The sequence below is a fragment of the Ambystoma mexicanum genome, chromosome 2p (assembly GCF_040938575.1).
Source record: "Ambystoma mexicanum isolate Mex_15411 chromosome 2p, UKY_AmexF1_1, whole genome shotgun sequence".
NCBI lineage: Eukaryota > Metazoa > Chordata > Amphibia > Caudata > Ambystomatidae > Ambystoma > Ambystoma mexicanum.
This window is the reverse complement of record NC_090923.1, coordinates 163,806,349-164,951,697: the sequence shown is the minus strand read 5'-3', so window position 1 is coordinate 164,951,697 and position 1,145,349 is coordinate 163,806,349. Positions and strand designations below refer to the sequence as shown.

At 46.5% G+C, this 1,145,349-nt stretch overlaps 2 protein-coding genes and 1 long non-coding RNA gene across 9 annotated transcripts; 1 reads left to right on the top strand and 2 right to left on the bottom strand.

The window, feature by feature from the left end:
* Nucleotides 1-86,915: 86,915 nt before the first annotated feature.
* MRPS25 (mitochondrial ribosomal protein S25) lies at nt 86,916-154,989 on the bottom strand. The gene is made up of 4 exons (XM_069643423.1): nt 154,717-154,989; nt 130,176-130,282; nt 127,962-128,049; nt 86,916-87,620 (listed from the first exon to the last, which is right to left on the bottom strand). Exons 1-4 carry the CDS (start codon nt 154,848-154,850, stop codon nt 87,425-87,427), a joined length of 525 nt encoding a protein of 174 aa, XP_069499524.1. The 5' UTR covers nt 154,851-154,989; the 3' UTR covers nt 86,916-87,424.
* A 61,481-nt stretch (nt 154,990-216,470) lies between these two features.
* On the bottom strand, nt 216,471-1,034,754 carry NR2C2 (nuclear receptor subfamily 2 group C member 2). Of its 4 annotated transcripts, XM_069643420.1 has the most exons (16): nt 1,034,600-1,034,724; nt 972,035-972,157; nt 970,567-970,789; nt 967,260-967,369; nt 946,744-946,944; nt 927,835-927,937; nt 883,463-883,642; nt 830,464-830,611; nt 809,203-809,296; nt 808,901-809,031; nt 733,387-733,564; nt 700,001-700,122; nt 613,875-614,020; nt 431,774-431,911; nt 286,196-286,301; nt 216,471-225,894 (listed from the first exon to the last, which is right to left on the bottom strand). In XM_069643420.1, the coding sequence occupies exons 4-16, from the start codon at nt 967,329-967,331 to the stop codon at nt 225,720-225,722; spliced, it is 1,794 nt and encodes a 597-aa protein (XP_069499521.1). In that variant the 5' UTR covers nt 967,332-967,369; nt 970,567-970,789; nt 972,035-972,157; nt 1,034,600-1,034,724; the 3' UTR covers nt 216,471-225,719. The 4 variants fall into 4 exon arrangements, with proteins under 4 accessions (XP_069499521.1, XP_069499520.1, XP_069499522.1 ...); XM_069643419.1 differs by lacking the exon at nt 972,035-972,157 and having other exon boundaries at nt 1,034,600-1,034,754; XM_069643421.1 differs by lacking the exon at nt 972,035-972,157 and having other exon boundaries at nt 613,881-614,020; nt 1,034,600-1,034,754.
* Nucleotides 1,034,755-1,034,776: 22 nt separating this feature from the next.
* On the top strand, nt 1,034,777-1,126,190 carry LOC138566311 (uncharacterized). Of its 4 annotated transcripts, XR_011301903.1 has the most exons (7): nt 1,034,777-1,034,920; nt 1,035,640-1,035,747; nt 1,054,882-1,054,967; nt 1,058,165-1,058,272; nt 1,060,116-1,060,200; nt 1,124,704-1,124,758; nt 1,125,514-1,126,190. It is a non-coding gene; the product is annotated as an uncharacterized lncRNA (long non-coding RNA). The 4 variants fall into 4 exon arrangements; XR_011301902.1 differs by having other exon boundaries at nt 1,034,781-1,034,920; nt 1,060,119-1,060,200; nt 1,124,704-1,126,190; XR_011301901.1 differs by having other exon boundaries at nt 1,034,781-1,034,920; nt 1,124,704-1,126,190.
* Nucleotides 1,126,191-1,145,349: the final 19,159 nt, after the last annotated feature.

Below are 1,145,349 nucleotides of genomic sequence, written 5' to 3'. Positions count from 1 at the left end.
AAAATATTGTGAAGAAGGGCCGATAATTATAAGCAAATGTGCATTACATAATACAACCCTGCTACGTGTACTTCATAGACTCTAGAATGTACGGCACTGCAAGATGGCACAGCTTATGTGAAAACAGCCCATTGTTTAATACAGAGCTTTTTAATACTGCAAAAATACAGTGATTCCAGAACCTGGAAGTTTATTTAGAATTCAACATTGCTCTGATCACTGGGATTTCCCTTCTAACTAAAAAATAGATATAGCAAACCCACACAGGTTACAGGTGTTAATTTCTGTAGAACGCTCTCTTAGAGCAGAAGCTTTGTTATGCACCACTCAATTAACTGTAACCTTTCCATTCTAGTAACACTACTATTCTGGTCTACCATCCTACACTTCAGGAAGGACCGGAAGACCATTTTCTTCAAAGAACATAGAACTGATTGCTCCATTCCACACCAAGTCTCTCCCTCCCCATCAATCCCAGTGCCTTTGCTATGCCACACCTTTTCTTGCAACTTCCCCCTCCCCCTTGGGGTGCCCCTCTATAGACACAGTGTTGATTCCTCCTAAAGTTCATTCATACATACATACATTCTGATTACTGAAATGCTGGATAACAGTGTAGAGGACAGAGTTTCCGGATGGCAGTGGTGGAAAACAAAGCAGAGGGCCTGGAAGCATTGTTATATGGCTTTTGTGCTCGGTTTTCCAGTTTACTTCCACCTGAATACCGATTATTCATCGCACACGAGTGGCTCTCCACTGATGCAAGATAATGGAGAGTTTAATCGGTACTTGGGCCTGGATTAGGGCAGTTCACAAAACTCGGTTGGCTCTCATCAAGCGTGTTGAAATTGAAGAGTTCTGCACTGGTTCCTGGCAATTTCACCAAACTCACTCCCCGCTGCTCATCATGATCCCCCATAGGGAAGGGATAGTATTTCCAGTCTCATGTGTTTGGGTCAAGCCACTGCTCTCTAGAATAATTATGTTTGTCCTTAAGAGATTAGGGTTTTGGAGGATTACTTGGGCCTTCAGACCAGCCATTTCCCTTCACACAATAGATTGTTGCCCTGATATGATGTCTCAGTGCCAAGAGGCCATCATTACAACTACACATTTCATAGGTCAAGTAATGACAGCTCAAAAAGAGTGTGTTTGAATTTGGTGTACTATAGTCATGCTGAATTTCTACAAGCATGTGGTGCCAGTGGAATGAGTGGCTCTTTATACAAACTATTCTCAAAAGCAAAGACCAAGTAATACATCCCATAGAGTGAATGCCCTTAATGCAAACTGTTGGCTTCTTGTGATTGTATTTCCTCCAGATGTTCCATAGAAAGTCTTTTATAAAAGATCTATGTATAGCTTTGAGGTCAAAACGTCATAATATTGTTAAATGCTGTTATATTTCACTTTCCTGGCAAGTTTTGTAACGTTTAAGCTTGTTGAAAATAGCGTTGCTACCAATTGTTTTTCCCCTTAGCCTGTCGCAAATCTCAGTAACGCATGATAGCTCTGTGTTCTGATGTTGAAAGATCCAAGAATAGACCCACGTTCTGTAATCGAAACCTATATGCATCATCTCTTTTAGTGGTAAGATACTTGGAAGCCCTACAAATTACCTGATGCATAATGTACAGTATATAAAAATGCAAATATGTCTGGTGAGATCAGCATTGCTGAAGGGATCGTCCAGTCAGCAAGGACTATTGGATGGGTGTGGCCTGAAAGCCCAGTCAACACGTGCCATCTCTCGAGCCTCAAATCACATTCCAGCGGCTTCCCGTCAACAATGTAGAGTGTGGAGGGGCTCCACATGCTCTGTTGCTTTTACTTGTAACCAATGCATTTCCTATCATTGGGTAAAAAGTGAAGCTGTGCTGCAACGGTGGCCCTTAGGGTTAATGCAGCACTTCAAGACCTGCTACCATTACAAAAGAGGAAGCAAGAAGGGCACCCAATCCTCTGGCATTGATAACCTGCAGCACCATTGCACAGCAAACTGGTTAACTACTCCTTTACATGCGCAAAAAAAAAAAACTGCTGTGTTGCACCTGCAGTGGGTGAATGTTTCCCATGCTTCCCACTGGGATCTTTCACCCACCCCTCTGAACGAGGCTACCTCAAGCCAATGCCAGTTGTGCCCTTTCTGCTATATATTTCTACCATGCCACACAAACAGCACGCACCACTGGCAAGTGCTAATTCACTCGGGCGAATAAGAATTGATGTGTGTGAATGGGCTTTCATGTCGGAGGGGGGTGGGGGGGTTTGAATTATGCCTAGCCAGTAGCTTGTAACTGGTGTTTCACCCTATCACCACACAATTATACAAATAATAATCACCAGCAGAACCTTAACAGATTCCGCACTTTTACTTATACGCAAACGCATATTGCTCTTCTCCAAGGTAAGCATTACTTTGACTGGAAGTTAGAACACCTAGGAGTAACATAAACGGATGCTTCCACTATGCACTTTTCTTTTTCTTTCTGCATTGTTACTGCCCTTGAACAATTTAAAGCCATTTCAGCACAGACAAGAAAACGGTTTGTTTAAAAGAAAACATACTTATGTAATTACCAGCCTAATACACTAATTGAACGTAAACCTAATGTTCATGTACCGTAATTGAGATGACTGTTTGTAATCTTTAAATGTGAGACTTGTGCTAGAGCGAGCCTTGGGAATTGTGACCCTGATTTAAGTGTGGGTGCAAACTTCTTACCACTAATGTACTGTCGCGCTGTAAGCAAAAGTACACCCAACCTTAACAGTCAGTCATATGTGTTAACCATGAATAAACTTGCATGCACTACTTCCAAGCTTCCTTTTACAGACTGGAAGCTTTGTTTTATTTAAAATGAATGTATAAATAAAAAGTAATACATTAAACCAATGTTTGCTGTGTTCTCAGCATGTGTTCATCTTTTTCTACCATTCCCTTTATTCAAAAGGAACCTACATTCACGGCGGCACTTTTTGGGGTTACCATCCAGAGGTGTACTGCAGATGTTAGCTTGGACAGGTTTACATTTTTTATGGAACCCGCAGCATGCTGCTATTAGGAGCTTATGGACCTGGATCATAAAGAGCCGGATTACCCGAAAATATCAGATGTTGGTCTATTAGTTATGTTATATTAATTGGCATTTATATAGCACCTTGTATGTCATTGGTATGACCTCAAAGCGCTGGTAGGTTGAACGCCCTCAGGAACCGTAGTTCAAGTCAGTAGAGAGAGAAGGTGCCGTATGGTGCGTGGGTGCACCGGATATGTGTGCAGCTGGTGTAGATGTTGGATGATAGCTGCATCCTAGCGATAGGTGAGGTGCTGAAGAAGTCCGTTGGATGTGTTCCGTCTGGTGAGTGGGCACGTAGTCTGGGTTCTGGCTGCGTTAGGCCTGAGGGACACCTATGTGAACAGCTAGCCGGAATGTGCTCAGGTAGCTGTGTTTTATTAGGGTGATGAGGTGATCATGGAGTCGTGTTTGTATGTGAACAGATAGGCCGAATTAACAGGGGTGTATCTGTGTTCTGGTTGAATGACGGTGTATAGTAGAGAGTAAGCCTAGTGGTGTGATATGGTGGTTATCAGTAAAAGCACCTGAGACGAGGCACGTTAGCATAAAGGGACCTCCCCAGGAGATAGTGCCATTGATTCACGAAAAAAGAAAATATTGTGGCGTAAATCTTGTGGCACTTATGCTTAATGGGAAGCTACCAACATGGAATCCCATTGCGGGTATAGTTGGCTTGCTAACCTTAGAAAGAAGCCATTTTAGAGGCGAGCTGCTTTATTTAAATGTGTGGGGCTTGGGGACACTGTCATTGATGTGGTTAAATATGATGGGCTTATTAAGAGTATGGTGGCAGTGCTAACTCAGGCACTAGTTTGCAATTATTGCTTGTTTTACAACCTACCTTATTACAGGCTCGGCTGACTAAAGGTGACCAGGGTTCTATTTCAAGGCTCTTCTTGGGGTCCTCCTGCTAAAGCCCATGATCAGCCATGTCTGCCTGGTACACAGGATATACCAACCTGATAATATATACAAAAATGAAATAGAAACATGTTTTCATAAAGAAATATAACTCCTTTTCGAAAGAGAGGAGTGCCATGTAGCTTAATCAGAGATCTCAGCTAGAGTCTCCCAACCTGCGCTGAGATACCTACTTATTTCTGCCATAATCAGATCCCAATAAAAGCAATGTGGCTACATCAGTGGCTACATCACAGACTGAAAATGCGCAAAAATGTCATGAAAAATCATTAACAGGGACACTTTTATGGGTGGGGATCACAAAGTATGAAGGGACACCCACCAAGTGAGAGCAAACGGACTTGTGTACAGAAACACGCTTTCTTTGTTTTTGCCTGCTGGGTAAACCTATGAGGCAATCACAGTCTAGGCTGGTGGGTGAGGCCAGGAAATCGCCAAGAAGCCGGTGTGCTGTGGATCGTTTTAAATGCAACCCTAAACTCCTATCATGTCCGAGTGACCCGCCCGTCTCTGGAAGCAGGACGCAGGGGAGAGAAGGACACAATGAAAGCTACAAACAGGCGCTAGTCAACCTACCATGATCAAACCAAAAAGAGTGTGCTCTTGGCCGGGCTGTGAGACATGCACCAAGGAGATAACTAGAGCCGCAGGAGCCGCCCTGGTGAATAGCAGTGAGAGGGATGCATTACATTTCTAGTGCATTGGTAACCCACGTTGGAAACGCAAAGAGGTGATCAAAGTAGCAGCCCTTCAGGAGTTACGTGGAGACAACAAAGGCAGCATGTACCCTGCATACTGCAAATTTCTGTTTAATATGCACAGTTAAAGAAGAATATATATATATATAACAAAGTCGTGTTAGTATGTGGCGTTCTCGGGGACGTAACTCCTCATGAACGTTGAGGTCTAGTGCCCTGAATTTTGCATGGAATATTCATTATTTCCTTGCCAAATTAATGCAACTATTTCTGACTCTGAATCCCATTCTCGAGATAGTTAATCTTTTTGGGAGTTTGGCTTTTCGATTTGTGGTGTTACACGACCATCTACAGGTCATTTGTAGACGGTGCTCCTCATCATGCATGGAAGCTGAAATATGATCACCAGATTAATTTCTATCGCAAAATGTTGTGAAGGACAGGTACTTCACCCTCATGCCCTCAAATGGAATTTTGCTATAATTTGAAGATGACATAGTTGAATCAGTTGATTTGAATCAGGTTCCATGTTTAACAAAAAGACTTTTTTCTTCTGTATGCTCTCCCTTCATTAATGCTTTAATCCCTCAAATATATTTTTACAGAAATGCCACGAAAAAAGAAAGCATTATTTAATCCCACTGTAATCAAACCAAAACATTGAAAGCTGAAATATGATCAACATTCTGAAGAAGGAAGCTCTCAAGATCATGAAGCTCATAGAATTCAACGTGCTTTCAAACAGACAATGAAAGTGCTCAAGAACCCAAAGCAAGACTTACTAATCGGAGAACTAGTGCTGCTAAAAAACAAAGCAACGGAACTGCTGGAGAAACTGAGACACAACTTGCTGTTAAGAGAATTAGTGCTGCTGAATAACAAAGGAATGAAACTGCTGAAGAAACTGAAGCGAGACTTAGTGATCTGAGATATCGTGCTTCTAAAAAATAAAGCAATGAAACAGCTGCGGAAACTGAAGTGAGACTTACCGATCAGAGATTTACAAATCTGAGAATGGACATCCCGGGCCAAGCAGGGTACTTAAGCTATTTTATTTATAATGCAACATGGTGGCAGCAACTTGGGGACTATTTCAGATGAAAAGGCAGAAACACCCTGAGCCACCCCTGATTGCAGGTATAGAAAAGTATTTACTTCTGGCTGTATTGAAAGGAAAGATCACCATTGGTAAAACACTACTGTGTCAAATGAGTGGTACTTTGTCTTGAAAATCATCTAATGCGTACCTCCACCCCAGAGGATAACTTAAAACATATTTTAAAAGTACCTAGATTTTTGTTTAAAGCCCCATGCATCCCACCTCTAGATGAGGGAAGCGCAATCTTTTTGGAAGGGTAGAACAAGCGGGCATTTCTGATGCTCCTCCTCGCCACCTTAGCCATGCAATTCATAATAGCGTCAGTAGTGACCTTTCTGCGTAGACATTTTTTTAAACGTATATATGCATACTATCCATTTCCACCATCAAACGTGGAGAAAAATAGAGCAAGTGTTTCAAGGCGCGACGAGCTACGGGAGGGGAACAGAGGGAAGACGAAGACAGGGATCTTACTAGGCCAGGTGACATTGAGATCACGCAAGTGCAGGGGAGGGGTGGGGGGACAAAGTGTGAGGGGGCAGGGGAAGTGCGGAACATAGGATAAACAGTAAATGAATAAAAAAACAATAAATAAGAGTGCAGCCAACAGGTGGCAAGTGCAAAGGTAAGTGTAGAGGTCGGGGGCTGTAACAGCCCCAGAGTGCGAGGATTGCCAAGGAGGCAGTGCAGGTGTGCAACTGGCGGGGAAAGGACCTGGGCCCGAGAACAGAGGGTAGCCAGGTGACCAGAACAGTTCCAGTTCAGCTAGGAGTTCAGCAGGGGAGAGGAGGAGAGAAAGCAGAAGCAATGAGGAAGGTCTTGAGGTGCTTCCGGAACCGGAGATGGTTCTCTATTTTCAGAGAGGCGGGGAGGCTGTCCAGAGGGAGGCCCCAGCCGAGGAAAGAGATCTACCATCTACTCGTTGCTTGGAGACGCGACTGACCCTGAGGGAGTTGGATGCGGATGAACGAAGAGCTTGAGAAGGAAGATATTTAGGAAGAGAGAGTTGAAGGTATTGAGGCCCCAGATGGCCTTGTGGACAATGCAGAGGGTTTTGAACTTATTCCTCGCAGCCACTGGGAGCCAGTGCAGAGATTTCAGTCCTGGAGGGATACGATCTCTGGGCTTGAGGCCAAGGACACGTCTCGCAGTCCAGTTTTGGATGAGTCGCGAGAGTAGAGGCAGGCAGATTTAGAAAGAGGCTGTTGCAGTAGTCCAGCATAGAGACAACCAGAGCTCTGGAGACAGTGACCTTCTGGGGGAAGAATAGGAAAGGAAGAATATCTCTGAGGAGGTGCAGCTGGTAGTGTGACTTCTTAGAGACGTCAGAGATGTGAGGAGAGAAGGAGAGTGTGGAGTCGAAGATGACCCTGAGGTTTTTAGCCTCCCAGGTGGGAGCATGAAGAGGGCCAAGAGAGGCCGGCCAGAAAGGGACAGGAAAGGAGGGAGCGGGTGTGCCAATGAGGAGAATCTCAGTCTTACTGGCATTAAGGCAGAGATCATTGGTGGCACACGACACCTGGATAGCCGACACACAGTCAGAGATGAGAGAAGAAGAGGTGGCTGAAGGGAGCCTGACAATGAGCTGAGTGTCATCCGCATAGCACTGACAGTTGGGGCCGAGAGCGGCAATAAGTTGGGCAAGAACTGCCAGGTATTGATTGAACAGCCAGGGGGAGAGTTTAGACCTCTGGGGAACACCACAGGTAGAGATCGAGCTAGAGGAGAGGAAGGACTCCAGTTGGACCTGGGAGGGTATGTATTTCTGGAATACTATGAGTGCTGACAGTGGTAATTTTAAAATTGAGAGGATTTTCAGTAATACTACAGTTTTTTTTAGTGGCTTAGTAGCAGCAACCGACACCGGCCTTCTGCAAGTTTAAGGAAAATGTAACAGTCCTTGAGTTTATAAAGGGCCATAACAGACCCCCACTTCCCTCTCCCAACAACCCTTCCCAACAAGGACACTGTGCCACCCTCTTCCCTCCCTCCCCCCTCCAGTCCACTGTAACCAGACAAAAACACTTTACAAGAAGTGGTGTGTGGTAAGAAAACACCAGCAGCATGCTTTATTAGGCAGGAATTAACTTGGTGCTCCGTGATATGTCGAAACAGTGATCTACTACCAGAAATTGTTGCTCATCTTCGTATCAATCTGATTTGCTCTGTGTGGGTATCTAAACGAAATATCTTGTCACTATTCTGGTATGACACTCCAAAGATTATTTTTGTTTTTGTATGAAAATAATTTGTTTTAGTGAAATGACAACCATCTATTCAAAGAGTATATAATACAAATTTAATGCAAAATCAATCAAACATAGAAGAAAATTGGCATTAGACCAAGGGACAGAGCCTTGCAGGAATGAATTCAAGCAAGGGAACGACCCGAAAGTGGTGTTAGCCTTTGTTATGGCATACATTCCATACCATAAGGTTCAAAATAGATACAAATACAGAAGGATTGGAAAAAGTAGGATTATAAGGATCAAGAATGAATACAATGCAAAGTGCTTATTTCCTTATTTATCGTCACATCTATCACACCATTTTTTGCGAGAAGGATCTATAATGGATCAAATTAGTCAATCATTTGGTTATGAATTCATGTTATCCATGATCTAGCTCTGTGCTCGGACATTGTGGTCTAACTACCACTTTGTTCATGGATCCACCCTGTAACTCTGCCACGACTCGGAGGTGGCTGCTGACATCAAAGAGTCTCCCCGCCTTTGCCAGTGACACACCCTTCACACATACCACTAGTGGGGACTGCTTATGAGGGGGACAGGCTTTAATGTTAAGAAAATTCAAGAAGAGCCATAGTATTTGTGTTATGTTACTTTACATTTATATAGCACCTTATGTACCATTGGTATGGTCTCAAGGCGCTGGTAGGTTGAACGCCCTCAGGGAACCAAAGTTCAGGTCAGTAGAGAAAATAGAGAGAGTCAAAGGTGCGTGTGAGCACCGGATGTGTGTGCAGCTGGTGTGGCATTCGTGTGATAGCTGCTTCTTAGCGGTAGGTGTGGTGGTTGAGAGATCAAGAGTATGTGTTCATTCTGGCTGGTTTTATCCAGACCGATTCTGGCTGCGTTAGGTCTGAGGAGAACGCCTGGCTGGCTGGTGTGTGACCAGCAGTGTTTAGTTAGGGTGATGGGGAGTATGAGGCAGATGATGGTATGAGAACAGCTATACCGAATGGTGTCATAGCATCGCTGTGTTCTAGTTGAGTGGTGGTGTAAAGAGGAGAGTAAGCGTGGAGATGTGATATGATGGGTTACATGCTCTTTCAAACGTTCTATGCACTCCAAAACATTCCATGGAAGTCGCGCAATTCTATGTTCTCCAATCCGTTCTATGCATTTGAATCCGTTCCGTGTATTCTAAGCTATTTTATACGCTCCAACCATTTTATGCACTCAGCCGTTTTATGCAATGCTTCTTTCATTCGTTCTACCCAGGTTATCATTTCTCCATGCATCATCCATCCACATACATCACACGTTACATCCACTTCACTTGTTCCACCCATTTCACACGTCCCATCCACTTCACACGTTCCATCCTCTTCTCCGGTTCCACGCACTTCACCGGTTCCAAATGCATCACCCGTTCATCTACCTACTTCATACGTTCTACCATTTCACCCATTCCACTCACTTCACCTATTCTACATCCGTTCATCCGTTCCATCGACATACTTCACCCATTCCATCCACATACTTCACCCGTTCATTCCACATATTTTACCGGTACCTTTCACATATTACACTAGTAACTTCTGCATATTTCACCCGTCCCTTCTACATGTTTCACCCGTACTTTCCACATATTTCACCCGTTCTATCCACATACTTCACCCGTTCGATCCACATACTTCATCGGTTCCATCCCCATACTTCACCCGTTCGATCCACATACATCACCCATTCGATTCACATACGTCACCTGTTCCATCCACATACTTCACCCGTTCCATCCACATATGTCACCCGTTCCATCCATGTACTTCACTCGTTCGCACTACTTACTTCACCCATTCCATCCACATACTTCACCCATTCCATCCACATACTTCACGCTTTCTATCCACATAATTCACCTTTCCATTCTACATCTTCAGCCTTTCCGTTCACATATTTCACCCGTTCCATCCTTTTCACCTATCCCACCCTGTTCATCATTTCTGCCTTGTTCATCCATTCCACCCAATTCTTCCATATGACCCAGTTCATCCTCATCACCCGGATTCATCCGTTCCACCCGGTTCATCCGTTCCACCCGGTTCATCCGTTCCACGCGGATCATCCGTTCCACGCGGATCATCCGTTCCACGCGGTTCATCAATTCCACGCGGTTTGTCCGTTTCACCCGGTTCATCCGTTTCACCCAGTTCATCCGTTTCACTCACATAGTACACTTGTTCCAACCTCATACTTCCATACTTCCTCCGGTCCAACTATATTTTTCATTTGATCGATCCACTTCACCCGTTCCATCCACATATTTCTATCGTTCTATTTGTCTACACTTCACCCGTTCCTTCCTCATACTTTACCACTCTCTTTTATATACCTCACCCGTTCTTCCTGCTCCATCCTCCGTTTCTGCCACCCACTACACCCATTTTTTCCTTTTACTACATCCGTTCCTTCGAACCATTTCACCCGTTCATCTGCATACATCAGTTTGCTCAACGCTCGACCCCCGCTCTGCACCTGCTGGGCACTCTACACATGCTGGGCACTCTACACCCGCTGGGCACTCTACACCATACTCTACATCCGCTTAACACCCTACAATGGCTGAACACCACTGCACACTACATCTGCCTGACACCCTGCGTCTGTTCGAGACCATCACACCCTACATCCTTTCAACACTCTAAATCTGTTCGGCACTCTACATCTGCTCCACTCTTTTAACCACTCACACAACCTACATTCGCACTACAACCTACATCTGCACCACGCTCCTGTCTGTCCACGCTCTCATCCGCTCCATGCCCTCATTCATTTTGTGCTCTCGTCCGCTCTATGCACTCATCCGCTCTTACGCATTCATCCGCTCTATACACTCGTCTGTTCTACGCATTCATCCGTTCTACGCATTCATCCGCTCCAAGAACCCTTCCGCTCTTACGCACTCATCCGCTCGATACATTCATCTGCTCTACGCACTCCTCCATTCTACACACTCCCCCGCTCTAGACACTCCCCCGCTCTAGACACTCCCCCGCTCTAGACACTCCCCCGCTCTAGACACTCCCCCGCTCTAGACACTCCCCCGCTCTAGACACTCCCCCGCTCTAGACACTCCCCCGCTCTAGACACTCATCCGCTCAACGCATTTATCCGCTGAATGCACTTATCTGCTCCACGCGCTTCATCCACTCTGCCGACTTCATCTGCTCCACTCACTTCGTTCATTCATCCTGCATTATCAGATCAGCCCATGTCACTTGTCATACGCACTCGATCCGTTCCGTGCTCTCTCTGTCTCATGCACTACACCCGTCTCATGTACTTGAATCGTCTATTCTGTACTTTCCATTTATGCCATGCACTGATACATTCCATGCCATCTGTCTGTGTACTCCTCAGTCTTCTGTATTAATTTTTTCCATCCTCTTCTCTATTCATTTCATCCATTTTGTTAATTTCATCCATTGCAATCTTTACATCCATTTAATTAGTTTCAACCGCATTACTGTTTTCGTACGATTTATTCTTTTTATCCACTTCACTGCTTTGATCTGCTTTACTCATTCTATTCTGTTTTTCCTTTTCGTTAACATTAGCTGTTATTAGTTGTTGATTTGTTGCTTGGATCTTGAAGTTGTATTGTTATTTGTCTTATTGTTATTTAGGATCTAGTAGTTTGTTGAGTTGCTATCATTGAGATGCTGTTATTCAGTTTGAGTACGGGTTGGTTTTATGGGAAGAGCCAAGTTTGCCGTAATTTGCGGAAAGACAAGAGGTCTTCAGTTAGGCGGATGTGGGGTGGGAGTGCGTTCCACAGCGTGGGGGCCAAGGCTGAGAATGATGATCCGCCTAACCTGACTGAGTTTCTTTTAGGTATGACTAGGAGGCTGGCTGAGCTTGATTTTAGAGTACGTGTAGGGTGATAGGGTTTTAGTTTGCCTTGAAGATATTGAGGTCCGGTTTTATGCAGTACTCTGTGAGAAATGCATAATGTTTTGAAGGTCACCCTTTGGGCAACTGGAAGCCAGTGCAGAGTTTTGAGGGCTGGGGAGATGTGGTCTCTCGGGCCGAGTGCAAGTAGCAGTTTGGCTGCAGTGTTTTGTGCTCTTTGTAGTTTATTCAGTTGGTAAGTGTGCACTCCGAGGTAAAGGGGGGTTAGCGTAGTCCTTTCTTGATATAACAATTGATTGGACCGCGGAGAGTCTGTTGGGAAAGGAGAGGTATGGAAAGATGTGCCTAAGAGTCTTAAAGTGGTAGTGGCAGGACTTTGAGATGTTGTTGACTTGGCGCGAGAGTGTTAGGTCCGAGTCAAGGGTGCATCCAAGGTTTTTTACTGAATTAGAGGGGGTCGGTGAGTTGCCCATGTCAGATGCCACGTTAGTGGGTGTGGAAGAAGTTCGGAGTTGCCAAATACCATGATTTCGGTTTTGGAGGGGTTTAGCAAGAGGTGGTTTCTGGTCATCTAGAGCTCAATGTCGAGGAGGCAGGAAGCGAGGTCAGGTCTGCAGTTTGGTTTTGAGTTCAGGAGTTGAGAATTAGTTGAGTGTCATCGGCGTAGTTGTAACACAGGATGTTGTGTGAATGAATTATTCGTGGGAGGGTGACCAAGTAGAGATTGAACAGGAGGGCTGATAGGCATGCTCCTTGTGGACTGGTCGTGCTTGGGAGGAGTAGGTGGAGAGTAGCGTTATTTGATGCCTATCTTTGAGAAACGATGCTATCCATTTGAGAGCAGTTCCACAAATTCCTAGGGAGTGGAGGTGGTCAAGGAGGATTGAGTGATTGATTGTGTCGAAGGTGGCGGATAGGTCAAGAAGGATTAACGCTGCGCATGCCACGGAGTCTGCTGTGATTTTAAGGTCATGCCAGATTGAGGTTAGGGTGGTTTTGGTTCCGTGTCGGGCTCTGAAACCTGATTGTGCGGGATCTAGGAGATTGTTGGCTTCGACAAAGGCATTTAGTTGGGAGTAGGCGGTTCGGTCAATGAGTTTAGCAAGGAACCTGGTGTTTGAGATGGGGTGGTAGATTTTGGGGTCGAGGGAAGGTTTTTTTATTATAGGTTTGACATGAACCGTTTTGAATGCGTCGGGAAAAATTCCAGAGGAAAGGGAGTCATTTATGATGGATCTTGCATGTTCTCCTGCGCAGATGGAAGCGAAAACTTCTTTGAGGGTTGTGGCCGGTCAAGGGCCTGCGGAGAGCCGGATGGTTTGCGGGCAGAGAGAAGTTTGAGAAATTGGTTGGGTGATATTGGACTAAAGGAGTCGAACGTTGGTTGCATAGTGGTCGCAGGTGGTGGGTTGGCCGGTATGGGGGGAGGGTTGCCTGGTGGATGTATGAGAGCTAGTTCGTTGGTTAGAGCGTTTGTTCTTTCGAGAGATGTGATGTAAAAGTGGAGAGAGAGTGAGTCGCACAGCGATTGTGAGGGGGTCGGGACGGTGGTAGTGCATGATGGTTTGGTGAATTCGGGTGATGATTTTTTGAAGTTCTTTACTGGGGTTTTTACAGTTTAGGATTCGGGAGTTGTAATGGGCTTTTTTTGCTTTCAGGATTTTGGCCTTGTACTGATGAAGGTGCCGGGCCAAGGTGGATCTGCTCTCTTGGGTTTTGTCTTTATGCCATTTGCGTTCTAGGTATAGTTGTTTAGTGATCTTCAATTCCGGTGTGAACCATCTAGGGAACAGGCCACGGCGAGCTGATGGTTTGCAAGAGGGTGTGAGCCGCATTAGTGAGGTGTTGAGCCATGAGTCAAAGGTGTCGGGGGGGAGGGGGTTAGTTGATTATTGAGTTGGCAGGTAGGAGGAGGAGACTGGAGGTATGCTTTGGCTAGGTCAGGAAGGATTATTAGTTTTTCCAGCATTTGCGTAGATTCTGAGGTTCAGGTTCGAGTACGGGAAGCAGGTTGGGTGAGCGAATGTCGAGAGAAACAATGAAGTGATCAGACCAGATGATAGGGGCGGGAGGGGTTTAGATGTATCCGGTTGTGGGAGCTGAAGATGGCATCGAGAGTGTGTCCTAGTGTTGCTGGGGATGTCGAGCCATATGGTAAAATCTCCTAGAAGGGTGAGGTTGGGATGGTTTAGTTGAAGGGTTGCAATAGAGTCGCAGAGGTTGTTTGAGAATTGTCTATCATAGCCAGGGGGTCTGTAGATTATTCGGAAGCTGTGTGAGAATGAAGGGGAAGGGATAGTTTAACGAGGAGTGATTCGCAGGAAGAAATGGAAGGTTGGTTGTCGATGATTGAGGCGTGGAAGTGAGACTTGAAGACGAATGCTATTCCTCCTCCTCTAGAGGGGCAGTTTAGTGGGATGAGGGAGTAGTCGGGGGGGTGGGGTGAAGGCTTCATTGGCGATAGAGGCAAAGTCGTCAGAGAACCATGTTTCGGTGATAAAAACCAGGTGTGGTTTTTTAGAGGCGAGGAGGTCAAAGATGCTGTGTCTGTTTTTTGCTATGGATCGGGCATTAAATAGGATGCAATTCACTTCGGTAGGTGAGGTTGGTGTTGGAGCTGCAGCGATGGGGGGTGGGGGAGGGGAGGATGGAAACTGGAGAGCGAGAGGGGTGGGGTGGTTGATGATCGATTGGGAAAAGTGGGCGAGCAGAAAGGTTGGCGGGTTTTGGGTGGGAGTGGATGGACGCGTGTGTTAGGGTGATTGGGTTTGGCATGGGGGATTTGAAGGTGGGGTGTGGGGGTTAGGAGTTTCAGTTGTGGTTGGTGAGAAATCGAGGGAGAGAGTTTAAGCTAGGGGGGAGGGTGGTGATTGGGGTTAGTGAGGTGGTGGGTCGAGTCAAGGGAGGCGATGAGTGCTGAGAGATTGAGGGGGACCAGGTATGTTTCCTCTTTAGTGTCTTTGTAGCGATGGGTGTGTGCGAGAGGGTAGAGGGGTCAGAGGGGGAGAGGGATGAGGCTTCTGTTCTTGCTAGGGCTAGGCATTCAGTTTTTAGGGAGGGGATGGGGTGTGGTCTGGGGGGATGATGGTGGGGGTTAGTGGGAAAAGCGGGGGTGCAATTGCTGGGCACGTTGTGCTCTGTATGCTAGTGAGGGGAGCGGGTATGAACAAAGTAGGCTGATCAGGGGCGCAGTGGTCTTAGGGTGGTTGGCTCGCCATCATGCCCCTCTGGCTTGGTGTTCGGAAAGGGGATGGGTAGGGGATGTGGTGGAGGGTGGGATGATTTGGGGAGGGGGGGCGGGAGGCAGGGCTGGCCAGAGGGCGGTGGCGGTGCATGGGGGTAATTTCCGGCAGACTTAGTGGATTGGGTGCACTCATGGTAAGTAACTGTGATATAGATAGGTTCGAAGAAATCGTTCACACCATCCCACTTTAGCTATAACACCGGATGGTAATTGTTGACTCTTTCTGTGATTAACAGTACCAAGGCAGTACCTGCTATTAGGTATAGTTTCAGATGCGAATTACACTTTATATTTGGACTTTATAAGTTCAGCTATATCACTGGGTGAGATTATTCTTGGTTTCTGGGTTCAACTAAGCAGGGTGATATTATTCACTTATTCTAGGATTTAATGTAGTAATTTTAACTAGGCTGCAGATCTGCCTTTAGGCGGTTTCGAAGTGTAGCTAGACCTTGGGATATGCTGTTAGGCGGCCTATCTAGTTGCAACTACAGCACAGTTACGCTGTTCATCTAGCAAGCTGGAATACAAGTAAGTTATCGGGGAGAAATTTGAATGTAACAACGCCACAGGTATGCTTTTAGGTGGACTTTTAGTCCAATTTAGGAGGACTTTCTAGTTGCAGTTATGATACAGATACGCTATAGGGTAAACTTTCTAGATGCAACTTTCAAGTGCAATTATGACACAGGTATACTAAAGGACAAACTTTCTAGACTTTGGCACAGTGACGTTATTGGGGAAACTGTCTAGATTCAGCTATGCCAGAGTGATGTTATGCACATTTCTACATTCAGCTTTTATACAGAGAGGATATTAGGCACCCTTCTAAATTCGACTTTGCTCAGAGGGGATATTGGGCACACTTCTAATTTCAACTTTGCACAGAGTGGATATTAGGAACACTTCAAAATTCAACTTTGCTCAGAGGGGATATTAGGCACACTTCTAGTTTCAACTTTGCACAGCGATGATATTTAGCCAAGCAAATTCAATTTTGTACAGAGAGGATATTAGGCACACTTCTAGATTCAAGGAAGGGATGCTATTAGGTACACTTCTAAATTTGAATTTTCTACAGAGAGGATATTAGGGGCGCTTCTATATTCAATTAATAACTAAACGCTAATCGGCACACTTTTTGCATAGAGAGGGATATTAGGCACACAGAGACGATATTAGATACACTTCTAAGTTAAACTTTGCACAGAGAGGATATTAGGCACACTTCTAAATTCAACTTTGTGCAGAGAGGATATTAGGCACACTTCTCAGTTCAACTAGGGCACATTATTAGGCACACTTCTAAATGCAAGCAAAGCACGCTATTAGGCACACATCTAAATTCAACATTGCACAGAGGGGATATTTAGGTACACTTCTAAATTCAACCAGGGCACTCTATTAGGCAGACTTCTAAATTCGAGCAAGGTACGCTATTAGGCCCACTTCTAAATGCAAGCAAGGTACGCCATTAGGCACACCTCTAAATTTGACTTTGCATAGAGATGATATTAGGCACACTTCTAAATTCAACCACGGCACTCTATTAGGCACACTTTTAAATGCAACTTTGCACCGAAATTGGGATTAGGCACAATTCTAAGTTCAACCAGGGCACGCTATTGGGAACACTTCTAAATGCAAGCAAGGCACACTTCTAAATTAAACTTTGCACAGAGAGGATATTTAGGCACACTTCTAAATTCAACTTTGCACAGAGATGATTCAAGCAAGGCACGCTATTGGGCCCACTTCTAAATTCAACCAGGGCACGCTATTGGGCACACTTCTTAATTCAACTTTGCACAGAGATGGTATTAGGCACAATTCTAAATTCAACCAGGGCACGCTATTGGGCACACTTCTAAATTCTACTTTGCACAGAGAGGATATTAGGCACACTTGTCAGTTCAACTGGGGCACTCTATTAGGCACACTTCTAAATTAGACTTTGCACAGAGATGATTCAAGCAAGGCACGCTATTGGGCACACATTCAAAATGCAACTTTTAGCAGAGATGGTATTAGGCACAATTCTAAATTCAACCAGGGCACACTATTGGGCACGTATCTAAATTCAACTTTGCACAGAGAGGATATTAAGCACACTTCTAAATTCAACTTTGCACAGAGAGGGTATTAGGCACACTTCTCAGTTCAGCCAGGGCACTCTATTGGGCACACTTCTAAATTCAACTTTGCACAGAGATGGTATTAGGCACAATTCTAAATTCAACAAGGGCACGCTATTGGGCACAATTCTAAATTCAACCAGGGCACACTATTGGCACACTTCTAAATTCAACTTTGCGCAGAGGGGATATTAAGGCACACTTCTAAATTCAATCAGGACACGCTATTGGGAACACTTCTAAATTCAACTTTGCACAGAGGGGATATTTAGACACACTTCTAAATTCAACTTTGCACAGAGAAGATATTAGGCACACTTCTAAATTCAACTTTGCACAGAGGGGATATTTAGGCACACTTCTAAATTCAACTTTGCACAGAGAGGATATTAGGCACACTTCTAAATTCCACAGTGAATTCCCCCTTTTTATGCACAACTATAACACATATATGCTATGCGGTCCACTTTTCCAAAGCAATAATATCACAAGAATATTGTTAGGCGGGGTTTCTAAATGCAATACCACCACAGTATGAAGATTATTACAGTAGTTTAGCTTCTAGGGTTGGGTGGTAGGGTAGTAATTGCCTCTGTCCCCGCCCTTGCCACAATTACTTGTTGTCGGGTTCTTGCTTCTGCTGATATCTGCAGATACGGTTTGGAGCCGTCTCTGTAGGAGCCGTCCTTTGCCTCAGGTCCTTAGCCGATGGGCTGCCCTGGGAGAGCTGGTAATGGAGGGCAGTCGTCTCAGCCAATCGGGTCGGAGGTGGGCGGGATGGTAGGCGAGGAAGAGGGTGGAAAAGGCCGCAGCAACCAGGAAGATGGGAATACTATGGGTATTCCAACATGCCATAAATACCCATGCACAGAAACCGAGTTGCAACATCAGCGAGGTGAACACGGTCGTCCGTGAACTTGACGGGGGTCTGGAGGTTGATCGGAGGTGTGAGTGACAAGTCCATACTCATGCCCCCAAATAACTCTCCTATATCGGAGTTAACCTTCTCAAAAAGGCTTCTATAGCATTTTGCAACCTAGCCCCTCTCCAATTCTGTGGGTGGATACATTCAGATCAGGCTATTACAACTCCCGTTAGAAAGTAGCACAAGGGGCGTGGCCAGCAGCCCTGTCGATGCGGATGCTCTGCTGACAGCTCCGGGTGAAGCCTGTCTTTAAAGAAATAATGAAGCCACTTTCAGCTGGCAGTCGCAGCTTTCGTTTTCTAGAATCATGGATCGGGGGGTGTCAGGCATGATCCGGCAGCATTTGGATTGAGGAGCAGCCCAGGTGCCGGAATAATCATAAGGGCCTGCGGCCCAACAGCTGTGACAGCGACTTCCCAAGATGACGCTGCAGCGTCTTTCACTGCGCCCAGTGGGGCCGCACAGCCCATTCGGGCCACAGGACAAACTGAGGGCAACATGAAAGTGCTGATATCGACAAGATAAGCCCTGCAAATCTGTCCGCTCCATTGCCAGCCCGGACCACAGTGAGGAGGCAATATCGCTGAGGGGGTGAAGGACTCTCCCTCCCCCATCCGAAGAATTCGCTCTGGAGAAACCCAAACCGACGGCGCCCGAGGTGAAGGATTCTCCCTGGTCCCCGGATGCATGGAGGGACACTCTCTTTCTCCCGCATATCGACCCGAAGACTGACCGGAGGAGGTGAGACACATGGAGCACCACGTATGAGATGACCTACCCACCCGCCTGATCTCTGGACCAGACGGCGGTGAAGTAACAGCTCCGGTTGAGGGATAGATGCCTCCCTTTCAAAGTGAAGCGCTCCCTCTGAGGAAGATCATCGGTGCAGGAGGTGGGGGAACTTCCTGGATCTGCTAAAGCTAAGAGAGGTACCATCTTCATTCTCCCCCAGGCCTCCCCTGGGGCATTGTTATGGGGTGATACAGCTCTCTCCCAAGCCATCCTGCCGCCAACCTGCAACAACCGGACCTCACTGGCACCTGGCCTATGGACACAGAGGTTGGGGCCCTTTTATCCCAGACCCTGGGCCCCTTGGCAGTGATTGACCTCACAGGGTCACTTTAATGGTCCTTTTTGTAACACCTCAGCCCCTCCAAGGCGAGGGGCGGCCTCCAGCTCACCCAGACTTCAATATATATGGGAACCCCCTATGTCAAGGGACCTACTCGAGGGCTCTTCTCTGACACTGCTACCCCTCAATGTAGGTTGCAGCAAATACAGTGGTGTTCTATCATTGTGAGCCCATAGCCGCAGGTTTAAAGGGTGCTCCGGAAAGAGCGTGAGCTGGGCGAATAACCGATACAGGAAAGGGGTGAGTGGGACTTCACGGGCGAGGGTTCCCTCCCCGTCCTCGGCGAACAACATGGCTAAACATCACAAGGCCCAAAAGAATATGGGCTATAGGCTGGTGCTGACGGAGAAAGGAAGGACAATGGAACTGGCAAAATCCCCGATAGGACGAGCTGGCCAGCTAGCCACTATGGATGACATCCAATCTTTCATGCTGGACATTAAAACGGAATTCCATAGTTGTATGGCCGAAATCTCCACTAAACTAGTCCATACTGACCACAGGGTAGTGGAAGTGGAACAGCGATTGGGGGAAGTGGAAGAACAAGCTCTAGACCATGCGACTACCCTGCAGGAGATTCAATGGAAAATCTGAGTCCTAGAGGACAGGAATGATATCCTGTAATAGAAACAAGAGGACCCAGAGAAGAAATAATCTATGGATCAGAGGAGTCCCCTCATCCATCTCTGACTAAGACCTAGGGAACTTTTTTCAATCTCTCCTGCCACATATCAACAAACAACTATTATTGTTGGACGGCACTCACAGATTGCGCACCCGCAAGGGGCTTGCCACAGAATTTTCGCCGGATGTGATAACCAGAGTCCATTTTTATACAACAAAGCAGGAGATTCTGGTGGTGGGTTGCACCCAGGATGAATTATGTTTTCAGAGTTCCGCCCCTACAAATTTTCCAGGATCCGGCGACCAATACAATACAGAAATGCAGAACGCTCTAGCCACTAACTCTCTTTTTGCAGGACCATAAGATCAGGTACCGCTGGCTGTTCCTACCGCCATCCAGTTCTCATTCAAGGGGGTGTCCTGGATAATATCATGCCTCGAGGATGCGGAGGGGATCTTATGCTCATCCTCTCCGGACAAGGAGATGGACTCCCCGCTGGGTACTCCCGAGGGAGCTGGAGGCCTCCAACCAAAACCATGACGCACCGCCTGGTCAAGAGTCCAGAAGGGCCGCAACGCAGGGAACCGGCCATGCACTCCTGATCCCGGGGAATGGGTCCCCTACCCTTGCATGGACTCTCGCAGTTTAAGCGTCCGGCATCCTGGAAGTGCTGAATAATGTGGATTGAAGATGGGCTTCATGCGGCCTTCACCCAACCTCAAGGGGGATGACACCTGTAGTTCCTTGGGGAGTTAGGCTTCATGTTTCTGGCAATTTCAAGTTTTGGAATCCAGGGTTGGGACTCTATTTTTTGCCACTGTTTGTTTGCTTCGTTAAACTCCAGTTGGAACTAGAAGCAAGAAAGCTGCAGGACCTAGATGGCGTCTTAAATCCATATCCCCACCCCTCCCCCACCGTTTTGGAAGAAGGGAGCCCTACAATCCCTCCTTTGAATTTGTGTTTTATCACGCTAAACGTTAAAGGGCTGAACTCTCCAGTAAATCGGAAATCGATCCTGAAGCGGCTGAAAGATCAAGATCTAGAGGGAACAGTAGTTTTCCTCCAGGAGATGCACCTCCTTCCAGTGGATTACAAACGACTACAAGAGCAGAGATTTCTTGGCATCGGGTTGGGGGTGTCGGAAACGGGAGGAACAACAATTATAATTGCGAAGGATATCCTCAGCTACGACATGGGATGCTATGAAAGCAGTCATAAGGTGGGGTCTTAATAGCTCATATAGCTGACTATATAGATGGAAAAAACAAACCAGAGCCCACCTTAAACTAGAAATCTTGAACACCGAGGGGGAATAAGGGTGGTCCCCTACATGCCATGTAATCTTGCGCATTGCCCGAAATAGACTAGAGGCCCTATATCTCTTCTATCTGTTAAACAGGGATATAATACTTGGCGAGAAAACTAACCCAACCCAGAAAACGGAACACCATTGTAGGCCTTAGAAATCAACAAGAGATGACTCAATATGGGGAAGAGATTAAATTAAAATTAGCAGAAGCCCACCTATTAGAAACAATGTCTGCTCCTAGCAGATCAACAGCAGCTCAAAAGCGGTATATTGAGGAGGCGGCTCTGCCACACTTGTCCTGGGAAGATATGGGGCGTTAGAGGCCCCCATTCAACAGGAGGAGGTGGAGGCGGTTATTAGAGCCCTAAAGCCTAGAGCACCGGGTCCCGATGGATTCTCCCCAAAATTCTATAAATTCTTTAGCAACCAATTGTTCCCGCTGCTGACAGCACTCTTTAACTCCTTCAGAGAGGAGGGTAGGGTCACTCTCTCCAAGCAAACCTCTAACACAATATTATTATTAAAACCGGGTAAGGGCCCTCCTATAGGCCAATCTCTTTGTTGAATATTGACGCGAACATATACTCAAAAGGTCTAGCAAACCGCTTAGCCCTGCTCCTCGCAACTCTCATTGAGCCTGACCAAACAGGATTTGTTTTGGGAAGGAAAACAGGGGATAACATAAGACAAGCCCTGAATTTGAAACCACCACCATGGCCCAGAGGAAATTGGCTCTCTTAGCCTTGGATGCTACCAAGGCTTTTCACAAGGTGGACTGTTTTTTTATGCACCTCACCTTAGAGGCTTTCCATTTTGGACCCGGGTTCAGGAAAATGATTGTGACAAATTATTCCTCCCTGGATACTCTCCTCCAGGTAAACCGGGAACAATCATCTCCAATCCCCCTTACCTGCGGTACACAGCAAGGCTACCAACTTACTCCCTCTTATTTGCCCTAATTATGGAACTGCTGGCTCCACGCATATGGGGTAATTTAGCAATGCAAGGGGTTAAGATTCAGGAGTCTTCTCGCAAGGTATCTCTATACGCTGATGATGTTTTACTCTCCATCACTAACATGTGGCCCCCTATTATGCAAGCAGCTCTCCAAGAACTCCAAGCCTTCGGGCAAGTAGCAGGATTCAAAATAAATAATGGGAAATCGGTAGCACTGCGGGTGGTGTTATCTCCTCAAGACATCTCCTCCCTGCAGGCCCTCTGTCCTCTCCACTAGGGGTTGGGCTTACAGCTTTGCCAAAAGATCTTTTTACAGCTAACTTTTCCCCCCTCATTAAAACATTAGAAAGGGACCTAACAAAATGAGCAAGCCAAGAGATTTCATTGATGTGCTGAATCACAGCAGTTAAAATTAACTTACTCTCTCGCTTTCTCTATCTCTGTTCCTCTCTTCCGGTAGAAATCCCAAAAAACATATTGGATCGTCTTCAACGTAAGGTCCTGGGTTTTATTTGTCCGGGAAAAAAGTTGAGGATCCCCAAGGGGTCCTGATGGGTGGTTCCCAGGTATGGGGTTGGGTGTGCCCGATTTGCAAAAATATGCAAAGGCAGCACACATTTCTCACCTAACAACATTGATGGCCCTTACTCCCCCCCGAAATGGGCTGAGATTGAACAATCCAAACTCTCACTCCCCCTCTGTTTTCTTTCCTTCATTCCCCATGCTGCACAAAAGCTTTGGAAGAACCTGCTCTCATCAACAAAGGTCATGCTGAAGTCATGGGATGAGGCTGTGAGACGGAAAAAGATTCCCAGAGGCCCCACTATCTCCAATTTTCGGTAATCCTGCCTTCTCTCTGGGTATGCAATCGGAAGCTTTTGGGAGCTGGAGGCAGAGCGGCCTTCAAACTCTGGCTCAGCTATTTGAAGAAGAAAAGCCTTGATCATTTGAGGACTGAAAAAGATCTGTTTCAACTCTTGTTTGTTTTATTACTTGTATTGTGCTCCAGACCCTTGGGTATCAGGGCGCATTGCATAGGATAACTTACAGCTTAGTTACACATCATAATCACATAAAGATTGCATCTTAGTTACACAGCAAAGCAAGTCATATACATACATGTTATTTAGGATAGAGTCCAAATGTATCCTGAAGATGTAGGTAAAACAACACAGGTCAAGAAAAGTATATACACATGCACAAAATTGGCAATACGATGACGGTAGGGCATTAGTCGGTCAAGGGTATGTCAAGCATTACTTGTCTGAATCTTTGAGCCACCTTATAAGGTTCTGACGGAATTTAAGGTAGGAATGATCCACTAGCAGAGTAGGGGGTAGTGAATTCCAAAGTTGAACTACTTTGACCTGGAAGCTGTGTCCTCCGATTCTGGAGTTTGAATCTTGGGACTGAGAAGTAGTTAGTGCTAGAAGATCTGGTGAGTCCTGTGGGAGTATTTTGGTGAGTCTCTCAGAGAGATAGCAGGGTGCAGTGTTGTTTAGACATTTGTATGTGAGTGAAGCAACTTTTAGCCGTTAGTTGAGAGCCAGGTATTTGATTTTCTTGTTTCGGAGATGTTATCTCTCCTAGAAATTCCAAGTGCTGCTCTAAGAGCATTATTCTGGAGGAGCTGGATTCTCTTGATAGTTGCCTTATTGGCCCCAATGTATAGAGCGTTACAATAATCCAGCTTTGACAAAATGAGTGCTCTAGCCAGGGTGATGCAGCTGTTGTTGAATAGGAAGGGTTTACCTGCTCTGATCAATTTGCAAGTATATGCGGTGGCCGAGGCCATCGTATTAACCTGCTATTTAAAGGAGAGTGTGGAATCCAGGTAGACACCCAGGGTTTTCACCTCACTGGCGACAGTGATAGGGTTATTGTCAATGTTGAAAGTGGAATAACTGGGTCCCAGTTTTTTGAGAGTGGAGGAGGTGCCCAGGCTGATAATCTCCGTTTTATCATTCAGGCATAGTCCATGGGTAGCCATCCATGCCTGGATGACGATATATATACACTGTTCACCAAGGCCAAATCCTTGTCATAATCCCCACTAAGTGGTAGGAGAATCTGAGTATCATCTGCATCATTTTTTGTTTAAAATAATTGTTATTAATTTCCATAACCAACAAACAGAAAACAAAACTTGCAGTACATGTCACAAAACCTGAACATTTTACTTATGCCAATCAATGACTACTGCCTACCCCATTCCCACCCTCCAACTTGAGCCTACTCCGTTCCGTCCTCCTCTGTAATTTCAATTTGGGTTCTCTTCCACCGAGCCCTGGTCTGTAGACCAGTCCCGGGCGGGCTCATACAGGGTGGCTATCAGACGTTTCCAGGGATTCTGCTTCTTCTTCCTCTCCTTTGTCTCCCGCCTCCTGCCATACTGCTGTTTCTGCTTCAGTCCCTTTTTGAAGATCTCCCCACCAGACCTCCACCCTTGGTCTGTTACATGCCTTCCATCCCATAGCTATTCTGCGCTTGGCAAGTATATATGCCAAATCCTTTCATTTGCTTACGTGCTTCATCTGGCGAGGTCTGGGGAACCCTCCCATCATGCATGCCCACACTGATTCCACATTTAATTTGACCCCTTTCTCGTCTAGCCGTTGTGCTATTTCTGCCCAGAACTTCCCAATTTCCGGGCATGCCCAAAACATATGCGTCATCCCAGAATTTTCTTCTCCACATTTGGGACATGTTTGTTGTTCTGTGTTCTTAAGTTTGTCTATTCTCTGGGGTGTCATATATGCTTTGTGGGTTACATATAGTTTTATGTGCTGTAGCCTTACATTTCTGGACACTTTCTTATGATAGCCCTGCGCTCGTTCCCACATCCCATCGCTCATGAGTTCCCCTACTTCTTCTTCTTCCCAATCGTGTCTTAATTGGACCACTTCCTTCCACACCCTGGACATCAAAAGCTCATATAATCTGGAAATCTCATGCCCTCCCTCCGCTATGTCATATATTGTTTCAATGGCTATATCAGGTTCCTCTTCAAGTCTTATTTCAGACCATGTCTCTTTGATCCGCTGTGTCATTCGATTATATGTAATATATTGTCCTGCCTGTAGCCCTATTTCCTCCACTAGCGTCCCAAATTCCTTTCTTTCCCCTTCTTGCCATATGTCTCCCATTGTTATTATCCTCACTGGTTCCCAGTATCTTTGGAGGGTTTTCATTAATTGCCCATCTCCTCCCGTCAGCGCCACTAACGGCACCTGCGTGGAACACAGGGTTGGGTTCTCCATGACCTGACAAGCTTTCCGCCATATTTTCCATCCCAGTATCATCATCTCTGAGCGCTCTTTCAATTGTAGTTTAGGGAGCCATATTATTTCCGTCAGGAAGAACGGCGCACTCTCTTTTCCCAGCAATCTTGATTCTGAGGTCGGGTCCTCTGATAGCCACCTCGCTACATATTGCAGTTGGCTGGCCAGATAATAGACCTCATAATTCGGTAACTTAATACCCCCTTTATCATACATATTTTGCAGCTTCCAAAGGCAATTCTGTCCTAGTTCCGTGCCATAGGAATTCCCTGCATATACTCTGTAGTTTAGTAAGAAACCGCTTTGGTATCAGGTATGGTATGTTCCCAAAGAAATGTAATAGCCTCGGCAGTACCACCATCTTCAACAGTGCTCCCCTCCCCATCATTGCCAAGAACCTCATGCTATTGCTGATGTTTACCACCGCCTTCTCCGAGTTGATGTTCTGCCTCCACTGTGTGATAAATGTCTATCCCTAGATATTTAAACAAGTCTGTCTCCCATGCTGTTGGCAGGACTGGCAGTCGTTCACTGGGGACTTTTACGTACCTACCCAAGGGGAATATACATGATTTTTGGGGATTCACTGCAATGCCGGATAGCACTGCAAAGCGTTCCATCCCATCTAGTATATATTGGAGGTTTTCCTCCAGGTATCTTAAGTATAGCAGCATATCGTCTGCATACAGCGAACTTGGATGAGGTTCCCCTTTCACGCTGATCCCCATTTCCTCATATTGCTGTCTCAGGTATATCGCTAGCGGTTCAAGTGCTAATATGTATAGCATTGGTGACCATGGGCATCCCTGTCTGGTGCCCTTGCTTATTTGCCATCTCTCCGAAATGATCGCTCCTGTCTTGACTCTGGCTAGCAGCGCACTATACATTAATTTGACCCATTTGCGGTAACCCGGTCCTATCCCGTAGCTAGTCAAGGCTGCACTTAGCTAAGGCCATTTGACCGAGTCGAAGGCTTTAATGGCATCAAGTGATACAATTGCAATCTCGCTCGAGTCTCCCTTTGTGTGCTCTATAACCCGGTGTAGTCTTCTAAGGTTATCAGAGATATTCCTGCACAGGACATATCCGGTCTGGTCCGGGTGTATCAGTTTGCTTATGTGCCGTTTCATTCTGTTCGCCAGCACCGCCATGAGTATTTTGCTGTCTTGGTTCAGCATCGATAGCGGTCTGTATGATCCGCAATCCTTGCCAGGCTTATTGGGTTTGGGGAGTGGGATGATAATTGCTTCTCTAAGGGATTCTGGTAGTCTCCCTATTTCAAATGCCTCGTTTAACATTGCTAGCAGCGGGGGGGGGGGGGAGCACCTCATTTCTGTACATTTTATAAAACTCACTGCGGTGTCCATCAGCCCCCGGGGTCTTACTGGTGGGCAGTTGTACTACCACCGCTTCCAACTCTTCTAGTGTGATTGGGGCATCTAGGTCTACCCGCTCCTCCTTACTTATTTGTGGCATGCCTATATCCTCTAGCGTGTCTCATCTCCTCGTTATCGCTCCCTCCCTTATCCTCATACAAGTGTTTATAATATTCCAGAAATTCTGAGTTTACTCCCTCTTAAGTGTCCACTGTTTGCCCAACCTTCCCCATTATTGCTATGATCAGTGATCTGGGGACCTCACTCTTATACAGCCAGGCCAGCATTCTCCCCGGTTTGTCTCCTCCCGCATGCTGTCTCTCTACATATTTTTTATAGTTTAAATTGCATAGTCTTTCCCAGTGTTTTACGCATTCCTGTTGCAGTTGGTTTATGGCTTCTGCTTCTTCCTTGGTGCCGTTTCCCTTACTCATCATTGTCTCCAACTCACTCTCCGCCGTTTGCAGTTCTCTAATTATCCCTCCCTGCAGCCCCTTGGATTTAGCTATAGCTATTCCTCTCACCACCACCTTCAATGCTTCCCATAGTGTACCGGCCGAGTCAACACTTCCGGTTTTGTCTTCAAAGTAGTGTATCTCATCTCTTCTCTTAGGTCCTCCCTAAACATGTCTTTTAGTGCTTCTGCTCTAAGCCGCCACGTTGGGATCCTAGCTCTTGGGGGCCGCGATTGCCATGTTATAACCTGAGGCGAGTCGTCCGACATAACCCTTTCTTTGTATTCCGTTCGTGTTATGTCTGCTGAGATGTCTTGTGTGGCAAACATGTAGTCTATCCTAGTATACAAGTTCTGAGGGGCGGAATAATGTGAGTAGTGTCTATCTTGTGGGTGCTGTACCCTCCATGTGTCCTCTAGCCGGAAGTCTGTCAGCAAAATCCTCAGGGCCCTGGCCGCAGGGGCGGGCTTATCCACTTTCCTATCCGACCTGTCTATCCTCGGGTCTAGTGTGCAGTTAAAATTGCCTCCCCAGATCATCGCCTCCCCCAGGTACGGGTTCAGATTGTTATAAAGGGTCTTGAAATATATCACTGTATCCTGATCCGGGGCGTACGTGTTTATGATACATATTTCTTTATTTTCCACCAGCCCCTGTATTGCCCCCATCCTCCCATCCTCTTCCACTGTGGATTGCAATAACTGGAATGGGACATGCAGTGCCACCCAGGTAATCACCCCTCTGGCATAGGCCGAATACGTTGACCCATAAACCGTCCCCTTCCACTTCTTCTTTATTACCTCCTTCAACTTTTCCTTTGTAAGGTGAGTTTCTTGTATTAGGGCATATCTATTTTCTGCTGCCTTAAATACATCATTACCTTGTTCCTTTTTAAGTAGCTATTGAGCCCTCTGAACGATGGGGGACCTTAAGGTAATTTCCTGGAATGTCAGCCTTGTCCCGCCTCCTCCATTGTGTTCCTTCTTTTGGCGCTTAAGGTGCCAATTCCCATGTACGTAGGCTCGTTCCCCACCCCTAACTACCCCCAACCCACAACACTGCAACTTTCTTCCCTCCCCCCTCCCTGCCCAACCCCAACTTCCCTTCCCCAACAGTTGCCCAGCTCCATCCCTGGATCGCAGGCTACCCCGCATTTAGTCCTGCCCCGGCTAGCCTGGTGCAAGGACACAGCAGGGGGCTGCCTCTCTAATGGCAATCTACCTAATCTATCTACTGGGGTATGAGATGGATACACTGCATCTCCTGCATCAGTGCTTGTATTTTCTTGCCCGCCTACTACATTTCCCTCATGCTGGCTGTCCAGCACAAGTCTATATTCCAGGCACAGTGTCATTGTTTATACAGCACCTCAATCTTGATGACCACCGCCTCGTTTGCTCTTTCCGCCATCTTGGTGGTCGCTAGTTTCCAGCCAGCCATTCTGTGCATCCAACCATTCCATGGCTTCCTCCGGGGTTTCAAAAAATAAGGCTTTGTTTTTGTGAAATATTTTCAGTTTCGCCGGATACATCAGCATGTATTTATAGTTTGCCTCTCAGTCTTCTTTTCACCACACCGAAGCTCAGTCGGCGTCTTTGCACCTGAAGCTTGTAGTCTGGGTATGCCGTTATGTCTGCTGATGCCCTCCGGATCGTACCTCCTTTCTGAATGTGTTCTAGAATATTTTCCCGGTCTCAGTAATTTAGCACTCCTGTGCGCTCTGCTAACGCTCTCACATCTTGTCGTAGGAGGGTCATGTCTACTTGCACTGCATAGATCTTGTGTTCTACCGATGTTTTGAGGCTTGCCATCGCTGCTTCAAGCTTGGTTTCCCAGGTGACCTTCAGGACCGCTATTGCCTTCAAGATCTGTTGAACACTGCTCATAGGTGCAGAGTCTGCTTTTGAGCTGCTCTCTTTGTCCTTAGCTTTATCCGTCTGTGTTGGAGTTTTGGCATATTCGTCCATAGTGGGCTGTTTTCCTTTCAGCTTGAGTGTTTTGGCTGCCATCCTCTCGATCACTTGCTATGATACCTGCAGCCTCTGGGATTCCAATGTCCGTATTGAGTGCTTACGGCAGCCCGGTGGGTCTTGGTTTTGCCTGGTGCACCAGACTACTTCACTGTGGGCCAAAGCGCTTCACCCTTCACTGGCGATACTACAGGGCGTGTCCGGCAGTGTATTCCCGTGTTCAGGTCACTATCCACTCTCGTTCGTCCCTATTTAATACTGGGTTATGTGTCTTCTTTGGGCCTGGCGTGGCCTCTTTCTGACTCAATGTCCCGAAGGGTGTAGTGGTCTATCTGCACCTGTGCTGCCGGTTTCATGCACTGCTCTTTGGATGCAAGGGCCCTTGCAAATGTTCAATCACCGCCTGTAGGTGCTGCAGTGTTTGTTGTTGGGGGGAGGAGGGGGGAGCTCGGTGTAACATGCCAGTCCCCTCCTCCCCTCTCAGCATGCCCGGGGGAGTTGTTTCGTTCTTTGTCCTCAGATCCTATCTCCGGCTGCCCAGAGCGATCTGCAGCCTGCTACTTGTGTTGCGCGTTTCAGGAGTGAAAATGTTCTTGGCAGGGGCTCTTAAGCGAGCCGACGTACTCTGGTGCAATGCAGGATCCTGTATGTTGGTACATTCGGTTTGGGCTGGCTCAGATCTGCACGGAGGATGCTTCCTACGTCGGGTGTGTGTGTTGGTGTCACACCGGTCTTGGGCCCTCGCTTATCCGACACAGGTGCTGCGCACTTGGCATTCAGCCTTGTGTTCCTCGGCCATTAGACAGATGCTCTGGCCCGTCTGTGTCAGGTCCGCTCCAGCACTGGCTCGTTCTCCCAGCTGCCCTCCATTGGCTAAACCTTTGTGGGGGGCCATATGGGTGTCCTGCTGTATGCTCCGTGCAGCGCCGTCGTCTGGACCGGCTGCTGTCACAGAGACTCGGCTTCACTTCGCTCTGTGTTATTGTCCCATCCACAGCAAGGAACGGTGAAGCTGGCCATGGGTCTGTTCGGTCTCCGTTTGCTCAGCTGCTCGCGCTGCTGATTTACAGGCGCACTCCGTGTGTCTTCAAAGCCTCTGTAGATATGCTCCGATTCGTCGGGCTTCAACGGCCCGCTCACTTTACACGGCGTCCTCTGGCTGGCTACTTTCTTTGTCTTCTGATTTGCTGCGCTGTGCTGAGCCTCTTACATTGTATCTTGATCCTTTGTTCCCCAGGTGGCCATTTTGGATGCGGGATCGCCTGGCCTGGCATATTTCATGCCCCACACTCTTATAGGCTGGGCCTTCGTTTTAAGGGTGGTTTCTTTGCAATCTGCCGGCGGGCAGACTCAGGATCTTGTCGGATCTACAGAAGCTCCAGGTCCCTCCAGCCTCTTACATGGCTGGCTAGCCACGCCCCCCCATCATCTGCATAATTAGTGTAGGTGATAACGAGATGGTCCAGATCATCGTAAAGGGGCTTCGTGAAGATGTTATATAGCGTGGGGGAGACACATGATCCCTGGGGCATTCTGCACGTAATGGGGATAGGGTCTGCGGCTACAGTGGGGGAGAAGACTCTCATAGTCCTGTTATTGGGAAAGGATTGTAGCCATACTATAGCTTCTTCAAAGAAATGAGCAGCCGAGTCCAGGTGGCTGCAAAGGACCTTGTGGTCTACAAGGTCGAATGCAGCCGATAGGTCCAAGAGGAGGACTAGGGCTGAAATCCTCTTATCCCTGAACTCGTCAATCTGGGCCTTTAGGTCTATTAAGGCTGTTTCAGTCCCGTGCTGTGGTCGAAAACCAGACTGGCGTGCTCCTTGCACTCTTGGAGTTAGGTTCTCGTATGTGCAGTTACGCCATTGGATCACGCACCCTGAAACAAAGCAAAAGGCTACGCATCTTCTAAGTCCGCTTGAACTGACAGAGATTTTAGAGATGGGGGGGGGATCTCCAGGATATACAAGCTCCTAAGAGCCTGGGCTACTCTTCCTCCAGATGTGTGACCAACAATGAATGTGCCCTAAAACTCCTATTTCGCCGGTGCTACTCCCCAGCACAGAAACACCACTTCCAGGTGGCGATATCTCCATCCTGTTGGCGTAGGTGTGGGGCACTTGGCTTATTCTTCCACATGTGGTGGGATTGTCCACCGATTCACTCCTTCTGGGACAGCATTGTCACAATTATTGAAGCTATCACTGGTGTCAGACTTCTGATGTGTCCTGAAACTCTTCTCTTGGGGGCACCAAGTGCGGAGTCATACCCTAAATCTGGGGCTCGGGCAAAGTTACTGACACATCTGATACTGGCTGCACGCATTACGATTGCCCACAGCTGGAAAGCAATGGAAAGTCCAGAACTTTCTTTATGGTGGATTAAAATATGGGACATTCTCGTGGCAGAAAAAGTTTCAGCCGCATGGGAAGGAAAGCTTCACCAATTCCAGACTATTTGGGCCCCTGCTGGACTATGACAAGGGAGTATGAAGCGTTGACATTCAAACCCTGCCTGGTGAAACATTATCTACATTCGGGGGGGAACTATATAACACCTGTTTCTCGGCAGGAGGGGGGGAATATACAGGGTTCTCGGGGGGGTCTATTTTCAGTCTTTTTAAAATGTTGTCTATCTATTCAGACGTACATAGGACGGTTTAAGTGAACGCTATAATGGCTACCTAATGCTCTAAAAGTGGTGCATATTGCACTTGGTTTTTCCTTGTTCCAACTGGTTAGTAAAAATACATTTACGGGAAAAAAAAGAAAGTAGTTTAAGTGGACTCTTTTCTAGGAGAGTCTTCCTCCCCATCTGTACCAGGTCACTGCCACGCAGTGCACTATCTGCATTTCTCTTCCTGGCTGTATTCCAGGAGCATACTGCAAGCTAACCACTTGAAAAACAGTCTTAGGGGCTGGTTAATGCTCAGTGAGTATTTTTACATTGATTTCAATCCGTTTTTGGCCTGTTTCAGGTACTTTTGTGGAGGGCTTTATGTGCTATTTTGCAATCGTTTTCTGCCTAGTTTGTGGTTTTCTGTGGGGTTAATCTTGTGTTTTTAGTGGACTCCCATCCTGTTTTCTGAGCTGGTCTGCATCTAGGGTGTGCAGTCTCTGGGGTGTTGTCCTTTGTTAGTTTCTGACTTTCTTACTGTCCCCACCCGATCCCTTGCAATTGGCTGAAGCAGCCAGGTGTCTCTTCCCGTGCCACACCTGTAACTGGAACAGCAGTATTTTAAAGGCCTTTCCAGGGCAGCCCTCGGCTAAGGGTCCCAAGGCAAAGGGCAGCTTCTACAGAAGCAGCTCCAGTTTGTGTCAGCCGTCAGCCTGCAGCTACCAACCAGGTAAGTGTGGTGTGGTCTGGGACTGACCCACCCCTCAAATCATTCCTATTTTGCTACAACACCACCCTTTAGCACCTCAGTTAATTGTATTGTTTAGCCACTGCTCACATTTCCTCAGGAATGCCACATTTGCACTGCTGCTGTGTTTGTATCCCGGCCTTTTTACCTCTTTTTAGGAACATCAAATCTGGGTGTTTTTTGCATCGTGGTTACTGTTGCACTGTAAACTGTGTCCCATTAGGCTGTCTCCCACTCTCTAGGTCCCGCCCCCCTGCTGGGGGTACCGTTGTACTGTTGCATGTTTCCTGACTGCTCCTTCTGTGTGTTCCCTACTGTGCAAACCCCACCTCCCCCCTTCACGCTTCCTGCTTTGTGTGGCACTGGGCTGTGTCTCCTTTGCTCCCTCCTCATCCACTTTCCTCCTCGCACCCTCTATGGTGCTTTCCCCCTCTCCCATCTTCTCTAACTGCAACTGTATCGTCTACCCTATCCCTCTCACTAAGGAAGAAGTTCAAGAGGGACATTCTGGTCTCCAACCCAGGCCTCCCTATCGCTGATACTTACATCAGTGCTTCCTACAGACAGACTATCACTGACATCCTCTTTGTCGTTGCCTCACCAGATCTATAGACACCTCATATGGTCTTGGTTCTCTCTCATCTCTTCCTCTCCCATTAATGGTGGCACTTCGCGGGAGGTCCTCTTGGCCTCCTTCCACTCCTCCTAAACCATGATTAATATCGATCTGAATGACACTGGCCTGGTCTAGGGCCCTTGGCTCAATCTTCTCCATTTCGATAGGCGTCTCACACGTCGTATCTACTTCCTTCGCTCACCTACTACTCCTACTAGCACATCTCTGGCTCCTCTGCCACCTCTGCCCCTCTGGCTACGATCCCACCTCCTGCTAACACCTCTGCCCACTCTCGGGCCCCTCAACCACTTCCGCTGGGAGTACCTCAAGCCTGTACCCCACCCAGAAGACTTTCAAATGTAGCAACCTGCTCCACATTGCTACTCTGAACTCCTGCTCTGCTGTCAAACACTCGTCAAAGAACCTCACCTGGATGTCCTCACTCTCACTGAGAAATTGTTCACGGCCGGCTCCGTCACAAGTTTTGACACTCTCCTCCTGATGGCTACAAGATACTCTCTAATCCCAAAACCAACCAACCTGGATGTGGAGTAGCTCTGATCTTTCGGGAGTGGGTCCCTGCTTCTGTCATTCCTATGCAGGCTTACCCCTCCTTTGAATGCCTGGTCTGCAGGCTCTCTATCTCTCCTGGCTTCTCTCTGACTGTGGCCGCAATCTACAGGCCTCCTGGCCAGGCTGCCCTCTTCCTCTCAGAGTGGGCTGACCTCTCCTCCTCTCTTCTTGCCTCTCAACTTCTCCTTCTCAGAGACCTCAACATCCACCTGGATGCTTCTAATCCTTCCTCTGGGCTCTTCTGCAACCTCTGCCACACTCTCTCTCTTTCCATTCTAGCCTCTGGTCCGGCATACTGTGACGGACAAATCTTGGATGCTCTGATCTACTCAGACTTCCGCCTCTCTAACCCAATCAACACTTCTCTCTCTTGGACAGACTGCTTACTGCTTTCCTCTCACCTGAAACTCTGTCCCTTAGGCAAAGCCCGCCCCAGCACTGCCACCTGCCTTCTCGCTCATTTGGCGTATGAGGTGTGTGTCAGTGGATGCCTTTGCCTCTACTTTCTCTACTCCTCCCACAAGTGACTCACACTCTGACACAGCCCCCCCTAACCTGCATCTTTCTATCTCCAACGCTCTGGACTTCCTTGGCCCTTTCATGAGAATCCGTCTGAAGCTTTCCTCCAAGTGCAACTCTTGGTATGACTATGACCCTGCTGCCCTGAAACACAAGTGCATGGTGGCAGAGAGGAAGTGGAGGGCTTCAGACGCATCCTCTGACAAATTGGCCTGCTGCCTGCTACAAAGGCAATGCAGACTCTTATTCAAGAAGAGAGTCCACATCCAAGCCTGTGTCTCTGCGGCCTCTAACAGCACGGCCAAACCCTTTCAAATCTCCAAGGAGATGGCCAATCCCTCTGCAGCCTCTACCTCACATGGTCCCTCACAGGCCCTCTGTTTGGTTCTGGCTTCTCACTTTACCTCTAAAACCCAGGACATCCTGTCCTTGTTCTCCTCTTCCTCTCGGTCTACCTCTCCTGCCCCATCCTCTGGCCGCTTCCCCCCTCTCCTCCTCCTTTTTCTCTCTGACAACACCTGATGATGTTTCTAGACCAGTCCGATCTACGAAAGTGTCATGCAAACAGGTGCTCCACTGTTCCTCCAGAACCATCAAGGACCACATTGACACTCTTGCTCCAGCCCTGCCTGATTTCTACAATCACTCTTTTGCCACTTTATCCTTCCCCTCTCTCCTCAAGTACTTCCTTGTGCATCCCCTCCTTAAAAAGCCTTCTGCCGACCCTACCTGTCCGGCAAACTATTCCCCGATCTCTAGCACTCCCTTCCTGAGCAAATTCCTGGAAAAGCTGCCCATCCCCCAGCATACTCTTCACACTGAATCTATTGGTTGTCTCCATGACATCAGTCTGGTTTCAGGTAATCCAGGATAGGCATCCCCAACCATGTGAACCCAGGGGAGTAACAGAACAATGAGCAAAAGAGCAAAGGGGGGGGGGGGGGGGGGGGTCATGTGAATCAAACCATTGAGCAAATCAACAGGATAAATTGCTCACTGTGCAGGAGCTAAATGAGGGGATAGACTAGGTCAAGGAGATTAAAAAAAAATCAATCAATCTTTAATAGACACAAATTCAATTACATTGCACATGGTGCTGAAATCACAATACAAACAGCATAAAAACACACAGTCAATAATGGACATCTCCAATGAAAGTGCATATTAGTCTAATGAGCGTCCTAAAGTGTAAAGTGGACACACTGTGCATAAAATAATTTGGAAACATATTGCATCAGAGGACAGCTTCAATCTCAAATGAAAGCCCGATCTATATTCAAAATCAAGTAAGGCAGAAAAAAGAGGAAAAAAAGGTAGAAAAATAGAAAAAAGATAAAAAGGAATAGACAAAAAATCATATATATGTATATAGAGGGCACCATACCACGCAGGTCAAGACAGTCAATGTGTCCTGCGAAGTAAATAGGTTGTCCCCAATCAAAGATAAATTATATTGTAAACAGACAAGTTAGACATGCATCAGTATGAACTAAAACGGATGCAATACTTGTCTCCAATCTGACCACAATAGTCAACGACCAGTACCTGGTACAGCTGCCAACAATCTCATGGGCTGTACTGGTATCTAACACAGGTAGTTTCGATGACTAGTTAATAATGTTTAAGCCGTCTGTCTCTTAACCTAGCAAGAGAGAGAAGGCTTGACAGTCGTCTTCCTCAGGACAGGACAGATTAGGTAATCAATTGTGCAAAATACATGTAATTTCTCCACAGATAATTATTCAAAAGGCAATTATTAACAGACAATAATGGATGTCGTGATATTATTCCATGTGCCCCTTCTTCATATGGTTCTTCCTTAATTGGCGAGGATGGTCAATATGTTCCATCTTAGTGCTGCTCAAAGCTAAGTTTACATCAAATAGGGGAAGAGCATAAAGAAGAAGAGAAAAAGAAGGGTGTGAGACAATACATCAGTGAAAGTTAAAACTACATAGTTAAAAACATTCCTTGACCTGATCTAGCAACCCCATACAGGCAATTTAGAAAAGTGTTCCCAATAGTGATAATCAGGAAGTATCCCCACAATCTATTCTCAAAAGGAGTTAGAGATAGGAAATCCTAGAGTGATATAAAGGATAATGTCAAGGGACATATCGCCCCTGCATCTATGCCGTGAATATACAATTAAGTTAATCCAGCCAGGCAGATGGGGAGAGGAAAGCCTAAGTAAATCATGGCATTCACTACCATCCCAGTGGCAAAAGAACTGAAATGCAGAGCGGAAAGCCTCCTACAAGTTCAATACTTTATAAATCACAAAACCATTCCTTCAAGTCGAAGGACACTCTTCTTGAGTGTATCCGAAGGGAAACAATCAAAGAAGGAAGGGAAACTCTTAGAAATGCGACCTCAGAGTCTTATGAGGGTTCAGTATGGATCCAAACTAGGTGGGGGAGGACCCCATGGCTTAGTGTCCTAGTGCAGTCATCGTCCTGGAAAATTGGAGAAAGAGGAGAGCAGGGGAAGAGAGACAAAAGAAAACCATTAAATGGTCTGGTTGACTCAAAATGTCATGCCCCGACGAGGTCTAACCCTCTGTCTCAGGGGTTGTTATGCTCGAGGGAAGGCCACGTGAATTATATGGTATTAAAGTCCCTGGGTGTCATTACCCAAAGCTACGCGGATATACTGTGGACCTTACTGCAAAGGGCAGGTAACACTGGGCAAATCCCCTCAAAAGCGACGATGCTTGAGAAAGAGCGCGGGCGATGCTTACTATAGCCGGAATGACAATGATAGCCCAGAGGTGGAAAAGCTCTGACATTCCAGGACTGGCTGCGTAAAGTGTGGGAAATCGTGGCAATGGAATGGGCCACATATGCAATGAACAATATAATGCAGAACTTTGCAGGCGAGTGGGGGGAAGTGTTAACTTTTCTCAGAGACGACTTCAGGATTGGATGGCGTCCGCAATGTTTAAGACTGTTAGATCTGCAATGACCCCGAAGAGACACAAGGAAATTACGGGAAACAACGGAAAACCTGAGGCAGCACCGCGGGAAGGGGGGGGGGGGGGGGAGTTATGGGTAATGTTATATCTGTTGAAAAATGTAATAAAAAAAAAAAAGCGACGATGCCCCTTGTCCATAGTTGATCCCATTACAGAAAGAGAAAACACTGTCAAAACGTCACGAGCCCGTCGGGCAATAGACCAATGAAAAACAGCACTCGAAGTGCAAGCGAGCGGAAATAAAGAAAAGAGAAGGCTGAACCCGTTCTTACCTGCGTCTCAGCGCTTGGTGTGTTCCCTGTCGACTAAAAGCTGCGGCCGCTGCACAGCCAGCTTCCAGAAATGCTGCTGTGTGCGGACGTTCCTCGGACGGCTCCAGGGATAAATCGGAAGTCAAAAGAAAAAACGCTTTCACTTCCTTAAATACTGTGTCATCGCCGCACGTGACTATAACAAATAGTCACGCGACGTTGGCTGAATGGCTCAGTACATAAAGGGGCATTGCATGAGTAACATGTCGCATGCAAGAGGAAGCTAATATCAATCCTGTCTGCAGGTTGGGGGAAGGGACCAGCAAGGAGAAAATAGACCACTCCCTCACCATGCTCGGAGCAAGAGCCAAAAACAACCCAAGTCGGCGGCAGTTTGCCTCAAAGATATATATAAATATAGGCACTGGAATATCGGCAAATAGGATCACCTGGCCCGACAATGCAGGGAGGGGAATCACAAAGTAAGGAAAGGGTGATATATGTGGATATCATGGTCCTATCCTTGGGAAATTCAGTTCCCACCAGCGAGAGCACAAAAGAGGGGGGGAAAGAACAAAAAAGGGAGGAAAAAAGAGGGAAGAAGGGGGGAAAGGAGAGAGACCTCTAGATCCAACCTGGCATCAGTGCATGATGCAAATAGTAGAATTAATGCATAGTCGATATTGGACTGTTCTCTAAGAATGGATGTATTTAGAGCGGTGGTCTGGTTTCAGAGCAGCCAGAGGCACGGAAACAGCTCTCCTGAACACCTATGAAGATCTGCTCTCTAATCTTGATCCAGCCTTCCTTCTGTCCTCATCCTCCTTGACCTTTCCTGTGCTTTTGACAATCATGCCATCCTGATCAATAGACTCTGTGAGAACCTCAGCTTCCTTGATTAGGCCCTGGAGTGGTTGATTTCCTTCCTCCTGTACCGCCCTTCCCAGGTTCAACTTGGGTCCTTTTTCTCCACCACCTCTCTCCTCACATGTGGTGTTCCCTAGGGCTCCAGGCCTCTCACCTTGGTTGTTCAATGTCTACCTGGCCCCTGATCTCTACCTTCTCCTCTAACTTTCAGTGTTATGTGGATAACACTTGGCTCTCTTTCAGGCTCCCCTCAGCACTCCTCTTGCTCATTCCTGACTTTCGATCCATGATTCATGATTGCTGTGCCTCCAACAATCTCTGCCTTAATGCCAGTAAGAGGGAGAGCTTTCTCATTGGGTCCCCTGCTCCCGCATTCCCTCTCTCACTCTGGCCACCCTCCTTGGGCACTCTTCCTTCGTCTTCCTGTGAGGCAAAAAACCTTGGTGTCATCTTCGATTCCACTCTCTCCTTCTCTCCTCACATCACGGACCTTGTCAAGAAGGTCCTCTACCAGCTGCACCTCCTCAGAGGCATTCTTCCCTTCCCCCAGAACCTCACTATCTTCAGAGCCCTGGTTCTCTCTAGGCTGGACTACTGCAACAGCCTCTTTCTCAATCTGCCTTCCTCTACGCTCTACCCTCTGCAACTAATCCAGAACAGGACTGCAAGTCTTGTCCCAGGGCCTGTATCTCTCCATCCCTGAAATCTCTCTACTGGCTCCCGGTGGCTGCAAGGATCAAGTTCAAGACCCTCTGCATTGTCCACAAGGCTTTCTGGGACAGGGGCCTACACTACATCCAACTCTCTCTTCCAAAATGCCTTCCTTCTTGAGCCCTACGCTCAGGTACTCCGAACTCTATGAGGGTCAGACGCTTCTCCAGCCAGAGAGTGGAGGTAGAGATCTCTCCTCTGCAGGTGTCTCCCTCTGGAATGGTCTCCCTGTCCCTCTCAAACTTGAGCCGGACCACCTGAAGTTCTGAAACCTGCTCAAGACCTTCCTTTTCTCCTCTGCTTTCTCTCTCGCACCTCCCTCCCCTGCTGATTTACTTAACTGCCTGCTGCGCCGACTGGTTGCTTGGCTACCCCCAGCGTCTCACTGGGTATGAGGTTGCTCCATGATCAGTCTCCCCTACACTGCTTCCGAGCCTACTGCGCACTTAGGAGCTGTAACTGTAACTGTAACCTTTACAGCCCCTGGCCTCCTTGCTCTTACCCAGAGCTGCACTGCCCTGGCTGCACTCACTCGGAGCATTGCTGCCCTGATTGCACATCCCCTTCCCTGGCACTTCCCCCTGCACTTTTGCACTGTCGTACTTGCACGATCTGTATCACACAAGGCCTAATAAGATCGTTTGTCTTGTCCTCTCTCTGTTTTCTCCCCCTTGTGTTGTCGTGCTAAAAACACTTGTGTACTGGCACGTTATAAATGACATATCTTATATCACTATCGAGATGTCCTGTTGCTTGAAATAACATGTTCTGGAGCACTTTGCAGACAAAAAATGCATGCACCTATTCCCTATCCAATGGATCTTGGTATGCTGCAGACCCAAGTTAATATTCATAGGCGATGCCCTGGTTCCTCTGGCAGCGTGAGAACCAAAATAATGTCCCATGAACCAAACCACACAATGTCCTGCAAAAGAATGTCATACAATTGGAAACATGGGATGCCCATGGCAACAAGTGTGCTGTTTGTATAGGGAGAACGAAAAAGTTCTTATTCCCCACCGACTCACCCCTCTTTCCCCAATGCTACGTTGAACTGCAAAGGAATGTCATAAAATTAAATACAGATACCTGTGGCAAGGATTGCTAATTCAATGTGGAGGAAATAAACACCCTGTTCACCATTCCAAGTGTGAGCCCCCATCCCAGGATAATAGAAAAAGAAAACATTGAACGCCTGTGGCAACAGTTGGCCGTTTGTGTGTGGATACTAAAAGAACTCAGCCCAGCCACACCCCAACCGTGCGCACCCAAACCCCACGATGACCTGCAAAGGATTCTAATGGAGTCAGATATCAGACGCCGATACGGGCATACAGCCTGAGCCCATCGGACTACCAACTGCTAGATTGTCGATGTGGGAAGACCGAGAAGGAATGCAGTCGTCACTACCCCTTACGAAACAAATAGACAGTGTACTTGCCCCAAAGTAAATTAGCCCTGTCCACTGCCATTTGCAAGGCACTCCTGAACTAAAACAGAGTTAAGGGTCCCATCCATGTGCAATAAAAGGAAACTGTCTTTGGAGGGCCGGGCGGCCATCAATTTCTGCATTGCAATGGCTGGATACCAAGATATTCTAGTAGAAACACCCTTCCTGGTCATTCTTCGATTGCCTGATTGACACCTTCATCCCTTCTGCGGGTACATCACCATCACACAAGGCTTGATTGCTGCCGTCCAATGCTGATCTAAGCATGAGCTCACTCTGACCCTCACGGCTGCGAAGAAGGCCAAAGAAAAGGTCCCCCTAAAGAGCAACCGCGCCTAATCAGAGAGACAGTGAAAGCCCAAAGCATCAATAAGGCATTGCAAGCTTGCAAAATCTATGGGTGCATGATCGCCTTCACTTTGGAATGCCCCTGTCTTAAACCCGCAGGGCAGTGAACCCCTGGGTCTGTCCAACCTTTTAATTGTGTGAGAAATGTGATCGCTGCCAAGTGACCCGACACACACATTTTGGATTTACCCACATCTTTGGCCCAAAGAAGGATACACTCGACCCGCTCTACCAATTAGCCAGCTGCAAATGGCTCACGACATCCTGGAATAAAGCAAATGCGCACCTGTAGCAGGTCTTTGTTACTTCCAACAGTGCCTCCCTACGCTACGCCACGCATCCTCGTCCCCAGCTCACCATACCCCACAGATCGAGGTAGAATGGGGTCATTGCTGCTTCTGATGCAGCCAAACTTTCCGGAACCGCGACATCAGTCTCAGCAGCATCATTGTGGCAACCTTTTCTTTATTGATGCTTATTTATTGGTTTCGCACAACACAGAAAGAAACCATGGAAACAGTGTCTTGAAGATTGCCACCCACTATGGTCTCCATCATACAGTTCTAGCTGTCTTTCTAGATGTGCTCCCCTCTCATTTCTACAAGGTGGTAGGTCATCTGGAGACTTTTTCAAGTCATTGAGAACAATGCTCCATTCGAGCTCTATGGCATTCCCATTCTCATTCAGATCAGGCAAGTAAAAATAGTTCACACAGGTATATGTACAGTAGACATTTGCTGTTACAATACTCAGTTTCAGTAGTAGACCTTAGATGAATTAAAGTATAAGAGTAGCATTAGGTTAGCAAATCATTCATCAATGAACATTTCCTTAATCAGCAATACTGGTAGGTTAACAACTTTGGGACAGCCTTTTCTTTACGACAGCCAGGCACCGTGTTAGAACTGGATTGAAGCAGACACGCTGGAGGGCAAAGACCTGAGGAGTTTCGGTGTCCTTCTAGCTACCTGTCCTCCCAGACACACTGGCGCCTCCAGGTGGGCTTCCCAATGGGAGCCTGTTGAAGACAAAGGACTGAGCAGGACTTGCCCCCACCCAGGTAAGCAGAGGAAAGCTCAAGAAAGGGCAAGCCATTGTGAGTAGGCAAAAAAAGACCAGCACCATTTTAAGTCAATGGTGACTCATGTTCTTTACCGCAGCTGCGACAGCCACTGTAACTAGTAAGTTACAGGATAAGTGAGAAAAGGGATACGCGTTTCCTCAGCACTCCCCACAAGGTGGGAAGGGCTGATCGCCAAAGGAAAAGCGTAGGTAGGATAAAAAGTATCCTCCTATACTGGTAACATTAAGGTAGCACAGGAAAATAAAAGAAAACCAAAGTGGGAAGGCAATGAGCTTACAGCAACACTGCACAGAAGGGGCTACATGCTGCAATAGTAAAATACCTATGCCTCAAAAAGATGGAGGAAAGAAGACTCCATCAAAGATAACCAAAAAGGGTTCCCAGATCACAGAAAAAGAGTGTGTGTGGAAAAAGGTTCCCACTTACTCAGGAGAGTCAGATAAAAACCCAAAAGTCCAACAAAAGGGCTGAGGGACTCACTAAGTGGGGAGAATTGTACACAAGATGGAAACTCTACCTAACACCACCCATCTCCACAAATCTTGTAACTATTGGCTCAATAAGCGGCCTTTTGGGCAGTCTCTTGCTAGTAAAAGCAGAAATTCTCTTGTGTGCCCTATTTTCTTTCCCCCATGGTAAGACCCCCCAATATGAAGACCCTGGGGGTGCATTCAAATTGTCTCCCAACTAGGACGTCTACTTTGAAAACTACTGCATGCCACAAGTCCTGTATTATTGGGCATTCACAGACCATATGCCAAAACATTGCCAATTCCCCCCGCCCCCCACACCTTGGACATCTATGGGTATTATTCAGATTTACCATGTGTGCTTTTTGTGGGGTCTTAAAACATGTATCCTGGCTTGGTACCAGGTATCTTCATGTATGTGAACATGGATTTCACCTGGTAATCCTCTAGGCACTGCGAAGTTGGTGTTGACCTACCCAACACCTCTTTTCCTGTAACTACCTGGTTATTGCATGGCGGCAGCTCACAGATATAGGGACATCATTATGTGGGATAGCCATTGTTAGGGAGATTTAGCATTTTTATGCTTCATCTCCTCTCCTAGTGAGACCCCCAGCACTTTTTGCTGGACTTCTGGGCCATTTTCTTTTAATCCTGAATGAGTGGAGCCCTTTTCCACTCATTCATTCTTGTGGGCTCTGTCTTTTTGTAATCTACCTGTACTATGGAGTCTGTCTGCTCCATAGTTCTTAAAGGCATCTGTGTTTTACTACTGCAGCACACAGGTCCTACTGGGCAGTGTTGCTGGGGACACCTAGAGTCCTCCTTTAAGATTATTTTTCTATATCCTTAAGTAACTACAGTTCCTAAGGATAGAGAGATACTTTGTGCCTCTCCCAAAACTCTATAGTCTGAGAAATTGGCCCACCCCACCTTCAGTGGAGTGCCAGAGGAATACTTAGTATCCCCCGTCTCTCTGCTCCTGTGACATTTTAGTCACATAGACAATCACCTAGTGGCAGTGGACATGTCCTACCAACTATTGTATATTTTTTTTATATCGCAGGCTATGTCTATAGCCTCGGTAGTGCACAATAGGCGCACCCAAGTACCAACTTGGGGCCTCCCTCTTTTTTGACCCTTACTAGCATGGTTGTTCTTTGTTAGCCCTTCTACCATTCTGGGAGGGCGACGTCTGTGTGTGTGTTTTGCCTTCAGCGCGAACCAGTAGGTATCCTCGCCTAGGCTCCAGAATGTCTGGGCAGGCAGGAAGTGGGGGAGGAGTTTTCCACCCTGCTTTCCTTTATCTGCCAGAGTGCCTGAATAGGCCCAGCTCCCACAAGTGGTCTGGCTGTCCTGATTGGACAGCTATACGCACCTTTCTGTCAAATGCTGAGAGATATTGCAGTGTGTGTGCTGGAACTGTATAAAAGGTGAGGCTACTGGAGTGTAAAGCAAGTCGATCACAGGAAACAGAAGTAACTGAAGAAGATGACCAGATACGCTTGCAGACCCTTTGCAAGACCATGAAGGAACCACTGCTGTCCTGACCCGTTTTCTATGTGACAGAGGAGCTCTGAAGAGGACTTCTCCTTCCCTTTGGCTGGTGGGAACAACCAGTCCAAGACGAACTTTGAAGCAAGCCATCTCTCAAAGTCCAAGGAGCTTCCAGAGCTGCAGAACTCCAATACCAGAAGACCTGCTGCCCATTTAGAGTGCATTGTCGTGGAAAGGCCGAATCCGTCCAAATCTGTGATGAGCCCATAAGGACACTCCAGAGATCCGATCCAACTCGCCCCAGACCCCCTCACCAGAGTGTGGGATTGCAGGAAGTGAAGAAGATTGACCGGGTGATCCATGTCCTTTGTTGGTGCTGCTGAAAAGACACCAAAACCACAGAGTGAACCAAGAAAGTCGTGCTACAGGTCCTCCATCGACACTGCTGCTGAGACACACTGTCCATTGTCCTGCCTCTCGTTACCAGACCAAGGAATCCAGAGGTCGGGTCCCGAGCTGCCACATCGCAGAGGTGCCAACATGAACACTTTCTTCAAACCAAAGGTACTCTGGGGGAAAAGGTATTGCTTACCTGATTCCAAGAAGTTGATCCAGAGCGTTGGAGTGCAAGTAGAGGTGTCCAGGGCAGCCCCCCTCTTTCCTCTGACCCAAGCTGCTGCTTGTGTCCCCTTCTCGAGTCAGTTTTTACGTCTCCTTTGTTAGTAGCTAACTTGCTGCTGCAATAGCTTTATACACTGGAAGAAATCCGCAGGAACTCTTCACTATTTGTTAAGATTTCAAGCCCTCTCCGAACTGCCTTTAACTAGGGATGCGTTTTTGTACTTAAGACTTGCCAGGTGAAGAAACAGTCTCTAGAACCTTGAACTAAGCTCATGTTGCACTAACCACCTTTTCCCCTCCCTTTAAATGACTTCCCTAGATGTGTTTGCAGAGTAAATGCATTACCATATGATCTTTTGAAAACCGTATGAGTGCGCAATTACCGATAATACAGTAACCTTGTCTTTTCCCTTTCTACCGTTGCTACAAATGTAACCGTGAACAAACATAAAAGTGAAAGTGCCCTTTGAAGTGTATTATCTAGTATTCCTAAGTATTCTACCCTAAACAAGTATTTAAGTGATCCTGGTGTGTATGTGTATATAACTATATGTGTAAGTACTTCTTTGTTGTGCCTGTCTAACTAGGAGTACTTACCTACAGCTCACATCTTCCTCTTAAGATAAGCCTGACTGCTCTGTCACACTACCAAGGTCCTGTGCTAGTACAGACTTACACTAATAGCCTGATTCATGGAATTGTTTCCGTGAAAAACACAGATTTGCGTTACTTTCTGCCCGAAAATCCCCATACTTCAAACAGGGATTTTTAGGCAGAAAGGCGCGCAAATCTGCGTTTTTCACGCAAATAATTCCAGGAATCAGGCTTTATGAGTTTGGGATCTACAAACCACTGGGATAGCTTACTGAAGTCTTACTGTCAGAAAACTCCCCTAAGAGTCATTCTAATACCGGTCAGCTAGATAACTGTCAAGAATATGTATTAAACACCCTGATCTTCACTAGAGTGTTTTAATACATCCTAGCTTGACAGTAGCTCTATGGGGCTTCCGTGAGAAGACACCCTGCTCTTTACTAGAGTGCGTTAACTTTTGGTTTGCACTGCTCTTCACTAGAGTGTATTCATCTTTGTATCTCTCGGTCCTGAAGCAACCCCACTGATCCCTCTTCAGTAGCCAGGTGGGGAGAATATAGAATATTGTTACATGGTATAGGAAACGTGAGCAATGTCCTGCTGCAATAGCCAAAATGACAGCTTCATGACCACCCCAGCAGGGGCTGTGGTAGGGGTAGGGAAAAGCATGTGCCCATCACTGTGCAACAGAGATGAGAGCAGACAACCCCTGCAGTAGACAGCTGATCTCAATTGCCAACACAGGCGAGATTTACCAATGCCACATATATTTTTATTGATAGTCCATTGCTTGCACCATCCATTAACCCTTGGTGTGTAGTAAAAGACATGTCCCTTGTATTTGTATTTTATTGAATCTTATATAGCGCGTTTGTCCAAAGTGCTGCACAAGGTTAAAACTAACAGTACAAAAATAATGATCAGTGAAATAACATCAATTTTGACAGAGAACATCAATTTTGGCAGAGAACAATCATGGACAGTAAAGAGGATGATTTTTCAGAGAGACCCGAAAGAGAGTAGACAGTGACAGACCGAAGAGATAGGGGTGAGGTGCTCCAATGAAGAGGAGCAAGCAGCTGGAAGGAACGAAAATAGGACTGGGTGCCAGGGGAGCGGTCAATCTATAGAGACAGGAGGAGCGAAGAGAACGAGAAGGAGTATCAAAGGACAGAAGAGCAGCAAGATAATCAGGAGCCAGCCCTTAAAGGGATTTAAAGACTATGCACAGAAAAGGAAATTTAAGTTGGGAATGGAAAGGTAACCATCCAAGAGAGGCAAGTGAAGCTGAGATAGAATTACGGTAGGAGAGAAGACAGAGTACACAAACAGAGGAATGATAGATTGATTTCAAGGGAGCAAGGCGAGAGGAAGGAAGACCAAAGAGCATGACAGAGCAAATTAAGAGTCGAGAGAAGATAAGAGAAGAAATAAGAAGTTTAGTTGCATGGAAAGTGAGAGAAGAGCGAACTTTACGAATATTATAAAGATGAAAGCTGGAGGAACTGGCCGTGAGGGAAATATGAGTAAAAGAGAGATTAGAGTCCAGATAAAGACCAGGATTGCGTGCAGTACGGGAGAGTAGAAGGGGGGGAAAAGAGATACACGGTGGTGAGGGGTGAGGAGGAAGAGTGTTAGCAGGGAGGAATAATACCTCAGTCTTCCCAGCATTTACAGTGAGGAAGTGAGATGCCATCCATGATTTAATGGCAGACAGACAGGTGGTAAGAGTGTGGTGAATTTCCGGTCTGAAAGACAAAAAGGATCTAAAAAAGTTGTGTGTCGTCTGCGTAAAAGTGATGAGAAAGTCCAAAGGAAGAAATAATGAGAGCAAGAAATGAAGTATAAAGTGAAAATAGAAACGGGCTCTTGGGGAACACTGTGCTCAAGAGGGAAAGGTGAGGAAGTCTTTCCACCCCAAGAAACAGAGAAAGTTTGGTTAGATAGATAAGAAGAGAACCAGGAAAGGTCAGAACGCCTAAAACCAAATGAGGAAAGGGAATCCAAAAGCAAAGAGATCAACAGTGACGAAAGCTGCTGATAGATCAAGAAGGATAAGGAAAGCAGAGTGTTGAGAGTGGCGAACTGACAGAAGGGAGTTTAATATCCCTTGTAGAACACATTAAAGTAGTTTAAATAGATACCCCACACTTAATAATCATGTTCAAAGTCATCTGATATCACTCAGTAATGAACACTAAATGAACGCATTTTAAAATCTCATGAAAATACATTATTTTAACTATGAGAAATATGTAATAAAGAGACATCATTATTATCATCACTATATACAACTCACTTAAAATGCAATAAACCATTAATGGAAAAGATGAACCATTGTCAATTGCCTCTACCATAAGTCAAGACTAAGACTGATCAAACTTCTCCAAGAAATCAAAGTTACCTTAAAAACCAACTACCTGACTCAGATCCAAGATGGCCGCCGGGGTGAGGAGTCGCAGCTAATCCGCGCTCCGCCCGGGCCGCCAAAAATAGCACGACCGAAGCCGAGACGGACCGTCTTCCGCCCCCCCCCCACCACAAAGCTGCCCCCCCCAACCACCCCCCCCCAGCGAAGAAACAGGCGCTGCAGCGAAGCGAGCGCCGCCGTAAATAGAAAGAGCGAGGTTGGCTGCCCCTCCCCCATCAGCGCCGGGGGAGAATCTCGGACGTCGCAGGAGCCCATCCACCGCGGCATCGGGAGGCCGGGAAGCGCCGGCGGCGGGGGAGTGAGATTGGGGACACAGCGGACCCGGAGGACAGAACCGCCCCCACATCACCCCACACCGCCCTGAAGCGAAGGAGGAGCGGCGTGCAGCCGAGCCGCGGCGGCGCCGAGAGAAAACAGCGTGAGCAGGGCGGACCGCAGGAAAGGAGCCGCGGGGGCCGCCCTGCACAGAGCGCACAAGGAAAACGAAGCACAAGAGGTGAGCTGGCCCGGGGGGGGGACCAGAAACAAGGCGCCCGCCCGCGCGCACACACCCCGGGGGGGTCCCAAGACAATAGGAGGACAAAAAGGGAAAAAGAAAAAAAAAAAAACTCCCCCCGGAGACGCAAGGAATCACAACACCCCGGAGACACAAGGAATCACAACACCCCGGAGACACAAGGAATCACAACATAAGTCCCCCCCACCCACACAGGCAGGATTCAAGGCCCACAAGACAGGGGTGAGGAGAGGGGGGAAAACCCAGGAAGGAGGATCACACTACTGCAGAACCCCCAACAGATAAGAATCTCTCGGAGGGCAGGCAAGCGAGGAGGCCCCACCTGAGGGCTACAAGAGGGCGCAGGAGCCCCACAGACTGTCAGCCGGAGCGCTCGACCATGTCTAGAGCAAAAGGAAAGGGGAACCCCATCCAGCAGACTCCCCAGACGGCGAAACAAGGGGCCGACATCCTACAAATGTGGTCAACAGAGGGGACATCACAACCGAGAGGGAGAAACCAGGGAGACTCCATGGGGGAGGCAGAACCACTATCCCAGCAGCAGCAACCACCGACCAGGGAGGACATGCAAACCTGGTTCATGGACCTGCAAGAAAAATTCATGTCTACAGTCCAGGAACAATTTACATCCATGAAGAACGAAATGAAACAAGCGGTACAAGACATGAGAACTGATATAAACAACCTAGAAGAAAGAATAGATATAGTGGAAAAAACGGTGCAAAGCCTGGAAGAAGACACGAGACAAACAAGCGAAACGCAAGAACACCTGGTAACACTCACTCACAACTTGGAACTACAATGTGAGGATCTGGAGAACCGCTCTAGACGCTCCAATATCCGAATCAAGAACATGGCGGAATCAGTCCTAGACAAAGACCTGAAGAAAGCAGTGGGAGAAGTGTTCAGAGACATTCTGGGAACACAAGACATTGAAGAAATAGGAATCGACAGAATCCATAGGGTGGGACCGAAAAGAGCGGGGGCCCCAGGGGAAAGACCTCGAGACGTCCTGGTGGCTCTATCGTCCTACCCGCAGAAAGAACAGATTCTTAGGAGAGCCAGGGAATTGGAACATGTAAAAATGAATGGGCAAGACATCCAATTGTATCAAGACTTGGCACTAATAACCCTCCAAAAAAGGAGAGCAATGGCCCCACTGGTGAAAGTCCTAACAGAAAAACAAATCCGCTACAAATGGACCTTCCCCTTTGGGCTACTGTTCACATGGGAAGGGAAACAGAAAAGAGTGACCACACTGGAAGAAGGCCTCAGTACAATGGGACTACAAGATGAAGAGTTGGAACAGAGGGAGGCCACAAACAAGAGAGAGCGAACGAGGAGACCTAGGGGCTGGGAATACACCAAACAGAAGAAGGCAAATGCAGAGAGGGACACCCGGAGAAAGGTACCATGAAGAACACAAGGAAAACATATGCTTGGGGAACAGATATGGAAACGCTACTACTGAGACCCAGTCGGGGGGGGGCATGGGAACGGAGCCGAACGGACAATTCAAGGACGGCGGTCTGGTCGAGACCCAACGATCTGGAACTCGTTAAAGACAAATGAGTCAATGGGGTTTAGGAATCCCCATAACACACCCCCCGAGGGTATGGAGGGCAGGGAACGAAGGGCGCAACGCCCTAGTGTCAATAGGAACCCTCGGGGGACAGTTTGGTTGTTTTAAAGTTCAAAGTTGGGGGGGAAGGGAAGTACAAGGGAAGGGTGGTTGGGGGGGGAGGGAGTTCAAGGGAGGGGGAAAAGTCGGAGAACTCTGATTAATGAATCATACATCACAGGCGTACCGAAGCAACGGCACTCGAACAATACAACATGGGGATGATTCGCCTTGTTTCATACAATATTAGGGGGATGAACCACCCAACGAAAAGAGCGAAACTGGAGCAACAATTCAAAAGGGGGAAGGCCGACATCCTACTCCTTCAAGAAACCCATATCAGAACAAGGGACAAACAGAAAACAAGGATAAAAGGTTACAAAATATGGGCACAGGCGACGGCAAAGGAAAAAAAGGCAGGGGTCCTGATTGCGGCGAAGGAAGGGAAAGATTTCAAACTTCTGGACATAACTGTAGATAAAGAAGGCAGATTTGCCTTCGCCAATGTAGAAATCGAGGGATCTCGCATCACACTAGCCTCGGTATACGCACCAAATCAGGGGCAGGATGGCTTCCTCAGGGACACTCTGTCAAAACTGGAGGTCTTCGCGAGGGGAGATGTGATCCTGGGAGGGGACTTTAACATGGCGTGGAACCCACAATTAGATAGGAGTACAGGTAAAACACAAGGCCAGGGGGCACCCACAAAGCGCCTGCGACAACAAATGGACCAATTGGCCCTAATCGATGTATGGAGGGAGAGAAAAGGCGAACATAGGGGGTACACCCACTTCTCACATGTCCATAACACCATGTCCAGGATAGACTACTTTTGGGTGTCGGTGGGCCTGCTGGGAAAAATACAAGATGTAGATAAGGGGGCAATAGCCCTCTCAGACCATGCCCCCCTTTGGCTAGACGTGACTTTCCCAGGGAGAAAGAATGGGCTGTGGAGATGGAAGCTACCCCAGGATCTGATCCAGGACCCTGTAACCGGGGAGTCAATCAGGGAAGCGATTGAAGAATACTTTATTCAAAACGACACAGGGGAGGTAGCTCTGAGCGCAGTCTGGGACGCGTTCAAAGCAGTACTGCGGGGAAAGATGATTGCGCTGAAATCTACGAGAGACAAACAAAGGTTTCAGTGGGAAAGGGAATTGGAAAAGGCGATTGAGGACATTCAAGAAAAAATGCTAATACATCCCACGAAAATACTGAGAAAATCACTAAAACACACGCAGGGCCAACTAGAGATGCTACGGACGAGAGGCGCAGAAAAAAACCTACTCTATCTGAAACAGAGATATTACATTAAAGCAAACAAAGCGGATAGACTCTTGGCGAGACAGCTCAGGACAAAACAGAAAGAAACAACGATCAAGGCCATACGCGATGCGAAGGGGGACATTCATACACGCACACATGACATGGGGGAATCACTGAGACAATTCTATCAAACTCTCTACTCCACAGAACGCCCAGACACCTCCGCCCAAGACTCATATTTAGAGGCCCTACCGATTCCGAAAATATCAGAAGAAGAGAAACAGACATTAGAGTCCCCTATTAGTGAAGAGGAAATCAGGAAAGCAATAAAAGAGCTCCCAGTTAACAAAGCCCCAGGCCCAGATGGGTGTACGGCCCAATTCTATAAAAAATATTCTGACATTCTGACCCCGATATTAACCAGGCTCTTAAACCCCTTTTTAAAGAGAAGGGCAATATAACTCCCACAATGAACGAAGCGAAAGTATTAGTTTTCCACAAACCAGGTAAGGATCCAACGAATCCGGCGTCATATAGACCAATCTCCCTGATTAACTTAGATGCAAAAATCTACACAAAGATTCTGGCCACAAGATTGTCCCAACTTCTCCCGAAACTAATCGGCGAAGATCAATCGGGCTTCATTCCCGGTAGACAAACGCATGACAATACAAGGAGGCTCGCCCACCTGGTGGAAAAAATAGGCATATCCCACACCCCTGCGATTCTTCTGTCTGTAGACGCCGAGAAGGCCTTTGACCGAGTCGAATGGTCTCTCCTATTCAAAATCTTGAAGTGCATGGGGTTTGGGGAACAATACATCGCGAGCATCCGAGCGAACTATAACTCCCCATCCAGTAGAATTGTCATTAACGGCGAGGTTACGGATAAGGTAATTATATCAAGAGGCACGAAACAGGGATGCCCCCTCTCGCCCTTACTCTATGCTCTATTTTTGGAACCACTCCTAATAAAGATACGGGAGTCAACCAACATCAAAGGGATAGACATGGCGGGACAGCAACATAAAGTAATCGCCTATGCGGATGACATGCTAATAACCCTAGAGGACCCCGAATTAACCTTAGCAGTAGTAGTGAGGGAATTAGAACACTATGGAACCATATCGGGTCTAAAAATCAATAGGAAAAAATCAGAGATCCTAATCCTGGCAGGAGACACCGCAAACATAGAAAGGGAAGCCAAATTGCAGGACCTTAAGATAGTAAAAAGTAGCATAAAATATCTGGGAATAGTGGTTCCACATAACATCGAGTTATTCTACGGAGAAAACTACCCATCACTAATCGCAAACATTAGAAAGGAACTAGCAAGATGGAACCCGCTACAGATTTCGTGGTGGGGCAGAATACAAACTATCAAAATGTCGATCCTCCCGAGGGTCCTATACTATTTCCAGGCTATCCCGGTGGGAGTCCCCGACACCTTTTTCAAGACCCTGACCAAATTAATATCATCCTTTATATGGAAAGGGAAAACCCCCCAGGATAGCAAAAATGGTCCTAACGGCCCCAACCAGGGATGGGGGGATGGCGCTCCCACATTTTAAAAAATATTATCAGGCGGCACAGCTCAAAGTACTGAGGGAATGGGTAAGGGAGACCCCGCAGAGGATATGGGCCAAGCAAGATAGGGCGGTAGCTAGGACCCCACTGGTTGAACTCCTTTGGAAACAGAGGCAATACAGACATGAAAACCTGAGGATTAGCGAAATTATGAGGACCACGCTAAAAGCATGGGACCACCAAACACGTACAGGTATTATGACCACGGAACTCGGACCCTTTACTCCCATTTGTAGAAATCCACAATTTCCCCCGGGGACGGAACTAGGGGCATATGACAGATGGGAAGAGGAGGGCATAACCAAAATAGGGGAAATGTTTGCAGACAAAGAAATTATCCCAATGGAATCCTGTTTTACTGGCTCAAACCCCCCAAAAGGTGAGAGATATAGATATGAGCAACTGAAACATTGGCTAAGCTCCCCGAAGATCACGGAAGCAGCAACCAGAGATCTCACAGCCTTTGAGACATACCTCATATCCAACTCGGGGGAAAAAAAGTGGGTGGCAACTCTTTATAAATTCATAAACACACAAGGGGAGGATATTAAATGGTCCTACAGAATAAAGTGGGGCAGAACATTAGGGAAAGAACCAACGGATAGGCAATGGGTGGACCTATGGAAGCAGATCCCCAAGATGACCCGCTCGGCACAAACTAGGGAGATGTGGGTCAAAGTTATGACTCAATGGCACTACACCCCAGAGAGACTCCACTCCATGTACCCAAATGTGTCAAATCTATGCTGGAGAGGATGTGATGAAGTGGGTACCTGGAGACATATTTGGTGGGACTGTGAGGGCATTAAACCATTCTGGGAAGAAATTAGAAACGACTTGGGCAGAGTGTTCCCGGATGTGGGGCTGCTTGGGGAAGAGGTCTGGCTATGTGGACTCAGGGATGGCACCGCAAGTCTATACAGTAAATCACAATGGAGAGCATTCACAGGCCTACTCATCGCGGCATGGACCACCATTGCACAGAAGTGGAAGAGCAGGGATACTCCACTGAAATTCACATGGTTGCAAAAAGTTTGGGCCCACATTACAATGGAGAAAATCACCCACAAAATACAAGGTTCCGGAGACAAATTCGGAAAAGAATGGGAAGGGACCCTGCAATACCTCCAGTCAGACTTTATGGAACAGTGGTGTCCCCATAATATTAAAGTCTCAGATATTTTCAATGCCTAATAAAAGCCAGAGACAATTAGAGCTCTCCGACACAGGGGGAGGGAGGGGGGGGGGGTAGAAGGGTGTGTTAACCAAAGTTTTCAAGTTAATTCTCTGTTGTATTCATGCAAACTAATAAAGATATGTTTTAAAAAAAAAAAAACCAACTACCTGCCTCACCGGGTCACGATAGGCAACCTCACAGAACATGCTAGGCAATATAGCACCTGCCTCACCAAATCATGATAGGCAATCTCATAGAGGCATCGGCCTCCAATCAATACCTTTCTCAATGAGATATCAAATGCATTTTAAAAAGAGCCTCCTTATACTCACTAACTTTAGAAAGTAGGGAGTTGAAGAGGGCTGGAAGAAAAGACTGGATGCCTGTAAAATTCCCACAATTTGGCAAAATGCAAAAAATGAAATAATCGGAAAGAAACAATCTAAAAAGACACTTATTGCTGCCCTATGGGCTTTTAATCAAAATGCATAATAATAGTACTGAATGCTTCAAAAAGATGTAAATATCCTTTGGACTTAATGGTGCACAGCATATAGCCAATCCAGAATAAGGTGTCTGCTCTTAGGCTGTGAGCTCGTGCCTTGGGGCAAAAAGCAAGAGAATGTTCCTCAAGCGGCTCAAAATTATTTCATCAAAAGCAAGAGATCCTTCCTCAAGCAGTTCAAAATTATTTGACAATAGCCAGGGCTCAGCATAACGCTTCAAATCTCCGGAGAAAGTTTTAGGAGTGGGCTGACCCTTGCCTTTTCTGATCTTCTTCTCCATCCAGCTATCTATGTCTGCCCCCATCTTCCTGCCAGCTCCATTGCCCCAAACAGCAATGGCCACGGGCTGAGTTTACTCCGTTATATACCCTCTGTGCCTTCCATATTTTCAGGCCTCCACACCTACCGTCTGTCCTTCAGAGGCCTCTAGGAATTTTGGCAGCGATTACATTTCAGCGGACATATTTCTCTTGCAAAGACTAACAAAGGACATGTTCCTGTCCTTCAAAGGGCACTAGGAAGTCCGCCAACAATTGACTGGCTCATCGTTCACATACACAGCATAGACAAGGCCATGGCGCTGTCCTTCAGAGGCCACTAGGAATGTTGCCAACAATTCTATGTCTAGTTGAAAGCACCCTTCTTGTGCACAGCATGACTGAAGATATGGCTCTATCTTCCATAATACTACTACAGAGGGCCTGCATGTTGTAGTTCACAGTGTTCGCCGCCGCCATCTATATTTTGCGAGTACATGGCTTCCTTTCCAGAGTGGGCCTACATAGTGGTTAACAGAAATTGTTTACACAACCAGAAGGTGCTGTATCAGACTCAAGGTCATTGGCTTGCAGCCCAGACTTTTAGGAACAACTCTAATGTACTTCATCGCAACATGGAAAAGCAAATCTTGCGGCTTGCATTTAACTAAATATAAACATGTTTACATGGCACTGTGCATTATAGCAAGAATGCCTGTATTTCAAGCATCACACTGTGCATTATAGCCTGCATTACACTAAACTACATGCCATTTTAAGCATGACGAAAATGAGCAGACATAGAAAATACAAGTTAAGCGTGCTGCCTGATGAGGCCTTGGGGAACTCCAGGATCTTGCTTCATGACCTTGCAGGGGGCTATCAACTCTGCAAATCTCACATGCGGGTCTGAAATGGCACAACATGCCCCAAGTGAATGTTTGGTCTGAATATCTTCTACAACTGAGTGGCTGTTCGGTTGGTAGGGGGAGAGAACCTGGTTGCCCATGGAAGGACCGGGGGGGGTCAGTTGTACGATCCTGACCTATGTGACTAGCATTAACTGGCGTGTTCCTATTCCTAATCACCCCTTGATTAGGCTGATGCAGGGGGGGTTCTGTGACACAGTAGAAACATGTTTTTCTTGTGCTACTGCCCCGCCCATGCTAACTGGTAACAAGTGTCGTAGTGAACAATGACCCTCTACGGGTAAGGAGGAACATCTCCCCTGTTGCTGATATCTGTGTCACAACCTTAAATGCCACAAGCCAGTTATCGAGATTCACAGCCGGCCGAACCCTTTTCCTGGGTTTGACCATCTCATACCGCTCATTCCCTGCAACATGTCATATCCCTTCGTCTTGTGCTCTAAAAGTGAAAGGATATTAGTAAAGGACCTTTTCCAAATGCACTCCTTAACCACCTTAGGGTTATACAAACTAAAGAGGTTTGCTGGGGTATGCCTAGGCAATATCTTGTCCTCCCAAGCCAAAGGAGAAGAACTGTTTTTGGAGGTCCGTGCTACATCTGCTGCATTTCCAACCCCAAAACTCTTACCTAGGGTCCGCAATACTAACTGTCAAACACCCCACCACCTTCAACTCCCCAAACAAACTAGCTTTGGCACCTGCTGAGATTGACGAAGTGTCCGCTTCCGTCAATATGCCCTTCCCTGCCTTGGGAGCCAGTCCAACATTATTGGTAGGGGCAGCGCATGCCTGCACCTCATTACATTTTATCCATTCCATTATGTAATCTACTTTCTCTTGCAGTCATGAACTAGAATCGATGTTAATCATTAATCCCTGAGCTGCAGGGCAGAGACCTTTCATACAAAATGTATAGCACCTGGTCACCAAAGGTGCCATTGGGACGGCCCTACCACCCGACCACCAACGGCTTTGGGTGTCTCGCTGCACCAGGTGCAGCTACATCCCTACCAGTGGTCGGCACCACCTTCCCCGGACCCTCAGAGTTCTGTTTTACTCTTCCACCCCTTGGGCCAAGCTATAGACTTCGCCTGTCTTCCTGGATAGCTGGAACATGGGTAGCAATGGAGCCAGTAGTGGATAGGATGGAGTGCCCACATCTGTGCTGCCACCCAAATGCTAGTATCTCAAAGCGGCAATGATTCCAGGTTTGCCTTTAGATGAACCTCCCCCCACTCCCCTGTGAGTATAAACTTAACTTTATTGCAACAAAATGCAGCAGGGACTTAATGTTCTCCAGCATTGGATCCTTCATAAATTCACATGCTGTGAATATTCCCTGTCGTCAGGCTGGGAATCCTCAGTAACGGAGCAGTTTAAACTGAAAACTTTCAATCACTTTTGTGCTCTATTATAGTAATTTTGTGGTCATACTGCCCACAGCCAACAGAACACCTCCCTTAACTCCTCCCCTGTCAGCCATCATTCAGATTTTTTACTGCACATGAGTGTAAGGAGCCCTCAAAAATCATCCCTTCAAGATTTTTATGAATAATTTTGGATTTTAACATTAGTTCCACGAAAAATGCCCATTTTTCAACATCTACTCGACAAACGGCATAGGTGCCGACAGTTCTAGCTCTGTAGACCGTACTCGCCGCCGGTAATCTTCAACAAAGCTTTGTCTGCACAGTTGGGGCCTACATCATGGCCGAATCCATGAGGAAGAGCCCGTTCCAAAGCCTGTGCCCACTGTGGACTGAAGAATGTCTACTTAGAGGATCACCACGACAACTGCCTCTATTGCCTTCATCCTCACCATGTCATCCAGGACTGCTAAATCTGCCAGTCATTCTCCAACAAGATGCTGAAGGGATCATCATCGTCTCGTGGGTCGAGGACACTGGCGGGGCCTCTGACTCTGCGTCAGTATGGAGTCATGCCTCGTTACGGCAGGGCAGGACGGCCCAGCGAACACCCTCTAGTAAGAGGTCTAGGTCGAATGGTATGTAGTGATTTTAACCAGGAAAAAAAACAAAGAATTTTTAAAGAACCCAAAACAGGGAAAAAAATGACACATTTTTAAAAAGTGTACAAATGTAGTAGTGGGGAATGGGAATGGTGGTTTTTGGGGTCGGGGAAAAGTATGAAAAAAGAGGGGCACGGTGGAACCCCTAAAAACAGTGAAAGTAAAATTAGTTTTTTCCCGATGTTTTGGGTTCTAAAAAAAAAAAAAAAAAAAAAAAAAAAAAAAAAAAAAACTTTCCCCCCCTCTCCCCTCCTCGATAAAATCGCAGGTAATCAGGTCGCATGAAGTCCAGGCCACCAGCAAGAGGAGGTATAAAGAAACCCTTTGGTGACGAGCCCAGATCCTCGCACAAGGACCATTCTTTACCAAAGGTCAGCGCCCATGGGGTGTCGGCAGGGAAGGAAAGCCAAGGCCTTTTCCATCACCCCAAGGAGGCGACGTCAGCTAAGTTCACATCGAAATCTGGTGGACACTCTTTGCCTTCAGCGTCGAATGCTGGCTCATCATCGACGAGTAAGTCATCATTCATGACCAAGCCTCCCTCCAGGTTGTCTACCCCAAGGCCGTTGATGCTATCCACCGGCACCCCATCAACAAAGTTGTCATCGGCCACGACTACTGCATCATGGACGAAACCCTCAACAACCACGACTACCACATCATTGAGGATCTCGTTGACAGCTGTGATACCCTCGTCGATTCGTCGATGGGAAAAAGTGGATCTTCCCAAAGGGTTGTTACCACTGCCATTGTGACTGGCGTCACCAACACCCAAACCAGCAGATTATCTGCATTGACGGCTCATCCAAGGGCATCATTCCCTAACCTTGGGGTGGCCTTGCTATTGGTAGGTACTATTCTATCAGAGCCAAGTCCTTCCCAAATGAGGTTGTAGAGGAAGCAGAGGAGGAGGCCATCATGTCACCACTGTCGTCGCCAGTAGGCAGGACATCGCCTCTCAGAAGGCAATCTAGTTCACCACAGGGTGAGTCAAGCCTGATCAGACTACCACCGTTACCTCCTCTGCATTCAGCTCAGGCACAGGACATCAGTCTGCCACCTTTGCCTTCTCAGCATTCAGCTCAGGGACAAGACAGTTTGCCTTTAATGCACCCGGCTCCATTGCTGCCTCCAAAAAGAAACATTACTGGACATTTTATCTACTTTAACCACTATGTTGCCAACCTTGGAACAACAGCTTGCTGTACCAGCCCTGGTTTCCGGTGTCTCTTAGGTGACCTCACGGACATCTCCCCACAAGGAGGGTGAACACCTGTCGGTATCGCAGAGGCTGTCAGATACTGAGACAGACAGATACCGACCAGTTGGAGAACGTGGTTTCCAGACAGCTGTCGCACCCCGAAGAATTTGATGTCCAGCCTTGCGATGGAGGAGCAGCGAAAGGACAGTGTGCTGTACCACAACGGAGAGCAGCGCATTAAATCTGTCATGTCCATCCTGCTGTTAGAAGATCATTACCACCGCAGCCACGACTATCAAGGAGGCAAATGCAATGGCCATACTCGCACGTTATGATCGCGAGTTGTGGTAAAAGTTGGGTCCCCTGCTAGAGTTTCTGCCGGATGATAAGAAACAGGAGGCGATGGACATCTTCGATGCGGGCGTATTGGCGTTGGGCCATGCAATCACAGTCTCTGTAGACATCGCCGATACTGGGTTCCGACAGCTTGGAAATAGAGCGGTTCTACGCAGGCTGCATGGCCTTAAGGCCCCAGATTTTTGACCCGATGTCCTGTCCAAGGTCATTGATATGCCCTTTTTGGGAAGAAGGTGGATAAGGCCTTACAGGCCATAAAACTGGACATGGAAACCGCTCACTTGGGTACGCTGCAGCAAAGGCGCCAGTCCTTTCGTTGGGGAAAATGGCATTATGGCAGGACTTCGTGGGATAACCGCTCCACGTACCAGACGTTCTCCTCTTACAAGACCCCATACTCATCAGGTGACCAGAACAGAAAGAAGTCCCAGTCCTACAGGAGTTTGCAGCGGTGATGTGGCTCCTCCCAATCTAGAGGCCAGTCCAGCAAATAGACATGGCAAGCCCAGGGCCAGGTCCTTCTACTTCAGTACCCGGTGAGAGGACAATTGTCAAGGTTCGAAGAATGGGCAAACATCACAACTGACAAATGGGTGCTATCCCTCCCCCAGGAAGGCCATTCGCTGGAGTTTGTGGAGTATCCCCCGGACGTTCCTCCCGCACACAAACCAGAAAAGGTGCGACACCTCTTGCTACAAGAAGTATGAGCTCTGCAGCTAGAGTGCGCAGTGGAGAAGGTTCCGAAGGACGAACTGGGCACAGAAGTCTACTCCCGCTACTTCCTGGTAAGGAAAAAGTCACTGCACAACAGTTCTGGGGATTGGATGTCCAGATTAGATCTAAGGGTGCTCAACAGGTTCCTAAAGGCACAAACTTTCTACATGGTCAAACTGCAGCAGGTGTTGTCCCAGCTACAACAAGGAGATTTCTTGGCATCCCTCGACCACGGTCGACACCTATTTTCACATACCTATCCGCCGCTCACACTGACGCTACCAGGAGTACATTATCAGTTCAAGGCCCTTCCATTCAGCCGGCGGTCTGCTCCGTGGGGGTTTACCAAATGCCATGCACTAGTGGTGGCACATCTGCGGCCAGTGGTCGAAGTGTACGAAAAGAAGTAGTGGAGCTATGTTCCCTGCCAGTCTGCCCCACTCTCCACGAACCCCATCATCACACCCCCTCCCACGCACAATACAAACCCCCAAACACACCTATTATGTTCAGTGCAGTGCACTGAAGTGCAAGCTTCAACTTCTTCCTACACTTTTATTTTAAACCGTTCCAGAACGGTTTCTTTTTAAAATAAAAGTATAGGAACAGTGAAACTGAAAAATAAAAAGTATAGGAGCACCGCTCCCGCCCACTTCGGCCTCTGCCTGCGGCAGAGGGGCGTTCACATCTATCAGTTTCTAGATGACTGGTTGGTGAGAATCCCTTCTATCCGCTGGCAAAAGCCAACACCGCAACCACCATCCAGTGCCTAGAGCAACTGGGTTTCTCCATCAACTTTCCAAAGTCGCGCCTGGTTCAATCTCAACAGGCACTCTATCTCAGAGCAAGACTGACACCCAAATGAACCCTTATGGTCCTTTAATTAGGTAACACGTCTTACGATGGATGAGATGCAGAATAACTCTTACACCAAATAATAAAACAGACTCAGGAAGTTTCATCAAACTGTTTTATCATCAATTGTCTAAAACAGGGAGTTACAACAGACGTCTCACAAGCTCACTGAAAGCATTTAATAAAAAAATCATACTTTTATAATGAAAATTGTTCATACGTGATGTCATGCTATGCGGCAAACTAAGAAAAACCTATGGGGGATTATGATAGGCTTAAGAACATCTAAGTATATTTCTATAAGGGATTGTGTTGTGATTCGGTTTCTAAAGTCAGGTGGACAACCTATGCCCACCCCTAGTGCAAGTCATCTTCAACAGTTATAAGATACACAGTATTGGTTCTAAAACTATCAGGCCCTTTTATGTGGCCTTCTACAATTGGTTGCCACGCTTGTACCCTTCTGGAATATTCAATTCACTAGCAGCACGTAAGCGGGTACTCCAGGTGTCAGTGGGTGGACTTGACTGTGTCTTCCCACCCAATTAGCCCAATATCTCTCATCACTCATGCCTTCTGCCATAAAGATTGTCTTTGAACTTGGCCTTGTAGTAGCTTCTTGCTCGTGGGAATATAAGGCAGTGTAGGCACATGCTTATAAAAGTTCGGGTCTAAATGCCCACTTCTATTTCAATCCTTGACTCACGTGACAGGAGACAGTGAATCTGCCCATATTATAGCATTTGATTGTCTTAAATGAGGAACATGGCACTTCTCTTCTTGCAACTCAACAAGGGATGCTTCAGCACTTCACGTTCACTGTTCTTCCAAGGACTGATAACCAGTTCTTGGCTTCTTCAGCCTTTGACACCAGGCCAGACAGCCCTTCTTGGTCTTTCTTCGATCTTCTGCTAATTATTTGCTGCGACACACACATAGCCATTAATCCTCCTTTCTCTGTGGGTTTGAGCTTACTAAAATTGTGACATTGAATGTCCAGATTCTATATAATGGCACTGCCTGCAGTCTATTCACTACGTATAGCCTTAAGACTACTTAATCTACTTGCGTTGCTGCATCTGTACAGTTATTAAACGACTTACATTTTCGGCAGTGTTCTTTACACGCGCAATCTTCACTCAGCATATGAAAGCTTACTCGATTCTTTATTTCGTCATCTGATTCTATAAAGACTATGCATCCTCCTCTCCAGCTACTCTTCTCAGTGCGTCACGCTCATCTTTTGTGACGTCACCAACTTCCTTTTCTCTCTCATCTTCATATTCCTTCGGGCACTCCTTCCAGGAGATTGTCATTTCTTCGGGGATACATCAAATATGGTTTTCTCAATGGATACCTTGTCTCGAAGACTCTATCCTGAAAAGTCACAGTCACTGGTGTCAAGCATGGCACGACTTCTGGCTTCCAGCATAGAGGTAGCCAGGGGGCGGGATGTCCTGCAGAGGCATTTGATTGCTCGTATACACCGCCCTCTCTGGTTGATACATCAACCACAACTTCATCGATCTACACGTCCAGACATCCTCTCTTGAAGTGCTTCTTCCGAGTCCAGATCTTCACTACTCCTTTCAGGGATCCTGCTGATTTTATATGTTCATCAACACTCCAGGTCATGTAACTACACCGTCCATTCGGATTGCAGTAGACCCATCGTCCTACGTACTTCTTCCTTGGGTTTCAACCCTGATTCGACAGCGATCATGATCTTCATTCCCACGGCCTTCTTCGTTGTCTTTTTGCACTGTGTGATTATTACCCTAATCATAAAGAATCCAAATATGATCATCACCAGTATTGCTCCAAGAAACTTGAAGATACTCGCCATCCAGTGTGGAATCCATGAAAAGATAGATGCAAACCAACTGTCATTAGCAAAATCTTTGGTCTCGTCTTCCATCTGGTTATGCAGGTTCATCAGCAGTGTTATGGCCTCTGTCAAGTCCCCATCTCGTCATCATGAGAACGTATGAATGTGCAACATGATGGCCCAATTTTGGCAAAAACTCCTCCTTCCATTGCTGTGATCATATCAAGGACATATCTGTTCTGGAGAGTCACCAGTCTTCTGGCTCTCAATTCCTCTCTGATGGCATTGAATCATTTTATGGTGGTATTGATCTTTTGCAAGAGCTCCCAGCGAGTGATTTGCAACAACTTTGCATTCGCCATTGTCTGGATCCCAGGCATAAAGATAATCGTAAAGATGGAAGTATTTTTGCTGAACAGCCTATGCTCATATGGAATAGAATCAAAGGCTTCTATTGATTTAGCTGAGAAAAAGTTCTCCCTCATTGTTCGATTGAGAATCTTGAGTGATCTTGTCCTCCTCAAATGCTCATCCGTCTTTGGAAATTCACCAATGTTCAGGTCACTTTGAGGAATCACTAACACTGGAACTTGAATGATCACTAAGGAACATGTTCCTCCCCAATCTTTGGGCAATTTCATGTAGGCTCTGGATCCACAGGCCCAATATCGATTTATCCTATGTTGGTTCCCACATGCTTCTTTCCCTCCCCCCAGAAGCACAGTGTCACATTTGTCTATGGAATCACAATCATTGGACCAGATTCATCTTCTACCCATGTCACCAGCTTGGCGTGTCCGGCCCACGACTTTAAACAATCATTCACTTTTTGTATTTCTCGAACGTCTTACTTCAATAAATGAGCTGCACAGGACAACAGTTCTTCCCATCCCTTCTTGGTTTTCACTCGTCTATAGACCAGCATCTGAGAGCATTCCCGGCACCCAGGCGCCCAAGGTGCTTATTTTATCAGGACAGTCCTTCTTCATCTCTTTTATGACCACTTCATCCTGTCCTGCCCTAGGATATGTGAGCATCTTGCTTTTCAATGCAGGCTCCTTTTCCATCCGCGCAGTCTTGAAATAATGATCTTGAAACGGAAATTACCATTTTCATCTCCATTGCAGAGTGGGTCAATATCCTTGGAACTGTCCTCAAGTCATACATGCAGCAAAGCAAACAAGCCATCTAGCATCATACTCTGGAATTTCTCTAGCAATGAAAGTTTGGGCAGCATTCATGGCATAGGGTATGAGCGCACAAACGTAACAACTCTCTTTGGATGTTCTCTCTTCCACCCATTCCATGTGCCGATACCACATGAACCAAATGTGCTGCACTATCTAGATTATTATTTATTCCATCATTGTCTTCCTCTGCACTTCTTTGTGTCTCCCTAACATAATGGTTGCAGCCCATGGAAACAACTCTAAAGCAGCTCTACTCTGGGGAGACAACACAAGGGGTTTTGACTCTTTGATACTGTGCAAATCAACATCAGTTCCTGCAGTGGTGAGGATCAAAGGCACATCTGCCTTGTTTAGATCAGCAAAATAGAAAAAATGAATCAGAAGGAACAGAAAGGTACAAAGCATGACTGTAAATATGTATATATCATGAACCAACCTATTAATCCCCACAATTTATGCCACTCTGGAACTGGTTGATCTTGCTCATTCTTCATCATATTAGCTTCAACATTCCTAATTTCTGCTGCAATTAAGGAAGGAAAAACACCTTTTAATCAAGCAATTACAATTGGTCTGGTAGCTGCAGGATTTCTTCTACTATCGCTACAAGCAGCCTTTTGGGCCAAATGGGCCATTTTCAGGATCCTGAAAAAAATAAAGTGTGGATTTCCATTTCTATTCTGACAAGAGCAGGATAAGCTTGACGAATGAATACAAAGACAGCAAGTAGACGTTTATGGGCAACTCCCTTTGTCAGGACCATAGACTTAGCCAAACAAATATTCAGTGAGAAACTAGTCAGGGTACTGCTCACGTTTCTAATTACCAAATCCAAACTCAAAATCCCGTTCAGGCATAGGTGTTATACATCAACACCCTTCTAAAGTTCTTTTTCAAAGATTCCTGTGACTTAAGCAAAGAATTGCACGCCTGCTATAATTTCTATAAGGAGTGTCCAGGTCAAGTCACAGTCAAATGCATTATGCATTTATTAGTTTGTAGTTTTATCATCCTTCTTCTTTGTCATCTACCGAGTCTGCACACGCTGAAATTCTTATTCTTATCTGCTTCTGGATCAATCATTGGGGGTGCTGCAGTCTCGCTGGTATACAGCTTGACATCGTTTAGGTGCATCTACGCTCATCTGCCTTGGACTTTTACTGGTGAGGGAGTTCTTTTTTTCCACAATATAGGGGCCATTGAATCTTGGCTTCTGCCACTTCCTAGTGAAGTTTCTTATTAGCACAGTGTCACCAGCAAACAATCTCCGTGTTGATAAAAGTTCATTTGATCCAGTTGCTGAATGGTTTTCATCTGTGTTCTGAGACCAACCCCCCTGGCGCTTGAGTTGATCTGAAATGACAGAGATACTAGCAGTCATACATGCCAAATATGCACGTAGATCATTTCCTAACATTTCTGCTGTATTCTGGGCATCACTTCTACTCCTCGATGGAGCAGTCAGAGGCGTTCTCATTCGCCTTCCTGTCACTAGTTTGTGGGGGTTTGAGGTGGTGGTCCGAGCCAGGCTGATTTCTTAGGGCATATAAAGCTAAGGGCAGGCGATAGTTGCCATCCCTTCCTTAATGTTAACTTAATCTTGGCAATTCTTTCCTTAAGGAGGCCATTGAGTCCCTCACATATCCTGTTCACTTGCAGGTGATAAGCAGAAGAAAACGTGTGCTTAACATTTAATAACAGACTTATCTGTTCAAATACTTAATTGACAAAATGTGGCCCATTATCGGACCTCACACACACCCCATCTTGGAAATACTTCTCGTACTAAAAACTACGCTGCACAAGTGGCATTAGGGTGTGTACTATATCCACCTAGAGAAGGGACACACCACCACTATCAGATACCTGTATCCATTGCACATCTGCAGTATATCAACATAGTCAATATGTAAATGCTGAAAAGGACCATTAGGTTGAGGAATTACTCCTCCAATCGTTAGCAGTGTATGCCCAGCTGTAAACGTTTGCCATACGATGCAATTTACTACATAAAATGCAACATGTTCTAACAAATTTGGAACAAACTAGTCTTAAGCAATTGTTGCAGAAAGACTTTCCCTAGTTACATGGGCAGGATAGAGCATCTGTTCAAGCGCTACCTTCAACAATGCTACTGGCATCACCGGCTTTCCAGTGCTGTCCTGTCCCCATAATGCTTCTGTGGGGGATAAATAACAACCCCTTCGTTTCCATAACTCCTGCTCTTCCTGTGGTGCACTTCCATGAATTTTCATCAACTGGGTTTTTGGCAAATGATTAAACCCTTCTTCTACTACCATAATCGCGACTACCTTCTCTAACATTTAGAGTATAAAAACCTGAAATATCTGGTGAATATGCACCCTTTTGGCTTCTGCGTCTGCAGCTTTGTTCCTGCATGAGAGAAAATCTGTGTGCTTAGTATGAGCAGCGCATTTAACAACCGCTATGGCTACTGGGAGTTATAGTGCCTTAATAAGCCTGTCCAATAAGGATGCATGCTGCACTGGAGTGCCGTCCGCACAGAGGTAGCCCCTCCTTTTCCAACGTGCTAGCCCTGCGTGTACGGTTCATGTCACATAGGTGGAGTCACTGTACACCGACAATTCCTGCCATTTGTGTTGCTCAAGCACAATGAGCGCTACCAATTCTGCTGCTTGCGCCGATAAGTGAGACGGTAGTCTTGCACCCACTACAATCTCAAACTCGCCATTTGCTCGATGCCTTACTACTGCAGTGCGTGAATGTCTTTCTCCACTCATTTGATCAATTTTTGAAGACCCATCAATAATGAGAATTTCCCCCCTGGCAATGCATTCTCTTTAACAGAAGGTATATCATTAACCTCGATATAGTTTGCACACTCATGCACATGCCAACTCTCAGTCACTGGCTCAGCTACAAATGTGGCGCGATTCACTGACAATTTTGATCGCTGGGTACGAAATCATTACTTCTTAAGTAGAAGCTCTCTGAGATGTTAATGTGCCTTTGGGTTTCTCTAGAATGGCGAACAAAGCATGTTCTACGAAAAGCGTAATTGAGCAGCCATTACAATACGTGTAGACGCAGCAGCTGCCAATGACTGTTTGCAAGGAAAGTGTCCTTTCAAAACTAGGTCTAACATCCCACTGCAATACGCTAGAGGTTTGTGCCCCAATGTAGTCCTCTGTGTAAGCACTGCTGTCATAACTGTACCATTCGTGTGCGAAAATAAGAACAATTCCTCAGCATATTGGGAATTCCTAAAACAGGAACTGTACAAATTGCTTTCTTCAATTCTTCAAACCCTTCCTCAGTTCATTCTATTGCAACCTTATTCACCTGTGCTTTCTTTAAAGCCTGCAAAAGGCGATCTTGTAGGGGGCGTGACCAGCGTGCAAGCGATGAGGACATGAATCCTCTGTGCTCCCAGGGCCACCGGCTAGATCCTGCTAAAATCCTGTAAAATATGCAGTGAAACTACTTGAGAAAAAAACAAAAAGTACATGCAGCGGAACACCACTGGCATGCTTTGGCAAAGTGTGGAAGCATACCGGTGTGGAAGTGAGTAGAAACCAGAAGAAGAAAGAAGCGCCTATCGAGGGAATACACCAGCCAAAATGGCAGACGGGACAAACAAGCAAGAGAGAACACAGACGCGACCAAGCAACGTCATACCTCCCGAGGTGCAAAATGCCGAGACCACATTGCCATCGGGGCGCAGAGAAGAGCACAAACATCCGGAGAGAATATCACTGGTTGAAAGTGAGAAGTGGTCCACCAGAGACGGCAACAAACCGAGGCATCGCAGGCTCCCAATACACTGTGAATTGGAGGTCTGTGGCGCCAACAAGGGCTGCCCTCGGCGTCACTACCCACGGGACCGGACTGCAGGGGGGAAGATTTGCTAAGAGGTGCCCCGAACATACTGTATCAATTTCGGCACGCCGCAGGGACTGCCGGTGGGGAGGCTGGGACACCCAGTGGTAGTACAATCTCCCTTAAATTAGGGGCTGTGCTGTGTCCATTGTAAACGAAGAGAGTCACCAGCTGACGTGGTGCCAGGGAGCGACTCTGTGCTATTGGCGGACAGGTGCAGAGCCTAACACAGGAGGCGAACAGGGCACAACAAAGCATACTGCAGCATCCCGCCGGGTGACTGTTCAGCGCGAGACGAACACTGTGTCCGCTGGCGGAGACCCGAGTGAGCGCTCCTCAGCTGTGGTCTAACTGGGATGAGCCTTCCCTGCTAACCAACCTGCACCGATCATTTAAAGCAACGCATGCTGATCAGCCCGTCAAACAAAAGGTCAAGAACATAGACAACGACAGGACAAGACCGCGGCAGTGATGAGATTGTGTGGCTAGCGGAGGTACAGCCGATGCAGGCGGCAGCAAGATCCCTATTCCGAAAACTACTAAATCGATGGACTCCTGCATGAAATGCTGAAGCCTCAGAAACTGAACCCGGAGGTAAGCGGCTAAAGGGTCCAATATTCAACATAGCCTAATGTGCTCAGACTACAGGTGCTGATTTGGCACAGCAATGTCTGCAGGGCTGTACTGCAGTTGTGGAGTGTAAACATAAAGCCTGCCCTGCGCTTTCACTGCTAATAAGACGGGCGCCCAGACATTGGCTACTATCGGCACCTACAAAGGGACCCGCTTATACACAGGACTCACCAGACAAACCAGTGATAGGATAGTGCTCTGAACACTATACAGATAGCTGCTAGCCCACAAACAAAAGTTGAAATATTACAAGCAGCTCCCTGCTGAGGATATACAGATGAAGTATAGGTAATCTCCATAGCACAGCTGGGTGCACCTGATACGAAGCGCACTTGCTGCAGAAGCGGGGGAATTTCCCTTTGTTAGATCGGAAGACCCGTACATACAGGGGACACAGCTCCTCCGTCTGATACCCCAACGGGATACCTCTAATTGAGCGCAGGAGGGACTACACTTAGTGGCTCAACAAACTCACAAAACTGCACACAATTGGCAATAAAAAGTAGCAAATGGTTGCCCGAGACCCCGAGATGGCAAACCAGTAACCTACTGGGATCTGTTATGACAGGACTCCCCAGAATAATCAGCGATAACTGCAGTGCCTGGGTACACCACGGTAGAACAACATAGCACCCACGGCTAAACTTATTGCAACGCCACAAATACATCAGGTGCACAGGCCTGGCACAACAGGGGTGAACATACCCCTGAACCAATTTGCACAGCAAGCCAACTGTGGTCAAGGAGGACAAATAAACTATAACATTCAAAAGCCTGACATGGTTAAGGACAGGGAAAAGAATGCTACCACGCAGAGCAAGATGGAGCAATACACAACCTCTGCCCCAGCTCCCCCAATGGACCAAGCTAAATCTGACAACACACAGCGCGCAGAGGACGTCATATCCTTCAAAGACATCATGAATGCCATTGGTGGCTCAAGAACTGTTACGCTCACCTGGTTCCCACGGGGGCGTCGACCGGAACTGGGCCGCTGTTATTTCCAACAGCGTGACGTGTAGCGCCGAGATGACTGACTGCACTGGCCCGCTCAGCCTAGTTTGTCTGGCTCGCAAGAATATTCTTCTGCAAAGGAGAAGAGGAATTAACCACCCGTGGAATTGAGTGTCAACCCACCTTCCCCACTCCCGTTGTCTTCCCACTGATCACTCTTGATGTCCCCTCCTTAGTCTCACCTGATGGTTTGGAAGGATGAGTTCTCCATCCTGCGTCGACCGCAGGGGCGCGTTGATGACCAGTTACTTCACTGGCGTAGACGAATTGGTGAGTTCCAGTATTGACTCTAAAGTCCAATTGTTCATAAGAGTTCAAATGTCTGCTCTTCACTCTGTCCGATTCCTTGCAAGTTGCCGATTAATCCACTTGAAGATTTCCAAATGCCACTCGGTAAGATTCGGGTAAGTCTACTGTGTTTTTCCCCTTAGGGGCCGGGGTACGGCGATGAAGCAGAGTTGACTGTGCCGACCCGAGATGAGGTGAGACCCCCGTGGTAAATCAGGTAAGTTTTGTGGGGGGTAACTGGTATTGTCCTTGCTTTCTCCCCTTAGGGGCAGGGGTACGGCGATGAAGCAGACTTGACTGCGCCGACCCGAAATGAGGTGAGTACCTCCCGTGGTAAATCAGGTAAGTTCTTGGGGGTAGCTTGTATGGCCTTAGAGAGTCCCCTTGCTCACCTTGCTGTCTTTGTCTCCTTAGGTGTCGGAGGGTGGCCGCGAGATGGAGAGAGCGTGATGGAATGCTGAAGTACCGCCAAGCAGGTGAGATCAGCGCGGCGCCGTAGGAATGCGAAGCGATGCTTCAAAGACTTCTGTCTTTCAGTTCTGTGGCGAAATGGATCAGGATTCAGGTAAGGATTAAAGTTAAAACTCCTGTTCTAACCTTTATCCTTTTTGTCTTGTTTCAGGAGTCCCAGAACTGAAGCGGGCGTGGCTGAAGACTGGAGCTGCTGAAAACACGGTGAGCGTTACGCTGCAGCAAGCAGAATAACGCAAAGCACGTGTGGCTGTCCGGGTGTGGTTTAAATAGCCTTGGAAGAAGATCCAGGTAAGTATTCTTCCACAGCCCCACCCAAGTAACAAAATAGTCCCTTCAGTAAATAGTCCCTCCTAAGGCTCATTTGGCTTGAGTCTTCATGCAGCATGGTCTGCCTCAAGTGAGAATGCGGCATGGTCTGCTTCAGTTAAGTTATCAATAATGAGCCTGGCGCCCATGGCGCCAGGACTGACTATCTTTATGAGCCTGGCGCCATAGGCGCCAGGACTGTACCCAAACAGCCCCTAACTGGGGCTTTTGGGCATGCTCCAAGTGGCATGATGCCTGCTTCCGGGGCTGCTGGGCCTGGTCTGGTCTTCCGGGAGCAGGCATCATGACAAGAACTTCCATGGAAAAAAAGATGAATGGCATAAGCACAGAAAGGTCTCTACTACGACATGATCTGCAGAAGCCCGCAAAACAGAGAGGATGGCGTACGCACTATAAACTATCAAATGACCGGAGTAATGGAACGCCTCAAAACACTGGAAGAGCGAGTGGAGGAGGGAGAGGGAAGATCAAAACGCAATAACATCCAGATTCTTGGACTGCCGGAAAAAACAGAGGGCCCGAGTATGGAGCTCTTCCTTGAGCAATGGCTGGCAGACCTGTTTGCTCCCAAGACTTTCTCGAAGTTTTTTTCAATTGAACGAGCCCACTGTGTACCATCTGGAAGACAGATTCCTGGAGCTCCGCCACATACAGTGATAGCAGTGTAGCACTTAAAAAGCGCCTCCAGACTCTCAACATAAAATATGGACTCTTACGCCCTGCACAACTCAAAATATACCACAATGGAACTATACACTTCACAGATCCAAGGGAAGCATGGAACTGGGCGGAGCGGCACCTAGAAGGAGACTGGAGACAACACAGAAGACAGGAAAATGGCAGAAATTGGCCCGACTGGAAAGAGCCTGAGCGGCCACAACATGAGCCGGAGGCGCCGCCTGATGCAGATAATGATTAAAGTGAAAACAATCGAGCTGATATAACCTGATAATCAACTTGGGGGGAATGCTGCTGCGCTACCATTTGTACATTTAGAATGCACCACTGAGAAACCCTGCTTTGATGATAGCTAGCGGCCCAATGCACAAGGACCCTCACTTGTTCTTTGCGAGAGGGATAAGTGTAACTCTATTTGTAGTTTAACAGTGTTTTGAATGAATGTTGTGTTGACGGGATCAACGACTCAACGGTTGAGTTCTTCATTGGGCGAAAGATGCTTCAGGTTAGGGTGGAGTATGGGGTGGGTGGGTGGGAACAAGAGGCTTTTTGGTTGTTTTATGCACGGGTCCACTAATCACACCAAACAGGAACCATAAAATAAGACTTTGTGACACAGTTCACAGATGGAACCTCCCTCATGGGCATGTCACAGTGACCATGGTTGCCTACAGAGAGAATGATGCCCCAGGTTAGAACCAACACTAAACAATTAAGATTCCTGACATGGAATGTGAAAGGCCTGGGTAACTATCAAAAGACGTCTGGTAACACAGTTCATAAACAGACACATCAGGACATAGTGCTTCTTACAGAAACTCACCTACCAGGCACAACATGTAGCTTCTTTAAAAGAACCAACTATCGCACAGCGATACACGCAGGACTTTCCATGGGATCAAGGGGTGTACTGATCTTACTGCTCAAGAGAATTCCATTTATAATATCCAGCATAACACAAGATACAGGGGGGAGATTTGTATATATAAACAGCACGATGTGGAACCAAACCTTTGCTATAGGCGATTTGCTCACCTCCAACACTCATGTCTGCCTTAGTTGAGGATTTCACACCCATACTGACCAGTAACATAGCATATAACTGGATTATAGGGGGGGGGGGGGGAGACTTCAATGACGTTGAGGTAGACCGCACGCACATAAGAGGGAGAAACCCTGCAGTTCAGACCAAACTAGCTACCTTCACCTCAGCACTGGGATTGAAGGATGTATGGTGTGACCTACACCCTGGAGGTGCGTGAATACTCGTACCACTCGGGAGCGCACGCCTCACTTTCAAGGCTAGATTATTTCTTCATGCCTGCAACAGATATCCACAAGGCAACTGACGCAACACTACTCCTGAGGCATCTCGGATCACTCCCTTCTACTGATGCTTATCGAAACAGAGTCCCTGCCCCCCCCCAACCCACATCCCGGCGTCTTAACAACTATTATCTGGGATTCCCAGACCTAGTGGAGAAAATCCGAATGGCCACATCCTCATACTTTGAGGTGGACACAGGATCGGTAGATAGCCCTGTAGTGCTTTGGGAAGCCTATAAACCAGTTCTTAGAGGTGAGACCCTGGGACGGGGACGGACACACGGACACACACACACGGACACACACACACACACACACACACACACACACACACACACACACACACACACACACACACACACACACACACACACACACACACACACACACACACACACACACACACACACACACACACACGGCGTTCTGAAGCACAATACGTAATCACCAATTCACCTGAGGCAAATAGAGCCCTGATCCTGGCACAGATGCGATTACAAAACACATTAGATTGTGCCAGGCAAGCACACAGAGCGATGAGAGCTAGATTGTATGAGACCGGTGACAAGGCTGGCAAGGTATTGGCAAGGCTGGAAAGGCGGGATGAGGGACACCAGCAAGTTAGCAATATCACTACCGAAAACGCAGGACTGGTGTCAGCAGACCAGGACATTGCAGAAAGCTTTGTAGCCATTATGAGGAATTATATAGCCCCCCCACATCCCCCATAGACACCACAGTAGTAGATGAGATCACTCTCCCCTCACTAGAAATTACCCAGAAAACTGTTCTTGAGGGAAATATTACAGAGGAGGAACTAGTAGCGGCCATATCTCAACTTCAGACTGGAAAAACACTGGGGCCAAATGGCTTCCCGATGGAGGTGTGGAAAAAAATAGAAGGGAGCAAGATAGCCCCACACATGCTTCGCATGTACCTACACTCGAAGGAGCAGGGGATTCTCCAGCTGGACCTGAGAAAGCCAGCATAATAGTGATACCTAAGGTGGGCAAGCCCCCAGACAAATGCAGCTCCTATAGGCCGATTTCCCTTATAAATAGGGAAGCTAAAATCCTAGCAAAGATATTCGCCAACAGACTACAAGGGGTAATAACATCTTTGATCCATCCAGATCAGTGGGTCTTTATGCCAAAGAGATCCCCAAGAATAAACATTCGTAGGCTTCACTTGGTGATTGAGAGAGCACCGGCCCTTCATGAATCTCTTGCATTGCTAGCAATTGATTTCGAGAAGGCCTTTGATTCGGTCTTTTGGGAGGCCATGTGGGTAATAATGCGAAGGATGGGCTTTGGGGAACAATTTACAGGCTGGGTACAACTCCTGTACAACTCCCCTGAGGAAGAGGTTAAAGTGAATGGGTGGTCATCACGGGGCATTAAGTTGGGAAAAGGGACAAGACAAGGCTGCCCCCTGTTCGCAATGTTATTTGCCCTGATAATTGAACCTCTAGCGGTGATGTTCAGAAATACGCAGTCATGGAAGGGTTTCCGCTGGGCTCACAACTGGGAAGATAAGAGTCTCCTTGTATGCCGATGAATATACATCTCCCAAAGGACTCTTGCCCCATTGTGACACAAACACTGGAAAGATACAGATCATTCAGCGGACTGAAGGCAAACTGGGGTAAGTCAACGCTGTTTCCAATCAAGAGGATAGGTAATGTTGTTCCCGAAATCTGCCCATATCGCTTTGAACTGAGGCAGTTCTGATATCTTGACATTCAAATTACAGCTAACCTTGAGGACTATATACCTAAAAACCTATACCCAATCGTGAGTAGATTTGCAGGTGATGGTCATTGGATGGCATTACCGCTAACCCTACTGGGGAGGGCGGCGTTGTTCAAGATGCTAGCCCTTCCTCGCTTGCTGTATATTCTACACAACGCCCCATTACACATCCCCCATGGATGAGTTCCGAAAAATTGACAGAACACTTAGAAAGTTACTATGGGGAGAAGAACACCCGCGAATAGCATTGCATACCCTACAACGCTCTATATGGAAAGGTGGTATTGGACTCCCGCACCTACAGACCTACTACTGGGCCACCCAGATGGCGGTCATAAATTACATTCTACATGGCAACACGGAACTACCACACATTCGTGTAGAAAAGAATGCAAGGCAGGGAATCTCCCCACAGGAGTGCCTCTATCAGGCAATAAATCACCCACCTCCTTGCACAATGGCAACCCACACAACACAGATCTGGGTGGAATGACACAAACACAACTCGATTCAAACTCTATGGAAGAATAAACATCTCCCTGAAATCAACCAACTTCCGTAATGGGCAGGCTGGGAAGTGGCTGGGATATCTAAGGTCTGTGATGTAATAACAGAAGGCAAATTAGTGCCCTTTGAGAGTTTAGCGACCCAATTTGGTCTCTCAATGACGGAACACTACCATTATAGGCAGCTGGCACACGCATTAAGGGCACACTTACCAGACCTCTCCAGCTTGCCGGAATATACACCAATAGAAAGAAAGGTTGTTCTAGCTCGCGTTGATGCCAACAGCATCTCAGTTAGCTATAATGCTATTTCCTCCTTTCCCATGCCAGAACTCTGCAGTCTAAAAGCCAAGTGGGAAAGGGATGTTGGTCTTTTACAGCCTGAGGACTGGGCCATAATTCTAATGTATCCCTGGGAAACTGCCATATCTGCTAGGATCAGGCTTATACAACTGAAAGTGTTACATAGGGTATACTATCCAAGGGTTGCACGCTACCGCTGGGCCAAATCCACGGATCCCAACTGCCTGAGATGCCATCATGAGGAGGGAACCTGCTATCATATTCTATAGGAATGTTCACAAATTCAACAGTTCTGGCAGAAATGCTGCGATAGACTATCCACGGTTATGGGCCGCACGGTCCTCAGAGATCCTAGACTGATAATACTGGGGGTTGATGGGGAAGGAGAAATGTCCCGTTTTGAAAAACTATTGCTCTCAACAACCAAGAGACTAGCCAAGAGAAATGTGGCATAACTATGGGGTTCGGATATTGTCCCACAAAATGATCAATGGGTGGGGTGATGTGGATGCGTGCATAGCAATGGAGCACCAAGTTTACACAGCTAAAGGCTGCCCTGGGAAAGCTCTCAAAATCTGGCAAAAATGGGAAGAATGCTAATACTATGTGAACTGTGTCTTGCTGAGAAGCGTGCGTGTAACCGAGCTACAGACTGTATATATAGTGCAATGTGCCCAGATGACCAAAGAAATGGACCCAGAGGTTGCGATTCAAAGTGCTATGACCCGTGCAATATGTATGTAAGGTATTAATGTTGTTAATATGATGTTTGTTGTTGTTTTCAACAATAAGAAAAATCAATAAAATGTGTTATTTAAAAAAAAAAAAGGGTGCCAGGGGGTCTTGTATATGAACTATAATCAAACACCCAGGGCCTCATTCTGAGTTTGGCGCAAAGGGATACCGGGCACAGGTAAGGACACCAGTGCCGGTAATCCCTTTGTGCCCTATTCCGAGTTCCCTTAGCGGGTCCCTTCCTTAACGCCTGGACAGGACCAGTTAAGGGACTTTAGAGCCAATAACGGTATCGCAATTTGCGGTACCGTTATTAGCGCCTTCCCATTGAGCCATATGGGGGCTCAAATGGGAATGGCTTTTTCAATGGGGATTTACCGGTCCTGCAAAGGTCGGAATAGACTGGTAAGTCCCCATTGAACGAGGGCAGACTCGGTACCGGTATTGGAGGTAGTCATGGCGCTAATAGCGCCATGATTACCTCCAAACTCGGAATGAGGCCCCTAGGCTCTTACATAGTTACATAACCCCCAAAACTGTTGCATCTGTTTCACTGCACGTGGCTTTGCAGTTTTCATAATCGCCTCAGCCCTTTCGGCTAATCTCCACGACCCTCCCATTGATTTTTGGACAGGATACACTGCAGTGTTACACAATGATTCAGACGGTACCAGAATACCTTGTTCCATCAGTGCTGAAACAGTCTTAAAAATATCCTCATCAGCCTCTTGAGACAAGGGATACTGTCTTGCTCGAGGTAGAATCGCCCCTGGCTTCAGATTTATCTTGACCTTCCCTATTCCTTTCAATAGGTCTATGTCATAAGGGCTGTAGTCCATAAAACGCTTGGCACTATTTCCATGTCCTCATTAAAAAAAATTATGGACGCTGCTGCATTAACGCCATTCGCTGTGGGATCTCCCTTTTCTCTATTGCAATCCAATATGTAATGCTCATAAAGAACACTACATCATCTGGTGGAACGTCTCTAAACATGTAATTGTCAGTGACATCAATCTGCTCCCTTCAATAGCTATCACTGTCCTCCATGGTCTACCTTCGCCATCTGTTCCATCAAGCATCACCGTTTCCCCTCGTACTATAGCTGCATTGAATTCTTAAGGGATGGTCTGTCCCCCCCCCCTTGTCCGTAGGTATCTGTGGTCTAAACAAAAATTCAGATATTTTCATAGTTCTTCCTACTTAGCCAGGTAGCCATGTCAATAGAATGCTCACTCCATAAAGGAAAACCTCTGGTTCTATCGGAACGCCCAGCAGAGTCACTTGCCCTGTGAACGCCAGAATATATTCACCCACATTTAAATAATGTATGCCAGGAATGGAACACACAATACCTTAGTCAGTAAAAGAAATCATCATGTTAAGTTTTGCCATTAAGTCTCTTCCCAAAATGTTAACTGGTGTCTGCCGTGAATACAAAAATGGAACAGACATCACACTCTCCTATAGAAAATGGTAATTCATCAGTAAAAAGAAGTCGACTTGTAGCTCCAGAGAACCCTTGAGCATTCATGGCATTTCCTGACATTGGATACTTTCCCTCTCATATACATGAGCAAGTTGCTCCAGTGTCTACTGAAAAAGAAAAAAGATCTGCCTCCTATTGTCACATCGACCCTTGGTTCCTCTTGGGGGTCTGGTGTCACAGATTGTATCAAGTCACCCTGTGAGCAGTCCTATTGTGGATACATGCATACTCCTGTACCAGTGAAAGGATTCCCTCCCACCACGGTGACAACCCCTATTCTAGGTGTCAATAATTGTCCCATGTCCTTGCAGGGGATTCAATGGTGCTGGCTGTGGTGGTTGCATTTGCATGTTTTCAAGCTTGTGTCCGATACACTGTCTGATCTTAGGCAAACCCTTCCGTAGCCTGTGAGCTATATGATGGAGGATAAGCTGCCCCCCCTCTTGAGAATTGCCCATTCTGTACATACCCTTGGCTCCCGCATGTGCGTGCAATGTGTCCCGTCATCCCACATCTCCAACATAAAGGAGGAGCCCTTCTGACTAGTCCCCCTTGGTTAAACCCTCCTTGCACATTCTGGTTCTCGTTCTGTGCGTTCTGAAACCCACCTTGATTATTTTGGAATCCACCTCTGCCTCTATAGCCCATTCCTCTGCCTCGTGACATGTACTCATTCCCTCCTTGGTTCATCGGACGCTAATCATTTGCCTGCGATGTACCCACTGCTTGCTGCATCCCCAACCCTTCTCCGCTTGTCAATACCACCCCTTCTATGGCATACTTTGACAATTTCTTCTGAACTAACTTGGCTTACTCATGTTTTCAAGCCTCATCTTTCTTCTTGCTTTTCTCCTGCAAGACCCGACAGTGATGCGCTAGTCAACTGTCTTTCATCCCATGTCTTTGCTTCCATTCCCACTAGCTTCTTGAGTTGTCTCTGTACCTGATCGGGCAACACTTGACATAGAATGTGGTAAAATACTGCCACTGTTTTCCCCACAGCTCACGCGCTTCTAGAGTCGAACACTCTTGAATATCCTGAATGTAAACAAGAGGATCCTCGTCTTCTTTCATCTTACAGGTCATGATTGCACCCATGTCTGATGTGTCAGGATACTGTACTCTGAGAGCCCGCCAAACATCTGCTCTGCAATTATAACATGTCGCTCCATCGTGTTCTGTGCCGTCACGCTTGAATAGCCTGCTCTCTTCCAAATGACATCAGCTCTTTCCCCAAGAATGGCTGCTAGGTGACCCTTAATGTCTCATATTGCCAAGGTACTCCCTCCCGTCATAAATCCATTTTCCTGTACCCGCTGTCAAACTCTGGAGTTTACACCTTAAATTATCTTTATCCATCTGTGGTCATGGAATATACTGTGGTCTTGCTCCCCCTTTTTCCAATAAGGCTAACTGCGGAAACCCTAACCCGCAATCTGCTCCCATTGTCTGCCTATCCATGGTGGGGACAACGGTTCCTGACCGTCTCCTTCCTGGTAATGATCTTAGCCTGCTAACATATGGCAGCGATTCACCCGTCTCGCTATATGATCACCCTTTTGGATGCTCTGAATATGCTATGGGATCTGGCGTCCAATCCTTATGTTTCTCTAAGTCGGACCATGTCACTTGCTTGTCTGTCTGCAGGCTTCCCTCAAGGGCACATGCACCTCCTCCCTCTTCCCCACGGAAGGATTCTCTCTTTGTTTGACATGTCTAGTCCCAAACTAGTGTGACTCTCGTCCCCTTCATCCTTGTCGAAGGTCAGTCTGCTTAAGGACAGGGTTCTATGCTTGAGACTGAATGGATTTTCCTCTTCACCTTGTAACTGAAATGCTAGGGATTGACCTCCCTTCCTTCGGGTTCCCGATTTGCTACCTTTCCTTAACTCTTGGTAGACTATCAATCCTGTCTCTGATACTTCCTATATCAAAGTTTTTGTCTAATGCTACTCTAGATGCCCTCTACATCGCTCCCTTTAAGAGAAGGAACTCTTCCATTTTGTCCCATTTTATTGCTGGACTCGATTCCATCAACTCTTTTTGAATGAGGTTAATATCACACTCCCGCTGTCTTCTCTTATGTTCCAATTCTTCATCTAATTCTCTCTGCTTTCTCACTTTCCATCTAACTCTCTCCTCTTCTTGTCTCATCTCGTCCCTCCTTACTCCTGCCCTCCTTTCTTCCTCTTCCCTTCGTCTTGTACTCTTTTGTCCCTTAATGTCTGCGCTTCCTCCGCTTCTCTTGCTTTCTTGTCTGTCACATTCTTCCATTGTTCTCTGCCTGTTATACTTTCTTTGCTCCTCTGCCCGTTCCCCTTTCCTTTGTTCCTCTTCCTGATACATCTGTTCTCGCCTGTCTGATCTTAACTTTTGTATTCATCTTCCTTTAATCTCTTTTCTCGTTCTCTATCTTTTCTATCCTGTTCGTCCTCATCTTCCTTTTGTCCAACTTCGATTCCTTTTCCATCTAGCTTGAGCAATATCTGCCCTTTCATCCATTTGTTCTGTACGAGCGTTACCTCGTCGGCTGTATCCTTTTCTCCTTTCTATCTCTTAATCTCTCTTTCTAATTCTATCGGTATGTTCGATCGCCCACTCTTCTCTTCCTTGTCTTGTATGATCTTCAAGATCTCCTCTTGTCTTTCACTTTCCTCTGGACTATCGTCACTACTATAAGCGGGCAGTTCAAATTTTGGATTACTATACCCCGTCACCGCTTTGTTCCCTTAATGGGTACAACCCTTAGTCTTGCTTTTCAATGCCTTTGATTTCAGGTGAGACAAGTGGAGCAGAAGGCTCGACACCTTTCTCCTTACACTGGTTCAGCATCCACTCCTCAGGTGGTGGATCCTTTCTCTCTTTCTGATACATTTTCCAGAGATCTAAAATAGCTAATAATTTCTCTAATTTCTTCCCTGTGTATGCAGCGTGCAAGTATGTGGTCATGTGTTGTAATACCGCCCTTGCGGCCATGGCATGAACATCATATCTGCCATACCTTTCACCCATTCCGGACTATACTGCTTGAACTTGGTCATATTCATCGGCAATGTCTTACATAAATGCATCATAGGAGTAAATCTCCCATTGAGACTCAATTGACTGTCTATTTTTCAATTATCTCAATCTACCTCTAGGTTGGTACCAAGTTTCCCTAGATAGACAATATGATTCCTTGACATTCTCTTAATTTCCTTACATATATGTCGCTCTTCGAATACCTTGATTCAACACAAATACACATACTGACAAACTAGTAGACTCTTCACATTTAACCACGGTGATCACCCTCACTCTTCTCGCCCCTAATCAATACTTTCATTAGAGTTTAGATCGTCTCCTTATGTGGTCCTGTCCTGCACGGAGCCTAGTTTACTCCGAATGGAGTGTGAGACGACCTCTACTGACCCTTGTCAGGTTTTTCTGGGCGTTTATCTTTCTCTCTCACTACACAATATTTCCTGTTACTTTTGCATTACCACAACCCCGTTCCCTTAGTTTGCCATTCCCCTCAAACTACTCACCATTTGCTTGTTTAGTATGAGGCCTTCGATATTGACTCCTCCAATCGACCACTTACACCTTCAGTCCGCAAAGAGCCTGTGGAAACCAGGTAGGGATTTTGTCAAAGAGGGACCCTGCCCACTGTCTCGATTTTCTTGCAAGTTTTCTATTCGGCTGCTCTGCACAGGAAACCTGCGATCTTCCGGCTAGATGGCGGAGGATGTCCGTCGTCCGAAACACTAGAGTCACCAGGTCGACGGATCTTATTTGCAACCATCCGACATGCTACCAAGTGAACCCTTATGGTCCTTTAATTAGGTAACACGTTGTACGATGGATGGAATTATTCCTCTATTGTAATAAAGCCGGCCGATAAATGCGAAGAAATCGTAGTTCTGAGCACTGAGAGGCACGATTCCATGGTCAATGCACAGTTATCCAACAAAGAACACTACTCTGTGTTAGACCAAAACCCTACAAAGACTATACAACAAATACTTGTACAATTGACAGATATTGGCCTACAACAGGGCTTCTTGAGTACTAATGAAAACCCAACTTGCCCCAGAATACCGGCAATATATGCGCTGCCAAAATTCCACAAAGATTTAAACAATCCCCCTGGTAGGCCAATCATTTCGGCAATTGTTTCAGTCCTTGAACCTGTTGGACAAAACGTTGAAGTTCCTACAACTGCTTGCACTTAAAACATCTGCCTATATCGAGGATACCCGCAATATTTTTAACAGGATGGAATACCGCATAATTGGTTGGGTGGGAAGTGCTGCAAAACCGTGATTTTTTCATTTCATTGTGATAAAGTCTATATTGGTATAACGAGTTGTAAAATCACAACCCGAATTGGGGAACATCACTCTAGAATTCGATGCAGCATATTAAATTCCCCTTTGGTTTCCAATTACTTGGAATTTGGTCTCTCTGACAAAGATAAACTGTGGGTGATTTTAGAAGCAGTGGTGAAGAATGACCGATTCCAGCAGACACAGGAGATGGAGCAGAAATTGATTTTGAGAACAGTCTCCTCTTTGGTCTGAACAAGAACATCCAGTCGACCTTTTTGCCCAACTTCTTGTACTGTTGTGTTTTCTTTTAATAACTAGGCAATGTTATTGTTTGGAATCATGCATTTATGTTTTCATTTTTGTGCTTTATTAATTTTTTTCATTTGTATGCATACTTTTTAATGTGTCAGGTAGCATGCAGGGTAATTGTTCTTGTGGGTTTTGCTAATATTCATTAACCTGCATGCTCATGTTGCTGTGGACACTTGTCCATGCATTGGGAGTATGGTTTTCTTTACTAGTCAAATGGCGGCCTCCTGCATATATTCATATAACAGAGAGGCAGCTTGCCTGTTTACCCGAGAATACATTCTGGGTTGGGCTTGCCAGAGGCGCACGCCCTTTTGAAGCGGCGTCCATTGTTCCTTTCAAGTAATTGTTGCAGTGTGCCCTGCATTGAGTCCCGTTTCTTTTTTAATGGGCATAGATTCAAGTTAGTTGCACCTGGTGGTGATTATGCCGTTGGTTTATTCCCAGCATTTGAATTGGTTATTTCTACATTCTCGCTGAGATCTGCTCGCACACTACATTTTCGCAGAGAGCTGATCGTGCACTGTTTACCTGAGAACAAAGGGGTTTGCTCCCCACGGCGGTCTTGTATGGCAAAATAGCAAGTAAGCATTCTCATTATTTTGAACTCACGCACACCTAACGTCACTACAATAATATGAACAATGGTTGTATGTCTTCCCTTAGATTGCAGTGTTATTACATCCCACTAGATAGATGGAAGGGTTATGCTTTGGACATAAGCACCTAAGACAAGGGGGCGGGCCTTCACAATGCATTGCATGTGAGTACAGATGCATGAGAGTGGTTTGTTTATATAATGTTTGTTTAGTTTGTTTATATTGATGCATATATTTGTGTTTCTGCTTCATAGAGACACATTGGGTCCTGTGTTTCACTTTTTTGTTTTGTTTTATTTACATATTATTTTGCATATTGTTTCTGGGCCATGAGGTTGTTGTTGCATGGTGAACTATGATTGTTGTCAGTCTATTTAGGACCGTTTTGGGCACCATGAGTGGATTGGCATTTCCAACTATGGTAGATGCATATTAGAAATTCCAGTGAATAATTGGATATCTTTATATTATTTTGTCTAGATACTTTAATCATGATCCTGTAACTAGGTTTGGCACACTGATTGCCCCTTGCTTGAATAGATAAAACCACATCTGATCTCCTTACCCTCAGATGGCAGTGTTTACCCTCGTCTGTTACTGCTCTCCAGCGTATGCCCCTTTGAAAGACAGCAAACCATGCTATTCAATACATCCGGGTCAGAGAGGAGACCCTTCACTATGCCCACGGCCAGTAGTTACCAGGTGCCCCTAGTCCAAACACCATTACTTCAATATTCCCCCAAGCAGCCCAATTTTAGCAGGAAATGCATAGTGGGGGAGGGGCTTGGAAATGGGTTGGTTGTGAGGAGGCATGTTCTCCAAATGAACAGAGAAGGAAGCGGCAAGGCAGTATTGGGGTGGAGGATAGCAAAAGAATAGAGGAGGTGGGGAGAAGGCAACATCAGGAATAGAAAGGAGCTGGAGGGGGAAAGACCAGAGGCGGAGGGACAGGTAAAAGCAAAGGAGGAGGTTGGAGGGGTGCTGACTGGACTTGAACAGTTATGTAAATAAGCACTGAAACACCCCTATAGTTTTGTGGTGTACGACTAGCAAAGACTGTCCAGGCAACCTTCTTTGGCTAGTCCAGCATATAAGGGATCTAAACTCGTGGGCCTACACAGCCCCACAACAGCAATGTGCCGAAAACTACACAAGAAAAGTATAGAACGTCAACCAATTCGGAATTACACTGGCGTGCATATAAAATCACATCCTTATCCACACAAAAAGGGAAACTCGACCCGCATAACCACAAAAGGGGCACCCAAAACCCGTCCCCACCCCAGCACTACAAAACATATACAAACCATTGATATGATAAGTCATTTATAAAACGCACCTGCACACAAGTGTTTAGCTGGTAGCCTGGCACACAGCACTAGACCGGCAGGGGTCAGGGCATCCGTCAATCGCTAACATTTCTCACACCAACAAATGATGTGGACCACAGCACCCAAACAACTGATTGGCACATGAAGATAGAGGTCAAAGCGGCCAAAAGTGGGTTGGTCAGCAGGGAAAGGAAGGCAGACAACAACGTATAGGTTATCCACTGTGCACCCAGGAGAGGCCGGCGTGAGGAGCCAGGGCCACAGGACTGGCATATGTGGCAGAGTGCCAGTTGCTGCCCCGACAACCTTGCAATCATACCCAAGACCAATTCTATCCTCCAAGATGGCATCCATCGCTCCTTTGCTGCTTCCTCACCATCTCTTTGCTGCATACCATGAATTCACTGTCTGGAGGCCAGATGGGCCAGGGTGGCTATAATGCTGCCAGAAAGAAGGGAAACACCCATCAAGCGTTACCTGGACCACATCCTTCTTCCTGCCTACCTCCCCCAGAGCATGGCTCTAACCACTCCCCTCAGCCCAACTGGATTGTGACCGAAAACCCAACCCCCAGGTGGCCCCTATTCAGCTCACTCCCCACAACATCCGCCACCTTACCTCCCGCCAGGGACATCTTGATCACAGACAGCTCTGGGTGCGGCTGTTAGGCAGAAATGTGTGCAGTTCCCTCTGGGACCACTTGAAACGATTTAGGACTACAGGTGTTTGGCAGTAAACCCACTTGGTAGCAGTCTATACCACACAGATTCACTTGGTAGCTGTGGCTGAGCAGTCAGACTTCCCTCAAGAAGAGTTAGGCAGTATACAGAGTATTCACAATAGGTCAAAAGAACTCAATAGAACAAGTAAACACTGACCAGGGCTTGGTGTAAAAGAGAGATAATTATTTATTTAAAACCACATCTAGAAAAACACACAGGCACTAATAGTAAGCAATTCAAAACCACAGTCACTAAAAGATATACACTCCCTTAAAAGAATATTAGACAGGTCTTAAGTAAAGCCCCACTTATTTTCAGATAGTGGTGAGCACTTAACTCAGGTGGCACTCTAATAATTCGTTTTAAAAGGGAGAGAAAATCAGAATAAAGTGAAACAGATCCCAACACTTTTTCACGAACACAACAAGGGAGGAAGGCAAAGTAACACTAGGAATTCAGAGTCAGTAGGCCGGATCCGCTTAAGAGGATCCAAACGCAATGTGTCCAAGGTCACATGGTTGCAGTGCACGAAAGTCTTGTAACGGTTCAAAAAGGAGTTGGACCAAAGAAAGGGACCAATTAGAGGGTCAAGGCGGCCAGCCCAGTCCAGAAGGTTAAGGGGTTATTATTACCTTGTAGCAGTCTTTAGAAAGGGAGGCCTGGCGGACACAGTACCTTCAAGTGGTGAGAACACTCCAGCGGGGGCAGTTGTTCCTGGCAGCGGATGCAAGTCGGTGCTTCGTCCGGGGGAAGAGAGGATCTCGTCGGGGAGGAAGACAGGAGTCCGTTGCACTGCCAGGGAAGAAACCAGCCGCGGAGTTTCTCGGGTACAAGGAGCGGTCCGTTGATTCACGGTTCAGTGGTGAGTGGCTATCCGGCTGCCGGGGTGCTTGGCACGGGCAGTTCGACCACAAACCGGTCTGGGGTGCGAAGAAAGAAGGTAAACTGGTTGTGCCCACCAGTCAGGGGAGAAGCCTCTCCAGCCGGGAGATCTTCTCTGTCGTCGGGAAGTGGTGAGTCGGTTCCGCAGGGCTCCGACGGTGGTGTGGTCGTGGTAGGTCGGCTCAGCTTCTCCTTCGTCGGATTCTCAGGTCCTGTGGCGACTTCTGAAGTTCCAGTCCCCAAAGCCCTACTTTTATGCAGCATACCCCCATTCACTCAGCCTAGCTGTCAATCAAACATGCTAAGTGGTGAGCCGGCCGGCTCACCACTTGGGCCAATCATACAAGAGTGCGACTTGAGTTACCAAGGTAACTCAGTCCAGGGTGCCTAAACCCCCTCCCACACCCCCTGTGGTACCCAGACAGAGTGGCACCACTTTTGGAGGCTTCTGTGGAGAAGCCCGCCAAAAAGTGGAACAAAGGGCTCGACTTGGGTTGGAGTCACAGAAGAGAACACAAACGCCATTTTAGAATCGAGTCCTGGCAAAAAATACCAACCAGCGAATTAATATTAATTAAATAAACCGGCGGTATGTTCCGAGGCTATGAGAATTAAATAATTAAAGTTGGTAGCCTCGAACAATGGGAAAATCCCATAGGGAAATATTCACGGTCGAATATAAAAAGTAGTTTCCACTGCCATCAGCCAAAACTCGATCAGGGGGGACGGAGACAGACCCCGGGGCAATCGAATTGCCTCGACCAGTACGTCCACAATATGGTGGTTTGTACTGGTTTCTGTTAATAATTTGGGACTAGTAAAGCCAATGGTGACTTTACATGCCCTGGGAGACAGTAGTCAGTCCCAGGGTATGGAGTCTATGGTGGGGTGTCACTGACACCCCTGTGTTACTGCACGGAGGGTGCTGTGTAACACACATCGTAAAAACACATGAGACCCTATGGAGTAAAGGACCCCATAGCCCATAAAACACATTAACAGTCAAAGGAACACCATAAATCATGTCCAAGAGTGGGAGAAAGAAAGTCTCACTCTTGGCAGGAGAAAAAAACAAACTCCAGAAATCTAGCAAATCTGCTGGGGGACTCACTAGGTTAGGAAATTCAGCCTAAAGAGGGAATTCTCCTTAACAGCGGCCACTAAGGGCGGTGCCCACAGAAACCTCCCGCCTGGTCGGCGCGGTGCCCCGGTATTTCAGACATTTTCAGCAACTTTTAAAACATTAAAAGAAACATTGCTTAAATCGAAGCAGCATGCAGAACATTCTAAAAGCTTCTATAAAACAGACAGGTTAAGAGAGTTTGGGTCCACTGCAAACTTTATGTCCTCAATTGCCAGCCCATTTGGCAGGAAAGTGATAGGTCACTCCAGTTCTGACTCTGCCTGTTTCCGCATGGGCGCTTTAAAGTAGCTCCAGGGTGCGTTATGCACCCTTTCTTCCCTCCAGAAAGCACTTTTATAACTGCTCTTCGGGAGCGCTATATAAGCAATTTACCAGACACCCAAACACTGCACTTTTAAAAACCCAAAGCCATCATTTGACCAGCAGAGCACAAAAAGTACATACATTATTCAAGACAGAAGTCGCCATGCCTTAACATACATCCAACAAAACACAAAATGTATTAGAAGCCATCTGAAACAAGCTATTCTTTTAGCAGGAACACAGATCTTTATTAAGTGAAACAGTTCAACAGCCAGGCGCGGAAACTCAGGCAGGTGTTGTTCGCTTAACATACTTGGTGGAATACTCAGATAGCAATACAACTTCAGAAATTAGTGGCCTCTTGGACAAGGTCACAGTGGAAAGATGAATGAAATGACACTGGTTTCTAAAGTTAAAGTTTGTGCATCTTTGCAGGAATTTGAGTGACCAAAAGAAACGTGCTCAGAAAAGTTCCCATTGCAGAAATACTTCATTCATTTGCAAATCGTAGTAAAAAGAACCTTTGGCAGCCTTTAAGCCCACGTGTATGGAGGACTCTTGTGCTACCCTGCGGAAGTTGTGACGGGTGAGGGGGACATGTAGTTTTCTTGCATTGCCACCTCCTGCTGGCATGCTCATTGACCAATTCTCCCCCCCCCCCCCACCAATCTATGCTTAGTGCAGACCAGCTGCTGCTTCGATGTCGGTGGACCGTCCTTCCCCTATCCAGTTTCATTCCGCGGAACCGGCATCCCGCTGGGCTGCTTTATATTTCCCAGTCATCTCTTTTGGTAAAGGCACTACGCCTGGACAGGGCACCTGCCCCTCCACCTCGCATATGCACTCACGTAAGAAGTACTTCTTGGGGCCAAAGTTTGCTGGATTAGATTTCCCCATTTTTGATTGCTCTTCACTTTTCAGAATTTCCCTAGAAGAGAAAAACAAAATTAGTAAAAAGGATAAAGCTAAGTTTCAACCTACTCGAGGAAAAGCAGCTTTATTATTACTAAGCTTTGCTGTTAATAGCATCAGATTTGTGTATAGTGCTTCATGAGTGAGTCCAGAAATAAATATATGACACAGCAGCTAAGTGCTACATAATATCACACATGCATACACAGGTTATAAATGCCATTAATCGAACAATTTTTCTTCAAGACCTCAACTGTATGCAATGTAGAGGGGCGTGGCTAACTAGCCATATTAGAGGCTGTGTTGCTCCGGAGCTCCTGCGGATCTGAAAATTATCCGCCTGTTAAAACCACAACATACCCTTCCCAAAAGAAGGAGCATCTATGGGAAAGCAAGCTGCATGCAACAAGCTAAGCTGGAACCGAAACCGTGCCATGCAGAGGAAGATATCTGCGAAAACTGAATGCGAGACTCCAGAGAATGCCCAGACAAAACGGCCGCCCTATCTAACAACGGGCCCAGGAATATCGTACTCCGCGAGGTGAAGGGGTGAAGCTCCACACAGGCAACAAGGAGAATTGATACCGGAAAGAGCCCAACAGAGTCCAAACGCACATTGAAGAAAGCGCACGCTGGAAGTGAATGTGCGCTGGTCCCAGTCGCACACAGCAGGAATGTACGGACATAGACGCAACCTCGTACTCCGGCGCACGGATGCACAACGAGAACCATCCGACAATACTGGAGACTGTACAGTCGCTGTGAGATTGCATTGCCCCTACGAAACCGCCCACAGGACAAAGACCGCCAAGAGCGGAACAGAGGTCCGCTGGACCTAATAAGGCAGCTGTAACATCCATGACACTGTGCCCATGAACCAGCCGTGAACACCGATAGGGATATAGAGAGCCAAAACAAGAGGGTCAGATGCAGGGAATTAGTCTTACGGGGTCTTAGATCTTACCGGCTACGGAGTTGCCAGGATCTTGCTGCGGCTGGCAACTCCGTAGCCGGTGTGACCGCAGCAAGATCCTGGCAACTCCGTAGCCAGTGTGACCGCAGCAAGATCCTGGCAACTCCGTAGCCAGTAAGATCTAAGACCCCATAAGGCTAATCATAAGCCCAGTGCCCTCTGAATTCCTTGATCCAGGCACTACAGGTCTACGTACTACAGTGTATTGATTACACCACCATTCCCAGGAATGATACGGGGGATGCTTACAGCACAGCTACTCCGCCTAACTTCCGTTTGACGAGAATACCCACGGACAGATCCACTCAACACGTCTCTCCTGATGAAGGCCACCACAATAACAAGCTCTAATCAAGCCCCCTGTGGCCGAAACACTACAGTGTCGATGATCTGTGACACAACTGTCTAAATCCCGTTTTGTATGTTTCTATATAGTGTTGTGTACACAGTTTGTTAGATATACCCGGACTGAACAGCAGCCTCGGGCAGCACCCACTTGAGTTATTTCTGACCCAATCATTCTACTCACATGTGCATTTTGCTAGGGAATTCTTCCTCCACACTCTTGAGGATGATACACAGTTGTACTCCCCTTTGTTGTATGAAATCTGTCCGTGTCACTTTCGTGCTTTGCGAAAGTAATGTATACATCTAAAAATTGTTGAGATTGAAATAAATAAAATGTCCAAAACTGTTTAACTGTATGAGGGTCTCACATCCCGATTCTTTTTGATATTCATATAATCCTCTCTCTACTGAGAGAGGATGTAAGGACAATAGCGGAACGCACAGGCGAGCTGGAGAAAGTAGTGGAATCAAACACAGCCGCCTGCGCGTCACACGCCTCAGAGATCCACGCACTGCGACAACAAGTGAGCACCCTGGAAAATAGGGCTGAGGAAGCCGAAGGACGCGCACAAAGAAACAATCTACGTATTGTGGGAGTCCCAGAGTGGGAGGAAGAATCGAACCCCACTGAGTTAATCGAGACCATGCTGCTGCAGGAAATAGGAGGAGCACTCACTGAAGGATTTGCGGTGGAGAGAGCATAGAGCTCTGGTAAGAAGGCCCTCCCCGGGAAACCCCCACCCCCCTCCATCCCACAGGACCGATCATTGCCAAGATACTAAATTACCGTGATAGGGAAAGGATCCTGGAATACTTCTGCAAAGGAGGAACAATACAAAGGTCATCCGCGTCCATCACAGCGTACCCAGACTACACACTCCACGTGCAACGACGGCGACTACATTTTGGAGAGGAGACTGCAGGAAGCGGGCTACAAATACATGCTGATGTACCCGGCGAAGCTGAAGGTGTTCTACAGAAACCGAGCAATATTTTTTGAGACCCCGGAAGATGCGACGGAGTGGCTGGACACACAGAACTGTCCGACGGGGGCAGAGAATCAGAAGGAGAGCGGAACGGAGAAATGAGGCAGTGGTTCCAGAGGCTGAGGTGCTGTATAAACTGTGACATTAGGACTTGACTATAGACCTGTGATGCAAGATAATGGCGGGCAGAGTTTGTTGTGGCATAAGGGCGGGAGGTACAGAGAACCTGAACTCATACCCCATTAGATAGGTTAGTTGGGTTACTGGTAGTGCGGCAATGCCCTGCTGGGCTCCTAGCACCGGTTTAGCCAGGATAGGACCAAATGCGGGGTCGCCTGAGATCCAGGGATGGAGCTGGGCAACAGTTGGGGACGGGAGGGGAGTTGGGGAGTTTGCAGTGGAATTTGATGGGGAACGAGCTTACACCCACGCGCTACTGCGCATGACACGGCGGAAGAGAGGATAGAGGGGGGACAGGGTACGGCTGAAGATGGGAGACCTTAAGATAGTAACCTGGAACGTATCGGAAGCGGCTGCGTGTCTCTGTCTCTCTGAGACACACTGCAGTGCGGCTTGATACTCGATTCCGTTTTTTTTCGTAGGTCCTTTCCTTTAGTGAATCTGGTGAGTCGGCGGCCCTCGGATGTGTGGTAGAGTGGAGGAGCATTTGGAGCTCCTGGCCTCTCCCGTGACGGCGTTCGGCCCTGGGAGATGGGGGATAGTCCACTCTGTGCTCTCCTGCCTGCTCTGGCGCTGTTCTGTGCCTGCTCTGGGACTGAGTGGCACAATACGGATTGCGTCCTGGGGAACGCCCTGACATAGGTGACTTCTGTGGTGAGTTGAGTGCTCGCGGCTCGCCCGGTGCTGCTAGTGCAGAGGGACCTGTTGTGGTGCTGTGGGGCCGGGGTGCGCGTATGCATAGGTGATTTACGCCCTGAGGGGGGCCAGAAGTGACACTGCTCTTGTGGAGCGGACTCTGGCACAGTTTTGTCGGGCACCTTGGACACCAGTTATTGACCCCTCCATCCCCCGACCAGTTCTCTCTGTTGTTGGATCGGGTGTCCTCACAGAGAGTTCTGCGCCTGTTTGCATGAGAGGGGCCGGTCTGTATGAGTAAGACCGGTCCTCGCTGACTAATAGCTTCTATATGCAGGTCCCTGGGCACACACTGACCTCTGACAGAGAAAGTATCTGTCTATTAAACACGTGAATTTCGAAAAACTGGCCTACGGGTGACAAAGAAAAGGAAGGAAGGAGGAGAAAAACAAGAGGAAAATATATATATATATATATATATATATATATATATATATATATATATATATATATAATAAACTGTTCTGTGAAAAATGAAAGCCGTCAGAGCTTGCCATGCTTGTTCATTTTGATCTAACACAGTAGTGAACGTGATTGAAGATAGAAGATTGGACACTGTGGCAGAGCAAGCCAGGTTCATATGTCAGCAGGAGACTGCAGAGTAGTGTCTTTGATCCTGCTGACCAGGCCTTGCTTTTTTTGTATGACGGCATGCTGAGCGTTTAAACATAGGAGACTGTGGAGCGGAGACTCTTTGATCCTGCCGACGAGATCTCGCCCTCTCGTAGGGCGGTGTACTGAATGTCTAATCACAGTGGGAGCCTGTGGAGATTTCGCTCTTTGATCCCTCTGTGAATTCCTGCCTTTTCAAACCTACGAGCAGTTGTGTGCCGTGTAATTCATATACTGGGAGACTGCGGAGCCTTGCCTCTTTGATCCCGCTGCTTAAGCTCTCATTGCGCGAACTTTCAATTATCTAACTGTGAACGTCAGTACTCCGTGCCATTGAATTCAGTGGTATCAAACAGAACTGCTTTACAACTAGCTGGTGAACGGACTCATTTTTGCTTTTGTTATTCTCACTTTGTTTGCTGAGATTTATTGTGCTGATTTCTCTGATTCTGTGTTGTAAGTATATAAAAAAAAGTTTTTAAAAAAAAGAGAAAATATATCCTTGCCTGGCTGTCAGCTATAAGGCAGCAGCCAAACCCCGGAGTTGTGATCGTAGACCGGGGGCTGTCAATTGTGCGAGGAGCAGCTTGGGGCCATTCCTCTTAAGTGTTTTTTCTTCCTTCTTTTAAGGTAACTCCGCCCCTTTTCCCACAAGCTTTCAGGTACGCGCTCTAAATAGCGCTGTTTGCTGTTAGTTGTTAGCTGGCAGCCCCCTCGTTCTACATTAATAACATCAGGTAAAAGGGAGCAAACAATCAACGCCTTTTTGACTACACTTAGCCATTTCCTCGCCTTATTTTTCACTTAGCTACAAGCTTTCAACGCTCCTAGCACGTACATTGATGTAAATGTTACTAATACTTACAACCTGCTAAAGCGAACCGCATTAAGCTTTTTGTGACATACCATTTACCCGGCTTCCCTAACCAACGTTATCATGGCGAATGGCTTAAGAAGTCTTAAGGGCAACTTGATTACCCCTTTCCCGATGTCCGCTAGCAAAATTGACTCCCTGGTCTGTCCCGGAAAACCTGCATATATTGAACCAGCCGTTTCTAAAGACCATGCAATGAGTGTTATCAATCAAGAGCCTTCTATATCCTCTCAGGCTCCACATATCGCCCAAGTACACACACAGGGAATTTCCACTTCCTCCAACCATGATCCTTTTATGGAACTCTCCGTGCCTTCTGCCCCTGTTCCCTCTATTGAGGTGCATCAAGCCATTGACGATTTCAAAAGTTGTTCAGAATCACCACTGGCCTACGAAACTGGCAAAAGGCAACATGAGGTAACAATGGAGAAAATGGAGGCATTAGATCAGGCGATTTGCCGCTCCATCGGCACTTTGACTCCAATAGTCTTTAACTCAGTAAAAAGGCGCATATCCTTTCATTCACATCTACCAAACTACACTAAAAATCTATTGGACATGAGTACTGAAATTGTGGATGATATAAATAAAGAACCATTGCCATCCCAACCAATATTATCTCCTGAACCAGGGGTAAACCTAAATAAATCCTCCCGCCTCCCTCCATCCCCAGGTGAGAGCTCAATCCAACATTCCCCAGGTTCATTTCGGTTATCATACGGATCCTTGACAAGGGCCACGACTTGACTCATCTTGAATTAAAGGAGATCAAATCAATGCTTCTACTCATGTCCTCTAAGATGGATCGCATTGAAGGATTTATCATGGCCGCTGAAACGATTAAAAATCTCAAATCAGACCCAATTCTCAATCATGTTAGCGTGTCCAATCCAGTAATGAAAAATAAACATACTCAATGCTGTTCTGTACAAACACCTATACCCTCTCCACCTCTTCCTGAAGCTTTGTCAATTCACTCCACATGTACCTGTCAAAATGCTCCTGAGCTAAAATCAGCAATAGAAAAATGAATACTATCATAGCGCTATATACTTCATATCCTACGCCACATCAAAACGGTCCAGGTAGCCCAACAGAACTGCTTGGTGCACTTGAACAAATGCATCCAGACCCTCTGGAACAGCCATTAACCGAAGCACCTATTGGTTTTATGTCACGAAGAGCTAAAAAACTTCACCAAAGGGCTGTTAAAAGGTATGCCAAAAGAAGAAAGGAGGCACTGTTCAAAGGCTCCGCACTTCAAACTGATCCACTTGAACAAGCATCATGCATTGCAACTGCCAAGAAGCCCTGATACCACCCATAAAAGTCCATTTGAAAGTATGTAATAATGTAACTAACCTCAAAAACTCTGTCTTTATTGGTAAACCCAAACTCTTTGAATGAAACTAATCTTATGAACTCTGTTAACAATGAACCATCAACATTTTCTAGTAATAGTATTGAAGTACCAACAACATCCAAACGAAACAATAAAAAAGTCAAGATGACACCTAATCACCCACCAGCAGTTGTGGCACTATTAAATGAGCAAGTAAGGGCACAATTGTCTGGTTCCAAATCGAACCTAGCCAACTATTTCCCAATATCTGGCAGAATTCGTACTACTCGCCATGATGATGCTGGGCCATTAGGACTTTCTGCTACTACAATAACTAAAACTTACAGCGAAGCCTGCGCACATGTTCCCAATTCAATTTCAACCTTGTCGGGTATCACTGATCCCCCAAATACGACCCGCCCAATACCTCCAATAAATGGATGTGCAAATCTCGGCTCAATACCTGTATTATCAGTAGTACAGCAGCCATCTGTACAGTTGAATAATGCTAATTCGACTACTTCTAATGTTTTACCACCTATTGTTCCCGACGGTCTAAATGCACCTGCTACTAACACTTCTAAAACAGACCAGCCCCTGCCAGCTCGACCAGAAATAATTGTCAATGGGCAAGGCAAAGTTACATCTCTCACAATTTTATCCCCTACTAAATCACTGTCCTCGTCAACAATAAATCAGGACCACCAAAGTATACCATCCTCCATTGAGCGCAACTGCACAAAGATGCATGGTCCTCCTCAATATAGATCTGCCTTAGAAGTATCACCCTCCACTACTTTGACGCAATATGACATTTTAAATATTCTCAGGAAAGAACTTTATGATCGTTCTATGGGATCTTCCTTGGATAATGAATCAACAAACCCAAATACGACCAGTCAGCATAAACTTCGAACCCTTTCTAACAGCTCCCCGGACCATCCTGTTAAAACGTTAGAACTACCCACTGATAAGATCCAACAGACTATTGCGGAAAAGCACCATCGTGTGGGTTTTGAAGGAAAATGCGATCTACTTAGAACAAATTGCATCAATAGACCGTTTCTTCTAACCTTATTTAGCCGAATCCCTCAACTACGGATGTTTAAATCTGAAGACATTTTGAGAGTATCACTTTCTACTGAAAACAATTATCGGTCAGTGTGTTACTTGTCCTCTGAAGCAGTTCTAAAATATCTATGTTTTAATCGGGAAGGTATAAAAGAGGAAGGTCTTGGTTTAAGCTCAATGGAAAACGAACAAGAAGCAATGAAATTCATTCAGTACAAATGCCCTCAGGCTCCCACCTCTGATCTCCATGCTACTTCACTATCTAACACCATAGAAGAAGGAAATGGAGCTATTAATGAATTGTTAAACAAAGTGGCCATTTCTCACGACTTGTCGTGGTTAGCCCCAATCCTTAACTCCATTCTTAAATCTAAAGAATCCTCTGCGCAATCGTAGCTTCCCTCTAAAACTTGTTTAACCGTTCAATCGTGGAACTCTTGTGCCCATCATAATCTCATGCAATGGCACGCAACGATCGATGGCCACAATCGGCCTTCAATCGATATGATCCAAGAAACCATGAAAACTGCTATCTTCTCGCTGCCCGACTATACAACTCATTGCATTCCAGCGATACAAGCTTCAGCTGGTCGTCCCTCCGGAGGCATCCTTATAGCAGTTGATAATGCGCTGGGGTTCGGTTCCAATATTGTGTGGAAGGCTGAAAACTTATTAGCAGTACTGTATCCTATCTAAGCAGAGAGGTACTAAATGGTGCAACTTCTTAAAAGATTGTGAATCAGGAATAATGTCGTCTAAATCCCAAACGATATGGACCACATGGTCTAGGGAAGCAAAATCCTCAACTATTGATTTTATTTTCGTTACTTACAATTTACTTACAATATCTACCCCATTAAAAATCATCTCAACCTCTTATGGTGACCACGCTCAAATCTTTGGCACCTTAAAGATTAATTTCTCCATTCTTGCAGTTGATTCTTCTACAACGCTATGTGAAATTGATCGTCCCCACCTCTCTCTTAGATGGAGCCAAGCTCTATGTAAACAATTTATTCAATACGTAACGTTGGCTATTTCCAATCGTCATATCTCTGGCAATTTCTCTATTAATACCACAGAGATAAATTATCCAGAAATCATTCAGGCTGCCATATCTCATTTCAGCAAATATAGAAAAACGGTTACTACCCATCGCCATTCATTTGATCCCCTCTGCAAAATACAGAAGCGTGGAAAAAACAAAGCTCTCCGAGCTCTGGAAAAAAATAAGACTATTTCTTATAATACATATCAAATACAGCGCAACCGTATCATAGCATCTTACAAACAAAAACTCAAACATTTAAGAATTCTAAGACACAATGACGTCAATTGCAATCTTATTAAAGCAATTATAGCTCATGATACGCGCACCATCTGGCGAACCATCAAAAATAATCAGACTCAAGTTGCGTTATCATTACACGCCATTTTTGAAGCAACTTGGCGCACCTATATCACGCACAAATTTCAGATGCCCGATCAATTCCAGAACACCATCATCAGTAAGTTAAGATACCAAGACCTTCCGCGCTTAAGTTGGTCTACTGCTGATATTACATGGGCTATTTCTAAACTGAACCACTCCAAATCTGCTGGTCCTGATGGTTTTCCCCCCTGCCTATATAAAGCAGATCCAGATTTATGGGCCCAAATTTTAAAAAGTAAATTTGAGACCATTCATAAATCAGGAATTGTACCTATCTCCTGGCTATCGGCTAATATCATACCGATATTTAAAAAAGGAGATCCCTCTTTACCCCAAAATTATCGGCCCATTGCTTTAATAGATACAGAGGCTAAACTGTTTGCAAGCTTACTTTTTTACGATCTAGAAAAATACATCGAAACTCAGTCATATTCCAAATATCAAACTGGATTCAGGAAGGGGATGAGCACCTCGCTCAACGCCTTGATAATGGCATTTACCATCGCCGGAGCGAAGCCAAAATCTGCTAACCCTGTTTATATTGCACCGATTGATATGACTTCAGCCTTTGACACGGTCATTCGGAACGTACTATGGTCCAAACTAATAAAAATGGGAGTACCCCTAGTGCTAATATACTGGTTCATTGCTCTTCATACTACCACTTCTTATAGAATCAAACTTACCACAGAGGGCCGCATAACCAAACCAATCAATACTGAAATAGGCCTAAAACAGGGCTGCACCTTAGCCACAACCTTTTTCAATTTATACTTAGCAGACCTTGACAAAGGCTGGGATGAGCAAAATCTATTCTCTGTGAAAATTGGGCTCATTCACCTGAAATGGCTCGCTTTCGCAGAGGACATCATCCTTTTTGATCCAACTCCTGGTGGCCTTCAAACTAAAATACGATTATTTGAACAATATGCCATAACTCATAACTTAGCTCCTAACCCAGCAAAAACAGCAGTGATGAAATTCAGTGTCCAGAAGAAAACTGGAAAAACTCAATGGCATATTATGCATACTATCATCCCTTTAAATATTGATACCATTTAGCTGAGAAAAACTCCATCAAAATATGGACCGATCTATTGAACACCAAGATCCGACCACTGACATCACAGCTAAAAATAATAAATGCAAAGTATTGCAAGTTCTCATTAATGCCTCTCATCGAATTTTTCACACTGAAAATTGAAAGTGTCATTCTCTACTCATTAGATATCTGTCTGAGTGAAATGGGCGTGATTTTAGATCAATTGCAAGGGACATCTTTAAAGCGAGTGATGCCTCTTCCAATGTCACTGCCCAATGCAGTCCTAAGACACGAACTAGGCCTCATAGCGCTATCCACACGCTGGAAATGGCGACTTCTCACCAATTTCGCAAAAATAACATATCCTAAACCAAACTCCCTATACATAGACATGAAGGAATCAATTAACTCAAGACCAACGATTTCCATGGTCCAATATTTGACAAGAATTAATGCCATACTACAGACCTGCTTATGCCAAAAAAAAGCTATTTGAGTTCGATTGGTGCAAAACTATTGACCAGATAGGTTCATACAAACTTTATAATGAATACTATCTTTTTAGCAAAAAGCGGACACCGAGATACGATCATATTACTCTATTTCCCTGCAATCATACCCGCAATACTTTCTTACGATTTAAATTTAATCTGTTGTATACCAAAGAAAGAACTGCAAACTGGATTGGTAGTAGGACGAATAGCGAAAATAAGCAGTGTAGATTTCCGTTGTGCACTGAAACCATAGAATCATTAAAACATCTGATGTTATATTGTCCTCATTTTAAATATGCAAGAACTGTCTTATTTATGGATTTCGTAAACATTAATTATATTGATTGTTTACCATTTTTATGGGCCCGTATGATGCAAGGCAATCACAAACCTCTTATTTTTGCCCTTACGAGATTTTTTAAAGTGATAGAGAGAGAGCTAGATAAACATGCGGACATGAATGCTTGAAAACCATATATGTAAATCTCGGTATTCTAAAGATCGACCTATACGAATGATGCCGAATTTTCTTCATCTTCGTTATACCTAAGAATGTCTGTATTTGCACTCTCTCAAATTCAATAACTGCCTTGTTCTTTGCTCATGTGCCATGTCCTTTTATGAATTTATATGCAATGATGTTTTTACATGTTTTATGAATTATACTGTAACAATTATTGTGTTTCAAATTTTGTAAAGGTTCTGTCATTTTTTGATAGAACCACATGGAAATAAAAAAATAAAAAATGTTAGGGGGCTCAACAGTTATTTAAAGAGGAACACGATTATGATGTATCCAAGAAGGAAGAAGATAGACATTGCCCTATTACAGGAAACCCATCTCACGAGGGACAAACAGGAGGTGATATGGGGAAAATGGAAGGGGACCATCATTGGGGCTACGTATTCGGCATACGCCAGGGGGGTGACTACCTGGATTGCTCCACGCCTACCTTTTCAGTTAATACAATCAACAGAGGATTCAGATGGGAGGATGGTGACGATAAGGGGCTTGATAGAAAATAAAGGAGGTGTGTATCATTAACACATATGCCCCAAACTAGGATACTGTAGCCTATTTCAAGACCCTGTATAGCAAAGTCAGCCCGGACCTGGGAGGTGTGGTTCAATGGGGTGGCGACTAACTGCACGCTGGGACCCAGGGATGGACAGATCGGATGGGAAACTAGGCAAACCCACCCCCGCCGCCAGAACCTTGAAGACCTTGTTGGGGGAACTTCAGCTAGAAGACATATGAGGTCACGCAACCCACATGATGGACATTACTCGCACTATGCGGCCCCCACAAAACTTGTACACATAGTTAGACTACATGTTCGTTTCTACAGAGATGACTGGAGAGATAGTGCAGGCGGAATACAAAGAGAGGGTCCTCTCTGACCATTCGCCACTCATCTTAACATGGCAATACTTGCCCCCCCAGAGCGAAGATCCCCATGTGGCGGCTCAGAGCTGAGGCACTGAAAGACACAGTGGTCAGAGAGGACCCAAGGGAAGATATTGTAGAATACTTTGAAAAGAACCCCGGAAGCGTAGAATCGGCGGGCACTCTGTGGGAGGCATTTAAGGTGGTGGTGAGGGGGGGGATCAGCAATATCAAAATCCAAAGGGCTCCAAGGCGGCATAATTTGGGAACTACAAAAAGCCGAGGAGGAACTAGAAGCAATCATGAATAAGGGAGACAGCTCCCCGTGGGTCGCATAAGCCATAAGCAAATTACAGCAGGAGTGTGGGGGACAATGGGAGAGACTATGTAATTTAAACTATAAGAAATATACGCAAAGGCAACATGCAGATGGGGACAAGCCAGGGAGGCTGCTGGCATGGCTGTACAAAAAAAAAGACGCCCAGACCAGCCATCAGAGCAATAAAATGGGAGAACGGTCAAATAGTAGACACCCAAGAAGGATTGAATGATGGGTTCCTCAAATTCTACCAACAATTGTACGGAGACGTAGAAGTCGAGGAATGGAGCGAGATAGTGGAAACATTAGAAGATATAGGGTTACCTAAGCTGAGTGCGGAAGAGATAGAGCACTTAGATGCCCCAATCACACTGGAGGAACTGGAAGCAGTGGTTAAGCAACTACCTACAGGTAAGGCACCTCCCTAGTGAGTTTTACAAAATGTATAGGATGGAAGTGCTCCCCCACCCCCATTACTGGTTATGCTGAACGAGCGAGGCGTTGGAGACCGGGAGATTACCGGAATCCCTGAGAGAGGCAATCATTATCCCGCTTCTCAAGCCCAACAAGCCTAGCACGGACTGCGGGTCGTACAGACCGCTATCCATGCTAAACCAGGATAGCAAGATTCTCACGGCTGTGCTGGCAAACAGACTGAGACGGGTCATAGGCAAACTCATACATGCAGACCAGACCGGATACATGCCACATAGAAGCATATCCGACAATCTTAGAAAGCTCCACCACGTCATACAACAAACAGAAAGGGACACGCAAGAAGTAGCAATTGCCTCACTAGATGCGGTAAAGGCCTTTGACTCTGTCAGATGGCCTTGGCTGATGGCTGCTTTGAAAGAATATGGAATAGGGCCAGTGTACCTAAAATGGGTAAAACTGTTGTACAGCTCCCCATGAGCTAGAGTCAAGACGGGGGCGACTATTTCAGACAAGTGGCAACTCAGCAGAAGTACCAGACAAGGTTGCCCTTGGTCCTGATGCTGTATATCCTCGCATTGGAACCCCTAGCGATATATCTGAGACAACAATACAAAACAGTAGGAATTTATACGAAGGTAGGACCACATCTCATATCACTGTATGCCGATGATATACTGCTATACCTGATATATCTGGAGGAAAACGTGAAATACATCTTGGAAGTAATGGAGCGATTCACGTCGCTCTCTGGAATTACAGTTAACCCCATGTAGTCTAGTTTGTTCCCCCTGGGTAGATATATAGGGATCCCGCAGAAGAACCTACCAGTATTACAGATACCCTAGGAGACTAGAACCTTTAGGTACCTGGGTACTGATATTCATAATAAGGTGGAGGACGAACATACACATAACACAGAGAGGGCAGTAGCAAACTGGAGAAGAGCATGAGATTCTGGGCGAAGCTCACCCTGGCCATGGTAGGGAGGGTGGCGCTGTTGAAGATGGCCGTACTGACCAGGCTACTACACTTTGTGAATATCCCCTATAAGATACCCAAGCTATTCTTTGGCAAATTACAGGGTTTATGCAGAGGTTTCATCTGGCACAACACCAGGAATAGGATAGCCTTATGGAAATAGCAGAACACGCATGATAGAGGGGGTATAGAATTGCCCAACTTCGACATCTACCATCTGGCCAGCCAACTACAGCATGTGGCGAAGTGGCTGACGGAAGACCCCACAGCTGAATCCAGATTGTTAAGGTCTGAATGTGCCCCCGTTATTTCTGAAAGAGATGATATGGGTGCCCAAGCCAGAACTAAAGGGGCGATCGAGGCTGTTGGAACTAGGATGATGGGTATGGCGTAAGGCTTGCCGGGCTATGAAGAACCCGACTCCATATTCTCCACAAATGCCCTAGTGGCATTGTTAGGAGTGGATGAGTAACTAAGAAAGGCCATTCACAAGCATTGGGAACCGTTGGGCATTGCAACATTGGAAGAACTATGGCAAGAGGGGAAGGTAACAGAATTTGATGTGCTAGTAGACGGAACTGGACTACACCCGGGGCAATATATTACCTCCGCCAGAGTGGTACAGTGGTTGAGAGAATCATGGCCCGAATCGGTGCTTGAAGATCAATCCGACAAAGCTATAGAAACAATTTATGACATCTCGGAAGGAGGACATAAGGTCTCCTGAATCTATGAACTTTTGACGTCTAGGGTGGGAAAGGAGGTGACCCAGCTCAGACGGGATTGGGAGGAAGAAGTGGGGGCACCCATGCATGATGGGCTATGGGAAAGGGCTCAGAGATACCATAAAAAAGGTGTCCAGGAATGCGAGGTTGCAGCAGATCCAACTAAATGTAACTCACAGGGCGTATATGACCCCCCCCTAGAGGGTCGCTAGATTCAAGAGCACAGAAACACAAGAATGCCCTAAACGTGGGGAGGTGAACGCTGGGATGGTACATATGTTCTGGGCATGCCCGGAGATTGGGAAATTCTGGGGTGAAATCACCCACCGGTTAACCGAGAAAGGAATTCAGTTACATGTGGAATCTGTGTGGGCATGAATGGTGGGGGGCTTTACAAGACCTTGCAACCTGAGACACGTTAGCAAACTTAAGGACCTGGCCTACATATTGGCCAAGCAGAGAATAGCCATGGGCTGGAAGGCGGGCCACAGACCCAAAATAGAGGTGTGGTGGCATGATCTCCAGAAATGGGCAGAGGTGGAAACAGCGGTATGGTACGAGGCAACCAATAGGGGAGAAGAGGAGGGAACGGAAACCCCGATGGCCTGGAGACACCTAGTAGCCACACTGTATGGGTCTACCCAGGTTTGCCCAAGTGAACATGACTCCTCCGTGGATACAGAGGAGGGTGAACCTCTAGAAGAAACCAGGGCGGAGAGCGAGGGAGAGTAAGCTCGAGTTCAGGGGGAGGGTAAAGGGAGAACAGTGGCCACTTTATGGTAAAGTGTTTGACGCTTGACATCGATGATATGCACTGTTGGATTTGGTTTTGTTGATTGTTGTTCAAAAAAGAATCAAAATTGTTTAACCCCTTCAGTGCCAAGGGCGAGATAGCTCGTCCTTTTTGGCACCTTGTTGTGTGTGATCCCTGCAATGCAGGGATCACACAAAACTGTAATCCAACCCCCGGGCTATGTGAGGGGAAGCACGCCGACGTGAAAGTCATTTTCACTGCAGCAGCCATTTCGGGCTGCTGCGGTGGAAATGCAAGGGGAGTGTTCACCTTTCTCCCCCTCGATCTCCGGCTGCATTTCAAGCCGGAGATCGAGGGAGGTGTCGTTGGAAAGGAGAGATTCTCCCCTTTCCAACAACACCCTTTGTGACAGCATTGCTGGGCGCGGAGAGGGCGCAGAATGCTCGATCCACGCCCAGCAATTCCACTGGACCACCAGGGATACGTTTGACGTGGGGGTAAGGGAGGCCGATTACAGTAAGCAGCCCACTCCGCCCCCGGCCCCCAAAGCATGGGGCACCTATATAAAGACCCCTGGGGGCAGACAGTTGACCATCTGCCACCAGGGGTGGGGGCATAAAAAAAAAAAGAATGAAAATAAAAAATACGTGATGGGAAGGGGGTAGGGGATTTGGTGGCCCTAGCCACCAGGGATTTTTTTGGGGGAGGGTGTCGTTGGAAAGGGGAGATTCCCCCCTTTCCAACAACACCCTGTTTGTAAGCATTGCTGCCCCCCTGTTCGGGCACAGGACGCTCGATCCGGGGGCAGCAATGGCCACTAGACACCAGGGATGTGTTACAGAGGTGGGAGGAGGGGGGCAGCTTACTAGGTAAGCACCCCCTCCCCCCGTGGCCCCAAAGCATGGGGCCACATGTATGGAATCCCCTGGGGGCGGATGGGTGACCGTCTGCACCCAGGGGTGGGGGAATAAATAAATAAACAATTATCATGACTGGTGTTGGGGGTAGTCCCCCCTCCCCCTCCTACTGGACCAGCAGGGACATTTATTTATGGAAAGGGGTTGTTCTCTCCCCCCCCCCCACCCAAAATGGACTTGGGGTCATGTCATGCAGCCCTTCCTGAGGGCAGTTATCTGCTCTTAGGAAGGGTCATGTAACCACGGGGAGGGCTAAATGAGAACCCCCCCCCCCCACTCTTATCTGCCCCAAGGGAGGGATGAATGAGATGCCCCCTCCTACATTTGGTGTGGGGGTAGAGGGTCAACCCTCAGTACATTAGAAAATTACCTGCCTGTGTAGGGCACCCCTCAGCCCCTCAGCCCCTGCTAAAGGGCAGCCTGCCATTTTCAATTATTTTCTTTGTTTACCAAACTTGCTTTGGCGCAGAGGGGCACATTGGTGTGCCAATCTGGCCCCAGGGTGCCCAAACCTTACTGCCCCATCCACTGTGGGGCCTGTCTCACAATTTTTGGGGGCCCTCCCCCCACCGCAAATGGAGGGGTGTACCTCACGCAGCCGTTTGTAGGAGGCCCAGGGAGGCCTGCATGAGGTGCCCCCCCCCACCCATTTGGGGCAGTAAGGTTTGGGCACCCTGGGGCCAGATTGGCACACCAATGTGCTCCTCTGCGCCAAGGGGAGTTGGGTTACCAAAGGAAAAAAGTGAAAATGGTGGAACGCATTTTATGGGGGAATTTTCTAATGGGATGGGGAGTTGAGCCCCCCACCCGCAATCGAGTGGGTGCCATGTCATGCAGCCCTCCCTGGGGCCAGATATCTGCTCCTAGGAAGGGACGCCTGAGGCCAGGGAGGAGTGCAGGACAGCCCCCCCCTTATCTGCCCCAGGGAGGGCTACATAAAATGTGCCGCCCCTCCAATTGGGGTGGGGGTGGAGACATGCACCCCCCTTCACATTAGAAAATTCCCCAGCGGTGTAGGGTGCCCCTCAGCCCCCGCTAAAGGGCAGCCTGCCTTTTTGAATCATTTTCTTGGTTTACTAAACTTGCCTTGGCGCAGAGGGGCACATTGGTGTACCAATATGGCCCCGGGATGCCCAAACCTTACTGCCCCACCCACTGGGCGGCCTGTCCCACAATTGTTTGGGGCACTCTTCCCCCCTCACCCAAAATATGTGGCAGGGGTACCTCATGCAGGCCTCCCTAGAGGCAGATATCTGCCCGTAGGAAGGGGCAAATGGGTTTTCAGTGGGGGTGGGGGGGGGTGAGGTTCAGTAGACCACCAGAGATAACTTGCAAGGGGGGGGGGGGGGGGACATGCTTGAAAATTATTTGTTTTGCTGATGTGACTAGGTAACACAGGTTTGTTTTATTTTTTAACAGCTTTTTCTGCGTGAGCAGCTGCAACGTTGTGAGAGTACTGTTTATTATTATTCTATGGTTAGGGGATGGGTGAGACTGGGGAGATTATGTTGGTGGGCTGGGACACAATTGCAGGGGCAGGCCAAAAATTGCCCCCCTTGCCAGCAGAACATTGGTGTTTCCCTGGGAGCAGATCCCTCCCATGTGGGTTGTCCGTCTGCAAGCCCAGGCTCCACTTCTGGCTGTGCTACGTTACAGATGTCACCTCCGGGGAGGAATGGGGATCCTGCCGGGGCTCCCTGGAGCAGCTGAGCTGCTGTGCTTCGGGGACAGTACACCCACATGGTACATGGATGTCCAAGGCCACGGACATCACCTCCAATGGTCCTGGAGTTGCAGCTGGGCTGCAATACAGCTTTTCCCTTCAGGGAGGTATTGGCACACTGCCAAGACTCCCTGGTGGGGAGAAGCTGTAACGCAGGGCAGCCAAAGCTCCAGCAAAGTCAGCGGTAACATCCCTGGCCTTGGGCACCCTTCTCCCATGTGGGTCTTTGCCAGGGATTCTGGGTAATACATTCTGGGACGATTTGCATTAGTCAGACCTCTGGATTCCCACGGGTGTCCTCTTTTGGGAAATGCATGGGGTTCCCCGTTTTCCTTGCTGGCTTTGATACCCTAGGCCCAAATCTGTAGGTTGCCTACATGAACAAAATGTGGAGTGCCGAAAGGCTTGGGGTTACCAGTGGGTTACCCTTTTCCTTTTGGGCCCCCGGTACGTGTACCCACACATGTGAGGTACCGTTTTCATCGGGACACATGGGGGGACGCGTACCTCTGCGGATTCCCACCGGTGTCCTTTTTTCAGAAAATGCATGGGGTTCCCCGTTTTCCTTGGTGGCTTGGACACCCTAGGCCCATATCTGCATGGTGTGCCCATCTGGTAAAAGTATGAAATTCAGCTGTCAGATGTGAGGAACCGTTTTCATCGGGACACCTGTGGGAACGCGGGACGGTAGGCCATGTGTTGTTGGCCACGTGCTTCGGTGGGTGAGCCAAGTGAAATGTGCGAAAAATGTGTTTCTTCACCACATTTCGGACTTCGCTGGGGTTTCTGGGTAATAAATTCTGGGCCGATTTGGGCAAGTCAGCCCTCTGCGGATTCCCACGGGTGTCCTCTTTTCGGAAATGCATGGGGTTCCCCGTTTTCCTTGGTGGCCTGGACACCCTAAGCCCATATCTGTATGGTGTGCCCGTCTGGAAAAAGTGTGAAATTCAGCTGTCAGAACAGACTTGGGGTAGGGGTCTTTTAGGCTTTCCCCTTGGCACCAAGGTAGGTGCAACCACACATGTGAGGTGCCGTTTTCATCAGGACACATGTGGGAACGCAGGAAGGTATGACATTTGTTGTGTTTGTGTGGTTTTCATAACGTTTTGACCCATTTGCTGGTGCCCTTTGTCACACAACCCTTTCATTTACCAAATGGGCCCTACATTTTGTCGCTGCTTTAGGCACCATACACTTTTGTAACCTGCACAAGTCACCTACCCAAGGTCTGCCTGTGCTCTTCAAAAAATGTATGCTTGCCGTTCCTCACCACATTGGTTTTCCTGATTTACACATGCTAAGCAGTCTGTTCAGGCCGTAAGGATAAAACTCATGTGTACCATGGCTCAGTGTTTGGCTTGTGGTATTGCTTGTTTTGTGAAACACTACAAAAAATGTGTGCTTTCCTAACTGCAAGAGTCGGGGGAATGTAGCGGAGCATTGTTTTTCTCAAAATTCATAGAAGCCATTGCCGTACCAAGCCAACCATGTCCACCCTATACCCTTTTTTCCGGTCTTTTTCCTGCTTTTTCCCCAATCTATGGCATTTTCCACTACCTAGCTGTTGCCCGACCTGCGTGAATCACCCCTTCCTAAACTTGATATTTTCTCTACTTTTCAGAAATGTATGCCTGTCTGTCCACCAATTCGGCTTTCCTACCCTTTTCTTCCATTCCGTCCATGCATGTCCAATTGGCATAGATGGCCAAAATCGCCTACCTGTCACAAAACGGTTGATAACCACATCAATATATTTTTTTTTCGTTTCCACTCAACCTGTTCTTGAAAGCCAGGAAATTGGGGAATTCAGCACAGCAAACCATTTGTTCCTAGCTCTTAATAAGGAAAAAACCACAGGCTTCTTTGTACATCATTTTCTTGGCATTTTTTGAAAAAAACACAACATTTTTCGCCCCTTTTGGTTATTTTCTCTCACCCCACTACAGCAACCTAGGATTCCTGGGAGGCGTTACGACCGCCTACATGTGGGAAAAAAGGGGCCAAATTTGGCCGAGATAGCTCATGTAACAAAAAAGTTACAAGACATTGAATGGCGACATACCGAAATCACCAAAAAAGCCCTTGGCACTGGGGGGGGAAATACCCATGTTACTTAAAGGGTTTAAAAAAAAGAAAAACTGAAAGCAATGTCCTCAAGCAAACCCTCAGTGCCAAGGAAGGGCCTTCATCAACACCTTAGCAATGTGCCTCTGTGCCAGAAAGAGAATCAAGCGAACACGCCTCCTACGGTTCTTGGGTACTATTTTCGAGAAACCCAATATACCACCGGAAAGAGTGGTGGGGTGGGTGGGCTAAATTGCAGTTATGTTTACTGGCCAATTTTTAAGCGCTGGATCGAAATACTGAAATCTATTCATCCCAACGGCCACTATCAATCTGCCTTGTGTTCTCATTTTCCCTACTCCTTGTGAGTTAAGTTTGTATGTTTTTGTCTCACTCACGTTTTCCAATTCTTCCTCTTTCTCCTTCTCCTTGTCCCTTTTCTTTTAACCCCCACAGACTAGAGTCTTGCTGCCAACACAAGCGAGGGTCACAATCCCCCTCTGCATGTACATGGCTCAATGCTTTAAAACCATTTCGGTGCACAGTATAAAAGACAAATACCTTGCAATTAATGATCTGAAATGCACTCTCCTAACAATTAGCAATAAGGGGACAAGCCGGACCAAATGTAAGACTCACGCTTAATCCCTCCGACATATCCTATATGTGTCCAAGATCACTGTAAAGACTGGAGGGGGTTTGTCTGTACTCCTGCTCTATATTGCAGAGGAGAGGCACAGAGGACCGCAGCCAAGATTCTCTATTCGGTAGCTATGGTCGAGCAATCAAGGGCTAGCTTCTCAGGAGGTGATGCGGGCTGGAATGTCCCCACACTGTATATTAGTGAAAACACAGCTCTTTATATAAATAGGGTTCAAGGTTATATACACAATCACGATAATACACTTTGTGCTCCGACAATTCTAAAATGGCAAATATATACAGTTCTAGGTGGTACCACGATTACTCTGATTCCATTAAAATGCATCAACTGTACTAAGTTCAAATAGCATCCGAATCAACACAGCAAAACAATATCAAACAGACTTAGGAGGAAGACCAGTGGGTTAGGCAATTGGCAGACTACTGGCCCCGTTTACCTAGGCACAGTTCTGTATGAGGATCCCCCCAGCTGGGCAACCTGTAAATGAAGATGCAATACAAACCCAGTCCATATATTGTCTTCTTGAGTCTTATCTTTTTCTATAGTTCTGCAACCCAAATGTACCTTGTGTTGTAGAGTTCTTCATCGGGGAATCGACGGGCCCTTCTTGAGTGCGCTCCCTTTCAAGCGGGAGCCACGGGTCGTCAAATTTCCAAGATGACGAAAGGGTGAACGTTTGTCGAGGCAGCAGCTTCGGTCCTTGCGGTGCTCATAGACGAGTGATCGAAAACGTCCCGCAACATGGGAAGCGTGCGGTGCACCTCGACGACGATGGTTCGTTGCCGCAAAGAGTTAAGAACTTTGGCCCAGCAAGGGCGTCGAGTCATCAGCGTCTGCGAACGGGACCACGGCTGGCTTCAGTAGCTTTGTCGGTGTCTCTGAGGTCTTCGGGTGGCAGGAAACCCACCAGCGGATTCCATTCGGTCGTCGGCGACCTGGACTTTCTCCGGTAGGACGAAAGCGGTCGACGAGGGTGAACAAGGGAGTCCTTGGTTTTCAAATGTTCTTAGGCAAACGGGAGCACGGCGGCTCCGGTCGGCGACAGTGGACGGCTGTCCAGTGCTGTTCTTCATTCTCCTCGGCGGTGCCCTTCTCCAGGCGGCAGCCTTTCGTAGGCCTATTTACCAGGGAGCTTTGGCAAAGATACGCTGGTGCACGATGGTCCCTCGTAGTTCGGGGAGAGGTCTCCTTACCAGGTCCTCTCTTGGATCAGTTCTTGAAGGCACAGCAGCTTTCAGATTACACGGAAGGGAACAGCAGTTCACCTTCTTCCGGCTCGGCATCGAGAGTAAGCATCAAGTATCAACTTCAGCTTCTGAACGAATTCTAGCAGTGAGAGTCCCCAGATATACTGTTCTGTCTCTCATTCTTTCTGCTGGGTCACACTCAGGCAACCAATAACCCAGTAGGGTAGTCAGGCAGCCAATCTGGCATACAGTGCATTCAGGCCATACTCCTCCCTCTCAGACACTCACAACAAGCAATGTGTATTGGGACAAGTACCCTGCCATTCAGCACTACACACTGCATTCATACCAGTTTTGGGCAGGGCTGTCTCAGTCATTGTGTTTCATACCAAAACCCAGACATCCACGAGAAGAAGTGCATATTGGTCACACACTCCATTCACCCAGGTCCCACCCACAGGGTGTACTCACAACATACAGTCACTGGGAAGGCTCCAGTCTGGCCTGGACTTCCCCACAATAACATATGGAACTTCCACCCAACAGCCAGTCAGGGAGAATGGACAGAGTCAGGGCTTCCCATGACTTTGGGAAAACAAGTTAACAGGTAATAGAAAGCAAGAGGACACAGGGGCCATCTTGTTTCCCCATCAGGAATCAACTGATTCCAGGCCTGGGTATCTCCAAAATGGAGGATACTCAGAGCACCTGTCAAATTCACCATGGAGCTGCCACCAGCCCATACCCTGTTCTGTGGGCCATACACAGGTGCCCAAAAACATACACTAGGGGCACAGGGTTGTACCCCCAAAAACATACACTAGGGGCACAGGGTTGTACCCCCACCCATGGGTGCCATAAGGGTATCCCAAGGGTCTGTACACCAAACCAAAAATAGGAAGACCTGCACTGCCAGGAGTCCTACATGGACCCCTGGGCACAGAACAAATATGAAAAAGGACTACAGGACAAGGAGGCACTGTCCCTTCAATGCATTTCCAGCATCACAGTCACTAGCTAGTTTGTTTATTTGGTAATGCGCGCCAACCCTTTAGGTAGCTGGGCGCAACAGATACAAAGATACTTGAAGCTTGGTTACAACATGAACATAATAACAGTGATAAAAATATGGGAGTGCAATGGGTAAGGAATAACATACAAGACAAGTGCAGTGGCCAATTCAGGAGAATGATGCATTAGATAAAAGAATGGACGGGTAGTCAGGTGCACGTAAGGGTGGTGCAGCAAGTCAAGCAGGAATTAGTTGTCATTTACGCTAAGCCAGTTTAGCATATTGTGTCTGAATCTAGGGTATGGCTGTTCAGCTCTGAGGTCTTGGGGGAAACTGGCTCTGCCAGATTTGGTAAGTTTAAATCTGGGAATTTCTAAACAACGGGAGTTAGATGATCTGGTAGGGCAGGTCGAGGTTCCTCTAATCATTTTGTCTGAGAGTTATGGGGCTGCAGCATTATTCAGGCATTTGAATGTTAGGGATACAGTTTTGAGAAGGATTCTGTTACTGATTTTTAGCCAATGCTGGTCTCTTCTGATGTTGTAGATGTGCTCTCTACTGTGTATGTTCACAGCTGCTCTTAAGGCGTTATTTTGAAGTGTCTGCATTTTATCTAAGATGTATTTATTGGCTCCTATGTAAATGGCATTGCAGTAGTCTAATTTGGACATTATTAGTGCATTGGCAAGCGTGATGCAGCTAGCTTTGGAAAGGAAGGGTCTACAAGCCTGGATTAGTTTGCAGGTATAGGCCGTTCATGACATGGAGCTAACATGTTTTTTTTTATTTAGCGATAAGGTAGAGTCTAGGTAAAATTCTAGTGTTTTGACCTCAGTTACTACTCTAATTGTGTTACCATCAATGTTAAATGCAATGTAGCTGGGGCTAAGTTTTTTAAGGTTAGCGTTGGAACCCAATATCAAGATCTCAGTTTTATCGTCATTCAGGCAGAGGCCATGTGATGCCACCCATGCCTGAATGAGGTATATTTTTTTTACCAGGACCCACTCTTTACCAAAATTGCCCGAAAGGGGTATGAGGAACTGGATATCGTCTGCATAATTAGTGTAGGTGACACCCAGTCTATCCAATTTGTCGAAAGTGGCTTGGTAAAGAGGTTATACATTATCGGTGAGACGCATGATACCTGTGGAACGCCATAGGTGATTTGGATTGGGGATTCTGCGGGGGAGAACACATCGTACGGTTGGCTAGGAAGGATTGGACCCAGGCTACAGCATCACTCGAGAAATGGGCAGCTGAACACTGATCCACCAGGTTGAAGGCTGCCGATAGGTCGAGGAGGAGTAGCATAACTGTTTTACCTTTGTCCTTAAGCTCGTCGATTTGAGTCTTTAAATCAATTAGTGCCGTTTCCGTACCGTGTTGTGGTCTGAATCCAAATTGGCGGGCGCCTAGTAAGTGGTTAGCTTCAAGATGGTTCTGGATTTGGAGGAAGGCGTGTCAATTATTTAAAGGAGGAAAGGGACCGTGGTAATCCGTCTGTAGTTCGTCGGGATTGAGGGGTCTAGGGTCTGTTTCTTCAGTAACGGTAGAACCCAGGAGTCTTCGAAGTTGTTTGGGAGAGTACTAGTCTTGAAGGAGGCATTCATTAGTTTAGAGATAAACAGTGCTAAATCTAGCTGCGTCTTTAATTATTTGGGCTGGACAGCTGTCACCCTGACAATTTGAAGGTTTCAGGGATAGTATGACTTTTTCAGTCCCTAGTATAGAGATTTTAGTGAATCTGAAAGGTGCGTCGGTGCTAGGTAGTACAGTGGGTAGGGTAGGTTGCGTCTCAATGGAGAGCAGGGATGCTTTTTTATTGGATATTTTAGTGGATACTTGCTATTTTGTTGGAGACAGCATTCCGGTTGGTAGTGCACCATTGCTTGTCTTTAGGGACATTGTCTGTGGGTGGAATGGGAGTTTCCATTTCACAGAGGGTGGTGAATAGCTCCTTGGAGTTGGCCTTGGAGATTCTGTCATTAAACGTATTGCTTTTGGTGAGGATTATATATTTTTTGTACTTGTTGGCGAAGTTAATTGGATTTTGTTCTCGTCCGTAGGGGAGCGTCGCCATATGGCTTAGAGTTTTCTTTTTTGAAGTCGTAGTTCTATAAGCTGGGGGGGGGGGGTGAACCAGGTATTAAGGTGGGTCTTCCGTTTACTTTTACGTAGTTTGACTGGTGCAATGATGTTGAGGGCCTTGGTCATGTTGTTGAAGGTCTCTACTAGTATGTTGGGATCAGAATTATTAGTAAGAGTTATGAGGGTGGGGAGTAGGTGAGGAAGTAATTTTTCAGCTGTAATGTCTTTTTTACTTCTGGTCGGGGGTGGGGGGGGTGGCTCCATATCTAAGATTTTCGGGGTTCTATTGTGGAGGAGAAGCCAATTAAGTGGTGGTCCGTCCATGGTTGCGGTGTCATTTTAGTGATAGTGCAAGTGCAATATAAAATTGGCAACCCAGTCTAGTGTTCTTCCTTTGATGTGTGTGGGAGAAAGAACTTTTTGGGTAATGCCATGTTCAGCCAGTATCTAGTAGTATCCAGCCACAGTAAAAGTCTGATGAATTAACATGTAATGTAGTTTAAAAAATAAAATTTACTTGGTGGTTGAACCACAACAAACTATTGGAAAAACAAATATGACATAGTTAAGCTTTCCCGTAGTGGCTAGTAACACCAAGTGCTTTTATCGAAATTATATTAAGGAGAAGGTTTTGAAAAATTGGTGTCTCAGAGGAAAGTCATGGATAGGAAATATAGCAAATTCTCCATATTACCTATACTTAAATAATATAGAAGGTAATCCCAAGACTTTGTTATGGGCTAGCGTTCTTCCCTTTATGGATACTGTTGGAGTTGAACTACTTTGAAGCAATCATGTGGCTTGCAAACTTTTATCATATAACGAAGTATGTTCTGTACGCAATATTGCGCTATGAACTGGGTTTACAGTCAATTCAAAGTATAGCAATATGGAAAAGACTTAATCTCTTAAGGAAATGTATCATAAACAGATAAGATATGATATGGCATTTATAACGCAACTATACACAAGTGTTTCAAGGTGCGACAAATTGTAACTTATCAAATGTTGGGTAACGAATTGAGAAATGGACACTGGAAGTACAGTCTAATACAAGAACTTTATGATGAAGGTGTAACTAATTTACTTAAGATGGGTACATCAATGAAAACATTAATAGCTAATCCATTTAAGGTTAAAATAATGATCAAATATCAAGGCTTAGCCAGCACAATAAATGCAGTAATGCGAACTCGACTATGTTCAGTTGATTTCACCTTATCAAGAAATAGGGGCGGTCGAACCATATTTTAATCGATTCCCAAGTAAAAACTTAAGGAATAATTTATGAGGTTCAATGTGCTGCTAACAAATGAAATACTTGGCTTAAGACAAAAATGGAGTGAGGGTAAAGCCTCATGTAGACATTGTATGAACTTGACGGAAATAGAAACTTTGCTGCATTTATTGCCCTGCCTTAAAGAATCCAAGAATTGAATACTTTAGTATTGTAAGGGAAGCATGGTATCACAAGTATGACACGGACACAAGAAATATAATTTCAAAACCTTTATTGAATTTTCGGTGTTTTAAAAAACTCCTAATTTGCCCTATAGGTATGATGGAAGTAGTATCTACCATCAAATAATAACGAACACACAGTACTAGTCAGTCCCCGTCAAATCAAGATGGCCTATACTAACAATATCTAATGCCTTCCCTATCTCTTATACAAAAAGTGTGTAAAGGTGAATATGTATGCAAATAAAAATCAGCGTTATAACAGGATAAAAATGGATGAGTCAGCTCTCCTCCCCACGTTGGACAACACAGAGTAAGGCGGCATCCGTAGACAGGATGACACATTGACTCAGGTTCTCAAAAACAAAAGGCAGTTCAAAATGTGGCTCGAGGACCACCTGGCCTTCCACGTTAAAGTCACTTATTCCAGCGCTCCAAAAGTTTTCTTACAGTTCAACCAAAAGGTTCACGTAGGTCTCCCTCTGCTTAATTCACATTTGTTAGGGGTACCCATCTACTAACCCATCTACTAACTTATCACACTCGGTCTCCCTCAGTCAGGCTCGGATATCTTACTGATGTCGAAGACTTTCGAATGTGCGAGGCTTTTACTATAGACCTCCGCAGGACCACTTTGACTTTCTCTTCAGAGAACACACAACAAATACACAGGGGGTGAGGGGTAAGGCTGCGTTCTGGCCCTGCTACTGCTCAACATGTACCCGACGACTTACCAGACTTACTGAAAAGGGTAAACCCGTGCCCTCCTAGAGTGGCCGGTGAATAAGTTCATTGCCTACCATACGTGGATAATCTGGTTGTGTGCGACAACACTTAAGCATGTCTAAAAAGATCACTGACCCTACTTGAGGCATATGCAGCAGATAATAGCCTAATGTTAAATTATAGCAAAACCAAGTTGATGCACTTCACTAGCAAATGTACTACAGTCCTGCCAATGGTGATAGTGGGGAAAACAAATTGAGTATGTAGATCAATTTAAATATTTGGGCACCGAATTATCAACTAGAGGTAACTATGCAGCCATCATTCCTGACAAAAAACGCAAAGCAGTTGCCTCCACCATAATGGCACATAGATGCATCAAATCTGGTTCGAGCTACAGTTTACAAGGAATAATGGCCCTGTACAAACAAAGCTTCTGTCCCACTATACTGTATGTTCTAGAGGCCCTATGCCTGGGGGACATCTCCTGGTTAAAGATAATAGAGAGGACATTCTGGAGGAGTGTCCTCAGCCTAGGCCGTAGTACACTGATAGAGCTTATCAGATTAGAGTTGGGACTTGGGTCACTGACTGCTAGGTTACTAAAAAGATGCTGCTCTTACACATCAAGACATGAACAAACCCGGTCTGTCCACTTTTAAAACTGTTGGGAAAAGAGTGCAAGATATCAGAGAAGCAGCTTTCCCTCCCTTGTCAACAAAACCTTTAAGTACATTGACTGGGAGCCAAACTGGGAGGAGGATTTCTTTATGCTCCAGAAGGCATTTACCCAAAAATTAGAACCTTGGGACTGGATGCCGAATTATGTACATATGGCTTCATTAAAAAGCTATGACTCTGTGATCCCGTATTTAGTACACTCATACAAATCCCCCCCACTCCCCAAAACTAACTGAAAATCTGCCCATCACCCCTATGTGTCAATTCTTACTACTGCTCAGGCTGAATAAACTAGCCCTTCTGGAAATGATATGGCCCAAACGGAACATCACAAAGGAGCACAGAAATTGCTGCCTGTGTGGTATTGCAAACAAAGGAATCGCCGCACCATGTGCTAACAGAATGCGCTGCACACAGGCCTCTTTATTTCCATTTCCTTGGCACCTATGTGGCAATCCTTTGACAGCATAAAGAGTAAATCTTTATGGCGCTATTGCTTAAACACAGACAGTAAGCAACTTCAAATGTCACTCTACTTGGTATGGAAAGGGGTATGTTCAACTGGGAAACTTAAAAGACCTGAACTGGTTGATGAATGACCCCTCGAGGCATAGGCATGCCTGACCGGTATCCCTATTTTATATCTCTAGTTTTCTCTTTACTATGTACTAACATTTATAGTCTGATATGGGAATGAATGAATGAAAGCGGCAAATGCACTATCTGGGTCAAATCAACATGAAGGTGCATCCTACCTTATGTTAATTTATGTTTAGATGAATTTCTCTCTTTTTAATGTCAAACACTTATTTTAATGTATTTCTGTTTTCATGAATATGTAAAAGGTCTTTGAACTGTATAGATCAAATCATTTTTTTAAAAGTTATTTGCTGCAGTCTCTTTTGGTCTTGGTAGCAGCACTGTAAGCACAAAAGTTCAAAGAAATCTTTCTCTTCAAGCATTCACCTTTTTACTCCTCCCCCCCCCCGCTATTTACTGTGTTTAATCTTGACCATTACGCATTTCAGAGTTTGTGACTTTGCCGCTTTGTAAGAAAACATTTCACATTTTGCTGAGACATTCGATTGGGTTACTTCCTTTCGCCAGACCACCCAGCTACTCTATCACTGGCTTCTGTCACTTAAACGTTCCATCACCGAGAGCCCACCTTTGAAATCCCTGAGCAGGAATTAAATGGGGTAGGCACAGAATGTTACTGTAATGCTACGAGATTTAATTGACCATGAATGTTACCTAGCTTCAAAGCCTGCAACTCTTGTCAGCGTATTGGATGTATCCATTTCAGATTTTGCACCAAACTTCTTTACTTAACTGCCAACATCAAAGACAAAATGATGTAACTTTGATTTTTTAAAAAAGAAAGCTCGAGACCACCAGAGAGCACGAACCGAGATGGCCATGTGAAGCAGTAGCTCCACCTTATGCCGTCACATTTGAGCTAGTTGCACTCCCCCCAGCCAAGATCGTGCCACACCGTAACATTTTTGAGCCGCCAAGATCCAGGATGCGGGATGCGGGGGATGGGTGGGGCTGGTGCAGATTTGCCGCCCCAGGCAGGACCGGACAGGCAGAACGCCGAGGAGGCCTCCTCAAAACCGACAAGAGGCGGGAGTCGGGCCTTGCAGATGTGCCAGAGAAGCCTCCAGAGCCCTCCCAGTGAGCGAGGGAGGTGCGCACAAACGGCAGAAGGCTGGAGCCGTCTGCCAGTGCGGGTTTGCCCCACAGCGTTGCCCCGTGCTGCCCTGCTGCACCCCTGCTGCGGTGCTGGCGAGGGACCCTCGAGGCGGCATGTAGCCCAGGTCCCTCGTTGCCTCCGTGGGAAGAGGGCGACCCAAGGAGCAGCTGCACCGGAGCATCACCAGTTAAGAGGGAGGGCGGAGGTGGTGTTGGAGAGACCTCACCCGCGTGAGGAGCAGGGACATCTCCACAACTCAGAGCGGAATGAACCAGAGCTGGAGGAGTAGCGCCCCCCCCCCCCTGGTTGTACAATTGTTTGGGGCCTTGAGGCCAGAAGAGCACAAGGGAGGAGGCCCGGGTGTGGACTGAAGTCTGTAGGGAATAGGATTACAACATCCTTATAAAAGCAGACTGGGACCAACTGTGAGGTGTCGGACCACAGCTCCGACACAGACACACACCGGCCCTGTGGAGCAGGGGGGGGAAAAAACACCCTCACCAGCATGGAGAGAGGGACCCAGGGACAAATAAGCCCAGCCAGACCGCAGAGTGGGGGCCCGAGGCGTCATTGCCCCTCAGGAGTTCAGGGAGGTGGCCCAGAGTTGGCGGGGTGTGTGACCCTGCAGTAGGGGAAAGAAACGGCAGGACGCGGACCCTCTAAAACAGCGCCCAGTATAGTGTGGCCTAGAGTGATCAGATGCTTTTGTGCCTGGAGCCGGTGAGGGGCTCTGGGGAGACACGTGCCTCTTTCTTTTTCGGACCTGAGGTGTGGCTACTTGGGCCCCATAGCGGTCTCTTCTGCCCCGTTTTACAGATGGTCCTCCACGGCCACGCTGGAGGAGCCCCAGGGACCCCCCCCCCACCCCAGACATATAGGTGCTGCACAGACAGGGGTTGTGTTACTCCAGCGCTTCCGGAGAAGCTCAGGTAGCGGTCAAGAGGGAACTCACCTTAACCAGAACAAGATGGATGCAGGAAGAAGTACGCCGGCCTTGACCAGAGACGACCTAAAGGATATATTTCAAGGCAGTCCAGACATTCAGGCTTCAATCTGCGACCTCAAGGGTCGCGTGGACAAGCTGGAAGATAAAATGGAGGGGATGGAGAATAATTTGCAGGTGGACCTCCTGGACATGAAATACGAGGCACGCCTGACGGACTTGGAGGTGAGGGAGGAAGAAACCAGCTTGAAGCTGGATGACTTGTAAAATAGGGAGCGTCAGAACAACTTACGTATCCTTGGCGTCGGAGAAGAAAAGGGAGAATTGGCAGCAGAGGTCGGAAGGAAGGTACAAGGACTATCAACCAGCTATTTGCTTTGGAAGGCGGGAAGGAGGTACAACTGGAAAGCGCCCAAAGTTCTGGGGTTGGTGGGGGGGGGGGTTCGGGTCATTAAAGTCACAGAAAGTCAACCCACTGGTCTGGAGGAGGGTGAATGGGAGAGCTCTAGTGGTTTCTGGGGCGCTTGAGGGAGTACAACTGACCATCACCTCTGTGTATTGCCGAAACACGCGACAGAGGCAGTTCCTACGGGAAGCTATGGAGATACTTGGCCGAATAGTGGGTTTACTGCTATTGGGGGGGGGGGGCTTCAATATGTGGGCGGATGATGCTATCGATCACAGTGGGGGGGCAGGATCCAACAGGAGGTGGGGCAGGGCAATCGGATGGGGGACTTATGGGTTATATGTCGGAACAGGGGCTGGTAGATGTATGGAGGGAATGTCACCCTGCGGAAAGGGGCTACACTTGTTTCTCCCCCGTTCATGGATCCCAAACAAGGATTGATTACTGGTTCATGCACCAGCGACACGTCAGTAGGGTAATCACAAGCAACCACTCCCCCATTAGTTGGTCGGATCATAATATGGTGAATATAGGTATAGTGCTGACGGGACTGAGGCCCCTGGAATCTTTGTGGCAGTGTAACAACGCCCTGTTGAAGGATGTCGCCTTTGTGAGAAGTGAAAGAGGCGATTGAAGAGTTCTTTTACCTTAATGACACAGGGGAGGTGGAATTGGGCATGAAGTGGGACGCGGCCAAGGCAACCTGGAGGGGCCTTCTTATTCGAGAAGGTGCAGCCAAGAAGAGAATTAGGACCCTACAGGCAGAGAAACTCATGGGAGAGATTCGTAAGTTAGAGACATCAGAAGGCAAAGGGGAAGGGGAGAAGGAGGAGGACATGGGGCTAGCAAGAGAGAAGCATCAGGAGCTGAGAGACCTGGAGGTGGCAAAGGTGATTGCCGGACTGCAATTTTTTTAAACAAAGGTATTATGAGAAGGGGGATAAGGCCAACGCCCTACTGGCGGCCAGGCTTAGGGTTCGATGTGCGGAGAAGTGGGTATCGGGGGTCTGGGACTCCGAAGGGCAATTGCGTTCTCTTGCGGGAGTGGTAGCACAGGAATTTGCCACATTCTATGGGATAGAGGGGGGGACAGAGGAAGAGGAATTGTGCAGGTCCTTTGGAGAGGTGTCCCTGCCGAGTCTCCAAAGTAGTGAAAATACAGAAATGGAAAGTCAAATTACCCAGGAAGAAGTGCTAATTGATGTGCTTAAGCTGGCAAAGGCTTCTGGAGAGGACGGGTACACAGTCGGATCCTTTCGGGAGAGCATTAATAACGGTCATAGCAAGTCCTACCGTCCCATTTCCTTGCTTAACGTCGACGCTAAACCAGAGTGCTGGCTACGCAGATGGAGGGCCTCATGCAAAGATTAGTAAATTCAGATCAGGTGGGGTACATTCAGGGTAGGCAGGGGGCCGACACCTTGCGTAAGACTTATTTGATGGAGGCCTCTGCAAGGAGGGAAGGGAGCCCAGTTTTGGTAGCCCTTGATGCCAAGGAGGCTTTTGATAGGGTGGACTGTATGTGGGTTTGGTGATCGGATCCTGAGAGGGATACAGGCGCTCAATGTAGCCCCGGTTGCACGAGTGTCCGTTAACTGGGAGCTGTCAAGGCCTTTTGTACTGCAGAGAGGGACAAAGCAGGGTTGCCCTCGCTCGCCTCTCCTATTCGCGCTAACAATGGAGGTGCTTGCCGAGTGGTTAAGAATGGCCCCACAGGTGGAGGGCATCAGGGTGGGCAGTATGGAGTTTAAATTAGGACTTTAGGTGCAACAGCATGTCATCCGCATAGTGAACCCCACCAGCTCTGCCCCCGCTGCCCTGGCAATAATTGAGTAGTGTTGGCAGTTCTCGGGCTTGAAGATCAACAAAGAAAACTCTAATCTTTCCTTTTGCCGCAGAGGATTTTAGGAATGTTGAGGTGCTCGGGCACCTGGGATTGCAGATACAGCTCGGCAACATCAGATATCTGGGATTCACCATTGTTAAACCAGGGGACGACTTGGGTCGAGCTAACAACCCCCCTTGACAAATTGTTTACTGTGATGGCGACCTGGGGTAAGGGCCAGCTGTCGTAGATGGGGAGGCTTAATGCTTTAAAGATTAACCTTCTCCCAAGAGTACTGTATTTCTTTCAGATGCTGCCGGTCCAGTCCCCAGAGGCACTTCTGAAAGAATCTAAATCACGGATCTTAAGGTTCCTCTGGCAGAATCAGAATCCCAGGGTGGGGTATGAGATGTTAATACTGCTGAAGGACCGTGGAGGCGTGGGATTCCCAGACCTAATGCTATATTACAGGGCAGCACAACTCAGGGCAATGGTCCTACATCTAAGGGAGGATCCCAGGAGGCAGTGGTTATATTTGGAGAATCAACACATGTTCCCAGTAAGGGTGGGGGAATGGCTCTGGGCCCCTAGGGAGAGGCACCTGAGGAGAATCCGAGAACATCTGTTACTTGGGGTCCACTGGGAGGTGTTGAGCATGGGAGGAAGAGCGGGTGGGATCAGTACATGACCCAATGTTGGTGCTTTGGTCTTGAGTGACAGGAGGACCGATGGCACGTCCTCCCACCGCTGGCGCACTTTCTCCTTCTGGTGGCTCGGGCATGTCGTGCCAGGTATTGGATGAGGGCAACCCTACCTTGAAAGAGTGGTCCAGTATAGCAAAGGACATATATCTGATGGAAAAGATCACTGCAGCAATCCATGAAGAAAGCGCAACCATCGATACGGAGTGGCAACAATTTTGTAATACCTTTGGGTGAGGTGGTAGAGGGCAGATGAAATATATAGCAAGACATGGACCGGCCTGGGTAGATGATAGACAATATACGCACAACACGAAGTACGTTATGTTAAGCTTCTTAGAGCAGACAACTAGTGACCTCATGAGATGCGATAGGAGAGAAAGGCAGGGGGAGGGGAGCCCATAGGTAGCAGGGAGGGAAGGGGCAGGGGGGGAGGGAAGAAAGAGTACTCAGGATGTCCTGAGTTTTAGCAGTGAAGTGTGTGGCCAGTGCATTGCAGAGGGCCGGGTAGCTGCCACCTCCGTTCCCCAGCTTTGCAATTGCGTTTCAGGGCTGCAAGTTCAGAGTTGTACCAGGATTTACGTTTGGAGACATGTTTCAGGCAGATCCTCATGACTGGGCAAGAATGTCAAGAGAATAAGTGATGGCAAGGTGGAGGTTGCTGAGAGTGGAGTCAGAGGTAGAGTCTGCAATGGAGGGAGAGGGGGAGATGGAGGAGGATGCGAAGACAGCAGCAGAAACTTGTTTCAGCAGATGGATGTTCGTGAACAAGGTTGGCAGGGCTGGAGAAGATGCGGTCAGACTGCCAAGAGGACACAGGTGAGAGGAGCGAATGGTCTGACCAAAAAAGTGGGGTGGTGAGGAGAGCAGAATATCAGTGTGGATGAAGGCATTGAGTGTGTGTCCATCCGAGGCGGTAGAACAAGAGTGGAGAATGGAGAGGAGAGCAAGGTGCAGAGGTCACAGAAGGGAGTGGTTTCTGTGATTTAGAAGCCGAGGTGGATGTGAAGTCACCCAGGAGAAGGAGGTTAGAGGTGGATGTGAGGAGAGAGGAGGAGATATCAGCCCATTCAGAGAGGAACTGGGTGGTAGAGACAGGTGGCCTGTAGATAGCGGCAATGGTCAGAGAGGAAGTGGGAGAGATTAAGACAAGTACCAGGCGAGGGACAATCAGATTGGTCCTTATCTTACCTTGCAGACCCGGGTTCCTTCTGGGAGTGGCTGCCATGGAAAGGGAGAAAGAACTACATGTAGTCCCTTCTCAAGTTACGTGGTGGCCATTAGTTGCGAAACATCCTCAGTGTCTCGCAACTGAAGAAAAAAAAAAAAAAGGATTAGTACTCCAGTTTTGCAGGCCGGAGTACTAACAGCAATAAGCCGCTTGCAGGGCGGGGGGGGAATTACCGCTTCAGGTAATGCCCCGGCTCTACGTTCTAATCATTACATATTGAGCATTTATTAGGTGCCTTTACGAACGAAGGTGTTTCAAAGCGCCACACGACACAGTGGGGGAGGGGAGAGCAAGGGAAATAAAATAACTGATAAAAACAGGGAATATACAATCATGGTCCTACTAGGCCTTTTGACAGTCTTACTGGCATCAAGACAGAGATCGTTAGCCACACATCATGTCTGGATGGGGGGGGGGGGTCAGAGAGTCGGGGATGAGCGAGGAGGAAGAGAAGGAGGTAGAGAGTGAGGTAGTGAGGATAAAGGGCCCAGCTGCAGCTGGGAAGGGCGGTTAGTGAAGAAAGAGGTCAGCCAGTCCAGTGCCCGGTCCGTGATGCCGAGGGTATTGCAGAGTCGTTTTATGATGATAGAATGGTTGACCGTGTCAAAAGCAGCAGAGAGGTCGAGGAGAGTGAGAAAGGCAGGATAGTAAGAGTCAAGATGTGTTAGCAAGTCTTCACAGGTGTTAAGGAAAGCCATTGAGTGGATCTCCTCGTTTCTTGGAAACAGGAGTTACAGGATTCAATGAGGCGAACACTCAATCAGCCCCAGAGCTGGTAGATTGTGGAATGTGCCCCAGGGAGCTAGCTTTTCGCCCCTCTTATTTAACATTTATATGCATTGTCTCTGCACCCTCCTCACCAACATGGGAATATTCTTTACTAACTTTGAAGATCACACAGCTGGTCATAGAATTGACTGGCTGTCACACTGTAGACGGCGACAAGCTCAATTAAATCAATAACGGCATTGAGGCATGGATGAAGACCAACTGGATGTGCCTCAATGGAGGGAAAACCAAGCTCATCTTTGGTTCGCCCCAAACCAGAGCCAAACGCCACCTAGCCTACACGGCACTCAAAAATCAAAAACACAACGGTTAAGGTCTCAGACAAAGTGAAGACCCTTGGCGTTTACTTACAGGCTTTTCTGGGAGTAGATTTGCACGTTGCACATTTTAGACATGCAGGTACCATCAAAAATTTCTGAGACAAATCAGACCCCAAAGTCAGCAAAATAGCTCCACTATCGCTAAAGCCATCATTCTATCGAGGCTTGACTATGGGAATTTTCTCATGATAGGGGCCAGCAACAAGTGCATTAAACAATGCCAAATTGTTCAAAACAATGCTATTAGGACACTTCCTGGCAAATCTAAAAGGGACCATATCACCAACGAGAGAAAAGCGCTTCATTGGCTATCAATTGAAGATCGAATTACATTTAAATCAATGTCCCTGGTTCACCACTGTATATGTGGAGTTGCCCTCGAATATTTGAAAAAGCAAATCAGCCCATATGTGCCTGGTCGGATCGTAAGATTCGAAAACAAACGGCTTGTTAAAAACGGGTCACACAAAATAGCAGATGACTGGGACGGGCATTCCCTGCCAAAGCCACCGCAAAATGGAATGAACTCCAACTCCACCTAGATTTCAACCTAACTACCTCAAGTTTCGAAAGAACTTGAAAACAGTGCTCCTTAGATAAATCAGCAACTACTGACCCCCCTTTATCTCCTCTGATAGTACTCGTATGTCATGTTATTTACTTTTTTTTTTTTTTAAACTTTGTTGTCCTGGTCTTGCTGTTCAGCTGCCTGTGGCGCTCTACAAACATATCAAATAAATAAATAAAATATTCATGCCTCTGGATGCCTGGAATCCAGATTGATGGTCATGGAGGCACCAACAAGTTCAGTATGAAGGATCAATTGGGGGAGGGCCAACTTTCCCCAAGAGTTTTCTCAAGAAGGGTGTGGTGGATATAGGGCTATACTTAGCAAGGCGTGAGGCGTTAGCAGACAGCTTTTTCAGGAAAGGGTGCACAAGTGTCAGGGTGCAGGGTGATGTATGCGGAAGACAGGGCTCCTTAGAAGGCCCCAAGCACAGGACAGAAAAGAAAATAACACCAGACAAAAGGAAAAGACTTCTGCCATAGCGAAGGCTCCTTTGCCCTTTCTGCAGGAAAAAGGACCTGTAAACTACAAGTCCCAGCAGCCTTCGGGCCGGGAACTACTTTTCCACTCCCACGTCGGGTGGGGCACGCGCACACGCATGCACGCAAGCAAAGGCAAAGGGCTTGTGCTTAAGCACCCGACCAGAGCAGACGCATCATCCGGAGCTTCCGACGAGGGGATCCAAGCGAGGGCCACACCCCAAGGAAGAAGCTTTCCGGCCCCTCGCTCATGCCAGATAAGTACCGCAAGAGCTTTGGGGAAGAATCCATGCTTAGATTCAAACGTACCGCAACAGGGAGGCAGCGCAGAGAAAGGAGGGGAGCACAGAACTCGGGCAGCATATTCAGAGGGGCACATGCAGAAGGCACAGCACAGCCACATCATGTCCCCTGCTCGTGGCAAAGCTAAGTGTTTTACAGCGTCTGCTGAATTTTGAGACAGCAAATTTCTCCCGCATGTTGCATGTAAACTAGTGCAGGCGGCATTTCCAAAACCCAGCACTCCAGCCACGTGCGGCGAACTTTGGCAGCACGTTGTGCTTTCTAGTTATAAGCATCGTGCTGCAAACTTTGGCAACACGTTGGGACTCCTCACTTCTTAGCCACGTGCGGCGAACTTGGGTCACACGTTCTGACTTCTAGTGTTCAGCCACGTACGGCGGACAATAGCTGCACGTTCCCTTTAGTGTTTGGCATTTAACAGGCTGCATGAGCAGATTAACACTACGGTTGCATGTACCTACACTAACCAACCCCTGGGGTGGGGTGTCACCAGTCTGCATGCCAGTTCCAGTGTACCTTACCACGTGTGAGCAAAACACAGATCATTAATACCAAACTCTCTTTGCAGCATTTGAACTGCTCCTGGCACCGGACCTGAGAGTACGCAGGCCAGAGGCCAGCACTCACCACCAGAGCTAAGTGCCTCTTTCTGTATCAAAAACTGTATGCGACAGAACTCTGTATGTTTGGGGTAGTGCGTGTGTGTACTGTTATTATGACACCCCTGTGTTCCCTTACCTGTCCACCTCCCCTTTCCTAACCCTCATCCCGGTTACCCTCTGCTCGATACCTATCCAATCATCGTGATCCCAACCCTCTTTCCCTGCTGGGATCTCGGAGGCCTGTGTAAGCTCAGTCTTGCCGGCACCAAGACCGTAGTGGGGGTGGTTGGTTTGTGCCACTCCTGCGCCTGGAATCCAGAGCTGTGACAACAAGGGAGTGCTTGAGGGATAGAGAGAAAGAGCCAGTGGCGATGAAGTAGTTACAGAAGTCGGCAAGAGCCGGGACCAGAGAGGAGATGTTGTCCTTAATGGTTCTATAGGAGCAGGGAGCACCCGTTTGGATGAGGCCTTTATAGAGCAGACAACTTTAGAGACATCATCAGGGGTTTGGGGCAGGAGAGAAGACAGTGCGGGGGTGGAGGGAGAAGAGCTAAGGGAAGCAGGGGAGCAGGAGTGGAGATGATGGCGGAGAGGGAAGTCAGGATGTCCTGACTTTTAGAAGTGAAATGGAAGGCCAAGGTGGTGTAGAGGGCCTTGGAAGGAAGGGGAGAGGTGGAGACTGCAGTTGGAGTGGCGAGTTCCTGGCAGATTTTGAAAAGTTCTGCCGTGTCGTTAGTGGCTCCAGAGCTGCGGGCCTGGATGTGGGCCCTCTTCTTGGAGCAACAATATTGCCTTCGGAGCAGGCGAACCTGAGAAATGGCAATTCCGTTCAGCAACTCTGCATTTATGTTTCAGAGAAGCAACTCTGCATTTACGTTTCAGAGAAGCTAGATCGGAGGCATACCAACTGTTGCACTTGGGAGGATTCAGGCAAGGGCAAGGATGTAAAGTGTATTGGAGATGGAGAGGTGAAGGTTGGCGAGGACAGAGTTAGAGGGAGAGTAAGATGCATATGTGGGAGGGGGATGTAAGTGAAGGTAAATGCAGTGGCTGACACTCGCTTCATCGGTCGAATGACGGCAAAGGAGGCTGGCAGTGCAGGATGCGGGACGTACAGAGGGCCGAGGGGCCCCAAATGGGAGTATAGAATGGTCGGACCAGGAGAGGAGAGGGAGGTGGTGACCAGATCAGTGATGGGGATGTCCGCAGAGATAAAAGGTATCCAGAATGTGTCCGGCTGAGTGGGTCAGAGCGGAAGGAAGCATAGTAAGAGAGAGGGAGTCACAGAACGTGGCTGAATCTGGAGAGTCGAGGTGGTTAAGTCACCAAGGAGTAGGAGTTTGTAAGTAGAGGTCAATGAGCCCCCTGCTCTGATCTTATTGATTAAATGCAAGGTCCAGTTAAGGTAGGAAGGTTGGGGGGGGGGGGGGGAAGGGGCATAGGTCAGTATAGCACTCGTCATTTAGGGTTCTAAAACTCAGTTTTGAAAAGGTCAATGTGGGACTGTGCCCTTGACATTTAGATACGCCTTGAAAGTCATTCTGCGCAGCAATCTCAGTGTCTTTTGCCTCCAACCAAAATATAACCCAATCAAATCTCTTGCAAGTAGAGTAAGAAATCAAGTATCTTATATTCATCAGTTCCCCGAATCAAACTCAAATATTTTTGCAACAATGGTGTGGTTCCAATAAACATTTAAAATCAAATCATATCTACATTGAGACTATCTCAGACAAGAACAGTTAGAATTGCAGTACAAACCTTATTGGTCGCTTTTGGTTACAGTGCGATTCGTAAATTGTAAGGCCGCCATCAAGTAAACTGATACCAAAGTGGTTGAAAAATAGTTAAAGAAACATACAACTCTAGCTGAACTACCTTAGGTGCCCAGGTTCACTAAAAGATAAAGCTATAGGAGCGGAATAGAGCCATGAGGTCCTCGTCCAAGAGATGCTGCAGCATGGTATAGGACGATTTTACCGAAAAGAAATGGTCGCAATGACCAAAAGTTCTAAAAATGGTACCACCAAAGGTTCGAACACCAAAAGTTCGAACCTTTGGTGGTAGCATTGTAAAAAAAAAAAAAAAAACGGGCTCCGGGGGTGTCCTCCGCATCGCCCCGCTCACTACTACACTTCATGGTACAGTGAGCAGGGGCTGCGGGGGACACCACTGCAGCCTTCTGTTAAAAAAAATAAATAAATAAAAAAGGACCCTGTTTGTAGCACCGGTTCCCGATCACGGAAGTGAAAGGGAGCTGGTGCTGCAGGAACCCAGCGTGAAGATGAAGGTAAATGGGGTTTGTTTATGTTGGGGGTGTGCCGAGGGTGTGGGTGGGGGGTGTTATGGGTGTGACTATGTATGTGTGTTCGCATAAGAAAGGTGCAAACTTTTGGTAGTTCGCACCTTTCGCGCGTGGTAGTTTCAGCTGCGGGAAAATCACTTAGATTCCTGCAGCAAACCTACCATATTCCTCCGACCTCCTTGGATCAAGATTCCAGGTTTGAATTACCAAGAACAATGAGTCGGGGGACTAATGCCACAGTTGGCAGACAGAGAAATGCACAAAACGTCACTCTACCACATTTCTGTGGGTCCGAGTGGTCAACAGGAATGCGTTACTTTCGTGCCCAGACCATAAAGTCATACAGCAATCATATTGAAGGCACTTGCACATTAAGACAGTTTTGGAAGGGAGCACCATACACAGGAATATGTTTCACAAGATGGAGTATCTGGAAAGGCCTAACACAGAAACAAGCAAGTTATTAAAACAGAACAAGCAAGTTATTAAAAGGAAACCCTTCTACAGAGCGATCAATCGGGCGCAGTGGTATCTAGATGAGACGAACAAAGATATTGCATGTCGGAGTAGACACCAACTCAAAACTGGTGGTCTCGCACAGGCCTCTCCAGGGAACCATGATAAATGCCTTTGCAGAATATCTGAAACCAAATTTTCTGTACCAAGCTACTTATGGGGCTCACATTTGAATAAGGATCCTGCAAATGTTAATGGGTCAGCAGCAAATAGAGCAACACTGAGTTGAATTAGGTGTAGTGGGCTTTAGGACAGTATCAGAATTTTAATTTTGTTACCCAAATATTAAGTGACTGGGGATCGTAAGTCTCACAAGAAGGAACATTGATAGGGACTGCTTCAGCTTATGAACAATCACAGATGAAATGGTGTCTGTGCTGAATCCAAGAGGTGTCAATTTATGAAATGCTGCTCAGTTCGTACCAATAGCTACTGAGCTCATGGCAGTTTTATTTACATGTGATATAACATCAGAAAATGTTTCTCATTTCCTTACTCGCTTTTCCCCAGGATCTTCTTCACATGTTGAACAATCTCTTTGTTGTTTTTCTCTTCCACATCAACTAGTACTTGTTCCCCATTATCTACAAATGAAAGTTAAAGGCAATGAAAAAAAGAGCTTTCCGATTTCTTTTTTTTTTTAAAGCTGGACTACAAACCATTACAGCTTTTCACTTTGATATGATAGAGTAGTTCATTAAATTATTTTTTTTAAACTGTTCATGCTGGCAGATTTCAGTCTTTGCCGGGCGTTATCAATTATTACTCTATTAGGGTGAAGGACCCAGTCAATGAACAATTCAAATCTGCGATTTCAGGCCACACAGATATCCCAGGCAACTGCTTAACATGCAGAGCTATTTTATTAACTTATGGGTTACATCCAGCCCAACCTGTACGCTGTGAAGACAACTACCTTTGCTTTCACCCTAGTTAACTCTTAGACAGGAGACCTCTCGAGTGCAAGCCATGTTACGGAAGTGTTGCAACTTATAGCATTACATCTCATCACCAATTGAAGTTTCCATCCTGTCTATGGCTCTGCCAGGGCTACAAATAGCGTTGCTAGTTACTAGCCAGGCATAAATACTCACTTACCCCCTCAATTCATTTCAATTAGCCACATACACACAGCACAAAACTTCTTACTTGCCAAGAATCAATAATAACTAGTAAATTTAGAGACATACTCTAGCCATATATATCTGGTTTCCTATTCTTTCTGGAGAATTAGGATTGCTGACATCATTCAGATTACCACACGGAAACCTCAGTGCTCTGGATAAGATTTTGAAAGGTAAGTATTTAGTCTCTATTTTTCAAAGTTGGGAATAAAATGATAGGGAGTAAAAAATAAGTGATTACCAAAGGGAGTATTTTAAAGCAAGTAAAAATAGGTTTCAACTTTAAAAACATTTTTTTTTAGTAACACATATTAATAAATATTTCTTTGCCACAAGTCACCTCTTCAGAACATGCAGTTATAGTAAGAGTTTCTTCCTGTGACACAAGGTGTACTACTAATCCATACATAGCCATGGAGCTGTGTTGTTGAAAATGTACCCGTTTTCTATTTTCCCATTTTTGTTGCAAGTTTTTTTACTCCCCATTTTAATTTTGTGGGAGTATTTGCCTATTTTTGTGAGTAAAAGTGGTCGATACACTCCTTATCTGTAGGGATTGACCCCCTGTAAACCAATCAGACTGCCCTGAAAGCAGTCAAGTAATCTATAATAGCTGCATTTGCGGGCTGGACCAGCCAGTAACTGCCCAGGCCCCAGCGCTGTTAGCAGCCAATCCAGGTGACCACCACAGGTATTAGTGTTGTTAGCGCCATAGGTGCATAGTGCGATACCACAGTGTGCGTGCGGGTCACAACAGAGCCCGAGATAGAAACAGAAGAGGGGCTCCAGGTGGAACCAGTCCTTCATATTTAGGATGCAGATGATGGAGACAAAGGAAGAACTGGGACAACACTCAGACCAAGCGGGTGAGGATCTGGGCATGCAGGTGGGGGAAGGTGGTGAAGGGTGCCAGTGTACCAGGACATGGCAGACTCCGAGGAAGGTGCCGGCCACAGGGTGGGCAACGGGCTCATACCGGGCGATTAAGCATGTCTTCCTGCCATCTCGGTTGGCAGGTACCTTCTCCCCGGCTTGTTTATCACAGTTATTGACTTAATTCTAACGTTATGACTGCCAAACAGCTAATATTACGTACAACATTTTATTTTGCCACAAGTTGCCAATAGGCCATTATAGGGAGTGGTCAATATTGCTTGTGTTAATGCCTTTCCACAACTTATTGCCAGAGGCGAACATGGGGGCATACGATATAGCACGATAGTAGCTCTTGCCTCGTCTATAATGCTCAATTACTGACTGGAGGGATCTACATTTACCAAAACCTCTCCTTTCAGAACATGGCGTGGCATTTTCTGCCATTAACACAGCATCAGTTATTGATAGTGTGCAACTGTCGTGGGAAATCAGAGTAAACTTAAGCAGGAGTAAAGGACATTTGCCAACCCCACCACTCCCCCACCCCCACCTCAGGTAGCCATTCTAGAGAACGTTGTTGAGGGAAATAGGCCTTTTTAGTTTGTTGTACCTTTGTGAGATGCAATGCAAGACCAGGGAAATAAGAAAAAGACTCGGCTCAACATGGCTGCGGCAAGCATTACTCCTGAAGTCCACCTCGAAGTACTTACCCAAATAAAACCTTAGGAACGACGAAGGGGTCATGTTCTTAAACATCATGATCTGGACCCATGGGTTCTTGTACTGGATCTGAGGGATGTTGAAAAACACAAATTTTCTGCAAATGAAAAGAAGATGTTAAAAGGTCTTGTGTTTTGCAAATAAACATGTTGCACATGCCATTATTTAGCCACCTCACACATGCCTTTTCCATCCAAGAACAGACACTAAAATGAATGTATGTTCTAGGAGTGCATTGCAGTTCTGCTTTCGGAACTGGAGGCTTTTCTACTGTAGTGATTGCTTGTGTTTGGCCCCCTTTACTCTGTAAGAAAAACACATACAACAATGAATATTGTGTGGTGTTGACAAGGGAAGTGTCCCTCTCACAAACAGGACATCACAAGAACTGTCAGACTGAGGATTTGATCATGGTGTAATTAAAGTCCTTTGTAACGCGCTATGCTGCAGCAAATTGGCTTGTGGAGGGGAAGCAAGCAGTCCCACCAGACCCACCTTAGAGATTGAGAGAGTAATATATGCTGTGCTGAGATAGATAAGCAATTCTAATCGGCGAATAGCATCGAACTCTCAACCTTCTACCTTAATTCTACAGCAACACCAACCACATGCCTTCCATTTTTACATATGAAACAAATATTAAGCACTCACTATGCCCCCCTTTTATTCAATCACCCTCACAACATATCCCTTTACTAAACCATAGCTGGTGGCATTCCAGCAAAACACGAATGCAAAACGCACATAAAGCAAGCACAGATCCCACTATACCTGTCCTGCCCTTACGAAGATGGTCTAGTAAAAATATTAGCTCTGCTTCCACTAAACCACCTATAACCCCATATTTATTTAATCCGTACTGCAGGAGCAAAGGGGCCAAGAGACCATGTAAATGAAAATAAATATACTGTAGCAATACCCAGTGAGAGGATTGTCACATTACTACAGCCCACTGGCCTGCCTTGGCCCCCTAGAAATCTCTGCATTTAATTTCTCATCCTGGATAAGGATTCACTCGCTTCACTTGGAGAGGATACCATAAAGAAAGCGAGAGGGAGGGGAGGAGGTTTGATGCAGCCAATACTCTTTGCATCGAGTAGTGCCACTTTTTGCCTAGAGGTTGTAGATGGATTTGGGGTCCTCTGTACGTGCACCTCTTCTACAGTCCACTAAGAACACCTTCCTCCAGCTGTGATAACCCACCTCTAGGCGGAGGGCTGATGCACATCACCGTGTGGTTTACTTCAGAGGAATCCTTCCTCCACCTTTCATATTTCCCGCTTTGCATCTCCTCATGGCATTAACAATATTCTAGGACAAAGATCATTTTGTCTGTGAATGCCTGAATTGTCATTTGCTGCCTTTGCATGTCTTGAGGAAAGCCTGGAGCATCCAGTAGCATTGCAAAGTGGCTTCTCCTGCTTGCAATGGAACTGGCTATCGCAGATGGGAGTATGTGATTTCTTTGAAATAGTAACATAAATAAATGTTAAAAATGGGTTTATACCCAAAAATAAAAATGGAGCAATATTTCTAATTAGATGGGCGATTCATCAATGCAAGGGGAAGTGGTTAGGGTAGATTGCAAAACTAACAAATACATTTGAAGAAACCTCTGGAGTAAAAAGAACAGTCATTTGCCAAAAAGCCTTGGTTCCGGGCACCTTTTCTTCTAGATCTGTGCTTTGTAATAATAACATAAAAATGTGAGATTACGGGGGATTGCTTATTTCAGCCTTACAGCAGGCATATTCCTGCACCTGCTTTCATGTTAATTGACTCATTCTTAAACTGTTCACTTTCATCTTCAGTAGCCATATGCTACTAAACTACAGCATTGTGTGATACCGGTTTCTCTATCCAAATTACGATATGTGTTATCTCAGGGTTTGCAGAATGTACTAGACCACTCACATTGGCGAGGAGATTTTATGAAGGGTGAGAATCATTTGCATGGTACTCCATATTGCTGCAGAGTATGGGGATGTTTGAAACATTTTCGACATTGTTTGCAGTAAATGGCAAATTAAGGTTTCACAGTGCATGACAGGCCTCTAGTCTTTGGGTGGCAGCATTGCACAAAATATCAAGTGGGCTTATGGTGACATGTACCATTTTACAGGAAGCACTATTAAAAATGTTGTCACTGTGGGGCGTGTGCACTGTATGTAAAGGAACTCACCCCGCAGAGCTAATAGGATTAAGAATTTGCAAGGCATGCATCTGGTACAAAAGAATAGGCCTAGACTGATTGCCTGCATTACTCGGGACCCGATGTCTGAGACTAACCTCCCAAAACCAGACTTCACATCCCATAATCCCACCCTCTGGGTGCCACATGCCTTGTAGTCACCTGGAAGAAAGGACAGACCAGAGGTGCATTCAACCACAGCAACGCTCCTTCACATGCCAAAAGTCACATAGCAAAAGTTGTTGATGGGTATTAGTACTCCTATTCCCTGTCCCCCCCCCCCATGTTTGGGACAACTGTCCCCTAGGATGCCTACTGAGCACTCTTCATAATTTGTTCTCCCACCTCCCCACCCCACTCTTGTGCGGCGCACGTGGGTGCCCACCCCGCCCCGCTAGGTATCAGGATTCCAAGCGTAGGTCTCTTATCTTTTTCAACAACGATCTACAGTCAGGTTCCCGGGAGTGTCTGGGGCAAGATAATTTCTTAGTGCTGTGCACTCTGTGGGACACACTTTCTTTACATACGTTTAATTCTAGCATTGCAACACTAGCAAATCTTCACACGCAGCAGGGCTAGGGACTTCGGAGCATGGCTATCACCACAATCTTCCTGAGGGGTAGCTGCCTGAAGGCATCGCATGGCTGGTGTCTCAGTTAAATGCCAAAGAGGTACTTTATTGGAGCGAGCACACAAGTTCATAACGTCAGAGGCGATCAAGGGATATATGTCAAGTTCTTACAGAGGGAGATACAACTGTTGGCAAAAGGGTACCAGTTCCTCTTCCCTCTGAATAGTCTCAGACTGTAGGCATTCCAGAAGTGCTTCCACTTCAGCAGTAAACTCTAGACCACCAGTCTACAACAATCCTTCTGTTCCAACCATGCCTGCCAGCATACCAAGCCCAACACTTTACAAGCAATCGTGGCGCTGGTAAAGCTTGACATTGCAGCTTTGACACAACTAGATCCTCAGCAGGATACCATTTTTCAGATAGAAGAGACCCCCCTTCCTCGGTCAAGTCTTTCCATATGAGGGTCGTTGTTCCCCGAGCTCCCTTTCCTCCATACTCTTCCATCGTTACAGTACTTGCACCATTTCCTTTATCCACATCATTGTAAGGGTGTATACAAGGGGTTTGCCCTGTCCTCAAAACATTGTTAATGAAATAAATTATTGCAAGTTATTTGAACCTTCAAAAGCATCCAGAAAACCAACTATCAAATTTGTGTCACTGGGAAAAGAACCATCCAACCACTGAGATTTAACTACAGTTGCCTTTTTTTATTTGGCTAAACATGTAGTTTTCATGTGTTTTTGTGACTAGAATAAGTTTGGCTCATTACAAAAAGAGTGCTAAGATAGTATGTGAAAACCAGTCTGAAAATACTACATACATTCAACAGCAAGAAAAGCAGAGGCATCGACATTCCTTTGTTTTTTGCCTACTCGTGTACCCACATAGAGAAGACCTGACTAAATATTACTTCATATCAGTCAGATCCTGTGCGATAATTAACAGTTCATTGGGTACTATTAGCATCATAAAGCCATTGCAATTAATATTTTAAATGCAACATTTTATACAAAATTAATATAACATTATGTGTAAAAAATGCATATAGTACAAACAAATACACCTAGGGCACCTGATGTTTTCTACGTGGAGGTATCACCACAGACACTTAAACCTGGGGGAGTGAATTTGGGTTTATAGGTCTAGTGGCTGGGTGCCAAGTATCAGGAGTCTGGTATATTGGTCCCCTATGTGTGGAGCGAAGACCTGAAAGTGGGGTCTACTAAAGCCTGACGTTTGAGGGATGACCATGAAACTGGTTGTACAGAATTGTTTTATGGGTCAGCATTCCACTACAGCCAGTGTGAGGAAGCAGGCGGGAGACATTTGTGCCTTCGCCACACTTCCTCGGCTGTGGACAAAAATGCAGATGCGAGTCACAAACCTGTAGCATTCCAAAAACAGTGGAGAGCAATGCACCCTTCTACCCAATTTGCAGGTGGGATTTGCAACTCTGGGTTGGGGGAGAGAACTCTGCGAGTGCCCCTTCAACTTCCCCCAATCTAGGAAAGGAGAAGAAACGGATAGATAAGGGGAGTAAGAATGTGTGTCCAAATTCTTCCCTGTACCAATAGTGTGGTTTTGGCTGGGTGCAATATAAAGCTGTGGAAACATGGCCGACATCTTGTCCTTTCTTTCTGCAGACATAGTAGAACTGTTTTACCGATGCCAAGCAATGTGCTATGAACATTTTGGAGGGAGCCCTTCACCATGCAACTACCACCGCTCAGTGTATGCGCCTCGGGGTGTGCAACATTGCTAGGCTCTCCCCAGAGTGACTAAACTCATTCAAGACCGCAGGAAAATGTTCTCCCTCTTCAGTTTGAGGTCACAGACTGCAGGGGATTGCCATCTTTTTATTAACAAACAGAATGAGGAGGGTAATTCTGTCTCAAAAAGGAGTAATCTGCCAACAAAATTCCCCTTTGTCCATCAACTCTATTCCAAAAGCATAGTGCACTCATGCCCTGTCGCATCAGTAGACTGATCCGCGGCACAGGGCAGGTTCGAATGGTCACGAGATGTCAACTTGATTGTTGCCGAGACCGCAAATGTGCCTACAGCACAGACAGAGGCAGCATTTAAGATATGACCCCCGTACGCAAAACTATGATGATAGGGCGCCCATGCTCGTGGCAGGGTAAGTTCTAAATAAAAGCTATGCCTACGTTCAGGCAAAATGCATGGTACTACTTATGATCATGACCACCAAATTCCAATTGATATCACACATGTGCCAGCTCCTGTGAGTCAACTCCGCTTTGGAAGGTGATGTGTATTCTGGTCAGTTGGGTGTAGTCGCAAAATAGCAGTGCAGGAACCTGGAGCGTCGGGCCTCCTCTTGGATCTCCACCTGAGACAGCCACACAGCAGGCAGCTGTCCTGGGCCGGGGCATCAAGGGAGCACACAAATTCAAAAGGAGTAGCCTCATACCAGGGTGCTACATCTCTAAAGGCCTTTGTTCTCAGTGAGAAGGGAAAGGATTAGGATTCGCAGGGAGGCTATGGTCAAAGGAAGGAGGCTTTCACCATCTTGATGCTTACGGTCTCTCTCTTTCCTGTCCCCTCGATTTCCTCTGGAGCAAAGTACCTTGGGTGCGACACCAGACGAACAAAGTACACTCCGTTCAAGAGCAGGGATTGGAACACTAAGGCAGGCTACCTTTAGTCCAATAATCTGAGGGCTTGTGCCTTTAAAAGAAGGGATCTTCCACCCATTCAACAGATTTGTTTAGTTCCTCCCAAATCCTTTAAGGCTGCAGATTTGTTCTGAAGATCTCATTGGACTTCATTTGGGAGAGGTGTACTCTCCAAAGCCCTCAGCCTGAGGTGTAGAAGGAATCATCCAAGACAGAAGGATGATCTGTCCCCTACCACTCCCAGGGCACATCGGGAGTAACCACTGCTGAGGATCAGGACCAAACACTCTGCATCAGAATCTCCTGAGCAGGGAGAGAAGACCCTGAACTGACCCATCCTGTCCTCAAGTACCCCTGAGTGGGCCTCACAGCAACCGGAAGGATCAGGCCACCCGAATCTCCTGTATTACCACACCAAACCGGTGGCTCTGTGTTCACTGAACCTGGGACAAGAGGGAAATCGTTGGTGCTGGTTGCTACGCTGCTCCACCACATAGAACATTGCTTGCACCTTCGACAAGCTCAGCACTGCATCGTGTCCCAGCCAAAGCTGGTTACCTGTTAGGCCCGAAGGGACTACTCAACATCGGGACTCAAACCAATTCACTGGAGTCTCACACACCAACTCTAATGAGGGGTTACAACCATGGCTCAACGCAGCTAGTTCTTGAACTGCCACCTCATTGATCGCACTTCGACACACCCTAGATCACCACTTAGACAACCGTTGCTCGCCGAGTCGAACTGCTGGAGCGTCACTCATCAACCACTCCCAGCAACTAAAGCCCAACTCGGCCTGGCCTACTGCAAAGCATTCTTGGGACCGGCCCGACCTGCATCTTTGAGAGCCGAGCAACCTTCTACCGCACAGAGCACCAGCCCCTACTCGACGCCCGCTTGCGTCTGGGGCATCCATGATCCTATGTGCCCGAATTTAGCCTCATTAGCTCACATCCACGTTCGACCCAGGGTCTGACTGTCAGCCCACCAAGAACGCAACCAAAAAAAAAAAAACTGTTGACTCTGAACGACCCCCTTGTTCCACTTTGACCTTATAGTCTGGTTAGGTCATGATTGCTCTTGGTTTCATCCAATATCCTTTTTGTGGTTAGTACTTTACCTACCATCCCTCGAACTATGCTCAAGAGTGCTACTTTCTCCACTCTCACATCTTCTCTGATATTCCTTTGGGATAGGTTTTTGTACAATATTTTCTATTCATTCTACGTGCTGATGGTGTGTGGTGTGTTTGATTAAAGTATATAAACAATGATTGGACATTACCTTTATTTTGGACTGAGATATTGGGTTGTTTGGGTCACTACACGTTTACCTTCACAACCCTCTCGAGAGTATAGCCTTCCCTCGGCCCACGTTACCACAAAAGATAAAGGAGGTATATCTCTTAACTGTCCCAGTTTAACCTTTATGATTGCGTGTGTTTTGGTTTGTAGAAGTGTGAGGGTGGAGTGGGCCATTGTACTCCTTGTACTCTTGTAGACAGGCTCCCAGATAAGGTCTTTTTATGCATGAAAATCTTGTAAATACGACAGCTTTATTATTTCCAGGTGTACATTTACCCACAAGTTTAGAGCAGAGGGCAGTGCAAAGGTCAAGTTACTTGACAGAAACCAGAACGCTTCTTTTGATTTATATCTACATGGATGGAATTGCAAGCCATGGAGGTAAGCCGCTGAAACAAAATGTATTTCTCTGAAGCCTTTCAAAAAAAGAAACTGAAGGAATAGTTTATTTCCATTCAGCTTCTGCTGTGTTGATGCTCATGGAGCAAACAGAAGCACTGTGCATATTTTTTGTCCTAGCATTTTAGGATTGTATAATTAATAAGATGGAAAACTAAGTTGCAATAGAAAATTAATCTTGTGTAACAAATTATGCTTTTTCCCCCCCAGTGAAAGCAAACCAGTATTGCACAATTGTATTTTTCAGAGTTACTGTGCTGTGTGCATAATCATGCGGAGGCAGATCATTTTCCCACAAATCATTTTAATTTACACTCCAATTATAAAAACAGTGTGTAAAATAAGTATGCATGGTCTAGTTAACCTCCATTCAACCAAGCAGTCAATGTGTTACATTACAATAAATGGTCAGTGGCATCTGAGTCTTTGCTCAAGGGTGAGTGGTTGTCATTACACCAATCACAGGTGTTCTAGCCTCTCAAATCTTCAAGACGATAATTAAAACATCCAAAACCTGACTCTCCAGGAAGTGCAAGCGCCGTTCAAAAACACACTAATGAAAGATACATTTGTAATTGAAATATGAACTCAGCAAAACCTGTCCCTATGTTAACCCAGATAGGTATCTAACTTTATGTAGCACTTCATGCATGGTTTGTCCAACATCTAGGCACTGTGGTTATTATAACTCAGTCTATACTCCGTTACCAACCTCTGAATGATGTTAGCCAATAAGATAGCTCAGCCGGTAGAGCGCTCATTGCTGCAATCAGTGCCTAATCTGTAGGTTGCAGGTTCGAATCCCGGCAAGGCCAACTCAGCCTTTCATCCTTTCGAGGTCTATAAAGGAGTACTGACTTTGGTTTGGTGATAACTGTGATAAATTTAGCATGGGGTCCTTGCCTCTCTGCACTGTTGTATGATAACATTGGCATACCAATAGCTCCAGGAAATAAGGACTTTCATTAAACATCAAAAGACAATTCTGCTATCGAACCTCAAAAACACAAAATACAGTTCTTGTTTGCTTTACTATGCAATTGGCTAGGTTATTGTGTTTTCTACATTTAAATATATACCAGAAAGACCAAATGGCCAGACCTTAGAGAAATAATGACAGGTGTATTCTGTCACAATGCAGAAAGCTGCCGCATGGTAATGATTTCCATACAGTTTTTGCACACGTCGGCTGGATGTCACATACATTTTACTCCCTTGAAAAGGAGAAAAGTCATTTTTACTCTCTTGAAATCGCATTTACTCTCAGTTTAAAAACGGAGTAAAATACACCCACCTTTGAATTTGAGCACAATCCAATTCGTGATACAAACCATTTCCATGCCTCAACTGAGGCAAAAATCCCAGAGGCTGAAAGTCACCAAATAGAAAAAAACATAGGTTTTCAAGCCCAGTTCCAAAAATGTAGGTTTTTGTGGATTCCAGAAGCACCAGAGCTTTCAGAGCAGGAGGAAACTGCAAAAGACAAGGGAGTCCTTCAGAATTACAGACTCCCATGACCCCAAGACAAAGGATTGACTATCAGGTTAATGCGATCCACTCCATGTTATACCACTGGCGAGCTGCATTTCCTTTCATCACCAGAAGCTGTAGCCCATGGAGGGAGGATCGATGGGTACAGGCTGTGCGTGGCGAGAGGTTATCAGCTCCCTCCCCTATCACTTTTCTTTCATTAAATAATATTTGAACCAACCCCTCTTGGAATTGGTAGGCAAACTTCTTCAATCACAGGCAATCGAGGTGGACCCCAGTCGGAGTTCTCAAACCTCTTCCTCCACACGCTTTACTTCCACAAGAAAAAAATCAAGACTCCCACCTACAGGGCAGTGGATTGGTCCTGTGCAGTGGATCACACGAATTATTAACTTCAAGGATCCCGATGCAGTCCCTAACATTAATCTGTTATGCATGATATAAAGGCATTGGGGGATATTTCCCCAAATGCAGACAGGATACAGGAAAGTACTTGCCCTACTTTTATGGAATTCAGAACTTTTCATGCTTTTTATTTATAAATGATTGAGCATCATGGCCTATTGCTTACTGACGCTACCGTTCATTCTCAAGATGAGATGGTTACAGAAGAGTGATGGAGCAGCTCTGTTTATGCGCCCTGAAAGAGGTTCTCATGAGAGGCACTCCCTTTATTCTTCGAGGTCCATCTGTGTCTTGGACGATGGACTCCTATGAGCACAGGTGGGAGGCTACACTTGGCTTCCTGACAAATAACAATCTTTGGTCTCACAAGGACCCAAACGATCACATCAGCAGGGTGCACAAATGCAAATTATAGGCTACTAGTCAGTCATAGCAAGTCACTCGCCACATCAATTCTGTACATATGCTCAGCACACCAGGTCTTACTCGGCAAGAGTCAAATATCAATAGCTTATGGCTAGTGGTGAAGGTAAATTTTGCACCACAACATCAGTACTAGGATGGTTTTTCATGCTGCGGTATTTTTTTCAAGGAAGGCACAGGACAACCCTACACTGACCTACTGACAAACCTTAGTCCGTCTCGATCTCTCAGTTGCTTTGCGGGATGAAAAGCGGTCAAGCCAAACCGTGTACAAGTTACTTTTGGCCTTCATACTGAGTTCTCATGTAGCTAAACAACAAAAATACTAAATAAAATGGAGCTTTTAGCAACATCCCAAAGTGTAACTACTCGTAGAGATCATGGCACAAATATTGGTGAGACTGTTCAAAACATTGTTAGCATGACCATGTCAATCAGAAAGCAGGTCTACCCAACTTAAAAAAAATTGAAAGCCCCGATAGCGGCACATTTTATTGAACAGAGACACACACCGGATGACATTGCATGGTGGGTGGTGGACGTGGCACAGGCAGGAGCCAATGCGGCAAACTCCATGGCACACAAGGAACTATGGTGGATCTACAAGATGAGATCGCAGGTAACAGGTCTCAACGAAAACCTACCTTTTCGATAAATACCCCCCACTTATGGCCCAGATCCTTAACCTGATCTCAAACAATTTGTGACCACCCCTTGCCAGGCGTGGGCAATGAAAACTACAAAGCCCTGCCCACATATCTAGTTTTCTGATATATTGCTCAACATTAAACATTTGCCAGCTGACACAAACTCTCTACAGATCTATTTTAAAATGCAGAGGCAATTCCAGAATTGATAAATGACCTCCTAGATACGCAAACAGATGGGGGTTTGGTATTTATACACATCATATGAGAAAAGGGTAGCCTTACATGGGACACTAGCATTTTTCTATTGTAATGGACTGCCCCTAAAATCAACGTCCTTTGCACTGTCATCCCGATCCTGGTCGTCGTGCGTCACCACTATTGCCTTACATAGTACGCATTGGAGATTTTGTAGTGACCCTTTAACTCTCACCATGGGTTCTTCTGCACACTTACAGCACGTATGTTTCAATCCTCTGTTGATAGCTAAAGGTGTGTTCATTCACACAGCAGCGGACATGCAGCATCAAGTTACGATGCATTGCAAGAGCCGGTCTAGTGTTTTGGATGTGCGACGTCGACCGCTTTTGCACATGCAGCAACGCATCTGGTGACTACACTTTGGATGCCATGGTTACTCCAAACAGTAAGCAGAGACGCAGGCTTGTACAGAGCATTTCCGCAAGCAGTCGCTGCAAAAAACTAGAGGTAAGCTTTACTCTGTCACTTCCCCTGACTGATATAAGCACCATGTCCACCAACTAGAGCACACGCACCCGCCCACACTCTGATACCATACTACCAATTTTTTCAATTTAGCAATTCTTCACCTCCTTCCTAAAAGTGCAGCGAGGTGGCCCCATACAGTTCACGTTAATTAAAGATCAAAATATCATTTACTTCAACCACTTTGCTTTTAGATATAGGTTCCACTCTACGCTGCGAACACAATGAACACAGTTGCTGCACTGGATTTCTCCTCAACCTGAAAGTCCAGAACCAACACCCACCCTAACTCAGGACCCTTGTATGAACTTCTAGGTCGGTAAGAGAACCCAAACATATACATGTCGTGTGATAGTAAAAGAGGCTCAATATTAGTACCAACTGGACACATATTCCTGTGTTGCAGGTCAACTCTCAACAATTAGGAAACTGGGTGCCTCTCCCGACAATACTGAGAAGTTAGTGTAATCGGCACTACATATCTGATACTACACGTGGACTTCATGCAACACACAGCCCAAGGTTAGCGAACCTAAGGAATGATTAATGACGCTCTAGCCCCTTGGTAAGAATTATTATAAAGGTTAACGCAGACAACACGTCTCCATAGGGTTCACTGACAAACTATACGCCCTATCAAAGGCGAGGAAGGATTGCCAGCTTGCCGAAACATCTCTGCACCCAACATAACAGTGGGTGGGCTACCCCACAAGGCCTGCCCTTATTGGGACGTCGACCCCTGAAGTGACCCTACTTCATTTGGTCCATTTATTTCGTTGGCTCACAGACTGAAGTGTAGCTCTCTGTAATGGTTTCTCTTACTTATTGCACTGTGAATAAACTTATTGCACTGTACCTTACTACCCAAGGATTTTTGAAAATTAGAATTGTGCTATGTGAATGGCGCAAGTTATTAAAATCTCAACATAAAATGCAAATATTTTACTCCTGAAAATCAAAAAAATGCAAATATTGTAGGCTTTTTGTTCGTTTCATTTTGGATTACAAGTCACATGGGGAAAACAGTAACTGTACCCTAACTAACACTTCTACTCTTTTACACCTAGACTTAGGACATGTATGACCATTCAGTCCCATCACACAAGATTAATGTAAAGCAATTATGTATGATTTTTTCAATATAACCACTGTTTTCTTATATGTGTCTGCGTTTTATTGCTATTTAGGGAATACACAATTTCAGGATGTTTTTGCAAGAAGACTACAGCAAGTGCCCCTCAATTGATTTAGCCCCTCCCCACCATGGGGAATTATTTTCATATGTTTGGCACTTTACCACTAAAAATGTTGGATGTCTTTTAGAAACAAAAGCCAAAACATCTAAACAACTAGGCAGACAAACGTCTATTTATACCCTCCCTCATCCTGATGAAGACTGGGCCACATCGTTTTTCAGATGCACTTATAGCCGAAACTCAAGTCCTCGAGTTGACACTATATATGATATGATAACACATTTATAACGCGCCTATACACAAGTGTTTCAAGGTGCGACGAGGCAAGGGAGGGGGAACAGAGGGAAGACAGACAGCGATCCTACTAGGCCAGGTGTCATTCAGATGTTTGGGAAGGGGGAAAAGAGCGATGGAGAGGGGGAGGAGGGGAAGTGCAGTACATGGGATAAAGAATAATAACAGTAAGTAAAGTACGGCCAGCTGGTGGCAAGTGCGAAGGTAAGTGCAGATATCATGTCTCAAGTGCTGGTAATGGGAATCTAAGGAGACAGAGACAGTCCCGAGTGCAGGGGGTTGCCAGGAAGGCAGTGCAGGAGTTCGACTCGCGCTGGAGGGGACCGGGCCCGAGAGCAGAGGGTGGCCAATGTAACCAGGGCAGGTTCAGCAAGGGAGAAGGAGAAAAATCAGAAGCAAAGAGAAAGTTTTTGAGGTACTTCCGGAACCGGAGATGGTTCTCTCTAAAATGTTGATTCATGTTGCATCTACTTTATATTAATTTCTTTTAGTGTACTGTGATGAATCCAGGGTATTCATCCCTTCCTCCCACTCCCAAGGGGAGCCACCCCCATTGAGACTAGCGAGGTGAGCCCGCTGCGCAAGACCCTCCCTAGGGGTATGGGCAAGCAGGATCTCACTGCGAGTGACTCCCCCTTAAGGGTCAAGGACTCCCAACGTTTATAAACATCTGCATTAAACGTAATCTTCTCTGCTTATATGGGAGTAAAAAAGAATGTTACTTGATAAAACCTGTGTCTTGGCTTGATAGAAATGCTGATCCCCACCGGTTCTCGAGTGTGTAGTCTTGTAACCAACAACTTTGCCTCCCATAAGAGAAATCCCTATAAAAGATGCAGATTATCATCTGGCGAGAGGAGGCACCACCTAACTTAAGAGTCAATCAGCTGGGGCAAGACACACAGAGTGGACACCACTGCTACCACGCAGAAACAGCGCCGATTGGAGGCGGGATCACAGAGTATGTGTGGGCGAGCAGCCCGAGGAACGCTGCCGAGCTCATAAGTGCCGACCAAACAAGGTTCTACGCTCGCTTCCTTGGAGATGCAACAGAGGGGAAAAGACTGTCGAAAAGGTTGCCACCAGCGGAAAACTGAGAAAGAGATACCAGCAACTCCACAAAAAGGTTGCTGCCAGAGGAAACCAGAGAAAGGTACCACCAAGCCCAAAATGATTGCCACCGGATGAAGTCCGACAAAGAGATATTGCAAACCCACAAGAAAGTTGATGACAGAGGCAACCAGAGAAAGCATCTGCGAGCCCAGAAGAAGGCCGCCAGCAGAAAGAGCCAGAGTAAGCACCAGCTAGTCCATGAGAAGGCTGACACTGGAGAATGCCAAAAGCACCAGTAACCTGTCCAGCTCGAGGGGGTCTGCGCCACTGGAGCCACTGACCTTCCATGTAGAGAGCACCGCAGAGAAACAAGTACGCCGTTTCAGCAAAAGAAAGGTAAACAGGTGGTTAAGCTCCACAACAAACCCGAAGAAATAGCAAATCCAACGCTATCCAAGGGAGGAGGAGTCTAGAACTGTGCAAGTCACCAAGTCCCTGGGGAGATACCTGGAAAAGCCTAGAGAAGCCAGTCTTGAGAGCGAGGAAAGACTCGAGCAGGGTGCAAACCGAGCCACTAGAGAGCCTGGTGAAGGTCGAGGTCGGGCCAAAACAAAAGGGGTGATGGCTGGAAGGTTTAGAATGAATCTAAACCTCTGGCATTGCTCTGGGCATCCCTTCCGACCATTGTTCTTTGCCTGCCAAGCCATTACAAAAGGGTAAGACCATATGCATATCAGGCTCGGTCCCACCCCAAAAGTGGGCATACAGCACAAACAGCTGGGTCACATCCCTTCTGCACATGACCACAAGCATCCCCAAACATTCTGCCTCGTTGGGTCTTATCAGTGATGAGTATCTTGGATTTCTAGGCACAGCAGGCACGGGACGCACGTCTGGGCATACCCGTCCCGCTCGGGGTGGCTATAGCAAAACAAAAAGGGGTGATGGCTGGAAGGTTTAGAATTAATCTCAACTTCTGCCATTTCTCTGGGCAACCCTCCAGACCATCCTTCTTTGCCTGCCAAGCCATTACAAATGGGGAAAAGACCATATGCAAATCAGGCTTGGACCAAGTAAAAGGAACTGAAGTTCAGGATATCATTATGGGCCAGGAAGTCCATGAGAGAAAGTGGACCATAACACAGTTACCGAAGAAGCGTATTGGCCCTGGAAAAGGGCTACCAAGATATATTCCCAAGTATTTGGTAGGGTCTCCAAAGAAGAAATACCTTTTTCTGCTGCTTCAGGGAAGTTTCTAGGTTTGTGAAGGACTGAAAAGGAAAACCAATTTATTTGAAAAAGGGTTAAGAAACGAATCGGGTTTTCATGAACTGCATTAAAACTGAGTGACTTGTTCAAAAGACTGTTGGCAAAGGCCAAATACAAAGAACTGTGACGCACATTTTATTTCAAAGGACATTTCTTTTCAAAGAGTATTGAATGAGGAGGGGGGGGAGAAATCAGCTACAAGATCCTAAGCCTAACAGGCAATTTATCTTGCGTACTAGAATTTGTATCTAGGGGGATGGCCAGTTAGATTCGGTGGCAGACAAACTTTGTGTTGACTAGACATTCTGATGAGCACATTAGGTTTTCAGTTTTAGATGGTGAACCTCAAGCTACCAGCATGGCAAGATTAGGCAGGTTTTTGTTTAAGTTAATACAAAATCTTATGTTTGAATCATATCCAGTGGTCTGACTCCCATTATTGGCACATATAATTTAATCAATTTTCACCAGTCTTGAAAATCCACATAACTTATTTCCCAAAATTATTTGTTAACCCTGTTGCCAGGGGGTATTCCCAGAGGAGAACAGCAAGCACCCAATCGGAACACAGTCCCCACAATGGCCCAAGAATCCTTTAAGGTTCCCGACAGGGCTGTATCACTGCTATGGCTGTATTGTCATCAAGGAACCTACATACGGAATGACACACATACAAGTATCGTCATGGTTGTCCAGTTATCCCTAATATAGGAGTGGCTGAAGGGCCTTCCAGTGCAATCAATCAATCAGCTATTTATATAGCGCTCTTTCACCCAAGGCATCACAGCGCTTAAACCAACTGGTAACAAGACAGATGTAAGAGGGGTAACGGTGTGAGGCAGAATTTATCTGAAAAGGAAAGTTTTCAAATTTTGTTTGAAAGATATGAAATCCTCGATTTTCCTCAACCAGTCCGGCAATGAATTCCAAAGTCTAGGCCCTGCAACTGAGAAAGCACTGCCTTCCAATCGTTCTTATATTTAGGTATCTGTAGCAAAGCTGCATTTGAGGATCTCAGAGAGCGAGCCAGGAGATATCGGTTCAGTTTTTCTTGGATGGCTTAACATCCCTTCCTACCCAAGTCAAGCTGCATAATACACAGTGCCTTAAATTTTACCCGAGCTTCAATAAGAAGCCAGTGGAGAGATTGTCTGGCCTTAGTTACTCCTGTTCCAACAGGTAAGTGTGTAACCAGACACACTGCAGCATCTTGTAGCGCTTGCAGGCGATGGATGAGGAAAGAAGGTTGCACCAAGTAGATGGCGTTACAGTAGTCCAGGCTCCCATTTACACAAGCTGCCACAATTTGAGTATGAACTTTTTTTAGTTGTTTGAGCTCAACAAAGTCTGCACCATATACAGTGTTAACCTGCGCCTCCATGAACAGGGATTCAGATAGCTTAATCCCTAAGTTACTCACCACTTTTGCCAGTTTAGGTAGTGGGCAGAGTGATTCTGGGCAGAGAGCATCTGTCCAACTGTCAGATGCGCCTGGCGGGCCTGAAATCAGGATCTCTATCTTCCCACCATTTAGTTTGAGCCAATTTAACTCCATCCAGACACGGACGGCTTCCAAACTGTCTTTTAGCCTGTCCTTTACCTCATCCTGGTTTGCATCAAGTCTGAACAGGATCTGTGTATTGTCTGCATACGAAAAGACCCTGAAGCCAAATAAGCGAATGAGGATCAACAGAGAGCGAATACAAACAGAGCCGATCCCTGCGGAACCCCGCATGCGATCGATGAACGATACGGGTGAAGGGACACTATTTGAGAATGTGAGGTTAGAAAGGTGCAAAACCAGCCCAGTGCTGCGCCCAAAAACCCTGCCTCCTTTAACCTTGCCAGCAATATACCATGATCGAAGGTGTCCAAGGCAGCCGACTGGTCCAACAAAATGAGGCCTGTCGTCAAACAGGCAGTACACCCAACACATAACTGTTAAAGACAATGGTGCTCTACTAGTAATTTCAGCAAAAGCAAATGTGAATTTCCAGCAATGTAGTGTATAGTCTATCAAATAATGTTCAGACTACAGTCGACTGAATCGCCAAACAAGCGAAAGAGCTTCAAGCCTGCCGCTACCGTGTCTGGGTCGGGTTGCATTCCTTTCTCTGAAAGTGTGTCTCCGAAGAACCCGAGTGAACCCTTTCTAAATTCACATTTGCTCAGACCCGCAGCTTCGAGGGCCACGCATACCCAGTGCAGGGCGGCGTCATGTTCTTCCTTTGACTTTGGAACACAAAGACATTGTCGGAATAGTTGAGGAAGTCGGGGACATGGCGGATGACTTTGTGGACCTCCTCTTGAAAATGTTTTCCACAAACAAGATGCCGAAACAAAGCCACTTGTACTGGAAGAAACCCATGTGGGTTACGAAGGTTGTGATGTGCCGAGATTTAGGGGCAATCTCGAGCTGGTGATAACCTTTCGTGAGGTCCAATTTGGAAAAGAACTGTGTGCCATGTAGTAGGTGGATCATGTCAGTTATCCTGGGCGCTTGGTATTTCTTTCCCGCTCAATCACTGTGTTGTTGTTTAAAGCCCACACATATCCTTTTTTGCATTGATCTTTGCCAGATGAGGGCGACGGTGATCTCATCTCGATGTATCGAACGTAGTCTGCGGCCGCTGCATCTGGAGCCTTCGGGTGGTCCACGGTCTTCTTGTGCCTATAATTTGTTTAATTTGCGCTCGTCTCGTATTGGTCTTCGGGATTCGCTGTCAGGCCCGGGCTTGTGGGGGCCAGTTACTGTCGTCCTCTGTCATTCCCCGAGCGATCTTCTCCTTGCTGGAGGTAATGGCACGTTTTTGCATACAGTCCTGAAGTGGTCATCGTCGGTTACCAGTCAAATGGTCGAAAACATTTGGTCGACAGGACAATTGGTCGACACCATTTGGTCGAATGCCAAATGGTCGAATTTTTTTTTTTTTTTACCCATTTTTTGGTTTTTTTTGGGAGGGGTCCCCCCAACCCCCCTTTTTTTTCCCCCCACACGAAAACCCACAAAACACATATATAAAAAAAAAAAAATTTGCCCATTTGGCATTCGACCAAATGGTGTCGACCAAATTGCAGTCGACCAGTTTGTTGTCGACCAGTTGACTGGACACCGTCATCGTCTGCACACGGCTCCCATTTCCGACCGAATGCTGGGCAGCCTCCGAAGTGAGGGTATTCATATCCACATCTGAAGCAAGTGGCTTCCAAGCGTCTGGCCGGCAGGTTTGGTGTGGGGTACAATATGTTGACTGTGCCAGGCTCAGTTGTTTTGGGCTGTATAGAGACTTTGCTCAAATTATCTAGCTGAGATTCGAAGGCAGCTTCCATGCGAGCCAAAGCTAGGATTTCCTCTAGTGATCTCTGTTTTTGCAGGCGTTTCTTCTTGAAGGCTTGAGAGTCACATTGGTACTATGACTTGGGATCTCAAGGCCTTTGCATTGGAGTATCTATGGAATTCACAGTGTTTAAATTTTATTCTCGGTCTCATGATGAAATTGTAGAGAGATTCCCCTTTGCCTTGGTGCGTCGTGTGAAAGATGTGTCTTTCATAGTCAAAGTTGGTGAGGGCGCAAAGTCTTCTGACAATTTGGTGTGTAGGTCCCGGAACAATGCCATTGCTAGGTTGAGCAGTTCACCTGCGATGTCCCTGACCGCTGGCCCGACTGCCATGGAAAGTGTATTCTTTAATCTGTCCTCATTGAGCCCTATGGGCGCCTACATAGAATTTAAAGTCTCTTAACCAGATTCTCCATCGTGGCCCCAGGTTGCTGGTGTCACGCAGGTTGAATGCGGTAGATGCAGTATTTGGGATCCTCTGCCCGAGGGAAGGATGGGTCACCTCCTCTGCCTGACGTGGATGCAACGTCGTACCCGACATGGTGCGGTCTCGGTGGTGCTCTAGTAGCACTATTCAGCTTCAATGACTGGGGGTCTACCCCCTCTTGGTTTTCTATTGCCGTTCCTCATCTTTCCTTGAGGGTGGCACACCACTTTCTGACAGGGTATAGTGGTCCTCTATTCCTTCTGCGCTAGTTGGGGTTTCTCACCACTTTCTGACGTGCTGTGGTGGTCCACTCTATTCTTGCAGTGCTTGCTGGGGTCAGGGGGGGTCCTTGTGGGCTATGCCCTTGTCGATCCCCTCGGGCCTTGGCAGTCTCTCAATGCATAAGCTCTGGACTGCGTGTGGGAGCATTTACTTCCCCCACCCCCTCTGTACCTTGATGGGAGGCGCACCAACGTGCGTTGTATATGCCCGACTGCACGCTCCTGGGCCACAGGGTTGCAGGCTCTGCGTTTCGCTCAATCAAGCTACGTGTGGTACGCGTGTGCAGTCCCCAGCGCTTCAGGTTGTTGCAGCTGTTGTGGTGTGTCCCCCGACTGGGGCCACCTTCATCGTCAGTGTCAGGTTGTGCCTCACCCGCTTTGAGGTCCACTCGAGCGGGGAGATCCACAACCTTAAGGAAACACACACACGACGACCGGTGTAAAACTTGTTTCTTTACACACCGTTATTCGAGTAACTGCCATTTTCCCTTTCCCCACCCCCTCCATAGCCCAACGTAATTTTCCCCTTGTCCAGGCCCAAACGTGGGCCTTCCCACATTAACGAAGTGGGAGGACGCTTAGCCCGTATTCACAACATGACAAAGCCCACAATAAAATCAGTAAGGCGCTATACAAAGTCACATTTTAGAAGACCAACCGTAACCTCTATGTGTTTAAAATGTGTTATGTGGATACAATCGGCCTAGCTCAGCTGCAGTCAGCCCTCCAGATATGGGCTTTTTACGCAGTAAAAGAATGTATATACGCCGCATTTTATTTTTATTTTCGTACCATTTACGCAGGCTGGCCACAGTACTTTTTTGTGAATTCCCCTAGTCTTTCTTTCCAGTAGATGGCGCTGGAACACATATTAAGCAAATGCTAGCTTTGTGTGAACTGCTGTGCCATATTACTGTAATAGGAGTAGGACGCACACTTTTGGGGATGGTGGAAAGGGCGGATGCTTAGCACAGGAATCACTGCAAGCGGTTGCTTTTTTTAAATAAATTCTTCAAAACAAACAGGTTCTGTCTGGCGAGTTTGATTGGGGACAGGGACAGGCCTGAAACAGAAGTACCAACAATGTCATGCATGGCCCATGATTTATTTGGCTGAATCTGAACAGGGTTATTCGCTACCACTCATGTTCGATCCATGGAGAAGGGACATAACCTGTTTTTATTTTGGATGTGGTACGTTACTTTTGCCTCGACAAAAGCCCAATCTTTCAGGTACTCCAACAGGATCATCCCCCCTAGCAGATAGAACGCTCTAAAAAGTGTTCTTCGTGGACTTCTGCCCGATTTTCCATTTAAGGAGAACACTAAGCATGCTTAGAGCTATGGAATCAATGACAGGGCTCTGCAGCGGCCAATGTAGCCTGCGTGATTGGCCATATCCCTCGCATATGAGTGCTGTCTCTAGCAGACTGTGGAAATACAGCTTCTGGGTGGTGGGACCTGTGTGATGTCTACAGCACAGTGTGTCAAATGACTAAAATCGTGTTCAATGCAACCTAGTGTTCAATGCAACCTTGTGTCAAATGCAGCCATTCGCATGTGACTTGCAAAAGGAGTTGATTAGCAATACACATTGTGCAGTGCGCCCGTTTGTTTATAGTTTGTGTCATTGTTTTTTTAGTATGACTTCATATTTTCTTTTGTAAACAGCATGTGGACCATTCTACCAGTAAAAGCAGTATAAGTATCTCAGCTGAAGGGCCTATTGAGCTGGAAAAGCATCCGCCACCCACCGGAATACTGCAATGAGATAATCCTGTTAGCCTATGAGGATTAAACTATCAGAAATATATAGAGCCCAGAAATTAAAAATGTGTATGACATAATTGATATCAAAATCATGAATGCTATTTACCATCCTCCCTTAATGTAAGACAATGTTAATGTGGATTAATTCCAAACTACTGGGACGAGGAAGAGGCGCAGGTGTAATTTAGGGAGATTACAAGCAACAAAACATTGCATGTATAACTATCACGCTGTTAATAACTTGCCTACATACATAGAGTTTACTCCCAGAATGTATGCAGTTTCGTAGCTGTAAATAAACTTTTACTGTCAACCAAGCATTCTTCACATATAGATAGAATTGTGAATATTAGCTTGCGTCACATCTAAATAGAACTGTGAAGATTAGCATGCATTGCATCTAGATAGAACTAAGAAGATTAGCCTTGCATCACATCTAGACCGCATTATGACATACAAGACTGCTTAACTCGCAGGCTTGTAAATTTGCTAAGGGAACCTCAGGCTTTAGCATGGCAGGTTTTCTAAAACTATACCAACAGTGTTTTGCCTCTTCCATTCTCCACGGCCTGGAGGCATGGGCCATGCAAGACCTAAAATGGCTGAATGTTGTGGAGGGCAATTTTTGTCACAGTGCCTTGGGATTAGGTCCTTCCTGCTCAGTGCAGTTTCTGCGCCTAGAGTTGGCCCTCATCTCTTTGAGAGGTATGGCACTGCGTGCCCGAGGTATATTTCTCCTGAAAGCCTGTTCTGCTCCTTCATGCAAATTGTTGCAAGTGGCCGGGGACCACTATGAAGTAGAGAAGCACCCCCGGGGGCTTCACTTTAAACAACTTAATGAATCTCTCTTTGAGGAGATTGGTCCTACACCCAAAAGAAACACATGCCCTATAGCCACCTAAAACGATCCTTTGAACAAAAGCTCAACAGGTGGGATTGGAGCATGAACTCTAACCACCTGTCTAAATTGAGTGGATATGAGGCTGTGTCGCATGTCACCTACAGATTCCGAAAACCTCAACCCTACCTGATGCTATGTCCAGCACCAGAGGTAAGGCAGTTTATATTAAGGCTACGGACAAATCAGCTCCCGGTTCGGGCTGTTACTGGTCCTCGTTTGAAGGTGCCTCCTGAGTCTAGGTCCTGCCGAATATATCAGACCGTAGGAATGCTTGAAACACCTAGGCATGTTTTGACCCTTGGTCCTAAATTAGGATCATTATACATGTGTGCACTTGGGAAATGGGTCCACAATTACGAGGCAATAACTGAGGTTTTCTGGGACAACTGTTTGAACTCTGAATCCCTAGGATTCCAGCTAGCTCTCTTCAGGATATGGTCTCATGTCAAAACTTTGCTACTGGTTTAAAATCTGCACGCAGCACAAAACATCTAATGACCCGGCTGTTCAGATATTCGGCATCTGGTAATGTGGAAAGTGATCTGATATATACATCTGGTCATGCTGTTGTGTTTTCACCTGCATTGTTATATCGCCTCACTGTTTCATTGTTCCACCGCCTGGTCCTTATTGTTTTATTGCCCTATCTGTTTAACTTGTATTCTTGCATTATTGCATCATTGTATTTTGAGTACCATCGATTAGTAGATCGTTATGGTGCGACTTAGGATCTAAGATGTTCGATTTACGCATTAGTATATTCATGTATCTATGTATTGGTATATTTGTGTAAAATCCTAATTTAGGATTAAATCACAATAAAGTATTATGAATATTATCATGCATCACATCTAGATAGGGATCCCGCTAATCAACCCTACTAAAAAAAATGTTTTTAAAACTCACCCCTCTGCATACACCGCTCAAACTCTGACTAAACACAACCATACCTCGAAGCACAACCGCACGCATTTCACAACTCTGCAACAACAAAAGACACCACACAGTCTTCGCACAATAGCACATAACGGCTACCAAACGAAAAGCACACCCAAGCACAGCTCTCTTGCACTTTTCACACTCAAGCCTACTAACCCATCCTACCCTTTTTCCATTCAGATCCGCCAGAGCGCCAGGGGACCATTCCAGTAGTGCACAGTATAAATAGCCTTTAACATTGAGTTGAATGTGATTCATCCATCTTCAGTGATAGAAGCAGGGCCGCCAAGTGTGACCCTAGCAAACCCATTCATAGCTCTGCAACACCGCGCAGTACAATTACTCACACAATCTTGTGCATTTACAGCTGACTTTATCAGTGCAGTAAATCTCTTCAAAGGTCGGCCAATTACAAAGAGTCAGACCTAGCAGCCTCACGAGTGGAATCTGCAAATCGTCCAGGTGATGCAGACGCTTGAACAATAACAGATTGATTCAGCCACTGTGTGACGGTTTCTCCCTGAGCCCCTCCTTCCTGTAGGAAGAGCCAATGTTCCAGTAAACGTGTGTGAGCAGTTAACTGTTAAACTCAGGCACTGGACCTCCCCCAGTCTCGTAACACTGGATTTGAAAGGCAGAAAGTCTCACCAGCCAGTCAATGCAGCAGAGATTCTAGTATAGCGGACTGTGGTAGAATCAACATTACATTTTCTCCCCTGTTGCTCCCAACCATTGAAGTTGCTTGGGCCGTCCAGAGTTCTGCCCCACACTCTGCAATGTTCTCTTATGCTATGATATTGAATCTTTCATTGCACACCATCTGCCATTTTCACACTTTCTAGGACCTTCAGGATCAGCAAGAAGTGGGTATTTCAGACTTAAAGGAAAGGGTTAACTGATTGTAACATTGAAGCTGCACTGGAATGGTCTCATTACAATGAGTAATGAAGTTAGATGCCCCCCTACACAAGCAGTTTTGCCACTCCTCCACCGTCTCTGAAGTTAGTGCCCCTCCGAACATTTGAAGAGTTAGCCCCTGCCTAAATTTTAGCCTAGGTGCACCCCTGGATGTGTGCACTTGCCTTTTGTTAGGCAGAGAGGCGAGGGAAGCTTTTCGCCGAAACTGGTGGTGTTAAGGTTTTACTGTGTTTGTTCAGAAAAATGTACTTGGAACAAACGCAGTAAAACATTAAAGCTGTTACTTTCAAGAAAGACTTCCATCACCTCTCTGCATATTGCGCTTTAAAATATACAATTCGATAGTATGTGTTGGATACGTTTTACTCTCTTGCAGAGGAGAAAACTCATTTTTACTCTTTTGATATGCATTTATTCTCCAATTTGAAAAAGCATGCGTAAAATACTCCCACCTCAAAATCCTATCTGGAGCACTGGCTGCACCTGTAGAGAAGCAAGGGAAATGAACTGCACAGGGAGCCCATTAAAAACATATTAAGCTAGCATGGCTATCGTTGGCTTATTTGATTAAACTCAAGTAAAGTGTTATTTCTTTAACCAGGCATGTGCCGAGTTGAAACCTATACTCAAAGGGGTGATAAGCATGAACTCTTTCTGGCAATGAATTTCCGTAATGTGCGACATTATTCACAAGCCCGTACCTTGTTGAGTGAGGCATATTGTGTAAACCCAGCTCCAATCTGAATGGAGGACTTTGCCAACTGCCATACTTTGAAGTAAATACAAATATATTTCAGTAATCGAAGCTTGCTTATGTCTAGAAATTCCCATAAACGAAAAGAAGCACTTTAAATCACATTAACCGTCCTTCCATCAGGTAGCACGTACCACAGGTTCTCTTGGTGAAAGGGGCTGCTCGATTTATACAGGTCTATAGCTCACCTGAGCAAGCATATGGCAGATGCACTACTCCCACTTGCTGGGTATATTACACCGATTTAAGGTAGTACAGTACTGGAATGCACTGTATCTGGAGACTTGGCCATTGTGCTCTATTTTTTCAGACATTGGCTTCTGCAATACCTTTCCAAGTCTATGGATATGACAAAATGTTCCTAGTTTATGGATAGGTTAATCGGATGACTCTACGTATGTCTAACATGGACCCATAAGCCTTCTTGAGGCATGTAACACCTACCATACTATCAAAGGAAAAGCAGATCAATTCATATATATGCATCCTCACACCAACCCCCAATATGCTCATACGGTCCCACCAACCACTGTCACGAGCAGACTCCCCCTCACCTGCGTTCCCACCCACGTGCCTATCGTGGTCTCACCTTGCGCCATCCCCGAGCTCTCCGTGTGTGTTGTAGTTGACAGTCATGACCTTCACCGAGCTCTTGAACACAATCTGGCCCTCCTGCAGGTAGGCCAGCGTGCGGCGGATCGGGAAGCGGCCCTTCATCGGCATATTCCCGGGTGTTGGGGGGCTCCGCGAGCAGAATACTAGACCACACTGGCACTTCCCAGGCTTGTAAACAGCGATTCAGAGCGTAAGGTCCATGCCTGCCGATCCCACACTGCAGAGCGTGAACCGGAAGCACATTGCGAAGCGCGCTGGGATATGAAGTCCAGTAATACAGACACAGAACGACTGCCCAGGGTAAATCCGAAATAAGCCCAACCCATATAACGACTCAACGAGGCTAAACAAGTGACACAATACGCAGCCTCCAAAAAACACTTGAAAATTCCTCTTGATCACGTCTCACTCCCTTTATTTTATCCCCCTCTTGTGAAAGATTGCCATTTGCTAAAACTGACTTTTTATTTGTATTAATCATGAAATAATGCTGCCAGCTGGTAACTAATCTCAAAAAGAGTGCTCAGCTAACCAGACCCCCCCCCCACCTGCCTTTATTGTACACCGTGAAGAAGCATAATGTACACCTATTTTTGTTGTTGTTTGTTTAAAGTGCATTTAGCTATAAGCTTTTTGCACCATGTAAAAAAGATACAAATGCACAACATATGATAATACACACAAATAAAATCACTTCAAAATTACATACCATCTGTATACCCATTGCTAAAAATCAAATTATTTTGATACGCAGAAAATAATAAAAACCTAATAAGCACAAGTAAAGGCCTCAAGGTTAAACTAGCTTACTCCACTATACATTGGACCCTCGTTATTATTATTTTCTTGACTATTTGACAAATGTGGTATGCTGCAGCCATGAAAATGTAGACCAGAATTGTTCAGTTTGAATGATCAGTACATCGTGTGAGATTATGTCTAGATGTTTCGAGATCTAGTCTACGCAATCTGCATAATTGTGTATCAAGTTCCACATTATGATGCGGGGTGCTGGCCATGGACATCGCACCAGCACCACTGAGACCCAGTGCCTTGAGGGATTGCCAGGGAGACACCCAGTTTTGGAGGGGCAGGGCGAGCCTTACACGCTCTCATGCGGACCCTGGCCTCTTCTCTGGCAGGAGGGCCCCATGGCAACATGGCCTGCAGGCCCGTGCGTAAACGGTGTGGGCTTGCAGGCCTAAATGAGACACAGACTCCATCTTGGAGTCTGCATCCGTTCTGCTGCATGTGCCTGCAGGGCTCTTTTATTAGCTTGGGCCATTACACCGTCATGGCCCATCTTAAAAGGGCAATACACGTGGGAGGGACACATCCCCTTAAAGGGGCAATACACATGGGAGGGTCACGACACAACACTCCTTTTTCATAACGAACAAACAAATGTTACTACAATATTAATGAATCCCCCCCCATTTCAGAACAACATTACTTGGGAGACGTCAGAGTCGTGGGACCACAAATAGGATATGCCACTGCTAAACACATGGGGCTCACATATTTATACAGATAAAATACATTTCAACCCATCACCCTCAGGTGACAGTCGTGGTGGGTGAACCGCCAGTGGATGGTTGGCAGTTAGACCACAAGTTACAAAACCCTTTATTAACCTTGGGTATGGAATTGCAATCACTGCATGACGCCCATGGGTAGCTGCTAGTACCATATAGAGCACCCCTACAAAGTGCGGGAGCACAGTTTCACATCACTGTTCTTTACTGAGACCACTTTAAGCATGTATCTAACAGGCAGGTTCACAGCATCAAAACACATGTTCACCGAGTCCTCTTTGAGCAACTGCAGTACTTAAGGCAACCAGTCCACTTTCCACCTGTGACCATTCAGCAGTCACTTCATCGGGTCAAGGTCATTGACGGTACTGTTCAGCGGCCGGCAAAGCCGCACCTGGTGGGTGCCAAGGGCCACATCAGCATAGTGCCTTGATGTTGGAGCAGGGCAGCGAGACACAGGTCATGGGGCATCCAGGCCTGCGTCATATGATATTGACAGGGCACGGTGGTGACAGGATAACATTCACCTCCCTTTTTGGCAATGCCCCCCCCAGTCGAGAGTGTCCCCTTCCTCCAATGGCACCAGAGGGCGCACAAGCACTCATGAGGAGCTGCAACCCATACTTTGCCTGTTGCACTGCTTCTTGCATGTGCCGAGTGGTCAGACACATGTTGTTGGTTCAGCTCAGGGTGCCAAGCAGGTATTGCCCGGGGGCCCACATTGGCCTAGACCTTAGATAGTCTGGCAGTCAAGGAACATTCGTGGCATGGTTTCACTGCAGGGTGATTGTAGTGGCACAGTGTTGGTGCCACTTGAGGCCGACCTCGGTCTCTCAGATGATTGTAGTGGTACAGTGTTGGGGCCATTTGAGTCCGCCCTCTGACCTCAGTCTCTCTCTTCTCCAGGCGGGAGATGTTCACCTCCTGTCACGGTCCATATCCCCAAACATCAGGTACAGACCACCCTGCCCAAGGCCCATGGGAATCTTGCAGGGGCTTCCTGGACTCGGTCCTGGCGCCGTTGGCACCAGACTCATACTGCCATCACCAACATGGCACGTTTCAGACCCAGAGAGGCACGTGCGAACCAATATGAGGCAGGGTGAAGGGATTATTTGCCGTGGGACTATTTGCTTGTGTGTGGTTGCTGGGACTACTTTCAGAAGACTATATAAGCCACACCCTTCATACAGAACACGCTTCGCGTTATTCTGCACACCTGCAGCGTAACGCTCACTGTGTCTGCAGCTCCAGGCCAGCCATCAGCCAGACCCGTCCAGTGGTCTCGAGCTACCTGCAAAGAAGAGTGAGAAAGAAGAGCAGAACAAGATACTTACCAGTCTCTTCATCGCGGCCGCTCGGGAGTCCACGCTTCTTCAGAACTGAAAAGGAAAGAACATCAGATTAGCCTTGCAGACCACACGCTCTTCATCGCAGTTCAGCGCCGCACTAATACTTACCAGCGAATCATCGGACCGTCATCACTCGATCTCCGCTTCATCTTTCGACTGCCGCTCCGGGACTGCCGCATCTGTAAAACAGAAAGAAGACATCAGGTTAGCAGAGCAGTGGGAAGGCCTCATTCGGACTTATAATCCTGCACGAGGCAGCACTCACCTGTAGGCAGCAATCCTCACGGACTCGCAATCCTTCATCACGCAGCCTTTGTGCAGGAGATTCTGCACCTGCAGAATACAAAAACATCAGGTTATTTGTGCAGAAAAACAGTATCAGGGGGAAAGACTTTTGCATAGCACTGGCGCAAATCTTACCTTGGGAAGCCAGCTACCAAGAACCTCGTTCCATCGTATGCACGAAGAGGGAATCTGTAAAGAAAGGTACAGAGTGAACTTTTGCAACTTGAACTCTTAGCTATCCATCTCTTTGGAATAAGACTTACCATAGAGTCACAGTTGTCTGGAACTTTCAATAGGATCAGTGAAGTAACTAGATCCTAGAACTACGACACACCTCTGCGAACAGTGGCAGGACGGACAGCCCGCTATTCTTAACTCAAAGGTGGGATATAGCGGGGGGTGCAAGAGAATGCCACGGGAGGCAGGAGCCGCCCTCATCCACCTATGATTTACCTTTCTAGGCAAGCCTGCTTTCGTATCGGAGGGGAGTACAAGACAAAACTCACCACCAGATCATCCAGCTCGGTTCGGTGCTCCTGTGGAGATCAGGTGAGCGTAACAGAACGCAAAGCCTACACACAAACCTCTACCTGGGCGCCATGGAAACCTCAGAGACAGACCAATTAGCCCAGCTTTTAGGTGAACTCAGATCAGAGGTGCACTCGGCTAGGCAAGATACTAATGCTTTACGAAGAGAACTGATTGTAGCGAAAGAGCGCGCCGATGATTTAGCCCGGCAACTACTCCAGGCTCAGGCTGGCCACACACTGTTGCCAACAATGAGAGCTTCAGTCCCAACCCAGTCCAGTAATCCAGTGCAAGTGGTCCTTCCAGGAGCCATACCTTTGGCTCCTCCAGAACGCTTTGCAGGCGATCCTAAGCGGTTTGCGGTTATTATGAACCAGTGCCGTCTACACTTCCTATGCAGACTAGGGGCCTTTCCGAATGACCAAGCTAAGGTGGCCTTTATTCTTTCATACCTCAGTGGGAGTGCAGCGGATTGGTCCATACTGCTAGTGAATCAAGACGACCCCTTCTTCAAGACTTTTAGGGGTTTCAGCAGAATATGGAGAAGTTGTTTGCTCGGCACTCCCAAGGTCAAGCCTTGGATAACGAACTGCTCTCTCTTCGTCAAGGGAACCAAGACCTGTTAACTTATATTGCAACCTTTAACAGACTAGTGGTGGAAATCAGTTGGCCGGAGGAAAAAAGGGTCCCGTTATTTCATCATGGGTTGAGAGGTGAGCTAAAAGATGTCTTGGCTCAAGTGGTCAACCCACCTCAAGATTGTTCGGAATACATTGACCTAGTGGTACAACTATATCAGACTGCAGAACCGAAAAGCTGATTGAACTAGATTTGAGAGTCGAGTGTTTGTGCGTCCTAAAGATACCACCGCCAAGACTACAGACACGTCGGAACCCATGCAAATCGGAGGTGTGCGAGGACCGCTATCTAAGTCTGAAAGGGATAAGAGAAGACAACAACAATTGTGCCTATATTGCGGCACGGCAGGCCATTTCCTCCGAGACTGTCCAGTGAAACCACCCAAGAAAACAGTCGGAGTTGCAGACAAGGTTAGCACTGAACCTGTGTCGGAAAACTACCCTGCCTGGCAAGCGTAGAGGTCCGCTTGTCGAGTGAGAAGAAGGGTACCCAGACCTCACATCTAGCCTTGCCAATCATCCTCATCAGCCACCAGCACCCGTCTCGTATGCATGCGGTCAGAGCTTACATCGACAGTGGAGCTATAGGTAATTATATGAATCAGGAATTGGCTTCAAGGATTAGTCTATCTCTTTGCCCAAAGGCAACAACTGATCTGGTCACCACCATCGACGGAACGGAGATCTGTTCTGGTCCTGTAACGCACTCGACGAGGGAGATGACTCTAGAAAGGTAAATCACAGGTGCCAAGACGCACATCGAGAAACCATTGTGTTTAACTTAATTAAGGCCCCCCAATTTCAAGTGATCCTGGGTATGCCGTGGTTAGAAACACATAATCCTTGTATTGACTGGCGAGAGAAGAGGTTGACCTTCGCAAGTTGTGCTCACGCCTGCTACCCAAAAGAATCCAAGGCAATTGCAACAGTCACAAGTCCGACAAACCGACTACCTCAGGATTACCAGGACTTTCAGGATGTCTTTCAGAAGGACCAAGCCAACACCTTACCACCCCATAGACCGTATGATTGCCAGATCGACTTAATACCTGGAGCTCAGATCCCATGCAGTAGAATCTACGCACTCATGGAACCTGAAAATCTTTACCTAAAAAGATATCTGGACCAGTACCTGGATAACGGCTTCATTTGTCCATCCAAATCTCCAGCGGCTTCGCCCTTATTCTTCATCCCCAAAAAAGGAAGGAGATCTAAGGACTCGTATAGACTACCGTGCATTAAACCAAGTTACAATTAAAAACCGATATCCCCTGCCTCTAATCCCAGAACTGCAGGACCAAGTAAAAGAAGCTCAAATTTACACTAAGTTGGATCTTAGAGGGGCGTACCATCTCGTAAAAGTTAAAAAGGGGGACGAATGGAAGACCGCCTTCCGGACTAAGTATGGGATCTTCGAATATCAAGTTTGTTTGTTTGTTTGTTTATTCATTTGTTAAACGCACCAGACTCGTAAGTAAAAGGGCGCAATGACAAGGAAATGCAAGGCTAACATGATTACACAGGTTACAGACAGGATATATACAATATGAACAATAGGACTGTGGCTAGTTTGCATGAATGCAGGAAATATACAAGATGAACAATAGGGCTGTGGCAGTATAGTATGATTACAGGATATATACAATATGAACAATAGGGCTGGATCAAAGGTGCGTGCACTAGGATATAAAACTTATATGAGTACACATGCATGGGCAGCAGTATTTACATAAAGAGAGAGTATAGCAAGGTATACTGTTTCTTGATTGCAGGATAGTGTCCTCAGGGAAGGGTGAAGGGTAACTAAGGATTGGTGGCAGTGATATGCTTTATTAAGTTTTTCCTGAAGAGTGGATATGGTTGGTCAGCTCTTAACTCCTGGGGCAGTGAGTTCCAGCTTCTGGCTGCCTTAACAGTGAAGCTGTTGCCCCCGATGGTAGTCAGTTTGTATTTGGGGATATTTAGGCAGTTAGTGTTCCCCATTCTAGTGGGTCTGAGAGAAGTTCTTCTCTGAAGTTTGTCTATGAGGTAACTGGGGGCCGCGTTGTTCAAAGCTTTGTGTGTCAGAGAGAGTGTTTTTAGAAGTATTTTATTGGATGTGGAGAGCCATTTGTGTTGATGTCTCAAGGCAGAGATGTGGGTTTTCTTATTTATGCAAAGGGCTGCTCTTAAGGCATTATTATGTAGCGTTTGGAGTTTATTAGTGGTGGATTTGTTAGCCTCAATGTAAAGGGCATTGCAATAGTCGATTCTAGAGAGTATAAGAGCTCTAGCCAGGATCAGACAGCTATAGTCAGAGAGGAATGGTTTACCAGCTCTAAGAAGTTTGCATGTGTAAGCCGTAGACGAGGTAAGGGATTTGACCTGTTTGTCAAAGGATAGTGTGGAGTCCAAGTAGAATCCCAGGGTTTTTACTTCCTTGGAGACTTTGATGGTGTTGCCGTCAATATTGAAGGAAGAGTAATCTTGACCTAGTTTTTTAATATTGGCCTGCGAACCCAATATTATTAGTTCAGTCTTATCATCATTCAAGCATAGGCCGTGTGTGGCCATCCATGCTTGGATGATAAGGTAAATTTTGTTCACTAGGCCCGTGTCCGCACTGTAATCCCCAGAAAGTGGTAGGAGAATCTGAGTATCATCTGCATAGTTAGTGTAGGTGACACCCAGCTGGTCCAGATCGTCGAACAATGGCTTAGTGAAGATGTTATATAGGGTGGGCGAGACGCAGGATCCTTGCGGAACGCCGCATAGGATGGGTGTAGGCTCGGCAGATGCTGAGGAGGAGAAGACTCTCATGGTCCTCTCGCTCAGGAAGGACTCGATCCACTTGATAGCGTCCGTGGAGAAGTGAGCTGCAGAGTCAAGGTGCCGACATAAGACCTTGTGGTTGACCAGGTCGAAAGCAGCGGAAAGGTCGAGTAGGAGCAGGAGTACCGTCCTTCCTTTGTCTCTCAGTTCGTCTATCTGGGACTTAAGGTCGATTAAGGCAGTCTCAGTTCCGTGCATTGGACGGAAGCCGGATTGTCTGTTGCCCAGGAGTTTGTGCAGTTCTAAATGCTTCTGTATTTGAGTGTAGGCGGCTTTATCCAGTATTTTTAGTAAAAATGGGACCGTGGTAATAGGTCGATAGTTAGTGGGAATGAGGGGATCAAGTGTCTGTTTCTTGAGGTTTGGTAGCACCCAGGATTGCTTGAGGTTGGCAGGTATAGTACCTGTAGCAAAAGAGGCATTTATCAGTTTGGTTATAAATGGGGAGAGTTCTCTAGCAGCGTCTTTTATTAGCTGTGCAGGGCAGATGTCCCCTTTACAGTTTGAGGGTTTTAAAGATAGGATGATTTTTTCTACCTCTAGGATGGACATTTTTGAGAAGTGGAATGTGGCATTGTGTGCCGGTGGTGGCTCATTGGGCTGGAGAATGTTAGGCAGGTGCTGTAAGTTTAGAGCCTTCTTTTTTAATTGGATTTTGTTCTGAAGTGTATCGATTTTATGCTCTAAGGCTTGTTGTATGTCAGTACACCAGGATTTGTCCTTGGTGCAGACGTCCGTGGTAGCAATAGGGGACTCTAGTTCTTTGAGTATGCAGAAGAGTTCCTTCATGCTTGAGTTTGAGCTAGCAATGCGTTGGTCATATGAGTTACGTTTTGCTTGGCAGATTTCCTTTTTGTAGAGTGAGGAGAGTACAGTTAATTTGGCTTTATTCTCGCTAGATGGGCATCGTCTCCAGTTTGTTTCACTTTTGTTCTTTAGGGTGCGAAGGTCTTTGAGTTGTGGGGTGAACCATTTGTTTAGGTGGGCTATGGGTTTGCTCGGTCTGAGTTTGATAGGAGCAATTTTATCCAGAGTGGTAAGCATAATATTGTTGAATTCCTGAACTAGGCCGCTGGGGTCGAGATTATCAGACAGTGTATTGAGAGTAGGCAGTATGGCGGGGATGATTTTTTCTACCGTAATACTTTTATTACTTCTGGTTAGGCATGGTGGCGCTCGTGGTCGGACCAGTGGAGTGGGTCTGACAGTGGATAAGAGAAAGGAGATCAAAGAATGATCTGTCCATGCTAAAGGCAGGATGGATGTGATAGTGGCAGAGCAGTTGAGGTCGGCTACCCAGTCCAGTATTCTCCCTTTTATGTGGGTGGGTGTAGAGACTTTTTGAGTAAGTCCTAGTGCTTTGATCGTATTGGCTATTTCTGTGGCATTTTTGTCTGTTTGGTCGTTGAATCCTAAGTTGAAATCGCCTAATATAAGTAGTTGGGTGGAGGGTTTCAGGTTGTTCATGATTATATTATGCAAGTCTTCCTCGAAGGTACCAAGAGGGCCAGGTGGTCTGTATATGAGGTGTATGTTAATGGATTGTGACTCATTAATCTGCATTTTGGCGGTGAGGGATTCGCATGATTGTAGAGATTGGGTGGGGGCAAGTCTGAGACCAAGAGCCGTTTTAGAGATGATAGCGATGCCGCCTCCTCGTGTATTATCACGGTCTTGTCTGAGAATGGTGTAGTCGTCTGGGACAGCTAACATGAGGGTAGGTCCTGCTGCAGTATGGAGCCACGTTTCCGTGATTGCGAGAAAATCCAGGTTCCCTTCTGTGATTAAGTCGGCAATATCCGTAGCGTGAGCGACTAATGATCTAGCATTAAGGAGCGCTCCCTTGAGAGGGGGGTCCTCGGGAGTTTTGTTGACTCGGATGGGTTTGTCAGTGGTAGTGCAAGCTTTGGGATGGAGGTTATTAAGCTGGAGGGTGTTCTCATTCGAGGTAAATGTATGAGTAGGCCGTTTGGGATGGCTAGGCATTCGTGAGCTAGGTTTGTAATTGGTTTTGAGGTTGGAGGCCGGAAGGGTTCTTCTCAATGGTTCATGTAATTTGGTTAGTCTTGCGCAGAGTCTGTTGTTTCTATTAGGAGTGGTACAAGGAAGGGAGGCATATAGTATTGTTTCTTGGGCCTTGCAGAATGTGGGGGGCTTAAGTTGCATATCGTTAGTAGTGAGTTGGCTTAAGTTTGAAGTAGGTATTGGTGACTGAGTAGTGTGGATGTGACTGCTGAGGACCGATTGTGTGAATGTAGCCATGATGCAGAGGGCTAATGCTAGGTGTGGCATCCTTCCAGTTCTAGGAGAGAGCTGTCTAATGGCGACCATAGGGCACAACACAGGGCACAATATAGGTTAAATGTGGTCTATTGGCGACCATAAGGCACAACACAGGGCACAATATAGGTTAAATGTGGTCTATTGGCGACCATAAGGCACAACACAGGGCACAATATAGGTTAAATGTGGTCTAATGGCGACCATAGGCCCAACACAGGGTTCAGCATAGGTTAAATGTGGTCTATTGGCGACCATAAGGCACAACACAGGAAGTATCACGATAACAGAAATGCAGTTCGCGTGCCCACGAGTGGTGGCGTGCTAGCGAGATTGTGAAGTCAGTTTCAAACGAGGGCGCTTGGGCAAGTAGGCAGCTCATGCAAGGACACCATGGATCTTACAAAGAAGCTGAGTGAACACAGGTGTCAGATATGGTGTCAGCTAGATTCGAGATCTGTCAGGGTAGCAGGAAAGGCACTACTGCAACTAGCATAGCATAGCAGATGAGCAGCCAGTGATTGTACTCACGTGGTTTGCGGTCCAGTATACTGTTGATCATCCACGTACAGAGCATGCAATTGAAAAAGAAGAAGAGTTCCCCATATGAGGCAATTGTACAGCACGACCTTTATGATGGTAATCGGGGTCCAACAGTATGCTTCCGTGGCGAACAGGGGCAAACAGGGCAAGCAGCCTTATGGTGGCCTTGAGGTATACAAGTGATGCCCTTTGGACTTTGTAATGCCCCAGCAGCCTTTCAATATTTTATGAACAATGTCCTTCGAGAGCTGATCGATGTTTGTGTCGTCGTATATATTGACGATATCCTAGTGTACTCAGCTTCTAAGCAGGATCATGTGAAACACGTCCGCGCCGTACTTGAAAAACTCTGGCAACATAAGTTGTACGCTAAATTGGAAAAATGTTTCTTCCATGTTACAGAGGTCGAGTTTCTTGGTTTCGTTCTAACTCCATGTGGTGTTCATATGGACTCAAGGAAGGTGGACGCTATCCTCAAATGGCCCTCTCCAACTTCAATTAAAGGAGTTCAGAGTATGCTTGGATTTGCAAACATCTATCGCAGATTCATCCCCGGCTTTTCCAAGCCACCACAAAATCCGCCAGTATGGCGAGGGGCAACGACCCAGTGCGTTACTTGCAAGACTAATCACAGCAGAACGAAAACCCACGACAGTCGAGGCGGTGCGGGACACGTCGGGAACCCTCGTATACTCTGAAGACGACATACTGGAAACATTCCGCAAATTTTACCAAAACTTATAACACTCCAATTATTCCAGGGAGCCCACCGAAATAACAGAATACCTAAATACAACCAAACTATATTGGACGAGTGCCGAGCTACGCGAGCCGTTGAACGCACCCATCACCTCAGCGGAGATCCTAGAAGTCATTAAAGAATTACCGAGCACCAAAGCCCCAGGACCGGACGGCCTAACAGGTGAATTTTACAAATTTTTCGCAGATATTCTTGCCCCGCTCCTGCTCCAAGACTTCGAAGAAGCCATAGCCAAAGACCAACTTCCACCAACTCTTTACACGGCGAATATCATTCTCCTGCACAAAACAGGTAAACCCAAGGACGATTGCGCCTCCTACAGGCCCATATCATTAATTAATCTGGATAACAACATTTTTGCAAAGATCCTGACTAGGAGGTTGATGCCACTCATGCCCGCAATGGTTCTGGCGGATCAAGCAGGATTCGTTCCAGGTAGAAATACATCATTCGGCCTCAGAAGAATGTTTGGTGCGATGGAGATCCTCAACCCAGAAAACCAAGCGGTAGCAGTACTTCTCGACGCCAAGAAGGCATTTGATTCTGTGGAATGGCCCTTTCTATTTGCAATATTAGAACAAATGGGCCTCGGCAAACGATTCATCCAAATGATAGGGCTTCTCTACAAATACCCGACATCTAAAATCAAACTCGGAAACAAAAGCTCCTCTGAAATCCTCTTACGCAGAGGGACCAGACAGGGCTGCCCACTGTCAGCATTGCTCTTCGCCCTGGTCATGGAACCCCTTGCATCCGACCTAAGGCTTTATCATCTGCACAGAGGTCTCGCCTTCGGCCCAAACAAAATGGTGGTTTCACTTTACACTGACGACATAGCACTCTTCCTTCGCGAACCATATGACAACCTGAATCCGGTGATGCGAGCAGTCCTTAAATTCGGCAACTTTTCAGGACTAAAAATCAATAATGCAAAATCGATAATTTTCCCTCTCACAGAATCAACCAAAGAATTTCAGGACGACTTCAGCTTCCACTGGCAATATTCGAAGGTTCGATATCTGGGGATCCTCATGTCCAGATCCAGCACCGACATCATGCAAGACAACTACACGAAGACACTCGACACTATCCAAACAAAAGTGAATAGATGGAAAACGCTTCCCCTCACACTTTGAGGCAGAGTGTCCCTAGCGAAAATGGTGATCCTCCCTAAATTACTCTATCTCTTTACAAACATCCCCCTACTACTCACGCAAAAATTCGTACGGCGAATCAAGTCGATCCTTCTTGACCTTATCTGGGCTGGCAAGGTTGCCCGTATAGCACACAGCACTATGATCCTGCCCATAACGCAAGGCGGACTGGCTTTACCCGATATAGAAAGTTATTACTGGGCAGCGCAAGCACAGTTCCTGAGCCATTGGTATGCAACACACTTCATCCGGCCACATGTGCAAATCGAAAGAGCTCTGGCAACACCCTATCTTCTCCGCGCAGTCATACTTAACGAACCACCGACACCCTCAACGCCGATGAACACAATGGTCACGACACACACGATTTGGAAAAAAATCGCCAAAAGAAATGGAATCCAAACCAGATATTCTCCCCTCCTTCCGGTGAGAAGTATTCCAGGGATACCCATAACATCTGAAAAGGTTTTCCAGCTCTGGACCAAGAAACTGCAAATCCACTCATTGGGCGACCTGTTTCCGAACGGCTCGTTCCTCTCGATTCAGGAAGCTCGAGACAAAGGTGGAAACAACGCCCTCGACGTTTTCATGTACTACCGAACTCGACACGCCATACAGTCCAGCTTTGCCACGTTCCCGCTCCAACCACCAACCTGGCCACTGCTCCACGGAGTGATTCAAGCCAAAGGTGATGGCTGCCTGGTGTCAAATATCTACAAAGCCTTGCTAACAGACAAACTCACTCGCTGCTTAAAAGCTCGAACAAGGTGGGAAAAAGATCTGAATACTACGATCCTCGACGAAGACTGGTCATACATACTACGACTCACAAAGTGCCAATAAACACAAGGTACAAACAAATTCACTTCAACTTTGTCCATCAGGTCTACCACACTCCAGCAAGACTTCACGCCCAGAGGACAACAATACCCGCCTCCTGCTCTGGCTGTGGGCACTTGGAAGCCGACTTTGTCCACCTGGCATGGTCGTGCCCCGAAATAGGAGCGTTCTGGACAGCAGTCCTAGAGAAAATCTCAGCTATAATTGGAGTGCAACCAGAACCTGACCCAACACTGACCATGCTGGGTCTAACCAACCAACTACCAGAACATACCAGAAAACTGACAAACCTACTTTTAGTCCTGGCACGCAGACGAATAGCTTGCAACTGGGGCAGTGTCATGATCTCTGCTTCCAAAAGGTCAGGGTTTTCCCAACTCCCTTGGAAGCAGATCCATAACCCAGGTTCCGAGTGCCAACCAGTCCCAATTGGGACCTTTTGGACCCAGTCCTGGCGCCAGTGGCACCAGGCTCATAAATATGCCCAGTCCCAGCGCTGGAAGCGCCGGGCTCATAATGCTTGGGTGGACTTACCTGCAGCAGACCATGCTGCTTACTTGCCTGCCAGTTGAGCCTCTGATCCTCTTCTGTTTGGAACTACTTTTCCTGTTGGGTGGGGCAGGAGCCACTCCCTAGGTTCAGAACACCGGAACTCTTCTGGAAAGCAGGAACTCTTTTCTTACCTAGGCGTGGCTGTGGAAGGAGACACCTAAGCACTACAGGAGGCTATTTAAACCACACCCGATGGATGAATCTTGCTTTGCGTTATTCTGCATCCTCTGCAGCAGAACGCTCATCGTGTCTTCTGCATCTGATCCTGGGCCTAAGGAAAAAGGCTTACCATCCTGAATCCAGTCTTCAGCAACACCTATAAGGACAAGAAAGAACAGGTTAGCATTACGGTCTTCAGTGACAGCGCTTCACTTACCTGGTCCATCGGCTGTCACCAACGCCTCGCGCTGCATTCCGGCATCTGAAAGACAAAGGCTTACCTACTCTTTGTGCGCTCCGGAGGTCTTCGCACTGCATTCCGGCATCTGAAAGACAAAAGCTTACCAACTCTTCGCACGCTCCGGAGGCCTTCGGCGCTGCATCCCACATCTGAAAGACAAAACAAGGTGCGTTTAAAGACATTGGGGAACTTTAATACTCACGTGCCATTACTCCTTTCCACATCTAACCCAGTGGGTATTCTGGCACCCTGCAGCCGCTCCAAACTTGTACCTGCAAAATAAAAAGACAGTTAGAGCGCATCGTGAAGCAGGCAACAAGCGCTTACTTACGTGCTTCCAGGCGCTTCTATTCATCACACGGGCTCCATCTTCAACTCACTTCAGCCCGTCATCCGCCATCGCCGGAACCCTGCAAAACAAGAGACATCATTACTAAAGACTTTTAAAGACATTAGAATTACTCGAAACTTACCGTTCGTGCAGTAAACGACGGACAGCAGTCCTCTGAAGTCAAGAGGCCTGCTCCCCTTATCCAGTGAAGAAACTGGTTACAGCACCCTGCCCCGAGGCAGATGGAGAGCACGGCGTTCACTTACCTAAGGTGAGAGCGTTAACCTTTGGGGTTCTACAGGAGAAGAGAAAGGGAAGAAGAGAGAGACATTCAATAACCCAGTTCATTAATCCCATATTTTCTATCTGCAGACATCTTACCCTTCGAGTCAGACATACAGTGCACGGAGGTCCAGCCCAAAGAGCCAGCCGTGTGTTACACATCACCTTTGAAGATACGGTATACGCCCAGTCAAGACCGGCCCCTCTACGGGAATCAGGTGAGCGTTACAGGCAGAGACCGCCACCAAAACTAAAGCAATGGCTCCAAGATGTCACCTACTGTCAAGATACCGAAACGAACTACTTACGAACTTTGCCCCTCCACGCACACCCCCCTGATATCTGGGGCCTCTACATTGCATACCTGTTAAATGCAGATGACTCCTCGATTTCGCAGTCTTCACCTCCAATACAAAACTGTTATGAGCAACCGGACACTTCAATAGCAGCCACGAGTGCCGAACAACAACGACACTAGAACTGATATGAAACTGAACCCGACATCAAGCGGGGATCGTTCCGAAGGTGGGAGGGGGGATAAAGGGTCTCGTGACCGGTGCACGGTCTTGTAATGTCTTACTATTTCATTGTTGTAAAATTAATAAATAAAGTTACAAAAAAAAATCCCCGGCTTTTCACAATTGGTGCATCCCATCATATCCTTATTACGAAAGAACAAACGCTTCCATTGGTCGGACGAAGCGGAAAAGGCCTTCCAAGACTTAAAAGGAAAATTCACCTCAGCTCCAGTCCTAAAACACCCTTGCCCTGATCTCCCATACGTAGTAGAAACTGATGCTTCTAGTTTGGCGATGGGAGCAGTTCTTTCCCAGAAAGATCCAGAGACAGGTCAACTTCACCCAGTGGCCTTTTGGTCGCGAAAATTCACAGCACCAGAACTGAACTATGCAGTAACTGATAAAGAGCTTCTGGCCATCTAGGCAGCATTCAAGGCTTGGGGCCAGACACACCATTATTGTGATTATAGATCACCGAAATTTACAATACCTAAAGTCGGCCAAGGCTCAGTCTACTCGTCAGCTCCGATGGGCACTATTTTTTGCAGAATACGATTTCGCGATCACTTACCTACCTGGTTGCCGAAACGGCAAAGCTGATGCGCTGGCTCGCATAGGGATGGAAGAAGCATATTCAAATCCGGATCCGGTAACCATCATCCCGGGAGGGAGAATCCTTGGAATCACTACCACATTGACCCTGGACGACATCCACAAGGAAATTCCACACCTCCTCGATTCCAAGGCCTTACAAGACTGGTCGACCAAAAGTGAACACCATTCAGTTGTCAATCACTTACCTTATTTCCAAGGACGTCTCTACTTGCCTAGTAAGGAGCTTCAAAAACAGGTCATCTAAAATTATCATGAGTCATTGGTAGAAGGTCACCCTGGAATTACAAAAACCGAAGCCAAGATCAAGAGACATTTTTGGTGGCCGACATGGCGTAAGCATATCAAAGAATTTGTGCTTTCGTGCAGCATTTGTGCTCAGAACAAGGCCCAGAAAAAGAAACCACCCGGTCTACTTCAGCCTCTAGATGTACCACCTACACCCTGGCATACGTCGGCTCTTGATTTCATCACGGATCTGCCCCCCTGTAATGGTTTCAACACCATATTGGTGGTGGTGGACCTGTTTTCTAACATGGCCCATTTCATTCCTTTAAAAGGTTTGCCCTCCGCTTCAATCTTGGTGAAAGAATTCCTATTACAAATTGTTCGGATACATGGATTCCCCTCTGTCTTAGTCTCAGATCGGGGCAGTCAGTTTATCTCTCAATTTTGGAGAAAATGTTGTCAGTTGGCCCAGATTGACGTAAGACTTTCGACCAGCCACCATTCCCAAACAGACGGTCAAACCAAAAGAACCAACTCTGGAACAATACCTAAGGTGCATGTTGCATCAAACTGAAAGCAATTGGAAAGACATCTTATGGATTACTGAGTATGCCTACAATAACTGGTTGCATTCCAGCACGGGGCAAACTCCATTCTATACAATTTATGGAATGCCCCCACGAACCTCAGAACTCGACCCACCTCAACATTTAGAAATGCCTGCTGCATCACCCCAGCTTTCAAAAGAGCAACAGAACATCTGAGGCAAGCTAAGAAAAGGTTCAGGAAATTTGCAGATCAACATAGGAGTGAAGCTCCGAAATACCAGATTGGAGATGAGGTTTGGTTAGCCTCCAGACATATACCACTAAAAGGAAACCACACGTTTAACCCCGGGTATTTGGGACCATACACCATCAAGGCCATCGTCAACCCTGTGGCAGTAAAACTGGAGCTACCCCCGGACATGCGAGTCCATCCCGTATTTCACATCTCCCTGTTGAAACCAGTACAACCAGGAACTTGGATAACGAAACCGCCAAAACCGTTGTGGTAAATGGGGAACCAGAATTCGAGGTCAAAGACATTATAGACTCAAAGTGGGTCAAATCAAAAATTTTCTACATAGTTGATTGGAAAGGCTATGGTCCCCAAGAAAGATCATGGGAACCAAGTGACTTTGTTCATGCACCACGCCTAGTGAACCGTTTCCATCGAAACTACCTGACCAAACCCGGACCAGTAGGACAAACCCCCTTGGGAGGGGCTTTGGGGGGGGGGGGGAGTGGTGTCACGGTCCATACCCCCAAACATCCGGTACAGACCACCCTGCCCAAGGCCTTGGGTCCCATGGGGGCCTTGAAGGCCCCAAGGAATCTTGCAGGTGCTTCCTGGACTCTGTCCTGGCGCCCTTGGCGCCAGGTCATACTGTCATCACCAACATGGCGCGTTTAAGACCCAGAGAGTCACGTGCGAACCAATATGAGGCAGGGTGAAGGGATTATTTGCCGTGGGACTATTTGCTTGGGTGTGGTTGCTGGAACTACTTTCAGAAGACTATATAAGCCACACCCTTCATAAAGAACAGGCTTCGCTCATTCTGCACTCCTGCAGCGTAACGCTCACCCTGTCTGCAGCTCCAGGCCAGCCATCAGCCACGCCCGTCCAGTGGTCTCGAGCTACCTGCAAAGAAGAGTGAGAAAGAAGAGCAGAACAAGATGATTACCAGTCTCTTCATCGCGGCCGCTCGGGAGTCCACGCTTCTTCAGAACTGCAAAGGAAAGAACATCAGATTAGCCTTGCAGACCACACGCTCTTCATCGCAGTTCAGCGCCGCACTAATACTTACCAGCGAATCATCGGAACGTCATCACTCGATCTCCACTTCATCTTTCGATCGCAGTTCCGGGACTGCCGCATCTGTAAAACAGAAAGAAGACATCAGGTTAGCAGAGCAGTGGGAAGGCCTCATTCTGACTTATAATCCTGCACGAGGCAGCTCTCACCTGTAGGCAGCAATCCTCACGGGCTCACAATTCTTCATCACGCAGCCTTTGTTCAGGAGATTCCGCACCTGCAGAATACAAAAGCAGCAGATTAGTTGTGCAGAAAAACAGTATCGCGGGGGAAAGACTTTTGCATAGCACTGGCGCAAATCTTACCTTGGGAAGCCAGCTACCAAGAACCTCGCTCCATCGTATGCACGAAGAGGGAATCTGTAAAGAAAGGTACAGAGTGAACTTTTGCAACTTGAACTCTTAGCTATCCATATCTTTGGAATAAGACTTACCATAGAGTCACAGTTGTCTGGAACTTTCAATAGGATCAGTGAAGTAACTAGATCCTAGAACTACGACACACCCCTGCGAACAGTGCCAGGACGGAGAGCCCGCTATTCATAACTCAAAGGTGAGATATAGCGGGGGGTGCAAGAGAACGCCACGGGAGGCAGGAGCTGCCCTCATCCACATGGTTACATGGTTGGGTAACCTGTGATTTACCTTTCTAGGCAAGCCTGCTTTCGTATCGGAGGGGAGTACAAGACACCACTCACCACCAGATCATCCAGCTCCGTTCGGTGCTCCTGTGGAGATCAGGTGAGCGTAACACCTCCTCCTCTGCAGGCAGGAGTACACACCAGTGGTAGGGTGAGACAGGTAATGCTGGTAACAAGGCGCTGAGAGTGGTGTGGTGTTGACAACCACTTTCTTACTATCCAACACCTTCAGGCAAAACACTACATGAACTTGTGGTGCCAGAATGTGCCACGCCTGCCCTTCACACAAAGTTTGATGACTTAGATTGTTTATCAGGCGAGGCAAAGCAATTGTTAAACAGATACTTGTAATTGTCAAACAGTCACTTGTATCATTGTGGTCGATTGACTGTGAATAACATAGCATAATTTTCAGGGCAGGGCAGCGAGCTCTTCCTTCCTTCTACTCCGACGTAGAGCACTTTATGTTCCGCCATGAAGGGCTGTAGTTATAGTGGCAACAGCTGCCCCTTCTCCTTTAACCCACTCTGGGTGTACAGGGGAAGCTGCTTGCCCCTGTGTAGATGCGAGGCCACCAAGCAACAGAGCTGCTTCCCACAGCAGGGGCACTTCAGCTCCATTATGCAGCATTACATGCTTCACTGCTCCAGACCTGAGCACGTCATTCTCTAGACTGCCGGGCCCGGGATCAGTCAGGGAACCTTTCATTTTCTCGAGCTCTGATGCCGGAGCATTTCAAATATACAGGAGCATGCTTTATGAAGCTCAGATTTTCGCTGGCGGACCCAGGAATTACTCGGGGGCATCGGCATGCCAGGGAGCTCTCATGCTTTCACTCCGCCGTATTCCATCAAACGGGGCAGCTTCTCCTTTCCTTTTCACTTCCCGCACCTGAGGCATGCTATAGCTTTCCCCAGCAGCTGGGCCCAGGTGTCATCAAATCTCCGCTCCGACGCACAGCCATTTCACTGCCTGCGGCGCCGGATTCGCTTCTGTCGCTGATGACAGGGTGGGGCGGGTTGCACTCCTGCCCCTCTTCGTCTATGTGTCGGCTGGCATTTGCTTCCAACTGCATTAGCTCCGGCATGGAGCATGCATATTCGATCACCACCACTGGGCCCGGGATCATTTTCTGGAGGGGCTTCCTTTCATCTTCGCTCCAGATTGGAGCTCTGCCGTCTTCCCCGCCGGCGCTACAGCTCTTTCCTTGCTGCGCACCGCTGTTGGGCCCAGGATCTTTCTGGAGCATTATCACTTTCTTAGACGGCGCCGATCCCGGCACTTCCTTTCACCGCCACAATGCCGGGGTCACAGTAGGGGCCTCAGCAACAGCGCAGCATCATGCAGGCTGGTGCTGCCACTTATAGGGGCCCTTACCTCCTGTTCTTGGCGGGGATGCCACTTGCTATCAGAGGACAGTTCGACTCGCCTCCCCCAGGCGGGAAGTTGTCTCTGCACCGCAGCAGCATCCGCATCATTTCTTTTCCTCTCCCGGTGGCTGATGGTATTCTCCTCATCGCCGGTGGCCCTGGATCATACAGGAGTTTGCAACTCTGCTTTCCTTGTGCGGGCACGCCCCGCTCCCTTCTCTTCCACACTACGCGCCATCATACCTGCCTAACTTCTCAGTTTGCCCCGGAGACTCTGGGTTTTTAGCCTCTTCTCCGGGTAAGACCCCGGAGTCGCCGGGTTTTTTCGGTCCCATCCAATCGGCTACTAAAAACTGCTGCCAGTAGCCAATCAGCTGGAGGAGTGGGCAGGACCCGGGCGGGACCAAGAAGAATACAGACTGTATCAAAATAAACACGGTAATACCGATTGATTGAAAACAGTATTACCGCGTTTATTTTGCTTAAGCTTTCATTCTTTTTGGCCAGTTTGCCTTATGTTTTAGTCGCCCGACTAAAACATAAAGCAGACTGGCCAAAAACAATTAAAGCTGAAAAATAAGAAACGCAGTATTTAGCGTTTAGGGTTCAAGTCGAGGGTACACGGGGGTGGACTGAGTCCTCCCACCGCTCTCCACCCCCCCAGCTAAAGTGAGAAACATTGAAGGTCCTCTTTGAGTTCATGAATTAAATCCGACCACAGGGATTGAACCACAGCCATCAGGTTTGCAGGCTGGACGCCTCACCACTGCACTATGTAACCTCATGAAAAACAACAAACTAAGGTGAAATGTCCAATTTCGGTACTGCAAGTTCCAGGCAAAACCTTTGTATTGGTTCTTGGAGTTTAAAACATGCACACATTTTAACGTTTTCAAAAACACTATTTGAAGAAAATATCCTCTCTTGGTTTTGTGTGTGTATTGATTTTATGGCAGGCATATACCATTCGTCCTATGCAATTTGGGTGGTTATGAATAGCCAATTTAATGAAATGTATTGCAGTTACTGTAAAGTGCAACTGCAAACGTGTTTCTAACGATAGCTACAACAACCGAGTTTACCTTTTTGGCGTGTTTGGTCGGAGCTGTGTGCAAAGGGGCGCAGTCTTGTGTGGCTGTGGGTGGGGCATACATCTCAGGGTTTTTGATTTTCAAATGTAGGCAGGTATGCTGGGCGCCCGGGAGCAGCAACCATCCAGCGGGCCCTCTGAGCGTAGGCACCCGGCTTCACACACTCCCCGCCAGGTGGCCCGGGCTTGCACTGCAGACTTGAGCAGTGAAGCGCCGGCCAATCCCATGGTTTGGGGGCGGGAGTGGGGGGCGCAGGACTCACCTCATCGTCTTTCTTTTCCCTACGGCGGCCAGTGCCGCAAGGGGCTCCGAGGCCCACAGGGATTGCTGGCTGACCCTCCCCTGGCACACAAGCACCCTCTTCTCAGAGGGCCACGGCCAGGGAGGATCTGCCAGCACGGCCCTGGTCTCCTCTCCTCTCTTTCCCCTCAACAATACAAATGAGGGATAGCAGGAATGGTGTGTCTCATGCTCTTCGTCCTCTCTCCTTTCTTATCATAATTTTTTGTTTTGTTTAGGTTTCGACTACCTAGTCGCCATTGTGATGGGGGGTGGGGGTGCCATGGACATCGCAGCAGCCAGCCCCCTGTGGGTGCTATGGGACACCAGCATCATGGAGGCACAGTGCCTCAAGGGACTGCCGGGGAGACATCTGGTCTTGGAGGGGCAAGGCGAGCCTTACCAATACATGCGGACCCTGTATTCAAACACTGGCAGTATATTTAGGTGAAGATAGCAAACAAAAAGTCGATGTCCCAAACAGCAGAGTTTTGTCAGATATGTTCTAGATATGGACCACAAATGTGCCTGCCTGGTATAGTCCATATATCGCTTTTTTCTGTGAGGATGTCTATCCCTATTTACAGGAGATTATTCTTACGGGTCAAGCAGACGAAACTAGGAGGGCCAGTCCAGTCAGCCATCACCGCACTACGAGTCACGCTGGTGGAGTCTGCAGCAGTCCAGTTCCGTTCGACGCCCAGTGGGGTCCAGGTGAGCGTAACAGTCGCGGGGAAGGGGGGGGGGGGGCTGGTGGTGGTCCACCTGCACTTCACTATGCACGCGGATCCAAGGGCGCAGCACACTCCCGCTACTTAACTCCTCACGCCAGCGGCCCCCTCAAGAGGTGCCTGCGGCTCTGAAAGGCTTGTCCCTCCATTTCTGCTCGCAGCACACAGTTCACTGGGGACAATGTTCCTCTTCATTGGGGTATGTACCGCTGCTCTCTCACGCGCGGTCCCCTCGCCAGCAACCACTCCGCCCCACCTGCAGTTCTGGGAGTCCCATCTCCCTGTTTCTGCTCACAGCCCACTGGGGACCATTTTCCTCTCTTGGGGGACGTCCAGCCGATTGTTCTCGTGGTGCCTCACCAGCAGCCTCTCAGTCCCACCCGCGGATCCGTGAGGCGCGTCCCTCTGCTTTTGCTCGTAGCTCGCCAGGGACAATGCTTCCTCCGTCAGGAGACGTTCAGCTGCCCATATGCTTGGGGAAACATTACCCTCCCACTTTAGGTGTATTTGCTGTTCCACAGGAGCCGTTTCTTTCCTTTCTCAGATATCCCGTAGGCCAGCTGCAGTAGGCCCAGACAGAGGACAGGGTAGCATGCCCTCACACGTCGGCAGCCAGCTTCAGGCCCTTTCATTTTGACAAGACACCACTAGGGATGCATTATTATTTTTTGATACCAGTAGCTCACTCCCATCTTTATATTTAGGATTAGATAGGCTTTTTTCAAAACCAGTTGAAGTTCAATAAACTTTTCCGTGGCTCTCTAAAATCTTACCTGCTTCAACACCCCAAGTGATTGCTTCTGACCTAACTGTCTACTCAATTTTTATTGTACCGTGTTCAGTTTTAATGTATAGTGATTTGGTTTAAGGCGCTCTATAAAACACAAATAAAATACAAATACAATAAACACCCTTGAACTGTGATCACTTGTGTCTGTTTTACTGTTTGATACCATGCCTTCCTTACAACGCAGATTGCATTTCAGAAGATCTTCTGCCTGAGTAGAATTGTCGTGATTGCAAAAATGGTACAAATGAGAACCATAGTAAAAACAGTAAGATTACTGCAAAAGGGAAAATATGGACAAACATGTTGTTGGAATACAATTTGTTGACTCTGTTTCCCGATAACATCTCTTCATTACGGAAACTTAAGACCTGGCTCTATGGGCAAAACACATCTTGCCTGTATACCATATTAGCAACGCAGCAATTCGGAGCACAGATATTGATATACAACGTTAAATTTAATTCAATGAGCAATTATGCTGCCATGACAATAACGCTTCCAACAAACAAATTGTGGTCAGGGAGGAAAAATTGGCTTTTGCTAGGAAGAAAATATTCAAGGACAACCGTCTTAGTTGGTCCTCTACAACTGTCAACCCAAGCAAATGTTATATTGGGTCAGATTGTCCAAAAAAGAGAACAAATTTTAAAAAGTTGTGTGTCAACCAGGGTTAAAAAGTTGCAAACCACCACAGGCTAGGCTAGTAAAGGTAGAATCTACAGTTATGTTCACCATGCACTCCTGTTCTGGGTAATTCATAAAGTTCTGATTATATTTTAGTGGCAAAAATATGCTTTTAATAGATTTAAGGTGCAGGGGAGATAGCAGTCAACCCTGGCATATGGGTTGTGAGATAAATGCAAAACGAAATAAGTTTACATGATTTGGAAACACCATTATAAAATAAGTAATTATTTGTTTTTCTGTAAACTTTCTTTGGATGTGATTGAATGAAAAATTGAATATGCCCCTGAAGAAGAGTTGTTTTTCTCGAAACGCGTTGGGCCCCTTGAAAAAATAAAACTACATTTGAAGAAAAATTATTTTCTCAAGAAAAATTATTTTCTCAAAATGATGTCTTGATGTTTACCATTTATGTTTACCATTTATTATCATAAATTGTTTGTTTGAACAAAAAGAACACATACCTAGAGTATGTCCAAAAGTTAACCTTAACTGTTTGGCTCATTCATTGAGCTTGTTAAAGTGTGCAGGGGATGGGAGTTCCTTTATTTAGTAAAGGTAGAATAACAACTATCAGTGACAAACTTTATCCCACAATCTTTGACAATGAAAATCATGAAGCAAAGAAACAGTAACATAAATTGATTTGTGCCATTAAGATATCCAAATCTTTAAGTTCTGTAGAGAAGAAGAGGGAAGTAAATAAACAGAGAGCTAATTATAACCAATGAGTGAAAGCGCAAAAGATTAACAAAATCTCAGCAAACTGGAAATACATTTTTAGGCTCATTAAAGCATATCATCCAAGGAAATGTTGGTACAGAACTTTTATAAAGGGGAATGCCCCAAGAGAAGTTAATATTATTTCTAAAGAGTGTTGGCGGGCCATATTGGTTGGGATAAAAAGTAGGAACATAGAAAAACATTGTATAAATATGGAATGGAGTGTTGGTACCATCTTATTCGACGAGGAAGATATTATAAAAAATATCAATAAGCGAAAATCCTCAAGAGCAACAGGCCCTGACAGCGTCCCAAATATTGTAATCAAACAAAACCCTCTATTGTGGGCAAAAACACCTTGGCTTCCACTACTGCTTATACGTGCAAACTCATAAGAACTGGCAAACCCTTCCTATCTAACAATAGTTGTATTATCCTGGCCAGATCTCTCATTCTACCCAGGCTTGACTTTTGTAACGCCCTTTACTTTGGCTCCAACAAATCAATCATCAGATAAATCCAAATACTTCAAAACAACGCCATGAGAGCTGCCCTTGGAGTGGCCAGGAGAGAACATCTCTCTATAACCAGGCGACAAAATAATTGGCTCTCCACAAACGACAAAATTAAACTGAAAAATGCTTCACTTACCTATAAATCCCTGAATAATTCTGCACCTAGTTATATAATAGCGAGATTCCACAGATGGACCTCTACCAGACCATCTTGACTAGCCCACACCAACTGCCTCCACGTCCCTAGTTTTAAACTCTCCAAGGTAGGAGGTAGCACCTTTCCGATTAAAGCAGCCCAGCTTTGGAACTCCTTGCCACCATCTATCCGCGAAGACCAATCATGTCAGAATTTCAGAGCTAACTGCATTAACTGGCTCAAATCTACTGACTGCTAAAATTGTCCATTATATGTAAAATCTTATAATGTATAATCTGTAATAATACCGTTGATAACTGCTCTTCTCATGTATTTATCTGTAATGTACATCTGCTGTTCTACTGTGTAACTATGTATTGTATAGAATGTAATGTATATATGCTGCTCTACTTTGTAACTAAGCTGTGAATCTCCTTGTAACCCCTGCACCCTGATACCTACCGGTCTGGAGCGCAATACAAATGAATAAACAAACATAAACAAACAAACTGTTCTCCTGCTTCAGGACGATCATTGAAAGTGGGCAGATTCTAGAAAGCTGGCGCTGCTCCATCCTTTTACCAGTCAACCAAAGAGGTGCACTTACTTATCCTAGCAATTTTAGACTGTTGGCAATGCTGGATTCCAGCAGTAAAATCTTTGCTACATTATTGTTAAAACATTAAAACGGATGTCTTTCGTCTGCTTGACCTGTAAGAATAAGGTAGGAAAAGGGAATTAGCCACCCGAGGGCAAGAGGATATATGCACTCAATTGTTCCCCACTGAACACCTCCTGTATTCTCTTTCACTGGTCTCACCTTATTGTTTGAAAAGATGAGCTCTCCATCCTGCGTGGAATGCAGGGGCGCGTAGAAAACCAGTTACTTCACTGGTCTGAAGGAGATGGGCGAGTTCCAGACAACTGATGGCTCCAAGGTAAGTAGCATATAGTTCTTTAGAGTTCAAAATGTCGGTTATTCACTCTTGCCCCTCTTTTCTCCCCTTTTTCTTGCAGCTTGAGCCGAGGGATGATCACCTCATTGGAAGCAGAAGCGCTTAGGTAAGAGTCTGTATTACCCAAACTGTCCGGCGAAAATTAATGGTCCAAATGTATTTAACTGACTACCTTCTGTCTCCCTACCGGTGCGGCGTAAGAAGAAACGGTGTGCATAAGAAGAATGCCTTGGGCGATGAACTCAAGTAAGTATCTTGCGGTGAAAGAAGATTGTCCTTGTTGGCATTCGGCTCACCTTGTTATTTGTTTGTCTTTTCAGATGCCAGGATTTCGGCGATGGGGGCTGTGCCGGGTCGTGGAGATGCTGTGAAGACTGGCGAGTATGGCGCGGCGCTGCAACTGGCGATGCGACGCGCTTGAATTTTAAGTCTTTTTCTCTATTCGATGGTGCAGCAGCTCCGAGAACTGCTGATGATCAAAAGGTAATGTCCTTGTTCTAACCTTTCCCTCTTCTTTTCCTTCTTTCTAGGATCTGGTCCGGAGTCGAGGCGGGCGTGGCTGAAGACAGGATGCTTGGCTTGCAGGCACGGTGAGCGTTACGCTGCAGAGGCAGAATAACAAGAAGCGTGTGCTGTTCATCGGGCGTGGTTTAAATAGCCTTCAAAGTAGTCCCAGGTAAGAAGTCCCAAAACCACACCCAAGCAAAAAATAATCCCTAAAGAAAAGTAATCCCTTCCAGGCCTCACGATGGCCTATGCTTAAATTCCTTTCTGCATGGTCTGCATGAGGTAAGTTTGATCACCTACGGCTCCAGGACTGCACCCATATAGCCCCTAACTGGGATTGTGGGAATCCCAGTGGGTGCTTGGATGCCTGTTTCCTGGGCAGATGGACTTGATCCTGATGTCCGGGGGCAGGCATCATGACAGTGACGGCATCGGCAGGCAGAGGAGGTAGGGATCTCGTTGACACTCTTGGTTTTGGGCTGCAGCAGCCACCCCCATTCCCGCCACCCATTATTCTCCCATTCCCTCCCACCCCTGCGCCCCCACTCCCACCCCCGTTGAGCATGTTTGGGCATTCCCCTCTCTGGGGTTAAAACGCACAGGAAAGAGGATGTCAAATAAATCCTGAGTACTCCCTGACAACAGGAACACAATAGGAAGGAGCTGGGGTGCGAGACTGGAATATGTGGCAGAGGTTAAGGCAGCAACTAACCCACACAAACCTTACATGTGAACTTTGCTCCCAAAGGTACACAAAGGCGTACTAGAGGAGCTCAACCACCACATCTCCATGACAGATACTGCATGCATTCACACTTTGCACGCCAAGAAGCTCATTGGGAACCATAAGAACCGCCTGGAGAGGCCTGCAATAGTAGGGATAGGCCACAAGCACGAAGGAACCCACCACAGACTATCATTGGTGAATCCTGTGGCTAAAGTGAGAGCAGGTCCTGAGGAATAAGAAAAGGCACCCAGAGCGTTTTGGGGACCGTGCCTCGCTACGACTCCATAACACTCTGCTAATCCTCACCATAGACGGACCGATACTCAGAAGGGGTAAAAATACAGAATCGCAAAGGCCAGCCATTACACTGCGGTACTAAAGGAACACTACTATGGTGGTCCCTCCTTCCCAACAAACTCACAGATGCCAGGTGTTAGCGGGAAGACGGCCTCAGTGAAACCTAAAGGGATGCCCAACCCAATAGAGGGATAGCTGTAAAGGTGTTGGAGCCAACAATCGGAAGAAGCCTTGGCTGGAGGTGGGGGCGGCCAATCGAAAGGCGGGCCCAAAGAAAGGGAACCCAGTAGCATGGCTCTGAACAAGACGATTTGCAGGAGTGCCTGAGAGGCATGGAGGACAGAATGGTGAACTCCTTCCAGAACCAACTCACTAAGATGAAAGAGGCGTTGCGGAGCTCCCTACAAGAAGTCAGGAAGGAGATTACAGACCTGGGAGTCAGAGTGGATAAAACTGAACGGGCCTGTCAGAAATAGCTGAGGAGGTGAGGCAAACCAGTGAGCTATTGAAACAAGTAGCTAGGGCCACCCATAACCTTGAGCTGCAAGCAGAGGACCTGGAGAATCACTCCCATAAGTCAAATATCTGGGTAAAAGGACTTAGCGAAACAATCCTCAATAGAGATCTGAAAGACACTATGTAACAATGCTTCGGATGCAACCAGAGGACGTGAGAATAGACCGGGTTCATGGGGTGGGACCAAAGAGGCAAGATCCAGGGTCAAGACCAAGAGATGTCCTAGTGGCCCTCTCATTTTATACAATGAAGGAGAATACACGCTGCGCAGCAAGGGGCCACCCGGGAGTCTAAATCAATGGAGCCCAAATCCAACTCTACGAAGACTTAGCACTATCTACTCTACAAAAAAGGAAGGCTATGAACCCAGTAACCAAAGCACTAATTGCTAAAAACATCACTTCCAAATGGAAATTCCCGTCGGGCTCCTCTTCCTGTGGGAATGTAGGCAACAGCGAGTTACGACATGTGAAGAGGGCCTGTCGGTGATGAACTTGGAAGAAGAAGAAGAAAGGAAATCGCTGTCAACATCCAGAACACCGTCTCCTAACGGGGGCATCAAACCATGGGAATGGACTGGAATCCGGGGAAGGAGATGCAGCAGTAGCACTAAATTGAGGGGGCCCCCCACCTAAGACGGGAGGACCACCTCCGACGGAGGACAAAAGACAACCTACTGGAGGTTCGGATCATAACATACCAAATATGCTGGTAATGCGGAGTGAGCTAAATATAATGGTCCAATACGCAGGGGGAGAAGTTGGAGAGGCATCACAGAATCTAAGAGGGGGTGTTGTTCACCCCCCAGAGGATGTCCCTGGGGTTATACCAGGACCAAACCCTCAGGAAAGTATCTGGGGCAGTTCATGGGAACACTGGCCCTGAATGGAGAAGGGGGAGAGGGGGAGTTGAAGTTATTGGGGGTTGGAAGGGGGAGGGGGGAGTTAAAAGTTAGGGATGGGGAAATGCATGCTGAAAGGGAGGGGAGGGGAAGTGAGACTGTGGCGGGGGAAGACCTACGCGAGCAGAATAAATGGGTAATGCAATCAAGTCCTGCTAAAGCCAGGGGAAGAAGGATCAACCCATAACAGACACAATGGCATTCATGATTATGTCTCATAATATACAGGGATTGGATTCCCCGATCAAACGCAAGAAAGTAGAGGGGCAACTGAATCGATATCGAACGCATATAATAATGCTCCAGGAAACCCATATCAAAAGAACTGATAAATCTGTTCCCCGATTTCACCACTACATGCATCTCTACCAGGCGAACTCACAGGGAAGAACGGGTGGGGCGTTGATAGGCCTCAGAAACTCACTCCAAGCAAAGGTAATAGCACACTAGAAGACAAACAGGGAAGGTTTGTATTTGTACAGGTGCAAATGGGATCTAAGAGAATGACCCTGGCCACAGTATATGCACCAAATACAGGGCAAGAAGGATTCTTACGAGGGATGTTACTGAAGCTAGAAAAATGTGCAGAGGGTGAAATTGTCCTCTCTGGTGATTTTAATCTGGCATGGGATCCCATAATAGATGGGAGCTCAGGGAGCAGCCACGGGGGAAGCCCCCTACTAAAATCCTGAAGGAGGCTTTTGATAACCTAGTGCTCAAAGATGCAGGGCGAGGGAAGAGAGGGGGAGAATGTGGGTTCACTTGTTTTTCTCATGTCTATCAGACTCTATCCAGAATTAACTATATTTGGGTGTCGACGTCTCTTCTGGGAGAGGTAGAAGAGATAAACATTGGAGGCATATCGATATCTGACCTTGCACCACTAATAGTTCAAATAAAGAGATCAGAACCAAATAGAGGGTTGTGTGCCTGGTCCTTTCTTCAGGAAATCCTGGCAGAAGAGGTAATGGTGGAATGCTTAGAGGATAGGATAAACACGTATTTTACAGAAAACAACATCCAGGGAACATCACAAGAGGGAATCTCTGAGGCATTTACGGCGGTAATAAGTGGGTAGATCATAACTCTTCAAGCCCTAAAGCAGAAGAACAAGTTACTTACCAACTGTTAACGTTCTTTCGACTGGATGTTCCTTCAACGTATTCCACATCTTTGACATGTAATGTCCACAGCTGTGCACATCGGAAACTTTTTCGGCAGAGGGCGTCCTGCGTCGATGACGTTGGGTCGATGTCCCTCAAAGGCCTCCGTCGAGGGCGACGTCACCGGATGTTATAAATAGGATGCACGGCGCCCCTGCCTCAGTTTAAGTTTTTTTCCCCCAGAAAGTGTGCCACCAGTCTCGTGCCTTCTTGACTACACATAGCCATGCAGAAACGTAAGCTGCAATCGCATAGGAAATTCTCCAGAGGGGCAGGCTGGGAGGGCGATGTGCAATACGTTGGAGGAACATCCAGTCGAAAGAACGTTAACAGTTGGTAAGTAACTTGTTCTTCAAATGGATTGTGTCCTCCAATGTATTACACATCTTTGACAGACTCCCAAAGCAGTACCAGAAAATGGAGGAGGGAAAATAATTTATAGTACCCAATCAGATGGCGGAATAAAGAACCACCTTACCAAAGGCCATATCTTGACCATGGATCGTATCCAGGGAGTAATGTTTAACAAAGGTGTGGAGCGAAGCCCATGTAGCGGCATCACAAATATTCATAATAGAAACAATGCGCTGGAGGGCGGTGGAAGTAGCCACGCCCCTTGTAGAATGAGCTTGCAACCCTTTAGGAGGGTCCTTACCCGCTAATCGGTAACACTCTGTAATGGTGAGGATAATCCACCTGCACAAGGTCTGTTTGGTAACAGCCTGGCCCAATCGGTGTCCAGCATATCCTACAAAGAGTTGATCGTCCACTCTGACCCTGGACATCCTAGAAATGTAAAAGCTCAGAGCTCTCCTAGGATCCAACCGATGGAGTCGCTCCTCTTCCTTACCAGGATGAGGAGGATAGAAAGATGGGTGAACCACCTTTGGACTTAAATGAAATTCAGATACTACCTTAGGTAGAAAGGAAGGACGTACCCGCAGTACAACCCTGTCCTTGTGGAACTCAGTAAAGGGTGGCTTAGAGGAAAGTGCCTGCAGTTCACTCACTCTGCGAGCAGAAGTAACCGCAACCAAGAACACCGTCTTGGAGGACAATAATCTCAAAGGACAAGAGTGCAAAGGTTCAAACGGAACACCCATGAGAAATTTCAAAACCAAATGTAAATCCCAAACCGGCACCTGGAAAGGGGACAGTGGAAACACAGTCAGTCCTTTAAGAAATTGAGAAATCAAAGGAATCTTAAAGTAAGAACATTCTTCAGACGAGCGCTTAAAGATAAACAGCGCCGCCAGGTAACCCTTAATGGTACCCACTTGAAGGCCCCTGTGGGCCAATGAAAGTAAGAAAGACAAAACCATAGGAATGGACCACTGAAAAGGATCAACATTGTGCCCTCTGCACCAGTCGCAGAACTTACGCCAACGGTACAGGGATTTTGATGCAGGCCGTCTGGCCGAAAGCAACACCTCCATCACGTCATCCGGGAGGTCCCAATCCTTATACCTCAACCTTTCAGATACCAAGCATGAAGGTTGAGATTCTTGACCTCTGGATGGAGAACCCGGCCCCCCTTGCGCGAGATCATATCCTCTCGGTAGGGAAGATGGCATGGAGAGCAGATAGACATTTCTAGAAGGTCCGGGTACCACGCTCTCCTGGCCCAAGCTGGAGCAATGAGGATCAAGTGGGAACCTAACCTCTGTAACCTCTGCAACACTTGAAGAATGACGGGGACTGGAGGAAATGCGTACAGCAGTGGGAATGACCAATCTACTAAAAAGACGTCTCCTATGGCTCCTCTCGGAGGAAATTCCCTTGAGCAGAATCTCTCGCACTTCCGGTTGACACTGGTGGTGAAGAGATCCACTTGTGGGGTTCCCCAAAGGGCAAAGATCTCCAGAAGGACTTCCTGAGCCAACTCCCACTCGTGAGAGATCATGCTCTACCTGCTCAGAGCGTACGCCGCTGAATTTTCGTCTCTGGCCAGATGAACTGCTGAGATCAAAATTTCCTACTGGATAGCCCAGAAACAGAGCTGCATTGCCTCTCTGCACAATGGGAGTGACCCTACCCCCCACTCTTTTTTGTTGAGGTAATGCATGGCCACTGTGTTGTCTGTCATGATCAGGACACTTTTCCCCGCACAGACGACAGGAAATCCTTCAGGGCTAGCCTGAGGGCCCTCAGCTCCAACAGCTTGATGTGGAGTTTGGACTGCGACGGAGACCAATGACCGCTGGCGGTCAAGTTGTTGGCATGAGCGCCCCATCCTGTGAGGGAAGCATCCGTCACTACAGTCACTCTGGCCATGGTTGCCAAAACGGCTCCCCCTTCATCAGGTTCCGCTCGTTGGCCCACCACAGAAGATCCTGGAAAACCGAGAGTGGAATTTGAACAGGATCCGATATCTTGCCTGAGAACTGTGACCACCGCATCTTGAGGACCCATTGCAGGGATCTCATCCTCAGCCAGGCCTCTGGGAACAAGAAAATGCAGGATACCATGAGGCCACGCAACCTTAAGAATTTGAAAGCCGGGAGACTCTGGGCATGTTGAAACTTGTCCACCATCTGCACAATGTGATGAGCCCTCAACTTGGGAGGCGAGCACTTCCCCAAGGACGTGTCTAACACAGCCCCGATGTACTGGAGCTGTTGGGAAGGTGTCAGATGCAACTTCTTGAAATTGAGGGAGAAGCCCAGCCTGTGGAAGGAACGGCAGGTGAGACCGAGGTGATCCAATGCTTGCTCGGGAGAGCGTGCCCGGATCAGCCAGTCGTCCAGGTAGAGGTAGACGTGAATCCCCCCTCACCTGAGGTACCTTGCCGCCGCCACCACCACCATGAGCTTGGTGAAGACCCTCAAGGCGGAGATCAATCCGAACGGCAGGACCCGAAACTGAAAGTGCGAGTCTCCAGCCACAAACCTCAGGTACTTTCTGTGCTTGGGAAGAATCAGCACATGAAAGTAAGCCTCCTGTAGGTCCAGAGACACCAACCAATCTTGAAGTTGAAGGGCCTGGAGGACTTGAGAAAGAGTAACTATCTTGAAATTGTCCTTCCTGAGAAGCTTGTTCAACCAACGCAAGTCCAGGATGGGACTCAATCCCCAGTTTTTCCTTGGGATCAAAAAATAAGGGGAATACCATCCCTTGTTCCTCTCTGCTACAGGCACCAGTTCTATGGCGCCTTTCTCCAACAGGGTTAAGATTTCCTGCACAAGGAGCGGTACTGGAAGCTTCAAAGAGAGTTTCCCCGGTGGAGTGTTGTGAGGCTGCTGTAGGAAGGGAAGGCAGTAGCCGTGGGCTATCGTGTCCAGAACCCACACATCCGAAGTAATGGCTCGCCACTCTTCAAGAAGCTGAGCTAGCCTGCCCTCAACCGGCGAACCATGGGACATGGCCTCATGACTGTTTTGTAGTGGCTGCAGCAGTGCCTTAAGGCAAAGAGGCAGCTGCCTGAGTGGTTTGTCACCTCTATTTCCCCGACCACCACGGGTACTTTTTCGCTGGCCCCTTTGACTGGCGGCCCCTCTCGTTCTACCAAAGGAGGAGTAGTAACGAAAATAACTCCCCCTCCAATGCTGTCCCCTAGGACGAAAAGACAGAGGTTGACGCACAGCTGCGCTTAAAGATTTTGCCGCAGCTTTCAAGGTCTGCAACCTCTCAAGGTTCTCATCACCCTTGTGGCCAAACAAATGTATGCCATCAAAGGGCATGTTCAGAAGACGGGTTTGTACATCCGGAGCAACACCAGACTTCCGCAACCACGCAAATCAGCATATAACGGTGTTCGCAGCCATGGACTGGCTAACACTGTCAGCCATATCCAAACCCGACTGAAGGGATTCGCACATGGCATACTTGCCGTCTTGCACGAGAGCAAGGAACCCATCCCTTTCTTCCCCCTCGGGAATATGCTCAGCCGCTAAAGAAACACAGTTCCACAGAGTGTCTGAGAACCTTGCTAAGGAACAAGTGGAGTTGGCCGATTTCAATGCCATACTCCCCGCAGAAAATACCTTCCGAGCCCAACCGTTGAAGCGTTTGTCGTCCCTATCAGGAGGGATGGTAGGGTACGCCGTCTGCCTCGAGGTGGCCGTAGCTGCTTGAACCATCAAACTCTCGGGAGTGGGGTGAGTGGATAAATAGCTGGGGTCGCTAATGGAAGGGCAGTACTTTTTAGTCAATGATCTATTAACAGCCAGAAGAGATTCCGGTGACTGCCAAGCAGCTACCACCCTTTTCTGTAAGGTGAGATGAAACGGTAAGACCGGGTCAGAGGATGGACCTTGATCTAAAATGTCTGTTAGGTCAGCCTGCACAAAGTCTTCAGGAGGACTGGACCAGCCCAGATACTCCGAGACCCTAGCCATGAGCCGCCTATGCGAAGACTCAGCATGAACCCCAGGCTCAGGCCCTGCCAAATTCCACTTCCGGAGAAGTGTCCAACCCACTGGCATCATGAAGGGTTTGCCTCAACTCCTCCAATGGACTGTCTACAGAAAAGACAGGTGCCACATCATGCTCAAACAGGGTCCTCAAATTCAGACCTTTCTTCCTCTTCATATATGTTGTCCAGAGGGAGTTGAAACCAGGGCCTGGATTCCAAAACAGGCCTCACAGACTTCGTCGTAGCATTCCTTGAAGGATCCACCAAATCAGGGTACTCCAATGGTAAATTGCGGGCAAAAATACCCAAGGGCACCAAAGGCTACGACACCGAAAGCATCGACAACCTCAGCGTTGTGAGCGCTGAAGGCTTCGGCGTCGACGTTAACACTGGTGCCAATGGCGCGTGGGCTGATAAGACCACAAAGTGTCGACGTCCGAGTTGGTCAGACACAGCGCCGACCGAGTCGACATCAGCTTCCAACCCTGAGCAGGTTGCATCAGTCTCGCTGGAGATGAGGACCGAAACCTGGAAGCACGTCTCTTGCGACTATCGGAAGCCTTGTCCGAACGGGAGCTCAAAGGTTCCCGGTGTGAGTCGCATCGCGGACCCGAGCCCGAAGGCGTGCGAGACACAGTACGAGACCGTTCTGTGCCAGCTTCGTTAGAAGGTGCGACTGGAACAGTGCCCTGCGATTGAAATATCGCCAACATATGCTCCTTAAAGGCAGCCCATTCCTCCGGAGTCAAGGACTTCGTCGGGCATGCCACTTTCCTCGCGGCTCCATCCTCCAAGGAGGACGGGGAAGGCGACCAGTGACAGCTCTTAGAGAACACCTCAACAAGGAAGAAGAATGGCGGGAACCACTACGGGACCGAGAACCCCGGGCCTCCTCCCGACACGGACAGTCGCCCCTCGAATCTTCGGTGGACACCCCTTTGGTTTTCAACTTAGTAGTATGGGACTTACTGGGCTTAGAACCCCTACATACCTGGAACTTCCCCTTATGCTACCGCAAGGCCTTGGCAGTCAGCGTCTGGCATTTAGAACAGTCGTCAGTGTCATGACTCTCGCCCAAGCACCACAAACAAATGCGACGCAGGTCGGTGATCGACATTTTCGACTTGCAGTCCCGGCAGGCCTTGAAGCCAGACCGTGGAGTCGGAGGGGTCGAAGAAAAAGACATCTCTGCGATGAAACACACGAGGCGCACCGAGTTCTCGAAGCAAACACACACCGTTGCGGAAAAAACGTAACTGGGGCTACGGGCACCGTGAGTCCCATTTACAAAATCTGGTGACGTCGCCCTCGACGGAGGCTTTCGAGGGACATCGACCCGACGTCATCGACGCAGGACACCCTCTGACGAAAAAGTTTCCCAAGTGCACAGCTGTGAACATTACATGTCAAAGATGTGGAATACGTTGGAGGACACAATGCAATCAAAACAAAGGTCAGCTATGGAGACATACTTGGAAACCCAGATACAAGAGACCATGATTTCCTTAGGTAGGAAAAAGTGTAAAGCCACTTACAAAAAGCTGAAAGAACTTAGAGGCCAGCTAGAGCTACTCCGCTCACGTAGAGCGGAACGTTCTCTACTTAACACGAGGCAGTGCTACTACATAAATGCGAACAGAGCAAACAGGCTCCTAACCAGGCAACTGAGATGGACTGAAGCAAGCCAAACCATATCGGCCTTGAGACAGATGGATGGAACAATAATTACAGACGCAAACGATTATGGGCTCCTTTGAGGAATTCTATGCGACACTATACAAATCCGACAACCCAGACCAACAAGCAGTTCAGCAAGACCTAGGGAAATTTCAATTGCGGAAGCTGGCAACTTCCGAAAGGGAGTGCCTAGAAGAGGAAATTACTAAAGAAGAGGTTGAAGAAGTAAATAAAAGATTGCAGAGGAACAAAACTCCGGACCCAGACAGGTTTCCAGCGTGTTTCTATAAAACATTCAGCGAACAACTAAGGTCAAGGTTGGCCCGTCTCTAGGGGTAGTAAACGAATGGATACATGGGGACCCAAGGCTCCCACACACCCGGGTAGAAAGGAGTGCTGGCAGCTCCCCCAGCCCCCTCCGGATACTATACGACAATAGCAAGAACCTGGGCAGAGTACCAAGAGGATCACTCCATATCCGTCGCATTTGGAGGGAGGCACACAGACACATTGGATGGGGCGGTAGACCAACACTGATCCAACCCCTGTGGCATAAAACACATCACCCTGAAATACAGAAGATGCAGTGTTTCAGAACCTGGGCGAGGAAAGGGGTATCTACACTGGCTGACATTATTCGGGATGGACTGGTCGACTTTGAGACATTAAACAGGAATCATGGGTTGCAACCCATGGACCGCTTCAGATATGCTCAACTCGCACACGGTATCGCCGCCCAATTCCCGGATCTCACTGACATACCCGCCTGTTACCCCCATAGAAACAAACGTCCTCCCGGACTGCATACATACTAAGGTCACCTCCACCCTTTACTAGGCACTCAACTCCTTCTTCACCAAGGAACTCACAGTACTGAAGGGAAAATGGGAACGAGATCTCGGCACTTTAGAGGCTGAAGAATGGGTGGAGGCGTTGATGTTGCCCAGGGAAATAGGCATCGACGCTAAGTTGAGACTGATACAGCTCAGAATACTGCACAGGTCATACTGCTCTAGAACAATGATGGCCAGGTGGGTTGGAGGGGAGAAGACGGTGAATATCTTAGATGTAAAAGAGCAGAAGGCACTTTCTTCCACATGGTCTGGGAGTGTGATGTGATACAAGACTTTTGGGAAACGTGTGTTAATAAACTCACCAGAATAATGGGATCCCCAGTACCTAAGGACCCCAAATTGATACTGCAGGGGGTGAGGGGACAAACAGATTTCATCAAATATGAAAAAGCATTCCTGGGAGTTGCGTAGGGGACCTGTAAGAGACTAACAGCCACCACCTGGGGCTCCGCAGACAAATTATGCACAAACCGTTGGACTAACGAAATGAACAGATGTGCCTCCCTGGAAAGCCGCATATACACAGCCAGGGGATACCCCCGGAAATTTCAGAAAATATGGGGGAAATGGGACGAATAAACACTGAGCTCACAAACTAAGGGGCACCTCCCCTTCCTTCCCTCTTCTTTCGCCCTTTTCGCCTTATCGCAGTCAGTGACTTTGAAAACCCCAGCTACTATCTTGGAGATACCTGTCCATCATATACTGCTCTCAGGACCCCACTGTGTATACTGCTAACATGTATTCAAATTGTCTTTTTGTTTTGTAAAACTTAATAAAAAGAGTTATAAAAAAAGAAAAAAGGTTGGCCCGTCTCTTTAATGCAATGACCCACTGTGGCTCTGTGACCCAATCGATGACGGAGGCAAAGGTGGTAGTGATCAGCAAACCTAACAAGGACCCGATTCTGTGTGGATCTTACCGCCCCAAAGCACTGCACAACCTAGATGTAAAAATCTATACTGGGGTTGTGGCGACTAAACTGTCACCTTTTCTGCGAGACCTGGTGGGCACAGATCAAGCAGGATTTGTAAGGGGTCGTCAGACATGGGACAACACCAAAAGGTTAACTCATCTGATAGAGAAAGTGGAGCGCTGTCGGGTCCCGGCAGTACTGATCTCGCTGGACGCCGAAAAGGCATTCGACCGTGTTGAAAGGACTTCCCTTTACGAGGCAATGGAACAAATGGGGATAGGACCAAAATTCATAGGCAGAGCCAAAGCCAACTATAGCAATCCCACGTTGCAGCTCTCAATCAACCCCATGTATCCGAAAAAAGTACAGATTTTAAGAGGGACAAGAGAGGGATGTGCCCTGTCCCCACTTCTGTGTGCACTGTACCTAGAGCTGCTTCTGATATCTATTAGACAGAACCTTGCCATAAAAGGGATACAGTTTGGCAAAGAGCAGCGCAAAGTAGCGGCCTTCGCCGATGACATGATGATGACCCTGACAGACCCAGACACCTCTATAACAGCCTTACTTATCGAGCTTTCCAACATGGACAAGGTTGCAGGACTAAAGATAAATATGACCAAATCTGAGCTGTTGAACCTGGCGACCACAGGAAATCAGGTAACAATAGCACCTGCGCTCTCCCTGTTTAAGTTAGCTAGCGGCAAGATCGCTTACCTGGGAGTGAACTTCCCTGACTATTTCCAGGCAAACTACCTATATCTGATCTAGAAGATCAAAGCACGCCTAAGTATATGGACCCCTATGCGCATATCCTGGCTTGGTAGGATAGCTACAATAAAAATAGTTATGCTTCCCAGACTACTATACCATTTCCAGGTGCTTCCCGTTAAAGTGCCACAATAATTTTTTAAAACAGTTAATAAACTGATATCACAATTCATATGGCAAAACAAACGCCCTATAATAGTTCTGGAAACCCTGATGGCTCCTAGATCGAGGGGTGGGCTCGAATTGCCGAACTTCACCAAATACTATGAAGCTGCCCAAAGGCGTGTCTTACGCGAATGGTTCTCAAAAAATAGATCCCAAACGGGGGGTTAGGATGAATCAGGAGGTAGCTGGGGTTCCCTTGGAGAGACTGTTATGGTTGAAAAGACAAGACAGGCCATGAAGTGCAGTTTTAAGCCACGTATTGGCCGTGGTCTGCGACATATAGGACCACCCTTAGGCAAGGCTACTTAACAATGATACCATCGCCATTCACCCCCTTGTTCGACAACCCACAGTTCTCCCCTGGGACGAACCCAAACTAATTTGTGAAATGACGGGAAGTGGGCTGCAGGAAGGTAAGAGACATAATGTTGGACGGAGATGTTAGGTCATTTGACAATTGTAAACAACAAATAGGGAACGACAGACTGGAATATTATCCGATGAGGCACTGGTTGAAAAAGGCACTGCTAAGGGACCTCGCCCCATTCGAGAAGTTAATCACAACGCATACAGGGGACAAGCAGTTAGTATCAAACCTATACACGATATTACAAAAGGGTGAGTCCGAACCGCACCTGGTCATATATGAAACACTGGTAGGAGACACTCGGGGAAGAAATACCACAATAAACAACAAATAGGGAACGACAGACTGGAATATTATCCGATGAGGCACTGGTTGAAAAAGGCACTGCTAAGGGACCTCGCCCCATTCGAGAAGTTAATCACAACGCATACAGGGGACAAGCAGTTAGTATCAAACCTATACACGATATTACAAAAGGGTGAGTCCGAACCGCACCTGGTCATATATGAAACACTGGTAGGAGACACTCGGGGAAGAAATACCTGTAAAACACTGGAAGAACCTAAGGGACTAAATACTGAAACTAACTCGATCCATTCAAACCAGGGAAGCATGGTACAAGGTGTTGTTGATACAGTGACATTACACTCCCGTAAGATTACACTAAATGTACACAGGGATAACACAAGAATGCTGTAGCGGCTGTTCAGGGAGAGCAGATTGGAGGCATATATGGTGGAAATGCCCGATACTGGAGGGTTTTTAGGGAGAGGTAAAGAGCCGGATACAACAAATGGTAAGCGGACCACCAACCTATTCCCTCATGGAATGAATGTGTGGCCTTATCGGTCCGGAGTTTCAGATTTCTACAAACCCCCAATGGAAAGCGTTCATGGTTCTGCTAATAGCGCCCTGGTTAGTTCTGGCAAGGAAGTGAAAACAAAAGGCACTCCCCTTCCCCTCCCCCCCACACGAACACTGAGTGGCTTCATACGATTTGGGGGTTCCTAGCTATGGAATGGGTGACCTATGGGATACAAGGAGAGAGAGACACATTTCGTAAGGACTGGGGAACGATATTGGACTATCTTCGGGGAAACTATATGCAACAATGGTGTCCCCAAAATGTGAAAATATCAGACATAATGTAGGCGTTAAACTGCGAATGGAGATAACATATGCAAGGTATTGTGGGTCTCAGACTCAGGTATGGGGAGGAGGGAAAGGGGCTGGTTAAGTGGGGGATAGTTTTTGTTATGTATATGTTGAAAATGCAACAAAATAATAATAACAATAATAAAAGGGCCTATACTCATAAACCTATTGGCAATCCTTAATTCTAAATACAAATAGCGTGGGAAGCAGTGTTTTGCAAAAGAAAAGTGTTCAAGAAATGATATGTGAGGATATTGAAGCCGCTGGCTTCCCTTCCCCACGTTTTCAGCACAAGACAAGGCGGCACACTTGAGCTTAGCATAGTTTCAGGCTTCTCTAGCATGAGGATGCAGTTCACAACTTCAACATCAGGGCCTTCTGTGCCAAAGTCCCTTTGCCATTCAAAGTCTCTTATTTCAGAGGGCCTGATGCAACACGACAAACAGCAAAGTTCCGTTCTTCTTAGGATTTCGGATGTACAAATTCACGGGTGATTTTCTGTTCACCCCGGGTCCAACTGCGCCAGGGCTCAGACCCACTTTAACACAAAACCTTCAATTGGTCTCCCTCTGTCGGGCTCGGACCAAATGTATCTACTGTTATTACTTCTCAGCTGGATACCTTAAAGGGACCTTTGATTGAGCACCCACGCGGTGCCGGACTACTCCGTCAAAGGTATTGTAGCTTGCTTTAAAGTTCAATCACTCATCAGCAGTTTAACGTCCCTCACTTCTCTTAAAACACGCATTTTAACAATGTTCGTTCTAGTGCTCGCCATACAATGTTGCTGCTTGCAACCCTGGCTTCAAAACACACCAGTCTTGTATCGGTCTCCCTAACTCACCGGCTGTGTTGACTTCTCTGATGCTGCTTTGTTCTTAGAGGCAAGGGCGGTACCACAGTGGCTGGTGGTTCTCCCCGCCTTCATTACTGACGTGGCAGGGCCCGGGTATCTCTGACACACAATGCTGGATTCTTCAGCCTGGTTTCCTGGTCTTTCTATTCTCACGGTCTCTGAAAAGTAATGGTTCCTTGTCGAAAAGGTCAAGGGAATTTCCCTCCTTGCAATCCCCTTTGGTTTTGCCGTCTTTCCCCACTTGCTCAGCTCCCATCTCGAAACTGCTGTTTCCTCATGTGCTTTTCCTTGCTGAGATTGTGCTCTCGTACTGTGCCTTTTATCTGTGTGGGGAAGCTGTGCCTTTTATCTGTGTGAGGAAGTGTAATGGAAGTCAGGTGTGAGTGATTATCGATAATTGTCTGACCTCGCTTGACCATAGTATTGAGACATGTCAGGTACACGGCTCAGGTGTTAGCCTGTTTTCCCTTATAGCGGGCTGTCCATGAGAAAGTGTTCATGTTGTAAATAGGGGGAGTGGATAGAGTTCCTAAATATCCTACCAGGTAGGATGGGGTAAAGGTGTTACAGGAAAGTGGATACTGCGTCTCACCATCTGGTTTCCCACTCCCACTCCCTGAAGACCCCTTACACCCAGGTGATCCTCCCGCACTAGTCCACACCGAGGAACTGGATCCAAGAGCGATGGCCATGTCCTGACCACTTGGATGACAAATCCCCGGGGATTAGTGAGTGAGACACCTTCTGATTTCTTACAGCGTTAAAATCTCGGGCAATTATATCTGTGCCACATGGCCTCTTCCTGCCATACTTCCAATGTCCTTTTCAGATTTTCCACTGATAGATGGGTGCATGACCAATCCGGAGGATCATACAATACGATGACCAAGGTTTTACAATTCATACGGGAAAATCAAAGATTATTGCACTTAAGTAATTCTTGTCAGAGTGTTCTTGTTCATACTGCGTCATGTGTAAATGCGTTTTTGCTCCAAGGCAGAGGCCTCCCCTTGGTCGCCGTTCTTCACCTCGAATTGCTTCACGGGTAAAAAGTGTAAAACCAGCAATGGCTAGCACTCCAGTTATCCATGTTTCCTGCAAAAATAATAAATCAGCAGCTACAACTAAAAATGTACCTTTTGGATGAGTGACAAATGAGTGGAAGCCTCTCGTGTTCCATTATAGCAGTTGAATGAATAGAGGTGTACTCGTAAGTCACTGTTGCCAACTCTGTTTTACTGTACACCTATGCCCTGCTGCATCAGTATCCTGATCTGCACAGATCCTGCTCACCTGTGTGTAACAACAGTAAAGACAGACACAAGTGATCACAGTTCAAAGGTGTTTATTAAACTGTAAATGCAGGGCGCATAAACGCCTAACCTAAATCTAAGATGGGAGCAAGCGTCGACCATCAAATGAAAAATAAGCCAGTCCTTGTGCCATTGTGTCAAAATAAATGGGCCTATACTAAGAAAAACCTACTGCCAATTCCTTACAACAAATTCGCTTTGCATTTGCGCATGTTAACGAGCAGGTGGATTCCACGGGAGTAAACGCTGCCTTCAGAGCCTAAATTTACTTTTCCATTTTACTTTTTTACATTTTACTCTTCAGAATTACATTCCGCTTTGTAAATGTCTAAAATAGCATGCAGGGGATAGAAGTGTCAACGCCTGAGAGGTGGACAGAACGATGTACAACAAAGTATCAGTAGACATATAAACAAAAACGAGAGCACAAAAGAATAACATGTCAAAACTACTGTAATACAGACATTTTCAATGTCACGTAAGGTAATAGTTCAGATAAAAGATGTAGTTCAAATGCTAATAAATGGATAATCTATTCCAATGTTAAGCTGTGATGCTTTCTTGGCCAGTCAGAACTTGCTGATTCCACTGCCAATAACAATACAGTCAGTATAATGACTCCATTCTGAATACGTACCCTTTTCCAATCAAGTGTTTACACAACACAGCAGTATCCCCAACGTTCTCATTCAGCCACTTCAGAAGCTTGTTTCGTAAAGCGTCCCAGGCTCTACAAACGATCTCTTTAGGGAATGCAGTGATGACAAAAGTTCTCTTATCTTTTAGAGCAAAATTGACAGCATGTCCCCTTTAAATCTTACGCTCTTGCCCATCTGGGGAAGGGTGTGAGCAGAGGGAGAGAGGAAACCACCGGAATTCGGAAACTCAGATTGCACATTAATATTAGGGTTGCCATGAAGTCTACTGCCTGCTTCTGCGTACACGTGGGAGAGTGACCATGGGGCCAGGGTGCATCCCCGAGCCAATGGACAATGCACCTGGGGGTTATATGGGGAGCACTGCCAAGGCACCCTCCCTGTGTCTGGGTACTTGGCAGGGGACTGCAACCCCCCCTCGCCCCGGGAGTTGAGGAGTCCCTTTCCAAAGGACAGGGCTGGTGCCCGCAAAACAAATCCACTGTTGCTGACAAACAGCTGGACTGTACACTAGCATCTGTAAATCCATGTATTTGCATGTAACACTCGTGGGGCTTTGCAAGCACGCCTACCATTTCTGTGAGCTCATGCATGGGTGCAGTCACAGTGTTAGGGCAGAATTACATTTTAAGGTGCTCTGCTGTCCCATGAAAGTCCAATTTCATGGGACAGCAGAGCCCCTTAAAATGAAAACCAAGGGGCAAAACGAAAACTTTGGAGGTCCAACTCTAAAGTTTTCGTTTTTCCCCTTGGTTTTCTTGGATCTTAAAAAATTCAATTGTGTGGCCTCAGTGACTTGTACTGAAGTTCTCCTGACACTGCAACCCTGTTTACCATGCTGTCATATGAGAGCACACATGCTTCCTAGGACAGGGATGCATTTTGAGAACCCATTATTGGCCCTACAGTGATTATATTAACATACCTTTGTGTTGTGCAGTAGGCAGGCGGCAGTTGTAATTTAGTTTTTGGCATCACCGAAGGTGCAGATGACTTTACTGCAATAGTAACCCAATGTACCTTTTTGGTGCCCATTGCGGTACTGACACATTTTTGAATACTTACTCTCATCTATTGTGTTATGTGCTAGCTTTTTGTTTGGGGGAAACTATGAGGCAAGGCCTAAAATGGCCTTTGTGCAAACTCTGCTCCCAGCTGTGCACCCTCTGTATGGGTTTGACTGGTTTAGACAAGGCACATGCCCTAGACAGCTCAATACACAAACTTTATGAGTGCACCTAAGTGTCTGGCAGTTTATAGGGCTATCCCGAATGGCTGACCACCAAACTCTTTGGCTGTCTGGTTTTTGTGTGTTTGGAGAGCTGGTTTAGGACAGCCTATGAGTGAATGTGTGTACATAGGGGATATCCTGGGCATTCCACAAGTCCGCTGGCATTTTGTAGGTTGAATGACATGCATTGATGGAGGTATTTGCTATGAAGTTGTGCTGGATTTTAAGGACCAGTCTTGGCCATACTGACTGGTCCCAAGTCCTGTACTTTAGCTCTGTTTTTTTCTTTTGGCTGCTGGATGTATGTAATGATCTAGACACGGGGGTCAGCACGACCCAAGACTATGGAAGGAAGACCTGGGGGATGGGGAAGTAGCCAGGCGCGACATTCATGGTAGGCGAGTGGTGGGAACCCACATGCAATCCCGACTTACCCCGAACAGAGGAAATGACTGAGTGGGGGACCATAACACCAGTGCATGGGAAGGCACGGGTCGATGAAAAGAAAACAGAGCAGCCGACCCTAAGTCAGCCCGCAGAGACACGGGTGCCGAAACGTCCCCGCAAGGACGAAATCCCTCAGTGCTTGGACGGAGAGGCAGAGTGCCGTGTCCAAACGGGGAAGACCCACCTCACCAGAGCAGCGCTGACGGCAGGGAGGAGAGGGAAGTGTAGCCGTCCCCGCCAGGACGAAATCCCTGAGTGCAGGAACGGAGAGGCAGAGCGCCAAGTCCAACCAAGAGAGACCCGCCTCACCAGAGTGGCGCTGACGGCGAATGGGAGAGAGGAGGGAAACTGGGGCCGCGGAGAGGCCTCGACCACACACTGCCATTGGACGGAAGAAGCCCAGTCACCGCGTAGAGATGCAGTCCGCATGTGTTACAATCACAAGCAGGACGCTAACCGCGTGTCACGCGGAAACAGCGAACAGGAGAAAGGCGACCCGCTGACACATAGTCACGGACACACAGGGAGAGTTCTCTGGCAGGGAATACACAACCCTACCAGTGTTACAAACAAAACAGCAGTCACTTACCTGGGCTACAATAAGACATCCCGGGGAACAGGTGCAGGAAGGAACATGGCGAAAGGCTTACAAAGAAAAGGGGGCGGGGCCTATATGGGTTCTTATGCTCTACAACAGGAAGTAGAACCTGATTGGCCCATTCTTACCTGCCTATATAAAGAGCCAGCTAGTTTGAAGAGGTGTACTCATTGTTGTTTTCCTTGCAGAGCCGATCAGACCTGGATTCCTGAACTACAGGAAGCACCAGGGCGTATGAGGACTAAGAGAAAGAAGACTGCCAGAGGTCCTTACAGCGTACCCTACAAGAAAACAGAGGAAAACCATTGCTCCACAAAAAGAACACCCAAAAGGAAGCTGGAAAAAGAACTTTGAATTTTGCCAATCAGCATTTATTTTTATTAAGTCTGAATAAAGACAGCATTTTTAGTTCCTTCAACCCGCCTGTTTTGCCTCATTGTCACAATGTACTATTTCAATTTTCCTGCTGTCTTTCCATCATATACTTTTGTCATGGTTTCTCAAAGTACAAAGCCTGTACCACTACCCTGCCTCTGCTCTTCATCTGAGCCATCTTGGGTCGCCTCCATTATTGCTTCCATCGTGGGAATGTTGATTACTGGCTGGCTGCTCCTTTTTGCCCTCTGAGCTGACCGGATCAACTTGATCGGGTTCCTATGCCTTCTGGGTGCCTTTGCTGTCATTTCCTAAGCTCCTTGCTGGTAGACAACTCTCTGCTTTTTGGTCATCTGAATCGTCGTTGGTTTGGTGTGCAGGTCCATGGGCGACTCACCCCACAAAAGAAGTTTTGTACTCAAGAGTTGTTTTGGTATTCCTGAGCGAAGTTCTCCGAAACTGGCAATGCGAGTCCACTAGGTCCTTGGCTGGCGGGTCATTCTTCAGCTTTATCCTCAGGAATCCCAGTGGGTTCACCTTAGTGAGTTCCGGCAGGTTGCTCTTTTACAGCAGTTCCCCATTCATGTACATTGGCTTGAATCCATCCATCCACCTTCTTTCCTTCCTCCCTCCCCCACATTTATTCATATGGGTAACATTTAACAAGTCTACAAACTCCTTTAAACTGACATTTCCGTGGGTCCCTGGGGTTTTCCATCAGGGGAATGGAATTTTAGCATGTATCGCTGATTTGCTATGTGTTTTTAAATCACTACATTACACTCCTGCCTACTGAGATGTACTAATTTACTGTGCATCCCTGCTGTTTAATTTTGTATTCAAGTTCTTAACCAAATACAAATAATTGAATTAGATTACTGATAAATCGTTTTTTCATAAAAGGCAAATGGTAAGAAATAATCAACACCTAAGACACCTCAGTCAATGCCACACTTATGGAAATAGAAACTTTTGTAACACAAACATCAGTATTCATGCATTTAATTCACCCTGACCACACAGGCACAATGGATTGGATGCATGAGAGCCCAGCAGAAATCTTTCATTTGTGAAAACAACACATTACTTAAAATATCCCTACCTATGCCCTTCTCACTACTTCCCCTTTATTCAAAATGCCACCCCCTTAATCGATAGACCTTCAGTGATGTTTCAATTCAATTACCATGTAAAATGTACCTTTCTCCCTTTCAATGGGCACATTGAACTGCAGAAAGAAATGGAAAGAAAAGAAATGGGCAGCGAATAATAACCCTCTTCCTTTTATCTTGAGCAAACCTGCATTATTTAAAAGTATTGTGCTTGATTGTATACCCAAGAATTACTTCAATTATCTTCTTTTTTTAGGGATTGTGGTGGCTCAGAAGAGGGACACAGACTCGGATCGTCCATTTAGACTTAATCTTTATTTTAAAAGAATATGAAAATGCCTGACTTTTCCTAAGGTATGGGATTTCCCTACCTAACCAAATTAACTAGGTTGTTTGTCAGTAAATCCAAAAGAAAGATCTGGACACCATCCAAAACTGTAATACATACTAACCCTACCACTATCAAAATAACTAAGAGGAGAATGACTTTCCCCTTCTGTAATGGCTTGGCAGACTGAAGAACGATGGTCTGGAGGGTTGCCCAGAGCAATGCCAGAGGTTAGGATTATTTTCAAACCTTCAAGCCATTACCTCTTTTCTTTTGCATAAGTAACCCCGAGTGGAGCGGGTATGCCCAGACGTGAGTCCGAGCCTTCTGGGCCTAGAGACCCACGTTACTCCTCACTGATGACAATCAACGAGGCAGAAACATGTCTGGGGATGCTTGTGCAGAAGCTATGTGGCTTAGTTCTGGCTGGACTGGACCTTTTTGGGGTGGGACCAATCTTGATTTGCATATGGTCCTTCCCCTCCTGCAATGGCTTGGCAGGCTGAAGATCGATGGTCTGGAGGGTAACCCAGAGCAATGCCAGAGGTTAGGATTAATTCCAAACCTTAATGCCATCACCTCTTCAGTTTTAAACAGGAGAATAACTTCCTTCTCCTGTGGGCTGAATTATTCAGCAGATCACTAATAAAGAAGTTGTAGGTACTTCTTGTTGACTCCTCTTATCGAGTTATACAGTTCATCAATGGGGTTCGTCCACTTCTCCCTCTGGCTTTGTTCTCGTTTGGTTTTATTAGTTTTGCTTGTTCCTCTCTCTTGACACTCTTTTGCTTTTCTCTTGTTAAACAAATGTGACACTCTCTCGACTCAATGTCTAGTCCTTTTCTTGATTAGAACAACCAATGCTGGTGAAATTATAATTCTCAGTCTCCTTATGTCCATCCGATTCTATTTATTTATTGGGTATTTATAATACACACATACACAATATTTTTTTTCGAGGCGCAAAAAGACAAGAGGGTAGGCGCAAAGGGAGGACAAAACAAAAACGATCATCCTACTAGGCCTAGTGACATTCCGATCGGGCAAGTGCAGTAAAGAGAAGTGCTGGGGAAGGTTAGGGGCTGTGTAGAAGTGCCAGTGAGAAAAAGCAAGTTCCAGGGGTAGCCAGGTGGACAGAGCTAGGGGTGGCAGAGAGTAAAGAGGAAGGAAGGTCCACAAACTAAGTGCAAGGTAAGGTGCTGGAAGGGCTACACGGGTGCAGGCCCAGCCAGGCTAGTGAAAGGGCAGGGGCCCGGAAGGGCAGTGCAGGTTGGGGTCAGGGGAGACTAAGTGCAGGGGTAGGCTACACTACGGGGCCTGGTCCCCTGTAAAACTCTGAAGGAGCCAGACTGCCAGTCAACATGCAGATGAGAACATTAGTAGGGGAGGGCAAGAGGGAAGGAAGAAGAGAAAAGGAAGGTTTTGAGAAGCTTCCGGAACTTAAGGAGATCTGGCTCAAGTCTGAGATGGGCCGGGAGGCTACTTCTTTACTGGTATGAATAGGAGCGGACTTGTACTGATTCTCACTCTTCTGACACACTTCTTTCTCACTGGGACGAGTATGCATCTTAGATTCTTTATTCTGGATATCCCTGCCGGGTCTACCCCCTCTCCGTTTACCTTTAGCTCTGAGGGTTAGCGTCACCAGGCCTCCCGTCAGGACAAGACCTTCTCTGAGTTCGAGGTGCAAATGGGTAAGTGGTCTCTGCGTGATCAGGCTTTCCCGTCCAACTCTTGTTCACACCACCACTTTGGGCTAGGTTGCTCATGAGAGACTTTCGTCTTTCAACTCACTTCGGGTTCCCTCCAAGTAAGGGTGGCATGCCAGCTTCCTTCCAGACTTGGAAACTGCACATCTCTGTCAGCTTCACTCCCACAGCGGACTACAATCTCCCGGGCTTCCCTCTCTCTCAGGCATCCGCCTGCTTGATTTATGACATGTCTGTGGGGGCCTTTCCCGGCCCAACTTCAAAGTCCTCCTTCTTTGTTATGTTAGCAATTGGTATTACGCCTGTGGTTTTCTTCGTCTCAGTACCTCATAGGTAATCTTTTCCAGGTTTCTTCATAGATTCTATCTGGCAATAACAAAGAACGATTTGTTATTCAGATCTTCTTCTGTTAATTGTGGTTACTATTGGATTGTAGGTACGCGGGTTCCTCTTCAGAACAGGATTCCTTGTCCTCAAGGGCGGAGTATCTCTCAGTATATCCTTACTGAGGGTATCGCGTAGCGGGCTCACCTCCCTAGCGTCACAGTGAAAGGCTCCTCCATGGGGAGAAGTGACTAAATCCCGCAATTGGTCTCAGTATGCACACAGTACGATTACCATTTTTACCCCCATTAACAGTTATTCTGCTCATTATTCAAAGCCAGAAAAAAGGGTCAGGGGAATCTCACTGTATACACACCATGGTACCTAATCTATAAAATAGATCTTTTTCCAGAAGCACATAAACTTCTCAGGATGCACAATTTATATATTCTTGACCCTCGGTACTAAAGAAATAATAGGGCCATAATTCAATCTGATTCCACTTTTAGTATTGCTTCCTCAGGATTATTTCTCCTATAGAATTCTCGCATATTAATTTATTTTGGCTTTATCACAGACAGGTGGGCACCCTCTTAAGGACTGGTTCAATTCTGCCCCTCAAGGAACATGTGGGCATCAGTCAGCAAGATGGGATCAGCATTCCTCCACCACCTGTCTGCTGTCACTTTCACTGAAGAAGGCCTGGGGGTTTAACTCCTGCTAGGCCTGTGCTAATAATACGTCAATTGGTCCAAAAGAAGAGAAATCTATTCTTTCTCCTTCCTGTTATCAATTCGTCTTTCTCTTCATCAGTCAGTGAGTCAGCAAGTGAGTCTGCCAGTGTCCACCCCCTTTGTATGAGTCTTTAACCTTTTAAAACCCCACCTTTTGAGGTGTGTATGATTTCCCAAATCACCTTTGGTCAAAGTATATGATTGTACAATGTTCCCAAAGGGATATCACAGTGGACCTTCCCCTTGGTAGTCATTTGGCATATTAATGAAGGGGGGCAGTCACAGGGAGTAACCTCTACACCCAGTTTCCCTCCCATTTAATAGGATGTCATCTCAGAGGGTTCTGGCATTAAAATGTATCACATTCTTTCACAGTAAATTCCACCTATATAACCACTTTAATAATGTTCTCATCAGAATCTTCTCCAATTGATTCTATCACTATAGCACGAATAATTTCTGAGCTATAGATTTTTCCATTTAACTGACTTGTACATTTATTTATATTCAACTTATTGTCCCATCTCAAAGCGACAGGCTCATCCCTGCGAACGCTAATAGATATAATTCCCTGGCGTCTGCCATTTCTATGTTTTAAAATACACATTCCTAATTTGCATAATTAAAATGCACATTGGCAACATTGTGGTAGCCCTAAATAATACATCATCCCACACTGAACATTTCACAAAACGAATTAGCTTTCCATGGGGTTCTGTCCAAGAATTATGAGCAACATAGTGAATCCCATGTTGAATTTTTTGAATGTAGAAAATATCACTTGGCATCTTTGGTTTATCTGCCAGGTATCTGTTGACCATGCAGTTAATGCAGAGCAGCAAGGTATTTATGACGGGGGCCTGGACATGGTAGCATCCCTTGTAGTTTGCAGTCTTAGTGGTTTAATGACTTCTGTCCTGCCTCCACTTGAAAAGTTTCCGGGCCTGTAGTTATGTCAAGTGTTACATTCTTTCATTCAGGAAGGCCTGAAAGATGGTGTTAATAGATAATAATAGGTGTAAACTCAACATTTAAACTTTCTAGCACGTTCTGGTTTGAAGGAGGATCCATATCTGCAGTGGGCAGGCTTCAAAGAGTTTGTTAGCCTGTTGAGGGAACTTATCTGCCCTCCTATCCTGTATGCTGGGGGTTGGTTTCAGTAACAATTGCAGATTTAATTTGCCTATTTTCATAAAACACCAGAGTTCATATTGTTTTGGGTTATCAGACTTCTATCAACAGTCCATATTCTCAACATGGTAGGCTGCCTAATCCCGACTCTTTATTTCTGCAAAAGAAAATGAACACACACAGCCATGTAGATGAGCAGATGAATGCATTTCCCCTAACTCCTGCCCCCTCACCGCTATCATACTGTAACAGCTGGAGAAGGGCCCTGTTTGAGACTCCATATGTTATGCCTATACCTCATTGAGTGTATGAGAGACGATGTGCACTCAGACAACCGTGATGAATGTACCCTTCTTATCTTATCTTATCCAAACTTATAAAGCGCAACACAAGCCCAAGGGCCTCATGGCACTGAAGCTACAGAGGTAAGGCCAACCAGAGGGCTAGAAAAGGAAGGTTTTCAAAGCCTGACGGAAAAGGAGAGGAAGACGATTTCAGGCCTTTGCTGCCTCTACCGAAAAAGCACGACCACCCACCCGCATGAGTCTAGCCCTAAGGGGCTGAATAATCTTCAAAGCTTGCGAGCGAAGAAGCCTGGCAGGTTTGTAGAAGCAGAACTTTGCTTAAATGAATTCTGCTCCAATTCTATACACAGCTTTGTGAACCAGACACAATGATTTGAATTTCATGCGCTGTTCAACAGGGAGCCAATGGAATTGGAGCAGAAACAGAGTCATATGAGCTCCAAACCGAGGATGAAGAACTGCTCTAGCTGCCATATTCTGCAGTAGCTGAAGACGTTGGAGTAAATGCCATGGAATAGCAAGATATAAGGCATTACAGTAAACAATATTACTGGTGACTAGGGAAGAAACCTCCGCAGCATGGAATTTCAAAAGGATACACGAAAGTACTTTCCGGAAGGTCCACAGTTTAAAGTTCACTTTCTGGCAAACAAGAGAAACCTGATCTGCCATAGAAAGGGAGGCCGAGATTATAACACCCAGGTCCTTCACCAAGGAGAGCGGAAGGGGAAAGGGACCAAGACTCTTGGGCCAGAACTCAGGGATCCAGAACAGACAGCGACGGCAACGCAGTGCCCACCACCAAAACCCGTTTTCTCCCCATTCATTTTAAGCCAGTTTAAGGCCATCCAATCACCAACTGCCCTTATGCAGTTCCTAAGCAGTCCTCAGCCGATCCGCTGTCTCTGGTTGAATTAAGTCCTGCAGCACAATAACGTGCGTATCGTCGGCATAGGAGTAACACAAGAAGCCAAAGGCGTGAATTATGCCCAGGAGAGGTTGGATGTACAGATTGAATAAAGTAGGAGACAATGAGGAGCCTTGGGGAACTCGCACACAGCAGAGGGATCGAGTGAAAGTAAAAAGGGGGGAAGAGACACAGATTGAGAGCGCCCCGCCAAGAAAGACGAGAGCCAACCAAGAACTTGACCAGAGAGGCCCGCCGAGGAAAGCCGGGCAGTCAGGGTAGGGTGGTCAGTGTCAAATGCCGCTGACAGATCAAGCAAAATCAGGGCCCCCACCCCACCCTGATCTACCAGGCGAATCAGGTCATCCAACACAGAAACCAATACTGACTCTGTGCTGCCGCCCGTGGCGATACCCTTACTGGAACGTGTGAAAGAAGCCGGATACTCCAGGAAGGTACTGAAAAGAGGAGAATCCAAGGACTCAAGCAATTTCATAAGACTGGGGAGCAGAGAAATCGAACGAAAATTGGACACAACTGCAGAGTCCAAACCAGGCTTTTTCAGCAGCGGGCCTACAAGAGCATGTTTGAGATTAACAGGAATGACCCCTGAGGAAAAGGAGTCATTGACGGACTTAGTAAGCCACAGAACAATATCATCGTAAATGTTCTTTAATAGAGAAAGCGGAATAGAGTCACTAGGCGAAGCAGATTTGAAACTGTTCAAAGCTACCAGAACTCCTCGTCAGAGAACACTCGGAAGGAGGACGAGACACCAGCCATGGTGTCCACAATGATAGGCGGGCTGGGATGAAGCCCAGGCTGCACCTCCAGTGAGTGGGACACGCTAATAGCTTTGCGAATGGCGACTATCTTCTCGTCAAAGAAAGAAGACATGGAATCGCAAAGTTCCTGCGAAGGCGGGATAGCAGACTGGGGTTTAGCTTGCGCAGTTAAAGACCGGACAACCACAAAAAAAGCTCTAGATTGGTTAATGGCCTGTTGAATATTGGCGCTAAAGTGTATTTTGCCCGCACATTGAAAGTGTGGAAGGATACCATATGAAAGCATGTCAGCACACACCATTGGACAGCATGGGACGCTGCGCGAAATCTGACCTGGACAGAGTGATGTCAGAAAGAAGATATACAAAGCCATGCTGAAACGATATGAAAATGCTGAAGAGTGATGATGTAACTGAAGTGACAAGAGGAACATGTACCAAACGATAAAGTAATCATGAATGCACAAGAAGATAAAGTAACTTGCTGACCAATAAGTGTAAATGTGCAGTAACGCAAAGTAGAAATGATACATAGAAGCTTACTATAGAGGAATATATAACATGGCAAGGACAGCCATAGTTGGAAAATGGATGCGGGCTTGTGTAAATATTTAATTCAACTACTTCAGAAGACGATCAGGGATGAAGAGTCAGGAAACACTGGAAGAGTAGTTTTGTATGCAAAGCAAAGAGGAGTCAATATTGGCTTGGGATCAAATATGTTATTTTTAAGGAATAGCTGTAAAGTGAAAAGGGAGGCAGACGGATGAGTCATGGACATAAGATCCATTTCTCTAAGATTAAAGAGAAGAAAACATTTGCAAGATCTTAGTAGTATTGGACAATTAAAAGTGTATAAAGTTTATACTAGGTAGAGTTTGCAAGTCTCTAGAGGGCAAGAGGAGCAATGACACCCAGTATAATTAAATCAAATAGCAGTAAATAAGAGGCTGGAATTGACACATTTGTGATCTCTTCACATGTGACTCAGACAAGGGCTATTCATGAAGCCTCGAATGAAGATAGTGATGTGCTTTCACTCCTTTGAATAACAGGCTACAAGGTCAACTACAGACAGGAAACCTTGGCCCATAGCCAGACTCATGAGAGATGATGGACTAATTGGAAAAGTGGGGAGTAATGTGACGTGATCCAAGCACCTGGGTTTTGGTTTCCTTACATGCTGCTAGCCGAGTCGAATGTCCAAAGTTGGGTGAGAATGTCAACCAATCAGTGGGTCTATGGGGCAACCTGCTGTATAATGTTGCATAGACCAATCCGCTGCCATTTTGTATGCTATGATCAGTATTATACATATTTAGAGGTAGTTTGAGGGTTGTTTTACAGATAAGAGAAAGGCAATGAAGTACTAACCTGTATATATTCTGTAGATATGTTCCCCTAACCAATCCCTCCCGCTAATAGGTTTTATGGTTTGCCACGTAGGATGACATCATAGATGATGCATATTGAGGTATAAGACCTCTGTGTAATCGAATTTGTGTGTGAGTGTGCAAGCATCAGTCCGATGTCTGCCAGTTGACCTGGCTTTATTAAATTGAGAATAAAGTAGTACTTTGCCATATTCCTTGAGTCTGTGCGGTTATTTGGTTTGAGATCTTTATTGGTAATTCCATCTAGCACAAGAGACGCTTCAAGGTGCTAGAGCACAGCACAACCACATAAATGCAAATCTCTTACTTTCTTGAACTTCTGTTCTTTCTCCTCAGGTTAAGCAGATCTCCATTTTAACAACAGTTGCAGATTATTTTCTGGTACTTAAAATATTCATCTCAGGCCTTGTCAATTATTCTTGATATAGGAGACTTGAAAATATTACACATTTTGCTTGCATGTGTGTTTTTCTCAAACTGCTGTGCGCATGCTGTAGCTTGTACATTGTTTTTAAAATGATGCCTTGATCTGCATTTTTTCTCATGAATCAGACTTCTCAAAATGAGATAGTTAACAACACGGTCGGCTAACCCTGGGACCGCTAGGCCAGTGCCAGATGTAGCCTAGTCTAAGACTAGGGGCCTCATTACACGGAAGGCGGTAATGGTTAACGGCCACCGTTAATGGTAACGGTGACCGTTAACCATTACCGCCTTACTACGAGGTCCCTTAGCGGGTTGATGCTTTAACGCCTGCTTTTTGCAGGCGTTAAAAACTAACCCGCTAAGGGACCTCGGAGCTAATTACGGCACCGCAAAATTGCGGTACCGTAATTAGCGCCTTCCCCATTCCCATAGAGCCCTATGGGGCAGAAATGGGAATGGGGAAGGGCAATGGCGGAAGGGGGATTTACCGCCCCTCCAACCTTGGAATGGGGCGGTAAATCCCCTTTCCGACAAGGCGGTGCCGGTATTTTACCGGCATGAGCCATGGCGCTAATAGCGCCATGGCTCACCGCCTTCCGTGTAATGAGGCCCTAGGACATGTAAAAAGGTGAATGTTGTTGGTAACAGTGCAGAAGAATGGGGTAGTCAGACTAATGAAATACATTTTAACAGCCTAAATCTACAGTATGTCCTTTATTCAAGTAAAGATGAATTATAGTTGCTTACGTTAATGCAGCAGGCCAAAGTCGAGGGAAGAAAGATTGTTGTGTCAGTGGCTGGCATGCCGCTTATGATAAGGTAATGTGGACAGATGGTGATACAGTATATGGTGTCCAAGCTCTAAAGGAAACCACTGAGAACCATCATAATTCTTTAACTTCTAATGTAGATAAATAAAGCTTTGGGTGATTTTATCTTATGATGAATAATGTCAGGAAGCAGCATAGGTCGCATCCTAGAAGAGGGAGATTGCTGGTCATTTTTGTATCATAAAGGAACAAAACCACCAGATACCATGAAGTCCTGGTCCTTGATTGTATGCTTTTGTACGTTCAAGTATAGAAAATGGACATAATCATAATATACTGGGCTTACCTGCAAATGTAACTGGCTCAAATTGTTGTATAAATCTTGTATCATTAACTGCATCGCTTAGATTATATAAAGAACTGAATTCAATCACATATATAGAGAATGCTATTAATTTCTCTGATTAAATGAAACAGTTACATTGTGACTGCAGAGCTAAGAAGCCAGAAGCGGCCAACCGGGAATAGCAAAGGTGGAAGGAAATCTGTTTTTATGGATAGAGCTTTGGCACCCTAATTGAAGGAAATGTTTTATGCCATCATTGTGTGTATCATGTGGTGGTGTGCCTGTGCGATACAACAGACTGCATGAAGAGTAACTAGGAAGGTAGCCAAGTATCATTGGCCCAAATGAATTGCTTGGAGAGACATTCCCCATTCCCTGCAGTGGACCCAAAGTAAATTATGTAGTGCCTACTAGGGAACCCAACTGAGAAAATCTCTGAATGTACAAGCTAGCAAGCTTGTTGCATTGGTGTAAGCACTCACTTTTCGCCAAAACGTCCCCAGGTCTCTAGAAGGAAAATCAATCTGAGCATTGGAACAGCAATGCTTGCTTCAGGGGTTGCAAGAGAGGTTCTTCAGGTTGGCGGGATGAGCTGGAGTGTTGGTGCACAAGGGCTTCTGGCTGATAAGCAAGGTGGGCTATGGGGAGCCCTAAAACTACCTTGGGATTTCCGGATGTAATGTTCTCTTTCAATACACAGGCCACACTCTATTAGGGCACACGCCACCTTGGGAAACATCAATTTAGACTGATAAAAACACATTTATTTTTGTTGTACATAATTAAATAAAACCATGAATAAGTACAAAAACATACATTATTAAAAATCCATACATCAAGACTAATACTAATTCAAAAACATTTTAAATCATATTGTTCCATATCACATTACCCTGTCACTGATTATCTTAATCCAATACCATATCATGGGTCATACTCCACAAGTTATTATACACCCTCAATAAAAAACACATTTTGTGTTGTTCTCCCAGGACAAGTACTTTTTTCTTCTAGTTCTTTGCTTTCACGTAATGCTGTAATGAGCGTCTTATCCTTTCCACCTATTCTGACAGGTTTCATTCCTACATGTTATTAGTGGAATTTCTTCAACTGGCATTTGGCAATAACAAGAATTTGGATGAATACAGACTCCTTATTTTTTGGGATGGCCTTTTATTTTTGGTAATTGTATTTTCTGAGTCAAGTGAAAGTCTGATACCATCTTTGGGAATAAAGAATATCTTGCCCAAAGAGTACGACCGTTTGCAAGAAATTGCTTGGAGCTCACTTATCCTCCTACCCGAAGTTATACATTAAAATAATTAGCCTTTCATGACAAGAGCTTAAGCGAGCAGGCATGGGGGACCACAAAAGGCACCACCATATTGAATTCCCACTTTGGGAGAACAAACTGGCATGTGGGATAGATGTTGACTAATCCTCTAAGAATGGCATGACAGCTGAAATTGTAAAGTAGGAAACTTGTTAGATGTTCTTTTGAAGACTGAAATGGTGGCCAGATACCCTTTCACTGTGCCAATTCGCCAGGCTACTGGGCCTGGGTAAGTAGAAAACCTAGGACTGAAGTTGTGGAGCAAGGTAAGGGGTCTGGATCCTTCTCTCTGCGACATGACAATTTCCTCCACAGGCATCGGTAAATAGCATTGGTGGCAGGCTTCCTGGTAGAGAGGAGAATGCCCAAGACTTCTTTTGGAAGATCCCAAACCCTTTAAATCTGCCTCTGAGCATCCATGTATGAAGGTTGAGCATGCTAAGGTCCGGGTAAAAGATCAGCCCGCCTCCCGACTGGCGGAACAGACCCACTCTCATTGGAAGTGGTCGAGGGGGACAAATGGAAATTGCTCTCATGTGTCCAACTTCATCGCCTCTGCTAAGCACTCCAACCTATCCTCTATCCTAATTCTCCTTAACCTCTCTGCTGCCTTTGAAACTGTCAATCACTCTGATCCTACCTTGCACTTTGCCAATTCTCAGTCTCGTGGAGCAAAAACACCTCTCAACCCACTCCTCTAACTGTTGGCTCTGTCTTGGGTCCGCTCTTCTTTACACACTACATATCTGCTCTTGAGGCACTAATCTCCTCCTTTGGGTTCTCCCACCTATTCTTTGCAGACAACACTGACATCTTCCCTTTTCCTGAACCCTCCTCTGATCTCTCTATCAACATTTCCAAGTGTATCTCTGCCATTAAATATAGGATGTCTTTGCACTCTCTGATGTTAAACTCTACCAAAACAGAGGTGCTTTGCTTCCCTGCCAAAAGCGCTCTCTCATCTCTTCCTCTGCTTATCCAGTTCCCACCTGGCACTCTCCTCAGTGCCATCTATGACCCTTCTCACACCTTCTCTACTTTCAGCTTCAAAACTGGAACAACAGCTCGCCCCTAACCTCCTACATATTAGGAAAATCAGGCCCCTCCTTCCTTTCAACACTGTCACGCATCTCTTGACCACTTTTGTCGTCTGCAAACTGGACTACTGTGCCAGCATCCTCTTTGGTCTACCCAACTATGCTTTCTGTCCCATCGACAAGATCATTAACTTTGCTACCAGGACTCTCTTTGAAATCCCTCACTTCACAACTACTTCCTCATGCAGTCACCAGAGTATGGCTGACTATCCAAAACAGGACCATATTAAATGTCTTCTCCTGGATCACAAATCTACTCATGGTAAAGCATCACTGTATCTATTCTCCCATATCCGACTCTACAAACCTTCTCGTAATCTCCGGTATTTCTCCCTTCTTGCGCCACTTGCATGGAATGCTCTTCCCCTCGGACATCTGAGAAACAGTCAACACGGATTTGTTCAAAACCAAACTAAAAGCCTAATTCCTCACCTCAGAGTTACGCTCTTAACGGGCCTCTTATCTAACTGCTTACTAACATTTTTCCCTCACCTCTAACCTCCTACCTCTGCCCCTCGATTCCTCTGCCTCCACTCTAGCATTTCATCCATCATGGTCACATCCTGAGCACAGCTGGCTTTACCGTCTACATGCACTTAATAATGTCCAATGTTGGTTGTCCTTAATCTATGTATGTCCACTTATGTATTGTCCCCGGTGACTGTTCCATTTACTCCCCTCCACAACATAGTCAGAATGTCCCTCAAACTCACCCCACTGTAAGAAGCTCACCACTTCCCATTAAATATGATTTCTTATCAATTGTATGTTCTTTTGTGATCAAAAGAGCATTGTTCCTCCTATATATAAATAAATAAATAAATAAACAAATACAAATAAATGGGGTTATGTGACCGACAATCTTGGAGGTGCAGCCACTACGACTTTTGAAGCTCAAGCCCTTAGAGTTTCACGCAATTATACAGTAAATAGTTCTCTCTAAGGAGAAGGCATCCAAGATAGTGTGCAGAGTACAGCGAAAAATAAATAAATAGGCATTATGGCATCACTACCGTAGCTGAGAAGTGACAGCGGAGCTACACAACACCCCCTGTTGAGGAAAGGATTTTCTGATGACCAATGCAGATGTGTATCTAGGGTGATGAATCTGTGATACTACGTAATTCCTTTGTCAGTGTGAGAGGTAGATAATGACATTAGTGGCATTAAAGTGGCAAACTCCCTACTGTTGGTGCCAGGAATGCAGTGACCCAGAAGGTAGAACGCTGTCACTCCATCCCCACGAGCACAGCCAAGTGTTACGCTCACCTGGCTCCCACAGGGGCGTCAGTCGGACCCGGACTGCTGCGGCCTCCACCCACGTGATGCGTAGTGCAGCGATGACTGACTGGATCTGCTCTCCAATTCTTGTCTGCTTGACCCGTAGAAATATTCTCCTACAAGTGGAGAGATGGATTTAGCCACTTGTGGATTCAAGTGATAGCACCCCCACTGCCCTCCCCTCTAATCACCACTGAAGTGCCCTCTCAGCAATCTCACCTTATATTCTTGAAGGATGAGCCCTCCATCCTGCGAAGTACGTAGGGGCGCGTTGATGACCAGTTACTTCACTGGCCTGAAGATATTGGAAGAGTTGTAGACAAATCCTGACTCCAAAAGGTCCTGGCAAAGAGCCGTGAGTATATAGTTCAAAATGTCTGGAATTCACTCCTGTCCAATTCCTCTTTTATCTTGCAGCTTTGACCCAATAAGAAGATTGACAGCTGAAAGCGCTCCGGTAAAAGTCTGTGTTACCTAACACTGTCCGGTAAATAATGCCAAGGGCTAAACTTGCTGCTTTTTCCTTTTCTCACAGCGGCATAAGCAGATGTGGCGTGCTGATGAATACCTCTGGCGGTAAAATCAGGTAAGCATATGGCAGCTAAAGAGACTGTCTCTGACTGTTCTCTCTGCTCACCTTGTTGTTTCTTGTCCCCCTTAGGTGCCGGAATTCGGCGATGTAAAGATGGAGACAGCGCCGGATCGAAGAGATGCTGCGTGGAACGGTGAGTTTGACGCTGCGCTGCTGCTGGCGATGCGACGCGTTTAAAACAAAGTCTTTCCTCAGGATTGAAGATGCGATGAATCCGGGATCAGGTAAGAAATCAGGTAATACTCTTGTTCTAACCTTTGCTTCTTTCCTTCTTTCTAGGTGCTCCAGGTTCGAGGCAGACGTGGCAGAAGGCTGGATGCTGCTGCTGGCACGGTGAATGTTACGTTGCTGGATGCAGAATAACGCGAAGCGTGTGCTGCTCTTCGGTCGTGGTTTAAATAGCCTCCAAAGTAGTCCCAGGTAGGTATTCCTCCCTGACCACACCCGAGTAACAAAATAGTCCCTGAGGTAAAGTAGTCCCTTCCAGGCCTCACATGGGCTTGGATCTTCTTGCAGCATGGTCTGCATCAGGTAAGTGTGCACTTATGAGCCTGGCGCCGACTGATGTCCCATATGAGCCTGGCGCCATTGGCGCCAGGACTGAACCCAGACAGCCCCTGGCAGAGGTTGCTGGGTTTTCTCAAGGCAACATGATGCCTGCTCCCGGGGCTGATGGACGTGGTCTGGATGCCCGGGGGTATGCATCATGACACCAAGTGACCTACTCTTTAGAAGGCTCTTGGAAACAGAACGAATCAAAAATACAATCAAAAGTGAACGCTAGGTTCATGAGACTGAATCCCACTGAGTCAGAGACGGGGAAAACCCTTATTACTTTCTACAAAAGACTGTTCTCAACACTTGACCTACGGCATGAAATCTGCACTTCAAAAACCAATTACCAGGACTGAATTTAAGTTTTACTGACCAATCGCCCCTCCAGAGGCGTTGCTAGGGGGGGGGCTATAGCCCCTGTTCTTTTGGTTATAGCCCCGGATAGAATCTCAGGTGCTACAACCAAAATGCTAGCTAGCCCCCAGTCCCGACAGTTCCAACATTAGCGTAGCCCCGGATCTTTTCCAGACCTAGCAACACCCCTGCACCCCTCCTATAGTCCCTCAGCAACTGGGCCTCATTTGCGCTACTATGGGAATGTTACCCGGCTGTTAAGTCAAACCTGCTGCCTAATGCTACCATTCCGTAGATCAAACATTAATACCAGTTCACCCACCCCTGCCAACCATACGTTATACCACATAGGGTACTAATTCTCCTCCGGACGCTCCCAATGTTATTAATTTAGACACACAAACTGAATTTAACACATGTAAACAGTGCTCCGAAATGGACAAAAGTACACATCATATATAAAAAAAGGCCAGAATAAATAATACTTAAACATAGGATACAAGCATATGCACTTACTGTATTTAATGCTGATAAAACAAGACTGTGTAATGCACCTAAAATAAGAGAAGACACTCAACTATTCTTTTCTCACTGCCTGCAGGCTTCATTGGATAACGGACTCTGCAGGTAAAACACCCCAAACACCATCTGTGTGACGAAAGCAACTAAACCAGTAACACTGAATTCCAGATCATTTTCACTTTGCTGCTTAAGAAATACTGATCTGATCGATTAAGCGCCGAACTCTGCAATTGCTTGTCGAAAAATGTTCTTAGTTCCCCAATTGCGTCAAACCTAACAAGCATGTTGATGACAATAGCCCAAACATTCTCAGCTATCTCACTCCTTTTTACGGAGGCATACAGAACCATATTGTTGCGCATTGGGCATATGGCATGCATCTGTACTCTCACTGTTCTTTGTCAAGGGAATGAAATACATTTACACGAATAAAACAACCAATGAAGCATTACCCAAGTAGGTTTGGAATCCACTTTAATTGTATAAACTTCCTTTAGGTAGTAATATTAAGCCACAACATTTTAATGCCACATTTAAACAGCATTTAATAAAATGCATAGTAAGCTAATCCATGCAATACTTTATGTACAAAAAACAACAATGCAACTTCCTCTTCATGAACGAAGGCATATATTAGATACAAAATTCGTATTAAAAAACAACATGCGGAAATCTCTTTTTTTAAATGTCATCACAGATACAGAGCAGACATCAGAAAATAAACTGAGAAGGCAACAATTTCTTAACAGGTTTGGAACCTGGAATATAAATTTCAATGACAAACAGTTTTTAGCAAAGTATTATAGCAAATAGCAAGAGGGACTCAATTGTGCTCTGAGACAGGGTTTTAGAAACCACCTGCCAGCAGGGACTTCAATGGGTTAGGAAGAAAGCTACGATTAGCGGTGGGAGGGTTACACTAGCTATACTAAACGTACACATGTTGAATTTTGGGGGTGACCATCAAAGCGGTGTTATGGCAATAAAGAATTTGAAAAAACCTGCCGCACAGCGTCTGAGGGCAAAGAGGCTTTTAAGAAGGTCATCATTACGAATAAATTAAAAATGTTTATGGAAAATGCAAAATTTGTAATAAAAATGTCTGGAAACTCACTAACAATCTTCGAGAACAGAACTTAATTCAACTAGGACACGTCCCAACATTGACATAAAACATTCTGCAACATTTGACAGTTCAGGTGAGGATCTTGTGGGTGCAAATAGATGTGCTTAACACTTCCCATTGAAATGCAGTACTCGCAATTTATTTTTTCAGGGGGGTAAGCCGGTAACACAAAGAAAAAGGATATTTTCTTTAATGAGGCACTATCTCACCTTGTGGTGACAAACAGTGAAATTAATGGAGGTGCCAGTTACACAAATCTGTAAGACTCCAGTCTAAATCAGATCTCTAAAAGGGGTATTTTTAAAGTACCAAAAACAACAAAATCAACCTATCCCCATAACTACAACCAGGCTAGCGTGGAAACTTTTTGAATTTTTTGATATGGTCTACCATGAGAAACACCACGGCAAGGTAATGTTATGGTCTGAAGAGAGCTTTAGGACCAAATGGCTGTACTTGCAGATGATGTACTTTGCAGGCTTTGGGAGGGGGGGAGGGTTTTTGAGATGTGAGTTTGTGGAGAATGTCTCTTAAAAAATAATGCACTCAGCAGAAAGAAATGCAGTGTTGTGGTATTTAGCTAATACCTCCCCTTAATGCTTAATCTTAAAAGAAATCAGTTACGATCTCAGAGATTGAAATTCATGGTTCAATCCTTTTAAATGTATTAGAACGGTGTGTAGTGGCTTCTCTTGTTCTTGGGGGAAAAATCAGCCTTTTCTGAGTCCTAGTGTTAGCCAGACTGATGTACGAAGTCTAGGTCCTATGATTTGGGCCCTTTTCGTTCTTTAGCCTACAGTTTTGTTTATGACTCACATGGTTAACACCTGGCACTGTCTTCACTATACATCAACGTCACTGCTGAATCAGCACATTTAGAAAGACATTTTTCTGTATGACATGGAACTTTTATGTATGGATGGATCTGCCTATTCTATCTGCAGTCACATTTAAGAAGGCATTTTCACTGCTCCTTAATGTAGCATACTGTAGGCAACTCTGGGGGAAGAGAGGGAAGGGGGCGCAGAAAGGGAAATCGGCCTGCAGGGAAACATAGAACCGTTTACATGTAAATAATTTAAAATTGCAAGTATGAGTCGTCACTGAACTTCCCACCTATTAACCAATGTTGCAATGCTCAGGGAGGTGATTGTTGGGGGATATACGAAAGGTAGCTGCATTTGACTCTCGCCTTCGGTGGTCAAGAATATTTTAAAGGAGGAAAATGTAAACATCATTGACACAAAAAAACAAATGGCTTCATACGAGGTGAAATAGCCAATTACCCTACTCGAATGGTAATTTTATTTAGTTTAACTGCACATGTACGTCTTCAGGATACAGAGATGATATGCCTCAAGAGCTGGGTTTGACTATGTAGATTTGCTCAGAACTGAACTTTCCTATCTGACATCTGTACATTAACATCCGCTTTAGGAAATTATCTACCATTCCAGTAAGTGGGAACAGGCTTATGCACGGATAGACAGCTGTATGAATGTATGGGATTTATAAAGTGCAAACCTGGATGGGAAGCAAAAGAGCTCTGTGCAAAGGGGACATGCCCAGGGTGTTACACGTAGGGTGCAGGGATAGTTTAGGAGTATGGGATGGGTAATAGGGGTGGCGTAATGGACTGATGAGTGGGAGAAAAGATTGAGTGGAGGGATCAGCTGGAAACCCTTATACACCATTGGCATGTTAGGGGTAGGATGCTAACAGTAAAAACAAATAGTACTTGTAATACTACCTGCTTTTTATAACATATAATTTGTGAGTATAAAGATTTTTATTTTTAAGGGGTATTTTGAAAATATTGCATGAAGTGCAGAATACATTTACCTCCATCTGAAGTTGGAGATGAAAATACGTTGAGGTGCGTCAACAACAGTGATTAAACATGTTTTCAGACACGTGATTGCTTGTACGAAAAATGTGCCAAAGGGAGTCAAAACGTGTGCAGATACATATCTGATGACCACTCCGTGCAGTTTGCCTAAGTGAATCATTAAAGATATGGCACAGACAAGTTACTTACATGTAACTCCTGTTCTGCAGCATGGGTCTGGCATGGATTCACATGCTCATAAATATTCCCCATCGCCAGACTGGGAATCCTCCAAAAAACAGTTTCAATTTAGCTTGAAAACTGTATTTCTCCTCTAAACCAATTACTGTCTTTTGGTCCATACTGCCTCCATCCAATGACAGTCCAGGGTTGCATGTGAATCCATGCTGGAGAACAGGAGATACGCTGTCTTTGCTGCAATGGCTCTGGTCGAATGGGCTCTGCACCGGCCTGGAAAGGGTATGTTAGCCAGCCAACAACAGTGCATGTTGCACCCGGAGAGCCATCAAGAGATGAAAGCTTTCAACAAGGCCTTCCCATATTCATAGGTCCTAGACTGACGAACAATTGAGAAGTCTTCTGAAACACCTGTGTGTGTGCCACGTAACAATTCAAGGCACGAGCAACGTCCAGCGAATGCAAGTCTCCCTCCTCAGGCGATGACGGATTCGGGAAGAAGACAGACAACACCAAAGGCTCGTTGAGGAGGAACTCTGACCGCACCTTCAGCATAAAGGTGGTGTGTGTATGCATGAAAGGAAAAAGTACGGCTGCTTGCAAGTCAGGGCCTGGATCTCCCGACCCACCTGGCTGAGGCGATTGCCACGAGGAAAGCGGTCTTCCACAAGAGAAAGTTGAGCAGGGCTTGATGCATCAGCTCAAGGGGCGCCCCCCATGAGTTTAGTCAAGACCACATTGAGTTCCCAAACGGGGGTAGGAGCATTCACCTGTGGAAAAGTCATGCAGAGGCCTTTGAGAAACTCCTTGATGAGTCTGTGCGACCACAGGGAAGGCCTACCCGGTGTCCAGGTGTATATGATAGGGTATTTATAATGCGCTTAATACCCAGAGGTTTCTAAGCACGGACTCGCGGATCGAACCGGTGTTGCTCCGTGCCGTCTTGCTTCCAAGGCAAGCACGTTGCCACTGAACTATCCACCCGAGACGATATATGGGTAACGGGTTATGGCAGCCAGGTGCAACTTGATAGAGGAATGAACCAGTCCAGCCATGGCCAAGGAAAGCAGGCATGGTATAAGCTGTGGGGTTGTGGCACACAGAGGATTAATCTTCTGATCCCGGCACCACACGGAGAAACACTTCCACTTATGGCTGCAACATTGAAGTGGCTCTGCCCTTGGCCAGGATGTCCTTAAACTCTGCAGGTAAAGAATAAGGTCCAAATTCTAGGGCTGCAGGAGCCAGGCTCGAGGTTCAGCGATGCTGGGTTGTGGTGCAGTATCGCCCCTCCATCTCTGGAGAGAAGATTGGGAAGTAGTAGCAGTCTGATGGATGGAGCCGCCGACAGACATAGCAGGTCTGGATATCAAATTTGTAGCGGCCAGGCTGGAGCGACGAGTAGCATCTTGCAGTGACACTGTCCAAAAGTGTTGAGCACTCATGGCAGGATTGGGAACGGAGGAAAAGCGCAAGTCCCTCCCATGGGAACGAGAACACCTCAGGAACCTTTGGTGAACTTCTGACACTTGGAATTCATTGCAAAAAGGTCGATCTGGGGTTGAGCCCATTAGTGGAATAGAAGATCCACCTGGTCCTGGCAAAGCTCCCACTCATGGCAAGAACGTAGCTCCCTGATAAGCGAGTCTGCAACAGTGTTCTTGGTGCCCGCCAGGTGAAAAGGGACTAGAAACAAGTCCTGACAAATGGCCCACTGCCACACATCTTGAGCCTCCCTGGAGAGAGCTGGAGAGAGCCGGAGAGTGCGTCCCGCCCTGCTTCCGGATGTAGAACATGGTGGTGGTGTTGTCCGTGAAGATCCTCACCACGTTGCCCCTCAGCGATGTCAGGAAGGACTTGAGGGCCCAGCAGACAGCCTGAAGCTCCAGGACATTGATGTGAAGGGTCTTTTCTTCAGACAGCCAGAGGCCTCTGGCGTGCAACTGTCCAGTGTGAGCTCCCCAACCTTACAGAGAAGCATCCATGGTGACTGTCTCCTGGTAAGGAGGGAACTGGAATGGGGCCCTTGCGTGAGATGAGAGCCGCGCCCCACCACAGCATTTCCCGTCAGAACTCCTCGTTAAGGGCGATCTTGTCCGTCCAGGAGTCCGAGACTTACAGCCACCTTGCATCCATAAACTCCTGGAGTGGCCTCATCTGTATTCTGCAAAGGAGGACATGGCTGATGCAGGATGACATCATGCCCAGCAACGACTTCCGAGGGAGACGCCAGGCAAGTTTCTGTGTTGAGTCGGGCTCTCAGAAACGGAGCGTTTTGTGATGGCTCCAACAGGACTTCGGATAATTTATGGAGAATTCCAGATCCGTCAGCAGAGGCACAAACCTCGCTGTGTGCTGGCTCACCAGAGCGTGGGAGCTGGATCGGACGAGCCAATTGTCCAGGCAAGGGTAGACGTGGATGCCCTCGAGACGAAGATGCCCCACCACCGCAGGCAAGCACTTTGTAAAGACCCTTGGGGCCAATTTCAGGCCAAAAGGGAGCGCCTTGTACTGATAGTGTCGCCCCCGGATCACGAATCGCAGGAACTTGCAGTGCTTCCGGTGGATGGGGACATGGAAGTAGGCGTCCTCCAGATACGCCAGGAAGTCACCTCCCTCCAGTTGGCCGAGCACGTTCTGCAACGTGACCATCCTGAATTTCTGGGACTTCAAGTACTTGTTGAGGCGTTTCAGGTCCAAGATCCGCCTCCACCCTCCTGACTTCTTTCGGCCCAGAACGTATCTGGAGTGCACTCCATAGACCCAGACGCGCTGGGGGACAGGCTCTATTTTTTTTTTTTTAAGCACCAGCAAAAACGGCAGTTTTTGCAAAAACAACCATTAAAAAATAAAAAAAGACACACAGGGCAAGGTTCTAAAAAACAAAAATTGACGCAAGACATGTAATGCGCAAGCACATCTCATGCGACAAAAGAAGAGCAGCCCAATCCACTATGGTACTATTAAAAAGGCCATCTGAATGGGCACATCTTATATGCGCGCCCATTCAGATGGCCTATTTCACCCCCTTGTGCAAATCAGGATCAGTTTCTGCACATTTAAAAGCGCATCCCAAATTTGCAAACTTAATACGCTTTTAAATGTGCAGAAATTGTATGGAACCCTATGCGCCTGCTTCGAATAGGCACACGGTGGGTGCCACTGCATGATAGGGTCTACCTGACCCGGACATACATTTTTTTTGGGACACCAAAGTTATTAACTTGCAGTTCTGTTCCTCAAATAGGATAGAAATGCGTTTCTTGGGGTTGCATTTTATAGGGGCCCGTCGCAGAGAAATGCGCTTTGAGCCTGTAGGACATTATCGGGAGAGCATTTCAAACACAAAAGGTTGCTGGCAGCAGCCAGCACATCATTTGTGCCACAGCTGAACCCTGTGGAAAGGCGCAGGTCACCTTTGAGAATAAGGTGACCTGCTAATTTGCCAAAATTGGTTATCTAAAAATAGCATATTCTCTGCTCTTTTTTAGATGCCCCATTTTTTTGAGGCTCTGGGCCTAAATCTACATTTAAAAAAAGTGTTTAAATGGTCTCAATATGAGAGTGCTAGGAGAGAAGGGGGGGGGGTGGGTGGTGGTGATGGGGGAGATGTGGAGTGGTAGGCAAGGCAAGAAAGCAGAGGGAGGAATGAGTCAGAGGGGAAGCAGTGAGCGAGAGCAGAGGAAGCAATGGGGCGGTGGGCCCCATAGAGAGTGAGCAGTGGCCCAGAAACCAGAGAGGCAGTGGAGGTACAGAAACTAGTGGTGAGCGTGGGCTCCGGGGGAGCGGTTGGCCACAAAGAGGCAGTGACCTGCAGATTGGGAGAAAATTGGAGAGTGTAAGGTGTGAGTTGGGAGTATGATTTGGAGTGTGGCAGGGACTGGGGAATGCAAAGTGTGACTTGGCAGTGTGACAGAGCACATGGACAGAGCACATAAGTATGTGTACGACAGAGTGAGAGGTTCAGGAACGCAAGTTGTGATGGGGAATTGGTGAGACGTGTGAGGTGTGTTGGTACGAGATATGTGGGTGAGGTTTGGAGAACATAGAAAGGGGCTATTTTCAGCATTACAACTGATAGCAATCAATACTGTCAATAATATTAAATAGACATGCACATTAGACCAAAAACATAGCCAAAACAAACAGGATTGCACAAAAAGATTGAATCTAAAATACTGAATGCACGTTTAGTGTGCATTCGGCATGGTAGATTAGATCGAAGACCATAATACCGAACAGGAGAGCGGGGGTTATGGGGCGTCCCTGCATACATTAATGTCAGTGCGGGGGACAAACGGGCAAAATCCCAAAGGATCGAATTACAAAATGTGGGCAAGTGGGCACCGTAATTTTGTAATTCGACCTTTTGGGATACGTTATTTTAACGTACATCCAACACGAACACTGTTCTGCTAAGCCACAGATATCTGGACTCTTCCTTTTAAATTGATACAAAAGATGAACATGATGACACCCTTGCTCTCTTGTAGCCTTGGACACTGCCTCTTTCTTGCAACGGTCCAATCTTACACCATCAGTCGCTAAAACATTTGCTACAAAAATGCTGCAATAAATAAAGTTTTGTGCCGCAAAATGTGCCATTTCATGCCACAAAAATTTGCCATTTCATGGCGCAACATTCACACACACACTGCTAGGTGCAGTGATCCTGCTGAATATGGAGAACTTGTGAATTTGGTGCTTGCCTCTCACAAGGGTCTAGCCTGCATTTCATAGGCTCGAATCCCTGGCAGGGCTGACTCAGTTCTTCATCGGTCTAAAGCTGATAAATTGAGTATCATTAAATTGGCTAGTAACACCACCAATCACTCCAGTCCTTAGATGCGGGAGTCATCTGCGTGAAGTTCTATAGTAAAAAGGATCTCACATGATTATGATATCAGCGTTGGTTTGAAAAGGACTGTGGGCATACAGCTATACCCTGGGTGGATTTCTGCACACCCAGGGTCCTTTGCAAACTTGCCCTAACATTCTTGGGTAGATTTGCAGGGGCACCTGTAGTAATAATATGTTTGAATACGCAAAGAAAGAGAAGACTGGTTTGTGGTGATCCAAGTAGCTCAGTTATGATCATTCCAGCTTTGCAAGTGTGCTCCCTGCCCCTTAGTTTGCTGTATGCTTTCTACCCTGATCACTCAAAAAGGTTTGACATATTTTGGAGCAACTAATAGTTTATGAACTGTACTGATAAAAAGGAAATGTATAACACTTAAATATGTATAACATTTATCAGAAACTGAGTATAATCAGAATGGAAAACTGATAGTGTAGTTCCCTCGTGTGATTCACACAACACTAGCCAAAGCAACAGCAGCTAATTTCGCAAGTCAAAGATGGGTTTGCTATTAACATAATTATGCAGCTACCCTGATCTTGGCAGATTGGCAAACAGATGAATGCACAACTTCTTTTTAGAGATAAAGAAGGGAGTGAGCGGAAAAAGTGCACATTTTCCATTTATCACCAATCCTAATGCTGATGACAAATACAGTTGGAATAACTGCAGGTTTAACCCTCTGTCTCTCCCAAGGATGGAAAAAAGAGGAAACCTGTATTTAAATAAAATAAAGAAGCAAAATAAATATCCTTCACTTGAAATGCCAAAGGAATGACAAGTGCTTTACAAAGCAGAGACTTTTATCGCAAACACAGCCATTCCAAAATACTCCTGGATCAACAGAAATTGCTGATTAAGAGCCCTAAAGAATGGCCTGTATGAGAAGCTGTTCAAAGTGTGCAAATTGACTGTAGCATTTGATAACTTTCTATGCATATTTTACTAAAATCATGCTGCAAAGAAGTCCATAAATGATGAAGCAGGGCTGAGTAAGAGAGGACAAATCAGTTTTCAGAAATGAACAAAAAACACAAAACAGTGACATAGTAATTTTTTTTTAGCATACATGATTGTCTGCTTATACAAATCTAAGTTTTCACAGAAATCACTACCATTTTCGCCAAAGACGCTAAGTGCACCTTTCTGAACGGTCTGCTTCCTAAGCAGTAGGTCGATGGCATCATTTTCTACAGAGAAAGTGCTGAGAAAGTGCTAAAATCAGTCTCCACCCTCGGAATTAGATATCAATTCCTTGAAAATCTCTTATATACAGACTACTTTTTTTGTACTTATTAATACTAATCTCCATCATTATAAAAAAAACTTGACATTATTGTTAAACAATTATGTTGCCTTTGATAAGAGTTTTAAAAACGATAAAAAATACAAAGCAAGTCAACATGTGGCCACTGATGTGCAGCCGTTCTAATAGAAGGCTTGGAAATGTATTGTGGTATAGACAGGTCTCGGTTGGTTGTCTCCTTTTGCGGTTAATTTGTTTGGTTGTTTTCATTCTGGAAATAAATAGATGAGAAGGTAGTCAATGAAAAATGGGCGATGGCACCAAAATCTCACTGTAAATATGCATTGTACCAAAATCGTTACTATTCCTTAGTCGTCCTCCTTGCGTTTCATGTTTGTAGGTTCCACGTAGCACAGTTCACATTGATCCACTGAAACACCCTCTTGGCTACTATGCCATTGTGCCGGTTATTTGCCCATTGTAGTCAGCCGTCTCCATTTTCAGGATGTATGGGATTATGCTGTCAATCGGGACATTTCCAATGAGGCCAGTGAAAAAAAGTTCCTCCGTGATGCTGGAGCTCAACAGTCTAAGTGCTGGCAGGCGAACCAGGATCCGGGCTAGTCTGCAAGAGAAATGGATCAGCTGTTAATGATTCGAAACCTGGCTCATTCAAGGCACAGTTCTTCTCTGCAAAAAATGACTACTGAATGGTTATCAATTTAATTGATCTTAGTATTTACCCAAAATTCCTCTTTGGTAGTACCAAAGAAGTCTCATTGTTTTCCTATAGCTTTCCCCTTCTTAAAAGAAAAGGACCAGGAGGTATGGCTGAAATAATAGGCATACAAAATAATAGAATGACAACTTATCCCAAGTGTGAGCTGAGCTGAAAATAGGAAGCAATTGGGTGATGCCAGGCAGCAAATTGCTTTACTCTTTGGAAGCAGCCTTAACATAAATGTACCTTTCGTCATGTATGGGGGTGCTATCAACATTTATGCTGTAATAATCAGTTCTTGTTTATTCAATAATCCCAACTCGTGAAATTGTAATCTTTGTGACAGATTATATTTTAGGCATTAATCATATCATACAGCTTCTGAAAGTCATTAAAAGTTCGACCAACACGTGTTTCACACAAACATGCGCTCACAAGGTCTTGAATATAATTTTGTCCATTATACAACTATAAAGTAATTGCCTGAAAAACACAAGATAAAATACAAAACAATCAAACAAAACACAGGATAAAATAAACAATCAAACAACTTTTCATTTGATAATGTAAGGTCTGATGCATGGGCTGCATATGAAATCAGAAAAGATTTTATAAAATTAATTGGCAAAAAAGAATGAACCAGAATGTGGATGGGGAGATTACCATTATAGTAGATCGAAAACCAACATTATAAGAACAAATTACTTTCGTCTCATTAATTCATTAATGTTCTTCCTGATGGATGTTCCTACCATGGATGTATCATCTTTGATATCTATCTCTCAGCTTATTTGCTCCACAGAAACCTTTCTGCCACTGGGGGGCATTGCACAGCTTTGCCTGACGCATCTAGGCACTGGATACAATGTCAGGGCCAATATATATTGATGCGCCACAACCTGTGTACTTAGTTGCACCCTTTTTCCCTAGGACACAGACCTTAGGGACCACAGAACCACGGTGTACTAGCTAACGGCTAGCCTCCCTTAGCAGTACACAGATCTGGAGAAAGGAGGAGAGCCAAGACACCGAAAACTCTGATGAACAGACAGCTCTGCCAGACGAGCCTCCTGTCCAGACAAACTGTGCACAGAAGCCCCGGTAGTCACCTGGAAAATGTCTAGAACAGGGAATCCACGTTGTAGAGCATTATGAGATGCAGCTGATGATGCACCTTGACAAAGTTTGTTTGGTCAAAGCCCTGACAGCATGGGCACCAGCATAACCAACGAAAAGCTAGTCATCCTTACTGGTTTCTCTCGACTCGGAGACATAGAAGCTGAGGGTCCAGCCAATTGAATCGTTCCTCTGACATTGAAGGGTGCGTGGGAGGAATAAAAGAGAGGAAGCTGGATCTTTTGAGAGAGATGGAAATCAGAGATCAATTTCGGGAGGAAGGATGGCATCACTTTCAATGTCACCTTTTCTTTGGAAAAATCCAAGTAGGGAGGTATAATGAAGCTCACTGACGAGTCTAGTGGAAGTGATGGCGACCAGGAAAATCAACTTAAGAGTGAGCAATCAAACAAAAATGCAGGGGCTTAAACGGCATGCCCATAAGAAAGGTTAACACTAAATTGAAGTCCCATGCCGGAACAAACAAACTGGCAGGGTGGATACTGGTTACACTTCTACCCTTCCTGCAGCGTGTGCCCCCTGGGCTTCTTTGCAGTGCGCACCCTAGTGCTACTTTCTTCATCTAATTTCGTGCCTTGGTGGCACACAGCATTTTTCTGCATACGAGGTGCTTGGCTAATGGTTGCATTGGGGGAATACCTGTGTTGTGGCAAAGCAGGTTATTTCTCCCCTCAATTCAATGCGAGCCGGCCATTCCAAGATGGCAGCCCGCATTTTGACCACTGCAGCCCTGTGTGCCTCATCTGCTGGATTGAGCTGTGATTGGGTTGAGGCCTCTACATCACGGCCTATCGGATTGCCAGAAGGTTTGCCCAGCCCTCCCACCAAAGGCCCACTCCTGGCCCCTGCCTCCTTTGACATTTTCATCCCTCCTGTACTTCTACCTTTCTTGCATCGTGTGCCCAGCAGAAGCGCTTCTCCCCTCTACACCAGGAGCCTCGACCCCCCCCCGCCCAACTGAAATGGTCCCTTTGCATCTGTATGCTGCTGCCGCCCTGCAACAAGGGGCTGGCCCTCATGTTCATGCCACCTAAACTGCCTATACTGACTTTATGCATTGTATGCTGCAGCCTCCTTTGCAACTTAGTGCTGGCCTTCATGTCTATGCCACCTATACTGACTTCATGCATTGCTTGCTGTTCGTGCCCTTCACGATGGGGTTGGGCTTCATGTTTATGCCACCTATACTGACTTTATTCATTGCCTGCTGTTGCCGCCCTTCAAGATGGGGTTGGCCCTCATGTTTATGCCACCCATACTGACTTTATACATTGTTGCTGTTGCCGCCTTTGCAATTTAGGGCTGGCCTTCATGTTTATGCCACCTATACTGACTTTATGCACCTATCTAACTAAGCAAGCCTTCTTAATAGCGCTGCAACGCCTGAGGGCAGTTGTGCACTTTACAAATTCAAAAAAATAAAATAAATAAACATGGTCCCTGAAGGAATGGCATGACTGAAGAGACCGTGAAAAAAGTTGGCTGCTCTGGGGTGTTCTTGAAAACCGAAATGGCAGCAAAATACCCCTTCACAGTGCCCATCTGCAGGCCCGTACAGCCAAGGAAAGCAGAAAATATAGAACTGAGCATGTGGAACTGGTAAAAGGATCCAGATCGCTCCCCAGGCACCAAGCCGAAAATGTATGTCCCCTACAGGTATAAATGGATTTGGTGGTGGACTTCCTAGCAGAGAGGAGCTTGTTCAGGACATCTTCCGACACATCTGTTATGCGTATGCGAAAAAGAGCTAAGAAAAAGATGGCGCTGGTGCGCAGCCATATTGGACATTCATTCCAATGTACACAATGGAGGTCTATAATCCTTTTAATTTAGTTAGCAGATCAGAGTTCTACCCCGGTTGTAATGTTTATATTTGGAAACTGAGATTCACAGATGATAGTCAGTGCATTGTGTGACCAAGGACGTGCCGATAAGGGAGTTGAAGCTATGCAGGTGCAGTGATGAGAAGTGCTGGGAATGAGCGCGGAAAAGGCGCTCTGGGGTTTTCCATTATTAACTGGATTTTTACACTCTGTGCCCCCATTCAGGTTGTCTGTCCTTCGGCCGTGGATGGTTAGCAACCGAAGTGAGGTGGGGACCTATCTCCCCATAAGAGAGAGAGGACATCCAGGTAGTAGACTCAGATTGGAAACCCAGAGTGAAGATGTCTCGCTGAGAGGGAGGATGCTACCTCTAGGACAACGTTAGTGCGTGTTCTCTCTGCCTTGGGACTGGGTAGTGTCGTGGTGGCCGAGTTGAAGCTCTATTCCTCATTGATACGAATGGTGACATGCTTTTTCTATTCTTATTAAGAAATATATATATATATTTTAACTGTATACATTTATAGTGTAGATGTGCATGTTTTGCTAGTATATATAGAATAAAGAGCCTGTAAAGAGACAATTATATTCTAATTATTGGTTGTTTGTGTGAGTTATTGCCTCTCTGAGTCTGAGAACTTATGGTTGGTTTGGTAAGGTAAATGGTTTCTACGGTAATCCAGACGCCAGAAAGGCAAAACATTTTGGCGCTGTGAGCAGGGTCTTCATGCTGTTTTTCAGGCCAAAGAACCATGTGCAAAACATTGGAGCTTGGATTTAGACAGGCAATTCTTGGTGTATAGTTTGAGGAAAGAGTGCGTGTTTGGAGGTATTGGTTATAGGGACGTGAACAATTTATTAATATCACAAGTTCCTTATTTAGGAAAAAAGGAAGCTCCGCGGGAAGGGACTGTCCGGTGGTTGCGATTACAGGGTGGACTAAAAGTCCATATGATAAATTGGCACAGGCCTGGTCGTGTGGCGTGGGTCTGAGTAAGACCTGGGATACATGTTTAGGAGAAGCTAGCCCAGCCGAAATGGCAATGTGCCTGCAACAAATTCCGGTAGAGTGAGGAAAGAAATGCACCGCCCTAGGTAAAAGGTGGTGGATTTTGTTGCATGCGTTTAGGAGAATGCATCAGCGGAATAAAGAATGTTGCAATTGGAGAAGGAACTGGTTGCCGAAAAACAGATTGCTTTAATACAGCAGCTCCAAATTAAGTAGTGTAATGAAAAAGCTGACAAATAAGAGTTGCTAAATATAAATATCGTAAGAGAAGGGGAGAGTGAATACCCGGAAAGTGGCAACAATAATTGCCTCTGCAGGGGTTGATTGGGACCGCAATCAATGGGATGGTGATGTTTTTGATGGTACTAGTTCAGAGAGCGGGTCGTAGAGAGAGACACCATTGAAACTTGAGGCCGATAGGAAGAGAGTGACTTGAGAGCAGGACCCCATCTTGCGTCGGAGAGCAGGACCCCATCGGAATAATCCTGGAGGTGGCATGGTAGATATGACCATGCTGGAGGACTAAACACAACAAGAAACTGGGGAAATAAGTAATCGATTGAAGCAGAGAAACTGTGAGCAATTGCTGACGTGGTTGGCCAGATTATTTGATGGAGGGGCTGCGAGTCTAATAGTAGACAGGACAGATGCCTCCAGGTTTCTACCCTTGCCCTATGAGACTGATTCAGGAAGCATTGCGTGAAGCACCCCATGCTGATGTTCAAGGGGGGGGGGACCCTCAAGAGAGGGACGCAGCGAAAAACAGACTCCTGGAAGGAGGTTTGACAGTCGAAACTCCCGTGTATTCAGGAAAGATATGTTTTTGGCACTCTTAAAAGATGGAGTACCAAGGGAGGACATTGATGGAATTGAGACACATGAAATGTATCGATTATATAAAAATAAGAGGGTTATATTGTAAGGAGCAGTATAAACAAGTGAAGAGACAGGAAGTTGAGATATCCAATGCAGGTAAGGGTCCCTCTGCACCACCTGCGGAAGAGGCAGATGAAGAGGAATCTATGGGGTCACCCTTACCATATCAGTCAACATATGCAGATTTGGGTAAGGTAGTGAGTGCAATGTTGAAGACAATGTCAAAATATGAATAGGATTGTGGTCATACTCCGGTAGCTGCTGCCCGGCTTAAGGTTGATAGATGGCCTCATGTGAATGTGAAATTATTTTGGCAATCAGGAACTACACAAGAGGTTTGCGCCTTAATTGATACCTGGCAGAGGCCTCATTGATTCATGGGAAACCCTGCAAAGTTTAATGGCAGACATTTTACCATTATGGTATTGGGGGTGTAAAGAGACATCAGCAGTACAAACTAAAGTTGAAATGAAAATTGGTAATTTGAAAAGAAAGAAGTATCAAGTATTAATTAAGAAATGATGTGGGTACCCAGGGCAGAACTGAAAGGGCGTCCCATGATGATGATGTTGTTGGGGTGGAAGATGTGGCGCAGAGCGTGCAAGATGTTGGAGAATTCGACTCCATGCTCGCCGCAGATACCATTGGTTACATTAACGGCGACGGATGCACAGCTAAGGAGGATAATCAGGAACCACTGGGAGCCGGTAGGGCTAGCAACCTTGGGAGATATTTGGCAAGAGGGCTCCATTGTTGCCTTTGAGGAGTTGCGGTATGTGTCCGGGCTGCACCGGGGTCAATATATTACATACTACAGACTGGTGCAAAGGGTTAGGGGAATGTGGCCAGAAACCGTGCTAGAGGGAGAGCCAGATGCCATAGTAGATATGATCTACGACATAGCGGAAGGGGGGCACGAAATATCTAGATTATACGAGATGTTGTTGCTCAAAGTGGGGAAAGAGATTACCCAACTGAGATTGTATTGGGAAACGGAAGTGGGGACCCCGATGGAGGACAGGATGTGGGAACGGGTGCAAAGGTATCATAAGGAGGTGTCCAGAAATGCTAGTTTGTAACAGATACAACTGTATATCACGCATAGGGCATATATGACACCTCAGAGGATATCGAGGTTTGCGAATGTAGGACGGCAGGCATGCCCCAAGTGTGACGAGGAGAATGCGGGCATGGTACATATGTTCTGGTTGTGCCCGGTCACTGCGCGCTTTTGGAGGGAGGTGGAACATAAACTGGCCGAGAAGGAGGTCAAGGTCGCAGTGGACACGGTGTGGGCTTGTTTGTTAGGGGGGTTCCCAAGATCTAAAAAACTAAAACATGTGAGCAAACTGAAGGACTTGGCATATGTGTTGGCAAAAAGAAGAATAGCCATGGGATGGAAGACATGTCATAGACCGAGGGTGGGGATGTGGTGGAAAGACTTGCAGAAATGGGCGGAGGCAGAAACCATGGTATGGCAAGAAGCAAGTAGTGCTGGGGGATTGGAGGTAACAGAGTCCCTGCTGGCCTGGAAATCGCTAATAGCAGAACTGTTTGGGTCAATTCCGGATCCAGATGAACCCACAGAGGGGGAGAAACTGCCACAGGACGCAGATACGGAATGTGAAGATGGTCAGGCTCGGACGGGGGGGGGGGGGAGCGGCAGGGAGGGGCAGGGGGAGCAGTGAATTGAAGTAAAATGTATAATGGACCTGATGATATACGCACTGCCTGTTTGGTTTGTATTGTTTTGTTGGATTTAATTAAAAAATATGTAAAAAAGTATCAAGTATTAATTGTTCCCATACCTGAAAATATTATTGGCTTTGATATTCTGGAATGACTAATCCTCGGATTAGAGGGCAAGACCTATCAATTTGGGGTGAGTGCATTAACATGTGCTCCCGTACTTGTGAGTAAATTGAAAATGCCCCCTGTTTGGGTTCCCTTAACCACAAAACAAATTTCTGTGAAACAGTATTGCATCTCTGGGAGGCAGAAGGAGATTTCAGATATCAAAGGATACGTTGAAGCAGGTATATTAGGACCTGTGACTACAGCTTGGAATAATCTGATCTGGCCGGTTAAAAAGCTGGAGGGAAGCTACAAGATAACTGTGGACTATCAGTTCCAGATGCGGTAACTTTGATCAAAAATGTGCAAAACTTTGAGGGCACTTGGTATGCAGTAATTGATCTAGCAAATGCCTTCTTTACCATACCGACTGTGGAAGATTGTCAAGAGCAGTTTGCATTTTCATGGTACGGAAGGCAGTACACATTCCAACGGGAGGCAGTACACGTTCCTACGAATACCTATGGGATGTATGCGTAGTCCTACCATTTGTCACCAGCTGGTGGCAGAACACTTAGACAAGATTATGTGTAAACCTGATGTGCAAATTTCACATTACGTTGATGATATTCTGATACAAGGAAAAGATGAGCAAAGCGTGTGGACGCACCTAGAACTCATTATTGAAGGACTGACGAAAGAGGGTTGGGAAATCAATGAAGCAAAAACCCAAGGTCCTGCGGAGACCGTGATTTTGCTGGGAATTTCAATGGCATAATGGCCACTGGGAGATGGTGCCAAAGGCCAAACGAAAGATTCTTGAGTTCTCTACACCCACGAATAAGAAACAAGTCCAACAGTGTATAGGTTTGTTTGGGTTCTGGCGGCAGCATTTGGTACATCTGGGGCAGATTCTGGCGCCTCTCTACAAAGTGACTCAAAAAAAGTGTATTTTCGTGTGGGGAGAGGAACAAGAGACAGCGTTTCAATTAACAAAGGATACTATTCAAAGAGTACTGGATTTATGGCCACTGACGCCAGAGGAAGTAGAGTTAAATGTGTCAGTGAATGAAAACTTTGCAAATTGGAGTTTGTGGCAAAAACAGGACCGGAAACGCGTTCCTTTGGGATTTTGGAGTCTTAAGTTACCCGATATGGGTGTCTGATTAACTGCTTTTGAAAGACAGTTACGGGCATGTTATTGGGCTCTTGTCGATACGGAACAGATGCCAATAGATCATGATGTGTTGAGCCGACCAAAAATTCCAATCATGCAATGGTAATAAGCTCTCCCAAGACACGCCGAACTGGTCATGACCAGGAAGCTAGTATTATTAAATGGAAATGGTACATACAGGATTGTGCCAAACCAGGAAAACGGGGGGGGGGGACCGGTGGCAAAATTGCACGAGCAGGTGGCAGGTGTCCCGTTAGATGAAATTGAACACTCAAAGGAAGACGCGATGAAGGAGTCCCCTGTGCAATGCGGAGTGCCATATGGAGACACGAGTGAACAAACTAAACATCCTTGGTTCACTGATGGTGCAGCTAAATATGTAGGAGGTGAGCGGCATTGGGAAGCAGTTGCATATAATCCTAAAATAAAAAAAGTATTGACTACATCAGGGAAAGGTAAGAGTAGTCAATTTGCTGAGTTGTATGCAGTATATCAGGAACTGAAGCAGGAGATACCCGGTTGTTGTTACCTATATACCGACTCCTGGTCAGTAGCAAATGCACTGGGTGTTTGGTTGCCGACATGGCAAAAAAACAGATGGAAGATTCATGCTAAGGAGGTCTGGGGGTAAAGAGTTGTGGCAGAACATTGCCGAGAAGCTAATGCTTAGTACAGTAACTGTTGTGTACCATGTTGATGCACACTGCGCAACCGACTCATTACAACGTTGGTTCAATTCTCTCACAGATGACCATGCCACGATTGCAGTCATGGACACGAGGAATGAGGAAGATGATTTGGAAGGGCTCTCTAAGTGGTCACACCAGAAAAGTGGGCATCTCGGAGAAAAGGCTGCTATCAGGTGGGCGCAAGATCGTAAAATTAGCCTGCCCTTATGCATGGTGAAAACTGTGATTTTGCAATGTCCCGCATGCCAACACCACAAACAACGGTCTATGCCGCATACGATTCAAGGTACCCTTAAGAGAGGAAAATTACCTGGACAAATTTGGCAAATCGATTATATTGGTCCTATGCCTCCTATTAGCAGAGCATGTCAATATGCATGTCCTATTGTGGACACATATTCTGGATATTTAATGGCGATGCCATGTAAGAGAGCTACCCAATTGAATATGATCAAATTGTTAGACTAGGTGGCATTGTATTATGGATTACCATTACAGATTCAAAGTGATAATGGCTCACATTTTAAGGGAAAACAAATTCAGGATTATTGCCAAGAGAAGGGGATTGAATGGATTGTTCACATCCCCTACCATCCTGAGGCTTCAGGTTTAATTGAGAGAATGGTCTGTTAAAAGAACAATTGCGAAAGACTGGGAAAGCCAGCTTGAAAAGGTGTCGTGAACGGGTTTTGGATGCTGTGTTGGTTTTGAATAATCACCCTGTTGCAAATGGAGAAACTCCATTAATGCGTATGTTAACACTAACTTCGCAAATGAAACCAAATAGGATGGCAGAAACCTTGATGTATTGACAAATGACACCTAGAGCACACGCTCCTTATCGGGCCACCCCATAGTCTGCAGGGGTGGATTTGCATGCCTGGGAAGAAACGAGACTAGAACCAAGAGGGATTGGTATAATTGACACAGGAATTGGAGTGCACATTCCAACAGAGCATATGGGAGTCCTTGCTCCTATATCGGGATTAGCCCTAAGAGAAATCCGAATTTTGCGAGGAATTGTGGATGCTGATTATCAGGGAGAAATAAAAGTGATTTTGATCAACAGCGGAGACAGTATACTACCTATCCATAAAGGTGATAGAGTGGTGCAGCTAACTATTGTACCTGTGAAAATATCCATGGTGAAAAAGGAGGAGCCTCCTACTGTAATAACAACATGTGGGGATAAGGGCTTTGGCTCCTTCGATACTATGGTCCCAGGAGCAAAAGTCTGGGTCGAGAAACCTAGTGGGCCCCCAGTTCCAGTAGATTTAATTGCAACAGGGGAGGACCAAGTTGTTTTAGTGATGAAACCGGGTAAAAGGATATGAAGTCTCAGATGACAAATATTATTTACGTGAGTGATGTATTACGCTGATATTTTGTTCTTTTTCTGATATTTTGTTTTTAGACCCTGATCGTGCTGCTTGCATGTGCGGAGATGTGTGGAGTATTTTCGGGAGGGTCCGGGGACATGCGAGAAACGGTGGCAAGGGCTTCCTTGATGCATCTGAATTCCACCATCTGGGCTATGAACAGTGATGTGATTGTCGCCATGCCATCTGTTGCCAGTTTCCATGCAGGGCATCGTGGTTCCTGGAGGAAACGTTGTGAGCACTATGCTTTGCAATCTGCCGCTGATTCCATGGGCCTCATTACGAGTTCGGTGGTAAGGGGTTTACAGCAACGGTAAGGGTGCCGTTGCCGTTAACCCCTTACCGCCACATTACGAGGTTCCTTAGCGGGAGCCGCTAAGGGATCAGGGAACTAATAATTATTAGCTCCATCCCATTCCCATTGAGCCCTATGGGGGCTCGAATGGGGAATGGTTCTCAGAATGGGGACTTACCGGGTCCTCCAAGGTTGGAATGAAATGACCCGGTAAGTCCCTATTCCGAGAAACCGGACCCAGAATGTGGTAAGTGGGTAGCCATGGTGCTAGTAGCACCATGGCTACCTCCTACCTCCTAATGAGTCCCCCCATGTCTTTTGTTCGGCATGGATATACTTCAATTGTGAATAACCTGAGGATATGTGGATTTTCCTGGCCCTTCATGTTTTAAATATCTCACATTTTGACTGACAGATGCCGACGATGCAACTAACTTGATTTCAACGTGCCTTGTGGCAGTGCCCACACTGGTCCCTGTGTTGCAACACTTTTTTGGAGTACTGTAAAATGATTACCTTGTTGAGGATTCCAATGTCCAAAGTCATTTGTCTGTTTATGAATATTGCTAATTTTGTGCAGACACTGATCGCAAGTGGAGGAATATGACTCGAGTTGTTACATATAATATTGCTCCTGCTGCTGTATGCTATATGATGACTTGTGATTCTCAGCACATTGGAAAATGTAAACAATTGGAACTGACGAACGCGCAGAAGAGTACCGAATTTGAAAAACGTTTGTGCATTTGTTCGGCATCTGTATGCCTTGATATATCTAATCGCATGTTTTGCAATTTCACTGTTTTGGCAGCAAGCCATATTTCACATGTTAAGCTCCCTGTTGGATGGTTATTTTCCTGTAGTAACAATACCTATTCTTATATTCCCGCTAATATTTCAGGTGGTCCTTGTGCCTTAACCCGCCTTAGATTAATGATGTTTCCTTTACAGTCCGCTATTCGCCGCTCCACGTGGGCCGTTCATCCGAAATTCCGAAATCTCTGGCAGTCCGGACTGGTTATCATGTCTCTCTGATATTGACCACTGGATGACTGGCAACCACCTCATCCTCAAACCTGGGAAACCGAAATCGTAGTCTGCGGGAAAACAGCACTCCTCCCTCAACCAATCGCGTGGGCCAAACCACTAGGACAAACACTGGCACCCTCTAACGTGGTAAAAACCGTCCATGCAGGTTGGACTCAGGCTTATCCCTCACCCAACACACCACTAGCGTATCCAAAACCTGCTTCTACCACCTACGGATTCTCATGCAGATTTTCCCCTACCTCACCTATCCCCACAGTTTCTCGGCCATCAATTCCATCATCCTGTCCCGCCTAGACTACGCAAACTGCCTCTACCTAGGAGCCCCGGCATCTCAACTAAGGAAACTCCAAAGAATCCAAAATGCAGCAGAAAGCTTGCTCATTAACCTGCCCGCTTGAGAACACATCAGCCCTACCCTTAGAGTCCTCCACTGGCTCCCGATTGCTCGACGCACCACCTTTAAAGCCATGTGTATCACCCACCGTGCAGTCCACAACACCGGCCCGGAATTCCTCAGAGACAAAATTGTCCCCTACCAACCCTCCAGGAACCTCAGATCTCGCACAGAATTTCACTTAGTGATCCCACCACACAACTCCACAAGGCTTGGCGGTTACTCATTCTCCGTCCAAGCACCAATCATCTGGAATTCGCTACTGCTACACATTTGCAACACTGAAAACCACCTGAAATTCAGGAAGGCCCTTAAAACTTGGCTTTTCCCAATACTCATCTGATCCATGGCTCCCTGAGACTACATCACTGAAAAAACTCCCCTGCATCAATCACAACACAGGGGCCGACAACTCTCGCAGCAGTTTCACCTGACATACCACCACCACACGCACAACAACAGTCCCACCCGACAAGTACTACAGGTAAGACAGCAGCCTTCGCTGTGGCACATCCGCACATTCTCACTGCCCCCCCCACCCACCAGTTCTGTACACAAGAGAGACCACGAACAATGAGATAAATAGCCGAGGGTAGCAAACACCCATCACTAAGGCACACTGCAACATACCCACCCATGCCAGGCACATCCTGGGACCCTTTTAACTAGAGAGACTATGAATGATGAGACCACACCGTCCGCTCGGAACAGAGATCGCACCAGCCATACAACTCCGAAGACCACAGTACTTATAATCCCAGAAGACCGCCAGTACGTACCTACACCACATCTGAGGACACAGGCCGCAGGCACGACCATCCATCCAGGCACCACAGAATGCAGCTACGGCTATGCTTTCCGGTCTAGCAGCACACATAACCGTACACACTGAAACACCAGACGCACCTCAACACCTAGCACACAGCGACTACCAACAAAAAGAAATTCGGTATAGCCGGCCACACATCGAATCTCTCAACAATAGCTCTCTATCACAACTTCCAACAGCGCTCTCCCATGTGCCTGGACCATCGGGCTGCTTAGTGGAGCCTAGCCAGCCAACCAAGTCCTAGACAGGCAGAAATGCACACACGCATCTCCTAAAACTAAACTTCTAGAACTTTCCTCGACACATTGACTACGGTCACTGAGGGCGTTCCAACCAGGAAAAAGCACATTGAGGCCATACAAATAGGGAAAGAGTGCTATATGAATAACCAAATACAATACAATATTGGTTTATCCTCTGATTATTATTCTAATGTTCGATTGATGTCTGAAGCGGAGGTATTGGCATTGGCTTTTTCTTTTGTGGGAGTATTTGGGTTCTCTGCTGGGGGCTATAAATCTCTGATTAAAGAAGCTTGCTTTGTAGTGAAAGGACTTAATGAAACCTCTCAGGCTTTAACCAAACTTTTGTTGGATAATAGAAATTTTAGAAGTTTGATTTTGCAAAATAGGGCTGCTATTGACTATTTGTTTTTGAAACATAATCTAGGTTGTAATAATGTAGAAGGAATGTGTTTTAATTTGGAAGATTGCTCCCGGTCCATAGAAAAGCATATTGGTAGTTTGCGGTAGTTAATTTCTCAAGTTACTCAAGACCCTGGCGGGAGCTGGTGAGATCAGTTGTTTTCCTGGATTCCTAGTTCGTTGCAATATATCTTAGTGTGAATGTTCGTTATTTTGACGATTTTTGTTGTTGCTTCTTGTTGTGTTTCTTGTATTCCAAATTTATTCAGCATGTTTTTCCGATGGCAGAGACTGAATGGATATCCATTGGGTTATGGTGAATGAATGTCCAAAGGGTGAAGTGTTTTGCGTATACGAAAAAGAGCTAAGAAAAACATGGCGCCGGTGCGCAGCCATATTAGATATTCATTCCCATGTACACAATGGAGCTCTATTCTCCTTTTAATTTAGTTAGCAGATCCAAGTTCTACCACGGTTGTAATTTTTAGATTTGGAAGCTGAGATTCACACTATAGAGGATAGTCGGTGCATTGTGTGACCAAGGACGTGCCGAGAATGGAGTTAAAGCAATGTAGGTGCAGTGATAAGGGGTGCTGGGAACAAACGCAGATAGAGACCCCCCGGTTGACACCTTTCCTCTCTGACCAACCATTCCAGGTTCAACTGGGCCCTTTTCTCTCCTACATCACACTCTCCACCTGCGGCATCCCTCAGGACTCTAGCCTCTTGCCGTGGCTCTTCAACATCTACCATGCCCATCTGATCTCGCCATCTCTCCTCACTTCCAGGCGGATGACACTCAGCTCTCCTTCAACCTTCCCTCCACTGCCTCCTCTTCTTTCTCTCTCATTCCTGACTGTCTGAGTGCTATCCCTCTCCCTAAATACCTACCTGCTAGAGCCCTTCAGTCTTCTAGCTCCAACTCTAACTGCACTCCCCCACCTCCAACTCCCTTGCACCTCTTGTTACTGCATTTGCATGATCTGAATGTCACAATGCCTAGTTGTTGTTATTCTTCATCTGTTCTCTCCACCACCTTCTGTCTTGTTGCGCCTTGAAAGACTATTTTCTGTATAGGCACTTATAAATACCAAATAAATAAATAATGTGTCAAGAGCTCTAATGTGGAGAAATGAAAATTAGAGGAAATAGCTGATGGGGGGAAAAGCAACCAGTCAGGGGGTAGTAAAGACATTGGAAATTGGCAAAGGTTTCTTCTGAGATGTTTTCAAGGGGTCAGACGTTTATCATAGGCAACCTGGGTATGTTTGCTCTTTATTGTGTCTTCAATGTTGTGCAAGTAGCCCATGATGAGTGAGTAGTCTTACCAGTATACTGGTTAGTGGTTTCTTTAGAGATGCTATGGGAGTAGGTCTGACCCAACGTGTGACACCAACTGCCATCTAGGTGCATGGTTGTGGGCCACTTTGGAGAACTCAAAGTATTTCTTGTTGATGAGGGAATCTTTGAGAGGTCATTAGCTGGGTTGTCAATCCACAGGGGATAAAATAATCTAGTATCACAGTTTCTTGGTATGTTGGTAGTGCAACATACATGAGGTCAAGCCACTTGTCATGTCCTGTTATTATTGGGGGTATCTGTGATGGATCGTCTCTTGATCCACAGGCCTTAGAAGGATGTGTAGGTGGGGAAGAGTGCTTGCTGACTAACTGGGATGCCAGGAGTTTTCCAACTAGGCACACCTCCGATATCTGGCCTCTTTTTGTAAAGAGAGAGATGCAGGCAAATACGCCGACAGTGTGGTATGCATGAAGGATGATTTAATGTATTTATTGTGCTGTGTCTAATGCAATCCAACTGGGTTCAGCAAGCATTGACTTTCAAGCAAACTACGGAAGCAATCCCCTCGAAAACAAAATATCTTTTGAACTTGCCTTGTTTAACTGTCTGGAGTCTTGTCCATGCTTTGATGGGCACAAACCACACATGCCTGGCCCTCACAATGCGTAGGCGCTGGCCCGGAATGAGGGGCAGTCTGCCATCAGTGCCTCAGCTCCTGTCCGGGTTGGACTCAAGTCTAGAATGGCAACACAGCAAAGACAGCAGCACCAGCACTAAGACGGACTGCGACTGACGGTTACTGCCACAGTCCTGGTCACAAACAGGTTTCTATGAGTCAGGTAGCAGCAGAGAACAGGCATATCTGTATTGTTGTCTTGTCTGTCACTCTCGCCCTTTCATCTTGTGTGGTTGGCTGCTGAATATGGATGATTATATCGACAATCGATATGATGTTAATCCAATACTAAATAAGAACAGCTGTCAATCTGTCTGTTTTGCACTGTTGGCTATTCAGGGTCTGGGGAAGAGAGTCCCTGTCCTGTGTGACAGGTACACTGGTGCATTTCAGAGTAAAAGATAAATAAAGCACTGCATGGATGGAACTCTGCCCGTGAACTACCAGTCAGGTCTTTTTGTAAGGTATGTGGTAGTAAAATCTCAGCACTTTCTTCTTCACATTCGTTGTGCCCAACATAAAGGTGTTTTTCTTTGTAGCGTCCCAAAGATGTTTTGCACCATTTTTCTGTACTTGCTCATAACTGGCACCTTACGCACCACCAGGGTACTGTGATTGGAAGACACGTTCTACTGAATGGACCAGATATTTTCACAACAGCAAGGTATCTTTCTCAGACTGGAAAGGCACACTGGTAAGGCGCTAATGGCTAACAGGGTTTGGTGCTCCATGACTGATGAGGTCAGAGCAGTGGGAACAAGCTGCAGTTAGGTCGGCTGAAAACACCCCAATTTGTCACAGCAAATCTGGTTTCATTTTATTTGCAAGTTAGATGGTATTCAGCTGCCGTCTTGGCTCAGCAGGGTCTGGGTCTAAGCTGCCTCCGAATTATTTATCTTCCTCTCTCTGTGGGTCTCATTGCATAGAGTGACCTGACCAGCCCTAAATTTGACAGCAATGTTGGGCTTTTTTGACATTGTGCTGATGCACCGAAGATAAGTTGTAAGTAGGCAAAACACCCGTTTCTAGTTTCAAAGAATTTAGGATGCATCCTAACATTCAATTTTGATTACAGGGGCAGAAATTCCCCCAACCACACCTAAAATAAGAGTAAATAACCAAGCAAAGAGAATCAGGTAATGCTATTATCTGATTTTGCCCAGTGGTCTAAGTGTACAAAAAGAAGTAGTGTAACTATGTTCCCTACAGCCTGCACAGCTCCCCACAAATCCCATCGCCACCCCCCTCCCACACACAATTCAAACCCCAAAACATGCTCCTGCTATTTAGGGGAGCAGTTAGTGCAGTGCGCTGAAAGTGAAAGCTTCAACTTCCTCCTACACTTTTATTTTAAAATGAAAACATTCCGGAACGCTTTCTTTTTAAAATAAAAGTAAAGGAACTGTAAAATTTAATTAAAAGAAGTAGAGGAGCACCACTCCCGCCCACTGATTCTGCCCTTAAAAAAAAAAATCAAAATCGAACCCAGCGTGTCGCCATGGGACATTTTCCTTTTGATGTATGCCCTAGTTCGTGGAATTCGGCAAGGATCCCCTCTTCCCTCACTCCTTTTTTATTATTTTTTATGTTAGGCCCCTCTTAGCACTTTTAAAGTTTTGGGTCCTTCCATTCTACTGATATGCAGAGGATACTCTGCTATAGGTAAACAACATTTCTCCGACTGAACACCTGTCCTTTTCTAACAATCTTCTTCAAATTCAAAATTGAATGTTAACCATTGATATGTTGCTAAAATCTCTTAAAAATCAAATTCATTGCTACACATCGTCTACATGACCCAAGCAAACATCTTTCTGCAAATGACCTTCGGAACACTCATTTTGTTTTTACGGACTCTAAGAAATTTAGGGATTATCCAGGAGGCCAACATGAGATTTAGCAGTCATTGATGAGATTGCTCAATTTCGTATTTTAGGATGAGGCAAATTGCGATGACTTCTACCTTTATCTCAATCTGATCTGCTCATTGTTATTGGTGCCAAAGTCCAAAGTGGAATTCCAAACTGGATTGCGCTCACTCAGTAATTCTTGCCTCCCAGAATATCAATCAGATGATTGACAATTTATTCAAAATACAGCAATTTATCTTCCTTCTCCACATGTTTAATTCTATTTCTTCTGCATCCCAAACATTACAGTTCAACAGAGGGTTCCGTTTGAAGATTCTATGCCTTGTCATCAATTGTTTACATAGATTATCTCCTCAATTGGCAAACTTGATCTCCGTCTACTCGCCCTTTCGCCCACTTCGTTCCTCTAATTTGCTCTGGCTTACCGACCCTAAAGTAAAGTTTACTAGAAGAGCTGACAGAGGTTTTGCCATCAGATGAGCCTGTTTGTGAAATGCCCTCCCTTTTCAGACCCAAGGTTCACCAAATATCTTTAACTTTCGCAAACCACTGAGAACCTTGCTTTTCTGTTAATTTAATCTCCAACTGATTCATGTTAACACTCTGCGCCCAGATGCAGTTATTTCTGCTTGGCCCTTCTGACATGTGTGTTATAAATTCCTCAAATCAAAGAGGATGCCTGCCCTCGCCCCAGATTCAGACGGTGCATTTTACAGCACTGGGACAAGAAGTAGTGGTAGAACTACACATTTAACTTTCCTCACTCATTCCTTTATCCTTCTTTTTGCAGCCAGGATCTCGCCCCTTTAATAGCTCTATATTTATTTTGATAGCCTTTTCCTCTTTTCCATCCCTCAAAACCCTGTCTACTGTGACAAATCTAGGGTGTTTGTCCCTTCTCCACAGGGGGGGGGGGCATCCCTTGTGAGGCTAAGAAGGTGAGCCTGCTCCGCAAGAACCTCTCTTTGGGTTTGGGCAAGTAGGACCACACTGGGCGTAGCTGTCATGATTCCTGCCCCTCATGTCCCCAGCCCTCCAAGATGTCAGGTTGGAGCCAGGCCACGATCACCTACATGGCCTTCAAGGGCCTCTCCATCCCTCCAAAGACCCACTTGGAGTCAGACTTGGCGCTTGTGACACCAGACTCACTCACTCACTCCCATAGGATAACATTGGGGATTGGACTTGTAGTGCATTGATTGGGACAAGATGGATGCCCCCTCATATTTCGGTTTCCAGAACTGCATATGCAGTATAGTCTTTTGGGTGTGGTTCAGCCCAGAGACACCTGGGATACCCAGAGACTATTTAAGCCACGCCCAGGCTGAGAAACATGCTTTGCGTTTTCTGCACCTGCAGCTGACACTCACCGTGTTTGGATCGGTCTCCAGTAGGCCTGCATCTTTCTTCTGCGCTCACCTGCAAGAACAAGAACACCGTTAGGAACAGCCCTACCTTGCGGCACTTCTACCTATCATTCATCGCTCCTTCTGATCTGCAGGCATCTTCGGCGGTGTAATTCCCATCCCGGCACGCCGCTTCCTGAGGAAAAGGGAAAAGAACAGAAAAAAGGCATAAGTAAGCATTCAGCAAATCTTCGCTTATTTTTAAAGACAGTACGAGCTTCAAACGCTTACCTGAATCCCAGCCGTTCTGGGGGAACTCTGTCTCCGGAACGTCTCATCCATCTGCAAGAGGGAAAAGACACTCCAGGTTAGCGTGGAAACATCTAGAGGCGCTGCATACCGCGCTTACTCACTGCATTTCTTCTTCATATCGGCATCCACGATGAAAACGTTGCGGCACCTAAAAGAGACAGAAAAAGAACTCCGTTCAATACAAATACGAAAGGGTTGCATTGCGCATCGCGCTCTCACTCACCTTCAGTGCTACTTATCTCAGCAGCACGTCGCCATCCCCGGACGGCGGCCATCATCTAAGGAAGGGAAGGAACGAAGTTAGAGAACTGTTCAAAAGACTCATTATACTTACCTGTCGGACTCTTGCCAGTGAAGTAACTAGGCAGCAATGAGCCCGCATCAATCAACGCGCCCTGGCGCTGAAAGCAGGATGGAGAGCACACTTTCCAAGAAAACAAGGTGAGCTGTGGATCAAAGGGAAGGGTTTGACCCCGGGAAAGAAGGGGTTCAAGCACACAGAGACAATAGGGAGTTAAACTCTACCAATCCTGTGTTTCAGGCCTAGTCTCCAGGGAAGGGTTTGAGGTCGTAAGAGGCCAGAACAGGTTGAGTGACGTCCCCGTGGATACCAGGTGAGCGTTACAGTAACTCAACTCTAGAGGACAAGGACTTCCATTCCCATGAGGATCTCCCAACACAAGCAAAATTGCCTCATGTATGGTATTCCTTTAATTACCAATAACATAGTTTCCCTTCTATTGGCTTCGGGAAATGCTGGACAGAGATCGACATCGAAAGACAAAGGTAACGTTGCTAGAAAATGCAAAACAACCTGTAAAAAAGATGGGCGAATCATGGAGGCAGAGAGAGAAACAAACACAGGGGAAGCCCTCTGACGTACTCACGCACAGGAAAGACAGAGCAGGGCTGAGCCACGGAGCAAGCAGAAACCTGAGCGAATAAGAACGCCGAAAAGAGATGCCAGAGGCCCAGGAATAACATAAAGCAGAGAAACTGCTTTGCGGACAGGGTCCTGGGATACCGTCCCGAAGGGTGACGTGACCACAATAGGATTATGGTGGGTCGGGAACCAGCCTAACAATTTCAAAACCCGTACCAGCTGAAGGAACAAATCCTCCCATCTGCAAAGTGTGCAAACCACCGAGAGTTAATGGAACAAGCAGGAAGCGCCTGGGAGAGAGAAGAGAAACTGGAGATGAAAAGCAGACAAAGCAGCATCCCATTGATGAGCCCACAGAAATCAACCCATGCTGACTGAAGGTACCTGGGCGATTCTAGTAAAGGGGAGGTCACTGGGACCACAGGAAAGTTACTGAAGAGGTAGCAATATTGAGTCTGAAAGCTCAAGAAAATGGGTAGCCCCTGTAAGGGATCAGAAATGTGAGGCGGACAACTTTGTGAAGGTTTCTCAACAAATGTCATTTTATTTTATTATGAAGGTGGATGAGTGCCTCACTATCCCTACCCTGACAAGGATTTCCCTGCCTAAAAGAAAGGAAACACTCTAACAAAGGATATCTGTCCCTCGCAGTTATACATACAATAAATCAACAAGGAAATACATGGCAGTTCCCAAACAATCATGATCAAATTTTTTGATGAATGTAAATATCAAGTTGCCCAATGGATCTGCGAGTTCATTACAAACCGTTCATTACAACTTGATATTTACATTTAACATACTTTTGAGGTGGGATTCTAACCCAGGGACTTGACTACAAGATTACTATTTTCGCTCTACACTTGAATAATTACAGTGATGGTAAGAACTTTTCCCTACGCAATAATAATCAAGGTGAAATGTACTTGACATAAGAAGTCACTCATGTTTTTGAGTAATTGGTAAGACTCTTGCCTACTTAACAATAATTAAGGTGAAATATGTTAATGAGTCACAACATTAATGTATGTACATGCAATGTCACCTATAATATTAGCATGTGAGAATGAACATGCAACTAATCTGAGGTTTTGGATACTTTTTTGTTCTTTTTTTTGTTTTTTCTTTTTCTAATAATCCTACCCTTCACCCCTCCCTAATCTCTGTCAAATATTTGTATTGAAATATTGTTAGAATGACCACAAGATATGACCTGTTTTGAGAAAGGCTTGGTATGAGCCGAAACACGTGTTAATAAAAAGGGCCTCCTACGGGAGATAAATGACATGCAACTGGCTTTTGCTTATTATTGAAGTGGTTCAAAATCCTTATTATTTCTGAATATGTGTGGCGCAGTCACAGTGTGAAATCTTCAGCCTCGGAGGAGGGGTAGTGGTTCCTCGGAAAACTCTTTCACACAGACGTGGCACGTCTAATATTTTCTCCATAATAAAAAGGGCGCAAGCCCTAGGAGGTTGACCTCAACACAACTACCCAATCATAGTATTTATCCTATGTTGTACAAAATATGGGCAACAGGTTTTATAAGTCTCCTTTTGTTTTTGGCAATATAGATTTGCCTTGCCTTCAATAGCTTTTTGTCTTGGTCAATACTTGCAGGTATTAACTATCGACCCATCGGGTGGCTGGGTTTTCCAGTGACTCACAAGTTTGGTTTTGCTATACAAGACTTTCACTGCTGTTCAATGGTTCAGGATAAAAAATTGCTTTGAGAACCCCTTTCACTCAGATGCAAGCGCTGCGTTCCCTGCTTTTCAATTGTTCAGTATTCAAAATTAGCTTCAAAGTATCTTTCAACAAAACGCGAGTGCTGCTCTTCTGCTGAATTCCTACCTGGGACACGCATGCGGGTACGGAGCACTCTGGGGTCACTACCAGCATGTGACCTCACTGGGTAAGACGTGCGCAACTTGTCCCCTTGCCGCTTACATGACTTCTTCTGTGGCTCCTCGCGGCCCGGCAAATCCGCTGTTGCACCTGAGGCACTCTGGTGTATGCCAGCTAGTTGAGACGGCCTCCTGGGAATGAAAGCTTTTCTTGCCTTTGCTTCCTGCTGCGCAGCCTCTGCACTTCAGGATTTGAGACACACAGACCTTCTCAGCACCGACAGCTGATTTCTGTCGTCCAAATTTCATTACGTCTTCTCTCTCTTCCAGCTTCTGTCTGGGCTGCCTGCACAAACCACGTTGCTTGCGCTTGCTTCTCGGCTTCCTCTGCTTTTCCACCTTCTCCCTGGCCTGCACCCGAGAGGGCCTTTTAAGCCTCTCTATCTCTGTGGGTCATTTGAATTAATGAATTGACCACTCTTGCAACATTGTACCTTTTTAACCATCTTCCTCGACCCAGTATTTAGGAAATTATGGGACATGTAGTCCCAAATGGCAAAGTTTGTTTTTTGAGTTTGATTTTTACTTTTAAGCCCAGGTCTATTCAATATTCTTAAAAGGAATATCACATGGATTAGTTACCAGACCTGATTGAAAAGAGGAAGGCAGTTCTTTTAGGCCATTGTTATTCACAGATTTCCTTTCACTATACCTTTGGGTATTAGCTTTACAAGTCTCTAGGATTTTCGATGGCTGTTTATTTCTCCTAAAGTCTTGGAGTTGATTGTTTTCATCCCTATTGATATGCGTATCGTGTCTAATGAAAATATGATTATTACAATAAGCCATTACATACTTTGGCATTAAAGAGACATCTTGCCAATCCTATCATTCCCCTGGGCTCTTTCTCCTCCCATGGGATCCTCCCGCAGAACACCACCACCAACAAGGCCAGGATCAGGAAGCTTCTGCCTTTCTCTGGACACCTCGGAGGAGGCTTTAGGCAGGGATTTAGTGAGGAGTCGATAGGATTTATCACACCCTCTGTTGGTAGAAAGCAAGAGAGTTACAGAAAATAACTTATGATGATTACTGGCATTCTTGGATGATACGAAGTTAAGCCCAAACAGCTGTGATAAAAGTCAAAGGGCTTCATCATGAGTTGGGCTGTATCCCTGCACTAATTGTGGGGAGGAGGCTGTTGGATGGGAGCTAAATCCCCATTCCCATTGGACCTAATGTGGATTCCTTGGTGCACATTTTTTGGTGATTTTTGTGATTGGGCGGAGCAGTAAATGCAGCAGTAATAGCGTTGCCACCGCACTTTACCGCTCCACCCAACTTGCGATGAGGCCCAAAGACATTAGAACCAGAGGAAAGACCCCAGGTGGTGGGTAAACAAACATAGGAAAAGGGTATAAGATACCCCACAGAGAGGAAGACAACCCCTGAAGTAAAAAGGTTGAAGTTGCTAAGAAATAAAGGAAAATGCCACCGTCTTAAAGCGTATATGAGAACTACAAACACTCATCAGTGAGGGTTACGGAACCCGGATAAATAAGAAATACAGACTTCATAATAATATTACTTAAGAATCTTGGAAGCCCTGAAATAAATTTGAGAGTGACGGCTAAAGGGATGTTGCCTTATTTAGTTATTAGTTCCAAGTGGTAGTCTAGATAGGGTTCGGTTGTTGAACAGAGGACGTTTTTGTTTTGGACTTCCGACAAACACCATTAGTTAGTTTGATTAGGTAAGGAAAAAGAATCTAAGTTTGACTTTTTTTTAAAATTTCCCGCAAATATATATATGTGGGGGGGAGACACCCCATAGCCCCCCCACCTTACCCCTATACATTTTTTATATACTTTGCCCCCCACATATATATATATGCTGGAAATTGGGGGTCGAACTTTTGGGAATCGAACTTTTGGGGTTAGGTAAAATTGTTCTAAACCAAGGAAAAATGCCACAGTCATAGGGCAAGATAGGCATTTTATTATTTTGTTTAAATAAAAGAAGATGGTCTAACTTGCGTCCGGCTCCTTCTGGTTCGCCACACTATCCCAATCTGCTGATTCTTTTGCCTTTCTTCTTTCCTCTGCTATTTCTCGTACTCTCTATCATCTCTATCCTTTTTTCCCTTTCTCTCTATCGGATAAGCCACCCCAGCCATGGCTTACTCCTGCTCTTCGTGGCACATTTTCCACCGCGCTGAACGCTGATGGAGGAAATACCAATCCCCTCTTCATCTTGTTAGTATGTCCTCTCCACATAGATTTCGACTCTGCTTTACTTCTTGCTAAACAACACCACTATACTGATCTCATCGTAAAGTCCTTTTCATCTCATCCTCGCTGTTTTTTTCAAACACTGAAATGTATTCTTTCCCTTTCTCTCCCGACACTTCTTTATCCTCCTTTTCTGCGTCAGACTTTTTTTTAATTAAATTCCAACCAAACAATACAAACCAAACAGGCAGTGCATATATCAACAGATCCATTATACATTTTACATGAAGTCACTGCTTCCCCTGCCCCTCCCCAGTTTCGAGCCTGTCCATCTTCACATTCCATATCTACATCCTGTGGCAGATTCTCCCCTTCCAGGGTTCATCTGGGTCTCGGATTGACCCAAACAGCCCTGCTATTAACGATTTCCAGGCCATCAGGGACTCTGTCTCCTCAAATCCCCCGGCATTGCTCGCTTCTTGCCATACTATAGTTTCTGCCTCCGCCCATTTCTGCAAGTCTTTCCACCACACCTCCACCCTCGGTCTATGACATGTCTTCCATCCCATGGCTATTCTTCTCTTTGCCAGCACATATGCCAAATCTTTCAGTTTGCTCACATGCTTTAGTTTCTTAGATCTTGGGAACCCCCTAACAAACATGCCCACACCGTGTCCACTACGATCTTGACCTCCTTCTCAGCCAGTTTCCGTTCCACATCGCTCCAAAAGCGTTCAATGACCGGGCATGACCAGAACATATGTACCATGCCCGCATTCTCCTCATCACACTTGGGGCATGCCTGCCGTCCTACATTTGCGAACCTCAACATCCTTTGGGGTGTCATATATGCCCTGTGCGTGATATACAGTTGTATCTGTTTCAACCTAGTATTTCTGGAAACCTTATGATACCCTTGTGCCGGTTCCCATATCCCATCTTCCATCGGGGTTCCCACTTCCATTTCCCAATCCAGTCTCAGTTGGGTGATCTCTTTCCCCACTTTAAGCATCAACATCTCATATAATCTAGATATCTCAAGTCCCCCTTCGGCTATGTCGTAGATCATATCTATAGTGGCATCTGGTTCTCCCTCGAGCACGGTTTCAGGCCATATTTTCTTAACTCTCTGCACCATTCTATGATATGTAACATAATGGCCCGAATGTAACCCAGATTCGTCCCGCAGCCCCTCAAAGGCAATGATTGAGCCCTCCTGCCAAATACCTCCCATGGTTGCTAGCCCAACCGGCTCCCAGTGATTTCTGATTATCTTCCTTAGCTGTTCATCTGCCCCAGTTAATGCAACCAGTGGTACCTGCCGAGAGCATGGAGATGAGTTCTCCATCATCTTGCACGCTCTGCGCCACATCTTCCACCCCAACATCATCATCCTCGGACGCCCTTTCACTTCTGCCCTGGGTACCCACATCATTTATTTCAAATAAAAGGGTGTACAATCTTGCCCAAACAACCTGGATTCAGAGGTCTCTTCTTCAGAAAGCCATTTAGCGACATACTGCAGTTGGCTCGCCACATAATAAACCTCGTAGTTGGGCAATTTTATTCCCCCCTTTTCATAGAAGTTCTGTAACTTCCATAATGCCACTCTGTTCCGCATGCCATAGCAACTCCCTGCACATACCGTTCAGTTTAATGAAGAACTTCTTAGGCATCAGATATGGTATGTTCACAAAGTAGTGCAGGAGCCTAGGCAAGCACACCATCTTGAGCATCGGTCCCCTCCCCATCATTGCTAAGGGCAACCTCAACCAAAATCGCATGCAATTTTCGATTTTTTTTAAGGCCACCTCCGTGTTATACCTATGCTCTTCTTCCACTGTGTGGTAAATGTCTATCCCCAAGTACCGTAACGTACCAACCGCCCATGGCACCAGCAATACAGGTAACCACTACATCGGAATCCCCCTATACCTGCCCAATGGGAACATGCTTGACTTCTGGGGGTTCACCGCTATACCAGAAAGACCATTACCTCTAGGATATATTGGAGATTTTTTTTTCCGGGTGCCTCAAGTACAGCAACATATCATCTGCATATAGATAAATCAGATGTCGTTCCCCTTTCACCTCAATGCAAATTGTATCATATTGTTGTCTCAGATATATCGCTAGAGGTTCCAGGGACAGTATATAGAGCATTGTAGACCACGGACAACCCTGTCTGGTACCCCGGCTGAGCTGCCACCTTTCAGATATCACCGATCCTGCCTTAACTCAGGCCAGCGGCTTCCTATACAGTATTTTCGCCCACCGTACATATACAGGCCCAATTTATACCCTTCTAGGGCAGCCATCAGCCATAGCCACTTGACCGAATCCTTTATTGCATCCAAGGACACTATCGCCATCTCACCTGTATTTTCGTTACCGCTTTCAATAATTCGTTGGAGTCGCCTGTGATTATTGTAAATGTTCCTGCTTGGGACATATCCCATCTGATCAGGGTGTATTAATCTACTAATTACTCTTTTTAATCTATTTGCCAATACAACCGTCAGTATCTTGCTGTCCTGATTCAGCATCGACAAGGGGTGGTATGAGCTACAGCTGTGCCCAGGCTTATTAGGTTTGGGTAGCGGTATTATAATCGCTTCTCTCAATGACTCTGGCAAACTTCCCATCTCAAACGCTTCATTCAACATTTCTAACAGCGGGGGGAGAACCTCTTCCATGTATACTTTATAAAATGTGCTTGGGAGTCCATCCGCCCCTGGAGTCTTGCTAGTAGTTAACTGTCTCACTACCTCCCCCAGTTCTTCTAGGGTGATTGGTGCATCTAACTCTTCTTTTTCCTCCTCACTTATCTTGGGCAGCCCTATGTCCTTCAGTGTTTCTGTTATCGTATCTCGGCAGCTCTCCCCATGGTCTGCATATAGTATCTTATAGTAGTCTACAAACTCTTGGTTAACTTCCTCTTGAATATCCGCTACTCTACCATCCTCCCTTGTAATGGTCCTAATCGTGACTCTGGGGGTTTCACTCTTATATAACCACGCCAAGAGTCAACCTGGTTTATCCCCTCCGCGTGCTGCCTCTCTACATATTTTTTATAATTAAGATTACACAGTCTGTCCCAGTGCTCCGCACATTTCTGCTGTAACATAAGTATCAATTCTAATTTCTCTTTAGTATCATCTTCACCCCTTAAAGCCTCCTCTAGTTTCCCTTCCATCTCCCGTAGGTCAGCTAAAATGCCACCTTGTAGTCCTTTAGATTTTGCTATAGCTGCCCCTCATATCAACACTTTAAAGGCCACCCACAGTGTTCCTGCCGAATCCACGCTTCCAGTATTTACCTCGAAAAAATGTACAATCTCCTCCCTCATGTCCTCTCTAAAAAGGGGGTCTCTCAATGCCTCCGCTCGCAGGCACCATGTCGGAATCCTTGCTCTTGGGGGGCAATATCGCCAACCGAGAATCAGGGTCGAAGTGGTCCGAAAGGACCTTTGCTTTATATTCTATTTGTGTTAACTCTGCTAACACTTCAGACGTAGTAAAGAAGTGATCCAGCCTCGTATGCAACTGCTGTGGGGCAGAGTAATGCGAGTACTGCCTCTCTAGGGGGTGACCCATTCTCCATGCGTCCTCTAACCCAAAGTCATTCAACAATGTGCTTTAGCCCCTGCACATTGTTGAATGACTTTGGGTTAGAGGACCTATCTACCCTTGGGTTAAGTACGCAATTGAAATCCCCTCCCCAAATCACAGCACTCTCCACGCACTTGCTCAGATTAGTACACAATGTCCTGATGTACGCCGCTGTGTTCTGGTTCGGGGCGTATGTATTTACTATGCTTATTTCCCTATTTTCCACCAGTCCCCACAATATAACCATCCTCCCATCTGTTTCCGCCACCTCTTGTAACCGTTGGAATGGGACATGTGACACCACCCAAATAAGCACTCCCCTAGCATAAGCAGAATATGATGAGCTCACCATCACCCCCTTCCACTTCCTAGCAATCGTTTCCGTTTTCTCACGTGTCGAATGCAATATCTATTTTTTGCCTGCGCAGGTATAGCATGACCTTATTTTTCTTCAGATAACTATTTAGCCCCCTTACATTCCATGTTATTATTTTAAGGTCCCCCATGGCATCTCCAGGTTCCATTCCACCTCCCACAGGCGCAGTCCGACTCTAAGTTCCATACTCTTCTACATAGGCTTGTTCCCAAATTCAAACTCCCTTTAACAAAAAACACACCAAACTCCCCACTCCCCTTCCCTCCCATCCTATTCCCTTCCCTTCCCTTCCTTACCTCAACAAACCACTGCACACAACCCATTCCCTCTCCCTTCCCCACCCTACCCCAAAAAGTGCCCAGCTCCATCCCTGGATCTCAGGCTCCCCCGCGTTTGGACCTCCCCTGGAACCCTAGGCCAAGACCCCAGCAGGGTGTCACCACACTATTGATGACCTAACTAATACTATAAATCGGGGGGTAGTGTGCTTGCCCTGCCGCTCCTATTCGCTTCAGTTTTGCTACGCACAGCTGTGCAATTTACGCATGCCTACTTATTGCTATATTCCAGTCCTCAAGGTTAATTTCGGCCAGAGGTATTTTAACAAAGTATTAACCATACTTAGTCGCACCCAACAGTGTCAGGCTTCATCAATGCATTACTGTGGTGCTCACGCGGCACCTAATAAGCATGCATACAGTGTACCAGTCAATTATCATGTTCCTCTTGCATCTTCTCCGCGTCCTGTTCCGGGTAACCCTGCAGGTCCAGCCATGTTGTAGCTTCCTCAGGAGAATCAAAAAAATACATTTTACTCTTGTGCACCACCTTCAATCTTGCAGGGTACAGAAGCATGTATTTTACGCCTGCCGCTCGTAGCCTCCTTTTGATCGGCACATAGTTGTACCGCTGTCTTTGGACCAGCATTGTATAGTCAGGATACGCCGTGACTGTGCTTGAGACCCTTACAATCGTCCCTCCTTTTCGAAAATACTCCAGTATTTTCTTGCGATCTCTATAATTCAGTATTTTGGCGATAATCGCTCGGGGAGGGGCCCCGGGCCTAGGCTTCCTCATAAGGGCTCTGTGTGCGCGCTCTACTGCAAATCCCTGTGAAAGTTTTTCAGCCCCTATTTCTTGTAAGAGTAAATTCTCAATGTAGTCTGTCGGGTCCTGTCCTTCCTCTCCCTCCGGCAGTCCCACCACGCGGATATTGTTCCTTCTCGCCCTTCCTTTCGCCTCCTCCGCTCGAGTCTCCAAGTTAGCTAGGTAGCTCAGAAACAGGGCTGACTCCCCAAGGGGACACACTGGCACCCACTATACCGTCTTACATTTCCAACTGCCTGGTCTGGAACCAAGTTCACATCTAAACATCCCAGTGACACACTCAGCATGCTCTCCATGACATCATGCACTCATGCATTTAAGGTATCAGCACATAACACACTTTCCTTCTTTCACAAAACAAAATGTCAAGGAGTTCCCCCCTTCTCACTCGAATCCAATCTTTGCCCGATTTCTTGGTTGATGCCTTCTTGCGGATGGATCGGGTCTTGAATAAGGTTGCACGAGTCTCTTCCGACTCCAGCGTGCGTTCAAAGTTCCGGAATGCAATGATCCAGGAACCCGGGAAATTAAGAAAGTGCACTACACAGCACACAAGTCCAGGAAGAAAGAAAGAAAGGAGAGGGACTAGGAATGGAGTTAGTAGGGACAGAATACGGGAAACAATACCGCGAACTACGGAGCACACGTCTGGTCGCTACTTCGCAATACCATTGAGACGCGCGGAGCCGCGGGGGGCATGGTCTATTAATAGAACACGCTACGTACAACGTGTAGAGCGAGGAAGGTGTTTCACGCTGGACGACCATGTTGGGAGTACCAGGGAGTGTAAGCCCTGTTGAGACAAGGACCAGGAAGTCCAAAAGGGGCGCGTTCTGTAGGTCATGACAGCAGCCTCCTCCGAAGACCCATTCCTCCAGATTTGCCCGGGTGTATGAGGTGACATTTTCTGAGCAGTTGAGGGGTCTTGAGATTAGAAAGTGGTTCCCAGGTTCTTTCACTAGGAGGATATCCCTTCCATTCAACCAGGTATTGAAGCTGACCCCGTTTATACCTGGAGTCGCATATTCAGGACACTTCATATTCCAGTTGGTTGTCGACCAGCAGAGGAGGGGGTCTACAGGATTTCCAGGAGGATTGGATGTGTGAAAAACTGGGTGAATTTTCTTCCAGGAGTCTGGTAGTTTGATCCAGTATGAGACTGGATCTATAATTTCTTTGATGGGAAATGGACCATAGTACCGAGGGGCCAATTTGTTTGGCCGTAGATGTTGGGGTAGTAATTTTGAGGACAACCAGACTTGATCACCAATTGCCTAAGAATCCGCATACCTGTTACGCTCACCTGGCTCCCACTGGGGCGTCGATCTGAACTGGACAGCTGCGGTCTCCACCAATGTGACGCGTAGTGCCAAGATGACAGACTGGACTGGCCCACCTAGCTTTGTTTGCTTGGCCCGTAGGAATATTCTTCTGCAAATGGAGAAAGGGAATTAACCACCCGTGGAGTTGAGCGTTAACCCCCCCCCCACTCCCACTGTTCTCCCCACTGATCACCTTTGATGTCCCCTCTTATAGTCTCAACTGATGGTTTGGAAAGATGAGCTCTCCATCCTGCATTGAGCGCAGGGGCGCGTAGATAACCAGTTGCTTCACTGGCTCGAAGGAATTGGTGAGTTCCAGAACAATATTGACTCTGAGATTCCCGGCAAGACGCCGTAAGTATGTAGTTCGTAAGAGTTCAAATGTCTGACTTTCACTCTGTCCGATTCCTTGCAGGTTGCAGCTTGACCCTAGCGAAGAGTTCCTCGTGGTAACCGGTAATATTCAGGTAAGGATTTGTATTATCCAACACAGTTCGATAAACTAATGTCAATATGTAACCTGTTTCCTTCTCCTTTATTCAGGCGCTGCGAGAAAGTATGAAGTCTCGGAACAATGTAATGCCTCCGGCGGTAAAATCAGGTAAGTCTATTGTGGTGAGGAGGTTTCCCCTTGTTTGTCCCTTTGTTTCACCTTGCTGTCCTTTTGTTTCCCCTTAGGGGCCGGGGTTCGGCGAGGATGCAGTGGAAGCGGCGCCGACCCGTGAAGAGGAATAGTACCCCCGGTGGTAAAATCAGGTAAGTCTATGGGGGGTAACTAATATTGCCTCTGTGTATTCCCTTGGCTCACCTTGCTGTTCTTGTCTTCCCCTTAGGTGCCGGAGTGCGGCGGGAACATGCTGAAGGATATGGTGGAATGTGAAGATGCTGCGAAGGCCGCTGAGTTCAGCGCGGCGCTGCAGCAGGCGAGGCGATACGCATAAAATAACTTCTATTTTCCAGCTCGAAGGATCGGGAATTCAGGTAAGGATCAAAGGTATTGCTCTTGTTCTAACCTTTTCACCTTCTTTCTCCCTTTTTCTAGGAGCTCCAGACTCGAGGCAGGCGTGGCAGAAGACTGGATGCAGACTTGCAGGCATGGTGAGCGTTACGCTGCTGGAAGCAGAATAACGCGAAGCGTGTGCTGTTCTTCGGGCGTGGTTTAAATAGCCTCCAAAGTAGTCCCAGGTAAGTATTCCTCCCCAGCCCCACCCGAGTAAAAAAATAGTCCCTAGGTAAAGTAGTCCCTTTCAAGCCTCTTTTGGCTTGGAGCTCTTGCAGCATGGTCTGCATCAGGCAAGTTTTAATCTATGAGCCTGGCGCCATAGGCGCCAGGACTGCACCCAAATAGCCCCTAGCAGGGGTTGTTGGGCTTGCTTGGAATAACTTGATGCCTGCTTCCGGGGTTGCTGGACTTGGTCTGGGTCCCCGGGGGTAGGCATCATGACAATACCTCTTAGTCTGTGTTCTGGCCGCTCTAAGTTTTCTCTGGCCTCCTGGTGTATGTTGATGAGGGTTTCGATCCAGGAGTCGACAGTAGGTACCGGTGTGGAATGAGGGAGAACAGAGAGTAGAACCGATGGATGGAAACCGTGGCTACAATAAAAGGGACTGGTCTTAAGTGCTGAATGATCGGAATTGTTGTAGGCGAATTCAGCCACGGGTATCAGGAGCGACCAGTCATCCTGAACCTTGGTGGCGAAACATCGAAGATACTGTTCCAGGGTCTGATTAGCACGTTCTGTGGCCCCGTTGGTTTGGGGATGATAACCTGATGAGAGGGCGCGTTGGATTCCCAAAATGCGACAGAGATGTTTCCAGAATTGTGAGACGTATTGAGGTCCTCGATCAGATATGATCTTGGAAGGAAGTCCATGCAGACGGAATATGTGTTCCATAAAGATTCCAGCAAGTTCGGACGAGGATGGTAGCTTACACAGGGGTGTAAAATTAGCCATATGAGTGAACAAGTCAATGGTAACCATGATGGTCGTGTAGCCTCGGGAAGGTGGTAATTCCACAATGAAGTCTGTAGCAATGAATTCCCATGGCCTTGTTGGCAGTGTAGGTTGCAGTAGAAGACCCGCCGGTCTCTTGTTATGTTTAGTTTGACTACAGATAGCACAAGCTTGGATGTACTGCTGTACGTCGGTCTTCATTCCAGGCCACCAAAACTGTCTTTGTATGAGGCGTAGGGTGTTGGTTATGCCACAATGTCCGGAATGAAGGGTATCATGACAGAGGTTTATTATTCTTTGTTGTAATTTCTGTGTGGGAATGACCAGTGCATTGTCCTTGAATAAATATCCTTCCTTGACTCTTAGATTCCATTGATTCTTCCTTTAAATACCCTTCCACATATCAGAGGATTGGGTTTGCACTCGAATTTCTTCCGGGAGATTGACTGCTTGAGCTACAAAGATCGTGTGGGAAACATCTTAGGATAGGCCCTATCTTCAGTAGTTACATAATCAGGACGTTGAGCTAAGGCGTCAGCAATCAGGTTTTGTGATCCAGGAACATGAGTGATGTGGAACTGGTACTGGGCAAAGAAGTAGGCCCAATGCGTCTGACGACTGTTCCTACACTCCAATGACTGTTGAATTTGAAGATTCCGATGGTCCGTGCGGACCTGAAGTGGATGTCTAGTACCCAGAAGTAGATGTCGCCATTCAGTGAAGGCTTGGTGGATGGCTAACAGTTCCTTTTCCAGGACGGAGTAGTGTGTCTCACTGGGAGTCAGGGTTCATGAAAGGTAAGCAATGGGTTGTTCCAGTTTATCCTCAAATTCCTGCTTCAACACCGCTCCTATGGCGTAGTTAGAGGCATCCGTTTCCACTAGGAATGGTCGATTTATGTCGAGTTGGGCTAAGATGGGGGCTTGCGTGAACTCTGCCTTTAAACATTGGAATGCCTTATCTTGCGGTATAGACCAGATAAAGGGGGTGTCTTTCTTCAAGAGAGCAACGATCGGCTGAACGATCTCGGAAAAGATGGATATGAACTTCCGGTAGAAATTGGCAAGCCCCAGGAAGGATTGAACTTGTTTCACGGACGTGGGAGCGGGCCATGCCAGTATGGCCTTTACCTTTGAAGGGTCCATACCAATTCCTTCTGGGCTAAGGATGAATCCTAGGTAGTGAACAGAAGTAACGTGAAACAAGCATTTTTCGGGTTTGGCTAAAAGTTTGTGTTCACGAAGTCGTTGTAATACTGCCTTTACATGTTCTTCATGCTTTAGAAGGTCCTTGGAAAAAATCAATATGTCGTCCAGATAGACAATGACGAAGAGGAATAACATGTCAGAGAACACCCTATCCATGAAACGTTGAAAAACTGCGGGGGCATTAGCTAGTCCAAAGGGCATGACTAGATATTCATAGTGACAAAAGGGTGTTCTAAAGGCTGTTTTCCATACGTCTCCTTCCCGGACATGGATCAAATGGTAGGGACCCCGGAGATCCAACTTCGTGAATATTACCGCACCTCTCACAGCTTCCAGGATATCCGAGATCAAGGGCAATGGGTACCGGTCTTTGAGGGTGCATTGATTCAAGCCACAATAATCGAGGCAAGGTCTGAGTTCCTTGGTGTCCTTCTTGGGAACAAAGAAAAACGAAGCACCCGCTGGAGATTTTGAAGGTCCTATGGTGCCATTTTCAAGGTTGGTATCCAGGTATTTTCGGAGGGCCTTTTTCTCAGGCTCGGAAAGGATGAACATTCTGCCGAAGGAAATCACTGCTGAGGGATCTGTATCTATGGCGCAGTCTTCAGGTCTGTGAGGGGGTAAGGCCTGGACTATGGCAGTGGAAAATACATCAGCATATCCCTGATAGGCCTCAGGGACTTGTATGATATTGGAAACCATGAGTGGTGTTTGCTGGTCTCTTGGTGGTTCTATAGGGGGTGTCAAGGAGGGATCCAGGAATAGACAGTGAGACATACAAAAATCTGAGCCTAGGAATAGTGATCCTGCTGTCCAATTGATGTACGGATTGTGCTTCTGTAACCAGGGCATACCCAATACCATGGGGGTAATGAGCTGACTTAATGATGTCGAATCTAATCTGCTCTTGGTGATGGTTTACAGAAAGCTGGATCTCTTTAGTCTGCAGGTTAATGGGCCCTGAAGTGAGGGGTCTTCCGTCGATTGCTTCCACCGGCTGCATGGTGCTTCATGTCTCGTATGGAATATGAGGACTAACAACCCAATCTTGATCAATGAAAATTCCCATAGCTCCGCAGTCTACCAAGGCCAAAATGGAATAGGTCTTAATCTTGGAGGGCGATAGGAAGGCCTGCAGTATCACCAAATTGTTTTGCCCAGGAGAGATCAAGGATGGAATTGATGTGGAGCAAACAACTCTCTCCCGAAGCTCTGCTCCATCTAGGATCGGGAGCTGGCGTTTCCCGAATGCCGAGGAGGGGCTTAAGGACACTCCCTAACCAAGTGTTTATCTGAGGCACAATAAATGCACAACCCCGTATGAATCCTTCTCATCCTTTCTTGCGGGGATATGAGTCCACGGAAGGCTCCAATCTGCATGGGTTCTGGTTCAGTGACTGAGCCTGGGTTTGTGTCCGTCTTGGTGGTACTCTCAAAGGACACTTTCGGATGATTTCCTCTGGATTACTTCTTCTCTGCCTTCCTTTCCTGGATTCGAAAGTCTATTTGCAAGGCAAGGTCCATTAGTGCCTGGAATGAGTTTGGGCAAGCCACTCTGGCCAACTCATCCTTAATCTCCTCATTCAGTCCTCTCCTGAAAAGGGTAAAACTCGCCTCAGTGGACATCAGCTTCCTTGGCTAATTGCTTGAATCGGGTTACAAAGGTGAGCATATCCTGGGATCCCTGCTGAAAGTCTAACAGGCGTTCCTGGGCACTACAGACCTGCTCTGGGCGATCAAACATGGTTTTAAGGGCCTGTATGAACCCATCATTGTCATCTAGGAGAGCATCGCAGTAATTAACAAGGGGCGTAGCCCAGGTTAATGCATTTCCTGAAAGGTGTGAAATTATGAAACCCACTTTAGCCCTGGGAGTTGAAAAGTAGTAGGGCTTAAAAGTAAAGTGGACCAAACATGAATCCAGGAATCCACGAAGGGTTTTTGCCAACCCATCGTCTTTGTCAACTATGCCGCCCAGCAACACACTTTCTTTTGTGGCAGAATCACGGGATAGAACCAATTGTTTGAGAGCGGCGTTTTCCGCCTTGAGATTCTGTACCTCGGTTGATAGTTCTTGCATGCCACGTATCAGGTCCTGAACGGTGCTTCCATGTCCATATGGAGTTCGGTCGGGTGGCGTCTCAAACTGTCAAGGAGTTCCCCCTTCTCACCTGAGTCTGATCTTTGCTGGATTTCTTGGTCGATGCCTTCTTGCGGACGGATCGGGACTTGAATAAGGCTGCACGAGTCTCTTCCGACTCCAGCGTGCGTTCAAAGTTCCGGAATGCAATGATCCAGGAATCTGGGAAATTAATAAAGTGCACTACACAGCACACGAGTCCAGGAAGTAAGAAAGAAAGGAGAGGGACTAGGAATGGAGTTAGAAGGGACAGAATCAGGGAAACAATACTGCGAGCTACGGAGCACACATCTGGTCGCTACTTCGCAATAGCATTGAGACACGCGGAGCCGCGGGGGGCGTGGTCTATTAATAGAACATGCTACGTCCAACGTGTAGAGCGAGGAAGGTGTTTCACGCTGGACCCCATGTTGGGAGTACCAGGGAGTATAAGCCCCGTTGAGACAAAGACCAGAAAGTCCAAAAGGGGCGCGTTCTGTAGGTCATGACACAAAATACCTGAAACATGCAGATATAGGGGCTCACTACCTAAATCCAACATTCCAGCATGCCCGAATAACATAGCATCCTCATCCAACCCAGGTAAACTGAACAGCTGCCATCCAAGACTGCCAATATAGGATGTTAGACCTGCCATGGTCAAGCACTAACCTGCCCCATCAGTCGGCTACAAACACCATGTTCTCAATCAACACAAAAATATAAAACTCCTTTTACCTTAGCCCACCACCCCAGGTCTCGAGACTGCTACTCACAAAGACAAAACCAAACATCTGGGCATGAACACCCCGACACTGGGCCTTACTGCAACAAGAAGCAGAAACAAACAACTAATCAACCGAAACTCTGTTAATCCAAAACTATCTATGCCACTTCTACACACACACACCAAAGAAAAGGAACATTCACTCCACACACACACACACCTCGTGCACCACCACGCACACACATGCACCTCCCCCTTCTTATTATACTAAAAAAGTACACCATGGGGAAAAACTGAGACAGGCTCAATTACACAGGTGGGATGGAACACACTACACAAATTAACACACATACTCCATGCACAAACTTCAAATACCCATCCTAAACCAATTGTCAGGCAGCTCACAATCCAACATAATCAGACTTATAAGCAAGACACAAAAACTCCATCCATGCTTATCTTCGTTGAGCGGGCACACTGTATAAAACTGCTCTACCTACAACCGCAGTACCTCAGCACAAATCTTTCACAGAGACCTCTCCACAGAAGAAGGAGCTACTCAAACCTACCAGATGCTACTCAAAAGCCAACCATCAGAGTTTCCCACAATACCGGACCTTTCATACTCCACTGGGACTGAGATAAGAAACAGTTGAGAAAGAGCAAACAAAAAAAAAAAGAAAGAAAAAATAAAATTCCATGCAGGGCTTCAACCAAATTACAATTTCAGTAAATGGCCAGCACAACAACCCAAACTCCAGACCTAGGGCCCCACTGAACAAATAAACCTCTGTAGACAAAAACTAAACTGAGCCACTGAGCCCTGTGCTCTCTACAGGTCACCTTACTTCAAGATATACACAACAGAAATCATCTAGGATTATTAATCCAAGAGGTGTACCTGCATGCAGGAAGGCAAAAAAAACATACCTGCACCAACAACCTGCAATGAATGCAGAAATAAACCCTTAAGCATTTTCTAATGGTAAATGCAGATGTAAAATTACACAACAAAACACTACTGCTGAAGTGCGAAGAGAATCCCAGCCCACACCAATCACCCACGCATCACAAACGACGCACTCAGAGTCCAAACAAACTTAACACACGTTAGGAAACCAATATTTATGCCAGCATATCACTCACTCTTAACACAAACTAAAAACACTTGACCATCTGCTCGCAAGCAGATGACATTAACACTACAACAGGCACCCGCAATGCGCTGCATGTTGGTGTAGTTCGATGACAGACATACAATAATTGCTTCAGTTAAAACTTAAAGTGACTTGCCCTGAGGGCAATCTTTGTCACACCAATCAAACAGGTCTCCCCCTGCACAACACTATGGTCACAAAATTAATTGAAAGTGAATTACTAAGTTTCTTTGTATTTGTTTTTATTGGCATTTCAAGTTTTAAACAATAACAACTGTCCCCTTCCCTACCTGCCACCCTACTCCCCCCTCCCGGATCCCCACGCCCCAACCATGGATCGCAGTACACTACATCGTCTGAGGGTACAGTCCTGAATCTTGGGGGGCACCATTGTTTGCGGTAGTGTTTGTGGAGGAAGTTTAGGACTCGCTCAGAGTCCGATTTAAATTTCATAAAAGTTTCCTTGAATGGAATGTGGCAAAGTGGCTGCTCAACAATAACGGGAGACCAAGTAAGTCTTATAGGTCTTTATTGTCTCCTATACCATACATCAAGTAGAACAAGCATGAGAGGAGAGAACAGCTGAACTCCAACCGTCACCTTCCCTTCACGTGCACAACCTCCCACATTCCATACACGCACGCGAGTCCCAGCTGCAAGAATCCCCTTCCACTCACGCGCACACTTCACATTCCTCACACGCACGCAAATCTCACCTAGCGAATCTCACCTACAAGATACAACACTTCTCCCTCCGTCAGTCAAACAAAACAACTTAGACTCTCTTACGAGCAAAAACACCCACATTCGAATCAGACTACCAAGCATGAAAAAAAGAAGGAGCAAAAGAGAAGGGAAGAAAACTGAACCCAAGTAAAATAGAACCACGATAGGGCTAAAGACCACAGGGAAACCCACTAGAATCCCGAACACAACCCAACACATCAACTCAAATCACTACCTGCCCGCCTGTGAACACTAAACTCCTTCCGGCCAGGCTGCCACCCCAGGCCTCCAGTCTGCCACACCGGAGCACAGACGATCGTAACACTGAGCCCGACCAGCCACCCAATGCACCACAACCCGCAGGAAAAACAAGGTGAGCCAACACTCAACAAAATAACCCCACATCCCGAACCGAGAATGCTAACCTGCCAACCTGTGCACAACAAAACTCCTTCCACCCAGGCTGCCACCCCAGGCATCCTGTCTGCCTAGGGTGGCAGTCTGCCACACCGGAGCACAGACAACCGGAACAATGGACCCAACCGGCCACCCAATGCCCCTAACGCAAGCACAACTAACAGGAGCAAAACTCACCCATGATAAACACCGTGCCCTCGCACTAAACAGAACCATAGACTCCAAACGCTACAACACTACACCCTCCATAAAAACCTCTCCTTCCCTTAGAGAAATGACACCCAGAGAAAATACTCTATGTAACACAGAGCCCGGCTGGAATCCTGCACACATAGGAGAAGCCCAAAAATAAACTAACGGCTGAGATACATCCACACAGTCACATGACAAGTAGCAACCCACGTCGTATAACCCCAGCCACTACATCCACAAGCCCATCAGGCGCTAGGGAAACAACGTATGGTAAACAAAATGCCCCTAGCAACCAGAAATGCCCTAGTTGCAACCAGAAATGGCAACTGACCACGCAGCAATCAGAGTTAAACTGCACCCACAAACGACAGCTTAAAATCCCACCCGGCAATTAGAAGCAACATTGCGGACCACAAAGAGAGGTGACCTAACCCCTCTCCAACAATTCACTCACACACCTCTAAGGATGAACATACGACACCTCCGACTCTTTCACACACAAAGGCTATTACGCTGCAATGGCCGCAACCACACATGTACCAACCCACCCGGCAATTTGGCATACATACACACACCCAGTACACCTGGAATACATAAATATTGGTGTGAAAGCAACAAAGCATCATCACAATACATATATAAATGGAACCATAGCAAAGTAACACGTGGCCAGACATCATTGATACAATGACACTCCCAACAACCTCCCACAAGTCCAGAAATGGCCACAAGAAGGGGCACTTAAAAGGAGTAGTCCATACCTAGAAGGAAAAACAAGTTAATAATCACAACTAAGCACAAAGTTATGCTGCGAAATTCCCTAGGAACCCCCGATATACACCCACGCACCACGGACAGGCATGCAAAAACAGAACTACACAACACACACACATATCCTGGTCAGGAAGAAACAACAAGTTAAAACGTTACATTTCAGATAAGGTAAGATCGTTTATACGAATATAAAAATCAACCGGTTCATAGCGATAATTTCGACAACAAAAATGTCGAAAGTCATAATTTCGAAAAAAAAGTCGAAAAAAAAATGTCGACTTTTTTTCAATGCATTTTTTTTTCGAAATGGGGGGGTTCCCCCAACCCCCTTTTTTAAATTTTTTTTTAAAAATTTTCCCTTTTTTTTTTTTAACTCCCGAACCCCTAAAATAAATATATAATTAAAAAAAACGAAAGTCGACATTTTTTTGTCGACTTTTTTTTGTGGACATTTTTGTCTGTCGACATTTTTTTTTCTAAATTATGACTGCCCACCAAATCAACCATCTTGGGATCCAACTCCCTGAACTCCCGTAGCAGCGCATCACAGGATGTGCAGTACTCCATGTGAATAGATCCTCCCAGTCCACACACAGTACACTGATGAGTACAAACTTTCTTCAGCCCATCGACTTTCAGTTCCGCCAACAGCCTCTTCACTCCAGAAAACTTCTTGATAGCCACGTCCCCTATGGCATGTGCGACACCAGCAGATGACAGATGAAGGCACTTCTCCCTTAAAACACCTTCCTCGTGAGAACGTTGGTGCTTGTCCGAACGTACACTGGGTAGCAGAGGCACAGACACTGCTTCCGCAATGCCGTGACCCACCCCTCTGCAAGGATCACCAGTAACCAGACGCAGGGCCACGCTGCGTTCCACGGGCAGAGACACGTTGCGCTCCAAGCTTGCGCAGGCGCAATGAAAAGAAACACCAACATGTGGAAAATCTCCCAAATTCTCTTTGATCGACTCAGACACTGTAGCGCCAGGAGAGGCCTTAACACAACCCTCTGATTTAGCCATGTCCCTAGGAGTCTTGCGCCAAACAATTGCCCCGCCCAGTTCAACATGAACCGCCGCGCTGTAGGATCCTCCTTCCCAACGACGGAACGGCACCACGCTCAACTCAGACCGGGCAGCACAGGCCTCGGTAACTGAAGGACAACAGTTCATACGCCATCTGATGCCTCACCAACGAAGCAGTCGCAACTCTCGGAACGGCTCCACGCTCAACCCAGACCGGGGAGCACAGTCTTCGGAGATGGAAAGGCAATAGTTCATTCGCCGTCCGACAAACACCTCGGAGTGGGCAATATCAAGTCTCTGGTGCTGGACCCGGGGCATACAAAAACACACCCTGCTACAGCCTGCCGGACAAGTACGATGGCGTCGGAAGAATCCGGCACTGGACCCAGGGGCACACGCACACCCCGCTGCAGCCAACCGGACAAGTACGATGGCGTCGGAAGAATCCGGCACTGGACCCAGGGGCACACGCATACCCTGCTGCAGCCAACCGGACAACCAACTAGAAGTCCACCCGCGCAGAACTGCTGATTGGACACACAGCGATCTAGGGATGAAGTCTTCAGGTGCCCTGCCGGGTGGGGTTACTACGATGGAGGGCAGCACTCTCCTCTCGGCGGACTGCTCCCTCCTCGGCGGCATCCCATCCTCGTCACCAGTGTGGCAAAGTGGCTACTCAACAATAATGAGAGAGCAAGTAAGGCTTATAGGTCTTTATTGTCTCCTATACCATACATCAAGTAGAACAAGCATGAGAGGAGAGAACAACTGGACCCCACCCGGCAGGCAAAGTCCCCAACTGAACTCCAACCGTCACCTTCCCTTTACGCACACAGCCTCCCACATTCCATACATGCACGCAACTCCCAGCTGCAAGAATCCCCGTCCACTCATGCGCACACTTCACATTCCTCACACGCATGCGAAACTCACCTACAAGATACAACATGGAATATGTGACCCATTCCAATTATGTGTAGTGCCATATTCTAGCTATCCATTCCTGTTTGTTGGGAATTGTGGTCTGCTTCCATTTTTGTGCAATTAGTGAGAGAGCTGCCACGCTCAGGACTATGTTCGCTTTCCTTTGTGGCTTGGTCAATAGCGTTTCCAGTACATCGCTCAGGCCCAGCATAGCTTCCCCATACTCTCTCTGCACTGGGGGACCGAAGATATCCTTCATCTCTTGACCACCAAACGTGGAGCCATGTGCCCACCTCTTTACATCCCCCGCCAACAGGTTTGCCAAACTGAGTGGTATATTTTGTGTAGTTTTTCAGGGGTCAGATGCCACAGAACTAGGATTCTATCCACATTTCCCTAATCTGCATCCCTTTCATTAGCTTAGGGGTTCGCTGCCCCACTTCCCACCACTGTTCTTCGGGGATTAGGAGCAGTAGTGTCCGCCCATTCCATCATATAGGGCCATTGGGGATGGGCCTTTGGTGTGGTGAATAATCTGTTAAGTTTACTGATTACTTGCCTGTTCCTGGTGTTCGTTAACAGGCACTTTTCTAGTGGGGTGAAGTCTCTAGCAGCAGAATTTCTCATGTGTTGTGAGGAGAGCCAGTGCATCAGCTGGGTGTACTGGTACCTGTCTTCTTTCAGCCCCATGGTTTGTTTAGATAATTGGAATGTTTTAATCTCTTGCCCCTCCATCATGTCCCCTGCGTGGTTGCATCCCGCTTCTTCCCACCTAGCAAACGCTCCTTTCTCCAACCACAGTGTGAAATGTGGGTACCGAAAAAAGGGGGGTGAACAGTGATGGGTAGGACGTAATCTCCGCCTCTTTAACCAGCGCGTCCCATGTATTCCCCACCATGGCGGTTATTCTGATTTTGTACACATTGGAGGGCCTATCTGCTCTGGGATACCACAACACCTCCTCGAGTGGTCTGCCCACTACTGCCCTGTCAATTCTTCGCCAAATGCTATCGGGGTTCCCTGTGATTACCCTTAGTTGGGCTGCCCGGTAGTACATTTTGAAGTTCTGGACGCCCATTCCCCCGGCCTCTCTGGGGGCTGTCAAGACGTTCCATGCCACCCTCTGACTTTTCCCCTGCCATATGTAGCTCTGCACCAATTTGTTCAAGGCTTTGAAGAAGCTATTGGGCACCGGAACGGTGAGAGCCTGAAAGTAGTATAGAGCTCCGCTGAGAAATATTTTGAGAACGCTAATGCGGCCCATACAGGATATGCCAAGGAGCCTCCTTTCACCCAGCCACACTTTGAATGTTTCCAGTAGTTGCGGATAATTAGCTTGGTACATATCCTCTAGGGAAGGAGTCAACCTCACTCCTAAGTAGCAGATGGATCCCTCTGCCCTTGCAAACTGTCCTGCATCTAGTGGATCTGGGGAATTGTCCCGTCCCCTTTCAGCTTCATTATTTCAGTTTTCTGGGCATTAGTCTTCAGGCCCGCCACCCTGCCAAATTCCGTAAGGAGAGTCGTTAACGTCGGGAGTGAGGAAGCCATGTCCGTGATTATGACCAGTAAGTCGTCGGCGAACGCCATAACCTTGTGGTCCTCCCCCCTGAAGGCGATCCCCTTTACTCCCCTTTCCTGTCTAATTCTAGCTAGAAAGGGCTCTAGAAAGATTGCATATAGGACTGGTGACAAGGGGCAACCCTGTTCTGTTCCTCTTGAGATCCCCATCGGGTCGAAAGGCACCCATTGATGGCCAGCCGGATCTGCAGTGAGATGTAATTGGCTTTAACCAAGCGCAGAAAGGTCAGGCCAAATCCTATTGCTTCAATGGCAGAAAACAAGAATGACCATTCGACCCGGTTGAATGCCTTTTCAGCATCTAGAGCCAAGACACCTGCCCTCAGACCGCACCAGTTTGATTTCTCTATTAGGTGGGAAATGCGCCTAATGTTGTTAAACGTCTGTCTGCCCTTGACAAAGCCTGCCTGGTCTGGGTGCATTAGGTCTGGGATTAGTTTGTCCATTTTCGAAGGCCAAGATCTTTGTGAAGATCTTGGCATCGAGATTTATTAGGGGTATAGGACGATAGGAACTACAGAGGGTGGCGTTCTTATTAGGTTTAGGGAAGAGGACTACCTTGGCTTCTTCCATGGATTGTAAGATGCGGCCCATGTTGGAGAAGGAGTTGAACATAGAGGTCAGGTGCAGGACTAATGTCTTCTGGAGTGCCTTATAGAACATATCAGGGAACCCGTCCTGGCCGGGGACTTTATTTGCCGGCAGCAATCTGATTGCCGCCCGTACCTCGTCTTCTGAGATCGCCCCCTCATGGGCTGCTCGCTGACTGTGGTTACATTTTTTAAAAGGTGGCATGAGCCTAGGTAGGCCTTTTGAAGGTCTCCATCGGGCCTAACTGAGGTGTACATAGTGGCGTAAAACTGTGTGAATGCCTGCAGGATCTCCTCGGTTTGCGTGGTTACCTGCCCCCCTTCGTAGAGGTACGACGTATCACGCCTGCCGCGTCCCTGCCTGTTTCGTTTGCGTGGAGGTAGTATTTCTGTCTCAAATAAAGTAGTGACTTTTCGACCTGCTTCCTCTGCATGACACCGATTTGCCCTCTGCAAAGCCTGTACTCTTTCCTGATTGCTGCCCCTTTGTCTGGTTCCATTCTTTCCATTATCCCTTTTAAGCGCTCCTCAAGGTCCGTCTGGTTGTCCTTGAAGACGTCCCATTCTACCGCCTCCTGCACCTCTGGGGATGTATTTTCCGGGAAAAAGTTGCTAGTGGCTTCTCGTAGCTCGCTGCAGATCACTGTGTCATTTAGTAAGTGGCCCCCCTTTTTCCAGTTAACTTCTTGCTGCAAGGGGTCATTGTCTGACAGGGTGATAGGACCCATGATTACATTCAGCACTTGTCCCAGCAATGGCAGTAAAACTGAATTTAGAGATTATGAATTGCCAGCGAACTGCAGGGAAGTCCGTGTAAAAGCCAGGGCGTCGTTGACTCTAAAGTGCTACGGCCACAAGTGGAAGCATTTTGCTATGTGGTGCCGGTCACAGAAGATTACCCCTCTGAGGGTCACGACCCCACAGATCCTTCCATACTTGCTGTCCTTGGCAAAAGCTGAACTGGCTCACACATCCATCAAGGTAAACCTGGCGGCTATCTCACGCTACACCAGATCCCCGGGAAGTCCCTCCATGATTGTTTGGACTCTCATAGAGCTTGGAGGCCCTGGAGATCATGCAGTGGAATGATCCCACCTCCTCTGGTGGAGAGACTATGTGGAGCATCCAAATGTGGTTATTCCTCGTCCGTCCGTATTCGTCCCAGCACCCGTCTCCGGGTCCGCCGGGGGAGTCGGGGCCCTACGCAGGGTTGGAGGTTTCTCTTTTTACACGGAGGCTGATCAGGAGCCTGCGGCACTACGTGTTCCGGTGCTGGGGGGAAACCTCTGCTGAATCTCTGACACCAAGGCATGGAGAGTCGACAAAATGTCCACGGAAAAGTCCCTTGGTTGAGGATGTAATGAAGGAGTGCTAGGCCGCGCGCCGCCGTCGTCTTTGTGGACCGTATGAACTGACTCTTGGTCGCTGTTGTCCGTGGATGAGCCATCCATTGGTTAAACGCCAACCTCGGAGGGCTGTTTCGGGGCCTTCTTGCCCCCCCCCCCCGTTTTACTAACAGAGGGCTTTGGACCTACAGGGGTGCTTGCAGCCTTCACTGATGCCTCTGTGGCAGTGTCGCACTGTGGGGGTAGGGATACTCTCTGTACTGTGGAAGCCACCCTCGTAGTATCGGTGCCCACAGCGAAGTGGTTGACAAGGACTTTGGCTGCGTCGCCAGAGCCTGCTTGGGCTGCAAGGCCTTCTTCTCATCCTCCGCCCTGGGCTTATCCAATTTCTCCCGTAACTTGGCCCCGGTGGATGACTTCCTCTTTGAAGAGAAGCTCAATGGTAGGCTGGCTCTGGAGGCAGAGGGCAATGGCGATCGCGGCCTATCCAACCTGGGACATGCGTCAGCGGCATACCCGATGGACTCAGACTTGCAGCTCTTGCCCTCATCTTGGACCCCCACAGGTGGGGTGACCTCCACAGACTTAGACTTCTTTCCAGAGGGAGACCGCTCTTCGGACCGGCCGGTCATGGATGAGGCATAACCCTGCTTGGAGCACAGGGCAGAGGCCTTGTTCAAATTTAGCCATGCCGCCAGACTGCCATGCCTGTCTTTCGTCGTCTTCTTTGAGAAGCCCAGGTATATCTCACACACCACCTCCTTGTGGTCCGGGTACAGGCTGTAAATACATTGTAGATGTTTGTCCTCCACAAAGACATTCCATAGCCCGCATTTAGTTCAGGGCCTGAGGAGGGTACTTCTTTCCTTCTTCTCCTGCGTCATGGTCGGAAGGCGCGAAGTAGGCCCAAGGCGGCCTTCTAGAAACTTCGATGAATCTTCACCCGGGCTCTTGGAATCAAAAATCAAACCTTTTTCATGAAAAAAACTCAGAAGGAACGTACAATAGCTCAGAGAGCAACTCAAGGACTCCCAACACTGAAGCATGCAGTAAAAATCTGAAGATGGCTGCCAGAGGCGGGGCTTAGGGAGAGGACTGTCATTTGATGGGGGCAGTATGACCCAGAGGACGGTGATTGTCCTCTGGGTCATACCCCCCCCTTTCCATCTCTCTGCCCTCTCCATCCATGGTGCTCTCCATCTCTCCTATTTACTCTAACTGCTACGCTATCACTTACCCCACACCTCTCTTTAGAAGCCTGGAAGAAAAAAGTTCAAAGATCTCCTGGTCTCCAACCCAGGCCTGTCCATCGCTGACACAGGTAAACGCTTCTTCCAGGCAGACTGACACTGACATCCTCTTTGTCGCTTCCTCTCTGGACCTATGGACTCCCCATATGGTCTCAATCCTCTCCCCTTTCTCTTCTTCTCCCATTAAGGGTGGAACCAGATGGGAAGTACTCTTGCACACTACGCCTCTTCTAGGTGCATAATTAATATCCAACAGAATGGCCCAGTCATGGCCCAGGGCTCTCAGCCAAACCTCCTCCCTCTTGATAGGCACATTCAGTCTGCCATAAACATCCTCCCTTCTCCTGCCACTCCTTCTGCCAACCCCCTGGCCCCTTTGCCACCACCGACGGGTGTACTACATCCCCATACACCTCCTCAGAAGACATTAAAAAATGGCAACCTGCTTCACTCAGCTACCCTCAACACCCGTTCTGCCGTTAAACATTCCTCTGACATCGCACCTCTACCTTGATGTCCTCGCTCTCACTGAGACGTGGTTCACTGCCATCCCGTCACTGTTTTTGACACACTCCTCCCTGAGGGCTACAAGATCCTCTCTAAGCTCAGGCCTAACCTGTCTGGAGGCGGAGTGGCCCTGATCTTCCTTGAATGGGTCTCTGCTACTATCATACCCTCTGAGTCCTACTCTTCCTTCGAATGCCTCGTTTGCAGGCTTGGTGTCTCTCCTATATTCTTGCAGACTCTTGCCACCATCTACAGGACAACTAGTCCGGTCTCCCTCTTCCTTTCAGAGTGTTCTGACCTCACATCTTCTCTCCTGGCCTCTACCTCCAAGCTTCTCCTTTTCAGAGACTTCAATATTTCACCTCGACTCTCCTGATGCGGCCACTGGACTCTTCTACAGCCTCTGTGACGCTCTTTCCCTCACAATTCTTCCCTCCGGTCCGACCCACTGAGCCTGACACACCTTGCATGCTCTCATCTTAGCAGACATCCCCATCTCCAACCCTCGCACTACACCTCTCTCTGGGTCTGACCATGTTCTCCTGTCCTCTCATCTGGATCTCTTGGGTCCCCCGGCTAAGTGTCTGCCTGCACTGCCAGTCTCCTTCTCTGGCATTCGACCGATGAAGCAAGTGTCAGTTGCTGCTTTTGCCGCCACTTTCATTCCCCCTCACGGAAACTGCTCTCCTGAACACCTGTGAAGACTTGCTCTCAAATCTCGATTCCAACTCTCCTTCCGCTCTCTTCTTGATCTTTGCTCTGTCTTTGATACAGTCAATATGCCACCGTTATAAATCGTCCTTGGCATCACGGACCTGGCACTGGACTGGTTAACCTCCTTTCTATCTGGTTGGCCTTCCCAGGTTCAACTGGGCCGTTTCCTCTGCTCCACCACACTCTCCACCTGCGGCGTCCCTCAGTGCGCTATCCTCTCGCCGTGGCTCTTCAACTTCTACCTTATCCCTCTGGCCCACTTAATCGCCACCTTCTCTCCTTGCTTCCAGTGTTATGAGAACAAGACGCAGCTTTCCTTTAAGCTTCCCTCCACTTCCTCCTCTTCTTCCTTGCTCCTTCCTGACCGTCTGCCTTAATCCCAGTAAGACTGAGATCCTTTTCATTGGAACCCCTGCTTCCTCCTACTCGCTGGCCACCCTCTATGGGTCCCCTCCCCTCACCCTCTTGTGAGGCTAAAAACCTTGGTATCAACTTTGACTGCTCTCTCTCCTTACATCGCGGACCGTGCCAAGTAGGTCCACTTTCAGCTGCTTCTCCTCAAAGGCATTCTCCTTTCTTCACCTTACCCCAGAAACTCAATGTCTCTAGAGATCTGGTCCTTTCTAAACTGGACTAGTGCAACAGCCTCTTCCTCAATCTGCCTTTATCCTCCCTTCTACCCCTTCAACTAATCCAGAATAGGACTGCAAGACTTATCCTCAAGCCTCAAGCCCAGGGTCTGCATCTCCCCAGCCCTAAAATCTCTCCACTGGCTCCCAGTGGCTTTGATGATCAAGTTCAAGACCCTCTGCATCACCCACAAGGGTTTTTGGGGTCTGGGACCCCGCTACATCAGACTCCATCTCCCTAAATACCTCTCTGCTAGAGCCCTTCGGTCTTCTAGGTCCAAATCTCTGCTGATCAGTTGATTTTGCAAGCAGAGAGTGGGGCTTAGATCTCTCTTCAGCAGGAGCCTCCCTCTAATGGCTTCCTGCCCCCTCAGGCTTGAGCCGGATCTCCTTAAGTTCCGTAAGCTTTTCAAGGCACTCCTTTTGTCTTCTTCCTTCCCTCTCCTCCTCCCCTGCTAATGCCCTCCTCTGCCGCATTGACTGACTGCCTGGTCTCTTCTGAGTCCTACACTGCTGAGGCTCTGGCACCAGTGAAATCATCTATAGGTCGTCTGAAACCTTCAGCTCCCTGGTACTCTGAATCTCCCAGATTGCTCAAACAAGCCCGTCATCGGGCAGAACGCAAATAGTGCAGGGACTTTGAGCTCCCCCACCAAGCTAATGTACAAATCTGCTTTGATGGTATATCATGCTGCCCTTAAAACAGCAAAATCTCTGTTCTATGGAAATCACATTTTGACAGCCTACTACTCTCTGCTCGAGAATTGCTCCGTGTGGCTAGGGAATTGTCATCACCAGTATCGTCGCTGGCCAATTTTCTTCATACACAAGCTCAGTGTGATTTAATCAGCTCATAATTTGGTAATGAAATGTGTAAGATCCAGCAGTCTATTGAAACTGTTGGACTGGTTTTATTGAGCCTGTGCAGAGCAACTCAACTTAACACGGAATGTAAGTTAGTCAGCTCTTTTCAATGTGCTCCAGTGACCATGACTATGGTTCTGTCTGCTTTATCTAAATTGAGATCAGCCTCTCCCGCAGACTTGATTCCTCTGTCTGTTATGCAAGCCTTTCTGGCAGAAGCTGTTGCTTTATTTACAACAGCTCTTCATCACTCTCTGGTGACTGGGATGATCCCTAAAACCTTACAGCATGCTATGGTTTCACTGCTTCTTAAAAAAAGAAAAGCAAACCTTGATCCATTGCTTGTGGAAAATTATCAGCCCATCTCACTCCTTCCAGTGTTGATGAAGCTGTTGGAAGCAATAGTTACTCCACAATTCTCCCAGTTTCTTGAAGCCAAGTGCCATCTTCATCCTTTTCAGTCCGGGTTCTGTCCCCTTATGGGCATGGAGTCCTTGATGATTTCGCTTGACGACATTTCACTTTTGCAAAAACGCAAATTTTTGGTCCGTTTTTTGATTCTCCTTGACCTCTCTGCAACTTTTGATTTTGTCAATCATGGGATTTTACTACAAAATCTGGAAGGAATTGGTATTACTGGCTTCACCCTTCTGTAGTTTTTATCATTTCTATCTGAGTGATATCAGACAGTGTCACTCCCGCTTTTTAAATCCTTCCCGTTGGCAATTGCATGTGGCGTTCACAGAGCTTGGCATAATCCCCCCCGTTGTCTAACTTATATCGGAGTCCCCTGACCAACCGGATTGCAGATCATGGGGTTGGCTTTTACACCTACGCAGATGATACACAGATGCTTTTTTCGCCTAAATGTTCCGGTGACAGATCCTCCCTCCAAGTTTAGAAACTTCTTGGCGGCCAGTGGCGAGTGGATGGTGCTACACTGGCTGAAACTTAATGGTGATAAAACGGAGGCACTGTTGGTCGGCCCTACTACTACGGGAGCCTCATGGAGTGCTGACTATTGGCCTGCCTCCTTGGGACCCTTCCAGAGCCTCTCCAAGCTGTAAAAAGCTTGGTGGTGAAACTTCTCTCTTCAGGATCTAGAGAATCTCACATTTCTTCGGTGTGTCAGATGGGTTTATGGGTTTTGTCAAGTTATAAGTGTTGAGGAAGATCCTTCCACCAGAGCATGTATTAAGGTTGTTACAGTATTCACCCCATGATTGCGGAAGTAACAGTATTTATTTAGGATAGCCCTCAGTCTTGCTTCAGCATCTGCAGATCTTACAGAATGCGACGTCACGACTGGGTCTTGGAGCTTCGAGGTTCTCCCACTCAGTTTATAGTGATAAATTCGAATGACATTATGTCGAAAGTCATAATGTCGAGAAAAAAAAGTTGCATTTTTTTTTAATGTCTATTTTTAATTGCTTTTTGTTCGAAATGGGGGGGTTCCCCCCCATCTCAGCTCCCCCTTTCTTTAACCCCCTTTTTTTACTCGCAGAACCCAAAAAAAACATGTAAATAAACAAATAAAAACATTTGAAAAAAAATGTCTGTGCCTGGTCCATCGTGCCATGCATGGCATTGGCACAGACTATCTCTGCTCTAAACTGGTTCCATATGAGCCTCTTAGGCTACCTCGGTTCTCTTCTCAAATCCTGATAAAGATTCCAAACTATTGCAGGGTACGAGGAGGAGGATGATCTTTTTCTGTTCTTTTTCCCACTATGTGGAACTCTCTACCTGTTCAGGTTAGAGACACTGCTGATTTTTGACCTCATGTTTTTTTCCTTCCTCACCTAAATCAGTGTGTGCTAGTGCCTTGATGCTTTCGGGCCATTTGTCTGCACTTTGAGTTTTTTTTTACAACACACCAAACATTACAAACAATGAGGACATTCTTCAATAAACTTCAAGCTTTTACATTTCAAAGGTGCACTCTTCGGTCCCCCACCCCCCCCTTTAACTTGAGCCCTTGTGTCCATGTCATCCGCGTGTGCATCTTCAGGCGTGACTGTTGCTAACGTCTCTTCCATGTCATCATCCTCGTGGGCGGCCTGGGAAGGGCCCACCATTGAGGCCACCAATTGCCTCCATGCGATTAGGGAACCCACCTCTTCTTCCCCACCTCTAGTGGCCGCGTCATACCAAGCTGCCGTTTCTGCCTCTGCCCATTTCAAAAGGTCTGCCCACCACATCTCAATTCTAGGCCGATGAGCCGCTTTCCAGCCTATAGCAATTCTACGCTTGGCCACGATGTAGGCCAAGTCCTTCATCTTACTGATGTGCCTCAGATTACGTGGTCTGGCAAAGCCCCCAAGCATGCATGCGCAAGCCGACTCCACATCCAACTGAACCCCCCTGTCCACCAATCGTGCCTTCAGTTCCACCCAAAACCTTCTCACCTCCGGGCAAGCCCAGAACATGTGCAGCAACCCAGCCTCCAAAACCCAGCACCTGTATTGCCGGGCCACCGAACATGGCTATTTTACCGGGGTCAAGTATGCTCTATGAGTGACATATAGTTGGATCTGCTGAAGCCTCGCATTTCGGGTCACCTTTTTATACCTTTGGGCTCTATCCCATTGTCCATCCGTCATGGGCACACCCACCTCCTCCTCCTAGTCTCGCCTCAGTTGGAGAAGCTCCTTCCCTGCCCCGGTTCCCAATAGCTCATATATACAAGATATTTCATGCCCGCCCTCCGAGACATCATCTCTATGGTGGCATCGGGTTGTTCCGCTAGCACCTCCCTAGGCCACCTTTCTCTCACCCGTTTGATGATTCTAGAATGGGTAATATGTTGGACTTTATGTATCCCAGTATCTTCCATTAATCTCTGAAAACCCAGTGCTTCCCCCTCCTGCCATATATCTCCCAGGGTAGCCATGCCCACCGGTTCCCAGTATCTGCAGACCGCTTTCATCAGTTGGAGGTCTCCCCCGCATAACGCCACTAGCGGCACCTGTAGGGAGAACGGGGCTGGGCCTCCCACTGTCTGCCATGCTTTACGCCACACCTCCCACCCAAGCGCCAACAACCTCGCCATTCCTAGTATCTTAAATTTAGGCAACCACACTGTCTCTCTGAGGAAGTAGGGAGCTGGGTCCTTCTTCAGCAGCCTGGCTTCCGCGGTGTCCTCTTCGGACAACCACCTGGCCACATACAATAGCTGTCCCGCCAAGTAATACAATTCAAAGTTCGGCAGGTTTATACCCCCTTTATAACACGGGTTCTGCAGTTTCCAGAGGGCCACCCTATTCCTAGAATTATGCCATATGAAACCCCTGCACAGGCTATGGAGCTTGGCGAAGAAGTGTCTTGGGATCAAATACGTGATGTTTGCAAAGAAGTGTAGCAATCTGGGCAGGACTACCATCTTAAGCAGGGCCACCCTTCCCATCATGGCCAGGGGCAACCTGGACCAAAATACCATACTATTTTATATGCCTTCCACTGCCCTCTCTGTGTTGTTTTTTGTGTTCTGCCCTTGTCGTGTGGTATATATCGATACCTAGGTAACGGAACGTCTCTGTTCGCCATGGTATTGGCAAGAGGGGCAGGCTACCCAGTGGGGTGCCTTTGTACCTCCCCAGGGGGAATACACTGGACTTCCTGGGGTTCACCGGTATGCCGGAGAGGACCGTGTAGCGTTCCATCACCTCCAGGACGTATTGCAGGTTCTCCTACGGGAAGCGTAGATATAAAAGCATGTCATCAGCGTACAGAGATATAAGATGGGCTCCTCCTGCAGTGCAGATCCCTATCTCCCCGTATTGTTGCCTGAGGCAGACTGCCAGCGGCTCCAACGCGAGGATGTATAACATGGGTGACCAGGGGCATCCCTGTCGTGTTGCCCTGCCAAGTCGCCATTTATCCGAGATTATAGCACCTGTCTTAACCCTCGCGATTGGGGAGCTGTATAGCATTTTAAACCATCTCAGATACCCCGGCCCAATCCCATATTCTTTCAAAGTCGTAATCAACCAGGGCCATCTCACTGAATCAAAGGCCTTGACCGCATCCAGCGAGACAATAGCCAGCTCGCCAGGGTCTTTCTCTGTTCGGTCAATAATGTGATGTAGTCTCCTATAATTATCGGTTATGTTCCTGCCTGGGACGTAACCCATTTGGTCTGGGTGTATTAGTTTGCCGATGACTCGCTTAAGCCTATTAGCCAGCACAGCTGTAAGGATTTTGCTGTCCTGATTGAGCATTGATAAGGGCCTGTATGACCCACAGCCTGTACCTGGCTTGCCCGGTTTCAAGAGCGGGATGATCACCGCCTCCCGTAGGGACTCCGGCAACCTCCTGCATTCATAAGCCTCATTAAGCATGGTCAGCAGCGACGGGAGCAACTCTTTTTTTATACGCTTAATAAATTTCACTGGGGAGTCCATCCGACCCCAGTGCTTTACATGTGGGCAGGTGTTGAATCACTTTCTCTAGTTCATCTGAGGTGATTGGGGCATCCAGGTCTGCCCGCTCCGAGGCATCTAAAGAGGGCAGGCCTATGTCTTCTAGTGTTCCTTGATTTCTTGATCCATATTTCCTCCCACGTCCTCATACAAGCATTTATAGTGTCTGAGGATCTCCTCATTCACTCCCTCTTGGGTATCTCAGATCTGGCCCTCCTCGCCCCTAACTTCTCTGATCACAGGTCCTGGTGTCTCATTTTTGTATAACCAAGCCAGCAATCTGCCCGGCTTGTCACCGCCCGCATGCTGCCTTTCCATATATTTCTTGTAATTCAGTTTACATAGCCTTTCCCAGAGCTCACTGCTAGCCTGTTGCAGCAACCTCATCCTTACACCATCCTCCCGGGAGGTTCCGCCACTACTCATGTCCTCCAATTCTATTTCTGTTTCTTGCAGTTCCCGTTCTATACCCCCTTGGAGCCCTCTGGATTTAGATATGGCCACCCGCCACACTACCACCTTGAATGCCTCCCATACTGTTCCTTCAGATTGCACGCTACCAGTGTTGTTGTCGAAGTACTCAGTGATCGCCTCCCTCATGTCTTCTCGGAATCCCGAATCCTGCAGGGCCTCAGCTCTGAGCCTCCACATCGGGATCTGCACTCTAAGAGGCCGATGTCGCCATTCCACGACCAAGGGGGAATGATCCGAAAGCACCCTGGCCTTATATTCTGCGCCCACCATTTCTCCTGCAATCTCAGCCATGGCAAACACATAATCCAGCCTCGTGTGCAGGTCATGTGGCGCCGCATAATGGGAGTATTGCCTGTCTGCTGGGTGCAGCCGCCTCCAGACATTTTTGAGTTGAAAGTCTGTTAACAGGGCCTGCAGCGCCCTAGCAGCCAGAGTGGGCTTATCTAGCTTACCGTCTGACCTGTCCGTTTTAGGATTCAGAGTGTAGTTAAAGTCCCCTCCCCATATGATCGCGTTACTCAACATGGGGCTAATTTTACCATATACAGACCTATAGTAAACCGCTGTATCTTGATTGGGGGCAGATAGATTTATAATGCTCACTTCCCGGTTCTCCAGCAGCCCCTGCACCACCACCATTCTACCCTCCGGGTCCACCGTCCACCGGAGCAACTGAAACGGTACGTACGGTGCCACCCATATGATTACTCCCCTCGCATAAGCCGAGTATGTGGCTCCCATGAGGCTCCCCCTCCATTTCCTTTTAACCACCTCCAGTTTCTCCCAGGTGAGGTGGGTTTCTTGCAATAGTGCTATGTCTACCCTCATCCTTCTGAGGTACATCATTACTTTATTACGCTTCAAATTACTATTGAGGCCCCACACGTTCCAAGTCACCACTTTAAGGCTACCCGACGTCATTTATTTGATGTCCCACCTCCACTCCCCATTCCCCTCATCGCTCCTGATGACATGTGATTCGGCTCATTCCCCACCCTCTCCCATCAAACTCCCCCCTTCCCCAACTACAACCCAATGCACAAAATCCCCTCCTTCACCCCTCCCCACCTAACCCCAACAAGTGCCCAGCTCCATCCCTGGTTCTCAGGCCTCCTCATCAGAAACCCCGTAGGACGCCATGGGATGGTTAGACGCGCAGAGCTGACCCCAAGAATCGGGAATCCAGACGTGAGAAGGAGAAGATAAGTAACATGCGGCAGTGGCACCCATGGTGACACAGCCTGTGACACTGGGACTGAAATATAGTGCTAGACATGGCTTATGAGAAAGTGCGGCTGAGGCTACACATGCATGTAGGATCCGATAGAACCGATTAACTCAGATGACAGTGCGGGAGCCCTGAAGAGCCAACCCTCACCCCCCCCCCCAACAACGTTCAGTTTAGTTAAGTCACCGGTAGTCCGGTGACACCCTGCCGGGTCCTGACCTCGACACTCCGAGGCAGGACCGAACGCGGGGGGCCTACAGGGTTTCTAAAAACAGAGTTCTGTTCCTGTGGAACACTTTCAGCCTGGTTGGGTAGATCAGCATATACTTATGGCCTGTTTCCGGCAATCTTCTTTTCACCGTCCCAAAGTTCATCCGTCTGCGCTGCACCTGCAAGGTGTAATCGGGGTATGCGGTTATCTTTGCTGCCCCCCTATCTATCGTTCCGCCCTTCCGGAAGAATTTGAGAATGTTCTCCCGATCCCGGTAATTCAGGATCTTGGCTATCACTGGCCTCGGGGGGGCTCCCGGCTGCGGCCTCCTCATCAGAAATTTGTGGGCTGCGCAGTCCGCTGTATTTGGGGCCATCTCTTTTTCTAAGTCCCCAGTGCGCTCCGCCAGTTTCCTGAAATCCTACCGAAGAAGGTTCACCTCTTCCTGCACCGCCCTGACTTTGAGCTCCAGTGCCGCTTTCAATTCGGTCATGGCCAATTCTAGTTTGGTCTCCCAGGCCACTTTCAGGTCTGCAATCGCAGCGAGCACCTCTTGGTTCGTGCCTGCCGCGTCTGTGTCCCCCGCAGGAGTTTTGTCTTTACTCCTGGGCCCTTCTGCCCCTGGCGACTCCTTGGCATAGTCATCAAGCGTGGGCTGCCTGCCCTTTGGTCTAACAGGTTTACTGGACATCGTGCTGCACCAGTGAAATGAGGGCGAGCACAGCCACTTGTGGCCTCCGGCCTTGGCAAAGTCAGGCGGCACTTAGTGTTAGGGCCCGGTCAGTCCGTGCCGCAGGTATCAGCCGGCTGCCTATTGCACTCCTGGAATGGGTTATGTCCTCCCACGTGTTAGAGCAGGTCTGCCCGAACCGCTCGGACTTCAAGCCGATGCACCCCCAAGTTCTGGTGTGATCCACCCCGTTGTGTGGGCCATATAGTCCCCTCAGGGCTGCAGCTCCAGCTCAGCGGACCGCTGGCGTTCCCACCCGACGTGACTTATTGAGTGGGGGCCCTGGAGCTACGCTGGGGACCCGCACATCAACTCCCGCAGTGGGCTGAGCCCATGGCTTCTACCTGGCATCCGGCTCCCAGTGTCACCAGCTCAAGTGCAGCCCACCTACGTCCGTGGGTCCCGGCACTCAGGTTTCTGCCGCTCAGCCGATGCTTGCGGCTTGGTGCCGCTCCGTTGCTGTGGGTGGTGCAGTGCCACGGGCCTGTGTCCCCCAATGTAGCCCACCGCTGCAGGCGCGCGTACCAGTGCGCCCGCTGCACATCCACTAGGGACCCGGCCTCATACCAGGGTCTAAGGCCAGGCAAGTGTCTCTTCAGGCTCCCAGTGTCATATGAGGGCCCTCCCACCAGGCAGTCATGTTTTCACGTTACATTGGCCCCAGCTCCATGGTCCTGTCACTGCCGAGCTCAGTGGGTATCGGCCCATCTATTGCTGCCGTGCTAATATAGAGTGGGTGCCGCCGCTTCCCCCGAACTGCATTACAGGTTAAATAGGGGGCCGATGCCTCTTGCCTATTCCGCCCCCTCCGCGTCCAAGCACCGGGGGCCCGACGCTTAGTGGAAGAGGCGCCAAATCCGGGGCGGCATCTGCACAGCTGGGCAACGCTCTGCGGCCATTACAAACTCAGAGGCGGTCCTCCCCCGCCTCGTACGGCGTCGTCTTGCCAGCGCCGCTGTGGTCCCACGCCGAACTCCACTTCTTGTGGGCCCTGGTCACCTCCTCCTGGTCCTGCGGGGCCCCCCTCTGCTTGGTTCCTCCCATGGCAACATGCACACAGAGCTTCTGCTGTCTCACACGGACCCGGCAGGCCCGATCTCCATGGCGCTGGTCCTCCACCTTGGTTGCGGGGCGGCAATCACTTTACAACCCTTTGCTTGCCGACTGCCATCTTGTGCCCCTCTGGGACCCGGGACCCGTTCATCTTCTGGCAGCTGTAATTCTCCCGTATCTCTGCGGATCAGGCCGTGTCTGTGCTCTGCTTGTGTCTCCAGTATTCACGCCTCTGTAGGTGTGCTGGAGCCATACATGGTCATGTTGGAACGCTGCTCTTTGAAGGATTAATGTCGGATCCACGGGAGCTCTTGGTGAACACGTACTCTTACGCGGCCATCAAGCCACGCCCCCCTTTATGAGTTCACTTACATTACAAGGTAGGTAGCTCAGGAACAGGGATGAGCCACAAAGGGGACCAACTGGCACCCACCACCCAGGCTTACATTTCCACCTGCCTGGGTTGGAACCAAGTTCACACCTAAACATTCCAGACACAGACTCTGCATTCTCAACTTTGACATCATGCATTCATGCACCAAGGGATCAGCACATAACAAAATTGTTTAGTCACAAGTTTCTACTAATTTCAACAATGGCTCTCTTCTCTGCCTACACCAATCTCGTTTGTGTCCTTTTACTCTACGGAAACCACCCTTCTCTCCATCTGTGACTCTCTTCTTTCTGCTCCCTATTCTGATCAATTCTCTCTTCTGGTGCATCTCAACCTGTCTGCAGCTTTTGACATGGTTGATGACTCTTCATTCACTCTCCTATCTCGGTTTTAGGGATTCTGGTTTAAATTGGTTCCACTTCTACCTCACTAATCGTTTATACTCTGTCTCGTGGGCGGGGCAAACATCAGCCGTTTTCCATCTACAATTTGGTGACCCAGGGTTTAGTTCTAGGCACACTCCTATTCTCTTTAAACAATAACTCTTGCTTAGGTCATCTCTTGGCCTTTTTCTTGCCACTTTTATGCAAACGATAAGTAGCTTTTTCTTTCTTTCTCTTTACTCTGCTCTTACTTTCTGTCTTCTTGCTATTCAATCTTGGATGGCAGACCATTATCTCCATCTAAACCGCTCCAAGATCTGGGTTCTTTCCTTTCATGCCACTACTATTCCTCCCCCTCTGCCTCTGCTTCCTATCTCTTTTCCTCCTACTTTTCTTAATATCTCGTCATCTGCTCTGACCCTGTATGTTATTCTCAACTGCTTCCTTACTTTCTCCTCTCATATCTCCCCTTTTGCCCATTCTTGCCTCCTTCAGCTCTCTAACGTTCAGAAGGTGCAGTCTTTCCTTTTTTTTAAGGCCATGAAAATTGTCTCTTATTTTTTTGACTATTCTATTCTTCTTCTCTTCTTCTTGACCGCTCTGCTACCCATCTGGCTCCTCTCAGTTGTATCTATAATTCCTCCATTTATCTTATCTTCTCCCCTCATGTGTACATTTCCCCCGCACTTGTATCACTCGAGTGGTTCTCCTTTCAATCGTGCTTCCTATTCAACTGTCTCTGCCTAATTCCTAAGTGTCTCCATGGTCTGGCCCCACTTATCTTTCCTCTGATTTTTTTCTATTCACCTCCTTTCACTCTCTCTTCAGTCACAATCTCCTTTTTGCTGTCCTGTTTCCTTCGTGCGCTAAATCTCCTTTCTGCTCTTTTTCCCTATTGGCCCCCAAACATTGGAATGCACTCCTTCTCCCTCTTCATGCTCTCTTCTTTTCTCTCTTCTTTTCCTGTCTGTTAATACGGATTTCTAGAATCACCCCTGAACGGAGGAGGACACCCTATTCATAGTAAACAGGGAAGAAGACATTGAGAGGTTAACCAAAACCCAATCAAGGTGGAAGAGCAGTCAATGTTCAGCATCGGGAAACGTGTGGAGATGGTCAAGGGCTACAATGAGTCCACAAAGAACAGCACCAATAATTCAAGTTAGTCAGGGAGTATAAGAAATACAATTATTTATTAGGTTTTTCTAAAGACACCAAGCATAATATCACAAGTAAGTATTGTAATCAAAAACCATTTATCACATGTCTACACATTCCCCTTTAGAAATAATATCAGCTACTCGTAGTAAACTGGTAAGTAATTAAATACAAGAAAAACAGTTAGATTTAGTCACAACATAGTTCCCTCTGTTTTATGAAGTCCAGCCCTAAGAGGTATGGGGCCTTGTGCCCAAAAAGTCACAAGTTCCAAAATGGTTTCTCCAGGGAAGGTATTCCAGAACTGATGCAGTGGGCTGTGGTAATGAATTAAAAGTTTGTTAAAGTGATGCAAGTATTTACTACAAATAAGGTAAGTAACCCAATATATCCTGTTATAAAGAAAGTGAGATGAGGAAGAGGAGCAGGGTTTCATCGAGCCAATCGCTGGAGTCGATGCTGGTCAGCTGCAGGAGACTTCCTCGAGTCATCAGCAGGCTGCTCTTCTCAAGTGTTCGTTCCAACAATGATCTGCCAAATAGATGTAGAAGACCAACTTTTATCCAAGCTTCCGGCTGGGAGCTAGCCCAGGCCCACCAATGGCAACGATCTGCAACATTCAAACACCCCCACACTGTTGTCCTATTCCGGACAACCACTGGTCATCACATGTGTCCAGCAAAAGACGTTCGGGCGCCAGAGGATGTGGACTGGGACCAGACAGTTCGAGCACCCTCTCCACTTGCATATACACACAAAGCCCACTTGCCTGCAAAAAGCTGCAGCTTTCACCAGGAAACGGGTTACCTCTTAAAAGGCAGGAAGAAGGCCAAAGGACAAGATGGCCAAAGAGCAAGCAAGCATTTTGTGGCACTGACATTTTAGGGTGCTAGCCACCTTTAGTAGCCATACATGGTAAATACAAAAGACCATGAGGAAAATCATCACAAAAACAGCTTGTCTTAGGCACATTGTCAAAGTAACCAAACATCTATTAGATGAAAAGTTATAAGGATTCAAAGTATCCTTCAAGGTGATTTGTGCAATTGTAAAAATACAAGTCATAGTCTGTTTCCCCATGGGAATCAGCATAAGTGGCAAGGGAGGTAAAGCAGAAGGTTTTACTGACCTCCAAACCCCAAGACAGGGCTAGAAAATAAGCAAAACGACCAGGGGTCCAATAGGCAATCTTTCTAACACTGCTGCACAGCTTTCTAATTGAGATTGGTTAATCTTTTGTTTTATAGTATCCCCAAAATACTTTTAATTTTATGAGTGTGTGTCTAGTATATACTAGTTGCTAGTGATGAGGATGCACATTGTCCCTGTCATAATCTCTCGTACTCAAAGGACAATTATAGACAATTAGGGAGAATGTTCAGCGATTCCTCTTGGTGGATGCAAGAAACATCAGTATGTGTTAACACAGAATCAAACCGAGAAAACAAATAATTAAAGTCATACCTGTAAATATCGTCTGGATAGGTTTTCTGCACATAATCTTGTAACTCCATTTGTGCCTTCTCTTGGAATTTTTCAATCTGGCTTGTACTCGTCATTCCAGGGTGATCTATAGAAAGGAACCTTACATTAGTTAAATATTTTTAAGCAAGAAAAATCCTATAATATTGCTGCATTTGACAACCCCCTTTCCCAAGTTTGCAACTATTCTATATCCCTTCCACTTAACCTGCTTCAGAAAGGGCATGGCAAGCTGAAAAATGTCTGGAGGGTAGCCCAGGGCGATGCCAGTGGTTAGGATTTATTTGAAACCTTTCAGCCATTACCTCTTTAGTTTTGCACTTGGGTTTTAGTGTCAGCAAGTAGCACCACATCTTTTCTTATAAATATACCATATAAATACATGGAATTAATGTTCAAACATCCATTCTGCTCATCAATGGAGAACATCACAAAACAGGGCAAATGCTATTGTCTTTGTTAAATGTATTTATATTATTTCTACAATGAAATTACAGGTAAACGAATGGCTCATATAGGTAAATATTGTTGGCAAATAACTGAGGATCAACAGACACTCGACAAACAAAATGTAAGGTTCACTTATTTTCTCAACACATGACATGCACAGGGATAGCTGAGGCTTAAGGTGTGTGGATGGAGGTTCAACAATATACAAGTGCATGGGTTTAAGTTAGGACTACATTTTGTCGAAGTCCCTATTCTACAACACACAGTTCCAGGGATATAGCCCTTTGCAGGCTTTTTCAAAACCACTCACAATTCCCAGGGTGTTTATAGCTCTCCTGAAAACTTGCATTTTGTTTGTTTCTTGATTTCTTATAGGATGAATCCCAGGATGTCATCACTGCTTCTGTAGGGGAGCCCTTCCCATGAGACCAGGGAGGTGAGGCTGCTACCTGATAATCCCCTTGGGGGTGGTACTCAGCAGCGGGTGTATCTCATGTGGTCCAACTTGGTGAAAAACACCAAACAGTGTCAGAAGCTGGCGAGGTGCTGCAGCAAACTGAGAAGAGCCCCAGAGCGCCAGCGAAGCAGAGAAAGTTCCAGGAAAGCCTGCGACCGACCGGAGTGCTGCAGCCAAGACCCTAAATGTATATGGGTGGCTGAGCCTATGGTTGGGGGTCCTCGTAGGGTAGAAGAAATCCTGAAACCAACAGTATATGGAAAGTGGGAGAAAGAGGATTACACCTATGGGACACTAAGCGACATTATCACAATACTATAACGAGGGGAATGGTGTCTGGAAGCCTTGCAAGAAAAGATCATATCAAGTTTCAAGAGTCTGCAACCTTCTTCGTGACAGTTCTTGGAGGAGAAGGCGACCCAGTGTTGTCAAATATGAAAGGAGAAGATAAAGAAAAGGTTTAAGTTACTTTACTGTAACTATTGTTCTCCAGCATGGGTTTGGCATGGATTCACATGCTCATGAATATTCCCTGTCAGGCTGGGAATGGTCTGTAAAAAGAAAAACAGTTTCACTTTCACTTTTAAAACTGTATGGCTCCCCCGTCCAGTGACAGTCCTATCCCTAAGCCCCGCCTCTAGCAGCCATCTTCAGATTTGGTAAGCACGTAAAGTGTCAGAATGACCAGGAAGAGCCGCAGAGGGGCCAGAAGGAAGGGTTTGCACGTGAATCCATGCCAGACCCATGCTGGAGAACAGTAGTTACAGGTAAGTAACTTAAACCTTCTCCGGCATGGGGTCTGGCATGGATTCCCATGCTCATGAATAACGATTACACAGCAATACACATTACACAACCACTGGAGGGAGCAAGACTCAACAGAGCAATTCACACTTACCCCTGGAAGAGACAACCTCAAATGAACAGGTTGCGTAGCACTGCCTGACCGACCTTGGACTCCTTCCTGGATTCCCTGTTGATGCATTAGAACCCCATGAAGGTATGCATGGACCTCCATGTCTCAGCAGAGGCACACCAGAAAGGAATGCCGTCGTGGCAGCGAACGCTCTGGTGAAGTGGGCTCTCGGGGGCCTGGCTGATGACAGTGTATGATGCAGCAGGAGAGCCATCTTGGGATGGAAGCCTTGGACAAGGCATTCCCCTTATTCCTAGGTCCAAAGTTCACAAAAAATTGAGAAGTCTTCTGAAAACTGCGTGCCACGTAGAATTTCAAGGCATGAGCAACGTCCAGCGAATGCAAGGTCCTCTCCGCCAGCGACAAAAGGTTTGGGAAGAAAACCGGCAACACCAAAGGCTTGTTGAGGTGGAATTCCAACAGGACCTTCTGCATGAATGTGTGGTGAACGCAGCATCATCCTCGATTTGTGGAAAGTCAGATACGGCTGCTTGCAAGACAGGGCCTGGATCTCACCCACTCGTCTGGCAGAGCTGATGGCCACAAGGAACACCGTCTTCCACGAGAGAGTGGGGCTTGATGCATAGGTTCGAAAGGTGCCCCCATGAGTCTTGTCAGGACTACGTTGAGTTCACATGCCGGGGCAGGTGCCTTCAACAGCGGGAAAGACCGAAAAAAAAGCCCCTTGAGAAACAAACTCCTTCACAAGTGTGTGGGACTACAACGAGGATCTTCCTGGGGATCTGGTGTAGCGTGAAATGGCCGCCAGGTGTACCTTGATGGATGCGTGAGCCAGACCAGCTTTGGCCAAGGAAAAAAAGTATGGAAGAAGCTGTGAGGGCGTGATCCTCAGAGGGGTAATCTTCTGCGACCGGCACCACATAGAAAAACACTTCCACTTAAGTGTCGACGATGCACTAGCTTTGGAGAGGATCTCCTGCAGTCCGCTGGCAGCGCATAACCTCCAAACTCTAAAGCTGCAGGAGCCATGCCTTCATGTTCAAAGATCCTGTATCGTGATGAAGGATTAGGCCTTTCTCCCTGATGAGCAAGTTTGGAAGTACCAGCAACTTGACTGGAGGAGTCACTGACAGGCTGAGTAGGTCCGGATACCAAATCTGCCTCGGCCACGCCGGGGCGATCAGTATCATCTTGCACCAACACTGTCGGAGTGTGTTGATCACACGTAGCAGGAGAGGAAATGGGACCTTCACACGTTCCCCATCTCCAGCATGTTAATGTGCAGATCCTTCTCATCCGGAAGTCACAGACCTCTGGCGTGTAGTCATCTGGTGTGAGCTCTCCAACCTTTCAGAGAGGCATCCGTGGTGACCGTCTCCTGGAATGTCGGGGTATAAAATCCCGTCCCCATGGTGAGGTGGCCGCGTATGCCCCACCACTCTATCGCCTGCCGGAATTCCTGGTTGAGGGGAATCTTGTCCGCAAAACTCCCAGACACTTGTATCCAACTTGCATCCAAGAATTCCTGTAGGGGTAGCATTTGTAACCTGCAGAGTCGGACGAGGTTGATGCAGGACGACATCATGCCCAGCAATGACTTGATGACCCAAACCGTGGCCGTCTTTGCTGACGACAGTCACTGTACCTTCCCTTGAAAGGCCGCTAGCCTCTCCGAGGGCAATGCCAGGAAAGCCACCCTGTTGAGTCTGGCACCAAGGAACATCACGTTCTGCGATGGCGTTAAGCAGGAACTTGGATAGTTTACAGAGAACGCCAGCTCCGTCAGCAGTCACGGTCTCCTTCGTCTGCCAGTGCCTGGGAGCAGGCGCATACCAGCCAATCGTCCAAGTACGGGTACACCGTGTATGCCCTGCAGACGTAGGGGCCTGCTACCAGTGCTAGGCATTTTGTGAACACCCTTTGGGCCGACTTTAAGCCAAATGGTAGGGCCTTGAACTGGTAGTGTCGGTCTTGTACCTCTAACCATAGGAACCTCCGATGTTTCCTGTGGATGGGGACATGGAGGTATCCACTAGCCCTGCAAGGGCCCCCCATCAGCCCACTTTGCCTCCTCTAAAAACTAACACTCCGATTGCATCTACGCCCACACCACTTCGCGCCGACATTCCTTCATGAAAGAAAATGTCGGGCGCGACATTTCAGGACTGAGTGCCGTGCTGTGTCAATTACAAGGTAGGCCAAATGCCTCTAGCTGTTGCTCTTTAGAGCATGACTACATAATTGCTATCTCTGCCAAAGTCAATTCCACTTTTTGCATTCTTCCTACCAGGTTGCGCCTACAGATCGGCGCTCTGGCACATGTCACACTAGTCAACAGCCTAAGCATGACCCTGAACTTAGTTGCTGCCCTATGACCTTTTGACTCAAGCGTCCTTACCCGAACCTTAGGCGCTGCCCAATCTAGACTTTATTCTACTCTGGACTCAGTAGCTGCTACATTGCAACCCATGATACTCTTAGGATCGCCAATAGACCACAACTGATTGTGTCTGCCCTGATTTGTGTTGTGCCTTATGGTCGCCAATAGACCACAACTGATTGTGTCTGCCCTGATTTGTGTTGTGCCTTATGGTCGCCAATAGACCACAACTGATTGTGTCTGCCCTGATTTGTGTTGTGCCTTATGGTCGCCAATAGACCACAACTGATTGTGTCTGCCCTGATTTGTGTTGTGCCTTATGGTCGCCAATAGACCACAACTGATTGTGTCTGCCCTGATTTGTGTTGTGCCTTTAGTCTTATGGCCCTTGCCTTTCACTGCCAATTTGATCTTAGGTGACCCCTGTCTATGTACATGGTTGTTGTGCCACCTAGCTCTTCTCTCTCACCTAGGTTACCAGGACTGTCATCATGCACGTCAGTGTACTCCTTCCATTACTCTACACACTATCCCTTCAACTCGCCCAAGTTCTCCAGCTACCTACGGTAACAACCTCCACACTCTGGGTTAAAATGGACCAGCCTTCTACCAGCATGGCATCCCCATGACCTCTTGTGTCACCTAGAATGAGCCCGGCAGCACCCGCTGTAGGCCATACCAACCAATACCTCAACGACCCAGCTTTATGGTTGGATCACTTTGCTAGGAAACCTACCTAACCAACCCTGCCCCCTCTCTCTTAGAAATAAGAGACTAGGCACCAGATTCCGCCTACGCCTACGCCACGTCCGTCACATCACCAGGAAACAAACCCCCCTCTCTCCTGGATCTCTGTCAACTGCCACCACATGCAAACCCACCACCACCGAGGTTAAACTGCCCATGTTCAAAGGTGCCCTTATTAATGCTAGATCCCTCACTGCACACGCACTTGACATAGCTGACCTCATCACCACGTCTGACCTTGACTTCATAGCTATCTCCGAAACATGGCTTCATGCCGCATCTGGCCCCTTACTAGCGTTAGCCCTACCGCCGAACTACGGCATCACACGATGTGACCGCTCCACCGCCTCTTCCAAAGGCGGCGGTGTGGCCTTCATCCATAAAAATACTCTTGACCTAAGAGTGTTACCTGATTCCAAACTCACATCAGCTGAATTGCTGTCTGTCAAACTAGCACTCACACCTAACCAAACAGCCACCATGCACCTAATCTATAGACCTCCAGGACCCGCACCAACCTTTGTCAGTGAAATCTCCACTCTCCTCCTCAACAATACAAAGAACAATTCGCAAACAATCATCCTAGGCGCCCTTAACTTAGGTCTTGGTGACTTAAAAGATCCTGTGGCCTCTGACCTGGAGAACGCACTATCTGACCTCGGCCTTACCCTTTACATCCAAGAGCCTACTCATATTAAAGGTAGAACACTTGACTGGGTAGCTGGCTCCAATTGCAATATCAAGGTCCTTAACAATACCCCCTGTCTATGGTCCGACCATCACATTATAACTTTCAACATTGAAGCCACACCACAAATCCCGTCACCATTAGCCCCAGCACTCCCAACTAGAAGCAAAAAAGATATAACCAAGGAGAAACTCCTCCCATTGTTACTCCCGTCCCTTAACACAGCCACCAACTCCTACTCTGATCCAACCTCACTAGCACACACCTACAACCAAACAATGCGAACTGCCATTGATTCTATAGCACCTCTCAAACTTAGAAAGGCTAAACCTCAAGCTTATCTTAATTCATGGTTCACACCACAGTTAAGATTGCTCCGCAAAGCAAAACGCTGTGCCGAAAATCGATGGAAAAGCCACCCCTCAGACGAGCATAAAGACAGTTTCCTTCTAGCCTCACTCTCCTACAAAGATGCCATCATCACGGCAAAAAAGGAATCTTTCAACAACCGCATTATACAAGCCGACTCGAACACCAAGGAACTCTTTAAAATCCTAAGAGAGCTTGAAACTCCAGTCGCCCCCCCTGACACATGCGTGAAAGATAGTAAATGGTGTGCCAACATCCAAGCAGCCTTACTAAATAAAATCTCCACACTACAAGACAAAATCAAAGATAAACAGGACAGCCTGAAGCACGACAACCGCGTTCTTTCCCTCACTAAGGCCCCCTTGCCAGACTCTGCCAATATCACACCATTCGCATTCTCTCCGCTTACCGTTGCAGAGGTAGAAAATATAATTCTTAGAATTAAGCCAACTAACTGCCAAGGTGACCCGTGCCCAGCCCCTACTATCAAGGACTCAGCGCATGAGTTGGCCCCATTCATCAGGGCCTTCATCAACTCTTCCTTTCAAACAGGTATCGTCCCGGACAATCTGAAGGACGCTTGGGTTATCCCACTGCTTAAAAAACCTTCCCTAGACCCTAACATTCCCACTAACTTCCGACCTATCACCACTGTACCATTTCTGCTCAAGATCCTAAACCGTGCCGCATACTTTCAGATCCAAAATTACTTGGAAACTAATAACTTGCTAGGTCTACGACAATCTGGTTTCCGCCCCAGACACGGGACAGAGACCGCATTATTAGACCTTAAAACTCAAATCGAGGTTCTAAAGGATCAAGGCAAACTAGCAATGCTACTACTTCTCGACCTTTCAGCCGCATTCGATCTGGTCAACCATCAGATCCTGTGCGAGCACCTCCATTCCGCTGCCAACTTCTCTTCCTCGGCTGCGGCTTGGATCAAATCTTTCCTGAGCAACAGATCCATGAGAGTCTTTGCCCCATCCGCAGCCGCGGACCCTTCCCCGATTCACTGTGGCGTTCCTCAGGGATCTTGTGTGTCACCTACACTCTATAACATTTTCACGAAACCACTCTTTGATGTGCTTGACTATCTGGGTGTCTCCTATACTAACTATGCGGACGACACCCAGATACTCATCCCCATCACTGGTGATTATCTAGGTGACACCAAGGCCCTTAACGACGTCTACTTGGTCATCCAAGCCTGGATGGCCCAACATCAGTTGTGCTTGAATGATGACAAGACAGAGCTCCTGATCTTGGGCACTGCACAACGCCTGAGCAGACTAGAGCCGTCCTATCAGTCATTCAACATAGATGGTAATATCATTTGTGTCTCAAAAGATACCAAAACGTTAGGTTTCTACCTTGATGCCACACTCTTATTAACCCGACAAACTAATGCTGTCAGATCTGCGTCTGCATACACATGCAAACTTATCGCAGCTTGCAGACCATTCCTCACTACGTCTAACAGCGTTACGCTAGCGAGAACCCTTATTATGGCTAAAATTGATTACTGTAGTGCTCTTTATCTTGGCACCAGCCAAGAGAACCTGAACAGACTTCAAACGACACAAAACAACGCCATTCGTGCCGCTTTAAACATTCCCCGACACCACCACATCACAGAAACCAGAAGTAAGTTAAATTGGCTACCTGTCAAACAGAGAATTTCACTCAAAACACTCGCCCTTACGCACAAATGCCTAGCCAACAAAGCCCCGATCTACCTTGGTAGTCGACTGTCGCGCCATTCTACCTCCCGACCTCTAAGAACAGCCAAATCCCACTGTCTAGCGATCCCCAGATTTAAATTGCAAAAAGCAGGGGGCTCAAGTTTCCCCGTCTTAGCTTCCAAGTTATGGAACTCCCTCCCTGTTACAATTAGAGCGGAAGACTCTTTCAATACCTTCAAAGCCAATACTAGATCTTGGCTTTTCAACCAGCTTTAATGCCGGCTTCGCGCTTCTTCCTGACCTACCCTGACTTGCCGACCGCTACTATCACCTATCGGCACTGAAACTACTGTACATATGTATATAAGATCCTCTTGTAAATGTATATAATGTTTCTTTGTTATACCTGCATATCTGATCCCATGTGTAAATGTTTAATGATTCTCTGTTATACCTGCATATCTGTAACCTTGTACAAATTGCGCCCTGATGCCTCCGGGCCTGTTGGTTTGCGCGTTATAAATAAAATACAAATACAAATGGAAGTATGCATCCTCCAAGCCCAAAAACGTCAAGAAATCCCCTTCTTCCAGTTGGCTGAGCATGTGCTGCAACATGACCATCCTGAATTTTTGAGACTTTAGGTATTTGTTTAGACAGCTTAGTTCCAGGAAGGGTCTCCAACCCCCTGTCTTCTTTCTGACAAGAAAGTATCTGGAATAGACTCCGGAGCCCCGGAGCAGTTCAGGAACAAGCTCTATCGCCCCTTTCTGTAACATGGCTCGTACTTCTTCTAGGAGTTGAAGTATGTAGTGCTCCTGACGGACAACCAGTGGAATACGAGGGCACCTGCGTTGAAACTCCAGGGTGTGTCCCTGAGCGAGAGAGCGTCTAGCACCCATCTGTTGGTGGTGATCTTCTTCCACGCGCTGACAAACCTCGTCAGCAGGCCTCCCACTGGGATTTACGAGTGGGGGCCCAATGTCTTGGCCCGTTTAGGTTTGCTTGGGTGCCGGCGCCCTGCCCTGTGGGCGATGGCGACCTACGCTACTGTAGGCAGGGGAGTGACCCCTGTAGGCTTCCTGCGTGGAAGATCGGGGAGGTTGCATGTACGATGTGGAGTATCCTTTGGATGATCTGCTCAACTTTCCCCTGGAGGAGCGAAAAGACGACGAGCGATGCTGCTGCAGAGTGCCAAGGGAATGCGCTGTCTCTGTGTCCGTCTTTATGGCTTGGCGGGATTTGTCGACCATCTTCCCGAACAGGTTTTTGCTGTTGAAAAGCATGTCCAGCACCTTTGCAGAGACGTCCTGGTGAAAGTTAGTGGCCTCAACCATCTCTGCTGACAAAAGTAAACACTGTTTCGGCTATGTCCACTGCCACCGTAATGGCATGGTCCGACACCACCTCACCTTCCTGGAAGAGGGCGAGAGCATTGGTTTTCTTTCGTCGGGAAGGACTTCCAGGATAGGGCCCAGCTTGTTCCAGAGCTCCCGGTCATATCGTGACAAGATAGCCCGAGCATTAGGCACTTTGATTGTGGATTCCGCCGTGTAGATGACTCACTTCCCCATGGCATCCACCTTCTTCCCCTAGTTGTCCGTGGGGACCGATGATGCAGAGGCCGGGTTGGCTGAACGTTTTCTTGTGGCGGCCGACACTACCGAGTCCGGCGACTGTTGTGACCTTGCGCACTTGGGTTTCACCCTACATTTCTTCTCCAACCTCTCTCGTTTGGGCAGAGCTGTGCATTGGTTTTTCATGAGGGACAGGCCTTCTTCCCAAATGTTGTGCAAAAAGGGTACTGACATGATTGTCTTACTCTTGGATTCTCGTCGCTGGTATAGGAAGCACTCCTTTTTGGTTTCCTCGGGCACCACTTGGAACAGCTCAGAGGCCCTGGAGATCATCGGGTGGAATGATCCTACCTTGTCTGGTGGAGAGCCTCTATGAGGAGCATCCACGTGCAGTGATTCGTTGTCCACCTGGACAAAGTCCTCATCTTCGTTGGTTCCCATGGCTGTGTCCGTACCAGTGTCTGTGTGTGTATCCAGATCCACTGGTGGAGACAGGTCCCGACGTGGTGGAGGAGGCTGATGCGGTGTCATCAGGTGATTCTTCCTCTTCTTACGTAGAGGCTGGTCAGGGGCCTCCGGTACAACAGGTGCCAGTGTTGGCGGCAACCTTTGCTGGATCTCTGTCTCTAGGGTGTGGAGAGTTGAGAGGATTTCCATGGATAAGTCTCTCGGCTGGGCAGTGAATGATGGGAGTGCTGGGCCCTGTGTCGCCTTCCTCCTCGTGGACTGCATGGACTGATGCTTGGTCTTCATCGTCCGTGGAGTAGATGTCCATTGGCTGATCGTATGGACCTTTGGAGGGCTGCTTTGGAGCTTCCTCACCCACCGCCCCCTTTTTTTCCTCCTGAGGGCTGGGTACCGGTATATTAACCAGTGCCTTTCCCCCCCATGGGTGCCGCTGCCTTCGCTGCTGCCTTGGCGGCCGTGTCACGCCTGGGAGGCAGGGAGACTCTCTGCGCTGTGGGCACCCACCCCTGCTGGGTCGGTACCTTTCGCCATAGTTCGTCATAGTGGTTGTCGCAAAGGAATTCGAAGCGGTCGACAGGGTCTTTGGCGGTGCCGGGTGAGTCTGCGTGTGAGGTCCTCTCCTCTTCCACCGGCCTTTGTTTCTCTGGTTTGTCCTGTAACTTTGCCGGGGTGGCAGACTTCCTCTTTCAGGAGGAAACCGTTGGCAGGCTGGCTGAGGTGGTGGACGGCAATGGCGATTGTGGCCTATCCGACATGGGACCCACATCAGCAGCAAACCCAGCAAAATAGGCCTGGTCGTTCTTGCCCTTGTCTTGGACCCCCACAGATGGGGCGTCCTCCAGGGACTTCGACCTCCTCTTGGAGGGAGACCGGTCTTGGATGAGGCACGACCCTGCTTGGAGGGTACGACGTCCTTTCATCGACACCTGTTTTTTCGACATGTGTTTTTACGAAGAGTTATTGGGGGGTGGGAAAGAGCATTTAAAAAGAGTTATTGGAGGGTGGGAAAGAGCATATAAAGGGTTGGGGGGTCAGGAATAACAAATAATAGGTAGAGGAGGCAGAGGTTGGGGGGAACCCCGCCAAAAATAAAAAAGAAAAATGTTGGTGAGTTTTTACAGCAAAAACTCTTTGTAAAAACACCCGTCGGAAAAAACGGATGTCGATGAAATGACAGAACCGCTTGGAGGAGGGGTAAGGGGCCTTGCTCGACTTGAGCCATGCCGCCATCCTGCTATACCTGTCTTTCTTTGTTTGTTTTCTTCGAGAAGCTCATGCATATCTTGCACCCATCCTCATTGTGGTCTGGGTGCAGGCAGTGACACTTTTGATGCTTGCCCTCCACGAAGACGTTCCTTAGAACGGATTGGGTGCAGGGATTGAAGAGGGTCCTTCGCTCCTTTTTCTCCTCCGTCACGGCCGGAGGACGCAAAGTTGGCCTAAGTCGGCCTTCCAGAAACTTCGACGAATAACGTCCCTTGAGGAGTGCGCAACTTCACAGACAACAGATCCTTGTTGCCGGCCGATGTAGATAGGAGCAAAAGGGCTCTGATGGAGAACCTATTCGCAGAAAACGTGGAAAAAAAGCACAAAATAGCTCGGTGAGCAACTGGAGAACTCCAAAAACTGAAGCGTGCAGTAAAAATCTGAAGATGGCTGCCAGAGGTGGGGCTTAGGGAGAGGAATGTCATTGGATGGGGGCAGCATGAGCAAGAAGACAGTGATTAGTTTAGAGGAGAAATACAGTTTTAAAAGTGAAACTGTTTTTCTTTTTACCAAGGATTCCCAGCCTGACGGCAGACAATATTTATTAGCACGTGAATCCATGCCAGATGCCATGCTGGAGAACTGTGGGAATGAGACACATGAACGAGGGGAGTAAACCAAGTCTCCATGTGAGCTCAAGAGACTATAATGAGAACTGTGAGAGTAATATATATGAATACTGCACTTGGCAGGCGAGTAAACCAAGTATGTGTTTGGGTCTAAGAGGCCTGAGAGAAAAGGGAATCGTGTCTAGCAACCAGGGCCAAAACACACCAGAGTTTGGAGAAGCACCCAAACTCCTCCTCTTTGTCACAGTGCCTGGTAGAAGGATAGCTGGACTGCCAACTAGGGTCAAGGACTCACCGCAGCTTGGAGAAGCATCCAAGCCACTCTTCTTTGCCGCAGTACCTAGTAGAAGGAGACCAGACCTGCCAACCAAGGTCAGGGACCCGCCACAGCTTGGAAGAGCATCCAGGCCACTCTTCTTCGTCACAGTGCCTGGTAGAAGGAAACCAGGACTGCCAACCGGGGTCACTCACCACAGCTTGGAGGAGCATCCAATCCAAGAAACCAGAGAATAGGCAATTGGGGATTGGGCACAGTCCACCAGCATTTGAGGATCTTTACAAGAAGCCGGAGAAAGGTTCGGGAAGGCAGACATTGCCCCCAACGCTTGAGATTGAACTTTTAGAAAATGAAAAAAACCAGAACTGTCTTTTTTTGCCCAGGCCAAGGGAGTCATTCCTTTGGACTAGGTAGAACTCCTTTTTGATTTAGTTTAATATATGTGAGGGACGGAGCTAGGATTCCGACATCTGACTGTGGACCTTTGCTTTTGAACATCCTGATGGGGACACTAATATTTTTGGTTGAAGCAGGGAAACCTGTCTTAAAGTTAGGGCAAGATGGTGTTTTCTTTTCATTAAGCACTTTGAGTAAAGGTATATGTCAACCACAATGTCAGTCTTACTTTTGAACCCTTACACTTAGTGGTGTGAATTCCTTGGGTGTAGGCTCAATCCACCTATTAGAAGAAAACTTGAGATTCCTTCATAGGGGATAAGCAAACAAGCAAGTGAAACCTACCAGCAAGTAATTAGGATTGCCTCTTGCATTAGTTGATACCTACACATTTATTGAGCAAGGCTCCCTTCCCTACCTGCCTAGGTGCTTTTCAAACTAAAGTTAATCTCACCCACCAGCCCAGAGTGGCCTTCCTAGACCACTGTTGGAGCCTAAGTCGGTGTGTAATAGGTGTACATCTGCCCTGTAGGGGCCTGCTTTCTGACAAAACATTTTAGTTGTGGTGATTCATCCTGCAAGAGCCTGTCCTCTTCCAGATTTGCCAAAGGCCACCCAGAGGCTATCTGAGGCACATAAGTCATGTATTTTCTAGAAAATACTGGAACAATTGTGTGGCGTCCAGATTAGGAAGCAGCTGAAGATAGATGTGCAGTAAAAAGGAAGACAACATCAATGTCTGCCGAAATTACTGCTGAGGGTCTCTTAAGCAGAATACTGGTAGATGGCAATTGTGTGTATCCAAACTTCAACAACCCCTTTGCCATCTATCCAAGGATCTGTGGTCTCCATTATCTTCTTAGACTGCCCGGGAGATGGTCACATTCTACATAAAATAGATTCACTGCAGTCAGAGTTGGTGGGAGTGTGATCTGGTGGCGAGAGAGAACAAAGCAAAACACCAAGGAATGGAAAACCTGTGTGGGGGAGAAGTTGGAATTGAGTGCCAAGACTTGAGGACATAAAACAGGTTGTGCAGTTAATAGCGTAGGGGTAGGATGAAGAATTAAAGAGGCAGTGAAGAGAACAAGGGAGGTAGCTGTCATGATTCCTACCCCCGGGCATCCGGACCAGGTCCATCTGTCCCGGGAGCAGGCATCCAGATACTTGGGAAAAACCCAGCAGCCCCGGCTAGGGGCTTTCTGGGTACAGTCCTGGTGCCAAAGGCGCCAGGTTCATAGAAGGGGTCAGTCCTTGCGCCATAGGCGCCAAGCTCATTTGCTTTCACTTACCTCATGCAGACCATGCTGCTCAGCATTCAAGCCAATGTGAAGTCTGAAGGGGGACTACTTTATTTCAGGGACTATTTTCTTACTCGTGGGTGGTCTTGGGAACTTCTTACCTGGGACTACTTTGAAGGCTATTTAAACCACGCCCGAAGAGCAGCTCACGCTTCGCGTTATTCTGCATCCTGCAGCGTAACGCTCACCGTGCCTGCAAGCCAGCATCCAGTCTTCTGCCACGCCCGCCTCGAGCCTGGAGCTCCTAGAAAAAAGGGAGAAAGAAGGAAAAAGGTTAGAACAAGAACAATACTTATTTCCTCACCTGATTCTGGATCCATCGCGCCTTCGCATAAGAAGAAAGACATTATTTGATGCGCGTCGCATCGCCTGCTGCAGCGCCGCGCTATACTCACCACCAGCCTTCGCAGCACCTCCACGATCCACCTCTGTCTTCATCATTTCTTCGCCAAACTCCGGCACCTAAGAGGAATAAAGGACAGCTAGGTGAGCCGAGAGAATAATAAGGCAATATTAGTGACCACGATAGACTTACCTGATTTTACCGCCAGAGGCATTCTTCATCTCCACGGGCCGGCGCAACCTCCATTCATCTTCGCTGAACTCCGGCATCTAAGGGGAACAAAAGGACAGCCAGGTGAGCCGAAAGAACAAACCAAGGTAAAATCTTTCACCATAATAGACTTAACTGATTTTACCGCCTGAGGTATTATTCCTAAAAAGCCATAATTTCTCACTCTGCACCTCTAATAAGGGAGGAAAGCAACAGATTACATAAAGGTGTCATTTACCGGACAGTGTTGGATAATACAGACTTTTACCTGAACCTTACCAGCTGCACGAGGCAATCTTCTCTAGGGTCAAGCTGCAAGGAATCGGAGAAGAGTGAAAGTCAGACATTTTGAACTCTTACGAACTATATACTTACGGCTCCTCGCCAGGAACCTCAGTCAATATTATTCTGGAACTCTCCAATTCCTTCGGACCAGTGAAGTAACTGGTTATTCACGCGCCCCTGCATTCTACACAGGATGGAGAGCTCATCCTTTAAAAATCTAAGGTGAGAATATAAAAAGAGACATCGGAGGTGATTAGAGGGGAGAACAGTGGGGGGTGGGGTTTATCACTCAAATCCACGGGTGGCTAATTCCCTTTCTCCACTTTGAGGAGAATACTTCTTCGGGTCAAGCAGACGAGATTAGGTGGGCCAGTCCAGTCTGTCATCTCTGCACTACGCGTCACGTGGGTGGAAACCGCAGCTGTCCAGTTCCGATAGACGCCCCTGTGGGAGCCAGGTGAGCGTAACAGCAGCAAGAAGAAAGAAAAAGGTGGTAACACCATTGGAGATAGTAGGCAGGAGAAGCAAGAAGGTGGCAAAGATCACAGAAGGGGCGAGCAAATCGAGAAGTTAGAGGAAGAAAGAACAGAGTTGGCAGACATATCAGAAATCGTTGGTTCACACAAAAATAAATCAAAAGGTGGAAGAGAGCAATACCAAGTAAGCTGGTGTGGAATACTAAAGGAAGACCTTGGGAGGTGGAGTCTTTAATCCACAGCTGAGAGAAAAAGAGGAGCTAGAGCTAGCATTTGACCACCTACAAAGTGGAGGCCGGCTGGGTTGGACAATGGCAGAGCCTACCGACAGGAGGAAAGGGCTGCAGGCACGGTGGTCATAAAAGCCTAGCAGACACAAGAAGACCTACATTCTAGCTCAGGTGGGAAGAGTCTGGAGGGCCAACCACAGGGAGTTGGAGACCACCTCTGTACCTCTCGCTTACAAAAAGAAGCTGACCCTTGCTGGTGACAGGTGGTCAGAGGAGGAGGAACAGGCTGCAGTCTTCAAATGACCAACAAAAGAACCCAAACAGCTCCTCTGGAAAAGACGGTCAGAACAGGGTTCAGGAAATCCTTGAAAGCCCACAATGAATGCAAAGACTCGAAAGGATATTGAGACTGTATCACGCTGAGACTATCCCAATCAAGACTGGATTTGTCCTATCCTTTTGTTGCTTATGTAGGAAGTAGTAGAATTACTTATTTGGAAATGTGCCTAGATATTATTGTCTCTTGAAATATTCACACTTGAATTTAGTATTTGGGTCTTCGTGTGCTTCTTCCCCAATGCTACCACACGACAGCTGCTATGGAGAAAGACAAGGAATCATCCAGAGAAGCATAATAGGTGAAGGCTAAAAGTAGCACTTAAGAGAACCCTGAGAAAGTATGGTAAAATCAGGTGCAGCTGTAGAGATGCAGCAAAAACATTTCTCTACTTGTTTGCGTACACCCTTTGTTTTGGAGGCACTTCTGGCACCAAAATAATTTGAAAAAAACTCCCTGAAAAGTCCAAGTGTCTAACAAAACCATTCATGTTACATGCAGACAGGGGGAGGCATCTGGCGTTGTGGTGTAGGATCAGTATCCTGTCCCTCGTCGGATACTGGGGTGCCCCCTTGAGTGCAATCAGCAGTTCTATGGAAAAAACTTTAAGTGCCTGGGACCACACTTGTCTCTTCCATGCTGGGGCTTTTAGGAGCATATGGCAAGTCGTCAAGTCGTAGATTGCATCTGGACATCAGTCCAGTAATCAGTGGAATGGGATGAAAGGCATAGAGAAACTGCCCTGCCCATTCTAGAGGGAACGCTTTGCTGTCCAAGAGGAAACTGGATTTAAAAGATAAGATGTTGTTGGGGGCGCTGCTGAGCGGCCATCAAGATGGCTGCCTAGGGACAGAGCTCTGCTTTCGGCCCGACATAAACCAAGCATGGTGGCGGTAATATCAGATTACAAACTCTGCAATCCTGTGTGCTGGTACCCCTGACTGAGGGGACGATCGACCCCAGAGGTGATGTAATCCTGGGATCAGGCGGTGTGCTGCATCGCCTGGAAGATGTGCGGCTGTGGCGAACAGGAGCCAACACAGCTCTGACTTCGTGGGATTCTGCAAGGTGGCTGTGTCCCATTTCGCGGCCGGCTATGCAGGAAGAGAGACACACTGCCGCATCGAAACACCTCCCACAACTGCGACAGAGCCTTGAATTGGTAGTGCTTCCCCTGTACGACGAAGTGCAGGAACTTTCAATGCTTTTCGTGAATGGGGACGTGAAAGTAAGCGTCCTCTAGATCCAACGACGATAGGAAGTCTCCCTCCTCCAGTTGGCCGAGCACATGTTGCAACGGTACCATCCTGAACTTTTGGAACTTTGGAACGATCGAGAATCGGCCTCCAGCCCCGTTTTCTTTTTTACCAAGAAGTATCGGGAGTATACTCCGGATCCCCGGAGTTGCGTCAGAACCAGCTCTATCGCCCCTTTTTTTTTAACATGGCCCGAACCTCCAGCAGCTGCTGCGGGAGGTGTTGTTACTGCCGGGCCACTGGTCGTATTCGCAGACACTTTCGCTGAAACTCCAAGGAGTGTCCATGGGCGAGAGCGTCCAGCACCCATCGATCAGTGGAGATGTTTTCCCACATGCTAACAAAGTTCACCAGCTGGACTCCCACTGGGGTGTACGGGTGGGGGCACCGATGTCACGGCCGGTCCAGTCCTGCTTGGAGGCCGGCGCTCCGCCTTGGGGGCCTGGATGACGACGGCAGCCACCTCCAAAGGCCTTGTAACGGCCCCTTTAGGCTTCCTGGGAAGTGGACCGTGAGGGTTGGTAAGAGTACGATACCCCACCGAACCCCTTCGAAGATCTTCCAGACTTCCCTCCAGAGGAACAAAAGGACGGACTGTGCTGTTAGATTCATCAACAGCCTTTCGAAAAAGGTTGTCCCCTGTTGAACAGCATGTCCAGGACCCTTGTCTGCACTTCCTGCCTCAAGTTGGTGGCCTTAAACCAGCCACAACTACAAAGGCAAACCCTGTTGCCCATCTGGTGGAACCCCGTGTCCGGGATGTCCAGGGCCACAGTGATGGTGTGGTCCGATGCCACCTCGCCCACCTGAAGGATCTCCAATCGCTTGACCCGTTTGTCCTTGGGGAGGAATTCCAGCGGCGGGCCATCTTGTACCATAGCTCCGGCCATACATGGCCAGGATCGCCAAAGTGCTGGCCGCCTTGACTGTCGTAGCTGCTGAGTAGATGACCTTTCTACCCACGGCTTTCAACTTCTTCCCCTCCCTGTCTGGGGGAACTGAGGCGGAGGATGACCGGTTGGATGACTTCTTCCACACCGCCGCAGAGACTACTGAATCCGGTAATCGCTGTGTCCGGAGGCACTTGGGTGCAGACTCCGGCACCCAGTATTCTTCTCCAACTGACATCTCTTTGCCGGAGCCGAGAAGGGATTTTTCAGCAGCACCAGCCCTTCATCCCAGATGTCATCCAGAAGGGGCACCGCCAGAACGGTCTTCCTCTTCGCCTCCCTTTGCTGATACAGCAAGCCTTCCTTCTTGGTCTCTTCCGGCGTCAGCTGGGAGAGCTCTGGCGCACTGGCGACTATGGAGTGGAATGAGCCCACTTCGTCCGGAGGGGGCGCAGGCAGAGGGCAGAGATCCCCCCCGTCATCCTCCGTGTCCGTCGTGAATGTATCTGTCCCAGTCTCCCTAGGGTGGGAGGGTATAGAAGGTGGTTTAATCCGGCGGTTGATGAGGCGGCGGCGGGTGCCTCTTCCTCTTCTTCACCGACGGGGGGCCCTGGGTCGCCAGAACAACGGGAGCCAACAGCATTCTCTTCTGTATCTGACACCAGCATGTGGAGAGTGGACAAGATGTCCAGGGACGCGTCTCTGGGCGGAGTTGGGGGAGGAGTAAGTTTGCTGGGCCCAGAGCCTACGTATTCGTCGCTGCCTGCCCCACCGTTGTCCCCCTCGACGGGTTCCTCGCCATCGCCCCCAGTGTTCCCGTCATCGTCATTCTCCACGTCTTCCACGACAGTGTGAACAGACGCCATGTCCTCGTCGTCTGACGAAGATGATCTGGGTGGAGGCAGTAGAGGCGTGTTTGTCCTCCACAAGCATGATCCTTAGGCCGCAGATAGCGCAGAGCTTGAAGAGAGAGATCCTCCGTCGTCCTTCTCCTCTGACATGGTCAGGTGTGCAGTGTAGGCACTGAACTGAAGAACCTGGGAAGCAGCAATATGCAATATTTTTTTTGTGGATGCATTCTTTTTATTGTTTTACAACAACGCGGACGGGCATACCCATCACACAAACATACAACCAACACATAAATCGAAAGGTTCAGTGGATCATTCCAAACAAGAAGCATGGGGCAGGATAAGTGCATACAAACAACAGGCGGGAGCGCCAGGTCAAAGCGGAGTGTATAAGTTCAGTCATATGGGTGCACCATTCCTGGTGGGAAGAGACAGGGAGCTCCATCAGGGGGTGGGGCGAGTTCACGGGCTGTTGCTTGTGTCCGGGGATTACTCAAGGCTTCCCTGATCATGCAATGCCAGTTCATTTACCCCACGCCTTCAGAAATTTACCAGGGCTGCCCCTAGCAGAGTAAATGCACTTCTCCAGGGACGCACATCTGCCCATCTCGTTGGCCTATCTGCTCAATGTGGGTCCTTCAGGTGCTCCCCACAAGGAGGCTACAAGTCTTAGTTAGGCCTAGTGCGAGGAGTGTTTTTTCCACTCTCGTATGGTCTCCTTCCCCCAGATGCCTAGTAGTGCGAGCTTAGGTTCCAACTGCACTCACGCCAGAATTTGTGTATGACCTCACATTCCCACAGCATGTGGTAAAAGGTGCCTGGCCCCCTACGGCATTTTGGACAGTCGGCATCTTCCACCGTCTCCACTTGGCCGTTGCGGCCCGAGAGTTATAGACCTGTTGAAGTATCTTCTATTGTATGAGCCGGGTTAAGTGCCAGGCCCCAAATTCAGTGATTACTGTTACACTCACCTGATATCCAAGGGGGCGTCCGGAAGGCTCTGAGATCTGGAACCCTGGATGCGTAGTTGCCCAGTGCTGAATAATGAATCTCAGTTATTTGTAGGGTGAGTTATCCGTTCTGCTTTTCTTGTGCAGGGGCGCTTGACGTTTGTTGGCGAGCTGCTTGAGTTGCTTCACTGGTGCAGTTCGCCTTTCTTGGGCCCAGGCCTGCTGTGACCCCAAATCTGCTGGTAGGCAGGTAGGTTTGTTAATTTTAAGTCTTTGTTCTGTTTATGGTGGGAATTCATTAATGTCTATCTCCTTTTCAGTGTAAAGGTGTTGATGCTGGTGTGCCGGATGGAGAGGCACGTTTTCTAGGTAAGAGAAAGCGCGAAGTGCAGCGCCTTTATTATCTTTTAAAGCTAACCTGTGTTTTCTTCTTCTTCTCCTCACAGGCCACTGTGGTGCTGCGAGTGATGAGAGCGCGAGGAAAAACAGGCCACCGGAATCCGTTAAGGTAAGTACAGCAATGTGCGTTCGTTTAATATTGAAAGCGAACCTGAATATGTCTCTTTTCCTTTGCAGATGTTGCTGTGGTGCTCCGGATGGAAGCGTGGCGTAGCGTGATGGAATTCAAGTAAGACTGATGGAATTCGATGTTTTGGAACTGTGCATTCTAATATTGTTTTTCCCTTTCTCGTTATTGCAGGTCGCAATGTTCGAACAGCAGCTGTTTTAGCGGTTCACCGGAACTCCTTAAGATAGTACTCACAGGTGAGTGATGTTTCTTCTTCTATCGGTTTCCACAGATTGCAGCCCAGTTGAGATGCTGAGTGGTGTATGGTGTTTGCTCAGGTAAAACAGAATAATCTTGTTCTTGCAGGATTACAGGAAGATGCTGAAGACCAGGAGCTGGACACAGTGAGAGTCACGCTGCGGGTTGCAGAATAACTCGAAGCGTGTTCAGCAGTCAGGGTGTGGTTTATATAGCCCAGATAAAGTAGTACCAGGGAAAGTAGTTCCAGGCCTGCCATAGCCAAAACACTAGACTGCATGGCGTGGTTCTTAGAACTAGACTGTGTGGGTGCTTCCATGTTAGATTTAAAGGCCCATGTACATAAATGGGACCTAGTTTGACCAGCCCTTCATTCCTACATATGAGCCTGGTGCCAAAGGCGCCAGGACTGCCTCTAGGAGCCCTTTTGCAGTGGTTTTAAGGCCCTCAGGGTTCTGGTGGGAGCCTGCTTGTGACAACTTGTGCCCCCTCAAAGTGGTCATGACAGCATTCCCCCCTATGGCCCCTCTCATGGTATCCTTCCTTTCTGGTCCGGGTTTGGTGGGGTTATCCAGGTGAAACCTCTTAATTAGACGTGGTGCGTGAATATGTTCACTTGGTTCCCAAGTTATATCTTGAGGCCCGTACCCTTTCCAGTCCACTAAATAATATAGCTTAGATCTGGTACGTTTGAAATCCAGGATGTTTTTAACTTCAAATTCAGGCTCGGGTTCCTGGTTGTACAGGTTTTACAAGTGACACATGGAACACCGGATGAATTTGCATGCTTGGTGGTAAGGCAAACTTGACGGCCACCGGATTTATCACTGATTCGATGGTATAGGGTCCCAGATATCTTGGACGAAAGGTCTGGGTACCTTTTGTGGGCACATGTTTTGATGCCAAGCAGACTTCGTCTCCAACTTGGCAATCGGGAGCTTTCTTTCGATGCCGGTCCGAGAATTTATTTTTGTCTGGCTTTGGCTTGCAGTAAATGTTAATTTGCCCTTTTGAAGGCTTGGTTATGCTTGTGTGTAGAGTCTTTACCGCTGGCATTTCCAAGGCTGTGGGGGGAGTCTAGTTCAGAGGTACGTGGATGTCTTCCGTATATTGTGTAGAACAGGCTTTGTCACGTGCTGGTGTGTATGGAGTTATTGTATGCGTATTGCGCTATCCATAACAAGTCTTTCCAATTCTCTTCCACTTGATGCAGCATGCAACTTAGATGCTGTTCTAATGGCTGGTTTGTTCTTTCTGTTTGTCCATCCGTTTGGGGGTAAAGGCTAGTGGATAAGTGAACATCGATTTGTGCCATGGTACAACATTTCCTCCAGAAGTTGGATACAAATTGGCTTCCACGATCTGACATTGGGACTGATGGGAAACCATGCAGTTTTATAATCTGTTCAAGAAATGCTTTTGCCAGACCGGTAGCGTTAGGAAGTCCTTTGAATGGAATGAAATGTGCAATTTTAGTGAACAGGTCTACAACCACCAGAATGGTATTAAAACCTTGACAGGGACGTAAGTCTGTAATAAAATCAAGAGAAAGAGTATGCCAGGGAGCCGGTGGACTATCCAGTGGTTGTAGGAGGCCAGCTGGTTTCTGTTTTTGTGATTTATTCTGTGCACATTTCCGACAGGATAGAACAAATCGAGCAATGTCCTTACGCCAGGTTGGCCACCAATAATTCCGTTTAACCTTGGCTAGAGTTTTAGCAATTCCAGGATGGCCTTCGATCAGGGAATCGTGATAACCAGACATGACGAATTCTTGCAGATCTTTACTTGGTAGATATAGTAGTTCCCTGAAGTAGGGTAATCCATCCAGTCCCGTGTGATGTTCATTTTGGGAATTCTGTTTCTGCAAGATCTCAGGGTTCATTAAGGTTCGAATCTTATCTTGAAGTTCACTCAGATGTGGTGTGGTGGTGAGTCCCAATAGTTTATCACTTGGGATGATGGCAACAGGGTCCAAGGTACTGTTCTTTTTCTCAACACCCATACGAGACAAGGCATCGGCCTTCCCATTCCGAAATCCCGGTCGGTATGTTATTACGTAATCGTATTCTGCGAAGAATAGAGCCCACCGCAACTGTCGAGACGATTGGGCTTTTGCTGACTTTAGGTATTGAAGGTTTCGGTGATCTGGGATTACTGTGATGGTATGTCTGGCACCTAATAGATACTGCCGCCAGGCTTTGAAGGCTGATTTTATTGCCAACAATTCTTTGTCTGTAATTGCATAGTTAAGTTCTGGGGGTGAGAATTTACGTGACCAAAAGCCACGGGTGTAATTGGCCTGTCTCTGGATCTCTTTGAGAGAGAACTGCTCCCGGCAAGCTCCTGGAGAAACTGGCCATCTCCCAGCTTAATCTCCCCCATCCTTCTCTGCTTTTCCCCTTTTTTCTGCTGACGAGGTTTCGAGACAAGTCCGATCTATGAAAGTCTTGTCAAAACAGGTCCACCCCTGTTCCTCCAAAACTATCAAGGACCACATCGACTCCCTGGCGCCTGCCTGACTAACTTCTGCAATCACCCCTTTGCCTCTGGAGTCTTCCCATCCCCCCTCAAGCACTCCCTTGTGCACCCCCTTCTTAAGAAACCCTCTTCCGATCCCTCCTGCCCAGCTAACTATCGCCCAATCTCTATCACTCCCTTCCTGGGCAAGCTCCTGGAGAAACTGGCCATCTCCCAGCTTAATCTCCATGCTGAATCTGTTGGTAGTCTTCATGACCATCAGTCTGGCTTCAGAGCTGCCAGAAGCACGGAAACTGCTCTCCTGAACATCTGTGAGGACCTGCTCTCAAACTTTGACACTAACACCCCTTGTGTTCTCATTTTGCTCGACCTCTCCTTTGCCTTTGACACTGTCAACCACACCATCCTGCTCAACCGTCTCCGTGATACCCTGGGTATCACTGGTCAGGCTCTGGCACGGATGACCTCCTTCCTCTCCAATCGACCCTCCCAGGTCCAACTGGGTTCCTTCCTCTCTGACATCTTTTTCTCTACGTGTGGTGTCCCCCAGGGATCTAACCTCTCCCCCTGGCTGTTCAACCAGTACCTGGCACTTCTTGCTCACCGCATCGCCGCTCTCTGTCCAAACTTCCAGTGCTATGCGGACGATACCCAGCTCATTCTCAGGCTACCCTCGGCCTCCTCTTCCCCTTCCCTCATCTCCGACTGTCTTTCTGCCATCCAGGAATGGTGTGCCGCCAACGACCTCTGCCTTAATGCCAGTAAGACTGAGATTCTACTTATCGGCACACCCACTCCCTCCTTCCCTGCAGCTCTCTGGCCGGCCTCCCTTGGCCCTCTTCCTGCTCCTACCTGCAAGGCAAAAAACCTCGGGGTCATCTTCGACTCCACACTCTCTTTCTGTCCTCACATATCTGACGTCTCTAAGAAGTCACACTACCAGCTACACCTCCATAGAGGTATCCTTCCTTTCCTCTCCTTCCCCCAGAATCTCACTGTCTCCAGAGCCCTGGTTCTCTCGAAGCTGGACTACTGTAACAGCCTCTATCTAAATCTTCCTGCCTCTACTCTCCGCCCTTTGCCACTCATCCAGAACAGGACTGCGAGACTTGTCCTTGGCCTCAAGCCCAGGGACCATATCTCTCCAGGACTGAATCGCTACACTGGCTCCCAGTGGCCGCGAGGATTAAGTTCAAAACCCTCTGCATTGTCCACAAGGCCTTCTGGAGCCTTGGGCCAAAATACCTTCAACTCTCTCTTCCTAAATATCTTCCTTCTCGAGCTCTTCGCTCATCCACCTCCAACTACCTCAGGGTCGGCCGCTTCTCCAAGCAATGAGCTGGGGGTAGATCTCTCTCCGCAGCAGGGGCCTCCCTCTGGAACAGCCTTTCCTGCCTCCCTGAAACTTGAGGAGAACCATCTCCGGTTCCGGAAGCACCTCAAAACCTTCCTCTTTGCCTCCGCTTTCTCTCCCTCTCTCCCCTGCTAAAATCACTGAACCTGCACTGAATCTGCGACTGGCCACTCACCGATCTCGGTCCTTGGCCCTGCCACTCTTCCCTGCACTGCCTACCTGCACTACGGGACGGTCTCTGTATCCTATAGTCCCTTCTCCCGGCACTTACCTTGCACTTGCCACCAGATGGCCCTATTATTTATCTTGTATTCTACTAACCATGTACTGCACTCTCCTTGCACTTGCCACCAGCTGGCCCTATTACTTATCTTGTATTCTACTAACCATGTACTGCACTTCCCCTCTCCCCTTCCCCTTGCACTTTTCCCAGTCCCCCTACCCTTGCACTTGCGCGATCTGAATGACACCTGGCCTAGTAGGATCATTGTCTGTTCTCCCCTTGTCCCCCCCTCCCTCGTCGCGCCTTGAAACACTTGTGTATAGGCGTGTTACAAATGCCATATCATATCATATATCATATCATAGCTACGCTGGGAGCATCAGTTTCCACCACATAGGGGAGATCAGGGCGAGGATATCATAAAATTGGCGTGAAGGTGAATCTTTTCTTGAGTGCTTGAAAAGCCTGTTCTGCCTCTTCAGTCCATTGGAAATTTTTGTTGTTTTTTTCTCAGTAACGATGTGATTGGGTGGACTATCCGTGAGAAATCTGGAATAAATCGGCGATAAAATTTGCAAAGCCGAGCATGCTTTGGGTTCCTTTAAGTGAAGAAGGTGACGGCCAATTAAGGATGACATCTAATTTGTGTGAATCCATCTCGACTTCTTTTGGCGAGAGAACAAAACCAAGGAACTCAACTTCGGTGACATGGAAGGAGCATTTCTCGAGTTTAGCATACAGTTTGTGCTGGGACTGAGCGAACATGTTCCACATGATCTCTTTCAGAGGGGGAATACACCAGGATGTTGTCAATATAGACCAGGGCACAGACATCGATTAATTCCCGTAATGCATCATTCATGAAGTATTGGAATGCTGTGGGAGCACAGCCCGAAAGGCATTACCTGATATTCGTACAGGCCATACTTGGTGCGAAACACAGGTTTCCATTCATCCCCTTTCCTAACATGTACAAGGTGGTATGCTCCTCTGAGGTCTACTTTGGTGTAGATTCGGGCATCCTTGACTTGGTCCAACAGATCCGGGATAAGGGGCAAAGGATAGTGGTTTTATACTGTGATTTGATTAAGTGCGCGGTAATCGATGCAAGTCCTCAAATCTCCTCCCTACTTGGGTCCGAAGAATAAGGGAGAGGCTGCCGGTGACTTTGGCGGGCGGATAAACCCATTAGCTAGGTATTGATCCAGATAGGACTTCAAGTGGAGATTTTCGGTTTCCGTAAGTGCATAAATACGACCACAAGGAACCTGTACGCCAGGTATCAGGTCGATCTGACAGTCATAGGGCCTATGTGGCGGTAATGTGTTAGCCTGTTCCTTCTGAAAAACATCTTGATAATCCCGATATTCTTTTGATGAGGTGTCCATTGGTTCTGCGATCCCCGATGCTATTCCTTGAACCGATTTCAAGTTTGGCTGTGGTATAGATTTCGGGTAGCAAGCGTGGGCGCATTCATCGGAAAAGGTCAGTCTCTTTGCAAGCCAGTATATGTCAGATTGTGAGTTACTAAACCATGGCATCCCTAAGATCAACCAGAACAGAGGAGCTTTGAGGAGGTCAAACGTGATTGCTTCTTGATGTTCATCCTGACACAGAAGGGTTAATTCTGTTGTGCATTGGGTTACTGGTCCCGAAGCAATTTCTGTACCGTCAACAGTAGTTACCTTTTCAGTTGTTGGTTTTGGGCACAAGGGAAGTCCCATTTCTGTTGCCAGATCTCGATCTATGTAATTACCAACTGCTCCGCTGTCTATATATGCCTCTATGGCATGTATCTGTGATGGTCGTTGGTGATTGATCAAGGTTACTGGTAGGGCGAAATGTGACTCATCCTTTTTGCTCGACAAGTGGACCTCTACGCTTGCCGGGCCTGGTAGTTTTCTGATGCCTTTCCATCATCTTCTTTCTCTGTAGCGACTACCACCTTCCTTTGAGGTTTCACTGGGCATTCTTTGAGGTAGTGACTCGATTTACCGCAGTATAAGCATAACTGTAGCTGTCTCCTCTTGTCTCCTTCACCCTTGGCTAAAGGGGGTTGTATTCCTCCCATCTACATGGGTTCTGTGGTATTTTCTGATGGACGTTGAACAATATCTTTTGAACGTACGTACATGGCACGATTTTCGACTCTACTTCGGTCTGTTCTTCGATCCTGTAATCTGTGGTCCAACTGAACTACCAGGTTGATAAACTCTGCACAGTCTTTAGGTGGGTCTACCACTTCAGCAAGGACATCCTTCAGGTCTCCTCGTAGGCCCTGATAAAACAACATAGTTCTTTTATCTTATGGCCACCCCGCTTCTACAATCAGTCTATTAAAGGTGGCAATATAAGTCAGCAAATCTTGATTCCTTTGGCGGAGGGATAGGAGTTTGTTATCAAGAGCTTGTCCATGCAAGTGTCGAGCAAATAACTTTTCCATCTCCTGTTGAAAACCCCTGAAGTTCTGCAGTAATGGGTCATCCCGGCTCACTAAAAGCTACCGACAGTCTGCAGCACTTCCATTCAAATATGATAAGACAAAGGCCACACTCGTCTGGGCGTTTGGGAAAGCTCCAGGCCTACGAAGAAAATGGAGGAGGCACTGGTTCATGAATGTTGCGTAGCTTCTGGGGTCTCCATTAAACCGTTCTGGTGGTGCCAGGGGTACTGCTCCCGGCAACGTTATCTGTACTGGTTTGACGGATGATGGTGTAGCGACGGATGGGTCGAATCCGGGCAATGGAGCCTGCCCCGCCTGTGTTTGTAGCAGCTGTTTGCTTAGTTCATCAGTATGGTCTTTTGCCACTATTAACTCTCGTTTTAAGGCATTGGTTTCATGCCGGGCTCTGTGTACCTCAGCGCGTAATTGTCCCAAAAGCTGGGCTAACTGATCAGTTTCAGATGTCTCCATGACGCCCAGGTGAATAAGGTTTAAAGGCTTCTAGTTCTGTTACGCTCACATGATATCCCCGGGGGCGTCTGGAAGGCTCTGAGATCTGAATGCGTAGTTGCCCAGTGCTGAATAATGAATCTTAGTTATTTGTAGGGTGAGCTATCCGTCCTGCGTTTCTTGTGCAGGGGCGCTTGACGTTTGTTGGCGAGCTGCCCGAGTTGCTACACTGGTGCAGTTCGCCTTCCTTCCTCGTATACCACAGGATGCATCACTCTCACCACTACTGTTTAACTTGTATATCCGTCCTCTGCTAGAAATCTTGAGGCGTCACAGAATGAATTTCCATTCCTACGCAGATGACACCCAGATCTTTATCAGAATTGTCAATGCATTCAAAGATTGGCGGAGTGCTTTTTTTTGTTTGGACTCAAACATCTTATATTAGCGGTCAAGAGAATGCCCGTTCCAATAATGCTGCGGACGAATATGGAATTTGTCTCTAAATTTAAGAATTTAGGCTGCATTTGGCAGGATGATCTGGGCAGCAGAGGCCAAATGGAGCAAAGGTTCAGGCGGTGCACTATGTCTTGAGGCTCCTACGTCGGGTGTTGCCTTACATCACTAAGGAGGATCATACTGTGGTGGTAGGCGCGCTGACCAATGCACACTTGGACTATTGTAACAGTCAGCTGCTTGGCATCCCGCTTAAACAAATGCAAAAGACTTCAAAAAAGCTTTGAATGCAGCAGTAAGAATTATTTTTGGGCTAGGCAGAACTGCACGTTTTGCCATCTCAGCATGCTTTACACTGGTTAGCAGTAGAAGACCGTATTAGATTCAAGGTGGCTTGCCTGATCTTCAAGTGCATCAATGGTCTTGCTCCAGCATACATAATGGATTTGGATTTGATTCAACTGTATCAGCCTTCAAGATACTTACGATCCAGTGATTGTTATCTTCTGGTCATCCCCTGTTCTGGATATACATCGTGATTTGCTGTTTTCGGTCCAAAACTATGGAATTCACTTCCTTTGGGAATAAGGACCCTTAGATCATTGCCTCAATTTCGTGGGGCATTGAAGACTTTTCTGTTTAGATTATGATCTGTATCAATGTTTGTTACATCAGAGCCTCTATATGGTTTATTCTGTTATGTGCGTATTACAAATGAAAACATCAAAATCAAAATCAAGTTGTTGCATAGGAAAGCATCCATATCCTGTGCCCTGCACCAACTGCAGAACCTTTTCCAATGGCAACAGTACAAAGCCTTTGTTGCTGTCCTCCTGGCTGAAGCAACACCGCCATCATGTCTTCCAGAAGGTCCCAATCCCTGTACCTTAACCTTTCAGAAACCAGGCGTGCATGTTGACTGTGTATACACTCGGGTGAAGAACCAGACCCTGCTCCTAAGAAATGTCTGGTCTCCCAGGAAGACGATTGTAGAGGACAGATGGCCATTTCCAGAAGGTCCAGGTACTATGTCCTCCTGGCCCATTTCGGGGTATTCAGGATCATGGTTGCTCCATAACTTTTCAACTTCCTGACCACTTGGGGAATGACGGGAATATGTGGGAACGCATACAGGAGATGAAAGTTCCAGTCCACCACAAATGTATCCCCCAGTGCTCCTCTCGGGGGAAAATTCACAGGTGCAGAAAGGATTGCACCTCCTGTTCACACTGGATGTGAACAGATCCACTTGTGGAGTTCCCAGTGGGTGAAGATCTCTAGAACTACTTTTGTGGGAGACCGAGCCGTGCTTGCTCAGGGCTTCTGGCGTCGTATTCTATTTCCTGGTGAGATGAATAGCAGACAAAGGACCTCATCACAAGTTTGGCGGTAACCCTTAAATGTGGCGGTAACAGTATTACCGCCGCATTTAAGGGCTGTCCCTATCACGAGTTGGGCGCTAAATCAGCTGTTATACCTCCAGCTTTTTTCTGCAGGTGAAAATCCCTGTTTTCGGTGGTATTACAGCCAGCTGTATTAGCCCGCAGTATTAGCACCGAAAATTCCCCATTGGATCCAATGGGCCCAATCAGGAATGGGGATTTACCGTTAAGGCCCAACCCGTGATCCGGTGGTAATACATTGGGCCGGTTGTTGCTAGGGCTATTGCAGTCGGCTATATTACAGCCAGGAATACAGCCCAAAGAGATATTTTACTGTAATGCCCAGAACCAGAGCTGCATCGCCTCGCTACACAGAGGGAGAGACCCTACACTGCCTCTCTTGTTGGTGTAATGCATGGAGTTGTCAGTCATGAGCAGGAAAGTCTTCAACAGAATGAAGGGCCAAAAAAGCCACCAGTGCCAGTCTGATCGACCTTAGCTGTAAGAGGTTTATATGAAGCTTTGTCTCCATAAGGGACCAGAACTAGCTCACCATCAACTCGTTCAGGTGAGTGCCCCAGCCTTTCAGAGAAGCGTCTGTTACTACGGTCGTCTCTGCTCACGGTTGTCAAAACAGCTCTCCCGCCATCATGTTCTCCCTGCAAGTCCACCACAGGAATTCCTGTCGACTTTGCTAAAGACTTGAATCAAGTCTATCATACTGCCAGAGAACTGCGAGCATAGAGACCTGAAGGACCATTTGAGCAATCTCATTCTCAACCAGGCCCTCTGGCAACAGAAAGATGCAGGATGTCATGAGGGCAAGCAACTGTAGGAAGTCTAGGGATGGCTGGAATTGGGCGTTCTGGAATCTGGTGACTATCTGCTGGATGGGGTAGAGACATGGTCGAAAAGAAAGAAATTCAAAGGTATTCCAAGGATTGAAAAATGTATCCGAGAATGTCTCTGAGGCGATCAGCGTGTTCCCGACTAGCGTGCTGGGCATGCAGAAAAAAGGAACTCAGTTTACGGGACGCTGTGCGTGCTATCTGTACTGACATCTACGTCACATTCAATCCTGAAGCCCCGAAATTCGAGGATCCTCGAAGCTGGGACTCATAGCGGCCCGTGCTAGCAAAACATTTGAGCGATCTGAAAAGCAGGAAACCATATCTAAGATGAGGAATCCGTGGGAGGACGCAATGTATTTGAAATATTCCTTCTGAGGACACCATACCTGTTGCTTTGCCTGCCCGGAGGCTTGTTCGTGAAGGTATCAGCATTGGCACCAGTTGTCTAGGCTAAGGCTTGCACCACAAGGCTTTGAGTAGATGGACTAACAAGACCACAGAATAAGGTGCAGGCCTATATTTGTTCACCAGATCCTAGTCAAAAGCCAGGGTTGAAGCAGGCTTCTCCCACAAAGGAAGCATAGATCAGAGCTGAATTTAAAGGGAGCAACGTGTGCTTATGGGGACTTTCTTCCAGTATGTAATCATGTAGCTTCTTGCCAATACAAAGACTAGTCATCCCCATGCACTCACACACGTGACACCGCACTCGGCAGCCTTGGCAACTGCACACTGAAAACACACATATTGAACTACGGGGACTCACTTGCATAAAGTCAGGTTTAGGGGTGGTGTCCCTGGCCAGGTCCACATTTTGATTGTATAAATCCTTGAGGAAAACGCCCCAGTTCACCCCACTTTGAAATGCAAGACAAAATCAGATTGGATCCTCTCCCTTGTCTAATAGCGGACCAAATCTATCCAAGTACTTGTCTTCTAAAGCAAGGATGAACCTCTTATTCTCCGGTATCAACATCAAAGAGTTAGCGTGGCACCGGAGCACTCTGTTAATGCCCGAAGGTTGGGCAGTGCAGCGAGGCATTGAAACCTCCGGCTTCTAACCCAGCACTGAGCTCACAGGCATGCATGCCTGTCGAAGTTCTTCTACCCCCTTACAGAGTGAAGCAGGCCCGAGCTCTTCCACGAGCACGCAAATCAAAATCACCAGTGCTATGGTAAAAACGGCAAGCATTTTGTGCCTGAACCCCTCCCACCGCTTAGGGAAGTGGCAGAAGCTTTTATGAGAGCATGGACAAGAGTGATGCCAAGATGATGAGAAACACTGGGAACAAGAATGTCTTAAGTCTCTTCTTTTTGCCCTTTTTTCTCAGTGCTGCCTCACTAAATCTCTGTTCAACCTTGGTAACCCTCTCATTCATCTCAATGCCCACTGATTACATCTTATTTTCCAGTGAGGATCGGGAGTCCCGAATGGCATCCAAGAGTTTTTCCAATGTAATAGGGCCTTCTTCTGGGGCAGCCTTCGCAGCTTCATCACCTGGCTGTTGGGATAATTTTGACTGCTTCCCTCGGTTACCCACAAAGTGGTCCAGCATCTGCTCCTGTAGCTGCCCTTTCCCCATCCTTAGTGTTGCACAGAGCACCTAAGCCACTCACCACCTAGCAATCCAAGGCCACAGATTGAGGCCTCCCGTTCAGTGTTCTCCCACTTACAGCTCTGTTGTTATAGAGAGAGCACTCTCAATGGCTGAATCATCTTTGATAGAAGATATTATCATTCACAGTGTGATCACAGGGACAGACAATGGCACACATGTGCGTAGAAAAAATGCACTATAGTTGTCCATGGTGAGCCAGTCACTACGTTGGAACCCAAATAATACAATCGGGCTGGTGTACATACACCACCACCAGGCACAACCACCTCACCCACCCAATTTGCTCACTGCTTGGGACAGCTGCACCGCTCCAGGTATTCAGTGCCCCTCCTTCAGTCACCAATCAGCTGTTAGCCACTGTACCTCATGGGTTTACCCAGCCCGCAGAGTCTTATCCAGCGTAGCCATCGTGCCCTTCAGCTCAACAGCAGAGAGGATCGTCCATGCAGTGGCCAGTCGCACCCCAAGTCGCAGGCGCTCAGCACCGCAAGACTCCCGTGTCTTCCACCTCAACAGGAGGGCCACAACATGAAGGGACACTGTGGAAATCAAGTCAGCAGCTCTCCTACACCTCTGACAACAGGCTCTGACACAGTCACCAAAATGGCAGCCGCCCTCCTGTTCTTCCAGCTTTGAACAACCTGTGCTCGAATAAACCGTACAGGCAAGAGCAAGTAGGCTACAGCAAGCTTCACCCACGTTTGGTGACACTCAGTGCGATCAGATTTAGGTTTTTGCAGGATTTTAGTTTGGTGCATGGAGAGAGCTCCTCAGGCTCACATCTGCGCCACTTGCTGCCAAGCCATTCGCCACCCCACCTGTCCGAAATGTGGCACAGTTCCATAATCTATCCTATTTGTTTGAAATTTGCTTCTTATCATGATTACCTTCAGTTTGGCTGGTTGTCTGAAACAGGACCTCCTAAACTTGCAGACAATGTAATGAATTCCACGCAACCATCCACTTCAAACTCTCCTGAATAAGTACATTTCCTCAACAAAAAAGATGATCAACTACAGAGCTTATTGCAACCCAACCAACCAGCCAGCTATTTGAAGAGTGACAGCTTCCACCCTGTGCACATAAAACATGCTACAATATTTAGCCAAGCATTAAGATAAAAATGAATATGCTCAGACAAAAAAGACTGGGATAAAAACATACAAACTTTGAGATCGGACTTCATAAACCAAATATATAACCACAGAACGGTGGACAGCTAGATTCACATGTCAACACAGATCCCCGGAGCAACCTCTTAGAGAGAATACAGAGCTAAAGAGGTACCAACTCGGGTGCCACTGTGAATCGCATACAATCCAGAGTTGGAAGCCCTCTGCAGGATTGCTAAGTAACTCCAACCCATTCTGCAACAAAATGAACATCTAAGAGCAGATTTTCCTGAGATGCCCCTCCTTGCTTTCAGACAACCAGCCAATATGAAGGGAATGATGGTAAGAAGCAAAGTACACACAAAGAGCACATATTATGGAACAATGTCTAACCTGCCCACATATCAACATTTTGGACACAATACAGATAACCCACATGGGCAGGACTACAAAATGATGGGGTGTTTTACATCTGCATCCATGCTGGGCTCCTATTTAGGGGAAACTGAGCAGCCTTTTCATAAATGCATGAACCTCCATCGTCAGAGCATCAAGCCATTGTGATGAATCCAATGGACTCATCTTGATTCCCTGGTGGTGACTGTTAAAATAAAGGTTTGTAGTCTTGGAATAGGTTAAAACATAACAGTGACCTCTTCCCATGTGGCCTGGGGACGGCAGTCGCTACATGATCCTGACCCTGGGAGTGGTTTTATGAAAGAGGGGACAACTACCGTGCACAGGGGATGACTCCATTGAATTAGGTGCAGTAATCCTCCCTTGTCCCTGATGACGATATAATACCCAAGTTCTTGATGGCTTGTTGTCTCACCACAATTCCCCCTTATTGTAAAAATCAGAAACCCTGTTTCTATCACTCTAAACAAAACCTCATGCATACCTCAAACATTCACAACATACATAAAATATATTTTGTTTCTGACATTTCTTTATGTTGGATTCTTGAACAGCATCAGTTTAGAAATCCAACATCTATGGACTTGAACTCCCATAAATGAGGGAATAGTTGATGCAGACCAAGCAAAGCCCAAAGACCAACATGCAAACTAGTTTTTCTGTTGGAACTAAATTGCCCGGGATATTTAAAAATGTCATCCACGGGGGCGCTGTTGCGCACATCAAACATGGCCGCCTAGTGCGAGAGCTCTGGCTCAGACAGAATCCTTATTAAAAATAAATCCTTTCAGCTTCGTCCCAAACCCTGACAAAAGCAGGTATTCGGGGGCGAGAAACGCAAAGCATATCCTGGCGAAGAGCGGTGTAAAACCGTGACCGCGATGCCGAGATATTGCAGCTGGCAGTCTCAGCGGCAGAGAGAGACCCGTGTGGCCGCCTGGAGGCTCCACGAACACCTGGACTGCGGGCCGCGGTGGGTGAGGGGCACCGCGCGGCTAACACCATCCTGCGACATGGGAAGCGCGGAGTGACCGCCCACCCCCGGCACGACCGTGGAGATTCCAGCGATCACTCTACACAGCCCGTGTGGGGGGGCAGCAGGAAGGAGGAACAGGGGTGGCCCGGTGGACGCGGACTGCTCCCGAACGGATAGAACGCATTGGGCACACGGCACGGCCTCGGCCCGCGGCTGCTGGCGACGCGGCTCCTCACGGCGCTGCCCGCGGCCGCCTGGGAGAACAGGCCTCACCTGGAGGTGCCCCCCCACCACACGCACACGCCAAGTAAGTGGGACTGGGCAGGGACGGAGGCCCTATTACTGATGCCCTTGAGGCGGGCTTTTACAATACGCAGCCGGTGCTGGTGGAAGGCCTGATATCGTGCCCTGCAGCACCTGGCCTGTGCAGCCAGCAGCAACCCCACGCAATCGGGGATTAACCATTTACCCTTGGGAGTGGAGAGGTCTCGGAGTCCCGTCGGGCCACCTCCATGTGAAGGAAGGGGATGATAGACTCATGCCCCCAAACGTAGTATAACTGTCAGCGGCCTCAAATCCTGGCAAGTACAGGCACAGTGGGGCAACATTGCAGACCGCCCTCATTGCTCCGGGTGCACTGCTCGGCGCCCCGTTGAGGCCTCATTGAATACGACCCGGAGTGGTGACCTGCGGTCCCCACAAATACAGACCTTCTGGATTCACTCCTTCATATAAGCGACTTACCTGGTGTTAAGGACAGGGATATAAATAACGTTCCCTCCACATCCTGAACTGCACGTGGGAGAACACAGTCCACTCCCAACGGACAATCACAACTTATGGGCCGCAACGAGAGAAAGGGGATAGGAGGGAAAAAGATCGGCCCGATGGATACCATCACCAGTTCGCAGCCACAAGGGGCGACTGGGCGGGAACCATCCACATCCGATGGGCAGGAAAACAACCCGATAGATCGTCTGGCAATGCTGGTGCAGAATGATTTCATGGCGGTGAACGTTAAACTAGATGATACTGTGGCGACGATAGGATCCCTAAAAGCTTGTGTGGAAAAGGAGAGCGCACGTATTACGTCAACGGAAAACAGGATAAGTGTGAATGAGGACACGATACTAAAACACAGTCGAGATATAGCCCACCTCCAAACAGAACTACATAAGACTCAAACCAAGTGCGAGGACCTCGAATCGAGATCCCGGAGGAACAACATCCGGATTGTTGGGGTGTCATAAAAGTTCGGAAAAGGTCCCATGGAGAGGCAAGTTGAGGCCTTACTGAAAGACATCGTAGGCGCTGACTCCTTCTCGAATCACTTTCTGATTGAAAGGGCCCATCGTACCCAAGCACCGCTCCCGAAGCCAGGGGCCCCCCCCAAACCATAATTGCGCACCGCGTAAACTACCGAGACAGGGACACTACACTCCGACTGTCGAGAGAAAAAGGTACCCTACGTCATGAAGAAAACACGATTCACATATATCTGGATTTCTCGACCAACGTGCAAATGCAAAGAAGATCATACGAAGGAGTCAAAAAACAGCTACGACTGCGAAATGTGCCTTATGCCCTCATCTTCTCGGCAAAAATGAGAATACAGCATGGGGGACATGCTCATTTCTTTGAGAATCCCCCAGATGCCATGTCATATGTAGAGTCTTCCATTCCAATACCCACCGGAGATCGAGTGGCAAACCAAAATGCGAATACATAACCGAGAGGTGAGCAGTGAGACTGGACCAGGCTAGGATTTGATCGCCTAACATATGGTGAGAAATTATTGACATTGGAAGACATGTAAGGGTGACGAACTGAACTAAAATGTTTTTTCTGGGCTGTGAACTTCAGCCTAGAGCGCACCAGATGGCTGCTATTAGTGACCCTCAGGAAAGTTCCACATGTTTAAGGGATTGTTTATTGCGGGGCAGCATTGTCATGTTGGGGTTGATGATGAGGGTGGGGGTCTAAAACGTCATATGACTGTAAGGGAAGGGGGGGAGGAGGGAAAAGTTGGGGAATGGGACTAAGTTCGAGAAGTCTCACAAGTTAAAAAATGTGGTGACATTGCAACGCACAGAAATCTCCTTAATAGCAGAAAGGCCAAATATATAAACTGGAAATACAGATATGGCTAACTCTGTTAGGGCAACCCGAGGGCTCCGATTGAAACTGCTTACTTGGAATGTCTGGGGTCTGAACAACCGAATCAAATTGAGGAAAGTGGGAGCCTATATTACTCGGCACCAACCCCACATTGTCATGCTACAGGAAACTCATGCGCTCCAGAAGGTCAATGCCGAGTTCTTGAGAGGGTGGGGTTCTCACAGGTATTGTACGGAATACTCCTCACAGGCAAGAGAGGTACTAACCCTGATACATCCATCCGTTGGGTTCCAGTTTGAGAGGAGCAAAATATACCCAATGGGTCGCTATGTTCTACTTTGGGGCACCATCAAGGGGGAAGCAATGATTTTCATTAATACATATGGTCCAAATATAGATGACCCTGAATTCTACATAAATGTACCACATGAGATTTGCGCCTGTGGGGGCGAGCAAATAGTGTGGGGAGGAGATTTTAACACGATTTTAGATGCAGTGCTGGATCGTTCTACCTCTACACATAGGAACCTCTCGAGAGCAGCCAGCACTCTGCATCAAATCATCTCACAGCTAAAGCTGGTAGACGCCTGGAGAACACTCCACCCCCTAAAACGACAGTATTCCTTTTACTCCTCGGTACATGACACTGAATCCCGCATTGACTATTGGCTGGTGTCGGCGTCCCTAGTACACCAAATTAATGGAAGTGAAATATTTCCCCGCACCCTGTCCGATCATTCTCCCATAGAGTTAGACATGACATTGAAAAGTCTTAAACCCCCGGTCAGGAGATGGAGAATGCCTTCCGACACTTTTAAGGACCCTGGGGTGGTGGAGGAACTACATACTGAAGTTGAATTCTTTTTTGAGACCAATAAGGGATAGCCCCTCGATGCTATGGGAAACATTCAAAGTGTGGGTGAGGGGTATCCTGATCTCCAAGTCTACGGGGCTATTGAAAGCGGTCAGGAAAGAACTGGAGGTGGTTGAGAAGCGACTGGGGGACCTAGAGCAACAATACACATCCTTGCATGAGGATATCACCCTTGCAGAAATTAATAGAAACCTACAAGAATTTAATAAACTAGCAAATAGGGAGTTGCTGTACATGGCCAATCCGGTCAGAGCACGCCGATATGGCGAAGGAAACAAGGCGGGGCGCACACTGGCTAACCTGTTGAAAGTTGACAGGGGCGCCCTGATCTCCAGCATAATAGGGAGCGACGGAACAGTACAGACAAATGAGGAAAACATCAATGGGGAATTTTCCCTTTTCTATAAAGAGCTCTACGCTAATCATGACTTAAAAAACCCTAGGGATATCCAACTTTATTTAGATAGTATAACGCTTCCAAAATTGGTCGAGGAGAATAATCTACAGCTAGACCAACCCATTACAATCGAGGAAATTAAGGAAGCAATTAAATCATTGGCTAACTGAAAAGCTCCTGGTTCAGACGCTCTGGGATCGAATTGTACAAGGAGCTAAGCGAAGAATTGGCCCCGATATTGTTGTCCATGTGGGAGGAGGCCACAGAGGTAGGAACACTGCCACCATCCATGAGAGAGGCTATAATTACAGTGCTCCCTAAGCCCCGGACGTCCCCCCAATGAGATATCCTCATATAGACCCTTATCTCTTATAAATTGTGACGCTAAGATATTTGCGAAGATCCTGGCCAACAGACTCCTGCCGCACATGCCAGTGCTAGTGCACCCTGACCAATGCGGGTTCATTCCCACTAGATCTACAGCGCTTAATCTACGTAGGCTGTTCGGCGTAATGGCCCAAATCAAACCGGAGGCCCAGGCTGTAGCGGTATCCCTAGATGACGAAAAAGCGTTTGACTCTGTCATGGACATACCTGTTCATGGTGCTTGGTAAATTCGGGCTGGGCCCCAGCTTCTTGAACTATGTCAAATTGCTGTACACTAACCCGGGGGCCAGGGTATTGACTAACCACACTATGTCTGATTGGTTTGAGTTGAAGAGGGGCACTAGACAGGGCTGCCCATTCTCCCCCATACTGTTCGCTCTCACTATGGAACCAGCGGCGGCGGCAATAAGAGAACATCAGGAACAGAGAGGTATATGGATGGCGGGCCTCACTCAATCGATATCCCTATATGCCGATGACACCCTATTGTACATTAGTGAGCCTAACATACACCTGGGCCCGCTAATGGACGAAATGCACAAATTTGCATCATACTCAGGATACAAGACCAATCGATCTAAGTCTGAAATCTTCCCCCTTACCCCCGCCACCAACTGCCCAAACGACACACTTGGTCTAAAGTGGTCCCCGGACAAGATCAGATACTTAGGAGTTATAGTTTCTGGAGACAGAACATCTCTACTCTTGAACAACCATGATTCCCTGCTGTCTACTATTGCCACTAAACTCCGCTTCTGGGCCAAACTCCCCATATCATTAATAGGCCGGGTAGCCATATTAAAAATGGTCATCCTCCCTAAACTGTTGTATATATTTACCAACATCCCGATCTGGCCTGGTAGGAGATTCTTTGACACTCTTAGGTCCCTGGCGGTGGAATTTATCTGGAGCGGGGGGGCGCCTAGAATGAAGTGGGAAAAAATGGTGGAACCATACAATAAAGGGGGCATAGCGGCTCCTGATTTTGAATTATATTATCTGGTTGCACAAGCCCAGTTTGTCAAACATTGGCATGATGAACACGACACTTCACCCCACATCTGTCTTGAAAAACACGCAGCGCGCCCGACCGACATAAGGTCAGTCATCTTTAAAATTAAACACAGGGACGAATGTCCATTTGACCCGGTTAGTACGACGGCCCAGGCATGGTTCACTATCTTCCGAAGGCTTGGGGTAAAGACGCCTTATTATGCTGAGGCCCCCTTTTCTAACTTCCCAGGCATAACACCCACATATGACCCAGGTATACAGAATAAATGGGACCCAGATGAAGAATTCAAAATCAAGGACATATTTCCCAATGGGAGGTTTATAACACTGGAGGACTTCAAAACAGGGATGGGGAGGGATCAGCTGATGATGTTCCAATTTTATAGAATGAGATTGGCCTTTAAGGCCCTTTGGCCAACGTTCCCAGATGAGCCCCCACCGCACCCATGTCTACTGACACTTTCAACCCAGTATCTAGCATCTCGGGGCTATATGTTGCCGTGCAGACTGGTGCCACAACACTAAATGTAATGAAGGCTTCCTGGGAAACAGATCTGGGTGAGGATATATCGGACAGACAATGGGAAAGATACTGCGAAATGACCAAGAAAGTATCCATGAATGCCGGCCTCCGGTTGATTCAGTTTAAGTTGTTGAATAAGCTACAATATACTCCCCTGAAGGTGGCTAGGTTTACAAACAATGGGTCTGGTATGTGTCCAAAGTGTGGAACAGACCGGGCTGACTCGATCCATATGTACTGGAATTGCCCTCATGTGCTTTCTTTTTGGGGGGAGGTGGCGAATATCCTGGAGGAGGTGACTCAGATACCGGCGGACCTCACACCGCGAAAATACTTGTTTGGGGACATTGGTAAACAATCAGAGATGACAAGGAGACTTTTTAATATCACATGCGCAGTGGCGAAACGGTGTATACTGCAAAAATGGAAGAGTGCACAGGCACCGAGAGTGAATCACTTTAAGGAATTAATGTATGTAAATGAATGTGAAGAATATTACATGTTGACTATCCCGAATCCAAGTAAACCGAAAGACATATGGGCCCGGTTTAGAATATATCTGAGTGAAGCTAATTCGGACAGTGACAGCCCGGTAGGGCCAACTGCTTCATCAAATCAGTAAACATTGCTTATGCTGTACGGTAACCAATATCGAAAGTTGATGCGTTTAAATAAATGCATTACATGTTGTTGTTGCAATGTCATGTGCCACAATCGTTAAATAAAGTTTAAAAAAAAAATGTCATCCACAATATAAAAAAAGGCAGTATGGGAGAGAACCGTGCAGGAGACATCAGACAGAGAAGACGGGCACATCCATGCAGTGGCTTGCGAACACATGTCACACATACCGGCGTGGCATGAAGAAAGGAGAGGTGCAGCAGACATACCCGAAAGACTGTGGGAGCAGCGAGAGATACTGCGAAGATACTGGAGGTACGTTCGCGCCGGGAAACAGCATTCTCTGGTCCAGGCCACAGAGGGAAGCCGGAGATTGAATGCAGAGCCACAGGAAATGCTGGGGAGACGTCTGCATCGTGACAGAACCCAATTCAGGGAGGAAGGTTCACCGCAGAGGTCAGAGATGCCATGTACAACCAGTGAGTCATTGGGGACTCCCGGGGCGTACAGACACTCATGTAATCAAGTGAATGAACACGCGTGAGATTGATAGTGTGGACAATGCTCAAAAGCAATTTAAACACAGACAAATAAACACTGACAAAACCATATGTTAAATCGATGCTTGAAAGGAAGACTATTTGAATACCGATAAGAGAAAGTGCAACAATGAAAATTGAACAAATATAATGTGGGGGAGGCCTGAAAAAAGTGTTACCCTAAGTAAATACAGTGAAAGAACAAGTTACTTACCTGTAACTGTTGTTCTCCAGCGTGGGTCTGGCATCGATTCACATGCTCATGAATATTGCCCGTCGTCAGGCTGGGAATCCTCAGTAAAGAAAAAATCAGTATCAGTTTCGTTTCTGAACTGTCTTTCTTAGTAGTAACTAATCACTGGTCTTTGGGTCATACTGCCCCCAGCCAATGCCTGCCCTCTCCCTAAGCCCCTCCCCTGGAAGCCATCCTCAGATTTGGTAGCACGTAAAGTGGCAGTATGACCAAGTGAAGAGCCGCAGAGGGGAAGGAGGGAGGGTTTGCATGTGAATCCATGCCAGACCCATGCTGGAGAACAACAGTTACAGGTAAGTAACTTGTTCCTTCTCCAGCATGAGGTCTGGCATGGATTCACATGCTCATGAATATAAGAATACATAGCAGTACACACAGGTACAACCACGGGATGTGGCAAAAGGCTCAACATTAAGCATTACATAAACTCAACATTAAGCAACTCTTACCTCCTCACCAGGCCCACCTTCAGGCGAACAGGTTGCACAGCACTGCTTGGCCGACTCTGGACTCCTCCCTGGAATCCCGGTCGATGCAGTAGAATCTTGTGAAGGTGTGCGTCAACCTCCACGTAGCAGCCCTGCAGATATCCAACAGGGGCACACCAGACAAGAACGCCGTAGTAGCAGCGATCGCTCTGGTCGAATGGGCTCTCGGACGGCCGGGCAACAGTCGGTTGGCCAACCGATGACAGTGCATGGTGCAGCCGGAGAGCCATCTGGAAATGGAAGCCTTTGAGAGAGCCTTCCCTTGGTTCACAGGTCCAAAGTTCACAAACAGCTGTGACGGCTTCCGAAAACTCTTCGTTCGGTCCACGTAGAACTTAAGTGCTCCAGCTACATCCAGCGAGTGCAAAGTCCTCTCGGCCGACGACGAAGGCGACGGAAAGAAAACTGGCAACACCAAGGGCTCGTTAAGATGGAAGTCCGACGGCACCTTGGGCATGAAAGAGGGGTGCATCCTCAGCATCACCCTCGTATCGTGAAAAGTCAAGTATGGAGGCTTGCAGGATAGGGCCTGAATCTCTCCCACGCGTCGTGTGGAGGTGATGGCGAAAAGGAACGCTGTCTTTTACGATAGGAACTTCAACAGAGCCGAATGCAAAGGCTCGAATGGTGGGCCCATGAGCCTGGTCAGCACCACGTTGAACTCCCACGCCGGGGCTGGAGCCTTCACCGGCGGGAACGATCGGAACAGTCCCTTCATAAATTCCTTCACCAGTCGATGAGACCACAAGGACGGCCGTCCTGCAGTTCTGGTGTATCGGGAGATCGCTGCCAGATGTATCGTGATGGAAGCGGGAGCTAGTCCAGCGTTGGCCAGCGACAGTAGGTATGGTACCACTTGAGGTGCCGTAATCCGTAGAGGGTTGATCTTCTGTGCACGGCACCAGACAGAGAACCTTTTCCACTTATGTCCGTAGCACTTGAGAGTTGAGGACGCCCTGGCCTTTGCAAGAACCTTTCTGCAGTCAGCCGGGATATCGTACCCGAAAACTCTAGTGCTGCAGGAGCCGGGCCTGCAAGTTCAGCGACTCTGGGTTGTGATGAAGAATGCCACCTCCCTCTCTGGAGAGAAGATCTGCGTCCATCGACAGCTTGACTGGTGGGGACGCTGAGAGGTTCAGAAGGTCCGGGAACCAGATATGTCTCGGCCACGCCGGTACAACGAGGATCATCCTGCACTGGGACCTCTTGAGCTGGCTGATGAGTCGAAGCATCAGCGGCAACGGAGTTAACGCATACAGGAACAGGCCGTCCCAGGGGAACGAGAAAGCATCGCCCATGCTCCTCGGCTGGGGAAACCTGCTGGCGAACCTCTGGCACTTGGAGTTCGTCGCCGTCGCGAACAGGTCGATCTGGGGTTCGCCCCATCGTTGGAAGAGCCGATCCACTTGATCCTGGCGTAGTTCCCACTCATGGCACAAGCGCAGCTCCCTGCTGAGTGAGTCGGCGATGGTGTTTTTTATTCCTGCCAGATGGAAGGGAATCAGAAACATCCCCTGGGCGACTGCCCACTGCCACAGATCCTGGGCCTCCTTGGATAGGGCTAAGGATCTGGTGCCTCCCTGCTTCCGGATGTAGAACATTGTGGTGGTGTTGTCAGTGAAGATTCTCACGACCTTGCCCTGTAGGGAAGGGAGGAACACCTTGAGCGCTCAGATGTTGATGTGGAGAGACCTCTCCTCCGGGAGCCAAAGGCCTCTTGCGTGGAGATCTCCGGTGTGTGCACCCCATCCCTCCAAGGAGGTGTCCGTCGTCACCATCTCCTGATGTGCTGAGGTCTGGAAGTCCGTGCCCGCCGTGAGGTGTGCACAGGTGCCCCATCACTGGATCACTCGACGGAAAACCTCGTTGAGTGGGATCTTGTCTTCGAAGCTGCCCGCCGCTTGCATCCAGCAGGCGTCGAGGAACTCCTGTAGAGGAAGCATCCGTAGCCTGCACAGGCGCACTAGATAGATGCATGAGGACATCATACCGAGGAAGGACTTGATGGATCTCACCCTGGCCACGTCCGTGGGTAGCAGGCGCTGCACCTTGCCTAAGATGGCCTTCGTCCTTTCCTCCGACGGAGACGCCAATCGTTCCACTGTATCGAGCTTCACTCCCAGAAACAGTGCCACCTGCAACAGAACCAAATGGGATTTCGGGTAGTTGATGGAGAACCCCAGCTCCGTGAGTAAGCGGACGGTCTCCGCCGTGTGCTCGACGGCGAGTTCTCTTGTCCTTGAACGGATCAGCCATTCGTCCAGGTAGGGGTAGACGTGGATCACTTGGTGAACACGCTGGGGGCCGACTTCAATCCGAATGGCGGAGCTCTGAATTGGTAGTGGCGTCCTTGGACTACGAATCTGAGGAACCTTCAGTGTCCTTTTAGGATGGGGATGTGGAAGTAAGCATCCTCCAAGTCCAACGACGATAGGAAGTTGGCCTCCTCCAGCTGTCTCAGCACGTGCTGGAGAGTGACCATCCTGAACTTCTGTGCCTTCATGTATTTGTTCAACCGACGTAGGTCCAGGATGGGGCACCAACCGCCTGTCTTCTTTCTGACGAGGAAGTACCTTGAGTATACTCTGGAGCCCCGTAGCCTCTTGGGGACGAGCTTGATGGCACCTTTCTTGAGCATCGCCTTTACCTCAAACAGCAGTTGAGGGACGTGATTACCCACCCTGGCCACTGGAGGAATGCGGGGACACTTCTTTTGGAATTCGAGAGTGTGCCCGTGGGCCAGGGCATCCAGCACCCAACGGTCGGTGGAGATGGACTCCCACACGCTGACGAACTTCGCCAGCCTACCTCCCACCTGGGTGCTTCTGTGGGGGCCCGACGCTACGGCCGGTTCAATCTTGCTTGGAGGCGGCCTTGCCGCCTTGGCGACGACGCAGAGATCCTCCTTGCTTGCCGCGACCCCTGTAAGCCTCCTGAGACGAGGAGTGGGCCGCCTGGCGGTACGTAGAGGAGCCACCGCCTGATCCCTTGGAGGCCCCCTGTCTGCCTCCGGCGCTCCGAAAGGGCTGTCGCTGCTGAAGGACTCCCAGGGCTCGCGCCGTCTCTGTGTCGGCCTTGATGGCCTGCAGCGACTCATCCACCGTTTTCCCAAACAGGTTGTTGCCGTCGAACGGCATGTCCAAAACCCTGGTCTGCATGTCCTGACGGAAGTCTATCGCCTTGAGCCAGCCACGTCGTCGAAGGCATACACCATTGCCTAACTGGCGAAAACCGGTGTCGGCAATGTCCATTGCCACCGTTATGGCATGGTCCGATGCCAACTCAACTTCCTGCAGAATCTCCAAGGCCTCCGCCCTCTTGTCCTCTGGTAGGAAGTCCAGTAGGGGAGCTATCTTGTACCACAGCTCCCTGTCGTAACGGCCCACAATCGCTAAGGCGTTGGCCGCCTTAATTGTCGTCGCCGCCGACGAGATGACCCGTCGCCCCATGGCGTCCAATTTCTTACCCTCGCCGTCAGGTGGGGAAGTAGAGGTTGAGGGTGTCGCCCCCACTGCCTTCTTCTTGGCCGTCACTGAGACGACCGAATCTGGCGTAAGTTGAGCCCTGAGGCACAAAGGGGAGGCGTCGGGGACCCGGTACTTCTTCTCGTACCTGTCCCTCTTGGCAGGCGCCGTGGACGGGTTCTTCAGGATCGCAAGTCCCTCATCCCAGATGTCGTCGAGTAACAGTACCGCGAGGACAGTCTTTCTCTTGGCCTCTCGCCGTTGATAGAGGAAACCCTCCTTCTGTTTCTCAGGGCAGAGCTGGAAGAGCTCAGATGCCCTGGCGATCATGGCGTGAAAGGAGCCAATTTCGTCGGGCGGGGAAGCCCGAGGGAGTGGTGATGGAAGGTCTGTCCCGCCGTCACCACTGTCGTTGTCCGTCCCAGTCGTCGTATCCGTCGCCGTATCATCCATGGGGTCCAGTGAGGGGGATGAGGGCTCCACGGGTCGTGGGGGCATGAAGGGCGGGGAGGGATGAACTCTCCCCCACTTGTTCGGAGGGCTTCCCGATGGGCCCGGTTCTGGATCGTCCGCCGGGGTTCGTGGTAATCTCGTCCTTATCTCTGTGCATAAGGTTTGGATTGCCATCAAAATGGGCGCCGAGTTGTCCTGAGGCTCGGGCAATGGCTGCGACGGGAGGGAAGGCTGCTCCTCCTCTGGGGCCGCGTCGGCACCACCGTCGCTTTCTTCGACCACCTCTTCGGGATCCCTCCCGTGGGATCGTACCTTCTCGAACCTCTCGTTGAGGTTCTTCACGGTTTCCAACAGCTCCTCCTCAGAGGCTGAATCCGTGTCTGTAATGACCACCACCCCCACCCCCTCTTTTTCCACCGGGGTCTTCACGGGAGTCTTGTCGATGGGCTGGAAAGAGCATTCCGTCCGTGGTGGCAGGGAATCTCTGGGCCCCAAGGTCGCCTCCACTGGTGTAGCCTCCACAGGCTTCGCCAGGGTCGCCGCGACTCCCTCGATAGAGGCCTTAGCCTGGTGAATCAAGGCCTTCAACACCTTGGGCGCGCTTGAGGTCTTCACCTTGGTGGGAGGGTCACCGCCTCTCTCGCCCTCGGCTGAATCCTTCGAGATCGACCGGGGCCTCTCCAGAAGCTTACTCGGGTTCTCGGATTTCCTCTTCCCCGAACCAGAGCATTGGCTTCTGGTTGATGGTGCCGGGGAAGGCGCGCCCTGCCTGGCAGCCGAAGAGCCCGACCGTTCGGCACTCCCGGTGCCCGCGGATTCGCAGTACTTACCCTTCTGTTGGGCCCCCGTTGCCGGGGCGCCCTCACAGGACTAAAAAGACCGCTCTGACCTTTTCTTCTTATCACCTGCTGGGCCCTTCTCCAGCCAGCTGGCGAGGCGGGTACGACGATCCCTCATGGTCCGCCCCGATAGGTTCTTGCAGAACGCACAGTCCTTCTCCACCGTGTCTTGTCCTCATGAAGGCAGTAAAGACATCTTGAATGCTCGTCCTCCTTGAAAACATTCTGTAACCTGCATCCAGGGCAGTTCCTGAACAGCTTGGAGCCGGGCGTCGAGCTTCCCTTGTCCTGGGGCATGTCCATGGTAGGCCTCAGATCTTCTGGAATCCTCCAAGAAGCGTAACTCGACGAAAACCTCACCCTTGAGGGGCGTAGAAAATTCCGAAACGGGTCCCCGTTGATCGGAAGTAAAGCGGTGGAGCTTGAGGCTCGATTTAACTGAAAACTTAGAAAATCTCTTTGAAAAAAGTGCAAAAACGCAGTAAAAGCTCGAGAGCTATAGCACGAGGACTCCAAACACTTGAACGTGCGGTACAAATCTGAGGATGGCTGCCAGGGGAGAGGCTTAGGGAGAGGGCAGTCATTGGCTGGGGGCAGTATGACCCAGAGACCAGTGATTGGTTACTACTAAGAAAGACAGTTCAGAAACGAAACTGATACTGATTTTTTCTTTACCGAGGATTCCCAGCCTGACGACGGGGAATATTCATGAGCATGTGAATCCATGCCAGACCCCATGCTGGAGAACAGAACAGACGCTGATGTGGTAAGGACTGTGAAACCAATAAGAAGTCCTGGTAAAGAGAAGAAACCAGGCAGTTGACATTTAGGTGGGGTGGGGGGTGGGTGGGAGATACCTGGCAGGGAAGTATACCAGGGGATCTAGAGAAAAAAGCCAGAACAGCATTACTGGCCTGGGAGTGTACCAGGCTATCCACCAGAGTAGTGTGAAGACTAGAGTATGGCAAGATAGCTGGCAGAGAAGTATACAAGGGGACCTAAGAAGTCCATAAAATAAGCCCTGGAATTCAAATACACCAGGCATTTGAAACCATATAACAACTTTAATATTTGGGAAAAAATACCTGGTAGGAGAGTATACCAGGGGATCTGAAGAACCCACAAGATAATTCCTGGCAGAGGAGTATACCAGGCAATCCACCAGAGTTGTAAAAGAAAATGTAAAAGTGATACAAAATACCTGGCAGGGAGGAATAACAGGTAATCTGAAAAGTAGAAGAAAGATGTTCTCACATGTAAATGCACCAGGCTTTAGAAGTTGTATTAAAACTGAAAATTTGGAATCATACCTGGCCTGGGAGTATATGAGGAAGTCTAGAAAGCCCATAAGAGGATCTCTGGTAGAGGAGTACACTAGCCAATCCTTGAAGTTTACAGATATTGTCGATCATGCACTACTTGTGACTAGGCTCAGAGAGGTCGCCAATTGTTCCACCCTAGCATACAACTGGATCGCCTCATTCTTGAGACCTCGTACTTTATGGGTTTGTGTCAGGAATGAACACTCTTCTCCCATCTTACAAACTTGTGGTGTTCCCTAGGGCGCCTGTTTGTCCCAGCTTGTATTCAATATCTAAATCCGGCTTCTGAAGGATTTGGTGAACAGCTTAGGAGTCCAATATACCAACTACGCTGATGATACCCAGGTTGTTCTCCAACTCAGCGGGCATTACAAGCAGGACCTCCGGGCCCTTAATGCCATCTATAACGCCATACAGAATTGGATGGCCTGCAACTCTCTGGCCCTCAATTGTAAGAAGATTGGACTTATGATCGTAGCCACCAAAGCTGGTCGGTGTAAGCTTACATCTGATTACTCACGTTTTTTTATTGCGGGTCACATTATCCCAGTCTCCAAGAAGGTTAAAACCTTAGGAGTAGTTTTGGATGATTAATTATCCATGAATCCTCATGTATCCTACATCCGGGCTACATGCAGCTTTATCACCAAACGTATTCACTACATCCGTCCCTTTACCACCACTGAAATTTGCGCTCTGCTTTCAACTGCCTTAAATGATTCCAGGCTTGATTATTGCAACAGTCTGTTGGCCGGCACTACCGCTCTTAGCACTCGAGCCCTTCAAGTTATGCAAAATAATGCAGTATGCACAACCTTTGATCTCTCGTCGTACACGTTTCCACGTTTAGAAGAGCCCTACACTGGCTCCCCGTGAAACAAAGGATCACACACAAAATCCTTACACTGGCCCATAAATGCTTGTTCTTTTCATGTCCTACATATTTATCTGATCGTACCAAGAGTAAGATACCCACCAGAAATCTTCTGTCATCTGCAGCACCTGCATTTATCCAACCAAGATTTAAACTGGTGCGTTTTGGCAGTGCAAGTTTTGATGTTCAGGCACCCCTTCTCTACAACTCTCTTCCTGCCGCCATTCATCTCATTAAGGACTGTTCCTTATTTAAAAAAGCCTTCAAGACTCACCTCTTCAACATTCGTCCTGACTAATAATGTTCCACTCTTTTCTCTTGCTCATTCCTGGTCCTGATTCTTTTGCTTGTAGTTTGTCTTGTTGAGTTTTATGTGCGCCCTGAGGCCCACGGGCATGTGGCACAGTAAAGAAATTTAAATAAATAAAATGAATAAACAAGAACCTCGATAATCCAATATACATAAATGTGTGTTCAAGAGAAACACTTATGCTAAAAAGACATTGTTGGATATTATGGAATGTATTGGTTGAACAAGAACTTTCCGAATCCAGTGGAAAAGCCTCACATAATTATTGGTAATTATTGGATAAAGAGACACTCTTGTGATGCGGAGAAACTATTGTTTAGAAGAGACACTTTTGCCATCCGTCATTGTTATGCGGCTGACCCTCAGCTTTCCTTCAGGCTCCTATCAGCCTCCTCTCCTCTCTCGCTCATTCCTGACTGTCTATCCGCGATTCAGGATTGGTGCGCCTCCAATGGTCTCTGCCTTAATGCCAGTAAGAGGGAGATCCTTCTCATTGGGACCCCTGAGCCTGCGTTCCCCCTCTCACTCTGGCCGCCCGCATTGGGCTTTCTTCCTTTGCCTTCCTGCAAGGCAAACAACCTTGGTGTCATCTTCAACTCTACTCTCTCTTTCTCTCCTCACATCTCGGACGTCGCCAAGAAGTCCACCTACAATCTGCACTTCCTCAAAGTGACTCTTCAATTTCTCACTTTCCTCCAGAAGCTCACTGGCTCCAGAGCCCTGGTTCTCTCTAGGCTGGACTACTACAACAACCTCTTTCTCAATCTGCCTTCCTCTACTGTCTGCCCTCTGTAACTAATCCAGAACAGGACTGCAAGACTTATCCTTGGCCTCAAGCCCAGGGACAGTATCTCCCCAGCCCTGAAATCTCTCCACTCACTCCCGGTGGCAGCAAGGATCAAGTTCAAGACACTTTGCAATGTTCACAAGGCTTTCTGGGACCGGGGCCCGCACTACATCCAATGCTCTCTTCGAAAATACCTTCCTTCTCGAGCCCTTTGCTCAGCTACCTCCAACTCTCTAAGGGTTAGCCGCTTCTCCAGGCAGAGATCTCTCTCGTCTGCAGATGTCTCCTTCTGGAATGGTCGCCCCTGCCCCTCACAAAGCTGAGCTGGACCACCTGAGGCTCCGGAAGCGGCTAAAAACTTTCCTCTTCTCCTCTGCCTTCTCTCTCTCCCTCCCCTGCTGACCTACATGTCTGCTGTACCAACTGGTTGCTTGGCTACCCTCAAAGTCTCACTGGGTAACAGGCTCTTTCTTGACCAGTCACCCTTGCAATGTGTTAGGGAGAATTCTAAGAAATGTGCGAATTCCTCTCTATTTTAGAGACCCCCAGCACCTTTGCTGTATTTTGAGGACTTGAAATTTTTACCTGGAGAGAGTGAGACCCTTTTTTCCCCAGTCTCTCATGTATTTTTTCTATGATTTGAACTCTGCGTTACTTTAATTGTGGAGTCTGACCAACTCCATAGGCATCATCCTTTACATTGTAGCACACAGAAAATTCAGTAGTGGCACAGGGAAGTCTTTCAGATTTCCCAAAGGTTTAAATACTTTTCCCTTGGATAACTACTGTTTCCAAGAGCAGTAAAGTGAAATTGACTTTACTTACATTTGTAACTTTCTAGACCCAGCGCACACTATCTTATAATAGGGTGCTGGAGGGGTATCTTACTATGCCCTGTGTCTAGTTTCTCATTTAACATTTTTATGTTACCCTTTCCTCGATGAATAGCTGGTGGCAGTGGTTTACTTTTTTTTTTTTTTTTAAAATATGTTTATTTATAGCAAGGCAGTATAGGTTACAAACAGTATCGGATGGCAGTATAACATAGCAAGAACAAGATTTAGGCTTTGTGTCCCTTTTCCCCTCATCATTCCGGTTTTCCCGGGCCAGAGATTCAGTCTATCACCCCCGCCTGGTGCGTACTCTCCTGGTCCCTCAGGGCCCAACGGGCGTTGATTGGTTTGAACGTCATTGCGGGAAATCGCTGATCATAGTCCAGCACTGGGGCCCATACGTTCTGGAAGCGGTACAGAGTCCCTGCTCTCGCTGCGGTGACCTTTTCCGCTATTAAAATGTCCCATAATTTTCCCCACCAGTGGGCAAGGCAGGGGCCGTCTTGTGACTTCCAGAAACGGGCCAGAACTGTCTTGCCCGCCAAGAGGCATTGTGTGAGGAGCTTAGCCCTATTGCCGGAGCGGGGGTAGATTCCGGGGATCGGGATCCCCAGTAGAATTGTTCCAGGGTCCATCGGGAGGGCGGAGCCGGTGATTTGTTCAATGGTCGAGAGACACCTGGTCCAGAATTGCCGGATCTTGGGGCACGTCCACCACATGTGAAAGTAAGAGCCTGGTTGATTGCAGCCTCTCCAGCAGGCGGGGTCCACTTGTGGATTCATGTGGTGGAGTCTGAGAGGGGGGTAATACCAGCGCAGGGTAAGTTTATATGCGCATTCTTTGTTGGTGACGCAGGTGGAGGAGGAGTGGGTGCGGGACCATATGTCTACCCAAGTTTGGTCATCAATCGGATGGCCTAGGTCTGCCTCCCACTGAGCCATGGATCGAGTTTTTGCCGCCAGAAAGTCCCTCGAGAAGCGTCTATATATGGCTGAAGTTCTTCCTCTAGCCGGCAGGTCCACGAGGGTTAGCTCCAGTGGGGTCGGGGGGCGAGTTGCCGCCTGGAGGGTCTGGGGGTGTGAACACCAGTGGCGGAGCTGGCAGTATGTGAATCTGTCCCTCTCTTGAAGCCGAAAAGTTTCCTTGCACTGTTCGAAGGTCCGGGGTCTGTTTTCGGAGTACATCTGCCCCAGGGTTTCAAGGCCCCCGTCTATCCAATTCTGAAAGTTGCGGGGGAGAGATCCCGGGGAGAAGTCGGGATTGTGAAAGATTGGCGAAAGGGGGCCCCGGCCCCTCGGGATTCCCTTCTGCTTTAGAGCCCAGTCCCAGGAGCTCAGGGTCTGCTTTGTTGTCAGTAGAATGTCCTTCCAGCGCGCCCTGAGAGAGGGTTGGATGTGAGGGAGGAACCGGAGGGGGAGCGGAAGCTGGGCTTGCTCCAGTTCCACCCATCTGGGGCGGGCCGTGCTCGACTGCCAGGCGTGTAGGTGTGATAGTTGGGCCGCTGTCCTATAGGCCTGCAGGTCCGGAACCCCCAGGCCTCCCAGCCTGGCGTTACCAGTCAGGGTCTTGTGGGGGATCCTGGCCCTTTTGCCTTTCCATATGAATTTCGATATCTTCCTCTGTAATTCTTGGAGGGTCCGGGCCGGGAAGGGCACCGATAGGGATGAGCAGGCATAGAGGAACCTAGGGAGCAGGTTCATTTTGACGGCTGTGATCCGGCCCATTAGTGAGATCTCTTGCGTGGTCCATCGCTTCAGGTCCCCCTCCAGCTCCTTGATCAGTTTGGGAAAGTTGGCCTGATAGGTCTCCTTTGGGTTCGCTGGGATGAGAACTCCTAGGTAAGGGATCGAGTGGTCCCGCCATTCAATCGGGCACAGACCCGTCAACGCCTCTTTTTCCTCTGGGCGGAGGCCGATTCCTAGGGCCACTGATTTGGCGAAGTTGACAGTAAAGCCGGTGACCTCCCCCAATTCCTTTATTTCGGCCAGGGCGTGCTTCGCTGAGGTACTGGCTTCCGTGAGTGTCAATAGTACATCGTCCGCATAGAGGGCGATTTTGTGGTGGGACGGGCCCACCTGAAGTCCCTTAATAGATTCATTCCGCCTGATCTTCTGGGCGAAGGGCTCCATTGTGAGGGCGAAGAGTAGGGGTGACAGCGGGCAGCCCTGCCTTGTCCCACAAGACAGAGGTATCGGGGCTGAATGGGCGCCATTGATCCGGAGGATGGTTTTGGGCTGTTTGTAGTTCGCCAGGATCATGGCCCGGGCTATGGGGCCGAACCCAAATGCTTCCAGGGTGCATTCCAGATAGGACCAATCGACTCTGTCAAAGGCTTTGGTTGCGTCCAGGGCCATTAGGGCAAGGCCTTGGGAGTTGCGGTGGGCGATGTTCACTAGGTTCAGAGTCCGCCGGATGTTGTCCCCTGCTGCTCGGTGAAGAATGAAGCCTGTTTGGTCGGGGTGGATTATTTCCGGTAGGATAAGTGCCAGGCGGTTAGCCAGAATCTTCGAGTACAGGTTGGCGTCGATATTCAGTAGGGCGATGGGTCTGTATGACGCCGGATCTCTCGGGTCTTTCCCCGGCTTAGGCAGCAGGACCGTCACCGACTCTTGCATTGTGGGGGTCACAGATCCCGAGACCTGGAAAGAGTTGAAGAGGGCCACCATGTGGGGGATAAGCTGGAGCTTAAATATCTTATAGAACCTCGGGGAGTATCCGTCTGGGCCCGGGGCCCGTGGTTTGAGGGCCTTGATAGCTTCGTCAACTTCTTCATCTGTTATCGGGGCTTCCAACTGCTCTCGTGTGGATTCTGGGAGACGTGTCAGGGCTGCGTTCCGCAGGTATGCCTCCTGCCTTGACCGATCTCGGGGGGGTGCTGTCATGACCTGGGTTAAGTGGTCCGAAGCTAGTTGTAGTTTCGTCTGTTCGGAGTGGTGTATCACCCCCTGTGGGTCTCGGAGCCCTATAATTGTGTTGGTCCGTCTCGTTTTAGCTAGCTTGGCCACCAGCAACTTGTTGGCCTTGTTGCTTTTGGCATAGTAAAATTGTTTGGTCTTCGCCAAGAGTTGCGCAGTGTGTTCTGCATAGTGGGCCTCCAGTTTCTTCCTGGCCGAGCGGAGCGCTCTCTGTGTTCTAGGAGACCAGCCACTCTTTTTCTGGGCTTCCTCAGCTGCTCGCAAGTCCTCCTCCAGGGATAGGCGGACTTGTTTCCGGTTCCGATGGTATGCTACGCCTTGGGCTATCAGGGATCCCCTAACTACAGCTTTCATTGCGTCCCAGTTATTGGCTAGGGAAGTGTCCGCGGCTGAGTTCTCCTCAAAGAAGTTCTTGATGGTGGTGGCTATATTGTCTCTAATTGACATATCGTTGAGGATTGGGTCATAGAGCGCCCATCTGCGTGTCGCCTTAGCGTGGGTGTTCTGAATGTTTAGTTCCATTATTATCGGAGCATGGTCTGATAGAATTCGCTGGCCTATAGACACTTCATCAGCGAAGGCGAGAGTTTGGGGGGAGGCTAGAATGAGGTCAATTCTGGAAAAAGTTCGGTGAACTCCCGAGAAGAAAGAGTAGTCTTTCTCGGTAGGGTGAAGCACCCGCCATGTATCCACCACCTCCAGGGTTCTGAAGAGCCGCAGCAGACTGAGGGCCTGACCGAACTCGCCAAGAGCAGGGGGGTTGGATTTGTCTTTAGTGGGGTCTGGAACCCCGTTGAAGTCCCCTCCGATTATTGTCTGACCTTCCGCAAAGGTTGAGAGGGAGGAGCCCAGGGAATCATAGAAAGTTGCCTGTCCCGAGTTGGGTGCATATGTCGATACCAAGGTGTAGAGGTCCCCCAGCAGGAGGCACTTGATGGCCACGAAGCGGCCCTCCGGGCACATCATGGAATCCAAGATCTGGGGGCGGAGGTCTTTCCGAAACATAATTGCTGTGCCCCCCTTTTTTGAGTTCCCCGAGGCGAAGAACTGGCGTGGATACAAGCTAGATCGGAGCCGGCCAAAGTCTGCCGGGAGGAGATGAGTCTCTTGAAGGAACACCACACCGGCCTCCTCATCTTGTAGCTTCTGGAGAATCGATTTGCGCTTAGGGGGAGAGTTGAGTCCGTTAACATTCCAGGAGAGGCATCTCAGCGTCTGGTGTTCCGGGATCGGGGAGCCAGAGGTTCCCCGCCTGGGGGACGGGGGGGGGACTCCAGGTTGTACATTAGCTGCCATCGTGTAGAAGGTGTAGAGGTGATCTGTACCGCACTTGCAGTTTTAACCGGGGCCCCCAACGGGAGGCCAACTTTTCAACTAACGGGGTGGGAAACATTGTGGGTGTAACCCCACCCCAGGCCAACAGGGCCGATCGTATCTGGTAAAGTAACGTTTGCATCCAAGGACTCTAAGATGGAGCGGACCTTGGAGGGGGGCATAGGCCGTGAAGGAAGCCCGCCGCGCTGGGCGGGCGTAAGATTGTTGGGCCGGAGTTATTGTTTCTGAATTTAGCTGGGAGGGCGTTGGGCGTCCGGGACGCCGGAGGAGCGGAGGGCACCCAGGGCCGCCCGGACTCGGGCTATCTTCTCCTGCTTCGGGAGGTCTTGGACCATGGAGGGCGCCCGGGTTGGGGAGGGAGGGCTGACGCAGGACTCCCCGAGGCTTCCAAGTCTGGGGAGGTAGTTCCTTCTGGGGGGGAGGATGTCTGCATGATTTTAGCGGCATCTTCTAAGTGGGATATTCTCCGGAGGGAGCCATTATAAGAAAACTGCAATGCTGTGGGGAAGAGCCATCTGTATTTGACTTTACGCTCCTGGAGGAAGAGGGTTAAGGGTCGAAGAGCCCTTCTTTTCTGAAGGGTTGAGAGGGAGAGATCCTGATAAATCTGAAGAGGGTGACCTTGAAAAGAGAGTTCATCTCCGGACCGACTGATAGCGGAGATAGCTTCTTTTGTGGAGAAATAGTGAACTCTCGTGATGACATCCGGGGACTGGTCGGAGTCTACTCCCCGACGCGGACGCAGTCTGTGAGTCCGATCCAGCAGCAGTAGGGATTTATCTAGTTGTGGGAGGAGGGTTTGGAAGAGGTCTCCTATGTAGCCTGCAAGATTTTGATCGGGGACTGAGGACGGAACTCCCCGGATTCGGAGGTTATTCCGACGAGCTCTGTTTTCCAGGTCCTCTTGTTTGTATTCGAGGATTTCGCACCTGTCTTGGAGGGCTCTTACTGTTTGCTGAATATCCCCCATGGCAGCCGTTTGATCTTGGGAGCGATCCTCGATCTCACTCAGTCTCTGCTCCACTTCGGTCACCCTGTGGTCCGTTTGTTCCAATTTGGAGGTGAGTTCCGACATGCAGGACCGAAATTCGGCTTTGATGTCTGCCATAAACGCCAGTAGGTCACCTCTGGTAGCTGGGGTGTCACCCTCCTCCTGGGAGATCATTGGGGTGGGGGCAACTGAGTCCGGTTTCTTTCCCTTGTCAGGAGCGGTGAGCATGGTAGCAATATCCACGTTTTTAATAGCCTTCGACTGTCTCGACATGTTGGCGAGATCGTGGGTGGGGAGATGGTTTGGAAGGTCCACCCTGTGGATGGGTGTCAAGGCTCTTGATTGCGGGGGGGGGAATGCTGGTTCCAAGCTTGGACGGTGCACAGTAGCTTCAGACAGGGGGGTAAGCTCTCCAAATCTTGATGGTAGGCAGATGTGTGGGGCGAAGGTTCCGGTGGGCAGGTAGATTGACGTGTGCCCACTTGGGACTGGGCCAGAGAGAACAGAGCGGGTAATGCAGTGGGCCGGAGCGCCCCAGGAAATATGCAGTCGGGTCGCTTCTGGAGCTAAAGGGGGCTACCCCTCCGGAGTCAGGGGTAGCCCAGGCTGAAAGTGCGGCTAGGCCCGGGGCTCCAGGTGGGCGGCGTTGGTCAGGCCTTCCTCGGGGCCTGCAGCTGTGGGTCCCTCAGCGTGGCCTGGCTAGGACCCCCCCTCCTCCGTGGACCCAGGCTTGGATCCCCTGGAGGGGATGGTAGTAGGAGGGGACCCCCAGGTCCCGGGCCCGAGCGGAGGCCCCAGATGATGTATGGGCCGGGGCGCCCCAGGAGTGCGGCGTAGGGGGTCTGGATCTCTGGGTCTTGGGCAGCGAGAAGTGGAGGCAGGAGCTGGGTAGTTCCTTCTGGGGGGGTGGAGATGGCACGTCCGGAGGGCCCCTCCTGTGCGGCCTCGGAGGGGCGGGGGACCAGCCCCCCACCCGGATCCACACCCCCAGCAACCCCTACCTGATGGGCACCGTCCGTGCCGTTCTTCGTCAGGCCGTCGTGTGCAGGCCTGAAGCGGTGGTGCGGGCGGCGGGGCTGCGCAAAGGGAGGCCACCGGAGGAGAAGTCCGGGGGGGGCCGACGTCGCTCCGCCGCGCCCCGGGCGCCCGAAGAGCTAAGCCGCGTCCGGATGCGGCCTCAGGAAGCCCTCCCCGCCCTCCCGGGCCGAGAGACGAGCACGGCCGCCATCTTGGGGAGTCGTCGCTGAGGACGGCTCGGGGATCCGGGGTGGATAACTTCGTCCCCGTCCGGCGTCACGATCTCCGCTTCGGCCTGCATGGGCCCCAGGTCCTCCGACGTCCTTGGGATCAGCTGGGCTCCGGTATCGAGGCGCGGGGCCGCATTAGGGGCCCAGAAGCGGCGGGCTTCGCACGGCGGGCCTCAGAGGAGCAGCCACATCGTTGGCGCTCCAGCGCAGTGGTTTACTTTTAACTACTGCGGTGTGCTTATACCGCGGGCAGCGTACGCAGCTGCAGTAAAGCACCCAAGGATGCCATTTATGTTAAAATGGCACGGTCTTCTATTTTCGCCATTTCTTTGTGGAAAGGTCTTTCTTGAAATTTACTCTGCGCGCCAAACCAGGTTTGGTCCCTTTGTTAGTTTTGCCTCGGAGTGCCTCTGAGTGTCTGGCAGGGGCAGGGAGTGAGGGAGGATCCCGATTAGCCCTGTGCTACAGGAATGAACCCAAAGGTGATTGGCTGGCTGTCCGGCAAGTACAGCCACCCTGCTATTTGACCTGCAGCTAAGCTGGAATAAATGGGAGAAACTTGCATAAAAGGTGAGGCTTTTTGGCTTGGAAGGCAGATTCGACCACTGGACAAAGGAATCCAAAGAAGAACTTGGAAAATACGGCTGCTGAAACACCTGGACCGTGGTTTGCCCGGTGAAGCCCTGCTGCTGTGCTGTGTGAAGGATTCTAACCGGGTGTCACACACCGGACCAGGTCCTTCGCCCTCAGCCTTAGATGTAATGTGGGGTTGTTAGGGAGAATTCTCAGTTTAGGCTGAATTTGCTAACCTAGTGAGTCCCCCAGCAGCTTTGCTGGATTTCTGGAGTTTGTTTTTTTCTCCTGCCAAGAGTGAGACTCTTTTTCTCCCACTCTTGGTCATGATTTGTGGTGTTCCTTTGAATGTCAATGTGTTTCATGGGCTATGGGGTCTTTTACTGCATAGGGTCTCATATGTTTTTTTTCTATGTGTGTTACACAGCACCCTCTCTGTAGTAACACCGGGGTGTCATAGTGACCCCCCACCATAGACTCCATACCCTGGGACTGACTACTGTCTCTCAGGGCATGTAAAGTCACCATTGGCTTTACTAGTCCCAAATTACTAACAGAACCAGTACAAACCATCATATTGTGGACCTACTGGTAGGGGGAATTCGATTGCCCCTGGGTCTGTTGTTCGAGGGGGCACTGTCCCGTACCCTCTCATCGAGTTTTGGCTGGTGGCAGTGGATATTACTTTTTATATTCAACCGCAAATATCTCTCTATGGGATTTTCCCATTGTTCGGGGCTAATATTTTTTTAACATAGCCTCTAACATACCGCTGTTTATTTATTTCATATTAATTCACCGGTTGGTATTTTCTGCCAGAACTCGGTTTTAAAATGGCGTTTGTGTTCGTCTCTGTAACTCCAAACCAAAGGTCGAGCCCTTTGTTCCACTTTTGGCGGGCTTCTACACAGAAGCCCTCCAAAGTGGTGCCACTCTGTCTGGGTACCACAAGGGGTGTAGGAGGGGTTTAGACACCTTGGACTAAGTTGCCTTGCCAACTCAGGTCACACTCTTGCGTGATTGGCCCAAGTGGTGAGCCACCCCGCTCACCACTTAGCATGTTTGATTGACAGCTAGGCTGAATGAATGGGGGTTTCTTGCATAAAAGCAGTGCTTTTGGGACTGGAACTTCAGAAGTCGCCACAGGACCTGAAAATCCGACGAGGGAGAAGCTGAGCCGACCTGCTATGACGACACCACCGGTGGAGCCCTGCTGAACCGACTCACCACTTCCTAACGACAGAGGAGATCTCCCGGCTGGAGAGTCTTCTTCCCTTTACTGGTGGGCACAACCAGTTTACCTTTTTTGCTTGCATCCCTGGACGTCTCGTGGTCGAATTGCCCTTGACAAGCACCCCGGCAACCGGATAGCCACTTACCACTGGACCGCGAATAAAAGGACCGCTCCTTGTAATTGAGAACTCTGCGGCTGGTTTCTTCCCTGGCAGTGCAACGGACTCCTGTTTTCCTCCACGACGAGATCCTCTCTTCCCCCGGACGAAGCACCGACTTGCACCCGCTGCCAGGAACAACTGCCCCCGCTGGAGCGTTCTCACCATTTTAAGGTACTGTGTCCGCCAGGCCTTCCTTTCTAAAGATTGCTTTAAGGTAACAATAACCCCTTAACCTTCTGGACTGGGCTGGCTGCCTTGACCATCTAACTGGTCCCTTTCTTTTTGGTCCAACTCTTTCTGAAACGAGATTTTTGGGCACTTTCAACTGTGTGATCTTGGACACATTTTGTCCGGAGCCTCTTAAAGTGGGTCCGGTCTTTTTGACTTTGACTTTACGGTTTTAATCTGCCTTCTTCTCCTACTGTGTTCTTCCAAAAGTGTTGGGATCTGTTTCTATCTTTGCTCTGCCTTTCTCTCCCTTTTAAACCGATTGATTAGAGTGCCATCTTCGTTAAGCGCTCACCGCTGTCTAAAAATAAGTGTTGCTTTACTTAAGAGTTGTCTAATAATCGTTGAAGGGAGTGTATATCTTTTAGTGACCATGTATTTGAACTGCTTAATATTAGTGTCAGTGTGTTTAACTAGATGTGTTTTTAAATAAATAATTATATCTCTTTTACACCAAGCTCTGGTCAGTGTTTGCTTGTTCTACTGTGTTCTTTTGACCTATTGTGAATACTCTGTATACTGCCTAACTCTTCTTGAGAGAAGTCTGACTGCTCAGCAACAGCTACCAGGTAAATCTGGGTGGTACAGACTGCTACCAATTGAGTTTACTGCCAACCGCCTGTAGTCTTAAATCTTTTGCAGTGGTCCCAGAGGGAACTGCACAGGTTTCTGCCTAACACTGGTGTACAGCGGTGGGATTTGTATTGAGTATACACTTTCGTGTTCTTTTTGAATACATTATGACAACTAACCACAAAGTTTAGAACTAAACATCCGATTTTCTAACTATGTCTGCTATGGAGAGTTATACCCTAGAATCTTTGTCTGCCAAAACTGCTGATTGTTTGAAAGTGTTGTGTAGACATAAGAATCTCTCTGAGAAGGGTAAGAAGATGGAACTTGTAGAAAGATTGTTAGAAAACCAAAGTCTGGGTGGTACAGAGGAATCTACCCCCCAGCAAATGTAGAAAACAGTGATGGTATTGATCTGAATCAAAGTCTTGATAATGAGTCAGAAGAGGAAAGTGAACCTAATGAAGTTAGCCACTCTGAGCCTCTGTCTGCCTTACCTACTGTACCTACTGGGCCTATACCAGGTCCTACATGTAATCCTGCTTATTTTAAACTTGAAAAAATGAAGCTTGAATTATAGTACAAACATTTTATTGCTCAATCTGAACGAAACCAAGAGCTAGAGTTTAGAAGAATGAATGCCCAGGCGGAGCAGAAGCAAGCTGAGTTAAGACTCAGAGAACTAGAGCTTAATCATGAACTAGAAATGAAAAAGTTGTCTGTGGAAAATGCTTCTCTCTCCTCTGGTTCCTCTAGGAGTTCCACTCCCAAAAGACCCCGGATGCCTAAGGAATTAGTGGGTATGTATGAACCTTATTTGGATGTGTTGGATTGGTTAAACATGTCTGAGTATAATCATGGGCTCCAGGACATCACAGGGAATGAGTTACTTCCCTGGTTGTTCCCTAGGCTTCCCCCTGTTGCAACTGATGTGGTAATGGAGTTGGGGGAGGTGGATAACAAGGATTATGAATGTGTGAAACTAGCTTTAATAGCTAGATTTGGATGAAAGAAGCAGAAGCAGCAGGTACTCAAGGATATGTGGCAGCAAACAGAATCAAAACCCGACCTTCCCTCACAAAATAAGAGGAAGAAATCATTTGCAATGGCCTAAAATGACACTCGGATTTTAACAAATAATTAATTATATGTGTAATTCAATAATGATGTACATTTGTTTTATCACAGTGTCAGAGATTTCATATCACTAGCAACTATAATTTAAGGTATCACCAAAGGCATACCGTTCACAAAGCAGGTTGAAATTGAAAACACAGTGCAGTCAAATCACACATAGAAAAGTTTCATTTGTTCTAGTTTGCAGTTTTAAATATCAAAAATGTTTTTTCAGATACACTGGTCAAATACTCTGAATTGGAATGTGGTTGTTGGGCTGGGGGATAGAGGCACATCACAGGGACAATATAGAAGTGAAAGGATGGCTATATAGCTGAAGAATTGAATGAGATTTTCAAGGTGGAATGAGGTTCGATTTTAGGAAAATAAAGCAGTTAAAAACAAAAATCGGTTTGGAAGGAAAGGAAAAGTTTTACTTACACAAGATTTAATGGCTAGAGAAAAGAGGAGCGCCACCCATGAATATAAAAGTTACGCTGCAGTTGTAACCCTTCATGCAGTGTACCCCTTTTCTTTAGGGAAAAATAATTTAATCAAAATATTGCTAAGGAGTTACAAGATGAAGTGAATGAAAGAATGGCCCTAACATTAGAAAAACAAGGAGAAGGTGCACAGGGATTAGAACAGTTTAGACAAGTTATCAGGGTATGGATAGGATTACTTAGAAAATAGGGCAATGACAAAGGGGTCAAGATGGGATCTGCTATCTGTTATGGGATGGGGAAATACAATTAGCGCTGGAGTTTGGAATTTGGGACAGCCAACCGAATTCTGTACTCAAAAGGTTTTGGTCGCCAGATAGCGGGCTCTCCTGGCAAAAGTCAGCTGGGCAAATGTCTGGTCACGGCACAGCGACGACTCAGCTGGATGGAGCGGGTAAGCAGGGCAAGCAGGCAGCACTGGAGAATCCCAAAGCGGGCTCAGCCACCTTTCACCTTTCTCCCTGAAGTTAGTGGGATTTTGTTATGGGGTTTTAGTGCTGTGGTTCTGCCTGGATAGGAATGCCTGGGTCAACTATCCCTTTTCTGGCAGTGGGGTCTGGAATCTTGCAGAGTGATGGTGGAATATCTGGATACGCAGGCGCTGGAAAATTCAGAAGAGAGTGTGTCCAGAGTTCTGTCAGCCACCCTTATTTATAAGGCATGGTGACATCATTGGTTTATTGTTTGGCAGAACTGAGCTAGACCTACCCCCAAGAACCGGATAGGTCAGCCAATGTTGGTTGCCTCCTCTAGGAGGTGATTCCGTTTAAGGGGTTGTACTTAATGATGTGCAAAGCCTTCCCCCAGTCCTTTTGGCCAAAATTCAATCTGAACATAATTTACACATTTGTACAGTTGCGACATTTTAACAAATCACATAGGCAGATTACATATTTTACATAGAGCATGGCAGTCCAATTCTCACGTCGGACTTTGTTTCGCCCGTCTAATAGTTTTTCTCGATTTTCAGTGATAAATATTCAACCTAAAGTTCTATAACTTTATACATGGGTATAGATTATGATAAGGCATGCAAGTAGTGAATTTCAGAGTGGCATCAAGTACACTTTCCTCAGAATATCTACTTCTCTGCCATTTCTGTTCCCGATATGGCAGTGAAGGCTACCTCGTCTTGTTTAAAAACCATAAAAATTACATTTAAACTAACTTTAACATTCCTGCGAAGTCCTGTTGCAGAGATAAAAGTCTTAAAATGTTATTAATAAAAGTCTTTTGAGGCAAATGGTCAGCATTATTCACCATATACGGGCATAGCTTACAAGGCTGCTCTTGAGTTGGCTTTGAAGCTCCCAGCAGACGTTGTGGGGACGTGTGATTTCCTATTACACATGTCCATGTCCCAGAATCTCTATTGTAAGAGACCTCAGCCCAGACAAAAGTCTGATGAGCCTGGGGTGTTTAGTGCTTTTGGTCCATTTAAAGTTTTCAAAGGTGGCAATTAGCATGCATGTATCCTAGAAGTTTATGGTGGCTCCTTTTGGGGGAAGGCCTCAGTTTAGCCAGCAGAAAAACCTGTTCTGGAGCTGCCAAAGCAGCCAGCTAATGCATTTAATTCTTGATTTTATTTTATTTTGTTCTGAATCAGAAGCAAGCCTGTTGAATAAAACATCCCATATATGTTTCCCATCACAAACCCCTTTACATTGTTAGACAAGGGCAGGACCTTAGCCAACATACACTTTTAAAACCGGTACTTTTCTTATTTGCAAAAGTACATTTAAACACGGTGTGAGGCCTTCTGGCATGTTCCTTTCAAAAGGTTCCATCGCGGAGACAAGGGCAATGCGTCTGGGGCTGCTATTATTTGTTGCTGTGATTTGCTGGGACTCTCAGGACGAGTGAAATTATTTTCAAACAAAAAGTGATTTTCTATGCTTTCCAGGAGCGTGTGTGCTCTGTGACTATTGCTGCACTGAAACCGAGGACTTCGGAATCCTAGGAACTCCCCAGGAACTTGCCATTGTTTGCCATACAGCTGCCCCTGTTATCGTAAGAGGCTTGTTCCTGCTGGCCACGCCCATCAGGGGAAGCAGCTGACTTAATGAACTCCACGTGACCCTTGCAGCGCTAAACCCTATGCAGAGACAAGGGCAACACGTCTGGAGCTGCTGTTATTGATGTTAGTGCTGCAGTGCTGGGAGGAGGGGGCGACCTGAATCTACTCACCCGAAAAGTTCTGAAAAACACATGAGCTCGCGGATTGCACTTTCTCTAAAGGCTATAAAGGAAAGGTAAGCCGGATCGGCGTTTACCATACATTGCTATTAACACATTTGGGAACCTCGAGAGACTGTTGGAAATCTATCCTTTGATCTCGAGGTGACCTGGGCTTATTTTAACAATAATATTGTGCTCCCAATACACTTTTTTGACCTCAACAAATAGTGTAATAGCTACGCTATGCCGCAACAGCAAGGCAGGAGAGTCTCCTTTGTGTACTGTGCCTTTTGTGGTCTCCATTCATATAAGATCTGACTGAGGACTGCGGGTCAGAGACCTTTGACTCAGTTGGAATCTGTGGGGGTGGACCAATAAGCGCAGGATCAGAGAAAGCTGGACGCCTGTTTTTGAGAAAGGAAAATGTGAAACATTTATGATCTACGAAGCGGACCAATGCTGGATAAACAAATGCTTCTAGAGCCACAAGCTATATCTACCCCAGTAGTCCAGCGAAATGTACCAATGAACTCCCCATTAACCCATTTTAGAGTGGGAAGGGCTAACTTTCTACCGCCAATGAGTACTTTCCCAGAAGACTCTGAGGTACCTACTAGCTCGGGTCCATCTGCTATTAAGATAGATAAAAAAAGACTTACCTTAATCTTCACATTTAAGTACTTCAGCACAAACAACTCTAATTTCCAATTTAAATTATACGGTCACGGCCGCAACAATGAAAAATACTATTGAAGATCTTTTTGCCAGACCAATTGAGGCTAAAATAAAAGATAAAGCCTCAATATCAATGGATCAACATCTTCAACCAAATCAAGCACTGTATAACTCTGACAATCAAATTGTTGTAAGTGCGCACTCATCTGCTGCTTCCCCTCAGTTTCAAAACCTGGATCTATCAATGGAGCAGAATCCAATATCGGATAACTGGCACGCATCTCTGAATACTGCTCCAGCAAAATGCAAAACAACTACCCAAGCTTTTGAATATCAAAATGAAAACCTAACATTGCCAGCAAATGTGGAGGAAGACCTGAGTCCCCCAACCATTATAGCTTTGAACTTTGTATTGACTTTGTTGGTCAAGGTCTTTGAAAATATGAAATCGAAAGTGGAAATGCACTCCGGAATTTTGCTGGAATTATCGAAGGACATGGAGTCTCTGGACTCAAATATGGTGGCTTTAAAAACTACAAATGAGGAGAGATTTGTTTCAAGAAACCTATGGCAGTCCTTTCAGGAAGATCAAATAAGCAAAATGGACACTATATGCGCACAAGGAGTTGAAACTAAACAGATTTTATCTCTTCTAAAAGAAAACTGGGATAAGGTCCAAAATAGCCAAAAATGATATAATGAGCCGAGGAATTTGGAGGAGCGTCAGATGGCAGATGATTGGGAAGATACACTACTATCGGCTTCTACGATGGAAGAATGTATGCGCCTTGCTCAACTGGCAGAGGACGAAATTGCTCCAAGTGTAACTAACGAGAAATCTCAACTTACTGATCCGGCTGAAAATCAGACCGGTAATAAGGGATCTTCTACCAAATGCGCTAAGAAGCTAAATGGTAAATCAAAAAGAAAAAAGAAAATGGAAGAAGTACAAATGGAGCAAAAGGAGAAAAGTGTGAGTGCAAACCAAAAGAAATGTGAACCCCGTATATCTAACACAAAGCACTCAGTTAAAAGTCTGAAAAAACTGACTTTGCCTATCGAAGTGAAGTCCAATCGGAAAGGCCCCAAACAAGGTTCGGCCAAAAACCAAAAACTGAAAGTGGCAGAGTCAGAACCGGATAAGAATTTGGATAATACCTCCCAGCTTACTAAAAAAGGTGATGGTCAGTAGTCAGACAGATTTTCTCGCTCCCCCAAAGAAAATTGCCCCCATATTCCTTCCTCAGAAACAAAAAATGAATACTAGTACGCCTTCTTTGAAAATTGCCCCAATTTTTCTGAAACAGATGAAGAAGGCACCATCTGGTGTCCATGATCATAGTGTGGTTACGAACAACCCATTTGTACATAAGAAGGACTTGCATAAAGATGAAGCTAGATAGGAAAAGAAAAGGGAAATTATGGGCTACATTTCCAGAAAATCAAGTATTCCAACTGCTGATAGAAATCTAATGAACTGAAGGGGATTAAAGCTCCCTAACTTGAACTCTAATGATCTTCCAGGGTCGACTGGGAAAAATGTGGCAATTAACTCCTCGTCACAGAGAATCTTTTTATCTAAGTCCAATGACAACAATCAAGAGGTCCCATTAACCGACCAGTCATCTTGGAAGAAATGAAATCATATTGAAATTCCTTACCTCCAGTGATATCAACTGAGTACGTTCCCCAAACTACCCAAATACGACAGTAATTGAAATACAGTTGAAATCAAGATTAGCATCTGAATCTATGCTCGAGTCAATGGAGGAATGGCAAAAAAGAGGCTATGTTGTATCAAGAACCAATCCTAGTGCCGCCTCTAATATGGTAGCTGAAAAGGAGTATTCAAAGAGGAGGGGATCTGGAAATCTTTGGGATATGGTCCCGGAAATTCTAGCACATGTTTTTCAGAAGATGGGCCAGCCTGAACAAAGGCTCTAGCAAAACAAGAAGTCAGATACCTATCATGGCATTCCAGAGGCTACAACTCCTTCGTGGGAGACAACCAAAGAGATTTTATTTTTCAGAACTTTGGTTTACAAGCAACATGGTTAGTTGAAGAGGTGGGCATCATAGGTTTCTATGTTTTCCAACAAACTGCTGAACACAAAGGGATGGGTCATCCAGGTGGAGGTCTGCAGTTTGCTTGTAACAAATAATGGTTTAAGGAATGTACTTTGTTATCAAATACATTCCAGGGCCTCTTGGTGGTTAGAGTCTGGATCAAGGAAAAGTTGAGTCTAACCCATTGGATTATAATTATAGTATATTGGAATCCTGTAGGGACTGCCCTGGGCCTCCATCTACAGTAGCTCTTTGATTTACTGGTTACAGTGTTAACACAATTTCCCAGAGATGAAATGATAACAATGGGCGACTTTAATTCTCAGTGTGTCAACACAGTTGCATCTCAGCCCTTATGTCAGACTGGCATTTAACTATGTTAAATGGGAATCTGAGGGGGGATATCCCATGTGCTCCATCTTGGGAGAGAGGTGGCTCCTTCTCTACTATTAATTACGTTTTCGTTTCTGGTAACATCTTTAACAAATGTGTATCACTAAAGCTCACCCATACTATAGATCGCTGTTAGGTAAGATTTCCACAGGGCTGGTAAATCTTCCTTGCCTGGTTCAACTCCAGAACTTTTTGCTTTTCTAGTGAGATATTTTCCATTAATACCTCAGTGAGTGGGAACCTTTTTCCACACTCACCTGTCTTTAACTCTTTTTATGGGTGTCATTTTTAAGACACTCCATAGTGTCTTTTCTTTTTAAAGTTATCATGTCTAACAACTTATTGGCAATAAGTGCCTGTTGTTGCTGGGTTGCCCTAGGGGCTCCCCATTTAACTTTCTTGTGCTAACCTTGAGTGAACTACAGTTCCCAAGGGTAGAAAGGATCTTTGGATCCCTTTTACATCTTATTCTGTGAAACCAGCACACTCCACCTTATGTGGAGTGCTGGGGAGATACAATGTATCCCCTTTTACATTTAAACTGTACCAATTCTGTTACAGTGACAAGCTTACCTTTAATGTCTGGTGCCAGTGATACATTTTACTAATTTGGTGCACCTTTACCGCGTGCTGTAATCACAGCTGCAGTAAAGGCACCTTAGGGTGCTAATTTTTACCAAAATGGCCCCTGTCTTCTTTTTCTGCCATTTTAGTGTTTCTTGTCGTTTCTTCTTCCTTCCCCTGACATCCAGGGCGGGAAAATCCTTTGTTTGAGTTTTGTCTTCGGTGGGAGTCCCCTGGACACCCCGCCCAGGCTCCAGTCAGTCTGTAAGCACAGGAAGTGGGGAGGGGTACCAAACTTCCCCCTCCTTTGTCTTAGGTCTTCCTTCAACTGGGCCAAATCCCAGTGGGGGGTTGGCTGTCCTGATTGGACAGCCAAACGCCCCTTTCTTGTAAAATGCGGGGATAGAATGCAGAGGTTGTGTTGCAGTTCCTGATAAATACTGGAAACCTGGAAGCTGAAGTCATGTCGACCACTGGAACTGAAAACCGAAGAGGATGACGAAGGAAAAGCGGCGGGAATGATTTCCAGCGGCCGGAGAGCCTGCTTTGTAACCGGAGCCTGCTGCAGCCCTTCCTTCCGATCGACCTGGGGTCTCCGAAAACGACGACCCGAACCCAGAGCCTAGTGAGACCCACTAGACTCAGGACGACCTGCATTTTGAGCCATCCCACGGGTTGCTGCGACCTTGCGTTCTTGCAATACCCCAATACCCTGGGACCTCCAGCCACTGTGCGGTGCATGGTCTTCCGAATTCTGAATCTTGTTGAAACTTCGTGGGCATCTTGGTCTATCTCCAGAGACACAAATCGAGTCCAAAAAGTACCCTCACAAGAGTGCTGGACCTTTTAAACGACAAGAATTCAACCGCGATTTTCTGTCTTCTTCTGTGCTCCTTGAAAAGGCGCCAAACCCGCAGAACCGCATTCAGCCGCAAGAGAAATCTTGCCTAGAGCCTTCTTCATCGATCCCTACTGCAAATTCCCTTCTGAGGTCTTGTGTTCAGTCTCCAGGACAAGGAATCCAGTGACCGGGTATTTGGCTGCAGTCCCTGACGTTCTCCTGCTGCAATCTCTTCTTCATTGCTGAGGTACTGTGTTGGCTTGGGTATATACTTACCTTAAGCCTGTTGGGATTTCTGTGTAGTCCTGGGGTGTTTTCTGTGATTGGGAGGTCCCTCGTCCAGTACACCCAGTCCCACTGCTAGAATCTTGCTGGGGTGCCTTCTGTGAAGCCCCTGGACCCTCTTCTAACCCTAGAAGTAAAGTACTCACTTGTTTGCCCAGTTTTCCTAAGGAAACTCTGGCTTTTGCTACTAAAAAACTTATTCTAACACTGCCTGTTGGTCACTAGTCCTAGTGACCCCCCCTTCTGCCACTGAGAACACTCATGCTCTAAGGGAAAAGACTTTGAAGGGATTGGGACTTCTGCCTAGAAAAGAAATCAAGTGTTTTTACTTACTTGTAAAGAGTTGGTTGGTAACTGTAATTCTAAGAGTGAACAGTTACAAAAGTTCTTACTGATCTTGGATGTGTGATGCACTATTCTTAAAAGTATGGTTAACATCTTTCCTTCCTTAGCCACTGTTTTGCCAGTCTAAAAGAAAGTAGATGTGAAGGTATTTTACTCTCCTGTGATTAGGTTGTGCCTCTTTACAAAAGTAATGTGTTGGTTTCACCAGATTATTCCTAAAGGGTAATTGTATGAGTGTCCTCCAACTGTTGGTATCACCAGGTTAGTCCTGTTAGGATAACTGTATGAGTGTCCCCCAACTGGGTCTTGCTTCCCCCGACTTGCTGCTAGCCTGTCTTTAATAAGTCTACATTAGGTTGTTGCCTACCTAGAATATCTATTCAGTAAAGTGTGACATTGGGTTTTACTTTCCCCTTCATTGTGAAGTTAAAGTAAGTGGGTTTTACTTACCTTGTGTTAGCTGTGTGCCATCCAAAACAAGTTACAAGAGTTATTGCTTATCTCCATCTGGGGTTCCCTGATTTCCAAAGCATCTGTAATTGTATATTACATCCATTAGGTTTTGCTCACCTGGTATAACTGTGTGTTATGACAAAAGTAGTTATAGATTTTTACTGCACCTAGAATAAGTGTTTCACTATTCACCAAAAGTATATTGTCCAGTTGACTGTTTATGTGATTTGTTCCAAGAGTCACTGTACAACTGAAAGGGCATACTGTCCTTGTATTACCAAAAGTAATCTAAAAGTAACCATTGGTCTTTTACTCCCAAAGAATAGGCTTGGCCTATACTAAATGTGTATAACAAGGTTTTGACTTCCCTAGAACTACTGTTAGGTGTTCCAAATAAGGTCTATACTTGGGTCTGTGTACTTTCAAGTATAGTGTTGTGTTTTATATTGTGATTTCATATAATGTTTCAGTATTTACTTAACCCCTAGATTTATCTGGGCCTACTTGTATTTAAATAAATCCTTTATTTTTATAATACATAGTGTTTCAGTGTTTCTTTGGATCATTTGTATTACAATTTTCACTTGTACTGTATCTACTGCCCTCTCTCCCTCCTAAAATAAGCCTGGCTGCTCTGCCTACGCTACCATGTACTCAGGTGGTACAGTCTTATACTAAGAGTGGAGTCTTGTACTGCCTCAGTTGAATGGTTTTACTAGGCCCTTAACTGGACTTCAGAAAAACTGTCCTAACAATCGCAATCATGCCATATTAGACCTTATTATAAGAACGGATGCAAGATCATTAGATTTGTATTTTCCACAACCCCTGGAGATAAATCGGGTGGGAAATCGGATTGTACAATTTGAAAAAGGGGGCCAAACTCTGAATGACAATTTGGAGAAAGCTATTGACCAAATACCGGGTGTAGAGCTGAAACATCAGTGTAAACCCAGTAACTATATCGGCTTCACATGGTCTCTGAACCGTCCAATCTCTGGAAAGGACAAAGCAAATAAAAGGCATAAATACAGTTATGATAACCAGATCCAGGGAAAAAATGAAACAGTTAAGGATTGAAAAAAATTAAATAAAAAAACAATGAGAAATGAGGAGGTATGCCTAAGCCAAATAAAAAAAACTAGAGAACCAACATAAGAACTGGGTTAGAAGCCATAGATATATGCCCCTGCAAAATGATGGGGAAGAAATGCTGAAGGCTATCTCCCTTCAAAACTCAAAGAACTTTTGTACACTTGTTAATCTTGTACATGCAGTAATCTAACTCTAGACTCAGTAGTAGACAAAGAGGCTTGGGTGTCCCATTTTATAAAGGTCTACGCTCCGATTGTCTCTAAGCCCTATTGCTACCAACAAGAGGCAATATGGACTCTACAATTTGATGCAGAGGACATTACGCACCTGAAACAAATCTTCAAACTCAAGGGCTCCAGGGCCAAACGGTTTTTGGAACTCAGCATTAAAAGATAACCCGTCTCTATGGGCCCATTTACTGAAGATTCTGCTCGACAACATTATTGCCACAAAAACAACCCCCGGACACATGGAAACAAGCAATTATTATTCCGATTTACAAGAAGGGAGATCGATCTTTGCCAATTAACTACAGGCCAATTTCCCTATTGAATGCAGATGGTAAGATCTTTAGTGGTCTAGTGTTGAAGGAATTAGAGAATTGGGTGTCCTCGAATGATCTAATCCCCAAGAAACAAATCGGCTTCCGGAGAGGCTCATCACCTACATTGAATATTCTAATTCTCACCTGTATTTCGTCATTGTCCTTTGTTAAAACTGGTATTCCCCTCTTTGCTGCCTGGGTGGATCTCTCCCAGGCCTTTGATACTATGAATAGGAAGAGGCTGTGGCTCAAACAAAAAAATTGGGGTTTGCCGGATGGCCTCCTTAATATCCTTATACATCTTCATGAAGACTCTGCAATTAGAGTTAGACTCACACATTCTGGTCTTCTATCGAAGAGTATTAAAACAGAGAGGGGGGTTTGTCAGGGGTGTTTTTGGCTCCTTTTTTATTCATATTATTCATGGCGGACCTGTCGAATTGGTTGAGGGAGAAAGGATTGGTGGCGCCTAGGTTTGGGGGAGTTAAAATAGCATGGCTTGCATATGCAGACGACATAGTGGTCATGGATCACACTCAGGTCGGGCTGCAGAGGCTAATGACAGCACTATCTGATGACACTAGTCTTAATGACCCGACTATAAATCCAGCTAAATCTAAGATTGTAATCTTTAAACATCCCCTTAACTTAACTAAATCATATGCACGGCACCTGAATAACACTGTGGTTTCAATAGACAAAGAGGTTACCTATCTGGGGTGTCAGATTCCATCTTCCCCATCTATGTCTCATCTCCTAACAATAGAACCCAAACAAAGGAAATTGGGAGCGTAAATGAAAAAAGTTGTCAGTAAATATTGTAAATTCTCCCTAATTCCTTTGATAAAATTCTATGGGGCGAAGGTTCTCCCATCCCTTAGCTATGGGTTAGAGTGTTATCCGCAGTTCTTTGAACTCAATTGGGAAAAAATAGAGTCCCAGTTGTGGAAAAGGGTATTGCTACTGCCAAATTGTATACTAATGTCAAGTCTTCGATATGAGTTAGGCCTTGCTTCCTTGATATCTTTAATGGAATGGAAATGGTTAAGTCTATATAGACTTATTTTGTGCCCTCAAAAAGCTACTATGTATGTTGAAGCAGCAAATCAATTGGAAAAGAGAGACAACATATTTCTAAATAGATTAAGCTTGGTCTGTAAAAACATATTAGTAGCAGCAGACACTACCATAGATATTCTAATCCAGAACCCTCTAATGGTAAAGAAACATCTAACCCGAATGGACTGGATTAGAACTATCTCTAAAATGAGAGAGGCCAAATTGTCAGCTTCATGGACGAAAATCGATAAGCCTATTCGATCTGTGCCGGCTTACCTAAAAAAATCTTCAAATCAAAGAATAATATCTGACTTCTTAAGACTTAGATTAAATCTGGTTCTCACCTTAGAATTAAAGCATATTAGAGACCCAATAGCCTATCCATGTAACATCTGTGATAAATGTGAAGATGGTGTTAAGCAAACTACGATCCATTTGCTGTCAGAGTGTATGGGGACGTTGATTCTGAAACAGAAGAGATTTCAAAGATTTGTGCATAACCCGCAACTACTCAACTCCACTCTGTTCTGGGAAAGACTTGTGCAAGGCCAAGAAACCTTCCTTACTTATTAAGTAATCTGTTTTCTAACTGATATGAACTTACTATCTGAGAACGAATAAGGGAATGCTTTTGTGCTCATCCAAGATGATATTTTTATTTCTTTTCCTGCTGTTTCTGTTCCGTTTGTCTATGTATGAAAGCGTATTTTTATTGTAATTTGGTTTGTGATAATGTTTTAAGTATTCATTGGTTTTGTATGTGTAAAAAGTCAGATTTTGACTAATATCACAAAAAAAGGTTCCATCTAAATTTCCCACATTGTTCTGTTGTTCTGCAGTCATAGTCAGTTTCTTTTATACAGCAATTTGTTTAAAACACAGATCCACTGAAATTGACATAGGCCCAGAAGGCCAGTGCTTCTTTGAAGCATTGATTTTTGACAATTTGTAGCCCAAAAGTAAAGCATTTTCCCACACGACTGAAAGTAAAGCTTCTTTTGATTTCCCAGATCTGAACAACTGCCCATCATTCAGGGATACTGCTCTCTTCTGGTGGAGCACAATGTAAATATGGAGGGGCATGGCAGGGTCTCACTGTTAAAAGTAGTGTGATGATGAACAGGTGAAATAGCGTCAGGGCCGCATCCTTTTTAATGTAAAATATTCCCTTTTCAATGGGAACTTCAATGGGAACTTTTTAGAAAACAGCCCAGCACCGCTTCTTTTCTTTTGGTGCACACAAGAACACACACTGGCACCTTTCTCAGTGTGCACCTGCTCCAACTCGCTCAATAGGTATTTGGCAAGATGATGCAGCCATCCTTTTGTAGCTGAAAAACACAGTTTTGATGCAAAGGTGCTCCAAGGATCCAGCACAGCCATTTTGCTGTTGACTGCTGAAGTGCAGCTTGATCATCAATGGGAATTCTGCAAGGACGACTTCTCCCCTTGAGTTGGTGGGACCAATCAACTCCAAGGTGAACTCTTTTGGACATCCACTCAGAGCTGGCTGTATTTCCTTGCTGCTGCAGGCACCGAAGTGCCAGGGAGAGAGACACCCTATTGGAGTGAATCGATTTTAAGTTGGCCAAGATTTCAAGGAAGATCCTCCAGACTCCCAGGAAGCAGGACTGACCGAACCTGAGCCACCGGAACAGAGTGCTGGACCCCAGATGCAAGGAAAGTCCATCTCGACAACCAAGAACCACAATGGTGCTATTTGCTATAGACACGAGGAGCTGAAACCGAAAAGTGCCAATGAATTGAAGTTTGCCCTTTGCTTCTGCTGACCGTCCCATTGCAGCGCAGGAGTCCACCAGAGGTCCTCCCTCTTATCCCCGCGACTGAGACCCAGGAATACAGGATCTGCAGAGCTGCACAGGAACAGAAGCCAGCTGGAACCATTTCTTTTAACCAAAGATACTGTACAGTCTAAGACAACTTACCTATTGTTATATAGTCTCACTTGTTCTCAGTTGAGACTTGTCTTGATTGCTTCTGTAGAGTTGCTAACAGCTTCTTTACATCACAAGCCTAAACAACTTGTGGCCCTACTTCGATTTCTTCTTTTCTACAAAGACTTCTAAAACATTGTGCACGACTTTTACCTACCAGCAACAAGTGCTTCAGTTCACCTAGACTTTTGCCCAATTGACATTGGCCTGGCCTGGCCTGGCTCCCTGAATGACTCTTCTTCCCTCTGACTTTGTGTTTGGTCTTCCTTACAGGAAGGGGTTAACTTACTTTGCATTGGGAGTTTTCAAAAGTACTTACCTGCTTCAGAATATTTGTGTGATCTCTTGTTTTATTCTAATAACCCCCATTTCGTTGACACTCATCTCAGTATTGCTCTAAATGCAACAGTGTTATATTAATGTCCACAGCGTCCTAGCTATTTAGGCCACCTGAGGGTGTAGGAAGTGTTTGTGTGCCATCCCAAATGGGTATTTGCTGATTTAGAGAAACTAAGAGTGTGTATTTTGGAGGTATTTGTGTGTTGCTATTATATTGCTCCCTTCTGAAGAATGCGTATTCAAACTGACTGTTAAATATATGAATAATTGTTCAATCAAGAAACCTTGTGTGTAAGAGTTTATTTGGATACTTATCACTTTGAGTCTCTGTGTAACTCCCCTAATGCTCACATTGACCCCTCGTGACATAAGCCTGGCTGCTCAATCAATCCACCAACCTGTGTAGTACAGACTTATACCAAAGGTTGTGTTCCTATTGCCAGGAGGCCAAGGTTGTTGTAGTGCACCCAAAGGGTACTGCTCCAAATCTTGCCTAACACTGGTGGGAGGCGGTGAGGATCTATTGTAACGTTGTTACACTAAGTATTTGCTTTGCTTTTGTTCAACTAAAAACCTTCACATGGCTAAGGCTGATCATTTTAACAGTAGATCAACTGAAAGAAATGTGTAAAGTCAGGAATCTCCCTGTTAAAGGAAAGAAAAATGAATTTATTGCAAGACTGTTGAATCATCAAAGTCTGGGTAGTAGGTCTGTCACACCTAAACCAGGAAATGTGGAAATTGATAATGAGGATGATAATTCAGAGTCTTACTCTAATGTCTTAGAGGAGTCAAAAGAGGGAGAGGAGTCTGAGAAAGGGAGTCCATCTTTGCTTAAACAGGCCCTTTTGCATCAACCTTCAGCCACTGGGACCCCACAAGGTCCAATACTGAGTCCAGAATGTCTGTCTCTTGAGAAAATGAAACTTTAATTACAATTTAAAAGGTTGCAAACCCAAGCTGAAGCCAAACATCAGGACATCAAACTCAGAGTTAGAAATGCAGCATGCCCTTGAAATGAAGAAATTGTCTCTTGAAAACATTTCCCTCCCAGAGTCCTCTAGGTCTTCCAGTCCAAAGAGGCCTTGCATGCCCAAAGAAGCAGCAAGTATGTATGATGTGAAACTTGATATTTTGGATTGGTTGGGTGCTTTTGAATATAATTATGGGATTCAGGGTCTCAAAGGGAATCAGTTGATTCCTTGGCTTTTGTCTTGGCTCTCCCAGGTTGCAACTGATGCTGTGATAGAGGTGGGGGAACTTGAAATATTGGAGTATGAAAATGTGAAGCTAGCTTTGATAGCTAGATTTAGGAAAACTCCTTCCCAGTACCTTAAGAGGTTTAGGACCCTCAAAAAGACTGATGGTACCCATTGGGCTACCTGGGTGTGTGAATGTTTGAAAAACTTAGATGGTTAGGTAAAGGGTTGGGTAAAGGGTTACAGAGTGGCTCCTTCGAAGGAATGAGAAATCTGTTTTGTTTTTATTGGAATCTGTTTTTGATGCCTGCTCTCCTGAGCTGAGGCAGCACTTGGCTGATTCTCAAGAGATTGATCACAAGAAGTTAGCAAAGGCTGCTGACTTGTGGGTTGCCAACAGGGCCTCTCACAAGGATTCTGGGCCCACTCACAAAAAGAAGGGGGAAAATACACAAAAAGATGACAAAGAGAATTCTAAATCCTTCCATCCAAAAGAGGGCCACGCACATAAAAAGGGTAAGCCACATCGGAATCCAGATCAGTCTAGTGAAACCTCTGGTGCCAAACCAGAGGGAGGTCAGAAGAAGCCCCCATTTGTCAAAACATTTGGTAAATGTTATGCTTGTGGGGCAACTGACCGTCTGAAACGGGATCCCCGATGTAAGGTTAAATCTTCAGGGGTCCACACTGCCTCCTTAGCCTTCCTCCCTGAGGGAGGAATTCATATGGCAAGTTGAAACTTTCAAATATTGGCTGAACACCCCAGCTCTGTGTCATGCATTCCTCGCAACAGCCTGGACCCCGGAACTCCTCCCAATCACCTGCTGTGGCTGTTTCTCGGCGGCAGAGTGGATCGCGGATCACATCCGCTCCTGTGCCCACCCGGCCTTCGAGAGCACACTGCATACCGTGGCGTCCTTGGTGCCTGCTTCCCCGATCACGCTGGGGTTTACCCTGGCGTCTGCAGGCACGTAGAAGCTCTCTCATTCATCATAGGAGCTCATTGGGCACGGCGCCTCGCAGGAGAAAATTAGCCAATTAGCGGTCACGTGACTAGGAGGGAGGTCACGTGACTTGGAGGAACCCTATAAGAGAGTTCCAGCACTCTCAGTCAGTGCTTCGCAGCTGTGCCTTTGACGAGTAGCGTTTCTGTGCTCATCGTACGTCTGTTTTTTGGATTTCATGGATTCTTGACCTTATTTTGCTTCTGGTCCCTCTTTTTGTATTTGTCCCTTGGAACTCTGTATACTGGAACTGAACAAGACCCTTGGATTGCTTCTTGGACTGCCTTTGGTTTTGCCCTCTGGATTTGGTTATTACGGACTGCCTCATTTTATCTGTTTAAGATCTCTGGATTGCTACTGGACTGCCTTGTTTCCTAACTCACTGAGTATTACCTCCCAGGTGGTACTTCCCATCCCAGAGGATCCTCCTACCTTGCTCTCCACTTCAAGAGGAACATTTAGGTTTCAAGCTGTCACTGGATATCCCTAGGGTAGGTGTTCTTTCTGTCTACCATTTGGTGCCTATAGTAGTTTCCTTGACCTACTTGCTAACCCTTCCATCTCCCTTATCCGAGACATGGTGTTTCCTGTTCCTGCCAACCACCTGTGGCCTCAATCAGTCAGCGAGTTAATTGTTCTTCTCTGACTGGTACTTGGGGACGGTAATCATCGTGGACCTCAGATCGTGACTGACTGAGAAGCCTCCCTCTACAGGATTATGGATACCTCCGACGGGGACCCGGTGGCTGCCCTTGTCCAAGCAATCACTGTTTTAAGTACTGATATGACGGCCGCCACCGCAGCCATCCATCAGCGTCTAGTCTTGATTCAAAGTGAAAGACATGTTCTACCCCCGGAGGAGGAATTCGGGGATGTACCCCCACAACACCCTCCACAATCAGAAAATCCGGTTGGACCTGTAGCCTCAGCCCCAGTCTATGTACCTACCCCCTTTCCACTAGCTGCTCCCGAGAAATTTCAGGTTGATCCTCGGAAATTCCGTACTTTCCTGAACCAATTTAAGCTACATTTTCTGTGCCGCCCACAAGCGTTTTCCGATTCCACTACTAAGGCCGCATTCACTTTATCCCATTTAACTGGCAGTGCCGCTACTTGGGCTAACCCACTGTTGGAAAACGATAGCCCCGTCTTGTATGATTTTGACAGGCTAGTGGCAGAAATTACCAGGGTTTTTGATACACGTCACAGGGCACAGACACGTGATCTAGAATTCCTTGACCTGGCACAAGGGAAAACCCCAGTGATTGAGTATATTATACGGTTTCATCAATTATCCGTTGAGACGGCCTGACCAGAAGATAAGAAAGCAGTATTCTTCTATAAGGGACTCAGTGACCATATGAAAGATGCTCTTGCTGTAGTCCCATCCTTGCCCACTCAATATCCTGATCTAGTGGATCTAGCATTACAAGTCGATGCCAGGCATACTGAAAGAAAAACAGAGTCTAAAAAGCCTTTCCTTTGTTTTCAAGCCCTTCTTCTGTTGAACCTTCTAGCGAACCTATGCAGATTGGGGGTATCCGTAGTCCCATATCACCTGCCGAGTTGGAAAGACATAGATAGGCTAATGCCTGCTTCTACTGTGGTTTGAATGGTCATTTTGTCAAGGAGTGTCCCAGGAGACCCAAACAAAGAAAGTGGGTTTTCCGAAGGCTCGTCCCTAGATCAGGGGGCACGGACGAGCTTGCCTGCACAACACCACATACCCCCATCTTTGTCAGATCCCACCTGGCCTTTGTTTCTCTCGGCTCTTTTGTTTTCTGCTGATAATGTCAAACACCAAGTGCACCTAGTCATAGACTCCGGAGCCACAGGCAATTATGTTGATATAGCATTAGCTGCTTCATTGAACTTGCCTCTGCAAAACAAGAAACACCCCAAACCAGTACAAGCTGTGGAAGGTTCTCCATTACTTTCAGGTCCTATCAAGCAGCAAACAGCCCCGGTAACCCTCTTGCTACAAGACAAACACCAAGAACTCCTTACCTTTGACTTCTTTACCACTCCTCAATAAGGTTTGATCCTTGGCATTCCCTGGTTACGCGCACACAACAATTAACTGGTCGTAAGGTACAGTTGTCTTTGAATCGATGTATTGCCACGAACATTGCCTCACTGCCCTGGAACCATTAACCACACCAGCACAGGCACTCGGGGCACTAGCCCATTTGTCCATACATGAATCACAACAGATGGAGGTAGATGTTCTAGGACATGTAGTCGGTCTTGTTGCAACCCAAATACGTCAGAGTATCATGACTACCTCGAAGTCTTTGACAAGAAGGCTTCGGAACACTTGCCCCCTCATAGATCCTATGATTGCCCCATAGATTTGTTTCCAGGGGCTGTCACACCCTGTGGGCATATATACTCTCTCTCCCCATCAGAGGATACGATTCTGAAGGAGTATATACACCATTCCCTTCAGCTAGGTCACATTAGACCATCTCAATCCCCCGCTGCCAGCCCTATCTTTTTTGTACCGAAAAAAGAAGGCGATCTTCGCCCATGCATTGATTATCGACGTCTCAACCATATCACAATCAAGGACCGTTACTCGATTCCTCTTATCACACCTCTATTGGACTGGTTAACACATGCTACAATCTTTACTAAGCTCGATCTACGAGGGGCGTGCAATCTAATACACGTCCGAAAGGGTGATGAGTGGAAGACGGCTTTTTGTACCAAGCACGGTCTCTTTGAGTATACCGTTATACCCTTTGGGATTTGCAATGCACCAGCTACCTTTCAAAGGTTCATGAATGAGATTTTCCACGATATCATGGACATCTATGTAGTGGTTTACCTGTACGACATATTGGTTTATTCACACACACAACAAGAACACGTCTCACATGTTCGGGAGGTCCTAAACCGGTTACGTACTCATCATCTCTACGCCAAGCCCAAAAAGTGTCTATTCCATGTCCATGAAGTGTATTTTTTGGGTTTCTACATCACCCCCGGAGGCCTAGCCATGAACACAGCCAAGGTTCGAGCAGTTATCGACTGGCCCGTCCCGCAAACGGTAAAAGAGCTACAATCCTTTCTTGGTTTCGCCAGTTTTTATAGGAGTTTCATTGCAGGTTTTTCGGACATTTCTGCACCACTAACTCAACTCACAAGTCCTCGTAATCCATTTTTATGGACCTCTTTGCACCAGACCGCTTTCACAACCCTCAAGACGGCGTTCACCACTGCCCCCATTCTACTGCACCCAAATCCGGAACTCCCTTATGTCCTTGAAGCAGACGCTTCATCGTATGCCTTAGGTGCGGTTTTGTCCCAAACTTGTCCAACCACGGGTTTGTTCCATCCGGTCGTCTTCCACTCACGGAAATTCACTCCAGCCGAAAGTCACTACACAGTCACCGAGAAAGAGCTCTTGTCTGTTAAAGATGCCTTTCAAGTATGGCAACATCATCTGCTTGGGGCTAAACATCAAATCACTGTTTATACTGACCACCGTAACCTTCAAGACCTGGCCTCATTTAAGTGCACCAATAGTCGACCGGTCCGTTGGCATTTGTTTTTTTCAGTTTACGACTTTGTTATCAAACATTGTCCAGGCACTGCACACAGTAAAGCAGACGCTCTTTCCCGTATGCCTGGGGGTAATTCCCTTCCGATCTTTTCTGAGACACTCTTGGAAAAGAAACACATTGTCTGTCTATGTACACCTACATTGGATTTATTGTTCCTTATTCGTCAATGGGTTACCACGCATCCAGAACAACTACAAGACTGGGAGATTGAGTTACACGAAGGCTTACCATTCATACAAGGGAAACTTTACTTACCTACACGAGGCACACGTACATTAGCGTTGGAGTGGTCTCATGTTGCAGTCATTAACGGTCATCCCGGCCAAAAATATACTGTAGCCCTGCTTCAACAATGGTGTTGGTGGCCCTCCATGCACAAAGATACAATAGCTTATGTGGCTTCTTGTTCGGTGTGTGCCCAATGTAAAAACAGAAAGGGTCGTCCCTTAGGATTGTTAAAACCTTTACCTCTCCCGTTAAGGCCCTGGCACACTATCACCATGGATTTTGTCACAGATATGCCTCGAGTAAACGGTTTCGATACAGTATGGGTGGTGGTCGACTCCTTCACAAAAAATGGCTCGTTTTGCTCCCTGCACCAGCATCCCCACTGCTCCTGCTCTAGCTGATCTGTTTTTTCGCCACATCTTTCGTCACTTTGGACTACCTTCCATTGTAATATCTGACCGAGGTTCTCACATCACCTCACGGTTTTGGCAATCTCTTACCAAACTGCTAGCGGTTGACACACATTTCTCATCCTCATATCATCCCGAGACGGACGGGCAGACAGAACGCGTCAACCAGACCATGGAACAATACCTACGGTGTCTTTCCTTGCAACATCAGCAGTCCTGGTACCAAGCGCTCCATTTAGCCAAATTTGCCTACAATGATGCACTGCACTCATCCACAGGTTATTCACCTTTATATTCTCTATAAGGCCAACACCCTCGCATCCATCCCTTCCCAGAGTTGACTCCCACACTACCACCCCGCTTCCTCTTTCATAGGGAAATTAAGGGACATACACACACAGACCTTAATAAACCTCCGAGAAACACAGGGTTTAATGTGTAGGACGGCCGATAAACGTACAGCAGCCCCCACATATGCTGTAGGGGATAAAGTATGGCTCTCCACTAGGCATCTCCCGATACCAGGCTGTCGCAAACTCTTGCCCCGTTTTGTTGGTCCATATAGGGTGACTAGAGTCATCAACCCTGTGGCCTATAGGCTTTCACCACCCGTCTCCTGGCGTATTCACACGGATTTTCACACTTCACTCCTCAAACCATGTCCAGACACGATGCATATTGTTTTTCCCCCTTCTCCTCTGTTGAAAGGCACCTCTGAAGAATACGAGGTTGGCAGTATTCTTGGTTCTCGTGTCATTCGGGGACGCCTCTACTACCTAGTTGATTGGCTGGGTTATGGTCCAGAAGAAAGATCCTGTGAACCCGCCAGTCAGGTCCATGCACCACAGTTAGTCTCTCGTTTTCATAAGGACTACCCTCTCAGCCCACAAGGACGTGTGCCCTTGGAGGGGGCGGGGGACTCTGTCATGCATTCCTCGCAACAGCCTGGACCCAGGAACTCCTCCCAATCACCTGCTGTGGCGGTTTCTCGGCGGTGGCACGGATCTCATCCGCTCCTGTGCCTGCCCGGCCTCCGACAGCACACCGCATCTCGTGGCGTCCTTGGTATCTGCTTCCCTGATCACGCGGGGGCTTACCCTGGCGTCTGCAGGCACACAGAAGCTCTCTCATTCATCATAGGAGCTCATTGGGCATGGCGCCACGCAGGAGAAGGTCATATGAGCCGATTAGCGGTCACGTGACTCGGAGGAACCCTATAAGAGTTCCAGCACTCTGTGCTTCTCAGCTGTTCCTTCGGCGAGTAGCGTTTCTGTGCTCCTCGTGCGTCTGTTTTTTGGATTTCATGGATTCTTGACCTTATTTTGCTTCTGGACCCTCTTATTGGATTTGTCCCTTGGAACTCTGTATACTGGAACTGAACAAGACTCTTGGATTGCTTCTTGGACTGCCTTTGGTTTGGCCCTCTGGATTTGGTTATTACAGACTGCCTCATTTTATCTGTTCAAGACCTCTGGATTGCTACTGGACTGCCTTGTTTCCTAACTCACCGAGTATTACCTCCCAGGTGGTACTTCCCATCCCTGAGGACCTTCCTACCTTGCTCTCCACTTCAAGAGGAACATTTAGGTTTCAAGCTGTCACTGATATCCCTAGGGTAGGTGTTCTATCTGTCTACCATTTGGTGCCTATAGTAGTTTCCTTGTACCTACTTGCTAACCCTTCTCTCTCCCTTAACCAGTGTTTCCTGTTCCTGCCAACCACCTGTGGCCCCAATAATTGGTCAGCAAGTTAATTGCTCTTCTCTGACTGGTACTTGGGGACGGAGGTACTATAATCATCGTGGACCTCAGATCGTGACACTCCGCCAGTGTTTCTTTAGTGTCCCTGGGTCTGTGGGAACAGCAGAATGTAGGTGTGTATAACTCTAGTCCAGTAACACCAAATAATACTACACAGACAGTGTACTTGTGAATGGTCAGGAAACCCCTGCCATTAGAGACACTGGGGCCAGCATTACAGTGTTCGATGAAACCTTTTTCAAACCTGAGGATGTAGCTAAGGCTCCCAAAGGCCCCACTAAGCTTGCTGGAGGCCCTATCCAGATGGTTCCTATACTACCAGCTCTCATCCAGTGCTACAATATGACTATCAGAACACCTGTCAGTGTACAAAATGGGGTGCCTGGGAGAGTCCTGTTGGGGAAGGACTTAAAAGCTGTTGGACTTGTATTAAGCAGCCCCAGGTCTCCCAGCAAAAGGAAGCAGGAGAAGACTAGGAAGGCCAGCGAGCTCACTTTGAATGACTCAATGGAAAGTTACAGAAGTACCTATAACTCTCAGTCCATACAAAGAAAAACCTTCTGATTCCAGGAAGAAAGAGACAAAGGTGAAACCCAAGTTCTCAGGGAACAAGAAAAGTATCACTCCTGTGCACAAAATCGGGACATCCCGAGAGGACAGTCCAAGGTCACACCAGTAACTCCTCCACCAGCTGTGGCTGAGTGCGAGGACCAACCAGAGCATGGTGAAACAGCTACTGATGACACAGAGCTGGAAGAAGACCTTCCTCCTGTTGGAGATCTGGATCCTAAAGACCATCCTGAGCTTCGGACTTTGCTTACAGAAGATGGACCCTGTAGGGCAGACTTCAGCAGAGGTCAAAGAATGTCCTACTCTTGAAGTACTTCGCCAACAGGCAGCTTCCCAGCTAGATGGGCAAGAGCCAGGGAAGCACAGGCTGTACTGGGAGGATGGCCTTCTTTACAGTGAGACTATTGTGTCTACCCCACAGGACTACAGAAGACTTGTAGTGCTTCAGGAGGTGAGACTTCAGTTTCAAGAATTAGCCCATGAGATTCCTTTAGCTGATCACTTAAGTTTTAAGAAGACCAAGGAAAGGATTTCTCGGTATTTCTACTGGCCCAATCTGTGATCTGATGTAGATACAGTCTGTAGAAGCTGTCAGACTTGTCAGATTTCTGGCAAGGTTGGAGCGAAGAACGTGGCACCTTTGGTGCCTCTCCCAGAGGTGGGAGTTCCTTTTGAGAGAGTAGGGATTGACGTTGTTGGCCCCTTATTATTATTTATTTGATATGGTTGAGAAACTCAACCTTTCAATATATAAAAACAGTAAAAACATACTTCATTTTTACATTTGAGATTTAAATAGAATTTAACACTCATCACAAAACAATCATTAGGAAGTGAAGCATCATTTTAAAAAAAATGTTTTCCAGAATTTCCAAATTATCCCCACAAAGTACAATTAAGAGCATACACGCTTTCCATTTGTAGGTGGCATATAAAGATGTTAACCCCAATTCATGCCTCATCAGGGCAACGGGTACAGATGGAGGCAAACATAATAAGGATCTCCAATAGAACCCTTCCTTCTTATCCCAAAAGCTGTTGGTTTGAATTGGTTTAGTTTCTGCACCATATAACAGAATTGGCATAGCTTTTTGTTTATAAAAAACTAGAAGTGGAGCAATAGTGAACTTACAATATTTGCCCCTAATAATTTTTGACTGTGATATCAGATTTTTCCACTTTAAATTTAGACTGGAGTGGTAAGGGGAATCAAGGGAATTATTACTTATGTTTATGCCCAAGTATACGTATTCAGAAACTGGTTCTACAGCCTCTCCATGCAGCTTCCACTCTATTTTTTTAGATCGTTGTTTACAATTGCCAAATTGGATCACCTGGGTTTTCTTAGTATTGATAGTCATTTTATTATGTATTGCATAATTCTCCAAGACACAAAGCATGTTTTTGAGACCCACTGGCGTTTTGGATGACAGCAGGTCATCGGCATATAACAACTGTTAGGGAGAATTCTCTGTTAAGGCTAAACCCAAACCTAGTGAGTCCCCCAGCAGCTTTGCTGGATTTTTGCAGTTTATTTTTTTCTCCTGCTAAGAGTGAGACTCTTTTTCTCCCACTCTTAGACATGATTTGAGATATCCTTTGACTTTGTAATGTGTTTTATGGGCTATGGGGTCTTTTACTCCATAGGGTTTCATGTGGTTTTTGGTAAGTGTGTTACACAGCACCCTCAGTGCAGTAACACAGGGGTGTCCTAGTGACCCCCAAACATAGGCTCCATACCCTGGGACTGACTACTGTCGCCCAGGGCATGTAAAGTCACCATTGACTTTCCTAGTCTTAAATTGGGAACAGAACCAGTACAAACCATCATATTGTGGAAGTACTGGTAGGGGTAATTAGATTGCCCCTGGGCTGTTTTTCGAGGGGGCACTGTGCAGTCCCCCCTCGTCGAGTTTCTGGCTGGTGGCAGTGGTTACCACGCGAAATATTCCTTAAGAATATTTACTATGGGATTTTCCCATTCATTTTAAACGCACCACTTTTTGGTGCAATGTTAAAGATACCGCCAGGTTATTTATTTAATATTTATTCCCCGATTGGGTCTTTTTGCCAGGACTCGGTTTTAAAATGGAGTTTGCGTTCGCCTCTGTAACTCCAACCCAAGTCGAGCCCTTTGTTCCACTTTTTGGCGGCCTTCTACACAGAAGCCTCCAAAAGTGGTGCCACTCTGTCTGGGTATACAGGATGTGTGGGAGGGGGGGTTTAGGCACCCTGGACTGAGTTGCCTTGGCAACTCAAGTCGCACTCTTGTGTGATTGGCCCAGTGGTGAGCCGCCCGGCTCACCACTTAGCATGTTTGAGTGACAGCTAGGACTGATGAATGGGGGTTTTCTGCATAAAAGCAGGGCTTTGGGGACTGGAACTTCAGAAGTCGCCACAGGACCAAAGAATCCAAAGAGGGAGAAGATGAGCCGACCTGCAATGACGACACCACCGGTGGAGCCCTGCTAAACCGCCTCACGACTTCTTCCAACGACAGAGGAGATCTTCATCCCGAAGAGTCTTCTTCCTTTTACTGGTGGGGATAACCAGTTTGCCCGCCTTTTCGCCTTCCCGGGTCATCTCGTGGCCGCCTTGCCTGTGCCAAGCACCCCGGCAACCGGGATACCACGTTTTACCACTACCGCAAATAAAAGGGTAGTACCTTTTAACCGGAGAACTCCGCGGCTGGTTTCTTCCGTGGCAGTGCAACGACCTTCAGCTTTCCTCCATGTCGAGATCTTCTCTTCCTCTGGACGACGCCGCGCCTTGCACATGCTGCCAGGAACAACTGCCCCCGCTGGAGGATTCTCTCCACTTTCAAGGTACTGTGTCCGCCTGGCCTCCCTCACAACGGTCTGTGTGGGGTGTCTCTTAAATCGTCAACCTACCACTTGGGTTGGCCCTAGGCTGGCTAACTGAACTTTTCTGAGCTGAACTAATTCCTTTTTGAACTCTCTGCAAGACTTTTCAAGCCTCTTAAACTGTGATCTTGGGCGCATTGGTGTTCTATTCTCTCTAGGAGGGAGCCTGGCCTCTGAACTTTTTGCTCACAAGTAGACTTCGACTTCCCTGCCTTGCTGGGTGCTTCTAAAGTATTGTGTTGTGTGCTTTTCTAATTTGTGCCTTTTCCCTCCCTTTTTTGATAACTTATTGGAGTGCCATCTTTAGTTAAGCGCTCACCTCTGTCTGAAAATAAGTGGTGTTAACTAAGACTTGTCTAATAAGGAATAAGGGATGTATATATATTAATAGTGACTGTGTTTTGAACTTGCTTACAGTAATAGTGCTGGAGTGTTTCTAAGTGTGTCTTTAAATAAATAATTATATACTTTGATACCAAAGCTCTGGTCAGTGTTTGCTTGTGCTACTGTATTTTGGTACCTATCTTGTATACTCTATATACTGTCTAACTCTTCTTGAGAGAAGTCTGGCTGCTCAGCCACAGCTACCAGGTAAATCTGGGTGGTACAGGCTGCTACCATTTGGGTTTACTGCCAACACCTGTAGTCTTAAGCCTTTTGCAGTGGTCCCTAAGGGAACTGCACAGGTTTCTGCCTAACAACAACCATTTAACCTCACACGCACCCAACTTTGGGGAGTCAGTCACGATATTATCAAAGTCTTTGCCAATATCAAGGATAAAGAAGTTGAATATAGATGATGCAAGGATACACCCTTGCTTAAGACCTCTGGAGCTCTAAATCGGGTCGGATAAACTCCCATCGTTGGCCAGTCTAATTTGTAATGAGGTTTGGGAGTGTAGATCAATGATCCATTTAAGAATGTTCCAAGGGCAGTTATTTTTCATCAACTTTATAATAAGTTCCTTTGGAACCGCATCAAATGCGGTTCTAAAATCTACAAACGCCACATACAAAGGAGATTTTAACTTGGCGTGCTTAGCAATGATCGCATTTATACATAATAAATTGATCCCTGTGCCTAGTCCCTTTAAGAATCCTGTTTGCCATGGATCTCTTAAACCCTCGCCATCAAGCCATGCATTAAATTCACGAAGCACTAAGCGTGCAAAAAATGTTCCCCGGGCAGTCCAGGAGGGCTATGGGCCTGTAAGAGGCCGGGTCTAATCTATTGCCTTTTTTATATAACAGTAGGAGAATGGACTTTCTCCATGAGGGAGGCACGACCCCAGATCTCATTGCTTCTTTCAATATTTGGGTGAGTATACTTGCCCATATATTGGGGTTCTCCTTCAGCATTTTATTATTAAGCCCATCAGGACCCGCAGCCCTCGAGCTGCTAAGTTTTGCTATATACATTACTATATTGTCCCGGTCAAATGCAAATAGATGATTCCAATTTTTGCTTTCTTTTTCAAAGGCAAACTGGATATCACTTTAAGGAGTTTGATATATCTGGCGGAAATACGTGCACCAGGTTTCAGCTGGAATGGAGTTTATCTGAACAGAATTTTGATCCTTATAGGTAGCTTCATTTAACACACTCCATACTTCAGCAGTTGATTTTGAGGCGATCTTTCCTAACATGAATTCACTATCTCTTTGAAAGCACAATGCTTTCCTTCCTTTTTGCCAATTTCTATATCTCATACAGTGTTGTTTAGTTTTTAGCATTCTTTCCTCCCTCGGTAGATGTTTTAACATACAAATTTGATGTCGTAGCTCTGACTTTTTATCTTTCACCTCTATATCAAATGTATGTGTATGTGTATGTTTATGGCTTTGACCTTGTACAGTTTATAATTGACACATATTGAAGCATTGAGGACACATAGTCCCTCCCTGAATTGCAAGAGAGATGTTAATCAAAGCATATTAAGGCATTATCAGACCATTTCAATCGAGTTCTTGCATTTTGGCAATTATATTGCCATTATAAGTTCCCCCATGCTTTACCGAGGGTTCAATCTCCAATTCCCACTTTGTTTAAAGTTGATGATGGTCACTTTTAGTATTAGATCTTATATTCAGGGACTGAATCATGTTCATCATTGCTTTATTTACAAACATGTAGTCAATAGTAGCCTCGAATAAACCATTATGCCATGCAATAACAGAGGGGGTATCACCCTCCACAGCACCATTGACCATAACCAATTGCATATTTTCCATACATTTATTCCACCTTATCTCATCATTCGTTAGTTTTTTCTTATCTTGAGGCATCAAATGCAAGTTAGTGTCCCATCACTAGGACAAAGTTAACATTTTTTTCTAATGCAATCCTCAAAAAGATTTCCTCTAGGTGATCAAAGAAATATTCTGATGACAAATGAGCTTTCCCCCAATATATATTGACTAGCAAAAAAGTATGGACCTCACTTGACAATTTGATGAATTGAATGAAGGGCGTACCAGAATTTAGATTTGCAGTTTTAAAACCTTTGGATTTCCTTATAGCTACAAGTAAACCAGCCATAGGCCTACCCCTAGGTGGTGAGATTGCAGGTTCGAACACTATATCAAATCCATTCCAGATGGGTGAATCAACCAACCAAGTTTCCTGTAATACTATAATACCAAAACCATCGAGCTCTGAACTATTAGTATTGATTAAATGTTTGAAACCCCGGTTATTCCAGCATACAAGGTTGGTTTTTTCTTTAGTAATGGATTGTTATGCATGGTCAAATCTTTCATTTCTATGTGTAGTTTGGTCTCTATTGTTTGATCCAAAAATGCGCGGAGCCCATTTTTTTAATCCCATCCTTTCACCTCCTGTTTCCTGACACTCTTCTCTATAGATGTTGAAACCCATATGGAAAAATGAGTTCCTGGCCTCCCATACTATATCAGCCAGCACTGTTGATCGAAACATGATCCTTGACCTGGACAGATCTTTATCACTCAAAAGTTCCGCTCTGTAAATGTAAGAGGATATTACGTTTCTCAATTCAGGTATTTCTTTACAGATGTTGAGGATGCATGAGCGATTGAGATCATATTGATCAAAGGGGTGTTCTCTACATTCTAAAATGAAACCATGATATTTATTTTGCCCCATTACTCTCGGCTTTGGGGAGGGTTGGCGGGCATGGCTTGTACTTGCTTGCCACTGTCCTCCTTGGGTCGTTCTCCCTGTTTCCACCAAATCCCTTTCATCATTAGGATGAGATGGCACGGAGGCAGGCTTAGATTTCCACAACATTGGATTTGGCTGCTCGGTGTCCTTTTTCCGATTTTCCGATTGCCGTTCCACAATATACTGTTCAATGGTCTTGTTTATTTCCTCACGCATCTGCGCATCAATCCGCCCACACCCATCAATCTCTGATTGTACTGATGAAGGCGGGTTGACAGGAGCTGACTTCAATTGAGCACCTTCCTTCACTCTGCTCACCTCACTTGCAGCCACCAAATCATCCAAAGGTTTATAACATAACCCAAATGAGAGTTTCCCCTTATTTGTCACTTACGGCTGATTTGGTTGGACTATACAGTCATCATTCTTCCCAACCTTCAGCGCCTCATCATGCTTATCATTAGTCATTTTTAAAAATCGTCTGGACTTAGCCCGTAGTTTGACGATTTTATTCTTTTTAATGGGGTCCGCTTTTTTACTGCTGAGAGGATCACCTGGCAACTTTCTTATTGGTACATCAGTTAGCTCAGGTTGACTTTCCACGTTATTAAAAGCATCTTTGGATATCACAGCAATTGGGCCGGTCATTATACTCTTCAAGCCCTCACTATTTGAGTCAGTCTGGATTCCTGACTCCAACTGTGAATTCCCAAATTGTAACAACTTTGCATTTGCCAAAAACGAAGTGTTTAGGCTGGGCTTGCCTTCGGCTATCATTACCAATCAGACTCTCAGTTTGTGACTCTGCATCTTTTACACTAGAGTGTCTGAAGATCTCAAATTGGGGTTCACAAGCTCTAGAAGTGGACACACCCTCTCTTTCATTGCACTTATCCGTTAGTTTAGTCAATAATATCGTCTGGTAATTAATTTTTTGATCCATGGCTTCATATAATTTGGCCAATGATAGTACTGCTATGTTCATTGCCAAAAGGGTTGGGCTCATTTCACCCTGTACAACACTTTCCTCCAATTGATTATTACTACAACCCATAGCAATATGTCCTTCCCGGGGTTTCTTTACTTGTCTCGGAGTAGGCAGGACAAATGATGATGGGTTTATGGGGGGATCTTTGTCGGAGCCTAGTGTTGTATCAAGGGAAGCCTGATGGATCTTATTTATGGGACTATAAGGTTCACAAGCTTCAGCAGACACCTCTGGTGGAGCCTGATTACTCGTATTTTGCATCCTAATTGGCGATAAATCATAAATCTGCATAAGATCACCTGTGTTAGAATGCACAAAGACCACTTCCTCCAGATAGGTTCATAAAATTAAGAGCATCCTCATCAACTTGACCAGTTATGCGTGTGAAGGCCTCCCTTAGTCTATGCTGAGCAGCCACAGTACATGCTTTGGGTGAATTTTCAACAATAGTACTAAGTCTATTACCTAGATCTTGAATATCATTCTCACAACGTTTGCTTTCGTTTTCCATAGTAATGTCTGAAATCGTGCTTACACCCTTTGTGCACTCAATTGTTTGAGCATTGTTTTTAATGGCACCTACTTCAAAATCAAGACGGGTGTTTAATTCATGGAGGTTAGCAAGTTTGCCATGCATAGTTTTAGTTTGGAATTAATTATTATCCCTTGCACCAGTGGCAGCCCCCAAATTATAATATTGGCGAATACCGCATACTTTGGTGACAGAAAGGTTTCTGGCTTTATTTGCCATTTTTTTTTTAACACCCATGCACATCGCAGGATCTTTCTTTTGCTGTTTTGATGGAGAATCCATGGCGTTAACCACAGGGGTATGGATTACTTTTGCTCCATCTTTAACTAACGTTAAATTTATTTCTGGCATACCTGTTTTCAAGGTAAATGACATAATTTCACTTGCTTACAATATAGTCAGTGACTATCTGTAAAACTCCTTAGGCGATATGCACCTTTCTTTACACGGGAATATGAGTTCCCCAAAAGGAGGAAAGAAAAAGTAAAAGACAATTATATGTAAAATGGCTAGACAAACAGACAATGTACTTAACATCTATATGACAATCAACACTTTCCAAGAATCACTATATCATGTTAAAAAAGGATATGTATAATATATTAGCACTGCCTTAGGGAACGCCCGATGGCTTGAGGAGCAGCCTTAGTCCGTCTCTCCTCCCCAATGTCCAACTAGAAACAACAGTAGCCTGAACGTATTGCACCGTGGTTAATTAAACACCAAGTTACCAGATTACCTCCAGGATCCACGGCCACCCAGAGCCAAACAGCAGCAAAACAGCTCTTTACACATAAAATGCAGTGCCCTTTACTCCGCAGTCGGGCTTAACGCTGCAAGGGTGGTTGGGGCTGCTCTTTGTAATTGTTCAAAGTCAAGTGATTGCCCACGTGATCGCTGTGTGGCTCCGCCTCCTCCAGGAAGCGAGCGTGCCTCAGTGTTAGGGAGAATTCTCTGTTTAGGCTGAATTTCCTAACCTACTGAGTCCCCCAGCAGCTTTGCTGGATTTCTGGAGTTTGCTTTTTTCTCCTGCCAAGAATGAGACTCTATGGTGTTCCTTTGACTGTTAATGTGTTTTATGGGCTATGGGGTTCTTTACTCCATAGGGTCTCATGTGTTTTTACTATGTGTGTTACACAGCACCCTCCGTGCAGTGACACAGGGGTGTCATAGTTACACGCCACCATAGACTCCATACCCTGGGACTGACTACTGTCTCCCTGGGCATGTTAAGTCACCATTGGCTTTACTAGTCCCAAATTATGAACAGAAACCAGTACAAACCATCATATTGTGGACGTACTGGTCGGGGCAATTCGATTACCCTGGGGTCTGTTAGTCGAGGGGGCACGTCTCCGTCCCCCCTGATCGAGTTTTGGCTGGTGGCAGTGGATACTACTTTTTATATTCGAGCGCGAATATACCTCTATGGGATTTTCCCATTGTTCGAGGCTACCAACTTTAATTATTTAATTCTCATAGCCTCGAACATACCGCCGGTTTATTTATTTAATATTAATTCGCCGGTTGGTATTTTTTGCCAGGAACTCTATTCTAAAATGGCGTTTGTGTTCTCTTCTGTGACTCCAACCCAAGTTGAGCCCTTTGTTCCACTTTTTGGCGGGCTTCTCCACAGAAGCCTCCAAAAGTGGTGCCACTCTGGGTACCACAGGGGGTGTGGGAGGGGGTTTAGGCACCCTGGACTGAGTTACCTTGGTAACTCAAGTCGCCCTCTTGTGTGATTGGCCCAAGTGGTGAGCCGGCCGGCTCACCACTTAGCATGTTTGATTGACAGCTAGGCTGAGTGAATGGGGGTGTGCTGCATAAAAGCAGGGCTTTTGGGACTGGAACTTCAGAAGTTGCCACAGGACCTGAGAATCCGATGAGGGAGAAGCTGAGCCGACCTGCTACGACGACACCACCGGTGGAGCTCTGCGGAACCGACTCACCACTTCCTGACGACAGAGAAGATCTCCCGGCTGAAGAGTCTTCTTCCCCTGACTGGTGGGCACAACCAGTTACGTCTTGTGGTCGAATTGCCCGTGCCAAGCACCCCGGCAACCGGATAGCCACTTACCACTGGACCGCGAATAAAAGGACCGCTCCTTTTTAACTGAGAACTCCGCGGCTGGTTTCTTCCCTGGCAGTGCAACGGACTCCTGTCTTCCTCCCCGACGAGATCCTCTCTTCCCCCGGACAAAGCACCAATTTGCATCCGCTGCCAGGAACAACTGCCCCCGCTGGAGTATTCTCGCCGCTTTAAGGTACTGTGTCCGCCAGGCCTCCCTTTCTAAAGATTGCTACAAGGTAATAATAATCCCTTAATCTTCTGGACTGGGCTGGCCGCCTTGACCATCTAACTGGTCCCTTTCTTTTGGTCCAACTCTTTCGGAACCTTTTCGAGACTTTTGTGCACTTTTCAACCATGTGACCTTGGACACATTTAGTTCCGATCCTTTTAAACTGGATCCGGCTTTCTGAACTCTAACTTCACGGTTTGACTCTGCCTTCCCCTCTTGCTGTGTTCTTTTGAAAGTGTTGGGATCTGTTTCAATTTATGCTCTGCCTTTTTCTCCCTTTTAAACCGAATTATTAGAGTGCCATCTACGTTAAGCGCTCACCGCTGTCTGAAAATAAGTGGGGGTTTACTTAAGACTTGTCTAATATTCTTTTAAGGGAGTCTATATCTTTTAGTGACCGTGTTTTTGAACTGCTTAATCTTAGTGCCTGCTATTAGATGTGGTTTTAAATAAATAATTATATCTCTTTTACACCAAGCTCTGGTCTATGTTTGCTTGTTCTACTGTGTTCTTGTGACCTATTGTGAATACTCTGTATACTGCCTAACTCTTCTTGAGGGAAGTCCGACTGCTCAGCCACAGCAACCAAGTGAATCTGTGTGGTACAGACTGCTACCAAGTGGGTTTACTGCCAAACACCTGTAGTCTTAAATCTTTTGCAGTGGTCCCAGAGGGAACTGCACAGGTTTCTGTCTAACACTTGGCAAGAGCCCTCAAAGACTTGCAGTGCCGAGGATAATACAGCAACAAACAAACGTTCCTCAGGGAAGAGCGAATCTCCTTAAAGCAGCAAACTACACTGCACGGGCGGTTGGGGCTGCTCTTTGTAATTGTTCAAAGTCACGTGATTGCCCACGTGATCGCTGGGTAGCTCCGCCTCCTCCAGGAAGCGAGCGTGCCTCGGCAAGAGCCCTCAAAGACTCGCAGTGCCGAGGATAATACAGCAACGAACAAACGTTCCTCAGGGAAGACCGAATCTCCTTAAAGCAGCAAAAACACTTTATTGGCCCATTAGACCTTCCCACATCTTCAGGCAACCGATTTATATTGGTTGTGGTAGCCCATGCTACCAGGTATCCTGAAGGCATACTTATGAGGACTGTTACAGCTCAGGCATTGGCTAAGGCCCTCCTTGGTATTTCTACCAGGGTTGGGTTTCCTAAGCAGGTTATCTCAGACAGGGGTGGACCAATTTTATGTCCCACTACATGCAGACCATGTGGAAAAACTGTAGAATGACCTACAAGCTCTCAACAGCCTACCATCCCCAGACCAATGGGTTGGTGGAGAGGTTTAACAGAACAATGAAGAGCATGATAGGTGCTTTAGAAGAACCCCATTAGAAGAAAATGGGACATTCTATTGCCATGCCTTCTCTTTGCTTATAGAGATGTGCCTCAAGAAGGAGTTGGCTTCAGCCCCTTGAAGCTCTTCTATGGTCATCCAGTTAGAGGTACACTGGCTCTAATCAAGGAGGGGTTGGAGAGTGCTCCTTCCCACAAGCCAGTGAGAGTCACTGACTATGTGTTAGGTCTCTGAAGGAGAATGACACACATGATGACAGAAGCTTCTGATAACTTGAAAGCAGGTCAGGCTCTGGTTAAACATTGGCCAACATGGTTGAGCTTACTCAAGACCAGCTAGTTCTAGTTATGGTACCTACAAGGCAGAGGGCCTTACAGGACAAATGGATTGGATCCTTCAAGGTTGTGGGCAAACTTGGAGAGGTTTATTATTTGGTGGACTTAGGCAATCCTAAGGAGGCCCCCAGGGTATTTCACACCAACCGCCTAAAGGCCTATGTCTCTAGACCAGAACTAGGAGTTTTGCTCTTAGATTCTCTCTGCTCAAGCGGAGTAAGAGAGTGAGCCTCTACCCGACATCCTCAGGGGACAACCTTTAGATGGAAAGATAGAAGGAGTTAATCTCTCTTCTGATCTGACTCTGGAACAGCAGGAGGAGTGCAAAATTCTGTTAAATCAGTTTGCCACTCTGTTTTCACTAAAAACAGGCTTGACCCCTTGGGGCCAGCATGAGATTCTCACTGGTGACTCTCCCTGTCAACAGAAGGGGTTACAGAATGTCAGACCATGTAAGAACCCATATAAAGGAAGAGGTCAACAAGATGCTTGATCTTGGGGTAATAGAGCCATCTATCAGTCCATGGGCTAATCCAGTTGTACTAGTTCCAAAGGCAGGATCCAAGGAGTTGAGATTCTGTGTGGACTATAGAGCTCTTAATGCAGTCACCACGACTGATGCCCATCCTTTACCTAGGACAGATGAGCTGGGGGACAGACTTGGGTCTGCCAAGTTCCTCAGTACATTTGACCTCACACCAGGCTATTGACAAATAGCTCCGACAGACCATGCCAAAAGAAAAGTGCATTTACAACCCCAGGAGGCCTCTACCAGTTTAAAGTTATGCCTTTTGGACTAAAGAATACACCTGCTACATTCCAAAGGATGGTGAATCATGTTCTGAATGGGATGGAGGACTTCTGCATGGCATACTTGGATGACATTGCAGTGTTCAGCCCTACTTGGAACACACATCTTGACTACCTAGGATATGTTTTGTAGGCTCTTGAGGAGGCCAATCTGATCAAAAAGGCAATCAAATGTCGAATTGGTCAGAGTAAAGTGATCTACCTTGCACATGAGGTAGGAGGAGGTGAACTAAGGCAATTGCCTAGCAAAGTACAAGTTGTACAAGACTGGGCCACACCTACTACTCAAACCCAAGTGAGAGCCTTTCTAGGTCTCACAGGTTACTATAGGAACTTTATTGAGAACTATGGCACCATAGCTTCTCCCTTGAATGTGAGCTTCTCACCCAAAATCCCCAAGAAGGTCAGGTGGAATTAGGAGTTCACTAAGGCATTTGAAGGACTTAAGAAAGTCCTTTGTCAAGCTCCAGCCTTGAGAACTCATCCTTTATTGAACAAACGGATGCTTCCAATCAGCGCTTTAAGTGGGCCAGGGCTGGGCCCCAGCAGTCTCCAAAAACTGGGGCCCTCGGTGCCACACCACTGGCGGGACACATTATCCTGCCGCGGCCGCAGCTTTAACGGGAGATGCGCCCACCATTAAGTCAGGCAAGGTGACAGCCGCTGTGGCTGGCTGGCACTTCTGTCAGTCACTGCAAATTCCTCTGGTGACCCCTTCCACAAGGGGTCACCAGAGGAAGTAACTGTCCTTTGTTTCCCCACCCCGTGCCCAGGTCGCTGAGGCGTCTGTAACCCTCGGCGAACGTGGTGATTCCTTGACATATTTAGAGTTTTATAAAAGATGGCTTGAAAAGTACCCAATTCAAGCCATCTTTTATAAAGCTTTGCCGACGGACAAAGATGCTGCTGGCTTTGTCCGTCGTCAAAGCCTTATAAAAGATGGATTGAATTGTGTACTTTTCAAGCCATCTTTTATAAACAGACATGTTTTAAAAATATGGCTTGAAAAATACGCAAACCATAAGGTATGCACACAAATATATATAAATGTTTTATATTTGTGTGTGCACCTTTTGTGTACTTTTCAAGCCATCTTGAAGTACACAAACTATAGTAGGCTATGCAAAGAAATATATAAAAGTAAGCATTCATATGTTAAATATGTCTATCTTTAGAAAACATGGCATTCATAGTACACAAACCATAGTAAGGTACGCCCAGAACTACATAACATTTATATATATTTGTGTGCATACCTTATGGTTTGCATACTTTTTTAGGCCACGCCCATCCCACAAGCCACACCCCCAAATGAGGGCCTACCCTCGATTTCTTACCCCACGTAAAGCCCTGCTTCCAATACAGGTATAGTTGCAGTTCTGAGTCAGCTGGATGAGAAAGGCAGGGAACACCCAATCTGCTTTATCAGTAGGAAACTGAACGACCCTGAAACAAGGTGGGCATCCATAGAATGTGAATGTTTTGCCATTGTGGGTTCTTTGAAGAAGTTTAGACCATACTTATATGGATCTACTTTTGTAATTCAAACAGACCACCAACCCTTGAGATGGTTAATGCAGATGAAGGGGGAAAATCCTAAATTGTTAAGATGGTCCATCAGATTTCAGAGGTTTGATTTTACCATAGAACACAGGTCAGGGTGTAATCACCAAAATGCTGATTTTTTGTCCAGAAAGTGTGACTGACTGGACTAAGGAGATTCATCCAGGGGTGGATTAAATCCTCCTGTCCCTTAGTCTGGGGTGGACGAGTGTAAGGGAGAATTCTCAGAAATGTGCTAATTCCTCTCTACCTTAGAGACCCCAGCACTTTTGCTGGATTTTGAGGACTTACATTTTTTTCCTGGAGCGAGTGAGGTCGCTTTTTCCCCATTCCCTCATGTATCTTTTCTATGATTTGAATGTTTCTTTGGTTGTGGAGTCTGAGAAACTCCATAGGCATTATCTTTTAAATTGTGGCACACAGCACCTTCAGTGCAGTGGCACAGGGAAGTCTTTCAGATTTCCCAAAGGTTTAAATACCTCGCTCTTGGATAACTACTGTTTCCAAGAGCAGTAAAGTGTAATTGACTTTTGTAATTTTCTAGACCCAGCACATACCATCTTACAATAGGGTGCTGGAGGGGTTACTTAGTATGCCCTTTGTCTAGTTTCTCATGTAACATTTTTATGTTACCCTTTCCTCGTTTGAATGGCTGGTGGCAGTGGTTTACTTTCAACTACTGTGTTGTGCTTTTACTGGGGGCTGCATAGCAGTAAAGCAACCAAGGGTGCCATTTTTGTCAAAATGGCCGGTCTTCTTTTTTCGCCATTTCTTTGTGGAAAGGTCCTTCTTGAGATTTACTCTGCACGCCAAACCATGTTTGGTCCCTTTGTTCATTTTGTCTTTGGCAGGATTCACAAGTGAAGCCTACCTCTGGCTCCAGAGTGTCTGGCAGGGGCAGGAAGCGAGGGAGATGCCCGAAACTCCCTGTGCTTAATTCCCTTGGTCACAGGAATGTACCCAAAGGTAATTGGCCGGATGGCTGTCAGGCAAGGACAGCCACCCTGCTGTTTGACTGGCAGCTAGGCTTGAATGAATGGGAGAAACCTGCATAAAAGGCAAGGCTTTTTGGCTTGGAAGGCAGAGTCAACCACTAGACGAAGGAATCCGAAGAAGAACTTGGACCATTGGTTTGTCTGGTGAAGCCCTGCTGCTGTGCTGAAGCTCCGAATTCGCCTCAACTAAAGAAGCCCTGCAAGGTCGACTTCACCCCTTGAGTTGGTGGGACCAATCAACTCCAAAGTGAACTCTTCTGGACATCCTCTCGGAACGGCTGTACTTCCTTGCTGCTGCAGGAACCTAGGTGCCAGGGAGAAGAACACCAAATTGGAGTGAATCACTTTTGAATTGACCAAGAGGTCCAGGAAGATCCTCGGACTCCCAGCAAGCAGGACTGACCGAGCATGAGTGCTGGACTCCAGAGGCAAGGAGAGTCCAACTCGGCAGCCAAGAACCGCGGTGGTGCTACTTGCTATAGTGCCACTGAATTGAAGTTTGCCCTTTGCTGCTGCTGCTGAACGTCGCATTGCAGTGCAGGAGTCCTCCAGACGTCCTCACTCTTGTCCCACCACTGAGACCCAGGAACACAGGATCTGCAGAGCTGCACAGGAACAGAAGCCAGCTGGAACCATTTCTTCTAACCAAAGGTACTGTACAGTCAAAGAGAACTTACCTCTTTTTGTGTAGCCTCACTTGTTCTCAGCTGAGACTTGTCTTGGTTGCTTCTGTAGAGTTTCTAACAGCCTCTTTACCTCACAAGCCTAAACAGCTTGTGGCCCTACTTTGATATCTTCTTTTCTACAACGACTTCTAAAACATTGTGCAAGACTTTTACTTACCAGTATGAAGTGCTTCAGTTCATCTAGCCTTTTGCCCAATTGACATTGGCCTGGCCTGGCTCCCTGAATGGCTCTTCTTTCCACTGACTTTGTGTTTGGTCTTCCTTCCAGGAAGGGGTTAACTTACTTTGCATTGGGTTTCCAAAAGTATTTACCTGGTTCAGAATATTTGTGTTTTATTCCAATAACCCTTTTCTTTGACACTCATCTGAGGATTGCTCCAAATGCAACAGTGATATATTAATGTCCACAGTTCCCTAGCTATTTCAGTCACCTGAGGGTGTAGGAAGTGTCTGTTTGCCATCCCAAATGGGTATTTGCTGATTTAGAGAAACTACGAGTGTGTATTTTGGAGGTATTTGTGTATGCCATTATATTGCTCCATTCTGAAGAAGGCTTATTCAAACTGACGGTTAAATACATTAATAATTGTTTAATCAAGAAACCTTGAGTATAAGTGTTTATTTGGGTACTTGTCACTGTGAATCTCTGTGTAACTCCCCTACTGCTCACATTGACCCCTCTTGAGATAAGCCTGGCTGCTCAAACACGCTACCAACCGGTGTAGTAAAGACTTATACCAAAGGTTGGGTTCCCATTGCCAGGAGGCCAAGGTTGTTGTATTGCTCTCAAAGGGTATTGCTCCAAATGTTGCCTAACACACTGCTTCCGGGCCTAGCGCACACTTCTGTAACTATAACCCTACACTCCCTTGTTCTCCGTGCACTACCCAGAGCCGTGCTGCCCTGGCTGCAATTAAGCAGAGCATTGCTGGCCTAGTAAGATTGTTTGTCTTGTCCTCCCTCTGTCTTCCCTCACTTGTCTTGTCGCGCCTAGAAACACTTGTATACAGGCGCGTTATAAATGGCTTATCACATCATATCATATCATATCATATCCTACCTAACAATCCAGGTGAATGGACCAAATCTGAATCCAAAGATTTCACCTTGGAAAACACTTTTTGGATTTATCTGTAACGCCCACATCCAAGGGTATCACAGTGTTTTGTACTGGAGCAGATAGAATACATCGTAAAAATTAGTTACACTTTTCACCCAGTGCTTATAGGCTGCTCATTTGAGCATGCAGGATGTTAATTTCCAATTGAAAATCAGCTTACAAGAGCTATAATTAAGAGCCAGTAACATGTATAGACACATTCAGTGCTGCATTGAATGATATACAACCAAGACACAAACATCTTAGTGCAAGTGTCTGTAACCCTTAGCTCTCCAGATGTTTCATACTACAACTCCCATCAGCCATAGCCAGCATAGTCAATAGTGAGGGATCATTGGAATAGTAATCCAAAGAATTTAGAGACCCACAGGTTTCAGGCCCCTTCCTTAATAGAATACACTTTCTGTAACAATGGAACAAGTTACTAAACTTTAACTGTTGTTCTCCAGCATGGGTCTGGCATGGATTCACATGCTCATGAATATTCCCCGTGGTCAGGCTGGGAGTCCTAGGTAAAGAAAAAATCAGTTTCAGTTACATTTCTGAACTGTCTTTCTCCTAACAACCATTCACTGGTCTCTGGGTCATACTGCCCCCAGCCAATGACTTCCCTCTACCTAAGCCCCTCCTCTGGCAGCCATCTTCAGATTAGGTAGCACATAAAGTGGCAGTAGGACCTAGAGAAGAGCCGCAGAGGGGTAAGAGGGAGGGTTCACATGTGAATCCATGTCAGACCCATGCTGGAGAACAACAGTTACAGGTAAGTAACTTGTTCCTTCTCCAGCATGGAGTCTGGCATGGATTCTCATGGTCATGAATAAAGAATACATAGCAGTACACACATGCACAACCAAAAGGGGTGGCAAGGCTCAACATTAAGCATCTCAACAGCTCAACATTAAGCATCTCTTACCTCCTCACCAGGTTCACCTTCAAGCGAACAGGTTGCGCAGCACTGCTTGGCTGACTCTGGACTCCTCCCTGGAATCCAGGTCGACGCAGTAGAATCTCGTGAAGGTGTGCGTCGACCTTCACGTAGCAGCCCTGCAGATGTCCAGCAGGGGCACATCAGACAGGAACGCCGTAGCTGCAGCGACCGCTCTGGTCGAATGGGCTCTCGGACGGCCAGGCAACGGTCGGTTTGCCAACCGGTGACAATGGGTGATGCAGCCGAAGAGCCACCTTGAAATGGAAGCCGCGAAGGGGCCTTCCCTTGGTTCACAGAACCAAAGTTCACAAACAGCTGTGATGTCTTCCGAAAACTCTGTGCGGTCCACATAGAACTTCAGCGCTCTAGCCACATCCAGAGACTGGAAATTCCTCTCAGCCGGCGACAAAGGCGTCAGGAAGAAAACAGGTAACATCTAGTTTAGATGAAAGTCCGATGGCACCTTGGGCATCAAGGAGGGGTGCATCCGTAGCACCACCCTCGTTTCGTGATATGTCAAGCATGGAGGTTTACAGTAGAGAGCCTGGATCTCTCCCACTCGTCGTGCGGAGGTGATGGCCACAAGAAACAGTGTCTTCCACGATAAGAATTTCAGCGGCGTCGAATGCATAGACTCGAACGGAAGACCCATGAGCCTAAACAGCACCATATTGAGCTCCCACACCGAGGCCAGAGCCTTCACCGGCGGGAACGAGCGGAAAACTCCTTTCATGAACTCCTTGACCAGGCAGTGCGACCACAGCGACGACCACCCTGGAGTTCTGGTGTAGCGGGAAATAGCCGCCAGATGAATCTTGATGGAAGCGTCCGCTAGTCCTGCTTTGACCAGCGACAGCAAGTACAGCGGAACCTGAGGGGCCATGGCTCGTAGAGGATTTATCTTCTGTGCACGGCACCAGACGGTGAACCTCTTCCACTTATGTCCGTAGCACTTCAGCGTAGACAAAGCACTGGCCTTGGCAAGTAACTCCTTGCTGTCTGCCGGGATCTCATATCCTCCAAACTCTATTGCCGCAGTAGGCAGGCCTGCAAGTTCAGCGAACCTGGGTCGTGATGCAGAATCGTGCCTCCTTCTCTGGCGAGAAGATCTGCGGCCGCCGGAAGCTTGACTGGAGGGGCCCTGACATGTCCAGAAGGTCCGGGTACCCTATCTGTCTCAGCCACACCAATGCAACGAGGATCATCCTGCACCGGGACCGTCCAACTTGATTGATGAGTCGCAGAAGCAACGGCGGGAACGCATAAAGGAACAGGCCGTCACAGGGGAAAGAGAATGCATCCCCCATGCTCCCCGGTTGGGGAAACCTGCTGGCGAACCTCCAGCACTTGGTGTTCATCGCCTTCGCAAACAGATCGATGTGGGGACTGCCCCATCGTCAGAACAGAAGATCTACTTGATCTTGCCGAAGCTCCCACTCGTGGCACAAGTGCAGCTCCCTGCTGAGGGAGTCGGCGATGATGTTCTTCACTCCCGCCAGATGAAACAGGACGAGGAATATCCCCTGGGCCATGGCCAAGTGCACAGGTCTTGCGCCTCTCTGGAGAGTGCCGGAGATCTGGTGCCCCCCTGCTTCCGGATGTAGAATATCATGGTGGTGTTGTCCGTGAAGACCCGTACCACCTTGCCTTTGACAGACGGAAGGAACGACTTGAGGGCCCAAAACACTGCCTGTAGCTCCAGATTGTTGATATGCAGCAACTTCTCCTCCGGCGGCCACCGGCCTCTTGCGTGGAGATCTCTGATGTGAGCGCCCCTTCCTTCCAGGGAGGGGTCTGGTAATCCGTGCCCGCCGCCAAATGCGGACAACCCCACCACTGTATCGCTCGACGGAATGTCTTGTTGAGAAAGATATTGTCCTTTAAGCTTCCTGATACCTGGATCCACCGGGCGTCGAGGTACTCTTGCAGTGGCCGCATCCGCAGCCTGCACAGTCGAACAAGGTATATGCATGACATCATGCCGAGAAGGGATTTGATGGACCGCACCCTTCTCCTCCGACGGAGATGCCAGGCACGACACAATGTTGAATCAGGACCCCAGGAACAGCGCGTCTTGTGATGGCACCAAGCAACTCTGGCATAGTTCACTGAGTACCCCAGTTCCGTCAGCAGCCCGACAGTTTCCGTCGTGTGAGCGACGGCGACCTCCCTCGATTTTTGCTCAGATGAGCCAGTTGTCCAGGTAGGGGTAAATGTGGATCCCTCGGAGACGCAACCGCGCCGCCTCTGGCGCCAGGCACTTGGCGAACACCCTTGCGCCTTGGCGCCGACTTTAAACTGAAGGGAAGGGCCTTGAACGGATAGTGCTGTCCTTGAACCACGAAGCGCAGGGACTTGCGGTGCCTCTTGTGGATGGGGATGTAAAGTAAGCGTCCTCCAAGTCCAGCATCGACAGTAAGTCCCCTTCTTCCAGCTGTCCCAGCACGTGGTGAAGGGTGACCATCCAAAACTTCTGGGACCTGATGTGCTTGTTCAAGCGGCAGAGGGCCAGGATGGGCTGCCAACCGCCCGTCTTCTTGATGAGGAAGTACCGAGAGTACACTCCGGAGCCCAGGAGCCTCTTTCGAACGAGTTCTATTGTGCCCTTTTTCTTTAAACTGAAGGGAAGGGCCTTGAACTGATAGTGCTGTCCTTGAACCACGAAGCGCAGGGACTTGCGGTGCCCCTTGTGGATGGGGATGTGAAAGTAAGCGTCCTCCAAGTCCAGCATCGACAGAAAGTCCCCTTCTTCCAGCTGTCCCAGCACGTGGTGAAGGGTGACCATCCGAAACTTCTGGGACCTGATGTGCTTGTTCAAGCAGAGGGCCAGGATGGGCCGCCAACCGCCCGTCTTCTTGATGAGGAAGTACCGAGAGTACACTCCGGAGCCCAGAAGCCTCTTTCGAATGAGTTCTATTGTGCCCTTTTTCAGCATGGCTCGCACCTCCAGAAGCAGGGGGACGTGGTTTTCCTGCCTGGCCATGGGTGGTTATAGGCAGGCACTTCTGTAGAAATTCCAGAGTGTGTCCGTGGGCCAGCGCATCCAGCACCCAACGGTCGGTGGAGATAGTCTGCCACACGCCGACAAAGTTTGCAAGCTGGCCTCCCACCGGGGTGCGCAGGTGGGGGCCAGACGTCCTGGGCCGGCGAGTCGTGCCTGCCGTAGAGGAGCGGCCTTGGGAACCTTGGCAACCTCCTTCAGGCTTGCTGTGGCCTCTGTAGGCCTCATGGGTCGAAGAGTGGGACGGTTGACAGTAGGATGACGCGAAACCACCAAAGCCTTTGGAGGAACCCTGGGACTTTCCTCCAGTTGTCCGAAAGGATGGCCGTCGCTGCTGAAGCATGCCCAAAGCGTGCGCCTTCTCTATATCTGCCTTGATGGCCTGGAGAGTCTCATCCACAGTCTTGCCAAAAAAGTTATCCCCGTCGAAGGGCATGTCCAACACCTTGGACTGCACATCCTGGTGGAAGTTAGTGGCCTTCAACCAGCCCCTCCGACTAAGGCAAACCCTGTTGCTCATCTGGCGGAATCCCGAGTCAGCAATGTTGGTGGCCACCGTGATGGCATGGTCTGACGGCATGTCGCCTTCCTGCAGAATCTCCAGCGCTTCTGCTCTCTTGTCGTCGGGCAGAAAGTCCAGGAGGGGAGCGATCTTGAACCAGAGCTCTCTGTCGCAAAGAGCCACAATGGCGAGGGCGTTGGCAGCCTTGATAGTCGTCGCTGCCGGCGAGATGACTGTCGTCCCATGGCGTCCAGCTTCTTTCCCTCGCTATCCAGAGGGGAGGAGGATGTCAACGCAGATGAACCCGCAGACTTCTTCCTAACCGCCGCCGAGACCACCGAATCCGGAGAGGGCTGTGATCTCAAGCACTTGGGTGCAGAGTCCGGCACCCTGTACTTTTTCTCGTACCAGTCCCTCTTCGCCGGGGCAGAGGACGGCTTCTTCATGAGGGACAGTCGCTCGTCCCAAATGTCGTCCAACAACGGGATAGAGAGCACAGTCTTCCTCTTAGCCTCCCGGCGCTAGTACATGAAGCCCTCCTTTTCCTCTCGAGTCAGTTGGAACAACTCCGAGGCCCACGATATCATGGCGTGAAACGAGCCAATCTTTTTGGGTGGCAGGGACGGGAGATCTACTCTGCCATAGTCATCTGTACCCGTGCCCGTCGTCGCCATATCTGGTTCCGTCTCGTCCCTCGGTGGGATGGGAGATAGGCGATGGATGGTAAGGAAGTGGAGGATGAACTCTTTTTGTGCGCGTTTCCCCCCGACGGCCCAGGTGCTGTGGGGTCTCCTGCCGGCGACAGGGGCATCCTTGTCCGAATCTCTGAGCACAGAGTTGGTAGCGCCTGAATGATGTCCACAGAGATGTCCGCCGGAAGCTGCGGTGGCTGCTGCGGTGCCAGCAGTGGAAGGGACGGTGGCAGAGTCGTAGTGTCCTCCGGCTCCTGAATGCCCTGCGTCTCCTCGTCTGTGTCTCCGTCACTTTCCACATCTGCTTAGTCGGAGTCCCTCTCGTAGGACGTGGCCTTGACTAATCTTTGGTCCAAGCCGGTCTTGAGAACAGCAAGCACCTCCTCCTCAGAGATGTCCTTGCCCTGTAGGACTACCGTGCCCCCTCCTTTCTTCTCAAGCAGGGGAGACTGTTTTGGGGAGATGACCAGCATTGTCTTCACCGGTGTCTTCTCTAGAGGCTGAAAAGATGATTCCCTCCTGGCCAGCAGGGAAACTCTTGCTTTGGGGCCCGTGTCCTGTGAACCCGTATCAATGGCCTTCGCCAGGGACGCCACCACTACTTCAATGGAGGTTTTCGCCAGGTGAATCTGGGCCTTAACGACCTTGATCATGCTTGGGGCCTTCACTGTGGGGGGAGGGTCAGTGCCACGCTCCCCTTTGGCCTTCTCTGTCGGAGCTGACTGGGACTTCTCCAGAAGTTTACCCGGGTGCTACGACTTCCTTTCTTCACCGAGCCGGACCGATGGCTCGTGGTCAAAGGTGCCGGAGATGCTGCGCCCGTCCTGGCCGCCAAGGAGCCAGCACCAACGGCACTCCTGGTGCCCGCGGACTCGCAGTGCTTTGTCTTCTGTTGGGCCCCCGTCACCGGGGCGCCCTCAAAGGTCTTAGAACATCGCTCGGATTTCTTCTTGCGGCTGAGTGACCGGGACTCACCCGACTGGAGACACTTGGTAAGCCGCTCGTGACGCTCCTTCGTGGTGCGCGGAACCATGTCCTTGAAATACGCACAGGCCTCCTCCAAGTGCGTCTAGTCGGTGTGCAGGCAGTAGAGGCACAGGGAGTGCCCATCGTCCAGGAAGATGTTCCGTAGGCCGCATCCCGGGCAAATCCTGAACAGGGGCGTCGAGTCTCCTCTATCTTCAGCCATGTCCTAGGCCTCCAAGAATCTTCTGGAATCCTCCAAGAAGGTAACTCGACGAAAAATCACCTTTGTGGGGCAGAGAAAGTTCTGAAAAATGGGTCCCTGTTAGTGGGATGAAGTATCGATGGAGCTTGAGGATCGGTTGACTGAAAAAATAAGAGCAAACTCTTAGAAAAATCGCAAACGCAGTAAAAGCTCGAGAGCTATACCATGAGGACTCCCAACACTTGAAAGTGCAGTAAAAATCTGAAGATGGCTGTCAGAGGAGGGGCTTAGGTAGAGGGCAGTCATTGGCTGGGGGCAGTATGACCCAGAGACCAGTGATTGGTTGTTACGAGAAAGACAGTTCACAAACGAAACTGAAACTGATTTTATCTTTACCGAGGATTCCCAGTCTGACGACGGGGAATATTCATGAGCATGTGAATCCATGCAAGACCCCATGCTGGAGAAGCACGTATATAAAGGCAAGCATCTTCCCTGCCAAGACCACAAGCTGTTGAGAAAACAGTTCTGTGTGGGCTTGCAATTTTAACTTTGTATGTAAGCCTTGTGCATTTTTTTCACAACCTAAAGTACGTGGGCTTCTTGGCAGTAAGAGAAAGAGGGGATGGTCCAGCACTGCAGCATGTCAAGTGACGAGGGAATACACGCTGTAATAAGAGCAATAGAAGTGCAGGTAATATTGACAGTTTCTCTGCATGGTTTCTGTCCGAATCCTTCTGGGGTTGAAGAACTAGCCGATAGGTGATGCTGCCTGTGCACCCAAAGAAAGCTACAGCTTGTCTGTAACAAATCCTTATAGGCCATGCTGTGATCAACATTTAGAGGATCTGCTGGATCCAGGGCAAAGTCAGCACTATAAAAGCAGACAGTGGTCTTCCTCGGGCCAGAATCCAAATCAGAATACTGTAACAGAACTGAGCTAGCTCTTGATCCACAAAAGCCACACTAAATTAATGTTCAGCGCGAACTGGTGCTCACCCTTCCTGCGCATCAGCACACAGATGTATAGAAAATTTAAAGTTACATCACACTGTGGGCACCCAGAAAAGGCCCACCCGAATGATCATGCAGCAACGCGTATGTACTTTGGCACAGCTGTACCTCCTCAGCGAATGACTCGACCGCGGGCAAAATTATTTTTAAATAAAGCAGGAGACCGTCTGCTTATTCTGAGACTCTCATTGGTTGCAGGAGACTTGCCAGATGTGGCTCCCTGCCTAAAATGGAGCACAGTGACATTAGAACACTTCACACGAGTTACTACGTGTGCGTGGTGGAAACCTATGAGCCTGATTAGCTACCTTGCTTCTGTTTATGAGCGTAGATATCTACGTAGAGCTGACCTGTGATGAGTGGAGATAAGACTGCTGCGCTGCCAGACTGGATTTCGAAACTGTGGTGTGGGAAAAGGTTAGGAGGAGGGTCCTGTGGATAGAAAGAAGGTTCCAGAAGACAGATGAAGTTCACTGGTGATCAAAACCTTTTCCTACCTTTTGGAGGGCTTTAGGTAAGCCAAAAGTTACAAAACAATTTAAAAGTTCATCCAACTTTTAAAGGGTGGAGATAAGGGTGCAGGTTAAGTACCGCTCCCCACTCGTACTCTGATTTTTCCTCAGAGTTAGCAGGTAGTTGGAGGATCACCAGAGGTTGGTTTTCCGACCGTTAGTTCCAGCCACAGATGACTAGGAGCTGCGGGTGCAAGTTAAGTGCCAGTCAGGTCCAGGTGCTGGTGCAACCTGTTCCTGTGGATGAATGCAGCAAACACTGATGCAGGCCTCCTCTAGGCACTCGACCAGATGTGGGAAAGCCGGTTTCAGCAATGCTCACTGATGCATGGCGACAGCAGGTGTCACAAATATCACGGTTGAAGAAAGCCTTCTGTCTTGAGACCCTTGGATGCTGGGACATCGCAATTTCGCAGGAAGCCTATTCACAGGACAAGCTGAAGACCTCTGAACTTCTGAATCAGAAACGCGGAACGGTGACGCTTCTAACACAGTAGCCTAAATTAGAGTTGGTCAGTCCCCTGGATGGCCCAGGAATGCGTCCGAAGACTACAAATGGCAAGGCACCAAGAAGACATACCAAGAATAGTTTTTACCAGCACTCCACTGTGTCGAAGGGAGGGGAACAAGATAACAATTTGACTAGGCCCAGTGCCATTGAGAACGCGCAAGTGCAGGGCAGAGGAAAGGGCAGATGTGCCAGGGGAGGGGCAGGAGGAGCAACCGTAAGACATAGGATCAAACACTGAAAACAAGAGGTGCGGCCCACAGTTGGCAGTGCAAGGGAAAAGTGCAGAACAAAGAGGTAATAGATAAGTGCATGTATGGGGGGTTGTAGGGTTGCAGATACAACCCTATATCTAAGTGCAGGGTTGCCTTGGTGGGCAGTGCAGGTGTGCAACTGCGAGGGCAGGCACCTGGGCCCGTGGTACAGAGGGTTGCCAGGTAACCAGTGCAATATCAGACAGGAGATCAGCAAGGTAGCAGAAGGAAGAAGGCGGAACCAAAGAGGAAAGTTTTGAGCTGCTTCCAAAACCGGAGATGGTTCTGCTCACTTTTCAGAGACGCAGGGAGGCTGTTCCAGAGGGAGGTAACAGCTGAAGAGAAAGATCTGCCCCCCAACTTGTTTCGTGGAAAAGAGTGACCCTCGACGAGTTGGAGGTAGAGAAGCGAAGTGCTTGAGCAGGAAGATACTTCAGGAGACAAAGCTGGAAACGTTTTGGTCCGAGGCCCCAGTAGGCCTTCTGGACAATGCAAAGGGTCTTGAACTTGATCATTGCAGCCACTGGGAGCCAATGGAGAGACTTCAGTGCTGGAGAGATACGATCCCTGGGCTTGAGCCAAGGACAAGTCTTGCAGTCCTGTTCTGGATGTGTTGCAGAGGACGAAGAGTAGAGGCAGGCAGTTTTAAAGGGAGGCTGTTACAGTAGTCAAGTCTGAAGAGAACCAGAGTTCTAGATACAGTGAGCATCTGGGGGAAGGAAAGGAAGAATACCTCTGAGGAGGTGCAGTTGTTAGTTGGACTTCTTAGAGACGTCAGAAATATGAGGAGGGAAGGAGAGAGAGGAGTCAAAGATAACCCAGAGGTTCTTAGCCTCGGAGGTGGGAGTAGGAGGGGGGCCAAGGGTGTGGCGGGAGAGAGGGAGGCGGGCGTGCAGATGAAGAGGATCTCTGTCTTGCTTGCATTCAGGCAGAGATCATTGGTGGAGCACCACTCCTGGATTGCAGTCAGACAATCCGGGATGAGAAAGGGAGAAGAGGTGGCAGAGGGGAGCCTGAAGGTGAGCTGGGTGACATCCGCATATCACTGGAAATTGGAGCAGAGCGCGGCAATGCAGTGTGCAAGAGGTGCCAGGTATTAATTGAAAAGCCAGGGAGAAAGGTTAGACCCATGGGGAACACCGCAGGTGGAGAGAGAAATGAGAAGAAGGACCCAAGTTGGACCTGGGAGGGTCGGTCAGAGAGGAAAGAAGTCAGCCAGGCCAGAGCCTGATGAGTGATACCCAGGTTATCATGGAACCGGTTGAGCAGGATGGCATGGCTGACCATGTCAAAGGCAGAAGAGAGATCAAGTATGATGAGGACAGAGGGGAGATTAGAATTAAGGTTAGAGAGCAGGTCTTCACGGATGTTCAGGAGAGCAGTTTCCGTGTTTCTGGCTGCTCTAAAGCCAGACTGATTATCATGGAGACAACCAACAGATTCAGTGTGAAGATTAAGCTGGGAGAGTGCATCTTCTCAAGGAGTTTACCCAGGAAGCGAGCGATAGAGATCCGGCAATATTTACCCGGAAGGGAGGGGTCGCTGATTTAAGCTCCTCCCCAGACAGCCATCTTCAGATTTTGAGCCGTAGAAGACTACACAGATGGCCTCTGGGGGAGAGAGCAGCCTCTTAGGGGAGCCGGCTGGGCGCATGTGAATCTATGAAAGATACCAATGCTGGAGAAATACAGTTACAGGTAAGTAATTAAAACTTCTTCAGCATTGGATCTTGCATAGATTCAGATGCTTGAATAAAATAGCAAGCAGTTAGGCATGCCCATCATTATGTACATTCTGCAGATCCTTCTGCTCGCCTTACTATACACCAAGTAACAGGTTACATTACCAAGGAAGGCGGGAAAAGAAGGCTGCTCCTACCTTACGCAAAGAGATGGCGGAGAACCGCTTGACACACTGCTGACTCTTAGCTGGTATCTTCTGCCAGGCAGTAATGATTGGCCAACGCGTGCAGAGTGCTCCAGGTTGCGGCTCTGCAGATGTCTTTCAATGGTACTCCAGCGTGAAATGCAACCGAAGCTGCCTTCCCTCTGGTGGAGTGGACTGAAGGAGGTCTGGCGAGTGGATCGCCTTTAGACTGATGGCAGTGACTGATACATTGGGATACCCCACGCGCCATACTCTGCTTTGAAATGTGCTGTCCCTTAGTCCGGCCTGCAAATGCGATGAAGAGTCTAGTCAAGGAGCGGAATTCCTTAGTTCGGTGAATGCAGAACTTTAGAACCCTTGCAACATCGAGCGAGTGTAAAGATCTCTCTGCATCAGATGAGTGATTCATGAAGAAGTTTGAAAGTACGATGCGCTCGATGAGCGTCATTTCTGACAGCACCTTGGGTAAGAATTTCGGATGCGTCCTTAGAATGACGCGGTCTCTAAGAAACAGGGTGAAAGGAGGTTCTGAAGAAAGGGCATGCAACTCGCTAATTTTCCTAGCTGACGTGAAAGCCACTAAAAACGTTGCTTTCCATGATCACAATTTTATGTCACACCTGTGAGTCGCTTTCTATAGCGGCTCCATGAGCGCTGCTAGGATCGTTTTCAGGCTCCATGCAGGAACTGGTGTAGGAGTTGGTGGAAAAGTACGCATCAATCCTTTTAAGAATATTTTGATAGCCAGTTTGGTGAGCAAAGATTGTTGACCTGGGTTAATCGTGTATGCTGATATGGAGGACAAATGCACCCTGATGGTGGAAAGGGAGGGCCCTGCCTTGGATAGGTGCAACAGGTACGGTAGTATTTGTTCAATTGAAGTAGAGACCGGATTCGCTGAATATGTTTCGCACCATTTGGTAAAACTAGTCCATTTCCGAATGTAAGTTGTTTGTGTAGAAGTGGCCCTAGAGGCTTTGATTATGTCCAAGCATTCTTCAGGAAGATTCAGGTTAATTAATTTTCGCTGCTCAGGAACCACACATGCAGTGACAGGCTCGCTGGATCCTGATGGAGCACCTTTCGATCCTGATGCGTTACGAGGCTCTGAAGAACTTTGAGGCCAATCGGGGGCCACAGAGACAGGTGATGCAGGGTTGGATACCAAACCTGGCGAGTCCAATCCGGTGCTATCAGGATCATCAAGCAGGCCTGTTCTTTCAGTCTGCCTAGCACTCTCGCTATGAGTGGGATTCGAGGGAAGGAATAAAGGAACTTCCCTGTTCAGTCCACTGAGAAGGTGTCCCCTATCGAGAGGTGTTCCGGATACCTGAGGCGAACCTGTGGCACTTTTTGTTGGCCTGGGTGGCAAAAAGGTCGATCTCTGGATGTCCCCCACCTGTGAAAAGTCCGCCGGGATTCTGCTTCGTCCAGCTCCCATTTGTGGGATGCTGAAAAATCTCTGCTTAACTTGTCTGCCAGGACATCGTCCACTCCCGGTAGATGTTCTGCCTTGATGTGGACCTTGTGATGTAAAGCCCAGGTCCATAGAGCTTTTGAGCTTCTTGAGACAACAACTCAGACTTTGTTCCCCCTTGTTTGTTTGTGTAGTGCATCAAGGTTGTGTTGTCTGTTTGGACAGTCACCGCCTGCCTTGCCAGTACCGGTAGGAAAGCCTTCAGCGCCCACAAAATGTCCCTGAGCTCTAGCAGATTGATGTGCAGTTCAGATTCTTAGGTGGACCAAGTGCCCTTTGTTTGTAGATCTGCCAAGTGCGCTCCCCAGCCCGATAGTGGAGAATCCGTCCTGAGAAGAAGGGTTGAAGTTGGACCTTGGAAAGGCATTCCCTGTAGTAGGTTTTAAGGTATGCCCCACCATCGGAGGGCCTTAAAGTTGCTGGTAGTTTTATGGTATCCTCCCATGACCCCAGTGCCTTCTTCCATTGGTGGTCCAAGGTCTCTTAGATTGGCCTCATGTGAAGTCTGCAATTTGGTATGAGGAATATGCATGAGGACATCATGCCCAGAAGAGATTTGAGGGAGCGGACCGTGGTTGTCCCGTTGCTTTGAAACCATGAAGTCAGACGATTTAGTGCAGATATCCTGTCTGGGTATGTTGGTGTTGAATTCTGCTCCCAGAAAAAGTACAGTCTTGCTGGGAACGGGGCAGGACTTTTCCTCCTTTATCGACAAACCCAATTCTTTTAAGATTTTTACTGTTCTCTCCACTGCGATGCTCTGCAGTTTGAATGAGCTCGCCCTTATGAGGCAATCGTCTAAATACGGGAAGACTTCCGTACTCAATATTCTGAGGTATGCTGCCACCGGTGCCAGGCACTTGGTAAATACTCTTGGTGCTGATTTAAGACCGAATGGGAGGACACGAAATTGAAAATGGGACTCCCCTATGGCGAACCTGAGGAATTGCCTGTGGGCAGGATGAATGGGAATGTGGAAACTAAGAGTCCTCCAAGTCGAGGGTGGCCAGGAAGTCGTGTTGGTTGAGCCACGGGAGAACATTCTGAAGGGATGTCATTTTGAATTTGATGCGCTTGATAAACTTGCTGAGAGCTATCAAATCCAGAATCGGTCTCCACTGACCGTTTTTCTTCTTCACCCGAAAAAAAATGGGAGTGAGAGCCTCTACCCATTTGCTGGTTTGGCACTGGCTCTTTAGCTGCTTTTAAGAGTAGCTTGTGAACTTCCAGCATGACCTGTTTAAAATGATGTACCTTGCGTGGAACGGAGACAAGAAATGGAGGTTGGTCCAGAAATTCGATGGTGTGACCTTCGTGGACCACCTGTAGCTCCCACTTGTCTGATGTTATTCTTAGCCAACGTTGGTAAAACTGCTTACTCTCCCTTCCACTGGGGTGCGGCGTTAGATAGGAGGATGAGGATTGTCAATTTTGCTAGCTCTGGATCTTGGCATGGTTAGAGCCACGTTTACCCCTATGGGTGTATCTGCCCGTAGACTGATGGTATCTGTCTTGAAAGGTATTATCCTGCGTTTTTTGATTGTAGAAGGGGCGGCTGAAACCCCTGTATTTTGAAGACGCACCTCGAAAGGACCTACGATCTTAGTCTTTGTACTTAAGGGAACTGATGGCTCGTGCCTTATCGGTGTCAGCCTTTATACCCTTGAGATGATCGTCAATCTTGTTTCCAAAGAGGTCTTCACCATCGAATGGCATATCTAAAATCTGAGCTTGATCCTCTGGTCTAAAGTTCGTAGCCTTCATCCAGGCTTGTTTCCTCAAGACTGTACCATGGGCCATTTGTCTAAAGCCTGACTCCGCTATGTCCACAGCGTGTCGATCATATGGTCGGAGGTAGCCTCGACATCCGATATGATCACTTTGGCTTCCTCTTCCAGATCCGTAGGCAAGTGCTTGCTGAGCTTGGACATACGGAGCCACAGCTCACAGTCCAGCCGTGCAGTCATGGCAAGAGCGCTTGCTGAGCTTGGACATACGGAGCCACAGCTCACGGTCCAGCCGTGCAGTCATGGCAAGAGCGCTTGCAGCCCTAATGGTGAAAGGCCGACTATGACCCCTTGCGTCCCATGGCTTCCAATTTATGCCCTTCTTTGTCAGGAGGAGCTGAAAGATGCGATGATGGATTAGCCAACCTTTTCCTTCCTGCAAATGTTATGACGGAATCCTGTTTGGTATGCCCCCTTAGGCATAATGGTGCCGTGTCCAGTGCTTTATACTTCTTCTCCGGTCTTGAAACTAGGGCCGGTGTGGACAACAGCGTAGCCAAAATGTTCACTCCAGTGTCCCAAATTGTGTCCAAAAGAGGGATCATAGGGACTGTCCTTCTACGATTGTCTCTGTTCATAGAGCACAAATGTATTCTCTTCTGATGCAACTTGCAAATTAAAGAGGTCTGCTGCTTTACCAATTATGGCATGAAAAGACACTAGATCATCGGGTGGTGAAGCGTCTCCTGGAGAGTCCCTCTTTTTAGGCTTTTCTACAATGTAATTGTCCCACTCGCTCTGCATGTCTGGCTCATGGGTAATCTCCCCTTCTTCGGGTCTGAAAAAGGATCCCTGAAAGGATCTTCTTGCCAGTCAGAAACAGATGCCGAGGATGGAGCTATTGTAGGGTCCCTTGTGGGTGGCCTTGGCGTAGGCAATGATCTAGGAGGGGAGACCCTTGTCAGCGAAGCACTGAGTGTCTTGCTCCTGGACCTGCGGGGAGGTTCCGGTGAGCGTGCTCTCTTCTGAGGTCTGCCCTGTTAGGAGAGCTTCTTGGAGAAGGTGAAATCTTCCTTCGAGGAGATCTTTACATCAGTGTAGAGGAACGATGTCTTTGTATCCGACGCCTATTAAATTCGTCAATGATCCGCTGCATTGACAGCATGAGTTCTGGATCATATGGGTCTGCAGGTTCCTCTGGGGTGGCATGCCAGGGAGGACTGTTCTCCTTGGGAGTGAGGATCGGTTGCTCAGGAATGAGTTCAGAATCCAAGAAATCCTCCTGTAAGATAATGTCAGGAAGTTCTGCAATCTCTTTTAAGGGAGACAGTTGGGCTCCTGTTGGCAGATTGAGGACTTCCGGTGTATGGAGGTCTGTGTCCATTGGTTTGAACGACTCGCTTTCCTTGGAAGGCGTGTTTGAGATATCCGTGGACAGTGCCTTGGAATTTTTCTTCTCTGTCGGCGAGGGGTCATTTGTCGTCGATGGTTTGGACTTCGTCGACGAGGATGCCGTTGATGAGGATTTGGTGAACGACGAAGGTTTCGTGGACGGGTGGTGCTACTTCTCTGTTGACGATAGCTTTGTTGAGATTCTTTCGTCGATTATTGCTTAGATGTGGCCAATTTCGACGATGAGGACTTGGTTGTGGACAACGAGGTTTGGCGCGTCATCGTTCATGTCTTGGGTTTCTTCGACAGCTTGCTCGTCAACAGGCCTCTATCGCCGGTGCCGCTTGTAGACAGTGTTTTCAATGATGATTGCCCCCCCCACCCTGGAATTTTTGAAAACATCTCCTTACCTTTGGAGGAGGTTTTCTAGTCAGGGTGCTTTTTCTTTGGTCTCCAGAAACCAGGGAAGGCGACAGATGTCAATTCCATCTTTTTCCTGCTCCTATGTGAAGGAACTTGCCTCTTTCCACAGAAGAGGCCCTTCTTTTTGAAGTTGCCTCTCTGAAGGCTTCATAGACCGTACAGGGGCTGTTTTAGCTGATTCTTCATCAGAAGAGAATCTTCTATGTTTGTCCTGGAGAGTTTTGTTAAAAAAAGTCTTACACATATCACATTTATGAATGCCATGTGGACAGAGACAGTATATGCACTGCTCATGAGGGTCTTTCATGTAGACCAGCTTCTTCTTACATCTAACACAGTCCCTGAAAAGGGAAGGTTTCTTGGTAGTAGGTTCCTCTGACATGGTGTGAAGAGAGGATTCACTGGACGAATTTCGAGTGAAAACAAGTGTTTTCTGAGCCCAGGAAGAGTGATTAGGAGATCAAGGTATAGCTGTTTTCTGAGAAAACATATTAAGCTAACAGCAAAGAAAATTCGAAAAGCTCAGAGAGCTGAGGATTCCCTCTAGTTTGTTAGACTGCGGTGAAAAATCTGAAGATGGCTGCCTGGGGAGGAGCTTAAACCCTGCCACCTCATTAGTTAGGGCCATAAAGGACCAAAGTGAGGTGTAGGTACTACACAATTGAATGGTTCATAGGCCATAATGGCAATCTACATTATTTTTCTATGGAAATAAAACATTTTTAATAATTATTTAAATCACAGAGGATTCCCAGTCTGACGACAGGGCATATTAAAGCATCTGAATCTATGAGAGATCCAATGCTGGCGAAAGAGTGGTTTCAGAAGGTATCCAGGGCTGGGACAAGGGTGTCAATGTGTTCCTTGATGGTTCGGGAAGAACAGGGAAGAACTTGTTTAGAGAATCAAGGTTAAAGAGCAGGTCTCATGCATAGACTCATGCATAAACTGGTGAAACTAATGCATACACGCCAGACCTACAGAAACCAGTTTGTGGATTGGTGCCAGCCATCCCAGCCCACTTCCTAGCTTGCAACTTACATGGCCTGCACAAGGCCACAAACAGCACTGCTTTCCTGTGCAAATGTATGACCAAAAAAGGAATATCATTTCCTGGCAAGGCAAGAAGAAGGAAAAAAGACAAGATGGTCATGGAACAAATAAAAAACCATGAGCCAAAGTAAAAATCAGGAAAATAATTACTGCTGCCACCAGTTTGTCCTTAGGCACATCTGCAAGTTAGCAAAAATCACTGAGAGTAGTCTAGGTTGATACAAATGTATCCCCATTGACGGCACTGTAAGGTGCTGTGTGCAATATGAAAAAGTTACCCAAAATAGATAATATGTAAAAAGAAAAACAGTTTCCCAGTAATGACAGTCTGAGGGACTAGTCAGTTTCTCCATAACAAGTGAGCAAGAGGCCAGTGGAGTGAAGATGAAGGCCTCACTTCAGTGCAACAAGTCAGGACATGGTGTAAAAACAAAAGCAACAAGTTTGGGGGTCCATACAATATTGAGAGAAAGTATCTAAAAGAGAAAACTTTACTAACAGGGGATAGTGCAGCCACACCTGCAGCACATGCTCAGCGATGGCCACAACTCCCATAACCACTTGGGGCTTATTTTTGAGTTCCACATAATTTTTCTATTTTTTTTATTTGTTTAGTTGATAAAATCAATCTTTCAAATTACAAAACAGTTAATAAAAAACAGTAAGCACCTTAAAATTGTTGTTTTCCAATGATCATACAAGTACAAAAGAAAAGATTAAAGCTTTATACAAAGTAAACCAATGCAATCTAAATAATGAGCAAGTTTCTTCATAAATGTAGAATGCATGTGGAGTGCCAAAAAAAGAAAAGAAAATTGATGCAAGTAACTTGCCCACTGGCCATACCTCCAGCCCAGCCACTGGCATGACTCTCTAGGTTTCAAAAGCAGTTATACGTGGCGAAATCATGTTAATTATTTGGAAATATGGCGTCCAAAAACTGTACAGTGGCTATCTTAATAGCTAAGGAGGGTGATGAAAATATACATACCCACATGTCCTTATTTGTATACAGATTCTGTTCCTCAAAGAAGTTTTTAAAATGAAGCTTGCGAATAGAGGTCAATTGGGGACAATAGACTAAGCAATGTTCCAATGTCTCCTTTAGATCTGGGGTTTTGCAAAATCGACACTGATTTTCTGCTTTCGAGATTTGTTTCCTACGAGCCAAAACATTCAAGGTTGGCCATAGATTCAGGCGGAAGCGGAGGAGCTTCTGTCGAATTTTTGAAGAAGGGAATTTCAACAAATCGGCCATGGCTCTATAAGGCTTATGACCAAATAATTTACAATTAAAATCTTTGTAAGCTAGGCATCTGTTTTGATTGACACACCAGTCATGTTGATGAATCTTAATTTTGGCACGACCTTCATTAGCCAAAAGTAGCCCTAAATCAATTGATGCATCGGCCAGAGCATTCATGGTAAATTTACACCAGGTTTGCGAAAATGTCTGGTTTCGATTCAACAAGTGAATAGCCACTTTGCCTAAGATGTTTGGACGGTTCAAAGACAAGAGACATTTACGCATGAATGCACAATATTTCCAGCTAACATATGAGTACATGGATAAAGAGCCTAGCTCAAAGTGAATTAGTGGTAATGGGGTACACACTGGCAGATGTAGAACTTGCTTCCAGAAAGACGATTCCAATTTGTTCCACCATGAGACAGCTTTTGGAATTAGTGCTTCAGACCCATAGGTCAAAATTGGAATGACCTTCTGATGGTAGAAGGTCAGCACGTGTTTTATTGTGAATTTACCCATTAATATTTTCGCTTGAGCAACCAAGGATCGTAATTTGCCTCTTATTTCTGGCTCATACCCTGGGTTTATCAAGGTGTTAGCAATCGATATGCCCAAATATTTGTAATTGGATGCCTTGTCAAGGGCATCATTGGGTAACATCCACTTAATTGATTTTACTTTGATACCTGATTGCCATTTGCATACAATGGTCTGAGTTTTAGCTGTATTGATTGTCAAATGGTTCTTGTCTACATAAGATTCCAAGCCAGCTAATAGATTTTGTAACCCAATGTGTGTTTTAGAGATGAGTATTAAATCGTCTGCATAAAAGAGATAGAGAATTCTATGTAGTCCCAGATTCGGAGGGTCACTCCTGATTTGACTAAGTGCCACTCCCAGATCGTATATAAAGAGGTTAAATATTGTGGAGGCAAGAGTGCACCCTTGTTTTAACCCTCTCTGCGTGCAACATTTTGATGTCATGTCGCCCCCCATTGACAGTCTGACCTGCATTGATGTGTTGGTGTGTAGCAATACAATTAAGACCATCAAAGTGACAGACAATTATATTTGACCAGTTTGTTATATAGAAGGAGCCGAGTCAAATCGAGTCAAAAGCGACCCTAAAGTCGACAAAGGCCAAATATAAGGTCTGTTTTCGAGGAGCATGATCAAACAGGAGCATCTTCAGCGTAATAATGTTGGGGATGGTACCCAACCCAGCCACAAAACCCGACTGAAAGGGGTCATTATACTGAGCCAGTATGGACCACTTATATAGCTCTCTAAGGATTATACGTGAGAACATTTTCCCCGGCGCATCTAAAAGCACTATTGGTCTATAACTAGACGGCTCTTTCCTGTCCCCCTTTTTGTAAATGGGCACAATATTTGAATGAGTTCAGGTAGGTGGAAGGGTTTGCGTCTTGTTGATGATAGTGAAGATATTAAACAAGATCTGCAGCCAAATTTCAGGATGTTCTTTCAACATCTTATTGGACAAGCCATCGGAGCCGCACGCTCTTGACTGGCTAGCTTTTTTGATGAATAATCGAATGTCATCCAAGTCAAAGTGTAAATGAAACTTGGAGGGGGTTTTGATGGATTCTAGTGAGGCTCCCCCTTGTGGTACTTTGTATAGATTAGAGAAGTATTCGATCCAAGAGGATTCAGATACTTCATTTGCTTGCATGGCAACTTGTGGACAAACACTGGTTTGATTAAGTAGAGACCAGATATTGGCTACATTCTTATTTTGCACAGCAGTCAGGAGCAGCTGGCTTTCTGTGTGGAATATCTTAGCATGCCTAAACTTGACCCAATTTTTATATTTAGTTCTGATATTTATAAGGGTGCTGTATCTGATGTTGCCGGGAAGAGTCATTGCTTCCCTCTTCTGCAATCTATACAATCTTTTTCGTTTTTTTAGTTCCAGATCAAAAACATGCAGCTTAGGCATTTTGTCACCAGTTTTTAACGGGGTGGCAGGCATTGGAGTCTATAAAGCTTGCATCATGTTAGAATAGAATACATTAGCAGACCCATTATCTGAGCATAGTCTTACAGCTTCGTGATTCAAACATGTTTGAAAACGATCCAGCGCCTTTTCCGAACATCATAGTTTGTTGCCTGCATTGGTCACAGTGAGATGACCTTGAGCGAGTTTGTCTCTCTCTAAATAGGGAACATTGATACAGCCATTTGGCTGTTAGTTGTGTGTGATCACTCACAGTTGAGTCCACAATTTCAAAATCCGTAACGTCAGAGAAGAGTGTTAGGGAGAATTCTCTGTTAAGGCTAATTTCCCAAACCTAGTGAGTCCCCCAGCAGCTTTGCTGGATTTTTGGGGTTTATTTTTTTCTCCTGCTAAGAGTGAGACTATTTTTCTCCCACTCTTAGGCATGATTTGAGAATGTCCTTTGACTATGTAAGGTGTTTTATGGGCTATGGGGTCTTTTACTCCATAGTGCTTCATGTGTTTTTGGTATGTGTGTTACACTGCACCCTCAGTGCAGTAACACAGAGGTGTCATAGTGACCCCCAAACATAGACTCCATACCCTGGGTCTGACTACTGTCTCCCAGGGCATGTAAAGTCACCATTGGCTTTACTAGTCTAAAATTGTGAACAGAACCAGTACAAACCATCATATTGTGGAAGTACTGGTAGGGTAATTCGATTGCCCCTGGGTCTGTTTTCCAAGGGGGCACTGTCCAGTCCCCCCCTTGTCGAGTTTCTGGCTGGTGGCAGAGGATACGACGCAAAATATTCCACCAGAATATTTCCTATGGGATTTTCCCATTCATTTTAAATGCACTACTTTTTGGTGCAATTTTAAAAATACCGCCGGGTTATTTATTTAATATTTATTCCCCGGTTCGGTCTTTTTTGCCAGGACTCAGTTTTAAAATGGCGTTTGTGTTCGCCTCTGAACTCTAAGCCAAGTCGAGCCCTTTGTTCCACTTTTTGGCGGGCTTCTACACAGAAGCCCTCCAAATGGTGCCACTCTGTCTGGGGCCAACAGGATGTGTGGGAGGGGGATTAGGCACCCTGGACTGAGTTGCCTAGGCAACTCAAGTCGCACTATTGTGTGATTGGCCCAGTGGTGAGCCGCCCGGCTCACCACTTAGCATGTTTGAGTGACAGCTACGCTGATGAATGGGAGTTTTGCTGCATAAAAGCAGGGCTTTGGGGACTGGAACTTCAGAAGTCGCCACAGGACCTAAAGAATCCGAAGAGGGGAGAAGCTGAGCCATCTACAACGACGACACCACCGGTGGAGCCCTGCTATACGAACTCACCACTTCCCCGACGACAGAGGAGATCTTCTTCCAGGAGAGTCTTCTTCCCTTTGAGCTGGTGGGACCAAACAGTTCGCCTTTTTCGCCTTCCTGGATCATCTCGTGGTCGAATCGCCTGTGCCAAGCACCCCGGCGGCCGGTTAGCCACGCTTCACCACTACCGCGAATAAAAGGGTCGTACCTTTTAACCGGGAAACTCTGCGGCTGGTTTCTTCCCTGGCAGTGCAACGACCTCCAGCTTTCCTCCACGTCGAGATCTTCTCTTCCCCTGGACGAAGCCCCGACTTGCACCCGCTGCCAGGAACAACTGCCCCCCCTGGAGCTTTCTCACCATTTCAGGTACTGTGTCCCGCCTGGTCTCCCTTGCAACAGATTGTCCAAGGTGTCCCGTAAATCCTTGACTCTCTATCCTGGGGTGACCTCGGACCTGCTAACATTACCTTTCTGAACTGATCCAACCTCTTTTGACTTTTCTGCAAAGACTTTGAGTGCATTTGCACTGTGTGATCTTGGGCACATTCCGCCTTGCTCTCTCCAAGAGTGGGCCTGGCCTATGAACTTTTTGCTATACAGTAGACCCTGCCTTTCTTGACTTGCTGTGGTTTCTTAAAAGTGTTGGCACTGTGTTATTTTCCTATTCTGCCTTTTCTCTCCCTTTTTAAACAAATTATTGGAGTGGCATCTACGGTTACGCGCTCACCTCTGTTTTGCTAAATAAGTGGTGTGTTAACCTAGACTTGTCGAATAATTAACTAGGGAGGTGTATATACTTATATAGACTGTGTTTGAACTTGCTTGACATATTAGTGCCAGTGTATTTTTACAAGTGTGTTTTTAAATAAATAATTATATACTTTTATACCAAAGCACTGGTCAGTGCTTGCTTGTGCTACTGTGTTTTTAGCCCTATTGTGTATACTCTATATACTGCCTAACTCTTCTTGAGAGAGGTCTGACTGCTCAGCCACAGCTACCAGGTAAATCTGGGTGGTGCAGACTGCTACCAATTGGGTTTACTGCTCACTCCTGTGGCCTTAAACTTTTTTCAGTGGTCCCTAAGGGAACTGCACAGGTTTATGCCTAACAAAGAGATTACCATTACTATACATGTAATCAATGGTAGTTGAAGAGGCACCTCTCTGCCATGTCGAACCCGGGGGGATGTCAGACTTGCAGGCTCCATTTAACCTAATTAGATTATAATGTTTCACAAATTGAATCAATTTTTTGTCCGAATTAGATTATTGTTGTTACTACTGGAGACGCAAACAAGATTTAAATCCCCTGCAATCAAAAGTTTTTCTACAGAACCATCCAGTAGGCTTATATCTAGCATATCGCTTAAGGATTTTAGGAAGCATTCGTCTGTGATCCCCACCTGGTTCCAGTATACATTTACAATGGCATACGATGTTACAAGCAATTTCAAACGAGTCATTTGAATGTAAGCATTAGGAGAAGCCCGTGGTGTAATACTGATGTTAGCATTGGCTTGAATCGCTGTTAATAGGCCCGCAAAAGGTCTTCCACTTTGGCCTTTTCCTGACGAAATTATAAGAACATCATGATCTTCCCAAATGGGGACTGAAATTAACCATGTCTCTTGTAGCAATTAACTTGTATTTACCTAGGGAGCTATAGTCATTATTTAGCAAATGAGAGTGGCCTCTAGTGTTCCAGCTAATCAAGGTAAATTTGCTGGAGGCCGAGACTTGGACTAGTTAGTGCTGAACATTTGTCTTGTTTGCAAATCTATTCCCTTTTTGACCACAGGATAGACTTTCATGGGTGATTTATTGAGGTAATTTGGAAGAGTTCTCTTGATGTAAATTTTGGACATTAGAGTCCGCTTCCACAATTAATTCAAACCAAAGTCAAAAAGATGTTTTTTCGAGAACCAAAACTCCACCAACGGTAAGTCATGTGAAATGATGTCCTCTAATTCAGGCACATCAGCAAAAATTGCCAGAATGGAGTTACGATTTAGAAAATATTGTATATGAGGAACCGGCCGACATTTTAACAATAAAGAGTAGTTGGCCGGCTGTTTTTGTAAGGGTCGAGTGATGGGAACACCTTTTCCAGAGACAGAAGGCACAGAGGAGTTCGTAGGTGCTAATTTAGGCTCTTTGTGCAAAGCAGCTTGTCGCACTCAAATAATTCAGGGGTAACTTCGGCCAAAAGTGTCCGCTTGTTCTCACCAGGAATCATTTGAATCGGGGGTATTGTATAACTTCGGCACTTTGTTTAGTTTTATTCGAAGGTGGATTAACAGGTTTGGCCATGGCAGGCGTTAAGTCCTGTGGGGCCTGTTCTGATTGTATGGGCACCACCATATTTGGGGCCAATTTATGCAGTTCGCTAGATCTCTTATCAATCACACCATGGCCTGACATGTAGGCGTCAACAGATTGTCGAATTTCTTGACGGTGCAACTCGGTTACTGAACGTTCAGAAAGATTTTTGGATTTGAGGCCTACCCGGGGGGCATTCGATGACAGAGACAGGGAAAACTGAGAGGAACTGGACCCCGCAGCCGCTTCAATCAAGGCATCAAGAGGAGCATAAGGCAATGCAGAATTCAAGCCATGAGCATTGGTTGATGGAATACGGGAGATGGCTATTTGATGGTATTGTTTAGACACTGCTGTTGAGGCAATGAGGGCACTTTTTTCGGGATTTTGAGTTGACTAAGGACATTTTTTGTTTTCGAGGAATTATCCTTCTTGATAGCTTGTTGATTTTTCGGCTTTTTACAAAAATTCTTAGAGAAACAATGAGGGCCAGTTTTTTGAGCATTTCCAGTAAAGATTGTGTACGGGATACTCACAGGCGTGTTAACCTCAGGTTGTAAATCCAAGGAAGAAGCTATTGACACAACAGGACAAGAAGGAACTGAATTATTCTTAATTCCTTCAAGGAGCGAAACTGACGAATTTGGAGGGAACTTTGGGGAGCAGGACAATCATTATGCTTACTCAGGGCTGTCTGTGCATCAGTTGAACTTTGGGTACCCAGAGACACCCTTGTTACTGAGGACCTATGGTTGGAATCAATAGGCCCGGGGCCAGGCAATTTGTTTTGTAACAGTAAGCCTGCATCAGCTTGCCAAGCTATAATTTTGTCCAAGTGTTGAGTTTGGACAAGAAATGTATTATTCAAAGATTCAAAAAGTTTGAATAAAGTTTGCAAGGCTACATTCATGGAAGACAGAGTGACATTGACTAGGTTTTGTACCGCCACTACAGCATCTCTTTTACAGAGTGATAAAGGAGAGCCTTGAGGGCGTCGAGGGGTTGGAGAAAGATACGAGACCTTAATGGCAGAGCAATTAAGTTCAATATCTGTAAACATTATTGGTGATTGTGAGAAATTTTGAGGCAAACCGTTAGGGAGGTAAATGTTGTGAGAAACCAGTTTCACTCAAATCCAAATCAATTATTGCAATATCTGATGGCACACAGGATTCCGTACTGATCTCCACATTTTCAGACGCTGACGCCGGAATATTATGCAACAACATACTGGCAGATATAGAAACATGGGTTACAGTGCCAACATAAGAAGATTTAACAGAGTTGGCAGTTACTTCAACCGCCACCGGGATTACAATCGCATCGTGGATGAGCAAAGGCTTGTTCTGAATACCTTCACAAGTGGGACAGTTGGACTGCATTGAGTTCACAGGCATCCCAATTTGAGAAACTGGAGTGACTTTGAGCGGATTTAAAGGGCAAACCTTAGACGATTCCTTATAAAAATGCTGAATGTCAGGCAACGGAGGGCCTTTGAAACAAACCTTAGAGCCTTTGGGCCCTCCACCCATTACCGGCGTGGAGCATAAAGATAACAACGGTTTATTCTGGGCATTTGCGGACATGGAATTTCGGGGAAGTTTGATACGGACAGGTAGTAGGTTTGGAGGCATTCCCATTTTTAAGGAAGGAAGTCAGGATTGCATATTAGCGCCCAGCAATAAGCAGGCTAAATTAGGTTGGTATTAACTTTGCAGCCAAGGGATTTATCATTAAAGGAGTAAAGATGAAGCTGAGGGGCCTCGCTGCTCGATAGAGAGCTAGACAGCGAGACAGCAACACACTTCTGCAACTCACTTCCGCAAGTCGTGCGCGCATTCGCGTGTGCCAAGTGTTTTTAAAGGACGTTGCGTGGCCCAAAGGGCGGGTGCAGCAGGCTGTACAAAAAACACAAAAGTAATAGAATCAAGAAAAACATGTCTTCAAAGATCGTCCACTTTGATAATGTTGCGCTTCGCCTACCCAGTGAGTCCAATCCACAAGAGTCAAGGGGGCGTGGCTTAGCACACAGCACGTCGCCCGAGCAAGCACGCTTGATTTCCGAAGTCAGGAGAGCAGCTCACGCGAGTCCCACAGCGAGACAGCAACACACTTCTGCAACTCACTTCCGCAAGTCGCGCCCCCTTGACACAATTATTCAGTGGTGACGTTTACACTTTTGTGTAAACTGGTCCCCACCGCCTAATTTCCTTCGTTTGCACAGTGGAGTGCAAAAGGGGAGTGTAAAAAGGCAGCGTACACTCTTGTACGCTGCCCTTTAGCACCCAGAGTGCAAACAGAGTAAACACTGTCTGCCATGTACACATGGAAAGCAATTTTTACAATACATTTCTATGGAGTCTGCTTGCTTTTTGCTGGTGTAAAATGCAGGCGGACTCCATATGAATCCACAAAATTTGCACCAGCATGAAAATAAATGCTGGCGCAAAGGCGTGGTGTATTTGTATGGCAGAGAGGAAAGGGGCAGCTGAATTGTAGCTTACTATGCACACCTCTCTGCCATACAAATGATTGAAAATGAGCTGTGAAGTAAATCTAATGCACAAAAGTCTTTTACGCAAGTCATTTAAACATTAGATTTACTTTATGGCTCAACGAAAGTGAGCACCCTTGCAGAGCAAAAAGGTCCAGAGGCAGGTAAATAACCCCAAAGTAACATTAGGAGGGTTCCAGGGTAGGTAGAAAGTTCCACAGAAATCAATGCAATAAAGCAACAAAATCAACTGCGTTCTGCTTGCATACAAGTAAGTCTTGTTGCAAATAATCCGAGGGAGGACCAGAAAAGTGTTGGGAAGGAGAGACGATCATCCCAGGCCCCCCAGTTGAGTGCTTTCGGATGAGACAGAGGCCTGGGAATGTGCAGCAGGGTATAGGGGAGGATCGCAAGGGACCATAGTGTGAGGAGGGGGGTGCGCGATTTTGCCCTGGTATACATGGGGAAGCAAACACCATCTTAGATAGTAGCATCCATATTGGAATCGAGGCCTAGATCTGTGCTGAAGCCAGGGCAGCGGGCCCAAGCCACTCTCATAAATAGAGCGTATGCAGGTGGTAATAGGCCTCATTGTCTCATGTTGCCAACATTTTGTATCCTACAAGGAATGCGCCCTGCAAGGCCAAGTGGAGGTTGAGAGCTCACTGTGGAAAGTGGTCCCACGAGAAGGCGGGAACAAGCCTCCAACCTTTCCTGTCCCAACTCTTAAGTAATAGTACTCGAAAACCCCAGTTCCAAGAACCCCAGCATTCCAAATTACCAGTCAGTCGTAGACCACCAACTAGAAAACTGTTGGACCCCAGAAAATATCTCAAACCAGGTATCCATTGTGCTGCGAGGGATACACCAACATAGCTAAAACTAGGGTGGGGAACTCTAGTTCAGCGCCAACGTATCTGGAATCGAGCTGTAGTTTGTTTGAAGCGATGGCCTCAAAGTATCCTCTTAGCCCATGTATGCAGTACCAGGTGCACATCGGGTTACAGATAGAGCGCATTCGAATAAGTGCATTTATTGCACTGTCTCGCTGTCCTGCTAATCTTTACTGCTACAGAAAACTCCGTTCACAGAAGAAAGAGAAACGTGTTTTTGCTGACGTTTCATGGACACGTGACCTTTCTGCTGCAGTCATTGGATCTTGGTGAGCCCGCCTCCAACCTAGAACAAACAAAAGCACTGCGCACGCGCATTCGTCTAGCTGCCGACGGTGGTGGCAGACTCCCACTGCATGGTATTGTATTCTGTTTAAATATATTTATTGTTCTGGTTGCCACCCAGTTATAACCTTTGATTATGGTCTCAAAGAGGTATACTTTGAAAACAGGAAGGCCCTCTTCGGCATCACGGCACCCTTTATTGAAAGAACATTCAAAAATGGCGTTGGTGAAACCTCCTCTCTCAGAGTGCCAGCAAAATTCTTTAGTAGAGCGGGTGCTGGGAAAACGCCCTTGATGCCCGACATTCGCTCATTTTATTCCAAGGAATCTAACTTAACCCCGAGTGCAAACATTGATTTGAATAGCAGTGCTGGTAAATCCCTAGTCTCCAATTCATCAGTGGTGATCCCTTTAAATGTGACACCATCGAGCGTTGTGTTAGCTCAACTTCACAAGCCTAATGTTTTCGAGAATTCTATCAATGACATTTTGCGCCTTCACACATCCCCAGTGCTGTTAATCCATCCCTGGCCGTTGATGAAATCACTGATACCACCCTGGTCACCGTTTGCATAGACAATGAACAGTCTATAGCTGCGGTGCCAACTATATCTAAGCTGGCTCCCAGTAAATCCTTGGTACCCGCGCTTTGCTCGGTGGCCGCTCAGCAGCATCTTGGTGAAGCTCATGAATCACTCACCTTAGCCGGTGAAATTGACGATGACGCGCTTGATTTTATGACTACTTAAAACAGGTCTAGTTCATCTAGTCATGAAATTATGTATATTAGTTCAAATTACGGGGTTCCGGGGATCTGATCCAATTGCATAAAGACATTACCTACAATATCACAACTACTCAAACAGAGCTTGTAAATTTTTCTAAAGCACAGCCCATTGATCCAAGTCCAAACCAAAGAAATACCTCAGGATCCTCCAACAACAACATTCATTTTGTAGATGAATCGCCATCCTTTATTGCCCCAACATCGAGACGCTCTAAATTTAACAAGATTTATGAGCTAGAATTTTTTATCCAGAAAGGTCGCTCTTCCCGTTTTTCCTTTCCCGAGGCCCCGGCGTTCAATAATACCTTGAGCGCCATGAACACTGCCTTGCTTGCGGTAGCTAAACTCTATGAAGTTATGGAGGGTAAAGTAAGTCACCAAACAATTTTAATCGAGCAGCTCATCGATAATGTTAACCTCCAAAAGCTAATAAATTCCAATCGCACATCTCAGCAGAGTTCACAGCAGGTGTCCTCAGCGGTTTCTTCCACCTCTGTATTAATAGCCACACTATCGAGTGTGATGCTGGAAATGCATCGGAGGGACAGGGCCTCCATATCCTTGTCCTTTACTGCCTTTTTATCGTGTGTTTTGTCGTGTTTTCCGCGCCGGAGTTCATGTGGGACTCCTGGCGGTGCAGCTCTCTCTCTCTTGGTTTGGTGAACAGACCCATGGGATACCCTTACGGCACCCATGGGTGGGGGTACAACTCTGTGCCTCTAGTGTATGTTTTTGGGCACCTGCGGGTGGCCCGCAGAGCAGGGTATGGGCTGGTGCAGCTCCATGCTGAATTTGACAGGTGCGCTGAGTATCCTCCATTTTGGGATTCCCAGGCCCTGCCATTGGAATCAGTTTATTCCTGATGGAAAACAAGATGGTCCCTGTGGCCTCTTGCTTTCTATTTCCTGTTACCTTGTTTTCCCAAAGTCCTGGGAAGCCCTGACTCTGTCCCTTCCCCCTGACTGGCTGTTGGGCGGAAGTTATATATATGGTGATTGTTGGGACGTCCAGTCCAGACTGGCTGGAGCCTTCCCAGTGACTGTATGTTGTGGGTACGCCCTGTGGGTGGGACCTGGGTGAATGGAGTGTGTGACCAATATACACTTCTTGTTGTGGCTGTCTGGCTTCTGGTATGAGAGACAAAGACTGAGACAGCCCTGCCCGAAACTGGCCTGAATGCAGTGTGTAGTGTTGAATGGCTGGGTGCATGTCCCAATCCATATTCCTTGTTGCGATTGTCTGAGGGAGGAGGATGGCCTGAATGCACCGTGTGCCTGATTGGCTGGCTGACTACATGAATGCCCTTCAGTACGATTGGCTGCTGCGTGTGACCCAGCAGTGTGGATGAGAGACAGGATAGTATATCTGGGGACCTCTCACCACTGGAAATTGTTCAGAAGCTGTGTCTACACTTGAAGAGCACTGGAACTGCTGATCCTCGACGCCCAGCTGGAAGAAGAAGACTTTGCTTCGACCTGATCTGAAAGCTGCCGAATTCGTCAAGGACTGATCCGAGAGAGGACCTGGTAAGGCGCCCTCTTCCTGTGCTCCGAGGGACCATCGAGCACCGCTAACCTTCGCCGAAGCTTCCTGGAAGTCAGACCCTCGAATGGCTGCCGACCCGAGACGGGACCGCTGAGGAGAACGAAGCAAAGCACCCGGACTTCGCCGCTGTCAAAGTCCATTGCCGTCGACCAGGGTTTGCAGGTTTGTGTAACCGCTTAAGGCCTGTCGAGGTTGTGTTGCCCAGCCGTGGGGACCACTTGACGCCGTGCCGCTGACGACCGGAGCCGCCGGCTCCTTTGCCTAAGAACATTTGAATCGAAGTACTCCCTTGTTCCCAACGTCGACCGCTTTGTCCCGCCGGAGAAAGTCGAGGACGACCAACGCGCCGAGGAGAATCCGCCAGTGGGTTTCCCGCCACCTGAAGGCCACAAAGACTTCGACGACTCGATGCCCTTGTTGGGCCACAGTTCCTCTGAAACTCTTTGCGGTCCTGAACAATCCATCGCCGAGGTGCCCCGCACACCACATCCTTGCAGGATGTCGCTGACGAGCACCGCCTGGATCGGCGTCATTGTCTCGGCACCCTTGAACTTCTCATCGACGCCAAGTTCACCATCTTCGACGCCTCTCGACGATCCGTGGCTCCTGCTTTAAAGGGAGTCACTCAAGAAGGATCCTTTGACGCGTCTTCGAAGAACTCTACTCCACCAGGTACATTGGGGGGTGGGGGGTAAAACATTATAGGAGTAAATAAGAATATTGAACAATATATGGACTGGGCTTGTGCTATATATCTTTATTTTACAGGTTGCCCAGGTGGGGGGGGGATCTCCACACAGAACTGTGTCTATTGATAGGGGCCAGTATTCTGCCCATTGCTTCAACCCTCTTGCGTTCCTTCCTATCTCTATTGCTGGTTTCCTCGTTATTGATCTGTGTGACATTTTAACCGCACAGTTGATGCACTTTAATGAGATTTGATAACATTGGTGGTACCACTTTAGAATTGTATATATTTATCATTGTTGATTTCCGAGTAGAAAGTGCGTTATTGTGATCGTGTACATATCTTTGAATATTAATTATATAAAGACTGTGTTTTCAGTAATACAATGTGTGGACATTCTTTTGTGGGGGTTCGGGGACTACACTGTACTTAAGAACCAGCCTGCATCACCTCCTGAGAAGCTAGGCCTTGATTGCTCGTCCATTGCTACCACAATAGAGAATCTTTGCTGGGGTCCTCTGTGCCTCTCATCTACCATATAGAGAGCGAAGTACAGACATCCCCCACCGGTATCTTTACACTGAGTGGCACAGCTAGTGAACCGGAGACCTGTCTATCTTCCCAGGAGTCATGTGAAGACTCCATCAAAGATAACAATACTATCTTGGAACCTGTGCTTAGCAGCGTGGAGGGGCCCCCGCTGCATCATCATAGTGATCCAATAATTCCCCCCGATCCTTGTATGGCTGTAAAAACGAACATATACAATCTATTTTCAGCCTCCAACGTTAATACTCTTGGATCAGGTGATTGCTTAGCGATACCAGATAACTATTACAAATCTGGCCGTAAGCCATCAAAGAAAATGTGGCAAGCTCCTATCTGAGACGAGCTCGGCGAATCGTGAAGGCTGTGAGCCATTTGGGGAAGCAAGATGAATTGTCTTCCACGGCTCCTGTTTCCAAGTCTATCGTGACCACCTCATGTATTCCCCCGAGTTACCAGCCTCTCGATGACCTAGTAGCCCTTTCTGCCAAGATGGCCCCAAGTGTAAACGGTCATGCAAACATTCTTAAAGTTCACGACCCTACCTTTTCGAACTCAGTTGGTAGCCCCCTAATACTATCCACTCTAATGTGGCACCCTTAAAGCCTGCTAAACTAGCTTTGACTCTCCAAGCCCATCCAACAATTGCCTTATTTAGAGATGAAATTCGAGCATCCATAGACTCTTATGTGACCCAAAAATCACTTGAGGTTGATTTTCTAAGGCTGTTGCCGGCTCTCTCTAGTAAATTGACGGGTGCGGTGCCACTTGTTTTAGTACAGACTAATTCGAGTCAAGACACCTAACAAAGCGCCCCCTAACAAAGCGCCCCTAACAAACAACAGAGTGCCAAGACCTCCCCATTTAACTGTTTCAATACAGAGGTGAGCATTTGGCGAAGAGGTAATTCAACACTACCCGAACTATCAGCAATTGATCCCGAGAGCATCACTCGCCTTCAAAATGAACCTCCAGGCTCCATTAAAGAGACCCTGCCAACATCTCAAGATTTGAGGGAGATTATAAGATCATATATGGATGCTTACTTTCAAAATAAAACACATAGTACGGTTAATAATTCTCCATCAATTTTTCCGGATGTGAGCAAGTTGCTCCAAGGCCCCTCAATGGTGAGACGGTCTGACCAGTTGCTGCAAATGGCAAACCCTTTTATTGTGGGAAATGATTCTAGACTAACATCTCAGAACACCCAAGCTAAATTGGTTAAAACCTTGAGTAATGCTAATAATCAAACAAAGCTCCACTGTCTAACATTAAAATGTCAAGAGCTCCCCGATACACAATATGTTTTCAATCGAGCAAGCATTCTGAACCTTTGTGCAGAGATTCCATTTGACTACTACCGATATTGATCTAGTGGAATTCAATAGCAACCATAATCTATCGGAAGCCAAAATATATGTGCGGTCTGGGCTCGTAGCCAATATCCTATGGCAAGAGGGAATGGTCATGGTCGACCTGGGCTTCATTCTAACTCAAGTCTCCGTACCAGGAACTCCAAGGCACAAAAACATCGATCAACATCTATAACCCCAAACTGAATGCTGCTTCTATGAACACACAAGCTCCTTCAAGTCATTTTCAATCGTTGCAAATATATGATCACAGCTCATAACAGCTTGTGAGTCAAGATGATCGTATTCACATAACCTTGTGGAATACGAGAGGTCACTCCGATTTCATTAATGCTTTGAGTCATAGCTTGGGAGAGCAGGATATTCTAGTATTCCAGGAAACCTGGTTATTATCTGCACCGGTATGGGCTACCAATGTCATCCACTCTATTCCTGCCACTAAACGTCCGTTAGGTCGTCCAATGGGTGGGCTGCTTGTAGCCATTAAAAAAACCTCTGGTCTTGGTTGTGTATCCTGTTCCACTCCTGCTCCCGGTTTTCAAGTAGTGAAAGTTAACAGAGGTGCTTTTACTTTTTCCATTTTTAACATATATTGGAGCAAACAAACAATCTCAGCTGAATACTTCTTCGACCATGTATCTATTATCCTCGACTCATTATTACTGGACAGAGCCCTGTCGTATACTTTCATCATGGGCGACTTGAATTTACATTTACTCACTAATGACTTTGCAGAACCTGCTGGTGCAGAAGTAACATGGGCTCTTATGATGAAAGAGAGGGGCTTTGCAATGCTTAATGGTGCCATAGTGGGTGATGTTCCTCCTCGCTCGACTTGGGGTAGAGGGTTGCAACAATCAATTTTGGATTACATCTTTATAAATGCAAACTCTCTGCACCATGTAGTTTCTTTAAAGGTGATCAATGCAGATCTGAGTCACAATATGTTGCAGGTTTGCTACAGTCTCTCAGTGTCACAGAATGAGTCCCAAAGGAACGTCCATTTATCCAATGTCATAGTTAACAACAGAGGCACCCGCCTATGGTGGAACCCCTGCAAATTGCTCTTACTCAGAGATCGCATTGATCAAACCTTTATGTCTCCTTGTTTGAATGGGTCAGATTGTTATGTCCATCTAATGCAGCAATTCAAGGAATATAGACTCCCTGATGCTAGCTGCATAAGTAAACATCGGCATGTTTTCGATCTGGAAGTACAACAGCACAAAACAAGATTGAGGCAGATGCTTTGTAAATTGAAGCATCACTCTCAGGCCGAAAAAATCCTGATAACCAAACAGTTAATACTGGCCCATAAAAACTGGTTGAGAGAACAGAGATCGTTTCAGTATCATCGCGATAATGAGTATATGCTCCAGCAAATTTGACTAAAATCTACAAGTGGCTTCTGGGCCTGATTGAACACGGCCACATCTAACACTCAGGGAGCCATGCAAATCAATGCGATCTCTAAGGAGGTGTGGCAATATTACTTTAGCAACCTTTATACCTCCCCTTTCTTTTATTTAAAATGGAATGTTAACGATCAATGTACCTTGTATACGTTTCCAATAGAGGTTCATGACATCCTTTGTTGCATTGCCACCTTGAGCAGATCAAGAGCAGTCGGCCCTGATGGTCTGCACAATGGTATGATTAAAGACAATCCTCTCGAATGGGCAGCAATTCTCCACCTGATCTTCAAGCATGTCTTTATTGTAGGGCGTATTCCACATTCATGGAGAAAATCCATCATCTTACCCATTTTTAAGAAGGGCGATAGAGGCGAACCCAAATCTTATCGTCCCATCGCCCTCCTAGACAGCCCAGGGAAAATCTTTGGCCGTTTAATCGAATGAATTTAATCAATGTCTAGACGCGAACAATTTGCGCAATCCCTTGCAAACAGGTTTTATGCCAGACATAGGCACAGCCATAAACATCATAACTGTGAACATCATTCAATCTCAAGCTAAACAACGCCATCAGCCGTTTTATCTTGCATTCATAGATTTCCATATGGCGTTTGATGCAGTGCCCCGTGAATTATTGTTCAAGAAGTTAATGGACAGGGGATGACCGTGGCATATCTTAAAATGGGTAATTGATCTCCACTCTGACACCTCAATACAGGTCAAATTAACCAACAATGGCTTGTTATCGGACCCCATAAGGACTGCTTGTGGCCTCAAGCAAGGATGCCTGTTGGCTTCGGCCAGGTTTCATTTTTTTATTTCTGATGTTGGTGAATATTTCTTGAAAATGAATGCTGATGCTCCTATAATTAATGGAGTTCAGGTGAAATTTCTTCTCTATGGGGACGATATGGTCCTGTTCTCAAAGACCCCCAAAGGCCTTCATGCTCTTTTGAATGCTCTGGATGTTTACACCACAGGAAATTGCATTACAATAAATGTAATGAAGAGCAAAATCATTCAGTGCGGCAATCAGAGACAATGTGCAGCCAAACTCTATTGGCCTCTGCAAAATGTATCGCTAACCTCAGTCTCAATCTATATTTATCTGGGCAGCCTTGTGACAAACCAATCAGGCCCTAATAAATATGAAATGCACATTAAAGGCAAACTAGATACAGCCCTTTCACAAGCTCGTATCATAAAATCAAGATACTGTAAATACACAATTGTGCCCTTACCTACTATAGGCAAAAATTGGCCCCTGTGGTCCTATATGGATCTGAAGCCCTCACAGAGAAAACATATCACTTGTGGACAAAATCAGAAAGCAGGTATTGGAAATCTGCACTTAATTTACCCTCTTCTGAACCCATCTACCTAATCAGGCACGAATTAGGCTTGCTCTCTCTATATGTTTTACACAAATGGAAATTGGGTGGCCTTTACCGCAACTGTGTTATGGCCACTTCCAAATCTGGTCTCCTATGGTTACTTGCTGAATACCTATTAAAATCGTCAGATGTCTTTCCTGTAAAATGGCGCACACAAGTTTTAAATATAATTGATAACACAGGTTTTTCGTTAAAGTTACTATGTGAGAATCCAGACAAGGCGAAGACTCGCCTATGGGAACTGGACTGGATTAAGACGAGAAGGGCATGCCTTAATTATCAGAAATTCCATTTGCCCTGAAACGCTATGGTCATGCAGAAAGTTATCTTATTAAATTTCCCGATTCACGACAGAGGAATGACTATTTGCGTTTTCGCATAAATTTATGGCCTACACATGAATTATCTCATATACATAAATTAATTCCATTAAGTCATGCTCAAAGTCGGTTCTGTATGATGGTGATGGAGACTCTTCAACATATGTATACTGAATGTGCTATGTTGTGCTCTCAGCAGTCCATCCACCTTAAACCCCTCTTTGAGGGCTATTGTGAGATATCCCAGCAGAGGGCCTGGGAGTTACTATTTCATGCCTCTAGAAAAGAGGCTAGATATGCAATTCTCAACTTTCTTTATGGCTTGGGTCTGTTGAGTAGGCAGAAACTTAACCTCAGATGCTAATCTAACCAGGATAATTATGATTTGCATTGATTAAAGATACTTACCGACCAGAGTCAGCCATTAATTATTCAATTTGTTGGATTGTATGGTTTTACAATTATTTGATTTACAATTGTCTTTTTAGTGTTGGCTAATCCAAAAATGAAACCCAATTACTTTGGAATGGACTATTAATGTTTATGTGCGTATTTTTCTGGTTTTGAAGTATGTGATTTTTTATATTATCTCAATTGTTGTTTCCTTTTATTTTTACTTTGAATGTATTTTATTTGCTGTATATAAAAATGTTTTCATTAGAATAAGAATATGTTAAGTTTATATTTGAAACGTTTTCTTGGTTAAATCAACAATAAATAAAAAAATAAAAAATGATAGAGCTAATATTGTTTTTCTTCACATAATTTCCAATTAGTTGCAGATTTATGCCCGGTGACGTGCAAGGAGGAGCCCACGTGGAAGAAGATGGACGGGGCTGGGATCAATGGCCTGGCATCCCTTATGGAGCCGGTAACCTATGTATAGGGCCTCGATCAACCAGCCATGCAGGTTTGTACTTTATGTAATTTACGTCACTGATAACGCTGTGGTAGGACTGATTTTCTATACTCTGATCTGGTGAACAGATGTACAGAAGGCCAATCTACATTGTGACAGGGACAACTATGGGAGCTGTAGCCAAACCAGTTCAAGGTAGCAGTGGCGAGAGTTCTAGGTTCAAGAGGTGGTGAGCTTGTAAAGGGTCCACAATGAGTACTCATAATGGGAGTCACAAACTACACTTAGACAGCATGTATAAAAATACAGTTATTTATTGATGGCCAAATATCACTATAAAAAATGACTACTAACAGGTAGAAATATCACACAACACTAATAATAGAATACATATATACAGTCACTAGAGTCGGGCATAATAAAGATCAGACCTCTGCAAAGGAAGCATTGATTAGTTTATGCACTACAGGTCCACAGAGAATTAACCCTAACTCCTTCCCTAAGTTGTCTGGGGCCTTATGTCAAAAAGTTCAGACATTGTAACGCTGGAAAAAATGAAGGTAGGGTCTCTGGGGTCCAGTGAACGATTCCAAGGGTTAGAAGACAAGTTATTCTAACTAACCAAGGTGTCCCCAACTTTCAGAAGGCTTGCGCGAGCAAGCAATGGCAAGTACTGTAAAAGTTTTAGAAAGTTTGCAAAACTTTGAAAGAGAATTTAGGGGCAGGTAAGAACAACTGTAACTCACCCCCGTAGTCTAATTCTTCACAGGACTTGGCAGGTCAATGGAAGAAGGTTTGAGGTTGCTTTTCCCGCCGTCAGCCTCAGTCCTTGATTTGCAAGAGTTTCAGGTTCGAGCTGCTCTCCGGTCGGTGTCTTTAGCTGGTGCAAGGACTCTCAGATGAAAAACCCCACTCAGGACTGGACTCTACTTACATAAGCTGTTTCGGACGGTTGTCACCGCAGCACAGGGACACAAAGGTACTCACTTGTCACGGTCAGACTTTCCCTCCTATCTCGGGTCCCCCTGATGGTAGGACTTCGAAATTTCACAGCGGTAAATCTTGCAGACAAGCTGAGGATCCACCAAGATCCAGGCTTCAACGCGGAACGGCGACGTCGGAAGCACGGCAGTCCAACCTCGGAGCTCGTCAGCCAAAGGGCAGTCCCGGGGCACTTCTGAAGGCTCTTCTTCGCACGGTACCGAGCAGGAATGGATGTTTCCTCCACTCCATGGGTCGCAGCTCCCTCACAGGACTGCTGATGATCAATAGCATGACGGGGCTCTGCCAGGACAACAGCAGAAGCTGGTCGCCAGGCCTCCTTCAGGTTGCCAGGCCTCCTTCAGGTGGATCTCCGGTCTCCTCACACGTTTCATAGCTGGACAAAAGTCTAATCTCCTTCAGGTTTCTCCAGGATTTCACTAGAGTGGGTGCAGGGGTCCTCTTCATATCCCAAAGGCCAGGTAAGAGCCAAAACTCCCACTAGCCAATAGCAGAACTAGCCCCACACACACCTGGACCAGTGGCGGGAACACTAATGCATAACACTCAGACACACAAACCAGTTTGTGGATTGGAACCAGACATTCCCAGCCCCATTCCTGCCAGAAAATACAAGTAGCCCTCCAGTAGCCCGCCAAGAGCCTCTGCTTTCCTGGGTACTGGAAAGCCATATAACGATTTTCCTCGCTTTACAGGTCAAGAAGAAGGCTAAAAGACAAGCTGGCCAAAGGACAAGTGAAAAACCTCAGCGCATGGCCATGTTTGGTCACTAGTCACCCTTAGTAGCCAACATGGTAAACGCAGTAAGGCTAAAACGAAAAGTACTACAAAATTGTAAAAAGTCCCTGCTGCCACCAGCTTGTCCATGTAGCACATCTAGAGTAACCAAAAATCTTCTGGGCGTTAGTGTAGGGCAAAAACAAAAGTTTACCCCATTGTACTGCATTGTAAAGTGCATTGTACAATGCTAAGTTACCACAAGTTACTAAAAGTAGCAACTAAGTCACAGGACTAATGGAAACCATGTTTCCCAGTACTGACAGGCTGAAGGACATGTCAGTTTCCCCATAACAGATGAGCAAAAGACAGTGTAGTGAAGCTTAAAGCTTCACTGTGTACTGTAAAAAGTACAGGTCAGGATCAAAAATAAAAGCAAAATGTTTAGGGGTCCATAAAAATAGAAGGAAAGGTGCAGTGAAGAGAAATCTTTCCTAACACGCTGTATGCCTTAATAAACCGTTGTTCGTGCTGATTTCAGCAGAACTTTCCATGGCAGCAGAGTTCTTTGCTGTCGCATTTCTAATTTTGTGGAAATAAAACTTTGTTTTCCTCGCAAGAAGTGTGTTGGGCCTTTTTCCCTTGTGGGCTGTATCTTTTCTGGTGTGAGTGTTGAGAGGCTTATCTACAGAAGACTTAAAAAAAGAGGTCTAGAAGTCATGTGCAGAACCAGAAGCCCAGTGGAAAATGCAGCAGAACAGAATGACCCGCAATGTAAGGCATTGCCCCAGAGTTAAGTACTCACAGTGAAGGTTTTGGCGAAAACTGCAGGCTTCTTTTTTTCCGATGTGGTTTACAGGATGCAGTGCCCAATGATTGAACCCGAAGCCAACGATGAACCTCGCCGCTAAGGAAAGGAACAAAAGGCCGCCTCACAATGACGTCCTTCAAGCCAGGAGTGAAGGATACATGGTCGACCCCGGGAAAACGAGACAACCCATGACGACGACTCCTGGTGGCTTGGTTCACAACAAAGGTTAGGATCCCAGCAAAACAACTAATCCTAGCATGTTCAGCCACAGTACTGAAGTTTCAGTAGGCCTTTATGGCTTTATTGGTGGTCTATGTGGCACTGGCAGTAATCATATATTCACCTTGCAGGACCCCAAGAGCAAAGAAGGGCTTTGGGGCTCGGATCTTCACAGTTGTAGAACACTCAGATCAGTTAAGTGAAGATGCAATTATTTACTAAATACAAGAGTTCAATAAATCGGTACAATATAAATATTTACTGAAATACACATTTGGTTTATTTTCAATAATGTGTTCAGATCGGCAGTGCATGTTCAAGGAAACAATAGATGTAAATTGCCCTATGTTTAAAGTTGCCAGATAAAGTAAGGCTACCCAGGCTTGCCTAATTTTCAGGTTTCTAAAAATAGGAAGGAGATTTCCCACCATATATTTGTAGAGGCTGGGAAAAACAACTGAACATATTTTCTCCATGTTCAAAAGTCCTTCCCCTGTTCTAAGCAGGCTAGCCACGGGAAACATATGTGTTCTCATTTTTGCCAACATTGGCCAATTTGTCAGGGCTTGGCAACCCATGCCAGATATCTTTTGTGGACTGAGCTCATTTCAAGCAGAAGGTATGCCAGTACATTCTCCAATATTGCTTGGACAATAAAAACACATCTGTACTAAACTATTTAGGTTCATATTTGTGGCAGCAGACAGATTTGGACATGGCTGCAAATATCTAATGTCTACAATGTCTTGCCTAATAGACTCACTGTTGTTCATACTTGGGTGTGCTATCATCAAATGTCAGACAATTCTCTGTGTGGGACTTGGATGCGTGACATTTTCTTCCATAATCAGAAATAGAATGCTAGTGGACTCAAGCAGATGGTGTCCCAAACATAGCCCAGACCACTTTGAAAGTGCAATGCATACATTGGGTGCTCTTGGTTAGGCCAAGAAAAGAGATCTTTCCTTCATATGCACTGATGAGGCATCAAAGTGACTATTTTCTTGCACCATATCGAGCCATTGGGACAGATTTTTCTCTATAGATGCAACAGCAGGGCTTCTGTAATAAATGACCCAATGTTCTCCCAGAATACACCATACACTTAGGCCGCCTTCTTTTCTGCACTTTTAATGTGCACTGTCCATTTATGTAAACCTTGCATCTGCTATTAAATCATGAATGCCAGAAAGTAACAAATAAACACCCCCCAATTCATTCATTTTTGTAAATTCCTAATTTACGTATTTTTATCTAAATCAGCATCTAAGGAATGGCAACCATTTAGTTTCCAGAATCCAAATATAAATGTATTCAGCCGAAGGCAGATGTCTGCATTTGGGCTGCACGGCACCCCATTTACCCATCAGAACGTACATTAGAGTAGATTCCTAAAATGAACAGATGATAACTGTCAGAAAAATCATCTTCTACAACTGGATATCACCGTAAGAGAAGTGGGGTGGGGAGGTTAGTGGAAATGAATAAGGTGATGGTATAGTCAGTGCTCTACATAAGATTTTGAAGTGGGAGCATTTTACTCCCTATTTTCGAAAGTTGGGAGTAAAATTATTTTTTTAGGGAGTAAAAACATGAGTCTCATCCCAAATGGGAGTATTTTATAAACGAGTAAAATATGTTCAACTGTAAAAAAGAAATATTTGGGAAAGAAATACATCTTTGTCCCAAGCTATTCATTCACATTAAAATACATATTTGCCCTCTTCCATAATTCTAGTCGTTTCTTCCTGTACCACTACATGAACTACTGGCCCAAACACATCCATGGATCTGTTTGGGTACATCCATGGATCTGTTTGGGTGAAAGCAGGTGCACAAGCTCCTATTTGTCCATTTCCCATTTTTTATTGGGAGTTTCTTTACTCACCTTTTTATTTTTAGGGAGTATTTGCCTATTTTTAGGGAGTAAAAGTGGCCGATGGAACAAGTTAATTACCTGTAACTATTGCTCTCCAGCATGGGTATGGCATGGATTCACATTCTCATGAATATTCGCCATAGTCAGGCTGGGAATCCTCAGTAAAAAGAAAAACTGTTTCACTTCCACTTACAAACTGTATTTCTCCTCTAAACCACTGTCCTCTGAGTCATACTGCTCCCATCCAATGACAGTCCTCTCTCTGAGCCCCTCCTCTGGCAGCCATCTTCGGTTTTGGTAAGCACGTAAAGTGGCAGTATGACCAAGAAGAGCTAAAGAGCGGACGGAGGGACCATTCGCATGTGAATCCATGCCAGGCCCATGCTGGAGAACAATAGTTAAAGGTAAGTAACTTGTTCCTTTTCCAGCATGGGGTCTGGCATGGATTTACATGCTCATGAATCACGTATACATAGCAGTACAACATTACCCAACCACGGGAAGTGGCAAGGCTCAACAGAAGCAATCGACTCTCACCTCTGGAAGAGACTCACCTCAAGCGAACAGGTTGCGTAGTTCTGTTTGGCCGACTCTGGACTCCTCCCTGAAATCCCTGTCAATGCAGTAGAACCTCGTGAAGGTGCTCGTGGACCTCCAACTAGCAGCCCTGCAGATGTCCATCAGGGTCACATCAGCCAGGAATTCCGTGGTCGCAGCGATCGCTCTGGTGGAGAGGGCTCTCGGACGGCCGGGCAGCGGTCGGTTCGCCAACCGATGACAGTACACAATGCAGCCAGAGAGCCACCTTGAGATGGAAGCCTTGGACAAGGCCTTCTCATGGCTCACAGGACCAAAGTTCACGAACAGCTATGAAGTCTTTCAAAAACTCTTTGTGCGTGCCACGTAGAACATCAGGGCACGGCAACGTCCAGCGAGTGCAAGGCCCTTTCAGCCGATGATGGTGGTTTCGGGAAAAAACATCAAAGGTTCGTTGAGGTGGAATTCTGCCGGAACCTTCTGCATGAAAGAGGGGTGCGTCCGCAGCACCACCCTCGATTCGTTGGAAGTTAGGTATGGCTGCTTGCAGGATAGGGCCTGTATCTCACCCACCCTCCTGGCGGAGGTGATGGCCACCAGGAAAGCCGTTTTCCATGAGAGGGGACTGGTGCCCCCAGGAGCCTCGTCAGCACCACGTTGAGTTCGCATGCCGGGACAGAAGCCTTCAGCAGCGGGAAAGAGCGAAAAATATATTTTGACGAATTCCTTGACGAGTCGATGAGACCAAAGAGAAGACCTTCCTGGAGACCCGGTGTAGTGGGAGATAGCCGCCAGATGTACCTTTATCGAGGCGTGCGCCAGTCTGGCCTTGGCCAAGGATAGCAAATATGGAAGAACCTGCAGGTCATGACCCTCAGAGGGGTAATCTTCTGCAACAGGCACCACGTAGCGAAACACTTCAACTCATGACCATAGCACTTTAAAGTCGACAGCGCTTTGGGAAGGACCTCCTTGCAGTCCGCAGGCAACTCATATCTTCCAAACTCTAGTGCTGCAGGAGCTAAGCCCTCAGGTTGAGCGATACTGGACGGTGATGCAGGATTGCGCCGCCTCCTCTGGCGAAAAGATCCGGAACCACTGGTAGCTTAAACAGAGAAGACGCTAACTGGTTGAGAAGGTCCGGACACCAAATCTGCCTCGGCCAAGCCAGGGCTGTGATGAAAATCCTGCACCGAAACTGAGTGTATTGATGACTCATAGCAGGAGAGGCAATGGAGGGAATGCATACAGGAACATCCCTGCCCACAAGAAGGAGAAAGCGTACCCCAGGCTCCTTGGTTGGGGAACATTTCTGGCATTTGGAATTCGCAGCCGTCGCAATCAGAATGATCTGGGACCTGCCCCACTGGGCGAAGATGTTGTCCACCTGGTTCTGCCGCAGTTCCCACTCGTGGCCGGAGCGCAATTCCCTCCTGATTGAATCTGCAATGGTGTTCTTGACTCCTGGTAGGTGAAGGGGGAAGAGGAACATTTCTTGTCCGAAGGCCTAGGGCCATAAATCCTGCGCTTCCCTGAGCCGGGGATCCAGTGCCCCCTTGTTTCATGATGTAGAACATCGTGGAGGTGTTGTCCGTGAAGATCCTCACCGCCTTGCCCTTCAGAGACAGAAGGAAAGACTTGAGAGCCCAGAACACTGCCCGTAACTCCAGGACATTGATATGGAGATCTTTCTCCTCCGCCAGCCATAGGCCTCTGGCGTGCAGATTTCCGTTGTGGGCTCCCCAGCCTTCCAGAGAAGCGTCCGTGGTGACCGTTTCCTGGAATGGAGGGTTCTGAGACCCCGTGCCCCGGGTGATGTTGGAGCGAACGCCCCAACACCTTTTTGCCGTTCGGAACTCGTTATCCAGAGTGATCATGTCTGCAAAGTTTCAGGCGAGCGTCCAGGATCTCCTGAGAGGTCACATCTGTACCCTGCAGAGTCAGATGAGGAAGATGTCGGACTACATTATGCCGAGCAACGACTTGATGGCCCGCACCGTGGCCGTCTTCATCGACAACAGCCGCTGCACCTTCCCCTGAATGTCCGCTACCCTCTGCTCCGAGGTTGAGGCTCGGTAGGATACTATTGTGTCTGGCCCCCAGGAACAGCACGTTCTGCGATGGCATTAAGCAGCACTTTGGATAATTGATGGAGAATCCCAGATCCGTCAGCAGCTTGATGGCCAACTCTCGCAAGCAGCTAGTCCCCAGTCAGTCGAGAGCCAGTCGTCGACGTACGGGTATATGTGAATCCCCTGTAGATGCTGATGGGCCGCGACCGGAGCCAGGCCCTTTGTGAACACTCTGGGGGCCGACTTCATGCCAAAGGGTAGGGTCTTGAACTGGTAGTGCTGCCCCTGCACTACGAAGTGCAGAAACGTCCGGTGTTTTCTGTAAATGGGGATGTGGAAGTAGGCGCCCTCCAGGTCAAGCAACGTCAAGAAACTCCTCTTTCCAGTTGGCCGAGCATGTGCTGCAACGTAACCATCCTGAATTTCTGAGACTTGAGGTACTTGTTCAGGCGTCGCAGGTCTAGAATGGGCTTTGATTCCCCCCGTCTTCTTACCAAGAAGTATCTGGAATAGACTCCGGAGCCCCGGAGTCTCTGGGAAACCAGCTCTATCGCCCCCTTTCGTAGGATGGCCTGTACCACCTCCAGGAGCTAATGGATGTGCTGCTCCCGACGGGCTACCGGAGGGATCTTCTGACACCTGTGCTGAAATTCCAGGGTATGTCCTTCAGCAAGAGCGCCCAGCACCCATCTGTCGGCGGTGACCTTTTCCCCACTTGCTGATAAACCTCGTCAGCCGGCCTCCTACCAGGGTGCATGGCTGGGGCCCCGACATCTTGGTTGGTTCAGGCTTGTTTTGGCGCCGACGCCCTGCCGGCAACGCTGTCCTCCTCTACCGTAAGCCTGGGAACGGCCTCTGTGGGTGTCCTAGGTCGTGGATCTGGAAGGCTGATAGTACGAGGAGGAGAAACCTTTCAAAGACTTGCCCACTTTCCTCTGGAGGAGCGAAAGGAAGAGCAGTGCTACTGGAGAGTGCCCAGGGAATGGGCCATCCCAGTATCTGCCTTGATGGCCTGTAGGGACTCGTTGACGACATTCCCGAAAAGGTTATTTCTGTCAAAAGGCATGTCCACAACCTTCGTTTGGACCCCCTGGCGGAATTTTCTGGCCTTCAAACAGCCTTGGCGATGAAGGCAGACGCTGTTCCCCATCTGCCAGAACCCTGTGTCGTCCTGGAGGAACTCCAAAATCTGACCCTGCTTGTACCACAGCTCCCGGTCATACCCGGCTACGATCGCCAGTGCGTTGGCTGCCTTGTTGGTGGACGTTGCAGTGTAAATCACTTTCCTCCCCATGGTATCCATCTTCTTACCCTTGCTGTCCGGAGGGACTGAAGACGACAAGGACGGGTTGGATGATCGTTTCCTCGCGGCTGCCGAAACCACTGAATCCGGCGATGGTTGTGACCTCAGACACTTGGGTGCGGAATCCAGTACCCAGTACTACTTCTCCAGCCTATCCAGCTTGGCTGGAGCCGTGCACGTGTTCTCCAAGAGGGCCACGCCCTCCTCCCACACATCATCCAGGAGGGGCACCGCCATGATTGTCTTCCTCTTGGCCTTGCGCCTCTGGTACAGGAAACCCTCCATCCTGGTTTCTTCTGGCACAAGCTGAAACAGCTCAGAGGCTCTGGTGATCATGGAATGGAATGAACCCACCTAGTCCGGTGGGGATGCCCAAGGCTGCGGGGATCCCCTGCCCACTCCGACGATATTGTCGTCGTCATCCGTCGTCATGGCCGTATCTGACCCCGGCCCGGGCATGCTGGGGGCAGGGGGTCTGACATGGATGTGGAGGTTGAAATGGAGGTGTCTGATGGTGCTTCCTCTTCTTCGTCAGCGGTTGGCACAGGCCTTGTGGCATCCTCTTCTAGATCTCTGACACCAGAGTGTGGAGGGTGGACAGGATGTCCAAAAATACATACCTTGGCTGAGCTGGCATGATTGGAACACTAGGCCCTGTGCTGTTATCATCGCTGCTGTTGTCCTCCACGTTCCCGTGGACCGTGTGTGAGGACTCCAGGTCCTTGTCGTCCGTGGACGAAACTTCCATGGCTTGAGACACGGCCTTGGGCTGGTCCAGGGCCTCCTTGCCCCCTCCATCCCCTTTTTCCACCCTGAGGGGTCGGAGCCGGGCTCAGAGACAGCATTCTCTTCTCTGCGTGCCTTCTGTGCTGTGGGGGTTACCTTTATGGAGTCAGCCCCTTTAGCCTATATGAGAGCCGCAACCACCGAATTGGGCTTTCTTGGGCAGTTCGGCCGTCTTCTCCTCCGTCCCTGGCTTCTCTGGCTTCTACCGCAGCTTAGCCGGGTTGGACGATTTCCTTTTCGAGGAGGAGCTCGATCGCTGGCGGACGATGGAGGCAGATGGTGATGTCGATCGAGCCCTGTCTATTACTGGACCAGCTTGCACTGTGGACCCGATGGAACCAGACTTGCGGTGCTTGGCCTGGTCTTGGGCCCCTACGGATGAGGGACCCTCAAAGGACTTAGCAGCCCGCTCCTCGGACCGGCTGGTCCTGGGTGGGGCATGACCCTGCTCAGAGCACGGGGCAGAGGCCTTGGTGTTAAACCATGCCACCTGCCTACTTCTATCCTTCGTCGTCTTCTTGGAGAAGCCGAGGCAGAACTCACACTCTCCTTCCCTGTGGTCCGGATGAAGAGAGTAGAGGCATAGCAGCTGCTTTTCCTCCACAAACACGTTACGAAGACCGCATGCGGTGCAGATCTTGAAGAGTGATCTTTTTTCCTTCTTTTCCTCCGTCATGGTCGGAGGGCACGAAGTAGGCCCGATGGCCTTCTGGAAAATTAAACTAAACTTCTACGTTCTTCGCCCTTGAGAGGCACTGAAATTCAGCAACAACAGATCCCTGCTGTCTGCAGATGTAGAGAAGAGCATAGAGGCTCTCTTGGAACAAAAATAGAACCTGTTTCCGTGAACAAACAAGAAAAAAACCTAGAAGTAGCTCGCAGTAGCTCGCAGAGCAAACTCGAGGACTCCCAACACTGAACGTACAGTAATAATCTGAAGATGCCTGCCAGAAGAGTGGCTTAGGTAGAGGACTCATTGTATGGTGGCAGTATGAACCAGAGGACAGTGATTGGTTTAGAGGAGAAATACAGTTTGTAAGTGAAAGTGAAACTGTTTTTCTTTTTACTGAGGATTCCCAGCCCGACGACAGGGAATATTCATGAGCATGTGAATCCATGCCAAACCCCATGCTGGAGAAACACCCCTTATCTGTAGGGCTGTCCAAAGTATTTGTTATTTTGACTAATCAGAGAATTAATAATAAAGCAGTGGAAATCAAAGCACAATCTATGGACTCACCTGGGCTAAAAAGAACTATAGCTTTAAGGTAGGCATATTCGTAACCATCAATGTCCAGTCTGGCCATACTATTGCAGAACTCTTGAAGTTTCCAGATGTGCTCCATGACTTGCTTGATTCGGTCCCCGGAAAGCTTATCTATACAAAAGAAAACAAGGCTTAATTTAGTGGTTTTCATGTTGTGTTAGCACCAGTCTTTTCAGTGCCACGTTTATACTCCAATAAACACATTCATGAATTTCCTGCATTGCTATTTTAACATCTAAGATTGCTGCTCATGTCATACATTCATTTGCATGTTTTTCCCGCCCACATATTTAGAATAGTAAATTATCTTTTTCTGGAATAACACCTCCCGAGCCATAGATAATTTGGTCCAGCCGGTCATCTCTTGCCCATCGGTTTCACGCTAACAGCAACTTGCGGTCCGCGGCTCTGTGGTATTGTTCCTGACTGGGTGGTAAGGAGCAGGATAGTCCGAGGTCCGATTAGAGCGTGACACACAAGATGGAGCTAGATTTAATAACTGCTGAGCCCATGTGTGTGATGCATTGAGAAGGACGTAACCAGATAAACCTGATTGAGGTTCCATTACGCACGAACAATGAAACACGAGGAGGATTCAGCTATAAACAGTCAATCCCTCCAAATGATGCAGCGAGAGGAGATGGGAGATATGGGAAAAGAATATACTGTTCTCCTACCATGTACTCCAAAAGGGTCTTTCCACAGAGGTGAAAGCAGAATTAGACAAAATAGTAGGCATGGAAGCGAAAAGATGGGGTGAAATACAGGCACACATAATACATTTCTGTAAAGGCAAGCAAGAGAATGAAAGAGGAGTGGAATTAAAGGAGCAGTGCACAGAAGCAAAGTTAGTACAGAAGAAATGGACAAAGGTCCGTATGGAAGGCACAGCAGTAACCAATTCTACAGCTGCCCAACAACAGCCAGGGCCAGCGCAAGAGTGGGCAAATAACACAGATAACAAATGAAGAGACAGGTTTGGGGTCCAAGGAGCAAGGTGCATTTCACAAAAAGGGCAATGGGGAGGATTTGGGGGGATTATAACCATGATTTGGAGGAGCATGTTGGGACATGTGGAAAGGTGGGCCACATAGCCAGAGTGTTTGAAGCAGACATCCCATGCAATACCACCCAGGAGCACCCCCCAACCCAATAGTATGCACTATACTCCTCATGCCGCATACCAGTACAAGGTTGTTATATCCCAAATCTAGCCGTAGGGCCCATGTATGGCCCAGGATCTGCACAACCCCAGAATGTAGGCCCAGTGCAAGTAACCACACCCACAAAGGGACAAACCATACAATACCCAACACCCAATATCATGCATAAAGACACACAGCAGGCTCTATCCCAAGCACGTACCCATGGGAACAAAATGCCCATCCACGAGGAACACCGACACATTATACTGGAGCCAGTGTCCTAAGGAGCAATGCTTTTCCCTTTCCAGGGTCAAACACATATACATAACAGCCCACAATGAGCCCTGACGTGCCCAGTCCTCTCAATCACCCCAGACCTAGACAAGAAACCTAAAGTGGAAGTGAGGATAGGGGACAGAATGCTCACCTTTATGGTAACACAGGGGCCAACCGATACTGTATAAGGGGGGGGATTGTTTCCATTGACAAACCAAAGTATGGACACTCAGGGATTCTCTGGGGTTATTGTAAAGGTTCCTTTTGCAAGAGAACTGTCCCTTAGGGACTCAGATAGTAGCACCATTACTTTACAGCGCAGATACACCATTGAACCTATTAGGTAGGGACCTCCTTCAGAATGTAAATATGACCATTTCATTCACTGACAAAGGAATTGTGTGTTCTACATAAGACATGCATTACAACAAAGTAGCCACAGTAATACAAGCACTTTGTAGCACCAACACGATCCGAGCCCTACCATTACATGAGACTCTAGTCACATATGCAGTGACCATTTGGATTGGCTGGTTACCAGACATGCAGATTGTAATATTCCGCCTACCAGCATAATTCCTATTCAGACCTGCAATATCACACAAGACAGCCTCAGGGACCATCTTCACACTGCACATAAAGGCAGTAACCATGAGGAAAGACACAGTCATCCTAACTTGCACAGATGAGGAAGGAATGTAGTGTATTTGTATTTATTGCGTTTTATATAGCGTCTTTAACCAAAGCGCTTTACAGAGAACAATTAGCTCTACATTAAAAGCAATGAAAAACGATGTTTAGAATCAGCCAATAACAATCAAAGAGATGACTGAAGTAAATGCATTTCTAAAGACGAGCAGAACGAGGAATAGGAAGTAATGGATCGGAGAGAGCGGAAGAAGGTTCCGATGAAAAGGAGCAAGAAGTTGGAAGGATCGAAAGCGAGATTGTGCACAAGGGGCACGAGGGAGATTAGGTCGAAAGTGATCAGCAGAGCAAAGCGGACGAGAGGGAGAATAGAACGATAGGAGAGGTACAAGATAGTTAGGGGCAAGACCATAGAGAGATCTGAAGACAAGACAGAGGAAGTTGTACTTGAGTTGAGAGTGAAAGGAGAGCCATCCGAGTGAGGCAAGAGATGAACAGATTGAGTCCCGATAGACAGAGAGAAGGGATGGAAGAAGGATAGAATGATTTAAGAGGGGCGAGACGTGAGGAAGGAAGACTAAATAAGAGAACACAGCAGTAGAAAAGTCAAGATACTAGAAGCTTAGTGGCGTGGAAAGTAAGAAAAGTGCACATTTTGCGTATATTGTAGAGATGAAATCGGCAGGTGCAAGAAGTAAGAGATATGGTGTGCAAAGGAAAGATTAGCGTCAAAGTAGAGACCAAGATTGCAGGCAGTGTAGAAGATGGGAAGATAGGAGGGATGAAAGAAATTGGGAGGAGGAGGAGGAGCAGCAGCCGGGGTGGGAGAATATTAGCGTGAAAAAATAGAACTTCTGTTTTACCAGCGTTCAAGTTAAGAAAGTGCGAGGCCATCCCGAAGTTGATGGCAGTGAGGCAGGATGAGAGAGTGTTATGGATGTCAGGGGTGAAAGATGAGAAGGAAAGAAAAAGCTGAGTGATGTCAGCATAAAGTGGTGTGAGACTCCAAAGGATGAGATGATAGGAGCAAGAAAGGGGGTGTACAAGCAGAAAACTAAAGGACCAAAAACATAGCTTTGGGGGACACAGTGGTCGAGAAGAAAGGAAGGAGAGGTGTTGCCGCCCCAAGAAACGGCAAAGGTTCAGTTAGATACATAGGATGAGATCCAGGCAAGAACAGAACCACGGAAACCAAAGGAGAAGAGAGAGAGTCAAGAAGCAAAGAGTGATCCACTGTGTTAAAGGCAGCAGATAGGTCAAGAATAATGAGGACAGAAGAGTGTTTTGAGTAGCGAGCTGTGAGAAGGGAGTTAAGAGCGGAGGTAAGAGCTGTTTCGGTGGAGTGGCAGGGTCGGAAACCCGATTGAGTGAGCGGAAGAAGAGATAGATCAGAGACATGTGCTGAGATTTGAGAGTAAACAAGGCACTCAAGGAGCTTAGATAGGAAGGGCAAGAGAGATATAGGGCAAAAGTTTCACACAAGAAGGAGGTTTGCAGTGGGTTTCTTCAAGATAGGAATGATGATTGCATGTTTGAAGGCAGAGGGAAATGGAGAAGTAGCAAGACCGACATTGAAAAAAAAAGGTAAGAAAGGTACCAGGACCGGGTAGACTTTGGGAATAAGTGAGGTGGGGAGAGGATCACCAGGGGCAGCAGTAGGGTGGGTTTTAGACAGAAGAAGGGCGATAGAGTCTGAGACAGGTGTGAAATTAGAAACAGTGGTGGAAGGAGTTGGAAAAGATAGAGAAGAGGGATTGTATGAGGGTGATAGTAGGATATCCTGGCGTAGAGTGTGTACTTTAGAGGAGAAAACGTTAGCAAGATCAGCTGCTGATGGAGGTGATGCAATAGAAGGGTCAGGAGTAGGAGGAGAGAGATGGCGAGTCAGTTTGAAAAATGCGACGAGGGGGAGTTGATGGACTGTGGAGAAGATCCGAAAAGTAAGTGCGCTTGGCAGATTTAATGCAGTTGACATACAGAGTGTGGTAGGGCAAGTAAGTTGCCTGATTGGCTGGAGAGCGGTGTTTGTGCCACCACCTTTCAAGGTGGCGGAGAAGGCGGCGCATAGATGAGAGATGAGGAGAGAGCCAGGGTTGAGCAGGTTTGTGAGTGGGGCGGAAGGAGGAGAGAGGGTAGAGTTGGTCAAGGGTAGATGTTTTAGTTACTTACATGTAACTGTATTTCTCCAGCATTGTTATCTTTCATAGATTCAGATGCTTGAAAATTCCCCGTCGTCAGACTGGGAATCCTCAGTGATTTAAATAATTATAAAAATGTAATATATATATATATATATATATATAATACATTACTCACCGTAATCGTATTTCTGATGCTTTTATCTGCTTAGATTCACATGCTGTGCATAGGCCGACATCTAGTGGAAGCTGCGGAGTATTACAGTTTGTTTTTCGAAACTCGAAAATGGGCGTCGACACAGGGCGAGCCAGTAATACTATCCCTAGTGTGACGTCCACTGTACCCAAGATCCCTCACGCGTCTAGGATCCTCAGATTGTATTTTCTCTGACATGAGGTAGCATGAGGAGTAGCGTGAGTACAGATAATCCAAGCAGATAGACAGAAAGGTAAGACTACAAGTAATCATGCGCCTTCTCTCGGAGGGGAGGAAGGGTGGGTCGCATGTGAATCTAAGCAGATACAAGCATCAGAAATACGATTACGGTGAGTAATGTATCCCTTCTGAGGCTTGTGGAATCTGCTTAGATCACATGCTGTGCATAGATTAGCGAGCAGTACCAGAAGAAGGAGGTGGGATGTGAGAAGGGTCATGAGCAAATAAGTGTCTTAGAACCGCTTGTCCCACTTGTGTATCTGCCTTGGAATGGGTGTCAATGCAGTAATGCTGAGTAAAAGTGTGAATAGAGCTCCAAGTAGCTGCTTTGCAAATGGTGTCAAGGGGTAAATTTGCAATGAAAGCCAGAGTGGCCCCAATGCCTCTAGTAGAGTGGGCCCTTGGCGTAAAAGGCAGAGTCTTTTCAGAGAGTGAGTAACAGCTGGATACAGTTAATAATCCACTTCGAGATGGCACCTTTAGAGACGCGATCCCCCTCTCTGCCTGTAGCTACGGAGACAAACAGTTGATCTGTTTTCCTTAGCGGTCTGGTTTTATTTACATAGTAGAGGACCGCCCTACGCACATCTAGGGTGTGTAGTTTCACCTCAGCCGAGCTTTGCGGGTTCTGGAAGAAAGCCGGAAGCTCGATGGACTGGTTTACATGGAATTTGGATATAAATTTAGGTGAGAACCTAGGGTGTGTGCGTAAAACCAGTTTGTCTTTATGGATAGTAAAGAAGGGATCCTGCACTGACAGAGCCTGAATTTCACTGACCCTTCTTATAGAAGTAATAGCTACTAAGAAGGCCGTTTTATAAATCAGGTGTTTGAGACTGCTTTTATGCATGGGTTCGAAAGGGGGGCCCATGAGCTTGGCTAGCACCACATTAAGGTCCCACCCTGGTGGTGGGTTTGAAATAGGAGGGTGAAGTCTCTTTACTCCTTCCATGAAGGCTTTAACTACTGGTACTTTCCACCACAAAACCTTGCTATGGGAAGTGGTGAAAGCCGAGAGGGCTGCCAGGTGTACTTTCAGTGAGTTAAAAACCAGTCCTGCATCTAGCAGGTGGAGCATGTATGTAACAATAGTGGAAGGAGTGCAATCAACCGGGTTGATTTGTCTACTCTGGCACCAGATAACAAACCTCTTCCACTTGTCAAAGTAACAGTGCCTTGTGTTTGGTTTCCTAGATTCCTTTAGGATGTCCATACACCTCTGTAGTAAATTGAGGTGTCCAAACTCTATGACCTCAGGAGCCATGCTGCCAGGTTCATTGAGTTGGGTTGCTGGTGCACTGTTTGACCTTGGTGCTGGGACAGTAGGTTGTACCAGGCTGGAAGTTTGATGGGCTCGCACACCGCCATCCTGGGTAGGTGTGGGAACCACGGTTGTCTTGCCCACATGGGAGCAACTAGAACGAGCGTCATCGACTCCCTGTTCATCTTGTTCACCACTTTCCTGATGAGGAGTTGGTGGAAAAGCGTACGCAAACATCATTGACCAGTTCATCCACAGGGCGTTCCCCTGGGAGTCTGGTTTGGGGAACCTGGATGCAAATCCTGGGCATTGTCTGTTTTCACTTGTGGCGAATAATTCTATAGTGGGGAAACCCCACTGAGAGAAGAGATCTTCTACGACCTCTCTATGAAGAACCCATTCGTGTTCCTCTGGGAGGGAGACTCTGCTCAGAGAATCCGCTAGGGAATTGAGCTCCCCTGGAACATGTTGTGATGACAGGAAGATGTTCCGTCTGAGTGCCCATATCCAAATTTTCTGGGCAAGCTTGGACAGATTTGGCGAGCAAGTCCCTCCTTGCTTGTTCAGGTAGAACATGGCAGTAGTGCTGTCCGTCTGGATTTGCACTGACAGGTTTAGTAGGTGGGGCTCGAACGCCTGAAGTGCTCTGAATACTGCCAGAAGCTCTAGCAGGTTGATGTGGTTCTTGGCCACTGAGTGAGACCAGAGACCCTGAGCTGTGTGGTGGAGATGGTGAGCTCCCCACCCCGTCAGACATGCATCTGTAGTGACTACTGCCTGTACTTCGGGATCATAAAAGGGTTTCCTCTGTGCGAGATTCTCTCTTGTCCACCAGTGAAGGCTTTGTACTAGTGTTGGCGAAACGACCACTAGATCGTCCCACTGACCACTTGCCTGAGACCACTGTTTCGCCAACCATTCCTGCATGGGACGCATGCGCAGGCGCGCGTGGGGGACCAGGTAAATGCATGACGCCATCATGCCCAGTAAACGCATTGCTTTGCGTACCGTTATTTGTTGACCGGACTGATAATGCAGAATTTGCAGTAGTATATTCCGAATTCTTTCTTCTGAAGGAAAGGTCAACCCCTCCTGGGTATCCAGGATTGCTCCTAGGAATTGTTTTGAGGTGCTTGGCACCAGACTTGACTTCTTCTCGTTGATTGAGAATCCTAACTCGTGGAGGAGATCGATAGTCCTTTGAATGTTTGTCCTGGAAATTCCTGGGGTTTCCCCCGTTATGAGCCAGTCGTCCAGATAAGGGTACACTGGGATTGCCTCCCTACGTAGGTGTGCAGCCGCCACCGCCAGTACCTTGGTGAATACCCTTGGTGCTGAAGCTATCCCGAAAGGCAGTACCTTGAATTGGTAGTGGCGACGGTCCACCTTGAAGCGCAAGTACTTTCTGTGCGCTGGGAACATGGAAATATGAAAATAAGCACCTTTCATATCCAAGGTTGCCATGTAATCCCCTTTTTTTAGGAAGACTGTTGGTTGTTGTTCCTCTGTGTACCCTGCCCCTGGGAATAGTTAGATCCTCTCTGGGAATTTTGGCCGTGTGGGCGACGAAAATTACTATTCCCTCTCTGGTTAGGGGGTTTATTGGTTAACTGGCCAAGTGATTTGAGTGTCTCATATTCGTCCTTGGCGTTTTTCAGTGCGTCTTCGACCGCCTTACCAAACAACAGATCGGCTTCCACCGGTTTGTCTAACAATGATGCCCGAGTTTCTGCCTTAAAACCAGACTGCCGTAACCACGCATGTCTCTTGGTAACAGTACCTTCTGCTATCAATCTGCCTGCGTGGTCCGCGGCATCGAAGGTTGCTTTCAAAATGCAACCAGACACGGCTCTACCCTCTGCGGAAATCCGAGCTAACTGGCCCTTTAAAGGTTTAGGAGCAGAGGCTATGAGAGCCGCGACCTCTTCCCACTGATGGCAGTTGTAGCTGGCCAACAGGGTGGTGGAGTTAGCGATCCTTGCTTGATAGGCGGACGTTGAGGCTACCTTCCTGCCGAAACCGTATAGTTGTTTGCTCTCCTTGTCGGGAGGAGCTTCTGACGAAGACAAGGGTGTCCCAGCCCTCTTACGAGTGTTGGTGACAATTAGTGAGTCTGGCTTCAGATGTCCTCTTATATAGAGAGGGTCAGACTGTGCTGCCCTGAAAAGTTTTTCAACCCTGGGATTGACTGCTCTGGTGAGGTTTGGGTTCACCAGGGACGGATCTATTCTCCGCTGAATGGATTTAAGGATAGGCCTCCTTTCTCCCACTAACTCTTCTGCAAAGTCCCTTTCCTCCTGTACACCGTGGGTGTCAATGTGGAAATGTTCTGCTGCGCGAGCGAGAACCTCATTTAGGAGGGGTTGGTTATCGACCGGGGAGTCGGTAACCGGGGCTTCGTTCTCTACCGGGGAATCTACTCTGTATGTTTCAGGGTCATCCTCTTCTTCTTCCTGGTCCTCATCATCCCCATAGTAGCCCGTCCCGGTTTGCTCTTCTATCATACCAAATTCCTGGTCTTCACAAAAGGCAGCCTCTCCTTGATACCGTGAGTATGGTGTTGCGTAAGGTTGTACCTCGAAGGGTTCAGACCTCATCGGGGTTTCAAACCGGGCCTTCTTACTCGGGGGGATAGGATCAGTAGAGCCTGAGGGAGTGGCCCCTTGTGGATCATACGAGAGGAAATGTTCTGGATTTTTATCATAAAAATCAGCCAAAGAAGACATTCTTGACATGACCATATTTATGTCTTCACTGGACCATTTTTTGGAACTGGGACTAACTCTCTCAGCATGTCTATGGGATTTATCTTGAGTAGCTTTGCTGGTTGTGGACCTATCAGCAGACCTGGGCTTGTCTGTCTGTTTAGGGGGGGTGGAGTGTTTCACAGGTGTGGAAGAAAGTACAGGTAGTTTCTTCTGCTGTTTTCCCCCCTCCCCGTGCGTAGAAAAGTGTTTTCCCTGTCCCTTAGTGGCTCTGGAGTTTTTCGACGCCTAGCGTCGAGGATCGGGAGAGGTGTCCCTGTCCTTCGAGCGTGGGGCCTCGCTAGCTTTAATTGCGGGCTCTGACTCCTGGAGCGCGGCCTGGGGGTGGAAGTCGTCTTCATCTTCCGACGATCGAACTTCTGTTAGCCTAGGGAGCGAGGCACTCTTGGCAAGAGTGGATGATTGCCTGGAGTCATGCGGCGATCTAGATCGAGAGCGCCCAGAGGACACCGAATCGGACCGTTCTGTCTGTGCCTCTTTCCGAGAACTCGATGTCGTCGAGTCTCGGTTGGACTTAGTGTGTTTAGTGTGTGTAGTATGTGAAGCGCTTGTGTCGCCGGGGGTCTTCCCCATAGCCGCCCTGCCGGACGACATTCCGAGGTCGGGGACCTGCGCTCGGCTGTCTTTCGACGCCGTAATGCCCTCGCCGTCCGAAAGTACGGCGTCGCTGCCGTCGCTGAAGGCGCCCTCCGCTGCCATGGCCGCCTGCCTGGCGTGGTGGGCCCAACGCTTCGTCGAACGCTCCTTAAGTGTCTTAGGTTTAAACCTACTACACGCTCTGCAGTTCGCTTCGGGGTGGTCCCTCGGCAAGCAGAGATTGCACGTGGCGTGCCGGTCGACCCAAGGGTATTTGCGATTGCACTTGGGGCAGAATTGAAAAGGGGTACCCTCCATACGCACCTTGAGGCAGCGGGCTGTTAAGTGTAGGAAATGTATAAGGTGTACCTATATACCAAGAGTGTGGAGTATGTACCACCCCCCACTCCCCTACTTGCGGGGCCGAGGCCAGCGGCCTACCAGGCCCGGGCCGAGGCCAGCTGCCTTCCGAGGCCCAAGTCCGTCGTGCAGCAGCCGACGGTCGATTTCTTCTCCAGCCGGCGTCGAGTGTCGAAGTTCGACGTTGGGGTGGGGAAGGATGTCAATAGATTATTATTTTTAAATTTTAGCAAAAGTATGGCTAAGGCCAGTGGACTCCGCAAAATGCTTCTGACCTGTATGGCGGAAAAAAACAATCTGAGGATCCTAGACGCGTGAGGGATCTTGGGTACAGTGGACGTCACACTAGGGATAGTGTTACTGGCACGCCCTGTGTCGACGCCCATTTTCGAGTTTCGAAAAACAAACTGTAATACTCCGCAGCGTCCACTAGATGTCGGCCTATGCACAGCATGTGATCTAAGCAGATTCCACATCCTCAGAAATATATATATATTTCCAGAGAAAAAGAATATAGATTGCCCATTATGGCCTACGAACAATTCAATTGGGCAGTCCCTCCACCTCACTTTGGTCCTTTATGGTCCTAACCAATGAGGTGGCAGGGTTTAAGCTCCTCCCCAGGCAGCCATCTTCAGATTTTGAGCCGTAGAAGACTACATGAATAGATGGCCGCTGGGAGAGGTAGAAGCCTCTTAGGGGAGGTGCGTGGGCGCATGTGGATCTATGAAAGATAGCAATGCTGGAGAAATACAGTTACAGGTAAGTAACTTAAACTTCTCCGGCATTGGATCTTTCATAGATTCAGATGCTTGAATAGAATACCAAGCAGTTAGTCATGCCAATCATTATGTACATTCTGCAGATCCTTTTGCTCGCCTTACTATACAGCAAGTAGCAGGTTACATTACCAGGGAAGGTGGGAAAAGAAGGCTGCTCCTACCTTACGCAAAGAGATGGCAGAGAACCGCTTCACCCACTGCTGACTTTTTGCTGGTATCTTCTGCCAGGCAGTAATGTTTAGCGAACGTGTGCAGAGTGCTCCAGGTTGCGGCTCTGCAGATGTCTTTCAATGTTACTTCAGTTTGAAATGCAACCGAAGCTGTCCTCCCTCTGGTGGGGAGGGCGAACTTTAGAACCCTTGCAACATCGAGCGAGTGTATGGATCTCTCTGCATCAGATGAGTGATTCATGAAGAAGGTTGGAAGTACGATGCACTCGGTGAGCGTCATTTCTGACAGCACCTTGGGTAAAGATTTCGGATGCATCCTGAAAATGACGCAGTCTCTAAGAAACAAGGTGAAAGGAGGTTCTGAAGAAAGGGCTGGCAGCTCGCTAATCCTCCTGGCTGACGCGATAGCCACTATAAAAACTGCTTTCCAGGATAAAAACTTGCTGTTACACCTGTGAATCGGTTCATATATGGCGGCTCCATGAGCACTGCTAGGACCATGTTCAGGCTTCATGCAGGAACCGGTGTAGGAGTTGGTGGGAAAGTACGCATCAGTCCTTTTAAGAATATTTTGATAGCCAGTTTGGTGAGCAAAGATTGTTGACCTGGGTTAGTCGTGTATGCTGATATGGAGGACAAATGCACCTTGATGGATGAAAGCGAGAGCCCTGCCTTCGCTAAGTGCAACAGGTACGGTATTTGTTCGATGGAAGCAGATAGAGGATTCACTGAAGATGTTTTGCACCACTTGGTAAAACAAGTACATTTCCGAATGTAAGTTGTTCGTGTACAAGGGGCCCTAGAGGTCTTGATTATGATCCCAGCATTTTGCAGGAAGATTCAGGTCAATTAACTTTTGCTGCTCAGGAACCACGCATGCAATGACAGGCTCGCTGGATCGTGATGGAGCACCTTTCGATCCTGTTGTGTTAAGAGGCTCTGTAGAACTTTGAGGCGAATCGGGGGCCACAGAGACAGGTGATGAAGGGTTGGATACCAAACCTGGCGAGCCCAATCCGCTGCCATCAGGATCATCAAGCAGGCCTGTCCTTTCAGTCTGCGTAGCACTCACGCTATGAGTGGGATCGGAGGGAAGGCATAAAGGAACTTGCCTGTCCAGTCCACTGAGAAGGCGGCCCCTATCGAGAGGTGTTCCGGGTACCTGGAGGCGAACCTGTGGAACTTTTTGTTGGCCTTAATGGCAAAAATGTCGATCTGTGGATGTCCCCACCTGTGAAAAATCTGCCAGGCTTCTGCTTCGTCCAGCTGAAAAATCTCTGCTTAACTTGTCTGCCAGGACGTTGTGCACTCCCGGTAGATGGTTTGCCTTGATGTGGACCTTGTGATGTAAAGCCCAGGTCCATAGCTTTTGAGCTTCTTGAGACATCAACTCCGACCTTGTTCCCCCTTGTTTGTATGTGTAGTGCATCGAGGTTGTGTTGTCTGTTTGGACGGTCACCGCCTGCCCTGTCAGTACCGGTAGTGCGCTTCCCAGCCCGATAGTAAAGCATCCGCCCGAAAAGAAGGGTTGAAGTTGGAGCTTGAAAAGGCATTCCCTGTAGTAGGTTTTGAGGTATGCCCCACCATCGAAGGCCTTGTGAAAAGTTGCTGATAATTGTATGGTATCGTCCCATGACCCGAGTGCCTGCTGCCATTGGTGGTCCAGGGTCTCTTGGATTGGCCTCATTTGAAGTCTGCAATTTGGTATGAGAAATATGCATGAGGACATCATGCCCAGAAGAGATTTGAGGGAGAGGACCGTGGTCAGCCCGTTGCTTTGAAACCATGAAGTCAGACGAGTTAGTGCCAATATCCTGTCTGACGACGGTCTTACTCTGGGTATGTTGGTGTTGAGTTCTGCTTCCAGAAAAAGCACTGTCTTGCTGGGAACGGGGCTGGACTTTTCCTAGTTTATTGAGAAACCTAACTCTCAAGAGTTTTACTGTTCTCTCCACTGCGATGCTCGCCATTTTGTATGAGCTCGACCTTATGAGCCAATCGTCTAAATATGGGAAGACTTACGTTCTCGATCTTGTGGGGTATGCTGCCACCGGTGCCAGGCAACTGGTAAATACTCTTGGTGCTGATTTTAGACCGAATGGGAGGACACAAAATTGAAAATGTGACTCCCCTATGGCGAACCTGAGGAATTGCCTGTGGGCAGGAAGAATGGGAATGTGGAAATAAGCGTCCGCCAAGTCGAGGGTGGCCAGGAAGTCGTGTTGGTTGAGCCACGGGAGAACGTTCTGAAGGGATGTCATTTTGAATTTAATGCGCTTGATAAACTTGTTGAGAGCTCTCAAATACAGATTCGGTCTCCACTGACCGTTTTTCTTGTTCACCAGAAAGAAACGGGAGTAGAAGCCTCTTCCCATTTGCTGGTTTGGTACTGGCTCTATAGCTGCTTTTAAGAGTAGCGTGTGAACCTCCAGCATGACATGTTTAAAATGATGTACCTTGCGCGGAACGGGGGCAAGAAATGGAGGTTGGTCCAGGAATTCGATGGTGTGTCCTTCGCGGACCACCTGTAGCACCCACTTGTCTGATGTTATTCTTAGCGAACGTTGGTAAAAACGGCTTACTCTCCCTCCCACCGGGGTGTATCGTGAGAGAGAAGGAGTGTCAATTTTACTTGCTCTGGGTCTTAGTGTGGTTAAAGCCATGTTTACACCTCTTGGTATATCTGCTTGTAGACTGATGGTATCTGTCTTGAAAGCTATTACCCTGCGTTTTTTGATTGTAGGAGGAGCGGCTGAAACCCCTGTATTTTGAAGACGCACCTCGAAAGGATCTCCTATCTTTGTCTTTGTTCTTAAGGGAAATGATGGCTCGTGCTGTATCAGTGTCTGCCTTTATACCCTTTAGATGGTTGTCAATCTTTTTTCCAAAGAGGTCTTGACCATCGAAGGGCATATCTAAAATCTGAGCCTGAACCTCTGGTCTAATGTCCGTAGCCTTCATCCATGCTCGTCTCATCAAGATTGTACCATGGGCCATTTGTCTGCAGCCCGACTCCGCTATGTCCACAGCTGTGTCAATTATATGGTTGTAGGTAGCCTCGCCATCTGATATGATCGCCTTGGCCTCCTCTTGCATATCCGTAGGCAAGTGCTTGGTCAGCTTGGACATACGGAGCCACAGCTCAATGTCCAGCCATGCAATCAAGGCAAGAACGGTTGCAACCCTAAAGGTGAGAGAGGCTGACGATGATATGTTGCGGCCCATGGCTTCCAATTTACCCCCTTCTTTGTCAGGAGGAGCTGAAAGAGGTGATGATGGATAAGCCAAACTTTTCCTGGCTCCAACTGTTATGACGGAATCCGGTTTGGTATGCCCCCTTAGGCATAATGGTGTTGTGTCCGGTGCTTTATACTACTTCTTTGGTCTTGAAATGAGGGCCGGTGTGGACAACGGCATAGCCAAAATGTTCATGTCCCAAATTGTGTCCAATAGTCCGTAGCGACTGTCCTTCTACGTTTGTCTCTATGTTCATAGAGAACAGATTTTTTTCTCTTCTGATGCAACTTATGATGCAAATGCAATTTGATGCAAATTAAAGAGGTCTGCCGCTTTAACAATTATGGTATGAAAAGAACTATTGTGGGGTCCCTTGTGGACGGTCTCATGGGATCCCTTGTGGGTGGCTTTGGCGTAGGGGATGATCTAGGAGGGGAGACCCTTGTCGGTGCACTGAGCGTCCTGCTCCTGGACATGCGGGGAGGTTCCGGTGAGCGTGCTCTCTTCTAAGGTCTGCACCTGTTAGGGGAGCTTCTTGTAATCTGCCTTCAAGGAGATCTTTCAATCAGTGTAGAGGAACGATACCTTTGTCTCCGGCGCCTATTAAATTTGTCAATGATCCTCTGCACTGCATTGAAAGCATGAGTTCTGGATCATATGGGTCTGCATGTTCCTCTGGGGTGGGATGCCAGGGAGGACTGTTCTCCTTGGGAGTGAGGATCGGTTGCTCAGAAATGAGTTTGGAATCTGAGAAATCCTCCTGTAGGATGATGTCAGGAAGTTCTGCCATCTCTTTTAAGGGAGACAGTTGGGCTCCTATTGGCAGATTGAGGACTTCCGGTGTATGGAGGTCTGTGTCCATTGGTTTGAACAACTCACTTTCCTTGGAAGGCGTGTTTGAGATATCCGTGGACGGTGCCTTGGACTTATTCTTCTCCGTCGACGAGGGGTCAATTGCCATCGACGGTGCTTTCATCGACAGTGGGTTGGGCTTCGTCGAAGAGGATGCCGTCGATGAGGATTTCGTGGACGACGAAGGCTTTGTGGACTTGTGGACGTATGGTGCTCCTTCTCCGTCGATGGTAGCTTCGTTGACGAGCAGTGAGATTCTTTCATCGACGATTGCTTAGATGGAGCTGATTTCGACGACGATGACTTAGTTGTGGACGATGAGTTTGGAGCGTCGTTGTTGATGTCTTGGGTTTCATCGACGGCTTGCTCGTCGACGGGCCTCTATCACCTGTGCTGTTCGTAGACGCCGTTTTCGATGAGTATTGACCCCCCACCCCCCTGAATTTTTAAAAACGTCTCATTACCTTTGGAGGAGGCTTTCTTGTCAGGGTGCTTTTTCTTTTGGCCTCCAAAAACCAGGGAAGGTGACAGAGATGTCAATTCCATCTTTTTCTTGCTCCAATGTGAAGGAGACTTGTCTCTTTCCACAGAAGAGGCCCTTCTTTTTGAAGTTTACCTCTCTGAAGGCTTCATAGGTAGTACAGGGGCTGTTTTAGCTGATTCTTCATCAAAAGAGTGTCCTCTAGATTCCAAATGTAGGCGGAGTCTTCTATGTCTGTGCTGGAGATTTGTTAGAAAAAATCTTACAAATATCAAATTTAGAAATGTCATGTGTATAGAGACAGTATATGCACTGCTCATGAGAGTATTTCATGTAGACCAGCTGCTTCTAACATCTAACACAGTCCCTGAAAAGGGAAGTTTTCTTGGTAGTAGGTTCCTCTGACATGGTGTGTAGAGAGGATTCACTCAATGAATTTCCATTGAAAACAAGTGTTTTCTGAGCCCAGAAACACTGTGCAGGAAGAGTTTGATCAGGAAATCAAGGTAAACCTGTTTTCTGAGAAAAAATATTAAGCTAACAGCAAAGAATAATCGAAAAAGCTCAGAGAGCTGAGGATTTTCTCTAGTCTGTTAGACTGCGGTGAAACATCTGAAGATGGCTGCCTGAGGAGGAGCTTAAACCCTGCCACCTCATTGGTTAGGGCCATAAAACACCAAAGTGAGGTGGAGATACTACACAACTGAATAGTCCATAGGCCATAATGGGCAATCTACATTCTTTTTCTATGGAATATATATATATATATATATATATATATATATATATATATATATATATATATATATATATTATATTTTTAATAATTATTTAAATCACAGAGTATTCCCAGTCTGACAACATGGAATATTTAAGCATCCGAATCTATGAAAGATCCAATGCTGGAGAAGTAAGAGATGAGGAAAGATTGGGTGTAGCTTCATCCGCTGAGAGAGTTGAGAAATGAGTGAGAGGGGGAAGAGAGTTAGTGCAGGTGTCGTAGAAAAGTGAAGAATTGAAATTGCGTAGGTTGCGCCTGGAGAAGGAAGTGGATGGAGGGGGAGAAAAGGAGAGGAAGTGGGGGGGAAAAGAGAGACAGAGAATGGTCTGACAGATAGTTAGGGAGGGCCGATACAGTGGAAACAGTGAATGTAGAAACAAAGATCAGATCAAGAGTGGAACCCGAAGTAGGAGTGGGTGGAGTAGGAAGTGAGGTAAGTAGGTAGGAGTCAAGTATTGAGAGGAAAGGGGATGTTAGATGAGTGGAGGAAAGATGAAGATTAAAGTCTCCCATCATGAGAAGCGATGTGGGACTAGGTGAAATGTGACCCAAGAGGTGGTCAATGTCCTCACAGAAAGACCCTAGCCAGCCAGGCAGACGGTAGATGATAAGAAAGGAAATAGCATGAGGTGTGGTGAATATTTTGTACATATATTCAAAAGAGGAATAGTCAGGTAGAGGTACAGGACAGGGAACAGATAGGTAGTTGGGATGATATAGTAGGCCGATGCCACCACCACGTCCAGTGGCTCGGGGAACGTGGGTGAATGAAGATAAGGAGGAAGTAAGTGAAGCAGAAACTGTAGAATTGTGTGGAAGAATCCATATTTCAGTAACGCAGAGGAAGTGAAGAGGTAAAAGTAGGAATAAGTCCAGAACTGATGTAGTTTTATTGCAGAGAGACCTTGCGTTCCCTAGGGCAAGGTAAATGGCATTGGAAGTGTCAACAAGGTGGGGATAGATGAGATTTGGATTAGGATTTGAGGTTGTGGAGCGACAGTCTGTTCGAGGGTTACAGGGAGATGAACAGTTGAGTATGGAGACGTTCATGGTGAATATACACAGTACCTTGATGGAAGGCCAGGCAGCGGAACAGTTTGCCGGGGAGGGTTCAAAGAGGAGCAGGCAGGTGGAGTGCAGCATACCTGTATACACTTTGCACACAGACAGAGGCAGACAGCTATGACCCACTTTGTCTCACTTCGCTGCGGCTTTGCCTGAGGGCCGGTTTTCCAAGCTGCAGCGAGTGAGTGGAAACGAGGCAGGTGGCCGTGGCCTTGTGTTTTTGCTGGGGGTTGCTAGGCAACCGGCAACAAGCCCCTAGATGGAGTGCCAGCAGAGGGAGGGCCCATAGATGTGATTCGCTGTGCTCCTACACAGCAATTGGCCCAATCCACTGGCACCCGAGGTGCGGATGAAAGGGCAATGAGGCAATGAGGAGAAGGTTCCAGTCCCCTCTCTGCAGCCAGTGGAGGAGAGTTCTATGCATAGATCCTACGCTGCAATTGAAGGACATCACAGACTGTCCGTTATTTGCAGACATGGAAATTGACTGAGAGATACCATTTGAAATCAACATACCTTGCTGAATATTTATCATTATTGTGCTCCATCCCCTCTCCTAGTGAGACCCCCAGCACTTTTTGCTGGACTTCTGGACCTTTTTCTTTTAATCCTGAATGAGTGGAGCCCTTTTCCACTCATTCATTCTTGTGGGCTCTGTCTTTTGGAACGCTATTCTTTGTAATCTACTTGTACTATGGAGTTTGCTCCACAGTTCTTAAAAGGCACCTGTGTTTTACTACTGCAGCACACAGCTCCTTATGGGCAGTGTTGCTGGAGACCCATAGGGTCCTCTTAAGATTCCTTTTCTATATCCTTATGTAACTACAGTTCTTAAGGATAGAGAGATACTTTGTATCTCTCCCAAAACTCCATAGACTGAAAGATTGACACACCCCACCTTCACTAGAGTACCAAAGGGATACTTCATATCCACCTTCTCTCTGCTCCTGTGAGTTTTTAGTCACGTAGACAATCACCTAGTTATGGCCGGTGGCAGTGGACATGTTCTACAAACTATTATGTATTTTCTATATCGCAGGCTATGTCCATGGCCTCGCAATGCACAATTGGGCCCCCAAGTACTAACTTGGGGCCTCCCTTCTTTTTCGCCATTACTAACGTGGTTGTTCTTTGTTAGTCCTTCTTCTACCATTCTTGGAGGGGGAGGTTTGTGTGTGTGTGTGTGTGTGTGTGTGTGTGTTTTGCCTTTGGCTGGAACCAGGAGGTATCCCTGAGAAGGCTCCAGAGTCTCTGGGCAGGGGGTGGGGGAGGTGTCTTCCGCTGCCCTGTCCTTTATCTGCCCGAGATCCTGAACAGGACCAGCTCCAACAGCGGGTCAGGCTGTCATGATTGGACAACCAAATGCCCCTTTCTGTAAAATGTTGAGAGAGATTGCAGAAGAGTGTGTGCTGTAACTGTATAAAATGTGAAGCTTCTGGAGAGTAAAGAAAGTCAGCCACAGGAAATGGAAATAACCAAAGACGAAGACAACCAGAACACCTACAAAGGCAAGACCGTCAAGTGACCATTGCTGTCCAGACCCCCATTTTCTATGCGACAGAGGAGCTCCGAAGAGGACGACTCCTTCCCTTTGGCTGTGGTAACAACCAGTCCCAAGACTAACTTTGAAACGAGCCATCTACGGAGGTCCTCTGACCTTCCAGTGCTGCGGAATCCCAATACCAACACACCTGCTGCCCATTTCGAGTGCATCGTCATATAAGGCCGAATCCGTCCAAATCTGTGCTGAGCCTGTAAGGACACTACAGAGATGTGATCCAACACAATCAGACCCCCTCACCAGAGAGTGGGACTGCACGAAGCAAAGAAGATTGACCGGGCGATCCGTGTCCTTTGTTGGTGCTGCTGAAAAAGTGCCAAAACTGCAAAGTGAACCAAGAAGTTGCAGAAAGTCAAACTACAAGTCCTTCCTCGAGACTGCTACTCAGAGATCCTCTCCATTGTCCTGCCTTTCGTCACCAGACGAAGGAATCCAGTGGTCGGGTCCAGAGCTGCCACATCTTTCTTCAAACCAAAGGTAGTGTGGGGAAAAAGGTATTGCTTACCGGATTCCAAGCAGTCGCTTCAGAGCACTGGAGTGCATGTAGAGGTGTCAAGGGCAACCCCCTCTTACCTCTCACTCAAGCTGCTGCTTGTGTCCCCTTCTTGTTAGGGAGAATTCTCTCTTTAGGCTGAATTTCCGAACCTAGTGAGTCCCCCAGCAGCTTTGCTGGATTTCTGGAGTTTGTTTTTTTCTCCTGCCAAGAGTGAGACTCTTTTTCTACCACTCTTGGACAGGATTTATGGTGTTCCTTTGACTGTTAATGTGTTTTATGGGCTATGGGGTCCTTTACTCCATAGGGTCTCATGTGTTTTTACTATGTGTGTTACACAGCACCCTCCGTGCAGTTACACAGGGATATCATAGTGACACCCCACCATAGACTCCATACCCTGGGACGGACTACTGTCTCCCAGGGCATGTAAAGTCACCATTGGCTTTACTAGTCCCAAATTATGAACAGAAACCAGTACAAACCATCATACTGTGGACGTACTGGTCGGGGCAATTCGATTACCCTGGGGTCTGTTAGTCGAGGGGGCACGTCTCCGTCCCCCCTGATCGAGTTTTGGCTGGTGGCAGTGGATACTACTTTTTATATTCGACCGCGAATATATCCCTATGGGATTTTCCCATTGTTCGAGGCTACCAACTTTAATTATTTAATTCTCATAGCCTCGAACATACCACCGGTTTATTTATTTAATATTCATTTGTAGGTTGGTATTTTTTGCCAGGACTCGATTCTAAAATGGCATTTGTGTTCTCTTCTGTGACTCCAACCCAAGTCGAGCCCTTTGTTCCACCTTTTGGTGGGCTTCTCCACAGAAGCCTCCAAAAGTGGTGCCACTCTGTCTGGGTACCACAGAGGGTGTGGGAGGGGGTTTAGGCACCCTGGACTGAGTTACCTTGGGACCTCAAGTCGCACTCTTGTGTGATTGGCCCAAGTGGTGAGCCGACCGGCTCACCACTGAGCATGTTCGATTGACAGCTAGGCTGAGTGAATGGGGGTGTGCTGCATAAAAGCAGGGCTTTGGGGACTGGAACTTCAGAAGTCGCCACAGGACCTGAGAATCCGACGAGGGAGAAGCTGAGCCAACCTACCACGACGACACCACCGGTGGAGCCCTGCGGAACCGACTCACCACTTCTCGATTTCAGAGAAGATCTCCCGGCTGGAGAGGCTTCTTCCCCTGGCTGGTGGGCACAACCAGTTTACCTTCTTCTCTTCGCATCCCAGGCCGTCTTGTGGTCGAAATTCCCGTGCCAAGCACCCCGGCAACCGGATAGCCACTTACCACTGGACTGCGAATACAAGCACCGCTCCTTTTACCTGAGAACTCCACGGCTGGTTTCTTCCCCGGCAGTGCAACGGACTCCTGTCTTCCTCCCCGACGAGATCCTCTCTTCCCCCGGACAGAGCACCGACTTGCATCCGCTGCCAGGAACAACTGCCCCCGCTGGAGTATTTTCACCACTTTAAGGTACCGTATCAGCCAGGCCTCCCTTTCTAAAGATTGCTACAAGGTAATAATAATCCCTTAACCTTCTGGACTGGCCGCCTTCACCTTCTAACTGGTCCCTTTCTTTTGGTCCAACTCTTTTTGAACCTTTGCAAGACTCTTGTGCACTTTAACCGTGTGACCTTGGACTCATTTCGTTCTGATCCTCTTAAAGTGGATCCGGCCTTCTGAACTCTAACTTCACGGTTTTACTTGCCTTCCTCTCTTGTTTTGTTCTTATGAAAGTGTTGGGATCTGTTTCATATTATACTCTGCTTTTCTCTCCCTTTTAAAACAAATTATTAGAGTGCCATCTGTGTTAAGCGCTCACCGCTGTCTGAAAATAAGTGGGGCTTTACTTAAGACTTGTCTAAAATTCTTCTAAGGGAGTGTATATCTTTTAGTGACCGTGTTTTTGAATTGCTTACTATTAGTGCCTGTGTGTTTTTCTAGATGTGGTTTTAAATAAATAATTATATCTCTTTTACACCAAGCTCTGGTCAGTGTTTACTTGTTCTACTGTGTTCTTTTGACCTATTGTGAATACCCTGTATACTGCCTAACTCTTCTTGAGGGAAGTCTGACTGCTCAGCCACAGCTACCAAGTGAATCTGTGTGGTACAGACTGCTACCAAGTGGGTTTACTGCCAAACACCTGTAGTCTTAAATCCTTTGCAGTGGTCCCAGAGGGAACTGCACAGGTTTCTGCCTAACACTGGTGTACAGCGGTGGGATTTGTATTGAGTATACACTTTAGATTGCTTTTTGAACACTTTAGGACAACTAACCACAGAGCTTAGCACTAAAAAGCTGATTTTCTAACTATGTCTGCTATGGAGAGTTATACCCTAGAATCATTGTCTGCCAAAACTTCCGATTGCTTAAAAGTATTGTGTAGACATAAGAATCTCTCTGAGAAGGGCAAGAAAATGGAACTTATAGAAAGATTGTTAGAAAACCACAGTCTGGGTGGTAGAGAGGAATCTACCCCCCCAGCAAATGTGGAAAACAGTGATGGTATTGATCTGAATCAAAGTCTTGATAATGAGTCAGAAGAGGAAAGTGAACCTAATAAAGTTAGCCACTCTGAGCCTCTGTCTGCCTTACCTACTGTACCTACTGGGCCTATACCAGGTCCTACATGTAACCCTGCTTATTTTGAACTTGAAAAAATGAAGCTTGAATTAGAGTACAAACATTTTATTGCTCAATCTGAAAGAAACCAAGAGCTAGAGTTCAGAAGAATGAATGCCCAGGCTGAGTAGAAGCAAGCTGAGTTAAGACTCAGAGAAATAGAGCTTAATCATGAACTAGAAATGAAGAAGATGTCTGTGGAAAATGCTTCTCTGTCCTCTGGTTCCTCTAGGAGTTCCAGTCCCAAAAGAGCCCGGATGCCTAAGGAATTAGTGGGTATGTATGAACCTAAGTTCGATGTGTTGGATTGGTTAAAAATGTTTGAGTATAATCATGGGCTCCAGGACATCACAGGGAATGAGTTACTTCCCTGGTTGTTCTCTAGGCTTCCCCTTGTTGCAACTGATGTGGTAATGGAGTTGGGGGAGGTGGATAAGAAGGATTATGAATGTGTGGAACTAGCTTTGATAGCTAGATTTGGGAAGACCCCTTCCCAGTACCTTAAGAGGTTTAGGACCCTCAAAAAGAAGGATGGTACCCCTTGGGCTACCTGGGTGAGTGAGAGTTTGAAAAACGTAGAGGGATGGATTAAGGGTTACAGAGTTAACAACTATGAAGGAATGAAGAATCCTGTAATGGTGGAGTCAATTTATGATGCCTGCTCTCCTGAGCTCAGACAGCACTTGGCTGATTCAAAGGAATTAGATTCCAGGAAGTTAGCTAAGGCTGCTGACTTGTGGGTTGCCAACAGGGCCACTCACAAGGATTCTGGGGCTACTCAGAAAAAGGATGAGGGAAAACAGCCAAAAAAGGACTCCAAAGAGAATTGACCATGTGAAAGGAGATCCCAGATGTAAGGGTAAACCTTCAGGGGTCCAGCTTGTCTCCTTAGCCTTCGCTCCAGAGGAGGAAGTACAAATGGCAAGTGGAAACTTTCTATTACTGGCTGATGAACCCATTGGAGTCTCAGCCAGCGTTTCTTTAGTGTCTCTGGGTTTGTGTGAACAACAGAACCTAGATGTCTATAATTCTATCCCAGATAATACTAAAGAGTATTATAAGGACAGTGTCCAGGTGAATGGTCAGGAGACTCCTGCCATTAGGGACACTGGCGCCAGCATAACTGTGGTGGACAAATCGTTTTTTCAGGCTGAGGATGTTGCTAAGGCACTCAAACGCCTCACCAAGTTAGCTGGAGGGCCTGTGCAGATGCTTCCCCAATTACCAGTTCTCATCCAGTGTAATGACATGACTGTGAAGATACCTGTCAGCGTACAAGGTGAGGTGCCAGGAAGGGTTCTGCTGGGGAATGACTTGAACACTCTTGGAGTAGTGTCACATACCCCCAGACCTCCTAGTAAAAGGTTACAGGAGCTCACCAGACCTGCAAGGGAGAGAAGCATGAGAGGTACTCCCAAGGAGATGATGAAGAAAGAGATCACTCCTTCTCCACTGGAGATGTCAGGTGCTGTCTCTAAGAAACTAGAAGGAACAGGCAAACCTAAAACTTCTAAAAAGAACCTCACAGCCAGCACTCCAGTGCAGCCAACAAGGACTTCCCCTAGGTTGTCCAAAGTTACACCAGTAACTCCCCCTCCAGCTGAGGCTGAGAGGGAGGTACAACCCTGTGTGGTTGAACTAGACTCTGAAGAAGAGCTAGTGGAAGGCCAGCAACTCATTGGTGATCTGGATCCTGTTGACCATCCTGAACTGCAGTCTTTACTGGCAGAAGGTGGACTCAACAGGGCAGACTTCAGTAAGGGACAGAGAGAATGTCCAACTCTGGAAGGTCTTCGCCACCAGGCAGATGCTCAGGCTGAAGGGCAAGAGCCTGGGAAATATAGGTTACACTGGGAAGATGGCTTCTTCTACAGTGAACCAACGGAGTCTGCACCTGGGGACAACAAACGACTTGTAGTACCCCAAGAGAACAGACCACAGTTCTTGCAGTTAGCCCATGAGTTTCCTTTGGCTGGTCTCTTGAGTTTCAAGAAGACTAAGGAAAGGCTCTCACTCTACTTTTATTGGCCAAAGATGGGGGCTGAAGTAGATAAATACTGCAGGAGCTGCCACACCTGCCAGACTTCTGGTAAGGTTGGCTCCAAGAATGTGGCACCTTTAGTGCCTCTCCCTGCAGTGGGAGTCCCATTTGAGAGAGTAGGGATTGACATTGTTGGTCCCCTTGATCAACTTCCTCGGGCAACAGGTTTATACTTGTTGTAGTAGACCATGCTACTAGATACCCTGAGGCAATTCCTATGAGGACTGTTACAGCTCCGGCTGTGGCTAAGGCCCTCCTTGGTATTTTTACCAGGGTTGGGTTTCCTAAGGAAGTAATCTCAGACAGGGGGTCGAATATTATGTCCCACTACATGAAAGCCATGTGGAAAACCTGCAGAGTTACTTACAAGTTCTCAACCGCATACCACCCTCAGACAAATGGGCTGGTTGAAAGGTTCAACAGAACCATGAAGAGCATGATAGGTGCTTTAGAGGACCCCCTTAAAAGAAAGTGGGACCTTCTACTGCCATGCCTTCTCTTTGCTTATAGAGAAGTCCCTCAGGAGGGAGTAGGTTATTCTCCCTTTGAACTTCTTTATGGTCATCCGGTCAGAGGTCCATTGGCCCTGATCAAGGAGGGGTTGGAGAGTGCTCCTTCCCCCAAGCCAGTCAGAGTGACTGACTATGTGATAGGTCTCCGAAGGAGAATGTCACAAATGATGGCAGAAGCAACTGATAACTTGAAAGCTGAACAAGCATTGGTCAAGCACTGGCATGACCAAAAGGCTAACATGGTTGAGTTTACTCAGGACCAGCTAGTTCTCGTTATGATTCCAACAAGGCAGAGGGCCTTGCAAGACAAATGGATGGGACCCTTCAAAGTTGTGGGTAAACTTGGAGAGGTCAACTATCTGGTGGACTCCCAAGGAGGCTCCAACAGTCTTCCACACCAACAGGCTAAAAGCGTATGTCTCCAGACCTGATGTAGGAGCTTTGCTTCTAGCATCAACAGAGGAAGAAGAAGAAGAGAGTGAAGCTCTTCCTGATCTCCTCAGAGGCTTACCTTTAGACGAAAAGATTGAAGGAGTAAATATCTCTTCAAATCTGACACCTGAGCAACAGGAAGAGTGCAAATCTATGTTAAATCAGTTTGCCTCTCTGTTCTCACTTTCACCAGGCTTGACCCCTTGGGGACAGCATGACACACTCACTGGTGACTGTCTGCCAGTCAAAAGCAGAGGTTATTGCATGTCAGAGAATGTAAGAACCCACATCAAAGGTGAGGTCAACAAGATGCTTGATCTCGGGGTAATAGAGCCCTCTACTAGTCCATGGTCTAGCCCAGTTGTGTTAGTACCAAAGGCAGGATCTAAAGAACTTAGATTCTGTGTGGATTACAGAGCTCTTAATGCAGTCACTAAGATTGATGCCCACCCTTTGCCAAGGATAGATGAGTTGGTGGATAGACTTGGCGCAGCCAAGTTCCTCGGCACATTTGACAAGACGTCAGGCTATTGGCAAATAGCCCTGACAGACCATGCCAAGGAGAAAACTGCATTTTCTACCCCAGTTGGCTTATACCAGTTTAAGGTTATGCCTTTTGGATTGAAAAATGCACCTGCTACATTTCAAAGGATGGTAAACCAGGTTCTGAATGGGATGGAGGACCTCTGCATGGCATACTTTGATGAAATAGCAGTTTTCAGCAATTCCTGGGAAGAACATGTGGACCACCTGAGATATGTTTTGCAGGCTCTTGGAAAGGCCAATCTGACCATAAAGGCAAGTAAATGCCAGATTGGACAGAGTAAAGTGGTCTCCCTTGGACATGAGGTAGGAGGTGGAGAAATAAGGCCTTTGCCCAGTAAGATTGAAGCTGTGCAAAATTGGACAACACATACTACTCAGACTCAGGTGAGAGCCTTCATAGGCCTCACTGGGTATTACAGGAATTTCATTGAGAACTATGGGTCCATAGCTTCTCCACAATGTCATCTCCTCCTCTAAATTCCCTAAAAAGGTTAGGTGGAATGAGGAATGCAATCAGGCCTTTGAAACCCTGAAAAGGGCTCTTTGCCAAGCCCCAGTACTCAGAGCTCTTGATACCACCAAACTTTCATTGTGCAAATAGATGCTTCAAATGTAGGAATAGGTGCAGTCCTCAGTCAACTGGATGGGAAAGGTAGGGAGCACCCCATTTGCTTCATCAGTAGAAAACTGAAGGATCCTGAAACAAGGTGGGCAACCATTGAACAAGAGTGTTTTGCTATTGTGTGGGCTCTGAAGAAGTTTAGGCCATACTTGTATGGTTCTACTTTTGTCATTCAGACTGACCACCAACCCTTGAGATGGTTAATGCAAATGACAGGGGGAAACCCAAAACTATTGAGATGGTCAATCTGCCTGCAAGGGTTTGATTTCACCATTGAGCACAGGTCAGAGTGTCACCACCAAAATGCTGATGGTCTCTCTAGGATGTATGTCATCGACTAGAGGTATGAGATTCGTCCAGGAGTGGATTAAATCCTCCTGTCCCTTAGTCTGGGGGAGGAGGGTGGGGTCGAGTGTTAGGGAGAATTCTCTCTTTAGGCTGAATTTCCGAACCTAGTGAGTCCCCCAGCAGCTTTGCTGGATTTCTGGAGTTTGTTTTTTTCTCCTGCCAAGTGTGAGACTCTTTCTCCCACTCTTGGGCATGATTTATGGTGTTCCTTTGACTGTTAATGTGTTTTATGGGCTATGGGGTCCTTTATTCCATAGGGTCTGAAGTGTTTTTACTATGTGTGTTACACAGCACCCTCCGTGCAGTAACACAGGGGTATCATAGTGACACCCCACCATAGAATCCATACCCTGGGACGGACTACTGTCTCCCAGGGCATGTAAAGTCACCATTGGCTTTACTAGTCCCAAATTATGAACAGAAACCAGTACAAACCATCATATTGTGGACGTACTGGTCGGGGCAATTCGATTGCCCTGGGGTCTGTTAGTCGAGCGGGCACGTCTCCGTCCCCCCTGATCGAGTTTTGGCTGGTGGCAGTGGATACTACTTTTTATATTCGACCGCGAATATATCCCTATGGGATTTTCCCATTGTTCGAGGCTACCAACTTTAATTATTTAATTCTCATAGCCTCGAACATACCACCGGTTTATTTATTTAATATTAATTCGCTGGTTGGTATTTTTTGCCAGGACTCGATTCTAAAATGGCGTTTGTGTTCTGTTCTGTGACTCCAACCCAAGTCGAGCCTTTTGTTCCACTTTTTGGCGGGCTTCTCCACAGAAGCCTCCAAAAGTGGTGCCGCTCTGTCTGGGTACCACAGGGGGTGTGGCAGGGGGTTTAGGCACCCTGGACTGAGTTACCTTGGTAACTCAAGTCGCACTCTTGTGTGATTGCCCCAAGTGGTGAGCCGGCCGGCTCACCTCTGAGCATGTTTGATTGACAGCTAGGCTGAGTGAATGGGGGTGTGATGCATAAAAGCAGGGCTTTGGGGACTGGAACTTCAGAAGTCGCCACAGGACCTGAGAATCCGACGAGGGAGAAGCTGAGCCGACCTACCACGACGACACCACCGGTGGAGCCCTGCGGAACCGACTCACCACTTCCCGACGACAGAGAAGATCTCCCGTCTTGTGGTCGAATTGCCCGTGCCAAGCACCCTGGCAACCGGATAGCCACTTATCACTGGACCGCGAATACAAGGACCGTTCCTTTTACCTGAGAACTCTGCGGCTGGTTTCTTCCCTGGCAGTGCAACGGACTCCTGTCTTCCTCCCCGACGAGATCCTCTCTTCCCCCGGACGAAGCACCGACTTGCATCCGCTGCCAGGAAAAACTGCCCCCGCTGGAGTATTCTCACCACTTTAAGGTACCGTGTCTGCCAGGCCTCCCTTTCTAAAGATTGCTACAAGGTAATAATAATCCCTTAACCTTCTGGACTGGGCTGGCTGCCTTGACCTTCTAACTGGTCCCTTTCTTTTGGTCCAACTCTTTTTGAACCTTTGCAAGACTCTTGTGCACTTCAACCGTGTGACCTTGGATATATTTCGTTCTGATCCTCTTAAAGTAGATCCGGCCTTCTGCACTCTAACTTCACGGTTTTACTTGCCTTCCTCTCTTGTTTTGTTCTTATGAAAGTGTTGGGATCTGTTTCATATTATACTCTGCTTTTCTCTCCCTTTTAAAACGAATTATTAGAGCGCCATCTGTGTTAAGCGCTCACCGCAGTCTGAAAATAAGTGGGGCTTTACTTAAGACTTGTCTAAAATTCTTCTAAGGGAGTGTATATCTTTTAGTGACCGTGTTTTTGAATTGCTTACTATTAGTGCCTGTGTGTTTTTCTAGATGTGGTTTTAAATAAATAATTATATCTCTTTTACACCAAGCTCTGGTCAGTGTTTACTTGTTCTACTGTGTTCTTTTGACCTATTGTGAATACTCTGTATACTGCCTAACTCCTCTTGTGGGAAGTCTGACTGCTCAGCCACAGCTACCAAGTGAATCTGTGTGGTACAGACTGTTACTAAGTGGGTTTACTGCCAAACACCTGTAGTCTTAAATCTTTTGCAGTGGTCCCAGAGGGAACTGCACAGGTTTCTGCCTAACACTTCTCAAGTCCATTTTTAGGTCTCCTTTCTTAGTTGCTAACTTGCTGCTTCAATAACTTTAAACACTGGGAGAAATCCACAGAAACTTTTCATTATTCGCTCTTTGTCAAGACTTCAAGCCCTCTCCAAACTGCCTTTATCTAGGGTTGCATTTTCGGACTTAAAACACATGCCAGGTGAAGAAACCATCTCTAGAACTTTTAATTAAGCTCATGTTGCAGTAACCACTTATTTACCTCCCTTGAAGTGACTTTTCTATATGTGTTTGCAAAGTAAATGCATTACCATATGACCTGTTGAAGACTGCATGAGTGCGTAGTTACCGATAACACGATAACCTTGTCTTTTCCCTTTCTAACGTTGCTACAAATGTAATCGCTGTGATGCTGGAAATGCATCGGAGGGACAGGGCCTCCGTATCCTTGTCCTTTACTGCTTTTTATCGTGTGTTCTGTTGTGTTTTCCACACAGGAGTTCATGTGAGACTCCTGGCAGTGCAGCTCTCTCTCTCTTTTGGTTTGGTGAACGGACCTGTGGGATACCCTTATGGCACCCATGGGTGGGGGTACAACCCTGTGCCCCTAGTGTATGCAGAGCAGGGTATAGGCTAGTGGCAGCTCCATGCTGAAATTGACATGTGCGCGGAGTATCCTCCATTTTGGTATACCCCGGCCCTGCCATTGGGATCAGTTGATTCCTGATGGAAAACAAGATGGCCCCTGTGGCCTCTTGCTTTCTATTACCCATTACCTTGTTTTCCCAAAGTCCTGGGAAGCCCTGACTCTGTCCCTTCCCCCTGACTGGCTGTTGGGTGGAAATGCCATATATGGTGTTGTTGTGAAGGCCCGGCAGACTAGCTGGAGCCTTCCCGGTGATGTATGTTGTGGGTAGGTACCTCCTGTGGGTGGGACCTGGGTGAATAGAGTGTGTGACGAATATGCATTCTGTGTTGTGGGTGTCTAGTATCTGGTGGTTGACACAATGACTGCGACAACCCTGCCCGAAAGCGGTATGAATGGCTCGGTACTTCTCCCAATACACATAACTTGTTGTGAGTGTCTGGAGAGAAGTGAATGGCCTGAATACCTTGTGTGCCTGATTGGCTGCCTGCCTGCATGAATGCCCATAGTCGTGATTGGTTGCTTGAGTGTGACCCAGCGGAATGAATGGGAGATCAACAGTATATCTGGGGACCTCTCACTGCTAGGAATGGTGTTCAGAAGCTGAAGTCTACTACGACGAGTAACTGACGCTTGATCTTGAAGCCCCGCTGGACGAGAATGAGTGCTGTTGCTCTCCTTCACAATCTGAAAGCTGCTGTGTTTCCAAGGACTGACCCAGAGAGGACCTGGTAAGGCGCCCTCTTCCCGAGCTACGAGGGACCATCGTGCACAGCTTATCTTTGCCAAAGCTCCCTGGTAGACAGACCTTCGACAGGCTGCCGAGAGACGGAGACTGCCGTGGAATCTCAAAGAGAAGCACTCGGACTGTTGTCCGCCACTGTCGACGACCGCCGTCGCCGACCGGAACCGCCGTGCTCCCGTTTGCCTAAGGACTTCCATTGATCATCGGACGCTCTCGTCTGCATCGTCACCCGCTTGTCTCCCGCTGGAAAAGGCCCGACCGTCGATGCGCCGAGGAGCATCCGCCGGTGGGTTTCCCGCCACCTAAAGACCACAGAGACGCCGAGGACTCGATGCCCTTGCTGGGCCACAGTTGTCCATCATCTCTTTGCATTCCAGAATTATCGTCACCGAGGTGCCCCGCACGCCTCTTCCTTGCAGGACGTCAACGCTCTGTCGTCGACGAGCACCGCTAGAAACAAAGCTGCCACTTCCCTGCCGTCGTGCACCCTGTTCCCTGTCGGACGTTCGACGACCCGTGACTCCTTCCTTAAAGGGAGGGCACTCAAGAAGGGCCGTCGATTCCCCGACACCGAAGTCCTCGACACCTCTCGACGATCCGCGGCTCCTGCCTGAAAGGGAGTCACTCAAGAAGGATCGGTCAAAACATCGTCGGAGAACTCTACTCCACCAGGTACATTGGGGGGGGGTAAAAACCTTAATAGGAGGAAGTAAGACTACTGAACATTACATGGACTGGGCTTGTGCTAGATATCTTTTAGTTACAGGTTGCCCAGGTGGGGGCATCTCCACACAGAACTGTGCCCATTGGTAGGGGTCAGCATTCTGCCTATTGTTTCAACCATCTTACGTTCCTGCCTATCTCTATTGATGGTTTCCTCGTTATTAATCTGTGTGACATTTTAACCGTACAGTTGATGCATGTTAATGAGATTTGATAACATTGGTGGTACCACTTTAGAATTGTATATACTTATCATTATTGACTTCCGAGTACAAAGTGCGTTATTGTGATTGTGTAAATACCCTTGAATATTAATTATATAAAGACTGTGTTTTTAGTAATAAAGTGTGTGGACATTCCTTTGTGGAGGTTCGGGGACTACACTGTACTTAAGAACCAGCCTGCATCACCTCCTGAGAAGCTAGGCCTTGATTGCTCAACCACGTACCAATAATAGAGAATCTTTGCTGGGGTCCTCTGTGCCTCTCCTCTACCATATAGAGAGCAGAAGTACAGACACCCCCTACCAGTCTTTACAATCGCGAACGAACACAAAAGTGAAAGTGCCCTTTGAAGTGTATTATCTATTATTCCTAAGCGTTCTACCATAAATGTTTGAAGTATTTAAAGTGATTCTTGTATAAATATAATATATATATATCTTTTATAGAAATATTCAATGAAAAAAGAAAACTTTGTTAAAGAACAAGAACTAACACTTGTCATAGAACTAAAAAAAAAGTATAGACTCCATCTACTTTATATTTCTCAGTAAAGTACATACATTAAGATTTTCCAACATTTCCATTTGTATTTTGTGTTATGCTAATGGGAATATTGTGGCATTCATCCTCTGTTCCAGGGACTGTAACGGTGTTACGGGGGGAAATTCTGCCAGGGTCGGCCGGGCCGTCCGCAGACCTCCGGGCAGGGAGGCCCCAACTCCTCCCGTATATCCCAAAAGAGATAGAGTATGAGACACACACAAGAAGCAAGGTGACTCTGCTGTTTATTAGACAAAACGGCAGGGATGGGTCAAGGAGCGTACGCGTCCGTCCTGACACACACACAATCGCGGGGCTCGCAGGCCCTTTTTACCTTAGTATGACGCGCTACTTGCGTCACTTGGGAAGTTTTAGCAAAAACCTATCTCCACTCTGGATTGGTTACTCGAGTGGTAGGGTTAGTATAGCGCACATATAGAGAACGGTGTTATTGGCTGAGAGTCAGGTGGTATACCTGGGCTGTCCCTTCAATTTGATACATGAAAATTGTTACATGAAGACCTCTGAGGATTGGTCAATGTGAATGGCGTCAGTGATAAGAACCCCAAGTTCTAATTGGTACGCTCGCGAGCCTCCCAGTCTGGGACTATCGCTGTTCCCAGCTCGCGGTGCACCTGTCATTTGCAACAATGTTTTAATATGGGTAGGTGTAAACAATGTGAGGATTTATTCATATGTTGGGAGGTCGAATACTCCCACTGCTGCAGATGTCCAAATTAGTCTTTTAATTGTATCTGCCTGTGTCTCGAAACGTGGGATTCAGGCGTCTCCTCCCTCCTGGGCTTGGCATCTTGTCAGATTTGACTTTGTCACGTGAGGTGGGACCGTGTTTGAGGCAAAATTCAACACAATTAATATTGTTTTTCCTACTGTGTGCCTGGTTTATCTTGCAGGTGCGACCTTGGCGTTGGCTTGCAGCGTGTGAGATTGCAATATCGTGCCCTTGGCGGTGTGCTTTCGCCGGGCTCATTTTGCAGGGTCAGCAACCCAGTTCTTGCTCATTCAATGTTCATGGAAGCTTTTGCCTGCGGCCTACTTGGGCCTGGTGCATAGGTGGGACCGTTTGATGCGGAGCGCTTTAGGTTACGGTATCATATTGCTTTGTCCTCAGTATCGTGTCCCCGTTATATTCTTCATTATGGTACATGGCTCTTTAGAAGAAGCGTGAGCAAGCCTTTTTTATATAAGTTCATGATACGTCTTGCGTTTCTGCATTTTGAAAGCCTATGTGGAAAATAATAAAGATGTACGTCCGTGAGTATGTCTGTCGCCTACGTCATAGCACTGAGTATATTCTTCGTGTAGATTGGTGCGGGAGTGTCTGGTGTGTATATTTGCACAGGTGTGCTGACCGTTGGCTAAGTCGTCATGGCATCTCTAACGACGTGTAGGTTTAGTCGAGTTGGTCCGTGCCGCAGGTGTCAGCATGGACAGGGCGGGCTGTTGGGCAGGTAGATGGGCACATCCGTATGTTCCTGTACCAGGGTATTTGGTCGTCCGGTAGATAGGCAAACTCCTCTCGTGGCGGGTGTCTGGGCCGTGATCCTCTAGGCCAAGCGCGAGAGGGGAAGGGCGGGAGCCTGTTCTTCCATTCTCCCACTTCAGTCCCCCCTCTGGTCGACTTGTCGACCACAAACATATCCTTTTCTTTATCTCCTCTTACTCTCCATATTTTAGTTATTCCTCCCAAATGTCCATAGTGGTTAACATGGTCTTCGAATGACCAATACATATATTCACATGTTCCTCCAGGAGTGCAGTATACCCATTTCCCTATGTAGCTCCTTGGGTTTCTGGGGTTTTCGAGTTTTACAGATGGTGGGTCCAGGTGGTTGGTGATGATCTGGTTGCGCAACTTCTCCCTCTCTTTTATTAGTGTACCTGTGTGTTGGCCGTCATCTGTTGGCATCAAGAGGTGTATACCAACAATTTCGATCATCTCGTCTGTGGTGCGTGCCTTCCGGGCCTTCCAAAATCTTATTATGATCAGTGCAGCTCCAGCCAAGATAGTGCATCCAACTATAATCTTCAGTCCATCTGACAGCCAGGATGGCATCCATGACCATAATATTGAAAACCAGCTCTCATCCTTTTTCACACCTTTACTTTCATCCATCATTTTTGAGTGCATCTGGGCCAATTGTGACACAGCTTCCGTGAGGGTACCATTGTCAGCATCGTTAGCAGGAATGAATGTGCAGCATGATTGTCCTAGCTTTGCGCAAACTCCTCCTTCCATTGCTGTGAGGAGGTCCAGTACATATCTGTTCTGTAGTGCAACCATTCTTACTGCTCGCAATTCCTCTTTTATTGCATTGAATCCATTTACTATAGAGTTGATTGTCATCATTAGTTCCCACCTAGTTATCTGGAGCCATTTTGCGTTTGCGTAAGCCTGCAGTCCAGGATGTATTATTGAGGAGAAGAACATAGCTGCTCTGCTGAATAGTCTGTTCTCCGGCGGTATTGAGGTCAGTGCTGTTTCCGACCTTCCCCACAGGTAATTTCCTGTCAGAGGTTCTCCTTGTCTTTTCCTTCTGTTGAGGACAGTGTCGTTGCCGTTGCGTCGGTTCTCTGATCCTTTTCGAGGCTGTGCAGATCTCTTCTTCCTTTTGTTTCCTTCATCCATCTTGGGGAAATTCGCCATGTTCACATGCTTCTGGGGTACCACTAGTGATGGTACATTAACGTGTACTATAGTGCATACACCATTCCACAAAGGGGGCAGTGTGTGATACGCCTTGTCTCCACAGGCCCAGTAATGGTCCATTACCACTGCTGTTCCTGCTCCCCCCTCAGGTAACTCCATCACGCTTTCACAGTTGGTGTTGTATCCTACATCCACCTCTCCTTTATGTTGGTAGCATACCTTAGGCGCAGTTAACGGCAATATTGTTATTGGGTCTTCATCCTTCTCCATCCACGTAAGCATGGGTACGTACTTGACCCAAGTCATCCAACATCTGTGGTTATGTCCATCAATAGTTGAAATATTTTCTCTTGTTATCATGTTGCTGCCAACCACTCCTATGTCCCATTTGTTGTCCATGTACACCTTCCCTGTTATTATCATCAGTGGTCTTACCGAACATCCGTTTTTACCAGGGACTTCAGCGGCGTACCAATCACATGGTAGGTACTGCAGTGTTACCTTCTTTGTTTCTCCTTTTTCAGGACCACTTATTATGTATCTGAATCCTTCAGCATGTAGACTGCTCTTGTGGTAACTCAAATAAGTCTTAAGGAAGTTGTTTTCATATGGATATGTATCTCGTGTTTTCCACACCAGATGCACAACTGTCCCTTGAAATCTTCCTTTCGTCTGGAACAGTGCCAGGTATATTATACATCGTGCTATTTTTCCATCTATCTCCGTAGCAACAAATGTTCGAGAAGCGCTCATGGCGTATGGGATCAATGAGCAAACGTAGCAGCTGTCTTCTGTTGTCTGCTTGCCTATTTTGGTCATGTGTTGGTACCACATGTTGTTAGAGACGTGTGCTGAATCTTGTACATAGTTGTCAATGCCTTTATTATCTGAGTATGTGCTGCGTTTGACTCTATTTTCCTGGTGTGGGGTTTTACTAGTACCACCTGACGTAACACCTGTTGCAGCTGGGGGTGGGGGTATGTTAGGTTTGGGTACAGCAATAATATCAATAGCATAGCTGTACTGCCATACAGAGGCAGCCAAGAACCCGGTGATCATTAAAATCCCTATCAATTTTATTACAAATGCTAATTTCACCGGCATTTTGCTCTTACCTTGCTGCAGTCCGGCAGCTTATTCTTGCGATGTTACAGTTGCCCGCCTGAAAATTCTTAATATGCTAGTTATTAAGGTTAGTTATTGTTATTAAGCTATCCCTATCAAGTAGTCATTCAGTGCCCAGGCGAAGAGCTGTTCCCACGCCAATCTAAGCGACCTATCTCTTAGGGCAGGCAAGTATGGTTGGAGGTGGGGCATTGAATGTTCTATGGCCAAGAGGAATGCTGTGTAGTAGACACGTACCCTCCTTCCTTTCAGGTACGTTGGCCATTTTATTTCATATACAAATTGGTGTGACAATTCTTCCAGGAAGTTATCGTCTGAGGGTACCATCTACTCCTGGGCAGTGAATTAGTTAGTTATCTACTTTCTTAACAGTACAATAATACGCTTTACCTGCATGTGCGAGAGAAAAGAAAGAGAACATTCAGGTGTTTACATGTGTATATGTGCAAAACAATGTCCTTCAGTTCAGTTATTACTACAGTGGGTAGGGGTCAATGGGCAGAGGGTTTGGGGCTCAAGCTGGCGGGAGTCTCTTTACCCTTTGATCGTGTAACCATGGGGTGGGCGGTATGGGGATCACCCCTTTCTTTTCTAATAGTTGTCTCTGGGGAATTTGGGGGGTGGCAGGGTATGGGGACACTTAGGCTGTTAGTTGTGGGAGAAGTCTCTTCCTCCGTTGGTGAAGCTGCTGTTGTTCTTCCTGTGGCCCTGTCGGTGGCGCTGGGGCGGGTCTGGAGTTTGTAGATCTTTACATCGTGTAGGTGGTTCCAAGCACGTTTGTCCTGTAACTTTACTGCTCTCGTTGATACCTCTTCTACCAGATGGGGGCCAGTGAATCGTGGACTGTTCCACTTTCTGTTGAAATTGCGAAGTAGTACGTGGTCACCTTTAGCAACTTTGCACAGTCTTTCCTTTTCCAATTCTATATCCACGTCTTCTTGTTGGTCGCTGTTAGACCCTCCCCGCGTGCGCTCGAGCTGTTGAGACACAAACACTACACTAGTAATCAAAGAAGACACATATTGGGACATTTCATCACCAAGAACACTCGCATTGCTCTCGTGGTCAGTAAATGCTCTTGATGTTGGCGTTAGGGGAAGGCGCATTTGACGTCCGGTAACCATCTCGTGAGGGGTGAGGTGGTGGTCGGACCCTGGTCTATTCCTTAGCTCAAATAGGGCTAATGGAAGGCAATATAACCAACTCTTCTTTGTTGTTTGCTGTATCTTTGCAATTGCCTCCTTTAATAGGCCGTTCAGGCGTTCACATATAACAGTTGGCCTGTGGGTGGTATGCACATGCAAATTTATGCTTGATGTTCAGCAAGGATGTAATGTGCTGGAACATTTCGTTTGCGAAATGTGGGCCATTGTCTGACCTTAATACCTCACACACTCCCCACCTAGGGAAGACCTCCCTCACTAGGAATTTAGCTGCTCTAAATGCATCTGGCTGTGAACAGGGCCCTGCTTCAATCCACCTCGAGAATGGGCATACTACTACAATCATATACCTATTTCCTTGACATACGTTGATCATATCAACATAGTCAATATGGAGATGTCGGAACGGTCCCTCTGGCCGGGGTATAGTACCTCTTATCACCTTCAGAGTGTGGCCGGCCGTAAACTGTTGGCATGTGAGACAGTTGCTGATAAAATTTGACACATGAGAATTTAACTCGGGGCAGAACCAGTCTTCCCTAATTCGTGCTGCAATTACTTCCTTACCTGTGTGGGCTGGGTAATGTAGTTGGCTCAGGGCGGTGTTCAAAAGTGCCAATGGTATTACAACCTTTCCAGTGTCACCCTGGCGCCATAGTGCGTCGGTTGGTGACATTGTGCATCCTCTTTTTACCCATATTTCTTTTTCGGCCATTGGTGCAGCCGCTTGTAGCTCCATAATCTGTGTGGCTGGGAGATGGGTGTACCCTTCTCTTATCAACATCTCCTTAGCCATTCCCCTCCCTCTCCCTCTCCGTGACTCTGGGGGGTTCCATATCTCACCAAAGTAGGCAGCATACTTTGCATGTGCGTCTGCTGCTGCATTCCCTTTTGAGATGTGATCTTCGCCATTGGTGTGTGCGGTGCATTTCACTAAAGCTAATTCTTGGGGGTCATTTATTGCTTCAATTAGTTCAGCCAATAGGAGGGCATGTTGCACTGGAGTGCCATCAGCTCTCCTAAACCCTCTTCTTCTCCATTTCGACAGCCCTGAGTGGACAGTGGATGTAACATACGCGCTGTCGGAGTATATGGTCACTCGTTTGTCAAAGCTTTCCTTCAACGCTAAGATCAGTGCAACTAATTCCGCTGCTTGAGCGGAGTAATGCTGTGGTAATTGTACACATTTCATGGCCACACACACCGGTACTTCCATCATTTTTACCACTGCTGCCCCAGTCCTCCTTACACCATCCCTTTGGTCGATAGTTGATGACCCATCAATGAACAAGAGCTCACCTCCCTCTAGCGCGTTTTCTTCAACCTTTCTAGTACATGAGTACATGTCAGTTATTTGCGTACAGTCGTGGGCATAATCTCCCTCCTCAATTACTTCTGCTAGGAACCTTGCAGGGTTGACCGTGCTACATCTAACAATTGATAGTTCAGCTCTGGATAAGATGATCTCATAAACTGATGCCCTTTGCGTGGTTAGGGTGGACTTAGGTTTATTCAATATGGCAAATAGTGCATGTTCCACAAAGAGTGTAGTTGGGCACCCCATGGTTATTGCTGATGCTTTCTCTACCGCAAAAGCAGCTGCGGCGAGACCTTGTTCGCAAGGGAAATGACCTAGCATCACAGGATCTAAGTGGCCACTGTAGAATGCTACTGGCTTGTAGCCCATGCTTGTTTTTTGGGCCAACACTGCTTTCATTACTGCTGAGTCGCAATGTGAAAATATAAAAAATTGTCGCTCATAGTCTGGGGATGCCAGTACCGGAGCAGTTGATATCGCATCTTTCAACTCATCAAAAGCCTCTTTAATTTCCATTGTCCACCTCAGCTTTTTCTCCCCTTTATTAGCTTCCTTTAACGCCTCAAGCAGGGTCCCTATGTATGAACTGTAATCAAATAACCATGCTCTACAGTAGTTGCATAGACCCAGGAACTGCTGCAGTTCCCTCACTGTTTGTGGCACTGGTGTGTTTGAAATGGCCTGTGCTCTTTGTGGTGCAATCTTTCTTCCATGTTGGGATATGAGCTGACCAATGTAAAGTACCTGTTCTTGACAGTACTGTAACTTTTCCATGTCTACCTTGTAACCTTTCTCAGCCAATATTGTCAACATCTTTAATGAGTCCTCTCTGCATGTTCTTTCGTTTGTACTGCAGATTATTATATCATCGACATACTGCAACACTGTGCTTTCCACTTCAATGTTACCCAAATCCATCTGTATTACTCTGTTGAAGATTGAGGGTGATTCGCAATACCCTTGTGGCAATCTGGTGTGTTTCCACTTTGTGTTTCTGTAAGTGAAGCTTGTCAGATCTTGTGAGTCTGGGTGCAATGGTATTGAGAAGAATGCATTTTTAAGGTCGATCACTGTAAATCGTGATGCTTCTGCTGGAATGCCACACAATATTGTGGCCGGGTTTGCTGCTATGGGATACTCTGCTTCTACTATGTTGTTCAAGGGCCTGAGATCCTGTATGAAGCGCCAAGAACCCCCTTTAGCCTTGCACACTGGGTATACAGCCGTGTTACATGGTGATTCTGAGGGGACCAATATGCCATTATTTATAAGGGCCGTTATGGTTTCATATATGCCCTCATCTGCCTCTTTTGATAGTGGGTACTGTTTCACTCTGGGGAGTATTGCACCTTTTTTCAATTTTATCCTTACTCCCCCTATACTTTTTATGCACCCCACGTCATAGGGGCTAGTAGTCCACAGTGATGTGGGCACCTTTGTCATATCCTCCTTAAAGAAGGGGACTGGGGTGCATGCGGGTGCCTCAAGTGCCATTGCAATTTTCTGTGCTACTTGTTTGTACGCCACTCTTAGCCATATTTCCACACTCATCATAAACACCATTTCACCTTCCTCCTTTTCATCTGAGAACAGCTCCTCATCTGACACCTGGGTGAGTCTACATCCTTCCGCTAGTGCTATCACTGCCCTCCATGCCCTTCCTTCTCTGTCTTGGGCATGTACAGCAATGTAATCAGCTGTTGCTATAATACTCTCAATGTCCACTGGAACCACCTTTCCTTCTGGCTCATTGACTGGTGTTTCTGGTCTGAACAGATAGGCTGCTGGCCTCCTCCACATTTTTCCCTCTATCCCTGGCATCCATGCAAATGCCATGTCTGTCCCGTACTGGAAGAGCTCGCCATCTACTGGCTCCGCCCTAATCGCTGTTTGTCCGCAGTATGCTTGCATAATCTGTCGTGCCGTGAGCATGTTAATCCCTGGAGTGGAGCAAATTATGCCGTCCTCAGTAAATGAGATCGTCATATTCAACCTGTTCATTATGTCTCTCCCCAGTATATTTACTGGTGAGGCACTATAATATAGAAGTGGGACTGACAGGTCATAATCTCCTATAGATAAGGGAATGTTATCAGTAAAAGGAACCAACCCTTTAGCCCCAGAGAATCCTTGGGTGTTCATAGCTTCGCCTGACATCTTAAATTTACCCTCCCTTATGCAAGACCGGGTCGCCCCGGTGTCAACAAGGAATGATAACTTTTTGTCACCTATCGTTACCTCTATGCGTGGTTCCTCCGCACTATTAGGTGTTACTGACAGGATGGGACACACCAAGGCCGTCTGTGGGCTGTCCTATTGAGGGTACAACGATTGACCATTTCCTGTGTAAGGGTTGTGTCCCAGCACCGTCACCCTACCCAGTTGTGTTTGTTGTACTTGGGGTTGTTGTGTTATCGCTACCTGTTGTTGTGTCAGTGAATGTGTCTGTGGCTGTTGTTGTGTTATTAGTTGTTGCTGTTCATTTCCCTGTTGCAACGTCTGCTGTTGATGTATGCCCTGCTGTTCCTGTGTGGGCCTTGGTTGTCCCTGTTCACTCCATGATGGTGTTCCTGGTCTTACTCTACACGTGTGTGACATGTGCCCTAATAGTCCACAACTCCAACACACCAGTAGTTCCCTACTCTGCCATGGAAAGCTCCCTGTGTTGTCCTGGTATACTGGTTGCCCTGTGGGATAGGAACTTCTAAGTCCTCCTACCTGCTGTTGGGTATTATATCCGTATCCTCTCCCTCTCATAATTCCTCCTCTCCCCCTGTTGTAATTATAATACCCAGCTCCTGGCATTGGGTATCCTCCTCCCATGTTGGTCGTGTATGGTTGTAGTGGCGGCACCTGTTGTGTTATAGTCTGTGAAGGTGGTATTTGGGAGGGATCTTGTGCAGCCACTACTTGTGTGAGGCTTTGGGTCATTGTTGTAGGCGTAGTTATTAGTGCCCCTTCCATTGTGTATTTAGTAAGCTTTTTCTGTACTAGTTTAGCCTCTTCCGTTTTCCTGTCCTCTTCCTTTTGTTTAATTTTTCCTTGCCATGTCCTGCAATGATGCACTATAGTCAGTTGTATTTCTGGCCATGCTTTTGCTTCCATTCCCACTACTTTCTTCAGTTGTTTCTGAACTCCTTCTGGGAGCCCTTGTACTAGTATATGATAAAATATTGCGGGTGTTTTGTCCCATTGTTCTCTAGTTTCCATGCGCCACTTCTCTTGGATTTCCTGGATATAATCAACAGGATCTTCGTTCTCACGCATCTTGCGGGAGGTAATTGCTCCTATGTCTGATGTGTCTGGTTACTGTACCCTCAGTGCCTGCCATAGTGCATGTCTGCAGTTTGCGAATGGTGCCCCATCATGCGATGTGTTTGTTATTGTTACCCCAGGGAATCCCGCTCTCTTCCAAATGTCATCCGCTGCATCCCCTAATATCGATATTAGAAGGCCCTTCACATCTCCTACTGCCAGTTTCTGTCCTGCGGTGTGTTTTTCCATTTCATATATCCACTTACCCGCACCTCCACTTAATGATGGGAGCCTGCATTTTATATTTTCTTTGTCTGTATGCTTCCAAGGGACATACTGTGGCCTAACCCCTCCCCTCTCCAGAAGTGGCATTAAGTTATGTCTCGTTTTACCCTTTGTGTTCCATAAAATCGAGTCCTCACACCCTTCTTCTTCTTCCCTTTCTTCTACATCGTCAATTTCATCCGTATTTCCCCTGCTCGTAACTCTTTCTTCTCCATCTTTTCCCCTTCTTCCATCATTTCCTGTATTTAATGTGGGCATGTGTATTCGCCTTTCCTGCCTGCGTCTAGGGAGGTCCCTAAGCCGTCATGCATAGGGTGTTAGTTCGTCTGTGAAGGGCGCAAGTTTTATTGTGCGTAACGAGCGTGAGGTGGTTGAGCATGTAGGGTGCGGTGGGAGAGGGCGTGATGGGGACGGTGCGGCCTCATGTGTCCGTCTTTCCGCTATTCCTTGCTCATCCTCCTCACTTCTCTCCAGCTCATCCTTTCTCCTACGGATCCATGGTGAGTCTGTGTTGGTCCGGGTGATTTATAGTTTATCTAGGCTTTCCCTTTCACTGTTTCTTCCTTCCTTCTCCACTCCTTCTTCCTCACTACAAAAGTCAGTCATAAACGGCACCCCCCACTCGGTCTTTTTCCCCTTTATTGTTACTGTTTGTAAGTCTATTAGGTCCAGTTTTCCTTTTTCTCCTTTATCAACCGCTCCCCTTTGCGCTGATGTTGTTGCTACTTCTGTGTCTTTATATACATCCCCCCATACTTCACTCTCTCTTCTCCTATCTTCTCTTTCTCCTTCATTTCTCTCCTCCGTCTCCCTACCATTGTCCTCCCTTTTCCTTTTTAATTCCTCCATTACTTCACTACTCATCTGTTCCAAAATTCTTTCATCCTCTTTCTTCCTTTCCCATTTCACCCTTTCCCTTTCCAATTTGCTCTCTATCACCCTCCCTTCTTCGTATTTCTTAGTCGTTTCTGATAGTAATCTCCTCTTCCACATTGCTATTTCTTTTTCTTTCTCTTCTTCTTCCCTTTTCTTTTCTCGCAGCACTGCTCTTGATACCCTTTCTGCTGCTGCTTTTACCCTTTCAGCTTCTCTCCTTTGCTCCTCAGTTCGTTCCCTTATTTTTTCCAATTAGTTCTTACCTTCTTTCCTTTTCCTCGCTCTCTCTCTTTCCTCCCTCTCTCTCTTTCCTCCCTCTCGAGCTGTTTGATCAATTCATTCTGCTCATCCCTTAATTCTGCTAGTCGTTCCTCCAAAATCTCTTCCTTTTGCCGTAACAGCTCTTCCCCTCTCCCTGGTATTATCCTCGTCTGTTTTCCTTACTACCTCCTTCTCTTCCCCTGTTAATGAACCTCGTAATTTTAATAGTATCTGGGCAGCTACCCACTCATCATTTCCTATCTCCACAGTTTGTTCTTCTCCAGTCCTCCCCTCCCCTGCTGGCATCTTCCTATGAGCCACATATGGTGGAGGGCTGTATGCCGGGTTCGAGTACCCCTCAGCCGCCCTTAACTGACCTCTTTCTATTTCTCCTAACTCCCTTAAAGGGTACAACACCCCTCCCTCTGTTTTCACTCCCTCTGCTAGGGGTATATCGCTGCTCGGTTCCTTTTTTATTTCATTTCATGTATTATTCTTTTCTCCTCCCTCTTGTCCATTCCCCGTGTTCTTTGGGTCTTCACTCCCCTTTTTCCCATCCTCTCCTTCCTCCTTAATCTCTTTTTCTTCCGGTATTTCCCCCATAGTGAACATTCCATTTGGTCCTGGTCGGGACCCTTGGAACATCCTCCATAAGTTAAACACCTCCACGTGGTTTGCCAACTTCTTCCCTTTGTATGTATTATGCAGATGGTTTAGTAGTGAATGTTGGGCATATGGGTCGAAGCTACCATTAGGCGGCCACGGTGTTATCATTTTGTTGTCCGTCCCCTGGGTCCATTCTATGCTATACTTAATCAGTTTCTCCCTATGGGGTGACAGTGTTGTACATATGTGTTGTAGTGGGGTAGTGAGGGTGTTCCCCCACCCTCCCGATCCTGTCCCGTATGACATAGTAGCGCTCCACTTGTTACCCTTCCCCTATTTGGTAGCGGTTATCTCACTAGCAGTTTACAATATGCAGCCTTATATCGTTACCTAGCCCCGTAAGTTTGGGGACTTGCGATAGTCTGCTAAGGAAAATTATAAAAATATAGTATTTACATTTGTATATTTTCTTCTGTCTTTCTTCCTTTACACGACACCCTTACGGCCCCCTGCGGCCGAGGCGCACATAGCCCCCTGCGGCTGCGTACCCCTTATGACGTTCTTATACAGTCGTCCTATTTTCACTTGCTCCTCCTCTTTCTTCTACACTTGCCGTGGTCGGCGTTCTCCGTGCGCAGCCACGTCCCCCGTTTCACCTTTCCCCGATCAACTCATTACCGTTTATCTCCGTTTCCACTCCCTTACCACAGTTCTCTTCCCCACCACTCTCAGAAAGAAAGATGCCTTGTGCTCGGGATATCCTATGAAAGCCCTACTGGTGACGTCACCGATCTCTTCGAGCTACTGGTAAGTTCTTCATATATTCTTTAAGTTCAAAATACACTTGCAATCTACCCCCGTTAACCCCACAGCTGTCTTCCTGTCACTCCTGGAACAAGGTAATCAATAATATAATCGGACTGCGCACACTGCGTCGCCTCGCGTGTGATACGCCCCTCGACAGGAGGGCTTAACTAGCCAATTATCTTCCGTATTAGGCAACTAACTAGCTACCGCCTACAGGGAAACGTCATCTACCTATCGAGTTTCTTGCTCGAACAATAGGGATCCTCATCTACTCATTGATCAATAAATGCCAAATCGTAGGAAACCACACACACACACACACCCTTACACGTAGTCGCGACCTAGGCCAATCAGTGTCTACGAGCGGCTGCACGTGATGTTCGGCTACCATTCATTCCATTGCCAACACTAAATTGTCAAACCTACGCCGCGCACCTGTGCAACACCTCCCACCTCCCGTATTTAATTCCTCCCCCCTCCCTCACAATTTCACATTGCTTGTTGTGCGTGGCATGCTCAACAAGTTCTCTTGATGCGGGGCCGCTCGACTACGTGCACCCCTCCAAGCGGCTCGCCACCTCCCCTCGTCTGGACCACATCTGGACACTCGCCAACCGTGGGCGGGATACTTCTCAACCGGCTCCCGAGGGCCAATATCCGGATTGCGCTGTCCGGTCTTCTCGCAGCTCCGTGATGGTCCTGTAGTCCTCAGAAGGTGGCAACGGCAGAGGGGGCCGCGCCGCCGGGCCTCCTCGCAACGCGATTACCTGGAAAAAGTAAAAATAAAAAAGCAGGTCTTAAACAGATCTCAGCAGTGCCTCCAACTTGTCGGGGGGGAAATTCTGCCGGGGTCGGCCGGGCCGTCCGCAGACCTCCGGGCAGGGAGGCTCAACTCCTCCCGTATATCCCAAAAGAGATAGAGTATGAGACACACGCAAGAAGCAAGGTGACTCTGCTGTTTATTAGACAAAACGGCAGGGATGGGTCAAGGAGCATACGCGTCCGTCATGACACACACACAATCGCGGGGCTCGCAGGCCCTTTTTACCTTAGTATGACGCGCTACTTGCGTCACTTGGGAAGTTTTAGCAAAAACCTATCTCCACTCTGGATTGGTTACTCGAGTGGTAGGGTTAGTATAGCGCACATATAGAGAACAGTGTTATTGGCTGAGAGTTAGTCAGGTGGTATACCTGGGCTGTCCCTTCAATTTGATACATGAAAATTGTTACATGAAGACCTCTGAGGATTGGTCAATGTGAATGGCGTCAGTGATAAGAACCCCAAGTTCTAATTGGTCCGCTCGCGAGCCTCCCAGTCTGGGACTATCGCTGTTCCCAGCTCGCGGTGCACCTGTCATTTGCAACAATGTTTTAATATGGGTAGGTGTAAACAATGTGAGGATTTATTCATATGTTGGGAGGTCGAATACTCCCACTGCTGCAGATGTCTAAATGAGTCTTTTAATTGTATCTGCCTTTGTCTCGAAACGTGGGATTCAGGCGTCTCCTCCCTCCTGGGCTTGGCATCTTGTCAGGTTTGACTTTGTCACGTGAGGTGGGACCGTGTTTGAGGCAAAATTCAACACAATTAATATTGTTTTTCATACTGTGTGCCTGGTTTATCTTGCAGGTGCGACCTTGGCGTTGGCTTGCAGCGTGTGAGATTGCAACATCGTGCCCTTGGCGGTGTGCTTTCGCCGGGCTCATTTTGCAGGGTCAGCAACCCAGTTCTTGCTCATTCAATGTTCATGGAAGCTTTTGCCTGCGGCCTACTTGGGCCTGGTGCATAGGTGGGACCGTTTGATGCGGAGCGCTTTAAGTTACGGTATCATATTGCTTTGTCCTCAGTATCGTGTCCCCGTTACATTCTTCATTATGGTACATGGCTCTTTAGAAGAAGCGTGAGCAAGCCTTTTTTATATAAGTTCATGATGCGTCTTGCGTTTCTGCATTTTGAAAGCCTATGTGGAAAATAATAAAGATGTACGTCCGTGAGTATGTCTGTTGCCTACGTCATAGCACTGAGTATATTCTTCGTGTAGATTGGTGCGGGAGTGTCCGGTGTGTATATTTGCACAGGTGTGCTGACCGTTGGCTAAGTCGTCATGGCATCTCTAACGACGTGTAGGTTTAGTCGAGTTGGTCCGTGCCGCAGGTGTCGGCATGGACAGGGCGGGCTGTTGGGCAGGTAGATGGGCAAATCCGTATGTTCCTGTACCAGGGTATTTGGTCGTCCAGTAGATAGGCAAACTCCTCTCGTGGCGGGTGTCTGGGCCGTGATCCTCTAGGCCAAGCGCGAGAGGGGAAGGGCGGGAGCCTGTTCTTCCATTCTCCCACTTCAGGTGGATACCGGCCCGGCAGCCCAAGTTATCAGCCCAAGTGAAGCGAGGGTGGATAACAAGGTCTCTTTACCATTATCTCCCCATTCAAGCCCCTTTAATGGGAGATGAAGGCCATTAACACCCTCGATTCCCAAAGCGGGAACCCCGGGTGCTAATAAAAAAAAAAAGATTTTTCTGCATTCCGGTGTAGGAAGGAAAATCCTTTTCCAAGATGGCCACCATGGAAAGGGAAGGCGGGGTTCCATACAGGGCCCCTCTTCGCTTTACATTTCAGCCTGCAGAAGGCGAAAAGAGAATCCTATGACCATATTGCCATGAGCACATTTTTCTTCCCTTTCAAATCTGTCCCAATTTCGAATAACTTTACCACAAAGCCAGTCCCAGGTGGACACGGCCACTTTAACCCCATGGGTTGTCCCTCGTGGTCATGACCAGTAGCCAGATTGTCCAGATCATGACTTTATGACCCAGACAATCTGGCCACTGCCCATGGCAACAGGCTACACCTCAGTCACCAAAGGTATATCACTATTTTTTGTACTTACATTATGACACTTGTCAAAAAATAAAACACTGGAACATTTGCAAAACCATGCTTTCAGGTCCTTGCCAATGCTCCTTACACAAGTTTGCTGGAAATCCACCCATGTTTTATTTTTTCCAAAAGTGTCAAATGTACGAACATACAAACGTCATATAACCTAGCCCCCACTTGACAAAATCCATTCAGAATTTACGTAAACATGTATATCTAGATCTATAAACTTTTTGTAAACCTTTTTGTAGATTTGTCAAATGGCACCTCATTTATAAGCCTTTACATTATTTTGGGACCCCCCGCCCTCTAATTTTGCCCCCTCCTGTCAGAATCCCACCTAACTCTGCAAACTCATTTGGGATCAGGCCAGGAATATACTTGCAAAATTTCATGCAGTTTCATTACGTAGCGCCAAAGTAGCCTGTCCATCCTTCCCTCTGGCCCGACTCACTCTGCAGGGCACACACTTGATGTCTTGATCGCCTCTGACCTCCCCCTCTCCATCCCTCTGACCACTCCTCTCTCCTGGAGCGATCACTCCCTCGTCTCCTCTCATCTCTCCCTCTCTTCCCCCCAAGCCAAGCCTACCCCAACACTGCCACCTACCTTCTCGGACATCCTGCCCATGAAGCGTGTGACAGTTGAGGCTTTTGTCGCCACTTTCTCTCCCCCCTCCACCTTTGGCTGTCTCACATCCTGACACACCCTGTCTCTGCTCTACTCTTCAATTTCTGATACGCTTGATGCCCCTGTCATGAGGAACCATTTTGAAGTCCAAAGCCAAGTGCAATTCCTGGTATGACTCTGACCTAGCTACACTTAAACATAAGTGTAGGGCGGCTGAGAGAAAATGGAGGACTTCCTCTTCATCCTCTGACAAACTGGCCTGTCGCCTGCTACAAAGGCAATACCGACTCTCTGTCCTCACCAAGAAGAGAGTCTACATTCAAGCTCTTGTCTCTGCAGTATCTAACAACTCGCCCGCACTCTTTAAAATCTGCAAGGAGCTGGCCAACCCTGCTGCAGTCTCTACCCCTCCTGTTGCCTCCCAGGCTCTTTGCAATGCCCTTGCCTCTCACTTCATTAAAAAAAAAAACAGGACATCCTGTCCACCCTCTCCACCTGCATCCCTCCTCTCCCCTCTCCATCTGTGCTTGCTGACCCTCCTTTAGCCACCCCTCCCCCACCATCCTTCTCGTCCTTTCCTCTTTTCTCCCCTGACGAGGTCGCTAGACAAGCTTGATCTATGAAAGCCCTGTCAAAAAGTTTCATCCCGGTTCCTCTAAAACCATCAAGGGCCACATTGACATCCTCGCTCTGGCCCTTGCTGATCTTTGCAACCACTCCTTTGCCTCGGTATCCTTCCCCTCCCCTCTGAAGCACTCCTTTGTGCATCCTCTTCTCAAGAAACCCACAGCTGATCCTTCTTGCCCAGCTAACTATCGCCCAATTTCTATTACTCCCTTTCTGGGAAAACTCCTGGAAAAGTTTGCCATCTCTCAGCTTAATCTTCATTCCAATTCTGTTGGCTGTCTCCATGACCACCAGTCAGGTTTCAGAGCTGCCAGTAGCACGGAAACTGCTCTCCTGAACATCCGTGAAGATCTGCTCTCCAACCTTGACTCTAACATTCCCTCTGTTCTCGTCCTCCTCGATCTCTCGTCTGCCTTCGACACGGTCAACCATACCATCCTGCTCAACCGTCTCCGTGAAAATCTGGGTATCACTGATTAGGCTCTGGCCTGGCTGACCTCTTTCCTCTCAGATCGACCCTCCCAGCTCCAACTTGGGTCCTTCCTTTCATCTATTTCCCTCTCTACCTGTGGTGTTCCCCAGGGGTCTAACCTCTCGCACTGGCTTTTCAACCAATATCTGGCAACTCTCGCCCACTGCATTGCCACTTCGTGCTCAGGTTTCCAGTGCTACGCTGACGACACAACTCATTTTCAGGCTGCCCTCTGTCACCTCCTCTCCCTCTCTCATCTCCGATTGCCTAACTGCCATTCAAGATTGGTGTGCCGCCAATGATCTTTGTCTGAATGCTAGCAAGCTGGAGATTCTCCTCATCGGCACACCGTCACCATCCTTTCCCCTCACTCTCTGGCCGGCCTCCTTTGGCCTTCCTCCTACGCCCACCTGCGAGGTTAAGAACCTCAGAGCCACCTTTGACTCCACCCTTTCCTTCTCCGCCCACATCTCTGAGATCTCTAAAAAGTCAAATTTCCTATTGCACCTCCTCAGAGGTACTCTGCCTTTCCTCTCCTTCCCACAGAAGCTCATGGTATCCCAAGCTCTGGTTCTCTCTAGCTTGGACTATTGTAACAGCCTCTTTCTAAATCTACCTGCCTCTACTCTCAGCCCTCTGCAACTAATCCAGAACAGGACTGCAAGACTTGTCCTTGGGCTCAAGCCCTGGGGTCGTATCTCTCCAGCTCTGAAATCTCTCCATTGGCTGCCAGTGGATGCAAGGATTACATTCAAAACCCTCTGCATTGTCCACAAGGCTTTCTGGGGCCTGGGTCCAAAATACCTTCAGCTATCCCTCCGCAAATACCTCCCCCCTCAAGCTCTTCGCTCCTCTACCTCCAACTCCCTCAGGGTCAGTTGTTTTTCAAAGAAACAAGCTGGGGGTAGATCTCGGTCTTCGGCTGGGGCTTCCCTCTGGAACAGCCTCCCTGCCACTCTAAAACTTGAGGAGAACCATCTCCGGTTCCGGAAGCACCTCAAGACTTTCCTCTTTTCTTCTGCCTTTGCTCCCCCTCTTCCCTGCTGATCTGTTCTCTCTTGGCACTGTGCACCTGACAATCCTCTGTCCTCCGGGCCCAGGTACCTGCTCACCCTGCCACCCTCCCGCACTGCCTCCGGACCACCCCTTGCACTAGGGTCTGTATCTGTACCCATACAGCCCTCCCTTTTCTTCATGCACTTATCAGACCTACCCTGTCTGCTGCCTTAAACCTAGCACTTGCAAATTGCTAGCTGCACTACCACTGTTTGTTGCCTTTATTATTTATTTATTTTTATTTGTCTGTTTCTCCTCTGCTTCGCACTTTCCACTTCTCCCCCTTCCATGCACTTTTCCCCTCCCCCTCTCCCATGCACTTGCACATTCTCAATGTCACTGGGCCTAGTAAGATCGCTGTTTTGTTCTCCCCTATTCCCCTCCCTTGCCTTCTCGTGCTCTGAAACACTTGTGTACGAGCGCGATAGAAATAAAATATCAATATCAAGAGAGCACAATCTTTTAGAACAGCAGAACTGATGCAGCAGTAAACATTCAGGAAGCCAAAATGAGCAATTATACAAATGTCAAGAATATGTTTTTAGGGATATGTTGTCTGTTCTTTTCTCTTGTTCTCTATTTTTCATTGATGACATTACTGAGTTTAGGTCTTAGAAGTAAAGGAAGAAATGATACAGAAGTAATATACGCAAGTTGCAAGGGCAGTTCCAGGGACAAACAGTACAAATTTGAATGGAAGAAAGATACAAAGAAGAATGTAAGAGAAAGGGGAAACATGAAGGTGTACAATGTCTTGTGGAACCAAAAATGCTAATAGAGGGAGCAATGTATTGGAACAAAAAGTGGGAGAAGGGGCAAGCAGTGTTCAATGCAGAGGGACACATGGGATTCACAGAAGAAGCTATAATGAAAACAGATGAGTTGTAGAAATATATGGCGATTGCATGTGAGCAAATTGACGAGTCTGCATGCATCAACATGAACAACCTGTAAAAGTACAGAAACGTACTCCATATTCATTCTGTTTCAGGGGCAAAGGAAGCGTGCCGGTCGGCCAGGACAGTAAATGCAACAGCATCTATGTGATGCCAGCCCTGGATGAGGGGAATGCCACAATCATGGACTTCATGTAGCATTGTGGCAAGAAAGCATATTTTTATTTACCTCCCTCATGGAATGGTCTATGTTCTTCAATGAACCTGCATGCCCCTGTACTGTTGGTCCCAGGAAGTCATGTAGAAATGCCCAAGAAACAGTCACAGTCCCCTGCATTGCCCCCAATGCTCACAGGACAAATGAACTCACAAGTAGCACGACGAAGGAAGAGATCAAATATTTCTCAAAGGTAGAAGACAAGGCCCTGGAGAAGATACCGGCACAGTACAGACTCTTCTCCAAAACAGACGTTCTTCACCTCCCTCCTAGCCGTTGGAATACAAACAGCCACAAATGCGAAATGGATCCAAATAGTCCGCTGGAACTTGATGGAACTTTCAAATTCCACCGAGTATGGGCTCAATGCAATACGTGAAGAAATGCATATGCTACGATTTATGGCACTGCAAAATCGAATAGTATTAGATTTAATAACAGCAATAACAGCCGTATGATTGGCAGCACATACGTGCCTCCTAATGATGCAGACAACGGAACACTGACAATTGCAATTAAACAGATTTCAAAACTAAAAACTGACATTGAAGAAGCAGGGGTATCAATAAAGATCAACATTTGTTGTCCATCATTACTGCCTGGATGTCACAGTAGCTCACTAGTATATGCAGAGTCTTATTTCCTATTCTCAATTTCTTACCAAATAATCAGGACCTGTTTTATGACCCATGGAAATAAAGCAAATATCCTTGCAGTCATGGTAGTTGATGCCACTGCTCCTTGGAAAGATGAAAGCTGCCAAACTGATCCAGAAAATAAAGTAGGGGAAACAAAAATGGATCCAATAGACCATTCCATAGACCTAGAAGATACCCTCTGGTTCCCAACTCTGGATCCAGAAAATTATCTGGAATGTTATGTAGATCCAAAAACAGATGGAGGCTGCAACTTCTTAGTATGTAACCCATGGGATTATGCGGAGTGGGTAGGACATTTAGGAAATGTATGCAAGATATGGGTACTCAAGACTTATATGATTGGAAGCAAGAGGAAAATAAGAGAATTGCAGAATATATAGATCGATTTGTCCCCAGTGGGACGAAAGGGGGGAATGTTCAGGAGTACATCCAACGCCCCCTACGTGCACGAAAATACAAGCTCCAAAAGGCCCCTTTGAAGCAATGCAGGGCCATAAAGAACATACGTCCATTCATGTAGAACTCCCTTCATAGGTCCAAAGCACACCAACAACAGGGCGGTAGTAAGCAATGTCCCTGACAAGAGCTAAGCTAAAAGGTACACACATATGCATGAGTATACACATTTATTACTAACGAGTATAGCAACATGTAACACTAATTAGGAAACCATTAGGTGTAATAATAATGGTAGTAAATGAAATCACGCCTTTACATTAATTCAATAAAAAAAACATAGGCCGGCCTCGAGACACAACTCAGCCTTCCCTGTGGCCTAAGTAGCTGTAACGCTCACCTGATTCCCACGGAGGCGCAGGTCTGGCTTCGAGTGCTGATGCTTCTTCTATGGCGAAGCGCAGGACTCTGAAGATGGACAGGGAGGGCCCCTCCTCTCTGGCTTCTCCAGCTCGCAGGAATATTCCCCTGTGCGTGAAAAGGGAGTATTACCTACTGACTGAGTTATGCTCAAGCCTCCCACTCTCTTCCAACCCTCCACGATACCCTTCCACGATTCCCCGTGAAGTCTCACCTTAGGGTCAGGAAGGATGAGCTCTCCATCCTGCTTCTGATGCAGGGGCGCGTTGAAACCCAGTTACTTCACTGGATTGAGGATTGATGGGAGTTCAGGTAAGCTTGACTATTCAGGTAAGGCTCTGTAAAAGTTCTGTTGCAAGTTCAAAAGTCCAAGCTTAATAATAATGTTCATAGTCTTTTTCCCCTTAGGGGCCGGGGTTCGGAATGCTGGAGATATGGCGCCGACCCGAAGTGAAACGTGCAGTTCCAGTAAATGACAGGTGAGTTCTGGATGAGCGCTCGGGTAATGTCTTTGCATTCGCTCATTCAATGTCTTTGTCTTTTTTCCCCATAGGGGCCGGGGTCCCGATGCCTGGAAGCGGCAAGACCCGAAATGAAATGGGAATGACCCAACAGGTAAGACTTAGAAGGAAACTGAGCTTTTCCTATTCCCTTCCTTCTCTCACCTTGTTCTTGTCTTTTTCTCTCTAGGCTCTGGGAAGTGGCTGTGGATCCGGATGATCGCTGCTGAAGATGGTGGCGTCCAGGAAAGGTGAGTGAAATGCAGCGCTGCAGCGATCGTAGCGAAATGCTTTTAAAATGATGTCTTCCTTTTCAGGATCGTCGGTGTGAAGTCTCTGTGGTGCTGATTTAGCAGGTAAGGTCTTTTGTCTCCCTTTGCAGGTGACCCAGGATACTGACAGGCGTGGCTGAGGTCCAGATGCAGGAGCTGACACAGTGAGCGTCCAGCTGCGAGGAGCAGAACAACGCGAAGCGTGAGTTGCTGATCGGGTGTGGTTTAAATAGCTTTGGAAGAAGTTCCAAGTGTGTATCCTTCCTCCGATCCGGTATGTATCCTTCCCCGACCACACCCGGATGGAAAGTAGTCCCACAGGTAAAGTAGTTCCATTCAGGCCTCAAGAGGGCCTGGATGTGGCAGCATGGTCTGCATCAGGTAAGTGCACAGTAAAACACTTGAACACATGTCTAGCTTTATGAGCCTGGCGCCTAAGGTGCCAGGACAGAGGTCCAACATGAGCCTGCCGCCTAAGGCGCCAGGACAGAGGTCCAACATGAGCCTGCCGCCTAAGGCGCCAGGACTGCGTCCAAAGGGCCCCAGCTTGGGCCCGCTGGCACTCCCCTGGGGGAAATGATGCCTGCCTCTGGGGTTGCTGGGTCGGACCTGGCTTCTTGGAGGTAGGCATCATGACAGTACCCCCCCTCAAGGCCCCTCCCAAGGTTCTTCCCTCCGGGGGTTTTGGCTTGTTCGGAAATCTCCGGTGAAACCTTTGTACTAATCGAGGTGCGTGGAAATGGTTACTAGGCTCCCACGATCTCTCCTGAGGTCCATATCCCTTCCAGTCAACAAGATAGAAAAGTTTCGACTTTACCACCTTGGAGTCTAAAATGTCTTTAACTTCGAATTCTAATTCTCCTTCAATTTGAACTGGATCTGGAGGCTTGGACAATCGGGTTCCAGGTTGTACGGGCTTCAAAAGTGATGCATGAAAAACTGGATGAATACGCATGTTGGACGGTAGATCCAGTTTAAAGGCCACTGGGTTGATTATAGCCTTGATGGGATAAGGTCCTATGAATCTGGGATTGAAGGTTCGCGGGCCCTTGAGGGATAAATGTTTAGTTGCTAGCCATACCTGGTCTCCTACTTGGTAAGGAGGAGTTTTACTTCGGTGCAAATCAGCGTTTCCTTTATACTTTTTCTTGGCTTGCTGTAAATGAGTTGCAGCTTCTTTGAAGGCTCGGGTTATTGTGGAATGCAGATGATTTACTGCGGGCATTTCCAGGGTCAGAGGTGGATCGAGGTCAGAGGTCCGAGGATGGTGACCATACAAAAGGGGGTTTGTCCGGTTCCAGAATGCACTGAATTGTTGTATGCATATTCTGCGATCCAAAGGATGTCTTTCCAATTTAACTCAGATTGGTGTAACATGCACTGAAGATATTGCTCGAGAGTCTGATTGGTTCTCTCGGTTTGTCCGTCGGTCTGGGGGTGGTGGCTGGTGGATAACCGCACATCTATTTGTGCTAGTTGGCAACACTTCTTCCAAAAATGGGAGATAAATTGACTTCCACGATCCGAGACTAATATGGAAGGGAAACCATGAATGCGAACTATATTCTCCAGGAATTCCTTGGCCAAGGTGGAAGCAGAAGGCAAACCCTTTAAAGGGATAAAGTGGGCCATTTTGGTGAATAGGTCCACAATTACAAGGATTGTGTTGTAACCAGCACAAGGAGGCAGGTCGGTTATAAAGTCCATTGACAGGGTGTGCCATGGTGCCGGTGGAATATCCAAGGGTTGAAGTAGGCCGGCTGGCCTTTTCTTTTGAGCCTTGTTTTGGGCGCAAATTCCGCAAGACAGAACAAAAGACTTTATGTCTTTTCTCCAAGAAGGCCACCAGAAGTGACGTTTGATTTTTTCCTCCGTTTTAGCGATACCAGGGTGTCCTTCCATTAAAGATTCATGATGATGGGCAATAACAAGTTCTTGCAATTCTTTACTTGGCAGAAACAACCGCTCCTGGAAGTAGGGTAAGTCATCCTTAACGGTGTAATGAGGACCCTTCTGACTCCATTCCAGTAAGGTTGAAGAGTCTAGAAGTTGTTTTACTTGCGTTTGGATGTCTTCAATAGTTTGCAATGAAGTTAAGCCTAAGATTCTTTGCTCAGGTATGATGGGCACAGGTTCTAAGCTCGAATTAGGTTCTTCCATGCCAATCCGGGATAAGGCGTCCGCTTTTCCATTCTTGTAGCCAGGGCGATAGGTAATTACAAAATCAAATTCCGCAAAGAATAGAGCCCATCGGAGTTGTCGTGAAGATTGAGCTTTGGCCGTCTTTAAATACTGTAAGCTTCTGTGGTCCGTAAATACGGTAATGGTGTGTCTTGCCCCGAGAAGGTAGTGACGCCAAGCCTTGAAAGCAGATTTGATGGCCAGTAACTCTTTATCGGTAATTGCGTAGTTTATTTCAGGAGGAGAAAATTTTCTGGACCAAAAGGCCACTGGGTGTAGTTGGTTAGTTTTTGGGTCTCTTTGCGACAGGACAGCTCCCATGGCCGAACTGGATGCATCGGTTTCCACTATGTACGGGAGATCTGGGTGCGGGTGTTTCAATACAGGTGCAGAGGTGAATTTGGTTTCCAGGTCCTGGAAGGCTTGTTCGGCCTCAAGAGTCCATTCGAAGCGTTTGTTTTTCTTTAGGAGAGCGGTGATGGGTTGGACTGTTCGGGAAAATTCTGGGATGAATCTTCAATAGAAATTGGCAAAGCCGAGCATGCTCTGAACTCCCTTCACCGAGCTAGGAGATGGCCATTTGAGGAAGGCGTCCACCTCTCGCGAGTCCATTCGGACTCCTTGAGGTGTCAGGATGAATCTGAGAAACTCAACTTCTGTGGTATGAAAAACGCATTTTTCAAGTTTTGCAAATAGTCTGTGCTGGCGCAATTTCTCAAGAACTGCCCTAAAATGTTTTCTGTGATCAGATTCCGAAGAAGAGTAAACAATGAAACAATGACACAGACATCGATAAGTTCCCGAAGAACATAATTCATAAAGTACTGAAAGGCGGCAGGTGCATTGCACAACCCGAAGGGCATCATCTGATATTCGAAGAGCCCAAATTTGGTGCGGAATGCAGTCTTCCATTCGTCGCCTTCTTTTATGCGCACCAGGTGATAATCTCCTCGGAGATCTAACTTGGTGTACACACAAGCGTCTTTCACCTGGTCGATAAGCTCAGGGATCAAGGGCAGAGGATAGCGATTCTTAATCGTTATTTGATTTAAGGCGCGATAGTCTATACACGTTCTAAGGTCGCCTTCTTTTTTCGGCACGAAGAACAGAGCTGAAGAGACAGGAGACTTGGACGGGCGAATAAAACCATTGGCTAGATACTGATCTAAATACTGACGCAAATGCAGGTTCTCAGGTTCCGTAAGAGCATAAATCCTACTACAAGGTAGTTGAGCATTGGGTACCAGATCGATTTGGCAATCATAAGACCGATGGGGAGGGAACGTGTTAGCCTGTTCTTTCTGAAAAACGTCTTGGAATTCTTGGTATTCTGACGGTAGCTGTACAGGGGTGGAAGTTGCTGAGGCTAGACCCATAGCTGGATTTCTTGGATAACAAGTTGGTTCACAATCAGGAAAACTTATCTTCTTTGCTCGTCAGTCAATTCTGGGATTATGTGTTTCTAACTAAGGAATTCCAAGAATTACTTGAAATTGTGGGGCCTTGATCACATCAAACACGATTGCTTCCCGATGTCCATCCTGACCCACCAGAGTCACTTCAACAGTGGAATGCGTTACAGGCCCTGAGGCTATTTCGGTTCCATCTACTGTAGTAATGACATCTTGGGTTACTTTCGGGCGGAGCGGAAGCTTAATCCTGGAAGCCAATTCACGGTCTATGTAATTTCCAATAGCCCCACTGTCGATGTATGCTTTTATAGCATGCAACTGCTGAGGCTGTTTTGGGTCCACGAGCACCATTGGCATGACAAAATGCGAGGTCAAAGAGTTAGTTTTCAAGCTCGGCAAGCGGACCCCTACGCTTGTCGGGCTAGGTCGTTTCCCGAATCAGGTGTCAATAATTCGTTATCAGTAGCTCCAACCACCTTCTTAAGTGGTTTAACTAGACAATTTCGAAGAAAGTGACCGGAAGTCCCGCAATACAGACAAAGTTGCATTTGCCGCCTTCTCTCTCGTTCTTTCTGCGTTAATGGTCCTTTAACACCACCGATTTGCATAGGTTCAGATACGTCGGTACTCTTGGAGTTAGCGTGGGTTTTGATCGGTACTCGGTTTTCATACTTGAACCGATCTGCTTTTCTATTTTGAAGTCTGTGATCAAGTTGAACCACCAAGTCTATGTAGTCTGCGCAGACCTGGGGTGGGTTTTCTATCTGAGCTAGAACATCCTTAAGCTCTCCGCGCAGGCCTCGATGAAACAATGTGATCCTTTTGTTTTCTGGCCATCCAGTTTCCACAACCAGTCTGTTAAAGGTGGCAATGTAGGACAGAAGATCCTGATTACCTTGTCGTAAGGATAGCAGTTCGTTATCAAGGGCCTGTCCTTGAGAGTGTCGAGCGAACAATCTTTCCATGCTGGCCTGGAAGCCCTGAAAATTCTGGAGAATGGGATCATCCTGATTTCCCAATGGAATAGACCAATCGGCAGCACTGCCACTGAGGTAAGATAGTATAAAGGCTACCTTGGTCTGATCGCTAGAGAAGGCTCCGGGTCTGCATAGACATTGGTTCATAAAGACGGCATATTTCTTGGGATCCCCCGCAAAACGTTCAGGCGGGGCCAAAGGCATGTGTCCAGGTAGATTAATTTGTACCGGGTTACTCAAACCCATTGATGTGGAAATGTCTCCGGAATTAGGTAAAGGAGTGTGCCCTGCCTGGGCCTGTAATAACCTTTTGGCTAGGTCATCTGTTCTTTCCTTGGAGAAGATCAGTTCTCTTTTGAGAGCGTTAGTCTCCTCGCGGGCTGAGTGCACCTCCGCCCGTAATTCCTCCAAAAGCTGGGCCAGCTGGTCAGTCTCGGAAGTCTCCATAGCGCCCGGGTGGGAAATTGTGGGTTGGCTTCGCGTTCTGTAACACTCACCTCATTCCCACGGAGGCGCAGGTCTGGCTTCGAGTGCTGATGCTTCTTCTATGGCGAAGCGCAGGACTCTGAAGATGGACATGGAGGGCCCCTCTTCTCTGGCTTCTCCAGCTCGCAGGAATATTCCCCTGTGCGTGAAAAGGGAGTATTACCTACTGACTGAGTTATGCTCAAGCCTCCCACTCTCTTCCAACCCTCCACGATACCCTTCCACGATTCCCCGTGAAGTCTCACCTTATGGTCAGGAAGGATGAGCTCTCCATCCTGCTTCTGATGCAGGGGCGCGTTGAAACCCAGTTACTTCACTGGATTGAGGATTGATGGGAGTTCAGGTAAGCTTGACTATTCAGGTAACTCTGTAAAAGTTCTGTTGCAAGTTCAAAAGTCCAAGCTTAATAATAATGTTCATAGTCTTTTTCCCCTTAGGGGCCGGGGTTCGGAATGCCGGAGATATGGCGCCGACCCGAAGTGAAACGTGCAGTTCCAGTAAATGACAGGTGAGTTCTGGATGAGCGCTCGGGTAATGTCTTTGCATTCGCTCATTCAATGTCTGTCTTTTTTCCCCATAGGGGCCGGAGTCCCGATGCCTGGAAGCGGCAAGACCCGAAATGAAATGGGAATGACCCAACAGGTAAGACTTAGAAGGAAACTGAGCTTTTCCTATTCCCTTCCTTCTCTCACCTTGTTCTCGTCTTTTTCTCTCTAGGCTCTGGGAAGTGGCTGTGGATCCGGATGATCGCTGCTGAAGATGGTGGCGTCCAGGAAAGGTGAGTGAAATGCAGCGCTGCAGCGATCGTAGCGAAATGCTTTTAAAATGATGTCTTCCTTTTCAGGATCGTCAGTGTGAAGTCTCTGTGGTGCTGATTTAGCAGGTAAGGTCTTTTGTCTCCCTTTGCAGGTGACCCAGGATACTGACAGGCGTGGCTGAGGTCCAGATGCAGGAGCTGACACGGTGAGCGTCCAGCTGCGAGGAGCAGAACAACGCGAAGCGTGAGTTGCTGATCGGGTGTGGTTTAAATAGCTTTGGAAGAAGTTCCAAGTGTGTATCCCTCCTCCAATCAGGTATGTATCCTTCCCTGACCACACCCGGGTGGAAAGTAGTCCCACAGGTAAAGTAGTTCCATTCAGGCCTCAAGAGGGCCTGGAAGTGGCAGCATGGTCTGCATCAGGTAAGTGCACAGTAAAACACTTGAACACATGTCTCGCTTTATGAGCCTGGCGCCTAAGGCGCCAGGACAGAGGTCCAACATGAGCCTGGCGCCTAAGGCGCCAGGACTGCGTCCAAAGGGCCCCAGCATGGGCCCGCTGGCACTCCCCTGGGGGAAATGATGCCTGCCTCTGGGGTTGCTGGGTCGGACCTGGCTCCTTGGAGGTAGGCATCATGACAGTAGCATCATGAATTAGCAGAAAATATAAACCAGACCTTTACAAAAAGCATGCATACCGAAGACATAGCTTCCAACAGCAGGGCTGAATGCTGCACGGGGATTGGTTATGACAGGTAGGTAAACATTCTCAAGCTCTGAATTTGTGCCAGTGAGATCATGTAATGGCAACAAAGAAATAACAGACCCTCAAGCTAAGAGGCAGACGCTGCATTCAGATTGCTTGAGACACAACTCTTTCCTCTGCACCAACAAACAATATAATGCAGCTATACCCCTCAATTAATTCATCCTAGCTGCACACATACTTATACACCTCAGTGATCACCTCAACAGTCTTTAAAAAGCAGCTATACCCCACTAATATCAGCCTAGCAACACACACATTTCCATTCACAAACTCCACCACTGCCAGAATGCAGCTACCGAAGTCCAATCCAATTGGCCTTGCTGCACACATTCTACTGATCTCACACAACCACTGCACCACACTTAGCACTAGAATGCAGCCACACACCACTTAATCTGCCCTGGCTGCACACATACCGAGTGCAACCAAGCATGTTTAACCACATTTTTCTCTCCACTGACCAGGACTACGGTCCCCAAGGGCGTTCAACCCACAGCGCTTTAGAATCATACCAATGGTATGTCCCGGGAGGATAGCTCAGCGGCAGCGTGCGCGTCTTGGAAGCAAGACGACACGAAGCGCAACAACGGGTTCGATCCCCGGGTCCGCGCTTAGAAACCTCTGGGTGTTTAAGCGCGTTATAAATACGTAACTAAGACAAAAAAAAAAAACAACACAATTACACAACTAAGAAAAACAAACAATTCCTGTAACAGCGCCTCGATGCCTGTGGGCTGTGTGAGCGCTTTATAAATGTTAAATAAATTAAATGGTAAAATAATGCACAATACAAAAGTCCAATAACATAACATGACCTACAGAACGCACACCTTTTGGACTTCCTTCCTGGTCCTTGTCTCAACGGGGCTTACACTCCCTGGTACTCCCAACATGGCCGTCCAGCGTGAAACACCTTCCTCGCTCTACACGTTGGACGTAGCGTGTTCTATTAATAGACCACGCCCCCCGCGGCTCTGCGCGTCTCAATGCTATTGCGAAGTAGCGACCAGACGTGTGCTCCGTAGCTCGCGGTATTGTTTCCCTGATTCTGTCCCTACTAACTCCATTCCTTGTCCCTCTCCTTTCTTTCTTACTTCCTGGAGTCGTGTGCTGTGTAGTGCACTTTCTTAATTTCCTGGATTCCTGGATCTTTGCATCTTGGAACTTTGAACGCACGCTGGAGTCGGAAGAGACTTGTGCAGCCTTATTCAAGACCCGATCCGTCCGCAAGAAGGCATCGACCAAGAAATCCAGCAAAGATCGGACTCAGGTGAGAAGGGGGGAACTCCTTGACAATCAGCTCAGCCGAGTTCCCAAGCCTGAGTACAAAAGATGTATGAAAAATGATGTTCTTAGCTCGAACATTAAAACATAACCCAATGAAGGCCACACTTTGGTGGGGATAAAACAAGGAGCAGTGAAACGCATGTGCGTTAATTAAGTGCAATCAAGGAGCAACACTGTTCCCTGTAGGGAAAACCTCACAGATGTTACTCACCACACCAAGGATCGGAAGATTGGAACCGGACCTCGAAGACAGAAGTGGTGGAATTCTCGGAGCAACCAGTCTCGACCTCAGCTACCCTGATTACAGTGAATCAGGCTTTCTCAAGAGAGGGGCTCTTTTCTATGATGTATCCCTCTGCTGTGTTGATAAGACAGACAGAGGTATCAATCAAATAAAAGAGCGGGGTAGACGCACACACCGCTAGACCAACAGCTGAAAAGAAACCACGTAGAAAGAGTTATACGTGGTACAGATAATAATAGCAATTGTAGGACAATTAACAATTCATGAATACCTGAATAACCAGTTGGTTGGAGTAACAGGGTAAGTATAGAGCCTAGAAGGACAATGCAAAAGACAATAAGGAACTAGCTTAACTGACTTAAGGACTCCCCTTGATCCCCAGAGAATGCACAACTAACCTGGAAGGAGATGGTTGAGGAGCCAAAGGGAAATCCTGTTGGAAAGGACACAACGACAGGAGAAAATAAAAAACAGGGAAGTTAGTGAGGGAGGATACACCGGAACGGCACGAGAGACGCACTAGGTACGGGTTGGTGCAAGTAACTGGAAAGCATCCTGAACTGCACTTTTAAGATAAGAGTATAAATCCAGCACAATGTCCAAGGTAGCGTGTAAATTTCTCCACAGCGAGGGTAGGCAGTGTTTAAACAAGAACAACAATCACAGGAAGCAATGAGCAGAGTTTGAAATGAAGGCACACTTACTGAAGGCAATTATTGCCAGGGGATGATCGCTCCGTTACAGACCTTGTGGAAGGAACCAAAAAGCTACAGAGAGTAGAAAAATGACTTCTGACAGGAAGCCGCCAACAATCCAGCAAACGCTCCGAGTCGTAACAGCATTTAGAACCAAAGTCAACAGGCAATCCGTAATCAGTCCGAGTGGAAGGCAAAGTCGAAAACCAGGGAAAATAAGTTGGAAGGTTAGAAGAAGGAAATTAGCTTGGGGGCTAAACACGTAAGGGTATGTGTAGACTACAATTAGCAGCACCGAACCCCGAGAGGAGCCGGGTTAAGAAGGCAAGGGGCGGAGCATCGGTGTACGCGTTGTGCGTAATGATCGTGTCAGCTGACACGGCCGAGCATCGGTGTACGCGTTGTGCGTAATGAGCGTGCCAGCTGACACAGCCGATGCCGGCGTCCATACAGTCTCCATGGAAACCGATAACGCTGCCACACCGATGTCTTTCCCCGGACTGTGTGAGCCGGTGTAAATGCCGAGGGTGACTGGCGAGAGCAGCGCTGCCGGAGTGTAACACGGAAAGAGATCCAACCACATAGACATGAACCATACAAGGCATCATTACCAATAGATTAGAAGCGATTAGGCACTAATGGCCTTTCATGATTTATGAATGAACCTAACAACGCATACACACAGTCCTTGTTAGAATTACCTTTATACCATTTTGAGTTATACACACACATATATCATTGCAAAGATATGAAGTCCACAGACACTTTAGTTCCCATTTCACAAGGTTAGGGGCAGAGCTAATGAAATCATGCACAAGCTATGAGAAAGGTAGTGCTGAAGGGGAAGCAAGTAATGTTTCCAACGAGGCGTTGCGACAGTAACTGTCGGTTGAACAGTTCATAATGGTGGGTACGGTAAATTGGTGCCTACATATGAAGTCTTTGTGAAAGGATGTAGTTATCATTTTTGTTGCCACACTGTCACACCTCACATAGGGATTGGTGGAAATCTATTCAGTCACTCACCCCACGAATATGCCTCACGGAACAGCCAATCCACAATTAAGTTTAGAGGGTACAAACTATAAAGAATAGCATCCAATCAGCATCATGGGAAGAAAGAAGATTTCAGTGTCAATTATTAAACTGATGTTTTGGCATGGTTACAAGGGTAGGATAAGCCAACAGGGCTAGGTATTGTATGCATTTGCCTACAGTGTTAATGACGTTGCCCAATCGCAGGCTGGGGATGGAACAAGTTACTTACCTGTAAATGACTTTGTGAGCAGGCGCCTTGATAACGTCAAAGGATATCTCCTCGGTATGACCTTCTTTAGTGGACATGTGCAGCGGTAAACCCGGAAACCAGGGTAGATCCGTCGACGGCATTCACAATTTCAGGTTGCTTTTTGGGCATTAACGGAACCCTAGATACAGATGCAAAACACTGGTCAATGTAATTGCCTGTGGCTCCGGAATCAATAATGGCATTTGCCTCAAATGTTTCTTCATGGGCTACCGAAAAGGTAACAGGAAGATGAACCAACTGGAATTGGCCAAGTTTACAAGAGCCCTTGTTTGAATCTCCCGACGTAGGGACTCCTTCTACTGTCGGGATTTGGCGTTTCCCGCCTTTCTTTTGGGCTTTTTGGGACATTCAGGCATCAAATGATCAGCTGGCCCACAATACATACAAAGATTGTGGGATCGGCTGTGTTCACGTTGAGCCGGAGTTAATGGGCTTCTCACCGCGCCGATCTGCAAAGGCTCAGGGATCGGCAGTTGTTAGGGAGAATACTCTGTTAAAGCTAATTTCCCAAACCTAGTGAGTCCCCCAGCAGCTTTGCTGGATTTCTGGGGTTTATTTTATTCTCCTGCTTAGAGTGAGACTCTTTTTCTCCCACTCTTAGACATGATTTGAGATATCCTTTGACTTTGTAATGTGTTTTATGGGCTATGGGGTCTTTTACTCCATAGGGTTTCATGTGGTTTTTGGTAAGTGTGTTACACAGCACCCTCAGTGCAGTAACACAGGGGTGTCATAGTGACCCCCCAGACATAGACTCTATACCCTGGGACTGACTACTGTCTCCCAGGGCATGTAAAGTCACCATTGACTTTACCAGTCTTAAATTGGGAACAGAACCAGTACAAATCATCATATTGTGGAAGTACTGTTAGGGGTAATTAGATTGTCCCTGGGTCTGTTTTTCGAGGGGGCACTGTGCAGTCCCCCCTCATCGAGTTTCTGGCTGGTGGCAGTGGTTACCACGAGAAATATTTCTTAAGAATATTTACTATGGGATTTTCCCATTCATTTTAAACGCACCACTTTTTTGGTGCAATGTTAAAGATACCGCCGGGTTATTTATTTAATATTTATTCCCCGGTTGGGTCTTTTCGCCAGGACTCGGTTTTAAAAGGACGTTTGTGTTCGCCTCTGTAAACTCCAACCCAAGTCAAGCCCTTTGTTCCACTTTTTGGCGGGCTTCTCCACAGAAGCCTCCAAAAGTGGTGCCACTCTGTTTGGGTATACAGGATGTGTGGGAGGGGGGTTTAGGCACCCTGGACTGAGTTGCCTCTTGTGTGATTGGCCCAGTGGTGAGCCGCCCGGCTCACCACTTAGCATGTTTGAGTGACAGCTGGGACTGATGAATGGGGGTTTTCTGCATAAAAGCAGGGCTTTTGGGACTGGGACTTCAGATGTCACCACAGGACCAAATAAAACCGAAGAGGGAGAAGCTGAGCCGAGCTACAACGACGATACTACCGGTGGAGCCCTGCTGAACCAACTCACCACTTCTTCCAACGACAGAGGAGATCTTCATCCCGAAGAGTCTTCTTCCTTTGACTGGTGGGGATAACCAGTTTGCCCGCCTTTTCGCCTTCCCGGATCATCTCATGGCCGCCTTGCCTGTGCCAAGCACCCCGGAAACCACGTTTTACCACTAGCGCGAATAAAAGGGTAGTACCTTTTAACCGGAGAACTCCGCGGCTGGTTTCTTTCCTGGCAGTGCAACGACCTTCAGCTTTCCTCCACGTCGAGATCTTCTCTTCCTCTGGATGACACTGCGACTTGCATCCACTGCCAGGAACAACTGTCCCCGCTGGAGGATTCTCTCCACTTTCAAGGTACTGTGTCCGCCTGGCCTCCCTCGCAGCGGTCTGTGTGGGGTGTCTCGTAAATCCTCATTTTACCACTTGGGTTGGCCCTAGGCTGGCTAACAGAACTTTTCTGAGCTGAACTAATTCCTTTTTAAACACTCTGCAAGGCTATTCAAGCATTTTAAACGGTGTGATCTTGGGCGCATTGGCGTTCTACTCTCTCCAAGAGAGAGCCTGGCCTCTGAACTTTCTGCTCACCAGTAGACTTTGACTTTCCTGCCTTGCTGAGTGCTTCTAAAGTATTGTGTTGTGTGCTGTTTCTAATTTCTGCCTTTTCCTTCCCTTTTTCTTAACTTATTGGAGTGCCATGTTTAGTTAAGCGCTCACCTCTGTCTGGAAATAAGTGGTGTTAACTAAGACTTGTCTAATAAGAAATAAGGGATGTATATATGTTAATATTGGCTGTGTTTTTGAACTTGCTTACAATAATAGTGCTAGAGTGTCTCTAAGTGTGTCTTTAAATAAATAATTATATACTTGATACCAAAGCTCTGGTCAGTGTTTGCTTGTGCTACACTATTTTGGTAACTATCTTGTATACTCTATATACTGTCTAACTCTTCTGGAGAGAGGTCTGGCTGCTCAGCCACAGCTACCAGGTAAATCAGGGTGGTACAGACTGCTACCAATTGGGTTTCTGCCAACACCTGTAGTCTTAAGCCTTTTGCAGTGGTCCCTGAGGGAACTGCACAGGTTTCTGCCTAACAGCAGTTGTGCGGGGGTATCGGAGAATACCGACAAGAGAGAAGGCGACCTCTTTTCCCCACGACGTTAGGCCTTTCGAGCGTCTATTTGGAGGACTAAGTCGAGGAGTTCACTGAAAGTGGTAGGAACCACAGGAACCGTGGATAGTATGTCTTTCAGTTCCTCAGAAAGACCCCGGTAAAATACTGCGGCTTTTTTCTCTTCTGGCCAGTCCGTCTCCGCTGCCAGCTGATTGAATCTTGATAAATAAGCCAATAGGGAGGTGTTCCCCTGCCAATGTTTAAGGAGCTCAAGATCTGTGGCTTGGGTGGTATATCTAGTGTCAAACACCTTGCTCATCATTGAAAGGAGAGCGTCACAATTGTATAACACATGGCTGCTGGATTCGAGCAATGGATTGGCCCATGCTGCGGCAGTACCCCCTAAGTGGGATAAGACAAAAGCTGCCTTAGTGGTGGAGGTAGGAAAGGACGTAGGGCGGCATAGAAAATGCAGCTTTCACTGATTTATAAACATCCTATACTGTTTTGGATCGCCTAGAAAGCGTTTTGGAGGGGCCAAAGGAAACTGAGTAGTAAGCATCACAGGAGCTCGTTCTGAATTAGGCACAGGAAACCCAGATCCCGAAGGTAAGTAACTTGTTCCTTCTCCAGGATGGGGTCTGGCATGGATTCACATGCTCATGAATAAGAGAATACACAGCAGTACACACATGCACAACCACGGGAGGTTGCAACAGGCTCATCATTAAGCAATACAACAACTCAACATTAAGCATCTCTTACCTCCTCACCAGGCTCACCTTAGGCGAACAGGTTGCGCAGCACTGCTTGGCCGACCCTGGACTCCTCCCTGGAGTCCCGATCGACGCAGTAGAATCTTGTGAAGGTGTGCGTCGACCTCCACGTCGCAGCCCTGCAGATGTCTAGCAGGGGCACACCAGACAGGAACGCCGTGGTAGCAGCGATCGCTCTGGCCGAATGGGCTCTCGGACGGCCGGGCAGCGGTCGGTTTGCCAACCGGTGACAGTGCATGATGTAGCCAGAGAGCCATCTGGAAATGGAAGTCTTCGAGAGAGCCTTCCCTTGATTCGCAGTCCCAAAGTTCACAAACAGCTGTGACGTCTTCCGAAAACTCTTCGTGCGGTCCACGTAGAACTTCAGCGCTCTAGCTACATCCAGCGAGTGCAATGTCCTCTCGGCCGGCGACGAAGGCGACGGGAAGAAAACTGGCAACACCAAGGGCTCGTTGAGGTGGAAGTCCAACGGCACCTTGGGCATAAAGGAGGGGTGCGTCCTCAGCACCACCCTCGTGTCATGAAAAGTCAAGTATGGAGGCTTGCAAGATAGGGCCTGGATCTCTCCCACTCGTCGTGCGGAGGTGATGGCCATGAGGAAAGCTGTCTTCCATGACAGGAACTTCACAGGCGCCGAATGCATAGGCTTGAATGGGGCCCCCATGAGCCTGGTCAGCACCACATTAAGCTCCCACGGCGAGGCAGGAGCCTTCACCGGCGGGAATGATCGGAATAGTCCCTTCATGAATTCTTTCACCAGGCGATGAGACCACAAGGACGCCCGTCCCGTAGTCCTGGTATATCGGGAGATTGCAGCCAGATGTATTTTGATGGAGGCGTGAGCTAGTCCAGCTTTGGCCAGCGACAGTAGGTACGGCAGTACCTGAGGGGCCGTAATCCGCAGAGGGTTAATCTTCTGTGCACGGCACCAGACAGAGAACCACTTCCATTTATGTCCGTAGCACTTGAGAGTTGAGGACGCCCTGGCCTTTGCAAGAACCTCTCTGCAGTCGGCCGGGATGTCGTACCCTCCAAACTCTAGTGCTGCAGGAGCCAGGCCTGCAAGTTCAGCGACTCTGGGTTGTGGTGAAGAATGGCGCCTCCTTCTCTGGAGAGAAGGTCTGCGTCCGTCGGCAGCTTGACTGGTGTGGACGTTGACAGGTCCAGAAGGTCCGGGAACCAGATCTGTCTCGGCCACACCGGTGCGACGAGGATCATCCTGCACCGGGACCTCTTGAGCTGGTTGATGAGCCAGATCAGCAACGGCAGCGGAGGGAATGCACAAAGAAATAGGCCGTCCGAAAGGAACAAGAAAGCATCGCCCATGCTCCTCGGCTGGGGGAACCTGCTGGCGAACCTCCGGCACTTGGAATTCGTCGCCGTCGCAAAGAGATCGATTTGGGGTTCGCCCCATCATCGGAAGAGTCGATACACTTGATCCTGGCGTAGTTCCCACTCGTGGCACGAGCGCAGCTCCCTGCTGAGTGTTTTTTATTCCTGCCAGATGAAGAGGCACCAGAAACATTCGTTGTGCGACGGCCCAATGCCACAGATCCTGGGCTTCCTTGGATAGGGCCGGGGACCTGGTTCCGCCCTGCTTCCGGATGTAGAACATCGTGGTGGTGTTGTCGGTGAAGATCCTCACCACCTTGCCCTTGAGGGACGGAAGAAAGGACCTGAGGGCCCAGAACACTGCACGGAGCTCCAAAATGTTGATGTGGAGTGACTTCTCCAGGAGCCATAGGTCTCTCGCGTGAAGATCTCCGGAGTGCGCTCCCCAACCTTCCAGGGAGGCGTCCATCGTCACCTGGTGAGCTGGGATCTGAAAGTCTGTGCCCGCCGACAGATGGGAGTGGGTACCCCACCACCGGATCGCCTGACGTAATGTCTCGTTGAGAGGGATCCTGTCCTCGAAGCTGCCCGTCGACTGGACCCAGCGGGCGTCGAGGAACTCTTGTAAGGGCCGCATCCGAAGCCTGCAAAGGCGCACCACATAAACGTAGAAGGACATCATCCCGAGGAGGGACTTCATAGATCTTACCCTGGGGCTATGTCCGTGGCCAGCAGACGCTGCACCTTGCCCAGAATGGTCCTGGTCCTTTCCTACGACGGCGAGGCCAGCCTCGCCGTCTGTGTCGAGCTTGGCTGCCAGAAACAGGGCGACTTGCGACGGAACCAGGTGGGATTTTGGAAAGTTGATGGAGAATCACAGGTCCGTGAGCAGCTGGACGGTCTTCATAGTGTGCTCCACGGCAAGCTCCCTCGTCCTTGCCCGGATGAGCCAGTCGTCCAGGTAGGGGTAGACGTGGATCCCCTGTAAGCGCAGCCACGCTGCCGCCGGTGCGAGGCACTTGAACACCCTGGGTGCCGACTTCAATCCGAACGGGAGGGCCTTGAACTGGTAGTGCCACCCTTGGACCACGAACCTGAGGAACTTTCGGTGTCTTTTTAGAATTGGGATGTGGAAGTACGCATCCTCCAAGTCCAACGACGACAGGAAATCACCCTCCTCCAGCTGTCCCAGCATGTGCTGGAGGGTGACCATACAGAACTTCTGCGCCTTGATGTACTTGTTCAGTCGTCGTAGGTCCAGGATGGGGCGCCATCCTCCGGTCTTATTTTTTACGAGGAAGTACCTTGAGTAAACTCCGGAGCCCCGAAGCCTCTTTGGGACGAGCTCGATGGCACCCTTCTTGAGCATCGCCCTTACTTCCAACAGTAGTTGAGGGACATGATTTTCCTTCCTGGCCACGGGTGGAACGCGAGGGCACTTCTTTTGAAACTCGAGGGTGTGCCCTTGGGCCAGGGCGTCCAGCACCCAACGGTCGGTGGAGATGGACTCCCACACACTGACGAACCTTGCCAGCCGGCCTCTCACTGGGGTGCTTCGGCGGGGCCTGACCCCACGGTCGGTTCAATCTTGTTTGGAGGCCGCCTTGCCTCCTTGACCTCCCTGTCGACGACGACGGGCACCACCTGACTTGCCGCTCCCCTGTCGGCTTCCTGGGATGAAGATCTTGCCGCTTGGCGGTACGTGGAGGAGCCACTGCCGGATCCCTTGGAGGTACCATGTCTGCCTCCGGAGCGCCGGAAGGACGAACGTCGTTGTTGGAGCACTCCCAGTGCCCGGGCAGTCTCTGTGTCTGTCTTGATGGCCTGAAGGGACTCATCAACCGCCTTCCCAAACAGGTTGTTCCCGTCGAAGGTCATGTCTAAAACCTTGGTTTGTACGTCCTGGCGGAAATCCGTGGCCTTGAGCCATCCTCGTTGTCTCAATCAAACGCTGTTGCCCAACTGACGGAAACCGGTGTCGGCGATGTCCGTTGCCACCGTGATGGTGTGGTCCGAAGCAATCTCACCCTCCTGTAGGATTTCAAAGGCCTCAGCCCTTTTGGCGTCCGGAAGGAAGTCTAACAGAGGGGAGATTTTGAACCACAACTCCCTGCCGTAGCGGGCTACGATAGCCAGGGCGTTGGCCACCTTGATAGTCGTTGCTGCGGATGAGATGATCCGTCGTCCCATCGTATCCAACTTCCTGCCCTCGCCGTCCGGCGGGGAAGTTGATGTCGAGGCCGATGCTCCCCCAGCTTTCTTCTTTGCCGCTGCCGAGACGACCGAATCCGGGGTAGGTTGTGCCCGAAGGCACAAGGGGGCAGCGTCAGGGTCCCGGTACTTCTTCTCGTACCGGTCCCTCTTTGCCGGCGCCGTGGCAGGGTTCTTGAGGAGGGCGAGCCCCTCATCCCAGATGTCATCAAGAAGCGGTACGGCGAGGACCGTCTTCCTTTTAGCCTTGCGCCGTTGGTAAAGGAACCCTTCCTTCTTCTTCTCTTCTGGGCAGAGCTGGAAAAGCTAGGATGCCCTGGAAATCATGGCATGAAAGGATCCAATCTCGTCGGGCGGGGACACCCGAGCAGGGGGCGACGGGGGACACGTCCCGTCGTCGCCTCCATCGTCATCTGTACCTGTCGTAGCCGTGTCCGTGCCTGTATCATCCCCGTGGGTAGTAGAGCGGGGGGAAGGCAGAGCAGGCCGCAGAGGTGGGAGAGGTGGCGTAGGATGCGTCCTCCTCCTCTTATGCGGTGGACTTTCCGAAGCTCCGGTTCCCCCGTCGGGTCTGGCTCAGGTACCTCCGTCGGGGGAAGGGGCAACCTTGTCCTTATCTCCGAGCATAAGGACTGAATCGCTGACAAAATGGCCGCCAAAGTGTCCGGCGGCGCCGGAAACGACGGGCGCAAGGGCTCTTGAGGAGCCTCGTCGGCGACACCGTCGCTCTCGTCGGGATCCCTCCCGATGGGCTGGGTCTCTTCTATGACTTTGATGAGCTCTTCTTCAGAGGTCGTGTCCGTATCCACGATGGCCACCAGCCCCTCCCCCACCGTTTCCAACGAGGACTTCGTGGGGGTCTTCTCAATGGGCCTGAAAGACGACTCCCTCTGCGGTGGCAGGGAGACTCTGGGTCCTGAGGGCGCCTCCACTGATGTAGCCTCCACAGGCTGAGCCAGGGCCGCGGCGACATCCTCAATCGAGGTCTTAGCAGGGTGAATTAAGGCCATTGTCACCTTCTGGGCGCCTGGGGCCTTCACCTTGGGGGGAGGGTCCGAGCCTCGCTCCCCCTCTGCCGGAATCTTCGAGATCAACCGGGGCCTCTCCAGAAGCTTCGCCAAGTTCTCGGACTTCCTCTTAGCCGAGCCAGAGCGTTGGCTCGTGGTTGATGGCGCCGGGGAGGAGGCGCCCTGTCTGGCAGCCAAGAAGTCCGACCGTTCGGCACTCCCGGTGCCCGCGGACTCGCAGTGCTTAGCCTTTTGTTGGGCCCCCGTCGCTGGGGCGCCCTCACAGGACTTAGAAGACCGCTCGGACTTCTTTTTCTTCTTCTCGCCTGACGGGTTCTTCCCTTCCAGCCAGTTGGCGAGACGGAGGTGGCGATCCTTCATGGTCCGCCCTGACATGTTCCCACAAAACGCACAGTCCTTCTCCGTGTGCGTCTTGTCCTCAAGGAGGCAGTAGAGGCATAACGAATGCTCGTTCTCCTTGAAAACATTCTGAAGCTTGCATCCAGGGCAGGTCCTGAACAGCTTCCCGGGCGTCGAGCATCCTTTCTCCTAGGCCATGTCCGGGGTAGGCCTCGGAACTTCTGGAATCCTCCAAAAGCGTAACTCGACGAAAACTTCACCCTTGAGGGGCGTAGAAAACTCCGAAACGGATCTCCGTTGATCGGATGTAGAAACGGTGGAGCTTGAGGCTCTATTTAACCGAAAAATGAGAAAAATCTCCTGAAAAAGTGCGAAAATGCAGCAAAAGCTCAAGAGCTACAGCACAAGGACTCCCAACACTTGAATGTGCGGTAAAAATCTGAGGATGGTTGCCAGAGGCGGGGTTTAGGGAGAGGGCAGTCATTGGCTGGGGGCAGTATGACCCAGAGACCAGTGATTGGTTACTACTAAGAAAGACAGATCAGAAACGAAACTGATACTGATTTTTTTCTATACCGAGGATTCCCGGCCTGACGACGGGGAATATTCATGAGCATGTGAATCCATGCCAGACCCCATGCTGGAGAATTGTGAATAATCTGTCACCTTTGTTGTCACCTCACTTCTGAGTCTTACTATAAATGCATCAATTTTATGAGGACATATTCAATGTCTTTTTGATTATTCCCAGCCCAGGCTGTGTGTAATAAAGCTTTGCTTTTCTCACATCTCGTGCATTCATTTTTGGCTCACTGGATTGATTTTTACCATTCGATTTTGTCTTACATATAATTAAAACTAGCCCCGCTTTTTTGAATTTGCCTAATGGAATATCTTAAGGCCTTCTTCCTATCTGCTAATACTTTATCAAATCGATGTACATGCCTCTTACTTATTAATTCCTCTACTTGCATGTCTTATTGAAGTCCAACACACCTTCAAGGGTACCCTTTAAGTAGGCATGAAAATGCACTTCAATGAATGTAGATCTTTCAATTCACGCAAAGTAATATACCAATTGTAAGAAGAATATCATTAAAAGTGTCCATCATTTGGTTAGACAAATAGACTATTTCTTCCCATGGCAACTCTAAAGGGACCTGCAACCATCTTCTCTCTAGTATTTGTACAAATCCTGAAGTCAGCTACCAACATATTGTGGTCACTTAATATAGTTCTCATTACTTTAAAAACTTTACAACAGCCGATTGTCGACAAAACAATCAATAATTGAATTTGCCAAACCATTCTCTCAAGTGGAATGCAGAGGAATATCACCATTTACCCAATCATTTAACATGGTCAGTTCCAGAGACTCAATCAAAAGTTTCAATCCCATGCCATACACCATTTTCTTAGAGTTTGATGACTTACCTAGCACACCAACCTCATCTTCAGCCAACCTGGCTTCAAGACAGGCCGAATTTAAGTCACCCGCCATGATTATATAATTATTCCCCTCTATGTCAAGCCATTCTTGGACACAGATATCACTTTATTTTTAACTCCCCCAGGATGCGACCCCATTATGCCAATAAAGGTTGACTAGACTAAACAACACAAGATGTTTCCATTTACTATCAAGCGGACCCAACCTGGATGCTTCCCTCATCTGCATCTGCCAACATCATCATACCATGACTTCAACTGAGGGATGCCTTCCCCCCTCACTTTGTAGGTAAGTCCATTGGGATCTGTTGTTCACTCTGTCTGTTATGTTATGTTAAGGCTATTTCTATCAAAAGGCATCTTGGCGCTATGATTCCAGATCAGGCCTCTCCACAATCCACTAAATCAATAGAGTTTTTAAAGCCGGCTTACAACGAAGATGCTTTTCGGTACCTCTGAAAGCGGGAGGAAGCGCGTTTCACAGTTTTGCAGCTGCAAAAGGAAAAGCCCGACCTCTGACTCGAGACAGATTTTTAGGAATCAGCAACAAATTAGTTCCACTGGAGCGAAAAGAGAGGACAGGGGAGTAATGACAGAATTGTTCCCTAACATATTAAGCATCCTGGCCATAGAAGGCCCAGTCGACCAAGCACAGGGACTTAAACAGGACTCTCTGAGCCTCCGGAAGCCAGTGTAGAGACCGCAGCACTGAGCTAATATGAGCTTCGTATAGAGAATTAGTAGCCAGCCGAGCTTCCAGATTTTGCAGCAGCTGCAGTTGGTGGACAGAACCAAGAGTTTGTGCTAGATAGAGAGCATTACAATAATCGATCCGACTGGTGATCAGATATGATGCAACCAAAGGCTGCAAGTTGTATGGAAGAAAAGGGAGCACCTTCTGAAGTACCCTAAGCAGGAAGTGCCCCATCTTGCATACCGCATTCACCTGAGGAGTGATAGACAATGAAGAAGACAGAAGCACCCCCAAATTCCTGGCCACTGTCACAGGATTAGGAGGATCACCCAGCATGGAGGGCCAAAATGAAGATGTCCACAAAGCAGAGCCAGAAGGGGAACCCACAACCAGGACTTCAGTCTTGTCCCCGTTCAGCTTCAGCCAGTTCGTACTAATCCCCCCCCCCCACCGCTGTGAGACACTCACATAAACCCGACACTCCAGCCCGGTCCAAATCTTATCAGACCAGAATCTGTGTGTCGTCGGCATAGGAGTAACAGCAGTACCTGTGGGGGCAGATGAGGCAGACCAGTGGCTGAACAGATATTGAAAAGTATATGGGACAGGGCTGACCCTTAGGGGATACCACAGGTGAGTGCAGGTGAAGAGGACAAGAAAGGTGACAACAGAAGATTGGCTCCTATCATAGAGAAAGGACGTCAACCATGCCAGGACATACCCAGAGAGGCCTGCCACTTCTATCTGGGACAGCAGGATCCCATGGTCGACCATGTCGAAGGCCGCTGATAGATCTAATCGGATCAGAACCCCACTCCACCACGGTCAACCAGCATGGTCAGATCATCGACCACGGACACCCTTCCTTGCCCCGCCCGGAGCAGAAATTCAGATTGAAAGGAGTCAAAGAATAAATAGTTTTCCAAAAAAGAAGACAGCAGAGGAGAAACCAGAGATTCAAGAGGTTTCATAAAGAAGGGAAGCAGGGAGATAGGATGGAAATTAGCCAACACCGATGCATCTAGTGATGGATTCTTCAGGAGTGGAATAACGGCGGCCCTTTTCAATTCCTCTAGAATAAAGCCTGACTGACAGGTGTGATTAACTGCTTCAGTGATCAGTGAAATCATAGCAGGCGTAATCGCCTTAACATTTGCCAACGGAATCGGATCTGAAGGGGTGGCAGATTTAAGTCAGGAGACCGCCTGTGCCACCTCTCATCAAAAAACATTGGCAATTCGATCCACGCCTTAACCCTAGCCAAGGGCTCAGTCAAGGGCGATGGAACCGCCCCGCCCAGATTCAAATAGAGATGACTTTCTGAATATCTTCCACCTTCGCAATAAAGAAATCTGAGAGGGAATTGCACAAGGCATGAGCGGGTCCGACCCCTGGCGTAACATGAGTAGTGGACGAAAACTATTTCACTACCGAGAAAAGCTCTTTAGATTGGTTAAGGGCAAGTTCAACTTTCTGAGTGAAAAAGGTTTGCTTAGCGGTCAAAATATCCTGATGATATTTTAAGGTGACCTGGCGTTATTTGACCTTCCCCTGCGGACAGTACAAGCAGCGCCATTTGCGCTCAGCCTGTCTGGCAAGCATAAAGGGGGTTTTCAATTGAACCATATACCATGGCTCAGGGGTAAGCATCCGTGTCTGTACGTGTTTGAGCAGAGCAACCTTGTCCGCTGCCTCAGTAAAGATACAAGAAAGTGAGGACAAGTTGATATTAGCAACACTAAATTTATCCAGAAAGAGCAAAAGCAGCCCCTGAGGATCAACGGTGCACCAGTTCCACCTCAGATATTTCACTGGGTTCATCTTAGCCGCAAGTGCAGACCCCCATACTTTGAAGAGTATCAGGCTGTGATCTGACCAGGTCACCTGTTCAAAAGAGGGCTGCAAGACCACTCCAAAATGGCCGCCGCTACTGTAGGCACACGTGTGCCTTCCTGATTGCATTTAGCCCACCTCAAGCGCTGATTGGCCTGCCTGTGCTATTTCTTGGCCAACAAGGGAGCTGGCTGCAAGGTCTTTTAATTTTTTTATTTTTTAGTAATGTCAGACTTTAAGAGGAGTTTGTGCCAAAATAGAAAGTTAACAGAGGTTGATAATATTAACCAGCGACGAAATCATTCAATACAAAAATCATACATTAAACAGATTGGATCAAGATACATATTTTAACATGTATAATAGATAAATGTAATATACATTTTTAACATTAAATATAGTAACCAGTCTGCAAATAGTGGATTAGGGGAAATAAGAGCGGACATATGGGGAGACAAACAAATAGACAAAGACAAACATGAGAAAGAGGGAAGGAAGGTAAGGGGGGGAGAATGGGTATAAAGCATAATTTGATCAAACTTTTCTTACCACTGTAATCAAAATACCTGACAGGCATACAAATGAGAGAAAGATTACCAAATTAAAAAATGTGGTATGAATACAGGAGTTCACGAAACATGAGCAGTGGCATTGAAACAATTAAGATAGCGGATGAAAAAATACCATTTACCATTATATTTAGGAATAGTATTGTGATTATTTGCCATGCACAGTTCCATTTTTTGAATATGACAAATGGAGTTCCACCATCCTCTGGTAGAAAGAGATTGGAAGTCTTTCCAGTTGGCTGTGATACATTTCAAAGCAATAGAGATGAATAAAACATATAGGGCCTCATTACACGGTAGGCGGTACGGGTTTACCGGTACCGGTAAGGGCACCGGTACCGGTAAACCCTTAACGCCTTACTACGAGGTCCCTTTACGGGTCCTCCCTTAATGCCTGGTTTTTCCAGGCGTTAAGGACGGGACCCGCAAAGGGACCTCAGAGCTAATTACGGTACCGCAATTTGCGGTACCGTAATTAGCACCTTCCCCAGTCCCATTAAGCCCTATGGGGCAAAAATGGGAATGGTAAATGGGGATTGGGGAATTACCGCCCCCGCTCACCTTGGAGTAGGGCGGTAATTCCGCCATCCACCAAGGCGGACTCGGTACGGTACCGGCGGCAACCATGGCGCTAATAGCGCCATGGTTACCGCCTACCGTGTAATGAGGCCCATAGTCTAGTTCAGTCAGGAGAGATATATGTAGTTAATGCTAGACTTCCTAAGAAAACATTAATAGAGGACAGCGGAACATTAACAGAAAAAATAAGCATAATGAACTTCCAGATGTCCTGCCAAAAACTGACGCTATAAGAACATTCAAAGAAAATATGCATGTATGAGGCAGGAGACATACCACATGACCAACATTTAGCATCGTGATTAGGGTTGGCCTTTGCTAATTTTGCTGGAGTAAAAAATGCTCTATGAATGAAAAAAAAATAATGTTGTGTTATGTTAGCTGAAACCGATAAGTGTTTAATTTTAGAAAACAAACAGAGCCAGATTTGATCTTCAAACCTACATCCTAAATCATTTTCCCATTTAAGATGAATAGAGCAAATGTCAAATGTTGAAGTGAGCATGTTATACATTTTTGAAGCACTCACTTCGCAGGTCATGGTGAGCTGTATTAATCTTAGGGCATTAGGAGAAAGCATTTCATTAGAGAAGTGAACAAGTGCATCTAGGCAAGAGTTAATTAACTGATTGTATGTTACATATCGGCCCCGTCCTGCAATACCTACCGTTTCTTGTGGCCACATGTGGGGGCAAGCGCGTTCCAGAACTTCGTTGTGGCTTCTGTATCGGTTGCTAAGGGATTCAGCGGCTTGTTGCTGTTAATTGTGGCGTTACGTTCCTTCGGTTTCATTCCGTTCCAGTGCTTATTCCCTTTTTCCTCTTGATTCTTGACTTCCTGGTTCTTCGACCCACCTTTGTCTACTTGGATTGTCCGTGCCTGTTCCTTCAACCTGATTTTGAACTCTGTTGCTGACTTCGGATTGTCCTTGGATTGCATTTGCTTTTTCCTCCATTCTGATCAGTGAATCCTGTTGCCGAACTCGGACTGTCCCTGGATTCCCACTGTGCTTTCGCATGTCTGCTGAGATTACTTTTTCTTACCGCTCTACGCAATTTGAACTATCTTCCTACGCAGAGTACAACGCTGCACATTACAAGACTGCCTCATCAACTTGGCCTGTGTTTGTGCAATTAAGGTAAAACCCATCCAATTCTCCTGTATTGTTCATTACCTGAAATGTATCAGTCTTTCTCATACGTGTGGATTCCTGGAACTATATCATTCATTTTCACCTTTTCTACATCAACCAAGTGCATAGTAGTGACGCTTTCCAGTGTATGCACCATCCCGTCACTAGTGCAACCCTCGTGCCGCCCGGGTATATTCTTCCTTACTAACCTTCCCATTTGTTGTTTTGTACCTGCCGTTGTTTTCCTTTCAACTGGTACCCATTTTCCCTAGGAATTCTACCTATCAGGTCTGCTGGGTGTTATATCAGTCATAGTGAGTTTGTGGTTATCACTTGTGCATACTCAGTCTTGGGTTTTCTTGTAGGTTATCTATTAAGGTCCAACACCACCTCAACCATTGTCTAGGTACTTAGAGAATTTTCTGATTGTCCAAATAACTCCATATTGCCTGATTGCTTCTAATCATACCGTGTTTTCTTTGCAGCATTGGTTATTGGCAGTGTTTGTTCTCCCACTCTTTTAGGCGATAGACATCTCTGCAGGTTTTTACTGAAACGGCAGAGAGTTAAATCGTAGAAAAGAGCCCCTCTTAGAGTGTTAGGGAGAATTCTCTGTTTAGGCTGAATTTCCTAACCTAGTGAGTTCCCCAGCAGCTTTGCTGGATTTTTGGGGTTTCTTTTTTTCTCCTGCCAAGAGTGAGACTCTTTTACCCTCACTCTTGGACATGATTTGAGTGTGTTTCTTTGAATCTAGATGTGTTTAATGGGCTGTGGGGTCTTTTACTCCATAGGGCTTCATGTGTTTTTGTGATCTGTGTTACACCGCACCCTCAGTGCAGTAACACAGGGATGTCATAGTGACCCCCCAGTATAGACTCCATACCCTGGGACTGACTACTGTCTCCCAGGGCATGTAAAGTCACCATTGACTTTACTAGCCTTAAATTCTGAACAGAACCAGTACAAACCATCATATTGTGGACGTACTGGCTGGGGCAATTCAATTGCCCCGGGGTCTGTTAGTCGAGGGGGCACGTCTTCGTCCCCCCTGATCGAGTTTTGGCTGGTGGCAGTGGATACTACTTTTTATATTCAACCGCAAATATTTCCCTCTGGGATTTCCCATTGTTTTAGGCTACTATCTTTATTTAATTATTTACGGTAGCCTCGAACATACCGCCGGTTTATTTAATTAATATTAATTCTCCGGTTGGTATTTTTTTGCCAAAACTTGATTCTAAAGTGGTGTTTGTGTTCTCTTCTGTGACTCCAACCCAAGTCGAGCCCTTTGTTCCACTTTTTGGCGGGCTTCTCCACAGAAGCCCTCCAAAGTGGTGCCACTCTGTCTGGGGTACTTAGGAGGGGTGGAGGGGGATTTAGGCACCCTCGACTGAGTTGCCTAGGCAACTCAAGTCGCACTCCGTCCTGATTGGCCCAAGTGGTGAGCCGGCCGGCTCACCACTTAGCATGTTTGAGTGACAGCTAGGCTGAGTGAATGGGGGTTTTCTGCATAAAAGCAGGGCTTTGGGGACTGGAACTTCAGAAGTCGCCACAGGACCTAAGAATCCGATGAGGGAGAAGCTGAGCCGACCTGCCATGACGCCACCACCGGTGGAGCCCTGCTGGACCGTCTCACCACTTTTCCCAACGACAGAGGAGATCTCCCGCCGGAGAGTCTTCTTCCTTTGACTGGTGGGGATAACCAGTTTCACCGTCTTTTCGCCTTCCCGACGTACCTCGTGGCAGCCCTGCCTGTGCCAAGCACCCCGGCAACCGAGATACCACGTTTTACCACGACCGCGAAACAAAAGGTACACCTTTAACCGGAAAGCTCCGCGGCTGGTTTCTTCCCTGGCAGTGCAACGACCTTCATCTTTCCTCCAAGTCGAGATCTTCTCTTCCCTTGGACGACGATACGACTTGCACCCCTTGCCAGGAACAACTGCCACCGCTGGAGGATCCTTCCCACTTAAGGTACCGTGTCCCGCCTGGCTTCCCTTGCTACCGACTGTACGGGGTAGATTTAGCCCCCGGCTTTCGACCCTGGGTTAGCCTGGGACACCCTGGCTAAACTTTCCTAAGCCTCTCTAAACTCTTTTTTAACTCTCTGCAAGACTTTCTAAGCCTAGTGTAACTGTGTGATCTTGGGCGCATTTGTGCTCTGCTCTCTCTAAGAGTGGGCCCAGCCTTTCGACTTTGGCTCACCAGTGACTTTTGCTCTTCTGCCTTGCTAACATTGTTCCTGAATCTTAGAGTGGTGTACCTTTCCATATTCTGTCTTTTTCCCTCCCTTTCTCACAAACTTATTGGAGTGCCATCTAGTTAAGCGCTCACCTCTGTATGAAAATAAGTGGTGTTTTACTGAGACTTATCTGATAAGGAAAAAGGGGTGTATATATTACAATAGTAACTGTGTTTAGAATATTTTACAAGAGTGCTGGAGTGTTTCAAACAGTGTGTTTTTAAATAAATAATTATATACTTTGATACCAAAGCTCTGGTCAGTGTTTGCTTGTATTGGTGTGTCTGAGTGCCTATTGTGTAAACTTTACATACTGCCTAACTCTTCTTGAGAGAAGTCTGACTGCTCAGCCACAGCTACCAGGTAAATCTGGGTGGTACAGACTGCTACCAAGTGGGTTTACTGCTAACACCTGTAGTCCTAAATCTTTTGCAGTGTTCCCTAAGGGAACTGCACAGGTTTCTGCCTAACATAGAGGAAGCCTGAATCACAGAATTCAGGGGAGCTGGAATCCTGGAGGCTGAACCCGAACCTGTTAAATCCTACCTCCCTCCGCGAGGTCGTTTTACCCAGGCTCCAATCAGCATACGGAGCGGTGAGTAACATTGCAGTACTGAAAATTGCAGCAGGTGCAACAAACTATGCCTATCGGGTCTGCCAGAAGGGTCTGAAGGCACAGATCCCATTGCTTTTCTACAAAAATTCCTACCAGCCATCCTACATTTGCCCTTGGAAACAACATTCAACATACAGAGGGCTCATAGAATAGGTCAAACTATAGTATCCAGCACTTCTCGAACGTTACCCAGAACTCTCATATTTTACCTATTGGAATACTCACAACTACAACTTATTTCCACAGCTAAAGAGCGCAAATCCCTCATTTGGCATGGCAGCAAGCTATTCATCTCACAGGATGTGGCCAGAACCACAGCTCAACGAAGAAAAGTTTTCCTATCCTTTTGTCCCGCTCTAAAGCAGCTAAATATCCATTACAGATTATACCATCCATGCTCCTTTAAGGTGACGCATGAAGGACGTAGAGCTGTATTTGATGATAGAGCCGATCTAAGGGCCTTTATCCAGTCCATAAAAAGTGACGGCATGGATACATCCTCTCCTGCACATGCATCGTCATCTGCTACTGGAGTCATGGATCTCTTAACATTTATATGTTTTCTTCCTTTTATTTGATCATTTACTTAATGCATTATTATCAAATTACATCCATAGGTTGAGGCCGATGCTCTTGTGGTGTCTCTCTTCCACTGTTGGTCGTTCTCTCACCTTTTGACGACCCATTTGGTGCTACCTATCCCCGTTACATCCTTCCTCCTAGACCCTTCTCCTATGTCCCGTTTGGTCTCCAAAACTATTTGTTTTTCATGGCCCAAACTTCATCAGCTTAAGATCAAACTCCCTTCTCCCTTCCCCGATCCTCAATGTGTTATCCTTATATGTCTCCGTTTGGGTATATACTTTTCAAACCACAATATTATTAATCCAGTTCTAGTGTTTCACTATAGCCATTTGATGCATGTTTATCATTATATATGGGATACATTACTCACCATAATCGTATTTCTGATGCTTGTATCTGCTTAGATTCACATGCTGTGCATAGGCCGACATCTAGTGGAAGCTGCGGAGTATTACAGTTTGTTTTTCGAAACTCGAAAATGGGCGTCGACACAGGGCGTGGCAGTAATACTATCCCTAGTGTGACGTCCCCTGTACCCATGATCTCTCACGCGTCTAGGACCCTCAGATTGTATTTTTTCGGACATGAGGTAGCATGAGGAGTAGCGCGAGTACAGATGATCCAAGCAGATAGAAGATGGATAAGATAATACTACAAGCATCCATGCACCTTCTCTCAGAGGGGAGGAATATGGGTCGCATGTCAATCTAAGCAGATACAAGCACCAGAACTACGATTACGGTGAGTAATGTATCCCTTCTGAGGCTTGTGGAATCTGCTTAGATCACATGCTGTGCATAGATTAGCGAGCAGTGTTAGAAGGAGGTGGGATTTGAGAAGGGTCATGAGCAAATAAATGTCTTAGAACTGCTTGTCCCACTTGAGTATCTGTTTTGGAATGGGTGTCAATGCAGTAGTGCTGAGTAAAAGTGTGAATAGAGCTCCAAGTTGCTGCTTTGCAAATGGTGTCAAGGGGAACATTTGCAATGAAAGCCAGAGTGGCCCCAATGCCTCTTGTCGAGTGGGCTCTGGGTGTAAAAGGCAAAGTTTTGTCAGAAAGAGATTAACACAACTGGATACAGTTGACAATCCGCCTGGAGATGGCACCCTTAGAGACGCGATCTCCCTCTTTGCCTGTGGCTACGGAGACAAACAGTTGATCTGTTTTCCTAAGCGGTCTGGTCTTGTTTACGTAGTAAATGACCGACCTACGCACATCTAGGGTGTGTAGTTTAACCTCAGCCGAGCTTTGTGGGTTTTGGAAGAAAGCCGGAAGTTCGATGGACTGGTTTACATAGAATTTGGAAATAAACTTAGGTGAGAACCTAGGGTGTGTCCGTAAAACCAGCTCATCCTTATGAATAGTAAAGAAAGGATCCTGCACTGACAGAGCCTGAATTTCACTGACCCTTCTTATGGATGTAATGGCTACTAAGAAGGCAGTCTTATAGGTCAGGTGTTTGAGACCTGTCTTATGCATGGGCTCGAATGGGGGGCCCAGGAGTTTAGATAGCACCACGTTCAGGTCCCATCCTGGTGGTGGGTTAGAAATAGGAGGGTGAAGTCTCTTTACTCCTTCCATGGAGGCCTTAACTACTGGTACTTTCCACCACGACACCTTGTTATGGGAAGTGGTGTATGCTGACAGGGCTGCCAGGTGTACCTTCAGCGAGTTAAAAACCAGCCCTGCATCCAGCAGGTGGAGCATGTAAGTAACAATAGTGGAAGGAGTGCAATCAGCTGGGTTGATTTGCTTACTCTGGCACCAGATTACGAATCTCTTCCATTTGTCAAAGTAGCAATGCCTCGTGTAGGGCTTCCTAGCCTCCTTTAGGATGTCCATACACCTCTGTGGTAATTTGAGATGTCCAAACTCTATGACCTCAGGAGCCATGCTGCCAGGTTCATTGAGTTCAGTTGAGGGTGCACTGTTTGACCTCGGAAGTCTGATGGGTTTGCACACCGCCAGTCTGCGTAGGTGTGGGAACCATGGTTGTCTCGCCCACATGGGAGCAACCAGGACGAGCGTCATCGATTCTCTGTTCATCTTGTTGACCACCTTCCTGATTAGAGGAGTTGGTAGAAAAGCGTACGCAAACTTCCCTGACCAGTTCATCCACATGGCGTTCCCCTGGGAGTCTGGTTGGGGGAACCTGGATGTGAATCCTGGACATTGTCTGTTTTCGCTTGTGGCGAATAGGCCTATAGTGGGGAAACCCCACTGAGAGAAGATGTCTTCTATGACTTCTCTGTGTAGACACCACTCGTGTTCCTCTGGGAGGGGGTCTCTGCTCAGAGCATCCGCTAGGGAATTGAGATCACCTGGAACATGTTGTGATGACAGGAAGATGTTCCGTCTGAGTGCCCATATCCAGATTTTCTGGGCAAGCTTGGACAGATTTGGCGAGCGAGTCCCTCCTTGTTTGTTCAGGTAGAACATAGCTGTAGTGCTGTCCGTCCAGATTTGCACTGACAGGTTTAAAAGGTAGGGTTTGAAAGCTTGAAGCGCTCTGAATACTGCCAGAAGTTCTAGAAGGTTGATGTGATTCTTGGCCACTGCATGAGACCAAAGACCCTGAGCTGTGTGGTGGAGATGTTGAGCTCCCCACTCCGTCAGGCATGCATCGGTTGTGACTACCGCCTGTATCTTGGGATCGTAAAAGGGTTTCCCCTTGGACAGATTCTCTCTTGTCCACCAGTGAAGGCTTTGTACCAGTGTTGGCGAAACGACCACTAGATCGTCCCACTGACCACTTTCCTGAGACCACTGTTTCGCCAACCATTCCTGCATGGGACGCATGCACAGGCGCGCGTGGGGGACCAGGTAAATACATGACGCCATCATGCCCAGCAACGCATTGATTTGCATACTGTTATCTGGCGACCGGACTGGTATTGCGGGATTTGCAGCAGTATATTCCGAATTCTTTCCTCTGAAGGAAAGGTCAACCCCTCTTGAGTGTCTAGGATAGCTCCTAAGAATTGTTTGGATGTGCTTGGCACTAGACTTGACTTTTTCTCGTTTATTGAGAAGCCCAATTCGAAGAGGAGGTCGATAGTCTTTTGAATGTTTGTTCTGCAAATTACTGGGGTTTCCCCCGTGATGAGCCAGTCGTCCAGGTAAGGGTACACCGGGATGGCCTCCCTGCGTAGGTGTGCTGCCGCCACCGCCAGTACCTTGGTGAATACCCTTGGGGCCAAAGCTATCCCGAAGGGCAGTACCTTGAACTGGTAGTGCCGACTGTCCACCTTGAAGCGCAAGTATTTTCTGTGCGCTGGGAACATGGAAATATGAAAATAGGCATCTTTCATGTCCAATGTTGCCATGTAATCCCCCCTTTTTTAGGAGGGGGATTACCTCTTGGAGAGTTGTCTTGCAAAACTTTTGGGGCTTCACATACTTGTTGGCAGGCCGCAAGTCCAATACTGGGCGCATTGTCAAATCTTTTTTTTGGCACAAGGAAGTAAGTTGAATAAATACCCTTGTTTACCTGGTGTCCCGGGACGAGTTCTATCGCGTCCTTTGCTAGCAGATTGACGATCTCTTCTAGGAGGATCTTCTGGTGTTCCAAAGAATGTATTTTTTGTCGTGGAGGATGGTCTCGGGGACGCTCTAGTAGTTCTATACAGTACCCCTCGGATACTGTTGACAGCACCCATCTGTCTGATGTGATTCCTTCCCAAGCTTGGGTGAAGTTGGAAATGTGGCCCCCTACTGGGGTTGCGTGAGAAGGGACCCTGAACAGAGCGCCACTGTTTCGGTGGAGGCGCGCCGCCTCCTTTATTGGGGCTGCCTCTACCTCTACCACATCCTCTCTTATTCCCCCTGCCGTAACCCTGGGTAGACTGCTGGTTATTATTGTTCCACTGTGTACCCTGCCCCTGGGAATAGTTAGAACCTCTTTGGGAATTTTGGCCGCGTGGGCGACGAAAATTGCCATTCCCTCTCTGATTGGGGGGTTTAGTGGTTAGCTGGCCTAGGGATTTGAGTGTTTCATACTTGTCCTTAGCATTCTTTAGTGCGTCCTCGACCGCCTTACCAAACAACAGATCCGGCTCCACCGGTTTGTCCAATAGTGACGCTTGTGTTTCAGCCTTGAAACCAGACTGGCGTAGCCAAGCGTGTCACTTAATAACAGTTCCTTCTGCTATTAATCTGCCTGCGTTATCCGCGGCATCAAAGGTTGCCTTTAAAATGCAACCGGACACGGCTCTTCCCTCCGCTGAAACTCGTGCCAATTGGCTCTTTAAGGGTTCTTGTGCAAAGTCTATGAGTGCCGCGACCTCTTCCCACTGATGGCAGTTGTAGCTGGCCAACAGGGTGGTGGAGTTGGCAATCTTTGCCTGGTAGGCGGAAGTGGAGGCCACTTTCCTGCCTAACCCGTACAGTCTTTTGCTCTCCTTCTCGGGAGGAGCCTCGGACGATAAGGGTGTCCCAGCCCTCTTACGGGTGTTAGTAACAACCAGAGAGTCTGGCATCAGATGCCCTCTTATATATAGTGGGTCTGATTGGGCCGCCTTGAAAAGTTTTTCAATCCTAGGGTTCACTGCTCTAGTGAGGTTAGGATTGAGGAGTGACGGGTCTATTCTTCTTTGAATAGATTTTAGGATAGGGATGGCCTGAGCAATAGGCCTCCTCTCCCCCACTAACTCTTCTGCAAAGTCTCTTTCCTCCTGGGCACCCTGGGTGTCGATGTGTTAATGTTCGGCTGCTCGAGACAGCACTTCATTCAGGAGTGGCTGGTTGTCGACAGGGGAGTCGGTAATGGGGGCCTCTCTTTCTACTGGGGAGTCTACCCTGTAGGGGTCTTCTTCCTCCTCATCTTGACCCTCATCATCCCCATAGTAGCCTGTCCCAGTTTGTTCCTCCACCATGCCCAAATCTGGATCCTCAACAAAGGATGTCTCTCCCTGGTAATGAGAGTAGGGTTGGACGTAGAAGGGGTCTGAAGACCCTGTTGGTGTCTCAAAGTGGGACCTTGCACTTGGAGGTATAGGATCCTTAGAGCCAGAGGGCGCTGACCCGTCGGGAGTATAAGCAAGAAAGTGTTCTGGGTTTTTTGCATAAACATCTGCCAAAGATGACATTCTTGACATTACCCTATCAATGTCAACACTGGTCCATTCTCTGGAACTGGGAATGACCCTTTCTGGGAGTTTTCCAAATTTATCCTGACTAGACCTGGTAGCCTGTGCAGGGGTTTTGGTGTTATTAGAAGACGTGGACTTGTCTTTCTGTTTTTGAGGAGTGGAGTGTTCTACGGGCTTGGAAGTGGGTAGAGACTGCTTCCTTTGCTGTTTCCCTCCCTCCCCGTGACTGGAGGAGTGTTTCCCGTGTGTTTTAGGGCCCTCTGAGCTTTTCGACGCCTGGCGTCGAGGTTCGGGGGTCTTGACCCTATCCTTCGAGCGTGGAGGTAGAGTTTCGGGATCTGTAGTAATTCGGTCTGCGGGCGCCGACTCTTGGAGTGTGGCCTGAGGGTGGAAGTCGGCTTCGTCTCCCGACAATCGAGCTTCCGTGACCTTAGGGAGCGAGGCACTCTTGGCAATAGTGGATGCTTGCCTGGCGTCGTGTGGCGATCTAGATTGAGAGCGCCCAGAGGACGCCGATTCGGACCGTTCTCTACGTGCCTCTTTCGGAGAACTCGACGTGCGCGTCGAGTCTCGGTTGGACTTTGTGTGTTTTGTGAAGGTGTCATGGGAAGCGCTCGTGTCGCCGGGGGTGTTCCCCATAGCCGGCCTGCCGGTCGACCTTCCGAGGTCGGGGACTTGCGCTCGGCTGTCTTTCGACGCCATAAAGCCCTTGCCATCCGAAAGTACGGCGTCGCTGAAGGCGCCCTCCGCTGCCAGGGCCTCTTGACGCCTGGCGTGGTGGGCCCAACGCTTGATTGAACGGTCCTTAAGTGTTTTAGGCTTAAACCTACTACAGGCTCTGCAATTTGCCTCGGGGTGGTCCCTCGGAAAGCAGAGGTTGCACGTGGCGTGCCTGTCGACCCAAGGGTATTTGCGATTGCACTTGGGGCAGAATTGGAAAGGGGTACCCTCCATACGCACCTTGTGGCAGCGGGCTGGTAAGTGTAGGACTATATAAGTGTGTCTATATATTACAAGAGTGTAGAGTATGACCACCCCCCACTCTCCCTACTTGCATGGCCTTGGCCAGCGGCCCAGGCCGGAAGCCTCGAGGCCCAAAGTCGTCGTGCAGTCGACGGTCAAAATTCTCTCCGATCCGGCATCGAGTGTAGAAATTCGGTATCTCGACGTTGGGGTGGAGAAGGGGTAAAATTATCAATATTTTGCAAAATTATGGCTTAGTGCCAGGAACTCCGCGAAATGCTTCCGACCAGTATGGTGGAAAAAAACAATCTGAGGGTCCTAGACGCGTGAGGGATCATGGGTACAGGGGACGTCACACTAGGGGTAGTATTACTGGCACGCCCTGTGTCGACGCCCATTTTTGAGTTTCGAAAAACAAACTAATACTCCGCAGCTTCCACTAGATGTCAGCCTATGCTGAATGATTTTCGAGTGTATTACATGGAACATCAAACGATGTAAGAATTCCATCAAAAGATGCAAAATGATATCTCACCTAAACAAATTTAAGCCATTAGTTGCTTATTTACAAGAAACCCACTTATCCATCAAAGAGACAATGAAACTTAAATCCCTCTGGCTAAAGGAGGTTATTTCTAGTCCGGCTATAGCCAAAGAAAATGGAGTTGCCATATTAATAAGTAAAAAACAACCCTATGAAATTTTAGATCAAGATGCTGACACCAATGGTAGATGGGTATGGGTAAAACTTTTAATTGACTCTACTCCAGTCTCAATCCTTAACATCTATGGTCCCACCTTACTAGATCCCTGCTTTTGGATCTCAATCAAACAAATGATACTCAAAAACAACTTTACTAACTTGATACTGTGTGGAGACGTCAACCAGGTCCTCGATCCATTTTTAGACTGAAAATCCAGTTGTATGTTTAAATCAAATAAAACCCATAAGTCCGTTTTAAGTTGCCTAGCAGAAACGGGACTAATTGATACATGGAAACTTTCCCATCCTACACAGACTACACCTTCCATTCAACTCTGTACAATACAATACCTCGCCTGGATTATATTTTTGCAATTAAGACACTTTCAGGATCCATTGTAGACTCAAACATTTCTAATATTATTATATCAGATCATGCACATGTAATTACATCCATCTCCCTTACAGAAGTAAATAAAACTTCTAGCAGATGGAAACTTAATCATTTGTTCCTTCAAGATCCACAGATTATTGAATCCATTAAATTATTTATCCAACAATATTTCATTAATAATAACGACGATGATACTTCTGTTGTTAACAACTGGGATGCATTCAAAACAGCATTAAGAGGTCACATTATGGCCCTTTCTGGTAGGAACAGGAAACTGGCTGCAAGCTCTAAGGCCCACATCTAAGGCCCCTGTCTGGCCTGCTCTTCATTCATTTTCTACATCAAGCAGACCCAACCTGGATGCTTCCCTCATCTGCATTCGCCAGCATCAGTCTGCCATTACTTCAACCGAGGGATGCTTTCCCCCCACGTTGCTGGTAAGCCCATTGGGCTCTGTTGTTCACTACGGGCAGCAATACCGCTTGAAAATGGCCACCGCCATTGTAGGCACTTGTGTGCCTTCCTGATTGCATTTAGCCCACCTCACGGGCTGCTTATTGGCCTGCTTCTGCTATTTCTTGGCCGCCCAAGGAGCCGGCAGGTGAACGCTGACGCCCACATCTAAGGACCCTGTCTGGTTTGGTCGCCGGGCTGATTTGCCAGAGTGCTCTGCAGGTTCAGACTTGTTCCTCAGTTTGTAAGGTAAGAGCAGCTCTGCGCTCTCCATTCCTAATGCTCTCCTGGCCTGAACACATGGTTCTGACACTGTGGCTGGAACTGGCCCAGCACCTCTTCTTCCCGCATTCGCGCACGCTGCCACCTCCTCCCACTACCTTGCCGTGAAAGTCACAGCATACTGGTAGCCTCTTTGCTTCACCCTGCTCATCCTGTGATGTGCACACTGCCTCCTACCTTGAACTGCACCAGCAACTTTTTTCTCCCTGAAACAGTTTAGCAGCTACTAGACTTACTCCGTTTTCCCCAGGTCCTTGTTGGACCGCCCGCATCGCATTTACAGACTGTCCTGAATTATGACCAATTTGTGCTTCGCCCCTCCAAGTATTCAGCGTAGCGTTATGCACTACTTAATTGATGTATTTCTCTAACTGCTGGAACAATGAATCTAATGTGTTTGATTCTGCTTTTAAAACAGCATTTCACTCTACTGCTGGAATATTGAAGCTTTACTCTGGTTTCATAACTGCATCTTGCTGCATTTTTATAGTGCTTCTGGAAGATTGTAGCTAGTTATGTTTTATTCTGCTTTTCTAAACTGAATTTTGTTCTATCCTGATATCTAATCCCTTCTATTATTCCTCTGGCTTTTCAATATGCATGCCTCAACTACTGAGTGTTGAACACAATTCCAGTTCCATCTTTTCTCGATTATATCTTCTGGATGCTCAAATTATTGGTGGTTTGCCCCCACTTCTGTGGCCCGTCTTGCTCCCTTGTAACTGAGGCCCTGTTTTTCCCCATTCCCCTTGATGTACTGTTCCTCTTGTTGCTTGTGACTCTCCCTCGCCTGATTGCTACTAGGTCGCCTGGTGTATTCCTTGTGCACAGTGCCGTCCCTTCCTCTACTCTTCACCCTCCCCCGTAACTATGGTGCTCTCCCATCTATTCTAATTGCTACTCTATCGCCTTTCCTACCCATCTAAGTCTGGAAGAAACAAATTTAAGAAAGCACTCCTGGTCACCAACCCAGGATTGCCCATTGCAGACACCTAGGTTAATGCTTCCTCCAGGCAGACTATTACTGATATCCTCTTTACTGTCCCCCCTCCCGTCTTCTGGATTGCCCATATAACCAATCTCCTCTTCCCTTTCTCTTCCTCTCCCCTTAATGGTGGAACCAGAAGGAAAGTTCTCTTAGCATACTACCTATCATCTTGGTGCATCGTTAATGTCTACCAGAATGGTACTATCATGGCTACCAGCCCAACCACCTGCTGCTTAACAGCGTCTTCCCTCTCTTCTTAACTTCCTCCATCCTGCTGCCACTCCTCTACCACCCTATGGGCCACTTCGACACTTGTGACGGTTGTACCCAGTCCCTTTAGCCTGCCTCGGAAGACCTTTAAATCCGGCAACCTGCTTAACCTCGCTACCCTCAACTCTGGCTCTTCCATCAAACACTCCTCTGACATCTGTCACCTCCAAATCCAGGCCCAATCGGTCAGGAGGTAGTGTGGCTCTGGTCTTCACTGAATGGGCCACTGCTTCCGTCATACCTACTCAATCCTACTCCTTCTTTGAATGTCTTGTTTGTAAGCATTGAGTCGCTCCCTTCCTCTTGCTCACCCTCGCTACCATTTACAGGACCCTGGGGCCGATCGCCCTCTTCCTCTGTGAGTGGGCCGACATCGCCTCTTCTCTTCTGACTTCTACCTCTTAGCTTCTCCTTCTTGGAGATTTTAATATCCACCTGCACTCTTCTGGTACAGACACTCTAGCCTCCCCATTCTTCCCTCTGGCCCAACTCATTCAGCCGGACACACCCTTGATGCGCCCATAACAGCGGATATCTCTCTCTCTGACCCTCTCACTACCCTGCTCTCCTGGTTTGACCATGTTTTCCTCTCCTACTATCTTGAGCTCCCTGGCTCCCTGGCTAAGCCTTTGCCTTCACTGACAGTCTCCTCCATCATTCGACCGATGAAGTGAGTGTCAGTTGCTGCTTTTGTCGCCTCAATCATTCCTCCTCCACCCTGCTATTGACCCCCATATGAACTCCTCCTTTGCTAACCTTCACCTCTACATTTGCAACACTCTAGATATCCTTGCCCATGCCATGAGGATCCGCTTGAAGCCTACCTCCTAGTGCAATAGCTGGTATGACTTCGACCTAGCCTCGCTTAAGTGCAAATGCTAAGTTGCTGAACGAAAATGCTTGGCTTCTCGCACATCCCCTGACAAACCTGGCTGTCACCTGCTCCAAAGGCAATATAGATTCTCCATCTGCTCCAAGAAACAGATCCACATTGAAGCTTGCATTGCTGGGGCCACAAATATCATGGCTGAACTTTTCAAAATTGCCAAGGAACTCGCCAATCCTATCTCTATCTTCACTTCCCTTCTCCCTCTGCACGTCCTTGACAACCCAATTCACTACCAAAACTCATGACATGCTGTTCTCTCTCACTTCTTCCCCACTCACTCCTCCCTCTGTACCCAGGCATCACTTGGCTCGCCCTCTCTCCATTCCCCCTTCTCTCCTCCTACTCACCCATATCACTGGACGAGGTCACCAAGACAGTCTAGTCTGCTCTATGAAAGACTTGTTCAAACAGGTGCACATTGCTCCTCTAGAACTATCAAGGAAAACATTGCCTCTCTCGCTCCCTCCTTGACTGAGTTGTGTAACAATTATTTCGCCACTGGCTCCTTTCCTTCACCCCTCAAACACTCCCTTGTGCACCCCCTCCTAAAAAAGCCGCCTGGGGATTCTTCCTGCCCGGCTAACTACCGCCCTATCTCCACTACCCCCTTCTTGGGCAAACCTTTGGAGAAGTTGGCCATCTCCCAACTAATCCATCACACTGAATCTGTTGGCTGTCTACATGACTACCAGTCTGGCTTCAGAGCCGCCAGAGGTACAGAAATTCCTCTCCTGAACACCTGTGATGACCAGCTCTCTAACCTTGATTGCTAACTCCTCTTCTGTTCTCATTCTCCTTGATCTGTCCTGCGCCATCGACACTGTCAATCATTCTACCCTCATAAATCAGCTACACAATACCCTTGGCATCACTGACCGAGCACTGGGTTGGTTGATCTCCTTCCACTTGAACAGGCCCTCCCAAGTACAACTGGGTCTGTTTGTCTCCTCGATCTCACTCTCCATCTGTGGCTTCCCTCAGGGCTCTATCCTCTCACCGTGGCTCTTCAACATCAACCTTGCCCCTGTCGCCCACCTGATCTCCACCTTGTCTCCTCATTTTCAATTCTATGTTGATGACACAGCTATCCTTTACGTTTCCCCACTCTTGCTCCTCTCATTCCTCTCTCATTCCTGACTATGTGACCGCTATTCAGACATGGTGTGCTTCTAACAATTTCTGCCTTAATGCCAGTAAGACAGAGATCCTTCTCATTGGGTCTCCTTCCACCTCCTTTCCTCCTACTCTCTGGCCCCCCCTCCCCTCACCCTTGGGTATCATCTTTGACCCCTCTCTCTCCTTCTCACCATGGCTGACCTTGTCAAGAAATCTTACTTTCAGCTTCACCTCCTATGTCTGGTTGCCTGTCTCCCTCCTGAGCCTTACTGGGTCCAGGCCCTCCTTGATCAGTCTACCTCTCTCCCCTCACCAGCACTTGCCCCCGGGCACCCTTCCCTGACCAACCGACTTAATCTGGTTTCACCCTCCCTCGCACTAACTTACCCTTTCCCCTTGTTCCCCTGAGCACTTGCCCTCCTGGGCCTCCCTTGCACTTGTCTATCCCCCTGAGCCCTTCTCTCCTGCACCAATCCGAATGTCGCAAGCCGTTACTGCCATCATTGGTTCCCCCACTGTTTTGTCTTGTGGCGCCTATAAACATTCTGATGTAAAGGTGCCATATAAATGTTCAATAAATAAAGATGCATCACCACACCCAAAGACTCTAAAGAAACAACATTTTTGAATTTACATCCCCAAGTCTTGAATTAATGGCAATAAGAAGACCTCCCGAGGGGACCCCCTGGCACTTCACTGCATTTTGGGAGAAAATCTCATATCCATCTAATAAAGGATTACTCAGAAGCCAGGTTTCTTGGATGAGGATTATACTAGTGTTTTTAGGTCAACACCCAAATCAGGATTTGTGAACAACTGACTATTCCCCTAGCGTTTCAGGGGATCAAATTCAAAAATTCTACTGGCCTAGGGATGTCAAAGAGTAGCCTCACACCCCTCCCACCATTTAGGGAGGATGCAATCATGGATCAATCGTTTCCCTCCCGATAACGGGGGTCCCTAACTTGAGCCCGAGCAACCCTGTGGCCAGTCTCGGTCTTCTTAGTCAAAGTGATCACAACTTCCCGTCCCTCCACCCCCAATAACCCAGACCATGTGATCTTCTTAAGCATGGCAAAATTCAAATTCCAAACTGGGTAACGGTTTCAGCTTCCCCTAGTATTAAATCCTTTACGATCCCTGAGACGGTTTCCGACTGAACAAGGTCAATTCTCGTGTCATCCACAAACTCAACCCTTTCCACATTCCTTGAAGTAATGGGTTTTAGATTAGGAACTTCGGGAAATTGGGCTAAGATGTTCCTTCTTTTTAGAGGGAAGGGGACCCCCACACTTACCCAGAAATTCGATAAGCAATTCTCTCACCCCCTCTTTCCAATATGGAACTATCCCTTTCCTCACCAAGTCCTCGTTGCTACAGAGGGATCTCTCTCATCTTCCGACCAAGCTCCCCAAAGAATACTCAAAACATTTACCTCCTCCTTACTCCTGGGGGCAAAGCCCAAGCTTTCCGTCCTCTGTTTCACACATGAGGCATATAGAACCCCAGTATCTAAAATCACAACTTCACTGGAGCTTTGCAGAAGATGCAACGACGCAGACTCATTCAGCAACTGGTCCCCATTTATCAGTTCTGAAAGAGCAAATTGCCTCAATTGTTGGGTCAAGCTCAGGGGTTCTTGATTCCCATACTTATTATTGGAACAATCTTCCATGGGGCAGAGCCACTAACTCACTTTGTAGTGCCTGGCTATGTCAGGTGTACCCGCCCGAGACCCCCTCACCTCCTTCTTCGGATGAGCTGTTCAGGGTCTCTGAAGATTTCTTGCGTCGAGTATTCCTGGTCTCTTTGGTCTTCTTAACCTTCTTATCCTTTTTGTCGAGTAAATAGGGTCTGGCTCCCCCGGATGCCACATTGGCAGGGTTCGAATTCCTGGCCAAAGGGAACCCCGGGGAGCCATCCCCAAGGCAAAAAAACCCTGCTTGTACATTCTTTCTTCGATGACCTACAGTCCGTAGCAAAGGATACCAAGTCCAGGAACTTAGTGTAATATGCCGTGGGTGATCTTCTTTATAGCCGGATGTAAATAGCCTGGGGGATTCGAATCGGACTGCAATGCGGCAGAGTCTCTGAAAGACTAGAAGAATGCTGAAATACTGTCTCCAGTCAAAGGAGTAGTCAGAGTCAGCCGGATACCCAAAGCTAACTCCAAGCACGTAAACAACGTCTGCAGAATGCGAGGAATAAAGAGGCAACAATGACAGACACAGCTGGTCGAAGCAAAGAAACAACAGAGAGAGCAACAGAGTGGCCTAACAGTTGTGCTGGGGCACCGACAAGGAAAGTCTGAAATAACTAGAAAAAGAACAGAAGCGGAAAACGGAAACCCGAAAGTAGGAGACGGCAAGCGCCAGTGAAAACAATAGAAGGGAATAGGTAGTTAGAGCTACCGTTTAAGCCTGCGTCGAGACGCCAGATGAAAAGGCAGAGACTCAAGGTCTGCGTACAACGGAGAGATAAGCAGTACAAGATGAAAGCAGCTAATGTAACCAGAGGAACAGATGCTCAAAGCGAGACAGGGAGGACTGCAAAGGCAGCAGCGGGTAACCAAGAGAATGATGGATACAACGCACTGAGCATTGTTATAGTGACATTGGGCGTCCATCTTTAGTGAGGACTAGGTCGTTACTGCGGTTCTGGTTCTCGGGAGTACAATCTATGAATCACACCATTCGGTACTGGTGTTTCGATCTTTGCCAGAGGCGCCACGGCTGCCGCATGACACTTTCTCTTGCACCTCCTTCACATCTATTGTGGTAGCTACATCCAGTCTGCCCCCCACAAGTTACCTCCTTTACCCCCATTCACCTTCCCCTCTATCCTTAGTGAATCCTCAATCATAGCGTTACGTTGACTCTGAAGAATCTGAGCCAATTCCACCTAGAGCTTCTCCCCATGGACTGAACCATACTACCCATCTCCTTCCCCAGGACCACATCCACCTGCTCCTCAGTCATGTGTTCTCCCCCACCCAGGTCTTTAACAAAAAAAAAAAAATCCTTAACAACATCACTACTATCTCTCGGAAGGCTCAAATTTCAAAGACATTTTCTAGAAGAGCTATTATTACACTTCTTCATTTCCAACAGTTTGGTCTTCCTAGGTTGTTTTGCCTCTTTTTTGGAGTCCTGTGCTCGAGGTTTAGTCAACTAACTGCTGTTCCTTTGAGTGACCTTGATGACTATAATCTCCAGCTGAGTCACTCACAGGTTGACTACCTAGTTCTTTCAATGAGCCTAAAGTCCTTGATTACTTGATGGCCCAGCACCCCGGGTAATACCGTATGCCTCAATTCCTGACTTACTACCATCGAGCAATTAGGATAATTCATCAATTCAGTAAGGGCGGGACTTGCAGAGGCCTCACAGAGAGGAACCTCGGAAGACTGAGGAATATCTTGGTCACCTGGTTCCCTGGTCCCTGTCTACACTCACTGCTGGGGATTACCCCTTCCTCTGCTCTTTCTCAACAGACCACATTTTTATACATTCTACTAAGTTGTTTAAAAGCTCAGAGTGTGCAGACACTTTCTCAAAAACCTTTTAATAGAGGATCACAAATTCTATTAGGACATCATTTAGCGCCACAATTGCTGATGCATTTGGATCCATCCTCGGAGGGGTCCGCAGCATGGAAGAAAGACCTCTCATTTGTAGTTGCACCAGAGAGCATATAGCTGAATGATCACTCTCACAGTCATCCATAGATCGCTCTTTAAAAATCAGTGGAGTGTCAATGTATCGGTCATTAATGTGTCCCAAAATCTGGCTTTCATTTAAGTCAAGCAGTACAGTATCGGTCATTGATCCATCTCGTACTGCTGCCTCTTCAGGCCTTTTATTAATGGTCTAAAGAAAAAAAAAAAAAAAAACGCTGTAATTTTTTTTTAAGCTCATTCTTTTTTAATGAAGGTATCAAACTCTGCTCCACAATAGTTGTCACTGGAATGATGAGCTCACCCGGAGAAGCCAGCAAAGGCAAGGCCCTCGCAATTTTCAATTGCTGTGCCAAGTCCGACCTCACCTTATTTGCCAAGATTATTCTCTGCCATTGTTTGTTCCGCAAATCCTACATGTACGACAGAAACACCCTCCACCAGTTTCAATATAGGTGTGTCCAAGGATAAGGATATCTAATTTTGCCAATTTCCTTCTCCGTATTTGCGGCAGAGCATGATGAAAGGATAATATGCAAGTAATATAAGAATCTGAAAGCAGGAAATTCAAATCCAGCGGTGTTTCACCAAGGGTCCTTCTCTGTGAAGATACAATGGGCACGTCACACCGCGCACTCCACAATGCGAGTTAGACATCAAATGCCCACAACTCAAGGGGTCCTTATTTTCCAAAAAGTCCCCACAATCACTGAGCGAACACCATGGCCAACTACACTTCCACAAAACAAAAGGTTTGGGGAGTAGGGAGAAGAGAATGTGTCTGGTAACAACAGACAGAAAGCCTGCAGTATCAGCGGTGCGATACCAAACCACTCAGTGGCTTCCCACATCACTTCGGCACTCATTGGACCACTCATGGGACCCAGCTAACGGGACCACAGAAAATTGCAAATTACTTTTTGCGGGCGCCCCTAGATTTTACAAAATGGTGCCATCGGTCATTTTCAACCTTCTCACCCCAAGCTGTTCGGTATGCTCCCTGCCATGAGAGCTCACTGCCTGTTTTGGCTGCCTCGTCAAGGGATCCTGCTCTCTGACTCGTTCTGGCTCACCAGCTCTTGGCATCACTCTCAGCACCACTTTGCTCTCCTTAGAGAAAAGAACATTGGTGCATTGCCAAAGGTACTGTGTCAAGCTGCACCTCCTCTTGAGTATACAAAACAACTTCTTCCGATACTGCCAATTCTCCTTGATTTTAAATTCTGGGCACGTCATGCTTAAGACATCCTGGGTTGGCTGATGCTATGGCTGGGCCTTTCCTTGTTCAAATCAACTGTGGCGCGGTGCCCTGGTACCTAGCGAAGAGACCTCAAGTGGCTTGTCCTGCTACACTTCATTCCAAGCAAGACTGGTAACCTCCGAGTAGAGCCACCATTGTGCAGTCTTCAACTGACCTTCTTTGGCTGCACTTAACTGCAGTCTTTCATTTCCTTGTCCAGCAGCATGATTCTTCATGGTTGACCTTACCCATCCAGGCAACCTCTGCAGCCTCCTTGGCAACTCAACTAGGCACCCCTCTCTGTAATATTGTAATCTGTGCTATGCTTCCACCCAGGACACCTAGCTGATATCAATGTAATGCATGCCCTGTCACAGCCCTGTGTATGAAGTATTTGCCCTCTCCACTAGAAGCATCACCACACCGGACAAAGACTTGCAGGAAAACACCACAGCATGATAGAAATGCACGATTTCCAATGCACTAAGAAATTTACTAAGAGTGACCTGCAGGTACCACAATGCATAGGGAAACCATACCTACTCAGGCAGCAGAAAAGGTTTTAAGTGCATGATGACAGCATAACCATGACAGACAGTGATGGCATGTACGCTGAAACCATAAATGCAATTTCCCAAGAGCAGGAATGCTAACGCAAATTGCACAAGATTACCAGCATGTTTATCAGAGCGCATGCATGAGAGTACAGTACAGGACTTCCACAGACAGGTTAATTGCAAATGCACTTATATTGATGACTGTTACATCTGGTGATTCATTGATATATGAAATGGCAGGTTCCCAAAGTGACATTGCCCATTTCCCCACTAGTACATGAGGCATCATTTAAGATCGAGATAGACAATGATACTGATCCCAAATGTGCCATAAGTGTAGTAAGAGACATGTTGACCAATATGTTATGACTATATCGTGGCAATCGCTCATATTTGTGTAAGCAACACCTATAACCGTAGCGTTTGCAGGCAACTCTGGAAATCCTCAGCTCCCATAGCTGATGACACGTGTTCAAAACACACACACAACACAGGAGGAGGCCTACAACGAGGCACATATATGGACCAGAATCTGCACAGAGCATACCTTCGGCCTACTAAAGGGACGTTCCGGTGTCTCCATCAGACAGGAGGCGGCCTAATGTAACAAGACAGACAAAGAGGGCAACACTTTCATGGTGTGTGCCTTGCTGCACAGCATGTGCATTAGTAAACATGTTGCCCTGCCCCAAGATGTCGACATGGCTCCCCAAAGATGACACATGCTGGGGACAACTTGCTGCCACAAGGTGACCCTGAATAAGACAGGGACGGACATTGTCTGAACCAAGATGTGATAGAGAATTTCTTTTGAGCACATTTAATTACACATACCTCAAACATACATTAACCACATAGTGCATTTGTCACACCCACTCAATAATGACTGTCCTCACATATGTTCAAGTGTGAATATGATTTAATTTGTATATAAAGAAACACTAATGCCCTCCCACCTCCCTCAATCCCCAACACCCTTCTCCCTGCCACCTCCCTCAATGCCCAACACCCATGCATGGCAGGAAGCTTGCTTTGACTGCACATGTTCTTTGTGACCACCAATGGGGGCTGCCAGCCTGTGTGCCGTTTGTGGCGGGGGACAAAAGTGGAAGGCTCATACTTCGGGCTACAGATGTGTTTTAGTGTGAGGAGCAGGGTTACTCTGCAAAGTCTCGGCACCTGCAGAAATAGCCTCTGTTCACTCCCTGATCCACTACAGTATTTGATGCAGTTGCCACTGTGGCACTGCCAATCCATGGACCCTGCAATTCTGCAGGATGAACCCTGCACAGCATCCCTGATAGCCTATTGGCAGTTTCAACTCAGTAATGTTCTCGATATGCTCCTGGCGCTGCTCGATCGTGTTGAACCTTCTCCATATCCCTGCTAAAGAATGCTGTATCACACTACTGGGGCTGTGTACAGGGTTGGACTCTCACTAGGCTACTTGCCCCCCGATCACCTGCATTCACTGGACCTATGCCATTATCATCAGTTCTTGTGTCAGAGTCCGGAAGCTGGTGGCATTGGATTGATCGTGCAGGTGAGGAGGGGGAAATCAGGGGTCAGGGCAGTGGCTTCCTCGGTCACATCATGCGTTGCCATGATTGTTGTGGCGTCGTTTACCAGTCTCCATGGGGGCACATGCAGAATACTGGTCTTGGCAGCAGGTGGGGGTGAGGTATCGACAGCTGTAATGGCAACAGGTGGTGGGCCACCATTGGCATCAGAGTCAATTGTTGGTGGGGTCAGTTGACACACTTGGTGTGATGGTGGCAGTGTGGCTGGTTTGTGCAGCTGGCATGCTGCTTCTGCCAGATGTTTTGTTTTGCTGGGGTCTTCCAGTGTGTGCCATGGCTGTGGGGTGCAAGGTGGAGGAAGAGGTGCTTGTGCCTTTTTGAAATGCCCTCAGATGAACTGGGCCCAGTTTCCTCTCCCTGGGTGGACTGTGTATCTGTTGGGTGGTCAATGATATGCAGTCAGTCATCATTCGGGCCGATACATGGCAATGTAAGACACACTTGCACTTAGATGGATGCTGACCAAGGCAAATGGGGTTAGGATGGGTTAACATGCAGGATGTGTAGCTTACTATTGCAGCATATGGCCTCTGATGCATGCATACCTTGCAAGAGGAGAGGGCTGACTTTCATGTGACATGGTGTTAGGTGTGAAGTCTCAATTGTGGACTTTTCAGTGGGGTCAGCATGGGACACGGGCAGGGCAGTTTGTCGGGCCCCATACATTGCATGGGCCCCATGCACTAAAAGGTTGTACTAGGGCGAGGTGACATGCAGATTTTCCCCACCACGCATGCAGGCCCTCATTGGCAGATGGCTTGATCACCTGATATTTACATGTGTCAGGCCGGTGACAGGTTTTGGTGTTTCCTATGTGGGTTGATTAGCTTTTGGGTTTTTCAAGGAGTTTCTGTTGACACCTGGCCATGGCTTGCCCTGATGGTTGTGTCTTCAGATTGCATGGGTTACATGTCAATTTATGTAATGGTATGTTTCTTTTTGCACACTCATGTGGCCATGGTGTCCCACCATGAATTGCATATGCATGGTGTAGCTGTGTCACTGGTCACATTGCCATTTGGTAGGCTGTTGGCCTGGAGTCTGTGGCCACCTGATTACGCAGCCAGTCACATGCATAGGCTAGGGAGTCAGGTCATGTATTCCCATTAGAGGTGACATTTATACTCTCCACCCTTAGGTTGATTGGATACTCCGCCTGTGCTCTTGATGCCTTCCATGTGGAGGATGCTGCTTGCTTTTTATGCCCATGGCATGCAATTGAGTGGGGCCACTGCCCGCCTCTTGTGGCAGCTGTCTCCTGCCGGTGTATGGACAGGAGGCTGGGGACCCTGGCTTGGGGACATTCCATCACTTCTTGCAGTCTCATTGTCAGGGTTCGAAGTGCCAACTACCATCACCTTCTCCCTAATATTAGTTCAGATGGTATTTCTCCTCTGGACAGAGATTCGTCAATAGTTTGCCCGAAAGAACTGCTCCGCATGGCTGACAACTTAATGTGTGAGGACCTGCAGCTGTGCCTCGCTAAATGTAGGTTTTGTCAGCTGCTTTTCTGGCAATTCTCCTCTTGCCTTTATCCTGAGACATGTTTGCCACCACTCCTGGTTTTGGATAGCAACAGAAAATAGGTGATTCAGGATGGTTTGTGTTATTAGCGTTCAGTAATTCTACTGAAAATTGGAGGAATTACTTTTCGGAGTTGCTTTTCGGCAGTAACGGTAATTAAATCTGGCTGAAATATCACCGAATTTACCACCCAACTCATATAGACCCTTTATGTTTCTGTTTTCTATATAACAATAGCCGTGTCTATTTGAAAGTATATTTAATAGTTGGCAGTTAAAATGCAGGTAGGCCAGGTTGCCATTTTCCCATGGTTATTAGTTTACTTCTGGTCAAAAAATATTTGCCAGGGGCATCCAGGATCAGAGCCTTTTGTCTGATGAAAATTCCAGGTCATTGTGCCAAAGGTCAACAAATTTCATTCCCTGCGATGTCATCTACCGTTTTCTATTTTTGAAGCTTAAAAAATCCTCTCAGAGAGATCGATGACAATTAAGACAAAACACCATATACACCAAGATAGGTTGACATACCTGGGCTCTAGAAATAAGGTGTAGGAGGAGGACCCAAGTACCCCAACCAAAAGCTCCGCCCCCATGTTGCCTATATGTTGGGAGCCAGAAATTGCAACACGAGCAGTACCAGTAAAAAGGTACACGAGGTACAAGAGTACCAACAGCAACCACAGACACGTGTTTCGGTCTGGTTGGACATCATCAGTAGGGTGGAGCTCTGCCTCTCTAAGAATAGTGAGCAAGGGGTCCACGTCTTGATTCCGCTAGTAACTTAGGGTGGAACCCAAAGTTACTTAAATATGCAAAAGGCGGGGTCCTGGGAGTCTCTCTGCCGGCTCCACCCTACTGATGAGGTCCAATAAGACAAACATGAGGAGAATTGCCTCGCATTTCAGTGCTGGACTACCCCAGGGTAGGAAAAAGACTGATATGCTTTGGATATTTCTCTTCTGTGAAAGATAGTGAGCTAAAGAATCTGGGTAAGGCCCTTGTAACGAGGACTAATGTCTGGCAGAGGAACTCCCAGGAACCCCCCCCTTGTTCTTTTGCATATTTTAGAACCTGGATGTTCCACGATAAACTTTAGTAAGGCTTGAAAACCCATGATTGGAAAGGATTTCAGTGTGGCACAGTTGGAAAAAGCTGATGGCGAAGGAGAATTTGAGAAAACCTTGCCTGGCCCAGCACCAAGAGTGGAGGCCAGAGAGAGCCTGGTTGTCTGTCAAGAAGCTACAAGGAACGTGAGAAAGAAACAAACTTCAGTTTGAAGCAGAATGAAAAATACTGAAGGCATCAAGAGTTCATCATTTAATAGTATTATATGCAGCAAAAAACTCGAAAGAGTGGTCTCCAGTCACATGGGTCGAGATCAAAATAGCTCTGGGTCAAGCTACACCGAAACCAGAAAACTGGACGATGCCGCACTCATTAATTCTCAGGCACAGAAAGCTTCTGCGAGGCCAAGTTCAAAGCCTTAATTGACTGGCAGACTGTAGAAGTGATGATAGATGTTGGGCTAATTGGGTGGGGAGGCAAGACCATGCTTACTCTCCATGCACCTGGGATGCTAGCCTGCATGCTGCAGGCGTGTGGAATATTCCAGAAGGTTACAAGCGTGCCAACCAATTATAGAGGGCCACGTATTAGGGAGCCCTATAGTTTGTGTAACCAATGAAGATGACTTTCATTTGGGATGGGCTTAGTTGTCCACCTGACCATAGAGACCCAATCACTACCCCCGGCAATATAGAAGGTATACCTAGATGTTCCTTTTAAGCCAACCACAAGCCCCTGTAGATTTTTGTAATTTGCCATGTAGTGTGACGTCAATGTTGATGAATTAGGACTATAAAAAGTTATGTTTTTTATGAAATGTATTGAGATTGTGCTGTGCGACGTCGGATGATGATAACTTCTGCACCCCCATCCACCTCCAAGTATTGCTGCCTCGTCTTAAAGGACCTAGGTCTATGGGTTCACGTGGTAGCAGAGGTAGGATGGTTAAAGTCCCCATCGACCCAGTAAGCTTTTAAGGGTGTCAGATTATCGGGTGTCCTGCACCATTTAGCCGGAGGACCACGAAGCTCCCTGTGCATAGCGGGCAGTAATAACATCTTGCAAGTCACTAAAGATAGGTGGGACGGGTACCTCTTTCACAGAATTCCCCTCCCGGTTTCTACAGGCAGCTGAGTAGACCAAAGGCTACGGTGGTCGGTTGAGGAGGAGACGATCCCGAGGGCCAGGAGCTGAAAAGTGAATGGTGAGTTGATTTGGAAAAGTGGCAAAAGAATATTTCATGGGGAAAGTGAAAATGGGGAAAAGTAAATGGACGAGGAGCAATCCATATTAAAGCCCAGAGTCAAACGTTGAGGAAAGTCTAGAAGGAGTTGTTTCAAAATCCAAGTGGATATATAGGCTACAAACAGATAGATCTGTTAAAGGAAATAGTTCAAACTCCCGGTCAGGAGTCATTTTAGGGCAATGAGATAGCCACAAGGAGCGTTGGCGGAGATATATGTTGGGCCAGCCAGTTCGTCTGTGTGTATTGTATGTTATGTATTTTATGTATAAGAGAACACAATGAGATGTCGAAGAGCGACAAGTTATAGATTGGGTAAAGAAGTTGAGAATATATAATTTATTTATTTTATCATTGGATGTATTGAGTAGGTAGACTGAAATAAGGTGAGACAGAGGTTTGGAGCGGCGATGATTGGTGCACGCTCATATTGTATAGTTTTTCTCAAAAGTACTTTTGTGGAAAGAACGGTAAGTATTTGACAGTCGATTGAGACTTGTCACAATAGAGGACGTTACTACACTTATACACTTGTGCAAACAGTTGCCAAAACACGCACCTAAGCTTAAACACTCCAGTGCATAATGGGTTAAGGGCACAGCAGATAAGATATTCATGCCATGGCCACAAGGGGGATCGCTGTCCCCATACTTGCACGCTGCATACACGGAAAAGAAATGGGAAAAGAGGTTAGCTAGCTTAGAGCTTTGGAAAATGTACCAGGAGGAAAGAGAAGACCTGCCTCCTGAAGACTGGATGCTTAACCAGTGTAAAGAAGGGGGTTGTGAGCCTTCTGCTCCCCCTACCACGCCTGAAGTAAATGGTGATAGTGCGAAAGATGAAGGAGTGTATCCGTTAGAGAACCTAAAGCAGCAGCAGGATATAGTAAACCGACGTATGAACCGCCTGCGTATAGCAGTATACGAGAGCCCAGAGAGAGCTCCAGAAAAAGATAAAACTGATGAGATAGCGCTCATACAGCACGAGTGGATGGGCGGGCAGATATTGCTCAAACTTGATGGAAAGAGCATCGAGGAAGTGAGGCAAAGGGAAGATCAAGACGAGCAAGATAAAAAAGACAGGGAATGAGAGAAACGATTAAAAGACGAGTCTAAACAAAAGAATAGACAAAGACGAGAACATATGTATCAGGAAGAGCAGTTAAGAAAGGAAGAAAGGGTGGAGGAGTAAAGAAAATATGACAATAGCCAGAGAGCAATGGAAGAACGAGAGACTAGAAAAGAAAAGAGAAGAGGAAGAGCAGAAAAGAATGCAAAGACGAAGAGGTGCGTAGGGCAAATGAAAGAGGAGAAGCGAAGAGACAGGAGGAAGAGAGGGTTAGAGAAGAAGCAAAGGACCGAAGGCCATTTGATGAGGAAATGGAATGAAAGAGAAGACAGTGAGCATGCGACATTGATCACATTGAGAAAGAGCTAATGGAACCAAATCCAGTAGTAGCATGGGAGGATATAGGGGAGTTCTTCCCATCACAAGAACCGATGCCAGGGCCCTCTAGGATAAACCTAGAGGAGGATTTTTATATAGGAGATAAAATAGAAAAATCTTATCAAGAGATGAGAACAAAAAGTGAATTGAGCAATAAAGGGAAAGAAGATCGTTTTGAGATTTCCCAGTCACGAGGCAATGAGGGAAGTCTGTTCAGTCTAGAGCACCAAGCGTTGTCTTTGGACAGGCTGACTCTAAACAGGGACGAGAAAGAGGACAGCCATACGAGTTGGGGACAAGACATGTCAGACGAAGACAGGGAAACCTTCCATGGGGAGGAGGGAGCTGGTGCATGCGGTCCGAGGGATGTTTTCAAACAGTTAAGGAAGTTAGATGGTCGGATCTGGACCTACCTAAAGAAAAGATGCCAGAGCCTAGGTGTGCTCAAAGTGATATAAATTGTCACCCCATAGTCAGAGGAGGAATCGCCAAAGTATGTGAGCAGAGGTCTTTGCCAGCAAGAAGGCGATCAGGAACCACTGTCCCTACTATGGATAGGCTGATAATAGGAGACTATTTCAATTTTGGGATTTCACAATTCCCTTTGTTAGGGAAAGGAGGGTCCAGACTGCAGTATATACTGTGGCCCCAGATGGATAAAGACAATTTGAGGTGTTAGTTGCCCAGTTTAACGTTGGGTGCGGGAAAATGGATATACGAGTTAGAAAAGAGGACCGGAGGGAATACACTTGCCATAGGGGACATTAAAGGTCTCCTAGCAGTTAACCTTGGGGAAAGGGCTGACAATATTTGGACGAGAGCAGGATATTCTGTGGTCTCCGCACAAAACAATGCGCACAATGGCGCAACATTTAATAATTGTAGAGCGGCAGTCTAGAAGGCGCTTAGAGTACAAAATCCGGATAAGTCAGATATAGGTGCAATTATGGCACGCAAAATGCAGGACGGAGAAGATCCACTTGCTTACATTCAACATTTTCAAGAGCAGTGGTCCTTGGAAACTCGAGAGCTGTGGTGAAAATTGATACCGGTATTCTATCATATTCTATGTTAGGGATTGCCAGAACAGGTACAGAGACAGCGTAAGCGAAGCCATGGCCAGAAATACAGCTGACCATTGCACACCATTGCCGATTGTTGCAGGAGAGAAATATCGGAAGAAAGAGGATACTATGAAGATCCAGGAAGCTAAAATCCAGAAGAAGCTGTCCAAATATGCTATAGAAGGGGCGATGTGGACTAGTGGAGAAGGGCCAGGATCACAGCAGACACTAGGTATGCCGCAGGTGAATAACCAACGGCAGTCGGAGCAAGGAGGAAACAGGTTTGTGCCGAGAGGCAGGGGAACAGGTTTCAGAGGAAGGGGAGGCTTCCAGAATAATCAAGGAGGCTTTCAGAATATCCAGGGTGGTTTTCAAATGATAATCAAGGCAGGCAGGGAGGGCAAATTAGGAGATTCCCTCCTGTATGTTGGACATGTGGTATGACAGGACATATAGCACAAACATGTGGGACCCCAGGGTATGTACAGAATGGGCAATTCTCAAGAGGGGGGGGGCAGCTTATCCTGCAGCATAGAGCCCACCATGTAGGGACGGGTTCGCCCAAGATCAGACAGTATATCAGATGCAAGCACCACAAACACAGCAGGCTTTGCAGCCAGAGCAAGCATCATTGAATCTGCTGCAAGGGCAGTAACAGCACGCAACCATGCAGATACAGCAGAGTGCAAACACAGGTCAGATATGGACTCCTAGAATAGAAGGCGTCACCATTGAGGGTGGGAATCCTTGTGCCCCCACTGACCCCGCACATTGTGACCAATAATCCGAAACGCTTTGGCATTTGATTACTCAATAGGAGTGTCTTTAGGAATCTGAGCAGAGTGAATGTAACTGCTCAGAAGCAGGGAAACACGAATGTGGTGACCACCCTGCACATGAATTATTGCTATCAGCTTAGCTGAGACAAAGTGTATTTTACATTTGTTTGCTCTTTCTTTACTAAACATGGTTTGTTTGATTATTTTCTCTGCTCAATTGAAATTTTGTCCTTTGTTTATGAGTCTTTAATTGCCTTGTATGTATTAACCTATGCCTTGAATTAGTGTCCACACACTTTTAGACAATAGTGTGGTGCAAATTTAATTTGATGATGTGTTGATATAATGACAATTGGGTCGGTCTCATATATGTCTGCCCTCAGACAGATTTATTCTAGTCTGTAGATTTACAGATGGACAGTGCCTCATGTACCCTATTTGCTATTTAAACACTATACAAAGTTAACCGTATCACTTGGAAGACTGCTGAGATCAACCCTTGTATAACTAATACTCCCAGGTGGGAGTCTCTGGTTTCTGCAAGGTTGAACTACTACTTGGGACTAGTTCCCGTCAGGAGTGCAGCATAGGGTTACCGGCTGGCAACGGTCGGTGTATGTCTTGTGCTTTAGTTTTTTGAACCTCGAGTGGCCTGGAGCTTCTCCCTGCTGCACCTGAAGTATTAGATATTTAAATAATATACAATACTTAAGACCCGTTGGGGTAATTTACCTACAGTGAACATTACTTATATTTCGGAGTGCCTCCCAACCCATTTTTCTTTTCCTCACCCGCACATTGTGAAGCACATAGCTCCCAGCATTGCTCCATATCTTACTTCCCTCTTCAACTCCTCTCTTGATAATGCTACTTTCCCCTCATTCCAAAGGCAACTATCACCATTACTCTCCTTAAGAAACCAGGTCGGGATCTGAAGTGACCTGCCAACTTTTGTCCTGTCCCTCTTCTTCCACACTATTCCAAAATCCTAGGGTGAGCATTATTCAATCGACTCACTGAGTTCCTTGATACTCAGAACCTCAGGGACACTTTTCAAACTGATTTCCGACCCCTGGCATTCTACAGAGACAGCTCTCCTCAATGGCATCACTTTGCACGTCTTGCAAACCATTCATCTATTCTTATTCTTCTCGACCTCTCCGATGCCTTCGATACAGTTGACCATTCTGACCTTCTCTCTAGATTATCTCTCCTTGCTATCAGAGGTAAGGGCCTTGCTTGGTTTGATTCTTACCTTGCTCCTGGAACATCCTTACCTCCCCACTCACCCCCTCCTACTGTTGGAGGTCTGTGCTCGGTCCACTTCTCTTCACTTTCTATACTTCAGCTCTTGGCGACCTGATCTCCTCTTACTGCTTATCCCATCAACTCTTTGGTGATAACACTCAGATCTTCTCCTTTACCTCCTTATCCAACGAGCTGCTGTCAAAAGTCTCAAACTGTCTCCCCGACTTCAAATATTGGATGTTACCCACTCATGCTCACGTCACGAAGACTGAAGTTCTCTACTTGCCAGTCAAACAGACTATGTCTTCTTCTCGCCTCTTCTTCTTTTCTCTCCTGACTAACTTGCTTATTCTGCTTTCGCTCATAACCTTGTCGTCAACTTCAAACCATCTCACAACCTCTCGCCGGTCATCTCCAAATCTGCAACTGTAGCCAGGCTCAACCTCCTCAATATCAGAAAAATATTTCATCATCTTCCTTACAATACTTCGAAACAGGTTATTTCCTCCTTAGTACTTTCCAGATACGACTACTATGCCAGTCTCCTCTATGGCCTTTCCAACTATGCTTTTTTACCTCAGAACAAAGTCCTCAACTTTGCTGTCTGCACAGTTTTCATCCTTTCTTGCTTTACCTCCAACTCCTCTGCCTATCGCCAGATTGGACAGCTATCTATGAAACAAAGAGCAAAGCATACATTTGTTCTTTGTCTGCCGGGCGTATTCTGATGTTGGGATCTGTATACTGTGATTTCATCTGAGAGATTTCTCCTCTGTTCAAGTTAGACTGCTTAGGTTTCCTGAATTTCAATTGTTTGAGGTCAGTCATGACCATATTTTCAAATATATCGATGGATGGAATCGAAATCGGTGGTATAAATGTGCTCTTGGGATTATAGCCAGTGTATGCGTCTTCCTCCTCAGTATCGCATCTGTCTGTAGCATCACTCCTCGGGAGTAAGTATGCAAAGAAGGTTTTAAGTTTGAGCTTACACATGAACATGAACTGATCGATTCTTATGTTGAAAAAGTTGGAACTAAAGGCGGGGACATAGTTAAGCCCCTTCTGCAGTGTTTGGGTCTTGTATGTAGTAAGTAGTCTGCTGGACAGATTGATGACTACGTTCTGTACATCAGGAATCCGGTATGCATCCCGCCGCTCCTTCAGCCTCCTCCACCTCCTAGTGCTCTACCTCCTGTGCCATGCTCAAAAAAGCAGTTGTGTCGAGTGGGTTCTCTCTCCTGTGGTGCCAGTGATGATGCCAGAGTTGCTGGCCTCTTGGGCTGCTGCAGGTACGTCTGTTTACTCTGTTTCAGAACTGCTCAGATCAGAAGAGGAGTATCCTCCTGTTCTCATAGGGTGTTGCTGACACTTATCAGCCAAAGCATAGACCTCATTATTCAGATAATCATGTGTCCCAATTGAACTTCCTTAACTTCTTGGTTCCAAACTCCATTCTGTATGATTAAAGTTTATTGTTAATTTCCATGAGGATCTCTGTGAATGATTCAGCACTGGTATGCCCAGTGATCTCAGTAGCAAGTTCCTGTATCTCCCTACCCAAGTCGTTTATGTTAGTACCTAGTTCTTGGATGGTGAGCAAGATTAGATTGAGGAAACATTTATTGAGGGTGTGTTCCCACTTGACTATGAAGTCTTCGTTCTCTTTGCACAGAGTGGGTTTTGGTGGGATCTGTAGTCCTCTGGGAATATGCTGTGCCCCATGGCACCTGCCCAGTGTCACAGCATGAAGTTTCTGATGTATTTCTTTCCTTACAACATACTCCAGTTGTTTGATTTTGATAAGATCTAAGATGGCACTGGCCTCCTCGGCTGAAAAGCTGAGTGTGGTAGCCCTTTTATTGGTGAGGTGTTCAATGTCTTCAAACGACATTCTGAGCGTGCCTCCACTCCTACAAGACTTACTCACCTACATTAACAAGAAAGATCCTCAGATCCAATTCATAGCCAAGATAGGGACACCCCATGTCCATTTCTTGGATGTTGACGTTGAGGTTAACAAGAACATCTACTACATTACACACTAAGGCCGCCGATAGGAACAATCTACTCCACCGGATGAGCTTTCACCCTCCCAACACACTAAGGAACCTTCTGTATGGTCAACTGTTGAGGATCAAAAGGATTGGCGAATATAGGGCTGTGTTCAGCAAACTCGCACACAAATTCTGAGAGATACCCTGCAGAACATCTTGAGGCAGCGATTGCAAAACAGCCATCCAACCACGCACAGACCTCTTGCTTAGGAGACCCAAGAAGACTACTCTGCCACTTGTCTTCATCTCCAAATTCTCCCTACAGAGCAACAGAGTTAAACAAAGCATATATAAACATGGGAATACTCTGATGAGCGACGAAACAACTAAGCATCTGTTCCCTGAACCACCTATCTTTTCATATCGGAGAAGTGTAGAGCAGCAGGTGGATGCATTTTCCCTGGCTCCCGCCCCTCACCGCCGTCATACTGGAACAGCAGGAGAAGAGCTATATGTATGACTCCATGCATTATCCCTATTCCGCAGTGAGTGTATGAGAGACAATATGCACTCAGGCAACCATACCAAATGTACCTTTGCACTAAAAGAGTTGAAGGCTGTCAGCACGCACCATTGGACATCTGACGAGGGCAGAGTGATGTCATGAAGAAGATATATGAGGCTATACAGAAACGATCTGAAAATACAAGAGTGTCAATGTAACTGCAGTGATGAGAAACATGTACAAAATGATAAAGTAATCATATATACAAAGAAGATAAAGTAACATGCTGATCAATAGTAACGCAAGGTAGATGAGACATATAGAAACTTGTTATAGAAGAAAATATACCGTGGCTAAGGCGACCATGAAAGGAGGATGGACGTCGGCTTGTGTAAAGACTCAATCCAGCTACCTCAGAAACAGACCAGGGCTGTAGAGTCAGGAGACGTTGAGAAATACCTTTTGTGTGCAAAATAAAGAGGAGTCCATGTTGGCCTGGGATTAAGGATGCTATTTTAAGGAATAATTGCAAGCCACAAAGGGAGGCAGAGGGATAAAGCCATGTACGTAAGACATATTTCTCTTAAATTAAAGAAAGAAACATCTGCAAGGGCCAAGTATTTGACAATTAACAGTGAATAAGGTCTATACAAGATGGCGTGAGTAAGTCTCTAGAGGCCAAGAGGAGCAAGATAACCCAGTATAATTAAATCAAATAGCAGTAAATAGGTCAAAATGGACACATTTACGATCTTTTCACACGTGATGCAGAAGTGGAAAACAAGGGCTATTAAGCCTTGGATGAAGAAAGTGATGTGCTTACACTCCAAAGCTACAAGGTCAACTAGAGATGAGAAACTTTGGCTTATGGTTCGACTGATGAAAGATGATGGACTACTTGGGAAAGTGGGGAGTAATCGGACATGACTAGAGCACCCAGGTTTCATTTTGCTTACTTGCTGCTAGCAAGCTGAAAGTCCAAGGTTGGGTGAGCATGCCAACCAATCAAAGGGGCTAGCGGGCAACTTACTACACAATGTTGCATAAACCAATCAGAAGCCATTTTCTTTGCTATAATCAGCATTATACGTATTTAGAAGTAGGTCGAGGCATTCCCTACAGATAAGGGCAGCCAATGAAGTACTAACCATCTATATTCTATAGGTACATATGTTCCCCAAGCCAATCCTTCCTGTCAATAGGTTTTACAGTTTGCGTCATTGATTACGAATATTGGGATATATAACCCCTGTATAATCAAGTTTGTTTGTGCGTGTGCAATCAGTCAGTCAGTTGTTCAACAGTTCGTCCTGCTTTATTGCATCGAGTCTGTCTGGTTATTTGGTCTGAGATCTTTATTGGTAATTCCATCTAGCACAAGAGTTGCTTCAAGGTGCTAGAGCACATTTTGGTAGCAGTGCGGATGGTTCAGGTCTAGTCGACCTAGCCTCAGATCCAGACCTTCAGACTTTCGTCTATTGCCACCATTAGCCAGAAGACTGCAGATTTTCCTGTGGGGAACTGTGCGTAACAAAACACGTATAAAAAGATAGGGTTGGCAGGTCCCTCTCCGACGAAATTCCTGTCCGGTCCCCACAGGTGCCCCGCGGACAGAAGAGGAACTGGTAGGTTGAGGAAGAGTTGATGCCAAGGGACTTGAGCTGAGCCACGGATGTAAGTAGAACAGTGAAGGTGGCAAAACTAGGGGGAGGGATTGTGTTTTAAATAAAAGGCTTAAAAGTCACACATTTTTGGAGATTATAAAGAAGAGAAGTGGATACTTTGATTACCGGTTCCAAGGTGACAGAAGGGTACGCACTAAAAAGACTCCAAATAGGGGTGTTAGGGATACCTGAAGCAAGACCGACAAGAAGAGTGCATATCAAACTCCAAGATGGAGTAAAAATGAGATGGGATACATTTACTAATGGTAGTAAAGGAAGTTGTACAAGGGGGAAAAATTATTGAAGTGCACGTGTTTGGGGTGATCATAAGTCAGTGTAAAACCTTTGTTGTGCTTAGATGAATAGAACATGATAGTGAAGCATTTATAGTGATTATTAGATTTTTAAAGCTGAAGATTTACATCAATCAGGAGGATACAAATCAAAGGAAACTAATAAATAAGATACTCTTAAAATATAAATGATAAAACAAGATACTAAACATTGATAGAAAGTGTAAACGAAGTAACAAAAAGAACATTGTTGCATAGATTTTAAAAGTGGTTAAAATATTTTGATGGTGGCGATTGATGGTCCCTGCTCAAATTGATCCATGCAGTACATTTGATAAGATAAAGAGAAGAATAAAAGGTTGGGTAAGTACAGATAGTTGAGACCGACTTGTCATCATGGGGGACACGCCTCTTCTACACAACACATATGCAGCACAGCACATTGACAAAATAGGTGGGATCTGGCGTGTGGGTAGCCAAGAAAAGGTAAATGGTCATAGCAGGGAGATAACTACCTAAAATGACACAAGAAACCATATAATGGTTTAAAAAGGTTTGAAAAAATGGCCTAACTAAGCCATAGTGTGGGTGACCAGTAGTTACCCACACTATGGCTTATTTAGGGCGGTAGTCACCTACACTATGGCTTATTTAGGCAATTTTTCAAACATTTTGAAACCATTATATGGTTTCTTGTGTCGTTTTAGGTAGTAATCTCCCTGCTACGACCATTTATCTTTTCTTGGCTACCCACGCGCCAGATCTCACCTACGCCAGAGTGGATCAACGTACTGCCATAGCACGTTATAGTCTAAGGTAAGACTCATGCCATGTTTTTCTAACATAGCGTCCCCCTTTTCAATCTTGAGCATCTCTAATAGCTATCCAAATCATGTACTTAACTTCCTCAAGGTCATACCACTTTTTTCAACATTTTTACCATTAATACTTGTAGATAGAGGACCCAGGATTCGGCTCCATCATCTTTCCACATGTCCTGATGAAGGCCTGCACACACAAGCTTCATTGGACAGGTTGACTTTAGGCTGAAACACCATAGTGCCGACGATTCCATTACCGCTCCAGTGTTGATACCACACACTGCCATATTTTTGTTATGTTCACTGAAAGTTTTTCTGTGTTCACTATGTATTTGTAAAACACAATATGTCTTTGAGTGTAAGCAAAAAATGTTCGTTCATCCAATTCCAGTCCATTTGAGTGGTTTGTACTCACCAGTATTGTATGCTTTGTAAAACCAATTTTGAATGTCTCTGGGTACTCTATCCCCACATTTTTTTTTAAGAAAAGACGCAAATTAAACACATAAGGTTGAAACAATTCTTTGTGATCTAATCCCTTCTTCAACACACATGATAAGTTTCCATGAAACAGATATACAATATGTGACCTCTCACAAATGGATAAAGACAATTTAAAATGTAAATTACTGAATTTAACTTCCGGTGTTGGGAAATGGATTTATGAGCTATGGAGAATGACATAAGAATGACGTTAACCATAGATTATGAAAAAGGCCTGCTAGCAGCCTTTATAGGGGAGAGGGCTGACTACATTTGGAAATGAGCAGGACCCGCATGTGTGACTGCACATAACATGACACGATGGAGCGGGATTTAATAATTGCAGAACAGATGTATGGCGGGTAATCAGAGTGCTATATCCCGATACATCAGATATGGGTGCGATTAAGACTAGGAAAATAGGTGAGGATGAAGACCCTGTTGCCTTTATTCAAGACATTCAAGAGAGATGGCACCTTGAGACGCGTGAACCGTGGGATAGAAGGGTCGTATTATTTTACCACATTTTGTGTCAGGGGCTGCCCGAGTTAGTGCAATGGCAAATGAAGAAACAGGTGGGAATGGAAGCAAAACCATGGCCAGAAGTACAGTTGACAATCATGCATCACTGCTGATTGTTACAAGAGAAGAATAAGCAGAAAGTGAAGAGCAGAAAGCAGGAGGAGCTGGAGTTAGTTCAGAAAAAGTTATCAAAATTAGCCATAGAGTGAGCGGTATGGAGTAATGAGGGTGTGGTGACACAGGAGATGTGATCAGCGCAACAAGACAACATAGCGTATTCCACGGATGGGAGTGGGTACAATTCTTGGCCAAGAGGGAGAGGGAATTGGTCAAGAGGAGGAGCAGGACGACGACGAGATGGAATTCAGAACCCTCAAGGAGGAGGATGATTTAATGGCAGACAACTGCAACAATGATGGAATTGCAGGAGAAGAGCACACATAGCCAGAACATGTAGAAGCAGAGCAGGCATGCAGCAAAATTGGCAAACTCCAAGAGGGGGTATGGGGTATGTTCCATAATACAATACAGAACCACACGAGTATTATGCCCAAGATCACATGCAGACTCAGACACGTGCGCCGCAATCACAGCAAATACAGCAAGGGCCATTGCAAACGCAATCACCACAAGGGAAACTTCTGCAAGTACCCATGCAAACACAACAGGTACAAACTCTGCAGGCACACACACAATAAGCTATGAAACCACAATGGAATATGAATACAGGAGTCCAACAAGCACCTGCACCCAAATTAGGGAGGGTGACTGTGGTAGGAGGAAATCTTTTCACACGTACAGGGATGAATTAATATCCACAATAGGACAGTCTGCAGAGTGACCTGATGTGTTCAGTACTATCTGTGACAGAAGACCCCCCAAGAGGAACCAAGGGTCAAGGTGATGATAGTAGGCAAAACATTTTTATTTCTTGTAGACATGGAAGCAACTCGTTCCTGCTTTCGTGAGGGAAAATATCCAACATGCATTGCCATGAATGCACAGGGATGCTCTAGGGCGATGGGTTTGGTTCTTTTTACAGACAAATTACCAATCTCTATATGAGAACATGACATGTCGATGCCAGTACTATATTCTAGACAGACGCCAGTGAACATACTGGGGTGTGACTTGATGACGAAACTTAACATGATGATATCTTTTACTGATTAAGGAACAGTGTGCTCTACTACAGGGATACATTATATGAATGTGAGAGAGCTTATATTAGCCTTCACAGGCCAGGAGGCATTACGAGGAGTTCCCTTAGATACAGAAGTATTCTTGTATGGAGTGACTGTTTTATTATCATGGTTTCATAGGTTGATGTTTGTTTGTTTGTTTGTTTATTGAATTTCTAATGCGCACCAGACCAGGAGGTAACAGGGTACAAGGTTACATAATGACAAGCAGTTTACATTGACATGTGAAATACAAATAGGTAGGGCTCAGAATATACAAGTAGTAGATTTTAAAAAAAAATTATATACATCATAGTGTACAGTAATATTCAATGGTTTGCAATATTGGGAGGTAAATTGTGCTAATGTGCAGTAGTTTCAGTCACATTGAGGTGGGTGATGATGTTCTTTCTGAAATGTGGGTAGGGTTGATCAGCTCTCAGCTCGTGTGGCAAGGAGTTCCAGAGTTTAGCGGCCTTCACAGGGAAGCTATTGCCGCCAATCTTGGAGGATTTGAATCTTGGCACCACCAGGCAATTTGCATTGACAACTCTGGTAGGTCTACTGGAGGTTCTTCTTGGCAATTTATCAATTGGGTAGCTAGAGGCAGCATTGTGTAGTGCTTTGTACGTCAGGGAGGTGATTTTTAGTTGTATTTTGTTATGGGTGGATAGCCATTTATATTGGCGTCTGATTGCAGTCATGTGCACTCTTTTGTTAATGCCTAGTGCGGCTCTGAGAGCCTTGTTTTGTAATATGTGTAATTCTTGGATACTGGCTTTGTTGGAACTGCTGTAGAGAGCGTTGCAGTAGTCTAATCTGGAAAGAATTAATGCTCTGGCCAATATAATGCAACTGTCGTTGGAGAGGAAGGGCTTACCAGCTCTGATGAGCTTGCACGTGTAGGCTGTAGTGGAAGCCAGGGATTTCAGTTGTTTATTAAAAGACATAGTGGCGTCCAGGTAGAAACCTAGAGTTTTTACCTCCTTTAAGACTATGGTATTATTGACATCAATGATAAAAGAAGTGTATTCAAGACCTAGTTTAGAGATGTTGGAGGGGGTACCAAGAATTATCAGCTCTGTCTTGTCATCATTCAGGTATAGGCCGTGTGTGGCCATCCATGCGTGAATAATGAGGTAGATCCTATTCACCAGGCCAAGTCCTTACCATGATCCCCAGAAAGTGGGAGGAGAATCTGTGTATCATCTGCGTAATTAGTGTAGGTGATACCCAGAAGGTAGGGTCAGCCGCCGCTGATGGGGAGAATACTCTGATGGTTCTGTCGCTCAGGAATGATTCTATCCACTTGACAGCATCAGTGCAGAAGTGGGCTGCTGAGTCAAGGTGCCTGCAGAGGACCTTATGATCTACCAGATCAAAAGCAGCTGAGAGATCAAGTAACAGCAGTAGTGCTGTCTTCCCTTTGTGTCTCAGCTCATCGATTTGTGTTTTCAAATCTATCAATGCAGTTTCCGTCCCATGTAATGGACGGAATCCTGATTGTCTGACCCCTAGGAGTTTATGTAGCTCAAGGTATTTTTGGATCTGGGAGTAAGCAACTGTGTCCAAAAATGTAAGTAAAAATGGTACCGTTGTGATGGGGTGGTAATTAGTGGCGATAAGTGGGTCTAAAGTTTGTTTCTTCAGAAGTGGGAGAACCCAGGATTGTTTGAGGTTGGCTGGGACAGTGCCAGAGGCAAATGAGGCATTGATCAGCTTGGAGATGAATGGAGAGAGGTCTCTCATGGCATCTTTTATGATGTGAGCTGGGCAGACATCTCCTTTACAGTTAGAGGGTTTAAGTGATAAGATAGTTTTTCAAACTTCTCGGATGGAAGTTTTGGTGAAGCGGAATCTATTATTATGATTAATGTTTTTTTTTATTCTGTTGGAGAGAGTTAGTTGGCTGTGGTAGGTTCAGAGTCTCTTTCTTATTTTGATTTGTAGGGTGTTTATTTTGTTAGTTAGGGCTTGTTGGATCTCTGAACACCATGTCTTGTTTTTGGTACAGGTATCGGGTGTGGAGATAGGAGACTCTAGTTCTCTTAGTATTGTAAATAGTTCTTTCATACTAGAGTTGGAATTGGCAATACATTCATTGTATGAATTTCATTTTGCCAAACAGATTTCATTTTTGTAGTTTGATGCAGTGGAAGTCATCTTCTTTTTATTCTCACTAGAAGGGCAAAGCTGCCAGGCGGTTTCACATTTTCTTTTTAGTAGTCGCAAGTCCTTTAGTTGAGGAGTGAACCACTTGTTAAGTTGTGCTTTAGCCTTGCTTGGTCTCAGTTTTAGAGGGGCAACTTTGTCCAGTGTGGAGAGCACAATCATATTATATTCCTGCACCAAAGTATTAGGATCGATGTTATCCGGCAGAGAATCTAGGGTAGGTAGAATATTAGGAATCACACTGTCCACTGTGATGGTCTTTTTCATTCTGGTTAGACAAGGTGGCGCTACTTGAGGCGCTATGGTTAATGGTCTGGTGGTGGATAGTGTCATGGACATGAGGGAGTGGTCAGTCCATGATAGGGGGGAGATGGATGTAATGGTGGCTGTGCAATTGTAGTCAGCTACCCAGTCCAGAATTCTGCCCTTGATATGGGTGGGTTTGTTAACTTTTTGCATTATTCCTAATGCATTGAGGGAGTTGGCGATGTGTAGAGCCTGTTTATGCGAGGGATCATTAAAACCTAAGTTAAAGTCACCAGGCAGCAATATTTGGGAGGTAGGTTTGAGATTACTAGCAAGTATATTCTGCAGGTCCTCCTCAAATGTTCCGATGGGCCCAGGGGGGTCTGTATATTACATGCATGGTAAGTGATTGGGAGTTGTTTAACGGGAGCTTGATAGAGAGGAATTTGCAGGATTGCATAGTTTGGGGAGAGGCTATTCTCATAGATAAGCTCTCTGTGGATATGATAGCTATTCCACCGCCTCGGGATCCATCTTGATAGGTTAACTATTGAGAATATCTAATGAATTTTTGTTTAGACCAGAAATGTCCATGGATGAAGAGCAAGGGCAGACTATACCTTTGGAGTTAGAAGCTGCAGTGGTCAGAGAGGAAAGGGTTGTTCTACATGGGACAGATGAGGGAAGAGACAGAGAACAGTGATAGCCCTCAGTGAAGGATACAGGTCGAGAGGTTTGACAGTTGAGGAGCTGTTTAGACATAAGTACTCACTTATTAGTTTAAAGTAGAGAACAGAGAAATATCACAGAGAATGGCACTGGTAAAAAGAAACCATAATATTTCCAGGAAGACTTCGATAAAGTGACAAATAGTTTATGGACCACAAGTCCATATGATGTGGGTCTATTAAAAGGAATAGGAGCAATTAAATGAAGCTTAAACCAGGTGCTCTTTTACCACAAGCAAAGCAATATCCCATGTCCAGAGAAGCAGATGAAGGTATATTTGAGACCATTTCCACTTTAATGAAGCAAGGCATATTGGTGCCATCCGATTCTCCATGTAAGATGGCTGTGTACCCAGTGGAAAAAAATCAACGGGTGGTGGGCATGGAGATTTAGGAAGGACCTGCGCCCCTAAACAATATAGTCGAAGCAGAGTTTCCTTTAGTCCAAAACCCAGCAAAAATATTGTGTAACATCCCATCTAAGGCTATAGATACTTCACAGTCATAGATTTTTTTTAAAAAAACACATTCTTTTCTATTCCCCTCCATAAAGACTCACAAGGTTTGAAGTCCTTTTCATATAGAAATATTTGCCTGAAACATACTCGTTTGCCTCAGGGGTACTCAGAGTCCCCTTAAATTTTTAACATAGTCCTCCAGATGGACCTGGGTAATGTTCAGCTCGAAATGTCAATATGTGGATGACATTTTGGTGTGCAGTGAGACAGAAGAAATATGTAGAGAAGATACAGTTAAGCTTATGACAATACTCTCAGAGAAAGGGTATAAAGTGGACAAAGAGAAGTTACAATACTGTCAGAAAGAGGTCTTATATATAGGACAGTTAATTTCTCATGAAGGGAGGATAGTGACACCTTAGAGAGCAGCAGCAATTATGACTGTTTTTAGGACTATGTAACTATTGTAGGGCCTGGGTTTTCGATCACAGCACATATATTCGACTACTTTTAAAAGGATTTAAAGCAATACAGCTGTCCAAGAGTAAAATAATATGGACAGAAGGGATGACTGAAGAATTTGAAGGATTAAAAAAAGCAATCAGTACAGCCCCTGTGTTCGGAATTCCAGATTATCATAAAGAATTCTACTTATTTTCTCATTCAAAGGGAGAAGTTATTACAGCAGTCCTTACACAGAGAACAACATTAGGACGTGGTCATAAACCATTGGCTTACTAGAGTGGGATTTTAGATCTAGTTATGAAAGGGCATTATCCCTGTGAGCAATCTCTAGCTGCTGCTACATTTGTGATTGAAAAAGCTTCAAGTATAACAATGGGGTGTTCAGTAACAATATTTGTAGAGCATGCATTATTTGTGATTTTAGAAAAACCCAAAAGTGCATTAAAGACACAAAGTGCATCAGGATACGAGATCATTATTTTGAATCCTGCGATTAAAACTGTTAGATACAAGACAGTAAACCCAGCAACGTTTATAACAGAACTAGCTGGGGAGGATGATTATGTACACGATTGCACAACGTATACTGAACACTATGATGATTTTCCCCAAGCTAGAGAAAATGCTCTCGGGAGGGGTGAGGGGGGTTCTCTTTATTGATGGTTCTTAAGAAATTGACCAAACGACTGGCAAAGGCATTCTGGATCAGCAGTAGTGAAGCTGTACCATGAGGGTGAATTTGAGGTTGCCTTCACGTTACTCAGCAGAGCCTGCAGAATTAGTGGCACTTATCGGCACACTTGAGATCCGAGGATGAGGAAGTGACGGTGTACTCCGACTCCGCCTATGTGATGTTTACTGTGCACGCAGGTTTGTCACGCTGAAAAAGGGGCTTCATCCGAGCAGGCGGGTGTATTGGGTAAGCTTATTGAAGCATTAGGACTCCCCATTGACGTTCGCAGTTGCAAAATGTGAAGCACATACGAAAAGAGCAGACGTAATTTCTCACAGAAACAAAGCCACAGATCTAGAAGCCAAAAAGGCAGCCTATTTCCCAACCATTTCTAATTTTGAAATAGAAAGTGTTAAACAGATGACAGGATGATGCATGTTGGTAAAGGAGGGCTTTAACATGCTGTCAATCTTCCAGTTAATTGAAAAGCAAGGAAGACCTCCAGATGCAGAGAAGGCTTTATGGAGGAAACGGGGTGTTCTTTATTCCCCACAGGGGCAATTTGGAGGCAGCATAGCACTGGAAAGCCAGTTATGCCTCTACCGTTATTGAGGGTAGCGTTGGAACAGCTTAATTATCCCATGCATTCGACTTGAGAGAGTCTTGCTGCTACAACTGCAGAACATTGGTTTTTGCCACACATGTTGGAGCACGTGACACAGTTGATTGTAAATTGCATCGTGTGCCAGAAATGTACTGCAGGGCACACTTTGCGATTAGTGAGAGGAGCAATTCCTAGACCCAATGGCCCATTTCAGCATCTACATATAGATTCTGTGGATATGCTGCAAACATGCTCCGGTTACAGATATATGCTGGCCGTGGTATGTCCTTTTTCTAGATAGATCCAGGCAGGGCCATGCACACACCCGGATGCCAGATGCACCACCAATTCCTTGTGAGTGAATTGTTCCCACAATGGGGTGTGTGAGGTCTTGCAGTCTAATAATGGACTGCATTTTGAAAATAAATTGTTCGGGCAAATAGTTCTTCTATTAGGCATTAAGCACATATTTTTCTCAGCTTATCATCCACAGGCGAATTGCGTGTGTGAGAGATTAAATGGCTTAATAAAAGAGAGAGCTGCAAAAATAAAGATGACTTTAAAGAAGGGATGGCTACATTGCCTACCTCTTGCCTTGTACGCTCTAAGAAATCAGCCTAGCTCAGATCACCATTTAACTCCTCATGAGTTGCTGACTGGAAGCTGCATAAGAACCCCCCCCCCTTGCTCCTCCAACTAGGTTAAAAACTGATGCCCATAGTGTTGCAAAGACATTAGGTGATGAGATGCATGATTACCTAACAATGACTGCAAGTGTTTCTTTTATGTCTCAACAGGTCAAGAACCGAAGGGAGTGGTCAAAGAGAAGTGACCAAGACAATCAATCCATTGATTCAGAGGATTTATTGAAGCAACCCAGTCTTTACCCAGGGGACTAAGTGCTGGTACGAAAGTTTGTATGCACTTGGAGTACTCCCCACTTTGAAGAACTGTATGAGGTAGAAGAAGTTACTCCCATAGCTGCTAAGGTAAAAGGGAGAAGAGTTTGGCTGCATTTGCACGACATCAAAACATATAAAGGAGAAACCCAGACCCCTCCTGCAGTTAATGACGGTGAAGCAAGAGAAAAAGATCTGCACATGTAGACTCGTTCTATGGCCAAGAGCAAAGACAAGGAAAATGAAAAGCACATAAGCACTTAAGTTAGAGACCTAAATCTTCCAACATTTGATATGGAATAAATAGACTTTGCAGTTATCCTGGAACATTTTTTAGATAGGCTAAAGGAACAATGTTTTGACGTACCAGAGCAAGAAAGAAAAGCAGCACACTTCATCTCTTATGTTACCCATTGTAATAACGATACACACATTCTTGTATGCTGTTTTTACATATATATTACAGACTTATCCATCTTTAGTAAGAAGACACGTGAATAAAGGGATGTTTTTCGGTAGCCCAAAGAATAATCACATTTATTATTTTCAGAATAAATGTAACTATCATCTTGCATTTTTTTATCTAAAGTTGTGATCAACAAAGAAGTATAGAATTATATATTCAGAAGCATAACAAAATGAGGAGGTTGATAAGCTTTCATGGAATACTAATTGTGATATTATTCTGTTATGATGTGTGCTTTTCTCCTGATTATTATGGCATTTAGACATGTTACATAAAACGATAGACATGGTGGGTAACAATGAAATATTTACTATTGTCCCCGATGAAAGCACAAACAGCATTTTCTATAACCTTCCAAGGCACCTATTTCGATTTAAAAGGGATGTGGGGGAAGAGCATGAAGATATAAATACATAGCTTGATAATTCAGCTCATTTAAAAAATAGGATATGGATTGTTTGATCTAAAAAACTTGACCTACTGCAAAAATTACCTCATTTGTTTGGTCTAATTCTTTTTGACCTAATGAGGGGGGGCGAGCCCACACGCCCCCTCCATGTGTCCCCCCCACCTCAACCTATTCCCTTACCCCACAACGATCTTTTAATTAAAATATACCACTTGACCTACCGAATTCGACCAAAAAGATGCAGTCAAATTGAAGTAGGTCAAGTTGGCATTAGGTCAATTATGCCAATACCAACAAATAATGGAATGAGCACATGAAGGAGGCGGGAGAGAGAATGTCAGATGAAAGCTGCTATGTCTGTTGCTTAATACCATATGCCATGAACGCAGCAAGGACATTTATTGCCAATGAAATGCCTGCACATGATGCAATATGTCTTAGTCATCTAGCAGTGTGCACAACCAGAGAGCAATTTAAAGGAAAATTGGCAACTGTATGATGGCGATCAAGAGGAACGTTTCCATATGAAGACACTTATGTGAAAACAAGAAGAATGGAAAGTGGGATGGAGTGGGCAAGCAAAAAACGTGTATATCCAGCCCAAAGTGGAGAACGAATAAAAATTGTCGAGATGAGGAAGACTGCTCAGATATGACTGAAAGAGCAGGAGGACCAGGATGCTGGGAGAGACCTCAGCTATTGGTGTATGGGCGTGTTGCCACCAGTACCGGATGGGAAAGAATTATTATCCTGCCCTGCTCACTTATTGAAGAAGGAACAAGTAAACATACTGCAAATAGTGAATGACAGATGCCTAGAGTCATGGGCCAAATACTGTAACTTACTAACATGGGTCGACAAGGAAGCAGGACCAGTATCTATAATACCACTAAAGAATGTGACAACATGCTTCAAGAATGAAGGTTTGGTTAGGTTGGAGAAAAAGGATGTGGTCAATCAAAGTCCCAGGAATGAATAGAGAAACTGCAGTGTTGATAGACCGATATTGGGCCTGTGGACCCAGAGCTTACATGCAGTTGCCTAAAAATAGGGGAAGAGTATTCTCCATCATAGTAATACATGTTCCAGCATTAGTGATTTCTCAAAGTGACCTCAATATCGATGACTGTACAAAAATGAATGAACACCAGAGGAGGAAGAGATTGCTCAATCTTCACCGCCTGAAGAGGGAGAACTACTTCTCTTCAAAATCAATAAGAGCCTATGAGGACATTCCAGATGAACATAAACTATTCAGCAAGACAACAATGATAATGACATCTATATTCATGCCAGGACTCCAGAATGCAGTGAACACCATGTGGCTGCAGATTACCCGATGGGGAATGTTACAATCAATGCAACAATAAAATGATTCAATGCAATCAGAGAAGAACTGAGAGCCATCAGGCAGATGACTCTCCAGAATAGGTATGTCCTGGACTAATTTCAGCTATGGAAGTAGGCGTGTGTGCCAGGGTCAGGCCTTCTTGCTGTACATTCAATACCGTCCCATGACAGAGAATTAACAGGTTACTAACTGTAGTGACCACCTTACTCCTAGTCCATAGTCCCCTTTCCTCCATACTTGTGGGGGACATCTCTCCATCCTGCGGGACGGGACCGGAGCACTTTGTAAAAAGCATCCAAATTTTTCCAAAAATGTGTCCTTCCTCTCTTTCCTGCTCGGGGCCCGGCACGCGGCCGTAACCCCGCCCACCTTGGCTCCGCCCCACGCATCGCCCCTCAATCCTTTTCTTTGCCAGGTAAGAGACCCATTACCAATACAGAGTAACCTTATTAGAGGGGACGGCGGGCGGGTGTATGGAGGCAAGGGGACTATGGACTAGGAGTAAGGTGGTCACTACGGTGAGTAACCGGTTAATACTCCTACGTCCCGTCCCCTTTCCTCCATACTTGTGGGAGATTCCCAAGCACTCCTTACAGGAACTACGGGTGGATGGAAATACCCCTTACTGAAAAAGGTTCTTCAGCACAGCCTGACCAAACTGAGCATCAGCTCTAGAACTCATATCGAGGGAGTAATGCTTACAGAAAGCAGATAGAGAGGCCCAAGTAGCTGCCCTAGCGATGGACTCCCAAGGAACATACTTCTGAAAAGCAACCGCAGCTGCCTTGCCCCGCACCAGGTGTGCATGAACACCTTTAGGAGGTTTCAGCTTTTGGACAGTGAAAGACTCTGTGATACAGGCGGCAATCCACCTAGAGATAGTTGCCTTAGACGCCTGCTTGCCTTGAGGGTTGCCGAAAGTCACAAAAAGTTGAGAAGAACTTCTAAGCTCGGAAGTCCTATCCAGGTAGAACTTGAGAGCTCTTCGGACATCAAGACAGTGTAGAACCCTCTCCGCCTCAGAGGCGGGGTTCGGAAAAAAGACCGGTAGGGAGATCGATTGATTCAAATGGAATTCGGTCACCACCTTCGGCCGAAAAGCCAGATTAGTTCAAAGGACTACCTTGTCCTTGTGAAAGACCAAGAAAGGATGCTCCACCGACAATGCCTGGAGCTCACTCACTCTCCTTGCCGATGTGACGGCGACCAAAAAGGATACTTTCCAAGACAAGTACTTGAGGTCCACAGTAGCCATCGGCTCAAAGGGTTTATGGCAAAGCACTGTCAGGACAACATTCAGGTCCCATGGCGGGTGCGGATTACGAACTGGAGGGTAAAGGCGTGTTAAACCAGCAAAATGCCTCTTTACCACTGGGTTAGCCAGAGAGTACGAACACTGATCCGTAAAGAGAGATAAGCAGAGACCGCTGACAGGTAAGTCCTGCATGGCAGAACATGAACCCCTGACTCTGCTAGGGAGGACACGAAGGACAACACCGCGTCAACCGTGGCCCCCCTTGGATCCAATTTCTTCTCTAGACACCAATGACAGAACCCGAGTCATTTACTCTTGTACTGCGATCTGGTAGAAGGTTTTCTGGCTGCCTGGATAATACGCATGTTATCCGCAGACAAATTCAGATGCTCTAGAGACCTGAACTCAGGCAGCAAGCCGCCAAGCTGAGCGATTGTGGGGAGGAGTGCCACAGCTGCTGCTCCCCCTGGTGGAGAAGATCGGGAGTTACCGGTACCCTGATCGGCGGATAAACCGACAGGTGTTGGAGTTCTGAGAACCAAAACCTGGCCGGCCACCACGGGGCTATCAGTAGAAGAGAACAGTTCACTGAGTTCTTCAACTTCCAAATTGCCCGGTGAACTAGAGGCAGAGGCGGGAAGGCGTAAGCTCTCATGTTGTGCCATGGAATCTCTAGAGCATCCCCCTGAGAGGAGGCTCCCAGCCCCCCTCTGGAGGCATACAGAGGAAGCTTCTTGTTTGTCGCCGTCGTGAAGAGTTCCACCTGCGGTGTGCCCCAGCGCGAGAAAATCCCTGAGAGGACCTCCGCCTTCAACTCCCACTCGTAGCTGACCACTGTCCGCCGGCTGAGGGCATCTGCTGTGACATTCAGCTGGCCCGGGATGTGCACTGCAAGCGGCCAGACACCATGAAGCACGGCCCACTCCCAAATCTGGATGGACAGGTCCACGAGGGGGGGGAGACTTCGTTCCCCCCTAATTGTTGATATAATACATTGACACCACATTGTCCGTTCTTATGCGGACCACTCTGTTGACAATGACCGGTCTGAACGCCTTGAGCGCCAAGAAAATCGCCAGAAGCTCCAAATGGTTTATTTGCAGGAGCTTGTCCTGAGACGACCAGAGGTCCGAGACCTGAAGGAGATCCAACGTCACACTCCACCCTAGGAGGGAGGAGTCCGTCGTGATCGTCACCATAGGGACCGGGTCCTGAAACCCTGCGCCCCCAGACAGATTGCTGAGAGATGACCACCAGTCCAGGTCTACTCTCATGGAATCCGGAATCATTATCCGCATGGAGTCTGGTTCCACTTCCTGACGCCATGAATTCCGAAGGGCCATCTGGGTCCGTCTCATTTTGAGAAGAGCAAGAGGAAGAGCCAGCACACACGAGGCCATGAGGCCCAGAAGCATCTGGAACCACCAGGCCGACATGCTCTCCGACTGCGCAAACATCTGACACGTGGCCAACAGATCCGCCATTCTTTCCCCGGTCAGGTATACTTTGCAGTCGATCATGTTCCAACGAAAACCCAGAAAAATCCGGTCCTGAGAGACCGTCATGGAGGATTTCCGCCAGTTCACCGACAGCCCAAGATGGAACAGGAGCTGAAGGAGAGACTGAAGGTTGCCCGCTGCCGCCAGCAGACAAGGGCTGCGTAGAAGCCAATCGTCCAAATAAGGATACAAATGGATACCCTGAAGACGAAGATAGGCCGCAATCACCGACATCATCTTCGTGAAGACACGCGGCGCCGAACTGAGGCCAAAAGGAAGCACCCGAAACTGGAAGTGCTCCTCCCCCAAAGAGAAACGGAGGTACCTCCTGTTTGGAGCCCAAATCAGGATATGCATGTACGCATCCTGAAGGTCCACCACGCTGAGCCAATCACCCGCCTGCAACGAGGAGCGAATCTGGCCGGGCGTGATCATCTTGAATTTCTCTTGGGGTAAGGAAAGATTGAACTGGGAAAGGTCTAGGATGGTGCGCAGGCCCGCCTGGTTGGGTTTGGGCACTGTAAAAAGCCGGGAGTAGAAGCCCTCCCCTCGCTCCCCAAGGGGAACGGGTTCCACAGCTCTGAGGAGCAGAAGTTTCTGAACCTCGGCCTTGAGGGAGGATGAGCCCGACAGCTGAAAAGGAGGGTTGAGGGGTGGGGTAGGAGATAAAGGTAAGCCGAAGCCCGCCCGAGCGACTGACAAGACCCATCTGTCTTCTGTGATGGTCTGCCACGCCTCCCAATGAGATGCGATGCGTCCTCCCACCGGGGTCTCGTGCAAGCATGGAAAAACCTCATTTGGCAGGTTTATTGGTGGCGGTGCCACCTGATGAGGAGGCTGAGGAGCGGGAGAAATACTGCGTACGCTGTTGTCTACGGCGGTTATTTACTGCAGGAGTGTCCACTCTGCGCGATTTGCCGTCAAGGAAGCCCCTGAAACCAGAAGAAGGTCGGCTCTGTGATAATGGTCTCTGATGTTTGAAAGGAGCCTTAACCAGAACAGACAATGATTTAGCCATCTGAGTGCCATCCTTTGTTTTGGTGAGCTCTACATCAGTAGAAGAATGAAAAAGCTCCTTACCATCGAATGGAAGGTCCAAAACCTTGTCTTGCACTTCCTTCAAAAACTTGGTGGCATGCAACCACGCTTGCCTCGAGGTATCAACCCCGAGAATCATGCCCCGAGCCGAGGTGTCTACGTGATGAGCCGCAGCCTCCAGGAGATCCTGGGACAAGACCCTGGCATCGGAAAGGCCACCTCTGAAATCTTCCAACTTCTCGACCGGAATATGCTCCTCAAACTCCGACAGACCTTTCCACATCCGCATGTTAGCCAAAATCAATTCGGCATTGGCCTGTCTGAGTTGCAAAGCTGAATTGCCAAAGGTTTTCCTCCCTAGGGAGTCCAGGAGCTTGTCCTCCTTTCCCAAGACCTGAGTAGCCGTCGCGGAAGAGGATGCTGCAGGTCTGGACTGCAACGTGGCCGCAGCCACCACTGTGGAGGAGGGAGGCGGACAAGACGACAAGGCCACTTCCTCCGAAGAGTGCAGCCTGTACCTCGCGTCAATCTTTTTATTGACGAAAAGTCCTGAGTGTGGCTTCTCCCAGAGTCTTCGGGACCTCAGCCAAAACATCCTTCTGCAGGAAAAGGCCGGTACGCTCCAAAGGAGACAGGGTGAACGCCCCAGAAAGCACACCCTCCTGTGGAGCAGGTGCCTTGGGAACCGGGACATCTAAGAAATTCATCATGTGCAGTACCCGGTCATGAAAAGCTCCAACAGAGCGGGGAAGATCCTCGTTGTCCTGCTCGCCTTGAGGGTCATCCGACAGGTCAGGATCCTGCTGAACCGTGTCAGGCACTGCCTTGTCCACTGGGGACAACGGTGGCAAAGGCGGAAGAGCAGGGGCAGGCACCACGGGCAAAGGAGGCGTCGGCGGAACCACCAGAGGAACGGGTGGAGCCGGAGGCGCTGGTGGACAAATTTCCTTAAAAAGCCCTTTGAAATACTCCCTCATGGGGTCGGTGCGCACAAGCGTTTGAAATTTACTGAAAAAAGCGTCCTCAAGAGATTGCTTCGGAACCTGAGGAGGCCTCTCATGAGGTGGGCAATTCCAGGGACGTAACGGAGAAGGGTGCCACACTGGGCACTCCGCCGACCTATCCACATAAATGAAAGGGGCCGCCCCTGCAGGCAACGAAACATTGTGCGGAAGAGGCATCCGGGCGTTCCAATCATAAACGGGCCGGTAAGGATACGCACAAGTGACCTTATGTTCACCCAAGGGACCGAACCCTACCCCAGAGGCCGATGGCGTAGTTGTAGGGGTAGTAGCCAAAATGGCCGCCGTGGTCGTGGCTCCATTTTGTCTTCATCTGAGGGGAACTGCGGCACGTGAGCATGTGAGGCAGGGATCCCTGTCGAAAGGATCAGGGGTCTTAATTTTAGCCTTAACATAAGGAACCTCGGCAGAGCCGGTACTATGAGGCCTAGAATTTTTCTGCAACATACCAACCGCCAACTGAGCCTTCGAAGGAAGGACCTTCGGCACTGATGGTAAAAGAAGAACCTTGCTTCTTTGCCCCCTCAACAGATCGGATATCACCACAAGAGCGGGAACGGTGAGAAACCGCTTTCACCGACAGGGCCCTGCCCGGCCCCTCAGAACTGCTGGTAGCCTTAGCCTCTGTACGAGGGACCTCGGGCCTAGGCCCGGTAATAGCCGTATCGGCATGGGCCTCGAACATCCGTTCGGTAAACGCAAGCCCAACCAAGGCCTCGGGGCGCTCCCTGGTCTTATTTTTAAGGGAAGCCGAAAGAGAGGCCTCAGAGCAAGCTCCGGTGCCCTGTGACTCAGCAGTACTGGGTCTACACACAGCCCCCACAGGAGGGGCCCGGAAGTTACTCCAGAGTACACAGGCCCCTTACGGAGACCCTCAGAGAAAACTCTGGTAGAATTATTAGGCCCCACAGGCACCTCAGGGCGAACCCCGGTGACAGAGCGATCAACGCCGCTCCCGGCTCGAGAGGAACCCGGGAAGGTATCCCCCGGCCGGGGTGCTCTGAAAACTAAAGAACTTACCGGGCGTTTCTTCTTCTCGTCGATGAACGCCTGAAAATGAGATGGAGGAGCGCGTCAGAACACCTCCTCCCACCGTTCCAACCGACGTTGAAGAGCCCGGACCGAAAGGGAGTCACAGTAAAAACAGGAGTCCCAGCGGTGTTCCGGACCCAAACACTCTAAACAAAGAGGATGGGGATCCGCCCTCGCGAAGCGACGATGACACGAAGAGCAGTCTGGAAAGTCTAATTTAAAAGACATAGACAGACTATAAGACGAAAGCTAGCGAGAGCCAGAGAGGAAAACAGGGAAGAAAATCTTCCGAGGATGCAAGTGCATCCGGCCCCGATCGAGCGGAGAAAAGGACTGAGGGGCGATGCGCGGTGCGGAGCCAAGGTGGGCGGGGTTACGGCCGCGTGCCAGAAAGTGAGGAAGGACACATTTTTGGAAAAATGTGGATGCTTTTTACAAAGTGCTCCGGTCCCGTCCCACAGGACGAGAGATGTCCCCCACTAGTATGGAGGAAAGGGGACGGGACGTAGGAGTAAATGGAACCCCAATGGAAGCAATAACTATGCTGACAACCCTGTATACAAAGATGGAAGATGAAGTTGATGAGAAAGTAGGGGATGGCTGGTTTTCACTCCTATTATCATGGATTCCAACTTGGCTGGCCAACACTTAAATATTTGAAGCAATACTAATGTTGATATTGCTAGGATTTTGGGACCGTGCCAGAAGACAGCCAAGAACGCTATTGGGATGAAGATAATGATTGACAGATGCTAGAGCAGGTGAGAACATACAAGATGAAGAAAGTACCTGTGAGAATGTAAAGAATAATCACTGGCATCTCCAAGAACAAAGTTCAACAACCCTAAGAATTATAAAAATTATGTAGGACATTTGATATTCTGTCCACCATCCGGAGAATGCAGCATTACCTGTAGTGGGGATGAAAATATAAAGAATGCAGGCCACCTGACGGGGGTTCCAAAGCTATGGATCCCAAAGAAATGACAGTATGAAGAGAAGATGAAGTAGATTGAAGAGGAAAATCGGGGGGCATGTAGAGGAGCATGTGGATGCATTTTTTGCTAGCTCCCACCCCCTCACCCTGTCATACTGGAACAGCAGGAAAAGAGCTATATGCGGGACTCCATGTGTTTTTTTGCCTATAGCACATTGAGTGTATGAGAGATGATATACACTCAGACAACCATACCGAATGTACCTATGCGCTGAAGGAGTGGAAGGATGTCAGCACTCACCATTGGACATCTGACTAGTTCAGAGTGATGTCATGAAGAAGGTATACGAGGATATACAGAAACGATATGAAAATACTTAAGAGTGACGATGTAGCTGCAGTGATAAGAGAAACATGTATGAAGTGATAAAACTAATGATAATGATAAAGTAATCAAATACACAAAGATAAAGTATTCCTGAGAGGATAGCTCAAGACGACACGAAGCAACACAGGTTCGATCCCCGGATCCGCGCTTAGAAACCTCTGGTTATTAAGCGTGTTATAAATACGCAACTAAGGCATATTCCTGTAACAGCGCCTCGATGCCCCCGGCTGTGAGCGCTTTAAAAATGCAAATAAATAAATAAAAGTAACCTGCTGACATATAGAAGCTTGCTATAGAGGAAAATATAACGTTGCTAAGTCAGCCATGATAGGAAGATGGATGTCGGACTGTGTAAAGACAATCCAGCTACCTCAGAAACAGACCAGGGCAGCAGAATCAGGAGACGTTGGAAGAATAGCTTTGAGTGCAAAATAAAGAGGAGTCTATGTTGGCCTGGGATCAAGGATGCTATTTTAAGGAATAATTGCAAGGCACAAAGGGAGGCAGAAGGTTAAAGCCATGTATGTAAGACATATTTCTCTTAGATTAAAGACGACGAAAACATTTGCAACAGCCAAGTATTGCACAATGAACAGTGAATAAGGTATATACTAGATAGAGTGAGCAAGTCTAATAGCAGCCAAAAAGAGGTTGAAATAGACAAATTTGCAGTCTCCTTACATGTGATGCAGAAGTTGAAAACTAGTTCTATTCATTAAGCCTCGGATGAAGATAGTGATGTGTTTACACTCCCTCGAATGTCCTAAAACAGAGAGAAGGCTACAAGGTTAACTACAGACGTGAAACTCTGGCTTATGGTTGAACTGATGAAAGATGATGGACTAATTGGGAAAGTGGGGAGTAATCGGATGTGACTCGAGCACCTGGGTTTCGTTTTACTTACGTGCTGCTAGCGAGGCAAAAGTCCAAGGTTGGGTGAGCATGCCAACCAATCAAAGGGTCTATAGGGCAACGTGCTATAGAATGTTGCATAGACCAATCAGCAGCCATTTTCTTTGCTATAATCAGTATTTAGAGGTAGGTCGAGGCATGCCCCACAGATAACGGGCAGCCAATGAAGTACTAACCCATCTATATTGTATAGGCATATATGTTCCCCTAACCAATCCTTCCTGTGAATAGGTTTTACAGTTTGCCACGAAGGATGACATCATAGATGACACATTAGGGTATATAATCGCTGTATAATCAAATTTGTTTGTGAGCGTGCAAGCATCAGTCCGTTGTTCGTCAGATCACCCCGATTTATTGAATTAAGAAAAAAGTAATATTTTGCCATATTTTCTGAGTCTGTCCAGTCATTTGGTCCGATATCTTCATTGGTAATTCCATCTAGCACAAGAGATGCTTCAAGGTGCTAGGAGCACTAAAGTGAAAACCTAAAGAGACATGCTTGTGAACATCAGGGATCACAAACCAAACACCACCAGTACGGGGAGGCAAGGCACCTAACCTTGTTTGAATTGTGGGTACTGCAATAACATCACAAAAGGCCCTGACGCACGGGTTAACACATCAAACTCAGACTTTGCCACTTGCCCTTCTGAGAATGTTATTTACTGTATTAGGTGTCCCCGCAGAATTTACTACATTGGAGAAACCAAGAGACGAGCAAGAATTAGATGGAATGAGCCCAAGTCAAACATACGCACCAAGAATGCAAATTCTTCTATAGCCTGACATTTCCATGAGCAAGGACACCATAGCGCAAATGAGATTCCAGTTGTTAGAATTTATATGTATGAAGGGATAAAAGGGAGACATTGCAAAGAAAAGAGTGCAGAGAGGCATTCTGGGTGTACAGGCTTGAGTACAGGCTTCAAGTCCTTAGCACCCAGCGGAATGAATGAAGAACTGAACCTACATTGTTTTCTGTGATATGCATCTTTGACTTTGTAATAGATTTAGTGATGATCACTGTCAATGCGCCATCTACCACAATGATTTGGCTAATGATCTCCCTGTTCCAGGTACTCAGATTCTGACTGTTGAGGTTGACATACCACATTATCAGTCTTATGGTTGAGAATGGTCTATTAGCTGACTAGAAATCACGAGCGTAATATTGTTTTAGATTGACCACAGATGGGATAACTGCACACTCATTCTATGACACCTCCACCTACGGCATGTTAGCTGACCTACCGCTATATGCCCCGATGATGGACATGTCCGAAATGCATAGGCATAATTTGGCATTGGCCACAATATAGTGGTCAGCACATTGAATACAACATTGGTTTGTCTCAACTAAAGCTTGTAGTAATTTTTCAAACAAGTTATGCATCAATACTACCAACATCTTTATCAAACATTTCTCTAGCTTTACGCTAGAGTCTAGACAAAGGGTGTGCACAATGGTTCATAGTAATTTTTTCGAAAACAAAAATGTCGAAAGTCATTGTTTCGAAGAAAAAAAAAATGTCGAAAAAAAGTAATTTCTTTTTCAATACTTTTTTTTCGAAATGGGGGGTCCCCCCCCAAAACCCCTCCCTTTTTTTTATTCCTGGACCCCAAAATAAATATATAATTTTTAAAAAAAAGAAGTCAACTTTTTTTTTTCGATATTTTCTTTTCTTTTCGAAAAAATGACTGCACACTGTGCAAAACACACCGCTGGCTTTAACAGCCCAAGGTCCACAATTTGCAGTTATCTTGAATGCCACAGGGACAATCAGAAATTCACTCAGAATACTGAACCTAACAATAGCAGTGCCCGCTCCCACCGATAATTTGTGCTCACTGTAATTTACGTCCCTATCTAAACTGGTTCTAAATGGCTATTAATGTTCTTTCTTACTTGCTTTAGCACACACAGTTATCTACAGTGTTGACCTTTACCACCTATTGCATTTATTCAGGTCGACTAAAAGTAGTCTACTAAAAAGAATACTATCACAAGATAGTCAATAAAACAAAGTGGTACCGTTTCTTATTTTCTATGTATTTAAAAAGTGTTGCGTTACTTTCCTGCCCATGAGAATGGCTGATTATAATGTATCTTTTTTTAGAATTACTGCTTCTTCTTTGCTAGTAGGCTAAATGTATCCTATTTTCTACTTCTGTTAGGACAGTTTTTTTGAAGTCCAGGTTTAGTAAAACCATTCAACTGAGACAGTACAAGATTCCACTATTAGTACAAGGATGTACCACCCGAGTATATGGTAGCATAGACAAAGCAGTCAGGCTTATTTTAGGAGGGAGAGAGGGCTGTAGAATCAGTACAAAGAGTACACATAAGGTCCAAGGAAACACTGAAACACTATGTATTGTAAAAATAAAGGATTTAGTTAAATGCAAGTAGACCAAGGTAAATCTTGGGTGAAATAAGTACTATCACAGATCATATAAACACATTATAAAAACACAACACTATGCTTTAAATTACACAGAAAGAAGCATAGACCTTATTTAGAAAGCTTATCAAACACATTTAATATAGGGCACACCTATTCATGGGGAGTACAACCATTCGTTACTTTACGATTACTTTACAGTAATTCACGTGTAGTAGACCCTGTCAGTTATGCAGTGATGCTCAGTTAAGAAACACAATCAACCAATCCTGTTACCAGGATACCTTTCTGAATAGTGGAACAAAGATTCAAGGAACAGTATATACCTATAATAACATTTATGATAATACACAGTTATACTAGGTGAGTAAGAACATTTGGTGCAATATTCAATTACAGTTGGTTTTCAGATCAGTGAAACACAGTCTAAAATAAGCAACACTACATTACAATTGTTTAGGATGCACCAATCAGACCATGGTCAGCTACACCTAAAGAACACTAAGAATGGCACACAACTATTCTAGGCAGGTAAGACCTAATGTTTTAAAATACTATTAGAGTTGCTTTTCAGATCAGTGGAACAGTGACTGAGGTAAACAATAATAACTTATTTTAGGATGTGTAAGGAAGGCATTGTAACAAACAGTGAAGACAGATACAAATGATCACAGTTCAAGGGTATTTATTGAACTTCAATGGGTTGGTTGAACGCCTATCTAAGCAAAAGGGTGTGGGATAATTGTGTATACAAAAAGAAAAGTGTACAAGAAATAATATGTCAGGACAGTTGAGCCGTTGGCTTCCCTTCCCCACGTTTTCAGCACGGGGCAAGGCGGCATGTTCGAGCTTCGCACACACTCTGGCTACTTTGCCACAAGGACACAGTTCAAAGCATAGACATCAGGGCCTTCTGCCAAAGCCTCTTTTCCAATAACAGTCTCTTACTGCAAAGGGCCTGTCGTAACAAACAAATATCAAGTTCCATTCTTATTCGGATCATCACACAGACAAGTTCTCACTTCCAGTCTTCATCATGGGTCTCCCTCCTTCAGGCTATGACCCCCTTTTTACCACAACATTTATACTTGGTCTCCCTCGTTCGGGCTTGGACCATGGATCTCCCTCGTTCGGGCTCAGATCATGGATCTTCCTCGTCTGGGCGCGGATCCTTTTAGCACAATATTCACATTTGATCTCCCTCGTCCGGGCTCGGATGATGTAATCTCTCTTTCTACAGTTTCCTCTTGATATCAAAATCCAAGACTTTCGAATGTGCGACTTAAACAGTCGCAGGACCACTTCGATTCACTTCACACAATGTTCTGATCAATCTCCTGCTTTCGTTTCTGCCACTTCTTGGAGGGATACCTTAGAGAGACCTTCGAATTAGCTCTTTCACAGTGCCGGACCACACTGTCAACGGTGTAGTATCTATCCCTCTCAAGTTCAAACATTCATCAGCAGTTTAGCTTTATCCACGTCTTTCAACACACGCGTTTAACAATGTTCGTTCCAGCGCTAGTTATACAATGTTGCTGCTTGCCACCTTGACTTCACAGACCGATCTTGCATCCGTTTCCCCAACTCACCGGCTGTGTTGATCTCTGTGCTTCTTTGTTCTTGGAGCCAAGGAGGATACCATAGCAGCTGCTGCTCCTCCTCCCCGCCTTGGTCCGTTACACGAGAGGGCCTCGGGTATCACTGACACACAATGCAGGATTCTTCAGTCTGGTTTTCCAGGGTTTACACTTTCTGACTTGAAGGTTTCTTGAAAGTAATGGTTTCTTGCCGAAAAGGTTAAGGGTATTTCCCTCCTTGCGACCCCTTCTTGGTTTGCTGTCTTTCTCCGCTCGTTCAGCTACCAACTCAAAACTGCTGTTCCTTTGTGTACTTTGCCTTGCTCAGAGTGTGCTCTTGTGCTCTGTCTTTTATCCGTGTGTGGAAGTTTAATAGAAGTCAGGTGTGCGTGATTGTCAGTAATTTCCTGACCATAGTAGTGGGACATGTCAGGTACACTGTTCGGGTGTGAGTATTTTCTCCCAGAGCGGGCTGCCGTGTGGAAGTGTTTGTGAAGGGAAAGGGGATGTGGGGGGATAATGCTCCCACATATCCTACCTGCTAGGATGGGGTAAAGGTGTTACAGGCGGAGGTATACCGCGTCTCGCCATCCGGTGTCCCACTCCCTGAAGACCCCTTACCCAGGTGATCGTCCCACACTGGTCCATCCGCAGGGTCTGGATCCAAAGGCGATGGCCGTGCCCTGGCCACCTGAGAGAGAGATCCACAGGGACTAGCGGGTGAGACACCTTCTGGTTTCTCACAGATGACACACAGCTAACGCAAGGTAAGTAAAACCTACATACTTTTTAAAGGAGCTATAAGCAACTTAAAGGTATGTATAGACCCACGACTGTATTAGCATCTGCATAAAACAGACCAGGGAAAGCAAAACCCAATGTTACACTTTATGAATGACTCAATGTTATTCTAGGTAGGTAAAACCTAAGGCAGACTTTATCTAAACAGGCTATACAGCAAGTTAGGTGAAACACAACCCAGTTGGGGAACTTATATACATATTGTCTGAAAGAAATAGTTAGTGAAGCCAACAGTATTACTTTTGGGAATGAGGAACAACCAATTCACAGGTGAGCAAAATAACATTAGATATACCTTTCAGAATGGCACCTTACACATTCAAGGTAAGACCTTTTGTAACTGCTCACTCTGAGTTACAGTTACCAACTAACTCTTTTAAAAGTAAGTACTTTTCAACACTTGTTATACTTTTCAAGACAGAATCCTTTTCTTATCCAGTCCTTCCCAAGTCTATTTCATGAGTTCACTCAGAGGCAGAAGAGGGACTCTAGCGGGCTAGGTGCTAGCTATAGTCAGGACGAGACAGGGTTCTGTTGAAGGCAAAAATCAGTGTTCCTGTGGCAGACTGTTCAAACAAGTAAGTAGTTCACTTTATAGTTAGTTAGGGTCCTGGGACTTCATAGAAGATACCCTTGGAGGTTTCCAGCAGTGGGCCTGAGTGAACTGGATTCGAGGACTCACAATCACAGAAAACACCCCAAACGCTTTACAGAAATCACACAGGCTTAAGGTAAGTAAATACCACAGCCAACACAGTACCTCAGCACTGAAGAATAGTTGCAGCATGAAGAATACCGGATCTGCAGCCAAAAGCCTGGTTGATGGATTCCTTCGGCATGAAGATGGAAGACAGGACTTGGGAAGAGAATTTGGAGCAAGGATCAATCGAGAAGGTTCCAAGAAAGAGTTTCTTCGCGGCTGGATGCGGCTTTGTGGTTTTGGTGCCCTTTTTCAGCAGCCAGAAGATGACTGAATATCACTGGTCGGATTCTCAAGGATTGCAAGGTCCAGCACTCTGATGAGGGGACTTTTAGGACACGTCTAAGGAGCTCCGGTAGGATGGCGCCAAAGTTTCAGCTCGATTCAGAATTCGGAAGACTGCGCACTGCACAATAGCTTGAGGTCTCAGGGTATTGGGGTATTTCATCCCCGCAAGGTCGCAGCATGACGTGTTATGGCTCAAATGCGGTCTGCTTGAGTTTAGTGCAGCTCACGATGCTCTGGGTCGGGGTCGTCCGTTTCGGCGTCCCAAGGTCGCTTGAAAGACAGGGCTACAGCAGGCTCCGGTTACACAGCAGGCTGTCGGGTCGCAGGAAATCATCTCAGCTACCTGTTCTTCATCTTCCTCTTCGGATTTGGTTCCAGTGGTTGACTTGTTAGCAGCTTACAGGTTCAAAGTATTTATCCGAAACTACAGCACAACTTCTGCATTCTCTCTCTGTGCATTTTACAGCAAGGGGCAGTCTGGCTGTCCAATCAGGACAGCTAACTCACCACTGGGAGTTGTTCCCTTTCAGGCAAGGTGGAAGACAAAGAGCTGTGGAGCTTTGGACTCCTCCCTCTCCTCCTGCCTTCCCAGACACTCTGGAGCCTGGGTGGGGAATCCACAGGATTCCTGCCAAAGTCAAAACAGCCACTGAGGTCGTTCCTGCATAAAATGGCAGGGGAAGACCTCGGAAACAGCAAGCACACAAGAAATGGTGAAAGAAGGAGCTCACAATTTTAGAACATTTATGGTCCTTCTGTGCATTACCGAGGCTGAATTAACAGCCTGCCAGTAATGAAGATTAAAAGTCATAAAGGTAAAACCGCTGCCACCAGCCATTCATGTAAAACCCGCAATTGTAACAAAATGTTACCAGGTAAGTAAGAAAGGGGATACGATATGCTGTCGAGATATGGGGTCACTCTTTTGCCAAACGTATGGTGGTATTTGAGGCTAAACTCTTGAGGAAGCTCTTTCGGTTACCACACAGCCTAAGTGTTGAATACCTGTACTTCGAGTTCACCATTAAAGGAATTTGGTGTGCTTATACACGTCAATGTGTACTGAGTTACGAAAAGGTGGTTATTCTTAAAAATGACACGATTATTGTGCCATATGTAGAAGCATTTCTTCGGTTAGGAGGCAATAGGCTTGTTGGTACCTTTGACATTCTACAAAGGATATACCATAAATGGATGCCTGGGAGTACTCCTGGAATGCTAACGCTAACTGCGCAAAAAAGGGACATAAAAAAGAAAGTGTCTGAGTTTTGGGATCAGCAACATGTTATTAATGTTGGCTCGAAGTCAAATAGTGGCCTGTTTCTTGAAGAGTATTTAACGAGAACAATGCCCCCTAAATATATCCTTGCATATCCGAGCACTAGCACTTTTCGTACCTACCTTTTAATGAAATTCAATATGACTGAAGCGCTAGTAACCAAAGGCGATATTATGAATATTCCACATGAAATGAGAAAATGTCGCCTATGTGGCAATAATGTCTCTGAGTCACTTTATCACTTAATTATGATTTGTGAAAGTCTAACCAAGATTAGAACCAAATCTTTTAAATCTTTTAACAATGCTATTGATATGACACACACTACTGAATTATGGATGTCTTTTATGAGAGGTAACGATATTAATCTAATATACCACTTTGTTATATTCTATGTAAAGACTGTTGCGATTTTAAAATGTATTGAATTAAGTATTTTAATGTGTACTTGATGCTATATATTTTTAAGAATAGTGTGATTTTAGCTTGTATTGATTACCTGTATATGTTTGTATGTTCCTTGTGTTATACAAAGCCTTTTGACTAAAAGTATATCTAATCAATAAAATAAAAAAATAAAAAATAAAATGAAAGGGGATACATTGTATCCCAACAGCTCTCCACAGACCTAACACAGTCAGTGACTCTCACTGGCATGTGGGAAGGACCACTCTCCAACCACTCCTTGATTCGGGCCAATAGACAACTAACCGGATGACCATAGAGAAGCTCAAAGGCGCAGAAGCCAACCCCTTCTTGAGGGACTTCTAAAGAGAAGGCATAACAGTAGAAGGTCCCACTTTCTTCTAAGGGGTTCTTCTATGCTCTTTGTAGTTCTATTAAATCTCTCCACCAACCCATTGGTCTGGGGATGGCAAGTTGTTGAGAACTTGTAGGTCACTCCATAGGTTTTCCACATGGTCTGCATGTAGTGAGACATACAATTGGTCCCACTGTCTGAGATAACCTCCTTAGGAAAACCTACCCTTGTAAAAATACCATGGTCGGGCCTTGGCCACTTCCTGAGCAGTAACAGTCCTCGTAGGTATTGCTTCAGGATACCTGGTAGCATGGTCTACACCTACCAATATAAATCGGTTGCCTGAAGATGTTGGAGGCTCTAAGGGACCAACATCATCAATCCCTACCCTCTCAAAAGGGACTCACACCACTGGGAGAGGCACCAAGGGTGCCACGTTCTTGGCTCCACCCTTACCAGAAGTCTGACAAGCGTGAGAGCTTCTACAGAACTTATCTACCTCAGACCCCATCTTAGGGCAGTAGAAATATAGAGAAATCCTTTCCTTGGTTTTCTTAAAACTTAAGTGACCAGCTAAAGGAATCTCATGGTCTAACTATAGAAACTCAAGTCTCATCTCCCGGGGCACTAAACATCTTCTGTAGTCTCCTGGGGTAGACTCAATATGCTCACTGTCCTCCCAGTACAGCCTGCGATTCCCTGGCTCTTGCCCATCCAGCTGGGAAGCTGTCTGTTGGCGAAGTCCTTCAAGAGTAGGCCACTCTCTTTGACCTCTGCTGAAGGTGGCCCTATAGGGGCCTCCTTCTGCAAGCAAAGTATGCAGCTCGGGATGGTATTTAGGATCCAGATCTCCAACAGGGGGAAGGTCTTCTTCCAGCTCTGTGTCATCAGTTGCTGTTTCAACATTCTCTGGTTGGTTCTTCCACTCAGCCTCAGCTGGTGGAGCAGTCACTGGTTGTGACCTTGTACTGTCCTCTCAGGGATGTACTAGTTTTGTGCACAGGAATGCTACTTTTCTTGTTTCCTGAGCCCTTGGGTTTCCCCTTTGTCTATTTCTTTCTGGAATCAGAAGGTTGTTCTTTCGGTGGACTGGGAGTTATAGGTATTTCTGTAACTTCCCATTGAGAGTCATTTAAAGTGAGCTCTCTGGCCTTCCTAGTCTGCTCCTGCTTCCTTTTGCTGGGAGGCTTGATACAACCCCTAGAGCTTTTAGGTCATCCCCAACAGGACTCTCTCAGGCACCTCACTTTGTACACTGACAGGTATTCTTAAAGTCATATTGTTGCACTGGATGAGAGCTGGTAGTATTGGAGCCATCTGGATAGGGCCTCCAGCAAGCTTAGCGGGGCCTTTGGGTGTCTTAGCAACACCCTCACTTTTGGAAAAGGTTTCATTCACCACTGTAATGCTCGCTCCAGTATCTCTAATGACAGAGGTTTCCTGACCATTCACAGGTACACTGTCCTTGTAGTATTCTTTGGTGTTATCTGGAATTTAGTTATACACATCTAGATTCTGCTGTTCCCACAAATCTAGTGACACTAAAGAAACACTGACTGAGACTTCAATGGGGTTTTCATCCAATATTTGAAACTTTCCACTTGCCATATGAACTTCTCCCTCAGGGATGAAGGCTAAGGAGGCAGTGTGGACCCTTGAAGGTGTACCCTTGCATCTAGGATCCCCTTTCAAATGGTTAGTTGACCCACAAGCATAACATTTTCCAAATGTTTTGACAAATGGGGGCTTCTGCTGTCCTTCCTCTGGTTTGGCCCCCGAGGTTTCATTAGACTGACCTGGGGTCCCAAATGGCTTACCCTTCTTATGTGTGTTGCCCTCTTTTGGATGGGAGGATTTCAAATTCTCTTTGTCATCTTTCTTGTGCTGTTTACCCACATCCTTTTTGGGAGTGGCCCCAGAATCCTTGTGAGCGGCCATGTTGGCAACCCACAAGTCAGCAGCCTTTGCTAGCTTCTTTTGATCAATATCTTTTGAGTCAGCCAAGTGCTGTCTCAGCTCAGGAGAGCAGGCATCAAAAATGGATTCCAACAGAAAATTGACTTCTCATTCCTTCAAAGGAGTTCACTCTGAAACCCTTTACCCAAACGTCTAAGTTTTTCAAACATTCATTCTCACACCTAGGTAGCCCAAGGGGTAGCATCAGTCTTATTGAGTGCCCTAAACCTCTTATGGTACTGGGAACGAGTTTTCTCAATTTTAGCTATCAAAGATGGATTCACATTTTCATACTCCAATCTTTCAAGTTCACCCACCTCCATTACAGCATCAGTTACAACCTGGGGGAGCCTAGACAAAAGCCAAGGAATCTACTGATTGTCTGCGATACCCTGAATCCCATAATTATATTCAAAAGCACCCAACCAATCCAAAATATCAAGTTTCACATCTTACATACACACTGCTTCTTTGGGCATGCAAGGCCTCTTTGGACTGGTAGACCCAGAGGACTTTGGAAGAGAAATGTTTTCAAGAGGCAATTTCTTTATTTCAAGACCATGCTGCATTTCTAACTCCCCGAGTTTGATGTCCTGATGTTTGGTTTCAGCTTGGACTTGTAACTTTTTGAATTCCAACTCAAGTCTCATTTTCTCAAGAGACACACATTATGGACTCAGCGATGGACCGTGTGGGGTCCCAGTGGATACAGGTTGAGGAAAAAGGGCCTGTTGAGGCAAAGAGGGGCTCTCTTACTGAACTTCTCTCCCTCCTCTGACTCTTCTATAACCTTAGAGTTAGACTCTGAATTATCATCCTCATTATCATTTCCACATTCCCTGGGTTGGCAGGTGTGACAGCCCTACTACCCAGACTTTGATGATTCAACAATCTTGCCATTAATTCATGTTTCCTTCCTTTAAAAGGGAGATTCCTGACTTTAGACATTTCCTTCAGTTGTTATTCTGTTAAAATAATCAAGGCTTCCTGACTGAAGTTATCCATATTTGGAATGTTACAATTGCTGTTCTAGTGGAGCTTAGCTTTGTTAAGGTTTTAGTTGAACAAAAGCAAAGCAAATACTTAGTATAACAACTCTACAATAGATCCCACCGCTGCCACCAGTGTTAGGCAAGTTGTGGAGTAGTACCCTTTGGGTGCACTACAACCACCTCGACCTCTTGGCAATAGGAACCCAACCTTTCGTTTAAGTCTGTACTACACAGGTTGGTAGCGTGAATGAGCAGCCAGGCAGGCTTATCGCAAGAGGGGTCAATGTGAGTTGTAGGGGAGTTACACAGAGATTCACAGTGACAAGTATTCAAATAAACGCTTACACACAAGGTTTCTTGATTAAACAATTATTAATTTATTTAACATTTAGTTTGAGTAAGCCTTCTTCAGAAGGGCCAACATAATAGTAACACACAAATACACTGCAAAATACACATTCATAGTTTCTCTAAATCAGCAAGTACCCATTTGGGATGGCACACAGACACTTCCTACACGGTCAGGTGACAAATAGCTAGGACACTGTGGACATTAATATATCACTGTTGCATTTAAAGCAATACTTAGCAGCATGTCAAAGAACAAGGTTATTAGAACAAAACAATGGAACGATCAGTGACAGAAAAGGACCAACTTCTATTCAGTGGCCTTTCACGGTTTCAGCTCCTCGTGTCTCAGCAAATAGCACCACCGCGGTTCTTGGCTGTCGAGATGGGCTTTTCTTCCATCTGAGGGGATCTTCTACTCTGTTGAGGTGGCTCAGGCTCAGTCAGTCCCTCTTTCTATGAGTCCTAAGGATCTTCCTGGGGCTCTTGGCCTACTTAAAAGCAACGCACACAATCTGGTGTTCCTCTAAGAGGAGGTCCCAAATAAAGCCTGCACTCCAATCGTCCATTTTGAAGTTCAAGGAACGTTCACAAAGTGATATGCGACATATGATGAGCAAATAAACCAGCAGAGAGCCGCAATAGGGCTCTGCCCAGTACCTATTAGAAGAACAGCACCTATTGACATATCAATACCAAGGAAACCATGGACAGTTAGGTACCCATTGAGAAAACCTTATCAACAAATTAAACGAAATGAAGATCGTCCGAGTAGAGTCCCTGAAGAAACTAAAAAGGCCTTAATAGAAGACGAATGGTGACGTCATGAGGGCCCGGAATGACTTGCAGATAGAAGAAATGACAACCTGAGAATGATGCAAAGAGACGAAATGCCATGAATAAGGATATCATGAACTTAAAGTAAAAGAACAATGTCAAAATGGAAGAAGTTTAAGCTGTAAGCAAGATGACCAGTTTACACCTGTAAATATGCTTGGAACTGCAAGAAAGATAAGAAAACAGTGTGGCTTGCTATGCTTAGTAAAATAGTGCGGCAAGTGCCATTATACATAATCCATTTCAAACCAAGCACCTTATTATAAGTACATTTCTACTTTGCACAAGAAGCAGAATCAACCCAGGTTACTAAAGACCATACGAGAAAAGCTTCACATTTAAGCAAAAATAAGAAGAGACGGCTGAAACTAAACTCAGCAGAGGCAACTTGTGCCACGAGAGCCAAGAACATACCAATAGAAGTAAGAAACAGTAGCTACATTTAATTGAAACTAAGAACAGAATATCCTGCCTCCGAAAGGTCGAGATAAGAAGGCGAAGGCAGGTGGCTGGTGAAACGAAAATCAAATACATATATTGATGGAAAAGAGGCAAATTCACGGTGTCTGAATCACTTGACCAGCCAAGAGAGAAGAGACGAGAGCTCACACCTACGCATGGCACCAGGCCAGATGAAGATATCACAACCTTTTCCAGACAGAAGATGCAGTCTCGAGGCCAACTGCATTGAAATAATTGACACATATAATTAACACATGGCTATTAAAGGTATGATTGATTGTAGCAAGGACTGGAGGACGCCCGGGTGTCCTGGGTAAGGGGCACATTGCACCTGGCCGACCATTCTGCGTGCTGATAAGCAAAGTAGAAAACTATGCATGGGGTTGGTGCCAACCCAATCACAATGGACCAAATAATCTAGGGTCATATAGGGAACAAGTTACTTCTCCAGCATGGGTCTGGCATGGATTCACATGCTCATGTATATTCCCCGTCGTCAGGCCGGGAATCCTCGGTATAGAAAAAAAATCAGTATCAGTTTAGTTTCTGATCTGTCTTTCTTAGTAGTAACCAATCACTGGTCTCTGGGTCATACTGCCCACAGCCAATGACTGCCCTCTCCCTAAGCCCCGCCTCTGGCAGCCATCCTCAGATTTGGTAGCACGTAAAGTGGCAGTATGACCAAGTAAAGAGCCGCAGAGGGGTAGGCGGGAGGGTTCGCATGTGAATCCATGCCAGACCCATGCTGGAGAACAACAGTTACAGGTAAGTAAATTGTTCCTTCTCCAGCATGGGGTCTGGCATGGATTCACATGCTCATGAATAAGAGAATACATAGCAGTACACACATGCACAACCACGGGAGGTGGCAACAGGCTCAACATTAAGCAATACAACAACTCAACATTAAGCATCTCTTACCTCCTCACCAGGCTCACCTTAGGCGAACAGGTTGCGCAGCACTGCTTGGCCGACCCTGGACTCCTCGCTGGAGTCCCTATCGTCGCAGTATAATCTTGTGAAGGTGTGCGTCGACCTCCACGTCGCAGCCGTGCAGATGTCTAGCAGGGGCACACCAGACAGGAACGCTGTGGTAGCAGCGATCGCTCTGGTCGAATGGGCTCTCGGACGGCCTGGCAGCGGTCGTTTAGCCAACCGGTGGCAGTGCATGATGCAGCCGGAGAGCCATCTGGAAATTGAAGTCTTCGAAGAGCCTTCCCTTGATTCACAGTCCCAAAGTTCACAAACAGCTGTGACATCTTCCGAAAACTCTTTGTGCGGTCCACGTAGAACTTCAGCGCTCTAGCTACATCCAGCGAGTGCAAAGTCCTCTTGGCCGGCGACGAAGGCGACGGGAAGAAAACTGGCAACACCAAGGGCTCGTTGAGGTGGAAGTCCGACGGCACCTTGGGCATAAAGGAGGGGTGCGTCCTCAGCACCACCCTCGTGTCATGAAAAGTCAAGCAGGGAGGCTTGCAAGATAGGGCCTGGATCTCTCCCACTCGTCGTGCGGAGGGGATGGCCACGAGGAAAGCGGTCTTCCATGACAGGAACTTCAGAGGCGCCGAATACATAGGCTCGAATGGGGCCCCCATGAGCCTGGTCAGCACCACATTAAGCTCCCACGCCGGGGCAGGAGCCTTCACCGGCGGGAATGATCGGAATAGTCCCTTCATGAATTCTTTCACCAGGCGATGAGACTTCAAGGTCGGCCGTCCCGTAGTCCTGGTATATCCGGAGATTGCAGCCAGATGTATTTTGATGGAGGCGTGAGCCAGTTCAGCTTTGGCCAGCGACAGTAGGTACGGCAGTACTTCAGGGGCTGTAATCCGCAGAGGCTTAATCTTCTGTGCACGGCACCAGACAGAGAACCTCTTCCATTTATGTCCGTAGCGCTTGAGAGTTGAGGACGCCTTGGCCTTTGCAAGAACCCCTCTGCAGTCGGCCGGGATGTCGTGCCCTGCAAACTCTTGTGCTGCAGGAGCCAGGCCTGCAAGTTCAGCGACTCCGGGTTGTGGTGAAGAATGGCGCCTCCTTCTCTGGAGAGAAGGTCTGCGTCTGTCGGCAGCTTGACTGGTGTGGACGTTGACAAGTCCAGAAGGCCCGGGAACGAGATCTGTCTCGGCCACGCCGGTGCGACGAGGATCATCCTGCACCAGGACATCTTGGGCTGGTTGATGAGCCGGAGCAGCAACGGCAGCGGAGGGAATGCATAAAGAAATAGGCCGTCCCAGGGGAACGAGAAAGCATCGCCCATGCTCCTCGGCTGGGGGAACCTGCTGGCGAACCTCCGGCCCTTGGAATTCGTCGCTGTCGCGAAGAGATCGATTTGAGGTTCACCCCGTCGGAAGAGTCGATCCACTTGATCCTGGCATAGTTCCCACTCGTGGCATGAGCGCAGCTCCCTGCTGAGTGAGTTGGCAATCGTGTTTTTTATTCCTGCTTGATGAAGAGGCACCAGAAACATCCGTTGGGCGACGGCCCAATGCCACAGATCCTGGGCTTCCTTGGATAGGGCCGGGGACCTGGTTCCGCCTTGCTTCCGGATGTAGAACATCGTGGTGGTGTTGTCGGTGAAGATCCTCACCACCTTGCCCTTGAGGGACGGAAGAAAGGACCTGAGGGCCCAGAACACTGCACGGAGCTCCAAAATGTTGATGTGGAGTGACTTCTCCTCCGGGAGCCAAAGGCCTCTCGCGTGATGATCTCCGGAGTGTGCGCCCCAACCTTCCAGGGAGGCGTCCGTCGTCACAGTCACCTGGTGAGTTGGGATCTGAAAGTCCGTGCCCGCCGACAGATGGGAGCGGGTACCCCACCACCGGATCGCCTGACGGAACGTCTCGTCGAGAGGGATCCTGTCCTTGAAGCTGCCTGTCGACTGGACCCAGCGGGCGTCGAGGAACTCTTGCATCCGAAGCCTGCAAAGGCGCACCAGATAAATGCAGGAGGACATCATCCCGAGGAGGGACTTGATAGATCTTACCCTGGCCCTGTCCGTGGCCAGCAGACGCTGCACCTTGCCCAGAATGGTCCTGGTCCTTTCCTCCGACGGCGAGGCCAGCTGCGCCACTGTGTCGAGCTTGGCTCCCAGAAACAGGGCGACTTGCGACGGAACCAGGTGGGATTTTGGAAAGTTGATGGAGAATCCCAGGTCCGTGAGCAGCTGGACGGTCTTCGCAGTGTGCTCCACGGCAAGCTCCCTCGTCCTTGCCCGGATGAGCCAGTCGTCCAGGTAGGGGTCGACGTGGATTCCCTGTAGGCGCAGCCGCCCCGCCACCGGTGCGAGGCACTTGGTGAACACCCTGGGTGCCAACTTCAATCCGAACGGGAGGGCCTTGAACTGGTAATGCCGCACTTGGACCACGAACCTGAGGAACTTTCGGTGTCTTTTTAGAATGGGGATGTGGAAGTACGCATCCTCCAAGTCCAACAACGACAGGAAATCGCCCTCCTCCAGCTGTCCCAGCACGTGGAGGAGGGTGACCATATGGAACTTCTGCGCCTTGATGTACTTGTTCAGTCGTCGTAGGTCCAGGATGGGCGCCATCCTCCTGTCTTCTTTTTTACGAGGAAGTACCTTGAGTAAACTCCAGAGCCCCGAAGCCTCTTTGGGACGAGCTCGATGGCACCCTTCTTGAGCATCGCCCTTACTTCCAACAATAGTTGAGGGACGTGATTTTCCTTCCTGGCCACGGGTGGAACGCGAGGGCACTTCTTCTGAAACTCAAGGGCGTGCCCTTGGGCCAGGGCGTCCAGCACCCAACGGTCGGTGGAGATGGACTCCCACACGCTGACAAACCACGCCAGCCGGCTTCCCACCAGGGTGCTTCGGCGGGGGCCCGACCCCACGGTCGGTTCAATCTTGTTTGGAGGCGGCCTTGCCTCCTTGACCTCCCTGTCGATGACGACGGGCACCACCTGACTTGCTGCGTCCCCTGTAGGCTTCCTGGGACGAAGATCTTGCCGCTTGGCGGTACGTGGAGGAGCCACTGCCGGATCCCTTGGAGGCACCTTGTCTGCCTCTGGAGCGCCGAAAGGACGGCCGTCGTTGTTGGAGCACTCCCAGTGCCCGGGCAGTCTCTGCGTCTGTCTTGATGGCCTGAAGGGACTCACCGCCTTCCCAAACAGGTTGTTCCCGTCGAAGGGCATGTCCAAAACCTTGGTTTGTACGTCCTGGCGGAAATCCGTGGCCTTGAGCCATCCTCGTCGTCTCAAGGAATCGCCGTTGCCCAACTGACAGAAACCGGTGTCGGCGATGTCCGTTGCCACCGTGATGGCGTGGTCCGAAGCAATCTCACCCTCCTGTAGGATTTCAAGGGCCTCAGCCCTTTTGGCGTCCGGAATGAAGTCTAACAGAGGGGCGATTCTGAACCACAACTCCCTGTCGTAGCGGGCTACGATAGCCAGGGCGTTGGCCACCTTGATAGTCGCCGCTGCGGATGAGATGATCCGTCGTCCCATCGTGTCCAACTTCCTGCCCTCGCCGTCCGGCGGGGAAGTTGATGTCGAGGCCGATGCTCCCCCAGCTTTCTTCTTTGTCGCCGCCGAGACGACAGAATCCGGGTAGGTTGTGCCCGAAGGCACAAGGGGGCAGCGTCGGGGACCCGGTACTTCTTCTCGTACCGGTCCCTCTTTGCCGGCGCCGTGGCAGGGTTCTTGAGGAGGGCGAGCCCCTCATCCCAGATGTCATCAAGAAGCGGTACGGCGAGGACCGTCTTCCTTTTAGCCCCGCGCCGTTGGTAAAGGAACCCTTCCTTCTTCTTCTCTTCTGGGCAGAGCTGGAAAAGCTTGGATGCCCTGGAAATCATGGCATGAAAGGATCCAATGTCGTCGGGCGGGGATGCCCGAGCAGGGGACGACGGGGGACACGTCCCGTCATCGCCTCCGTCGTCATCTGTACCTGTCGTAGCCGTGTCCGTGCCTGTATGATCCCTGTGGGTAGTAGACGGGGGGGAAGGCAGAGCAGTCCGCAGAGGTGGGAGAGGTGGCGTAGGATGCGTCGTCGTCCTCTTTTGAGGTGGACTTTCCGAAGGTCCTGGCTCCGGTTCCCCCGTCGGGTCTGGCTCAGGTACCTCCGTCGGGGGAAGGGGCAACCTTGTCCTTATCCCTCGTCGGGATCCCTCCCGATGGGCTGGGCCTCTTCCACGACTTTGATGAGCTCTTCTTCAGAGGTCGTGTCCGTATCCATCATGGCCACCAGCCCCTCCGCCATCTTTTCCAACGAGGACTTAGTGGGGGTCTTCTCAATGGGCCTGAAAGACGACTCCCTCCGTAGTGGCAGGGAGACTCTAGGTCCTGAGGGCGCCTCCACTGGTGTAGCCTTCACAGGCTGAGCCAGGGCCGTGGCTACATCCTCAATCGAGGTCTTAGCAGGGTGAATTAAGGCCATCGCCACCTTCTGGGTGCCTGGGGCCTTCACCTTGGGGGGAGGGCCCGAGTCTCGCTTCCCCTCTGCCGGAATCTTTTAGATCGACCGGGGCCTCTCCAGAAGCTTCACCGGGTTCTCAAACTTCCTCTTACCCGAGCCAGAGCGTTGGCTCGTGGTTGATGGCGCCGGGGAGGATGCGCCCTGCCTGGCAGCCAAGGAGCCCGACCGTTCGGCGCTCCCGGTGCCCGCAGACTCGCGGTGCTTAGCCTTTTGTTGGGCCCCCGTCGCCGGAGCGCCCTCACAGTACTTAGAAGACCGCTCGGACTTCCTTCTCCGTGTGCGTCTAGTCCTCATGGAGACAGTAGAGGCATAACGAATGCTCGTCCTCCTTGAAAACATTCTGAAGCTGACATCCAGGGCAGGTCCTGAACAGCTTCCCGGGCGTCGAGCTTCCTTTCTCCTGGGTCATGTCCGGGGTAGGCCTCGAAACTTCTGGAATCCTCCAAAAGCGTAACTCAACGAAAACTTCACCCATGAGGGGCGTAGAAAACTCCAAAACGGATCCCCGTTGATCGGATGTAGAAACGGTGGAGCTTGAGGCTCTATTTAACCTAAACATGAGAAAAATCTCCTGAAAAAGCGCGAAAACACAGCAAAAGCTCGAGAGCAACAGCACAAGGACTTGCGGTAAAAATCTGAGGATGGCTGCCAGAGGCGGGGCTTAGGGAGAGGGCAGTCATTGGCTGGAGGCAGTATGACCTAGAGACCAGTGATTGGTTACTACTAAGAAAGACAGATCAGAAACAAAACTTATACTGATTTTTTTCTATACCGAGGATTCCCGGCCTGACGACGGGGAATATTCATGAGCATGTGAATCCATGCCAGGCCCCATGCTGGAGAACCAGTAGAACCAATAGGACGTCGTACTTTTAGTGATGTTTGCAGTTGTCATTTCAGAGGAAGGGCTTAGATGCCCACCTGCCAGCGTTTACCCAATCTCCTCATTCCATTACCATATACAGATATAGGACATATAGTAAAGTTACCTTTTCCTAACCAATAGAATTGCATGTTAACTTTTGAGTGTTAGACGTCAGTGATTATGAGTTTTGAGTATAAATGTTACAACTTGTATGAAATTCATTGGAGTTGAAGCGAGAAGGAAGATCGCATCACTGCTGATATCCATAACTCCCCGTTTTCTGTACTTGCCATTAAACAGACTCCCTTTGCCAAACCGTTTGAGTTGTCCTTATGGATTGGTGTTGGAGTAATAAATATGCACCCCCATCCATCTCACGGGTGCTGCTATCTTGTCTTAAAGTGCTTCTGAGCAAACTCCGACTCTATGGGCCGGTCGGGGGTCTCAGAGTACACTTGGTAGCAGAGGATTATTATCGATTAGAATAAGACACCCAATGACAGTTGACATAAAGTAACTCTAGGTCCTCGGCAAGATCACAAGTCTTTGCTATTCGGCTGAGTACACCGTGAAGCTCCCCATATACAGTGGTAGATTAAAGATAAAAAAATTCTGCAGAACGAGGTCTGAAGGGACCCGTGTTACCCACCTAACCTCTTCCCACTCCTACGGGCAGCTGACTAGGAGAAAAGCCAAAGAAGGCGGTGACGAAGGCGGTGATCCCGAGGGTCTAGAGAGGAAACATGCGAACGGTAAGTGAAAAAGTCTAATGCTTTGGCAAAAGTGCATGCCTTAGAAACAAGTAAGGGAAAGGGTAACGGAGGGATGCGGGAAACCAAAATATAGCTAGAAGTAGAGAAGAATATATATATAGGAATAATGACTCAAGAAAAATTAAGTAGATAAAGGGAAGACACCGGGGAGGTCACCCGAGAAGAGAGAGGATTTGCCTTATTCCTACGCTTAATATATCAGCTAGAAGAAACTTGTATCCAGAGTCCCAAATAAAGGGGAGCGAATAGACTACCACGGCGATTAAAGGCGCCGCGAAAGGGTTACGTTTAAACTCCATGTCGGGGTAATACTAGAGGCAGAGATACATGTGAGCAGCTGGAGCTCGCCTAGTCTGTTAACGTCTGTCTTATGTGTTGATTGTTGTGATGTCACAGGACGGAACATTTTCCTTCCAGGAATTAGCATAAAAACTGTGCAATTGGATATTTGGCAGGTTGTAGAAGACAACCTGATGTTTTTTGAATAAAAAAGAAGAGATACAATTTTGTGGAAAAAAAAAAATGGGATTGGAGCTTGCAGTGATTGGTGCTTGCTCATATTGTTGGAATTGTTTAAGTCATGTGAAGCCTTGACAAGTGTTATATAAGGGGAAAGGGAACAGATTTAAGCATGGAGGACATAACTCCATTAGCACATTTGTGCAAACAGTTGCCGACACATGCACCCAAGCTGAAAAAATGCAGTGTAGAATGGGTTAAAGGAACTGCCCACAAACTGTTTATGCCTTGGCCAAAGGGCGGGCCCTTATCTAAAGCTGTCTTGCAACACATGACAACATACTTGCATGCCACGTACACGGGTAAAAAGTTCAACAAACGCCTGGCTATTCTAGAGCTTTGGAAAATGTATGAACAGGGAAAGGATGAGGAGCCGCCAATAGATTTGATACTTAATGTATGCACAGAGGGGGTGAGACGCCTACAGCGCCACCCGCCTGTTTGAAATGGAAACAATAAGGAAGAAGGTATATACCCGCTCAGGGAACTTAAAGCAGCCACGGGGTATAGCAACCCAGCGTATGAGTCACCTACGCAAAGTACTGACGAAAATCAAGGTAAAGATAAGGATATCACCTCCACAGTCCCAAGGGACAAGGAGAGACAAGGAGAGACGCGATGACGAGAGAAGGGACCAGACACAGACAAGTGCACCTCTTGATAAGGAGAGAGAAGGTAAAAGATGGAAAGGAAGCGGAGATAGAACTGATGAGATAGCATTCGCAAAGAACAAATGGATGGGAGGGCAAATTCTACTGAAACTCAATGGCAAAGGAATGGATGATGCAAAGCAAAAGGAGAGGTTAGACAATGTACAAAGAAGGGAGAAGGAGAAAGAAAAAGGATTAAAAGACGAAAGAATAAGGAAAAAAGATAGACAGAGACGAGAACAGTTATATCGTTGAAGAGCTAGAAAGGCAGCACAATCGCAATCAGAGAGCATCCAATGATCAAGACAGACAGGAGCAGCGTAAGTTAGAGGAAGAGCAAAGAATGCGAGAGAAAAGAATAAAGAGATGAAGGGATGAGGAAATTCGAAGGGCAAATGAATGTAGAGACGCAAACAAAAAGGAAGAAGATAGGGTCAGAGAAGAGGCGAGGAAGCGCAGAGAAGTTGATGACGATGTAGAGCGTAAGCGAAGACAGAGAGCACGGGGTCTTAAATATCTGGAGAAAGAGGTTAAGAAACCTGAGCCAGTAGTAGATTGGGAAGACATCGTAGAATTCTTTCCTGAGTATGATTGAGTACCAGGCACGTCTAGCGCGAATACTGAAGATGACTTTAACACCAGAAGCATCGGAGAAAAGTTTGATAGAATATATGATGAAATGGGGGTTAGAACAAATACCGAAGAAGAGGGGGAAGACTAGCGCTTAAAGAGCACTCAGCTTTATGACACTGAGGATGTCTCCCCGAAGTAGTGGGAATAGAGAACTATCCCTGGATAGATTAGAAATAAATAGGAACAAAGAAGACGCAAGAAGTTGAACGAGTTGGGGACAGACCATGTCCGACACAGAAAGGGAGGAGTGCGTGGAAAATGAGGAAGAGAGAAAGGGTGAAAGATGATTTCCAAGGGGAAAAGGGATAAGATGGTCAGACACTAGTGAGTCTGCACCGAGGGCATCAGAGTTAGCCACACAGTCAGACCGCAATGAAGAAGTATCTCATGGTCAGAGGGGGGGTGTCTGCACCGCCCTATGTGAGCAGGCATAGGACTTTGCCAGGCAGGCGGAGATGCAGGAATATTACCCCTACAATAGACAGGAGAACAATGAGAGAAGAGAGAGAGGGTTATGCATCCCAATTTCCGTTACTCGAGAAAGGGAGAGTAAGACCACAATATATTCCATGGACACACATGGATCGAGAAAATTTGAAAAACAAGCTTCCAATGTTGATATCGGGAGCCGGAAAACGGCTACACGAGTTAGAAAAAAAATGACCGGAGGGAACACGTTAGCTATAGAGGATATCAAGGGTCTCCTAATCGCCATACTTGGTGAGAGAGCAGACGATGTGAGGACATGGGCAGGTTACCCTGGTCGGACCACAATTAATACCACGCATGATGGAGCTCCATTTAACAATTGCAGAGCCGCCGTTTGGAAAGCTCTACGAGTGCTTTACCCAGACACTGCCGATATGGGAGCTATAATGACACAAAAAATGAAGGAGTCGGAGGATCCGTTGATTTACATACATAATTTTCAAGAGCATGTGTACTCGAGACTCATGAATCTTGGGGGAAATATAGACCTGTTTTCTACCATATATTGTGCCAAGGGCTGCCAGAGCCAGTACAGAAACAGCTCAAGAAATTGGTAGGAATCGAGGATAAACCATGGTCGGAAATACAGCTGACCATTGCACACTATTGCAGGCTACTGCAAGAAAAGAATCACAAAAAGGAAGCTGCACGAAAGGGTGAAGAGGCAAAACTAGTGCAGAAGAAATCGTCAAAATATGCTCTTTATGGAGCCATGATAACTAGCAAAGCTGAATCAAGCATGCAGCAGGCCAATAATCCACAACAGAATAATCAGGGCAATACAGGGTTTTACCCCAGGGCAAGAGGATTTAGGTTTGCAAAATATGCAAAATGGAAATCAAGATATGTCAAACGGGCAAATGATCAGACACCGCCAGTATGTTGGTTGTGTGGGATGACAGGGCATTTAGCGCGCACATGCAGAAATCAAGGCATGGTGCAACCCGGCCACGGAATAGGAGCAGGCATGGTGAATCCACCTGCATTTTCTCAGCAGGGAGTTGCACAGAATCACACGGTGCAACAGCAAACGCAAGGAGCACAGCAAAACCCAAAACCCCAAACCCCAAAATGTAGTGAGTTTTCCACAGGGACAGTCCCAACAGTCACTGATGCAATTGTCACAAACTAGGAGCACAGGGCAGACTGTGAGCCCTGGAATGGGAAGTAACACTGGGAATGGGGGAAATCCGTTAACACAAGGTGGGCCAAAACTATATATGGACTAGGACAGCTCACTGGGAACCCTGATGTGTTCTATCCTATCAGTGACACCAGACCCTCACAGGGAACCTAGGGTGGATGTCGTTATAGGGGATAAAGAATATTCCTTCTTAGTTGACACTGGTGCAACACATTTGTGTATAGGTGAAGGCAAGTTTTCCTTGTCCGGCGAGGCCATAAATACTCTGAGTTTCACGGGAGCTACAAGTCGTGTTCCCTTCACAAACCCACTTCCAGTCTCTATAGGAGAATGTGAAATGAATGTGCCTTTGTTATATTCACGACAAACCCCACTAAACATCTTAGGTCGAGATTTAATGACGAAGTTAAATATGACAATCTCATTCACGGAGGAGGGCATAATAAGTTCAACTCCAGGAATGCACTATTGAAACATATGCGAAATGATTAGAGCATACGCAGGACACACAGCTATGAGGGGTACACCATTAGAGCCCGAAATATTCGCATATGGAATATACGCGTGCTAATGGCAGGGCTGCCAGGCTTTGCAGATAACATCATGAGGACCCCAGATTCATATTTATTCGGGCGAAGAATACCTATGCACGAGGAAAAGGGACAAGTATTTACCTTGATGATACACACAGCTGCAGTATGAGGGAAAATGGCTTTCAATGACGGTTATGGTGATGAAGGACGGCAATGATGTGCAGTAATCGCCATTGAAGAAGGATACCAATTGACTGACGTCACTGATGACGATCTGTTTCAAGAGCAAGCAGATATGGGAGAGACAACAGTGGAGGTGAGTCCCACTTTTTGGATGAGATTGATCAAAAGGGAAGTGCCTCAGAGAATGATGTTGGCACGGAACCGTCCTGAATATATTGATGACAACATGGCCCAAGTGCCTGTCTCAGTATGGACTACAGGCCCCTATGATGTAGGCTTACTGAAAGGGGTTGGAGAGGTGAGGATCAAACTGAAGCCGGGAGCAATTATTCCAAAAGCACAACAGTACTCCATGTCCAGGGAGGCAAATGAAGGAATTTTGAAGACAATTTCGGCTATGATGGAACAGGGCTTCTTAGTGATGTCAGAATCGTCATGCAATACTGTGGTTTATCTGATCAAGAAATCAAAGGGAGGGTCTTGGAGGCTAAGGCAGGATTTACGCCCAATAAAAAATATGAGGCCGAGTTCCCTTTAGTCCCGAACCCGGCTACAATTTTATGTAATATACCCGTTGAGGCAAAATATTTTACGGTGATTAACTTGAAAAATGCATTTTTCTCAATCCGTTCCACCGTGACTCACAAGATCTGACGTCATTCACATTCAGACAGATACGTCTGAAAAGCGTGAGGCTACCCCAGGGGTACTCTGAGTATCCTATTTTTAACAGAGTCCTGCAGATGGACCTAAGCAATATTGCATTAGAAAGCGTTGTCCTGCAATATGTGGACGACATCTTAATTTGCAGCACGACGGAGTAGCAATGCAGACACGATTCTGTTTAGCTATTGACTATACTGGCTAGAAAGGCTGTAAGGTTGACAAGGAAAAGCTACAATATTGTCAACAAGAAGTGCTGTACATAGGCCAGCTGATCTTGCATGAAGGAAAAAGAGTGACCCCAGAAAGGACTGAACACGGCTAAGCCCCACACGATAAAACAGATGCAGAGCTTCTTAGGCCTCTGCAAATATGCCAGGGCATGGGTCTTCGACTACAGCTCTTACACCAAGATTGAATGGTCTGAGACCATGGAGAAAGGATTTGCTGAACTCAAAAGAGCAATTTGCACAGCACCAGATTTGGGAATCCCCAATTATGCAGAGGAATTTTTCTTGTTCTCACACACAAATGGCAGCGTTATGATGGCAGTGCTCACTCTTGGGACCACATTGGGGTACAAGCCCCTGGCATATTACAGTGGAAATTTGGACCCTGTAATTAGGGGCCATTTCCCGTGCGAACAACGTTTAGCTGCCGCAGCGTTTGCCATTGAAAAAGCTACTACCATTTTATTGGGACGCTCCATGACGTTGTACGTCGAGCACTCACTATTTGCTATCCTAGAGAAACCAAAGGGCGCACTAACTTCTCAGAAAGCTTCTGCATATTAAGTGATCATATCGAATCTATCGATTAAAATTGTCCAATGCAAGATAAAGAACCCAGCTATGTTCATAGCAGAGCCAGTATCTGAAGGAGAGCCAATACATGACTGTGCGAACTATGAAGAATTCTATGATGAAATTCCCAGAGTAAAAGAAAATGCTCTGGCAGAAGGAGAAAGTATCTGGCGGTTCTTCGACAATCAATCAAAACGATGGACAAAGATATATAGGCGTCGCTGTAATGAAACGCACTGCAAATGGAGAATTTCTAGTACTCCTGAGTGCGCGAATACCATCTCATTACTCAGCACAGGCTGCAGAATTATTGGCGTTGATACTCACCACTGAGAATCACGCAGACCAGGAAGTAACTGTGTATAGTAACTCCACCTAGGTGATGTCCATAGTGCACGCAGGCTTAGCGCGCTGGAAAAGGAGGGGCTACCTCTGAGCAGATGGCATGCCAGTGCAGCATGCAGCCTTATTGGACAGGATGATCAAGGCACCACAGTTCCCAGTGGGCATAGCGATCATGAAATGCGCCGCCCACTCGAAAGGAACAGATTTTATCTCACATGGAAATCACGCGGCAGACACGGAAGCCAAACGTATGGCATCCAAGAGTGAGATGATAATGGAAGTGGAAGTCACCCATACAAATGAGAGAATGATGGTTGCACGGACTACACCTGAAAGCTATAACGATCTAAGACAAACAGTTGATGGAACTCCAAGGGAAGGCACCACAGGAAGAGAAAAATATTTGGAAGCAGCAAGGGCGTTCTTTAAACCCCTATGACAGCTTGTGGCGACAAGACAGCACTGGTAAACCAGTAATGCTTATAGACCTGTTAAAATTAGCGCTGGAACAGTTACACTACCCAGCACAGATGACAAAAGAGAATCTAGCGGCAACTCTCGCAGAACACTGGTTCATACCGAATTTAACCGAGCATGTTGCATTTTTTATAGTGAACTGTATAATCTGCCAACAATACACAGCTGGGCACACATTAAAAGTACTGAGAGGAGTCATCCTAAGGCCAAATGGGCCTTTTCAGCACTTGCATGTCAATTACGTCGACATGATTCAAGTATGCAACGGGTACAGATACCTAATTGTTGAGGTGTGTCCATTCTCTAGATGGATAGAAGCAGGTCCATGTACACACCCAGACTCTACCTATGCGGCTACATTTTTAGTAAGAAGTATTTCCCAGGTGGGGGCTATGTGAAGTCATGACATCAGATAATGTGGCTCACTTTGTAAATGAGATTTTCGAACAGATTAGCTTGCTGCTTGGTATAAAGCACAAGTTCTTGTCGGCGTATCATCTGCAAGGTAACGGAATCTGTGAGAAGCTCAACGACATATTAAAGGAAAGGATAGCCAAGTTGAAGCTTACCCTAAGGAAGGGATGGTTGCACTGCCTTCCTTTGGCACTGTATGAACTCAGAAACCAACCTGGTTCTGACCATCATCTCACGACGCACAAAATAGCCACAGGAAGAAGAATGCGCACTCCCCTGACACCCCAGACAGAGCCAGATGTGATGCCCAGTCAACAGGAGAAATCTTAGGGTCTGAAATGCTAAATTACCTGAATTGCATGACATCTTGCCTTACTGTAATTTCAGACCAGTTGCAGCGACGACGAAAAGGGTTCGGGGCAGAACAGAACACAGAAGGAGATACTACTACAGGCACAATTCAAGGACTTTGTGTACCATCCTTTTTCCCTGGAGATACCATCCTGGTAAAGAACCATACGAGAAAAAGGTGGGATGAGCCAAGGTTTAACGGCCCCTTTACAGTGGAAGACTGTACTCCTAGAAGGCAGAAAAGCTTGGATTTGTCTGGGCAATATCAAACTATACATCGGAAAAGGTCCCCTGCCTGCACCCAGCGCGAGGAGACTACGAGCGATGGGGAAGAACCACACACGTGCAGCCGAGATCCATGACGAGGAAAAAGGACGCATGAACAACAGCAAAGTAAAGACAGTAACTTTTGTGAGATAGTTGTGGTTTCACTTTGGACATTTCTCTGAGTAAAAAAAGAGGATAAAGACATGTTAAATGGACGCTCTGTGCATCCTAGCTGCAGGGTGAAGAAGACAATTGCATTTATAAACCACAACCTAATCTGTTGACTTTGAACTTTTGATTGAGGCACACTAAAACGTTGACGAGAAAATAACATGCCAAATTTTGATCAAGGACACAAATTGGAAGAACATACAGTACCCCGATTCCTTCCACACAGAGACTTTGTTCGGAATTACCTATGGTATCCCGCAGTAGCAGCATCACCAAAGACGCAGTGACATACTTCGATCTAGTGCTAAGATTGTACCAGTCACTGGTGGGTAGGCTCACTGACTTTCTTCAAGATCCTGCAAACGAAAAGATCATAAGGAGGCTGCTTATCCGTGATCACCGAGCAATTCCTCCTACTTCCTGAATACAGTGAGGAAAAGCCAAATGTCCCAAGCAAAGAAGGAAGTAAATGAGCTTGTCAATACATTGTTCTTTCGCATAATCGAAGACTGTCCAAATCTTGACAGGAGAACGACAGACGTACTCACGTTTCTTCGAGATCCAGCAAATACAGACCGTCTAAGCAAACTCCTAAATAATATTGTGATCTTATTTACACTCCACTCAAACGGGACGTGCAGACATTGTTCATAGTGAAGTGAAAACATACAATTCTGAACCTCAGCAAGACAGGACAAATGTCCCTGTCACCAGAAGACAGCAGGTTGGCCAGCAACATTTTCTTTTGTTTAATCACCGATTTTCCAAAGCTAGTGTGGAGACCTGTAGATGTCCTCACCTTCATCAGAGATCCAGCTAATGCTACACAGATGGGCATGCTCAATAATGATGCAAGTGGAACTCTCCAACCATCAGCAGAACTATTTGAGAAGATTTTAGACTTTCCGCCGAGTGACAGATCGAAAGAACATTGCCAGAGATTTCCTTTCTTATTTTCTACTGATAAAGACAAAATATGTCTTCAGGAATGAAGCAGATAAGAGGCATAGACTGGGAGCTGACATACTTTGAACATGCACAGTAAAGAGACTTGCTGAATTATTGCTTGATGTTGACACCTCCCATAGCCTAGTAAAAGAACTGTATCCCGAGATAATAGACAATTCATTAATCACAAGAAGGGGGACAATTGTGTAACACAAACTCACAACACAGAATCTGAAAGACAATATTGTTTCAATGAGTTTAGTAAAATTTAACATTTTGGTGAATGATCGAGATGGGGATCCAGTGCAGCAACCTTGTCCTCCCGCAGGAGGAAAGACGCCCACATTTTTCTGGAAGTAAATGCTCCCGCCTGACAGAGAGGCATAATGTATTTATGTATTATATTCATCGTTTTATTATAATCGACAATCAGAACTGCATTTTTTATTGGTGCACAAAGAGTCCCTTTTCCAGTGCACCCACCTAATGATGTGCACATGAAACCTACGAAAGTACCCAGACCTTACATAGTCATTCCGCTACCTAGAAGATCTGATGGTGGAGTGAAAGAACTTGAGATGGATGCGATTAGCAATGACACACACACACACTTGTGGTAACAGACGAATCGAAAAGCCGGAGACAGGGTCGGCAAAGTATGAATGTGAAAAGGTTCCTGACAACCACACACATGCAAACATTGAATGCATGTACACCAGGCTTAGTGTCAATGACTGCAGAACCATGATCTGAGAGATTACCTATCATGAGAAGTCCCACTGCAAGTGAGCTGGAGAGACACATGGCAAAAGCTGAATTAGTGGAGAAACAAAAGAAAGAAGAAAAGAACCCCGCAGGAATAACGTTAATCAACATTCCTGATACAGCACTTATGGAAATAAAGACAAGCCAAGAGAAGATTCTTGAACGAGCACAACTGATAACAGATTCACTATGGCCGCTCATAGCCAGAGCTACGAAGAGACAAGAGGAGGTGGAGAATAAACCCACAGAGATAACATGGACAAACCCATATGTTCCAGTGAAAGTGACAAGTACAAGCTCCACAATACAACCATATACAGGACCAATGCCAGCCTGGATATGGGCACTTCTAACCAGAAAGAAAAAGATACATGAGGACAAGGTAAAAGCTGTCAGACTCTTGGCTACACAAACGGCGCAGATGAGAAGGCCTGCACCGTGGACCAGGATACCTAAGGACCCTCCAGTAAGAAAGAGCCATATAGATGCATTCAGGGATGTAGTTATAGCAAACTACAGGAAAACATGAAGAATCAAGAGAAGCATGCATGGAGAGGGCAGTGAACTCAATGATTACTTGGACAGCACAGCACATTTGGTACCAGCACCTGAAAGAAGGTGGAAGACGAAGTTCAGAGGGAGAATGCTTTGTTTGTGCACTCCTACCGTACAGCATGGGGGAGTCCAAGATCTTTGTAGCTGTAGAAATTAATGTCCAGACAGCACACCGTCTTTCACACTTAGCGATGTGCAAAACCAGAGGCCAGTTCATGGGCAGTGATGCCTCACTAAAATGGGCAACTTAAACAGCCTATCCCGATGAAGATGATTATGTTCAGGAAATGAAGACAAGAAATAGAGCTCAAACTAGAAATCACGTAATCAGGTACGAGAAACCTGGAATAAAAGGAGGTGAAATTAGATGGGAAGTAAATCAGAAGCTAAATGTCGAAGGAAAAACTCCAGAAGAGGCTTGAAGTTGGAAGAGCAGAGGCCAAATGCAGATTTGGGGAACAGTGCTTTCACCAGATGGATGGGAAAAAGGAGTAGTGATTTGCAGGGCATGGATGGTCCTCGGAGCCTGCAAAGAAGTAATTGAAAATTCACAAAGGCTATGCCAACCATTGTGGACAAAGCTTGCAAAACTACTGACATGGGTCGAAGACAGAGGAGGACCCTTGCAGATAGTACCACTGGAAAGCTCAAAATTGTGCTTCAGGAACAATGGCACAAGAAAGATGGGAGAGAATCAGAATTGTGGACAAATCTTTGACGCCCCAGGCATGGAACACGGAACTGCAGTGATTATGGATCACTACTGGGCATGTAGATCCAAAGCAAACATCAGACTGCCGAGAAACTGGGGAGGTATATGCACAATAGTGAATGCCCATGTTCCAGCTTTGGTGATCCCGAAAGGCGACTTCAATAATGACAGTTTCCCAAAAGTAGATGCTCACCTGAGAAAGAAGAGATCTGTGAAACTGATAACTCGATTGATGAGGGAAAATTACTTTTCTGCCAAATCTGAAGAAGACTTTGATGCAATCCCATATGAAGACAGACTGTTTAGCCTCACCACATCAGTGTTCGCGACAATCGTCATGCCAAGATTCCAAGTTGGAGCAAATACTAAATGCTTACAGATAACCAAATGGGGGTTACTGCAGACCATCAACACGACAATAAAAGGATTCAATGCAATCAAGGAAGAGTTAAGGGCAATTCGATTAATGACTCTCCAGAACAGATATGTCCTTGACATGATCAAAGCTATCGATGGGGGAGTTTGTGTAGAAATCGGAGAATCATGTTGCACATTTATACCTTCTCACGATGAGGAAAATTGAACTCTAACAGAAGCCATAGGTATGCTGACAAAACTGCAGAACCAAATGATTGACGAGACAGACAAAGTTGATGATGACAGTTGGTTTGGATTACTATTCTCATGGGGTCCACAATGGATGGCAGATGCATTCAAGTTCCTGGGAGCTCTGCTAGTGATGATATTGCTAGGATTCTGTGTTATCAAGATAATAATGTCCCAGTGCTAGAAAACTGCGAAGAAAGCCATAGGGATGAAAATCATGATTGATGTCAAGCCAGGATGGAAGCCCAAAGACCTGACTGATGAAGAAATAAGAGATTTCATGAAATCTAGCATTCTTGCACCTGAGGGAACAAAATTTCTTTATCCCAGGAAACATTGAAAATATGTGGGAAGATGGGTTTACTGCAACCCAAATGGACAATGTCAACTGATTACATGGAATAAAGACGAACAGGTAAGGACAGCAGGAATCCTGAAAGGAGTCAAAGATATGGACTCCAAAGAGACACTTCTTCAGACCATCATGTATAGGTCCAGAAGATGAAGAAGGAATGAACCCAGGCAATGAAGTGAAGATGAATACAGAAGAACTGAGTAAAATGAATCCAAAGACGGAAGTGAAAGTGGTTGATGAATCGCCCAGAGGGGGGAGTGTAGAGGAGGTCCCAAATAAAGCCTGCAATCCAATTGTCCATTTTGAAGTTCCAGGAACGTTCACACCGAGATATGTGACGTATGATGAGCAAATAAATCAGCAGAGAACCGCACTGGGGCTCTGCCCAGTACCTATTTGAAGAACAGCACCTATTGACGTACCAATACCAAGGAAACCATGGACAGTAAGGTACCCATTGAGAAAACCTCATCAACAAATGAAACGAAATGAAGATCGTCTGAGTGTAGTCCCTGAAGAAACCAAAAAGGCATTAATAGAAGACGAAAGGTGACTTTACGAGGGCCCGGACTGACTTGCAGATAGAAGAAATGACAACCGGAGAATGATGCAAAGAGACGAAACGCCATGAATAAGGATATTGTGAACTTAAAGTAAAAGAACAATGTCAAAATGGAAGATGTTTAAGCTGTAAGCAAGATGAAAATATTTGACCAGTTTTCACCTGTAAATATGCTTGGAACCGCAAGAAAGTTAACACAGTGCGGCTTGCTATGCTTAGAAGAATAGTGAGGCAAGAGCCATTATACATAATCTACCTCAAATGAAGCAATTTATTATAAGTATATTTCTACTTTGCACAAGAAGCAGAATCAACCCAAGTTACTAAAGGCCATAGGAGAAAAGCTTCACATTTAAACAAAAACGAGAAGAAACGGTTGAAACGAAACTCAGCAGTGGCAGCTCGTGCCAGGAGAGCCAAGGTCATACCAATAGAATTTACGAACAGTAGCTACATTTAATTGAAACTAAGAACAGAATATCCTGCCTCCGAAAGGTCGAGATAAGAAGGCGAAGGCAGGTGGCGGGTGAAATGAAAATCAAATACACAAATTGATGGAAAAGAGGCAAATTCACGGTGTCTGAATCACGTGACCAGCCAAGAGAGAAGAGACGAGAGCTCACACCTACGTATGGCACCAGGCCAGATGAAGATATCAGAACATTTTCCAGACAGAAGATGCAGTCTCGAGGCCAACCGCAGTGAAATAATTGACACATGGCTGCTAAAGGTATGATTGACTATAGCTAGGACTGGAGGATGGCCGGGTAACTAAGGGGCACCTCGCACCTGGCCGACCATTCTGCGTGCGGCTAAGCAAAGTAGAAAAGTATGCACGGGTGATTGTGCCAACCCAATCACAATGGACCAAATAATCTAGGGTCCTATAGTTAGTAGCTTAGATGCCCACCTGACAGTGTTTACTCAATCCCCTCACTTCGTTACCATATACAGATATAGTACCTATAGTAAAGTTACCTTTTCCTAACCAATAGAATTGCATATTAACTTTTAAGTGTTACACGTCAATGATGACGAGTTTTGAGTATAAATGTTACAACTTGTATGAAGTTCGTTGGAGTTGAGACGAGAAGGAAGATTGCCGATATCCATAACTCCCCGTTTTCTGTACTGGTCAATAAACAGAGTCCCTTTGCCAAACTGTTTGAGTTGTCTTTATTGATTGGTGTTGGAGTAATAAATCTGCACCTCCATCCATCTCAAGGGTGCTGCTATCTTGTCTTAAAGTGCTTCTGAGCAAACTCCAACTCTATGGGCCGGTCGGGGGTCTCAGAGTACACCTCTCCCTGGCTCTTCGGTTCCAGAAGCAGCGGCAGCAGTGGAAATACAACCAGCTTCGAGAGGATGTCCAAACGGGCTTACTTTGGAGTTGATTGGTCCCACCAACTTAAGGGGAGAAGTCATCCTTGCAGGGCTTCTCTAGTCGAGGCAAATTCGGAGCTTCAGCACAGCAGCAGGGAATCACCGAGAAAACCAACGGTCCAGGAGTTGCAACAGGCGTCTCTTCCAAGTTCTTCTTTGGATTCCTTCATCCAGTGGGCCACTCTGCCTTCCAAGCCAAAAAGCCTTTGCCTTTTATGCAGGTTTCTCCCCGTCATTCCAGCCTTGCCGGACAGCCAGCCGGCCAATCACCTAAGAGTGTATTCCTGTCTCCTAGGAGACTAAGCACAGGGAGTTTTGGGCACCTCCCTCGCTTCCTGCCCCTGCCAGACACCCTGAAGCCAGAGGGGGGCGTCACTCATGAATCCCGCCAAAGGCAAAACGAACAAAGGGAACAAACCTGGTTTGGCGTGCAGAGTAAATCTCAAGAAGGACCTTTCCACAAAGAAATGGCGAAAAAAGAAGACCGGGGCCCTTTTGACAATATTGGCACGCATGGGTGCTTTACTGCAGCTGCGAACGCAGCACGCGGTAAAAGCACACCCCGGTAGTTAAAAGTAAACCACTGCCACCAGCCAATAATTGTAGAAATGTTACATGAGAAACTAGACAACCCTCCAGCACCAGCTTGTAAGATAGTGTGTGCTGGGTCTAGAAAGTTACAAAATGAAAGTAAAGTCAATTTCACTACACTACTCTTGGAAACAGTAGTTTAACCAAGATAAGGTATTTAAATCTTTGGGAAATCTGAAAGACTTCCTTGCGTCACTGCACTGAAGGTGCTGTGTGACACAATATAAAAAGATGATGCATATGGAGTTTGTCAGACTCCATAACCAAAAGAAACAGGGTCCAAATCACAGAAAAATACATGAGAGAGTGAGAAAGTCCTAAAGTCCAGCAAAAAAATCTGGTGGTCTCTAAGGTAGAAGGGAACTAGCACATTTCTGAGAATTCTCCCCAACAGTAGCCCTGGGGGAAGATCATTCCAGAACGTTCCTGCTACCACAGAACATGGCCTGCCTCCCACCCTTCATCTCTGAAAAATCTGGACAGCCACCAAATTGGCTGTTGCAAAGCGCAGCTGGTGGGCTAGGATATAAGGTTGAAACTTTGCTTACAGGAATTCAGTGCCTTGGCCATAGAAGGCCCTATGTACTAGTCACAGTGCCTTAAAATGAATCCTTTTGGCCACTGGAAGCCAGTGCGGGAGTGAAGCACTGGGCTGATGTGAGCTCCATAGGGAGACCCCATTGCCATCCTTGCTGCCATCCTCTGTAGCATTTGTACCTCAGAATGAGGCCTTTCGGCTCAGCCAGGTAGATCATTACAATAATCAATGCGGCTGGTAATTAGGGATGCCACTACCTGAGGGTGCAGATTAACAGGGAGGAACGGAAGAACTTTCCAAAGCACCCTCAGGGTGAAGTAGCACATTTTACAGACGGCACTCACCTGGGTGGCCATGGACAGAGAGGAAGCTAAATGGACACCCAGATTCTTGACTGGGGGTACTGGTTTTAGAAAGTCCCAAAGAGCAGGCAGCCAGCAAGAGGCGTCCCAAGGAGTAACCTTAGGGAAGTCCACCACCAATACCTCTGTTTTATCCCCATTCAGTTTTAACCAGTTGCAGTCCATCCAACTCCTCAAGGCCAGCAGACACTCGCTGAGCCGACACCCCTCGTTGGTCCTGGTCAAATCTTACTAAGATTTGAGTGTCGTCAGCATATGAGTAGCATCTGAGGCTGTAGGAGTGGATCAGAGGAACTAGCGGCGGATCATAAAGATTAAAAGCATGGGGGACAGGGCTGATCCTTGGGGGACAGCACACGTTAAGGAGTCAGACCCAGAGAGAAAGAGTGCCAAAGAGAGTAACTGGGAGCGATCCGATAGAAAAGAAGAGAATCAGTCGAGAACGGTGCCTGAAATACCCACCTCAGTGGGCCAGGAGGGTGGTGTGGTCGACAGCATCAAAAGCCGCTGATAAGTCGAGCAATAACAGGGCCCCCACTCCCCATTAATCGACCAGCATAGTAAGGTTATCTAGTTCCAAGACTAGAACAATACCAGTACCTCGCCCCAGATGAAACCCAGACTAAAAAGGACCAAGGCCAGATGATTGCTCCAAAAAAGATGACAAAAGTTGCACCACTAGAGACTCCAGAAGTTTCATAAAGAAAGGGAGCAACGAGATCGGTCTGTAATTAGCAGGGTTGACAGGGTCACGGAAAGGCTTTTTCAAAAGCGGGAGGACTATGGCCTGTTTGAGTTCCTGCGGAATAATACCAGATTGACAGGAGGTGTTTACTACTGTGGTCACCAGTGTGATCACTGCAGGGAGAATCTCCTGCAGAACTACCACTGGGATTGGGTCAGAGGGGGCAGCCGATTTCAGCCGGCTAATCTCCCTAGCGCATTCTGCCACAGAGAATTCTGGAAAGCAGGGCCAGAACTGCTGGTTAGGTCTACTGGGGGTGTCACAAACCTGCGCACTACCAGCCAGGGCATTGCTTTGTATATGGTCACAGATGTTCCTGACCTTAGTCAGAAAAAAGTTGGCAAGCGAATCACACAGAATTTGAGTAGGTGCTACTCTAGGAGATATATGAGCTGTAGAGGAAAAGGACTTAACTACCAAAAACAGCTCGTTTAACTTATTAAGTGCCGACATAACCCTTCCGGTAAAGAATGCCTGCTTTGCCAGATGGCTAGAGGCATGGTAGGAATGCAATAGATTTCGAAAGATGCCTTTTTCTAATTGGCCATACGAGTGGCCCCAGTTGCGTTACGCCTGCCTGACTAAGGTGCAGAAGGGAGACTGCAGGGCCGAAGGAGCTTTAGCGCAGCAGCTGCATCAGCATCGGCTGCTCGTTCCAGACCACACCATAGTTCCGAAAGACCGGGGCTAGGAATAGATAGGCAGTCCCTATTAATACTGCAGATTAAGGCTTGCCGGTCTAATGTCCGCCAGTTACAGCGGTGCATAGCGGCTAGAGGCGGCTTTAGATCAGTACTGCTGGTGAGACCAGGTAATGATATGACCAGATCACCGGGTAAGATGGCTTTGACTTGCACAGTCATCTCTGAAAATGATGTAAGGTCCAAAATACCTCCATGACGATGTGTCGAGTCATCTACTTGCTGAACAAGTCCTAGGTCTGCCAGTGTCTCGAAGAACTGGGTATAGCCTGGAGCCAGGGGGAGATTTTGCTTGATGTTAAAGTCACCTAGTACTAGTATATTTGGAAAATTCAATTGTAAGCCGGCCATAGTGTTGCCAAAAGATTCCAAAAAACCATTGCACGAACCCAGGGGACGATAGACAATTAAGAAGGACTTAGTGTGAGAAGCTGATGCTTTAAAACGGTTACATGCCTTTATACGAAATCTTTTATTTTGAAAGACCATATATTGAATATTTTATAACGAAAATGTTCATAGTGAAAAAGTTTATTTTTGGAGAGGTACCCCCCCCAAACCATCCTTTTCACACCCCTAAAAATCCACCCCGGCCATTTCCAAATATATTTAACCCTTTACCCCACCCCTAAATGCATTCACTATAAAGGTTTTCATTATAAAATATTCAATATATAGTCTTTCAATATAAAGGATTTGATATAAACACTTTATACCCTTTAAAACATACCCGGAGGGCGTTCTTATATTCAATGTATGAGTAAAAGGAATCTGTGAGACGAGTAACTGGGATTTAAAAATGATTGCGAGCTGTTAGGGCTTAGGACTTACGACTTGTGTGATTTTTTTACTCTTGAGTGAGTGGGACCTTTTTCTCACTCCCTCATGTATTCTTCATGACTGGGATTTTAGTGTTTTATGGAGTCTGACAAACCCCCTAGGCATCTGCTTTTTTTATAGTGACACACAGCACCTTAGGTAAAGTGCCACTAAGAATTACCTGTTCTTGGGTGAACTAGCGTTCCCAAGAATAGTAAGATGATCCCCGTCTTACTTACCTTTCTCTTTGTGGGACCATCACACCCCATGATTGACAGCATAGGCTGTGAATGAATGGGAAAAAGCAAGATTTTTCGGACTAGCGGCAGAGTCGACCACTGAAGAGGAACATCCAAAGAACATGATGTCACGAGTCGCCAGCGCTACAATCCTGGACCGCGAAGTGCCCAGTGAAGCCCTGCAGCTGTGCTGACCCAGTTTTCATATCGAATGGGGGACTTACTCCCTTGGGCTGGTGGTACCAAATAGCCTCAAGACAAGTTTCCATTTGGTGCAACCCCATCTTGCTGTGCCTCACCAGAGCTGCAGCGCCCAATGTCCAGGGTGCTGTGATCATTGACGAGTGCATTGTCTTGAGAAGCCTGAATCCGTCCAGATCTGCGTGGGCATCTAGAGGACCCTGTAGAAGCAGTAGACTCTAGGATTGAGGGAGCAAACTTCTTCCAACCAGAGTTTTCGTTCTTCATTGACGCTGAGGAAAAGGCACCAAAACACTGAAGTGCCGCTGAAACAAAGGAAATCTATTGCTGGGGGTCCCTCTCAGGAGTACTGCCGCAGGAGCCCGCCAGATGTCCCCCCTTTCATCACCAGGACCAAGGTCCAGGAATAAGGGTCTACAAACTGTAGCGAGGAGGAATCCAGCTGGAATATTTTTGTTCGAATCACAGGTACTGTGTTGCGTGGGGTTTCACCTTTTAGCCATAAATTGTATTTCCTATCTTGCAAAGTACTTTTTGGAGTTGATCTCAACTCACCTGTACTTGCCTAACGGCTTGTGCTCGCTACAAAGTAGCTCACTTGAGTTACTGTGATTTCTTCTGACCTTATTAACTTTGTTAAGTCTTTATCTAAGAAGACGTGCATCAGAACTATTGACTTTGTCCATTGAGTTTGGCTGACCTGGCTCTCTAAAGGCACTCTTCTGAACCCACTGGCATAGGCAGTACTTGTTCCCTCATAGGTTATAACTGTTGACATTATTATTGATGGTATAAAAGCTTACCTGACACCCTTTAGGAGATTGTAATTGTTTTACAGACTGTTGAAAGTATGTTCTAAATCTTATTCTAACCTTTCACAACTCAATAGTTGAAATGGCAACTGAAATAAGTGCAATACTAACCTTTACTGAAGTCACTGCGCCTCATTACAACCCAGGCGTTAAGGGGTTAATGGCGCCGTAAAAGGTGTCAGCGCCGTTAAACCCTTAACGCCTGATTACGAGGTCCCTTTGCGGGTTGCACTTTAACACCTGCTTTTAGCAGGCATTAAAAAACCAACCCGCAAAGGGACCTAGGAGCTAATTACAGCACCGTAATTTACGGTGCCGTAATTAGCGCCTTCCCCATTCCCATTGAGCCCTATGGGGCAAAAATGGGAATGGGGAAGGGCCATGGCTGCATGGGCAATTACCGCCTCACCAACCTTGGAATGGGGTGGTAATTCCCCATTCCGCCATGGCAGACTCCGGCATGGACCATGATGCTGATAGCACCATGGTTTAGCGCCGGAGTCTTAATGATGCTCACTCTGTGCTGGAATACGTGTTAGCATAAGAAAAGTCTTTACCAATTGTATTGTCTTAAGAACTGAATCTTACCTTTGATTGCATGTTACTAGTAGATAAAGCTTTTTAAAGAATGCTTATTTACACCTTGTGTATGTTATAAATACATATTCATATATAACTAAGTGCGTAAGTGTTACTTGGCTACTTGCACTGACTGATTTCAATTGTACAGCTCTACAGCTCACATTACCCCTCTACCAACTTGTGTAGTACAGGCCTATATTAAAAGGTGAGTTACCTAATACCAAGCAGATAAGTCTTGTGTAGTCCGCACCAGTTGGACTGCACTAATTCTTACCTAACACGACCTCATCCCGTGGGTGCAGGGCTTTCCTATCAAGATGGATGACGTTATAGCCTGCAGGGACAGCTGCAATCAAACTAGAGGCCAACGCTTCTGTCAACCATATCTCTGTTAAACGACAAAGTCAGAAGAGTGGAGTTCTAATAGATCATAGATAGAGGCACAGTGCGCTGTCAGTGATCATGTGTTTAGCAGCATAGTATGTAATGCTAATCGCCCCGGCAGCTCACCTGTGTCCTTCAGCTGCACCAGAGTGCCAAAATGGTGAGGAAATTTGCCTGCTGGTGCTAAATGTATTAGTGTTTCCCGAGACAGGCCGCAAGGCCCGCCCTTATCCCGGACAGGCACAGACGGGCTCGATTAGACGGGCTCGACTTCTGCGCGTAATCGCTGCTTTCGACCGCTGCGCTGGCAGCGGGCATGACTCTAATAAATACACATCGTATTACCTTAGGCAATCCGCAGAGAGTCCCTGTGGACAGCAAGGCAGCAGTGGGTGGGTTCTGAAATTAAATACTGGCACTGCAGAGCCTCAGAGTGCTTTGAGGCCAGGCACCATCAGCCAAAGAAGGTCTGGCAATACAAGGAACCAAAATAAAAATAAAATAAGACTAATCAGTGAGTGGAAGTAAGAGGCGCTAAGTCACATGCCACGGGATGGGAGCAGCCCATAGCCTAAACGGAAATAAGAACATGTCTCAAAGAACAGCATGATCCCAAATAAAATGAAAGTAAAATCATTAAGTAAAACGAGGCAGGGCTCGTTCGTATCCAACGGAGTTCAGTTAAATGTTAATGGAGATAAAACATTTTTGATAGGATAACAGATCAAATACGAGATTAAGACATATGCTTGTGTATTGCAGAAAAGGGCTGGGGAGCATAAGGAAAAGGTGAGCATGATTTTTCTCCTAATGGGAAATACCTATGGGTAACTTCAAGAATTCATAACCAGTAGTGGAGAGCAGTAGGGCTGAAAGTAGTCAGTTATGGTATCCAGTCTTTTTACCGAATAATATTCCAGAACATTATTTTAACCACACTTTTTTAACACATTTTCCCACAAAAACATAGAAGGTATGATTGGGGGAGGCAATTTTGGAGATGGTGTGGGAAGCAGGAATCTCCCCCCTCTAGGAACAAATAGTTTAAAAAAAATGTGAAGTGAAAAAATAGGTCCGTGAGACATTGGTCAGTAAAAACACAAAACCGCTAGTCACATGTGTGTGACATACTCCAGCATTAGAGGCCTCTCAGAGGAACTACATGTTGGGATATCGCTGAAGTTCCCCTGTGGATCAGTCTACAAGAACGAATATAGACAGATAGGTGTGAGGACTTTATGTCCCATGCAGAAAACAAGCATTCTCTATTGGTGAAATTGGAAGGAGGGGATGAGGTTTGGCACCCTGAATACATCGAAACAGGGGGGGTCGGAGGGGAGACTCTTCTATGTGAATAGAGCATCAGTTAAACGCAAGTGTTAGGGAGAGTTCTCAGAAATGTGCCAATTCCCTCCACCTTAGAGACCCCCAGCAGCTTTGCTGGATTTTGAGGACTTGATTTTTTTAACCTGGAGACAGCAAGACCTTTTTTCCCCACTCTCTCGTGTAATTTAATGTGATTTTGAATACTATGTTTCATTTGGTTGTGGAGTCTGACAAACTTCATAGGCATCATCTTTTACATTGTGTCACACAGCACCTTCAGTGCAGTGACACAGGGAAGTCTTTCTGATTTTCCAAAGGTTTAAATACCTTCTCTGGGATAAACTACTGTTTCACAGAGCAGTAAAGTGAAATTGACTTTACTTACATTTGTAACTTGCTAGACCCAGCACACACGATCTTACAATATGGTGCTGGAGGGGTTACCTAGTGTCCCCGTTTGTCAAGCTTCTCATGTAACCTATTTTTATGTTACCCTTTTCTCACTGAATGGCTGGTGGCAGTAGTTCCGTTTTAACTACTATGTGTGCATTTACCGCGGCCGCGTTCGCGGTTCAGGAAAGCACCCAAGGGTGCCATTTTTGTCAAAATAGCCCCAGTCTTCATTTTTTTCGCCATTTCTTTGTAGAAAGGTCCTTCTTGAGATTTACTCTGCGTGCCAAACTAGGTTTGGTCCCATTGTTCACTTTGCCTTTGGCAGGATTCACAAGTGAAGCCCGCCTCTGGCTCCTGGGTGTCTGGGGTAGGCAGCAAGTGAGGGAGGTGCACGAAACTCTCTGTGCTTAGTCTCCTAGGAGACACAAATGCACTCTGTGGCGATTGTCCGGCAGACTGTCCGGCAAGGACAGCCACCCTCCAGGGTGACTGACATCTATGCTGGAATGAATGGGAGAAAACTATATAAAAGGCAAGTCTTTTGGCTTGGAAGGCAGAGTCAACCACAGGATGAAGGAACCGAAGAAGAACTTGGAGAGGACGCCTGCTGCAACTCCTGGACCGTTGGTTTGCTCGGTGAAGTCTTGCTGCTGTGCTGAAACTCCAAATTCGTATCGACAGAGAAGCCCCTGCAAGACGACTTCTCCCTTTAAGTTGGTGGGACCAATAAAATCCAAAGTAAGCCACCTGGAAATCCATCTCAGAGCTGGTTGAATTTCCACAGAGTTGTTGCTGGAAACCGTATAGCCATGGAGTGGAACACCAGATTGTGTGCGTTGCTTTTAAGCTGGCCAAGAGCTCCAGGATGATCGTCTGTACTCCCACGAAGCAGGACTGACCGAGCCTAAGCCCCCTCAACAGAGTGCGGGACCCCAGAAGCAAGGAAAGTCCATCTCGACAGCCAGGAACTGCCATGTTCCTTTTTGCGGTAGACGCGAGAAGCTGAAACACTGAACAGCCACTGAAAGTGAAGTTTGCCTGTTGCAAGTTTTGACCTTCCCAGTACATTGCAGGAGTCCCCCGACGTCCTCCCTCTTGTCCCGACGACTGAGGCCCAGGAACAGCGAGACCTGCAGAGTTGCACAGGAACAGGAGTCATCTGCTGCATCTTTTGCTTCATTTTAAAGGTACTGTACAAAGTCTGAGAGAACTTACCTCTTGCCGTAGAGTTGCTTGCATCTTCTACTACTCACAAGCCTAATCAGCTTGTGGCCCTACATTTGATTCTTCTTTTCATCAAAGACTCCTAAGAACTTGTGCAAAGACTATTCCACTTAACTACCAGAAGTGCTTCATCCTATAGAAGACTTTTGCCCATTGACTTCCTCTTTCTGGAGGGATCGGAAAGTATTTGCCTGCTTAAGAAATTTGTGGTCTCTTGTATGCTCTAAATAATCTTTTCCTTTGACTTATTACTATCTGATTCTAAATGCAACAGTGATATATTCATGTCGCCAGCACCCTAGCAATTGAAGTCACCTGAGGGTGTAGGTAGTGTCTGTGGGCCATCCCAAAATATCTGCTGATTTAGAGATATTAAGAGTGGGTATTTCATGAAGTGTATTTGAATGTTACTATTATATTGCTCCCTTCTGAAGAAGGTTTATTCTAACTGACTGAAAAATAAATTAATAATACTTTATTCAAGAAACCTTGACTGTAAGAGTTTATTTGAATACTTGTCACTGTGAATCTCTGTAAAAACCCTACTGCTCACATGACATTATCTTGCAATAAGCCTGGCTGCTCAGCCACATACCAATCTGTAGAGTACAGACCTATACCAAAGATTGGTTTCCTATTACCGTTACGCTCACCTGGCTCCCACAGGGGCGTCGATCGGAACTGGACAGCTGCGGTTTCCACCCACGTGACGCGTAGTGCAGAGATGACAGACTGGACTGGTCCACCTAATCTCATCTGCTTGCCCTGAAGAAGTATTCTCCTGAAAGTGGAGAAAGGGAATTAGCCACCCGTGGATTTGAGTGATAGCCCCCAAACCCCCACTGTTCTCCCCTCTAATCACCTCCGATGTCTCTTTTTATATTCTCACCTTAGGTTTTTAAAGGATGCGCTCTCCATCCTGCGTAGAATGCAGGGGCGCGTGGATAACCAGTTACTTCACTGGTCCGAAGGAATTGGAGAGTTCCAGAACTATATTGACTCTGAGGTTCCTGGCGAGGAGCCGTAAGTATATAGTTCGTAAGAGTTCAAAATGTCCGACTTTCACTCTTGTCCGATTCCTTGCAGCTTGACCCTAGAGAAGATTGCCTCGTGCGGCTGGTAAAGTTCAGGTAATGGTCTGTATTATCCAACACTGTCCGGCAAATGACACCTGTATGTAATCCGTTGCTTTCTCCCTTATTACAGGTGCAGAGTGAGAAATTATGACGTTTTGAGGAATAATACCTCCGGCGGTAGAATCAGTTAAGTCTATTATGGTGAAAGAGATTCCCTTGGTTTGTTCTTTCGGCTCACCTGGCTGTCCTTTTGTTCCCTTTAGGAGCCGGAGTTCGGCAATGATGAATGGTGGCTGCGCCGGCCCGTGGAGATGAAGAATGCCTCTGGCAGTAAAATCAGGTAAGTCTATTGTGGTGACTAATATTGCCTTAGTTATTCTCTCGGCTCACCTTGCTGTTCTTTTATTCCCCTTAGGTGCCGGAGTTTGGCAAAGCAATTATGAATACAGAGTTGGATCGTGGAGGTGCTGCGAAGGCTGGTGAGTATAGCACGGCGCTGCAGCAGGCGATGTGACGCGCATCAAATAACGTCTTTCTCCCTATTCGAAGGCGCGATGGATCCAGAATCAGGTGAGGAATTAAGTATTATTCTTGTTCTAACCTTTTTCCTTCTTTCTCCCTTTTTTCTAGGAGCTCCAGACTAGAGGCGAGCGTGGCAGAAGACTGGATGCTGGCTTGCAGGCACAGTGAGCGTTACGCTGCAGGATGCAGAATAACGCGAAGCGTGAGCTGCTCTTCGGGCGTGGTTTAAATAGCCTTCAAAGTAGTCCCAGGTAAGAAGTTCGCAAGACCACCCCCGAGTAAGAAAATAGTCCCTGAAATAAAGTAGTCCCCCTTCAGACTTCACATTGGCTTGAATGCTGAGCAGCATGGTCTGCATGAGGTAAGTGAAAGCAAATGAGCCTTGCGCCTATGGCGCCAGGACTGACCCCTTCTATGAGCCTGGCACCTATGGCGCCAGGACTGTACCCAGATAGCCCCTAGCCGGGGCTGCTGGGTTTTTCCCCCCCAAGTATCTGGATGCCTGCTCCCAGGACAGATGGACCTAGTCCGGATGTCCGGGGGTAGGAATCATGATAGCACTCCCCCACCCTCCTGCAGACCCCTCCCAAGGTCGTTCTTCCTCTTGGCCCTGGTTTGTCTGGGAAGTCCCGATGGAATTTTTTCACCAGTCGGGGTGCATGAACGTGGTCACTAGGTTCCCAGGATCTTTCTTGTGGTCCGTAACCTTTCCAGTCAATTAAATAAAAAAGTCTTGAGTTAACTATCTTAGAGTCCAGGATATTTTTAACTTCAAATTTGGGTTCCCCATCAATTAGGATAGGATCAGGTGGATTGGTTAATCTTGTCCCGGGTTGGACTGGTTTCAGAGTGAAACATGAAAGACGGGGTGAATTTGCATGTTAGAAGGTAGTTCCAATTTAACGGCCACCGAGTTGATGATGGCCTTAATGGTGTAAGGTCCCAAATATCTAGGGTTAAAGGTCTGAGTTCCTTTCAGGGGTATGTGTTTAGTAGCCAGCCAGACTTTATCCCCAATCTGGTATTGTGGAGCATCACTCCTATGTTGGTTAGCATTTCTTTTGTATTTCTCTTTTGCCCTTTTTAAATGCTCTGTTGCTTCCTTGAGGGCTTGTGAAATAGTAGAGTGCAAATGATTCACCGCGGGCATTTCTAGGTGTTGGAGCAAATCGAGTTCAGAGGTTCGAGGGTGATGCCCATACATGGTAAAAAAGGGGCTTTGTCCAGTTCCTGAGTGTACAGAATTGTTGTATGCGTATTCAGAAATCCACAAAATATCCTTCCAATTACCTTCGGTTTGGTGTAGCATGCAACGTAGGTATTGTTCAAGAGTCTGGTTAGCCCTCTCTGTTTGACCATCGGTCTGGGGATGGTGACTGGCAGATAACCTCATGTCGATTTGCGCCAGTTGGCAGCATTTTTTCCAAAATTGTGAGATGTATTGACTACCTCGGTCTGAAACCAATACGGAAGTGAATCCATGTAGTCGAACAATATTTTAAAAAAATTCATTGGCTAAAATTGCAGCGGACGGTAATCCCTTTTTAAAGGAATAAAACGGGCCATCTTGGACAAAAGATCTAATACAACTAGAATGGTGTTAAATCCGCTACATGGAGGCAGATCAGTAATGAAGTCAAGAGACAAAGTGTGCCATGGCATAGGTGGAACATCCAAAGGTTGTAAAAGACTAGCTGGTTTCTTCTTCTGGCTTTTGTTTTGGGCATAGATTCCACAAGATAGCACAAATGACTTAACGTCTTTTTGCCAGGTGGGCCACCAAAATTGCCTCTTAATTTTAGCTTCAGTTTTTGCGACCCCTGGATGTCCTTCAATCAGCGCATCATGATAGCTGGAGATGACTAATTCCTGTAGCTCCTTGTGTGGTATGAATAGACGACCTTGGACCTTGATAGTACGGTAGATCATTGATAACTGAATAATCTTGGCCTTTCTTTACCCAGTCCTGTAGGGCTGCTGGATTAAAACATTGCTTGATTTTTGAATGAATGTCTTCTAGAGATTGTAGAGTAGTTATGCCAAGGATTCTTTCTTCTGAAATTATAGGTAGAGGTTCCGGGTTCGAGTATGCTTCTCCCATTCCTATACGGGATAGGGCATCTGCCTTGCCATTTTTTATAACCTGGTCGGTAAGTGATCACAAAATCGAATTCTGCAAAGAATAATGCCCACCTAAATTGACGTGATGATTGGGCCTTGGCTGTCTTCAAATATTGCAAATTCCTGTGATCGGTGATTACAGTGATGGTATGCCTGGCGCCGAGAAGATAATGCCGCCAAGCCTTGAAAGCAGATTTTATGGCCAATAACTCTTTATCGGTAACCGCATAGTTTAATTCGAGTGCCGAGAATTTTCTTGACCAGAATGCTACTGGATAAAGTTGGCCGGTTTCCGGATCCTTCTGTGACAGGACAGCTCCCATGGCTAAACTGGATGCATCCGTTTCAACTACATATGGAAGCTCGGGCGAGGATGCTTTAAAACAGGTGCAGACGTGAATTTCAGTTTTAGATCTTGGAAGGCTTTTTCAGCTTCTTCAGTCCACAAGAAGCGCTTGTTCTTTTTCAAAAGTGCTGTGATGGGTTGTACAATATGAGAGAATTCAGGGATAAATCTCTGGTAGAAATTAGCGAAGCCAAGCATGCTTTGAAGTCCTTTAACTGAACTGGGTGATGGCCATTTGAGAATGGCATCCACCTTTCGAGAGTCCATTCGAACTCCTTTTGGGGTCAGGATAAATCCTAGAAATTTAACTTCTGTGGAATGAAAGACACATTTTTCCAACTTTGCACACAACTTGTGCTGGCGTAATTTTTCAAGGACTGCTCGAACGTGCTTAACATGGTCTGATCTTGAGGAGGAGTACACTAGAATGTCGTCTATGTAAACAACAACACAGATGTCAATGAGTTCGCGAAAAACATTGTTCATAAAATACTGGAAGGCTGCCGGTGCATTGCACAACCCGAAAGGCATCACCTGATATTCAAATAATCCGTACTTTGTGCGAAAGGCATTCTTCCATTCATCGCCTTTCTTCACGTGTACCAGATGATATGCCCCTCAAGAGTTCTAACTTAGTATAGATACAAGCATCCTTAACTTGGTCCAGTAATTCGGGGATCAGAGGCAAAGAGTATTGTTTTTTTACCGTAATTTGGTTTAATGCGCGGTAATCTATACATGTTCTAAGGTCACCTTCCTTTTTTGGTACGAAGAACAGAGCTGAGGATGCAGGAGACTTGGATGGGCGAATGAAGCCCTTAGCAAGGTATTGAGCCAGGTATTTTCGTAGGTGAAGTTTTTCAGGCTCCGTAAGGGCATAGATCCTGCTGCATGGAGGTTGTGTACCGGGGACAAAATCGATCTGACAATCGTAAGATCTGTGAGGTGGTAAAGTGTTTGCCTGTTCTTTCTGAAAAACATCCAGATATTCTTGATATTCCTGAGGTAACTGAACAAGTGGGTTAGTGACTGTGGCCAGGCCCTTGTTCAAGGTTTCTTTTTGGTAACAGGTGTGTGTACAATCTGGGAAGGTCATTCTCTTCTCTCGCCATTCTATACAAGGATTATGTGTTTCCAACCATGGCATTCCCAGAATTATTTGGAATTTTGGAGCCTTGATTAGGTCAAACACAATGCTTCCTCGATGCCCATCTTGACCCAACAGAGTCATCTCTGTAGTGGAATGAGTTACTGGCCCAGAGGCAATTTCAGTTCCATCGACGGTAGTGATGACATCTGTAGTGGTTCTTTTGCAAAGAGATAGGTTCATCCTTGAAGCCAGTTCTTGATCCATATAGTTTCCTATGGCCCCGCTATCTATGTACGCTCTTACTGCGTGCATACGTGATGGCTGCCTAGGATCAATGAGGACCATTGGCACGATTAGGTGCGAGGTCTGAATGTCCTTCTTTAAGCTCGGCAAGCAGACCTCTACGCTTGTCGGGCGTGGTCGTTTTCTGGACCAGACTCTGTTTGACTCTTGTCCGCAGCTCCTACCACCTTTTTGGGTGGTTTTACCGGGCAATCCCGTAGAAAATGTCCTGAGGATCCACAGTACAGACACAAGTGCAACTGTTGTCTCTTTTCTCTTTCCTTCTGAGTTAAAGGTCCCCTAACCCCCCCGATCTGCATGGGTTCCGGAGCATCCGTTCCTTTGGGGGTAATATTGGGTTTAACCAACACTCGATTCTCGAACTTAGCTTGATCCGCCTTTCTATTCTGAAGTCGGTGATCTATCTGGACCACTAAGTCTATATATTCAGCACAATCCTGAGGTGGGTTCACAACTTGAGCCAAAACATCTTTGAGTTCTCCTCGCAGTCCACGATGGAATAATGTAATTCGCTTTATCTCGGGCCATCCTGTTTCCACCACCAACCTATTGAAGGTAGCGATATAGGTTAGTAAATCCTTGTTACACTGTCGCAGGGACAAAAGTTCGTTATCCAGGGCCTGTCCCTGTGAATGTCGGGCGAATAGTCTTTTCATGCTCAATTGAAAACCCTGAAAGTCACGAAGAAGAGGGTCGTCCTGGTTGACTAGAGGAATCGACCAATCCGCTGCGTTACCACTGAGATATGATAGTACGAAGGCTACTTTGGCTTGATCATTTGGAAAGACACCAGGTCTGCATAAAAAGTGCAGGCGGCATTGATTCATAAACACAGCGAACCTTTTGGGGTCCCCAGCAAAGCGTTCGGGCGGAGCTAAAGGAATAGTTCCTGGTAGGATTACTTGCACAGGGTTGCTTGATGAAACAGGAGTTGGGTTTTCCCCTAGTCCCGGCAGGGGTGTTTGTCCAGGCTGGCTTTGCAGCAATTGCCTATCAAGGTCATCAGTTCGCTCCTTTGACAAAATCAGTTCTCTCCGGAGCGCATTAGTTTCTTGGCGGGCAGAATGTACTTCAACCCTTAGTTCCCCTAGTAATTGGGCCAGTTGGTCAGTTTTTGAGGTCTCCATAACGCGTTCTGTAACGCTCACCTGGCTCCCACAGGGGCGTCGATCGGAACTGGACAGCTGCGGTTTCCACCCACGTGACGCGTAGTGCAGAGATGACAAACTGGACTGGTCACCTAATCTCGTCTGCTTGACCCGAAGAAGTATTCTCCTGAAAGTGGAGAAAGGGAATTAGCCACCCGTGGATTTGAGTGATACCCCCAACTGTTCTCCCCTCTAATCACCTCCAATGTCTCTTTTTATATTCGCACCTTAGGTTTTTAAAGGATGAGCTCTCTCTCCTGCGTAGAATGCAGGGGCGCGTGGATAATCAGTTACTTCACTGGTCCGAAGGAATTGGAGAGTTCCAGAACAATATTGACTCCAAGGTTCCTGGCGAGGAGCCATAAGCATATAGTTCGTAAGAGTTCAAAATGTCTGACTTTCACTCTTGTCCGATTCCTTGCAGCTTGACCCTAGAGAAGATTGCCTCGTGCGGCTGGTAAAGTTCAGGTAAGGGTCTGTATTATCCAACACTGTCCGGCAAATGACACCTGTATGTAATCTGTTGCTTTCTCCCTTATTACAGGTGCAGAGTGAGAAATCATGACGTTTTGAGGAATAGTACCTCCGGCGGTAGAATCAGTTAAGTCTATTATGGTGAAAGAGATTCCCTTGGTTTGTTCTTTCGGCTCACCTGGCTGTCCTTTTGGTCCCCTTAGGAGCTGGAGTTCGGCGAAGATGAATGGAGGCTGCGCTGGCCCGCGGAGATGAAGAATGCCTCCGGGTGGTAAAATCAGGTAAGTCTATTGTGGTGACTAATATTACCTTAGTTATTCTCTCGGCTCACCTTGCTGTTCTTTTATTCCCCTTCGGTGCCGGAGTTTGCCGAAGAAATGATGAAGACAGAGTTGGATCGTGGAGGTGCTGCGAAGGCTGGTGTGTATAGCGCGGCGCTGCAGCAGGTGATGCGACGCGCATCATATAACGTCTTGCTTCCTATTCGAAGGCGCGACGGATCCAGAATCAGGTGAGAAAATAAGTATTGTTCTTGTTCTAACCTTTTTCCTTCTTTCTCCCTTTTTTCTAGGAGCTCCAGACTCGAGGCGGGCCTGGCAGAAGACTGGATGCTGGCTTGCAGGCACGGTGAGCGTTACGCTGCAGGATGCAGAATAATGCGAAGCGTGAGCTGCTCTTCGGGTGTGGTTTAAATACCCTTCAAAGTAGTCCCAGGTAAGAAGAAATAAAATTTCAATCAATCCCTACTTTGAAGTGCATCATGAAATTGAGCGGTCTCCACAAAAGACGCAAATAGTGTTTCAATTTTAAACAAAGGTTTACTAGGGACTGAACATACATTGTGGGCAGAACGTGGTTCAAACTGAAAATAGTTTGGGTCAGACAGACTGTCTTTCTATCTGGTCTTTGAAGTATGTGGACAGAATTATCTCTCAGAACAAAGAGACTTACTGGTCTCTCCCCATTGCCACTCACAGTCCTGGGGATTTCTTTAGATGTGGTCTTGTCTTTCAGGAGATCCTGCTTGATTTCATCTTCCAGTTCAAAAAAGGCGTACTCAAGCAGACTCCATAACATTACTCTCACCTCCTTGCACCAGACTCCTCGCTCAAAGCTTCCTCACCTCCTTCAGCCTCTCTTCTCTCCAGCTTCCCCAAACATCATCTGTAAACTCCCACAGTCATGCCTCCCTCGGGCACACTTAAATATTGGCCCTGTCCTCATCGTGTGGCCCAGGCTGTTCATGAGGGTCTGCAGGTGTCAACGACTCATCAGTGTCATACCCCTTTATGTATTATTAAAGGGCCAGATGTTTTGCTAGGGTCTATGGGAGGATCCACCTACTCTGGTCTGTGGGGCGACAATGGGATTCCTCCTGAACCACCCCAGGGCTTTGCATCATAGAGCAGGTGGCTGCCAGACCCATATGGTAATGTCCCCAAAAAACCCAAAGATCAGACATGGAACATCATCATAGGGTTAATAACATCAAAACTTATAAAACTATGCCATCTACCCGGAAGAAAAGAAGTGCAGCAGGTTAACCTGCCACTATTGTCGGGCATTAAGACAAAAGTTGCAAGGACTAATTAATCCGTATACCCCACCCCCCTGCTTGCCTGATTAAAGTGCTGTGGGCCAGAAACAATTAGCGGGGTATGTCGGACGACAAGGACAGGCAAGTGAATAGCAGATGCTATTGGGGGATGGGACAATAGGGAGGAGAAACCACTGAATGAGGGATTGCTGGGTAGGATCTGCTTCAAGTCGACTCAAGCGGACTCATCACAGATCCAATTAAACAGCCATAAAAAGATCTTAGAACCAATAGGCTTATTAAAAGATAGAATTGTTAAAAATAAATACGACTTACACGTACCATCCTGGATATTGTTCTGTAAGTGGTTGATGATAGCCGCCAATATAGTCGAGAGGCTCATCACTTGTGAACATTGGGCCAGGCCTAAGGAGAAGAGCTCATTCCAGCAGGCACGCACAAGACTTGTATTGCAATCCTGACTGCAAAGAAACAGAATTATACTAATATAAATCCTGTGGCTGCAAAACAGTTTAGACATCTAATTGTTCGAGGTTTGAAAGGTAATTGGTGCACTATTAACATTCAAGAAAATAACAGTAAATGTGTTCGAAGATCGGTTCGGCTGCACAAGGGTCCCCCGTGGATAAGGAGCGGGGACGTGTTATTAAGATTTTTGCACAAACCTCTGGTGCGGCCTAGGTGGCCATCTTACTTAATGCTAGACAAGCGTGTCACCAAAAATCAATTAACAGACCTGCCAATGGTAGCTGTAGCAAAGAAGTCAGTCTTAACTGATTGAGGGCGAGTTTCTCAAATAAACCACTACCCTAAGGCCCAGAGGTAGGTACTCATGGGCATTTGTTCCTGAAAAGTAAATTCCAGAAAGACGAAAAACAACCCAGTGAGTAGGGCTTTTCTATTTCATGTTAAGATACAGGTACCTGTCACCTAGGGAGTGGAACTCTGGACCAGCAATGGCCCAAGCAAACCAAACTATGACCCAACGGCCTTGACAGGAGCAATACTCGCCAGCTAAGTGCCAAAGCAACAGTGATGAAGGTGTGAGGAAGACTGAAGAAACTGGACAAGCAGATTCCAGCAGCTGAAATGACAAGCAGCCAGCCAGCACAACACAGCCCCATGACAGACACACTGTGGAGGCAACCCAGGATGGTCTAATGGAGCAGATGAGACAGGATTATGGGCATCCTAACACCCTTCCAGGCGATTGCAGCAACATGCACAAAGGCGGTAAAGGCCAGGAAATGGCAGTGAAACAGCCTATTAACAATAAGCGAAAAATTGGACCACTGGGATAGGGAATAGCCAACTCAACACATTTATCTTTTTACATATATCAATAAATGCCGAATATTCAATTAAAAATCTTTTATTTTCATATCGAAATATAAAATCATTTCCTTAAAACATTTAAACACAAAATAATTATTTTTATATTCAACTCATACTGGTTCACTCCTACCATTCATTCACTATTATTTTCTAGAACACACAAATAACATACCTTTCTGACAAAATAGTCAGCAAAAAAATCCTTCTTGCGCTGTGAAAAGTCCTCCACCAAATGGTCTGATGGTTCTATCCGTGTACTGCTAGTCACACCGATATATCTGTCTTGGCAAAGGACCTTTCAAAGTGCAAGAAGGATTTTTTTGCTGACTATTTTGTCAGAAAGATATGTGTTATTTGTTTGTTCTAGAAAATGTGTTTGTTATAGAAATAATGGCCAAAACTGGGGGATTTTAGAAATGAAATGGCTGCCATCTTTTTTTTCTCTCAATGCGAGAGATAGCCGCGGCTATAGCCTAGTTTATGGGAAAATGAAACGCAGGAAAAAAGTCATTTGCAGGTTAAAATGAAATGCAAATGCCATCAGTCTAGACAGGGGTTTGGGAGTGGATAGAGGGTACCAAGTGAAATTTGGTAGTTGGCGGGGGTCTAGGGACTGAGTTTGTAACACAAAGCTTTTCTGTTATCTTAGTGTCATAAATCACCAAAGTATCAACTGAAAAGGATACAGTAACCAAAAAAGGATACAATTTGGTAGGGCTTTTCCGGATCCTATCTTCACACGACTTGATTGAAGGCAGGTCAAATTAGACCTTCCAAATGATACAACTCTCTGACTGAATAAAACAGGCAGAGAGATGGATCACTGGAAAGGGCGTGGGAATTGTACAGGAAGTAAGCCTAAAATAGATAAGTATCATAAGACACTGTCCCAAATTAAATACTAAGAAACACAGAATTGGGATTAATTCAAACACTGACCTTAAGGCTAAACTGAAGAATTCCAGGACAATATCTTGAAGAGTTCCAAGAGTAGAACAAACGACAAAGGAAGGGAAGATTAGTAAGGGAGACTTATCCCGAACGGCACGAGGCTCTCGCTAGATACCGGGTTGGTGCACCACAGGGTAGCGTCCAATGTACTGTGCACATTCACCTTCCAATAGTTCATGAAATACTTCCTTTCCCACAAAGAACAAAATAAGAATCTCACCTGTTGACTGTCACAGGTACCAAAAGTTCGAAGAAGTTCAGAAAAACACGTGCAGGATTGCACGCGACAGTATACACGCAGCCAAGCCAGCCGCGCCTGTAGACAGCGTTTCCGCGTGAAGAATTAGACACGCGAACTGGATTCACGCAGCTCAGGACAGCCGCACTTGCAGACAGCGCCCGCGTGGAGATTTGACACGCGAACTGGATTCACTCAGCTCAGGACAGCCGCGCTTGCAGACAGCGTCCGCATGGAGATTTGGCACACAAATAGGATTCACGCAGCTCAGGACAGCCGCGCTTGCAGACAGCGTCCGCGTGGAGATTTGGCACGCAAAAAGGATTCAAGCAGCTCAGGACAGCCGCGCTTGCAGACAGCGCCCGCGTGGAGATTTGACACGCGAACTGGATTCACGCAGCTCAGGACAGCCGCGCTTGCAGACAGCGCCCGCGTGGAGATTTGACACGCGAACTGGATTCACGCAGCTCAGGACAGCCGCGCTTGCAGACAGCGCCCCCGTGGAGATTTAACACGCAAACTGGATTCACGCAGCTCAGGACAGCCTCGCTTGCAGACAGCGTCCGCGTGGAGATTTGGCACGCGCACAGGATACACGCAACCCAGGAATTAGCGTGTGGAGGAAAAACAAGCTCAAATTAGGCCAAAGAAGTTTGCTGACAGGAATGCGAGAACGCAGGTCCGGGGTTCAGCTACAAACGCCAAAATTGACTTAATCAGAAGCAGCGAATGGAGTTTCCACGCTGCTTATGTACGCACTGCCGTGATACACGTGACGGACCTAAGTCCCGTGAAAATTAACGACGTGAAAAATGCAGACGTCGTTTTCCGGGCAATGTATCGAACAACCTCCATTTTGAGTAAAAAGGTCTACTGGTTCTGTGGGCGTAATTCATCTTGTATGGAGAAGTTGTTACTGGTCCAGGGGTATGTCTGGCAGGCATGACAGTGCCACCCCCCAAAGGAGCAGCTTCTCCCCTTTTCGAGTGGAATCGCCTTAATAAAGCAGGAGCATGAATGTTCGACAGAGGTTCCCAGGATCTATCCTCGGGACCATAACCTTTCCAATCTACCAGATAAAATGGTTTTCCAGACCGCAACCTCATGTCCAGAATGTCATGCACTTCATATTCGTCAGACCCTTTCACTGAAATAGCAACAGGCCGTACAGGTAATCTAGTAGTATCCGAACACGGTTTGATGAGCGATACGTGGAAAACGGGATGCACTTGCCACCGTTGTGGCAAAGCCAAACGGACAGCAGCCGGATTTATAACTTGGAGAATTTCATATGGCCCAATGTATTTAGGCAACAATTTCCTTTTGCCGGGTATTCTCAAGTTTTTTGTGGACAGCCATACCTTCATTCCTGCTTTGTAGACAGGTGCAGGAATTCTATGAGCGTCGGCATAGTACTTGTCTCGTTTTTTAGCTTGTTCCAATTGCTGCTCAACTTTTTTCTGTAGACTTTTAAGATCCCTATAAGTACGTCCTGCTGCAGGAGTATCCAAAGACAAACTGGAGTCAAAAGGAATGGAACGAGGGTGTTGCCCATACAAAGCATAGAAAGGTGAAGTACCTATAGCACTATGATAGGAATTGTTATAGGCAAACTCTGCTGCCGGCAAAACATTGAGCCAATCTGACTGAAACTGCAAGCACAAACATCGCAGATATTGTTCCATAGTGCTATTGACTCTCTCAGTCTGTCCATCCGTTTGAGGGTGATAAGCACTAGACAACCTGTCATCAATTAATAAGGCCGAATTTAGTGCCTTCCAAAAACATGACGCAAATTGTGATCCCCTGTCAGTGATGATCACTGAAGGTAGACCAAAAAACCGGAATATATGCCGGATGAATAGATCAGCCAGACCAGCAGCTGTTGGTACATCAATACAGGGGATGAAAAGCGCCAATTTTGTAAAGTAGTCCACCACCACCCATATGGTATCGTAGCCTTTATTTCTTGGAAGTTCAACCACAAAATCCATTGATATCATGTCCCATGGTTTTTTGGGAACTGGTAGAGACTGTAGTAAACCCACTGGTTTGCCATGAGTAGTCTTGCATTGACTGCATACTGAACATGTTGAAACATAATTTATAACATCTTGTGTTATAGACGGCCACCAACACCATCTTTTCAATAGCTCTAGAGTCTTCTTCTGTCCAGGATGGCGGGAATCAAAGAATCATGACCCCAACTGAGGGCTTTTTTCTGAATGGTATCAGTTGGTAGATAGAGTACTCCTTTTTTAAAAGGCAAACCATTGTATAAATCAATGTTCAATTCTTGGATCAATTGTGGATTTAGTTTCACCCACTCCTGTAATTCGTTTTTCACAGACGGTTGTGCAGAACAACTGCATATCATGTGATCTGCCAACAGCTTATTTTGTACCGATGATTCTTCTTTCACCTCTTCGCCGATGCGAGACAAAGCATCAGATTTGACATGTTGCCTGGCAGGGCGATAAGTCATTTGAAAATCGTATTGAGCAAAGAACACATGCCATCTGGCCTCTCTAGCTGTGAGACATTTCATAGTTTTAAATGACTGAAGGTTTCTATGATCGGAATACACCATCACCTGATGTTTGGCCCCAAGAAGATGATGTCTCCACTCTCGGAAAGCATCTTTCATTGCAAGTAATTCACGCTCAGTGACAGTATAGTTCTGTTCATAAGGGGTAAGTTTACGTGAAAAGAAAGCAACTGGATGCTCCTCCTTAGTTTCTGCACAAACCTGCGAGAGTACTGCTCCTGTAGCGACACTGGATGCGTCTGCTTCCACGATAAACTGACCATCCGGATCAGGATGCTGAAGTACAGGTGCAGTTGTAAATGCGTCTTAACTTCTCAAAGGAAGTTTGGGCATTTTGGTTCCAACAGAATGGAATTTTAGAGCTAGTTAAAGCTGTCAATGGGGCCACTGTTTTGGAAAAAGAACGAATAAATCTGCGATAGAAATTCGCAAATCCTAGAAATGACTGTAGTGACTTGACATTGTGTGGGATAGGCCAATTCAATATCGCTTTCACTTTAGAATGACTCATTCGAACACCATGATTGGTAATGTCATAACCCAGAAATTCCACTTCTTGTGTATGAAAAACACATTTCTCGGCTTTAACAAAAAGTTTATTCTCTCTAAGTCTTTGTAAAACAGCTGAGACGTGTTTAACATGTTCTGGAAAGGATGATGAATATATCAAAATGTCATCCAAGTAAATCACCACGAATTGATCCATCATATCTTTGAAGATATCGTTCATGAAGAACTGAAATGTAGCTGGCGCGTTACAAAGACCAAAAGGCATCACTAAATATTCGTAAAGACCGCACCGCGTCTTAAAAGCGGTCTTCCATTCGTCTCCTTCACGAATGCGAACCAAATTGTAAGCGCCGCGCAAATCCAATTTAGAGAAGTACTTGGAAGTTCCTAATTGGTCTAACAGGACATTAATCAAAGGTAAAGGATACTGATTCTTTATGGTGATGACATTAATAGCCCTGTAATCAATGAAAGGCCTTAGGTCTCCTTCCTTCTTTGGAACAAAGAATAAAGGAGAAGCAGCCGGCGATTGAGATGGCCGTATGAATCCCATATCCAGAGCTTTATCGATATATTCTTTCAAGAAAGCATCTTCTTTGAGAGTCAAAGAATAAACTCGACCAGTAGGAATTTTAGCTCCAGGAATCAATTCAATTGGACAATCATATTGCCTATGTGGAGGAAGCTGTTCTGCCTGACCTTTGTCAAACACATCGGCAAAATCTGCATATTCACTTGGTATATTCGTACCTTTTTGATGTACCACATTGATAGCAGAGATCCCCTCAATAGAGGCCAACATATGGGATTTATTTGATACCACCTGGCTGGTAAAGCAATGTTCGTTACAAAAAACTGAAGGATATTGGATCAATCCCGTAACCCAGTCTATGGCGGGATTATGAAGAGTCAACCAATTAAGTCCTAGTATTATTTGGTATTGAGGAGCCGCAATGACATCGAAGACAATTTCCTCCGAATGACCATTTGATAAAGTCATCTGAATAGGTACAGTCTCCTGAGTTACCATACCGGAAATCAAGATTGATCCATCCACTGTATTAACAGTTTCAGGTTTGTTCTTGTCTATAAGGGGTATAGAACATTTCTTGGCATATGTGATATCAATGTAATTATTAGTGGCTCCCGAGTCAACCATAGCCTTGGAAGCCAAGTCTTGATCATTGAAACGTAACATCATCTCAACAGCTATCGGTGCATGAGCTGGAAATGTAATGGAGTCCGATGGTACACTCGACACAGGGACTCCTGCTACTGTCGAGTTTTGGTGTTTCCCGAAGGCTTATTTGGTCTTTTAGGACATGCCGCCAATAAATGCTCGGCGGAACCGCAATACATACATAAGTTATTTCTCTTTCGGTTCTCTCTTTCGGCTTTAGACAACCGGCCTCTCACTGCGCCAATTTGCATTGGTTCAGGATCATTCAAAGCATGTGCCGGTGTATCAGAACGAACTGATGCCAGAAGAAAAGGTTTTTTCTCTCCTTTTCGGGCATTTCTTCGGGCATCAATTTGTAAAATTAAATCAAGAAATTCTGAAAAACCTGTAGGAACCACTGGAACCGTGGACAACGCGTCCTTGAGTTCTTCTGAAAGACCTTTGTAGAAAACAGCCCTCTTCTTGTCTTCCGGCCATCGGGTTTCAGCCGTTAATTGGTTAAATCGCGCAATGTAAGCCAACAGAGGTTGAGTACCTTGTTGTAAATTCAACAACTCCAGATCTGTGGCTTGAGTAGCATAGCGCATATCAAAGACTTTGTTCATAGCCGCCAGAAGATCATCGCAATCGTACAACAAGGGGCTATTTGACTCCAATAAAGGATTTGCCCAAGCAGCAGCTGTACCCCCCAAATGAGAAAGCACGAATGCTGCTTTAGTAGTAAGATCAGGAAATGAATTAGGCCGGCAAAGGAAATGAAGTCGGCACTGATTAACAAAGGTTCTATAGGTTTTAGGATCACCTGTGAACCTTTCCGGTGGAGCCAAGGGAAACTGTGTGGGCATAACCACTTTAAGAGTTTCTTGTGATAATGATGGTGTCGTAGTCCCAGATCCAGATGTAATGGCTGCTGGAATCTGTACTCCCTGAGGAGTGACTTGCATGGCATTTTGCATAACATCCATTCGATGCCATAGCATATCCTGTGCCGTAATCATTTCATTTCTCAAGTCAGAAATTAACTGAGTCAAAACAGTTATAGGATCCGTACCCTCCATGGCTTCTGATTCTGTCATAAATCACCAAAGTATCAACTGAAAAGGATACAGTAACCAAAAAAGGATACAATTTGGTAGGGCTTTTCCGGATCCTATCTTCACACGACTTGATTGAAGGCAGGTCAAATTAGACCTTCCAAATGATACAAATCTATGACTGAATAAAACAGGCAGAGAGATGGATCACTGGAAAGGGCGTGGGAATTGTACAGGAAGTAAGCCTAAAATAGATAAGTATCATAAGACACTGTCCCAAATTAAATACTAAGAAACACAGAATTGGGATTAATTCAAACACTGACCTGAAGGCTAAACTGAAGAATTCCAGGACACTATCTTGAAGAGTTCCAAGAGTTCCAAGAGTAGAACAAACAACAAAGGAAGGGAAGATTAGTAAGGGAGACTTATCCCGAACGGCACGAGGCTCTCGCTAGATACCGGGTTGGTGCACCACAGGGTAGCGTCCAATGTACTGTGCACATTCACCTTCCAATAGTTCATGAAATACTTCCTTTCCCACAAAGAACAAAATAAGAATCTCACCTGTTGACTGTCAAAGGTACCAAAAGTTCGAAGAAGTTCAGAAAAACACGTGCAGGATTGCACGCAACAGTATACACGCAGCCAAGCCAGCCGCGCCTGTCAACAGCGTTTCCGCGTGAAGAATTAGACACGCGAACAGGATTCACGCAGCTCTGGACAGCCGCGCTAGCAGACAGCGTCCATGTGGAGATTTGGCACGCGAAATGGATTCACGCAGCTCAGGACAGCCGCACTTGCAGACAGCGCCCGCGTGGAGATTTGACACGCGAACTGGATTCACGCAGCTCAGGACAGCCGCGCTTGCAGACAGCCTCCACGTGGAGATTTGGCACACGAACAGGATTCATGCAGCTCAGGACAGCCGCGCTTGCAGACAGCGTCCGCGTGGAGATTTGGCCCGCGAAAAAGATTCACGCAGCTCAGGACAGCCGCGCTTGCAGACAGCGCCCGCATGGAGATTTCACATGCGAACTGGATTCACGCAGCTCAGGACAGCTGCGCTTGCAGACAGCGCCCGCGTGGAGATTTGACACGCGAACTGGATTCACGCAGCTCAGGACAGCCGCGCTTGCAGACAGCGTCCGCGTGGAGATTTGGCACGCGCACAGGATACACGCAACCCAGGAATTAGCGTGTTGAGGAAAAACAAGCTCAAATTAGGCCAAAGAAGTTTGCTGACAGGAATGCGAGAACGCAGGTCCGGGGTTCAGCTACAAATGCCAAAATTGACTTAATCAGAAGCAGCGAATGGAGTTTCCACGCTGCTTATGTACGCACTGCCGTGATACACGTGACGGACCTAAGTCACGTGAAAATTAACGACGTGAAAAATGCAGATGTCGTTTTCCGGGCAATGTATCGAACAACCTCCATTTTGAGTAAAAAGGTCTACTGGTTCTGTGGGCGTAATTCATCTTGTATGGAGATGTTGTTCCTGGTCCAGGGGTATGTCCGGCAGGCATGACACTTAGCTATAACCGCAAATAGCGGACATCTCAAAGGAAACTTCGTCACAGAAACAGCATGTGTTGTGGGGGGAGAGGGGTGATAAAGAGGCCATCTGGGGGAGAGCTGGCAGAGATGATGGGGGCACTTGTGAGGGGCTGTGGGGGCAAGAAAGCATTTTTTGTTTTGGTTGTTTTTCCGATATTCGCAGCGATGGAAAACTACAGATAGCTGTAGCTATATGTAGTTCAATACCCGCGATTATTATTCTTTTTGTTTTTTAAATATATTTTTACAGCTACAGTGATGTCGGGGGTGAATAATCACTGCCCATGGCCAGTGACACAATAGGGATCAAGGTCTCCGATACATGTAGCAACCTGGCCAGACCCTGCTTAGCTTCAAAGTGGGAATTGTATTCTTCCAGTCAAGATGGGGGGGAATAATGCCACAATTATACACTTTTTGCCTAACATAGTTCTATAAGGATTGATATATTTGAGTGACACTACGATATGTGTACTGTTCAAGTTACTTTTATAAAGCAGTATTGATGAAAGCCAGAAATGGGGGTGAGGGGAAATGAAAAGAGGGCAGGGCAAGTAAGTCATGAGTATTTGCCCACCATGTGGCAAGAGAGTTTGCAATCCTGGACACTTGTGCAGTTATTTTGCCCCGATTGTGGCTGCTTTTCAGGGCACAAGAAAAGGACACATGTGGGTGGACAGCGTAACTTTTATTAAGAGGGCAGACGCAACTCATTTTTTTTAGGTTGGCAAGCTTGCTTAAGTATTTGGCTACCAGAATTTTACTCAGGTTGTCATGTTTCCAGTGCAGACGCTTACCCATAAGACGACAAGCACTTGTTTCGTATTGGGGTTTTAGTTTCCAGGGAATATTTTAGGACAGATTGCTGAGTTTAAAACGTGAGCACATTTTATACTTTTACAGCATATTTATTGTAAGATTTCATCTTTCAAGTTATTTTTCTGGTGTTCATTACTTTGTTTAAAAGGTCCAGTGCTATTTTGTCTTGCACACTTTCTTCTAAGGAGAAGGTCAATTGAACTACATTTGTATATTATATATTCATGGGTGGCAGTTTTTGATTTTTCGCTATGGGGGTAAAAGTACCTGGGCATATGTTATTCTTGCAGATGGTAATTTTTCACCCTTTTTGGTGTTGCTTAAATGTGGTTAGTTGGGGTAGTGCGATGTATCACAACACTCGCCAGGAGACTGGCCATAAAACAACGGTCTTGTATCACGCTGCTTAACCAAACAGTGTGATCCTCTGCAAATAATTTAATCTCAATGCGCATTGCCTACAAACATGTGAGTTCTCAAAGCCTGCAACAGTTTACAAATAACAATACCACTGTTACAACAGGTCAAAATCAGTTTGTGATTGATGAACAGCTTTGAGTGATGGGTTGCAAGAGTTTTAAACAACTAGAGTGGCCGTGCCCCCACGGCCATGGCTTGGGGTCAGGTAGTGTTCTAAAATATACAGCGAGCACGGCCATAGCCGCAAAACCTCAGTGAAAGGAATCATAAGACCGGGAACTACAGCTGTCGTGTGGTGTAAGAGATGTCAACGGTGCACAGGACCCTTCCGCACTGATAACTGAGGCGGGGAGGCACGCTTGCTACAGTGCTACAGTCCTTGAGACAAGAAACGACGAGGAGGTCAGCACAGCTGGTGAGTCGGAGGGAGAACCAATAGTAAAACGGGACGGTGTTGAGCGAAAGTTGCAAACAGCAACTTATTATGAACAAAGAACTTGTGTGCTACTGAACTTTTAAAAATCAGGGAAAGACCAGCTGCAGAGTGGCCCAGCGCCACGTGGTGTCCATTCAAAAGACTCTGGCTGGTTCCCTTGTCTTGTAAATATCGTAATAACAAGAGGCCGTAGGAAAGGCCGGCATACAGAGTTAAGGTGGTCATACAAGGGTCGAGCCAAAATCCCTTGTACAATCTAAAGTCCTTAACCCATTGAAACAGGCGTGTGAGCCTGGATGAGGGAAATGCTGTGTGGGATATATTGACCCACTTAACAGCATTTCCCCACATCACCAAGCTGCATTTGCGCAAGAAAACAGCAAATGGCTGCTCTGGCTCCTGCGCACACCATGCCTCAAAACTGCGTTTTTGCAGCAACAAAAAGATAGCTGCACCGTCCTGCCAAGCACACATCAAGCAGGATGGAACAAGGGGACACACTGAAGGAGCGTGCCAGTGTGTTCTGAAACATATAAATGGAATAAAGTGAAAAGGCAGAACTGCTTTGCTGAAAACCCAAATTCCCCTTCTCAATGAAACTTTTTCAACCTTTAAAAATGCTGCTTTGACGCTAATGCCATCTATTCTCTCTTAAACCACTGTGATTAAAAAGGCCCTGCCATGCCCAGGATATTTCATTGTGTCTCAGCAAAACCAGGCATGATTTCTGAATGACAGGCCCTGCCAAACCAATTCGGAAATAAATCAACAAGGAACTTACACTTTCACTCGCACGGGAAATCACATTCATTTCTTTACACATGTATCAAAGCTCAGTAGTTCAAAAGAGACTCCAGCTATCTGAACCAGGTCAGTTTCAAGGCATCTGTGCTTCAGACAAAACTCCTGCATTCAAGAAAATAACTTTTGCTGCAAGACAGGGTGAGAATCTGACGAAGATGCAAAATCGAATTTGAAAGGAAATGCTAGCAGTTTTCAACACATGTAAAAATGGGCTTTTGCAAAACTAAAAGGAGAAAAATGCCCATTTAAAAAGTAAACAGTTGAATGAAAGCTGGCCGTATTTAGCAATGTAAAGGGGTTGTGTTGTTGCATTATTAATTGATTGCATGTGATATTTCTATGTGGGACGTATCCCGACTGGTCTGAGTGCACAAGTTTGTGTATCATAGGTTTCAACTTGTTAGTCATGAGAGCCGTCAGTATTTTCCCATCCTGATTAAGCAGCGAGAGGGGTCTGTAAGAGCCACATTCGGTATCAGGTTTGTTAGGCTTCAGCAATGGAACTATAATGGACTCTCGCAATCACTGCGGCAAAATGCCCTCATCTAGGGATTCATTCAGCATTGCCAATAGCGGGGTGTAATTTCTGCCATTAATTCTTTATAGAACTCACTGGACAGACCGTGCGTCCCTGGAGCCTCGCCCGACGGAAACCCGCTTATGGTATGTTCCAGCTCTTCTTTAGTTATGTGGGCTTCCAGCTTGTTTGCATCTTCCGCATCTAGCTTTGGAAGCGCTATCTGATCTAAAGCCTCTTCTATGTCCGACTCTCGGGTGTCCGATGTCTCTTCATATAACATCCTATAGATCTCACAGAAACAGTTGTTTATGTCATAATGCAACTCGCAAAGTGCCCCATCCTTTGCCTTAATTGCATGAATCATGCTAGGCACCGTCTCGCTCTTGTACAACCAGGTTAACAAGCACCCATTTTATCTCCTTCAGCGTGCTGACGTTCCACATATTTCCTAAAACTCAGTTTCCTTAGTCTGTCCCAGTGCACCAAACACTCCTGCTCTAGGCCGACAGCCTCACGGGCGCTCCAGTTAGAGAGGTCGCTTTGACCATTTATGGCTTCCAATTTGATTTCTGCCTTGAGTAAGTCATTCTCTATTGCTGCCTGAATCCTGTTCGCCTTAGCAATTGCCGTCCCTCTGATCAGCACCTTGAAAGCCTCCCATAACGTGCCTGCTGACTCCACACTTCCCATATTAAGAGTAAAGTTATCCTGCACACCTATTTTTAAATGTTTCTGGAATGCCTCATTGTGAAGGGACTCGCAACAAAGTCTCCATGGCAGGATACGCTTTTCTTGGGTGGGGCGGTGGGGAGGACCCGCCAAGTAACCACCAGAGGAGCGTGATCTGACAACACTCGTGCTTTATATTCCGCACCCGTAAATTCCCTCAGGAGATCCTTGCCCGTAAAAATATAATCTAATCTAGTGTACAGGTCTTGGGGGGCTGTGTAATGTGAATAACCTCGGGCCTGCAGGTGCAGAGTCTGCCAGATGTCCAGGAGCTGAAATGATTGCAGCAATGTGCATAGGGATTTGGCAGACTGGGCAGGGTTTGTGAATTTCTGATCCGACCTATCCAGTGTAGGATTAAGTGTACAATTAAAAGCCCCTCCCCAAATCAGTGAACTGTCTATGTGCAGACTTATTAATGAATACAACGTGCGAAAGTAAGCTGCAGTCTCTTGGTTTGGTGCGTATGTGTTGATTATACAAAATTTCCTATGTTCCACCCGACCTCGTGACACAAACATCCTACCCTCTTTGTCTTGAAAGGTCTTAAGCACCTTCAAAGGTATCGACGGTGCCATCCATATTAATACACCCCTAGGTTAAGCAGAGTATGGCGAGCCCAGCGTGGTAGCTCTCCATTTCTTGGCCAATGCAGTCTGTCTCTCTTTCGTGAGATGAGTCTCCTATAGGAGTGCAATGTCGATTTTCTGACGCCTTAGGTATGTCATGGTTCTAGTCTGTTTAAAACTGTTAAGGCCTCGGACATTCCAGGACACAACTCTAAGTTCCCCCATCACATTTGAAAATTCTGACACATTTCAGCAGCCCGGTGTCTAAGTTCAGTATATACAGTGTGGATTCATAGGCAAAAACCCAACTAACTACCCCAACTCCCAACGATTGACCAGCTCAATACCTTGTGCTCAGGCATCTTCACTTATCGCCGTTGCTGCCATGCACCAGGGCAATTAGGTGTGTGGGCGCAGTAGGCGGATACATAACTGCTAGTATCCGAACAAACAACACCATCCCTGGGGGTAGGTGTTTCTGCGTGGTGCGCTCTTAGATAAGCACCATATTCTGGACTCCTGCATTAAGTTATCACATCCTCTTATAGCTTCTATCTGAAAGGGTTTCTGTGCCTTGGAAGCCATGGTCACACTTCTTTGACACGGTCCAGTACTTCACAATGACTCCCTGACCAGTTTTCTGCTACGCCCAGACAGCACTCCTGTAAATGGGCCCTCGTTCCTCCTGGTGTTGTGCCCCTTTTGTTGCTTACCCCTTTATAACAGTCATAGGGCAGCGTCCAGGTCTCAACCCTGTGTGCCAAAGCGGCTTCCGTGCTTGAGCGTTGCTGCAGTTATGACTCTTGCCCTTGCCACCACCGAGGGTTTATGACTGCGTGGGGCCCACCATTGTTATATGATGACTCTGTATGGGTTGTAAGGAGTTGACATCTGGGGTGCTAGTTTGTACAGGGCCAGCATCCGCCCAATGTCATGCTATTCCTGTGGGCCTCACAGGGACTTGTATCTAGTAGCCTTGTTTTTATTTAATCAGACCTCCTGGCAAAATTGCACAGTTGATTAATGCCGGCACAATGTTTATAATTGCAATGCAGGGGCTGGGGCTGACGTAACTCATATCACAATTTGTCACAGATGTGCGATGTGCTCCTTCCCCAGCTGTTACCTCTGTTACTCTTGACACATATCCTCTGTGTCCAGACTTTCAGCTACCCCGACTGCTGCTTACTGGGGCATTGGCCGGGCCTCTGTGGATCTCGCCCACCTTTTGTAATCTGTGCCGTATTGTTCCCACTCCACGATCTGGGCTGGCACTATTTCACACCTCGCCAACTGCTCTTTCCGTTCGGAAGGTAGAGCTGGCCTGCCCACAATCGAGTCCTGCAACGCGTTAGCACATGTATCACCAGCCGTGCCTGTTGTATCGGGGCGGACCACGATAGAAACCGTAATGCAGTCAATTTTATCAACCACAGTCCTTGCGCGACTGCACTTATTCTAATCTCAGGCAGCGTCTGCCGGACCACACTTGATACCTCTCTCATGTTGCCTTGCACGGCCATGTACACGGTCTTGGGGCGGACCACAGTGGAACCCGGCGTATGATTATTCGTATGCTCTGCTTCAACACACCCAGCCGCGTCTTTGTTCGTTAGACCCCACTGGGCGGACCGCAAAGGAAGCCGCTACTGCATCTTCTCGCTGCGTTCAGAAGCAGACCACAGTGGAAGCCTTGTATACTTTTTTTTCCCATTTTTATTGATTCCAACTTAAAAACCTTACAATGTAACAATAAGTATGCATTCCAATCTTCATGTACAGTTCCATGTTTTCTCATCCCCCCAACTATCCCTCCCATCCCTCCCGAGCCTACCCCACTTCACCACCTTCCACAACTTCTTGTAGGAGCACTCCTCCCTCTTCCCCCCCTGAAGAGCTATCTTCCTCTGGGCTTGTCTGATCAGGCCCAGATAGTGTAGCTACTATTTGCTTCCAGGCCATCAGCGTGTAACGCGCCTTCCTCGCCCCCTCTGTTTACTGCTTCATTCCACACCACAGTTTAGGCATCCGCCCATTTCTGAAGATCATGCCACCAGGCTTCCACTCTCGGTCTTCTACTTGCTTTCCAGCTCATAGCTATTCTGTGCTTAGCTAATATGTAAGCCAGGTCTTTGGGTTTACTCATTTATTTCAATTTGCGCGGCCTCAGGAACCCCCCTAACATCCATGCCCAAAGGGAGTCCACATCCAGGCTAATCTCTTTCTCTGCCATGAAGTGGGCCACCTCCCACCAGAATCTCCTTATTTCAGGGCATGCCCAAAACATATGCATCATCCATGCGTTCACCTCCCCACATTTTGGACATGTTTGTGTGCCCGCATTTTTAAACTTGGCTACCTTCCTAGGAGTCATTTATGCTCTGTGGGCGACATATAATTGAATCTGTTGCAGTCTCAAGTTCCTTGAAACTTTCTTGTGGTATCCCTGTACCCTCACCCACAGCCAGTCTTCCATTGATTCCCCAGCTTCCTCCTCCCAATCTCGCCTCATCTGGATCACCTCCTTCCCCACTTTCCCCATCAACAGTTCATATATCCGGGAGACCTCATGGCCCCCCACGTATACTTATTAATATTATTGTTTGCACCGCCCCACATGCTTTGCTGGATAGGTTGAATCACAGCGGAAGCTTTTTAATAAAGTTGTTACTCCGCTACTTTATATTTTGGAGGATTTGCTTTGCTAGCCGATGCTTGTCGAGACTCCTCGTTAGACCATCTGGGGCCGCATCGCCACAAGCCAGCATCGATACACTCCTGGGCATAGCAGTATGCCCCGCATCATTTCGGCTCTCCTTATCTCGCCATTAGCAGTAAAACACTCTCCTGCCGCAGGCGAACGGTGTCGTTTAGCCTTCTGCGTGTTGGGTCCGCAATTCCTCCAGTGCTTCCGACAGGACACAATCCCACGCGGCTCCCCTTGCCTGAAGTACGCTTCGAAGCTACATACTCCTGGGCGAGCAGCTTGCATTGGGATCCTTCAATGAGCGCCGGTCACCGGCCAGGCCAAAACATATGCAGCTACCGCTTTGCCAGCAGCATCCGTTGACTTTCTCCGACTCTCCATGCTGTAGTGGCCATCATCTGCAAGAGTCCTTTGTTATGTGGGGTCCGCCATCTTGGTTCCCAACTTTCTTGTCGGGCCGCCAACTCTCTGTTGCCCGTTGTCGTTCAATCAACCTTTTTCAAACTCACTGCTTAGCCTGCTGTTGTCACGGCCTCTTTACATACACGGGCATCCCTTCATCGTGCACAAACGGTTCATATAGCCACCATTATAACCAAGGATTACGATGCGTCCTATTGCATGGCTCTTAAGCCATGCCTTACATTTATACTTAAGTTGTTGACAATAAATACGTTCACATGTACCTGCAAGTCTTGGATGTCATCATTCTAATAGTAATTGACGTCGAGAATACTGTTTTCAAAGACAACATCCAAAGTGGACAAGAATGTAATGGTACGAATGGAGAACCCATTAGGAAGCTTAAAACTAGGTTGAGATCCCAGACCAAACAATAAAGGGAACCGGTGGGAAGATGTTTGTCAACACCTTCAGAAATTGGATGAATATAGGAATCTTGAAGTAGGAACCTTGTTCCGGAGAGCGCTTGAAAATGGACAGCGCAGCCAGATTGCCCTTGGCTGTAGAAACCTGTAGCCACTGATGGGCTAAATGTAGCAGAAAAGACAAAACCAATGGTGTGTCACAAGTAAATAGATCAATTCCTTTATCTCTACACCAGCTGAAACATTTCTTCTAACGGCAGCGGTACAAAGATTTTGTTGCTATCCTTCTGGCCGAAAGCAACACCTCCATGACATCTTCTGAAAGTTCTCAACTTTGTACCTCAACCTCTCAGAAACCATGCATGGAGATTGACGGTCCTGATATCTGATCTCATTCTTATGTGAACCCCCCTCTCACGAGAGAAGGTCCTCTCTTTAAGGAAGATGAATTCAAGGGCAGATTGACATTTCCAGTATTTCCGGGTATCACGTCCTCCTGACCCAGTCCGGGGCAATCAGGATCATGGATTTCCAAAATGTTCTTGTCAGAAACGTGTACAGAAGTGGAAATTCCAGGACCACTAAGAACGTGTCCCCTAAGAGCTCCTCTCGGGGAAATTCCCTGGAGCAGAACTGTTTGCACTTCTGGTTGACACTGGTCGCAAACAGATCCACTTGTGTGGTTCCTCAAAGGGTGAAGATCTCTTGAAAGATTTCCGGAGCCAACTCCCACTCGTGGGAAACTGTGCGCTGCCTGCTGAGAGCATCCGCCACTGTGTTTTCTTCTATGGCCAGATGAACTGCAGACAGAGAGATTCCTTCATGCAGTGCCCAAAACCAGAGCTGCATTGCCTCTCTGTACAGAGGCAATGACCCCTGAACCCCCTCTCTTGTTGAGGTAATCCATGGCTGTTAGGGAGAATTCTCTCTGTAGGCTGAATTTCCTAAACTAGTGAGTCCCCCAGCAGCTTTGCTGGATTTCTGGAGTTTGTTTTTTTTCTCCTGCCAAGAGTGAGACTCTTTATCTCCCACTCTTGGACATTATTTATGGTGTTCCCTTGAGTGTTAATGTGTTTTATGGGCTATGGGGTCCTTTATTCCATAGAGCCTCATGTGTTTTTACTATGTGTGTTACACAACACCCTCAGTGCAGTGACACAGGGGTGTCATAGTGACACCTCACCATAGACTCCATACCCTGGGACTGACTACTGTCTCCCAGGGCATGTAAAGTCACCATTGGCTTTACTAGTCCCAAATTATTAACAGAAATCGGTACAAACCATCATATTGTGGATGTACTGGTCGGGGCAATTCGATTGCCCCGGGGTCTGTTAGTCGAGGGGGCACGTCTCCGTCCCCCCTGATCGAGTTTTGGCTGGTGGCAGTGGATACTACTTTTTATATTCGACCGCGAATATATCCCTATGGGATTTTCCCATTGTTTGAGGCTACCAACTTCAATTATTTAATTCTCACAGCCTCGAACATACCGCCGGTTTATTTATTTAATATTAATTCGCCGGTTGGTATTTTTTGCCAGGACTCGATTCTAAAATGGCGTTTGTGTTCTCTTCTGTGACTCCAACCCAAGCCGAGCCCTTTGTTCCACTTTTTGGCGGGCTTCTCCACAGAAGCCTCCAAAAGTGGTGCCACTCTGTCTGGGTACCCTAGGGAGTGTGGGAGGGGGTTTAGGCACCCTGGACTGAGTTAACTTGGTAACTCAAGTCGCACTGTTGTGTGATTGGCCCAAGTGGTGAGCCGGTCGGCTCACCACTTAGCATGTTTGATTGACAGCTAGGCTGAGTGAATGGGGGTGCGCTGCATAAAAGCAGGGCTTTGGGGACTGGAACTTCAGAAGTCGCCACAGGACCTGAGAATCCGACGAGGGAGAAGCTGAGCCGACTTACCACGACGACCCCACCGGTGGAGCCCTGCGGAACCGACTCACCACTTCCCGACGACAGAGAAGAAATCCCGGCTGGAGAGGCTTCTTCCCCTGACTGGTGGGCACAACCAGTTTACCTTCTTTTCCTCGCATCCCAGACGTCTTGTGGTCGAATTGCCCGTGCCAAGCACCCCGGCAACCGGATAGCCACTTAAAACTGGACCGCGAATAAAAGGACCGCTCCTTTTACCTGAGAACTCTGCGGCTGGTTTCTTCCCTGGCAGTGCAACGGACTCCTGTCTTCCTCCCCGACGAGATCCTCTCTTCCCCCGGACGAAGCACCGACTTGCATCCGCTGCCAGGAACAACTGCCCCCGCCGGAGTATTCTCACCACTTTAAGGTACCGTGTCCGCTAGTCCTCCCTTTCTAAAGATTGCTACAAGGTAATAATAACCCCTTAACCTTCTGGACGGTGCTGGCCGTCTTGACCATCTAACTAGTCCCTTTCTTTGGTCCAACTCTTTCTGAACCTTTTCAAGACTTTTTGTGCACTTCAACCGTGTGAACTTGGACACATTTCGTTCTGATCCTCTTAAAGTGGATTCGGCCTTCTGAACTCTAACTTCACGGTTTTACTTTGCCTTCCTCTCTTGTCTTCTTGTGAAAGTGTTGGGATCTGTTTCAAATTATACTCTGCTTTTCTCACCCTTTTTAAAACGAATTATTAGAGTGTCATCTGCGTTAAGCGCTCACCGCTGTCTGAAAATAAGTGGGGCTTTCCTTAAGAATTGTCTATTATTCTTTTAAGGGAATGTATATCTTTTAGTGACCGTGTTTTTGAACTGCTTAATATTAGTGCCTGTGTGTTTTACTAGATGTGGTTTTAAATAAATAATTATATCTCTTTTACACCAAGCTCTGGTCAGAGTTTACTTGTTCTACTGTGTTCTTGTGACCTATTGTGAATACTCTGTATACTGCCTAACTCTTCTTGCGGGAAGTCTGACTGCTCAGCTACAGCTACCAAGTGAATCTGTGCGGTACAGACTGCTACCAAGTGGGTTTACTGCCAAACACCTGTAGTCTTAAATCTTTTGCAGTGGTCCCAGAGGGAACTGCACAGGTTTCAATGGCCACTGTGCTGTCCTTCATTATCAGGACACTGGTTCCTCATACGGAAAGGCAGGACGGCCATCAGCGCTAGTCTGATTGCCGTCAGCTCCAAAAGGTTGATATGCAGTTTGGAATCCGACAGCGACTAGGGTCCGCTGATTGTTAGACCGTTGGTGTGACCTCCCCAACCTGATAGGGAGGTGTCTGCAACCACCCTAATCTCCGTCCATGGTTGCCAAAAGTGTTCCCCCTTCAACACATTCTCCTTAACGGACCATCACAGGATATCATGCACCACCCGGTTCAGTATCTGTACCAGATCTGTCATCCTGCTGGAGAACTTGACCACTGAGTCCTGAGGGCCCACTGAAGAGACTTAATTCTCAGAAGGGTCTCTGGCGTAGGAAAAATGCAGGATGCCATGAGACCAAGCATCCTCAGAAAATCTAAACCCTGGAAGATTTGAGGCACTTTGAAATTTGTTTACCATCTGCGCTATGTGGATAGCCCTCACCTCGGGTGGCAAAGCTTTTCCAGAGGAAGAGTCCAGGACTGCTCCAATGAATTGCAGCTTCTTGGAAGGTGTCATGTGGAACGTGGAACTTCTTGAAGTTGAGGTAGAAGCCCAACTTGTGGACAGAATGACAGGTGCTGTCCAGATGTTCCAGAGCCTGGTCCAGGTTGGGGTAGATGTGAATCCCCCCAGCTCTGTAGATTTGCTGCCACCACAGTCATCAGCTTGGTGAAAACCCTCATGGCGGTGGTCAGTCTGAATGGTAGAAAACTAAACTGTTAGTGAGAACTGGCAACGGCTAATTTCAGGCATTTCCTGTGCTTGAGATGAATTGACACATGAAAATAAGCACCCTGAAGATCTAAAGACACCATCCAATCCTGGGGCTGAAGGGCCTGGAGGATCTGCAAGAGAGTGACCATCTTGAAGTTGTTCTTCCAGAGGAACCTGTTCAAGCATCTCAAGTCCAAGATGGGTCGCAACCCTCTGTCCTTTTTCGGGATCAGAAAATAAGGAAACACCAGCCTTGATTTCTTTCCGCTGCAGGACCTGTTCAACTGCACGGTTCTCCAACAGTTTCTTAATTTCCTGAAGGAGCAGATCTGGTACTTTCAAGGACTAGTCTTGAGGGTAGTCTCAAGACTAGTCTGGTAGTCTTTTTAGAACAGGGAGGCAGTAACCATGGCTGACAGTTTCTAGTGCCCAAGCATCTGTTATAATACTTTTCCATTCTTTCAGATGCTGGGATAACCAAATGTTTCAAGCTGTCAAAGTGGTTTTGTGGCACCGGTTGGTGCAGAAGGCAAGGCAGCGGATACTGCTGTAGCTCCTCTGCCTTTACGTTGTTGACCGCCTCAAGGTTGCCTTTTCTGTACCCTCTGGTTAAATTGACCTCTTCCTCTGCTAACTGCGGACTACTAATGAAACAAACGATTGCTCCATCCCTGAGCAGAAGATGGAGCTGTTCGACCTTGTTGGCGCTGCCTAATGGCCTGACTCAAAGATTTTACAGCTGCCTTAGACGACTGCAACTTTTCAAGACTTTTGTCTCCTTTAGATCCAAACACTAAAGACCCTTCAAACGGCAATCCAATAATCTGGATTGCACGTCAGAAGCAAACCCTAATTTATGAAGCCAGGTAAATCGTCTAAGCACTGTACCAGCAGCCATAGAACGGCTAATACATTCTGCAGTGTCTAGCCCTGACTGTAATGACTGGCACATAGCATCTTTACCATCCTGAATAATGCTCATAAACCCATCCATTTCTTCCCCTTCTGGGATGTGTTCAGTGCCATGGCTATCACCTTCCACAAAGCGTAGGTGAGCTTCGCTATAGCACAAGTTCAAGATGCATTTGTTGCTTTCAGTGCCATACTCCCTGAGGAGAAAACCTTCTTTCCCATGGCATCGAGCCTTTTATCCTGCCTGTCCGGTGGGACTGCAGGATAGGCTACTCCCCGAGATGCAGCAGTAGCTGCTTGCACAAGGCTTTGTGGACTCGGATATTTCTAAAGAAACTCTGGATCCACTGACTAGGGTCTGTATTTTTTTAAAATTCTTGTGAACAGCAGGGCTGGTATCTTGATTTTTCCAGTTCTCTAGAACTCTTTTTCATTGCTAAATGGAAGGGAAGGACTGGGTCCTTCGGAGGTCCCCTGTCCAAAATATCTTTAAGGTCATCCTGTTCATATTCAACCGATGATCTACCCATCCAAGCTATTCAATAACCTTTGCCATTACTGATCTGAAAGTTCAGGTCATGCTGATGCATTTTATAGGTGTGCCAGAATCAACCCCTGGAGAGGTATCTAGACCCCTGGCATCCTGCAGGGTGTCCACAAGGTCTCTAATTTTAGATTCTTGGGATATCAGCTCCTCTGGAACACAAGGGATGCCGTATTCCCTACCAAAACTATAAATAGGGCTTTCTTCCTCCACCTATTCCTCATAAATAGAGGCCATGGACTTAAAAGTCTCTTTTTCCCCTGAGGTTTAAAAACCTTCGATGGACTTTCAAAAGGCCGCAAGAGCTTCTATCCTGACTGTTTCAGCATCGATAGACTTGTCTCCGACATCGACGAATGGGTCAGAGAAGGAGGAAACCTTCGAGGCGTCGAGGCCAAAGTAGGCGCACAAGATGTCTCTGAGGTCTTTGAATCCTTCGACCTACTGTCCGGGCCCTCAGGCGAGTGGTCAGTGGTTTTCACAGACGACAACCTATCCACCTTTGGCGCAATGGGGTTGGGAGTCTCTAATGACTTAAACGACAGGGCTGGCTTCGCCGCTTTCTCAAACACCTTTAAGATCTGCCAGCTGAATTTTTCCAGTTCCACCTGACTAGCCCCCTTTTTAGGAAATCATACCCGTTTCCATTTGGGCGAGGAATCCATAGAGGACGATCTGAAGCAATTACTCTTTTTCTTTGATCTCCTCGAAGATGACGAAGAGGTCCGCTGAGATCTCAAACGGTTAAAATGTTTACTGTGCCTCGTATCCCGGTGCGGAGATCTCCCTCTTGGACTATTCTCTTCGGACACATTTTTTTGTGGGCGTCACCGAAGACTAACTCGGGGATGGTTTGCCCAAAGCAAGTTTTCCCTTTCTCTCCTTTAATGCTTTTCCAGTCATAGACTGGCACGAGCCACAATCTTCGACGATGCGGCCCACCCCAAGGCACCAGAGACATGCTCGATGAGGATCTGTTATGGACATCTTCGCCGAACACGAAGCACATTTCTTGAAGCCAGTTTTCGGGGTAGGAGTAGACCTTTTTATAACAAAACTCGTAACTACGCAGTAAATAACACGCTGAGGCGAATAACCGTTTGAGGCAGCTGTGCTGAAAAATGGAAATGAAGCAACGGGCGCGGTGCGTGCCATATATACCAGCGTCAACGTCATACTCGAGGAGGACAAAGACTCGAGGGTCACCAGGTCAACAATGATACACAGCGCCCTCTGCTGAGAAAGGTTCCGAGCTGCAAGCAGGATATTGGAGTATATCAAAGATGAGGAATACATGGGAGGACACAATTCATTCGAACTGTAGTTACTCGAGTACAAAGAAAAAGTATCTCAAAGGAGGACGCTAAGTGTCCCCAGCAACACTGCCCATAAGGAGCTGTGTGCTGCAATAGTACAATACAGATGCCTTTAAGAGTCTGTGGAGGAAAATAGACTCCATAGGATAGGTACAATACAAAGACTAGAGTTCCAAAAGACAGAGCCCATAAGAACGAATGAGTGGAAAAAGGCTCCACTCATTCAGGATTTCAGAACAAGGTCCAGAAGTTGAGCAAAAAGTGCAGGGGGTCTCACTAGGAGAGGGTATGAAGCATATACAGGATACATCTCCCTAACCAAGGCATGATCAACTTAGTTATGGTGGGACACATTTTTGCCTTATGTTCTCCTGAGCTCAAGTAGCATTTGGCGGATTCCAAGGAGATAGATCCTAAGAAATTGGCCATTGCTACAAGCCTTTGAGTATCCCATAAGAGTGTCTACCTTAAACCAACTCTCTGCAAAGAAGTTCCAGATTTTGTCAAAAAGTGGGATCAGATATTGAACAAATGTTCACTTGATTTAATATTACTAACAATAGAGGAATTATCCAAATCAGTCTCAAAGCTGGATACAGAAATCAGTGAACTGAGTGACCAATTAAGTGCCTTGAAAACAAGCGTGGAATTGAAAACAATTTTAGAAAACATCAACCAATCATTGGAACAATATACGAAAGAAATTGAACAACGTAAGGTTCGTAAGATTTAGGCTACTCACAGGACATTGTATATTCTTGGCAAGAATATTACCAAAACACCAGACCTCCTTGTTTTAATAGACCCCACACTGGAACCCTCAGGCAAGGCACCAGCGATATAAGCAGCGATATCCCCTCTAGTGGTCAAGAAAATAGACGCACATGAGACACAACAGAGACTCCACCATCAACGAAACTTCCCGCTCGTGGTGGGCTCCATACTTCCCCAAACGGCAACAACAACATCAGCCACACCACATGCTTTTTTAGAAAAAAGATCACACGAAGTATGGCAAAGAAACGTAAGGTCAAACAACAAATCCAACAACAACTAGTGGTGAACTTGTCTTCCAAACAAATTACTAAGACCCAACTGGACGTTTTGAATCTTGGCCTTTCATTTACCCAGAATACTACTCACCTAGAAGAAAGAGTTAATTTACATCGATTAATGAGAAAAATGTGTCTCAACGTGTTCTCTGACGTACAACCACCCATGAGTATCCCTCTTGATACAGATTTCCTTGAGGTCAAACCCAAAAGTACCTTTGATCCACCAATTCACAATACCACATTCAAGTTATTTGAAACCCAGATGCTAAATAAACTTAAAACTATAGACTTTAATAAAATCAAGAAATACAATATCAGGAAACATCAAAGCAAACTCATTAAGGAAATGTCAGACGACAGCACACTAACTTTGAAACCAGCTGATAAAGGTGGTGCAATCGTGGTGATGGACACCACCTTTTACAATGAGCAAAGTATGACATTATTGGACGACAGAGATACGTACATACCTATTGATGAGGATCCGACATTGAGAATCTTGTCATTGATTGATTCAGTTTTAGAAAAAGCAACCGAAAACGGTTGGATCACAGAAAAGACAAGAAGATTCCTGTACAAAACAAATCCCATCATAGCGGTATTTTATGGTTTACCAAAGATCCATAAACAATTACCAAGACCACCTCTAAGACCAATTGTGGCCGGAACTGATAGTGTATTCCACCCATTGGCTATATACATAGACCGTGTTCTACAACCAATTGTCCAAAATACCAGCACTTATCTACGTGATACTACTCAATTTATTAACATCTTACAGAATATCAAGGATCTGGCCTCCAATGATCTACTTGTCACACTGGATGTCCAAAGTTTATATACATCTATCCCGCCCGACAAAGGTATTGAAGCCCTAGAATGGGAACTTCTACAAGAGTCTCCACTGCAGAGCTGACAAGACACATCTTAGAACTCGCAAAGATAATTTTACATAAAAACTATTTCAGATTTAATAATCAATTCTACGTGCAAGCATCGGGTACCTCAATGGGTTTGGCAATGGCTCCTGCTTATGCCAACCTATTTATGTATCATCTAGAAAATGAAAATATCATCATAAACCCATACTGGAGTACTAAACTAATTTGATGGATGAGGTACATTGACGATGTATTTATGATTTGGAGAGGTGATAAAGAACTATTAGTAAGCTTCTTAACATACATCAACTCTGTCAACGACAGGATAAAGTTCACTATGGAAACAGGAAATCCAAAAATCCACTTTCTAGATGTAGAATTGAAAATTCAGGAAGGCTTGATTGTAACCAATTTATTCTTGAAGCCAACAGATGTGAACAACACCTTACACTATCTGAGTTACCATCCCAGACATCTACGTAATAATCTACCGTATAGCCAATTTCTTCGAGCCAAAAGAATCACGTCAGTTGAATCTACATTAACCATACAGATGGACAAAATGGCTGATAAATACTCTAAGCGAGGCTATCCTGTGGAGATTATTACTGCAGCCAGAGACAGAGCCGCCCTTAAAACACAAACTGAACTATTGAGTAAAATGCCAGAACCCAAAGAAATACTCTTTTTATACACCCTCAAATATTCAAGCCCGAGCCACCACATCACCAGGTTAATATGAAAAAAACTGGAGGATCATCCAAATGGATCCACAACTTCAGAAACTTTTCCCAGAGCCCCCATTGATAGCTTACAAACGTGGCCGAAATTTCAGCGACCAATTAGTGTAAGCTGAACGGATGCAAGAACCACACCAAGCAACACTACGAACAAAGAAACTAGGAACCTTCGCTTGTCTACACTGCTCGAATTGCAACATCACTAAAGGCGACTATGTAAGACACCCACAAACAGGCGAAAAAATTAAACTAAAACAATATACCACTTGTGAGACCAAATCTGTGGTGTATGCTCTCAACTGCCCTTGTGGTATCTATTATGTAGGCCAAACTAAGGAAAATAAAAGAAGGGCTCAATGAGCACAACAGCAATATCAGAACCAACACAAACTACGTTCTCCGGTGGCTAGACATTTCACAGAGAAAAAACACACAGTGGCACAACTTCATTTCCACATTCTGGAGGTAGTCCCACGAGCCCCAAGGGGCGGTAACCATGCTAAAAGAATTGACCAACGAGACCTTTATTGTATCTACAAGGTGGACAGTATGAGCCCCCATGGAATGAACAAAGACTTTCATCTAGGTGCTTTTCTTTAAAAAACTGAACTACCACATACTGGTCTTTATGGCGCTTTATTGCACCTCTCAAGGGATATACATGGTATCATGATGAACTCTAACTCTCAGGACAACTGGGTTATATTAATGCACATTAACATTCCAGCAATGGCCTAAACAATATGAATTAGTATCATACTCACACAGAGAACAACTCACTGTAGCCAATACACCCAAGGTCTTCACACCTTTGCCATAACCACTCTTGTGGTGTCTCTCCATTCCTTCATAAAAGCTGCCATAATATGGCACATAAATTAAACAAATTAAAGGCAGTAACCATCAGCATTGTACACAATGCATATTGCACATCTGTGGCACTAAGGCAAAGAGAATTTTGGCAGACCACATGGTCTCTATAACAACAAAGTGTTTTTTAGATTCTCAATTATATTAATATCACTAAACAGAATAGTGAACATAACACGTTTTTTAGTGTCTGTAGCAATACAGTTGATGAATGCCATTTTACATAAACAAAGGTCAAGTTGATTGATTCTTTATTCTATGTATACCTTACTCTTGTACATTGGTTAACTGTGCTTTGAATTGAGCGACTTCACTTTCTCCTTTGTATCCAACCACTAAATTGTGAGGATAGGTGCCCCATTGGTAGACAGATTATTCCACTAAATGTACCATGAACCATATCTGTAACTCGTGCAGTTTGGGACGGAGATCTCACCCCAAACATTAATACTGCTTATGAACCCTTGATACACGCAAGTCAATCCTGCAGAACTAGCGGGACGCCACATCCTTGAACATTTTGTTCCATTACCCCATCAACCTGTAATTTCCTCATACACATTCTTTTTATTTAGTGACTTTTTTTTACAAAACAATTGCACTCACAGACTTCTGTCTGACACGTTTCCTTTAATATGGTCCTTTATTATTGCCCACGGGAAGAATTGTAGAAAATGACGCGATGCGCGATGGCTCACGCAGCCAGACGTCATTCAAAAAAAGCGGCTTGTCCGCTTACGGGCCGTAACTTCGGAATGCCCAAGTTCTGTATAGATCCTGCTCATGACTGTGAATGCCATAACTCAGGTAAGCTTAACATGCACTAGCTTTACTTTTTGATTGAGAGTTTGTGGGAGATGGTTAGACACATCCCTCATCTCTTATGTGTTAATATTTACTACTACATGAAGCCATTCCTAGCAGGCGCCGTGATGCACCATTACTAGCCCTATTTAAACGGCCTCCACCTAGGAAACAACACAGATATAACGGCACTCTAGAAAGGTCATGTTCACAGGGTGACTGTACCTCTAGTAACAATCACAGGCATTACGCCTCTATATATTTGAATTCTATTTGATTTTCGAAACAATACTTTAGTTTAAACCTTTGTACTCTAACCAATTAACATCTAACAAAGATGCAGACTAGGTCTTTACTTTATTCTATTTCATCCATATAGTCTTCTAGAGTCAATCTTGACACAACCTCCAGTGCCTGTAACATTACTGGGGAGTCTCTGAAGATTCCATATTGTGAACGATGACAACAAGCAATCCTTGGCACAGAAACCTGAGACGCTAACCACACAAGATCAAGCTTCCCACAGTGAGGTAAGCCCTAATTGGTGTTTAATCCACAACTAAGGAGCCTTTAACACACAGTACTCCACTCTAAGCTATACCATGTTTCCTTTCAGTTAAAAGGCGTGGGGATAAGCCCCCCAATCTGTACACCTGATAGTCTGCGTCAAGAACTAGGAGTATCCTCATGCGACTCTACAGCTAACCTTATACCCTGGAACCAACTTCTTTGGCAGAGGTAGGTCCCACATCACTGCGTGTGACATATTGATGGACATAAGGGACTTTCTGAAACCTTGGGTACATTTACTTATGTACTTATGGACATTTGCAGGTAATCACTCCAGTTAAGAAATTGGATCCTTACCCAGCATAAACACAGGCAGAACTGCAGTGGAGCACCTATGCCGGGTAGGGTCTCCTTTATCTAATTGAAGATTTGTAAGTGTATCTGCACCACACCTGTAAACTGAGAGATAATTATTTGTTTTACAACCTGCAGATATCAGAAATTGGGATTACAGAATGTTTTGAATGTACCCACAAGTAACCACTCCTGATGAAGGAAATTGTATTTCCGAAACGCATTACGTTTTTAACATGAATCACCTCTGAAGACATTGTACCAATATGAAAGTAATTTTGTAACTCTGTTCTTACAGTTGGATTGTTTCTCGCTCCACTCTTTTGAGTCAAATTAAAAATTATGTTTCAATCTCGAATTTATGTCAAATCAAGTTGACTTATTACATTTCAATCAAGAACTAACCTTATAACTAATTGGGTCTACTTATAACTATTATATTAGAAAGAAATATACCAACTGTTTTCCTTAATAATCTTTTTCCATAACATGTTACATAACCAGAAAGGACAGATTTCTAATCTACTAATTTCTAATTGAACTATACCTATTTATCGTTTGTTACCATACAATTTTTAGAGTGTGCAGGGGATGTGAGTGATCCACAGACCGTGGACACTTTCCATTTTTTGAACATATCCCATAAGAGTGTCCCATGAGGACAAACCTCCTTCTGGTAAGCAGGAGGAAGGAAAGATGCAAAAAGAGAAGGATGGTGGTACAACTGATAAGACTTCCTCCCAGAAAGTTCACAAAAGGTTTTAAAAGGGTAATAGGACACAAGATGCTGAAATGGGATTGGGTCTAACTATCCCAAGCAAGCCTGTGGTTACTGTAAGCCTACCTATATCCCATGTGGAGCAAGTGACCATATGAAGGAGGACCCCAGATTTAAGGGTAAGACCTTGGGGATCCACTCTGTGAATCTGGCTTTTTCCCATGATGAGGAAGAGAGACACACAGGGGCATCCTTCGCTTCAGATTCCTTACCGCGAGATCCTGGGAAATGAGTGTCCGAGGCGTATGCCGCCATACCTGAAAACACTAAGCATTAGAAAAAGACTGGGAACACTAAGCACACCTTATAATTTGGTGAGTTTAAAGAAGGATGTAAACAACTTAATTTTGTATATTTGTAGAGAAATTAAGGTGCAGGGGAGAAAGTCTCAATCTTGGCATCTAGGTTGGGGGAAGGTAAAAAGAAAAAAGGTTTCCAATTAGGAAACCCGCGTCCCCTGCACACTATAAATGGCCTAAGCCTTAGAGATGTTAATATCACAAAGTCTAACGTCCTTCTCATAAGGAGATAGACCGAATAGGCTGTAGTATATTTTAAAGGTTTTTTAGTGATAGTTGTATATATATTAAATAAACCATGTAAACATGCAATTCATTTAAGCAAAAAAGTACAATTTGACAATAAGGGTACAATGCAAAATGCTTTCATTTTCAATTGGCCCAACGCATTTCGAGTAGGTTTCCCTCTTCATCAGGGGCAAAAAATTAATTTCAATCAATTCTACAAAGAAAAAGCATGTATAAAACAGATTTTAGTTACTATGTCAAAACAACCATTATTTTTGTGCACTTCAAACCTATATATAATTTCCGTTATCTCGCTCTACTAATTAAACCAACAATATTTATGTCCATGATAGGACATTAAACGACTTGAAATCATATACTATTGGTGTCGAGGTTTCATATATGAGAAATACAGAACTTATATCCAACTTAACAATCTAAGGAGTGACTTAGCTCCAGCAACATACTGCAACCAATTTCATAAAGAATACCCTCAGTTGACTTGAGGCTTAGTTTCAAAATGTTCGCCGTGTGCAGTACAGAGTGAACCCATAAATAAACTTGAGTGGACTACCAGGAGCCTCTGTGTGTGTTAGCTAAGTTCGTGTTATAGATGATGACCTATGTACCATAACTCTACTCTAATATAAATATGCCCAGCTCCAAATTGGGGACCTAGAGTTCATGAACCTAGTGGAAAACGTGCCCATCTAAACTGTCACTCTATGGGACAAGAGTCTCCAAACGAGTCGCATCTAGAAACGGGTTAGCCAATTGGCTCATCAGAGGTGCAGGGTAACGAGGACCTTCCGATATGTCTAGATTGCGATTTAAGTGGATAGCGCATTCAGGCGTATCTAATGTTAAACAGCAATGGTGTATTGTTAACCCTTGTGCCATATATTTACATAGAAATAATTAATGAGTTGAAAAATATTCATAAATCGTACCTATTGGAGCGGGCACCATGCTTCTGTATAGGATGTCTATTGGTCAAAATGCATGTAATTCATACTAAGATTATCAAGGTATCCCTGTAAAGGGGGAGTAGGCTTTAAAACCCATGTCTGATGTTAAAGAGTTGGACTATATGTCAAATAAGATGGGTCTTACCAAAAGATGGTATCCCAATCTTCTAAATGTCTGCGCAAAATTTCCAGACAATTGGTCTTCACGCATCAAGAGGGTGCTGGCAAAAAACGATAGTTCCTTCAGAGAAAAAAAGATCTATAATGTACCACCAGCAATCTGAAAGAAATAGTTAAGAACTGTCAGGGCCTAAAAAGATCCACCAAGTGAGAGTGCTTGACTACAATCTTGTGAGAACTTACTTGTAGTAAATAGTAGAGAAGACGTAGTTCGTGGGGAGAAGGAATTCCGTCCTGTGGCTCGAATCAGACAAGATGCGGCTGCCATTTTGGAAGGCTTTAGCCTGTTTCTATATGAGGGGAACTGTGTGACGTCACTGCGCGCATGACATCATTGAAAAGATACTTAATCCTTGGATAAAGTACGAAAGTTGAAAGGAACTAGTGTTTAAACGCTTTACGGAAAGGTACCACTGTGAACAACAGAACCTTTTAAGAAGCTCACTGGCCTAATTATTGAAAATCGGCATATATGTCTATCTCGGGGGCTGTTGGACGTCACTAGGCGCATGCCTTAGTGACGTCATGTCACGTCACGTCTCCCGAGACTTGATATTAGGCATATGTTGGAAAAGGAAGTAGTAATGAACCCTATATGTGTCTAGGTGTTCATCCGCTTTACGTAAAGAAATGACAGAGAAATCTAATAAGTAGCTGCTTATGCTATAAATATGGATTCCGTAAAGGTCATGGAACAGAAACTGCATTACTAGACCTAAAAAACCAAATCACCCATATCATGTACAAAGGTAAGCCTGCCCTCCTCCTCCTCCTCCTCCTCCTCCTTCTCCACCTATCGGCAGAATTTGATCTGGTTGACCACAAGACCCTTACCACCCATCTTACTCAAGCAGCCCGCTTTTCTAAACAAGCTGCCTCTTGGACCACCTCATTTCTGGAAAGAAGAGCTATGAAGGTGTTCTCCCGCACAGCAAACGCTGACCCCACCACTTAAAACTGTGGAGTACCCCAAGGCTCTTGTACAGCCCCCACCTTGTACAACCTCTTCACAAAACCTTTCTTTGATCTACTTGACTTTCTGGGTATAGCATATACAAATTATGCTGACGATACCCAAGTGCTCCTACCTTCATCTGGTTCCTACCATCAAGACGTCACAGCTTTACACAAAACCTACGCCACAATACAAGCATGGATGGTTGTCAATGGATTATGCCTTAACGGGGACAAGGCGGAAATTCTTATCCTCGGCGAGAACGCCATATTAGCCAAGTTAAACCCTCAAACTCCAACATTAGCATAGACAATTCCATCATCACGGTTTCTTCCTCTGTCGAGACACTAGGTGTGCACAATGATGCCAATTTATCAATGAACAAACAAGTTAGCACCATTGCTTCTGTGTCTGCATACAGCACCAAACTCCTCAATGCCATAAAACCCTACCTCCCTAAACCAAACTACCTTGCAATAGCCAGAGCAACCTTAGGCGCCAAACTCGAATATTGCAATGCTCTCCTAGCAGGCATCTGTGTTTATTTATTTATATTGCGCGCCAGACCCGAAGGTATAAGGGTGCAGGAGCAACAGGATTATTCTCAGCTTGATTACAGTGCTGTACAGTAGTTTCAGGTTGAGCACAGGTACAACAGTTACAGGAATGATCAACAGTTCCAAATTTACATATTCACATACTGTGATAAACAATTTACAGATATACATATTGCCGGTGTACGGGGATAGGCAGGCGTGTTAATGGTCATTGCCCTTTGTCCACTGAATGTAGTTGCGTCTAAAGTGGGTGTAAGTTTGCGGTGCCCTTAGGAAGAGTGGCAGGGAGTTCCAATGTTGGGCTGCTTTCATCTGGAAGCTGTTGCCGCCTGTTTTGATTTGTTTGAACCTGGGAACTAGGAGCAGGTTGGCACTGGCGGTTCTGGTAGGTCTGTTTGGGGTGTATCTTTTTATTCTGTCGATTAGGTAGTGAGGGGCTGCATTGTTGAGGCATTTATGGGTTAAGGAGGCTACTTTGAGCAGGATTTTGTCAGAGGTGGTGAGCCAGTTAGGGGCTCTCCTGATGTTAGATATGTGTGCTCTCTTGGGAATGTCAGCGCTGCTCTAAGAGCATTGTTTTGCAGAGTCTGGATTATGTTTGTAACATATTTGTTGGCTCCTAGGTAGATGGTGTTGCAATAGTCCAATTTTGAGAGTATAAGTGCTCTGGCTAAGGTGATGCAACTCTGGGTGGAGGGGAAGGGTTTGGCTGCTCTTATTGGTTTGCAGTTGTGGGCTGTGGAGGAGGCCATGGATCTAACCTGTTTGCAGAAGGAAAGGGAGGAGTCTAGGTACATTCCTAAGGTTTTTACTTCATTGGCTACCTTAATAGAGTTGCCATCTATGATGAAGTTAGTGTAGTCATCCAATTTGTTTAGGTTGGGGGTGGAGCCGAGGATAATGAGTTCGGTCTTGTCATCATACAAGCATAGACTACAGGAGGCCATCCATGCCTGGATGATGAGGTATACCCTGTTCACCAGGGCCAAATCTTTACTGTAATCTCCCGTCAACGGGATGAGGATCTGGGTATCATCGGTATAATTAGTGTAGGTGATACCCGACCGTAAAGATCATCAAACAGGGGCTTCGTGAACACGTTGTACAATGTGGGGGAGACGCATGAAACCTGGGAGACCCCGCAATTGATGGGGATAGGGCCAGCGGATGCTGAGGTAGAGAAGACACGCATAGAGCGGTTATTCAGGAAGGATTCAATCCAACCTATGGCTTCTTGGGAGAAATGGGCTGCTGTGTCAAGGTGATTGCAGATCATTTTATGATCTACTAAATCAAATGCTGCAGATAGATCAAGACGACGTAGAAGAGCAGTTTACCCGTTATCTCTAAGGGTATCGATTTGAGCTTTGAGGTCAATGAGGGCAGTCTCTGTCCTGGGGTCTGAAACCAGATTGCCGGATTCCCAGGAGATGGTTAAATTCAAGGTATTGTTGTATTTGTAGGTAAGCTGTTTTGTCTAGTATTTTGAGTAGGAAGGGGACGGTTGTGATGGGTCTGTAAGTTAGTGGGTACAGATGGGTCTAGGGAGGATTTTTTTAGTAAAGGGAGAACCCAATATTATTATTGGGGACAATGCCTGATGAGATGGAGGTGTTAATGAGTTTGTTGATGAATGGTGAGAGGTCTCTTGCCATGTCCTTAATGATTTGTGAGGGCTAAGGGTCGCCCTGGCAGTTAGAGGGTTTGAGTCCAAGGATAATTTGTTCCACTTCTAGCGTGGAGACTTTAGAAAAGCTAAAGCAGGAGAGTGGGTTAGGTGTCAGGTTGAGGGGTGTAGCGTGGGGGGGTGTTGGTAGAGTTCGTAGGATTGGTTAGGGATTCTTTTTTATTTTTTATTTAATTTTGTAGGCCTGTGATTTTGTTAGAGAGGGCGCTTTGGACACTGGTCCACCAGTGTTTCTTTCACACATGTGTCAGGGACTGGAGTTTCCAACTCTTATGATGGTAAACAATTCTTTGGTGCTAGAATTGGCTTGTGATATCCTCTGGTTATAGGATTCTTGTTTAGCGATAATGATTTCCTTTTTGTATGTGGCGCTAATTTGTTAAAGATGAACTTGTCGTCTGTGGGCTTGTTCCTTTTTACTTTTCTCTGCTCTAAGAACTTTTAAGTGGGTAGAGAACCACATGTTCAGGTGTTTTTTCAGTTTGCTTTTTCTCTGTTTTAGCAGAGCAATGGCGTCTAGCGCTGATTGCATGATTTTGTTGTAACCTTCTACGACGTGGTGAGGACTGGAAGTCTCTGAGATTTGGTTCAGGGTCGGGAGAATAAGATGGATACGTTTTTCAGCTCTGATGTCCTTCTTGTTTCTGGTGGGAATGGTTGTGGCTAGAGGGTTGTTGGAGGTGGGGCTAGAGGCTTAGAGGGCAAAGGTAAGTTGATGGTGGCCGGACCATGGTTGGGGTGAGATGGCGATGATGGAGGCCTCAGAGATATGATCTGCGACCCAGTCAAGGGTTCTCTCCTTTGTTGTGGGTAGGGGTGGACACTCTTTGGTTAAAGCCTAATTCTGACAGGGTATTGTCGATGAGGGTGGTCTGGGGGTCGTTGGGGTCTTTAAGGCCTAGGTTGAAATCTCCTAAAATGAGGCACTGTGATGTGTTCTTCAGGTTATTAGTGAGGATGGTAGTGAGGTCTTCCTCAAAAGAGTCCAAAGGCCCCGGAGGTGTGTAGAATAAGTGAATGGTGATGGATTGGGAGTTGGCGGTAGGCAGCTTAGCTGAGAGGAACTCGCAGGAAGTGAGGTTATCCGAGGTGTCCAGTCTAATGTTTAGGTGTGTTTTGGCAATTATGGAGAGACCTCCTCTAGATTCTTTTCTGTCCGCTCGGAGGATGGTATAGTCATTGGGGATAGCTAGTGAGAGAGCTGGGCCAGCGGCTGCATGGAGCCAGGACTCGGTGATGGCTAGGAAGTCTGTTTTTTCTTCTAGAATGAGGTCTGCTATATCTAAGGCGTGGGCTACCACTGAGCGTGCATTAATTAAGGCGCCTCTAACGGGCGGGGGGAAAGTTTTCGTCTGGGTGGGGATGGCCATGTTGTAAGGTTTATGCTTGGCTGTGGTATTAGTTAGGATGTGTTTAAGTCTGTTTGTGGGTCAGTTGAAGGGAGTGACTGTGTGCCTATGTGGGGTCCTGTTAGATAGCTTGGACTGGGTAGAGTCCCTGGCACGGGGTTCATGTAGTTTGGGTAATCTGGCTAGTAGTCTGATATTTCTAATGGATGTGCTGCAAGGCCTGTGTAGGTGGGGCAGAGTGGGTGTGCTGGTGAGTGTAAGTAGTAGAGGGTCGCATAAGACATGATGTTAGGAAGAGTGGTGCCTATGGAGAAAGAGCTAACGGAGATGCTTGAGGAGCTGGATGAGTGGATAAGGTAGAGAATTGCTCTCAGCAGTGCTGAAAATATGCCTGGTAGGTACATTCTGGTAGGTGTAGGGGGTACTTATGAGACTGGGTGGCAGGATGTGATAAATGTCAGGGCAGGTAGAGGTTAAATGTAACTTAAATGGCAATGCAAAATAGAGATTAAATGCAAATATTAAATGGCAATGCAAATGGAGGCTAAATGCAACTATTACATGGCAATGCAGATGGAGGCTAAGAAACAAGTTACTTACCTGTAACTGTTGTTCTCCAGCATGGGTCTGGCATGGATTCACATGCTCATGAATGTTCCCCGTCATCAGGCTGGGAATCCTCTGTAAAGAAACAATCAATTTCAGTTTTGTTTCTGAACTGTCTTTCTCCTAATAACCAATCACTGGTCTATGGGTCATACTGCCCCCAGCCAATTACTGCCCTCTACCTAAGCCCCCCCTCTGGCAGCCATCTTTGGATTTTGTAGCACGTAAAGTGGCAGTAGGACCAAGTGAAGAGCCGCAGAGGGGTAGGAGGGAGGGTTCGCATGTGAATCCATGCCAGACCCATGCTGGAGACAACAGTTACAGGTAAGTAACTTGTTCCTTCTCCAGCATGGGGTCTGGCATGGATTTACATGCTCATGAATGCAAGAATACATAGCAGTACACACATGCACAACCACGGGAGGTGGCAAGGCTCAACATTAAGCATTTCATCAACTCAACATTAGGCATCTCTTACCTCCTCACCAGGCCCACCTTCAGGTGAACAGGTTGCGCAGCACTGCCTGGCCGACTCTGAACTCCTCCCTGGAATCCCGGTCGACGCAGTAGAATCTCGTGAAGGTGTGCGTCGACCTCCACGTAGCAGCCCTGCAGATGTCCAGCAGGGGCACACCAGATAAAAACGCCGTGGTAGCAGCAATCGCTCTGGTCGAATGAGCTCTCGGACGGCCGGGCAACGGTCGGTTTGCCAACCGGTGACAGTGCATGATGCAGCCGGAGAGCCATCTGGAAATGGAAGCCTTCGAGAGGGCCTTCCCTTGGTTCACAGGTCCAAAGTTCACAAACAGCTGTGATGTCTTCCAAAAACTCTTTGGCCGGTCCACGTAGAACTTCATCGCTCTAGCTACATCCAGCGAGTGCAAAGTCCTCTCGGCCGGAAAGGAAGAAAACAGTTAACACCAAGGGCTTGTTGAGATGGAAGTCCGACGGCACCTTGGGCATGAAGGAGGGGTGCGTCCTCACACCACCCTCGTCTCGTGGAAAGTCAGGTATGGGGGCTTGCAGGAGAGGGCCAGGATCTCTCCCACTCGTCGTGCAGAGGTGATGGCCACAAGAAACGCTTTTTTCCATGACAGGAACTTCAACGGTGCCGAATGCAGAGGCTCAAATGGCGGCCCCATGAGCCTGGTCAGCACCACATTGAGCTCCCACTCCGGGGCCGGAGCCTTCACCGGCGGGAATGATCGGAACAGTCCCTTCATGAACTCCTTCACCAGACGATGGGACCGCAAGGATGAGCGCCCCGGAGTTCTGGTGTAGCGGGAGATAGCCGCCAGATGGATCTTGATGGAGGTATGGGCCAGCCCCGCCTTGGCCAGCGACAGCAAGTACGGCAGCACTTTAGGAGCCGTAATCCGCAGAGGGTCAATCTTCTGTGCCCGGCACCAGACAGAAAACCTCTTCCATTTGTGTTCATAGCACTTGAGAGTTGAGGACGCCCTGGCCTTTGCAAGCACCTCCTTGCAGTCCGCTGAGCTATCGTACCCTTCAAACTCTAGTGCTGCAGGAGCCAGGCCAGCAAGTTCAGAGACCACGGGTCGTGGTGGAGGATGGTGTCTCCTTCTCTGGAGAGGAGATCTGCATCCGTCAGCAGTTTGAATGGGGGGGGGTGGAGGAGGCACTGACATATCCGGAAGGTCCGGGAACCAGATCTGTCTCGGCCACGCCGGTGCGACGAGGATCATCCTGCACCGGGACCGTCTTGAGTTGGTTGATGAGTCGCAGCAGCAACGGCAGGAACGCATAGAGGAACAGGCCGTCCCAGGGGAATGAGAAGGCATCGCCCATGCTCCCAGCTGGGGAAACCCGCTGGCGAACCTCTGGCACCTGGTGTTCGTCGCCGTTGTGAATAAGTCGATCTGGGGATTGCCCCATCGTTGGAATAGCAGATCCACTTGATCCTGTCGCAGTTCCCACTCGTTGCACGAGCGTAGCTCTCTGCCGAGTGAGTCGGCGATGGTGTTCTTTATTCCTGCCAGGTGGAAGGGTACCAGAAACATCCCTTGGGCGATGGCCCAGTGCCACAGATCCTGGGCCTCCTTGGATAGGGCTGGGGATCTGGTGCCTCCCTGTTTCCGGATGTAGAACATCATGGTGGTGTTGTCGGTGAAGATCCTCACCACCTTGCCCTTGAGGGACAGAAGGAACGACCTGAGGGCCCAGAACACGGCTCGGAGCTCCAGGACGTTGCTGTGTAGTGACCTCTCCTCCGGGAGCCAAAGGCCTCTTGCGTGGAGATCTCCGGTGTGCGCCCCCCATCCCCCCAGAGAGCGATCCGTCGTCACCGTCTCCTGATGTGCCGGGGTCTGGAAGTCCATACCCACTGCGGGATGCGCGCGGGTGCCCCACCACCATCGGATCACTTGGTGGAAGGCCTTGTTGAGCGAGATCCTATCTTCGAAGCTGCCCGCCGCTTGCATTCAACTTGCGTCGAGGGACTCTTGCAGTGGACGCATACGCAGCCTGCACAGGCGCACAAGGTAGATACACAAGGACATCATGCAGAGAAGGGACTTGATGGACCTCCTTCTTCCTGACCACGTGCATGGTCGACAGCCGTTGCACCTTGCCCAGGATGGCCTTCGCCCTTTCCTCCGACGGAGAGGCCAATCGTGCCACTGTGTGGAGCCCGGCTCCCAGAACAGTGCGACTTGCGACAGAATCAAGTGGGATTTCGCGAAGTTGATGGAAAATCCCAGATCCGTGAGGAGATGGATGGTCTTCTCTGTGTGCTCGACAGCAAGTTCTCTTGTCCTTGCTTGGATGAGCCAATCGTCCAGGTAGGGGTAGACGTGGATCCCCTGCATGCGCAGCCGCGCCACCACTGGTGCTAGGCACTTGGTGAATACCCTGGGCGCCGACTTCAATCCGAAGGGGAGGGCCTTGAACTGTTAGTGCTGTCCATGGACTACGAATCTGAGAAACCTTCGATGTCCTTTTAGAATGGGGATGTGGAAGTAGGTATCCTCAAAGTCCAGCAACGATAGGAAGTCGTTCTCCTCCAGCTGCCCCAACACGTGCTGGAGAGTGACCATCCGGAACTTCTGGGACTTGATGTACTTGTTTAAAAGACGAAGGTCCAGGATGGGTCGTCAGCCGCCGGTCTTCTTTCTTACGAGGAAGTATCATGAGTACACTCCGTAGCCTCTTTGGGACGAGCTTGATGGCTCCTTTCTTCAGCATCGCCCTTACTTCCAGCAGCAGTTGAGGGCCGTGGTTTTCCTTCCTGGCCACGGGTGGAATGCGGGGGCACTTCTTTAGAAACTTGAAAGTGTGCCGAGCGGGCCGCCTGGCGGTACGTCGAGAAGCTGCCACCGAATCCTTTGGAGGCACCTTACTTGCCTCTGGAGTTCCGAAAGGGCGGCCGTCGTTGCTGCAAAACTCCCAAGGCCCGCGCTGTCTCCGTGTCGGTCTTGATGGCCTGCAGCGGCTCGTCCACTGTCTTGCCAAACAGGTTGTTCCCGTCGAAAGGCATGTCCGAAACACTGGTTTGCACGTCCTGGCGGAAATCGGTTGCCTTGTGCCAACCACGCCGGTGAAGGCAAACACCGTTGCCCATCTGGCAAAAGTCGGTGTCAGCAATGTCCGTGGCCACCATTATGGCTTGGTCTGACGCCACCTCGCTTTCCTGCAGGATCTCCAGGGCCTCAACCCTCTTGTCGTCCGGGAAGAAGTCCAGTAGAGGAGCGATTTTAAACCACAGCTCCCTGTCGTAGTGGGCCACAATCGCGAGCGAGTTGGCCGCTTTAATCGTCGTCGCCGCCAACAAGATGACCCGTCGTCCCATGGCATCCAATTTCTTCCCTTCGCCGTCCGGCTGTCAAAGTTGAAGCCGTCGCCCCTACCGCTTTCTTCTTCACCGCCACTGAGACGACCGAATCCGGGTTCGGCTGCGCCCTGAGGCACATGGGGGCAGAATCCGGGACCCGGTACTACTTCTTGTACCAGTCGCTCTTGGCAGGGGTCGTGGACGGGTTCTTCAGGAGCGCCAGCCCCTCGTCCCAGATGTCGTCAATTAACAGGACTGAGAGGACCGTCTTCCTCTTGGCCTCACGCAGTTGATAGAGGAAACCTTCCTTCTGTTCTTCAGGGCAGAGCTGGAAGAGCTCGGATGCCCTGGCGATCATGGCGTGAAAAGAGTCAATTTCGTCGGGCGGGGAGGCCCGAGGAGGTGGTGATGGAAGGCCTATCCCGTCGTCACCACCTTCGTCATCCGTCCCTGTCGTAGCAGTCTGTTCCCGTGTCATCCCTCGGATTCGGGGAAGGGGATGAAGGCTGTGAGGGCCACGCAGGCTGGAAGGGCGGAGGGGGATGAGTTCTCCTCCACTTGCTTGGAGGGCTTCCCGACGGTCCAGGCTCCGCTGGGTCATCCGTTGGGGGTAATCTTGTTCTTATCTCTGTACACAAGGCCTGGATCGGCATCAAGATTGCTCCTGAGTTGTCCTGTGGCCCAGGTACCGGTTGATACGGGCGCGACGGTTGGGGAGTGGAATCCTCCGCCTCCACGGGAACCTCGTCAGCACCACCATCGCTTTGTTCGTCCGCCTCGTCGGGATCCCTCCTGTCGGACCGGACTTCCTAGAACCTCTTGTCCAGGATCGTCACGACTTCAGCCAGCTCCTCTTCAGAGGCTGTATCCGTGTTCGTGATGGCCACTGCCCCCCCTCTTTTTCCACTGGGGTCTTATCGATGGGTTGAAAAGAGGATTCCCTCTGCGGTGGCAGGGAAACTCTGGGCCCCGAGGTTGCCTCCACTGGGGTAGCCTCCACAGGCTTCGCCAGGGCCACCGGACTCCCTCGTTAGAGGGCTTAGTCAGGTGAATCAAGGCCTTCACGACTTGGACATGCTTGAGGCCTTCACCTTGGGGGGAGGGTCGCTGCCTCGCTCCCCCTCGGCTGTCTCCATCGGGATCGACCGGGACTTCTCCCAAAGCTTACCCGGGCTCTCCGACTTCCTGTTCCCCGAGCCAAAGCGTTGGCTCGTGGTTGATGGCGTCAGTCAAAGTGCGCCCTGCCTGGCAGCCGAGGAGCCCGACCGTTCGGCGCTCCCAGTGCCCGCAGACTCACAGTGCTTTGCCTTTTGTTTGGCCCTCATCGCCGGAGTGCCCTCAAAGGTCTTAGAAGACCGCTCGGACCTCTTCTTCTTCTCACCTGCTGCTGGGCTCTTCCCCTCCAGCCAGTTGGTGAGGCAGATACGCCGATCTTTCATGGTGCGCTCCGACATGTCTTGCAAAATGCACAGTCCTTCTCCACGTGCGTTTTGTCTTCGTGAAGTCAGTAGAGGCATCTGGAATTCTCATCCTCCTTGAAGACATTCTGCCATCCGCATCCAGGGCAGCTCCTGAACAGCTTGCATCCGGGCGTCGTGCTCCCTTTGTCCTGGGCCATGTCCACGCGGGGTAGGCCTCAAAGATCTTCTGGAATCCTCCAAGAAGCGCAACTCGACAAAAACTGCGCCCTTGAGGGGCATAGGAAATTCCAAAACGGGTCCCCGTTGATCGGAAGTAGAAACGGTGGAGCTTGAAGCTCGATTGACCAATAAAATGAGGTTAAACTCTTTGAAAAATTGCAAAATGCAGTAAAAGCTCGAGAGCTATAGCACGAGGACTCCCAACACTTGAACGTGCAGTAAAACCCTGAAGACGGATGCCAGAGGAGGGGCTTAGGTAGAGGGCAGTCATTGGCTTGGGGCAGTATGAACTAGAGACCAGTGATTGGATATTAGGAGAAAGACAGTTCAGAAACGAAACTGAAACAGATTTTTTCTTTACCGAGGATTCCCAGCCTGACGACGGGGAATATTCATGAGCATGTGAATCCATGCCAGACCCAATGCTGGAGAAATGCAACTATTAAATGGCAATGCAGATGGAGGCTAAATGCAACTATTAAATGGCAATGCAGATGGAGGCTAAATGCAACTATCAAATGGCATGGCAAAATAGAGGCTAAATGCAACCATCAAGTGGCATGGCAAATGGAGGCTAAATGCAACTATCAAGTGGCAATGCAAAATAGAGGCTAAATGCAACTATTAAATGGCAATGGATATGGAGGCTAAATGCAACTATTAAATGGCAATGCAGATGGAGGCTAAATGCAACTATTAAATGGCAATGCAGATGGAGGCTAAATGCAACTATCAAATGGCAAGGCAAATGGAGGCTAAATACAACTATCAAGGGGCAAGCCAAATGGAGGCTAAATGCAACTAACAAATGGCAAGGCAAATGGAGGCTAAATGCAACTATCAAATGGCAAGGCAGATAGCAAGGCTAGATGTAGCTGTCAACATGTATGGTCGATAGAGGTTGACTGTGCTGATCATAGGTTTTAGCAATACGTGGGAATGGCAGTGCAAACATGTTATGAACAAGGAGTGCTAGAAGAGGGAATGCTTGTACTGCCAGTTGGAACATTATGCTGGGCAGTCGCAGGAATGAAAGGGTGCATTCAGTAAAGGGAGCTAGTGGGCTAATTCCAGACAATATGGGTACATTGAGAAGGCACATATTCAGGCAGGAGGCAAGTGGTAGTACGGGTGCAAGCAAGGAGTACTCACATTTAGAGTTATACCTGTGATGTTTAGTACTGCATCAGCTGAGTTCTGGCATGCCAATGAGTGGAGCCTGGTATGCTGCAAGGGGCAGAGTCCATTGCCCTGGTACTGGCAGTCCGGACAGGCATAGGCCTTTGTAGTGGAGGCCTTAGTGGATGGAGGCCGGCTTCCGCCTTCGGTTGTGGGCAGTGGCCTATGGAGCCGTTACTCCTTTGGTTGCTAGGCAACCAAAATAAACAAATTCGGCACCCGAGTGCTGGCGGCCATCTTAGGTTGCGGTGGGGGGTTCTGCAACAGGCCGCGTGGCCGTGGTGTGAACAGAGGGGTAGGCAAGTGCTGCGCAGCCCTCTGCTATGAGGGGGTTGTTGTGCAGACACAGAAGGCGGCGAACGCAGTGGGACAGCTGATGAGGAGCAGACGTTGCGCTGACCCTGTAGTGTTGTCGCTGCTCGGCGGTCTTAGTGAGGCGCTACTCCTGCAGCCCTGGAGGGTGGTGGGGCTCCTGCCCAGCTGAGGGTCCTTTGTGCATCTCCTCCAAAAACTTAGACTACAAACTACACAAAACAACGCTCTCACAGCAGCTATGAGCATCCCTAGAAGAGCCCATATCTCACAAGCTAGACAGTCAGCTCAATGGCTCCAGGTCAAAGACCGCATTACACTTAAAATCCTCACTATCACGCACAGATGCATCAATCACACAGCTCCCATATACCTATTAGAATCTATATCGAGATCTGCCTCTGCACGCCCTACTAGAACTCAGTATACCAACCAACTTCACATCCCTCACATCCGCAGAGTCAAAGCCGGAGGGATAACACTGATTACAAAAAATGTTAACTTCTGACCCAATCTCAAAGGGTGTACAATCTGAAAGTCCAAATGCTCAATACTTATATATATCCAGATGATAGTTCATAATATATGCATCTATTTCTCTAACAAAGACTGAAGAACTGCATCAATTTTAGTTAGCCTTATCCAATGCTGGTAAAATAACTTAACTACAAGTGTTACTATAGATGGGACAAAATGTAAAGACCATGTTAGCCTGCAAGGAAAAAACATCAATAGGCTACTATGGTCAGATGGTCAGGATCATTTTTGAGGTTGTAATCTCAGTTAATTCTCAGATGTACTGATTTTTTTTTTATAGAAAGGGTCCTAGATAGTAGTCTTCATTGATCCCAAGAGGGGTCATTGCATCCAATTTGTGGATCCAAAATAGTTTCCGTTGGGCTAGGATTTTGGGTAAATTGCCTCCTCTTGCAGAGGGGTGTATTACTTATAAAATGACTACTCTCATTTCCGAGATGTTGTGATTGTTGTCTCTAAAATGCCTAAACACAGGTGATTTGAGGATTTTAAGGATCATTTACTGGTAGATGGTAGTGCCATTAGGGATACTGGGGCCAGGAGAACTGTAGTAGATTCCACACTGGTAAACCTAGAGGAGCTGGCCACAGTCGTCTCATGCCCACTAAGTTGGCTGATGGACCCCACCCTCTCGAGTTTCCATGTATGCCTGTGACTCTAGCCGTGAATGGTGGGGTGGTCAGGATACCCGTTAGTGTGCCAAGGCAAGTCCCTGGAAAGGCTCTGCTAGGGAATGACCTCAGAGACTTAAGTCTTGTGGGGCACTTTGCAGAATGTCCATGCACTAGGTCTCAGAACAAGGCGGCCTTAGCCAAGTCTTGAGCCCAGCCGGGAACCTAAGACTAAAGGAGTAAAGAAACAGAAAAGAGGGAAAGAAAACATTCCCCCTAACTTGCCTACCACTGAGGTGGCGGTAGTTGGCCAGGCCCCTGAACCTGAAGAGGAAGAGAGGCTGTCTGAAGTACTCCATCCCCAAGACCACACTGAATTACACAGTTTACTTGTGCTAGTGAGAATTCTGAAAAAATGTGCTAATTCCCTTCACCTTAGAGACCCCCAGCTACTTTGCTGGATTTTGAGGGCTTTGTTTTTTTTACCTGAGTGAGTGTGACCCTTTTTCCCACTCTCTCATGTGTTTTACTCTCGTGTTTCCTTTGGTTATGGAGTCTAACCAACTCCATTGGCATCATCTTTTCATTTGTGTCACACAGCACCCTCAGTGCAGTTACACGGAAACCTTTTAGGCTTTGCCAAGGTTTAAATACCTTCTCTGGGATAGACTACTGTTTCCCAGAGTAAGTAAAGTGAAATTGACTTTACTAGTCTCTTTAAAATTCCTAGACCCAGCACACCCAATCTTACAATAGAGTGCTGGAGGGGTTACTTAGTATCCCCTGTGTCTAGATACTCATGTAGCAGTCAAATGCTACCCTTTCCTCTTGAAATGGCTGGTGGCAGTGGTTTTACAACAAACTACCATGATTTTTCCTGACCGCGAACACCGGTAGCGTTAAATCGCGGGAGTCATGTTTTTCAAGATGGCGTATGAGCCCCCTTTGTTTAAAAAGGTCCCGGTCTTCTTTTTTCGCCATTTCTTTGTGGAAAGGTCCTTCTAGAGTTTTGCTCTGTGCGCTAAACCAGGTTTGGTTCCTTTGTTCATTTGCCTTTTGCGGCTTCAGGACTGAAGACTGCCTCTGCCGTCCAAGTGTCTGGGGTGGGCAGGAAGTGAGGGAAGTGCCCGAAACTCCCTGTGCTTAGTCTTCTAGGAGACCCAAATGCACGCTGGTATGATTGGCTGGCTGACTGTCTGGCAAGGACAGCTACCCTGCTGGGTGAGTGACAGCTAGGCTGGAATGAATGGGAGAGAAATGAATAAAAATGCGAGTCACTTGGCTTGGAAGGCAGAGTCGACCCCTGGAACGAAAGAATCGAAGATGAGCTTGAAGAGGACGGCTGCTGCAACTCCTGGACCGTTGGTTTGCCCAGTGAAGCCATGCTGCAGGTCCGAATTGCCAAGATCACCTCGACAGAGAAGCCCCTTCAAGGACGACTTCTCCCTTTGAGTTGGTTGGACCAATCAACTCAACAGTAAGCCACCTGGACACCTTATCTCGGAGCTTATTGAATTTCCTCAGAGTGCTGCAGGAAACCATATAAACAGGTAGAGGGACACCATTTGTGTGCTTTACTACAGCTACCGGAATTGAAGATTTGCTAAGTGCCAGCTTTGTGACCAGTCCCAGTGCAAGAGTCCCCCGATGTCCTCCCTCTTGTCCCCACGACTGAGGCTCAGGAACCAAGAGATCTGCAGGAACAGAAGTCTTCAGCTGCATCTTTTTCTTCATTCGTAAGGTACTGTGAAATGAGACAGAGTACTTACCTCTCGTGGTGAAAGTGCTTGAACTTTTGCAACTCGCAGGCCTAATTGGCTTGTGACCCAACATAGAATTCTTCTTTTTGCAAACTACTTCTAAGAATTTCTACAGAGACTTCACCGTTTATTTACCAGAACCGTTTTATCCTATCCAAGACTTTAGCCCAATGACTTTGGCCTAGCCTATTGAATTGAATTTACTCTTCTGGTGAACTCAAAATATCTGCACTGTCTAAGAAATTGTAATCCTTTTATTTTCTGAACCTATTCCTTTCTGCTCCTCCTTCAAGTATTCTGAATGCCATTTTGCTCCCCCTTCAAATTAGTCTGAATGCCTCAGAAATGTATTGAGTATAGTTCTGAAGTATATTTGTGTATAATATTAACTGCCTCCTTCTAGTGAATGTTTTATAACTGACTGTTGAATAAATTAATAAGTGTTTAACCAAGAAACCTTGAGTGTAAGAGTCTATTTGAACACCTGTGATTGTAGACCTCTGTGTAACATCATTACTGCTCACATTCCCCTCTTGAGAGAAGCCTGGCTGCTCAGCTCCGCTACTAAAAACTGTAGTACAGACTTATACCAAAGGTTGGTTTGCTTACACCTGTAGTCTTAGTTGTGTGTAGTGGTCCCAAACGGTACTGCATACAAACTCTGCCTAATAACTTGCAGACGGGGGTCCATGTAGGGAGGAGTTTTGTAAGGGCCAAAGTAAGTGCTCATCTTTTGAAGGACTCTGGAGACAGGCCTGTTACTGGTTGGCGGGTGAACTTCCTGGGAAACATAGGATTTATTCACAAGGTGTGCTCCTGTACAGTGAGCCCACAGAATCCTCTGAAGGAGACTGTAGAGAAGGAGCTAAGTACCCCGCCCTCAACCATCTCGTCCACAGCGAGAAAGCCATACTTTCATAAGAGACAATACGATGGCCATTTGAATAAAAACCCTGAAGAAACAGAGCAAATGAACGATGAAGAAGAATGGTGACGTCATACAGAGAAAATCTGACGTATAGAGAACAGATGCAGAGACTAGAGAACACAGACAATTCTATAAGGCATCAAGAAAGTATCGAGATTAATGACATCTTGGGATCAAGATGAAGAAGCTTATGCTACAGAAGTAATGAAGAGATCAAGCTATTTCACATTTGTACACATGCAAAGAAACGCAAGCAGGCAAAGTATTCTTAAGGCTAACTTTACAGTAAATAGTGTGCAGCATGCGCCAACATGTGTATCTATATATATTTTGGAGTCAGTGAAAGATGGACGTTCCCACTACGTATAATAGCAGTGCTGAGCAAAAAAAGGAAAGACGTTTTTTCATTTTCCAAGTGCGGCACAGATAGAAAACAAGTGAATTATAGGCGAGACTCAGAAAGGCGAGGTTATATTAGACTGGGGTGAGCTGACATTGGATACAAATAGTGTGAAAGAACAAAGATCCTGTTCAGAAGGCACGGACAAAAACAAGAAGACGTCAGAGGTCTATTAAAGAATAGTATTTAAATACACTGAAAGCTCAATTTCGTGGTCTTCAGTCATGTGGGGAGAAGAATTTGGACGAGCATGGTGGTCACACCTACGCACGATGGCAGAGCATGCCTTCACTCCCCTGAATTCTCCAGCGCAAGGAACACTCTCAAGGACAAGTTCAAAGGCCTAGTTGATAGTGGTCCACTGAGGTGATGATGGATATGTTAATTGGTGGGAAGCTATGGTTAAGACTATCTCATCAGCACCCGGGCTCTCAGCCTGCGTGCTGCTATACATAGGTGGGAAGGTACTGACGAGAGGTTAAAAAGTAACCAATGATAGAGGATCGCATGTTCAAGGGTCCTATAGTTGTGTATCCAATTAGACGTTGTATATTTAGTGACGTTCATAGTGACATATTTTGGAGAAAGGCTTAATTGCCCCACTTGATTTTAAGAAGCCCATCACATTGTTTCACTGCCCTAAATGAGTATGGATCGTATACCTAGATGATCCTTGTAGAACCTATCACTTACCATTTGTAGTTTGCCACGTAGGATGACTTTAGTGATCCGTAGGTTAAACGTCACCTATGACGATTTTTTACTATACGAATGTACGTTTTTTCTAAATGCTTTGAGAAGTCTCGAGAGAGAGAGAGATCGTGATGAGGGACGTCTGTTGAGGTCCGTTGTAGTCCCCGTTTTAGATAATTGATAATAAAAAAGTATCTATTATTGATGTTTTGTAAACTCTGCATCCACATCCATCTCTAAGGTATTGCTAACCCACCTTGAAGGGCTGACAGAACCCCCAGTTCACATGGTAGCAGAAAGCAGGGGTGTTGCTAGGTCTGGAAAAGACCTGTGAGATTCTATTACGGGCTACAACCAAAAGACCAGCAACGCCTCTGGGAAAGAGGATGGTTAGATAAACCCATCGAGAGAAGTACGTTTTGGGGTCCTGGCAATATCACACAACCTCTGCCATTTGGCTGAAAGGACGTGAAGCTCGTTGTAGATAGCGGTTTTAGAATAAGGGAAGACTTGTACAAGCTAGGGTAAGACGGGTTCCCCGGTGTCCACAAAAACTCCTCCCAACGTCTACAGGAAGCTGAACGAACGGAAGGTTGGAAAAGGCTACTGAAGAGGCGTGTGTTATGTTGATGTCTTTTCAATTATATGTTAATGTGTTATCTGATTTCCATTCCTTGTTCTACTGATGGAATCCTAGCTATTGATGACATCAGAGCAATCCTGAGCTTTGTGTTAGAATGTTATTCTTTGAGGAGTCAGTCTACTTGTGCAGATGGTTGGGGGTCTCTACTACCCAGTTTATCCCATCCTCGCCCCCCCCGACCTGGCCTACGACATTGGACTGAAGGGAAAGTGCGCTGAACCTTCTCCGAGCTTACCTTCTGGAGACCTGCAAGCAATATTGTGCATGTTTGGTTTTGATATCACATGGTGGAATTCTTAAGAGGAGAGCAGTGTTTTTACAGGAGGTGAGCGCTTATATTTTGAAACATTGGCTGCAGGTGGCAAGTGAGTGACATTCTGTTTTTCGCTTTTGGTGGATTGGTAGCTGATTTCGGAGAGCACTACAGACTTGGATTGGCACCATGGCTATATCCGGAACCCCGGGTCCCCAGATGTTTTTACCGACCCCGGGCCTCCCGAGAATTAAATGGGGGCCCTGGAAAAAAGGTTTTCTCCATTATGTGAAAGCCACATGTGGCAATGGCATGTCAGTAGAAAGAAAGTTGGCTATGCTTATGCATCTTCTGGGGTATGAGGGGCAGCACATTTTTGAAACTTTACCTGAATTGAGCGAACTGGATGTTGAGGAAGGTATGAATTACTTTGATGCAGCATTGGCAAAACTGGATAAACATTTTGAACTAAAGATAAGTACTGTGTTGGAACGCTATCACTTTGGTATGAGATCTCAGCATGAGGGTGAAACTGTAGAGGAATACATCACTGCGCTTAGGCATTTATCGCTGAACTGCAAATTTGGTGTAAGTCTGGATGAACATATTAGAGATCAGTTCATGTTACATTGTGCCAATGACAGGATCAGAGAGGAAGTGTGGCTAAAAGATGACCCTTGCTTAGATGAAGTAATTGGGATTCCAAAAAGAATTGAGCATACTTTGAAATGTGTGGCAAAACTTGCTGTGAAAGAATCCAAAGCTGTCCAACAGGTTGAGGTCTTGAAAGTAGGTGACAAGAGGATAGAAACCGCAAAAGACCAAAAGAAAAAGAAGGGCAAAACGGCCAAATCGACTGTCATGTATCAAAGCAAAGGTGGTAATGGTAACCAAATAGCAAATACATCTGTGCAAGAAGAAAATGTACAAGTGGGGAAAAAGGAGACAGGAGCGCCTGTGTTTTAGGTGTGGGAGTGCCCGCCAGCTATCTAATTCTCCGATCTGCCCTGGAAGAAGAGCTATATGTAGCATCTGTAAAAGATGGGGACATTTTGCAAATTTTTGTGCCAATTACAGTGTCGGTGCTGGGAGGAGCGTTATGTTGGTTGAGGAGCCAGATGGGCCATCCTCAGATGAATATGAAGGTTCAGAAAATAAAATTGTTACTGTGAATATGGTTCAATGTTCCGGAATGGATGAATGCGAGCATCCTTCAGCTTGGGTGGAAGTGAATGGTTGCCAAGTTAAAATGCTAGCGGACTCATGTTCCAAAATCACTTTGATGTCAAAGGCAGTGTATGAAAATGTGCTGGGAGGTAGGATGGACGATTTAAGCCCGTCAGACAAGACACCTGGGGGCTATAGTGGCAGTAGGATCGATGTGGTAGGATGTTGTCCTGCAACTTTTAAATTTAAAGACAGGGTTACGCGCGGAAAAATATATATCACCAAGAAGGGTGAGACGCTGTTAATATGGAGAGAACAAAGGGGACTATGTATTAAATTAGAACCCAATAGTAAAGAACAAGTGTTAAATGTAGAAAAACTATCCATGGACTGTAGTTTGGATGATAGTTCTAAAATTTTCATTGCCAAGTATCCAGATGTGTTTAATAATAGCATTGGGTGTTTTGAAGGGATGATTCACAAAATTGTGCTGAAGGAGGGTTCCAGGCCCGTGGCGGCAAAACTTAGACTGTTACCGATGTCATTGCGTGATGCTGTGAGAGTGGAGTTGGAGAAACTGGAGAAAGCTGGCATTATTGAACCAGCGAAGGCGGTTGATTGGATTTCCCCCGTGGTTGTTGTGAAAAAGTCAGGTGGGGATTTGAGAGTATGCATAGATCTAAAAGAATTGAATCGATGTGTGGTTGCTGACAGCCATCCCCTTCCAAATATGGGAGAACTTCTGTCTAGGATAGGAAATGCCAAATACTTTGCCAAATTGGATATGGCGAGCGCCTATCATCAGATTAACCTTGATGCTGAGTCACGAAAACTGACGCCTTTTATCACATACGAAGGCATTTACCAGTTTCGGCGCATGCCTTCGGATTAATATCAGCTTCATCAGTTTTCCAAAAAGTCATGGATGGATTATTCAAAGGTATTAACAATGTTCAGTGCTTCCAGGATGATGTGTTGGTTTGTGGCAGTACTGAAGGAGATTTAAAAAGGAAACTCAATAAGGTTTTAGAAATTTTCAGAACACGAGGTATTACCTTACGAAGTGAGAAATGTGTCTTTTCTACTCTAGTAGAGTATTTAGGACACGAAATATCAGAGGAAGGTTTAAGGCCCAAAAAAGTGTTGGTAGATGGAATTAAAAGAATGGAGTCTCCAAAGAATAAGGCAGAGTTACGTTCATTTTTGGGGACAATAGAGTTTTACCATCGTTTCATTGAAAAATATGCAGATAAAGTTACCTTGCTGAGAGCATTGTTGAGAAAAGGAGTGGAATTTGTTTGGAATGCAGAGTGTGAAAAGGAATTTGTTGAGATTAAGTCTGAGATTGATATGGCAAAACCCTTAGCCATGTATGATACTAAAAAAAGGACAATCTTGTCTGTTGATGCGAGTGAAACTGGTATTGGAGTGGTTATGTCGCAAGTGGGAATGGATGGTGCAGAATCCGTGGTGTTACATGCCTCGCGCATGTTGAGAGGTCCTGAATTGAACTACTCGGTTTTGGAAAAAGAGGCTTTGGCATGCCATTGGGGTATAGCAAAAAAAGAAAAACTTTGTGTGGGGTCAGGAATTTGTGTTAAGAACAGACCACAAGCCACTGAAGGCTATATTTCAAAGCAAAGGGTTGGACAAAGTTTCAAGGAGAGTTGCCTGTTGGGTGACAAGATTGCAATGTCACAAGTTTAACATTGAAGTGGTAGCCGGTAAGGACAATGTGCAGGCCGATCATGCATCTAGAGTAAGGATTAGTGATGAGGAAGATGAGAAGGAGTCTGTTGAAGTTGAAAGTATGGTATTTGCTACGGTGGAAGGTGTACTTCACAAAGAAGAATGGGTTGAAGCATTGTTGTTTGATGAAATGTGGAGGCGGATAACCAATTTTATCAAGGATGGTTGGCCAGAGAAAAGATTATCTGGCGAAGAGCAGGCTTTGTGGGAGGTAAGAGAGGAATTATCTGTGAAGAATGGTCTAATATATCGATGGGATAAGCGTGTTGTTCCAGTATGTTTTAGAAAAAAACTAATTGCTATTGCGCATCAAGGCCATATTGGTACGTATAAAACCAAGGAGTAATTAAGGCTGATTATTGGTGGCCGGGTATGGACCGCGAGATTGAGAAAACAGTGGGAGGATGTGTAGACTGCATAAAGTCAGGGAAGAGCATATCTGCTGTAGTGCAACCTGTGAAAGGAGTTGAAGGTCCTAAGGGTGTGTGGCAAGACCTTGCCATGGATATCTTAGGCCCAGTGGATATGGCCAGAGGTCGTGGTAGGTTTGTGTTGGCCATAGTAGATATGTTTTCAAGGTGGACGGAGTTCAAAATATTGAGAGAAGTCACGGGTCAATCTATTGTAGCATTTCTGGAAGAGATATTTGAGAGAGAGGGCTTGCCAAGGAGTGTGTTGACGGACAACGGTCCACCGTTTACTGGAGGTTTCTTTCAAGAGTACATGTACAGATGTGGAATCAAGCATAAAAAGACTGCATTGTATTACCCTCAAGCCAATGGTATGATCGAGAGGGTCAACCGCTGTATAATGGAAGGTTTTAGGAATGCCAATGCGTGTGGGTTGGACAGGAAAGTTGCAGTAAAGGAACGAATGTATGCGTTGCGGATGGCTCCTAATGCCGAAACAAGAGTGAGTCCATTTGAATTAATGAGAGGACGGAGGAGTAACACGATGTTATCCCCAGCTTGGTTAGGCCGGGCCAGAGAAACGGATGAGGTGGTGGATGAAGTGAAAAGGAATATGGATGAACGAAAGAGGAAGTGTGCTGAGAAAGTTAATGAAAATTTTCCAAGAAAGAAGACTATAGTTGAAGTGGGCGATCTAGTTAGAATAAGGAAAGCTGTTATAAAGAAAAATGGTGATCCGTTGTATTCGGATCCGTTTAAGGTTGTACAAGTTTTTGACCGTTCTGTGAAATTGGAGAGTGGACAGGTCTGGAGCCTGTCAAGGGTTGCGAAGGTGAGGAGGTAAAATTGCTGAGCAAACAGACCCCTTTTTCTCTATATAATGTAATCGTTCGAATTACATGTATTATAAATTGTTTTGTGTAAATAGAAATCTGGTGTTCAGATAAGGGAGGGGGTGTGTTATGTTGATGTCTTTTCTATTATATGTTAATGTGTTATCTGATTCCCATTCCTTGTTCTACTGATGGAATCCTAGCTATTGATGACATCAGAGCAATCCTGAGCTTTGTGTTAGAATGTTATTCTTTGAGGAGTCAGTCTACTTGTGCAGATGGTTGGGGGTCTCTACTACCCAGCTTATCCCTACAAGCAATAAACCATTTGTTCAACTTGTTGTGCCCAGTTTATTGCTTTACAGCGTGCAATCCCGAGAATCGGAAGTTGAAAAACCACAAATGGTGGGCAAAAATTGAGCAAGCTGGCAAAAGAGTGAATGGGCATTGGGTAAAGAGAACGAGAAAGGAAAAATAAGTAACAGAGGGAAGTAGGGATGACGTAACTGGGAGAAACAATGAGTTATACATGACTCCGAAAATTAAAGCGGAGCAGATTGTCAGACTCGCGGCCTACATGTATCTCCATATGAGAGTGATGCGGGAAAAGCATGAGGAAAATACAACCCTTGCGCAAAACCAATCTGAACTCTTAAGTAAAATCCAGACTGAACTAAAATTAGCGGAAGAAAAATTGTGAAAGAGCCAAGATTCTGAGGCAGAACATGGAAATTACATTAAAAAATTAAAAGAGTACTTGGCTCTCCAACAGCAGAATAATGTAGACCAAGAGGCCCAATTAGATGCATTAAAAATAGAGTGTCAGGAAAAGGTTGACTCTCTAGAAGAGAATCAACAGAAGCTGACTTAACAATTAACATATAACAGGCCCTGCTCAGGACAAATAACCATGCTGCAAGTTCAGGACAAAAGGTTGGAAGATGAGAATAATAAACTCATTATTAAAGAACTCCACTCCCAAGCAGAATTTGATCAAGAGCGCCAGAAATGAAATACCATCAAGCAACAAAGGGATGACCTGGCTGAACAGAGGGGCACCCTAAATCAGGAGAAAGATGCCCTATGTCAGGAAGTAAGCAATTTAAAAACAGAGTTACAGAAAAGTGAGTTGGGCCTCCAGAAACTAAATTGACTCAAAACAGAATATGGAAAGTTATTGGAGCACACCAGACGGGTAGAAAGTGCTCAGGGAGAGGACTTCCAGACTAAAAATTCACAGAGTCAGGAGGTGAGTCTGCTGCAACAAAAATTGGCTCAGTGTTCCCAAACTATACAGGCAGCACAAAGAGATAATGAGGCCCTCTGTGAGGGGAAAGATGGACTCCACCAGCAGGTGGTAGCTCAAGAACGGGTCATAGAGGCCAGTAAAGCCCTGATAGCCGAGCAAAAGGCTTAAGTCTTTGCCTATTATCAAGAGGCAGGGGCTGAGAAGGAAAAACTTGCGAGGTTGGAGAAAGAGTATTCTAGATCTAATCCAAACTGGAGGGACCCCGAACAGGTGGAGAGGGACAGGGCCTCGGGAGTATCACTCTGGGCGCAGGCACCATTGTTGGAATGGCGTTTGATGACCGACATTGTTCCATGGATCTAGGAAATGAACTGATATGACCAATCCCCAATGACTGTTTTGACAATGACAGTGACAATGACTTACCACCAGACAGGATCTTCACCCAGCAAGGGGGGGATTTCCTAGTGTACTCTCGCGGCCCTTACAAGAAGGAAGAGGTGACCTGTGACATCAGGCAGGATGAAGTGATATTCCAGGTCCACAATGACTGCCTCTCCTACCTGAAACCCTCTGTCTAGGTCAATACTCTAACCAGCGACCTCTACACCCAACTGGAGGAGGCCGCTGAGATAGCAAAACCCAAAGTCTTTCCAGGCTTCAGGCAAATGGATGAAGAGCGGGTCAACCTAGCTGATGCCAGTGAGACTCCGGAACAAAAGCAAAAGTTGAAACATGTGTTCTTAGATTTTCAAGATCTCCTTGCTGTGGACTTATACGACTGTGGTCGCACCAAAATCCATACTACAATTCCCACGGACCCTGGAATGACTCCTGTGTTTGTGAAGCAATATCGCTTGCCTCTCGCATCCATGGAGTCCCTGACAGAAATCATCAAAAACCTTGAGTCCCGTGGGATAATTTGTCCAGTCCACAGCACCTTTAAAAATCCGGTGCTGGGGATTTTAAAACCAAATGGCCAATGGAGAATGTCTCTGCGCAGACCTTAGGGAGCTAAATAAACAGGTCCACATGGCCCGATGGCCTCTCCCCTACAATGAGCAAGGGTTGGCCCAGATCCAGGGGTCGAAGGTATACATTGTCACTGACCTGACCAATGGGTCCTGGACCATGCCAGTCAGTAGGGAGGACCAATACAAGCTGGCCTTTACCTTTGGGGGCAGCAGTACACATGGACCCAGACTCCCTCCGGATACATCAACTCCGGCAACAAATTCAACATCTTCCTACATAAGGCCATGCCAGATTTGGGTGAAAGGGGTAACCTGGCCTATGTGGATGATGTCCTGATAAAAAGCTCAACTGTGGAGGAGCACATAGCGGAAATCCGTTATGTTCTGACCCAGTTGAGGGTTGCCGGAGGCACAGTGTGCAGGACCCGTGTCAACTTCTTGGGACATGAAATAACTCCTGAGGGTCTCTGTCCCCAGGAGAAGAAAGTGGAAGCAATCCCAAAATTGAAAGACCCCACAAATCTGCGTGAGATAAGAAGCCTCCTTGGACTGACTAATTACAGCAGGAAATTCATTGAGGATTACACAGAGATCACAAGACCATCTGTTGAAGGGGGAGGTCAAGTGGGAGTGGGGTCCAGAACAAGCAGAGGCCGTAAACAACTCAAAAGAAGCCACTCACAAGCACCTTGTCTAGCTTACCCTGTCAAAAACAAGGAGTTCTTCTTGGAGACCAGGTTTTCGAATACTTGCTTGACAGCAGTATTATATGAAAAGCATGACAAGGTCAATAAAGTCAGCTCCTATGCAAGCAAGACTTTATCGTCTGTGGAGGAAAAATTCAACGATTGTGAGAAGGCATTCCTGGCAACAGTGTGGGCATTGAAGAATTACTGCCCGTTCATCCAGGGGGAACACATCATAGTGGAGACTCCACACCAGCCGTTGCAATACATCCAAAGTGACAGAATGCGGGCCGGAAATGTGAGTAATTCCCGAATTACTTCCTGGATTCTGTCAATGTAAGGCTTTCCTGTGGTGGTCAGATACTGCCAAAACAAGAAGAGTCCCCTTGCTCAAGGTCTGGCTGACTTGCATGATTGTGCCAGAGAAAACTGTCTTGAGTACGAAAGTCTTAAAATCTACGACAACATGGAGGCGTACCTGAATTCCCTGCACAAAGTCTATGAAGAAGACAATTACGAGGGAATGCTCACAGTTTATGTGGATGGGTGCTCCTACCATGTTGACAACAACGGGGAAAAGGAACTGGTGGCCGGTGTTGGGAATGCCTGGGTGAATGATGCCCCGGAACCCTCTGCTGGGTCAAAATCGGTCCCTGCAGTAGTCAGGTGGCAGAGTTGATGGCAGTTCATCAGGCCATCCTCAATGCCGTCCAACACCAACTCCACGAACTGGTCATAATCACTGATTCAGATTATGTTCGGAACGAGTTCGCGGAGCACCTGGTTAATTGGAAAACCAGAGGCATGCTGTGTGCTAACAACAAACCTCTCAAACATGGCAAGCTAATCCAAAATATTGATGATCTGGTCACATCTAGTGGGATGACCATCTACTGGAAGAAGATCAAGGGTCATTCCAGAATAGAGGGGCCAGACAAAACTGGAAACGACCTAGCTGACCAGCTGGCCAAAACCAGAGGCGGATCTCCTCTAGATTGAGTACGTGTCGAGGGAAATCCAGGTGACTGCTGTCACTAGGTCCCAGACAAATGCTCACAATGAACTCTCAACTGTCCAGTGGAGTAAGGAGACCCCAGATGCTGATTTAATTACGGCACAAAAAGGGGATCCAATTATTGAGACATTTTATTAACACAATGAGGACCCCGAGAACTTTCCCCTAACGGATACCATTTACATTGGGAAAGAGGACCTCAGAGTGTTGATGAAGTGTCCAAAAATGTTCCGAATCTAAGATGGGTTGTTGGTCAGGAGATCCATCTCTGGCTGTGACAAGTGGGTGGTACCTATCTCATTCCAAAGCCTGATGCTTAGTCACGCCCATGACGCGGCCACAGACGGTCATCTGGGGTTTCACACTACTTTAGAGATCTTCCGGGAGGTTGCATACTGGCCACACGTGGGGCAGGACTTCGGCCAATACTTGAAGGGGCGTCTTGTGAGTTCACAATTTCAGCCAACATCACTCACACACCGAGCTCCCCTCCAGAAGAGGGGGATGACACTGCTTTGGTCAGATTTACAAGTAGATTTCACTGAGCCCGTGATTCGCTGCTCTAGTGGAAATATGTACATGTTAACAGTAACATGCTTGTTTACCAAATGGGTGGAATGTCTCCGGGCCCAAATTGCAAGGCAGAAGCAACAGCTGCCCTGATGATCAACCACATCATCTCGCGTTTTGGCCTATCCCAAAGGACTGTGTCAGACCGAGGTAGTCACTACACCAGCGAGGTGATGACGAAGATGTGGGAGATACTTTGGGTAAAAAGGAACCTTCACATTGCATACCACCGGTCCTCTAGTGGGGGAGTTGAGAGGTACAAGAAAACAATTGTGAGAATTCTAAAAAAGTTTGTGGCAGAGTCTGGGCCAAGTTGGGACATCTGATTACCGCTTGTCCTGATGGCCATCAGATCTACACCTTCTTCTGCGACCAAGATGTCTTCATTTGAGCTAATGACTGGGCGAAGGATGGTGCTACCTCAGCATCTGTTCTACAAAACACAAGAGCAGACACTGATAAATGCCTCCACAACATATGAGTATGTTGAGAATCTAAGAAAACACCTTCAACATGCTTTTGCGTATGCTCAGCGGAATCTGGAAAAATCTGCAGAGGGGATGAAGACTCAATATGACTTAAAAACAACCAAAAAAAGAATACCAAATAGGAGACAGGGTCTACTTGTACAATTTCAAAAGGAACCAGACCAAGGAGCGAACATTTTTACCACGCTGGCGCGGTCCTTTCGATATTGTAGATCAAATTTCACCTGTCGCCTACAGAATCCAAATCCCCAAAGGAGAGCTGACAGAAGAGAAATGGGTCCGTATTAATCAGCTAAAGAGTTGTCACCCTAGGCACAATCTGCAGAAAATTGAGGAGCCAAGAGAAAATCAAATAGAGGAGACATCTAAAGCATAAGAACAAGAAAAAGAAGAACCAGAAGGGAACAGGCAGTTTTATAGGTATAATTATTTAACAGGGAATATTTTTCTTCATTGTCAGGACGAAAGGGATTCTCAAAAATTCTAGTCAAACCAGTAGTTATCTATGTCTTGTGAGTGATCATTTGTCCATCATCAAAGTACTGTTATTATTACAATGCATGTGTGTCCCACTGCTGTCAACCTTCTTGGAAGGCAGTCAGTAGGAAAATTTAGTAACCGGTACTTGTTCATTTACTAGATTCAAGCTGGTTCCGCCCATTCATAACCAAGGAGGACCTAAGGGGAAGCTCTGGGTGTCGCTCCCCACTCCAACGAGAGACAACGGGAGGGTCGTGGTGTACCACCCCATGATGGAAGAAGTACTCCAACTGATGAACCCCACTTTGCCCTACTCTCCCTCGACAAGGAATCTCAGAACAGTCGGTGAGAGGGGGGGGGATTTGTGGGATATATGTACCCACTCAGCAGTACTTCCTCACATCATCCAGCTGCACTTCAGCAGAACCAGCAAAATGGCTGCGCTGGCTCCTTTGAGCACCAGGGCCTTGCCTCAAAACTACGTTTTGCAGATACAAAAGGATGGCTGCAACATCTTGCCAAGCACCTATTGGGTAGGATGGAACAAGGGGGCACACTAAGAATGTCTGCCAGTGCGTTTCTTACATGCACCAAGAAGAAAATTGAAGGCAGCACTACTTTGCTGCTTGATCCACATTCCCCTTGAAAAAGGAAAATATTTGGCCTTTATAATGAAGGCGCCCTGACACTATTTCAGTCTGTTCGACATTACACTGCTTTTTATCAATGAGGCCCTGCCATGCCCACCCATATCCAGATTGTACTCCAGCAAAATAGAACATTATCCCTGTATGACAGGTTGTGTCAGCCAAATCTGAGAAATCAAAAGAAGCTTAATTTTCAGTCTCACGGGAAAACGCTTGACTTTTGAGTTACAAAATGTCAAATATCAATGCTGCAAAAGAGACAATTTCAATGGACCTGTGTCTTAAACAGATTGTTGTATAAGTGAAACTGACTAGCGCTGCAAAACAATGTGGGAAATGCAGAGAGAAAACGTTTTGAAATGGTCAGCCCAGCAGACCACCCCATGTGTTAAAATGCGCTTCTGTAAATAAAGAAACATGCCTGTTTTAAAGGTGTAATGTTGAAAGAAGGCCCTGTTTTGGCCTAGCAATGTAAAGGTTTTTTTGCTGGGAAACATATATGGGATGTTTTATTCAACAGGCTTGCTTTTGATTTAAACTAATATAAACAAAATAAAATAAGAAATAAAGACATGCGCGTCCTTCTGAAAACTAGCCAAACAGTTTTCTGCCATGGCTCAAGGGACATTTGGCTGACCAAAGGAGTGGCCTAACCCACACAAGAAGTAGCCACGAACGATTCTAGGACACATCGGTGACAATTGCTACCTTGGAAAACTTTAAATGGGCCAGAAGGCCTCATATCAAAGGCTCGTCAGACTTTTGTCTGGGCTGAGGCATCTTACAATAAAGGATTCTGGGACACAGACATGTGAAATAGGAAATCACACGTCCCTGCAACTTCTACTGGGAGCTTCAAAGCCAACTCAACAGCAGCATTGGAACTATGCCCTTATATGGTGAACGATGCTGACCATTTTGGCTTTAAAGACTATTTTATTAATAAACTTTTAAGACTTATCTTTGCAACAGGACTTTGCAGGAATGTAAAAAGTTAATAGTTTAAATGTAATATTGTGGTTTTTAAATTAAGACGTGGTAGCCTTCACTGCCACATCAGGAACAGAAACGGCAGACAAATGGACAGTTTGAGGAAAGTGTACATGATGCCACTGTGGAATTCAATACTTCCATGTCTTTAGATAATATCTACCCACGTATTAAGTTATAGAATGTTAGGTCAAATATTCATCACTGAAAAACTATTAGACGGGTGAAACAAAGTCCTACAGACATGAGAATTGGACTACCATGCTCTGCATAAAATATGTAATCTGCCAATGTAATTTTTTAAGATGCCACAACTGTAAATATGTGCCATTTATGTCAAAACTGGATTTTAGCTAAAGTAAGTATGGGATGATCCTATGCATTGTAAAGACACATCATAAAGCTGATGTCATGTCCCTAAAAATCCAACCATCTGACAACAAGGTAGTGACATCACCCCAGGCCAATCCAGTTGTTAGAGACGTGCCTAGCTTAAGCCTGCCCCACCCTATAATTCTATGATGTCACCATGCCTTATAAATAAGGGTGGCTGACAGAACTCTGGACACACACTCTTCTAAATTTGCCAGCGCCTGCGTATCCAGATATTCCACCTTCACTCTGTAAGATTCCAGACCCCACTGCCAGAAAAGGGATAGTTGACCCACGCCTTCCAATCCAGGCAGAACCACCCTTGAGCACTAAAACCCCATAACAAATCCCACTAATTCAGGGAGAAAGGGGAAAGATTCTCCATTGCAGCCTGCTTGCCCTGCTTACCCGCTCCACCTAGCTGAGGCATCGCTGTGCCGTGACCAGACCTTTGCCCAGCTGTCTTTTGCCAGGAGAGCCTGCTATCTGGTGACCAGAACCTTTAGAGCGCAGAACCCGGTTGGCTGTCCAAAATCCCAAACTCAACCGTGGACTGAGTATTTTCCCATCCCATAGCAACACATAGCCTACCCCATCTTGACGCCTTTGTCTTTGCCCTATTTTCTAAGTCATTCTTTCCATACCCTGATAACTTGTCTAAACTGTTCTTATTCTCTGTGCACCCTGTCCTTGTTTTTCTAGTGTTAGCGCAATTCTTTCATTCACCTCATCTTGTAACTGCTTAGCAATATTTTTAATAAATTAAATGAATTCCCACATAGAATTTAACGCGGGGTGAAAGGGTTAAGTTGCAAATCAACCCAGGATCGTACCATGCTTTCTTTAACAATTTTGTCTGAAAAATCTAGTTTAAGTAAAACTAGTCCTTTTTCTTTCCAAACCGATTTCCTCCCTTTAACAGCTTTATTTTACCAGAAATAAACCTTCTTTAATCTTGCAAATCTCATCCAGTTCTTCAGCTATGGCCCTTCTTTCACTTCTATATTGTCCCTGTGATGTGCATCTATTCTGCAGCCCAAAAACCGCATTCCAATTCATAGTATTTCACCCTTTTTCTGAAAAAACGTTTTGACATTTAAAACTGCAAACTAAAAAAATGTTTTCCATGTGTGATTGACTGCACTGCGTTTTCCATTTCAACCTGCTTTGTGAACTGTATGCCTTGTGTGATATCGTACCTTATAGTTGCTAGAGATATGATAGCCCTGAGAATGTTATAAAACATATGTACATCATCATTTCATTACACATATAATTAATGATTTCTTAAAATCAGAGTGTCATCATCGGCTGAGCCTCATTTACATCAGCTGAACCGCCGGCAGGCGGATTACGGCGGCGGCCAGCGCGAAGGCCACTCTAAGGCCTGTTGGGTGCCTGCTAACCCCCTCACTCCACTCTTCCTCATCGTGGGGCGAGGGCAGGAGCCCCCCAGCACCCCCAGCCCAGCAGAGGAACCACGCGCCGAGCGGGGAACACGGACAGGGCCTGCCTGACCCTGTCCCCACACGGCGCCTGACTCGCCCATGCCGGGCGCAGCGCGGCCTGAAACCGAGGCTGAGCCTCATTTACATCAGCTGAACCGCCGGCAGGCGGATTACGCCGGCGGCCAGCGCGAAGGCCACTCTAAGGCCTGTTGGGTGCCTGCTAACCCCCTCACTCCACTCTTCCTCATCGTGGGGCGAGGGCAGGAGCCCCCCAGCACCCCCAGCCCAGCAGAGGAACCACGCGCCGAGCGGGGAACACGGACAGGGCCTGCCTGACCCTGTCCCCACACGGCGCCTGACTCGCCCATGCCGGGCGCAGCGCGGCCTGAAACCGAGGCTGAGCCTCATTTACATCAGCTGAACCGCCGGCAGGCGGATTACGCCGGCGGCCAGCGCAAAGGCCACTCTAAGGCCTGTTGGGTGCCTGTTCGGAGCCGTAGGAGCCAGGGGCCAGGATCTCTGCCCTTTCAACTCCAGGATCTTTCACTATCAGAAGGTAAAGGCAACTCAAATTAGTTTTATGGACTGTAGATTTATACGAACTTTGGAATTAGATTATGAGGTTGTCTCCTGAAGTTGCCTCTTACATTGCCTGCTTATATTATTTTGTGCCTCATGGTCACAAACAGACCACAACTGATTGTGTTCTGCCCTGATTTATGTTGCGCCTCTAGTCTTTGTGCCTTATGGTCGCAAATAGACCACAACTGATTGTGTTCTGCCCTCATTTATGTTGCGCCTTTTAGTCTTTGGCCCTTGCCTCTCACTGCCAATCTGATCTTAGCTGGCCCCTGTCTATGTACATGGTTGTTGAGCCACCCAGCTCTAATCTCTCACCTAGGCAACCAGGACATTCATCATGCACATCAGTGTACTCCTCCCATTACTGTACACACTATCCATTCCACTCGCCCAAGTTCTCCAGCTGCCTACAGTAACAACCTCCACACTCTGGGTTAAAATGGACCAGCCCTCCACCAGCACGGCCTCCCCACGACCTCTCGCGTCACCTAGAATAAGCCCGGCAGCACCCACTGTAGGCCATACCAACCAATACCTCAACAACCCTGCTTTATGGCTGGATCACTTTGCTAGGAAACCTACACCTAACCAACCCTGCCCCCTCTCTCTTAGAAATAAGAGACTAGGCACCAGATTCCGCCTACGCCTACGCCATACCCACCACATCACCAGGAAACAAACCCCCCTCTCTCCTGGATCTCTGTCAATGGCCACCACATGCAAACCCACCACCACTAAGGTTAAACTGCCCATGTTCAAAGGTGCCCTCATTAATGCCAGATCCCTCACTGCACACGCACTGGACATAGCTGACCTCATCACCACGTCCGACCTTGACTTCTTAGCTATCTCCGAAACTTGGCTTCATGCCGCATCTGGCCCCTTACTAGCGTTAGCCCTACCGCCAAACTACGGCATCACACGATGTGACCGCTCCACCGCCTCTTCCAAAGGCGGCGGTGTGGCCTTCATCCATAAAAATACTCTTGACCTAAGAGTGTTACCTGATTCCAAACTCACATCAGCCGAATTGCTGTCTGTCAAACTAGCACTCACACCCAACCAAACAGCCACCATGCACCTAATCTATAGACCCCCAGGACCCGCACCAACCTTTGTCAGTGAAATCTCCACTCTCCTCCTCGACAATACAAAGATCAATTCACAAACTATCATCCTAGGTGACCTTAACTTAGGTCTTGGTGACTCAAAAGATCCTGTGGCCTCCGACCTGGAGATCGCACTATCCGACCTTGGCCTTACCTTATACATCCAAGAACCTACCCATATTAAAGGTAGAACACTTGACTGGGTAGCTGGCTCCAATTGCAACATCAAGATCCTTAACAATACCCCCTGTCTATGGTCTGACCATCACATTATAACTTTCAACATTGAAGCCACACCACGAATCCCGTCACCTTTAGCCCCAGCTCTCCCAACTCGAAGCAAAAAAGATATAACCAAGGAGAAACTCCTCCCATTGCTACTCCCATCCCTTAACACAGCCACCAAATCTTACTCTGATCCAACCTCGCTAGCACACACCTACAACCAAACAATGCGAACTGCCATTGACTGTATAGCACCTCTCAAACTTAGAAAGGCTAAACCTCAAGCTTATCTTAACTCATGGTTCACACCACAGTTAAGATTGCTCCGCAAAGCCAAACGCTGTGCCGAAAATCGATGGAAAAGCCACCCCTCAGACGAGCATAAAGACAGTTTCCTTCTAGCCTCACTCTCCTACAAAGATGCCATCATCACGGCTAAAAAAGAGTCCTTCAACAACCGCATTATTCAAGCCGATTCGAACACCAAGGAACTCTTTAAAATCCTTAGAGAGCTTGAAACTCCAGTCGCCCCCCCTGTCACATGCGTGAAAGATAGTAAATGGTGTGCCAACATCCAAGCAGCCTTACTAAATAAAATCTCCACACTACAAGACAAAATCAAAGATAAACAGGACAGCCTGAAGCGCGACAACCACGTTCATTCCCTCACTAAGGCCCCCTTGCCAGACTCTACCAATATCACACCATTCGCATTCTCTCCACTCACTGTGGCAGAGGTAGAAAATATTCTTAGAATTAAGCCAACTAACTGCCAAGGTGACCCATGCCCAGCTCCTACTATCAAGGACTCAGCGCATGAGTTGGCCCCATTCATCACGGCCTTCATCAACTCCTCCTTTCAAACAGGTATTGTCCCGGACAATCTGAAGGACGCTTGGGTTATCCCACTGCTTAAAAAAACCTTCCCTAGACCCTAACATTCCCACTAACTTCCGACCGATCACCACTGTACCATTTCTGCTCAAGATCCTAGACCGTGCCGCATACTTTCAGATCCAGAATTACTTGGAAACTAATAACCTGCTAGGTCTACGACAATCTGGTTTCCGCCCCAGACACGGGACAGAGACTGCATTATTAGACCTTAAAACTCAAATCGAGGTTCTAAAGGATCAAGGCAAACTAGCATTGCTACTACTTCTCGACTTTTCAGCCGCATTCGATCTGGTCAACCATCAAATCCTGTGCGAGCACCTCCATTCAGCTGCCAACTTCTCTTCCTCAGCTGCGGCTTGGATCAAATCTTTCCTGAGCAACAGATCCATGAGAGTCTTTGCCCCATCCGCAGCCGCGGACCCCTCCCCGATTCACTGCAGCGTTCCTCAGGGATCTTGTGTGTCACCTACACTTTATAACATTTTCACGAAACCACTCTTTGATGTGCTTGACTATCTGGGTGTCTCCTATACCAACTATGCGGACGACACCCAGATACTCATCCCCATCACTGGTGATTATCTAGGTGACACCAAGGCCATTAACGACGTCTACTTGGTCATCCAAGCCTGGATGGCCCAACATCAGTTGTGCTTGAATGATGACAAGACGGAGCTCCTGATCTTGGGCACTGCGCAACGCCTGAGCAGACTAGAGCCGTCCTATCAGTCATTCAACATAGATGGTAATATCATTCGTGTCTCAAAAGATACCAAAACGCTAGGCTTCTACCTTGATGCCACACTCTCATTAACCCGACAAACTAATGCTGTCAGATCTGCGTCTGCATACACATGCAAACTTATCGCAGCTTGCAGACCATTCCTCACTTCGTCTAACAGCGTCACGCTAGCGAGAACCCTCATTATGGCTAAAATTGATTATTGCAGTGCTCTTTATCTTGGCACCAGCCAAGAGAACCTGAACAGACTTCAAACGACACAAAACAACGCCATCCGTGCTGCTTTAAACATTCCCCGACACCACCACATCACAGAAACCAGAAGTAAGTTAAATTGGCTACCTGTCAAACAGAGAATCTCACTCAAAACACTCGCCCTCACGCACAAATGCCTAGCCAACAAAGCCCCGATCTACCTTGGTAGTCGACTATCGCGCCACTCTACCTCACGACCTCTAAGAACAGCCCAATCCCACTGTCTAGCGATCCCCAGATTTAAATTGCAAAAAGCAGGGGGCTCAAGCTTCCCCGTCTTAGCCTCCAAGTTATGGAACTCCCTCCCTGTTTCAATTAGAGCGGAAGACTCTTTCAATACCTTCAAAACCAATACTAGATCTTGGCTTTTCAACCAGCTTTAAGGCCGGCTTCGCGCCTCTCCCGACCTACCCTGACTTGCCGACCGCTACTTTCACCTATCAGCACTGAAACCACTGTACATATGTATATAATATCCTCTTGCAAATGTATATAATGATTCTTTATTAGACCTGCATATCGGAACCCATGTGTAATGATTCTCTGTTATACCTGCATATCTGTAACCTTGTACAAATTGCGCCCTGATGCCTCCGGGCCTGTTGGTTTGCGCGTTATAAATAAATAAAATACAAAATAAAATACAAATCGGCCATTGCAAAGGGTTTTAAATCTGTTTGCTGCCTCATATCCCTGACTACCTGCTGCTTCTTTCTATCCACTCAGAATTAGATTAATTGTGGGTTGAGGGAACATTGCAGGGGGAAACCTTAACTTGGGTGCTCTATCCAAATTCAAAAAGTGCTCCTATTCATTTGTGTATTGGACATGTGCTTGTAGAAGGTTACCCAAGTGCATTTCAGTGATTTTCATTGTAATAATCGCCCAATTGGTGACTGCTGCCCCATATAAAAATGGTGTCATTTTCTTTGAAATTAAAATAAATAAATATTGTGTTACCACCCACTGACCTGGTCATGGTCCATTGTAACCTAGGGTACTTGTAAAAGGGGGTGTGAGAGACGGGCCGGGTATCGGCTCAATTTGAATTCTAATTGCGCGCTACATCTAAGGGTGAGTGTGAAGGTCCTGGTCCGGTGTGTGACGGACGCCCAATTGGAATCCTTCACAATCTGTATTATATTCATAGCGGTATGGTTTTCGCTTACAATGCGCAATGCGTATTATGTAGAGACGCATTAAGTAAAGATTCATGTGTATATTCCAGTGCACGAGAAATGTACAAACGTGGCAACTACTTGGCAGCCGAGAGTTAAGGTTATTACCCCTACTTTAGAGGTACACATAAAAGCACCTGTTCCTGTGATAGACAAACCTAAGTTACCTTTTGAAGAGAGGTTATGTATGGAAGTCGTGGTAGAGTCTATGTGGCCCTCACACGCTGCTGCTAAGAAATGGCTTCGAAGTAGACAAAGACTACGCAGGTAACACATGAAGATGCACCCAGTCCACTGATGAATGTTTCAATGATTGATCCCGTAAGAAGAACATATTGTTACGCTAACCTGGCTCCCACAGGGGCGTCGGTTCGGACCCGGACAGCTGCGGTCTCCACCCAGATGATGCGTAGTGCAACGAAGACTGACTGGATCTGCCCTCCTAATCTTGTCTGCTTAACCCCTAGAAATATTCTCCTGCAAGTGGAGAGATGGATTTAGCCACTTGTGGATTCAAGTGATGGCACCCCCACAGTCCTCCCCAACTAATCACCTCCGAAATGCCCTCACAGCAATCTCACCTTATATTCTTGAAAGATGAGCTCTCCATCCTGCGTGGATTTGCAGGGGCGCGTCGATTCCAGTTACTTCACTGGTTTGAAGGCTCGGGAGAGTTCCGGAGAGTATTGACTCTGAGGTTCCTGGTGAGGACCCAGTAAGTATTAAGTTCATAGAGTTCAATATGTCCGATGTTCACTCTTGTTCCCCCCTTCCTTTCTTGTCTTGCAGCTGGCTCGTGAAAAGATGCTCTTGTGGTAGCTGGTGGCGCTCAGGTAAGAGTCTGTATTACCCGGCGCTGTCCGGTAAATGTTGCACGAGGAAAACGTGTTTTGTCTCTCTTTACAGATGCGGCACGTGAAAATATGGAGTCAAAAAAGGATGTCTCTGGTGGTAAATCAGGTAAGTCTATGGTGGTAAGAATTATATTTGTTGGTTCCCTCGGCTCACCTTGTGGTTTTCTTTTGTCTCCTAGGTGCCGAAGAAATGATGGAGGCAGCGCCGACCTGAAGGATGCTGTGAAGACTGGTGAGTATGGCGCGGCACTGCAGCTGGAGGTGCAGCGCGTGCAGAAATGATGTTCTTTACAGGTCCGGAGACAAGATGGATCCAGAATCAGGTGTGGAATAGAAATAATTTAGTTTTCTAACCTTGTCCCTTTCTTTCCTCTGTTTTAGGAGCTCCTGATTCGAGGCGGGCGTGGCAGAAGACTGGATGCAGGCTGCAGGCACGGTGAGTGTTACGCTGCTGGATGCAGAATAACACGAAGCGTGTGTTGCTGGTCGGGCGTGGTTTAAATAGCCTCAAAAGTAGTCCCAGGTAAGAAGTCCCTAGAACCACACCGGAGTAAAAAATAGTCCCTGTAGAAAAACAGTCCCTTTCAGGCTTCATGTTGGATTGGAGTCATTAGCAGCATGGTCTGCCTGAGGTAAGTAATGACTATGAGCCTGGCGCCTTAGGCGCCAGGACTGATATCTACTATGAGCCTGGCGCCTAAGGCGCCAGGACTGAACCCAGATAGCCCCTAGCCGGGGTTGCTGAGGTTTTACTAAATGTCTAGATGCCTGCTCCCGGGGCTGATGGGCTTGGTCCGGTTGCCTGGGGGTAGGTATCATAACAGCACTCCCCCCCCCCCCCCCCCCCAAGGCCCCTCCTAAAGTTGTTCTTCCCTGGGCCCTGGTTTGTCTGGGAAGTTCTGATGGAATCTTTTCACCAACCGAGGTGCATGGACATGGTCACTAGGTTCCCATGACCTTTCTTGTGGTCCGTAGCCCTTCCAATCGATTAAATAAAAAAGTTTTGATTTAACCATCTTGGAGTCCAGGATATTTTTTACCTCAAATTCAGGTTCTCCATCTATCAAGATGGGGTCGGGTGGTTTGGTTAATCTTGTTCCTGGTTGACCTGGTTTTAAAAGTGAAACATGAAAGACAGGATGAATGCGCATATTAGAGGGTAATTCCAATTTGACGGCTACCGGGTTGATAATGGCCTTAATAGTGTAAGGTCCCAAACATCTAGGGTTAAAAGTCTGAGTTCCCTTCAGAGGTATGTGTTTTGTAGCTAGCCAAACTTGATCCCCAATCTGGTATTGTGGAGTTTCACTTCTATGTTGATCAGCATTTTTATTATATTTCTCTTTTGCTTGTTTCAAATGTTCTGTTGCCTCTTTAAAGGCTTGTGTAATAGCAGAATGCAAATTACTAACTGCAGGCATTTCTAAATGCTGAGGCGAATCTAGTTCTGAGGTTCGAGGTTGATGTCCATATATGGTATAAAAGGGGTTTTGTCCGGTTCCTGAATGTACAGAGTTATTGTATGCATACTCGGAAATCCATAAAATATCTTTCCAATTACTTCCGGTCTGGTGTAGCATGCAACGTAGGTACTGTTCAAGGGTCTGGTTGGTCCTCTCTGTCTGACCATCGGTCTGGGGTTGGTGACTGGTTGATAACTTCACGTCGATTTGCGCCAGTTGACAACATTTCTTCCAAAAATGTGAAATGAATTGACTACCTCGGTCAGAGACCGATACGGAAGGAAATCCGTGTATTCGAACAATGTTTTTGAGGAACTCCTTGGCCAGAATTGAAGCAGAAGGTAATCCCTTTAGAGGAATAAAGTGGGCCATCTTGGAAAAAAGATCCACAATAACTAGAATGGTGTTAAATCCATTACATGGAGGTAGATCTGTAATCAAGTCTAACAATAAGGTGTGCCATGCTGTAGGTGGAATATCCAAAGGTTCTAAGAGGCCAGCTGGTTTTTTCTTCTGACTTTTGTTTTGGGCGCAAATGCCACAAGACATTAAAAATGACTATGTCTTTTCGCCATGTGGGCCACCAGAATTGTCTCTTAATTTTAGCTTCAGTTTTTGCGATACCTGGGTATCCTTCCATCAGGGTGTCATGATAATTGGAGATGACTAGTTCTTGTAGTTCCTTGTGTGGTAGAAATAGTCGCCTTTGATAATAAGGTAGGTCATTGATGACTGAGTAGTCCGGGCCTTTCTTCACCCAGTCCTGCAGGGCTGTTGGATCGAAGAGTTGTTGGATCTTTACTTGAATATCCTCTAGTGTCTGTAGAGTGTGTATGCCAAGAATTCTTTGTTCTGAAATTATAGGCACCGGTTCCGGTTTCGCATATGCTTCTCCCATCCCTATTCGGGATAAGGCATCTGCCTTGCCATTTTTACAACCTGGTTGATAAGTGATTACGAAATCGAACTCGGCAAAGAACAATGCCCATCGAAGTTGACGCAACGATTGGGCCTTGGTTGTTTTTAAATACTGCAAGTTCCGGTGATTACCGTAATGGTGTGCCTGGCACCGAGAAGATAATGCCGCCAAGCCTCAAGATGGATTTGATGGCTAATAATTCTTTATCGGTAACCGCATAGTTTAACTCGGGTGCCGAGAACTTTCTGGACCAAAATGCTACTGGGTGAAGTTGACCAGTTTCAGGATCCTTCTGGGACAGGACAGCTCCCATGGCTAAACTGGATGCATCAGTTTCAACTATGTATGGAAGTTCGGGGCGTGGATGCTTTAAAACAGGTGCAGACGTGAATTTCGCTTTCAGCTCTTGGAAGGCCTTTTCAGCTTCTTCGGTCCACAAGAAGCGTTTCTTTTTTCGCAAAAGTGCTGTGATAGGGTGTACAACATGTGAGAAATCTGGAATGAATCTGCGGTAGAAATTAGCAAATCCGAGCATGCTTTGTACCCCTTTAACTGAACTGGGTGATGGCCACTTGAGGATTTCGTCCACCTTTCGAGAGTCCATTCGGACTCCTTTTGGAGTCAGGATAAATCCAAGGAATTCAACTTCCGTAGCATGAAAAATTTCCAATTTTGCATATAACTTGTGCTGGCGTAGTTTCTCAAGGACTGCACGAACGTGCTTCACATGGTCTGATTCTGGAGAGGAGTACACTAGAATATCGTCTATGTACACAACAACACAGACGTCAAGGAGTTCACGAAGGACATCGTTCATAAAATACTGGAAGGCTGCTGGTGCATTGCACAACCCGAAGGGCATCACCTGGTATTCGAATAACCCGTACTTAGTGCGAAAAGCAGTCTTCCATTCATTGCCTTTATTTACACGTACCAGATGATATGCCCCTCGGAGATCTAATTTAGTGTAGATGCAAGCGTCCTTTACTTGGTCTAGTAATTCGGGGATCAGAGGCAATGGGTATCGGTTCTTAACCGTGATCCAATTTAATGCGCGTTAGTCTATGCACGTTCTGAGGTCACCTTCCTTTTTAGGCACGAAGAACAAAGCTGAAGATGCAGGGGACTTGGATGGACGAATGAAGCCATTAGCAAGGTATTCGTCTAAGTATTGTCGTAGGTGAAGGTTTTCGGGTTCCGTAAGGGCGTAGATCCTACTACATGGAGGTTGTGCACCGGGTATGAGATCGATTTGACAATCGTATGATCTGTGAGGTGGTAGGGTGTTTGCCTGTTCCTTTTGGAAAACATCCTGGAATTCTTCATATTCCTGAGGTAACTGCACGACTGGAGTAGCGACTGTGGCCAGGCCTTGGTTCAAGGTTTTTTTTGGGTAACAAGTATGTGCACAATCCTGGAAGGTTATTCTCTTCTCTCGCCAATCAATACAAGGATTATGTGGTTCCAACCAAGGTATCCCCAGTATTATTTGGAACTGTGGGGCTTTGATTAAATCAAACACAATAGTCTCTCGATGCCCATCCTGACCCAATAGTGTCACCTCTGCGGTGGAATGAGTTACAGGCCCAGAGGCAATTTCAGTTCCATCGACTGTGGTGATGACATCCGAAGTGGTCTTTTTGCAGAGAGATAGATTCATCCTAGAAGCCAACTCGTGGTCCACATAGTTTCCTATGGCTCCGCTATCAATGTATGCCGTCACTGCGTGCATACGTGATGGTGCCTTGGATCTATAAGGACCATGGGTATGATGAAGTGCGAGGTCTGAGTATCCCTCTTCAAGCTCGGCAAGCGGACCTCTACGCTTGTCGGGCGTGGTCGTTTCCCGAATCAGGCTCCGTTTGATTTTTATCAGCAACTCTGACTACTTTTTTAGATGTTTTTATAGGGCAATCCTGTAGAAAATGTCCTGAGGCCCCACAGTACAGACATAATTGCATCTGCCTTCTTCTTTCTCTTTCCTTTTGAGTTAAGGGTCCCTTGACCCCCCCCCCCGATCTGCATCGGTTCTGATACATCTGTTCCTTTGAGGGTAGCATTGGGTTTAACCAGTACCCGATTCTCGAATTTAGCTCGATCAGCCTTTCTATTCTGATGTCGGTGGTCTAACTGGACCACTAAATCTATATATTCTGCACAATCCTGAGGTGGGTTCACAACTTGGGACAAAACGTCTTTGAGTTCACCCCGAAGTCCACGATGAAATAATGTAATTCGTTTTACCTCTGGCCATCCGGTTTCCACCAATAACCTATTGAAAGTGGCGATATAGGTTAGTAGATCCTGGTTACCTTGTTGTAATGATAAAAGTTCGTTATCCACGGCCGGTCCCTGTGAATGTCTGGCAAATAGTCTTTACATGCTCAATTGAAAACCTTGAAAATCCCAAAGAAGAGGGTCCTCCTGGTTAACTAATGGAATTGACCAATCCGCTGCGATGCCACTAAGATATGATAGTACAAAGGCCACTTTGGTTTGGTCGTTCGGAAAAACTCCAGGTCTGCATAAAAGTGCAAGCGGCATTGGTTCATAAACACGGCAAACTTTTTTGGGTCCCCAGCAAAACGTTCGGGTGGAGCTAAAGGAATGCTCCCTGGTAGAACCACTTGCACAGGATTGCTCGATGAAACAGGAGTTGGATTCCCCCCGAGTCCAGGTAATGGTGTTTGCCCAGCTTGGTTTTCAGTAATTTTCTAGCAAGATCATCAGTGCGCTCCTTTGACACAATCATTTCTCTCCTGAGGGCATTAGTCTCTTGGCGCGCGGAGTGCACTTGTGCCCTAAATTCCCCTAACAATAGGGCTAGTTGGTCGGTTTCTGAGGTTTCCATAACGCCGGGTGGGGATTTTTAGATAGGCTTTGCGTTCTGTTACACTCACCTGGCTCCCACAGGGGCGTCGGTTGGACCCGGACAGCTGCGGTCTCCACCCACGTGATGCGTAGTGCAGCGATGACTGACTGGATCTGTCCTCCTAATCTTGTCTGCTTAACCCGTAGACATATTCTCCTGCAAGTGGAGAGATGGATTTAGCCACTTGTGGATTCAAGTGATGGCACCCCCACAGTCCTCCCCAACTAATCACCTACGAAATGCCCTCACAGCAATCTCACCTTATATTCTTGAAAGATGAGCTCTCCATCCTGCGTGAATTTGCAGGGGTGCGTCGATTCCAGTTACTTCACTGGTTTGAAGGCTTGGGAGAGTTCCGGAGAGTATTGACTCTGAGGTTCCTGGTGAGGACCAGTAAGTATTAAGCTCACAGAGTTCAATATGTCTGATGTTCACTCTTGTTCCCCCCTTCCTTTCTTGTCTTGCAGCTGGCTCGTGAAAAGATTCTCTTGTGGCAGCTGGTGGTGCTCAGGTAAGAGTCTGTATTACCCGGTGCTGTCCGGTAAATGTTGTGCGAGGAAAACGTGTTGTTTTTTCTCTCTTTACAGATGCAGCACATGAAAATATGGAGTTTCACAAAAGGATGCCTCCGGTGGTAAATCAGGTAAGTCTATGGTGGTAAGAATTAGATTTGTTGATTCCCTCGGCTCACCTTGTGGTTTTCTTTTGTCTCCTAGGTGACTAAGTTCGGCGAAGAAATGATGGAGGCAGCGCCGACCCGAAGGATGCTGTGAAGACTGGCGAGTATGGCGCGGCGCTGCAGCTGGAGGGGCGGCGCGTGCAGAAATTATGTTCTTTACAGGTCCGGAGACAAGATGGATCCAGAATCAGGTGTGGAATAGAAATAAGTTCGTTTTCTAACCTTGTCCCTTTCTTTCCTCTTTGTTTTAGGAGCTCCGGATTCGAGGCGGGCGTGGCAGAAGACTGGATGCAGGCTGCAGGCACGGTGAGTGTTACGCTGCTGGATGCAGAATAACGCGAAGCGTGTGTTGCTGGTCGGGTGTGGTTTAAATAGCCTCAAAAGTAGTCCCAGGTAAGAAGTCCCTAGAACCACACCCGAGTAAAAAATAGTCCCTGTAGAAAAATAGTCCCTTTCAGGCTTCTTGTTGGATTGGAGTCATTTGCAGCTTGGTCTGCCTGAGGTAAGTAATGACTATGAGCCTGGTGCCTTAGGCGCCAGGACTGATTCCTACTATGAGCCTGGCACCTAAGGCGCCAGGACAGAACCCAGATAGCCCCTGGCCGGGGCTGCTGAGGTTTTACTAAATATCTAGATGCCTGCTCCCAGGGCTGATGGGCTTGGTCCGGATGCCTGGGGGTAGGCATCATGACACATACTGACATACGTCATGACATGGTTACAGAGGCTCATAAGAGAAAAATGAGGCCCAAAAGAAGTGCTAGGGAGAATGATCATGAGCTAAATGATTACCTGGACAGTACAGTACATATGGGGAATAAACATTTGGTATCAGCATATGAAAGAAGTGGGACGAAGAACCTCAAAGGAGGAATGTTTTGTATGTGCACTCCTGCCTTATAATATGGCGGAAGTCCAAAGTCTTCATAGCTATTGAAATAGATGTTCAGACAGCTCATTGTCTGTCACACACAGTGCTCTGCAGAACAAGAGGCCAGTTCATGGGCCGAGATGCCTATCTCAAATGGGCAACTGAATGTACAGAACCAGATGAAGATGATTATGTTCAAGACTCAAAGACAAGAAATAAGGCACAGACAAAGAACCTTGTGATCAGATATGAAAAGCCTGGAGTAAAAGGAGCAGAAATCAGACGAGAAGCAAACAGAAAACTTGATGTTTCAGGGAAATCTGCAGAGGAAGTTCATAGATGGAAGAAATGAGGCCAGATGCAAATATTGGGATCAGTGTTATCTCCAGATGGCTGCGACGAAGGAGTGGTTATTTTCAGAGACTAGGTTATCATTGGGTTCTACAGAGAAATTGTTGACCTAGTGCAAAAAGGATGTAAGCCATTATGGCCAAGACTTGCTAATCTACTGACGTTGGCCGACGACAGTGGAGGACACTTGCAGATAGTACCTCTAGAAAGCTCAAAGCAGTGCTTCAGAAACAATAGCACAAGAAAAGTTGGAGAGAATCATAAATGTGGGCAAATCTGTGATGTACCAGGAATGAAAACTGGGACAGCAGTGATCATGGATCATTATTGGGCTTGTGGATCCAAAGCATATATGAAGCTACCTACAGATTGGCGAGCAATATGCACTTTGGTGAATGTTCATGTTCCGTTGGCGATTCCTAAAAGTGACCTGAATATTGACAGTTTCCTGAAAGCAGATGCTCATCTGAAGAAGAAGAGATATGTGGAGTTGATTCATCTAATGAAGAGGGAGAATTACTTCTCTGCCAAGTCAATAGAAGCTTTTGACTCTATCCCATATGAACACAGACTGTTCAGACAGACTTCATCAGTATTCACATTAATCTTCATGTCGAGAATCCAGGTTGGAGCAAATACTTACAGATAACCAGATGGGAATTGCTGCAGACAATCAACACAACCACAAAGAGATTCAATGCTACTAGAGAAGAGATGAGTGCCATATGACTGATGACTCTTCAGAATAGATACGTCTTGGACATGATCACAGCTATGGATGGAAGTGTTTGTGCAAAAATAGGAGAATCATGTTGCATGTTCATACCTTCTCACGATGACGAGAATTGCACCTTGACTGAGGCCATAGGGATGTTAACGAAGCTACACATCTAGATGATAGACGAAGGAGGAGACATTGCTGATGAGGATTGGTTTGGATCACAGATTTCTTGGGTTTCACAATGGATGGCCGATATGTTCAAGTTCCTTGGAGCCCTGATCGTGTTAGTGTTGCTAGGATTCTGTGTGATCAAGATAATAATCACACAGTGCAAGAAGACAATAAAGAAAGCCATATGGATAAAGATCATGATTGATGTTGAATCAGGATGGAAGGCCAAAGATCTAACAGATGATGAGATCAGAGATTTTGTGAAGGCCAGTATCCATGCACCTGAGGGAACAAAATTCTTGTATCCAAAGAAACATAAGAAGTATGTGGCAAGATGGATCTATTGTAGTCCAAGTGGACACTGCATGCTCATGAACTGGAACAAGGATGAGCATGTGAAATCAGCTGGATGCCTGAAGGGAGTGATAAAGATATGGGTCCCAAAGAAGCAGTTCTTCAGAAAAGGATATCTAGATATGAAGACTGAGGGGAGAGTGTTTGATGAATTGCCCGGAGAGGAGAGTGTAGAGAAGGAGCTAAGTACCCCCACCTCAACCATCTAGCCCACAGCAACTATATGGTTGGATGCCAGAGTGTGAGACACGTGCGGTACCATTGAAAATACTGATACCTAGGAGACTCTGGGTAGCAAGAGTCCCATTAAGAAAGCCATACTTGCATACGAGACAATACAATGGCCATTTGAATAAAATCCCTGAAGAAACAGGGCAAATGAACGATGAAGAAGAATGGTGACGTCATACAGAGCAAAGCCGATGTATAGAGAAGAGATGCAGAGACTAGAGAACGCACACAATTCTATAAGGCTTCAAAAACATATTGAGATAAATTACATCTTGGGATCAAGAAGAAGAAACTTATGCTAAAGAAGTAATGAAGAGATCAAGCTATTTCACACGTGTACACATGCAAAGAAATGCAAGCAGCCGAGTATACTTAAGGATAGCTTTATAGTAAATAGTGTGAGGCATGCGCCTATATATACACACACATACACACACACACACACTGGAGTCATTAAAAGATGGACGTTCCCACTACGTATGATAGTAGTGCTGAGCAAAAGAAGGAAAGAAGCCGTTTTTTCATTTTCCAAGTGTGGCGCAGTTAGAAAACAAGTGAATTACAGGCGAAACTCAGAAAGGCGAGGTTGTATGAGCCAAGAAACCAAGGCCAAATCAGACTGGGATGAGCTGACATTGGATACAAATCATGTGAAAGAACGAAGCTCCTGTTCAGAAGGCATGGACAAAAACAAGAAGACGTCAGAGGTCTATTAAATAATAGTATTTAAATACACTGAAAGCTCAATTTCGTGGTCTTAAGTCACGTGGGGAGAAGAAGCTGGACGAGCATGGTGGTCACACCTACGCACAAGGGCAGAGCGTGCCTTCACTCCCCTGAATTCTCCAGAGCAAGGAACACTCCCAAGGACAAGTTCAAAGGCCTAATTGACAGTGGACCACTGAGGTGATGATGGATGGATATGTTAATTGGTGGGAAGCTATGGTTAAGACTAGCTCATCAGCACCTGGTCTCTCTGCCTGCGTGCCGTTATACGTAGATGGGAAAGTACTGACGGATGTTAGAAAGTAACCAATGATAGAGGACCGCATGATGAAGGGTCCTATAGATGTGTAGCCAATTAGACTTTGTATATTTAGTGACGTTTATAGTGACATTTTGAGGAAGGGCTTAATTGCCCCACCTGATGTTAAGAAGCCGATCACATTGTTTCACTGCCATAAACGCGTTTGGATCGTATACTTTATATTATTGACGTTTGAGTGAACTCTGCATCCACCATAAATCATAAAGGTATTGGTAGATCATCTTAAAGGGCTGAGAGAACCCTCAGTTCAAGACCATAGGAGGTTGTTGGTCCCTCTTCAGGTGAGACCCTTCCTCTTACAACTGGTGCATGATGTCCCCCTTGCAGGTCATCTTGATATCAAGAAGACTAAGGAGAGGTTATCCATGCACTTTGACTGGCCTACGATGGGAGACCAAGTAGAAAGCTTGAAAGACTTCTGGTAAAAGTGGTGCAAACATCCAGGCTGCATTGGTACCACTACCTGTATTGGGCATACCATTTGAAAGGTAGGAATTGAGGATGTTGGTCCCCTGACCCTCCAACATCCTCTGGCAGTAAGTTTATCCTGGTGGTCTTGATCATGCCACCAGATATCCTGAAGCCATCCCACTGAAGATAGTGACTGCCAAGTCAGTTGCTAGAGCATTACTGGGCATCTTTACCAGGGTTGGCTTTCCTAAAGAAGTTGCGTCTGACAGAGGTAGCAACTTTATGTCAACGTACATGGAGGCCATGTGGAAGGAATGCACAGTGTCCTATACGTTTTCATCAGCTTATCATCGTCAAAATAATTGCCTAGTTGAGAGATTCAACAGAATTCTCAAAAGCATGTTTGGAGTTAATGAAGAGCCCCAGCGGATAAAGTGGGATCTCCTGATGTCATGCTTGCTTTTTGCCTGCAGAGAAGTGCCTCAAGATGGGGTTGGCTTCAGCCCCTTTGAACTTCTATTTGGCCACCCTGTCATTGGAACCCTTGCCATCATCCAGGAAGGATAGATGCCCACTACTCCCGTCACCACGATAGTGGAGTATGTGCTTGGTTTGAGGAAGAGGATAGTCTTCCTGATGGCTCAGGCCAATTACATGCTGAAGGCTGGTCAAGCGTTGGTCAAACATTGGTATGACCAGAAGGCTTCACTTGTTTATTTTACTCCAGGCCAGTAAATTCTGATTATAAACCCTATAAGGCCTAGAGGTGTACAGGTTAAATGGTCTGGTCCTTACAAAGTGTTGGTGAAACCTGGTAAGGTAAACTATTTAATGGACGTTGGGAGACATGGTAAGGCTTCTAAAGTGTTCCATGTAAATAGGCTGAAGGCCTTCATCCTGAGCGTTGAAAGGGCTGCTCTGCTCCTGGCTTCACACTCCCCGACCTGTTCCAGGGCAGTCCTTCAGATGGCTCAATTGAGGGTGTCAAATTGCCCCCTCAACTGACTTCACAGAAAAAGGTGAGGTGAAAACTTTCCTTAGGCAATTTTTCCCCTTGTTATCATTCACTCCAGGTTTGACGCCTTGGTGCAAACATGGCATTGATACTGGGGACAGTGTGCCTACCAAAAGGTAGGAGCTACAGAATGTTGGAAAAAATTAGATCCCACATTAGGTTTGAGGTCAACAAAATGTTGCATTTTAGGGTGATTGGGCCTTCTAGCAGTCTTTGGTCCAGTCTTGTGGTTCTGGTACCAAAAGCAGGTACCTCCGACCTGAGATTATGTGTGGACTATAGAGCCATGAATGTGGTCACCAGGACAGATACTCACCCTCTAAAAGAACAGATGAGTTGGTATACAAGCTAGGTACTTGCAAGTACCTTAGCACCTTTAATTTCACTGCTGGGTATTGGCAATTAGCCCTGACAAAAAATGCCAATGAGAAGACAGCATTTTCAATACCTGAAGGTCTTTACCAGTAAAGCGTAATGCCTTTTGGGATAAAGAATGCATCTGCCACATTCCAAAGGTTGGTAAATCATGTTCTGAATGGGTTGGATGAATTCTGCATTGCAAAGGAATCAACAAGTGGGATCGATCTAATTCCAATTCTTATGCGCGATTGACCACTCTCTAGTTACTGCAATAAAGAAGAAATAGTATGAAAGGAAAACAAAAAGGCGACATCGAGTACACTATTCCCACAAACCACCCACAAGGTTTGTAAATTTGGAACAATCAATTAAAGGTTTTGGGAAGGTACCTCACCATTTTAAACTTGTTTGGGAAACTGCCAAGTGACTTTTTCACTGGGAATTTGTCCCAAGCCTTAGTATGGTATTCTTATCAAGGTCATTAACTCGAAAATATATGCCATTGAGCGTCCCAAGATTGTTTCTAATCCCAATATCCTTCATTATATAAACACCATCTGGATTGAACCAGACTTCCATTACATAGATGAAATCAGCAATCTATGCAGCGCAAATTCAATACACTAGCTACACGACTTGAATTCAGATAATCAGATCTAAAACTTTTCATTACTATAAGAGAAAGACAGAGACAAAACACAGTGTGCCTTGAGAACGAGCGGATGGTCGAAACACCTGTCGGCTGTTCATCATAGACAATAAAAACTTTATTTTAATAAACATATGATTTGTAGGAGTGATACATATGCATAACTTTGTTCTAAACTGTCAGTAGGCATAGCGCGAGGTACTTTCCCAAAACCTTTAATTCATTGAATTCTGAATTGCATAGACACTTGGTAGGTACACGTTAGACACCTGGAGATTGTGTTGCAGGATCATCAGAAGGCCCACCTGACCATAAAGGTGACCAATTGCCAGATTAGTTAGGGTTTAGTGGGCTACCTTGGGCATGAAGTTGGTGGGGGCCAGATTCAGCCTCTTCCCAGTAAAGTACAGGCTGTACAAGACTGGGCAACCACCACTGCCCAAACCCAAATGATGGCTTTCCTGGGCCTCACTGGGTATTACAGGAACTTTATGGCAGACTACTGCACCATAGATGCCCCTCTGACGGCCCTCACTACTCCAAAGAAACCTAAGAAAGCTTCTTAGTCTGAGGAGTGAGAAGGCCTTCCAAGAACTGAAGGATTCCCTTTCTCAGGCCCCTGTTCTCAGGGCCACTGATTATCAGAGACATTTCATAGTGCAGACAGATGTCTCTGAAACTGGGATATGAGCAGGACTATCAGAGCTATATGACAAAGGCAGGGAACATCCAATATGTTCCATCAGTCGCCAGCTTAAGGACAGAAAGCTCAGGTGGTCTACTGTGGAACATTAGTGTTTTTGTACTGTGTGGAGTCTTAGGAAGCTGAGACCCTACCCTATGGGACTCACTTCACTGTGCAGACTGACCATAGACCCTTAAAGTGTTTCATTAACATCAACGGGGTAATCTTAAGTTGCTCAGACGGTCCATCTGTCTTCAAGGCTTTGACTTCACCATTGAGCATAGCCCAGGTGCTTCACATTACAATGCCGTTGGTCTGTCCGGAATGTATAACCGACTGGAACAGAAAACCCATTTGGGGTGGATTCGATGCCACTGTGCTTAGTCTAGGGGGCAAGTGTTAGGATAGATTTCTCTTTTAGGCAACTTTCCCTCCATATTCTATGGACCCCCAATTGTATTTCTTTTGTTTTATACCTTGTCTGGACTTTTTGCACACAAGTGTTCCTGGCCTTTTGCTCATTTGTTATGGGGAACCCGACTAGTCCTTCAGACTCTCAGTACTGGGAGACCATGTTTCCCTTTTTGTCTTCTGACATGTTACCCATTGGGTAACATTTTTTATATTGCACACAGCATCTTCCAATGCAGTGCAATGGGGATACTTTTCTATCACCCTAGACTTGCACCAAAAGGGATTTTTGGTTACTTTTAAATGTGCCTAAAGAAAAGCTGGTGGAAGCAGTTCCATTTTTACCATTTATATGTATAGTTAGCACATTCGAGTTTACTGCGTTTGGCTACTAACAGTGGCTAATGGCCCAAGATGGCCGTGCCACAATAGCTTTCCCTTGTTCATAGCCATTTTGTTCTTTCGTCTTCTTTCCATATTCTCGGATCAGGAATTCCTTTTTACAGTCATGCATTTTCCTGGGAAAGCTGCTGTTTTCGCAGGCTAGTGCATGCCTTGTGTTTGTGGGTCCAGGAGGTAGGCTCGGACTGTCTGGTCCCAATCCACAAACATGTGCCAGTATTCTTAGCCTGCATGCATGAATCAGCCCCACAGTGGTCCATGATTGGAGCACTGCTGGTGTGTATGTGTCTACTTGAGGGCTGAGTTTGATCACTCATCTGAATTTAGGATAAGAAGAGGGGGTGCTGCAGCCATTCCAGCAGATCGGAAGAGGAGCCAAGTATCCAGTGTAGCTGTGCAGATGACAGAAGACCCGAGGACGAATCCTGAAGATACCTGGCAACAACACTTGCTGCTGTCCTGTTGAAGCCCTGCTGTACTACCTTATCTCAGAAGACCCTTGCTGGTGATTCAACCCTTTGGATTGGTGGGACCAACCAGTCTCAACACCTTCTCATGATCCTGCAGCCTGGAGCCTTCAGAAGTGTCCTTGGACCATCCTGTGGACTGACCAGCTCAGTTTTTGGCTTGCTTGCAAGAAGAGATGCTGTTCTGCGTTTTTGCCTCCAGTTAGTCCTACGAGATGCTTCCTGGCCTGTTTCAGCGTCCTAGCACTGATGGGGCCGGTTCTGGAAGGCATCCTTTATTTGAGACTGGTGAGAAGCCTGGAGTGAAAAGCAAGTCGACCACTGGAAGCTGAAGAAACCGAAGAAGAAAACGACCCGAGATGCCTGCAGACCCTTTAACACTGTGAAGCGACCACTGCTGTCCAGGCCAGTTTTCTGTGCGATAGATGATCTCTGAAGAGGACGACTTCTTCCTTTTCACCGGTGGGTACAACCAGTCCCAAGACAAACTTTCAAACAAGCCATCTTCCGAGGTCCTAGGACTTTCCAGAGCTGCTCATTTCGAGTGCATGTCCTGGAGGGGCCGAAACGTCCAAATCTTTGCTGCACCTGTAAGGACACTCCAGAGATCTGATCCAACCCCACCCCAGATCCCCTCACCAGAATGTGGGACTGCAGAAAGCAAAGAAGATTGACCAAGATATCTGTGTCCTTTATTGGTGAAGAAAAGGTGCCAAAACCACAGAGTGAACTAATAAGTTGCTGAAAGTCGTGCTACAGGTCCTCCCTCGAGACTGCTACTGAGAGATCCCGTCCATTGACCCGCCTTTTGTCATCAGACCAAGAAATCCGGAGGTCGGGTCCAGAGCTGCAACATCGCTGAGCATCCACCATAAACGTTTTCTCCTGACATGAGGTACTGTGGGGAAAAAGTTACTGCTTACATTATTCCAGAAAGTTGGTCCAGAGCGTTGGAGTGCACGTAAAGGTGTCCAGGACAACCCCCTCTTACCTCAGACTCAAGCTGCTGCTTGTGTCCCTTTAATGAGTCCTTTAACATGGTCTTCAACATGGGTTAAGCCTTCTTGTATCTACTTTCCTAGAGAATAGAAAGTATCCACTGGAACTTTTGACTTCTGCTGCTTTCCAAGACTTTAAGCCTCTCTGAACTGCCTTTTAGCTAGAGGTGCATTTTGGACTTTACAATACTTGCTGTGCAGGGAAACTGCCTCTAGAACCTGAAGCTCTGCTAGGATAATACTAACCAACTGTTTTTGTTCCCAAAAATCACTATATTATATGTGTATGCTGACTAAATGCAATTACCGTTTTGCCTTGTGGCTGTGCGTTGTTACAGATAGTACGGTAGATCTGTCAAACTCCTGTAACAATTGTGCATGTTCAGCAACTATCAACTAAGAAGTGGCCTTTTGAATGTATTGCAAAGTATACCTGTGTGTGTTGGTTTATTGTGCTAAGTATTTAACAGTGACTTGTGTAAATATAATAAATCTATATTTTAATATAATTGTATGCGTGTTTCTTTGATGTGCATTATTATCTAGGTTCAGTGTCCTCACATAAGAGCTCACAACTTCCTCTTAAGATAAGCCTGACTGCTCTGCCACTTCACCAAGGTCTCTGAGTATTACAGCCTGATACTAAGAGTTGGGGATCTAGAAACCACTGGGATAGCTTATTAAAGTCTTACCTCCAAGTAGGACTTTAGGAAAACTCCACTAATAATATGTTTTATATTTAGAGTGTTATGTCATACATTACCTGCTTGATTCATTTGTATAGTGCGTTTTTAGGCCTATAATAGAGTATTTTTGTCCTTACCTGTCCAAGTAGAATCATTGTGTATTTCACTGTGTGGGCTGATTGTGGACCCCTGACCCCACTCAACTCTCCTGAGACTTAGCTTTGACCACTCTCCATGCTTACCTTGATTGGTTTGGCTAAACTCCCAGAGTTCCCCTTTTCACTGTAACTGGGGTGGCCTCATAAAATCTGTCCACTAGGCGAAGTTTTGGAAATCCATCTGAACACCCCTGTCCTATTTGCTATCACAGACCCGTATGCTATAAAAAGGCAGATAGTGAAAGGTGGACATCAGAAGAAGTATCCCCAACAAACAAAATAAATTGTAAAAAGTACAACCAAATGGGTGAAAGAAAAAACAGTAGTGGACCTAAAAAAGGAGACTGCAGAACCACCAAAAAAGTAATACTGCCCCAATAGGACTTCGGCAGGTCCTGTCATATGTTCTATGATGGACATCTTGGACACTAGATTTTACTTGTTTTTGATTACTTGAGTAATGAACGGTTTGTGCTCTTTATGTGTGCCGCGTCTACTGTTAAAAAAAACAAAAAAGAACAATCCTTTTACATCTCAGAGATTATGCCTTGGGGCAGGAAGATTTAGTTCCCTCCCATAAGGGCCTCTGGGACATTGTTAAAGGGTAACGCAATGCGTGGGCCACTACTGCCTAAGAAAGCTCACGTGGTCAAGTAAAACATCTTATTTGGAAGTAATTAACTAATTTTGACTACATTGCACAAGCTTTGATGTACAACTTAAAGTATACAGAGGAATTGCTACAACAAAATGGATGATCTATCATGTCTTCTGGCTTACAGAAGTACATTATGCAAGGAATGCAGATGCAAAACACCATTAAATACCTTCTATTAGCACCAGGTGCAGGGAGTCAATCAATCAGGTGACATGGATCGCAGGCTGAATCTAACGATAGAAGCCCTTTTGCAAGCAACTTGATGGCTGCTCCCCCCCTGCCATCTTCCCCTGACCCTCCCCTTCCCTCACCACCCTTCCTCACTCACCTTACTGTTTTGGCGGTGGCTCCAACCTCTTGGGCAGTCATGGAAATGGAGAGGTGCTCCTCTTGGAGCCCCGTTTTAGAGCTCTATGGCGGACGGCGTGGCGTTCATTCATACAAAATATATTGCAGTCAGAAGCACAGGTTTGCGCTTTGCAAACCCGGGGTGCCAACAGTAATGATACCCAATCTGGCAGGCCGGATCGGGTGGTAACATAACCGGGGCCCATATTTTACTGAAACTTGGGCACCGGGCCGTTACCACCCAATCCTGCCTGCTGGAACGGGTATCATTGCTTAAATTCTGGCAATAAAACCAAACTTCAATTAACATTTTAGCAGATCTTTTATTGTTTAAAGAGCATAAATCAACAATGGTTTTGAGAGTCCACTTAGTAGAAGGTGAAGATCTAAACTCCAGAGATGCCTCTGCCAATGTAGCTAAATCATAACCTTTATTAGCACCCGAGGGTGCGCACAGTGATGCAGATGTGTTAGTGGCCTGTATTAAATGATACAAGCCTGTGTTCACTCGTACGCTTCTTGTCCACGAGCCCTGAAACTGAGCTGGCTTCAGCTCCACTCCTACCTGCACCTGCCCACAATATTCCCCCTCCCATCCTGAACATCATCAGCACCCGCGACAGAATGTCACGGTTGCTGTAGGCTTTTTTTTGTTGTTAAATGAAAAAATCAACATAACTGCATTAGCAGTGAACCCCTCCTGTCACTATGCCCTTTTTCAGTGTTACCAACACTGAAAATGGGCTTTCTCGGAAAGTAGCGGGCGACTGATAATTCCTATACGTTTCTTTTTTTCCTTTTAAAAAGCCTTTTGTACTTGCATATTAAAATCAGAGGCGTTTATGGCTTTGCTTGTGCCCTTAACTTGGCCATTGGGGCATTTGGGACAGGATTGGCCCACTGAAGTGAATATCCCCTCCAATGTATCAATATATCAGAGAAGTCTGTTCAGACAGTGATTTCTCAATAAAACTGTTCACCCCAAGAAGAAATGTACTGCCTCCATGTTCAATAAGACATTTTAATAATCAGAATGGCCAGGGCTCCATTGAAAGGTATTAAAAGTTAGATCTAGGTGTATGCCTATTGTGACCAGTGTTTACAGTTTAAGTTTAAAATTCTTACAACAGAAAAATTATATATATCTATACATAAAACTTCTACTGGATGTGAAAAAAGCTAAATCATTTTAAACGGTCAGGTATGCAACAAGTTAATAAAAAAAATGGGGGAGTGTTTGTGGTTACATAGCACGGCTGATGTAAAAGGTCCACCTACCCAAGTGCTTGAAACGCAGGGATGGATCTTGCCCAATGCATGGAGAGGAACAGCAACCTGGAGGCTGATTCACAGATATAGTGCACATTCAGGTACTCTGGCATTGGACTAGGCATGGTTAGCTGTGGGGAAAATAATGCACTATGTTTACCGGATGATTCATATGAGTAGGAATCACAAGCATAGAACATTTTCCCAGGAATTTCTTTGGCATTTTAGCACATACAGCCACAGTAAGCACGCATACTTGAATTCCCTCTGTCAGAAGCTGCCAACAAAACAAAGCAGTCTCCAAACTATACAAAGCCTATTTATGGCAGATTACCCGCCATGGTATTGATCTGTCCATTTTCCAATGCAGTTAACAAAGTCCCTTGTGATAGAGCAAGATCCTGAAATGAAACAACTCACTCTCAACAAACACTCCACACCCACATACAACGTTGGAATGCACACATCAGGACAGATTCGGTCTTAAAGGGTGTAATGAAGAAATTCCCCATTCACACACTTTGAGAGTCCTCCCACTTTTTGCTGGTCTTTAATGGTGTCCTCACTATTTTTTTTTTTAACTAGATCTTTATTCATAAAGATTCACAAACGTAATTAAGGTACATTTTCGCTGAAATGATGCATCAAGACATGCTAGAGCAATACTTTTCCTTCATATGCAATAACTCAACCGAAACCTCCCCCAGTTCTTAATGGTAAATCACAAGGTCCTCTTAAGCTGCTGTTTCATTCTCTTCTCCTTCCAGAATTCCCAGTGCCTGAAGTCTTCTCTGTATGTACAAGCGTGTCGTGTCTTTGGTTGCGTAGTGTATGAAGGGTGACCAAACTTTGCTGAACTTACTTAGGGAGCCTCATATCATCGCTGTCATCTTTTCTACATCCACCGTTTCCCATAAAGCATAGTACCACTGTATAATGAATGGGGCTTCTTTCTTTTTCCATAGTTTGACAATGCATCTCTTTGCCGCCAACATTAAGTTGCCCCACAGGTTTTCGGCTCCTCCTCCCAGCCCCTGCCTCTCCTGCAAGAGTACTCCCAGGAGCACCTCTGATGGCGTGAATTATCTGTCGATCCCATTATTTCCAGGACTTTTGTCTTCACTTCTTGCCAGAAGTGTCTAAGCCTTTAACATCCCCACCAAGTATGTCCATCGTACCCACATCCCCTCCAGCATTTTTCTGAGTTCGCAGGGAACATCCTATGGAGCCTCTCCAGGTTGTAGTGCCACTGGTGTAATACCTTGTATTGCAATTCTCTGTGTTGTACTGAGGTGTGCGAGATGTGCCAACTTTTCAGTGCCCCTTCCCATTCCTTGTCCATGAACGCCTTCCCTCTCACCTTCCCCCATTTGTCCCTCAACTCTGTCCCCTCGTCCTTCTCTCCTCCCTGAAGAATTTTATAAATTGCTGATATTAGGCCCTTGTTATCCTCCGAGGATGATGTTAGTTTTTCCCATTCTGTGTTCCCTCGTGGCCCCTTCCATCATTCCGGACGCTCCTGCCCAGTGCCTCAACTGGTGGTATGCATATAGATCCTTGTGCGTTAGCCCAAGGTCCCTTTTGCAGTCTATGTACGTCTTGAAGTGTGTACCCTCATATAGATCTCCTAGTTCCCTTATCCCTCCATCCCCATCTGAATCGGCTATATTCTTTAGGCGGGCGAACGGCCGGGTTGCCAAAGACGGGTATCTTCGGGGATGGCCAAGGAGAGCGTCGGCACCTCTTGTTTTGCTGGTCCCACACTCTCAATGTGTTCCTCGTTATTGGGTTCTCCCAAAGACCCTTCGGCTTGTCTGTCGCTCTCATCCCTGCGATTTTCCATAGGCATTCTCCCGCCACCGCTTGTTCCATATTTATCCAGTGTTTCTCATTCTCCGCCCTCCCCCATTCCACAATTGCCTGCAACTGTGCTGCTTGGTAGTATTTCGTTATGTTGGGACAAGCCACTTGTCCCCCCTACCCCCGCACAATGCTCTGGAATAGTGTTTTCGTCCATATCCTCTGCTTTACCCCTCCCCAGATGTATTCCATAACAGAGTCTTGAATGTCCTTTAACATTCTCCTCGGGACAGCCAGGGGGATCGCCTGGAAAAGATGTAGGAGCCGGGGAAGTATGTTCATGTGGACTACAGCTATTCTTCTTAACCAAGAGATATAGAGTCCCTTCCATCTCCTTAGATCCACCTTGATTTGTTTTATTAGTTGCAGGTAGTTTGCCCCCACTGCCTGCTGCATAGATGCTGTTAGGTCTACCCCCAGGTACCTGACTGGTCCCCGTGTCCGTCTAAAAGGGTTTCTATTTTTGAATTGCCGTCTCTGCTTCTCGTCTATGGATATATTGAGTATCCTGGACTTCCCGAAGTTCACCTTGAAGCCAGATACCCCTGCGAAGGCCTGTATATCCACCATTATTGCTGGTAGTGATTTCTCAGGCTCAGTGATCATCAAAATCACATCATCGGCAAATAAGCCTATTTTTTGCTGTGTCCCTACCAAGCCTATGCTGATCCGATGCGTGAAGGGTTCCATTGCCAAAGCGAATAGGAGAGGGGCGAGCGGGCAACTTTGCTTTGTTCCCCTCCATATGGGGAATGGGTCGGTCACCCTCCCATTTACCCTGACCTTGGCCCGAGGGTCCTGGTATTTAGCTTGGATCATTTTTCGTAAACTTTGGTCCGAGCCCGATCCTATGGAGTGTTCGCTGCATGAAGGCCCAATTGACTTGGTCGAACGCTTTCTTGGCGTCTAGCATCAGTAGACCTGTGGGAGTGCACCCTCTCCTCCTCCCCAGCTTGTCTATGATATGTAGTATTCTTCTTATGTTGTCAAATGTATTCCTCCCTTTGATAAACCCCGATTGATCTTGGTTCACTAATCCCGGGAGAATACCCTCTAATCTGGCCACCAGGACCCGTGTATATAGTTTGGCATCGATGTTAATCAGCGCTATGGGGCGGTACGAGGAGCACTGATGAGTGTCCTTCCACGGTTTCTGTATGAGAGTGATGTGTGCCATATTAATTAATTTGGATATCTTCCCCCGTCTTTCTAAACCAATTGAATACCTCTGCAAGGGCTTTGGCAAGAAGTTCCTGAAAGTTGTGTAGAACCTTGATGTTAGTCCGTCCTCCCCAGGACTCTCGTTTCCCTTCAGTCGGGTTATCGCTTTTTGAAATTCATCACTGGTTATGGGTTCTTCTAGCTGGTCCATTTGCTCTGGGGTGATGAGCGGACCGTCCTGCCCCTTCAGGTATTTCCCCTGTAGCTCTTCCCTTGCTAGTTCCTCCCCGTATAGGTCCTCATAGAATTCTTTCACCACCCTCCTCTTTGTACCCTCTGCCCCCACTTGTCTGTCCCACTTATCCTGCAACACATCTATGAACGCCTTCTGTTCCCTGGCCCTCGTTTGCCGTGCTAGCGCCATCCCCATCTTGTTTCCATGCTCATAAAACCTCTGCCTACTTCTCAGTAAGGTGCTCACCACTGCCCCATTTGTTACCTGTCTGAGTTACCCTCTCAGATGCGCTAGTCTTCTGGCCACTTTGTTTGTTCTCTTCTTGTGCATAGCCTCCAGTTCCCTTATCTGCCTCTCCAGCCTCCTCTCCACTTCCCTCATCTCTTCTCGTTTCACCTTTGCGGCCCGTATGAATGATCCTTGATGTGTAGTTTAAATCTGTCCCATCTCTCCCCAGATCCCCACTTTCGCCCCCCATCTCCATGAATTGGCGTATCTTGTTTTCTGTTTGTTGCCTCACCTCGCGGTTTCTAAGAATGTATTCTTCCAGTCTCCAACCCACATTCCCTCAGTTCAGGTTTCCTCCCTCCCACTCTATTGAAACAATCGCATGGTCCGATATTGTCAGGTGTCCGATCTGTGTTTTCTTTGTTGTTTGGACTACCCCACTAGTTGCCGTAATATAGTCTATTCGGGAGTATATCTTGGGGGCATGTGAGTAAAACAAGTAATTCTTCTCTTGTGGGTGGTGCGTCCTCCACACATCGTTCCCCCTTCTTCTTGAAACCTTTCAGCAGGTGTCTAGGCATTGTCCCCATTGCATGACCCCTTAGACCGCCCGACCTGTCCCAGACCGGGTCCACCGCTAAGTTAAAAGTCCCCCGCTACAATTATTTCTCCCTCTCCGAACTTGCTTAGTGCCTCTAGCACTTTGTCAAAAAAAAACTTCCTGCCTTTGATTGGGAGCATAGACTGATAACAATGTGTACATCCGCTCCCCTATTGCCCCTTTGATTATTAAATATCTCCCCTCCATGTACCGCTTTACCATGATCCCTTCCATCCGCATCGTTCTGTGTTGAAGTATCACCACCTCTGCTATTTTGGTCACAGCCGTAGCATGAAATTGTAGTGGGTAGTTCCTACTCCTAAGTCGTAACTCATCCCCCTTGGCCAAATGAGTTTCTTGGAGGCAGGCTATTGCTGGTTCCTCCTTATCTATCTCCCTAAGAATCGTAAGCCTCTTGTAAGGGCTGTTCAGTCCCCTTACATTCCAGGAAATCAGCTTGTACATCTCTCCTCTTTGCTATGTTCCCATTGTAGCCTCGACACCCCTTGTTCCCTTCGGTCTTCCACCCTTTTGTCCTTCCTCTTCTTACCATACCCCAAACTGGTCGCGCCACCCCCTTTGCTTATAACTGTCTGTGGATCCAGTGTCCAGGTTCGATACGCGGTCCCCCCTAGTAAACAGTGGTTAGTTTTGCCCCCTCCCGTTTCTCCCTCCTTATTTTTACCCCCAACAGGCTATATTCTAGTCCCTTTGTTTGGTAGCAAATATGTTCTGGATCTTCGTAGCGCATTTTCACGTCTTCTGCTGATGTTCTCTACCTGTGCTTTCTCTGGCGCCCTCTTCTGGCCGCCTCTGTCCCGCCCCTGGGCTATGCTGGGCCTTTCAGTCCTCTCCTGGTTCTTAGAGGGGGCTCCCCCTCTCTCTCCTGCTCGTCTCTTGCCCCCTCCGAGTCAACTTTCTCTCAGTTCTCCTTAAGGGAGGGCCATGATGCCCCCCCCGCTCAGTCTTCCAGTTTTCCGGATGCCTTGCAGGGGCTGGTCACTCTCAGGGTGCCCACTGGTTCAATGGGGTCTGCTCCTGTGCTGGTTCCCAATTTGAAGCGCTATTGCCCTGGTCCCTTTGCTCATAAGGGCTCTCGGCCCCCTCAGCCCCCCACAGCAGCCCCCTTCCAGATGGCCTCCTCGCTCCGTGTGTCTGTGTCTCCAGGGCAAGGAGCTCTCAGCCACTTCAGCTGGGTTTCACCCTCACCCCGGGCCAGGCTCCTCCTCACCTGCTCTCTACCTCACGCTGTCTTCAGCTCCTGACACATTGCTTTCTTTCCTGCGCTCCGCTGCCTTCAGATGGGCGGTCCGCTTTTCATATTGGTACCTCTTTCTCACCTCACTGCTCCTCAACTTCCTCAGGCTGCGTATGGGCGCCCTGGTCGGGTCAGGCTCCTCCTTTCTCGCTGGGCCTTACTTCCTGCCTGTTGCAGTCTCCGGTCCCGGTGCTCTCACATCCAGAAGGTCCTCTTTCACTTCGTGGTCCTTTCCGACTGGGTTGCTGGCCGGCGTTCATCGCAGGGTTGGATCTCTGCACTCAGAGGTTCCCGTGATGGAACTTTCAGTCCCTTCGCTTGTGCCTCCTCTTTTTAGCTGTGGCTTGCCCGCCCTTCTGAATACTCTGTGGGCCCTCGCCAGCCACCTTTGTCCACCAGGTCTCTCGCCTCGTCTCCCTTCACCGAGGTCTGGAGTGTCTGCCTGCCATTTTGCCCACTCGGCCGCTGCTGCTCCGTCACTTCTGTCTCCTTGAAGTGCGTTGTCACCCGGGTCCGAGTACTTCCCCTTGTCCTCCGTTGTTCCGCCTCTCTTTCTGCTGTTTTTCGCTACCTGCGTTGGCGTGCCTGCTGGAGGATTCTCTATGTTCACTGCGGGTCGGGACGGAGCTCTAAAATCCCACGTCCACTTAGCCCGCTATCTTGATCATGCCCCTCCGTGTCCTCACTATTTTTGCCCAGTGAAACATATCTGGGTCTCACTGGGGAGAAAACCCATATGCATGTGATCCTTTGGGCACTCTATCAGACACCCAAGGTGGGGGGCTATAATATGCGGGCAGTAATCTCCCAGGATAAATACCCTGATCCAGACAGCTGTATTGGCTCTGGTACGTGAAATATTGGTGGTGTGAGTGCAGCTTTTTGGCTCACAGTCAGCCTTTTTCTTCTTGGAGGCTTTCAAAATTGAGTCTCTAGTGCTGGGAAACCATGTTACCAGGCAACTGTGCATTGTTGCCCTTCTGTGTGACTGGGTGATGACTTGGAGCGACCATGAAGTATATTTTCGATGAATGTGTGGGGTTAGCAGGAGTGATGTGCATAGGCTTGCTTCCTGGAATTCCTCTTGCATACACATCCACATCCCCTAGAGTTTCCCCAGGAGAATCCCTGTGAAAGTGTGTGTTGAATGCTGCATCTGTAAATGATTGGTGGTTTAGGGTTCCCCTCTACCCCAACCCTCTATTTTAGCATAAAAGAGCACACAACGACTCAGGAACTTTGTCAACATCTTGGATTCAATCCTGAAGCATGCAAGAGAGATGACTGACCTTACGACAATGGTGGAAACTCTGCACCAGCATCTTTTGGAACTCCAAAAATCTGACAAGACTGTCTCTTCATGGCCCCTTGATACTGTGGAGACTACTGGATCAGAGGGGTTTTGTGGATGTTCACTTCTCAGGACTTAGCTTTGCTGTCTGACCAAAGGAACTGCCAACTGCATTATCCAGTCATCTGCTGGGGCTCTTGTATCAAGTGGACCCTTTTGATGATATACCTGTGTAGCGTAGCAGGACCCTGGAACTGTCCTCCCAGTGGGGAGACCTTCAATTACATATCTAGCTGCACACCTGAACCCTGAGCAGAAACTCTGATCTTGTGTCTCCAAGTCTCTGTTGCACTTCCTGGGTTTATGGTCTTTGCAACACATTTTTTCCATCAAGGGTCTTTCCCATCGAAAAATTTGCAACGAAAAGATTTGCATCAAATGCATTTTTTGGGAGGGTGGGGAGTCCTCCTTCAACCTCCTGTTTTTTAGCCTTAAAAATCCATCCCCAAAAACCGTAACCCTTCACCCCACAAAAATATGCATTCAATGCATATTTTTTTGATGGAAAACCATCCGGTGCAAATACCAGATACCCACTGCCTGCACTTCTTCGTGGTGTCCCTCTGACCTCCCTGGCTGTCAAACCACAACCGTGATCTGTACTGGCTGCTGCTCCACTCTGCAGGCTCCTCACTGGAATATCTGACTGCTTTTCGTTGTCAGGATCTTCTTTGGGGATCTTCCGACTCACCTGTGAAGGTTTGTCATGTTCATATGTGGTTGTAGGACTGCCCCTGCTGTATCCATCCAAAACAAAACCGTGACCTTCCTTGCTGGCGTCGCCATTACACCCCTCTGCAATCTCCCGCCCTGGGGCTTAGTGAGTGCAACACTTAGGCTGGGCTGACTCCGATGAGTTCTCTGATACCTTCTTGGGGTTTTCTTTGGATCCAAACTTCCTTCACAACCATGTGTGCCAACCCTTTACTTACCTCCATTGGATAACACTGGTGAATGGTTTTCTCTAGGCAATAAGATGTAACATTGGGATTTGGGGGAAAGAACAGGGGTAATTTTGCTTAAAAGGCCTGTGTGTCTTATGAAAAGTCCAGGCGCGCATTGGGAGTGCCTTTGCGAGTGCTATCTCGAAGTCGGTCACTATGCTCCTGCTATTGTGCTTTGGTCCTGAATTAACTTGCTGCTGTTTGGTCTGCGTGAGGAACATTAAAGATAGTGAAAGCAAATGAATTAGCGGAACAGGACGCAGCAATCATTCAATCTATTGGAGGATTCATTGAAGGGCCGGCTCTGGACCTGGAAACGTAGCTAAGCAGCTCCCCGCTTGCACATTCACAGTGCCTTTCATTGTATCATAGGGGCCTCGTCCTGGTGAGGCCGCTCCGACGTATAAACGACACAGAGACCAGTTACACTTGCTGGGGCCTCTTGCCTCTGAATGCCTCGTAAGCCCAGCAACACCCATAATTATTAATGTCCCCACGTGACTTCCACGTCACGTATACACTTAACAGAGCACACATGATAGAGATAGGAGAACGCTGAGCAGTGGAACTCCAGAAGTCATACAATAAGAGAAGATACTAAGAAACACAAGTGGGCGGAAGGTCGGCATTGAGAATCTGCATAGCTACCTTGAGCAGATATTAGAACACGCACACCCGGGACAATTGACGATGGACCACGTTTCCTTCAGTTAACTGCAAACTCCATGATTAAGAATTGGAAGTCTAAATAGAAGACACTTCTACTCTACCGAAGAAAGTTACCAAAAGTTCTTTCCCTACGGGGTCAAGAGGATCCTAGGAATCCCGGAACTTTTAAAGATTTAAAAGAATGTCAGAACTTATCAACTGCTGAGTCAAGTTTGCTTTCCACTGAAGAAGGTCTCAAGAAATTGATACATTGTTAAGAGAACGAAACATGTCGAGTTTAATAACACTGTAAAACAAACACAGTTTTAAAACCTATGCAAATTAGCAATTTATGAACCTAGTTGTATTTACAAGTAGGATTCAGGCAATAAGTTTAATGATTAATGTTAATGATTAATCCCTGAACGTAGGGTGTCGTTTCCCACATACCAGACGGCAGTAATTACGGAGTTTATATAGATAGAACACAAAGGATTGTATGAATATATAGAAAATGAATTAATAGAAATTGTTTTATGCACTTTAGTATTCTGGTGTGTGAATAATAGCTCCATATTTTATGGTTTTCTACTTTGTCTTAAAGTTTCTTAAAAATTGTTCTATGGTGTTTTTTATATGCAATGCTGTCAAAATGACCTAATAAAATTATGTTATTTTTATAAGAAAATTGTTATTTATACATACAGTTCCATATAAGAATAAAGGATATGTCTAGAGGTTCTATTGACCATAAGGCACCATAACACACAGGCATAAAAGATTCCTTAAGTTCAGAAACAAACGCAAGTCCGGTATGGGGGTGAATCTCTTGGCCGTTAAATCTACCCCAGAGTCTTCCTTTGTGTCATGTGGTGTCACACATGATATTCCTCATTTTTCATATTTGAAACAAACAAAAACATACATTGTCTGCAGCCCACAACGGATAACATAACTTATCAGACTGAATTGCCACGGTATCAACAACAACGGGGTGGATTTCGTGGTCAGGGAAGACCTGAAGTCTTAAAGGTAGCTTGGCTGCGTGCATCGCTCTCGCATGGGATAGCGCCTCTCCTCCCTCAGACTCTCATCACCTGTGTCCAGACCTCCCCTTGGCCCGTCCGGCCATCTTCGTCACTACTGGGCCACACCCCGTCTCAGCTGGATCCGTCACTGCTAAGGTCAGGCCCTTGTGGCGGTGGTCCGGGTCCCCTTCTTCTCTTGGACTCTGGTGACCTCAATAGTTTTCAAAAGAAACTAGAGTTCCTCGTCACGGTTGCTTGGCTGTCAGACGCTGTGACCATTGACCCCTTTGTAGCCTGTGACCATTGGCCCCTTCTTATCCATGATTCTGAACGTAGTGGGCTCGTGGGGAAGGGATAGTTTACCTCTTGTGTGTCTGTTTCGCACTAACACTCTGTCCCCCATCTCCAGATGTTGGTCCCGTAGGCTCCTCTTGCTGTTCTCCCTTTCGTTGGCCCCCTGCCTTTCTTCAAACACTGACTCATCATCTATGACCCCGGGATTTTGAAGTGAGCGATCCGATAGCAGTCCTCTCGGGCACCGCTGGAAAACTGCTTCTGATGGAGGTACTCCGGTCAAGCAGTGAGGGGTGGTTCGGAGAACTCGCCGCTCGCTTCCCCCTTGACCATGTGCAATCCAGAACACTTTAATTAGTGTCTTCATCAGCCTCTCTAGCCTCCCTATTCGCTCTGGGCAACAAGGGTGTCACCTTCCTATGTGCTATTCCGAGAAACCTCTACTTTGGAACGGGGGTCCATGAGTGGCAAATATTTTCTCTGGTGCCGGCACCACATCCTCCATAGAGGTTGACCGAACAAACTCAACCTCTGAGTATCTCGTCCACTGGTCTCCCAGACCCAAAAAATGCATGTCTCTGCAGTTGGATCCAAAGTCCATGTGTACAACCTCCCAAGGTACACTACTTCTGTCTATTCATTCGCTGCAGTGCTCTCTTCGGTGGGGTAATGCAGCTTGACACCACACGCAGCCGCGGACAACATTCACCACTCTTTCTTCATGGTCTCGGAACCATACTTTTAAGCGGAGTCTCGCTTTGGTCTTTGCGACCCCTTGATGACCTTTATGAGCCAGTTCCAACACCCTCAGCACCACGCTGGCTGGGATCACCATCCTTGTCCCACCCAGTTCCTTTCTTGCTTCTTGAGTGTGCTTTTCCAGCTTCTCCAGAATCCCCCTCTATTCTACTTGGGTTCCCGCCGAATGGAGTAATCACAAATATTTGCCTTCGTCTGATGCCTTTCTGATGTCATCAATGGACACGAAGATGGGGTTGCGGACAGTGTAAGTACTCTTCAGGCTCACTCGTCGCCATCGACAGGATGTAGAGACAGATTGCTTTTCCTGTGCAGAAGGTCAGTTCAATGTTGTGCTCTTGCAAGGCGAGCCACCACTTCTCTATTCGGGCCAGTGGTTTGGAGGAAGACCCTATCATAATCGGAATCAATCAGGGGTTTGTGCTCAGTGACCACTGTCACAGTCTTTACGCAGACATACAGGTGGAAATGTTTACAGCCCCACAGTACTGCCAAGGCCTCCCCATTTAGTTTGTGAATATCTTTGCTCGTCGGCGACCGAGCAAAGATATTCACAAACTAAATGGGAGACCTTGGCAGTACTGTACTGGGCCCTAATTGCGATATAGAACACATGCAATATCAGTACTGGTTCTAGAAACATCTCCCAAGCTGGAAACACCAAATGTGTCGGCTTACAAGAGTGTAATGAAATAATACAACACACCAAGTCACTTGTACTAACCTCACAAAACTGATGTTTTGATCAACCTTAAAGTACTTATATGTGTAGAATACATCAAATTTGTTGGTAGACTGTTCTATCTGTTTTAATTGTCACTATATGATGAATAAACTTTTGCTTTAACAGACTGAGACAATTACCTGCTATATAAAAACATATTAACCAAATATGTCTGTGTAACTGAGGTTCCCCACCAATACCTAACAGTGTCAAAGGGAGGGGTAGCCTGTTTCTCATCAGTTTATGTTCTGATAGATTTGTCCCTCACAAGCCAGTCCCCCGAAACCAAAAAAAAAGAGGACATTTAACCCTGTTCTTATCCATACCCTTTAGACCAGCCACGGCCCCTCGGATGGTATTTTAAAAGACCCCTGATAGCCTGAACTAAGATCCAGTTTCGAAAAGTATTGAGCGCCTTGTAGATCTGCCAAGATGTCATCCAGCATTGGTGTGATGTGTCTTTCTCATTGTATGGCTCTATTCAGGATAATAATAATAATAATAATAATAATAATAATAATAATAATAATAATAATAATAATAATTTATTAAGGATGCGCTTATCTGTGCAAATGCGTATTGAATCTTGCTGATTGGGTTTCTTCGCAATGACTATAGGAGAGACCCTTCCACTTCCTCAATAATATCCAGTTCAACCAGATTGTCCAGTTCATTCTCAACTTTCTCCCCCAGGTGGAACGGCACCCATCGGTATTTCAGGACGATGGGCTGTTCAGTGGTATCAATATAAAGGCGTACAAGGTCACATGTGAGCTTCCCTATCCCTGTGAATACACCCACGTACCAGACAAGTAAGGACTGAATGTCTTCTAAATATACACCAAAAGGCAAAGTTAACTATGTGCAGCGCTTCAGCGGCAGCACACCCCAATAGCGTTGCGTCGCTCACTTTTATGACAAATAATATGGCCTTGGTGGACATGTCGTCATGATGGACGGGGGTCACACACATGCCATCTTGGAGAGGCCTGCCCCCTCAAGTGTGTGGACGGCGGTGGCATGGAAGACGTGCAGAAAGTGATTGACCACGCCACACAAGCCGCATACATGACCCTTTGCGGCCAGTCTGTGTGGAAGGTCGTAACCGCAATTGGGGCACGGGGTCAGATCAGTTCCTCTCCCCTCATTCCTGTTACCTGGCATCCGTTTGTCGTATCTACAAAATGGTTGCCTTCTCACAGTGTTAGGGAGAAATCTCAGAAATGTGTTAATTCCTTTCTAGCTTAGAGCCTCCCATCTCTTTTGCTGGACTTTAGGACTTTTAATTGTTTATCCTGAAGAGAGTGAGACCTTTTTCCCACTCTCTCATGCATTTTTATTTGATTTGAACGCTGTGTTTCTTTTGGTTTTGGAGTCTGACAAACTCCATAGGAATCCTCTTTTTACATTGTGACACACAACACCCACAGTGCAGTGTCACAGAGAAGTCCTTTGGATTTCTTCCAAGGTTTAAAAACCTTCTCTTCGATAACTTCTGTTTCCAAGAGTAGTAAAGTGAAATTGACTTACTTACCTTTTTAACTTTGTAGACCCAGCACACACTATCAACAGGGTGTTGGAGGGGTTACTTAGCATCCCCTTTGTCCATCTTCTCATGTAACATGTTTATGGTACCCTTTCTACAATTAATGGCTGGTGGCAGTAGTTTACTTTTTCCTACCATCGTGTGTTTTTACCGCGGGCTGCGTTCGCAGCTGCAGTATAGCACCCATGGGTGCCCATTTTGTCAAAATGGCCCTGGTCTTTTTTCGCCATTTCTTGTTGGAAAGGTCCTTCTTGAGATTTACTCTGTGCGCCAAACCATGTTTGGTCCCTTTGTTCACTTTGTCTTTGGCAGGCTTTCACTGCTGGATCCCGCCTCTGGCTCCAGCGTGTCTGGTAGGGCAGGAAGCGAAGGAGGTTCCCAAAACTCCCTGAGCTTAACCTCCTTGGTTACAGGAATGCACCCAAAGGTGATTGGCTGGCTGTCCTTGGAGGACACCCAGGCTGCTGTGTTAGTGACAGCTAGGCTGCGAATGAATGGGAGAGAATTGCATAGAAGGCGAGGTCTTTTGCAAGGAAGGCAGAGTCGACCACTGGACAAAGGAACCGAAGAAGAAAACAAAGAAGCTTTCTGTAACCTCTTGGACCATTGGTTTGCCCGGTGAAGCCCTGCTGCATTGCTGAAGCTCCGAATTTCTAATCAACTAGAGAAGCCCTGCAAGGACAACTTCTCCCCTTGGGTTGGTGGGACTAATCAATATGAACTCGACTGGAACGCCTTTCTCGGCTGGCTGTACTTCCATTGCTGCTGCAGGAACCGAGTGCCAGGGGACAGGAACACCAGAATCAAGTGCATCGTTTTTAAGTTGGACCTGAGTTCCAAGAAGATCCTCTGGACTCCCTTGAAGCAAGACTAACCAAACCTGAGCCACCTCAACAGAGTGCTGGACCCCAGAAGCAAGGAAAGTCCACAAGGTGTCCAAGAACCGAAATGGTGCTATTGCCGCGTAGCTGAAACCGCGAAGTGCCGTTGATCTGAATTGTGCCCACTGCTGCCGCCGACCTTCAAACCATAGTGCAGGAGTCCCCAGACGTCCTCCTTCTTGTCCCCATGACTGAGGCCCAGGAACAACAGGATCTGCAGGACCCACGACAGGAACAGAAGCCAGCTGGAACCATTTCTTCAGATCCAAGGTACTGTAAACTAAGGGGTACTTACCTCTTCTATGTATAGCTTGCTTGCTCTCAGTTGAGACTTGCACTGGCTGCCCTTTGTAGAGTTGCTTGCAGCTTTGCCCTTCACAAGCCTCCCAGCTTTTGGCCCAACAGTGATTCTTTTTTCAGCAAACTCTCTTAACATTGTGCAAGACTTTTACCTACCTTCAATAAGTGCTCCAGCTCCCCTAGAATCTGCTCAATTGACATTGGCTGTCCTGGTTCCTTGAAGACTCTTCTATCCTCTGACTTTGTGTTTAACTATCCCTCCAAAAAGTCATACATACCTTACTTGTATAGCTGAGAAAGGGTTAATCTACATTGCATTGGGGGGTTCAAAAGTGCTTACCTGTTTGAGAAACGTGTTAACCATTGTTTCCTTCCCTAATCTTTTCCTATTTGCCACAACTTCAGTATAACAGTTAAAGGGTAATAAGTGATATATTAATGCCCACTGTGTCCTAGCTATGGAAGTCACCTGAGGGTGTAGGAAATTATGTGTGTGTAAGGATCTGGTCTTATCCTGCATCCTAATGGAATCTGGAGTGAGTGTCATGATTGATCAATCATGTGATGTCAGCCTGCAGTGTGTTACAAAGCTGGCTTGTAAGCCAGCCCTGGGGGAGACGGTGCCTGGATTCTCACTGTGCACAAATCTCTCTGTGTGTTTTTTTTGCTGCCCAGAAATAAACACAGTGTGGAACATGTTGCTGCCTGCTTGGGACTCTGCTGCATTTCTTTGGGCAAAATGGGAGGTGTTGGGGTCTCCCATAGCTCGGACCCCAGAAGCCCGGGTGGGGGGTCCAACTTCTCCTCAACAAGTTGGTGCCCTCTTTGAGGCTCGAACTCACGACACAGAAGGGCCCAGCGCAAAGGGCACAGAAAATAAGGAGATGCGCCAAATCCAGGGGCCAGCTGGTCTGTCATTAGTTAGACAGGTCAAGCACAGAGAAGGTCAAGAGACTTTGGCAGAGCTGAGGGCCCAAGGGGTTGGTAACCCAAGCTGCGACATGGAGGGCTTGGTGCCCAAGGCAGTAGCGATTTGAAGAGGCCTGGGGGGTAAAGTTACGCCTGGATTGTTAGGAAGCCATGCTGCGCAGCTGCGGGCTTGGAGCCTAAGGCAGCAGCATCAGAAGAGGTTGTGAACCTAAGCTGTGCCAAGAAGTGACAGGGAAGTTGTTTGAAGGAGTTTGGGCTAAGGTACAAAGTGCCTGGAGCAGAGGCGGGTCCTGGGGGCCATTCAAGCATTTGAGAGGGCTTGGAGCCCGTATCTGCACCTAAGGGACTTGTAGCCGGTGAATACACTTGGGGGCTTGGAGCCCATGGCACAGTTGCAGGTATTCAGAGTCACAAATGTGCTTATGAAGGGGCTCGGAGCCAATATGCAGCAACACCATAAGGGAGTTAGAGCCCATTACAGCGGTGGGAGGGGCTCTTATTTCTGGCTTTGCTGAGGCGAAAAGGCTGCATATATCAGGATCTAGAACCGGCTGTTTTCAGGCAGAGTGACACACTTGCAAAATGTGTGCCAGCAAGAAGTGCAGGGAGCGGCCTGCGCTGTGTAGGAGGTTTCCTTGTGCAGAAGAGTGCAAAAAGGAGAAGTTGGAAGAGTCGGCGCTTTCAAGTCTGCGCTCTCAATTAGGGATCGGATTATGGTGTGCTGCTGTTGCATTGTTATGAAAGCAATATCGCAAAGATGCAGAGCACTGCATCATTGAGCTGGAAGAGGGGCTGTGTCCCCAAAGGTACTTTTAGTTTAAAGATGTGGACACGAGGAGGGGCCGTGTCCCCGAAGCTACTGTTTGTTTAAAGATGTGGACACGAGGAGCAAGGAACTGAGTTATTCGTTTTTCTTTTCTTTTGAGGATTTATTAGTGGAATAGCAGATTAAGTTTAGTTTGGTGATAAATGTCATGTGAGGCCTGTATAACATTTAAAGAGCGTGAGAGTGTGAGCTTGAAATTGACTGTTGTAGTTTCTTGTGGGATATGTTGTCCAGATATTTGGGTGCTCCATCAAAGTGGCTGAATGCTGAGTAGCAGAGAACAAGGTTTACAATTTTTGTTTACAAATTTTGTTTTGAGTTTAGGTTTCAAAGGTGTTTGTGCTTAGTCAGCCAGGGGCGTGGGGATTTAAATCCTGATGTGAAGGGTTTTAAAGGAGGTTTAAAGTGACATTTTTGAAGGAAGTGATTGAAACATGTGTAGTTCTAGTGATATTTTGAAATGTTACTCAGTATTTGTGTTTTAAGAACATTTGTGATGGGGACCTGTGGCAAGTGGTGGTGCATGCTATTGATTGGTGTGCACGGATGGAGTGTAAAAGCCGTGGCCTCTGTTAACAAATGCTTAGTAGTGGAATAGAGTGTTACTGGTATGTTTAACACACATTTCCTTCCACAGATGGACTTTTTATTGAAGTATGGGTTGCGTAGTCAGTATTGCTAGAGTTTGGTATGTGGAAACTAAAGTAGAGTTTCTCTGCACATAATGCAGAATTAATGAGAGTTGGGTTATGTTAAAGTGTATATGTGCTGATGGTTAAGAAAAGTGAATGTTTGTTGTGCTTAGAAATTTTACAGTAGTTGTCATGATAATATGAGGATTTTAGCAGAGTTATTGATGTCTGTGTGTTGCTTGGGTGTATGAAGTGGGGTTCTCCCAAAAAGGAGCTTGACGACTGAGGAATACTTTCAACATGGGCACAATTGGGGAAATGGAGTCACTGAGTAGTGACGTAGATACCTGAGTATCAGGGATACTCAGCCTAGTTAGAGGTGGTATGTGTTGAGGCACATACCGGTTTGCGATTGAAGGGTGTGAGGGAGTTGTGTGTGTGTTCTATTGGGGGACGTTGGAGTTAAGATTTGGATGAGAGGTATGGGTGCCTCTATGTTTGTAAAGTGTAGTAATGGTTTTCAGTAGTTGGATGCCTCTTCTTCACTTAGTAGAAAGAGTAAGGGACATTGGTTGTAATTGTTCCACACAGCGGTATGGATGTTCATGGAATATAGGAAGTGGTAAGCAGAATGTTCTTAGTTTGGAGAGATGATGCAGGTGCATCGAATTTGTGGGTGTTTGTGTGTGTGTGTGTGTGTGCTGTATATAGCTGTTATACTTGAGTTAACTGGTTGTCTTTTTGATATCTCTAAGGAGGGAAGATATGCAAGGATCTGGTCTTATTCTGCATCCTAATGGAATCTGGAGTGTCATGACTGACAATGGAATATTACTGGTTAGAATGTTTATGTGTGACTGGTGTTCTCTTGAGGGAGTTGGAGAGATGTAGCCCGAGAGAGAGGATGCCGGTGCTTTGCCTATGAGATCTGGAGTTAACCATCTAATGGATAATGACTCTAGAAACTGGATGTTACACTTGGAAACTGAAAGAAGTTACTCATCCACACCTTGATGTCAGTCATTTTGCTAGAACCCAGAACTCCACAGTGTGCCATCCCAAAAGGGTATCTACTTAACTGAACAAGTGTATTTTGAAGTGTATTTTAAGTGCATATTGCTCCCTTCTAAAGAAGTCTTATTTTAAAACTGACTGTTAAATTAATTATTTAATCACGAAACCTTGAGTATAAGTGTTATTTCAATACTTGTCACTGTGAAACTATGTTACAACCCTACAGCTCACATTGACCACTCTTGGGATACGCATGGCTGCTCAGTCACTCTACCAACTTGTGCAGTACAGACTTATACCAAAGGTTGGGTTACCTCTTGCCAGGAGGACTTTGTGGTGACCTACCTTTTGTTCGCTCAGACATTTGGCAGTTTGTGCGAGCGACCCAGTTCTAAAATGCGCGAAAGTGTTATTCCGGGTTCGCGCAATAGTTGATGCCTCATCTTGACAGACAAACAGGCTTCTATGAGTTGTCGCATTTCATTTTCCACATCGGGTCAGGCACACGCCACCGACATGGGTCGCAGTCTGCTATGGAATGCACCAAGGGACTCTCCTTCTGTGTGGCAGTTCTCATTAGGAATCTCCTGTAGTCTAGATAAGCCATTGGCGTCAAGAATTCCTCGAGCGCTGCCTTAAATGTGTCAAAGGAAACATATAATGTTTTGCACTCCTATTTGGGACAAGAAAGAAAAGTTATGCGCTGTGAGAGGATATGTGTGTTAATCTTCAGGGTTCTGCGTTAAGTAACGTTATGGCATGGGTGATGACGGGGCACATTTGGCTATGCTGGCCACGATCATCATGAAAATAGGTGGAGCATATCGTTTCGACTAGTGATGTCAGCTTCATGGGCGGGTGATATGATTTAGTGTTGCGGGGGCACTTCAATTTAGGGCGATGAATCAACGGATAAGATTAGCACAAGATGGCAGCGCCCAACACGTTTTCGCAGGTGTAAATTTGAGGAAAACCAAGGTAAGATGCATAGGACAAAATGTTAAGATCGATTAAAGTATGCTTAAAAATACATGCCTGAACGATCGGGACAATAACATTTGGGCGCGAACCTCCCCTTTAATAGCAATGGAGCAGACGGACTTCATAGTACAGATAGGATACAAGGAATAGAGTTCCCAAAGACTGTGCCCACAAGAACGAATGAGTGGAAAAAGGTTCCACTAATTCAGGATTGAAAGAAAAAGGTCCACAAGTCCATCAAAAAGTGCTGGGGGTCTCATTAGGAGAGGGGATGAAGCATAAACATGATACATCTCCCTAACAATCCTTTTTAGGATTTATACACTGTATGGCTATAAAATATAATAAGTACAGTGACCATTCCACTGTTACTGTGTCTTTAAAATTAGATTGGGTTAATAGCGTGACACACAAAATTGGAGCACTTCAATTGAATCACGCGGGCATCCGCATCTATTGGTCAGCTAAAAACAGAGCCTTTAGACGCATTGTGGGAGAAGGGACTAACTCAATTCTGAAAATAAAGTTGATGAGTTTGGATGACATCGAGATATGGTTGCAACAATTAACCTCAGAGATTGCAGAGCATAGATCTATTGAAATGATGTGCGAGCACAGGACAGATATGGTATTTGACAAGGAAGTGCAAAACCAGACACTCTGGAGCCTACGCGGGGTCCACCAGGGGTTCCTGCCAAAGGCAAAACACACACACACACACCGGCTTCCCCCCCTCCCCGAATGGTAGAAGACGGGCTAACAAAGATCCACCACGCTAGTAAGGGGAAAAAAAGAAAGGAGACCTCAAGTTGGTACTTGGGTGTCCCTATTGTGCACTACCGAGGCTATGGACACAGCCTGCGGTATATAAATTACACAATAGTTGGTAGAACATGTTCACTGCCACCAGCCATAACTAGGAGATTGTCTATGTGACTAAAAAGTCACAGGAGCAGAGAGAAGAGGGATTATAGGTATCCGTTTGGCACTCCACATAAGGTGGTGTGTGCCAATCTCTCAGACTATAACGTTTTAGGAGAGATACTAAGTATCTCTCTATCCTGAAGAACTGTAGTTACTCCAGGGTAAAGAAAAGATTCTCAAAGGACGCTGCTAAGGGGTCACCAGCAACACTGCCCATGAGGAGCCGTGTGCTGCAATTGTATAATACAGATGGCTTAAAGAGCTATGGAGAAAAATAGTACAGGTAAAATACAAAGAATAGAGTTCCAAAAGACAGAGCCCATAAGAAAGAATGAGTGGGAAAAAGGCTCCACTCATTCAGGATTTAAAGAAAAAGGTCCAGAAGTCCAGCAAAAAGTGCTGGGGGTCTCACTAGGAGAGGGGATGAAGCATACAAATGATGAATCTCACCAACAGTTAGGTTGCCCTCTGCTGTCCAAATGGCAAAGTGCACCTCTGTGTGCCCTTGCAATTCAACACCAGCTATCATTTTAACAAACAGAACAGCACAGTTCTACGCGGTCACCTTCACCTTCCACTATCACAACCATTCTGAATAATTTCAAGTTGCTTCTTTCCACCCCCACTTCTCTTCACACAGGGCATGGCGGTTTCAGTGTCAATGAACAGTTAATTACCGACTCAAAGTTTCAGTCTCTAAAGAGCAAAACGCTGTAGGGCAAATGCCTCCTCACAAGCTAAAACTGAAAGTAGGTGTTGTAATTATGCTACTAGGCAATTTTATGCCATCATGGGGACTCTGCAATGGAACAAGGCTGACAATTACGTGTCTACAAAGACACATCACAGAGGCCCGTGTAATCGATGGAATTTAGATACTGTTTTTATACTGCGCATACCTCTCATTCCTATACGTTTAGTCTTTTTAATGAACATTAATGAGTCACAGGGACCTACGCCCCCTGCCTGGAAGCGATCAGTGGTGGCCATTAATAAGTCCCAGATATCTACGCCCCCTTCCTAGAAGCGGTCAGTGGTAATTCCGATATTTAAGAAGGGGGACAGAAGAGACCCTATCATCTGATATTGATCTTTAAGATATGCTAGAATGGCATATGTTACGCTGGGAACGGCTAGTATTTTTTATAAATATATTATGTAGACCTTTCCCTTCTTGTGTGATGATCAAAAGTATTTACTATACCTTTGAACCAGTTAACTATTTTTGGTGGGTTGCCTTTACAGCTCATGCCATTCTATCACTCGGGAGAGTTGGCAACTCATTAAGTAAACACCCTGTAAGCCAAGGAAATCAATATATCTGGACCCTAGAAATGCAGCATAGAAATAAATCTCCCCACCAAAAGATAAACAGGGTAATTCATAGATTTCAGCGCACGCGAGCAGCACAGAGAGGCAGCGTGCGCCAGCCGTGTGCGCTAAACAGCATTCTGGCGCAACACGTATTCATGGAATATCAAAGCCATTTTGAGCACTGACGCAGAGAACATCCCGCAGCGCCAGTTACGCCCCCAAGAACGCCCCTTACGCAAGGATAAGGCATTGAAATTCCCAATGCAGCGCAAAGGGCCGCGCTAACCCTGCACCAGTTCACAGGGCCGGCACAGTGCATTTGGGGGGTGCGCTGGAAGTTTCACACATGATAGGCCTTGGGCGAGCGGGGTATGTGTATTCTGAGGGGTGCGCAGGGAGTATCACACGCGATAGGCCTTGTACGAGCAAAGCATGAGCAGCCGTAGGTGAGCCTGATGTCACATGCAACACGGGGAGTGCAGAACACATGCACACACGCCACCAGACATACATGCATCTGTACATCTCCACCGCCTGTTACTGTGATAACATCCCCATCCATGTCACATCTGGCAATCAGCCTCCTACATGTCAGTGTCACATGCATCCATGGTGTATCACAGTTGCACACTTGTCAAATACACACACATGCAAATGTACATAGTGCAGATACATGCAGGTGGAAGCAGCATCCATGTGTGACACCACAACCATACCACAGTACATACACAGAAATTGAAAAATGTGTGCACCCACACCTGCATTTGCCAAGCATGCTTACCAACACATACACCATAGATGTGTCTCACACATGAGAGAACTCACATGCGGCAGGCTCATTTCCCTGTACATACACATGCATACATGGCCCTACACAGACATATGTACAACCTGCACACTCATGCCACACCTCAACATGCACAGCGTCCAATCAGTACACATGTACACTTACCGCTCGACTCCAGATGGGTCTGCCTCTCAAGGACCTGGAGGTGGAGCGCTGGGCGTATACGTTCCAGGACCCTCATTTGGTTGTTAGGTGGACCTGGCACCCCTTGGCATCCGCTGCCTTCAAGAGGCACCGGGCCTTGTTGAGGGTCCTGGACCTGAAGTCCTCTCAGCGCTTCCGGACGTGTTGAATGTCGTGGACTGCAACCCCCTCCGCGTTGATGGCAGTCACGATGTCCATCCAGATCCTCTTCCGTCCTTCATTGTCGGCGCGCAAACTTCCAAAGAGGGCATCATACTGCCCCAGGACTTGCTCCACCAGGATACCAACTTCACTGGCACTGAAGCTGGTAGCCCTCTGCCTCTCTGGCTGGGGGTTGCCAGTGGTGCCAGCTGGTGTTGTGTCCGACATGGCAACCCCAGAGGCAGGTGTGAGTGGGCAACTGGGTCCTGGGGCTGGGCTGTGGAGCGATGGTACCCCAGTCGGGAGTCTTCTGTTCCAGCAGGGGTGGTCACAGCAACTGAACACCTGCAGATGGCCGACGTGATGGCACCAAACAGTAGGGCACGTGGGCAGCAGGCAGCAGCAGATGGCAGGTGGGAGCATGCTCAGGGCTCTGGGGGGCAGGAAAATGGCCTTCTGGGCAGGAGTGTGGTCTTCCGTGTGTTGTTGCGTGGCCAGCTTGATACGGAGTGATTGGCACGTGAAAAAATTACATGTCTGTTTAATTCGAGGAAAGGCCCTTAGCGTGTAAGCGCGTCTGTGAGGTGACGCGCAAGGACGTTTCACTCAACACGGGTGCATGTTGATTGTACACGTGCAAAAAAATGCACATCCGGGTGTCACTGCGTTCAATTGGAGGAAAGGGCCTTAGCGCGTACGCGCGTATGTGATGTTGCACTTGTGGGCTGGCTTAAAAGGTACGCATAGGACGCCATTTTCTTGTATGTGCTTTTTGTGGAGAGCGAGCGGGTGATTCTTGTACTTCTTGTCAGTTCACACGTGATACCTTCACAACGGTTCCAGTTCGTACTCCCTGTTTACTCAGACAGCGTTCAATTCTTCTTTTGGCGGGGGTGATGCCAATGCGCACACGCGCATCTTTTTCACGTTCTTTTTCCAGGCAGACAGTGAGTCGCGCACGTATTTTCCAACTGTGGTTGCCCCCGTGTGTCGCGTACCCATTCAGAGGCCATTGTATGCTGCGTGTATCACGCGTACGCTTATTTTTGTATTTCTGGTTGCCACAGCATAGTGTGGCTTCATTTTTCCACGCACGTGGTCTACCAGGGGTTGCTTGCACGTTAAATATTGTTTTCGGGGTGCCTGTGCGTTGCATGACCCGTCATCTTGCCCCAGGGGTCACAGACAGCCTTTCTAGAGCACTAGGGTACGAATTACATCTAGTACCCTACCCCTTTCACCCCAATTGCCCAGGACAATTGTTTACTGCAACTCCCATACGCACAACAACATCAGTGCCATGGTTGGGAGGCGACCAAGCAGTAACGGAGGCAAAGGTGGCCGAGCTCAAAGAGGTGGGCGCGGTAGGGGACGTGGCCAGGATGTGCAGGGTGGCCCAAGAGGCCAGTGTGTGGAGGACCAATCAGGGATACCTATGCCCCCCCCCAATGGTTCAGGGAGATGTAGCTGACACCATCCCAGCTCAGCCCTTGTTAAACCGGCCCATATTGTCAACAGAACCGGCACAGGATGACTCCCAGGCTGACTTCCGTGTCACCAAGTCTAAGCCACGTGTGGCGGTGAAAGTTGCTGTCACCAGGCCACGTGGATCTGGGGCAGCAATGTCATTTGCTGACCCAAGTAGCCAGGGTGAGAAGGCTACAGGGGCAGCTACAGCTCAATCCATGCCAGCTCCGAGTCTCCCAGCCGGGACAGTGTCGGTCCAAGTTCATCACACCGAGGTTGGTCCTGCCAACATCACCCAGCTGCCAATGCCTGCAGTGAGACCTTTAGTCATCGTGCCTTTGCCAACTTCCAGTGCCCAGTACACCTGCGCTTCAGCCCCTACCAACCAGAGTGGCCTAAGCCACTCAGGGTCTGCACCACCTCCCAAGAGGAAGAAGAGTGCTCTTGTAGTACAGGCTGGGACTCCAGACACGGCTACCCACTCCGGCACGTCAAGGAAGCCTAGTTTCAATGATGCAGAACTAGATGCACTTGTGGGGTATGTGTCGGCCCATGGCCGCGAAATGGTGGTGACTGCAGGGTGCAAGACTACGACTGCTCAACATAGGGCCCACTGGCAGACCATCGCGGACCACATTAGTTCCCTTGGATTCGTGAAGCGCGCAGCTGATGATTGCTCTAAGCGCTGGAATGACCTGAAAAGCAGAGCAAAGAACAAACTGGCTTCAAATCATGCCTCTACTCTGGTGACTGGCGGTGGGTCTCCACCAGAGGAGGAACAACTCACTGAACATGAGTCGGTCTCTGAAACATTCATCACAGAGGATCAGATCCAAGGTGTGGGAGACCTACCAGATCTTGAAGCAATGTCCGGTGAGAGACCATGCATGTGTGTGCAATCCATGTGTATGTTGCTTGGTTGATGTGTTCTGATTGAGTGCCAGGTGAGGCTGTCTAGTCATGACTGCTATGGGTCACCCATGTGGTCCCTCAAAACCATTCCCCGGCCTTGTGTTTCAGTTTCACAGTATCCCTTCTGACCACAGTTCACTTTTTGCACATGATTAATCCACTTGGCCTTCAGCTGTCCTCTTGCCACAACATTGTTCACACTGTTTCCTCTTCATTCAGCCTGATTGATGTAATGATTAGCATATTCACGAGACATTTTTGTGGCCTACTGTCCCAAATGTGCCATACTTTTGTCATAGATTACTCCACACAATGGCCCACATTTATTGACCTATTAGGGGAAATAGGTGTACAATCAGGCTGATTGAGTAATGTGCACCTACACATGGCCTGCACACTATCATTTTGGGGCCCTGTTTCAATGTTGAACATGACAATTGTATCCTCTCATGTCGAAGTGACCAACCATTGATGTATCCATGTGACTGCCATCACTGCATCAGTGAACACTGGATTTGTTACAGCGTGTGGCACATGCGTGTTTTCTCACTCTTTTTTACATGTTTTATTTCATGATGTCCATCTCACATGGATGGGTGACAGTACTGATTTGCTACCATCTGGGTGTCCTTGTCAAATCTGCCATGGCTATGGTATGTGCCGCCTGTGTGCTGGCATGTGTCATGTATGTGGATTGTCCATGCCACTCACAGGCTAATGTTTGATGCTAGTGCTATCCAGCATGCAGCGCATGTGTTGGTTTTCCATCTTGCAGTCATCAGTGTGTGCTTTTTGCCTCCCCTTCTAACTCTTTGACAGTGCATGCATGCCAGAGTTATTGTCATGTGGGACATGTGTCATTTATGTACTGGATCTCTGCCTCGTCATGCCTATGTGTGTGTGCTATGGTGCTCATGTCTGTTTCCATTTGTTATCTTTCATGTTTTTGCAGATGATGAGGCACTTGCTGCTGTTGAGGAGGAGGAGATGGCGCAGACCCAGGTGGACTCACAGCCATAACCGGGCACCAGTGGAGGACGCGGGGTGGTGGTGGGTGAAAACCCATTACTCCTACAGACCATACTGTCCATGGGTGTCTCTGGGTACACCTTCTGAGACCTCTGTGAATCAGGTACTGAATCGGACATTGAGACATATGTGCCGTCGCATGCGAGTGTTTCTGGCAGGGATGCTGTTCTGTCCAACCCACCTGCACCGGGGGTAGACCCCCTCTATGGGGATTTCAGTGTTGGAAAGTCCGTCTGTGGCGGTTAGGGATGCAGGATCACATGCCACAATATTTTCTCCTGTTCCTGGGCCAGCAGATCAAAGGAGGAATGCAGTCATGTAGCCTCAGGCAGTGCCAGCACAGCAAGGTGCACATCACCTTGCCCCAAACAGATGTGGTACCCGCCAACGCGGTGGCCAAGCGCCACCAGGCAATACTGTGTGGGAGAACTCCATGTACAGTACAGCAGCACAACAGGGGGCATCGTGTGAAATGATGGCTCAGGAAATGGATAGGGTGACCACTTCCATTCTCCCCCCTGAAAGGCAGATGGAGCTCCAGCAGCAGGCAACAGACTCCATTTGCCACTCGCACAGGGAGGACATGTTGGAGTCCGACAGGGAGCGACAGGCTGGACTGGAGACTCTGCGCACAGCCATATCTGTAGAGTCACAGGCCCACAGGTTAGAACACAGGTCCCTCAGAGATACTCTGGGTGAACTTTAGGTGTCCCGGAGTACAAGGGTAGAACTGCAGCTGGAGCAGCAGACACGTACACTCTCAGCTGAGCTCCAGGCAACCCGTCAGGAGATCCGGGCATCACGCGAGGCCATGCAGGCAGAAATGCGTGCAACCCATGAGGTGCTGCATGGGGATCTCTGTACCATAATCCTGCAGAACCAAACCTTTCACACCCGCATGTTTGCTGCCATGGAGGAGCATGCCAGGGCTTTGCGTGGTCTGCCTCCCATATCACGGCCACCTTCTGATGTACCACCACAGGGTGATGACAGCAACGGCAGTTCTCCCACTGTAGCGTAGCCAGTGGGGGTATTTTTATTTTTTCTCAACATCCACGCATGTGGGTGTTGGGGTGCACCCTGTACCTCATCCCTCCTGGGTGTCCTCCCCCTACCCCTGGTACACACATGTCCATTTTAGATTTTTTTTTCTTTTTTTTTTTTTTAACAGTGTGGCGCTTTGTGTGACTCCTGTATGCATCCACTGTGTATTCCAGCTGGGCACATGCCGGCTTGTCCTGTCTTTGGGTTAAATGCTTGGGTTCCTGACACACACACCCCCTCCTGCTTCGCCTTTCCATGGGCTTGCAAAGGGTGTGACCAAGTGACAGTAACTTACTCAGTGACATTGGGCTCCCATAAGTTGTGTGGGCAGTGTGTAGTCAAAACTGTGTATACATCCCTAGTGGGTATTGTTGTAGAAATCTCCACTGCATGGTGGATTTATGTATGGTTCTACATCCCTGACTTTTTCCTTATATACCTGTACCTTCTTCATGTCTTAACAAGACCATCTACTTTGCAGATGCAGTTCATGTTGTATGCAGTTCACTGATACATTTTCCTTCCAGCAGCAATCTGCAGTTGGAAGGGGTCGATGTGCTGCCTTAGACAGGTTGTGACACTTGCACTACTTTTATTTTTTATTGTATTGTAATATATTGCCACTGTTTGACCATGTACTGATGTTTTCTCTTGCTGGTAAGCATTTGTTCATGTGTGTTCTTTTTGTATTCATTATTGAAATTGTCTGTGGCCCGTTTCCTTTTAGGACAGTGCACTTTGTGACACTTGTTTTGTGCATTCATTTGGTTGTTTTCACATTGCATGCCATGGTGTGTTGGGAGGTGTTGGGTGACATGCCACTATTTTGAATTTGTGCCTTTTTGTGACACAGCATTGAGTGTCTTTGAGTAGCTAGGGATGCACGCAATGTAGCACTTCCAGGTGAACAATCTCAGGCTGGTATGGTTGTGACAGTTGACTGTCCCTTTTGTGATCATCATTGATTGGGAGCTGGTATGTGCCAGGCCTGTGCGCAGGGGTGGGATTTTAGGTGAAGTAATTTGCCACAAGCTGGGTCCGGGCTGCCTCACCACGTGCCCTTTCACCTCCCATGTGCAGCGGCTGTGCATGTGGTTGGGGATGTGGGGGCACCACCATGTCCACTGGCACCCCCAGCCAGGTTGCAACGTTGTGCAGGACACATGCTGCCACTATGATCCTGCACACTACTGGGGGCGCATATAGCAGCTGCCCACCAGAGCGGTCAAGGGAGTGAAAGCGTGACTTGAGCACTTCGAATGTGCGCTCCACTATGCCCCGGGTTGCAATATGGGCTGTGTTGCATCTTACCTCGGGTGGTGTGGTGGGGTTCCGAATTGGCGTCATCATGTAGGTGCTCAGAGGGTAGGCACTGTCCCCTGGGGAGGTGATAATGGTTGTCATTAGTGGGGTTTTCCCATTTCTCAGTTTGTGACATGCATGCATGTGCAGAGGCATTTATACTCACCCATTAGCCATGTATCGCCATGCCGGCCAGCTTCCAGGTCCCGGTTTAGGGGTGACATTCTGAATATGAAACTATCATGGCTGGACCCTGGATAGTTGGCATATACTGAGGTGATGATTCCCTTGGCATCACATACTACCTGCACGTTGATGGAATGCCAGTGCTTGCGGTTCCGATAGATATGCTCAGTGGCCCTGGGTGGACGTAGAGCCACATGGGTGCAATTAAAGGCACCTGGGACTTTGGGGAAGTGTGCCACCCCGTAAAATTGCTGGACAACAGCCTGCCTTTCTGCAGGTGTTCTGGGCATGTAAATGTGCCTGCGGACTGAGGGGCGTGGAGTCATGATGGCCAACACCTGGTGTAGGCAGCGTGACTGTGTGGCCTGTGACACACCCCGCACTATGGCACTTGTCCGCTGAAATTAACCAGTAGCCAAGAAGTGCAGTACATTGAGCACCTTTTCCAAGGGGCTCAGTGCTTGCGAGCATAGGGTGGGTGATGTGAGGTCATCCTCCCACTCCCTCACCAGGTCTAGGATTATGTGTGGTGGAAACCTGTACCTGCCATACACCTGGTCATCAGCCATCCCAAAAAGGCTGGTCCTGGGTAAATAAATGCAGGGCCTGGCTACCCTCCTCCTCCTCCTGCGGTGTCCCACGACCACTGCTGCGAGGAACGGTATATTCATCGTAGCATCTGAGCTTGTTTGTTGTTTGCGCGCACTTTTATGCTGCGGGGTGCCTGCTTCCTGCTGGCGTACATGTTTCCGGATTAGCGCGTCTTTTTTGGCGCACGCCTTTCCCCTGTTCGATTCCATGAATACGTGTTGTTAGCATGCGTGTGGGCGTTGCGAGCATTTACCTCCTGTACTTCCCCCATAACGCCCACATTTTCACGCGTTGTTCCCCATTCCGAGTGTTATGCCCCGTGTTCCACCCACTTATCTTGTGTGCGCTACGGTATATGCGCTTTCCCTGTGCGCATAGCACACGCCGTTTAGGGACGTGTGCGCCTGCGTGCCCCACCCATGGATTTGGCGCACATACCAGCTTTTACTAGCGCAGCACATTCCATGTATCGATCATCGGCTGCGTGCGCGGCTTTGGCACGCGTGCGCTGCTATTTTCACGCTTGTGCTCCCCTTTTCGGCACACATTTTTTCCATGAATTACCCCGAAAAAGTCTTAAAAGAGTTTAGGAGATTCTCCATAATCTAGGGATGAATCGCTGTTCATGAAAAAAGATGATCACATGATTGAACAGACGGTTACCTTTATGCTCAATCAAAATAATCTTTTTTCCTTGTATGAACATAATAGTATCCAACTGACTAGTGATGTAATCTGAAACTGATGTTTCAGACACCAGCATGACAATTCTGCTGCAGGATGGGAGGATTGTATCATGTTTATGTTTCCTTACTAGTCAAGTTAATAGCACAAGAAAACACCAACCACAGGGTTTTTGAAAACTAAGGAAAACTGTAGTCTGAAAATCTAGCCTATTCTCCACCCAGTATTTTTACATCCCCCTTAGGATCCTTGTCTTTATTTGTTGCTCTTGAGGAAGAGGACAAAAAGTGAATTACTTTTAACAAACGTTTTTCAGAATGGTTATCTTTTTTAGATTCACATGCTGTTAAATATTCTTGGTTGACACACAGGGAATCCTCTGTGCATTAGGACTGCACGTGGGGTTTCCTGAAAGCAGTTTTTATCATAAATAAGAACACAAATCTCCATTCAACACAGTGATCCAGCCACCTAACTTTGGGCTCTTTGCCCCATGGCCAATGAAGAGGGTAGCCCATAAACACTGCCCACATAGAAATGTTCCTGTTACAATAATGAACTGGAGTGCACATAGATGAGCCTCATAGGAGTGTAATTGTTTTAAATCCAGCACTGTATTTTTCACAGATGTGCATATTTGCAAATAAATGACAAAGCAGTCAGAACAGAAGAAGGCCATATTCAACAAGGAAGAAGATGAATGAGGTTCACGTTAATGAAAATAGATCAGCAGGGCTGTCCATCCAAGTTCCGACGTCTCTCAGGATTTCACACAGTGCTTGATGAATATATTTGTCACTTTCCATGTCACTGCTTTGGTACAGTGGGAAATGGTTGTAAAATGCACTTTGAGTGAGGTATTCGCAAGACATCTTTTTGTCAGGCCAAGCAGATAGGGCAAGATCTGTTGGGGGAGGAGTCACAAGGGTTACAACCCTGCTGGTTACACTAAGAGCAACACATCTTCTATGTCTTGATGAAGAAAGAATATCTCCACATTCCTGAACTAGATCTAGTTGTGAGAAACCCTGAACTCAGAAGCCATGCTCGCAGACAGAGGCGCTGGGTTGTGATATAATATTTGCCCCATGCACTCTGAATAGGAGGTTGTGATCGGGATGAAGAACAATGGGGTTGTTAAGGCAAAGATGAAAACTCAAGAGAACCAATGTCGCCAAGCTCAAGTTGGGACAACCAGCATTCTCCAGCAAGGCTGCTGACACATTTTAGGCAAGACCCTTGAGAGTTAACAGAAGGAAAGAACTGGCACACATTCCTTTCTGCCACTCAATCCAGATAGGCACCCACTGGATGTGGTGTGGCCTGTCCAGGTCCAGGAATTGGTATACAGAGGTTTATACTACCACAGAGGGCATATGGTTGGGCTCACAAAAAGCCAGCGCGTGCCCAGTGGCATTTTGTGGTGCCTGGGGTTCCATTGAACAAAGGAAGCCCCTAAAATAAAATGGCTGAGATTAGGACTTCCAAAAATACATTGGCACTCCACTGGCTACCAAAAAGGTACATTGCGCTACCAGTGGTTAACCGCTTACATCCTGGTGAAGACATAACTAAATAACAGCCGACACCAGTCAGGTCAGCCGGTAAAATAGCTCAGTGGTTGAGCACTCACTGCTGCAATCTGTGGGTGATCTGGAGGTTCATATCCCAGCAAGGACAATTCAGCCTTTTCTCCTTCCAAGGTCAATAAATGAGTACCAACTTTTGTTGGGTGATAATGGTATGTAGATATGTTCTATGCAAAGCGCTTTGGCGAGATGGCTATATAAATAAATAATTATGATTACCCCTTAAAACCAATGTAGGGTGCTATAATCACCCCAGGGCACAAATGGTGGGCTTAGGAAAAGCCTGTGCCTGGGAGCTTTATGGGCAACCCATGGCCGGTAAGATAGCTCAGTGGGTTGAGCACTCACTGCTGCAATCTGTGGGTGATCTGCAGGTTCAACCCATGGCCAAGACAACCTAGGAATTAAAAAGGATTGCAGTGGCAGTTGGACTTCAGTAGAAGTCCCACTAACCAACCAAATAGATCAGTGATCCAAAAATAAAGAGAAGGAAAAAGCTAAGGGACACTAAAAAGGAACTACAGAATTTCCAAATATAAAACGCTGTCTTAACAACCTACACACCACTCATATCATGTTAGTGGGAAAAATAGCTTAAATTCACCCACAAATGCAACAGATGTGACTTACATGCTGTCTTTTTAAGTCTGAGAGAGTTTCATTGTTTCACACTTGTGTATAGGCGCGTTACAAATGCCATATCATATCATATCATATCTTGCTAAAATAAGTTATACAATTTCATCTTATTTTGTTTACAAAATACTTGGGAATTTAAGGTTGTTCCTGGATATGCTCGGCCCTGTGTGGAGGTTTGGAGGCAGGGGAGGGTGAAGAGAGACTTATACTTTAAGGTTATGATCGCTGGAGGATAGCTCAGGGGCAGCACGCTCACCCTGGAAGCAAGGCGACGTAGAGCAACACAGGTTCAATCCCCGGGTCTAAACTAGAAACCTCTGGGTATTAAGCACGTTATAAATAACCAATTATAGTTATAATTAATATGATGGACATATCCATTTACTGTGAACTACAATGAAAGTTAACTATTTATTCTACATATTTTTTAATTGAAACACACCAAGATCTTACAGATTGTGAGGAGCCAGGATGAGACAGGCACAGTGAGCATGGTTTTTCGATATAAACCTTTATTCAAAATAAAAGGGGGTTGGAAAAGGCCTCACTAACCCTACTCTAAAAAGGTATTTCCCTACCTTAATCAAAACCAAAGGTCTGTTCACTGTCAAGATGTACAAACCAAAATGTCCTGTTCTGAAATCCTTTCCTTGCCCTCACATTCTACAAAACAACTCTAATATGTGAGGGTAATGTCTTTGGCCTTATAAGTGCCCAAACGTTCAAGTTCAAAAGAAATGTATAACTCCAAAACAAAAGTTCCGAATGGGTAAAGGTCACAGTTCCAGGGGACAACTCCCTTTCCCCAGGTTCTCTTAAAGACACTTCAAATTCCCAAGGGCACGAATCGTCCTTACGGCTCTTTGTTCAACAAAAGACTTGCATACAGAAACCAACTTGGATGCAAGTGTTACATCTTTCAGACATTGGTCTCTTTGGCATCGCGGACGACTATGTTGGGCTATGCTGAGGAATACATCCAATATGGCCGGCGGACTTGTTGATTCCGCAAATTGCAGCGGTACAGTCTTTTCACGTCGTAAAGTGACGCTGCCGGCTACTCACGTGATCCCATATGCTGACCAAAGAACTGTTGTCCGATGCATCACTACTGCTAGAATCGGCACTCCGTAAGTTGGCATCTTGGATTCGACTGTTATTTTCCTTTTCATGCTCTTCCCCTCTCTCTAACCTTCCTTTCATTATTGTTCGGCTATTCAGGATTCCACAGCGGCAAACTTCTTCCGCCGCCATTAGGCTTAGAGACTTCTCTCCATTCTGCTCCGGAATTCAGCACTCTTATCTGCCCGCTTCCTTTTGGGAATCAAGCCCTCACCATCCTTTCATTAGGTAGTTGACATTCTTCCACCTCCATGCCGGTGCGATTTATCTAGAACTAAACTCCTTCTCTCATCTTTAGGACTCATTTCTCCTTCCCAGAAGTTCCAGGCAGAGTATGTTCTTGTCTAAGGGTATTGAAGTTCCCTACTTATATTCATCGAGATTATTAGTCGAACATTAGGTGAGGTTTGGCTATAATTGGTTTCCCTTTTCCTGCTTTGGTGTCACTATTGAGGGCTATACTTAGTTTCTGTGCCTTTCGTTCTTAGAGAAGAATTCCGACTGCAAACCATTCATCATCCAGCCGACTGCAGCCTTCCACAAGTCCTGGCTCCGAAGTCCCTGCAATTCTGCCGCTACACAGGGTTTTTTCCCCAGAGGGTTTCCCTGAGAGCTGTGCCCTCTCTCTCTCAGGTTTTCTTTTTCCAGGCGAGGAGTGGCAGGGCTGTCTGGGGGATCTTTCACTGCTGCAATCGTTTCTCCACTGGATGCTTTGCTGTCTGCCCAGGTGAGCTTTTGCCTGGAATTGTTTAGATGTGCTATTAGACATAACAGCAAGTCCTAACCTCGTAGGATACCTGGTGTACTCACTCCCATGTCAGGTTCTCTTCTACTTTGGGAAGAGGTTTCACAGGGGAAGGAATGATGACCTTATCAGATTCATCACAAGATGTTGAACATAAACACAATAAAAAGTATACAGATGAAAATATAAACAGAGTACAATAAAACAGCAAGGGAAAAAGGCACAGCTTTCAATTAAAGAGCTGGTGGCTATATAGGAATGTACCTACAGCCAAGACAACAGGTTCCTATGGATCGTTAGATTCAAAATAGACAACCCTCCTCCAGAATGCATGATTCAAGGAAAGGTACTTGAGAATTTAGGATCTTCTGAACAAAGAATTCAGACTCCATACTTTTCTATGTACGACTTGAGCTCTAAGGAATAGTGGCATAACAAGCATTGTGTGTTTACAAAACCAACATTACAAAAGCATTAAAGACATCCTTTTCAATAGTATCTAAGAACTACGTACCTTAAATGTAACATGTGTATCAGTAAGTAAGGGACCCTCTACTTCAATAATGGGGGTTACTTGATCTCTGCTAATAACATGGATATTGGCTCCGCCTGCGGCATCTGCACCATCTGCCATATTATGACCAGCTGTTCCATCCACAGTACTAAGTGCTTTTGCAAGAGTATCAAACGCCCTGAAAATGAAGCCAGATTTACAGAAGGTTACAAAGAGGGCTAAACTGCTTCTTAATTGCACAGCCTTTTTAATCGTACACAGAGTTATTATATGTCAGAACGCACAAACCATGTTAACATTACGTTTTTTATATAAAAGCTTACTGGTCACTACAGACACTTAATTAAGAGCATTTTGTTTATAAAACCGGTATCTGGATCTTTGGAACACAAATTCACTTCCTAGATTTTGACCAGAGGAAGGGAATCATTACAGTGTGGGCGGTCACATTACAACAGGCATCATTTGAACATATTTTTACTGCACACCAGAGAAGCACATTGACTTCCAAAACTTGTGTGAAATTCGAATGGGGTGAGAAAGTTGGCATTTCTATTGAGTACCCTATCGCCATCTTTATCATTTAAAGGATAAGAGTTGGAAATTAAACTGTGGTGCATTACAAAATCTACAATAGTGATATTAACCCCTACTATATATTATTCGCTTATTATTCACTATCCCCAACATAAGCTTCAGCTCTCCTCACCTGAGCCTTACTGCTCAGCCACTCAACCAACTGAGGGTTTGGTTAGAGATGTGTGTTAAACCTTGCAGGTACGCCGAGTTTGGTGTCACAGAACTCTGAAAACCCTCCTAATATAAACCTCTAGATGACAGGGTTTGAAGACACACAGCTGCCTCAGCTACCTCAAACCTCAAGTGAACCAGCCACCACAGCTGGTCCATTCTCCTGAAGGTCTATCTGAAATTTTTCAATGTCACTGAGCCACTTACATGTACACTACAGCCTTCGACTGCAATTGGAAACCTGTGTCTGACAGCTCTGGTCTAAAGCACTCGTAGAATCCTGACTTGCATATCTTGAGACTCGGACATCGCTGTAGGAATCCAAGACGCTTCACAATGCAGTGGACCACTGTGAGGAATTGCCATCTGGCAATGATGTAGAAGCCCTGGCTTTTTCGATTATTATTCAATAATACAATGATGCAGGTAATGCCATCTCTGAAAGGGATATAGACTGATCAGATTCCCCTTTTAAAACACTTCATGCTAAAGGCATATAGTGTGTACTTGTGCGCTGCTGAACCAGTATCCCAACCTTATGTGCCTGCTCTACCAGTGGCAAAAGAGTAGGTTCAGAGGTCACAAGTGCCCCTTCCGTCAGCTGCAGTGACAGTCAAGTGTCTGAAGTGCATTTAAGATATGCACCTCTGTTCCAAATATCCTTTAACTATGAGGATGCTGACCTGTTGGCAAGTTAAACTGTGAATATAAGCCATACCCATAGGGTATGGTGGCCAGCATCCCTCAGTTATCTCAGCCACATTAAATTGATAGCACACATGTCAGACCTGTGAGCCAGTTCAGCTGCGGAAGGGTTATGTGTATTCGTCCCAGACAAGATACTAGCAGGACTGTAGTCTAAGGGGTGGATCTCTTGTTCCTTTTGTAAGGGCAGGTAACACCCTTTCCCAGGGACAGCACTCCATAGGAAGCTGGCCTGAGAAAAGGAATCAAAGGCCTGGGAGCAGAAATCAAAGGGCACACCCATTCACTAAAGGCTTGGCCTCACAACAGGGTGCTGAATATCTAAATACCATTGATTCTATTGAGAATAGGGTGGGGTTATTGGAGACATGGAGAGCTTTGTTACAGCTGGATGAAGATTCCACCATCTTGTTTAGTGCTGCCTCTATCTCTCATTCCTGTCCCCGTCCACTTCCTTTATCACAAATCACTTTGGGTGTGATGTCAGAAGGCAAGCTCCCCTTATTTCAAGAGCAGAGAATGGTCACCTAAAGCAGGCCAGCTTTAGACAAATCACCTATGGGCTTTTACCATTCAAACAAAGGTTCTTCTACCACTTCTTTAAATTATTAAATTGACTTCTATCCTTGAAGATTTCATTAGACCTTGTTGGGGAGCAGCCCTCTCGAAACTACTCCAGTTGTGTGGTGAAGACAGGTGGTCCAAGATAGAGGCAGCAAGCTCTGTCCCCCAAAAATCCAGATGGACCATGTGAAGTCATCATGAAGCAAGAAACAGACATTTTCAAATTTCAAAACAAAATGGTTTAATGCCAGGAAAGTGGAAGGCCAAACTTCCCCGATATCAAGGTGTGATTTCCCTACCTGAACAAAACTAAGAAAAGTAGGGGTCAAAGAGTTCAACTTAAAAGTCTGTGCCAAAACCGATCCTTGCCCTCATAACGAATGCTAAACAATGTGTAGGTATGTCAATAATAAAAGAAATGGTGTTCAACAAAGTTCTCAGCTTCTTCCAGCTCTTAACTTCCTTTTCAGGTCCCCTGAAGAAAATTCCACAAAAGTGTTGCAATTACCTTTCCCAAGTTCAAAAGTTCAATACAGTTCCTCAAATCCTTGAGGTTCCCTTCCCTAAACTCTAGGCAACACAGTTCAAAAGAAAAAGGGTCTTGAGACATTTGCAGTTCATCAAATCTCAGGGGTTCCCTTCAACAAGATTTTAACGTAGCAACTGATATTTGTTTCAGTCTTTCAAAGTTCAACAAAAATCTAGGTCCACTTGACCGCGCTCCTGGTTCGTCTTACCAGTTCACTCACAGTAGTGCTTCTTCTCTCCACACGGTCCACCCATCAAAGGGTGGCGCAATAAGAAAACCGTAGGATCTCCAACACCCTCAGGTTCTTCTGTACTTGTCCCTGTGTACAGATTCACATTCACTTAGCTTCTCTTTGTCGACCTCTTGGCTCTGAGTGTTGTTTGACACTCTCCAGGTTTCTCCTGGTTAGCCTCTTGGCTTTGCCATAACGTATCACACACTTGCCAGTTTGTGGCCTTGCCGCACTGTATCCATTCATAAAGTTCACCTCGTGGTGGTCTTTTTCATGCCCCACCTTTCTGTTGCATTCTTAACACTTGCTCTTTTCTGTATGTTGCTTTAAAAAATGGGCACTTTCCTTTTTGGCTTTCATCCCCTATTAGCTTTGCCCATAAAGTGTTATTCAGTTCCATATTCAATAACTTTAGCTTGCTTTCAAGTTTTCATTCAGTTTGGTATTCAATATACGTAATTCAGATTTGTTACGAAGTTTCATTTAGTTGGGTATTCAATTAGCTTTGTTTCAAGTTTTGGCATTAAAAATAGCTCACATGGCACTTAATTGCCTGTGCGTAGTCCTCTAGTAGCGACAATTTTCAGTGACTTTCCCTGAAAATCACAAGTCCTCGCTGTTCCTCTCCGGTGGCTTTCGATTGTTCCTTCCTGCCTCTCAGGTCAGTGGGCAGGCCTCTGTGAGCACCGCTCACACTTCGGATGCTATACTCCAAATGCCGGCATCTCCGCTACCTTGGGATGGATGCAGAGGGCGTCCTTTCTTCTTTCTTCCTTGCTCGCAGCTCTGGCTGCTCCCTCTCCAACACCAAGGCTCCCACACCTGTGGCAGGTTAACGGCCCAGCTCCCCCTGGACTCCACAGGTCCTCTGGGACTTCGGCCAGTGTCCTGGCTTCCTCCCAGGTACCACCACGGCTGCCTCTTCACGAGAAGGGTCCCATGCTGGTCTCTCTCACACAGGCCTCCCTGTTGATCCTCTTGCTGCTTCTTTGGTCTCCCTTATAGACCTGCAACCAGGTTGCAGGTGTGGACCCTCAATTGGATTGCCTGACTATAATTAAAGGGACATGCCTGACCTTTAAAGCACTCTACAGGCATCTCGTTCTTCCCAGTACTAAAGTGGTGAAATGAGGTTTTAGTGTTCATCACTCCTAGTCGCCTCGTCCGAGTAATGTCAGAGGTCAAATGTGTTGAAAGGAGGGGTCAAATGTGTTGAAAGGAGGGGAGAGGTTTTACAATGGCCTATAAAGCCGGGGGGGGGGTTAGGTTGGTCTTCAATAGGGAAAGGGAGATACCATATCCCACGGTCTAACTGGGTCTCCAGAGGAGATAGAAGACTAGTGTTTGGACCTAGAATCTGGAACCAACTTCCACTGGAGATTAGAACAAGTAAGACCTTGGACGCGTTTAGAAAGAGGTTGAAAACCTCATTTAGATCATTCCAAATCCGATTATGGTCAAATATCTGTCTTTTTCATGCTCAGTTTCCTTTTAGTTGTCATCTGTGCCCGAAAATGGTTTAATCTGTCTGGTGCGCGTACGAAATTCCTCAAAATCAAATATCTCGCCTACCTCTCCCTTAACCCCTCTCTTCTTCACCCCCTTTCCGGTGCTGCTGGATTGGTAATGTTACCTGTCATTTTCTTGGTTAGTGGGACAGGGATAATACCCCATAACTGTCTTTGGGATAGAGGATTCTTCATGAAAGGGAAATGCAGAATACTGTGTCTCACCTAAGGAAATCTCGTCCCCAATCCCCAAGGACCCTCTACCCAGGTGATCCTCTCCCGCTTCCCCACCCCGAGGGTCAGGATCCAAAAGTGATGGCCTTTCCCTGGCCACCCGAGTAGAGGACCCAAGGGGAATATATGTGAGGAAGCCTTCAGGTCTCTCACAACCATTGGGGGTGAAGCTGTTTCTGGAACAAGATGGGAGATGGGGCCCAGGGTGGTAAGGAGATTCCATGGGATGAGACATAGTATTTTTCATCTGACAGAAAGACTCTTCCTAATGTACCTAAAGAGGTAATGGCTTAATGTCATTTCAATGCCCCTAAACCTCACATTAGATCTAGGGATTTGAACCCTAAGGTTATAAAACCCGATAAAATTTTACTAAAGGAAAGATCTTTTTGGGTATCCTAAACTAAACACCTTTCCCAATCCCAAGGGTGCAATGTAAAGGAGTATGGAAATGTCTACAATAAACCATCCTCCTCTGTAACAGCTAATTCTCATAGCCCATCTCTTCAGAACTTTAAGGGAATTAAAACTACCCATGTAGGTAATTCAGAAGTTGAAAACCTAACTTTACTAAAAGAAACTGCAAGACCCATAATCTTAGAGGGACTGAAACAAGGAAGAGGGCTGAGAAATTAAGGCAATTAAGCCTAGTAGCCATTGCAGTAGTCAGGCAATTGAGATCAATAGCCCACACCTGCAAACTATTACTAAACCAGGGAGGCATAAAAGGCCCCCTAAGGTGCAGTCCAAAGCAAAGAGTGGAGGGAGTGAAAGAAGATGAACGCTGACTGGGGTGCAGGCTTCAGCAGTAGAAGCAGAGAGAAAACACGAGACTGGCAAACTATGCAGAAGTGGCAGAACAAGAGGTACGCCGGAACGTGGAAACAGCAGATTTCCCCTGCACATTCTGAGAGAGTCCTGTCCCCCCCAAAGTCTAAAGTGCAGATGCTGCGCAGCAGAATACATGCAGTAGAAATGGTTTTCCTGATGTGAGCCCGATTGCTGAGCTGTGGACATGCAGGAGACAAGGGTCTCGGGAGGAAAAGGAACTCCTACAATGTGTGGCCTGACCGGAGACACCCGTTCAGGAGAAGGGTGTGGGGTTCCCCAGTGAGCCAGAAGCAATAGAAGTGGTAGTGGAAGTCGACAAAACAGTGCAACTCGCAAAGCAAGTGTCTGAGAAGCTTCTCAGTAAAGCACTTGTTCTATCTATATCCAGCTCCTTACATACTTGTGTATGGATTTATGCAAGTAGAAGTTGTTTGTTTCCTTGAAAGCATTGTTAACAATGGAAATGCAGCACTCCCGTATAACATGAAAGACCTATTTCTTGCTGGGAGAAGCTAACGTTACTGAAATCCATTGTTCAATCTTGAAAGACTGTTACGGTCTAACGGAGTGGTCGCATTTGCCTAATTAAGCAGAACGCTGGTAAAACCATTACCGAATACCTAACCTTGACAATACACAAGTTACAATTTGTAAGGACTGAAAACTACATCAAAGAGACGTCACATGTACCAAATTGTGTTTCCCAAGAGAGGTCTGAACTCTATCCTTTGTCTTTATAAAGGAATACAATTTTCTACTCATCTTTAAACCTTGACATCTACTATAAAGAGAGGATGAATGTGCCTTATTGTGTTCTCAACTGAAAGACTGAATCTTATACTGTCTAGAAGTGACATATCTTTAATTCCTACAAAGTAAAGATTATAAACTGTAGAAGAGATGAATAAGATAACAAACCTCTGCCATGATACCCTCCACTCCAGTCATCGTGGTATAACTAACACCCTCCGTCTTATACAAAGACAGTTTTGGTGGCCTGGAATGAAGACCCACGTACAACAGTACATCAAGGCTTGTGCTATATGCGGTCAAAACAAACATGATAACAAGAGACCGGCGGGTCTTCTACTGCATCCATCGCTGCCAACAAGACCATGGGAAATTATTGCTACAGACTTCATTGTGGAATTACCACCTTCCAGAGGAGACACGACCATCATGGTAACCATAGACTTGTTCACTCATATGGCTCATTTTACACCTTTGTATAAACTACCATCCTCCTCAGAACTTGCTGGAATCTTCCTGGAATACATTTTCCGTCTTCATGGACTTCCTTCCAAGATCATATCGGACCGAGGACCTCAATACGTCTCACAATTCTGGAAACATCTGTGTCGTATTCTAGGGATCAAACGCTCTCTCTCATCAGGTTATCACCCACAAACCAACGGAGCCACGGAACGTGTAAATCAGACTCTAGAGCAATATCTTTGTTGTTTTGCCACCAAGGTTCAGGATGACTGGTCTCTCCTCATACCCCTGGCCGTGTTTGCCTACAACAATTCCGATCACTCAGCACTCAAGGTCAGCCCTTTCTATTGCAGTCAAGGTTTTCACCCGTCCGTTTTACCGTTTGTTGTTCCACATCCCACTCCAGTACCTACTCTCGACTCATGGATTCAGACTCATCAACATACACAAGGAAGCCAAGGAACAATTGAAAGAGGCCCAGATACGCACTAAGTGTTATGCGGACTACAAAAGAAGACCAGCACCTTCTTATTCTGTTGGTGACCAAGTCTGGTTGTCCTCGAAATTATTACCGCAACATCTATGGCCAAACAAATTAGCCCCTCGGTACTATGGACCATTTTCCATAAAGGAAATCATCAATCCTGTCTCATTTCGACTCAAGCTACCTGACTCCTGGAAGAAAATACACCCAGTCTTTCACACTTCCCTATTGAATCCACCCGAAAATCCTGCAGACCCAGTCCTGTTGTTGTGGACGATCAGCTGGAATACGAAGTGTACAGAATATGCGATTCCAGATATAAATGGGGTCGACTTCAATACCTGGTTGAATAGAAGGGACATCCTCCTAGCGAGCGAACCTGGGAACCAGTTTCTAACTTAAATACCCCTCGATTGCTTAGAAGATTCCATCTCATACACCCGGGCAAACCTGGTGGAACAGGTCTTCGGAGGAGGCATGCTGTCATGACCCATAGAACTTGCCCATTCTGGACTTCCTGGTCCTTATCGCGACGGGGGTTGTATTCCTTGTTACTCCCAACATGGCCGTGCCAAGTGACTTGCCTCGCACCAGCCTTCAAATCGCACACGGCACGTTCTATAAATTGGCCACGCCCCCGCGGCCCCACACGTCTCAACGATATCATTAGGTAGTGACTTGACATGTGTGCGCTGTTCGGCGAATCCACTATTCCTAGTTTCCTGGTTGCTTCTTCCTTCCTTTCACCCCTTCCCTCTAATTCTGCTCCCAGAATCCTCATCCCTAGCGACCGCTACCTTTTTCCTGGACATCCTGGAACTTCGAGCTTCCCGGAACTCTGAATGCGCTTTGCAGCCGGACGAGACTCGAGCGAGCCTATACAAGACCCGATCCGTCCACAAGAGGAATCCTCCCGCGGAACAGAGCAAGAAGCGATCCCAGGTGAGACGGGGGGAGATTCACGACAGAGAGAAGAGAGTCTTCTAGGCAAATCCAGGTTGTTATTGTGGCAGAAGGACAAGAAGCAAAGAGGCTGCCCCTTTTGAAGAAGGTTATTCAAAAGGAAGAGTGCCTTGCCTACGTGAAGAGGTTGAAGTTTGGTGAATGTATCTTGTTGAATGCCTGTCTAACCATTAAAAGTACTGAAGCTGCGGTGGTATATCCAAATGTCAAGGGATGCAACATTGTAGTAGTTTGAAGAAAGACAAACACTATGGGATGACAGTGACCGTTCTCATAGTAAAACCCGTAGAAGTGGGGTGGTGGGAGAGGAAGTAGCAATACTAGGAAGTCATCCTGAGAAGTATACCAGTGTAAATATTAAGACTAATTGAAGGAGTTCAAACTGTTGATTGAGACTATTTTACTTTCTTCTGAACTGTGGTAAACCTCTGGAAGAAGAAACATCTTACTGTGACCAAGATTACCATTGGTGCTATCTTTCTTTTCTGGAAGTTGAGAGTGTATCTCTCATACAGGAACAAAGATGTGTGGCGAGTGGAACTGTGTTTTCTTTAGAACTTTTACTTTGGACTGGAGCTGCAGCTAGTTCAAAACCTTTCTTTTCCTTAATGAACTTTGAAAGCTGGGGAAGGCATCTTACCCAGGACAAGATAAAGTAATCTAAACATTGTGTCAATATTGTTGATTATATTGTATTGCCATATCTTTTATTTGTGTGCTTGTTGTTTAGTGTGAGGGCCAGTTATCTCATGTCAGAAAGTGTTCCTTTAGCTTTGGCCAGGCAGGGAGTTCAACAGGATAGGGATAGTGCAGCATATTTTGAACATATATTCCTTAAAAAAAATGCATATTTTGATGAATAAAAAAGCAGTTGTTCGCCTCGCAATACTGACCCCTCACAAGGGTCAGAAGGAGACAGACTAGATTTTTCCATTTTATACTGGCGTTTAATAAAATAATTACAGAATTCCTCAATTTCCCTAATCTATGGCTTGGCTTGCCTTACCTAACACAACTAACTAGGGTGCCTGTTTGTCATTAATGAAGTCCAAAAGTAATAGTCTGTTCTCTGTCCAAATCTTAGCTATACTGACCCTATCACTAATATCAAACAACTAAAGTCCAGGAGAATGACCCCCTTTTCCTGGGGCGTTTTTTTGTTGATGCATGCTTTCTTTAATATAGAATCTTGGCTATCATTTGACTCCGTTCTATTAGTTCCGGTAGGAGTTTCCACTCTGTCTCTTTTCTCTTGACTATTCAAAGTCCTGTTTAAATGCGTTGTATTTCCTCTGGATGTTTTCTCTTTGGGATTCTCACACAACCTTGGCAATCTCTTTGACAAACAACCAACTTGTATCTTGAATGTTTGAAGTACTCATACTATTTTTGGAGTTATAACTCCTCTTATTACTTGACTTATCACTGGGGTGAGTGTGATGAACACAGTAATGGTCCTCACTCTTTTGGTTATAAATGTGTTTCACTGGGATGAGTATGATTCACCCAGTAATTATTCTCGCTCTTCTGGTTACTAGGTTTTTCACTGGGACGAGTATGATTGACCGAGTAGTGATTCTCACTCTGCTGGTTACTTGGGTTTTCACTGGGATGAGTATGAATGACCCAGTAGTGATTCTCGTTCTTCAGGTTACTTAGCATTTTACAAAGACAAGTATAGTGTTTGTTATACTTGTTACTCTCCCTGGGTCTCCCGCTTTTCTTGTTACCTTTGAGGTTTTGGGACCGAGTCATTGGGTCGGTAGGTCGCCTCTTCGGTTCTTCTCTGTGGGTCAGGACAGCAACTTCTGCGTCACTTCCTCTCTCTCCGACACCCTACGTGGTGTTGATTTGCATGCTCCTTCATGGTCAGGAAAGTGTTTCCTTTTTTCATTTTTCATCTCTATCTCGTTTCAGTTTCCCCTACAACTTGGGCAACCCAGCGTCCAGGTTTCCTCCGTGGATGAGAAACCTCACCTTCACGTCTCTCTCTGCAGCCAGCACATATTTGAATTTCAGGGTTTTTTCTTCTCCTGGTGTCTCCGCCTCCAATGCTTATGATGCTCCGGTGGGCTTCGTTAGCGTAACACTATAGTCCTTCTTTTGTGTTGGACTGATATTCATTACGGTTACATTGGTTTTGTCACAGTACCAAAGAAGTATTATTCCTCAGGTGAAATTTTACAGTAGCAAATATACAGTGATTTGCCCGGTGTTCTTCCAGCAGGTTTTATTACCTTGGGCTGCTGAGGTATTTTGGCAGGAAGTTCCTCATCAGAACAGGTGTCCTTGTCCCCAGGGGGCGGGGATTCTATCCCAGTGAGGTCCTGCTTGCCTCTACCCCTAGGGAGGGTATTGCTTAGGGGGTTCACCGCCATAGCCTCACAAGGAAAAACTCCACCATGGGGAGAAGTGACAGAATCATGTGATTCATCACAACCTCTATAGTTGTGTACCAGCCTCCCACGGGGGGTTTGGGAGCCTGAGAACAATGATCTATCTTGTCCCAGAGTCCCTGGTGTGGGACTCCCAGCAACCTGAGGAACGTCTACTGCTGGAGCATGACCTGCCTCTCTGCCAGCCACAGCAGTAACAGGGACCTCTCCAAGTTGAAACATTGCTGCAGTTGTGGTCCAGCCTCTCCGGTGTTTGTGAGCTCAAGAAAAAGACTCATCTTGTCCCTGGGCCATTGGGACTCTCAGTACCCAGTGAGCCAATAAAGCCTGGATCCTAATATTTTTGCCAGAGAACTGCTTGGAGCCGTGTTTCAATAACCATTTGAAACATTTGAACCAGCAAGCCCACCCGGTGCTGCCTTTTGCACTCTCCTGATCTTTGAATCGCTCACAGTGCCAAGAAGTCTGGTTCAACACTGCCAGACCACCAATAACCACAAAAAGGTACTATTGACTACCAACTGCTCCCATGGTCTATTTTTGTGCCCTCTAGGCAGGTTAAGTCACTTTTACCTCTTTTTGCATCCAAGAACATATTATTTTAAATAACATTATGGTTATTACTCACCTTACCCCACTGATTAATTACTCACGAGTGCTGAATCTTGCCATCTTTGCTTATTGTGTGTTCTTTCCTCAGGGGCTGATTTTATGTATTGTTGTTCTAGTTAGTTATTTTACATGGTGTATTTAATTTAAATATATATATATATGTATATATATATATTTATATATATACATACACACACACACACATCATACATTACTCACCGTAATCGTATTTCTGATGGTTGTATCTGCTTAGATTCACATGATGTGCATATAGTCATACATCTAGTGGTAATCGCAGAGTATACCATATTTTTTTCGAAGATCGCAAAGGGACGTCAACATGGGCGTGACAGTAACACCATCCCTAACATGATGTGTGGTGTACCCAAAATCCCTCACGCGTTGAGGTCCCATCGGTTGTTTTTCTTCGGCCGTGAGGGAGCCTTGCAGAATGCTGGAGTGAGTACAGAAGAGAGAAGGTGTACGGTGTCTATGGTCCTTCTACTCCAAGAGAAGAGGAAGGGTGGTGCATGTGAATCTAAGCAGATAAACCATCAGGACCAAGATTATGGTGAGTAATGCAGGTCTACTGATGCCTTTGGATCTGCTTAGAATCACATTCTGTGCATAGACTAGCGAGCAGTACACAGAGATAGTGGTGGGATGTGTGAAGGAACAGTAGCAAAGAGATGTTTTAGCACCGCTTGTCCCACCTGACAATCAGACTTAGAGTGTGAATCTAAGCAGTGGTGTTGGGTGAAGATGTGAACAGAACTCCAGGTTGCTGCTTTGCAAATGGAATTTAAAGAACATTTTGCAATGAATGCTATGGTAGCCCCTGTGCCACGAGTAGAGTGAGCTATAGGTATAAAGGTTAGATCTCTCTTGTTAAGAGAAAAACACAGTGTGATGTAATTTGCAATCCACGTGGAAATAGCTGTTTTAGAGACTGGATCGCCTTCTCTACCAGCTGCCACAGAGACAGAGAATTGGTTTGTTTAATAAAAGCAGAGCACTCTTTTTAGTGATTCCAACCTCTAATTCTGTAAGGATTGGTGTATCCGCATTCTCAACCTTAGCCCCAACTCTGTGGAACTCACTCCCCACTCATATTCGACACACAGAAGACTACATGACCTTCCTCAAAGCTCTAAAAACCTGGCTCTTTCCATAAAATCGACTAAGTCCATCCAAGGCGACTGAGACCTGCAACCCGATGACATATGTTCAATGAGATCCTGAGCAATGACGCCACCAAATATGCCTATTAACTCACTACTCAGTTTACTCTGAACGCAGCAATCGCAAACGTGCACTTGAAATCCGGAATACCAAGCTTGTTAGATCAAAACTCCACCCAGACACTCGCCTCTCCTATCACTATGCTCACTCTCTACTCTACACCAACACACAATTAGAGCGCAGCTACACCCCTCGATCAATATGGCCTAGCTACTCACATACGAACAATACTCCACGAACACCTCAACACCCTGATAAAATGCAGCTATACCCATGAAAATTGGCCTAGCTGCACACATGAGCATCCTGCACAGGCGCAGCCAAAACCCAGTCTTGGTGACCTCCATCCATACTGCATACAGTCAACTGATATCAAATACCACCACACCTAATGCTAGGATGCAGCTACCATCAGGCAGTTGCATCAGCTGCACACATTATTGGTGCACCCAAGCACCGTATGACACCCTACTCTCTCGACTGACCTGGAGTACGGTCTCCGAGGGCGTTCAACCTACCAGCGCTTTGAGGTCATACCAATGATATATAGAGTGCTATATAAATGCCAAATAACATAACAGAACATAACATTGGCTTTGTCTTCTCAAAGTAGTAAATTACTGCCCTTCTCACATCCAGTGTGTGGAGACTTATTTCTGCAAGTTAGTGGGGTTTTGGAAGAAAGTGGGAAGCTCGATTGATCGATTCACATGGAACTTCGAGATGAATTTAGGCGCAAAATGTGGGTGTGTGTGCGCAAAACCACCTTGTGTTTGTGAAAAGCCACAAAGGGATCTTGAACCGAAAGGGCCTGCAGTTCACTATTCACTAACCCTTCTTATTGAAGTAATGCCCACTAGGAATCCAGTCTTATATGTGAGGGCCCTAAGGCTAGCCTTGTGCATGGGCTCAAAAGGAGGCCCCATTAATCTGGTAAGGACAACATTCAAGTCCTATGCAGGAGTTCGGTTGGAAATAGGGGGATGAAGTCTCTTCACCCCTTTCATGAAGGCCTTAATGACAGGAACCTTCCACCATGAAACTTTGCTCTGGGATGTGGTGTATGCAGAGTGAGCGGCCAGGTGGACCTCTAGGGAATTGAAAACAAGCCCAGAGTCTATTAGGTGTGTTAGATAAAGGACAATATCTTTAAGGGAGCAGTCAATGAGATTTAGCATTGCACCAGATATAACTCTTTCACTTGTTGGAGTAGCCGTCACACTCACCTGTGTCTATGCAGGATCGATGAACGAGACTCCCTTGACCCCGAGTCTTCACTTCCCCTGTTTCACCCAGAGGAATACCTTGATCTTTAGTAGGGTGTGCACTCCATCCTGCATTTGCTGGGGCGCAATTCACTCATGTGATTGGTGCCAATGTCTGTAGGCTGTGTTCAGATGCCAAACGCTGTTTTATGCCTTCACAGCAAGGCCGAGAGTTCAAGGCGCCAGTTTTTTCACTGGCTAGAAAGTCCTTCCCACAAGTGAATGTTGCGCGGAGAATGTTGAGTGTCCAAAATTGTCTGTATTGTCTGGGTTTGCCGGTATTTTTGTGGGTGAGTAGCGCTGCATGTAGAAGCTAGCTGCTGGTAGGTTTGCGCAGCGCCTTCAATTCGAGCGCGCCTGGTAATGTCTCTCCCTGTCCCTTGCAGGAGAAATGATGTGGTATTAGCGCCTCGAGTCCGGGTTCAGTGCTACTGGAGACTTGGTGGTTAGGTAAGTTTGCACGGAGGCTTTTGGTAAGTTTGCACGGAGGCTTTTGGTAAGTATGCACCGCATAGAGAGAGAGAGCGCAGTGAAATAAGTGTCCGCGTTAATTGAGCGAGCACATTGAATAATGTCTCTTCTTTCTTACAACGGTTTGTGCGCTCGTGCAACTAACCTGGATTCCAGCGTTGCGGAAAGATTCAGTGAGTATGCGCAGCGTTACTGATATGCACATGTTAAAGCTGTTCTTCTTTGTTCTTACAGGTGCCGGGGTAGAAGTCCCCTCTTGACTGGAGATAGCTGCGGCGAGGAGTAAGAACCAGGTAAACTGAAGCTGAATGATCAAGAGCGGGTAAGCAGAAGTAGGATGATCCGGAGCAGGTAAGCAGAAGCAGGATGATCCGGAGCAGGTAAGCAGAAGCAGGATGATCTGGAGCAGGTAAGCAGATGCTGGCTGATTCAGAGCACGGCAAGTGTGTTGCTGATACAGCTCACAGTAAGAAACACGAAGCACTGGAAGAATCTTGGGTGTGGCTTATATAGCCAGCCACGCCCAAAACTAGAGAGCTCATGAGTTATCATGCACTTCCTGTTTGGCAACAGGAAGTGGGAACCAGGAAGTTACTACAAACACTAGGAAGGAATGAAAGGAGTAATGGACCGGCTTTTTTTTTTTTTTTAATTTCTTTTATTTTCCAATTAACAACATATATACATACAACATACTAACATACAAACATTCGACTGGCATTTTGGCTTTTCGGCGGATTCTGCTATGGGGTCATCCTCCTGAAGTGTCCAATAACTTTGTCTTCCCTGCCTGTGGCTGCTTCCACTGGCTGCCACGGTATCTATGCAATGTTGTCTATTCTTCCATGGCAAAAACAAAGAGGTTATGGCTGGAAGGTTTAGAATGAATCTTAACCTCTGGCAATGCTCTGGGCAACCCTCCAGACCACTGTTCTTCGCCTGCCAAGCCATTGCAGAAGGGGAAAGACCATATGCAAATCAGGCTTGGCCCCACCCCAAAAGGGGCAGTCCAGCCCAAACTGCTAGGCCACATCCCTTCTGCACGAGACCACAAGCATCCCCAGACATGTTTCGCCCTTGTTGGGGCTCATCAGTGAGGAGTAGCTTGGGTCTCTAGGCCTAGCAGGCACGGGACCCACGTCTGGGCATACCCGTCCCACTCGGGGTGACAAAGCAAATACAAAGAGGTGATGGCTGGAAGGTTTAGAATGAATCTTAACCACTGGCATTGCTCTGGGCAACCCTCCAGACCACCGTTCTTCGCCTGCCAAGCCACTACTGAAGGGGAAAGACCATATGCAAATCAGGCTTGGCCCCACCCCAAAAGGGGCAGTCCAGCCCAAACTGCTAGGCCACATCCCTTCTGCACGAGACCACAAGCATCCCCAAAAATGTTTCGCCCTTGTTGGGGCTCATCAGTGAGGAGTAGCTTGGGTCTCTAGGCTCAGCAGGCACGGGACCCACGTCTGGGCATACCCGTCCCACTCAGGGTGACAAAGCAAAAACAAAGAGGTGATGGCTGGAAGGTTTAGAATGAATCTTAACCACTGGCAATGCTCTGGGCAACCCTCCAGACCACCGTTCTTCGCCTGCCAAGCCATTACAGAAGGGGATAGACCATATGCAAATCAGGCTTGGCCTAGTGAGCCAGGCCAGTAGCCTATGGGTTTGTCCCCTTCCGCATGTAACCTTTGTAAATACCTCCCATAATTCAACCGTCCCAGCTTCTCCCAGAGTTCTATGCACCCCGTTCCCAACTCCATCAGTTCCCCCGGCTCCAACCCCGCTGCTTGCGCCCTCTGTTCTTCTATTTCTATCTGCTTTTCTAGGTCATTGAGTTCTGCTATGGCCGCTCCCTTTAAACCGCCCATTTTGCCGATCGCTGCCCCCCTTAGTACCACCTTGAACGCGTCCCAGAGCGTGGCGTTACTCTCCACACTTCCTGTGTTGTGTTCAAAGTAATCATCTATTGCCCCCTGTAGGTGTTCTTGAAATTCTCCCTCGTCCAGAGCTTCTGCCCGGAGTCGCCACGTTGGTATTGGGGCTCTCCCCTGCGTGTGTGCCCATGATGTCAGTATTGGAGCGTGGTCTGAAAGCGTTCGGGCCTTAATGCTAATACCTGTGAATTCGTGTAGTGATTCAGTGCCCGTGATTATGTAATCTATCCGTGTAAATGTTCCGTGGGGTGCGCTGTAGTGTGTGTACCCTCTTCTCGCCCCATGTACCTGTCTCCAGACGTCCGCCAGCTTCAGGTGATCCAGCGCCCGCCCTCTGTAGTTCCTTGGCAGGTGGCGCTGGCCTCCTAAGTTTGTCATCCGATCGGTCTAGGAGCTGGTTCAGGGCGCAGTTGAAATCCCCTGCCCAGATGAATGTTGTGTCTCTGTACTGGGCTAGTTTAGGTGTTAGTTTCCTGAAGTACTCTCTCGTGTAATGATTTGGAGCATAGGTGTTAACTATGCACACTTCCCTATTCTCCAGCATTTCATGCACTATCACCGTTCTTCCTTCTTGGTCAATCTCCTTTTTAATGAGTTGGAATGGAACTCCTGGGGCGATCCAAATCAGTACCCCCCTTGCATAGTTGGAATATGTGGCACTATATACTTGCCCTCCCCATTTTTGGTCGATCTTGGACTGCTTCTCTCTTGTCAGGTGCGTTTCTTGGAGCATTGCTATCTTGACCTTCATTTTGTTCAGCCAGGTGTAGACTCGCAGTCTCTTAATGTACGCGTTAAGGCCTCTCACGTTCCATGTTGCTATTGTTAGCTCATCCCGGCTCATGGGTATTTGCAGTCCTGGCCTCGTCGTCCCTTGGCCCTATTTGCTTGCTCATTACCCTGCTTCCGTGTTCACTGCTGCTGACCGGGGTCCCCCGGGTGGGGCTTGCTCTCTTCTCCTCTTGTGGGCCCTGTCTCCTGGATCCTTGTTGTGGTTCGCCCAGTCCCTGTGTGCTGGTATTTCCCCATCATAGTCTTTGATCGTTCCTCCAACGCCAATGCCATCTTCCAATTCTTCTTGTCTGTCAATAACTTGAACTGTAACTAAAAAACTAACGCCCAGCCACCCTCCCCCTGCTCGGGCCTCGCCGCTTCTCTTGCCTTGCTCCTCTGGATGAGGCCGGCTTGCTGCAGCGTGGTGCCTTAGAACTGGCATCTGAACTTTCCGTCGCACTTCTTGGGAGTGCGTCCTGCTCGGCTGGTGCGGTTTGTTAGGGTTGGTTGCTCCCTTCCTATTTGTTTTCCTGTTCCTGACTTCTCATTCGTTGAAACTCGGCTTCCTTGGTTCTAACTATGTGCGGATCTCTCGCCCGGGCTGGGCTCTGCCTCTGTTAGGATTTCGCTGCTCCAGTTGGGGGATTCCTTGGGCGTCCATCCACGTATTTGCCTCTTCCGTGGACTCGAAGAAGTGTGTCTTCCCCTTGTGTATCACCTTCAATTTGGCCAGAAACAAAAGTATGTATCGTATCTCTGCTTTCCTGAGGCGTTCCTTTGTGGGGCCAAACTGCGCCCTTTGTTTTTGGACCATAATTGTGTAGTCCGGATATATGGTAATCTTGGATGCATTTCTGATAATCTCCCCTCCTCCTCTCGAGAACGCCAGTATCTTTTCTCTGTCCTTAAAGTTCATAATTTTGGCGATCATGGCTCTGGGAGGGGCACCCGGCTGGGATCTTCGCAGCAGTGCTCTGTGTGCCCGTTTCACCACAAAGCCTTGGGACAGAGTTCCAGCTCCAACCTCCTGTAGGAGCATGTTCTCGATATATTTCGTGGGGTCGTTCCCTTCCTCTCCTTCCGGAACCCCGATTATGCGGATGTTATTCCTCCTTGCCCTACCTTCTGCATCTTCTGCCCTCCTTTCCAGGATCTTGACTCTCTGGAGCACATCCGTCAATTGGGTTCTCGTGGTGGCGGAGTCCACTGTGTTCTGCCGCTCCACTGTTGTCACTCTATCCGCCAGGTTTCTCGCGTCCTGGCGAAGGAGGCCTACGTCCACCATGACCGTGTCCAGTTTTTGTTCCAGAGATGCCTTCAGAGCCCCTATGGCTGTGTCCATTTTCTTCTCGAGCGTCGCCTGTAGGGTGGCGATTGCCTCTAGTATTTGCCCATCTTTGCCTCTGTCTGGTGGGTGTGGGGTGTTGGCCTCCATCGATGCGGTCTCCGATAAATTCGGCTGCCTATTGTCTTGTGCTTTTTATCCATGCTAACTTGTTTCGTTTTCCCTTCCACCTTCCTATTGGGCATACTCGCCGTGCGGGCCTTGGGTACTGCACTGCTTCTTGTCCGTTATCTGTGGCTTGTATACCGAGTCCGTATGGGGTCCGGTCTCAGTTAGATGGGGGCCGCCGGCAGCCGGTTCCTCTTGGCTTGCTACGTTCCCCCTATTCTCCTCCTGCCCCTCTTCCCCCGGCTTCCGGGCTTGGGTTCTGCCCGTTGTGCTAGGGTGGTCTGTATGCACCCTTTGTGTCTCTGCCAGGGGTACCCTGTGTTGTCGGGTGCTTCCGCACGCCCCCCCCGGGTGCCGTGCGGGCCTGCTAGCTGCTGGGTCTCTCCTAGATCCCCCGCTCTCGATCTTCCGTGGCGGGGGCTGGAGGTGACGCTGTCCCCGGCACAGGTCCTCCTCGGCTTACGGAGCTTGTTGCGCTCTCTCTCGGCGCCGCCTTCTCGCAACCACGTCCCGTCGCCGCCGCTCTCCTCTCCCCAGACGCTCACTGTTGCCGTTCCACGGAGCCCCGTCACCCGCTACCTGGGGGCTTATCCGGCTCTCCTCAGCCGCCCTGCCGCGGCCCCTCTTCCTTCCTTCCCGGGTTCGCAGCGCCGGCCGGCGGCCTCTCGTAGTCTCCCGCTCTGGGTTTCTGGGCCGTTGGTTGTGTGTTAGCGGGCCGTCATCTTGCTTTCGGTGCACCGCTTGTTTGCTACCCTTTTTCCCCTCGTTCCCCGGTCCGGTTCTCCTCAGGGCTTGGATCGGATGGTCGGTAGATCTTCCTGCGCCCGTCGGTAAACTTTCCAGCTGAGTAAGTCAGTTTTAAAAGTGGATTAAATCAGGATCATTCGGGAGCTCCCCTTTCGTGCTCCTCACCGCATGGCCGCTTAGCCACGCCCCTATGGACCGCCCTCCTTATATCTAGTGTGTGGAGTTTTACCGCAGCTGAGCTTTTTGGGTTCTGCAAGAAAGCTGGAAGCTCAATGAACTGGTTCACATAAAATTTTGAGATGTACTTAGGAAAAACCTAGGATGAGTTTGTAAAAAACAGTTTGTCTTTGTGTACGATAAAGAAAGGATCCTGCACTGACAATGCTTGCAATTCACTAACTCTTCTTATGGAAGTAAAAGCCACTAAGAAGGCAGTCTTGTAAGTCAGGTGTTTAAGACTTGACTTGTGCATCGGCTGGAAAGGGAGTCCCATGAGCTTAGCGAGTACTACTTTGAGATCCCATCCTGGCGGTCGGTTTGAAATTGGAGGGTGGAGTCACTTTACTCCTGAATGCCTTGATGACCGGCACCTTCCAGCCAGAGTAGCTCCTTTGCTCCTTGTGGAGTGAGCTCTTGGTTTAAAAGGCAATGTTTTGTTTGATAATGAATAGCATAGTTGTATGCATCTGACTATCTAGAGATGGCATTTTTGGAAATGCGGTCTCCCTCTCTGCCTGGTGCTACGGAGACAAACAGTTGTCTGTTTTTCTAAGCGGCCTGGTCTTGTTCATATAGTAAAGGACCGCCCTCCTCACACCTAGTGTGTGGAGTTTTACCTCAGCTGAGCTAGTTGGATTCTGAAAGAAAGCCAGTAGCTCAATGGATTGGTTCATGTGGAATTTGGAACTTAATTTAGGGGAGAACCTGGGATGAGTACGTAAAACCAAGTTATCTTTATGGATGATAAAGAAAGGGTCCTGCACTGACAATCTTTGAGGATATCCATACATCGCTGTGGCAGATTAAGATATCCGAACTCTACGACTTCAGGAGCCATGCTGCCAAGTTCATTGAGTGTGGTTGAGAGTGCACGGTTATTCCCCTGTGTTGGGTTAATAGGGTGGTCTGACACAGGAGTTTGATTGGATTGCACATCGCCAGCTTGCTCAGTACTGATACCATGGCTGTCTTGCCCACATGGGAGCAACTAGGAAGAGTGTCATTTGTTCTCTGTGAATCTTGTTCACTATCCTGCTCATTAATGGAGTTGGGGGTAGGGGGGTAAGCGTAAGCAAATTTCCCTGACTAGTTCATCCATAGGGCATTCCCCTTGGAGTCTGACTGGGGGAACCTGGACACAAAATCTGGGCATTTCTTGTTTTCTCCTGTAGCGAACAAGTCTAGCGTGGGGGTAACCCCACTGGGAAAAGATGTGGTCTACTACTTCTGGGTCTAGTTGCTACTCGTGTTCTTCTGGTAGGGGATCTCTGCTCAGAGAGTCCGCTTGGGTGTTGAGTACTCCTGGAAATTGTTGGGATGATAGGAACATCCCCTGTTTGAGTGCCCACCTCCATATTTTCTGTGACAGCTTGGACAGATTTGGAGAGTGGGTGCCCCCTGGTTTGTTTATATATAACATTGCAGTGGTGCTGTCTGTTAAGATCTCGAACCCTATGGTTCGTCAGCTGCGCTTCGAATGCTTGAAGAGCTTTGAATACTGCTAGTAGTTCCAACAGGTTGTTGTGGTTCTGTGCAGTGATGCGAGTCCACAGACCATGTGCTGTGTGGTGAAGGTAATGAGCCCCCCACCCGGAGAGTGATGCGTCCGTTGTAACGATCGCTTGCGCCTCCGGATCGTGGAAGGGCTTTTCCCTTTAACTGATTTTCCCTTGCCCACCAGCGTAGGTTTTGAACTAGTGTTGGCCAAACGACCACTAGATCATCCCACTGACCGCTTGCCTGAGACCACTGTTTCGCCAACCACTCCTGCATTGGCGCATGCGCAGACATGCGTTTGGGACCAGGTATATGCATGACGCCATCATGCCTAGTAAACACGTTGCTTTGCGTACGCTTATCTGGCAACCGGCTTGAAACTGGGATATTTGCCTAAGCATGTTTTGAACTCTTTCCATGGACGGAGAGGCCAAGCCTGCTCTTATGTCTAAGACATCTCCTAGGAACTGTTTTGTTGTGTTTGGTACCAGACTTGACTTTTTCTCGTTTATTGAGAAACCCTGGAAGAGAAGGTTTATGGTTATTTGCGTGTTTTTTCTGCAAAGATGGGGTGATTCCTCTGTGATCAGCCAGTCATCCAGGTAGGGGTACACTGGGATTGCCTCCCTGCCAAGGCGCGCTGCCACCACCGCCAGAACTTTGGTGAATACTCTTGGAGCCGAAGCTATTCCGAAGGTTAGCAGTTTGAATTGGTAGTGCTGGTTTGCTATCTTAAACCGCAAGAATTTTCTGTGCGCTGGGAACATTGAAATATGAACATAAGCATCTATCATATCCAATGTTGCCATGTAGTCTCCCTGCTTTATGTTACGCTCACCTGGTTTCTGCGGAGGTGTTGGGGCACAGTCGCAGCCCTCTCAGGGATGAAACTCCTCTTGTCCGTTCCTCCCTCTGTGTCTGTGTGGGGCACTGCGATGATAAGCAGTGCGGTTCCTGCGTGAATATAAGGGGGGGGGTTGTATGAGTATGCATCCTGTGGTTCCGGACCCCTTTCACTACTCTTGAGGCTCACCTGCTGAATGATGATGATGAGCTCTCCGTCCTGCTGCTTCTGGCAGGGGTGCTTGTTGAAGGGAACCGAGTTCCTTCACTGGTCGCTTGTCGTGGAAGTCCAGGCCAGCTGTGACTAGTCCACTTCTCTTGTAGGTAAGTGTTTCCCTCGTTTACACTTGCTCGCTTGTCTTCTGACTGTTGTATTTGTAAAGTTTGTTCTCTGTCCTATGTAATATAATGTCTCTTTTCTCTGCACTCTCCTCTTGCAGGTGGTGTAGCTGTGCCAGCGGTAGCTGCAGTAGAAGAAGCCTAGCCAGCGGTACGGATGAGCGGGGCTGAGATGGTCCAACAGCTGGTAAGTAGCCTTTAACGGTGCCTTAGGATGCGCGTTGGGTTTTAAATGCAGCGCGATCCTGGGTTGGGCATTTTCGGGAGTTCTAAACTTGTCTTGTCTTCTTTTCTCATTTCAGGACTTCGGCTTCGTGGTACAGAGCGCAGGTGCTGCTGTGTCGATTCGGGATCTGCCAAGAAGATGAAGCGTTGCCGTGAGATGCGAGCCAGGGTCCAGGTAAGTATGCTGCTGTTGCAGGATCACGAGGTAAGTAGCTGGTCCAGGCGGCGGTGAGCGTCACGTTGCACAGAGGTGCAAAGTAACGTGAAGCGTTTGCTTGAGGGGTCAGTGGGTTTATATAGTCTTGTTCCCAGCCACGCCCATGTAGCTCTGGCCTGCCTGCTGCCACGCCCTGCCACACCCGATGAGTCAGCACCTGAAGACCAGGCCTAGGGAGCCACGCCCGATGAGTCAGCACATGGGGATGTTCTTCTTGAATAAAGGCTTTCTGCACCTGGAAAGTTCTTGTAAAATAAAAGCACTCCAGCACTGAAATAAAGTGTGCACTGAAGTAATATAAAAGCACTCCTGCGCTGAAATAAAGTGTTCCCGCTCACATCTCTAGATGAGCCTGGCAGCATCAGGACTCAGCCCAGCCAGGGCCCCTGTGTTTATGAGTCCCAAAGGGACATAAGTGAGTCCAGTGACCCATTGCACGCGTCACTAGATGCTGTGGTTTTTGTGTTCAGGGGCCAATGGCCATGACACTTTAGCAGGGGTATTGTAGCGTAGTCATGCAGAACTTTTGTGGCTTGACATAGGCGTTTGCATGGCGTAGGTCTAATACTGGGCGCATTGCATTGTTAGATTTTTTTTGGCACAAGGAAGTAGGTTGAATAAATACCCTTGTTTGCCTGGTTCGCAGGGACGACTTCTATGGCGTCCTTTTGGAGCAGCATTGCGATTTCTTCGAGAAGGATGCGTTGGTCTTCCGTCGAGTGAGTCTTTGTCAGGTCCTGAATCTGGATCCATGGAAGTTGCTGGCCCCACAGGTCCCCCTAAAATGTGTAGTCAACTACTGAATTACACAGCAGGAATCTCCACACCTCTGAGGGAAAAGGGGAAAGTGATAAAATAAAAACAGAACACAGGTCACTCTCTCTCTCGAAACAGCTGAGCACCTGTTTAGCCTTCCAAAAATCTGAAAGGCGTAAATTTTAGAAGTTTCTTTAAATCTATTCCAAAACTCTTAGAAAAGGTGATGAAACTTCTTTAACTTCAATTCTGCGACTGTTGCTTTTTCTTATAACACATTGTCTTTAGAATTGGCTGGTTGTTGACGCTTTATAAGAAGATTTCTAACTGACTTAAATGTTCCACAAATAAGTCTTTTAATCATGGAAGATAGGAGAGCAGATTGTAAGTTCAAACTGTCTAACACCTAAAAGTTCTCTCCTAAAATGATTTATGTCCTTTTCTTCCTTCGAGATAGATTAGCAGAGTTTGTATTTTAAATGGAATCTTTTCAAATGAAACTTTTATTTGACTCTTCTTCAAAAAGAGTCCTTAAATTGCTGGCATTGAATTAGTTTGGAATTCATGAAAATGAACCTTCCTTTCAAAAGATAAGATGTAACAATAAATTCCAAATTCTTTACACATAGTGTTGTTCAAAACATTAAATCATTGCATTTTGACATTGCATTTCAGAATTTGTCAAACACAAACCCATTATACACTGTTTTCCCTAGCTGCACATGAGCATTAAAGAAACAAAGGAACAGTGCCACTTCTACGCGCATGCGCAATAATTTAGTTTGAATCGTTCTTGTTGCACATTCACATGCAAGAGCAGTGATGAAACACTAAACACTGGCACCACTACGCGCTTGCGCCAATTGTGTTTGACTCTTTCTTGTTGCACACGCGCACCGAGATCAGTGAAGGAACACTATACTCCCTAGCGCGTGCACGAAAAAGAAATGCGTCCTTTAAATACATGCACGAAGACGGAAAACCTCTAATCAACTACTCCGTCTCGCGCGCATGCGCATTAACCATTTACAATGAAATATGCGCATCGACGGGAAAGGAAACGGAACTGTCTCACGCCTACACATCAGACCATAACTGAAGTAAGGATTACACGACAACAGCGCTTCATTCCTTTGTTCAACAGTACGCCGAAAGAAAACTAGTACACAGCCAGCCCAAATCACTGAAACAGTTGCGCTTGGTGATCAGCAGTTACAATCGCCAAAAGCGTGTTACAGAAAATAAGAAAATTATTCAGGCTTTGAATATGCAGAATTCCTAAATAAACATCAGTCACGGGAGGGGGCGCTGCTGCGCAACAAGATGGCCGCTTGAGCGAGGAGCTCCTGTCTGGCATGAATCCGGATTGAATTATCCCCTGTTTCCGGATCGTATCGACCCTCGTGAGCTACCTGCGCTGTTCCCGGAGAACATCCTGACTTTGCAGGCGAAATCCCGACCGAAATCGGACTTCCCTGGCCTGGGAACCCTGGTGGACCTTGTGACCGCAGGCTCGTGCCGATTCGCAGTTCCACGAGAATCTACGAGAGTGCCGCGGCTCCCTCTCATGCCGGGCCTCGCGGGTGGCAGGGCGGGACCAGCGAACTACGGCCACGACACTTCGCACCACCCGTGCTCTGGGCATACTGTGCCCTTCCCTCCCTGGGTGGAAGGCACTTGCACCGGAGCCTCCCGGGCCATCGTTGCTGGACTGGACGTTCCCGACTCCGTCCCTTGTTCCCGAGGTGAGAGCTACGTGAGATTGGGCTGACGCGGCGCCTGGATGCAGGGCACGTGTGGGACTCTTTTACCCTAATCGAACATATCCTGTGCCCCCCCCCCACGGCTGGCTCGGTGCATCTACCAACAAATTACATCGGGAAAATTCACGCCTTTGCTCTCCTGAGCTCTCCTTTAACACGCGGCCCTCTCACCCGGCCGGGCACAGGCCGTTTCTACACTTCCACGATGCCTCGTAGGAACGCGCCCAAGTCCAGGAAGACGGGACCGATGGACTCCTTTACTAGCTCACAATCATCTCCTGAACACCCGGACCCGCAGTCCCCGGCCTCACCCCTAAATGCGGAAGATACGAAATTTGATCACTTGCTGAACACAGTTCAGAATGGTTTCCTGGCCATCAACGTCAAACTTGATGATATTGTTTCCACGATTGGCTCCCTAAAACCTCAATTAGACAAGGAAAGTGCCAGAATCACAGAGGCTGAAAACAGAATTGGCTCGAATAAGGACTCTACTCGGCAGAACACCCACGATATCACACTCCTCAGAGGGGAAATTAATAAACTCAGTGATAAATACAACGATTTGGAATCCCGATCCAGACGGAACAACATCCGCATAGTCGGCCTCGCAGAGAACTTCTGCAAAGGCCCAATGGAGTCCCGCATCGAAGACCTGTTGAAATCTCTCCTCGGGGAGGAGGCACTCTCACCCCAGTTCCTCATCGAGCGGGCACATCGTACCCTCGCTCCACCACCCAGACCAGGGGCTCCTCCCCGCACAGTGATTGCCAAACTGTTGAACTACAGGGACAGGGACGCCATCCTCAGACTGGCAAGAGAGAAAGGACCCCTTCGGTTCGGCAACATCCATGTATATCCGGACTTCTCCGCAGGGGTCCAGACTCAAAGACGATCCTACGAAACTGTCAAGCACCAGCTACGTCTGATACAGGTCCCCTACGCCCTTCTCTTTGCAGCGAAACTTCATATACAACATGCTGGAAGAGCACACTTCTTCGAATTTCCTGCCTCAGCTTTGGCCTACATGGAGGCCTCGATACCCCTTCCGCCTGGGAGACAGGAACTTGATCAGAACGACTTGCAACAACCCGTGTAACCTGCGTTCCTTCACATTGATCCCAGCCGAAGCCAGGACTGGTCTGTATTTGCCACTGTGAACGCTGGAAACAGGATGCAGCAGGGAGAATCCCCCTGCCTTTCAGCAACGCCGGATGAGATGCGCTCGTCCTCGAAGCGGAGTTGCTGCACTCGTCCCCTTCTTTGGGAACGTCCACAAGTTAGTTAAAGGGTTCATCATCAAGTTGGGTACGATGGTGTGGGAGGGGGTGGGTACGGGCAACAGGGGACGGTTTCATTGTTTGAACACTGCGTTAACGCTGCAGGTGGCCCCTGTTGGGCACCAGGCACAATGTTCGGTTGCCTTAACCATTGGTAAAATTGCACTCACAGTTTCACTTACTGTCCTCCACTACGAGACAATTCACTTCCCCACGCTCTTGTATGACATACGGAAATGGCGCTGAAAACTAACGCAGTCGGGGGCTTAAACTAAAACTGCTCACCTGGAATATCCGGGGGTTAAACAGCAGGGCAAAAGCCAGCAAAGTAGGAGCCTACATTAACAGGCGCCATCCACATATAGCTATGCATTAAAATCCACCAACGACAGTATCCTACAACAGTGGGGAAACAATAGGTATTACACGGAATACTCCTCCCAAAACAGAGGCGTCATCACGCTAATACATCCATCCCTAGGGTTATCCACCGAGAAAACTATAATTGATCCACATGGCAGATATGTTGTGGTCTGGGGTACCGTGGCTGGCAAAAAATTTATTTTGATCAATACATACGGACCGAACCTGGATGAGCCAGAATTCTACACACACCTCCTTGCAAAAATTGGTCCTACAACGGAAGCCTGGGTGTTGTGGGGAGGAGATCTTCACAATATCCTTGACACTACGCTGGATAGGTCCTCAACTAAGCCTAGGGCTCTCACTAAAACAGCCAACATGATACACCAAGCCCAGGAGGAATTAGCCTTGTCCGATGCGTGGAGAGGGACCCACCCTACAGACAGAAAATACACCACCTATTCCTCGGTCCATGATTTTGAATCCAGAATAGATTACTGGCTCTTATCCTCCCCCCCTCATCAACTACATCGAATGCTGTGACATTCTCCCACGCACTCTCTTGGACCATTCCCCCGTCATTCTTAGTATATTGCTCCCCGACATCCATCGCCCTGTGCAACGATGGAAGATGCCCCCCAATATACTGAAAGACCCGAATGTGATGGAGGCTCTATACACTGAGACGGAGGAGTTCTTCCAACTGAATAAGGGCTCTGTGGGCAGCTGGGCTTCCATCTGGGAAACATTTAAGGTGTGGGTACGAGGAACCTTATGTCCAAGACGTCTGGTGTGCTCAGAACCGTGAGAACCGACTTGGGCAACACAGAATCAATCCTGCAATCGCTCGAATCTGCCTACAGTAGGACCCATGACAAACGCCTTTTGGCGGACATTAGTCTAAACCTCCAAACCTTCAACGATCTGGCTACCAAAGAACAACAATACATGGCCATCCCAACCAGGGCACGCAAATACAGGGAGGTCAACAGGGCGGGCCACCACCTGGCTCGTATACTCCGCAATGACCATACCCACACCCCTATTGTGAGTATTTTAACAGATGGGGGGTTGGCTGTGCATGGGGAGGATGAAATAAACTCTGAGTTCACAGACTATTACATCAATCTTAACGCCAACCATGATAGGTCCACACGGGACGACGTGAAGTCGTACCTAGGTAAGATCTCCCTCCCTAGCTTAACGTTAGAAGATAACTGGTCCCTTGAACAACCCATGACGGCTGAGGAAATAGCTGAACCCAAGACACTAGCAGCGGGTAAAACTCCAGGGCCGGACGGCCTAACCGCCGACCTGTATAAGGCATGCTCTCCGATACTCGCCGCTATATTGTCCCTCGTTTGGGAGGCTATGAACACTGGTTCACTCCCAGAGTCCATGTCAGACGCAGTCATCACAGCGCTCCTGAAACCTAGACGCCCGGCACATGAATGTCCCTGATTAACACAGACGCCAAGATTTACGCAAAGGTGCTGGCCACCAGACTGCTCCCCAAAATGACCACCCTAATCCACCCCGACCAATGCAGATTTATCCCAATGAGATCCACGGCCCTGAATCTGCGCAGACTGTTCAGTGTTCTGGCACAGATTAGACCAGAGACACAAACAGCAGCCATTTCTCTTGACGCCGAAAAAGCATTCAATTCGGTATCATGGCTGTACATGTTCGAGGTCCTTCACAAATTCGGATTCGGCCCTTACCTGACAGGCTGCGTCAAATTACTTTACTCCTCCACCAAGGCCAGAGTTCTAACCAACCGTACCCTATCCAATCAATTTACGCTATGCAGGGGTACGAGGCAGGGATGCCCCTTCTCACCGATCCTTTTCGCCCTCACCATTGAACCAGTGGCGGCTGTAATCAGAGCTGAACAAGACCTTAGGGGTATTAAAATGGCCGGGGTATATCAAGCAATTTCATTGTATGCAGACAATGCATTACTATATGTTCGGGAACCAGAAAAGAACCGGTCCCCTATTTTGGCGATGATTACCAAATTCACTACACGCTACAAGATAAATACATCTAAATCCGAAATCTTTCCAGTGACACGTGCCACTGCTTGCCCCACAAACACTCATAGCCTGTCGTGGACTCCCGATCACATTCGATACCTGGGGATCCTGGTCTCCCACGACAAGAACTCTCTCTATATAGATAACTATGAATCCATGTTACAAACCATACACTCTAAGCTTCAACTCTGGTCCAAACACCCCATGTCTCTTGCTGGCCGGATAGCGGTCCTCAAGATGACGATACTCCCTAAACTCCTATACATCTTCTGTAATGTGCCTATATGGCCGGGCAAACCCTTTTTTGACAATTGGCGTTCCATGGCCACCACCTTCGTGTGGAACGGTGGCGCGAATAGAATGAAATGGAGCAAATTGGTCGAGCCCTATGATATGGGAGGCTTCGCCGCCCCTGATTTCGAGTTGTACTACTACGTGGCACAGGCACACTATGCAAAGTTCTGGCAGGACCCCTCGGATAACAGACCCCATGTACCCATCGAGCGTCATTCGGTCCGCCCGCCCGATTTGAGATCCATCATATTTACGAAGTCACATAAAGATGATTGCAAGTTTGATCCCGACTCCTGCAGTTGCGGCATGGGCTGCAATAAGCAAGTGGCTGCACATAGACTGCCCTTATGACTCCCAAGCCCCTCTCTGGAACTTCCCGGGCATTAAGCCAACGTATGACATTGCCATCCAGAAAACCTGGCTACCCGAATACGAATTCACTATGAAAACCATGTTCCCCAATGGTAAATTTGTAACTCCTGAAGACTTCGCAAACACAGTGGGGAGCAGTCAACTAGCCACCCTACAGTTCCACCGAATGAAAGCCGCGTTCAAAGAAAGGTGTCCATCATTCCCAGACAAACCCCCCGAGCACGCATGCTACCAATCATTGTATTCTCAGGCAGGCACTGGGGTGTCCAAATTATACAATATCGTGCAGGCCCACACAAAATCATCTAACACCATCAAAGCATTGTGGGAAAAAGACATGGGTACTATAATCAAAGAGGGGAAATGGGCCAGATACTGCCTCCTATCTAAGAAAATCTCACTCAATGCAGGCCTGAGTTTGATACAGTTCAAAGTTCTGAACAAACTACATTACACACCAGCCAAAATGGCAAGGTTCTATAAGACCACCCCTGACAATTTCCCGAAATGCCACGCCCGTGGCGCGGTTTCGTTTCATATGTACTGGGCCTGCCCCCAGATAGCAGGTTTCTGGCTCGCAAGTGGCCAACATCCTTGAAGAAATAACACAAATCCCTGCACACCTCAATCCACCTAAACACCTGTTTGGAGACATTGGCAAATCCCCGGAAAAAACTAGGAGACTATTCAACGTCGCCTGCGCAGTAGCGAAGAAATGCATCCTCCAAAAATGGAAGAGCGGCCAGGCTCCAACAACAGAACAGTTCCTTGCGACCCTCACTTATGTGAATGAATGTGAGGAAAACTATGTTAATATGATATCTGCTCCATGTAAACCAAAGGACATTTGGGGCCCGTTCAGGGCATACTTAGATGAAACCTCCACAGACTCTGAAAACTCGGACAATGATAGGGTGGAAGATGGTTTACTATTTATAAAGGGAGGAAACCCGGTATACTACTGACTAAGGAGGAGTTAGCAGTGTATACTTTGTCTGTATCCGGGAGGATAATGATCAATATATAGGAAGACAAAGTTAAGATACAGATGCTAGAGGTACCAGACCACAAAGGTTCAAAAGGAGTTCAAAATGGGGACCAGTCACTGTTAAAAAGGTGACTACCCAATTTTAATAATGAATCAAATATGATTAAGACATATAATTAAATGTAAGGGTCCACAGTACAACACTTAAACATCCAATGTGTAAGACAACAACAAGGAATACGTAGCAAGCTAAGATAGCAAGTTAAAACGGTGTCACAGAAAAAACAGGCACAAATGGTACTAATCAAACAAATAGTATAGTACCCTCTTGAGATAAAATAAATGTGTCATAGATTAAGATCTCTGTTTACAGTCCAGAGAGTTGTCTCGACATGTTTCTGTTCATCAAGATATTATTATGGAACATTCATCAGGAGGAAAAGTATTAATAAGGTAGCCTAGTTACAATTGGAACAATAGCAGTCATAACAAAAGTTTTGTAGCATCTGTAAGATAAAAACACATAAAACAAAGAGTCAGCTATTGGATAGCAAGGTGCTTTGATTGGTTCTAATGTAAGAACAAAGGCTACCATGTGCAGGGGAATATTTACCTACAATGGTGCTCGTGGGGGCTCTCTACTGTCAATAGTAGGTAGTAGTAGACGGCTAAATTGGTCCTACAGAGGATAGAGACTTTCAGGTATGCTTAGAGAGAAGTGTAAATGGGCTCACAGAATAAAAGCAGAATATAAAGACAAATCCGGAGTACTAGTGCTAGAACATGCAGTGGTGGGAGAGAGTAACTAGCACAGTGCGCCAAACAAAAATTCCAAAAATGGACGTATGACGAGCAGCAGCAGCTAAAAGCATGCAAGTAATCAGAAGTCCATGCAGTGGTTCATAAGATATAAAGCAGAACCACAAGGACCAGTACAAAGTGGCAGTGCATATAAGAAGAAGGCCACGGGTGGTTGGAACAGTGCAATGCACGAAGAAAAGGGTGAACTGAAGTGCAACCCGCACTGGCCCTAAATGTGAAGGAGGTGCATCCTATCTCGTCACCAAGATCAAAGGTAAACACAAGTGACCATGGTGACATCGGACCGAGAGGGGAGAAACATCTAAGAATACCTTATAGATGTGAGAGTGGCATCTGAGGACAGTCCGCGTGTACGGCTGCCTGTAGGGAAACCAGCCCTTGGTTCAACGCTGCAAACGAAACGAAAAAAACTCATCACAAAGGAATAAAGACAGCGGAGAGCGGCTTAAGTGATCATGGCTGCAGGGGCATACGGGGAAAGCAGACAGAGCGTGGGGCTTACCGAGTGAAGAACAGTCGCGGCGAGATGCCTGGGAGTTGGTAGTACGGCTCCTTGAGTCGAATGAGTACGCGAAAAGCGGCCGATGCCTGAGGTAGTGAAGGCAACGCCGTAGTCCTTCTACCATGTTGGTAGAGTGCGCCGGAGCCCAGGATAGTGCAGGAAGCAGGCGGCCATATTGGAATGGAGGGGGAAAGGCATTGTGTAAAGAGTCGCACAGAAAAAGTGAAAGAAGCACAGAATGAACAGAGTGTGCGAGGGCCCTACAATGATATATAGATCAGTGGGGAACACAAGGTAAACATAGTGCGGGACGAACCCCCGAAAAGGAAGAGAGTGGGGAAAGTCCTATAGAGGACCGATATGGCTAAAGACTTCGGAGAGGGAAAGTGGAGGAGGGGGCCTACAGGGAGGAGGTTAATATTGTGCCATTCAATAGATTCATTCAGGCCAATGACATCACTTTGTAAGGTATAGATCATTTTCTGTTCCATCTTTAACAGTTTCTTTTCACGTGTTACACAGTTAGTTCCTTTAAGGGCTATTAAAACAGTCCATGTTAAATCCTCATGTTTGTGCTTTTGAAGGTTGAAGTGTTTCACCAAAGGGGCATTTTCAGTTTTGTTCTTCAGGCAACTTCGCTGTTCCATGATGCAGGTTTTCACTTTCCGAATAGTCTTACCCACATAGTGCAGTCCACATATACACGTGATCAAGTACACCACAAAGTCAGTGTTACAATTGGTGAGATTCTTTTGGGTCCAGCGTTTCGAAAGGCCAACATCAATATCTTTAGTTTTTGACGTTAATTTGCAAACACCACATGTGCCACAAGGGTAATGTCCAGTGGCCTCTGGAAGACCCCATAAAGTAGTCAATCTAGGGTCGGGTGTATTAAGACATTTGAGTTTGCTGGAAGATGGGCCATGCCACACAGTCTGCCATACGTGACCTCACTTTGTGTGTATATAGGTGGACATGCACCTGATGTAATTGATTGCAGGGGGAGTGGGGTTGGAAATTTTGTAATGCGAATCTGTGTAATGTAGATGCGAATAGACAAAGTGTACTGTGACATGCAAGCCAAAAATAAAGTTCTTAAAAAAAAAAAGTCAACATCAGTCACAGATGATTTGTTTTCACTAACCTCACTAAATACCTAAACTATATTAAACCACAAGTTCCCTAAATGTTCAGTTTTAACTTCTTCTTGAAATTACTTCAAAAAATATAACTGTCATTAGTCTCTTTTCCTTAGGCACTAAAGCGCAGCGCTCCCACCAAATTGTCCATTGTCTTGTCCCACGGCGGTTTAACTTGAAAGTTGAATCAAACTCAAGATAATTTATCATTCGATAACTTGTATTGGGCCTAAACTCAGACTTCATAAGAAACAGGACCTTCCTGCTTCAGGTGTGACAATGAAAGGCAGTTTAGAATCCTGCTGAAGCTCCCTACTCATTGTCTCCCAATCATCTCACAGCTTGCTAATGACCAATCAAACCCCTGCTTAATAACCACCATGATGAATTGGGACACTATCCTCCTGTAATAAGGAAAGTTGAGGAACTTAAGAATGAATTATCAAAATACATGACCAGAATATAAGAAACCTGACAGACACCGACCAAACCAGAGCATTTTCAAAAATTATTTCCTTCAAAACTTTCTGAAAAATTGGTCAAAGACGCAGTGGATTTACTCAACCTTGAAGAGGATCAGTATTACACCAAGGAAATGTTCTTGCAGGAACACGACATATCCACATATTTATCCGAAGAAACTAGTCTTAAACCCAAATCAACTTTTGTACCCATTCTTTCCTCAGAAAATGTAATAGACATTTTTCATAAGGCAGTAAGCAGTAATTTAAGAAAGAACTATTTGAGTAACAAAAAAACAAAATGTACATACAACTTAACTAAGGAAGAGAAATGTGCTCTGAAGGAATTATCAGAAGATAAATCAATAATAACAAAGGCAGCAGATAAAGGAGGAATAATTGTCCTCTTTAACAGAACTGAATATATTAAAGAAGGCTCTAAACATCTCAACACACCAGATTGTTATGAAAAACTAACTCACAATCCAATACCGGATCTTGAAGAAAAATTGAATATATTATTAAAATCATGGCATGAACAAGATCTTTTAAATGACAAAGAATACTACGGTCTAGTCTGTAAACACTCCACCATGGCAACAATTTATTTTTTACCAAAAGTTCCAAAAGTTACTTGGATTTTCCACCGCTTTGACTAATAATAAATGGTATTGGCTCCTTAACAGAAAAAACTTATCGACTCACACCTGCAACCATTGGCAGCAAGTGGTTACCAGACATTTGGTCGACCAGACAAATGGTCGAACCAATTTGGTCGAAAACCAAATGGTCGAATTTTTTTTTTTTTTATTTTCACCCCTTTATTTTTTTTTTTTTGGGGGGGTGCCCCCCTAACCCCCTTTTTTTTCTAAAAACCCATTTTTGTAAAAAACAAAAACCCGAAAAATAAATATATAATTAAAAAAAAAATTCGACCATTTGGTTTTCGACCAAATTGCGTCGACCAAATGTCATTCGACCAGATTTAGGTCGACCAAATGTCTGGACACCGCAGCAAGTTTAGCGTCATATGTGGAAGATTCAAAGCACATTATCCAGCAGATCCATCTCATCTCATGGGAACAAGATTTTCTATTTGTTACTTTAGATGTTGTTCAACTGTATACCAGCATCCAACAGGAAAAAGGCCTAGAAAGCACAATCCATTTTCTTAAAACAAGATCAGTCTCTTATCTTGAACAGAACACAATGATCATTGAAATATTACATTTTTGTCGCCACAATATCTTTATTTTTAACAATAACATACATAAACAACTCCAAGGAACCGCAATGGGGTCAAAATTTGCCCCATCCTATGCAAATTTATGTATGTTTTTTTTAAAAAAATAAACATGCATGGACACATCCTCTTTTTCAAAGCAATATAAAATTTTGGGGTCGATTCATAGACGATATTCTAATCCTTTGGGAAGACAATACTCAAGACCTGGATAAGTATGTAACTTATCTCAACAACAATCAATACAATCCGGATGGATCAGTCGATGGGAGTCTTCACCGGTGGTATTCTTCACCGCTGTCGGATGTTATCGATATTTGGTGATGGAAGATATTAAGGATGGAACAAGTTACTTACCTGTAACTGTTGTTCTCCAGCATGGGTCTGGCATCGATTCACATGCTCATGAATATTCCCCGTCGTCAGGCTGGGAATCCTTGGTAAAGAAAAAATCAGTTTAGTTTCTGAACTGTCTTTCCACTAATAACCAATCACTGGTCTCTGGGTCATACTGCTCCCAGCCAATGACTGCCCTCTACCTAAGCCCCTCCTCTGGCAGCCATCTTCAGATTTGGTAGCACGTAAAGTGGCAGTAGGACCAAGAGAAGAGCCGCAGAGGGTTAGGCGGGAGGGTTCGCATATGAATCCATGCCAGACCAATGCTGGAGAACAACAGTTACAGGTAAGTAACTTGTTCCTTCTCCAGTATGGGGTCTGGCATGGATTCACATGCTCATGAATACAATAATGCATAACAGTACACACATGGACAACCACGGGAGGTGGCTAGGCTCAACATTATGCAATTCACAACTCAACATTAAGCATCTCTTACCTCGTCACCAGGCACACCTTCAAGCGAACAGGTTGTGCAGCACTGCCTGGCCGACTCTGGACTCGTCCCTGGAATCCCGGTCAATGCAGTAGAATCTCGTGAAGGTGCGAGTCGACCTCCACGTAGCAGCCATGCAGATGTCCAGCAGGGGCACACCAGACAGGAACGCTGTAGTAGCAGTGATCGCTCTGGTTGAATGGGCTCTCGGACGGCCGGGCAACGGTCGGTTTGCCAACCGGTGACAGTGCATGATGCAGCCGGAGACCCATGTGGAAATGGAAGCCTTGGAGAGGGCCTTCCCTTGGTTCACAGCGCCAAAGTTCACAAACAGCTGTCTGGTCTTCCGAAAACCCTTTGTGCAGTCCACGCAGAACCTCAGCGCTCTAGCCACATCCAGCGAGTGGAAAGTCCTCTCGGCCGGCGACGAAGGCGACGGGAAGAAAACAGGTAACACCAAGGGTTTGTTGAGATGGAAGTCCGACGGCACCTTGCGCATGAAGGAGGGGTGCGTCCTCAGCACTACCCTTGCCTCGTGGAATGTCAGATATGGAGGTTTACAGTAGAGGGCCTGGATCTCTCCCACTCAACGTGCAGAGGTGATGGCCACAAGAAACGCTGTCCTCCAGGATAGGAACTTCAGCGGCGCCGAATGCAAAGGCTTGAATGGGGGGCCCAAGAGCTTGGTCAGCACCACATTGAGCTCCCAAGCCGGGGCCGGAGCCTTCACCGGCGGGAACGAGCAGAACAGTCCTTTCATGCACTCCTTCACTAGACGGTGCGACCACATTTACGACCGCCCCGGTGTTCTGGTGCAACGGGAGATAGCCGCCAGATGAATTTTGATGAATGCATGCGCCAGCCCCGCCTTGGCCAGTGACAGCAAGTACAGCAGCACTTGAGGGGCCGTAATCCGGAGAGGGTTGATCTTCTGTGCACGGCACCAGACAGAGAACCTCTTCCATTTATGTCCATAGCAATTAAGGGTCGAGGACGCCCTGGCAAGTACCTCCTTGCAGTCCGCTGGGATTTCCCAAGCGTAGCCTCCGAACTCTAGTGCTGCAGGAGCCAGGCCTGCAGGTTCAGCGATCCTGGGTCGTGGTGCAGGATCGTGCCTCCTTCATTGGCGAGAAGATCTACCTCCGTCGGTAGCTTGACTTGGGGGGACGCTGACATGTCCAGAAGGTCCGGGAACCATATCTGCCTCGGCACTGCAAACCCCGGCTGGGGAACCCTGCTGGCGAACCTCCGGCACTTGGTGTTAGTCGGCATCATGAACAGATCTATCTGGGGATTGGCCCATCGTCGGATTAGGAGATACACTTGATCCTGCCGGAGCTCCCACTCGTGGCATGAGCGCAGCTCCCTGCTGAGTGAGTCGGTGACAGTGTTCTTTACTCCTGCCAGGTGGAAGGGTACCAGGAACATCCCCTGGGCGACGGACCAGTGCCAAAGATCCTGCGCTTCTTTGGATAGCGCTGGGGATCTGGTGCCCCCCTGCTTCCGGATGTAGAACATTGTGGTGGTGCTGTCAGTGAAGACCCGTACCACTTTGCCCTTGAGGGACAGGAGGAAGGTCCCAAGGGCCCAGAACACGGCCCGGAGCTCCAGGACGTTGATGTGTAGAGACCTCTCCTCCGGGAGCCAAAGGCCTCTTGCGTAGAGATCTCTGATGTGTGCGCCCCATCCCTGCAGGGAGGTGTCCGTTGTCACCGTTTCCTGATGCGTTGGGGTCTGGAAGGCCATGCCCACCGCAAGATGCACGCGGGTGCCCCACCACCGGATCGCCTGCCGGAAGGTATCTTTGAGGGAGATCTCGTCTTCAAAACGTCCCATCACTTGTACCCAACGGGCGTCGAGGACCTCCTGCAGCGGCCACATCCGCAACCTGCACAGTCGCACGAGGTAAATGCATGACGACATCATGCTGAGCAGGGACTTGATGGACCTCACCCTGGCAACTTCTGTGGTCAACAGCGGTCGTACCTTGCCCAGGATTGCCTTCATCCTCTCCTCTGACAGTGATGCCAGCCGTGCCACTGTGTTGAGTCTGACTCCCAGGAACAGGGCGTCCTGCGAGTGCACCACGCAGGTCTTCGCAAAGTTTATCGAGAACCCCAGTTAGATGAGTAGGCAGACAGTCCTCGGTGTGTGGTCGACGGCGAGTTCTCTTGATTTCGCTCGGATAAGCCAATCGTCCAGACAGGGGTAAACGTGGATCCCCTGCAGGCGCAGCCACGATGCTAACAGTGCCAGGCACTTGGTGAAGACCCTTGGCGCCGACTTCAAACCCAAGGGCAGTGCCTTGGACTGATAATGCCGCCCTTGGACCACGAAGCGCAGAAACTTTTGATGTCCTTTGTGTATGGGGATGTGGAAGTAGGCATCCTCCAAGTCCAGCGACAACGGGAAGTCGCCTTCCTCCAGTTGTCCCAGCATGTGCTGAAGAGTTATCATCCGGAACTTGGGCCGCTAGCCGCCGGTCTTTTTTCAGACAAGGAAGTACTGCGAGGATACTCCGGAGCCCTGCAGCCTCTTTGGGACGAGTTCTAATGCGCCCTTCTTTAGCATTGCTCGTACCTCCAGAAGCAGCTGTGGAATGTGATTTTCCAATGGTCGGTGGAGATGGACTTCCACACGCTGACGAAGTTCGCCAGCCGGCCTCCCACCGGGGTGCTCGGGTTGCAGCCGACGTCACAACCGGTTCAATCTTGTTTCGCCGAGGCCTTGCCACCTTCGGCCCCTTGGCGACGACAGTGTCCTCTGGCCTTGGTGGGCCCTCTGTAGGCTTCTTGCGACGAAGAGCGGCCCGCCTGGCGGTACGACGAGGAGCTGCCGCCGAATCCTTTGGAGGCACCTTGAGACTGACGGCCATCACTGATGGAGAGGGCCCAAGGCCGGGCCGTCTCAGTGTCCGCCTTGATGGCCTGCAGTGACTCGTCCACTGCCTTGCTGAACAGATTGTTCCCGTCGAAGGGCATGTCCAGTACCCTGGTCTGCACGTCCTGACGGACGTCGTTGGCCCTGAGCCAACGTGCCGGCGAAGGCAAACGCTGTTGCCTATCTGGCGAAAACCGGTGTCGGCAATGTCCGTGGCCACCGTGATGGCATGGTCCGACGCCACCTCGCCTTCCTGAAGGATTTAAAGGGCTTCCGCTCTCTTGTCATCTGGGAGGAAGTCCAGGAGGGGAGCGATCTTAAACCACAGCTCCCTGTCGTAGCAGGCCACGATCGCGAGGGCGTTGGCAGCCTTGATGGTTGCCGCTGCCGACGAGATGACCCATCGTCCCATGGCTTCCAGCTTCTTCCCCTCGCCATCAGGTGAAGTCTAGGTTGATGCTGTCGCCCTTGCCGATTTCTTCTTGGCCGCCGCGGAGACCACCGGATCCGAGGACGGCTGTGCCCTGAGGCCCATAGGCAGGAAGTCTGGGACCCAGTACTTCTTCTCATACCGGTCCCTCTTCACAGGGGCCATGGACGGGTTCTTCAGAAGGGACAGTCCTTCATCCTAGATGTCGCCCAGTAACGGGACTGAGAGGACGGTCTTCCTCTTGGCCTCCCGTCTTTGGTAGAGGAACCTCTCCTTCTTCTGCTCTTCCGGGCATTGCTGGAAAAGCTCAGATGCCCTGGCGATCATGGTGTGAAAGGAGCCAATTTCGTCGGGAGGGGAAGCCTGGGTAGAGGGTGACAGGAGATCCGTTTAGTCGTCACCACCGTCGTCGTCTGTCCCAGTCGTCTCCGTCTCATCCCTCGGTGGGGGGAGATGGAGGTGAAGGCTGGAAAGGTGGGGGAGGATGGACTCGCCTCCGCTTGAGTGGAGGACTCCCAGACGGTCCAGGTGCCTCTGGATCGTCCACCAGAGGCAAGGGTAACCACGTCCTTATCTCGGTGCACAGGGTTTGCAGTGCCAGCAAAATGTCGTCCTGCCCGTCCGTCGGCAGTGGCATTGGTTGCGACGGGAGCGCCGGTGGGGTGTTCGGATCCTCGTTGATCTGCCGTTCTTTGTCGGCTTCACCCTCGCTCTCTACGTCCGCCTCGTCAGGATCCTTCCCGCGGGCCCTCTCCTCAAACCTCTTGTCCAGGGTTGCTTTGACGATAGACAGCTCATCCTCGGAAGTGGTATCCGAGTCCGTTAGGGCTATATCACCCTCCCCCCTCTTTCTCATCCCGGGGTTTCACGGGGGTCTTTTCGATAGGCTGGAATGATGATTCCCTCTGGGACGGCAGGGAAACTCTAGGCCTGGAAGTCGTTTCCACTGGGGTCACCTCCGCAGGCTTCGCCAGGGCCGCCAGCCGGGTGAACCAGGGCCTTCACGACCTTGGGCGTGCCTGGGGCCTTCATCGAGGGAGGGAGGGTCACCACCGCGCTCCCCCTTGGCTTTCTCTGCCGGGGCCTGCTGGGGCTTCTCCCGAAGCTTACCAGGGTTCCCCGACTTCCTTTTTACCGAGCCGGAGCATTGGCTCGTGGTTGACGGCGTCGGTGACATCGCGCCCTGCCTGGCAGCCGAGGAGCCCGAACCGCTCCCAGTGCCTGCTGACTCGTGATGCTTTGCCTTCTGTTGGGCCCCCGTCGCCGAAGCGCCCTCAAAGGTCTTAGAAGACTGCTCAGGCTTCTTCTCACCTGCTGCTGGGCTCTTCGCCTCCAGCCAGTTAGCGAGTCGTGAACGACGGTCCTTCATGGTCCGGGCGGACATGTTCTTGCAGAACGTACTGTCTTCCACCACGTGCGACTTGTCGGCATGAAGCAGTAGAGGCACTGGTAGTGCTCATCTTTCTTGAAGACGTTCTGTAGTCCGCATCCTTGACAGATCCTAAACAGCTTGGATGCAACGGGCGTCAAGTCTCCTTTTTCTTGGGCTACGGTAAGCCTCAAAGATCTTCGGGAATCCTCCAAGAAGTTAAATTCAACGAAAATTCACCCTTGAGGGGAGTTGAAATTTCCGAAACGGGTCTCCGTTAAGCAGAAGATGAAACGGTGGAGCTTGAGGCTCAATTGACCGAATAATAAAGAGTAAACTCTTTGGAAAAATGCAACACGCAGTAAAAGCTCGAGAGCTAAGCACGAGGACTCCCAACACTTGAACGTGCAGTAAAAATCTAAAGATGGCTGCCAGAGGAGGGGCTTAGGTAGAGGGCAGTCATTTGCTGGGGGCAGTATAACCCAGAGACCAGTGGTTGGTGTAGAAAGACAAGAAACAAAACTGAAACTGATTTTTTCTTTACTGAGGATTCCCAGCCTGGCGACGGGGAATACTCATGAGCATGTGAATCCATGCCAGACCCCATTCTGGAGAAAGGAAGTGTAATTAGCTCTAATTTGTATAAAATTGTGCATGGAATATTCTTTATTTCATTGCTGAATTAATGCAACTATTTCTAGCTCGATAGGTCATCCCGTTCCCGAGATAACAAGATAATTCATTTTTTTTCTTTTTTCAGCATTACGTTTTGTGGGTTCCGTGCGCCATCTACAGGTCATTTGTAGAATGTGCCCATCATCGCTCTGTCTGTGCTAAACTGGTCATGCGTTTTTTTTTGTTTTCTAATTTCTTTAGAAGAGAGAGTGTCTTTGTTTTCATTGATTTCTTTTGCAATAAACTTGACACATGTTAATTTCACTAATTAAACACAAAATTTTGATTTACTTCAGAATTAAATTCTTATATGAATATCATATTTGTATGCTGCTCTGATTATTTGCAGTGTGTATTTAGCAGCGATAATGGCCACTACTGCTCACAGCACTGCAAATAATCAGAGTAAGCATACAAATATGATATTCATGCGAGAATTTAAAACAGAGATAAATGAAAATTTGGTGTTCAATTAATTAGTGAAATTAACATGCATTGCGTTTTACTTTTGTGGCAAACAACAATATTTGTTAATCTTTTTCGGTGGAATATGAAAAAATAAAATCTGAGATAATGGCTCATCCCGGGTACTTAGGATGATAAATATATTAAAAAATAGGACCTTGAGTGGCTGTTGGTTTGTAGAAGTGTGAGGGGCGAGTAGGCACTTTAGCCTCTTCTCATTCTTATTTGTCACAACATAGCAGTAGCCATTTCTTTGGAAGGTGCCTAAGCAGGTCTGACCCTACGGTCGCATTTTACATATAATAGCTACACAGGATCAGGATAATCTCCCATTCAGATTATTTCCTGAATTTCTCACGGCTTACTGTGAGATCTCTGTGCAGCGGCTGAGCATATCATCCAGCATACTTCCAGAGCACACTATCACTGAACACTAAATATACATAGCCCTGGTGAAACTATTACTTTACTTTAATACATTTCTAATGCGCACCACATGACCTGGAGGCTTGAGGGTGCAACAAGAAACAAATAACAGTACATCAATACAAGCACACCATCAACAAACAACCAAGATAAGACACAGAAAATGCCCAACTTTCTATCTAAACACACACTACTGTGTCACCGCAGTTCACCCTAGACCCAATGGTTAGAACACAAATGCTTTTACCCTAAGACTTTCCATTGTGTTATTCACTTTAATCCATATTTGTGTAGCTATCCTCTAATCCAAGTGATAGTGTATCCCTGTGATCCCCGTCTATCTCACTTCTCTTCTGAAAACTTGGTCTAGGATCTCTGAACCACTGCCATCAATAGGTGAGCCAATTGAAGCTTAGGGAACCCTGCTCCATCTGTATTGGGGATCAACTATCGCCTGGTGAGCATTTCTGATATCTTGCAGTAGAAACTGGGATCTGTTGTTAAGCTTCGAGCAACAGCTATCAAATTCCTACCGTCTCTCTAGCCCAGCCATGTTCAGACAGAAATTCATACATTGTGATTGGCATCTCTCCTGAGCAGCATGGAGATTGGTGAGCAGTAAGACTAATATGCACTTTGAAACCTCAACATGAGCAACTTAGCGAGGGGACATGGAGAGCATTAGCCTGTATCAGAGTGACTATGTTTGAGCTATGCATCAGGAAGAAACTCAAGCAACCAAGAAAGTAGAATCAGAAAACCAGGAAGCGAAAACCCCGTTCATTCCTCACCAGGATCTCCTTTTCAGAAGCAGCAACTCAGGAACTGGTAGCATTATGCCTAAAGCAGAGTTCGGGCTGGAACTGCACCATTCAGAGCCGGAGGAAAGGAATGTATTTTGGGGCCTGGGGATAAACCATAGATGGTGGAGCAAAAGCTGTCAGTTGACCACAGGAAAACGGAAATGGGAAATGCATGGGGTGAGAGGAGACGATCCTTTAACTGGAACTCACGAAATTGAAAGTAGCAAAAACATACACCAATGGCAGGGCACCAAAGTCAGGTATGGAGCAGATGCTCCTTCCACTCCCAGTCTCCTTAAAGGGTGTCATTAAAAACGCTTTGGGTTTTGGATGTTTAAACTTGGCATGGATTATGCACGTATTGAGCCAGGATAATCCAGCTTCCTTGTTGAGTTACTTACCACAGGGTTATTTATTCACAGTGCCTTGCATTAAGTTAACTGATGCCTATGTGGTTGCAGACTAGTGGGTTGCTCACAGGGTAAACCAAAAGGGAAAAGGAGCAACAACAGCACCAACAATTCTTCACAGACAAGGCCTTCAAAATGCAACCTGAATCCCAGAAAGGTGGGACCTGTCACGTTAAGAAGCCTAAAGTCCTTGGGCTTGGGAAGTACAGTGACAGCCCCAATACACTGGGACACAGTGGAGGGAGGATCCCCCGCTGTAAAGGTATGGACTCAAGACCTTCAGACTGCAGTACTAAACTTCCATCTGGAGGTGGATCGCACCTAAGACTCTTGAGGAGTTTGGGAAAGTAAAGCAGAGATTCTAGACATGATTTCTAGCAACACGGACAACACTACCAAATAATACAGCGTGGAGGCCAACAACTCTATAGTAGATTGTAGTCCCCAGAGCTGCCTGGACCAATTTAGTTTTCGCCAAAAGCACACTTAGGGCCACATCACGAGTTGGGCAGTAACCCGGCCGGTGATACCTCCAAACTTTTGCGTTAGCGCCCATCCGTCCAGCGGTATTACTGACGGATCACAGGTTGGGTGCTAACCGTTACTCACCATTCCCCATTGGGTCCATGTTGCGATGTAACAATGTAAATTGATATCCTTTGTGTGAGAAACTCATGGTGACAAGGAAGACAGACGGAATCATCAGTTAGGTGGGCACATACCCAAAATCCAAACCATTAAATATGAAGGCATACTGCCAGAAGGTGAAGTTAGGTGTTCTCACTGTGAACGCACAGGTGAACAGATGGACAATTGTTTTGTGTCATGTGGTTTTAAAAGCAGTACTCACAGCGAAATGGAGACATATCAATGAACTAACAATAACAGTAATCTTGTAACCAGGCATGGTGGGCACCCAGGACATGACAAGACTGTAGTTGTCAGACTCTGGGCTGGTCCCGTCTATGATGAAATATTAAAGTTTAGTCAAGGGGACTCGAGTTCAGCTTGTATTGGGGGAAGACAATCAGTTCAGTTCAGGGTGCGACTGTTGGCAGTTCAAATGATAAATATTCATAGTACCAGAGCCACAAACTCGCAGTGCTGATCAGTTGCAAGAGAATTACCAAGAGATGATAACAAGAGGTCCAAACCCAACAGATACTGGCAATATTGGTTGAGGTAGCTCCCGATATCTGCTAGTGCACTACCATATTGGGCAGATTCATCGTTATCCAGTGGAGTACGAGTGTGCCGGCTGGCACTCCATCCTTGATCGCTGATTCTGCAGCAGCCCTCCGTGGAACCGCAGGGAATATCTTGTCATGCCTGGGTGGTGAGGTCTAGTGTGGTCAGACGCTGGAGGTGGTATGCGAGAAGGGGGACCAGAACCGGGTAATCTCCTCTGGCGCTTCAGTTACCTTGTGGAGGAGCCGTAACAGTTGCTCCTGTAGAGTTCCCACCAGAGGGAAAAGACTGTGGAGCTGAGGGTATTGGCTCAACACCTGCACTTACGGGTGCACTGGAGTAGTAGAATCCGCTTCTGTCGTCGTTCCTGGCTGGCCTACAGTATCAACTTGGTCTGGTACTTGCACGGTTGAGGGGAAGGCTTGTTCAATGCCAGTGGCATCAACATTTATGGCTGGGCTGGTCCTCGGTAGCTGGAAATGAGGGGTAGTCGAGGCATGTGTCATTGACGGCCACCGAGTCCTTGCGGCAGTGGGCTGCAAGTATCTAGTAAGACCGGAGAACTTCACTGCTGTCGGTGTGGTCAGCAACACTGGACGTGGCCCTTGGCACCTGGGCTGCAGTGTAGACTTTCGCCGGTGAAACTTCACAATGGCAGGGGTGCAGTTGACGGTTCTAGGTGGGCAACTTGGACCTGTGCATGAAGAGTACAGACAATTTTGACCAACATGAGACCAACATGAGACAATCAAGAACAGGCTTGTCTATGTAGATTCAAGAAAACAGAGCTGTTGGGGAGCAGTTCCCATTCGCATTGGGCCTCCTGCAAGGATCCCATGTGCAGACAAACCATGCTTGCGCTGTGGGTTATGACGCATGGCCAACAGTGCTAGAGACAGTGCCCGTGGCCATTTTAAGAGAGTCTCTTGATACACTTTGGACAAGCTAAGCTTCAGACCACCGTCGTAGCATTCCACCTATGCCGCTCAACTGGAGGTGGTCAGCACAGTGAAACTGTTGAGAAATCCCTGGTAACTCTCTAAATATCTAATCTGTGAAGTGGGTACCTCAGTCCCCATCGATGACAAGGGGTACCCCAAATCTAGGTATAAACTCTGCAAGCAATTTATTTGCAGCCATGACAGCATCAGACTTTCGGCAGGGGTAGACTTTGGTCCAGCCAGAGAACACATCCACCAATACCAAACAATGGAAGTACTGCTGAAATGTGGGGAGCGACACGAAATCTGTCTGAGCATTTAAGAACAGACTCCCCGGTAACTGGATGTGCAGACCGCTTCTTCACCGCTCGCTCGACATTATGGGACATACATATGCGACAATTTCAGCAGGCAGCCATCTGGGGAATGCCAAAGCGAGTCCTCCTGCAACTTACAAACCCGCTGAGTCTAGTTCCTCTTTTCCTCTTCAGGAGTTTGGTCTTTTAACACGGCCAGGTTGGGAAGAGGCGATCAATGACTGTTGGGACTGCAACACAAACAAGAGTTTCATTAGGAGCCAGTTGACTATGGCCAAGGGCAGCTCGGAGCAATAAAGCATGCAGAAGGCCTGACACATCCGTTCCATTCAATATAGGGGTAACGGTAGAGTTTAAGTAACCTCAACACCGAAATCGTGCACTACTGCATGAGCGTAATGGGAGTCGACTTAAATTGTTGCCGATGTATCCTTTGCTCGGATACACGCTTGTGTGAGCACCATGAGTTCAGCTATCTGGGCTGACTTGGCACTAGACAAATAATGGATTACTCTGTATGTACACACCTTGCCACCCGAGAGGCCGGGGACTAGTTTGCCTGTTCCTGGGTAACAAAGACATAAGCCGTCTACAAAGAGTATCATGTCGGGGTTTTGCAACGGATATTGTGCAAATCATTGTGGGGTGTAATGAGTGTTTCAACAGCTAACAGGCAGTCATGCAGTTACCGGTCCTGCGGGGGTGGCAATAAAGAGGCAGGGCTCGGGACAGGGCAGTGGTTTAACTTAACATTTGCAGATGAAATTAGCAGTTTCCCATGCTTAGTAAGACATGAATTTGACGCAAGATGTGTCTTTCCCTTCAGTTGTACAGCTAACACTGAGTGGGGCACTGTAATTGCGACAGGGTGACTTTGTATCAGGGAATTGGTTTTCTCTACCAGCACGGCTGTGTCAGCAATGGCCCGCATACATGCTGGGAGTCCAGCCGCCACTGGATCTAATGCAAAACTGTGGTATGACCCAGACCGATGCTCATCACCATGTAACTGTTTTAAGACTCCAAACCCGTCCCATTCATCACAGAAATACACAAACGGCTTATAATGGTGACAAAGGCGTCTTATGTGTCCTGGGACCATGGCAGAGGTTCTGGGGACGAATCATGCGTGAGGGTGACATTCCCCGGGACCTGTCAGGTTCCCTATTAGCATTTCACACATTAGGAGATGCTGGATTAAGTAGGAACTGCGCCTTGTGCAGGAAGTCAGTGAACTTTTCATTTAATATTTATTAAGGGACCCTTGGGCAAGAATATTTCTTCCTTAACTTTTCCTTTCAGGAAACTTGAGTAATCCAATCCAAAATGGTGGGTCAGTTGTGGGACAGTGATTGGCTTAAAGGAAATCTCTTGTGTAGTTTGGAGTCTTCTAGAGATTCTAAATTGCCTTTCATTCCAGTCAAATCCAGGAGACGTCATAGCAAATTGAACCACCAGAGAAAACATGATATAACTATAGCGGCAAGGAGTTAGACACCATGAACCAGAGAATCTAAGACTTGAAGAGCCAGTACAAAAAGATACAGATAATTGACTGTTAAAAGTTCAAGTTACCCAAGTGAATTAACCACGTAATGGATGAAGTTTTTAACTGTATCTCTTAAAACCTTCACAGAGGAAGGGAATTGAATCTAGGATGTATTTCATATGTTAAAGTGTAAATGTAGCAGAGTATAAGGCAAACACTTTTAAATAATCTTCAGCAACTATTGCGCACGTTCATCGGAGAAAAAAGCGTTTCGGAGCGAATTAGAGCAAAGAGCACGTAGCGGACAGGAGGCTATTCATTGTTTTGACAAACTGATACGTGCGTTTCCCTGAACAGTATAGGGCGTGTTAGAGTAAAGCACCTTGCAATGTAACTCTGCGTCAGCATCTTCTTTAGTAAATGACCGCGTTGTGTTATTCAGTCAATGCAAGCTGTGCAGCTGGATCGAGTGAAGGCATTGACAGTACATAGAGAGCCAATTCCGGCGGAGCATTGTTTTTTATGCACGGAAAAAGATTTGTTAGCAGGAGAAGTGCGGTTCTTCAGCGCGGATCGTTTCAAAGTGAAGGAAGCCAATTTCTCAAGTAAGGAGTGATCTGAAGGTGAAAAAGCTCAAACATGTTTCAATGACTAAGCCTCGTTAAGTCTACCAGTTCTAAAGGAGCTGTCAAGAGGTTTCTCATTAAAAGATATTAGTAAACTGTTCTTAAAAGTAGTTTTAATATAAATGTAGTTAAGTACTTGAAGAGAAGGAAAAAGACTTTGGAAAAATAATATTGCAGACTTTCCAAGGAGTGCAACAAAAGGTAAAAAGCAATTCAAGTTTTATTTTAAAGTTGAAGGAAAAAGTTTCTAAGGGAAAAAAACAATGAAAAAGTAAAGCAGTTATAACGGTGCAGCAGATTATTTTACAGAGGCACGCTGATCCAAAGTCAATCAATTGGCATACTGTTACCTCCGAGCTTTGTGACGAGGTAAACATGTAATCAAGGGATTTAGAAATACTTATGGGGAGTAGCAATGAGTTTGCATAAGTAACCAATAGATGCATTTGTTTATGGGTATCCAGAGGAGCAAGTTTCAGAAGAGGAGGCTTTCCTGAGAAGACCTGTCCTTTATTATTTTATCCACTTCCCCTCCCCCCCCAGTCTGGTCAATTCAGTAGTTGTCAATATTTATATTGCTGGAAGGACCGGTCTAAGAGGTCTGGTGGACTATCGTCTGCTCCTGCAAAATTCAGAGTTGGGACCTTAGAGGACCCACTGTCTGCAGTAAATGACCATCTGAGAAAAATGTGCTTTCTGGATTGGGTTTTTTGGACTTTCTGAATTGCCTTAATACGATCCGGGGACAGGTTTCTTTTCCCTGCTGAAATTTCACGGTCGAAGTATCGTAAACGGGTAAACACAACTGTAGCTTATCTTTGAATGCCTTGTGACCTTTTTTGGCAAGTACTGGCAACAGTGCAAGAGAGTCCTGCTCAGGGTGCTTGGGGGGGTGCGATCTAGTAGCAGATCGTCTACATGCAGCACCAGCACAAACCCTCCTGTGAACTCTAGCGAATCAAGATCCTTCTTCAAGATTTTGGAAAATAAAGTAGGGCATTCTACATACCCCACAGGAAGAGGTGTGAACTTGTACTGTGCAGATTTATAGTTAAACGCAAACAAATACTGACTATCAGGATGGATTAGTATGGAGGGAAATGCTGAACACAAATCTACGGCAGTGAAATAAGTGGCGTATTCAGGAATAACAGGATAAGATGGTAACAGGGTTAGAGTCCATGGCAAAAGCTGGCAGAACAGCAGCATTAACTGCACGCGGGTGTTGAATAGAACAATAGACCGCTGTACCTGGCTTCTTAGTGGGCAGGATTGGGGAATTGCAGGGGCTACGTGTGGGTACAATAATGCCTTGCTCAAGCAGGGACTCTATAACAGGGCCGCTACCTTCTTCTGCCTTCCTAGAAATGGGATACTGGAGCACAAATTGCAGAGGTTTGGCTGGGTTCAGGGTGATCTTGACAGGTGCGGCATTGAGCATATATCCGGCTTCATTTGCATGCGTGGACCACAATTAAGCTTGGGCCCGATCCAATACTCTCTGCTGCAGTAAGGGAGCAAGGGTTCGATCGCATAGGTTCGAACAGGGATTCTATGGTAACAGAACGTTGCCTCGACCGTCATTTTGTGAATGATATGGACATTTGGCTTTCCAGTGGCCAACTCCATACAGTAGTTACATTGACCGCGATATGCGTTCGGGTGATGTGATACCTTTCATTAACCTTTCCCTGTTCGTCCTGCTGGCGTGCACTTCTCCCCTCTTCCTCATTTCCGCCCCAGCCCTGGGGAGGTTGCACTTGTTGGACTTGCAACGCCATGAGCTTAGCTTCGTAAATCTATTTTTTGTGTTTCAATCTTTTCATCAATGTGTTATGCAGCGAGAAAATCCCCAAGTCAAATTCTTCCCGTACAACCCTATCAAGACTGATTTGATACCTTTCTGCTACCTTTGGCTGTAACCTCCAAACACATTTTAACACCACAGCCTGTGGAGCTACATCAACAATTCCAGAATACTGTTCAAAATAACACTTTAAATGTTCAAGATAATCTGTTGGATATTTACCCTTAGCTTGTTTGCCAGCGTTTATCTTATCAATAAGTGTCTGTACCAGTCTGTGTGTGAAAGCCTTTAACCCGTCAGTAGGGGGTTTTCCATCGGGCTAGTTACAACGCTGTTTTAGCAATGTGAAGATATTAGTAGGGAGAGCAGCTCGCTGCAATTGATTTTAATTTGATCATGTAGGTCTGTAACGATCTATAATGACCTGCAGTTCTTCATGGAACTTACCTGGATCTTCACATATTTTAGGGAATTTCTGGACAATATTAAACAGATTGGTGGCACTTCAAGGTACATGCACTGAGAAGCAGCTGCAGGATTTAGGATATCTGGGTTGTAAGTGTCCAGGTTGTCCTTAGGGGATTCCTTTGGTGGGGGTGACGCTTGGACGACGGGATAAAGGCAGTTATACACGATTTTATGAGCAGGGGTCTGTAAGTTAGAGTACTCAGTTTTTAGTGTCTTAACTTGCTCCTGGAGCTTCTACTGGGAATCTTTCAGGAATCAGTCTTCGATTCAGACTGTCTTTTTGTTGCCTTAGTGTACCAGCTACCCCATTGCTAGTGGGGCACGTGTGCGTCTTTCTTTTCCAGCGCCCTCCGTAATGTGGTGACCTTATCTATGTCAAATGTGCCTTCCTGGATGAAAGTGTCTAGGTAACTCACTAGGAGTTGTAAGGGTGTCGAAGAAGGAGACTGATACAAAGGTGGCATGATTTTGGCTATAAACCTTTATTTGGGAAAATGGTAAAGAGGTCCTCCCTATCCCTAACTTCCAACAGGGGTTTCCCTGCCTTAAAACTAACGCTAAATGGGTCTGTCAAGATGTCTATCAAAGTATAAACCACTGTCCTGTGTCAAAAACCTACTTCGAGTGGATTGTGTCCTTGTACCGTTTTGCCGAGCATTCACTTTGATGAATCACGGGGCGCTTCGTTTCTTCATTGAACTTTGTCACTAATTTTCGAATACGAAAATGTCTTCACCGTCAGCTCCAGCAACACCTAAGACGGGCTTCAAGAAATGCCAAGACTGTGGAATGAAAATGATGATCATTGACCCCAACCGCATATCCTCTGGTGTCTCGGAACTGTACATTGTACCTCTGAGTGTAACTCCTGTCATATGACCAACAAGGCTCTAAGGGAGCGTAAAGTAAATTGGCAGTGGGTTGGCTCCGTTCGAAGTCTCCTTCGAAGATTTCCAAAAAAAGTAAGTCCGACGAGTCAAGAGATTCTCAGACAGAAAAAGTCTAAATGATCTAGATCGAGAAGTCAATTGCGTCATTCTTCGCCTTCTTCCAAGAAACAACGCCATAGGTCACCTTCAACCTCTAGTGATTCCTCGTCTGAAGTAATGAAATGTCCAACGAAGTCGGACTCCCAAGTAAAATGGGATGCATTTCGAAAGAAAATGTTAAAAATCTTCGAGAAGGCAGCCGCAACCCACTCAAAAGAGAAGCAGAAGGACCATGCCCCTGTCGATCTACATAAAGACAGCAAAGGAAAGTCGATGACGAAACCCTATGAATCTTCCAAGTCTGAGGCATAAGCCAGAGTTACATCGAGAACTATAAAAATCTCAATCAGACGAGAAATCTTCGAGGGCTTTGATGAGCTGAGAGTTCAGTCCTTCGAAGGTTCCTTCGAGGAAGCATAAGAAGTCGGCAACTTTGACGGTCTCGCTGGAGCCGCCGACGCAAGTGTCAGTCTACTCTGACAAATTCGAATTCTACAACACCAACGTCGAAGCCATTGTCGACTATTTCTTCAAAGTTGTTGAAGCCCCCAATAACACAAGATAAGATTTTCAAAACCTTACCAAAAAATGATTTTAAATATCTTTAACTTCATGAAGATAAAAAGCCCTCAGATGACAATACACCACCATTTGGCTTACAACTAGGTACATCAAAAGTGCCAGATGAATTAATTTCTACAATAAATGACTTGTGTGATAACCTGCAGGCAGCCATTGGTATTGATACCTCTCCGGAATTGGAATTTGGTAAGCCAGATCCTTCTGTCCATGCTGACTCTTCATACAGGCAACTGATGGGCAAGGTGGTTGAACTTTTGGGTTGGAGTAGGCCTGCACCATCATTTGAGCAGGATGATCTAACTGATATACTGGATCAAGGTCCCCAGAAAGATCCAAGTTTACCTTTTCATATTGTCATCCAAAAAAGGATCACATCTAATTGGGAAATGCCGGAAACTGCAGCTGAAGTAAGTAGAAACTTCTCAAAAAATATAGTCCTTCCAGCAGTGACTAAAAATATGTAATAAAACACCAAACACCAGAGAGTTTGGTGGTTCAGGCAGCCACATCCACGAAGCAATCTACATACCCTGCCATCCCTCCCGATAGGGATGACAAGCAAGTAATTGCTTGGGCTCGAAAAGTATTTACTGCTGGAAGTATGGCTTTGAAATCAGTTAACACTACTTGTTCCTTGTCAACATGTACATTTACCCTGTGGTATTGCGTAGCTATGGCAGGTGACCACATCCTGGAAGGAGAAGAAAGAGACGGCTTCCTGGATATCATCAAAGATGGTAATGAGGAAAGGTGTGAATGCCTCCAGTCAGGTCTCGATAATGCAGATAGCATTAGCAGATCCATGGCAACTAGTACCGTGCTGCGCAGGTTTGCAAGGTTGAGGAAGTCCAGATCTGCACCGGATGGACAATCTAGACTCCTCAATATGCCTTGTGACTGCTCGAAGATGTTTGGCATCAACGCTGATGAAAGGCTGGAAAAGCTGTAGACCTCAAAAGTGGCGGCTAAATCTCTCTGACACCCTCAGCAGTCCTACCCCAGTGCATCATCTCGGAGGGGTAAGTCCTTTCGATTTTACTCCTCAGTTTGAAGAGGGAGAGGTCAGACCAGTCATAGAGGTCAGATAAGATTCCCTCATGGTGGACGAGGGAGAGGTACTAAATCAGCCTAAGCAGCGGCAGCTTTGCCGTCAGCCGCTGCTTCAGCCGCCTCTAAACCACTCTGAGGCCTTAGCCCACATGAGCCCAGTGGGAGGCAGACTTCCTAAGTATCTGCAAACATGGCGGGCATTATTTCAGATGCTTGGGCACTGGAAACAGTAGCTCAGGGTTACTGTCTTACTTTTCTAAAAAGGCATCAGGACCATTCACCGGGGAACAGCTCTTTCAAAATTCCAGATCCGCTCCTTGTGCAGGAAATTCTGACCCTGCTAGAGAAAGGTGCAATAGAACCAGTACCTTTTTCTAAGAGGAGCGAGGGTTGGTAATCCCCATACTTTCTAATTCCCAAAAAGGACAGAGGATTGAGACGCATCTGAAACTTGAAGAAGTTCCCCAGGAAGAACAAGTTCAAGATGGTTACCCTTTCTCAGATCCTTCAGGCCCTCAACTCCAGGATTGGATGGTATCATTGGACCTTCAGGATGCTTACTTTCATGTGCCTATCCATCACAAGCACAGAAAGTACTTGAGGTCCGTGGTTGGCGGCTTTCATTATCGATTTTGAGTTTTGCTATTCGGGCTCACCTCCGCCCGAGGGTTTTCGCCAAGTTAATAGCGGTTGTGGCAGCGAGTCTCAGGAGAGGGGGGTTTCAAGTCTACCGTTATCTTGATGATTGGCTGATCAGGGCACGTACACCCGAACAAGCCCTGGAACATCTCAGCGTAACCCACCACTCTCTCCATAGACTGGGCTTCTCTCTCAATTACAAGAAGTCCCACATGATACCACCACAAAGACTCTAGTTTATCAGAGCAATACTGGATACAACCTTGGGGAAAGCCTCGCCACCCGAGGTTAGGGCTCAACACATTCTGCAGATGGTCACCAGATTCAAAAGTGCCCAGAGTCTCCCGGCCTTCGATTATCTGAGGTAGGGCTCATGGCATCCTGCATTTTTCTGGTGCCAGAGGCTCGCCTGAGAATGAGATCTTTCCAATGGGCTCTCAGGACTCAATAGTCCCAATTCTCAGGCAGGATGTCAGGCCCGATTCAGGTTCCAAACAGAATCTCACAAGATCTCCTATAGTGTGCCTGTGATGCCAATATTCTTAAGGGAGAACCTTTTTGGCAACCATGGCCGGAAATAACAGTAGGTACGGACGCCTCACTCACGAAGTGAGGAGCCCACGCCAACTATCCGATAATCAGCGGTCGTTGGTCTCTACCACTACACATCAACCTACAATGTCCTGAAAATGACAGAAACACAGTAGCCATGTACTACCTCAACAAGAGAGCAGGCGTAGGATCACTACCACTGTGCAGAGAAGCAATGCAGCTCTGGTTCTGGGCAATTCAAGAAGGAGACTCCCTATCGGCAGTTCACCTAGCCTGAGAGGAGAACACTGTGTCGGACGAGTGGAAACTAGCTCACAAAGTCCTTCAAGAGATCTTCATCCTTTGGGGAACCCCTCAAGTGGATCTGTTTGCGACCAGTGTCAACCAGAAGTGCGAACTGATCTGCTCCAGGGATTTTCTTCCAAGAGGAGCTCTAAGGACGCATTCGTAGTGGACTGGGAATTTCCACTCCTGTACACGTTCCCTCCAGTCCCTGTCCTTCCTCACGTGATCAGGAGGTTGAGAAAGTTCGGGAAATCCATGATACTAATTTCCTCGCATTGGGCCAGGAGGACATGTTACCCGGACGTTCTGGACATGTCCATGTGCCCTCCAATATGTCTTCCACAAAGAGAGGTCCTTCTCTCGCAAATTCTACATCCAGAGGTCAAGACACTGAACCTTCACGCTTGGTGTCTAAGAGGTGGGGATATAAGGATTGGGACCTCACGCATGAGGTAATGGAGATCTTGCTTTTGGCCAGAAGGCCAGTAACAAAATCTGTGTACCACTGTCTTTGGAACAAGTTCAGCAGCTGGTGCAGAAATAAGCATGTGGATCCTTTTCTGTGTGATGCACCTATGGTGCTATCTTTTTTGTTACATTTAGTGAATCTGGGGCTTCCGATTGGAACAATTAAAGGTTATCTGACAGTGCTTTCAATTTTTAAGTGCTCTTCGGAGGAGTCATATTTTAAAATCACGGATTGTTTAATTCCTAAAAGGTCTTACTAATATATTTCCACCAATTCCATTTCAAGTTCAAGTTCCTCTATGGGATCTCAATCTGGTTTTAAAACTTCCTTTTGAACCAATACATTCATGCCCATTAAGACTGTTAACTTTAAAAACTGTCTTGCTTGTAGCAATAACGTCAGCCTGCATGGTAAGTGAGTTGCAGGCTCTTTCCTCTAAACCCCCATACACTGTTTTATAGAAAGACCAGGTTTATCTCAAGGTGAAACCTTCTTTTTTTACCAAAAGTAGTCTCCGACTACCATTTGTCATAAAAAATGATGTTGCATCTTTCTACCCACGTCCTTATCCTGGAAAGGAGGAGGTAAGATTACAAAGGTTGGACCCAAAAAGGCCCTCAGTTTTTACATATCAAGAATGGCCAAAATTTGTCAGAATGACCAATTATTCATTGGCTATACAGGTCCTAAATTGGGTCTGGCTGTGACAAAACAAACCCTATCCACATGGATTATTCCGGCTATTGAGGAATGTTACAGGTTAGAGGGTAAAGACCCGCCAGAAGGTTTGAGAGCACATTCCACTAGGGGCATGGCAAACTCTGCTGCTCTCCAGAGGTGTTCCTGTAAAAGACAGATGTGCAGCGCCCTCTACGGGAGGGGGAAAACAGAACTGAAGCCAACGAACACTGTATGCACTACTTATACAAATGATGATGTCGACAGTCGAACGGAGGCCCTCGATTCAATGACAGCGTCCTCGGTCGAGAAAAACTGTCCGAAGCAGCTGAAGCTGGAAAGATATTATCAAAAGATGAGGAATACGTGGGAGGAACATCCAATTGAAAGAACGTTACCACAGGTAAGTAACTTGTTCGTTATCCCTCACACTCTAAAACTAAAGAGTAAACTAACATTGTTCCTTCTTCTTTAAGGAGAGTTACTCCTTTCTCCTGCTACTGGATTGTTGCTTAACCAACACATTCCTTTCAGTATAAACACCAGGGGGAATGACTGCCTTCCCCTGATGTGCAGGTTTCAAAACAGTCTTTATGCAATGTTCTCTCCAGGAGAATGGCTTCCTTGTCCTGGTGTCACCAACTTGACTTTATTTTATTTTTTATTAAACAATTGTTTTATAGTTGAAACATCATATTTTTCAATTCTCAAGAATACAATAAATATCATACTTTTTTATCACAAGTCTGGCTTTGGCATGGTAGCTACCGAGGCTGATGCCTTTGCAGTGTTTAGTAGTGCTCTGAAGTGGTTTGTCCATGTGATTTTACTTATAGTGTTTAATTGGACCGATTTCTGGGCGCTTGCAAATGGACGATTTAATATGGACCATATATCTCCCGCGAATTTGGCTACGATTGCTTTAAGCATTTCTTCAGCATTCCGTTGTTTTTGCAAATGAAAAATCTGTCTAATTTTATTTTACATCTCATTTTAAGTAAGGTTCTGTCAGGAACCTGGTTGATGGGTGAGAGGCGACGCATATCGTGTCTTAGCTTCTTTTTAAGTACATGAATCTCATTGTTAGAATTTTATTCATGTGTCAATGTAGGGTGGATAAAATATTGATTGTCTTGAGTTAAGATCTGAATGCAATCCGTATAGGTTGGTTGTTCATTTGGGTTTGCAACCCTACCACCTGTCGTTAGATTATGCTTTGAGGATGTTATAAGCCATGGGCTCCATTGTACACGATTTCTGGCATTATTCAATTCTAGAATTGGCATGTAATGATTGGCCAAACGGAGTTCATATAGAAGACCCCTGCTGTTACGACCATGGACCTGGCACAAGAAACAAGGTACTTACCTGTAACTGTTGTTCTCCAGCATGGGTCTGGCATGCATTCACATGCTCATGAATATTCCCCACCACCAGGCTGGGAATCCTCGGTAAAAAAAAAATCTGTCTTTCTCCTAACAACCAATCACTGGTCTCTGGGTCATACTGCCCCCAGCCAATGACTGCCCTCTACCTAAGTGTTAGGCAGAAACCTGTGCAGTTCCTTTAGGGACCACTGCAAAAGGCTTAAGACTACAGGTGTTGGCAGTAAACCCAATTGGTAGCAGTCTGTACCACCCAGATTTACCTGATAGCTGTGGCTGAGCAGCCAGACTTCTCTCAAGAAGAGTTAGACAGTATATAGAGTATACAAGATAGGTACCAAAATACAGTAGCACAAGCAAACACTGACCAGAGCTTTGGTATCAAGTATATAATTATTTATTTAAAGACACACTTAGAGACACTCTAGCACTATTATTGTAAGCAAGTTCAAAAACACAGTCACTATTAACATATATACATCCCTTATTACTTATTAGACAAGTCTTAGTTAACACCACTTATTTCCAGACAGAGGTGAGCGCTTAACTAAAGATGGCACTCCAATAAGAAAAAAGGGAGGGAAAAGGCAGAAATTAGGAACAGCACACAACACAATACTTTAGAAGCACTCAGCAAGGCAGGAAAGTCAAAGTCTACTGGTGAGAAGAAAGTTCAGAGGCCAGGCTCCCTCTGGGAGAGAGTAGCACGCCAATGCACCCAAGATCACACAGTAAAAGGCTTGAATAGTCTTGCAGAGAGTTTAAAAAGGAATTAGTTCAGCTCAGAAAAGTTCAGTTAGCCAGCCTAGGGCCAACCCAAGTGGTAAGATGAGGATTTACGAGACACCCCACACAGACCATTGCGAGGGAGGCCAGGCAGACACAGTACCTTGAAAGTGGAGAGAATCCTCCAGCGGGGGCAGTTGTTCCTGGCAGTGGATGCAAATCGCGGCATCGTCCAGAGGAAGAGAAGATCTCGACGTGGAGGAAAGCTGAAGGTCGTTGCACTGCCAGGGAAGAAACCAGCTGCGGAGTTCTCCGGTTAAAAGGTACTAACCTTTTATTCGCAGTAGTGGTAAAATGTGGTATCCCGGTTGCCGGGGTGCTTGGCAAAGGCAAGGCGGCCGCGAGATGATCGGGAAGGCGAAAAGGCGGGCAAACTGGTTATCCCCACCAGTCAAAGGAAGAAGACTCTTCGGGATGAAGATCTCCTCTGTCGTTGGAAGAAGTGGTGAGTCGGTTCAGCAGGGCTCCACCGGTGGTGTCGTCATTGCAGGTCGGCTCAGCTTCTCCCTCTTCGGATTCTTTGGTCCTGTGGCGACGTCTGAGGTCCCAGTCCCCAAAGCCCTGCTTTTATGCAGAAAACCCCCATTCATCAGTCCTAGCTGTCACTCAAACATGCTAAGTGGTGAGCCGGGCGGCTCACCACTGGGCCAATCACACAAGAGTGCGACTTGAGTTGCCGAGGCAACTCAGTCCAGGGTGCCTAAACCCCCATCCCACACATCCTGTATACCCAGACAGAGTGGCACCACTTTTGGAGGCTTCTGTGGAGAAGCCCGCCAAAAAGTGGAACAAAGGGCTCGACTTGGGTTGGAGTTACAGAGGCAAACACAAACGCCATTTTAAAACCGAGTCCTGGCGAAAAGGCCAACCGGGGAATAAATATTAAATAAATAACCCGGCGGTATCTTTAACATTGGTGGTGCGTTTAAAATGAAAGGGAAAATCCCATAGTAAATATTCTTAAGGAATATTTTGCATGGTAACCACTGCCACCAGCCAGAAACTCGACAAGGGTGGACTCCACAGTGCCCCCTCGAAAGTGGCCCCTCAATGCTTAATGTTGAGATGCTTAATGTTGAGCCTTATCACCGCCCATTGTTGTGCATGTGTGTACTGCTATGTATTCTTTATTCATGAGCATGAGACTCCATGCCAGACCCCATGCTGGAGAAGGAACAAGTTACTTACCTGTAACTGTTGTTCTCCAGCATGGGTCTTTGGAGGGTTCACATGCGAACCCTCCCGTCTACCCCTCTGTGGCTCTTCTCTTGGTCCTACTGCCACTTTACGTGCTACCAAATCTGAAGATGGCTGCCAGAGGAGGGGCTTAGTGTTAGGGAGAATTCTCTGTTAAGGCTAATTTCCCAAACCTTGTGAGTCCCCCAGCAGCTTTGCTGGATTTTTGGGGTTTATTTTTTTCTCCCACTCTTAGACATGATTTGAGATATCCTTTGACTTTGTGATGTGTTTTATGGGCTATGTGGCCTTTTACTCCATAGGGTTTCATGTGGTTTTTGGTAAGTGTGTTACACAGCACCCTCAGTGCAGTAACACAGGGGTGTCATAGTGACCCCCAAAACATAGACTCCATACCCTGGGATTGACTACTGTCTCCAATATCCGGAATACCACGGCTTACCACTACCGCGAAGAGAAGGGTAGTACCTTTTAACCAAAGAACTCGGCGGCTGGTTTCTTTCCTGGCAGTGCAACGACCTTCATCTTTCCTCCACGGCGAGACCTCCTCTTCCTCTGGACGAAACACCGACTTGCACCCACTGCCAGGAACAACTGCCCCGCTGGAGCTTCCTTCACACTTAAGGTACTGTGTCCCGCCTGGCTTCCCTTGCGACAGATCGTTCGGGGTGACAGTAAAGCCTCGACTTTCTAACCTGGGCTGGCCTGGGACAACCTAGCTAACTTTTCCTGACTTTAATTTCATTCTTTGTGTGCAAACTATCTACAAGACTCTTTGGGCATAACCCCACTGTGTGAACCTGGACCCCTTGCTTGCTCTCTCCAAGAGTGGGCCTTGCAATTGACTTCCTTGCTCTCCAGTAGAACTCTGCCTATCCTGCCTTACTGTGGTTCTTCTAAAAGTATTGAATTTTGTGTGCTTCCATAACTCTGCCTTTTTCCCTCATAACAGTCCCTCTTCGCCGGGGCCGAGGAAGGATTCTTTATGGAGGGACAACCGCTCATCCCAAATGTCATCCAAGAGGGGGATCGAAAGCACAGTCTTCCTCTTTGCCTTGCAGCGCTGGTAAAGTAAACCCTCTTTCTTCTTCTCCTCAGGGACTAGCTGGAACAGCATAGAGGTCCTCAAGATCATGCATTGAACAAGCCCATCTCGTCGGGCGGTGAAGATCTGGGCGGCGGGGACGGGAGATCCCCCAATCCACTGTCGTTGTCCGTCCCCGTCGTCGCCGTGTCTGGATTCGTCTCATCCTTCGGGGTGGGGGGGAGAAGGAGGTGAAGGGTGGAAAGGAGGAGGGTGAACTCTCCTCTTCTTTGATGGTGGTTCCTCCGATGGTCCCGGCGCCACGGGTGGGGCCACCGGTGCAAGAAGCATCCTCATCAGGATCTCCGAGCATAGGGTATGTAGAGCAGTGAGGATGTTCCCCAGGTGGTTGCTGAGGTGGCTGTGGCGACGGAGGCGAGGGAGTTTGCGGCTTAGGCTGGTCCTCCAAGCCCTTAACGCCCTGTTGCTCCTCATCTGTTTTCTCGTTGTCACCTTAGTCGTCACCCTCGTCGGGATCCTTCCCGTAGGGCCTGCTCTCGACGCATCGTTCCTCCTGGAAGGTCTGGAGGTTGGTAAGCACCTCCTCTGAGGAGATATCGGTGCCCTGGAGGGCTACCGTGCCCCCTCCTTCTCTGCGACCGAGGGAGAGGGTTTTGGTGAAATGATTGGCTGAAAAGAGCACTCACTCCTCGGCGGCCTTCGCGTGGGACGCCACCCCTCCTTCGATGGAAGGTTGGGCCTTCGTCTGATGTACCTGGGCCTTCACAGCCTTGGCCGAGCCTGAGGCCTTCACCTTAGGGTGGAGGGTCTCAGCCCCGCTCCCCCTTGGCCTGCTCTCTAGGCCCTGTCTGGGTCTTCTCCAAGAGCTTGCCCGGAAGGTCCGACTTCCTCTTCTTTGAAGATCCTGAGCGTTGGCTCATGGTCGAAGGTGCTGGAGATGCTGTACTCGCCCTGGCCGCCGTGCAGCCGACGCAACGGCAACCACCGTGGCAGTCGACTTGCGGTGCTTAGCCTCATGTTGGGCCCCCGCAGGAGGGGCGCACTCAAAAGTCTAAGAAGACCACTCAACTTTCTTCTTCTGGGCAGAGGAGGCATGCTGCCGGCACTCACCCAGAGCAGGGGCCTTGGTCTGCAGCCACTAGTTGCGACGCCTGTGCTGATCGTTCAGTGTGCGGGGTACCATCTCCTGACAAGACACACAGTCATCGTCCATGTGCGTCGGGTCCGAGTGCAGGTAGTAAAGGCACAGGGAATGTCCCGTCGTCTGAAAAGACATTCCGTAGGTTGCAGCTGGGGCAAACCTTCAAGAGAGTTGCCGAGTCCTTCTTCTCATCCGCCATGTGAAGAAGATTCTGGAATCCTCGAAGAAGCAACTCAACGAAATTCCCCCTTGAGGGGCGCCGAAGAATCCAAAAACGTGTCCCCTTAATGGGAAGGTGGATCAATGGAGTTTAAGGCTTGATTGACCGAAAAAATTAAGTAAAACTCTTAGAAAAATCGTAAAACGCAGTAAAAGCTCAACAGCTATAGCACGAGGACTCCCAACACAAGAATGTGCAGTAAAAATCAGAGGAGAGGCTTAGGTAGAGGGCAGTCATTGGCTGGAGGCAGTATGACCCAGACCAGTGATTGGTTGTTAGGAGAAAGACAGTTCAGAAGTGAAACTGAAACTGATTTTTTCTTTACCGAGGATTCCCAGCCTGACAACGGGGAATATTCATGAGCATGTGGATCCATGCCAGACCTCATGCTGGAGAATAGAGGTTACTCCAAAACTGGTTGGAAGTGATTAAATACTCGTGGTTTATGTCCAATGCATATCCACTGTTATAGGCCTAAATCAAAGAAGGACAGTTGGCCAACAAATGACGGCTAGTTTCAAAAGCACACTTACATAACCTACATTACATAACCTACATGTCCTTTCTACATAGGGAATCCCCCTCCATCTACCCAGACGTTCATTGGTAGGCAAGATGTTAAAATTTAAATAGGTAATGAAACACCTAAAGTTGAGGTTTGGTGGGTTTGGTCAAGTAAGGGCAGGGAATGTTAGGTGTAAAACTCTGTCCTGCATATATATAGCACATTTTATGTGACTGCAGTTTGGTTAAAGTCCACATCCCAGACAGCAGTTTTCTTTAAGGATTGAACGGCATGGGGACAAGCCGGCAATTCACTGGACATCATGCCAATCACCACCAAATGGACATGGATGGAGGTCTGAAAACAAGCCAGGTAAGCTTTGGAAGCGGTCACAGATGATTTTACAACCATTGATAATAACAAGCACTTGCCCGCAGAAATAAATAGCTTTACAGAGTTTGCACCTGGCGATCAGCCCCAATGATCGGAGAAATTGAACACCCACTTCTAATCTGAGAGGCGCGAGAGGCACTGATTGGGGAACTCCCAGACAGACCTCAGAATTTTCCCCTACAGTGCCTCTAACCAAGAGTCCTTATCCTCGGGCAGGAACACGACACCATATAAGATCCTATAGACCATATAATTATTGATATCATACCTTCCAAGCCCCCTGCCCCCGCCCTGGATACGGATAAAGTTCCTTATTACTTGCTACTTGTTCATAATCTTAGGAAAGAAAAAGTCACGAAAAAATAAATTACTGGTGGGAGACTCAATAGGAAAGCCCAAAACACAGATAGTTAGTCACAACCTCTATTGGGGTATGGTCAAGTTTCCTGATGACATTTTTTGACCCAGCAGCTGGCCTAATTTGCATTATTTTAGTTTTATCAATATGGATTATCAGATAGTTTTCTTTAGCATAATGCATTATTGATATTAGTTGATATGCAGTGCTTTCAGATTGATACAAGCTTTGCCTTGGCAACTTGCTGTCAACATTGCCCCAAATCTTTTTAGGATCAAAGATCCTTCTCTTGTGAATAGTGGACTTATCTCTGCCACTATGGTGAGGATGTCCCCTGCTTTAACGTCTCATTGTTTGGGTCCCAACCCCTTCTCATCTCATAAGTGGTTTGCTCTTCCCCAGTGTTTGCGATGGACAGGGTCCCAGACCATTCCCTGGTGGGCAGTGGACTTCTCTGCCACTTTCTTGAGGGCGGCACCCTCTGGTATTTATCTGTTTTTTCTTCGGGTCCCAGGCCCTTATCTTGATTGGGTTCCAAACCCTTATTTTCCTCCCCTTTACGCTAAGCCCCTTTGGTTCACTCTCCTGCCAAGTGTACTGCCACAAGGAAGATTACTTGTATCCTCAACTTCGATTAACTTGCATTCAGTATTTCCAATGAACTTTATTTTTCTTCTTAAGCTTTCTGCCTCTACCGGTTCCCGCATTACCCCCGTTAACTTTGCTGGCTTCGGGACACTCTGCCATTTCTTCCTGGGTCTTGTAACTTTGGGCTTAGCGCAGGCAATCCTTGACTCTGCAGCACCTGCTCCACGTTCTTCGTCCACGCCTGCCGGGCTGGCAGGGTAGGTGCTGTTGCAGGACTGCGGTATACCTTCTCAAGGTCACACCACCACTCCTCAGCCTCCAGCCACGTTCCCGACCAACTCCACACCACTGGGCATAGGGCACTCGCCGCCTGCTTTTCGTCTCTAGCGGATGACTGCTTTCGGCTTCCCCAGAGCTTTCTCTGCTCCACCTTTGATTCTCCCGGGCTGGACTGTCTCCTGTGCTGCTTTCCTTCTCGGCTGGCCTGCACCCAGGACGGTTCTCTCCTTCATTCAGCTGCCTGTCGGTTTTTATGTTATTTTGGCGACCACTCCCCTGTGGAGCACTAGAGCATTTTCTCTTGTTCCAGGAGTCACTCTTCATGGCTCCTTGGGGCCACTTCTTTTCAGTACTTGCATTGGGATTTACCTTTGCTTCTTGGACAATCTTCTTCAGGTCAGTTTCACCAACTGAGACAATGTTACAATAGCATATGGTTTTGTCAGTCAGAGGGTTTGTGTGAAAAGATTTTAGAGGTTTCGGGTAGGTTTGGGTGATGTGCTGTCTATCACCCAGGTGATCGTCCATATCCCCAGTAGGGGAGTCCATGCCCATGTAGTCCTCACCCATTAAACCACCCTTGGGGGAAACTATTGGGTAGCAGCCTCACCTCCCTAGCCTCATAAGAAGGAGCTCCCCTCTGGGGTGCAGTGATGACACCTAGTCAATCATAACAGAGTATAAATATACCACTTATCCAGGATTTGGGCAAGTAGTATGTATACATAAGGTAAGCTGGACTGGCTTTAGAAGGAAGTGGTACTTCTCTAGACTGACCTGATGCCATTCTTGCATGGGTTAGACAAGGTATGACTTACAAGCAAGTTGCACATACATGCTTTTGAGTACCAGGGAAGGACTTCGAAAGGGCAGGACAAGTACAGGACTCATCAAATATTATTTTCTTCACATTCCCACAGAACATACTCGCTTCATGAACCTTGTTTACACTACTCTAACTCTGACCGGCAAAGTGGCCTCATGCCATCTTCAGAGTAGGGTGCATTGGTTGCGCTGCTTTACAGTTACTATTATCGCGGTGGGCAACCGCTTTCAGATCAATACATTTGTAGGCAGGGTACTTTCCTCTTCTACGTTCTAGGAAAACCAGACAATTTCCAGATTTACATTTTTATTTTTTTTACTAGAGACAAACATTACCCCAAACACGTTTCTGACACCAATGAACAAGACATGACAATTAGCAATGCAATTAACGGCGCTCACCAACCCACAAATTTGTCGGCTCTTCCGTGTCTGCTCTGTCTTCTTCCACGAATCCCTGATCACGCCTGCCAGACAGTCCCCACTGACAAAATCGTCTTACCTAGGGCCACAGGGATCACTGTGAGTCACGTCCGGCGACCCTTGAGTATCGCTGCAGGGCAGCGGGAATCCGACGTCAAAGGAACCAATCTTGTCATGGAAAACCAACCACAGACTCTTCAGGTGTATTGGTGAATGTCTTTACTAAGTCAGCAAAGCCAACATACACAGGACAACAGCAACCAAATGACAGTACGAGACTCAACGCAGCAGCCCCCCGCCCCCTACCTCAAGGCACAGAGCTTTTATACAGGAGAGCGCACATGCATTTCAATGGAAAGTGAGGTTTCAGACGTGGCATGAGATGGTCAAGCAACAATGTTTCAGGTGAATGGTCACCATCCCAGTATGCAAATCTTCAGCAGAAGCCACATTCTGACGCTTAGGAAGCACAGTCTACATGTTCAACGGCCGACATTTCATGTTACATTACTATTCCTGCTGCTCATGCTACCTTTATGGTTCCCACACGGCTCAAGACACATTGACTCACTTGCTAGATGACTAATTCCATCTGAAATTGCCATATCACCTAGGAAGGTATCTCGCTAATACACACTTATAAATGCCAAACGCAAAACATGTCAGAGGCGAGAATACTGGAAGCATGCATTGCCATGTGGTCAACCCTTCGTGGTTAAGACATGTGCAGTAGAACACAGGCTTGCACAGCAATGGCAATACGGCACTGTTAAACATGGCCGTTAGCATAGACTCCGTTAACATTGTGCAGCAGTAAAATACATGCATTTGTTCTGAATTCTCAGTTTGTTCCCCACACTTATAACATAATTCATAAGTTCAAATTTAAAGGGAGGCACAACATAAGTTGAATCTAAAAATCCTTTGAAACTTTGAATTGTGCACTCTGATTTGAACGCGACTGGTTTCATAACACCATATTTTAAATGTGCTTTTATGTGCAATTGTGTGTAACTGAGCATTTTGGTAAGCTCAGCAGCATTCAACAATGTAACTTCTTGGAACGTTAGAAAACGCTCACATTTGTCTGGCTCTGTGCTGCGTGAGTTTGATTGCCGCATTGCCCATATACTTGCCTGCAAAACTACATATCCCAACAGCACTAGAGCTGCTGAAATAGAAACGTCAGGTGCGTCAGCGCCGGCGCTTCCGAGACGGTGCCGGTCTACGCCGGTCCACGGCGGACATCGGCTATCGGCCCACCACCCTGTCCGTTTCTCTGCTCCATTCCGTTGGTGAACAAAGGTAAAAATGGGATTTCCAAATATTTTGCACTTACTTGCTGACGCCAACTGGCTGCAGAACGAACAATATTGATGTATACTAGAGAACCGCTGCCTCTTGACTCAACACAACCTCTTAGAAGCACACCACCCAAACTAAAGACAAAAGACAAGTTCATTGAGAAGCATGCTAAACTTACCGGGACTGAGATCCTCGAACAACCTAAGACTCTCCCTAATTCAGATGCTATTAAAATTGTATTGCTAAATACTAGATCTTTGAACAAACACACACAAGATGTCCATGATTACATCATCTCAGACAATCTAGACATTCTTTTCCTTACTGAGACCTGGCTACAGGAACCTACTGGCCCGATTATTAGTACAGCTATCCCTCCCAATTATAACATCCACTTTGAAAATAGATTAATAGGCAAGGGAGGTGGAGTAACCATAATAGCCAGACAAGGCTTAAAACTCTTCACCTCACCCATTCAATGTCCGGGATGCGAAGTCCTTCACCTCAAACTTACTCCCTCCCAGAACAACTGCATTAATTTCATTACCATCTATAGACCACCATCTCTTATCTCTGACTTTAATGACGACCTTTGCCATATATTAAACAACCTTAAAGGCAAGAATACTGGCACAGTACTCCTAGGTGATCTAAACAGATGACGGGGCAACCCTTCCGACAAAGAGGCTATTGGCCTAGAAAAAAATCTCTCTAACATCAGCTACTCGATTGCTAATAATGGCCCCACCATCAAATCTAACAACCAACTTGATTGGATCATCACAAACAATGTTGACTTCACAGTAACAAATACACAGCCCTGTATTTGGAGAGATCACTATAAAAATCGAAGCCACATTATCTTTGTCCTTCAAAAAAACCTACCTTGATAATCTGCCCAAATTAATCCAGAGCACAAACTTCAAGACAATTACGCCAGACATTCTCGCAGGGGATCACATACATTATGGATAAAACCACAGATGACGACCCCTGTGACCTTATCATAACTACTTATAACAACCACTTTCAAGAGCTTCTGGACAAGAAGGCCCCACTCAAAAACAAACAAGCTCGCCCCAACTCTAACCACCAAAATTGGTATACTGCCGAACTAGACACCCTTAAAACAGCCAAAAGGAAACTTGAAAGACAGTGGCTTAAAACCCCTACAGAATCCAATAAAGATAAATGGAAGAAATCTGACACATTGTATAAAACTAAAATAACAAACAAAGACAAACTATTACAATGAGAAAATTACCGGTGCATCCAACTCCATGGGAAAATTGTTCCAAATTTTAAAAACCTTTGAAAAGCCACCCACTCTCACCCCACCTTTCCAGCCAACCATGACGGATTGCGAAAAAGTTCAAACTGCCTTCTCACAAAAGATTCTAAAAGCTAGAGACACCATCTTAAATTGAAAAGTCATAGATACTCCTCTTACCCTTAACAAGGCTGACCTTGAAGTTAATGCATCCAAATTTCAGTTCACACCTATCTCACCAGAAATCATCATGAAATCACCATGAAATCAACCAACCTGAATACCCTTTCTAATATGAATTGTACCTCATGCCCCGAAAACATATTACCCCCCAAATTCATCCTAGATAACGCAGGAATTTTCTCACCCTTTCTATGGCGCATGACAAACTCATCATTTAGAGACCAGAATGTTCCCACCAGCATAAAAACAGTTACACCATTGGTGAAAAAGCCTGGTTTGGACCAGCAAGATCCAGCCAATCTTCGACCTATTACAAATACTAATTTCTTGTTGAAGATTCTTGATAAAATAGCTACGCACCAGCTCCAAGAGTACGTGGACAAGCACGACTTATTACACCCCCAGCAATATGGATTCAGAAGTGCACATAGCACTGAATCAGCACTACTTGACCTTCAATCCAAAATGCTGAGTATCTTAGACAAAACAAAGGCCGGCCTGCTCATCCTCCTGGACCTCTCGGCAGCGTTCGATTTACTAGATCATGGGAAGCTCCGAGAGGCCCTAGGAAAAGCAGGAAACTGCTCTGATGAAGCCATTAAATGGATATCCTCCTTTTTGGAGGACAGAAACTCCAAAATCACCTCGGGCGGACATTCCACTAATTCTAACTCTGTGGATTGCGGCGTCCCACAGGGAGCTAGCTTCTCCCCTCTCCTTTTTAATTTATACATTCGTTGTCTCTGCGCCCTCCTCTCACAGTTGGGGATTTATTTTACTAATTTCGCAGACGACACACAATTGATCATTGAACTTTGTGGTGACCATGCCACAGACAACAGCAGACTGTCAGCCATCTATAACACCATAGAGAGTTGGATGAAAGCTCACTGGATGTGCCTGAATGGTTCAAAAACAGAACTCATGACATTTGGCTCCACAAAAGCTCTATCTAATCTAAGCCCTGCCTATTCCACATTTAACATCAAAGACTCCAACATCGCAGTCACAAACAAAGTTAAAACACTTGGCATGTACCTGCAATCCTCTCTGGGATCGGAGGCACAGGTCACATATCTTAAAAGAAACTGCCAGTACTATCAGAGACTACTATGGCGTATTAGGCAATTCCGCAACACCATAAATAGCGCCACCATCGCTAGACCCACCATCCTGTCCCGAATCGATTATGGAAATGGATTGATGCTTGGGTCCAGCAACAACTGCATTAAACAATGCCAAATCATTCAAAACAACGCAGTTAGATCCATCACTAGGAAACCCAAGCATGATCATATTACTCAAGACAGAATAGGCCTCCATTGGCTCGCCATAGAGGAGTGCATTAAATTCAAATCCTTGACGTTGGGCCATCGCTGCTTATACGGCTCGGCTCCATCATACCTCAAAAAGGAATTCAACTGGTACGAACCTAGCCGATGTTTAAGATCAGCTAAACAAGGGCTACTCAAATCCAGCCATACCAAAGTAAAAGACTTGGCAGGGCCTTTCCCACCAAGGCAATTGCTCTCTGGAATGAGCTTCCGGCTAATCTTAGGCTGGAAAGTAACTATCTTTCCTTTAGAAAGCAGCTGAAAACATTACTCTTTCGGTAATCTGCTACAATCTCAGCTTCGGACTCAACGAGTCCTTCTCCTCTCTGTTTTACCTAGTCCCGTGATCTCTTCAGTCTTCGTGTTTCTGTCGCGCCCTGATGCTTGCGAGCTGCGGCGCGTTATAAATATATAAATATATAAATAAAATAAAATAAAAGATCACAATCATAAACTTAATTAAAAAAGCGGGGAAAGAGGAAGTTTTCACCCTGGTGTTCGCTTAATTCTGTAAGAAAACAGTTAAGTGTAATTGTCATTGCAGTAAGATTGCATTTCAACATCCTATACGAGATATATAGGGGGTTGAGATCTTTTGAGATCTTTTACCTCCTTTGTGTGCTTATGGAAGAAAATCTAAGGTGCTGTGACTTTTGCTGAATGATGTTTAAGGTTTTCTAAAGTGTTTGGATGGGTACATAAACAACAGCACCTTTCCAAGAGGTGTAGTCTCCCAACGCCAATTGGCACAGAGGGCGTTGTAGCCCCTCTGGAGTACAACCCTCTTGCATTGATGCAATTTATGAGATATATTAGCCAGATCTACAACAAGGAAGGCAAATGTATATCCTTAAGGATGCAACCCATAGACTCCAGAGAGGAAAGGGACTTCCCCAGGGCAATTTTACGGTGATGGTGACGCCATCCGAGGACTGGCCTCGGACCGTCAGGATGCCAGCAGTCTTGGCAGCTCACCTTAGCTAGATATCATCCCAGCTCGAACTCGGGCTAGACCTCAAGAATCTTTCCAGAGATTGAGGACCAAGATTGCTGATACCCTAGGGTTATCAGAACCATTCAGACTCAAAGTCCAGTTTGAGTTAACAGACAGTTTGGACTAGGAACCCAAGAGGGAGAACTTGATACCTTTCAATGTAGCTGGGGAAACTCTGATTCTGGAGGTGTCGTAAAAAGGCCCGCCTCTATACCTGCAGTTGACAAAGATGGCAAGGAAACATTGTTGAGCTCCATCGTATCTAGTCTTTTTGTCTACCCATGCCTCTTTCAAGAGCTTGGTGGTTCAGGTTGAGAATGTGAACCTGAAGACATCTATCTCTCCTACTATTCTGCAGAGAGTAAGAGACTGGACACCTGGGGAAAGAAGGTGCTTGTCTTTGGCAGCCTTGCTCTCCACCTCCTTCGCCCTGACAAAGTTGACTTGCAGTCTTTGGTCTACGGGAGCCATTGCGGCGTAACGCATCACTGAGGGGATATAAGAGCAGGTGTTTTGCCAATGTTACAGGATGGCAGGGAGGCTTCACACCAGATCCTACATTCGGGTCTTGACACAGCTGACTGTTGGACGCTCCATGAGTACGGTGGTTCCATGTCACTGATGGATGAGGACATCAGGCTTTGCACAGCATGTACAGGAAAAGCTACTGGATATGGCCTTAGTTCCAAGCCTCCAAGGTGATGGCAAAGTCTTGGGGTTTGACAGTGCAACAGCATTCTGCGCCTTACACAAGTGATCAGCGCAGTTACATTAACAAATGAAGATATAACGAAAGAAAAATAACGACAAAGAATAATTAAATTGTTTTCCCCTGGCTAAAAAACCACCCCAACCACTTCCCCACAAGATTTAACCCTTTACCCCACCCCCACATATATTTGTTATTTTTTCGTTATTTATTCCTCGTTATAAAGACTATACTGTCAGGGCTTACATCCCTCTGCTGCCTACGCCCCATGTGGAAGAGGTCAGGCGGCCCATGGGAGACTGCAGGGAAGACGCTCTCCAGGAGGAAGAGGTAAAGCTGCCACTAGATATTTTAACAGCAGCAGTTGCGTCGCCTCGGCCACCCAGGGTGTAAAACCTCTGAGGATTCTGCCATAAGCCCCCTGTGAGAGGCAGAGCGAAGAAAAGGTCTCAAATTACATCCAAAGCTTGGGCCTAATGGGTGGCTCTGCAGGATTACGGTCTTGCTTTCATGGTCATCTGGACCACTTTCTTTACACCACCATTTTACCACCAGACCCCATCCTTTTGGAGGAGGACCGTCAGTTTCTCCCAAAGAGTGCAATAAACTGGTTCCACCCTCAGTACGAGCATGGGTTGGTACTCAACTGGTTCTGAAGAAAGACTCAGGGCTTGCACCCAATACTCATTTGAGGTTTCTGAATGTGTACCTGTGAAAGGCAAATTCAAGATAGTATCTCTAGCCAAGATCCTCCAAGTGTTCGATCTGCAGCACTGTTTGATGTCACTGGACCTTCAGGATTCCTACTTCCAGAGGCCCATTCATCGAAAAGCACAGGAAGTGCCCCAGGTTCACTGTTGATCAACATCACTACCAGTTCCGAGTCCTGCCATTCGGCCTTTCTTCAGCACCCAGAGATTTCACCAAGCTGCTGGCAGTGGTAGCAGTTTGCCTTAGGATCCGTGCGCGCTCCGCAGACCAGACGTGTTTTGCACGTACAGCATGTTGAACTGCTTGGGCTTTCCCCATAACTTAATAAAAGTCACATGTTTAGCCGTCCAAGTCCCTCAGAATTATTTATATTTGTATTTATTTTATTTGTATTGCGCACCAGGCATCTGGGCGCATAGATTCAAAGGTATACATAGTTACAAAGCAAGCAGTACAGAGAAGTGAGAGTTGACATAATTCGCTTAGTAGGGCAGCAAAATATACAGGATATACAGAAGGTAGAATACACATAGGAAATTATATACAGTGAAGGCACAGTTTATATACAAGCAAGTAATCATAGTACATTGAAGATAAGATGGTGAGAGTTAAGCTCATGTAGGGGTGTGGTCCTGGGTAAAGAGCCCAGTTTTAGCATTACTTTTGAATGTTAAGTAAGAGGGTTCAGTTCTAAGTGCATTGTGAGGTGTATTCCAGAGTCGGGCCGTGAGGACTGGGAAGCTAGACCCTCTGGATTTTTGCAACTTAAATTTGGGCGTGGATAAGGTGTGAGCATGAGCTGATCTCAGTGGGCGGGATGAGGAGTGAGCAGTAAAGCGGTTGGCTAAATAGGCAGGGACCAAATTGAATTGGCACTTATGGGTCAGTATGAGAGTTTTGTGGGATATTCTGTGCGTGACAGGGAGCCAGTGAAGACTATGCCTGGTGTCACAGATGTGGGCCTTTCTATGAATGTTAAGGGCAGCTCTTCTTGCGTTATTCTGTGATACCTGTAGCTTGTTGATATTCCTTTGGTTAGTCCAGAGATATAGGGCATTGCAATAGTCAATTTTGGCCACGAGTGTTCTAGCCAGGGTAATGCAGTCGGCTGCAGTCAGGAATGGCCTCCATGCGGTGATGAGTTTGCATGTGTATGCTGATGCTGAAACCACTGCATTAGTTTGTCTTGTGAGGGATTATTTGGGTCAAAAGTAGGCTTTTTTCATGAGAGGGATGTCCCAGGCATCTTTTAGATTATCAGGGATTATTCCAGATTTAAAAGAGGCATTAATAAAAGTGGTGATGAAAGGGGCAAGATCATGTGCTGCTTCTTTTCTTTAATGATAGGGGTGGGACGGGAGTCGCCTTGACAGTTAGATGGTTTCCGTTTTTTAATGATATTTTCCACCTCAGCAATAGAATTATCAGGGTGGTCTTGGACACCTACCTGAGCAGAGCCTTTCTGCCCGAGTGTCAAACATGTCAGGCGATGGTTTATGTCCTCCAATTCCTGTGACAAGTTCCTGCCCCAGACTTCCTGCGTCGGCTGGGTCTCATGACTTCATGAATTCATGTGGTCCTGGAGGCGTGGCTATACCGGAGGTCACTTCAATGGCTACTCCACTGCCAGTGGTCACAGTTTCAGAGATGTCAGATCTTCTGCAGGTATTGAGTGGCTTGAGCCCTTGTATGGTGGTCCCTGAGGGACAGCCTGCTGAAAGGCATGTTGTTCCGCCCACCATGGCCTCAGGTGACTATAGACATGGATGTATTCCTGACAAGTTGGTCTGCTCACCTGTTGGACCAGACTGTGAGCAGACTGTGGTCTCCCTCAGAGTATCGTGAGCACATTAATTTGCTAGAGCTATGGGCGATCAGGAAGGCCCAGGTCGCCTTCCTCCCCTCTGTGAAAAGGAAATGAACGCAGACAGATACCATAGTGACCATGGACAACCTCAACAAAAAAGGTGGTGTCTTTAGTCCTTTGCAGAGAAGCAATAAGACTGGATCTGGATAACGACATCTCGCAGACGGCTGCCCATCTTGCCACGACGGGGACTGTCATAGCGGATGCCTTGAGCAGACAGAATTTGGCCTCCCACGAGTGGCGGCTCTGCTAGGACGTTCTAGAAGAGATTTCCTCCCGTTGGGGCATTCTCCACGTGGATCACTACACGGCCAATGTGTACCAGAAGTGCGATTTATTCAACTCCATGAAATGTCCTCGTCAGGGCGCTCTGATGGACACATTCTCCTAGTTGACGTTCAACATCCTTTATGCGCTCCCGTCTTTCCACTGGTTCTCAGGCGACCGAGTCTGTTTGGGACATGTTGATCTTGATTGCTCTGGAATGGGCCCGGAGGACATGGTGCTCAGAGTTGATGGACATGCCCACCTGCCCCTCCCTGGCGCCTTCGGAGGAGAGTGGTCCTACTCTCCCAGTCGGAGTGGCAGGTCCTCCACACATACCTGATCAGCCAGAACCTTCATGCGTGGCTACTGAGAACCGAGATACAAGAAGTGGAACTTGTCAGACGACATGCTGGATGTGCTTCTTTCAGCCCGGAGACCCGCCACTAAGTCAATGGGCCTCATTCCGAGGTTGGAGGTAACCATGGTACTATTAGCTATCTCCAAAGAGAAGTTGAGATTGAGAGCTTTCTTCCTCCCAAAGGTGATCTCAGAATTTAATTTCCCCCAAAAGATCCATCTTCCTGTATTTTTTCCTCGCCCCAACTTTCAAATGCAGAGGAGCGATTCCATTGACTGGACCCGATGCAGGCCCTCAGCTACTATTTCTCTTGGACGAGTGACGTCAGGAAAGATGACCAGCTCTTTGTAGGTTATGCTGGTGCCTGTGCGGCAGGTCTGTGACCAAACAGTCCTTATCAATGTGGATCATTCTCTGCATCTCGGAAAGCTATGATCTGGCTGGGAAGGATGTGCCTCAGGGTGTCAGCACATTCTAGCAGAGGACTGATTGCCACCTCTGTCCTGCAGAGAGACGGGTTCCTGTTCTGGACATTTGCCAGGTGGCTACGTGGGCCACCAAAGTTTGCCAAACATTACTGCTTGGATTCCAGGACAGGGCAGAATGCCTGTTTTGGTAGGGAAATCATCCAGAGCTTTCTGGTATAGGTGGTGTCCTTGCTCTCCTCCCTCTTACAGGTTCTGTACTGATATGCAAGTCTATCATAGATGAGGAATCCTTATGAGGAATCCATTAGAAGAGCAAATTACTTAACCCTCAGTAATTTTCTTTTTGATGGATGTTCCTCCTATGGATTCCACATTGGCCACCCTACCTTCCCAACTTAGTAGTACACCTTTGGTTCTGAAGCCCCTTAGTGTCATAATTCTAGGGAAAAAGAAAGGGATTGAGGTCATGGCGCCTCGATGTATACTGGCCCTGATGTCATGTCTAGCGCAGGGCATGTAAAGGCGTCAGGCGGAGCAATAAGGAGCAGCACTGAGCCGCCTGGTGGCAGGAAAGTTTCAGAAGCTCAGCTGCGCTGCAGATATGATTTCATAGATGAAGAATACGTCGGAGAAACAGGCACCAGAATGAACATTACAGAGAGATAAGAAATGTGTTCTTGTCTGAACCAAATAAAGGTACCATAGTCATTGAATGTCTACTTGCCCTTGCCGATGCCAGTTTAACTTATTGCAAAGTTTTTTTTAGCAATAATGTGAACATTACTGTAACTTTTGGTTCCGGAGTCCCTTTCAGTATGACTGTCAGGCAGACAAGAGTGCCTTCGAGCAAATGCGTCTTTCAGGGAAACTGGTGCATCCAGATACTGAACAGTTGCAACAACCTTGTTCATAGTTTTAAGAAAGGACCCGTTATTGGAGTGACTTATGGTTGAAGGCTTAACTTTAAACGTAAAAAAACAAAGCCGAAGAAAAGTATTTTGAAAGCTGTACTAGTTGGCTTCACCAGTGTGATTATGGAGTCTATTGTAAAGTCCTCAGTGGAACCAAGCAGGGCTAAGGAGTAATCAGAGGCTTGGGTCGTTCCATTTAATGTTTGCCCACATTAGCTCGCATAAGGATCTTTTTTTTAATTAGAGACCAAACCCAGGCCAAGCTGTTATGGTTATGCACTTGGTACAGGCTTCAGATACAGTTTTGGATACTTATTGTAACTTAAAGGCATTGTTTTGCCAAATGTTTGATTGATGCAATGTGGTTGTTCCTGCTGAAGAAACACACTCTTGCAACAGGGGACCATGGATGCTTTGTCATACCGTACTAGGGTTAGGGAGTTAGCTGCCAAGACTAAGTTTGCCTGAGAACACTCAATACACCCTCTTTAGAAAAGACGTGAAGGAAGACAAATGATCAACAGGTTTGAATAGTTTATCTGCCGATCTTTCAGAGATCAATGTTACTAGATTGAGTGAGGAGTTCAAGCATAAGAAGGAGCACAAAAAGAAAAAGTGGTAGAAACATTATTTTTGATTATCTTTGGTGTGGCATAACTGTGCAGTGCTGAGGGAGCTGGGGCCCTTGGGGTGGTGGTGGTGGTGGGGGAGGGGAGAAGAGTCTCTGCTCAAAATGGTTTAGAGGATATGGTTACTAAAGCCTCCTGTGTCCTCATCCTTTATTTGAACTGAGGAGTGATCGAATTGAGGTGTCCTGTAACTAGAGTCTACTGATTGTTGCAGCCACACTGTTGGTGGTTTGCTGGCTATGAACTTATACTCAACCTCCAAGGGGTTTTTCTTTGCGTTGAGACTCCCTCTCACCACCATCAGTTTTCCCATGTATACACTCAGTCCCATCATGTAGGTCCTACTGAGAGGTGTAGGGAGGTGTGGCTTTGGGGAAATGCTGTCCCTTTCAGATAAACCTCTAGTACGGCATAAATCAGGTGCATCTAAATACTGACAATATATGGCAGGCTTAATTGTGGGTTGTCCCGGATTATTACTGCACCAAGGGTGCTATTCAAATAGAGCAGAACTGCATGCAGGCATCCTCTGGGCATGTCCTGAGGAAACATTGGAGCCATGCTTTGCAAGGATAAACAAAGCAAATCACAAACCGTGAGAATAAGCAGGCCACAGCCAACTTAGTTGGCAGGTAGCCACGTCCCTACTAACATTTATATAAGGCAGAATCAAAATAGAAGATCACATAATTTAAATGTTGAGGAAGAAACAACAGTCTCTGAAAGCAAAGGAATAGTATAAAAGCTCCATAGGCATACCGAGTGATCTCACTTGCAGATTGGTCCTCTTCATTGCTTTCTGAAGTGTCCCCATTGAGCGACTCACTAAGGTTGGCAAGAGAGGTCACCACATTTGCTAACGTGCCCAGTGCCCCCTGGCTCGTCTCTGCCTGCCCAAGAACGAAATAGAGTTACCAGCAATATTACATTAAAGATTATTTTTTAAATCACGCAAAACGTACACAGTTCTCGACTAAAAAGAGCACAGATAAAAAGTAAGATAATATCTCAAAATGAGTGCCTGTATATAATCTAAACAATACACAGAAATCAAACTTTACCTTACAATCCGATGCCAGGTGAACTGTTCCATCCTCGCGTATTAAAGGCTGCTGAATATTCACTAGCATTCCAGGATCAAGTAGCCCTGCCTGCCTGATGGAGACATACTGTATGAGTCAACAAACAAGCAGCTTACATGGATTATAAATGTAGCAATACAAATTGCGGTTATAATAAAAGCAGCAAAATGCACAACGCAGAGAAAGAAAAATGTTACTCGCCTATACCAATAGTTTTGCATTTGGATATCTGATCTAGATTTAAAGGCTTGCCATAATTTGCTAACTAGTCAATGGGTTAAAGCATTGCACAAATGTGTAATATGTTGAGATTTACATGAGGAGTATCACAGGGCTCCCGTAGAAACAATCTCATAATGCCAAACTCCAAGGAAATCATATCATATTGTTTATATACATAAATACTTATAACCCAAAGTGTGATTTGCTGGGTTGATGCCACGTGTTAGGTCAGGTTCAATGATTATATTAGGTCAGAAATTATTTAAAAGTTTCTATTTGCTATTTTGAAGAGTCCCCCTAAACCTTTTACTGTTTTGTTTTGTTCTCCGCTTTCTTTTTTCAGTCAAAGGGACTTCTAGTGAAGACCCCTTGCAGTTGTAATTCCTTTTTGGCATTCAGCACTTAGTGGTCCATTTGGCTACATGGGCAATGGTGCTTTGTAAAGGCATTTTTCAGAAATCTTCTGGCGAGGGGTTCAAAAAGGTGTGTGTATGCATGTATGGTGTTTCTACCAAGTTCATTCGAACTCTTACGGTGGTAAATGTGGCAGAGCAGTTGGCTTCCCCTTAGGAGAGGAGCAGACCAAAACCTAGGTACAGTTAGTGTCCAACACAACTAGAACTTTTGCAAGGAGTACATCAAAAGATGTCCAGGAGATTCGACTGGATGTCTGGAGTGAACCCTGAGGTCTTCATCCATGAGTGCCTCCTGATGACTGTGGAAAATAGTCGGCTATTTCCAGGCCAAACTAGGATCGGACATTGAGGCCTCTCTCCCACCCTTGACAAGGTTGCTAAAACCTTGTTGCGTATCTCCCTGTGTGAAACTCTCAGCTGCCTCAGACAGCATAGTCCAAAGGCCATAGGAAAATGTGACCAGAGTGCAGGATGCACTCACTGTCCGCAGGGCAAGGCTGTCAAAGGCGAATATATTATGCTCACAAGCGTCCAACCTCTTGCTCTCTGTAATTATGGCACTTAAGGGGAGGAAGCTCTTCGATTAAGAGGATGGCACTTGGCAGTTTGAGACACGAGACAATGCTGGAGATAGGAATCTACAAACACGCATTTTGGCATGGGTGAAAGGGCAAACAACAGGAATTGGGACCCTTGTGGCTTGGATTGGCCTTAGAACTGCAGCTGGTTCTTGATTCCGCCCTACCGGCTCCACACCCTGTAAAAGGAGATTCCCACCCCCACCTTTGGCATGGCCAGGTTACTTGTCTTTCCACACATACTGGAAAATATACCCTTCAATTGAGTAGCATTTATAGACCTATCAGTTCGAATAAGAACTTTGAATATGAATACACAGTAATAAAAAGATACAAGCATATTATAAAAACAGTAATGCCTAAACAAGAACTCTAGTCTCCTATCCCCAGTATCTATATGAAGGCTCTTGACCCGATGATCAGCACCTAACCCATATGTTAGGGAAACAATTTTACACACAAGAAAAATATGTTAAACATCCCTCATGCCTAGAACCCAAATACACATTTATTTGGACACTTAGGGCACTTTATAAGTATTAATGCAGAGGCACATATAAAAATACATACAGCTGCAGAGAGGATGAAACATTAGTATACTCTAGCCAAAGGATTCCAAGAATCAAACATTTCAGAAACAGTTAATCTCTTCATACATTTCATGGAAAAATATACACCTTGTTACTAGATGCAGTTAGTGATTCAAGTATATTTATCATAGCAGAAATGAAAGGAATGATTTTCAAAATGGATATAAAATCAAAGGTAAGTGCAAAAATGATGAAACGTGGTCAGTGCTCAATGAACATTAGAGGATCAAGGGTAAATGTTCAGGGGCAGATAAGTTCCATGTACACTCAGAGTTCAATAAGAATGAATGAGAAAAGTTAAAGGGACACCTCCTTTAGTGGAGGCAAGTCCGCTTGACCCCACAGGTATGGATTGTGCGAAGGGCAACCCCAGGGAAGGCCACAGGAGAGCCCAAAGAAGTGTTCCAGAGGTAAGAAGATGGATCCAGGCACCATAGGAAGAAGCAGCAGAACAGGAGTACCTCCCCCAAGAAAACTCTACAGGGAATGAGGTAAATGCTCGCCTCCAGAGAATCTCTACCAGAGGAACACCAGAAGGTGAGCATCTCAAACAATTACCCACCTCAGGAGCACAGGCAAATGCTCACATTGGCAGTTTTGGCAAAAACTGCTTCAGCAACCCGAAACAAACCAATGAGTGAACGGCTATTTCCACAGGTTCGGTTTACAGGATTTGGTTGCTAGGGACTTGCACCCTGAGCCAAAGAGGATCGAAGTGACTGAAGAAAGGAACAAAGGCTCTTCCCAGGATCTCTACTTTCAAGCCAGGAGTGAAAAATACTGTGAAGGAAACTAAGGGAGTAGAGGGAAAACAGCTCCCAGCAGCAGGGTGAACAAATGAACAAAACATCTCGGCAGCAAACTGTGCCAGCATAGAGACAGTGCGTTGTGGCATACTTGGAAGTCCCAAGCTGAATATCTAGTTCAGACTTTAACCATATTCTGGACTTCTGCAGAGACCAACAACCAATCCGAACATTGTGGTGGTAAACGGCGGGTGGCTGCAGGAAAAATGGCCCATAAACAATTCTGGCAAGGAGGGCTCGACTCAGATGTCATCCTTGTGCGGGGGGACAAACGAAAAAAAAAAAAAAGCTTTGTAACCCCGGGTGCGAGAGCCGCGCAGCGGTCAACAGGAAAAAAAATGTATTTGAGTAAAGTACCCTTGCGCAAGTTCCTTTACACTTTAAAAAAAAAAAAAAAAACACGTTGCAAGTGGAGCGCAATGGGTATACCACTGTCTCCAGAGTTCTGGTTCTCTATAGGCTTGACTACTGCAATAGTCTCTTTCTAAATCTGCCTGCGTAACTGGTCCTGATCATAGCTCTCCAGGACTGAAATCTCTCCATTGGCTCCCAGTGGCTCTCGAGGATTAAGTTGAAATCCCTCTGCATTGTCCACAAGGCCTTCTGGGGCCTGAGGCCTCATTACCGCCTACTCTCTCTTCCAAAATATCTTCCTGGTCGAGCTTTTCGCTCATACGCCTCCAACTCCCTCAGGGTCAGACGCAATGAGCTGGTGCTAGATCTCTTTCTTCAGCTGGGACCTCCCTCTGGAACTGCCTCCCTGAAACCATCTTCGGTTCCTGAAGCACCTCACAACCTTCCCCTTTGCTTCTGCTTTCTCTCCTCTCCTCTGCTGAACTCCTGACTGAAACTTCACTGGTAACCTGGCTACCCTCTGATCTCGGGCCCAGGTCACCCCTCCCCCCAGCTACACTCCTGCATTGCCTTCCAGGGAACTCCTGCACTTGGGGGGCTGTTTTCTGTATCCCTACAGTCTGCACCAGCTCTTGACACTTGATGTCTGCACTTACCTCTGCACTTGCCACCAGCTAGCCGCACTTTTACCTACTCTTTTTATTTATCTTATTTATTTTACTGTTGATCCTATGTTTTGCACTGCCCACTACCCCTCCCCCCCGCACTTTCCCTTTCCCCCCTCCCCTGCACTTGCGCAATATCAATGTCACCTGGGCTAGTATGATTGTTTTCTCTGTCTTCCCTCTGTTCCCCCTACCATGCCTAGCCGCGCTTTGAAACACTTGTGTATAGGCGCGTTATAAATGCCATATCATTTACAGGCGCTATGCTCCGCAATGTCACCCTCACTGCCTGGGCCTTTATGATGGTGCTCCCCGACTAGCAGGGGAGCACCTGTGAACAGTGCCTCCCCCCCATAATTGTAATTATGTCTGTGGGCCCTGGGCACATCAAAGTAACGGCCCTCCCCAAAGCAGGGGAGCACCCAATGTGTTTAGCCCTTCTGGGCTGCATATAAGTGAAGGGGCCACACCCTGTCAGGTGACCCACCTGGGCTCCCCAGGCCACACCTGGCAGACAAGACCCAAGTTGAACAGTGTTGTAGGGGCACCCCACGCTGCATCCGATAGCTGGGCTGCACCTTGCCTACGCAGCCCAGCCCAAGAAAATATTTTGGTGCCCCCACAAACTGTTGCTGCTGTTGGTCTTGCACACAAACTATTACAAGAACAATCTTGAGGTAGCAGAGCCAAGACCAGACACCATCTAACAAGACAGCAGAAGCAAAGACCTTGAGAAAGACCTGGACAGGTTGTCTTGGAAGTAAGGTTTTTATTATATTGTTTTTTTTATACAGTGCATTTTTTAAAGACTCTTACATTTTTTATATATTTAAAAGCACTTTAAAAATATTATTTGTTAGTTACGGAGCTGCTCAGGAAATTGTATATAGTGTGTGATCCCATTTTTGTAAAGAAACTGCTGGCGTACCGTAAGAGAACCCTGATTTTTCCTACCTTCTACACATTCACAGCGCGGCTCACTGGTGTGATCTCGAACCCAGGGAAGTGGGGTTTGCAGACATGAAAGAGGCCGGTCAGGTTAGAAGTTAAGGCATAAAATGTATATTATGTGCCCGCCTACACAGGTCTCCCAATAAGGGGCGTAACATGATCAACCCGCTACAAGCAGATGGGGAAAAACTTCAGTAGACTTCAGGGAGCCTGGATTTGAATCCCCAGAAGCAAAACAAAAACAAAAAAAACACTGTACCTAGACCTATCCAGTATGGTGAACCAGTAGAAGGACTCCGACTACAATTGGTCGGTGTTTCTATGAGGTTTATTCAAATTAAAAGAAAAATGCCCATCTGGCCCATTTCTATGAGGGATGTTGCCTACCTTCTACAACAAAAACCAAGGGTGATCATCAAAGTCCAAAAAAAAAAAAGAGTCCGGAGTACAAATCCCAAGTAACTAACTGGCCCTACCACTAACTGAAAGGAAAAAAAGAGGCTTGCATAAAAGCCTCAAAAATGGAATTCTGCCTGGCCCAACTAGTAGATGACTTGTTCTCAATCTCAAAGTTCTTTTGGAATATATTCACAGTCTGCTTCCAGAGTTGGTTCAAAATACAAATATCCTCTGTATCGCTTTCTATTCCCCCTTTGGAAAAGAGGGTAATTCTTCTTGTGTTACTTCAATTTTTCTCTGTGGTCAAATTCCTCCAGGATTACTTTAAACACACTTCTCTGTATCCCACAAACGTGGCATTGGGTCTCCCCAAAGTTCTGTGGTTCTTTGTATTCAAAACCAATTGTCCTGCCAATCAATAAACATAGGGCTTCTGCCCGCTCAGGGATTACAAGTTCCCATAACCTAGTTGGATCAGCTAGCCTTGTTGCAGAGAGTTCAAAACTCTTTTCCCTTTGTTGCGCCTGTGACGCATGTCCGTCCGACTATCAGATCCTCATATGTCCGTCGGCTTTCCCAGCCTTGACATAAAGCACACGTATCCCCTTCACTCTTTTTAACATAGGCCATGTGCTGGTTCAGTTCTCTTAGGCTCTCGTACTGATGGCTTCTCCCGCTTCGATATACATACAGTGTTCGTCGCTTTCACTCTGTTTTACCTGGGTCGTGTGCCCATTCCATTTTCTCATACTTTCGTACATTTGTTGGTTTCGACAATCTTGGAAACCAGAGTTCATAGACCTCACTAGCGTCCTCGTGTTGAGAGGGTTTACTTCCCTGTCTGTACTCGTCTCGTCTGCAAAGGCACTTGCCGTGTGGACCTCGAGGACCTGGGCTCCCCTCCTTTCTCTGGTCTCGGCGTCGATTGCCGGTCATGCCAGGCTCACTATTGTTCTTCGGTGGTGTGCCAACAGGGTAGACTGTTTTCTTTCCGTCTCCGTTCCTTGCCTGATCGGAGCCTTTTGCTTGGCTTTAGAGCCTGCCTCTTAGCCTTCAGGTAGCGGCTCTCGCTTCTCTCAAGCACGCAGTAGCTCCACAGTTTTGTGTAGGTCGGCCCCCATTGTGTAGTGAGGACTCTTTAGGAGTCTCTCTTCCATTTATAGTTGGCTCTGCTCTTATGCACGTCATCAAAACAAAACAAATTGTGTCCATCTTCTTTGATTATGGCATTAACAGGATGTTCAGCCCTATCTGAAGCCAATAGAGTGCAAGAAGGGTCATTGGTATCTCCTGTTACAAATATAACCAACAAAGTCGTTCCATCATCAATTTAGGCAGAAAGTGTGGAGTTCAATATTGGAATGGAAGTCCATGTCCCCAAGAGGGGAGTCACTCCCAGTGAGGTTCCACTTGCCCAGATGCCTAGGGAGGGTCTTGCTTAGCCGGCTCACCTCCCTAGCCTCAAAGGTGGTGGCTCCCCTCTGGGGAGAAAGGGCGAATTGTACAGAATCGTCACACCCGGTACTGGTTAAAAACAGAAAAAATATAATGTAGCAGATCAACAGACCTGCTTCCCTCTAATTGCAGAACAGGAAACTAAGAGAGCAACAGGGCCAAGCCAAAGCCTAAATACCCTTGCACGAAGTGGCTGGCCAAAGGCCAGCTAGCCAATCACTAAAAGGGGCTGGGAGCAGAGGGTCAGATGATCAACCATATTGGATGGTCAGTAGGTTTACCGCTCAGCATTAGCCACCCCCACAGGAAGTGAGGGGGACAATCCAGGGACCGACACTGGGCTAAACCAGTTAGGACCAATCTGGAGACTGCTATTGTGTGTGCTCACTAAGAGCCCACGTGATTAGAACAGCTATTTTAAGCCTACCTCATTGCAGGATATACAAAGGAAAGCCCTGAAGCACAAAATGGCTGAACACAGGATTGAACAAAAGCCTGTTGATACCCCAATGGCTACCAAAGAGGTACCCTGGTCTTGCAATGCAGATAAATGGCTTGCATTATTGGTGAAGCCAAATCTAAAGCACAGTTGTCACCATCCTACTTGCAAAAACCTTTGCAGGGTGGGTAAGGAACTCATGGTGGCAAGTTGCAACAGTAAAGATAGACACAAGCGATCACAGTTCAAGGGTGTTTATTAAACTGTAGATGCGAGTTGGGAAAACTCCTAATCTAAACCTAAAGCTAAGATGGGAGCAAGCTACAACCATCAAATAATAATAAGGCAGTCCTAGTGGCGTCTAGTCAAAATAAAAGGGCCTATACTAAGAAAAACCTATTGCCAATCATTACGCTAAATACAAATAAAGAGTGTGGGATGAGGTTGAAAAGAAAGAAAGAAGTGTTCACAAATGATAAGTCAGGATGTGGTAGTCAGGGTCTCCCTCCCCCACATTTTGAGCAAGGGCTAAGGTGGGACTCCTGAGCACAGCCCACAATCAAGCTTTCCCAGCACGAGCCAACACTTCTGCTCGCAGCTATCAGAGCCTTCGGTAGTTAAGTCTGTTTTCTATAATAAAGTGTCTTACCGCCGATGACCTGATGTATTCCAAAAATAAAGGTTCCTTTCTGCTTGCACGTCGGGTGATGCCTTCTCACTCTTGGATCCCCGCTTCCAGGCTCAGATCTACCAAAAAGTTCCTTGTAATATCAGTACATTGCAAAACACGCTGGCTTTTGTTCGCGGTCTTACTATTCCTTCCGTGGAGGTTTCACAGGCCTGGCTTGGAAAGGGCAAAGTTGCTTCTCTTCTTGTCACCCTCTTGATTTGTGCTGTCTTTTGCTTCCTCTATAAACTGCCGTGCTGAGTTAGCTCTCTTGTTGTGCGGTCTGCCTTGCTCGTATTGTGCTCTCGTGCTCCACCTTTTATCCCTGTGGGAAGGGAAAGGGCCGTCAGGTGTGTGTGATTCTGGCAAATTGCTTGACTTTGCCTGACGCTTGTGGTGGACATGTCAGGTAACCGGATCTGGTGTTCGTCAGTCTTCTTTCGTGGTGTGCCAAAGTGTTTGTGTAAGAAAAGGATGGGGGAAAAGGTGTTATAAAAAGGGAGATACCACGTCTCACCCGTCGGTGTCCCACTTCTACTCCCCCGAGGATCCCCCAGCAAGGTGAGTGAGACACCTTCAGGTTTTTCACAGGTGATAAAAGCACCCCATGACAAAAAAGGGGAGCGCCCCTGGGGGGCGACCTCTTTCGGGGCGAGTCTATACCCTATACCTTATATGAGGCAAAAAGGGACATAACGGCAGGGGAACTTCAAGAGAAGTCCCTCTGACCACCATAAAGAGATCAGGAAACCAGAAAGGTGGGGGTAGAGGTGGAATCAAAAGTTGAGGGGCCACAAAAAGCCCTAATATAGGAAGCCTGGTTCAACAGCAGCTCAAATCCAGGATGACAGAACGCAAATTGAGCCTTGGGTTAGACTTCATAAGAATTATCTCTTGGTATTAGGGACCCAACACTTAATATAGGTCTGTACTACACAAGTCGGTAGAGAGGCTCAGCAGCCAGGCTTATCTGAGGAGGGAGTTATGTGAGCTGTAGAGCAGTACAAAGAAATCAGTACATACATAGACTAAAGAAAACACTTACTTGCTTAGATTCACATGCTGTGCATAGTCCGACATCCAGACGTATCCAGACAAGCAGGGGGGGGCACTAACTCTCCAGGACTGTCCAAGCTGGCCCAGAACATCTGGAAGTGGGCTCTCAAACACAACATGTTCCTACTGTCACAACATGTACCAGGGGAACTCGATCTGCTAGCAGACAAACTCAGCAGAGACTTCCCTCTGCCCTGAGAGTACGAATGGCGGTTACACAAAGACATCGTCTTCAACGTCTTCACACAATGGGAATTCCCAGAAATAGACCTGTTTGCAACTCTGGAGAACTGTCAATGCCAAGATTACGCCTCCAGGTACCCCCAGAACCAATCCAAGGGGAACGGTCTATCGATACCATGGTCAGGGAAATTTGTTTACGCTTTTGCCCCCCGACTCCCTTTCTCAACAAGTTACCATGATACCGGTGGCCCCTATGTTGGCCAGACAACCTTGGTTCGCTCACTTGATGGAGATGTCTCTATCCCCTCCAGTGAAACTTCCCTGCCCGTACAACATGCTGTCACAGGACAAGGGCAGGACACTACACCCATGCCCTCAGACCATGAATTTAGCAGCCTGGCTCCTGAGATCATACAATATGGACATTTACAACTCCCGCAGAGATGCATGGACATTCTCAGGGAGGCTAGAAAGCCTAACACTCGTCACTGTTATTCTAGCAAATGGAAAAGATTTGTCATCTGGTGCAGGGGAAGGAGCATCAACCCAGTTGACTGCTCTCCCACACAAATTGTTCTGTACCTGACTCACCTACTTGACTCAGGCTTGGTGTTTAACTAAAGTCCATTTAGCTGCAATTTCTGCATACACCACTTCCCAACTTAAAGTGTCATGGTGGAAAGTCCCAGTTATTATGGAAGGCGTGAAGAGGAAACACCCTCCCATAGCTAACCCCGCTCCCGGATGGGACCTTAGTTATGTGGTACTAACCAGGCTCATGGGGTCTCCCTTTGAACCCATGCACAAAGCAACACTTAAAGACCTCACTCTTAAGACTGCTTTTCTAATAGCTATCACCTCCATTAGGAGAGTAAGTGAACTACATGCGCTCTCTGTACTAGACCCCTTTGTTACAGTTCACAAAGATAAGGTGGTTCTACGCACACATCCTAGGTTTGCACCAAAATGTATCTCTAAATTCCATGTCAACCAGTCAATAGAACTACCAACGTTCTTTCAAAATCCTTCAAACTTAGGTGAGAAGAGCCTGCATACACTGGATGTTCGCAGAGCAGTGATGTTTTATATGGAAAGAACTAGACCATTGAGAAAGACTAATCAGTTCTTTGTCTCGGTGGCAGCAGGAAGAGAAGGAGATGCAGTTTCGAAATCCACTATTTCTAGATGAATTGTACAATGCATCATTCTCTGTTACACTCTTGCTAAGAGAGAACTACCCTTCAAGCCAAGAGCACACTCCACTCGTGGCATGGGGGCTTCCATAGCTTTCATTGCAAATGTCCCTCTTGAGTCCATTTGCAAAGCGGCAACCTGGAGTTCTGTTCACACCTTTACAAAACACTGTCTAGATGCCCACTCTAGATCTGATTCCCAGGTGGGACAAGCAGTATTAAGACATCTTTTCTCTACTGTTCCTTCTCACAACCCACCTCCAACTCTGGGTACTGCTCGCTAGTCTATGCACAGCATGTGATTCTAAGCAGATTAACAAACATCAGAAGACAATGCATTACTTACCGTAAAAGCATTTCTGATGGTTGTATCTGCTTAGATTCACATGCGCCCCCTCTTCCTCCCCGCTCGGATGGAAGGAACTTAGACTTTCTTCTATATCTCTCTTTTCTGTACTCACTCACGTTTAATAGGCTTCCTCAGGGCGGAAAAAAACAATCTGAGGGACCTCAACGCGTGAGGGATTGTGGGTACACTGCACGTCACTATAGGGATAGTGTTACAGACACGCCTTGTCGACGTCCCCTTTTCCACTACGAAAAACAAAATGCAATACTCTGCAGTGACCACTGGATGTCGGACTATGCACAGCATGTGATTCTAAGCAGATTAACAAACATCAGAAATGTATTTATATATACACAAGGCAAACAAGCACATCTAAAATGCAGCAACTAACAATAACATTGAATTAGAAATTAAATCAAATTATAGATGGAACATTAAGGCAGGTGAGTAACTTTTCATATACTTGTCATACTCAGCACATAGAGTGATATCAGTTAAGGTCAGTAAAAGCACGTATCACCTTTGGAAAATTTAGTATGGAGAGAGCACAGCTAGCAACTGTTAATAACAAGTACTCTCTCCCAGAGGGCCATAGGTTGTCTGTTTCCCAACTATAAAAGTGTTCACAATTAAAGTTTGAGGAACTAGCATTGCCAAAGCCAGTACGATCAAAAGATGGGCCTTTGGGAAACCAGTAGAGCCAAAGTCAAATGATGTAAATCTTCAGAGGAAAGTTAGTTAACCAGTCAGTGGTTCATGGAGAAAGCACATTAGCTCAAGAGGAGCTTTCCCGATAGCACACAGGCTGTAAGACCTGCATAGTGGATTGGAGGTCAACTCCCAATGGAAGAAAACAGCACTCCCAAGCAAAGGAGCACCGAAAATGGCCTACGGTAAGTACACAGCTTGTCCTCTTCTAGGTGCCACGATGCAGATCCCGATTCCTGCTCCGTTGTCGTGGTTATGAAACGGGGGGCCTGTGATGGGCGTCTGTGGCAGCAGCAAAGGGTTCAGCGCACTGCAGCAGCTCTTTGTGGTTTTGGCACCTCTTTCTTAGCGCCAAGAAGAAACTAATATCACGATTGGATTCTCTTAGATTACTCGGTGCTGAACTCCTGCAAGGGGCCCTTTGGTGAGGAATTCCTCCTCTGGAGGTCCAAGCGGATGCCTGCAAAGTTTCAGTCAGATTAGATCTTGGGAAGATAATGCACTTGATGATGGTCCAGGTACCCCGGGTATTGGTGTTCTGCAGCCCAGAAAAGTCAAAGGACGTTGAGGGATGGCCCAAAATGAAGAAGGTCTTGAGGCCAATTGGTCCCACCAGCCTAAGGGAGGAAGTCGCCCTTGGGGTGTCTTCCCTGTCAAGATGAGAACAGGGTCAGCACAGCTACAGGGCTTCACCGGCACTTGAGTGGTTCTTGAAGGTGCTGCTTGCGTCTCTGCTCGTTTTCTGCTTCGGATTACTTATTCCAGTGGTCGACTCTGCCTGTAGTCAAAAACTCCTCACCTTATATGCTGGAACCCATCCATTCCCTTTATATGATATGATTTGGGGTTTATAAACACGCCAATACACAAGTGTTTCTAGGTGCAACAAGACAAGGGAGGAGAGACAGGGGAACGACAAGACAAACGATCTTACTAGGCCTTGTGCTATTCAGATGGTGCAAGTGCAACGAGAAGTGCAGGGGAGAGGGTGAGGGAAGAAGTGCAAGCAGAGGGTAAGGAGAGGGTGAGGGGAGAAGTGCAAGGAGGGGGTAAGAGAGGAAGTGCAGTCAGGGCAGCATGGCTCTGAGTTATTGCAAGGACGGCAGAGGGCCGCACGGGTGCTGTCCCAGACCGGAAGTGCTGGGTAGGCCAGAAGGCAGTGCAGGGTGACTGGGGAAGAGGGGAGGCGTGGTACCCTATGAGACTATGAGGGCAACCACGCCACCAGTCAGGATGAGTGGACATGTAGATTAGCAGAGGAGAGGAAGAGAGACGGAAGAAGAGAAGAAGAAGGTCTTGAGCAGCTTCGGGAACTTCAGGTGATCCAGTTCAAGTCTAAGAGGGGCAGGGAGGCCATTCCAGAGGGAGGGCTCTGCAGAGATATACCCCCAACTCTCTGTTTGGCGAATCGTCTGACCCGCAGAGAGTTTGAGGTAGCTGAGCGGAGGGCTCTAGAAGGACAGTATTTAGGTAGATAGTGTTGGATATAGCGAGGACCACAGCCCCAGAAAATGTGTGGATAATGCAGAGGGTCTTGAACTTGATCCTCTCAGTCGCTGGAAGCCACTGGAGAGATTTTAGAGCTGGAGAGATGCTGGCCCTGGGCTTGAGGCCAAGGCTAAGTCTTGCAGTCCTGTTCTGGATTAGTTGAAGATGGTGAGAGTAGAGTTAGGAAGATTGAGAAAGAGGCTGTTGCAGTAGTCCAGCCTGGAAAGAGCCAGAGCTCTGGAGACAGCGAGCTTCTGGGGGAAGGTGAGAAAGGGTAGGATACATGTGAGGAAGTGCAGCTGCAAGTGGGCCTTCTTGGCAAGGTATGTGATGTGTGGAGAGAAGGAGAAAGTGGAGTCGAAGATGACACAAAGGTTTTTTGCCTCACAGGAGGGGAGGGAGCCCCAAGAAGGCGGCCAGAGGGAGAAAGGAAAAACTGTCAATCACCTGGGGGTTGGCAGACCTCCAGGACAAGCATGTGCCCAGTTAGAACTGGTTTCAGTCAGGCATACCTAGAGACAAAGGACAGCAAAGTTTTAGGCTCCTGCCTCACTTCCTGCCTTCCTAGACACACTGGAGCCTGGGTGAGCGTCAGGGCTGAAGCCCGCCGAAGGCAAATCTCACAAAGGACTCAAATCTACTTTAAACAATAGAAGAAAAGCACAGAAAGGAACTGACAAACTAGAAATGGTGAAAAAGACAGGTGCCATTGAGAAAATGGTCACCCATGGGTGCTGTACTGCAACTGAGAAATCAGTCCGCTAGGAACCTGCACAAAAGGTATTAAAAACACTGTCACCAGCCATATAAGATTTGTCAGTTTAACAAAAATTTACATGAAAAGTGGGAGGAGTGACAACATAAACCCCCAGCACCACACATAAGGTGGTGTGTGCTGGACCCTCACAGAGAAAGTTAAGTAAGATAAAAGTTAGCTTACTACTCTTGGGAACTGTAGCTCACACAAGAGAATGTAATGAAACATTAAAGAGAAGTCGACGGGACTCCTCAGGGACACTGCACAGAGGGTGCTGAGGGTCACAAAGTAAAACACAGATGCATGTATTAAACCTATGGAGTTTACCAGACTCCATAAAACAGTATGAATACAAATCCCAGTCAGAGAAAACAAATGAGTGAGTGGCAAAAAGTTCCACTCACTCAGGAGATTAAAATAAAAAAAAGTCCAGAGCCAGCAAAAGTGCTCGGGGTCTCTCAGGTTAAAGGGAATTAACACATCAACTGAAAATTCTCCCTAACAATCAGGCTCCCGCAAGGCATTAGGGTGCATGGATTAGAACAATTTGCAGTCCTGCTAATAGTGTTCCTCCCTCGGAGAGTAAAGGCAAATTCTGTTGATGTCAAAGACAGACATTTCTCTCCCGCAATCTGTGCAGGGCTTAAAGACCAAGGCTTATTGAAGTGGGGCATAAAGCAGTACAAATCTTGTAGAATGCCGTTCCTGAAGCATACCGGGCACATGGAAAAAGGGAACTGAGACAGATACTGGCCCTGAAGTCCTGTCTGGTGCGCAGAGGCATCAAGTGGAGCAGAGTGGTAAAATGGCACCATATCCTGTAGCTACAGTGTTAGGTTACATTGTCCCCAACTAGAAACATCTGGGAATACCAGGGAAATTAAGGGGCACCTTAGGTAGTTTCTACCTTGTGGTGCCATTGGGCTCACAAGGAAGCACAAATGATAGCGTGTTGAATCTACAGCAATACCTGGATGAGCGATAAGCCGCATCCGAGTAACGTGATGTAGATCATCTCAAAAAAATGTGTTCATCAGGCTGCCAAAGCAGGCAAAAGGGGATTTTATAATCAACAGCATACACTCGCCAAGTGCACATCATCAATATAGTTATTCAAGCATAAAGGAAATCTGTTTCATTACATCCTCAGTACATTACCCCATAAACAATTAATTCAAAAGTTAAGGAATTTCTGCCAAATTTCATTAAATGTAGTCAGTGCTCCAGATAAGATTTTGGGGTGGGAGTATTTTACTCCCTATTTTTAAACTTTGAGAGTAAATGTGATTTTAAGAGAGTAAAAATGACTTTTCTCCTTTGCAAGAGCGTAAAATGTATGCAACACCCTGTTGATGTGTGCAAAAACTGTATGGAAATCATTACTAGGCGGCAGCTTTCAGCATTGTGACAGAATACACCTTTCATTATTTCTCTACGATCTAGTCATTTGATCTCTCCTGTATATATTTAAATGTTGAAAACGCAAAAACCTAGCCAATTACACAATAAAGCAAGCATGAATTGTATTGTGTGTTTTGAGGTTCAATAGCAAATTTGTCTTTTGATGTTTAATGAAAGTCCTAATTTCCTCAAGCTATTACTACCTGATGGTATGCCAATGTTATGATACAACAGTGCAGAGAGGCAAGCATTCCATGCTAAATTCTAAACCTAATCTCATGGTCAAGTGGTTATTTATGTAGCGCTTTTGGCAAAGCGCTGTACATTGAACGAACATATTTATAACAATTATCCCCATACCGAAGTCGGTACTCCTTTATCGACCTCGAAAGGAGGAACGGCCGAGTTAGCCTTGGCGGGAATTGAACCTGCAACCTACAGGGGTTAGGGGTTATTCTGATTCTAGGTGTTATCTTGAACTAAGTGTTACTCTGAACCTAGGTGCTATTCCCAATCCAGGCGCTATTCTGAATACATGCTACTCTGATCCAAGATGTTAATTGGTACACTGGCGCAATTCTAAACCTAATGCTGTGCTAATTGACAAACACTTACTATGACCACTTTACTTACCTGTACCTGAGTCAGATGCCAATCTGCAACCTTGCACTACATGGATTAGGTAGTATTCGGCTACTCCAAGCAGGCCGCACTGTCCACTGCTAGATTTCGACCCTAGACAGGACGCACACTGCACCTTACCCCCCTCACACAATGTTCCTCCCGGGCCTTTACTCTATACTACTGAGAACCATTCTCCACATCACCAATTCCACATGCCTGCCCAGCTCACCCCTTAACTTGACCAGCCTAGGCACCGCATCACCCACCCTCACAGAGCCCAGCACCACAATCATGCTTAGCCTACTCGCTCCCCCATGCCTTTCGGACAGGCTGACCAGATTACGATCCAGACTTCCAAAAATACACGAGCCTAGAGCCAGGGACTCCACACAATCCATACTCACACACCGAACCTCCATCAGCTCCTGCGCTAACCTTACGCTAAAAAAACCCGAACCTAAACCCGTCAACTCCACTACAACCAACAATAGAGCGCTCATCACAGCTACCACCACCACCCCTGCCAAAGCCAAAACCCTACCTATAAAAGGTGCCCTCATCAACGCACGGTCCATGATTGCCCATGCCACGGACATCGCTGATCTCATTTTAGCTGAAGATCTAGACTTCCTAGCCATAACAGAGTCCTGGCTTCATGCAGCCGCAGGCCCAGCCCTTTCGCTAGCCATCCCCACTGACTACACCATCATCCGAGCGGACAGAACTGAAGCTAAAGGCGGTGGTTTGGCCATCATTGCCAAGACCCACCTTAACATCAGACTCAAATCCGCCACACACCACCCATCATGTGAATCACTTACAGCCAAACTACCCATCGCTAACTCCCAAACAATATCCATTCACTTACTATACAGACCGCCCGGACCCCCGGGATCTTTCGAGGAAGACCTCAATGCCATCCTTACCAACAACCTAAAAAACTCCTCACAATGCCTTCTCTTAGGAGACTTCAATTTAGGCTACAAAGACCCCAAAGACAATCAAGCCACTCTCATCAGCAACACCCTGTCTGAACTAGGCTTCACACAAAAAGTAACCAGCCCCACCCATAACAAAGGGAGAACCCTTGATTGGATAGCAGACTATAACTGTGCCGTATCGATCACTAACAACACTCCCCAATCCTGGACCGACCACCACCTCCTCTCCTTCTCACTTGAGGCCTCAAGCCCTACAACCAACATGGCACTAGCCCCAGCCATCCACACGAGAAGCAAAAAAAATATCACCGTGGAAAAACTGATCCCACTCATTCTTCCTACACTAAGCCAACTCCAAGACTCTAATCCCTATGACCTCGTAGAAGGCTATAACAACACCATGCGCATAGCCTTAGACGCCATTGCACCATTGAAACTTAGAAAATCCAAACCAAAAAAGCACCTCAACCAATGGTTCTCCAGCCATCTTAAAACCCTTAGATTGGAAAAGAGTAAACTGGAACAAGTCTGGAGACAATCTCCGACTGACCACAACAAACTATTGCTTAACAAAATAACGGCCACCTATAAAAAAGAAATCATAGCGGCCAAACAAGAATCCTATAACCTGAGAATCTCCCAATCCAACTCCAGCTCCAGAGAATTATTTACTATCCTGAAAGAATTGGAAACCCCGGTAACAATCCCAGATACTTGCGTTAAAAACAAACAATGGTGCACCAGTATCCAAAATGCACTAAACAACAAAGTCACTGGCCTTCAAACTAAAATTAAAAATAAGAAAGACTCCCTCACCAATCTTACCAACCCCATCAACGCCCACTCGAGCCCTCCACCCTCACACCACACACCTAACTCTGCTCGCTTCAGCTTTTCCAAAGTCTCTTCCCTCGAAGTAGAAAAAATAATTCTTGGCCTTAAACCCTCCAACTGCAAAGGTGACCTCTGCCCCCCACAAATCATTAAAGACGCGGCACGAGACCTCTCGCCATTCATCACCAGACTCATCAATGCCTCTTTTTCCTCAGGAACAGTCCCCAGTAACCTTAAAGAGTCCTGGGTCCTCCCTCTCCTCAAAAAACCCTCCCTTGACCCGTCCATCCCAACCAACTACAGACCGATTACCACCGTCCCATTCCTGCTCAAGATACTAGACAAGACAGCATACCTACAAATTCAAAAGTATCTTGAAACAAATCACCTTCTAGGAATAAGACAATCCGGCTTCAGACCCCAACATGGAACTGAAACAGCCCTGATAGATCTGAAAGCCCAAATAGACGACCTGAGAGATAACGGGAAAACTGCATTACTACTCCTGCTAGACCTCTCTGCGGCGTTTGACCTAGTTGACCATAAAATCCTATGTAATCATTTAGACTCAGCTGCCCACTTTTCACAAGAAGCCATCAGTTGGATTGAGTCATTCCTCAACAACAGATCCATGCGAGTCTTCTCCTCTTCTGCCGCCGCCGAACCCATCCCCATTACATGTGGAGTCCCACAGGGCTCGTGCGTCTCCCCCACTCTGTACAACGTGTTCACAAAGCCCCTGTTTGATGATCTAGACGGCCTGGGTATCACCTACACTAACTACGCCGATGATACACAGATCCTCATCCCGTTGACGGGAGATTACAACCAGGATTTGGCCTTGGTGAACAGGGTGTATCTCATCATCCAGGCATGGATGGCTTCGCACAGTCTATGCCTGAATGATGACAAAACTGAACTCATCATCCTTGGTTCTACGTCCAACCTAACCAAACTCGACCACAATTATGCCAACTTCATCATAGATGGGAACCTAATCAAGGTTTCGAAAGAAGTAAAAACCCTAGGAATATACCTCGACTCCTCCCTAACCTTCCACAAACAGGTTAGCTCGATGGCATCCTCTACGGCCTACACATGTAAGCTCATAAGAGCAGCCAAACCCTTCCTCTCCACCCACAGCTGCACTACACTTGCCAGAGCATTGGTATTATCCAAACTGGACTATTGTAACGCCCTCTACATAGGAGCCACCAAACAAATCACCAACAAAATTCAGACGCTACAAAACAACGCCCTTAGGGCAGCACTCAATATTCCCAGGAGGGAACACATTTCCGATATCAGGAAATCCCATAACTGGCTCAGCACAACAGACAAAATCCTGCTTAAAGTAGCATCGCTCACCCACAAATGCCTGAATAATGCTGCCCCACGCTATCTGGCAGACAGAATATGCAAACACAGCCCCATCAGACCCACCAGAACCTCCAATGCTAATCTGCTCACCGTCCCCAGGTTTAAACGCACTAAAATGGGTGGCAACAGCTTCCAGGTGAAAGCACCCCAACACTGGAACTCCCTACCACCATCGCTCAGAACTCCCCAACCTTACTCACTTTTTAGACGCAACTACATCCATTGGTTAAAGAACACGAACCACTAACACCTCTAACACCACACGGCTGCTCTCCGCGTTGCATGCTTTAAGAGAATCTGTAAATTTGTAATACTAAACTTGTATATATTTGTAATTCTTTAAATACATCTACTGCATTCTCTCCTGCCAAACTGTACACATGTTCCTTCATCGTCACACTGTAATTATGTAATGTAATGTATAATTATGTAATGTAAAGTATAAGCATCCTGTAACCAAGCTTCGAATCACCTTGCTGCTCATGCGCCCTCATACCCTCGGGTCTGGTGCGCAATACAAATGAATAAACTAAACTAAACTAAACTACAGATCACGCACAGATTGCAGTAACAAGCGCTCAAATGGCTGAGCTATCGTATTGTCTTACATCTTTCAGAGGTCAGTAAACTGTGTATTGGCTGAGGTATAATAACCACAGTGCCTAGATGTTGGACGAACCACGTATGGAGCGCTACATAAAGTTAAACACTGATCTGAATCATCACAGGGATAGGTTTTGCTGAGTTTCTATTTCAAATACAAATGTAACTTTCATTTGTTGGTTTTTTAACAGAGCTTGCCCTTCCTGGAGAGTCAGGTTTTAGATGTTTTTATTGTAGTCTTGAAGATTTGAGAGGCTAGAACACCTGTGATTGAGTCTTTGCTCACCCTTGAGCAAAGACTCTGCTGCCACTGGTCATTTATAATAATGTACCCCATTGACTGCAAGGTTGAATGAATGTAAACTAGACTGTGCATAGTCATCATTTTACACACTGTTTTTATAATTAGAGTGTAAATTAAATTATAAGCGTACAAATGATCTGCCTCCGCATGATTATGCACACAGCACCAGAACTCTGGAAAATACCATTGTGTAATACTGGTTTGCTTTCACTACAAAATATAAATTCTAAGTTGCATCTTTGTTTTGCATCTTATTAATTATAGAGTCCTAAAATGCTAGAAAAATAAAAATGCACAGTGCTTCTGTTTGCTCCCCACACAGCACAGCAGAAGCTGAATGGAAAGAAACCATTCCTTTTATCACAGTGTGCAGTTTCTTTTTTTGAAAGGCTTCAGAGAAATACATTCTGTTTCAGAGACTTTTCTCCATGCCTTGAATACATTCATGTAGATAAAAATCAAAAGAAGCGTTCTGTTTTCTGTCAAGTAATCTGACCTTTACACTGCCCTCTGCTCTAACCTTGTGTGTAAATGTACACAGGAAAATAATAAAGCTGTCGTATTTCCAAGATTTTCATGCGTAAAAAGGCTTAGTACGCACCTTATCTGGAGGACTGAATGTAGTGCTTGCCTCGGACATGGCACGCAACCTGTTGCTTGGTCCCGATTGTGGAAACCCCATCCATACATCTTGAATTGTCTGTTTGTTCTCCGGCTCGTTAGTATTATCCCCCCCCCCCCACATGCTTCACTTGTTTTCAGGACTAGTTTTAGTGGGGGGTAGGCCAAACACATTGTTGAAAATAAATAGTAATGGGTAAGGTTTCAAATGGGTGCTAAAGATTAAGTTGGTTCTTTCAAAGATCTCAGACCATTCATACCTCGCTTTTCCATAGATAAAAAACATGCATTTATAGTTAGTCCCAGTAGCTGCCCAACTTGCGCAAACACTGCTGGCTTATGTTTTATGTAGCACCAGACGCCAGCAAAATGTACAGCCTCAAATTGCCCAACTCCTCATGCATTAGTCTATCACTCCGAGTGTGACATTTTTATTTGTATCTAGCAATAGTGGCTGTGTCCACCCAGCAAGAAGACGTGGAGAAATAGACAGTTCCAGTGAGAGATTGAGCATGATGCAAAGAACCAAAATAATAATGCAAAATTAAAAATGCAAAACTATGCAGAAGTTTCTGAATTGTTCTAAAACCTTTTTTACAACAATACACCAAGATATTCATGTTGCTGTATTTGAAAAGATAGAAAGGAACCACATGGAAAGGGGCAAGAGTCAATTTTTTATGTAATCAACAAGAAATATTCACGTGCACTGAGGAGATTAGCTGGTCAACATGTGCAAAAAAAGAAGGATCTTCAATTACAGCCTGGAAGAAAATCAAACTCATAGGCAAATGGAACCCATAAATGACTAATTCCCATCTTTCTGTGCCTCACCTTATCAATAGATGGCAAAGGATTGAAAGCAACCTTTCTATTACTTAAAGATCACAACAAAGTAAAGATCACTATTTAAGATATAGTGATGCTGAAGCGCGCAATTGTTTTACCTTTGATTTCATGTGTATGCATTGCCACCCACGTGCTTATTTAATTTCTTTTACAAACATAACATTAGTTAATAATGCATACATCATAGAAAAAATGTAAGTGAATGCCTTAAAGCTCTAGGTCGCTCTAAGTAGAGGGCCAAGACCCAAAATGTTCTTAACTGAGATCCCACAAAATTCACAGTATTTGCAAAGTTTATCAATAATCTCTCCTTGCAGCAGGCTAATGGATGAGAAATTTCACTTACTCATGCAAGATAAAGTCTCACTTACACAATCCCTTCCAATTAAGTATCTGACCACACTTACCTTCCACCATCTTTGTCCGCTACAAAAGTCGGGGTAGCTATCAGAGGGCTTCTCATGTCCTTTCTGATGTATATTTTTTCCGTTGAAGCTGCACAATTGGTGGGCTTCTCCCGCTGCACGTCAAAAGGCTTCCTTTCACTCTGAACAGCTATATATGATTTTAGAAACGAAATTTGTGAACAAGTAGAACATATTTTGGACACAATTTCTAAAACTTGAAAATTCTGCATTAAACCTACCATCACCCATAATGGCTTGTGATGCTCATTTACTGAAAAACTGCTTCCTCAAAGTTTAAAATCCCAACCCTATGTCTAAGAGGTGCACCCTCTCATCTCCTCGCTAATCCCCCATGGAATCTCCTACTAAACCAGGGTCATGTAAAAATAATTCCCCGTTGAGCATTGGTAGGTGGATGAGGGTGCTCATCAGTCCAGGTTCTACTGAAATCTGCAGCTTACCTATTACCAAATATATACTGTGAGTATCAGATTCAGGCAAATGTCCCAGGACTTCCTTCCTTCCCCAAGGGAGCAGCTTCCTTATAATTCAACAGTTATGTGTTCTTATAAAATGTTGATGCTCAAGATGTGGAGATCGATTTCGCTGAAGCTCCTGTAGCACTGGGGGCCCTATGTATTTGACTCTTTGCTAGAGGTTTTCTTCAGACCCTATTTATTGTAGTCTGAGTAGGCCTTTGATATATGCTGGACCGGGCTCCCGGACTTCTCTTTGCCCACCTACTAATAGCTGTGTTTGAACAACGAGGGCCAAGTTGCCAGGAGGAGAAGGAGTGAGGTGGACAAGTAGTTGGGTAAGAAAGTCCTTGGTTTGAATAAGGGAAAATGCATACAGTGTTTTAAATATGTCAGCTCTTTTAAAAGCTGGTCTCAAGCAGGTAGCTCAAAAGCCTGCAAGAGTTCAGCGGCTGCTTGTGAGCAGCTATCATGCACATGATTTAAGCACCAGCACACAGTGCAGACTTTCTTTATTGATTACCAATGACGGATTGCAAGGAATAACCGTCTTCCAAGAATCCTCACTATGTTCATCATTAACTGATTCAAAGGATAAAAGGGACTGCAAAGTCAGCACAGAGGATCTGCAGGTGCAACAGAAAAAAAATGTGAGGGGGAAAAGTAGGGGTTATAGGTAGAATGGATGTAGAGTGCAAGCAAGAATTAGTTCAGACTCAAGGGGTGTTAGGCAAAGTTTGAATGCAGTATCCTCTGGGAACACTACAAACAACTATGATTACAGGTATAGGCAACCCAACCTTTGGTGTAAGCTTGTACTACACAGTTTTGGGAGCGTGTGGAGCAGCCAGCCTTATCTCAAGAGGGGAAATGTGAGTAGTAGTGGAGTAACACAAAGATTCAGTTACAGGTATTCAAATAAACTCTTACACTCAAGGTTTCTTGCATAAAAATTATTAATTTATTTATCAGTCAGTTATAAAGCCTTCTTCAGAAGGAAGCAATAGAAAAGTAACACACAAATACACTTCAATACTGTACACTCTGGGAGTTTCTGAATCAGAAAAGACCCTTTTGGGATGGCCCACAGACACAACCTACACCCACAGGTGACTTCAATAACTAGGGTGCTGGGGACATTAAAATCTTACTGTTGGCATTCAGAACACTCTTAAAAGTTGGTAAAAGGCAAAGGTTATTAGAACACAAGAGATCACAATTATTCTTAAGCAGGGCAAATACGTTCAGATCCTCAGGCTAAGCCAAAGTCAATAGGCAAAAAGTCTTGTATAGGATGAAGTACTTATGGTAAGTACATGGAAAAGACTCTGCACAAGTTCTTAGGAGCCTTTGATGAAAAGAAGAAGCAAATGTAGGGCCACAAGCTGATTAGACTTGTGATTTGTGGAAGTTACAAGCACTTCTATAGCAAGAGGTAAGTTCTCTTAGACTTGTTTTACAGTAGGTTAGCAATGAAGAAAAAGATGTAGCTGAGGACTTCTGTTCCTGTGCAGCTCTGAAGATCTCACTGTTACTGGGCCTCAGCCATGGGGACAAGAGGGAGGACGTCGGGGGACTCCTGCAATGCACTGGGACGGTCAAAACTAGCAACCGGCAAACTTCACTTTCAGTGGCTGTTTCGTGTTTCAGCTCCTCGCGTCTCCCTCAAATAGCAACACCACGGTTCCTGGCTGTTGAGGTGGACTGTCCTGGCTTCTGGGGTCCCGCACTCTTTTGAGGGGGCTCAGGCTTGGTCAGTCCTGCTTCTTGGGAGTTTGGAGGATCTTCCAAAAGCTCAAGGCCAGCTTAAAAGCAAGGCACACAATCTGGTGTTCCTCTCCCTGGTTATAAGGTTTCCAGCAGCAACTCTAATTGAAATTCAACCAGCTCCGAGATGGATGTCCAGGTGGCTTACTTTGGAGTTGATTGGTCGCACCAACTCTAAGGGAGAAGTCGTCCTTGCAGGGGCTTCTCTGTCGATGCGAACTTGGCGTTTCGGCACTGCAGCAGGTCTTCCCCGGGCAAACCAATGGTTCAGGAGTAGCAGCAGGCGTCCTCTTCAAGCTCTTCTTCGGTTCCTTCGTCCAGTCATCGACTCTGCCTTCCAAGCCAAAAGACTCTCCTTTATTCAGTTCTCTCCCATTCATTCCATCCTAGCTGTCACTCACCCAGCAGGGTGGCTGTCCTTGCCGGACAGTCAGCCAGCCAATCACCACAGAGTGTGCATTTGGGACTCCTAGGAGACTAAGCACAGGGAGGTTTGGGCACCTCTCTCACTTGCTGCCTACCCCAGACACTCTGGAGCCCGCCAAAGGCGAAAGAACAAAGAGACCAAACCTGGTTTCACGTGCAGAGAAAATCTCTAGAAGGACCTTTCCACAAAGAACTAGCAAAAAAAGAAGACCGGGGTCCTTTTGTCAAAGATGGTTCTGCGCCATTTTGAAAAAGATGGCTCCGGCGGTTGATTTACCAGAGCCGCAAACGCAGCCCGCGGTAAAGACATACCATGGTAGTTCAAATGAAACCACTGCCACCAGCCATTCAGTGAGGTAAGGGTAACATAGAAATGTTACATGAGGATCTAGACACAGGGGATACTAAGTAACCCCTCCAGCACTCTATTGGAAGATAGGGTGTGCTGGATCTAGAAAGTTACAATGCTAAGTAAAGTCAATTTCACTTTACTGCTCTGGGAAACAGTTTATCACAGAGAAAGGTATTTAACCCTTGGGGAAATCTGAAAGACTTCCCTCAGCCACTGCACTGAAGGTGCTGTGTGACACAATGTAAAAGATGATGCCTATGGACTTTGTCAGACTCCATAACCAAAAGAAACACAGAGATAAAATTCACATTAAAATACATGAGAGAGTGGGAAAAAGGGTCACACTCTCTCCAGGTTAAAAAAATCAAGTCCTCAAAATCCAGACAAGTTGCTGGGGGTCTCTAAGGGTGAGGGAATTAGAACATTTCAGAGAATTCTCTCTAACAAGGTCATGCCCAAATGAGATGCAAAAAGCACCAATTTTGGAGGTAGATGAGTGTTGAGATTAATTTTCAGAATTGGCCCTGTGGACACATTGAGAGGCCTCCTTATACTGGTGAACAGGTAAAGCCAATAATGACTAGTCAAACTATCTGGGTAGTGCATCTGAGCAGCAAAGCTTATGCTTAGGAGAGCGTGGGAGAGGTAAAGGGTTCAATTAAGCATACACAAAGCACTTTAAACACAAGTTAGGCAGAATGTATACAAATATAGTTATATTCATTTAGGACTTCAGACAGCTCTTATCAATTAAGACCACAGGCTGCTTTGGCTACAGATCCCAAACATTTTATTTTTAAACGCAGTAAGATCAGCAATAGAAAACTGAAGCATAGCATATGAAGAAATGATTAGGTAAGTATTAAACCATAATTAGAAGCCAGTACACTTCCCTTGCTAGTGCTGTGAAAAACCTGGAGGTGTCTCCCTAGCTAGTCCCTGGGGATCTGTTATCCAGGTGGCCAGGATACAGCCATTGCTATTGGATCAAGTTATTGGGGGTGGACCAGTGAGTGAGGATCACCTGGATGGGGGGTCTTTGGGGAGTGGGAGACTGACGGGTGAGATGCGGTATCCCCCTTCTCTCAACACCTTTTCCCTATCCTACCATGTAGGATATTCTAAAACACTGCCCTACCCCTTTTCCGACACCAACATTTACCTGACATATCCCAATACAAGGGTCCGTAAAAGTCAGGCAATTGACCAGAATCGCACACATCTGACAGCCCTTTCCCCTCCCCACAGGGATAAAAGGTGGAGCATGAGAGCACAGGTCGAGCAAAGCAGACCGCATGATGTGAGGTCTAACTCAGCACAGCAGTTCAAGAGGAGAAAGACTGCGCATATCGAGAAGGTGATAGGGAGAGAAGCGAACTTGCCCTTTCTGACTAAGGCCTGAGAAACCTCTGCAGAAGGAATCATAAGACCGCAAACAATAGCCAGCATGTATTGCAGTAGATGTCAACGGTACAAAAGACCCTCCTCCACGGATTACCAAGCTGGGGAGAGACGCTTGTCTCTGTGGTACCAACCTTGACTCCAAGAAGAAAGACAGCCAAGCCGTACAGCATAGCCGGTGAGTCGAGAGGAGATTTGATACGAAACCGAGCTGTGTTGAACGAAAAGTAGCAAAGGGCTAATTTGAACTGTAAAAGGCTTAAAGAGCTATTGATAGAAAAGGGGGAAGACCGGCAACAGAGGAGTCCGGCACACCGTGGTGCTCACGTAGGAAACTCTGCGATTACCCGATGGTAGAAACTACCACAACCAGAAGGCCTTGGGAAAAGGCGAAAGAAGGTCAAAGTGGTCATACAGGGGTCCTGTAAAATCCTCTGTACACTCGAAAGTCTCTGACCGACAGATGATTGTGAAAATAAGGGAAATAAACCTGCTTGGTGAAATTAGTGCATAAACAGTGTGTCGCAAAAGTTAGCAAGAGTGAAGCCGGCGAAGGGATGCTAACAAGACGGGACGAAGCCTGCAGTCCCATGAACAGCATGTCGACAGGAGTGAGTCTGATCGAGGGAGGTCTACAGTGAATTGTTTGAAAAGACAAAGACTCATCAATGCAAGTAGTATTGTAAGACCAGGGGAAGTGGATGGTCACCCTTGGCATTAGGATCTGAGCCCGTCGGAGGGAGATCCAGGGGGTGGAAAGTCATCACCTCAACGTTCATTGGGAAGGAGACTTTTAGTTTGTTTGTTTTGTTGAATACATCACGCCCTCAAAGGCTAGAGACTTTTATTGAAAAGAGACTTAACCATCGAAGAACCTGATAATGGGAATGGAACTGTCGGCTCGTGCTGGGAAAGCTTAGACGTGTACTGTGCTCAGGAGAACCACTTTGTCCTTTGCTCACAACGTGGGAAACGTAGCCCCCTGGCAATCACATCCTGACTTCTTATTTGTGAACACTTTTTTCTATTTTGCGAATCCTATCTCACACACTTTCTCTAATTAGATGTAAGGATTTGGCAATCGTTTTCTTTTAGGCCTTTTTACTTTGACGAGACGCCACAAGGATTGCCTTATTTTTCATTTGATGGTCGAAGCTTACTCCCATCTTAGATTTAGGTTAGGCGTTTTTCCACCCTGCATTTACAGTTTAATAAACACCCTTGAACTGTGATCACTTGTGTCTGTATTTACTGTTCCCACCATGAGTTCCTTACAGTGCTCATTGGAGTCACACGTCCCACTAACACATTTTGCATGAGGCTAGGCATCTTTAAAGTAGTATGAGCAAGTTTTGGCAAAGTCAACAGGCAGTAACTGTATTAAAAGACGAATCATGAAAGGAAAGTTCTTATGAGACCCTCTCCCAATCCCACCACATTAGGGGAAAGACATGGGGAGTATCCTTGATCAGAACTCCACTGATCTGTCAGGAAATAACTATCCGCTGCTACCGGCCTGTATTGGACACATCATGCAATTAATCACAAACTTTCAAAATACAAAGTTAAAGAGACACAAATTATACCTACTATAGCTCACCATAAGGTGGTGCTTGCAATGTAAAATAAATGGCAACTGTCATGTGCCTCCAAGGCAGATGACCATAGCAAGGAATGTATGGTTAAAGATGTATTGTATAAAAATACAAAACAGGCCTTGGTTTCAAACAGCACACCTCTAATGTTATAACAGCTTATTTCAGAAAAATTAAAGAACATCACAATGCTATATTATTGATTTGTAAAGTCAAACACATTTAATAGAAAAAGTATTAGCAGAGCTCCGGTTGGTCTGCTATTTTTCATGGAGATCAAAATGATGCACTAGTGTCGGAGATCAGAATGTTGAGCCAGCACGTGCTTCGAGCCTTGCTCTTCTTCAGGGCTCTAATGCATTGATCTCATCACTAATATAATGATCCAATTTGTGACAATTGGTATGCAATTACTGTCTACAATCTTGACTTAATTGATAACCATGAAATCAATCAGGAATTGCATGCAATGGTTCGTACCCATCACAGAAAAAATTAAGCATTAACCATGCATTAGTACAAATTAAATTACATAATATCAAAACATTGAGGGTTCAATGAATTCCAGTAAATCATAAAATAATAACAAAGAGAAATGAGTGCCAAGAGCATCAGCGTGGAACACAAAATTCAAACCAGTTCCCATTTAAGCGAATGAAATGACAAAAATAAATACACAAACGCGGACAAAATCATGAAGAGATTCATCATTAGTTGTTAATAAATCAAATAAAAAACATCTAGAAAATGTATGATAGATAACAGCCTTTCATTTGTGAATATCCTTTTGTATATAACTGTGAATCTAGGAGAGCACCACATAGTATTAAAACCTTCTGTTAATCCAACACCGAGTCACTCCATTATAAACCATGTGATCCCCTCTACCTATATCTTAGCATGTGGATGAACGTGTCCCTTCTGCCTGAATAATGACCGGTAAGTAGGCGGTTGCTCTGAATCCATCTAATTGCATATGATAGTACATCTTATTATGCGTGTTACCTGTGTAATGAGTAACTATTTGCTCTCTTGAATGTTCATAATAGTATTCTTTTTTAAATCCGTTTATTGATTTGTTTTCCATATTCACGCCATATCACATGCAAGTATTTCACAACATTAAAAAAAACTCAAAGTAACAAACAGTAGCATAGATCATCTTGCATCTCAGCAAAAAAAAAAGAAAAGAAAAAGGATTTGTACGGTTAACTCATTGTGGGGGTACAGGCGCCCTACCACAATCCACAGGCAGCACAGTTCTTCTTTTGGTTACTGACCCTTTCCCCAGGGTTGTATTGCCTCCCTTACAATTGAGCTCTTACACTCCCAGTTTTCCACGCACCCCTCCACCATTATTTCTCGATGGGTTGCGTGTTTCTCCCTTAGCCATGTCTCCCTAAGGTGACTCTGCCTCTTCTCGTTGCTCTACATAAGTCAGCAGGGTCCCCCATATATCCTTAGGTCTGCTTCCGGGAGTGATGCAGAATACCACATTTCTCTCTCTTCACAGCTCGCCATACAGTTTAACCATTGGGTGTGACTGAGGGTTGGTGCCTTTAGCCATGGCCTGGCCATCAGTGCTCAGGCTTCTACCGTGCCATCCCCAATAAGTGGTATTCCCACCCCCGGGAAGATTACAAGCAGCAATGCCATGGGTGTATGTGGTACATCCTCCCCCAACCTATCATGCATACCATCCATTATACTTTGCCCCAGATCATGCACTTTATTACAATGCCATGCCAGGTGCAAAAAGTCTGCATTTTGTCATCAACATAAACAACAATCAGTGCTCCTACCGGGATAGCATTTTTGTAGCCGAACAGGTGCAGTTATTTGTAGTGCATTAATCTATAGCGGCTGTTAAATGATATCTCTCTAGACTGCAATCACGACTGGTGTCACCAGTGATCGGTCCATGCTACCTCCAGCGTAGTGTCCCATTTTTGTTCTAGCCTTGTCTTCTTCCTCCACCCTTACTGCCTTGACCGTCTTATATAAACAAATAAATAAACAAAAACAAACATACAAGGAGACCAGTCTGTTGCATCTTGGCAGTGCTATGATAATTTGTGCAACCTTTGAGGTCTCCAGTTCTCCCAGCATACATTGCCAGCGTGAGTCCAAGTCTATAGCATAAAAGAGTGGTAATCCACCATCTCGTAGCTGTCCCAGGGCTATAAACCTACCATCCACAAATATATCTCCCAGCATGAGCACCCCAGTGCTTAAAAGTGTTGGCAGAAGATTGTTTCATGGGTCACTGTAATCCCCAGTGTTCTATATATTGCAAAGCCTGGGGTGTACAGCCTTTCCTCCCCTTTAATCGTCCCAGGCCCAGCACGTGGTATCTACAGGTTGGACTTCTTTGCAAGGTTTCTGGCGTGTCCCCCACAGAACTGCTCACAATTCATCCGGTGAGTTGTGGCCGTTTCTATGCCCACATGGGGCAGGTCAGAAACTGATGCCCACTACCACACTACATATTGCACATGCGCCGCTTTATAATAAAGAAATATGGCCGGGTCAACCAGCTCCCCCCTCTCATAGGGTTTAGTGATCGTGTTATGAGCTATCCTGGGCTGCTAGTCTGCCCTTGCTAGTATTATCATGGTTCGAACCCGCACACAGAACTTTTCCAGGGATACTACGGGAACCTTGTTGAATATATATAGTAACTTAGGGACAAACACCATCTTGGCCAGAGCCATGTGAGAGTGTAGGTGAATCCATAAAAACACTTTCTGTTCTAACTGGTCTAATACCTTCACATAATTTTCAGTATACAGTGTACCCACGTCTGTGGTAACCTGCACTCCCAGATATCCGATTCCCATCGGGCACCATTTAAACACTGGCGTAGTAACAAACTAGTTGCTGCCTGTGTTATTGGTGGTATCTCAGCCTTTCCCCAATTTATTTTCAGGCCAGACATGTGCCTGAATCACTGTACATCTTGAACTATAGGCGGAAGGTTACTCCCAGGCTTCCTTAACATAGAACAGCATATCATCGGCGTATAGAGAGATGACACTTAGCTGAGAATACACCTTGATGCCCCTGTGTTGTTCCTGGATGTAGCAGGCCAGTGGCTCGATCGCCACGGCAAACAGGAGTTTCTCATTTGCTAAGTGTGCAAGTGATTCACACTTATGCATCCTCTCAATTGTATCTATCCAGTCATCCTGATACACAATATACTTTACATAACCAGGTAGATCACATAGATCTTCATCTTTCAAACCCAGTTTACCCAACATGGCTTTACAGTAGTGAACCAATTGCCCAACAGTAGCATTCTGAGATTGCTCTATTAGAATTGCCATATCCTCTTATAAGGACTGATCTGGTGGATTGCGAAATTTAGCATAACAACATAATAATTTCCAAGTAACCCTGGCCACTAGCGATTTAAGACCCAACTCTAATCTGAATAATACACTGGATGTACAATTCGGTAATCTCAAGGTTCGCCTCCATATCATACCTTCCCATACCGGGAGCTTCTACAAAATCCAAGGCTGCATTGTTTCGATGCTGTATAGCAATTTTTGCACACTTTTACCCTCCTAGAACACATCAAAGCAGAACTTGGGGAAACTTCCGAAATGTATTGTTAATTTTCACCAACTGAGATGTCCAAGCATTCACTTTGCTTTTAAAATATTCCCACAAACAATGCGTAGTGGGTATACTCAAAACAGGAAGTCTAAGTAAATCAAATTGTCTACTTGAGCCAATTGCACATTATTGACTATTCAATTCGCTTTTCTTACGGAATGACGTGCAGTCATCTCCAAAATCTTGGTTTTCTTTGGATTAATCTGCAGACCATTCTTACGGCATATGATGAAAAGGCATGAATTACTCTTTGGAGACCTAGACGAGTGCAGTCTAACAATAGATAATCAACTGCATAAGACAGCCAACCTCTCTACTTTGTAGAAATGATGGGAGCCATCTTGGTATCAACGCTATGGTTTCATATATTATTGTCTTTATACGCCTTATACGTATTCCCAGATCCTCAATCTCAACTATCTCTTTGTGTTTCCTATATATAACTTATATAGTGTTTCCTATATAGAACGTGTTACATATATAGATGATTCAATAAATCAGAAACACAAAAGTAGATCTATAGTTGATAAAACCATGAATGTGAATCAATGTGTTGTTCTAGATTCTGTACGGACTGATTTTATTGAATGAGTAATTGCATATGTTGGACATTCCACATTTATAGAAACATTCTGGTTTATGTAACCACTCCTCACGAATATATTTGCATGTGGGATATAAAAAGCTAGGGCTGAGCATGTTTCATGGGTTCTTTGCTTTAGTAAAAGCTACTTCATGTTTGCTCTTTATGCAACTCTTTTAAAAGATTTATTTTTTATTCATTTTCACAGCTTGAGAAAATCATAAACAAGTCAACCCCATCCCTCTCCATTACCCCAGGAGGTTGCATGTTTAAATTCACACAATTTGCTTTGAAAGCTGTCACATAATTTCCAAAATCCGAATTTTATGAGGGAACAATTGGAGCATATAATCACTGTGGAGATAACTCAACACGTCCTCCCAATTGCGTCTAAATGAGTAGCCCACTCCAGCGCTATAAAGTTCCATACTTTCTGAAGCCAGTCTAAGTTGGTAGGCCCTTGTTTTTGTTTCCATTTTTGGGCCAATATTAGCCAAGCTGCTTTAAGTAGAAGCATAAAGTATGTTTCTGTTTTTTGGAAAGCATTTTCTGTTTTGGATCCCACAGCCCACATAGCCAAATCCCTATATCCATAAAGCCATTGTTCCGAAATATCGTATCAATTTGTTCCTGGATCCCTTCCCAAAATAGCATTATTGCTGGGCAGTCCTACCATATGTGTCTCCAGACTCCACAACCCCTCCAATACAAGGTTGACTTAGTCGGGTACATTAGATGCAAACCTTCCATTGTAATGCCATTGGAACATTATTTTGTACCACATTTCCCTTGTTTGAATGGAGCGGGCACGTATGGGGATAGCTTTCCAAAAATGTTCCCAATGTTCCCTAGATGTAATGCTGTCAAGAGGAATTTCCCATTTCTTAATATATTTCCATTTTAGTATTGTTGTACCCTCATTATAAGTTTGATATTAATTTCCTCTACGCATGGGTGGTAATGTACTTTTCGAAGGGGGTCAATTGTCGCGTAGCCACCTCTTTTATCTGAGGTTAGTCAACTAGTGTTGCATTCGATTATAGCGGAGCCTATCTTCCATCGCCCAGCCCCAATCGCTTTTGCAATCTTCAAATGTTCTCAAAATGTGTCCCTGAAACATGTCTTCTGTTTTCAATCACCCTGCTTCTTTCCAAGTTCGGAAGGCTACGGATTACATCCCAGCAGGGTTCTGGAATAGCAGGAGAAACGTAGAGGGGGATTGTGAAAGTACGCCACCTTTGATTACGGTGTCCCACACCTCAGTCACTAGCCCCACGGTTTTACTCATCTGTACATCGGGGGTCTGTGATCCCGTTTTAACCAAAGTAATCCTGAGAGGAGTGTACGAGCAACTGCCCTATCTTGCAAAGCCCATATCTTTCGCCCCTCACCCGCAAACCATTCCTTAATGACCCGCAGCTGTGCCGCTTCATAAGATCTATAAAAATGCGAGAGTCCCAGACTGCCTCGGTCTCTCCGTTTTCACCTTAGTTAGCTGTTGCGGATAGTTTGCCCCCATACAGTTGTTCTAACATCTTTGTGAGGACTACTTCCAAGTATGTTACACCCTTCTCTGCCAAGGACAGTTGAGCTGGGATCCGCAGACGTTCCACTATTTCAGGGTTGGCTGGCAGTTTCAGGATTTCTGATTTTGACCTATTGATTTTTAGCCCAGATACCACACCAAATTTGTCCAGCTCGGTTATCGATGCTGGCAAAGATGTTTCAGGCTCTGTAATCACTAGAAGCATGTCGTCTGCAAATGCCATTGTCTTGTGTTCCATCCCAGCCATGTCAATGCCTCTAATCTGTTCCTAATCTCGAAGCCTGGCCAGCAGGGGTTCCAAATAAAAGGGTGTACAACAGAAGGGACAAAGGGCATCCCTGCTTGGTACCCAGTTTTATTGTTAAGCTATTTATCGCTATTCTGATCTGCAGGGATTGGTCATTAGCTCGCACCATCTAAAGAAACCCCATGCCAAACCCCATATGTTCCATAGACTTGAACAGGAAGGGACATTCAAACACCTTCTCAGCGTTGAACGATACCAAAAGGGCTCGGGTGTGTGTTGCCGTTTTTCCCAGCAAGTGACATACCCGGCGGATATTCTCATGTGTCTGTCTTTTGAAATGAATCCTGACTGATCAGTGGTTTAGGTAAAAGATCAGACAGTCTGGTAGCTAGAATTTTGGTATATATTTTGGCCTCAGCGTTAATCAGCGCTATAGGTCTATATGAGCTCGGGGAAAGCGGATCTTTACCCGTTTCAGGGAATACAACTAGTTTTGCTGAGTCCGTGATCAAGCCCTTTGTTCAGAATGAGTTGAATAGTTTAGTAAGGCCTGGCGCCAGGGCACCACAATACTGTTTATAAAAACTTGTGGGGTATCCATCAGGTCCAGGGGCTTTGTTTTGTGGTAGAGCCTATCACCTCTTGCTCCTGTATTTCCTCCTCTAGCTTGACCCTCTCTTCGTATTTAATGCTTGGTAAACTGACTTTGTTTTGGTATGCCTCTTGATTATCATTTACAGGGTGGTCCCGAGGTATATAACGCTATAAAGTAGTCGCTAAACACCCCAAGGATTCCTTCGTTGGTAGTCTCATAGCCTCCTGCACTGCCTTTTAGTTTCAGTTTTGTACGGGACTGGATCTTACCTTTTAATTGTCTGATTTATTGGCTTTTACACAGTAATGTTGTTTTGTAAATAATAACGGCTTTTCGGCATATTTTGTACGGTGCGTTTCTAACTGGCCTTGCACATGTTTGAGAGCTCTGTGGAGAGGTCTAGAGGGGCCATTTGCCATCTCTGCCATGATCTCTTGTTTTTTCGCTTCTAATTTCTCCTCCCATATTCGCTGCTGCCTGTCCCGATTCACCTTCATAGCTATTAAATGTCCCCTCAATACCACTTTGAAGGCATCCCACGCCAAGCCCGGGGCCATATCTTGAGTTTCATTTTCTGAAAAATAAGTGTCGATTTTGTCCTGCATCGAGGTGGCTAGAATCGGATCGTGCATGAAATCTAAGGGAAATTGCCACTTCAATACTCCCTCAGGTGCCCCCCTACAGTCATCTGCATTGTTAGTGGGGCAAGATCCAAAAGGGAAATGGCACCCAGTTCTACACCCTTCCCACTATACGGTTTGAGATCCGCATGTAATCGATCCTTTACATTGATAAGTGAACGTGGAAATAATATGTGAAACCCTTGGCCTTGGCCTTTATGCAACTCTTAAGTTCTTTGTCCAGACATAATATACTTCAATGTCTGTTAAGTATTCTATAAACGTCTTTGTTGTGTGCTGAAAATCTTGTGATAAGAAGAGAGCCCACATCCAAGCCCACGTCTCTGCGGCATCTAACACGGCCAAACTCTTTAAAATCGTCTCTGCGGCATCTAACACGGCCAAACTCTTTAAAATCTGCAAGGAGCATGCCAATCCTGCAGTAGTCTCTACCTCTCCTGTCCCCTCCCAGGTCCTCTGCACGGCCCTGGCTTCTCATTTAATCTCTAAAACCCAAGACATCCTGTCCACCCTCTCGTCCTCTCCTCCTCCTCCCTCTACTCTCTTCTCTACCTCTGGCCCCCCCTTGTGGCCACCTCTCCTCCCACTTTCTCTTCCTTTTCTCTGTTCTACCCTGATGAAGTTTCTAGACAAGTCTGATCTATGAAAGTCTCGTCAAAACAGGTTCTTCCCTGTTCTTCCAAAACCATCAAGGAGCACATTGACACTCTCGCTCCTGTCCTGGCTGACTTCTGCAACCACTCCTTTGCCACTAGAGCCTTCCCCGCCCCCCTGAAGCACTCTCTTGTGACCCTCTTCTTAAGAAAACCTCAGCCGACCGCTCCTGCCCGGCTACCTATCGCCCGATCTCCATCACTCCTTTCCTGGGTAAACTTCTGGAAAAGCTTGCCATCTCACAGCTTAATCTTCACATTGAATCTGTTGGTTGTCTGCATGACCATCAGTATGGCTTTAGAGCAGCCAGAGGCACAAAAACTGCTCTCCTGAACATCTGCGAAGACCTGCTCTCTAACCTTGATTCTAAACTCCCCTCTGTCCTCAACTTACTCTATCTCTCTTCTGCCTTTGACACGGTCAACCATCTCATCCTGCTCAATCGTCTCAATGATAACCTGGGTATCACCCATCAGGCCTTGGCCTGGCTGACCACCTTCCTATCTGATCAACCCTCCCAGGTCTAACTTGGCTCCTTCCTTTCCTCTATCTCACTCTCTACCTGTGGTGTTCCCCAGGGGTCTAACCTCTTTCCCTGGCTGTTCAACCAATACCTGGCACCTCTCGCCCACCTCATTGCAGCTCTCTGCTCCATCTTTCAGTGCTATGCAGATGACTCTGCTCGTTTTCAAGCTCCCCTCTGCCACCTCTGCTCCTTCTCTCATCTCTGACTGTCTGCTATTAGGGAGTGGTGTGCCGCCAACAATCTCTGCCTTAATGCCAGTAAGACAGATTCTCCTCATCGGCACAACTGTGCACTCCTTTCCCGTCACTCTCTGACTGGCCTCCCTTGGCACTCTTCCTGCTGCCACCTGTGGGGCCAAGAACCTCAGGGTCATCTTCAACCGCACACTCTCCTTTTCTCCTCAAATCTCTGATGTCTCTAAGTCGTCAACCTACCAACTGCACCTCCTCAGAGGTATTCTTCCATTCCTCTCCTTCCCTCAGAATCTCACTGTTTCTAGATCTCTGGTTCTCTTTGGGCTGGACTACTGCAACAGACTCTTTCTAAATCTGCCTGCTTCTACTCTCTGCCCTCGTCAATTCATCCAGAACAGGACTGCGAGACTTGTCCTTGGCCTCAAGCCCAGGAATAGTATCTCTCCAGTACTGAAATCTCTGCATTGGCTCCCAGTGGCTGCAATTAAGTTCAAGACCCGCTGCATTGTCCACAAGGCCTTCTGGGGCCTGGGTCCCCAATACTTCCAACTCTCTTCGTAAATACCTTCCTACTCGAGCTCTTCGCACCTCCACATCCAACTCCTCAAGGTGAGTCGCTTCTGTCACAAATCACACAAAAAGGGTGAGGCTTCGACACCCTCCACCAAACCACAGAAGCCGAATAGAAGGACCCCTCCCACAGTGGTTGGCACAGGCTTCTGATGTTAGAATAACAGGTGACAACGTGGCAAAGAACACACATAACACTGGAACAATCCTAACGCAAGCCTGCCTGCCAACCTGTTTGTTCTAGTTCTTGACTTCCTAGAAACCTTCTAGTATAACCTTCATCCTACCTATCACTGTGTGGGAGTTCCACCATGTAACTTGTGACATAAGGCAATTCACCAAAAGGACAAGACACATGAAGCATACATAACATGAAGTCTGCCACCATCACTTAATACTTTGCACCCCTGCTGGCTTGCACATGGAATAGATATTGAGCGGTGGCACATAAAACACATATCACAAGAGCAAGCATTATGTAACACACACAGGGATTATCCCCTTTATGATAGAGACAAACACATGGCCCATTGCGCACGAAAAAGCAAACTTGAATAGCATGACATTGAAAGGACAATCCTTGGATTCATGTAATGCTGCCTAACGAAACATGGAACTGAACTTAATTCAAGGGGTGGTGTCCGTGGGCTTTCACTAAGCGAGTATGTGCGTAATATCCCCTTGAGCAAATATACAAGTTATGCATTCAAATTCCGACTGCTGTAAACCCTTTGCCTGTCGGGTTTAGCAGTGCAGGTTAACAATATGCAGAAACATGCCCACGTTTATTTCCAAAGCATTTAACTGTTGGTCCGGGCCTCCTGAGGGACGACCCAGACCAGACGCCACAGAGCGTAAAATCCACCAGACCGGTTGCGTGCTCACCGCCGCGGCCTGGGATGAAGGTGATGAAGGTGATGAAACATTCCTTCGGCGTCCCACTGCTGCTCAAAACTCCTCACGCTTGCCGCAGTGACTGCCCGGGCTGCATATTCCATTAATAAGCCACACCTAAGCACTGGCGGCCGGCGGTTGAAATAATCCTCTCAATCATGAACCTCAGCTGTTCGTGTGCGCAAAGCGCAATGACTACAAACTAGCTCAGGGGCTGCCGGGAACTGTAGTTTTCCTTTCCCCAGACAGTTTTAACGGGGCACTGTATGCCTTTTTGTCCCCCAGCCCCATTCTTGACAGTACCTCCTCTCCCAGGGCTCTTCCCAGGCCCAGGCTTCTCTGGATGTCTCAAATAAAATTGGTGCACCAGTCTGGGCACATGGAGCGCACTCCCAGGTTCCCATGAACAATCTTCTGGGCCATAGCCACACCACTGGATCAAATACCACAATACTTGCTGCCTTCTCCTAGAGTTCTGAATCCGCTTCACCTCAGTTTCTGTTTGCCCATCCTTCATAACCACTGGGGGCATCTGTGTACGGATTCCAGGAGCTGTGGGTTTAAGCAGCGACACATGGAATACCAGGTGTATCTTGAAATTTAACAGCAACTGAAGAAACACACTGTACAATTTCATAGGGAGCAATGAAGCATGGTGCAAATTTATGTGGTCCTACTAGCAGCAAAATTATGTGTAGATAACCATACCCGGTCCCCCACCTTGTATCTTGGGGCTTCCTAGCATTACTTGTCTGCTTGCTTTTTGTAGGCCACTTTGGCCTGTTCCAAACTGGATTGTGACTTCTGCCTAATGTCTAGAGGCAACTGCTTTCTTTCCTGTAGTACGGGGATCTGTTCCACCTCTGGTAAGCTCTGTGGCAACATATTTTGTTCATGCCCATAGAGACATTAATTTGGGGCCATACCCAGCGAAGCATGTTTGGTAATGTTGTACGTAAATTCTGCTAGCCACAAAGCTTGTACCCATGACTCTATGCCATCCCCCAAGTAACAACGCAAATACTCTTACAAAGTATGACTCTCTCTGTCTGCCCATCCGTCTGAGGGTGATAGCTTGTAGACAGCGCGCTGTCAATTCTCAACACTCGACAGAAGGCACGCCAAAACCTGGAAGTGAATTGAGGCCCACGGTCTGACCCAATACTTTAAGGAAGACCATGCAATCGCACAACGTTCTGCAAAAATAACTCTGCAAGTTGCCCTGCACCAGGTATACCAATACATGGCACAAAATCAGCCTGTTTAGATAGGTAATCTACCACTATCCAAATTGTGGCATATTGATTATGAGGAGGAAGGTCAGTAATGAAGTCCATCGAAATAGGTGTCCAAGCTTTCTCCGGCATTGGTAATGGCAGAAGCAACCCCATCTTTCTAGAATGGTCCGCCTTGTTGCGAACACACGTTTCACATCTTTGAATGTATTCAATGGTGTCTTTCTTCAGGTTTGGCCATCAAAAATACTTTTCTAACATGTTTTGCTTTTTCTTACTCCCTGAATGTCCTGCTAGTAGGGAGTTATGGCACCAGTAAAAATCTTTCCCTTGTAGTTCCTGAATGGGCAAAAACAATTTTCCTGAATAATAAGGAAGACCTTCTCTGATGGTTTGCAACGGATCCTCCACGCCCCATCTGTAACGCTCACCTGGTATCCACGGGGATGTCACTCAGCCTGTTCTGACCTCTTACGACCTCAAACCATTCCCTGGAGTCTACTCGACTGGAGACTGTGCTTGAAACACAGGATTGGTAGAGTTTAATTGTCCCTATTGTCTATGTGTGCTTGAACCCCTTCTTCCCCTGGGTCTAACCCTTCCCTTTGATCCACAGCTCACCTTGTTTTCTTGGAAAGTGTGCTCTCCGTACTGCTTTCAGCGCAGGGGCGTGTTGATTGATGCGGGCTCGTTGCTGCCTAGTTACTTCACTGGCAAGAGTCCGACTGGTAAGTATAATGAGTCTTATGAATAGTTCTCTAACTTCGTTCCTTTCCTTCCTTAGATGATGGCCACGTCCAGTGATGGCGACGTGCTGCTGAGATGAGTAGCACTGAAGGTGAGTGAGAGTGCGATGTGCGATGCGACCCTCTTGTATTTGTATTGAACTGAGTTCTTTTTCTGTGTCTTTTAGGTGCCACGACGTCTTCAGCGTGGATGCCGGTTATGAAGAAGAAATGCGGTGAGTAAGCGCGGTATGCGGTGCCTCTAGATGTTTCCACGCTAACCTGGAGTGTCTTTTCCCTCTTGCAGATGGATGAGAAGTTCCGGAGACAGAGTTCCCCCAGAGCGGCTGGGATTCAGGTAAGCGTTTGAAGCTTGTACAGTCTTTAAAAATAAGCGAAGATTTGCTGAATGCTTACTAATGCCTTTTTTCTGTTCTTTTTCCTTTTCCTTAGGAAGCGGCGTGCCGGGATGGGAATGACACCGCCGAAGATGCCCGCAGAACAGAAAAAGCAATGAATGATGGGCAGAAGCGCCGCAAGGTAAGGCTGTTCCTAACGGTGTTTTTGTAAGTGCTGAGCGCAGAAGGAAGATGCAGGCCTACTGGAGACCGATCCGAACACGGTGAGTGTCACACTGCAGGTGGAGAAAACACAAAGCAGGTTTCTCAGCATGGGCGTGGCTTAAATAGTCTCTGGGTATCCCCGGTGTCTCTGGGCTGAACCACACCCAAAAGACTAGACTGCACATGCAGTTCTGGGAACCGAAATATGTGGGGACATCCATCTTGTCCCCAATCAATGCCCTACAAGTCCAATCCCCAATGTTATCCTATGGGAGTGAATGAGTCTGGTGCCACAAGCGCCAAGTCTGACTCCAAGTGGGTCTTTGGAGGGATGAAGAGGCCCTTGAGGGCCATGTAGGTGATCGTGGCCTGGCTCCAGCCTGACATCTTGGAGGGCTGGGGACATGAGGGGCAGTAATCATGACACCATCTCACCCCTTCCTGCTTTATACTTTTCTTTACCTGCTCCAACAGTTTCTCAGTAATGGCCCCCACCACCTTCTCAGGGGGAATGATTGCCTTAATTTCTGTTAACACATTCTCTAGATTTTGTTGCCTTGTCAAAGCATCAGTCTTCCCACTTTTCTTTCCCGGTCGGAAAATCAACAAAAAAATCCAACTCATTGAAATATTGTGACCACCGTAATTGCCGTGGACTAAGAGTTCGGGCTGTCTTACAGTAGCGCAGGTTTTTATGTCACTACCAACACCTGATGCCTTGCTCCCAACAGGTAATGCCTTCATTCCAGAAAGGCAGCTCAGTCTGTAATTGAATCATTGTACTCGCAGCTAGTAAGTTTGCAAGAATAGAATGCCACCGGATGCCAAGCCCCCGGCTCATCCTTCTGGGACAACACTACTCCTTACTGCCACATTTCATGCATCCATTTCCACCCGAAGCGGCTTTCCCGGGTCAGGATGTCTCAACACAGGGGCTGAAGTACTCCTGAAAGGCCCCTTCCGCTTCCTTACTCCAACTAAAACTTGTGGGCTTTCTCAATAACCTAGTTATAGGAGCCACAATTTGTGAAAAATTGGAAATGAATCTGCGTTAAAAGTTGGCAAACACCAGGAAGGAATGGATGTCTTTGATACACTGAGGAACTGACCACTCTGTGACTGCCTGTACCTTGGTCTTATCCATAACAATGCCTGTGGGAGTCAAAATGAACTCCAAATACTCGACCTGTGCACTGTGAAATGCACATTTCTCAGGTTTGACATACAATTGGTATTCCTGCAATCTTTTCAACACTGCCCTCACATGTTCTACATGCTGTTCCTTGGAAGATGAATAAATCAAAATGTCATCAATATACACAATGGCGAATACATCAATTAATACACTCAAAACCTCCTGCATGAAATATTGGAATGCGTCGTAGCATTACATAATCCGAAGGGCATTACCAAGTATTCAAACAATCCAAATTTAGTTTTGAAAGCTGTTTTCCATTCATCCCCCTCCTTCACTCACATCAAATGATAGGCACCCCTCATGTCCAGTTTGTTATAGACCACTGTTGCATTCACTTGGTCCAATAACGCAGAAATTAACAGCAGTGGGTACCTATTTTTCACTGTCACCTTATTCAATGCCCAGTAGTCTATGCAAGCCCCGAGTGTTTCTTCCTTCTTAGGTACGAAGAATAAGGGCAAGGATATTGGGAAGTGGAATGCATAATAAAAAAATGTCCCAACATCTCGTCCAAGTGCTGATTCTCTGCCTCAGTCAAAACGTATATTCTACTACAGGCAGGCCTCCAGATAAGGTGCGTACCAAGCCTTTTAACGCATGAAAATCTTGGAAATACGACAGCTTTATTATTAGAGCAGAGGGCAGTGCAAAGGTCAGATTACTTGAGAGAAACCAGAACGCTTCTTTTGATTTTTATTTACATGGATGTATTCAAGGCATGGAGAAAAGTCTCTGAAACAGAATGTATTTCTCTGAAGCCTTACAAAAAAAAGAAACTGCACACTGTGATAAAAGGAATGGTTTCTTTCCATTCCGCGTCTGCTGTGGTGTGTGTGGAGCAAACAGAAGCACTGTGCATTTTTATTTTCCTAGCATTTTAGGACTGTATAATTAATAAGATGGAAAACTAAGATGCAACTCAGAATTTATATTTTGTCAGTGAAAGCAAACCAGTATTACACAATTGTATTTTCCAGAGTTCTGGTGCTGTGTGCATAATCATGTGGAGGCAGTTCATTTGTACGCTTATAATTTAATTTACACTCTAATTATAAAAACAGTGTGTAAAATGATGACTATGCACAGTCTAGTTTACATTCATTCAACCTTGAAGTCAATGGGGTACATTATTATAAATGGCCAGTGGCAGCAGAGTCTTTGCTCAAGGGTGAGCGTCATCACACCAATCACAGGTGTTCTAGCCTCTCAAATCTTCAAGACTATAATAAAAACATCAAAAACCTGACTCTCCAGGAAGGGCAAAATCTGTTAAAAAAACAACAAATGAAAGTTACATTTATAATTGAAATAGAAACTCAGCAAAACCTATCCCTGTGATAATTCAGATCAGTATTCAACTTTATGTAGCGCTTCATATGTGGTTCGTCCAACATCTAGGCACTGTGGTTATTATACCTCAGCCAATACACAGTTTACTGACCTCTGAAGGATGTAAGCCAATACAATAGCTCAGCCGTTTGAGCAGTAGTTACTGCAATCTGTGCGTGATCTGTAGGTTGCAGGTTCAATTCCCGCCAAGGATAACTCAGCCTTTTCTCCTTTCGAGGTTGATAAAGGAGTACCGACTTCGGTATGGGGATAATTGTTATAAATATGTTTGTTCAATGTATAGCGCTTTGCCAAAAGCGCTACATAAATAACCACTTGACCATGAGATTAGGTATAGAATTTAGCATGGAATGCTTGCCTCTCTGCACTGTTGTATCATAACATTGGCATACCATCAGGTAGTAATAGCTTGAGGAAATTGGGACTTTCATTAAACATCAAAAGAAAAATTTGCCATTGAACCTCAAAACACACAATACAATTCATGTTTGCTTTATTGTGTAATTGGCTAGGTTTTTGCATTTATAATATTTAAATATATACAGGAGAGGTCAAATTACCAGAGCGTAGAGAAATAATGAAAGGTGTATTCTGTCACAATGCAGAAAGCTGCCGCCTACTAATGATTTCCATACAGTTTTTGCACACGTCAGCAGGTGTTGCATACATTTTACGCTCTTGTAAAGGATAAACGTCATTTTTACTCTCTTAAAATCACATTTACTCACAAAGTTTAAAAATAGGGAGTAGAATACTCCCACCCCAAAATCTTACTGACTACATGGCTATTTTGCCCCAGGTTTCCAATCAATCACACAATCATAGGGCCGGTGAGGGGGCAACCTCTCAGCCCCACCTTTAATGACTCCCATAAACTCAGAATACTGGGGGGGGGGGATCTCCAACCCTACGGCTTCAACCAACTGTGGTAAATGTATTCTGGCAGCCAAGAACATGGCAGGACCTGTTTCTCCTTCCATATGCCCCCCACACTTGGCATTCCTAGAATGAGACTAAACTGTGGGGCCGCTATTAAATCAAACATTATTTCTTCCATGTGCCCCGACCCACACTTCATCTGTAGAGGTTGTTTGTGTTGTCTAATCGGGCCCGAAATGAGTGGCGACCCATCCACTGATTACACTCCCTCTACCTGTGGTGTGTCCGTAGGGGCAACCCCAAATGTTTGGCCAGAGTGATATCAATAAAATTTCCTGTAGCCACAGAGTCTACCATTGCTGCCACCACGTGTTTAGATACTGCAAAGATCAATGTCACCAAAATATACAAATGTGAATTCTTGTTTCCAACTGTATTGGCTACCCAGTCTGGGAACTGTCCTTCAGACGAGCCTGACACCCGAGTTCCCCCTAAGGCCGGCCCAATCCTTTTCCCGCTTCCTCCGTGCTTCCGACCCCTCCTGATCCCTTCTTCGGGGTATTAGGGCATGTTCGAATATAATGTCCTGCTTGCCCACAGTACAAGCACAGATTATTGCTCTTACACAATTCCTTCTCTGCAACCAACAAGGGCCCTCTCACACTCCTAATTTGCATAGGCTCCCCTTCTCCAATCCTACTCCCTCTCCCCTTATCCAACCTTACAAAGGGTACACCATCCAGTTTTTTTGTCTCTTTTCCTTTCATTCATGCGGTGGACTAGTCTTAAAGCCAAATTGATCATAACCGTGCAACTACTAGGATGGGGCTCCACTTGAGCAATGGCATCTTTCAATTCCTCCCTTAAACCTTGATAAAACAACACTGTCTATTTATTCTCTGGCCAATCTGTCTCAATCACCAGTCTATTGAACTCAGTCAGATATGACACCAAATTGCGTGTCCCCTGCCTTAATGCTAGTAATTCTTTGTCCTGCGCCAGGGATACCTAGATTTGTGAACTTTTTAGAGATCACAGATACCTCTTCTTCAAGGTCAACCATATTACTGCAGCTCTGTTTGACCCTTAGAATTTCTTCCTTCAGGATATTTTTTACAACACTTGGTTGCCATGTAAAATAGAGTTAACCTCTGTACTTTTGCGGTGTGTCTTGGTGTTAATTTTATTATTCCTAATTTTAATCTGCAGGTGTGAAAATATGATTGTGCTTTTGCTGTGTGTGTTTGTTAACTATTTGAAAACAATTATTTTTCAGTTTTGTTTTGAACTGTTATAAGTCACTTTCCCTTCCCGGTCCATATGACTAGAATGTCATGGACGATCTTTCCCAAATAAAAACATGTTTCTCACTCCCTTCCAAGCTTGGTACTAAAGCATGGGTGGTCTCAAATGCACCCATTAAAAGATTGGCTAATAAGGGAGGATACTTTACTCCCATTGCAAAAAACCATACTGTCAGGTCGGTCCAGTCTGAAACTTCCAGCGGGAGTGATGCAGGCCCTCAAGACCTCCCCCCAAATCCCCCCCAGACCCCCCCCCCCCCCAAGTCTGCCTGCCAAATAGTCTCTTAGAAGATAGAACTACCAAGGTGGCAAACCCAAGGAGAAGGGGAATTGCGATAAAATAACAAATGCAGCTCTTCACTGCACCCACTGTTTAGATTCACAAAGGTGAAGACTTAAAGGGTTAATTCATAGAATTTCGCACAAAAGTGGCGCACGCGGCTGGCGCACAGTGTGCGCTTGCGAATGTCTGCGCCAGCCGCGTGCGCTAAAATAGATTTCCGCGCACAGCGTATTCATGGATTTTAGCCTCCAAAACCAGCCGTGGCGCAGAGTGGCGCAGCGACCCTGCAGCAGCGCCAGTTACGCCCCCAAGAACGCCCTCGCGCAAGCAAAAGCCATCAAAATTCCCAATTCAGCGCAAAGGGCTGCGCTATCCCTGGACCAGTTTACAGGGCTGCCAAACAGCAAACGCTAAGCGGGTAACGTGTATTACTGGGGTGCGCGGGAAGTTTCACACGCAATTTCAGCAGGGTACGTGTATTACGGGGCTCGCGGGAAGTTTCACACGCGATTGGCCTGGGTACGTGTATTTCAGGGGTGCGCGGGAAGTTACACACGCGGTTGGCCTGGGTACGTGTATTTCAGGGGTGCGCGGGAAGTTTCACACGCGATTGGCCTAGGTACGTGTATTGCAGGGGTGCACGGGAAGTTTCACACGCGATTGGCCTGGGTACGTGTATTTCAGGGGTGCGCAGGAAGTTTCACACGCAATTGAAGTAGGGTTTGTGTATTACCGGGCTGCGCATGAAGTTTCACACGCGATTTTGCTGTCAGAGTGGGGAACGCGCATTTTGGGGGTGCGCGGTGTTAGGGAGAATTCTCTGTTTAGGCTGAATTTCCTAACCTAGTGAGTGCCCCAGCAGCTTTGCTGGATTTTTGGGGTTTATTTTTTTCTCCTGCCAAGAGTGAGACTCTTTTACCCTCACTCTTGGGCATGATTTGAGTGTGTTTCTTTGAATCTAGATGTGTTTAATGGGCTATGGGGTCTTTTACTCCATAGGGCTTCATGTGTTTTTGTGATGTGTGTTACACAGCACCCTCAGTGCAGTGATACAGGGGTGTCATAGTGACCCCCCAGTATAGACTCCATACCCTGGGACTGACTACTGTCTCCCAGGGCATGTAAAGTCACCATTGACTTTACTAGTCTTAAATTCTGAACAGAACCAGTACAAACCATCATATTGTGGACGTACTGGCTGGGGCAATTCAATTTCCCTGGGGTCTGTTAGTTGAGGGGGCACGTCTCCGTCCCCCCTGATCGAGTTTTGGCTGGTGGCAGTGGATACTACTTTTTATATTCAACCGCGAATATTTTCCTATGGGATTTCCCATTGTTTTAGGCTACTATCTTTATTTAATTATTTATGGTAGCCTCGAACATACGCCGGTTTATTTAATTAATATTAATTCTCCGGTTGGTATTTCTTGCCAAAACTTGATTCTAAAATGGCGTTTGTGTTCTCTTCTGTGACTCCAACCCAAGTCGAGCCCTTTGTTCCACTTTTTGACGGCCTTCTCCACAGAAGCCCTCCAAAGTGGTGCCACTGTGTCTGGGGAACTTAGGAGGGGTGGAGGGGTATTTAGGCACCCTGGACTGAGTTGCCTAGGCAACACAAGTCGCACTCCGTTCTGATTGGCCCAAGTGCATGTTTGAGTGACAGCTAGGCTGAGTGAATGGGAGTTTGTTGCATAAAAGCAGGGCTTTGGGGACTGGAACTTCATAAGTCGCCACAGGGCCTAAGAATCCGACGAGGGAGAAGCTGAGCCGACCTGCCACGACACCACCACCGGTGGAGCCCTGCTGGACTGCCGCACCACTTTTCCCAACGACAGAGGAGATCTCCTGCCGGAGAGCCTTCTTCCTTTGACTGGTGGGGATAACCAGTTTCACCGTCTTTTCGCTTTCCCGACGTATCTCGTGGCCGCCTTGCCCGTGCCAGGCACCCCGGCAACCGGGATACCACGTTTTACCACGACCGCGAAACCAAGGTACCACCTTTTAACCGGAAAACTCTGCGGCTGGTTTCTGCCCTGGTAGTGCAACGACCTTCATCTTTCTTCCAAGTCGAGATCTTCTCTTCCCCTGGACGACGACGCAACTTGCACACACTACCAGGAACAACTGCCACCTCTGGAGGATCCTTCCCACTTAAGGTACCGTGTCCCGCCTGGCTTCCCTTGCTACCGACTATACGGGGTAGATTTAGCCCCCGGCTTTCGAAACTGGGTTAGCCTGGGACACCTTGGCTAAACTTTTCTAAGCCTCTCTAAACGCTTTGCTGAACCCTCTGCAAGACTTTCTAAGCCTAGTGTAACTGTGTGATCTTGGGTGCATTTCTGCTCTGCTCTCTCTAAGAGTGGGCCCAGCCTTTGGACTTTGGCTCACCAGTGACTTTTTGCTCATTGCCTTGCTAACAATGTTCTGGAATCGTAGAGTGGTGTACCTCTGCTTATTCTGTCTTTTTCCCTCCCTTTTTCACAAACTTATTAGAGTGCAATCTAGTTAAGCGCTCACCTCTGTATGAAAATAAGTGGTGTTTTACTGTCATTTTCTAATAGGGAAAAAGGGGTGTATATATCATAATAGTAACCGTGTTTAGAATATTTTACAATAAGAGTGCTGGAGTGTTTCAACGGTGTGTTTTTAAATAAATAATTATATACTTTGATACCAAAGCTCTGGTGAGTGTTTGCTTGTATTATTGTACCCGAGTGCCTATTGAGTATACTTTGCATACTGCCTAACTCTTCTTGAGGGACGTCTGACTGCTCAGCCACAGCTACCAGGTAAATCTGGGTGGTACAGACTGCTACCAAGTGGGTTTACTGCCAACACCTGTAGTCTTAAATCTTTTGCAGTGGTCCCTAAGGGAACTGCACAGGTTTCTGCCTAACACGCGGGGAGTCCTACACGTGAATTGGCAGTGTGGGTCCTCCCAGGTGTCCCCTCTACCCCCTCCACGGCCACTGCAGACAGCCCACACCACAGGGGACTACCCTGCACCCCTGGTCATGTCCCGCAGGCAGCCCATCCACCATGGGCATGCCCCCCAGCCAAGCCACATGTGACGTTGCAATATGATCACCAACCCATGTCTCCCAGCACCCCCACCCCCCAGCAGTCAGGGGCACCTGCCAGCAGGCCCCCAACACATGTCCCCCTGCACCCCCACCCCCAAGCAGTCAGGGGCACCTGCCAGCAGGCCCCCACACATGTCCCCCTGCACCCCCACCCCCCAGCAGTCAGGGGCACCTGCCAGCAGGCCCCCACACAGGTCCCCCTGAACCCCCACCCCCCAGCAGTGCAGGGCACCTGCCAGCAGGCCCCCACACGTCCCACACATGTCCCCCTGCACCCCCACCTCCCAGCAGTCAGGGGCCCCTGCCAACAGGCCCCCACACATGTCCCCCAGCACCCCCACCCCCCAGCAGTGCAGGGCACCTGCCAGCAGGCCCCCACACATGTCCTCCTGCACCCCCAGCAGTCAGGGGCACCTGCCAGCAGGCCCCCACACGTCCCACACATGTCCCCCTGCACCCCCACCTCCCAGCAGTCAGGGGCCCCTGCCAACAGGCCCCCACACATGTCCCCCAGCACCCCCACCCCCCAGCAGTGCAGGGCACCTGCCAGCAGGCCCCCACACATGTCCTCCTGCACCCCCAGCAGTCAGGGGCACCTGCCAGCAGGCCCCCACACATGTCCCACATATGTCCCCCTGCACCGCCACCCCCCAGGAGTGCAGGGCACCTGCCAGCAGGCCCCCACACATGTCCCTCAGCACCCCCACCCCCCAGCAGTCAGGGGCACCTGCCAGCAGGCCCCCACACATGTCCCCCAGCACCCCCACCCCCCAGCAGTCAGGGGCACCTGCCAGCAGGCCCCCACTCATGTCCCACACATGTCCCCCTGCACCACCACCCCCCGACAGTCAGGGGCACCTGCCAGCAGGCCAACACACATGTCCCACACATGTCCCCCTGCACCCCCACCCCCCCATCATTGACAGGCACCTGCCAGCAGGCCTTGACACATGTCCCCCAGCCAACACGTCATCACAATCCAGATCCCTGGCTCTTATGGCCACACAAATCCCACCCCACAGCACCCCAGTCCAAACACCTAACCAAGCTTTACATCCACTCCAAATTGAAATCCTCATTAGATGATAGATCACAAATAAGCAGTATGCGCATGAGTACAAGTCTGTCCGACCCACACAATGGCACCACATGACTGAGAAAACCCACATTGTGACATGCATGAAACCAATGAGAGAAGACATTGCTCTCCACGAAAAGCACGTGCAAGAAAATGGCGTCCTACACGTAACTTTTCAAACGGCCCACACGTAAACTTCACTTACACGTGTACGCGCCCTTTCATCCAATTACACGCAATGCCACTCGGACATGCAATTTTTTCACGTGCCAAATCACTCCTTATCAAGCTGGCAACGCGAAAACACACGGAAGACCACGCTCCTGCCCTGAAGGCCATTTTCCTGCCCCCAAGAGCCCTTAGCACGCTCCCACCTGCCATCTGCTGCTGCCTGCCTGCCTGCTGCACACGTGCCCTGCTATTTGCTGCCTGCACATCAGCCATCTGCAGGGGTGCAGTTGCTGTGACCACCCCTGCTGGAACTGAAGACTCCCGACTGGGATACCATCGCTCCACAGCCCAGCCCCAGGACCCAGTTGCCCAGCCACGCCTGCCTCTGGGGTTGCCATGTCGGGCACACCACCATCTGAGACCACCGGCAACCCCCAGCCAGAGAGGCAGAGGGCCACCAGCTTCACTGTCACCAAAGTTGGTGTCCTGGTGGAGCAAGTCCTGGGGGCAGTATGATGCCCTCTTTGGATGTTTGCGCGCCGACAAGGAAGGACGGACCAGGATCTGGACGGACATCGTGACTGCCATTAACGCGGAGGGAGTGGCAGTCCGAAGATTCCAACATGTCAAGAAGCGCTGGTAGGACTTCAGGTCCAGGACCCTCAACAAGGCCCGGCGCCTCTTGAAGGCAGCGGATGCTAAGGGGCGCCGGGCCCACCTGTCGGAACATCAAATGAGGGTCCTGGAACGCATATCCCCAGCGCTCCATGTCCAGATCCTTGAGAGGCAGACCCGTCTGGAGTCGAGCGGTAAGTGTACATGCATACTGATTGTAAGCTGTGCGTGTGGTGGTGTGCCAGTAGTGTGCAGGTTGCACATGTGGTTTTGTAGGGCCATGTATGGATGTGTATGTACAGGGCCGTGAGGCAAACACATGCAAGTCCTCTCATGTGTGAGACACATGGATGGTGCATGTGTGTGTAAGCTTGCATGCCAAATGCAGATGTGTGAGCACACATGCTTGAATGACTGTGTATGTAAGTTGGCATGGTTGTAGTGTCAGACATGGATGTCGGTTCCAGCTGCATGTATCTGCACCGTGTACATGTGCATGTGTGTGTATTTCACAAGGGTGCAACAGTGATGCAACATGGATGCTTGGGACACTGATATGTAGAAGACTCATTGCCAGATGTGACAGATGCCGATCTCATCACTGCGACAGTTGGAGGTGTACACATGCATGTAAGTGTGGTGGCGTGTGTGCATGTCTAGTGCATTCCCTGTGTTTCATGTGATGTCTGGCTCACCTTTGGCTGCTCATGCTGTTGTATGTGTATGGATGGTGCTGGCTATTGCCATATGGCTGTGGAATTGCTCAGGTGTGTGAGTTGACATGCCATGTGTGTTGGGGGTTGTGATGCCATGCCTGAAGTTTGACACTGCCACTCACGTGCAACTGGCATGTGTGTATCAGTCCATTGTACAGTGTCCTGATGCCTGTCTCCTATCTCTCCCTGTCTGCAGCGTCAACTGATGAAGAGGGCGGAGAGCGTGCTGTGTTGCACAGCGGCGGGGATCACACCACCAGCCGGAGACGCAAGGCCCGGCTCCCCTCCCAGGTTGTGATCTCATCAGGGAGTGAGGAGTCCAGTGCCGCGTCCCAGGCCGCAGCTGCCGAGGGTAGGTCCAAGAGGCGGAGGTCGGAGTTGGACTCCTTGGCAGCAGAAGGGGCAGCTGAGACCCCACAGGGTCTGACAAAGGAAGATGGCACGGAGTCATCCAGGTTGGTAGGGGGTTTGGTGGAGGAGGAGGCCGTGCAAGGGACAGAGACGGGGTCTGGAGGTGGGGATTCCACTGGTGCCAGTGGTGCAGTGCAGGGGCAGGGACAGGAGGCAGCACAGGCCGCCGCGGAGGTGCCTGTGTGTAATCCTGTCCCCGATCCTGTGACTCCATCATCCCGCACCAGCAGGGATGCCTACGTCCAGACCCGTTTTCAGGGAGGGGATCCGCTTACAACAACTGGCCTTCCTCTCCCTGCGGACGTGGCTATCCGGGACCGGGTTGAGCCTGTCCTGGGTGGGGTGGCGTTGTGTCAACAGGACATGCGAGGTGACCTGCAGTCTTTTAATGGGGAGACTGCACGTCATCTCGAATGGCTCGTCGACCACGTCAGCCTACTGAGACAGGTCACCCAGGCCGGATTCCTCCGTTTGCTGAACCTTGTTTCGACCCCCTCCTCACCTGAACCCCCTATGTGCCAGTCGTCCTCCGTGCCATCTTCCCACCCATGTATCACCTGGGTACCCTGTGGAGCTGCCCCTGACCGTGCAGCCAGGCTGGTGGAGGACACATCCCTGCCACAGTCGGGAGTCGGACGTCCAGCAGGGGTGGCTTCCTCAACAACTGCACCCCAGCCGGAGGAGGATGTGCAGGCAGCAGGAGCCAGGGCACGGGCACAGGCACAGCAGCAGCAGCAACAAGGTGGGAGCCATGATGGCTCGGGGCCTTCGACATCGGAGGCGCAGGCATCGGCCGGAGGGCAGGAGGACCCAGGACGGGAAGTGTCTTCCGTGTGGGAGCGGTTAGGCCATGCTATAGATGCGGAGCGGCAGCGGGCTGAAGAGGCACGGCTCACGATGGTCAGGGCGGAGAACTCCATGCAAAGGGCTCTGGGGTGGGCCGAGTGCCTTGAGGCAATTCGCAGGGACCTGGAGGTCTGGATGTCATCGTCCCTGCGAACCCTCTGGGCCTTAGAAGAGGACCGCATCCGGGACATCGAGCAGGAGTCTGATGATGCCCTGGCCCGGGAAATCAGGAAGTGAGCCGTCGGACTAGCCCGCTGCCATTGTATATAGTTAATTAGTGTTATGTTTCCTTTTGGTTTTCATTTCATTTGGGGCGCTTGGAAAATGCCCCACCTTTTTGTATATAGTTGTTCATTAGGTAGGGTTTTTGTAGGTTTCCTTTCAATGGTTGGGCTCATGGACCCTGGATTTGTACTTTGTATATAGTTCTACACTGGATTTCACTTCATTTAAGTTTCTTTTTTACCATGGATCAAATTTTTACACTTTGGATTTGGTTGGACGGACAGACTCTTTGGACCCATTTGCTTTTGGATTGATTTGGATTCTGGTTTCACACATTTGTTTTGAATATTTTGGACATGCAGCTTTTTTTTCTTTTTTTCCATTATTGTGTGATTTTTTTTATTCATTTGGTTAATTATTGAATACACATTTATCATATACTTTACTGATGGGGTCTTATTTGTTTTGTGCATGTCACAATGTTGATCTTTTCACAGTCATGTGTCACCATTGTGTGGGTCTGAGGGACATTGATTCATGGCCATGCTGGTTATGTATTTTCTATCATGACTTTGGGAATTCAATGTGGGGTGTTTGGACTGGGGTGGGATTTGGGTGGCCATGAGGGGCATGGGTCTGGAGTGTGATGACCTGTCGGGGGGACATGTGTGGGGGCCTGCTGGCAGTTGCCCCTGACTGCTGGGGGGTGGGGGTGCTGGGGGACATGAGTGGGGGCCTGCTGGCAGGTGCCCCTGACTGCTGGGGGTGGGGGTGCTGGGGGACATGAGTGGGGGCCTGCTGGCAGGTGCCCCTGACTGCTGGGGGGTGGGGGTGCTGGGGGACATGTGTGGGGGACTGCTGGCAGGTGCCCCTGACTGCTGGGGCATGGGGGTGCAGGGGGACATGTGTGGGGGACTGCTGGCAGGTGCCCTGCACTGCTGGGAGGTGGGGGTGCTGGGGGCCATGTGTGGGGGCCTGCTGGCAGATGCCCCTGACTGCTGGGGGACATGAGTGGGACATGACCGGGGGCCTGCTGGCAGGTGCCCTGCACTGCTGGGTGGTGGGGGTGCTGGGGGACATGTGTGGGGGCCTGCTGGCAGGTGCCCCTGACTGCTGGGGGTGGGGGTGCTGCGGGACATGAGTGGGACATGAGTGGGGGCCTGCTGGCAGGCGCCCTGCACTGCTGGGGGGTGGGGGTGCTGGGGGACATGTGTGGGGGCCTGCTGGCAGGTGCCCCTGACTGCTGGGGGGTGGGGGTGCTGGGGGACATGAGTGTGACATGAGTGGGGGCCTGCTGGCAGGTGCCCTGCACTGCTGGGGGGTGGGGGTGCTGGGGGACATGTGTGGGGGCCTGCTGGCAGGTGCCCTTGACTGCTGGGGGGTGGGGGTGCAGGGGGACATGAGTGGGGGCCTGCTGGCAGGTGCCCCTGACTGCTGGGGGGTGGGGGTGCTGGGGGAGATGTGTGGGGGCCTGCTGGCAGGTGCCCTGCACTGCTGGGGGGTGGGGGTGCAGGGGGTCATGCTTGGTGATCAGTAGTGCAAGGTGACATGTGGCTTGGCTGGGGGGCATGCCCATGGTGGATGGGCTGCCTGCGGGACATGACCAGGGGTGCAGGGTAGTCCCCTGTGGTGTGGGCTGCCTGCAGGGGCCGTGGAGGGTGTAGAGGGAACACCTGGGAGGACCCACACTGCCAATTCACGTGTAGGACTCCCGGCACCCCCAAAATACACATACCCTGCTGAAATCGCGTGTGAGACTTCCCCGAACCCCAGGAATACACGTACCCCACTCGCACAGGGCCTATCACGTGTTTAACTCCACGCGTACCCCAGAAATACACGTACCCCACTCCACAGGCCTTTTCTCGTGTGAAACTTCCCGCGCACCCCAGACATACACGTACCCGGATCCAATCGAGTATGAAACTCCACGCGATCCCCAGTTATACACGTACCCCACTCAGCCAAGGCCTATCGCGTGTGAAACTTCCCGCGCTACCCCAAAATACACGCACACGCTATTTTTCACACAGCGGGTGTTCATGTTTGTCGCGTACCCCTTTGCACGTCATTTGTCCTAGAGGGACACAGTATGGGACATTCATCATAGCTGTATGTACGTGATTTTTGTTAGCGCACATTTTTTTCATGCGCAGGGACGCTACCGCCTGCCTTCGTGTGGCGGACGTGTTTAGGCCTGTGCGTGTCTTTGCCCGTGCGCTGGTTTGCCCTATTCGATTTCATGAATACGTGTTGTAGGCAAGCGTGTGGGCGTTCCGCGCACTTGCCTCCTATACTTCCCCTGTGACGCCCTCATTTTCACGAGTTGTTCCCCATTCCGCGTGCCACGCCCCTTGTTCCTCCTACTTTTGTTGTGTGCGCCGCACTATGTGCGATTTTGCTGTGCGCTTAGCGCACGCTGTTTGGAGACGTGTGCGCCAGCATGTGCCACGCAGAATTTTGGCACACATCCTGGAATATCCTCGCACACAGACTTCCATGAATCGCTGTGTGCGGGTTTCGCTGCGATTTTCGCACTGGCACTGCGATTCGCACGCTTACGCTGAAAATTTCAGCGCACATTAATTCCATGAATCGGCTCCCTAGAATCAATCACAACAAAAGCAATTACTTTCGACTTATCTCCCAACCCACTCTTACCTTATCTTCTTGCCCATCCTGGACCCTCTAATACCTGCAGGCTAGGCTTGATGAGCTAATAGGCTTCTTTCTATGTTTAGCTGGAGTTTCTGGCAAGTTTTGTGAAACTATTGTTTAATGACCGATGCTGATGCTTTTAGTTCATTTGCTACTTCTCCTGCTCTTCTTTCGATTCTTCCACTCAGTCTTTTAGAGTCTGTGAGAGTCTTTGAGCAAATATCTTGCCAGCTTACTTGGCCAGTTTTCAGATACATCTGTAGCTCTAATTCCAAGAGTCCTCAGTCTTTAATGTTTGAGAACAATTTTGCCTGCTCTCACTTTGCTTCGTTCAGTCTTGTCTGACTTCGTATCATTAACTTTTTACATTCAGATATTCAGGGATTTAGAGAACTTGCAGTATTTTCCTTCCCGACACTGTCCGTTCCATAGAAACGATTGCCTCCTCAAAATTGTACAAGCTTCCAAAATATTGTCTTTTAAGTTGTTCTCTGAGGAGAGCCTTGCGTCGTTCAGCAAACGTTGAAGAAAGTCAAACGGATTACGCAACACGACTTGTACGCGTGCATCGGTAGGTCGCTTCCTCTAACCTACCCAGAACGAATGAACGCAAAAGGAATAAATAGGTAAAAAATTATTTTGCAACTAAGCTACATATTAATGTATTATTTGTTAATCCTAAATAAGATTAGTAGTTTTAGAAAAAATAGTGCAGCGTCCCGACCATCAGACCCACGCGCCTCATTAAAAGGTTTAACGTAGCGTTAGCCAAGCATATCACGAAAACGCAGGGATGACCGCGCCCCTCAATTCATGCGCACACTACAGAAACAACCTGCGCGTCCTTCAGCTGCTGCCAACAGCAAATGTTACATCCTTACTGCTGCAGATAGGCTTATAACCCAAGCGTGTCGTTCTACTTCACGCCAAACGTTCAGCAGTAAACTATACAGAATTATAATTACAATAACAAAAGATCACTGGCACTTAACCTCCTTCTTCTGTACACGGCTACCTTCCTCAGTCACTTCTTCTCGGATTGTCTACTGCTGCAGCTTCAGTTTCTGAGAGATTCACCTTCTCAAATGAGTCTAGTTATTTGCATCTTCAAAATTAACTAAAATGTCTACTGTAGTAAAAAACTGCGACCTGCTTCCTTGAACACTTGAATAAAAGGCAGTTTAGAATTCCAAACTACCTCACTGCCAGTCTCCTCCAATCACTGCTGCTGAATATAGGCTCCATCTTGCCTTGGGGAAACAAAGGCCTCCTGCAAGCTTCATTAAGGAAAAGTTTCTTAGTTCCAGACCATAACCCATACAAACTACAACCACCTACAAATCACCACACCTGTACCTCCTCCATCTAAAGTGTTTAAGACACATACTTGTAGAAGAACGCCTAAATGGACCTTTAAAGTGAAAGCCTTTATGTAAAGACTTTACAGTGTACCCTGGAATCCTGACACATACTGTCCATTATAAATGAAATTGTTTGAGAGAGTGAAATTCAACATTTTTCATGTTTATTTCACAAAAAAATGACTGAGTGAGTAATCAGCATCACGCTAACAGAATTTAACAGTTTCTAAGGCTAGGTCATGACAGATCAGGCTTTTTTTGTTTTTTTAAGTTACAAAGAACTTTATTTTAAAACACGAATAAGCCGAAGACTTTGGATGGACGATGTTAATGAAGGAGGGATTTTCAAAGGAAACAAAAGGTAGGAATTTCTCCTTGCTTGAGGCACATAGTCCATTAGTGCATCCCTAATCTTCCTGGGTGCCACCTCTTGGCAGCCCAGCAGAAAGGTACACATTTTCAATTGGGGGCTCTACACTTCTTTATTGACTTTTCTTTGGGTTCCTTCTGTTGTCAGGATGCCGAGTTATTTCTAGATGGACCTCACCACCTTCCAGATGCTTGGGGCCCAGGCCCGCTTTAGCTGTTTTGCGAACTGAGTGGCATTTTGCCAGATCTAACTTTGTACAGGGAGCTGTGGGTATGAGTCCTGGATATCTAGCAGCCGACAAGGTGTTCCATTCGCAGGACTTTTCCCTTTCCTTTCTCAACCACATGGTCTATTCCACTTTCACCATTTTCCCTCCTCCTCCTCCACGCCCCACAATCCTCTGGTTCACTTTGCTTCTCCTCTTAAGTGTCACTTCTCCTCCTCCAGGTGATACAGGTCTTTCACTCCTCTTTGTTCTCTACTTGTTTTTTGATAAAACATTTTTATTGTATTTTGTGACATAACCAAAAGCGGCCACCGAATCGGGGGCCAAGAACAACAAAACAACGAAAAAAGAGGGGACAAAAAATTAAAAGCACTCCAGTACAGCATCTTCAGTTACGTGTTTTCATAGTATTATAGTATCTCTCATCGCCATGGGTCGCGGGCTACCCGTCCCACCCACCTTCTGTTTATGCGGAGGCCACCACTGCATCAGGACGTCAAGGCCCAGTTTCTTCCCATTTCCCTCATATCTTGGATGCTTTATTCGGGCATCCTCTTGCGCCATAGACTCGGTGCTCCGTCATGGCACATGAGTCCATGTCGAGTATCCATTGTTCCAGTGTCGAGTATCCATTGTTCCAGTGTCGGAGGGTCAGGCGCAACCCATTTTTGCGTTTTACTAGGGCCATCACAGTGTTCAATAGCAGTTTTTCCCATTTATTAGATTCAGACATGTCCGGTACTCCCAATACTAACACCTTCGGATCTAGTTCAATAGGACAAGTAAGGGCTCTGGTCAATTCCGTACAGCATGCAGTCCAATAATCACAGATCCGAGGGCATGTCCAGAGGATATGATAGAAGGAGCCTTCCTCCTCCCCACAGCGGAGACAGTTCGGACTCACTGCTCTCTTCCAGCCATATAAAAGAGTTCGAGGGTAGTACACCCTATGCAGGATTTTAAGTTGCACCAGTCTAAGTCTGGAGGAGATGGCTGCCTCCCGTGGGTGCATTAGGACCTGGATCCAGTCCTCAGGGTCTATTTCCCCCACCTCCCTTTCCCATTTGGCCTTTAATCCCAATAGCTCGGGAGTTGCGAAGGAGGTGATAGCATTATAGAGAGTGGATGAACATTTGCTGGGGATATCCTCGGGTAGCATATTGTGTTCTATCGGAGTGCAGTCGGGGATTGAATCACCTGGGGGTATATAGGTTCGGGGGGCATGGATCAATTGCGTGAAGTGATATTGCTCGGTGTTGGGCAGTTGGAATCTACCCTGCATGACTTCAAATGAGGTTATTTTCCCATCTTTGAGGATATCTTTAATTCTAAGGATTCCCGCTCTTACCCAGCGCGGCCATGGTTCAAGTTTCTCGATTTCCTTCAGATTGTTGTTGTGCCATAGGGGTTGTGCTGCTGTTATTTTATCCTCCCACCCAAAAAAGACGTGTGCCTGCCTCCAAATCGTAGTAGTGTGAGCCTTAATTGTGAGCGGGGGGGGCTACCCGGAGATTGGTACAGCTCCTGCATGGTTTCCACTTCTGCCTTAATGTGAAGTAGCAACCGGTCCCAGTGGAGCAGGTCATTGACCACCGAGAGTTGTGAAGCCCAATATTAAGTCTGGAGACTGGGTACGCCTATCCCACCCTCCCAGACTGACCTCTGCAAGGTACTTAGTGCAATGCGTGAGCGGCCTCCCCCCCAGATGAGTTCCCTAAGGAGGATTTCTATACGATTGAATTCTGGGGCAGGGATCGCAAGCGGGGCATTCTGCAAAACATAGAGGAATCTTGGCAGTGACATCATTTTAAAGAGTGCGGCTCTCCCCATGAGGGTCAGAGGGAGGAGTTTCCACTGGTGGACGTCGTTGAACAACCTATCCATGATCGGCTGGAGGTTGTGTCTTGCATATCTAATGAGGTCAGGTGTTACCCAGACCCCAAATATTTAAAGCCCTGCCGTTCAAGCCGGTATGGACAATTCGGTAACTCGGCCTGCTCCCCCCCTTCACCGGAAACATTACGGATTTCTTCCAATTAATTTTCAACCCACTGAATTCCCCGTAAGTGACGAGTATTTGAGTTACTATGGGGCAGCTCCGAACTGGATCAGCCAGGTATAATAGAAGATCGTCTGCATAAAGAGATATGCGGTCTTCATGCCCTTCGTGCCACTTAAATCCCTTCCATGCCCCGCTTTGACGAAGCCACAGTGCCAATGGTTCAATGGCGAGGGCGAAGAGGAGAGGGGAAAGGGGACAGCCCTGCCTCGTGCCTCTACCTAAGGGAAAGGCTCTGGAGGTCCATCCGTTCACTAACTTCTGCCCGGATGTTTGTATAAAGCAATTTTACCCAACCTAGGAAGCTTTCTCCAAATCCCATACGGGCCATGATTTCCCAAAGGCAATCCCAACGGACAGAATCGAATGCCTTCTCAAAATCTATTGCCAGCAGTGCTAATGGGGTATCAAGGATGGGGGCCCGTTCTGGCGCCAGGTGGAGTCGGCGTAGATTCATCCTGGTTGATTTATGAGGCATAAAGCCACACTGGTCTGGGTGTATAAGTGTATCCGCTACCCGTTGCAATCGGTTAGCCAAGAGCTTGGCCAGGACCTTGGCTTCGCCATTGATTAGCGAGATCGGCCTATAAGACGCACATTGCTCTTGGGGTTTATCCGGCTTGGGGATGACCACTATGGTGGCTTTACATAGGTCGTCCGGGAGGGAGCCCCGCTCTAGCGCGGCAAGCAGCATCTGATGCAGGGGAGGTGCTACGTTATTACCTCCCAGCTTCTGCCATATTTCTATGGGGAATCAGTTTGGGCCCGGGGTCTTCCCCGGCTGCAGCTGTCCCAGGGCTTCTACCAGCTCGGCCTCAGAAAGATCAGAGTCCAGCATCTCGCGTTGCTGCGCCGATAGAGTGGGGAGCACCACTCCATCAAGGAGGGACCGGTCCAGCGGTAGCTCCGGTGCATGGTATAGTTCAGCATAAAATTGGGCGAAGGCTTCTGCTATTTCGCCGTCTGACCGACAGATCTCGCCCTGCGGGGTGATGATCTCACGGACCGAATGCAGATCCTCATCCCTCCTCGCAAGCCAAGCCAGCAGTTGACGGCCTTATCCCCAAGCTCGTATATCCAGGCTCTGGATTTCCAGTGGGCCTCTTTGGCGTTGTCTAACGTAAGGTTTCGGAGGCATTCACTGGCGCGTTGAACAGACACGTGGGTCAGTGGGGTAGGGTCTAGGGTATGCTCATTCTCTCTGTGGGTTACCTCCTCCTCTGCCTTCCTCCTCTGCCTCAGCTATCTTCCGGAGCCTCTCCTTTCTTTTGTTCGCTGTCCAAGAGATTATCTCTCCCCGCAGCACGGCCTTGTAGGCCTCCCACAGCACCATCGGGTCGGTTTCATCAGAACCGTTAATCTCGAAGTACTCAGTTGAGACCTCCGTAAGGCGGTCCATCAAATCTGAGCTGCCTAAATAGTAAGTGTTCAATCGCCACGTTCTAGGGGGGGCCGTTCCCTGCAGTCGCTTTTCCACCAGGAGAGGCGAGGGGTCCGAAACCCCCCGGGGGAGCAAGTCTGCCGAGAGCATATTAGACAGGTCTGTGTGTGGAACAAAGAGGTAATCAAGCCTGGAAAGGGAGCCATGGGCCCCGGAGTGGAACGAGTAGCCTCTGGTTCCCGGGTGCAGGTCCCGCCCTACATCACCAAGACCCAGGGCAGATACAAAGTTAAACAGCTTCGTGGGGAGGTTCGGGTTGCGTTGTCTAAGGTGCGAGCGATCTGGGGTGTTACACATGACGTCATTGAAATCGCCTCCCAGAAACCACTTGTCCGATTGGTGCCTACCCATCAAGGAGGTCAGGTCATCAAGGAGTTCCTGCCCCAGCCCAGGTGGGGAATAAATGGAAACAAGTCCCAGTGTTTCTTCCCGGATTGTCCCAAGCGCCATCACGTAGCGTCCACGAGCGTCCTGCTCTAGTGCATGTAAGACAAACGGGACCCGTTTAAGTATAAGAATGAGGGTGCCCCTGGATCCCATGGTATATCCCGCATGGAAGGCAGTCTTATAAATGGTGCGTAGAAAACATTTACAGTGTGCCCCCGCAAGGTGTGTTTCAGTGAGCAAAGCCACGTCGGGGGAATATCTGGAAAGCAGCTGCTTGACCAGACGTCCTTTGATCGTGGAGCCCATCCCATTCACGTTCCAGGTGAGAACCCTGAGAGAGCTGGGGTGCGTGGACATTGATGGGTGAGATTGGTCAAGTGGCATCTAGTAGAGGTGTAAGAGGGATAAGCAGGCTGCCCACGAGGGTGTAGCCCCGGTGTGTGAACATGCGGTGCAATAAAGATTGAGGTCTGAAGCGCTGTCCCTGTGTGGTGTGGTCCCAACTGGCCAGGAGCTCCACCATCCCTGGAGAACTACCAGGGAGGGTCGGTTTTGAAATAACAAAAAACGTTCCCCAACTAATTCCTCCCTCCCCCTCCCTATACTCCGCCCCAACTTGAAGTACCGGTCGACCCAACATTGCTGACAATCAGAGAGAGTAGATTGTCAGCTTTAACTGCGCTTATTAAAGTTCAACTAAAAAGTCAGGGAAGGGGGGGGCTGTGATGGTGTTGTACCCCCTCTTAAACACTCAAGTTGGAGGGCAGCGATCCCCCGCTTACCGCATTACAAGAGTGTGAAATCGCCTCTGGTTGTCCCATGGCTTCGTTTTGTTAGTGACCACAAAGTGGGTACCCCGTGGGCGAGGCCATCGGCGGGTTCAGGACGGTGGCCCATCACCCCCATCTTCTAGCGGGTCTGGTAATGGCGGCCGGTCCGGCATGGGATGTTGCTCCGGTGATGGTCTGGGGTTCCTGTTTCTGTTGTTGTTACCTCAGGGTGCAGACCAGTCTCCTTCAATGTGCTGCTCCGCCCAGCGCCATGCCTCCCCGGGATCATCGAAGTGGACCGTCGTGCCTCTGTGATAAATTTTCAATTGTGCGGGAAACAGGAGGCCGTACTTGACTCCCAGTGTCTGTAGTTGCTTCTTAAGCTTCCCAAAGGACTGTTGTTAGGGAGAATTATCTGTTTAGGCTGAATTTCCTAACCTAGTGAGTCCCCCAGCAGCTTTGCTGGATTTTTGGGATTTATTTTTTTCTCCTGCCAAGAGTGAGACTCTTTTACCCTCACTCTTGGGCATGATTTCAGTGTGTTTCTTTGAATCTAGATGTGTTTAATGGGCTATGGGGTCTTTTACCCCATAGGGCTTCATGTGTTTTTGTGATTTGTGTTACACAGCACCCTCAGTGCAGTAACACAGGGGTGTCATAGTGACCCCCCAGTATAGACTCCATACCCTGGGACTGACTACTGTCTCCCAGGGCATGTAAAGTCACCATTGACTTTACTAGTCTTAAATTCTGAACAGAACCAGTACAAACCATCATACTGTGGACGTACTGGCTTGGGCAATTCAATTGATCGAGTTTTGGCTGGTGGCAGTGGATACTACTTTTTATATTCAACCGCAAATATATTCCTATGGGATTTCCCATTGTTTTAGGCTACTATCTTTATTTAATTATTTACGGTAGCCTCGAACATACCGCCGGTTTATTGAATTAATATTAATACTCCGGTTGGTATTTTTTTGCCAAAACTTGATTCTAAAATGGCGTTTGTGTTCTCTTCTGTGACTCCAACCCAAGTCGAGCCCTTTGTTCCACTTTTTGGCGGGCTTCTCCACAGAAGCCCTCCAAAGTGGTGCCACTCTGTCTGGGGTACTTAGGAGAGGTAGAGGGGGATTTAGGCACCCTGGACTGAGTTGCCTAGGCAACTCAAGTCACACTCCGTCCTGATTGGCCCAAGTGGTGAGCCGACCGGCTCACCACTTAGCATGTTTGAGTGACAGCTAGGCTGAGTGAATGGGGGTTTTCTGCATAAAAGCAGGGCTTTGGGGACCGGAACTTCAGAAGTCGCCACAGGACCTAAGAATCCGACGAGGGAGAAGCTGAGCCGACCTGCCACGACGACACCACCGGTGGAGCCCTGCTGGACCGTCTCACCACTTTTCCCAACGACAGAGGAGATCTCCTGCCGGAGAGTCTTCTTCCTTTGACTGGTGGGGATAACCAGTTTCACCGTCTTTTCGCCTTCCCGACGTACCTCGTGGCCGCCTTGCCTGTGCCAAGCACCCCGGCAACCGGGATACCACGTTTTACCACGACCGCGAAAAAAGGTACCACCTTTAACCGGAAAACTCAGCGGCTGGTTGCTTCCCTGGCAGTGCAACGACCTTCATCTTTCCTCCAAGTCGAGATATTCTCTTCCCCTGGACGACGACGCGACTTGCACCCACTGCCAGGAACAACTGCCACCGCTGGAGGATCCTTCCCACTTAAGGTACCATGTCCCGCCTGGCTTCCCTTGCCACCGACTGTACGGGGTAGATTTAGCCCCCGGCTTTCGAACCTGGGTTGGCCTGGGACACCCTGGCTAAACTTTCCTGAGCCTCTCTAAACTCTTTTTGAACTCTCTGCAAGACTTTCTAAGCCTAGTTTAACTGTGATCTTGGGCGCATTTGTGCTCTGCTCTCTCTAAGAGTGGGCCCAGCCTTTGGACTTTGGCTCACCAGTGACTTTTGCTCTTCTGCCTTGCTAACAGTGTTCCTAAATCTTAGAGTGGTGTACCTTTCCATATTCTGTCTTTTTCCCTCCCTTTTTCACAAACTTATTGGAGTGCCATCTAGTTAAGTGCTCACCACTGTATGAAAATAAGTGGTGTTTTACTAAGACTTATCTGATAAGGAAAAAGGGGTGTATATATTGCAATATTAACTGTGTTTAGAATATTTTACAATAAGAGTGCTGGAGTGTTTCAAACAGTGTGTTTTTAAATAAATAATTATACACTTTGATACCAAAGCTCTGGTCAGTGTTTGCTTGTATTGGTGCGTCTGAGTGCCTATTGTGTATACTTTGCATACTGCCTAACTCTTCTTGAGGGAAGTCTGACTGCTCAGCCACAGCTACCAGGTAAATCTGGGTGGTACAGACTGCTACCAAGTGGGTTTACTGCTAACACCTGTAGTCCTAAATCTTTTGCAGTGTTCCCTAAGGGAACTGCACAGGCTTCTGCCTAACAACTGTCTCGCTTGCTGTACTTCCCTGGTATAGTCGGGGAAGAAGGCCAGTCTAGATCCATTGAATGTAATTGTGCCCTTGGTTCTTGCAAGTTGTAAGAGCGCATCCCGGTCTCGATAGTTTAAGAACCTCGCGATCACGGTGCGTGGGGGAGCCCCGGGCAGTGGTCTACCTGCGGGCATCCGGTCCGCTCTCTCAATGGAAAAGAACTTTGAAAAGGATTGCAAGTCGAACAGTTCCAAAAAGAGTTCCATGCAGGGCTCTTTCTCGGGGATACCAAGGATGCAAACGTTATTGCGTCTGGACCTTCCCTCGCTCTCCTCCACCCTGGCCCCAGCGTCTTGAGTGTGGCCGAGATTCCCTGGATCTGTTGTTGCACATTGTGTAGGCCGTCTTCTGTCATCGCAATACGTTGTTCTGCCTCTCCAGTGCACGCGGACAGTTTTTGGAGGTCGTGTCTAAGGAGGGAGACGTCGAGGCTTATGCGATTTATCTTCTGCTCCATAGATAAGCGGGAGTCTGCAATGGCCGCCATGACGTCTTTAAGCGATAGCGCGTGTTCAGTTTCCATCCCGTCAGGATGTAGCGATTGGGAATCCGTCTGTTGTGATAAGGGCACAGTATATTGTTCAATTCTGTTCTGCATGTTGGGTTTCCTCGTCTTTTCTTTGCCCATGGTCGCACCACGATCCTGGGGCAGTAGCTCGATAACAATGTTCTTACCAAGGGCCTTCGTGGTGTCCGCTGGGTCGATCCTGTCTCAGTCGGGCCGTGGCAAAGCCGAGAAGCGATCTTGTTAGAATTGCGGTGCCAGGTCCATCTCCCGTCTTTGCGGCCTCCTTCAGGGAGAAATGTGGCGTGGTTGGGCACAGAGACCACCGCCCGCAAAGGTGATGTGATGCGTCAGGATGTGTACCGTGACTTGGGCCTCCGGGTGTACTCCTGCCGGGATTTAAAACGTTCTTGCTCTCTAACCACGGCGCCGCTGGGTTCTTCCCAACGGTGTACCACCCCCACTCTGTGTGCTCCGTGTCCCGGGGCTGTGCCGGGCCAGTCCTCTGGATCGCCCTGCGGTCTCAGTGCGGGGGGCGTCTGTCGTCTAGGCCGGTGTTGCCGGTTCATCTCCTTCTCGGGGGGCCCCCTCTGCGAGCGTTGGTTCTGCAATGCAAGGCACGATGTGCCGGGTGTTCCGGGCCAAGTAGTATAGGAGTTGGTGTCTCGTTACAGCGAGTTCTTTCAGGATCTGTTCTTCTGTGTGGGATGGAGCAGTGCGGTGCTCGGACCTTCCCGCTCGTCGAGGCCACCCCATTCCTTCAATGGCCAATTCGCCGGATCCACTGCGCACTGGAGCGGATTAATGGGGAAGACCAGGGAGCCGCTCTTGACGAGGCCCGGCTCTTCTTCACAGATATGGCAGGTGGGGAAACCACTCGCGTGAGCCAGTCCGTGTCCCGGGGGAAGGTGAGGAGGGGCACCGAGGCACTCGTTTGCAGGGTCCTACCTCGGCCGCCTTGACACAGGGCGAGGCCCGGGCCCGGATCCTCAGGGCCAGGGCGAGTTGTCCACCTCCCTCGCCGTTCCGCTCAGCTCCGGTTCGCCGTGAGGCTGCCTCTTAAGGTTCGCGTAGGAGCACCCAGCTCCTTCCGCTGTCTTTTCCTGGGCAGAGACCGTCGCAGCACCTCGTCACCCAGTGCGTGCCGTTCGTTAAGTCTCTTCACTCAGGCGACCATCTTGGGAGGGCGCCAGGCGGTTCTTCTTCCACCTTCGCCTCGACGTATCTTCGTGCCCTGCTTCCGAATATTTTCACCGCCTGGACCGAGTGAGCACCACGGTTCCCGCTAAGCATAGAGGTCATTTTTACGATTTATAATTAGCGATATCAAGCGATTTATCAGGATTCATGCGGCGATCGCGGGAGCGACGGAGAGCTACGTCCTCCTCATCGCGCTGCTAGCCACGCCACTCTATATATAAGGCTTTGACATCATATGTCGCAAGAGTGTATCTGTCTTGCCATTCCACTGCCATCAGTACCTTGAGAATATCCACGGAGTCTCTAGTGTATGATTTCAATTTAAGAACATATTCTCTCAAGTGTGCATCAAAGCCGGTCAAGTGGCACAGCGAGTAGAGCGCTCGCTTTGACATCCGTGCAGAGCCTGCTAACGCAGGTTCGAATCCCGGCGGGGCCAAACTCAGCTTTTCATCCTTCCGAGGTCGATAAATGAGCACCACACACCGTGGGTAATAATAAGCAGCGCTCAGATACCTGAGGGTTCGTAGCGCTATATAAGTGCCAAATTATTATTATTATTATTATTAATGTATTTGGACATTGGTTCTGTGAACTAATCAATAACTGACAGTATTGTTCTTTACACTTTCAAGTTTGAGAAGACATATAAAGACAATAATATATCAAACAGGAGCGTGGATACCAAGATGGTGCCCGCCATTTCTAGACAGTAGAGAGGTTCTCCTATTGCAGTCCTATTTTTATGTTTGCAAAAGGGGACCGTGTCACTATATATCCATAGCAACACAATATGGTGTTGGACCTCAATTTAATGCTCATCGGCGCGGTTCTCCTTACCAGAGTCATCGGTTTCCCAATTGAAGGTAGGAAGGAACCTCACTTGTATCACAGGCTTTATCTGTCTTACCATTTATTTATTTTATTTGGATACAGTGACTTATAATGTGACCATTATGAGAGTGTCTGGCTCATTCTCTTTGCATCCGTATAGGAGATGCGAATAGCTTGCTTTTTAATGCGCAAATACCGTGACTCTAATAGAAACTCAGAGGCACCTACTGGAATGGAAATTTAACAAGGCAAGCAATTATAATTATGGCTGGATGGACTTACTAAAGGTCCGCTCCCAGCATTGCATCAATATCTATTAGAGACTCAGTATAGTAGCCTTTTGAAATATTTTGTACTTGCTCTACTTAACATGGCCTTGCCTCCCATTATCTCCAGAACTGCCCGATTTTCAAAGGCCAATTTAAAAGGCCTAGGACCCCTTTCTGGGCCCTTCATCATCAAAGCCAGAGTGCAGGGCCAAAGTGCAGGGCCAAAGTGCAGAGCCTGCTCTTATACCCATGGCCGCACTGCCTGCAATACCATCCACTAGTGTGTGAGAGCAGGAGCTCCGCACTAACATGGCCGCCTTCTCTCCCTCCACTTTGCCGCAATATTCGTCCCTTCCCCTTCCGTATTGAGCCAAGCCATTGGCTAAGAACATATTCATCTTCGGGGGCAGGAGAGGCCAGATGGCGAAGCTGGCATTTCCTAACTTCAAAGGCTGATTTAAAAGGCCCAGGACCCCAGTCTGGGCCTGTCGGCAGTGGACGGCGTCCAGCCCTTGCCCAGAAATATTTTCACCTTTTCTGCATTATTGGTCTTGCTGCACACCAGTATCCCTGAATGCTCCTATGGCGAGGGAGGCTCCGACTTGACAGAATTGCATGTGAACTCTGAAATCCCTAAACAAGGTAATCCAGCATACTGCTGCTTTTATCTGCACATTAGACTCATTGTTTGTTTATTGATTTATATAGCGCACCGAACCCGGGGGGGTATCTGGGCGCATTGCAAGCAAGGTCACTTTACAGTTACAAGGAAACGTTACAGACATTATGTACACAAGTATACAGCAGAGCACATCCAGTATGATAAGAATAATGCAGCAGATAATATACAGCATGATGTATGTTGAGGGTGCATTAACATTAAATGGTGAGCGACACTGATGGAGTGAGCATGAAGGGATGACACCTGAGGCATGCTATCTGTCCTTAGACCATAGCCAGAGTTTTGTATTTTTTCTTAAACTGGCAAAGGGCTGATCTGCTCTTAGGGATGGGTGAGAGAGTTCCAAAGCTGGGCAGCCATAACTGGGAAGCTGCTCCCCCCTGCTTCTTTTAGATTAAATCTCGGACTGCGAGGCAAAATACGCTTGCAGATCTAGTCGGGTGTGTGGATGAGTTTCTGATAAATTTCTCCCTTAGGTATTGCAGTGCAGCGTTGTTAAGAAATGTGTGGGTGAGAGAGACTATTTTAAACTGAATTCTATCCTTAATCGCCATCCATTTGTTCCGCCTAGATTCCGAGATGTGTTGTCACCTGAAAACGCTTAGTGCCGTTCCAAGAGCATTATTTTGGAGCAGTTGGAGTTTGTTAATGACGTAGTTGTTGACTCCTATGTAGAGGGCATTGCAGTAGTAATGTTTTGACAAGATCAGGGCTCTCGCTAGTGTTAAGCAGCTATCGCTAGAAAGGAAAGGATTGCAGGCTGGAATCAATTTGCATGTATAAGCTGTGGCCAAGGCAGTGGCACTGACTTGCTTGCCTAGATTAAGAGCTGAGTCGAGGTAGAAGCCTAGGGTGTTTACCTCTTTCGCAATTTGATATTGCCATCAATGTTGAGAGAAGAGTATTTGATGCAGAGTTTGTTAAGATGAGCTGGTGCTCCTAGTATCAGTAGTTCCGTCTTATCATCATTTAGGCAAAAGCCATGGGTGGCAATCCATGCCTGAATGATGAGATATATTTTTGACCAGGGCCAGGTCAGTATCATAGTGCCCAGTGAGTGGTATGAGGATCTGAGTGTCATCCGCATAATTAGTGTAGATGACACCCAGATCATCAAGGTCGTCAAAGAGTGGTTTTGTGAAGACGTTATACATCGTTAGTGAGACGCAAGAGCCTTGAGGGACTCTGCATGTTATAGGAATGGGGTCTGCTGAGGCCGTAGGGGGAGAAGACTCTCATAGTACAATTTTTGAGGAAGGATTGGAGCTAAGCGATGGCTTCCTGGGAGAAGTGTGCCGCAGTGGCCAGATGTTTGCAAATAACTTTATGGTCTACCAGATCAAAGGCGGCTGATAGATCCAATAGAAGTAGGAGAACGAGTTTTCCATTGTCTTTCAGTTCATCAATCTGAATTTTTAGATCTATTAGAGCCGTTTTGGTCCCATGTTGAGGTCAAAAGCCGGATTGGCGCATCCCTAAGAGGTGGTTAGTTTCCAGGTACTCTTGGGTCTGTAGATACGCCACTTTGTCAATTATCTTGAGTAAGAAGGGGACCGTTGTGTTTGGCCTATAGTTCGTGGGGATGGCAGGTTCCAGAGTCGTTTTTTTAGGAGTGGGGAACTGCAGGTAGAGAATGTGGCATTGATAGGTTTTGTGATAAAGGGTGCAAGTCTTTGGCTGCTTCTTTGATTATATGAGCTGGGCATATGTCTCCCTGGCATTTTGACGGTTTGTGGGAGGAAATGATGTTTTCTACTTCAAGAGTAGAAACATGGGCGAATTTGAAGTATTGATGGGGTTTGGATTGGAGATCCTAGGGGCTGAGATGCAAGTCAGTGTTCTGAAGGTGCAGTATTTTATCTGCAACTTTGCTTTGGAGGAGTGCAATTTTGTTAACCAGTGCATTTTGAATGTTTGTGCACCACGTTTTATCCTTGGTGCTTGTGTCTTCAGGGGCGATGGAGGCTTCCATTTCTCTTAAAATAGTGAATAGTTCCTTGGTACTGGAGCTAGCTTTGTAAATTCTGTCGTAGGTCTCGCGTTTGGTGAGAATTATTTCATTTTTGTATTTTGTTGAGATTTTAAGCAAGTTAATCTTGTTCTCCTGTGATGGGATGTGTTTACAAAGGCCTTCCATTTTTCTTTTTTCAGCCCTCATGGCTTTTAGTTGTGGAGTGAAGCAGGAGTTCAGGTGAGCTTTGGGTTTTCCAGTGCGAAGTTTGAGTGGAGCAAAGGCGTCTAAGCTTGTATGATGGTAGAATTAAAAACATCTACTAGCGTGGCTGGGTCGGAGGAGGCGGAATGGTTCAGGACAGGGATCACTAGTGGAAGTAGCTGTAGCTTGTCCACTGTAATGTTTCTCTTGTTCCTAGTGAGGAGAGGAGGAGCTATTAGGTTAGGCCTGATAATCGGTTCCATGTGTTAAAATTGCGGCAAAAATGAGAGTGGACACAAAATATTGCGGCAAAAAGGCTGTGGTTTTGCGGCTGCTATCCATGTAAAGGATGCGGGGGACACCCCTGCAACCCTCGGACCCATTATACCATTTAACGGGAGCGGAGGACAACCCTGCAAGCCCCGCTCCCCTTAACTGGTGTAATGGGCTACACCTTTAATGGGTCAAACCACAGCATTTTTGCCCCGATATTTTGTACAGGCGACATTTTTATTGCGATTTTATCACTGCATACCTGATAATCTATGTGCTGGCTATTATATTGAAAGAAAGTAGATAGTGATCTGTCCAAGTTTGTGAATGGAAGTAATTGAAATGTCGCAGTTAAGATCAAAGTTATACCTTTGTCATGGGTGGGCTGATTGATTGTTAGTGTAAGGCCAAGTTCCGTAATCAAGTTCGACAATGCCAAGGCATGTTGGTCGTTAGGGTCATTGAGACCAAGGTTGAAATCTCCTAACAGTAGTATTTGCGAAGTCGGTTTAGTGTTGGAGGATAGGATGGTAGTGATATCTTCCTCAAAGGAACAGATAGGGCCTGGCGGTCTATTGATCAGATGAGCAGTTAGGGTACGTGAGATATTGATCGGTACTTTGACGGTAAGATGTTCGCATGATGAGACAGACGGCGAGGTGGATACTCTAAGACCTAGTCTTAGCAATAAAGGCAAGGCCGCTGCCTCTGGAGCCTTCTTTGTCTGCTCTCAGGATAGTATAATTGTCGGGAACGGCGAGTAGAAGGGAGGGTCCTGTTGTTGCATGTAGCCATGATTCGGTTATTGCTAGGAAATCAAGTTTCTCTGCGATGATTAGGTCAGATATATCGATGGCATGAGCTACCAAGGATGTTGCGTTGATTAGAGCGCCTTTGATTAGCGGTGTATCGCTGTTGGAACGAGTGGGACTGCAATTGTTCCAACTCTGTTAGGTTTGGTACGGTTGGTTTTGCAAATGGAATTAGTGCATGTGGGGGGGTGGTGGGGGAGGACATGGATTTACTCTGCGGGCAGATAGAGACGTGTAGGAGCTAGTTAGTCTAGAACCAAGCCTGGCATTTCTATCTTTGACGGAGCAGGGTATGTTGGGTACTGGTTTGGAGGCGAAGCGTTTGATCCATTGGGTGGAGGTCAGAGGGCATTCAGCGTCTAACCCAGTGGAATTAACAGAAGTGCGATTACTTGATGCCCTTTTTTTAGTTCAGGTAGGAATTTGGTCGTGGGTAGGGGGTTGTACTTGAGGTAAGGCAAGAATTTGGTGGGTTTGCTCACCGGTGGTGGTGATAATAGAGAATGCATCGTTATGCGCTGCTGCTCTGTACGAGTGAACTCTGTCATTGTGGCACTGTATATAAGGTACAGAGATGCGAGTAGCAATATAGCAAACAGTGAATTACTGGGGCTGTTGAAGGCAAGCATAATATAGATGGGAGGTTGACTAGCGAAGGCTATTGCGCTGAGGATTGGATTGGCTGGGCAGTCTTGGATACTAGGGTTCTGCCCTCGATATGGTGAGTGCAGAATTCCGAGTGTTTCAGCGAGTAGTCCAACGCTACTATGAGGGAGCTACTATAAGGAGATACTGCCAGGCCACGGATCAGCGTGATTGACAATGTGTCCGGATTGATCAAAGAATAGGATCATGCATAAAAATAAGGGAAGAGGAGACTGGCTATAGGGCGGCAATCCACGACATTGATAGCGTGACGGCCTAACTTGGAGTTACGGGCAGTAGCAGGCGTTTTTAGGCAGCACAGAGAATCGGTTCTAGCATAGCACGCAGTCGTTAACTTAGGAAAAGGGGTAGCAGCGTGCGACTAGGTATCACGGATCAGTGATTCGAGCAGTGCAAACAATTTAAACATGTGGTTATGGGCATTCACTTGTGACTAGGCCACATGGATCAGCGATTCAAGCAGAGCAAACAATTTAAACATTTGGTTATGGGCATTTACTTGTGACTAGGCCACACGGATCAGTGATTCCAGCAGGACATTCAAACTCAGGTATGCGTGACAGACCCATTAAGTAAGAAACATGTGGTTAGGCCCATGACTGTACGTTGCTGTCTATTTATGGATTAGGCAATATACAATATACACAGGTAACTAGAACATCAGGCTCTGAGGACGCGGTTACGCAATGTGCAGGGGGAGACTGTAAGATTAACAGGTTAAAATTACATGCAAGATGTCTACCCTGCCACCCCCATTCCACCTCCCATGTTATTCCACCCACCCCTACTCCCGTCTATGTGGGTTGCCTATAATGGCTCTCTCATCACTGCCTGCGATGGACTCACTGCACACACCTTTCACCGCACCTACCAATCATCGCCGTCTGGTTGCGGCAGTCGCTTTATTGAACAATCTGCAGTCCGAGACTCTGCTAACCACACTGTTACCCTCACCATCAACGAGGGCACAAAAGACAACACTCTTTACTAACTCAAGGGGGCTGCGCACAGCTGATGTAGCCCCCAGATTCAAGGGTGCAGCTTTACTATCTTGCGTCGCGAGTCCCTCACCACTGTATATCTTACTACCCTCATTAATGAATGAAGTAATAGCCCTGTACAACCTACCGTTCCACTATTCTCCATGTATGCCTTGCTACCATCCTGCACATCCACTGTGCTGCTGCTTTAACCTAGCAAGGGGTTATGTCTTGATGTAATTTCAAGATGTATGTCTCCATGTCTCTTGCTTACTGTAACATGCCAGTAACTATAACTAGCGCCCAATGTTGCCAATGTCTGCCTGTTATGATCTCGGATGCACATCATGTTGTATTATAGACCCAGAACAGGATATGTCCGGTAGAATATGCTAAAGATGTATGTATCGATATCTTTTTCCGTAATAACATTCCTCTAACTGTAAATACTGCCTAGATGCCTCAGGGCTTTGTACCCTGGTATAAATGTAGAAACAAAATTAAAATAAATATGTTATTGAACAGTCATCCAACTTATCAGAAACGATAGACACAGTGACATTGGAGCGTCATTAGAAACAATTACTGCCCTGACAAAGACCAGAGGTTGAAACACATGTTGGCTGGACTGCGAATATGCTAATTAAATACTAGCTTTTGAAGACTAATTAACTATATTGTATCAATCTCATTTGTGAGGTGTTATCACACTAATGTAGTCACTAAACATGTGGTAAGCGCAGAACACTGGTTTAACTACATAATCCATTACTATTTATTGGGTTTACGGTAAGACACAACTTTACCAGCTTTGCAGCATACCTCATCAATATATTCTAAATATTGAGCCCGAGCGCACTCAGAAGCAGTTTACCCTAAAAATCTTTTCTCCGGTTTGTAATATTGCATGCAATTCCTGATTGATTTCATAGTTACCAATTAAGTCAAGATTGTATACATTACATACCAATAGTCGTGAACTGGATCACTATATTAATGATCAGATCAATGCAAGAAGAGCAAGGCTCGAAACACGTGTAGGCTCAATATTCTGATCTCTGACAATAGTAGCATCATTTTGATCTCCATGAAAAATGGCTGAATAGCCATAGCTCTACTAATGCTTGTTCTATTAAAATATCTTTGACTTTACACATCAATAAAATAGGATTGTGATATTCTTTAATTTATTTCTGAAATAAGCTGTTATAGCATCAAAGAGGCGCTGTTTGAAACTAAGTCCTGTTTTGTATAATATGTGAGAGACGTCAGGGAAGCGTTGAACAAGATTGGTTTCACTGCGCCTCCCACAATCGGACTGTCCTAGCTAGTAGCACAGTGTTGTGAAGTTTCATTCCCCTTTTAGTTAATTCTATTGCTAAAGATGTACTTACCTCCAAAAAGTCGGGTCAGATTCAAAAACCACAGGAGAAAGATTAGGGTGGGGTTCCATAGATGTCTATAGAGGGAAAGCAGCAAAAAGAATATATTTCCCAAAGAAATGAGAAAAGGTCTATTTGTGGTGCTTTCAAGGAACAAGGCTAAGAAAGGTAGTGCTACAAAAATAGGATTTTAATGATCTATTGTGAATATTTTTGGATCCCTGTGTGAAGATTGTTTTGGAACTGAAGCAGCAAGTAAATTTCTATGAAATGATAACCTACAAGTTTCCTTAATTTGCTCTGCAGTCATCTTGAAATTAGATGTTTCCCTTACTCTCTGTTCTCAGCTTGGTGCATGTTGCAGGAAGGTGCAAAAAGAGAACAAATGTACGTGGGTGGGGTGGCAGTAACATACACTAGGGAGGGGTCATTACTGCTTATGACTGACCTTGCCATCATTGTGGGCGATAACTTACACAGGGCAACATCCTGCGATAACCATTCCCTTGGTCTATAAAGCTTACATTTTCATTAATACAACACAAAATGTGTGTACCATCTGGTGCCACTGAGCGCATCAGCAGCTTTGTTCCTTACCACTCTGAATATGTAGGTGACCGCAAGGGAAGGAAAATATAAGGACATCCATGAAGTGGCTACTGCCCCGATCACTTACATTCCATTTTCATGCCCATCTCTAAGCATTTTCTGAGCCGGCAATACTGGCAGCGATTCCGATGGTGTTTATTCACAATGCAGTTCTGGCTGCTTCGACAGCTGTAAGTCAAACTCTTCCTTACGCTCCTCTTAAAGAAACCTTTGCATCCTTCACAGCTAACAGCACCATAATGACGGCCTGAAGGAAAGAAACATTTATTCTTAACATTGACTGACAAATTATTTTGGATCATCAATGACGTCCACATCATTTTGTAAATGCACTTTCAAACTGAACTTGGTTCCCTATTCGTTTTTACCTTCAGGGGTAAGGGAGAGCGAGATGGAGATAAATAAGCATTGAAGAGAAAGGCATGTAGACATGCTCACTGTTAAGATGGATTTTCAGACTCCGCGCTGTGGACAGATTCTGTGAGGCCACCCTATTTGGGTGAACAGGGAAAAACACTAATGTCCAAGACTGGGTAGTGCGAATGAAAAGCAAGGCTTAGACTTAAGAGGGCATGAGAGTGGTGAAGGGTTCAGTTAAACACATAAAGGACCTTCTTAATACCACATGTTCGGCAGAATGTAAATTACAATTATTGTAGGCATTGTAACAACTTAAAATCCATAGGCAAGCATCACACTATACAGACACTACCGCTATGTTCACTTCTGTTGTGCTCTTGCTACAAAGCATTAACACATTTTGAAAAAAATGTTATTCTTTAATGTGCGGACCTAGCTCAAGAGCTGCTGAGCCCTGTACAGGGCGTGGGTAACCACCATGGGCTGGCATCTTTTAACAGTAGCGCAGTACTGAATATTAGCATGAAGCATTTCACACTTACTTGTGAATAGTTAAAATCTTATACAACGGTAAGAACCAAATTAGAGAACTAATATGTATAGAAACACTATAAACAGACTCATAAAATAAGGTGCTACAGCTTTAAAAGTCATTCCCTAGTTAGAATAGAGAGGACCTAGTTACAGGTCTCAATGAAGTTCTTTTCAGCAGGGTAAGCATCTTATAAGAGTGTAGGCAATGCCAACAAGCAGTGTTAAGTGTCTCAAAGTTGAAAAACAATGAAAGTGAAGTTCTTAGGCGACCCTCTCCCAACCAACCACCTTAGGGGAAGTCCAGTGGAGGATCCTTCACCAGGACTCCACTGATCAAGGTCAGGCAAGGGAGAGGTAGGTGAAGGACATTTACGCCTGTTAAACCCTACAGAGTTAGGTGGGTAAGAACTGGTATGTTTACTCACCTGCTGCACTCCATTTCACGTAGGGACCACTTTGCCAGCTCCAGAAATTGCAGGCCCCACCATACTCTGTCTTTGTTCTGATGTAGGAAGTCCAAGGGTCAAATGTGCAGAGGTTACTTTCGGCGTCAGGATTTGGGGTCCGGTTAGTCAGTGATTTTGCGCTCCAGCTTTTAGGACCTTGGCATGATGAAGAAAGGGCCACCACGTTCTCTACTATTTAAGAGGACCCCCAGGTCACAATGCAGGTGGCGATCAGTGATGGCCACTGAAGAAATGGTGGAAGTTGAACAAAGCAGCTGATGAACAAGGTCCCTTCTTCGTGCTGGAGAGCACCAACTGCAAGGGGGCGGGGGTGGGGGGACTCTTGATTCACAAATCAATGTTCTGCAGAGTCCCAAATCCGAAATAGAGACAGTGACCGATGCATTGAAGTAGCCCACAAGGTAGCTGGTCAGCCCACAGCATGGTTCTGGGACACTTCTGAAGGCTTCCAAAGGTAGGGTCCTCAAGCAGGAGTCGAGACAAGTTGTTTCCCACCAGTCCAGAAGTCGAAGCACTGACAAAAGCTTTCTGGAGATCAGCAAAGGAGCAGGCCTTTAAGCCAAGACAGTAAAGAAGACAATGCTGACTGGTCACAACGAATCCGGTTCTTCAGCTGGATGCTTCTCTTTCCAGGAGTCTCAGCACTCGCAACGATCTGTTGAATGGCTTCAAAATGCCCACTTTTATCCAGGATTTGAGGTGGAGTCACCCCCAAGCCCACCAAGGGTAGCGATCTCCACTCTTCAAACAAATGGGTCTCAATATGGTAAAGGGCTTTAACGCTATTAGAGCGTATGCAGGTGGAAAAAATAAATGCCTTACCTTGAGCTTCCTGTGACAGAACTTAAAGTCTCCTTGCACCCTGCCGAGTGTCTACACATCACAAAGGGAAGCTTGGAATGCCGCTTTTACGAGCGGTTAGCACCGTCATTTTAAGCGTGCTTAATAAGAAAGCTAGAAACAGTGATAAAGGAGAAGCATGGATTGCAGGCTTCTACTGGTGGTTAGAGCTATACAATCGTACAGCTTCCCATTGTCTAAAGGTAAGAAAACATGCTCTAATAAGTGAAGTCTTGATTGATTTTGCAACATGTCTTGATAGCAATCAGATTAAGGAACTTAACGAGCCAGGTCAAAGACATAAGCATGATTCGTCACACTCTAGTTAAGTCGGAAGCAGGAATCGGAATACATGCCAATAGCAAACCTCATACAAATAAAAGTGCAGTAATTCTGATGAACAAGTTACTTCTTACCTTGTAACGTTCTTTCAATGGGATGTTCCTCCGACGTATTCCTTATCTTAGATATCTCTTTCCAGCTTTGCTGGCCTCGGAAATTTTTTCTCTCTAGAGGGCGCTGCCGTATCGACGCCGACGTCATCCTGCCTATAAAGGCCGCGCGCAGCGTCCGTTGCTCAGTTCCGTTTTGTAGCCCACAATAATTCTTTCTGGATTCAACTAATCACCCTGAAGGAGCGTAAGCTGCAACAACAAGGGAAGTAGTACTGCGGGGATGGATGGGAGGGTCGATAAGAAATACGTCGGAGGAACATCCCATCGAAAGAACGTTACAAGGTAAGAAGTAACTTGTTCTTCGAAGGGATTGTGTCCTCCGACGTATTCCTTATCTTAGATAGGCTCCCATAGCAGTATTCTGTTATTGGAGGTGGGAGTACTAACTTCATGCTTCCTTTTATTGATGAATAGAGTGCAATACTGCCCTTCCAAACATAGTTTCCTGACTGGAGGAGGAATCCAAGTTGTAAAACCGTGTAGAGGTATGGACGGACGACCATGTGGCAGCCGCACAAATGTCTCGAACCGGCACTCCTCTTTTGAGGGCCGATGAAGCTGCGATACCTCTGGTCGAATGAGCCCTAAGATTTTGAGGGGGCTCTTTTCCTGCCAGTTTATAACATTCCAAAATGGCTAAAATAATCCATCTGGAAATGGTTTGCTTAGTTATCGGTAGCCCCAGCTTGTGACCTGCGTAGCCTACAAACAGCTGGTCTGCTTGTCTTATCCTAGCCAGTCTACTAATGTAAAAACTTAAAGCCCTTCTTGGGTCCAGCCTGTGTAATCTCTCTTCCTCTTTCCCCGGATGGGGAGGAGGATAGAAAGATGGAAGGGTAACCTGTGTGATATGAAATTCAGAAACCACCTTTGGGATGAAATTAGGCTTCACTTGCAGAACAACTTTGTCTTTGTGAAAGATTGTATGAGGGGGTTTACAAGAAAAAGCTTGTAACTCGCTCACCCTTCTAAGAAATCTTAACGAACAAGAGTGGAGTTGTTCGAAAGGTGTGCCCATCAGGAAAGTTAGGACTACATTTAAATCCCATAGGGGAACCTGGAATGGTCTTGGGGGATAAACATTAGTTAACCCCTTTAGAAACTGTATTACCAAGGGTAACTTGAAATAGGATGGTTCTTCCGCAGTGCGTTTAAAGATGGATAGCGCTGCGAGATAGCCCTTGATGGTGCCAACTTGAAGGCCTGAATTCGCTAAATAAAGTAGGAAGGACAAAACCATTGGTGTACCACATGAAAACGGATCGATATTCTTTTCCCTACACCAGCTGCAAAATCTGTTCCAACGGCAGCGGTATAAAGATTTTGTTGCTGGCCTTCTTGCCGAAAGCAACACCTCCATAACGTCATCAGGGAGGTCCCAATCCTTGTACCTCAGCCTTTCAGAAGCCAAGTGTGAAGGTTGAGGGTTTTGATGTCTGGATGGAGAACCTGACCTCCCTTCTGTGAGAGTAGATTCTCTCTGAGTGGAAGTCGAATTGGAGGGCAGATGGACAAGTCTAGAAGGTCCGGGTACCATGTTCTCCTGGCCCAATCCGGGGCAATTAGGATCATGGTGTTCCGGAATCTTCTCAACCTCCTGATCATTTGAGGAATGACAGGGACCGGTGGAAACGTGTACAGGAGTGGAAACTCCCAGTCCACTATGAACGCGTCTCCCAGAGCTCCTCTCGGGGGAAATTCCCTTGAACAGAACAGATTGCACTTCCTGTTGACACTGGTGGCGAACAGATCCACCTGAGGGGTTCCCCAAAGGGCGAAGATCTCTTGAAGGACTTCCTGAGCTAGTTCCCACTCGTGGGAGACTGTGCTCTGCCTGCTCAGAGCGTCCGCTGTCAAGTTCTTCTCTCCGGCTAGGTGAACTGCCAATAGAGAGATTCCTTCTTGGATTGCCCAAAACCAGAGCTGCAGCGCCTCTCTGCACAGAGGTAGTGATCCTACGCCTCCTCTTTTGTTGAGGTAATGCATGGCCACTGTGTTGTCCGTCATTATCAGGACATTCTTTCCTTTCCTCAGCGCAAGTCTGATGGCCCTCAGCTCTAACAGGTTGATATGTAGTCTGGACTCCGATGGAGACCAACGACCGCTGATGGTCAAGTCGTTGGCGTGGGCTCCCCACCCCGTGAGTGAGGCATCCGTGACTACTGTTATCTCCAGCCAAGGTTGCCAAAACTGCTCTCCTTTCAGAATGTTCTCCTGACAGGCCCACCACTGAAGGTCTCGAGCCACCCTGTCGGGAACCTGAAGAAGATCTGTCATTCTCCCTGAGAATTGTGACCACTGAGTTCTCAGTGCCCACTGGAGAGATCTCATTCTCAGGCGAGCCTCTGGCACTAGGAAAATGCAGGATGCCATGAGGCCTAGCAACCTCAAAAAGTCGAAGGCTGGGAGACGTTGGGCATTTTGAAACTTGGTGACCATCTGTAGAATATCTTGAGCCCTCACCTCTGGTGGCGAGGCTTTTCCCAGGGAAGTGTCCAGGATCGCTCCGATGAACTGGAGTCTCTGCGATGGTATCATTTGTGACTTCTTTAAATTGAGGGAGAAGCCCAGTCTGTGAAGGGAGTGGCAAACATGATCTAGCTGGATCTGAGCTTGTTCCGAAGATACAGCTCTGATCAACCAATCGTCCAGGTAGGGGTAGACGTGAATCCCTTCCCTCCTTAGACTTGCAGCCACTACCGACATTAACTTGGTGAAGACCCTCGGGGCGGAGGTCAGCCCAAATGGCAGCACTCGAAATTGATAATGTGAGTTGCCAATTGCAAACCTCAGGTATTTGCTGTGTTTGAGATGGATTGGCACATGGAAATAAGTGTCCTGAAGGTCCAGAGATACCAACCAGTCCTGGAACTGAAGGGCCTGAAGGATCTGAGAAAGAGTTACCATCTTGAATTTGTCTTTCCTGAGGAATTTGTTCAATTCTCGCCAAGTCCAAGATGGGTCTCAGTCCTCCGTCTTTCTTTGGTATGAGAAAGTAAGGGGAGTACCAGCCCTTGTTCCTCTCCGCTACAGGTACCGGTTCTATGGCACCTTTCTCTAGCAGGTCTAAAATTTCCTGCAAGAGGAGCGGATCTGGAGCTTTTTGAGAGCTGATCCCCGGTGGATGACTCCGAGGTATGCGTAGGAGAGGCAGGCAGTAACCTTTTGCAACTGTCTCCAATGCCCAAGCATCTGACGTGATAGCCTGCCATTCCTCCAGATGTTGAGTTAACCTGCCTCCTGCAGGTGTCTTGTGAGGGAAGTCCTCAGAGTGGTTTTGGGGCGGTTGATGCAGATGCCGATAGTAAAGAGGCACCTGCTGTTGCTGCGGCTTTTGAATATCTACCCCGTCCACCTCGGGTAGTTCTTCTTTGTCCCCTTTGAGCCGGTCGTCCTCTACCTCTTCCGAATGCGGAGTAGAAGCGAAAGGACTTGCCTCTCGCAGAGGTTCCTGTGGGACGAAAAGGTGTCTGACGGATTGCAGCGCCTAGTGATTTTGCTGCTGCCTTTGATGTTTGCAGTTTTTCTAAACTGTCATCCGCCTTTTTCCCAAACAAAGAAGAGCCATCAAATGGCATGTTCAAGAGCCTGGCTTGCACATCTGGGGCAAAACCAGACTTTCTCAACCAAGCAAATCTCCGGGTTGTTGTACTTGCCGCCATTACTCTGCTGATACTGTCAGCCGAATCAATGCCCATCTGGAGGGATTCGCACATAGCGTCTTTACCGTCCTTTATGATATTTAGGAACGCCTCCCTTTCTTCTCCCTCCGGGATGCAGTCAGCCGCTGTAGAAGCACACTCCCAAAGTGTATGGCTAAATCTAGCAAGGGTGCAAGTAGCATTAATAGATTTTAACGCCATGCTACATGCCGAAAAGACTTTCTTAGCCATAGCATCATATTTTTTATCGCTCCTGTCCTGTGGGACGGTAGGGTAAGCAGTCTTGATGTCAGTAGAAGATGCTGCCTGTACCACCAGACTTTCTGGGGATGGGTGTTTGGACAAAAACTCCGGGTCTGCAGAAGATACCCTGTATTTAGTAGACAGTTTTTTATTTACTGCCGGGACGACATCTGGGGTTTCCCAGTTCGTCATTATTTTTCTTTGAAGAGCTTTATGAAAAGGTACTACAGGATCCTCCTGTGGACCTTTATCAAGAATATCCGTGAGGTCATCCTGTTGGAAAGCCTGTGAAGGTGTGGACCACCCCATAAATTCTGTGATCCTGGCCATTAAGGCTCTATAAGGGGTTTCAGCATGCTCCCCCGGGTCTGGCCTAGCGAACTCCACCTCTGGGGAAGTGTCTAAACCACTTGCCTCATGTAAGGAATCATGGAGTTCCTTTAATCTGCATTCCTCTGAGGATAACTCCTCTTGAACTGGGGTTGCAGATCCCTGCAACTCAAATGTCTCTTCTTGGTCAGACAGTTCTCCCTCTTCCATAATTGAGGACATTGTTCTCAATTGGTCTGAACTCACAAAGGGTGTGAAACCCATCTCCAAGGCACAGGGTGCCAAACTTGTTGTAATCGGCCTCGAAAACGTCGATGTCGTCGAAGGCTTCGAACGTGGCGTCGAAAACAAAGGTGGAGGCCTCGAGGTCCTCGATAGAATCGGAATTCTGCTTGAGGATATCGACAATCTCGACGACATCGTCATCGAAGACCTGGGAATAGACACTGGGTGCGCCGCAACCGTGACTTTCCTTGGCGTCGACGCCGGTGTTGAGGATGGCGTCGAGTCGACAGACCCGTGTGTCGAAGGTCCCTTCGACAACGGCGTCGAAGACACCGACCTCGGCGTCGACGGAACCTTCGTCGACGGCATTGACGGAACCTTCGAAGAAGGATTCGAGGTCTTTGCTTTACTCGAGGGTTCGTGACGCGCTCGAGAAGCTTCCTTCGCCGGGTGCTGCGACTCACAGCGTTTTGGACCTTCGGGTCTTTCGACCAGAGCATCGCTCTCGGCAGTCTTCGAGGGGGTCGAGGCTGCTTTCTCGAAGACGCTCATCATATTTTTTCGGAATTCCTCCCATTCAGCCCGGGAACTATGTTTCGTGGGGCAAGGGATTCTCTTAGGTGAAACAGAGGAAGAGGAGGACGAAGAAGGGGATCTTCGGCGTCTCCTTTTCGAGTGCTTCGATCTCGAGGAGTGATGGGACCCGCTTCGAGACCTGGAGCGCGAATGGTGACGAGGAGACGAATGTCTCGACTTCGTTGAGGAAGAAGAAGCTTTAGAAGTCTTACCTTTTTCCAGCTTCCCCCTACGCTCCTTCAGGGCCTTAGCTGTCATGGACATACAGTCCTCGCACTCCGAACAATGGTGTTCAGCTCCCAAACACCACAGACAGACCCTGTGAGGGTCCGTCAGCGACATCTTTTTCCCACAGTCTCGGCATTTTTTAAAACCGGACCGAGGGGTCGTCGGTTCAGACGAGGAAGCTATCGAGTATGGATCGAATATCGAGGAAAATGGAATAATTCTCTACGAAACTGAGCAACGATATTCCGAGGCACTGAGTAAGCGCGGAAAAACGGAACTGAGCAACGGACGCTGCGCGCTGCCTTTATAGGCAGGATGACGTCGACGTCGATACGGCGGCTGTCGAGGGACATCGACTCGGCGGACGTCGACGCGCAGCGCCCTCTAGAGAGAAAACATTTCCGAGGCCAGCAAAGCTGGAAAGAGATATCTAAGATAAGGAATACGTCGGAGGACACAATCCCTTCGAAATTATGATTCTGTAAATCACTTCAACCATACTGGAAAAATATGACAAAATGTAATTATGTTAATTTACATAACAGTATAATAGGGCAGAGGTGAGCAGTGCCAAGATGACTGCTTCCATCATCAGCTCGGATAAGGTGCTCTGATCTCCTTGCCTTAGAACTGCTGAAAGTGGCCAATGGCTGCTCAATGTTGCCAAAAAGGTGGAGGTGCCAAGATACCTGGTGAATTGTAGTGATCCGGGCATGATGGAAGACATACGAGCTGAACGTCAGCATAGGACAGCAGCCCCTGAATGGCGCATCTGAGGAGTGGCGAGAGGCAATTAAGTGATGTGGTAGTAGTGATAGAGTATCCACCCCTTAGCACGAAGGTAGATCTCGATTTCTTTGCATCGTCCCACTCCATGTCAGTGCCTACTGCGGTCAACAATATAGAGGAAGAGGCATTATGGAGGACTTTCCTTTGTTAACTCCTCACTGGTTGTGAGCTGGGATAACACCACTCTCCCTGCAAAGGGGTGAACACTTCCCTGACAAAGGGCTCTCCTGCAGAATGTATCCCCCACACTGGCACAGCTGGGATTTGGTCCCCAGATCAGATAATTGTTCTCCATCACCAGGAGGAGAGGTTGTGGACGGGTTTCAGGATATTGCTGCCACCAACACGCTCCAAATAATTGGGAATAAGGTGGAATGATCAATTCTATTGAGTCACGTTTATTGGCGGCACTGGAGAGGCAAATAAAGGGAACAGAGCAGGATCTACCAATCACAGATGCCCATTTTGGCACGAAGTTTCAAACCATGTCGGAGAGCAAAGAGTATGCTGAATGCAAGTTTTCTTTTGAATAAAATAAACTGCACGCGACTGAGAACTACTGGGGCTCAGCAAATGTGAGTGTCCGGGGAGTGTGTGCCCTGAAAATGTCTTATCAATGATTCTATGGGGACCAAATGTGTATGTTTTGAACGCATGTGTAATTCCATCTCACAGATCTGAAGTGCAGGGGGAGACTGATGGGTGTCAAGGAGGAACATTTGTAGAAAGCAGAAAGATTGAGGACATTGTAGATGCAATGAAATTACATTCTCAATGGAACGGTTGTGCAAGATGCTCGAAGTGAGGTAATTCCTAGATGCCATATGGTACACTGCAACATTGATGGTGATCGATAAGGTGAAACAAAGTCAGCAGAGGCTTTCTTAGAAAATGTGTAGTCTGAAAGATGAGAGCGAGAGGCGCCTCCTCTGATAAGGTAATACTTTTAATATGTAGGCTATGTTTGCCTACTCCTTGAGTTTGGTGGCACAGATTCATGTAAGATCGTGGCTATTATTAAAAAGATGCACACACCACCTCAAGTCAATAAGACTTATTTCTAAAAGATGAAAGTATAAATCTTTATCAGCCCTGTGGCCCTCCTAGTCCTTCTCTAACCATCTGTTTTCCTCTTATTCTGGCCTGCTCGTAAAAGTTCCCAGAAGCTGGGACCATGGATATAAAATCATTGAAATGTTCAACAATAGAATGAAGGACTTGAATAAAGCCATCCATGATCGGAACTTTGTATAAATGTAAACACTGTGAGAGTGTCTGCGGTTTGAGGAAAACAGATGGTTGTTTATAACCAAATGTTTATGAAGGTTTCCCTAACAAAGATTTACATATGCAAATTAAACATTATAATTAATGAACAATAAACAGGGATAAAACATCTCCTTCCCTTCAGCAACAAACATTTTTTTAAAATCTCATCACACACGGAACAAGATCCTCCTGAATGAACCGCCACTCTATTGTAATACCTAGGTAAATTGTAATGTACTGTGCCACGGTGGAGTAAGGAGCTAAACAAAGGGGTGTCATGTTTCAACATGTTTTCTTTTAAATATAGTACAAAAAGGTCCAGCTCTTCCTATCGCTAATAGGTTATCCCTACCTAATAACGATCAACTCAGTACTCATCGTCAGGATGTGTGCCCAAATGTAAAGTTCCATCCTCTGTCCAAAAACCTACTCTAACCCTGCCACTAGTCTACAAAAAGGGATCAGCATTCAAATCAAAAAAAGAATGCCAGGGGAATGACTCCGTTCTCCTGGTAAACTGGCCCAGTCTGTATCTCTTTCTCATCAACCTTTTGTACTCGTTTCAGATTCAGAAAAGAAGGTATGATCAGGAGAATGAGTTGAAAGTCTCTTCACTTTTTCCCCAAAGTTTTCTGAAAGCTTGCTTTACAGTTCTAGCAATTCTTTCCTGTCGTAGGAACATATGAAGATAATCTCCAGACAACACTTGTTGCCTAGAATATGCGAGGGAGATTCCTCCTGATGCCCTCTTGGTTTTTAGACCTTTGGGTAGGACTATAGTGACGAGGGGGATTACTCCCGGGGCTTTCTCGACTCTCTTGTCTCCCCAGACCTCACCCAGGTTTCCTGCAGTTCCTGTTATCTTGTTTGTGCAGGGAACACATGTCTGGTTCTTCCCTAGGTCGCGGGTGTTTTGCTGTTCGCTCGCCGTTTCTTTCTGGTTCGCCTATGCGGCTCAGAGAAGGTCTGAGGCTGGCGACGGTGTTATCGGACCAAGCGGTCCACCTCGGAGAGGTCATGCCACCGCCTCGACTGCCCCAGCACTGCAGTGAGTTGGCTCGCTGCCGGCTTACGGGATTCTTCTGGGACTTCCACTCTCCAGTGTCATCTCTTCCGAGGACCAGCTTCTCTGCACAGCTGACCGGTTCCGAAGTCTGAACTTCCCAGGCTTTTCTGGCTCCTTTCCGGATTCTCTCTTCTTTCAGTCCTTCCTCTGTTTTGATATCTCCTAGCTGAGCCCACCTGAGCACAGTGCCGTAGTTTTTGGTTCTTTCAATGAGGTACTCTTCATGCCTCATCATGGCCACCTCTTCCTAAAAGGTATGTCATCATTCCAATTCTTCTTTGTCTCATTGGTGTCAAGTCTCAAGGAAGGAAGGGAGGAAATGTTACAGTAACACACAGTAGTACTTTCAGTGGCATTTTCTGCAGACTAAGGTTTTTATGGATGCACGAGCAAGAGGGTTAGGGAGTCTCTTTACAGAAGGGGTTACCTTCTCCCCAGGAGGGTGTTAGGGAGATTTATTAATTCTATGATAAGGCATTTATAACGTGCCTGTACACAATTGTTTCTAGGCGGCACAAGGCAAGTGAGGGAAGACATAGGGATGACAAGACAAGCAATTTTACTAGGCCTGGTGTCATTCGGATTGTGCAAGTGCGACAAAGAAGTGCAAGGGGAAGGAGAGGGGGGGGGGGAGTGCAAAGGAGAGAAAAAGGGGGAGTGCGATCAGGGCAGCATGGCTCAGAGTAAGGGCAGCCAGGGCAGCGCGGCTCTACGTAAGTGCAAGAGGCAGAGTGGCTGTAGGGGTTACAGTTACAGACCCTAAGTGCGCGTTAGGCAGGAGGCAGTGCAAGGAAGACTGGTTGTGGAGGAGCCTATTACACAGTGAGGGACTCAGGGAACCAAGCAACAAGTCGGGAGAGAGAGAGAGAAGGCAGAGGAAAAAAGGATGGTCTTGAGCTGCTTCCGAACTTCAGGTGGTCCAGTCTGAGTGGGGCAGGGAGGACGTTCCAGAGGGAGGCACCTGCATGGGAGAGAAGTGTCTGACCCCCATGGAGTTAGAGGTAGCTGAGCGAAGGGCTCTAGAAGGAAGGTATTTTGGAAGATGGAGTTGGATGTAGTGAGGGCCCAGGCCCCAGAAAGACCTGTGGACAATGCACAGGGTCTTGAACTTGATCCTTGCACCCACCCAGTGCCAGTGGAGAAATTTCAGGGCTGGAGAGATACGGTCCCTGGGCTTGAAGCCAAGGATATGTCTAACAGCCCAACTCTGCATTAGTTGAAGGGGGCGATCAGTAAAGGTAGGCAGATTATTGCAGTAGTCCAGCCTGGAGAGAACCAGTGCTCCTGAGACAGAGAGCTTCTGGAGGAAAGTGAGTAAAGGTAGAATACCTCTGATGAGGTGAAGCTGGCAGTGGGCCTTTTTGGCAAGGTCCATGATGTGAGGGGAGAAGGAGAGGGTAGAGTCAAAGAAGAGGCCAAGGTTTTTTTGGCTCACACGAAGGCGAGGGTAGAGGGCCCAAGGAGGGCGGCCAGATAGAGGGAAACTAGGAGCAGGGGTCCCAACAGGAAGTATCTCTGTCTTACTGGCATTAAGGAAAAGAATGTTGGAGGCACACCAGTCCTGACTCACGGATAGACAATTAGGAATGAGCGAGGGAGGAGAGGAGGCTAAGGGAAGCCTGAAGGAGATCAGAGTGTCATCCGCATAAACTGAACATTAGAAGAGAAGGTGAACATCAGGTGGGCCAAAGGGGCCAGAAAGACATTGAAGAGTCAGGGTGAGAGGATAGAGCCCTGGGGGACACCACATGTGGAGAGAGAGGTGGTGGAGAGAAAGGACCAAGTTGGACCTGGGAGGGACGGTCCAGGAGAAAGATCAGCGACGGCAGGTCCTGAACAGTGATGCCCAGGTTCACACACAGCCTGTTAATCAGGGTGGCATGATTAACCATGTCGAACGCAGAGGAAAGGTCAAGGAGGATGCGGGCAGAGGGAGAGCTGAGTCGAAGTTAGAGAGCAGATCTTCACGGGTGTACAGGAGAGCAGTTTCCGTACGTCTGGCTGCTCTGAAGCCAGACTGATGGTCATGGAGGCAGCAAACAGATTCAGTGTGGAGAGTAAGCTGGGAGATGGCCAGATTTTCCAGGCGTTTGCCCAGGAAAGGGGTGATAGAAATGGGGCAGTCAGACATGTAGGATCAGCAGAAGGAATTTTGAGGAGGGGGAGCACAAGGGAGTGCTTGAGGAGCGCGGGGAGATATAGTGGCGGAACAGTGATTGCAGAAGTCGGCCAAGGCTGGAGCGAAGGTGGCAATGTGGTCCTTGATGGTTCTGGAGGAGCAGGGGAGCACCTGTTTGGACAACACTTTTATAGAGATCGGACTTGTCTAGAGACAACGGCCCTCATTAGGACCCTGGCGTTAAGGGGTTAACGGCGTCGTAAAAGGCTGCGGCGCTGTTAACCACTTAACGCCTTACTACGAGGTCCCTTTAGGGCTCCCGACCTGAACGGCTGGTCTGGACCAGCCGTTAATGTAGGGACCCGCAAAGGGACCTTGATGGCAATTACGGTATTGCAATTTGTGGTACCGTAATTGCTGCCTTCCCCATTCCCATTGAGCCCTATGGGGCAAAATAGGAATGGGGAAGGGCCATGGAGAAAGGGGGAATTACCGCCCCGCCAACCTTGGAATGGGGTGGTAATTCCCCCTTTCTCCACCATGGTTCTCCACCAGCATCATGGTTTAGCGCCGGAGTCCTAATGAGGGCCAACATCATGTGTTGTCAAAGCGAAGGAGGAAAAAGGAAGAGGTAGACAAATGGGGCCTGTGAGAGGCCTGTGAGAAGGAGAGGAAGAGGACAGGATGTCCTGAGTTTTAGTGGTGAATGCGAGGCCAGAGCTGTACAGAGGGACTGGGAGGGAACAGGAGAGGAGGAGACTGCAGTAGGATTGGACAGCTCTTTGCAGATTTTAAAGAGTTTGGATGTGTTATTAGAGCCGCAGAGACACAGGCTTGGATATGGACCCTCGTCTTGGAGAGGACAGAGTCTGTATGGCCTTTGGAGCAGGCGACATGCCAGTTTGTCAGAGGATGTGCCCCAAGCCCTCCACTTCCTCTCAGCCACCCTGCACTTGTGTTTCAGGGCGGCGAGTCTGAGTCGTAACAAGTGTTGCACTTGGAGGTAGGCTTCAGACGGATTCTCATGACAGGGGCAAGGATGTCCTGAGTGTTGGAGATAGAAATATGCAGATTAGAGAGGGCTGTGTCAGAGTGCAAGTCAGCCACAGGAGTAGGAGCAGAGAAAGTAGAGGCAAAAGCGTGCACTGACACTCGCTTCATGGGCCGAATGACCGAGAAGGAAGGCGGCAGTGCCAATATCCTAACTGACCTTGGCCTTACCCAGAGAGTGCTCCAGCCTACCCACATCAAAGGGAGAACACTGGATTGGGTAGCAGACTACAATTGTAACGCCTCTATCTCGTCCATCTCCCCTCAAATCTGGACTGACCACCACCTTGTGACATTCTTGCTAGCAACTAAACGACAAAACCCTACCACCACCCAGCTCGCCCCACCTATACCAACTAGGAACAAAAATAACATTACCCCCGATAACCTACTCCCTCCGATTCTCCCCACTCTCAATTCTCTACCGTAAAATTTGGGCCCCAAGGCCTTGGTGAATGAATACAACAAAATCCTGTCTTCCTCACTAGACACAATCGCACCTCTTAAAATGCGACTAAGCAAACCTAAAGCCCACCTTAACGCTTGGTACACACCACACCTAAAAACACTACGAGCTAAAAGATGACAATGTGAAATAGCTTGGAGACTACTACCCTCCGAGGAAAATAAAGCTAACCTCCATACGATATCTACAAAAGCGAAATAATCACAGCTAAACGCGAAACCTACAATGCCAGAATTGCACAAGCTAATTCAAGCATAAAGGAACTCTTTGCTATCATGAAGGAATTAGAAACCCCCATCCCAGTACCTGATAATTGTGTTACTTTGGTGCTCTAACATTCAGCAAGCATTATTTGACAAGGTTTCGACCTTGCAAGCTAAATTTGCCCAAAAAAAAGCATCATTACCAACAAACACTTCACCCTTAAAGTCTACCACACCACCTATAGATATAGTTTGCCCCCCCCGCTTTAAATTCTCCATCATCACGACCGAAAAAATTATTCTTTCATGCAAACCTTATAATTGTCAGGGAGATCAATGCCCTGCCCAACTGATAAAGGATGCTGCCAGATATCTGGCTCCAAAACTTATCAATGCCTCATTCTCTTCTGGCATCATACCAAGCAACCTTAAAGATTTTTGGGTGCTCCCATTACAGAAAATAGACATTAGACCCCACCATCCCCACCAACTACCGACCAATCACAATAGTGCCCCTCCTTCTAAAAATTATAGACAAAATGGCCTATCTAAAAGTACAGCAACACCTGGAATCCAACCACTTGCTGGGTGATTGCCAGTTAGGCTTTCGGCCCAGCATGGGACTGAAAAAGCTTTAATAGACCTAAAAGTCCAAATTGACGAGCTCAGAGATAAAGGGAAGTCAGCCTTCCTCCTGCTTTTGGACTTATCGGCTGCTTTTGACCTCATGGATCATGGGGTCCTTTGTAGGCACCTGGACTCGGCAGCTCACTTTTCTAAATAAGCCATAGTATGGATTGAAACCTTCCTTAACAGGACTATGAGAATCTTCTCCCCCACTGCGGCTGCAGACCCTATCCCCTTCTCTTGCGGAGTGCCTCAGGGTTCTTGCATCTCTCCTACCCAGTACAACATCTTCACAAAGCCCCTGTTCGATAATCTGGACCTTCTTGGTATAACCTACACCAACTATGCAGATGATATTCAGATTCTCCTACCTCTTTCTGGCGATTATGACAAGGATTTGGCCTTGGTGAACAGGATATATCATCATCCAGGCATGGATAGCCACCCATGGACTATGCCTGAATGATGACAAGTCTGAGATCATTATTCTGGGCACCTCCTCAACCCTTAAAAAACTGGGACCCAAGTACTCTATGTTCAACATTGACAGCAACCCCATTACGGTCGCTAGCAAGGTTAAAACACTGGGTTTCTACCTAGATTCGACCCTCTCCTTCAAGAAACAGGTTAATGCAATGGCATCTGCCACAGCATATACCTGTAAATTAATCAGAGCAGGTAAAGCCTTCCTGTCTAACAATAGTTGCATCACCTTGGCAAGAGCTATTGTTCTGTCGAAGCTGGATTACTGTAACTCTCTTTACTTCGGGGCCAACAAGGAAACTCAAGAAAATCCAGCTCTTCCAGAACAATGCTCTTAGAGCTGCACTCGGAATCTCCAGGAGAGATCTCTAAAATAAGAAGATCAAACAAATGTCTATCCACGCAGGATAAAATCCAGTTGAAAGTGGCTTCTCTTGCATACAAATTCCACTCCTATTACACAAATGTGACTCTCTAGCCCAGCCAAGACCTTGGAGGCGGAGACAAATCATTGTGTGTATTCAGAGAGCACAGAAAATATTGTTTTGGAAAAGACTTATAAAAAAGTGTACCGAACTAGCAAAAATATGAAATATATATGAAAAATATGAAATTTAGAGATTATTAAAATGAAAAGATTGCACACAAGTAGAAACTACTCTGGAATTTTTGCGATGTTCAGAGACTGAACTATCAAAATGTGGACTTTGTAGCAGTTGCGATTATGTGAAAAATATGAAAATGTACAGGAATATGTCCAGAAGGTTTGTGCATGTATGGGGAAAAATTTGTATAGATTTAACATTGAGAAACCAACCAAAAGCGTGAAAAATGGTCATTTCTGAACCAAAACTCTTATGAAGATGGGACTTGAACAGAGACGTGCCTTAATTAATCTGTGATGTGTATATATAATATTAACAAGTTGGGGATATTGTGAATATGTTTTTTGGGAAAAATTTATTTTCTGGAACAGAAACACAGGGGAGGATTTTTTTTCTGGACCGTAAACACAGTGTCACTCTGACACATCATGACGCTCTGTTACTTCTAAAATCGGAGGCGAGGGAATTCTCTGACCTCTCGGATTCTTAGAGGGTTGGGCATAGTATAATCAGCCTCCCCACCCCTTTGGAAAATGGATAAATAGGGACTGCTGAGGACAGGCAACAGACACACATTCACCCATCACTGATCGACTGGCAAAGCACTCTGAACCCATATCCAGACTCCAGAACCCTGAAGCAGAGGCCCAACCCAAAAGCTGAACTCTTCTCAGCTGGCCTTTAAAATATTGCAACCTGATTTTAACCCCTAAACTTCCACGGGGCCTAACCATTCAACAGCCTGGCTGTGCTGTTTTGGCTGTTTATGGCTAAGAAACCTTGCTAGAACCCCGAGATCCAGATCAGTAGAGCAGAGCTGTACCCAGAACCAACCCATCAGATCCTGTCCAAGAGGCTGTGCAGACCAGAGTGCCTTGCTGAGAGCAGAACCAAGCGCCTGAGACCTGTCCGGTGGCGAGCAAATTCCAGCCAAACCTTTGACCAGATCTTTGACGGGCCCATTCCAAACCATAGTTGTGAGTATTTAGCATAGAACTGTCCATAGCAACCTCATAGTATTAAGTATTCCAATCCAACCCATTCCAACATAACCAAAACTGCATTGTAGAATCTCTTGCGTCTATCCTGAATCCTTCTCTCATCCAGATAATTCTGTGATAATTGTAGTGATAAGCATCTGTGCGCTGATATTTTTCTGAAGAAAGTCAAGTGTCCTGGTGGACAAAAGTCGGAGCGGAGGCGCCCTGCTCTGGTGGCTGGCTGTTGGGTATCTTGCATCTTCATAACCCCTTAGTATAAGCCCATCCTTGTTAAATCTTCAAAAGCGCAATCCCATTTGTAAATTCTTGACCTCTTTTTGAGAAAAATCGACCTTTACTAAAACCTCTAACTTTTGAACCGTACGTGCTTGGAACTAAAGGTTTTGCTGTAATCGCATTTTTTGTGCGCTGAAAAGTTAGCCGCGATTTTGCATTTGGCTCAATTTCACCACATGTAAAAATAGCTATTTCTTGCTTTCAACTTCTGAATTTCGTTTTCAATCTGCTAATCATTGCTTGTGTATACCTGAACCAATCCAAAGCAACTCTCTCTAGTCCTGAATCCTATTTAGCGAGTTAAAGTCATTTTTTAGCATTTTCCCATTCATTTCAAATCTCATTTAAAAGCATTTGACCAGATTTAAAATCATTCCTGTTCTCTCTAAGCTTGGTGGGGAGAATCGGGATTGAAACTACAATGGTTGATTGTTATTCCTGAAACCTGTGTGCCCTCATTCCATCTCTTCATATTGCATAATGGGGGGAGCGAGTAGTATCAGGGGGAAAGAGTGATTACATTGTCTTGGGTTGAATTCATATTAAGTTTCATTTCTGTGTTGCATTAATTTCCTATCATTGCATTTCACTGAACCCACACAAAGTTTTATTCTCTGTTACATTGTTCTCCCTATTCCTACTCCTAATTGATTAAAGAGACTGTTGGTTATTGTAATACTACCCATTGCTGATCATTGTAGAAATATTCATAAGTGTGATATTCAGATATTGTTCATATTCATAAAAGTGTGATATATATATTGTTCAATTCTTCAAATAAATCTTTTAACTTTGCAAAACAAACCTATTTCTTGGTGAGACTGGCGGGATTCAAAGAGAGGGGCGTTATATAAGGGTACATCATCCAGAAATAAAAGAACTTTTGACATAATAATATATAAATAAGGGTTTCATTTGGGCATCCCATACTAGGCATTGACTTAGGTGGAGTGCTGGGTTGAAACCACTTACAGGTAACATGGAAAATGGTATTATCAGTTGCTATGGACTTTGTGTTATGATACAGTTTGTTTGGCTTCAATCCACAGTAAATATTGCTCTTGAAGAAGGGGTTATCCCGGAAACGCATCGAGCAAGATTGGATTGGTCTTTGACCTCTACATGATTTTACATATTGAAGCATTGCTTTACAAATTGGATGCATTAAATCAACTCCGATTGAATGTTCTCTTGTACCCTTGTAATTTTTGAAATTCTGTTAAAATTGAGTACTTATATACTCCGCTGATAATCAGCATATAGTGTGCAGGGGACGGTAGAGTTCTTAGTTTGAACTTTCTTTATCATTGTGTGTTTTTTTACCTTGTGTCAGGGTAATTTTTCCTCCCCTGCACCTAAACTCATTGAAAAGTGAAGTTTAGTTTTGTTTATGTATTGAGGTGTGCACCAACAGGTGAATTTACAAAGGAAGAAGAAATAGCAGGGGCTGACAGTCTACATTTATGGGTCATCGAGTATTGACCCAGAGACGGGAAGGAGACATACTGGTGCAGCATTGGTGTGCTACATAAATGGGGAACAGCGACTACCCTCACACTATTCAGCACAAGCAGTAGTCCTAGTGGGCATGATAAGAGCACTAAACATGATGGAAGGACACGCTAACATTTTGTCCGTCCCTGCAGAGGTCACATCAACAATACATTCAGAGTAAGCATGGTGCGAAAGGGGAGGGTTCAGAAAAAGTGACACGTCCCCTCTGCAACATGCAGAACTGCTCAAACAATTGACTGAGGCCCTAAAAGTACCAGTAGAAGTGGGTATAATAAAAGGCGCCGCCCACACAGGTAAACAAGACAGATTATCATTAGGGAATTAAATGGCCGACAGAGCAGCAAAAGGAGAAGCGTATTTACCTGAGGGAAGTATCAAAAGGTACCCTGGGAAAGAGGAAAGAGCACCACTTATGGCAGCAGAGAGGAATGTGGGTGGGGAGGGAGAGGGGAGAGTTTCAACACCATCCCCATTGTCCACATCATAGAGCTGCAAGTAGAGGCACTAAAAGAGGAATTTATGGGTGAGAAGGGGTGCTCACCTTCACCCACCAACCTGATTTGGTGACAGAACAGCACAGGGAAGCCTGTGATGCCCAAAAAACTGCACTAGCACAGCTGCACTTCCCTACCCATGTGTCAAAAGAAAGCATATCGGCAGAACTGAATGAAGGGTGGTACATGCCAAACTTGCATTAGAGAGTGGCTGAGTTTATGGGAAACTAAATAATTTGCCAAAAATGTTTGTCTGGCCATACTTTGAAAACAGTAAAGGGAACCATACCTTGGCTGGAAGGGCCCTTCTGGCACTTGTATATTGACTATGGCGACATGCCATTGTTGTTGTTTGTCCATTCTCACATTGGTTTGAGGAGGGACTATGTGCAAAAAATTACATAAGATCTCCTGCAAAACTCTTGTGAGGGAGGTGTTTCCATGGTGGGGGCTGTGTGAGGAGATAAGGTTGGATAAATGCCAGCACTTCACCAACAATCATTTTGAAGAGACAACAAGTCTCTTAGGGAGAAAATACAAGCTTTGCACACAGGATGGTCGAAAGGCTCAAAGGCTTACTTTTTATTTTTTATTTTTGTTTTTATTGATTTGGTTGAATTTAATCAACCTTTCAAAAAGACAAAATAGAAATACAGCATTTAACATGATTTAGCATACATCAAACATCAAACATGTCACAATAAATAAAAAAAAAAACACTTATTTACATTAATTATGACATGAATAAAAAGGCTTACTAAAAGAGCGCTTGGCAATGCTAACCTGTACTCTGTGCTAGCATTGGCTTTCTTGCCTACCCTTGTTCTTTTCGCCCTGCGAAACTCATCCAGTGTGTATCACCACTTGACTCTGCACAAAATTGTAATGGGTAAGAGGTTGCATGTGCCTATCCCTCCTTCACGTTCAATTTCGGATGCTAACCCTAGCTTAGAAATCGTCGGCAATGACCCGATACAATATTTGATAGAGATGACAAATGTGCGTTGCTACATCTCCCGCCAGGTTCAGCGACCAACAAGTCGGCCGACCAACATTGAAGAGTGCACAGGTGCCCATCAAAGGGAGGACTTTCCACAAGCATAACCCCTCTATCCAGGCGACCAAATTCTCATACGTAACACAGTGAGAAGGTGGAAGGAGCCCAGGTTTTGCGGCCCCTTTGAAGTGGTTTACTCAACCCCCACAGAGGTGAAGATTAAAGAACGATGGGCATGGATTCATTTATTAGACATTTGCAAAGACACCAGCACCACACCGGAAAGACAAAGCCTCACCTAATAGGGAGTATTTATTTAACTAACATTACCTGTATGTACTTCAGTAAGGTTTTACAAGAGGTCTGCAATTGAAAGAGAAGATGGGCAAGAAAACACATGCGGAAATGGGAAATGAAAAAAAATGATGTAAATATAAAAGGGATTGGATTGCTTTGTTTATATCTTTTCTCTCTTCTTATCCTCTGTTGGTTCCTAATACAAAGAGGTAATACAAGCTCACCTGCTGATGGTAAAAGGGGCACACGCACTAGGCGTAGTACATCGGGTATTACAGAATTATACAATGCTGTTGGGGAGGGAGGGGACCTGGCATATGAAAATGTGTGGTACAGGGAGATGAAGAGGGTGGAGCGAGGAAGTACCAATGGCGCATGCTATGTGTGCTCACTCATCCCACACCTCGCAGGAACACCAAAACAATTTCTGCCACAAGAACGGACAGTAAAAGGAGCAGGATGACTGATGCATATGTCATTGTGCAAAACGAGGGGGAAATTCCAGGGCAACACAGTAGAAGTAAAATGGATAGATGAGGGGGAGGTGGTGTTCGAAGACAACTATATTCAGCTAGAAAGGATGGCCCGGGGAGAAAAGACCAAGCACATGATACTAGAGTGTAAAGGAACAAAAAGAAAACGGGTGCTCACGGTCCATAAAAAGATTTCTGTAAGACTTCCACTGAATACGATATATCATGGAGCCACACCCAGCCCTTGATGTAAATCCAGGGTTTAGTACTTCACAATGGGAAGTGGGGGGATGGTACTTGTTAGGGAGAGTTATCATTGTTATGCTTCAACCCCTCTCCTAGTGAGGCCCCCAGCACTTTTTGCTGGACTTCTGGACATTTTTCTTTCAATCGTGAATGAGTGGAGCCTTTTTCTCTCATTCATTCTTGCAGGCTCGGTCTTTTGGAACGCTATTTTTTGTATTCTATCTGTACTATGGAGTCTGTCTGCTCCATAGCTCTTAAAGGCATCTGTGTTTTTACGACTGCAGCACACAGCTCCTTATGGGCAGTGTTGCTGGGGACCCGCAGGATCCTGCTTGGGTACAACGTCCATTCATCGCCGTTTTTTTTTTTGCTGCAGATTTTGTTCCGCGGATTTTTTACTGCAAAACAACCCATCGAAAAATATGGGGGGTGGGTAGAGGGGTATAAGGTTTCTGTTTTTTTTGGGACTAGATTTCAAATCAGTGGAAAGGGGGGCTTGGGGGATTAACCCCTCCCCCCCCCCCGGGCCCCCAAAAGGAAAAAAAAAAAAACGTCGAGTTTTTGCGGCAAAAATTCTGGGGCAAAAAATGCAGCGCAAAAAAAAACATGCAATGGAATGACATGGAACCCCTGCTTTAAGATTCTTTTTCTGTATCCTTAAGCAACTACAGTTCTTATACTTGGTATCTCTCCGAAAACTCTATAGTCTGAGAGATTGGCACACACCACCTTCAGTGGAGTGTCAAAGGGATAGCTAGTATCCCCCTTTCTCTCTGCTACTGTGACTTTTTAGTCACATAGACAATAACCTAGTCATAGCTGGTGGCACTGGACGTGTTCTACCAACTATGGTGTATTTATTGTACGGCAGGCTATGTCTATAGCCTCGGTAGTGCACAATAGGAGCACCCAATTACCAATTTAGGGCCTCCCTTCTATTTTCGCCATTACTAGTGTGGTTGTTTTGGTTAGCCCCTTCTTCTACCATTCTGGGAGGGGGAGGTCAGTGTGTGTGTTTTTCCTTTGGCGGGAACCATCAGGTATCCTCGCCTGGGGTCCAGAGTGTCTGGGCAGGCAGGAAGAAGGGGAGGAGTTTACCACCCCCTGTCCTTTGTCTGCTAAAGTGCCTGAATAGATCCAGCTCCCATAGGGGATCTGGCTGTCCTGAATGGACAGCCAAACGCTCCATTCTGTAATATGCTGAGAGAGATTGCAGAGGAGTGTGTGCTGGAACTGTATAAAAGTTGAGGCTTCTGGAGTGAAAAGCAAGTCGGCCACTGGAACAGAAGTAACGAATAAGAAGATGACCAGAGACTACTGCAGACCCTTTGCAACACCGTGAAGCCACCACTGCTGTCCTGACCCTATTTTCTATGTGACAGAGGAGCTCCGAAGAGTACGACTCCTTCCCTTTGGCTGGTGGAAACAACCAGTCTCAAGATGAACTTTGAAACAAGCCATCTCCCGAGGTCCTAGGAGCTTCCAGAAGCGCGGAAGCCCAATACCAGGAGACCTGTTGCCCATTTTGAGTGCAAAATCGTTAGGCAGAATTGCATGCAGTACCCTCTGGGACCACCACATACAATTAGGACTACAGGTGTAAGCAAAACCAACCTTTGGTATAAGTCTGTACTACACAGTTTGTGGTAGCGAGCTGAGCAGCCAGGCTCATCTCAAGAAGGAATGTGAGCAGTAAAAGAAGTTACACAGAGGTCTTACAATCCCAGTGGTTCAAGTAGACACTTACACTCGAGGTTTCTTGGTAAAACACTTATGAATTTATTACACAATCATTTAGAAAACATTCACTAGAAGGAGGCAACTTAATATCATACACAAATGTACTTCAGTTCCAAACCAATACGTTTCTGAGTAAATAAGGCTTGCCTGAAATAGGAGCAAAACGGCACTTCATTTACTTTAAATAGGTGGAAAAAGGCACAAGTTGATAAAATCGATCACAATTCTTTCTCAGGCAGTGCAAATAGTTTCAGTTCACTAGAGGACTCAATTCAGTTCAATAGGCCTAGGCCAAAGTCAATGGGCTAGTGTCTTGGATAAGAAAGAGCAGTTCTTGTAGTAAACGGTAAAGTCTATGCCAAAGTTCTCAGAAGTAGTTTATACGAAAAAGAATCATATGTTGGATCATAGGCTGATTAGGTCTGGAAATTGGGAAAGTTTCACAAACTTTCACTGCGAGAGAGAAGTTCTCTCAATAGGGTTGGCACAGTACCTTAATATGAAGAAAAGATGCAGCTGAAGACGCTGGTTCTTGACAGTTCCTGCAGATCTCACTGTCCCTGAGCATCAGTCGTGGGGACAAGAGGGAGGACGTCAGGGGACTCATTCACTGCACGGGGATGGGTCAAACAAGCTGGCAAAATGGAAGATCTTTGTAGCTGTCGTCAAGCACACAAGCTGGTGTCCTTCCCCCTGGTTAATCCTAACCAGCTCCGAGAATAGTATACAGGTGGCTTACGAGTTGATTGGTCCTACAATCTCAAAGGAAGAAGTCATCCTTGAAGGGCTTCTCTGTCAAGGTGAACTTGGCGATTTGGATCTGCACCAGGGCTTCACCGGGCAAACTAACAGTCCAGGAGTTGCAGCAGCCGTCCTCTTCCAGCTCGTCTTCGGTTCTTTCGAAATCGGAGGTTTTCTCATGGGCAGTCTAGGGTAGTTGAGTAGGTTTCCTTTCTTCCTTTCTTCCAACCAAGGAATAGTTATGGGATTTGTTTTCCTGCAGAGATGTCAAGGATGGCACTCTGTCAAGAGTGGCACAGGGCACCCAGGTAAGGTTTGGGTGGCTGTGCTGATGTAAGGTGACCGATAAGCACAAAGACAGCAGGAAGCTCAACAAGAACGAAGAGTAGGCAACTGTAGAAGGAAATACAAAGGTACAAACAAACTGGATTCCCTCTTGGGGTGTATGGAGAAATGGGAAAGAGTGTTCCACGGACCTTAGGAAACTCCAGCCTTCTGCATAGATTGCTATTACAGGGGCCCACGCTGTATGCTCATGGCTGGGAACAACAGCAGTGGGTGTCTGAACACTGAAACAAGACAAGGGATGGGGCAGAAGTTGCCTGCCGGAAACCAACAGTCAAGCTCTGTACAAAGGGATCTACATACGATACAAGAGAAGACAAGAACAGAAATATCCAGGGAAAAGGAAGTCATTGAGCAATCTAGCAGAAGGAAGTGAAGCAAAAGCATTATAACTGAAATGGGTAACCTAAGGGAAGGACAGAGGACTCAAGGAAGAGAAGGACAGGGATCAGGAACAGGGGGTTGCAAACAAGGAAGAGAGCAAGGGAGCAGCAGCCAGGAAACAGGGGGGCTGCACACAGGGAAGCAGGGCTGCAGTAACGGATGGCACAAGGTGCAAGTAAACTGTTGTGGACTGCAGAGGTCTGTAGTAGGCTGCAAGGCAGGGAGCCCAGAGGAGCAGGGCAGAGAGCTGTAGTAGACGGCAGACAGAGAGCCCAGAGGAGCAGGGCAGCCAGCAGCGAGCCCAAAGGAGCAGGGCTGCAAGGCAGGGAGCCCAGAGGACAAGGGCTGAAGGGAGAGGAGCCCAGAGGACAAGGGCTGAAGGCAGAGGAGCCCAGAGGACAAGGGCTGAAGGCAGAGGAGGGAAGCAGGCTGCAAGGCGGGGAGCCCAGAGGACAAGGGCTGTAGGCAGCAGAGGGAAGCAGGCTGCAAGGCAGGGCGCCTAGAGGACAAGGGCTGTAGGCAGCGGAGTGAAGCAGGATGTAAGGAAAGGAACCCAGAAGAGCAGGGCAGCAAGGAGTGAGCCCAGAGGAGCAGGGCCGCAGACTGTAGAGGGCTGCAGAGGACTGTAGTAGGCTGCAAGGCAGGAAGCCCAGAAAGGGCACTGGAACAAAAGCAGGATAAAGCAGGAACAGCATGCAATTTCGTGGCTCAAGGCAATAAGAGGTTGGGAGACACTTGATGCAAGAGACTGAGCTCCTGCAGGCATCTGCTTAAATACAGCCCTGCCCTGTACTGAAGCAGTCTAATTGGCAGCACCTGGAGCTGCACACCTGAAGATAATCTGCCTCCTCCCTCTCTGGTCCTGAGATGGTGGAATCAGCACTGATTGCTAGAGCTTCTGGGGATTGTGGTTCCAATACAGACAAATGAGAATGGCCAGGAATTGATAGCTGAAGCAAGGTGCATTATGGTACATGTAGTTAGTTGAATAGGAAAGTACCAATGTTGCGCAAATGGGAATTAAGGACCAAAGTGTGAATAGGGGTTGTTCAAAGAGTATTATGAAGATGAATGAATAACAATTAGTCCATGACGGTTGCAAACGAGTGCGCCCGTGGCACAGGCATGACAAAAGATCACAAATCTGATTTTAGCTGGGTTGAGATACAGTTGTTTGGTCATATTCCGAGAGTCCATTTGTGAGAGGCAAAAGCTCGATTTTGTTCATTTTGTTTGAGGCTTGTGTTACTTTGTATGTCATATGTATTGTTGGTGTATTTGTAGCAGGTTATGCAGAAGAGTAGGTGTGGCTGGCTGGAACCTTGTAATACCTCGCAAGTGATATTGCATGGGGTAAGGGGTTTGAACAGAGGCATGTATGGTGACTGTTGGACATAAAACATTTCTCTCTCCTCTTATATGCACATTCTTTTAGGAAGGATTTTGTGGCGGACTGTGTCAAAAGCAACCAAATATCTATAAAGATGACCAGGCAGCGTGTCATTGACGTTTTTTAGTTTTTCCCCAGATAGATGAGAGGCCTATTTTCATCTGCCTGAATCCATGTTGTCCCTCTTGCATGATGATGCTGTTCAATCCAGGTAATCTTAAATAAATTAATTCTCCAAGAGGTCTGATATGTAGGGAGGTGTTTGGGACCTTTTCCACAGCCCCATGGTGTGGGGTGTGAAGAGATCGAAGTCAGAGAATAATTCTTTCAATGGGTAACGTAGCAGAACAGTCAGGTTTCACTCTAAGGAGGTGAATTAACTGGCAGCTAAATTACCAGGTCAGGTTCCTTTCCACACCAAAAACCCAGTATCAGGATAACTACCTGGTGGAAGAATATTCTATACTATGCTAAATCAAAGGATAACAAGGGATTGCTAGATACTGATAAGGTGCATAGAAACCACCATGTCAAACAGGTTAAACTGATTCCAACAAGCAGCATCCAGGATCGATCATGGGGCTGCTCAGGGGACCTCTGACCCCAAAAACACCATCTTTGAAAGGTCATTAAGCCTCCAAAAGGGGTTTAACTGGGCTGAGAGCAACACCAAGCTCATTACACCACCACCAGATGTACTCATTCCATCTGGCTGAGGCTTCCTGCAGAGGCAAGAAGCACCCAGGATCGATCTAGGGGCTGCTCAGGTGAATACTGACCCCAAAACCACCATCTATGAAAGGTAATTCCACCTCTAGCAACAACTCTTTCATCACCCAGCCGGCACTACTCCCAGATTCCCACAGACCTGGCCCCATTGTAACCACCAACTGGTGGCACTGGTCTCACATCAAGTGACTGTAGTCCTTAAGCCGAAAGTGGCGGTTATCACGAGGTGACTTTGCCCAGTCACATAGTTTAGTAGCTAAATATAGGCACCTTGTCCATGGGTGTCTTGAGTTAGGAGTGTTAAAGGCAAGGGCAACCTCCCTGCCTTCGTTCCTCAGTCTCCTACCTATAGCTTTTTCTTTAATGTGTCCCGCTACTGGTCTGTGAGTACCCATTACTGCTTCTTCTCAGCTTTGCCCTCACCAAGCAATTCTCAATTCTCATGCCATCTTTTATTTTCCCTTCTACACTTTTCAGATGCCATCTGAACTTACTTCCCATTCCCATTGTCTCTTTGCCTCAGCGCCACCCGTCTTCTCGCTCCACTACTCTCTCCATTGACAAGACCCACTCCATCCCCACCTTTCATTACACTTCCTCTTCTTGCATATAGCCCCAGCGTGTCTCTATTTCTCAGACTCCATGTTGCTATGTTTCTACATCTCCCTCACTTTCTATTGCTCTTTGGAATGCCCAGTCCATAATAAAACATTTTTTGCCTCATATTTCTTTCTCTCCTTCTCCTTCTCTTGACCTCATTACCCTCATCAAAAACTGGATCTCTTGTTCTGATTCTGCAACCCTTGCTGTCCTTCACGACGCTGCCCACACAGTTACCAACTCTCAACCCCTTACTGACAGGGGTGGTAGTGTAGTACTGTTTTCAAATTCCAAACTTCCCATGCCTCCTACTCCCCTATTTTTGTCTAATTCACCCGTATACTAAATACACCATCTCCACAATCACTGCCCCATACGGCATACATATTATCTCCATCGGCCACCTAGTCCGAAAGGTCAATTCTTCAACCACTTTTCCCAATTAATTAAATCTCTCCCTCCCGATCACCACCTCATTGTCATTGGTGACTTTAACAGCCATGGGTTACAGCTCTCATCTGCACCCTAATACAACAAGGCGGAAAAAACTTTGAACTTGGCAAAGGTCAAGACACTCCTCAGATCTCCAACTCTACCTTACTGATCTTCAAAACTATTCCCCTACTCTTGACTCTGCCAAACAGGACTTCCATCTCTTTTTCATTTCATCTTAATCCTCCCAAATCAGGTTCCTCAAAAAATCCTTCAACACATTTATTTCACCACCTAAACCGTCCTCCATCTCTTACACTCTTTCTGCAAACAATATTGCCCTCCACTTTGTTTCTTGAATGTCCACCATTCGCAGTACCCTCGCTTTTTGACCTTTTATCCCCCCCTGCTCACTTTTCTCCAACACTCCTACTCTCCTCTCCTCTTCCTATTTCTTCCTTTGAGCCCACCAAACCTAATGAGAATCTTGCCTTACTCCTCATGGCTAACTCTTCCTGTGACCCCACTGTCCCTGCACACTATGAAGCACAGAGCTCTCAGTGTTGCTCCACATCTTACTTCCCTCTCTTGAAAATGCTACTTTTCACTCATCCTATGTAAGTCAGCTACTGTCATTCCTCTCCTTAAGAATCCTGGTCTCGATTATAACTGTCCTGCCAACTTTTGTTCTGTCTCTTCTACCACAATAGTCCAAGACCGAGTAGTATTAATAACCTCACTTTCCTTGATACACACAACCTCCAGGACCCTCTTCAATCTGGCTTCCAACCGCTGCATTCTACCGAGATAGCTCTTCTTAACGTCTGCAATTTCATCGCTTTCAAACATCATGCAAATCATTCATCCATTTCTTATTCTTCTTAACCTCTCTGCTGCCTTCGATTCTGCCAACCATTCTGACTTTCTGACTCTGCAATTCTCTTTAAGAAGGGGTTAGATCCCCAGATACTAGATACAAAACTCTGCCCGGATGGCCGGTTGGTGGCTTTGAAGTGCCTGCTACTGGGACAACTATACACCTTTGCATCAGTATATAATATGATATGATATGGCATTTATAACACGCCTATACAAAGGTGTTTCAAGGCCCCGAACACAGGCCAAGCTTCTTTCTACGAAGCTCTGAGCACAACCCTCGCCTCCTTCCTGGAGGGCCAAATTATCATTGGCGGTGACTTTAACGGAGTCCCGCACCCCACAAAGGACAAATCCCATCTGCCCTCGTCCGGAGACTTCACTTCAGCACTGGCACTCCTGCAGCTATTCAGAACTCTGGCGGTGGAGGACTCATGGAGGGTACTCCACCCCTCAGAAAAAGACTTTGTTTCTACTCTTACGTCCATAGGACTTTCTCCAGGATAGACCTCCTCTTGGTTTCTCCCCAGATACTCTCATTTGCCAATGATGGAACCATAGGCCCAAGGATCCAATCTGACCATGGCCCAGTGACCCTGGAAATCCGAGTGCATGAATCACCCCATTCAGGGCAACATAGATGGGCTCTCTATGATCCAATACTTAATGAGATGCCGCTCAGGGAATCAATCGCAACTGTAATTAGGAACTTCTTTAAAGAGAACCTTACAACGGATACCTCTCCCACTAAAACCTGGGACGCCATGAAAACGGTCATATGCGGAGAATTGATAGCACAAGGCCTAGCTTTCCACAAGATTAGGCGACAGACCCGCCTGGCCCTCGAAGATGACCTCCGGAAAGCGGAGAAGATCCACAAAGAAAAAGGATGGTCCCCTAGAACACGACGTGCCATTCGTACGGCACAGAAAAAGATTGAAGCCCATTACGCCGAACATACAGCACATCAACTGGCAAAAGCCAAACAATTCTACTACGCTAAAAACAACAAAGCGAACAAATTACTGGTTGCCAAACTTGCTAAAGCGAAACAAAATAATACGATCATTGGACTGCGGGACTCACAAGGCAGAACGCAGTATGCTGAGCAGGACAAAACGCCTGGCAGTAGACCATCTAACACAGGTAATGACCGCCCCTCCACGGGACCTCGAAGAACAAAAGGAATACCCAAGAACAGCAGCACTTCCCAAAACTACCAAACTCCACCCGAGACATCTTGGACGCTCCAATCTCCAGTAAGGAGGTAGACGAGGCCATAAAATCTCTCAAATCCTAGGCCCCCGGCCACGATGGTTACTCATCCAGGTTCTGCAAGGTCTTCAGGCCCCAGCTACTCGCCCCACTGGTGCAGTTATTTAACTCTTTCAGAGACACTGGTGTCATAACCCCCTCCATGCAGGAGTCAATTACAGTCCTTCTACCTAAACCCGGAGGGGACCCAAGAAATCCAGCCTCATATAGACCTATCGCCCTACTCAATATTGACGCCAATATCTACTCCAAGATCCTAGCAACACGTTTATCCCACATCCTACCAGACATAATTCAATCCGACCAGAGTGGCTTTTTAAAGAAACGATCTACAGTGGATAACATTCGCAGAGCCCTGAACCTGGTGGAACTGGCTTCCCGGGGCTCACAGGGATTAGTACTCATGGCACTAAACGCGACCAAAGCGTTTGACAAGGTGGACTGGACTTTCATGAGACTCACCCTGGAAGCATTCAGATTCAGGCCTGAATTCCACACCATGGTCCTGGCCAACTATAAATCGCCCAAAACTTTGCTTAGAATCAATGGCAACCTCTCCGTCCCCATCACACAGTCCTGCGGAACCAGACAGGGATGCCTGCTGTCCCCACTCTTATATGCTTTGATTATGGAGCCATTTGCCCAATGGGTTAGACTGAACAACCTGATCAATGGTTTCCAGGCTGGTTCCCCACACCACAAGCTGGCCCTCTACGCGGACAATGTCTTGCTAACCACTTCTGGGGATTGTGGTTCCAATACAGACAAATGAGAATGGCCAGGAATTGATAGCTGAAGCAAGGTGCATTATGGTACATGTAGTTAGTTGAATAGGAAAGTACCAATGTTGCGCAAATGGGAATTAAGGACCAAAGTGTGAATAGGGGTTGTTCAAAGAGTATTATGAAGATGAATGAATAACAATTAGTCCATGACGGTTGCAAACGAGTGCGCCCGTGGCACAGGCATGACAAAAGATCACAAATCTGATTTTAGCTGGGTTGAGATACAGTTGTTTGGTCATATTCCGAGAGTCCATTTGTGAGAGGCAAAAGCTCGATTTTGTTCATTTTGTTTGAGGCTTGTGTTACTTTGTATGTCATATGTATTGTTGGTGTATTTGTAGCAGGTTATGCAGAAGAGTAGGTGTGGCTGGCTGGAACCTTGTAATACCTCGCAAGTGATATTGCATGGGGTAAGGGGTTTGAACAGAGGCATGTATGGTGACTGTTGGACATAAAACATTTCTCTCTCCTCTTATATGCACATTCTTTTAGGAAGGATTTTGTGGCGGACTGTGTCAAAAGCAACCAAATATCTATAAAGATGACCAGGCAGCGTGTCATTGACGTTTTTTAGTTTTTCCCCAGATAGATGAGAGGCCTATTTTCATCTGCCTGAATCCATGTTGTCCCTCTTGCATGATGATGCTGTTCAATCCAGGTAATCTTAAATAAATTAATTCTCCAAGAGGTCTGATATGTAGGGAGGTGTTTGGGACCTTTTCCACAGCCCCATGGTGTGGGGTGTGAAGAGATCGAAGTCAGAGAATAATTCTTTCAATGGGTAACGTAGCAGAACAGTCAGGTTTCACTCTAAGGAGGTGAATTAACTGGCAGCTAAATTACCAGGTCAGGTTCCTTTCCACACCAAAAACCCAGTATCAGGATAACTACCTGGTGGAAGAATATTCTATACTATGCTAAATCAAAGGATAACAAGGGATTGCTAGATACTGATAAGGTGCATAGAAACCACCATGTCAAACAGGTTAAACTGATTCCAACAAGCAGCATCCAGGATCGATCATGGGGCTGCTCAGGGGACCTCTGACCCCAAAAACACCATCTTTGAAAGGTCATTAAGCCTCCAAAAGGGGTTTAACTGGGCTGAGAGCAACACCAAGCTCATTACACCACCACCAGATGTACTCATTCCATCTGGCTGAGGCTTCCTGCAGAGGCAAGAAGCACCCAGGATCGATCTAGGGGCTGCTCAGGTGAATACTGACCCCAAAACCACCATCTATGAAAGGTAATTCCACCTCTAGCAACAACTCTTTCATCACCCAGCCGGCACTACTCCCAGATTCCCACAGACCTGGCCCCATTGTAACCACCAACTGGTGGCACTGGTCTCACATCAAGTGACTGTAGTCCTTAAGCCGAAAGTGGCGGTTATCACGAGGTGACTTTGCCCAGTCACATAGTTTAGTAGCTAAATATAGGCACCTTGTCCATGGGTGTCTTGAGTTAGGAGTGTTAAAGGCAAGGGCAACCTCCCTGCCTTCGTTCCTCAGTCTCCTACCTATAGCTTTTTCTTTAATGTGTCCCGCTACTGGTCTGTGAGTACCCATTACTGCTTCTTCTCAGCTTTGCCCTCACCAAGCAATTCTCAATTCTCATGCCATCTTTTATTTTCCCTTCTACACTTTTCAGATGCCATCTGAACTTACTTCCCATTCCCATTGTCTCTTTGCCTCAGCGCCACCCGTCTTCTCGCTCCACTACTCTCTCCATTGACAAGACCCACTCCATCCCCACCTTTCATTACACTTCCTCTTCTTGCATATAGCCCCAGCGTGTCTCTATTTCTCAGACTCCATGTTGCTATGTTTCTACATCTCCCTCACTTTCTATTGCTCTTTGGAATGCCCAGTCCATAATAAAACATTTTTTGCCTCATATTTCTTTCTCTCCTTCTCCTTCTCTTGACCTCATTACCCTCATCAAAAACTGGATCTCTTGTTCTGATTCTGCAACCCTTGCTGTCCTTCACGACGCTGCCCACACAGTTACCAACTCTCAACCCCTTACTGACAGGGGTGGTAGTGTAGTACTGTTTTCAAATTCCAAACTTCCCATGCCTCCTACTCCCCTATTTTTGTCTAATTCACCCGTATACTAAATACACCATCTCCACAATCACTGCCCCATACGGCATACATATTATCTCCATCGGCCACCTAGTCCGAAAGGTCAATTCTTCAACCACTTTTCCCAATTAATTAAATCTCTCCCTCCCGATCACCACCTCATTGTCATTGGTGACTTTAACAGCCATGGGTTACAGCTCTCATCTGCACCCTAATACAACAAGGCGGAAAAAACTTTGAACTTGGCAAAGGTCAAGACACTCCTCAGATCTCCAACTCTACCTTACTGATCTTCAAAACTATTCCCCTACTCTTGACTCTGCCAAACAGGACTTCCATCTCTTTTTCATTTCATCTTAATCCTCCCAAATCAGGTTCCTCAAAAAATCCTTCAACACATTTATTTCACCACCTAAACCGTCCTCCATCTCTTACACTCTTTCTGCAAACAATATTGCCCTCCACTTTGTTTCTTGAATGTCCACCATTCGCAGTACCCTCGCTTTTTGACCTTTTATCCCCCCCTGCTCACTTTTCTCCAACACTCCTACTCTCCTCTCCTCTTCCTATTTCTTCCTTTGAGCCCACCAAACCTAATGAGAATCTTGCCTTACTCCTCATGGCTAACTCTTCCTGTGACCCCACTGTCCCTGCACACTATGAAGCACAGAGCTCTCAGTGTTGCTCCACATCTTACTTCCCTCTCTTGAAAATGCTACTTTTCACTCATCCTATGTAAGTCAGCTACTGTCATTCCTCTCCTTAAGAATCCTGGTCTCGATTATAACTGTCCTGCCAACTTTTGTTCTGTCTCTTCTACCACAATAGTCCAAGACCGAGTAGTATTAATAACCTCACTTTCCTTGATACACACAACCTCCAGGACCCTCTTCAATCTGGCTTCCAACCGCTGCATTCTACCGAGATAGCTCTTCTTAACGTCTGCAATTTCATCGCTTTCAAACATCATGCAAATCATTCATCCATTTCTTATTCTTCTTAACCTCTCTGCTGCCTTCGATTCTGCCAACCATTCTGACTTTCTGACTCTGCAATTCTCTTTAAGAAGGGGTTAGATCCCCAGATACTAGATACAAAACTCTGCCCGGATGGCCGGTTGGTGGCTTTGAAGTGCCTGCTACTGGGACAACTATACACCTTTGCATCAGTATATAATATGATATGATATGGCATTTATAACACGCCTATACAAAGGTGTTTCAAGGCCCCGAACACAGGCCAAGCTTCTTTCTACGAAGCTCTGAGCACAACCCTCGCCTCCTTCCTGGAGGGCCAAATTATCATTGGCGGTGACTTTAACGGAGTCCCGCACCCCACAAAGGACAAATCCCATCTGCCCTCGTCCGGAGACTTCACTTCAGCACTGGCACTCCTGCAGCTATTCAGAACTCTGGCGGTGGAGGACTCATGGAGGGTACTCCACCCCTCAGAAAAAGACTTTGTTTCTACTCTTACGTCCATAGGACTTTCTCCAGGATAGACCTCCTCTTGGTTTCTCCCCAGATACTCTCATTTGCCAATGATGGAACCATAGGCCCAAGGATCCAATCTGACCATGGCCCAGTGACCCTGGAAATCCGAGTGCATGAATCACCCCATTCAGGGCAACATAGATGGGCTCTCTATGATCCAATACTTAATGAGATGCCGCTCAGGGAATCAATCGCAACTGTAATTAGGAACTTCTTTAAAGAGAACCTTACAACGGATACCTCTCCCACTAAAACCTGGGACGCCATGAAAACGGTCATATGCGGAGAATTGATAGCACAAGGCCTAGCTTTCCACAAGATTAGGCGACAGACCCGCCTGGCCCTCGAAGATGACCTCCGGAAAGCGGAGAAGATCCACAAAGAAAAAGGATGGTCCCCTAGAACACGACGTGCCATTCGTACGGCACAGAAAAAGATTGAAGCCCATTACGCCGAACATACAGCACATCAACTGGCAAAAGCCAAACAATTCTACTACGCTAAAAACAACAAAGCGAACAAATTACTGGTTGCCAAACTTGCTAAAGCGAAACAAAATAATACGATCATTGGACTGCGGGACTCACAAGGCAGAACGCAGTATGCTGAGCAGGACAAAACGCCTGGCAGTAGACCATCTAACACAGGTAATGACCGCCCCTCCACGGGACCTCGAAGAACAAAAGGAATACCCAAGAACAGCAGCACTTCCCAAAACTACCAAACTCCACCCGAGACATCTTGGACGCTCCAATCTCCAGTAAGGAGGTAGACGAGGCCATAAAATCTCTCAAATCCTAGGCCCCCGGCCACGATGGTTACTCATCCAGGTTCTGCAAGGTCTTCAGGCCCCAGCTACTCGCCCCACTGGTGCAGTTATTTAACTCTTTCAGAGACACTGGTGTCATAACCCCCTCCATGCAGGAGTCAATTACAGTCCTTCTACCTAAACCCGGAGGGGACCCAAGAAATCCAGCCTCATATAGACCTATCGCCCTACTCAATATTGATGCCAATATCTACTCCAAGATCCTAGCAACACGTTTATCCCACATCCTACCAGACATAATCCAATCCGACCAGAGTGGCTTTTTAAAGAAACGATCTACAGTGGATAACATTCGCAGAGCCCTGAACCTGGTGGAACTGGCTTCCCGGGGCTCACAGGGATTAGTACTCATGGCACTAAACGCGACCAAAGCGTTTGACAAGGTGGACTGGACTTTCATGAGACTCACCCTGGAAGCATTCAGATTCAGGCCTGAATTCCACACCATGGTCCTGGCCAACTATAAATCGCCCAAAACTTTGCTTAGAATCAATGGCAACCTCTCCGTCCCCATCACACAGTCCTGCGGAACCAGACAGGGATGCCTGCTGTCCCCACTCTTATATGCTTTGATTATGGAGCCATTTGCCCAATGGGTTAGACTGAACAACCTGATCAATGGTTTCCAGGCTGGTTCCCCACACCACAAGCTGGCCCTCTACGCGGACAATGTCTTGCTAACCATCACAGACCCCCGCACCTCCCCGACACACGCTTTAGCAGAAATAAGTAGCTATGGAAGGGTCACGGGATTCACCATCAACTTCAATAAGTCAGCAGCACGGGGGATAGGGATATCCCAGAGGGAGCGAGAAGACCTGATCCCAATGTGCCCAATTCAATGGAAGACGAAGGCTATCAGCTATCTAGGGGTTCAGGTCCCAGCCAATCCAACAGACATTTATCACATAAACTTCCCCCCCGCTCTTTAAAGAATTGGAATCTGACCTGAAACGCTGGGAGACACAAGAAATGTCCCTAATGGGCCGGATCACAGCGTGTAAAATGAACCTGCTCCCGAGATTCCTACACGCATGCTCCGCCCTTCCTGTCGCAATTCTGACTCCAGCACTCCAAAACTTGCAGAGGAAAATGCTACGATTCATTTGGAAGGGGAAGAAAGCTAGGAACCTCAAAAGCACGATGCTGGGAAACTTAAAACCTGCCAGCTTGGGGGTCCCAGACCTACATAATTACCAGATGGCATCTCAACTGGCCTGCATTCAGGCGTGGCAAACAATCACTAATCGCCCCAGGTGGGTGGACCTGGAACAATCACGCTTAGCCTTCCCCCTACGCTTTCTCCCCCACATCCCTCCAGCGATATGGCGGCAATGGCAAGGACTATTATTAGCTACAAAACACACCATTGCCGTTTGGGACAAAACCCTGCAGCAAAAGAAGATCCCAAGAGGACTTAGTCCCTCGTCCCAGGTGTTCCTGAACCCAGCCTTTTCACTTGAAACAGCTCCCCAGAACTTCAAAAACTAGATTGCGTTGGGGCTGGAGACTGTGGGGCAGCTCTGCGAGGGAGGACCACCATATACCTATAAACAATGCAATGAAGTCTTCCAACTACAGGAAAGAGACAGGTTTACATAACTCCAACTGCGCCACTGGTGCTCCCACCCTCAGACACGCCATGCAGCGACTCGCCCTCCCACAGCCATAGAACTAACTCTTCAGGATTTACCAACCCGGGGCAGGATCTCCATGCTATACAAGCGCCTCCCAGAAAGACTTTCTCATCTCCAGGTCTCGATCCATGGCGCAAAGGGACGCAGACCTGGGCCACCCCATAGAGGAACGAGATTGGGTGGACATCTGGACCCGTGCTCAATCGTCATCCGCATGCGTCACGAATAGGGAATGCGCCTACAAGATCCTACTGCGCTGGTACTATCCCCCTCTAAGACTTCATCACATGAACCACACGCTTGACCCGGCCTGCTGGAGACGATGCGGCCAAATAGGAGCCTTCTTCCACATGTGGTGGACCTGCCCAAAAGTCCAAAGCTTCTGGAGACAGTGCTTGGCGGCCATCGCTGAAATCACGCAAATAACACTCCCTCTGGACCCCGAACCCATTCTCTTGGGCCTCCCGGTCCCCGGGACCTACCCAAGAACAGGTCCCAAAGCCAAACTCCTATCCCAATGCTTGCTGGCGGGGAGAATCGTGGTGCACCGGACATGGAAATCCACAGAGGGCCCCCTCCTGTGGATGAAACTATGGGATGTGCTAATTGTAGAGAAGGTGACAGAAGCGAGAGCAGGTCTCCTCCACTGCTTTCGAAACATTTGGAACCCTGTTCTTGACTTTGATCGAGACTTCCCAGCTCTGACTTACAAACCCCAGCTGGCCAGGAGGGTCCTGGAGAGCGGAGAGGCCCACAGGAGCGGGAATGAGGTGGTGGACCTTTAAGAGGACCGATAAACCTAAGGAGGGTGGGATCGTGAAAAGACATGCTTTTACAGTAATGCATAATAAGTATTAATAAAAGTTGGTACTGTTATTACCCTGCTTTGTTCAAAAATAAAAATATTAAAAAAAAAAAAAAGACTGACGTTCTCTTCTTCCCAGCCAAACAGACCATCTCTTCCTCTCCCCCTCCTCTGCTCTCTCCCGACTACCTTTGTTATTCTCCTTCCACTCGTAACATTAGTTTCATCATCGACCCATCTCACAACTTCTCGCTTTCCACCTCTGCGAGAAACCTGATGGTGTCTCCCAGTTTAGTCCCCGGGGATCTGACATCCAGGTGGCCAGGACATGGCCACCACTATTAGATCCAGTTCCTGGGGGTGGACCAGTGCAGGAGGATCACCTGGATGGGGGAGGTGGGGTCATCTGGGAGTGGAACGGGACCACTGATGGGTAAGATGTGGTATTCCCCTTCTGTCAACCCCTTCTCCCTCTTCCTAATGTAGGACATTCAACCTCTTAACCCCCACCCCCTTTCTAACACAAACACTACATGCACCACGAAAGATGACGGACAAACACCCAAGCTGTCTACCTGGATTGTCCCAACACAAGGGCCAGACAAAGTCACGCAATGGACCGGATTTACACACACCTGACGGCTCTTTCCCTTCCCCACTGGGATAAAAGGTGGTGCACAGTAAGAGCAAGGCAGACTGCATGACAAGAGGGCTAACTCAGCACGGCAGTTCAAGAGGAGGAGAAAGAAGGCGCAATTCGAGAGGGTGACAAGGAAAGAAGCAACCTTTCCCTTTCCGTGCCAAGCTAAAGAAACCTACGCAGAAGGAAGCAGAAGACCGCAAACAATAGCCAGCGTGTGTTGTAGCAGATGTCAACGGTACACGGGACACTCCTCCACTGATAACCAAGCTGGGGCCATCTGTCTCAGAGGTACTGACCTTGACTCCAGCGAAAAGAAAAGCCGAACAGTTCATCACAGCCAATGAGTTGAGGGGAGAACCGATAAACACATTTAACGAAAAGTAGCAAGTGGCTAATTGAACTTTGAGCAAACAAAGATCTGTTCATATTTAAGGGGGAATAACAACAGCAGAGGAGTCTGGCATCACATGGGTTCTCACTCAAGAAACTCTGGATGATTACCCACAGGTAGAAACTACCTGAACTAGAAGGCCATGGGAAAGGCAAGAAGGGGGTCAAATTGGTCATACAGTGGTCTTGTAAAATTCTCTGTACAGTCAAAAGTCTTTGACCGACAGAGGATTGTGAAGTTAAGGGAAGTGAATCCTGCATCGTAAAAGTTGAAGCAGAAACCATAAACGCACAAGATTGGCGGGCGTGAACCCGAACGAGGGAAGCTGACAAAAAGGGGGCGAGGTCTACAGTCCCGAAAACAGTGTGTTGACGAGAGCGAACCCGGCAGAGGGATGTCCACCATGAACTATTGAAAGGACCTAAAATTCATGAATATCACTGATGAATTGGTGTTAAAAGATACAGTGAACCCGACTAATGGAAGCCAACGTTTAGAGAGCGGTGTGACCCCGGAAGAGGGGCAGATCCAGAGTTGAAAAGGCATTGCCTAAACTGTAAGCCGAAAGGAACTTTGTTTATCGATTTGAACTCCATCAGATCCTCGGAGGCAAGAGGCTTCTTTTTGTGGAAAAGAGACTAGGCCTTGATTTCTGAGGGCAGAACATTTGGCTTGTGCTGGTAAGGCATGAGGGTGTGCTGTGCTCCACAGTCTCACCTTATCCCATGCTGAAAACGTGAGGAGGGAGACCCCAACAACTGCATCCTGACATATTCTTGTGCACCCTTCTTTCTTTCTTATGAACATTTTCCCACACTTGTTTTGCATTTAGTGTAAGGATTGGCAATAGATTTTTCTTAGTATAGGCCCTTTTTTGACAAGACGCCACAAGTACTGCCTTATTATTGTTTGATGGTTGACGCTTGCTCCCATCTTAGATTTAGGTTTAGATCAGGTGTTTTCCCAACCTACCCTTACACAGTTTAATATACACACTTGAACTGTGATCACTTGTGTCTGTCTTTACTGTTGCCATCATGAGTTCCTTACATCTCCAAGTCTGCCACTGCGGCCAGATTCAACCTCTAAATAGCAGAAGAATCTGTCACCATCTTCCTTTTAATACTGCTAAACAGCTAATCCACTCCTTAGTCCTTTCTAGATCCGACTACTGTGCCAGTCTCCTCTATGGCCTCCCCAACTATGCTTTTTCATCTCTGCACAAAGTCCTCAACTTCGTGTACCGCACACTTTTCAACCTTTCTCGCTTGACCTCTACCTTATCTGCCTTTTTCGCCAGATTGGATGCTTAGCTATGAAACAAAGAGCGAGGAATACATTTCTTCTCACAATCTTCAAAACTATTCATGGACTTGCCAGACCCTACCCATCTGTCCATCTCACTCCCTACTCTCTCCCTCGCTTGTTAGGATAATCCTCGGCTCACCTCCTTGTAGTGACTCAAGCCCCATGTGCACCCTCTCATTTCCACTCTCTCGCTCTCCTCACTCCCCTACTCTGGAATGCTCTTCCTCTCTGTACTACTCCAACTCTACCACTTTTTAAATCCAACCTCAAGACCCTCCTCCTTTCTGAAGAACCCATTTCCTAGCACTCTATGTTACTCGCTACCCTCACAGAAAACCCAATAGCACTTTTACGTCCTGCCTCCACTCTAAGTTAAGCACTTCCTCCACCATCCCGTTCCTATGTCATTCTGTCCTGTTCCTGTCCCTGTCCCTGGTTTATGTTACCACCTTCCCCTGCACCATTTGTCTTCAAGTAATATTCCCTGACCCCATTGTCAAGAACCCATGTCCTACACTCTTCAATGTTACATTTTGTATGCGTTTTTGTGCCAACATACATTGCTTTCCTGCGATTTTGAGAAATTAACACATTGAAGCATGGCACAGCAGTACTAAGCACATAGTAATACAGTGAGGGAGGAATGGCTTCTGTTAAGATTGAGTTCTAAAATCAGCCCTGGGGAGGAGGAGGATTTGGGAGGCATCTTATTATGGTGAACAGGGATAACTCTGAGAGCTTAGCCAAACCCAATCAAGCTACACTAGTAGACCTGCAAGGCTTAGTCTCAGGAAGGGTGTGCGTGGTCTTGAGCTACAATGAGTCCACACGGAGCACAGTGTGAGACGGTGGAAAATTAAGTAGGCAACTTGTGGCACAAGCTGAGGATCTGCAAAGTGTCCAACAGTGACGGCTGCAACAAAGTAGCCCATGAGGGAGCTGGTCCATAGACACTTCTGAAGGCTCAGCAAGTACCGATCCTCAAGAAGGAGTCGAGATTGGTTGTTCCCACCAGTCCACGGGTCGAAGCACCAACGGAGGCCTTCTTGAGACCAGGATAGAGTAGCAGGGCTTCACTGTTATAGCACTGTAGTCTATGCTGGTCAGCTGCAGGAGTCGTCTTCAGGTCATTAGTGAGCTGCTCTTCTTTGAAGAAGTCTTGGCTCCAACTGAGATCTGATGAGCAATTGCAGGAGCTCTCCTTATTTCCAAGATTTAGGCTGGGAGCATGCCCAAGCATTCCAATGGTAAGGATCTGCATCATTCAAACAGCCAGTATCTATCCAGCCGTGGATCCACTGGTTACCACATCTGCCTACCAACAGACACTTTTAGTAGCCACTCACATTAACTGCGAAAGTGCACAAGTAAATATATAAAAAACTGTAAAAATATCAGAGCTGCCACCTGCTTGTCTTAGGCATGTTGTAAAATTAACCAAAAAGCCATTATAGAAAAGGCTATAAAAGGATATAACACATCCTAACTGCACTTTACTAGAAGGTGATGTGAGCAATTGTAAGAATACAAGAATTCAAAAAGAGAGAAATAGTCTCTCAGTACTGATAGTCTAGGGATTAGTCTGTGTCTTTATAACAATGAACAAAACAGGCAAGGGAAGTAAAGCAGAAGGCTTGACTTGGCTCCAAAAAGCGAGGACAGGGTTCAAAACAAGCAAAATAAAGGTGTTCCATTGAGGCCTCTGGGAGGAAAGCAGCAAAAAGAAAATCTTTCCTAACAAATTAATTCACATGGGCATATGAGTCACTGCAAAAATGGTAGATACAATAAGGCAAGAGACCCAGGCCAATATAGGTTCCAGTACACCCGCAATCCCACAGAAAAGAATACAATAGAAAATAAACCACTGGACCCTCCTAAAATCACCACATGACGCATAAATCATAAGGACCACAGGGAAGTGGGGGAGGGCGTAGGAGGGGGTTATGAAATATATCACTGAATGGGTAAATAACACCTGTTAAGAGTCACTTTTGCAGAGATTTAGTTGTTCCCAAGCAAAGGTTTTCCCATAAACATAATGTAAGTTCTACCTCTAGCCCACAGATGAAGCTGCAGGAGTTACTAGAGATGAACCCCAAGAAGAGTCCCAGTCCAGTGTTTGAGAACCAGAGAGCCATGATGAGCTGGTCACAGAGGAAGCACCTAAAAGTTACACCAAACTTCTCCACAGTGGTAGCAGTGTCAGAGTGGTGGGCTTAAGTGAAGGGAGGGGGGGGGGAGGGTGGGAGTAAAGTACACATTTACACATTCCATACAGTTAACCAAAAAACACACTATAATGAAATTAATCAGACTCTCTGTCCAGTAAAGTAAGTACTATAGGGTAAAATAACACTTTGTAAAAACACATTGCATGTAAAAACCACTTATGGTCAGTCAGGCCCCAAACCTCTCCTAAACCTCCTGTGTTGCCTACTACCTGGTAGTAGGGACACCGCAAACCCAAGGCGTAGGAAGAAAAGGGGAACCCTAGACAATCAAGCACACGGTCAAAGTCATAATCAGTATCCCATATGCCAACACCAAGCACAATCCCAAGAATTCCTACCTCTCTACGATATAGTTTTAGAAGTAATACAAATGCACATGCACATCATACTGTAAATGTAGGACCTAGCGGGTAACAAGTGGTAACATTAATTAGAACACCAAGCTAAAGGCCACCAAAAGTCAGAACATACTTCGGCATATATGAACTCATTACACTCATTGAAAAATAGATACACTAACACTCTGCAGCGACACCATGTAGTTAGGCATTCTTCATAGACAAGAGTGGGATGTAATACAGATCAAATCAGTGGTGCTTGCTAAAATTCTAGTCTTTGGCCTAAAACTCAATGGACCCGGGGGGGCAGAGGACAGTAATTATCTTCAAAGTCAGTTAAGGAGAGTTTCAGGTAAGCTCAAATGTTCTCCATAGGAATAAATGGGACAAAGTCAGTAGGCACAGCTAGATTATTGGACATATGAAGCCAAATTCCAGTTGCACCCAACAGGTGGGCGAAGGCAGAACATGACCTCAGGGAATACAAGAGGAGACACTCTTGAAGAGCTCCAGTGCCAGGTTCAAGAGACAGCAGCTTCAGGAAAAAGAAAAGCTAAAACAGAAACCAAGCCAATACAAGTGAATTGCTAAAGTGCGGTATAAGGGGGCATAACCTTTAACAAAGGAGACCCCTGAGAGTAAGTAGCTTGAATGACCCACCAACCAAGGGCCCAGAGATAGGTATTCACAGTGGTATTTTACCAAAAGCAGGGTTCAGGAATGGAGAAACAACTCGGTAGGTACAAGATCTTCTTTTGCAGAACCGTTTAAGATCCTGTCAACAAGGGAATTGAATCCCAGACCAATGAAAACTCCGATAGCCTAAAAGAAGAACCAACACCTTTCCATGCAGTGGGACCCCCCAAGCAAGGAGTTAAAACCATGGCAAAAATGGGTTCAGGAGGATGGAAGAACCCGACCAAGCAGGTTTCAGCAGCTCAAACGGTAAGACAGCCCAGCAGCAGAAAACGATCCAAAGAAAACAGTGGAGGTGTCCCAGGACACCTGCCAATGAACTGGAGAGGCAAGGAATTGGTCTCCCAATGGCAGTCTAGACAATGACCGCTTTCTACACCAAGACACACAGTCAAGGTGGTAAAACTGGAAAGAATCGCTAAAACGGCCAGTGAGAGGGACCAGAGTGAAGAAAAGTAAAACCCAAAAAGGTCACCCAGAAGACAAAATTCTGAACCACTATTGGGGATTAAATTAGGCTGCTCCTTTTCCATCTTTCCTTATTCAGTTTTAAAATCTCGAATTCATCTTACATATGCCTAAGTGTTTTTCTTACTGGTTGGGAATACAAAAATTAAATTTTGAAAAAGCATCATCATAGCTTCATAATTAACATATTTTTGTTTTTACACATTTCTAGCATCAGGGTATATATATTTTCCTCTCAATGCACCTCTATAAATCCTGAAACCTTTCTTGCATGACTCAGCTGTATGTTTTTGACAAGTCCTCATTTTACTTACCGGATGCTTTGTCTCCACAAACGACACAATATTCTATGATCTGCGGTCGTTGAATGTCAGTTTTACCCAATAACCGTTCCACAGAAGCAGCGTCTGTCACAATCTAGACGCAAATAAGACATCAGTGTAAGTGTTAAAGCAAAATATTCAACAACATGCTGTCTAAATGAGTGATCGACCAAAGATCAAAACTAACAAGTTGCCTATGTCACAACATTTAGTAATGGTAATCAATTATTCTTTCCTGGACAAAAAGCACACATCCTCCCCATAAGTAAAACATCACAACATTTGTGGTGCATGCAGGTTACCAAATTTGAAACTTACTGATAGTCAAAAGGAGTTTGTTTTTGGCATTCTATTATACTAAGCATCATTCTCACTATTATTCCATAATACCCTCCAAAGCATACATTATTTTCCAAAATTGATTAGCCGAGTTTGCTAATTAAAATGAACTTGATTAGCAAACAAACCCATTTCATTAGTAGTGTTGTACTAATATTTCTAATGTCACCAGAAGTAATTTTACCCAAGACATAAAACAAGCATCAATACAGCATGTTTGTGTGCCGCTGAAGCAAGACATTAGTGAGATGAGCAGGCATTGCAAATTCTTTAAAATTCTGCAAGACCTACAGGTCGAATAACAGTTTACTCACTCAACCTAGGAGAAATGCACTAGACCCATGACAACAAAATGATTCATTTAAATGTACTTTCTGTAGAATGGCACATCTGGCCAGAAACCCACTTTGTTTGCCACACTGCTGCCAACCAGAGGCCAGCCATTAACAGTGAAACTTGTATTGGACATTTATTGCAAACAAAGTAAATGTTAAATACAAAGTTCAAACATCCCCTGCAAACAGTACTCGCCCTTCATAAAATCTACTCAACTATGAGTGGGCGAGAAGACTTGTGAACCATGGATGAGTGTCTGTAAAAGGTTACCTGAATGAATGGACACAAATAAATAGATCTGATAAAAGGGCTTTGAAAACAGTTTGGCCAGCTCTCTCCCACAGGTTCTAACATATAATGCAATCATAATCAGAGCGGGTTTAATACAGTGCATGTTATTGCAGTAGATCTGTAGATGTAAAGTCTGGATAGAACTATTGATCACTACTTTGTGTAAACCTCTAGTAAGCTTTGTGTATTCATAAAAGCATTTTCATTTTTCCATTATACATATATTTTTGCATTGCATGTTGTGTCCCTTTTTTGCAACTACTAGGCCGCCTGGAGACTTTGTGCTCGGACTGTGCTGTGCAGCCCCTCCTCTTCTTCCAACTATCCTCCGCTGCCCCTATGGCACTCCCCATCTCCACTATGTTGTCGAATTGCTACACTATCACCCATCCTCTCTCTCTCTCACGAAGTCTGAAAGAAAAAAGCTTAAAAATGACATCCTGACCACTAACCATGGTCTACCTATTGCAGACACCAATGTCAGTGCAACTTCCAGACAAATCTTCACCGATATCTTCTTTTCTGCCGCCTCTCCAGATCTATGGACTCCTCATCTCTACTCTCTCTCCTCTCACATCCTCGACCATTAATGGTGGTACTAATTGGAAGTCCCCTTGGCGGGCTTTGCATCATCCAGTGGATCATTATCTATCACACTGGCACAATTCCTCCTCCTCTTCCTCCTCGCCTGCCGCCCCTCATTAACTTTCTTCCCACACCTGCTACTCCTCCTTCCACTCTCTCTGGCCCCACGACCCCTCTGTCTGGTGTACCACGCCCCTGTACCCCTCGTCCGAAGACCTTCAAAAAGTTGGAGACCTCTTGCATTCAGCCACACTTAATGCTTGTTCTGCCATCAAACACTCTGCCGACATGTGCCTCCTCCTTGAAGACATTGACTTGGATATCCTTGCCCTTGCCAAAACGTGGTTAATGCCATCTCAGTCACTGCCTCTGAATCTACTCTTCTTAATGGCTATAAGAACATCTCCAAGCCCCGCCATAACCGTGCTGGTGGTGAGGTTGCTCTGATGTGCCCATAGTGGGTCCCTCCTTGTCTCAGACTGCCCCAGCCTTACTTTTCCTTTGATGGCCTGGTCTGCAAGCTGGTCACCTCTCCCACCTCCTCTCTGACCATTGGCACCATCTACAGGCCACCCGGCTCTACCACCCTGTTCCTCTCTGAATTGGCCGATTTCTCCTCCTCTCTCCTCACAACCACCTATAAACTCCTGGTCTTTAGCGATTTCAACATCCACCTTGACTCCTCAATCACTGCATCCACTCTCTTCCGTGACCTTTGCGCCTCACTCACCCTCTCTATTCTCCCTTTTCCCTTCTGGTCCTACCCACTCGGCTGGACACACTCTTGATGCCTTCACTCTCCTCTCCACTGATCATCCCTCTCTCCTGGTCAGACCACTCTCTCCTATCACCTGGGTCCTCTCGGCCCTCTGACCGCACCTCCACCAACCCTGCTAACCTTGTTCATGAACATTCATCCAATGAAACAAGTGTCAGTTGCTGCCTTCAAATCATCCTTCAACCCCCTCTCTCCCCACTACAGACTACCTCCGACTCTGCTCTCAGCAACCTCCATTTTGCCATTACTAACACCCTTGACATTTTTGCCCCAGTCGTGAGGATCCGGCAGAAACAGGTCTTCAAGCTCAACACCTGGTACGACTCCGAACTTGCAGCCTTGAAACACAAGTGCAGAGCTGTGGAACTGAAGTGGCAGACCTCAGGCTCAGCCTCTGACAAACTGGCCTGTCGCCAAAGGCAATACAGACTTTCCATCTGCACCAAGAAAAGGGCTCACATCTAGGCTTGCGTCTCTGGTGCATCTAACAACATCTAACAACACGGCTGAGCTCTTTAATATCTGCAGGGAACTAGCCAACCCTTCTGCAGTCTTCTCACCTCTTCCCTCCCAGGCCCTCTGCAACGCATTGGCCACACACCTGCATAAACTCAGGATATCATGAGCACACTTGCTGCCCCCTCCACTTTCTCCACCGCCCTGGCTCCTACAGACTCCCATCCTCCTTCTGCCTTTTCTCTCCACCTTCTCTCCCATCACAACTCTGGTGACCAGAGTTGTCCGCTCCATGGAGGTCTCCTCCAAACAGGTCTCCCCTTGTTCCTCCAGAACCATTAAGGACAATATTGGCTTTCTTGCCCCTGCACTTGCTGATTTCTGCAACCACTCTTTTGCTACTGGATCTTTCCCCTCCTACCTCAAACGCTCCCTTGTGCGCTCTCTCCTGAAAAAACCTTCTGCAGACCTGTCTTGTCCAGCCAACTACCGCCCCATATCCATCACCCCCTTCCTTGGAAAACTCTTGGAGAAGCTGGTATTCACCCAACTGACCCAGCACACTGAACTTGAGGGTTGCCTCCAAGACCATCAATCTGGATTCCAAGCATCCAGAGGCACAGAAACTGATCTTCTGAACACCCATGAGGAACTGCTTGTCTCTCTTGATTCCAACTCTCCATCTGTTCTCATTCTACTCTATCTCTCCTCTGCATTTGATACGGTCATCCACTCTCTCCTCATGAAACGTCCGCATGATATCGAAGGTATCTCAGGGGAAGGGGGCACTGGACTGGCTGACCTCCTTCCCCAATGACCGCCCATCACAGGTTATTCTGGGCTCTTTCTCTCCCCCCACTACCATCTCGAATTGCTGTGTCCCCCAGGGCTCCAACCTTTCTGCCTGGCTCTTCAACACCTATCTGGCTCTGCTTGCACACCTCATTTACACTTTCTCCCCTAACTTCCAGTGTTATGTAGATGACACAACTTTTCTCAAAATTTCCCTCTGACCCTCTCCTTACTTCCTCCATCATTCCTGACTGCCTCTCTGCCATCCAGTTTTGGTGTACTTCCAATGATCTCTGCCTCAATGCCAGCAAGACTGATATCCTTCCCATTGGGACTCCAGCTCGCTCTTTCTTCCCCTCAGTCTGGCCAGTCTCTATGGGCTCTCCCCCTTCTCCTTCATCTGAAGCCAAAAACCTTGGAGTTATCTTCAAACTCTTTTCTTTCCTTCCTCCCTCACATTCAAGACCTTGCCAAGAAGTCCCACTTTCAACTCCACCTCCTCAAATGGAATTCTTCCTTTCCTCACTCCCCCCCCCAGCCCCCACGAGCTCAATGTCTCTTGAGCTCTGGTCCTCTCTAGGCTAGACTACTGCAATAGTCTTTTCTTTAATCTACCCTGTTCTTCTTTACAACCCCTCCAGCTAATATTGAATAGGGCTTCAAGATACGTCCTTGGCATCCAGCCCAGGGACTGCATCTCTCCAGCCATAAAAGATCTCCACTGGCTCTCGGTTGCTGCAATGATCAAATTGAAATCCTTGTGCATCATCCGTAAGGCTGTATGGGGCCGGGGACCAAGATATCTACAACTTGCCCTCACTAAAAACTCTACCTCCAGATCTTTACGTTCCTCCAGCACCAACCCTCTGTGTGTCAAGTACTTCGCTAAACAGCGAGCCGGTGGCCAACCTCTTTCCTCAGCAGGCTCCCTCCTATGGAACAGCCTTCCCCTTCATCTTTGTCTTGAGCCGGATTGCCTCAAATTCCGGAAGCTCCTCGAGACTATCCTTTTCACCTCCTCCTTCTCTTCCTCCCTCCTCTGCTAAACACCACAGTTGCTGAGATTGGTGACCAGGGCCCTTATCTGTCCTCTTGGGCCCTTGCCTCCCAATCGCCTACAGCCTCTGTCCACTCCCAGCACTCGCCTGGCACCAACTGCGCTTTGCCACCACATGCCTGCACTTATTTATTGGCAGCTGACCACTCATCTAGGTACTTACAGCTGCTCACCCCCAGAACACCTAGCACATACACCCCCACTCCCCACTCCCATATTCCTTTTCTCTCTCTCTGCACTTGCACATTTGAATGCTCACAAGGCCTAGTAGATCCGCCTATATCTTTCATTGTTATATTTGATTTTCATTCCGATGTTCCCTACCTGTTGCCCTGTGGGCGCTTTGAAACAATTTACTTGATGTATAAGCCCCTTACAAATTCACAATAAATAAATAAAATAAATAAATGCAAGAGGAAAGAAAGTAAGACACTAAGCAAAGTGGATGGCATAGCAGGCAGAGAACTGGGCAAACTAGCTGGAATATTGTAGTTTCCGGCCATCTCACTTTCAGGGTATCTGGTATAAAGCAGCAGGATGATAGGATAGAATGTTAAGGAGTATGGGATCAGCTCATGGGTTGAAAACCATTTGCACAGATGTATGCACCCAGCAAGTAACAGAACTGGGTTTGCAATCAAAGGCATGGCGCCATGTGATCATGTACATTTTCAAAAGTGTTCACTCGTCAATATTCCCCAACAAAATGAAATATAGTTGACACTAGGACATTTTCCACTAACCTAAATGTTACTGTAAACCATGGAGACAATGCATTGTTTTTTTACAGTAGTAATACTGTAATTATGCATTATATAAACAACTTACATTTTTAGGAATGGTATTTCAGGACTGTCTTTAAAAAAAAATAAAGTTAACACATACTGGTCTTTGCCAGGCAGGATATAGTTAGCTTAATACAAGGTTCATCCTTCTGGTTTGCAATTATTTGAAAACGAAAATATAAATCTTGCCTAGCACTCCCACACAGGCCTTTGTCACTTAAGAGTGGAAGAGAGGAGTATTGCTGTACTCTTTCTCCATTAGCCCCTTTGAACTTGCAGTGAAAAGAGTTTGGACAGCGCCCGTGGGCAAGAGAGGAATACAAGGTAAGCTGTGTAGTTTTTTGAACAGGGAAACTTAAATAGCTAGTTCTGCTAACAATTGTTAATTTAATTAGCAAATGTACAGAATTGCATTGCAAATTGCTATGCGACACTGCTTATTGTATGCCTTGCCCTCTAGTATATGTATGATTTTTAAGCAAGCTCCAGCAGAAATTCCATCAGTTCTAAATCACAACAGCTGTTGGATAAGCAAGGTATCTTAAGCAAGTAGCCCCAATAATTCATGAGATAAGTGAGTTGTTCATTCCCTTAACCACATAGTGTAGAAGGCATCTAATCCTTTGAATCTACACCCAAAGCAGTCACAGCAGAGGAGGTAAAACAGTGCAAAGATTTAAGCAGACGGTTCTGCAGCACTTCCTCCATGTTTAATCTTGCAGGAGCCCTGGAGAGAACATCCATGCAATGAGGACGTGACTAAGTAGCAGTCTTGTACATCTCTAGCCGAGCAATGCCCTCTCCAGGGACAGCCTTCTCAGACAGATCATAAACAAACAATTTAGTGAGTAATTCATGCAGAAATGTATTTCTTAGGGACAGTTTGAAAAAAAGCAGGCTAGCATTTGAAACACTGAGGCATGTGACTTGCAACAAGATAACCTATTTTTCACAAAATAAGGCAATAAGGAATTTAAACATCTGCCTACAACTTTTCAAACTTTTAGGTATGCTGATCTGGAAGAAGCACAACTTTAATCATCATTGAACATATTTTTAAGAACAATATTCTGAACTCAGTCCAAGGGAAGAGTGAGTGCAAGTAATCTTGCAGGGGACAACATTATTTTATATAAGGAAGTTATGTAGGGTATGAGACAGACTTGCAGAAACAGTTAAATCTTGTAAATGGACCCGCATTAAAGGCTGTGGGTGTACAAAACAAACAGAAGGATCAATAGTTGAAAGGTAACTCATACGAAGATTTTGAAGTAAATACGGCCACATAGATTCTAAAAGTATTTGGGTTAGTGGTGATTGCAGTAAATCGGGACCTTACCCACTAAAGTATTGGGAAAACAACATATTTTGGTGAAGGTATATTAATACTGATTAACAAGCAATTACATTTCCCACATTAGCCAAATTAAATCAGAGATGGGCCATGCTGGATGTTAGAGACATTTTTCCTATTTGCAGCTTTCCCTGCATTGATTTCAATGGCTCCCCCAGCAGGTCTAGGTTTTGGCATGCCTGCTGATTTTAGGGGGAGTGAGACCTTTTTATTACATTTTACCTGTTCAACTCACTGGTCGGTCCCCAAATCTACCTATGCAGAGATGTTTTTTCCCCAATTGTTATTTTCCTGGGTTTCCCTTTGAAGCACACACACCTACAAGAGCACTATGTGTTCCTTTTGCTCTGGCAACATTGTGTTTAAACTCGCTTTTTACTATTTTCCAAGAAGGAAAGTCAGAAACTCCAATGCCAATACACATTTAAAGGAATCATGTACATTATAAATGATGAGTTTACTTACAGTGTACATCAATATCAGTTCCACTAATCCCAACCAGAAAACCATATAACAATAGTTATTTCTCATTGAGTTCAGAACATAAACAACCATGCTGTTCACATGGAAATCTCATTTAAACATCTACAATAAAACTATAGAGCCCTAACAAAAACTAATGAAGAGCCTGCCCTATTTATGATTTCCTTTCATACACTGTCTTGGCTCGATGTCATTTTAGGTAACCCAACCAGAGTCTTCTTCCTCTCCCCCGACCTAGCAATCCCCCTGATGAAGCCCTCACACTTCCTTTCCATTTTCAGGGTTCAATATTCCCATGAAAACAAAATTTCAGCTCATCAATATTTGAATCCTTGAATCCCCACTTATCTACCTATGCCAATTCTGCAGGTCTGTATTGAAATCCAGTGGGCTAATAAACTGCATTTGGTAATTATCCTTGACTTTACATAATCACTCATCTTTATGTGGTGTTTGGGCCTGCTTCCATCCTGCCACTTCACATACTTTTGCCCCCAGTAACATATGACGGACCAAATGCGGTAACCTTCTCCTATTGTCCTCTTTAGGAGGTAGTTCAAACATTAATAATGGGTCCTTCTCCCGGTTTCCCATCTGTCTTTTATCCAGGATAGTACTTCAGTCCTGAAAGACCAGATATCCCCACCACATGTGACAAAAGCTTCCCTCCTCTCCAACAGGTCCCATCAAAATCCCTATACATTTTTGGCAACCGAATTGGCGGTAGGTACTACTGGTGAAGCACCTGAAGACCATGACATTTGTATCTCTGGCAAAAAAAAGTATCTTTCTGATGTGCCCAGGACAAAGCCAGTGGCAGTGAATAGTGTTTTACAACTTTTCCCCACTGCACTTCATGGCAAAATCTTTGATAATACCATTTTGGGTACCATATGCTCCAAATGGCTGGTTCCCGCGTTTGGTGACCTGTCCTTTTGGCCATCGCCGTTTTCAGCTTTTGGTTTCCTTCCCTCTCAGCCAAGAAAGTCGCAAATAAGGGCATGCACTTTTGCAGGATTCAGCCTTGCATTCCCGATCAGTGCTTTGTGTTAATGGAAATATTTGAACCTAGGATTGTGACTGTCTAGGAACAATCCACATTTTATCTGGGCAGATGTCGGGTAGCTGGCTGTCAGTGGTTGGACATCCATTGCCAGTTTGAATGGTGCATATACTTCCAATTGGAGAGCTGAGATAAACCACAGTCTGAATTTTGCATAAGAGGAGAGGGTCTGGAGCTATTCTAGAGGTTACCCACAGCAAATGAGAAATCAAAATGAGAATACAGACCTGTGAAGACCCACATATGCAGCATATGCATCCAAAGTTTCCAAAGCCAATCACCACAAGGCTTTCTGGGGCCTGGGTCCAAAATACCTTCAGCTATCCCTCCGCAAATACCTCCCCTCTCGAGCTCTTCGCTCCTCTACCTCCAACTCACTCAGGGTCAGTCGTTTTTCTAAGAAACGAGCTGGGGGTAGATCTCTGTCTTCGGCTATGGCCTCCCTCTGGAACAGCCTCCCTGCCACTCTAAAACTTGAGGAGAACCATCTCCGGTTCCGGAAGCACCTCAAGACCTTCCTCTTTTCTTCTGCCTTCGCTCCCCCTCTCCCCTGCTGACCTGTTCTCTCTTGGCACCGTGCACCTGGCCACCCTCTGTCTTTTGGGCCCAGGTACCTGCTCAGCCTGCCACCCTCCCGCACTGCCTCCGGGCCACCCCTTGCACTGGGGTCTGTATCTGTACCCATACAGCCCCCCCTTTTTCTTCCTGCACTTATCAGACCTACCCGGTCTGCGGCCTTAAACCTAGCACTTGCAAATTGCTGGCTGCATTACCACTGTTTGTTGCCTTTATTATTTATGTATTGCTATTTATCTGTTTCTCCTCTGCTTCGCACTTTCCACCTCTCCCCCCTCCCATGCACTTTTCCCCTCCCCCTCTCGCATGCACTTGCGCGTTCCCAATGTCACTGGGCCTAGTAACATCGCTGTTTTGTTCTCCCCTGTTCCCCTCCCTTGCCTTGGCGCGCTCTGAAAAACTTGTGTACGAACGCAACAGAAATAAAATATCAATCAATCAGGAATCCTCTGCTTGATATTCAGGGAAAGCCTTTGTTGGTCCATTCCTCACCTAGATTGGTGGGCCTAACCAATCTTGTCTTGCAACACTGTGCTGCCTTCGGCAGTGTCCTTGGATCCTTCTGGTAGCTAACCTTCCATTGCAGAAGCACCTAGGCTGCAGCAGTCACAGTCTGTTGGAAATTGGCAGCTCTTCAACTAGCAGCTAGACATTTCTCTACCACTGCCACGTCCTGAACCTGACAGGGGTTTCTTCTTCGCCTCGCCTACCGTGACCTGGGGATTCTCCATTCTCCAAAGTGAGGTGGAAAGTGGTAAGGTCTTTTGGAAGATTGTCGAACAAGTTAACAAAATTGTATGTTCAATAATGGAAGAGCAACAGCAGTCTTGCATGTTTAAGGACTACAAAAACTCAATTTGGTACAGTTTTATCCAAGCTTAACATCCTATTTCAGATACTTCGGTTCCGTTACAATCTTGCATATTTAGTTGTATGGTTTCATCATATGACGGACCTTTCTGCATTGGTTTTTCTATATTGATACTTTTTAAACCTTATTTTCCATTACATGCTTGTTTCTATTGTTATGTAGTGCAACACAGTTCCATGCTATTTTTTAGTTTTGTGTTATGGTAGGTTATTTTGCTGTATGCAAGTTTTAATAGTTTGTTTAGTTTAGGTACCTGCAGTGATGAAGACAATTTATCAAATGTGACGAATCTGAGGATGTCGTCCATTTTCCCTATGGGGAGATCTTTTGCATGGGGCCATGGATGCGTCCACAGTCCCATAATACCCCTGGTGGTGCACCAAGGGAGAATCACATGCTGAAGGAAGCCCCCTATGGGATTTAGGACGACTATTGTCAGGAGGTGCGGTATGCCCCCCGCTTCAGTACCTCCAACACCTTCTCTAGTAGTAAGTCCTCCTTCCAACGCTCTAGACAGAGCCAATATGTTCTATTGCCAAAGAAGTCAGACTAATATACTTGAAAGGATCGAATAACCAACCAAGTACTTTGCATCAGGTTTTAAAAGAAGTTCTGTGAAGATGATGACCGAGAGTTGGAGGATCACTGTGCTGGATCAACGAGAGCCGCCTAACTTCTCACGGGCCCAAACATAAGCAACAGACCAGCACAGGAGTTCAAAATGAGCTCAGCTGAGATGCAGAAAGAGAACGATCCTCTGAGGAGGAACTGCGGGAGTCGTGCACTGGGCGAGCGGACGAGAGCTGAAGGGGAAACCGTGAACGGAGGAGAAAAAAAAAAACTGCGAACCTAGTCCATGCTGGAAGGGCTGCAGGTGCTGCTGCCAAAACAAACCTCTGTGCATCCCATGCCCCGGCAAAGCACCTGCGATGAAGGATGCAAATCGGGGCAAAGTCAGACGTCCACAGAGCTGCTTCAGACCCCGCCGCTCACCGAACGCTACTGAAGCCTCGAGCAACAACGCAGCTGCTCAGAGAATTCTGGTACCTACAACGAAGAAGCTAACAGGTAAGCAGATTGCAAGAGATGTGTTGGAGGTCCGGGAGAGCAAGGCAGTGAAGCGAGAAGTTGGAGCAAGAGGGTCTGTTACCCTGAAGGGACATTGCCAGTCTGGATCGCACACCCATTTGAAAGTTAAAGAGTAAGAGGGTCTGGCACCCCGAGGATAACCGAGAGAGGGGAATCGTATGTTTGGCATGAGAATGAACCAAACAGATATATGACAGTGAGGTGCGAGTTTGTAACTCGCACCCGATGAGAAACCAAAAATAAGAGGGTCTGGCACCCTAATTTAAGAAAGAGCCAACAAGGGAAAGTTGTATGTTTGGCAGGAGAGTAAACCAAGCAAGCACAACTCTACATTGCGAGTCTGGGACCCGCACCCATGTGAAAGGCAAAGGCCAGAAGAAACTAGGAACAAAGAGGGTCTGGGACCCTTATAAGAGAAAGAGAAATAGTCCATGAGACGACACGGCTTGGCAGGAGAGCAAACCAAGCAGTTCACATCTTTGCGAGACTGGTACACGCACCCACATAAGAAGTTGAGAACAAGGAGGTCAAGGACTCTCGAAGTGAAAAGGACATAATATTATCCTTGGTAGACAAGTGTGCCATGTTGATGGGATAAAAGAATTGCAACTCTGAGAAGAATATCCTTGAATATTACCCAGTGACATTTACCTAAAAGAATAACGAGCTCATAGGCCCAAATGGAATGAAAGTAGAAGTCTAGGGGAAAGGAACAACCCTAGACTTGGAGTCCTATACTTATTAACATTGTTTATTTCATCACTTTTTGGCCCGAGAGACTGGGAACTTTGCTGTTAGTTGGAACTTCCATGAACACTTAACTTTGGGAAGAGATCATCCTTGCACAGTTGGTTTAAGTTATTAGTGTTGTGGCAGACATAGGCTTTTGAGACATAGCAGTGACAGGTTATTTGTTTTGGACATCCTGACAATTTCACTAGTTTCCTTTGAGGCAGGGAACCCCCCTATTAGCTCTAGCGATAGAGAGGCCTTTTTCCTATCCATTTCTTGAGTAATAAAAGTCTGTACATGTTAGGCAAGTTTTGGTGCAGTACCCTTTGGGTGCACTACAACAAATTTGACCTCCTTGGTGTAAGTCTGTACTACGCAGGTTGGAAGTGTGGCTGAGCAGCCAGGCTTATCTCAAGATGGGTCAATGTGAGCAGTAGGGTAGTTACACAGAGATTCAGAGTGACAAGTATCCAAATAAACACTTACACTCAAGGTTTCTTGATTAAACAATTATTAATTCATTGACACCCCTCCCTCCTCTCACTCCCCCTCTCCCACCCTTTTCCTTCTTCCCCCTTAGCCTCTCCCCCCACTTTACCCCACCCCATCCTCACCTCACCCCTTCCTTTCCCTCCTACCCTCTTCTCTCCTTCCCCCCTCTGTCTAATTGCTCCGCATACTGTTTTTGGTGACTGATTTAAGATTGTAATTTGCTTCTGTTGTTACTGTTTTTGTTGTTATGTTAAATGTGCAGCGCTTTGGTATAAAGCGCTATATAAGACTAATAAATACAAAAACAAATTAATGTATTTATTTAACAGTCAGTTTGAATAAGCCTTCTTCAGAAGGAGCAAAATATAGTAACACACAATTACACTCCAAAATACACACTCTTAGTTTCTCTAAATCAGCAAGTACCCATTTGGGATGGCACACATACCCTCATTACATCCTCAGGTGACTTAAATAGCTAAGACACTGTGGACATAAATATATAACTGGTACATTTAGATCAATACTTACATGAGAGTCAAAGAAAGGGGTTATAGAATAAAACAAGAGATCACACACATATTCTGAAGCAGGCAAGTACTTTTGAACAGTCCAATGCAAAGTAAGTTAACCCCTTCCTGGAAGGAAAGGTAAAGCACAATGTCAGAGGTAAGAAGAGTCATTCAGGGATCCAGGCCAGCCAATGTCAATTGGGCAAAAGTTTAGGCGAGGGGAAGCTTCTTGGAGTTGTAAATATTTTGCACAATGTTTTAGAAGTCTTTGTAGAAAAAAGTAGAATCAATGTGGGGCCACAAGCTAAGATGCAAGCAACTCTACAAAAGCAACCAAGACAAGTCTCAACTGAGAGCTAGTAAAGCTACACAAGAGGCAAGTTCTCTTAGACTCTACAGTACCTTTGGTTAGAACAAATGGTTCCAGCTGGCTTCTGTTCCTGTGCAGCTCTGCAGATCCTGTTGCTGGGCCTCAGTCATGGGGACAAGAGGGAGGATGTCCCGTGACTCCTGCTCTGCAATAACGGTCAGAGGCAGCAAACGACAAACTTCAAATCAGTGGGACATCGCCGTTTCAGCTCCTCACGTCGCATGCAAATAGCACCACCGCGGTTCTTGGATACCACTTCGGACTTTCCTCGCATCTGGGGTCCAGCACTCTTTTGAGGTGGCTCAGTCTTTGGATTAGTCCTGCTTCCTGGGTGTCCGGAGGATCTTCTTGGAGCTCAGGTCCAACTTAAAAGCGACACACTCATTCTGGTGTTCCTCTCCCTGGCAGAAGTACAGCCAGCTTCAAGAGGATGTCCAGACGGGCTCACTTTGGAGTCGATTGGTCCCACCAACTCAAGGGGAGAAGTCGTCCTTGCAGGGCTTCTCTCGTCGAGGTGAATTTGGTGCTTCAGCACAGCAGCAGGGCTTCACCTGGCAACCCAACGGTCCAAGAGTTGCAGCAGGCGCCACTTGCAAGTTGTTCTTCAGATTCCTTCGTCCAGTGATCGACTCTGCCTTCCATGCCAAAAAGCCTTTGCTTTTAAAAAGCCTCTTCTTTTAAGCAGGTTTCTCCCATTCATTCCAGCCTAGATGTCAATCACACAGCATGGTGGCTTGTCCTTGCCGGACAGCAAGCCGGCCAATCACCTTTGGGTGCATTACTGTAACCAAGGGGATTAAGCACAGGGAGTTTTGGGCACCTCCCTCAATTCCTGCCTCTAACAAGCCATACTGCAGCCAGAGACGGGCTTCACTCGTGAATTCCACCAAAGACAAAATGAACAAAGGGAGCAAACCTGGTTTGGCATGCAGAGTAAATCTCAAGAAAGACTGTTCCAGCAAGAAATGGCGAAAAAAGAAGACTGGGGCCATTTTGACAAAAAAAGGCACCCATGGGTACAGTACTGCAACTGCGAATGTAGCCCGTGGTAAAAACACACAACAGTAGTTAAAAGTAAACCACTGCCACCAGCCATAATTGTTGAAGTGGTAACATAATAATGTTACATAACAAACTAGACAAAGGGGATACTAAGTAACCGCTCCAGCAGCCTATGGTAAGATAGTGCGTGCTGGGTCTAGAAAGTTACAAATGTAAGTAAAGTCAATTTCACTTCACTGCTCTTGGAAACAGTAGTTCATCCAAGAGAAGGTATTTAAACCTTTGGGAAATCTGAAAGACTTCCCTGTGTCACTGCACTGAAGGTGCTGTGTGCCACAATGTAAAAAAATGACTATGGAGATTGTCAGACTCCAAAAACCAAAAGAAACACTGTTCAAATCACAGAAAAATACATGAGAGAGTGGTAAAAATGTCTCACTCTCTCCAGATAAAAACATTAAAAGTCCTAAAGTCCAGCAAAAGTGCTGGGATTCTCCAAAGTAGCACGGAATTAGCAGATTTCTTAGAATTCTCCCTAACAGTACCCACAAATATGCTCCCATTGTGTTCGAGCCTTACTTTTGCACCCTTACACAAATTTCAACATACAATTTTATTGCTTATCGGAAGGTTTGCCAAATGCGTATTTATGATGTTGCTCTTTATTTGGTCTGCCCACAAATTTAAGGTGTTTCAGCAATGTTGTTGATTTTAATGTGTATTTTGATGGAAGAAGGACTTTCCACAGTAATGGTCATGTACTTTTACTGTAGTATTGAACTAGACTTTACATTTCACATGTCTAACTTTATTCAGGGCTTAGGAGTGTACTAATCATTACTTTATTATGTTACCTTGCATTTGTAAAGTGCCTCTTGCCATAGTTTATGGCGTTGAAGTGCTTTCACTTGTCAAAGAGGAAAATAAGGAGCATGATAGAACATTCAGTACTGGTAGAGAGGAGCAAAGTTGGGTAGATAGTTGGCATGAGGGCAAGGAATAGAAGAGATGCTCAGGAAGACACGTGAAGGAAAGGTTGGAGGTGCCATGTGTACAACTGGACCAAATGTATCATTGGACTCAACTGTATTCTATGGGACATAACAGTTAAAGGAGAGCTAGCTGGAGAATTGGCATTCGCAAAGCCAGGGGTTAGTCTGTAATTTACTCACAGCAAAGCCCTTCTACTTACTTCCCTAGGCTCCTAAAAACACTTGGGAGTGGTTGTATGTAAGTTTTCAAACGCTCCTTGAAAATCGAGCCAAAAAAAATCTCATTTTTTGATTTCCTCGTTTAGGTCAGGTTTACCAAAACCCTAGACTTGTGCTTGTGTGCAAAGTGCTTATGGTCTATGGCTTAGCTGTGGTCAGAACCTCGAGCCTTTCACAGTGCCATGATAAGCCAATGCATGTAAGAAACCATGCCAATAAAACAAAACAAAACACTGTGTGCAAAGCCCCTCTATTTACTCCCCTAAGCTGCGAATTGCACGATACGCCACGTTCTATAGATGGATAAGCTGGAAGGAAATACGGGCATATTTAACTGAGGGTGGGATTTTAACGGGCTTCCTTGAGGGTAGAAGCCATAGTATGGCCTTCCTAGATGTACCAGAGTCCTGCTAAGACTTTTAAGGTAATGGTTATATTGGCGTGTGAGGCAGGAATCCTTTTAGGCTTCAGGCTGAGGCTGGGCGCTTAGGGGAGTTAATTTACATAATCCAGCCTTTGACTAGACGTCTCACCCTGAGCTGCAGTTACTGAGTCTTGTTAATAGAGGGCAGTGTGCGAATGTTAGGACAAAACAGGGATATATGGTCTAGTTAAAATAATAGATTTCCAAGTCTACCTTTCTAGTTTTTTTTTTATTTAGAAGATCTCTAAGGTCTTTTGTGGAATGGAAACTAATCTCACTGTATCGATTAATAGGGGGTTCCAAAGGCCAACTCACTTTATGAGGGCATTAATTTGCATTCTAAGCAGTATCCATCAATGTTCATGTCCACATTAAGGTGGTTGGTTTTGGGGATCTTAATAGAGTGCGATAGTGATGTAGGTGCTTTAATATCCAATCCAATGCAGGTGAAGGAAGTAGCTGTCCCCATTTGACAAAATGAGAGGCTTCCTACCCAGGTATTTAAGGTATTTCCCCAGCTGGAAGATGAGGCAGTAATTTTTAAGGGTTTGATTGAACTTCGTTCACACTGGTGAAGTTTTGTCCCGTTGGGGTCCAAGTAGTGAAGCAATAAAATGCTGCTCATATTGTGAGGTTATTAGCCTTCAGACTCTCAGACATGTCCTCATGGATTGCAGGTGTACCTGGCAGGTGAGGGTGAGGTACTTTTTACAATTTGTGGAGAAGGAAGATAGTTTGTTTTCTGATATGCTTTAGTAAAGTTTAACAGCTGAGCATGAGACTTCATTAACTATAAAGGTGGTTCAGGTGTTAGAGGTGTGGCTATATACAAACCAAATATCATATGTGAGGATCAACTATTTGAATTTCTACCTCTGGCAAGGTGTCGTAGCAATGTTTTAATGTGCTTCTTCCCTTTTTTTTCCCTCTCTTTCCTTTTGAATTTTTTTATTAATTGATGCATTAGTTAGATTTGATGACTGGTATGAATTTCGTAAAAGTCGTATGTCGGTTATACACAATAAAACATGTATAATGAACACTGCTTCCTTTCTATATTGTATTGCATTCTTCCCATTTTGAGTATGACTGGGTGCGAATACCATCTTAAGCAAATGGTTACTAATCCCATGAATGTCTAAATCCTGTGTTCTGTGTTTTTAGTCACGCAAGATTCATTTTCTTTTTGCCCGTTACTCAAGTGTGCACATTGTATTCTTCTTAGTATCTCCTATTGTACTATCTATCATATCTAGTGTGCATTCTTGGTAGATTACTCTTGGGCTCTCCTATGTTAGAAAAGTATAACAGTATCCATTTGTTACATGAATTTATGGTACATGCTGCTTCATATTCATATACAAATTTGCAATTTTCTCCTTGTGGTCATGGGCACGATTACCCTATGTGCATACAACTTGCAATGTGACTACTAACTTGCTGATTACATTTGTGTCGAGTGTGATCTGTTGTGCATTACATCACTTTCCTATCTTTTCCTTCTAATATGTATTTCAGTGTGGAAGGGAATAGAAGGTTGCTAACTGAAAAGGATTAACACATTTACGTGTCGCCAACTGCATGACTGTTTTACCAATTCATTCCATGTGGTTCAGTGATGTTCCTGGTGAATCAAGGTGAGTTTGTGGATTGATGGTGTGAGATTTACTTTTTTTGCTTGTGGGGAGCAATTCTTTGCCTTTGCTTTATTATTATAAGAATGGTGGTATGTAGTATCCGGTCTTCTGAGTGAAGGTACAATATGAGTGTGAGGACAGAAGTGTGTGCACAAGAATTTGCAGATGCACGCAGGAGAGATGAATGATCGTCCGGGGAGGATAGCTCAGCGACAACATGCTCGCCTTGGAAACAAGACAACACGAAGCAACACAGGTTCGATCCTCGGGTCCGCGCTTAGAAACCTCTGGGTATTAAGCACGTAATAAATAACCTATCATATCATAATCATAGCGAGTGGCTATGAGTCTCATATTTACTACTACTTTTCTGTGACTGCTGATCAAGAAAGGCTCCTTTTATATGCTGAACTGCCACCACTATATATCTCCCACACAGTACGTTACATGAGCTTGAAGGATGATTTCCCCTGTAACAGCCCATTGCCCCATTCACCTTTGCCACTGTGCAGGCTTCAAACAAATATAGTTATGGTAACTGCATGTACTTAACAATTGTTGGGCCCAATTGTCCCTCTTGGAGCACTTATTGCAATGCATTACTTGCTGCACTTCCCCTTGCCTTCTAGAAATTCACTTGAAAGTATTGCGTTTCATCTAGCTCTTACTGATCTAAAAATTACAAGGCTATGAAGCTCAGAACCTCAACTCTTCGTTCCGTCATATCCCATTCAATGCCCTCCCCCTCCTTGGGTGCCGAAAAGCAACCATTCGCACAGTTCAAAATCAATATTGGCATGATGATACCTTTTGGACACTAGGCCAACATAGGTGCAACACAGACATTGTAATTTACCACTGGTTACTATGGAAGTCCTTTCCTTATTTATTATACACATTACTACCGGGAGGCGTACCGCTTTGTAGTTGAGTTCCATCATGTCTTACCGTCTAAATGGTGAGGCTATAGATACCTTTCCTGTGGCAGGGCCAGTGAACAAGAAAGTTTAAAACACAGAAATTACTACTACCTCTTCATTTATTGTTCTGGGGCACATTTGACTGAAATTCTTCTTTTCCCCTCGACTACTATGTGCTTCCAATACCTTATGCATTACAATATCACAGATACATGTTTGTTCTTGTCACTAATTTGCCAAAAAACACCTTGCCTCCTCGCTTAAAGAATGTTAAAAGAGCTACATTTGCTTTTGTCCACCTTATGGACTTACTTATTTCTTAGTTTAACACACATCTCTGTCCATCTGTTGTGCGATTCCTTCTAGGTCAGAAATGCAGTCATCTATGACAAACATTTCAAAGAATTTTCTTTAATGGATATGTAAAAAGTATGCATTATAATTTTGTAGCATCTTCTACGGCCTCCATAATTTGCATCCACATTTGTTAAATGTTATGAAACTGACCCCCATCGATAAGCTAACTTTTGGAAATAAACTAAATCTGCATTTGACAAAACAGCTCAATGTGTAACTATAGATATGTTCATATACTTGCACCATTGTATTTCACTGGTAAATAGGGACCTGAACAACCAAATGGGCTGGTTTTTCTTTACTGACAAATTGTTTGACAGGTGCAATATAATCAGAATGATGTTAACGTTTGGTTGTTGACAGTGGAAAATAAACTGCACATATTTACCTGAATTCGACTTGGCACAATGTTATCAGTAGTGGCAAAAATAAGCTGCTTGGCGTTCGGTGTATCTTGTGAAGCCAGAATCACCTTCCCCGTTCCAGTTCCTTCGGGACTTGTCAAAATAAACTGCTGTTTAGAGGAAGCAGAGGAATCCACTGTTGTCACAATCTGGATTTTCTGACCTGTCTGCTGATCTGTCACAATCTGCCGCAAATATTGAAAAGATTAAAATGACATTTCAAATCAGACAAAATATGCACTGATGTTAGATGACTATCTTGGTGTTGGGGGAAAACATTTTAGTTAAATTGTGAAGAATATATGTCATGCCTATGTGGAAACTGTTCACAGACAGGACAGTTAAGTAGCGGACTTAAAAGGGAACACTTCCATGTTAGAACTGAGGTGGTCTACTCAACGCAGAGTTGGGGAAAACTGGTGGCAGCATGTGAGGAAGTTCACAGCTTCAATGCACAAACTGTTTAACTTTCTAGATTTTGATAACTTTAAAAGAGCATCAAAATCACATAGCATATAAAGAAGGCACCAACTGTGAAAAGACTTAGAAAATGCCATACCAAGCATCCTGCCAGCCTGGGCAATTCCCCACAGCTATATGTGACGATGCCTATCGGTAGAATTGAGTTCGCCAGGCTTTTATGCTAAGCACAGGCACTGTGAATATGGCAGATGTGCAATGTGTCAGCATGGCAGGCGTTGTAAAATAGAGATTCGAACTAGGAGTACTGAAATCACAGATCATCAGAAATTGAAGGCACAAAACACTGAAATACAGCTCCGCAATTGTTTCCTATTACAGCAAGACACACAAGTAATCTGCTCTAAATATGGCCCAACCAGGGTGACCAGGAACTCTGATAAAGTTGACAATGTAGTGCTGGGAACATGTTTTAGAACAATTTTTGATTTTCAATATTCCAATTCTAAAGTGATATAATATTTCAATGTAAGTGTTAATAATACATAATAGAAAAGCTAATTCAAGAAATGACAAAATCATGAAGCGTTATCCAACATGTATTTAGAGAAGGAGACACAAGTAAGTGGGATAATTGTCTTTTAACAATCACATGTCTCACCCAAATGCACTGCATTAAGGTGCCAACCAGTGCTAGGGAATTAGAAGTGCAGTATACTGGATCTCATGCTATGTTGCCAAGGATGAATAAAGTGAGCCAAGATCCTGAAAAGTGCATGGGAGAGCGACTACACAATGGTGAGGAAGATATGTTTCCTTTTTAAACATTTTAAAAGTAGAAAATGTATATAATTAAATAAAAAGGAAAGTAGGAGAAACACTATTTGGTCATAGAAATGAAAGATAAAGTGTATATTGCAGCACTAAAAAAAAGAAGGGATCTGGAAACAGCTTGATGCACAAAGAATATGTGGGGCACTCAACATTCTGAAAGCAAGGCAGCATCATAAAGTTAATAAGACAAAAACAATGATGTAAAATTTGGATTATCAAATAAACTAACGCATCGAAGTGGGCTCCAAGTGGCTGTTGGGCTGCCCGGACTTATCCCTCCACTTCAACAACCTGTGGAACTGCTCTGCGACTGTTTCTCGTCCTGCTTACACGCGCCGTGCGCAAGAGGAAGGACCACTGCAAGCGAAACATAGTATTGGCCAGACCTACAAGTAAATGAACATTGACTATTTCTTTTCATAAACGTGCTAGAGTGTCTTCTGCCACAAGCGCCGGTGCGGCTTTTCTGTAGCCACTCCTCTATGTTTCACCTATTACGAACATTTTTCTGCCCCATTTCCTAACGGTCTGTTGTGTCCTTTCTTTGTGTCCCTGTTACTGCAGTCACTCTCGGCCTGACTCCGCCCATCTGCCCGCCCCTGCAGCCTCTACTACTCCATATAGCCCTCGCGCACGCGCATCGCAGTGGGCTCCAAGTGGCTGTTGGGCTGTTAGGCAGTGAGGCTGGGAGCCTGGACAAAAGTGAGGACAGGTATTACATCACATAATTTTTTACTTTGTATGTGTGGGTTCAATGGTTTCAAGTCTCCGTAGTGGGCGCCCCCTGGAATCGTCTCCCTGCAAAAACCCTAAAAAAAAAATTCAAAAAATAAAAAAATGTTTATGTCTAAAGACCCTGTAAAAAATACCGAAACGGTACTAAATAAGGGTGCGGAAGTACCAGCATTTTGGGCACCAATAACTGATCATGATTTACTAAAACATGAGATGGCTTCTTCCTATGCACGTGCCCAACCCTTACCAATGGGGGCAACTACCTCTGTGACACCTGAGCTTGTACCATCTTGTAGTGGCCCAAATCTCAAAGCCCCTCGCAAAAGCTTTATGAGTATGCGGATGGACACCGGCTCTGTCCAAACAGAACCAACAACTGATGACATGCCCTTATCCCCCTCGGACACTTCCATATTGGCGCCGGTGGTGCTCGCTGCTCTGGAGAAACGTGTCAGATTATCCCTTGGGCCGTCTACCCCAGTTACCCACATGGGCTATGAAAGGGCTGATGTCCACATACACTGTAATGACGAGCTACACATGGAGAATTTCAATATCTCCACAGCATCCGCAGCCAATGCACCTGAGACCTCAAACTCTCCGATAGCCAGCGCATGGCCAATGCCCCCTACCCAGCTTTCGCCTGACATCAATAAATGTGATACCAATATAGGGCACCTCACTTCTAAAAAAGATATAAATCATCCGATGGGCTTTGACATGCTGGAACCTTCAGGGGATATGCAATCTCTTGAAGCATCCTACCCGGTCTTAACAAGGATACTTAACCTGTTAGATCGTGGCCACGAATACACACATTACGAATTGAGGGACTGCAAATCAACACTCACAGATATTCTAACGAAAATCAATAAACTAGAGGGCTTCATATTTGCAGATTCACTTAGACAGGGGGTGGCCCGTCAAGAAATGACGCCCCGAAAAATCTCCCTCACAACATCAGTGACTACTCAAACGGATGACTTAGATGCCCCTGATAAAGAACTTCACACTGTGAAACCCTCCTTAGTTAACTACGCATTCCCGCAATCATTTGCTCAAACGTTGACTGCCCCTAAACCCGACAACACTTGCAAAATCCTCACCCACGCCCAACTATGTAGAGAGGTGGCAGCACAGGCAGAAAAACTAGATCAGCTGCTATTCTTCCTCCAACCTAGCCAAGAAGCAGCAAATGTGGGGCATTCTTCGTCCACGATTGAGCCAGGGCAAGAGCTTTATCCGGATAGCCCCTCAGCATTAACTCAACTATTTGCTATTACCTCTCAGTCTGATCCGTCACTTGAGAATCCTCCAATCGTGCTTGAAAATATGCCAAATGCAGATGAGGAATCCTCTCCGCCCCAGACTAAATACTCCTTTGCATCAAGAAAGGAAAAAAGACTATTTTTCCGTGCTTTAAAAAGGAAAGCAGATCGGCTAAAACTGTCTAAACTTGTACATGATGAACCGATCCTCCAAGTTAAAGCAAATGGAAAAAAGAAAGGCAAAAATGAAAGTAAAATTGTGGAAAAGGATATATCCAAACCTCCATTATTGAAAAATGCTGTAAATGACTTAAATTCGGATGCAATAACTCCTAATAAAAACCTAAAAAAATGTCCCTTACAGCCGCCACATTCCCCTAATGAGGGATCCGGCCTTGTTTTGGCCCAGTCCCACTTACCAAACTTCTTCAAAACCATCGAAAATAAAACCACCCAGAAAAGTAGGGCTGATGCTCCTCCACCCAGTAACAACGTTCAGGAATGTGACTTATACACGGCTACTGGCACAAGTGAACCAGTCATGGAACGGCAACAGCCCATGCATCCTGGCAATGTCCGGGAGAGCTTGAGCAGACCTTCCATCACTCAGGACACGAAGGGAGAAGCCCAGCAACAAAACCAGCAGGAAGCATCTCCAGGCCAGTCTAGGGACCCTGATTTGCAAACGGGAGAATTACCAAAACAGTCCACCACTATTATAGGATGGGAGATCATATCATTCAAAAATGGTATAAAGCGACTTAATCGCTCAGCCCTGATGCAAGCATTCAATCGCATTCCGGGGCTCCGCACCTTGCACACGACCGATATTGAATGGATAACACTGCCACCAATTCAAAATCATCGTATGGTGTGTAAGGTCCAAACAGCGATTATCACCAACCTACTATTGCAATACACAGAGGAGTTTCGTTTTATTGGACTAATGCTCTACCCGTTTGACTCAATTGACGATGCTATATCTTTTAATGAAATGCCCCTTCCCCCTCCTCCCATTCCACCGCCGAAGTTGATTATCAGTGACTTGCCCAGAATGGAAGGCACAGATGTAATTGCGCAACTGGTAAATTTATCTAATACCAGTAAAGATTGGTCCTGGCTGACCGCCTTACAAAATATCCGAAACCCAGCCATGAATAACATACCTCATTAAGTAACCTGTTCCCCTATCTATTCTCTCTTGGAATTCATGTGGCTTTACCAACTTAAAGGCATGGTTTTGTAATCCTTGTGTGAAAATCGCCTTTGACATCATGTTATGCCAGGAAACCATGTGTACTCACGAACTTATATTGCCTGGCTATACTGTTTTTCAACTAAAAGCCAAACGTGGCGCAGGTGGACGACCTCATGGAGGCCAGGCTATATGCATAACCACCAACTTAGATGTCATGGTCTTAGATGTACTCAATGCAAAAGCAATAATGGCTGTACTAATCATGTTTAAAGGCTCTCACTCAAACCCTCTCCTGTTGATAACTTTATATCATAATCCAGTACTGCTTACTCTAAGAGATGTGTTTAATGAGTTTGACAAGTTACTTGATGACATCCTCACCCTACATCCAACCTGCGATATTGTACTGGGAGGGGACTTCAACGCCTACTGCATGAACTTCAGCTCTAAATCTGCAGATCTGCAGGGTACGCATCCAACACGGCAGCGAGGCAAGTTATGGCAAGAATACCTAAAATCTTGGGAACTTGATATTGTCCCCTTCTGCACTCAGGGCGATTTCCACACATGGAGAAGAGCAGACAAAGCGACTTGTATTGATTACTTTGCCACTTCCCGAGACTTACACTCCGCCAATGCTACAATTCATGAACCTGGGTATGGGGACCACTGCATTATCCATTTGAAGATTCAAATGGATATAGTGCATTTACCTATTGATCATCAGCAAGGGTTTATAGAAGGGGATCGGCCTGGCCTGTCTCTCCGATGGGCCACAAAACTTTGTGACAGGGCTAACGAAATGATCTCTGCACGTCTGAATCTTGCTTGTAACATCGGGGAAAATTGGAAGTTGCCTACTCAAGGGAGGGTGGATTTATTTAAAATAACATCGGACGTTTTACAGTCCTTACGGGCATATGCCCTTCGGGATAACTCAAGGTCAACCGCTGACTCTTCTGGCTTCATTCGTGAGGCTAGAAGAGTTATGCGGCTAGCAGTGCGACAGATCGCGAGAGTGGCTTCCTCATGGTCTGAGTACTTGATAGAAAAAAAACGCATAGTGAACAGATATCGGAACAAGTGCAGAGATCACAAACGTTTTCTTCACAATCAGGACAATCAGAAAATGTTCAATACATTATGCCATAGGGATAGACGATCCACTTGGGCTTTACTGAGGGTGGGAACCTCAGCCCTTATGGTTGATCAATCCCTATCGATTTCTCCACAGGCTTGGCGAGCCTACTTTGAAGAAAAATGTGCTCTCCCTCTGCATTTTGTAGAGATCGAATACAAATGGTCGTGCTTAGCACATCCTTCTTTTCTTCCATGGGACACCACCGCCATTGCAGCAACGATAAGTACGCTTAAATTTTCAAAAGCTGCAGGCCCTGACGGGATTCCAGCTTGTGTCTTAAAACGCGATCCTGACATGTGGGCTGAAATACTCAAGACCCTCTTTTATAATATGTTGACATCTCTAGAGACTCCCCAGTCTTGGCTAGCCTCCATTATTGTTCCAATATACAAAAAAGGAGCAAGATCCCAGCCTTCCAACTTCCGACCGATAGCTCTAATTGATACCGCTGCTAAAGTGTTTGCGATCCTGCTTTTAAGGGAACTCGAGACGGTTATCAGTGATCTCAAGATTCTTTCCAAGTACCAAATTGGATTTCGAGCAAGAATGGGTACCCCATTAAATGCTACAATCATGGCCCATCTTTTAGCTAAGCACAAGATTAAGGACTCTGGCCCACTATATATGGCATCTTTAGATCTTACCTCTGCGTTTGACTCAGTTATTCGTGCACTTTTATGGAAAAAAATGGTTGTAATGAATATACCTGAGTATATAATACAACTAATAGCGAAACTTCATACAAATACCACTTATTTTGTAAGAGTAAATAGCGAAGGTGCCACTACCCACCCAATAAACATCGCTGTTGGCGTGAAACAAGGCTGCAACCTAGCTGCTACACTATTCAATCTTTATATATGTGGCATAAACGACATCTGGAACTCTTTGATCTCGTATCCGGCAAGGCTCGGCCATCTTAAAGTACAATGGCTAGCCTTTGCTGATGACATCGTATTATTTGATCGCACGCCTAAAGGGATGCAAATTAAATTAGATCTATTCGCATCCTACTGCACGACTCACAATCTGAAATGTAATGTGGAAAAGTCAAATATAGTAGTGTTTAGAAACCACAAGCGAAAGAATCTCACACGCAATTGGAAGATTGAAAGCTTTCCTTTAGCCACTGTGCCGGAGATCCGATACCTTGGCTATAATATTTCTGATTGCAATTCTATCGCTATGTGGTGCGAAGTACTACACAAAAAAGCGGCACCTCTCGCCACACAGATGCGGCTGGTATATCTAAAGTTTTGCAAATTCTCACTGCTACCATTACTCCAATTTTATATCCTAAAAGTGGAATCTATCATCCTTTATGCTTTAGATATGTGTTTAGTGGACATCAACAGCCATCTTGATCAAATACAAGGATGTATGTGGAAGGGAGCCTTAAGATTGGCCAAATCGACACCGAATAGCATATTAAGGCAGGAACTTGGTATCACTGCATTATCTGCACGTCGTAATTGGCGTTTATTAGCTAACTTTGCCAGAATGTTATATCCTCCTAATTGCTTATATGAGGATCTGGGACAGTTGATGATAGCGCCAGAATGCTCGTCTTTTACAATCTACCATGCTCAAATGGTGCAGATACTCGATGGAATTGCACTTTTACCAGCTGACTTAGAATTCCGACAGGGATATGTGAAACATCGTCTCATAGAAAATGACTGGTGTAGAACAGTAATGGAAATTGAATCACTAAAGAGTTACAAGGAAGCGGCTCGTTTCTGTTCCACTAGAAGACCGCACAAACCCTATTTAATTCAGTTTCCCTGCAATAAAGCCAGAGAAATATACCTTCGTTTTAAATTGAATCAATGTCTCACCTTAGAACGAATTTGTGGATGGAGTCCGTATTGGAAGGCTATTGCAGAGGCCGGATGTAGGTTCTGCAATGACTGCTCAGCTAAGGAAACACTAAAACATCTAGTTACACTGTGCCCTCATTTTGAAACAACGCGTACACTAACTATTGCATCTAATGGTGTACCAACTGAGGACAACAGAGAATGGCTTTGGTTGGCCTCGATGTGGGGAACGCGAACGAGTTTTATATTAGCTCTATGTAGATTCCTAACGATTATAAATACCGATCTTGAGACGAGGTTTTGAATGAGTAAGCCCCAGGGGAACTTGTAATGCAAGAAAATGTGTACTTGCATTCCTCTAATACTGTAATCCCTAGCAATTTTTTGAATGTTACGCTCTGTATACGAAAATTTAAACATGACTGCAACCCTCCCCATCACACTAGCAATATCTACTCAAAATATTCTAAAATTGTGTTGAAAGTTTTGAGAAGATATTAGTATATTCAGTTTGTCTCGTTATATATGAAAACTGTTCTTTAAAACTTTTCTAACATATTGTATACACGAGAGTTTGTAGATTAACTTTGTCTAATTGTAAAAAATGAAAAATGAAATATTTTATGCAATATGAAAAGAATTTATATTTTTATAAATGTTGTAAAAGTTTGTTGATCGAACTAATAAAACAACGGTTTAAAAAAAAAAAAAAAAAAAAAAACTAGATTACTGGGACATACCAAGAAATAAAAGGGATGACCAAAGATGTATAAAAGTGTAGATAGTTTTACACCTTCTTTTATTTTACATTTTTAAAAGATTAATCACTATCAAATATTTGCCCAGAAAAAAGCATAAGAGTCGCATAAGAAAAATGAACCTGTGCAGCCAAAACCATTTTTTCTATGTGAACTCTGAAGAAAAAAGTATTAGGAGGGTTTTTCAAAGTCAGTACCTGTGATAGCATTTAGAAAAGGCAACCATGTGTGAATCAAGGTAAATCACAACCCCAGATGAGCAAAGCCGCTCTCTTAAGTAGTATTGACAAAGTAGCAAGGCTAAATTAAGGACAAAGGGGGCACTATTGTGCATGTACAGTTAACACTTAGTAAAACCGATGAGAAAAATATCTCCAAAGGCAAGTTATAAAAAATAACATTCCTTTATTACACTACTACTATAAAAGGTATACTCTAAATAGTTTAGTACATATATACAACTCGCAGTTGGGTAACCCACTATGGGGTAAATTCACAAAATGACTATCTAAAGAGAAAATACATTCACTATAGTAGGAAGGACAAATGTTAAGCACATATCAATAAATCGGCCTTATAACTGATATAATGAAAGGGACCCAGCGTGTACCAAGTCTCTCTTAGTCCATGGTGTCCCTAAGGGTTCCGGAGCAGATGACAAGTACTCCAGGGGAGCCCACTCAGCTCGTGCAGGAAAAGTACTGAAGTTAGTTAGTGCAGGGAAAAGGCAATCCGTGAAATAGAGTATTTGGGGCCTTAAGTCGAGTTTCAGTGAAAGGATGAGTGTCCCGGGAGGATAGCTCAGCGGCAACGTGCGCGACTTGGAAGCAAGACGACACGAAGCAACACAAGTTCGATCCCCGGGTCCGTGCTTAGGTGTTTAAGCGCATTATAAATAAGGAACTAAGACAAAAAACAAAAACAATTACGCAACTAAAAAACAAATAATTCCTGTAACAGCGCCTCGATGCCCAAGGGCTGTGTGAGCGCTTTAAAAATGCAAATATAAATAAACTACCACCCCTGGGCGTTCATGACACCACAGTCCTTGGCCAAACCTGGATAGTGCTAAGGTAAGCAGGACTTTGCACCCAATGTAAACCCAATGAGGAGCCGGGCAGTTCGAGAGCTATTAGTAATTTCAGGACCCCGAGTCCCTTGAAAGTTAAGAACAGTACCAGATGACAGTAAATCACTTCGGAAGGGTAAGCCTCACCATTGTGGTCACTGTTCAGAGTTGACAGATCATGGGTTTAACAGTGATCATTGGCGGTCATCTTTATGTTCCTCCTACTACAACCTGAGGTCTTCACAAGGACAGGTTGTAGGAGGAGGGACATCTTAATTCGGTTCAACTTTGAAAGAGACCCTCATGAATGCACATCTTGAGTCAGTAGAGGGAACGGGAGGTTTTTCTGCAGCAGATTGTCACATTTTATTTAATCAAATTTATTTTACCGAATGTGGCTAAGAATATATGTGTGGGGTGGGTGTAGGTGAATAAATAATGTAGTGGGTTTATGGGGGTCGGGAGTACGGCAGGTCTCCCCCACATAGATTTGCTGCAAAATCTACCAAAATAAAAAAGAAACTACATCGAATTAGATAAAATCTTTCCAACAAAATCACATAGAACCTCAGTAGGCACTCGCCAACTTAGCATTATAACTTCGGTGTTCCTGCATGCTCATCGCCTGGTGGAGGGGAGGTAGCACAGTGAATTTCTAGACTCTCAGCAGGCCCTTGTAGATGCCCACAAAGAGTTTCAGCCGTTTGACCAGCTGAAAATCCTTGCAACGATAAACAGCTGGACCCAGGCCTTGCGGAAAGAATGCAAAGATGCACGCTCTTATGATCAAAAACAGGCAATGTACCTCGAGCAGGGCAGGTGACTGGTTGGTCCCACTAATCTTAGGGAGAAAGGAATTCGGCAGAGGTCTTCCCTGAAGATTAGATAGTTGAGATTCGTGACACATTGACATTGGCTGAGCAAAGGCTTGTTTATGCAGCAGTTCTTGGCATCCATTGATCACCTTTTTCTATGGAGCTCTTAAGCCACAGTAGCCAACTTGGTTACTGGTCCAGTTCGTCTCCTTATATCAAGAAAGCGGACTGGGTGAGCCAAGCCCTCCAAAAAGGACCGAATCTGCCCAGCAACATCCAAGCCTCTGGAGGGATGTGAAATGGGGACAACAACTCTCCTCCCCATTTCTAGGCAACAAACAAGAGGTCTTCCCTGATGATTAGATGGTTGGAATTCGTAGCACAATGTTATTGCCTGAGCAAATGCTTGTTTCTTCAGCAGTTGAAGGCATCCATCTCCCCCACTTCCAGGCAGAACACACGCACAGATGGCAGCCTTCGTTCGCTTCTTGAAGGAAGCCCGTAAAGGCCGCCCTCCCACACCCAACAAGGTAGATGGACAGCCAACAAAGGACAGGCCATCTTGAACAGGATTTAATTACAAGAGGACATTTTCAGTATATGGTCCAATTAAGTGCATTATCGCAGGTAAAAAAGCAGCACAGGATAATACATCCAGAAAAAAAGGTCAAACGTTCATTACTGAAACCAGCCTGAAAAGTAGCAAAAACCTTTTTAATAAAAAGGAGAAGAGGACACAAAGCGATCCCCAAAGCACTCTATGTAAGAGAGCCTGTGCTACAAATAGTAAAACAAATAAGTTTTATACAGCACTGCTAGGTCCAGTGACTAACCAGTGTACCCAAACGACATTGGAAAAGGGACTCAAGGGGTCCATGGCAGCACACAACCTAGGTGGAAAGTGCTGCTATAAGAATTCACAATAGTCAACACTAAGGGGAGAGGCCTCCTCACACTGGAACCTTAAAAGAGGGATCCACTGTACCTAAAAAGAAAATGCAACTGGTGAGCGAGGTAAAAAGCCTCATTGAACTTCAAAGTCAATGAAACAATCCCAGCGAGTCCAGTAGTAGTGGTAGGAGGCTCAGGACAGAGATGATAAGATTTTCAAAAAGAAAATATCTCTAACAATAATTATTAGCAACAAGAAGTAAAATACATGAATGATATGTGGTTTAGTCATATTTATAACCATTTCAGAATACATGATCTATGACTGAAACAAAATATGGCTATGTAGGAAGAATTACTATATGGTGAAAAAAATGCACTTTATTTACTTTTTGTGTTGTTCCTTTGTCTTTTCGCTCTGTACAAGATTTTGTTGTGTAATATTTATTTCTAGAGATCACAGGAAAGCAATGCATTTTTGTCAATAAAACACTGAAAAAATGTAACATTGGTAAAAAAAGCACAGAACATGGCGCGCACCGAGCAAAGTGCCGGGAAGTGCCTCTTAGCCTCGTTTCGCTGCTGCTTTGTCGCTTGGCGTTGTGGAGCTCCTGCACGCATTGTATCCAGAGGGCACTATTGGAGGATTTCATTTGAGGACCTACGGTAACTTACTGTATATGCTAACTACCCAGACTTTAATCTGTTAAGCATATATATTAAATTACAGCGGCCTGTTTTTGCCTTCTTTCAGCTAAACCACACCCATTTTCTGACGCCGTCTATATAATTGACGCCTCGCGCGCGCACCGAGCGAAGTGCCGGGAAGTGCCTCTTCGCTTCATCGGCGCGGAGGCGGGGGTGCACCTCCTGGGCACTTAGCCTCGATTGATTGTTTGGGCGTCCGCGTGGTAAAAAAGGCAACTGTACCAAGCCACGCTCCTTGTGGTCTAACAAGCTCTGTACCATGAGGAGTATATCATTAAAAGCAGGCATGCCTGCCTCGCTAGTCGATCGTTTGGGTGGGGGATTGAGAACCCACTCGACAATGAGCTGTATGCCGGTGAGGACTAAAGGAGCCGAGGGGGGACCTCATAGCATGGACATACGGAAGTTCTGCAGTGGGTCCCTTTCGGCGCACAGAGCCAAAACTAGGCTGACTAATGAGCAAGCCGCACCTCCTTCTGAAAAACAGGTTGGTATGCCTGCTGAGACTTTTTTTCAAGGGACGATAAGTGATTTGGTATCCTCTAAAGAAAGTTTGAACTTGGTGCGGCCTTCTAAAGCCGCAAGATGTGATGACTCTATTATGGACAATGTAATGTGCGATTTTGTATCTGTTTCCACACAGACCATGGAGTGTATCAATATAGATTCAACAGTGAAGGATGTCGTAGTGATCGGCCTTGACCTTAATGACTCTGTGTTTTCCAAGCAAATGTTGTCTGAGAATCTTTCACGATCTCCAATGATGTTTACAGAAGTATCGCACTCAACCACAGAAACTGCGTATTCTATGACAGGTCGAGAAAGTAATAGAACACAAAATGATACACATGGTATAAACACATTGGCATGTACACAGCGCTTAGACACTTCGATAGATACAGCCATGCATGCTATGAATTTGGCCTTACAAACTTTGGGGAGTCTATACCAAACAGTTGAGAAAAGAATGATGGCTCAAGAATTAATATTGAGACAGGTGCTAACGGTTTGTGAGGCGATAAGGTCGGAAGCCCAACAATTGAAAGCAACTGACAAGCCATCAAACATTAGCATGTGCTCAGTATCCTCTCAAACTGACGAAAAACATAAGATATAAAGTGGGTGATGTAATCGTCCCAAGTCATGTTGTACCAAATGACCAGAGGTCTCTTTTGCCCTGCATTGATTGGATAATTTATGATCCTCTTTCAAGTTGTACATCGCAAACACAGGAGCCGAATAAGGAACCGCACATGGATACAATTGCGGATTCCCAGAAGAATTACTATCCCATGTTTTCATCGGCCATGGCGCCTTGCAGCAATAAGAAAACTTCGTTGGGTAGAGATAATCACCAACAACTAAATGCCAGGATAAACACAAAAAAGCAGGACAAAAATACATTAGTGGAGAGTCACACTGATAAACTATCGAAAAACATAGCAAGCACAAAGCATTCAGGAAGTACGACAACTAAACGATTTTTAAAATCAATCACCTTGGCCAAAAGGAAAAATAATAACTTAATAATGGGTTCCCAGTCAATTGGTCGAAAACATTTGGTCGACAGGACAACTGGTCGACACCATTTGGTCGAATGCCAAATGGTCGAATTTTTTTTTTTTACCCCTTTTTTGGTTTTTTTTGGGGGGTCCCCCCCAACCCCCTTTTTTTTCTTTTTTATTTTTTTTCCCCACACGAAAACCCACAAAACACATATATATATATAAAAAAAAAAAATTCGACCATTTGGCATTCGACCAAATGGTGTCGACCAAATTGCAGTCGACCAGTTTGCTGTCGACCAATTGACTGGACACCTTAATAATGTAATGGCTTCCAAGGCAATTAAAGATAAATATGTGAAGCAAATGTTAGCAAAAAAGAGAATGGGGTCTCTGAATTTCCAGGCCAGAAATGCGCTAAATTACCCCCCACTAGACGAACTACTTACCATGGTCACACAGTCAGATGAAACACCTAGCTCAGTCAGTGATGGTGCAGATACTGACTGTGTGTCAAATGGAAAAATTGTGAGCAAATTCTCAAACAAAACATCAGACAATAGTCAGAGCAAAGAAGCAATAAGGCGGGCAGTGGACGCATATATGTCTGGCAGAACGCAAACACCTATAGAGACCCTGAAGTCAGTACTCTTTTTAGAACCACCACCTTCTGTAGTTGGTGGTGCGACAAAGGAGAATATATCAGAAAAATGTGGTAGAGGGCGATCACCCAGAAGGGGTGTTAAAATCATCTGAAGCGTTGAATAGGCAGGAAATGGAAACTGCATTATTGGGCCAAAACAAAATGCCCCCATGATAAAACCAGGAATGTGTCAGTGGAGGATTCATACACTCTGAATGCACCAGTGAAGGGCTCACATACCCTGAGTGATCTATCTGGGGCTGTTATTCAATTAATTGAAAGCCCCAGAAAGTAGATAAACTGATCCCTATAAACAAGTCTTGCTGTTGCCATTGCAATGAACAGCAGAGATAACTAGATTTAGCATCCCCTAGTCATGCCTTGTCCCTGGTTAGTTGGAATTCGAGAGGCCATAAACCTTTGTTAAATAACAACCAACAACATTTGAATAGTTATGATGTGGTCCTCTTGCAAAAGACATGGCTAACTGTGAGGCCGATTTGGGAAGGATATGAAGTGCATGTGAATCCAGCCATTGAGTCAGCTGTGGGAAGACCTATGTCGGGGCTCTTAGTTGCTGTAAAAAGACAGTGGGGTGTAATTTCAACGTTATGGGCGATACCGAATAAATGTATGATGTTAGTCAAAGTCATCTCACAAACTGTTGGCCTTGCAATTCTAAACATTTACTGGAATCCTGTTGCCTTGAGTGATGAACGCTTTTTTAGAGATATAAATTCCTTATTAGACCTGGTGGCGGAAGATCAGCAGATCGAATTTCTTATACTGGCTAGTGACTTAAATCTGAAATGCATGGATGGGATTAGTGGATCTAAGAATCAGAGAATAATACGATGGGAAAGTCTGATACATTATAGAGGGCTTAACCGACTTAATGGTGCTTTTTCTTCAGACATCCCTCCTCGGCCAACTTGGCATAAAGGTACACTGGCCTCCATCATCGATTTTATATAAGTGAATCAGGCCTTGTGGCCTGAGGTGCAGAAACTCAAGGTGATTGCCTCGGATGTTAGTGATCACAACATGTTGGCAATGGAATGGGGTGTGCAAGTGACCACTAGTCCAATTGGGAAGCAACCCAAAAAAGGGTGTTTAGTGGTAAATGCAAGTGGCAACCGGCTCTGATGGACGGAGGATGCTCTAATACACTTTAAAGAGTTATTGAGTGAATCAAATGTGCGCGAAGACTCCAAATTAGGAAATGTTGGCATTGTCTATAGCAATGCAATCCAAGCCTTTTGTCAGAAAAAAACACATTGACCAATAACAAAGGGAAACATCATCTACATATCTCTGACAACTTAATGCGATTAAAGAAATCTATGTACCGCGCCGAAATAAGGAAATTTAGTGGGCTTCCTCCAGCTCTTAGAGCCGCTGAAAGTAAAAAAATACGTAACACCCATACAAACTGGGTTAAAGGACATAGAATGGCGCTTTACCACCGTGATGGAGCCAACACGTTGGGGATCTTGGCTAAAAAAAACATATCTAAAATGTGGGTCGTGATGAATCAGGCAATGGGTCATCAGCAGTTTAGTGTACAGAATTCTGCTGTTGCCCCGCATCTGTGGGTTGCATATTTCAATAGTCTTTATGCTGCTAACTCGGATAGTATAATTGCAGAGTTAAATACATCAGATTCATTCAATCTGGCCCTCAATGAAGAAGATATATTGTATTTTATAAAAACGGCCAGTAAATCCAAGGCGGTTGAACCTGATGGAATATCAAATTATGCCGTGCAACAACATCCAGAATTATGGGCAACCATTCTGTTTCACATATTCACCGCGGTCAATAACGGTCAGAAACTGCCACAAACATGGATCCAGGCGATAACTGTCCCGATCCATAAGAAGGGTGATCGGCAATTGCCGGACAGTTACCGCCCAATTTCATTACTGGATGCTCCAGGCAAAATTTATTGCAGGTTGATTAGGATTGAATTGAAGAGTTGGGTGGAAAGAAATGACCTGTTAGATTGTTTTCAGTCTGGTTTTGTAAAGGGCCTAGGTACAATTCCTAACATAATTACAATTACTATGATTCAAGCGCAGCAATGGTCCCAGAGGCGACCGTTATATCCGGCCTTTGTGGACTTTAGAGCTGCATTTGACTCAGTCAATCGTTCCAAACTATTGATGAAGTTAAGGAGACATAGATGCCCTAAATCGTTATTAGCACTGATAACTATGCTCCATACAAACACAACGATGAGTGTGCGGGTGTCCACAGATGGGACGCTATCACCTCTGATAGCGACGTACAGGGGGTTGAAACAGGGCTGTGCGCTAGCCTCCTTTTTATTTAATTTCTACATTTTGGACATAGGGGCATTCTTGAGAGACTGTATAGGTGATCCTCCACGAATCAGTAATCAACAAATCCCTTATTTGCTATATGCTGACGATCTGGTGCTTCTATCCCAGACCCCAACAGGCTTACAAAACATGCTAAACCAACTCGACTTGTATGCTCAAGAAAATCATTTAAGTATAAATCTAGATAAGACCCAAGTAATGATTTGTAAGTCTGGTTTAAAGTTCAAGACTTATAAATACAGATGGTACTTACAACAACAGCAATTGCATAATACATGCCAGTATAGATATCTTGGTGTGTTGATTCAACATCGGAAATCTCAAATGGAGTACATGTGCGAAGCAAAGGCTAAATTGTCATCATTGGTGTCTCAAACTAACATATTGTGTAAGAAATTTGGTAAATTCTCAATCAAACACATTATTATGTTTTTCAAAATGAAAGTGACACCAATTATGTTGTATGGGGCTGAAGCCATGATGCCGATCAAACGCAAGTATTGGGATAATATGGAATCCACTTATTGGAAAAGAGTGCTGCAGTTACCTAATGGCACTTCCTTAGCACTCATTCGTTATGCGCTGGGACCTTCGTCACTATATTCTCATGTAATATGGAAGCAATGTGCCTTCCTTTGGAAAGCGCTGGAAGGTGTTGATAAATTGTGCATTTTACAAACTGTGGCATATAATCTCTTCTTGTCAAAAAACAATTTTCCACGCATGTGGAGAGAGCATGTGATGGAAGCTATGCATAAGGCAAATGTGTCTGTTTCACTTTTGGTAGAGATCCCGATCGTGTTAAGACTAAGATACTACAACACGACTGGGCTGAGACTATCACAAAGTGCATGTTGCTTAGTGACTTTGACATATTTATGTTTGGGCTCATAAGGTATGGAACTACAGCTACCTACCTGGAAAAATGTCCTTGCTCTACGCACCGGAAAAAATATATGAGATTCAGATTGAATTTGTGGCCTACGCGTGACATTTTAAAAAGGAGAGGAATGATAACTTCTGAGAAAAAATTTTGTCGTTATTGTATGAATACGAACCAAATTGAAACGCTGCAACACTTGCTGGTAGAGTCTGAAGCAGTGAGTGGTGTGAGAAATAGATGTTTTAAGGATAAACTAGTGTTTCAGAATCACGTAACTCAGTACCAAATATGGCAACAGTTGTTTTCTAACCCAAGAATGGCAATACAGATTGCAATTGTGCAATTTTTAGATATTGTCCTACCTGCCGTATAGCGTGTAGACTAGCACAATGGTTATCTATGGGTCTAGTCCAACGAAGTGGCAAGAAATATATTGTTGCATTTTTATCTTTCTCTCCTTTTCTCTTATTTTTTTTTTTTTAGTATGTTTTATTTTTTAGGTTTAATATGCTATGTATGAAATAAGATGAATTGAAGATGTATTTAGACATTTAAAATTTAATTGCTATTACAAATTTCTATAAACATGTATTTGAAAAGTTGATTTTCCACCTAAACAAATTAAATAAAACACAGAACATGGATCGTTGACAATGGGGTCAGAGAATGTGACTTGAAGTCCAGATTCTGCAGGGGACGGTGGAAACATAAACCAGACATGAGGAAAGGGCAGAATAACATAGGAACCGGATGGTGGAGGGTGGAGGAAGTGCTAAATTAGGCATGGAGGAGTGACGGAAAAGTGCTGTTAAGGTTGTCCATGGGAGTAAGGAGAGAGGAAGGCAGGGTGATGGCGTAACGCAGAGTGCTATGAAACACATTCTTCAGAAAGCAGAGGGGCTTGGAGGTTGGATTTTAATAGTGGTAGTGATAGTACAGGGAAGGAGAGAAAGAGCATTCCACAGTACGGGAGTGGAAAGAGGGAGAGAGCGGAAATGATAGAATCACATGGGGCTTGAGTGGTGCCAAGGAGGTGAGCCGAGGATGATTGTAACGAGAAAGTGCGAAAGTAGGGAGTGAGATGAGCAGATAGGGTGATAGCAGATAGTGAGATGAGCAGATAGTGAGATGAGCAGATAGATAGGGTGAGGCAAGTCCCTGGATAGTTGAAGATGATGAGAAGAAGTTTATATTTAGTTCTTTGTTTTGTAGATTGCGAGCCAAACTGGCGACGGGCAGAGGAGGAAGAGGTAAAGTGAGAAAGGTTGAAAAGTGAGGGATCGCTAAATTGCGGACTTTGTCCAGAGGTAAAAAGGCATAGGTGGAAAGGCAATATAGGTGACTGGCACAGTAGTCAGATCTAGAAAGCACTAAGGAGGAGATTTGCTTTTTAGCCATATTGAAAGGAAGAAGGTGACAGATCTTTCTAATAGATGAAGAGCAAGATGTTGCGAGATGGGTAGAAGGACAGCAAAGTTACGAGCGAAAGCAGAGTAAGGAAAGTATTCAGAAGGAGAGGAAGAGATAGTCTGTCTGGATGGGAAATAGAGAACCTAAGTCTGAGTGAAGTGGAGCCAATGAGATGCCATCCAATATTTGATGGCGGGGAGACAGTTTGACATTTCTAACACCAGCTCATCTGATAAGGAGGGAAAAGGAGAAGAAGATCTGAGTGTCACCAGCAAAGGGTTAATAGGAGAAGCCATAAGAGGATATCAGGGCACCAGGAGATGAAGTATACAGCGTAAAGAGAAGTGGACCAAGGACAGTCCTTTGGGGAACTAACAGTAAGGGGGGTGAGTGGGGAGGTAAGGCTGTTGCTTTTCCAGGACACCTGAAAGTGTCTAGGGGCAAGAAATGAAGCAAACCGAGCAAGGGCCTGATCTCTGATGTCAAGGAGAGATAATGTAGAGAGAAGGTCAGAATGCTTGACACTATCGAAGGCAGCAGAGAGGTTGAGATTAATAATAATAGATGAACGGTTCTTATAAGGTGCGGATGGGAAGAAGTTGCTGACATTGAGGAGAGCTGTCTCAGTAGAATGAGGCAGAGGTCGAAAGCCAGATTGAAGAGGGTCCTGGAGGTTGCAAGTATCAAGGAACTCGGTGAGTCACTTGAATACTACTCTTTTGAGGATTAGGCAATACTGTGGTAGAAGAGAGACAGGCCACAAGTAGGCAGGACAGTTAGGATTGTGACTAGGTTTCTATGGATAGGGATGTCAGTAGCTGACATATAGGATGAGGGAAATAGTAAGTTGTGAAAAGACCTCTGGGCTCGAATAAAATAATAATTTTGAGATCATACTTTGTGAAAATTGTTTTGCACTCAGTTAAGTGGTAATAATATAATATATTATATATATATATATATATATATATACACACACACATACACACGTGTGATGAATATTAAGTCCTCTTGGGGACACACTTTGGCTCTTTGGCGAAGATGGCTCCAAGTTTCCAGTATAAACTATGGTTTTAATTCCCCATCTGAAACTGCCCTGCACCATACTTGACTGAAAGGTCTTAGCAAGGATTTGACAGATTTTGTCCTATAACCCTGCTAATATGTAATCTGTAGACAATTTGGAAGAGCACATTTTAAAGTGCACTTCCTGATTTATATACAGATAAGAAGAACTTTTGTCAGAAGACAACACACAGGCTTGCCAAAGGAGAGAATGCAATTTCTCAGTCCTACTTTGTGATGTAAATGCCAAAAAGGAAAGCCATGTTTCACGTTCCACTTTAATGTCATTGATTCAAAGAGGTAGAATAATTTAAAAAAAACCTTCTTATGCCTGAATTGATGGGGATTCCTTCCAGGGTGGAGGTGTTAGAAGTTTGAGAGCTCACTAAATGTTATTCGACAGGTATGCTTCAAATGTTGCTTTTTTCTGCTGTGGAAAAAGCACTGGCCCCTTTGCTAAAATGGGAAGACCTCCCACTAATCTAGAGAGACCCAAAACCTTTTCTCATGCTTATGCTCAAGCAAGGAGCATGCAGCAAAGTATGTTTTGGTCAGTGGTGCAGTAAGAGGTCAAGCACGTCCCTGGCACAGAATTTGACAGTTTACACCCGGTGGTTACCTTGGGAATTGTATAGCCTCCACCAGGAGTTAGTTTCAGATAGAAATCGAAGGACTGACAGGCTGTGTTTAATTAGTGGATCAGGACACTTTTCCTGAAGCTCTTTGGTACCCAATGGTAAATATAGGACCCGCCGTCAGACAGAATTTGGTGCTTTTTTCTGAAGAAAATCCCAGGAAAGGGAAACTTCTGGTTTTGTATCTTCAGCTGTTTCAGCCCTTGTGTTCTCCCTGTGGGTCCTTTCAAGATTTGTAGGCCTGTGACATGGTGCCCTTCCCGTGGCAGTCCATATCATGAACTTATCCATCTATCTCTATCATGCGAGCAACAAAAGAAAATAATTGAATAGTGTATCCTTTTGAAGGATTTATACCTGAATACGTTGTGGTGTAGCTGCAGACGATTCTGTGGAGATAATCTGGATGTGTTGGGAGGGGCTGTTCATCACTGGAATTCCAATAGGGAGGGCCGGACATTCGGCACCTACGGGAGAAACCCGTTAATGAAGGTCTTCAATCATCTATGTGCAGTTCAGAGCACACCAAAAAATGCAATTAGATAATTTATGGAAAAGCAGTGCATGAGAGTATACAATCATCAACCGTTGTCAATTATTCCGTCATCCTTACATAAGAGGTTTTGACAATGATTTTTGTTAAGCTTTTCTTCAAGGCAGAAGAATAGGACATGTAAGTAGCCAGACATCAGTGCAGTATTCATTTAGATACAAGAACAGGACAAGAGGACATATATTTCAGGTGACAAAGTGATGAACAAATCAGACATTGAAAATGACTGTTAAGAAGAAAATAGTCAAGGAGAGAACAGTGAATTTGGAAAAAAGCACACATTATGTTTTTGGCCATCAAAATTTATTGGTTTTGAAGAAGACATGACTGCTACAAAAACACTCCGTCTCCTTCTGAAACACGCTCTTTTCCTAACTCCTTGTATAACAGCAATGAAATTAATTATATACTTAGTGATGTGTCTAGCTTAGCCCAAGGCATTCCCAAACTTTAATGGTGGAACTGCGTAGAGATCAAACACACTCTCCCCAGAGATAAACACTCTCTCATTGAAGGAATAAGATTATACCCTTTAAGGTAAGAGAATACACCTTTCTAACATACATTCAGGTTTACATTTGTAAAAAAACAAACACTAGATACAAAATGGCTTCTCAATATGATAGTGCAATCACTAAATCTGCAGAGTACATTTTGGCAGGAATCCAATAACGTCTTTCGAAAGGGGTGGTGCAGCCAAACACTCATTTTACTTTGGCAAAGACTCATTTTAATACATGTGGTCTGTCCAGTGACCAGTTTTTCACATATTTAAAAACACAAAAACAAATTCACTGTTTAGAAAAATACACCTCAGAGGAAGTTTAAACCAAATCATATTTAATTCAGGAGAGTGTTCCATTTTGACAATTTTTTGGAAGCCATTAACTGGTTCTCTGGAAATCTGCAGTTACAAGACACACTCGCTACGTATGATCCATATGCCAGACAGTGCTCTTACTAAATTTAGCAACAATAGGAAGTTATCAGACACTTTAAAAACCTCATTATTAGGTTTTACAATATTATTTTAAAACCATCAGATTAATGGCACAAGAATTACAAACCACAGTGAAACGTGCAACCTGGCAATCTGATTCTACATGAGTAGAGATGGAAGGAAACATCACATTCAATGCAGTTAGAAAATGCATGGGGTAACAAGCTGTGGATGATTTGGAAGGAAAATCAAGGTGGTTTTCAGTAGAGATAGACAGGATTAAGAACTCTGTACAGAGTTATGAAACAGTTATTGTCTCATGAGATTAGTAAACTACTAATGAGACTGAATTATTATTCTCCATACACTACCCCTGCACACAAACAAAGCTGCTGTAGTCTGTTTTTACCATCAAGACACCACACAATGTCAAGAGACCGCTCTGTAATGGATGCTTCCGGTTTCAAAAGCAGTGTAGTTCTGTACTGCATTAACCAGAAAATATAGCACACATTTTCCGATCAGTAAAAAACAAACTTTGATCCTGACACAATGAACTATACACAAAAGTCTTATGGCAATGCAAACAAGAAATACAATTATGTTTTTTTGAATTGAATAGTATACTTATTTTTAATTAAATCTGTTGCTGTTACTTAAGAAATTGTCACACCGCTTCCTAGTCCACGGACACACCTTTCCGCTCGCCCCTCCTTATCTATCCATTCCCGCACTCCCCGACACTCGTGCATTATGTCCCCCACTCACGTCGCACACATCAGGGCACGGCATGGCATGTTTGGGGGAGCGGGTGTTTATCGCCCTTCACGGCGGTGGCAGATCAACTGGAGGCTCCGTCATTTCAGGAACTCACATCCCTTGCGGAGACCGGCGCCTCCCGGCGCTACACGGATCACGTGACCTTGGTTGCCTAGCAGCATTGCAACGCTTTCGGTTCGCTTCACACGTGACTCTACGTGCGTCCCATCCAGGGATAAAAGGAGTCTGTGAACCGAAGGCGTTGCTTCACAGCTGTTTCGTTTTGGATCACATGACGTTCTCTCTTCGTTCAAGGACCTGCTCTGTTACCGACCCTCGCTTGCTTCACGGATTGCTCTTGCTTAACCCTTCAAGTACTCCTGGATTTGCTTGTTACCGACCCTCGCTTGCTTCACGGATTGCTCTTGCTTAAACCCTTCAAGTACTCCTGGATTTGCCTGTTACCGACCCTCGCTTGCTTCACGGATTGCTCTTGCTTAAACCTTTCAAGTACTCTTGGATTTGCCCGTTACCGACCCTCGCCTGCTTCACGGATTGCTCTTGCTTAACCCTTCAAGTACTTTTGGATTTTGCCTACTACGACCCTCGCCTGCTCCACGGATTGTTCTTGCTTAACCCTTCACTGGCTAGGACCTCGATCCTGCAAATAGGTGGTTACCTGTTCTACCCTACAGCTCGTTCAAGCTACAGCTAGGAGACCCACGCCTTGACCCAAGATCTCACAGGTATTCTGGTATTTTGGGTTTATGCACATGGAGGTATTCGGGCCCTGTTTCTTTACTTAACCACTGTACCTTGCCTTACAGCGCTCAAGGGGTTCTTCCGGCTGTTCCCGCGTCCTGGTTTTCCGGACTTCCACCTGTGGCCTTAATATTCACACTGACAATATATCTATTATCGTCAGGGTGTTTCTTGGGGACAGAGGGGTTGTTCATACTCTACACGACCAACGAACTTCGTAACAGAAATAGTGGTATTAAGTCTATGTGAAATGTAAAGATGAATTATAAATTATTTTAGTCTAAAAGGCTGAAGGCAGCCGTAAGCACTTAAGGAAAACAAATAAAGCTTACACTTAGAAAAACATAAAAATCCATAAGCCAAGGTCTGTGTAATGTCAGTAAGGCCAGGAAGAATATTGTGCATCCAATGCTTAGTATTCCTGGAATGTGCATTTCAGAACACTTAGCACATTAAACAAACGTATCCCTGACGACAACCAAAAGAACAGCCACAATCAAATGAAATGAGATGGGAATAACCAGTTTTAAGACCTTTAAACACAAGATAAAAACCAGAGGCATACAATAGTTGAAAGGTTAGAAACACAACCCTCTGTATGAGAAGATTTTTTTGTGTTAAATCCTTTGTTTTAAAAGGCTAGTACTTACAACATCAAATCTGTTCTTGTAGTGTTATCATCATTGTTTCACACCAATCTCTGCTGCCAAATAGAATCTGAACAAACAGGGCAGTCAGTTTCAACAATTCACACAGACAAAAGATGCCCAGGTGTCTTGCGTAGTAGAGTCCAAGCTTCCAGATAGGAATGTTCAGAAACGCCCCTCTCGATGACCCTTGTTCATCTGAACGTCGAGTACATTGTCACTCCACCTATTTAAAGAGGCATAAACAACATTAGTTCACTGGTTTGCCATCGGCCAAGTCACTAAAAATGTATTCTATTCCATTGTGTATAATAGATGCATTAGTGGTTGCATATTTCATGGGATGTCGGTCTCAGTTATAGACTCACATCTAAGGGTAGGCAAAATTGGTCAATTTCATTCTGTGGGAAAATGGGTGGATTCCATGAAAATTTCACCCAATCCGCACTGCTGATGAAATGGGCGAAATATAAAGTTTGTGACAATTTCCCACCCAAAATTAAATTTTTCCCCAAACAATTTTAAAATGAACTTTTGATTTTTTTTATCCTCTTAAATTTTCATATTTTTTCAGATAGTTCAGGTTTTGTGTGCATTTCAAACCCAAAAAAAATGAAATTTCAAGAAACAGACATTTCTGCAACAACAAAAAAACGCCAAAAGATTAGATAGAAAACTGCCCAGCCAATGGAACTGAATTGCTGCAAATTTCGCCAATTACGTTTTGCTGACAGTAATTTTGCACATACCTACACATGTTCCATCTTGGGTGGTAGTCGAACACAGTGAGGGGACCCACAACTGTCAACCTAAATGATCTTTAGAGAAAGTTCATAAAATGAACACCCCCCCCCCCCGGGGTGGAAGTCGTAAAAGACTGAAGAGCACTTAAAATATAAGTGGAAAAGAAAGTACAGTGAAACAACCCATGGTTTTCTGTACATTTAAATGGAAAACAACTTGGCATTTCTAAGAAATAAAAGAGGATTAAAATGAAGCTCAAATTTAGTATATAAGGGTGAGAGCTTGGGCAAAATTGTGTTTTCTTTGCCCTTTATTTTCCAACTTTTTTTTGTCATTATGACCCTTTATTTTCCAACTTTTTTTTTGTCATTATGAAAGTTCACCAAATTTAATATGCCAAAAATAATAGCTGAAAAAAACGTCCATGATGGTTTTACACAGAGGCTGAAAATACACTGACTCAGGATCTTTCAAATGTGTCGGCATTCATTTTCAAGATTTTTTACAAACTTATGCCTTAAGGGAAAGTAGCGCTGCAAACATTTTCAGAACAACATCAGGCAAACTTGAGAAATTCACTTTTAAGCCCAAAATTATTTCTCAATACTTCAGGACAGGTGCAGTAAGCAAAGAGGCCTAAACAAAAACAGTTTATACCGTCTAACAGGAAAACAACACACGCAACATGCAATGCCTGGAACATATGAGGGAAAATCTCTGTACCTACCACATGCAACATGAAAAGCTTTCAATGTAAGGTCGGAGGAATTCAGATTTATGTCATCACGGACAAAACAAACTTGAGGTTGTCGATCTAGTTCGTCAAAGGAAGGACAATTCATGGGGACACCTACAAAGACACCATAAAAAGCTTTCTTGTGGTCTACAGAAATTAAACACTTACATATATACACATACTGAGAGATTGAACACTACACTACATTCTTGGTTTCTCTGTCATGTCTAACATATGAAGCCCAAGCAGCAACTCTGGTAAGTCTGCCCTTGTACAAAACATCACCTTTATCATACTCGCGCATACACAGATTCAGCTCTACCACACTCCTGCGTGGAAACCATCATCAACAAACAGGCCAATAACATCACATGTCAAGCATCTCACAATACAGTGAATTAAAAAGCTTTGTTTCACAGTGCAAAAAACAAACAATAAAAAAAGAAATTCATCCGTTACCTCAGGGCCTAGCATCAGCTACCTTGATGAAGAGAAGGGCCCTCACACCCAAGGCTACGTGGCAAGGCTATGAGAGAAGATAGTTTACAGGTGGGGAATCCCCAGCATGCTCATGTTCACTCATGAATGTAAATAATGGGCACACAGGTCAGTGAAAGAGTCGCACGAACTACTGATAGTGAAGACATGGGGAAATACAGAAGATCAATTTATTTATTTATTTATTAAATTTATATAGCGCGCAGGCAGCCCAGGGGCATTGTGGCACTGTTACTTGCAAGGAAGACTTAGTTACAATGCGAGCAGGTTGTGCCTTGGGTTACAGTAAGGCAGTGACCTGTGATCAGATATACCACATAATACATCATACAATACAATTATGAGGGCTAAGCCATGTAATTGTTAGATGAACAGGGTCGTTTTCAGGGTTTTCCGAAAGGCGGTCAGTGAGGGTTCAGAGCGCAGGGAGCTAGGGAGGGTGTTCCAGTGTACGGCAGCGAGGTACGGGAAACTTCTAACAGCCACACAACCAAACATCAGCTTAGAACATGGTCTAGAACTGGACGTTTACGCAAAAGCATAGTGAGGAGGGACAACTGTGTGCAGATTACAGAAACTTTGCACCGGCGCAAGTGCGAAGTTGCAACATATTAGCACTATGGCAAAGTTTGCCTTAGCGCGAAAAACATTGGGGCTGTATTAGAAAACATTTGCACCTGACAAGTGCACTTTGTCATGGTATAGGTACAGGGGCAAAAATTGCCATAGTGCAAAAAACATGCACTTCCAATGAAATTTTGTACCATGGCAAAGTTTGCCCTAGTGAGAATACCATTCTTTATTAGCACCATGGCAAACTTTGCCCTGGTGCAAAAATGCATAGAAGGTGCATGTTTTTTGCACTAGGGCAAAGTTGTTATTAATGGGCGATACCATGGCCCTATCCCGATCACCAGGGGAGCCAAACAGGAATGTCCCCTTTCTCTACTCCTGCCACCCACACCCATCTATGGACCCTTTGGCCAGGAGAATCAGAGCCAGTCCGAATATTAAAGGGATTGAGGTAGAAACAGAGGATTAGAAGGTTTTGCTATCTGCAGTCGAATTCCTGCTGACACTGATGAACACTCACAAATCGCTCAGCAATGGCTCGGGGAATTTGGGAAAGCAAAGACTTTGAACAGACTTCTCAATAAACTACCAAAAATCTATCGGCCTGGCCATTGCTATACCTCAGGAATCACTGCACCCGTTAGAATGAGAGAACCCCACTGATATGTAGGAAGAGCAGCTAGACTGAATATCTGGGAGTTCACATACCACTAACTTCGCAAGCGGTGTAAATTACCCTAAACTGCTTAGGAACTATGAAGAAGACCTGAACAGGAAATATCTTGGCTGGGCAGAGAGACAGCTGTTAAAATTAACGTGATCCCTAGATTACCCTACATCTGTCAGGCTCTCCCAGTCGATACCGATACCGGCCATACAAAGGCTTCAACAAAAATCTTGACTTATTTGAGGGAGTGGGGGCCCAAGAAATCCAAAATCAGTTATTTTGAGTGAGAGCGGGAGAGGAGGAGTTGGAGCACCAGATATAAAAGTACACAATGGCAGATCAGTTATCCCACATTTTCTGCTGGAGCCGGGGATACACAGGCCTAAGTGGGTGCAACTAGAACAAGACTTAGCACCAGTTCCCACTATTCACAGAGCTACATATGGATACAACTAAGCTTCCTAAGAACAAAACGTTATCGTCCACAAACAAATCTATATCACTGGCACAGTGGACTGCATATATGGGGTGAGCGACTGGGCTGGGACCTCTGTCCCCGATGTGGCTTAACCCAGAATCTTCCCCAGGCTTTAACCCAGCTCAATTCACAGCATGGATGACGGGGGACTCCAGAAATCATCCCAATTATATAAAGGTGGGGGTCCTCTGCTGACCTTCAAGGAATGCAAAACTAGGTTCCAGATTAGCGAAGGGGAAAGATTTAGATGCACCCAACTTAGCCATTGGGCTACCCACCCCACAGTTAAAGCAAGAGGGCCAAGACCTCCTACGGCACTAGAACAGATGCTGGAAGCAGGCCTCCTGTGAGCCATAATCTCATTCTTACACAGAGTATAGGAGAGGGCCAAATGTGAGAAAAGACTTGAATACATGACCAGATGGGAGACCAATGGAGGGCACCTCGGGAATGACACGTGGAATGACATACCGTTGGTATACCTTATCCGTATGCATACCAAACAAGGAATGAACACTCAAACTGTGTTATAGATGGTACCTCCCCACTGTAAGACTGAATAGAATGCTGCTTGGATATCCCCCCCCCCCCCAACAGCTGGCGAGGATCACCATTACCACGTGTGGTGGACTGGTCCACCGATACTAGTTTTTGGGTTGAGGTTTTGGGTATAATAAAGGCTATAACTGGGTTCAACATCACTGAGGACCAAATGTTGGTTTTCTTGTGGGGACAAGTGAAAAGACTTACCCATCCGCGGGCAGTCCAGCTAGAGCCATCTAGCACCTTCTAATAGCCGCCAGAATTACTGTTACTAGAGGCTGTAAGAATCCTGACGGTCCAGTGATACCCATGCAGTGGGTAAGGATTTGGGACATAGTGGTGACAGAAAAGATCACAGCCACCCTGGATGATCAACTGCCAAAATACGTAAAAGGTATGGCTGCCTCGGATTGACTATTGCCAAAACAACACCCCCCCGCCCACCTGACGGTGTAGAAGCCAAACCCGTTACACAATTTTACCCTGGCCTGAATGGGGAACAGTTATGGTAATGTGATATTTTGAAACCTATACTTTGTGAACACAGGAGCTAACTTAACTTACGGACTTGCATGTCAAAGGGAAACATCATACATTAAAGTATTCGGGAAGTGACAAGAGGTGGGGGCGATACGGTTAAACAGGAAAGATGGATGGTTTGAGTTATCTAATGTACAGACTGAAGATTTAAATGTATGACATAACCACAAATGTTAAATAAAGTTATTTTAAAAAATACCAAAATGTCCTAGTCTGCGAATACCTTCTTTTAGATCCACCTACATAAAATCCTCTGAGTGCTTTCTGCAAAGAAAATTCACAAGCCAAGGAGGTTTCAACGAGCCAGAGAGCTTCACTGAGGGACATCACTGCGTTGGGAGATTAATTATTTCAATCCAACAGAACAAACAGAAAAACGAATATGCACACTTCCAACTTATATCTTCCATGTATACATGTAGCCGTAAGTGTCATTTTCAAAGAGGGGGTACCTCAAGATCCTCATTTACATCACAATGCATCATAAACAGACTCCATGCAATAAATAGCAAACACACATACCATTCTACCAACAATTATAGTAACAGGACCTCTTCCCCCCAAATCTTTCCACCACAAAAAATAAAATGCTGGTTGTTGCAGGTATGTTGACTCCATAATGAGTGGTCACACTTCAAAAAGCATGTAAACTTAGTCGAGATCAATCTGAAATTTTGTTTAGACTCAGTTTATGTTTTACTATATTTGAAGTATTATGAGGGGCAAAAAGAATGTTTAATAAAAGTTCAAAACAAAAAACATGTCAGCTGGAGGGCTGGTCTTCCCGTGTAGAGGAGGTGAGCTGTTAGCCAGCCTGCTAACTAAGACCTATAAAATGCTTTTGCTCTCTGTACCATTCAGCATGACATTACCAATAATGTCACACACATCTTCAAGTCCCATTTACTCTGGGCTGTAAACAATGTTTTCGCCCTCTTTCTCCACAGGCCATCCCCACCATTACCCGGTAATGCCAACGTCATCACCCCTCATCTAAGGCATGGACTCTGCAATGCAACATCCTCACCCACATCAGCCTCAAGCCCATCAACACCCCCTCACCGTCCACAACACGGATGTTCATGCTAGCCAACATCCACTCAGCTGTCACCTATGCAGCAGACATTGCCAACCTCACTACACATGACCTTGATGGTATCTTCATCGCCGAGACCTGGCTGACAATCCTAGCCGCCCTTATTCCCGACGGCTACAACATCCAACACAGAGACGGACCGAACAAGACAGGCAGAGACCTTGCAGTCATACACAAGAACTTGTGGCCCTGCACCAGACTTGACGTCAACAACATTGGCTCCTTCAAAGGCATCTCCTGTCACTTCCCACTCTCCCCGACGGACACAGTCACCTTCTATTTCATCTACAGACCACCCAAACCCAACACCGCCTTCATCAGAGCCTTCACCGACCTGGTCACCACCATGTCCCTCACACATGCAAACAGCATCTTTCTAGGAGACGTCAACCTCCCAGGCAACAAGGCCACCAAACTGATGAAGGAAGCACTCCTTCTCGTCACCCTCAGCCTCACACAGCACACAAAAGACCCAAAACACGAGAAAGGTAATATCCTCAACCTAACCATCATCCCTCCACTACAGCTCTCCTCTCCCGCTTGATTGGTCTGACCACTTAGCTATGCCTTCCAACATCCTGTACATCACCCCAGTCAAGCACTCCCAGCAAAAATCCAGCAGAAAAACCTTCAGGTCTTTCAAGAACTTCCCAGTGGAAGCCCTCACAGAAGACCTTGCCAACATACACCTTACATGGACCGAACAACCCCAACCAAACTGCGACTCTCTACTGGTAGCACTCAATGCCACGCTCTGAGCCTCCATCAACCAACACCCGCCTCTGAAATCACGCAACTTCAAACCAAAACCGTCAGAACCCTGGTACACGCAAGAACTCAACTCCAGCAAAAGAGTGATCAGGAAACAAGAGAAAACCGGAAAACCTGGCACTCAATGAACTCTGAGCAACTCGCTGAGAATTAATCAGGCCAAGGCCTCCTACTATCAGAATACCATAGCAGAAGCAGACAACGAAAGTAGAGCCTTCTTCAAAGCGGACAAGCAAAACATCAGCCTGTTACCCAACCCTGCCATACCATTAAAAAATCCACCGCCATCAACACATTCTTCATCGACAAAATCAGCAAGATTCGCCAGCCCATAGACACCAGCTCTGCATCCACAGACCCAACCTCACGTCCCTCCTCGCAAAATCTCCACACCCTGGACAACATTCAAGAAATTCTCGACAGAGGACCTGGTACAAACCCTGCCCGCCCTCAAAGACACAACATATACAGATGACATCCTCCCAGCATCCATCCTCAAGACACCGCTCTGCAGAAGCTCTCCTTTCCAACCTGGAGATCATCAACAGCTCCTTAATCAAGTCACCTTCCCATCAACCCTAAAAACAGGGTGAATCCTTCCTCTACTAAAGAAACCCACTCTGGATCCCGACAACCTAGGTAACTATCTCCCCCCCCCCCCCCATCACCCATCTTCTTTTCCTAGGTAAGATCATCGAGAAAGCGCCAGCCGCACAACTGCAGCAACACATTGACACCAACAATCATCTCCAAACCTACCAATCCGGATTCTGACCCAGATGCAGCATGGAAACAACAACCATCCAGGTTGTCGACAACGCCCTCAACATCCTTGACGACAGCCACCGCTGCCTCCTGGTTCTACTCTACCTTTTGGTCACTTTCAACACAGTAGACCACCAGGCACTTACGGACACTCAACATCGGCGCATGGGGGAAATGAGAAAACTTGTCCAGCACTGGTTCAAGTCCTACCTCGCCAACCGCAAGCAGTTTGTTCAGATGGACTCCTCTAGATCGCCAATGCTAGCCGTCACCTGTGGATTCCTGCAGGTTTCCATCCTCGCCCGAGTGATCTTCAACCTATACATGGAGCCTCTGGTAGCCCTCCAAGCAACCCGCAACACCCATTTCTGCCAATACACCAACAACACACAGCTATACTTTCAAGATCGACTCCATCAAGGACATCCATATGCTCAAAACCTTCCTTTCGCTGATCCAGTCTTGGATGTCCAGTGCTTACTTGAAGCTCAACCCCTCCAAGATCGAATTCTTACTCCTCACCAACAACACCGAACACCCAGATATACAGACCTGGCTATCAACCATGAACTCTGAGGGCTTCACACTCAAGCTTACCTCCTGTGCCAAGTCCCTCGGGTTTCACATCAACAAACATCTCTCCTTCAAGACACACACAGGAAAACAGAGAGCTTGGCATCAGCTCTCCCTTCAGCGAAAAGTCATGCCCTTCCTCCCTCCATTCAAGCACTGGTCTTATCCCACCTGGATGGGGAAAGGCATTCCTCAAGGCCTCCTGTTTGTCCTACACGCGGCTGCACGCCTCAAAGTGTCAACGCAGATACGACCACATCACCCAAGTCCTCATCGACCTTCACTGGCTCTCAATGCACATGTAAATCACCTTCAAGTCTTTCTCTATCACCTATGAGGCAGTTTCCCTCAAGTCACCCAGATACCTCGCAGTGAAACTCTGTATCTCTGGCAGACAGTGCACCATCAGAAGCCAGGACACGTGCAGACTTGAAAACAGCTGCTGCAAAAAAGAAAGGTCCAGAAAACAAGCTTTCTCTGCCGACGCCCCAATACTATGGGCCCTCTTCCCCATCAGCATCAGATTCGCCCACATGCTCCTACAATTCAGAAAATAACTCAAGACCCACCTCTTCAAAGAGTCTCTCCTCCTCAACACATAGACCATCACGTTGCCCCTTGCGCCACCTGACTCGCTAAACGCCGGCCACGCCTCTCCTCCCTGCCACCCAGAACAGTTGTACCCCTCCTCTATATCCTATCCCCCCGCTGTATCTCTGTTCTGTTACCTCTGTAAAGCACTCTGTTATGTATCTGTATTGGTGTATACCTCTGTAAAGCACTCAGTTGCTTCTCGTAGCAAGATTTATGCTCAATAAATACAATAATAATACTAATAATAATAATAATAATAATAATGTGACAGTACAGTGTATCGCCTAAAAATCCTTTTACAACAGGGCCAAAAGAAGGACTTTATGTTTTGCTTTTTCGGCCACACACAGGGGCCTTAGACTCCTGCACCCTCTTACACGGACACAAAGTTCTTGGACTCAGGGAGGCAATAAATCACACTTAGACCACTGGTTAGAAGAAAATAAACGGCTCATTATAGGCCCTTTATTCACACCAAATTCAAATACACACAACTAAAACATAGCATATAGTCAATTATACATAAACATAGAAAACAGCATCACCGTTAGTATGGTTGCAAAAGACACCTTCATCCCGGCCACCACAGCACTGCCTAGTTCCAGAGCAGGTAGGCAGAGAGATCACTCGTGCTAACGGGGTCTGGAGTAGAGCGTCCTCACTCTCAACGAGACTGCATCACCCGAGGGTCCAATATTCTTTGTCTTCCATGAGGAATACCTCTGCTCTTTATGGGGAAATCCCTGCCCCTTCCTGGTTACCAGACTTCCCTCGGCCGAAGGGCAGACAGCAACCATTGGGAGCAAGGAGTGGAAAAATCCAGCTAGGAGTGGAAAAATCCAGCTAGGAGTGGAAAAATCCAGCTAGAAGTGGAAAAACCCAGCTTCTCTACCTCGCCTTCGTTTCCAGCACCCCTTATCACTGCACCTGCAAAGCTCTGACTCCCTTTTTGGCTCGTCCTTCAGCAGACAAAACTATCCTCTGCCGTTCGCTCATCTGACTTCATTATGTGACCTTGAGTCCGTTGCAGAATTCACGTTTACTTACTGAGCCCACGAAAACATGGGCTTTCATTGCAGTAATGGAAGTAAATGTCCAAAATGGGCACTCACCGGTGCCATGTTATTTGGCTCATTTTAGCACATGCACTAGACGCACCCCTTGGACAATCAACTACCATAAACCAATGGGCGAAAAGAAGGTTCCCAAAAACCTACGAAACATCCCCCATAAATTCTGAACATATGAAACACAACAACAGCAAATCAAAATAATAAAAACAAGAAAAACCCAAATAAATATAGAACAGAATGCTTCGCGAATGCACGCCAATCTGATCCCACCAGCTCGCGTAACCAATATGCTTCTCAATGGAACGATCATCCAAGTTAAAACAACACATCCCTTCTACAGCATTGCAACCCAAATTATGTTTCAAAAACAAATAATCAATGGCAGCCCTATTCTGCAAAATAGCCTTTCTAAAATGTTTACTATCCAACAACAGCTCTGTTAAAGCTTGAGAAGTTTCATTAAGCCCTTTTACTACTAAGCAGGTAAATTTAATCATAGTTTGATATCCTCTGGCTGCTAACCCCCAAATCCGCATCAGTGAAATAGCCAATGCAAATACTTCTCCTTCAGACAATAAATGTACACTAGAATCACAATCAGGTGACAGGGCGGTATAATGAATAGACTGTGTGGATCATCGAACAGCAGGCTGCAAAGGAAACATCATCAAACTAAGGTGTTTTAAAGCACAAAGGGCACCCAAAATATTAGCAGGAATATGTATAGTTCCCAGAGGAGAATAACCAACCCACAGGGAGTTTCACATGATTCAGGTGGCTGGCAGTTAAAACAGCAAAATTACAAAACATTATTGGATACATCCATACACACACTTTCTAGTCGAGCACATAAGCGCTTTTCCAAATCAGTTCCTCCTTGATCAGTGTTCAAATCGAGTTGTTGACATTTAATGAAATAGTTTGGATCACAAGTCATTCGATAACAAACATCAGCAGGAGCAATATTATAAGTGATGATACGGGTCATGTTCCTCCACTTGCGCTCGGTGTACGCACAGAACTTGCAATATTCATAAACGGAAGAAAGAACTTCGTACATCGGATTCCTCCACCAGGGAATCCCCATGTAACACCCCAAACATATGTCGTAACACAGGGGCGGGTGTTGGTATAGACACTAAGCATGTGGAAATGATATTTGTGGAGTCGTATACGTTCGCTAAACAGAAATGTGAGATGTTCAACCACTGCCGATACAGGAAAACCCATATATTGTCTGGTTGCTCGACAATGGCCAAATAGCCATGCTGCACAAATGACAGACACTGCAGAAGGGGTTAAGGTATCAAGCATACGCCCATGTTTTCTTAAAGCACCACGATACGCCGCAATTGATGCTTCATTCGGTGCAGTGATTGTAGCAAACTTGTTGGTCAGCATCCATATCCCCGATTCCATCTGCAGGATGGACACATTTGCCACCTCTTCTTGCATGTCCCCGGACCCTCATGAAGACACTCCACACTTCTCCACATAGGTAACTAACAAACTCAAGATCTAAAAAAATCAGAATTCAAAAACAAGATATCAGTGGAGTACATTACTCATGCAAATAACATTTGTCAGCAGCAACATGAGTCAATTTCCTTTTCCCGGGTTTCGTTACAAGTACCACTTCATCCTCTCCTGCTCGAATGACATCCGCCGGGACAGGCGGACCATTGGGCTTTTCCACCCACACCTTAGCTCCCGGAACCACGTTATCAGATGAACCAAACCCCTTATCCCCACAAGTTGTTACTACAGTGGGTGGCTCTCCTTTCTTCACCATGGACATTTTCACGGTTACCAGAATTAATTGTGCTACCGTATCCCCTTTCTGGATGTGCAACATATTTTCTGCACTGTTACTAAGAATAACTTATTTCTCCTCGATAGTCTGCATCCCCAATCCCGCCTAATACCTGAATAACTTTCAATGCTAATCCAGATCTTGTGGCAATTAATCCCATATGGTCAGACGGAATTTGTATTCCAATCCCTGCATCAATCACAACAATGCCCCTGGGTTCCAGTCGGATTTCTTCCCTCGCATGCAAATCCACCCCAGAAGACTCAGGTGTGGCTTGCTATGGAGCTAAAGCCCAAGGAGACATTTCCCAGTACAACAACGCTTTCATAGCTCCGTTTGGTTTGATTTATAAGGCTGGCGTTAAAATGCTCATTAAAGGAGTTTCCCCATTAGCAATGGGACGGTTATTTAGGATTTGCACTGTATCCAACACATGCTCACGCCACCCTTTCAGGGTGCCTTCACCAGTTTTGCACAACTGTTCTTTCAGTAATCCATTCATTCTTTCAATTAACCCTGAAGCCATTCAATGCCTTTCTCCTGGCAATAGTCTAAAACCACCATTCCCTTGAAATGTGACTCACTGTCACACTGAATCTGTAAGGACACCGCATAATACACAGCCACCTGATCCAGCAATTTAATCGTATTCAATTGTGTGGTTCTTTTGCATGGCAACACCATCAGGTAACCGGAATACGTGTCCACAATGGTGCACGCATATTGACATCCTCGGCTAATGGGTAGTGGACCGGTATAATCGATCTGCCAAGTCTCTCCGGGCAATTTACCCCGTTTCAATGTGCCTTGAACTGCATGCAGAATAGATCTCTGCTTCTGATGTTGACACACGGGGCATTGTAAAATCACTATTTTCACAATCTCGAATGGAAGACTAATTCCCCTATCTTGTGCCCACCTGAAAATAGCCTTTTCTCCAAGATGCCCACTCTCCTGGTGGGTCCCACTTAGCCATCCCCTCCAGATCACCTCCTTCAGACCTCGCGTCCATAACCGAAATCGTGGCATGTTCATCTGCAACAGAATTGAACCATCGTTCCAATTAATCTGTTACGCAATGGGCATCTAAATGATAACACAGTAACTGGTATGCATTAGCATTACAGCAACATCCTGCTATAGTTCCTTTCCCCATACTTCTGTGGCATGAATCTTCCTTCCATTCTTATGCCATGTAGGCAGCCAGACAGCCAGCCCATTTGCAACGGACCAGGAGTCTGTATAGATATAGCAATAACCAGACGCCTCTTGTTTTAAAGTCTGATACACAGCATATAATTCTGGGAACTGGCTACTTTTCCCTTTTCCAGAGGTGGTTAACACTTTCCTCAATTTAGGATTATACGCCACTGTTTTCCAGTTTCGCTCGGTCCCTACAAATTTGGCTGAACCATCAGTGAACCAGGCATGTTCAACTCGTTTACTCGTTAATTCACCATTTTACCGCAGACTCCTCGATTTCGCCACCTCTCATAGGCTCCACATCCTCTAACGGAACCCCTGCCACTTGCTCATGTAACTTCGCAACTCCACCCTTTCCTGTCTTGGCGCGATCTTCAATGTACTACTTCAATTGGATGATACTGGCCTCTTGGGCATGCCCTATCCGGTGCGCCTTAGGGGAGCTCAGTACCCACTGCATGATCAGTATTTCCGGTCGGATCAATACATCATGGCCCACTGTCATTTGTTCGGTATCCACGAGTGCCCAATAGCAGGCTAACTGCTGCTTCTGGAAGGGAGTGCATCGGTCACCGGCCTCAAGCAACTTACGACTTCAAACTCCTAAAAGCACTTGCTTCCTGTCCTGTTTTTGCAATAAACTCCAGTTGGCATAATTATCTTGTACAGACACATTCAATTCCAGCTCCCCTTCCCTCAAGGGCCATAAATCAAGCACTCTCTGTATGGTATCTTTCGCTAACTGGAACACTTTCTCTTGCTCCTCACCCCAGTTAAAATGGAATTTCTTGTGTGTCACCCGGTAAAGGGGCGCCAAAATCTACCCCAAATGTGGTATATGTGGTCTCAATAATCTGAACAACCCAATGAACTGCTGGCTTGTTTCTTGTTCATCGGGGTGGGAAACTACTGCTTAGCTTTTGGCACCATTTCGCGGTGCCTATTATGCCACTGAATTCCCAAAAGAATCACGGTCTCTGCTGGACCTTGGGTTTTGGCCCGATTGATTCCCCGTCCCTCCTTTCATAATCCTTCCATGATAAGATCTAGGTGCATTTGCACGCTATGGTCATCTTTTCCCTGTATCAATAGGTAATCAATGAGATGCACAATCTGCACATCTGGCTTGCACAGAATTTTGTCTAAATGTTCACCAGCCAGTGACAGATGGTCGGACTATGCATGTATCCCATTGGCAAACTTTGGAACGTATATTGCCTCCCATTCCAGGAAAATGCAAACTCTTCCTGATATTCTTCAGCAATCTGTACAGTAAAGAAGGCATTGGCCAAATCTAATACTGCATACCAAGTTCCCTCAAACATCTGCACCTTTTCTATCAAAGTGACTGCATCAGGAACTGCAGGAATTAACGGAGGAGTGTACTTGTTTAACTCACGATAATCTACAGTCATCCTGTAACTTCCGTCCGGCTTTTTAACCAGCCAGACTTGATTGTTCCAAGCTGTGGTTACGGGACGTAATACACCGGCTTCCACATATCCTTTGATGGTATCTGAAATCTCTTTCTGCCCTCCCCATAACCCCTGCCTTGGGAATCCAATATCGTTTCATGGATACTCGTTTTGTGGCTAACGGAACCTGCACAGGGGGGCATCTTCAATTTTCCCACAATAACAGGGGTACATGTCAATGCACTCACCCCGAACTGCTAGAGTTCACCTCCTAATCCGGGAGTCAAACCCTCCAGAATGTCAAACCCAATAATATATTCAGGTATAGTGACAAATCTTTTAGTAGCGCCAAAAACATGTCCTTTCTGGATACCAGAGTGTCTCGGCTGTCAAACCTCTTTCCAGGGGTCTGTTTTTCACTCAGCCCCTCTCTTTCATTCTCGGGGTCTTTCCACTGCCTTTTCCCATTCCCCTAGAACTGCCAATTGCCCGATTGCATCCACCACCTCATCTATCATCCTACTGGCCATCCCCACCAACAGGGTCATAACGACATTCTTATATGCTGGCGGGGCGGTTCGAACGATGGCATTTCTAGCAGAAATCAATAACACTACCACTCCCATTTATTGGGAGGTTATCTAAATGGATTGCTTCTTTCATGGCATGCTCCCTCGCTCTTTGTATGGCCTCTCTCAAGGTGTACCACTTCTTCTCCTCGTTAGGCCAGTCTGACGTGATCGGGGACTTGAGGTTTCACCCTTGGGCCACAAGCTGTAATAAAGACATTTGCACCTCTCCCCCGTCATCCTCACGGGGAGGACCTACACGTAACATTTCCTGAATATGGGTGTTTGTTTGTTTTATTTACTTATAGCGCGCTGAACCCAGGGGTAGCTAGGCACTTGGTCTTGTGTGAAGGTAACATACATGTACAGTTATATAAAGTACAGAAGATTACAGTTACATAATATACAGGAGTATACAGAGGTTTACAGTTACATAATATACAGAAATGTACAGGTATGTTTGGTGATGCTGGTTACAGTCAGGATTTAGATACGGTGTGAAAGTCATTTACAAAATTAAATAGTAGGAACTGTGAGGGTGCAGGCTGGGATTTTAACTATATACAGGTATTTACTAGTTGATGGTTGAGGAGATGAGTATTAGGTTATGTGAGAGGGATTGACTTTGAAACGAAAGGCAAGGAAAGAGTTTTCATCTCTCAGTGATGGGGGCATAGAGTTCCATGTTTTTGCCACTAAGACTGGGAAGCTGGTGCCGCTGGATTTCTGGAGTCTGTATTTGGGGATGTTGAGGCAATGCGGCGTAGTTGGTTCTGGTGGGTCTGGAGGATGTCCTGGTGCAGTATTTGTCGACAAGGTATTTTGGAGCAGTGTTGAGGCATTTGTGAGGGATCATGAGGATCCTGAAGGTAATTCTGTCTTTTATTGGGAGCCAGTTGGCCGTCTGTCTTGCATGGGAAATGTGGTCCGTACGTGGGATGTTGAGGCCTGCCCTAAGGGTGTTATTTTGTCAAATTTGAAGTTTGTGGATGTTTTGCTTACTAGTGCCTAGATATAGGAAGTTGCAATAGTCGAGTTTGGAAAGTATCAGGGCTCTTGCCAATATGATACAACTTTGAGTGGATAGAAAGGGTCTGCAGGCCGTTATAAGTTTAGTGGTGTAGGCCGAGGCGGAGGTAGTGGTATTGACCTATCTTGAGTGTCAGGATGGAGTCTAGGCAGACACCCAGTGTTTTGGCATTATTGGAGACCTTAATAAGGTTTCTGTCAATGTTGAATGGGTTGCATTTTGGGGTCGAGTTTATGGAGGCGCTGTTTAGAGCCAATGAGTAGGAGCTCGGTTTTGTCATCATTTAGACAAAGCCCATGCTTAGCCATCCCGTCTTGGATCTTGCTGTAGATTTCATTGAGAAGGGCAGAGTCTTTTTCATGTGAGTCTGTGAGTGTGATGAGGATCTGTGTATCATCAGCGTAGAGTTGGTGTATAGGACTTTCATGTCATCAAGGAGGTCAAATAACATCTTAGTAAAGACGTTATAGAGGGTGGGGGAGACGCAGGAGCCTTGGGGAACTCGGCATGTGATAGGTGAGGGGTCTGCAGAAGCACCGTCTGAGAAAACCCTCATGGATCTTTCGGCCAGGAAGGATTGGATCCATTTGGTTGCATTTGGTGAGAAGGAAGCAGAGGTGGTTAGATGTGCAGTTAGGATGTTGTGGTCGACCAGGTCGAAGGCTGCCGAGAGGTCAAGAAGTATGAGGAGGTAAGAATGGCCTTTATCTTTGGCCTCATCCATTTGGATTTTCAGATCTAGAAGGGCTGTCTCAGTGCCGTGTCTAGGTCTGAAACCTGATTGGCTGAGGCCAAGAAGATTGTGCGTTTCGATGTGGTTCTGGATTTGGATATAGGCTGCTTTATCAAGGATTTTTAGCAGGAATGGGACGGATCTAGGGTGGGTTTTTTGATCAGTGGTTTGACCCAGGCGTCTGAGATTCTTGGATACAGTGCATGATGCAAGGAAGTGTTTATGAGTGTGGTGATGAAAGGGGGAAAAGTCTTTGACTCCTCCTTTGATGAAGGATGCGGGACAGATGTCCCCTTGACATTTTGATGGTTTGAGGCTGGTAATTATTGCTTCAAACAGGGCGATGGTGACAAAGAGATCAGAGTTGTTAGGTTGAGGTTGGTGGGTGTGGTTGCTGTTTGTACCTTTAGTGGCTAGGAGGAGTTTTTTGGCCTCTATTTTTGATTGGAGTAGGGCTATTTTGCCCAATAGTGCCTTTTGAATTTTGGCGCACCATGTGGTGTCTTTGACACAGGTAGATTGGGGGGTATGGGTGCTTCCAATTCCCTGAGAATGGTGAACTTTCACATTGGAGTTTGCATTTTGTATTCTGTTGTTAAACGTGTCTCTTTTGGTATTGATAATAGCTTTTTTATAAGTGGTGGCTGCTATCTTGAAGAGATATTTGTTTTGAGGTGATGGGTTTTTTTGCCAGGTAGATTCGGCAGATCTTTTATCTTTCCTCAATGCTTTTAGTTCAGGTGTGAACCAGTTGTTGAGGAGGTTGGGTTGTTTGGCTTTTCTGGATTTGACAGGGGCGATTTGGTCTAGCGTTAGTTTTAGGTTTTTATGGAACATGTTAACTAGAGCTTCTGGATCAAGTTCAGAGGCGTGTGATGGATCGATTATGGGTCAGATGAGTGGGCGGACGGAATCCATGGTGATGGCCTTGTTGTTCTTCCTAGTCGAAGCTGGAAGAGAATGGGTAGTCACGGGGGCGGAGGGGATGTGGGTTGAGGCATCCAACTCGAAGTGGATAATGTGATGGTCGGACTAGGCAAATGGGTTATTAGAGAGTAGTTTCAGATTGCAGTTCAAGTTGGCAACCCAGTCGAGGGTTCTGCTTTGGCTGTGGGTAGGTCCTGACACGTGTTGTTTGAAACCTAGTTAAAGTAGGGATTGTTTTACAGTTAAGGCGTGAGAATCTAGGGGATCTTTGTACCCTAAATTCAGGTCTCCTAGTAGAAGGATTTTTGAAGTGGGTTTGGTGTTGTGGGAAAGTAGATTGGAAATGTCTTCTTCAAATGTGGAAGTAGGACCTGGTGGTCTATAGATCAGGTGAATCAGAAGTGTACTTTGGGCAAAGAGTGGCAGTTTTGCGGATATAAGTTCCCCAGATGGGAGTGGAAGAGAGGTGAATTCTCTTAGGCATAGCTGAGTTTTGGAAATGAAGGCAATTCCTTCCCCTTTGCTGGATGTTCTATCAGCTTTGGTGATGGTGTAATCATTTGGAACCGCAAGCGTAAGGGAAGTTCCTGCTGCTGGATGTAACCAGGTTTCAGTCATTGCCAGTAAATCAAGGTTGTTGGCTAGGATGAGATCTGCTATCTCGAGTGCGTGCGCGACAAGGGATCTGGCATTTCTGAGGGCACAGTTAAGTTTGAAGGTGGCGGGGTGTCTTGAGGAGTTTAGGCTTGTCATGAGGGGTGGTGCTTAAGTTCTTGTGATTGTTTGTGAGTGTATTAGTATGTGGCGTTATTTGGGAGTTGTGGCTGGAGTTGTTAGCAAGCAATTGGGAAGTGCAGTATCCTAAAATGGAATTTCTGCATTTGAGTTTGCAAGGTACCGGTGTGAAGTGGAATTCAGGGGGGTGAAGTGAGCCCACGGTGCTATGGGTCATGTAGTGGAAAGGTGGACTGATGGTTGGGAGTTGTATATTGGCTTTTAGGGGGGGGTATGGTGGTGGAATGATATGGTAGAGGTATGTAGAGAGTGCGATGATGGTAAATTGAAGACGTGCCATGGATGGTCTATGTTGAGAGTACTCGTATATGGTGGTAGCTAGTGGGGTAGAGCCAATAGATGGCATGGAGGTGGGTAGGTAGGATATGGGTGGTGGATAGATTGCTATGGCATAGAGTTAAATGAATCAGCTTGAGTGCAGTGGCAATCAGTTATGAGCAGTGCAGCGTAAAAGTCAACAGTTGTGGGCGGGTGGAGGAGCAGTGAAACAATGGGAGTAACTTTTTCATTACAAAAATATCAGTCATTACTGCAGCAATCATCAGAAGGTGGTAGGGTGGTTGCCGCTGGGTAAATGAGCATTTAGAGGACCATTAGTGTTATTGTCTCCAATTGCGTGGCATGTAGAGTGCTTGGGCTATTAACTAGTTCACTGTGCGGCATATAATGGTTGCTGGATAGCGTATTTAGGCTGGTGAAGGCTTCCACCGCGCGCCCCTGTGCGAACAGGGGCAAACAGGGCCGGCCCCTTCCACCTACTGGCAGATGCTGCCTGTAAATTATTCAAATGCGTTGCTTGGCAATGTGAGGAAGCTCAGCCTCTCTTTCATGCCGAGAAGCGCCAGTTATTTTGTTTTTGCTCGCGGAATGCTGTAATGCGTGCATTGGATGCACTAAGGTGTGCAGGTGAGCAGGTGGTGGTCAGTTCAGCTGGTACAATGGGCAGATGGCGCTCAGATCAACATGCCTCACCAGTTGATATTCGTAGCTGGAGATCATGCGGCACAGTGGTCGACGATCGGATGTGCAGCGTGCTGGTTCCTGCGACAATTGCAGAAACCGGGTGGCGTCTGTGCCGTCTACCCAGAGACCTACCGCCCCTCCGTCAAATAACCTTACCATCCAAGTTAACAAAGACTCACCTGCCCTTTGCTTCAATCGACAAAGACTCACCTGCCCTTTGTTTCAATCGGCTAATGATTTCCCTGACCTCTTGCTGGGAATAATCCTCTAGTGTGGTCAAATCCACCAACCCCACTCTGGGATTATTTAGATTGGGACCAGCTCGCCTGCTCATCACAGGTTTAGCTGTTACCTCCTTCCAATCAGACTCTGGCCGGGACGCTATCTCCTGTTCTGAACCACTCTCAATGCTAGTACGGTCAAATACATCTCCATCCCATTGGTCGGGGTCCCAATCAACCCCTGCGGAAGTAATCACAGTCGCTACCTTACGGGAATTCACCCTCCCCTTCTCTTCCGATATTTGTGCAGAGCAATCCTTACAGCAGCTGGCTCGGCTACAGCTGGATATTTATCTACCTTATCATGATTTGACTTTATTTGGAGCTGCTGCATTAACGCAATCTGATTCTCAGCCGCCAGCTCCTTTTCCAATCTAAACACACTTGCCTGCAGTTCCACATTCTGTTGGTGCACCTTCCGGAAAGCATGCAACAGACTTCTTCCTAAAGCCGAACACTCTTACCCTTTTGCAGACAACCCCACACTTCAGCCGGACTCGCCTCTCCTATACTTGTATACCAAGTCTCACTCAGACCTTCCCCACAGGCCCAGGTTTGTGCCACTTTGTCATGCGGACCTTTGGTCCAGTCTGGGATAGTTACTTCAGGACAGTCTCCGCCTGCGGAACTTCCTTTTTTCCTAAATAGGGAACTCATGATATTAATGAATGTTTCAGGACCCTATCGTCAATACCTCATAACACACCCACTTTTCTTGTGAAATATCCGCAAAAACTTAACTCTCCGAGTCCAACACTTCAGAATGATTAAATCAGCAGGGTTCTTTGGCATCAACTTCAGCACAAAGACCCTGCTCACAGCGCCAAATGTTTTGCTTTTTCGGCCACGCACATGGGCCTTAGACTCCCGCACCATCTTACACGGACCCAAAAAGTTCTTGAAATCAGGGAGGCAATAAAACACACTTAGACGACTAGTTAGAAGAAAATAAACGGCTCGTTATAGGCCCTTTATTCACACCCAATACACATACACACAACTAAAACATAGCATATACTCAATTATAAATAAACATAGAAAAAGAGCATCACCGTTAGTATGGTTGCAGAAGACACCTTCATCCCGGCCACCACAACACTGCTTACTCCCAGAGCAGGTAGGCAGAGAGCTCACTCATGCTAACTGGGGTCTGGAGCTGAGCGTCCTCCCTCTAAGCGAAACTGCATCACCCGGGGTCCAATTCTCTCCGTCTTCCATGGGGAATACCTCTCCTCTTTATGGGGAAATCCATGCCCCTTCCTGGTTACCAGGCTGCCCTCGGCCAAAGGGCAGACAGCAAGCATTGGGAGCAAAGAGTGGAAAAATCCAGCTAGAAGTGGAAAAACCCAGCTTCTCTCCCTCACCTTAGTTTCCAGCACCCCTTATGACTGCATCTGCAAAGCTCTGACTCCCTTTTTGGCTTGTTGGCTCATCTTTCAGCGGACAATATAACAACTATCCTCTGCAGTTCGCTCATCTGACATCATTAGGAGACCTTGCAGCCGTTGCAGAATCCATCTTTGCTTACTGAGCCCACGAAAACGTAGGCTTTTATCGCAGTAATGAAAGTGAATGTCCAAAATGGCTGCGCACCGGACCCATGTTATTGGGCTCATTTTCGCACACGCACTACACCGTACCACTCTGAACAACAAAACAGACATTTATTTACGTATATAAAAGGGAGGAACAATGCTCTTTTGATCACAAATGAATGTACAATAGACAAGAAATCAGATTTGATGGGAAGCGGTTAGTTTCTTACAATGGGGTGAGTCTGAGGGACATTCTGACCAGGTTGCAGAGGGGATTACATTGAACAGTCACCGGGAACAATACGTAAGTGGACAAACATAGATTAAGGACAATCAACATTGGGCATTTTTAAGTGCTGATAGGCTGTGCTTGGGATGTCACCATGATGGATGAAGGCCTAGAGAGGTGACAGAGAAAGCGAGGGACAGTGGCAGGTTAAAAGCAAGGGCAAATGTTAGCTAGAAGGCAGATTAGAGTTACCCTCTTGATCTACCTCTCAAGTGTGGAGGTAGGCTTTTAGTTTGGTTTTCAACCAATCTGTGTGGACTGTTTCTCGAATGTCCAGGGGAAGAGAATTCCATGCAAGTGGAGCAAAAAGAGAGAAAGAGCAGAAGCGAGAGGTAGCACAGGGAGGGCGAGGAGCCACAAGAGTAGTCTTAGGCAGTGGCGTGATTATGAGATGGCTTGTAGAGTTGGATAGAGGATATGGTGGTGCTCTAATGTGGATGGATATTTATACCAGGAGATGACATTTTTATCTGGCCTTTTTTCGCATCAGCCATCCAGCCTGGTAAATGAACGAGGACGTAGATGTGAAGTGAGGGCGCCCAAAGACAGCCCTGGTAGCGGAGTTAATGGTCGAGAGGACAGAAAGCATAGTTGGGGAGACCAAAGAGGATGCTGGCACAGTAGTCCAGTTTAGAGATGACATGAGATGCTTGGCGGTGTTGAAAGCAAGGAGGTGCCTGGTTTTCCTCAAATTTAGGAGGTTGAGATGAGTTGCTGTTGCAGTTTTGGAGATGAAAGTAGAGAAGGTGTGAGATGGGTCATAGATGATGCTGAGGTTTCCAGCTGAAGAAGAGCAGGGGAAGTGTGTCAGGTGGGAACTGTATAGGCATTGGAATATATGAGAGAGTATTTGGCAGGGTAGAAGAGCACCTCTGTTTTGGTAGAGTTTAACATCAGAGTGCAAAGCCATTCAATATTTAACGTCAGATAGTTGGATATTTTGATAGAGAGGGATCAGAGGAGAGTTCGGGAAACTTATTTGGGCGTCATCCGTCGAATAGTTGGTACCAGAACCCAAAGAGGAGATTAGGGCCCCAAGAGCAGAGGTGTAGTGTGTCAAGAGGAGTGGACCCAAGACAGAGCCTTGTGTAACACCAACAGTTAGAGGAGTAAGTTGAGAGGTGGTGTTGCTCCAGGAGAAAGATAATTGGCAAGGTGCCAGGTAGGATTTAATCCAGGCAAGGGCTCGATCGCGTGTCCCAATAAGACGGAGAGTATTAAGGAGATTAGATTGATCGATAGCGTTGATCAGCAGACAAGTCAAGGAGAATTAGAATAGAGGATAGTTTGGGCATGTTTAGCAGAGTCGATTAAGTTGGGCACATTCATGACAGCAGTTTCCCTGGAGTGACAGGAGCAGAAACCTGCTTGTAGGGGGTCTCGAAGGTTGTGGATGTCTAAGAAATTGGTAAGATGTTTGAACACAACTCTTTCGACCACTTTAGTGCAGAAGGAGAGACAATGAGCGAAAGTTAACCGGTAGGTTTGGGTCAGCGTCTTGATTTTTTAGGAGTGGGATGACCATGGCTGTTTTGAAAATAGAGGAAAATCATGCCGGGTTGAAGGACAGGTTGAAGAGTTAAGCGGGGTGAGAGGCCACTAAAGGGGCAATAGGCTTGACTAGCTGAGGAGTAAGGGGGTCTGATTGGCCACAAGAGGGGTTAGCCTTCATCAGTACAGATAGGACTTCATTAGTAATAGTGTAACTAAAGTGGGAGATAGATGCAGAGGATGATTGTAGAGTAGGTGGAGTGTAGAATGTAGGAGGAGGGAGTGTGAGGAATGTCAGGAAAGAGTCCAATTCTAGAAATGTTTACAGTGATGTATTCGGCTTAGTCTTTAGCTGTGAAAGTGGAGTCGATAGTCCTAGATTTAGGACAAATGAGGGGGAGGTAGAATTCCCTTTTCACTCTATCAACAGTGGATTTGAGAGAGTCCAGGGCAGAGAGTTAGAGTTGCAGGTCCTCAGACGAGTGGGTATGCCTCCATTTGCATGCATGCCATAGTTCAGAATGCTGAGACTCAGTGGTGAAAGTAAGCAGTCAGAAGGGAGAGAAGAATGAGTCATATAGTAGGTATTCAAAGAAGTCAGGGTTGGTGGAACAGGCATCATGTGTGAAGGTGGAGAGTGAGAACTGTAGGACACTGAGAAAGGGAGGAATGGCAGGTGGTTTACGTTTCCTTCTAGTAATAAGTGAGGCATGCAGTGAGGGGAGGTCAGAGAGTGGAAAGGAGATGGCGGTGGAAACAATTGAGGGATCAGATAGTGATGGTGTGACAGTAGTGGTTGGACACCCAAGAGAATGAGGTGTTAGTGGAAAGAGAATCAAGGAGCTGCCCAAGATCACCAAAGAGTGGAACCAGAAGGGCGATAGATGACGATGATGTGAACCGAGTGAGGAGGGGCAATAGTGGAGATTGTGAATTCAAGAGGTCATGAAATTGGATATTTGTGAGGCATTGAGGCAAGAAGAGAGTAGGGGTCTGATGCCTCCACCTCTGTCAGTCAGCTTGGGAGAGTGTATGGCTGCCAGAGTTGCAGTATCAAATTGAGAAATCCAGGTTTCAGTGATAGCAAGAAGTTCTAGGGGAGGATAGCTGGTGAAAGTAGTCAAGGATAAAGGAGGTTTTGTTGCACATCTGAGAATTCCAGAGTGCAATATTCAGTTTCACGAGGTAAGGAAGAGTAGAGAAGTTGAGTCTCAGAAGAAGAGAGGTAACTTGGAGACAACAGACAGGCAGAGGGACAACAGAGATGCAGGGGGCAGCAGAGAGGCAGAGAGAGATAGAGGGACACAGAAACAGGGACATACGGAGAGATATAAGGAAAAAAGTAAGATGATGTTAAATGGACTTGAGGGGATGGGGGGGCGGATGTGCCCAACAGACTATGCTGATAGTCCGATTAGGTTTACATATTACAAAAGGTTAAAGTCTGTGACAAACAGTGAAATGCTACTGTGTCAATGGACAAAAACAAGGATCAAGGACAATGAGAAGGACTAAGACGAAGTAAGGTGGTGAAGAAGAACTGTAAGGAAGGAGGAAGACCGTGATGTAGAATTATGACGGAGAAGGTAATGTAAGGGTTCAGAAGGAGGGGACTGACACACAGGTGGCATGTTTGTTGGCATAAACTTTCATTGTATGAGAAAATAAAGAGAAAACCTACCTCTTCCTAACTCTAACAGGGGTTTCCCTACCTCAACTAAAATACTAAGGATTCAGTCAGGATGTCTGTGTAAATCAAACCTCCACCGACCTGTGTCAAAACCCTGCTTCTATCCTTTACCCTTGTAACTAGGTAGTGGATCTTCTTGGTCCAGAAGAAAGACTCCCTTTTTCTGGAGTATGTGTGAGGAAATCGACCATCCACACAGGGAGAGTGCGCTCGCCTGGGCTTTGATTTTTTGATAAATTAAAATGAATGATGGGTGGTCAACCTCCAAGGAGAGTGTGGGGCCATTCCACACATAGTCCATCTGCTACCCACACAAAACGCATAGTTGCATGTACTCAAGTAAGACACAGCCTACAGGCACTGTCTTCCCTGGTCATATTCAGCTGGAATGTGACAGCCCCGGGTACATCAAAGCATCTCCAGAAGGGGGAAGGCACACCTTCCTCCAGCCATGAGCAGCCTTATTTAAATATCAAAGTCTCCATGGATCTGGCTTACTTTTGTACTCCGGCTGGTGGCAGTGCATACTAATGAGAGATAATTGAAGCAAGCCTGAAGGGGCTTGGTTGCCGGAAGAGACAACAGGAAGGCAGGACTAACAACCCTTTAGGTATGCAAAAACTTTAAGGCCCACCTCTCTGTATGAAAAGCAGTGAATGACCTGTCAGGGTCCAGCAGTTACTGCAGGTGTCCCTGCAGGGCAGACCCCTTTCAGAGGGGAGAGGTATGTAGTTTGGGGGAGACAGGAATTCTGCTCCCAGTACAGACTTCAAGGGAACCCTGCGCTTTAATCAAGAGTCACAGAGGGCTCAGTTAACCAACAAGACACTTTGATCTACACCAGACAGGGAGATGGGGGGGTGGACTTCGGTATATGTTGTCACCCCCTTGTCTGTCCTGTTGCAGAGCACTCTGGTCCTGACCTCATGCATAACAGAAGATTGTTGGTGGGGACCCAAGATTGGTTCATTAAGGAGTGCTTAGCCTGCACCAATCACTGGGGCCAATTCGGCTTTAAAAAGAGGGCCCCTCAATTAGCAGATCATCTGAAGACTTTGAAAGGAAAAGAAGGACTCATTTGGACCCGAGCTGAAGGTACAGCCTACCCTACATCTTCCGCCAGTGAAGGAAGGCCAGGAGTTCCCAGAGGGAAGCAAGATCCCTCCCCTAAACATCTCCCAGGGAACAGAGGGAGATACCAGACTCGGAGGACCTGTCCAGCAGCTCCAGAACCGGTACCCAGTCAGCACACATCGTGCTCTGCTAGGTTCTGCCAGCAAGCTTCCTAGGTGGGAAGTGCCACAGAGTATCAAGGACAAGGCCGTTGCCTGCAAACACTCTCCTGAGCGTTGGCCCATCCGCCTTGAAAGGACACAAGCCCTGCAAAGAGGTTAAGAGGAGTGCCATACAAGCATCATCCAGAGTCCATCTTTTTAAGTACATTTTTGAGACAGTGAAGCCCTCGAACTGCATCCGGCTGCACCGCTGACTGTTGTCACGCCGCAGTCACCAGAGCCGTCCGAGACACCTCGACCAGCATTCCAGATCTGCCAACCAGCACAGAGACAACGATTAATGGCCCTGATCCGCCACGCCAGACAGCCTACAGACGTCCGTCCAGCCTCGCTTGCCAAACTGCCTGCTATTCGGTGCCCGCAGCCGTCTCCCGCCACTAACTCTGTCTCAAGGGCTGCAAAGTGCCCTGGAACCGCCTCAACGCTGTCGAGCACCAAGAACCTCTTCAGCACCAGGTAAATTGTGGTTCTGCCCACCTTGTCCTTCTCTGAAGGCCCCTAGAGACAGTTACGACCCTTTGCACCCTTGGTGCTGAGACTGAATAACCTGGAACTGTAAGACGGATTACTTTACCAACTAATCTTCTGTCAATATGCAGAGTGCATCCCTTTTCCTTTGTGAAACTGTCGGTCCTCTGTGTTCCTTTACAGGGTGGTTGTATTTGTAGTTTGCTAGAAATGTCTGTTGTAGTAATAATAAAGTAGATATTGTTATACAACCTTGACTGGGCAGTCCGTTTTATCATTGGGTAGCCGGTCCGATAGCACAGCAAGTAGAGCGTTCGCTTTGACATCTGTGCAGAGCCTGCTGACACAGGTTTGAATCCCAGCAGGGCCAAACTCAGCCTTTCATCCTTCCGATGGCGATAAATGAGCACCACACACCGTGGGTAATAATTAGCAGCGCTCGAGATGCCTGAGGGTTTGTAGCACTATATAAATGCTAGATTATTTTATTATTATTAATTGTATTTTCACTGTTTTGCAACTAATCAACGATACACGACCTTGCGGAGATAAGCCTGCAGTTCCGTTCACGTTACCAAAATTAGGCAAGGTCTTATAATTCACTTGTATTCCAATCTGCTCCGATCCCTTCTGGTGTACTAGAGGTGTGGGGTTGATTGATGGTTTACAAACCAATGTTCATCCGTGGACCACTGGTGCCCTGGAAGTTGATTCGTCACACTATGGAGCACAGTTGCAATTGTAGGTGGGTCCTTTATTTGAGGTAATGGCTTCCTCCCTCAGGTCTCAATCACTTATTAAGATACACAACAAAGCTACAGGTTGAAATGTCAAACAAGCTGCTAAGTACTCAATTGAACGCAAAAGGGTAACCTTCCAGCTTAAACATCAGCATTCCTTTTTTTTTCGAAACAGGTTTTTTTTTCTTTTCATTCCCATATAACAGTCACACATTGTTACTTTACAGTGCAATGTCTTCAATAATCAAGCTACAAGCCAACATTAACTATCTCCCTCCATGCCCCCCTTTTTACCCCCTCCCTCCCCTTGTTGCCAAACCAGTTCTCACCCTATATTTATGTTGTCTTGCAAGTCCTATGTTGCCAACAGTGACTACTGAGGTGTGTTCACCTAATCGGATTGCGTGGCCGCCGGTGCAAACAGGATTTGTATCAAGCCATCCCATGCCAAGATGTCTAGGCTAGTATCAGATGTACTAAAGTGTGCGACCTTCCTCCAAGCAATTGTTTCAGCTGACGACCACATTTTCATGTCCCTCCACCAGCCTTCTAAGCTAGGGCCCGCAGGAGATTTCCATGCCATTGCAATTCTACGTTTGGCTACTATGTACGTCTGGTCTTTCGTCTTCTGCATGTACTTAGTGCATTTGGGGCGTGTGAAACGACCTAGCAAGCATGCCCCTGGGGAAAGTATATCCCGCACCAGCCCCCCCTTTGTTGATTCTGGATGCCACCTCTTGCCAGTATTTCCTAATCGCTGGACACGCCCAAAACAAACATAGCATACCAGCATCCGTGGCGTTGCCCCTAGGGCAGTGTTGTTCTGATACGCCCGGAAACCGTGAAATTCCCACAGGTGTCATAACTGCTCTATGGGTCACAAACAGTTGTATTAATTGCAACCTAGCATTCATGTAACCCTCTTGTGGGAGCCCAGCATTTCTGACCAGTGTGTATCTAGGAGAAGGGCGGCAAAATCTTCCTCCCACTTGCGCTAACCACCAAGACTGTAGTGGGTCCACCGGTCAGAAGGAGGTCATATATCCTGGATATGGGGTGTCCCCCTTCTGAGATGTCGTACAGGATGTCTACTATTGAGTGCTTTTCCATTACCTCACCATATGCAGGCCTTCAGCGTTTGATCTCCCTCTTGATGGTGCAGTACAATAGATACTGGCCGCTATGCAAGCCTGTGTGTGCTACTAACTCCTGGAAGGGTAGGAAGGAGGTATCATGAAGGAGGTCTCTATTGTAGCAACACCGTTGGGTTCCCAATATGTGCGTATTCCCAAGCATACTTGTGTAGCAGTTGGTACAACCGATTCGAGACCAGAGGAATCTGCACTAAAAATGGATCAGTGGGCACGATCAGTACAAGCGCCCTGTTCCATAGTTGCACCCCCAAAGATACCAGATGTGAGCCATGACCGTCTCAGAGTCTCTTATTCCACAACAATTCTTTCAGATAGAAACGTGACTCAGTGGGTTGAAGCATCTGCGTGTCTAGTGTATGGTCATCCGCTAACCAGTCAACCACAAATTGCAGTTGCCCAGCCAAGTAATACAGCTCGAAACATGGGAACCCGATTCCCCAGTCCCCATGAAGTCTATATATAGTGAGGTCAGCGCTATCCTACACCTGCCATTATGCCACAAGAATCCCCTACACATGGAATCTAGGGTCTTAAAGGTTTTGGGTACGTTTACGAAGCAATGCAGTAGCCTAGGAAGGACCACCATCTTTAACAAGGCTGCTCTACCCATCAATGAGAGGGGTAGCCCGTTTCAGAACCGTACCGAATTCCTAATACCCCCTAGAGCATTGAGCGTGTTAGTATGTTCTGATGCTGGGTCATGATATATATTAACACCTAGGTATCTGAACGTGTATACGCTCCACTGTAGAGCAAGGTGTGGCAGCTTGTTTAGCCTCCTCTTGGACAATCCTGACAAAGGGAAAATGGATGATTTATCTTTACTGATTGAGATTCCTGATAACCTTGAAAATAACCCCAGGGCTTCCATTATCAGTTGTAGATTGTCCTCTGGGTTTTGGATATATAACAACATATAATCTGCGTACATCGATATTAGATGGCTCACCCCAACTTGGACTATGCATGCTGTAATATATTCAGTTCTCAAATACTGCGCTATTGGTTCGATAGCTAAGATGTAAAGCAGTGATGACAGCGGGCAACCTTGTCTGGTACCTTTTTCCAGATCCCAAGATTCCGAGATGTATCTACCGGTCTCGACTCTTGCCACTGTCTGACTATATACTAGTCATATCCATCTAATGTTCTCCTGCCCGAAGGCAAACCGTGGCAGAGTAGCGTAGAGCCATTCCCATATAATGGAATCAAACACTTTAAGAGCGTCCAGCGTGGCTATTGCACAGGGCGTCTCCCAGGGCGAAGTGCCGTCCATAATATGGTGCAACCGTCGCAGATTCCAAGCCATGCTTCTACCTGGCACATATCCTGTTTGGTCCGAATGTACCAATGTGTGGATCACCCCCTTCAGCCGGTGCGCTAATGTAGCAGTCAAAATCTTAATATCCTGGTTGAGCATGGACAGGGGCCTGTATGAACTACACTCCGTTGGTGGCTTGCAAGGTTTGAAGAGGGGTATAATATTCTATTCTCTTAAGCTTCTCTTCTTTTATGAACTCCCCAGGTAGAACATCTGTGCCAGGGGTTTTGCCTGTCGGTAAGGATCTTATCGTACCCTGCAATTCTTCCAATGTAATGGGAGCTTCCAATCTATCAATCCCTTCTTGGCCTAGTCTAGGGAGGTTTATTTCGTCTAACACTTCTTCTATATGGTCTAATGGTACCCATGGCCTTTCCTGGTATAGGGATTGATAGAAATACTGGAAGGCCGCATTAACTCCATCTTGGGTATGGCACGAGTCACCCCCTCTGTGTGTATTTTTCGAGAATTGGGCCCCGTTTTTTCTTCTTTTTTATACAAACATGCCAACAACCTGCCTGGCTTAACTCCTTCCCTATGTTGTCTATTAATAATAATAATAATAATAATAATAATAATAATATTATAGCACCTCGAAGAATGTACCAGTGTTGTGACTGGGAGCATATATGTTGATCAGGCATGTATCTCCATGTTCCAAGAGACCCTGCACCAGCACCATTCTGCCTTCATGATCTGTTTTAACATAGGTAACCTTGAAGGGTACTGCAGGTTCTATCCAAATCAGGACCCCTCGGGCATATGCGGAGTATGTGGAGCCTATCACTCGCCCAATCCATTTACTACCCAACAGTGCTTGTCAGTTGTTAAATACATTTCTTGTAGCAAGGCAATATCTATTTTGCGTCTTCTCAGGTTCCTTTTGACGCAATTATTCAAGGCCCTGACATTCTAGGGGAGTATGTTCACGGCGCTAGCCATGGGCCTTTAATCGCTACAAAGAGGCCACCTACATGCCGCCCATGAAGTTGCTCCCCCCCACTTCCTAGTCGACGATCTATCCAGTGTTTTTATACCTAGGTTCAATACAGTCACTAGTACAGGCAAAACATACCCCCCTTTAAATTTCCCAACTAGAAACAGTCACCCAGCATTCTCATCCATGCTCGGGTGTGTCCGCCTCTCGCCTCCGCCTCCTGTGTGGAAACCTGAGGATTGTGCGCAGTGGATGGGTGCAAAAACAAGTGCCCCACCAAAAAAACAAAAAACAAAAAAAAAAACTACAAAGGCATTGTGGCAGCATCCATGAGGCTGGACTCGTCCCATAGGAGGACGCTCTAACCGTTACGGAGTGTAAAAAAAGGAGAAGACCACCTGGTTCCGAGAGAGTGATCCACATAGTTAGAAGCCCGCTTGTCCTGGGCTTTCTAGTTGGCTCTCTGTTCCTAACCGCCTAGTCGAGACAAGTGTAACTGTCTGAAATGCTCCAGCTATCTTTTGGCCTTTGCTTATGTTTTAGATTGAACGTCCCGGTCTTCCGTGCAAGGGAATATTTTCTCTCAATCCATCCAAGTCTGTGTATCCTCGGGGAGGTCAAATAACTGGGCCCAGTTTAAATATAGGAACTTTAGGCAAGCTGGGTAGATCAACATGTATTTCAGACCAGATATCCCAAGTCTTGCCTTAGTCACCAAGAATTGTGCTCTGTTTTTCTGCTCCTGGAATGTGTAGTCCGGGTAGATTGCGAGGTCCGCCGAAGCTCTGCGCACCTTGCACCTTGTCTGGAGTGGGAGAGGATCTTTTCCCTATCCTTGTAGTTCAGGACCTTTGCGATTATTGGTCTGGGGAGTTCCCGGGGGCGGTGTTCTGGTAAGGGCTCCGTGTGCCTTTTCGATTGTGAAGCCATGTGAAAGGTTCTGGGGCCCAATTTCCTGCAAAAACAAATTTTCCACGTATGCCGTAGTATCTGCGCCTTCTTCTCCCTCTGGCAGGCCGACAATGCAGACATTGTTTCTGCTGGCTCTGCCCTCAGCGTCTTCTACCCTATTTTCCAGTAGACTAACCTTCTGCTGCAAGATGTGAACCTCAGGGTTTTCTTTCATTTGGCTCTCCATACGTTCCATCAGGTTCCGGACATCTTGGAGTAATAACCCGACATCTAACTTGACCGCCTCCATGTCGGTGCCTAGTGTGGCTTTTATGGCCTGCAGCACTTGGTTGTGCATCTCTCTGGCGTCCCCCTCCTTACCCTGTGACAACGCCATATCCCCCACCAGTATCTGCAGTGAGCTTCTGACATAATTATCCAGTGTCATTTGATTAGCCCTTAGTTTGGCTGCTTTGAGAGGCATTCAGTCTGTCCAAGCACTACTGCAGTGTGAAGCAAGTGTTATCCAATTTATGCACCACCTCGAAGTGTCCAACTGATTCCAGAGTGTAGTCTCTACTGGATCCCTCACCCTCTCGAACGAGTCCTGTAACTGGGGCAGCTGCAGTGTATGGGGGGCAGTTTTTGGCATTTATCCACCCGTATTTCTTTTAGGACTATCTTGTGCCAAAAACCCTGCCCCTTTGTTCCAGATGGTAGCCTCACAAAGCAACCACACTCACCCTGCGCGAGGTCCAGTATCCTGATGGTGGCAGCTACAGTTACTCAAGAGGTGATTGTAGATACAGGTACCATCAAAACTCAATGTCCGCGCTACCACCAAAACAAATCCTTTGGTTTTTGTATAACCCCTATAAGTATTTCCTTGGCATTTGAGGGGTTAAGTACGAATATCTGCTTTGTAGAGTGTTTTTCCCACAGTAACGTTACAAGGGAAGCAGGATAGACAACAGAGCGCCAAATAAAAAGCGTTCTAAGGGAGGCAGGCTAGCACTCCCTCTAGACCTGGTTGGTTGCCTTCACACAAGCCTTCGAGTGTGAATGAGTCTCTGCAGCAACAGCTGTGGGTGTAAGAGTTGAGCTCCCCACCACCAGGCAATCTGTCTCTGGGCAGATCTGAATGGTCCTACTTCCACAGCACAGGTACCGATTCGGGTGCTGATCTGCAGCATCCGTTCCAAGGTGCCAGTGCTCGCGCAAGGGATGAGCAACAGCACGGGATGTACTGAGGAGCCAGGAAAGTCTCCCGCAAGCACCAGCTGGGCAATAAAGGTGCGCTCTGCAGCCAGCCTTCCTCTGCTACACCCCGCCACTCGGCAGCTTTTGTATAGAGCAAACCTCCTGCTCCGGTCGCAGCCTCCCTCCTCGACCTCGAGCCACAAAGTCGTTGTTCGAAGCGATGGTACAGTTCTTGCGACAGTCCAGCGACCGCTACTTTCCCTCCGCCATTGCAGTCGCCATCTTGGATCTATGCTGGCTGGGGGGGGGACAGCAATTTCACTCTGCCTCACTGCTGACGTTCCTTGTGGAAGTTTGCTGTATGGATTTCCCGGTGCCTTCCAGAAGAGTTCTGTTCAGGTTTACTGCAGTTTCAGGCAGAATGTATGCAGCGGACTGCTCCCCTTGCACAGATCACTACGGATCAAGCAGGAGCAATTATAGAAGATGCTTCACACCATGGCTGCCAGCCACGTGACCTCCCAAAAAACATCAACATTCCTTATTGGTCATATTTACTTTTTACTGCTGGGTTGCTAGAGAATGCATCTTTCCTCCAGGTATCTTGTAAACCCGATTTCCAAGAGAATAACTCCCTTCTCCAGACATCTGGCTCTCAGTATTTTCCTTCGAGCACAGCCAGTGGGAATGACTCCATTTCCCTGGTCCCTCTCGTCACTTGGCATTGTGTTTTTACAATGTCAGGGGAATTACACTCTTCCCCTGGCCTTCCTTAGCTCTGTTCTCAGACTTTCTTGGATCTTACTTTGACAGTTTACAACATCAGGGGGATGACACCCTTCCCTGGGCTTTCTCACACTTCTTATTACAATACACAACTACCGGGGGAAACGCCTACCTTCCAAGGCTTTTTGTTACACTTCAGAACCGTAGGGGGAATGTCTCCCTTACACTGGCCTTTCTCAGGCTTTGACAGACCTGATTTACTTTCCTACTAGCTACTGCCACAAAGAAAATGACTTGGATGACTACTCTTGCATTTTGGGTGCATTCCCTGGGTTTCCCTCCTCACCCCAGCTCAGTACTCAAGGAGTTTTCCAGAGCTCCCCTGCGCTTCTGCCAACCTTCCCAGAAACTCATATACCTTTAGGGTTCTTGCTGGCTTCCTCCGGTTGGTCTTGGGCTCTCTGAGCGTCGGTCTTCCCCTGGCTCCTCTCGCTTTCCGGCGGACTGCAGTGTTCCCACAGCGTGCCACGTTATGGCTTGCACACACCTACCAGATTCTTCCCGTGCCCGGCTTTTTCCTGACCAAGCTTCCGTCCTGTTCATCTTCTCTGGAGTGAACAGAAATGTCTCAGTTCCCTCGTTCCTGCCGCACTCGCCAGCTTCTTCCTGGGAGGGCTTCTCACAAAGGTAAGTCCCTTGTTTGGTTTTTACGTTTGAATTACCACACCGACTAGAATGTGTCTGTACATTCTCTTGAGGACTCCTGACTGGTCCATATGTCCTCCTCGTCCCAGTACCTTCCAGGGAGATCTTTCTATACTCACCCTCGCTCTTCCTCATCCAAGTATTTTCTAGTGAGATCTTTTTAGGGTCAACCCTATTCTTCCTCATCCCAGTATCTTCCAGGTTATTAATGCTACAGAATCAAATGGAAGTGTGGGGTACAGAGGGTTGAGTGAAGGGATAGGAAGATGTGTAGAGGGGTGAGTGGAGGTGATTAAGGGTGCGCATACCGCATTTCCCTTGGATGGTCATCCTTGTACCTAGAGGGGGTGTCTCTCCCCATGAGATCCTTTCGCTGAGTACCACCCCCAGGGAGCTTTCGGGTAGTGGCCTCACTTCCCTGACCTCATGGGAAGGGGATCCCCCTCGTGGAGAAGTGACGACTGCCAAGGATTTGTCACAGTAAGATTATAAGAAGTCGGGAGAACAGCGATGCTCAAGGCGCTGATTTTCGAGGGTGAATGTAGTAAAGAGAGTTATGCTCAGAGTTGTGAGCAAGTAACTGTAGGGGTGAAAGAGGCATGGCGGTTGTTAAGGCTGAGAATAGAAAGGTAAAGCATGATGCTCAGGAGAGCAAAATAAGTACCAGAAGTGGTGATGAAAGTGGGAGAGCGAAGAAAGACTTGGCAGGGGTAAACATTTCCAATTGCAAACTACCAGCCAGGCATAAAATAAACTCACCCCTTCAGTTCTCCGTATACAAACAGCACATGATTTCCAACCCACCATGCAAAATCGAGGCCTGCTTGGGTGGTAATGACAGTAGTACCGAAAAGGGTGCGGTAGGTGTGAGATATTTGGAGAACAGTGACTGTAGTACCTAAACAGATGAAGAAGGTGAGAGGCAGAGGCAAGATCTGGAAAGTATTGAAAATACCCCCATCCCACCGTCTTCTCTCCGTAGATGTATAAAACACCACAACCCAACTAAATCCAATCTTCTCGAACAGATGCTAGCTAAATCAACAATAGTAAACAAAAAATGGACATCAAATTAGCATTAAAAGGCACTCACTCAATTTCGGCTGAAACACTCAATTCATGTTCCACTTGTACAAAATACTGGCTCACACACAAAATATAGATACTTTCACTCATATTTACTTATAATTCTACACTTTACACACTCAAACAAAACCGCATCAAAAAGGAATAACATGGTAAAACAAAGCCTATATTTGCCAGTGTTGTACAGCAGCAAAAAACAGCTTTTTAACACAATAAAACAAACTCAGTCAACTCATTAAAATGGTCCGAGCAGGCCGATAAAATCACAAACAAGTTATTGGCTGGCAACAGAGAAAAAGGTCTCCAACATACATACAACCTTTTTCCAAAAGATAGTTAAAAATACAATACAGGGTTTGCGATTCCCCCCACCCCCATGTACAACTCCCATTTTGCTAGGTCAGGAAATGAAGACTCCAGGCCTGCTGCCATCAGCACCGTGGGTTGGAGTGTATCCAACATCGCACAGTTGACTAGAAAGTGTGTTTTGCACAAAAACTGTGCAACATAATTCGGGCGGCCGTTCCTCCTGATGTTCGGTAAATAGATTGCTGTACACCTTGGTGGCCAGAAATGTTATGTACTGCTTGCGGTAGCTGGCACATACCACTGTGCGCATGGCAGCTTTAAACCTAGGATAGGACCATCACCCGCATGCGTCTGGAAGCAAGTTCAGCCACGTGCTAAGTATAGAATAAACAGAATGGGTAGCGGGGGAGAATACAACTATGCTTGAGACCGCAGGCCATCGGGATCCAAGTGGATATGGAACCGGATTGGTGTAGCCGGACCTTTACCTTGGTTTCAGTATGGAGAGATATAATCACACAAAAACCTATACTATATCGTTACATCACGAAAAGACCAACCACTTCAAATATATTCTGTGTGAGCAGAAAAGATTATTTGCAAACAAGTACACACACTGCAACAAAACAATACTAAAAAAAAGAAGAAAACCTACACTTCATTAGAACTTTTTGCAAGCATGGAAAAGTGTCTAAAGTGAAGTTACTATCCATCTATAAAAGGCTACAATATATAAATTGTTGGGAACGCCAGAGCTAAAGTTCCATATAAAATTAGACACTAAACAGAATGAAAGATAAAAAACACCATTAACAATAAAGCCGGGATACAAAAATCAAATCTTAAAATAATCTGAATCTTATCATATTGTTGGTGTTGGTGGGGGGGGGAGAGAGAATGATGTATACTAAAATAAAGTATGTTAAAAAACAACAGGAAATAAGAGGTGGGTGAAGGTAGGGCTACGGAGGGAGGGGTAGTATGGTCGTGGGAGCTTCAACCCCCATGAAGTCCGACATTGATAAGCATAACAGAAGACCTAACAAACTACCGACCAATCTCAAATATGCCATACCCGGCGGAATTACTAGAAAGCTACGTCTGCGAAAATTACTCGTCGGACCCATGAGAGGAATGTAAACTGCATTACTATCTATATGGGACAACCTAAAGACCAACGTAAACTCCAACATCAATTCAGCACTAATACTACTCGATGCGTCAGCAGCCTCCGACACAGTCAATCATGATACACTCATCAAAAGACTAGAAGGTATCGGAATCAGCAACACAGCTCTCCTCTGGCTAAAATACTTCCTGACAGAAAGAACAGAGACAACTTGGATAGCAGGTTTCACGTTAGTATCTAGAAAAAAAAACATGTGGAGTCCCACAGGGCTCATCGCTATCCCCACTAATCTTCACCAACTACATGACCCGACTGATTAACCTCATACAAAAAAATTGCCTCACCTTCTACAAATACGCAGACGAGGCTCAAATCATCTACAAAAGCAACACCAGGGAAGAACAAAACCCAACACTCACCACTTGTGTCACTACTAAACCAGTGCATGAGCACCAACAGCCTTAAACTCAAGCCGGATAAAACCGAAATCATAATCGCACTCAACAACCCATTGAACAACCACCACATCCCATGGCCCATCGAGCTGGGAAGTCCACCAGAACCATCCAAAGTGGTCATAAATCTCAGACTCCTAATGGGTAATGAACTAACACTAGAGCCACAGGTCAACGCAGTAGTTAAGAAATTATTCTTCCACCTACACACAATCAAGAAGAAACTTCCCTTCTTCACATTCACACACTGAACACTTGCTATCATCTCTCTCGTCATGTCAAGAATAGACTATGCCAACAGCATCTATCTCAGAATGCCAGAATACCTTATGAGGAAACGTCAACAAATACAGAACATAGCAGTAAGTCTACTCCTCAGACTCATTAAGAGAGAACAAATCACCTCAGTTCTGAGAACACTGTATTGGTTACCAGTCGAAAAACGAACCTTCTTCAAAACAATTTACATAACACACAGAGCAATCCACAGCCAAGGAGCAGAATTCATACAGTAACAAATCACCAACCACAAACCAACACGAACATTAAGGTCCAGCAATGATGTTTGGCTCGAACTGAAACACTACGCAAAGCATACATTCGTGGGCTCAGCTTTCTCCTGCATAGTGGTGACACGCTGGCACTGGCTCCAAAAGGATATACGAATAACAGACCACCTAAAATTCAGGGAACTGGTAAGAATATGGCTATTTAACGCACCAAGCTAAAAAAAGAACACTGAACAGAGAAAACTTATCAACACAACACAATACGAATCAACAAAACCGTATCAACCAAAAATAACTCGCCCACCAAAATCGATAGACTAAGGCTGGAGCCATGGATCGATCAAACGCATAGAAAAAGACCCAGACAACCCCACCTAACCTCTAATACTCTGCATACCAACATTGAAAAAACAAGACACATACCTTTGGCACAAAACATCACCAACTACAAACACTCTACCAACACTCCACAACACCCAAGAAGCACATGAAACACTGGCATACAACCACCCACCAAACACCACACAAACATTTATCAACCAAAAACATACCAGCACACAGTCAGTTTTTTTCCTAACAAATCTCCAACCGCACATCAAAACTATTGCGCTTTCTCTCTCAATCCTACTAACCGACCCTTCCAAACCCCTTCCTTTTCAGATCCGCCAGGGTGCCTGGAGACCATGAAAATGGCTGCGGTGCATGGTAGAAATCATAATAACATGTGAAATAAAAATAAACATGAATGGGAAAATGCCAATAATAGGTGTTTAGGTGTATTATTGCACTGCACCTTCAACACTGACATGTGAATTAGGTGAGGAGAGAGGATGGTGGGGAAGAGGATTTGGCACCCGGGCCCCACACCCCAATTTCATTAGATTGAATTAAAAAGGCATTACAATTGAAATCAAGACAAAAATATTGCCTCCAATAACTTATTTTCACTGCCTCATAAAATGACTGAACAACTCTAGATGGCAGTGCAAGGCAGCATTTGAAGGACGTTCTTTATTCACATGGAATAAGGAACAAGCTTTTAAATGGCAATATATTTTGAACGGTATTTAGATGGAACAGTGATTTAGGGCAGATTAAATCATATACATCCTTTAAAAAGAAACATCAGCACACAGGTATATATTTACAATGCCCACCAACATAAAATACATTGGCAATACACACATTACCATTATATTAATACCAAAGATATATGGATTATATTACATGACCTCACAACATCACTCTACAATCACACCTTATACGTATCTTATTTGTATATGGTTTATTAAAATATTCACAAAAACAGAATACTACATATTAAGAACATCCAATTATAAAGTGCATATGCCGGTTAGTCAGATATTTGTAAATACCCAGGAAAGTCCAAATATTTAGGATAAGTAATACCAAATTAATTAAAAAGAAAAATGTGTTGAACAAAATATTAACAACAGCTTCCCGTTCTATTGTACATGTGCCTATAAGCCCGATGTTAAAGAATTCTAAGGACAGTATTAACATATATCATGGCGAGAATGATTTAGTTTTATGTCGGCTGTTTAAAATTATTTCCCAAAATATTTGGTGTGACGGAGAACACATTTACCAAAATATAGAACTCGATTCTCTGTTAAATTAGTACACTCCACAAATAGGTAAGTGATTCTACAATTCCAAATTTTGTACAGAAGTGAAAATCCTTGGCCATTACAGCAGACTTCTTTCTGGAACCACTTGGTAAAAGGTTTAGCCTCAGTCTCAAAGAAATACCCTGCAGTGTGCATTTGGAAATGATTTATTTCTTTTCATCAAAGCGCAACTGATACAAACCTTTCTATTTGTTTTTCCTCATCTATGTTAGGAAACCTATAATGAGGACCACGGTCTCTCTTCTGCAGAGTTTTAGTAGTGTTCTGGCTGCTGTGGTCTTAATCATCTGGGTCCTTTAGTAGGTGTTCTGAGATGCACAGAATCATGCTGTTCAAGTCCAGCATTGATAAGTCAATGAATATGACCACAAAGGCCCCATCTTGAAGCTGTGTCAAGACATGATGATTCTGATTAAGTGTAAGTGAAAGAACCATTTCCATTGAGAATGCACTATCGGAGCACCTGCGCAAAGAAGAAAACCGTCTGGCTTTCAGAAGACAGCTGAAGACCACCTTGTTCGAATAACAAGAGTATGCCTACAGGCTTTGGCGCGATACAAATATGTTAACATAACATAACAAGGTGTCGTGACCCTTATTCCCACTTAATGGTGGTAGCAAAGGCCTCCTATCATAGGGAGACTTTCCTCCTGAAGACACAGCCCGTGGGTTTGTAATAATGCCACAAAACCAGGGGTTCAGGTGAAAAGGCAGGAGGTTAAACCAACAGACCCTCGGAAAAAGACAAACGTAGACAACAATATCAAACGATGGAGTCTTACATACCAGGACTCTTCCCTCTCCTCCTCCCCTCTCAGACAATCCTATGCTACCTGTGTGTATTAACTGTCCAACAATGGACATACAAGATGGTTGTACCTCTGCCAGTTGTTAATGTCCAGAGACCAGGAAACCCAGCGACGCCTGTTGCCAACATCGCATAAGAAGTCCAGGAAGTTCAGAGGATCCACCCACAACTAACCAGAACGACAAGGGTGCAATCCCCGACCAAGTCCTGGGGACGCAATGGACCTACCCCAGAATGGCATGAAGACGCTCTAAAGGAAAAGGATATATCCTCCTGCAGTCCAGCAACTCCAAGGAACCAGTAGGAAAATAAAACAAATCCAAGGGATAATCCAATGAGTAAAATACAGATAACAGACCAGTATCTTGTACAGCCAGAAGTTCAGTCCAGTTCCAAAAAGCAAGGCCAAAAGGGTTAAAGAGTGTAGAAAATGAAAATCAGCCCAACAAAAAAAAGAAAAAAAAAAAGAGAACAGACCCAAAGACAGGAACCAATATGCCCAGGAGCCGCCGCAGTACAGGGTAAATATAGATTAGGTGAGCAAACCGCGCTTCATGGTTGGCGTCTGAGTGGAAAGCAGAACATCATCACGTGACAAAACCAGCATCCATTGGGAACCTGGGATATGTAGTCCCTTTCTGACCCAGAGGGATCTACGCTGAGCGAGTCTCTATGGAAACTGCCAGCGCTACAGAGCGGTGTGCTGTCACCCTGCCAGTTTGCCCCCGCAAGGATCAGTTTCCCTAAGGCGGACAACGGGGAAGCATGGAATGCCTTCAAAAGGCTAGGTGCATGGATGTTAGACAGAGGTTTCCATGTACGAACTTTCGATACATACCCCTTGCAGTCAATCAGGTATTGTAGAACCCCCTTGAGTACACGCATATCCAATATAGCTTGCACCTCGCATTTGTTTTCCCCACAAACAATGATGGCTGGTGGTTTCTGGGCATGTTGTGTGTTCTTTATATACAGTTTAAGCAAATATGCATGAAACACGGGATGAACATGCCACCACCCAGGAGTCCCTAACCTCATGGCCACAGGATTGACACAGGAATGGATTATGTAAGGACCAACGTATTTGGGCAAGAGTTTTCGTTGACCCTGTATTTTCAGATGAGCAGTGGACAACCACACTTTATCACCCGGAACGTAATCGGGAGCTGGTTGTATGTGCCTATCAGCTTTCAAGGATCTTAACAAGCAACTGTAGCCATTCACTCATGGCACTGCATATTTGTATTTCCGAGCACAGATTAAGAATTAGGTGTAAAATAACCAAATGTCCCTATGGTCGAGCACTTTATTCAAATGAGACACTCACTGGATGAAATTAGAGGTGGGTCTTGGATGTGATAAAAAAAGCACTCACAAAGTACACACCACATCAGGCCCACTACTCACTTGCAAACCCAGAGGATTACACCATCATCAGGCAAGATAGAGCCTTATCTAAAGGCTGTGGCGTCGCCTTTATTGCTAAAACCACACTAGGCCTTAGACAAATCCCTAGTCAAACGTTCCCCTCTGGATAATGTTGATCTATCAAGATACCTACATCACCTTCACGCACCATAACCCTGCACCTTATGTACAGACCACCAGGACCACTATCGTCCTTTGAGGTACAGACAACCTTACTTCTCACAGCTAACTCTAAACCAGGGTCACAAGTCTTGTTACTAGGAGACCTCAATTTAGGACTTTAGGACCCCAAAGATGCCAATGCACTAGCAATTGCTAACAGTATCTCAGAACTTGGCTTCACAAAACGCATCACCCAGCCTACCCATACCAAAGGCAGAGTACTAGACCGCATCACAGACATCAATTGTGATACTAACATACTACTATTCAATATACAGGACTGTTATCACTCCAACCTTGACACACCCTCGTCACCCCCTAGACTCTCCAGAAATATGCTTAACATAACAGCAGAAAAATTACTTTTGCTTTTAAAACCCATCATCAACCCCACCACCTTCAACAATGATCCAACTTCCCTAGTCGACCTTTACATCAACACCATACTTAACGCTATTAATATTTCACCATTGAAAATGTGGGAAAGCAAAACCTCGCTCACACCTAAACACTAGGTTCAACCTGCACCTCAGAAACTTGCGAAAAAACAAAAAAGCCGCTGAAACCCTTTGGAAAAGCCTTCCCTCAACATCTAACAAAGACAACTTCCTAATAGCCTCATCTACCTACAAAAAAGCAATCCTCCAGTCCAAAAGCAACTCCTACACTGACAAGATCACAAAAGCTAAATCTAATACCAAAGTATTATTCAGTATGCTCAGAGAGCTAGAATCCCATACAACACCTCCTGTGACCTGCACTAAAGACTTTGCCTGGTGTACTAACATTCAGAAAGCTCTATCGGACAAAACTGAAATCTTACAAGCCAAAATAGAGACCAAAAAAAAAAAAAAATCAGCCTTGCCCCTAACATACCACAACCATTGACACAACTACCTACACCTTACTAACAAAGCTTGTTCAGATTCTCCCCTCTATCCACCAAGGACGTTGAGGATATAATTAGGAACCTGAAACCATCCAGATTTCAGGGCACCATATGCCCAGCCACGATTATTAAAGAGACAGCAAAGGAGCTTGCACCGTTTATCACCTCACTAATCAACACTTCATTTGAAACTAGAACAGTCAGTGCTCCAGATAAGATTTTGAGGTGGGAGCATTTTACTCCCCATTTTTAAACTTTGAGAGTAAATGTGATTTTAAGAGAGCAAAAATGACTTTTCTCCTTTGCAAGAGAGTAAAATGTATGTGACATCCAGCCGACAGGTGCAAAAACTGTATGGAAAACATTACTATGTGGCAGCTTTCTGCATTGTGACAGAATACACCTTTCATTATTTCTCTAAGGTCTGGTCATTTGATTTCTCCTGTATATATTTAAATGTTGAAAAACACAAAAACCTAGCCAATTACATAGTAAAGCAAACATGAATTGTATTGTGTGTTTTGAGGTTCGATAGCAGAATTGTCTTTTGATGTTAAGTCCTCATTTCCTGGAGCTATTACTACCTAATGGTATGCCAATATTATGACGCAACAGTGCACGGAGGCAAGGAATCCATGCTAAGTTATATATCTAATCTCATGGTCAAATGGTTATTTATATAGCGCTTTTGGCAAAGCGCTGTACATAGAGCATATATATCACAATTATCACCAAACCGAAGTCCATACTCCTTTATCGACCTCGAAAGGATAAAAGGCTGAGTTGATCTTGCCGGCATTCAACCCTGCAACCGACAGATCACACACAGATCGCAGCAATGAGGGCTCAACCAACTGAGCTATCTCATTGGCTAACATCCTTCAGAGGTCGGTTAACTGAGTATCGACAGAGGTATAATAATCACAGTGCCCTGATGTTGGACGTACCTTGCATGAAGCGCTACATCAAATATCTGGATCATCACAGGGACAGGTTTTGCTGAGTTTCTATTTGAATTACGAACGTAACTTTCATTTGTTTGTTTTTTTTAACAGCGATTGAACTTCAAGGAGAGTCAGGTTTTGGATGTTTTAATTGTAGTCTTGAAGATTTGAGAGGCTAGAACACCACTGATTGGTGTAATGGCATTCACTCACCCTTGGGCAAAGACTCTGCTGCCACTGGCCATTTATAGTAATGTACCACATTGACTGCAGGGAGGTTGAATGGATGTAAACTTGACCGTGCATAGTCCTCATTTTACACACTGTTTTTATAATTGGAGTGTAAATTAAATTATAAGTGTAAAAATTATCTGCCTCTGCATGATTATGCACACAGCAGAGGAACTCTGAAAAATACAATTGTGAAATACTGGTTTGCTTTCACTGGAAAAAAAGCATAATTTGTTACAAAATGTTAATTCTGAATTGCAACTTATTTTCCATTTTATTAATTATACAATCCTACAATGCTAGGAAACTAAATATGCAGTTTTTCCGTTTGCTCCATGAGCATTAAGACAGCCGAATCTGAATGGAAATACAGCATTCCTTTAATCACAGTGTGCCGTTTCTTTTTTTGAAAGGCTTCAGAGAAATACATTCAGTTTCAGAGGCTTTTATCAATGGCTTGCAATTGCATCCATGTAGATACCAATCAAAAGAAGTGTTCTGGTTTGTGTCAAGTAACCTGACCGTTGCACTGCCCTCTGCTCTAAACGTTTGTGTAAAAGTACACAGGAAAATAATAACGCTGTCGTATTTGCAAGCTTTTATGCGTAAAAAGGCCTAGTACGCAGCTTATCTGGAGGCCTGAGAACAGTACCTACTAATCTTAAAGACGCATGGGTTTTGCCAAATTCACTAGAAACTGTATGGACTGTCCCACCAGAGCACCACACTCACATTGCCTCTTGATCCCTAGGTTCAAACTCCAGAAGGCAGGGGGCAGTAGCTTCCCAGTCCTAGAAGCAAAAATGTGGGAATCACTGCCTATAACCTTAGAGCTGAACCTTATCTCAAGTTTAGGAAAAATTTAAAAATATGGCTCACCCAGCAGGAGCCTTAACTATCTGCATACAGTACATCACTTTCCTTGTACTCAATGTTATATGATGCATCTCACACACTACTAATTATTTGTAAAAAATGCTGTAAATCTGCTGTAAATGTAAATCCTACTTCTGTAAATATGTATCTCTTGGTAACTGTAAGAAATGCGTCCAGATGCCTAAGGCTCGGTGCGCTATAAAAGTAAAATACAAATTAAAAAATTCTATTAATGAGCATTTGGTCACATCTCAAAGACATTTAAACCATAATGGGACATATATATATATATATATATATATTACAGGGCCCTGTAGTTATGGTTAAGTTGCTCTTTACTCAACCCATAGGAAGAGCACTTTTTGGGTGGCTTATAACTTCGCCCCCATGAATGAATCCTCACAAAACCTAGCAAATAAAGTATATGCCCTGTCAGATTGATCCTGCAAAGTTTAGTGAGTTTCGTCAAGGGGGTGAAGGGGAAAAGTTATAAGGTGTGTCCAAAAATGTTTGGTTTTTCCTGTAGATGCAATGGGAAAAACATTTTGCTCACGTCTACAGTCCAAACCGCTGGACGGGTTTTCAACGAATTCGCGGCAGGAGCAGCGGCTGGGTCCCGAAAGCGTGCTTTTGTAAATTTGGGGTAAATCTGTCCAGTAGATTTGTTTTTAAACAACCAATAAGTAGGGCACAAAAATGTGTGTTATCTGGGTTCGGTTTGCAGACTCAGTTCCCTGTTCGGTCCGCAGAGGGGCATCCGATTGGCCCAGAGGGCGACTTGAGGTCCGCAGACTTAGGGAGCGCCCGCTGATTGGATGGTGAAAAGCGTTAACTGCGTCAGATTTTTAGGAAACGCCCGCTGTGATTGATTCGCAGACAGCGGCTGGTGTTCGCGCACATCGAGGTAAAACCCTATTAAAAACACAACATTGCACTTATCAAACAATCTGTGGGGAGGTGATGGGTGATGAGGATGGAATATCGCCTTACAAAGCCAAATAACTAGCGCGTTTCTTCTCTGATGTTCGTGAACAGTCCGGGGCAGTCCTGTGATGTCCGCGAACATCTAAGATGTCCGGGGGCATCTATGCTTGTTTGTGCGTTAAAGGGTTGGTGAAAGCAGTTTTTGGATGGCTTATAACTTTGGCGCCACTCAATGAAACTGGATGGAATTTGCTTCCAAACCAGATACTGATTTGTTTTGGAAAGTGTGGTGCTGGTTTGTCAAGAGGGAACAAAATTAGAGGGGTAGGCGGTGTCAAAATATTGTAAAGACTTATAAATGTGGTGCCATATGACGAATCCGCACAAATGTTTGAAAAACTATTTTAGATCTTGCAAAGTTTGGTGGGGTTTTATCAAGAGGGGGCTAAATTAGAGCGGAATCTATAACTTTGTTGGCGTTTGACGAATGTAGACACAAGCTTTCAGAAAGATTAGAGACCCAGCCTTGAATGTTTGTGCATTTTGTCAAGTGGGGGCTAAGTTATTATGTACGTACATTTTGACAATTATGAAAAATAAACATGGGCGGATTTCCGGCAAATTCGTGTAAGGAGCATTGAAAAGGACCTGAAAGCATGATTTTGCAAATGTGTCCGCGTTTTCTTTTTTGACAAGTGTCATAATGTAGGTTCAAGAAATTGTGATCTACCTTTGGTGACAGAGGAATAGCCTGTGGCCATGGCCAGTGGCCAGATTGTCCGGGTCATTGCATAAGGTCATGACCCCGGACAATCTAGCTACTGGCCATGACCACGAGGGACGACCAATGGGGATAAAGTGGCAATGTCCACCAGGGACCAGCTGTGGTAAAGTTTGTTTTTTTAATTGAGATAGATTTGAAAGGGAAATAAAAATGTGCTCGTGGTAATATGGTCATAGGGTTCTCACTTCGCCTTCTGCAGGCCGGCATGCAAAGGGACGAGGGGCTCTGTATGGAGCCCAGCCTTCCCCTTCTATGGTGGTCATCTTGGAAAAGGATTTTCCTTCCTACAGCGCGCATCCCAGTGTAGGAAGAAAAATGCATTTTTTTTTAGTACCCCGGGTTACCGCTTGGGCAACCCGAGGTGGTAATGGCCTTCATCCCCCATTGCAGGGGCTGGAACTGAGGCTAATGGTCCGGAGCCCTAGTTATCCGCCCTCACATTGCTTGGCCCGATAACTTGGGCTGCCAGGCCGTTATCCCCCGTTCCAGTCCCTAGAACGGGGGATGAACGCCACATTTTTCCCATTAGCATAACATAAAATGCTAATGGAAATGTTGGAAAATCCTATTGAGTCAATGTACATTACTGAGAACTGTAAAGTAGATGGAGTCTAAGATTTTATTTTTTTAGTTCTATTTTTAACTGTGAAATGTGGTTCCTAAAGGAAAATGAATGTTGTTGTCTTTTTATTTTTTTATTGTTTTTTGCATGAGAGGTTAGAACGTAAGGTGGGGAGGGAAATAAGGGAAGAGGCACCAAGTACTAATATGGAGGGGCAGGTGGACAGGGGAAGATGTTGCGCGTGTGTTACATCTAAGGTAGGGAGCAGTGTTTCACATGCTCCTTGATTAGAGCTTCAAAACACACTTCGAAATTGCTCCCCTGCAGACGTGTGTTGCAGTATATACAGATGACTGGTGTCTTCGAAAGATATGGATCAACAGCCTCTTGTATTGCTTGCAAGACAGCTGGTGGGATGTTGTGCCCCACAGAAGTAGGCTGTGTGGTTACAGTCCTTGTTGAGGAAGGTGAGGTGGTGGAAGACAGCCTACTACTTGCTAAGAAAGGAACAGCCTTTCTGAGAGCATTGCAGTGGTTGGATTGGGTGTGAGGGCGGATGGAGGTGGTCCCATAGGAGTACTGTCCAGGTAGTCTGCGACTTTTGACTTTGGTAGCTTAAGCCTTTCGTACATTCCCAGCAGTGGTAAAGAACTGCCACACCCATGATTCTCTCTTGGTGCTAGAGGTAGGCACTTTCTCTACATCATCTTCTTGGTCCTCTTCATTGTCTTTTGAAGTATTGCACTTCTTCCGTTGTGTAGGCCCTCCAGCTGGTGGTGGCTGTTGGGGAGGAGGGTAGGCAATAGTTAATGCCATTTTTAAGATAAATATCAGATTTTCTAATATTCTTCCAAGTATTTTGCTCTATACTAGATCGTTAATGGAGAATGAGTAAGAACAGGTGTAGTAGCAGGGACGTCATTTGGGGGTCGCAACTGCGACCCTTGAGGTCTCCCTTGCTTCCCCTACCTAAAACAATGTTTTTTATTATTTTCTTTTATTTATTTATTTTTAAATGGAAGCTCCTGGCCTGTGGCCAGCTCCATTTGGCTCTTTGTTTCTGCAGTGGCTGACTTTCTTGTTTAGACCTCTTAAAAGAACAGGGGGTTCCACAAGTCTCACACTTTGAGCAGTGACCCTAAATAGGAAAGAATAGGAATAACAAATAGTCTTTCTGGAATTCTATACAATAATTGCTAGACTCCTTAAAGGTTTATTTTAGGAACACTTCAGGGGGTGAGTCACGGATTTAGTCCGATGTAGTCTGTTCTTAAACACCTCAAATTAACAATGCAGACAAAAACTATATGTATTTTGCTTTTCACAATTTCCAGTTATAGCATGTTTTTTTCTGCCGTTCTCTCTGTTATGATCATCACAAGACATTACATCTCGGGGTCCTCAGTCACTTAACAAAATCCGTGTGCTGAGAAGATTGAGTACAGTATAGAAATGTTTGACCATAGCACATCAAGTGGCCCTTGATTTCATTGTGCCACAATTACTGCTTTGTTGTAATGTGTCTAACTTTCCTAGCTCCCTGGCATGTTGTCCAGGATGTTTGTTTGCATGTATGAGGTAACGAGTGCCCAGAGTATGGGATGCCCTGTGAGTGCACTGCTTTCCCTGCGCTACTCTATATTCTTTAATACACAGTTATGAACCCTCCCAATGGTATATATTTTGCCATCCTCTGAAGCCTGAAAAGTAGATCCACACAGGCTTTACATGTGGCCATCTTTGCACAAGACCTGTAGATGAACTGGTCTGCTGTTAAATCTCATACACCAGTTTATTGGTATCCACTACATTTGCTTTGTTACTTTGAGAACATTCAGACACGTAATTGCTCATGTCACTATAGCCAGTAAATAGCTATAGCTGGTAAGATAGCTCAGTGGGTTGAGCGCTTGCTGCTGCAATGTGTGTGATCTGCAGGTTCGAAACCCAGCAAGGCCAACTCAGTCTTCAGAGGTCTATAAATGAGTACCAACACAGGTTGGGTGATATTGTATTTATATTTGTTCTATATAAAGCGTTTAAACGTAAGTGCTATATAATAGCACATCATTATCATTTGGTCTTCAAGTTCTGCGTGCATTCACAGTAATTTGGTAATATGGGTCTATACACACTGATATTAAGGATACATATAGTGATTCATTCTTAACCATATTTATCGCAGTGTACTTAGGGACAATGCTATGTGACGCCACTTCCTTTTTGACAAGGGGTGAAAGGTTGTGTTCCATCGCTTCCCGTGATGTCACTTCAGGGTGGGGTCAAAATAGATCACTTCCTGTGAGGTCATCAGAGGTCAAGGGTTGTGTGATGTCACTTCTGCTACCCCTGGCATTATGTTGCCATCCTTCGTGTAGGGGAATCGGATTTCCCTTGCGGAGTACCCTTCCCAGCATCGCCAATTGCTGTTGTTGCCTGCGTCGTCGCACCCCAGAATTTTTGTATTGGATTCTGTTTAGTCAGGAGGTCCCCAGTATCCCCCGCTTGGGGATGCTTCTCCACCCCCACCCATCCTTGGCATATGATGGACCAGAGTGCTGCTGAAGGATCACAGATGGACTGGAGGTCCGTAGAGATTGTGCTCTAGTGTGGAAAGGATGGGAAGGGGCTACCATCAGCCAGTAACCAGACCCTGGTAATTTAGTACAGGTCCACCTGCCTTATTGCCTGGTAACTGCACACCTACTGGGCTCCCCCTGAATGCTTTTTAAATGGGTAAGGGGGATAGTCTGTGGTCAGCACTGCCCAGTAAAAGATGGAATCTATTGAAGCGTGGCTATGCTGTGGAAATCGTGAATTCTTAGGCTTTGAAGTGTTCACCAGCAGCACCTTCACATGACCTTATCTCCTTTTTATTTTATAACCCCCAATTTTGATGTCCAAATGCTACGTCAATGGAGTTAAGTGCGCAAAATCCTCTGGTGCTATCTATCACTGCAGAAAGCTTGTGTTCGCTGGAAGGAAGCGGCTAAACCAGTGTGCAGCTGTCTCCCCAGCCAAAATCCAAATGACAAAGTGTGTGGCTTTTGAAATGTACAGATTGAATCGCCTTTACAGTGTGAGAAAGCAACTGGCAGCGGTCTCCTTTTTGTTCGTGCAATTTCTGCAGATCCTTACTATACAGAATATGATGTTTGTAGCCCTTAGACGTGCACCCCCACCTCTCCAGTTAACAGGTGGGCCAAAGCCAGAGGAAAAGACCCTACAGTAGCGAGGTCAGCAGCAAACCCACAGACATAAGCGCATGCAAAATACGGCTTAAGCTACCTTCCGCTATCGATGACCGTAGGTTCCCAGCAATGCACGTGGCGTATCGGAGGAGTCATGTTGTTGCTGCATGTTTCCACAGAGTTAGAAAATGCTCCGATTGCAATCCCCCGGGTTATTAGAGGGCTTTAATTTTGCGGCGCATAACTTTCACCCGGCTTCCGATACAGATACCTGAAGATGAATGTTAACATTGCGGAACCACTCCGGAGGGCAAGATATTTCTTAAAGTCCCAAGGTCTGCAACATTCACCTCCGGACACTGAAAAGGCCATGCCCAGATAAGACGAGCCGTGTACGTTCGCTGCAAATCTTTATAGTTTAAACGCTCGTCAGAAGCTGGAAATTTGGCACAGAGCTGCTCGCAGGCATGGGTAGTCACCTAGGCTTCTTTTTCGGCACAGATTATTAACGCAGGAGGGTGAGGCCACTTCCGTGATGCAGACGGAGACGACCGAGCACACGCACACACATCCTCACCTCAGAGTGCGGCGGCCATCTTGGAAACCACGCCATTTATTTTAAAGAACACATAGAGGGATTGTTTATCCCCGTTTTCCATTCCCTTATCGGTTCACAGTAGGGCTAGTTGTGCCAGCCTTTATGCGCGGGGGACAGTATTCCAATCCCCCCCATGACTCGTTCACTACTCCATCTACGTTTAGTTTGTTCAATACTTTGGGGAAATCGCTACATGATTTAATATATACAAATGTAAAGTTTCAGGGACTCAGGATTACTACATGTGCTTATGATGTATACAATATTCCACAAAACAGCTTCCTCCCTTCCAGCTAGAAGGTTGTTCAAAGTATCCCCCTGACACTTTCACACACACACTTATTCAACATGGATATAGGTGCGGATGCATGGATTAAAATAAATATACATATTTTAATGTTTATAAAACACAAACATATAACAAATGCTTAAAACCTAAATTAGTCTGAATCAAGTGTCTAAAACCTTAAACAACATTTAATTCTGGTGTATATGCATAACAACAACCAAATTCATTGTTTGTCAATATTAGAAAACAATTAATCTATCATGTGCCTTTGTAGCTAGCTCTTTCTAAGGAAAAACAATGTGCCAACATTCTATGTGTTTTTCTAGAACCAATATTTAGTGGTTAAGATGCCCTCAAATGAATGCAATAAACATCTCCCATTGGTGCTGTCCTCAGGGCACTCTTGTTTGTGTCACGTGATGATGTTCAACGTGTTGCATAATAGAAGCATATTGTATTCCACTCAATCTAAAATCAAAAACATAAACCTTGCTATAACCATGCAATACTCTTTTGTATCGTGTCAGAAAAATGGGGACAAACAACTAAACAAACCTAATGTCATTTGTTAGCATGAGGGCGACCTCTAATATTGGTCTACAACATTCAATCAGGGCTAGTAGTCCACTGCAACCAAAACACCATGTGTTAATTAGGCTAAAGGCGCATTAATTTCCTTATTTTCAATGTGCTCAGAACCATCGGGTAACACTGCCGAATTGCTCCACATAAATTTAAGCATACTGTTCTAGCATTCTATATGCGCCCTCCTATCTCTAAATCTCTTAATTACCGAATAGAGTCCTGTGTGGCAGAGACTTTGGATCTGCAATTTCGTGGGCTGTGTGGTCTATGCAATGTTACGTGGGTCACAACGGTCCTCAGTGCCGTGTGTCATCATTCTCCACAAAAACTAAAGTGAAGGTAGAAGACAAGGCACGTTATTACAATCAAACACCACTCCCCATTATCACGTCTACTTCATCAGATAGAAAAGGGGGGGGGAGTGGCGTTTACCGGTCGTGGTGCGTGATTCATGATTACGCGTGTTCGACCAGAACATTCTCACTGTTTAAATGTCAGTGTGAGCAAAGCTGCCCTGGGTGAAAGTAACATATCTCAAAATCTACCGGGACAACAAAAAAAAACATGAGGGGGTTACTCCTCTCGAATGCCGGTGGAGGCTAAAGAATTTTCCGCGGTTAGTCAAGTTATCTCAGTCTGCTCTGTTCCATACGCACTAGCTTTTGCCTGCCTCGGTGTGTGAATCCGATCTCGCCTGGCTGCTGGTTCAATGCTAGTCACATGACCGCCTTACAACTAGAGTGCGTAATGACGTAACGTGATCTCCTTCCTCTTATTGGTCTACGTCGGGCCCCGGGTGTATATTCAAAATGCTTACTAGGGCTGGCTAATGAATGAACGGGTCAATTTTTAACACCTGTTATGGAATGAATGCGTGCAAGTGTGTTGACACCATTGTGCCCTGTTCTCCCGAACAGCTGGACACGTGGCAACTTGAACCGATCATAGTTTTGGATATAAATGCACATAGATCTATACTTAACTACGCACCTCATGAGTGTGTAGTATTAAAGCTGGTGCCCTCTTTAAGTAGAGAATCCATACATGACAGCAGTAGGATTGATATACTCAAAAGACCCCACGGATGTGCCAAAGTTGTGTCTCTCCAAGAACAGGACTACTTTATGTGCCTCATAAGTCTATAGTATTTTGTAGGCGCCCTCTGTATCAGATAAATATACACATCCTGACAAATTGGACACCACCATCTTGTAGTGCGGGTTACTAAATAGAAGATCTTGTTGCTGCCTACATGAGACACTGCATTATCATTAGTGAATAAACAAACCCAACTCTATGGAAATATTGAGGACGTCTTTCACTGTGTTGCGGTCGTAAATCCATTTTTGTTAAATTTTTCTCAATTTAAGGTCTCCATCACCCCCTCTAGGGTGGGGGCCAATGGTTTGGATAATGAACCACTGAATGTCCTCGTGTTTGTGTTTAGCCGATTGGAAATGGGCAAACAATGGTTTGTCTGGTACATTATTTATTACACAGGACCCGTGCTCGCAGATCCGTTGTTGTACAGCTCTCTTTATTTTGCCAATATACAAAAGGCTGCATGGGCACCTGATGGCATAAATGGCCCATTTGGTATTGCAGTTAGTAAAACTCTTCATTATCCATTTGCAACCTTTAAGGTCTACTTCTTTCAAATTGGACGCGAATTTGCATACCGAGCACTGGCCACATTTAAAGTGGCCAACCACTGGCGGCAAATTCCAAAGAGTAGGCTGGGTCAACTGTGTCTTTGGGTCTGCTATCTTATAGGTATGGACCAATTGGTCCCGTAAATTGGGCATCCTTTTGAAAGCAAAGCGTGGTTTCTTGATCGTAAAGTCTTCTGTATTGATCATACCCCAGTTCCTGAGAATGCCCCTTCGTAAATTGTTACTTATGGGGGAAAATGTAGATAAACAAGTGATCTTCTCTTCCTTAACCCTGTGTTTTATTAAGCAATCTTGTCTATTGGTATTCCTGGCTCGTTTTAACGACCTTCGTATTACATGTGGAGGGTATCCTCGTTCTTCGAGTCTTATGGGTAAATCTTTGCTGTTTTGATCAAAATCCTCTTTCAGGCTGCAGTTCCTCCTAATCCGCAAAAATTGGCCAAAAGTAAATTCTCGCGCAGACTTCCTGGGTGATTACTATTAAACAACAAAAGGGAGTCCTTATCCGTGGGCTTCCTAAACAGCATGGTGCCCAAAGTGCTGTTTTCACTTTTATAGATTTCTAAATCTAAAAAGGGAATCTTCTCAACGTTCAAAGTCATCGTGAGGTTTATGCATGTCTCTTGTTGATTCAACCATACCAAATAATTATCCAAGTTCTGTTGGTTTCCTGCCCATAGCGTAAAAATGTCATTGATGTATCTATGCCATGTTTTTATTTGTCGTTTAAATGGATTATTTTCTGCATATACTGAGCGATTTTCGAGTTCATCCATAAAGAGGTTTGCCAAGTCCGGTGCAAAGGTAGAACCCATACTGGTCCCGTGTTGTTGTAAATAGAAGATCCCATCCTCAATAAAGAATTTGTTAACTAGAGCCAGTTTTATACACTCTGTGATGAAAGCTGAGGGAACCGTCTTGTCCTCTCTTGTCTCTAAGTACCTGTGCATGATGTTAATGCACTTCATCTGAGGGATGCTCGTGTACAATACGTCCACATCGAGTGTTACCATTAGATCATACACTGTTGCTTCTGCGGTCGAGAGGATATTGATCATATGCGTCGTGTCTTGAATGTACGACCGCATCTTTTGGACAAAAGGTCTCAGAAAGAAATCAGTATATAGTGACAAAGGCTCAAGCATAGAGCTAACTGCTGCCACGATTGGCCGTCCAGGTGGATGAACAGAGTCTTTATGCGTCTTGGGCAAACAATAAAGGCTGGGGTTATCGATTTCTGTAATGTAAAGAAGATTTTCTCATCAGTGTCAATCCACCCTTTCATTTCCGCATGTGTCATAAGACTGCTAATCTCATTGTGAATCCTCGCTGTTGATTCACCAGGTAATGGCTTGTAAAAGGTTAAATTACTCAATTGTCTTTTGATTTCTATATGGTAATGTTCCATACCCCATAACACCACGCCACCCCCTTTATCAGCTGGTTTTATAACAAAGAGGTTATTGTATGCTAGATTTTTAATAGCCTTTTTTTCCTCTTGTGTTAAATTATCCCTGTAAATGTTTTTGGTATTGACTAATGCCTTCATCTCACGGAGATTTTTTTTTTCACAAAACGTATGATCTCAGACGAGATCATCGGTGATAGCGGGGTAAAGGAGGAAGGTGGTTTCAAGCCAGATATGCTTGGTTTTTTTGGTCGTTGCTCCTCTCAATCTCAAAAAAAGTATTTCAATCTTATAATGCGAAAAAAATTCCACTTCTCAATTTCCGTTTTGAAGAGGTCAGCTTTCTTTGCTGGCACAAACGTCAGGCCTCTACTGAGAACTCTGGTTTCAGAAGTGGTTAGTGTATGGGTACTCAAATTAAAGATCGGCATTACCATGTCTGTGGTGGTGGCTGCCACTAGCCATCACCACAGCTACAAAACTTCCTGGAAGCTAACCGCCTACTAGGATCTCGTCAATCGGGGTTCCGCCCTCAACATGGCACCGAAACGGCCTTAATTGACCTTAAGGCGCAAATAGATGAGTTTAGAGATAAAGGCCAAGCAGCACTACTCCTCCTTCTAGACCTCTCGGCTGCATTCGACCTAGTCGACCATAAAGTCACCTTGACTCCGCAGCCCATTTCTCCAAGGAGGCCATAACCTGGATTGAGTCTTTTCTGAGCGACCGAACCATTAGAGTCTTCTCTCCATCGGCCTCAGCAGACCCCATATCCATAACCTGCGGCGTTCCACAGGGATCCTGTGTGTCACCTACACTCTACAGCATATTCACCAAGCCCCTCTTCAACGAAATTGACCATTTGGGTATCGCCTATACTAACTATGCAGACGATACCCAAATCCTTCTTCCGCTTTCAGGAGATTACGTTGTCAACCTGGCTTTGGTGAATAGAATTTACAGTATCGTCCAGGCGTGGATGGCCACGCACGGTTTATGCCTGAACGACAACAAAATCGAGCTCATCATTCTAGGCACCCCGACTCTTAACCAAATTTAGCCCAGATTATGCCAACTTCACTATTGATGGTAACAACATAAAAGTAGCAAAGGAAGTGAAGACCCTAGGCTTTTATCTAGACGCTACTATGAATTTCACTAAACAAGTCAACTCCCTCGCATCAGCCACTGCATACACATGCTAACTCATCAGAGCCAGTAAACAATTCCTCTCCACGGACAGTTGCCTTAAGTTGGCGAGAGCCCTCATACTTTCCAAACTGGATTATTGTAATGCACTCTACATCGGAGCGAACAAACAAACGATCCACAAAATACAGGTCCTACAGAATAATGCCCTAAGAGCCGCCTTGAAGATTAATATAAGTGAACATATCTCATCCATTAGAAGAGAACACAAATGGTTATCGACCATGGACAAAATCAAACTCAAGACTGCCTCCCTTACCCACAAGTGCCTCAACAATAATGCACCACCTTACCTTATTAACAGAATCTGCAAAAAAACATCCTCAAGACCAACAAGAACCGCTAACTCCAACTGCCTCCAAGTTCCAAGATTTAGACTATCCACCATTGGGGGACATAGCTTCCCAGTCAAGGCTGCGCAACTATGGAACTCCCTCCCTTCTGACATTAGAGCCCCCCAGCCATTTGGCAAATTTAGACAGACCCTGATCAACTGGCTAAAAGATAACGACAAATAAAACCCAGTCCAACGTCCTCCCTACATTCCATCTTTAGCCTATGTCACTTAAGCTTGTATTGTACTGTATTTCATGCACCTGTAACCTCAGTGCACTCGCTTGCAACTATGTAATATTACTTTGTACATATTGATATGATTTTATGCTGTGATTTTATATGCTGGCCTGCTGGCCATGTAACTAAGTTGAACATATTCGTTTCTGCTGCGCCCTGGTGCTCCCGGGTTTGGTGCGCATTACAAATATTAAACTAAACTAAGCTAGCGGGTTCGCATCCCGTGACCCCCTGGTTGTCTGGTTCGCCCCTGTCTGCCTCCGGTCTGAAAAGAAAGACCCCTTTGTGGATTACCACTTTGGTTGTTCCGATGGCCGGTGTTAGACCGTGCATCGCTGCTATTCGAGGAGTTGGAAAACGTCATAAACTTCTTGAATGGACGTCTATTATTCGTTCCCATGTTATTGCCCTGGTGTACATTGCTCTGCGTAAAGAAACCGGGAACTAGTTATACTTATGTCACATTCTCTATATAGGTTGATGAGGTTCTCAGAGTGATTTTATTGCCCCTTCAAAGCAGTTTGTTTTTTTCCAACCACTTGACCTCAGTTAATTGAAGATAGTTTGCCTGTAAACTTTATTGAAGGCTTGCTAGGGCTAGTGATCCTACTCTTGGCGAGTAACAAATGGTGTTCTGCTTGAGGTCAAGTCTTGATAAAGCTAGCTTCAAGATAACCCAGAAGGATGTGTTTTGGTGACAGGGATGGACAGGAAGTGGGTGGAAATGGCGATAGAGCCAAGCATGGCCATGAGAAGTCAATGGGTGGGTAAATAAATGAGCAACAACTACAAGCTTGCATTCCTCCTCGTATGCCATTTCTCCCTAGCTGTACTCTAATGCAATAGTTTTGGCTTACAGGTGGTGCATTAGCACCAACTAATAGCCATAACTAAAAAGAGTTGCACAAACAAAAGGCATTTGCGCCTTTTTCCCCCAGGCAAAGTGATTGACTCCAAGCATTCAATTAATAGACATAGTACACTAATATCAAACGAGGAAACTAAACCATATGAGAAATAATTGCGCTTTTATTAGCAAACTCCATATTGATAACCTTGTCAATGCATCAAAAGCTATGGCACACACCATAATAGGAATGTGTCAGATCTACTAGTATCTCAAGAAAATACGACCATATTTATTGTCGGGGAAATATTTTTATAAATGGTTCCTAGCAACACACAGTAAACTGTGGGGTTGTGTAAGGCTCCAGCATATCCCATTTCCTTTTCAACCTCTGCATGGAACTCCTTGCCAATATCAAAATTAAGCTGGTCGTCTGCAGAGTCTCATGCTCCACTTAAATCCATGAACCCCAGAACCAGGCGCTCTGAGCCCTGATTTAACGATCACCTGAGGGCTCTCCGCCTTAAAAGGAGACCAACTGACCGAAAGCGGAGGTCCTCCTACTGAGTGAAGGATAAGTTTATCTTGCAACAGTTTTCTTCTGGTTATGTCAAAGCGGTTTGCGAGTCCCAGTGCACCTACTTTACCCATCGGGTATAAAGCTCCCTTAATCGGCCGAGAGCCATTTACCATTGTGCACTCTCATTCTTCCATCCCTTCTCAGTCGATCGCTAAAACTAAACCTTTGTGCACTTCCATGTGATCGTTTTTTGTGGAAAAGACTGAACATATTTTGGCTCGTTGGGAGTGCAGACTGAACAACTTCCCCGGGTTGATCTGACCCCTGTGCCATCTCATCTGTGGTCCGCATTCACAGTCTGTTCCCCGCAAGACATCATCGCCGCCACAGATAAGCTCAGGTATACATCCCCTGCTGACCCTATTCCTGTTTGCGATGAAAGATATTATGCCGGACATCACCTCTCGGATTACTCAGGCAGTCAACTTCTTTTTCTTCAGGCTCTATTCCCACTGCTCTTAGGCACGTCCAGGCGATCCCTCTACTTAACAAGCCCTCCTTAGATCCTTCTGTGCTGTCTAACTCGGGCAATTTCGCTTCTCCCTTTCCTATCTAAACTGTTAGAATCTTTGGTGGCCCCCTTTCTTGGAAAGTTCATCCTTCTTTGAAGCGTCCAGTCCAGTTTCCAGCCAGGGCATGGCACAGAGGGTGTGATGGTCTCTGCTGTCGACGACCTGGTGCAGCTTCAGGACCAGGTCGGCGTGGGAGCTGTTATTCTCCTTGATCTCTATTTGATACCATCGATCAGTCTGTCCTGTTGGAGCACCTGGCAGGGGCTGGCATCTTTAGTGCCATCTTAGCCTCGTTCAATTCTTTCCTAGCTAAACAAACTCAGTCTCTCTCACTTCCTCCTTTTCGTTCCCAGTCAGCTGCGTGTCCCTCAATGGTCGGCCAGCTAACCCATTTTGTTCAACATCTACATTCAGCCCCTGGCCACGCTCATCTCTTCCCAGGGTTTCCTTTGCTACTCTTATGCGGATGACACACAAATCATTGTGCGGCTCGATCTTGCCTTTATGGAGATGTCATCCCGCTTCAGGGCTTGCCTGGCAGTTGTGGGGAATGGATGAGTAGAAATTGGCTTATGCTTAATAGCAACAAAGCTAAGGTGCTGGTGGTCGTCCCTCCTTTTGAGGCTGTCCTGTGCACCCCCCGTTTTGGCCTCCTTGCCTTGGCCCTTTCCCTGTCCCAGTTTCAGTCGTGATGGACCTCAGCATTAACATTTCTGCCACTCGTTCTGCTGATAAGCAGATCAGTGCAGTTTGCCAACAAGGGCATTTTCAGCTTAAAGTCCAGAGGAATGACTTGCATTTTATATCTGCATTTCTTAGGGCCCCTGTGGTTGCACTGGTGCTCTCTGCCCTGAATTACTGTAATACACAGTATAAATGTCAGCCTGTTTTCTTCGAAACTCTGCAGCCAGGCTGGCTTCTTTTGCCTCTCGTTATTCTAACATCTTTTCATCCCCCGCATCGCCAACATTGGCTTCCAGTGGCTTGTCTTTAAATCCCTCTGCCTGGTCTTTGACCTCAAGTTGTACTTTGTAGTCTCGCCAGTGATGCTTTGTACCAAGATGCCCATGGGTGAACATTACACTTCATAAATTCAACTATACATATATACAAGATACACCAATATCCAGATGGCATACAGCTTTACCTAAAGATCAATTACATGAACAACATCCATTGATTCAAGCACTGTCCAATCCTCATCCAAGCCTGAATGTCAAGAGGCACCTACCTGAAGCTCAACCAGATAAAAGATTACATTCATTCTCCCAGGAAACCCCAGTAAGAAAACCCAAGTTCAGAATTGGCTGACTGACATGAAGGTTGACTTATTCCAGTGAAAACCCTCTCAGCTTTACCATCGACTGACTTTAAGACACACACATCGCCACGATGACCCATAAACATAGTAGCAGCTTGTTAGACTGGCCTCTTCCCTCTTACACTCCATAGACAACCCGAACACCCTAAAGAACTTCTTGCCAATCCCACCACACATCACTGCTTCTCGCCACCAGAACCCCCTTCCTTCACCGCCCCTGTTCTTCTGCTACCCCCTCCACACAATCGGTAAACTCGGGGTGTGTATAGAGCTATTAACTTTGAAAATCCCATGCATTTATACAAATAGCACACTTTCTTGAAAGAGAATGTTTACCTTCAGTAAGGAAACTTGCAAAGACATTTCTAGAAAAAAGCAGAATGCATGAACATTATTGCTGGTTTAGTAGTGGGCAATCATGGTACCCAGTATATAGGAATACCTCAAAAAGCAAAGTGAATTATAGAATATGCGATTGCTTTTCCCCATTGTAAATAGTCAGCGTGATCCAATAAGATAATGCAGTAACTTGAAGCGTTTTGTACATACAAAGGGTCCGAAATTAAGGGGAGCTGGGTGCTATTTAGCTCCTGCTTCTAGCCTAGGAGAGCCTGGTTAGCTTGAAACCCAACAGCTACTAGCAGATACTTTTGGCTCCCCTGGAATTGGTGCCTTGTAAACATGCATACGTTACATTAACTTTGTATTTGAAAATTAGGACCCATCTAGTACACATTTAAACATAATAAATCATACATAATGGAGAAAAAGGTACAGTGTGCATCTCATGTGGTAGTTAGATACACAGTGCGCTGGGTACTTGCTCCTGGTTCTTCAGCGATAGCTCCTGCCTATGGGGTGATTTCCGTTACTTTAACAGGCACTCCAAAAAGTGCCTGTAAATATAACTCGCGTTCTGGCGAGTTATGTACATTAAAGGTTTCAGTTCAACATTGGCCCAAGTGGATAGCAGGTACCATCAATCTTGGCACATGCTTTGTGGATGTCCCCACCTACAATGTGGTCTGCAGCAGAGACAAACTATGTACACTCCGCTTCGGACCGCTAAGGGTGCAGACATCTAAATATGATCACCAGCCATGGAACTTTTACTTACACTCACTATCGGAGGCATAAGCCCAATCATAAAGATAGAGGAAAACATCTCTCTATCTGGTCGGCAGTGCATGGGCGATTAAGTAATTGCCATCGTCGATATTAAGCTTATATGTCTGATGCTAGGTAAAACAGAGGCAAATACCTTTCTCTAACTTTGAGAGAGCTACCTTTCTCCAACTTTGCAAGAGCTACAGGTTATCTACTTATCGCCAGGGCTGGTATACATGACTGGAAGGTTCTTCCAGTCACTTTTTGCAACCTTTTAGAAGGGAGCAAGAGTGCCCCTCCGGCCCTTTCCAACATGGCAGCTGTGAGTGGCTGTCAAATACACTCAGTTGCGAGGGGTGTAGACAGAGAACATACGTGCTCCTTGCCAATACTCTTCCACTTCGGACCTTTGGTCTCATTTAAATAGGGCTGCCAAACAAGGGAGGTTTACACGGTTGCGGATGTGCTTTGGAAACATTGATTTGTGCCATCATCGCAAATTTTTTCAAATGTTGCATTTATTTTTTTACATTTATAAAGTGCACAAAGCAGCCCTCGGGCATCATGGCGCTGTTACAAGATAAACTTGCTTAGTGGCATGACAGGAAATAATGGGGCAAAGCGAAGAAGGAAAGACATGACAGCCTGCAAGAGGTTTGAGGTTACAGTGAACCAATACGGGACAGTCAGGGCAGGACAGTAGTAACAATAAGGAGAGTGAGACAAACAGACAGTAGCACATGAGAGATAACTAGAGGAAGGGGGTTTAGTGGTTATGAGTCCTACACTTGATAGGGCTCAGCGGAATTGGGTAGTAAACTATAGCTGTGTGGCGAGCCGGGTTAGTTGAAGAGCGTGGTATTGAGGGCTTTTTCTGGAAGGCAGAGTGGGAGGTCTGGTTCCTGAGGGTGATTAGAAGGGTGTTCCATTGTTTAAGCGCAATGAAAGAGAAGCTGACACCGCCACCTTTGGCCTTTTTCACAGTGGGGATGTTCAACTGGTTGGCGTAGATGGCTCTTTTAGGTCTGGATGAGTTTGTTGTGACAATTGTATCTGAAAGATAAGTGGGGGCTGTGAGTGTGAAGCATTTGTGCATTATGGCTAGCGTCTTGAATACGATACGCTCTTTGACGGGGCGCCAGTGGGAATTGTGTCTGGCCTGTGAGACGTGCTCTCTTTTGGGGATGTTTGGAGCAGACCTAAGCACATTATTGTGAATATTGAGTCTATGCAGGTTTTTGGCGGATGTGCCAACAAAGAGAATGTTACAGTAATCAAGCTTTGCGCCAATGGTAGCTCTAGCTATTGAGAGGTAATTTTGTTTTGACAGGAATGGCTTGACTGAATTGATCACTTTAGTTGTGAAGGACGCTGAGGAAGCAACGCTGATCCAGGATTTACTAAAGAAAAAATCAGGTAAGCAATATGCGTTACACACCCTCTGTAGCATGATGAGATTAAAGGCCATGGGACTACGGTTTATATACGGGAAGGAAAATTCAGTAACTTGGTAATGAATAATAGCTGGGGGGGTATGTCCTGTGCTGGCACGATGGGTCGAGTGACTTATTTTTGCTCAGTAATCTTTTTCAAGCAACTTTGCCATCAATATTGCAAAATGACGCTTCACAGTGTGCGCTACATTGCCAGTTAACTTTCTGTTGGCGGTTTCCTGACGAGCCCCTTGATTTGGTGATAAAACAAAAAAACAGCACAGCAACAATGAACCGACAGCCAACAAGCTTCATGAATACAGACCCAACCAGCACACCAAACGGATGACAACTAATGAACCATCCCAACCCGGTCTCCACCAAGGACCATACCCCAACCAGAACAAGGAACAAATTGGAAACCATCACACTCACTCTACATACCCTATATCACCAAGACAGGAACAACAGAGGGGTAGCTACCCTATTTACCACCCGGAAACTAACCAACCCTGCCATAAACCTTATCGGTCTACTCGACAAAGAGACTGACAACAAAGAACCACCCCACCCAAAAGACTCAACCGGGAAAAACCCAACCAACAACACACTTGTCGGAACAAGCAATACTAACAACAACACAAAAGGGAAATCCAGCAAACTACACTGCAGCCTCCTCAACATTAGATCCATGGCAAAACACAACAGAAACCAATGACCTAAGTGAAGGAGGCACAGATGGGCTCTTCCTTACAGAAACCTGGCTATCGGACAACTATAAAGCCATCGCGAATGAAGCAATATCCGACAATTATAAATTAATACACGCCAACAAAGAAAACCGAAGAGGAGGTGGAATCTCAATTATACACAAAAAACATGCCTGAGCATCTCGAATCATCACAACCAACGCGGAAGACTATGAATCCCTCCTAATCAAGATAGAACTCAATGACCAATCCAACATAGTATTCCTACTGATCTACAGACCATCTTCTTGCAACCCCAACTTTGCAACAAAACTAGCAGACGAGGCTGCCATGCTATCAAGCCACCATGACAAGCTATGTAAAAGAGATTCCACCAATACAAAACATAAATACAACAGAAGAGACACTCAACAATTGGATCACCAAGGCCATTGATCAATTAGCACCCACTAAAACATTCAAAGCAACACCAAATAAACTGGCACAAATGGTTCACATAAGAACTGAAAAAACACCAAAAAAACAACCGCACAATGGAGAGAACAATACACCAGACAAGACAAAATAAAATACCATAGACAACTCAAACTATACAAAGCAAGTCCTCAAAAAATAAATAAATAAAAATACTACTACGCCACAAGAATCAACAAACAATTCACAGAAAGAACTCCATCACCCCTACACAAACACTTTATGAAAGTCACTTACACCAGAGCAGGGTCTGTGTAGTAGCTGCACAGCAGTTACCGCTTCTGCGAGCATTATGTGGCACAGGTATATAATATCATATAGTAACTTACACCAGAGCAGGGTCTGTGTAGCAGCTGCAAAGCAGTTACTGTCTCTGCAAGCATTCACCGGCGCAGGTATGTATGTATGTATATAACTTACAGCAGAGGAGGGTCTGTGTAGTAGCTACACAGCAGTTACTGCGTCTGCAAGCATTATCCGGATTTATATAGTCACTTACAACAGAGCAGGGTAGTAGCTGCACAGCAGTTACTGCGTTTACGAGCATTATCCAGCACAGGTATATATATATATAAATATATATATATATACACACATATATATTTTATATAGTCACTTACACCAGAGCAGGGTCTGTGTAGTATCTGCACAGCAGTTACTGGCTCTGCTAGCATTGCAGAGCCTGAACCGCACTGTAAATGAGTTTAGGAGCAGCTACTGTGATTATGCCAATAACAGGCTGCCCCGTGCAATTTCAAAACCAGATGTTTAGACAATGACGTACTTACAATATTTAATTTCAACAAGTGATGAGTACAATACAAGGAATTACAGTTTCAACGTGCATTCCTAGAGGTTGCAAAAGGGCTCCACTTAGGCTGAGAACGTCTAAGTTAGCGGATGCTAAAAGAAATGCATATAAAATTCCCTGCAAGATCTGGATCGCATGCACTTACCTGATGCTGCCTGGAAACTGGACATGAGCGTTTTGTAAAGGGTAATGTCTATTTCCCATTCAAGAAACTGACAATAGCAAGGACCGCCTCCACTTCATCACGTGGGCTGCTCTGCATTACGTGTGTTTCAACGTCCGCTTCATCACGTGTGCTGCACTGCATCACATGGGCTTGAACGTCCGTTTCATCACGTGGGCTGCTCTGCATCACGTGGGCTTCAGCGTTCAGGTCTTCATCAATTTTGCACGAGCTGGAAGACAAGGCGTTTGATTCCTCCTTTACAAAGCACTTTTCGTATAGTTGGTTGTTATTTGGTTCCTGGTAAGTCTTGAAGTTTTCTTTTGCTGATTGTTACTTTAATGCAAAGCGGCAATATTGGGATTGGGTTATTTCTGTGTATTTTGGTGGTTTATAATGTGCATCAGGGGTGAGATTTACTCAAAATACAGGCGGATTCCGGATTTTTTTCTCCGTTATTTCAGTGTATTTTTGGGATATGTAACGTGCAACACAGGGATATGGCAATATGGAGGGATATGTATTGTGGGGCTTTGTAATGTGCATTGGTTGAGATTTACTTAAAGTACAGGTGGATTCAGTTCGTTTTGGGGTTTTCTCACGCAGATGTGCGACTCGTGTTTTATGGAGTGGGGATGGGCACAGTGCGCTCCTCCTTTCCCTATGGGACTTCCACTGTAACAGCGAACAGTTCTCCTCTCTGCTGGAGGGGGACGGAGGGGGTTGGAGGATTTGGTATGTGCAGCAGATGGGGATATGTGTCTTATGCAGACAGACGCATATGGGTATGAATTTCTAGCATAACTATACAGTTATTTATTTTTCCTGCATGGGGGGCGATTTGGCATTCCCCCTGGGAGGGGATTTTTCATTTACCCCTTAGCGATGTGTGGAAGAGAAGGTTAAACGGAGGCTTTGTATTGCTTTCATTATCAATCGCACATTTAAAATCCCTACGAGACCTGATAGCATTGTGTGTTTTGTTTTAAAGTTTGCCAATACTTTCTGAAATATCTTTACAGGTTAATGACGTATATCTGTTACGTTGTTGTGACGTTTTCACATGGGACGTCTACGTGTTTAGGAAGAGGATTACGGAGGAAGGAGCACTCCACGCCGTCCATGGGCAGGTATTTATATTTTTTTGCATGTTATTCATCTTGGAGAAGTGCCAGGTATGTTTGATAATAGTAATATTTTTATTTATATTGTGCTCATACACAGGTGTTTCAGAGTGCAGCAAGGGAGGGGAATGGGGAAGAACAATACACTGATGGGTCCTCATTTCCTGGAGCTATTACTACCTAATGGTATGCCAATATTATGACGCAACAGTGCACGGAGGCAAGGAATCCATGCTAAGTTATATATCTAATCTCATGGTCAAATGGTTATTTATATAGCGCTTTTGGCAAAGCGCTGTACATAGAGCATATATATCACAATTATCACCAAACCGAAGTCCATACTCCTTTATCGACCTCGAAAGGATAAAAGGCTGAGTTGATCTTGCCGGCATTCAACCCTGCAACCGACAGATCACACACAGATCGCAGCAATGAGGGCTCAACCAACTGAGCTATCTCATTGGCTAACATCCTTCAGAGGTCGGTTAACTGAGTATCGACAGAGGTATAATAATCACAGTGCCCTGATGTTGGACGTACCTTGCATGAAGCGCTACATCAAATATCTGGATCATCACAGGGACAGGTTTTGCTGAGTTTCTATTTGAATTACGAACGTAACTTTCATTTGTTTGTTTTTTTTAACAGCGATTGAACTTCAAGGAGAGTCAGGTTTTGGATGTTTTAATTGTAGTCTTGAAGATTTGAGAGGCTAGAACACCACTGATTGGTGTAATGGCATTCACTCACCCTTGGGCAAAGACTCTGCTGCCACTGGCCATTTATAGTAATGTACCACATTGACTGCAGGGAGGTTGAATGGATGTAAACTTGACCGTGCATAGTCCTCATTTTACACACTGTTTTTATAATTGGAGTGTAAATTAAATTATAAGTGTAAAAATTATCTGCCTCTGCATGATTATGCACACAGCAGAGGAACTCTGAAAAATACAATTGTGAAATACTGGTTTGCTTTCACTGGAAAAAAAGCATAATTTGTTACAAAATGTTAATTCTGAATTGCAACTTATTTTCCATTTTATTAATTATACAATCCTACAATGCTAGGAAACTAAATATGCAGTTTTTCCGTTTGCTCCATGAGCATTAAGACAGCCGAATCTGAATGGAAATACAGCATTCCTTTAATCACAGTGTGCCGTTTCTTTTTTTGAAAGGCTTCAGAGAAATACATTCAGTTTCAGAGGCTTTTATCAATGGCTTGCAATTGCATCCATGTAGATACCAATCAAAAGAAGTGTTCTGGTTTGTGTCAAGTAACCTGACCGTTGCACTGCCCTCTGCTCTAAACGTTTGTGTAAAAGTACACAGGAAAATAATAACGCTGTCGTATTTGCAAGCTTTTATGCGTAAAAAGGCCTAGTACGCAGCTTATCTGGAGGCCTGAGAACAGTACCTACTAATCTTAAAGACGCATGGGTTTTGCCAAATTCACTAGAAACTGTATGGACTGTCCCACCAGAGCACCACACTCACATTGCCTCTTGATCCCTAGGTTCAAACTCCAGAAGGCAGGGGGCAGTAGCTTCCCAGTCCTAGAAGCAAAAATGTGGGAATCACTGCCTATAACCTTAGAGCTGAACCTTATCTCAAGTTTAGGAAAAATTTAAAAATATGGCTCACCCAGCAGGAGCCTTAACTATCTGCATACAGTACATCACTTTCCTTGTACTCAATGTTATATGATGCATCTCACACACTACTAATTATTTGTAAAAAATGCTGTAAATCTGCTGTAAATGTAAATCCTACTTCTGTAAATATGTATCTCTTGGTAACTGTAAGAAATGCGTCCAGATGCCTAAGGCTCGGTGCGCTATAAAAGTAAAATACAAATTAAAAAATTCTATTAATGAGCATTTGGTCACATCTCAAAGACATTTAAACCATAATGGGACATATATATATATATATATATATATTACAGGGCCCTGTAGTTATGGTTAAGTTGCTCTTTACTCAACCCATAGGAAGAGCACTTTTTGGGTGGCTTATAACTTCGCCCCCATGAATGAATCCTCACAAAACCTAGCAAATAAAGTATATGCCCTGTCAGATTGATCCTGCAAAGTTTAGTGAGTTTCGTCAAGGGGGTGAAGGGGAAAAGTTATAAGGTGTGTCCAAAAATGTTTGGTTTTTCCTGTAGATGCAATGGGAAAAACATTTTGCTCACGTCTACAGTCCAAACCGCTGGACGGGTTTTCAACGAATTCGCGGCAGGAGCAGCGGCTGGGTCCCGAAAGCGTGCTTTTGTAAATTTGGGGTAAATCTGTCCAGTAGATTTGTTTTTAAACAACCAATAAGTAGGGCACAAAAATGTGTGTTATCTGGGTTCGGTTTGCAGACTCAGTTCCCTGTTCGGTCCGCAGAGGGGCATCCGATTGGCCCAGAGGGCGACTTGAGGTCCGCAGACTTAGGGAGCGCCCGCTGATTGGATGGTGAAAAGCGTTAACTGCGTCAGATTTTTAGGAAACGCCCGCTGTGATTGATTCGCAGACAGCGGCTGGTGTTCGCGCACATCGAGGTAAAACCCTATTAAAAACACAACATTGCACTTATCAAACAATCTGTGGGGAGGTGATGGGTGATGAGGATGGAATATCGCCTTACAAAGCCAAATAACTAGCGCGTTTCTTCTCTGATGTTCGTGAACAGTCCGGGGCAGTCCTGTGATGTCCGCGAACATCTAAGATGTCCGGGGGCATCTATGCTTGTTTGTGCGTTAAAGGGTTGGTGAAAGCAGTTTTTGGATGGCTTATAACTTTGGCGCCACTCAATGAAACTGGATGGAATTTGCTTCCAAACCAGATACTGATTTGTTTTGGAAAGTGTGGTGCTGGTTTGTCAAGAGGGAACAAAATTAGAGGGGTAGGCGGTGTCAAAATATTGTAAAGACTTATAAATGTGGTGCCATATGACGAATCCGCACAAATGTTTGAAAAACTATTTTAGATCTTGCAAAGTTTGGTGGGGTTTTATCAAGAGGGGGCTAAATTAGAGCGGAATCTATAACTTTGTTGGCGTTTGACGAATGTAGACACAAGCTTTCAGAAAGATTAGAGACCCAGCCTTGAATGTTTGTGCATTTTGTCAAGTGGGGGCTAAGTTATTATGTACGTACATTTTGACAATTATGAAAAATAAACATGGGCGGATTTCCGGCAAATTCGTGTAAGGAGCATTGAAAAGGACCTGAAAGCATGATTTTGCAAATGTGTCCGCGTTTTCTTTTTTGACAAGTGTCATAATGTAGGTTCAAGAAATTGTGATCTACCTTTGGTGACAGAGGAATAGCCTGTGGCCATGGCCAGTGGCCAGATTGTCCGGGTCATTGCATAAGGTCATGACCCCGGACAATCTAGCTACTGGCCATGACCACGAGGGACGACCAATGGGGATAAAGTGGCAATGTCCACCAGGGACCAGCTGTGGTAAAGTTTGTTTTTTTAATTGAGATAGATTTGAAAGGGAAATAAAAATGTGCTCGTGGTAATATGGTCATAGGGTTCTCACTTCGCCTTCTGCAGGCCGGCATGCAAAGGGACGAGGGGCTCTGTATGGAGCCCAGCCTTCCCCTTCTATGGTGGTCATCTTGGAAAAGGATTTTCCTTCCTACAGCGCGCATCCCAGTGTAGGAAGAAAAATGCATTTTTTTTTAGTACCCCGGGTTACCGCTTGGGCAACCCGAGGTGGTAATGGCCTTCATCCCCCATTGCAGGGGCTGGAACTGAGGCTAATGGTCCGGAGCCCTAGTTATCCGCCCTCACATTGCTTGGCCCGATAACTTGGGCTGCCAGGCCGTTATCCCCCGTTCCAGTCCCTAGAACGGGGGATGAACGCCACATTTTTCCCATTAGCATAACATAAAATGCTAATGGAAATGTTGGAAAATCCTATTGAGTCAATGTACATTACTGAGAACTGTAAAGTAGATGGAGTCTAAGATTTTATTTTTTTAGTTCTATTTTTAACTGTGAAATGTGGTTCCTAAAGGAAAATGAATGTTGTTGTCTTTTTATTTTTTTATTGTTTTTTGCATGAGAGGTTAGAACGTAAGGTGGGGAGGGAAATAAGGGAAGAGGCACCAAGTACTAATATGGAGGGGCAGGTGGACAGGGGAAGATGTTGCGCGTGTGTTACATCTAAGGTAGGGAGCAGTGTTTCACATGCTCCTTGATTAGAGCTTCAAAACACACTTCGAAATTGCTCCCCTGCAGACGTGTGTTGCAGTATATACAGATGACTGGTGTCTTCGAAAGATATGGATCAACAGCCTCTTGTATTGCTTGCAAGACAGCTGGTGGGATGTTGTGCCCCACAGAAGTAGGCTGTGTGGTTACAGTCCTTGTTGAGGAAGGTGAGGTGGTGGAAGACAGCCTACTACTTGCTAAGAAAGGAACAGCCTTTCTGAGAGCATTGCAGTGGTTGGATTGGGTGTGAGGGCGGATGGAGGTGGTCCCATAGGAGTACTGTCCAGGTAGTCTGCGACTTTTGACTTTGGTAGCTTAAGCCTTTCGTACATTCCCAGCAGTGGTAAAGAACTGCCACACCCATGATTCTCTCTTGGTGCTAGAGGTAGGCACTTTCTCTACATCATCTTCTTGGTCCTCTTCATTGTCTTTTGAAGTATTGCACTTCTTCCGTTGTGTAGGCCCTCCAGCTGGTGGTGGCTGTTGGGGAGGAGGGTAGGCAATAGTTAATGCCATTTTTAAGATAAATATCAGATTTTCTAATATTCTTCCAAGTATTTTGCTCTATACTAGATCGTTAATGGAGAATGAGTAAGAACAGGTGTAGTAGCAGGGACGTCATTTGGGGGTCGCAACTGCGACCCTTGAGGTCTCCCTTGCTTCCCCTACCTAAAACAATGTTTTTTATTATTTTCTTTTATTTATTTATTTTTAAATGGAAGCTCCTGGCCTGTGGCCAGCTCCATTTGGCTCTTTGTTTCTGCAGTGGCTGACTTTCTTGTTTAGACCTCTTAAAAGAACAGGGGGTTCCACAAGTCTCACACTTTGAGCAGTGACCCTAAATAGGAAAGAATAGGAATAACAAATAGTCTTTCTGGAATTCTATACAATAATTGCTAGACTCCTTAAAGGTTTATTTTAGGAACACTTCAGGGGGTGAGTCACGGATTTAGTCCGATGTAGTCTGTTCTTAAACACCTCAAATTAACAATGCAGACAAAAACTATATGTATTTTGCTTTTCACAATTTCCAGTTATAGCATGTTTTTTTCTGCCGTTCTCTCTGTTATGATCATCACAAGACATTACATCTCGGGGTCCTCAGTCACTTAACAAAATCCGTGTGCTGAGAAGATTGAGTACAGTATAGAAATGTTTGACCATAGCACATCAAGTGGCCCTTGATTTCATTGTGCCACAATTACTGCTTTGTTGTAATGTGTCTAACTTTCCTAGCTCCCTGGCATGTTGTCCAGGATGTTTGTTTGCATGTATGAGGTAACGAGTGCCCAGAGTATGGGATGCCCTGTGAGTGCACTGCTTTCCCTGCGCTACTCTATATTCTTTAATACACAGTTATGAACCCTCCCAATGGTATATATTTTGCCATCCTCTGAAGCCTGAAAAGTAGATCCACACAGGCTTTACATGTGGCCATCTTTGCACAAGACCTGTAGATGAACTGGTCTGCTGTTAAATCTCATACACCAGTTTATTGGTATCCACTACATTTGCTTTGTTACTTTGAGAACATTCAGACACGTAATTGCTCATGTCACTATAGCCAGTAAATAGCTATAGCTGGTAAGATAGCTCAGTGGGTTGAGCGCTTGCTGCTGCAATGTGTGTGATCTGCAGGTTCGAAACCCAGCAAGGCCAACTCAGTCTTCAGAGGTCTATAAATGAGTACCAACACAGGTTGGGTGATATTGTATTTATATTTGTTCTATATAAAGCGTTTAAACGTAAGTGCTATATAATAGCACATCATTATCATTTGGTCTTCAAGTTCTGCGTGCATTCACAGTAATTTGGTAATATGGGTCTATACACACTGATATTAAGGATACATATAGTGATTCATTCTTAACCATATTTATCGCAGTGTACTTAGGGACAATGCTATGTGACGCCACTTCCTTTTTGACAAGGGGTGAAAGGTTGTGTTCCATCGCTTCCCGTGATGTCACTTCAGGGTGGGGTCAAAATAGATCACTTCCTGTGAGGTCATCAGAGGTCAAGGGTTGTGTGATGTCACTTCTGCTACCCCTGGCATTATGTTGCCATCCTTCGTGTAGGGGAATCGGATTTCCCTTGCGGAGTACCCTTCCCAGCATCGCCAATTGCTGTTGTTGCCTGCGTCGTCGCACCCCAGAATTTTTGTATTGGATTCTGTTTAGTCAGGAGGTCCCCAGTATCCCCCGCTTGGGGATGCTTCTCCACCCCCACCCATCCTTGGCATATGATGGACCAGAGTGCTGCTGAAGGATCACAGATGGACTGGAGGTCCGTAGAGATTGTGCTCTAGTGTGGAAAGGATGGGAAGGGGCTACCATCAGCCAGTAACCAGACCCTGGTAATTTAGTACAGGTCCACCTGCCTTATTGCCTGGTAACTGCACACCTACTGGGCTCCCCCTGAATGCTTTTTAAATGGGTAAGGGGGATAGTCTGTGGTCAGCACTGCCCAGTAAAAGATGGAATCTATTGAAGCGTGGCTATGCTGTGGAAATCGTGAATTCTTAGGCTTTGAAGTGTTCACCAGCAGCACCTTCACATGACCTTATCTCCTTTTTATTTTATAACCCCCAATTTTGATGTCCAAATGCTACGTCAATGGAGTTAAGTGCGCAAAATCCTCTGGTGCTATCTATCACTGCAGAAAGCTTGTGTTCGCTGGAAGGAAGCGGCTAAACCAGTGTGCAGCTGTCTCCCCAGCCAAAATCCAAATGACAAAGTGTGTGGCTTTTGAAATGTACAGATTGAATCGCCTTTACAGTGTGAGAAAGCAACTGGCAGCGGTCTCCTTTTTGTTCGTGCAATTTCTGCAGATCCTTACTATACAGAATATGATGTTTGTAGCCCTTAGACGTGCACCCCCACCTCTCCAGTTAACAGGTGGGCCAAAGCCAGAGGAAAAGACCCTACAGTAGCGAGGTCAGCAGCAAACCCACAGACATAAGCGCATGCAAAATACGGCTTAAGCTACCTTCCGCTATCGATGACCGTAGGTTCCCAGCAATGCACGTGGCGTATCGGAGGAGTCATGTTGTTGCTGCATGTTTCCACAGAGTTAGAAAATGCTCCGATTGCAATCCCCCGGGTTATTAGAGGGCTTTAATTTTGCGGCGCATAACTTTCACCCGGCTTCCGATACAGATACCTGAAGATGAATGTTAACATTGCGGAACCACTCCGGAGGGCAAGATATTTCTTAAAGTCCCAAGGTCTGCAACATTCACCTCCGGACACTGAAAAGGCCATGCCCAGATAAGACGAGCCGTGTACGTTCGCTGCAAATCTTTATAGTTTAAACGCTCGTCAGAAGCTGGAAATTTGGCACAGAGCTGCTCGCAGGCATGGGTAGTCACCTAGGCTTCTTTTTCGGCACAGATTATTAACGCAGGAGGGTGAGGCCACTTCCGTGATGCAGACGGAGACGACCGAGCACACGCACACACATCCTCACCTCAGAGTGCGGCGGCCATCTTGGAAACCACGCCATTTATTTTAAAGAACACATAGAGGGATTGTTTATCCCCGTTTTCCATTCCCTTATCGGTTCACAGTAGGGCTAGTTGTGCCAGCCTTTATGCGCGGGGGACAGTATTCCAATCCCCCCCATGACTCGTTCACTACTCCATCTACGTTTAGTTTGTTCAATACTTTGGGGAAATCGCTACATGATTTAATATATACAAATGTAAAGTTTCAGGGACTCAGGATTACTACATGTGCTTATGATGTATACAATATTCCACAAAACAGCTTCCTCCCTTCCAGCTAGAAGGTTGTTCAAAGTATCCCCCTGACACTTTCACACACACACTTATTCAACATGGATATAGGTGCGGATGCATGGATTAAAATAAATATACATATTTTAATGTTTATAAAACACAAACATATAACAAATGCTTAAAACCTAAATTAGTCTGAATCAAGTGTCTAAAACCTTAAACAACATTTAATTCTGGTGTATATGCATAACAACAACCAAATTCATTGTTTGTCAATATTAGAAAACAATTAATCTATCATGTGCCTTTGTAGCTAGCTCTTTCTAAGGAAAAACAATGTGCCAACATTCTATGTGTTTTTCTAGAACCAATATTTAGTGGTTAAGATGCCCTCAAATGAATGCAATAAACATCTCCCATTGGTGCTGTCCTCAGGGCACTCTTGTTTGTGTCACGTGATGATGTTCAACGTGTTGCATAATAGAAGCATATTGTATTCCACTCAATCTAAAATCAAAAACATAAACCTTGCTATAACCATGCAATACTCTTTTGTATCGTGTCAGAAAAATGGGGACAAACAACTAAACAAACCTAATGTCATTTGTTAGCATGAGGGCGACCTCTAATATTGGTCTACAACATTCAATCAGGGCTAGTAGTCCACTGCAACCAAAACACCATGTGTTAATTAGGCTAAAGGCGCATTAATTTCCTTATTTTCAATGTGCTCAGAACCATCGGGTAACACTGCCGAATTGCTCCACATAAATTTAAGCATACTGTTCTAGCATTCTATATGCGCCCTCCTATCTCTAAATCTCTTAATTACCGAATAGAGTCCTGTGTGGCAGAGACTTTGGATCTGCAATTTCGTGGGCTGTGTGGTCTATGCAATGTTACGTGGGTCACAACGGTCCTCAGTGCCGTGTGTCATCATTCTCCACAAAAACTAAAGTGAAGGTAGAAGACAAGGCACGTTATTACAATCAAACACCACTCCCCATTATCACGTCTACTTCATCAGATAGAAAAGGGGGGGGGAGTGGCGTTTACCGGTCGTGGTGCGTGATTCATGATTACGCGTGTTCGACCAGAACATTCTCACTGTTTAAATGTCAGTGTGAGCAAAGCTGCCCTGGGTGAAAGTAACATATCTCAAAATCTACCGGGACAACAAAAAAAAACATGAGGGGGTTACTCCTCTCGAATGCCGGTGGAGGCTAAAGAATTTTCCGCGGTTAGTCAAGTTATCTCAGTCTGCTCTGTTCCATACGCACTAGCTTTTGCCTGCCTCGGTGTGTGAATCCGATCTCGCCTGGCTGCTGGTTCAATGCTAGTCACATGACCGCCTTACAACTAGAGTGCGTAATGACGTAACGTGATCTCCTTCCTCTTATTGGTCTACGTCGGGCCCCGGGTGTATATTCAAAATGCTTACTAGGGCTGGCTAATGAATGAACGGGTCAATTTTTAACACCTGTTATGGAATGAATGCGTGCAAGTGTGTTGACACCATTGTGCCCTGTTCTCCCGAACAGCTGGACACGTGGCAACTTGAACCGATCATAGTTTTGGATATAAATGCACATAGATCTATACTTAACTACGCACCTCATGAGTGTGTAGTATTAAAGCTGGTGCCCTCTTTAAGTAGAGAATCCATACATGACAGCAGTAGGATTGATATACTCAAAAGACCCCACGGATGTGCCAAAGTTGTGTCTCTCCAAGAACAGGACTACTTTATGTGCCTCATAAGTCTATAGTATTTTGTAGGCGCCCTCTGTATCAGATAAATATACACATCCTGACAAATTGGACACCACCATCTTGTAGTGCGGGTTACTAAATAGAAGATCTTGTTGCTGCCTACATGAGACACTGCATTATCATTAGTGAATAAACAAACCCAACTCTATGGAAATATTGAGGACGTCTTTCACTGTGTTGCGGTCGTAAATCCATTTTTGTTAAATTTTTCTCAATTTAAGGTCTCCATCACCCCCTCTAGGGTGGGGGCCAATGGTTTGGATAATGAACCACTGAATGTCCTCGTGTTTGTGTTTAGCCGATTGGAAATGGGCAAACAATGGTTTGTCTGGTACATTATTTATTACACAGGACCCGTGCTCGCAGATCCGTTGTTGTACAGCTCTCTTTATTTTGCCAATATACAAAAGGCTGCATGGGCACCTGATGGCATAAATGGCCCATTTGGTATTGCAGTTAGTAAAACTCTTCATTATCCATTTGCAACCTTTAAGGTCTACTTCTTTCAAATTGGACGCGAATTTGCATACCGAGCACTGGCCACATTTAAAGTGGCCAACCACTGGCGGCAAATTCCAAAGAGTAGGCTGGGTCAACTGTGTCTTTGGGTCTGCTATCTTATAGGTATGGACCAATTGGTCCCGTAAATTGGGCATCCTTTTGAAAGCAAAGCGTGGTTTCTTGATCGTAAAGTCTTCTGTATTGATCATACCCCAGTTCCTGAGAATGCCCCTTCGTAAATTGTTACTTATGGGGGAAAATGTAGATAAACAAGTGATCTTCTCTTCCTTAACCCTGTGTTTTATTAAGCAATCTTGTCTATTGGTATTCCTGGCTCGTTTTAACGACCTTCGTATTACATGTGGAGGGTATCCTCGTTCTTCGAGTCTTATGGGTAAATCTTTGCTGTTTTGATCAAAATCCTCTTTCAGGCTGCAGTTCCTCCTAATCCGCAAAAATTGGCCAAAAGTAAATTCTCGCGCAGACTTCCTGGGTGATTACTATTAAACAACAAAAGGGAGTCCTTATCCGTGGGCTTCCTAAACAGCATGGTGCCCAAAGTGCTGTTTTCACTTTTATAGATTTCTAAATCTAAAAAGGGAATCTTCTCAACGTTCAAAGTCATCGTGAGGTTTATGCATGTCTCTTGTTGATTCAACCATACCAAATAATTATCCAAGTTCTGTTGGTTTCCTGCCCATAGCGTAAAAATGTCATTGATGTATCTATGCCATGTTTTTATTTGTCGTTTAAATGGATTATTTTCTGCATATACTGAGCGATTTTCGAGTTCATCCATAAAGAGGTTTGCCAAGTCCGGTGCAAAGGTAGAACCCATACTGGTCCCGTGTTGTTGTAAATAGAAGATCCCATCCTCAATAAAGAATTTGTTAACTAGAGCCAGTTTTATACACTCTGTGATGAAAGCTGAGGGAACCGTCTTGTCCTCTCTTGTCTCTAAGTACCTGTGCATGATGTTAATGCACTTCATCTGAGGGATGCTCGTGTACAATACGTCCACATCGAGTGTTACCATTAGATCATACACTGTTGCTTCTGCGGTCGAGAGGATATTGATCATATGCGTCGTGTCTTGAATGTACGACCGCATCTTTTGGACAAAAGGTCTCAGAAAGAAATCAGTATATAGTGACAAAGGCTCAAGCATAGAGCTAACTGCTGCCACGATTGGCCGTCCAGGTGGATGAACAGAGTCTTTATGCGTCTTGGGCAAACAATAAAGGCTGGGGTTATCGATTTCTGTAATGTAAAGAAGATTTTCTCATCAGTGTCAATCCACCCTTTCATTTCCGCATGTGTCATAAGACTGCTAATCTCATTGTGAATCCTCGCTGTTGATTCACCAGGTAATGGCTTGTAAAAGGTTAAATTACTCAATTGTCTTTTGATTTCTATATGGTAATGTTCCATACCCCATAACACCACGCCACCCCCTTTATCAGCTGGTTTTATAACAAAGAGGTTATTGTATGCTAGATTTTTAATAGCCTTTTTTTCCTCTTGTGTTAAATTATCCCTGTAAATGTTTTTGGTATTGACTAATGCCTTCATCTCACGGAGATTTTTTTTTTCACAAAACGTATGATCTCAGACGAGATCATCGGTGATAGCGGGGTAAAGGAGGAAGGTGGTTTCAAGCCAGATATGCTTGGTTTTTTTGGTCGTTGCTCCTCTCAATCTCAAAAAAAGTATTTCAATCTTATAATGCGAAAAAAATTCCACTTCTCAATTTCCGTTTTGAAGAGGTCAGCTTTCTTTGCTGGCACAAACGTCAGGCCTCTACTGAGAACTCTGGTTTCAGAAGTGGTTAGTGTATGGGTACTCAAATTAAAGATCGGCATTACCATGTCTGTGGTGGTGGCTGCCACTAGCCATCACCACAGCTACAAAACTTCCTGGAAGCTAACCGCCTACTAGGATCTCGTCAATCGGGGTTCCGCCCTCAACATGGCACCGAAACGGCCTTAATTGACCTTAAGGCGCAAATAGATGAGTTTAGAGATAAAGGCCAAGCAGCACTACTCCTCCTTCTAGACCTCTCGGCTGCATTCGACCTAGTCGACCATAAAGTCACCTTGACTCCGCAGCCCATTTCTCCAAGGAGGCCATAACCTGGATTGAGTCTTTTCTGAGCGACCGAACCATTAGAGTCTTCTCTCCATCGGCCTCAGCAGACCCCATATCCATAACCTGCGGCGTTCCACAGGGATCCTGTGTGTCACCTACACTCTACAGCATATTCACCAAGCCCCTCTTCAACGAAATTGACCATTTGGGTATCGCCTATACTAACTATGCAGACGATACCCAAATCCTTCTTCCGCTTTCAGGAGATTACGTTGTCAACCTGGCTTTGGTGAATAGAATTTACAGTATCGTCCAGGCGTGGATGGCCACGCACGGTTTATGCCTGAACGACAACAAAATCGAGCTCATCATTCTAGGCACCCCGACTCTTAACCAAATTTAGCCCAGATTATGCCAACTTCACTATTGATGGTAACAACATAAAAGTAGCAAAGGAAGTGAAGACCCTAGGCTTTTATCTAGACGCTACTATGAATTTCACTAAACAAGTCAACTCCCTCGCATCAGCCACTGCATACACATGCTAACTCATCAGAGCCAGTAAACAATTCCTCTCCACGGACAGTTGCCTTAAGTTGGCGAGAGCCCTCATACTTTCCAAACTGGATTATTGTAATGCACTCTACATCGGAGCGAACAAACAAACGATCCACAAAATACAGGTCCTACAGAATAATGCCCTAAGAGCCGCCTTGAAGATTAATATAAGTGAACATATCTCATCCATTAGAAGAGAACACAAATGGTTATCGACCATGGACAAAATCAAACTCAAGACTGCCTCCCTTACCCACAAGTGCCTCAACAATAATGCACCACCTTACCTTATTAACAGAATCTGCAAAAAAACATCCTCAAGACCAACAAGAACCGCTAACTCCAACTGCCTCCAAGTTCCAAGATTTAGACTATCCACCATTGGGGGACATAGCTTCCCAGTCAAGGCTGCGCAACTATGGAACTCCCTCCCTTCTGACATTAGAGCCCCCCAGCCATTTGGCAAATTTAGACAGACCCTGATCAACTGGCTAAAAGATAACGACAAATAAAACCCAGTCCAACGTCCTCCCTACATTCCATCTTTAGCCTATGTCACTTAAGCTTGTATTGTACTGTATTTCATGCACCTGTAACCTCAGTGCACTCGCTTGCAACTATGTAATATTACTTTGTACATATTGATATGATTTTATGCTGTGATTTTATATGCTGGCCTGCTGGCCATGTAACTAAGTTGAACATATTCGTTTCTGCTGCGCCCTGGTGCTCCCGGGTTTGGTGCGCATTACAAATATTAAACTAAACTAAGCTAGCGGGTTCGCATCCCGTGACCCCCTGGTTGTCTGGTTCGCCCCTGTCTGCCTCCGGTCTGAAAAGAAAGACCCCTTTGTGGATTACCACTTTGGTTGTTCCGATGGCCGGTGTTAGACCGTGCATCGCTGCTATTCGAGGAGTTGGAAAACGTCATAAACTTCTTGAATGGACGTCTATTATTCGTTCCCATGTTATTGCCCTGGTGTACATTGCTCTGCGTAAAGAAACCGGGAACTAGTTATACTTATGTCACATTCTCTATATAGGTTGATGAGGTTCTCAGAGTGATTTTATTGCCCCTTCAAAGCAGTTTGTTTTTTTCCAACCACTTGACCTCAGTTAATTGAAGATAGTTTGCCTGTAAACTTTATTGAAGGCTTGCTAGGGCTAGTGATCCTACTCTTGGCGAGTAACAAATGGTGTTCTGCTTGAGGTCAAGTCTTGATAAAGCTAGCTTCAAGATAACCCAGAAGGATGTGTTTTGGTGACAGGGATGGACAGGAAGTGGGTGGAAATGGCGATAGAGCCAAGCATGGCCATGAGAAGTCAATGGGTGGGTAAATAAATGAGCAACAACTACAAGCTTGCATTCCTCCTCGTATGCCATTTCTCCCTAGCTGTACTCTAATGCAATAGTTTTGGCTTACAGGTGGTGCATTAGCACCAACTAATAGCCATAACTAAAAAGAGTTGCACAAACAAAAGGCATTTGCGCCTTTTTCCCCCAGGCAAAGTGATTGACTCCAAGCATTCAATTAATAGACATAGTACACTAATATCAAACGAGGAAACTAAACCATATGAGAAATAATTGCGCTTTTATTAGCAAACTCCATATTGATAACCTTGTCAATGCATCAAAAGCTATGGCACACACCATAATAGGAATGTGTCAGATCTACTAGTATCTCAAGAAAATACGACCATATTTATTGTCGGGGAAATATTTTTATAAATGGTTCCTAGCAACACACAGTAAACTGTGGGGTTGTGTAAGGCTCCAGCATATCCCATTTCCTTTTCAACCTCTGCATGGAACTCCTTGCCAATATCAAAATTAAGCTGGTCGTCTGCAGAGTCTCATGCTCCACTTAAATCCATGAACCCCAGAACCAGGCGCTCTGAGCCCTGATTTAACGATCACCTGAGGGCTCTCCGCCTTAAAAGGAGACCAACTGACCGAAAGCGGAGGTCCTCCTACTGAGTGAAGGATAAGTTTATCTTGCAACAGTTTTCTTCTGGTTATGTCAAAGCGGTTTGCGAGTCCCAGTGCACCTACTTTACCCATCGGGTATAAAGCTCCCTTAATCGGCCGAGAGCCATTTACCATTGTGCACTCTCATTCTTCCATCCCTTCTCAGTCGATCGCTAAAACTAAACCTTTGTGCACTTCCATGTGATCGTTTTTTGTGGAAAAGACTGAACATATTTTGGCTCGTTGGGAGTGCAGACTGAACAACTTCCCCGGGTTGATCTGACCCCTGTGCCATCTCATCTGTGGTCCGCATTCACAGTCTGTTCCCCGCAAGACATCATCGCCGCCACAGATAAGCTCAGGTATACATCCCCTGCTGACCCTATTCCTGTTTGCGATGAAAGATATTATGCCGGACATCACCTCTCGGATTACTCAGGCAGTCAACTTCTTTTTCTTCAGGCTCTATTCCCACTGCTCTTAGGCACGTCCAGGCGATCCCTCTACTTAACAAGCCCTCCTTAGATCCTTCTGTGCTGTCTAACTCGGGCAATTTCGCTTCTCCCTTTCCTATCTAAACTGTTAGAATCTTTGGTGGCCCCCTTTCTTGGAAAGTTCATCCTTCTTTGAAGCGTCCAGTCCAGTTTCCAGCCAGGGCATGGCACAGAGGGTGTGATGGTCTCTGCTGTCGACGACCTGGTGCAGCTTCAGGACCAGGTCGGCGTGGGAGCTGTTATTCTCCTTGATCTCTATTTGATACCATCGATCAGTCTGTCCTGTTGGAGCACCTGGCAGGGGCTGGCATCTTTAGTGCCATCTTAGCCTCGTTCAATTCTTTCCTAGCTAAACAAACTCAGTCTCTCTCACTTCCTCCTTTTCGTTCCCAGTCAGCTGCGTGTCCCTCAATGGTCGGCCAGCTAACCCATTTTGTTCAACATCTACATTCAGCCCCTGGCCACGCTCATCTCTTCCCAGGGTTTCCTTTGCTACTCTTATGCGGATGACACACAAATCATTGTGCGGCTCGATCTTGCCTTTATGGAGATGTCATCCCGCTTCAGGGCTTGCCTGGCAGTTGTGGGGAATGGATGAGTAGAAATTGGCTTATGCTTAATAGCAACAAAGCTAAGGTGCTGGTGGTCGTCCCTCCTTTTGAGGCTGTCCTGTGCACCCCCCGTTTTGGCCTCCTTGCCTTGGCCCTTTCCCTGTCCCAGTTTCAGTCGTGATGGACCTCAGCATTAACATTTCTGCCACTCGTTCTGCTGATAAGCAGATCAGTGCAGTTTGCCAACAAGGGCATTTTCAGCTTAAAGTCCAGAGGAATGACTTGCATTTTATATCTGCATTTCTTAGGGCCCCTGTGGTTGCACTGGTGCTCTCTGCCCTGAATTACTGTAATACACAGTATAAATGTCAGCCTGTTTTCTTCGAAACTCTGCAGCCAGGCTGGCTTCTTTTGCCTCTCGTTATTCTAACATCTTTTCATCCCCCGCATCGCCAACATTGGCTTCCAGTGGCTTGTCTTTAAATCCCTCTGCCTGGTCTTTGACCTCAAGTTGTACTTTGTAGTCTCGCCAGTGATGCTTTGTACCAAGATGCCCATGGGTGAACATTACACTTCATAAATTCAACTATACATATATACAAGATACACCAATATCCAGATGGCATACAGCTTTACCTAAAGATCAATTACATGAACAACATCCATTGATTCAAGCACTGTCCAATCCTCATCCAAGCCTGAATGTCAAGAGGCACCTACCTGAAGCTCAACCAGATAAAAGATTACATTCATTCTCCCAGGAAACCCCAGTAAGAAAACCCAAGTTCAGAATTGGCTGACTGACATGAAGGTTGACTTATTCCAGTGAAAACCCTCTCAGCTTTACCATCGACTGACTTTAAGACACACACATCGCCACGATGACCCATAAACATAGTAGCAGCTTGTTAGACTGGCCTCTTCCCTCTTACACTCCATAGACAACCCGAACACCCTAAAGAACTTCTTGCCAATCCCACCACACATCACTGCTTCTCGCCACCAGAACCCCCTTCCTTCACCGCCCCTGTTCTTCTGCTACCCCCTCCACACAATCGGTAAACTCGGGGTGTGTATAGAGCTATTAACTTTGAAAATCCCATGCATTTATACAAATAGCACACTTTCTTGAAAGAGAATGTTTACCTTCAGTAAGGAAACTTGCAAAGACATTTCTAGAAAAAAGCAGAATGCATGAACATTATTGCTGGTTTAGTAGTGGGCAATCATGGTACCCAGTATATAGGAATACCTCAAAAAGCAAAGTGAATTATAGAATATGCGATTGCTTTTCCCCATTGTAAATAGTCAGCGTGATCCAATAAGATAATGCAGTAACTTGAAGCGTTTTGTACATACAAAGGGTCCGAAATTAAGGGGAGCTGGGTGCTATTTAGCTCCTGCTTCTAGCCTAGGAGAGCCTGGTTAGCTTGAAACCCAACAGCTACTAGCAGATACTTTTGGCTCCCCTGGAATTGGTGCCTTGTAAACATGCATACGTTACATTAACTTTGTATTTGAAAATTAGGACCCATCTAGTACACATTTAAACATAATAAATCATACATAATGGAGAAAAAGGTACAGTGTGCATCTCATGTGGTAGTTAGATACACAGTGCGCTGGGTACTTGCTCCTGGTTCTTCAGCGATAGCTCCTGCCTATGGGGTGATTTCCGTTACTTTAACAGGCACTCCAAAAAGTGCCTGTAAATATAACTCGCGTTCTGGCGAGTTATGTACATTAAAGGTTTCAGTTCAACATTGGCCCAAGTGGATAGCAGGTACCATCAATCTTGGCACATGCTTTGTGGATGTCCCCACCTACAATGTGGTCTGCAGCAGAGACAAACTATGTACACTCCGCTTCGGACCGCTAAGGGTGCAGACATCTAAATATGATCACCAGCCATGGAACTTTTACTTACACTCACTATCGGAGGCATAAGCCCAATCATAAAGATAGAGGAAAACATCTCTCTATCTGGTCGGCAGTGCATGGGCGATTAAGTAATTGCCATCGTCGATATTAAGCTTATATGTCTGATGCTAGGTAAAACAGAGGCAAATACCTTTCTCTAACTTTGAGAGAGCTACCTTTCTCCAACTTTGCAAGAGCTACAGGTTATCTACTTATCGCCAGGGCTGGTATACATGACTGGAAGGTTCTTCCAGTCACTTTTTGCAACCTTTTAGAAGGGAGCAAGAGTGCCCCTCCGGCCCTTTCCAACATGGCAGCTGTGAGTGGCTGTCAAATACACTCAGTTGCGAGGGGTGTAGACAGAGAACATACGTGCTCCTTGCCAATACTCTTCCACTTCGGACCTTTGGTCTCATTTAAATAGGGCTGCCAAACAAGGGAGGTTTACACGGTTGCGGATGTGCTTTGGAAACATTGATTTGTGCCATCATCGCAAATTTTTTCAAATGTTGCATTTATTTTTTTACATTTATAAAGTGCACAAAGCAGCCCTCGGGCATCATGGCGCTGTTACAAGATAAACTTGCTTAGTGGCATGACAGGAAATAATGGGGCAAAGCGAAGAAGGAAAGACATGACAGCCTGCAAGAGGTTTGAGGTTACAGTGAACCAATACGGGACAGTCAGGGCAGGACAGTAGTAACAATAAGGAGAGTGAGACAAACAGACAGTAGCACATGAGAGATAACTAGAGGAAGGGGGTTTAGTGGTTATGAGTCCTACACTTGATAGGGCTCAGCGGAATTGGGTAGTAAACTATAGCTGTGTGGCGAGCCGGGTTAGTTGAAGAGCGTGGTATTGAGGGCTTTTTCTGGAAGGCAGAGTGGGAGGTCTGGTTCCTGAGGGTGATTAGAAGGGTGTTCCATTGTTTAAGCGCAATGAAAGAGAAGCTGACACCGCCACCTTTGGCCTTTTTCACAGTGGGGATGTTCAACTGGTTGGCGTAGATGGCTCTTTTAGGTCTGGATGAGTTTGTTGTGACAATTGTATCTGAAAGATAAGTGGGGGCTGTGAGTGTGAAGCATTTGTGCATTATGGCTAGCGTCTTGAATACGATACGCTCTTTGACGGGGCGCCAGTGGGAATTGTGTCTGGCCTGTGAGACGTGCTCTCTTTTGGGGATGTTTGGAGCAGACCTAAGCACATTATTGTGAATATTGAGTCTATGCAGGTTTTTGGCGGATGTGCCAACAAAGAGAATGTTACAGTAATCAAGCTTTGCGCCAATGGTAGCTCTAGCTATTGAGAGGTAATTTTGTTTTGACAGGAATGGCTTGACTGAATTGATCACTTTAGTTGTGAAGGACGCTGAGGAAGCAACGCTGATCCAGGATTTACTAAAGAAAAAATCAGGTAAGCAATATGCGTTACACACCCTCTGTAGCATGATGAGATTAAAGGCCATGGGACTACGGTTTATATACGGGAAGGAAAATTCAGTAACTTGGTAATGAATAATAGCTGGGGGGGTATGTCCTGTGCTGGCACGATGGGTCGAGTGACTTATTTTTGCTCAGTAATCTTTTTCAAGCAACTTTGCCATCAATATTGCAAAATGACGCTTCACAGTGTGCGCTACATTGCCAGTTAACTTTCTGTTGGCGGTTTCCTGACGAGCCCCTTGATTTGGTGATAAAACAAAAAAACAGCACAGCAACAATGAACCGACAGCCAACAAGCTTCATGAATACAGACCCAACCAGCACACCAAACGGATGACAACTAATGAACCATCCCAACCCGGTCTCCACCAAGGACCATACCCCAACCAGAACAAGGAACAAATTGGAAACCATCACACTCACTCTACATACCCTATATCACCAAGACAGGAACAACAGAGGGGTAGCTACCCTATTTACCACCCGGAAACTAACCAACCCTGCCATAAACCTTATCGGTCTACTCGACAAAGAGACTGACAACAAAGAACCACCCCACCCAAAAGACTCAACCGGGAAAAACCCAACCAACAACACACTTGTCGGAACAAGCAATACTAACAACAACACAAAAGGGAAATCCAGCAAACTACACTGCAGCCTCCTCAACATTAGATCCATGGCAAAACACAACAGAAACCAATGACCTAAGTGAAGGAGGCACAGATGGGCTCTTCCTTACAGAAACCTGGCTATCGGACAACTATAAAGCCATCGCGAATGAAGCAATATCCGACAATTATAAATTAATACACGCCAACAAAGAAAACCGAAGAGGAGGTGGAATCTCAATTATACACAAAAAACATGCCTGAGCATCTCGAATCATCACAACCAACGCGGAAGACTATGAATCCCTCCTAATCAAGATAGAACTCAATGACCAATCCAACATAGTATTCCTACTGATCTACAGACCATCTTCTTGCAACCCCAACTTTGCAACAAAACTAGCAGACGAGGCTGCCATGCTATCAAGCCACCATGACAAGCTATGTAAAAGAGATTCCACCAATACAAAACATAAATACAACAGAAGAGACACTCAACAATTGGATCACCAAGGCCATTGATCAATTAGCACCCACTAAAACATTCAAAGCAACACCAAATAAACTGGCACAAATGGTTCACATAAGAACTGAAAAAACACCAAAAAAACAACCGCACAATGGAGAGAACAATACACCAGACAAGACAAAATAAAATACCATAGACAACTCAAACTATACAAAGCAAGTCCTCAAAAAATAAATAAATAAAAATACTACTACGCCACAAGAATCAACAAACAATTCACAGAAAGAACTCCATCACCCCTACACAAACACTTTATGAAAGTCACTTACACCAGAGCAGGGTCTGTGTAGTAGCTGCACAGCAGTTACCGCTTCTGCGAGCATTATGTGGCACAGGTATATAATATCATATAGTAACTTACACCAGAGCAGGGTCTGTGTAGCAGCTGCAAAGCAGTTACTGTCTCTGCAAGCATTCACCGGCGCAGGTATGTATGTATGTATATAACTTACAGCAGAGGAGGGTCTGTGTAGTAGCTACACAGCAGTTACTGCGTCTGCAAGCATTATCCGGATTTATATAGTCACTTACAACAGAGCAGGGTAGTAGCTGCACAGCAGTTACTGCGTTTACGAGCATTATCCAGCACAGGTATATATATATATAAATATATATATATATACACACATATATATTTTATATAGTCACTTACACCAGAGCAGGGTCTGTGTAGTATCTGCACAGCAGTTACTGGCTCTGCTAGCATTGCAGAGCCTGAACCGCACTGTAAATGAGTTTAGGAGCAGCTACTGTGATTATGCCAATAACAGGCTGCCCCGTGCAATTTCAAAACCAGATGTTTAGACAATGACGTACTTACAATATTTAATTTCAACAAGTGATGAGTACAATACAAGGAATTACAGTTTCAACGTGCATTCCTAGAGGTTGCAAAAGGGCTCCACTTAGGCTGAGAACGTCTAAGTTAGCGGATGCTAAAAGAAATGCATATAAAATTCCCTGCAAGATCTGGATCGCATGCACTTACCTGATGCTGCCTGGAAACTGGACATGAGCGTTTTGTAAAGGGTAATGTCTATTTCCCATTCAAGAAACTGACAATAGCAAGGACCGCCTCCACTTCATCACGTGGGCTGCTCTGCATTACGTGTGTTTCAACGTCCGCTTCATCACGTGTGCTGCACTGCATCACATGGGCTTGAACGTCCGTTTCATCACGTGGGCTGCTCTGCATCACGTGGGCTTCAGCGTTCAGGTCTTCATCAATTTTGCACGAGCTGGAAGACAAGGCGTTTGATTCCTCCTTTACAAAGCACTTTTCGTATAGTTGGTTGTTATTTGGTTCCTGGTAAGTCTTGAAGTTTTCTTTTGCTGATTGTTACTTTAATGCAAAGCGGCAATATTGGGATTGGGTTATTTCTGTGTATTTTGGTGGTTTATAATGTGCATCAGGGGTGAGATTTACTCAAAATACAGGCGGATTCCGGATTTTTTTCTCCGTTATTTCAGTGTATTTTTGGGATATGTAACGTGCAACACAGGGATATGGCAATATGGAGGGATATGTATTGTGGGGCTTTGTAATGTGCATTGGTTGAGATTTACTTAAAGTACAGGTGGATTCAGTTCGTTTTGGGGTTTTCTCACGCAGATGTGCGACTCGTGTTTTATGGAGTGGGGATGGGCACAGTGCGCTCCTCCTTTCCCTATGGGACTTCCACTGTAACAGCGAACAGTTCTCCTCTCTGCTGGAGGGGGACGGAGGGGGTTGGAGGATTTGGTATGTGCAGCAGATGGGGATATGTGTCTTATGCAGACAGACGCATATGGGTATGAATTTCTAGCATAACTATACAGTTATTTATTTTTCCTGCATGGGGGGCGATTTGGCATTCCCCCTGGGAGGGGATTTTTCATTTACCCCTTAGCGATGTGTGGAAGAGAAGGTTAAACGGAGGCTTTGTATTGCTTTCATTATCAATCGCACATTTAAAATCCCTACGAGACCTGATAGCATTGTGTGTTTTGTTTTAAAGTTTGCCAATACTTTCTGAAATATCTTTACAGGTTAATGACGTATATCTGTTACGTTGTTGTGACGTTTTCACATGGGACGTCTACGTGTTTAGGAAGAGGATTACGGAGGAAGGAGCACTCCACGCCGTCCATGGGCAGGTATTTATATTTTTTTGCATGTTATTCATCTTGGAGAAGTGCCAGGTATGTTTGATAATAGTAATATTTTTATTTATATTGTGCTCATACACAGGTGTTTCAGAGTGCAGCAAGGGAGGGGAATGGGGAAGAACAATACACTGATGGGTTTATTTTTCCTATTTTGATTTTAGTTGCGCCAACAGCGGATCTTTGTGTGTCTTCTTGGCTGGTATCCCCATCCTCTGCTCCACCAACCCCCAAACAGAAGTGGTTTATGGAGGTGCCGCACACACTGAGAGAACTCCAAGGCAGATTCGCCTGCCAACTGCAAGTCGGGTTGTACCGCCATCTTCACCCTTGTCCAGTGGTGGAAATTGAAAAAACGTGGTGGAGGGTCCCACAAGGGCCGGGGTGGGGGCGGAGTTGAAGGGCGGTGCCCAAAGAGGTGGGGTTTGGGGGGGTGGAGCTGGCAGTTGACCTCCGATCAAACGAAATGTCCTAAATAATAGTTTGAAACTGTGCAATTTCTTTCATGCTGCTGATTTTCCAAATTATATATCAATTCCACTTTAAACCACTTCCCTGGCACTGTCGATGAGTTACTTCACCATGCGAATAATGGTTTTGACCAGTGTTGCTGAGTAAATATTCTTTAAAATGCACAATTTGCATCCCATTTTATAAACCCCCCCCCAGTCTTGTATGATATCCAGCTCCCCCACAGCAGATTGCTGGGCTCTCCAGCAATCTGCTGTGGGTTAGCCAGATACCGTACAACACTGGCCGACCCCTCCCCACCCCCACTTCGGCTGTCCCTCTGCCCCGGCACCCCTCTGGTCCATGGGACAGTGCTGACCGGGTCTGAGATCCGGCATCAGATGTCTGGCTGCATCTCGGGACCCGGCCTGCCTCAGCCACGACCAGGCTTTATCAAGCCCCCAGCTTTGCAGAGGAAAACTTGGGGCTCGGTGACCTAATCTAAGCAGTGCTCCTTTCCCCAGCCGTCGCTCGCACATTTTCCTGCTCTGTTTGCTCATCCCGTTTGTTTTTTCTGACCTGAAAGGGATACCACGGAAATCAATGGGCCATGAACATCACTGTGGCGGGGAGGGGTGTGGTCACTGTTGAAAGCAGGCAATCTACATGCTGGACACATTATTGCTCAAATGTGCGTTTTACACATTCAAAGGAAAAAAGTAATTTCCAAGCTCAAAAATGCTGCTGAAACTTGCGTTCACTAGTTTTCTTTGAGATGTGTTTTATTTTTTTAAATTATTTTTTTTCCCCCAGAGCACCACACCAATACAATTTGTGTGCCCCTTGTGTTTTATCATAGGTTATATTCATAAAGATGTTATGTTTACAAATAAATGCTTCTATTGTGCTGACAGCAGTTATTAGGAAATTAAACTGGGTTCATGGGTGCCAAACGGAGGCAGAAATACCCCAACCCATCCCTTGGACAGCAAAGTCCCCAGCAGCGCAGCAATGGCACCATATAAAATCCTGACATCTGTATTAGGACTATCCGAGGGTGAGAATGTGGTTTTTTTTGTTTTTGCTTTTTTTTGCTGTGGGTGATGGTGGGGTAATTTTAAAGGTATGGTAGGAGTCACAATCGGGGATTTCAAACCTATTTTTGAGGCTGTTCCTTTCTCATGTCAACTTTGGGGCGGTACTGAATGTTCACGTTTCATGTGGGAGTTGCATTTACAGTGCACTGTGTACTCTCTCCTGGTTTCCCAGCGTTACGTCCTGCTTACTAGCTGATGCCTAACACCCAAGAGCTGGTTTTAACCCCTGCTAATTTTTGAAGCCTAAGGTAAACCCATGTATCCTTGATTAACTTTTTTGATTGCAGTAGCATCGCTCCAAGCGTCGGTGTGTCAACCTTAACCACCTGCAAGAAAAATCCAGTGAAGCACTTGACCCAATCACGCAGGCAAGTAAGGATTTCTTCTCCCTCTGTAATATTGGTTGAGTAGAACTGCTGAAGGTTATTATCAGCCCTTTGCAATGTGCATCCAGGTGTGGTTTTCGCCGCCCTGTGGCCTAGTCCAGGACTACCCTTCAACAACACAAAATTCAAGCTAGAACTTCACAATCTGAACAGGGAGTCTTCTGAGACTTGTATCAATGTGGTGTTTTTTTAAATCCAAGCTGCATTTCTGACCCATTTCTGCTGAGTTTGTTTTTCCCCCAAGCCTTTTCACGTGGTTGATTTTAAATCTTATGTGGTGTTTGTCAATTTAAATCTTTTAAAGCATTTTTTATTTTTGAAAACTTTAAATGGTTTAAAAAAATATGACAATTTTGTGGGGGGGTTTGCTATGTTTTCAGAGACAGGCTCTTTCTTTAGATGGACCATTGGTACTAAGTGAAAAGATCTTTTTCACTGTACCGATTGGGCGGGGGTGTCGATTTAGAAAGACCGCTCTGTGACCGCTCAGAGCGGTCTTGTAAATCGAACGATCATACTTGCCAATCCCCTGCCGCACAAGAGTGTCCCCAGGCGCTGTGAGACCCAACAGAATCTGTTTTGGACTGTGTGTGCGCATGTGGGTAAAATGCGTGTGTTGTGGGAGGGAAATTAACGAGTTAATGAGCGGGAGGGGAAGGAGTGGGGGCAGTATGTGAATTCCGCACTCTAAAGTCAATACAAAAACGGCCGGTAAAAAATCTGTCTTTTTTTGTGTTCAGCCTTTAAAATGCATAAATAACACATGGAACTAGATAGTTTCCTAGTGCCCAAAGATGGTAGGAATCTCAAATGAAAAGCGGAAGGAGAGGTGGAAACGGACACGAGAAATGCAAAAACACGGAAATATGTCTTTTTTGGGTTCACATGGATCGCAGTTGCTGACAGCTGCAGTGTGCATGTGGAAACAAAACCTTAGAAAAAAAAGACCACGGATTTGTTTATATGGCAGCTACAAGGCATACACAAGCAGAAGACACTGTTAAAACGTGGCCTCAGTACCTGCAAATGCTTTGGAAGTTTCTTGACACATTATCTGGGGGGGAAAAAGCCCTTTACAGATGCTGAGAGTAATTCTGCCAACAATTCTCACTGTCAACAGGTAATGTAATGCTTAGTGACGGTGCAGCTGAGAAATGCAAAAGTATCTTGGTCTGACGCCACAATTTTCTGCCACATCACTGACCTGTCCTCTTCTATCAGGACAGAATTGATAACGTGCTTGAAATATTTGTCATGATGCCCGCTCCCGGAGAGCCGGTTCAAGCCCTGCGTTCCCGAAAGCGGACATCCAGTCCCCAAGGAAGGACCCAGCAACCCCATATAGGGGCCCTTTGGACAGTGTCCTGGCGCCATAGGCGCCAGGTTCATTATGGGAGTGCTTGGGTGCACTTACCTGATGCAGACCATGCTGCAGGATCCCGGCCTCCTTGAGGCCTGAAAGGAACTACTTTACCTGTGGGACTAATTTACCATCCGGGCGTGGTCGGGGAGGGATACATACCTGATTGGAGGAAGGATACATACCTGGAACTTCTTCCAAGGCTATTTAAACCCCACCCGAACAGCCACACGTGCTTCGCGTTCTGCATCTAACAGCTGGACGCTCACCGTGTCTGCTCCTGCATCCTGACTTCTGCCACGCCTGCCAGCATCCTGGATCACCTGCAAAGGAAGAGAAGAAGAGAACAGAAGAAGGAAAAGTCCTTACCTGCTAAAATCCGCATCCCGGAGACATCTCGCCGACAATCCTGAAAAGGAAGACTTTTATTTAAAAGCTCATCGCGTCGATCGCTGCAGCGCCACTTTCCACTCACCTTTTCAGGGCGCCTCCATATTCAGCAGAGATCATCCGGATTCGCAGTCACGCCCCAGCGCCTAGGGAGAAAAAGACCAGAACAAAAGGTGAGAGAGAGAGAAGGGAATAAGGAAAGCTAAATCTCCATGTTAAGACTTACCAGTTGATTCATTCCCTCTTCATTTCGGGTCCGCGCCGCATGCTGGCGTTTCCGGACCCCGGCCCCTAAGGGGAAAAAGAGACATCAGCGTTAATGAGCGAATGAAAAGACATTACCAAAAAACGCTCATTAAAGACTTATCTGATTTCTACAAGGATTTCACCTCTCATCTCGGGTCGGTGCCTGTTCCCCGGCATTCCGTACCCCGGCCCCTATGGGGAAAAAGACACTAGCATTAGTACATTAATGCATGGACACAAGGGGAACTTCTTATCAAAAAACTTACCTGGAAGCCAAGCAAGTTTGGTTCTCACCAATCCGAAAATCCAGTGAAGTAACTGGATACCAACGCGCCCCTGCATCAGAAGCAGGATGGAGAGCTCGTCCTTCCAGACCCTAAGAAGGTTACTTCTGCGAGCCAGACAAGCCAGATTTGGGGGCCCGGTCCAGTCCGTCTTCCGAACCCTGCGCATCACCTTAGAAGAGGTCACAGCAGCGCGAACCAGGCCAGCGCCTCCGTGGGAGTCAGGTGAGCGTTACAGAACGCGAAGCCTTCCTACAAATTCCCACCCAGGCGCTATGGAAAGTTCTGAGACTGATCAGTTGGCCCAATTACTGGGGGAATTACGGGCCGAAGTACATGCCGCTCGTCAAGAGACTAATGCCCTCAGGAGGGAATTAATAATATCAAAGGAAAGAACTGATGACCTGGCCAGACAGCTTTTGCAAGGTCAAGCTGGGCAAACTCCTCTACCCGGTTCCGGAGGGAACCCCGCTCCTGTGGTTTCCAGTAACCCTGTGCAGATTAATCTACCTGGAAACATGCCGCTGGCCCCACCCGAACGCTTTGCAGGGGACCCCAAACGATTCGCCGTATTCATGAATCAGTGTCATTTGCACTTCCTATGCAGACCTGGGGCCTTCCCAAATGATCAGACCAAGGTAGCCTTTGTATTGTCTTATCTCAGCGGCTGCGCTGCCGATTGGTCAGTTCCACTGGTTACTCAAGATGACCCGATTCTCTGTGATTTTCAAAGGTTTCAAGCAAGCATGGAAAGGTTATTTGCTCGACACTCTCAGGGGCAGGCTCTGGATGACTAACTTCTATCCCTGCGACAGGGCAATCGGGACCTCCTAGCCTATATTGCAACCTTTAATAGACTAATTGTGGAAACGGGATGGCCAGAGGATAAAAGAGTCACGTTGTTTTATCGAGGCCTACGCGGAGAACTTAAAGATGCCTTGGCCCAAGTTGTAAATCCCCCCCCAAGAACGCACAGAGTATATAGACTTAGTGGTCCAATTGGATCACAGACTTCAAAACAGATCGGTCCAGGTTTGAGACCCGGGTGTTGGTCAAGACCCATGCTAATCCCAAGGGAGTTGATGTCTCTGAGCCTATGCAAATTGGAGGGGTTAAAGGACCCTTAACTCAAAAGGAACGTGAAAGGAGGCGGCAGTTAAAATGATGTCTTTATTGTGGGAATTCTGGACACTTTCTACGAGATTGCCTGGCAAAACCGCCCGGAAAGGCGGTAGGAGCTGCTGATAAAAACCATGAAGACTCTGTTTCGGGAAACGACTCCGCCCGACAAGTGTAGGGGTCCGCTTGCCGAGCTTGAAAACTAACTCTCAGACCTCGCATTTCATTGTGCCAATGGTTCTCGCAGATCCAGAACAGCCTAAGCGGTTGCATGCAATAAAGGCATACATCGATAGTGGGGCTATTGGAAACTATGTGGATCGTGAATTGGTCTCTAGGATTAACCTCCCTCTCCGTCCTAAAACCAGCAAAGATGTCATCACCACAGTCGATGGAACTGAAATTGCCTCTGGACCGGTAACACATTCCACTACTGAGGTGACTCTTATTGGTCCCGACGGCCATCGGGAGGGTGTTGTTTGATGTAATCAAGGCTCCACAGTTTCAGGTTATTCTTGGAATCCCTTGGTTAGAGACACATAATCCTCGAATTGATTGGCGAGCTAAGAGAATAACCTTCCCGGATTGTACACAAACCTGCTACCCAGAAAACCTGAAGATTAATCTAGCATCTGTAACCTCTGCCTCCATGCAACTACCTCCGAATACCAAGACTTTCAGGACGTCTTCCAAAAGGAACAGGCCAACACGTTACCTCCTCACAGATCGTACGATTGCCAAATCGATCTGGTGCCCGGTGCACAACCCCCTTGTAACAGGATTTTATGCCCTTACCAAACCTGAGAATCTGCATTTGAGACAATATTTGGATCAATACCTAGCTAATGGTTTTATTCGCCCGTCAAAGTCCCCGGCATCCTCGGCTTTGTTCTTCGTGCCCAAAAAAGAAGGCGACCTTAGGACTTGTATCGATTACCGCGCATTGAACCAGATAACGGTTAAAAAACGTTATCCTCTGCCTCTGATCCCTGAACTCCTTGACCAGGCGAAGGACGCTTGCATATACACCAAGTTAGATCTCCGGGGGGCTTATCATCTGGTACGAGTTAAAGAAGGCGACGAATGGAAAACTGCCTTCCGTACTAAATACAGATTATTCGAGTACCAGGTGATGCCTTTCGGATTGTGTAACGCGCCGGCTGCCTTCCAATACTTCATGAATGATGTCCTTCGGGAACTCATCGATGTTTGTGTTGTCGTATATATCGATGACATTCTGGTGTACTCCTCTTCGGAATCTGATCACAGAAAACACGTCAGGGCAGTACTTGAAAAACTGCGCCAACACAAACTATTTGCTAAATTGGAGAAATGTGTTTTCCATACCACAGAAGTCGAGTTACTAGGTTTCATCCTGACACCCAAAGGAGTCCGAATGGACTCAAGAAAAGTGGATGCCATCCTCAAATGGCCATCACCTAGCTCTGTAAAAGGGGTTCAAAGCATGCTCGGCTTTGCCAATTTCTATCGCAGGTTTATCCTGGAATTTTCACGCGTGGTACAACCCATTACTGCACTCTTGAGGAAAAATAAACGTTTTGAATGGTCTGAAAAAGCCGAGCAGGCCTTTCAGGATTTAAAAGCTAAGTTTACCTCCGCACCTATATTGAAACACCCGCGTCCAGATCTCCCTTATGTCGTCGAGACTGACGCATCCAGCCTAGCCATGGGAGCTGTCCTATCCCAAAGAGATCCCGAAACCAACCAACTGCATCCCGTAGCATTTTGGTCCAGAATATTCTTGGCACCCGAGGTTAATTATGCAATCAAGGACAAAGAACTGTTAGCCATTAAGTCCGCTTTTAAAGCCTGGCGGCATTATCTACTTGGAGCTCGACATACCATCACAGTGATCACTGATCACCGGAATTTACAGTATTTGAAAACCGCCAAGGCTCAGTCATCACGGCAGCTCCGATGGGCTTTGTTTTTCACTGAATTTGATTTCGTGATTACTTATCGACCTGGCTGCAAGAATGGCAAAGCAGACGCCTTATCCCGAATTGGAATGGGAGAATCTGATGCAAACTCAGAACCAGTACCGATAATTCCCGAACAGAGGATTCTAGGTAGGACTTCGTTACAGACACTTGAAGACATTCAAGCCAGAGTGAAACAACTCCTGGACCCTACAACCTTGCAGGATTGGATACAAAAGGGATCAGACTTTACCATAGATAATGGTTTACCTTATTTCCAAGGACGCTTATTCCTGCCGCATAAGGAATTACACAAACTAGTTATTTCCGGTTATCATGATACATTAATAGAGGGACACCCCGGTATTGCCAAGACAGAGGAAAAGGTGAAACGACAATTTTGGTGGCCCTCTTGGCGAAAAGATGTTAAATCTTTTGTGATGTCCTGTGGTGTTTGCGCCCAAAATAAAAGTCAAAAGAAAAGACCAGCCGGTCTCCTTCAACCTCTGGACATACCGCCAGCACCCTGGCACACCCTATCAATGGATTTTATTACGGACCTGCCTCCTTGTTCGGGGTACAATACTGTTCTGGTAATTGTGGATTTGTTTTCCAAAATGGCACACTTTATTCCTTTGAAAGGTTTACCTTCAGCTTCTGTCCTAGCCAAAGAATTCCTCGAAAATATTGTTCGGCTACATGGATTCCCATCTATACTAATCTCTGACCCCGGGGAAGCCAATTCATTTCCCACTTCTGGCGCAAATGTTGTCAAATGGCGCAGATCGACGTAAGATTATCGACCAGTCATCACCCTCAGACCGATGGTCAGACCGAGAGGACAAATCAGACCCTTGAGCAGTACTTACGGTGTATGTTACAGCAATCTGAAAGCAACTGAAAAGACATTCTTTGGATAGCCGAATACGCATATAATAATTCGGTACACTCTGGAACGGGCCACAGTCCTTTTTATACTTTGTTTGGGCATCACCCTCGAACCTCAAACCTTGACTCACCTCAGAACCTCGGAATGCCTGCAGTAGAACATCTGCATTCTACAATTACCCAAGCCTTCAAAGAGGCAACTACGCATTTACAACAAGCCAAGAGAAAATACAAGGAGAATGCTGATCTACATCGGAGTGAAGCACCTCTGTATCAGATTGGGGATCAAGTGTGGTTAGCTACCAGACATTTACCACTCAAAGGGCCTCGAACTTTTAACCCAAAATATCTGGGACCTTATTCTATTACGGCAATAATTAACCCAGTGGCTGTTAAACTTGATTTACCAGCTAGTATGCAAATTCACCCTGTTTTTCATGTGTCACTTCTGTAACCAGTGGTACCCGGAACCCGACTACTCAAACCTCCAGAACCTATTCTAATAGATGGGGAGCCCGAATTCGAAAGTGAAGAACATTTTAGACTCAAAAATGTTTAGGTCAAAACTGTTCTACCTAATTGATTGGAAGGGGTACGGACCTCAGGAGAGTTCGTGGGAACCCAGCGACCATGTGCATGCACCTCGATTAGTCAGGAAATTCCACTGACTCTTCCCAGACAAACCAAAACCCCCGGAGGGAACAACCTTGGGAGGGGCCTTGGGGGGAGTGCTGTCATGATGCCCGCTCCCGGGGAGCCGGTTCAAGCCCTGCGTCCCCGAAAGCGGACATCCAGTCCCCAAGGAAGGACCCAGCAACCCCATATAGGGGCCCTTTGGACAGTGTCATGGCGCCAGGCTCATTATGGGAGTGCTTGGGTGTACTTACCTGATGCAGACCATGCTGCAGGATCCCGGCCTCCTTGAGGCCTGAAAGGAACTACTTTACCTGTGGGACTAATTTACCATCCGGGCGTGGTCGGGGAGGGATACATACCTGATTGGAGGAAGGATACATACCTGGAACTTCTTCCAAGGCTATTTAAACCCCACCCGAACAGCCACACGTGCTCCGCGTTGTTCTGCATCTAGCAGCTGGACGCTCACCGTGTCTGCTCCAGCATCCTGACTTCTGCCACACCTGCCAGCATCCTGGATCACCTGCAAAGGAAGAGAAGAAGAGAACAGAAGAGGGAAAAGTCCTTACCTGCTAAACCCGCATCCCGGAGACATCTCGCCGACAATCCTGAAAAGGAAGACTTTTATTTAAAAGCTCATCGCGTCGATCGCTGCAGCGCCGCATTCCACTCACCTTTTCAGGGCGCCTCCATGTTCAGCAGCTATCATCCGGATTCGCAGTCACGCCCCAGCGCCTAGGGAGAAAAAGACCAGAACAAAAGGTGAGAGAGAGAAGGGAATAAGGAAAGCTAAATCTCCATGTTAAGACTTACCAGTTGATTCATTCCCTCGGGTCCGCGCCGCATGCTGGCGTTTCCGGACCGCGGCCCCTAAGGGGAAAAAGAGACATCAGCGTTAATGAGCGAATGAAAAGACATTACCAAAAAACGCTCATTAAAGACTTACCTGATTTCTACAAGGATTTCTCATCTCGGGTCGGTGCCTGTTCCCCGGCATTCCGTACCCCGGCCCCTATGGGAAAAAAGACACTAGCATTAGTACATCAATGCATGGACACAAGGGGAACCTCTTATCAAAAAACTTACCTGAAGCCAAGCAAGTTTGGTTCTCACCAATCCGAAAATCCAGTGAAGTAACTGGATACCACCGCGCCCCTGCATCAGAAGCAGGATGGAGAGCTCGTCCTTCCAGACCCTAAGAAGGATACTTCTGCGAGACAGACAAGCCAGATTTGGGGGCCCGGTCCAGTCCGTCTTCCGAACCCTGCGCGTCACCTTAGAAGAGGTCACAGCAGCGCGAACCAGCCCAGCGCCTCCGTGGGAGTCAGATGAGCGTTACAATATTGGAGAAATATTTTGTAAACCAATTCAGGGCAGAGCAACTGCATCTATAGTCACTGACATTGTTAACTACTTCCTACTGCCTAATGTGGGAGGCGTGTGTTGGTATTTGCTTGGGTGGTGCTCCTTCAATGTCTGGTGCTAGAACTGGGATAAAAGCAAAAGTGTTGATAGTAGCTCCACATATATTGTGGACACACACACTGCGTGATCCCCCGGAAGATTTGCCTGTGCGCAATATGGGGAATGGACTCTCAGAGGTGCGGATTTCTTTTGTAAAGATTGTGCATTTTATTAAGATGCACCGCACAAGAGCCCATCTGTTTGCCACATTATGTGCTGAAATGGGAGCTGCACATGATGCTATGTTTCACACGGAGGTCAGGTTGCTCTCCAGGAGGAAAGGTTAAAATTGTGTTTAGGAACTCTGGAACATAGTGAGATGCTTTCTCCTGGGTTTAGACCAGACGAAAGAAGAGCCTCTGTGTGATTCACACTGGTTTGTACTGTTAGCTTACTATGGCAACCTCTTTGAAACGCTACATTTTCTAAACATCTCCCTGCCAGGCATAGAAAAGAAACAATATCATTGGCTATGAACGCAAAAATGTCAGCATTTAAGAAGAAGTTGGAGCTTTGGAGGAGAAGGGTTAATGTCTGCATTCTCATGCGTTTCATTATTCGCAGATGCTCTTGAGGAGGTGGAGTATGATCTTTTCATGTGTTGCTGAACTAATGGGAAACCATCTCAGAACCACTCTCAAAATTACTTTCCAGAGGATAATTGTAGCATCAATGACTTAGTGTTTCAGCCTTTCCTATCGGACATAGGGGCCCGCCCACCTCCCAATACACCTCCAGGAACTAATGGAACTTCAAAGTGACCGCCTACTGGAGAGTTAATTCAACAAATTTACCTTGTGTGGATTTTGGCAGAATGCAGTTTCCTCCTTTTATCCAAATGCAGTCAGTGTACTGTTACCTTTCAGCACCTCGTACCTTTGGCAAGATTGGATTTTCAACTTTTTGCAGCCCTAAGACTAAATATCGGTCGACGCTGGAAGAAAACCCGTGGTTGGCTATTGCAAAAATTGAACCCAATAGTGATGGCTGGCTGCTGAAAGGCAGGCCCACCCTTCACACTAGCTCTCCAGTATGCCACTGCCCAACTTGCAAGTGACTGCATTGATAGTAATCAAGTTTTTGTATTTAAGTATATCCTACGTTACTGTAGGAAATAGTCTTACTAATAAACTACGTTTAGTCGTGTCCCTTGTAGCAAAAAATTCAGAATGCTGTGTTTACAAATATTTCCCCACTAATTAATTAGAGTTATTGCAAGCAATGATTTTGAAAGAATGTTGTTTTGCACCATTCTACACCAGATAAACATTTTGGAATCCATGTGGATAGTGGGGCCCAAGCCAGGTACCTTTTTCTTAGGGAGGCCTTGGGGGGGTGGGGGGGGTGATCAAACAAGTTTGAAGACCACTGCCAGTAGAGTAACTATCTTGTTATCAAGAAAATGTTGTGTTTTTAACCTAATTGCTATCGTGCTGGTACTGCTATATTTTAACATATATTTTTATTGCTAGCTTGGATGAGCACTTCTCCTCCCTGGTCCCTAGGGGACAGTGCACGTGTTGGCTTAAACGGCAGAAGCTTAATGTACTAAACAAACTTTTTCAAACTACCTGGTTGGTTTAAAGTGATCCATTATCCACGTGCTTGCTGTGCCCTTGTGTGCGACGTTGCTATGTGTCCGGTACGGTGCATATACAACTTGTACACATGACCGCCCCTTCAGTGGGTAGGAGCAAAATCATTCCGGTGCTTTACTGTGAAGGAAAGATTTGCACGGACCAAGCGATACTCAAGATTTGACTCTTGTCGTCTGCTTAAGAACATTGCAGTGTCGCATAACCCCTGTGAGACTGTGTCTCTTGTATATAGAGGGCACAATGCTTGTAATTTTCAATAAGTTGCACAAACGGCTGCATGCCAGTGCACAGACAACCGCTGGCATAGATTTCCCTTGTGTGGGGATTGTTGATGTGTGGTGTGTGGGGAAGCGTGTGTGACTTTCACAGCATCTTTAATATTGCTTAATTCTGAAGCAGGGTGCCAAGTGGCAATGTTTTGTTTGGCTAGCATGAAGGCTGGCTAAGTTTTGATGTGTGGCAGACTGTTTGAGCCGCTTTTTGGTACATGGTGTGCTGCACACACCGCCAGGTGTAGTCTCAGGCTGGGGATGGTTGAAATGCCCTGATGAATGAGTTCTTTGATTCCTGCCTTCCTCCTTCTGGTGGCACAGGGTGCTTTGGGCTTAGATTTGCTGTTGTGATTCTGCACACAGAGAATGGTTGTAAATATTGGCCATCCAAGCTCTCATGAAGAAGGGAGGGGAAAAAGACTCCTCTAACCAACAGTGGACAGATGCCCCCATCTATTTCTTTCTCTTAACAATGCTTGCAACCTGATAATTGCTTTCACTTAAGCCATCGAACAACAGCCAACAAAAAAAAGAGGCATCCATTAATTGTCCAGCAACTGAATTTGCATTAAAGGAGAGTCTCAACAGCCCTGCCCCCACCCCCTGTTTCAAGCTGGGGAAGATTGTTGAGATTTGTGTAATGTGAAAAGTGTACAGGGAAGGTACTCTGAAGTTCAATGCACCCCTAAAGAGGTTCTGTAAAGCTGCCCAAAGCACCCCTAAAGAGGTTCTGTAAAGCTGCCCCCATAAAAAGCAAACTGTCTGGCATTTAAAGACTCATTTATGCTTTTGAATATTATTTTTTCACTGCTGGAAGTTACGGATGCTATACCCGCGAGGCAGAGCTTTTTACGCCATTCATTTTAAAGGGCACCTAGATGGCTTGTTCACCCCCGTTTTCCATTGCCTTTTCGGTTCACTTGGCTAGCTGTGCCAGCCTTTATGCGCAGGGGACCGTGTTCTAATTCCCCTCATGTCTCATGCTCTACTCCATCTACGTTTAGTTTGTTCTACACTTTGGGGAAATCACTACATGATTTAATATATACAAATGTAAGTTTCAGGGACTCTGGATTACTGCATGTTCTAGTTATACTTATGTCACATTCTCTATATAGGTTGACGAGGTTCCAGGAGTGATTTTATTGCCCATGCAATGCGCTTTCTTTGTTTTTTTCCAACCACTTGACCTCAGCAGTTAATTGATTGAAGATAGTTTGCCTGTAAACTTTATTGAATGCTTGCTAAGGATAGTGATCCCTGTCGTTAATTTTGAAAATTGTTTTTTTGATAATTGTTTATGATGATCTGGGGTGAATGCTTTTTTGGTTTTTCTTTTTATCTAATGATGGGACCAGTTCATTCTTGTTAGATGATGTTGAGCTATTTTCTTGCTTGTATGGATTTTTCAGCAGCCTTGTGTATCAGGACTGGCGCGGTAGCGGGAGTTTTCTGACCTGGGCATGAAAGGAGTGCTGTGAATAGCTGTGCTCTTTGAAAGTGGGTGGTCACTTTATTCCCTTAAGGCAGTGGTGTTGAAGCCTTTTTATGCTGAGCCCCCCCTGAGTAAAATAATTTCTGCCCCCTGCCACTTATATTTTCTAAGTCACCATAATCCTTCAAGCCCCCCACCAACTGGCATCCTTTGGGCCCCCCAGTTTGAAGGCCTCTGCCATAAAACGCCCCAGCTGTTCAGCATACAGACGCCCCCTTTTCGTGGCCGGGTGACTTCTTCCCAGTTCCACACAATGACTGTTATTCGGATCAGGCTGATTGCTTTCAAACCGTTGCCAAGAAGTGGAGGTTAAATGCTCCTACTGGCTGCCCCTCTCTGGCTTTAATGCTGTTGCTGCTCCAATGCCCCCACAATGTTCCACACAAATAGTCCTGTTAGCAATCCCACTAAGTCAATGCCTTTGTCTGGGATGCCCAAAGGAAGCCCTTATTTATATATTTTTATGACAAGTTATAATCTGGATGATGAACCCTTGTTTAACGCCCCTCTCTTTGAATCCCCCTGACCTCACTGAGCCAAGAAGTAGGTTTGTTTTGCAATTTAAATGATTTATTGGAAAAATTAAACTATATATATATATATATATCACTCTTTTATAATTAATATTTGATATCACACTTAAGAATATGACAGTGATCAACACTGGGTGATGTTACACTAGCACACTGATTTAATTACTTAAGAGTTAGTATAGGGAGGAAAAGAGTTAGTATAGGGAGGAAAAGGTAACTGAGAATGCTTTTATGTTATCAAGGAAAAACAATGATGGAAAGAATGCAGTACAGAAATAACTGATAGGGTTTCACAAGAGATAATATGTTCACTTTTCCCCTGGTGGCAATTCACTCCCCCCTCTCCCCCTCCTATGCAATAGAAGATGGAAGAGAGAATACACAGTTCTCAGGAATACAATCAAATGTAGTTCATTTCCCCCCTAGCAAGCTTAGATCACATGGAGGATTTTAAACACAGGCAAAGTACTTTAAAGGTGGTATGCAAAGAAGGGAAAAATATGCCAAAAATGATTTTAATTCCCTATAAGAGATTCAGGGTGGGTGATAGCTACTTCAAATTAGTTCAGGATCACTTAAGCAATGCTCTATGAATGATTGTCAGGTTGCAAACGAATTTCAGCAAAGGAAAGCAAGAAGCTGCTATTTTGACAAGTGAAGAGTGAGTCGGGCGCGATTATGGAAAAAGTATAATGAATAGAAAGCCTAGAATCTTAGCTTTACAATGAAAGTTAAATCTTGCTTCTAGCACAAACGGTTCAAGAGATACGGACGATTTCGTGAAGGTACATTTTCAGAAATAAAATAATGATTCAAAATGGCAAAATGACACTTTTACAGGTTGAAAATCGGAGAAGGAACACACGATTCCTATGATGCAGTTCTGGAGACAGGTTCAAATGTTTTGAATCAGATTATTTTAAGCTAAGAGATGGGTTCTGCACAGTTCTAGCTGGGTACTCACACTATGAATTTGAAATGAATGGCCTCGTCACGGATCTGGTCAACAAGTTTAGCTGCGGTTCTCTCTGCTCGGCGGGTCAATCAGGCACCGGTTCTGTTCACAGTGGTCTGGTCTGGGTCTCTTGTTCTGCACTGCTTTCTGGGTCTGCTACCGGTTCTGGCAAAAGTTCTTGGCAAGAATCCAACAGCTCGCCCGGCTTTAGAATAGTTTGGTTGGATTGCTGGATTCTGAAGGCCTGCTGAAAAAGGATTTAGCTGGTGGTCCAGGCCTCTCTGCTTTAAGTTCTGGAGTGAAGTTCTGGAGTTCTCCGTCAGCGTGCTGCGCAGGAATTCAAGGTTGAAGGTTGGAAAATGAATGTTCCTGTCTGGCTTCCAGTGGCTCTTTTTATGTCTTTTGAAAATGGGTGTGGATGCTAACTTTCTGTGCCCACCCCACTCATGATTTGATAGGTCAAGGATTTCTCTTTGACCTGATTTGAGAAGGGAGCAGTGAGTCATCAGGTGTCATCTTTATGGCATACAGAAAGAACACTCCCCCTTTGCTTTTACCTTAGCAAATCATTTTCATAACTAAACACATTTCCCAGATACACAAGTGGTTGACACACATCACATAATGTAGTTTCTGTTCCAACTCTGATGTTTCTAAGAGCTTGGATTAAGAAATGACAACATTTTGCGCTTTTTGGTTGGTTTACCAATATTGGATTTTTACCAAAAATGACACAGATGTACACCGCCTTTCTACACATATTCCAGTAAATTTTCATTTTTCTAGCGTGAACCCCGTGTCTGCAATCTCCATAATTCATGGTTTAATGATATTAATTATATAATTTTGACAAGTCTGTACTATAAATTATCCATCTTTTTAAAATTATGCTCTGGCCCAGAGGGGTGTGGTTTCCCAAAGCACATGGTGGCATTTCTGGTTTGTCCACTTTCTCCATCTCAGGTTGCTCACAAAGGCACTGCTCCTCCCAGTTTCTCTCAAGAGGAAGCCATTTACGACCCCCAACCCCAATTTAACATTTGCCTGAGCCAAGGAAGGCTCATTGTTCAGTTTCCTGCAGTCCCCAGCTGCTCCTCCCCTAATCCAATCAGAGAGGTGTCATCTCCCTTTGGTGAGGGCAGGAGAATGCAGCCCAGGTCTGGGAAGAGTGGCTGAGCAAGTTTCAACTCCTGTCGGGGGTAGTTGCCAGGCAGAATTCAATCTCTTTAAGCCAGGCTTCAGCTAAATGTCACTTTTTTTCCCAGTTTTTCTTCATCCAAATCAAACTTACAATTTTTACACATGCAGCTAGAATGCTGATTCTATGTTCAAAACTATGACATTTAACAGTTGCAAACTATGTGACACTCAACAGTAGGTCACTCATTTATTTTAAACATTTCGATTTTAGTGGCTTTAAGTCCAATTTAACTTAGGCTGCTGACATCCACAGCTCAGCCAGTTTTGTTATAAACATTGTTTAGGGCTCTTCATCTTTGCAGATTTTGTACGCACACAAGACTACATTCTGCCAAATGTCTGCTGGTGTTCATTGAGATTTTTGAATATCTTGCGATGTTTAAAATAGTCATTTTTAGCTTGCATTTCAGAGAAACAAAGGTGATTTCAAAGCACTTTCTGAGCTAACCGGCACTGCTGTTTTTCCTTTGGCACACATTTCACCCATGGCACTCCTGGCCCATCACGCTCGCACTGGTGGGTGGTAGGTCAGGGGAACATTTTGGTGTGTGCCAAAACTGCGCGGTTTTCCTGGATTCTGGTGCAATGTGGGCTTTTTCGGCCATCTTTGATTTTCTAAGCTCACAGCACCAAATGTTGCAGCATAATAGTCCAAACGTGGATCAGGACACCCAACAGTCCATGCCTTCCTCAGACAGGTGCACCCAACCCTCTATGTAATAGGTTATCTACATGTATCCAGCCGTGGTGCATGTGTGAGACCCCATGCCTCTGCAAAGTTTACCCATGGCTAGGTTTACTTTTTTGCAGGATTTTTCCACTGCAATGAGCACTGCACTAGTTCAGCTCAGCTGTAGTGCATAATATATTGCACAATAGCGATGCTTATAGGGGGGGACTTCTGACCCTTCTGAAGGATAGTGCCTGGCTCATATTAGCAAAGGCCTTCCTGCTCAGGTGTAATATTTACTTTTTGTTCCCCCAGTAAAGATTGCTTTTGTCATGGGTTCTGTCACTGCATACCCTCCTATTTTCTGTACATGTTGCTGTCTGCAAGGTGGGGCTCTCTATGGTTGATGTTTAGGGCAGTTTCTAGACCATATTGCTTCCATTGTGAAACGCCAGAATACACTCCCCTTGTGCTCCACGTTGCTCCTCTACTGCTATCCCGCACTGCAATCCCTCGACAAAATAGTTTAATTTGTGCAACTTAAATGCTTTTATATTGACTTGTACTTAAAATTGTCTAAATGAAGGACAGACACTCTCCTAGATGATGCTTCCGCAAATGCATCTATTGCTATCTAATCTATTTTTATAACAATTTTGCTCTCAATTGAAGTGTAGCAAGAGCCGACGGCTCTCTTCTGTTAGTGAACACAGCGCTCAGAGCCCATCCAAATGATTTGGAAGAATGGAAGATGGGTGTCAAAAAAGGGGGGGGGGGAAATAAGGTGGTGGAGAAAAAAAGAAGGCAGTTCCCAGCTATATTAAGCAAGGAATGTCATAAAGAATGCCTTGAAACTACTTCAAAGCGCTCTAAGGGAAGACCAGAGAAGAAAGTAGGCTCTGAGGTAAAGCAGCCATATTGCCATATGATCTGCGTACCTAGACAAAGCATACAAATACTTGCCAAATGGTGTGGGTGCAGGAGCATCTAATGGGAAAGCCTGGTATATGGTGAGAGTGCCTGAGTACAAAAAATAGAATGAATACTAGCAACAGCTGCCTAACTGGGTGAGTTCCTGGGCATATGTTAATTTCTGGCAAATAGTTGCATACCAGAGGGATAGCTCATGTACAACATGCTGGTTTTGGGAATGGGCAATGCTAAACAAGTTTGAAACCCTGGTGGTACCGACTAGGCCCTTCTTGATTCTGGGGGCAATTAATGTTGTACCATCAGTGGGAAATAACGCACATTGATACTGACCTTAGAAGTGGTCCATCTACATGAAGCTCTATACAAATCAGCAAATTATAATACATGATGCAAGTACAATTCCAACATATTGAAATATCTCCTGAATTGAGCAGGTTGCTGTTATCCGATGGCAAAAGTTGGCCATTTGTTTAAATACCCGGTAACAATGCAAGTTCTTTACTCTATGAGGACAATACAGGCAATAGGTTTTATATTAACATATTCCAGAAAAACCTATGAAAAGTTGGTAACTTGGACAAGTGTTTGTAACGTTAGGCACATTGTGATGGTACATTGGCATGTGATCTCAATACTACAGTAGCAAGAAAGAAAACCTTCACCAGGCACATGAAAGAAAACCTTTTCACTAGGCACATGTCAAAACTATTGACTTTGTCATTAATTGTAGCTACAGTAATTGTTTTCTACTTTGCACATACATTTTTTCACAGTAACTAAAACGCGCACGCACACCGTTCCATTTTTCCAACTCCTGGCTCCTTTGCAAAAACTGTAAAGAGCAGCAACAAACCTAATGCATACAAATATTCCTTTTTCCATACTCAAACTGTTTTTGCCCCAGTAAAGAGCATAGTTTGGCAAGCTGATTCCATGGTTGTTTCCAGCTCTGGGCTTTTGTGCAACATATCAATGGATTCTTGGAGTTGTAGTTTTTTTTTTCAACTGGTCTAACATACCAAAAAATAATGCTTTTCAAAAGAAACTTGTTCAGATTACATGGAGTCACTCGTTTCAAGCCTAGCATTTGAAGTGGGAGTGATTTACAAGTGACTGCTCATTTAAAAGCCCATTGTTTCGGACATTCCGTGTTAAGAACTGCAAAGGGTCATTAGTTTTGGCTATTAAGTGGCGCTGAAACCGCTACCGATAAAGCCGAAACTATTGTCATTACAATTTTTAACATGAGAGCTTGAAACTTTGGATGCAGATTTGTTGTAAGACTTTTCAATGCAGTTTGGCAAATGAAGATGGATACATGGTAGTTTGACTATGTGTCCCACCCATTGCTAAGTGAAATGTATAGGAATTTTCTCCCATTCCTACCAGCCACACCTCCTTTTGCACTCTTTGGCCCAATTTCTACTTTATAGTGGATTTGTCGGCCATTTTAATGGCAGCCGTCATCTGTTAATGTTATTTTAAAGTTGTTTGACTTGATTAATGCTTTTTAAAATCTTTACATCTTTTAGGTTATGTTCCATATGTTAATGTATTTGGTTTTCCAAATAAAGAAGTTTTGTTAAAGATATGTGTTGTATAAAATGGCTGTCAAATTGTCCATATACTGATTTGTGGGTTGTGTTCTATTGTCTCCTGATGTAAACACGACCTGATTGGCTGTGCAGATGGATGTCAGGAGGATGCCACTGGTGCTGCAGTCTGTTTCTATACGGAGGGCAGCCTTTTTTTCAGTATTCGATCACTCTTGCCGGGCTGTGATCGAGGATGGAATTCTGAAGAAATGACAGTTTTGTTTATCCAGCCAGAGCCACGTGTACTTTTGCAATCCCTGCTTGAAATCAGGAGTTCCAGGCTTTCGATACCGCGGATGGAGCATTTCAAGATTGCTCAGGCATGCATGGAGGTGATGGTGGCGTGGTATGTGGGACCCTTCCCCGCCCCTCCCCCCCCACCTCCCTGGACATGCTTGTTTCTGTACGAATAATAGTATGAGGGCAAGCAGGTGGGATACAATTGCTTCATTACCACTGAAAAATCGTACCATCTCCGAGCAGTCACCACTGTGGTATGCTCATATTGTTAGCGAGGGTGCCTTTCCTCTGTCTTAATTGGAATGACTGACAGGTTTTCCCGCTACCAAGGTTTTATATGTAGCTATCAAATTGCCAGATCATAGAAATGCCTAGCACTCACCAGTGCATGAAAGGGGTGACCATGTAGTGTATCCCTCGGTTTCACGACTGACCTCCCTGCACACTGTTTGACCTCCCTGGCCTGGTTGCCCGCTCAGCGAGTGAACTTGAGCCAGGAGAGGTAGAGGCGTGGAGAGGCCTCAATGCACAGCAAAATTGCATCAGATGCTTCCTTAAAGCCCATAAGGGTGGGGGAGGGAGTGGCCCTCGTGCACTAGCTCCTCATTTATCTCTCCAGGCTGCATGTATTTCCCAGTGAAAGATGCCTCCATGTGCTGTCCAGTAGATGTAAATAAACGCCCTTGAAATGGGGTTCTGGGACACCCCCCCTATGGGAGGCCCACCACCGACTTGTATGACAGGTTATAATTAAAGAATGCATGGATTGGGAATTTCAGGGGCCAGTAGCCCCCCCCCTTTAGAATAGGTATAATGAGGCGGGCACTTGTCATAAAATTTTTCTTAAAATAGTCGCTTGTCTCTCCCTGCGAATTTGCGCTTTGAATCTGAATGTCATGACTATTGGTCGTTATTTCCTGGGGCAAAATGATTGTTGTGCATATATGTTGGTTTGAACACGTTCCAAGAATCCCAGTGGCATAAATATTCTGAATGTGAGTTATTTGCCAAGTGCATCTGTGGATACAAAACACATGACTGAACAATACCGTTTCAAATTATTGACATCATGCCCCCCTAACACCTGCCCCCCAAAACCTTTCTTTAGAGGCCACGTGCTGTCCTCTTTCAGTGTCCCCAATATATTATTGCTCGTCTGTTTTCACATTAGCCGATGGCGGGTGAAGGGGTTATACTTAATTTGGACTGCCATGGGTTTTGCTTTCGCTCTGTGCTCTAGTGTCCCCAAAGGTGTGTGTCAGGTTGATTTGATTATATATAGCTTAATTCCCGTTCGAGACCCCTGTCTGGGCGGTTATGATGAGGAACACAAAGTTTGTAGGTGCTGTTTGGTTATTTACCATTGACTGCCCATGGAAATGCTAATCACTATGTTCATTATGACCCGCTTCCCTCTCTGCCTAAAACGCATACTACTGGGATCTCTGAGCTCGCTTATCAAGCGGTAAAATCATACTTTTCACTCCTAAATCCCTGGCTGTCTTATTTTAAGGCAGTCCTCTAGGAGTTATTTGCTTAAATGGGCTGTAAAAGAGCTACTGGAGTAATATAAATGTTTTAAGCAGGTCTGCCTTCAGCCACTTGAATTATAAGCAGCGCGTGTTTCCATCACTAAAGCCTTGTAAAAAACTATTATTGGTAAAGCCAGCAGTTTTTGTTTGTGTAGACGGGCGCTGATATTAAATGCAGAGATCCTCACAACATTTTGAAACTGCTGTCATTAATGACCAGTTAGAACCATTATGGCAGTGCCTGGCAAATGCCTTTCCGAGGCCTACACAAAAGCCAAAACGTTCGACATTGCCAACGCTTGTTTTTATTTGGAAAACGCACAAAACGCCAGTTGGCTGCCTAAATCCTCCTTCAGGAAAATTACATATATCGCACAAAACAGTTTAAAACGATGCCTTATTTTCACATGTTAATATTTAACACACCAAAAAGCGTATATTTTTTTTGTAGAATGTAACATTTTCCTCACATTATATTTGAAGCATGCATTTGTGAAACATTGAAATCCAAACAGATGACCTTTTTACACATTAGCTTTTGTTATGAGTCTTTACATTTTTTAAAGTGTATTTTCAAAATCCACAGGCAATTTTTTGCCTTTTGCTGAATTACTTCCTGGGATTTGTAGACTTGCATGCAATGTGGAGGAAATAATGCCACAATTGTACACTTTTTGCTTAGCATATTTCTGTAAAGATTCATATATTTGTGTGAATACTTTACTATGGTATGTTTACTTTTCAAGCCATCTTCATAAAACGGGAGTATTGTTGAAAGCTAAACCTGGGGATGAGGAGGGGAAAGGATGAGAGCAAGTGAGTTATGAATATTTGCCCAGGATGTGGCAAGAGAGGTTGTAGTCCTGGAGACTGGAGGGGTTATTGTCCCTGGATTTGGCCCTTTGCTGATTTTTAGGCTACATGTGGGTGGAAAGTCCAGTTTTTTTCAGAGGGCAGATGCAACCCCCGTTGGGTGTTTTTGTGGCTGGCATTAAAAAATAAAGTTAACTTGCTGAAGTGTTCGGCTGCTAGTATTTCACTCCAGGTTGTCGTGTTGCAAGTGCAGACGCTTGACTACATAAGTGTCATCGAAGCACACCTCTTATTCGGATTTTGTTTTCCAGGGAATATTTCATCATAAATTGTGGGGTTTAAAAGGTTCCTTTTGTATGTTGCCAGTGTATTTATTATAGAATCTACAGCTCTAGTGATTTTTTATTTATTTATTTTTCCCAGTGTTGATAAATTCTTTTATGAAAGGCCAACGCTCATTGTCATGTGCACTTCTTCTTGGGGGAAATTTCAAATGAACTAAATGACATTTCATGGGTGCCAACTTTGGATTTTCGCTACAGAGCAGACATTCCCACACTAAGTGAAGTAAGGGAGCTGTACCTGTTCACAGGTCAAAACCACACATTTTGCAGCAGGGATAGGAAAAAAGCCATGTAATTTACAGGAAGGTTTAAACATATAACATTTGATCAATGGTCGCCTAACCTGCTGAGTTGTCTTTGAAGTATTCTACTACCGGATCCTTTGCTTCCTTCCCCCTGCTACTACTGTGCACACAAAACGGATTTGGTCTGCCCTTCCCCTCCAATAAAGAATCAGGGGTTCCATTGATGAGGCTCCTTTTGTAGTGAGCAACACTTGCTAATTTTGCTAGATGCATGCTAACACGTCAGCAATCCTGAATCCAGCAGTAGAAGAGACCAAAACCCTGCCACAACCAGGGATTTATATGAGCACAGCAAGCATGGGTGCCATACCACCCTCTGCCACATGTACCCAGCACACTATTATTGATTTGAAGACCTGCAAAATTAAAATTGCTTACCCTCACTGCTTCATGACTTCCAAGGTAAATGGGCTCTATCGCACTATAAGGCAAACCTGCAGTAGATGCCTCCTGACCTTTCTGCCCCAGGCCCAATCCCTGCCCTAACATGACAATAATATACACGTATGTGCTGAGTACATGGTGGCAGAGGGTGCAGTTCCACCCGTTCTCCTTGCTGTACTCCTCTAAATCACTGATTGTGGCAGGGTTTCTTTCTCCTCTACTACTGGGTACAGGCTCACCTCTGATACTGCCACACTGTTAAATATTAATGGTGACAATTTATATATTATACTTCAGTTTGTTTGTCTCCTGCTTTACTCGTGGCAATATGTTTTTATTGTAACTATGAAACCTTTGCGTATTAAAGACTCCTAGGATCTCATTTTCTGTAATATCATGATTTATGCCAATATAATTGTTTGCCAACCAGGGCCTGCAAATCCTAGGGCCGGCTTTGGGTATGAGTGGGCTGATCAGTCTTTCTCCAGCCTGTGCACTCCCATGCAGCTAATGTCATTGCAAGAGTGAGCAAATAACAGTATGCGGGCATTGCGAGACTGGAGGAAGCAATGAGCGGACGCTTGTGCATGGAGCCCTGCTCCTTAGGTGGGGAAATTGAACTGAAAGGAGTAATGTGTTTTTGCTCATGCAAGTGTCCTTGTACTTGCTCTTATCCTGTTGTGAAATAAATATCAGCAGTTTCTACTTCAGGTTTCTGAGCAGAATACATTTATGGTTGCCTTTGTTTATATCTCTGCATAAAAACACCACACTGGTCAGAAGTCGAGATTATCACAGAACAAAAGATGCATTAACTTCAAGTGTGCAGCTTTGTCTAACTCTGATAAAACAAAGTCAGAATGCAGAGTGCTACGGCGATTCAACAGTTTGTATCACATCCAGATAAATCGGGAAACCATGGAAAAAGTTGTTAAAGAACTGCATAAATGCCATGTACCGGCGGGCTCGTTCAGATGTATCCAAATTACACTCTATATGCCATTTGAGAAGGAAGAAATGCTACTGAACAATTGGGAATTTAAGGATATAGCCTTCCTGATGGCACACTACCCAATGAATATAGGAGAAGCATGAACGGAAGAAGCGTTGAGTTTTGAAGACAAGTCAAGGTGTTTCAGATGCAGAGATCAGAAGAATTTGCAAGCAGTTGGTGACCTGGTGCAAGTCAATTTAGGTCATGTGACCCAAGCCACATTCACCTGTCGAGCACTGCTAATGTTTTGGTGCCTTTTTGTATGACCCCTCTTATTTTCCTCTACTTAAGCTTTTTCCAGCCTCGTTTTTTTTTTTTTTTGCAATTGGTGAGCTTTTGCAAGTAGATCTAGGTCACAGATCCGTGCCATGGCCTCCCCCTTAACCCGGTCTATTCCTTTACCTCCTTAACTTCTAGATTGCAGGGATAAGGGGTCTTCGGGGAGTGAGATTGGGGCAAAGGATGGTGAGACGCTGGATCCCCTTCACTGTAACACCTTTTCCCCATCCTACTAGGTAGGATACCTAGGAACTCAATTCCCCCCCACCCCCCTTTCCTGATGCAAACGCTTTCTCATGGACAGTTCACAGTGAGCGACAATGGACTAACACCAAAGCCTCCTGACATGTCCCAATGAAAAGATCAGGCAATTACTGATCATTACACACACCTGACTTCATCACACTTCCCCACACGGATAAAAGACTGGGCACGAAAGCACACTCTGAGTGAGGAAAAGCACACAAGGAAACAGCATTTCCAAGAGGGCAGTTTAATACAAGGAGAAAGACAGCAAGACCAGAGAGGGTTGCAAGGAGTGACATGCCCTTGACCCTTAAAGAATGTTACTTTTGTGAACCTTGGAAAGCAAGAAGCCTAAGACTGCGAACTAAAGCTGAACAAACCTACACTGTTATCGAAGGTGCCTAGGGCTCTCTGGCGTCGATAACCAAGGCAGGGAGGATAGATTGCCGCTGTGGTACTGTCCTTGGCTCCTACAACAAAGCAGCACCAGTAAAGGCAGCACCGCCGGTGAGTGAGAGAGACCAATACCAAACCAGCTTGTATTTGAACCAAGGTTGCAAGCAGCAACGTTGTATGAAGAAATCCAAAGAGTATAGTGTGTGAAACGCATGTGATGAGCGACGCAAATTTAATTGGCACCAAAAGAGTGATTGAACTTTGGGAGGCTAAGTGAAATACTGTATACAGAATGGTCTGGCGCCACGTGGGTGCTCATTCGAAGGTCTTTGTTAGGTAGCCAACTGTATTGTAAAACAGAAGTTTTTATCGAAGTGGTCCGGCAACGGCTCAAGCTAAATCCTGTGCGCATTTGAAAGTCTTTGATAAACCAAGGTGAACTACAATTGGTCTGAGCCCAGCTGAGGGAGATTAATTGAAAATGGTAAGGATCTGAGCCCCGCTGAGGGGGATCTGCGGTGAACCCTGAGTCACCCGAGAAAAATATTTTCTGAACTTTGTGAAAAGTAGGATCTAAGCCTGGAAGAGGGGATCTCCAGTAATGATTGTGAGATAACAGGGATCTGAGCCCGCCTGAGGGGGGGGATCCAGGGTGAAGCACCCGAGTTAAATAATTGTAAGAAGAACTATGTATTTTTTTTTTTTGTGTGTATTTCAGACCCTCTGAATCAAGAGCTTTGATGAGAAATGAGACATGGGCACAGAAGGCCCTGTTGCTGACATGGAACTGTATAATCGCGTCGAAGACGCCAGAGTGTGTTCTTTGCTCGAGTGAACCGCGTTGCCCCGTGCGAAGGGAGACCAACTGCCCAAACATTCTGACATCATTTTGTGACCACTTTTTTCTTTTTCATGAACATTATCCCACACTATTTGTAAATTAGCAGTAAGGATTGGCAATAGTTTTTTTTTATAGCATAGGCCCTTTTATTTTTGCAAGACTTCACTAGGACTGCGTTATTATTATTTGATGGCCGTGACTTGCTCCCATATGTAGATTTAGTTTTAGATGGGCGTTTATCACACCCTTGTGAAAGTTCAATGAGAACACCCTTGAACTGTGTCACTTGTGTCTGCCTTACTGTTGATACCATGCCTTCCTTACATTCCTCATTAAGCAACTCATTGGCCCAGCACTCGCTGCATTCCTCTGTATTGTGCAATCCTCCTTTAGCGAAGGTGCATAACCAGACACGTTGACGCAGGCCTCATACAATCCCTTCTCAAAAAATCCTTTCTTGACCCAGAAGACCTAGCCAACTACTGACCCATCACAAGCCTAATCAGGACACTTATTCAGAAAGTAGTTGGGCAACAAATAGTTGCCATAATTTACCAGCTTGGCCCCTTCTGCTATCCTTCGCTATTACCAGTCTTGCCTCTGCCCCAAATGCAGCACTGAAACTGCAACCATCCAAGTGGTGGAGGATGCACTTGCCTCAATGACACAGGAGACATTTGCCTCCTAATCCTCTTAGACCTCTTGGCAGCCTTAGGCACAATTAACACTCTCCTCCCTCCTTGCGACAGGATGGATTTCTCTGGAGCCATCCTAAAACGGTTATTGTCCTACCTATTCTGCAGACACCAAGCTGTACCAGCTGGTTTGTTCAGATCCATCCGAATCCCAGTCAAGTGTGGGGCCCCCACAAGTTTCATCTTCCCCAAATGTCTCCAATATACCTTGGGAACTTTCCTAAATAACCCCACCATAGCCACCCATTGAAGTCTGTAGCCCCGGGATCATGGCTCTCCTGCTCGAATGCCTGTCCGCCATCCAAACATGGATGTCCAATGCTTACATAAAACTGAACTTCATCAAGAGCAACTTTGTCCTCATCGGTTCCACCACCAAACAACAACTCATGAAACAATTGCTGGCTAACATGTGCCTGGAAGGATTCACCCCTCAGCTGTCAAACTGCCAAATCCCTGGGCTTCATGGTTGACCGTAACCTTTCCTTCCAAAAGCACATATCCAAAAAGACCTCAATCACATGGCTCCAGATCTCCACGCTCCGTAAAATCAAACCCTTCATCTCCTTGCATGACTTCCACACAGTGATCTTGGCTCTTGTGATCTTGCACATCGATGGGGAAATGGCCCTCTTACTGGACTTCCAGTTCCACACCTGGTCACCCCCTCAAAGCAGTCCACTACGTCTCAAACTACCTAGCAAATTCAACCGCATTTCTCAAACACTGCGCAAGCTTCACAGGCTACTCTTCCCCACCAGGATTATATTCAAAACTGCATGTATAATCTACAAAGCAGTCTTAAAAAGGGACACCGGCATAATTGATGGCTAAATACCACACCTCTGGAGGCTCATGCAGGTCACGAAAAGATTGGAGTTTAAGCTAGCCCGTAAACATAAGACTTGAAAGTAGTCCCTTTGCTGTCAGGCCCTGACCATCTGGAACTCAAATCCGGCAGAGCCTCAAAATGTAACAAGATTGCTTTTTCAACAATACCTGCCGGAAAGATCAGTCCCTCCCTTGCTCACCCACCAGTAGTACAGTGCTATTATATAAAATCTCAAGCCCAATGCTTCCTCCTGTTGTAAAGTGCTCTGCTGCTCCTGAGCTAGGTTTGCACTATAAGCAATACAATAAAATGTAGCTAATAAAACATTGTGTCCAACCAGAAAGAATATATGTTTCAAGTGTAAAAGAAAATGCCATTACACTAAATTCTGCAAAATGCAACCCACCACAGTTGTTAAAACTGTGGAACTGTCCTTGGGCAGTGACATCAGAAGAAAATGATAATGTATTTCCAGCGCAACATCCTGATTCCACCAGGAAAAAAAGCCATATTGCATTGTACGCATAAATGAACCTGAGGTAAGACTCTTGTCTGACTCTCAGGAATTTATTTGATATTTCTAGCAGTAGATACATTAACAATGTGCCTCAAGCCAGAAAGAATAAGGCTGCATTAATCAGATTTCAGACCTGGAGTATACAGAGCAATGAATAAACATTTTTTGGGTGACATATAAGTTTTAAAATCGCTCTGCTTGCAGAAGAATATATTCCATGGATAAGGGAAGACTGTGCGGGTAATCCATGGAATAAATCTGCACAGAAATATGTGGCACAAGTGTGAGAAAGCTAGCGCATGCGTACGGTTCATGGAAGGCCCTGCATGTGTTTTTCCTGGGATGTGCGCCAAATCTGCGCTTACCTTACACGTCACTGCGACTTTACAAACGCGTGTCCGACAGGAACGGGGAAATTGCACACCTTCTCGCACACACCTAAAAAGGGGGCGGATCATAGGGAATGGGGAACAACGTGTGAAAATATAGGCGTAACGTGGGAAGTACCACTGGGAAACACATGAAACGCCCACACGCTAGTGAACAACACGTATTCAGGAAATCGAATAGGGGAAACCAGAGCACGTCAAAACACGCACACGCTCAAATATGTCCGCCACACGAAAGCAGGCGGAAGCGCCCCCGCGCAGCATAAAAGTGCACGCAAACAAACAAGCATATACAGCTATGATGAATGTCCCATTCCTCGCAGCAGTGATCGTGGGGCACCGCACGAGGAGGAGAATAGCCAGGCCTGCACTTTTTTTTTTGTTTGCGCAGGACCAGCCTTTTTGGGATGCCTGATGACCAGGTCTATGGCAGGTAAAGGTTTCCACCTCATATCATCCTAGAGCTGGTCAGGGAGTGGGAGGATGAACTCACATCACCCACAGTGTTCCCAAGCATTGAGCCCCTTGGAGAAGGTGCTCAATGTACTGCATTTGTTTTGGCCACTGGGTCATTTCAGTGGACAACTGCCATAGCGGGGGGGACATCTCACAGCCCACGCAGTCACGTTGCCTACACCAGATGTTGGCAATCATCACTGCGTGCCCCTCGGTCAGCAGGCACATATACATGCCCAGAACACTTGCAGAAAGGCAGGCCGTGGTCCTGGACTTCTACAGGGTGGCACACTTCCCCAAAGTGCTTTGTGCCATAGATTGCACCCATGTGGCCCTACGTCCACCTAGGGCCACCGAAAACATCTACCGCAAGCACTGGCATTCCATCAATGTGCAGGTTTTATGCAATGCTAAGGGAATCATCACCTCTGTCTATGCAAACTATCCTGGGTCCACCCATGACAGTTTCATATTCAGAATGTCCGCCCTGAGCCGGGCCCTGGAAGCTGGGAAGCATGGTGACACATTGCTCATAGGTGAGTACACATGCCTGTGCACATGCATGCATGTCACACACAGACAAATACACAAGCCCAACTAATGACAACCATGATCACCTCACCAGGGGACATTGCCTACCCTCTGGGCACCTACATGATGACGCCAATACAGAACCCCACCACACCACCCCAGGTAAGATACAACGCAGCCCATATTGCAACCAGGGCCATAGTGGAGCGCCCTTTCGGAGTGCTCAAGTCACGCTTCCGGTCCCTTGACCGCTCTGGCAGACAGCTACTATATGCACCCCCAGTAGTGTGCAGGATCATTGTGGCAGCATGTGTCCTGCACAATGTTGCAACACGGCATGCCGTACTGGTGGACATGGTGGGGCCCCCACATCCCCAACCACACGGAAAGCTGCTGTGCATGGGAGGGGAAAGGGCATGTGGCGAGGCAGCCCGTACCCAGCTTGTGGCCACATTTTTCACCTAAATTCCAAGCCCTGCAGAGTGCACGCAGACCTGGCACATACCAGGTCACAATCGATGATGAGAAAGGGACAGTTAACTGTCACAACCTTACCACCCTGAGAATGTGTCCACGGAAGTGTCACATTGTGTGCATCCCTAGCTACTTAAACACAATCAATCCCATGTGACCAAAAGGAACACATGCAAGGTGCATACCCCCCCTCCTGCAAAACAGGGCATGAAAGTACTGGTATGCCACCCAAATCCTCCAAACCCCCATGTGCCCCGTCTGCCACACCATACCATGGTATGCAACGGCTAAATATCAAACCATTTGCACAACACATGACACAATAGTCATGAAGTGTCACGTGAGAAATGTAAATAGGCACCAGACAATTACACCTGGCATGGAATCTGAAGAAATGACTGACCAAAACCTCACACCCTGAAAACGGTGGCACAAATGCATGCCACCAGTGGTGCAAGCAACAAAAGTTAGAATACCTGTTGCCATGCTCATTGGACAATAGAAAATTGGCATTTCAAACACTGTGCTGCGTGTGTGTCCCCTGCAATACGCTGCTCACCGAACAGCACAGTGAGTGTGCATTGCGTTGGGGGAACCCCTTGAGCATCATGAAAAAAGTGTCCTGCATGTACACGATCAATGAATCGGAAGTGAACATGGATTGTCAGGACACAGTATGCCCGAGAAGGCAATCTGGGTGCACGTGTGTGGATGGTGCCGACACAGTTGGTGGGGGGGGAGGGAGGGTGTTGCCTAAGTGTTTGTGTCAGTAGGCACATGCATCGAATACATGCATGTGAAACTAAGTAAGCCTCAGTGTCCTGTACACAGCACATGTGAACATTGCACTCAAGGACCCTCCTGTGTGTTAAACCACAACCATCCCTTAACGCCTCAAAATAAAACCCAACATAGGATCAGCCATTGACCAGCAGAACATATCGTGTACAGAGTACCCCACATCGACAATGGCAGACTGAGCAATCACTGATTCATTGAAAATCCTTATAGGGCCTACACACAAATTGCATCAAAGCGCCTCAAGGAGGGAGGGAACAAGGGAGAATAACTACATTCCTACAAGTCCTTCAAACAGTCCAGAATGTGAAAATAAACTATTAAATCAAAGTACATAGTACAAGAGCCTGGAACAACAAGGGAGAGTCTAGGGAGGGAATGTTGGAAAACAAAACTAGCATCAACGTTGCTATGCCTAACGGCAATAGTTGCAGTGCAGGAGTCACAAAAGGAGGGGGGTGAGGGAAGAGGTGAGGAGAGTAACACAACAAGTGACAAACTGGAAGGTTGACGAAGAATTGAGATAGTGCTGGGGAGGGGGAGAAGAAACACAGAAGGGAAAGGGGGAAACAGATGACCTGTAATCAGTGGTGGAGGGACCGATGATAAAAGTGCCAAAATAAAACTCAAAAAGCTGAAGGTGGGGGCGGATGGACTGCGGAAGAGGGGGAAGTGTCTGCAAAAAACAAGCAGCTACGTATCACCTTCCTGACGGCAATTGGGGTAGTGCCGGAAAAAGACAGACAGAGGACGAGGAGGAGGGGAAAGGGTGGTGGAGAGGGAGAGGGAGAGGGAGGAGAGAAGAGAGGAGGGGGCCAAGGTGTAAAGGCAGGAAGGGGAAGAGGGGGAAAGAAAGCACACACGGGCAGAAGGGTTGGGGGTGTGATGGTGAAGGGGAGGAGACAGAGGGAGACTGGTGGGGGCAGGTCGAGACTGGCGGGGGCAAGGGAGACAGGGGAGACTGGCATGGGGCAGGTCGAGACGTGGGGGGGCAGGGGAAACAGGAGCACAATCAAGGGACCCAGAAAAGGGGGGGTGGACAGGGCCTCTATTGTGGGCCATTGGTAGTGGTGGCAGGCTCCAGCCTCCTGGTTGGCTGGATTGTCACACGGCCCAAGTGCAACCAATGGGAGGGGTGGAGCAGGTCCAGGCCACAAACCTGACAATCAAGTCAAAAGCAATGCACCCATATTTCCAATGGCACAGCAGAAAACCAGGCAGGGCTGCAAGATGGCCAAAGCAGGGGAAGCAAGGAAATGGGGGTAGTTGAAACGCGTGGTGACAAGGATAACTCTGCGTGCAGTGTTCATGTGGCATATAGGTCAAGTGTCCAAATGCAACATTGTCAGCACACGGACCCCTCTCGCCATCAGTGTGTGTCACACAGCCAAAGGGTGTATGGTACCGCCTACAGCAGGAAGTGCATGAACATAGACAGTCAATTCTTTAAAAAAAAATCATAAGCAACATGATGAAATGCACAGTCAACAGAATACTCACCAAAATGAAGTGCAGACATGCATTGGAGAAGCCATCCGGAATACCCACTAGGGGTGTACACACAAGTAGGACTGCAGGCTGGCCACAGATATGACGGAAGCCCAATGCCCCTGTGTGAGATGCTGTCACACCGAGCCATCCTTGCGAGCCCATGGAAAGGGGAAGCAGGACTAGCATATGCGTCAGGACCCCAAGCAAAACACATACACGAGACAAGCCTGAATGGGCCCTGCTAGAACACACAGTGGATGCCTTCAAATGCCACAAAGCACCACACTGTCACATGAATGCACAATAGACAATAAGAACTTGCAGGAAAACAAATTTAAAAAAAATAAAAATGGCCACATATGACCAGGGGGGTGGGTGGGGGATGGTGGCGTACAGGGTGTACCCCAACACCCACATGTGTAGATGTTGAGATTAAAAAAAAAAACTCAGTGCTCCGCGCCTGCATGGCCCGACCTATGTGGGAGATAGGTTGTCGTCACCCTCTGGATGGAATTCAGAAGGTGGACGTGGCACAGTTGCCTCACCACGCCTTTCTGCGGCTTGCCCCTCAATGGCAGCAAGCATGTGAGTCTGGTAGGCCAGGTCCTGCATGGCAATGACACGTAGGTCTGCATGCATTACCTCTCGTGTCACACGTGCTTCCTCCTGCAAGGGCTGACGTGTCAGATGGAGTTCTGCCTGCATGGCCTCGCATGACATACGGAGTACCTCCCAGCTTGCATAGAGTTCATCTGAGATGGTTCTTTCAAGCCGCTCCATCCTTTCTCCTGCCTGCCTACTGTCGTCTATCATGAGAGCACCCAGAGTAGATCTGAGGTTTTGATGTTTGACCCTCAGGGCCTCACGGTGTGCCTCTGCCTGAGCAGAGATAGCTTGACGCAGAGCCACCATTTCAGCTCGGCGTGCACTGTCAGAGGCCCCCATGCCCAGCCTGAGTGAGTGGCACGTGGACTGCGTAGCCTGCTGCTAGAGCTGCACTTGCCTTTCAGGGGGTCGGATGGAACAGGCCACGCTTTCCATACCTTGAGCCATCATCTGAACTGCTGCCCCCTGTTGCTGTGCTATGGCAATAACGGCATGCTCCCACTCAGTTGACCCCGGCAGCGCACGGCTATTGCGTTGCCAGACACTACACCTGCCAGGCCCAATGAGCCGTGGTCCTTGCTGGGTTGGTGCCACCCGCGGCTGCAGGACTGCATCCCTCCGTCGACCTGATGCCCCAGGAACATGGCCAACTGGTGTTGAGTGTGACCATGCACCCATCACCACCACAGGCGGACATTCCAACCCTTCCTGGCCCCCTACTACAGGTGTCGCGGAAAGAAGATCATCCAACACAGGATCACTTACCGATGACGTCACGTCATGATGCAGATCCGGCTCAACATTGTGGTCCGAGGATATATCAGAGTCCACTCTGGACACGATGGCCTGGAGCACCAGTGGGTTCTCGTGAGCTGCCACCCCACGACCACCACTGATGCCTGGATGGTCATGTGAACGGACCACAGTGTCTGGGATGACATCTTCATCCTCTGCCTCCAGTGCTTCATCACCTGCAACATAAAAGAAACAAGAACACGCATGTCAGTAGCACATACAAACACAGATCACAACATTGACAGCCAACACATGAAGCAGACATGTCACTTGCAACTCAAAGCCCAACATGTATCCAGTGGCATTGCAATGCAAGGGTTTCCCGATAGCAGAAAATGATGTGTGTAATATGTGAAGCCAACACATGTTTTGCATGTTGCCCCTCACACACAACCTCTAGCAGGCACATATCCAAGGTAGAAATGAGAGATTTTGTCCAAGAGGGAGAAAATATCCTTTAAAGCAAAAGATCAGCTTGATAAATATGAGAGGATGTGGGGTGCATTTAATGATCTCTACGCTTAAAATATTTGATCGTGTGCTAGGTTTCTTATTTTGCTTTTTCATTTTATTTCTTTCCTTTACCTTCTGTCACCTTACTCCCTGTATTCAGTTCCCCTCTGTTACTTCTTAAAGATTTATTTAGGAAATTATGGGTGAATAAGTATCACCTTGTGCATTTGAGATATTGTATTATGTTTTATTGCTTCTGTAAAGTTCTAAATGTATAAATAAAGTTTTGGAAAAAAAAAGAAAAAAAGAAATGAGAGATGGCAAGAAAGAGATGGCATGTAGCATAAGCATGGGGGACCACACACATAGCCACAGCTGGCAATCACACCAAACACACCATGACACATGTAACATGCATGTTCACGTGCAGCACTCAACAACCATTGAGTATGCAGAGTACATGTGTCACAGGAGGCACCTACGCTACTTCATATCGATACAGTGAAAGGAGGGACATAGGTACATACATGGCAGGTCACTATCACACAGCAGCATTGTGTTGGCATGTTGAATGGCTGAACCTGGCACAGGATGGGGGTGTAAGGTGCAGTGCATGTGTACCCCCTCAACTTCCAACATCAACACGTATGTAGTGGTGTAAATCTCCAAACGTGACGGCAGTGTAAGGGCAATTGCAGCCATCATGTGCAAATGGCATGCACCATGTAGCATGGATACCGTGAAACACCCACCCTCTGGGCAATAGCAGGGAGGCACTGCATGGCAATGAAAGGTTCCCCCACAGAACTGTGCATTGGCAGACATTGTTGGCATGCGTCTATTTTCATGTCATCAGTCAAATGTCACTACAGCCGATGAGAGGTGGACAATAAATAGTACACCCATGCATGCAGAAGACACAACACCAGTTGAAAAGAGGCAGTGGGCCTGTAACAGGGTGAGCCATGTGCATGACACAGATGTGGACACCCTAGAGTCGTGCGTGATGACACACAGACCCACAGTGAGCCCCACAGTGAGCATGAAATGGCTGTCCAAATAACATGACACTTGGATCATCCTGGAGACATACTACAATGAGCAGGCGGTCAAGGATAACTAGGGGCATACATGGAATGCACATGGAACATAAATGTGCACACATGTGCATGGGGAGCCACTGCCATCAGCACAGTCAGAGTGAGGCGCACTGCACCAAGGACAAAGGATGTATATGACATGATATGACATCTCATCAAGATTGCCCTCGTACACAAGTGGCTCAGAGCGCAACCAAGGAAAGGGAGGAGAACAAGGGAGAAAAGGAAAAGAAAACATTGAACATACTGGGCACAGTGACATAGAGAACACGCAAGTGCATGGAGAAGGGATAAAGGGTTGAAGACCCTGGAAGGGGGAGAAGTGGAACGTGCCAAACGGAGGAGACCAAAGAATTAAAATGAAGTCCAATGATAGAATAGGCATTCAAAAGGTGATAGTGCAGCCAGCAAGTAGCAAGTGCAAGATCATTTGGATAGGGCAAATATGAGTGCAGAAGAAGAGTGGGGGGCTGTACGAATACACGTACAGGACCCATTGCAATGGGAGGCCTGGAGGCAGTGCAGCAGGGAGGCAGGATGAGCAGGTACCGGGGCCTGAAGGATAAGAGGGTGTGCAGGTGCACAGCCCCAAGAAAGTAAACTGTTCAGCTAGGGAGAAGAGAGGCTTATGCAGGAGCAAATAGGAAGGTCTTGAGGTGCTTCTGGAACCAGAGATGTTTCTCCTCAAGTTTCAACGTGGCATTGTAGGCTGTTCCAAAGGGAGGTCCCAGCCATAGACATAGATCTGCCCCCAGCTTATTTCTTTGATAAACGACTGACCCGGAGGGAGTGTGAGATAGAGGAACAAAGGACTCGAGAGGGGAGGTATTGGCAGAGGGATAGTTGAAGGTACTTTGGACCCAGGCCCCAAAAATCCTACAGCACAATGCAGAGGGTCCGAAGTATCATCCTTGCATCCTCTGGCGGCCAAAGAAGGGATTTCAGAGCTTGGAAGATAGGATCCCAGGGCTTGAGGCCAAGGACAAGTCTCGCAGTCCTATACTGGATTAGTGGTAGAGGGCGGAGTGTGGAGGCAGGTAGACTATTGAAGGATCTTGTCACAGTAGTCCAACCTTGAGACAACCAGAGCTTGAGAGACTGTGAGCATGTAGTTGAACGATAGGAAAGGCACAGTACCCCTGAGGTTAAGCAAGAGGTTAATATATCTCAAAAAATATCAGAAATGTGTGTGGAAAAGGAATGCGTGGAGTCAAAGGTGACCCCAAGGTTGTTGGCCTTGCAGGTGGGGGTAGGAAGAGGGCCAAGGGGGCCCGCCAGAGAGTGAGGGGAAAGGATGGCAAAGGTGTACTGATGAGGAGTATGTCAGTCTTGCTGGCATTAAGACAGAGATTGTTGGCAGTACACCAATTTCAAATGTCAATGAGGCAATCAGAAATGAGGGAGAAGAGGTGGCCAAGGGCAGCCTGGAACTGAGTTGAGTGTCATCAGCATAGCACTGGAAGTTGTAGCAGAAAATGAAAATGCAGTAGGCGAGAGCTGCCAGGTGCTGTTTGTAAAACCAGGCCTAGAGGTCAGACCCCTGGTGAACACTACAGGTAGAGAGGGAGATTGATGAAAGGAAGGACCCAAGTTGTAGCTGGGAGGGTCACACACACCAAACACACATGTCATTGAGTAACACGCATCAATACTCACCGGACGATGCATCATAATCCATCCTCTCTCCCACTCCACGGATTTGCTCTTCCGGGATGAACTCTGCAGCAATCTCCTCATGCGGAGTGAGTTCATCCTCCTCAGATGGTGGCCAACCACCAGTCACCAGAGACATGGAATAATTGGAGGCACGCTTTTGTTTTGCACTGCATTGGAGGTCATTCCAACGCTTGTAGCAGTCCTGAGACATGCGCAACTGGAATCCCATGCCTGTCACTCCATCCGCAACATGCTGCCAGTGGACCCAATGCTGGTGATGCATTGTATGGCACTGTGGGCCCACAAGCATATCGCGTTGGTGTGCCGACACGTAGTCCACAAGGAAGTCCAGTTCCTGCTTGCCGAAAGGCTTCTTCCTTGACGTGCCGGAGGCCGGAGCCGTGTCTGGGGTCTCAGCCTCTTGTGCAGGAGCACGCTTCCTCCTTTTGGGCGGTGGTACTGACCCTGAGTGGCCAATGTGGCCCTGATCAATAGGGGCAGTGGTGCTGGTGGACTGGACCAAGGCAGTGGGTGTTGGAATGAGGACAGAAAGTCTGGCTTGGGTCTGGCTCACTGCCGGGGTGGTTATGGCTGCATCTGCCCATGCAGTTACCACCACCCGGCTGCTCGGGACAGCAGATGTCATAACTGCCCCAGATACGTGTGCCCCAGTCACAGCTACACTGGACCCACGTGGCCCGCACTCCCGGACAAGGTGGAAATTGTCCTGGGAGTTCTTGTCACGCAACGCAACATGCGCTGGCTGACCCTGAGCCCGGGTGATGGTCCCCACAGCTGCACCTGCAGCTACCACCACCGGTGGGCCGTGACAGCAGATGTAAGTTGCTGTTGGGTCATATGGGCGCCAGGTTGTGATGCAACAGCTGTATCACCAGTAGCCACAGGGGGGTGGTGGCATGTCTGCACCAGCACATGGCTGGGCATCCTAACCCAGTGGGGCACCCCTGCCTCTTCCCCCTCTGTAGCCACTCTGGACTCCCTGTCCCCCCCCTGGTCTCCGTGCCCATGTGCCCGACCACGCACACCCCTGGGAGGATGCCCAGCCTGACCCCGAACCCGGGTCATGGTCCCCACAGCTGCACCTGCAGCTACCACCATCGGTAGGCCCGTGACAGCAGATGTAAGTTGCTGTTGGGTCATATGGGCGCCAGGTTGTGATGCAACAGCTGCATCACCAGGAGCCACAGCAGGTGGTGGCATGTCTGCCCCAGCACATGGCTGGGCATCCTGCCCCAGTGGGGCACCCCTGCCTCTTCCCCCTCTGTAGCCACCCTGGACTCCCCGTCCCCCCCTGGCCTCCACACCCACGTGCCCGACCACGCTCACCCCTGGGAGGATGCCCAGCTTTGCCCCCCCCCTACCGTTTGCTGGCCTCCCAACCATGGCACAGATGGTAAATAGCTGATGGGAGGTGCACTCAACAATTGTCTTGGTCAATTGGGTAAAGGGGGCAGGGTACTGGATGGAATAGGTACCCCTGTGCTCCTGCAGGGCTGTCTGTGACCCCTGGGGAAAAATGACGGGTCACGCAATGCTCAGGCCCCCCCAAAAAATTGAAGAATTTTTTTTTTTTTTTTAATTGTCAAAAAAGGGAAAATAATAGAAAAATGACAAAAGAAAAACTAGCACGCGACCCTGGTGCATGGATTTTACCTCCAGCAGTACGGTGTGGCACCCAGGGATACAAAAAACACATACGCGTGGAACACGCAGGCTACTATGACCTCAAACGGAACGCGATGTACAGGGGGAACCACAGTGGGGAAAATAGCGTGCGCGACTCACCGTCTGCCTTGCGTGGAAAAGAGAAAGAAAAACACATGCGCTTGTGCGCATAGGCAACACCCCGCCAGAGGTATGAACTTCAAACGCTGTGAAGTAATCGCGTGTGAATCCAGAAGAGTAAAAACACGCGTCGGTCTCCACCTTTAACCCGTGCTGAAGGCAACGCCCGCGTGCGTGAACGTCACTGGCGCGCTTACGCGCTAAGGCCCTTTCCTCGACTTACACGCATTCACACACAGATGTGCTGTTTTTGCACGTGCGGATTCACTATGCACCTGTATGAGGGAAATGCCTGTGCGCGTAACATCACATACGCGCTATGGCCCTTTCCTCGAATTACACGCTGATGTGCTGTTTTTTTCACGTGCCAATTCACTCTGCATCAAGCTGGCCATGCGACACCACACGGAAGACCACGCTCCTGCCCCTCAGAACCGCGGGGAGCCTCCTACAAGCCATCTGCTGCTGACTGTCTGCCTGCTGCCAACAGTGCCCTGCCGTTTGGTGCCTGCACATCAGCCATCTGCAGGGGTCCAGTTGCTGTGACCACCCCTCCTGGAACAGAAGATTCCCGACTGGTGTTCCATCGCTCCACAGCCCAGCCCCAGGACCCAGTTGCCCACCCACACCTACCTTGGGGGTTGCCATGTCTGAACCAACACCATCTGGCACCAGTGGCAACCCCCCAGCAGAGAGGCAGAGGGCTGCCAGCTTCAGTGCAAATGATGTTGGCATCCTGGTGGAGCAAGTCCTGGGGCATTATGATGTCCTCTTCACACCATCGTGCGCCGACAAGGAATGATGGAAGACACTCTGGAAGGACATAGTGGGTGCCATCAACGCGGAGGGGGTGGCACCCCGCGACATCAAAAACGTCCAGAAGCGCTGGGAGGGCAACAAGACCACGACCCTCAAGAAGGCCCAGCGCCTCTTAGACGCAGCGGATACAGTGGGGCGCCGGGGCCAGTTTACCACCCAGCAGATGAGGGTCCTGGAGCGCATTCGCCCAGTGCTTCACCACCAGATCCTCAGGATGCAGTCCCATCTGGAGTCGAGCGGTAAGTGCCCATGCATTCTGTTTAAAACTGTGCATGTTGCAGTGTGGTGGTAGTTAGCTACTTGGCTGTATGTGTGACATGGGTCATGTATGGGTGTGTGTGTGCAGGGACATGATGGTGCTGCATGTGAGTGCAGTCAGGCGTGCCCCACATGGTTGGTGTATGTGTCACAATGCATCATGCGGAGCAGCATGCCGAATGTACACGTGTATGCATGCATGTGTCTGTACATGGACATGTTTGGGGTATGAGAGATGGGTGCTGCTGTCATGGACATGCATGGTGTAGATGTCCGTGAGTCTGAGTAGTGTGTGAGTAACTGGTAAACGCCATGGATGCATGACACATGTCCATGACAATGTGTTGATCCACTGATACAGCCTAATCATCCTTGTATCCACTGTGTCTTGGAGTATACGGGGCCAAATGTAACGCTCACCTGATTCCCGTAGAGGCGCCGGTCTTGACTGGGCGTATACCGTATCTGCAACGGTGATGTGTAACACACGGCTGGCTCTTTGGGCTGGACCTCTGTGCACTGTATGTCTGACTTGAAGGGTAAGATGTCTGCAGATGGAAAATATGGGATTAAGGAACTAGGTTATTGAATGTCTCTCTCTTCTTCCCTTTCTCTTCTCCTGTAGAACCCCAAAGGTTAACGCTCTCACCTTAGGTAAGTGAACGCCGTGCTCTCCATCTGCCTCGGGGCAGGGTGCTGTAACCAGTTTCTTCACTGGATAAGGGGAGCAGGCCTCTTGACTTCAGAGGACTGCTGTCCGTCGTTAACTGCACGAACGGTAAGTTTCGAGTAATTCTAATGTCTTTAAAGTCTTTAGTAATGATGTTTCTTGTTTTGCAGGGTTCCGGGGATGGCGGATGACGGGCTGAAGTGAGTTGAAGATGGAGCCCGTGTGATGAATAGAAGCGCCTGGAAGCACGTAAGTAAGCGCTTGTTGCCTGCTTCACGATGCGCTCTAACTGTCTTTTTATTTTGCAGGTACAAGTTCGGAGCGGCTGCAGGGTGCCGGAATACCCACTGGGTTAGATGTGGAAAGGAGTAATGGCACGTGAGTATTAAAGTTCCCCAATGTCTTTAAACGCACCTTGTTTTGTCTTTCAGATGCCGGAATGCAGCGCGAGGCGTTGGTGACAGCCGATGGACCAGGTAAGTGAAGAGCTGTCACTGAAGACCGTAATGCTAACCTGTTCTTTCTTGTCTTTATAGGTGTTGCTGAAGACTGGATTCAGGATGGTAAGCCTTTTTCCTTAGGCCCAGGATCAGATGCAGAAGACACGATGAGCGTTCTGCTGCAGAGGATGCAGAATAACGCAAAGCAAGATTCATCCATCGGGTGTGGTTTAAATAGCCTCCTGTAGTGCTTAGATGTCTCCTTCCACAGCCACGCCTAGGTAAGAAAAGAGTTCCTGCTTTCCAGAAGAGTTCCAGTGTTCTGAATCTAGGGAGTGGCTCCTGCCCCACCCAACAGGAAAAGTAGTTCCAAACAGAAGAGGATCAGAGGCTCAACTGGCAGGCAAGTAAGCAGCATGGTCTACTGCAGGTAAGTCCACCCAAGCATTATGAGCCCGGCGCTTCCAGCGCTGGGACTGGGCATATTTATGAGCCTGGTGCCACTGGCGCCAGGACTGGGTCCAAAAGGTCCCGATTGGGACTGGTTGGCACTCGGAACCTGGGTTATGGATCTGCTTCCAAGGGAGTTGGGAAAACCCTGACCTTTTGGAAGCAGAGATCATGACACCAAATGCATGACCCTCTGGTGATGTGTGTGCATGTGATCAGCATGTCTCATGATGCATGTGAGATTCAGCCCACCATTGGATGTTTCTATGGTGCTTTGGACATGGATGCAAATATTTGTTGCATGTGCCATGCCTGTTCCTGCATGTGTGTTGCCTGCACTGACCCATGTGTTGTGGAGGGACATGATGGAAGTGACGTTTGACAGTGCCACTCATGTGCTATTGCATTGTGTCTAGGGGACTATTGTACAGTACCCTGATGCTTGTGTTCAATGTCTCCCTTTACACAGCATCGAGTGAAGAAGAGGGCGGAGACGGCGCTGTGGAGGAAAGCGGCAGGGATGCCTCCACCGACCGGCGACGCAAGGACCAGTCGCCTTCCCAGGAAATTCCATCATCTGGGAGCGAGGGGACTGGTGCCACGTCCACCACTACGGCTGCAAAGGAAGGGGTGGGTGAGCCCCCACAGGGGCTGGCGACAGCGGAAGACGGTGCGGAGACATGTCATGTCTCCTGTCACAAGGCCCCATTCTCCTAGCGTCAGCACCCCTTTAGGTACCCAACATTCCAATCCCTCTACTACCCATTCACCTCCATATACCCGGCAGCAGCAGTTTGGTGGTCAGATCCGGCACACCCAGAAGAAGGCGGGCTTAGACGGTCGCCCGAGATCCTTGCAACCGTTCGTTCACTGGCAGTTACCATGGCGTTATTCAACAGTGTGCCGTGGACGTCGGCCCAACCTGGTTCCGCGTCACGTGATCAGGAAGAAGTGATCACCTGATATCATCACGGAACACGTGACACGGAAGCACGCATCATGTGACTTGGGTCAGTGCAGTTCAAAGGAGCAGGCATGCGCTTGAACAACGCTTCACAGCTGCTTTGTTTCAAGTACTGTTTGGCGCTTCTTTCCTATGCTATTTACGGTTTATTTGACTACGGAAAGCTTTACGGATTCCCTTGTCTTTCCCTCGGACTGTTAACTGCCTCGTGTTTACCTGGAACTCCTGACTCTTGGCTCCGCTACCTGGTTTGACCTGGACTTCCTTGGATTTGTCGTTACCCTCTGGCTTCTGACTTCGGATTGTTTTTAGACTGCTCACGGATCATCCCTCTCGGCACACTGATCATTGGTCCTCTCAGCCTGCACAGGTGTTGGTACTTCCATCCGGAGTGCTACATAGGACTTTACACGCCTCCTGCTGCTGCCGGTTATTCGCAGGGTCCTGCCCCCATTATCACTACCCGGGGCATGGTTGGTACCCACTCCATTTCCATCTAGGTAAGACTCGTGGTGCACCTCTTGTGTTCTGATTATCAACTGCATTGCCGTTGTCTTATATGTCCTTATTGCTTGCCTTATAGCGGTCAGGGGTGTTTCCGGCGTTCCTGGTTCCTGGCACTCAACACCTGTGGCCTCAAGGATTACACGGGTAGTTGTTTCACTATCTTCCCATGTGGTACTTGGGGACGGAGATTCTAATAATCTACACGACCATCAAGACAGAACAGACTGTGAAGCCTGACTGGTCGTCCAGATTATGGAAGCCTCAGCCGGGGATCCCGTGGCCGCTCTATTGCAAGCCGTCACTGCCCTTAGGACAGACATGGCTGCAGCTACAACCGCCATCCACCACCGCCTCGACTCCCTACAGAGTGCACGCCACCCATTACCAGCAGATTCCGAGTTCGGGGATACTACACCCCAAAACCCAGGTCCCTCCATGACTCCCGCAGCTCCTGTTCCACTGATGGTCCCTACCCCGTTCCCTCTAGCAGCCCGGGAAAGGACCATGGCGACCCAAGGAAGTATCGTACATTACTAAATCAGTGCAAGCTTCACTTCCTCTGCCGACCCCAGGCGTTCCCGGACTCTACCACCAAGGCTGCCTTTTTGCTTTCTCATTTATCTGGTGTGGCAGCAACCTGGGCGAATCCTTTATTAGAAAATGACCATCCAGCCCTCTACGACTTTGACCTCTTGGTGGGCGAAATGTCCAAAGTGTTTGACACTAGGTACAAGGCTCAATCCGGAACCTGGAACTGTTAGATCTTTCTCAGGGCAGACAATCCCTCATTGAATATATAACACGTTTCAATCAGTTGTCTGCAGAAACATCCTGGCCCGAGAACAAAAAGGCTGCGGTGTTCTATAAGGGACTATGTAGCACCATGAAAGACGCCCTCTCGGTAGTACCGTCCCTCCCAGCTGTTTACTCTGACTTGGTTGATCTGACTTTGCAGGTCGACGCCCGAAGAACCGAGGGTAGGGCAGAAGCTGGTCTTTCTTGCAATCACTCTCTCCCTCCGCCAGACGCACCCAGTGAACCCATGCAAGTAGGCGGGATACGTAGTCCCATAACCCATGCTGAACAAGAACACAGAAGAACAGACAATGCCTGTTTTTACTGCGGTCTCAATGGGCATTACATCGAGGAGTGTCCCCGTCGCCCAAAGAACAAGAACCAGGGTTTTCAGAAAGCTCGCTCTTGAAAGTGGGGGTAAGGGCGACCACATCTCAGACCCGCTCTGAATCCACCCCCGCATTTGGACTCATAAGTCCAATCATAGTCCAAGCTCTGTTAAAACCAACTATTGACTGCACACATCCTGTACAAATCGTGATCGACTCAGGGGCTACTGGTTGCTTTATAGACTTTACACTGGCCAATACACTTAACTTACCTCTGATCACTAAGAAATGCCCCAAGCCGGTACAAGCTGTCGATGGGACCTCCCTCGCTTCCGGACCAATCAAGGAACAAACCGCCCCCCTTGAGGTAGTCATACAGGGTACCCATAAGGAAATGCTTTCCTTCGACCTCCTTTCCACACCTCAATTCGGGGTCATTTTGGGTATACCCTGGTTACAACAACATAACCCGTTTGCAACTGGGGTACCGGTCAAGTTCTTTTTGAATCCGAAACTTGCCAACACTACTGTCTTGTGGATCCCGAGGGAGTGCCTAACCCCGCACAAGCTCTTGCGGCAGTTGCCTTTCTGGCAATAGCTGAGGGCAACGAATCACCTACGGCCCCGCATATGGTAGGGGCAGTCCTAGCCGGTATTCCCACGGTTTATCATGACTTCCAGGCTGTGTTTGACAAGGGTTTGGCAGAGGGCCTGCCTCCACATAGACCATACGCTTGTCCCATAGACCTGGTCCCTGATGCTCCAATACCAAAAGGCCGGATCTATTCCCTGTCACCATCCGAAGAGGTGGCCCTAAAACAATACAAACAACAAGCCTTACGCTTGGGCCACATCCGACCCTCAACTTCACCTGCAGCAAGCACAATATTTTTTGTCCCGAAAAAGGAGGGGGACCTCCGCCTTTGTGTGGACTACAGGCGACTAAACGCCATCACGGTCAAGAACCGCTACCCCATCCCTCTCATTTCCACGCTCCTAGACAGACTGACACATGCCTCCATTTACACCAAATTGGATCTCCGAGGGGCGTATAACTTGATCCGTATCCGTAAAGGGGATGAGTGGAAGACAGCATTCTGCACCCGTCAAGGTCTATACGAGTATACAGTGATGCCCTTCGGGTTATGTAATGCCCCAGCCACATTCCAACATTTTATAAACGATGTGTTCAGCGATATCTTAGACACCTATGTTGTGATCTACCTGGATGATATCCTAGTATTCTCCCCTTCCTTGGAGGAACATATCGTTCACGTCGGAGAAGTGCTATCCCGATTAAGCAAGAACGCACTGTTTGCTAAACCAGAAAAATGTCAATTTCATACAAAAGAAGTAGAGTTTTTGGGGTTCCATATATACCCAGGCGGACTGGCTATGAACCATTCCAAGATCCGCGCAATTACGGACTGGCCTGTTCCGGTGAATCTTAAGACACTACAGTAATTTCTCGGATTTGCTAACTTTTATCAGCGTTTCATTTCAGGATTCTCTTCCTTTGTTGCCCCTCTAACAGCCTTGACCAGCCCTCTTGTCCCTGCGGGGCATGGGGGAGGGTGGATGTGGTACCTGCGGGGCATGGGGGAGGGTGGATGGTCTGCCTGCGGGGCATGGGGAGGGTGGATGGTCTGCCTGCGGGGCATGGTCAGGGTGGATGTGCTGCCTGCGGGACATGGTCAGGGTGGATGGGCTGCCTGCGGAGCATGGGGAGGGGTGGCGTGGTCTGGCTGCAAGGGGTGCATGTGGCTTCTCACCACACTGCTGCGTGAATCTGGGGGTACGGGAGTGAGAATTACACACGATTTCGCTGGTGCGAGCAGGGTACACGTATTCCAGGGGTGCGCGGGGAGTTTTACACACAATTTTGCTGGCGCAAGCGGGGTATGCGTATTCTTGGGGTGCGTGGGGGGTTTTACACGCGATTTCGCTGGCGCGAGCAGGGTATGCCTGCTGCTCTTTTCACCACTTAGCAAGCCCCGCCCACCTGGTGCCTTCCTTCACCATCACTGTCTTTTGGCCAATGCTGGATTTGACTTTTATGGACTTCATTCACTCACGGTGCGTCACTCTTTCTCAACTCTCATGCTGGACTTCCTTTGCATCTTGTATTCATGGTGGCCCTGAATCATGCTGTTCCCATCTTCATCTTGTATCCTGGCTCGCAACATTATGTGTTAATACTGAATTCTGCAATTGTATTCGCTCTCCACTCTTGCTTCTCCACTCTTTTTGACTGCTTACTCTCTTTTCTCTCCTCCTTTCCCTTCTCCCTTTTCCTATCTCCTCCCCTTACTTTCTTCTATGCACTTACTCTATCGGAATTGTCCCTGGACCTAATATGATAGCAACCTCGTCTGTTTCCTCCACCCTCCCATTACTGTTTTTTTCCTCCCCACCACCCCTCCAGCACTATCTGAAATGTCGTCAGGTCTAGTATGATAGTCGCTTGTTTTGTTCCTCCCCTCCCTTTCTGCACCCCTCTCCCTCACCTTTTGTTTTTCTCCATCTCTACCAGAAATGTCGTCAGGCCTAGTACGGTAGTCGCCTGTCTGTTTCCATTTCCTTCCCACTCTCCCCCTCCCTTCCTTATCTATGTCTTAGCTCTTGCACTATCTGAAATGTCGTCAGGCCGAGTACGATAGTTAATTTCACATCCTTACTGTTCATGGCCTGCAAGAATGTGGTTGTATTTTCCCTTGTTCCCTCCCTTGCCTTGAAGCGCTTTGAAACACATTGTGTATAGGCGCTATATAAATAAACAATCATATCATATATCATACGCATATTCCTGGGGTGAGTGGGGAGTTTTACATGCGATTTCGCTGGCGCAAGCGGGGTACGTGTATTCCTGGGGTGCACTGGGATTTTTACACGCAATTTCGATGGTGTGAGCGGGTTACGCATATCCCAGGGGTGCGTGGGGAGTTTTACACATGATTTCACTGGCGCGTGAGTGCTGAGTGGCGTTTTTAGCGCGTTTTCGTGGTTGGGGGGGCTGTATGCTGGTCCTCTGGCCTTTGCGCCATGTGGCGGATTTTCGTGATGATTTTGGCACACGGGCCGGGTTGGGGGCGTAACTGGTGCTGCTTCAGGGTCGCTGCGCCACCCTGCGCCACGGCTGGTTATGGATGTAAGTATCCATGAATGCGCTGTGCGCGAAAATCGCTTTGGCGCACGCGGGTGGCTCAGGCTGGCGCACGCTCCCTCTCTGCGCCAGCCGCGTGCACTACTTCTGCGCTAAATTCTATGAATTACCCCTTATGTTAGGCTGGCAATACCATTAATTAAGCTGAAACTAAATCCTTCCAGGGCAGAACACGTATATTCAGTTGAAGTTCATATTTTGGAAGACATCATAAACAAGCATTGGCACTGCCAATAGTTTTGGCGTTTACTGCTGTACTTTGCATTTATAGACACCAGGGTGCAAGGAGGAGAGAACAACAATAGCAAGACTTAAACCGTCAAATTGTAAAGGAGATAGCTTCCTGGCCAAACTAGTCAAAGACTGTGCACCTAGTCTAGTACCCATCATAACAAATTTTGTAAATTCTTCTTTCAAAGCTAATTCCATCCCGTTGACATCAAAGAAGCATGGGTCACCCCTTTACTTAGAAAACCCACATTAAACCCCACCACACCCACTAACTACAGACCAATTACCACAGTCCCCTTCCTCCTCAAAATCATAGACAAAATTGCCTACTACCAAGTTCAAGCCCACCTTGAAAACAACCATCTTCTAGGAGAGAGACAATCAGGCTTTCGCCCAGGTCACAGTACCGAAACTGCATTGCTGGATCTAAAAAATCAAATGGACGCAGTCAGGGACTCAGGTAAACTTTGCTTACTTTTACTACTGGACCTGTTGGCGGCATTTGATTCAGTAGATTACAGCAAACTGTGCCAAACGTTAGCAGATAACTTCCATTTCTCAAAGGAAGCATCCACCTGGATTAACTCATTCCTCTCATATCGCTCTTACAGAGTAGCCATAGGAGACATAGCAGCTGATCCCATACCAGTGCCACTGGGAGTACCACAAGAATCATGCCTCTCACCAACACCATATAATGCTTATACCAAACTTCTCTTTGCAGCCTTAGATGCAATGTGAGTAATTTATACAAACTTAGCCGACTATACACAAATACTAATTCCTATCTCAGGCAACCTGGAACAAGACACCTGCACCGTGAATAAAATATATGCCATCATCCAAAAATGGATGGCAGTAAACAGCCTTTGTCTCAATGGAGAAAAAATTGAGATCCTCATATTAGGCTCTCCCACCGGACTAGCCAATCTACACGCACAATATAAAAATATTATCATTGATAATACTCCCATCCCCATCTCACACCAGGTGAAAACCCTAGGGGTTTATTTAGACTCAATTCTCTCCATAAATAAACATACCAGCGCTCTCACCTCCTCTACAGCTTACACCACTAAATTGATCACACTAAGTCGCCCTTTCCTCACGTAGCAAAATTGCATCACACTAGCAAGAGCCCTGATCCTAACCAAACTAGACTACTGCAATATTCTCCTATTAGGCACTTCTAAAACAAAATTAATAAAATGCAATTACTTCTGAATAAAGCATTAAGATCGGCACTAGGCATAAAAAAAGGGAACACATAACACACCTCAGAAGAGAAGCACACTGGATTCCTATCCAAGCAAGGATTCTTCATAGAACACTTACACACAAATATGTCACAGGCCTTGCCCCTATCTACCTTAATTGCCTCAACCGGAAAGAATCCTCTAGAATACTGAGATCTACTGCTAAATTATATCTGCACATACAACGATTCAAAAACACCAGAACAGGTAACACTAGTTTCCTGGTAGCAGCCCCCAGAACCTGGAAATCCTTACCGGCTAACATCATCAATGAGCCCTCTCTGACTGTTTTTAAGAAACGCCTCAAAACTTGGCTATTTAATAAATACTAATGTAATTGTCAATTCTTGTAAATATGCTTAACCACCAAGCCAAACTGTATGTACTGTATGATCTGTAACCACAATACTGTATACTGTTGCAATCGTTGTACACACTTTCTTCCCAAGTTTTAAGTATGCCTGTAGATATCACTGCAATCCAAGTTTAAGCATTCTTGTAATACGCTGTGGTACCCGAGGGTGTGGGCGTACAATAAATGTAATAAATAAATAAGGGTATGAGAAGGGGTGCCTTGTGCAAGTGAATGCTAAGGGGAGTAGAAGCAGAGAGTAAGCCATTGAGAGAGTGTGACATTAATGATGAGCAAGAGGAAATATGAATGAGAGTGGGTGAGTGTGGGAGGGTAAGAGAAATCAAGGGAGTTACAGGAAGAAAGATGGGCATTGGGGAAGATGGGGCAAGGGATATTTTCAAGGGTGAGAGGAGGGGGTTGCAAAAAGTATGTTAGTGCAAGGTGAGGGAGAGTTTGACAGCACAGAGTTTAACAGCGCAGAGAGAGTGCACATGCCAGCGCAGAGAGGTGACGGCACAGAGAGCGCAACAGCAAAGGGACAGCAACACACACACAGAGCTCAAAAGCACAGAGAGGGCAAGAGCAGAGAGAGTGTAACGGCACAGAGAGAGCGCTGGTCTTGCCCAACTGCATTCTGCACGCTTATCTACACCTATGCAATTAACAACCATTAATTTAATAAAAGAAAATAGTCCATACCTCCGCCTCAACATCTCACACCAAGGCAATACCAGCATATCCAATTTTCAGTTTTTGGGGAAGTTGAGCAGCACAGACTAATTGTTATGAAGCACTCGACCACCCCTACCCTACATCATACGAAAAGAAAGACGTGTTACGACGTCCAAGCAGAGGGAATGATTGTAATGTATACTGCTTGTGAGATGAACCCCGAGTAACTATAGTTTATCCCTTCTTTTGATTGTCACGGTGCTGTCCTGTTTGGGTGCTGCATGGATATTTTTAACATGCACTTCTGTGCTTTGGCAGAAGCGTCAAAACCATTTAGTTATCTGACCTCGTAAAAGGTGTAAAGCTTACCCTCTGCCCCAACGAACACACAAAAGAGAGACTGCAGAAAAGCCAGGGGGCAAACGGCAAAGTTAATGACAACCGAAAGCATACGTGAACTATTGTTCTGTAACTCGCAAAAGATCCCCAACCCTTCTCCTAAAAGAGCTAAAGCTCACATCGATGCAGAAGATATTCCCTACAAACCTGCACAGACCCCCCAACACGACTTAATTCTAGAGAGACCTCAACTTACCACTATAGCATCTGCCCTTGCCAGTGCACCTTAACACCCTTTTCCAGCTAAGAGTTACTGAGACATGTCAGATGGCCAGCAGCGCCTGCCTTGTACCAAGGTTCCAGTTGCTAAGTGTTTGCCAATGCTCCCATTTACAAACAAGCCAACGCCTGCATTTGTGCTCCGCATAACCCACCATTGTCCTTCAGACGATCCCACTTGCCCATCTCGCGGAGCTGGAACCGACTCGCTCTTGATTATCTCAGCAGGCGCACAACCCACTGAGCTATATCCCAACGATGTTGAATGGGCAAAATGGAGAACACAATTTCACAAAACAGGCACATATTTTCCTAGTAACGCAGACACTGGACATACGTCTGATAGATGTTTGAAAGCTTGAGAGCAGTGCAGCAGGAGCCGAACCCACTAAACTATCTCGTCCAATATATTGAACAGGCAATACTAAATACAGCAGTTGTGTAACAAGACAGGCCGAAGTAACATTGCTTAAAAAAAAAAATATAACCAAAGCTCGGCACAGAGTGTTAAAATCATCGTGCTCTTTTCGAAAAGCGATATATCTGTTTGTACACAACGGTTTCTGCCACACTTGCTTACACAGTCTCCTTACCAAGCCAGAAGTTGACAAATTTCTTAAACAAAAACAAGAAGAATGCTCAGTGTTCTGGCCCAATAAGCAGGGACGTCATTTCACCAAAATGCCAGGGGTAGCGGAACTGACATCACAATGCCACGCCCACAAGAGTGACATCACAGAAAGTGATGTCATTTGACAACGCCCTGTGTGCCATGACAGGAGGGAGTGACATCACAAAGGAGCCCCAAAAGGGCGACGGCGATTGCCTCTCAACATCGACTTTTAAATCGTTCACTGCGAACCGCAGCTTTTTTGTAAACTTTTTGTGAAAACTATCTGTACAAGTGTACAATGTGGTAGGTCTGGGAGGGGACCACTGCAGCCCCAAGCACACTGTCTTTGCCTCCCCTCTCTCCCTGCTGCCTACCCCCCACCTGTGCTTTCTGCTTGTTGAGCTTTACGAAACTTCAATACATAAATACAGAGGCGTTGCTAGGGGGGGCTAATGGGGCTATAGCCCCCGGTCTTTTGGTTGTAGCCCCGGATAGAAGCTCAGGAGCTACAACCAAAAGGCTAGCTAGTCCCGAGTCCCAACAGCCCTGACATTAGCGTAGCCCCAGATCTTTTCCAGACCTAGCAACACCCCTGCATAAATACAACCCGTAGGCCAGGCTGTATCTGGCCGGGAAACCGCACTCCGCTAACCCTCGAAGTGCCTAGAAACCATTCCAGCCACAGATTGCGATGTACAAGAGCCCTTCATTTTCTCACGTGTAACCTGTTGGGTGAAGGCCACCGGCTTGAGGGGGAGGAGTTTGGTAAAGCTCACACCACCGCCAGCCTTGGGCTGGAAATATAAACGGTGGCCCTTCGGTCACCTGTGTGGAGAGCCAGCCCTTAATCCTACAGATTAGTGCTTTATGCTCACGAGGTAGGGTAGGTGAGGGCACTACTCTTCCTCTCGGGAGACGCTTGCTCCGCGGTTCTCCCTCCGTCTGAGTGCAGATCACACCCGTTTCTTAATTGTGTTTGCACAAACACGCTGCCTCTGCAAAGCACCCTTTTTATCTGTCAAAGCTCCACGTTTAGCGGATTGTACATTTAAGCCTAATATATAAAATGATTAATCCCCACTGTGATGCTGAAAATGCATCGGAGGGTCAGGGCCTCCGTATCCTTGTCCTTTACTGCTTTTTATCGTCTGTTCTGTCGTGTTTTCCACGCAGGAGTTCATGTGGGACTCCTGGCGATGCAGCTCTTTCTCGTTTGGTGAACTGACCCATGGGATACCCTTATGGCACCCATGGGTGGGTGTACAACCCTGTGCCCCTAGTGTATGTTTTTGGGCACCTGTGGGTGGCCCGCAGAGCAGGGTATGGGCTGGTGGCAGCTCCATGCTGAAATCGACAGGTGCGCGGATTATCCTCCATTTTGGGATACCCCGGCCCTGCCATTGGGATCAGTTGATTCCTGATGGAAAATTAGATGGCCCCTGTGGCCTCTTGCTTTCTATTACCCATTACCTTGTTTTCCCAAAGTCCTGGGAAGCCCTGACTCTGTCCCTTCCCCCTGACTGACTGTTGGATGGAAGTGCCATATATGGTGTTGTTGTGAAGGCCCGGCCAGACTAGCTGGAGCCTTCCCGGGGATGTATGTTGTGGGTACCTCCTGTGGGTGGGACCTGGGTGAATAGAGTGTGTGACGAATATGCATTCTGTGTTGCGGGTGTCTAGTATCTGGTGGTTGACACAATGACTGAGACAACCCTGCTTGAAACCGGTATGAATGCAGCTTGGAGTGTTGAATGGCTCGGTACTTGTCCCAATACACATAACTTGTTGTGAGTGTCTGGAGAGAAGTGAATGGCCTGAATACCTTGTGTGCCTGATTGGCTGCCTGCCTGCATGAATGCCCGTAGTCGTGATTGGATGCTTGAGTGTGACCCAGCGGAATGAATGGGAGATCAACAGTATATCTGGGGACCTCTCACTGCTAGGAATCGTGTTCAGAAGCTGAAGTCCACTACGACGAGTAAATGGATTAACTGACGCTTGACCTTGAAGCCCTGCTGGACGAGAAGGAGTGCTGTTGCTCTCCCTCACAATCTGAAAGCTGTTGTGCCTCCAAGGACTGACCCAGAGAGGACCTGGTAAGGCGCCCTCTTCCCGAGCTACGAGGGACCATCGTGCACAGCTGGTCTTTGCCAAAGCTCCCTGGTAGACAGACCTACGACAGGCTGCCGACCCGATATGGGGACTGCTGCGGAACTCCAAGGAGAAGCACTCGGACTGTTGTCCGCCACTGTCGACGACCACCGTCGCCGACCGTAGCCGCCGTGCTCCCGTTTGCCTAAGAACTTCAATTGATCATCGGATGCTCTCGTCTGCATCGTCACCCGCTTGTCTCCCGCTGGAGAAGGCCCGACCGTCAACGCGCCGAGGATCATCCACCGGTGGGTTTCCCGCCACCTAAAAGACCACAGAGATGCCGACGGCTCGATGCCCTTGCTTGGCCACAGTTCTTCATCATCTCTTTGCGGTCCAGAACTATCGTCACAGAGGTTCCCCGCACGCCTCTTCCTCGCAGGACGCCAACGCTCTGTCGTCGACGAGCACCCTGGGAACGAAGCTGTCACTTCCCTGCCGTAGTTCAACCTGTTCACCGTCGGATGTTCGACGAGCCGTGACTCCCGCCTTAAAGGGAGGGCACTCAAGAAGGGCCGTCGATTCCCCGACACCGAACGCCAAGTGCCCCGACACCTCTCGACGATCCGTGGCTCCCGCCTGAAAGGGAGGCACTCAAGAAGGATCGGTCGACGCATCGTTGCAGAACTCTACTCCACCAGGTACATTGGGGGGGTAAAACCTTAATAGGAAGAAGTGAGACTATTGAACATATGGACTGGGCTTGTGCTATATATCTTTATTTACAGGTTGCCCAGGTGGGGGGGGATCTCCACACAGAACTGTGCCTGGGGTAGGGGTCCGCATTCTGCCTACTGTTTCAACCATCTTGCGTTCCTTCCTATCTCTATTGCTGGTTTCCTCGTTATTGATCTGTGTGACATTTTAACTGTACAGTTGATGCACTTTAATGAGATTCGATAACATTGGTGGTACCACTTTAGAATTGTATATATTTATCATTATTGACTTCCGAGTACAAAGTGCGTTATTGTGATTGTGTACATACCTTTTGAATATTAATTATATAAAGACTGTGTTTTCAGTAACAGTGTGTGGACATTCCTTTGTGGGGGTTCGGGGACTACACTGTACTTAAGAACCAGCCCGTATCACCTCCTGAGAAGCTAGGCCTTGATTGCTCGTCCATTTCTACCATAATAGAGAATCTGGCTGGGGTCTCCTATGCCTCTCCTCTACCATATAGAGAGCGGAAGTACAGACACCCTCTACCAGTCTTTACACCCAACACAGCCAGGACTTTCAGGACCTAATGCTCTAGTGCAGATCTCCCCCCTTTCATTTCGCCTACTTATTGTTGCAAGTGCAAGACATTTGCCACACCTGCACTGGACACCTACTGCCCATCATCAGTGGCCCTGCACATGGGGTACAACTCAAAATTGAATCTGCCCCCTAATGGACTTAGTGACTCAGAACATTGAAGAAAAACAAAAAATATATGGGCTACAAGAAGGAAACTGAACCCCACAAAACGATAAATACAAGCTAAACCACCCAGATAGCTCATCGGGAGGATAGCTCAGGGACAACATGCTGGCCTTGGAAGCAAGACGACACGTCTGCGCTTAGAAACCTCTGGGTATTAAGTGCGTTATAAATAACCCATCATATCCTAGATGAAGTGTTCTAGCATAGTGAATAATATTGGGGTATAGGTTAAGGAGTGCTTTCTGAGCTTTACCCAACTAAAAAGCAGAGCGCAGGGAGTTGGTAACCAGCACATTATTGTCTACATTAAATAGCATAAATGTTAAAAGTAGCAGCCAGCAGATATTAAGGTTCAGTTGAAGTGAGATTACGGAGCTTTGGACCAAAAGGCAACAATTTATGTAAAAAGATTTTTACTGGGATACACAACTTAAAGCCAACTTTCCAAAGTACTAATATTTCCTCCATGCATTCTTCACCTACGTAGGCACGCAGGGAACATGATTGCAAAACAAAACCTGCATGAGCAAATGTCTCAGGTTAGGTGGAATCATCTGCTGAGCACAGCAGGAGTGCGAAGCCTGTGTACCTTATCCTCCATAGCACCTTTCCTGGCGGCGTGGCCTGTGTGCAAAGCAAGCTGCGCCTAAACAGCCCCTGCTTGCGCCTGCAGTATGAATGAAGTCAAGTCTATGTTAGGTTTTTCCTGATTTCTCCGCCTTTTATGTAGGCAGCGCATTGCCATTATATAGGGCCAGTCAGTAGGCCCAAAAGAAGGGACAGCTTCGTTTTTTTTTCCCTGGTCATGATTTGATATATTTCCATCCAAAAACAGGGCTCAAGTCGAGGGTACACGCAGGGGGACGGAATCTCCCCCACTTTATTTTGAGGGGGACTTAGTCCCCCACAGCTAAAAGAGAAACATGGATGTCCCCTTTGAATTTATAAAGATCTCAGGGATCAAACCGCAGTCGTCAGGTTTGTAGGGCGGACACTTCACCACTGCACTATATAACCTGATCAAAAATAACAAAAACTAAAGGTGAAATATCCCATTTCGGTACTACAAGTCCCAGGGAAAACATTTGTAATGGTTCTTGGAGTTTAAACATGCACACATTTTAACGTTTTCAAAATCACTATTAGAAGAAAATATCCTGTCTTGGTTTTGTGTGTGTGTTGATTTTATGAAAGGCAAACGCCATTCATCCTGTTCAGTTTGGGTGGTTATGCAAAGCTAATAAATGAAATGTGCATATTTCACCTTGATATGCTAATTTCTGACAACGTCGCATCCGATTGCGTTTGTTGATGAGTCCCCCGCTTTAATTTAATTTAACACCTTTATATGGTAAGAGCAGGAAACCAGTAAGGGGCAGTCCGTAAACGGCTGCCTCCTCCTGTCTTGCTGGATTGATCCAACTCCTTTGCAACATTGGTTGTCCGGCTCCAACGCCCACACACTCGCCCCAACCCTCACCCAATATGCGTCTGGGAGGGTGGGTTTAGAAGCAGGGCCGAGAGGACGAAAGAACTAGAAAAAAAACATTGGAAGTGGTTCATTGTGAACCTTAGAGACAAGTGAATTATGGTCCATGAAGTCCTAAGTCGCACAGTACAGTGTTCTGGTATATAGTTCTGTTGCTGTTCCTGCACATCGTGAGGCAGAATACAACATGGCATGTAGTCTTAGGGGTTTTCTGCCTTAGCGAGACACAGTACATTATGGAATTTGTAATCCCGTGAGTCCGCTGTTTTGGCGAATTTAGTTTTCCCATGCGTTTCCATGAGGACATCTATAAAGTTAGTGCAGAGTGCATTCTGGGAAGTGTAGTTCATAACTAGGTTTTAGAAACAACAGCTCTGATGTCTCAGATTTCCAGTAATCCTGTGGAACATCGCCCACATCCTCCAGTCTAAATTGCAGGTATTCTGTGACTTTCGTTTCTGTACGTGTACTTTTGGTGTTCCCTGGACCTACCTGGACCTTCCTGCACTGCGAGCATTCTTAAAGCTCTTGCAGGACCCCGAGCGCTGGACTCTGAGCGCTGCCCAGAGGAGGAGGGAGCAGTGCTAGTCATGTGGTACATCACGTGACCCATTACTGCTTCAAAGCACCCTCCCATCCGCCCGAGCGGCGTATTCTGTGACTTTCGTTTCTGTACGTGTACTTTTGGTGTTCCCTGGACCTACCTGGACCTTCCTGCACTGCAAGCATTCTTAAAGCTCTTGCAGGACCCCCAGCGCTGGACTCTGAGCGCTGCCCAGAGGAGGAGGGAGCAGTGCTAGTCACGTGGTACATCACGTGACCCATTACTGCTTCAAAGCACCCTCCCATCTGCCCGAGCGGCGTATTCTGTGACTTTCGTTTCTGTACGTGTACTTTTGGTGTTCCCTGGACCTACCTGGACCTTCCTGCACTGCGAGCATTCTTAAAGCTCTTGCAGGACCCCGAGCGCTGGACTCTGAGCGCTGCCCAGAGGAGGGAGCAGTGCTAGTCACGTGGTACATCACGTGACCCATTACTGCTTCAAAGCACCCTCCCATCCACCCTTGCGGCGAAAAGCCCGGCGGTGGCAAGGCCGCTAACTGTGCTGTTGTGCGGCTGTTTGGCGCTGAGGCGCAAGTGCTGGATTCGGTAAAAATCGAGTGTCAGCGAAGATCCTAATGAACACAATACGGACTGCTGTTATTTAGTAAGTCTGTCCTTGGACCCATGGAATTAGTGTAAAAAATAATTTAAGGAATTCTGGTTTTAGCGCAATTGCGCCTGTTACTGAAATTATCGTTTGGTTGTAGACTTTTTTGTATATATCAGTAATTACAGGTGGCTGGATTATGCAAGCAAGATTTCCTACGTTGACAATGGGGATGCCTCCAGTTATGCATCTTGGATGTCATAAGGGTCCTCTTAACACCTTGTTATCTAAGCCCAAACATCATTCAAATAATAAAATTGTCCCTTTTCGCTGTTTGACTCCAGTCGGTGCTCGCGGTCGGAACAGCATGAAAGCTGGTCCTAGAAGGCCGCCACTGCCTGACATTAGGGTATTCTGTAAAGACAAACATGCAATCTCTGCTCCTATTGATATGAGAGCTCCTGCCAATTCACAAGTGTGCTCTACTCCTGGTCCTGACTTAAAGGGTGTGCTTCGCCCGCCTTTTTCAAAAAAAGTGACTTCCATAGATGGTGCTTGCTCAGTGCACACCAGTATCACACCCTGTGAAAACTCCTCATCTCGAGTATCTTTATCCGATAGTATGATACTTCATAACCTACCACTGACAGCTCCTGTTGGAGCAAAGGCTGTTACGCCTACTTGTGTGACCAATGATGCTGTAGTGGTTAATTTAGATATGGATCCCTCGAGCCTCTCTCAACAATTGCTACCTGAGAGAGCCATGTTGAACTTGTCGCAGTCTCCTGTTATGTTTTCTGATCATAATTCCGAGTGTTCGGAAATTGAAGACTCATATCATGCAACGACTCCACGTCGAATTCCTATGCCAGTAGTAGCAACTGGTAAAGTGGAGGCGGTAGTGGATCCAGGAAACTTGGTGGCACTTACACTATCGGCAATGCATGTCTCCCTACAATCTTTGTCCAGACTCTTTGATTCAGTAATCTCAAAGATGGGTGATCATTCGTGTAAATTAGATCAAATTCTAACATGGCAAGAGAGTGCTTCCATGCTTTTACAGCAAAAAAAAAAAAAAGACTCATCTTTTGCTTCAACTGACACTAGTGATAAGCCGGTTGTCACTAAAGTATCTTTAGGTTCTCAAACTTCTTTTGAAGCACTTTCAGGACCTTGGGTAAATGTTGCCACGTCTGTGGCAAATCTACCTACATCATATACGTCAGCAGTGCCTTGTATTGCAGGTATTATTGTGGATTCCATGGTTCAGGCAAATTTGAGTCCAGCTGACCCAATGGTTTCCACACCCTGTACCAGTGCTAAAGGTGCCCCAAGTGTGCCTTATACCATCTCTACCCCTAAAATACTTGACTGGTGCGAAATCGATTCAAACTCCCCAGTGCAAAAAATCCAAAAACCTTCCAGCCGCTAAGAAAAATGGCACAGCCCAAACAAAGAGCTTTCTCCGCCGTGTTACACTACCCAAAAAAAGTGCGCTCATTGCATCATCTGCAGTTGCAAAAAATACCATCAAATGGCCTTGATACGCACTCCCGTTTCCACTCTACAAGAATTAAATACTATGCCTGCGTACGCCCCACTTGATGCATTGGCTGAACTGGCAGCATGGACTGTCAAGCCGAGGCTGCCACTCCCATGCCCACACCCATGCCTAGAGCTGATGATGCCTCAAGCGGTCTAGCTGCGAGCCTGCCTTTGGATTTCCATCGACAGGAGATTCGTCGTGCTGTTGATGCATATATGTCTGGCCAGATTGGTATGGCAAAAAAAATCGCCACTCAACCTGAGGCTCTGTCATCTAAGCACCCCTTAAGTGCAAACAATCCATCTTTACCTAATACTGGTGTGAGTTTAACGAAAGCAGTTACCCCCATAGTTTGCCCATTGGTGTCAGGTGCAAAACTGATGCCGCAAACTGAATTACGGGGTACTACTAGTACTGTTGGACGGTCACTCCTGGCTGAAATTGCCCCTGAACTTTTTGAATTGTTACAGGCTGCTTGCCAAAAAGAGTCTAAGCCCAGTGTAGTGCCTCCAATGGCTCTAAGAAATAGAGGCTCAGAGCCTGTGGCCCATAAACCTGCAACTAAGCCTATGGCCAAGCGTCCTGCTAATTTTAGCTTATTGCTCAGTTGTAGGCCATACCCGAGCCCACAATATGTCCTAAATCGTAACTCTATTCTGAGCATTTTTTCTGATGTGCCATCTCTAGAAGATATTAGCTCGTACGACTTGGCTTTGGTTGACTTTTGTACCATTTAGAAAACGAATGTTGTGCGAATTTGGATGGATTCACGTATCGTCCAGAACGCTATTTGGGCGGCCCAAAAACAATTGCACGATCTAGGATTTGAGGTATCATTGGAAGTTACTGACCTAGGTGCTCCAAATCAGCAGCAATTAGTTCCCCATGTCAACCACAAAAATCATGTTTATGAGCTGCAAGGTGAAAGATTTTGTCAGATTCCCTTAAAACAGCATTAGCTAGGTCAAGCTGCTGAGCTATGTAATTTTTCTATTATTAGTTGGAATACTAGGGGTCACTCTAAGCTCTTGAATAATGATCTTAGCTAACTAAGTTCTCTAGCTAACTATAAGCTAGTTTTACTTCAGGAAACTTGGTTGACCACTGATCCCATTTGGGATGCTCATGATGTGATCTCTCTAGCGGCCAATAAAGGTTTGAGTGGCAGACCATGTGGTGGGCTTCTAACTGCAATACAGGCAGATAATAATGCTAGTATCTATCCGTGGGCCTCACCTAATGCCTATATTCAAATGACAAGATTTAAATTATCCACAACATTATATGCCATTGTTAACCTTTACTGGAATCCAGTGGGGATTACGGTTGAATGCTTCTTGAAGGCCTTAAATGATATGCTGACCGTAATCCTATTGGATGGATCGGTTCAAAAACTTTTTATTGCAGGAGACTTTAATCTGGATTGCATTAATTCAACTAAACAAAGCAATTCCATTTGTATAAAACAATGGGAACAATTTAGTAAACATCATAATCTCACAAGGCTGAACGGAGCTTTTCATTCCGACATCCCTCCATCTTCAACATGGTCCCGGGGCGCATCGGCATCTATTATTGATTATATGTATACGAATGTGTCCCTGTTCCATGATGTTGTGGATTTCAAAATTGTGCATTCAGAGCTGAGTGATCATAAACAACTTACAGCTGTCTGGCAGTATAGTAGCAGTTGTAATATGCATAGAGACAGAATGTTGCAAAGTCAATTCTGTGTGAACAATGCTGGTAATAGACTGAGAAGTCAGTTGAGGCCTTTCATTTTTATTTGACACAGGCAGTAGCTGCTACAGCCCTCACTGCTGACTCCCCAAATGTCTGCTACTCTGATATGCTACAAGTGTTTCGGTCTCAAGTCCCTAGTTTCTCATCGAAACATTCTATCTGTGTTCAATTTTCGCATGTCTTTGACTTAGAAATTAGAGATCGCAAGCGCCTTTTCAGACAACAGAAGAGAAATGTACTGAATCTTCCAGCTAATATTCGCCATAAACATCTCTCCAACCTTAAAACAAAGTATAGAAATTGGGTGAAGGCAAGGCGTGCGAAGCTTTACCACACTGATAGTCAGCTACTTTTGGCTGCTGTCCAATGTAAGAATATCTCTAAAACCTGGTCTTATCTTAATCAAGTGACTTCTGGCTTCCAAACAATAATTCAAGCAAATGAAGTCTCAGAGCATGCCTGGATTGCTTATTTTCCTAATCTTTATAAACTGCCTGTTAATGATGCATTTTTAGACAGTTCTCATTCTTTTCCTAGATTTCATCTAGAATTTGATCTTGAAGATATTCTTTTATATATCAAGAAAGCGAGCAATTCAGGCGCATGTGGTTCAGATGGTTTGTCCAACAAGATGTTCAAAGCCTATCCACAAGTGTGGAGTCGTATTCTGTTTACCATCTTTAGTCTCATCTTGAAGTCTCAAAAATTACCGTCGTCCTGGACTCATTCTATTATTGTCCCTATTTATAAAAAAGGAGATAGGAAAGAGCCGTGCAGTTATCGACCTATTGCACTACTAGACGCGCCAGGAAACATCTTTTCTCGACTGATTTTAAGAGACTTCAAGAAGTGGATTTCGCAGGTCCAACTTAATGACCCATTTCAATCAGGCTTTGTGACTGGCTTAGGTACCATCCCTAACATCATTACGCTACAAATGCTCCTTTCTGATCACGCAGCCCAAAGGCAGACTTTGTATCTATCCTTTGTTGATTTCCAGGTTGCGTTTGACTCAATTGATCGATCACTACTACAGCATAAGCTGATCAAGCATAATTGTCCATCCTCTCTATTATCCCTAATCATTCTACTACACTCCAATACTACCATGCAGGTTCGACTTAATTTGAGTGGTGATCTGACTTCGAAATTTCGAACATTTAGAGGGCTAAAACAAGGTTGTATTCTGGCGTCATCCATTTTTAACTTTTTTATTTACGACTTGGGCGTAACTTTGAGTCAAATTGTGAGTGACTCACCTCGATTAGGCCGGCATAATGTTCCTTACTTGTTTTATGCAGATGATTTGATTCTTTTTTCAAAAATCCATACAGGTCTTCAGAAACTTTTGCATGGCCTTGAAACATATGTAGACACAAACCATTTGACAATTAATACTAATAAAACCCAAATAATGGTTTGTAAGAGGCATGAAAAGTGTAAAGTTAAAACTTTTTGTTGGCGATTACACAATGTTCCATTAGAACAGGTAGCCAACTATAAGTATTTGGGCACCCTTATAGTGGATACTTTACCAAGTATTGACCCTGACATAGAGATCCAGGGCAAATTACGGTCCTTAATTGCGCAAGCAAAGATACTTATGGCCAAATTTGGCAAATTCACGTGTAAACATATTCTCACCTTCTTTCTTCAGAAGGTGATGCCAATCTTGACCTATGGGTCTGAGGCTCGCAGTCCTAAACCTGTGGAGTGATGGGATAGAATTGAATCCTTGTTTTGGAAACAAGTACTACATCTGCCCGCTTGCACACCTTTACCATTGATTCGATTTGAATTGGGATCTCTCTCAATGTTCTCATTCATAATTTGGAAATATTGTGCCTTTTTCCGTAAATGTCTATTGTCTTTAGAGCGATCAGACATTTTGGGAAAGGTGGCCTGTCATCTTTTAGAGCAAAATCAGGCCTTTTCAAAACAATGGTGCACTTTTACTATGAATGCAATGTCTGATGCCTCAGTTGATTTAGAGTTACTTTTGAACAATGAAGCTCGTGCCAAAATGAAAGTCCAGCAACATGATTGGATTCTGACCCAAAATAAATGTCTCAACTACAAGGATTTTGATCGAGCGCTATTTGGGCACAAGCAATGTAGAACAATGTCTGATTATTTGGCCAAATTTCCTTGTTCAAAGACTCGTCAGAAGTTTCTCCGTTTTCGGTTGAACCTTTGGCCGACATTAGATGTTCAGGCGCGCAGAAATCAAATTATGCAATCAGAAAATGTATGTCGCTTTTGTAAGGTTATTGACAAAAGAGAAACGTTGGAGCATTGTTTAGTGATTTGTACAAACTTAGCCACTATTCGACAAAAATGCTTTGGAAATTTCTTTGAAGACCAAAATGCACATATTAATAAGAATTTATGGCATTGTATCTTTTCAGCAACTGCCTTAAGGACCAAAATAGCAATTGTGCGATTTTTGGATGAAATATTTAGTGTACACCCATAGTTAGCGTAATTGAGATACACTAAATTTGAATTTTAACTGTAGTGAATGAACAAACTGTAAATCTATTTTTATGAATTGTAGTGTTTTGATATTGTGATACCTCTTGATATTTGAAAGGTTGATTTTATTAACCATATAAATAAAAAAAAATTGCAGGCATCATTGAAGTCACCCCTCCCCTTGTTGTTATGTGTTGAGAAGTGACCAGTTGTTCTACGTAAGCTTGTTAGAAATGCTCAGAAGAAAATAATACATGTGGAGTTGGTGGAACTAGAGAAAGGGGTTGCTCCTGGCATATGATGCCTATGCAATGCATCAGGGCCTATTTGGATATACTTAGTCTTTTTGCGATGTGATTTCTCTCTACAAATTAAAAGCCTGTGTTCTCAGGTCCTGTAATTGTTCTTAATGATATGGTATTTATAATGCGCTTATTACTCAGAGGTTTCTAAGCACGGACCCGGGGATCAAACCTGTGGTGCTCCGTGTCGTCTTGCTTCCTAGGCGAGCACGTTGCGCCTGAGCTATCCTCCCGAGACCAATGTGGGCCCTGACCTGGGCATGGTTGGCTGTCCGTAGGCATAGACTTTTTACTTGGCATTGGATGGTAATATCCGGGCGTCTGGCGCTTCATCTAGCATATGCTGAAAATACTGGTAAAGTGTAGTCCCTGGATACAGGGGGAAAGTGGCATTTGATAAAGCCACACCTATTGTCTTTGTCAATGATATGATATGATATGATATGGCATTTGTAACGCGCCTATACATAGGTGTTTCAAGGCGCGACGAGGCAGGGAGGGGAGGAACAAGGGGAGACAGACAACGATCCTACTAGGCCAGGTGTCATTCAGATCGCGCAAGTGCAGGGGTGGGGGAGGGGGAAAAGTGCAAGGGGAAGGGGAGGAGGGGGAAGTGCAGTATAAGGTAAGTGGCGTAAAGTAATAAATAAATAGGGCCAGCTGGTGGCAAGTGCAAGGTAAGTGCAGAACAAGTGCTGGAAAAGGGGGGGGGGCTGTAGGGATACAGAGACAGTCCCGCAGTGCAGAGGGGTTCCAGGGCATCAGTGCAAGTGGAGAGTGGCTGGGCCCAGGACCGAAGCCATTAAGAGTGGTCCAGTTGCAGAATCAGTGCAGTTTCAGTGAAGAATATTAGCTGTTCAGCAGGGGAGAGGGAGAGAGAAAGCAGAAGCAAAGAGGAAGGTTTTGAGGTGCTTCCGGAACCGGAGATGGTTCTCCTCAAGTTTCAGGGAGGCAGGAAGGCTGTTCCAGAGGGAGGCCCCTGCCGCGGAGAGAGATCTACCCCCAGCTCGTTGCTTCGAGAAGCGGCTGACCCTGAGGGAGTTGGAGGCGGATGAGCGAAGGGCTCGGGAAGGAAGATATTTGGGAAGAGAGAGTTGAAGGTATTTAGGACCAAGGCCCCAGAAGGCCTTGTGGACAGTGCAGAGGGTTTTGAACTTTATCCTCGCAGCCACTGGGAGCCAGTGTAGAGATTTCAGTCCTGGAGAGATACGGTCCCTGGGCTTGAGGTCAAGGACAAGTCTCGCAGTTCTGTTCTGGATGAGTTGCAGAGGGCGGAGAGTGGAGGCAAGCAGATTAAGATAGAGGCTGTTACAGTAATCCAGCTTTGAGAGAACCAGGGCTCGGGAGACAGTGAGCTTCTGGGGGAAGGAGAGGAAGGGAAGAATACCTCTGAGGAGGTGCAGCTGGTAGCGTGACTTCTTAGCGACGTCAGAAATATGAGGAGAGAAGGAGAGTGTGGAGTCGAAGATGACCCCAAGGTTTTTTGCATTGCAGATAGGAGCAGGGAGGGGGCCAAGGGAGGCAGGCCAGAGAGCTGCAGGGAAGGAGGCAGTGGGTGTACCGATGAGTAGAATCTCAGTCTTACTGGCATTAAGGCAGAGGTCATTGGCGGCACACCATTCTTGGATAGCAGACAGACAGTCAGAGATGAGGGAAGGAGAGGGGAGGCTGAGGGTAGCCTGAAAATGAGCTGGGTATCGTCCGCATAGCACTGGAAATTACGGCAGAGAGCGGCGATGCGGTGGGCAAGGAGTGCCAGATACTGGTTGAACAGCCAGGGAGAGAGATTAGATCCCTGGGGGACACCACAGGTGGAGAAAAAGATGTCAGAGAGGAAGGACCCCAGTTGGACCTGGGAGGGTCGATTTGAAAGGAAAGAGGTCAGCCACGCCAGAGCCTGACCAGTGATACCCAGGTTTTCACGGAGACGGTTGAGCAGGATGGCATGGTTGACAGTGTCAAAGGCAGAGGAGAGATCGAGCAGAATGAGAACACACGGAGTGTTGGAATCGAGGTTCAAGAGCAGGTCTTCACGGATGTTCAGGAGAGCAGTTTCCGTGCTTCTGGCAGCTCTGAAACCAGATTGATGGTCATGAAGACTACCAACAGATTCAGCATGGAGGTTAAGCTGGGAGATGGCCAGTTTCTCCAGGAGCTTGCCCAGGAAGGGAGTGATGGAGATAGGGCGATAGTTAGCCGGGCAGGAGGGGTCGGAAGAGGGTTTCTTGAGAAGAGGGTGCACAAGGGAGTGCTTGAGGGGGGAAGGGAAGACTCCAGAGGCGAAGGAGTGGTTGTAAAAGTCAGCCAGGGCAGGAGCCAGGGAGTCGATGTGGTCCTTGATAGTTTTGGAGGAACAGGGGTGAACCTGTTTAGACAAGACTTTCATAGATCGGACTTGTCTGGAAACCTCGTCAGCAGAGAAAAGTGGAAAGGCAGAGAAAGAGGGAGGAGGGGTGACTGCAGAAGGGCCAGAGGAAGAGCCGGGAAGGGAGGGAGGGAGGTGAAAGGAGGAGAGCGAGGACAGGATGTCCTGAGTTTTAGAGATGAAGCAATGCTTGCTTGCACAGCACGGGCTGCACCACCTTCTGCCATTTCCTAGCGCTGGGAATATCAACTGCCACTATCCCCTAAGTTAATTACACAAGAAAGCAACAATAAGTCTTCTTCGCCAGAATCTGAATCTGTGATGTGCATGTAGAACACAGATCTCGGCAGCAGGTGCATAACCCACTGAGCTTCATGAACGTCAGGGGCAGTGGTTGCCGACCTGGCATGAACCGTTAGCACTATTTTGCCACATTGGCAACACACATTTATGGGTCTAAAAGGACGTATTTTAGAAAAGAGCAATTTTGAATCTGCGCCATGATTTCCCCACGGTCCTTTTTAACGAAATAAAGCTGCAAAACCGTAGGCAAACCCCAGAGCATTGCCCATCCATCCCTGTTTCTTACACGCTGACATGGACCCTAACCAAGTGATTTTTGCCAGTTTAGCAGTGAATCAGCTTCAGCGCGGCTCTTCTCCTGCATGCATGTTTGCTTTATTAATGACACAGGGTGGCTCCGTTATATGTGTGGGCAACCCCTCCACACACACACCCGCCCCCGACCTCACCTCAGTCAGACTCACACTGACATACAGCCACTGCACACACCCACCCCCACTGACCGACTCAGACTGTCTACTTACCGTGAGCACCGTGAAGTTAGCCTTGCTTGGACACTGGAGGACAGGGGCTCAGGAGCGCCGCGCACGTCTTCAGATAAACCACGTGCAAAACGGAGGACCAGCACGCAGCACTGCAGGAAGATAGCTGTGGCCACGCCCCTTCTCTTGCCAGAGGTCGAGATTGACAGAGGTCACTGGCCAATCGGCAGCGTTCGCTCTTGCGACCTCAGGCGACCCCTAAATGACGTCCCTGCCAATAAGGATGACAAACACTACAACCTGTCCTGTGAGGTAAAGTGGCAGCTGTCTAATGTCTGGAATCCTTTATCTCCCCGCACAGCCACGAGACAAGGAGGCGTGAGCCCGAAGGAGCAAGGGACCGGGTCACCGGAGAGGTAGAGGTGCATGTTAATCGTTCAGTTTCTCCTTGCCAGGTTCTTACAGTGTTGCATTTTTGGGACATCATTTAAGGCCACATCCATACTGCAACGTCAAGGGCCTCCCGAGCATGCAACGCTTTTGCCATTAAAAATTAAAAAACAGTGGCTTTTGCTTGGTGGTTTTGAATTTATGTTGTGCGCACTCCTCATCCCCCACTGCAGCAGACGTGACTGAAGAGAACATATCCAGTGTGGTGGCGTCGGCTGGAGCAGCCTGCCAAGAGCTGGGTGTTTTCATCTGCATGCTCAGAGGCGAACCGGCCCCTGCAGGGGGCACTAGAGGGACAGCATACATAGCGGGCTGTCCCCTTTGACCACAACCTTCCAGGGGGTGGCCAGCCTCTACTCTTCCTCCCCAGTGGAGGCGGAAGAGGCGTCTGCCAGGGCCTGACTTCCAGGCAGGTTCTCGGGGGAAGCATATAAGGCGGGCAGTCAGTCTCTTTTTCCAGCAGCTCCCGCCGTTTTTTATAACCCACCCACCCACACCCTGGTTTTTCTGGAAATGATCTATTAACCTGGGGAAAGAGTTAAGTAGTGAAGTAAGTAGTAGCGTGAGGTTAATGCAGTTAGAATAGTTTTATGTGACATGGTGAGGCATTCGTATCACTGAAAGAGTGCAGGTAGATGTAGTAGCGACGACAAAGAATAGATACAGTATAATGATACTGTGTTGTGGTATGTTGTGTCTAATTTTCCTTTTTCTGTTACAGGCGGAGTATTGGGGCGGTCCTAGCCAATGAGGGATTTTCACGCTGCAGCTTCGGCGGCAGTGGCTCAGGATTGTCCGGGCTCAAGCCAAATCCATCGACGGGCACTGACTCCCCTTTTAGGGCTTTATGCCTACAACCTCCTTGTCAGTGCTCCAAAGTGTCCCACTGGTAGTAACCGATGTTTGCCTGGTAGTAACCAGAAGCGTGTTCAGCTTGTGCCTTTGGCAGATAGGTTGACACGGTTCACCCTTGCCTGAGTGTAATGTAGTGTGTGGCTGGGACCGTCCCAAGTTTATTGTTTGCTCCAAATAAACTGTGACCTTGTATATTCCAAATAACCTTACAAAACTTGTCTGTTGTTGTTTGTGATATACCTGTCACAGGAGGCGGGGTGACCAATGGGGATCTCCCCATTAAGTGCAGTAGCTGCTTCACCACCAGGCAGGCATGGTGCACAGAGGAGGGGTCAGTGGCTGTGCCACGGCTGAGAGACGGCACCCACTCTCGTCTGCAGACCTCGAAACACTATTGCCGCGGGCATCCCCTTCCTTTAGGCTCACTGCACCCTCCATGCGGCTGTCCCCTCCTGGCACTGTGTTTACCTTACAAAAGCGTGCTTTAGCCTCTGTCATAGCAGTAGAACAGCACCACACACCTCTCTAGCCTCCCCCCCCCCCCCCTCCTCCTCCTGCCCACACCCGGAACATAAAGCCACGCAGTGCAATGGCTGCAGCTTTGGCTCTAAGACAGATCACTCCGTGGCAGACTTGGAACAAAGTCTGCCAGGAGTTCAAGTTAAAAAAAGCATTGGTGCATCAGAATGAAAATAATAACCGGCATATAGTTACACTTCCCTGCCAACAGCAGCAACCCCGGCAGACGTGAGCGAGATGGTGAAGGCCCAGATGCTTCGGCCATTTCATAGCCAAGCATGGGCAAGTTGCCATGCCAACGCCATACACTGCTCCCAAACTCCCCTTTCTCCTTTTTTTTTTTTAACGTTTACATTACCTATGTTTTTACGATTAAGTGGCTTACGCCACCAAAGCTCCAAAACCAAAAATGAGTGTATTTGGTAAGGAATTGGCTGTGTATAAAAATCAATTAAAAAAAGTACTTGCACAATATCAATTTTGAACCAAGAGCAGTTCCCATGAAACACAAAATAATATTGGTCCTTATTACAGCCAGTGATTGACATATCAATTTTTATTTGGGTAGTACAATCCATTTCAGCCCCCCAATACCACATTTGAAAGACAGTAGCTGCACAGACCACCTGGCACGTTTTAGGTTTAGGTTAAATGCACATGTCCTCTTATGCAAATCCTAAATACCCCATTGAACTACAGGTGTTTTATAGAATGCCTGGGTAAGTGAAATGCACAAATGCCATTTTGTATGCAAGACCCAAATGCCCCCCTTTGCGTGCTAAGCACATTAGTACTTGCAACCATAGAAAGTCATTTATGCACTGCAAGAAATGAGAAAGGCGGAAATTGTACCAATTCCTGAACAGACTTTGAAAGAAAATGGGTGCCTTAGAACTGCATTGTAACTGTATGCCAATACAAGACTTACACTTGGAGCAGCCATACTGCAGCTTCAAATGTTTAGAGCGTATGAATAGCAGTTAAAAGCATATTGCAGGTTGAATGTACTAGATAAGGATACATATTGGGCTATTATTGTGCAATTACCATTGATAATGGTAACGGGCTATTTTTCAGAATACGTTCAGAATATTTACTTGGAAATATATGCATGCTCTCAGCTCAGAAGGAGCCAAGAACAGAGTAAGTCAAAGCAATCTGAGCAAACTGTAGAGAGCGAGAAAGAGGCTGAGATTGTTCTTGGAAATTCTGCATTGCTTAGCTCATTAGATAAAAATACAGGGCTCTATGGGACAGCATGGTGGGAGTACTGTAGGCTGTAATAGGTAATTTCCTGTGCTTAAGCCAAGCATGGTGCAAATTGCTTTAATGTTTTAAAAACATGCTCGCCACAGAGGACCAGCGAGTACATCAATAATTAAATGAAATTAAAGTGGTGTATTCAAATAAATGAGATTCTGATAGGATACATGTCTCCAGATGGCACAATCTTGTGACACGCAGCAAACGAGTTGTGCAGGAGATGGCAGCATACCGACCAGAGACAAAAGCCTAGATGGGATTTCAGATTTACTTCAAGCCAACCGTTGAAATGGGTATGCTATGGTAAGCCATTTTGAAACACAGACATACTGCAGCACACTTAAGTAACCTCGTTTTCACTTTGCACAGACAAGGGACAAGCAACTCCGTGTCCTGAAATCAAATTGATCATATGGTTCATCTGGAAGAATTCGGCCAGTACCATTCGATCGATTCGAAAACTATGTAATTGGGTAATCACTACCAAACATGGGGAGCAGGGGTGCCCCCCCCCACCCCCCCCTCCCCATGTTTGGTAGTGATGGCCTTTGGGGGTAGCGGGTGGTGTCCCCTTCTTCCAGAGGTTTGGATGTAGGGTACGGGATAACAAAAAGAAGAAAAGGGGACCCTGCGGTGTATGATTTGACCCACGTAGGAGGGATGGAACTGACGTGGCAGGGTCAGAAGAAAATCTGACATCAAAAGATAAGTAGAGGGTGGGTGGGGAATTGTATTTGTGGCCGAATAACCAAGGTCAATAGAGCCGTGTAAAATTCTGCCACGGCCAAACTGTATACATCCATTTAAAGTGTTGTTTAATCAGAGGACAAGTCCCGGCTTTGAAAGACTACAAGGAAAGATTGTCTGCATACATCGTGTTGAAACTAGTTGTCTTAAGCAGTGTTTTGTAATGAAAGGATTTAGGCCAGAGGACATCTAAAGTAGCGAGAACCTAGCATCCCTGTACACATACAACATAACCCAGATTAATCTGGACCCTTAATAAGCTGTAGTCAAATGTACAGAACTTTGATTGAAAAATACCAATTGATATCATGATTGGCACCTAGATGCAACAAACAGAAATGTTTAAAATGAATTGAAATAATTAGAATCACAATTGTATTGATCACTGTTAGTTGTTTGAAAACCAGTGCATTTTGATTTTTATTGTGAATGGATTAAAGTATTGATATCATTTTTGAAGATGACTCATTATGATGCTGTAGCGAAATGACTTCTGCCCCGCTAAAGTACAATGATGAGTAGTGGCTAAACTGCCTACTCAGCCCTCACACATCTACAAAATACTAGTGATCCCAATCATGAAGGTGAAACTGGCACAGATAAGCAAAATACCTCCTTTGCCTTTTGTGGTAACGTGGGCAGAGAGCACACTATATTCTTAAGAGAGCTCTGAGTGTGAGGCAGTAGCACCCAAAGCAAAATAAACGAATGTCCAGACAAGGTTCTACAAAATGCTTTCATCAAACACATGAATATGCAACAAAAACTACTATAAAACACTAGCAAAAACCCACTCCTGAAATGAGACAGAGAAATGTAGAATGTAATGATGTAAGCACTCTGAATACTTTGCAGGGTGGAAAAGGCAATACATAATTACAATGTTTAATATTATATATCTTTTTGTAGAAATGTGCAAGAAGGATGCTTAACCAATCTCTAGGGTCCCAACAAATGGACCAAGGGGCTGGGTCCTTCCAACAGTACATTAATCGGTTCTTAGTGATACAATGATGAACAAGGTGAGGATGTTGGCGACTCGCAGTTGTTCAGGGACAGAGCAAGCATCTAGTTGGATTCAAGATGAAACTTGCAACGGTTCGATGTAGTGGATTGTGGGTTGATGAGGCCACCGGGTTCGGTCCGGCATTTGATCAGGGGCCGGTGATGATCCACTTTGTTCAAGCCGTCTGGCGCGTTTCAGAAAACTGGTTACAGGAACAGCAACCGTGGTTCAAAGAAGTGCCAAAGGCAGCACGGTCGGTCCTGTTAGTTCAAATGTGTTTGAACATGGTCGAAGATGGTTCGATGCTGTAGAATTGCAGGAGAACAGCTGACTTGCTGACTTGCTTCTTCAGTTGCCCCAGTCCAGGGGCTCAAGGACAAGATGAGTCCCTGTTCTCGTTCTACCAATCCAGGGGAGGCTGGTTAACGCCTATAGGAGGCCTTCACATCCAGTGATGTCCTGGGTACTAGGGCAGTTGGCAGAGAGGCAGATCTTGCTCCAGCAGCAGTTTGCCTGCAATGTGCCTTAGCAGTGTTTCTGTATCAGAGCTTTCCTCTGCCTTGGTGCACTCCTTCACCTCAGTGGCTGACTGTTTTGGAAATATCAACTCTTCCAAAAGAGGGTCAAATGAATTATTCTTGCAGTCCTAGAATGAATCAAAATAAGAGGGGGGAGACCCCTTTCTTACAAAGACTAAAGTCCAATGGAGATTGAGTAAAGGCAGGCCTGCTTTAAGGAGCCCAATATCTGTTAAGGTAACAAGTGGTCTTTGTCTAATTGCACCATACCAAAAGTGCTTTGTGCTGCAGGAAGTGTAGAGTGGAAGGAATGGGAAGTCCAGAGAAAAACGATATGGAACACCCTTGCCCAAATCTGCTGAGCTCCCTTTGACTCCACTAACTTCTTCCTAAACCCACAGCCCCAAAGGTCCTTTGGTATGCAACACCATGGTGTGATGCTGACCCTTTTGTTTTGGCTCACTGTGTTGACATTTAGTATGATACAAATCAAATGTGTCTTCTAATAATAATGTGACCTACCAACAACCATACCATAACCTACTTATGGCTTATAAAACAGGGTGGTTGGGGGGGGGGGCTCTGGGAAGCTCTCTACCAGCACGCACACAGCTCATTGACTTGTCCTTGGGTGGATGGCCCACGGGAGAGTCTCAACCAAGTCTTTAGCTCACTGTTCTTTTCACAGAGAAGACATTTCCCCACATATCAGTCTTTGTCCTGCCCAGGGGCAGTCCAGCACCAAAATGCTAGGCAATTCTCCTCTGAACAAGAGTACCACAGCAACCCAACACACGTGTTTCAACCTTGTTGGGCATCATCAGTGAGGTGAAGCTGTGTCTCTCCAAGAGCAGTGAGCAAGGGGTCCACATCTGGAGACCCAAAGTTACTTGGTATGCAAAACAGGGGGTGGGGGCGGCCTGGGAAACTCTCTACCAGCACGAACACAGCCCATTGACTTGTTCTTGGGTGGATGGCCCCCGGGAGAGTCACAACCAAGTCTTTAGCTCACTGTTCTTTTCACAGAGAAGAAATTTCCCCACATATCAGTCTGTCTTATATTTTCAGATTACCTGACCACCAGATGAGTGGTCATCATAATATCATGGTTTTGAAACCGAGGTGCAGAATTAAATGCAACCACTGCGCTGCAGTGACTAGGCTGTCTGAATAGCGTTCAAACGGGGCACCTGTGACTGAACCCGCTCTATGCCACTGGAGAACAGGAGCCAAAGATCAGGAGGCTAATGGAGTATGGCACAGATTAACACAATTTATTTATTTTATTTATTTGCATTTTTAAAGCGCACAGCTACCCTCGGGCATCGTGGCGCTGTTACAAGAAGGTTTACTTGACATGGGCGAGTATCATAGAATGAATGGATACAAAGTTACAGACATAGCTGTCACAGAAGTTCCGAGGTAACATGGGAACAGTGAGCATGGTACTGTTATATCTTACGTACATTGATAGACCTTGCAGTCATATTATAAGTAGGAATCATTTAAATAGCGTGGTTTTCAGGGCCTTTCTGAAGGCTGTGAGGGTGCTTTTGGCATGGATCTTACTGAAAAGGAGGGTCTGTCCAGCAGACCACCCTTTCTGAGATGGAATTACCTGCATTATTTTATTAATACAAATCAAAGCCAGGCCTTCTACACCCTTGCCAGATGGCAATTCTTCACTGATGCATTTGTTTTATACATTTTGGTGATTAAAGCACACATGTGCAAGTGATTAGTTATGCCAAAAGCTTTTATAAATACCTTTAAAATAGTTCCTGGTAGAGACCACCAAGGGACACGGATGAGATGGTAGCATAAGTGCCATACTCTGGCCAACCCCGGACAAAACCAACAAGGTGACCCCCTTGAAGTTTCTGACCACACTGGTACAGGTGGCAAGACACCCCCTGCAGCTCTTTTCACCCCATGTAGTGGCGCAGTGGTGACTGCTGAGCGGGCCTCGTCGGAGATGCCCACCCTACAAAGGGTCTAAGGCTCTGAGGACCCAAGCAACATGTCTCTTCACCCCATGAGCCAGTGCGGTGGTGACCGCCAAGCGGGCCTTGTTGGGGATGCCTTCCCCACAGGGGTCTGAGGTTCCGAGTGGTCAGAAGGGAGCAGAGGAGGCATTGAGGATGACCTGGAGGAGGCTGTGGACAACCAGAGGCCTGGTGTAGTGGTCCGACCCCCTGGTCTGGCAAAAGCTGGCAGGGATTTGAACTCCCTGCCAGGGAGGAGAGCCCATAATGAGTTGGGTGGGAGCGGATGCTGCAGGCCCGACCTTCCCCCTTCCTCTCCAGGGAACGAAGAATGTTTGTCCATCCTGGATGTGGTGGTGACTTGAGATTTCAACTGGGCCGTGTGAGCTCTGGCTCGGGGAGGAGCACAGTGGAATGACTGAGGCTGTGCCGGAGAGGACCTGAAAAGACCCCGGAGGAGGTACAGGAGGTCACGAGACACAGGAAGAGGCACAGAGAACCTGAGTGTGCTGCGGATCGCATTGGCTGAGATTCCTGTGATAGTCCCCTGGTAGAGGAAGACTTGGGGGATCCCTCTGAACGGGTGGCTGTGGGCATCTGGGACTCCTGAGAGGACTGGACATAGCCTAGTAAGCGGAGGATAGCAGAGGAAGACCCAGGAGAAGCTGACACATGTAGAGGTCAGTGGTGATACGGCATGGAGCTAGCCCCCGAGGGTGGTGCTTGTCTGGGACGGTGGCCTGTACCGCCCCTGTGTGGACTCCCTGAACCGCAAGGGACTGGACAGTGACGTAAACAATGGAGGCACAGGCACTGCCAACCGCCTCTGGCAGGGACGAGGTGCTAAAAAAACCGACATCTTATGTATCCTACAGGAAATGTAGGTGCTTCGGTTGGACCTGGTGAAAAAGGGCGTGACTTGGAGAGGAAGGTGGAACCAGTGCTGGGGCTCCTCTTTGACGAGGCCATGCTGAAGAAAGTACCATTTGATCAAGTTTAGAAAGACCAGAGAAGGGCCTAAGTTGACACTCTCTAAATGCCACTAGTACAGAGACAAGATGGAGATCGTGGGGAAAGAAGCAGAGGTAATATTTCAGGACCTTTCAGGAGGCACTCTAGCCCGTTGCAAGGCTTTCAGACCTCTTATGACCAGGGTGACTGAATAAGATATTAGATATAGATGGGGGTATCATTCAGAGGCTTCCCACACAAGTTAACGGACGCTTCTGAGATCCCTGACCTGGAAGAAATATTAGGGGGATCTGTCCAGCCGACCAGTGGGGGGCAGGGAGGAAGGAAAAACAGGACGGGTTTCTGAAGGCCTTCAACAGCGAATAGTCCAGATGGAAGATGTCAGGCTTGTGTGGATTCAGAAAAGTTGCAGGGCTCTCCGAAAAGGCCAAAACGCTGAGACCGGGGTGTCAATGTTTGAATGCGGTGAACGAGAATGGAGAGCGCAAAGTAGAATGCCCAGTAGCTGGTGGACGAGGAGATGTAGTATGGGTGTGTGTAAATACTGAAGTTTAAAAATATGGTTAACAATGGTTTCTTTTTGGGAGCGGTCACGGAAAGTGACTCCTCGGTGGCCTGGTGAACTCCATATGTCTTGGTACGGGGCTAACCCGAGGGGCGTCTGAAATGCTTTCCTCACACTGTTTTCTAAATATTTGAAGTATCCTGGGGAATCGGATGGGATGTGCACCTATGGGGGTTGGGTATGTGGGAGGGTGGGTTTGGGTAACTGTCACACCTGGAACAAGTACAACCCTAAACCTGGCGTCATGCACTGTGGTTGACCTTCAGAACTTGCCCGGGACTCTGCAACAGAAGGTCTTGTATCTGTGCAAAATGGGGTCCCTTAGATTGGTGACCATCAATGTGAAGGGTCTCAATCCCCCCACCAAGAGATTGTTACTGGGGAGGGAGAACAAGATATATGGGTTGTCAGTATTCATGGTCTGCTAATACTGAAGGGCATGGTGCTAGGGAGAATGATAACTCTGACTACTCTATACACCCTGTACCACCACCCATTTTTCATAGAGGAGGCACTACAAAACCTGGAGGGCTGGGCAGAAGGCCTCAGCATCTTGGTGGTGACTTTAACGCTACTAGGGAGCAGGGAGATAAAGCAGGCACCATGTTAGGGAATAGAATTAGGAAGCAAGCAGTGGATAGTGAGGGGAACATGTTTAGAGTGAGGAAGGACATCTATTTTGCCAGCCGAAGCAAATAGCACTGTGCTTTGCTGAATATTACAGAGGTCTGTACACCACCCAACACTCACCAAATGAAGATGTCTCACACACTATCTAGCCTCGGTGGCTCTCCCGGACAGAGGAGGCGACTGAGCTAGATAAGCCACTATTCCAACTTAAGGTGATCCAAGCAATTAAGGGGTTGGAGGTGGGCATGGCACCCAGGGAGGATTGCTTTTTGGCGTTTTATACGATATGTGTGTGAGTCCTATCCACTTCCTTACAAAGCGTTTTAACAATTTCAACAAGGCCTGTGAACTTCCACCCTCCTTCTTTAGAGCCATATTACAGCCTCCTTCCTTAGAGCCATACGAAAATGTAAGGATACTGACAATTGCGCATCATACATGCCTATCTTGTTGAACTTGGATGCAAAGGATCTTTACCAAGATCATGGCATCCTGCTTGGAGGCCTTTCTTCACAGATTGGTCCACTCAGACCAAGTGGGCTTTGTAATGTGTAGACAGGGTGCGGACAATTTACAAAAGACTCAACCTGATGGCGCATCCTCGGGATAAACTAAGGTAGCAATGGCTGCAGGAAAGGCCTTGTTTGGCTTTGGCCCACAATGGCTCTCGTGGTTGAGGAACCTTTATTCTGAACCCATAGCGATGGTCCTGGTGAATGGGGTGCAGTGAGAGGCTCTGCCTGAGAGGAGATTTAGGAGACTGGGATGCCCACCTCCCCCACCCCCTTCTCTGTGCTCTGGTAATGGAACCTCTGGCCTTGTGCATACTAAACAACACATAGACAGAAGGTATCCAGGTCCAGAATGCCCTGTATAAAGTGGCCCTGTTCCCAGACGATCTGCTCCTGTATATTCGAGTGCCCACGAGAATGATGCTTTTGGTGGTTGAGGAGCTCACAATCTTTTGGGAGACAATCTGGCCTTATCGTTAACTAAGTCTTTTCTCTTCCAGATGAGGGATGTCACAGATGAAGTGTCAGGGTTCATGTCAGGATTGCAATTCAGCTTTGAGAAAGCCTTAATAAGATAACTGGTCGTAAACCTAACAATCCACTTGACGACTTGTACCAAGCAAATTACTTACTGCTGTGGGAGGAAGTTGGGGGGGAGGCCTGGAAAGGTGGGACTGGATTGCACTCCTTAACATCATTAAGTTGAATATAGTACCTAAGTAGCTGTACCTGTTACAAATGCTTCCGATAACAGTACCAAAGAACTTCCATGATACTCTAAAGAAACTATTATTGGACTTTCTGTGGGCAAGATCCAAGCCGAGAATCAGGCCTCAGGCCCAGAGAACACGGGGTTGAGCTTTCCGGACTTCTCGTATTACCATGCCGCACAGCTCAGGGTGCTAGTCGTGATGCTGGAAATGCATTGGAGGTACAGGGCCTCCGTATCCTTGTCCTTTACTGCTTTTTATCATGTGTTCTGTCGTGTTTTCCGCGCAGGAGTTCATGTGGGACTCCTGGCGGTGCAGCTCTCTTTCTTTTGGTTTGGTGAACGGACCCGTGGGATACCCTTATGGCACCCATGGGTGGGGGTACAACCCTGTGCCCCTAGTGTATGTTTTTGGGCACCTGTGGGTGGCCCACAGAGCAGGGTATGGGCTGGTGGCAGCTCCATGCTGAATTTGACAGGTGCGCGAAGTATCCTCCATTTTGGGATACCCCGGCCCTGCCATGGGGATCAGTTGATTCCTGATGGAAAACAAGATGGCCCCCGTGGCCTCTTGCTTTCTATTACCCATTACCTTATTTTCCCAAAGTCCTGGGAAGCCCTGACTCTGTCCCTTCCCCCTGACTGGCTGTTGGATAGAAGTGCCATATATGGTGTTGTTGTGAAGGCCTAATCAGACTAGCTGGAGCCTTCCCGGTGATGTATGTTGTGGGTACCTCCTGTGGGTGGGACCTGGGTGAATAGAGTGTGTGACGAATATACATTCTGTGTTATGGGTGTCTAGTATCTGGTGGTTGACACAATGACTGAGACAACCCTGCCCGAAACCGGTATGAATGCAGCTTGGAGTGTTGAATGGCTCGGTACTTGTCTCAATACACATAACTTGTTGTGAGTGTCTGGAGAGAAGTGAATTGCCTGAATACCACGTGTGCCTGATTGGCTGCCTGCCTGCATGAATGCCCGTAGTCGTGATTGGATGCTTGAGTGTGACCTAGCGGAATGAATGGGAGATCAACAGTATATCTGGGGACCTCTCACTGCTAGGAATCGTGTTCAGAAGCTGAAGTCCACTACGACGAGTAACTGGATTAACTGACGCTTGACAGGCTGCCGACCCGATACAGGGACTGCTGCGGAACTCCAAGGAGAAGCACTCAGAGTTTTGTCCGCCACTGTCGACGACCGCCGCGCTCCCGTTTGTCTAAGAACTTCAATTGATCATCGGACACTCTCGTCTGCATCGTCACCCGCTTGTCTCCCGCTGGAGAAGGCCCTACCGTCGACGCGCCGAGGAGCATCCACCGGTGGGTTTCCCGCCACCTAAAGACCGCAGAGACGCCGACGACTCGACGCCCTTGCTGGGCCACAGTTCTTCATCATCTCTTTGCGGTCCAGAACTATTGTCACTGAGGTGCCCCGCACGCCTCTTCCTTGCAGGACGACAACGCTCTGTTGTCGACGAGCACCGCTAGGAACGCAGCTGCCACTTCCCTGCCATAGTTCATCCTGTTCACCGTCGGACGTTCGACGACCGGGACTCCTGCCTTAAAGGGAGGGCACTCAAGAAGGGCCGTCGATTCCCCGACACCGAACGCCAAGTTCCCCGACACCTCTCAATGATCCGTGGCTCCCGCCTGAAAGGGAGGCACTCAAGAAGATCGGTCGGTGCATCGTCGGAGAACTCTACTCCACCAGGTACATTGGGGGGGTAAAACCTTAACAGGAAGGAGTAAGACTATTGAACATATGGACTGGGCTTGTGCTACATATCTTTATTTACAGGTTGCACAGGTGGGGGGGATCTCCACACAGAACTGTGCCTAGCGGTAGGGGTCAGCATTCTGCCTATTGTTTGAACCATCTTACGTTCCTGCCTATCTCTATTGCTGGCTTACTCGTTATTGATCTGTGTGACATTTTAACCGTACAGTTGATGCACTTTAATGAGATTTGATAACATTAGTGGTGCCACTCTAGACGTGTATATATTAATCATTATTGACTTCCAAGTACAAAGTGCGTTATTGTGATCATGTACATACCTTTGAATATTAATTATATAAAGACTGTGTTTTCAGTAATACAGTGTGTGGACATTCCTTTGTGGGGGTTCGGGGACTACACTGTACTTAAGAACCAGCCCGCATCACCTCCTGAGAAGCTAGGCCTTGATTGCTCGTCCATTGTTACCCTATAGAGAATCTTGGCTGGGGTCTTCTGTGCCTCTCCTCTACCATATAGAGAGCAGAAGTACAGACACCCATTACCAGTCTTTACACTCTACAAGAAGTCCCACCCCTATTCTGCCTGACCAGTGATACAATGGAGCAATATAGAAGAGTTCCTCCTGTTACACGGAGCAAAAGTTATATTAGATGAGGATTTTGATATAGGGAGCATCAGCGATAGGATTGATAAAGCTTATCAGGATTTAAGAGAAAGAGGCAAATCAGGAAGCTGAGGAACGGGAGATCGATCTATAATCTCGCAATCACAACGTGAAAAGGGAAGCTCACTCGGTTGTAAGCATAGAGCCCTGTCTTTAAGCGAGCTAACTTTAGACAAGGGCGAAGGAAAAGAAAGCCATATTAGTTGGGGACTAGACATGTCAGATGAAGAAAGAGAATTCGTCAGTGGGGAGGGAAGGAGTGTGTGCGCCCCCGGAGGAGGCTTACAGTCAGACAAGGAAGTAAGATGGTCTCATTTAGACACCAGATCCTATAGCATGCCCAGAGCACCCTAAAGGATGATCATATAGTGAAAGGGGAGAATAGCCACCTTATGTAAATTAGTTAAGGTCTCTGCCAGACCGAAGGCGATCAGGAAATATTGTTCGTACTATGGATAGACAGACGATGGGAGCGGATTGTGGAATAGGGTTTATGCAGTTTCTCCGACTGGAGAAGGGAGGGGCGAGACCACTGTATATTCCATGGCCGCAGATGGACAAGGATAGTTTAACCCTTTAAGTGCCATGGGTATTTCTCCCCAGTGCAGGGCCTTTTTTGGTGATTTCGGTATGTGGCCATTCAATGTCTTGTAACTTTTTTGTTACATGAGATATCTTGGCCAAATTTGGCTCCTTTTTTTCCCACATGTAGGCGGCCGTAACGCCACCCAGGAATCCTAGGTTGCTGTAGGGGGTGAGAGAAAATGAGCAAAAAGGGCGAAAATTCTGGGTTTTAAAAAAAAATGCCAATAAAATGATGTACAAAGAAGCCTGTGGTTTTTTCCTTGTAAGAGCTAGGAACAAATGGTTTGCTGTGCTGAGTTCCCCAATTTCCTGGCTTTCAAGAACAGGTTGAGTGGAAATGTAAAAAAAAAATATTTTGATGTGGTTATCAACCGTTTTGTGAGAGGTAGGCGATTTTGGCCATTTTTGCCAATTGGACATGCATGGACGGAATGGAAGAAAAGGGTAGGAAAGCCGAATTGAAAGGCATACATTTCTGAAAAGTAGACAAAATTCCAAGTTTAGGAAGGGGTGATTTGCGTAGGTCAGGCAACAAGTAGTTAGGGGAAACTGCCATCGATTGGGGGAAAAGCGGGAAAATGACCCGAAAAAAAGGTATGTGTTGGACAGGGTTGGCTTGGTACGGCAATGGCTTCTATGAATTTTGAGAAAAGCAATGCTCCGCTACATTCCCCCGACTCTTGCAGTTAGGAGAGCACACATTTTTTGTAGTGTTTTACAAACCAAGCAATACCACAAGCCAAACACTGAGCCATGGTACACAGGAGTTTTATGCTCACGGCCTGACCAGACGCACTTAGCATGTGTAAACCGGAAAAACCAATGTGGTGAGGAACGGCAAGCATACATTTTTTGAAAGAGCACAGACAGACCTTTTCAAGGGTAGGTGACTTGTGCAGGTTACAAAAGTGTATGGTGGCTAAAGCAGCGACTAAATGTAGGTCACATATGGGAAATGAAAGGGTTGTGAGACAAAGGGCACCAGCAAATGGGTCAAAACGTTATGAAAACCACACAAACACAACACATGGCCTACCGTCCACGTTCCCATAGGTGTCCCGATGAAAACGGTACCTCACATGTGTGGGCGCACCTACCTGGCAGCCAAGGGGAAAGCCTAAAACACAAGTAACCCCAAGTCTGTTTTCAGAGCGGAATCTCAGACATTCTGCCAACCGGCACAACATACAGATATGGGCCTCGGGTGTCCCAACCACCGGGGAAAACAGGGAACCCCATGCATTTCCGAAAAGAGGACACCCGTGGCAATCCACAGGAGGTATGATTTGAGCACATCGCCCCAGAATTTATTACCCAGACACCCCGGCAAAGTCCGAAATGTGGGGGGAAAAAACGCATTTTCCGCACATTTCGCTCAGCTCACCCATCGAAACACGCCCTCAACAGCACATGGCCTACCGTCCTGCATTCCCACAGGTGTCCAGATGAAAATGGTACCTCACGTGTGGGTGCACCTACCGTGGGTGCAAAAGGAAAAGGGTAACTCACTGGTAACCCCAAGCCTTTCGCCACTGCCCATTTTGTTCATGTGGGCAACCTACAGATTTGGGCCTTGAGTGTCGAAGCCACCGGGGAAAACAGGGAACCCCATGCATTTCCCAAAAGAGGACACCCGTGGGAATCCACAGAGGTCTGCCTTGCGCAAATTGCCCCAGTTTATATTAGCCACAAACCCCGACAAAGTTTGATATTTGGTGGGGAAAAAACACAATGTTCACTTTGTCTGGGGTTCTGGGTAATACATTCTGGGCCGCTTTGCGCAAGTCAGACCTCTGCGCATTCCCACGGGTGTCCTCTTTTGGGAAATGCATGGGGTTCCCTGTTTTCCTTGCTGGCTTCGACACCCTAGGCCCAAATCTGTAGGTTGCCCACATGAACAAATTGTGCTGTGGCGAAAGGCTTGGGGTTACCAGCGGGTTACCCTTTTCCTTATGTGCCCCCGGTAGGTGCACCCACACATGTGAGGTACCGTTTTCATCGGGACACCTGTAGGAATGCGGGACGGTAGGCCATCTGTTGTTGGCAACCTGTTTCGGTGAGTGGACACAGGGAAATGTCTCTGAAATTGGCTGGAAATGCAGACAATTCTCAGACCTTTCCCTCTGACCACTCACCGAAACACACCGCCAACAACACGTGGCCTACCTTCCCGCGTCCCCACACGTGTCCCAATGATAGACAGTCCTCTTTTGTGCAGGTGTCGTACCTGAGTGACAATGGGTACATCTTTTGTATAGTAACTTCTCTGTAGTGCGCTTAGGAAACAGTAAAGTACTGGTAGTAAGCCATTTCACATGCACCTTTCCTCACACTTCCCATACATACCAGTCACAATGCAATTGGACACCCAAGGCAGGATTTAGCACAAGGAGAAACCTCCTTGTGTAGCACAAGAAGGATCGTCCTTGTGAGCAGTGATGCCACGACAAGGCACCCACCGGATCGCTGGCCATTCGTATCCCTTTCGTGTCTGCAGTCAGTTGGCATCCATTTCAGCAGTTGCACTTCTACCAAATCACTAGCACCAGAGCGAGTGTATCTACACATGAGCATATCTACACACTAAAACCACGTGGACATGTGCTTACAATGCAACTGTGTCTCTAACAATATCTTAACTATCATTTGGCAGCAATTGTATAGCAACTGTGTCTGCATGCAAACTTTATGTGCCTGCAACACATGTGGACACTGATAGCAAGTGCATACTGGCTCACTAGGCTACCCTGCCCTAAAGGCGCTATCTTCCACACCAGCTTTGAGTATGCCCATAGCAACTATGGGCAAACATTCATATGTTCAACCGTACCCACACAGAACACCCACCCTGCAACATGACAATCATTCCTGCAGTGCTGGAAAAGTGCATTCACAGAAATTGCATCTGCATGTTCTTTGTATCTTTACCTAATTCACACACCAATCATATCCAATTCATTCCTACAGAAGACATGTCACTTACACCACACATAACATTACTCGCAGTAAAACAATAAACAAGGCAGGATGTTACGAGGTACGCAAGACACTGCTGCCATATAGTTGGTGTCCAAGTACCACTTTCATGACACTTAGACCTCAAGGGAGGGAGCCAAAGTGGCGTGTATTATTTTGGAAAGACACCCCTTGAGTGGAGGGAACCTGAATGGTGTTCTGGTCTTCCACAATGCACCGCTTGAGTAGAGGGAGCGGGACTGGCCTTTCTTTGCATGCCAAACCTTAGGTGGAAGGAGCCAGATTCGGGTTCCTTTCCAAAGTATGCCGGAAGCGGATGGGGCTTTCCAGACGTTTTTTTCTACGGCAATCCCGAACAGGAGCAAGCTGCACTAGCGTGCCTTGCCAAGACAGCCCAAAGGGGAGTGACCCAGAGTGCTCCACCCTTCTTCTCCATGGCCCACCTCAACTAGAGGCGGTGGAGTGGCATTCCTTTCCAAGATGCGCCTGCTTTGGAAGAAACAAGCATTGCGTTACTTTGCAAGGCACACCACGCGCAGAGGGAGCGAGACTGCCTTTTCCTTATGAGGCAGATCTGAAGTGAAAGGTATCGTGGGTGATGTCTCTTTCCCAGGCAGGCCTCAAGTGGAGGGGGCAGGACTAGCATTGCTTGCCAAAGCACGCCAAAGGGGAGTAAACGAGAGTGCTGTCCCCATCTACTCCAAGGCACACCTCAAGTGGAGGGAGCTGGAGTGGCATTCCTTTCCAAGATGCGCCTGCTTTGGAAGGAACATGCATTGCTTTACTTTGCAAGGCACACCACGCGCAGAGGGAGCTAGACTGCCTTTTCCTTATGAGGCAGACCTGAAGTGAAAGGTACCGGGGGTGATGTCTCTTTCCGAGGCAGGCCTCAAGTGGAAGGGGCAGGACTAGCATTGCTTGCCAAAGCACGCCAAAGGGGAATGACCCGCATGGCACAACTCAAGTACAGGGACCCGTAATGATTACTATTTCGCAGGCACGCCTCCAATGGAAGGAGCCTGATTAGCGTTCCTTTGCAAGTCACGCTTAGGGCTGAGGGATCTAGACTGATGTAAATTTCGTAGGCAGGCCTCAAGGGAAAGCTACGGCTGTGGTTGCCTTTCCAAGGCAGGCCTCAAGTGGAGGAAGCAGGACTAGCAATGCTCGTGAAATCACGCTAAATCAAGTGAAGTGAGTTGACATCCTGTTGCATTTTCATTGAAGGTCCACCTCCAGGGCAGGGTGCAAGAGTGCCATTCCTTTAAAAGACATGCACGATTTCAGTGGCTAAAGGTCCCTTTCAAGGAATGATGGGCATTTTCGGAAATCAGTCGATCTCCCAATATTTTTCCTTTGTATGATACAAAAGGAAACAAGGCTGAAAGCAGGGGGCAGGCTGGGAAGGGCATTGGGGACAGTACACCCGAGTACCCTTCCTCTTTCCTTGTTTTGTACACACCTTACATTTTCGGTACGGTTGTGCCTTTGTGGCAGTGGGAGGAACATAATCACCAAAGTGTCGCTCTTGCAATCTGGCCACATCTTCGACCTCTGGAAAGGAGGGAATTTGTACATGAACATTAGCCAGAGATTGAACAATTGCTAATTCAAAATCCAAAAGGGAGAGATTGTTTTCTGGAGTAGCTGCACGGTACACCACATAAGCATTGTACGTTGCCATATGCACAATGTGTGTGGCTAAATTTTTGTACCAGAAATGCGACTTGCGTTCAGTGTGGTATGACTCAAGCACTTGGTCATTTTTGTCTACTCCACCCATGTGTAACGCTCACCTGATTCCCGCAGAGGCGCCGGTCTTGACTGGGTGAATGCCGTATCTTCAAAGGTGATGTGTAACACACGGTTGGCTCTTTGGGCTGGACCTCTGTGCACTGTATGTCTGACTCGAAGAGTAAGATGTCTTAGGTAAGTGAACGCCGAGCTCTCCATCTGCCTCGGGGCAGGGTGCCGTAACCAGTTTCTTCACTGGATAAGGGTGCAGGCCTCTTGACCTCAGAGGACTGCTGTCCGTCGTTAACTGCACGAACGGTAAGTTCTGGGCACTTCAAATGTCTTAAAAGTCTTTTGTATGATATCTCTTGTTTTGCAGGGTTCCGGCGATGGCGGATGGCGGGCTGATGAGAGTTGAGGATCAAACCCGCTTGAGGAATAGAAGCGCCTGGAAGCACGTAAGTAAGCGCTTGTAGCCTGCTTCACGATGCGCACTAACTGTCCCTTTTATCTTGCAAGTACAAGTTCAGAGCTTTAGAGAAGCTGAAGGGTACTGGAATACCCACTGGATTCGGCGTGGGAAGGAGTAATGGCACGTGAGTAATAAAGTTGCCCAATGTCTTTAAACGCACCTTCTTTTGTCTTTCAGATGCGGGATGCAGCGCCGAAGGCCTCCGGAGCGTGCGAAGAGCTGGTAAGCTTTTGTCTTTCAGATGCCGGAATGCAGTGCGAAGACCTCCGGAGCATGCGAAGAGTAGGTAAGCCTTTGTCTTCAGATGCCGGAATGCAGCGCGAGGCGTTGGTGACAGCCGATGGACCAGGTAAGAGATGCGCTGCCACTGAAGACCGTAGTGCTAACCTGTTCTTTCTTTGTCTTTACAGGTGCTGCTGAAGACTGGATTCCAGGATGGTAAGCCTTTGTTCCCTTAGGCCCAGGATCAGAAGCAGAAGACACGATGAGCGTTCTGCTGCAGAGAATGCAGAATAACACAAAGCAAGATTCATCCATCGGGTGTGGTTTAAATAGCCTCCTGTAGTGCTTAGGTGTCTCCTTCCACAGCCACGCCTAGGTAAGAAAAGAGTTCCTGCTTTCCAGAAGAGTTCCAGTGTTCTGAACCTAGGGAGTGGCTCCTGCCCCACCCAACAGGAAAAGTAGTCCCAAACAGAAGAGGATCAGGGGTTCAACTGGCAGGTAAGTAAGCAGCATGGTCTGCTGCAGGTAAGTCCACCCAAGCATTATGAGCCCGGTGCTTCCAGCGCTGGGACTGGGCATCTTTATGAGCCTGGTGCCACTGGCGCCAGGACAGGGTCCAAAAGGTCCCAATTGGGACTGGCTGGCACTCGGAACCGGGGTTATGGGTCTGCTTCCAAGGGAGTCGGGCAGGTCCTGATCTTTTGGAAGCAGAGATCATGACACCATGTACTTGTTGTAATCCAGAATGCAATTGGGCTTCAACACTTGCTGAGTCTGCCTGCGCAGAGGGACAGCTGAAGTACTTTCATCATGAATAGTACTTAGCATGTACACGTCCCTTTTGTCGCAGAATTTCACTGCTAACAATTCATCCTGCCGCAATGCCATACGTTGTCCCTTGGCCAACTTCTTACACACAAGTTGTCTGGGGAAGCCTTTGCGGTTACTGCGGATTGTACCGCATGCCAGTGTGCCCACATTGAACAATTCCTTGAACAGTGGAATTCCAGTGTAGAAATTGTCTACATACAAATGATGTCCCTTGTGGAGCCATGGTGTGAGAAGATCCAAAACAATCTTCTCACTTGTCCCTAAATGGGCTGGGCAGCCCGCAGGGTTTAGGGTAGAGTCTTTACCGGTGTAGACTCTCATGCTGCTGACATACCCAGTGGTACTTTCACACAACATGTACATTTTAATCCCATATCGTGATCTCTTGCTAGGAATGTATTGCCTAAATACTAGGCGACCTTTGAACAACACCAACGATTCATCAATGGATATGTTCTGGCTAGGACATACACCTCTGCAAATCGGTGAGTGAAGTGGTCCAGAAATGGCTTCAGTTTGAAGAGCCTATCAAAGTTTGGGTCCGTTCTGGGTAATGCTGCCGAGTTATCATTGAAGTGCAACATACGGTGCAGTGCTTGAAAGCGATTTTTGCTCATTGTAGCTGAAAAAAACGGGCAATAAAGTGGTGCTACAGTAGACCAGTATATCGCAACAGACGGCTTCTGTCCAATTCCCATGAGCAGAATGAGACCACAAAACTGTTTTATTTCAACATCGTTTGTGGGTACCCATGCTTGTGCTCTGGAGTGGGGTTTCAGAGTGGGACCCCTTGACCTCATGAACTGTGCAGCGTATAAATTGGTTTGCTGAACCACATCTGCAATGAACCCATCATCAACATAAAGGTTGAAAAAAATCAATAGGCTGAAACCCTTCTGTATTCACTGTGCACCCTGATATACCAGTGAAAGGGGGCACAACAGGCTGAGCCATTGCTGGAGGCACCCAGAGCGACTCTTGAGTCATGTCAGGAACTGCCACATTGCGTGACCGTCTTGCACGTCCCCTCCCCCTTACAGGTCCCCTGC

Excerpts from the sequence above, each read along its gene's own strand:
- MRPS25 (XM_069643423.1), bottom strand. The coding sequence starts at position 154,850 with ATGCCGATGAAGGGCCGCTTCCCGATCCGCCGCACGCTGGCCTACCTG. Across the intron at positions 130,283-154,716 it reads GAGCTCGGGGATGGCGCAAG|AAAATTTGTGTTTTTCAACA; the intron begins GTGAGACCACGA and ends TTTCATTTGCAG. Across the intron at positions 87,621-127,961 it reads AAGATCCTGGGGAAAAGCGA|GGAAATTCTGAAAAGTGAAG; the intron begins GTAAGGAAATGA and ends TTTCTCTTCTAG.
- NR2C2 (XM_069643419.1), bottom strand. The coding sequence starts at position 967,331 with ATGAACAGCCCCTCCCAACACATCCAGATTATCTCCACAGAATCGTCT. Across the intron at positions 927,938-946,743 it reads TTGTGCCAAGTCGAATTCAG|ATTGTGACAGACGCTGCTTC; the intron begins GTAAATATGTGC and ends ATTTGCGTCTAG. Across the intron at positions 733,565-808,900 it reads TCTGCAAGTGAGATCACTCG|GGCGTTTGATACTCTTGCAA; the intron begins GTATGCCTATGG and ends CTTCATTTTCAG.